Here is a 963,183-nt window from a genome sequence, read left to right as displayed (position 1 = left end):
TCTCTCTCTCTCTCTCTCTCTCTCTCTCTCTCTCTCTGTGTGTGTGTGTGTGTGTGTGTGTGTGTGTGTGTGTGTGTGTGTGTGTGTGTGTGTGTGTGTGTGTGTGTGTGTGTGTGTGTGTGTGAGCGCGCCTATTCTTCATGTGAATATATAAAAACCAGTTTCTAGATATTTCGAAATTCGATCTTGAAAGAGGTGAAGAAAGGTAAAAATATTTTAAACAAGGATTGCAAAGATTTTCTATTTCCAACTTTACTAAACGAGGTATTTAGTAAACTTGGGTTTTCAAATACTCTTCAAATAAATATCTGAAATCCATTTTCGAGTTATTTTTTTAATTTCGATTTTTGTAAAGGGTGCAGCGACTCAACCAACGCAGCCACTACCCCTGTTACTTAACGTGTGACGAAACTGGCTGCACCTGCCTCCGGTCACTTGACTAATAAAAAAACAAAATAAAAAAATAAAAAATGAGTAACAAGTACGGTCATCTCCTAGCGGTATTTATCGAGTAACGCTAAGAACCGGTAAAAGTACATTTTTACCCTTCTAACCACTGTAACTATTATTTTAATACTATTATTTTGGTATTTATGGTTATTAGTAGTTAGTTATTGGATTATTAAGATGGAGGCTGACTATTTTGAAACCTCAAAGTTTCGGGTTCTGAAACTTTGAGTGATGTTTGACTTTTTATAAATTGAACGGGCTTTAATTTTTATTTATAGTTATTTTTCTCACAAGCATGAATTTAAAGAAGCAGGGATCCAGGGAGCCCCAGGCTAGTCGAGAAGGACGAACGAAACGAGCCATGACCGGCTAAACATCCCCTGAGCATGACGGGAAACGTAAATATATAACGCGGGCGAAGCCGCAACGGGGATGCTAGTTTAATATAAATCGGTTAAGTTTTACCGACAACTTACTCAAACTCCTAAAAATCTTATTCGATTAAATTTATGTCCTGTTTATTGGGTACTCTTTTGAAATTTGCTCCCAAAATATTTCTATTCTTTTGACGATATATGACGAATCGTACGTATATCAACATAACCTACGCTCGCTTCGCTCGGTAATCTCGTCTAATTATCGTTAAATATAGAAATTATATACAACAATGATACATTTTTAATTACGGCTAATATAGTTTGTTGGGTTCTTATTTACGTGAATTTCTATGGTGTCATCGATATAAGGTTCAGGAAGATTTGTTCGATTTGATACTACAACATATTAGTGAGTTCAGCCAGCAGTATAATTATCGTTTAGAAAAATAAGTATTGTATTCTGTTTATAAAAGTAATTTTAATTATGATTTATAATGTTATTTTTTAAAATATATTATATGGATTTTTAATTTAATTATACTCTCGTCCTCCAAAATAATTTTATCTATTCATTAAAATATATGCCTTTTTAATGAATTATGAAATTGCACAATATTACAAGTACGTATCGTTAAAAAAAAAAAAGTAATATTTCAGAGGGAAATTCCGAAAGAGTAACGATTATCGAGACGAATTGAGAGAGCATTTAAGTCTTTCTGATAACTCATTGTATATTTATATAAAATTTTAATGTAATTAAATGGAATAATTTGAAGTAAAAAATAGTAACACATTTCCATATATCAGACAGCCTTAGCTCACGTTTAGCGTTAAATGCTTCTTAACATCGTTTATTCTGCGTTCTTTTTAATTTTATTAAGACGATGGTTTTTCATTTTTTTCTTGCGAACAACTTTATTTTCATAAACCCATATTTTTCATTAAAATTAAAATTTAAGAAAATAATTTTTTTTTAGGTAATAAAACCGGGTTTAAAAGGAAAAAACAATAAAAAGTAAAGACAATGCAAACATATTCAAATATTTAAATTTAAATTTATATATATCTAATCGCTTAAATATATCTCATATTTAAGCTAATTGATATCAATAAATAGCATATTTATGCGGGAATAGGGGCGTGATAATATATTTTATTTGTGCGCGATAATATATTTTTACTTTATCTTAGGAATGTAATTTTCTTTTCATAATTTTTAGATTTAAAAAATATATAAAATTGTGTGTATCCAAGGGTAATCCATATAGATTACGGAAAGCTTATTTTCCTTCCATTAATATATAGATAAATTTGATAAAAAATTAACAGTAGTAGGTAAATGAAAAAAAAAATAATTCAACGTAATTTATGGTAGGAAGTATATCGACCTGCAAAGAATATATTTTATTAAATTAAGTAACACATTGGAAAAATAAATCCAAAATTGTTTAAACTTTATTTTTAATCCCTTTCTGAAAAATGTAAATTGGCTTTTCTTAAATGGTACCGTTTGTAGGTTTAAAATATTACATTTTAAACGTAATTTATGTTTTTTTGAACCATAATAATAAAGATATTAAGTTTTAAAAATTTGCTCTTTTATCTAAAGAAGGAAAAACTAACTTACAAAATTATTGTACGATAGTTATGTTGTAAGTAATACGCACATCATCACTACGTACCTCTATGCAAGATATATCGTTAAAAAGCTCTTAATGAGGGCTTATTACTGCAGTTAAGAAAAAGTCCAAAATCCAATTATTTTGGATTTTGGGCTTTTTTGGACACTTTTGGTTCAGTCGATTGGAATCAAAAGGGGAGGTGCACAACTATATGTGACAACAGTCCTAAATCCTTCGACTAATCGTTTTTGAGTTATGCGAGATACATACGTACAGACGTCATGCCGAAACTAGTCAAAATGGATTCAGGGGGGTCAAAATGGACATTTCCATTTTTTTCAGTCACTCTCTCTCCCTCTCTCTCTCTCTCTCTCACTCTCTGTGTGGGGGGGGGGTGTGCGCGCGCGCGTATGTGTTTATTTATTTAAATTACAATATGAAAATCGAACAGTGTAAATTAATATTTATATATATAGAATATATATATTTCTACAAAATATATACGACACACTGCAATTCGCAATGTATTTTAATTCAAAAATAGTTTTATTGTTCTTCTACGGCTCTAGGTTATTGTTGTAGGCTCTTTAGTTACTCTGTGGCGTGTATTTATTAAGTCCCTCATTTCCGTGGACTTCGGTTTCTTCCTTGATCATCTCCAGTGGGATCGAGTGTTGCAGGATCCTAATCACAACCCGAAAAGCTCGTTGATCCTTTTTAGTGAAGGTATAACCTATTAATCCATGTATTCAAACTATATTTATGATTTTCTTGCACGCTTCAATTACTTTAAAAATTATTTTAAGTTTTTTATCTTCTACCAGTCGAATGTTGTAATCTCCCTTACACACGACCGTTTCTATCAGTTCGTATAACCTTAGCACATCATTTATCCCGTAAAGTACAATAGGTGGGGGCTTGACGGGTTCCGTTTGGTTCGTAATATTTGTAGCCTCTAATCGAAGACTATTAAACCTATTTGATACGGGTAATCCTCCATTGCTAGGATTGTGAATTTAGACGACTAATTAGAGATGATATATCGAACAATTTATCTGGAAATTCAAGCGATAACGACAGTGTATTTATGGAATCCCAACCTACTTCTAGTCAGTGAATAAATATACATATGCCGAGAAAACAAACTGCAATTCGTAATCCTTCGAAATATGGATACAAAGAATTATCCTATCTTTAAATTTTCCATAAATGAAGAAACTCATAAACAGCTGTAATTAATAATAATTTTTCTATTCATTTAAGATTATTTATTTATTATATTATTTTAATACGATTATTTTTTTTATTTATGAAAAAATTAACTTACAAAAAAATAAAATAAAAAACAGAAAGATTCGAAAAACAGTTGACGTGTAACTTAGAGAATAAAAGCATTCTCTTTGTGTGTTCGACATGTTACTTGTCACACTACACGTCACCAACCAATCCACTCTTTTATAAAGGTTTTTTTTTGTTGATTACAAAAGCAGACAAAGTAGCACCCGTTACGCCTTGTCTTGACCATACATTTTAACATTTTTTCTAACGTTAGAACAATGAAAGATTTTTTGAAGATATCTCTTTCCAAGAAAAAAAAAACATTAAAAAAGATTTGTGGTAAAATGTATGTTATATGGATATCAGTCCTCTAATTTACACTTTTTCAAGTACATTTGTTGACAAGTTGAAATTTACATACGAAAACTTGTCAATTCTGTCTGGACAACTCTACTTTTTTTATATATCTCATTTTCTTTTTTTTCTTTTTTGTAACAGCACACAATTTAACATATCGTATAAGATCAGTTTCACATACAATAATTGTGTTTGAAATAATTTATTTTTATATTAGAATAGAATCAAACCAATACACAAATATAGTATCTAATTATCTATAGAACGTAATATTCTATACAAGTAAAAATTAAAATACTTCACTAAAATAAAAGAAAATTTACATAACAATTCCAAGGATAAATTTTATGTTCAGAGTTTATCTTAAAAATAAATTCCACCAAGAATTCATCTCAAATTACTATTAAATTTAAAAAATTAAAACCCGCGGGAATGAATTTTGGACCAGGCATGTTTAGTAAGTTATACTTAACGTTATGTTTGTTTGTTAATTCTGTTTGTAAGAATGCCTTATAAACCTGATAAATTTACTTTTTATTTGTCTATGAAAGAAGAATTTTTTTCATATTCGATAAGAATGAACAAATTATATCTGTGTCTTAAATTATGCAAGCACAACTAAACTGGCTAGTGAATTTAAAAATCGTTAATCTACCAGTGAATAAAAAGCTGAATAGAACATTTAAAGAATTCTTTTATGTATCTGCCTACGCCTACAAGTCTAAGTGGGGAAATTATTGATTAAATTAAATCTCTGCCGACCTCTGTGGCGCGAATGATAGCGTCTCCGCCTTTCATCCGGAGGTTCCAGATTCGAATCCCGGTCAGATATGGCATTTTCACACATGATTGTCATTCTTCTCATCCTATGAAGCAATACCTAACGGTGGTCCCGGAGCTTAAAAAAAAATTAAATCTCTGGATATGCAATTGAAAAAACTCCTTAATCGATTCTATAAATTTAAATTTCTATTTAATTTCGGTACAATTAATAATTATAATTTAGGTTCAGTGTATACACTCTTTTAATTTAATCATTGGTTTTTAATTTTTATTTATTTTATTTTTGTAACAGCTAATACTTGATGTAATGACACCGGAAAAAACTGCTGTGGATTTTTCTACCTTTTACTTTCTTAGTTGTTAGATTACTAGATTGTAGTATAAAAAAGAGGCACTTCATACGGGTGCAAATATAGCACAAATTACAAAACAGAAAAGGATACATTAATTTGTTTCTTTACATTATCTGTCTCAGTTTTCCTTATGATATATGTTAAGCATATAAAATACAAGGAGAACTAGCCAATGCAATTTTCTCTGTTAGTAATGATGTTCATTGTACAATGATGTTCATTGTTCTAGTCCTTTTGGTGAACAGAATGAAACTGTAAATTACCTGCATTTTTTATGCTTGTCATTCATTCTAAGTAAATTTGTAGCACAGTAAAGAAAACAGGAAACCACTACAATCCTCAACTTTTTTTTGGTATATTAATTTACTTATATTTCATATAAGACACAGTTATGTGTATTAAGTTGCTAACGATAATAATTGATATAAAAAAATGACCACCTTTGACGGTTTTATTTCTTGATATTTTGACAATCTTCGTCTAGGCAAGTGTTTACAACTATAAAAGCCGTCTCTCACATCCCAACCACCAAACTCTCCTCCTCCAAATTCCTTCTCTCCATCGCCTCCATCAATTTAGACATTCAGTGCTTGGCGGTCGTCCACATTTCCTCCTTTTTCCTGGAATCCATTCCATCATCCTCCTAGGCTATTTATACTCCTCCATTCCCCGAACATGCTCGTACCATTGTAGTCTTCTTCCTTCCAAAACATCAATCACTGTACCGATTGCCCTAATTCTTCTTCTGATCTACTCATTTATCACTCGCCGCATTCTAGAAACTCCACAATTCCTGTGCAACACACCCATCTCCACAGCCAACAAGCTTTCATTTCTTCATTCCTCATTTCTTTTCTAATTTTTTTTATAATACTAAGTTGAAAAATTTTGGTAAAAAAATTTGTTTGTGTAGATAGTAGATATGTCAGTACGTATGTGTATTGGAATTTCTCTTTAATATTATACCTTAAGAAGGATTTGTTCTAATTATGAATGTTTGTGAGGTAGGAAGATATTTATAAAAGATTATATTTTGAAAGGATCTAACATTTTTTAAAAATGTTATTCACAAACATTTTTTAGGTTATCCGTAAACTGACTGATTTAGTATATGATAATCCGGACGTCGATTTGGGCTTCGTAAAAAGGTGCAACCCTTTTATAAGTAATAATTAATAATAATCATGTAATAATTATATCTATAGATTATTTTCTTACAACTACATATTCATTAGAATTAAAATAAAACTTGTTCGACTGGGTCTCGAATTATCAACCTCCTGTAAGAGAAGATTAGCGCGCTCATCACCAGCGCCATTCTGAAACATTTTCCAAATTTTTTTTTTTGATGAATTAATTCACCACATAAGCTCAAAGCTTGTGCGTGGGAATATGAAGGTGGAAATTTCTAGCGTATGAAAAATGCCAAGCCTGACCGGGATTCGAATGCGGGACCTCGGGACAAAAGGTCGAGACGCTACTAGTCCGCCACGGAAATCAGCAAATTGAAAAATAAAAAACCATCTACCCCTAAAAGTTATAGTTTTATATTTGTAAGTTTTACTGTTTTAATACACCAATATAAGTCATTAACTGTCTTATTTTTTTTGTAAAATCACGTCATTTTGCAGGGAACGTTACAGTTTTCTAACCTCATTATAAAGATAAAAGAAAACAAATTAAAAAAAGTAATAATATTTAATTATTGACTAAGTGAATAATACTCTTCTAACTCAACTTTTGACACTGGTTTTTTGTGACCAAAATGAAATTTCGTGGTTAAGGCCAAACGTATTTTTTTATGAACATTTGTGATAAGGTTCCTTACTTTTCGACTGAAAGACAAATATGAGGAATAATTTTTCATTAAAATTTCTCTTTAAAAGTGACAGCTACCATTTTTCTATACCAAAAGTTGAAAGAAGGATGCAGCGGAGGAGAAATTTCTGTTGCAGGTGGTAAGCAACCATTCCTGGAGACTAAACCGCGGGGGGGGGGGCATAGCTGCGCGGCGTCTAGTTAGTTTCCATAGGCACCTCGAACCAGACGCGACCTACTGTTGACGATACACACTATTTATGGTCTGTTTCTCTGTAGCTACGCGTAAAATACCTTTTTATTTCACATTTAACTCGCATCTTTTTGCCTAAATTTTGTCTTTGCGGCTGGTTTCACTTTCGTACAGCATCGTGCCTTTATCAATGCACAATTAAATACTTAATGTTCGTTGTTTTTATATAATTTTATTTACAACAAACTAAAAAAAAGAGCAATAAAAAAAACTGATCTGAGCACTACATGACTTCCTTGTACGCCTATTAAATTACATATACACATTTTTAAAAGTACATAAAATTGAATTTAATTTACAACTTCTGATATTTATTCATTTTTTTTATGTTATTATTGAATTATTATTTATTGCAATTTTTTTTACAATCAGAGTTTAATAATTATTAATAAATCAATATATTTACATTAAAAAAAAGGAGATGAAGTCGGATTCGAACCGATGAGCCTACTCCTTGTAAGATCCTAATATTTCATTAATTAAAATTTTATTTGGCTATAATTCTGGAACCAATGAAAATAAGGACCGGTTATGAATATCGTTGAAAAGCCCTCAATGAGGACTTATTACTGCAGTTAAGAAAAAGTCCAAAATCCAAATTGTTTAGATTTTGGGCTTTTTTTGGACACTTTTGGTCCAGTCGATTGCAAGCAAAAGGAGAGGTACACAACTAAATATTACACCAGACCTAAATCCAAAATTTTAACTTGCGGCTAATCATTTTTGAGTATGCGAGATACATATGTACGTGCTTACATACATAACGCCGAAACTAGTCAAAATGGATTCAGGGATGGTCAAAATGGATATTTCCGTTGAAATTTGAAAACCGAAATTTTTCGCGATCGCAATACTTCCTTTACTTCGGAAGTAAAAAGAAAAGAAAATAAGAATATTTTGGAAATGTCTCAATGCAGTAATCAATGAATTATCTTTACTGTTTTTGAAAACGTGTTTAGATGCTCCAAGTACATTACGATTATTTCTATTACTTTTTAAACTTTCTATAATCAATTAAAGTAGAATCCATAATTCCTTTTAATCTTCACTTTATTAATTCGTGGTAGAACACACCTTGTTAAATTTACAACTAAATGAGCAAGGTTAAATGAGTATTGTTAAATTTTTAACTTGTAACATAGATTAATATGTAACAATCTTACTAATAATTAGTAAGACTTAAAATTAAATTCTAGTAAGTTAATACGTTAAAGGTTAAAGCAACGAATGTGCAAAATAGAGCTAAGTTCATAGTTTTCTGAATAACCTTATTTCAATAAAGAATATATTATACAAGCACTATTTATATGTACATATTTTAATCAACGACTTATTTTTATAACATCGAAATGAAATTAATTCGACTTGTGAACGACACATCGAATCAATGGGTATGAGAATATAAGACAAGAGCTCATTTGATTCAGTAAGAAAGAGTTGTTTCTTCACTGATTTAACTACTGAATTCTGAGCTTATGAGATACTGATGTCAGCTGGCTTGTCAAATCGGTTTTCGATTCACTTAAGCATGATGGATTATAAAGCTGATAGATAAGATAGTAACTTTTTTTTTTAATATTCTACAATTCAATGATTTTTAATAATCTATGTTAAATAATTTAGAATATATTTTTTTATCTTTAAATCCTAGCTTAGTAAATTTATAAAATGTCACTACGCTACAATAAACATCAGTTTTAAAAAGATTTCTAAAATAAAAAAACGAGGAGGATCGTTCTCAAATTTTACCATGTACTGTATTTGTATACATATATATATATATATATGAGAGAGAGAGAGAGAGATTTGCCCGCGCTATATGGTTACTTACGTTTTCCAACGCGGTCGGTCAGGCTAAACAACCGTTTAACCAGGGGACTCTGCCCCCTGGACTCCTCTATGTTCATTAAAGTCATCCTTGTGAGAATAATAATGATAAATAAAAATTAAAGCCTGTTCAATTTAAAAAATTATCAGTGTATTGTAATCTCATCAGAGCAACAGTTGGTGAGTAAGGACTCAATTGGTTTTTAGAATTCCTATCGCAGCTTCGTTCGCGAAATATATAATCAGAATTACAACTTAAATTACTATCAAAATATTACCAAATCTCATAAATATTGATTCAATAGCGGTAGAATAAAACGGTAAAAATTTAAAAACCAATTTATGTTTTTTTTACACCTTAAAATATTAAAATTCAAAAAACCCGATAATGATTGTTAGATATTTATCTGAAGAGTATTTTCAAGCCCAAATCGAGTGGATACATCGTTTAGTACAGCCGGAAATGCGAAAAATTTGCAATCATTTTTCGAAATTTTTTATCTTTCTTCACCCCTTTCAAGGACGAATTTCAAAAAATCTAGAAATTAGTTTTCAGATATTCATATGAAGATTACAAATACAAAAAAAAATCAAGTTGATATCTTCATTTGTTAAGGAAAATTTTTTTAAATAATAAATTTCATTGCTACTGCATTTTAATCCTATAAACTCAGAATTTCAAAAAATCTTTACTTAATGTTCACTTACACCGTAAAAAGAACATATACACAAATTTTCATCAATTTATCTTCATTAGTTTTTGTTGGGCATTGATGAATCAGTCAGTCAGGACAAGTTGCTTTACAGGCACAGAAGATATATATGTATATATACATAAAACTGAAACAAAATAACAAAAAAATTTTTTATTATATGTATATATTTTTAAATCTTAATTTTTACCAAATGCATCGATGTCCATAAATTTTATTCATTTAGAAGACGAAGTTATTTTGAGGTTCTATAGTAGTTTAAAATACTGGGATCTAAAACAGTTTTTCTCAAATGTAATTTTTGCTAAGGATTAGCCTTCTTTTTTTTTAGCTATCTCTTCTCATCTTATCTTTCTTTTAAAGAAAAAGTATATACAATCAAGGTTTTAGATTAAAAAAAATTTAATTGTTTAAAATTTTATTAATCAAAAGTTTTAACCGATGTAAATTCAATCATTTGATTACTTGTAAATAAAAAAAATAATAAAAAAACACATATTTTGGTGGTCTTAGAATATAAATCTGTAATAACATATTCGGCTCAGGGGAAAAAAATGATAGGTAAACCAATTACCTTCTATTTTCCCATGGTCTGCCTGTCGTAAAAACGCTTGTGATTCTTTAATATGTCTTACGATACTCGGATTTTATCTAGTTTTGTGTCAGAATTTCTGCGATCATTTATATGTATCCTTGTTTATTTTATATACAGGACTAATTACTTTTTAATTCTGTCGGACAATATTGTGAGGGAATATTATACACTTTCATAAATTTTCAATAAAATTATTTAATTTAGAAAAAAGCTGAAACACAATTGTAGAACTTTCCCCGTCACGCGGCTTTTTTCTGATATACGGCTTTCACACGCACAAATACACACACAATTTATTAATTTAAAATATTTATCATTTTATTTAATTCAATGATTCTAACTAAAGCGCGCGCGTATAACGTATTTCATTCGCGCGGGTCTGGCGGTACTAGCGGCCACTTTAAATAAATTTTTACACTTTAAACATTATTCATTTATTTAATTCTACCGTTCATCTGTGACTCATAACGTAGCAGAAGACTACAGCAGTAATCCGGCCGCTATGTGGGATGTGTAAGGGAGAGTGGCTGGGTTAAGATCCCACTTTGATGGGAAAAGAATTTTTGGATCCAACGAGATGCTAATAAAAACAAAATGCAACGAAAAAGACCCACTGTATTGCCTTCTACAACGTTTCAAAATTATTACTATTTTTTTGGAGTGAGGATAGAAGTTAGGATAAACGTTTTTACACAAAAGATTTTTTATAATTGCTCACAAAAAAATTTTAAAAAATACGACGAAAATCACCCCTTGTACTGCCTTCTATAACGCTTCAAAATTAAAATAATTTTTAGGGTTGGGGGTGAAATTTTGCAAAAAACCTTTTTTACAAAAGTTGTTTATTAATATTCACAAAAAAAAAGTATATAACCGAAATTTTTCGCGTTACAATCCCTCCTTGTACGAAAGAAGTAAAATCCATAATAGTCTATTTTGGAAAACATTCACATTTACTACTCCTAAATTAAATGTTATTTTATTACTTCCTTGTACAAATCAAAGGAAGTATTGTGATCACGAAAAATTTCGGTTTTCAGATTTCAACGGAAATATCCATTTTGACCATCCTTGAATCTATTTTGACTAGTTTCGGCGTTATGTCTGTACGTACGTATGTGCGTATGTATCTCGCATAACTCAAAAACGATTAGCCGTAGGTTGTTAAAATTTTGGATTTAGGTCTGGTATAACATCTAGTTGTGTACCTCCCCTTTTGACTGCAATCGACTGAACCAAAAGCGTCCAAAAAAGCCCAAAATTCAAAAAAAATTGGATTTTGGACTTTTTCTTAACTGCATTAATAAGCTTTCATTAAGAGCTTTCAATGATATTCATAAACGGTCCTTATTTTCATTGGTTCCAGAATTGTAGCCAAATAAAATTTTTATTAATGAAATATTTGGATCTTACAAGGAGTAGGCTTATCGGTTGAATCCGAAAAATAAAATATGAAAAAATATCAGAAGTTATTAATAAAATAATGTTTTATGTACTTTCATTTTTTTAAAATGTATATATGTAATTTAATAAACGTACAAAGAAGTCATGTGCTGTCCACATCAGATTTTTTTTATAGAATAGCAGCCAAAAACTACTCCACATCCCAAATTAAATATCTTTATCTATTTACGTCTTTCAGATATGCCATAAACCTGATAATAATAAACAATAACTAATATTAATTTATATATTGACTGTTGTTTAGTATGTAAGCAGCAAATTATAGCCTTATTTCATAAATTTTAAGTGTGTTAAAGAATAAACAAAAATGAAAAATTATCTTTTTTAAAAAAATTGATTCTTTAAAACAAGTAGTAGTTTAGTTCTCCAATCTTGACATAATTCCAGCAACTTAAAAGTGGCTGATGACCACTTATTTTAAAGTTTTTTGTTCGTTTGTTTTTTTGTTTTTTTGTATTACAGTTCTACTCTGTTAATTTTCGAGATCTTAACACTACCTTTATTTTAAATTTATATCTAATAAGATTTTTAGTTTAACGTAGTGAGTATGCTGCTAATAAATTCAATAAAATCACAAAATAAATATTTTACAATTCTTCGGTGGCTATAATTTTATTATTTTGTATTAATAAAAATATTTTATAATCTTTTTCACAGTATTTCTGTTACATTATTAAAAGTTCCGTATTACAAAAAAAATTATAAAATCAATAAATATAAATAATCTAACAGCTTCTAAGTAACCAGCAGCGATCGTGCAAATGTGTTAATAAGACAACAGATTCCAGCCAATCAGTAAGGTTTGTTTTTCAAATTACTATTGAGAAGCCATTAAAATCAAATAAATTATTTTAATATTTAATTTAATCGAATTCAGTAAATAAGATTTCGTTTATTAAATATTAATGTTACTTAGATTTGAATTAAATGATTCGATAATAAAAAGATCGTAATTGACCGACCGAAAATTTTTTATCGATAGTCTCTACATAAATAATAAATTAATATGAAATAAACTACAGGTAAATTTTATTTAAAAAATCTAGGAAATTATAAAATAAACTCAACTAATACGATTTACAAAAAAACTGCGTCAATCACTTCATTGCTGAATGGCAGAACATATTACAGCCAATAAAAAATCGAGGCGAAATAGATTATCTCTGAATTGTTTTCGTTTTTTTTTAAATCCAAAACGCCACTAAACAAGAAGCGTTTACATTAAAACCTGCCAGGATACTCAGAGAGAGAGAGAAAGGGAGGAAGAAAGATCCAGTTAATCAATATGATTATAGGTAACTACTATAGAATGGATCTTCATAGAATGACAAATACGATCTCAGTCAATTAGAAACTGAGTTGATCGTTATATTTCTTATTTACATTTTACCACTGCGCTTTAATATTTTTTAAACCTTGAATAATTTCGTTAATCTTGTAATAATATGTTAATAATTGTATTTTGAAAGTTATTTTATAGATTTTTTATAAAAGACAGAATCAAGACCTTCATTACCGATTTAGTGCGCTTTAGTTCCAGTTTTTTGGAAGATAAAAACAACCTTTTTAAGTTTAATTTTAAGATTAAAAATACAACAATATATTCGTTGCTAATAGAATGAAATAAAGTTGAATCAACGGAAAAATAAAAAAGTTAGAGCTCTAAATACAACTAAAGTTTTTTGGTAAAAAAAGAAGAAAAACAGTTACTAACCAATCATACGTCTTTAACGTAATAATCATAACTGATACTACCTTCAAGAAATTACTTTCAGGTAGATTTCATAAGAAAGCTACCTATTGTAATGGGTACCCTGATTCGACTTATCTTAATTTCGACATATCTTCGCGTTTCACAACTCCCAGACCCCAAAACCACCGTCAGTCCAAAAGTTTATATGTATATATATATATATATATATACATATCACTTTCTTGTAGACACGATAACTGCCGTAATTTTACGCTAATTACTTTCAAATTGATGCATAAAATATAAAGACCAAAAATGTCGGTCAAGTTCGTTAATGGGAAAAATCTGACCATGGGGGTGGATATGGAGGGGGAATTTTTCGGGGAAAAAATAATTGCTATAACTTTCTTATTAAGTAAAATATCAAATTAGTTTAAAGTTCCTACAATTTTTTGGATAAGGGCCTAAAACTTATCTAAGTAAAGTTTTTTGATATTGCCAACCATTGGCCCACGAGATTGAAAAAATGGAGTTGCGAAGAGAAAAAACATCATACCACCCTTAATAGGTACAGAATCGAATCGGTTTTAAGTGGTCGTTAGTCCTGTAAACATTAACTAAAAGTTTCGTCTGAAACAATTTTTGATATGACAAAACCGTTACGGCAAGGGATGACCAAAATATTGCTGGAATTATAAGATTTTTGTATGCTAAACATGAGAAATTTTTTCACATTCAACCATTGTCGTATTAAGTAAATTTGAAGTTTTTCTTAACTTTAAGGTGGAAATCTTTTATAACTCCTATTTAGTACCGGTGAAATCTACCTCCGTCTTCCGGCATGCCGAAAGGAATTTTTTATCATATAATTACGTAAAGCAAAAAACAATTACTCGAAATATAAATTTAAATATGAAAATTACAACTAGAATTATTATTATCATTATAACCGCTTATTAATTCCCGTTTAAAATTGATACAACAAATTTTTTACCAGTAGTTGTTAATAAAAGTTTATTACTATAAAAATTTTGGTCAAAAACACAAATTTTCATTCTGATTTATTTTATTAAGTTCGGGGTACTATGAATCATTCATTTCATACATGCTAAGTTCATATTATGGGAAATCCTTTTTATAGATCTACAATACATTCATAAATGTTGAAAACTCAATGACTCTTATTCACATTAACATTGGCTTTTCAATAGTTGTTAGTGGTAAGTATAACATTTTAATTTTATTATATATTTATACAAATTATAAGAAAAGAAAAAGATGTATATATACATAAAATACGTCTATTTATTCATCTCAGCTCAAAAACACAATAGCATATTTTTTTTACTATTTAAGTTAGATGTATGAACAGACCATTGTAATAAAAATTACTAGTTAACGCCCTATCTATTGTAACCAAATTAAATCACAATCTTCATCGAGAGAAGTAAGTAAACACAATCATATTCACACACATGTCCCACACATACAACTTCATCATAATATGCATTTGTAGTATTCCTGTTACTGAGAAAAAATTAAAAGGTTAAAAAATTATTGAACATTTTATAATAGTTAAATCATTAAAGTTTTCCTAAATTTTCATTAATTCCAAATTTTTATTTTTATGTACTAGTTTAAATTCGAAATGCTTTATATTAAAACAGTAAAGAACTCACTCCCATCATTTAAAGTAACAATTTAGCCTATCCTTCATAATATTTTTTTCTAATAAAGTTTTAAAAAAATCATAAAAGAGGTTTTTCTACTGTAACATAATTTTGAGTATATTGGAGTTACACAAAATTATCGTTTATCGTTTGCCTTTCATTATAGAAGGTAAAATATTTGAGATCAATGTAGAAATAGTAAATATTAACCTATCTACTTCTAGTTCCCGACCACCATTCTGTTGTAAAATTCCAGTTAATTACATATACAGGTCTTGCAGATCAGAAATGTTCATAATATACTACCCGTATAATCATTTCATAAACAAAATGAAAGGACTTCAAATCAAGGAAGCTGAATAAAATATCTGAAGGTTCCAGCATCATCATGATAATGAAACAATCAATCTTTGTCGGTATAAACAATTTATATTGAAATTATTAAATTTATTAAAGAGAGATGCCTTTTAATACTATTAAAACATCTTTATTAGCATATCTCCATAACGCTAAAAACTTAGTGGGACCCTTTCTGGATTTACTGAGACCGGGATCAATAAATTAAATACTACTTTCATCGCACCTCGCTTTGATATGAAGAAATTAAAAATAGATAATTATATAAAAATTTTGAATAATACTTATTTGTATTGTCTCATAACAATAACGGTCGAGATACAATCCATTTCTATGAACAAATACAGGCATTCTCAAGAAAAATAAGATAAAATTCTAAAGTAGTTTCTCAGTTCCTTCTTCTCAGAGCCAAATATATTATCAAACATCATCTTATTAAGCCCATTGAAATGAAAATATTTAATCCTAAAAGTGATGTTTTAATTCTATTCAACTAGAGGAACCGGCTTTGTAATAACTTCGGAGAGTCCCCGCCGCCCACCACCAACGGCTGGTCGCCCAAAACCATCGGGCAACTGCTATTCTGTCTCGGATTGACTACCTTCTTCCGGCTTGTCTTCTTCGTTCTTCTGCTACCTTAGATCTAGCTATGGCAGTTACCATTGTCGGTATTCTACTCCAGGAAACCCTGTCTCTTAACATTATGCTGATGATTTTATGTGCATTTACTGTATCTTGCTCCAGTTTATCGGCCCTAATGTTCCTCCATCTTATGCACGAAAATATTAGATGAAGCGGTGTCACGCTCATCACGGTCATAGTAGGTCCCTTTATTGCTTCTGTTCATTCTATGTAAATCGAAATAATTCAAGGATTAGCGGTTTGGATCGTCACCAATCAACATTAAGATACCTTTTCTGATGTACTGAAAAATCTGACAATAAATCCAACTAATTTACGGTTATTACACGATTGCCCAAAAAGGAGTGTAATGTATTTAGGGTGTTTGTGTGTCTGTTTGTTCCACCGTAGCACCTCAACAGCTGAATCAATTTAGATGTATATCCACTGCCGGTCTCCATGGCGCGAGTGGTAGCGTCTCGGCCTTTCACCCGGAGGTCCTGGGTTCGAATCCCGGTCAGGCATGGTATTTTTCACACACGCTACAAAACATTCATCTCATTCTCTACGGAATGAATTGCTTGACTGCGGACCCAGAGGTAAAACAAATCAAAAAAAATATATATATATATATACATATATATAACCCCGCCTTGGTATCCTTACATTACCGGGAATGTTATAGGCAATAAATAACTTTAAATAAATTTAAAAGATTTGAAAAAACATAATACTATTATATACAAAATTGTCACCCGCGCGCTCTTTAAGTATTCTATATTAAACAGCAATGTCAGTCGTGTTTTTAATTTTTAATATTTATCTCTTGTTTTTTTAAGTTGTATGATTTGAATGGCATATGATTTAATTATTAGAGTCCAATTAACGTTACTGTTCAAGAATGGTTGCGTTAATTTTGGCAAGACCAAATGCTACTGATTTGTTATAAAAGAGGCTAAATAAAATATTTGTTTATATGCTTCTGTGTGTGTGTGCGCGCATGCAAAAATGCATATTGATAGTTTTACAAAATGCAATACAATAATTAAACAGTGCGATATAGCTGTATAATTCTTTTTATATGCAAAATTGTTTCCTATAGAAAAATGTTTATATTTATTTATTATTACCTTAGAATCTGTATTAATATGGTGTAACAATAATCAGCAGCCGTAACGCCTAGAGTTCTGACCCGTAAAGGAAATATAATACTCATGAATGAAAAAAAAATAAATAAATAAAAGATCTACACACAGGAATTCTTATGGAAAAAAATTAAAATAATTCCTTGGAACACCTGCATTGTAACAATCCATTTCTACAAACGAATACAGTCAATCTCAAGAATAGTAAGATAAAATTCTAAAGTAGTTTCCTGTTTCCTTCTTCGCAGAGCTAAATATATTATTAATTAAACATCAGTTTATCAATCCCGCTGAAACATTTAATCCTAAAAGTGATGTCTTCAATCTGTTCAACCAAAGAAACCGGCTCTGTAATGAACAGCATTAGTTACAAAGACAGAAACTTTTGACTATTGAAATTTAACGTTTCATATACGCTACAGCCATAAGAAATACTCTGACAGGTATAATTTTAACTATATCTGTCATATAATTAAATTATATCTGTCAGATATAATTTAAATTAATATTAAATATTTGTTACGACACTGAAATTCTTCCAATATATCAGAAAACCTATTTCAGTCTTACACTGAATAAAAAAATAATGCATTAAAAAGTATATTAGTTCCTTATAAACGGCTTTAAAATGAAATACGTTATATTAGTTACGGTAATAAAAAAAATGAATTGATATTAGGATAATCTGATATTTCTAATGCAATAAAATAAAATAGAAATTTGAAGTTTTGCAAATAAATAAACATTTTTTTATAACTTTTTTATGTCTTTTTTTTGTAACCAAATGTAGTTTTATACATAAGCAACGCACAAAAAAAAACTGTATGAATATTATTTAGAAAACTAGGATTAAAAAAATTATTCAGATTAAGCACAAAAAATCATTAAAGTAAAAAAAATTCTGCAATAACCTGCAGACCAAAATTTATTGAAAATTTAACTCATTTTTAAAGCAGGATTAGAGTAAAATTTTTAATGAATGTTGAGATATGCGAGTAATCAAGTAAAGTTGAAGAACAAAATACGATATGAATTAGGGAGAAGAAATTCCTCCTTAAAACTTGTATTTTAGAACCAGAGAAGGAATTTCGTCTAATTTTATGTATATTTGATGATTTTGACTGAAGAAAATTATACGGTTTTGATATAAAAGCGTAAAAGCATCGTATCGTTGAAAAGATATTTCCCAAAGAAAAACATATCTTTTTTATAAATATATGTATAAAAAAATAACATTTAAAAAACTGGCAAATTATTGCATGACTTTCCCGCCTTTTAATAATAAAACTTAAAAGAATTAAAATTAAAAATCTGATGTGGACACCATATGACTTCCTTGTACGCCTATTAAATTACATATACACATTTTTTTTTTAAATGAAAAGTACATAAAATTTTATTTCATTAATAACTTCTGATATTTTTTTATACATATTTTGTTTTTATTGTTATTATTGAATTATCTATTGTAAACGGTTTTTTTTTTACAATCACAAGGTTAATAGTTATTAATAAATCAATATATTTAAATTAAAAAAAAAAAGGTTAAAAAAAGGAGATGAAGTCAGATATGATGTGCCTTCCCCTTGTAAGATCGAAATATTTCATTAATTAAAATTTTATTTGACTATAACTCTGGAACCAATGAAAATAAGTTTTTGGTATATCGTTGAAAAGCTCTCAATAAGGGCTTATTACTGCACTTAAGAAAAAGTTCAAATCCAAATCTTTAGATTCTGGGCTTTTTTTGGACAATTTTGGTCCAATCGATTGCAATCAAAAAGGGAGATACACAACTAGATGTTACATCAGATCTAAATCCAAAATTTCAATTTCATACGGGTAATCGTTTTTGAGTTATGCGAGATTTACTTACATACATACGTACAGACGTCACGCCGAAACTAGTTGGATGGATTCAGGAATGGAAAAAATGAATATTTCCGTTAAAATCTGAAAACCGACATTTTTCGCGATTACAACACTTCTTTACTTTCGTACAAGGAAGTAAAAACGATCAATTCGTTTTTTGAGATATATACCTCCCCTTTTGATTGCAATCGACTTGATCCCAAAAAACCCAATATCCAAAATATTTGGATTTTGGACTTTTTCTTAACTGCAGAAATAAGCCCTTTTTGAGAGCTTTTCAACGATATATAAGTGCTACATTTTTCATTGGTTCCAGAGCTATAGCCAAATAAATTTTTAATTAATGAAATATTTGGATCTTACGAGGGAAAGGCACTACGGTTCAAATCCGACTTCATCTGCTTTCTTTTAACTTTTTTTTTAATTTAAATTTATTGATTTATTAATAATTATTAATCTCTGGTTGTAAAAAAAAATACAATAAATAATAATTCCATAATAACAATAACAATAAAAAAAAAAATAACAAAATATGAAAAAAATCAGAAGTTATTAGTGAAATAAAATTTTATGTACTTTTCATTTTAAAAAAATATCTGTAAGTAATTTAATAGGCGTAAAAGGAAGTATGTGGTGTCCACATCAGATTTTTTAATTAAAATTTATAATAAAAAATTAAAATTTGATATAAATACAGAAATTTAAAAATCTATTATTTTATATAATGGCCTAGAAATAATAAAATAATGACAAAATATTCAGACAACTTTTTTTTTAATTTTTTTACAATGTGCTTAATAGTATGAATAAATTATTGCAGTGTTTGAACAAATTAAAGAATAAAATTTACTTACTGAAATTTTACTTACGATCGCAATATTTTTGGAGAGAGATTGTAAAAATAAATTGCTCACAAAAAAACTTACTGATTTCAATTTTTTACAATTGATTAAAACTAAATTTTTAAAACAGAAATTTTAGCAAATGGTAAAAATAATTTAAAAAAACCTTTAAAAATAAATTTAATATTACGCCACAAAAAATGTAACAGAAAAAATATTTTGTATAAAAGTATATTGTTAACTTTAAATAAATAAAGAATTATTGTAAAACATTATTCTAATAAAATAATGATTTACTTATATAATTAATAGTGAAATAGTTTACAAATAGTACAATTTACTAATTTTCACAGTACTTTAATGTAAAATAATTCATTTGAAGTTTGAATAAGATGTGATAAGAATAATTTTTCCACATTCGGCATGATATTTGTAAGCAGTAATTTTAGATGATTCGGCTCAATTATTTGTAGTCTAATTTTTTTGTCAACTTATTTGTAAAGGTACTAGATTCACGTTGAATCTAGTACCATCGCGTTTAATTATGACGATGAAAACGCAGTCAGAAATTTTAGATCCACTAAAATGCAGTACGAATAGATTCATGAACCATAGCTCTTTTCATAAGATTTAATTTCGAAAGATATATAATATTTAACAATTGGTCATTTTTTTACTACGTCACGTTACCTCAAATGACAAGCATTCATAGATTTTATTGTAAATTTCATTTTAATAAATAAATCACTGAAAGTTTATATCAAAGCAGATTTTTTTTATTATAAATTTTATTACTGCGGAAAAATATATATATATATATATTTTTTTTTAATAAAACAAAAGTTATATTTTAATTTATTCTTTGAAATAACCAAAACTATTTAAATTTAAATTTCTTAACTTTATATAAATTTTCTACAAATGAAGTTACTGCCCTTTCGGTGCCTATGAATTTAAAATTATGTAATCGAACTAAAAATGTACTAAAGACAAGAATGAAATACTTATTGGATTAACACATGACATTATCATATAACAAGATCAAAAAATATATACAACTCTAGATTTGGTACGGATGAAAAACTTTAAATAATTACAACGTTATATACTCCTACTCACTCTCTATTATCTTATAAATATCATACAATACAAAAATACTCTATTTTATTAAATCGAAAGAGACCAAATTGTCTGATCATTCTACCTTGAAAAATCAACATTTAAATTATTTAAAAGGGTTCATGAAAGAGACAGAGTATTCTATTATTGTTGGGAAGGTTTTTTTTAAAGACTGTTTTCCATAAAAAAGAGATTTCGTAACCAATATTTTTTTTATCCATTCAAAACAAGTCTGTAATATTTTTTTTTTTTGAGGGGGATTCACAAAAAAGTTATCTAATTCTGTTTACATAACACCACTAACTCAATCTAAAATTTACAATCAATACATACCGCAAAATTTTAAGAAAAATTTTCATTAGATTCCAGTAATTAATAAACGCCGGTTGACTGATAAAAAATGCTTGCTTGCATTTGCATCATTCCTTTATATTAACGAACAACTAAATAGAATTAATTTTTTCCCATTTAATGTAACTTTAATAATCTTACAATTAATTAGACATTCTGGCACAAACGTCATTAAAAAACCATTATGACTTTTACTTCCTTGTACGAAGTAAAGGAAATATTGTGATAGTGAAAAATCTCGGTTTTCAGATTTCAATGGAAATATTCATTTTGACCATCCCTGAATCCATTTTGACTAGTTTCGGCGTGACGTCTGTACGTATGTATCTCGCATAACTCAAAAACGATTAGCCATAGAATGTTGAAATTTTGGATTTATGACTGTTGTAAGATCTAGTTGCGCACTTCCACTTCTCATTGTAATCGACTTGATCAAAAATGTACAAAGAAAGCCCAATATCCAAATATTTGGATTTTGGACCTTTTTCTTAATTGCAGTAATAAGCCCTTATTGAGAGATTGCAACGATATAACATATAAGTGGTACTTATTTTCATTAGTTCCAGAGTTATAGCCAAATAAAATTTTAATTAATGATATATTTGGATCTTACACGAGGAAGGCACATCGGTTTAAATCCGACTTCATCTCCTTTTTTTTAATTTAAATATATTAATTTATTAATAATTATTAACTTCTGATTGTAAAAAAGTTTTACGATAAATAATAATTCTATAACAATAAAAAAATTTAAAAAATTTGAAATAATATCTAAAGTTATTAATGAAACAAAATTTTATGTACTTTTTATTTAAAAAAATCGTGTATATGTAATTTAATAGGCGTACAAGGAAGTTACGTTGTGTCCTATCAGATTTTATTTTAAACAAAATGGAATTTTAATTCCAACCAATTAAAAAAAAAAATCTTTAATTCGCTTAAATAATTACAACAAACTTACACAAAAATATAAAAATAAAATATATTTCGCTGATAAAAATACCCTTAATCAAATTTTAAAAACTTTTTATTAGCCAAAAATGAACTAAAGAACAGTATTAAAGTTTCAACAATACTATATTAAATATATAAGGGGAAAACGATGCAGTTGGTAAGCGTGATGTAATTTTTGCGCAGGCGCCTACAGGTAGCGTCGATACCACGCGTCACGACGCCCCGTGGGAGACTCTGTGACTCATTGAGAGAATTCCACCTGGCGGAACCCTAACATTCATATCTACGCGTACACATTTTCTTTTATTTTCCCTCTTTTTCTGATACTGTTTATCGGTTTTTTCACTCTCTCCCCTACAAAAGATGCAAGTCAAAAATCTCAAAAAATAATTCCGATGTGGAAAAAAGGTTAACCCATATTAAGATTACCTATTTTAATTAGATTATTAAAACTTATATCTGGATGTACGTTTCACCTATTTGTATTGTGTAAACATATTGTTATTCCTCTGGAAGTCGGTTTACGATTTCATACGCAATAACAATGGTTTAAGCCTTACTATAGTTATCACCAGCTATTATTAGAGACTTCTTATGGTTCTTAATATTTAAACTTATACTACTAGTTTTATATCTTTTCCGATGAGTTTAAATTGTAATAACTTGCTTCAAAATAACTGGAAAATCGATAGTTGTCTTATTTTGTACAGCTTCCTTTTTTCTTCTAATTTATGTAATTTCATTTCATTTCTAATTTTTTTTTCAAATAATTTAAGAAAAAGTAAAGAAAAAATCAATTTTTAACAGCTTTTTAATCTAATTCTACTTTATATCTACGTGTAACGAACAAAATTTACTTAAAATCGATTAAAAAGTCATGTCTATAGGGGGGTTTCTTCACCCCCCATAGAAAGTAATCTGGGGGTTTCAGATCGAGCCGCAGGCTACAAACCACTGGAAATGATTCGTTCACCAAAGACATTTCGTAAAATCGTCATTAACCTGTTAGCTATGTGCGCTGCGGCGTCATCTTGTTGGAACCGACCGTGATTAATTTTCACTTCTGTTTAACTGACTAATAAACTTTGTTAAAACAGCACAATAACGATCACTATTACCTGTATTTTGAAAAAAAAATCGACCCACAATGCGCGTTCTACTCACACCGACCCAGACTCCAATTTTCGCTTCGTGTAAAGATTGTTCAAGTACTTCATGGGGATTAGTTGTTGACCACAGTCTTGTATTTTGTGAATTAATACATTCTCCAAGATGAAACCAGGCCTCATCTGTAAAAATAATTATGTCGAGGGTACCTACGGAATTTTGGTCAATGAAATGCTTAACCCATTGACAATAATTTGGTCTTTTAGCATGATCTGTAGATTTCAGTTCTTGATCACACATTATTTTGTAGGAGAAAAATTTCAGTTCTTTTCTCACAGCTTTATGTGCGGTAGTAAGTAAGATATCTTGCTTCTGTGCTAACTTATGCATTGACTTTGACGGACTTTCGGCCATAGCATCCGAAATATCAAGCAGCTTCTGTTCGTTTAGTTTAGGTGGTCTTCCACCTCGATCAGCGTCTTCAAAAGAGCCTGTTTTCCGAAACTTTTCGATTTGAGTTCGAAATGCATTGCGGTGAGGAACAGAAATATTTTAAACTTTTCACAAAACTTTTCCTTCACTAAATCAGTATACTTGTCACCTTCAAGAAAGACGTACTCAATGAGAAAAATGCGTTTCCCGCGATTCGGAACTACCGATTTCCATAAACGAAACATAGCACGTTCAATCACAACTCAACAACTGACGTCTTCGTTTATTACTAAACAAAGACCAACGAACCCAGAGGGCAACCAACCTAAAGCCGAAAGAACAGAATGCATCACATAATGAAGAATATTGCACAGCGACTTTCAAATACACTGTATTATTTCATATATTTACATATTAAATAATTTATTAAAAATTTTAACCACGTCTTTTTTTTATTATATAATGGTGGTGTATTTTTTTATGCTATTTTTATCACAGTTATACCACGATATCTTTTAATATATCCAGACAAATGGTGGGATAATTCTTTTTTTTTTCATGGAATAACATAACTATACAATTCTGGCATGATATCCAAAAAATAAAATATTTATTTATTGTATATTAAAAGGAAATAGTTGAAAAAAAATTATCAAGTACTTCTAATTAAGTGACAGCTGCATGCAGAAGAGTTATGTACATCACTAACAAAATGATGAAATCTAAGCAAGTAACATAATTTTAAAAAAAAAACATCTGTTAAAATAATATACCAAGTAAAGCATAGAAGAAAAAAACAATTAAATGTATTAATTAATATATATATATATATATATATATACAAGTATATAATAACAGTTGTGTTGATATATACATTAGCATGGTTCCTTCATAGCTTCATTTAAAATATTTTCAATTAAAAGCCCCAGTTAAATAATTACAAAATATGAGTTGCGTGTTCATTATATATCCGTAAGAACGAACAAGGTCCAATAGAAATTGGAGTAGGGTTGATAAAAATCTTAAAGTTGAATTAATATATTAAAAAATTTAATGTGAATGTTACGTTAAACCTCTAATTTATTTTTCATTAATTTACAATATAAAAATTGATAGTCGGTAGTAATACATTCTGATAGTTGCAATTATTGTTTTTGCGGATTATTGCATCGTTAGATTTATTTCATTAAAATGTTTTCTTGTTTTTTCCTTTTTTTTCTTTGTAAATAGTTAAGTTTTTCATAAGATATCTCAACAATATCGTATAATGAAGACAAATCGCTGCCTGCAACGAAAACTGGCAACCGTAACTGGATCCCGTTCTAAACATCTGTGACGTTAAACTCTCTTATTTTAACAGCGGGTGATAACACGATGTTCAGAAGAGTGCATCCACGTGCCACTGCTTAATTTTGGTTTAATGTCATATTAGGTTTATGAGATAAACTGATATAATTAAATGTTTAATAGCAAAATTACAAGCAGAACTATCAAAAATTTGTATATTATACCGGGTAATTCAAAAAGTACTTCAAAATTTTAAAACCATATAAAAAATCTATTTAGATAACTAACAGAGTCGCCTTGAGATCTCATTTCATAGCAACCCACGTAGTTAATTAGTATCGAATTTGGCCACCAGCGCTGTCACCAGTATAGTTAAAAATGGGTACATTTACTGGTGCGGAACGTACTCGTGGTGTTTCGGTTTCACGATTTGCAGTCAACAACTGCAGTTCAACGTAATGTTATCTAGTACGGTAGGGAGCCTCCTAGTACTCTTCGCACCAAACCTCCGTTGAGACAGGTGCCCTAAGCAAACAAAGATTGTACGGCCCGTTCTTCTTCCAATAAGCACCCGTAAATGATATCGTTTATCTGGCTGGACATGCTTAAAAGGTTTCTAATTCCTCAGTTAGAGGATGATGACCAAGATGCCTTACTATCAGCAAAACGGGGCATAATCACACTACCGCCTAGAAGTTCGAGATTTTCTTGATGCTCGATTTCCAGGTCGGTATATTGGTCGGTGAAGTCTAATTATATGGTCACCTCGCTTCCCAGATTTGATTTATCTTTGTCTGCTTTTCTTGTTCAGCTAAGATTTCGAATTAACGTCGCGCTGCAGAGATAACCTCCGACTTGCTGGATACAGTTTGGAATGAAATCGACTTCAGGTGGGATGTATATATCGCATTAAAATGGAAGCCATATTGAATCAAACTGAATCTTGGGTGACAAACGTGATGTGTTTTTTTATGAAATGAGACCTCAACCGATTCTGTAAGATATCTCAATAAATCTTTATATTCTTTTAAATTTGAGAAATCCTTTTTGAATCACCCGTTATATTTCGTCTGATCATAATTTATTACCTTCAAAACATTTTCTTAGGATTTTTCAGTCGCTGTCATAAATTTTGACATAAGTTTTCCATTTTATATCGCTTCTTATCTTCATCATTAAAAAATAATCGATAATTGTACATTCTTCTAAGGTTTTAACTCAAAAAATTTCAAAACCGACTGAATGTTTTCCATATTATTCTTCTTTTTTTTGTAGAATAATATAAATAAAAACGTTTGTATAACTTTCGATAATAAATATCACTAAGAATAACATAAATATGTAAGAACTGAAATTATAGAAAAACAAATGGAAAAAAAATTGACACAATATAAGTTTTCTTTGTTTTTTTAATATATTATTTTTTAAGTAAATTGCAAGTGAAAGATGAGTTTTCGTAAAAAATGAACAAATAATAAAACTATAAAATTCAGATTTTTATAAGTACTGTTTTGTTTAATTTATCATCACTTGTTTAAAGGTTGAGCAGTAAAAATAAAAAGCTGACAAAACAATTGTAGGACTTTCCCGTCACGCGGCCTTTTTCTGGTGCACGGTTTACACACACAACTTAATTTAAAATATATATCATTTTATTTAAATACAGTATTTTTTGTTTATTTAATTCAATGATTCCAACTAAAGCGCGCGCGCATACCGTATATCATTCCCGCAGGTGAGGCGGTACTAGCAGCCACTTTAAGTAAATTTTTACACTTTAAATATTATTCATTTATTTAATTCTACCGCTCACCTGTGACATCATAACGCAACAGATGACTACAGCAATAGTCCGGATGCTAAGTGGAATGTGCGATGTGTAAGGGTGGAGTGGCTGGGTTAAGACCCCCACTTCGATGGAGAAAAAATTTGTGGATCCAACGAGATGCTAATAGAAAAAACTACAGCGAAAAAGACCCATTGTACTGCCTTAACAACGTTATTTTTAAAAAATGCAACGAAAATCACCCTTTGTAGCCTTCTATAAATTTTCAAAATTAAAACCATTTTAGGGGAAGGGGTGAAATGTAGCAAAACGTTTTTTTTAAGAAATTTGTTTATTAATATTCACAAAATTATCAAAAAATATATATAACCTTAATTATGAAAAATTTGGTGAAGATTTCGTTTTCCCCCTCCTGTATTCCCCACCTCCTGATCTTTTGAATTGAAAATTTAATAGATCAATGTCCCTACTATAGAAATATTATAACCAAATTTGGTGAAAAATTTGGTTATAATAACGTAGTTCTGGAGATATAAGCCGATTTTATACGCACATTTTATCGCGGAAATTTCGATGTCATTTATCGCTTTTCTGGAGCCCTTAGGGGCAATTCGTCAAGATTCGGTGAAAACCGGATTTTCCCCAATTTTTCTATAGCTGCTATAAAGACGGGAAAGTAAAATAATTACCATTTTAATGAAAACTTTTGCCTTTCAATACTTAAAATCATATTTAATTTTAGGTTTCAACTCAGAAATATTTTGAAAGAAGTTTTTATTGGTTCATTTTTCACTAATACACTCAAAAGAAACGTCTTAAATGAAAACCTGTAACTATAATGATCTATATATCAATTTATCATTTAATGATATAGGAAATAATATAAATAGTATAAATTTATCGATTTAATAATATTACAAAAGTACTGATTTTTATAAAAATGTGTTTTAAAATCAAAAGGCCACCACATTTCCTGGTTAATTTGGTTTTATAAAATCAGAATATAATTCATTATTTCCTTATTACTACGTAAATGACAGAATGATATATAAAAAGCGATATATTTTTAAAAAATCTTTTAACTTTTAGTCAATTTATAATTACGTAAAATCAAAGGGGTCTAGAACAGAATCATAGGATTTTTCTTGAAAAAAAATAAACATAAAAAAAGTATGATATTCAGGACTGGAAAGCTCAAGTCTCATTCCTCAAACTGGTTCTTTAATCTTTTATTTTGTAATCCAATGAGTAAAAAGTTATACTATATGTAATATTATAAAATACTCGGAAAAAACTTAATTTTTTAGTTTTCCGCTTCGTTTATTCTTTTCTAAAATGTCTTATTTTTTAGAAATATCACAAATAAAACATATTTTTGTTAAAATTTCTCATTTTCAAAAAAAAAATGTTCAAGAAATATAGTAATTTGAGATGTAATTTTAAAAAAAAAGAAAAGACAACAAAATATTTCTTAAAATTAAAAAATAACTTCAAATAAGTGAACTTTTTTAAAGAGAAAAGGAGTAACCTCATTTTCTTAAATATATAGAATAAGTAATAATTAACAAAAATCGTCGGAAATATAGAGAGATTTAATTTATCCTTAAGTTTTTTATGTTTATTTACTTATATCCTTTTATTGACTACAGTTTACATCATCGTTTTAATTTTTGGTTAATTAAAACCTACTTGTTTTAACTATATATGAGAAAAAGGATTTAACAGGACCACAGTGGGATCGCCACTTTAAATTTTTTGGTGAAGTGCTTATTGAAAATGTTATCGGCGATTTTAACGTTTAAAAATATAAATAATACTACATAATATTAGCAATGATTTTTTTTTAAAACCACACTAAAGCAAATTTGTTAAATAGAATTTGGAAGTTTTTTTTTTTTCATTTCAGATGGAGAACAAAGATTATTCTTTTGAAAAACTACTTTTATGATTAACCACCCCACAACTCATTTTAGCGAAAAAACTAGAAGAGAAATAAATTAAAAGAGACGGAATCATAAAAAGAAATATTTTTAAAATTTTAAATAAGGATTCTTTTCCCCATCGTTGGGGGAAAGTTTTTGTGATTTATTTGCTATATTTTAATTAAAACATTTTACGGGGAAAATATTAAAGCAAAAAATAGATTTCATAATTTTTTACTTACATCTTGACTGAGAATTCTCAAGAATTATCAAGTAGATACGTAAAAAGTGATAACTGAGATCAACATTAGACAGTTCAACCTAAAGAAATATAATTTAATCTGTATAGTTAAAATGTCTATCTGATGGAAGAATGTTGTAGAATATTTAATTTTGTATGGAAACGAAGCAGAATGTCATTAATTTGAAAATTGTAGAGAACATATTTTTTTTAAATTTAAATGTTACAAAGCTACTGTTATTTAATGAGTTAACGTTATGTTACTTTAAACGAAATAACTTAATTAAGGAAGAGATTAAATTAAAGTACACGCTAATATTTACGGTTGACGTGATGATTCATTGATTATACGCGTACCACCATCGAGTTAACCTATGCTAACATTAATATCAAACATTCGCCGTACCCAGTCACCTAGTAAAGCAGAAGATTGTTTATGACAGTATATTAATTAACGACGCTCTCTACCTCTTGATATAATTATGTTTTAAGTAAAGAAAATTAAATTCAAAAATGTTATCTAAATATCTAAAATAAGTGTTAAAAATGTGACTAGAAAAAATTCATTTCATTTATCTTATTTTTTCAAGTAATTTTAACGAAAACCTTTATCTGTAAAAGCATTTTTCATTTTATAAAATTCCTACTTTTTTTTCACTGAAATATTTCATACGAAAAACCGTGTTTCTATTTATAAAAATTTGTTATTTTATTTATTTATTTATTATTTTATGTGCCCTCTTCACAATCTCTAATCGGCCAACAAATCGATAGTAATGTTTGTTACGCTATATTTAATTCAGAAAAAAAATAGCTTTTCACAAAAAAAAAATATCTTGGTTATTCTAATTTACTCGCTCAAAACATTTTAAAAAAAAAACGTAAAATGTGCGAAAATTTTAAAGGAAACATATATTAAAATATTAACAGTACTGTCCTGTACTTCTGATGGAAATATTTTGTAATTTAAATATTTTAGAAAAAAATGTTAAAGGCAGTAGGCAAAAAAAAAAATAAATAAATAAAATGTGTTAAACACCCACTCCTTCTAGGCTAAATTGATTTTTTATCATTTATAAGCACACGTTATAATTTAGCCGAAAAAATTAAATTCAGTATAATTTTGAAGAAATTTCTTAGAAAAAGTATTTTTTAAATTTCAAACTATTTCTTTATGGAAAAAAAATATTTTTACGATTTATTCACAGAAAATGTTTTAGCGAAATTTTTAAATAGTTAAAAATTAAAGTTATATTACAGAACATTACTGGATTTAGATTTTTGAGGAGGACATCGCAAGAGGTCTGAGTAAAAAAGATAAGATAGAAAATGTAGAAGAAGAATGGGAGAATGTTAAAAAGGAAATTCTTAAATCAGCAGAAGCAAACTTAGACGGAATAAAGAGAACTGGTAGAAAACCTTGGGTTTCAGACGATATATTGCAGCTGATGGATGAACGTAGAAAATATAAGAATGCTAGTGATGAAGAAAGTAAAAGGAACTATCGGCAATTAAGAAATGCTATAAACAGGAAGTGCAAACTGGCGAAAGAAGAGTGGATTAAAGAAAAGTGTTCAGAAGTGGAAAGAGAAATGAACATTGGTAAAATAGACGGAGCATACAGGAAAGTTAAGGAAAATTTTGGGGTACATAAATTAAAATCTAATAATGTGTTAAACAAAGATGGTACACCTATATATAATACGAAAGGTAAAGTCGATAGATGGGTGGAATATATTGAAGAGTTATACGGAGGAAATGAATTAGAAAATGGTTTTATAGAGGAAGAAGAGGAAGTTAAGGAGGATGAAATGGGAGAAACAATACTGAGATCTGAATTTAAGAGAGCATTAAAAGATTTAAATGGCAGAAAGGCTCCTGGAATAGATGGAATACCTGTAGAATTACTGCGCAGTGCAGGGGAGGAGGCGATTGATAGATTATACAAACTGGTGTGTAATATTTATGAAAAAGGGGAATTTCCGTCAGACTTCAAAAAAAGTGTTATGGTAATGATACCAAAGAAATCAGGGGCAGATAAATGTGAAGAATACAGAACAATTAGTTTAACTAGTCATGCATCAAAAATCTTAACTAGAATTCTATACAGAAGAATTGAGAGGAGAGTGGAGGAAGTGTTAGGAGAAGACCAATTTGGTTTCAGGAAAAGTATAGGGACAAGGGAAGCAATTTTAGGCCTCAGATTAATAGTAGAAGGAAGATTAAAGAAAAACAAGCCAACATACTTGGCGTTTATAGACCTAGAAAAGGCATTCGATAACGTAGACTGGAATAAAATGTTCAGCATTTTAAAAAAATTAGGGTTCAAATACAGAGATAGAAGAACAATTGCTAACATGTACAGGAACCAAACAGCAACAGTAGCAATTGAAGAACATAAGAAAGAAGCCATAATAAGAAAGGGAGTCCGACAAGGATTTTCTCTATCTCCGTTACTTTTTAATCTTTACATGGAACTAGCAGTTAATGATGTTAAACAACAATTTAGATTCGGTGTAACAGTACAAGGTGAAAAGATAAAGATGCTACGATTTGCTGATGATATAGTAATTCTAGCCGAGAATAAAAAGGATTTAGAAGAAACAATGAACGGCATGGATGAAGTCCTACGCAAGAACTATCGCATGAAAATAAACAAGAACAAAACAAAAGTAATGAAATGTAGTAGAAATAACAAAGATGGACCACTGAATGTGAAAATAGGAGGAGAAAAGATTATGGAGGTAGAAGAATTTTGTTATTTGGGAAGTAGAATTACTAAAGATGGACGAAGCAGGAGCGATATAAAATGCCGAATAGCACAAGCTAAACGAGCCTTCAGTAAGAAATATAAGTTGTTTACATCAAAAATTAATTTAAATGTCAGGAAAAGATTTTTGAAAGTGTATGTTTGGAGTGTCGCTTTATATGGAAGTGAAACTTGGACAATTGGAGTATCTGAGAAGAAAAGGTTAGAAGCTTTCGAAATGTGGTGCTATAGGAGAATGTTAAAAATCAGATGGGTGGATAAAGTGACAAATGAGGAGGTATTGCGGCAAATAGATGAAGAGAGAAGCATTTGGAAAAATATAGTTAAAAGAAGAGACAGACTTATAGGCCACATACTAAGGCATCCGGGAATAGTCGCTTTAATTTTGGAAGGACAGGTAGAAGGGAAAAATTGTGTAGGCAGGCCACGTTTGGAATATGTAAAACAAATTGTTAGAGATGTAGGATGTAGAGGGTATACTGAAATGAAACGACTAGCACTAGATAGGGAATCTTGGAGAGCTGCATCAAACCAGTCAAATGACTGAAGACAAAAAAAAAAACTGGATTTAATAATAAACAACGTTTCCATGTTTCTCAAACAATGATTTTCTTTTAAATTTACAGAGTAGGATAAGTATTTCAACAAATCTTTCTCAGGAAAAGAAATAAAAAAATTGAAAGAATTACTGTAAAAATAATTTTCCGAAATTCTGACAAAGAGTTCCCTTCCGGGGTGGAAAAAATTGTTACCCTAACAATTGTTACCCGAAGTTACTTTCTGCGATTCAGATAGCATATTTAAAAACTAGTTTTATAAAAAATTAAATAAATTAAAAAATAATTAATTAAAAAAAAGAACCCTATAATATATGATACAAAAATGCGATATTGTGTTTAAAAAACAGACAATATCGTAATGTTTTTTTGTATTAAAAATATTATAATACATTTTAATTACTTTAAAATTAAGCAAAAGAAATATTTTACATTAAAATTTTTTCAGGAAATTAATTTTTAATCAAATTGTATCTTATGATAAATAAATAAAAATAGTAAATTTATATTACTCTTTATCAATACAAAATCAAATATACACGTCTTACATTCTTTTAAAGGTAGTCTACGCATTTCAACAAAAAAATATCGGTTCGTTTGGTTTGATATGGTAATGATTAAGTGGGAAAAGTAGACAGTGTGAGGGATTGTTGCAAATGAGTGGGACAGAGAAAGAGAAAATGAATGAGAGAGACTGATGGAATCAGACGCTAACGAAGAGAGCCATGCAATGCAATATGGTCTAACAAAAATAGTCGTTGGAACTTTAAAATACTAATTATTCATAAAGAACCTTAACAGCAATTGTGCTGCTATCTAGTGAGCAATTATAAACGGAAAACACTTATTCTTTTATCTAGTAACAAAACATTACTAAACCCAAAATAAATAACTGATCTATTTTATTCATAGATAGATGATGGTTGAAGTTATTTGTAGAAAACATGTTTTAACTGATACAGTTACGGCTAAAAAATATAATTTTGTTACATATAATCAAAGTGTAAAGAGTACATAAGAAAAATAAACAGGTTCAAAAATAAATAAAGCTTTAAGGTTTTTTAAGCTTCATTAGTAAAAAAAATAATAAATAAAAAGATTTAGAAACTTCCTTTTATTTTTCTTTTTGAGTGTAAAAATAAATTTGCATTCAGAATTATAAAATTTGTTTAAAGCTAATTTGAAAATTGAAAATGCTAGATCGTGGATAACGGTGTTCTTTGGTGGTTGGGTTTCAATTAACCACACATCTCAGGATTGGTCGAACTGAGAATGTACAAGACCACACTTCATTTACACTCATACATATCATCCTCACTCATTCTCTGAAGTATTATCTAAAAACGGTAGTTACCGGAGGTTAAACAGGAAAAAGAAAGAAAAGAAGGAATTGTTTAGGAAAGTCTTATAATCAATTCTTTCTCACTAGAAGAAGCAAAGCAAACATTTAAAAATTGTTGACATATATTTTAAATTGATTCACCTATTGATCAAGTGGTAGAATCGAAGTTGAAGGTTCTGAGGTTCAAATCCTAGTAAAGGTAAGTTACTTTTATATGGCTTTAAATATTAGATAATGGATACCAGTGTATTTTAGTGGTTGGAGTTCAATTAACTACACATCTCAGAAATAATCGGTGTGAGTCTGTACAAGATTGTATTCCCATTTACATATAATACATGTCCTCATCTCATTGGGTTTTTTCTTTTTTTCTGTTCAGCCTCTGGGAATTACCGTTCAGGTATATTACTTCAGAGGATGATTAAATGAAGTGTAGTCTTGTACAGTCTCAGTTCGACCAATCCTGAGATGTGTGGTTAATTGAAACCCAACCCCCAAATAACACCGGTATCCACAATCTAGTACTCAAATCCGTATAAAAATTACTGCCTTTTACTAGGACTTGAGAACACTGGAACTCTCGACTTCCAAATCAGCTGATTTGGGAAAACATGTTCACCACTAGACCAACCTGGTGACTTCATCTCATTGGGTCTGGCATTCCTTATTATTCACAATTTTTTTGAACAGATTGCAACATACACATTAAGAATAGAAAAAATATTTTTAAAATATTTGAAATTATAACTGAAAAAAACACACTTCATGAGAAGGATTTTTGTTTAAAGTGAATGAATTTTGATAAATTTATTTTTTATCAACTTCACACCAATATGCTAGGACAGACTTATTCTCATTTCAACATTCAAATCTTGGTTTATTTTTAACAAAGAAGTATAATTATACAACATGTAATAACTTAAAGTTATCTGGCCTCCTTGGCACAAGTGGTAGCATCTCAGCCTTTCACCCAGAGGTCCTGGGTTCAAATCCCGGTCAGGCATGGCATTTTTCATACGCTATAATTTTTCATTTTGGCTAAATGATCATAGCAGTTGATGCCTGCACATATTATTAATAAAAAAATTTAAAAAAAATAAAAACTTGAACTATCACTTCAATAAAGAAACAAAAATCTTGTGTAAAGATTATTTCAATAGACAGTATGAACATAGTGATGTATTACATATAATCTACATAAATTTAAATTATGTAAATTATCAGATAAATTGTTAAGACACATGAGCATGTGATGAGTGATGAATGATATTCATTCTTAAGTTGAAGTATAAAAATTATGAGATTGTTAAAAGATAACATGTATGTATAAGCTACTAATAATGTAATCAAAGTTAAAGTTTCAAGTCATTCATCAAAAATAAAACCTGATTTATAAATATTACATCAAAAGTACTTCATATATCTACTACATAATAATATTAATGTAAGAGCTATTATCAATAATACATGTTAAATTAGTATCTCTTCACCGACACAGTATAGATAATAAAACATTTTCATTCATTAATCTTTATCAATGAATTTATTTTGAAGTTAATATGACAAGAATAAGAAATATTAATGTAACATCTTACTTACATATCAGTTAATTCCTGACTGTGCACAAACTTACATAAACAAAGATCATCTGTATCTTTGTGTATATATTTCTATGAGATAGAATTTTCTTACTGCTGTATCTATTAATAAAAATATGACATTATAGGAAGAGTAATCAAACATTTAACATCAATTCTAAACATTATCTATTACTTTTTAGAACTGGAAATTTTTATTTCATCAAATAATAAAATAAATTATTTCTATTTACAAATTTTACTGTATAGATATTGCTTCTAAATAAGGACAGTTATATATTATGTGTTGTTTCTCAATGAGTATATTGATTTGCTATTTTACACATGTAAAATACCTAAGATAGAGAGACAGTAGTCAGAATTCTCTTTCCCTAAGATTAATGATGTAAACACTACAGCAGTTGTATTAATGGTTTTAGAAGCCCAAATCCTGTCCGCTATGATGTTATATTTTATTATTTAAAAATTTAGTATTTCAATTATCCTGTTCAAAGGGAGAACTTAGAGATCATGCTATCCTGGGACTGCAAAATCAGGGAAAGCTAACTTCTCATCAACAATGACACTTTATAGTGTAAGCTGCATTGTCAGACAATATAGGGGTTCCTTGCTGAGGTCATGTTCAACCATCATTAATATTCAACAGTAGTGTTAGTTGTCACAAAATCAAATTACTAATATTTAACTAAATAAATGATTATTTATTGCTACTGATATAAATAAGTAATTTCTTCAACATTAATTTAAACTTTAAAAAATTTGTCACTTATTTCTGATTTATCATAAAGTACATTTCCTCACGTTTATCTTGATTTAGTAAAGATTTGGTGGAATTTACAAAAACTAGATTCCCCTCTTGAGACCCGCCAATTAAAGGATGGAAGAAGTTTATGACACTCTAGTATGAAAATTAAAAAATAACATTTTATGAAAGCTGTAAACCATTATACTTTATAATTCATAAACTGTTTGATTTTTAAGCTATTTAATTTTTTTTTTTATCATAAACAGAATTTATAATTGTATAATAGTTTCATCAATTCATTATGTATTCCTTCTGTTAGAAGAAATGCTTTTAAAATGTCTGAACACATATCATCAAAGTTCTTAAGTAAATAAATATATTTAACTGATAGAATAAAACTTAATTTCTGATAACATTTATGTATATATGTTTAACAGGATAATAAAATCAGTTATTTCAACATATACAAAATTGTATTATGGTGAAATATGCTAGATGTTATTAGTTTTTAGAAGATTAATAAAAAAGAAAAGTATATTGTTACTATTTTTTTCATTTATGAATATAAAGAGATATTATTTCCTGTTTAGAAATTTTACTGAATTTCATCACATCCTTTTGGCCAAATACGGTAAGTCCTGCAGAAGTTCAAGATGTCCTATTTCTAAAGTAAATAAAGTAAAGTAAAAGATGTCCTATTAAATTCAAGTGCTAATGTAAAGTGATAATAATTAATGCAACTACGAGCAAAGTAGATAATTCTGCACCCACTTAACACGTAACTATAAAAAGTTCTTAAATATTTACAATTATAATAATAAAATTTACAAAACGATTTAATGTGCAAGATTGTCAGGCAGGTTCTGTCAGTTTGTTTGCAACAGCATCATGTGAGAACCAACTGACACTGCTTTCAAATTTTCAGGGTACATTCATGTTATTCCAGGGAAGGTTTTAAGCCATAGATTGAGGTTCAAGCCCCCTTGGAGGTGAAGCTCTTCTTGTCAAAAGTCTGTGTACTTTAGTAACTATAGTTAAATAATAAAATTTATAAAAAATTAACTATAAAAATAAAACATTAAAAGATAAACAAATAATACATAACATAATTATTGATCATTAAATTTGAATTTTTTAAAGCCCGTAAGAAATAAGTTAAAAACCAACAATTTTCTAACCCTCAATTGGGTACAGATATCAAGAATCTGGTATTTGGTCCAGCTACTCTGAACTTTCTGGTGCTAAGCCAGAGATTTCAGAGTCAGTTGAAAAGGTTGATATTTCAGATACTGAAACATCAACTTCTTCTCAAAGAGGAAGTCCTGACAATGAGGTTGCCTGGCTAGTGTCGAAGAGGTGTAAAGAGACGGTGTTCTCTGTAAATAACAGAGATGTTGTTCTGATCCACAATCTGGCAGTTGGGGACACTGGATATGCTAAGAGGGTCAGGGATAGGTCCCAATACCTTAAGAAATTCCTCAAAGGAGGGAAGATACAGTCAGGGCATCTAATTAGGGAGAGCAACAATGGGTTGATCCTGGTGAGTGACAACATCAGTTTAGATAGTTGTGTTACTTCTATTATAGCTGTAAATACAGCAGAGGGCAAAGGACTGGCTATACGTGCTACCCAGAAGGCTGTGAAAAAGATTTTGTAAAGTCACAAAGGTTGATCTTTGGTGTACCAAACAGCAGACTAGCCATGTCTGTTATTCAGTTACTTGAGTATGTGGGGTAGAAGGCAAAGCCAGACATTTGGTGTCTCCTTTCATAGAAAAGTCAAGAAGGCGGCTTAGGAGGGAAATGACCCTAAAAAGAAACAGAAGAGCACTATCCAGTCCAGAATATTTGTTGCGAAAGCTGGTGGATTGTCTTATGCAGACCTTTTTAAAGTTAAAGAAAGATCCTGAAGAAGGAGGAGGTGGGTAAGATTCCCTCCCTTAGGAGAGGGACGAATACTGAAATCTACATCTGTGTGAGAGGCTAAGACGCTGGAATCTCTTAAGGCCATTCTTCATGAACATGAGCAAGCATTGATGTTTCTTTCTGCAGCAGGGCAGATAGAAGAGTCATTGTCCATATCAAAAACACTGACTCCAGAACTGATGACGATGTGATAAGGGAGGGTATTGCTAGGGAAATCAGACCAGATAATTGTTTTAAGCTATCGATTAGGCTGGCCTTTGGCAATACTAAGAACACGTCAATGATTCTTTCTGCCAGGGCAGCCAAAGCCATTACTGACAAGTTTAGAATTTGGATTGGCTGAGTTCTCTGTCGAGTTGTCACGGAAGAGGAGGAGAAGCGTTGTTTCAGATGCTGGGAGCCAGGACAAGTTGCAGCTAAGTATCAGGGCCCTGATTGCTCTAGACTGTGTTTCAATTGTGGCAAAGCAGACCTCAGGAAAGAGCTGTGTCCCAGTCAGCTGATGGTAGTCTTGTGTGGTGTGGAAGGCCAAAGGTTAGGCAGTAAGGCCTGCAAGCACAGGAAATGAAGATCCTACAGATTAATTGCAACTGGAGCTGCGTATCAATGGATGCTTGTTGGGAGGTGGTCACCAAGAAAGATGTAGACCTGGTCTTGATATCCATACCCAATGTCTCTGTAAGGCAGGGGTTGGTTTAATGATGCATGGAAGGACGCTGCCATCGCTATAGTTAATTTCGGAATACACCTTAACTATAATCAACAAATATATTCTACACAATTTACTCTATAACCCACTATATTTTACAGCCCTGTGCTAATTTGATTCATACATTCTAATATAGTTTTCTCTTTCAAAGTTATCTTTTGTAAAATGATTTATTAGTAAATTAACCATTACTGGATGTTTTACATGTGGTTCAAAGTATTTTTTCTGTATGAAAGCGTACATGCTTCATTATTAATAAAGTCATTAGTTACAAAACATTATTAATAAAATATAATATTAAATACTAAATGTGTCTATCTAATAAAAAAATCCCAATGGTAATATCAGCTGACACCAATGTGAGAACAGTAGCACACCAGATGTTGAGGATGGTTATATAGTTGACTGAAAACATTTTAAAGTCAAATTGTTAAAATGTTTTATTATATAATTTGGTTAGATTTATCTGTTATGAACATTTATATTTTAAATTATTACTATGTACTATATTTGAACAGTGAATTGTGTATCCTTTTAATCTAGATTACTTTAGTTAAAATGGAGAGATGCATAATAATATAGATTCTAAGAAATCAGTTTTATGCATGAGTCTGATATTCCCTTCTTTTATTTACTATCAGAGATATTTAATCCATGACAACAAATGAATGTTTTTATATTTATTAACCCTACATGACTGTTCTTGTTACATGGTTCTAATTTTTAATAAATCTCTATATTTCTATAATGTACATTATAATTTAAATTTAATATAAATATATTTTTGTAGAAGTGCAATGATTCTGCAGAGTATATGAATACTTGAAAATTTTTAGTTAACTATTATCAGTCAATAGTGATATTAGCCAAAAAATGCTGAGGGAAAGCAGTAACTTTTAAGGACACAGTACCAGCATTATTTAACAATACATATTAATGATGACAGGTTTTGTAAACCTTGATGTTTATTTTAGATTAACCATACATTGACGTGAATTATTATATTAAAAATAATGTATTTTCAGAAAAAAAAATTCAAGGTAAAATTATTATTTTATATATTATTTTTATAATCTCTTTTTTATAAAATGTTTTAAGACTATTTCCAAATTAGCATTTTTTATACTGCTATATTTTTAATGGCTTATTCCATATAAAAACTTTTATCTGTAATCTTTTTTATTTAGTCCCTATTTATATTAAGGATAAATTTAAATGAACTATTTCAGTATTTGAAATCAACACTTAAGTAAGATGGATTTGTTCTCATACCTGTGTGGAGTACTGTCTAATCTAAGTAAGTAGTATACACATGAAAAAGCAAATAATTTTAATGAAGTTTACTTTAAAAACTTTTGGAATCAATATTTTGGTGAAGGTTACACTCCTTCCTCACTTTATCAATTTTACCAGTCCCTCACTATACAGCTAATTGCTGATTAATAACTTTTTATTGATTTTTTATTTCTTTATTTTTTTTTAACTCCAAAATTTTGAGTTAAATTCTTCTATAATAATAAACATGACCACTAATATTTATAAGTTGAAATAGTATAACTTAAAAGTCAAGTAATTCAAGAGATATGAGCATTACTAAGATGTGAGATGTATTTCTTAATGAAATAAATATCAACTTTGGTAGTTGTTATAGCAAAATTAAAATATAATTTACTGGATTAAAACCAAATAACTTTCATCTGAAATATATAAAAAAAAATTGCTGTTTTCATGAAAAACTTCAAGTACATTTTATTTGTTTCACCCTAACAAAGCATCAGATAAAAAAATTAAAATGTTTTAATGATGTACATCAAGTAATTAAACTATCATAGATATTTTATGTATATATAAATTTATATTTTTTACTTTCCCATCTATATAGCATTATAGCAGAGCTACAGCTCTAGAAGGAAAAGAATTGTAATTAGTACAATTTGGGCATATGTGGTTTTTACCGGATCTTGATAATTTGACACCTAAGGAATCCAAAAAGCCCGGTAGATATTTCCCGGATGTTAATGTTCATATGTATGTGTGTGTTTGGTGTTGGCCTCTAAATCACCATATATCTCCAGAACTACTGGACCAATTTTGACCAAACTTGGTTAGATTACTTCTATATATGGAGCATTGATACCATTAAATTTTCAACTTAAAAGGTACAGGATGTGAGGCTGTAGAGCAAGGTCACCCTCAGTATCTCGAAATTTCACCTAATTAAGGTCAAATTTTTCTTAGACACATTTGTTAAAAATATAAAATAACAATATTTGCAAAAAAAAAATTTCCAAAATCGCACCCCTCCCCCAAAAAAAAACTTCTGTAGTAGTTGTCTGCTATGTTGTGATGTTATAGGTGAGCAATAGAATTAAATAAATGATTAATATTTAAAATGTAAAAAAGTAACTTGGTCTGGTTCAGTCTCGAACTCGATCGTCCGGTTGACTTGGTACCTGGTGCGTTGTGTTAAGCAGTCTGCCAACTATACAAGCAAAATTTGTTCTGTGTTTGTTATAAAATTACATTAGTTTAGCTTGTGCCAACTGTCACCAATAGTACTGCCACACATGCGCAAATTAAATATAGTATGCGCACACGCTTTAGTTAGAATCATTGAATTAAATAAACGAAAAAAAATTATATTTAAATAAAATGATAAATATTTTTAATTAAGTTGTGTATGTAAGCCATGCATCAGAAAGAACTACAGTTGTAAGAGTATCCCAGAATGCTGCTTTAGCGGCATGACAGAAAAATCCTACAACTATGTCTTCAGCTTTTTTTTTTGTATTTTTATTATTTTAATAACTCATTTCAAATTTTGAAAAAATTGTGCTTCTAGAACTTGAAACAATCATTATCATTTTTTGGATATTATAAAATATATAATCATGTTTTATCATGCTGATCAATAATTAGATCTTCTATCAGCAATTATTTGTAAATTCAAAATTTATCACAAAAGTTAAGTTTCTGTTTATTTCTTAAGCTTTACAGTATTGAAATCAGAACAAAGTAAATAAAGCAGTTTAAAAACAAAAGTAATTCTTCATTAAAGACAAGACTTTTCTAAAATACTTATGAGAAGCTTATTTTTTGTTCTTTTAAGAAATCTTTATATAGAAGTAGTTAGTCTCTTTGGTACAATGTTGATGAACAAGCTTCCTTATCTGGATGTGGTTAAACAGCAAAAACCAAAACAAGGACTTGGAAATAAAAATAAAAAAAGGACTTGGAAATGAAATAAAAATCCATTGGAATGATAAATATTGTTACACACAATCATACATCATGAACAATTTATTTATAGTTATATTTAACAGTAAAACTGCTTACAGTTGCATAACTTCTGAAAAAATAACTTGAAATTATCTGATATGCAGAATAATTTAAACAATGTCTACAAAAAGAATGAAAATAATAATATATTAAAATACAATTTCAAACCATTTTATTAGCAGTACAGAATTTCAATAATAAAAATACAAAACATGTGATTCTGAAGGCACAATAATGAAATTCTAACAACAATATTTATTTATTTATTAATTACGCAACAACAGGCTAATCACTGAATTAGAGCATTGAAGAATGATATAATACTGTACATAATAATAATAATATTACTATTAAGTAGAAGCTTATTTAAAAAAAAATTAATGTATCCACAGTGAAAATGTATGTTAACATCCATAAACATAATGATTACAGGTGACCTGATATGAGTTAGTCCTGTAAATAACAGCCATTCTTTTTTCCTGTTTAGCCTCCGGTAACTACTGTTTAGATAATTCTTCAGAGGATAAATGAGGATGACATGTATGAGTGTAAATGAAGTGTAGTCTTGTACATTCTCAGTTCGACTATTCCTGAGATGTGTGGTTAATTGAAACCCAACCACCAAAGAACACCGGTATCCACGATTTATCATTCAAATCCATGTAAAAATAACTGGCTTTACTAGGACTTGAACGCTGGAACTCTCGGCTTCCAAATCAGCTGATTTGGGAAGACACGTTAACCACTAGACCAACCCGGTGGGTTAAATCACAGCCATTCAAGAACAACAAACACCACATGGCAGGGTTATTAGGGAAAATTGAGTGTACAGGGGGTATCCCATTGATTTCTTTACTGAGCCAAATATATGATTGCATATGAGCTTGCTGAAATGGAATCCATCAAAATTCAGGCAATATTCAGCCCTATAAATGACAACACTTTGTTCACCACAAGGACTGTTTGTTTAGTGAACATCGTTATTATCAAAGATAATTCAAGAGTACTGTTCCTCTTGTAATGTCATTAGTACTTTACAAGTACATAGTTCTTTATGATGTGAGAATGTATTATATGCACTGCTTTAGTTCCAATTGAAGAATTACAACTCTGAATGATTGAATCACAAAAAAAGTATTTCATTAAAAAGGCACTTTGAAATTTCAAAACTTTTTCCACTTTACGGTGTAGCAAACTTAAGAAGGCATTTATTTTAGTCATGAATAAGATTAGTTCCCTTGCGGTTTAAATAAGCTCTGCTGATCTTGCCTGTTGAGAAAAAATGGATTGTATTTGATTACAAAAGTAATATAAAACTAATTAAAATTTATAATTTTTTTTTTTGTTAATTGCAGACATGTTCAATCTTGTTAGATGTTGGTGGAGAAAATATTTTGCTAAAAAGATATATTTTTCATCTGTTTTACCAAGATTCTGTGGATTATTTTTACAATTTACTCCCATGACCATGGATCCCACAAAAAAGTCTCTTAATAGAATTAAGGCTTATTATATCAGTTTGAAGAATGAAATCTATCATCATAAATAATTTTATCATCATAAATACATATAAATCTGCATAATTTTCAAAAAATCATATTGCAAATGAGATTTTAAAAAATGTAACAAAAGGAAGAAGAAAAATTCCTAGAGGTTTTTGGTGACTAATTTAGTAGTATATATATATATATATGTATATATTTTATTTTATTAGATCAACCTAAGTACAGAATAAATAAAGTAGGATTTCTTATCTTATTCCACTATATATGCAGGAGCACTTTCACGATTTACTCACATCATCAACTGTATTACATGAATATGTAAATTACAAACTCAAATTATATTACAAACTTCATAAAATATAATAACTTATCATGCATTTATTTATTTTACTTAAAATTTAAAACTATTTTAAGAATTTAAACTTTTATTCAGTTAAATTAAAAATTAAAACAAAATTTAAAGATATGAAAAATTTTTTTTTTTTTTTTAATATAACGTCATATTGTTCACACATGAAAAAAAAGTTACATTTAATTTTAATTGATTAATCTTTATAATTTTTAACAATTACTTATATTTTATGTCCTGTTTTGATTATAATTTTTAATTTAAATAAAAGTTCTAAATTTTTGTATAAGCTTTTAAAGTATAAGTTAAGTTTAATTTTAAAATTTTTAATAAAATTTAATTAATTTAAAAATATTTTTAACATAAAATTATAAGTGAATAAGTGGTATATCATGGACTGCAAGTTTATAATGTTTTTTTTAAATATAAATATAAATATAATGCTGCAGATATTGTGAATCAAGTTCATGAAAGTGCTTCTGCTAATGCAATGAAATAAGGTAAGTCATCTATTTCAATTATTCTGTACTTGGGGTGATCTGTTAAATATAAATTAATTTGTATTGGTACAGAGGAGTACGGTTATTAAAAAAATTACTTTTAAGAAAATTATATAAATGTATATGTAATAGAAAAAAAGATTTAATTCATAAAAAAACTGATTTTTTATGAATTAGATTTTTATATAATTTGTTATCTTTAAAATACAGAAACTTAATATTTATTGTTTGTTCATGAAATGCAATCAATTACATTTTAAATTATTCCAGTACATTTATCCAGTAACCTTATTGCTTATTGCCTATCTGTGTTGCTTTTTAATTAAGATATAGAAAACTTAGTACCAGATTTTTAAGAAAAATTTGAAGAAAGGTATCTATTAAGTAAAGAAACTGAAGGAGTTAATTTTTAATCTTATATTGTAATTTTAACAAAAAAAAATCAGAAGAAAATACTGAATAACTTCAATTAATTGCAAGAAAAATAACTAAATTTTAAAATAAATAATAAAAAGGTATAATGATGCTTGAAAAAAAGTTGGTAATGAAAAATTAAATATTAAGGCAGATGAAAAAATAGCAGGATTTGCAGAATTCCATAACAGTCAAACCTTGCTTAATAAGCACCTCCCAAAATTAGTGATTTGCATAACAAGCAAAACAAAATGTAAAAAAATGACTCAATTAACGAGCGATGTTTCATAGAACAAGTGACAAGTAGACTTTGTGACATCACATCCTGCCTGCATCTCGGTTATCAGTCAGTGTTAAGTACTTGTTCAGCTAGTATCTTACTGTCACCTGTGAAAGTTGTATTCAGACACATTATTGTGTATTTTTTTTTACTGCAGAGTTTAAGCATGCTTACACGTTTTTCCCTAAAGAAAATGACACAAGGCATGGCATAAGAGAAAAAAAATCACTGTTAGTAAAACACCAAATCATTGAGAAGGGAGATGAGGTGTGAGCATGGCTGACCTAGCACGCACACATAATCGGTCTACATCAACGATTTGCACTATCCTCAAAAACAAATATAAGATTAAAAGTGCTTCAAAAGTGTCACAAGAATTTCTATGCACTGGCCAAGTATTCTCATTATGTTGAAAGACTGCTTCACATGTGAATCAATGAGAAGCAAATGACAAAGTGACACTATTAATGAAAACATAATTTGTGAGAAGGCAAAATTAATTTTTGCCGACCTCATTAAGAAGACGCCAGTATCATCAGCGAATGAAGAAGAATCATTCAAGGCAAGCCATGGGTGATTTAAAGTGTTTAAGAGAAGAACCAGCATCCACAGCATTGTGAGGCATGGAGAAGCAGCAAACTCAGATATAAAGGCAGCAGAGAACTTCATCAGTGTATTCAAGAAGCTTGTGAATTCTGAGGGTTATCTTCCGCACCAGATTTTATGATGAGATGGGTCTCTTCTGGAAAAGGATGCTGAAGCGAATTTATATTACAGTAGAGAAGGCATTGGCGGACCACAAGCCAATGAAAGACTGTCTCACGCTGTTGTTTTGTGCAAATGCAAATGGCAATTTGAAAATTAAACCATTGCTTGTTTACCATTCGAACAATCCACGAGCCTTCAAGAAGTATAAAGGCCAGAAGATCAGGCTAAATGTCATGTGGAGGTCCAGAAACAAGGCTTGGGTAATACATTACCTTTTCACAGATTGGATCAATAAAGTGTTTGTCTATAAAAAAAAGTATGCTTGAGATGAATTTGTCACTCTGTGCCTTGCTTGTTATGGACAATGTTCCTGCACATCCTCCAGGCCTAGAAGATGACCGACCTCCTTAAAGAATTTAAATTCATCAAGATGCAGTTCCTGCCTCCCAACAACACTCCTTTACTGCGCCCATGGTCCAGCAGATCATCTAAGATTTTAAAAATCTCTACACTAAAGCGCTCTGCAAGCATTGTTTTGAGGTAACTGAAGCAACCAATCTCACTCTCAAAGAGTTTTGGAAAGACCACTTTCACATCGTCGCCAGGCTCAAGATGATTGACAAAGCATGGGAGAGGATCACCAAGAGAACAACCCTTATTTCTACATGGAAGAAGCTTTGGCCGAATAGCATTGTCAAATGCAACTCTGAGGGGTTTGAGCAAGTGCCTGTGGAGCCTGTAATTGACAAGATTGTGTCTCTGACCAAGATTATGGGGCTAGAGGTGGATAGCAATGACATTGATGAGCTAGTGAAAGAGCATAGTCAGGAGGAGAATTCCAAAGAGCTTATGGAGCTACATTCTGTATCACAGCAAGAAGTTGTGGAGGAGATTTCATCAGGGGAGGAAGATATAACAACAGAGCAAAAATCTTCCAGTGAATTAAGAGAAATGCTGAAAGCATGGGAAACTGTTGCATTGTACATTTAGAAACATCATCCTAATAAGGCAGTAGCTATGCAGGCTACAAATTTATTTAATGATAATGCTGTGTCTCATTTTCATCAAATTTTGAAGCGTAGACAAAAACAAAGTCTTCAGACAACTTTCTTGTAAAAAAGGATGTATTATAAATAATAAATTACGTTATTATAAATTTGTTTGAGTATTTTTTTGGAATGGAATGCATTATCCTATTTTATACTGATTCCTATGGAAATGATTGTTTCTCTTAATGAGTGTTTTGCATTATAAGTAAGATTTGGGAACAAATTATGCTCATTAAGTGAGGTTCCTCTGTCATTAGATAAGAAATACAGAGGAATAACAAAATAAGGAAGAGGAAAAAAATAGCTGGAACAAGTTTTCATGCAGAAAAATAGCCTACAGATATCAAATGTAGATATATGAATTTAAAAAAAAAATCTTAAAAATATATATGTGGATTTAGGACTCTGAGGTAGTGGAACATTGTAGGAACAGTAGGAAGAAAAAGAATAGAAGTATCTAAATATGGTGTTATAAGGGAAAATTAGGTGCATTGATAAAGTTTAGAATGATGAGGTATTAAGAAGAGTAGAAGAAAAAATCAACAGCAGAATCTTGTGAAAAGATGGAACTAGGTTGGCAGGCCAAAATTTATTAGTAGAGATACAAAACCTTAACAAAACAATACAAAACCTTAAACAAAAAATTGTACTATATAAAAATGTTACCGAGTAAATATGTTAAGATTAAAAGATATCCACAGAGTAAAATGAAATACAAAACTGAATCACATCAGTAAAAAAAAAAAATGTGGGAGTACAATACTGCAAGCGAAGGCAAAGTTTAGAATATACATAATTAAATATATATAGTAAAAGAAATTAATGGTGAAATGTAATATCAATCAAGCACATTGATGGCAAAAATGGTAATTTTTTTATGGCAAATTCACATCAATGTCCTTAAAGCATAACTGTTTTGGTAGTTCAGTATCTCTGCATCAAGTTTTCTATGTAAAATATGTTAAAAAAAATGTCTCCTTGTTTTTTTTTTTGATACTTTATCCATCTTCTTCAAACATATAGGATGTTTGTTTATATGAATCATTACAATGAATTAGCAATAATGACTAATATCATTTGTTAATTTTAATAATTCCCCTATGATAACAAAAATGATAAATTTGTTGTGTTATTTACTCTACTCTTCGAATAAAAAAATTTGAAGATCAAAGTGGTAACATATAAATCCAAATGACTCACATTATCAACAGTTTTTAGTTTTCATAAATACAACTTATTTGTTTATTCATACAATAATTACAAAATTCTTGTTTATTTTATTTTACTTTTTTGTTTGCTTTATTACCAACTTCTGTAAAGCCAAATTAATTAATTCATTTAAAAATAAATGTAATGATTCTGTGCAATTGAAAATAGTATAAATTATTTATATTATTTTCTTTTAATAGTTTTGTTATCTTTTCTTCCTATTTTCAATTTGTGAAAATTTATGAACATTAAAACATTTATGAACCTTATATAGAACATAAAGTTCCAGAATACTACATTCTTATGAAGCATCAGCATTATGTTTGCCTTGTAAACATACTTTCAAAAATTAACAACTTTTTGAAAGTTGTGAATTGTTAAACTGAGAGGTGCTGTTTAAAATGGCAGCTATTTATAATATTCAGAACTCTATGGTTACATGTCTATTTTCAATCTGAAAAGATTTTCACTTCCTCATGGAAAAAAGAAGAGTCAGAAATAAATAACTGTGATTTACAGCATGCTCTAGAATGCTGTTTTTGGATACTCTCTTTTCATTGACAGAGAATTTATAGTTCACTTTCATGAGGATTTTAAATTTTCTTATAAATCACAAAAATATAGTATACATTTTTTATTTAATATATTTTCCCTTTCATTAATAGATGAAACCATTATGTGAGAAGCAAAAACATTTTGAACACCATTATATATTATTGCCAAATTGCTCCAACCTTAGAAAAAGTAGTACCTTAGAACCTCATGGTAGCCCTGAAAAGGGCTGTTTGGGATTTTTTAGTGGTGACCCTGAAAAGGGTCGTTTGTGTGTTTGATGAGGTAGCCCTTAGAAGAGCTGTTGAGTCCAGTCACTGATCTCCAGCAACGTCAGCTACACTCAACAAGTTGCAGTCGAGAATTTCACTATAACAGATGCTGTTCTGGTGATTCAATTGAGGAGAAGTTCAGTTTGATTACAATGGATGAGCCACAATTCCCTGATTATAACCTGTCAAACTGAGTCAACATTGTCAAAGACCAGCGCTGGACTCAAGTCCTTTTTAGGGCTACCTCAGCTATGTCATCAAACAGACAAAACGCTCTTTTCAGGACCATTGCTTGAATAATCATAAACAATCCATTTGTATTTGGTTTATGAAAAATAGGCAAATATACAATTCTTAGTCAATTTCCAGAAACGTTGTCACATCTGTTTTACTTTTAATAGTTACACAGAATATGAGCGAAAAAACCAATCTCTACACAACTGGGTTGTGGAGTATAGAAGTATGTTTCATATTTACAGTTCGTACTGTAAATCATTGACTTCTTGGGAATATGACGTAATCTAACATATTATACATTTCATAAATATTTAAAAGTTTTGCTGTTTGTGAACTTCCATAGTATATATTACTTCATCAGACAAAAACATCTTTTTAATTAGATGAGACTATGTTTTTGTCTATAAATTCTTTAAAATATTAATAGTAAAAATTCTAAATAAAACTTCATAAAGATTAATAATATTTATACTTTCAAATTAATGGACTTATTCTTTCTAATGCCTTTGGGAGCTATCTGTCATCAACAACCTCAACGAAGTTTCTAACAGCACTACTGTTAATGGCAGCTATCGTAAAAATATTATAAATTCCTTAAGTTTTTTACCCTTCCTAACCTTTACATCTTTAACAACAGTGCTACCATAAACTCTACTGCAAAAGATTTTAATAGTTACCTTAAAAGTTCTTTGGAAGAATAGTTCCATTAATTTGAATACTCGTCATTAATTTTAATAATTTTCAAAAAAAATAAGATGGCAATAATTTTAATATTATCAATCATTTTGTTAAAATCTTTATTCTAAGAACCAAATGAACAAATGAAATGGTTCTTAATCACTTATCACTCACAGGAATAAATACACACTTAAAATATATTAACATTTACTATTATTATATATTAGCATAATTATAGAAATGGCTAAGTAATGAACAATTTATTCAAGACATAATTCAAATAATTTGCTTACATAATTAAAAATGTTGAGCAGATATACCAAATACTACATATTAATCATAACTGTTTTGTAATCTTTTAGAATGTTCAGTATTACTGACACTACACACATTTATCATGTTAACATATGATATGTATATTATATACATATTATATGTATATTATTATTATTATATTATTATTATATACATATTATATGTATATTATATATTATTACACTGATATGTATATGATATGTATATTTACTTCACACATTTACTGACAGCCAAACTTAATTCATCAGATATATTATAATTGATCAATCACTGTTAAAAAAAGGTATTATGAATCCAAATAAAAAGACTAATGACACACATATTAGTCAAGATACTATCAAACAAAACACAACAAGGATGTTTACAAAGTCAAGATAAGGAATTGCACACTTTAATTACACAAAATGAATTGGTCAAACTATTATAAAATATTAGAGCTACATGTGTAGCAGGTATTCTGATAATTTGAATGTGGTTAAAATCATAAATGAAAAATAATTAAGGAAAGAGGACTTTAGATCTATCCATATAACGGAATAGAGAATAAACTTTCTAGGAAAATTTTTACTGGAATAAAAATTTATTAATTTGAAGAAATTTTTATAATTTCATGAGAATGTCTAAGACATTTTTTTATCAGATTTTGTTAGCTATTAGTCAAAAAAAGACCAAATGTAAAAAAAAAATAGAAGAAACTAATCATACGACAAGGAAATCAGCAACAGAAGACTGTTTACAAACATTAAACTAAAAAAGATGAAATGCAAAAAGCTAACTAATTTAAATAAATTTTAAGGAAAAATATATTGTTAAAAAATAATATGCCAAACATTCAACCAGGTTTAGAAAAATAAAAATAAATTAATAAAAAGTAAATAAAAGAAATAACTTTTTTGTTGATTATAAATGGATTTTCTTTACTAACCAAAAACTAATTGTTTGTCAGTAGTTCCAGTAAAGGGAAGAAGCCATTGTATTAATAGCATTATTTCAAAAAATATCTTAATGTACATTGATAAAATTAAAAACTTTTAATTGTAGCATGTCTTAACTAAGCATGACTGAACAAATAGAATTGAGTTCTATTTAAAGTACAACAAAAAGATATCTTTTATGTATAACTAAAATGTATGTAGCTATAATGAATAACATGTGTTCAACTTATTTTCAAACCTGACTTGTCTTGTCAAGACTGAATATCTGATACATCTGTCACCAACCTAAAAGACTAGTTGCATATCTCTAAAACACACAATGTTTTGCCAGTAACCTACCAGCCAAATGAATTATCCCAATTCATAGAGATTCTGTACTATGAAATCACATACATGGAAATTACTTCTTAATTCATGGAGAGATAATTACGAGGGTCATTTAATAATTAAAGAGATAAATGTCTAGAAAAATGATTATTTATTCAACGAACTAATGCAATTTTTCAACATGCATAACAGTTGGGACAAAATGACTTTTAAAATATTCATTGGCATATGGTGCTAAGACATGTATCTTGAGTAATGTTGACACTTATCTTAACTTATTAACATTACTCTTAAGAGTAATGTTAAAAGATTTAGGACAGTGTTTATTACCTTTACAAATGAATTATTGGAGAAAATTCTATAACACATTATAAAAGAAATGAAAGAAGATGAACAAGAATGAATGTGAGAGAATCTCTCTTAGATTATATTATCTTCATACAACACAGCTTACCTGGTATGGGCATATAAAGCAAATAAACGAGCTGAAGTTACCACTGTAGGCATGAGAATTGCAGTCAGACTATGCTAGCAGGAGAGAAACTCTAAGAAGATGGCCAGGGGAAGTTTTCACAAATATGCACGGCAGGTATCTGGAAAAATAAAAATGTCTGAAATGAGACAGATGAAAAGCACAATGCAAGGAACAGCTGTACAGGCTTACCTAAAAATAGGTGAATATATTATGTCAATGATAATCATACCAATGTAAGCTTTCCTTAATGAGAAACAGTTTATATTATGTAACTAACATACATGTCAAAATCAGACAATAAAAGAGAATAAGAAATAGCTTACTGTTTTATACTAAAATAGTAATAAAATATTTTATAATAAATTTCTTATGTAAAAAATTTCACAGTAATTGTAACCCCCAAAAATGGATATTTGATCTGTCCCTTACAAAAATAGTTAAGAAGTAATGTCTTCACTTACTGTCCCTAAGCGCTACAGGCCAATATGACCCCTGGCCTCCTAAACATAGTCCCACCATCTCTGCCTGTTTTTTCTGATTTTTTTTATCTCCATCTTCTTCGTGTTTTTTTCCAATTGAAAATACCAAGTATCCTCAAGTCACACTCCACATCATCCATCTATCTATTCTGTGGTCTTCCTTTTCTTCTTCTATTGTAAAAATTTCCCTCCAAATTCTTCTTGCCATCCTCTCCTCTCCCATTCTCGCCACATGACCCACCTATCTAACTCTTCCTGATTTAATGAACCTTACAATATCTTCATTTTCCTGTAAATCATTAATTTCAACATTATTTATCGCTATCTACTCTGCATTCTCACAGACTGGTCCAGTGAATCTTCTTTCAAAAATTCTCAGTTCACCATTAACACCAAAATCATCATTCACCATCAACACCCATTTTCAGAACCATAACAGGTCTTACCAGAATTTGATCTTTATTGCTCTTTATAAAAAGCGTGACTTAAAAACTTCATGTGAGAAAAAAAGCTGTTACCTGCCAATATCCTTCTATCTATCTCAACCGACATTTTTCCATTACTACCTATCAACACACCCAGATACACAACACTCTCAATATGCTTGAGAATATAATTTTCTATTTCTCTTCTATTCTTCTACTTGCTGATGGCAATTATAGTTAGTCTAGTGCCCTCACTACAGGCCTGGATCTAATGGATCCAAGTAGTCAATGAACTTTATGTATTTTCAGATTGCAAAAATAAACTAAATTTTTATTTCAACATTTTTAAAAGTAATTTTTGCTTGAAGATTTCTCCACATAAACTTTAAAAAATAAATTCTGAAATTCTTTTTCAACAAAAGTTTTTTAATAGAACAGTATTCTTGTAAAACTATGCTTCTAATCTATTCACAAAATATTTTAGAAAATGTTAGTAGAAATAAAATGAAAGAGAAAATTATAAAAAGAAATATAAAACTATTAAAAAAAACCTAGCATAAACTTAGATTTGCGGAGCCTTGAAAAAATGTATGTGATGATTCCAGATATAATCATGTATTTTAGATTATATTAAATACATCAGTCCAGTTATTATGTAAATAATAAAAAAAATCTACAGATGCAGAAAGGTGATAAGACAGAGAGAGAGATCAAACATTTTTACAGCAATAAACATGTTTTTAAATTCATGTATGTACAACTGACTTCCAATATTTAAAAATAATTTTAACGCGTTTCAGAAGAAATAAAAATATATCAAATTCCATTAACATAACTTTTAAAATAAATAAAACACAAAATCACTTACACCTCTTTATAAAAAGAAATGTAGTGAAATTTTTTAAATGATCTTTCCATAGTAAAAAACTAGCTGCAAAACTAAAAACTGATCATACAGCATTATGATGATATTTTGCAAATCATAAAGATTTGGTATCAATTTAAACTAATAATAAGAATCTAATAAAGTACTGTGACCTTGTTTATTAGGCCTGCCTACCATGTTGATGTGAATGTTTAAAGAAAAATTTACACAAGACAAAACAACTATAATAATTCCTTAAACAAGGGTTAGCTCAAAATAATAACAAAATTATTAATTCAGCACTTTTAAAAGGTGAATGAAATTTGTTTAAACTATTACCAAATTAAATAAAAGGGCTTCTCTGCAAGTGTTACTCGCTTACAAAGAAACTTCTGGGTACGCTTGAAATATTACTTGAAGCTAAGGAGTAAATAAATTAAGAAAAAACTTTAAACACAATCTTTTTTTTAATTTTTTTAATTCAAGTTTTTGGTAACAGCAATTTACAGTATTTAATATTATTTTCACATAAAAATGAAAAAGTATTTATATATTTTTAATAATTATACACAGTAAATAATTTATAATTAATGTTACTATACAATTAAAAATTAAATTTTATTCAAATTATTTAAATTTAAAATAATGAATTAAAGTATATTAATTTGTATAAATTTTAATATATGAATACTATAATATATATATTATTTATATATTTATAAATAGTTAATTGTAACATTGAAAGATAGATTAAAATTATATTTAAAAAAAATTAATACTGAAAATAACCACAGCTTTGGTTATTTATATGTTGTTATATGAAAAACCTACAATTTTATTTACATTATATTTGAACTAACAGTACTAAATTCACTCGGAGATAAAATTTTCAGGTAAATTGTTTCATAAGAATAAATAAAAACAAGTCTCGACTAGAAAATGAGATGTTAATAAAAAAAAGGATTAATATTTACTTTCATACTTCCAAAAAAATTTAGACATTATAAAAAAAAATCTTTTCAACGTTATAGAAAAAGAAATGTGAAACTATATAAAATTAAGATTTTTCTCATAAATAATTGAAATTATATTATACAAAGAGAAAAGTATAAGATCAAATTAATGATCAATATATAGACCACATTACTAAACAGCATGTCAAGCAGCTGTATTTTTGGATCCAATAAATGTAAATAATTTTTTTTTTCATATGAAAAAAGATCAAAAAACCATTAGTACAATGAGATTAAATATATCACATTTACCTTGTTAGATAAAGCCGATATTTAATTGCTAAAAATAATTCAATAACATTTATTTTTCATAAAAAGTATCGTAAACTCACTTTAACACTACTTTTTTTGCCAGTTTTTTCATTTCTGTAATGTTTGGTGGTTAAGTTAAATCCTGAGCAAGACATAGCAAGCAGTTATTATTTTATACTGGAATTTTTTCTTTTATGTAAATTTTAGGATTTTTTTTTTAAATAATACTTCAGTATTTATTAATGACAACTGTTTAACAATCAAAAATACAATCTACTATCTAGTTTCAGATTTAGAATTTATTCTTTTTTGCTAAACTTTAAAGAAAAAGTTAGTATGAGATTAATTCAGAAATTATTTATTTATGCTTTCATTGAACAAGTCCCAGTCATCCTACACATACAATAAAAGAGATAACATGGCAATGACAGTAGTTTTTATAGGGAATGAAAATTTTACTAGCAATTAAGTAATACTATAACCAAATAAAGAATTTGTTTATAAAAGTCAGAACATATTGGGGTATATAACATAGATGCTGATAAATATGAAAATAAAGTGGTGCTAATATTAAATACTGCATTAATAACTCAAACTTCAGATCTATTTAATTCCAGCTGCTGTAACTATTAATACAGCAGATTTCCTATTACTGCTGATCTTTCGACAACAATGATTAGTGTTGTTCAAGAAATATCTGACTAACGGGCAAAAATAATAATAATCATGAAAATACACTTCTGAATCTAGCAGCTCATCATAAAATAAACTGTACCTTAATTTTGGCTGTAGCAGATAAAATAAGCAATGATTAGTATAAAAAAATATACCTGATAAAATTTAAGTGAATAAAATAGAATTTGTATGACGATAAAAAAAAAATTTTTCTCTGTATAACCAAAAACTTTAGACTTCTGTTAATACCCCTTTTAATATTTATGTAAGCAGTTTACCTTTGAATAATGTATAGGTAATGAATTGAAAAGAAAAATTAAAAATTGTTAAATAATTCCAAAGTTGTCTTAGGATCTAAATATTACAATGTAAATAAAAACAGAAAACTTTTCTGTGTTTTTTTTGTGTATTGGTAATTTTAATTGAAAATTTATTCAACACACAAAAACAGAAACTGACTATACTATAAAAAAATTGAAGGATTTTAAGGAAGGATGAAAATATCAATGGCCAAAGACACTTTTGACAAATCAGTCCCCAAAAATTATTAAATTGGCGCAGTTTCACAGCATGGTTGCTTATATTTTACAAATATGAGGGATGTTCAATAATTAACGAGACAACGTGATGTAGAGAAAAAATGATCCATTCAATGACAATGAAACTTTTTGAGAGTCAAGTTGGCAACCTTGGACATACATTTAATCACCAGCTGTTCAATCATAATTAATCTAAACATAACCTATTTTGTTGATTTCAGAATGTCAGCTCTGCTTGAAACATGCACACCAGAAGAGCAATGTTCAGTGAAAAACTTTTTGCTATCAGAAAATGTAAAATCAACATAAATTTACTCAAGAATGTTGAAACAGTACAGTGAAAACTGTTTAAACTGCAGTGTGTGGGTGGAACAGTATAAGTCAGACAGAACAAGTATGACTGATCTCCATCACTCTGGAAGACTAGTTGAAGTTTCAATTACCATGCTGCAAAATCACATAAATAATCTTATTCGCGAAGACAGACGAGTCAAAATTTCCCTAACTGCTAGTATGCGCAATATTAGTGTTGGAACCACGCATTCAATCATTCATGATGTGCTGAATTATTGCAAAACGTGTTGGAGACGGGTTCCAAGACAGCTGACTGAAGCCCATAAAAAGAATGGGAAAAACACTCAAGAAGTTGGGTTGGAAGATATTACTACATCCTCCTTACAGCCCACACCTTCTGATTTTCCTTACACCCATCTTATTTTCATTTGTTTGGCCCGCTCAGACATTTTACTTGGCAAGAAGTTCAACGACAATGAGGTGGTCAGAAAAGGAGTATACAAACAGCAAGGTAAAGATTTCTACACGACAGGAATCAGAAAGCTCATAAAATGGTGGGTTAAATGTCTAAATGTTACTGGAAACTATGTTGAAAAGTAGTGTAAGTTTCATTGTCAATGAATAAATTGTTTTTTCTCTACATCAATTTGTCTTGTTAATTACTGAGCATTCCTCATAGATAATAAGCACAGCTAGTATCAGCTAAAATTGAAGAAGAAACATTTATATCTATGTATCAGAAAAATATAATTAGTACAACAGCATTTTGAAGATTAGAATTTTTAATCTAACCAGAGAACAATCAAATTCTGATTTCTCAATTTCAACTCAATTGTTAGTTCAGTTGAAATTATATATATATATAAAACTGTCTAGCAGTAAACTCATTCATCATAAATCTGCTGATTTCGAAGTCAAAGTTCTCAGGTTCAAATCCTAATAAAGGTAGTTGCTTTTATTTGGATTTGGGTAATACATCATGAATACTGGTGTTCTTTGGTGGTTGGGTTTCAATTACCCACATGTTTCAGGATTGGTCAGCCTGAGTTTGTTCAAGACTATAAATTTACGGTACAGTTACATTATACTGATAAGTCACTCATGACTTTAAATTGTTGATGTGAATATATTTTTTTAAAAATCCATAAATTTCAGAAGTTATTTTTTTAAATAAGTATTTCCTTTACTTAAAAATCGTTTTAAAAATACCATTTAGTAGTGTTTTTTAATTCATCTGAAAATATTATTTTTTGTTTTAAACTACAGTAAATGGATATCATTATGCTTTATTCAATAAATAAGTAATGAGTGCAAAGGCAATTAAATATTTTATTATAACTGAACTCCAGTCTGAGGAAATAAAACAAGGTTTATTTATTTTAACGATCTATAAACTTTAGGTTTGTGCCTATTAAATCTAATAAATAATGCTAAAAAACTAATGAATTCAGGTAGTAGTGGGTTAATATTATTTTACTTTTTAACAAAATATACTTTTGGTCAGACATGTTAAAAGTATAAAAAAGTATTTAAACAATTCAACTTTTCAGATTCACTAACTTTTTAGTTTTCTTTACTTTCTCTTCTAAAAAGGTTAAATTTAGTACTGTTACATAAATCAGTAATTATAAAAACTAATTTCAATAAAATCAATAGCATTGAAAGTAATCTACTTGATAAAGTTATTGATAATTGTTTTGTGACTTTTTTTGTTTTGTTTTTGTGACTTTTCCCTTATCTAATGAAATCTATACACTGTAACTTATATAATGTACTATTACAATATTTATAATTGAATAAAAAAACCCAAATCACAAGTTTTTCTAACACGAAATGTAAAATCCTAGCAATGAATATTACATTTTCAACTCTATTTTATTTAATCCGATTTTTTTCTATGTAATGTTTTCATAATAGAAATTAGTTCTTTAGCTCAAGAACTGCCCAATATTTATATGATTTACACCATAGCTTCTTTTCAATACCTATGTATATTCTTTTGTAATTATATTAAATGAAGCTCTTTAACATTTTTTTTAGCACGGGTTTTGTTTTACTGTTTAACATCCAAACCTCTGCTTTCATTGGTATATTTTAAACGTCTGTATGCATAATCTCATTTACTGTTAATATTGTCTTATCTTTTATTAATTATTTTATTTAAAATTAAAAGAAACATTTTCTTTTTTAAATAAAAATATTATCTTTAGATTAAATTTCAAGGATCAATTCAAAAACAGACCGAGACTGGTATGCCCATTCTTTCTTAGACATTATCAAAAAAACTTTAAGAAACATCCATTTGAAGTAAAATAATAATATATTAAGTAGAAATTATCAGTAAAGTGAAATAACTTTCCTACATCATGTAGGTACAGAAAGGGCAACAGGTAATTCACAATTAATAAAGCAACTTACAACTGAAAATAAACCAGCAAAGTAAAAGAAAATGAAATGCATGCGACAATCCATAAATCTGATTCCAGCAAAAAAATTATTTTCAAGATAATTATGTTCTAGAATCACAAAAAGCAACATGAGACTGATAATTGATACAAAGATTAATATAGTATATATAAGAAAGGCAAGTAAAAATAATTCACAATAAAACAATACAACAATGCCCATTAGTAACTGACACAAAATAAAAGGTATGAAATTAGTGTACATTCTTTTGAAATGAAATAAAACATAAAATAATACTGTTTCAAACATGTAAATACAATTTAAGAAAAAAGTGTTCATTAATTTCTTCAGTGGTAATACAATTTTTAATTTACATTTAACAAACCTGATGACCAACAAAAGAACTTTTAATGTCAAGTAATAATATACAAAATTCTACTCAAAAGTTCCAATTTGAATGTGGTCCATGAATTGGTTATGTGGTGCCAGATAATGCAAGTAGCAATTTTCGTTAGCCAATTGCCGTGGTGTTGTGTTGTTTAGATCAATGTTTTTGACATTTTAACAGTGTTTTTCTGTTATTTTGTGATTCTCTGATGAAATGAAAATGAATGATACTAAGGAACAATACATCAAAATCTACTTCAAATTTAGAAAACTCAGCAAGATGCCTGTGGGAACTCACTTGCTTAGGCGACGATTTGGCTAACTAAAACATATGACTGTTGCAACTGCCAATTAATAATAACAAGCATTCTAGTTGTCCTTCAACTGAAAACACACCACAAAATGTAGCAAAGGTGCGATCCTACCATCCTGTAAGATTAAAAGAAAAATCCTCAATATTTACAAGAATATGAACCTGAAACTCATGAAATTTGTTCCAAGGCTACTCAGTTTTGAATAAACACTGCATTTTGAATAAATCTGTATAGAGTTGAAAAAAACTTCTGAAACTAACCCATTGAAGGCCATGAATTATAGGTTAGCATCTATGACCCTAAATCAAAGAAACAGTTGTCAAATTTGACCAACAATGTCTTCAGCAATAGCTAAAGAGAATAGGCAGTTCTGAATCAACATTAATTTTTTTTACCCTAATGAGGGTCAAAGAGTTTCTGCTACCAAATCATACTGTGAACGTTTATTTCTACTATGATGTTCTGAGATGCTTAGAGAGTACATCTGAGCCTTACAAATGGTGCAGCAACATTATGATCTTCAACAATGAGTTAGTCTCAGAAAATTCTTTCAACTAAATACAACTTAATCAAAGTGCTGTTTTTGTTCAATACTGTAAACTTTTGGCATTTTTCAATGTAACAGTCATTCCTTGCTCTTCCTACTAGCCGGACCTCACTCAGTACATCTTCCTGAGTAGATGAAACTGATTTTGATTTGAAGTAATGCTTCAAGACCATTTAAAAGCCACTGATATGCTGGAGCAGCTACTGACCTATTTCAAGAAGCAGGAAGACACATCAGCTGGCAATCTTTTAACCTTAGTGTTTGCAAAATCGTCCAGTATTGAAGCAACTTTCAAATTTAAATCATTAGAAGATAAGTGAATGTGTGTCATACAGTAATTAATTTTTCTTTTTAAAAAAGAATATTTGTGTACAATCAGTTACTGATATTGTTTTCAAATGTAAATGATTTAATTTTTTAAGCGTGTTAGCTATATTATGAATAAATAAAATTATCATAATTTTACTATTAAATATAAAACTGTTACAGTATTTTACAAAATAATTTTAACATAATATGCTAATACAAATATTATTCTTATTAAATTAGCACTATTATAGTTTTAATCCTTTTTTGATTGTTTTATTTCTGTAAAAAGATCTAATCTAGAACATAAAGACTGGTTAATTCAGATTTTTGCTGGAATGGACCAGGTGCAGCCCAATCTATTCAGGATTAATGTGATTGTATTACACTACAGTCATAAGGTGGGAAAAGACTGTGTAACAAAATAAATTAACATACACCTTTCATTGTGCTGAGAAACAATGCAATTTACAAACACCTCTACTTAGTATGAAAAAGATGAAAACATTTAAATACAAGACAATAATCAAATGGCGATACATCAATACTTCATGTATTTAAAACATTTCATGAACATTGTGTATTAATCAGAACTTTGCCAAATATCAGGATGACATTACACACTCATACAACCAACTACTATTATCAGTTAATTATTTTTAATAATGTTTACTCTTTTATAATACTGTTTAGAATTAATTATCAAATGAAATATAAATATTTCAGCAAAAAATTTTCATATTTATAAACTGTAGATAATATAAAACTAAGTTTTCATTTATTTTTGGGGGATAATAGTAAAATTTAATTCAATGACTATTACAATATAAATTAATTATGCAAACGATGTGATACAAGCATTTTTAATATAATTAAGATAAATTAATCTATAAATAATAGTGAACAATAAAATAAAATCAATGGATAAAATAACATAAAAATATAAAATCATCTGATAAAACTAATAATAATAAAATTAGACAATATGGTTGTTTTTCATTCAATATGTACATGTTTAGAGACATGTTTGTTTTATTTATATATTTATCCACATAAATACACCTGTACGATATAAAAGCATCCCTTCTGAAGCTACTGAATAGTATCATGAATAAAACAAACAAAGCTCCTCTAGTATTTCATTATTTAAAATAAATATACAACATTAAAAATTTAACTAAGCAAATCATTAATTTCAGAAGAAGATAACTGCTTAACTGGCTGTTGGAATGCAATAGTTTGGTTAGAACTAGATATAAGAGGTGGAGGCATAGACGGCAGAGTTTTATTATTTAATCCTGACATATTTGGAAACTGATTCATCTGACTGCTCCAGGAATTATTTGTTGTGCCATTACTTTGCCAAGTCGGTATTGAATTATTAACAGGAGTTGAATTTGCATGCCACTGTAAAGAAGGTGCCTGTTGCCACTGTTGCATCATTGGCGGTTGAGGCAATGATGTCATTTGTGGCCACTGTGCACTCGTTAAATTACTTTGTGTATGTTGTGGGCGCCAATTTTGTTGCTGTTGTGGCATTTGTGACAGTGGTTTTGTTAATGTTATCTGAGATAAATTATTCTCCATTAATGATGCTGTCAGATCTTTAGGTGCTGCTGGTGGTGATTTTACAGGTGCTGGTGATGGATTCAAAACCGGTTCATTTTTCAAACGTCTTACAACATCTTGTTCTTTAACCAATCTATAATAGAAATAAAAACAATAAATTAAAAAAATATATTATACTTTTAAAAATACTATAAAAAATAATTTATACTTTATCTTTCAGGAAAAAACTTTACATTCAATGCTGAGTCCAAATAGCTTCCAAAATGACTGTTTATATATTAAATCTCCAACTCCTATGAGTCAATAGATATAATTTTTATACGCATTTTTACCTTATGGTCAGGATTTTATCCTATTTATGACTAATTTGATAAAATTGTTTTCAACGTAAAAAAACAATTGCAACCAGTGACTGCTTTAGAATGTAAAAAAAATTAATGTCTTATGAAGGCCATTCAAAAAGGTAACCAAGAAACATTAATACAAATACTTTTTTATTTATTTTTCAAAGAAAAAGTTCATTTAACTGAAATAATTTTAAAATTGTAAATTAAGATGGGCAATGATAAAAAGAAAAATCATACTTCATTAATTCTTTGTTTGACTGTAAACATATGATATGTATTAGTATATTGTATAAATGAATCTTAAGCCACGAAATCTGACTTTTGTATAAATTTCAGTAATTTCTCTTTATTATTCTCTTTGCGTTATCTAGATTTTTCTTTATAATTTCAATAACTCATGTTAATTGGATAGAGTACTAAGACAAAACTGCTACCAACACAAAGTTGCAGTTGTATCAAATGATGATTAAACTTATTTTGCAGTATAGATCCGAAACATGGACCTTGACAAGAAAGATGGAACCACGGTTGATGGCTTTTGACAGGAAGGTGTTCAGGAAAATATTTGGTCTGGTTAGGTAAGAAGCTGCTCGGAAAATTAGGAAGAATCAAGAACTGGATTTGTTATTGGTAGGCCAGACGTGACACACTTGGGGTATGGGGAGGAGCTGACGAAGAACAGGAACAGGTGGAAACAGCTGAGAGGCTATAAAATGACTATGGCTCGTGCAGCCGGCTAAGTGAGTAATTCATGTTAATTTTGAACCAAAACTATCACTGGACATAAAAAGTCCAAGACAAACATTTTTATGTTAAAATAAAACAGAAGATTTTTTTCTCTAAAAAAAATCTGTGCTATATTTCTAAATATCTTGGTTTGAAAGCCATATTCTTATGCTCAACCTAAATAAGACGAAATATATGTCATTCTCACCTACTGAAACCGGCAAGCCCTCTCATAAGTTTCAACTAAAACTACATACATGTTCAATAAATAATAACGAATCGATAAACAGTAACTGCCATTGTTAATCAATAGACAAAGTCAAGTCAATTAAATATTTCTAAATAATATTGGACGATCATATAAATGTCCATGTACAGTATTTAACATCAAGACTAAAATACCTTATTCATACTTTTTACAAAATAAACAAAATTAAAGATCTTGAAATATAAACATTTTATATTTTGCATATGCTCATTCACTATTTTAATATGGAATCAAGATACAAGGAGGAACATATGATACCCATCTTAATAAAATATTTATACTTCAGAAATATTTAATTAGAGCAGTTCTTGGTAGACCAAGGTACATCCTGGTACACACATCATAAACGGAATAGTGCGTCAGACGTGTTTCCGGGGTCGCGAGTGAATAGTTTTCGCGAGTTATATAGTTTGAAGACGTCAAACACGGTAAGTCGCGCATAAAACAAAAACGCGGTCTAAATTTAAAAATTTTTTAATTTTTTTTTTTCTTCGTGTGTGTGTTCTGCTTCTTTTGTTGCAGATACCAACAGCCACCACAAAAACAAATGGTTTCTTCACTCCGGCCACGCGGTCCCCCCAACCCCTTCTCAGACACACGTGTGTCTGAAGGTTAATAATTACGTGGAGTGAATAATTACTGTTTACTTCTTTCCACAAAATCGCCACCCCAAAACCGCGATCGCGAATAGGTATCACCATTTGTAAGTTCCCTATTACCTTCCTTTCCTTTCAAGAAAGAAGAAAGAGGGAACGAGCCCAGCAGCCATCAGCCCAGCAGTCACAAGCCCAGCAGCCACCTGCCCAGCAGCCACTGACAGCACAGAAGAACGAAGAAACCTGCACTTTCCCCCGTTCAGCCCTTCGGGGCCTCGGGAATTTCAAGGTTAATGGTATGTAACTTCGGTTACTACCAATTCTTGGAAAGTGCAGGCCAAAGAAGAACGAAGAGGTCTTCGGAAGAAGAAGAGGGAGAAGAAGAAGACCAACCACTCGCCTCAACATCACGGACTGGAGTCCGGAACAGAGCCCAGCAGAGATGCGTCCTGAAGGGCAGCCATACCAGAAGCGGATGAAGAGCTTCTACACAACCTCTCCTATTTCAAAACTTACAGTAAGACAAAATAACCCAGCAATAGCGACTCCTCCGGAAAAGGGGACGCATTGCTCCCTCCTTATAGCTAGTGTCCCGTTGTGGCGTATTCCTGCTAGCCTATTAAAGAGTTAGCACCGAAAGGACTTCAGTGGACGGTCTGAAGGGGAATTACGTCGGGAGGACAGGCTTTATAAGCCTAGCCTTCCGCGGTCGGCCCATGAAATGGGTTCGACAACGCTGGTTTAACAACGGATTGGAATGCAATTAAATCCGTCTTAAATTCACTAAAATAATAATAGACAAAACTTGAAAAATTAGATCCGAGATTAAAAAAAAATAACCTTTTAAAAAACAAGCCCGATTAGAATGATCCAGCAGCAAGGGACTCTGTCCAGGTTCTGCGATAAAGTAGGGAGTAATAGACTCTTGCCAACTTTGCATTCCATTCCGTACACACGTATTTGAAGAATTTAATGTACCTACTTTGAGACAAATATATGTCAAGAAAGTAATTCTACACATAAACCAATATATAAATGAATTTGAATTTAAAAATACACCTACAATACTCATTCAGCAGGAACAAATACTTATAACAAATTCTTTTCAAAATTAACTGTTTGCAAACGTCAATTTTCATATTACGCCAGTATATTTTCTAACAAAGTCCTCAATCATTTTAACATCTAAATAATAAATAGTAATCTAATCAAAGAAATAGATGAATGGGTGAAACACAACATATATTTTAAATTACCAAATTGAAAGGCAAAAATAAGCCACACTAATAACAATAAATTTAACATATTATTATAATAAATACATACAAAATAAATTAATATACTACTTAACATTAAAAAATCTACATATATAAAACTGTGACTGTTTAAGTGAATGCTAAGGCAGTATATAAATTCATAATAGTATTCAGCTGTTTTATGAATATTTATTGTATTATCATACGTTATCTTATACGAAACTATTTCATTCCTTAGCTTTTCCTACATGAGAATTTTTTCCTTATCATTCCTACCCTGTCATGAGATTCTTATTCTAAAGAATAGTTGTTTTTTACTTCCTTGTACAAAGTAAAGGAGGTATTGTGATTGTGAAAAATCTCAGTTTTCAGATTTCAACAGAAATATCCATTTTAACTAGTTTCAACATGACATCAGTACATATTTACATATGCTGTAGGACTCAAAAATGATTAGCTGTAGGATGTTGAAATTTTGGATTTAAGATTGTTGTAACATCTAGTTGTGCACCTCTCCTTTTGATTGCAATCGACTGGACCAATCAACTTTTTCTTAAATGCAGTAATAAGCCCTCAAAGAAAGCTTTTCAAAGATATATCATAAGTGGTAATTATTTTCATTGGTTCCAGAGTGCCAGCCCACCAAGTGTATTTAATTGGACCTGACAAAGCCAGTATCAAACTCTGATGAAAATTACTGTCTTACTAAATGATTGTAAGCACTTTTTATTTAAATTTAATAGTAATCAACAAAAAATATGAAAATTAAAAAAAATGGCTTATTTCTTTAAACTTTATTAAAATGTTGTGTTTACTATGCTTTAATAAACATAAACACTGTTTTAATAATCATAGTCTCAACTGAATTTTATTTAAATTATTTAAAATTATTCAATTACTTATTTTTAGTAATTTTAATAATAAATCTTAAAATTTGCATTATATGTGTGATCAATATCATTAGTTCATGAATGTAATTTTGAATACTTATTCAACACCTAGATTCAATTTTTAATTCAGACCAATAATTTTTAAATGTATAAACATTACAGAACTGATCAAAAGTATGATGAGAAAATATAATAAATATTAAATAACAAATAAAATAAATATTTAAAACAACCAGGCAGAAATGAAGGATGAAATCAAGTCAAGACTATAAACGAACAACATACCAAATAATAACATTACATATTATAATTTGGTGCTGATGCTACATTAATATCAATGCAAAGTGACACTCCAAGAGTAAGTAGAAATGAATTCCAGTATTGCAAGTTTTCTACTGTCCTGAAATCTCAATGTTGGTTTTTATTATTTTGAGAAAGCTTCTCCAATAAGCTTTTTGTTATTAGAAATAAGAAAATTTTCTTTCTTTTATGTTTTGAAAATAGAAGCTGTTATTATTATGCCAATTTACATTACAAAATGGTAGAATCTCTACCCTTCATCAGGAGGTTTTGGATCAGTCTGTATCACGCATGGGATTTTTCACACCCTACAAAATTCATTATCATACATCAGTAACTATGAATAATTACCTCCACTATGATGTTTACAACTAATTGAATATCTTATGACAACATTATTGAATAACCACGATGAACCAAACCACCAAATTTTATAAATAATAAAGGTGTTAATCATAATCAGTAAATAGCACTGTCACTAAATTGGTATTTTTTTTATTTTTCTTTATTTTAATTTATTTATTCATTAAATACTAACTACCAACATTAATGGAAAATAAATAAATGAATAGATATAACAAATTTTAATTATTAAAAACATAAAAATTAGTACAAATGATAGATTTAGAAATAAAAAATAACACAAATGAATATTTCTTGTTCATTAGATATTTTTTTAATTTATTTTTTTAAACAGGAAAATTTAATATCTGGTAACACATGCAAGAAAATAATCAAGTGATCACGCTATATGATGAATATAAAAGTCTTCGAGATCGAGATATCTAGTCCAAATTTATTTTTTAGTTAGAAACCAAATGTAGTTTGTTCCATTTACATGGACTGGTTGTGTTTATGCAGATGTGCTAAATTGTCAGTTCACCATATCAATAAAAGTAGAATACAAGAAGAACAAATGGTGATAATGAAACACAATTACAGTGTATTAACTAATAATAGCTAAACATATCACATCATATTTAATGTATAATAAAAGACTGACATTATTAACCTTACTAGAATAGCAACACTAATCATAAATATCTATATGTTACAAAGTATAAACATAACAATTCATTTCTAGATACCCTATACTGTTAACTAAGTAAAATGATTTCTAATATAAACATTACAAAAATGCTATATACGAATACAAAGTCTTATCATAAAAGAAAAAATATGAATAAAAAAAATCTCTACTTTATTATGAACTAGCCTTAAAAATCAAAACAGCTAAATCAGTTATTTTAGATTTTCATTAATACAACCTCAATGTTAAATTAGTTCAAAAAGTACAGATTATGCATCATGAATGATAAAGAAAGAAAAAAGCGATTATTTTAATTTCAATTGACATAATTAGTAAAAAAATAGTTTACAACCTCAATAATATGTTACAGCCTGACAAAACAAACTGTTTAATTAAATGACAATACATTTACATTTTAAAGAAAACATAGTCTTATGTATGGTACAATCGCTTTAACTGAATGCATATAATTAATTATGTCTTAATCATTATTATACTAACAAAACAAACACTATCAAAAAATTATGGCAATAATAAAATCTTTATAAGTCTCATTCAAGTGATTTATGTGTTATGCTACATATTATTTCTTACTTAATTGAAATGAAGATTAATGAATAATAACTTGCTATTACTACAAAACAATACTAGTAAATCTTGTATATGTATTAAAACAATTTTACAGGAACATGGTAATAAAGGGCCTACATTTAAGAAAAGAATAATCAAATTATACGTAATATAAAATATAACATTTCTGAAAAATCAATACATGTTACATAATAAATTATTAAATTATTAATAATGTAGTAATGAGAGTTAAATTTTTGTAACAGACTATCATAAGCATATGCTGACATAGTATCATTAGAAAATTCATTTAAAAAAGGTTTAGTTAACCAAACTACTGGTTTACTATTTGATTTTTCCACTTAAAATAAAATTCTATTAAAATATAACATACATAAATAAAATAAAATTTTTTTATCACACATGGCTCGTTGGAATGATTATATAATTAAAGAACCAACTTACCAACAATTCTTTTATATATACGTTCAAGCGCTTTCAGAATAAAATTCCATCATCAGCAACTTAAAAATTTTGTGTTATAATCTTACTAAAACTAAAACTTCTTCATCATGTAAATTTGTTTATGTAATGTAATATAATATAACAGTGGTCATCATATGTTTAAAATTATGTCGACTTAACGTCCTGTCATTATGAATGTCTCCACCATAGACCTGTGAGACCATAAGAACGGTGAAGACGTTCATAATGACAGGATGTTAAGTCGACATAATTTTAAACATATGACAACCACTATTATATTATATTACGTAAACAAATTTACATGACAAGAAGTTTTAATTTTATTAAGATTGTAACATAAATTTTTAGGTTCCTGATGATGGAATTTTATTCTGAAAGCAATTGAATATATATAAAAGAATTGTTAGTGGGTTCTTTAATTATTAATTATAAAATTAAATACTAAGAGTATTAGTATTAAATACTTATACTAAAAACAAAACTTGTTTACAGTAATCAGTGCAAAATATTTTATTGCAGAATAAAAAATGTAATTCAGTATATGTGTAATCAATCAGTCACTTAAGTAACAATGCATATTTTCCCTGATAAAATACTGTCTTGTGTTGTATAGTTTTAATAAAACTTATTACTGTTAATAATTATTATTTAATGAGATGTAACACACTATCATGTTGTTAACTAATAACATAAATAATACACAATAGCAGAAAGAATTAATAATGTAATAAGAATTTTTAGCAAACTTTTATATAATTGACAAAGAAGTTGATACATTCTTATTATCTTATATTTTCAATAACTTAAAAAATAAACAAAGCTTTAAAAATATAAAAGAATAAACTATACTGAACAAGCAAAACACAACAAAAAATTAAAAGCAAGTATCAAAAGTAGCTATGAGGAAATAACTCAACAAACTATAATCATAATTTCATTTCAAATTAATAATAATTAATTATTCTATTATAATCTATTTACCTCTGTTTATCCTTAATATTCAATGAATCAGATATGAAATTATTGGTGGTGGGCAGAGTAGAAGGTTTAGGAGCTGATAATGGTTGTGGAGAAGTGTTACTGTTATTATTCATTTTCAAGTCAAGCATTTCATCAAGCTCAGCTGTAGCAGAAGAAGATACTGGTGTGAAGTTTGTACCAGAAACATCCATATTTCTACAATAAAAGAAAAACAATAATTTTTCAGTAACTCAACAGTATGAACTTAAAGCAATTCTTAAGGTCATATCTCATTATGAATACATATCCTACATTCATTTGTGATTAAATAAGTGCATTCAAGCATTACTCAAAATATTTAAGATTGTCCAATAATCCAAAACATGTATACTTTTCAGTTCTTGCAAACAGCACATATTGAAGAAGGTATTCTTATATATTGTTACTCAGCAAGTCCTTTAAACATTATCTTTAGTTTACAATATATAATTTATAATGTTTCTGCAACATACTGAACAAACATAAATACTCAGCAACACAAATGCTCATAAAATAATACATTGGCATAATTATGATAACACCATCTGATTATACCAACAGCTCATAAGATAATGTGAGCATAAACAACATAAAAAAGTACATCACAAAAAGCTCAATAAAACAAAAAGTAATCAATTTTCTTGACTTCACCTTCAGAGAAAGCTGCCAATAAAAAAAACATACTTTGAAAATATACAGAAAGCCAACAATGACATACACTATTTTTCACAACATTTCAAACCATCCAACCTTACAGAAATCTGCTTTTGGAAGTATGATCCACATACCCATATTACCGGATTACACAGAAGAACTTTACACTATAAGATACCTTGTACAGACAACGGATAAAACAGAACATTCACTGATATACTGCTAAGAAAAATAAGCATAGATAAGTAAAACAAAAAATGTATCATACTAACTAAGAATAGTTTAAAAAATACAAACTTAAATAAATAAATTTACAAATTTAGATACCATGTGTTCTTAACAATCGAAATGAATATGCACCGACAAAAATCACTAAACAATTACAATATCATTGACATCTACAAAGAATGAAATGCTCTGACTGCTTAATATTCTACATGGGCCAAACAGTTCACAAAACATTCACAGCTTCAAATAATAACATAATGAACACTTAAAAGTTCTTCATCGCCAAATTTTTTAACCGTCACACATTATGAAATATATAGTAATAAAATCCCAACAGTAAACTAAATTAAAACAATTCAAATCAAATACAGTATTTAACAAAAAGAGTACATTATCAAGAATTTGAGAGGGGTACTACAAATCTTCTTATACAAATTAGTTTTATTAATTTTTTTGTAACTATAAAAAGGATATTCCAATGAATAATTATAAACAACTAAGTTATATATTGATGACAAAAGTGAGAGATAAAGAACCAAAATCTATGAAAAATGTTTAATTAAATATTTGATTTATAATGAATGACATATCCTTCAACAAATATCTATCATTATTCTCTATTATGAGATAATTTTACAATGTAATTGTACACTTAGTGTATACAATGTATAACAGAATGTATAGTGGTATAGTGTTTATTTACATTAGATATGTATACAGGGGTTAGTAAAAATGAAAGAAAGAATGTTTGTTGTAGAGTTGCTTAAACATTTATTCTGTTAAAAATTTTAATTTCAGTATCCATTAAGTATGGTGTTTAAAACAAAACTGCACATTTTTTTTTTGAAGGATGTTTATTGTTAAGGAAGTGTTTAAAGACACTAATCAATTCATGTAGACAATTCACTAATCAATTCAAAGACAATTCATACAGAATAGTGATTTTGTATTTTAACATATTTTGGGTTCAAATTTGTCTAATTTTCATCCTTTATTACTCATGAGTACAATTTTCATGTTGATGTTTGTGAATGTGCAGTTTGAGAAAGTGAATTTAATATAAGTAAAATTATTTTTCTATGTATATTCTTTTCATTATTCTATTCAGATAACAAAAACCTCTATCAATAAAAAATCATATAAAAGCTTTTTATTCCATACTGATCCACTTTTTTTCAAAGCACCTCATTGAAACAAACTATATATAAACATCATCGTAGATGTAAATAAAGTTGCAAATGATTCAACTGAACAACTGAAAATACAAACTCAAAAACACATAAAAATAATGTGCGAAAATGTATAAATAAACAATTTAGATCACTCATTTTTTTGAATGTCTTATGTATAACTAAGGTTGTTCAAAACATAATTCAAACACCAGCACCACATCCACTTGGAGATACAAACACTCAGAATTGTCACTCAAAAAAACTGTTGCCAATGCAAAAATGAAAAAAAACTTCAATATTATTTTATATTTTATCCTTCCTGTTTAAGTGTTTGCACACTAAGCAGAATTATGTTCTCTAAAAAAACGTTAATTACTTATTAATCATATTGTGATCGATGAAGAAGCTTCTGGTAATGGAAAGTGTGAGAATAAGAAATACAAAAAATGAAGAATGTAAACCAACAAATAAATTTAAAAAGAGAAAAATCAAAAACTACAACAAAGAAGAACAGTTAAAGCAATTTATAGAATAGTATAGAAGGCTCATACAATAGATTTTTGAAATCATTATGCTTGAATAAACAAGGGGATGGATATGCTGTTGTTACATCAGGACAACCTCTAGACCTGGGGGTAAAAATACTGCTAAAGGCCGGTAAGAGAATATGAGCAGTAACATTCAAAATGAATGTGCAACATCGAGTATACAAGTGAGAGTACTTCACAACATTATTCTGAATTGCATAAAAGATGCGACAAAGTTTTGTTCTGTGATCAAGTATGAAAAACTATTTGTTGAGTTTCCAGATCCCTTTTTAAATATTATAAGTAAATAATTCTATATTATTGATTTTATAATTGTAATCTCAATATAATATTCACTTTTTAATTCTTCTATAAAGGTTTATAAGGTATTGTAAATTTTGTAGTAGAATCAGAATTATTGCTTGTAACATATACTTTACTTATTGTGAAAATAATAAGATACTTTAGTGTTAACAAATTTGTAAGAATTTTAACATTATTAATCTTTCGATATCCTTGTTCAAACTGATAACACAAGACAATATATATATTTAAAAATAACTAAACAAAAAAAGAAGATAATATCTGTAGTTTTTTTTTGCAAATTACATTACTAAATGCTAACAAACCAATAAAATGCATCTATGATAAAATCACAAATATAAAAATATTATACACTTTTTTTGTGAGATTCTCTATTGATATTTACAGAGATGGACTTAATGAATTTATTTAAATAATAATATATAAACAGTTAATTAAACTAACGAATTGGAAGGCATGCTAAGTAGCTATTAGTTTAATCATAAGCATTTAGTAATCAGTCACTCAAATCATAGTTTTTAACTGAACTTGTAATATTAATGAAATTAATTTTATTAATAATAGGTCAAATATGAAAGTGATTATCATTTTAAACCACGTATTGTACCAGTACAATATAAATCTCACTTTATAACTTTGCAATATAACTTATAAATTAATAATAAAATATAAATGGATACAAACTTTTGTTCTTTTTGAATTGAATTTAATTGTTCCAATTTCACTCTATGTTCAGTTTCAACTCTGTTGACCATCTCTTTAATAACTGCAATCAATGCATTAAACTGGTTTAATGTAAGTGCATTTTCAATACTTAATGGCATTAAGAATGGAAGAATCTTCGTTGCCATCACTTCTTTTGATATATTAAATTTTTTGTGAGTCAAGACTAATTTATATATGCCTGTAAATAAAAACAAAGAAAAAATAAACCTGTACCCTATAAAATGAGACCCACACCCACGAGAGAGAAACAGAGAAATATAAGACTGAAGGATAATCACCAGAAATTGATAGCAGATTAATTGGTAAGCTACATTCAACTGAATGAACAAGTGGTAAACTAGCCTATTTTATCGAATGGATTTTATTATTTATTATGTAATCACACATCTGATAGATACATCACCTTAACTATTAAAAAAAAATTTAGTATCACATTGTATTCCAGGCTGAAATGAACAAAAACAGAAGAAAAAAGTCACTGTCTATAGATCAATTTAAAATGATTATACCACAAGAATTTTTCTATAAGCAACATACTAATAGTTTAACAAAAAAAATACTATGATGAGAGAAAATCAGATTCTACATGCTGGTAAGAAAAAATAAAATAAAATATGGCTACTTTAAAAGTAGTACATATGAGTAAAACACATTAATCAATTTATCAAAAAGTAAGTTACGTAAGGAATAGATAACATTAAAACTACCAGGCAACTACTCCTGTAAAAATATGGAGATAGAAATTAGTGAGTACGCTGTTTAATTAGAAGCTGGGGACAAATAACAAGTCAGTCACCAATTTTTAAACTGACTTAAAACGTATCCTGCTAGTCTGTTTTAACCTAGAATAAAGAAATATTGAATAAATCAAATAATATTAAAAAATTTAAACTAATCATAATGTAGTAAAATAAATATATTCAATTTACTATCAATAATAATCTTTCTCACAAAAAGGATGGTGCATGGGTTTGTAGTATGTACTCACATTTTTATGGGCAGTTGCGCACAGCACAAGAACAATTCATTCATTCAAATGATTTATACTTCTTCATACAAACAATTTATCAAAAATTATATTTGTATTTTGGGGATAGAAAAGAAAACATTGGGGTTAGAGTTATGATAAAAAATTACAACTCAAGAAACAGCTAAAAATATTCAAAACTTTGAAGGTTTTTGTTGTTATTAGTATGCTAAATTCATGAAAGTTATTTGGCTACAATTGGCAAAAAAATTTAATAAAATCATGTGTAATGAAACATAAACCATGTAACACTTTCGTGGCAGGCTGCAGGCCTGCTTTTTTCCTAGTAATGTTTTTAACTACAATGTATTACTAATACTTAAGAGTAAATACCATTCATAAATAAAAAATGACATAAGCAATAAAAAAATTGTTATACAGTAAAATAATGTAAACAAATTGTAAGGCACATACCAAGTATTCCCATTAAAACAGCTGGTTCTCTAGATGGTATCTGGGGTAAGAAAGGTAATACTTCATCCAGTACCAACCATTTATCTAAGTGTTCTAAGAGTTTTCCAAGACAAACTAAGCAGTTTACCCTTACCTAAAATAAAAATAAGTGTAATTAGTTTTAATTTTATACTATCTCAAGCAGTTATTAAAATATGTGCATGTTATTAAAAAATATGCATGTGGAACTTTTCCACATGCTGAATACATGTTTTTTTCATTTTTTTTTGCATTTTCTAGTTAAGATACATATATTTCATAAAAGAAACCCTAACATTGTGCAAAATAAGAGGGTGACTCAAATATAAAGTTTTTTTTATAAATTTATTGATTAATAACATAAACAACTCATACCTTCATCATTTCTCGACGTAGTCTCCTGCTTGACCTACACACTTTTGCCAATATTTTACAGGCTTGAATATTCCTTGTTCATAAAAAGTATGATGGGAGTCATCAACCAACTGTGCATATGTGCTCCTTGATATCTTCGCTGTTTTCGAATTGTTCCTCTTTAAGCGATTCTTTCAAGGGTGCAAACAAAAAATGTGACAGTGGAATAAATCTGGACTATATGGGTGGTCGAGGGTTTACCAGTGCATTTTTCCCAATTTATCCCTTGTCAAAATTGCAGTGTGCAGCCTGGTGTTGTCATGGAGAAGGATGATATCTCTGATGGGCATATCCCATCTTTTGTTTCGGTAGGCAGCTTTTGTTGACTGTAGCAGCTGGCAATAGTAAGCCGCATTCACTGTTCATTGATTATGAAGAAAATCAATGAGTAAAACTCCCCTTGAGTCAAAAAAAAAGTTGCAAGAACTTTTGTGGCTGACAAGACAGATTTTGGCCTTCTTTGGGCAGCCCTTGTCTTTCCTTCACCAGTCGTTACTCTTCATTTTTGACTCTGGAGTGTAATGATGGACCCATGTCTCATCACATGTGACAATGCACCTCAAAAAATCATCAGTACTGTAAGGGGATGATAAAAAATCTCCCATAAAATTTTTGAATTGTTTCTGTTGTGCCATATGTTGATGTGGATTATTGTTAAGAACAATTCCTAATCTCAGCATTACTCGTTGGTTTTGAATTGCATGACACGGTTTAGAAAGTGTTTTACAATAAACTTGTAATATGATTCCATTCCATGTTCCATGGAACATTCCAGGTTCCATGAAATCAATGAAAAGCACACCCTTTTGATCCTAGAATACAGTTGCTATGATTTTCCTTTGAGTTTGTTTAAATTTGTTTGGTTTGGTGACCAGAATGATGACACTGCATGGATTATTGTTTCATCTCAGCACTGACATACAAAATCCACATTTTGTCACTGTGAATATATGGGAAAAGATCTGCATAACTTGTGATCAAAGCAGTCAAGAAAAGCACATGTAAATGTCATTCTGTGATCTTTGTGAGTACTTGTCAATATTTTCGGCACCCATCATGCATACAATTAACCTTTTGTCACTCACGATTCTCAACAATGTTGTCTTTCAAACTTCTGGAAATTTTAGACAAAGATTGCTAATCATAAAGTGACCATTTTCCCTCACTTTTGCATTCACATGTTTTTTGGAGATCAGTCTGGACACTATACCAGCCATTCTCAGTTCATCATGAAGTGACCATTTTCCCTCACTTTTGCATTTACATGTTTTTGGAGATCAGTCTGGACACTATACCAGCCATTCTCAGTTCATCATGAACATTTGAATTCCTTAAACTCACTACACCATTGCCTCACTTTTCCTTTACTCATTGTGATAAGCCCATATGTTTCACATAATTGATGGTAAATTTCAGCTGCATTATGTCCACTTGCATTTAGAAATCTAATCGCTGATCATACTTAACAACTGGTGGGATTTGTTATTATCACTCTCATTCAACACAGTGTCTTGCAAAGGCAAACAACAATAAACTGATGGCAATGTGACAGTTATATGCCCAACAGACCTCTTAAAACTACTGTAAATGCGGGAACCAATCAGTGCAGCCAATTGCTATTTATAACTGATCGGCCCTTACTTTTGAACCACTTAAATTGACAGTATAAAAAATATTTAAAATTTCATGTAAATTTTGGAAGAGGTATACTGTTTCAAGAAGAAGAAATTTTTGTCTAGTAATAGTGTAACAATGGTGTAATCATTTTAAGAGGCTGCTTTTAAATCAGATACAGTTTATTATACACATCTGTTCTTAGCAAATGAAGAGCTGAATATTTAGTTTATTATGGCTGATTCTGAGAAAAATTTGAAGATAACAAAAGGTAATAAAGCTCCAGAAGATAGAATTTCATATGAGTTTCTTAAGATCACACCATCTAATTTCTTAGTAAATATGTTGGATGTATATAACTTTATTTATGAAAGAGGATCAGTAGTAGGAAGTTTTAAGAAGCACATAATTTTTTTCCAATTTTTAAAAATGATAATAAAAATGAGGCAGTAAAACAATGTGATATATTTTTTGATAATACAATAGAAAAAATATCTATTGGAATGTTGGTAGAGTATCATTGTGAACTGCAAGAAAATATTTGCTGTTAGTTTTAGGTAGAGTTTTGAAAGGGCCTACTCAACAACAGACAACATTGGCAATCTGATGAATATAATTAAAATAAAATTAAGCTGAAACAGTAAAAAATAACTGGATTCTTTGATGACTTTTCATTTGCTTTCAACTGTACTGAATGACATTAACCCAATGTGTTTTACTAACCCAATGTGTATGAAACAGTCACTAAAGTAATAAACACTTTAAAACATTGAAATACCGGTTTAACAGCTGTGATCTGGGATGTTGAGGGCTTATCTGAGTGGTTCAAGATAATTACTGAAACCAAGGATATTTTGTTTTGAAAGTCCTTTGCTGTTTTAATTTTTTATCAAAGACATAGATGAATACTTCAATGTTGGAATTAATATAGTTGGACAAATTATTCATCTGTTAGCCTATGCAGATGATATTGTTATATTACAATCAAAAAACCCTGAAATGTCAAAAATTTTAGTGTTTAGAAATGACAGACAAGTTAGTGCTATTATAACAGATTTGCAAAATGCAACAGTTGGTGGCTTGGAAAGAATAAAATTTTAGTAGTTAAGAAATATAAACACTTATTTTTTTGACTGGAAATACAGAAAATGTCACTAGAAGAACATTTTACGAAAAAAGCTGCATATGAATGCTTTATATAAAATAAATATTAGCCACATCTTTTCTTAGAATTTATTATGCACAAAAGATGATGAAAATGATTAAACCTAACAATGGTTCTGAGTGCTTCACATAGCAACAAAATATTTAAAACCTGCTGGATTCAACCAGAGACCAAACAAGCAAAAATACCATTCACCAAAGAATTGTGGGCAAAGCATAGAGCAGAATCCATTATTGCAAATATAAGGGGGATTAACAGTCAACATATTCAACATATAAATAACAAAATTAATTGAGAAATATAAAAAAAAATCACAATCACAAATTTTAGTTCCTGTCCACTTCTCATCTGCATTAACACATTATCATGTATTAATTACATCAGATAAGATATGTATAAAATTATTTGTTATCACATTTTTATAAATAAATTATGCTTACTCTAGATAATTTAAAATAAATATCATAACTACTTACTGAAATATATGAAGTAGAAATACATAGGCGTTTAATACGTGGTAATAAAGCATTTTTCATAGCTGGATATTCTATAAGACCAGCAAATGTTGGTAATACAGTCAAACACAATTCCTGTATTTGTTGTGCATCAGATTCAAGAGCTCTATAAAACATAGGCAATACATCATTTTTCACTTCATCACAAGGTGTAAGTTTTAATAAGAAATCCATTTTCTGCATAAATATCAACAGGACCTGTAAAAAAAATCGAATGAATAAATTAAAAAAGGAAGTAAAACATACTTAGTCTTAAAAAGTCTTATGCCTTTTTGAAAAGATTTCGCACTTTGAAGAGGTGAGAGCGACCTTGATGCTTATTTGACTAAGAACTGGAAATATAATATAATTAGTTATATGTTGATGGATAAAAAACTAAATGTGCTGATTGTGGCGCCAGATTTATGAAGTAAATTCTGCAATAATTATGAAGTCAAGGAATAGTACGAAAATCCAAAATGCACTAACAATTTGAAATTACAAGGGATCTGAATTTTTAACTGCATTCCCTTATAACCCAGACAATTCTGCAACAACTGGTCACCTTCAAAGAACAGAATTTTAAAAACATAGTTTATATCTGTATATATATATAAGGTTTTGCTAGGTTAGATAGTCACTTTTTCTAAAACATGGACCTTACTGTAGCTTCGACCTGGCGTGTCCCATATGACTGATAGGGAAAGTCCTATAGATATATAGAATAAATGAGAATATACTGAATAATCACCTGTGATTCAACTTGAGTAAAATAAAATCCAGAAAATGTCTGTCTTGAATAAAATGATTTTCTGGTCAATGTCTGTTCACTATGTTAAGTGCGGTTGAAACAAAAACCTCACAGATTTCATCTTTGTTGTATCTATGTTAAATCCAATTTAACAAACCACTTTTGAAAATTATCAACAATGGGAGAACACTTTACAATAAAAGTGTTTTTGGGGTAAAAACAATTTACCCCAAGGAGACAATTCACCATTACAAACAATTGAAATGCAAGAAGAAATTCAGATTTTGGGGAGTCTTCATTAAAGTGTTTGAACGAATCAGAGTATTCTGGAAAACAGAATCAAGCATAAAAATAAAAAAAAACTTTTTAGCATCAATTAATATTAATTATTTACTAAAGATGGGAAAATTAAAATGTACAATAAATACTTCTAAAAACAAAAAATAATAATTGCAGCTCTTCAAAAAACTAGATTTACAGATGAAAATGTTTTTGATTGACAGAACTACTATAATTACAAAAGTATTCCTGGGAAAAGAGTTATGAAGAATGTCCCTCACCTTGACTCTGGTTTTGCAATCTAAAAAGATATTCTGGATTCAGTAAGAAATTTTAAAACAACAAACGCACAATTGACAATTTTAACTAACAAAGGTATAAACAAAACACACAATTGTTAATGACCATACACCAATTAATTAGGATAATGTACAAAACAAAACTAAAGTAGAGAAATTATGGAGCGAGTTCTATAATTAACTGTTGATTAACAGTTATCAAAAATCCCTGGGTAACATAATATAATCCTTGTGGGAGACTTTAATGCTAAGGTCGGGAAAGAAAAGGCATGTAGGGAAATAGTTGGCTATTATCCCACATACTTAAAGACAAATAAGAATGGAATGAAATTAATAGAATTGTGCAAAACTCATGGTCTAGTTCTGAAATCAACTTCATTTAAAAGACTACGAAAAACAAAAACTACTTGGGTTTCACCTAATCCAAGGATAGGAGAGAAAACAATTACATCAAGTTTTTATAAAGAGGAGTTTTCATAAAAAAAAGATCATGAGAGTTGTGAAAAATGCAAATACTTATTCTGACCAATATCTGTATAAAATAAAATTTAAAATCATTCCCAACAACAAAAAATTAAGAAAGAAAACCGATATGATTAAAAGATGTGATTTAGGAAAACTAAAAGACTACTCAGAAAATGTTAAAAATTAACTTTCATTAAAAGGAAAAAACCCAAATAGTGGAACACTGAATGTGATAACTTAATCCAAGGATGCAAAGTAGCTTGTTAAAAATGGAACCAAAATAAGAATGAGAATAATTATGAAGAACTCATCAGAATATGTACGAGCCAACAGAGAAATCAGGATTTAAATGGAGTTAAATGGATTTAAATGGACATAATGAGTAATGGTTCAAGAATTTAGGAAAAATAATACTCACAGTTTTTACCAAACCTTTAAACAATATTTGAGAAGATATTCATTTCCAAGTTTACAATTTTAAGATATATTTGGCAATGTAGCACATAGTAATAAAGAAAACTATGAAATCCTGGCTGACTTTTTTGAAAAACCTCATAACTGTGAACTCTGTGAACTGCCAAAAGAGAAATTTAATTTAAAAAATAAATTAGTCTCAAAAAATTATCTGTACAAAAAGGTCCGTCAAACTGAAGAGACACAACATGCAATCTCAAATTTTTTAAATTTAAATTTTTATTGGAACAAAGAGGATTGATGTTCCAGTAAATTTAAATGTTTTTGTAAAAAAAATGTTTTGATGCCCCCCCCCCCCTGAACTATGAAAAGTTAATCAAAATTGTGTTTTGAATCTATTTGATATTACATTATTTTTTTATATGGGAGTATAAATAATGTTAAATACATAATTAATATTATATGTATAATATAAATAGCACATAATATTTAGGATCGGACTTTTAAACTTTACTCCAAAATAACAACTTTAACCAAAGTCAGATCTAGCCTCCCCCACAAGGTACGCCTTGATATATCCATAACAAATAAGAGAAATTTGTCCAGTGAACTGAATCGAAACAAAACTTCACAACTTTATCTACCACCAATTCATATCCTACTATCACATCACTACATCACGTTTAGAGTTGTAAGTCAGGACCTAGTCCCACCACAGGTGACCCCTTGTCAATCAACTATGAAGAAAGGTCTTTTAAGGAATAATCCACCAACAGAACCAAGCAACAGCGCAGTTCACAAAAGGCAGTTCTCAGACACAGTGGGCTGCTACTTAGAAAATAACATGCAACCAGAGACATTGGAATGCCCTAACAACACAACACACAAACAAGAACAATACAAAAGCAAATCAAAGCAAATAACCTACATTTCCACACACAATGAAAACTCAATCAAGCAGACTGGTAAACTAAAAATAATAACGAACCTAATGGAGCAACACAAAATTCCCATCATGGGACTGCAGGAAAAAGGAAACACTGACCAGAATGCCATGGACTCTCAAGGATGTAGGCTCTACAAAGGTATACCTGGAAAGAGAGTGATGAAAAATGCCCATAGTTTGGAATAGGCTTTTTTGGTCAGCCTCAAAATAAACTCCAACAAGAATTAAAACACAATTAAAGTACAAGTCACAATCCCCAAGAATCTCAACACTCACCCTAAAAGCATCTAATAAAATCTATACCATAATAAATGCCCACACCCCCATAAATAACAAAAACAAATCACCAAAAGACAAAACAAAACAGAAAAGTTCTGACACCTACTCAACCAGACCATAAATAACATTATATAAAATCACATTACATAACTAATTGGAAACTTCAATGCTCAACTAGGCAGAGAAAGAAGATACCGCGACATCAATGAAAAATGACCCACCTAAAAGAGAACTCAAGAGAGACGCATCAATCTTTGCAGGAACCACCAACTAATCTCAAATTCAACATATTTCAAGAGGAAACCTCAAACTCAAAACCTGGAAACACTCAGACTACACTAAAGAAGAATGGCAACTAGATCATGTCGTCATGGACAAACACCACTACAAAGAGATCTACAATGTAAAAGTCCTCCAGAGAATATATACAGGCTCAGATCACTTTGTAATCAAAATTAAAATTAAATTCACTCCTCAAAGAACCAAACCCCTAAAACTAAAAGAAAAATAGACCCTACCCAACTAATCAAGAATGAAAATTACCAAAAAGCAACCAAAAAAATAACAATCACAGATAAACTCGAAGACTTAGTCAACAACTTTAAACAAATTGCAGAAGAATTGACCTCAATAAAACCCCATAAAAAGCATCAATGGTGGTACTACAAATGCGACAAAACAGTGGAGAAGACATCAAGCATGGCTATTATTCCAATCCCAAAAATCAGAGACATCCTTCCAAAATCTTGTAAAACAAAGAAAAGAAACCACCCAAACCCTAAGGAAAATAAAAAGACAACACCATAAAGACACAATGAAATCAACAAAAGAAGAGTTCAACAAAACACAGTGGAAAGACTTCTGCAAAACTTGACAACATCAATCCTCTCACAATAAAAGAAGTTTACCAAGCACTAGGTGAGGTGAAGAATTACAAAGTAGCAGGAGAAGATCAGACCTTTGTAGAGATCAGGAAACACGCAGGAAGACTAACAAAAATCGCTCTTTATCAATAACTTGTCAACATCTGGATCAAAGTAGAACTACCAGAACACTGGATAACAGCCCTCATCCACCCGCTATGCAAAAATACGGACCCTAACAACAACAGACGAATCTCACTCCTAGACACAACACATAAAATTCATTCAAAAATCATCATCAAGATCGGTTCACAACTCAAGACCAGATGCGAGTCTCAAGCTAATAATGCATTGCAACAGAAAAAGAAGCACAGACATGGATATAATGTTTATAGACTACAAGAAAGCATAGGATTGCATCACAGAGAATCCATACTAAAAATTCTAAGACAACTCAGACTACATCCCAAATTAATAAACATGATAAAGCTGACCCTCACAAACACTAAATCAAAAGTGAAATTCAGAGGCAAACTCTCAGAACCATTTTAGATCAAAACAGGATTGCACCAAGGCGATGGACTCTCACCTCTATTACTTAACTGTGCTCTGTAAATGGTAATGAGGTAATGGTTAAAAAAAAATGCCCCCAAAAATAAACATAGGCCAAAAAAATCAAAAATCGCCATGTTGTTGTTTAGCACTGCTAAACAACAACATGGTGTTTTGAAATTGGCATTGCTAGCATACAACATCGATGAAGCTAAAACACAAATATCAGAACTTCAAAACATTGCAAATAAAACTGGCCTCAAAATATCATTTGAAAAAACAGAAATTATGTGCCAAAAACCAACACAATCAAAAAAAGTAAACATAAACGTTAATGAAGTCAATAAGCCAATTTAAATATCTCAGAGAAATAATAACTAACAACCTAAATGAAAAAACCTCAATACAAATAAACCAACTACAGCAGAAAAATTATTCTAGTACACCTACAATAAAAAATGTCTATCCATAAACGCAAAAATAAGACACTACAATAGTTACAAAACCAGAAGCAAGATATGCAGCAGAAAAAATCAAAGAGAGACGGGCTCCAGAAAATCGAAAGAAAAATTGGAAGAACCTGCATCAATAAAGTAACAGAAAGATAAGCAGCGGTGGATTGTGCCCAACAAAGTTACATACAAAGAGTTAGAACCCATCACTGATACCATGCGTAAGAGGAGACTAGGATATTCTTTGGACATATTATGAGGATGCAAGATTCAAGATTTCTGAAACAGTTGGTACAGTACAATCTCAACTCAAAAACAGCAAGACAGGATGCAGATATATCAGAGAAATAAGAAAGGATCTGAAGGAAATTGGCCTTACACCAGAAGATTCCTCAGACAAGGTAAAATTAAATAAAGAAATCAAGGACAAAAACACTCGCTTCACACTCACAACATGAACATTTTCAACTCCAGAAAGAGCACAAAGATCAGAATGCATGAAAAAGTACTGAGAACTACAAGCCCAAACAATCCCTTTGAAAAGACTTGAATAATGGACTGACTAAAGTGATCCTATGCGATCATAAAAGTATAATAATAATATAAATAAAATTAATATATATTATACAATAATATTAAATGATTCTACAATTGTAATACCTTAGTCAAGCTGGAATCTCTGAATAATATTTTACAAACAAAAATAATATTTGAATATTATTTTAATAATTCTATAAAACAACCTTCCTCTGCATTATATTTAATATTGAGAATAATGGAACCTCCAAGAAACAAAGCATAAATGATTTATCAACTAAATATTAGGTAAAATGTTTTTCTGAACAATAGATTCTAATGCAATACTAGTTATGAATAGAACTATTTTTATTACAGACAACTGTTACGTAAAACAAAACTTAAAAATAAATTGATGTTTTATATAATTTTCTGATGATCGTATAGTACGTTGAAAATCTTAATACAGCATGCATATTAAGATAATAATTAGTCTGCAAACATTTATACTTTCTGTCTTGACAGTTTCATTATCCTAATATTTTATAATAAAAAAAAAATTAATAATAGAAAGTATGAATACAAACCTGTATAGGATCTTGTAATTTCATAACAGGTTTTAAATGTGGTAATATATGTTGAGTAAATTCTTCTTTGCTACATTTTTCAGCTATGGACAATACATTGGGAAGAACAAAAGGTACCATTGTAGGATTAACAAATTCTTTTACCAAACTTGGTACCACTCTGAAAAAAAAAATATTTAGTAAAATTAATTTTAAAACAATCAATAAATTTAATAAAATAATCTAATTATTTATTAGCAATTTTTTTTTTAATAAGTACAGATATTTGCTAATTAATCTATTATTTATTATTATCTACTTGCTAATTCTTAATAACAGAATTATAATTAAAGTGTTTACTTATTCAGTTTACACTAATGATAACCAAACATTTTCCATATGTAGAAAAACTGATAAAAAAAATTAAAGTAAATATGAACCTATAAAGACACACACGGTGAGGAAGTTTATCGATCACTTGAGGCAATCCCTTGTAAAATTGAGATTTTTGTAAATTATCCCACTGAAATAATGAATCCAAATAGTTCAGGGTTTTCACACCAACATCTTCAAAAAATTCAGTCTGTAAACAGAAAACAATAAATTCAATTATTTTGTAGTTTTCTTGCCTAACAATATACAGATTTAATTAAAATATCTACAAACTGTTTGTTTGTATTAATGCCAAAAAAAAGGATACAAAAGAGAATTAATCAGACTGAATTTAAAAAGAGAACATAAGTCATATGTAACTAAACATACACTAAGATACTACTTTCAACTCCAGAAAGGGCACAGAGATCAGAATGTAATATATTGTAATGTAATATAATATAATACAAGGTAACGTAATATATTCTTTCAACAGACAGGATTGAATCAATTAGCTGCTTAACAGTATATCTGGTTTTTTTTTATGTCTATAGACAGGTCACCTCCAACTGACCTGCTGCAGCAAATTAACAAATAATAGCATAAACAAATATGAACAATAACTTATTAAATCAGCACATTACATTAGAAAATAAGTTTAGAATTGTAAATACTTTATTCAATAAATATTATCTTAATTACTTATTTTTTATTAATAAATCTACATTAATGATATAAAAACCACAATGTCACTCAAACTGAAACAGAAAGCAGTGTGTCTAACCAGTCATGTGTTTATGTGTTAGAAATGTGGGAAAACTTCATGCAGGAGGAAGGACATCACAATGTCACTCAAACTGAAACAGAAAGCAGTGTGTCTAACCAGTCTTGTGTTTATGTGAGACATGTGGGAAAACTTCATGCAGGAGGAAGGACATCAAAAATGTTAATAAATTATGGAAAAAATTAACACTAGATATTCAAATATAAAAAAATTATGAATAAAGAAAATAAATAAATTTATGAACAGAGAAAATTTATAGATATAAGAAGAAAAAAAAGGAGTATATACTGTAACAGTATGTCGATAAAGAACACATATTAGAAGGAGGAAACATATTAAGTAAGAATCATTGCATAATGCCAAGTTAAGGAGATGAACCAACAATTTAAAACATGAAACATGATAATAATAAAAACATTCACAGACTATTTTAACCTAAACTTTTGAAGCTACTTTCCCATAAGCACATTATTTTATAACAGATTTTATTAATTTACTCGCGATTTGTACAAAATATAATTTACTGTCAGATTAAACTTAAATTATCAGGTTAAAAATTTGAGAATATAAGTCAAAAGTCCATAATTGTCCACAGCTCTATGTTCATAACTAATACGTACTTTCAAATTGGATAACTGTTGGAAGAAATACTAATTTTTAACTAAAAGGAGTGATGCAAGTCATAGATAATATAAAAGTGCTACTTACCCAAAAATAGTTTAAGAACTTTACATTTTGGCAAACTTTAGGTAATTTAAATTAAACAATAACATTAATAAATTACAACTAATATTCAGCAATCGTCTTTTAAACATAGACTGATTATTTAATGCAGATTTATTTAATAAGATGGTTTGGTTAAAGGAAATGTATCTTTTTCAATGACTGATGTATCAATTTTTATAGAACAAAATTATATTCTGTGACTTGAAAATAGCTTCTTCATATATAAGTAAAAAAAAACTGAATGCTTCAAATAAATAATTTATTGATATTGATAATAATTAAGGTCATACACATTAAAAAAAGTAAAATATAGCTTACTTTAATAAACTCATGTTCATCTGGGCGAATCTCTGGTGTAAAATTTAGCATCATTCTAACCAACACTCTAAGTCCTTCAGCGATACATTGAAATCTGCTTTCTGAAAGTTGTTTTAACTAGAAAAAAACCATATATGATCAACTTTACAAAGTAACATTTAAACAATACTAAATTCCTTTTAATACATTTTTCAATGTTATAAACAGCATATTACTTTATACCCTTTGTTCATGTTGAATAACATTTAAAGGATTCTTTAAATAAATAAACGAATAATGATGTCATAACATATAGGAATCATTAAAGTCAGCTTATATTTCAAGTCTATGAAAAATTTATACAAATAAAATAACAATTAATGATAGTCTGTAAAATTATGCTAAAATTTAATTTAAAGATCAGTTTAAAGAACTACAACAAAAATTAAAGAATTAAAAATTAGTACATACTTATGTTAGATGAAATCTTAAGTTGAAAATTTAGCAATAAAACAAAATTCAAAAATAATTAAAACTTTACAGGTTGTATTTATTAATTTAGTAAAATTAACATTCATTAAAGGACCTCAAGGATGATTTATTCTCTCATGGTTTTATGATATTTGCAAGAGACTATGTGATTCCAACTAAATCATCACACATAACACACATTTCAGGAGTTAAATTATCACTCCTCATATACTACTAAATGAAGGTTTCAAATGTCCGTTGAAGATTATAGAAACATAAGCATAATCAAATTTAGTCATACCCATTGCTCGCCTTTAACTTCTGGTAAACTTAATGTTTACATATTTTTTTTAGCCGCTACTTGTAAATGTCAACAAAGGTACAACACTACAAACCATTAAATGTAGTTTAATGATATAAAAATAAACATAAATAAAACAGACAAGAAAAAACAGAAAATTAGATAATAACTTGCCTCCAACACATTCTTCTTATAAGTATACCAATCATTATTACAAGTTAATAAAGGCTGGCCATTATTAAAAGCTGCACAAATAAGTACACCAAGTGAAAACATATCACTAGCTGGGCTCTGTGTCTGTGCTAAACCACATTCAGGAGCTAAATAATCCAATGCTGGTTGAGCAGCCCATTGTAAATCTGTTCTATACTCAACGTATGGCCAAGTTGGCTGAAAACATAAGAAATTTAACCATATAACATTATTAATTCAACAAAATTATAACGTAAAGAAATTACAAATACAGTGATACAAAGTAAAGATTGATATATCTAAAATTAGATTTTAAAATAAAATGTCTAACTATTCTTCTCTAGATGACAGAGGAAACACATCTGCAGTAATATAGATGGCCGTAACATTAATTCACATTACAACTACTGATAAATACTGCTAAACGTAGAATGAATTTATTTTTTATTTTATATTAACAATCAACCAAACTCACCTACTATTTCTAAAATAAGAAAAGCAGTAGCTTTTATAGGTGTGGGTCAACAAGAAGGGTGAATGTCACTTACACCAACAATAACACAGATGGACCCAACCCTGACATGATATAAACTGAATCAAGAAAATGTGAATTACAAAATGTAACCGTAATATAATCTGAATTTTTATACAAAAACAGAATGAATAAGCAAAGAAAGTGATAATAATTTATTAATTTCTTTTTTTAAACATATGAAAGAATACTCTACAAAGATGCGATAATCATTTACTCAGCAATGTAGTGTGACATATGTTTTCTGTCTATATAGCTTACACCATAAAAAATCATTTAAAAAAATGCTTGCTTGGAAAGTAATGTCTTGCAAACCACTCCATGGAAAAATTAATTTTATACCATATTAAGCCTTGTTCACCTATGCATTATTTTTGAAAAATTAAATTTGTTTCAAAAAACATACACTATTATGAAAAATTATGTACCTATTAGTTATGGTGGGATCCAGAAAGTAGTTTTCTTACAAGATAAGTGATTTACTCAGATATAGAATAAACCTGCAGGAATTATACACAAAAAGTGTCAAATTTTTCATCTGTTTTTTTTCAAAAATACTAATATCAATATTTCATAGGATTATTATATATTATATATATATGTGTGTGTATTAAAGATTCTACATAAACAAAAGTAGTATGAAAATAGTTTTAAGAAAAATGTTAAACTATTAACTATTTCATTAAACTATTTCTTATAACTTTATGATAGTCACTTTCAATATGGTGGCCATTAAAAAACAACTGCTTCTTCAGTACCTAATCAATATTGGAACTATTTTTACAGTGCAATACTGAACTACATTCAGTAACAGAACTATTACGGTATGTACATAATTTCATTATTTCAATTAATAAAGGACAGAAAGGGTTTTGAAGGAAAGAAGAACTTCTATTTCCTTATCAGTTGTCAAAGTGAGATACAGAAAGAACTCTGAATTTTCCTATAGCTGAAGTAAGTAGAAAGAAGTATGAAATACAGCTGAAGTAAGAAGAGTAAGACTCGAATAAACAAAAGAAAGTACAGATTGATTTGAGAATCTCTTCCTTTTTTTTATATCATTTTAAAAATAAGTGATCACAATATGTAAACAACTAAAAGATGATACAATATCACATAAGAGATTTTTATGAAAAGTGTAAATTCACCTTAAGAACAATATAAACTACTTACACTCCTGATATTGCATAATTTTTTAGTAACAGTTACTTTTATATGTAATTTTTTATTAATACAGGAAGAAATACACTTTTTTTTATGGTAATTCATAAGTATTGTTTTTCACTTAGTACTTATAATTATATTTTTATTGTTAATGGTTTTTATATTAATTTAGTTTTTGTTTAAGATTTTACTCTGTATTTATGCTTATGATTATGTTACCTTATTCCCCCATCTGAATATAATGGTGACATTTTTTAGCAATTGAAATATATCACCTCATTCTAGATTTTTATTTTCTGTTAATGATTTTTGGAATCTTCTCTTTTCAATTTCATTTCAATGGCCATTTAGCAAAACTCATTATTAATATAAAAATAGAATAACAAATTATTGTTAGTTCATATAGACTATAACTAAAAACCAAATAATTTATAAATAGACTGACATTTTAAAGGAAAGGACACTTTTACTTACCAGACTAACAACACTTACCGAACTATCAGGAGGACTAGTATTTAGAACACAAAAATCAAAGCCAAAAATCTTCCAAGCACCTTGTTGATTAATTACAATACTTTCTGGACATATATTGTGATGAAGTATTCTCGCATCGTTATGTAAAAAAGCAAGTCCCTCACCAATCTTCATTGAAACAAGAAAAAAAACGTTTTTTAAATAACAAATAATAAAAAAAATAATGAAATTAAATATAATTTTTAAGTATTTAGAAAAATATGACTTCTTTAATGTTTAGAAATGTACACACTAAAAATTACTTTAAATTTTTCAACTTTTTTAACAAAATTCAACAATGAAAACTACTTAAATTGAACTGTTTCATTTGCACCTGTTCATGCAAATAATGGTAGAATAGTAGGTAATTGTGATCACTTTGCTCATAAGTAAATAATCCCCCAACTGACTGCTGCTTAGCAGTCTCTAGATAATTTTTTTTTAATTTCTTACTTTTTTCAAACTTCATTATTATTTTAAAGTTACTTTAATCGCACAGTTATAATATTAATTATAGTTTTTTCAATGTAATACTGTAAATGATATTAAACAACCTCTAATAAACCCAGCTACATTCATGAACATTAAATATTTGATAATTTTTAACCTAAATGACACAGAACTAGCACAGTAACGTATAATGTTACTATAACCGAATAACCACATAAACTATACACAGTATGACTGCTGGTAAGTGTGAGATTCACAGTAGATTATTAAACTGCTATGAATACATAGATAATGAATGGGTATTGAGTAATAGGTAATGAGTACTCTTGAAAGTAACTCTTGAGTACTGCTATTTTAGATATACCAATCTGGAAGTGCCTTGGCTCAATCAATCAGTAAGTGACTTGGCTACCAGTAGGAGCTATTAAAATTGCTCACAACTGAAAGTATACTGTATTTTTATAACTTTAATTTAGTAAATACCTATGCAGTCTACTCACTAACTTGAGAACACCTATTCTTTTAACACTCAACTTGAATTGCCTATTCTGGTTAGCTGTGCACTCTTCTGCTTCACAAAATAAGGCCAGTGGTAGTCAGTAAACATGCTGATAGAAAAACTAATGTTTTGGATACCATCAAATGTTTCACAAATGCTCTAGCTGATGCCAGTAACAGCTTGAGAAGCTTCAATGAATGAGCCAATGTTTATAGAGCACGCTTAAAATAATATAACAAGCTCACCAGAAACAGCAGAATGCACATCCTTCAACCAAACTGTAGTTGAGGTACTTATGTTCATGCATAATAATACTCTACCATTCTTTACTGTTTTCCTACGCTACTCACCACCTTTGATGTTTTATCCCACATCACTTCTACCAGCTTCATACTAATTCTTCCCTGATGATGTGGTACTTATCCTGAATTCTTCTGACCTTCAATGGGCAAGGTATCACCTTGCCTGATATCACTTTGCATTGCTGGCAAGGTGATACAGCAATTTCATAATCAAATTTTTCAATGAAATACGTAGATTAAAAAAATATTATAAATTATAAATAAACACTAATAATAAATTACAATTTAAATAGATAACATCCGTTGTTTTACTGGACTAAGCTATTTCACAAATGACATGAAATTTACTTAATAATATTAACAGTTAGTTCAATAATTGATATTAGTTTGCCAATTTGATGCATATGGCAAGTGATCTAATAATGCTTTTACAGCATATTAATGAAGACAAGCAACCTAAAATGGACATCAACCCTATACTAATAAATTTATTGTTACAGAAACCCTAGAGAGGCAGATATTTTGCTGAACTAAATTATTAAACATCAACACATCCAGGTCACATGACCTATCATCCTTCCATCTGGATCAGCAAGTCTCTCAATAGTATAACAAGCATGTCGTTTTCAGAGTATATTTATTTGCGTATATAGAGTATATTTACTGTGGATCATTATTTAATTAATTCCTTGATATTATTTCATATGCCACAATATTTTTATGGCTAATTTTCCTGACAGTGCAATACCAAATAAATTTACTATTTTTTTATATTTTTTTTTCAGAATCTAAACTTTGTGAAACATGAAATATAACCAATTATGAATAAATTGGTGATCATCATCATTTTGAACATTTATTGTTATGTAGGTGGAAAGATATTCTACTTCGTTTACTCTATCATATAATTAAATCACTCTTCTCAATAAATAAACATAGTTTATTTTACATGTTGACTGTATGACTATCAACACAATGCACAACAGTGTTGTTCTCCATTTTGCTCATGGAGAATGGTGGGAAATAACTTTTACAGAAAAATAAACATGTATAATAATACTAGTAAATCTCAGTGAATACTGCAATAAGAATTACATACAAAATTAGAAGATAAGTGATATTGCAACAAAAACAGAAGTCATTAGAAATATATATAGGATATTAATATCACATCAATTGTTCAAAAAGTAAAGTCAGCAAAAGGAAGTTATCAGAAACAAAATAACAGGTAAATTTGCAGGAATCTTATATAATTGTCTTGATATGTATGGATACAAAGGTTTGTTATTTATCAATTGGAACCATAGCAATACATATCTACTTGTAAATATTTACATTTTTCAAAACAGCTTTATAAAATAAACAATACAATAGAATATAACACAACTATTTACCAAGCCATAATTAAATTTTAATGGAAATGTAGAAGTAGTAAATGAGAAAAAATTTATGGGTAGTAATATACATAAATCCCAAAAGTGGTATCAACGTACCTGATACCCTGATTTGTATACACGAGGGAGTACACCTGTTTAAGTTTTCATAATATTATTTAAGTTTTCATAATTAAGTATTTAGTTATATTTTTAAATACTGAATGTTCAATTGTAAATGTTTTAAAAACTGCATACTTTTCAACATTTCATTCTTTATTGTCCTAAAAGGATTATAGAATCACATAATAGTTAAAAGCAGATATTCATAATAACAAAAAAAATATTATAAGAATAACCTGCAATGTTATCATATGAAAAATACATACACAAATAAAAATTCTATTAAATTATACTGCCCAACCATATTAATTAAACATATAACTAATGAAAACATTTCAAGTCAGTAGATTACTTGTGTTCATATAATATTTACGACTGTAATCTTTATACTTTGTTAAACTGAAAAAATGTTTACATGCACACAAATACACAATATACATCATATATATATATATATATATATATATATATATATATATATATATATATATAATCACACTATTGAGTATATATTGTTGAAACATTCATTGAATGTAAAATATGTTAGTTTACATTGACATTGTGTCATAGACAATTGTGCAAATTAAGAATTCTATTCTGCTATACTGAGCAGGGTAGTTTCTACAAACACAGGTGCTATTTCTTAATAAATACTTTATTCAGATCACAATATAATTTTATGAAAATAATAAACAAATAAAATATTATAAAAAAATAACATTTTTTTAAGTAATTATGATAAAAAATTTGAAAACTTAATTAAATTTTATGATTTTATTTTATGAAAACAGTGCTTTTTCAACTGAATTTTAAAATAATACAAATTAGATATACCTTAATTTTCCAGTTACACATTAAATATTAGACTTTTTAACATTTCCTTTATTAATTTTTACATAATGACAAATTTAATTAAATAAATTGGTCAGAAAATCTTCCAGTTAATTTCTAAATAATTCATTAAATCATTAGATCTTTCTAATTTATACAAAACTGAAACTGAAGCATAACATTTGTTGTAAGAGGTTGAAGTATAATGCTTTGTATCAGGAAAATTATTTTATTGCCTGGTTTGAAATACAGTTATTATTTTTAGAAATAAATACAGAATGTTTTTCAATATAAACATCTGGATAAGTTGGAACTTTTAATTTAATAAGAACTATTTAACAAATATCATATTTACCAACATGAAACAAATTTACAAATTTCCTGCAAATGAGCTGTCAGATAAATAAAACTCATTTTCATATTCCAAAAATTAATTCTGCTGGATTCTGGTTGCTAATATAGCAATAATTTATAACAATTACAGTTTTGACAACTATTTAGACAAAATATTATAAATTATCAAAGAAAAAACAAAGCAACTGATAATGATATGTTGTACATACACAATACTGAGTTGTACTATGGTGAAAAAGAACAAAAGACTGAGGTGTGTAAAGAATATGAAGGTAAATATTTTTGGCTGATTTTGTCTCTTAAAGTAAAATAGATGATGATCTTTTACAAAGAAATACCCTATGTTTCTACCATTAGTGATGATGGATTTTGTAGATTATCAGAGAATGAAGGCATGAAAAAAGTAAAGTGAACATGATTGATAACAATCAGGCGTTGTGAATTATAAATTTTTAAAGGTTCTCAAATCATGGTTTTCTCTGTTTTATTTATTTTTTTTTTACACAAATGGATGGAGATCTTACACACTAAAGTTTAAAAAAAATGTAATGTAAATGTATTTTTACACAATGTTTTTTTTTTTTAAATTACTTGCAAATAATAAGAACAAGTGTGCAAAATATAACATTCATGCACAAAATAAAACCATGTGCATGTGCCTAAAGTTGTTGATCTGCCAACAACTTCAGGAAAATATTGTAATTATAGTAAAAAAGTGACAAATTTGGAAGGACAAATACAAACACATTTAAGCATTACTAATTATTTATCAGACTATTTATACATTTACTTCATAAAACCAAAATATCATGAAGTTTTTGGTAAATATATAGTCTTAATTAACATGTAGTTAACTGATCATATTAAAAAATGTAAATCTTCAAGATTTGCTCCAAATTTATTTAGTAAGGACTGACAGATATCTGCATCACTTATTGGCACAATGTCAGTATACAATTATATAGGTTTTTAGGGTAAATTATATTAATTAGAATCCAACCCACAACTGGAGACGAAATTAAACAACGAACTGCATCAAAACAGAACTAGTACGTCAAAAAGCCTCAATCTGTTGATTTTTACCTTAATATAAAGATTAAGCTCCTAACCTCCTCTATGAATCATGAGACCTTGCCGTTGGTGAGGGGGCTTGAGTGCTCAGGGATACAGAGTAGCTGGACCGAAGGTGCAACCATATCGGAGAGGTATCTGTTGAGAGCCAGACTAAGGAATGATTCCTGAAAGAGGGCAGCAGCTCTTTCAGTAGTTGTTAGGGGCGTGAGTCACAATGACTTAAACGGCCGTATCAACATCACTCAGTCCTCTGAGTACTGCGCAGCTGAAAGCAATGGAAAACTACAGCTGCTTTTTTTCCAAGAAAATGTGGCTCTCTGCATTTTCACATAGCAATAATGGAGGCGCCTTCCTTGGTAAAATATTCCGGAGGTAAAATAGTCCCCTGTTCGGATCTCCGGGTGGGGACTACTAAGGAAGGGGTCACCAGAAAATTAAAAAATAACATTCTACGAGTCGGAGCGTGGAATGTTAGAAGCTAAAAAAAGGCTGGTAGGCTAGAAAATTTAAAAAGGGAAATGGATAGGGTGAATGTGGATATAGTAGGAATTAGTGAGGTTCGGTGGGAAGAGGAAGGCGACTTTTGGTCAGGTGATTTTAGAGTAATTAACTCAGCGTCAAATAATGGGCAGGCAGAAGTAGGTTTCGTGATGAACAAGAAGATAGGGAGGAGAGTGGAGTATTTCAAAACGCATAGCGATAGAATCATTGTAATAAGGATAAAATTAAAACCTAAACCGACAACGATTGTTAACGTTTATATGCCTACAAGCGCCCATGATGATGATGAGGTAGAGTGTGTATACGAAGAGATTGATGAAGCAATTAAACACGTAAAAGGAGATGAAAATTTAATAATAGTTGGAGATTGGAATGCAACCATTGGAAAAGGCAAGGAAGGAAATATAGTGGGTGAATACGGGCTGGGCAAAAGGAATGAAAGAGGGGACCGACTTATAGAGTTTTGCACGAAGTATAATTTAGTAATTGCCAACACCCAATTTAAAAATCATAATAGAAGAATATACACTTGGAAAAAGCCAGGCGATACTGCAAGGTATCAGATAGATTATATCATGGTTAAGCAAAGATTTAGAAATCAACTCGTTGACTGCAAAAGTTACCCTGGAGCAGACATTGATAGCGACCATAATTTGGTGATAATGAAATGTAGATTGGGGTTTAAAAACCTGAAGAAAAGTTGTCAGATGAATCGGTGGAATTTAGAGAAGCTTGAGGAAGAGGAGGTAAAGAAGATTTTTGAGGAGGACATCGCAAGAGGTCTGAGTAAAAAAGATAAGGTAGAAAATGTAGAAGAAGAATGGGAGAATGTTAAAAAGGAAATTCTTAAATCAGCAGAAGCAAACTTAGGCAGAATAAAGAGAACTGGTAGAAAACCTTGGGTTTCAGACGATATATTGCAGCTGATGGATGAATGTAGAAAATATAAGAATGCTAATGATGAAGAAAGTAAAAGGAACTATCGGCAATTAAGAAATGCTATAAATAGGAAGTGCAAACTGGCGAAAGAAGAGTGGATTAAAGAAAAGTGTTCAGAAGTGGAAAGAGAAATGAACATTGGTAAAATAGACGGAGCATACAGGAAAGTTAAGGAAAATTTTGGGGTACATAAATTAAAATCTAATAATGTGTTAAACAAAGATGGTACACCAATATATAATACGAAAGGTAAAGTCGATAGATGGGTGGAATATATTGAAGAGTTATACGGAGGAAATGAATTAGAAAATGGTGTTATAGAGGAAGAAGAGGAAGTTGAGGAGGATGAAATGGGAGAAAGAATACTGAGATCTGAATTTAAGAGAGCATTAAAAAATTTAAATGGCAGAAAGGCTCCTGGAATAGACGGAATACCTGTAGAATTACTGCGCAGTGCAGGTGAGGAAGCGATTGATAGATTATACAAACTGGTGTGCAATATTTATGAAAAAGGGGAATTTCCGTCAGACTTCAAAAAAAGTGTTATAGTTATGATACCAAAGAAAGCAGGGGCAGATAAATGTGAAGAATATAGAACAATTAGCTTAACTAGTCATGCATCAAAAATCTTAACTAGAATTTTATACAGAAGAATTGAGAGGAGAGTGGAAGAAGTGTTAGGAGAAGACCAATTTGGTTTCAGGAAAAGTATAGGGACAAGGGAAGCAATTTTAGGCCTCAGATTAATAGTAGAAGGAAGATTAAAGAAAAACAAACCAACATACTTGGCGTTTATAGACCTAGAAAAGGCTTTCGATAACGTAGATTGGAATAAAATGTTCAGCATTTTAAAAAAATTAGGGTTCAAATACAGAGATAGAAGAACAATTGCTAACATGTACAGGAACCAAACAGCAACAATAACAATTGAAGAACATAAGAAAGAAGCCCTAATAAGAAAGGGAGTCCGACAAGGATGTTCCCTATCTCCGTTACTTTTTAATCTTTACATGGAACTAGCAGTTAATGATGTTAAACAACAATTTAGATTCGGAGTAACAGTACAAGGTGAAAAGATAAAGATGCTACGATTTGCTGATGATATAGTAATTCTAGCCGAGAGTAAAAAGGATTTAGAAGAAACAATGAACGGCATAGATGAAGTCCTACGCAAGAACTATCGCATGAAAATAAACAAGAACAAAACAAAAGTAATGAAATGTAGTAGAAATAACAAAGATGGACCACTGAATGTGAAAATAGGAGGAGAAAAGATTATGGAGGTAGAAGAATTTTGTTATTTGGGAAGTAAAATTACTAAAGATGGACAAAGCAGGAGCGATATAAAATCCCGAATAGCACAAGCTAAACGAGCCTTCAGTAAGAAATATAATTTGTTTACATCAAAAATTAATTTAAATCTCAGGAAAAGATTTTTGAAAGTGTATGTTTGGAGTGTCGCTTTATATGGAAGTGAAACTTGGACAATCGGAGTATCTGAGAAGAAAAGATTAGAAGCTTTTGAAATGTGGTGCTATAGGAGAATGTTAAAAATCAGATGGGTGGATAAAGTGACAAATGAAGAGGTATTGCGGCAAATAGATGAAGAAAGAAGCATTTGGAAAAATATAGTTAAAAGAAGAGACAGACTTATAGGCCACATACTAAGGCATCCTGGAATAGTCGCTTTAATATTGGAAGGACAGGTAGAAGGGAAAAATTGTGTAGGCAGGCCACGTTTGGAGTATGTAAAACAAATTGTTGGGGATGTAGGATGTAGAGGGTATACTGAAATGAAACGACTAGCACTAGATAGGGAATCTTGGAGAGCTGCATCAAACCAGTCAAATGACTGAAGACAAAAAAAAAAAATAAAGATTAAGTTTTACTGTTAATAATTTTGATAAAACATATGAGAAATAATTGCAACTTAGAAAATTTCCTTTTAGAAAATAATGAATCAATCTAATTAAATGTATTTATGCAACCTTATGAGTTATACTTTTGAACTGAAGAACAGTTGAATAATTCTCTAACTTTACTTGACATAGTAAACAAAAGCCAAAACAATTAACCATCCATGCAAAATATCTCTTAAAGTTAATCCATGCTGGTCAATTAAAATAAAATGAATTAAAGTCATTATAATTACCAAATACAGTAAAAATGTTTTAAAAAATGTAAATAATACAAAAGATGCTTAGTTTGAGATAATAATACTAATTACTCTAAATAATAAAAGGTCATTAAAAAAGAATGCTCAAATTACAGAAATTTGTACTTCCTATAACACTTTACACACTGCGATTAATAAGCTGAAATCATCAAAAGTTTTAAAAGTTAATTTGCATAATTTATAAGTTTTACTGTGTTTAGTATTACCTCTCTGCTACAAGCAGCACCAAATTTTATACTTTTTACTAGGCAGGTGGCTCTTGCTTGTTTAATAGAGCAAGAATTCAGAATTCAATCCACCAGATAGAAAAATGAAAAACCTTGAGCAAATTTGAGAACTTAGCAGAATAATATTAGATCTATCATTATTACGGGACATGAACATCAAAACAATGGTTCCGGGCAGAAAGAAGAATAAGCTGTCAGTAACACATATATTACTGTACAAGAGAACAAAGAAGTAATTATTTGGTTATTCTAAATTATTAAGAAAAAAATTATAGCTTGGCAAAAAGCATATAAATAATGCTTTAAAAGATTTTACTACGTTACTTTTTTCCTGTATGTTCCTTTAAGAATGTACTAATAAAACAAAGTTCAATATTATATTTGAAGTTTTTAAGTTTGTCAAACATAGTATCATTTGTAAGATAATAAAACTTTCTCAATGATTAAACAAGTTCTATTTAAAACACAATATTTTTTTTTTTTGTTACTCATTATACTAACCTGTAAAAGGCCATATTTTATTTCAACTTCAAACAATTTATAATCTTTTAACTGTGGATTAACAGGTGTAGGCATATTCTCTGTTCTTCCAAGAACATTTGCCAGACTAGCAAAAACAGGTTCTGTAGCAAAGGCTAAACTATCCCTATTAACAAAACAAACAAATAATTAGAACAAAATATCTAATAAATATATGCAAAATATGTTTAACATTATCAATATTATCCTTCATATTAGAATTCTGCATAAACAATTCTTTTAAATCTTTTTGCGTCATATCTTTATTCTGAAAACACATTATTTAACAATTTAATATTCAATTATAAAAATAAGAATAAAATAACAAAAATACTATAAAAATCAATTTAATTTTTTATACTTTTAAAATGCACTGAAAAGTAAAAATTAAATTATATAAATATCTAATAAATAACCAATAAATAAGAAATAAATAAAAATAATATTATTAAATTTTAAAATTAAAAGTAATGAAAATATTCAGTTAAATAAAAGCGTGGCACAGTTTTTATAACAATCTTTTCAAATAAGTATTTATAGACATTTGCTGTATTTTAAAATATTTTTTTTGTTTAATGAGGTTGTTTAATATATGTATATACTTTATTTAACTGTAATAAAATAACTCAAGTTTTAATTCTTTGATGGTTCAAATTTGCACCAAGATGACCTTTAAGGGTTAATAAGATTAAAAATAAAAATTAAATTCAGAAATCTTGCACAAAGTTTTATTACATTTTGACGGTAATCTGAAAAATTATTAATTATTATAACTGTAATCGTAATTATAAATTCATTAAATAAAAATTCATAATTAATTCAAATGAAACTTTTAGCAGAAAGAGTGCGTTCAATTTGGCTTAGATTACAAGCAGAATTCGAAGATGAACTTCAACTATGTGAGAACACGTACAAAGAAAGCGAGTGGGTGCATTTTCCCAGATCGTTACTTGTAGCTAGTCAGTCTCAACTGGAGAGGTTCCAGCAGACCTTTCCACCTCCTCATGTCGTTATTGAAAATGAAGATTAATTGTTGTAAAGATAAATGTTGTGTTGTTTTAAATTAATTATAAAAACTGTGCCACGCTTTTATTCTGTAAAACAAAAATTGTATTCCCCTAGTGGAATATAAATGATAAACTGCAAATGTTAACACATTCAGTAATTTTGACAGATGGACTTATTCTGAAAATTTTGATGTGGAAACACAGACAAATAAATGTAATAACAAAGGCTTTCAAACCTACTCATTTATGTAGATTTTGTAGTTTACTTCCAAACGGGTTAAATTCATCAATTATTTCCAAATGGGTTAAATTCATCAACATAAAAGTATACTTTGTAAATTAAACAAGGAAAATTAAATATAATTAGGGATAAAAGATCCTTCATCAGAAGGTATGCATATATATGCTACGTAGAGATTAACACAAATAATGATTTATTATTATGACAACAAAATAAATTGATAAAAAGATATAAAAAAAGGTAGATTACTGAATAGATAATGAAAATTTTGATAATGGTAATTTTAAACAATTATCATTTATTCATAGTGACAAACATTTATTCATAGTGGCAAACATATAGTTTAGCAGACCAATTACTGTAATCCTCCTTTTTTTTACCTTTGATAAGAGATGAGTTTTGTAGTGTACAAAAATTGATAATTTTTGCAATAAGTAACTTTTCATTTGTAACACATTATGTCTTATGTTTAACAGGTTATTTATTTAAATTATCTTATTATTTTAATAATCTTTTTAGATAAAATTTTTTTATTCTTGTTATTTTAATATTTTTATTTTTAAAATAAAAAAATATGCAATAATTTAAACTTTTATTTACTTGAAAAATAATATATGAACCAAAATCATGCCACACAATCATTACAATATAAAATATATATTTTTCAATACCTTGATTCCTCTAAACAATGATGTACAACTAATATCTGAGGATGACGAAGTCTGGTTAACTGTGAAATACCCCTTCTAAGTGTATCTAATAAAATATCCCTGTCAGCTTTAGGCCATCTTTCCACTTGTCTTTTCTCAAAAACAAAAATTGCTGCTTCCTGTCTAGTTGATTTTTTATATCCACTATAAATTTTCCATAGTAGCCCTGAAAAAAGATTTTTTTTTCATTAAGAAGACATTTAAATACATAAATTTTTTTATTTAACCTAATTCCCATAGAGTCTCATAAAAGAAGAGTAAATAAAACAAATAAAATAATTAATTAATATCATATTAAAAAAGTATGCATGTGCATCTTAATCATTTTTTTTTTTTAATTTATTTACAAGTTCATGATTGTATATCAACTATACATCTAAAAAATGTACCTTCTAATTCAATTTATAAAAAAAATACCTTTTTTTTATATAATACCTTTTACTCGAATGGCATAAACAGCCTTGAATATATATCTTGATAAGAAATGGTTATACATGTATAATGGATTTACTACATAAGTAAGTTACTACACGTGTTAGTAAAGTGCAATACATTGGCTGGATGGATTTCTTATTTATGCAAGTGGCATAAGATGTGGTAAAATTTCCTAATAAGCAAATTCCTTGAGAGAAACCAGATGATACAATGCATAAAGGACTTCTCACACGGTAGATCTCATCAAGATGTCAAAGCCCTTTATTCATGCCTGTATAAATTCATTACGTAAGTTGTTAATAAGGGTAGTAACTGCAAATACATTGCCTGGATGAATTTCTTATTAAGGCAAGTCACATACGAGATGGCAAAACTTCCTAACAAGTAAATCGGTTGAGAGAGACCAGAAGATACAATGCAAAATTGACTATATTATGTAATGCTTCTTCTGTTATAGCGCTAAATATCTGCAATGGATAAGTGAACTCAGATAAGAACTACCATGTTAAACAAATACCATGAAAATTACAACAAAAATCATTAATAATTATTTATTCAAATCTTCAAAATCTCTAATAATTAGTTTGTTTATTATTGGCCTATGAATTATTCCACTCGTGGTTTTTACATCTACAACATGTATTAGGTTGTCTGATTCTATAAATGTTTTTGTTGTCAAGTCATATTTCTATTGTAAGGAAGCAATTTTTTTATCTATTATTAAAACTAAATCTTCTTCTTATAAGTTTTTCTTAGCACTGTGCCATTTATAACATTGTTGAAACTGATGTAAGTAATCCTTACACCAAACATTCCACACAGATTGTGTAAATTTTTCAGTGATATCAGGATTAGGAATTGTAGTCAGAGAAGATCTAATAAAGAAATGTCTGGGAGTCAGTGGTTGTGATTCCTGGAATCAGAAGATATAGTAAATAGTAGGCATGAGTTTACGAAAGTTTCAATTTGTTTAAGAACGGTAGATATTTCCTCAAAATTAAGAAAAGTTTGTCCCATAACACGATGACAATGATATTTAACACTTTATCCTGCTTTCCCATAACCTGTCGAAGTGTGGGGATGAAGGAAGGATAAATGACCATCTATTCCTTGCAAAGTAGTGAAGGTCTGAATATCATATTGGAATTCCCTTAAATTAAATTTTGAAAATAATTCATGTAAAATATTATTTAGTGGATTAAAATTTGTTCTGTTATCAGCAGACATTTGTTTTGGAATACCCCTTCATTAAATAAATCATCTCAGAGCAGCAATGAAAGCATCTGCAGTTAAATCTGAAACTGATTATAAATGTATAGCCTTAGTTGAAAGGTATATAAATAGACATCTTATATAAATGTCTTTGATGTGGTTTTTGATTGCTGCTTGCTATGATGAATCATCAATGGGCCACCATAGCACACAACACAAAAAGAGAAAAATTTAGAAGGAGTGATTCCAACAGCTGACAACAACTTAAACCGCAGTTGTTGGTTTAGTAATAAAGCAAAAACATTTTAAACACCTTGGAATAATGGAATGTATAATTTTCCCATTGATTATAATCAAATATTTTTCAAGTAAAGAATTGTGAACTAATTGAATATCTCCATGTAAAAGATGTAAATGCTAACTTTCGATTATTATTTTCATTAGGTGTGCGCTAGGATGTAGGATAACTTGATGCTTATTGTTAAATGATAAGATGGCGTTCTGAAGGCGACCACCTACAATTTTGAGACAGAATATCAGCAGGATTGACAGATGAATTAATGTGATGCCATTTGGCATTAAAATTAAACTGTTGTATTTCTGAAACTTGATTTGTAACAAACATACCTTCCACCTTGAGGATCCTACTGTGAACTCAAGTAAGCGCTATCTGTGTGTACATGAATTTCATTTATGAGAATATTTAAGGATGTAATTACTTGTTTCACTAAACGAATTAGTAACAAACAAGCGCACAATTCCAATCTTGATAGTAAAATCTGTTTGAGTAGTGTCACTCTATATTTTGAACAGAAAGTTGGATGAAATTTCTTCATTGGAATAAATAATTCTGACATATATACAACTAGCATAACCATTTAGTGATGCATCAGCAAAGCCTTGTATTGGAAAAGAAATACAGTAGCATTTCTCTTAATTGCTTTATAAATAGTAATATTGTTAACTGAACTAATGTGAATATATAGATCCCTCCATTGTAATAAAAACTATCAGGTAAGGTATATTTTCAATGAAATTTAATTTGTTAATTTGCCACAATTATTACATGAAGTGTTTACATAAGAATTTATCAATCCAAGCAAATCCAAAGAATCATAAATATCAGCAATAACAGAAGAAACTTTCACTTAGTTAATATATTATCATTCTGTTTAGTAAATTGGAATGACCATTTGTCTGAGCTGTTATTCCATAATATACCTAATGTGCATGTGTTTTCATTATTATTTAATAAAATGTTATAGTTATCATTTGATGGGATTATATTTGAAACATTAGAGTACCATTTTGTAATGGAAATCCATACTGATTAAACAATTAAGTTATTTCTGATTTTAAGCTCTTTAATTATTTAAACTGGCACTTCCTGCTACAAAGTTGTCATCACAGAAGTCATTCAACATAGTTTTACAGGTAAAGGGAAATGGATGTTTGTTATCCTTTGCAATTTAAACAAAATATCTAGTAGTTAAGAAAGATACATTATTTGTATCATAAGTCACAGTTCTCAAAATATAGTGCTTTAATTCTTTGTCAGCAGAATCTCACCATAAGATACTTTTTAGACTACTGTCTTCTAATGTAACTAAAATTTGTCAATACATTTTCTCTGTCAGTTGTAATAACACAACTATGCAACCTCAATCTAAGGATTATCAAAAAGAGACTTTGCTTGAAAATAGGGCCAGCATATAATGTAACATTGAGAGACAAGTTGTCTACATTTTTTTTACTAACTAGAACAATATGTTCTTTTTACAAAAAGTAACAACATACAGGTAAGAGTAATATAGAATTAAGAAGAAGAAGCAATTTAAACATAACAAAACCAATTAGATAAGAAGAAATAACACTTAAGATTCCATGATCAAACATATCCCCTCTGTGTATTTTCTATGTATTCAAGAAACCAGCAAGGCAGCAGGCAGAATCTTTTTTTAGAGACTAAATTTATGTTGACATAAAAATAGAAATTGTAATTGTTGTTCAAAAACCATAAAATTGTTGTGGGCATCTGTTAAGTTGTTTCAGTACCAATCACGCAAAGTACTTAGGAAAACCCAATCTGTTTGTAGAGTGGACTAGAAATTTAAGGAAAATTTGAGAAAAGTTCAGAAATTGTAAAGGAGCATTTATCTCAAATGGCACGTTCAATTTTTTCAACACATTCATCATTCACAATGACATATAATTTGTCATAATAATAATTTGTATAAAGTTTGTTTAGATTATGTACATAATTTTAAAGAAACAAAGCATAGGAGAATTATCATCTAAAACCATATACTGGACAAAATGGGTGTTTAAATTTTTGTATTAGTCCAGGTAACTGATTCGAAGTCGAGAGTTCTAAGGTTCAAATCCTAGTAAAGGCACTTTTATACAGATTTGAATACTATATCGTGGGTACTGGTGTTTTTTGGTGGTTGGGTTTCAATTAACCATACTTCTCACAAATGGTCGACGTGAAACTGGACTGTATAAGACTACACTTTATTTGCATTCATACATATCATCCTCTCATTCACTCTCTGAAGTAATACCTTATGGTGGTTCCAGAAATTAAACAGAGAAAGAAAGAGAAGTTACTGATAACACATCAAAAGCCAACCCCATCCCAAAAAAATCAGTCGTTTTTGAAAAACATATACATCAATAAAACCCTTTAATTTTCAGTTAACTTACCAGTGCCTGCACTAGCTATATGACTAGTAGCTTCATACTCCCTTGTGACAGGATTACCAGGCAAAACATTTGATAACTGTGAAACAGTACTGGAGACTGTAGTGCAGAACTTGTTTAAAACATCCATAAGTAAATAATTTCCTTCAGAAAAAAAAGAAAAACAAATAATTAATTAAAAAGATAATTAAAAATAAAATACCTTTTTTAATGTATTAAACAACTTACATAAAGTATTCAGAATGTATTATACGTTCTTAAATTCAATTTATTTTAACATTTTTATTGAAAATTTAACTAAGTTTTGTCAAATTTTCCTGCTGATCCCTTGAATTTCCTTCTCACAAAACAAGAAGAATCTGTTTTTCACTGATTTTTCTTCAACAATACCAGAATTAAGGAAGTGAAATTTTTGACAGTATTGTTACTGGAGACAAGACATGGATTCAGTTCATTAATATCGAGACAAAAGAACAGTCCAAACCATGGATGCACATACACTTGCCGAACAATCCCAAAAAATTCAAATAAATTTGAACAAAAAAAATTATACCTATTGTTTTTTGGGACCATAAGGGAATTTTATAGACAGAATCTATGAAGCTGGATATAATAATTGCAGATGTTTATTCTGACAAAGCTTAGGAGAGCGATACAGAACAAATGTCAAGAGATGTTAACAAAGAGGATCATTTTCATTTTTTGCCCTTATATTAATTACATACTATTACTGATAGTATATACATCAACTGTTATCAATTGATAAAGTCGGTAAATTTAATAACACTAAATCACTTTTTCAAGCATTTTATATTTACATTACTATGAATATTTTATTTTTATCCACTAAGCTTCGAATTAAATTTGACTATATAACACATAAACTAAATTTATCTTAAATAAAAATACTCTTGTCTCAATCTCAGACATTTAATTCTTTAACAAGTAGTTCTGTTAGCAGCAGACATATCATGACGGCACAAAAAGTTCAAATAGTCATCCTCTAACCACCTGCATTCTCATAGATCTTGAAGTACCAAGCAAGAGCATTATACTCATGTCAAATAAGAATACAGGTAAATTGTTAATACAACATCATTTAACTATTTGTACAAAGACACATAGCAACACATTATAATCCCAAATAAAAACATAAAATATAATTCTAATCAGATTAATAAAACTATAACAATGACACAGAAACAGCTAATGATTTCAAATTAAACAAATAGCAGTGCCAGCACAATAAGGGCTATTCCCTTATACCATCAGAATTTATTGGCAAAAAAGAATTTAAAATTCATATTAATTAAAAAAAAATAATAATAAAAATATTTATTACTAAATTTACAATGTAAAATCACAAATCTTATTAGTAATCATATAATACATACAAATCTGTTGCAAATAATTTAATGACCTCTCTGAAACTGATAGTTCAATAGATTTTGATAGTTTCAAGTAAACTTTGCATTGAAATGCAACCGGAAATTTTCAATATTACTGTGGAAGCAATTTTTGACTGCAATGTGTATCTGCATAGCTGAGGTTTTTATACAATCATTTATTACAATGATTCATTCAAACTAAATGTAGTTTCATCAAACAGAAGAAAACACTGCTAAATTAACATATATTATTTTTTTTAATAACTGACTTGCAAAGTAATTTGATGTTAATTTTCATGAACTTCACATCATAGTTTATACCTTCATTTACCATATTTCAAAAATTTGATCATTCCAAAACTTTTACTTTTTCACTTCACATCATTTTTTACTTTTACACAATAATGTTTAATAAAGAGACTGGTTTAAAATACACAAGTCCAATCACCTACTTCATATGTTTTTATTATTTTAATGTGATATATATTTTTTAATAATCAACAATAACCTTTCTCTATTTAATGATGTTCCTTTGTTTATAATAGCTATAAATAAAGTATAATATTTCATTAGTTTTGTTTGGGCTACACCAATGATGCAATACATTTATTTTTCTTATCAACAATTTAATAATAGTTACAATAACACATAAAATACTTTAGATCACAAGCAATTTGTAGTGGTATTTAAACAGCTAATTTTTCTTTCTACTGTAATTAGCTTTTTTTTATTTAAACTATATTATTTATTAATTAATTAGCCACAATGCATACTAAAAAAGCTGGCAAAGTATTGCATTACTTTCTCGGCTACACCGGTCAAGTCATGGAACACTTCTTTCACTACAAAAAAATTTGGCAATTCAATCGTTAAGAAGCATTACACTTATCTTTTTAATAAAGTATCTTATTATTATGAAACAATTACTAACATAATTAAATAACTTATTTGACAAATAAACTTTTTATCTATAGAAATTTTTAATGTTCAAAATTAGACATCATATATCATTTTATAAAATTGAATAAAAAATAAAATAATTATTAAAAAATCTCTTTCAAATATTAATAGAATGAAAAACTGTTAATATTTTTTGATTTACATTTTTATTTAATAATATTGAAATTTATAAAAAGAAAACAATGTTTTACTAAAATACCGTAATTACAAAAAATTCATTAAAATAAAAAGTGTTAATAATGTTTTGGTCATTTTTCATTGCTTAAATGGTCATCATCCAACTGGAAATCTGGTTTATTTAATTATTTAATATTCATTCGTATTGATATTCATTTAATTTGTATTCATTTATATCTGATATACAGTTTTCACTCACTTAATATTTTGTATATGTTTCTTCTCATTCCATTTATAAAGAAATGAAACCAGAGTTTCACTTCTGGTTTTCTTCCAAAACAATGTGAAGTTAAGAAAGTGATTGCAAAAAAAGAAATTTTCTGATTTTTTAAAACTGGGAGCTCTCAAATCAAGACTATTTTATGACTAATATTGTTTTAAAATTATTATTAAATAGATTAAAATTGAGATCCCAACATTTTTTTTTATTTTTTAAAAACTGACGATCTTGCATTAAAGGGAGTTTTGTGACTTTTATCCCTACAAAATAAGTTGTAGGCAATGTTATTTCAGAATTGCAAAAAAGTTTTGATTTTGGGAGCTTCCTTACTCAAGGGGGAGTAATTGGGTAAAATTAATGTTAAAAACATGACCCCAAAGTGGCAATACTAAATTTAAAAATATAAAAAGATACAGATAATTTTAAATAAGTTCAAATGAAAATTTTTTTGGAAAGCGGTGAAAGTTTTTGTCATTTTTTTTTTGCATATATGCTAAACATTTATGGATAATGAAATATCAATAGTTTTATTTTAAAAGCATTTGATTTTAATATTTTAAAAGCAGTGATTATACATTGAACTTTCAAACTTTAAAAGATCTGATTTTTACACTACATGACTTCCTTGTACGCCTATTAAATTACATATACACATTTTTTTACAACCAGAGGTTAATAATTACTAATAAATCAATATATTTAAATTTTTTTTTAAATTTAAAAAAATTAGTCAAAAAAGAAAAAAAAATTGTTTACAATACATAAAATATATATATTTATATACGTATTTGAATTACATATATATATGGTTATTATTATTTTATATATTTGTATTTAAATATTTTAAAAAGTCATATATGTATGAATTTATATACATATAATAAAAATCAATATATTTCAATTAAAAAAAAAAAAAAAAGAAGTTGGATTAGAACCAATGTGCCTTCCCCTTGTACAATCCAAATATTTCATTAATTAAAATTTTATTTGGCTATAACTCTAGTATATACCGCTATAACTAATAAGTACACTTATGATATATTGTTGAAAAGCTCTCAATGAGGGCTGATTACTGCAGTTAAGAAAATGTAAAAAGTCCAACTTTTATTTTGGTTTTTGGGCTTTTTGGGCACTTTTGGTTCAGTTAATTGCAATCAAAAGGGGAGGTGCACAACTAGATATTACAACAGTCCTAATACAAAATTTCAACATTCTACAGCTTATCGTTTTTTAGTTATGCGAAATACATACGTACAGACATCATGCCGAAACTAATCAAAATGGATATTTCTGTTGAAATTCTGAAAACTGAAATTTTTCGCGATCACAATACTTCCTTTACTTCGTACAAGGAAGTAAAAATATAAAAAACGATTTTTCATTGCCACAACAAACTGTAGAAATAGAATGGGGGAAAATTTTTTTTGTAGTCATTTAAATGCCCATTCACAATGAAAATATTCATGTAAAAATCTCCTCTTTACTCCCTTTTGCTGAAGCAATTGCTAAAGAAAGAAGAAAGGTAAGAAAATTCATTTTTTGAGAGCAGAGATGAATACAAGTAAAATTAGGGCAATTTTTTATACTGATAAAAAGGGCTTGAACTCATGAAAGAAAACATTTTTGATAAAATGCTCCAATAAAATGTTAATTTTTTTTACTTTTATATAATAAATCCCTCTGAGGACAGCATCTTCCTACCAAGTAAGAAGAATATTGGTTTAAAATTGGTTAAGGAGTCCGAAGCTATTATGTTTCAAACACGCCAACATACATATGTACATAAAAAAACCTGGTTATTTTGGGCTTAGGGCAGTGTTTCTCAACCTGTGGGGCGTGACCCTCTAGGGGAGCATGATAACACTAATTGGGGACACAAGCATATCGAAAAGAAAATATTAATAAAAAAATTATTGATTTACTGAAAGAAAGCAAAAATAAATACATTCTGACATAATAAATAATAAAAAACACATTTATCAGTGCAGCACAATCAGTAGTGCTCAATGTATTTAATTAACTTATCAATACTAAATTTAAAAAAAGTTTAATAATTATTAGTGACTTCCCTGGGCCTGTCTTCCAGAGCAAAGTTTTTCGAAGGAAGGTTTAATATTAGAAATAGACACTCTTGAGTTTTTTTCTACTTTTAGCTAAAATCTATATTTTGTCTTCAAAGCAGCCACCACAGAAAATCAGTTTCGCTAAGGTAGGATGTTGAAAATGTTAACAGTATACGAAATGCTCTTGTTTTCAGTGCAGAAAACTCATCATTCACCCCTGCCCAAAATTCAAAGAGTGATTTATTACTAAATTGTCTTTTGATATTGTCACTTGCCATGAAGTCTATGAAGATTTCTTCTTTGGCAGTTGAGAGCCCTTTGAAAACAAATAATTAAAACAAATATTTAAAAACAAATAGGTTTCTATTTATTTATCTACAAAGATGGTGATTTCATCTCTTAATTCATAAACATGTTGCAAAAATTTCCTGCGTGATAACCATCTTGCCTCGCAATGAAACAGTAATGCTGAATGTACTGCATGCGTGTCTTTACAAAGTGCTGAAAAGATTTTTGACTTTAGGAGTCTCATTTTTATGTAATTTACTATAGTTACAACCACCATTAGCATAATACTTACACCAGGGCTCATTTCTTTGAAAGCCAGAGCTTCTCTGTGGATCATGTAATGTGTCCAGACACACTGTGGAGATTTTTGTTTCACAAGTGTTTGTATACTTTGGAATCTTTCAGACATTGAACGAGCACCATTGGTGCATATTCCAACACAATTTTTTCACTCTTATGATTGCCTCATTTATAAAATCATTTAAGATAGTGAATAATGCGAGTGCTGTTGCTTTGAGTTCTACTGGTGTGCAGAAAAGTAATTCTTCTGCTGACATACCATCACCTCCAAATAGAACACAGGCAATGAAATGAACATCTTTATTGCTATCTGTTGCTTCATCAAGCTGAACTGAAAAAAATTTGTCATGCAACTTCCCGAAAAGCTGATACTGTACATTTTCAACTATATCACTAATTCTACAAGCAGTAGTATCATTTGATAGAGGTATGCACTGCAATTGCTCGGCAAAATTATCTCCAAACATAGTTTTTAGAATCTGAATTGCAGCTGGCAAAATAAGCACTTCACTAATGGTGTGACTTTTTACATCTGATTATTTTATATGAAACTTTGTAAGAGGAAAGTAAAGCTTTTTCATTCACAGACAAGGTTTTTTTAAAAACGATATTTGCTTTTCATATGATTTTAATTCGAAGAATTCTCGGGGTTTATTAACATTCTCACTATGAAGTATTTCCAAATGTTTAAGTTTATTAGGTTTCATGCTGTCTGCTGCCAAAAAGTTTGAGCAAATGACACAGAGAACATGGTGTCATGTGTCATGGTGTTATGGTGGGCCTTCTTCATTTACTTCAGTATTAGTAAACCCAAGATTTAGGTATTCCTGAGAATATTTTCTTGATTTTATTTTCGGAACCACTCATCTGTGCACTTGTTGATGCTTCACTATTGTCTAATGTTCAGTTACACCCAATTAAAAATTTATGCATGATTCTGTATAAATCAACTGCCATGAATATCTAATACATGAATTGCAATTAACGTGCAAATTACAACATACACATTCATGATAGATTCGATAGCAATAAAAGAATTGACTTGACTGAGACTGGTTGGAATTGAACAAGGTGCAGCATGTATACACGTTTGAGCAGACGGTCATACAGCTGTTTCAGAATGTTTGAGACAAATCTGAACTTCTCATGAAGCCACAAGAATGTCTGATATGGTGGACGTAAGACAGAGAGGCATCAATTTGGATTTTCAATGCAGCGGATCACTGTTGCCAAATATCAATAAATTTACTTATTCTTGGTAATTTGTAAGATTTGTAATTAAGGTCATGGTGTAGCTTTAATGTTAAAATACATTATTATTGTATACACTGTTTTTGTATGAGAGGGAGGGATGCAATGAAAACTATGATTGAAAATCGAGTTGCAAATACTGAAAGGTTGAGAAATGTTGGGTTATGAATAAAATTCAAAAAATTTGTTTTTCCTATTCTAATATAGAATTAATATATTTTTTTAATGAAAAATTCTTTTTTTCTTAAATGTCCCTCAAGGAAAAATATCAAAAAAAAGGGTGATTTATTTATCACTTTTTGAAATCAATTACTATATTTTCCCTTTACTATTTATTAGCTGAGAAAGCAAAAATAGATATATCAACAAACTTGTCATTAATATTATATCCTTTATTGTTTTTATATTTAATTACTTTAGATATTCTGTACCAATCTATGGAAAATATATTATATATTTTAATTATTACTTTAAAAATTGGAAAAGTATAAATAAAAAAATAATAATTAACGTCAAAATTTTCTCTTTAAAAACTCAAACTAGCTTACTTTTAATAAATTATAGAAAAAAATGTCTTGTGTTACCTGTTAAATATTTTTTTAGAAACATTTCACTTCACAAGAAAAACATCTTTGTTATTAAATTCTGAGTAATATATTTTACCTAGCATATCAGATGATAGTTGACAAAAACATTTTCATTAGTTAAGTTTTAAATATATATAAATATATTAATTCATGGTTTCACGTCAAGCTAAACATGTCTGAAAAGTACTATTAAAAAAACAAAAGATATTTTTTTGTATTAACTATTGAAGGTATTTATAAAAATAAAATAAAATTGGTGCTTATTTTATATGTAAACCTATTTAAAACTTAGATACAAGTAAGGTTAGCCACAACACAGGAAGTGACAACAGTTACACAATCATTATCATTCTGCACAATACATTAGTTTCCAAGCAGATCAAAAGCTTCATATAAAAGAAGTGAACAGACACAGGCTCTTGATTTAATTATTGTAAAAGAAAACAGCCCATTAAAAATAAGTAATTTTTCTTAATGATTTTTTGGATACATCCTACATCTGTGTCAGTAATCAATCAGAAGTAAAAAGCTTCTTTAAAAAATTCTAGATTTAAAGGGAAAATAAACTCTACATGAAATATTTTTTTAAATTTACCAAAGATGGGATATTGGGTTAAACATCTATGGAAACACTTGAATATAACTGAACAAAAAGTCAAATTTTATAAAGACTGTCCAGCTAATGCAAGAACTTCATGACCAATTATTACCTTAATGAAACATGGATAAACGATCATTCAATGAAATGATTCATCAAAGCACGAATACATGAGGTCTTAAGAGTCTCATTTATTTGGTTTTGTTAAACCAAACTAATTTTTCAAACTAAACAAACAGTAAATTATAGTGAAAACATGGACTGTGTGGCATATCTGGCGAATGGTTTTTAAAAACGTAGCTTGAACTGCATTCTTTTAAAATACAATATTTAAAGAGAAGGTACCAACAGAATATAAACAGTAAGGGTAACGTACAGGAAATATCCCACGACTTTATACGTACAACCCTAAATTACTGTAGACTAGCATGCACTAAAAAAGAAGCAGATTATGAAGTAGTTAAACTGCTTCTATACTATTGCCAATATAACCAAATAAATAAAAGTTATGAGACAAGAAAACAGAAAACATAGGGTGGGGGCAAATGTTTACAATATAGGAACTCAAAAAGAAAACTGAAAATCAATGGATTTTATGAGTTCAAAAAAATATAAAAGAAACTGGTAATAAAAATTTTAGGATGGTAATCAAACATTGTTCAAGAATCTCAAGAGATTCCAAAAGAAAAAGAAAATTATCCAAAATAACAATTAATAGATAGAAGAAAGAACAGTGGCGGCTCATGTATAGGCACTGTGGAACTGCAGCATCCCCTATTTCTACTTGATATTACTGATAACATTTAATATAACGACTCCTTTTTTCTTTAATTCTTTTTTTATACTTGTGCAATATATAATCCTTAAGCTTAATATCAGTAGCCATCCCCCAGTTTATGAAAGAGATACAAAACTTTTTGTATGGAACTGTGCGCTTCACAGTTCCAGCGGCGTGGTGTTTGACAGTTGTGCACATAGGTAGTTGTATGGGAGGCTGTGAGGGGGATAGAGCACTGTCGCTCCCGCAGTGCCGACCTCGATATGCTTTTTTTTTTATTCTCCATGTATATGGAACGTTCCTTGTTCATTCCCTTTTCTAGTTTGGTTGGTGGAAGGAATATGAAAGCAGTTTAATTGTTTTTTCAGTAGTGATCAGAAGATGGCAAAAAACAAGGGATCTTTCATTGCCAATTCTGTCTAGAAACAAGCTGGAAGGGTAAAAGAGAAGGTAATTAGTAAAAACTAATTATGTATTTGTTTCTGTGTACATAGAAATTTAAATTACGCACCATTGGAGCATAATGTTTTTAAGCGAACATTTTATTAGGTTATTATCTAATAATATTAAAAAATATTATCTTTATTGACAATTTACTATTTATTCTGTGAAACTGAATACGGTTTTTAAGCACAATGTACTTTAAAACCGTGTACCATGTTCTTGAATGTGATAAAGTGTAGAATTAGATTATTATCCTGCTTCTAGCTATTCTATTTGATTCCTATTTTTTTTGGTTCTTTTATTTTACAGAAAACTTTAATCATGGCCTTGAAAAGGCCCAAAAATGAATTTTCTGGGGCAGCATCCCCACTAATTTTAGCTACAAGCCGCCACTGAGAAAGAAAACGGAAAATGAGTCTAAGAATGAAAAAACATTGGGCAAACAGAAAAGTAAAAATCCAGAGAAACATAAGACTTCTCATAAACTTGCTTAACTCATAACTTGCTCATAGCTTGTTCAGAACTAGCTAGCTCATAAAAATGCTATACGACCGTTACCAGATGACTGGAAAAGATGAGCAGTTCATGAAGAAAATAAGCAGAAAATAGTAAAAAAATAATAATTATAGGAAATCTGTTAAACAATTTGAAATCTGAAGTGTAACACTGTGTATCAATTAAAAAAGGAATCGGTGTTTCATAATCATATGAAAATTTCACTCTGATCAGCAATCATGTACTGTAATTAAAAGGTAATCAATTTTTTTCAGCATACTTACTATAAAAGATAATTGCTTATCATTGGAAAATATTGTTTATTTTTTCTGTTTATCAATAAAAGCATAATTTTTTAAATTTCCAAAAATCAACAATTTTATAATTCAAAAGTAGTTGACATTTTTATAATTAAAAGTAATAATATATATGGCTCGATACATACTGAACCAGTGTTTGATACATTCTAATTTTAATGAGTTAAACTTATTACTTATATAACTACTTTATTTCAATGTTTATTAGTTTTAATTTCATCAGATTTTCCTAATATAATATTAAAAAATACATTCGAACACTTAAGTAAATAAAATTCTAAAATTCTTATAAATATATCTCCCTCTAATCATGAGACCTTGCCATTGGTGAGGGGGCTTGAGTGCTCAGTGATACAGAGTAGCTGGACTGAAGGTGCAACCATATCGGAGAGGTATCTGTTGAGAGCCAACAGATAGTTGTTAAGCCAGTAGTTGTTAAGGGCGTAGGTCAGGATAACTTAAACGAACATATCAACATCACTCAGTCCTCTAAGTACTGCGCAGATGAAAGCAATGGAAAACTACAGCTGCTTTTATTTTCCAAGAAAATGTAGCTCTCTGCATTTTCATGTAGCAATGATGGAGGCACCTTACTTGGTAAAATATTCCGGAGGTAAACTAGTCCCCCGTTTGGATCTCCAGGTGGGGACTACTAAGGAAGCGGTCACCAGAAAATTAAAAAATAACATTCTACGAGGTGGAGCGTGAATATTAGAAGCTAAAAAAGGTTGGTAAGTTAGAAAATTTAAAGAGGGAAATGGATAGGATAAATGTAGATGTAGTAAGAATTAGCAAGGTTCGATGGGAAGAGGAAAACAGCGGCGTTTTGGTCAGGTGATTTTAGAATAATTAACTCAGCTTCAAACAATCGGCAGGCAGTAGGTTTCGTAATGAACAAGAAGATAGGAAAGAGAGTAGAATATTTCAAAATGCTTAGCGATATTATTATTGTAATAAGGATAAAACCAAAACCTAAACCGACAACGATTGTTAACGTCTATACAAACGCCCATGATGATGATGAGGTAGAGTGTGTATACGAAGAAATTGACGTAGCAATTAAACACATAAAAGGAGAAAATTTAATAATAACTGGAGGTAGGAATGCAAGCATTGGAAAAGGCAAGGAAGGAAATACAGTGGGTGAATACGGGATAGGCAAAAGGAATGAGAGAAGGATGAGACATGACAATGAGAATGAGAGACTTATAGAATTTTGCACAAAGTATAATTTAGTAATTGCCAACACCCAGATTAAAAATCATAATAGAAGAATATACACATGGAAAGAGCCAGGTGATACTGCAAAGTATCAGATAGTTTATGTCATGGTTAAGTAAAGATTTAAAAATCAACTCGTCGACTGCAAAACTTACCCTGGAGCAGACATTGATAGTGACCATAATTGAGTCATAATGAAACATAGATTGGGGTTTAAAAACCTGAAGAAAAGGTGTAAGATGAATTGGTGGAATTTAGAGAAGCTTGAGGAAGAGGAGGTAAAGAAAATTTTTGAGGAGGACATCGCAAGAAATCCGAGTAAAAAAGGCAAGGTAGAAAATGTAGAAGAAGAATGGGAGAATGTTAAAAAGGAAATTCTTAAATCAATCAGCAGAATCGAACTTAGGCGGAACAAAGAGAACTGGTAGAAAACCTTGGATTTCTGACGATATATTTTGGATGAATGTAGAACATATAAGAATGCTATCGACATATAAGGAACTATCGACAATTAAGAAATACTAAACAAGAAGTGCAAACTGGCGAAAGAAGAGTGAATTAAAGAAAATTTTTCAGAAGCGGAAAGAGAAATGAACAATGGTAATATAGATGGAGCATACGGGAAAGTTAAGGAAAATTTTGGGGTAAATAAATTAAAATCTAATAATACGTGGTACACCAATTTAAAATACCAAAGGCAAAGTGAATAGGTGGGTGGAATATACTTAAATGTTATATGGAGGGAATGAATTAGAAAATGGTGTTATGGAGGAACAGGAGGAAGTTGAAGAGGATGAAAGGGGAGAAACAATACTGATTTTAGAGAGCATTAAAAGATTTGAATGGCAGAAAGGCTCCTGGAATAGAAGGAATACCTGTAGAATTACTGCGCAGTGCAGGTGAGGAAGCGAGTGATAGATTATACAAACTGGTGTGTAATATTTATGAAAAGGGGGAAGTTCCGTCAGACTTCAAAAAGAGTGTTACAGTCATGATACCAAAGAAAGCAGGAGCAGATAAATGTGAAGAATACAGAACAATTAACTTAACTAGCCACGCATCAAAAATCTTAACTAGAATTCTGTACAGAAGAAAATGGAAGAACTGTTAGGAGAAAACCAATTTGGTTTCAGAAAAAGTATAGAGACAAGGGAAGCAATTTTAGGCCTCATATTAATAATAGAAGGAAGATTAAAGAAAAACAAACCAACTTACTTTACATGTATAGACCTTTCTTTTTTTTTCTTTTTTTCTGTTTAGCCTCCGGTAACTACCGTTCAGATAATACTTCAGAGGATGAAATGAGGATGATGTGTATGAGTGTAAATGAAGTGTAGTCTTGAACATTCTCAGTTCGACCATTTCTGACGTGTGTGGTTAATTGAAACCCAACCACCAAAGAACACCGGTATCCACGATCTAGTATTCCAAGTCCGTGTAAAAATAACTGGCTTTACTAGGACTTGAGGCTTTACTAGGACTTGGGAAGACGCGTTCACCACTAGACCAACCCGGTGGGTTGCATTTATAGACCTAGATAACGTAGACCGTTATAACATGTTCAGCATTTTTAAAAAATTAGGTTTCAAATACAGAGATAGAAGAACAATTGCTAACATTTACAGGAACCAAACAGCAATGGTAATAATTGAAGAACATAAGAAAAAAGCCGTAATAAGAAAGGGAGTCTGACACGGATGTTCCCTATCCCCGTTACTTTTTAATCTTTACATAGAACTAGCAGTTAATGATGTTAAAGAACAATTTAGATCCGGAGTAACAATAAAAGGTGAAAAGATGAAGATGCTCTGATTTGCTGATGATATAGTAATTCTAGTCGAGAATAAAAAGGATTTAAAAGGAACAATGAACGTCCTACGCAATGGATGAAGTCCTACGCAAGAACTACCACATGAAAATAAACAAGAACAAAACGAAAGTAATGAAGATGTAGAAATAATGAAGATGAACCACTGAATGTGAAAATAAGAGGAGAAAAGATAATGGAGGTAGAAGAATTTTGTTATTTGGGAAGTAGAATTACTAAAGATGGATGAAGCAGGAGCGATAAAATATCGAATAGCACAGGCGAAACGAGCCTTCAGTCAGAAATATAATTTTTTTACATCAAAAATTAATTTAAACGTCAGGAAAAGATTTTTGAAAGTATATGTTTGGAGCGTCGCTTTATATGGAAGTGAAACTTGGACGATTGGAGTACCTGAGAAGAAAAGATTAGAAGCTTTTGTTGTGGTGCTATAGGAGAATGTTAAAAATCAGATGGGTGGATAGTGACAAATGAAGAGGTGTTACGGCAAATCGATGAAGAAAAAAGCATTTGGAAAAATATAGTTAAAAGAAGAGTCAGACTTATAGGCCACATATTAAGGCATCCTGGAATAGTCGCTTTAATATTGGAGGGACAGGTAGAAGGAAAAAATTGTGTAGGAAGGCAACATTTGGAATATGTAAAACAAATTGTTAGAGATGTAGTATATTACTAGTACAACATAAGTAGGCCTACAAAAAATCACCCTTTTAATGGGAAAAACTAAAAAAAGGAATACATTGTAACAATTAAATGATAATAATATAAGCTAAGGCTGTTTTTAATGTTGCAATATGTATTATGATTTTACAGAAGATTTTTCTTTCTTGAAGTTACATGTGAAAATAGAGTAATAAGGGAATTATAGCTGAATGGATATGACAACAGAAAAAAATGATCATATAATAAAAAGCTTTTTTCTGTCGGTTAAAAATTATCATAACCTAAAATAAATATACGGTGCAATAAGAATTTCAACAATTCTACAATAAGAAATGTAATCAGGCTCATTAAAAAACAAAATACTTTTAAATTATCCATTGACAGTTTTTTAAATTTAAGAAATGTTCTACTTAAGTAACATGAAAGAAAATTACTAAGGGATCATCATAGGTACTTTCTAGATACAATAAACATTAATCAAAATTGATGGTTTTAGTAAAGAGAAAAGCTTAGTTATATTTAAATACATTTAAAGACTTAAGTAAATAAAATGCTTATAAAAAATATAAAACCAACTTTAACTTTATACACATATAAAATCAAAAACAGCATATGCTGAATCATTTTTATTTTTTAAAGTCAATTAAAAGAGAATTTTTCCTAATCAAAAATATTTTTTTTATTTAAAAATAAATAAATAATACAATCATGGTTTCAACTCAAAAGTAGGTTGTTTAAATAAACAATATTTTACGTATAACAGATTTTTTTTCTTTTAATTACTTAACAAAAACAATTCAAGAAAATTGTACATTTATTACAATGCAGTTAAGAGGAATCTCAGCATGAAAAGAGTGAGTGCATATGACCTTTATTCACTCATCATTTTCTATACAAAAATACATTATAGGTTAAATACCTACAATATGATATATGTTACCTTATAAACACTTTGCAATGTCTACCAGAGTGGACATGTTTAGTGTAATAGCCAGAAGGCAAATGACGTAATCGGAATCAAATTTCGTACATGTGAACACAGCTGTATCAACTCTAAGCATGCAAGCGAGAAGGCAATATGACAACTTGAAGGTGTATTATGATGAAAGTATAGATCATTTTTGACTCACTCTTGTACTTTAGGCTTATAAAATAAGTTTTCATACATTTCTAATTTTATTAACCAATTTATAATGGAGCAGTGTGGTGTATTGAAGGTGTATTATGATGAAAGTATAGATCATTTTTGACTCACTCTTGTACTTTAGGCTTATAAAATAAGTTTTCATACATTTCTAATTTTATTAACCAATTTATAATGGAGCAGTGTGGTGCTTTTCTATTTTATATTTGAATCTTAATATATTTAAATTTACCACATTTAGGTATAGGATAAAAGAATAAGATCTTGCTCAATATCCAGCAGAATATATAAATACAGGGAATTTTATTTACATGATGTCTGTTGTGTCGCAGCACTGACACTGATCTGATTTGATAAGAATGTAAAGGTGTTAGTAAAACTTCAGTGTAGTAATACCAAAAATGTCTATGGTATGATGAATGTGATAACAAAAGGGAATTATTATTAATGCCACTACATCTTCCTACTGAAAACCTTAAAGTCCTGTTGATTCAAAACTGTATTCCAAAGAAGAAATGGAAGAAAATTTAAGGAATTATAAAACAAATTTCCTTGTCAACTCTTCTGTCCAAGGTATTTAAAGTAGTTATGATAAGTTGATGGTTTACTTAAAAAGTAACATTTGTTCACAAGATTCCAACACAGTTTTAGACAAAGCATATCTACCACTATTGTGATTACAACTGTTAATAGCCAAGACTCTTAACTATTTTTTATAATAGCTTACAACTGTAATCCTTTATGATCTGTGTTAAGGTGAAACCCCTGAGAAATTGTGTAAATTGCATCATTACGGTTTTAATAATTTAATTTTCATCATACATAATAGGAAGCACACATTTATAAAGATACTGGATTTTCCCAACACCTACAATTTATATTCCTAAGATACCTGGTTACTGGTCCATATGTTTTTAATCTACACAAATGAACAACTTTCACCATAGATTTTAGGACCTTGCTAAGCATTTATGATATCATTATATGCCTAATTTCTTGAGGATAATTATTTTTCCAAGGCTGAAATTAACCCTACTTTGGCTGAGTTTTGGGCTGGATTTAGTGCTTTGAGCTCCTAAACTTTACAAAAACGGAGGTAAACACACTTGAACCTACTAGAATTCTTTTCATGCGTTAAACATAACTGAAATGTGTATATTAATAGATTTTGCATGAGTTTTCCAGGATGATTAATTTGCTGTGAAAATAAAGGAGTGTAGTACCCCTGGGGTAGCTGAAAAATTCTTGAAAATGTACTTCAGTTTCAAAAGAAGGCTACTATAACAATTAAGGGAAGCTCAGTCAATTGAATGCTTCTGATAGAAGTGAGTGAAGTATAACTGGCAAGATCCTTCATACTGATCGCAGAATATTATAAATAAAACAAGTGATTTGAAATTATTTTTAATGTGTATACCTATAATTCAAGACTCATCAACAATAAGTTTATTACAAAATGTTGATATCAAAAGTTGAAGACCATTAATAAACATTTGATAATGGTTATTAAGGTATTTTAATAATTTACCCCGAGCAAAAATTTATAAAGAAAGGATTTCAGAAAGATTTATCAGCCAAACTTTACACAATTAACGAATCTTTTTTAAAGATTTTTAATTTTAACATATATGATTGCATTTATTAGCTTTATGTTGTTTTCAATGGTTGAATACATTGTTAATTACCAAACCAGTTGGACAGTTAGTAGTAGATCAGTTACACGTAATGTAAATTAGTACAGAAAAGATTACTTCTAAATAATATAACACCTTCAGCTGACTTATAAAATAATTCAAATTTATAAAAGAAATATAGTTTTTTTAATTTTACACATATAATTTCAAACTGATGTTACGATACTCAAATATATACTATGAAATAGAAGAATGTGAAAATATTGAAAATAATAAGGTCTGAATACAACTCAAAAGAAATGTTATATCTGAAAAATTTATATTTGTTAACATTAGAATAAAAGTTTCTATTATCTTGCACAAAAAAAGTTTGCATACACATCTAATGAGACTTAATTTCCAAATAATTTATGTGCACCAACTGATAGATTAAAGACTCTAATTTATAATGATTATCTAAATTAGTTTAATATAATTCATAACAAAAAGGTAAGAATAAATAAATACTTTTTTGTTTTTTTTTTTAATTAAACCAGTATATTGTAATAAATTTAACAAAATGAAGCAGTCAAATCTGTTGTAATATAACCTAACCTAAAAGGAAGCTCGTTTTACAATATTTGCCAGCTCTAATGTACATAGTCAAATACAGTCAAAAATTACTTTCTCCTAAATCCTATTTAATATGTAAGCTAATAAATAAACACTCAATAGAATACACAACATTTTTATCATCAAGATATGAGTAAACATATTAAAGATATTCAAGTGAACTATTAGAACCATATACTACATATATACATAAATCTAATACTTTTTCATCTATTATGTGTGGTTATTATAAAATTACATTTTCAAGTATGTAGACAGTTTTAAGAGATGAATGATAAAAACAAAAAAATAAAATCTTAGTTACCAGAAAATCAGTTTGTAATAAAATAAAAAAACATGAAATAAATTGTATGTTAAATAAAACGATTTTAAAATCAGGGATAATTAACAACATTCAATTCAAAAAGCCAAACATTCAAAAACATATTAATATTTCAAGGACTTAACAGCATAAATTTATGAAACGCTAAAAGTATATTCATTAATCAAAAAAATAAACAAGTAAACATAATTGAAAACTTGGTAAAATACAGCTTTTCTTTTACACTGAAACGGTTTCACCCGTTTCATTATTATACAAACTAAAGAAACTAAGAGGAAAGTACTAATTGTATAAAAACAACTAATCGGTAGAAAGCATATCAAAATCATAGGTACTGTATAATTTTGAGAATAATCGGCGTCAATAATAAACATAATAGTACGTACTCACACGAAAAAAAAATCAATTTAAAAAATAAAAATATTTCATAATCTAAAACAAACTCGTAATGTTTACTAATTATGTTTAATGAAAAGTTAACCTAACATATACGTCAATCAATATCCATGACTAACAGGTAGTCAAAGAACAATATCTAATTACGTAACTTTCAAGACAACGAAGGTAATTAATGAAATCAAGACATACCTTGTCTACAATGTAAATTAATAAACTGATGCTAAACTACCACAACCAATCACAAATATTGCAAAATAATTAATTTTTAGGAACCCATCCCAACAAATTCAACTTTACATCAACGCTTGTAATACAAGCTTGAATTCACAGCTGTTGTCCAGTGCAGCCAACACCGCTTTACTGTCCAATAGCAACTCTACGCTGCTCCTTTTTTTTTTTTTTTTTGTTGAGATCTTAGACAAATTACCCACATACTTTATGTTAAAAGATGGAATGGATGAAACAATAGTACAAAACAATAGAAACAAAAGTACAAATACTAACGGGAAATTGAAACTTAATCCAGCTGATCCAAAAAACTACCACCAAATGGCTAATTTTTTTTGCCTGGTGAAATAATTTTAACCACATGAACTGGAAGCTTTCGTATGGTAACATGAAACTTCTTTCTTTTCCTTTTTCTGTTTAACCTCCGGGACCACCGTTAAGTATTGCTTCAGAAAATGAAATGAATTATTTGTAGCGTGTGTGAAAATGCCATGCCTGACCGGGATTCGAACCCGGGACCTCCGGTTCAGTTTCATGGTAATATGAAACTGAAATTTTGTTTCATATGAGAAATGCCATGCCCGACTGGAATTCGAACGCTGGATCTCAATAAAGGAAGACTTTGATGCCATCACCCCAGCAGAGAGATTGTGAAATTTCTAGAAGGTTTAGAATAATTGCACGTTTATATTAAGATGAATGGTGACAAATTCTATACTTGAGTATGATATTTTCAGCATTTGTTTCATCAGTTATGTCTGGCCTCACATGATGAATTTAGTTAAGTAGGCCCTAGTCGATAGAATTGCATGTTATAAATAATATAAAAAGTTTTGTATTAAAATAGCATTTGTTTTCTGCAACCAGTTTTCCAGCTACTGGTGGGTCGGGTGAGTTTGTATAGCCAAATAGAATTACTGCTACCGGCTTTCCAGGCCTGAGGTAGTTGCAGTGTAAGTGTAAATCTATCAGTAAACTTGCAATCTGGTACGGGCTCAGGTTGACCATTACTGAGACGTGTGGTTAATTGAAACTCAACCACCAAAGAACACAGGTATCCACAGCCCAACATTCAAATCCATATAAAAGCCTTTATAAGGACTCGAGTCTTAGAACTCACGACTTCAAAAATTAGCTGATTTTGCAATGATGAGTTTAACTGCTAAACTAACCTGACGGGGTTAAGATAGTATTTATCAAAGTTTAATATTTCATAGATGTTATGAATTTCTAATTATTGTGCTTATATCCACATTTGACTTAGACTGATTTATTGGACAAAAAATTTATTTCTTTTTAAACTTTTCAAATTGTTAACATTATTTCATTTAAAGTTATAGACAACACAAACAAGATTTTTACACCAATGAAATGTGTTTTCAGATGATGTAATACACTTACATCGCAATGTGTGATTCACCATCTGGTGTACGTAATGCTGCTGGAGAGCACTGTACAAAAAAATCCCATTCACCATTGCTCCAATTCATCTGACAAAACTATATCCATGATACAAAGTATTGCTGGATGATTGACAGCTAAGTTTCTGCAAATCTGTCTGGCACTGCTTCAAGAAAATTATTACCAAGATGTTTGAATTATTTAGTAAATTGTCTTTGCACACCTCACGCATATAACTGTTCCAATAGACTCATGTGATGTGGTTCATTACCAGTTCTTCTTGACAGAATTTGACAATTCTTTATTCCAACACTTAATGAACAAAACGACAGTGTGAAAATCTAACTGTGATTTTTTGTGCCACTTTCCATGTCTCAATTTCACACTCTTTTCTGGGACAAACCCAACCCTCTTTACTATGAGTGTATAATTTCATTTCATGCTCAATTAACACATAAACATGGATTGTGTAGAACACCTTTGTCTTACAAGAATTGAATAGCTATATCATAATTGTGAATGTGACTGGCCAATTGCAGTAAATTCATTTTAGCAAATAAAAGTGATGTTTTTATAAAAATAATGAGAACAATGAATGAAAAGGCTTCAACTCACATAATTATTTCTGAAGACTGGAATATTGTAAATAAATTAATTAGGGTGCAGTGTCAGTGATAATGTCATTCCCTCTCATACTGAGGCACGTTTGCACTATTCCCAACAAAAATGTAAATGCTGTTATTTAATGGAAAAGATACAACATTTTTTGCTAGCCATAACTCAATAATAAAGACATATGTTTGTATGAACGTTTTTCCTTAAATAAAGCTCTAAAATTCCCAATTTATTTCTGTTTCCTTCTGAATCACTCTGCAAGTAAACAAAAGGTTATGTTCCACATTTACCCAAATAGTAATCTTAACAAGAAAAAAAAAGACAACAAAGTTATTTATTCTTATATAGTGGAAAAAGTTTCACTTCATTAAGTTTATTATTTAAACTTTTAATACAATTAAAGGTTTAAATAAACCAAAAAGTTCTGAAAAATTCAAAAATCAATATTCTTAAACTTTGGTTGGCTTCCCCATCACCATATTGTCCCCTCAAAGTATTTTTTTGTATTGCTTTCACTACTTCTATGCCTAGGAAGACATAAAATAAATTCAGTTAAAAAAACATAGGTAATAAAAGGATAACTTTTTTCAATTCTGGGGGAAGAGGAAATTTTGGGGCAATTTTTTTATTAAATGGTAAGGTAAGCAAGCATGTAAGTTAGTGAGCTTAATATAAAGTGGGTTATGTTTGCAAAATTTGATAAAATTAAGCCCCCAAAAGCCCCCTCACTCCCTGGAGATATTAACCACAAAAAAATTTTTTACCCACAAAATACCCACACAAGTTTCTGAACAAAATTTCATCAAAATCAATTTACCCTGTCAAAAGTTATTAAGCTTCAAACTAGTCAACACAGGTACATATGTATGAATATTACCTGTTTTTTTTTTTTTTTTAGGTCCATAGGTCAGGTTTTTTAACTGAAACAGGTTTTTTAAACAGTCATGAAAAAACAAGTTTTTCAGGATTAATATCTTGTAAAAGTTGAAAATTGTTGTTTTATATGACATGACATGATTGGGCTTATTGATTGTAGAAAGCTCAAAATAATGACAACTTAATAATTCGCAACAATTAAATAACAAATATCAGAAAAAGCAGATTGGGAACATACATTTTTCTTTTAACATATTTTCTTTTTAATTTAATTATTATTTTGGATTATAGACTACATCATTTTAAATGCTTACAAAAGAAAATTACAGAGTAATCCAACTTTCTGATGTCTTTAATAAAACTGTTAACATAAGTGGAAGTTGTGTCCTGCTTCAGAGTACAATGTAATTCGCGAATATAAATCTAAAATGAATTAGGGTCTACCAAGAAAACAAAACCCCGCAGGTCAATTAAGGGAAAAGGTGACAATTTCAATAAAAACGCAATTTGTAAAAAAGTCTACACGAATTTTATTTTCGAAACTAACTGTGTACAATAGACAAATAGTTACGAGTAATAAATGACGATAACAATTTATCAAATTTCCGAAAAACAATTTTGTATAAATTAAGTATGAATTTGAAAAATACGAAAAACAGGTCTGCAAAAGTGCTTTAATTTACAGGGATATATAGATGAAACTAAGTCAACAAAGGCCACAAGAAAAGTTTCTGTTTGGAAAGATAATGTTATGAATTCATCAAAAGATCGTTTGTATGGCTTACCAACTGTTGAACTTGTCTTTTGAGAAATGGTTTAATGATGTGTTACCTCATCTGGGAGATAATTCAATTATTGTCAGACAATGCCCCTTATCATTCATATAAAAAGGGAAAAATCCCAGCCGTATCTGGAAAAAGAATATCAAAATGTAGCTTAGTTCAAAAAAAGTGATTTTTGAAGATGATGAACTTAAGGTCCAATTAAGGTAAAAGTACCAGTAATTGACATTTAAGGGGAGTGTTGAACAATAATAATATGGTCACCCCTTATTTCAACTTAAAATATTGTAGTGGGGGCTGAAAGATATTTACTTACACTTCTAAAGGAACAGATGATATTATTTAAAATTATTATTATGTAGAAATTAAATAAATTTATTTGCAAACTGAAGTTTTTGTTTCAGTAGTTGGCCACACAAAAAATTGATAAAATTAGTAGTTGACCATATTTTGCATCAGTAGTTGGCCACATCTGTAATTGTGAATTGAAGGGATGATAACAATGTGTTAATAAAATGTAAAAGTTAGAAATAATTTTAGCAACTGTCTACTTTATTTAAAAATACAAAAACTGAAAAAATTTGTAATAAAATACAGTAAATATGAATTAATAATTGAAATAATTTGTTTTCAAGTAAAAGTAATCAAAAATGAGCAATAAACATGAGTCAAAACAATATTTAATAATTCCACAGAAAATCTAACTCTGGAACAGAGTAAACATTGCGAGTCTTGCTGACTTTTATTGGCTCATTGATGTGGGAAACCAATGATCTCCATTGGTAATCAAGAATATCAGGTCTCTCTAGCCAGTTCCATAAGCGGCCACATTTCGCCATAGATGACACAGTTGCTGAATCATCTGTGATACTAATTATTTTACCAGGGTAATATTGACCCTCATACTTGAATCATTTGACTCATTTATACTCTTGACTAATGGCTGCCAAGTGCGGTTATCTGAATTTTCATTCCCTGAAGAATCATCTAAGACACTTTCTCCGGAGGAAATCTCAACACTAGAGTCAGAGCTTTCCGAAGAAAAGTTTATCACTCTTTTAGGTTTTTGTTGTTGAACCTTGCCTCTCTTCAGACTTTCTTTTTCCTCCTTATTTTGTTGACTTTTTGCAGCCCTTTCCACTTTTAAAAGTTCCATGTCTTCCTTCTTCTTTATTTTCTTTTTAAAATATTCTTGGCAAAGTTTCCCAGAGACAACTGAAGGCATTCTTTCTTTCACGATCCTTTTCTTATTGGTTTTTTCAGTAGCAGGATAGAAAAAGTGTCTCTTAAATGGGCTCGGTATTCCATGGGATGGGCCAGCAGCCGAAAACTCTTGTACATTTCCTTCACTCTGATGATGCATAACAACATGGGATGTATTTTTGTTAATGAGAAGCGACAACGGTGTTTCAGACTCATTACTGAAATTTATTTTAGGCGGTGCTGACACTTCTTTCGTAGAGCTAATAGCTTGATCTGTCATTGGGACAGATCCATTGTACATAGTTAGTTCAGTTGGGAGGCAGTCAAGCAGTTCAAACTATGGAGGAGTGGCTTCATTGACAGTTAGCTCAATTAAAGTGGTTTCACCAAGATGAAATTCTAAAGCGTTGTCACTCACTTCAGCAGAAATGTTTTCACCATCAATAAATTCAGTTTCTGGGGTTGAGGTCCCACTTATATTTTAAAGTGTAGCTAAGTCACTAAATTTAGTTCCTGGTAATGTGTTCCCACGTGTACACTGTTCAGTCGTCGAGTGTGTTCTTGCAGCTCACTCTTTTGACTTTCTTCCAAAGGTTAAACAGAGATGTATCCAGTGGATTTCCAGACCATGTTTCGGATGACAACTGAAAAGCATTAAGTTTATCTGCATCAATAATTTTATTCAAAAAGCTCAAGCCTTCTTTCAAATATTTTACACGGAACTGAACTGACTCATTGTCATTTTTTTCCTTAGATACTTGTCCTGGTACCTCAACTGCTTGGAGATTCCATGGGTATAACCCAAATTTTCTGAATGCGTTAGACAAAACGGATTCAGTATCATTTTCTTTCATCACATCTTGAAGAAGCTTTGCAAAGACTCTTTTTTTCAGAAGAGTGGGTTGTTCTTATATTGTCTACTCTCCACTGATGGATTTTCTTTTAAGAATTTAATTTTCCAACCTTCTTTTAAGCTTTTAAAATCAACATCCATGGGTTGCAAAAGATGGGTGGCATTTGGATACAATGCCACCAAAATTATGCCCTTACTTTCGCAAAATTGAATGGTCTGTAAACTTAAATGAGAGACGTAACCATTGACAAATAGAATTATTGGTAATGTGACTTGCGTTTTCACCAGCCAAGGGTAAAAAAATATCAGCTATAAATTCAAAAAAAGCTTCACATGTCATCCAACCTGAATCAGTTTTGCCGAGTCCCCATTCATGTGGGAAATTGTCAGCAATGTCTTGAGATATACGTTTGTATTTAAACAAAACTTTGGTCGGAGCTATGTTACCACTAGCACTAAGCTGTTTTGTGCAGACGAACATCTTCGACCGCAGCCATCATTGCATCTTCCCGATAATTGAGAAAGGAACCCTTGGTTCCAGGCATCTCACTTTTCTTGTTTGCTCTTCACACCTGAAAAATAAACAACAGCATAAGTTAAGTTATACCAAAGCCCATCTTATGTAATAAAGACATGAGTGTGTGCATCAAACTTCGTTTCAAAAGTTGACCATAGCGTGCATCAGTAGTTGATCATGGAGCCAACTACTGAAATGAAGCAAATTTTGTCAATACAAGTCAGTGCAGAACCCTTTTATACAGTTCGTTGACTTACTAATACATTATCAACAGTAAATTAATTACAGTCAGAATATTCAGAAATTGACCACCCAATTTCTAGGTCAACCATCATAAAGCATTTAGTAGTTGACCACCCCTTAAAACAGGCCAAAGAGAGGTTATATTTTAGAAACTTATGATGCACAATGCATTGTAATCAGGAAGTTTATAACTTAGACATTAGATAGCAGAACGTGACTTTTTTCCTGTTTAGCCTCCGGTAACTACCGTTTAGATAATTCTTTAGATGAATGAGGATGATATGTGTGAGTGTGAATGAAGTGTAGTGTTGTACATTCTCAGTTCGACCATACCTGAGATGTGTGGTTAATTGAAACCTAACCACCAAAGAACACCAGTATCCACAATCTAGTATTCAAGTCCATGTAAATATAGCTGGCTTTACTAGGACTTGAACGCTGGAACTTTTGACTTCCAAATCAGCTGATTTGGGAAGACGCATTCACCACTAGACCAACCTGGTGGGTTAGCAGAACGTGTGTGCCAATTTAATTTGCAACAAGCTGTGACCTACTGAAACCTTATTTTCTTTGTTTTCGTGAGAAATGGTCAACTACTGGTACATGGTCAATTACTGGTACCCTTACCTTATTGCAAAGGGTTTCGCGTATTAAAAGTAATTTCAATGAGTATAAAATTTATGAGTTAGGAAGATCCAGTGGTAAAACCGTGCTTAGACTACCTCGCTATCATTGTGAATTCAACCCAATTGAGTTAATTTGGGGACAAATCAAAAGTTATGTAGCGTAAAAAAAAAAAATACTTTTAAAATATCCAGCAGGAATGGAGAAACTGTATAAAACATGTAACAGATACTGTTGAACTAAATTACTGGGAATTGGATAATATAATAGAAAACAAAATTGAGCCTGTAATTGTATATCTTAATACTAATAGCAGTACGAATTTCTTGCTATCAGATGATGAAAACTGATTTGAATTTTTTTGTTTATTATCATAGAAATTTAATCGATAATATTAGTGAACTTTTTTACTGTTAGTGTACAATTGACAATTTCATAACTCTTGAACTACAATTTTAATGAAACAACTTTAATGAATAAAATACTCATGAATTATCAGATTGCCAAACAAAATAAAAAATATTTATTGATCATTTAACATGTCTTAATTTATTTAAATTTAAATGTATGTAAAATTTTTACACGACTGACCAAAAAGGAGTTAACCGTTTTTTGTATTTATGTTTGTCCCACCGTAGCAGTTCAATGACCGAACTGATATAGATGTATGACTCCGTGTTGGAATCCTTACGTTACGAGGAACGTCATAGACTATATAAATATGTTTTTATTTGGTCTGTTTAGCCTCCGGAACCACCGTACTGTGTATTACTTTAGAGGATGAATTAGGATGATACGTATGAATGTAAATGAAGTATAATCTTTTATATTTACAGTCTCAGGTCGACCATTCCTTTCATCCGGAGGTCCCGGGTTCAAATCCCGGTCAGGAATATTATTTTCACACACGCTACAAATCATTCATCTCATCCTCTGAAGCAATACATAACGGTGGTCCCGGAAGTTAAAAAAAAGAAAAGAAAAGAAGGTCGACCATTCCTGAGGCGTAGTTAATTGAAAACCCAACCATCAAAGAATACCGGTATCCATGAGCTAGTATTCAAATCCGTATAAAAGTAACTCCTTTTACTAGAATTTGAACCTTAGAACCCTCGACTTGGAAATCAGTTGATTTGCGATGATGAGTTCACCACTAGACCAACCCGGTGGGTGATATATGTGTTTAATTTTAACTAAAAGGCCACAAAAAAAATCATATATACGATTCTAAATGGATAATCGATAATATTTTCAGTATCGATTTATAGGTGGCGAAAATAGTTGTGTTTTAAGATCTGCTAAGATAGTAATTGAATGAATTACGGTTGTAAGATTTACTAATTTATTTCATAATTATTATTACTGTTATTTGTTTATAAACGTTTAAGAAAAAATCTTATGATTTTTTGACGGACAGTATGTTTGATCATGTAAGCATGTTCTTTCTTTTTTGGAGGTGTTGCACTTATTTGTAGGTGTTGCTTCATCTTATTACTGTTAAATATTAACTAATGATCCTTTTCTTTTATTAATAAATAATAATAAATAAAAATAATCTATGCTTAGAAATAATCTGTAAATTAATTGACAACGGACTGCTTCTAACGGGCGAGAGTAGTGAAGGGAACCGTGTGCAGCCGTCTGGCTCATCACCATTGGTCCGCTCTGCGCCACAATTTTATTGCTAAATATTAACTAATAATTTCCTTCTTTTAATTTTTATAATTGGTTTTTTTTCTTAGCTACACGACTGCCAAAAAAAGGGTGCAATGATTTTACAGTGTATGTAGGTATGTTTGTTCCACTATAGCAGCTCAACAACCGAACAGATTTAGATAAATGACCCCGCGTTGGAAAATCCTTACGTTTCCAGGAGTATTATAGGTAATACAAATATGTATATATATATATATATATATACTAATGGAGATTTGCCGGTCGAAACACAAACATTAATGAACTGAGAACTGTAAGCCTCTTTCACTGTATGAGCACGAAATCACGAAAAATGAACCGGAACAAAATGTTTGTCAGCAATGTTTTTTTTCGGCAGTCTTGTTTTTAATAGTTATTTTTTGTTGTAAAATATAATACAGCGTTGTTATTGAACGTCACGTACTTTCTTTTATATGCATCAGGATTTACAGGAGATGCTTGTGAATCGGCCGCCTGAACGCACAGTCTGTTTACTTGAACACTATAAGCCAACTGAATTACGTAGATATAGATTAAATCTCCAAGTATGATATTTTAAATGCCTTTTTGTTCATGGCATTTTTATGATTTAATAATTAGTCTGATTTTAGGATTTTTTGTTGTTATAATACGTTAATGAAATAGTCAATTTTTTGAAAACAGTTTGATTTTAAAATAAATGAAGAATTTTGGCGTTAATTTGGAAATATTTATAGTAATTTTTTATTGTTCTATTAAACAAACACACAAAAGACGATGTGAATAAAATTCTGAACCACAATAATGCATAGATTGAGGAATATCTCTTAAAGATTAGGAATCCTTGGACCGTTTCCAAACGATGTTCCTTAGAGAACCTTCTACAATATGGTGTCTTATGTGGTTTTTGTATATGGTGTGTCACACGGTACAAGTTGCAATTACATAGTGATTGTTAAACAGAATTAAACTTTAATTTCTAAACTAACAAAAGTTCCATCCTAAGATGCTTATTAGATTTAAATCTCTCGTGCATCTAGCTTCAATAAGGCTACTTTGTTCTTTGCTTGAAGGGAGAAGGAAAAACGTTTCTTCAGTAGTTTTGGACTTCTAAATAGAAAATTGGGAAGGGACAGGAGGTGAAAATTTTTGGTAAGCGTTTGTTATTTGGTAGTATATCGATTAAGAGAGCACTATCTGATAATGCTGTCATTTCAAATTTTGTGTCCATAACCGTCACTTTCCTGAAGAAAAGAACTCAGACTCTCAATCTGATAAGATGACCAATGCCTGTGGACTACTTCAGGGTAGGTCTTCCCTTACGTATGTTCCCTTAGGTATGAATTCTTACCCACCGGGTTGGTCTAGTGGTGAACACGTCTTCCCAAAACAGCTGATTTGGAAGTCGAAGTTCCAGCATTGAAGTCCTAGTAAAGGCAGTTACTTTTATACGAATTTGAATACTAAATCATGGATACCGGTGTTCTTTGGTAGTTGGGTTTCAATTAACCATACATCTCAGGAATGGTCGATCTGAGACTGTACAAGACTACACTTCACTTACACTCATACATATCATCCTCCGAAGTAATACCTGACGGTGATTCCCAGAAACTAAACAGGAAAACTGACCAGTCTGTAACTGCAAAGCTAAATGATGCAACATGAATTTTCCTGATACTGGAAATGACTTCAAGCGCCAGTTATAACATGAATACTGCAGTTTAATGGTTCAAACAAGTTTATTTCAACTAAAGTAACAAGTATAAAAATATTAAAGTGCCAAGAAGACAAGAAACCCCATGGAGCACTTATTTAGTAAGTCAAAATGGTATCGTTTTTAACAGGCTTTTCATGATTTTGAGAGGTTATAACATTTGTATTTGTACAATACACAAGAAACTTTATTTTCCATAAATATCTATAAAAACACAGTAAGTTATACATAATTGAGATTTTTATCCCCAGCCCCATCAGAGTTATTTGAAGACAAAATTTGAATTAAAAAAAAAATTAGTTTTCAAAAATTCATAAATATTTCGGGGTAAGTATGTCACCATTAATATTATTTATGGTTAAACAATTAACATTTATCTACATATAAAATAATTTAAACTGTGTATGCCATCCCTGTCTCTTAAAAAAAATTACCAAAAGTGAAATTTCACCATTTTTCATATTCAACTTTATTGGTAATTTTCTAATAAAAAGATGAGAGATAGGTAAATAAACCAGTCTTTTACCTCGAGAAGGTATGAATAAATTGCTTTTTGTTTCATCCTTCCAGGACCAATAGTTTTTTAGTTATGACTTTTTCCGTAAACTCTTACAATCACAAATATAGGTATGCGCACAATAAAAAAAATAATCGCCACAGGTAAACTGCTTTAATAAAAAAAATATATATATATATATAACAAGTGGGTAAGTTTTTTTTTGAATTGTTCAAGCAACCACTCTTGGGTCACTTCAAATGGATTGACCCTGTCAGAATTGTACAAAATATTACTGGTGGGGTAGTTAGCGGACTGCCTTCCAGAAAATCGTTCGATTCCCGTTATCAGTCTGAAATTTATCTTGCATCTCATTCATTGTATCTTAAAATGGAACTGTTCCAATATTTTAAGAAGAATTTTGATAAAGGAAACTTTGATCAGAGCAGTTATAAAAAATTATTAAACATAAAATATAGAAAGTGGTTCATTCAATATTATGTACATAAAATAATATGCATTTTCTCATAGATCGAAATAGTACGATGTTCATAGCGAAAAATGTTCAATGAACTGGTCGTATGCGAATGGAAAATCCTAAAGTGTAGCAATGTAACTAACGTGTTACAAAACAGTTTATGGAGGTTAATATTTGTTAGCGTTTTGATGAATATTTCACTTGATAGAAAATGGTGAGAAAACTGAAATACCATGAACAGAAGTTGTTGAAGAAAGTTGACTTTATAAATTGGGAAGCAGATAATAATCTCCATGAAGTTAAAGTTATGAGAAAATATTATATACAAAAGAGGGAAGACTATACGAAGTAAGATAATTAGGATTATTTTTCTTTTGTAATTATGTTGTGTACATATTTAATAGAATTTATTTATTTAAGACGGGTTATGATATTGATGTTAGTTGATTGTTAGGTTTAGTAGTAGTGGATGAATTACAAATCGGAATTAATCTAGCTAACTTTGTGAAACAAGTAAGATCCTTAAATTATCTTTTCATTTTTCATTATATCGCATACGGTTTTAAAACTTAATTATTGTTATGTGTTACTTAAAAAGTAACACAGAATGCATTAATTGTGTATGGAAATTTTTTCGTTTGAAACAAGTTACTATCAGTTAGATAACTAATTTTATAATTTTTCTTTTCATCTTCACTATAAAGTTACATACATGATCTTTTATTTTACTTAATTGTCTAATTGTTCTCTTAAACAATTAATTTGGTCTCTTTTAGTTTGAAGCTACGATTGAGTTTTACTACTTTAAAAACTTCACCAGCCTTATGAATATTTTAAATGTCACATTTCCAGTAATATGTATGTAGCAAGCACCTCTAACTTCACTCATCTGTTTACAGAATTGTTGCAATACTGACTTCATGTCTTGCATTTCTGTGATGAAATATGCCGTACCTTTTTGAACAGGAAACTTTATGTCTAATAGGATGAAACAGTTTTACCAGGCAGTTTAATTTAGGGATTTCAAATGTTACAGATACTATTTTGAGTAAAAGTGGTTGGACTTACATGTTCAGTTTTAACACTCTTAGCACCACGCCTAAATCAGTAAAACTTCACCCCACGCCAGACATTTTTTATTTATTTATTAAGACCATTACGTGTGCATCAAAATTATACACGTGGCCGTTTTGACATTGCTAAAAATGTATCAGATTGATACACATGGCGCTAAGAGTGTTAAAAACAGTAATTGGAACAGCAAACAGAAGTTCAGTAAATTTTCGTAATATGTTTTAATATTATATTGAGTAATACATTCAAACAGTATGAAATTTAGGTAATTCTCAGCAATTACTTGATTAATTTTCACTTTTGTTCTTGCTTAAATATACTGTAATAGATGCTTAAGATCAGAAAACACAACATCCAAATTTCGGAAAGTAGGTGAGGTGATCAGTGCAACATCAAATTCTGCGCTGCATTATCAGTACTTTGGTCAATTAACTATAAATTTTGTGAGTTATAGAGACCTCTTAGATACTAATTGTTCTGTGGAGAGTGTGTTAAGAGTTAGAGTTAAAATTATGTTAGGCTTTTGTGGGGGAGGTTAGGGATAATTTATCAAGGTTTTTTACTTTACACCATTTCATAGGACACTTAGCTGAATTTATTTTAAATGGAAATATAGTGATCTTAACTTTATACGTTACAGAGTGATCTTAACTTTAACTCTTAAGTATAATCTTTACCTCTCTCCTCAGATTGGATTAGCATCTGACCATGTTGCCATTAGTCACAAAAGTGTGTGCTAATTGGTTAGAATACTGATAATGCAGTGCAGACTGTGGCCTTGCAGAAATCATTGAAATTTAGGTGATTTTTTTTTATCACAACCTTAGTAATGTTTCATAAAAATTGTTAAACTGGAGCTATTAATATCTGTGCCATTTACAAACTAAGTTTGATTGATATAATTACATTTAGCAAGTCTGTTCAGAAATGGAGTGCTTAAATTAAAAATTAAATGATTTTTTTGTGTTTTAATAATTTTGTGGTAGTACGTTATCCTACCATTTGTAATACTCTACTGCAGTCGTAATAAAGAACCCTTTTATTTCAAATTAAAACACACCTTTTGTATTTTAATCTTTTTTGTTGACTTATTTTTATGTTAAACATATTTTACATAATATTAGCATTCTTTCATTGCCTTAGTTGTCATTTTTATTTCAGTTCCTGCTGAAAGTCTTTTGTTCCAAGTCAAATGTTTGTCATTAACTTTGTCCTCTTAGAAATATTAATTAAATTCACTAAAAAGCTTGATATTAATGTTTTTATGTTTGTCTTTCTTCTTTTTTTTTTTAAGTTATTTATTCTAATTTTTTATTTTTATTATAAGGTATAACAAATTATCACGTGAAATTAGGGAATTAGCAAGAAAAATAAAGGATTTAGACCAAAATGATCCATTTAGAACAGAGACAAGTGCTCAGCTTCTAGAAAAATTGTAAGTATATCTACTCATTTTTGTTTTAATAGAGATTATTTATATTAATATTGCAAACTTTTGCCTTTTTTCTGGCAATAACTCCTATTAGCTCATTAACTACTTATGCATGTTAATAAACTCCACCTGATATTGTTTAACTTGGGTGATCTAAGGAAACTGGTTTATTAATGATGGATTTAGTATTAAAGTAATATTTTTACTTTACACCATTCCTAAAAGCTATCAAGATGTTTTCATGTTACAGAATCATTTGGTTTGTAGGTTTAGTTTGGAGGATTTGGTTTATAGGTTTACCATTTTTGGAGGATATAATTTGCTGCTTATTCAGGATCCTTCTGTTAAATAAATTGAAATTTTACCACTTGACTGTATTTTCTTAGTTTTGTATTAAATTTACAATGGTGAAAACTCAATTTCTCTCATCTTATGGTATTATAGTGATGTACAAAATAGATTTTATTGATAAATAAAGTGTTTGATAGTGCATTAAAATCCTTAATCTTTCACTTTCTCTCTTTTGAACTTTTTCTTATGAACGGAGTTGCCAATTTTTCTAAATGACATCAGGATTTCAGGAAAAAACAAATTAATTTTTTTTAAAATTAAAATGTTCAGTAATTCAATAATATAAAAAAATAACATAAACAAAAACTTAAATGTAATAAAGAAAAGGTTGAAATTGGATTGAATGATTTGAAATATACATTTTGGTTTTTTAAATTAAGGTAAAACTAGATCTTTTTAAAATATTAACTATTAAAACAAATTTAATTTCTTTTCTTGAAAAAACCTATTTAGTGTGGGATTTTTGGACAATTGTGATTACATATTGGGAATCGGGAATAGAGTTTCAATACTGGGAAAATCCCGCCGAATTTGAGACACCCAACCATGCTTTTGAATTATCATTATTTCTTTACATATTATTATTATATGAATCAGTTTTTTGCATTATACTATATTTTTCCCAATTCTTTAATATGATTTTTTTTTTTTTGTCTTCAGTCATCTGACTGGTTTGATGCAGCTCTCCAAGATTCCCTATCTAGTGCTAGTCGTTTCATTTCAGCATACCCTCTACATTCTACATCCCTAACAATTTGTTTTACATATTCCAAACGTGGCCTGCCTACACAATTTTTCCCTTCTACCTGCCCTTCCAATATTAAAGCGATTATTCCAGGATGCCTTAGTATGTGGCCTATAAGTCTGTCTCTTCTTTTAACTATATTTTTCCAAATGCTTCTTTCTTCACCTATTTGCCGCAATACCTCTTCATTTGTCACTTTATCCACCCATATGATTTTTAACATTTTCCTATATCACCACATTTCAAAAGCTTCTAATCTTTTCTTCTCAGATACTCCGATTGTCCAAGTTTCACTTCCATATAAAGCGACACTCCAAACATACACTTTCAAAAATCTTTTCCTGACATTTAAATTAATTTTTGATGTAAACAAATTATATTTCTTACTGAATGCTCGTTTAGCTTGTGCTATTCGGGATTTTATATCGCTCCTGCTTTGTCCATCTTAGAAGTACTGGGAGGTAGAATTACTAAATTCTACCTCCCAAATAACAAAATTCTTCTACCTCCATAATCTTTTCTCCTCCTATTTTCACATTCAGTGGTCCATCTTTATTTCTACTACATTTCAGTACTTTTGTTTTGTTCTTGTTTATTTTCATGCGATAGTTCTTGCGTAGGACTTCATCTATGCCGTTCATTGTTTCTTCTAAATCCTTTTTACTCTCGGCTAGAATTACTATATCATCAGTAAATCGTAGCATCTTTATCTTTTCACCTTGTACTGTTACTCCGAATCTAAATTGTTCTTTAACATCATTAACTGCTAGTTCCATGTAAAGATTAAAAAGTAACGGAGATAGGGAACATCCTTGTCGGACTCCCTTTCTTAAGACTATATATGTTTAAATTTCAGAAAAAAGTACGTTTTTTTTTTAAGAAACAACAAAACTTAAAATTTATTCCAACGTTTTTCTGTTTGTATACTTATATTGTTCTCTTTAATACAAATACAAATAAATTCTCGGTCTAGAATTGCGCTCTTCCTCTTCTTTTTTTCTTTTGTACATACGCGAGCGCCCACATACACACGCACACAGAAACACGTAAACGTACAAACACATCACTTCTTTTTTTTCATTTCCAACATTCTGTTTTGCTTTTATTTGCATATGTGAGTGTTACATATAGTTTTATAAATAAGGATGAGTTTGAGATTTATTTGTCCGCTATTATTTACCCAAAACGAAATATTTTTTTCTGTAGGTAGTCAGTAGTGGCTATGCGTCTGTGCGTATATATTTACATACATAGATGTGGAAGATTAGTATCTCTTTTCTATTATTAATACAGACAAAAAATGTCTGATTACCAAACCAGATGTTCCAAAAATAAATTTCTCTGATTGGTTATCTCGTCCATTATTCATAATCAATGATAAAATCCTTAAAAAAGAAAATTTTGGAGAATAAATTAATCTGTTTTTTATAGTAAATTTATACTTTACCTTTCGTATTATATATTGGTGTACCATCTTTGTTTAACACATTATTAGATTTTAATTTATGTACCCCAAAATTTTCCTTAACTTTCCTGTATGCTCCGTCTATTTTACCAATGTTCATTTCTCTTTCCACTTCTGAACACTTTTCTTTAATCCACTCTTCTTTCGTCAGTTTGCACTTCCTGTTTATAGCATTTCTTAATTGCCGATAGTTCCTTTTACTTTCTTCATCACTAGCATTCTTATATTTTCTACGTTAATCCATCAGCTGCAATATATCGTCTGAAACCCAAGGTTTTCTACCAGTTCTCTTTATTCTGCCTAAGTTTACTTCTGCTGATTTAAGAATTTCCTTTTTAACATTCTCCCATTCTTCTTCTACATTTTCTACCTTATCTTTTCTACTCAGACCTCTTGCGATGTCCTCCTCAAAAATCTTCTTTACCTACTCTTCCTCAAGCTTCTCTAAATTCCACCGATTCATCTGACACCTTTTCTTCAGGTTTATAAACTCCAATCTACATTTCATTATCACCAAATTATGGTCGCTATCAATGTCTGCTCCAGGATAAGTTTTGCAGTCAACGAGTTGATTTCTAAATCTTTTGCTTAACCATGATGTAATCTATCTGATACCTTGCAGTATCGCCTGGCTTTTTCCAAGTGTATATTCTTCTATTATGATTTTTAAATTGGGTGTTGGCAATTACTAAATTATACTTCGTGCAAAACTCTATAAGTCGGTCCCCTCTTTCATTCCTTTTGCCCAGCCCGTATTCACCCACTATATTTCCTTCCTTGCCTTTTCCAATGCTTGCATTCCAATCTCCAACTATTATTAAATTTTCATCTCCTTTTACGTGTTTAATTGCTTCATCAATCTCTTCGTATACACACACTACCTTATCATCATCATGGGCACTTGTAGGCACATAGACGTTAACAATCGTTGTCGGTTTAGGTTTTGATTTTATCCTTATTACAATGATTCTATCGTTATGCGTCTTGAAATACTCCACTCTCCTCCCTATCTTCTTGTTCATCACGAAGCCTACTCCTGCCTGCCCATTATTTGACGCTGAGTTAATTACTCGACCAAAAGTCGCCTTCCTCTTCCCACCGAACCTCACTAATTCCTACTATATCCACCTTCATCCTCCCCATTTCCCTTTTTAAATTTTCTAGCCTACCAACCTTTTTCAAGCTTCTAACATTCCACGCTCCGACTTGTAGAATGTTATTTTTTAGTTTTCTGGTGACTCCTTCCTTAGTAGTCCCCACCTGGAGATCCGAATGGGGGACTATTTTACCAAGGAAGGCGCCTCCATTATTGTTGTGTGAAAATGCAGAGAGCCACATTTTCTTGGAAAAGAAAACAGCTGTAGTTTTCCATTGCTTTCAGCTGCGCAGTACTCAGAGGACTGAGTGATGTTGATATGGCCGTTTAAGTCATTGTGACTCACGCTCCTAACAACTACTGAAAGAGCTGCTGCCCTCTTTCAGGAATCATTCCTTAGTCTGGCTCTCAACAGATACCTCTTCGATATGGTTGCACCTTCGGTCCAGCTACTCTGTATCCCTGAGCACTCAAGCCCCCTCATCAACGGCAAGGTCTCATGATTCATAGAGAGGGTTAATATGATTATGATGCATATAAAACACATGAGATACAAAAAGCATTAATTATAGTTATGTTTTCTGAGAGCTATAATGTTCACTAGTAATAGCAAGTCACTTTGGTCAGACTGAAGGTGTCTTATAGGAATGAACACCTGCATTTGGGTGGGTTTGATAAGCCAATCCTTATAGTGAAGTTGTCTTACTTCTAAATATCTGTATTTTAGTGAGCTTGGTATATGATGAGCTATATATTATACTACGGCTGGCAAAGAAGGCCATTTAATTCTCATTTTCCTTAGTAATCCTGTATTGGGATGCTTGCTATTTCTGAGAACAGCTATGTAATTTTCTTTGTAGCTTATGTTTATATCATATCTATCAATATATACTATTTATCGAAAACAGTATTACATAAATAATTTACTTACATTTTTTGTTGTCTATCTGAATAAGTTTTCATTGTTCATTTAAACAACAGTTCTCAGATTGAAAATTATCTTTCTTCGAATTGTAACTTTTAAATAATAGCTTTTATTGTTTTGGCTACAGACTTTGTGTAATTTTAACTGCCCAAAATGAATGAATGATAATTTTGCTGAATAGCCATGTACATCAGCTCTAGTTAAAGTCACTTGAAAAAGAAACACTACAGAAAGCAACTGAAGAAGTTATAACTATATCTTTAAGTTTTTCCAAAATTTTGCTGGCAACCCTAATGAGATAAAAATTTTAATTTTCCACAAGTGCAAAAACTGACTGCTGAAACTTATGTAGTAGGAAGAATAATGGTTTTAAGCGTGGTGTGGTGAAAAGTGAAAGAATCTAGTACCGACAGTATGATTTTGAGCATACAAAAGAGAAAATAGGTAATTTTAATGAAAATGTCATGTGACATTCAGTTTAACATTTTTACAACCACAGTGAATACCTCTGCTACAAAAATTAGAGCTGAACTGAATGAAAAAATTTTCATAGATCTGAAACACTTTCTTCAGAATACGGGAAATTCTGAAGAAAGTAGGTTTTATGTAAAGAAAATATAATGTGGAGGTAAATTTCTAGTGGTGCGCCCAGGCATTGCCTGTCACTAGCCACATTTCTTTGAAAAAAGCACCAAATAAAGAACTGTAGTATGTGGAGACCTAGTTACTCTTTGGGAAAGACTGAATGAACCAAAATAATTTAGAATTCTATATTTGAGTAGACAAATAAATGCAGTGATCTTGGAGTGCTAGTAGGTTAAGGTGGAAGAATCATTTTACTGTATGATGGTTTAGCACAAACTTATTTTTTACAAGAATGTAAATGATTTACCATTTAAAAGAAGTTCTCTGGATGCTGATTATCATTCTAAAATGAATTCAAGATTGTTTAAAAAGGAATTTAAGTTTTTATTGAAAGAGCGATCATTATTGTAACATATAATGTCAGTTATCATTCTGTTTGAGTAGAGCATATACCTTGTATAATGCTGTAACTGGATAAAGACTGATATTCAAAACTAGTTAGAAAAAAAGTACAAGGGTAAAAAATGAAACAAGGCAGAATTTTTTTTAATGTCATTGAAATAAAATTCCCCAAAAAATATGTGAATTGGATCAGTTGGTATTTGAAATGGAAAATGATGTTCACTTACCTTCATTTCCTAAAAAAATATATTCCATGGAAGTGATATGGGTACAAGTGAAAAATTAAGGGGTGAATCCCAACAATACATTTAAAATTGCTGATGTGAAAAATTGTTGCATGAAGTAAGACAAAATTATTGTTGAAAGCTGGAATAAAATTTATTGGTTGTATGGAAAAATTTATGGATAACGATTTGGATAAATCAGTATATACAGAATGATGCGTGGAATCAGTTATATTACTGACTATTATTCAACCCTTGGAGAACAGTTTTGTTAAAGAAACATATGATTTTGACATTGTTTAATTTATTTTTTTTTGGTTTATAAACTTACACTTTAAGAGTTATAGTTTAACAATCTTAATTGATTGCATTTTCTTTCTTTATTTTTAATTTTAGCTGTAGTTTATGATTATTCAATATAAGTTAAAAATAGTACTAAATAGTTAAAACATCAGTTATTGTGCTCAGTAATTTTATGGTGATTTTTATTTCATTTCATATGCATTTTGAAAATAAAAGGATTTTAATATATCTTGTTAATTACAAGCAGTTATGTTATGCCTTTTGTAAGATATTATATTCACAGTAAATATTATGTGCTTTGATATCATAGTTAACACCTTTTTATAGAAAAAACAATTGAAAAATATAAATTACTTATTTTCTATTTCATTGCTTTATAGCTGTATATGTATGCAAATATATCCATGATGAGATATATTTTCAGTGAAATAATATCAGAATGTAAACATCATCAAGATTAGTGTTTTAAATGACATGTGAATCAGTCATTACAAACCTGCAACACAGTTAACATTACGTACTGAAATCAGGCTTGCACCTATTTGTCTTTGGTATAGTTAAGTTGTTTAGCAATCCTCATAAAATTCACTTTTATATTTCAGGATGTCTGTAGAAAATTTTTAATATGACAATTAAATTTAGTTATTAAATTTATGTAATATATATTTTTTTAAGCCTTTAGTCATTAGCCAAGTTATTTCAGTTACATATTGTTACTCAGCTGAGGAGAAACTAATGTGTTGACTTTTATGATATTCCACAATAGTACATTATGCAATGAGCCTATAATGATAGCCATTGATGCTTGAGTGCGAAAAAAGTTACAAGACTCGCTAAGGCTCTTGTCATAAACTTTGCAAGAGTGCATTAATAGCCATTACAGAGAGCTGCATACCATATCTTTTGTACAGCTGTGAAAATATTGGAATTATTGGTTTAAATCAGTGATATAATACATTGTTTATGGAATATTTTTTCAACATCTTTCAAAAATTACGTTAAACAATACATTCTGTAACAATAGGTCATAAGTTCTGCCTTTTCTTTAATATCAATCTATGTTAAAGACATTTCTTCCTCAGAATTTGACATAATTAAAAAAAAGATAAATAGTATAATATAGAATTATAAAGTTAGTTACCTATTTGTATACTTTCAATTTAAACTCTGCTTGCCAACTACTAAATCGGATTAAAATCACAGTAAAAAAATAGCTGATACATTAAGCAATACCTGCATGTGATTGGTCAGTGGTTGAAAAGAGTAGGCTTTTGATTGGTTGAACACTGCATCATAATGAAAATCTGTTTCATAAATGACCTTCATTATGATACAGGTTCCAGCCACTTAATTTAAATTGCTTTATTAAATATTGCTTTTACTGATGGAATTTTCTTATTTCATATCGTTTATCTCATAAATCATGTCAAACTTTAATCACTGATATATTCCAGGAGTTTTGAACCCATCAGTTAATTGAAATCTGACCATCACCTGGTTTCTACACATGCACAGTATCCTCTGTATAGTTGTATCCTCTGTGTAACATTCAGCTACACAGATTAACCACTAATCTAGTTATTGAGTTTTTAGATCATTTAGTTATAATATTAAACAGAGTGTTTAACAGGAGTTGACTAAATTAGATTAATGTTTAGAAAACTATGTCTAGAATCATCTGCATTAGTCTCTTCTGATTATTTACCTTGTAAAACAGTATTATAAGAATTTTGGTTTAAATATTCGTAACTGTCTTACATACTTAAGACTATCTTTCCACATTCTTAGCTCTTTCCTACATAACTTCTATATTTCATTACAAGAGTTTTTGTTACTACATCTTCTAAGCTGCAAAAGTAACTAGTCTGTAAGTTTGATTACAGTTACTTATTTTGGTTGATATAAGCATATTAATAAGATTTTTCTGCTATATAAAGCACAAAATGCTGTTCAATGTTTAGAATGGTTGTTAGCTTGCTAGGAGATGTTGATTCAGGGTAAAAGAAAAGAAAATAAGAAATGGTGGCAAGTCCATTAGGAGATTTTAGGTAGATATGACTTAGTTCAGCTAATCTGTTGCTTTCTGATTGATCTGCTTACATTGTAAAATGAATTATTTTTTAGTTCTCTTTTTTTATTTTATTGTATAATTTTATAAATACAGGTAAAAATGTTGTATTGCATTATAAGTATTTTTATTTTTTACATTTTGTTTTTAGCAGTTCTTTTATAACTCCTAGGAGATGATTGTTATCAGTTAAAATGTGCATCTAATTTTAGATTTTTGTAAATAGTGCTTGAGCTTTCTCTTTAATTATTTTATTAATGTGCAGTTATTTTATCCAGTTTGTTACATAATTTTAATTTTTTCATGTTTCTTGAATTTACGATCAATCAATTTTGAATTTCAGTTTTGGTATGCTAATTTTAATTTTGTAGTTCATTCATATATCAGTTAAAAAATTACAAAATAAGTATATAAAAATAAAGGAAATAATTTTTGAAATGTTCCTTATCACCATAAATGGACAAACAATAAAAAATTTAGAAAATAATCCAAAAAATTAGTAATAAATATTAATAACAGTAAACTTAAATATTTAGAAAAATGTTTTACTTATAAAGATTAACACATACTTATCTGTGAATAAATTAATTTTAAATATAATGAATTATTTAAATGGCACATCTCTTTTTAATAACTAGCTTAATTGTAACTAATATTTAATTCAGTGGATGAATAAGATAAACAGTTTTTATATGTAACAGTAGAAATGCATTCATTACCTAGATGTATGTTTTTGAAAAATTCCAAAATTAAAATTTTGAAAATTGTTGATATTATATGATACATGATTATATACACATTTTTTTATGTTACATAATTACTTTATATTTATGTCTCTGTATATATTTTTAACTCTGCTAATCAGTTGTTAACCATGAAACAGGAAATTAGGTCATAACACGAATATCATTTATGATACCTCTCTATTAAAGCATACATAAACAAGATTGATCATGTCTGTACAATTCAACTGCTTTTAATACAAGTAGTATAATCTCTTCAGTCAGTGTTATAACTCTTTTAAATTAATGAATAGTGAAATCTGAATGAACATGAAATCTCATAATGCCATGTAAGTGTGTAAATGATTCAACATTTTTGTTACATTTGTGGTGAGTTCACTATGAAATCATGAAAGAAAGATATTACACATTTAATTAAAAAAAGCTTATAAATTGCACTTAGACTGTAAAATCAGTGTTCAGTATAAGACATGGGTTCCTCATATAATATGTAGTAACTGGCGACCAACTTAAGAGAATGGCTTAAAGGCACTCAAAAGGCCTTGCCATTTGGTGTCCCTATGGTTTGGCGTGAACCAAAAGATCACTTAACCAGTTTTAACACAAATTTTGTTATTTGTTTTAAAACTTATGCGTCTGTAATTTCTAAGAAGTCTAAACACAATGTTTTTGATCCTTCACTCTCATCTGCACTCAGACCTGTCCCTTATAGTGAATCCATTCCAGTTCCCAAGGTTCCTGAAAACTTGTTTCATGAACACAGTGATAAAGAAGCGAACGTTATGGAAGAAGACAATAATGATTCAGACTGAATTACAATATAGTTAGCCACATCTTATATCAGAGGGTGGGCTAAATGACTGGGTAAAAGATTTAAACTTTCAAAAAAATCAAGCTGAACTTTTAGGCTAAAGATCGGAAAGTTGGAATTTATTTTAAATATATACAAAAATTTCGGGCTATCAAAGCTGACAGAAAGGTTTTCCTCAATATTTTGCTGAAGAAAATTAGTTTACTGTAAAAATATTATTGATTTTATGTTATAGTTAGGGCAAGTTCGTGAACCTGAGGAGTGCGCTTTTTCATTTATTTCTCCTAATATAACCTAAAAGCAGTTTTGCGTCACAACAGTAATAGATGTACTGCTATACCAATCTGTTATGGAATTAGTATGAAAGAGATATATGTTATTATGAAAAAGTAAATTATAAAAAGCATAATTGGAACCTGTGTGGAGATAAAATTAATAATTCTTTTGTTAGACACGTGGTTAGGATATATAAAATGCTGTTGTTTTATTTGTGAATGGGACAGCCAAGATAGGAATCAGCATTACATAGTAAAACATTAAAAGAAACATGAGAACTTAATTTCCTGATAAAAAAATAATAAATCATTCATAAACCTCTAGTTAAACCAGAAAAAATATTTTTACTGCCACTTCATATAAAACAGAGATTAATAAAAAGTTTTGTAAAACCTATAGACAATCAAGAATTCTTGTACTTAAGGCAGAAATTCCCAAAAGTAAGTGAAGGAAAAATTAAAGAAGGGTTTTTTGTTGGCCAACAAATAAGGGAACTAGTCAGAGATGAATTGTTTAACTCTGTACTGATCAATGTAGAACTCACTAGTTGCTTGGATAGCATTTAGATAAAAATTTTCTGGTTGTCCATAAATTTCAAAATCACACAGGATATTGTAGATAAACTGTATGATAAATTCATACAGAGCTGTGGGATGTTATATGTCACTGAAAGTCAATTTACTGCATTCACATCTGGATCTCTTTCTGCTAAACTTGAAGGCAGTAACTGATGAACATGGTGAATGTTTCCACCAAGATATTTATGTGTTGGAAAACTGTTATAATGGCAAATGGAGTGTTAATATATTAGCTGATTACTGTTGGATTTTAATTAAAGATTTACCTGAGGCTACATACAAAAGGAGGTCATCTGCTAAGAAGTTTTAATGTAATGTAATGTTTTAGTTGAAATATATGACATTAGTTATATAAATTTTTATGTACCTTTAATTTGACATTTGTATTAAGCTGAGGGTAAAAGAGGGTGATACAATGTTATTAATTGTAATACACTAGACAACATGTTTAATAAAAATGTGTGTGTATGAAAGAGAGTAGTAAAATATAAAAAAATTATGTAGTAATAATTTTAAATGTTTATAAATTAATTTTCCTACTATTATGATGAGCATTTACTTTTCTGTTAAGGTATTTAATTTTGAATTGTTTTGAAAGGTATATGATGGGATTAATACCAACAAAGTGGGATTTGGCTATGTGTAATGGTGTAAATGCTACATCATTTTGCAGAAGAAGATTACCATCAATTATGGTAAAATCAAAAATGGCACAGAAAATAAAAATGGCTGTACAGCTTATTGAACAGGGGCATGTTCGAGTTGGTGCTGAAGTAGTCAAAGATCCGGCGTTTCTAGTAACAAGGTATTTCATTAATCACTGTTTTAAATCTTTAATAGAATGTTTACTGTTATGACTTTTATTCTGTGTTCATAGCATGAAGAATGTTAGTCAGGATTCTCCCAGACCTTGAAAATCAGGGAAGGTTTTGAAAAATCACCATAAGTCAGGGAAATTATTGGAATTTGTAAAATGTCAGGGAAAATTTGGAAATTGTTATTTGAACAGAAAAATTTCTAAAAGATAATTACTACTTACATATAATTCCTTACTGAAGAGGGTTCACTTGGAAAAAAAAGAAAATTTTGTAGAAATGTCTTGTAAATTAACATCTGATGCAAGTTTAAAATGAACAATAGTAAAGTGTATATTTGAGATTGAGCTTTGTGCTCAGATCTGGATAATATTCAGTGATGTTTTAATAACACTTGGCTGGATTCAACAGGTTACCTCAATAGGTAACTAATTAAATCCAACTCTATCTTATTCAAATTAGATAAAGGCGTACTCAGATCCCATTGAAATGAAATCACTGGATTCGGTGGCTAAATTGGATCCAATGGATTTTTTTAAGCAGGGCTGCAAATTTTAAATATTATCTAACAATTTGCACAATCGAATTAGTAAGTATTCATACTGGTAATATATATATTACAAGTGTGTGAGTACTCAAATTAAGTCGAATTGAGTATTTTAGAACTGAGTAGAGATGAGTATTTAAATACATTTTTACTTAGAAGTATATTTAAAACTTTTATTCTCCATCCCCAGTTATTTTTGTGAATAAAATTAAAATACTTTTACTGTGAAATGTATTTTATATTAAATTGGGATTAATTTTGTATTGATGGTATTGTAAAATATCACCAGTCTTTGAATTTCCAAATCGAAAAATCATAATTGAGTCGTTTATTCCAGAAACCCATACGAATATCATTGCACATAATAGGTTTTTGAAATAAATTCAATTATTAGCTATTATGAATGTTGTTTAGAAAAATATCATTAGACTTGGTAATCATCTATGTCATGTTTATTTTAGAGTCTGGGGATTTTATTTTCAAAATTTGGGAAAACCCTTAGACATATCATCTCAGTATATACTTAGAATATGTTACATAGCTTTATATGGAAGTGAAACTTGGATGGTCGGAATACCTGAGAAGAAAAGATTAGAAGCTTTTGAAATGTGGTGGTATAGGAGAATGTTAAAAATCAGGTGGGTGGATAAAGTGACAAGTGAAGAGGTGTTGCGGGAAATTGATGAAGAAAGAAGTATTTGGAAAAATATAGTTAAAAGAAGAGACAGACTTATAGGCCACACATAAGGCATCCTGGAATAGTCGCTTTAATATTGGAGGGACAGGTAGAACAAAAAAACTGTTCAGGCAGACAACGTTTGGAATATGTAAAACAAATTGTTAGGGATGTAGGATGTGGGGGGTATACCGAAATGAAACGACTAGTACTAGGTAGTGAAACTTGGAGAGCTGCATCAAACCAGTCAGATGACTGAAGACAAAAAAAATATACTTCGACAATTTAATATCATTTAAATCAGTTTTTACCTATTAATGTACAACATTATATGAAATTACACTTAAGGATTATTTAATTTTAATAATATTTATTTAATTTTTATGCTATCTAAATTATAAAATCTTAGATTATTGTAACAGCAAAGTTTAAGAAAATGTTTAATTTTCAATGAACATAACTATAATTTTTTCAGAGCTTACTTTACCACTTAAAAACAAATATTATACCATCCTAATATTCTTCATAGTCGCTCGAACTAGTTATTTTTTTTTGTAAAAATATTCAATATCTTAAAAGAAATCTTTTTACAATACAACAAAAAACATTTTCTTACAGATTCATTTTTCTCATATATGCATTTATTGCATCTTCTTACAGGTCAGCAAACACTCCCATAGAATGTAATAGTACAGATATCTTGATGTCAATGTATATTGATGCTAAACAGTGTGACCAGTTTGTAACAACCATTAATATATTGCACCATAAACTTGACTTCACAACATATATAAATACAGTGCAGTAGATTCATTAAGTTCTTTGATTTTACAAACACAAAAAAAGTTACAAGAATACAGTTTCAAAAATGCAAATAAAATTATTAGAATATTAATAGTTACAATTATTCCTTACAGATTGAATTACTCTTCCTTACAGCTTTTAATAATAACATATCTGATCGGCTGATCAGTAAAACCCCCATAACAGCAGACAATCACATGGAATCCCTCTTACAGTAATATCTAATGCATACTAAATATTGTAAATACACTCATCAGTTTTCTCCTATACAAAGAAAAGAAAATGGTAATAAAGGAGATGACAATCAACAAATATCATTTCTTGTATAGAAATAAAAATTCTAAGAATGAGAAAACCTCATTAAAAAAATCATGGATGCAATGTATTTTGAATAAAGTAAAACATGCCACACATCCAAAAGCCTATAAGAGAAACTAAAAGCCGTAGGGAGTATCAAACAAAACAACATAAAGTTCAGCATTGGGCAAAGAGGTTGTAGCTTGATTGCATAAAAATTTCTCAATGACACAGTTGGCATTTGCTAACCTTTAAGAAATAGATTATAAATGTTGTGTTAGCAAAATAATTATTCTACTTAAAATACAAAAAGGGACAACTATGTCCTCCATAAAATCATGTAAGTAATTGGAGCTCTGAAAATTGATGTTTTTTATATTGTTGAAAAATTGAAGTACTAGTTCAGAGCCGTAAACATTGTGCTTTCTGGTGTTTGTTTCTGTGTGGGTACACTTTTTGTAATTTTTTCTTTACTGTCTTATTACAGAAACTTAGAAGATTTCGTTACTTGGGTTGATTCATCAGCTATCAAAAAGCACATTAAAAAATATAATGATGAGGTAAGTTTATTTTACTCATGTGTGTGTGTGTGTTTGTGTAGTCCAAACACTTGTTTGACTTGTCCAACTTTATCTTCACTGCTTAACACAAAGCCATAGCACCATTGCTGGAGTTTTTCTGGGAAAGAGTTAATGGGATAATTTCTAGTTGCTTTGTTTTTCAAAAATGTACATTGCTGACTGATGATTGGTGTAGTATCAGATAAAAATGGCAAAATTAGTATATAATTCCTCCATCTACTAATTAATAATTTTTATTTATCAGATGCATCGTGGTTGGAAGCAGTTAGTTTATTGTAGGTATGTGGCTGAAAGAAGTTTGTTTATTGTAGAATAATCTGTGAATGTATTTTAAGTACAAATTATTTCAAGTAAATATGCTTGATGTAATGATGGCCTTATTCCATATTAGATATCTTAGAAAGTAAATAACTACCTACCCACCCAGCTCTGTACAAAGAGGGTAAGTCTGATGTTATCATAAGTTTATTACTATCTGAATTATGCATATATGTTATTGAGAAAAATGAAATTCTATGGAGAAAACGTTTTTCAATTAAATAATTTTTTAATTGTTGTATTATCACAAGGTGTATAATTTTGACTTAGGTTTTACATAAGTTAATTAAAAATTAGTTACTGTTTTATATTCTTTAACAAACTTATTACATTTCTTGTATTATAGTTATTACTCTCAAAAATTTTGTCTATAATTAATTTTTGCTTCATAAGTAAAATAACATTAATTAATCTTTGCTTGTGAAATTCCATACTTGTTTTTTTCCTTATTTTTATCATAATATATATTATATCTAACTGCTTTCTTCTTCAGCATAAAATCTTTCTTAATTTTGTTTATTCGATGGAACACTACTTGAATAACTGTGCCTAAATGCCCTTTCAGTATTCAGAACTTATGCTGCTGGATCATTAATGTCTTTTAATAAATACCTTGTTAGTGTGATAAATTATATTTTTATTGTATGTAATTAATAATATATTTAGATGTCATTTATTTTAATATTGTATTATTAGTAACTTGTTTCACATTTTTGAGGTTAATTATGATGTACATGTACATTATTTATATTTTAAGTATTATATTAAGGTAGTTAGATTCACATTTAAATTACATCTTTAACAGAACTAAATTTACTATTTATACATATTTTACTGAACTGAATTAATTAACAACAGTATTATTAAGACAAATTATATACTATAAAACAACTGTTGAATTCAACTAATAGATTAATTTATTTATATGCCTTACATAAGTAAGAAGAAAAGAGAACTGAACTGTATTGAATGGTGCTGTTTACCAGACATTTTCAGTCCTTAATACAACAAATAACTGAAAAAACTCTATTCTCCCTAGTTAAATTTAATACAGCGTAACCTGATATACTTCGGTAAAGTGTCAAAAATAAAAATTGCAGTACAGTACTGTGATGCAATTGTAATCCTTAAATTAGTCATTAAATTTCTTAAAATTATAACTCCAGTTTTTTTGTTTTCAATTGCCATTACTGTATTGTGAAATAATGTTTTTAAATAGAGTTTTAATTCTTACTCATTTAGAAAAAAGTCTTATAGTCTTTTGTTTTTCATTTTCCGACCTCTTTTTTGCTGTGGTTTCTCTCCATCTTCATAACCAGATGATGTCTGCTGTAGTCCCCTCACCCTGTTGTGGCACATAATCAAGGAGAGTTTCAATTGCTTTTAAGGCATCAGAATGAGAAACCTTAGTTGAGGTTGAAGTTACAATATCATCTTCGTCTTCTGCAGGTTCATTGGACACCGTATGTGCAATGTCTTCATCCATGATCTCTTATTCTCATAATTTTCCATCCACTCATTTACATAAAAAATGCCCACACTTTCACATCCAAGAATAACTTGAAGAAGAGAAACAGTTCAACATTGTCATCTGTTTGTATTGGTTCATATTTATCACCCTGGTGATAGAGTAAGATCTTCCAGAATTGGATGGGTGCGAACTCTTCACAGGCTTCAGAACTCTAACTAATCATGTCAGTCTGCTTCAGTCTCTCAACAAATCCCTCATTGTTCTCAATGCTTTCAAGCAAAAAGAGAGAAGCTTCTGACAGCACTTCTTTTATAAGGCCTTCAGTACTTCCTGGTACATAGGCTAGCACAGTGATATTACATTTGCGGGAAAAAGCATTTTAATGTTACCAACCTTCAATTTGTATTTATAGGGTGCATTGTCCATAAGAAGCAGGGCTTTAATTGAATCCTTCAAAAACTTCTCCACTGATGGAACAAACTCTTTAAAAAACCATTCATTAAAAATAAAGCAATTCATCCAGACCTTTTTTCTGTGCAGTATACGATAGAGGGGGGAGTGGCTCTGAAGTCTTAAGTTTTTTAAATGCACTGGGCTTCATAGCATTACCAATAAGTATGAGTCTCAATTTTTGGGTGTTACTTGCATTGCTACAAACAAGCAACATGACTTGTTCTTTGCTTCTTTCGTAGCCAACTGCCCCTGCTTCTTGTTTTGCAGCTAGAGTTTTTGTAGGCATTATTTTGTAATTGATCCTTGTCTTGTCACAATTATCTTTCTGGTCACCTGACATGCCAACTATCAATTTATGGAAATTCTTAAAATCATTTACAGTGTCTTTGTTAGCGGATAAAGATTCTCCAGCAATAATCTGGCGTGTGTCATACCTCTTCTTCCAGCGATCTAACCAACTGCTGCAGGCTGTAAATTCACTGCTCTTATCTTCTAACATATTTTTTAATTGCTGTGCCTTTTCTTGCAGTAAAGGTCTTGATATAGGCACACCTTTTCCCCTCATTATTTTGTTCCGTAAAAACAATGCCTCACTAACTTTACAATGTGGGTCTTTTTCCATTGTCTTACGCACTTTTATGCCACTTCCCAAGTCTTGCTGTGAGCACCGTTTCTCTAATTGAACATGATTTTTGTTCCAGTCGCCAACTGTACTCTTACCTACTCCCAATTCTGAAGCTATTTTCTTAGCCGACTCCCCAGCATCAAGTCTGTTAATAATATTAAGTTTCTTTAAAGTATTGTTCAGTTCTTACCATAAGTTTTTTACTCTTACTACCATTCGTCGTCACTTACAAAATTTCAACATAATAAGTGTAACATGCACAATAAACAACACTATCTCACTACAGTCTTAAGTCATTAAATACACAAAAAATAATGTCGGTTAGAACACAGTAACACAATGACAACTGAACTGATGTAAACAGAAGAAAGCACACGAAATGCAGATTGTATGTAAGTGCTCCGTGTAGAACCCAAGAGAATGAGTTACAGTAGGCCTAGTACAATACTGTATGACCTAACACCTGCAATTTTTATGATACTACACATGAACATGAAAGTATTGAGATTATCACTGAAACATTGCAGGTGCCATACAAGTACAACAAGACTTTTTGTTCTGTTGATAAACCGGACTTTACTTACTGTTTGTATGTGATTCAGCGACCTTAGGCTAAGAAAGTAGTGTAGCTTCATTTACGTTTGGTGTAATAAATATTCTAAACTAGTTTTATTTAAGTAGTAATATAGATTAGTGAAGCTGTTTAGTTGTAGTCAAATTTTGTTTTTATTAATTTTAATCGGATTTTAGTATCATTAAAGAATCATAATTTTAACGATATTTAACCATTTCCAGAATATACAACACCCAAGGAACATTTCTAATAAAAGGTCAAATTTTATTATGTGAGAATTACTTGTTATTAGCTCCTTAGTCAATTGTATCTATATTTTTAATTAATAATTTTTGTTGCTGTTCTGTAGTAGTTTATAATTTTCAAATCTTTGTGTTTTACACTACAATATTATGTTCAATTTTTTCATGTTTTTTTCTACATTTACCATTTTATTTCTAAATTTGTTATTTTATAAAATTTGCAAATACCATAAATAGGTAAACAGAGATTTGAAGAAGGGTATATTTGTGAAGCTGAAATACAAAAAATTAAATTAAATCAGCTTTTAGGGTTTACACCTATGTTTAATCTGAAATCTAAAAATACCTTCAAATTCTGGTCCAGTAGCATCCATCCAACTATTCTATATAAATCTTTGTTTGGCAGTGGATTATAGATCATAATTTTTGGACATATGTATCTGTCTGTTTTCTGACAAATAAGGTAATCACCAAAAACGCTTTTTTTAAATTCAGTAAATATGGTCGATTCCCAAAAAGTGATTTTAGTCTGTGTTATTCAACACAAAAGGAAAAACTATTACTTGTATATTTAAAAAATTTACATTATATCACTTTTGGTGTAGTTACGTTATTAAAAAAAAAATACAACTCTTCTTCATATCATATATCATGAACAGATATCTGTGAATCTCATCTTCATATGATCACATGAACCAGAACAACCTAGTCACATTAATATTTCACTGGCCAGTGTAAACAAACTATGTTTGTTCATAGTCTTTGTAATTTTGTTGTTTTACAGCTGCTAAATGCAGAAATACATTTCCAGAATGTCCTGCTAGATGAGGAAAGATAATATTTCAAAAACTGTGCCTGACAGTAAGCCAGATGAGTAAATGCAATGTTGATAGGTGACCAATGGCCAACCAAAATTATGCTATTTCAAAAACTGTACCCGACAATAAACCAGATGAGTAAATTCAATGTTGATAGGTGACCAATGGCCAACCAAAATAATACAGGTTGGCCTAGGACTAAAAACAGCTAACTGTACAATATATGTGGTACGGCAATGAGGTATGGTAGTTTTGAAAAGATTCTCATACGTGCCATGGTGGCCAAATATGAACTAAAATGATTGAATGTACTCACTCATTGCCAGATGCCATTTCAGTAGCAGTGGAGCCTTGGTCTGCAGTGCATCACATGTTTGTTTACAATGGCTTCATTGAAATGAGTCATTCTTGTTGCTCACATAGCGACAATCTAAAATCCATTTTAATGTTGTTTTTCATGGCCACAATCCAAAATGAGATAGCATTATGAAGTGGGTGAATAATTTTCAAATGACAGGATCTGTAAGAACAGGGACTGCACAGGCAGATGATCGAACTTTACGGACCTCAGAAAATGTTGGAAGGGTGCAACAAGCAGTGGAAACCAGCCCTTGTTGTTCAGCATTGTGTCACACTTGCGGGTTGTCAGTTTGGAGAATCTTACACTTGAACCTCCATTTCCAACCTTGTAAGATACTGGTTTTTTAGGAACTACAGCAAAACAATTTCATTATACCTAACATAGGTTTGCAGAAATAATGTTGGAATTGCTGATAGATGACATCAACTTTAAATCATGAGTAACGGGACCCTTTTCCATTTATCAGTGATTGTAAACAAATGGAATTTTCGGCACTGGGCACCTGCAAGAACTGCATAAAAAATCTCTTCACTACCACAAATTAACTGTTTGACATGGCCTATCGTAAACCTGCCTTATTTTTTTTCATGGAAATGAAAAATGGAACTGTGTCTGTTAACACAGATTGCTCCTTCCCATGTTGTGTGATTATTTTCTGCCAGAATTAAGAAGACATTAACCTCAACAGAGTGTGGTTTCAGCAAAATGGGACCACTTGCCATACACCAAGAGCAAAAATATGGCTTTTTGGAAACATTTTCCAGACACTTGATTCATTGCAGGAGGATGTTGAGCAGCCTCCTCAGTCACCAGACCTGTCACCTTGTGACTATTTTTTGTGGTGTTACCTAAAAGCTCAAGTTTACATAGACAAACCATGCACTCTTGAAACTCTTTCTGACACCTATAACATGAGAAATTCAGAGGGTTCCACATGCCATGCTTAGAAGGAGTATGAACAATTTCAGCAGTTGTCTACCAGAATGACTCGACAAAAATGGACACCACCTAACTGATGTGATTTTTCACAGCTGAGTATTTTTTTCTTTTGTTTCGATATGCAATCTCAAATGGCAATGTATAACAATAAATTTTGAAATTTGTTAAAAAATAAGTGGGTGAAAAATAGATCTTACAAACCATTTTAATTTGAACTGTTGAGTTCTTTTACAAAACAAAACTTCATTCTCCTATATGATAATTTTGTAGGTTTTGTTAGATAATGGTACATTTGTGTGTGCAAGAGGTTGTGTACTGTGTTCTTTTCCTTAAATGTCTAAGGTCTAATAAATGACTTTGTTTTGTTACTCACATTTAAGAACAGTTTATAATTGAGAAAGATAGTTGGATATTTAGCTTTTTAGGTGGCACAGACTGCTATTTGAAATTATCTTTTATTATGCCTTATATAATAAATAGTTTAAGTTTAAAATAAATTGTCTGAGTATGTAAAACAGAATATCCTGTGGTTGTATTAAAATATTCTAGATTATATTTCATATAAAGTTCACAAACTTCGGCCATGCTCCTACACTGCTATCATATTTTTACATTTTCTTGCAAATATCTTTTAATTTGTTATCTTTACGACAGTCATGCTTTACAGTAGTTAAAAATAATTTTTCTTGAAGTTTTTGTATGCTTAATTTTATTCCTCTTTTTAATGTACAAGGGTTGTCTGAAAACGTTTTGAGCGTAACATAGAAAGACATATTTTCTGTCAAATATAGTTTTATTTTTCAACAAATTCAACTTTCAAGTTGATACAATTTTTCCAGTGATGCTCAAAACATTTTTTCCATTTTCACAAAAACACTCACAATGACTTACTCAAACGATTATCAAACAACTTAGCATCCAAAATGGCAGAAATTTTAGTGAGTATCCTTCAACATGTGCGCAAATACATTCCCTAACGTTTGTTGAAATGTGCTGCTATCTTCATATTGAGGTTCAAAACTTTTTTAAGACAATCCTTGTATTTTGTCCTTATGAAATACATCTTGACAGCTTTATAGCTATGAATAAACTTTTATTATAAATTTTTTTTGTTTAAAAATACCCAAAACTGTTCACAGTAATGAAAATAAAACTATTTTCTTTTATAAAATTACATATGAAAAGCCATTTAGCTTATATTGATTTATTATTTATCACTTTTTCACATTCTACATATCAAAAATAAATTAAAATCTTCACTACAAGCTTTTACTATAAATTAAACCAATCAGATTTCAACCTGATTGGTTGTAATGCTGTCAAAGCAAACATTCAGTATTGTATTATTTATTAATTTCAAAATAATTATTTTATATTTTTATGTATCTAATAAAGAATTTTAATAAATAATTCATAGGGAAAAAATTACTGTGGATATTCAAAAAGTGATGAGAAAAAAAATTCTTCTTGAAATTTTATTTAACATTTTTCTCCTGAGCATTCAAACTTTCATTTTTATTTATTCATTTTTGTTTTTTCACTTACTATTATCAGACCCCCTTCAAATGCAATGTTAATTTTTTTTAATGAAATTCCTTATTAGAGTTAAGTTAAATTAGCATTTATTAAAAAAAAAATATCATGTACATATATTATTGAGGATGTGAATTAAATTGAGTTTTGGAATAAATTATACATTGGTAAATTCAAAAAAAAAATTGATATTTGATACTTGTTTCAAATTTGAAAAGCATTTTTAGCTTGAAAAACTGATTTTAATAAAACTGTGCGTGATTTTAATATACAGTCTGTTTACATTAACATGTAAAGCTGAAATATTTATATTTCATATCAAATACTGTCCTCCTTTTGAGTTTTTAAAATCCCCAAAAGGACAACATTCATTTTGAAAATTTATGAGATTGTAACTTTTCCTTATATGAAAATTGATATAAAACAGATGTAGCAAATTGACTATATAAAACACCCAACAGAAATGCAGAATATCTTTTTTTTTTAAATTTAGTTACCTTTCTTCATGTATATGTGAGTCATTTTTTATTAAAAAGTAAAGAAAACATCCATAATTGTAAAAAATTGATGAAAGTTAGGAAAATCATTCAACTTCCAAGAGTTTTACATCATGATAAAGCAGTCATGAAGTTTGTGCAAAATTCAAAGTTGCCATACAAAATCCTTTCTTTACTGCATATAGATATATGCAGTAAAGAAAGGATTATCAGCTACTATCAAAAAGTAGCATTGCATGCTTACTTTCTTAGTTTCTTGATAGTATATGATAACATTATTAATTTCTTGTGATTTTTTGTTTGTTTCAGTATGATGATTTTGAAATGTGAAACATTTATTTGTAATCATTACCTAAATTGTGAATATTATTCTGAGTTAATATTGTATATATATATATTTTACTTCTAATATATTATATTTTCTTATTAATTAATCTTATTGGTACTCTCTTAATGCATTTTAGTAAAATATTTATTTATTTATACATTGTAGAAGAGATTAGGACAAGTTCCTACTGTTCCATTTCTGCCGTAAGGCTTATTGTGCACTATATATGATACTTGTCCAAAGAGACTAGCCTGTTAATGGTTTTTGTAGACTTATGTCAGTGGGCAAGAAATTCTTCAAATATTGCTTCTGTAGATTATGTTGGCACAGCATTTCTGATATTAATTGGATTGTTTAACATCAGATAAATTTGGGTGATTGTGCAATCTACTGCCAATCCTTGTACTAATATCGTACATGTCTCAATTTTGATATATTGTCATTTTAAGCTTCCAGTAATGAAATCATGTATCCTATATAAAGCGGTTGTGATGTTATGAGTTCATCATACTAATTTATTTACTGAGCAGTATTTAACTTATAAAGTTTTACAAAAGTTTTCTTGTTTCAGCAAATTGAAACAAACAAAGACAAAATTTATGTCTGATTGCTTTGTATATTGTAAATGGATTGTTACAGAAACTGGACATTTCTGAATATTACAAAAGTTTTTCCAACTTGTGGAATCCCACAGCTAATTTTGCAGAATAGATTTAAACTTTAGTGTAGCTTTTTGTATTTTATTCACCAGAATAACATCATTCCCAATGGAAATAAGAAATTGGAAAAAATAAAACCATTTATGTATCATTCCAGTTTACATTCCAGAAAAAAATGTTGATAGATGACAGTTTGCTTCTATGGAAGGGCAAATTGTCTTTCAAACAATTCATTAGAATAAAAAGAACAAGATTTGGTATAAAATTTTATTTATTGTTAATCAAGTTTTGGATAAAATCATAAAATGATCACTCACACTGGGAAATCCACAGATATAGAAGACGATAAAGAAATTGGACACTTCATGTGTAGTTATGAAACTGATGAAGAGGCATTTGATTTGGGTTGTAATATTTATGTAAAAAAAATTTATTGCAGTCCACAGTGTGCAAATTTTCTTTATAATATAAAAACAGGATTGATCAGACCAGTTAGCAAAAATAGGAAGCATGTACCCACTCAAGAAACTCTTCTCACAAAAATTGAAGAAAGATAAATGATTTGCTTGTATAAAAACAAATCATTCTGTTATGTGTCATTCAGTATCTGTTATGCACCATGGTGTTGCAAGTTTAACCTAGGAGCTAACATGCAAACTATTCTAGGGGATAATGAAATGTTATGTTTTACGGTTTCTTAGGGCCATTGTTTACATTCAAGTATCTGAATTACTGTAGCGAGTTTCAGCTATTCATTCCAATTGTTGTAAAGCAGATGGTGATATATATAATGTGATATATCTTTGTTTATTACAACAAATAAATTTTGTCTGGGCAATGATAACACGGAAGTGTTTTTGCCCAGAAAAAAAATGTACTAAAGCAGTGTTGGTAAGATGATGCTTCTAAAATGGGTGAACAAAAGAACTGTATACTGGTTTAATAACATACATAAACTTGATAGTGTAGAAGTTATAAAGAAAGGGAAAATGTTTTAATTCCAAATATTGTAAATGATTACAATTTAAACATAGGTGGGGTAGACAAGTGTGATCAAATGTTGTCTGCCTATCCTCGAAAGAAAAAGCCAAAAGTATAAAAGTGATTAAAACAGTTAATAAATATATTTAATTTAATGCTCTTTACTTAAAAAAAAGGAGTTAAACTTAGTTCAGTGGAGTTTTTAGAAACTCCAATGAACTAACTTGAGGAAATCACAAGACTGCATTGCAATGAAGATGACCAGCCACAAAAAAAAGGTAGACCTTCAAACTAGAAAATCCTCTATAACTCATCCAAAGAATATTTTCTGGATGTTGTACAATCTACTAGTGCTAGAAAAGAGTGGTTTAAAAAGATGTATACTGTGCTCTGCCCATAATATAGAAAATCCTTTCATCAGTGCACTGAATGTGATATAGGGTTATGTATAGTATCGTGTCTTAAGAATTATCACCTTTAAAAAAATTTAAATAAAAATATAGTTAATTATTTTTGATAGATTAGAATTTCCTGTAAATTTTGTAAAGTATGTTGATATAGGATAAAAATTAATAATGTTATGGTTTATTTTAGAATTATTTGCAGGTTTTAGAGTGATTGTGTAAATTAAATGGATCAGATTGTTATCAACTGAATATTAAAAAAAAAATATTAAGAAGTTAACTTATCCTGCCCATTTCCTTAGATGTACCTCTATTCAGATCCAGACAAGTAGAATGGAAATAGATCCAAAAGATCTATTTCATATTTAAGAATGATGTCTTGGAGCCCTTAAGGGAATGATGATAAACCTTGTCATAAGTTACTACTTCTAGATGAACCATAGGATACAGGTGCCATTGAACGATCAATGATCAGGTGATGATACAGGTGCCAGCAATGAAAAATAAGAATTAATTCTCCCCTACGCCATCACATTAATAAATTAATATCTTTGTCCTCCAGAGAAATTCATGAGACTTATGATAGCTCAGGTTTTACTTGTTTACTAACACATTGCTCACTATCTTCTGCTGTCAACTGTATTTTACTTGAGAGACAAATTCAGATTATTTTCTCAAGAGAATGAGTATAATAAATTTTGGTTTATTACCCAGTTTTTTCTCTGTTTATTTAATGATTATAGTTGTATTATTTTGTTTATAGTAATGCACGTTTGTATAACAAAAATGTGGATTTGTTATGAAAATGTGAAAGTCTTTTTAATTGTTTTATGAAATAGCACTTCTTTTTAACAAAAATAGTTTAGATAAAATATATTAAAAAATACTCGAGAGTTTTTTTACTTAAGTTGCTGCTACTCTATGGCAGAGATGTATCTCAGTCTTTCGTATGACAAGTTTCAGATTGAAATTCTATTCAGATATGGCAGTCCTTTCATGAGATTTGACTTTGTGGCGAATTTAAAAAAAAGAGATAAAAGTTAATAAATGAAATCAAGGTAAGTTAAATAAAATATACAACATTGAACTGAGATAGACTAAAGTGTTTATCAAATTTTTAAACCACCAAAATAAATTCAGAATGGAATGTATATAAACCATTTAATATCTTTACTAGTATTTTTAACTTTTACGACCTTCAGCTAAAGATATTTTTATATAATTAAAATTAAAATTTTAGTTTTCACATTGTCATTTATTAATATAGGTCTAGAATGAATTTAACACATTTATTTCATTATTTAAATTCTGCCAACTTTATGTCTATTACTTAAATCCAGTTATTCCTATTTCTAAATGTGATATTGGAGTTTTTTAATAACATTATTTATACAAATTATTTTAAAATTATATTTGTATATATATATATATACATACATACATAGAATAAAAATTAATGTTTGTTCCATATGCGTTCCTGTACCATTTAACTGATAGCGATAAAACTTTGGCGAGTTGTTATATGCACACCTACAAAGGTTTCTGAATTAGTCTGGACCTGCTAGGTGGTGCTGGGGTTGAGATGTTTCGAAAAATTGTATTTATGGTTCGATTTGGCTCATATTCAGAAAATATATTAGTTATAAGAAAAGAAAAAGTTCTGCAAAAACTATACCGGCTAGGTGGTGCCAGTGTAGAGATATTTACAAAACAAAAAAAAAAATATACAGACTGTCTTCTACATCTATAAAAGGCAATGTTGGTATGTGTGTGTGCTATAACGTATGGACTGATTTACATACAGGAGAGTGGGAACCAAGAAAAAAGAAAAAAAGAAGGGGAAAAGGAAAAAAGAAAACATGAAAAGTTAAATTTTGTGGTTCCCTAATGTTTATTTTTGTAATGTTTTATCAAAATTTCAATTTTGTTCATTTAAATCTAGGAATAGCAAAATATTCGCAGTCTGCTAGTACTTAATATATAGTTAACATTATACATACTACTACTATAACTATTATATTATTATATTTAATCTTATATGTTCTACTATGCCCTCTATTAATTTATGTTCTATGAAATGGGGAAAGTCTTTTTTATTAAATTTATTATTCATACATTATATGAGTTTTACAAATAAGGAAGCTTATTTTATGCTAATTGCAAAGTTCAACTGAAGTGTGCTATGGAAGACAGCACAGCCCAGGGATGATTGAAACAATCAAGTTCTTACTTCCTCAGAAAATAGAAATCTTAAAATGTATATTTCAAAAATGTACTTTTTGTTTGAAGAAACATAATGAGCGTAAAAGTAGCTAGCTGGATAACACAGACTAAAATTTTAATATCAAAGTTTTTATTGCCTGCAAGAAACATCATGCTTTGAAAAAGATGTGATGAATATTCCAAATCATTGATTTTGTTCTTTTCAGAATGTATAACCAATTTTTCAAATTAACAGTTCCACTGTTTTAACTTTTTGTTAATTGAGAGGAATAGGTGACATGAGCTCTGAAGGCCAAGAATGTATTAATACCTTGTTCTCTTAAATGATTTTTAATATTTTACAGCAGAATACATTTTAATAAAAAAACTGAAACTTATTACAATACTGCATTTTTTTAAATTTAGGATTTAGAGAGTAGGTGCTTTTGAGGGAGCAACAAAACCTGAATGTCTTCTATGTAGTTATGTAAAATATTTGAACTGGTCCTCAAAAACCAATATTAATAGATTGACAACTGCATGTAGCATTTGTATTACTGAAATTGTTAAAAAAAAAATTGTCCATCCAGAGACAACGTATGGACTATGCTGGTGATAATGCAGTGGATAACAAAAATTTTTTATAACATTATCAGGTTTCTGATTTTTTAACCAATACTTATGTTTTGGTTATTACAAAAAAAAAATAATGATTCCTATTACAAAAGTATTCATTGCTTCAATTACCATATAGACCAGGACCTTTTTCACCGTAATTATATCTATATCTAGGACCTTCTTTTTCCCTGTTTAGCCTCCGGTAACTACCGTTTAGATAATACTTCAGAGGATGAATGAGGATGAAATGTATGAGTGTAAATGAAGTGTAGTCTTGTACATTCTCAGTTCGACCAATCCTGAGATGTGTGGTTAATTGAAACCCAGCCACCAAAGAACACCGGTATCCACGATCTAGCATTCAAATCCATGTAAAAATAACTGGCTTTACTAGGACTTGAACGCTGGAACTCTCGGCTTCCAAATCAGCTGATTTGGGAAGACGCGTTCACCACTAGACCAACCCGGTGGGTTATATCTAGGACCTATATCATAAGTAATTAACTGATGTAAAAGAAGAGCCTACCTCATAGTAAGTTGACGTTATAACTGAAATTATACATTTATAATCCAAACTTACTTGGATTAAAAAAAAATTGAACTATTTCTTAAAAATTGTTGAATAAAGTTCAATTGCTCCTATTTATCATATACTATTGGAACCTAATAACTATTTTAAGCTGATAACTAATAACGTTTTAAACTAATAACTACTTTTCACATTTTCTAAAATCGTGAAACATTTGTTCAAGCATGCTAATTAACATATTTCACCTTAAAAGTTAATGAGCTTAATAATTGTTTAATAATGATAATTAATCTTAAATATCACTAAAATTATTCACAAAATTAATTAATATAAATTAATAATTCCACAACATAGAAGAAATTGAAGCACAGTAGATCCCAGATTTACATTTGTTAGTACTTAATTTATTAAAAATAGTTAATTTTTTGTATTGCTAATAAAAATGACTGTTAAAAGTTAGATTCATACAAAGAAAAGAGATGTTTGTTTCCATCTTTATCTACTTACCTGTTTTTGCAATAGTAAAACACATCTTTTTTTTTTCTGTAATCCTCCTACCTATTTTACTTTCCTGTCTAGCGCTACAGTTTTAGAAGGGAAAGTATTGTATTTGGTCCAATTTGGCATATGCAGTTTTCACTAGATCTTGATGTTTAGACATATAAAACGTCAGGATGGAAATTTTTCGGATGTTCATATGTACGTTTGTTTGTTCGATGTCGCCTTCTAAATCACCTTATCTCCATTACTACTGTACCAATTTTGGCCAAACATAGTCATATTACTTCTGTATATGGGACATTGATGTTATTAAATTTTCAACTTAAAAGGTCACAGGGGTAAAGCTGTAGAGCAAAGTCAGTATCTCAAGATCTCACCTAATTAAGGCACATTTGTCAATTATATATATATTTTTTATTTTCTTAGGCACATTTGTTAACAATTAAAAAATATTTACAAAATCACACTCCAACTCCAAAAAAAAAATGCTCTAAATAAACTAGTGGCTAAACGGGTATATTGCATCAGTATTACCTCCTCTCACCACAAACAGCGCTAGTGTAGCACTAACGTACAGCTTCTGTAGTCGTCTGTTATGTTGTGACATTACAGATGATTGTAGAATTAAATAAACGAATAATATTTAAAGTGGCCACTAGTACCACCACACCTACATGAATGAAATACGGTATGCATGCACACTTTAGTTAGAATAAATAAAACCAAAAGTATTTTAAATTAGGTTGTGTGTAAATTAATTTATTCTAAATATTTTTATGCAGATACACCTGAATTGTAAAAATAGTTTACCCAGACTAGAAATAGAATTAACCATTGTTAGGCCTAGTTATTGTTGTATATTTTACACGATTTTGTTCTGTCATAACAGAACAAAATCAACTATAACTGAAATCATAATTTCAGTTATACTTTCTAGTAATGTGATTCATATACTATGTTGAAGGTTTCTTGTACAGATACATTTGTGTAGAATTTGATAAGATTAAATTTTGCAACTGTGAAGCATGCCAATAAGCTGTTGTGTGTTCTTTGTGCAAACGTTATCTTCAGATATTGAATATATTTTCATATCCAAAAGTCTTAGCTATGCTTGTATACAAGGTCTGAGTATAATTGATGTTGGTCCTTCCAGGACAAATAGTTTTTTAGTTTTGATTTTTTCTGAAAACCCTTACAATCACAAAAATTGGTGTGCACACCATAACAAAAATGGCAACCACAGGTAAACTGCTTAAGTTAGAAAAAAAATAAATAAAAAAAAAATTAGTTTTAAGGTCCTGAGACACATAGGAAACAAGTGATTAAATTTCAATTTTTTTTTTTAGTTGGTCAAGCAACAACTCTTGGGACACTTCAAATGGATTGACCCGTAGTAATTACATTCATTAACTAAATATCTTATTTAAAATGTATTTAAATCAAATTAATATGACTTTTTTGGAATAATTTTAGAAACAGAAATTAATTAAACAATCCCTTGAGAAGTAATGAAAAAAATTAATAATTAGTGAACACTTCTGTGATGCCTGTAATAGTAAAACTTTACAAATAATCCAAGGTTATGAATATTTCATTTAAAATTATATTGCCAGTATTTAAATTAGCTTTTAAAAAAAATAATAAAAACCAAAACCGTTTTTTAAAACTGTTTATGTCATAAATAGCTTTTTGTTTTATAAATCAGGCTTCAGCCGCTAAATTATTACATAAATATTTGTAGTAAACTTCTGACATTTAACTTTCAGTCATCTTCAATTAAAGGTGTACATAAATATTCTACATATACTATTTGTTTACTAATTGTCTTAATCATAAACTGAAAACATAACAACCCTTCTTCATTTGTTCTAACAGATGACTTAGTTGAAGCAGCTAATATTTTTATAGCTGGTTTTATTTGAGAATATTTGTATTTTGATTTGGCTGGGCCATTGCTAAGAAATGTCTCCACCATTTCACTGTTTTTTGGAATATCTACATAACACTGGCTTGTAATGCTACTTGTAGCAATACGAAAAAAGGGGGCATCCGGAGTTAAAATTATTTCAACTGACTCAGTATTGCTATCTAGATCACTTAAAATATCTTTAAAGTCATTTGCTCTTAAAATAACTTTATTTAATTCATTTCTGACAGGAAAATCAAAGTCCAGAATTTCAAAGGCTTCTTTAGTTTTTATGCTACAATCTGTAATAATGCCACTTTCTTCAAGAAGAAGTTTCAAAGGTGCACCAAAATAATTGTAGTACATTCTAAGAGCTGTAGTTATACCCGGGGCAGTTGAACAATTATCAAATACAGAAAGACATTCCACCATCACTGAAAGATCTACACAAAACACTATTTGATCACTCTTTATAGTAAATTCTTGAAACAATTCTTCACCAATAAATGCACTAGCTTGCACGCATTTTGAGTCTTCAACAACTACCTTTAATCCCTTATCATTTACAAAACATGTAGCATTATCTTTAAAATTAATTGCTTTCAATATAAGTGATAAGTTTTTTACATTATCAAGTTTTGCTTCAAATAAGCATTCGTTACCATCACTAGTAGACGTCATTTCTACCAATTTCACTAAGATAATGCTTTTGTAAATTACTTTTCATAAATTTAACAATGAAAGGTTGAATACAACAAATTAAAACTAAGCACACACCATTAACAGAATCAATTATAGCTTACTTTCATTCTACCACTGCCACGATCGAAACTATACTGGCTATAGAGCAGTACATTTGAAATGTACGTCGGTGTTCTTAAATTAGAACTACAATAATAAATTTCCAAATTGAATTTGTTTACAGTTTCCAGAGTGTTTTAAGTTTACATACTTTATTGTAACAAAATTAAGAACATTATACATTTTTTTATATATTTCATAGGCCCTTTTCCCTTTTAAAATGATAAGTAAAGTATTAATTATTGAAATTATTCCTATTATTAGAAAACTAGTATTTACGTAAGTAACTTTAAATAGTACGCTAGTTAACATTCTTTTTTCGTGACAGAATCTATGTACCGTTGGTATCTATAATAGGTTACATTTGGTCAAGAGAAAAACATGTTTACAGTGTTGTAATCTACTGTTTGTTTGTGTACGTTAATTCACGCGGAGGTTATGTTATTAGGATTAAATCATGTATTCAGTTTTCGTACTCTTTTGAGGTGAATTTTTTATTTATTATGAACACTGAAATTAAGTTAAAATGTTCTGTTATATAGATAATTCCATATTTTGTTTTTCTCGTGTGATGTTTTTATATCATTAATCTTGTTCATTTGTGTTTTATGAATGTTATGGTTTTTACTACTGAAGGTTCTATGTTAGTAATTTTAAAATATGTTGAGTTATTAACAAATACAGAAAGTTATTAAAGTAACTATGTTAAAATATGTTAAGTTATACTGATTAATCTGTCACTCCCTACTTAGTTAGGTACTTGTCTTTTATCTGAACTACGTTACGCGAAATGTTAAAAGATATAATAATTCGGGTTTATGAAACTTAAATTTCACGATGTTGTAAAAAACTACGGCTTTTCATCGTAAAGAATTTTCTTAATTTGTGGATTTAATTCTGTACTTTATTACATAATATTATATTACATAATATTTATATTTATTATATTGTACTTAATTACATAATTACAATATAATAATAAATAATAAATAGTAATACTTTATTACATAATAAGGTAGCCCAAAGAATGGAATCGAAGCCTATTAATGGACCCGCACAATTATTTAAGAACTCAATAAATGGTTCTGGGATAAACATACAACGAAAGAAGTCTCTTGGACTGAAAGAAATTGAAAGCGAACCATTGAAACGGAAAAAGTACATTATAGCTCATGATGAACAAGCAGTTGATAAGTACTTTTTAAAAATTTTTGAGTTCACCGATTACAGTGGACAACTTCCCCAGAAATCGAAATTTTTCACAGAAGAAAAATGGAAGGTACGTTAAATTCTATAAAACTTATTCTGGTTAGTTTCTTTAGATTTAATTTAAAACTTTGGTACTTTTTCATTTTGCGCCCCCACGTTTTTCTTATTTAAAAAAATTACATAATATAGCAGCAGATTTTATTATAATTGATGAATATAAAATTAGAGAAAATACAGTAACATGCTGTTTTATACTGGTTATTTTAAACATATTAATGTATTACTCAAGTGAGTGATGGTTAATGTTAAGTGAAGCAATAATGGATTGGAAAATGTACTTGAGAGAGGTGTTTTGTGTGCCGATCATTTATTAAAAAACCCATAAAAGGTAAGTGGTCCTGGAATGGCGGTAGAAATAGACAAATTCTTCTCTAGAGGCAGAATTCTTCAAAATCAGCCGATATTTAGAGGTATCTGCAGAGAAATTATGAATATAATTAACCAAACGTAACCTGTGCTTGCTAACCTTGACTAATTTTCAGTAAATAATCAAAACATTATTATTAATTAGTCAAGGTTAGTTGAACATAGGTTAAGTTCGGTTAGATTATATTTATAATTGTAAGCAATAATTCTTATATTTTTAATATGTAAAATATATTAATATGGGGAATGCTTAAAATGACTGGTATAAAACAGCGTGTTAGTGTGTTTCAAGACTTTTGATGAACTTTTTAACAAATTTTTGAAAAACATTTATGGTACTTATCAATTATACAGGACCCTTGTTGTAATCCAGTTGTTTTTTTGCGTTTCATTTGTTCTAGTAAATTTGCATAATATATGTGCTAGTTTATTATTTCTGTACCAGTAAAATATATATAATTTGCATATTTAGCGTTAATTAGATGAGGTTATTGAGCGTAGGTTATGTTTGTGTGCGATTTGTCATTACATGGAATCAACATAATCTAATCAAACGTAACCTACGCTCGCTTCGCTCACTAACCTCGTCTGATTAACATTAAAAATAAAAATTATATACAATAAGTTATACATATATGTTTCATCGTGTCGAGTTGCATTACATAGCCTTTGTACAGAGGTCCTTTATAACCGATAAGTACTGCATTTATAAAGTTAGTCTTTAAATTTTGTCCACATGTTCAAAATCTTTTTAATTGAATTCCAAATATCAATTTTTTATCCAACTGAGATAACTGAAATCCTTAACAGTTTTCACCATTCTTTTAATAGAAAAAGACAACTATGAAAAACAATCCCAAATCAACTTCATTTTTTTTGTAAATTGTTATTAGTGTAAGATGTAAAACAAAGTTGTTTTATTATTGTTCAGTGGAGCTAGTCTCCTGTAAAGCACATGATGCACCTGGGACATCTGAACCTCATCTTATGCCCAGTATGCAAGTATTGCAAAATATCTGAAGAATATGATGAATTTTCTGAGGAAAGTAGGCTGTCTCGCTGATATCCTACATACATACATTTTCCCAGAATGGAATGGGATATTCACAATACATCCAAGATATCCCAGAAAAAAAAGTTCCCAGCAGATTTTTTTCTATTTATGTTTAATAACAAAGAAAGATAATCATTTATAAAAAAAAAAGGATAGAGACAGCATGAACTTTAAACCAAACAGAATGATGTATCCCTTCAGAAACAGAATTGAAGGATTTTTTATTTTAAGAAGTTTACAACAATCCAAATCATATTAAAAAATATGTTAAATGCTTACAATTCCATAAAACTCACCTCAGAACATCAACATTGCACTATATTAAAGTTTTTAACATTATTTAGTGTGTTTTGCTTCAGTAAAACTTTAATTTCTAGCAACATACGAGGTTTTGTCTGCCAAGCAACAATATCTGAAAAATAGATATAGAAAGAATATATAAGAAAATACAGAGATTAAATAAACAATCTTGATTCTTATGTGTTTTTTAATGCCGTACTTTAGAATAAATGCACCTATTTCATTGATTTTACTTTTTCTTTTGTAGAAGTTGCTCTTGTGATCCTGTAGTAACTTTTTTGTAGATAACTTATTAAACAATTTTTTTTTATAGACATTTTAAACAATCTGTATGGATGATTTGAAATATTTTTATTTTTTTCATCATTGCTTAGTATTGATTGTTATGGCATAAATACTTATAGATTGATAGATATTCTGATAAGTATCTCAAATTATTTTCACCTTTAATTCAAGGTAATTTAGTAGGTTAATTTTGATTACTTAATAAAGTATTCATATAACCAAATTTCAAAGAGCTTTAGTTGAGAGTTTAATAGTCTGTCTACATCGTTATTTATGCACTTGTTTATATCATTGTGTAGGTCTGATGCCTTTTATTTTTCTTGCAAATGGACTCTTTCTAAAGACTGTTTTTAAAGACCTACTCATATTTTAAGTAAAAATAAAGTTTTTAAATAAAATAAGTTAAAGAATAATATATTGGTAATAATAAACGTGACAAAAAGTGAAAAGTGATACCAGTTTGATTGTTTATTGATTTTCAGTTTTTTAGTCGCCTCTTGAGTTTAGTTTTTAGGTAGTTTTTTTTTTTAACTTCAAAACGTCTAAATGTAATAAATTTAAATATTATTATTTTTTAATTTTTAGGAAGGTTTTATTTATGTATTTTTTTAAAAATCTATTTTATTGCCAAAAAAATTTAAATAATCACTGCCCAACAATGAAAATATTTTGGGCTTAAAAATAAGCTTATTCTTATGTATTTCTATCTGCTGAATTCAAAAATTACCATAAAAATTACCAATTAGCTTTTGGTTTGGAGATACAATAACATCGTTTTTTACCCAATCTACATTTTTAGTTTGGAAGTAATTTTGTTTTTGGAGTTGTCAAACCTGTTAAATGACAAAACAACATTCTCCAGCTGTTTGTAGGTTGTAAACATTATTACAGTTGCTGTGACTTTCGTATTGTTAGTGTAGAATTTACACTACAAGTAAAGTAACATCTTAACGCCATCTGAAACAAGAATATACATCTTGCAATGCTTTCTGACACTAGAATATACTTGTGGCAACTTCTAATACCAACAACTCATTCACAGTAGTCAGAATGTATTTTTAAAGTTTCTAAAATCTTAGCTATCTCATCTGATTTAATAAAAAAATACTTGATGTTTTTCAGCTTGTGATTACAAAATGAATACATTTCATCAACATTTAATATCTGACTGTTTAATGGCCTTTGCCATCTCTCGTTTTGTTGTTCCTCCCACATCATCATAGGTGTTTTTCCCATTGAATGATCCAAAAAAGTGCCATTTGGTTTCAAGGTCAAAGTCTTTTTTGTCACAGCAAAAATTAGCAAAATTCTTTTTATTTTTATACTGACTTTAAGCACCATCAGTAAAATAGATGAGTTCTGATGTACTTCCTTGATATGGTCTGTTAAAAGTTTTTGAAACCAATAGAATTGCTGTACTGTGCTTAAAGTTATCACTTAAAATACAGACACTTTTGCTTGTAATACATAATTTTGCTTGAAATAGAACAGAAAAGGGTGAACTGTAGCTTAGCTGTTGACCCAATGGAAGCTTTGTATCTCATATTGAACAAGAAATGAAAAGTTTTCTGCAAAGTCTGCCAACACCAAACATTTTTCTTCTCCTAATTCTGATTTTTTCTTCTTGAAAAACTGAGCTTGAGATTTTGAGATGAAATGGTGAGTTTTCAGCTTTTCCAATTTTTCCACTAATGATTCAAAAAACTCATCTTTGGTCTGAAGAACAGTAATCATCTCTGCCGTATCAGCTGTTTGTACATTATTGTATCTGGCAACACATCATACACTTTGGAAAAGTTGAGCATGTCAAACACTGCCTCCTTATCTGGACATTTGATGCACACATTCGTCATGCAGCTCTAGTTATCCTTGTCACAAACAAAAATCTCTGCTAAGTACTTATAATCAACATTAAGTTTGGGACCATCAACCATGAGTTTGATGTTCTGGTGGTGGGAGCAGACGCAAACTGTATGAGTCCCGGATGTACCAGCCAACATACACCATTTTGGATGGCGTTCACAGAACTTTGATCCTCCAATTTTTCCTCAAGGTTTCCACTTTTAAAGGAGACATAAAATTCATTTAAGTTTATCAGAACAACGCGCTTTTGCTTATGCACTTTGACTCCATAACACGCATGCTAACACAATCCTTTTTACCAGGACACAGCATGCTGTTATTGTTATCTTCATAAAATAACACAACTTTTTTAATTGTGTTGTTATTAATTCCTGTTTTATGTCTTATCTAACTCTGTAGAAAGCCTTGCTCATTAATTAATTTTCTAGTAAGTTAACCAAACGCTCTGAGGCATTGAACTCTGATATTATTTTAGATGTGGTCCAAGATTGGGGAAGTAAACTGATAATTTTAACCTTATTTTCTTTAGAAGCAAGAACACATTTTTCTTTTAGTTTTAAAATAAGATCATCATATTCATGTGAAGAAGATTGAGCTGGATTTTCATTTTCAGAAACTTTTAAGTCAGAACTGTTATGTTTTCACCCCCTCTTGCTGTCGGATGCTGAAACCTAGCGGGGGTTAAGGTGCCCACGGCAAACTATGGTCGTCAGACCATCACGCCATTCTACATCACAAGCTGCTCTCTCGAGCCCTGTACATAGTGTCTTCTAACCAGTCTGCACGCATACCTGACCCAAGGCAGTTGCCTTCAGATGGACTCTCAATTCTTGTTCTGACGAACATTACTTTAAGTTTTATTTAGTTTATGTTCTCTATCTTTAGCATTAAGTTATAAGTTACAAGTGTTATGTTACAAAATTATTTTAAATCGCCAAGACAGTGTACAATTAAACAATCCTTCAGTAATCAACAAGGTGTTGTTTTCATTCATCACCTATGAACACATACAGTCCACCCACGCTCTAAAATCTACCACAACGTTAACCAAGGCATCCCGTCGACGTCGCAACAAGAACACAATTCAAGATTCTTTTTTTAATTTTTCAGATACCTTATTTATTTAAAATTTGAACGCTGATGGCCTTTAATCCCTGCTTAATTTTTTCAATTTTGATGGAGGTGACGCACCCAAAATGTTACAAGCAACATCCAGTTGTTCATTATTGTGATGTGAGGCAATGTATTGCTCTTGGTCTTCGCATTCATTTAGTTCTTTTTTCTGCTAAGGAAAAGTACTTTTGAAACAGTTAACAAAGAGATTTTCCAGAAACTAAATTTAAATTTGGAAAAATGTGTACTTTAAGAGCTTGCTGTATTGTTATTTGTCTTAAGTTTTTCTTAAATCTTTTTTATGAGTTCTCAAAGGGTCACAACAGAACTGTCCATACAGGTGACTGAATTTTGACAAAAACCTTTTTTTATGATATTTACAAACACTAGTGACATCTAAATTAACATGTAAAAAAATAAGTTGTTGGTTTTCATCACTAAATTGACAAATTTTAATAAGTTCTTTTGGCACTGTACCATACACTGTTTTATGACACTCTTCATTCACATAAATTCCTATGGAACATTGTTCTTCCATTGTTTACTTGAAAGTAATTCATTCCATTCCATTACTTGAAAGTAATGTAAAAATTTAACTGATTTTAAAATGTGCAATTATAATGCTATTAAGTAAAACTTATTTATTTAGTAAACACAGGTTGAAATTTGAGACACTCGGTAAAGATGTGAACAGGTCGCTGACTAATGTCAGACTGACCCGTCTGTAACTTCAAAGAAAAATGATGCAACAAGCATAAAGGAGCATGTTGCAACATGAGTTTTTCCGGATGACTGGAAATGACTTCAAGCGCTTGCTATAATATGAAAACTGCAGTTGAATGATACAAACAAATCTATTTCAGTTGTAAAGTATAAAAATATTAAAGTGCCAAGAAGACAAGAAACCTTCTTGCCCTAGTTATGTAGCAAGTCAAAAATATATCACTTTAAACTGGTTTTTCATGATTTTTGAGAGGTTATAACTTTTTTATGAGTACAATACACAAGAAACTTTTATTTGCCATAAACATCTACAAAACCACTGCAAGTTGTGCAAATTTGAGATTTTTATCACCAGCCCCATCACAGTTATTAGAAGCCAAAATTTGAATTTGTTTTTTAAAATTAGTTTTCCAAAAATTCATAAAAATTTAGGCATATGTGTATCACCTTTAATATTATTTATGGTAAATATACCTACATATGAAAAAATAATTTAAACCGTATATGCCATCCCTGCCTCTTGAAAAAATGACCAAAAGTGAAATTTCACCATTTTTCATGTTCAACTTTATTGGTAATTTTCTCATAGAAAGAAGAGAAAGATGTAAATAAACCACTCCAATAGTTTTTACCTTGAGAAGATATGAACAAATTGCTTTTTGTTTCATCCTTCCAGGACCAATAGTTTTTTAGTTATTATTTTTTCCGTAAACCCTTACAGTCACAAAAATAGGTATGTGTACTGTAAAAAATTGGCCGCCACAGGTAAACTACTTAAATAAAAAAATAGAAGGTCTGAGACATATAGGAAACAAATGGGTAAGTTTCAATTCTTTTTGAATCGGTCAAGCAACCAGCTTATATTTTTTTTTGGGACACTTAAAACGGATTGACCCACAAGGAAGTAACAAATGGCAGAAAATATTTTTTTGGAGTAAACAAATTAAAATTATAAGAATGTGATATTAATATTTGGTAACAGTAATGGTAAAAATAAAATTTATTAAAAAAGTACCCGTCGGCAAGAAATGTTATATGATAGTCAATTAAATAAATAGATAAATTCATTTTATAGCCAATAATAAAATATAATTATAGAATAAGATAATACGAACATGTTACACCACTAGGGAATACGCCTAGTAACAATTAAGCAAGCTATAATAATAACAGAAAAGTGTATAAAGAATTACTTCAATAAATTTTAAAATATTATAACTCGCACTCAAAAGTGAAAACAGCTTTTTTAAAACCATAATATTCTTATCAAAATTCAATTCTTAAAGTGCTAATCTAATCTAGCAATGTAAATAAATTGCTATTAATGTACTTCATACAACGTTCATGTTGTGTATTAAGTAATGAAAATTAAATAAATCACACATATAGTCAGTCAAAAAAACTTTATTAAAACTTTTCTACATTAGCAATTCCTTAATTCAATTTCCAATAAATAATAATTCTATTTCAGGCTGATTAATTCAGCACAAAAAAAAATCATGAACTCTTTAGCAAATATTTAAGTGAAGATTTCATGGCAAATTTGACAATTGCCTGTAATTATAAACATGATAATTTTAATTTTCAAGAATATAAAATGCAATTTTTTTTAAATCAACAGGAGAAATATGAATTGCTTTTATGAAAACAGCTAATCTTTTTCGCAATATTTTTCGATTCTGGCAGTATTCTTGATTTATATACAAAAGTAAATATACACACGCAAAGTAAATATATACACGCAGTATATGTGCGTACACGCGCGCGCTCGGTGTATATATTTCTCCCGGATTTCAGATTTTCTAATAAAAAGAGCCCTACTATAATTTTTGGGACCCAAATTTAGGAGTAAAGTTGGTGGTTTCTTATGTAATTTGAGCTGGGAAATAGGATAAAACAGATCCCAAAACTCTTACTCTAGTAGTTTTTAAGATATCCGACGTGAAATACAAAATTTGGAATCGAAAAGCTAGTTTTTTTTAGGTTTGTACAACAGTAGCTGTGTTAAATGATTAATAAATACGGTAGATTTCGAAAAAAAACTTGCAGAGAATTTAATTCCGAGATAATTAATGTAAATACAACCAATGAAAGTAAATAAAAACTCTTAAAATTCGTTTTTTGATTTGAGCAAATAGACGAAAAGTAGACAGAAAATCGTATGTCTTTCTGTACCTAATAATAACATTTTTTTTTATAAACAAAAACGCTAATTACTGAAAATAATTTTAAAAGTAAAACAAAATTTATAAAACAGTATTTTAGCTGCGTATATTCAAATATTTACTCAGGTGAAACGAAATAACGTTGAAATATTTTATGTCGGATAGTGTTGTGTTCATTGTGAAGGAGGGAGTTTCGAACAGTTACTGTAACTGAGGTTTGTTTTATTGTTATCTTTTATCATTTTATTTATTTTTTTATTTTGCTATATTAAGAATAATGTTTATTAGGTACAGAAAGAATAATATGATTTTCTGTCTATTTTTCGCCTTAAATAAAAATTTAAGCAAAACTTGAGATGCAAGTCAGTTTTGTTTAACTGGCAATTTGCTTTCTAACCAGTAAAGTGCTTCAGTAATATTAATTATCAAAGTTAGCCAAAGAATGGAGAACTGCTGTAATATTATAATTGTAATGATGACTGTAATAACTGTAACGATGAGTTTATTAGCATAATTTTCATATTAACATCATTTTTTGATTACTTATTAGTGTTATTCTGTAATATTTTACACCTTGTTTGTGTAACAATTTTATTGTTATTTAAGTAGATCAGTTTGCCAATTCTAGCGCAAATTTTACCCCCACGAGATCGTCAATTAGTAGACAAGTGGTTCAGGGCCTTGCTTAATAAATACGACTTAAGCACGATTACATTTCCGACTGAAATCGAAGACATTGTAAATTTTGAGAAAGTTAATAAAGTTAAAGTGTCGTTGAATGTATACATTCAAGAAAAATAATGAAATAAAACCTATAAAGGTGTGCGATTTGGATAAAGCCGATCATTTCGATTTGCTGTACATTAAGAATGAAACGACCAGTCACTACCGTTACTGAAACTGAAACTGTGATCCGATCACAGTTAACAACGGATGGTCACGAAATCATTGTATGCAAGCGATGTTTCAGGTACTTCAGAAAAGATCAGGATAGTGATAGAAAAATGGAAGAACATAGGCGAAGATGTTTAAACAACGAGCCGATGCGTATCAAAGTGTCACAACCTGATAAGGATGGATCATCACCCGTGCTGAGGTTTAAGACTATTAAAGTATGTTTCCCGTTCCAGTCGTCGCATATACTGAGTGTATACTAAAGCCGACTCCGTACTATTCATTACCGACCAAGAATTATACGTATGTCACACGGCAACATGAGCCTATGAGCTACTGCCTGTACTTTGTACGTATGTGGTCTGCGGTGTCCTCCCATCGACAGCAATCACACTAGGCAGAGGATCTCAATCTCCCTCCCTCCCGCCATCGTCCATGGCGGGATCTTTCCCTTCGGGGGAGTCCCGCCATGTGACGATTCCGATCGCCACGCCTCCCGCTCCGTACCTAGCCCCAATGGGGGTTTACCGCTTTACCAGAGGTCGTCTTCAGACCCTTAAATAAATTGACATCTCTTAGTCATTAGCGCGACCTCTTTCAGGTTGCAAATGCCAAAATGACATTTCCATCGGTGTCTTAAACTGATAAAATCAACTAACACACGAAACCAACGAACAAAACCCCAAAAACGAACTTGAATGAGATAACAAAACACAGAAACAATGAGCCAAACAGCCCAAAATAGTAAAAAGAAAAAAAAAACGAAATAACAACTCACAACACCACGCAAACCCCACAAGCGAAAACTAAAAGTGCACTTGTTGCAACAAAACAAGAGCAATATAACTAACAACAAAAACATGTAAACCAAAAACCGTAAAAGGAGGAAAAGCCCAAACAGAACTCAATGTTTCCTAAACACCTTCAACAATTCTCTCCAAACCTAAAAACCATAAATTCCTCTACTACACTCCATTCGGCCTGGTTTTCACAGTTTTCCCGTAAATCAAAGTTATGTTGTGTACACACACACACACACACAAGCACCAATCTTTTAAGTTTTGTATTTCATTTAACTTATTGAAAATTGTTTTGATTACCCCAGTTTATAACTTAGTTTTTGAATAACAGCTTTTTATTCACAGCAATTTGTAATTTCACAAAAGTAATTTTTAATGTTTTACTTTAGAGCTCATGAGGAGTTTGATGTTATTTAGCAATTATAATCATATTATTTATCACTTCATATTTTTGTTTTAAAACATTACCCATATTTTTTTGTATTTGGAAAAAGTTACCAAATGTATTTGGAATTTCAATCACAATTGCCTGCATTTCTTAGTTGGATGGCATGTGAGAGATCTTTTGCATTGTACTTGCATGATTTGGACTAATCCTTACATTCAAACTATGTGATATACATATCAGTTTATGTAATGTACAGGAAAACCCCACAAATACCCTGCCTTTACTGTATTGCTAATTTTTCTTATTTGTAAAATTTTATTAAATTGAATTTAAGTAAAAAAAATCATAAAAACTCAAAAATAAAACTATTTTGTAATAGAGCAGCACTGATAGCCCTATTTTTAGTATAATTTTGTTTTAATCCTGAGCAGATAATGAGGAATTTGTATCATCCATTGAATTGTTATGATTGAATAATATTTTATGGTACCATCAGTTGACAGCAGCTGCATTTTTTTGTGTGATAATGATTATGTGTGAGCTTTTTCCTGCATTTCCATCTGCTTCATTTCTTTAAAAAAAAAAAAAAAAAAATTACTTTTGACAAAAGTTTTCAGAAGTGACTAAAAAAGAACTGTCATAAAAAATTAAAGATACAATTAATTAATGATGTTAAATAGTTACTTATAAAATTTCTATTAATGTGTGATTAATGATTGCTGTTGTCACTTACTAACTGACCATGATGCTGCAGATCTCTGTTTTGTGTCTAAGCAAAGATGTAGTTTAATTTTAATTGAATTTTAAATATTTTTTCACTTATTCTGCTAATGTTAGGTGAGAGGTTGAATAGGTTAATTGTGGTATCACAATATGTTATCCAAGTTATAGTGAAGCATTATAATAGAATCTTAAAAACCAAATGAGTCATTTATTGCTTTTCATAACAATCATCTATGTGGTAATTTCTATTTTGCTTCAGAGTTGAGCTGTAAGCTGTTGTATAAATAAAATTAAAAGTATATTTTATTTTTTTGGTTTAGGTGGAAGGCCTACAGGATCTTAAAGTTCATTTAAATGAAACCAAAAGTTTACTAGATGATTATAATCTAAATAGTTGGCATCAGCATACAAAAAAGGTTAATGTAGCTGCTGAAGTCATGAGACATGTTAGGAAAAATATAAAACCAGATATGCTGACTCAGGTAAGATAATAATATACAAACATTAGTTTGATTCATTTTAATAACTAAAAATAAAACAGAATTTTAAACATAATGTTTAAAAGAGTAGCAATAGGTAACGTTACACTATTGAATGTAACATTAATTATGCATTAAAACCTTTGTAGCAGAGCAGTAGCTTATCATCCTGAAGGTTCCAGTTTCAAATCCTAGCCAGGGTTATATTTTTCACATTATAAAATCAATTTTTTATCATAAAAACAAAAAAAATGATCCGGTATTAAACATGTTGTTACCATAATATAATAAAAAACATTTGCACATTTCCACATGTGTTTTTAATTGTATTTAAAGCAGGCCATTTTCCAAAATTGGGGGAAAGTTTTTGTTTCTTTTCTTTGAATTGTAAATAATTACTAATAATAGAAATTATTTTTAATTCAATTTCCTGTAGAAGTGAAAACAGGTTCAAAATTGTCAGATTGCATCATTTTTGTGATCTTTTTTAACAGTTTCAGTAATATTGATATATAAATAATATGATAGATTTTTCGATAACTTGTAATAATATACAAGATCAGTCACAGTCGGTGGTTGCATGTATAAAGGAAAAGCCACCTTTAGCATTGTTATGTTGTTTTTTCATTGTAGGTTGTGTCATGTGTTCAAACAATTTGTATTATAAGTATAATCACCGTAAAATTTGTAAAGTGTCGGCCTAATTATGGAACTAACAAAAAGAAGAAATATGAAGCAAGCTTCAAGTTAAAAGTCATAAAACAGGTTAAAGAATCTAACAACTGTGCTGCAGCAAGAGCTTTCTGTATAACAGAGAAGATAGTAAGAGATTGGAGAAAGAATGAAGATGCTATTAAAAATTTTTTTTTATGATTCAACTATCATCTTATCTGCAGAAATATACGGTTAAATGCAAATTTTAAATAAGCAACTTCAATCTATATTGTCACAGGATTCCAAGAAAGTAAGTTATAATAAGTGGGACTTAGCTGTCCCACTTAGTAAATCTCAGAAGTGATCAGTTAATCGTATTGAGTTAAATTTAATCATCCATTCTTTGCAAAGGTCAGAATAAGTGATTTTGCATTAAACAGTTATTGTTTTACGTTATTTAAATCATTATGATGTTAACATTTTACTTATGCATTTTTTTACAGTTTAAGTATAACTATATCTTTTTTTTTAATAGGCATGGTTGAAATTTTATGAAATTGTTGCATCTAAAATATTTGATTTAATACCAACACAAGCTAAAGAAAATAAATTTCTTAACAGTGTACATTTATGTGAGGCACCTGGAGCTTTTATTACTTCGTTAAATCATTATCTTCAGTTAAATTATCCAGACGTTAAGGTATGCTGTATTAAAATGTCTGCAATTTTTATTTTATCTAAATCAATTTTATTTTATTTTTTTTTATATCAGTAATGAGAGATCACTTATTTAGTGATTTATTATTTTATTCTTATTGCATTGATACAGATGAAGTTATTTATTTTATGAATAGTTAGCGTTCAGTCATAGTTTTGCTTATAATGTTAACTTATTTGCCAATTATTGTTTTAGGACTTGTGTATTATCAGTAATTTTTATTTATTATTTTTTTTGTAAAGGCTGATTTATATATATTTAATAATATTTTATTCAGCAAGGAAAACATAATATTCAGGGATATGAATGAAACAAAAACAACTTTTTACTTTTAAAACTGAAAGCATATTGTAACAATATGATACAAAAACTTATTAAATGCATCATAAAATATAAAATTCATATACTACAAAATAAAATTCAACATTACTCATAATTTGTCAGTAAGGCATGATATGGCTTATTTTTCTTACTATTTTTTTATTAAATCCCTTTCAATATTGTACATATTTTCAACATGTGCAGAATCCTTGTTTTGTATTTCTTGTGACATTTTTATTAGTTATTGTTGTTAATATCTACAGAATAGTTGAACATAAAGATATACAATTAATATTGTAAATAGAATTTAAAAAAAAATTACTAGTGTGCACCCACACAAAATGATCAGATTCTTAGCTGCTTCTTACCAGTTAATGTAGTGAACACTGTCCATTTATGTTGATAATTATTTACCAAGTAATATTTATTATTTTTCTTCATTACCGGAGTAATTAAACAATTTAAGTTTTCTTTTCCTCTGGCTATATTCTGACCAGTAGTTAAGCATTAGTTCACAATGAATTATATTAAATGTTTTTCAGTTTGCCTGACTAATGGTTTCAATTATTATTCATCAGTAAATTCGTATGATGTTGTATACCTTGTTTTATGACTGCTGCCTAATCTTTGTGTAACACTTGATAATACATTTTTCAATCATAATGAATTAATTGTCATCTGAAAATTATTACTTTGTCGTAATTCAAATTCTCTTGGTAGATGAATTGGTGAAGCAACCAACAAATTGACTAAAAGTCCTAGATTCAGTACCTGGCATTTTTATCTTCAGCAATTCATCTTAGTAAACTTGTGTGTAAGTAACTATTTAACCAATTTCAGAAGCTTTTTTAATGATTTCTTTTGTACGAGTCATATATTAAAGACGTATTGTAGCTGTTTTGTTTTATTCTTGGTTTGTTAGGTCTAAATATACCATTTCATATAGTTCTATTGTTTAAACTGTAATAGTTGAACTCTTTTATAAAGTTGTTGAAAAAAAGACTGAAATTGCATAATAAAATCTCTATTAATGTATTTACAACTTTATACAGGCTTGGCCTCTTCAAAATAGTCAAAAATGCCTGCAATGCATAGCTCCCAACATTTCTATTTATCGTAGATTTACTAGAACATCTTTTTGGGGGTGATTTGCAACTGTTGTCACATATTTTGGTCTCAATTTTATCTATGGCCTAAAAACGACATCCTCTCAAGGTTATTTTCAATTTAGGACACAAGAAAAAGTTTGCTGTGATCAGATGTGGAGAATAAAGTGATGAAGCACTGTGGTTGCCTTTTTTTTTTGCCTGGTAATGGTAGATAAGAAATGATGTATCAACTGGTACTTTGTCATCATTCAAAATCCAACTCTGGTTTTCTCACTGCTCAAGTCTCTATGTACAGCATCCCTGAAGCATTAAACTTCCATGTAGATCCTCTTGTTTACTGTCTGATAATGTGCCAAGTCTTTTCCAGTTAAAATAAAAACCTTCAAATCAGCATAACTTTATTCATAATTACTTAAATTGTTTGGTTTATAAAATACAATTAAAAACTTCAATAGTAATATTGTAAGGCATTTGTTTGCCACTGTTGTTCTATTGAATGGGTTGTATATTTTTAATGAAACTTTCAGATTGATTAGGAATTGGGGTTGATTAAAAGTTAACTATTATTTTCAAAACTGTTTCAACACCTCAAACAAGTTTTTTTTTACTTTTTTGTAAGTGTCTAGTAAAAAATTAATATGAATATACTTGGTGTTTCTAAAATTTGGAGAAAGTTTTGTCTAAAACAAGATTTTTCCTAATTATTGTTATCTTGTTTATAGCAGAGGGCCACATGTACAATACTGCTACCATCATCATGATTACACCAACATATATATAATAGGCATGTTGCCTTTGGTATAATCTAAATTTATGAAGCATGAATCATGTAATGCTGCTGATTTTGTTGGGCCTGGCTGAGGATCTGTCTGTAAACAAATGAATCACCATCATTTTTTTTTACAAATCTTTGTTTTTTCTTATCAATATTTATTACTGTAATTATTCTGAAAAAAATAAATGAATAGAAATTGTCATAGAAAATAATTAGTACGTGAAACTTTGTTTTGAAAAAAAAATGCTAAAATATTATTCTTCATTGATAATAATGTTAGTGTAGTAATACCAATTTTTTTTTAAACATGACAAAATAAAGCTTTTATTTTCCTTAAGGATATAAATCCAAAATGACATCATGAAAGCATACCAAATCTGAGTAGCTTTGATTACTCTTTAGTGCAGTTCTAACATATTATATCAGATTATTTTATTAAATTACATCTAACCATCTAAGAAAAATGAGCAGTTATAGATATTTGGATTGGTTGTTAATTAAATTTAAAATAAATGCTAAATAAGAAAAAGTATTCATGAAAACGTGAAGCAATGTATACAGTAAATTGTAATCAGAATTAAGGCCTGTACAACGATTATTTGATATATACTGAATATCAAATAATCAATAAATAGTCTCTATGTACTCATATAACTTACAGAATTTAGTAACTAAAAACAAAACCATTTTCACTAGTTTGTTTTATGTTGGTTTTTTTTGTCAGAGCAGCATGTGAGCCCAGCTGGTCATATGGTGGTAACTGTCAGATTGGCAACAAATACGTTAAGTAATTTTTTACTTCAGATCTAAATACACTCGGTGAACTTTTAAGTTTCGCTTGAAAGAGAGTTTGATACTTATTCATTAAATTAGAAAATTTTCTGTTTTTATGAGATAAATCTCTCAAATCTTGTTAAATTTTCCAATTTCAGATTATTTTTAATTTTTCCAGTGATTAATTTTATTTTAAATTTTTTCCTCATATTTATTATAATAGTTTTTAAAAATACTGGAATAATTTTTATTAATATTTTCATGATTATAAAAAAATAAATTATATGTGTTTTAATTTTGTAATTCTCAATGTATTATAACATATTGGAACATTGAAATAAATTTATTTTCAAAGTTCATTTTTAGGCTTTCTTATTTGATATTATGTTTGATGATTATTAAAAAAAAAATTTACTACTGACATTTTGATCTTATACTCGCTGCATACCAAATGCGACATGTGAAATTTAGACTAATTGTACATTATTGGTCCCATGAAAATTAAAGTATCTGTGTAAATTTATAATGACACACACACAAAACTTTCAAATATTCTACATTCATCATAAGGTAAGAAACAAACATTCTTCACTGATTGATTCATGCCTGTGAGGGTCACTGATATTTCCCGATCGATTAGGTGTTGGTTTTTGTAATGATATTTTTATTTGTCTGTCAATCTGTGCTTCCTCACATTCGCTCACATATGAGGGCTTATCAGATTTTTATAAAACTTAGGAAAAAGAAAATATATGGGCTTTGTATTGAATTTGGCTAAATTTTATCAGAAAAAAATTTAAGCACTTTTTTAAAGATAAATTATGATTAGACAAATAAAGTTAGGTATATGTCCACTATATATGTAAACTGTTGTTTATTTATTTATTATTTTTTTTGAAGTGAAAGTGGTTTTTACAGTGGGATTGGTTAGCATCAACATTAAATCCGCACCATGAGCAGAATACACTTTCTTGTATGATAAATGATGATAGATTGATATACAATACTTTACATAAATGGAATTTTGGTGACGATGCTACTGGTGACTTATTTAATAAAAAAAACATGGAATTTTTGGTAGAAAGTACTAAAGAGACTTTTAATGATGAAGTTTTATTGGTAAGTTTTATGTAATATGTATTTTATTATATTTGAATTTAAACATTCTAAATGATTGTGAGTTTTTCTAGTAGCACTTAATTATTTCTAGTTTATCCAAAATTGTTTATGAAGTAAAAAAATTGGTACTAAGGACTTAATTTAATTTAAACGTCTGTATCCATCTCTCAAAAAGTACTAAGTTATTCCTAATTAAAATAGAAAATAGAAATTACATAATATTTTCTACAGATTGAAAAGAGGATTTTTGATATTAACTTCTTACATTTTATATTTAAAGGTTACAGCTGATGGAAGTATTGATTGCCAATCTTCTCCTGGTGAACAGGAATCAATGGTGTGTCCTCTGTTATATGCTGAAGTTATAACTGCTGTACATATTTTGAAGCCAGGTTGTATAAATTTGTTAATATAAATAATTATAGGATTGTACAGAAAGTTCTCAGCCTGACACAGAGATGGCGCAAGCATGCCTGAATGATTGTTATATTTGACAAGTACGATTCTTTAGATGGCATGCTGCAAAGTTTGAGATATGTGTGTGTGTTTATGGCAATCAAGTAAAATAAACAAGCTTTGACATTTTCTGAAAAATTGATAAAATTGTGGTTTGAGTTATTATATATTACTTAGTTTTTTAAACGGTTTAATGTGTTGTTAGACATGCAGAAAGAGATATAGAGCCCACTTAAAAGGCTTCTTTCCCCTTTGTTTTCAAAAATAAAAGAATGTGCTACTGAATTTAAACATGATCAGCATGCATCAATTCAAGATTATGAATGCTCAGGATACCTGAAAAAACCACTTTGACGACAAAATTGTCACAATGCTGTATTAAATGATCACTGACTGGTATGCAAGCTTGGTGACTCTGCAAAAATCCCGATAGACCATGTCTGCTACACTTTACATGATATGAAGAAGCTTCACTTAATGGTCCTGAATTTGTTAGCAGTCAACCATAAATGCATTTGAACACTTCTCAAGTGTGTTTATAGACTTATGTCAATACAATTTTGCTGAGTTTCTTTAACATTTTATAAGATTAGATAAATATGTATTCCTCATTACATGTCAGAGACAAAGCAGCAGCCCAAAAAGTGGGTGGGAGTAGTTGAAAGTATGCTAAAGAAAATTAAAATGATCTACAGGAAAAGTCATGGCTAAGATTTTTTGGGATTCTTATATAGTGGTGCTCATAGAATACATAGGAAAAGCAAGAGTATCACACTTCATTATTGGACTGACTGAAGGGTGCTGCTATTCAGGTCAAACATCCACATCTGCCCAAAGCGAAAGTATTCTTTCACCATGATAAAGCACCTGCACACAAATCTCAGGTTGCTGTTACAAAACTCCATGACCTAAGCTTCAGAGTGCTTCCACATTTACCTTATTGACTAGATTTAGCATGCAGCAATTACTTTTCATATCTCCAAACCTTAAGAAATGACATGCTAGATGAAGATTTCCTTTAAATGATGAGGTCAAAGCCAAGACAACCGTTTATCTTGGAGTGTTGAACACATCGCATTACACCAAGGGTGCTAAAAAGTTGGGAAGTAATCGGTCTAAATTTATAGAATTACAAGGTGACTTAAGATTAAAAAAATAAGATTTCTAAAAAAATCTTATTTTTTTGTTAGGCCAAGAACTTTGTGTACGACCCTCATAATATGACATATTTTAAGTAAATAATATTTTACAGCATTGTGAATAACATATAAAAATCGTTTTATTTCTTATTTGTTATTTTTTATAGTTTATTTCTTAAATTATAAGATATGATTTTTTTCTAATTAAATTGAGGAGGTCCTCAGTTTGACTGGTATACATATTTTTAATTTTTTTTTGTGTCTTCAAGACTTCCTCACAAAATGGATTGATCTATCAATTTTTTTCTATTATGTGAAAGTTACCCTAACAATGCTTGTAAGTATTTGAGAAAAAAAACTTGTTGAAAAATTTCTTAATAAATAGTTAATATAAGGTAATAAGGTAATATAAAGGTTATACTTTGTGAACTTAAGTTGTTGAAACAACCCACCGGGTTGGTCTAGTGGTGAACACGTCTTCCCAAATCAGCTGATTTGGAAGTCAAGAGTTCCAGCGTTCAATTCCTAGTAAAGCAAGTTATTTTTACACGGATTTGAATACTAGATTGTGGATACCAGTGTTCTTTGGTGGTTGGGTTTCAATTAACCACACATCTCAGGAATGGTCGAACTGAGAATGTACAAGACTACACTTCATTTACACTCATACATATCATCCTCATTCATCCTCTGAAGTATTATCTAAACGGTAGTTACCGGAGGCTAAACAGGAAAAAGAAAGTTGTTGAAACACATTTTAGATATATTTTTTAACTGCCTGCAATTTTTCAAGATACTTTTGTTCAAATCAGATCATTTTTTTTTTAATAGAATTCACCCAGTATACATTAAAATAATTATGAATTGGAAATTTTCTGTTTATTTTAATTTTTTCATTAAAAAAAATCCCATATTGTAATGCACAAGGTCTATTTTAACCAAATTTTGAAATCCTTTTAAACCAGACCATCTGTATCAAATTGAGTGCACAGTTATTTTTTTGTTCAATGTTCTTTTTTCTATTCACAGTTTATAAGAAAAGAACATTAACATTTATCATTAGGCAATTCAATATTAAAATATATAACTCTAGTTTGTAAAATTAAAATTTAATTCAGGTTATATTATATATATATATATATATATATATATATATATATATATATATATATATATATATAAAATAGAAACACAAAAAAAGATTTGTAAAGTAAAAATAAAGAATATCTTTCTTATAGTAAAATTATAAAATAATAATAGTTGTAAAATTAATATGTGTGCTATGTCTATATGTCTGTCCCAGGTACGAAACTGAACGTACCAAACTAGATTGAGAGCTTGCAAAGATCAATTGTAGTTTTGAAATGCAAGTTAATTGGAAAACCAAGGGAGTGAAATATAATTGCTGGCATCCTTAGATTCTTAGCCCTGCGGAGGATGGTTAATGGGATCTGATGCTGTTATAGGTGTATAGATAGAATAGTAATCCAGGTAGCCAGGGGACCACCTAGAGCTAAGGGTACTTCCTTCGCCAAGAGAGTTGTTTTGGCATCGAGCCCCAGTTAGCTGAAATATTTGCTGTTAGGATGAAATTGGATATGTGGAGAACTCTGTGATGGAGCTAAGGTGTGGGAGGGTGTAGGCATTGACCTCACTCCTGAAAGTGGACCAGAGCAGAGAGAGATAGGGTATGTTTTCATTAGAGGTTAATTAAATTTTTGAATTTGTTTCTTGATCTTCAAGTAAATCAAGAGTAAATTTAAATTGAATTGTAGGACAAAATTGTCGTTGTGATCAACACTTGTTTTGTTGGTATGAGGATAGTATTTTTGGTATTTAAAGACTCAGTCAAGTAATGTTCTGATTGCATAGTCTTAATTATAGTTAGATAAAGAAAAAGTTTTTGTATAACTGTCATTGTTAGAGGTTGGCATGGGGATCGCGCTTCCATGAATTGGTTTAATATAGTTGAGGGTTGTAAGTTATGGTAGGTGGTTGTGGATGGAAGAGGCCATAAAATGGCAATAGTAAGTTGTGTAAATACACTGATGGAAATGTCTGCTAAGGCATTTGCATCAGTGGCATCCTTACAGAAGCTAAACTGATGACTGTGTTGTGTTATCAAGTGTAGAGGGTCTAAAAAACATCAAGGCAACAAGGTCTGAATCATCACAAGGTGGATTCTCTCCCTACAGGGTCAGATGTAAAATTAATATGATCAATAAATTAATGCAAAAGGAAAAATATTGACAATAATTAAATGATTCCATATAAAAAATTATCAAACGATGAGAGAATGCAATTTACTTAATGGCATTAATAATATTACAAAAATTAGTATGTTCCTGGGTAGGCCGACCTACTTTACTAGCTAAATAAGAGTCGCTACAGTAAATAACACTGGTTAACATGATTTTTGTCTGACGAGTACCAATAGGTGTTCTTAATGCAGTTTTTTATTCTGTTTTCAAATATGTAGTTGGAATTTCTCCGTCACCCATAGTTTTTTTTTTGTTATTTTAATTTTTTTAATATTTTAAAACTGTTTTTCATCCATTTGTCCATTGTCAAATAAAAGCTCGTAGAGCATTGAAAATATGATGGAACCAGATGAGCTAACTCAAAGGGTAACGTTGCTACTGTTGTGCAGGGTCAGACATGTATAGACATGTACAAACATGATCTAGTGTAGCACACATTCATCAGAATGATGCCAGTTGTGTGATAGTAGTGAACCAGTAAACACATCATTGTAGAGATTCGTGTGTGAGTTAGTGTGTATTAATATTTACAACTTTATTTCTTTTAATTAGTCGTTAGTTAAAAATTGTCTAGAGTTTGTTTAAATCATCCTAACAATTTTTGTTATGTATGTGATGAAGTAACGCTCAAGTCCCAAAGGCTAAACCTTACTCCATTAGTAAAAAAGTGTTATGAACTTTATTTTGGGTCTAAAGTCGGAGAACAAACAGGAGCCTGGCCCCCACACATCTGTTGTTTATCGTGTTCTAGGCTTCTCACCGCATGGAAAAATGGCACATGCCGCATGCCATTTGCTATCCCTATGATTTGGAGGGAACCCAAAGATCACACTCTTCTGACTGTTAACTCTGCTTAACAAACATTAAAGGGATTATGTCAACATTAAAACGTACAGTGTACCCTAACTTGCAATCTGCAATGAGACCAGTTCCACACTGCGAAGAATTGCCCATACCAAAGCCTCCAGAACATGTGACATTAGAAGAAGAGAGCTCAGAGTCTGATGGAAGTAAATAAGAAAAAGAAATAGATTCTGATACAACTTTTGAACAAAGCAGTTCATCTGAGCCGACAGTAGAGAAAAGGGACAGTAGGTGGTCCCCATAGTGTTGGATTGGCATCAGTTGTCTTTTCGCTGTTGCGGCTGAGGTCGTTCTCCCTGAGTAATCCTATGTTGGGCTGGCTTCTCCATTGGACACCTGGAAAACTGTGGCAGGAAGTAGCAACTGCACCCAGCAGTTCCCTTATTGGCCCAGCCAGTTTCTTCCATCTTCTTCTTCATGGTCTGCTCCTGGTGATGGTCCATGAGAGAATGCTCTCGCAGTACTGGGATCCTGCTTATAAAGCCAGCCAGCACATTGTGGGGGCTGTACTGCTGTGATGGGAGTGGGGCAGTTAGCTAGCTTGGTGGGAGGGGTGCTTTTGTAGGCATGTAGGTGTACTGTAACTCACTTTAACGTTAAATGGCTAGCATCATGCTTGTAGATATGAAGCTCAGCATGTCGCAATAGTTTATATAGTAATTTTATTATCTGATAATGTTACATAAGTATCACTCTCATCATTAGACAATTCAGAGCTACTAATGGATCCAATAAAATCATTTTTGAGGATAAGTTATTGAAAAACAGAATCAGCACTATTAACATTAAATGTTGGAAAAACAGGCTTATTTGTTGTTATTATTATTATTATTATTATTATTATTATTATTATTATTATTATTATTATTATTAGGTAGGCCCTACATTGGCTACATTTACCAGATTATTGCCAGGTTACAGTTTTTGCATTAGATGTTGAGGTTAAAGGAATATTATGATTTGATATGTTAGCTAAACATACCAGTTCTCTATAAATTTATTAAATAAACAGTTACATTACGATTAATATTATTATTGGATGTATTTGCTGGGTTTACCAGTCCTTTTTCAAGAAGCAGGAGTGATATAAAATGCTGAATAGCACAGGTGAAACGAGCTTTCAGTCAGAAATATAATTTGTTTACATCAAAAATTAATTTAAACATCAGGAAAAGGTAGCTTTATATGGAAGTGAAACTTGAATGATCGAAGTACCTGAGAAGAAAAGATTAGAAGCTTTTGAAATGTGGTGCTATAGGAGAATGTTAAAAATCAGATGGGTGGATAAAGGGACAAATGAAAAGGTGTTGCTGCAGCAAATCGATGAAGAAAAATATATTGCGGCATTTGGAAAAATATATTTAAAAGAAGAGACAGACTTATAGGCCACATATGAGGGCATCCTGGAATAGTCGCTTTGATATTAGAGGGTCAGGTAGAAGGAAAAAATTGTGCAGGCAGGCAACGTTTAGAATTTATAAAACAAATTGTTAGGGATGTAGGATGTGGGGGTTATACCGAAATAAAACGACTAGCACTAGATAGGGAATCTTGGAGAGCTGCATAAAACCAGTCAAATGACAAGACCAAAAAAAAACATGTCTTTTATATTTTTGCAAAGCCCAGATGTAATTTAGGGCTGGTTAAAAGCATTGTGAAAGATAATAAGAAATTAAATACATGTTTGGATCTTTATAAGTCATTAGTTCTCAGTCATCTCAAGTACAGGGTTTCAAAGAAGTTTCATTCAAAGAAACGGGAAATTTTGAAAGTTGTGTTTGTAGCCGTGGGCGATTGGTACCACTTTCTAACCTAACCTGCCATTTAGTTGTCATGGAACCTTGGAGTGATGCGCAACGTGTATTTGCTATCAAAGCGTTTTACAAAAACAATGACAGTGTGGAGGGAGCGCGTAGAGAATTTCGCCATCATTTTAATCTGGAACGGCACGACCATGTTCCATCAGCACATGCAATTAAAACATGGATATCTAATTTTGAGGAAACTGGTTCGGCAATGAAAAAGAAACCTCCAGGCCGTGAGCGAACCGTCCGTACACCACAGAATGTTCAAGCTTTACAAGATGCTGTCACACGAAGTCCACATCGGTCAATCCGTTGTCTCTCAGCATCTTTACAATTGAATAGTTCAAATGTTCGAAGAATGTTAGTGAAGGACTTGCAATTCCATCTATACAAGTTGCAGATCGTCCAGGAACTGAAACCGAATGATGCAGTTGTATGAGCACAATTCTGTAATGTAATGCTTCAGAAGATAAATGATAACGAAGAGTTTGTTCACGAACTGTAGATGTCAGATGAAGCGCATTTCCACCTCAGTGAATTTGTTAACAAGCAAAATTTCAAATACTGGGCACAAGAATATCCTACGCAGCTACATCAGCGTCCGTTGCACTGCCAGAAAGTGACCATGTGGTGCGCTATGTCATTTTACGGTGTTATAGGCCCTTATTTTTTTGAGGATGACAACAGTCTTGCGATTACAGTGACGTCAGCTCATTACGTAGCCATGCTTGAAACCTTTGTTGTGGAACAACAAAAGAGATTTCCTCCAATTCTTAACACCATCTGGTTTCAAAAAGACGGAGCAACGTCACATACTGCACGAATATCGATGGCTGCTGTACGCCGATTGTTTGGACAATGTGTCATTTCACGAAATGGTGACATTAGATGGCCTCCCAGATCGCCTGATCTCTCAGCTTCAGCTTGCGATTACTTTTTGTGGGGTCACCTTAAAAGCAAAGTGTTCCACAGTAGACCTGCTACAACGGAAGAACTGAAGGCAAAGATCCGAGAAGCAATTGCGGAAATTCCAGTTGAGATGCTATGTCAAACCATGAACAATTTAACGAAGACACTTTACGTAGAAGTGGAGGTCACCTGGAAGATGTCATCTTTAAAAAATAAACTAAAATGTATGTATCCTAAAATGGCAACATTTGTACAATTACATGAAATAAAATTCATTTTCTAAAAAAAAATTTTCATTAACGTTATTTAATTTTTAAAATTTCCCGTTTATTTGAATCACTCTGTATAAATACAGCCAAAAGGAATAAAAATAGACATATATTTCTGAATACAATATTGTAGCCATACAGGTCAATTTCATTTAGTGTTTAAGAAATGAATTTCAAGATCAGCTAGTGCTATTTGATATTAAAGATATTAATCTGTGCTCGAACCTTCCTTTGATGCCATTAAGATGTGTTGAACATATTAAGACATGTCAATTTTAAATTGAATACCAAGCATTCTGCTATAAAATTACAATCATTTTATAGTTGCTAAGAGTTGGTCATCCCTTTTCTTTAAGATGTAGTAATCTATTTAAGCCAGATTAACTACTATAATCCAGTACATATTATATATATATTATCTCTTTATATATATATATATATATATATATAAAAAGATAAATATAAAGAGATATTAAAGATGTGTATTGATTAAATTTGGCTTGTCACAGGGTTGTTATTACTTGTTATTTAGAGTAATATATTATTTTAAAGCTACTTGCTTACTTTTAGGGCAGAAAAGAAAAAAAGTCATTTAATGTATCATTTTTCTTTTCTTTCTTTTAAAATGTTTAATGTGCTGCAAGGACCTAGCCCTCTGACAATGAGCAGTAGAGTAGGGGTTCACTATAGTAGTGTGAGTGCAGGAGGAAAAACAGATGAATATACATTCATCTGTTGGTGTTTTCTGAATTTTACTTTTTTAAAGAGTTTTACTGATTTTAAAAATATATTCTTATTAAAAGGCTCTTAATAAAAATAAATGTGAGGAATCTTATGTTAATTATCTAAATTGATAATTATTTAAAAACTTTTCTTACAAATAACTTACTTTCCACTAATCATTTCTTGGGTTCTAAGTAAGTTGGTAAACTGTATCTCCTTACAACTCTTGTTTTACAGCTCTTGGATTGTTTCTGAAACAATCCAAAAGTAGTGTCCTACTTGTTGAGAAATTGAAAACTGTAAAGTAACAATAAAATGTCAATATCTTTAGCCAAGTTTAACAAACCAGTTCGCATAGAATATTGATGTTAAAATATCAGAAGCAGTCTCACTCAATATATCTACAATTTCTAAATGTTTTTAGATATGCTTCCAGATTTTTTTGGAGCTACTTCTGTAATTCCTTTATCAGTATTGTAGGTGGTGATTCTTGTCTGAACCAGTTAGGAAATTTTTTTAGTATCTGGTCAGATAATGTATTAAAAATGTTTTGTGTTTATTCAGCACTTTGAAATGTGAACACCTAATCAAATATAGTCTAAAAACCTGGGCGTGTTTTTTCTTAAAATATTTTAATGTCACTGATTTAATATCATGTAGGAAATCCTCTTGAAGCTATTAAAATGTACTATATATAAAATTTAAAAACAGCTTAATTAATTTATATAAAAGTAATATATTTTTGAAATTGTCACTAAAATACAATAAAAGAAAACATTCTATGATTTTTTGTATAGTTAATTAAAATATTTTAATTTTGATTTTTTTTTTTTTAAATCATTCAACATAAAAAAATATGATTTCAATTCATTCAGAAAGGTTACATAATTTCAAAGATGTTCTATTTATTATTAAACATTTGAATTGAATGTTGTTAACACTAATTATAGTAATTACAGAAAATAAATATATTAAATATTACAAAAATAAATATAATATATAAATATAATAAATTATAATATTTAATATAATAATAAATAAATATTATAATAAACTATTACTATATTATAATAAATTTATATTATATTATAAATATAATATATAAATATTACAGAAAATAAATAGCAAAAGAAAAACCCCTACTTAGCTACAGATTGTTATTCAGTAATGTAGTTAAAATCACAAAAAAATTATTATTGAAACTTGAGTGTCAAGCATATTAGAATAAAAACTATTATTACATAGTTTGCTTTGATGTGATAAATCTTGATTTAACTCATCATATACAGTTTTCACTATTTTAAAATACTCATTTTAAGCTGAAAAAATCATATATTTATTTAGTAACATAAATGAAGTCAACAAATAGCACATTAAAGAATCATTTATAAGATGGACTCAGCAAAATAAAAATACCATATAATCTCAGACTTCAGCATGTTTAGACTTTAGATTTCAACTTGTTTATTTTTTTGTCAAGTTTAGTGTGTTTTATCAATTATAGTTTGTTGTATAAACATTTGTCATGTTCAATTATGTTGATTTTTTTTGGCTTTTACATGCTACATATAAAGTCAACAGGTTTTGATTAATATATTTTATTTTCAATTCCTTTATATCATTTGCAAAGTTTGTCTCTATTGTTATGTGCTTTGTATCTGTGAGTGAATGCAGATCCAATCTATTTAATGTAGTATTTAGGTCCTGGGGAAAAAAGATATCTTAACCTCATGTTTATCCATCTAGATACATTTATAGGGACAGTCCATTCTCATCACTTATTCCTTTTCCTTGATCCCTTTTTACACATTAGTAGTACCATATTAATAGTAGCTTTTGACCCCATTTGATTCTCTGTATGCTGCGATTGATAGAATAAAAATAAAGATCCAGTGCGTCTTTATTTTCTGATTGTAAGTACTGCTTGTGGACTGGCATGGTGAATTTATTTCCTTTCCAGTAGATACACAATAGGTCTAATGTTGAAAAGTCTATCAGGTAATAAGTCAAAAATCCTAACGTAAGTAAAAAGCTAATATGTAATGTCTAATTTGTCTACGTCTAGGTTGTTATGGGTTTGTTTATTTCATTGGCTTTTATATTTTGTTGTTTTATGTTTTGAATCCAAAGCAGTAGCAGCTTTCTTTCCTGAAGTTTCAGTAAGTATTTGACCACTTTTTAAATGAATTTCCTTATCGCTTTGAAGGAAAATGTCATTTATGAACACTACTGATGAAGATATTGTGTAGTAGTTCCAAAAAGATCTAGAAGTTAATTTCTGCATATTAAACTAGTAATTCAAGTTGAGAAATATGTTTTTAAAGTTTTTAACTGTGACAAAAACTCACTTTTCATCATGCTAATCAAATATGAAAATATATTAATTTTTTTATTTTAATTTTTTTCAGAAGGAAGTTTTTTAATAAAAATGTTTACATTGTTAGAATGTGAGACTGTATGTTTATTATATTTGTTATGCAAATTATTTCATCAAGTTAAAGTATTTAAACCAGTTACAAGTAAAGAAGGAAATTCTGAAGTTTATGTTGTATGCCTTCGCTTTAGACCGCCAAAAGATTTTCAAGACGTACTTAATGTCTTACGTTCTAATTATGGTAATAATTTTATTATATCAGTTTATATTAAGTAAATTAAAGGGATATATATATATATATATATATATATATATATAGAGAGAGAGAGAGAGAGAGAGAGATATGATTATGACAATTATTTGGGCATAAAATGAGTATAACTATAAAAAAAAAAATATTGAACGTAAATAGTATTGATTGCATCCTGTCATATTGAATTAATATGTAAGCATTGGTGGTTTCACGTGATGAAAAGATGAATATAACTGATTTTACTATGTAAAATAACAGAGTCCATCCTTTGTCATTTAAAATACACTAAATTAATAAAAGATATTTACAGCTTTTAATATTAATAACAGTTTAAATACTAGTTGTCCAAAAAATAACTCTGTGGCTTTAAATTAAATTTTCTTTATTACATTTAGAGTTACAGATATATGTGTTTTATTACATGAAAGTACAAAGTTTAAAGTTTTTTTTTTTTTACCTAATTGTAAATCAGTGTATCACTTACAGCCTTGCAGATATCAAAATGATAATCCACCTCATTCCACACTCTGACAAGCATGACTGCAGGAATCACTTCCACAGCTGCTGTTATTCTTTGATACAGGTGGTCAAGTGACTAGATTTTTTTCTTGGTGTACAATATTTTTTATGTAGCCCCAAAAAAAGAAATCCCTCAGTGTCAAATCAGGATTTCACAATGGCTGAGCGATGGGAGCTTTGCCTATCCAGCCTTCTGGAAACCTGTCTTTGAGTGCAGTCCTTAGAATTTCTGCATGTTGTGTTGAAAAATTAAGCCCTCCATATTTTCAGTTTGCGAGTTCTCCAATTTGCCCAACACATGTACAACTCTTTGTCTGTAATAGTTTATAAGCCCAAAGTTTCAATAGCTTACAAACAACATGAATAGTGCTTTTAGGAATGTTCAGCTGATGACTAACACTACGATTAAACGTTTTGGAATTTATTGGAAAAATAATCAAATTCTTTCTGTGTTTTCAGTGCTTGTTTTAAGTCTAACTGTTGTGTCCTTTCAAAAATCTTGCAGTGTCCAAAAACTGTTCTCACCATTACTTATGCTTTTGTTACTCAGAGAATTCCTACAATAGACTCACATATAATTTCTTTGTATGACACTGATTTTGTTTTTGCAAACCAGTACATGCATTGTGCTTTCTCTTGTGGTGATGCCTTGTTACTGAAGCTTGGGCTCATAACAACTTGGCCTGTGCAACAGTCTAATGCAGTTACTGTTTGACAAAGAATGCGTAAACTAAAACCTGTTTGTTGTCACTTCCAGGTTATTTATAAAACGCTATTGAGTGCTAAAAATTAAAAAGTATATTTGTTTTGTTGAACAATTCTTACCCTGGGATTCATTTTCAGACATTCAATTTAGATCGCAGGTGTTACAGATGGATTTTATTTAAGAATAGTATTCAAAAATTTTCACAGATGACATTGTTGGTCATGTAGAAGTGATCTTTGGTATCACCTCCTAACCAAAACAGAATTTATGCTTCAGCAGTGTCAATCAGTTCTCAAAAGAGGCGTAGTGTGTTGAGTGGTTTGTAGAAACCAAATCTGATTCTGTCATTTAGTATAATTTTAGAATGTAGTGTAGCAGATCACCACCATTGTCTAATCTTTGTGCATGATATGAAAGGTTTAAGATGAAGGTAAGTCTCGAACACGGTAAAGCTTATGGAAATCCAAGTATATCTAGTGATGATGTACATCTAATGAAGTATATCTAGTCAAGTTCAAAATATCTAAAATAAACATTCAAAGATGCATCCTTACAAATTAAATTACTACATGCTATAGCAGAAGAAGATAGAATTGTTTGTAAGAATTTTGCTATTACCATGCTTCATATTTGAAAGATGCTGACAGTTACCTTAATAAAATTCATTTTTTTGATGATGCTATTTTTAATTTTACAGAAAAAGCCAGTAAACAAAACTTCAGAAATTGGAATTTGAAAAATCTACATTACAATGCTGATCATGTTAGACTGTTTGAAAATTAAGGTGTAGTACTGTGTAATAAGTGACAGAATGATCAACCCATTTTTCATCTTTCATGAACAAATTTATCGCAATTTGTTGAAAAATTTTCCCCATCCTCAGCTACAACATTTACAACCTAACAACATCTGGCAAGATGACACTCCTTCACATCAGGCTATATCTGTTTGTGAATTTCTGAACAATAAATTTCTTAATCGGTGGATTGTAACAATATTCCAGCACCAAAATCATCAAACATAACACCTTGCAATCTTATATGAGTTTATCAAGGATTATGTCTATAACTCTCAGTTGATGATGTGTAACATTTGAAGGCAAGAATTATCATTACATTTACTAACATTGAAGCTGGTATGCTGCATTATACTTCGCAAGAGGTGGATTACCACCCTGACATTAAATTTGCTACCAGTAGAGCTCATATTGAATGCTTGTGAATTTTGTACCAAGAAAAGATTTTAATGATCTATCTTACTTTGGAAAAATCATAATTAGAGACCGGATTATATGCATTTGCATATTAAGCCCATTTTCACCAGTTATTTCATATTTTCCTTAAAATCTAGTGATGATGCAAATTTTCGCTATATTTACAACTTTTTTTGGTAGGGTACCTTGTTAATAAATGAAATCTTACATTGTAGCTGGCCAAACCTATTAGCTGCACAGCTCTTATAGCACACAGCAGCTGCGTAACAGTACCTCTGATTGTTTATGTTTACAAAAGTAAAAAAAAAAGTTAAATAATTGTTAAATATCGAATTTATCGATATGTTATTCAACTACTTACTAACTGTATTCTGATTTTTAAATAAAAAAACTAAAAATTACAATTTTTTTTATTATTTAAAATTCTAGACACTTTTCATGCTATTTTAAGCATTTTCATGCATATTTCAAGCTTTTTATATTGCATATAATCCAGTCTCTAATCATAATATTAGGTTTTTTGTTTTTGTCTTGAGACATTTGACTGGTTTGATGCAGCTCTCCAAGATTCCCTATCGAGTGCCAGTTGTTTCATTTTGGTATATCCCCTACATCCTACATCCCTAAAAATTTGTTTTACATACTTCAAACATTGCCTGCCTGCACAATTTTTCCATTCTACCTGTCCCTCCCATATTAAAGCGACTATTCCAGGATACCTTAATATGTGGCCTACGAGTCTGTCTCTTCTTTTAACTATTTTTTTTTCCAAATGCTTCTTTCTTCATCAATTTGTTGCAACACCTCTTCATTTGTCACTTTATCCACCCATCTGATTTTTAACATTCTCCTATAGCATTACATTTCAAAAGCTTCTAATCTTTTCTTCTCAGGTACTCCAATCGTCCAAGTTTCACTTCCATATAAAGCTACACTCCAAACATAGGGCTTCTTTCTTATGTTCTTTAATTATTATTGTTGCTGTTTGGTTCCTGTAAATGTTAGCAATTGTTTTTCTGTCTCTGTACTTGAACCATAATTTTTTTAAATGCTGAACGTTTTATTCCAGTCTACGTTATCGAATGCCTTTTCTAGGTCTATAAATGCCAAGTATGTTTGTTTTTTTCTCTTTAATCTTCCTTGTACTATTAATCTGAGCGCTAAAATTCCTTTCATTGTCCCTATAATTTTCCTGAAACCAAATTGTTCTTCTAACACTTCTTCCAATCTCCTCTCAGTTCTTGCGTACAGAATTCCAGTTAAAATTTTTGTTGGATGACTAGTTAAGCTGATTGTTCTGTATTCTTAACATTTATCTGCTCCTGCTTTCTTTGGTATTATGACTATAACATTCTTTGTGAAGTCTGACTGAACTTCCCCTTTTTCGTAAATATTACACACCAGTTGGTATAATCTGTCTACTGCTTACTCACCTGCACTGCGCAGTAATTCTACAGGTATTCCATCCATTCCAGAAGCCTTTCTGCCATTCAAATTTTTTAATATTCTCTTAAATTAAGATCTCAGTATTGCTTCTCCCCTTCATTCCTCTTCCACTACCTCTCTTCCTTTATAATGCCATTTTCTAATTCATTTTCTTTGTTTATCCCTTCAATATATTCCACCCACCTGTCGACCTTTCGTTTCATATTATACGAGGTGCGACAATAAAGTAATGAGACTGATTTTTCTTTGCAAGATGTGGCAACCCTGCAGCTTGCGTAGGCACACTATCTTTGACCTTTGTCTATAAGCTACTTCTAGTCCAAGCGGTACATTGATGCAACTACTCAGTCGTGAGTTGTGCTGTAATAAGTGAACACGTGTTTGTGTCTCTCATCACAGAAATGAAACCGCAAAATATTGCGCAATGGTATGCCATTGCTTTTTGCGTTAAATCGGGTGAAAACGCGACGACAACTTATGGTAAGCTTCAGAAGGCTTTTGGAGAGGAGGTTATGTCAAGAGCTCAAGTTTTTCGGTGGCATAAAATTTTTAGTGAAGGCAGAACGAATGTTGAAGATTAAGACCGCAGTGGACAACCATCAACCTCACGGACAGATGTCAACTTGACCAGGGTGCGTGAAATCGTACGATCTGATCGAAGATTATCCGTGAAAATGATTGCAGAAGAACTCAACATCGATCGAGAAACGGTTCGTCTAATATTAACTGAAGATCTTGGTATGAGAAAGATTTGTGCAAAAATGGTCCCCAAAAATCTCACACAACAACAGCGAGAAACACGGAAAAATGTGGCAGCCGATCTATTAGAACAAACGGAAATCAATCCAGATTTGTTGAGCCGTGTTATTACTGGTGATGAAGGCGGTTTTTTTAATACGATCAAGAGACAAAACGCCAAAGTTGGCGATGGTGCTCAAAGGGATCACCCAGACCAAAAAAGCTCGCATGTCAAAGTAAAAAGTGAAATGCATGCTTGTGTGCTTCTTCGATTCCAAGGGAATTGTTCACAAAGAGTGGGTGCCTCCTGGACAAACAGTTAACCGATATTTCTACAAAGAAATTTTAGAAAGACTTCGTAAACGAGTTCTTCGTGTCCGTGCCAACATTGCTGATAATTGGATTCTGCATCACGCTAATGCGCTATCCCATACTGCTCTGTCAGTACAGCAATTTTTAACCTCAAAACAAATTTCAGTACTACCACAGCTACCTTATTAACCTGATATCACTCCGTGCGACTTTTTTCTACTTCCAAGAGTCAAAATGGCGGTCAAGGGACACCATTTTCAAACAACACAAGATGTCCAAAAAGCTGTGACGAGGGTCACAAACACATGTTCACTTATTACAGCACAACTCACGACTGAGCAGTTGCATCAATGTGCCGCTTGGACTAGAAGTAGCTTAAAGACCAAGGTCAAAGATGGTGTGCCTACGCAAGCTGTAGGGTTGCCACATCATGCAAAGAAAAATCAGTCTCTTTACTTCATTGTCGCACCTCGTAAATCTATGAACCATCTTTTTTTAACACATTATTAGATTTTAATTTACCACAACATTTTCCTTAACTTTCCTGTATGCTGTGTATATTTTACCAATGATCATTTCTTTTTAAACTTCTGAACACTTTTCTTTAATCCACTCAGTCAGCTAGTTTGCATTTCCTGTTTATAGTATTTCTTAATACTATAGTTACTTTATTCATCACTAGAATTCTTATATTTTCTACTTTCATTTATCAGTTGCAATATATCCTCTGATATCCAAGGTTTTCTACCAGTTCTCTTTGATCCACCTAAGTTCGCTTCTGCTGATTTAAGAATTTCCTTTTTAACATTCTCCCATTCTTCTACGTTTCTACCTTATGTTTTTTACTCAGACCTCTTGCAATGTCCTCCTGAAAAATCTTCTTTACGTCCTCTTCCTCAAGCTTCTCTAAATTCCACCGATTCATCTGACATCTTTTCTTCAGGTTTTTAAACCCCAATCTACATTCCATTGTCACTAAATTATGGTTGCTATCAATGGCTGCTCCAGGGTAAGTTTTGCATTCGATGAGTTGATTCCTAAATCTTTGCTTAACCATGATATAATCTATCTGATACCTTGCAGTATCACCTGGCTTTTTCCATGTGTATATTCTTCTATTATGATTTTTGATTGGGTGTTGGCAATTACTAAATTATTCTTTGTACAAAACTCTATAAGTCTGTCCCCTCTTTCATTCCTTTTGCCCAGCCCGTATTCACCTACTATATTTCCTTCCTTGCCTTTTCCAATGCTTGCATTCCAATCTCCAACTATTATTAAATTTTCATCCCCTTTTATGTGTTTAATTTCTTTGTCAATTTCTTCGAATACACAGCCTACCTCATCATCATTATGGGCACTTGTAGGCATATAGAAGTTAACAATTGGCTTAGGTTTTGATTTTATCCTTATTACAATGATTCTGTCGCTATGCATTTTGAAATACTCTACTCTCATCCCTATCTTCTTGTTCATTACGAAACCTACTCCTGCCTGCCCTTTATTTGAAGCTGTGTTAATTATTATAAAATCACCTGACCAAAAGTCGGTATTAGGTATTATAAAAAATAAACATTTTATGATCAAGGTTATAAAGATCTTATTCATCACCAAGAACTTTTAATGTATAAAATATTTTTTTGTTATTATTATTTGATCTGTTCAGAAACTGGTGAAATAGGAACTTTCAAACTCCAAACTCTTCTCTTTGAGCTATATTTTCAGAACACAAACAAGTCAGAATTCCCACTTTTTTCACACAGCTGTCATATTTTAGATACACAAATATAAAGTCTTATCACACTTTTTTAATAAAATTTTCTTTTAAATATGCTGACTGATTATCTTCGTTAAAACAACAAAAATACTTATTAATCTAAGGAGTAGTTAATGAAAATTTTGTTTTGCTTACACGTCACAAAAAATATTCAAAATATTCACCTTGAACATTGAATAAAGTTGACCATCAACTTGTTTCTTGTTCAGTGCAATTTACCTTAGTTGCTGCCATGGTGTTAGAGATGCTGTCCTCAATATTTTCTTTCAAATCATTCAAAGTGTGTGGGTTCTTGAAAACAGTATCGTTTTAGCTAAAAGATTTTATTTATGGGGTCATCTGACCCCATAAATAAAAATTAGTGGTGAGAGATCTGGGGACTGGGAATGCCATAGTCATAAAAAAGGTTTACACAACTTCATTAGTCAAATTTTCAATTTCACAAGTACCTCCATCTTGTAATCAGCAGTTCGCTCATCAGTTTCAAGTGAGTCTACAAAATTTATAATAATGTTCTATAGTTACGTTTCTGTGAAAAAAATGAATCCTACTACTTTTCACTGTGATAAATCATACACAAATGTTTTGAAAATGCAATGGCTTTTCATGATAAATGTGAGGAATCTCAGAACTGTATATCCTATTGGTTTAACTGTTATTATATCCAGAAAGATGAAACCATACTTCACCTGAATAAAAAAAAAATGTTGTCTAAAACATGTACACCACCTCAAATGAAACATCTTAACCACCTATAATATTAAAGTTATCAGTTATTGTTAGTTTGGGTTAAGTCAAGTTCTCCAAATTCTTGCCCTACTCAAAATCAGTATGGCTGTAACATGGAGTAGTTTGTGATAAAGTTTAAAATAAAAGAAATACTTAAAATAATTTGTTTGAGTTTTTTACCATGTGTGTATTTAAATAATTATTATTTTTAGGTTCAGATATAACCAATAAAGCAATGTTTGGATTAGAAACAATTTCAGAAGAGTTTTTGAGGGAGTTAAAGAAGTGTGCATCATTTTTTGTAAAGTATCAGGTAACAGATTTTATTTTATTTTTAATTTACTTACAAAGGCCATTCAGGAAAGGGTGAGGATGAATTTATATTGTAGCATACAGTAAACAACAATAAACAACAATCTAGTAAACAATTTATATTGTAGCATGCAATTTGTAGTGTACTACAGATTAAAAGGTTTTTATTTAATCTATAGTGAGATGAAAGCTCTTGTGGGATGTGCACACATTCGTGTATGCGACCAGCAGCACTGCACCGAGAGTAGATGAGTGCTTAGTAGTCTGTTCATGAAAAGGAAAATGGATTCTGTTAGTAATGCGGCATTTGAAATTTTACTGACATCTGCTTCAGAAGATACAAAATATTGCATTATGCGTATGGAATACAAAATTATCCAGCTCTTTGTGTATTTTTTCTGTTCCCTTGCCTGAAATTGAAACTGTCAATGTTTCAGTTCCTCAAAAAACCTTTCTGAAAAAAGCAGAAGTGGTTTTGAAGACAATGTCAAAAAACAGACATGTTTGATCAAAAGTACGTCTTGATTGAGACACTTCAAAAAGTTCAACCATATTCAGTTGAACTGTGTGTGATATACTTGGTGACTAATAAATTACTAGTAATTTAAATGATTAATTATTGATGGTTGGATTGTCAATCAAGATTAATGATCCAGCTTCTTTACAATTTTAAGAATTTGGCATCATTTTCTTTTCTGTTTATGTAGGAGCAGTGTGGTTATTTTTTTTTTTAAATAATAAAAGATAATTAGATAATGAGATGGATCCAGGTTAATACAGTTAATTGCAATCCTTATAACATAGCTCTAGAGCTATGCTGCAAGAAGGAAAGTATGTAATGGAAGTGTGTAAAGAATAAAAGTAAGTTATGGGGCATGGTTTTTTTATTTTCATTTCTCAATGTTTCTTCACCCTGGGACTCCAGTAAACAAAAAAAGTGGAGAGATAATGTTCATATATTTGTGCGTATGTTGGTGTGTTTTAAGCTTAATTTAAACTTTTGAATGGATTTTAATGAAAATTTGTTCGAACTCATTTATTGTTAAAACTTTGCGGTCAATATATCCATGGTTGTTTTTGAGATCAATCTTCTCAAAATTTTGCAATAACCCCATTTTATCTTAAGCTCAATACATACCCAGCATGCTTATCTTACCATTAAAAAAGAAAATTTTACCCCAAAATTCCCCCTTCACCAAAAATAAAAAAACTATCTTTTTTATTTATTGCATATTTTTTAATTAAATATATTTTACATCTTCCCAAGCATAGTAGTAGTGCAAGTGACCCAAAGAAATACTTTGTGGGGCAATATTGGTGATGGGGGAACCGATCAAAGTTTGAAAATGTTGATTTTTTTGGATTCTTTTAAAGTTATTTTTTTTATTAAACTTTTAATAACATTATTACAATAAAATTTCATCATAATTCACCCCCACCCCCAAAAAAGAAATCATGGGTAACTTTTTATTGGTTTTACATTTTTTTCATGTATCATTATTTTTTCACTATATAAGAATAAATATAACCGATGTTAGGAAAGAGTTATAACTTTGTTGTCAGCTTTTTCATTAGCGTTTTCTACCATGATTATTTGACACAAAAAAATGTCATAGCATGCAATTAACTGTACCCTGAACACAGTATTCTTATATTTGATGATTTACAGAACCTGATCCATTGAACATACAGATTTTGTGCTGTTGGCATTATCCTTATTTCACATCCTTCAGTTTCCAAGATAGTGTTCCTTGAGACAGTATTTTTCAACACTATGAAATTTGTTACATGACAAGATTTTTATGTTAAAGTGTTTTATATACGAGGGCTATTCAGAAAGTAAGGAACGTTTTGGAATTTTAAAAAACCAAGTACAAGAAAAATTTTTTATTATATACATGTGACAGAGGGACTAAAATAAGAGGGACTTTTCAACATAATCACCGTACAAATTCAGGCACTTATCGTAGCAATGGACAAGCTTTGAAATTCCTGTGTCATAGAATTCTGCCGCCTGTGATCTTTCTCAACCACTCAGTGACGCATCCATCTTGCACAAAATTTGTGGTAGCCTAGCTTCTGTCAAACAATTTCAAACAATAAAGTCCGTGGAACTTGTGGGAAACATAGAGAAAGCTCAGTTATTGTGAAACGGCGGTTTTCACGAATCTTTTCGTCAACTTTGGAGACCAGATCGTCAGTCACAATGCTCGGACGTCCACTCTTCTCTTTATCGTGAACGTTTGTTCGGCCATTTTTAAACTGAATGCACCACTTCCTGACAGAACTTTCACTCATTACGTTGTTCCCGTACACTTCACACAGTTTCCGATGAATTTCTATTGGTTTTAAGTTTTTTGCCAACAAAAAACGAATCGCAGACCGCACCTTACAACTGGCAGGATTTTCGATTGCAGCACACATTTCAAATTTGTATATAAAAAAAACGGGCAGTGCGGAGATATTCCTGTTGTCATGGCTGGACGCTGACTGAGGTGCCGAGCACGAGCACACCACTATATATGCGATTGGTGTGCGCCTGGCGGCGTCAGGTGGAAACGTTCCTTACTTTCTGAATAGCCCTCGTACATATATGTATTTATTTTTATAGCTATTTATGTATATAGGGAAGTAGCTGTATAAAGCATGTATATAGATCAGTTAAAAATTTTTGATGTTGGGCTTTTTGTGTTTGTTGGCTTGTAACAATCTCCTGAGCCCAAAAAACAAAAATCATAAAAATTTCTGAAAGATGTATGTACGTACACATGTTGGCCTACATATTTGATTAATATCTTCAGACTGGTTCATCATAAATTCTTTGAATTTAGCTCAAAAAAGTCTATATATAGGACATTGATGGCATTAAATTTTGGTTAAAATTAAAAAGGTGGAGGGCTATTTTCGTCATTATAGGTCAAAAAGTTGACTTTTTGTGTAGTGATCATAGAAAATTGAGCTTCAGTACTATGAAAGTACTTAAGTTATTTAAAATTCTAAAGTTTTAGGTCGATTGGGTATAGGACTGTGGTATCAACATTATTTCTGAACAGTTTTTGCCTCGTATCTTAAAAACCTGTTGACTAAAAATTTGAAATTTGCGATGATTATTTGGCAACATGTTCCCAGCTTTGGCCTATTTTTGACCCTATCAGACAGTAGCTTTTTTTTGTAATTGCTATACAGAGTGTCCCAGGATGTATTGACCATTCTTAATGGCCTGACAAGCACTGATTCAAAATAAAAACATTCATGTGGACAAATGCTCAATCTTGTTTCTTTTTCCATTTGTCTGTCATTTTGTTTTTTTTTTTTTAATTAAATCTTAATTTTTTTTTAATTATTATTTTATCTAATTTTTATTATTTATTTTAAAATTTTGTTTAGTAAGAAGAGAAAAAAATTATAGAAATGATTGAATTCTAAAATAACAGTATTTTATTGAAACAACTTAATAAATTTTCAAATTAAATTATAGATAATGCAGAGATAATTCAATTTTCTGTATTTATAATTCAGAGTTGTAAAAGTCCCATAAGTCACAAAAATTAGTGTAATCAAAATGAGAAACACTTTTCCACTGATAATAATGAACCTGCAAAACAATACATAAAATTGCAGGCAGGAAATTTATTAATTCCATGATCGTTTTGTTGTATATTTACAAACATTTCTTCGGTAAGGGACAGTCGCTTATCTTTTTGAATCAATGTACATTTTAGTCAATTAATGGTTATTTTACTTCCACTATTTAATAATTTTAAAATTGATTTTTATCAAAAATTATAAACTGCTGTTTCTTAAAAAAAAAAAATGTAATCGGTTGTATAAAACATTGTAGTCAAATCTAATATAAATCCATTTAAAATGCTTACCACTAAAGAATTATATAATGTAGATATTGAATCTGATGTTGCCTGTAACACAGTGAAACGTTTTCTTTCAAACTTCTTTAATTTTTGTTTTTAATATTGATATACTTTTTTTTTATAAAGAGTAAAATTATTTATGATTTTCCTATTTTTGTTACCCATAATCCCTTTTTCCATATTTTTAATTCTGTGGGTGTTGACCTTGCTGCAATCCTCATGCTGTTGTTGTCAGGACCTTGATGTTGACAGTATTGGAGCTGCGTATAAACTGACTCAGGACCCTCTTTCTTGGTCTAGGGGCTATACAACATAAGCTGTCTCGTAATTTCTAAAAAAACAAGATTCCTTCCTCTTTTTCTCCTTTAGTGAAATCTGAACTGGGATAAGTTATGTTATTTGTACAGCTTTATTTTTAATGCTTAAAATGAGATCAGCTATATAAATTAAGTTAGAATTACAAGTGGGAATTTTATTATTAGATATACTTAAAGCTTTTTTAAGATTGTAACAGCAAAAGCTAAGCACAACCCATTACTATAAAAACATAGAATATGATGAGTGCATCTGAGTGAATATTTTGTAGCAATCGTGAGTCTGATCCACATTAGATCAACAAATACCAACGTGTTTCCATTATCAAGGACTATTTCACAATTCATTGACCAGAACTTAAGGGAGTGATGAAAAAAGATTATTGTTGGGTAAAATTAACAAAATAATAAAATGAGATAGCTCGTTTTTGCCAAAAGAAATTGGACTTTAATTATCACACAAATAAACTGGATATTGGCTAATATGAAAATCTACAATTAAACAAGGCCTGAAAACAAAAGAACTTAAAACACCTTTTTTTACAATCATACACTTAAAAAATTGAATGAAATTACAAAATAAACTTAACTTAAAATTCTATACAAAATTTGTACAAGGAAAATCAGCTGAATCATATCAATTGTAATATTAAAAGATAAATACATAAATATATATTTCAAATAATCATTTTGAAAATCTTTTGCATTAAATACTAGTCTAAAAACAGTTTAAATAACTAAATACATTATTCAAACTACAAGATGGAATACAAAAGCAATAAATATTACTAGAACAAATAACAATATTAATTAAAAAAAAGTCCAAAATCATAACTTCACTTCAGGAGTTATTTTCTTTAGATTAATTTAAGAAAAGTAATATGAATTCAGTTCATGAATAAATAAGAATTAATCTCTGCACTTAACACGTTAAATTAAATAATAGAGTCAGTATTTAAAAACATTTCAAGTAAAAACGTAATTTACCCTCAGCAACTGACTTTTAAACAAAGACTTTTAATGAATAACCAGAATATTATTAATAATCGTCATCAATTAATAACATATAAAAGATGTCACACATGAAAAAAAAAGAGTTAATTCCAATATAATCAAATTGTAATAAGTAATCATATAAATAGAGCTCATTTAGTAAGCAAGCTTTCTTGAAAATTTAAGTTTCTTAGCCATTCTCATGTTAATGACTTCTTTTTTCTAATTTGTAAAAATAATATAATACTTGATAGAGCAAAACAATATTTAACACTGATTACAAATATTAACAACAGCAATAATCAAACACATTAAAAATTATGTAAAATAGAAGAAGCTCAAATAACAAGTTTTAGTACTTAAATAAAGCAAAGAAACAAAATTATAAATAATTATTGTCAAATGACTATAACTGTCTCATTAAAATTGTTATTTTCCAAATGAAATCAAAAGGCTGTGCAGTTACAAGAGTCAATGAAGTACAATAGAAAACATTCCTGGAATGTTAATGTGTACACATTCATGTTCATTAATGTTTGTGTCATACATATTTTTTATAATTTTGAGGTACTATTTAATTATAATTCGATTTTATAATGACAATAGTTGGCATTAATAGCACATAAAATATGTTATACATGAAAAATAATAACACAACCGTTATCTAAGCCACCTTTTGTGACTACACTTGAATGAAGAAATGGTTTTATAAGCCAATCTTGAAATTCAAATTCATAATGTACAATTAGTTGTGTATTTCACTAATTTTAGTAAAAACATAACTGTTTAATATAATAAATGATGAATAATTTGAATTTGCCTTAATCACTCATAAATATTTGTAAAAAATGAACTCGTGAAATTAAAGTACACATATATACATACAGTTTATCCTTGGCGTAGTCTACAGTGGCTTATCAAAAATAACAGAGGTTACTAGAAATTGAATAATACTCAAAATAAATCTCAAAATTGTAATAACCAGTTTGGAGAGATTCTGCATCGATAAAATTGGCTGGTTTGTATTAACTGAACCACTTTCAATACTAGAGGTTATCTACTGAATTTGAAAATTAGCTTATCAAAGAAATGAGGCAAAACGAACATAGAAAACTGTAAAATCACGAGACACTGATGAGTACAACAAGAGAATATGGCGATCAAGTATTGCCACAAAATACAAGAGAGAAAGAGACGAGAACGAAATCGTAGTCAACCTTACATCGTGAAAGTTTGATCTACACTGCCAAAAGAAAATAGCGTGATGAGAAGAGGGGGAAACAAACTAGGCAATGAAGAGGAGAGAGTGTCTGTTGACAAGAGTAGTGTTTAAGTGTTAGTATGAGAATGATTAGAAAAACGAGTGGGAAAGAAACAGCAATAGATAATGTGTGATAGGAGTAAGATGACACAACAGTCAGTCAAACTGCTGCCGAGAGTCGATAACGAAAACAATAAACCAAAAACAACCTATTCTAAAAGTTCACATATGACAAGCCCATACGAAAGAGCGCAATAAGTTTACCAAGCCTGTAACAATTACAAGACCCAACCCTAACTTTGAATTTATTGGAATAAAGCAATTGGAATATTACGCAATTGGCGTAAACAATTATTACTAAATATTTTCTAGTATTTTTACATTCTTAGAATACGTTTGTGTATTCTTATGATTGTAAACTAATCTAGATTACAACAAATTAATTTCAGCTTGATCATATAAGACAACCTCTGATATTTTAATTATATTCTTTATTCTGAAAATCTTAATTTGTTAACCGGATTTTATGGTAGGACAAAATATCTAATCCTAAAGTACAAGGATTAAAAAATAAATTGTTAATGCTTAAAAAATGTTTCAGGAACATGCAATTCTGTCAAATATTAGATTATATAAAAAAATGTCTGATTTTGAAAGAGAAGAATTGGAGTCCTTACAAAAGACTATAGTTAAAGAATATGTTTCACGTTATAAACTTAAAAAGTTACCTTCCTATATGAATCATGTTGTTGACTCTTCAGACTTGGTAAGTTATTTTTGTAATCCATAAATGCAATAGTTTATGTTTAACAATATGAAATTCTAGCATTAACAATAGTAGCACTTTCATCCTTTATCAGTATTGTATCTTTATCCATGCTTGTCTAGATTTCAGTACCAATAATCCACAATGTTTGAATTAATGCTATTAAAAATGTGGTCTGCTTTATTTCTAAAATTAAAAAAATTATATATTATTCAACAGCTCACGTAAATTAAAAGATATGAATGAAGCTTTTATAAATCCAAAATAAGATTTTACATCTGATTTTAGAAGGTTGGTAAAATATTAGTCTCTTATTTTGAACTTTTTGTCAAATTTGTGTGATACATAAGAAATGATTTTACTGAGAATTGTTAACTAATCAAGATATTGTTAACTACTTTGTTCTTATTAAGCTCTTGATAACTGTGTTTGGTTATAAAATGACTCTTTGATTTTGATTTCCTAAAATTCTGGGCTTTATGAATCATAATCTACAAAAATTTGGTTACCAAATACTCAATGTATATATATGCATGGATTAACTTTATATCTCTGGGGATAATGTAATTTAATCAAGAAAATCTTAGTGGTTATCTGTGATCTGAATACAAAAATATTTTTTTTTAAATTACATCTATCGACTTAGTTGAAAATTTCAAATACTTTGATATGTGTATTTGGACAACGTAATGAATGGACAGCTATATATAAGTAGCTGTTAAATATTGTAAAGCCTATTGCACAAAATAATACAATGTACACTAGAAAATTTTTGTTAGAAATTTCTTTTATTATAATGCTGAATTTGGATGCATTTGCAAGGAAGTTGATTAACCTGCTAAGGAATCCACATTCTAGGCAGGAAAGTGGATCCCTTTGCATATTTTTACTCTTTTTTTATGGCTTCTCAGTTTTTTATGGCTTCTCAGTTGAATTTTGTTAAATTCTTTAATTTAACAAAATTCTTTCTCTCTTCTTTTACTCCCTCTCTCACCACCCACCCCCATCTCCCCTATTCTATCTTTTTGGATGCATCCGTATACATATTGAAATAATTTACTCTGGTCTGGTCAATGGACAATTTGAAGTTTTACATCATCAAAAGTTTACTCTTGACAATGCAACATAATAAAAGGTAAGTAAAAGGTTTTGAAAGGAAAACTTGATTAAAAAATGAAGTTAAAATATTTTAGATGGGATAGTTCAGAAAAAAAAACTGATTTCTTTTGTAGTATCTGTAGTAAAAATATTTCTGTAATGGAAAGAAGATAAACAAATGATTATGCAACTTGAGTTCTGAGCTACTACTGGCTCAGCTGAAATAATAGCTATTAATTGATGTGGAAGGGCGTAGATTCATACATTTTTTTTAATTTCATTCATTTCTTGTCATTTTTTCTAATAATAACACTAGTCAACACAAAATTTATATCTAACATGTTATAAAACTTTTCTCGCTGTAATTTGGGTGCTGATTACAACAAAGTTGCCTACTACAGACCTTAAAATCTTATTTAGTCTATCTTCACATATCTGTCACAGAGTTATTAATATTTTGCTACATTTTCATCAATTCTTTATAATACAAAAGTGATTTTTTCTCATTTTTATTTGCTACAACATGGCTTCTGCAAAAGTTCATGGATATTAAAATCATCCAGACAGTTTTTGTTTTGTCTGTGGTAAATTTACACCTAAATCTCAATGAAAGACTCTGAATTGATAAAAACAGTTTGTAAATTTTATTTTGCTTCTGTACTCGGGGATCAACATAAAATCTGGGCACCTCATGTTATTTTAATATTGTACTCAGTACCTTTAACTGAAATGGTTGAAGGGGAAACAACAAGCCATGCCATTTGCTGTACTGATATTTGATGTGAACCTGAGGATCACTTGACTGACTGACTACTAATTTTGTGTGGTAAGTATATTTGAATCTTCATTCAAAAATAGAAAGTTCATAAGCTATGCAAATGTAAGCCGGTACCACACAGAGAGGAGTTATCTGTACTTGTACAACCATCTAATCTGACATTGCTAGAAGAATAATCTGAAAATGAAGCAGATGATGTAGAGGATGTGAAGAATTTCTTCATTTATCTGATGAGATATCTCTTCATTTAATTCACCTACATGAACTTAATGATACACGATTTAAAGTTATCAAAGCAGTAAGCTGAACTTCTGAGGTCTAGATTCCAACAATGGAATCTTTCAATGGGAAAACAAAAGTTACCATGTTTAGAACATAAAATAAAACTCTTTCAACTTATTTTATTATGAAAAATTCATTATGCGTTTGTACTGATATCAATGGCCTGATGAAAGGGCTTGGAATTCACCATATTCCTGAAGAATGGTGTCTTTTTATTGACTCTTCTAAATTTAGCATGAAAGAAGTTTTATTATTTCATAGTAGTAACAAACAGCCATCCATTCATTATCTCATGCAGCCGACATGAAAGAAACGTATAAATTATGGCATCAGTATTAGAAGTAATAAAATACAATGACCATATTTGGCAAGTTTGTAGTGATGTGAAAGTTGTTGCGTTACTTCTTAGTTTACAAGGTGGGTTTATAAAATGCAGTTGTTTTATTTGTCTTTGGGATAGACATGATAAAAAAAATTATTACCAGGTAAAGAACTGGCCATTGCAGCAGAACTTTGTAGCTGGTGAAAAAAATGTAAAGCATTTATCATTAATTGAGAATGGTAAAATCATTCTGCCGCCACTTCACATAAATTTTAGACTCATGAAAAATTTTGTAAAGGCACTAGATAAAGATGGACCACCATTTAAAAATGAGTTTTCCTAAAGTGAGTGATGGTAAGCTCAAGGAGGGTATATTTATCAGTTTACAAATCATGAAACTGCTTAAGGACTCAACTTTTGAGTTTATAAAATATAATGTATCTCTGTGCTTTTTGTATTATGTGAATAGTAAGTAATTGTAATTGAACTATTTCTGTCATTTACTTTTAAAAAAATATTATTTTTTATTGTTTTTCATTAATAATTATTTTCATATATTTAAAAGTTTTTTCATTCAAAATCTACAGTTTTCGTTTTTTGTATTTTACAAATATGTAAATTTTTAACAGTATAATTGAGTATTTATAAAAAAAATGAAATGAAAATGTGTAAAAACTGTTCATTGTTAATTATTGCTATTCCTTGATTGAAATACAATCATATCACGTTTATTTACGTAACATATGTAATGGAAAAATCAATAATTTTATCTAAAAATAAGTCAAAAAAAAAAAAGAAATATATTGAGCTCTTTCAGGCTGATGGCATTTGCACATTGAATAACTCGTGGGTGAAATCATTATATAATCTACACTTATAAATAAACATCAGTGTATAATCTCCAGTTAGACATAATATTGAAAAGCAGTTGTAAAATTACAGAGTAAAAACATTGTTTATTAGCTGTAGCAGTCACAAAACATTGTGAAAAAATGGGTAAACATGGACTACGATAGTCGTCTATCTGTCATCGGCTAAATCACAAATACCAGTGGTTATTGCAACCATTGTAGTCCATTATAATAAAATACAAAAAAAAAATTAAAAACATTTAAATGGTTTTTTATTTAAATTTAATTATTTCTTTTTTGAAAAAAAAAATTTTGTCAATCAGTAACATTTTTATTTTTTTGGCAGCATTGAAAGTGTTAATTACAGTGTTCGTATAGCACAATAATTTCTTATTATTTTTCTTTTAATAATTAATTGCATGTTAATGCAGCACAAATAATTAATAATTCCAACTTATTAAAAAAAAAATCAGCTAAAAAAGAGCGAGAGTGAGAGGGGGTAATTACAGCAATTAAAATGTGCTCATAGTGAGTCATTTCTATACTTTAATCAATCAGTATTACATAATTTGTAAACAGTATTCATAGTTCTAACTTAATCATTAAAAATGTAGTAATAAATACAATAATAATAGTAGATTTATTCAAATGAAAGGAAAAAAATACTGCAAGTAAAATTTTTTTTTGGTTGTTTGATGACATCACCACAATAAGCTCGAAGAGTATGCGCGGGATATGGAAATGTAGCGTATGAAAAAATGCCATGCCTTACCGGGGTTCGAACCCAGGACCTCCGGGTGAAAGGCCGAGATGCTACCAGTCGCATCACGGAGGCCGATGTGAGTGGCGCCAGCCTCCGTGGTGCGAGTATTTTGTTGTATGCTTTGAAAAATGGTAGCTGGTATTACAGTCACAACCTTATAGAATTAAATGATATATCTACTACTGTATTAGTAAATCACATTTTCATTCAAATCTATGAATAATGAATTTAAATTATCTACTTAAAATACTACTAATTATTATATCTATTAAATTCTATTAAAGTGTGTTTACCATGGTGGTTAAAGCACTTTATCTAGGTGTGTATAAAATGTGAGGGTGGGTTAATGAAATACTCATGTTTGAAGGCAGGTAGCCTTGCTGAGGAAAGTTGGCATTACTACAGTATGCTACCATCTATCAAACGATGCCACACAAAATTTCAGACTGATTCGTAGATTAGTTTTTGTTTGACAGCCATTTGCATTAAACATATTTGGTGTTTTTTGATACATTGGAAAAAAACAATATCGATCCATAATTCGCTTTTTATTTTTGGATGGAAAAACTTGCGAAGAAATAAAAGCGAAGTTGGATTCTTCCATAAGGACTCTTCACCATCTATGACAACTGTGAGATATTGGTTTAATGAATTTAAACGTGGCCATACATCTGTTTTTGATGAGGAGCGCCAAGGTCGCTCAGCAGATGTGGTTACTGAGGAAATCGTTGAAAAGGTCCGTGATTTGATTCTTGCCGATTGCCGAATGAAAGTGCACGAAGTAGCAGAGGCCATAAGTGTGTCATACAGTATGGCAATAAACATTTTACATGATAAGTTAAGAATGAGAAAGCTGTCAGCTTGATGGGTGCTACAGTTGCTCATTTCAGACAAGTAAGTATGGCTATCAACTTCGAAACAATGTTTGAACTTCTTTAAGTGAAAGCCACAGAAGTTTTTACATCATCACCATTGATGAAACCTGGATCCATTATTATATGCCAGAGGTCAAACGATAATCAAAACAATGGGTTTTCCAGGCGAATCTACTCCAAAGAAGGGCAAGACTGTCCGTCGGGTGGAAAGGTCATGGCTACAATTTTTTGGGATGCGAAGGGAATAATCCTCATAAACTTTCTGAAAAAAGGAAGCATAATCATAGGGCAGTACTGTAGTAAATTATTGGACTAATTCAACGAGAAATTGAAATTGACATGGCCTCACTTGGCAAATAAAAAAGTTCTCTTTCATCACGACAACGCACCAGCTCACTAATCCAGAATCGTCATGATTCTGGATTAGTGAGCTGATTCATACAATTGTATGAATTGTGCCACAGATTGCTGCTGCATCCACCACATTCGCCCGACCTGGCTCCCTACGACCTCTTTCTGTTCTCCAACATGAACACATGGCTTGCAGAAAAAAAATTCGGCTCAAACAAAGAGGTCATCCTTGAAACAGAAGTCTGTTTTGAAGAGTTTGAGAAATCATATTTTTTAGCGGGTTTAAAAAAATGGCAGTGACATTGGGAAACATGTATCCTACTAAAAGCAGATTATGCAGAAAAATAAAAAAAATTTTATGAAAAACTTACATTTTCATTGCTAACATGGGTACTTATTGATCCATCTTCTTAAAATGTGGTAAAGAAGATAGTGAGAATTTTATATAGGTGTGTGTAATAAATCAATTACAAATACACAGAGTGTTTGTAAGCTGATAAATATTAAAAACTAGTCAAATTTTACAGAACATATATAAAAAAAAGGAAAACGCGTGATTTATAGAATAAAAATATTGGAAATAAACTACAATAAATGTAAAACAGTAGTGATTGAAAATTGACATGTAATTAAAAATAGTGACAATAAAAATATTATAAACGAGCAATTAGTTTTTGTTAAAGACGAATGGATTAGGAGAATTTTAGATTTTAAAGTACTAGATTACTTATATAATCACCAGGTCGATGTATAATACCCTATAATAAATATTCAATTTTAACTCAATAACTTGAGAGAATAAAAACTCTCTAAAAATTGTTAATATTAAATTATGATTTTATTTAACAAACACCTGAAGAAGCTGTGGGTATGATGAAAACCGTGAGTGGCCATGATGATGTTAATTTAATAGATGTGGTAATAAGCAGTATTTTAAGGTAAATAATTTTAATTTATTTTAAGACTTGAATTTTATACTACTAGATTGATTATAAATATAATATGATATAAATATATATATGTATTTTTTTTTTTTACAGATAGCTAAAGGACTTGGGTTGAATGTTGATGGTAAATTTGATGAAGGTTCTTTCAATGATAAACTGAATAAACCTAATTTAGAAATGAACGTAATGTTAGAGATGATTAAAAAATCACTTGATTTAGTTAAACATGAATGGACGTTTGATTATAAGATTGTCTGGATTGATGTACGTTTACTGTTTAAATAAGTTATAACCAAGTTATATCATTTCAGCCAATAGAAAAATCATTTTTGTGACACCCACCATCTTAGATTTTGATCAATCTTGGAACATTTTATACTTTTTCTTAGATACATAAGTACACCAAAATTTTTCTCTTATATATTTTTCTCTTTGGCATTCATTTTATAGCTATTTCAGAAAAAAGATATCTGTACATACCAGAAGTTCTTAAGAATATTTTGTTAAATTAATTTTCAAAGATTCCAACTGATTGAATTATCTGCCATATATATGCCACAATAAAAGTAACATTTTAGAACTAACTGTTGTATTTTATTATAGAGTTTTACTTTTTATATAAAATTATTTTATCCAGTTACCTATATAAATTGTCTATCAATATTTAATTGTATTTTTTTAACCAACTCGAGCAACCTAAGTACAGAATTACAAAGTAAGTGAAATGACACTTACCTTATTTTTCTTTTCTTTATTACAATAGCACTTTTACAAGATCCTGCACTATCAGTTATATATAAATTATATAATATTACATATCAAACAACAATTTTTTTTTTAGAATAAAAATTAAAAGATTAAAATTGTTAAAATGACTATCATATACAAAACATGAAGTGAATTAAATAAAATAACTACATATATCTAAATGACGTCAATTAAGAATTAAAAATTTAATTTAAAAATAAAAAAAAAATAGAAAATTTATACCATGTAACCTAGCCAGCCCATTTTACATTACTGGGTGGATTTGAAATTATTTATATAGATTCTGATTGTAACTATTTTTATCTAAAAACATGCTGTCATCTGTTGCTGCTTTTATGAGTGTCATCTTCATATTCTGCCTAAAAGTTAATCAAGTTAGAAATTCTTTTGTACTTATATATATATAATCTCTCCAAAATACCCAAATTTTTATTATTATTTAAATTTAATTTCTTGATTTCCACTATTTAAAAATTTGTCCAAATGTCAGATACAGAATGTCTGTTATTAATAAGGTGCTCAGCAACATTATATAAACCCAATCTACCATTTTTATAATTTCTAATGTGTTCTAAAAATCTAATTTTAAAAGACCTATTACTTTTACCTATATATATATATGGATTGTGACCATATATATGGTCACAATCATTGCATTTTATTTTATAAATTCCACATGAATTATATAAGTCGTTATGATTGTTATTTTTTAAATATTTTATTATATGATTGCCTTGTATGCCAGCTTAAATTTACTTTTATCATAAATATTGTTTATATTTTCAACTGCATTACTATTGTATAAACATATGTCGTCAATTTTTTGTGGTAACCATTTATAGGTATAAGAGTTGTGGTATTATTAATTTTTGAAATTTTTTGTATATATTATCATTTAAAGAAATATTATAACATCAAAATTAACAAAAATAATCAATTTATGTCAGTATATAGGAAACTCACAACCAATAAAACCACAATACATAGAAATTCAAACCATTCATGGTCACACAAAATTAATACATATGCACACATGGTTAATAGAGCATTTAATTACACACAATATAATAAAAATAAAAGTAAATTAAACAAAGAGATAGATATAAAACAAATTGCTTAATGGTTATAATATTTCTTTAATATATATAAAATTATGAATGATAAATTATTTATATTTAAAAAGAGAAAGGAAATTAAATTTTAAAACAATGCAGAAATAATTTAATAAACATTGTGTATAATTCACCAAGATATTACATTATTAATTTATACAGTAGAACATGAAGAAATAACAAGCATCTTGCAAAATTCCAGCTATGTAATGAAACAAAGGGAGGAGGTATGCTCACAGACATCGCACCAAGTATCTTCTAAAATAAAACCTTTTGATATTTTTAGAATTAAAACTTGAAGAATAAGATGAAAATGACTTGACTAATCCAAGGCAGTTTTAGTCAGTTGAGTGCTGGTGATAAAATTATGATTAAGCAACCAACAAAAGGAAAAACTCATTCCACATTTCATAACTCTGCTTGGAATCTGATGATTTGAGACATAATGTGTGGTTTGTGATACCCAGAAAAATGTATCAAAGAAATTCAATATTTTACTGATGCTTGGCTTTGTCAGTGTAGGAATACAGAAATTGGAGTTAGTTCCTTAAAGATATTTTATTTCTTCAAATTTTTGATTAAAAATTGGGTATGAGATTCTATGAGAAGTTTGAGAATTAATGCTAGTTACTCACGTAACAGTAAAATAACATAGACTTACTGCTAGTTGTTTGATTGAAACAAATAAGAAAGACTTTGGTTCTTCTTTCTTTAGGTATAATCTATTGCAATAAAATATAAATAAATATAAAATGATAAACTTTGGTTAAAGCTTTTTAAAAAGGGCCAATTTTTAAACAGTTTCAATGCGATTAAAATTAATATAATTTAATAAAAATTTAATATTTTTTTAACAGAACTTGTTTTCTAAATTTTATTAAAGATTATAAAAAAATGTATTGTCTTCAGTTTTCAGATGAACTGCCTTCTACTTCGGGGATTCAAGTAGGTCTACCTGTTTCTGTAGTAAATAATTCAAAATTTTGTTCTGGATATCTGTTAAAAAAATACAATGAAGTTGTTGAGTTATTAGGACCATTGAATGAAAAGAGGTATTTATTACTTTTTTCTTTATTGGTTAACTTTTTGATTTCAGTTTCATTCTAATCTCATACATCAGTATGATTTAACTGATTTTTTATTAGAAGTAATTTTGTTATTTGGTGTTTGTTTTATAAATACTAAAAAAGCTCTTTTTTTCATCAAATTTATAATACATATCCTCGTAGTATGAGCCTCTCTCATAATTGTCATTCTGAACATGGTGGAGATGTATTATGTGTACTACACAGTTTATTTTGTTAATGTATCATTCATTAAATTAATAAAATCATTAGATATAAATAAAATTAGGAAGGACATCTTGTTGTAAAAAAAGTAAATTCTAATATGAAAAATACTCTTTAAGTAGCCACAAAACAAAAAGCAGTTTTTTTTAAGTTTTATCTTGCAGCTTCATAAAAAATTATAGTTTTATTCTTTTTTTCAATAACTAAAAATTTCAATTTATCCGAAGAAAACATGTAGAAACAGTAATTATTATTCATCAAGTTTTATTTTCAGCTACTTTCCTGGTAGTGCTTTTTCAATGTTATATAACTTTTGATGGGAGCATATACATTCAAGAAGAGATTTGTATCTGTTATTAAAGCTTTTCTGTTTTTTACTTATTATAGTATAAATATGGTGACTTAAAAAAAAATGTTACAAGTTAAAAAAATGTTTGTTTTAGCTCTTTGGTAAGATATTTTTTTACACGAAACTATTATATTAATGATAGTTTTACAGTAAATACATAGTTTCATAATTTTGGTTAAAAGCAAGATGTAAAAAGGCTTTTAAAGGAAAGAAATTAAAACTACTGGCAATCTTGGCAAACTTTTAGAGAAGAATATACTTTCTATAAACTGAAACAACTGCACAGACAAGTTCAAAGTTTACATTATATTTTATATACTTACGTGTTCTTACATTTATTTTTAGATCCCTGTTGTCAGAAAAACATCTTTTGTATAGGAAGGAAGGATTGAGAAACTAACTTGTCACTAAATTACTTTGGCACAACACTGAAAGAAATTTGTCCTTTCTATAACCGTTATTCTAGAAAAATCTCCTACTGCTACTACTTTAACTTTTTACTGAGCCTGATGGAGGCATTGGAAAGGTCTGATTGGTCTTCAGTCCGATACCATATTTATACACATTTTCCGAATATATTATTTACATTTTTTAATGAATGATTATAAAATGTGTAATTTTCCTAATCAATTTTATACTTCCTGCTATTTTGGATTTGGTTGCAAATTTGATTAGATAGAAATCAAAATGCCTTTTTGTAAATAATTCTCTTGGAATTCATTTTGAACCAAAACATATAGTTTTTAGATGGGTTATATTTATTTTATATAAACATTTTAATAAATAGTCTACAGATCATTGAAGTAAACATAAAAAAAAAATTATATGAAATTTACTTTCAGGCACAATATCTTGCATTTTCCATTTACAGCAGTCAAAGTAGCAATAGCCAACAATAGATTGCACTAGCATAGATTGCATGTAACAGTAGTTTGCAGATGAAATGTTGTTTAATCTGATGTTTATTGATCAAATTTGTTGTTTAAAATTATTCTGTTCTTTCAGAATACTTCATATTAATTCCACTACAGTTAATATTTTTAATGTTAATTGCATTCTTTCATATTAATTCCAGTACAGTTAATATTTTTAATGTTACATGCATTCTGTTATTTTAACAGAACTAACTTTGCTACATTTCTGGAAGCTAGAATTCGGTGATACTTAACAGTAAATCTTCAAATATGGTGTTCAGCATTTATACTTGTTGAAAATAAATTCTGTGAGGTTATTTTCCAGATGATGTCATGCTATTACTTGATATTTTTGTTCCACTAATACTGAACACCATCCACATCCAGTGTGCTGGATGTTTTCATCCATAGTGGGATTCAGGAAATTGTAGTGATGATTTACAGTTATATGAGTAAAACTTGCCTTATCTAATTCACTTTTATAGTCTTTTGTATAATCCAACATATAATCTAGCTCAGTAGTCTAGAATTTCACCAAAAAACATTTGTTTGATTTTTTGTCTTACAGATACAGCTGAATATTCATTATTGCAGAACTGCTCACCTGCAATTGTTTTTTCATAATAAAAATAAATTTTTGTCATAGCTAAACACTGATCTCCAACTTTTTGTACGGGCTGTTTTGTGTTGCAAATAAAAAAATTTTTCACAATACATATTTCAGTATATGACTGCATTTTTATTATATTCAGCTGATAATTGCTTAACATGGATATTAGCTTCTTGCAGCAGTAGTAATTGCGTCATGTAATGGTAACAAATGGCAGTCAGGATCCTTTAAATGTGTTACGAACTCTTATACCGATTTGATTGATCCAGGGATGCTAAATGGTAAATGATGTTAAATTTACAAAGAATGGGAAAATTGATTGGACCCAAGTATTTTGAAAATAGACATACAGATATAGCTTAGCCTGTAGTTTCAGCATGGTGGCGGCAGACCTCATACAGAAAATTACTTACCCCGCAACTGTCTTGATTATGCATTTGAGGTCACTGAATTGGAAAGAAAAACCTGTAGACTGACCTGCCTGATAACTAGACCTCTCTCCGCTGGACTTCTTTTTTTTTTAAATTCTGAAAAAGCTTTCAAAAAAGTTGTACTTCAAATATCTTCGGTGGAATTGAAGATAATGAGTGTCATGTGGATGGAGAAGAAGAAAATGCTATTTCTCTAGATTACACAACTATTAGTGATGACTGATTAAAATCATGCAAGATATCTATCTGTCTGTTTCAATTGTGTTTTATTGTTTTTACTACTCTTATCATGCACAATATAAAATAAGATTATTTTAGACCTTGTACAAATAAGAATTTTTTATGCGTATTCTCAAACATTGTGTATTATTTTTCTGTTATGAGAGTATGTGATGTTTTTACAAGTATAAAATTTTACTCGATCTTATATATCATCAGAAAAAGTGTTTTTGTACAGTTATAATTAAGAAATTAAAATCAATATTTCAAAGGAATTTTTTCTTAAAATTTGTCCTCTAAAAGTCTAGTGCACATGATAACACAGATAAGCTAATTAACTATTTTTTCTTCTTATAGCCTTTTTTCTCCCTTTTTGACATAACTAATATTGTTTGAGGTTTATAATAAACTTTGTAAAATTAGTGTTATAAAATTTCTTTGTAACTTACTGCTAAATATTCCCAAGATTTCCTTCAAAGTAATCTAGGGAAGCTGTATACTGATGCTAATGCCTAGTTTTCTGTTCAAAACAGCTTTTGAACTAGTTTTGTGGGATTGCCTTATGAGCTTCCATCATATCGGGGTCTTAATGTTAAAAAAAAAATCTCTTTATATTTATATTTCTTTAAGAAAAGGAAACTGTCCCATTTAATTAGATACAATGAATAGGATGATGTTCCAACACTAATTTGTTTTTCTGCTTAAAATTCTCTTTGACAGACATTGCTGGGTGAGCAGGTGTGTTGGTATGATTTAAGATTCCCAAGTTGGTGGTAAGAGGGCGTCACCTGAGTGAGTATGTTAATACACTAGGGCTGACGTGTATAAACGGTGAAGATATGACGTTCCGTAGACGAATGTCGTGTTCGGCAATAGATTTAGCCTTTACAACGAGTACTGATATTAACGACTTCTTTGATTGGAGGATTATTAATAAAGAGAGTTTATCGGACCATCTATTTATAGCATTTGAGTCCCAATCCAGGGAAATTCGTGTAATGTCGGGAAGGCTGATCGTCTCCAAAAAAGGATGCTTACGGTTTAGGGACAGAATAATCCTAAGACTTGCTGGCGATATGTCCCCCGAAGACTTTGTGGAACAAGTTCAAGAGGAATGCGGAAAAGTGGGGGTCTTAGTTTATCCCCGGAGGCAGCAACATGCTTACTGGTGGTCGCCTGATTTGGAACAACTACGGAAGGCAGCATGGAAAGCAAGAAGAGCCTACCAAAGATCGGGTAGGCAGAATGCTAGATTAAGGGATGCTGCGCGTGAGGTATACGTGGAAGCAAGGAATGCGTATAATGCATCAATTAAAAGGGCTAAAGCCAGTTGCTGGAAGCGACTGTGTCAAGATATAGATGCTGATCCATGGGGCAGGGGTTTTAAAATTGTTACCAACAAGTTAGGGAAGAGATTACCTGCCTTAACAGACAATAAGATCCATCGTATTGTTAAGGAATTATTTCCTCAGCAAGCGGATCCTATTCGGGAAGAGATTGTGGATAATAACTTTGAACTTCTTGACGCTAGTGAGCTATTAATGGCGGTGAAAAGACTGAAGCTACATAAGGGACTCGGGCCAGATGGCATTCCAGCCGAGATAATCAGAATATTAGCAGAGAGGATGCCTGCAGAGCTTCTTAATATCATGAATAAGATCCTGAGAGATGGTTGTATTCCAATGCAATGGAATGAGTCCAGGTTGGCCTTTATCAAGAAACCGGGGACCGATGACTTACAAGTAGCATATAGACCTATATGCATGATTAATAACATCTGCAAACTCCTAGAGAGATTGTTGGAATTGCGGCTGAAAAATGCAATTGAAGAACATGGTGGCCTTTCTAACGCACAATTTGGTTTCCGTAAGGGGCGTTCTACGGTGGGTGCTGTTAAGACAGTTATGCGTCTGGTGGACGAAGCGGCATCGGGTACTTGGCGTACCAGGAAGATACTAATTGTGATATTGCTTGATGTGAGCAATGCTTTTAATTCGCTGAAATGGGATGCGATCCTACAAGCGTTGAGAGATAAGGATATTCCTGGATACCTAAGAAGAATTATCTAGAATTACCTGCAGGATAGGTTTGTTGTTTGTCACCAGGGTAGATCCTGCTTCCGCTTCAAAGTGACATGTGGAGTGCCTCAAGGCTCTGGCTTGGGGCCACTCCTTTGGAATCTGGTCTATGACGGAATTCTCGGGCTGAGTTATCCTCTGGGTGTTTTCCCAGTGGCTTTTGCTGACGACCTGGCCTTGGTTGTTACTGGAAAAACTGAAGTAGAGGTATCGGAGAAGGCAAACGTAGCGATACGAATGGCAGAAGTCTGGATGTCCACTAAAGGCTTAAAACTTTCACATGGTAAAACAAAATACGTAGTCATGACAGGTCGTAGGAGAATATCTGACATCCTAATTCGAGTAGGGGGTAATCTTGTCCAGCAACAGACTTCAGCCAAATATTTAGGGATCTGGCTTGACAAGAGGAGGAGTTTTACGGCACACGTGAATGAAATACGTAAACGAGCTGAATGCACGGTCAAAAATCTTAGCAGATTACTCGGTAATATGACAGGATCCAGAACTGCGAAGCGTAAGATTTACGCTCACGTAGTTAATTCAATCTTACTTTACGGTATACAAGTCTGGGAAAGAGCTCTGCGTGCCGACAAGAACAGAAGAGCCCTTGAAGGAATTCTACGGCGCATGGGCTTAAGAGTGATATGCGCATATTCTTCAGTCTCCACCTAGGCAGTACTCGTAATTGCAGGAGTTCCTCCGCTTAAACAACTGGCGGAGATGCGAGTGAGTATAGCATGTGGACAACCTTCTAAAGAAGCATATGAAGAGATGCTGCGTAATTGGCAACATCGTTGGGATGTAGCCAACACGGGACGATGGACACATCGTTTGATACCTTTGATCCGACCATGGATAGAAAGGAAGTTCGGGGACATAAATTACTGGATAACGCAATTTTTTACAGGGCATGGGTCGTTCAGGTCCTATTTATGTGCAAGACTAAGGGTAGATAACAACAACTGTCCTTACTGTGGGGCATATGATTCCCCTGAACATGTAGTATTTGAATGTAACCGTTGGACTGAAAGCAGGCAATCCTGTGTAAGACGTATAGGGCCATTATCTACGGAGAATGTGGTGGATAAAATGCTACTTAACGCGGATAACTTTAATGTGATCTCGTCGTTTATAACCGCAGTTATAAAGAAGAAAGATAAGGAAGCTCGTCAAGAAGAAACCGCTCGCTGATGACGGCTTGTCGTAGGTGGAATTTCCACCTACGAAATAAAAGAGCTAACCGGTGAACTGACCTGCCGTGCCGGACATACAGCCGGCGGGCGGGGAGGCGAGCTAGAGTAAAGGACACTCCTCTGGCGCGAGTCAAACTTGATTGTAGATCCGTTCCAGAGGAGTAGGTGGGAATATAAAAAAAAAAAAAAAAAGTTGGTGGTAAGAAGTTTGTGACTTTTCATTTAATTTTGGTTCTTTTCTGTTATCACCTCCCTCCCCCCATTTTAGCTTACAATTTTGGTTTATTAAATTTTCACAAACATTGTAACATGATATATGATACATTGCGGACAGATTTGGTTAGATTAAATAAAATAAAAATATCTCAGAAATATGGAATGAAAACAAAACTTGTACTTAAACATCAACATGTGATATTCTGCCTGTTGGCAAGTCTGTGCCACCATTGTTTGCACCTCATACTTTACTTTTCAACTCATCATAATCTTCACTACACTTTATGTCATTTATTAACTTCAGTCTCTTCTTTCCTCTTATTTTTTCTCCTTCAATTGAATCTTCAATCACTATATTTATTATTCCTTTTCCCCTATTTACTTGGCCGATACAGTTTCCTTTCCTGCTTCTGATAGTAACCAATATTGCTCTACCATCATTTATTCTTCTTAATACTTCGTCACTTAAACTGTCTACCCATTTTATTTTCTCCATCCTGCTCCACACCCACATCACAAAAGCCTCAATCCTATCTTTTTCCTTTTTCCACAGTCTCCATGTTTCACTACTGTACAAAAGTGTACTCCAAAAATAGCATTTTACCAATTTCTTCCTCAGTTTGGATCCATGTTGCAGCAGAGTAGGGTTTTCTTTCTAAAAAAAAGGCTTCCTTTGCCATAGCAGTTCTCATCTTAATCTCTTATTTACCCTTCCAGTCTAATGTTAGTACTATCCTGAGTTTATTATTCAGTTTTACTTCTTCAACTTTTCTTCTGCTGTTACACATTCATATCTTCCCTCTCATTCACCTTCATAACTTTGTTTTCTTCACATTTACTTTCATCCTGTATTCCTTCATCCGTATTTCCAAAGCTCTTATTATTCCTTGTAATGTCTGTGTCTTTTGCAACAATCAGCAGATTGTCAGCAAATCTGGCAAAATTTATATTTCTTCCATCTATGCTTACTCTTTTTTGGTCATCCAATATTTTTTTCAACATTTCCTCAACATAAAGGGTAAACAATGTTTGCGATAACAACAGCCTTTCCTTTCTCCTCTGGCTAATTCAGACTAATTTGTGAGATTCTCATTTATTTTCACAGCAACTTTTTCCTCATATGCAATTCTTTGATCAGTCTTCTATCCTTCCAGTCAACTCACTTTTCTTTCAGAATCTCAAGTAACTTTTCCCACTCTCTACTTTGTCAAATGTCTTTTCCATATCTACAGAACACAAGCTCAATCCTATTCCTCTTTCAAATCATTCCAATCAGCCCTACAGCTTTCCTTATTTCTTTTCCTTTTCTGAATCCAAACTGTTCTCCTCAGCATTCTCTTTCATTTTTGTAATCAACTTTCTATTTATAACTCTCAGCATTATTTTTTGCAGCATGTAATATTAAGGTGATAGTTCTGCATTTTCAAATTTTTTGGTTCCAACCTTTTTAGGTATCAGTATCATGTTTTAACAAAATCTTCTGGTCAGTATCATAAATTGTATTGCACTTTGAGAATATTTCATCTATTCCTTCATCTTTTAAACATTTAAATAGTTCTGTTGGAAGATCATCTACTCCTGTTCTTCATGTTTTTAATAGCTTGTACAATTTCAGATCTCAAAATTGGTGGGCCTTTTTCCTCTTTCATAATTTCTTATTTCACCTCAACTTTCTGTGTTTCCCATTTTCTTCTCCACACATATACTCTTCCCATATTTTCATGGGAAGAGTACATATGTTTAGTACATAGAGTTCCTCTATGTACTCTTCCCATCGTTTCTTTATCTCATCTTCATAATAAACACTTTTATCATTGTCTTCTCAATTTCTCTCATATTATAAGTCGGATTTCTTCTCTCCTATGTGGTGTTTTTTACCTTCTTAAACAACATTCATACTTCTTTTTCTTTTCTAAATCTTCTGTTTTTACATTCTTCTTTTAGCCACCTTTCCCTAGCTTTATGTGTTTCTTTAATTCATTACTCAATCTATGATAGATTGTTCTTTGTATTCTCCTTTATTTTTATAGTTTCTTCTTCCATTTTTCGTATCATTTCTTGTGTTACCCAATGTTTCTTTGCTCAGGTGCCTTTATAGAAACCAATTCCTTTCTGTGTAGCTTCCCTCGTAGATGATTTTATCTTTGACTACATTTCCTCTGCTGGTTCATTTTCCCTTTTACCTTGAGTAATTAATTGCTTTTGTCAGCATTTTATCCACTTTTACTCTTCCTCCTCTATATTCCATTTCTTCACCTTCATTGCAGTTTGAATTCTTTTCAATTTCATTTCTATTTCCATCATTTAGGAATATTATCATTTTCTATGTCAGCTCCTGAAAGCCCATTTGCCTTCTTAATGACATTCCTGTATTTATTTTCAACTAAAAAATTATCTATTTGAAAGCGAGATCCACCTGTTGGTCTTGTCCAAGTATATCTTCTTTGTTTATAATTCTTAGAAAATGTATTTATAATAAATAAATCCTTCTCTTGGCAAAATTTAACCAGCTTGTCTCCTCTTTCATTTTGTGTTCTCAATCTAAACTTGCCCGCTGTCTTTTCATCTTCGCCATCTTCCACCATGGCATTCTACAATGTATTGATCCCGATAATTATTTTTTTTTATAGCAATCCTGTTTGTTTTCTAATAAATTCTTAATGTAATTATTACATCTTTTCATCATCATTCTTATACTCCAGCATTGGCATGTACACATGAACTGTTCTAGATCCTTTGGCAGCATTCCAATCCTGAAAGATCATCCAAGTAAATTTCTTTTTGTATTCTTCTTGCTATATTATGTTTTACAGCTATTCCAACTCTGTTTTATCCTCTTTCAATTCCTGAATAATATATTATTCAGGAATTCAGAAGTGGGGAAAATTTTTCAAACATTTGTAATTAAATATCAAAAGTTTTAAATATTCCATTCAATGAAACCAAAATAAAAGCAGTTCATTGATTTCCTAAATCTGTCGAACAACACCTCCTACAACAGTTTAGTTAAAAAAGATAATGAAAGAAGAATGGATGAAGAGTTATAAAAAATTCCTTAGAAAATCAAATAGACATAACATATCACATGAGTACTCAGTTGTTCTGAGTACAGAACAACTTACATTAATACTCACTGATATGATGGTCCAGTATTTTTCAATGAATATTTGTCATTTTACTACAAAAAGATTACTTAAGGATGCAAAACAGTTCACCAAGGCAAAGATCAGGGCAAACAACTCAAGTACATACGGGTTAGAAATGCTAAAATGTTTGTTAAGAAGATAGAAAACTCCTTATCAATTCATGTAGCAAGTTCAGCAGATTTGGATAATACCAGAGAATAATCTTAAATAATGTTCATATCTTGTTTTTCCCTTTTTTTTAAAGGTTTAGACCCTTTTAATTGTAGTATAGGTGGATGTAATTTCTTTTTTAAAAAAGTTCTTATTTAAATAAGTGCAATGGTGCTTGTGTTTATGCTAAGAAAGAAATAATAGTGGAAATCATTATTCTTGAGCTACTATTCATCCTTATCATTTTGTTTCTCATTTTAGGTCATTGTATTTACAATATAATAGTATGGAGAGGACAATGGAAATGACATTAAAAAACAAGAATGGGGGAGGAGGGTAATTGAAAAGAACCCTAATTTTTTTATGTAGCTATTTACCACTTCCACAAGTAGGCCTGATACTCTTGTCTCAGTTGGTACAAATTTGTGGTAATCAATTCCTTAAATATTAAAAAAGGCCAACAGCATTCTTTTAAATCTGGACTGACAAAATGTTTTTGAATATAGAAAATAGGCAATCTTTCACTATGCACTTTGTTGCTACACAGGACCTATTTGTTAGACCCTCAGCTCACCTGTGAAGATATGGTTCATAATGTCAGCTTGCCTCTCCAATAGGTCGTGACAAATTTTAGCTCAATAAGCCGTTTTGATATTATTTTTGCTCACACCTTATTCGTGTTAAAAATTTTTTACTTATGTCTTTGTCAATATTTACATGTTTTTTTTTATCTTCAGTGGTTTGATGCAGCTTTCCAAGATTTCCTATCTAGTGCTAGTTGTTTCATTTCAGTATACCCCCTATATCCTACATCCCTCACAATTTGTTTTATATATTCCAAATGTTGCCTGCCTGCACAATTTTTTCTTTCTACCTGTCCCTCCAGTATTAAAGCGACTATTCCAGGATACCTTAATATGTGGCCTATAAGTCTGTCTCTTCTTTTAACTATATTTTTCTAAATGCTTCTTTCTTCATCAATTTGCCGCAATACAATTTGTTGAAACATTTATCACTTTCCATGCTATCCATTGCTTATGACAGTCGATTGATAATTTTGTTTGTTGATGGTTGCTCTGACTTCTTGGTCATCAATAATTTTTTTCTTCCTGCATTTTTTTGAGAAAAGAAAGTGATGAAAATTTGTAATTTTTTATAAGAGGTGAAAAAGAAAACCATTTTGCCAATTTGTAAAGTAATGTTTTCTTTATAGCATTATTCTTATAAACTTATGCCAACCATTTTCATAGTTTCACTTCCACTTCTGTCAACTTTGACAAGAAAATTAATTTTTGTTGTTTTTAATTCATGCAGTGACATTTTGTTGATGATCTACAAAAAATTCACATACAATAATAGAGATCAAACAGACTCTAGGATGTGAAACTACATTGGCCAATAATTATAGCTGTGAAATGGAAGTGTGATAGTGTCAGTTAAAAAATATAGTGTCAATGTGTGATACTGCTACAACAACTCCAGATAAGTGAATTTGTGAAATTTATTATCAGATCTTGTATGCTTTTTATTATTTCTGTGTTTCAGTATGGACAAGTGTTCACAACTACTTTTAAAAATCTGTGATGTGTCTCTCCAACCTTGGCCATCTAACACATGGTTTGCTCAAAAGGAATCAGTAGAACTTATTATAAATGAACTTTCAAATATGGACGATAATTCCAGTCTTCTTTTAGTAGGTTTTCCTTTGTTGACTCAGTTTAATGTTGGATTTGTTTATTTATTAGGATATATGTTTGAAAAGGTATTTATAAATGTTTGTCATTTTTTAACTCATTGGTTTGAAATTTTCTTTCTTATTTTTATCATATAACTTCAAAAGTTACAAGCTGGTGATTCCACAACACTGAAAATATGAAAAAATGAAAAATAAAAATACCATCTGAAATTCTCCAACCCTTATTCCTTCATATTTTGCATTATTATGAGACTGCTATCTGCAGTCCTTTCCTACAAGAAATTAAGATCGTAGAGTTTGGTACTTTAATGAATTTCATTACAAGTTTCTGAAAAAAAGTCTGCGTTGGTAAATACTGGCCTTCTGGAAGGCTGAAACCGTGACCTTTCTCTACCAATACACTCATTCTAGAACCAGGCTTTCAGTTTATGGTGTAAAAATAAAGCTGAAATATGCTGGAGTAATGTAATATAAACTTGTTAATTCTTGTTTCCAAACAATGAAGAGAAATTTATTTTTTCCCGTAATCAAGATCTTGTGTATTGATAGACACTGCATTAGTCTGAAAATTTCTCTGTCATTATATTTTTAATTTCGTAATATTAATTTAACTGATAAAAAGTAGCTTTCCTCTTGTGTAAAGCTTATCCGAAATAAGTTCATCCAAAATAATTACAGTGAGTGGATACAACTAATTTAATTTTTATTCTTTCTGTTACACAGTCATAATAGTATTAGACAGAAGAATGTTAATGACCAAGTTACCAAACAGTTTGATTGTGCATCTCAAGTTCTCCAGTACTCCTATTTTTCATGCTTATATAAAACTTAATGTGAATCCCAGCATATAAATGTAACTTTATAGGTTAAAAAGAGATGTTGAAGTTAATTTCTTGTAATTAATATTTACTTCATGGCTGTAGTGTTAAGCTTGATCCATTATTATACCCATAGATACATTCCTGAGAATGTTTCTAATTGTTAACATCTACCTTCTTAAAATTAACTGTGCTGCTGTTAAATTTTTTGTTCATAAGTATGACATCTTAAATTATCACACAAACAAAAAAATGAATAGTCTCAGGAAGTTTGAGGTTTGAGCAGTAATTTGTTTCTTAATAGCAAAAATTAATTTGCTGCTGAATCCACAATTAGCATCATTGTGTTTGCACAATCAGAACAGTTCAATTTAAATATTCCACAGTGATCATGTTCTTTATATAATGATTTGTTTTGTTTGTTCTGAACACATTATATCAAGACTTAAGATTTATGAGCTGTTTTCTCTTTGTCTTTATTAATGTATGTGAATATGATGGATTTTTTATTTTATTTATTTATTTTTATTTTTTTTTCAATTTTAAGTGGGCCAGTGAGTGTGCTGTAATATCTGTTTTTGTGTGCAAGGTATGTTATAATGTTGAGTTCTTCAGTGTTCTTTTCACATGTAAACAAAATATACCACAAAAAGAACTTTACAACTGTGTAATAAGACAAATTTTCTCCACCTGCCTGTCATAGTAAGCAACTGACAAAAGCAAAAGTACAGAAAATAAAAAAAACAATAGACGCCCATTTGTAATATCCATATCATCTAAATTCACATAATCTATCTGCATTTAGGGAATGGAATGGAATGCAAAGTTGGCAGGAGTCTATTACTCCCTACTTTATCGCAGAACCTGGACAGAGTCCCTTGCTGCTGGATCATTCTAATCGGGCTTGTTTTTAAAAGGGTTATTTTTTAATCTCGGATCTAATTTTTCAAGTTTTGTCTATTATTATTTTAGTGAATTTAAGACGGATTTAATTGCATTCCAATCCGTTGTTAAACCAGCGTTATCGAACCCATTTCATGGGCCGACCGCGGAAGGCTAGGCTTATAAAGCCTGTCCTCCCGACGTAATTCCCCTTCAGACCGTCCACTGAAGTCCTTTCGGTGCTAACTCTTTAATAGGCTAGCAGGAATACGCCACCACGGGGCACTAGCTATAAGGAGGGAGCAATGCGTCCCCTTTTCCGGAGGAGTCGCAATTGCTGGGATATTTTGTCTTACTGTAAGTTTTTTTTAAATTTAGACCGCGTTTTTGTTTTATGCGCGACTTACCGTGTTTGACGTCTTCAAACTGTATAACTCGCGAAAACTTTTCACTCGCGACCCCGGAAACGCGTCTGACGCACTATTCCGTTTATGGCTCATGCGATATGGAGGCCCCTAAGCCTGGTTTGTCGATTTTCGGCTACCGCACCGCACCATCATGGTGGTTCGTCCAGTACGGCGTGAGGCCGCTTGCTTAAACTGTCGGAGTTGGGTCCTCTCGGCAGATGTCCCGAAGATGACTGTGTTCGGACACAGCCGCTCTCCCGAACAGTCTGCGCGCCTGCGCCACCCCCACCTCGGACACGGATTGAAATCTCGCATCAGATCGGAGAGTGGCGTTCCTGACGAACCACGGAGCTCCAAAGATCGTCCGCAACGCGATGTTTTGGACGGCCTCGATCTTCTTTTGAAGCGAGGAGCTCAACACTGCCCCCCATGCCGGGTAAGCATATGTTAGAATCGGCAGTACGTACAGCCGAAAAATGAGGAGCTTAGTTGCCAGTGGGTACGGGCTGGCACTGTTCAGCACTGGGTATAGCGAGGCTCTGGCGGCCTTAGCCCTCCGGGTCGCATAATTTACATGTTCGCCGAAGGTAAGCCGCCTGTCCAACACCACCCCCAGGTACTTAACTGTTTTCTCAAAAGGGATTTTCTCCCCTGAGATTTCCAGCTCTCTGGTCGGTTTTCGTGTCTTGCATGTGAACATCACGGCCACCGATTTTTCACCGTTGACCCTGATTCTCCACATGTCGAGCCACGGTTCCACTAAGTCCAGCTGCCTTTGGAGCCTCCGGACCGCGTAATCCACATTTGCGGATTCGTAGAAATATGCCGTGTCGTCTGCGTAAAGGGCCGTTTTGACCCCTTCCGACAGCGGCATATCGTTCACGTACAAAGTGTACAAGAACGGGGAAAGTACTGCTCCTTGGGGAACCCCAGCGGCTATTTCTCTGGTAGAGGAAATCGTTTCCCCTACGCGCACGACAAAATGTCGGTCTAGCAGATATGACCGCATCAGTCTGACATAGCGGTACGGGATCGCCGATCGCGCTAGCTTATAAAGCAGCCCGCTATGCCAAACTTTGTCAAAGGCCTTGGCCACATCCAGAAAAACGGCTGCAGTCACCCGTTTCCTGTTCAGGCCTCCGACAAGGTCGTCTATTATTTTTACCAGTTGGAGGGTGGTTGAGTGACCCTCCCTGAACCCAAATTGCTCGGGCCGCACTTCTCCCTCCATGTATCGCCTCAGTTTTTCGAGAAAAATCCTCTCGAACAACTTAGGCAATACCGGTAACAGGGAGATTGGCCTATAATTCCGTGGGAAAAGTAAACTTTTCCCCGGTTTGGGTAAACATACGACTTTGGCCGTTTTCCAACAATTCGGGAAATATCCAACGTACAAAATGGACGTGAATATCACCGAAATTGCTGTAATCACGGAGGCCGGTATGTTCCGGAATGCACGGGCGCTGATCCCGTCGACACCCGGGGCCTTGTCGGGGCTTGTGGCCTTAATGGCTGCGGAAACTTCCGCTTCAGTGACTTGGTCAATCTCTAGAGGGGCGTCCTCCACCTGTGAGAAATAATCTACAAGAAAGGATTCCACCTCGGTTGTGTGCTCGTCGTTCGGGGAGGGAGGGGGGTTTGGAGTGAACTGCTCCTCCAAGGTATCGGCGAATACCTCGGCCCTCTCCGCCTCCGAGTATGCAAGAAAACCTCGCTGCCCCACAACCGGATGGCGAGGCTTCTTCCCTTCTCGCAGTCTCCTGTTCAACCTGAACACCGAGGAGATGTCGTCAGAGACCGAGGCGAGGTATTCGTTCCACGAATCCTCTCGATGGCTTGTCAGCAGTTGTTTTACCCTGTCCGTTTGATTATAAAAGGCCCGCTTATCAGCGGGGGACAGGGTGATTCGATATCTCCTCCTCAGTCGTCGTTTCTCCGTTATGGCTTCGGAGATATGAGGAGGGAGGTCGTTTCGAACAACTGCTCGAGTTTTGGTCTGCATTTAGAAGTGAAAATTCCTAATGATGATATGCTTAGTGTTTTATTAAGATGCTATGCAGCAAAACAGTACAGTAAGAGAATTTTTTGTGTAAAGAACATCCAGAAACTTTGTACTTATGGACAACTGAAATATTATTAATAATTATTTAATGGAATTCTCTCCACAGAATTAGCAATCTTACATCTACCTTAGAAGTACAATGAATGTTTTTATCCATATTTATATTTTTACTGTCATCCATCGAGTCAATAGTTTTTCGCTAATGTAAAATTTCCAAGTCCTTTTAAATAAGTAGATGTCCGCCACAGATAAAAAAACTGTCCCAGCATTTGCCTGGATAGATCAAGAGAAACTGTGGTGAAACTTTGATGATCGCAACATCATAAAATGTACAATCTCTTAAAAATTAATAAAACTAATTAATGAGCAAGTAAAATTTGGATACACTTACCTTGATAAAATATGAAATGATAAAATAATTTTATATAAAAAATTTTTATTTAAAAATTATTCAAATTTGGTACTAAAAAGTAGTTTAATTATCTGTTAACAAATAATACCATAAGAGTAATTTATTTGACTTCAATGATTGAGGTAGTTTATATGTATCACTGTAGATTTAATGTTTTTAATTATTTTTTATAAAAATTCATTCAGAAGAAATAGATATCTCTGCAAAAGTAGTTAATGAGCTAACTGGAAAAGCAGTAAACAATAACAATTAATTTTGACAAAATAACTGTTTGTCTAATATCAATAATATTAAATATTAATTGTTAATTTTGTAAAAATTAAATATTTCAGGTTTGTTTTATTAATCCAGAATGTTCAGAAGGCTATAGACTACATTTTACATTATTTAAAAAACGAATTTTTCTGCTGATGCGTCACTTTTTAGAACTTATTAAAAAATACAATTTTAATTCAAAAAAAGCAATACTGGCAATACTCCCCATTCAAACACTTTGTGGTAAGTTTATTACTAATGTAATTCTACTGTTTGCATTAATTTATTGTTTGTTTATGCATTTCTATAGATTAGTTTATTATTATTTGCTGGAAATCAGACTTCGTAATAAAAAATATTAACTTTCTATACATGTAATTTAAAACTGTTAGACTCTGGACTCAATATAGTGATGATCTTTACAGTTGAGAAATATATTCAGGGAATTTTCCTTGGGTCCTTGATGATAGAATGCGTAAGGATGAATTCTTGCTAAGATGTGCAATTCTAGTAGAGAGATTTATTTCCTCTTGATTAAATTTTCCATGTCAAAAAGTGTTTTATATTTTAAAAACTACTCCTTCCAATTAAAAATTATAACAAACTAAAATTCGACAGAATTCATTTTACTTTTTTATATTCAGTTTTGGATTTTTTTTTTGTTGTTAAAATGAGATGTTAAATTAATGTTTATGAAATGAAATTTATAAACATGAGGTATTCAAAGTACAGAGTGCAGCATAAGAATCTGATGGTTTTTGTTTTTTTTATCTAAAATAAAATTTAATTATTAAACATATTTTAAAATTTATTTTTCTGATACAGTATGATTGGTATACATGCCATTTCTCATTTACATAAAAGTTATGAAAAAAAATCAAGTTTTAAGTTTTAAAAATTACATCAACAAAATGATATCCATTTTTCAACAGGGATTCTTCAAGCCTTTCATGAAACTCACAAAAATATGACAATGTCAGTTGCATTATGGTAGCAATTTCCTGGCTTATGGACTTCGTAAATTCATCCAAATTACAAGTTTGTTCATGTACGCTTGGATTTAGGAAACTTATACAGAAAAAATCATTTATGCTGAGATCCAAAAAATGAACAGACCAAGCAATGTTTCATGGTGAGAGATTAGGCAGCCATGAAACAGTTATTTGAAACAGATTCTGTTTCAAATAATCCATTGTAACTGTAACTGTGTGGGCAATTTCTCCATCTTGCTCTCAATTGCAAGCAATGCATCTTCAAAGTTCAGGCATTAGGAAATTTTAACATTACTTGCCTATGTACTTGATGTACTGGATATTGGTCTTCCCATTGGTTTATTTTTTAAAGCTGAACTTGTAGCTTTAAAGTTCTGCATCCGTAACAAATTGTATGAGATGGAACACAACCTCTTTGACCCATATTGAAGTGTTGAGTGTTGGTAAAGCAAGCTCTAAATAGTAACACAAAACTCAAGTAAGGATCAATACACACGATCCTCACCCAACCACAACTCCACTGCTAATAAAATAGTGCTATGAGAAAAGTTGGATCCACGCGATTGCTGCTCCATTCTCCACCAGCGCTGTCAGCTGCATGTTATTGAAATCTGTCAGGATCCCATCCCGAAAAAAAAAAACAGGAAAATATTAAAATTTTTTTTTTTATGAATTAAAATTAAATAGTTTTTTATTTTGCATTTATAGTGTAGGAGAAATTACAAGATCCAGTTTCATTTAATGCACACATAAGCCAGTAGGCTTATTGTGTAGCCACCAGATAGGAGTAGAATCCTGAAACAGCTCTACATGCCAAACTAAAAATGCCCAGCATTCTTAAAATGGACCTGGTACAATCTGATTAACACCCATAATATGGGGAGAAGGAATCAAATAAATACTGCAGTGCAATACATTATATAGATCAGGAATGGTTAAGTGTGCTCTACTCCATTAACAAAAAAACAAACTGTCCTTGTTCTTACATTGATGGAATGAGGAAGACCATGGTTAGACCTTGATCAGAGCAATGTAACAAAATAATACACTTAATAGATAAATAAAATAACTGAAAAAAATAAATTTACAATGCTAAATAAAAGTGGTTAAAATTCATATTAATAATTAAAAGTAATTTTTTTTTTGTGGGCAAAAAACGCCTGGGCGTTTTTACCGGAATTTTATTAATAAAAGGGTAAAATAACTCCAAAATAATAAAGCTTATAAGGTGTAAAAGTAATATTAATCATATAATAAAAATTTATTAAAACAAGTAAAGAAGGCAAAATAAAACTCAAAACTAATACCACATACGAAGTCGTTAAAATATAAAAGTTAAAATAATCGAATAAAGAAACTATATAAAACTTACCTAATTCCGATGGGTTGTGCAAAAGGGTCCCTCCCTGGATAGTAAAATTAAATACATAGAACTAAAAAAAACAAAATTGAAAGTAAAGAGTATTAAAAAAACTCTTCTAGCATAAAAATATATATGATAATATTAAATTTTTTGGAGTAACCTGGTACTATGCAAAAAGAGAAACATCCGGTCCAAAATTTCGTTATTATTGTACAAGATACCATGGATGTTTCTAGGCAGATTAAACTCACAACGCAACGCCGCATAACATACGCAGTCCACGAGAATGTGGTGCACAGTCATGCGACAGTCGCATCGTGAGCATAGAGGTGGGTCTTCTCCTGACATTAGGTATTCGTGTGTGATCCTCGTACGTCCTAACCATAAGCGGCAGAGGACCACTTCCTCACAACGAGATTTTCTGCAAGAGGAGCCCCATGGCAACACTGAATCTTTAATCCGTCGGAGTTTACTATCGAAGGTAGTCGCCCAGTCACTTTGCCACCTTGCTCGCAGTGATTGTTCTATACAATTGATAAAATCAAATGTAGTAACTCGGGTGGTGAAAGGAGGTTGAATACACGCTTCTTTGGCAGCATAATCTGCACTTTCTTTACCTAGAATCCCCACGTGGCTAGGGATCCAGCAAAACCTTACTTCTGTTTTGCAATTATGTAACTCAGCAATTGCATCATAAATGTCAATGATGACAGGATGTTTGGAATAAAAGTTTTCTAACGCCTGGAAAGCACTATACGAGTCACTACAAATAAGAATGTTTCTATATTTAGGGCTAACGATATTTAGAGCCCCATTTATAGCGAGTAGTTCTGCGGTGAACACACTCATAATACCGGGTAGGCCAAACATATAAGTCCTTTCATTGACAACAAAAGCACAACCAATGGTACCGTCTTGTTTCGACCCATCAGTCCCAGATGCAGTGTATATCACTGCATCTGGGTTCGTCTTGGTGAGAATATACTGAAACATTTGCCGGAAAACAGTAGGTGGTGTTGATTGTTTATCGTATGTTGTAAGGTCAAATGTAAAATTTATTAGGTTTATTCTCCACGGAGGATATGAGAATGGACATGATGGAAAGAACGAGGGAGTGTCAACATTTATATGCTGCAGCAGATGCCGGGTACAGACACCCACAGGCGCAGTACAGCCTGGACGCTCCTCATACTTCCTTAAATTAGGATTCCTAAGAACTGGGTCAAAAGCCGGGTGATTTGGCTGTCCTTTGAGATGGGCAAAATAAGATAACAAAAGCTGATCTCGTCTATCCCAAAGTGATGGCTCCCCACAGAGTAAGCTTGCACTAGGGCTTGATCTAAACGCACCTGTGGCAAGCCGAAGAAACGCATGATGTACACCGTCCAGCATTTTAAGCACGGTTCGACAAGCTGAAGAGTAGGTGACACAACCATAATATAAACGGGAACGAACAAGGGAATAGTAAAAACATAACATACATGACCGATCGCCACCCCAATTGGTGTTACTAAGGACCCGCATCATATCTAAAAGTTTGGAACATTTTGTCCTCAATTCCTTCATATGTTTGACCCAAGTAAGACGACTATCAAAAAGCAAACCTAGAAACTTGACGTAAGGAGAGACAGCAATAAGCTTTCTGTTCAGAAAAACCCACGGAATAGAAGGGTTCCGTAGCCGAGAAAAGACTACACGTTTGGTTTTGTCGGGTGAAAATGTGAAACCAGTAGTTCTTGACCAAGCCTCAAGGTGAAATATAGTGTTCTGTATCAGTCGTTCCGCAGTGGGTCTTGAGCAGCTCGCAACGTAAATAACAAAATTGTCTACAAATAGAGAACATGAGCCTGTGCACCATCGGTAATGCTGTTTATGGCCACAGAAAACAAGGTGGCACTTAATACACTACCTTGAGGTACTTCATTTTTCGAGACGACACTGTCTGAAACTGAATCATCTACACCAACACGAAATGTTCGGTGATTTAAGAATCCCCGGATAAAAGGAAGCATATTGCCATTGATTCCCCACCTCCTAAGGGTTTTAAGAATGCCACGCCGCCAGGCTGTGTCGTATGCCTTTTTTTATATCGAAGAAGATAGCAACGAGGTGTTGGTGGTTCAGGAAGGCGTTTTGTATGGCTGTCTCCATTGACACTAAATGGTCAATGGAAGATCTTCCTTGTCAGAAACCACACTGTTCCGAAGAAAGAAAGCCATGTTTCTCCAAGTACCATGCAAGCCTGCAGTTTACCATTCTCTCCATTATTTTGCACAACACGCTTGTTAAAGAAATAGGGCGGTAGCTTGAGGAATCGGTTTTGTCTTTACTAGGCTTTAGTACTGGTATAACAAACGCTTCTGACCAGCCGGGCGGAAAGACTTGTTTGGAGAAAAAACATTGTAAATATTTAAAAGATGTTGTAGTGCTGAGTTAGGAAGATGTGAAAGTATACAAGGCAAACGTTGTCTGGTCCAGGGGAAGTGTCATGTGAGTTCTTAAGTGCGTGCAACAATTCTTTAAATAAGAATGGAGTGTTCAATCCACCAATATTTAACGCCAATATTTCCATCTGTGCTTTGTACCTCTGAAAGTCGTTACTATATGAAGTGAGATATGCATTTGCATATTAAGCCCATTTTCACCAATTATTGCATATTTTCGCTATATTTGCAATACTTTTCGGTAGGGTACCTAGTTAATAAATGAAATTGTATGTTGCAGCCGGTCAAACCTATTAGCCACATGGCTCTTAGAGTGCACTTAGCAGCCAAGTGACTATGGTTTTGGTAGGATAATATATTATGAGGCCAAATAAAGTACAGACCCACACAAGACAAAGACGGACAATACCATTCTGCATCACGCACACCTGCTGCAGCACTCCTACCACTAGGCAATTAAATTACACAAGTTTTTGTTGATGCGTTTAATGCATTGATTTAGTTTTTCATTTATTTGAGCAAAGTTTAATGTTTACCATGCCTCCCCCAAAAAAGTATCTCTTTGAAGATAGCTGACTATCCTGGAACATTTACATACGACGGAAATGTTTTATACTATCGAGTTTGCAAGGAAAATATTTTGTATACAAAAAAGTTTCAAATAGACCAGCATGTCAAGACAAGTCTTCATATCGCAGGATTGCAAAAGACCCACGAGAACAACTTATAAAAGCAGCAAGTAGCAGTGATTTCACTTCCAAAGGTAAACAAAAAAACTACTTTAGCATGGATTTATGTGAAGCATTGTTTACAAGTAATATTTCTCTTCACTAAACTTACAAATCTTACCTTCAAAGATTTTCTGCGAAAGTATTGCTTGAATCAAAATATACCAGATGAATCAACATTGCATAAAGATTACATACCAATAATTTACCTACACGTTCTGGAAGAAATACATGATGTACTCAAGATAGCATTATTTGGATATCAGCTGACGAAACTACCGACAGTTGTGGCCATTACATTACGAATTTAATTGTTGGTGCATTAAAACTAGACCCTTCTTCCTATATAGTGGCCTACAAAGACCTTGAAAAGACAAATCATTCTATGATCACCAGATTTGTGAATGAACGTATTAAAAAAATATTTCCTAAATCTTCTGCAGATGAAAGAATGTTTATATTTCTCTCAGACGCTGTTTCCTATATGATCAATCCAGCCAAAACCCTCCAAGTATTTTATCCCAATTTGATTTATGTTATGTGCTTTGTTCATGGAGTAGATTGATTCCCTAAAGAAGTACGATCCACATTTGGGAATGTAAATAAACTGATTTCATCAACAAAGAAAGTGTTTCTTAAGGCACCTGCTCGCAGTAAGGCCTATAAATAAAAACTGCCAAATGTGCCTTTACCTCCCGAACCAGTGGTAATTCGAAGGTGAATTGGATTGAAGCTGTACTGTTTTACAATGAACATTTCGAGGCCATCAAAGGTGTAGTAAATGACTTTGATAATGCAGAGGCTATGGCAGTTTGTCAGTCCAAGGAAGCATTTAACAATTCTAGTGTAAAAAAAAAAAACATAGCTGTGATTAGCACTCATTTTCCCCACATACTTGTGAGCATTAAAAAACTTGAAATGCAACTGAATCTATTCTGTTAATGAATAAAATCCGCCAAATGAACTCCGCATTACAAGAGGTATTCCCATGTAAATTTAAAGAAAAATTTGAAAACGTTTTGAACAATAACGCAGGCTTTGAATCTTTGTGTCAAATTGACAGTTTTATTAGTGGGACGAGTGAACTTTTGTCAGAAATAATATGTGCTAACGTAGCACTCAAATTCAAATACTGCCCAGTTACCTCAGTGGATGTGAAACAATCCTTTTCCATTTATAAAAATATTTTGAGTGATCGAAGACACAATCTTACTACCGAACATTTGGAACAGCACCTGATGGTTTATGTTTCCAAAGGAACAAAATGTTAAATAATTTTTAATTATCGAATTTATCGATATGTTATTCGACTACTTACTAATTGTATGCCGATTTTGAAATAAAAAAACCAAAAATTACTATTTTTTATTATTTAAAGTTGTATATTTTTACACTTTTCGTTCATATTTTAAGCATTCTTCATGCATATTTCAAGAGTTTTATGTTGCATATAATACGGTCTCTATTTATAACCGTTTATAACCTTTATATTCAAGAGATAGCTTTGATTATAAAAAGAAAAAGATGTTTGATATGTAATATGATTATGCTTAATTAACATTACAATAATTTTGCCAGAAACAACAAACTAAACTTGAGAATAATGTTGTCAGTGTCCATATAATGAAATGAATTGTAACTAGAAATGACATGGGATGTTAATTCACTGGGGAGACACAAGTCCAATCAAACCTGCTTCTTATTGCAGTATATTTACAAATAATTAAAATTTGTTTATACAATACTTTAGAGATACTAAAAAAGGCATTTTGGGAGAAATTTGCTAAACTTCTTGCATATGAAGGTAAAATATATCACAGTGAGAATTGATCAAAATATATTTGGAATTGTACTGTGAAATTGGTACCATAGTGATGATAAAATTAGAATTCTACTCCCAATTCTAGTAAAGCACACAGTGTTGTCTTGCAGCACAATCTATAGTACATATTTTAAAACCTGACAAATAACTACAGTAACTGTAATGTAGAACACAATTAGAATCTTCCAAAAAAAAACTCAAGGATAATCACTATTAAAAAATGACATATCATATAGGCAGTAACCAAACTGTGATAGTGGCATATACTACATTACTTTTTTCATTATACCATAATTAAGGTGACAGAAATCAAAAAGCACTCCTTATCAAAACTTTTTTTTTAACTATAAGGAATACAGTAATCACTACCAGAATCAATCACTCATGGTCATAGTCATGAATTTTGACCATTTTAGTACAATCTTATAGATGTTTACTCTTATTATTTATTTATTTAACAAAAAGTCTTGAATGCATTGCTGTTTGCCCAAACTTGATGGACAAAATACACTTTGAATGACTAGATGAGTATTGTGGATTATTACTCAGTAATACTTTTTACAAGTACTCCATTAAAAATGACTAATAAAATTCTGGAGATACCTTACTAAAATGATTGTAGTAGACTAATTTATTTACTAATTAATCATAATAATTTACTTAACAGCACAAAAATTTATAACTCGCAAACTATTAATAAATATGAAATTAGAATAAAACTGATAACTAATAGAATAGTACAGGATGCATAACAAAACTTCCTTAAAATGTATTATTTTTTTTTTTAATAGGATTTTATTAATTATTAAGGGTTATTATTTAAAAACAAAAATTGTTAATATCAGACAATAAACAAAAATCCTCACTGTTCTTAAAAAATTTAATTAGATTTATACTTTGCATAAAGATCACTTTTTAAAACATTTAAAACCTTGTAAGATTTAATGTGCCAGGAAATAATTTATTAGTCATTAAAGATTATTAAAAAAAGAAATTGTAATCTTAAAAAATGACAAAAAAATTATAATTCCTCAAAAAAAAAAAAATAGAATTGGTATTAAAAATATGAGTTTTTAAGATATCTTGTTTGCTCATTTATACAGGTAGAGATGCCTTTAGCACAAGTTTTAATCTAATGGAATGCAAAGTTGGCAGGAGTCTATTACTCCCTACTTTATCGCAGAACCTGGACAGAGTCCCTTGCTGCTGGATCATTCTAATCGGGCTTGTTTTTAAAAGGGTTATTTTTTAATCTCGGATCTAATTTTTCAAGTTTTGTCTATTATTATTTTAGTGAATTTAAGACGGATTTAATTGCATTCCAATCCGTTGTTAAACCAGCGTTATCGAACCCATTTCATGGGCCGACCGCGGAAGGCTAGGCTTATAAAGCCTGTCCTCCCGACGTAATTCCCCTTCAGACCGTCCACTGAAGTCCTTTCGGTGCTAACTCTTTAATAGGCTAGCAGGAATACGCCACAACGGGGCACTAGCTATAAGGAGGGAGCAATGCGTCCCCTTTTCCGGAGGAGTCGCAATTGCTGGGATATTTTGTCTTACTGTAAGTTTTTTTTTTTTAAATTTAGACCGCGTTTTTGTTTTATGCGCGACTTACCGTGTTTGACGTCTTCAAACTATATAACTCGCGAAAACTTTTCACTCGCGACCCCGGAAACGCGTCTGACGCACTATTCCGTTTATGGCTCATGCGATATGGAGGCCCCTAAGCCTGGTTTGTCGATTTTCGGCTACCGCACCGCACCATCACGGTGGTTCGTCCAGTACGGCGTGAGGCCGCTTCCTTACAACTGTCGGAGTTGGGTCCTCTCGGCAGATGTCCCGAAGATGACTGTGTTCGGACACAGCCGCTCTCCCGAACAGTCTGCGCGCCTGCGCCACCCCCACCTCGGACACGGATTGAAATCTCGCATCAGATCGGAGAGTGGCGTTCCTGACGAACCACGGAGCTCCAAAGATCGTCCGCAACGCGATGTTTTGGACGGCCTCGATCTTCTTTTGAAGCGAGGAGCTCAACACTGCCCTCCATGCCGGGTAAGCATATGTTAGAATCGGCAGTACGTACAGCCGAAAAATGAGGAGCTTAGTTGCCAGTGGGTACGGGCTGGCACTGTTCAGCACTGGGTATAGCGAGGCTCTGGCGGCCTTAGCCCTCCGGGTCGCATAATTTACATGTTCGCCGAAGGTAAGCCGCCTGTCCAACACCACCCCCAGGTACTTAACTGTTTTCTCAAAAGGGATTTTCTCCCCTGAGATTTCCAGCTCTCTGGTCGGTTTTCGTGTCTTGCATGTGAACATCACGGCCACCGATTTTTCACCGTTGACCCTGATTCTCCACATGTCGAGCCACGGTTCCACTAAGTCCAGCTGCCTTTGGAGCCTCCGGACTGCGTAATCCACATTTGCGGATTCGTAGAAATATGCCGTGTCGTCTGCATAAAGGGCCGTTTTGACCCCTTCCGACAGCGGCATATCGTTCACGTACAAAGTGTACAAGAACGGGGAATGTACTGCTCCTTGGGGAACCCCAGCGGCTATTTCTCTGGTGGAGGAAATCGTTTCCCCTACGCGCACGACAAAATGTCGGTCTAGCAGATATGACCGCATCAGTCTGACATAGCGGTAGGGGATCGCCGGTCGCGCTAGCTTATAAAGCAGCCCGCTATGCCAAACTTTGTCAAAGGCCTTGGCCACATCCAGAAAAACGGCTGCAGTCACCCGTTTCCTGTTCAGGCCTCCGACAAGGTCGTCTATTATTTTTACCAGTTGGAGGGTGGTTGAGTGACCCTCCCTGAACCCAAATTGCTCGGGCCGCACTTCTCCCTCCATGTATCGCCTCAGTTTTTCGAGAAAAATCCTCTCGAACAACTTAGGCAATACCGGTAACAGGGAGATTGGCCTATAATTCCGTGGGAAAAGTAAACTTTTCCCCGGTTTGGGTAAACATACGACTTTGGCCGTTTTCCAACAATTCGGGAAATATCCAACGTACAAAATGGACGTGAATATCACCGAAATTGCTGTAATCACGGAGGCCGGTATGTTCCGGAATGCACGGGCGCTGATCCCGTCGACACCCGGGGCCTTGTCGGGGCTTGTGGCCTTAATGGCTGCGGAAACTTCCGCTTCAGTGACTTGGTCAATCTCTAGAGGGGCGTCCTCCACCTGTGAGAAATAATCTACAAGAAAGGATTCCACCTCGGTTGTGTGCTCGTCGTTCGGGGAGGGAGGGGGGTTTGGAGTGAACTGCTCCTCCAAGGTATCGGCGAATACCTCGGCCCTCTCCGCCTCCGAGTATGCAAGAAAACCTCGCTGCCCCACAACCGGATGGCGAGGCTTCTTCCCTTCTCGCAGTCTCCTGTTCAACCTGAACACCGAGGAGATGTCGTCAGAGACCGAGGCGAGGTATTCGTTCCACGAATCCTCTCGATGGCTTGTCAGCAGTTGTTTTACCCTGTCCGTTTGATTATAAAAGGCCCGCTTATCAGCGGGGGACAGGGTGATTCGATATCTCCTCCTCAGTCGTCGTTTCTCCGTTATGGCTTCGGAGATATGAGGAGCGAGGTCGTTTCGAACAACTGCTCGAGTTTTGGCCGATGAGCTGCCTGCCAGGGCCTCGGTCATTGACGACGTGACGCGCCCGACAGTGTCGTCGATTTCCTCCGGGGTGTTCAGGAGCTCAGGATTTACCGGCCTGTACTCCCGCTGGAGGGTCTCGTAGAACCTTTTCCAGTTGACTGACCTTCGGGATATAGGCGGGGGATCTTGGCCACCCCCTGCCTGACCTAGTTCCAACAGGACAGGGGAATGGTCCGAGCTGAGGTCTTCTATCGTTTCAATCATGAATGGGAGAGTACCCCCCTTCATGACTGCGATATCCAGCTCGTCAGGCCTAGATCTGCCTGAGCGATGCACGAACGTGGGCACCTCAGGGCCTACGACGACCAAGCGGCGGGCTCTCGCCCTTTCGTACAGCAATCTGCCATTCGGATTTGTCAGAATGCTGTTCCATGACACGTGTTTGGCATTGAGGTCGCCCATGAGTATCACGGGCCCATCCCAATTTTCCAGCACGGCATCCAGATCTGCGCCGGTTACCGCGTCGTTCGGCTTGCTATAAGCCGAAACCAGCCGATACACCGTGCCCAGATGCTCCACATGCACACACGTTTGCTCCATCACGTTTGTATGAAGAACAACGCGCGTATGCATGTAGCGTCTGTGGATTAAAACCGCAGTTTCACCAGAGGTGCGAGATCCGGGTCGAACTGGCCTATCCGTCCTATATGTAAAATAGTTCCGAAGGGTCAGTTGCTTGTTTGGGTTCAAGCACGTCTCAGACAACAGTATCACGTCTATCAGTAGATCCTCGGCCAGACGGCATAGTTCCTCCGTCCGGCCTACTACTGAGTTGGCGTTCCACTGCAAGAGTCTGAGGGTGGGCCTAACCATACCTGGACAGTACAGCCATGAGGCACTCTATTAAGGACTGAATACAGTCCTTGAGAGATTTTGCCTGGAGCAGGCGTGGCAAAACCATCATGATATCTGGCAGGATATCCTTCACTGTCATCTGCGACAGGAAGTCCATGCCAGTGGTCTCCAGCGGGGTAGCCGGTTTCGGATTGCCGCTGGGGGTGCCTTTTGGCGCGGCCGCCCTTTTGGCGGGGCGCGGGGCCACAGGGGCCGCGGTGTTTTTAACAGCCTGCTTGGCCTTCTCAGCCGGAGCAGGCTTTGCCTTTCCCGTCGAGGAAGGCTTGGCCTTCTTCGCCGGGGCCGGCTTTGTCGCCGCCTTTTGTTTCACCACCTTCTTGGTGGTTGCCGCCGGTTTTGGCTTGGCGGGTGTTGGGGAGGGTACCTCCCCTTTTTTCACGACCGCTTTGGCCACGGGTGCCGGCACCTCCGGTTTGGGGACTGTTTTTCCCCCACCGGCAACACGGGCTCAGTTGCGGCCGTCCAAAGTCGCGGGCTTTTTAAGTCCCTTGACTTTGTTTGTCTGCTCCTTATAATAGGGGCAGCCCCTGTAATTGGCCGGATGTGGCCCCTTACAGTTGACGCATGAGGCTGGTTCCTCACGCGGCTTGACGCAGGCAGAAGTTTCGTGGTTTCCACCACACTTTACGCATTGCTGGGCCCTCTGGCAGTAATTGGACGAGTGTCCAAATTTCTGGCATCTGTGGCACTGGGGTGGCCCCCCTCGTGACACAAATGCAGTCACTGCGACCTTGCAGTAAAAAATACTGCCAAGGTCATAAATGGCCCGGGCCAAAGGGGTCCTCTTAAGGGCCACTAGGCAGGTCGGGGTTTCCCGACCGTCCCTTGTGAGGAGCTTCTTAACCGAAACCACCTCATAGCCAAGGGAGGTCAGTTCCTCCCTTACTTCCTCCGGGGCAGCCCCATAGGGGATCCCCCGTATAACCACCTTCAGCTCCCTGTCCTTCGGGAGCTGAAAGGAGTGAAAGGCGATTCCCTTCGAGTGCAGAAAACTCTGCACCGCCCGGTAATCCGCCTCGCTGCCCAGCTGCAGCCTTATCGAGAGCCCGGTGCTTTTAGCCACCAGGCGCCCCCCAATCCTCGACTTTATGTCCCTCGCCAATGCTGGCCACTCTTTCGGGCAGTCCAGCATTATCGGCGGGATTTTCTCCCGCCTGACGGTAGCAGGCTGTGATGGGGCCCCATCATCAGCCTGCGAGTTGGCGGCTGCTGCAGCCCGCTACGGGTTCCGCCTCCATAGGAGGCGCGGAGTCCCGGCGTTTCTGGCGCTTCCTAGCGCCAGACCCGCTTTCCTCTCCACCGACGGACAGTTCCGTGGTGGGAGAACGGGGTGGAGGAGGCCTTATTTTTCCTTCCATTGAGGAAAATAAGGAAGAAAAATTTTAAAATTAAAATTAAACTTAATTTACACTTGCTGTAAAATAAAATCACTGACAAGAAAATCAATTAAAAAATAAAATTATTTTAAAAGTAGCACAATAGTCCTATAATAATAGGCTATTTACTTAATGTATTCACAATGACTACAAGAGTTCACTTTACATTATTAGAAATATTGAATAGATAAAAGTAAAATTAAGAAAAGGATTATCCTTTTCTTAATGTGACTGGCCTGTAATCCAGGCAGCTGGCCGCCCGGCTGATGTCCTAGCAGACCCCTCTCACATTGTCTGGCGACGCAGGTAGAAGAACTGTTGAACACCTGGCAGGACTGGTTACAACTCACAATCACAGAGCACAATAAGACACAACCTTTCACTACAAGAGCCAAGGATGGAATTTTTAATCTAAATGTCAGTAGGATTGATGAACTAATATTTAGAAATAACAGCAGTCTCAAAAATTGTGTTTTACATATTAACCCCTGAATTATCTTAGCAACAAAATATGTTAAATATTGACATTTTTTATAATTTATGTAATATAATTTATGTTCATATCTAGAATGTATTTTTCATATTACTTTGCAGATAATAGGTATTTCTACGAGTTAGTAGTATCATCGAATCATGCATATATAAAGTATGTTATCAATGAAAAACTTAATCAAGCTCTCAAAAGTGAAAAAGGTTAGTTATATAATCATTTACCAAGATGTTTGTTAGATTGGAATCTCATTTTATTATATTACATAATAGTTTTTCAGTATTATTATTTTTGGTTTTTTTAATTATTAGTACAATTAGGTTAGTTAGCAAAACTGATCTTGGTGAAGTGGTAGCATCTCGGCCTTTCATCCAGAGGTCCTGGGTCAAATCACAGTTAGGCATGCCATTTTTCTAATGCTATAAAATTTACATTTTCATTACCTTGCACAAGCTTTGAGCTTGTGGTAAATTAATTCATCATGCTCTAATAAAAAAATACAGTTTTGAAATAAATCAAGAAATAGAATTTTGTTATTCTACAGATTGATATTGTTTCTCTGAAATACATTTTATGATTTCATCTATTGCACTTTTAATTGCATCTACTAGAACATTATAGCAAAGTTCACTTTTTTCTTTTTTTAAAAAAAAGGGAACAGTTTTACAACAAAACTGTGAAGAAATCTTTGATGTCACTTTATTTGCATTTGTCGACGAATTCTTAGAACTTCATCATCTAAGAAGTCTTTTGGTTTGCATGAAACTCTATCAAAAGTAGGAAGGAATAGGGGCTGGACTTTACAGAGATTATATTACAGGGCCCATCTTCTTTAAAAAGATTAGTAGTGATTATTTTTCAGTAATAAAAGCCATAGCTTAACTCATGGAAGTGATTAGTTATGCTTAATTCCACCAAAATGGTGCCATACTTCCATAACTGATCAGACAGAGACATTCTTATAACATTTATAAGACTCAATTTAAGGATGTCTATTCCTCTATTCCCTTTGATTACTGGGTCTAAACTTACTGCATTATTTTCTGTAGAACTCAGCAAATCAAAGGGCCTAAAAAAATAAGCAAACTTAAAAAAAATTAATTCTTAGATACAAAGCATTCTAAAGTGTTAGAAAATTACAATTAGTGTATTGATTCTAGTTTTGAAAAGGCTATATTGATTATGTAATTGTAAAAGTATGTTATTACGGTAATAATTTGTAATAGTAATAATTTTAAAATGTTCATTTCAATTAATAAATAAGTAAAGCTTCTTGCATGGCTCTGATGAATAAAAATGTGAAATATGTTAATCACTACATGAGACTGAGTCTTCAACCTTATTCAAAAGCCTCTGTCTAAGAAAATGTACTATCATTATTTTATTTTTTTTTTTTTTTTTTTTTTTTTTAGTAAAACTTAATACATAATAACATTATTGTTGTGTTCATTTTTATAATTTCAGATATTTGAGGGAATTTTAAAGAATTAGGACCAGAAATCTATTTTGCTGTTCTAGATGCCAATCTTATATATGTTAGTTCTGTTTTATTTATTTAAGTCAAAGTAGATTTCAATGGATAACTTGTGTGTGTATGATTTTTTTTAATGTTACAGTCCTTTATCCAGTTATTGACCTACTGAGACGTGTACACAAACTGAAACTCTTAAACTCTTCTTCTGAAATTGTATGTTGATATAGACTCTTCCATCTAATTTACTATATTTCTCTCACCTTGACTTGTTTGAATTTTTGTGGTGTTCCTATTATTTTTGAGTTATAGTTTCTACACATATGTACCTCAAAAACTAGACATGACCTGTTTTGTTTTTTCACTAAATGAACACACACAATAGAGTGTGTTCTAAGTTTTTGTGTAAGCTACTTAAGAATATATTTTTTTTTATTATTAGTATATTATGATTAACAGCAAGAAATGGCCCAGCACTAGGGTATTTCTTTGAAAACTCAATGAAATAGTGTAAAAACAATCTTTATGAAATGTTAATTTATAATATTTTACTCGCTAATCCTTTAACTTAGATCATTACAGCAATATTTAGATAACTGAATCTAATTTTGACTTTTTCTGAACCATAACTTGTCAATGTCTTCTTGCATCATGAAGGGTTTTTTTTGTTAGATTTCATTTCTTTTTGTTGTGATTTATGTTACGCTCACCCAATCTGAAAAGAATGTATAAATTATGTAAAATGATTTATGACTTAAATATTTAAAGAGATATGAAAAAAATGGCTATCATTTTTTTTATATAATTTTGTAGCCCAGAGATAAAGGACATTACATCCATTTTTGTCGAAAATGGGTTTATGAGTGAATCATATAGTATTTTTTGTGCTCTTCCAATAGTATATAATGCTATATCCAGTTGTGTGGATAATAACAGAGATAGCTACTTTTACAATTACTACAAGTACAAATTTTATTGAGGTAAATAAGTCCAGATATCATTATATACCTCTTAAAATAATTCTGTATCCTGGAGGTAAAGGACACCATCTCCATTTTTACAATTTTACAGTAGAGAGTGTGAAATTTTGAATTTCACTTTACTAATTTTCTTTGCTCATCACCATCCTTCCATCATAACCCTTTCTACTAAAATACCTTATTAAGAAATTAAGCCTCTGTATATGTAAAATTAATTATTACTAAAAAATTACTGAATTACAATAGAATGAAATTTTTAGGTTTACTGGGATTCAAGAAAGGGTCACAATTTTAAAAGACAATTCATTGTGTCCTACATTGAAGTAAGACCAAAAGGAAGATCTAGAGGTATGGATGGTACGAAACCAAAAGAAAATTTTTAAGCCCCGATTTAAATTTAGAGAAATTGTATTCATTGTATCAAGAATTCTGTGCTGAAAATAAATAGGTAAAGAAAAAGTAGCTTTTCTTTACTATGATATATTCTTGACTATGTAAGATATATTCAGCAAAAATTTCTACTTGTCATTTAAGCAGCACAAACAGATACCTGTGATTCATATCTAGCAAAATTAAAGGTGGATTAACTTCATATGGAAAAAAATCTATTCAAAGTAATTATGAATTGTACCTTAAGGAATAACATAAACAGTTTGAACAAAAAAGTAGTGATACTCAAGATTTGAAGAACAGCCTAACAGTAAAAGTTTTGACAGCTGATTTACAAAAATGTTTACCAACACCAGTGTTAACAAAGTTTCTACTACAGGAAGTTGTGGACATTTAACTTCACAATTTATGATTCTAGACCAAATTCATTCTGTATGATGTAGGATGAAACTAAGATAGGATGTGGTGGGAATGAAATAGCTTCTTAACATTATAAAATGGGCTGAACAAAACACATTCCCCGTTCAGAAATTGAAGAAATAGTATTAGGCTCATACAATTGCTGTGTCCAGAACAAAAATTTGGCTATTGTTTTGTGTTTTTCTACATTTTACACTGAAATCCACAGATAAAGTGTATTAGTCTTAAATTCTTGTGAAAAGACCATTCGTATATGGAAGCGAACAATGTCCATGCACTCATAGAACGAAACAAGAAGAAAATAATGAGTTACAGATATTGGCAATATCTGGTTTGCCATTATTCAAAAAAGGAACATGCTTGCAATATGGAGTTACATGATTGCAAGAATTTTAAATCACTGTATGGTAAGACATCTCCATTTATTTACAGGAAACTTTTTAATAAGCAGCCAATACTCCTGTCACAATTTGTTCACATTAAAGTTCAGCAAGAAAATATTGGTGAATTATTTTATAAATATGAACTGATGTTGACGAAGAATTTCTTTCAGTTACTTTACAAAGAAATTTGAGAAAGAATTGCATCAAGTTTCCAAATGTAGTTGATGTCATTAGAATCTATTCAAAACCGATATCACTATTTAAATACAAAGACCTCTTAACTCTAATTAAGTATTTACCATTAGAGTGTCATCTGTTTTATCAAAACAATGTAACTGCAGTGAAGTAAATGATTTCCCTGAAGGTGAAAGTGATGAAGACTAGAGGAACTAATTATTTTTAATGAAAGATTTAGTTTAGAGTATTAGTTTTATTAAGAAATTGTATGAATATGTTGTAGATTTTCTACTATTTAATAATTTTGAATTTTTTTGTGAATTTTTATCATACAGTAGATAATATTACTATTGAAGAAATTATTATATTTTTTTTAGTTCTTAGTAAATTTTTTTTGAGTGTCTGTAACAATAATATTTTGTTGTTATACTTTTTTGTATGAGCAAAATAATTTTATAATACAAGTCTTTTAATTACCTTTTTCTTTTCGTTGTAAGAGTGTTAACAATATCGCACAATCATTCAATTGCACAATTTATTTGCCTCTTGGATGAAACAATCAGGAGATTGTGTTGCACTGATCTTATCTTTTATGAATGGTATTTTTTAATAAAATATTTTTTGCAAACTAAAACGTAATTTTCATCAAACTTACTGCTTTTCTTTCGTAAATGACTGGACATGTTAGAATTCATTTAAAAAAATGTTAAGTACTTACATGGAAGTATAAGACATCATGTCCAGTTTTTTTTAATGTAAAAGAAAAATTAATAAATATGCAGTACCATCTATTAAAGTAGACCTAAATGAGTTATTTTAATAGAAAATGTTATGATGGAAGGATGATGATGATGAGCAAAAGAAATTAGAAAAAGCCAATTTCTAAACTTCAAACTGCTCTATTGTAAAACTTTAAAATGAAAATGGTGTCCTTTACATCTGGGCTACAGAATTATAAACATTTTATCTTTCAGTATAAAGGAATACCTACCTCTACTTAAAACATACAAAAAAATCATTGTTCAAACTAAATTTTGCCGTTTAGGCTACTAAAAGAAGTTGAATGATCTAAAACAACCAAATAATTTTCAAACTTTATATCTCAAGATGTAATGAACCAGTTTTAAGGACATAGATTTGTATTACTCACCCATTTAAGGTGGCCTTATAGGGAGGATATTTACCGTTTTAGAAGCTTAAGCAAAGACTGGTATCTGAAAATCAACTTTTCTCATATTTACCAAAACATATAAAGTGCGGCGTTCAAGGACGTTATAAAACAGAGTCGTACATGTAAGTGTATGACTTGAAATATCTGTAAAACTGATATTCCAGTATCTGCATTATTAAAATATCCTAGATTATACTTATTTCATCTGAAGCATTCACAAATGTTTTCCAACTTTCAGAGTAAATAGAAATTTAATAAAACTTTCCAACCATCTGATATGCAACCTCTGGTCATACTGACATATTTTTTTCATTGCCTCTTAAATACTGTTTAATATGTTGTATGTATGACAGTCATGCTTTATTGTAATTAAAAGTATTTATATATTTCCCCCTTTTTTTAATGTAGCAGGTGTCCAAGAATTATCTGAGCTTTGATGTTGAGTAAGTAATTTATTTATTAAGATACAAAAATGGGATGTGAATTTAAAAAAAATATAACTAAAGTTTTTTTTACCTGTAAGTAAAGACATTCAATTTGTGCATCTTTAGTGATTCACAAAATATCCAACCAGTAATCAATTTCATGCCATGTTCATTGTAACATATCCACATCAAGTTCAAATGCGTTAACAATCCTTTCCTTAAGGTTATCAATATTCTCTAAATGAGTTTTGTGTGTATTATCCTTGATGAAACCCAACAGGAAAAACTCACATGGAGTTATATTCAGTGATCAGGGTGGCCAAACGAATCATCACCTCCAACACAGTAATTTGGGAATGTGTTGAGGGATTCACACACTAATAAACCCCAATGTGGTGGTGCTCAATCTTGTTGGAATATGATTTTGGGTTGTAACTCTTCAAGCTTAGGATAACAAACCCTTTTAACAAGTCATAGATATTCGGGTTAACTGTCGTTTCTGCAAATAAAAAAGATCCAATCGTGAAGTAGTTTGCACCAAACATTAATTTTTGGGCTATCTATAATACTACAGTCAAGTGTAACATGTAGGTTTCTGATCCCCATATTTGGACATTCAGTGTTCACTTTTCCAGACGCTGGAATTCATCTAAGAACATAACTTTCTTAAGGTAACAATCATCATTTTCAATTCTTTCAATCACTTCCAAAGCAAATTCCTTTCTAGCAGTATGATCTTTGGGGTAATGTGCTGCAATATTAGTCATTTATAAGGATGCAATTTTAATTGTTACTTGAAAACATCATCCATGACAGATTGCAGAAGATTTAACTTGCCCGCTCCACTCAGAGTTGACTTGCCAGGGCTATGAACATAAGACTAACAAACGGTCTACATTTTTTCATCTGATGTTTTAGGCTTGTCTGCATCTTCTTATTCAACACTGTCAGTTTCTTTAAATTTATCATATAATGAACGAATATTTGTTCTAGAGAATGGTTCTAAGGTGGATAGAGTTCTAAAATTGCGTCAAACTTGGGTATTTGATTTTGTTTCAATAAAACACTCTACACATTATCCTTTCGTCTGTGGATTCATGGCAACTGATGTATGTGGTTACATATGCAATCACAGTGCTATCTAGTATTTGCCGAGGGAAACTTTATGAGTTACCTGTTAAAGAGCCCAACCATTCATTAATAGGACTGTTACTTTTTACTTCCTTGTACGAAGTAAAGGAAGTATTGTGGTTATGAAAAATTTCGGTTTCCAGATGTCAACCTAAATATCCATTTTGACCATCCCTTAATCCATTTTGACTAGTTTCTGCATGACATCTGTATGTACGTATTTCATGTAACTCAAAAACAATTAGCCATAGAATGTTGAAATTTTGGATTTAGGAGTGTTGTAACATCTAATTGTGCCCTCCCCTTTTGATTACAATCGACAACCAAAAGTGTCCAAAAAAGCCCAAAATCCAAAAACAAATTGGATTTTGGCACTTTTTCTTAACTGAATAAGTGTTCATTGAGAGCTTTTCAACGAAATTTTATAAGTGATACTTATTTTCATTGCCTACAGAGTTATAGCCAAATAAAATTTTAATTACTGAAATATTTGGATCTTTGGAGAAGGCACATCAGTTCGAATCAGACTTTGTTTCCTTTTTTTTTAATTTAAATATATTGATTTACTACTACAGTAATGAGAACAAAAATTGTGTTACATAAAATTACTTATGAAAAGTCATTTAGTTTCACTGATATTCCTATCTTTCAGTTTCTACATTTCAAAATTAGATTAAAATCTTTAATATAAGCTGGTACCAAAATTTAAAACCAAACAGGCAACACTTTGTATGTTATAATGCTAAAGCATTCAATGTTGTGTTGTTTATTGATTTCAAAATAATTGTTTAGTGTTTTTGTCTATCTTAAACAACATTTTAATAAATGATTCATAGGAAAAAAGATTACTTTGAAAGATATTCAGAAATTAATGTGTAATAAAAAAATTCTCCCCAAAATTTTGTTCAATATTTTTCAGCCAAAAACAGTCAACTTTACTTTTTTTTTCAGTTACCATATTAGACTTCTACAAATACATTGTTAATTTTTTTTTTAATAAAATCTGTATGAGTGCCAGATATTTTACTAATTTCTTCTGAATTTATTACTTTCTACAAACCACCTATCAAAACAGCAATTGCGCCACAGAGGATGGATTTAATCTAACTGACGCCGGGCATCAATAATGGGCCACAAAGCAGAATAACCAAATCCCATGTATTACTCAAAGGCCGCCGGGTTTTGACTTGCCACATAAGACATGGTCAATGCTAAACAGAATATGAACCCAGCATGTTAGGTGGGCCTATTTCCTGTATAAATGGGGTAAAACACTGATGCCCCTTTGTGAGTGTGGTGAAAATCAAACTGTTAGACATTTCACAGATGTTTGCCCGAGGACAGCTTATGAAGGGAATCCTGAAGATTTCCTGATGGCGAATCCAGAAGCAGTAACATATATTAGTTTGTTAAATCTTTGTTTGTAATTTTGACTGAAATTGGCGTTGTGTTTACGCTAAATAAATAAATTACTTTCTACAGTGTAATGGCGGTGGCACTTTCTGTTGCAGTGTCTTGTTAGTTAGTTAAAAAAAAAAATATATATATATATAAAATCTAGCTGGTACATAATTGAAGATGTGAAGTAAATTTAGTTTTGAGGGTAAATTATATGTTTTTTGTTTATATTTTTTACCTGTTTAAAATTACAAGTGGTTGATATTTGATACATATTCGGAATGTGAAAAGCATTTTTAGCTTGAAAAGCTGATTTTATTAAAACTGTGTGTAAATCTGTTATTAAAATTACTAACATGTAAAGCTGAAATATCTGTATATCAAATAATCTCCTTCTCCTTTGAGTTTTTTTAAAAAACCCCAAGAGGATAATATTAATCTTGAAAAGTTATATGTAGCAAATCGGCTACCTAAAGCATCCAAAATAAATGTCAAAGGTCATTTCTTTTTTGAAAATTTAATTATCATTCAGTTGTCTGTAAACCATTTTTTATTAAAAATATGAAGGGAATGTCCATAATTGTAAGAAATTTATGAAAGTTAAGAAAAAAATTTTTCACTTCAGTTTATGATATTTAGTATTAGTTTATTTTAAGAGTTTACATTGTGATCTGAGAAAGCATTCAAGAAATTTATACATACATTCAAAAGTTATTTTTGGAAATTCATGGTTGCCATGAAATCCATTCTTTACTTTATAGATTACTTACAAACTACTATTGAAAAGTAGCATTTCATGCTTGCTTTCTTAGTTTCTTGATTATTTACGAATACAGTTTTATTTGATTATTATTAATTTCTAACATCTTTTTGTTTGTTTCAGTATGATTTTGAAATGTGAAATTTCTATTTGTAATCATTGCCTGGATAGTGAATATGATTGTGTGTGTATATATATATATTTCTTTTTCTAATATATTTATTTTTTTTATTAATTAATTTTTATTTGTACCCTCTTCATACATTTTAATAAAATATTAATTTTATATTTTATAAAAAGCTTACTGTGCACAACCAAGGAAACTAACTTACCTCCTTGGATGTATCTTCCTTGCTAGTTTGGATATACCTCTAATGAGATCCAGACAAGTAGAATAAAAGTAGATCCCAAAGATAAAATTATTTCATAATATAGATCAATATTTCATTTTTAAGAATGACATTTTTAGGGAATGATGATTAACTTTATCATAAGCTACGATCCATAGTACATAGATGCCATTGAAAGGTCCATGCCCAGCAACAAAAAAATAGATCTTTTTTAATTCTCTCCTACCCTGTCACATTTATAAATTAATATTTTTGTTCTCTGAATAATGAATAAAGTCTTGAGACTTGTGATATTTCAGGATTTTATTATAAAACATGTTCACTACCTTTGGCTGTAGAGGTATTTTACTGAGAAACAAGTCAGATTATTTTTTCAAGAGAGGAGTATTATAAATTTTCATTTAACTTGCCAGTTTCTTTCTCTGTATAAACACTTAGTATCTCAGCTTAATTTTAATTCATACGTATGAGGTCTATAAATAAAGTATTGAGACTGGTTCAGGAAAACTTTTTATTTACAATCAAATTATACATGGACTCTATCACATTCAAAATAGTTCCCTTGGAAAGCCATACAATGCTTCAAGTAGTTTTCCCACACTTCATAGCAGTGTTTTTTTAAAGTTGGTTACAGGAACAAGTACAGGGACTCAAAGTCAGGTAAAATAAGGTGATTGAAGAACTACAGGATTGTTTTTCTTTGCCAAAAACTCATTAATTGATAGTACAGTGTGACAAGGTGCATTGTCATGATGCAGCATCCAGTTATTTTTGATGGCTGTTCTGATGTGGGCAACTCTTTTCTGCAGTCTTTTAAAAATTTCTCAGTAAACATATTGATTTACAGTCTTGACCTGTAGGCAAAAACTTATGGACAATGCTATCGAAGAAATAAATTAGCATGGTTTTGATTACTCATTTTTTGGAATGTAGTGAGTTTGAAGTGTGCTACTCCTTGCTCGCTCAACATTGTCGTCACTTTTTGTTGTTAACAGTCTCACATAGCATGGATCATCCGCAACTGATTCCCGGCCATTTGAAAATGCTTTAAACCACTTAAAACCTTGGGCTCTTGACAGAGCATCATCTCCATACATCCTTTTCAATTTTGAAAAAGTTTCAGTAGCATTCTCACAGAGTTTAACACAAAACTTGATTGCACAATGCTGCTCATAATTAGTATCACTCATTTTTATAACGCACAACAAAAACACGTTTCACAAAAAGTTTGTTTACGTCTCGTGGCAACAATAGACTAAAAATATTAATTCCTAATATAAATCAGCTGTTCATATAAGCAAATGTTTACTAGTAACTTTATAATGTTGCCACTTTGGCTGCCAAAAAAAAAAAAAAAACTAGTCTCATTACTTTATTTACAGACCTGGTATTATTTTGGTTACATCTGTTACTGGAAGGACAGGTAGAAGGAAAAAATTGTGTAGGCAGGCCACGTTTGGAATATGTAAAACAAATTGTTAGGGATGTAGGATGTAGAGGGTATACTGAAATGAAACGACTAGCACTAGATAGGGAATCTTGGAGAGCTGCATCAAACCAGTCAAATGACTGAAGACAAAAAAAAAAAAATCTGTTACTATATCAAAAATGTGAATTTGTTATGAAAATGTGCAAGTTTAATAATTGCTTAATTTTCTGAGTTTTATGAAATAGCACTTTTTGCAGAGCTTTTGTGTGTGTATCTTTTTTTTTTAATTGTCATACTCCTTTGTCAAGTGATGTATATAACCGCTGAGATAGTCAGTGCTTATTAATGTCAGGCCATATTTACATAATGAAACAAACTTGAACCTACTTATGTAAAAATATTATATTTATTTGCAACATGCTTATATAAAAATGTTGCTTGTGGATGTAACTCTTAGTTGTGACAGAAGTGTTGATGCACTGAGTAACTTTCTTGACATCAATGTGAAGGAATATGTTTTCAAGAAAAACATCATTCTTACCTCGCTGCTTGTGTCAATCTGAGAATAGTAAGAAAGAGCCAACAAAGATATTGGTTCATTCTCTGAAAATATGAAGGGTCATATTTACCAACTGAGGGGTCAAAAAAATTGTCCAGATATGCTAATTGACTTCTGAAATGATGATTCATACCTTTGCTTAACTGTTGAAATAAGGTAAGATGGGAGTTTTTAAAAATGTTAGCAGAATGGTAGATTCAGATTTTGAGTTCCCAGTTGTGTCAATTTATTACATGACTTGGAAATGAGACACATAATTTTAAACACACAAGATCTGTCTAACAAAGACTTGGTGTGATGTTGACATATCTTCCATATGTAAGCTTAGCTTACATAGAAGGAATAGTGAACATTTTGTTTTAGATGCCAAACTCCATAGAAGAATGATTCTATTCAAATGAATGGAACAATCTTTACTGAAATGAACAAGAAATGGCAATTCCCCCACTAGTAAAAAGATTAACTGGAAACATGTAATATTTTAAACAAACACCCGATGGAAATTGTTTTTTTAATTACTAGGGAATTTTTCAGTATATAAATGTTGGCTGTGGTTGATACTACTTACAAATTCTACTTGGTAAACACTAGACTGAATGGCATTGTTTTCTGTATGACAGAGTTGGCTTATCACACAGACTATAAACTGCTGAATATAAAATAAGGTGCTTCTTTTCGTGGTCGCAGAATTTTTTATTTTCCACTACCTTTCACGATGCTGCCAAATAATGCATTTCCATTGAAACCTTCTCAAAAGAACATAAAGACTCAAGGTAAAAAACACCATGGTCATCAATCCAGGGCTAGAAGGGCAGTTGAGAATGTTTTCAGAATATTGTCTGTAGCATTCCATGTCCTGAGGAAACCTATGCTTCCAGAACCCCAAAAAACAAAAAGGTGCAACTCCTGTTATTCTCCTCTAGGAACTTTTGACTCAAAAGGATGAGGTAACTGGTTTCCAGAATGCGAATTTCAGAACTTCTCAATAACTCTCTTCTCATATAAAAAAAAAACTGTACCAGAAAGAGCAAATAAAATACTAAGTTAGGCCGGCCAGTTGGTGTACTAATTAAGATGCTGGTGTCTAGATCATTTGCTCTCTAATTGATTCCCAGCATAGGTCTGGCATTTTTTCTAGAAGTGTAGCAAAGCTTAAACTGAGAGTGGTATTGTACACTTATTTCTTTATTTTTTATTAAGTTTGTTTATATCACTAGTGTAATACTAAATTAAGACAGACATATGAGGATCTACGTTTTTTTACGTTCTCTGTATACTTTCAGGTTTTATGAATGCTAGTCATAAAATCTTATGATATTTTTCTAAGTGTAGGTAAGTAGAGATGGGCAATAAAATGAAAAAAAAAATAAACAGTAAAACTTAATTAAAACAAAAATGTTGTAAACATGTTTATTTAAAATGTATTCAGCCATTTCAATGTTAATACACATAGTCAAATAGAAAAAATGTAGTTCCAGCAATCGGATTACAGAATAGAATCAAACACTCAACACGTTTAAATTATCTTGGTTTACAAGTGTCAACTAGACTCGTCTAAAATTAAGTTTTTCATTTAACTTTTTTCATTTTTCTCTAACCTACATAACTCTTCTGCATCTATTTCCTAACCATTTACTAGTTACTAATTTCTTAATCTTTCATATGATCTCTTCTCAACTTGTATACTGTGCTTTGGTTATTGGTCCATGCATCAAGTTTTTTATTCTGATATTTAAAAGCAAAGAACATCTGGTCCCAAAGTTCCCATCTCGTGATAAAGCTCCATTAACTTGGCTGCCCTTTCTACCACTACATTATTTCGCCCAATCAATATAAAAACACAACAGATTAAAAAAAATAAATTATGAATTTCATCCTTGTGATGTGAGGTTGGTTAACCTTCTGGCAGGTTAATAATTTTGTTTATCTGTGTAATGTTTGAAAATTATCTTTTTACCTAATATCCAACCTCTCCATTTTTGGTGACCTTAAGGGGTGTCATACCGCCCTATCATTGTAATGTTAAGTTAGAAGATTTTTTATGTTCCTTTTTCTCAGCATCCTGTTATTCAATTGATTTGAGATTTATACAGCTTATAAAGCATAGTTTTTGGAGAAATTTGAGGGAAATAGTTTTTTGAAATTCTGTATTAGAGTGAAGTTATAATTTTTTTAGAAAAGGGTTAAAAAATGCTTAAAAAAACATGATTTTTAATTTTTTTTGTTCATGATTACTTGTAATTCTGCTTCCGTTAAACATTAGTGTAAGTGAGAATACTCTGCAAAAAAATCATTCCTGTATGCCAGAAAAATTAAGTTTTCAGAAAATAAAGTTTAAAGTTTTAAATACATGAGTTTTTTACTTGTCAATACATTCCTGAAGCATACAATGTCCAGCAGCTTGATCCTCTTCTTCTAACACTCTCTTAGCCTTTTTTTTTCTTTTGAAACCTTTTTTGTTAGTTCATTCAGTTCACGATCAGCTGTAGGGATCCTTTCTCTAGATTTTCATCACCAGGGCACAATTGACACCATGAGTGATTCCTCCTAGTCTTTTCAAATCTAACTTAAACTAAAACAATAATACTCCCTTTATTAAAAGTATTTATACGGCTTCATATACACCAAGCTGAAGTGTTTGAAACCCAATGAAAACTGTTTTTGGCAGTCGTGCCCACATTACGCTGTTAAGTGATTCATTAGGGTTCTATGTTTTGCTTTTTACGCACCTTACCGAAAGATCTTTATATGATAGGTCTGTAAAAATCCCTTTTATTTCACTCATGACAACAGCAGGTAAATGGAAGTGCTTTGAGCAATTGTACCTTCTGCCTTGGCTTTTTGAAACTTACACCAGCTATTGGCACCAGGAGGACCATGTTGAGGTTTTTCATCAGTTCAACTCAAATGGAAAAACTCAGCCCACATGCTTTAAACATTGTACCAACTTTCAGTATTTCTCCTAATGGCTAAACCATAATAATTTTGAATATTAATTGTAGCTGTTTCTACAGCATAACAGCTATAATTATCTAAACTCAAAGAACCTATTATAGCCTATTATGTACACTCAGTGAATTGCTATCATTTAATTTCATCCTTCTGTACCGTAATTTCAGATTTTGAAGATGCTTTCCCATTCTTTTTTACATGTGAGCTACACATTCAAACTTCTTTATTTTGCAGTCATTATCATACAGTTTCATTTCCTCTACACATGAAAAAGCTTTTGAATCCCCATCTCCTAGATAGTTCATGTATCACACATTTCAGCTAAGTGACCGCTTATAAATCTCCTTCGCTCCATTGGTTTCCCACCCCCTCCATTTGCACCTACAGTGTTTGGTCATGATGGCCACTCAATCATTTTATCTGTGTCCATGCTTTTTGCTTCGATACCATTGAGCAACATGAAACCACGTTTCTGCCACATATCGTCAAGCGCTATACTTAAATCTGTACTTCCTTCATTCACTTGCTTTACCTACAGCTTCTAACATTGCATCTTCACAAAAGAGATTGAACAGTGCATTTAATAATTTTAGTATATCTATTGATTTGAGCGGGTTTAGAAAGATTTAAAATCCCACTCAATATAAGAGCAGAAGTATATCCTATGCCTGTCATACAAAGCCCATAAACAAACCCTTACATTTATATCATATAAAGTATGTTTTTTATTGTCACAACTAATTTTAATAAAGGATGAGGAGAAAAAGCTTTTATCAGCATCACAGTTATCACAGGAAACACCAATGACGCACACCCAATCCTTTTGGATAAATTTACTTTCAAATTACCACCACAACCCCAACATAACCCTACCTCTGATAACATATTTTGAAGTAATGATAATGAAATAATTGTTTTCATCTACTTAATGAATTCATTATACTTGTGATGAGATTCTGAAATTTTTTTATCTGGAGAGCTTCCACTGAAACTTTTACTTACATCAGATTGAAGAGGAGGTAATGTTTTGATCATTTTTTGTACAGAAATTATGTTGTGTTTTACTCTTTTCAAAATTCTTTTGTGACCTACACAGTAAATAGTAACACAAAGTAAATACATGGTTCGCATACACATGAAAAAACAGCAAATTAACACAGCATACACTAAAACAGCTCTTTTCTCTACAAGATCGGCTGTATGTAGATCATGCTATCAACCCAACATTTCAAAACTATGTCAAATACAAATTATGAAGCACATTTAATTTTAAAACTTTTATATATTGAAATATGCAACATGCCGAATAATTTTCTATATTTTAGTAAACATATTTATAATTATCATACAAGAATAAACATTATACCAAATTAATCAGAAAAATATGAATAACAAGATTGTGCAAAAAAATTGGCCAAAATAATTTTTTTGGTACGACTTGTCTTAAGAGGGAGAGGTTCAAAAATTTTAAATGTTGTAATAGGGAGCCTGATACCTTTTTTAAAAGCATATTTAAAGACAAAAAAAATTTTGAATTACAGCTTGATAGATTGGTCCATAAGAAAATAGTAGATCAGCGTTTCTCAACCTTTCAGTATTTGGAATACATTTTCAACCAAATTTTCATCATGCCTCTCCTCTCATACAATAATGATGTATTTTGACGCTAAAGCTACACTACAACCTTAATTACAAACCTTACAAATTACAAAAAATAAGTAACTTATTGATATTTGGCAACACCAATCTGCTACAAATGGGTGCAAGCGAGCATTAGATATTAGTGAAGCATCACGTGCACAGAAAAGCACGATTCTGAAAATAAAATCAAGAAAATATTCTCAAGAATACTTAAATTTTGGTTTTACCAGTACTGAAGTAAATGAAGAAGAAAGGTCTCTGTGTGTGATTTGCCCAAAAATTTTGGCAGCAGACAGTATGAAACCTAACAATAAATTTAGACATTTAGAAACTCTTCATAATGAGTACATTAACAAATCCCAAGAATTCTTTAAATTAAAATTAAAATCATATGAACATCATTTTTGAAAAAAAAGCCTCACACCACTGGTTAAGAGCTTATATTTTGCCAGCTGCAACTGAGATTATAGAAACTATGTTTAGAGATAATCATGTCAAACAATTGCAGTCCATACCTCTATGAAATGATACTGTTGCCTGCCAAATTGATGATATAGCTGAAGATGTACAGCGTCAGCTTTTTGGAAAGTTGTGTGACAAATTATTTTCAGTTCAGCTTGATGAGGTAATAAATAGCAATAAAGATGCTCATTTCATTGCCTATGTTCGATTTTGTGATTGTATGTCAGCAGTAAAACTACTTTTCTGCAAACCAATAGAACTCAAAGCAACAGCACGTGCATTATTTGCTATCTTAAATAATTTTATAAACGAGGCTATCATAGAGTGAAAAAATTGGCATCAGAATATGCACTGATGGTGCCCATTCAATGTCTAGAAGATTCCAAAGTATACAAGCATTTGTGAAACAAAAATCTCCAAGCTTCCAAAGAAATGAGTCCTGGTCTGAATAATGTGCTAACAGTAAACAACTGTATTAACTGTGCATAAACAACAGTAGTAAATTATATAAAAATAAGACTCTTAAAATCAAGAATCTTTTCTGCACTTTGTAAAGACATGGGTGTTGTACATTCAGTGTTACTATTTTATTGTGAGGCAAGATCACATTGTAAATTTTTGAATTAAGGGATGAAATCACCATTTTTTTAGAAGAGGAAAACCGACTGGAAGTCGAAAAGTTTCAAGACAGTTTATTTATGTTGGAATTGAGCTACCTGATCAACATATTGGAGAAATTAAACACCTTGAATCTTCAAGTTCAAGAAGCAAATACACATGTTGGGTACGAGTGATAAAGTTAATGCTTTTTGTAGAAAACTGGAATTGTGGAGCAAAAATTTATAACAAAAAAACCTAGAAATGTATGAATGTGTTAAAACTTACAAGGCTGAAGAGTAACATGTGAAAGTTGTTTTTGTAACCATTGAAAATCATTTAGCCATGCTGGCAAAGAGTTTTAAAAAGTATCTTCTTGCTGATGACAATGTGATAGCAAGTTACAAATGGGTTAGGGATCCATTTCAATATACTCTCGAAGGGCTCTCAACTGCCGAAGAAGAAATCGTCATAGACTTCACGGCAAGTGGCAAAATCTAAAGACAAGTTAGTAATAAATCACTCTGAATTTTGGGCAGGGGTGAATAATGAGTTTTCTGCACTGAAAACAAGAGCATTTCGTATACCGTTACCATTTTCAACATCCTACCTTTGCGAAACTAGATTTTCTATGGCAGCTGCTTTGAAGACAAAATATAGATCTCAGCTAAATATAGAAAAAGAACTCAAGAGTGTCTAACAATATTTTCTTTTTGGGATGGGGAGCGTGCCACACAGGTTGAGAAACACTGGAGTATGTGTGAAGGAATAATATCTGTTTTTAATAAAGTTATTGGAACTGCCTAACATTTCTAACACTTTTGAGGTGATAATCAAGTGGCAATAAAAATTTGACTAAAAATTCAGGTGTTAACTATTCTGCTGATGAATTAAAAAAAAAAAAACCATTGAATAAATGTATGATGTTGGATTAGTAAACTTTCAAATTGTCACCCATTATTTTTCAGAAAGTAATAGACATTTACATTTAGTTGTAACATCAGTTACTAAGCTAAGTGCTAACATCATGCAGAGTTTGTGGAGATATTGCACATGAAGTTACAATCTTCAGTAGCAGTTCAGGATGAATAGACTTAAGATTTGTAGACTTCACTCCTCTCACTAGAGAAAAACTGTAAAGATGAAAAATGTAATGGTTGAGCCAGCTATTCAATACTTCCTTATTTACTTGACTATCCTCTTTCAAACTGAGTATTCAAATACTCTTAATCAGAGAGATAGTAATGTGGTTGTGTTCCAACTTGCTGGAAAATTGGTTCCTTCAGCCAGGCTTGGTTACTGTCTAAGATCTGATGTCTAATTCCTGCCCATACAGTTGTGAGAGCTGAGTGTAACCTTAATCAAACTCATGAATTTTTACTTGATTACTATCAACTGTTAAGATGATTAATTAAACATGCATAAAAAATTTACATTCATCACTAAAACATGTCGCACATATCCATCACAATTCAGATCAGTCACATTTAGCTTAGTTTACCAATCTCACACACATTTTCCAATCTTTCTTACCAAGCAGAATCTGAATATAATAAACACAAACTTATTATCTGATTTAATAGACATTTCTGCATATAATGTTGCATATTGATTTTCTTAATTGTATTGCATTACCTCCAGACATCAACACAAATTGGTAAATTCATTTCTATATTGATCAGATAATTATAAATTCAGACTCTTATCTACTTTTGTTATGCTTTGTGTATCGCAACAGTCTGTATAGCTGGCCGAGCAAATCTACAAGCTTGTGATGTCATGTGCTGACATCTATAATATTATTGTTTTCCAAAACATTATTTTTATTTCATTTTTCGACTTACAATCAATACAGGCGCCCAAACAATAATACATTTATATTGTGTGTTCAATTCTCTCCACTTGAGCTAATTACATCTATAAATGACTCAATCTAAAAACAGTAACAATTCCTTAACCAGTTACTAATGCTCTCTTTGGTATTATGTACAGGCCTATAAAAATTTATACATGCAGACAGAAATGACATCTGTCATTCGTAGTACACAATTAGTGTATAAAGAAATAAACTCTAGTCCAGTATATATAATGTTCAGTGAAGGTATTCGAATAGCGTTTTTGTGCGGTTATATTATTTTACAATTATGCATTTTTTTTGCAAATTTTTTGTGATATTATTTTTTGTTTTATTTTTGTTCGTGTGTTAGTCCGGTTTGTTATGGTAGAATTTAAATTCATAGTTAAGAAAAAACTTAGGAGTCAAGTACACAATACTAACAATAATGTTTATGATTTTATGAAAAAAGAAGCTCTAAAGGTAGGTAAATTAACTGACGACAAATATAACTGGCATTCAAAAATGTAAAGAAAGAACTGCTGCTGCTTGTGGGATATCAAGAACACCGTTCTAAGACACAATTTTTTAATCAGTCCTAATCATGTTCTTTCAGCACGCTGAAAAAGCTTTTGTTTATTATTAAAAATTTGTAATTTTGTACAAATAAAGGTTATAAAAGAATTAATTATGTATTGTTTATAATTAGTAAATGTAAACATGATAGTTATTATTGCATACAATATGATAAGTAATACTTCGATTTGATATGCGGAGTTGATGTTTTCAGGCTTGAGTAGCAATACACAGTCTGCTCATGACATCACAAGCTCATACATTGGCTGGGCCAAGTATAATGGCATGTTATCTGGGGTTACTAAACTCTCTTCGACAGTAGTTTTCAGTAATTTTGTTGTAGTTTTTATAATAAAAAAAATAAATTCACATATTTTATAAGATGACATGAAATTAGTTATGTTACTGAAACTCGTTGGTTTCATTTGTATATTACTTTAAACCAAAATAAATAATTTAAGAAGAAAATTTGAAAATAGCATTAGGATGAGGATTATAAAACAAGAAAAGAAATATACATAAGTACATGTTTAGAGAATACTTTTATTCCATGATAAATTCTGTAAATTTATAAATAAAAAAAATCCTTACACACATGTATGCATATTACAGTTTTCAAAGTAACTATAAAACAAGATGTCCTGACTGATCACAATCAACGCCTGGCAAGAACTAATGAAGATAATTGATAATAATTTGTATACAGAGATAATAATTATTGTATACAATAATAAGCGTTTCAGAGTTTAAAGGGTTAAAATTGGGTAACATTACATTTTTTTTTTTTTTTTTTTTTTTTTAAGGATTGTGACAATATACAGTGAAGAGGCTCAACCAACATTGTCACTGTTATTGTATGTGTATAAAAAAGAGAATAAAAACAAAGAGAGAAATGAAGCACAGTAACCTCTTATTGATTTGGGTAATACTAAATACCAGGCAGAATACATTTTTATCATATGAAGAACAGCTACAACTATTTTTAAGGTAGAGGCCAACTATTTTGAAATCCACATATTTTTTGGATCACTCAAAGTTTCAAGTCCTGTACTGACCAAAATGTTGCTCTGAAAAAATTGCATAGTTTTTATAAAATGAACAGGCTTTAATTTATATTTATTCATTATATTATTTTCACAAGCATGAGTTTAATAAATGTAGGGGGCACATTCTCCTGGCTATACGTAAAGGGTGAACATGAAGAAAGCTTTCAAAGGATTTTTTTTATGACCAATTGTTGTTTAAAAAAATAAATCACTTAATAATATAACATAAAACTAAGAAATTAGATAACAAATGATTACATAATATATTAAAAATCAAACAAAATTGATAAAATTAATAACAATAAAATGACATGACATAAATAAAATAGAGCCTAAATATAATAAACACTGAACATCAGTAAATAACTTAAGTAAAATATAAACATAGAAAAAATAATAATAATACTTAAATTATAGTTCTTTTATTTGTGGTTACAAACATTTATTATTATTTAGTCTAATGTTAATGTGAGAACTTCACCATTATTAGTATTTTTACTACTTTTAACACCTTTGGTAAACACTTTCGTATGACCCATATTTAGAACTCTTTTAGCACTTGATTTATTGACAAATTCAGCCTTATTTCCATCAAAAATTACTCTTGCTGTTTGTGGACACTTATTATCTTCATCACTATTTGAGTTCAATAGATGTGTCAAAGTTAATTTAAAATGTTTATTATTGGGAGTACTTGTAGATAATGGAATCATTTTCTGGAAAAAGCAAAAGGAAAAAGATTTTTTACTAAAATTACTTTCTTCAGTTCACTATTAAATAAACAGTTATATTATTACAAAGACACTTATAAATCATTTTTTCACTTTTCCATCCAATTTTAACTTACCATTCTGCATATCTTCAGAAGAGATTCTAATAAGCAAGATAAATTTACTTAAATAAATATCATTCTACATGATAATCATGTGAAAAATTTTATAATGCACTTATAACAATCTGACAATGACTAATGTAAAATTATGGAATGAATAATTGACGTTTGGTTGAAACAGGTTAACTGAATTATAAAAAAAAATTGTTCATTATACATTACGATGTTATTAAATATCTTATAATAAAAACATTTTCAAGGAAAATTTGGCAATCTTTGTGGCAGAGTGGTAGCATCTATATTTTATATTTGGAGGTCCTGGATTTGAATCCTAGTCAGACATGGCATTTCTCATAAGCTATAAAATTTCCATATTCTAATGTGCGAGCTTTAATAAAGCTTCTGCAATGAATTAATGAATATAATTTAGAGAAAACTGATATAAACAATCTATTAAAAACAACTGAATTCTATTTAAAACGAAAATGTTACAAGCTAAGGGATTTACAGAAACATCATTATACTGAAATTTTACATTAATTTTTATGAAAATTTGGCTTTTGTTTAGAATTCTATGAAACATTTTGGTCATACACTGGTGTCACATGGTTTGCTTGCCATTGCATCTTGTTTTTTCCTTATTTTCTTGTCTTCAGTCTTCCCTTTTTTTCTTACTGTTTTTTTTTTAATCTGTAATTTTTGTTGAGATTGGTAGATTTTTGGGAAATGGCGTGCTGATAGCTGGTTTATATTTTAAGATGTACCAGGCTGCAGCTCAATTCTGGCTAATGAGCTGAACTGAAAAACTAAAAATAAATGGGGCAAATTGAAAACTTTTATTTAGCCTACTTAAATCAATTTACTATTTTAGAATTTGCATAAATTCCTTCCATAAATTTGCAAGACATTTTACCAATTCATATATTTTTTCTATGGAATGGACAGTAGCTTGAAAAGTTGGATCACCTATTTTAACACCAGTGTCATAATTGTAGTAATCTGGTTAAACATCTATCTGTCAACTAGGATTTTTTTTAATCTTACTACAGAACACGTGTTGTCACTGTATTAGGGTCATTCAATAATTAAACAGACAAACATTTTTAGTGAAGGAAACGCTTAATGCAGGCAACTGAAACTTTTGTAAGTGTTAGTTGGGAACCTTGAAAGAGTTAGCCAGTTGTTCAATTAATAATTATGTAAACATAACCTCTAAAGTTTTAGTTATGATGGCATGTCCACTTGGTGAAAGTACTTTTGAAGAACAGTGTTCTGTGATTCAAAGACGACTTAAAGTTAAACAAATTGTTAAGCAAGTGTTGACACAGCTCATTCCATCATTCAAAACAAACTGAACTACCATAAGACTTGTGCAAGGTGGGTTCCCAGAGAGCTTACCATTCATCTCAAAACCAAGAGGTTCCACATTTGCACTCAACTCAAAAATCGTTTCAATAATGAAGGTGACACATTTTGAACAGGATTTTAACCTGTGATGAGACTTGAATACATCATTGTGGCCCGGAGTCCAAGCGTCAAAGCATGCAGTAGAAACACCCTGAATCGCCGATCTGTAAGAAATTCAAAACGCAACGATTGGCTAGTAAGGTCATGTTAACAATCTTTTGGAGTGCCCATGGTGTGATTTTTTGATTATTTGGGGTAACAACACACTATTAACGGTCTACACTACTCAGCCATGATTGATAAAGTCAAGCCTACGTTGAAGAAGAAATGTCCAGGATGGCAGAAGAAAGGCATACTTCTTCAAGACAACGCTCTACCTCATACGGCACAAATGAAGCTGGAAACTATTGGCAAATAGGGCTGGGAGCTCCTACCTCCTACCTCCAGCAGTGGCCTTTCCCCTTTGATTTTTTTCTGTTTAATCCGATGAAAGAAGCTTTAAATGGCATCAAGTTCAATGACAACAAGAGGTAAAGAAAAAAGTACAAAACTGGCATCGAGATCAATATAAAAAATTTTTTGCTGGGATAAGAAGACTCATAAAAAGATAAGACAAGTGCAAATAAATCAGGGGGATAATGTGGAAAATAGACAAAAAAAAAAATTGCATTTATTTAATAAACCATTTTTGCTATACAACTATTTGTCTGTTTAATTATTGAATGACCTTCATATATTTTGTTGAAATGAGCGTTTGAAAGTAACTAAATCTACTGTCAGAACAGATTTACTTTTATTACAGTTCCAAAACATCTAAAGTTTTAATTCAACATAAACAGCAGTATTGTATTACTGATCAATGTGTACCACCATAATACTGCCAGGTAACTGCAAAACCTTAATAAGAGACTCCTGAAAAAATTATCAATATGACATGAGCCTGAATATATTTCAGCACTGCACATATAATCTCTCTTAACCCTTTACCCTCCAATTACAAAATCAGTAGTGCCATCGGGTTTCCAATTATTTGATCACTTAAGTTTCCTGTCGGCTATTAATTAAATTTATGGTTGGTTACCTTATGTATATGGTAAAATTGCTTATATCTAAAAACTTAATATTGTTTTTACAAGAACCTTCATTCAATCAAAACATAGGGCTTACATGTAAATTACCATAATTTTTTTCAGTGCAATATTTCTTGAAACAATTTTCTGGGTGTAAACCCCGGTGTTTTTGGGACACATTTCACATCAAATACAGTCTCTCTTCTACCACCTTTAACCTGAACAACTGGAGCACACAGCACAATCCTTGCGTTTCTAATCAGGCATTTTATTTATAATATGAAGCTTCCTATTCAACCGTTCATCATCTTTTGATGAAGGTTGATCTTGCTTATGGTTTGTGTTCCTGACATTGCTAACCAGACCAGTAATCAACATTCTTCTGATATTTTTTATGTGTTACTAGTTGTTGCCCTTGACTGGTGGAATGCTCATAATACAAAATAAAACTGTTGACAACCACCACCAAGTTTCTGCCACCATTTTAAACTTTTTGTAGCAAAACAATAACTCAAAATATAGTGGTCGGTCAACTCCACCCATATGCGATACGTTAGTCAAAATTACTTTTGGCTTTTCAATATCTTATAGTTTTTTCATTAGTTTATCATCCTTATTGTACGCAACAGATTCATGACAGCAAGTTTCCCCTTCAGATTCATTTTATTTGCTTTTTTAGGCATTCCTTATCTGTGTGGTTGAACAGTCCCAGTTTAAATTGATTCTATGCTAATAATTCCTGGGCTACATTTACTGAAGTATAAAATCTTCTGTGAATAAATGGTAGCCAGATTTTTGAGTAACATTAGTCACCTTTGTGACAAACTGGACAACAATCCGTTCAGTGAATGAAAGTTCAGGCCTAATTAACAAATTTGTGTTTTACAAAGCCATAGTATGGAATAACTGAACAAGTATAACCATTTTTAGACAAAGTCCCCACTTAATTGGTTTATTTTTACTATAAATTAAAAAAAAAAACATGTCCTTTGAAACTTACAATAAACTCATAGGATAAACATTGACTTGGTGAATAATAATCTATAACATTTTTTTACTTTACTTAACCTTTATCTAACTGGTTTACTTAATCCTAAATTTTCTGCTTATTCAAGGGATTTTATTTTAGAGTTTTTTTTAATATTTAATTATATTTTTTTTTTCATATGAAAAAATGACATATGAAAAGCTCAAAAAATTTGGAAAAATCTTATGAAAAAATTCAGATGAGTCAAGCCATGAGATGAAGAAAATTCTTGCAACTCTTTTTTCCTTTTTAAAAGCATATTCAATAAAACACCATGCATAGCAATAATTTCTTTACTGGTGGTAATATTAGTGAGTTTAGACCAAACTGAATGCTGTCTGAGTATTGAATTTTTTTCACAAGTTATGTGAACAAATAATTCTGATGGAAAAAATAACATAAAAATTCAACTGGTAATGTTGGTGTTTTATTCCCAAAAGGAGGTCTGTAACTCATATTTTCATTATTAAATGTAAATTTGTAAAATTAAAGTTATTTGATAAGATTTCACAACTGAGAAGCAGCACAAACGTTAGGCGTAGTCCTCCTACATTGAAGTTCATTTATTTCATCACTACCTTCCAGTTTCACTATAATTGTCCAAAATAGCTTCTTCTGGATTACTTTCTTCAAAATTATAATCTGGATCTTCATCGCTATTACCATTAAACTCATTTTCAATATCAGAATCGGTTAAAAACGCTATTAGAATGACTGGTAAATGCTATGCTGACTCATAAAATACATTATTTCACATCAAGAATGTTAAGCATAAAATAATCTACTTTCAATTTTTTCTTTCTACTTTCAATTTTCACTAAACGTATATAAAATAATAGTAAAAGGTTATAAAGCTTGAATGATAGCCCTTCATTGAATAGATTTATGAGGCCTAATTTTATTCTGGTAGCATAAAGTGACAATTTTCACTTTCATATTGATATACTTATGATTTTTTTTTAAATATACAAAGATCAAAAAATTGTGAAAAACTGTCAAACTATGTTGATGTTTTATCTAGTTTATCTTATTATCTTTTTCAAATAATGTCAAGTCTGTACATCAGATCATACACATCACACCATAATAATGAAGTAATTTGCAGGTCAAGCCTGGTCATTAGTTTAGTAAGTAATTTAGAATTATCTGTAAATCTTTAATTTTCTGATTCATTATTCATGTCAGAAATTATAGAAAAGATAAGAAAATTAATCAGTAAAGTTTTAATTGAAATTTAAACTTCTGAAAAATTATTTTATTCCAACCTGTCACGTAATTATTCAAAATCTTAAGCAATTCCAAAAACTATAATCCACAATCACTGGCTTTTTTGTTTTAATGAGAAAAAAATTAAAAAATATGAAATTCACTAGCAATAAAACAGATTCATTACATATATATATAATTTAGGATACAAGTTTTAGAAATATTAAACAAAATGAGGAAACATAACTGAACACTACTGCCACCATACACACTGTAAATAACCTGGCAGCTTGCTTGAAACTATACAGGTTCATAACAATATGCAGTCTGAAGTGTTTAAAAAAACAAATTAAAAACTATATACATTTTATTAAAGAAGCATATGTATCACATAAATTCATTCCACTTAAGAGAGTAATGTTACAGCAATGCACTGCTGGTTATATCTGTAAAATACGTTATCATTGGTAATTAATTATGTTCATAGACTTCATCAAATTAAGTAACACAAAAAAATTTCTCTGTGCGCTTGATTTACAAAATTAATATTTATACATTTTAGTAAACCTTACATTCATGTGTTTGAACCAACTTAATAGCTTACATCGTTATTGAGTAAAATTTATTAAAAAAATTTAATTTTGGTAGCCATTTTGAGGTGAACCTGACAGCCAATCATGTATTTTTGTAATCCTCTAACAATACTTAATCTGAATCCAAAATCAAAATCTGAGACAAAAAGTGTAATGTACTTTTTTTTACAGATTCACAATTTCAGTGAAAACCACCAAACAAAAAAAAAACATTATAGGAGATTGATAACTCATATACAATAAGTAATTAATTTAAAAATTGGAAAATTAAAATAATATATGTTTTTAAATTATCACTAGTTTTATTTAAACTTGACAGCTGATTTAATACACAGTACCTTCAGCTGTTATGTTTAAATAAAACTAGTGAAAATAAAAATAAAAAATATTGTTTTTCATATTAGAATATTTGAATATGTATTTTCACCAAATAAAGGCGGCATCACCCATCTATTAGTAATTGATTTGTATTATTAATTAATTAATTGAAATTGTATTAATATTATTAACTGAAAATAAAAAAGTATTTTTTATTTTCAATTGTGCCTGGTAATAGGCAATTTTAGAGTCCAGGATAAAATTGTAAAACTGTTAAGTACAACTATTACAATCTGGATTAGCTGCCCACTAACACAGATATTTGGAATATATTCTTGAAATGTCACTATTTGCTCATGGATTGGAAATTCAACATTCTAAGTACTTTGTTACCCCTAAATGTAATTTAAAATAGACAAGCCAAACATTACACACTTAAACAGAAATATTTGCACTTTCGTTTATGAAAAAAATTTCACATTTTACACATTCTCCAAGTTAGCATGTTAAAAAGTTCCATCCAGTTTAGAATACTAAATGTTTGGTATTAACATTTGATAATTTAAAGATGACAGCCATTTTAAAAATTTACAAATTAAAACTTGAACTGGTTTAATGCTTTTTTCAATGGCTTTCTATTCTGTGTTAATCTTTTAATGTCATCATACAAATTTACTACATTTAATATCCTAAGATATGTTGTATATATATCCTAGTCTTCATCTTCTTTCATGACAAATTTAACTAAATTTATATGTCCTAATACATGGCCTGCCAATCTTGCTCATTTAAAAAATTTTGCCATGAATTTTCTTCCTCCATTCCTATACATTTTAAAACCTCTTCATATTGTAGTTTATTAACCTGCCTATTTTCAACATCCTTTACTATCATATCTATTTTTTCTGTTTTTCCTACCATATGAGTTTCATTAACATAAAGTCTCCCTCTATGAATCATGAGACCTTGCCGATGATGAAGGGGCTTAAGTGCCCAGTGATACAAAGTCCCTGGACCAAAGGTGCAACCATATCGGAGAGTTATCTGTTCAGAGCCAGACTAAGGAATGATTCTTGAAAGAGGGCAACAGCTCTTTTAGTAGTTATTAAGGGCATAGATCAGGAGGACTTAAACAGCCATATCAACATCACTCAACCTTCTGAATACTGCACAGCTGAAAACAATGGAATACTACAATTGTTTTTTTTACCAAGAAAATGTAGCTCTCTGCATTTTCAAGTAACAAACATGACGGCGCATTCCTTGATAAAATATTTCGGAGGTAAAGTAGTCCCCCATTTGGATCTCCAGCTGGGAACTACTACGAAAAGGGTCACTAGACAATTAAAAAATAACATTCTATGAGTCAGATAATATGGAATGTTAGAAGTTTAAACAAAGGTTGGTAGGTTAGAAAATTTAAAGCGGTAAATAGATAGGATAAATTTAGATGTAGTAGGAATTAGCAAGGTTCAGTGGTTAGATGAAAATGACTTTTGGTCAGGTGATTTTAGAATAATTAACTCGGCATCACATAATGGGCAGGCAGGAGTAGGTTTTGTAATAAACAAGAAGATAGCGAAGAGAGCAGTGTTTCAAAAAGCTTAGTGATAGAATCATTGTAATAAGGATAAAATCAAAACATAAATCGACAATGACTGTTAATGTCTATATGCCTACAAGTGCCTATGATGAGGTAGAGTGTGTATACAAGGAAATTGAAGAAGCATTTAAAACAAACATAAAAGGGGATGAAAATTTAATAATAGTTGGAGATTGCAATGCAAGCATCAGAAAAGGCAAGGAAGGAAATATTGTGGGTGAATACGGGCTGGGCAAAAGGAATGAAAGAGGGGAGGGACTGACTTATTGAGTTTTGCGCGAAGTATAATTTAGTAATTCTCAACATCCAGTTTAAAAATAATAATAGAACAAAATACACATGAAAAAAGCCTGATGATACTGCAAGGTATCAGATAGATTATATCATAGTTAAACAAAGATTTAGAAATCACTCATCAATTGCAAAGCATATCCTGGAGCAGATATTGATAGCAACCATAATTTAGCGATAATAAAATGTAGATTGGGGTTTAAAAAACCTGAAGAAAAGGTGTCAGATGAATCGGTGGAATTTAGAGAAGCTTGAGGAAGAGGACGTAAAGAAGAATTTTGAGGACATCACAAGAGGTCTGAGTAAAATTGATAGGTAGAAAATATAGAAGAACGGGAAAATGTAAAATAGGAAATTCTTAAATCAGCAGAAGCGAACTTAGGTGAAACAAAGAGAAATGTAAAAGAAGAAAAGATTAGAAGCTTTTAAATGAGGTGCTACAAAAGAATGTTAAAAATGAGGTGGGTGGATAAAATGACAAATGAAGAGGTGTTGGGGCAAATTGATGAAGAAATAAGCATTTGGAAAAATATTGTTAAAAGAAGAGACAGACGTTTTATAGGCCACATATTAAGGCATCCTGGAATAGTTTGATATTGGAGGGACAGGTAAATGGGAAAAATTGTGCTGGCTGGCAACGTGTGGAATATGTAAAACAAAGTGTTAGAGATACAGGAGGTATACCGAAATGAAACAACAGACGTGATCGAGAAGCTTGAGAGCTGCATCAAACCAGTCATATGACTGAAGACAAAAAAATCATAAAGTATTATACTTCACACAGATATCTAAGAATACATTTCTAGTTCTTAGATGCATATTTGATATCGGTAGTGCCAGACTGTGTTTGATAGCTACCTTACTTTATCCATTCATTGGAATGTTACTACTTAAGACAAAAAAAATTCTGCATCTGGTATATTATGATTTCTTATATTAGCGTTTAATTCTTTTCCTATTTTAGATCACATTTCATTACCACTGTTTGAATTTCCAAACAATAAATCAATGCCATTAGTATTTCTTCTATTTATCTTTTATTTCTGCCAATGAACAATATCGCCAGTGAATCTTAACGTCTTTATTTACTCTCTTTGAATAGATACTCTACTCTCAAAATTATTATTGATTCTTGTATTGCTTTTTTTCAATACAAGTTAAAAAACAATAGTACATTCTTACCAAAGTCCTTTCTGAAATCAGCATAGTTTTTATCTGCCTTGCAATTCTTGTACAACATGTATTTAAACTTCTTTCCCCAAACTTCATTCCAATTTTCTTTCAAATTTATTCCATTCTATGTTATTAATAAATGTCTTCAAAAGATCTAAAATGTAGATGGGTTTATTCCTCCTAAGATCAATAAGTAAGCCTAATACCTTTAGGCTTAATTTCCTTATTTTTTCTAAACACATCTACCTTTCCAGTAATTATATTTTTCTCTAAAACATTATACATTTTTGTTAATTTGCAGATTCTATTAATTTCATTTCTTAAATATCTATTCAATTTCTCTCCATCAACATCTTCTAAATTTTTATATTTTCTGAATCATTCTAACCTTTTGTTACAGATTGTCATTTTTAACCAAATTAGTTTTTTGGTAATTTTCAGACCTTTAAATTTATGATTTGTTCAAATTTTTAAAAAATTAAAAAAAAATGTATATCATCTTTTTTAATCTGTCTGAATCTCCTCCTTGTTCTCATTTTTTCTTTAGGTTCTTTTACATCAACTTAGATTTTATTACAATTAATTGTAACTTTAAGTTTTTTGGTTCAAATCATGGATAAGCTTAGCTTTTTTGGCATACTACAAAAATTCCATACCACATTCCTAAACACATGTGGGTTATCAGAATCAAGGAAAAAATAGTAATAATATAGTATCCGTAATAGCTTCAGTTACAGATATTAGTAAAAGAAAATATTTTATGTACATTTGTTATGGATCATAACTGTAATGGTTGTATGAGATTTACATGAGTCGCAAGTCATTTCTGGAAACAAGTTAACCGTCTCAAGAATAAAAGTCATCCCAAGCCAAACCTACTTTAGGAGTGAGGAGAAAGTGGTTTCTAATTGACATTCTCACAGAATACTGCAGCCTATCATCATGTCAATGTAACCAACATTAGCCCCATAAATGACACCTTTATTCTGTTCACTAATAGATGTACAATGAATATCATTTATCTCCATGCACAGATCTCTCAACTAGTGCCTCTTCCATGTCACATATTTTATATACATCAGGTATGAGAAAAAATAGGGCAGTCTAAGAAACAAAATCCCAAGCAGTGAATATATTATTCAATTATAAATTAAAACCTTTTTTCTCTAAAAAAATATTTAATACTGTTTATTAAATATTAATAACACAGATCTGGGAAAATGAACAATAAAAAGTATATATATATTTTTTTCACAGCTGTAATGTAACTGGTTCATGCAGTGCATTCAAATTTTAGCACAAGGAAAAAGTAATAAGTTTTCTCTGATTACTTTGATTTTCTTTCAGATAATTGTATTCTTAACAGAGAAAGGAAAAAGTCAATGCAAATGAAAAGTTCTGTAATTTAGAGGGGTAATAAAAAAATAATAATTTCAGAGGTTACACAATTTAAATTGAGCATTAAAATATAGAAATACTATCAGTTAAAACTCACAAATTTAATAATATGAATGTAAATCAAACTATTATTACCGATCTGCCAATAGTATGTTGAGTAGTTGGAAAATTGTTATCTAAATTGGATACAGATGACGCCTGGATATCTATCGATTTGATATCTGGTGGAAATTTATATTTACATCTTAAACATTGGTCGAGTGAAGGTGACAAAAATCCAAAATGTTCACAAACAGCTATTTTGCCTTCATGATACACAGGAAATTCCTGAAAAATACCTTCTAATTAAATAATTAACAAATATCTTGATGACAAAAATAAAATGTGTTTTAGTCCACAGAGATGAGCATCTATTGGTTTTATGGAAACTGCTATATAACAGAAATAAATAGGGCACAAATATTATAAATGTATGCACTTAAAAATTTGTGTAATTTCTTCTGCAGCTAGAGGAAAATCACTATTTTATTACTGAGAGTAAGATGAATACAAATAGGACCAAAGGGCAGTGTCATTAAAATCAGTTACACTACAATAGTCATCTAAAATAATCAAGCTATATAATTTTAGAAAAATATTTTTTTCAGATAATCGCTTAGGCTCTATAAGGGTAAATTATAAAAAAAAAAATATAATAATTGTGTAAATTTTTAAATATGTAAAGGGTAAATGCATACAAGTTAATTTTTCACATCAGCAGTGTTTAGATTAAAAGCAAGAGAAAAATTTGTTAACACAAATTGCTCTGTTATTAAACTACACTGTTCATATCAACCAACAAGGGAGGTGAGTAACGGCCATGGTAGTGAACGGATGTATTGTTTGTTGGGTCTCTTATCTACTGTATTTAATTTGTAGTGTTTACTAGCTAAGCTTCGATTTACATGCGCATAAGGAAATTTATTCAAATAATTTTTCTTACTTTTTTGTTTTAATTTATTTATTTATTCATTTTTTTGAATTTTAAATGGATAAATTTGTGATTTCACAAAGTACACGAGGTGATAAAAGAGGATGTTCACAAAGTTCGCCGGAGAATGGTTTGTAGTCCTTAAAACATAATCCTGGAATGGAAGTCAAAGCACAGAAATACTGGAAGCCATGGAGAATGTGAGCATAAAATATTTAATGAGAAATTAGGGACTTTGATCACTAAGGACGACTTTGCAAACCTATCGATTGACACTCATAGCGTAATTGATCAGCACAATGCGCTGAAAATAGAAGTTCGGTGCTTTAGAGAAGAAAGTATGTTTACTAAAGCTAGGTTGGACAATCCTGAAAGTCATGTTCAAAGAAATAATTTAATTTTCAAAGATTTGAAGTATAATAATAAAAGGGACTGCAATGAGTGGTGAAAGAATTTTGTATGGTAGTATTGAAGTGTAATAGACAGATAGCAATGAATCCACTAAGAAAAAGGAAGGAAATACACCAACTATTGTCCATGTTTCTGCGAATAGTGATATTACTTGTATATTGGGGAATATGTGGAAATTGAAGGGAACCGGTTTCACTATGCATAAAGATTTTTGTGCCAAAACAAGAGTAAAAGGGAGAAAGCTGCAGGCACTTTGAAAACAGATCACTGATGCAATGGGAAAAACAAAAAAATGCCACTCATTCTGGATTGTCTGCTGGTAGAAGGAAGTGGTTTTGTTGGTCATCTGTTATGGAAAAGAAGATGGAGCTGTAAAATTGTGCGAAATATTCAGTAATGACTTCACAGAAATTGTTAAGGACGTAAAAGGGAATAAGAATATTATATAGTGTAAGGCTGTCTACCAAGAGAACAATAATGGATGTGTAAGCGTGTTGTCATATAATATAACAAACCTCAGAGTAAGATTTTTGATTTTTTATTAAAAAAAGTATGACTTTTTTGTATGTGTGAGATTCATGTTGAAAGAGAGGAATGTGTGATTTTTGATAAATTTTTTCCTGAGTACCTGCTACCAAAATTTCTAGTTACAGCAGAGCCTGTAGCGGATTAATGATAGTTTTAAAATTGGTTCTAGGGCTGGGTGTTCTTGTGAATTTCAGTATGTAGGGGGAAACCAGTGCTGCAGTGAAAAATATGATAATTATAAAATGTTTTATGTGGTTCAGTGTTTACTTTAATGGCAGTAGTACATGGGAAAGAGGTTTTCTACAACTCTGGGTTACTGTGTTGGAGGTGTGCGAGGTATTTAATTGACAGGTTTTAAATGGTAGAACAACTGAAGGAAGGAAGAAGACATATACTGGGGAGTATGGGAAGTTCTGCGATCTATCTTTGTTGTATATTGATGGAATTGTTAAACTTAATTAGGGGTTTTAGCATTCTTCCAGTGTTGTTTTTGGATCATCAACAGATTTTTGAAGTTAATTTAGTTTTTGAAGGGATGTGTGGTCAGGAAAAGCTTGGCTCCTTTACCAAAATGTTATACGATACCTTATTAAGTTTCAACCATATTAAGTGCTAGAGAGAAGAGTATGCAAAGTGTTACAGATGTGGTTTATGAGGCTCTGAGAAATAATGATCTAAGTACAGGGAGTTTGTACACAAGCCTGGAAGACAAATGTGGTTTGATTGGGAGTGTTTAAGGTCCAGAAAAAGGTGTTTAGTATGTTTGAATTTGTATAGAAAAGTTAACACAGAGCTGACTAGAAAAACAAAAATGCTATTTAGTTCGTGTAACAAAAAGAAATCAATTTCTTATATTGGATTTAGGGAAAATTTTGTGAATGTCAGAGAATCAAAAATGTCTGGGAACTGGTTAAGTTTTTTAAAAATGGGGTTGTTTTATTTGCACTATGGATATAAAGCCAGACAGATGGCTACAACACTTCTGAACCTGCTATCAACTGATTGTTGTACCATGCTAATACAATACACGCCCCCTTTTGTTACAAATGATACTTTTGATTTGACTATTACATTTTCTGAATTGTACATAGTTTTGCATGAAGCAAAAATTGATAAAGCATCAGAACCTAGCGAGTTTCTATCTATGTTATTAAACTTTTATAATTATGTTTTCGAGTCAGTCAGATACCCACTAGTTTCTTGGTGGCCAAATGTTTCCAATACATATAAAAAAGGAAAATTTCTAATGTACAAAATTATCAAGAAATTTCATTTATTAATTGGATTTCTAAAATATTTGCACGTATACTGAGAAGGTTAAGTAGATGGGTGGATAAAAATAATATAATTATGAATGTCAGGCTAGATTCAGATTGATTATTCCACTACTGATACATTTTTAATCAGTATAGTGTGATAAAGTTAAAGCTGCATAGAGGCGGTAAAATAGTTTATTTTTAGTATGTCGATTTTAAGTCTGCTTTAGATGTAATAGATAAAAGAACCACATTGTTTTATAAGTTGCACAAATTGGGACTGTCCTTCACAAGTTAAATAAGGATACACAGGCATGTGTATGTTTGGTTCACTACTGACATTATGACTGCTATGCGTCAGTTTTGTCAAATTGTTCCATAATTTCACTGCTGTTTTCATAGATCGTAGCCACTAGTACTCCCAATGTGGTTTGTTACACAATTTCTTTCAAGGCATGGCACTTTTCAGGACAGACTACAAAAATTTGGCTTAAAATTAAATTCCAGCCAGCTATGGCATTTTTTGCAAACTACAAAATTAATAACTGTTATTGGGGGTCAGCCTGTTGCTGTTTAAATAAATAATTCCCAGTAAAATAAAGTAGAAATACCTTTCCCATTTTATTCAGGTCTTCTTCCAATTTATTCTTAACATTAATGACGGATACATCCGGTTCTGGTTGTGGAATGGTTTTTAATTTTTTTCTTGGTGTTATAATCCTCACTTCATCTGCAGCTATACAACAAATCAAAATATTTTTTCTTAAAAATTAATTTTTTTTGTGAAGATATACTAACTGAAGGTATACTTAGAATTACTAACTCTACTCAAACTTGAATAATTAATTACACTATGTACACATAACAGTCAGCACATTTATTGTGATATGAATTTCTCCTTAGTTCTATTTCCTTTTTAAAACAAGATTTCTATTAAAATAATTTATAAGAATCAATTTTATAAGATTTTTACGAGATGCAACAGCCAAGAAACAAACAGTGTGATGTAATAAATCCGATAACAATGATAACAATTGATGAATTGGGTTCTAGTTAAGACAACCTAAACTGCAGTCTTAAAACTGACTGTTTTACAAAAAGAAGATAGAACATCTGCAACCTGCAAATTGAAGAATATGAATTAAAGATAAAAAGTCAATGATTAAAGTCACATGTAATTAACCAGTTCACATAAGACAGAACTGAATATAATAGATCTAGTTTCACTACATTATGGTGGCATTTACTGATAATAAATGGTTTTACAGTCAAGGCAATTAAAAATACCAACCATAAAAAAATAAAAATAAGTGGTTATGATTTGTTTATGTCCCACACAACATTAATAATAAATTTAGTTTTTGATTTGATTTATGGTAAATCAAATTAAAAAGTAAATAAGTCAAATTTTAAAAGTATATTAAAATTTATTTGAAGAATGGCTGTACAGAAAAACTATTTTTAAATGTTAAAAATTAAAAACACGACTGCCAAAAAAAAAATGTTAAAAATAGGATGTCCGGCCAGTGCAATCATTAGTGTGTAATGAAGAAGTGCAGAGCCCCTAAATTTTGGACCAATGCCATTAGATCCGTGAAGGCTTTGTCAATATCATTTGGTTAAAATATTTAACTTGGTTAGAATGCCCACGTACAATAAACTTCCTGTTGATTATATCTTTGAAATGACATTATTAATTTCATTCAACATATTGATTTTGCTGCATTATTTGTATACAGTATAATTTTTTAAATTTATTTACATACATACACACACACATATATATATCACCATAAAGCCTAAGACAGTCTGGCTAACGTAAGGATTCCTACATAGGGTCATATATCTAAATCAGTTCAACCATTGAGCTGCTACAGTGAAACAAACATATATACATACACCCTAAATATATTACACTCCTTTTTGGGCAGTTATGTATAAAGATTTTAAATAGCAAGCAAGGAAGAAACCCTCTCAACAAAAGGTATAAGTGAACCTTTCCTAAAAAATTTTAGTCACATACACAGTAGTTAATCAGTATGTGTTCATTTCATAATAATTCTGTTCAGCCCCATCTTTTATTATTACTGTTATTATGATTATTGTTATCTTTTATTGTTAGCTCAATAAAATATATAAATTTCTAATTACACTTTTTTGAGTAATGGCTATGCTGCTGATGATGGTGGAATCATCTTTTACTGAGGAATTCTCTAACAACTTAACGAACATTTCAACTGAAAAACCATTAATGAGAGATCAGACCTTATAATACAGTTAAAAATGTCAGAAAATGACATTGGTTATGCATGAATCAAACTACATTAAAAACAGACATACAGAGACAGGTATCCTTGTTTGTTTGTTTGTACAAGTTTCCAGCCTGGATAAGAAAACAACATTTTTCTGGGTACATATTGATCTATTTTTCAATTTGGTCACCATTAAGATCTGTACACTTAGCCCAACGTTCTACAAGAGTGCTTTTGCCAGTTTGGTACATCAATTTATCCAACTCCTTAAAATAACTAACTACAAAAGCAATAACTTCATTACTGTTCAAAAAGCTCTTCCCTCCAAACCATTTTGTTACGTTAGGAAACAAGTGATAAATCACTGGGAGCTAGACATGATGAACATGAATGGTGTTTCAGCAATTTGAACTGTAATTTTTTTGATTTTACTATTACTGATGTGTGAACTGGGGCATTGTCTTCGAAAACCCAAATTTTTTTTGCCAAATGCGGTTGTTTTTCCTTAATTTTATCACTGAGATGCTGCAATAGGGTAGCATATTATTCACCAATTATTGTTTTACCCTTTTTAAGGTAATCAGTTAAAGTTATTTCTCGTGCATCCCAAACAGTTTCCATAACTTTGTTAAGTATAACATTGTTATTCAATTTTTTTTTTAGTAGGTTGACCTTTTCAACCCATTGTTTTGATTGCTGTTTTGTCTTGAGAGTATAATGATGAATCTAAGTATCACCAACCATCACAAACTGACATAAAAATTCCTCTGGATTGCGCTGAAAGAGCTTGAGACGATCACTTGAAATGTTTTTTCAGCACTTTTTTGAACTTTTTTTGCATGCCTAAATGTTCATGCAAAATATTGTGCATGCATTTTGTTGACATGCTTACAGACTCTGCTAACTTGGTCACTGTCACTCGTCAATCTGCGATTTTATGCACTTTTTCTATCATTTCTGACAGAGTTGTTTCACAAGGGCATCCTCTCTATGGTTTATCGCTAGTGTGTTTGACCCATTTTAAACTCTTTGATTCAAGGTTTAACTGTTGTATTTGTTGTTGGAAAGAGTCTTCCAATGTCATATCAAGCTCTTCTTTAATTTCCTTTGCACTTAAGTCTTTCAGAAAAAAGTATTTAAGTACCTACAAAAATTTCCAGTCTACCCATTTTCCAAAAAAATCCCACTTCTCCACCTTGGTAGACTGTAAATACTGTACTAAAAGGTGCAGCGACTTGAAACTCTTATAGTAAACTAATGAAGAATAATCATGCAACACCATCGAGACATGAAACATACTACGCCATCTATGTGGGAGGGCCAGAAATGGTCACGCCACCTTTATTCTCGACTTTTGAGCTATACTCATTAAAGTATCTGTTTAAAAGATAATAATGAGTTGCACTTGTTTCTTACAAAAATCAATCTTTCACAATTAATGTTATGCAATTTAAAGTATTTCCAACAAGTCTAACATCACATGACTTCTTTCTATTTCTGTTTAGCCTCCGGAATCCATCTGGATTACTTCAGAGGATGAATAAGAATGATATGTATGAGTGTAAATGAAGTGTAATGTTGTACAGTCTTAGGTAGACCATTTCTGAGATGTGTGGTTAACTGAAACCCAACCACCAAAGAACACCGGTATCCATGGCCTAGTATTCAAATCCGTATAAAATTAACTGCCTTTACTAGGATTTAAACCTTAGAACTCTCGACTTCAAAATCAGCTGATTTACGATGATTATTTCACCACTAGACCAACCTGGTGGGTTAACATTACATGAATTGAATGACTTATTGCCAAATTTACAAAAATAAAACTAAGATAACTATTTAAATAAGAAATAGTGAAATACATTTAACATAAAAAATTAATGAATCTACACCGATGTAGATATTTCATAATGAGTATAGATAATATAAAAGGTTTAAATTAAAAATATTAAGAGAAACTAACATAGAGTAATGTGTTATAGGTTTACCTACTTTATATCTAAACACTGTCATGATGATCCAAATGAGTAAATTAATTCTTTCAACTGATTATAAGTTTGATAAAATAAAAAATGCAGTCTATTAAAAATTAAAACAAATCAAATGTATATAATTTTATAACCTTAAAAAATTAAAGCTAACTGTATTGTTACTGAAAAAGAAAACGAAGATAATTAAAATAAATATCCAAATTAATAAGTTTTAACTTTTTTTATGATTTTTCATAACTAAAAGTAAATATAATGATCATAAAGTAATGTAATTAATATTTAATAAAATTTGGAGTTTTAACAAAATCAAATTTGTTAGATTTAAAAATAAAATTCATTACACAGAAAGCATCATCTACAGAATAAACTTTTGTAGAAATTATTTAATAGAAAAAGACTTCATGGCTGAAAATTTACGAAATACTTTGAACAAGCCTCAAAACCCTGAACTATCCATTTTTGTTACTTCCATACTACTCTTACCTATTAAATTTGGCAAGATACTCTAATAAATCAGAAATATCATAGAAACATGTTAGGTAAAGATAAACTTGTTAGATCTCAATAAAAATAAAACTTCAAATTAGGCATACATCTCAAACAGAACACCAAATTAATTCCTTCAGCTGATTATAAGTTTGATAAAATAAAAAATGCAGTCTATTAAAAATTAAAACAAAACAAATGTATATAATTTTATAACCTTAAAAAATTAAAGCTAACTGTATTGTTACTGAAAAAGAAAACGAAGATAATTAAAATAAATATCATATCTAATTGCATATTTTCCGCACCTTTTTTTTAAGGAAAAAATTGTCTTAAAATAGGGGTGCATAAACTATACAAGAAATACGAAAAATGACATATTTGAACTTTATTTAAACCCTACTACTATTCTTAAATTATTACACTAAAATTGCTATATTTAACATACGAATTAAATGCAATCAAATGTTTATGTGGAACCAGTAGCGATGTTTGGTAAGCTGAAATTAAAAATAAAAACAGACATTAATGTTATGTTATACTGTAATTGTGCATTATTATGTTTGGTGTGCTATTACTGGAAGAATGTTCATAACAATAATTCAAAAATTGAGTGTGATTTCTTACCTTACAAATCACCTAGAATATCACTAGTATCAGCCCTGTCCTCAAGCTCCATTGTTAGATCATCACCATCATCTGAGAGTCAGTTGACAAAGCAATGTAGGTGTCATCCTCAGTACGATTAAGTACATTCAATATTCCTATTTTCTTGAAACCTTTTTCAATTATGTTAGATGAAATTAACCTCTAGGCACTCACAATCCACTCACACATCACATTTGACATGGCCGTTTAACTTTCCTACCTGGCATATAATTGTCTTAGTTTCCAGACATCAATCTTCCTAATACAGCCAGGCATGTGTCCTTTGAAAAATTTGTTAACTGACACATCCAGAGGCTGAAACAGCCTCTGGATTAACATCGACCATCTCCATTTTTTCTTTTTTAAGGAGGGACTTTACTGTCTGAATGGGATAGCCGCAGAAACAGTCTTCCGAGAAAAGACTTCAGGCGAGGTAGTCCACATGGACATTGTTTCCAAATTTTTTAAACAAAATCAGATATCAGTTAGCTGGTCATTCACTCTTTCTCCTGTGCCACAACATGCATACCAGCAGGATACTACAACCCTTTAGGTATGGTTTTCCTCTGGAAAATGAAGATGGTGATGTTTTTCTTCTGTCATTCTGTCAGCAGCAATTGCTAGCATCACACTGCAATTCTGTTTTTTCTGCACTAGATGTAATTAATGACACACTTGACGCTTCCTTTTCTTTTATTCTGGTTTTACTGACACATTGAAGTACATCAGTGTCTGATCTGCACTGCCAATTCATGACAGCAGACATCCGTTCCTTTGATGTACCCTACTGACAACCATTCATTGTTGATGGAAGGCAACCATTTTGTCAGTATATTCTCAGGGTAATTTTTGGCATAAAATTGTAAGTCTTTTCAGGGAAAGGGTATTTTTTTAGACGACTGGTATCAACTGCTTTGGTCATTTTGCACTGACAATACAAATTTGTTGCTGAAAAATGCCATACCTGACTGGGATTTGAACCCAGGAAAGTGCTAAACCCATCAAAGTCCTACTGGCTTTGAACTCGATAAGCAGAATTCCTTTAGCATATGTAATTTATCTTACACAATATTGCAATATTTTGTGGTTAACCACATTGCCATTGTTATCTAATTCTTGGATATAATAAAGAAGTTCATCCTCTAGTTCTAGATATTTCTCATCATTTGAGCTCCAAAACAAATGGCAAGAACGTTTTGCTTTTGTTAACGACTCCTTCTGCTTCTGCCAAATCACACCTGGAATTCTGAAACACCAAAGTTCCTTGAAGCAGCATAGTTCCCATTTTTCTAGGCAAAATCAATCACACGAGGCTTGAAAGCGGTGATTTAGCTGTTACATTTCACTTTCAACATTGTTACTCATAGTTTTACAAACTCATATTTATCGCATGAAATGCCAACTGTAAGTGGGAAAGGAAGCGATATGATTCATGCAACATGCTTATGAGCAAGCAAGGGTGGGGCTGAGTATACAAACAAATCGACCTAGACACCAAACAACTCCTTTTGTTGATGAGTTCATTGGAATGTGAAGAATCACTCTATTACTGGTTTTACGATAGTTAAGGATTTTTTAGGAATATTGCTATTTCACAAATATTTTACCATACAAAAATTATGGGAGGGTATTAGAAAAAAATAGAAAATGGCCTTAAAAATTGGATAGCGGAAATTATGAACTAAATACGATATAATGTTTAAACAAATTGAAAACTAGAAGAAAATAATAAAATCAAGTTAAAAAAACACACCAACTACAGAAAATATTGAACTTGCTTGTTTTGTAGTGTTTAGTATGTGCCTGTTCCAAGATTAGATTAATTTTTTTACTCATATTTTAGTAATTTAAAATCAGTTGTTCTATCATTACATACTGAATACTTACATGTCCCATCATATATTACATCGATATCTCCATCAGTTTCTTCCATTGATTTTTGATTTGGGCAATCAGTATACGGTGGTTTTTTAGAATTTTTGCTAATATTTTCAATAACATAAATTTCATCTTCAGATATATTAGTGTATAAATGTATTTTACTTTTTAAATCTTTTTTTAGTTCATCAGTAATCAATTCTCTACAGTCTGATGCTATATTTTCATTATTAAAAGATTTTTTCATTACATTTTCTTTACTATCAATTAATTTATTTACTTTCATTAATTTTCCAAAATCCATTTTATTTACATCATTATTGTTTACAAGTTTTTTTGATTTATCTACATCCTTTAAAATAATGCTTTCAAAAATTTCATTTTTATTAATAGATTTTGAATGGTAGTCATCAGTATCTTTTCTATAGTTTACTCCTACTTTTTCTTCACTTTTGTTTACAATCATTTTATTGCTAATTTTATCCTTTAGTTCATTCAAATCCTTTTCATTATTTTTTTTACCAATTTCATTATTTACAGTAATAGAATTGATTCCATTAGATTTTAAGTACGATGATCTTTCTTTATTTAAATTCCTTGCTTCAAATTTTTCGGTATCACTCATCAGCAAATTACGCAATGCACTGCAATTATTTTTTTTATCCAGTTCTTTCTCATCAACATTACTGTAATCTGATATATTGTTCCTTATATCCTGTGTATACACTGAATGGTTATTTTCTTTGGATATTTCCTTACTACTTTGATTAATTTTATTACTATCACTACATTTTTCTAATTTAATTTTTTTTATACATGAAGACTGTTTAAGTGTTTCACTGTCATCATCATCATCAATTATAATACAACTGTCTGATGATGATGGAACACGTACACTGCCTGAATCATGTGGTTTTTCGGAAAACTCACCATTTAGATCCTGCTGTAAATTACAAACATCATTATTTTTTGTTGGTTTTAGGTTTAGTGAACTTAACAATGAATCGCTATCATTTTCTGATTTATTATCGTTATGGCAATCGTCTTTTAATCGATCATCAATATTACTATCACTCATTTTATATTTTTTACATTTATTGTCTTCTTCAGTTTCAAAATCAGTTTCATCCGAGTCAACTTCTAAGACTTTAGCCTGTTTTTCTGAAGTACATTCATCGATAATGTTTTCACTGTATTTTCTTTTTTGTGAAACTGATGATCTAGACGAATCAGATTTATCATCTGATACAATAAATGATTTTTTCTGTTGTTTATCTTTCTTAACCTCAAATGAATCACTGAATTCACTATCATCACTGTTGTCATCCATTCTCATCAATAGTTCCTCATATTGTTTTTCCTTTTCTTCTTCTTCTTCCTCTTCTGAATCATCATCTTCCCCGTCAGTACTAGCATCATCTTTTACTTCTTCTGGTTTTAATCTGATCTTTGCTGCTTTCTCAGCAAAATTTTCAATAATCTGAAAACCAAAAAAATATTATTTACTAAACAAAATAAATTAAATACATAAAAAGACTTTACTAATTCAGACTACCTGACATGTTTTCTTCATTTGCCAGAAATGTAACCAGCAAGATTTAATATATATTATTGAATCAGTATAGATTGAGTACAATATGTATTTACTTACAACAAGATTGTTTTTGAAATCCTTTACTCAGAGCAAAGTGAATCTGTCACCATTTTTAACATCACTTCAATATCCACTATTATGATCTCCTTATACCAGCCAGCGAGAATGTCATTTACAGTCTTATATTACACTGTCTGTACGTTATGCTTATTATTAACAAACTCTACAAGTTAAGCTGTGATTATAAAAATATAGTTAAATACATAAAGAGATTTGTAATTTTCTATTCAATTTTTTTTTTTGTACAGATTCTAAATTAAAATAACTGCTAGAAGTAAATGTAAACATCTCTTTCATAGTAAAAAAATTAAAGTTCTATGTAAGGTACTTGTACGTCTTCTTATGGAATTTTAAATAAGTAAACTGACCTTTTATAATATTAAAAAAACAATTAAAAATTAATTTAGTCAGATATTGTATTAAGACTACGCAACTGGTGCTGCAGAGAAATTAAAAACAAACTATATTTTAAAGGAGAATCATGGTGATATAGTTGTTTATATATAATTTATATAACAGTAGCATTTCATTAATGTTCCTGCAGAGGGGGTTGAAATGTATCAAGAAATTTGGTATAACTTCATTTAAAATTAGCACCAATTGGCCTTTTTCAATTTCATAGGGTTTTTAACTTTTCAATTTCACAGACATTGCTTTTCAAAGCATCTTTGTGATGAAAGCCTAAGTGGAGAAGCTGAAAGTGTAAGAATTTTTAAAAAACTTGAAAAAATAGGGAACAGTTCAACAGTACGGGCCGATCAATAACAAAATGAGAACGTTGGAAAAATGAAAATTATTAAAGATTCAAATATTTACAAATTTACTTTATTTTTCTACATAATCAATATTTCATTCCAAACATTTTTGATATCGTGAAACAAGCTCTTCAAACCCACTGCATAAAATTCCACTGCCTGGGATTGTAGCCACGTTTGTTAAGATTTTCAACTTTCATCAAATTGTTGAGATGAAAGAAAGTTTTTGAGGTGCAGGAAGAGTGGTAGTCAGTCACTGGATGCAAGATCATTACTGTAAGGGAGATGATAGAAAATTTCCCAGCAGAACTTTTGTATTCTTTCTGTCGTACATGCAATCATATATAGACATGCGTTACCATGAAGAATTCCTGATCTCAGCATTCCCAGACGTCAGTTTTGATGACATTATGCAGTTTAGAAAGTTTTTCACAACAGACTTGTGATGTGATGGATGTCACAGGTTCCATGAAATCAATCAAAATCCCCTTTTGGATGCAGAATATAGTTGCTAAGATTTTCCTTCAAGACTTGTTTGAATTTTTTCAGTTTAGATAAACAGAAATGAAGCCACTGCATGGACTGTTATTTCATCTCAGTATTGATGTATGAACTCCATGTTTTGTCACCAGTGATGATATGGGAAAAAATTTGTTTCTTTCATGATTAAAACAGTGGAGAAGAGCATGTGCAGATGTCATTCTCTGATCTTTGTGAGCACTTGTCAATGTTTTTGCTACCAACTGTGCACACAATTTACAATAGCCTAGAGTGTCAGTCACAAATCTCAACAAGATCATTAGTCTGGACCACAGAACTGCCACTTCTCTGCTCGTTATAAACATTTGAACAGCCTTCCTTAAACTCATGACACTATTGTCTCACTTTTCCTGCACTCACTGCCCACATGTTTCACACAATTGACAGTGAATTTCAGCAGCAATGTCTTCTTGCATTTAGAAATCTAATCACTGATAAAATTTCATAACTAGCGGGATTTGTTATTACCACACTCATTTTAACATACTGTCTTGCAAGAGCAAACAAGAATGAACTGACTGTACTGTGGCAATTGCATGCCCAATAGACCACTTAAAGCTACTGCACATGTGTGAACCAATTGCCAAATGCTATTTAAAACTCATCGGCCCTTACTTTGAACCACACCTCATATTTTTGCTCCAAGACTTTACTCACTGCTAAATTTATAACACAAAACAGCCAAATTAAACAGTATGTGTGTGTGCGTGTGTATTCTCTCATGCATGTGCTCAATACACACACCCACACCCTCCCCATACATACAATATGCATTTTATATCATATTTTATAGGCATTTTATTATATAGGTGTCCCATACCATTTATGGCACACCTATATAATAATCAAAAGTTGCATTCATTAATGCAACTTTTGAAATGCTTGACATATTTGTTCAAGTAAGTTGGCAGCATTGAACATTACACAATTTTTATCTGCTGTCTTTGTGGTTAGTAGTCACTGAGTGCCGAATAGCGCATGAACATCTGTTTTCTGTACGGGTAATAATGGAGTGCTTCACGACGGAACAGCGTGTTGTCATAGTGAAAACTTATTACAGATGTGGTGAATGTTGTGCAGACTGTTCGCAAACTTTGTGGAATGTTTGGTCAACATAATGCTCCGAATAAATTGACTGTGATGAGATAGATTGCTAAATTTCAGAAAACCGATTCAGTTGTTAATATTAAACCCTTGGGGCGTCCTCGGGTTAGTTGTTCTGCAGAAAACACTGCCAACATGTGATAATGTTGCTGTAAGTCTGGTGAAATCTATTCACCAACATTCCCAACAATTGAATACTTCCAGAACCAGCATGCAACAAATTCTGAAAGAAGGTCTACAATAAATTTGTATGTTATGCACTCAAAAGTTGCATTCTTTATGGGATACCTTTATGTACATTAGGAGACAGATCTTGTAGCCTCTTAAATCTCTTATTTTAAGAAACTCTGCTACACCTAAAATAAAGATAAACTTTAAATCATACATATATTGAAAAAAAAAAACACATGGGCTGTACAACATGTCCAAGCTCTATTGTAAATAGATATCTGCACTTCTGAGCAAGTACATTTATATAATGTACTGTGACATGAGACCTTTTCATGTCATGTGATTGTGAAATTAAATTTGCATTACTTCCTCCAAACACCAAATCACTGATTTAATCCACATGATATAATAAGAGCTTATACTAAATGCAAATTTTTATAGATGTAAACGGTCAGAATAATTTGTCTTTTTTGAGTAATATGGCAGAGAAAACAATAAGGGTGAAAACAAATGTTTTGCCAATTTAATATGCACAACTATACAGAATAATACTGGAAAAGAGCCATATTTAAATGGGCAAGTAGCTGGAAAATTAAATTACAATAAATATTTTAAATTGCTCAGTTACACCTGAAAATGATTGAAGTTACCAGAGGATAATTTGAGGAAGAGATAGCTGAACAAATACTGAGCGGATCAGATAAAGAATTGGATGATGATGAACAGTGATGAAAATAGAAAAATCAAAATCTGATATTTGAGCTAAACTGTAAATCCTTAACCCTTCTGTTACTTCCAGTTTAAATATTCCAGAAATATTTTAACATTAAGGGGGATATATCTACAGGTAAAAGTAATAAAAGGAAGAAAACAACTATAAGTATTTTTCTTAAACTATAATAAAAAAAAAAAATGAACAAATTCTCAAACAATTAACTTCAATTAACTATGAATAAATAGGTATTTCTAGACTTAAAAATTTTGTTTTATGTATCTCTTAAATTTTTTTTTGGGATTATATGATACAATGTCTTGCTTATTTAGTAGTCTATTTAAGCTATTGATGTTCAGTTATTTATAGAAATTATTATATTATATTAAAACTGTCCAACACTACTACGTTTATTTACTACAAACCATTAATACTGGGCACAGTAGTAGGGTTAAGATGTTTTTACAAAAACCAGTCACTTCAATACATGTAAACAAACAGACATCAATAGATATGAAAAAAGGCATATGGAATGTCAAAAAATAAAAATCAGATGATGTAAAAATGTTACGAAGATAATTTTTGATTTATAGCCATAATAAACCCCATTCACTCTAATTTCTATCCTATATTCTAATTAATATGAATTAGTGAATTTTCACTTACAATTAAGGTACAAAAACACAAACAATAAAATTTAAACTACTTTAATAAAAATAAAGATGGAATTTTAATTATTAAGTCAATGCAAATAAGCCAACTTTTCAGAATCAAAACATAGAAGAATTTTTGGACACAGAAAAAACTAGCACTACCATTTGGTGTTAAACTAACATTTTAGAAGTCATGAAAATAATAAAATTGCAGATTAAAAACATCAATATAACACAGAGATTGATATCCTCGCTGATATAGAATGCAATGCAAATGCAGAACCAAATAATGGTTTCACTAAAATGAAATTTTATCACCAGTTTGCTTTTGAAGTATGTCAATTGCAATTACTTAAAATTATTCTTAAAAATTCTATGAATAGGGACATTTTAAGAAAATGATCACTTTAAAATCTAAAAAAATTGTTCAAAATATCATTGAAAAAGACAGAAATTATGCCCCAAAAACCAACACGATTAAAAGAAGTAAACATAAACAGTAATAAAATCAAAATAATATATCAATTTAAATACATTTAAGAAATAATAACAAACAAACCTAAACAAAAAAACCTCAACCCTAATAAGAAAAAACAAACTAGCGCTAAAGTACAAAAATTAACCTGATACATTTGCAGTAAAAAATGCCTATCAATAAATGCAAAAATAAGACACTACAACACAGTTATAAAACCAGAAGCCACTTATGCAGCAAAAATACTCTTCCACCTGAATGAACAATCAAAGACAGACTGACTCCAGAAAATCGAAAGAAGAATTGGAAGAACCTGCATAAATAAAAAGTACCAGAAAGACAGGCAGTGGTGGATTATGCCCAAGTTGTGTACAAAGAGTTAGAACCCATTACTGATACCACATATAAGAGGAGAGTAGGATTCTTTGAACATATCATGAGGATGCAAGATCCAATACTTCTGACACAGCTAGTACAGTACAATCTCAACTCGAAAAACACCCAACACAGGATGCACATGGATCAGAGAAATAAAAGAGGATCTGAAGGAAATTGGCCTTACACCAGAAGACACCACAGATAAAATAAAATTAAATAAGAAAATCAAGAACAAAAACACTTGTTTCACACTCACAAGAAAAAAACAACACAAACATTTTCAACACTAGAAAGGGCACAAAAATCGGAATGTATGAGAGTACTGGGAGGATCGCAAGGTCCAAACAGTACTATTGAAGAGACTTAGATAATGTGCTGACTAAAGTGATCCTATGCAGTCATAAAAGATAATAATATTAAAAAAATTGATAGGTGAAGTTGATGTTTATATCTACAACTCCAAGAAGTAAAAGGATTCTATAAGCCTTTATAGTTAAAATTTTTTATAGTGAATATACCAGGTGAACTAAAAACCAGTTTCTCCAATTATTAATAATAGAATAGATATGAAAAAGTTCTAACAATAACTTTTTTTATTACTTTACATTTAACATACATCAAAGGAATTGTTTGAAGAATAGCCCTATCCCTACATATTCATGGCTATATTTTACAACTAAATTAAATATTCTTACAATGATGTTTTTCATAATTTATAAAATAACAGTTTTCAATCAGCACCTTGAAGTGGTTCTAGTCATTTAAAATTAAAAAAAAAAAATGACAGCTTTAATGATTCCAGAACAAAAATCACAAGTGTGATGGTCATTCAATTGTTCCTGGACATCATATCCATCCAGATAAAGTTTGAAGTTTTCTCTAAATTAGGATAGCAATGGATGACTTGCATATCTTGATGCAAACTGTCAAACACAGAAGTGTGTATCAGTCTGGGAAAAGTAATGGCTTGTTAACATTTCAAGATATGAATCGCCTGTTACAATTCAAACAAATAAGGCCCAAACAATTATTTTTCTGTTATTACACATTAAGTAAATTAAGTTCTTTCCCCATAATTATATGAGAATTTTAACAGAACAATTAATCACAATTATAAGTTTACCAGAGACTAAAATCTAGTTCAAGCTTAATCAGAATTTATTTCTCTAGCTCAACTCAAGCTAGATAAATGGGCTTATCTACTTCACAACAAATAATAAATTCCTCACAATTCTGTCAAAATCATCCTCATAAAGTACATCAAATAATCTTGGCTGAGAAATGCTGAAACTAAAATTTCTTTAGAATCCTTTCCTTTCGGGTTGTTTCTTTTCTTTATGATATTTAATTGTTCTTTACTAATGCCACTGCAATGAGTTTGTTTTTAGAAGTGCAGTTACTGTTAAGCCTCTCTGACTGTGAAGCATCCTTAAACTTCCGTATTTTCAAATTTTATTATCAGCTTAATGCAAACACTGAACAGTCAGTAGCGGGTGAAAAAATCTTGCATGAAATCTTCGCAAATAATAGCAATGTCCTTATTATTTTTCCAACATGAAAGAATAAACTCTTCTTTTTTTTGGGGCACTTAAATGCCACTATTTTCTAACAAATACAAAAATGAACCAAACAATAAATTAATAGTAATTATATGCGCTAATTATAACTGATTGCAAAACCAAAATTTCCTACCTCCCAGAATTTAAATCTACTTGCAGGGGAAACTGGCCTTTATCATCATCTATTGGGTTGGCAATAAAGTAATTTCAGCTTTAGGAAGTTATCTGATGTGGACAACACATAACTTCCTTGTACACCTATTAAATTACATTTACATATTTTTTTAAAATGAAAAGTACGTAAAATTTTATTTGATTAATAACTTCTGATACTTTTTTTTATTGTTATTATTGAATATTATTTATTGTAAAAGTTTTTTTACAACCAGAGATTAATAATTATTAATAAATCAATATATTTAATTTTAAAAAAAAAAGAAGATGAGTTGGACTTGAACTAACTTGTAAATTTTTCCCCTTGTAAAATTCAAATATTTCATTAATTAAACTTTTATTTGGTTATAACTCTGGAACCAATGAAAATAAGTTCTGCTTATGATATATCGTTGAAAAGCTCTCAATGAGGGCTTATTACTGCAGTTAAGAAGAAGTCCAAAAATCCATTTTTTTTTTATTTTGGGCTTTTTTGGACCCTTTTGGTCCAGTCGATTGCAATCAAAAGGGGAGGTTGCACAATTATGTTACAACAGTTCTAAATCCAAAATTTCAACATCCTACAGCTAATCATTTTTGAGTTATGTGAGATACATATGTACGTACGTCATACCAAAACTAGTCAAAATGGGTATTTCCACTGAATCTAAAAACTGAAATTTTTCGCAATCACAATACTTCCTTTATTCGTACAAGTAAAAAGAATGAACTTTAATCAGTTACATATTTTCTATTTTTTTCAATATCTTTTTGTCATCTTTCTGCCAACTTCATGATTCCACACTCGTACTACATGTGGTCCTTATAAGAAAAAACTGAACCATGCATGATTTCAGATCATCACCATTAATGAAAGTTTACCACTCAAAGTTTTTCAAACTTCAAAGTATAAGGTAATCTGATGGTGTAAAATCATGACTTATGGATAATGAGACATCACTTCCCATCCAAGTTCCAATAATTTTCCACAAGTTACAAAGATGTGCAAGGCCATCTTTGTGCAAGATCTTGATGGAACATGATTCCTTTGCCATCATCTACCAATTCTGGCCATTTTTCTTTCATTGCTTCCTCCAGTTTCATTAGTAAACATCTGAATTGATCATTTGATTCCTTAGAAGCAGCCGAAAATAAACAACACTTTTGTGTTCCTATGAAATTGACAGCATGATCTTTTTTTGATGCAATTCAGCTTTCAATGTGACTTGTACTAGTTCATCACACTTGGACCATGATCATTTTTGATTAATGATATTGTAGACAATCTATTTTTCACCACCAGTGATGATTAGTTTCAAAAAAGGGCTGACTTCATTGCATTTCGAGATGCATAGTACAAATATTGATTTGTTGTTTTAACTGAAACTCTCTTTTAATTCAAGGGTCACCCAAATATTGACATTCTTCACAACATTTGATTTGTGATTATTAATTGTTATATGTGATACTTCTAATTTCTCTGTAATCTCTCACACAATTATATGCTGAATTGATACAATTATGGCTTTCATTTGGTCTTCATCAATTTCAGTAGGTCAAGCAGAACATTTGAGTGAGTATAATGTTTCTTTGAGTGAAAAATCTCAAGAACAGAATTTTTTAAACAGATTCTGACATGTGGATTCTAGGCAATCAACATCATAAACGTCACATATCTCTTTGTAAGCCTCAACAGTTTTCTTGTCTTTGCAGAAATAAAAATGTAAAATATATTGAAAATGTCAATTTTAACACGGAGTGCAAAAATGAAAAGGTGCAAACAAAATTATGCACAATTTGCTGCTACAGTATGCTAAAAGTGACAGCTATCAAATACCAAAAGAAAAAAACATTGACAGAAGTCCTTTGAAACAAAACATAAAACTGTCTATTTGTGAAAACTAAAATTACTTTCTTACCAACCCGAATATTTAGTAGTATTAATATTTCAAACACTGTCTACTATGCAATAGAACAAGCAAACTACCATTTACTTAACATTTTGTGGTACCAGTTTCCCAATACATTACAAATCAAAATCTAAATTTAATATATTCATTTATGTTCAATACATATTGTAATACTAAATTAATTAATTATTTGTACTATTACTGCATTATGTAAAATACAAGGTAGAAAAAAGACAAGCATCTTACTTCTTCTTCCTTTTTCTTAAAATATGCTAAATTTTCAGTCAATTTTCTGTTTAGATCTGGATCACTCAATGCTGGATCAGGCTGACCAGGTAAATATGAACACATAATATCATAATCATCTCTTTGTCTACGAATCTTCAATAGTGTACCAAATTCTTTAAAAACTTCGATAGCTACATGAAAAAAAATTGAACACACTATTAAAAAAATTACATAAAACCCTTAATAATAAGTAAACAAAAATCATATATCTTATACTAAGCACTTTTACATTAGTCTTATAATATACTGGAAGACTACAAAGCCATTGCAAACCAATATTCACACTTGAAAAAATTAGTGAAAAATATTTGTTGAGAGGGAAGTTTTATTATAACAATTTTTATTACAAGGATAAAAAAATTTAAAACAGAGATATCTTTCAAACAGCTTGTAAGAACATCTTCATGTCAAGCTTATTTAAGTCCCACAATCATATACAAAAATGGTTACATTTGCTTATGTCTACCAGATGCTGAACAACCACCAAACCAATCTACATCTTAACTACATCATTATTGAGAAATTGTTGCCAAATATGTTTGTTTCAGATATCATAGTGCTTTTGACTAATGAAAATTAATCAAAGATCCAGGATTCACTGTTGAATTTTCCTAGAAAGAGACTTTGGAGACTAGACAATATGGACCATTTTACAGAAATTAACAAAAAAAAATTAAAGCTCTATTCTTACTGGTTTTATATAATACATGAATTACAAGGACCAGAGAAGGAAGTATGACTGTAGTATCACCAACGGTCTACCAGTTTCATTAGAAATAATGTAACTTTAGGATAGTTAATTTTACCAATAAACTATGATTCCAGTGGATATGTAAGCAGTCAAAATAGTAGAATTTGATAATTAACATACCTTTTCTGAGTAACTATTTCATTCTGTGAAAAATGAGATTTGGGTGCCACCATCTTATAGGAGAATTATTCTATTTTTTCCTCAGAGATAGTAAAAGCTGAGAATTAATGAGAAATTATCATGAATGTCATAGCAATGTATAACCTGATGAAAAATACAGTTGGATGCAACAAGCACGAGCAACAACCCACATAACGAACATAAAAATAGTGATTCTTTTGTAAACTAAAATTTCTCAATGTTTACGGTAACCAGATGTTCCAATTCCTAATTTTTATTTGTGGGATCATTGAAAGAAAATTCTTATTTAATACCTATATACATTTCATCAATTGAAAATAAATATTTAAAATTCTATTCCTTTATTCCAAATGAAATTGCAACCAGTGTACAGAAAACATACTGAAGTAGCTATATGAAGGAATTCAGGAATTACTGTAAAATTATATTTTCTTCAGAATTTATTTATAAAAAAAAAATATAATTTTAAAAACATCAATAACAGATTCCTAGTAAATATTTATAATACTAATATGTGGTTGATCGTTGATCAGAATCTTCTAATTTTTAAATCCACTGTATTCCTAACCTCTCTAAAATTTATATCTCAATAGATAATGCAACAAATTTTTCTTTATATTAACTGAATGTGACTAACAGTAATATTTACTTAGTTTTGCTAATGAAAAATCATACATCTAGAAGAATGCAGATGTGAAAAGATTAAGTTAAAAAACTGAATAAAAATTTACACAGTAAAAAAATTAATTAAAACACAAAAATTATATAATGCAGCATATAAAACAATCATACATTTTTAATGAACTTAAATAAAACAATACAACCGAATGATTAAAACGAACTGAGTATTCAGATTTAAACGTTGGGAGTTGATTTAAATTTAAAACTTTACATGACAATCACACCAGGCACTAATTGGCTTTTAGTACAACCCACAGTTATGCAGAGTAATAATAACTATACCGATGAGTCCCAACTACAAAGGTTTCCTTACCAGGCTATTGGAAGTTGCTGGCATGACACTATAGGTGGAAGTAGTACGACAGCCAATTGTGTTTAAATTAACTCTATTAACTATTTACCAACAGACTGGTTGTAAACAACCTTTTAAACAGTGATAACTGGAGACAAGAATATTTCACACAAATAATACATTAATGTATAAATGTCATTTTCACTTGTAATATGACTCTGTACTGCTGTAATATGGCTATTGCAGAAAGCTACAGTAATTCAAATTGCACAAGGTCTGTTCATAAAGTAACTGACCGTAGGCCATGAAAAAATTAGTTTGTCTACTGATTTCCAATCCTAGTGCTCTGTGACTGCACATGCTTAACCCAGCAGTCCTTCTATTGCTGAAAACCCCATTTTTCTTAGTCATATGTAAAAAAAATCCTCTTCTGGAATAGTTACCGACTTTGCTGTTGCATTTCTTTTTATGTCTATCCAACTATCAATCTGCTGAAAGGGCTGTCACCCTTTCAGCTGCATCTTCCGCTTGGACAATGACCAGAAATCAAAAAAAGTCGTGACTGGTAAATAAGATGTCTAGTAAGCCTGAGGAATTAAGTGCTTGACCAAGAAATTCTAAATTAGATGTACTGAATGGCCAGGTGCATTATGATGAAACTGCTATTTGCCTCATTCCCACAAGACTTGATCTCTTGTGCTGAAATGCATAACAAATACAGTGCCACCATATCTCTGGAGAGTATTGTTTGTTGACAATTTGGTCTTCTAATGCATATTTAAACCTTCAAAACTGTAAAATAGTAAAAAAAAACATTCAACATCACTTTCATATTCTTATTCACTTGTGTTACATTTTTTGCTCATGAGGAAGATTGTATGAATCACTTGATAATTGAGCTTTAATTTCTGAATTGTACTTGAATACTCAAAGATTCATCACTGTCACAATCTTACAGTAAATCTTACTACAAACATCTTACACAATCTTAGAGCAAAGATCCCTGTATGCACACTTGGGCAGCATGTCCTGTTTGATGCCAAAGTGAACCTCTTTCTGCTCAAATAAAAGAGCTCTGGTACAAATCTCATGGCCATTTTGTGTTATATATAAATCACATATTAAAATTATTTATAGGGAACTAACACAAACTTAATCTCAAGTTCATTTGCAATTTTTCATTATCAAATTGTCACATTGTTAATGAGATTTGGATTTTGGGTCATTGACACTACCGCTAGGTTAGTCTGGTCAACTAATTCCTTCATTTTGAAAATTATACACTCTTTAATTTATGTAATTACTACTGCTGCATTCACAAAAGCCTAAGCAGGCTTTTGGGAAATCTTATGAATTATTTCACAGGATATAGTAATGTTCAACATCTTCCATGGTTATGCATTAAATAGAAATGCAACAAGCACTTACCTTAATGCATGCAATGGCTGCTCACATTTCTTTATTAATACTCTTTATAAATAGCCTATATTAACAATACAATATTATAGTTTAACATGATTTTCCCAGCAAAAACACACCAAACAAAGCGATAAAATGCTCTATAAGCATCAGTTCCATGGTCAAGTCTGAAATAAGAGAATTTTATCATCTCTCCTGTCTATAATAGTTATGGATGAGATTTACAAGACAGAAGAAATTAAATCCTAAAAAGAGATGACAAACAAAATATAAAAGCAGTACTAAGAGAAAGTAAAATTGTTTGTAGATGATATTGTGATTGCCAGAATACACAAGGGTTAACCTGGAATGAAAAGACTAAAAAGAAGGGAAAATACAGTCTAATACACCAAAATGAGGTGACTGTAGATAGAAAACTGAATTTTTGAAAAGCTGACCAAAGAATCTGCCAAACTGGTAATTTTCTCAGGTAGTGAGAAGCTGATATGCAAAAGAGAAAAGAGGTAAATCACTCCTTATGAGAAATGTAAAGATTTACTATATGCTATATACCAATTTTGTCTTGCAGAAAAAGTACAAAGACAACAAACAATAAAGATGTAACAATGCAGAATTTCAAATAAAACTTGAAATAAAACAAGAAATGTAGGAAGTGTGAGAAAACTAAGACATGTTATTGAAATAAATATATTGAAAGGTAGAAATATTGGACAAGGAAGGAACCACTTTTGGTTTGAGCAAACAATAGGGATGGAGAATGGCTAATTAACCATGAAACAGCATGGGAACAGAGAATTAAATATGCTCTACAGCAGTGATTCTCAAACCTTTATTTATATTTTTAAAAGTATAATTTCATTGAAAATAATAACTGAGATTTCGGTAATATCCGGTCATAAAAGTGTAACTGTGTTTTTTTTTCAATTAGATTCTTATGCAAACTAGATAAATTTGTGGAAAAAACAAAGTGAGCTATCTATATCCAGTTAATCAATTGGTAAAAAAAAAACAAGTTTGTACAATGACAATTATTTAAATTATGGTTTTACCTAATTGGATGGAAAGCCAGTGTGTTGTTTGCTTTCAAGTCCTCTCCAATGAAAGCATGAAGCCATCAAGAGTAATTTGACACTTGGAAACTAAAATTACATACTTTGAGAACTCAACAACCTTTTATTTGTAAATCAAGCCACACTGATAAAAGTACACTTAAAGCATCTTATCTCATAGCCTTAAGAGTAGCTATGATGTCCAAACCCCAAACAACTGCAGAAAACCTCATACTGCCTGCTGCAATTGACATGGTCAGTGTTTTAATAGGCATGGAAGAAAAACAAAATTGAAAAAATTGTGCAGTATCCAGGTGAATCGATGACATGGCTGCTAATGTTCGCGATCAGATAATTTAGCAAGTGAGTTTTTTTTAGTATTCAAATGATTACCTTTTGATTATTCAATTACTTCTCAGTTCTTATGTTTTGTGAGATATGAATGGTATATGGACAGATCAATCAAAGAAAATATGTTGTTTTGCAAATCAATACCTGGTCATGCAACAGGATAATGTCGTTCATTTTGATGTCTTTTATAAAACTACTACAAACTATAACCAGATTGGAAATGTATTGCAGTATGTAGTGAGGTGCAAAGGTGATAACAGGAAAGAAGTGGATTTCTGAAAAAATTAAAAGATCATCTTATACCAAGGGCGGAATGAATGCACTTGCTTCCTTCACAGACTCTTGGCACAAAAAAATTCTGAAAAATTTCAAAAAAATTCTTTGTAAAGCTGTAAAAATGGTTAATTTTATTAAAAGTCTACCACTACAGAATAGGCTGTTTACTAAAAGTTATGCGATGAAACAAGTAAAAAGAAAAAATCTCTTTTCCATAAAGAAGTCAGATTGTTATTGCAGAAGAAACTGTACATCTGGTTATTGTAATTGCAAGATGAATAATACTTTTCCAGAATAAAAAAAACACCATTCTTAAAATTTTTACAGAATAATGAGTATATGTTGCTGTTGGCTTACTTAGCTGATAAATTTTTGCATTTAAACGACTTGAATGTGAATTTACAAGGACGGAATAAAAACATTTTATTAATGACAGACAAAGATCATATTTTCATTAAGAAGATTTATATCTGGATTATTCACCTTTCAGGTAAAAATTTTGATATGTTTCTACTAACTTCCAATTATATTAGAAAAACTTAGATGAAAAAGACACTTATTATTCACCAGTTTAGCTAGCTTGAAGATGCATTTGCATGAGCTTAAAATTCAGTAGGCAGAGTATTTCCCACAAGATAAAAATGATTTCTCAAAGCAATGGGTAATGAATCCATTTAGTAAAAACATTATTGCAGCTGCTAAGTTACCAGTTGAAATTTATGACCAGCTCATTGAAATGTCTGCCGATAAGCATTACGACTACAATTTACATTTGAAGATTTAGATACGTTTTGGCTTGGTTGTCCAAGTGAATATGGAACTTTAGTCACACAAGCTTTGAAAATATTAATCACTTTCACTACATCTTATCTCTATGAAAAGGGTTTTTCATTTATGGTTGCAGTAAGAACTATAGGAATCTTCTCATCACTTGGAAACTATTCACTTTTGTGCATTTCTAACATAGATTCATATATGAGAAACTTTTAAATGAAAAACAAACACAACCATCTCATTAATTTATTTTCTTTACATGTGTACTTCCAAATGTAAGTAAAATTTTTATAATTTTTTTTCCTCATAACATGATTTCATTATCATTTACATATAAAGCTGTATGCTAATTTCACAACCCCCAGGTTGAGAAATGCTGCTCAAGAGGAAGACCAAGAAGATGGAATGATAAAAGAAAAAAATGCTTACAGTGCATCAGATCATGAGTTAGAAAGAATAGCATGCATAGACAGTACAGAAGAGTATAGGATAAAAGCAGGAAGAGGTTATTTCTTACAACAGTTACTAAAAAGAAAAATATAAATTCAGAAGTACAATACAAACCAATCTTGTGAAGTTCTTCTGAGTTAAAATTTTCTTTTTTTTTAACTTCTTTAACAATTACCAATATATCTTGAAAATCAGGAAACTTTTTTGTACGATTATAAAGTTTTTCTACACATTTACAAATATCCTGATGATAACCTGAAAAACAGATTTTAAAATTTACAATGTATTTTATTTTACTTTTTCTGATTATGTTTAATAAATAAATAAAATTTACAAAAATTAATTCAAATTAAATTTATTGTATTTTAGAGAAATTAAAATAATAGCTTAAAAGAGCTATTCATTATTACGTATACACACACGCGCGCACACACAGACATAAGCCCACATATTTACATTCATATTCATATATGTATGCATTTCTTCACAATCGCACACTAATCCATTAGGTCCTTAAACAATGCCTGATATTTCAAGAAAAATATATGCTCCCTGTTAATTTCACATTATATAATATACTTAACAAACTGGAGACATGTTGCAAGCATAGCTCACTGTTTGAGTTGTGACCTGTTCAACCTGAACTTCAATATCATTGGTTGTCATATGGGCTACATTTTTATCATGCCTGTTACATAGTTCTAATACACCATAGCTACAGTCCTCTATTACACCATTAGTGTGCCAAAGAATACTACTTTTGTATAGTTGTTCTGACAACTGTTATATTTCAGTTGCTTACATATTAATTTTGTGTTGTGCTCTCTATCGGCACATTATCATTTTGTTGTGCTGTTTGAAAATATCTCATTTATCATCTTTCCGCACATTAAGAAATTTTACAAAATTATTCTTACTCTGAATTTGAAGTAAGCGATGATTTTGAAACCAATGAGGAACTGAAGATGATGATGGTGAGTTTTGTATATTTATTGATTATATTTACTTGGTTTTACTTTATTGATTTTATATACTTTATTTACTGGTTTTATTTGAGGAAAATTAGCTTTTTCTGGCCTAGATCTCTTTTTATGTTCTAAAAATGTTTTTTTCAAAAAATAAACATTTTTTAGAGGAAATGTTTATTTTACTACCGGTTATTGAAGCAATTGGTGTATTTCAGAACAAGACCCTGCTGCTCCAGCACCTGTATCTCCAGAAATTCGCCTCCAGTACAGCCAATTATTCACCTTCCAGTACAAGTCAGTAATTCAGCCTCAAGTGCATCCAGCAAATCAACCAAAGTTTCAAATTTAAAATATCCAGCGGTCTGATGCCAATTTAACATTGTTCCAGTAGGCCACTTTTACAAGGAAATTCTCATGTCACTGCTACTCTTGATGAAAATTCAACACCAATTAACTGTTTCTCTGTTTTTTACTTTCTTGAACAAAGTAAAGGAAATATTGCAATTGCAAAAAACTTCAGATTTCAACGGTCCAAAATCCAAATTTCAGAAAAAGTCCAAAAAGTTTTTTAACTGCAGGCCCTCATTGAGAGCTTTTCAACAATATATCATAAGTGGTCTTATTTTCATTGGTTCCAGAGTTATAGCCAAATCAAATTTTAATTAATGATATTTGAATCTTACCAGAGAAAAGCACATCAGTTCAAATCAGACTCCATCTTCTTTTGTTTTTAAGTTTTTTTTTAAATTTAAATATATTGATTTATTAATAATAATTATTAACCTCTTATTGTAAAAAAAAGGGTATATGTAAGTTAGTAGGTGAACAAACAAGGAAGTCGTGGTGTCCACATCAGATTTTTTAAATCTCTCGCTTAAGCACTGAATAAAATGTTTTGTTCAATTTACAACATGATGTTTGCAGGGCGTTGTTTCTAAAAAGATGTGATAAATCTAGTACTTGAACTCTATCTGAATAAAGCATCAACAATACCAAATATTTTACATACCTCAGACATCAAACATACATACCTATGTGTATATATGTAATCATCTCCTGGGAGATTGCCGTACAATTTGGAAATGCATTTTTTTTAAATGAAAAATACATAAATTTTTTTTATTTATTGTTACTATTTATTGTAATTTTTTTACAATCAGCGGTTAATTATCATTAATAAATCAAGATAATTAAATTTTTTTTTAAATTCTTTAAATGAGATGAAGTCGGATTTGGAACGATGTGCTTTCCCCTTTTAAGATAAAATATTTTATTAATTAAAATTTTATTTTGATTAAAATTTTATTTTGCTATAACTTTGGAGCCAATGAAAGTAAATACCACTTATGATATATCATACAAAAGCACTCAATGAGGGTTTATTACTGCAGTTAAGAAAAAGTCCAAAATCCATATTTTTGGATTTTGGGTCACTTTTGGTCCAGTTGATTATAATCAAAAGGGATGGTGCACAACTAGATGTTACAACAGTTCTAAATACAAAATTTCAACATTCTACAGCTAATTGTTTTTAACAGTCCTAAATACAAAATTTCAACATTCTACGGCTAATTGTTTTTAACAGTCTTAAACACAAAATTTCAACATTCTACGGCTAATTGTTTTTGAGTTATGCGAGATACATACAAACAGACATCATGTCGAAACTAGTCAAAATGGATTCAGGGATGGTGAAAATGGATATTCCATTGAAATCTGAAAACCGAAATTTTTCATGATTACAATAATACTTCCTTTACTTTGAAGGAAGTAAAAAAAAAAATTTTAAATGCAGATATAAAACAATACATTCCATATTTATTGTTTCTGCTGAAGTAAACGATTTCATTACTATATACATCAATCAGGTGACATGCTTGTATTCACAGACAGTACATAGTCAAACATTTGGCTGCTTATCACCTACAACACATTTTGTCCAGTTTACTTTTTAGAAAATACTTTATAACCTCACAAACATTTATAACTGTAATGAGAAATATTGCCATCAGTGCAAAATGTTCTACTCATACAATTAGAAGACTGGTTTATAAGTGCAGATTTCAGCAATTAAACTCTAAATAAGCTATCAGATCTGATGTTTCGAATAAATAATTGGGTCATCCATTTGAAGTATCTTTATATAACATAAGCTAGATGGTTGCTTGACCAATTTAAAAAAAAAAATGAAACTTACCCTCTTGCTTCCTACATGTTACAGGACCTTAAAACTATTTCTTTACTTATTTTTTATTTAAGCAGTTTACCTGTGCTGGCCATTTTTATTATGGTATTCACACCTATTTTTGTGATTGTAAGGGTTTACGGATAATATCATAACTAAAAAATTATTGGTCCTGAAAGGATGAAACAAAAAATTTAATCATATTTTCTCAAGGTAAAAGACTGGTCCAGTGGTTTATTTACCTACAAAAAGAGTCTTTTTCTATTAGAAAATTACCAATAAAGTTGAGCATGACAAAACGGTGAAATTTCACTTTTGGTAATTTTTTCTTTTGGTATTTTTTTGAGGCAGGGATGGCAAACTCAGTTTGAATTTTTTTTATGTAAGTATATATTAGTAGTTTTACCATAAATAATATTAATGGTGATACACTTACTAAATTTTTATGAATTTTGAACACTAATTTTTTTTTTTTAAATTCAGATTTTGGCTTCAAATTACTCTGATGGGGTTGGTAATAAAAATCTAAAATTTCTACAACTTGCAGTGTTTTTGTAGATTTTTAAGGCAAATAAAAAAGTTTCTTGTATCTTGTACTAATAAAAAAAGTTATAACTTCTCAAAAATCATGAAAAACCTGTTAAAAGTGACACTATTTTGACTCTCTAAATAAGTGGCCCAAGGGGATTTCTTGTCTTCTTTGCACTTTATATTTTTTTTATATTTAGCACCTATGTTGTTGAAGTTGATGTTTTCAACATTTTTAAAATAGTTTTTTTTTAAATTATTAATGATAGGTCGTAATTTAATGATAACCTAACCAATACCAATAACCTAATACAAATTTGATTAAAAAATGCTTGTAAAATTTACACCTGCGATTTCAATGAGTAAACTGCATCTTTTTTCAAGAATTTATTTTTATATTGGTTTATTTTTGTAAACACTATTAAAGAAAAAATAAATTGTAGTAAAATTTTAGTTATTCTTCAATGAAGTAGCCTATTTTTGTAGCAATGAAAGTTTATTATTTAGTATGGTTAATAATTCTCTTGAAATTGTGTGAGAACAACCAGTCCCTGTAGTTAGTTCAAGTGATGTCAACTTTCTCAGCAATTTGCAGATCAATACCCACACTTTGTCTTGTTTTAAACTTTTGAAATGATGAATGTGTTCCAGCTGGGTGGAAAAAATGAACCTGCACACTGTCATTTTTGAAGCTAATATCTACCACTTCTCCTATATACCACTGATCATCATACACAAGCAATAGAATCTTTTTCCTTAAGTGAACATGGTACAATACTTGACACAGGATGGTCTTCATAGTCCTTGAAGTCTGAAGTAAAATAACATCTTACAATGCCTTCTAACACAGGAACATACTTGTAGTAGCTTCTAGTACCAACAAATTCTACACAGCAGTCAAAAAAGTTTTTTACAGTTTCTGAAATCTTAGCTATCTCATCTGATTTAATCAAAAAATACTTGGCGTTTTACAGCTTGTGATTACAAAATGAATACATTTCACCAACGTTTGGTATCTGACTGTTTAATGGCCTTTGCTGGCTAGGTTTTGTCACATCTCGTTTTGTTCTTTGTCCTACACCATCCAGGCGTTTTTCCCATGGGATGATCCAAAAAAAAGTGCCATTCAGCTTCAAGGCTGAAGTTTTTTGTGTCTGCACAAATTAGCAAATTTGTTTATTTATATACTAACTTGAAGCACCATCAGTAAAAAAAATTAGTTTTTAATGTTCTTATAAACTACTTCCTTAATACGATCTGCAAGAAATTTTTGAAAGCAACCTGATGACTGGAAATGACCACAAGTACCTGTTAACATGAACACTGCAGTTGAATGGTTCAACTAAGTCTATTTCAACTATAAGTGCCAAAAAGACAAGAAACCCTCTTGAAACACTTATTTAGTGAGTCAAAATAGTATCGCTTTTAATAAGTTTTTCATGATTTTTGAGAGGCTATAACTTTTTTATTAGTACAATACACAATACACTTTTTTTATTTCCCGTAAACATCTACAAAAACACTGTACCATGTGCAAATTTGAGATTTTTATCACCAGCCCCATCACAGTAATTTGAAGTTAAATTTGAATCTTTTTAAAAAATCAGTTTTCAAACGTTCATAAAAATTTAGGGGTAAATATATCACCAATAATATGGTAAAACAAATAACATAAAAGATCTGTAAATTAAGTAATGAGACTAGTTTTTTTGGCAGCCAAAGTGGCAACACAGTAAGGTTACTAGTAAACATATGGTTATATGAACAGCTGATTTATATTAGGAATTAATATTTTTAGTCTATTGTTGGCACAAGAGATACAAAGAAACTTTTTGTGAAACGTGTTTTTGCTGTGTTACAAAAATGAGCGACACTAATTATGAGCACTGATGTGCAATCAAGTTTTGTGTTAAACTCTGTGAGAATGCTATTGAAACTTTTTCAAAATTGAAAAGGGCATATGGAGATGACGCTCTTTCACGAGCCCTAGGTTTTAGGTGATTTAAAGCATTTTCAGATGACTGCAAATCAGTACGACCGACAATTAGCTGTCAGAATGATCACAGAACTATTGAATTTGAACCATACCACATCCATCAATTTTTGTTTCATGTCCAAACAAATTGATCATGAAAAAAGTTTGTGCAAAATTGGTCCCAAAAAACCTCACTGTTTTATCCCAAAACAGAAAAACAACAAGGTGGAAGGAAGTAAGCTGTGATCTTTTAGAGCGAACTGAAGCTGATGCTGACTTTCTAAAAAATGTTATTACTGGTGATCAATCTTGGATATTTGAGTATAACCCAGAAACAAAACACCAGAGCAAACTCAACATGTCCCAAAAAAGGAAAAATAAGCAAATCAAAGGCACGCTAATTATTTCTTCAATAGTAATGGCATTGTCCATAAGGAGTTTTTGCCCACAGGACAGACTGTAAATCAGTATGCTTATTGAGAAATTCTTGTAAGACTGTGGAAAAGAGTTGCCCACGTGAGACCAACCATCAAAGACAACTGAATGATGCAACATGACAATGTACCTTGTCACACACTGCACTCTCAAATAAAGATTTTTTGGCAAAGAAAATCATTCCTATAGTTCCTCAACTACCTTATTCACCTGACTTTAGTCCCTATGACTTTTTCCTGTTCCCAACTTTAAAAAACACCTCAAAGAACACCATTTTGGAACAGTAGAAAACATTAAAAAAAGTGGAACTGACTATCTGAAGAATATTCCAATTTCTGATTTCCAACACTGCTATGAAGAGTGGGAAAACTTTGAAGCATTGCATGGCTCCCAAGGGAACTATTTCGAAGATGATAGAATCCATGTACAAATGGATTATGAAAACAAGATTTTCTGAACCAGTCTCATTACTTTATTTACAGACCTCGTATACCTACATATAAAAAAATAATTTTAACTGTGTGTGCCACTTTATTGGTATGTTCAACTTTATTAGTAATTTCCTAATATCAAAAAGAGAGATAGGTAAATAAAACATTGGACCAATCTTTTACCTTGAAAAAATATGAATAAATTGCTTTTTGTTTCATCCTTCCAGGACCAATATTTTTTTAATTATGATTTTTTCTGTAAACCCTTACAATCACAAAAATAAGTGTGCGCACTGTACAAAAATGGCCACACCACAGGTAAACTAATTAATTAAAAATTTAAGGTCCTGAGACATGTAGGAAACAAGTGGGTAAGTTTCAATTTTTTTTTAATTGGTCAAGTAACCATCCCTTGGGTCACTTCTAATGGATTGAACCAATTGCAAACTTCATAATAAACATTAGTAAAGCTTTGAAATCGTGTCAACATACAGCATCCTTTTATATACTTTCCGAGAATTAATGAACATATTTCTTGTGAAATGACTTCTATTACTTAGAAGTTTACTAGATTGAAATCAGATAGTAATCATAAACTTTTACAATTATTATACAATTTTTTCTTCATGAAAAATTTGTATGATGTATACGAGGTGCTATCCAAAAGTTCAGGGAATGTTACCATAAAAATAAAATAGCTTACCATAACTTATAATTTCCACTGTCTCCTTCAAAGTAATCCCCTTGGGCATTGATACAATGATCGCAGCATTTTCCCATGATTCCATGCATCCCTGGAAGTCTGCAGGTGTAAGTGTTCTGCATTTCTTCTTGAATCTCCTCAATTGTGTTAAAACGACGGCCTTTCAATTTAAATTTTATTTTCGGAAAGAGAAAAAAGCCGCACGGGGCACGGTCAGACGAATAGGGTGGGTGGGGAATTTTTGGCTGAATTTTTCAATTCACTACAGACAGCTACGCGATTTTGTTTCTGGTCGCTGTTCAACAGTCTCAGTACAAATTTTGCAGCAATGCGTCTCATGTACAAATTGTTTGTTAAGATGTGTTGCACGGACCCATATGACATTTGTATGATTGCACAAACATCATGGATTGTTTGTCTATGATCTGCAACTTCTCTCCTCTCGCACTTTCGCGATGTTTTCCGGTGTTGCGCTTGTTGATGGTCTTCCTGAACACTCATAGTCATCGACTGTCGTTCATCCATCTTTGAATCGTTTGTACCACAAAAAAATTTTACTTTTACTCGTAGCATTGTCACCAAATGCTTCCACAAGCATGCGATCGATTTCTGCACCAGTTTTTTAAGCATGAAGTAAAATTTGATACAGGTTCTTTGCTCTTTAAAATCTGCCATTTAGAACTTTGCCGAAGCAGTAAAACAACGTTACACAACCACATGAAAATCAACAATGCAGCCTCGAACCGTCACAGCTGTTGGAACACTGATTCACAAAGAGTACTGTTAGCCACATCTAGCAGCAGCAGGTCGTACCAGCAATGGCTCGCACGCGAAATTCAAATTCCCCGGACTTTTGGGTAGCACCTCGTATATTTTAAAAACTTCAGTTTCAGCAAACTCAAGAAATTATTTCAAACTAAATTATCTCAATTGTTAATATAAGTGGAAACTTACCAGTAAACGTAACATTCCTTTTAACTGGTCGGTCTGCATCTGAAGATTTATTTCTTAATGCACACATTTTCTCATAAACATAATTAAATCTGGCACGGTACCTGAAAAATAATTTTGATATCAGGTTAAACATTATTTTAAGGGGTGTGAACTGCTAACAATAGATAAATAATATCAACAAAATGCAGAGAAACTGGAATAGCAATCTTTAATTTGAAAACACTGATATTAAAATCAATGTTGCATCAATTTGTCTGTCATTTAACTATTTGAATCATTGTAAAATTGAATCAGTCAATTAAACATGGCTTCTATAGTGACACAAAAAAAACAAGAACTTTTGAACTCCCTTGAGCACCTTCCAACTATCGTTGGTTTTGTAAAACATTTTCATGGTGAAAGTATGCTGCTGACCGTTCCACTGTTCCATGAAGACTGAGTGGCAAGGTTGCCTTTGCATAAAACAGTTGACAGCACACCAACTGTACACGAATGCCATAAATTTCAAAGGTTCCCATTCTTTGTGTCACCTTCTACTATCACCTTCCTTCATCAGTTTCCAGAATGCTACTTCCAGCGATGTTCCAAGAACGTCAGGTTATACAGGTTACCCACCTTATTTAGAGCTGTAAATGGCAATTCAAAATTTATCTAAATTTTATAATTTTAAAAATAATTCACTCTTCCTAGTATTTAATAATTTAATGCCAAAAACTTACACAATACTCATCTGTCAGAAAATCATATCTAAAATGAAAGGTTGCTTGTTTATTGGATAATAATATCATAATTATTTCATGCTGATTTGATTATGAGATTGGGTAATAATCAGGATCCTTTGCACAAGAAAAAAATCTAATTTTTTTTTCAATAAAAAAAATACTGATGTCATTCTAAATTTACAAAAAAAGTTGTTCTTTGGATTATATTTTTTAAAACCCTACAAGATTAACATTACAAAAAATGTATTTTAATAATGTTACTTAATTTTTAATGAAATAAAATAGTTGAAAAAAATGTAGCCTGGAACTTAAAGATTTACTCCAAGAGAACAGTTCTTTTCAATGAAAAAAGTAATTAGCAAACATTACGCTTCAATAAATAAATAATAAGCTCAGTATTGAACTCTTTTGTACCTACAAGCATAATTCATTCAAAAGTAATCAAAGGTTACACTCCAAATTTGTTAAATTGACAAAAAAAGGAAACAAATTAATAATAAAAAAATTAAATATAAGTTTTTCTTTTATTTAAATTATTCCCTTTAAAACACCTGAGCAAAATGTAAACAGTTGAAATTAAAAACAAACAAAAACAGTTTGAAATTAGATTAAATATAAATAATTTAACTTGAGAAATTAAACTAATGGGCAATTCAAAAAGGACTTCACCACTTCAAAAGCATATAAAACTTGATTGAGATAAGTAACAGATTCAATTGAAGTCTCATTTCATAGAAAATCCCATAAATTTGACACCCAACATTCACTTTGGATTGATACGATTTCCATTTGTTATGGGACAAACATTCCACCTGAAGTTGATTTCATTCCAAACTATAGCCAGCAAATCAGGTGTTGCTTCTGCAGATGCGGTGTTAATTCAAAGTCTTAGCTCAACAAAATTATCAGGCAAAAGTGATACATATACTAGATCTTTAATTAAACCCCACAAGAAAAAAATCTAGTGGAGTCAAATCTAGGGAATGAGGTGGCCATGACCAGTCAATCGACCTGGGAATCTAGTATCAGGAAAATCTCAGACCTAGGCAGTAGTGAGGTGGTGCCCTGTCTTGCCAATTAAATAAATTTATTTATCTAAAATTTTTAATGCTTTTAAAATTTTGAAGTCCTTTTTGAATCACCTGCTATTATTAAGCAAATAGTAAATGAGTTAATTCATCAACTTTTTCCCTTATTATCACTACTTTGGATAAAAAATGAATGTGATGTATTAGTGTACATCATGTATTTGTAAATTCTATTTTCTATAAGCAAAAAATTGTTCCATGTTAATGGAAACTAATGTAGGTAACACATTACATACAATATAAGTAATTTTCTTTTGGATGAATTAATCAATTAAATGTGAAAAAATTTCTGTTTAATTCTCTGAAATAATTATTTAATTAAAATTGTACGTATGATAATTTTAATGTAAAAGCTTCTCTCTTGAAGTTGAACATCATGATGCAGAGTAGTATATGTTGCTTACCCATCTAGATTAAACATAAAAACTTTTTTGTGGAAATAATTTTTTTCACTTCTTTAAATATCAAATTAATGCATCAAAAAACCTTTATTAAAAGTTACTAGCAAATCCTCTTTAGAAAATGAATACTGGTTCCACTAGTATTAAAACTATTTCCATCGCAACCCAATATCCTGTGATAACATTACAATGTAATGCTATTAACTGATAAAATAGATATATTTTAGATAACAGGCATAAACTCACATTACTGACAAGTATTTTATAACACATCTGCAGTTACCAGTTTAAAATGTTGTTACAACATTTTAAATATGATCTAATGATACATCTAAGAACAGGGTAATTTATTTCTTGTGTTGTAAATTTTACAATTATGTAGCTTATTTAAAATAGAATGCTCAGATTAGAAACCAAAAATTTTTATGAGCAGTATTAAAATAAGAATTATCAGTAAGTGTTTTGTAATATTTTAAATTCAATTATATGTAATTTTGCTATCAATAGTATACATTATTATGATCATGGGAATAATCTGGGAAGAATCTGTTTTGGTGAAGGACTCCGTCAAGGAACTTATACTGAATAGGTTCACCACTAAATGCCAGTCATGCCTATCATTGCAGTCAAATTAAAAAGAGCCATCTATCTATTTATTGGTCAGTTTACAGACAAATCATATTTCTACTAGTCCTTAAAAATTCTGTGAACCACTTATCTGTTCTCTGAGTAGTGTGTTTTAACATAAGGGATATTATTATGTAGCATAATGCAACATATGCAACAAGTATTATTGTTGGTTCTCCTACTAAGAGATTGTATATAGAGCCAAAACCAGATATTCTAAAAAATAATTGTTTCAAACCAAAATAATCACTTCAGATGGGCAAGAATTGTGGTACAAAAACTGAAAACGAAAAAAATTAAAACTTTGGATATGTTAACAGTAATATGGAATGTAAGGACTATGTCTGTGATTGGTGTTGACAGAGAAGATTTTAAAGAGGCCTAATACCACCAACGGCTGTAAAGCCGGGATAACTGAGTGGACACATAACAAGAAATCTGTTTTTAGACAAAAATATGAGTAAATTAATTATTAATACTTTTGAATTGATTCAACATCACAATAATTAAATACATTTAAAATTCAACCTACTGCTTATCATAAAAATATGACTAAACAGTGAGGCTAGTCTTTCAGATTTATAAATAAATATTGAAATATTTTATTTCAATAATGTAAATATGTTACACTATTGAAAATAAAACAAAAAATACCTCTCCATCAACATTGATTAAAGAATTAGGTATAAATTAAATTATTAACTGAAAACTAAAGTTAAAAATACAGAGCACATCAAAATACTTACCTATCCAACCTAAGGTATGATGAATTTTCCTCCTTATCCCAGTCAACTTCTCTTTCCTCTAATTTTTTAATTGCTTTATTAAGAGCCTAAAAAACACCAAAATATTTAAGTATAAACTTTCTATTTACCTGAACATAGTTCAGCTATTTGAAAAACTTTGCTATTCATATTACAACCTTATGACTGTTGTATATCAATTGTGGATAGCTAAGTTTAAAAAATTCTAAACATAATATAAATTAAAGTCCAAATTTATAGCAGCAATTAAAATTTATAAAAACTTTATAATCATCAATACAACTGCAAAAACAAATTCAATAATAGCTTTTACATGCAATGCAAAGAATCATTTGTTTATTTTTTTAGCAACTTTTTGAAGAAAAGTACGGTTTTACTTTCACGTTATGAGAATTACCAAAACACTACTCACTTAAAATGTAATTTCTTTGTATATGTATATATATTTTCCCCCTGAAGCTGTGAATGTGAAAATTTGATGAAGATTGATTGATTGAGTCATTCCTGAGTTATGCTCAACAAACATAACCTATTTCTTGCGATCACATGGTGTGTTTAGAGGGTGAAAATGAATTTTCTCTATGTTTTGAGATATGAGGATTACAAAAATATTACTCATGCATAAAATTTTATGGCTCAAAAATTTAAAAAATAACATTTATGTATCAAATTTTGTGGCTTGAAAAACCCCACAACTACTAGATCAATTTCATTGAAATTTAGATATTCTGTAGTTAATGTATCTGAAGTTATGAAGAATTTCAAGATTAGTTAAGTCCTTCTTCAATTCTATACTCAATTTAAACTTGACAATAGAGTTTGTAAAGAACTCTTATGCAGTTCTGTTATACAGACTTTTCGTTATTTTATTTAATATTTTTTGTATAATTTTTTTTTGGGCTAGAAATATATAAAACATAAACTAAATGAGAAAGTTAAGAGATATAGTTTTTTTTTTTTAATTTAATATTAAAATACATATTTTGTTTATAAGAAAATTAAATTATTATTATGCCTTGTCTACTAGTAATGTTCATTCATCATATACTAAAAGTTCACTTAAATTTATTTGTTAAGTTCTTGTCGACTCTGAAAACAATGATATTTCATTAATACATTATCATATTTTGGAACAAATAAAATGTTCCATTTATTAACATAACACCCAACCAGTGTTATTTATATAGTCAACTCCCGATTATCTGCGATAATAACTGGGAAGAGGAAAGTGGATAATCAAAAATCATAGAAAAATCATGGTTGATCCAAAAACAATATTTAATAGAATAATATGTGTTAAAAGGACCTAATACTGTGCTGCAGTACAGTAATGGTGAAAGAAATATCCAGAAGTTTATTCAAAATATATATTAACATATAATAAATTTTCACCTATCACTAATACTGTACATAAATAAACTGTATTGCAGTAGTGTATGTACTACGTAATGCATTAACAAACGCTTATTAACTACGGTAGCTAACAAGAAAAGAATATATATACATTAAAAGCAAAAATTAATAAAGAGTGCATTGTACTCTTTCAAATATTTTTTTCTACATAGAATTGACTGTTGTTTTGTGTCTGAAAACACTTTCTTTTAATTGAACCCATTATTAGGGCAGTAGTTGATAATACTATCAACTACTGCCTATAATATCCACAATGAAATATAGTATAGCATTATCATATTCAAAACAAGCACAAGTAGCAAATGAATGAAGAACTAAAACCTATCACTGAATGAAAATACTATATATCTGAAAATATTATATATTTTTAGCTCCTTTATAAGTTTTTTAAACTTTATTTTTTTCAGAGAAGCAATGTGGTTAAGCTGCAACGCAGTTAAACCACTCTTTAACTATTCTGATAATACAGTTGACAATATTTACCATTTATGTACTTTTCTTTCTTTTTCTGTTTAGCCTGTGGAACCACCGTAAGGTATTTTACTTCAGAGGATGAATGAGGATAGTATGTACAAATATGCATAAAGTGTAGTCTTGTACAGTCTCATATCGATTATTCCTGAAATGTGCAATTAATTGAATCCCAACTATCAAAGAACCACCGGTATCCATGATCTAGTATTAAAATAATAATAATCCTAGTAACTGTCTTATAGGATTTGAATTTTATCGAAATCAGCTGATTTGTGATGATGAGTTAACCACTACCAGTTTTAAAATTTACTTGTTTTTATAGTGATGTAATTGTATTATATAACTATTTACTTTAATGGAATCAACTGTTCTGTACAGATAGAACAGACAGTTGAAAGAAATGACTTAAAATAACATAATTTGTTCAACTACATGCACATTTTGTTTAAATTTTGATTTGATATATATATTACATACATTTCAACTTGTTACCACATATATGCCAATTTAATACTGGCGGGCAAACACAATGGCAACTCAGCTGTGAACTTGCGCACAGTATACGGACGCGCTGATGCAAGCATCACTACCGCCACGCAGTTCTCCCACCATAGCGATGCTGCAGCCCCACCACTCAGACAGAAGTTCCCCGGAAGTTTCCTTAATGTGGACCTCCTGGCAGATGCCAACATCCCCGCCGGAGCAGCAGATCTAGTTGGCCCACCAAGGGAGCCGCTGGATGTGGACGCTACCTTCCCACTCCAGCTCCAGCTCGCCAAAGTTTCTCGTGGAAAACTCAGCAGCAGGAGCCGGCCCAGCGTGGAATCGCTCAGAGAGAACCGCCTTGGCTGCACCAGCAAAGGACGACCGATGCCAACCCAACACTGCAGGGATCTGGGGGTCGCCACTGCCACACATAGTGGGGACCCAACTGCCGCTGAGGGAAAGCCCAGTTGGACTTCAATGGACTAGCCGCAACTCCCTGACTTCACTGGAGACCAGCTTCTGGACTCAACAGCTCTTCTCAGAGCTAAAGCAAAAGACGGCCCTTTTCAGGGCCACCATAAGGTTATGGATTACATGCCGTCGAAGCCATTCAGCGATAAACTATATAATAAGATGATTTTCAGATCTGATTTGGATGAAAGTGACTGTATAAAATCAGATAATCAAGATGATCAATCCACAGTTTTTGCCTAATTTATTCAGGTGTGAGAGAAAACAGTCCTGGGAAAAATTACTAACAATGTCCTTAGACCATAACAACCTTGACCAGAGAGGCCTCTGTGGGTTGACTGCCCTCATTCATTCATTCATTCTACCTCCATACAAATACGATGAGAATTATGTCAGTTGTTGCCTTGGTCTCCTCTTTAGAAGCATGTTGCAACCTTCTAGTAGCTAGCAGGATAGTCACTTTACTGAAATGATAACTCTGCCTATTGAACAGTCAAGGGAGTCTGTTTTCTGTTCATGGGATGCACAAAAAGTTAAACAGGGGACTTTCCTGTTCAAGATATCATCCTGGTCCTAGTAATCCTCTAAGAATGTAAACCTAATCTACCTTTTTTCTAAAAATAAGAATAACCTTCATATTAGAATAAACATCTTGAATTTTGAATAATATTAATTAAATAAAAAATGTTGGTTACGCAAGAACAAATTTATTTTATATTTTGATATTACAAATTTCTGCTGCAAAACACCAGAGTAATTTTTAGAATTTCAAGAAAAGAAAAGACAATTTAATATTTTGGTGAGCCAAAGGTAGTAAAAAATTAATCATAATCAAATCTAACCAAAGGTTTACTATATATATTTCGATCTTTTCTGAAACTGAATGTTTATTTAACCCGTATACTAAGTTAAATGAACAAAAAGTCAGTTAAGCCATTCTAAGTTAAAGACACTTTCTCATAAATGAGCCTGCATTAGAACAAAACAAACAGCTAACTATAATTTGAATAGTTTTTATGATAATATAAAACAAAAATAATACACACAATTTACAAAAGAATATAAAAGGTGGGCAAACTTTATATCTCTCATTGTGATGGTTCCACAACATCTTGGCACTAGCATCCTGAAAAATTGACTAATCACTTTCATTTACACTATTGTAAGGACAAATGCTAAAGCCATATTAACTTTTTCCCATCACAATGATCCGCGGTTGATTAGTGCTCCGCGAAAATATGTTGGTATCTGATTGCCTCCCTTCATATTCTTATGCTACCCTCTTGTGAAAAAAATTTCAAAAAATTACAGTATATTAAAGTGATTTAACAGATTTTAACAAAAAAAATCGTTACGTTTGGATATTTTTTATGGCTGTAACAAAAAAAAATTGAAACAGTACAGAAATTACGATAAATTAATTGCAGGATTTTTTTTTGTGCATTTCTACCGCGTTTTTAATTGCGAACTTTTTTTTTTCTTTATGAAACATAGTTTGCTGATTTTAAAAATAATACTTTCAAGCAAATCGGTTGAAAATTGGGCAAAATATGATGAAAAACCTGTGTCATAAATCACATATGTTAGTATAAGTGAAAGTAGATTCAGAAAACTACGTTTTATAAAAATTCCCACCAGGCTATTCCCAAAAGGCTATTCAGATTGACAAAAAACAATTTTTACTGTATAGTGTTATTCATTACAAATCGTTATGTTACATGTTTACCGATATCATTTGTCTGAAAAGATATTTATAGACCTCAAGTAAAAGTGATACATTTATGACCACAAATACCTTCTTTTTTTTTTTGTTCCGTCTATCATAATTTATTATGTTTCAATACATCGATATGTTGCTAGTAAGATAAGCTATTTTTGTAAATAATAAATAAATCCGTAACCCTCATAGTAATTATAATACACAAGTCACACACACACAACCACATTTCTGATTAAAAAAAATGGTCATATTCTTTCTAGTCTAAATAAAACATTTTACATCGTATAAACATTGTTCAAATTGTGTAATAAAACTGATTCCATTGTGAATATAAAACAAAATAACCGACTTAGATACCATATAAAATGATTTTGTAACAGCGTTTTAAAACTGACGCCATACATAGCCAGTTTAATGGCTACATGATCAGAAAAGGATAATAAACTTCTTTCAGTAGATAATCAATTTTATAACATTAGAATAGTCTCCCTGAACACTAAAATTTAAAAATAAAACAAAGCATACTCACTCTTAAAACTTTTTCAAATTTCTTAATCTTTCTTTTTCGACCTATATCAAATCCTACTAAACTGTCAGCATCAGAATCTTCATTATCTTCTGCATTATCAGCTGGATTAACATCAGTACTAGTACTAGCCTGTTCAAGTACTGTTGGGTTAATGGAACTGGTATAGTTTCCACTAGATTTACTCTCTTCCTTAACAGGTTGTTTCCTCACCTGAAATTAAAAAGTACAATTACAAAAAAATAAATAAATAAATATTTTCCTCAAAATAGAAATCAGAAAAACTTTAAAAAAATTCTAATAAACATCTGTATTAATGATTATTAAATAATATTTTTTTTTGTTTAATTTTACGTCCAGTACAATTTAATCACAAAATTTGAATAAAATAATAAGGGTATAAGTACAAGCCTTTTTTTACTTCTGTCTAAGTTCTTTTGAGGAAAAACAGTTTTACAATCATAATCCCAGACAATGATCATTTATTTCCATGAGAAAATTATTATCCCAACCAAATGTATAAGAACGATACATCACTATATTGTACAATAATCAAAAATTATTTTACAAAAACATTTAACTAATTTTTTTTCTACTTAAATATAGTTATTTATTTATTTTTATCTCTGATCTTCTTCAAAAATGTTTAAAAAGTAAGCATAGTTTAAAAAGTTAAGTAAAACAAAGTAATATAAAAAATTTAAGATTATTATATATGTATAAAATTAATTTTTCAATCAGAACCTCTTACTAAATTCATACTTGATGTTCTTAATACCATCTAGTAATTTATTACACAACTTGAAATCTAATTAATATATCTTGAATTGAACGGTGCTGTGGGAATAACATGAAATTTGTATAAAGTGTTGCACTTGTGATAAAACTTGATCTGGAATTAATTAATTTTGCGTATCTAACTCCATTTCATATAATAATGCCAACATTAATCACCAGCATCATTATAAACATCAATAAAGAGTATCGATTAACAATAATTTTAAAAAATATTCCAAGCATCACTACTAACAATTCTAATAATTTTCTTCTGAAGTAAAAATGTATATTTTGTATTAACTGAATTCTTTCCTTCCAAAAGATATCCAATATTAAAATAAAGATAAACAGATGCATAATTAATGATAGATTACCACTAGAATCGCTATTAGCCACAGTTCAATTTCAGAAGACAAAACAAGCTGAGAATAGTGTACAATTTATCACATCGGCATGTTAAATTTATCTTTAAAATCATCTGAATTACAATATAATTTTTTTAAGTATTACATATGTTTTACACAATATAAATTCTTACGCTTCATTTAGTAATGTATTTGTAAAAGGATAAAACAAATATCGTGTTACCAATTACACTTAGTCATAGCTTTTATATTTCGTAGCAGCCAATTATTTTTTTACTGCGTTTTAATTTCTAAAAAATCTGCTTAACTTTTTGATAAGTAATCACAAAAATTTAAACAAATTAAATACAATCCAAAGTTGTTCTGTAACAATATTTTTTCTCATAAATAACTTCATTCCTTGAAGTTTTCAAGTTTCCTTGAAGTACAAATTTTTCTGACTTAGATTGTTATTATTTACAGTTCTAACCAAATAAATATAATTACAAGTAAATAATGAATTATTTTTTTAATTTCAGGTAAGAAAATACAGAAATGCGGCTAATAAATAAAAATAGAAAGTAAAATGCAACCATTATGAAAATAGTCAAAATTTATAAACCATTTTATTAACCCTCTCAAACCAACAGATGCATAAATGCACCTGCCCCTTGCTGTACCTATATCTGTATGTGTAAGGAACTGTTGCCTTGAACCATTTTTTAATACTGCTTTCTGACGAACATGATTTACAGTGGATTAAGTATATTTTTCTTGAATATACATAATTTTTTTTTTTCATTTATTTATTTCATTTAACAATTTTCTAGGTGTAATTATTTATTATTCAGATTATTAAAAGACAGTTCTTAAAAAATCAAAAGAATGATTTTGAAAGAGTATGGAATATACAATTAAATCAAGCTATGTTGTGTAAACTTATTTCTTATTCTTATTCTTTCTTTCTTATTCTTATTCTAATCTTATTTATATTTATATTTAAATTATTTCTTCTGCGCTAGATGACTTTTTAAACAAAGGCTGGTGAGCAGGGGGTGAATCAGAAACACCCATTCTTTGTTCTACAGAATAAAAAACGAAAGTTAAATTATATCAAAAGTATGACTTACAACTTTTTTATTGTATCTCAATTCATCTCTAACCAGTTTTATAGCGTGAAAAGTTTTCATAGTTTTGTGCTTTGAAGCTTCTAATTGATTAGATAACAATTTTCGAAAATCAGGACTCTCTTTATAGGTTTGAGAAGCTTGATTATATGCCTTACTTAATTTAAACATTATTTTATCCATATCGTGTGAATTATTATTTTTTTTGCATTCAATCAAAAACTGAAAAAAAACCAAAAACATCAATTAGATTAAATGAAATTAATTTCGCCATCAATAAATGTTATGTAGAGCAAGGCAGCAAAAATACACAACAAAATTAATTTATCATTATAGAGATCTTTAACAAGTGTAATGAAAAATTTTACTGCCTTACAATCTACAATATTTTAAAGAGAAAAATTCTTAATTGTAAATAAAAATATTAAGTAGATATAACAAAGTTCTCTTCTCAATGATTCACTACATATTACTGACAAAGTTGTTAGTGACAAATGGCAATTCTCCAAAAAAAGTCATCTTTACTTTCTCAAGTAAATAATAAAAGGAGGAGGAGAGTGAAGAAATTAGAATCTGATTCTTAAGAGTATGTAAAATGAATATCTATGCCAATTTACATTAAGAAATCAAATAAACCATTCACAAAAAGAAAAAAATGTGCATCAAGAAAATTACTACAACTATATACTTTCATTTCATTCTTTCTACAATCTTCAATTTAAAAGAGCCTCATCACTCTGTAGTTTATACTAAATGCATATTTTGTTAAAATGCATATATTAGTGTGAGATGGGTAAAATAATATGGAAGAGTGACTGAAGCTGGAGCAAGGGAGGACTGTACACTGCTTGTAAATTTGAGTACTGCTAATCTGTGTCGAGCATTGGCTTTTAAACAAGGTTGCTTAATCGTGTGTTGTCATTTGGAAAAGTGTGGTTTAACTGTTGAAGAACATGTACTAGTGATGGAAAGTTATTTAGAGATGAAATCTCATGTTGTACGCCACCAAAAGTCCAGCAAGAAATTTGAAAAGGAGGCACCAGTGAAAAGCGTTATTCAGACATAGATTAAAAAATTTCATGAAACATGTTCAGCATTAGGACCAGACACAGGTTATACAGGACATTAAAGCTGCAGTCACATGACCTCATAAATATTTGCAGAGAATAAACAAGAACATTTCACTAGGTTCAACCCCCACTGCAGTGAGGAGAATGCTGAAATGTAATCTGTATCAAATGCAAGTTTTCCATGAGCTTAACTAATGCTGATTATGCTAAAAGGGGTTCGCTATAGTCAACGATTCAAGAACTTCATTAGAGATGCCACTGGCATTTTAGATCAAGTGTTTTTCACAGATAAGCATAATTCATCTTGATTGTCATGTTAATAGTCAGAACCACTAGACCTGGGGGTACTGAAAACCCACACATTTTCTTTGAATTTACCCTACACCCACAAAAACCAGGCACGGTGTTCAGTTTCAAGGAGCTGAATAATAGGACCCTTTTTTTTTTTAAATGAAGACTATGGATGCTGCCGTCCACCAAGAAATTATCCAAAAATTCATTGCCTTACTGCAAGAGGATGAGCATGACTGCTGGTTGCAACAGGACAGCAACAGTTGCCATTCAATACAGCTCACGCTCTTCTATGAAGATGTTACACAATTTTTTAAATGGAAGAATCATTTCTAAAGGATTGTGGCCACCAAGATCCGCTGATCTAACTAGTCCAGACATCTTTCTGAGGGATTACCTAAAAAAATTGTTTATAGGAGCAATCCACACACCTTGCAAGAGCTGAAAACCAACATTAACAATGTAATCCAGGGTACAGCTAAAAAGAATAGCCAGGAGAATGGTCAAATGTATTGACAAATACATAGCAGACCGACATCATTTTCAACACTTTCTGTTGGGTAAAGTTAACAAAAAACACACAACTAGTATTTGCCAAAAGAAATTGGACTTTATTGAAAGTGTAACAAATGAACTTATGTTATAATTATAATCTTAAAACATAACAGGAAATTATGAAATTAACATCACTTAATAATACTTAATATATCAGCTGAATCAACAAATGAATAATGCTGTTAAATACAGAAATACATGAATAAACCTTTATAAATACACAGTGTAACAGAGCCGGAAAATAAGAGAATTTTTTACAAAAATTTCAGGATAGAAGGCGTTAAATCACAATAAAATCACATTAAAATAAATAATAATATAAATAGAATTTATTCTAGTAGTAAGCTTTCTTGAAAATATTAAGTTATAGAGAAGTACACAAACATAACTTCATATCTGGAGTAATTTTCTTTAGATTAATTTAAGAGAATATGAATTCAGTGCATGAATAGATAAGAATTAATCTCGCCGATTAACAAGTTAAATTTTGGTGGTAGAATGATGCGTATAATCTCAGCTGTGTAGTGACGAGTTTTGAGATTCTGCTTGAATGAGAATATTACCACAAAGTTTGCAGGAGAGTATGGCCATAGGCGACTGCACTGGTGAGATGTTGGATCTACTCTGCCGAAAAGATGGCGAAAGAAAAAGGGGGAAACCAGATCCAGGTAGTGGACAGGAGAGAGTGTGTGTAAAAGACAAGAGATGTGTGCATGTATTAGTAAGGGGACGAAAGAATAACGGGTGTATGAAAAGGGTAGTCAAAAATAATTCGATAGAGAATGGACGCGGCCACTAAGGACGACGGAGGGAGGGTCGAACACATGAACAAATAATAAAATAGGTAGTTTTGAAAAACCCAAAAATACGAAACAAAGTGAAATTTAACATTCCTGTAACAAAACAACGGGACCCACCCTAGCTTGGAATTCATAGAAAATAACGGAAACTTTACCCTAAAACGGTGTAAACACCTTCTGTAAATTATTATGTACATGTTTGCCAATAAACTATTATTTATAGACTAAACTAACTGATGGGGACTCTTTTAAGTTGAATATCCTGTAATATAAGACAGATTATTAATCACTTACAATTAAGCTAAACATTAAAAATAAGAGAATTAAAAAATTAATCAGTCTAAGACAAACTCAGTAAACACTCGCACTCACTCAGAAGAGCTAGTGTTTCATAAGACCGCTTAGCATGTATAGTAAAATTCCTACCTACTGTTGTAATGAAATAACAACTAGCAAAAATAATTTTAATTCTTCATAAATTAAAATAAATGAAATTAAACAATAAACTAGAAACTAAAAATAAACTAACCTTTAGAAATAAATCGGAGTTAGGATTTACTGATGGTATAGAAGTAGCTCCTGAAATTTTGGATACGTTATTAGACGTACTACTAGAAGCATTTTCAGATGCCTTTGACAGCAGGGTAGTAGGCTGAAAGTATAAAAGAAAGCATCGTTATGTAAACATGTAATATTTTCCGGTATATTTAATAATTTTTTACATTAATTTTAAATTCCCTAAGAACTGAACAGTGTATATATATATTTATATAATATGAAATATAAACCACCAAAGCACAATATTTAAGTAAGTTAAACTTACTTAACAAACCCAAAAATACGAAACAAAGTGAAATTTAACATTCCTGTAACAAAACAACGGGACCCACCCTAGCTTGGAATTCGTAGAAAATAACGGAAACTTTACGCTAAAACGGCGTAAACATACTGGGGGGCGAGCGAGCAGAATCATGAAGAGAAGACCAGAGGATGAATCTTATTTACAGGACGAGTGATGAAACCAGAAGAGAGATTGATACGGACGACACGGCAGATACCATCCTTACCAGGAAATGTTTCCGAGATGACACCAATGGGCCAATGCAGAGGAAGAGTACTGGAGGATTTCAACATGACGAGGTCACCAACAGCAAGGTTGGGTTGGGATTTGTTCCATTTGGAACGAGAGGTGAGCTCATGAAGGTACTCCTTGGACCATCGATTCCAGAAATTTTGAATTTTTTGCTGTAGAAGAGTCCAGCGAACACGAAGAGAGAGGTTCGAATCAATGGGTTTTTCAGTAAGAAGATGCGGAGTTGAAAGAACGGATTTGAGAAGTAGTTTTCTTGGGCTTAGAAAGAGGTATGCGATTGATAGGAACGTGGAAGGCTGGTGGACCATTCCACCAGGAATCGCAAGAAGGAAGCTGTGAGGCAGATGTTCCTTGAGACGCGATGTCAGAAGGTTTACTTGAAGATTTTACAGAATGAGGTGAAGTAGTTTCCAACGTTTGTTTAACGCGGTTAGCCTCGTAGGTCCGAAATCTGTATGATCTGTTGCGGTTGTTAGCTACGGTCGTAGTATCTGAAGCAAGAGTTGAAGCGACAGCGTATCGTTCTTCAGGACTTCGAGTGGTTTTAGAGTGAAATGGATGCTCATATCGTTGATCATCCGAATTGGGAGGCTGGGCATACATAACTTCCTCGGTTTCCCTACATTTATGAGAAGTGTCGCAAACAGAGTCTTCTTGTGAAATTACAGTGTTAAAGAAGGAAGTAGATTCTTCAGACGGCGAATCGAACAATTCGGAGGTGTTGCCGATGATTATCCATCCAAAGACAGTGTACAGCGCAGAAGGAAATCCGGATTCTTGAATGTTGCCGGAAGGCGCCAAAACATGGCAGAGCAGGTCACTACCAATAAGGTCAATAGGCGAGGAAAAACAAAACGTCGGGTCAGCGAGATGGAGATGATGAAATTTGTGGGCGACTGAAGGGGATAAGGAATGCGAAGGAAGATTACCAGAAATATTAGCAAGAACAAGTGCATTAGATTGAAAGGTCCTTTTGAATTGAGGTAAGGAGTGAATTTTAATGTTGGCGGTACCAAGGACAGAAGCATGGGTAGAGGAAATACCGGAAAGGCGTATTTGAGAATTTTCCAAAGGAAGAGCGAGTCGGGAAAGACAATCTTTGGTAATTAGGGTACGTTGTGAACCGGAGTCCAAAACGGCACGGACCGTATGCAGTTTACCGAATGAGTCTTCTAAAGAGACGATGGCAGTGCCAAGCAGCACAGTCGAAGACTGTTCAGAAGAGGAATGACTGGAAAAACAAGTTGCGTTGGGGTCAGACTGCGGTGAAATTGGAGTAGAACTGATACGAGCGGAATGAGTGACGGGTGAATTATTCGAGAGAAAATTAGGGGCTAGAGTGACGGAAGGTGTCGTGGGAGTAGGTGTGATTACAGAGGGTGAGGGGCAAGCGTTATGAGCAGAATGACAACCAGATAGAGTGGGGGTATGTGGGCGTAGAGACGAGTGATGGGAAGATTGAAAATTACTGGAAGACTGAGAGGGACAATTCTGTATAATATTTTGCCGGGAAAAAGTGGGAGATGGAGGAGTGGTAGAACGACCTGAAGATGAAAAGCGTTTCAAAGTGCTGTCATTTGAAATTGTGAAGAGAGCGATGTTACTCTTTTGACACAGTAAAGTATGATGCGAAGAGTTATTACATTTTCTGCAGTTAAATTTTGACATACAAGTTTTCGGCGAATGAGAGCCCAAACAGCGGAAACAACTATCACTTTTTCGTAACCAGGCGATTTTTTGTTTGACAAAGTTTGAAATTGCTTACAACCATAAATGCGATGACAGTCCGCACATACCGGACAGCTGCCGGACGGAGTGTGATTTTGAACAAAGAAGGATTTTATCGGTTTGGAGAATTTTGATGTTTGAGGATTAGAGTTATTAAAGTACGTAGGATTTTTTGGTGAACTCGAGGGAAATTTTTCAGAAAAGGTGACATCGGCGTCAAGGCATTCGGAAATTTTTTCCTCAGCCGTGAGGAATTCAATCAACTCTTCGTATGTGGGTACGCTTGACGAGGCGATACGATTTTCGAAACGCGTTCGAACATTGGCGGAGAGTTTTTCTAAACCAAGCTGCAGAAGAAGAAAATTTTCTAAGTTTATGTTGAGACTTTTCAACGCATTAATAGAAGAAATGTACGTTGCCTTAAAATTAGAGAGATAATTTTTACGATCATCGGACTGAAAACATTTAATACGACTGTAAAAGCTATTTAGAAGAAAGCGTTTATTGTCATATCTAGAAATCAAGATGTCATAGGCAACTTGATAATTTTCTGCAGAAATGGGAAGAGATTCAATTAATAAGAGCGCATTACCAGATAAATGCGTTCTTAGAATTTGTAGTTTTTGTTCAGAAGATAACTGTGAATTTTCATGGACGGAACCTTTGAACAGATTGTGAAAATTTATCCAGTCGTGGAAATTTCCAGAAAAAATGGGAATTTTAAATCTCGGAGTCTCTAATAAGGAATGAAAAACTGGTTTGATATTCTGTTTTAAATCGGGAGTTTCTGATTCTACAAGTTTAATGGGACAAAACAATGAATCCCATTCGGTGCTGATTAAGTTTACATCACAGATTTCTGACTGGTTTTTTATTTCTGAGTTATTAATAAGAATTTCATCGATGATATCATAAAACTGTTGATCGAGGGCTTTGATATCATCAAATTGTTTACTAGATACAGAAATTCCGTGAGAGTTGACAATTCTCCTTAGTTTGTTAACACGAAGCTGCGCTTTGGCTAACAGCGCAGCGTTAGCTGAAATAATGGTAGCCTGAGTACGAGTCATGTTTTGCATTAAGTTTACAATAAATATTTAAATAGTAAGATTAGATACAATATGAAATGCCACTCTTAAAATAACAACTTAATTATACAACAATAATAATATAAAATCTGAAAGAATTTTTTATCAGAGAATTAATACATAAAATAATTGCTATATTCAATTATCACAAACAATAAGTAATCATATAATTACTGTAACTAGTAGTTGTCGTTTACAACTTTCATGACATCATTACTTTCAGTAACATGCTTAAAAACAATACAATATAAGATATTCTAAATTTGAGAGAACAATTTAAATTATTTATATAATAGAATAAGTTTAGATCAAAAAAATATTTGAAAGAGATTTTATGACAAATATTTACTTTAAGAAATATAGTATGAACTTTAAATCCGGAATTATATCCGGCCCGGAGGACCAAAAACAACTAGCTATGTTGGGTAAAGTTAACAAAAAGCACACAGCTAGTATTTGCCAAAAGAAATTGGACTTTATTCAAAGTGTAACAAATGAACTTATGTTATAATTATAATCTTAAAACATAACAGGAAATTATGAAATTAACATCACTTAATAATACTTAATATATCAGCTGAATCAACAAATGAATAATGCTGTTAAATACAGAAATACATGAATAAACCTTTATAAATACACAGTGTAACAGAGCCGGAAAATAAGAGAATTTTTTACAACAATTTCAGTATAGAAGGCGTTAGTTAAATCACAATAAAATCGCATTAAAATAAATAATAATATAAATAGAATTTATTCTAGTAGTAAGCTTTCTTGAAAATATTAAGTTACAGAGAAGTACACCAACATAACTTCATATCAGGAGTAATTTTCTTTAGATTAATTTAAGAGAATATGAATTCAGTGCATGAATAGATAAGAATTAATCTCGGCGATTAACAAGTTAAATTAGATTAAATGATAGAGTTTAATGCAATAAACATTTCAAGTAAAGGTAATTTGCTCTGAGTAACTGACGGTTGAACACGAACTTTTGATGAACAACACGAAATATAATAATAGTTATCAATAATAATATATGAAATATATCGCACATAAGTTTTATAATTCTGAAGTAGTGTTTAAATTAAAAGTAGATTTGATAAGAACGATAGTTTGCATTTAATAACCCATAAAATGGGCTACACATGAACAAGGATAACATAAACGTTTAATATGAATAATAATGAATAATTTGCACTTGCCTGTATCACACACAAATATTAGCAAGAGATGAACTCGTAAAAGCAAGTATATATGAATACATATGTAATCCTGGGCGTAGTCCGCACTGGTGTATCAGGAATACGAGGTGTGATGGTAGAATGATGCGTATAATCTCAGCTGTGTAGTGACGAGTTTTGAGATTCTGCTTGAATGAGAATAACAAAGTTTGCAGGAGAGTATGGCCATAGGCGACTGCACTGGTGAGATGTTGGATCTACTCTGCCGAAAAGATGGCGAAAGAAAAATGGGGAAACCAGATCCAGGTAGTGGACAGGAGAGAGTGTGTGTAAAAGACAAGAGATGTGTGCATGTATTAGTAAGGGGACGAAAGAATAACGGGTGTATGAAAAGGGTAGTCAAAAATAATTCGATAGAGAATGGACGCGGCCACTAAGGACGACGGAGGGAGGGTCGAACACATGAACAAATAATAAAACAGGTAGTTTTGAAAAACCCAAAAATACGAAACAAAGTGAAATTTAACATTCCTGTAACAAAACAACGGGATCCACCCTAGCTTGGAATTCGTAGAAAATAACGGAAACTTTACCCTAAAACGGCGTAAACACCTTCTGTAAATTATTATGTACATGTTTGCCAATAAACTATTATTTATAGACTATTTATATAACTATTATTTATAAACTAACTGATGGGGACTCTTTTAAGTTGAATATCCTGTAATATAAGACAGATTATTAATCACTTACAATTAAGCTAAACATTAAAAATAAGAGAATTAAAAAATTAATCAGTCTAAGACAAACTCAGTAAACACTCGCACTCAGAAGAGCTAGTGTTTCATAAGACCGCTTAGCATGTATAGTAAAATTCCTACCTACTGTTGTAATGAAATAACAACTAGCAAAAATAATTTTAATTCTTCATAAATTAAAATAAATGAAATTAAACAATAAACTAGAAACTAAAAATAAACTAACCTTTAGAAATAAATCGGAGTTAGGATTTACTGATGGTATAGAAGTAGCTCCTGAAATTTTGGATACGTTATTAGACGTACTACTAGAAGCATTTTCAGATGCCTTTGATAGCAGGGTAGTAGGCTGAAAGTATAAAAGAAAGCATCGTTATGTAAACATGTAATATTTTCCGGTATATTTAATAATTTTTTACATTAATTTTAAATTCCCTAAGAACTGAACAGTGTATATATATATTTATATACTATGAAATATAAACCACCAAAGCACAATATTTAAGTAAGTTTAACTTACTATATTCATTTGCAATAATTAGTTTTTGCAGTTAAGAAAAATAAGTTAAGTGTCATTTCATTTACTTTGTAATTCTGTACTTGGGTTGTTCAAGTTTGTTTTTGATAATAAAGACTACAATTACATCATAATATAAAAAAAGAAATATGAATAATAACCAAATGATAAAAATATACGAGGTTATTAAAATAAGCATAAACTTCATGATGATTTAACATTAGTAAAATAAGATAATTTTTTTTATGAAATTGCCACTGAAGCTTGAAAAGGCTTGTGCGTGGGATATAGAAATGTTGCATATGAAAAATACCAAGCCTGATCAGGATTCAAACTCAGGACCTCCAGATGTAAGGCTGAGACGCTATCACTCACGCCACAGGCATTAATGTTTTTGTAAACAAATTCATGGCTGTCTCATTGCCAGCTACGAACATTTTAAATAGTCTAAACATAATAATCATCAGACTTAGTCTTGCTTCCTTCCAATAAATTGTTGGTTTCATAAAAATGAATGTGTATGTCATCCATTTACTCATCACTTCACCAACAAAAACAAACATTTTAATTAAAAAATAAAAACAAAGAACCATATTCTGTATAGTGTAGAAAACGCTAAGCACAGTCGTTATTGGGTGACTGCTTGACTAATTAAAAAAAAATCGATACTTACCCATTTGTTTCCTACATGTTTCAGGACCTTAAAACTATTTTTATTATTTTTTTTTTTAAGCAGTTTACCTGGTGGCAGTCATTTTTGTTACGGTGCAACACTTATTTTTGTGATTGTAAGGGTTTATGGAGAAAATCATAACTAAAACACTATTTGTCCTGGAAGGACAAAACAAAAAGCAATTTATTCATATTTTCTCAAGGTAAAAGATTCGTCCAGTATTTCATTTACCTATATCTCTTCTTTGTATGAAAAAATTACCAATAAAGTTGAACATGAAAAATGGTGAAATTTCACTTTTGGTAATCGTTTTCAAGCGGCAGGGATGGCATACATAGTTTGAATTATTTTTATGTAGGTATATGTTAATAGTTTTACTATAAATAATATTAATGGTGATATACTTACCCCTAAAGTTTTATGAATTTTTGAAAACTAATTTTTTTTAAATTCAGAATTTGGCTTCAAATAACTCTGATGGGGCTGATGATAAAATTCTCAAATTTGTACAATTTGCAGTGTTTTTGTAGATGTTTAAAGGGTAATAAAAAAGTTTCTTACTTTACTAAGTTTAATTATTTTACTAATAAAAAAAATTATAACTTCTCAAAAATCATGGAAAAACCTGTTAAAAGCGATACCATTTTGACTCATCAAATAAGTGCTCCAAGGAGGTTTCTTGGAGCACTTCTTCAGGTAGAAGGAAAAAATTGTGCAGGCAGGCAACGTTTGGAATATGTAAAACAAATTGTTAAGAGTATACTGAAATGTGCTAGTGTTTACTAGCACTAGATAGAAAGGAGAGCTGCATCAAACCAGTCAAATTTTGACTGAAGACAAAAAAAAGATATCCTCTCCCTAATATGTGTAGCAAAAGAATTACACAACTAAACAATAAACCTAACAACCAGACCCCTGCAGTTTAAATGGAGCTGTACAATCCAGATTACAAACAGATGGGAAAAAATGATCATGGGTTTTAAGATGGCTTGAACTTGGCTGATAAGTGTGGTTTGGAAAAATAGATCCAATTTTTGGTAGCTCTGAACTCCTAAACTTCTACTGATGGATGAGTTTATAGGAATGATACTTCAGTTTTAAGTATACAGTTGCAGTAAATATTTGTGCATATCCATAACCATACTGGTTGTAGATAACATAATAGTGACACAGTTTACTCCTTAAATTGATACTGGCATTTGCAAGATTAGTAAATGTGGTGTGGTAGGCTTACTACGGGTTTTTTAATATGTGGTGTAATAGTTTTCTGTTACTTTCTTCACTATGCTGAATGTATAGTTGTGCATCACCAAACCAAGTCCTTGAAAATGCAGATGATATTCAGCCATATAAATGACACCATCCATCACTTTGGGGACTGGCAATAATGAATGGTGTTGCTCTTGTAACACCAAAAGTAATTTTGACTGATGCCTCTTATATGTTAGGTACAGTGGAGGAGTTATAGTAAGGGGCTTGGGGAGGGGAGTAGTTATATGGCTGTGGGAGATATCAACAAATACGAGGAAGAACTTATTTGTAACAGAAATCAGAATACCAACCTATACAAAAAAAATTAAACATAACATTATTACCTCTTCAATACTACTAATTTCACCATCTGGATCGTCATCATCACTGGATTCATTGTCACTATTACTATCAGTATAGTTTTCACACACAGTCATTTGCTGTATTCACTATAATTTCCGATACGTTGTCAATCATGGGTTCATTTCTAAATATTCTTTTTCTAATTGTTACACATGCTGGCATTTTTTCATCCAATCATCTTTATTAATTGCACTTATTTTATCTTGCATTAATTTTATCTAATCATCCAATTTGAAAGTTTCATTTTTATCAGCAACATAATTATCAGCCCATATCATCTCAACTGGATTGACGTTCAGGTGAATGGTGGAAGCCATAATACAATGTGACCCTTTTCAGCAAGTTAAGCATCTATTTTATACATTTTAATTCTTGATTTACTAACTGAAATTAATTTGTATAGTTCTGGTTTTTTCTTTCCACTTCTGAACACTTTTCTTTAATCAACTCTTCTTTCATTAGTTTGCACTTCCTGTTTATAGAATTTCTTAATTGTCGATAGTTCCTTTTACTTTCTTCATTACTAGCATTCTTATATATTCTACAATCATCCATCAGATGCAATATATCGCCTGAAACCCAAGGTTTTCTACCAGTTCTCTTTATTCCGCCTAAGTTTGCTTCTGCTGATTTAAGAATTTCCTTTTTAACATTCTCCCATTCTTCTTCTACATTTTCTACCTTATCTTTTTTACTCAGACCTCTTGCGATGTCCTCCTCAAAAATCTTCTTTACCTCCTCTTCCTCAAGCTTCTCTAAATTCCACCTATTCATCTGACACCTTTTCTTCAGGTTTTTAAACTCCAATCTACATTTTATTATCACTAAATTATGGTCACTATCAATGTCAGCTCCAGGGTAAGTTTTGCAGTCTATGAGCTGATTTCTAAATCTTTGTTTAACCATGATATAATCTATCTGATACCTTGCAGTATCACCTGGCTTTTTCCATGTGTATATTCTTCTATTATGATTTTTAAACTGGGTGTTGGCAATTATTAAATTGTACTTCGCGCAAAACTCTTTAAGTCGGTCCCCTCTTTCATTCCTTTTGCCCAGCCTGTATTCACCCACTATATTTCCTTCCTTGTCTTTTCCAATACTTGCATTCCAATCTCCAACTATTATTAAGTTTTCATCTCCTTTTATGTATTTAATTGCTTTGTCAATTTCTTCATATACACACTCCACCTCATCATCATGGGTGCTTGTAAGCATATAGTCGTTAACAATTGTTGTCAGTTTAGGTTTCAATTTTATCCTTATTACAATGATTCTATCGCTATGCATTTTGAAATATTCTACTCTCTTCTCTATCCTCTTGTTCATTATGAAACCTACACCTGCCTGCCCATTATTTGAAGCTGAGTTAATTATTTTAAAATCACCTGACCAAAAGTCATTTTCTTCTTCCCATCAAACCTCGCTAATTCTTACTACATCTACATTTATCCTATCCATTTCTTTAAATTTTCTAACCTACCAACCTTTTTTAGTCTTCTAACATTCCATGCTCAGACTCGTAGAATGTTATTTTTTAATTTTCTGGTGCCCCCTTCCTTAGTAGTCTTCACTCAGTGATCTGAACAGGAAACTAGTTTACCCCCAGAATATTTTACTAAGGAAGGCACCTCCATCACTGTTATATGAAAATGCAGAGAGCTACATTTTCTAACAAAAAAAGCAGCTGTAGTTTTCCATTGCATTGAGCTGCACAGTACTCAGAAGATTGAGTGATGTTGACATGGCCATTTAAATCATCCTGACCTAAACCCTTAACAACTACTGAAAGAGCTGCTGCCCTCTTTCAGGAATCACTGCTTAGTCTGGTTCTCAACAGACATCTCTCCGATATGGATGCACGTTCAGTCCAGCTATTCTGTATTACTGAGCACTCGAGCCTGAACACAAACGGCAAGGTCTCCTTGCCGTTGATAGAGGAACTATCATGATTCATATCTGTTAGGAATCTTTTACTTATTCTCAAGTGGCTCTGGAAAAAATCAACTGCTGTTGCAGCATATAGTTTGACTGATCAAGATAGAATCATTGATCCGTAATGTGCTACTCCCATCCTAGGTAAATATATCCATGATTACCTGCAGGACCATAGATAGGGTGACCTTTATTTATGCTCTAGCAAATAATATTTGTATGGTCCAGTTCCTACATGGGTAGTTTAACCCTTGTCATCACAATCATATGATAACAAGGTGCACTGCAAAGCCCCTTCCGATTATCACATGGCACCAGTTTACCTAATCCCTTCTTCTTGTTCTTTGCTATAGATTGTAAAGACGTAGGCCAGACCTTTTAAGTCCTTACCAAAAAGTACTAGGGCCTTTATCATTGATGTTCTTTTAAAATGTAAAATATCATATTGCAAAAATTAAACAAGGGTCACACATTTTGCTGATTAATATTTTAAAAGCTATGTTATTCATTTAATGGTGTAATTCATTCATTTTGTAGGTTGACAATTACTATATAATATATTAGACAACTCTTAGTACATTAACGTGTAATGTTAATTAATGTAAGAAAAAATGAATCCAGAAATTCATTCCTTGTTCAAGAAATAAATTTTATTAAAATATAAATAACAATTAACACTGAAAGCTGGAGTATAAATTACATTCAAGCCACAAACCCAATTATGCACATAACAACTAAATAAACTCACATTAATCCGTTTTTTTACTAACATACTAGCACTTATTTTATTGCTTGATATTTCACTTTGTTCATTTTGCATGTTTTTGTGATCAATTTTCTTCTGGTTATTGTTTGTAACATGAAGAATATTCTCATTACCATTACACTGAAACAAGAATTAAACAGAAACAGCATTACAATATATTTAAACCAACTTTTTTATTGTTATTATTTTTAAATACGATTTTTCCAAACAATCAGGAAAACAATGTTGATTTATGTACCTCTCCCGTGTTAGGCTGAGCTGGCAATTTATGCCATGCATGTGCAGGTGGTTGGTGATTGAACAAGGCTGATATGACTGCTTCATGCGATGAATAAGGACGACCCAGATCGAAGAATGAAGCATTATGAATGGTTTCAACACATGGTTGGTGAGAATGGGGAATTTGCAGAGAAGTTTATGTGGACTGAAGAGGCGCTTTTCAAAATTAACGGTACTGCAAACCGCCACACTTGTCGACTGGGCTCCTGAAAATCCTCACACTCATGTGGACAGGGCAGTGAATCTACTGGAGATTGTTGTGTGGTGTGGTCTACTCTAACAGTACATAGTTTTGATTGGTCCCTTCTTCTTCAAGGGTACTGTAACTCTTGATGTCTTGGTCTTGATATTCTTCAGACAAGGATTTTGCCTGCCATCCAAAACCTGTATGGTGATGAACTTTTTTACATGCAACAAGATAAAGCCCCACCTCAGTAATATCAAGATGTCAGGTTATACCTCAATAAAACTCTACCTGGATGGCGGGTGGATCGAAGATGTGCTGTTAAGTACCCACCTAAGTCTCCTGATTTGACACCTCTGGACTTCTACGTCTGCGGGACCATCAATGACATGTATCAACAAAAAACAGCAACAATCAACAAGCTACATAAATATCATAAGTCATGTGCTGCTATTATGCCAGATACACTAACAGCCGTAGTTTGGTGTGCAGTTCGGCACCATGGGCTGCTGGTGGTCATTCAGAACACATACTATAACCCTCTCTCAGTGCCAAAAACTGTCACATCAAGTCAAATTTGTCACGAGATATAAAAAAGCAAACAGTGAGTACATTTTTTATATCCCTCTGTATTTTGCACTAATAAAATTAGTAATTAATTAAAAAAATATTTTTATTCATGTACCTGAAATCATACATCATACATGATTTTAACTAATTCTGGGATGCTGAATTAAAAACTCTTATTAGAATGTGTGTAATACATCACATTTTTAGATACATATTATTTAAACATACGATTTATTTACCAATAAATATAATCACAGTGAAATCAATATTTAAAAAAAATTATTATTAATGTCTATTCATTTAAAATTTGTTTACATCAACTAAATTTTTATTTATTCACAGATAAATTGGAATACATAAATACAATTTTGAAATAAGTTTCTAAAAGTCTATATCATTGAAAATGTCTTTAAGATAAAACAGTGTTTAAGTTTAAATCATTGGAATTGCCTTACCTTTAATTTTTAAAATATGTTGACAAATGTTTTCACTTTTATAATATTTCTTTTATCAGTTTCTCTAAACAAAAACCAGCAGTAGTCAACCATCATTCCACGATCCCATCTTCCTTGGTACCTATCCCCCATTGTCAGAATATCCTGATGGAAATGCTCTCCTTCTCATTGCTGACAGCCCAAATTTTCAGGAAAAGTACATGAGATTGTAGGAAATGAATTTTTAATGAAATCTTTATCCTAGGCCTTTGTAGTTTTCTAAAAGCTTATTAAACAAAAAAACATAATTTTCATCTTTTCTGTTGCCTAAAATACTATCGTCTTTGAAGGACTACCATGCAGCTAGTTAACATTTGCTAAGTTTATCTTGCGGTTTTAAAATGTACTCAAGTCCTTAAGCAGTTTTTGATTTTTTTTTTACCTCTGGAACCACCGTTAGGAATTGCTTCATAGGATGAGATGAATGATTTGTAGCATGCGTGAAAATGCCATGCCTGACCAGGATTCGAACCTGAGACCTCCGGATGAAAGGCCAAGATGCTACCACTCGCACCACAGAGGCCAGCAGTTTCTTGATTTGCAGACTGATAAATATACCGTCCTTCGGCTTACCATCACTTAATTTTGGAAAACTTATTTTTAAATGATTAAATCCAGGTCCTTTTTTGTCTAGTGCCTTTTTAAAAGTTTTCATTAGTCGTAATTTTATGTGAAGTGGCAGCAGTATGTTTTTACCACTCTCAATTACTGATAAATGCTTTATATTTCTTTCACCAGCTACACAATTCTGCTCCAATAGCCAGTTCTTTACTTGATATTGACTTTTTGTATCAGAACTATCCCAAGGATAAAAAAAAGCAATATTTTATAAACCCAACTTGTAAACTTAGAAGTAACGCAACAACTTTCTGATCACTGCAAACTAGCCACACATGCTTCTTGTATTTTATTGCTTCCAATATTGATGCCATAGTTTCATAAGTTTCTTTCATGTCGACAGCATGAGCAGTTCATTCAATGAACGGATAGCTGCTTTTTTACCATTATGCAATAAAACTGCTTTCATGTTAACTTTAGAAGTCAATAAAAAGACGCCATTCTTCAGGAATATGCTGAATTCCATTTTCATCAGGCCATCGACATCAGTACAAACATGTAGTGGATTTTTCATAGTAAAATAAGTTCTGGACTTATTTATTAAATAAAACTTGGTTCATATTCTAAATGTAATAACTTTTTTTTTCTAATAGATTCCATTGTTGCAGTCTAGACCCCAGAAGTTCAACTTGTTGCTTTGATAACTTTAAATCACAAGCTAAATCATTAAATTCATGATGTTGAATTAAATGAGGAGATTTCTCATCAGATAGAGGAAGAAATTCTAGCAATGTCGGTTTAGATGGTAGTTACAGGGACAGGTAACTCCTCTCCATGTGATACCAAATTTAGAACTGTAAAATACATCTACGTATTTTATCAACTTTCTATTTTTGAAAAAAAATCCAAACATATTTGTCATACAAAAGTGGCAGTCAGTAAAGTGGTCCTTAGGTTCACCCCAAACCATCACTACAGCAATTGGCATGGCTGGTCGTTTCTCCTTCAACCATTCAGTTACTGAGCACGCTATGCAAATGACATAAGGAGCTTACATTTTATCTTGATCCCCAAATACACAACCAAAATTAAAATTAAAAGCTGTTTTTATCAAATCAGAAAGTCTTTCTTTGAGATTTAGGTGTAAATTTACCAGACATAACAAAAATTATCTGGATGATTTGAACATCCACAAACTTTTCCAGAAGACATGTTGTAGCAAACAAAAATGAGAAAAATCATTTTTGTGTTATACAGAATTGATGAAAATATAGCAAAACACTAATAACTCTGTGAAACATAACACACAGTATACACAAGTAACGCTAGGCTGAATAAGATAGCCTACTACGCTCTGTAGTAGGCAACAGATATCTTGTATGACATCATCATACAGACATGTTCATACATGTCTACTTTTCATGATACAGTGTACATATTTACTTTTTCTTTATTAAGCACATTTGTATATTGTTTAAATGTAAAAATTAAGAAACTATTCTTAATTGTTACCAATAGTTGATAAAAATGAGTTTATTATAAAAAATGTTTACAAATTTATGATTTACGTAAATCCTTTACATAGTAACACAATTTCAATAGCACATTTGAAATCAGCACCTAAAAGTGAGAAAAGTTGTATAACATGTTAGTTACAAATTTTGTGTTGAGCTAATGTAATTTAAAAATGTATTTTTTCAAAAACTAAAAGAATTATGAGATTCATTTTTACAATTTTTAATTCAGGAAATTCCATTTAAGAGATTAAAGTTTCGTTCATCAATATTCCAGGACTGATATTTTTTATATTTATGTAAAAAATAAATAATTGCTTACAGAATTACAAGATAAGCTGTTTCACTTCAGGGTAAATGTTTTACAGAGAGATAAGTTTATTTAAAATTTATCCAACAATTATAACAACAAATAAAACCTTTCTTTTTTCTGTTTAGCCTCCAGAACCACCATAAAGTATTACTTTAGAAGTTGAATGAAGATGGCATGTATGAATGTAAATTAAGTGCATACTTGCACATTCTCAGGTCAACCATTCCTGAGATGTGTGGTTAATAGAAACGCAACCACCAAAGAACACCAGTATCCACGATCTAGTTTTCTAATCCGTATAAAAGTTTACCTTTTACACGTATTACCTTTACAGTTTACCTTTACTAGGACTTGAACGCTGGAACTCTCGACTTCCAAATCCGCTGATTTGGGAAGATGCGTTCACCATTAGACCAACCCGGTGGGTTGGTTAAGAAGTTAAACCTAACTGTAAGTTAAGTGTTTTCAATATCGCAAATACACATGTTTTCAACTTTTATCTTGATTATATACAAAGTACACATAGACCAAACAAACTTATTAATGAGGTTATTTTAGCAAAACAAAAAAAAAAACTGAATGAAAGATGGAAATAAATTATTTAATAAACAAAGTATCACACATGTGGAAATCTAGCAGTACATTAACAAAGTAGTACGAAGAATAAAAAGAAAAGAAACAGTGATCCAATGTAATCAGACTTGGTAGTTCAGCGCTAACTCCGATTACAATAGATCTGCCATTCAATGGATTGAAGTTAAATGTACCAAAAAAGCAAAGCAGCAGCAGATCTTTTAAAACAATGGTTGTCAACCTGGTCCCTAGAGCCCACTAGTGGGCGTTCCAGCTTTCATCCGATACTGTGTGGTTTTGTCCGATACTGTAGCAATTTCCTTTTTTTAATTTAATTGACTTTCTAAAAAATGTTTGTATCATTATTTAAAAACATTTTCATCAGGTTTCCATAAAATTCCCCATTACAATTAAAATTTCAGAAAATATACTATTTGTATCACGCATAAGTTTAGTTCACGTTATGTAAGTGAAACTAAATGATGGTATTGTGCAACCAAAAACAAAAGAGCCTCGTCCCAGAATAGCTCGCACAACTAGTCAGTACACAGTTAGATTTGAAGATATTTTGTAATTGAAGGTGGTATGACTGGATGAAAAATCCATTTACCGCAAATATTGAAGAGACTGATACAACTTGCCAAGAACTGTTAGAAATTAGATTTGATGAAGAAAGTAAACATAAATTTGATAATGGTGGATATGAAAACCTATGGCAAAATAAAAAAATGCCTGTCTGACATCCAAATATGCGAAAAATGACATTCAGTTTATTGATACCTTTCCCTACCTCATATCTTGTGGAATCAGGCTTTTGTGCTGTTAATCATATTATGACCAAAGAAGAAACCGCCTGAATATTTCCGAAAGACGAACCCCTTTGTTTGTTCCTTACAAAATTGAGCCAGATATCCAGTATTTACTTTTGCAGCATCAGCTTTAGAGATCTCGTTAATAATTTAATTAATTAAATGTAATTTCATCAGACTTCATGCTTCTATGTATACAAAGTATAAATAAAAAGACAGATTTAACTACAGTAAGTTGTTTTATAAAGATTTATTCTGCCAGACTTAGCGAAGTCTGACATAAGGTCAGGTAAGTAATTATTATAATATGCTTTGACTTGCTGTAAGAAAAGTTCCTTCCCTATTTTATAAATCACTATTACTGTGGAACCAATGGGTGGTTAGAAAATTTTATTATTAACGACACAAAAGTGGGCAGTAAGTATAAAAAGGTTGACTACCACTGTTTTAAAACATTACTGTTGCCAAGGTAATTTAGCAACTTAATAAAATGAAGCTAGTATTAGTAAAGTTGTTGTTTATAATTATCATGCAGACCTTTAATCAAAGGGTTACTGGTTGTTTCAAACTTTTATTATTGTAATTATTTTTGACTAATAGAATTGACAAAAACTACACAAAGCATTTTACTTAAGATTTTTCCTTTTGAAGGTTACACAAAAACAGCTCAAATGAAGAAATTCATCTGACCAGTAGTTCTACTTTTATAAATTAAGAAATATAGTATAATAGTAAAGTCATTAATACAGGTATACAGTTAATACATGTAGTTTTAGTTTTTACATTATTGAAACATCAGTGTATAGTGCACGGCTTCTAGTGATTTAACATGCACTTGTATGAAACGAATAGATTGTGATTATGAATTATTTTAATCACTAGATTTATTGATATTTATAAAATCTTAAGCTTAAAAAAAGAACAAACTAAGTCCAACATATAAGGATAAGAAAATATAGGCATCAAACAACATAGTTTTACAGTTAATTCAAAATACTCCAATTACACATGGGAATTAAATTAACACTTAAGTAAAAGAATGTCAAAAGTAAAAATGACCAAAAATGGGATAATTCTTGAATTAAATGAACTCATAAATTCTTTCTGCAGAAAACTAGATTGTCTGTATTGCAATGGACGTAGACATAGTAACCATACAATATTAGGCAGTATTATACAATGGTTTTAAATTTCAATATGCTTCTTCAAAACCCCTAAAAAAAGCTCAAGGAATAGCAACCATTTCTGTAAAATACATGGGGTTTAACAAACTATTTTGATTTTGTTTTATTTTTTAATCAAATCAACACCTTATTAAACATATCCGCTCTGGCCAAGTGCTACAACATATCAAAGTAATGAATTGCTTTACCAGAGCTGATGACCAAAATTACAACACACTTTGAGTAAACTTTATTAAAACATTTACCTACAAACTCAAAAGTATAAGTAAACTATTAAAAAATGAAGATAACAAGAAGGAGTTAAAGACTTTGTAATGAATAATGTAATACAATTCTAACTGAAAGACGGAAAAAATAATGAGCAGATTGAAAATCAGTGTTACTTCATTAACAGCTTTTACTATTTTATAAAAATCCTAACTTCTAATCTAAACATTAAAAACAATACTTTAGTAAATAAAATTTGCAAATCCTCTATAAGAAAATGACAGATTTTGGGGCTATGTTTCATATCACCACCATTTCTAGCTAGCACGTTTTTCAATCAACAAACTTTGTTTTACTTGATCTTATATTGCTTTAGTAATACTTGGCTAAATTTTATTGTCCAAGACCATAAATGTACAATCTCATGAAATTTTTTTGTGACAAGAAACATACAAGGGACAAATAATAAATATATTTTTCATTAAAAAAGAAATAAATATATGACTAACATTCTTTTTGCTATTAAGCCTACGCAACTACCAGTCTCGGGTCGACCATTCCTGAGATGTGTGGTTAACTGAAACCCAACCCAACCAATACCCTTTTAAAAATCAATCAAATAGCAATATTTACAAAACAAAAGTATGCTTAACAAATCGGGTCTTTAATTTAAAACTTAGTGACCTAAAAGGGTGTAAAAAATCATTTAACCAACCTTAAAAATAAATTCAAATCGTCAGAAACAAATCACGACCAAAACAAATGGCAATATGTTTTCAGTTTTGAATATAAACAATTATTTTAATACACATTAATTTATTAAATTATCTACATTTCAGGAGTTTTTTTTATAAATTAGCGAAGAGTTCAAAGAAGCATTAAGACCATTTAGCCAACGTATCTGTAAACGTGATGACAAACGTACCTCGATAACCGTTCCATCTGACGAAAATATTGCAACGCAATTATCAGTAGACATATTCTAATACAGGAAAAATTTTACAGTTTATTTTGTATTACAGCAACGGCGCACTCATGTCTATTTAAACTCAGCATTTAACACAATATAACCTTAACACTCACGAATTAACTTGTAGCTTATATCACTAAAACCTATAAATAAATTTCTAAACGATCATTGAGTGCTTTCAAACTTCAATGACACCATTATGGGAGTTGAGAAACAACTTATAAAACGCATTACAATAAAAATTTAGACTGGTCATTTAAAAGAACTTTTTCTTTATTCATATTCTTAAATTAATTCCTTTTCAAAGACCAAATACTTCCTTCGTCTTTCAATTTACTGAAAATTAATATTAAATATATAACTAATAAGAAACATATAGGCGATGTATACTGTCAAAACAAATAGCCAAAGAGATTATAATTAGCAGTCATGTTATCAAGTAAGCAGTGTCTTCGGTAGCATAGGTGCCAACAAAATTTAGTCATCTATCAGCTATGTTGAGATACGTATCGTTGTACGTGTTGTGACGTTCGTTGTGTATTTTTTAAAAAGTTTTTTAATTAGTGTTTGTGGTTAAGTGCTTGATTATAAATCTGTTGTTACTGTGGATTAATCAAAAATGAGTTGGGGGACAGAACTCTGGGTATGTAATTTTTCATATATTATTATTAGGTTTTTCTTTCTTTTTTTTACTTCTTCGATTTGTTAAATTGGTTCCTCAAAATTTGTGCAGTTATTTAAAAAAAAACGTAAGTTAATAGTATAGTTTATCGTTACATCAGAATAATATTGTACACTTTGGTGTCGTAATTACGAACTGTTTGTGAAAGAACTTATTGTAACGTATTCACTAAATTCATACTAAAAACATTTAGGTCCTGTTTATGAAATTACCAGAATCTTTTTTATTGTATGTAGGACCCTATTTTATTTTAAGTTACCATCGATAGAATTCAATTTGTTCATATCATTACGGATAGTAGTTTACACATTCCTGATTTTACGAAAGTGCTTTAGTATCGGTAATGTATTAATATGTAAATTTTTGTTGTATTTTCCGTTAAGGATTTTAATCTTGTTACATCATACTACAAACTTCACAGATAGTGCGGAAAGAGGTGTTTTCTGTAGTGTTTTGTTAGCCTACATTTTCTTGATAGTCTGTTGCGAAAAACCGATCCTTTTAGAAGTTTTTTACTGTTACACCCTTGAAGAATTTTAGCCCTCGACATCAGATTAATTATTGGATAAAGCACTGTTAATGTATTTTGAGACTTTTTTGTTTATTACAGTAAGCTGTTGTTGCTTAACTTCGCAATTTAATTACCTATGAATAAAATTATCTCTTATTTTATTCGTCTTGCTTCTTTCTGTATTTTATTGTTTAGTATTGTGGCCAGTTAATTTATGTATGTTATTGTTACTAACACATGTTTTTTGTTAGTAAATAATTTTTTTTTTTTTTTTTTACTTTTTTGATATTCTGTGTTGTTAATGTGCAAAACAATTTTGCATAACGCTTAATGTCTTATTTTAGTTGAAGACGGAGGTCATTTTTTTTATTTTTAGGTTGTTTATTTTACTTTTGTTTGATTAAAAGCTAGTTTTAAAATTGAATGCTATTTTTTTCTATTTATTTGAAATTTCATTAAATTTTCATTGTACAAATAAAATATGTTCTTTTCAAATAAGTTAGTTCTTTTCCAAAAAAAATATTGAAATGTAATGAGGTTATAAATGAAAATAGTGCCTTATATTTATTAAAAATTATTTCTAAGTTACTCCTTGTACTTTTTTTACCGTATTGTGTTTATGTCCATTATTAGGCCTTAGTAATCATACTGTTTTATCTTTATTTTCGTTTTCAATTCACGCTTATACATTTATGTATATAGTTAAAGTGGATTTATAAGTTTCATTTTGAGAGTAAGTCTGTTTTATTTTTATGATAATCTTATACCTCTAGTAGATCTAATTTCATCATTTACTTGGTTTCTTGTGTTCGTATATATATTTTATATTGTAAGTTTTATTTAGTTACCATTTGCTAGTTAAGTTGGATGGTTGGATTATCATTCTCCGTGTGCTGGTTATTAGCCTTCCAGTCTATGGAAATATATAAGATGCATAAAATATTGCATACATATTTCATTTTTATTCGAATATTTTTTTTTTAATTTTATTATTGAGTTATGTGAACAGTATAGTAACTTTTACCCAGTTCTAATTTATAATATTTTTTTATTTTTATAATATGTATTTAACTTTTAAATTGTATTGATAGAGTTGATGTTTATTGGAACTAACCTACTCCGATGTGTGAATGTCATTTTTTTCCTTAGTACTTTGGTAAGCTGTTAATTGGGATGACATGTAGCGTCTACAATAACAATCTTTGAATTCTTCTTCTAAATCAAATCAGATATTGCTGTTTATAATCATTGTAGTTCAAGAATTACTGATCATTTTAACAATACAGGTACTGTGTTGTATTCTTAAAATATATTCTATTTATTTATTGCTTGATAATTACATGCCTTCTTTCAGGTAATACTAGAGAAAAATACCATTAATTTTTTAATGTTATGTGAAAAACTCTTTTGTAAATCACCAGAACTGTAAACATTATTCAATAAAGATCTAACCGTCTTTAATTTGGTTTTTATTTTGTCTTTCGTAATCGGTGGAAGTTTTTCTACTATGTCCCACAACTTTTCTTTCAGTAATTTATTTAATACCTTAAATATTAGTGTGGTTTATCAATATCTGGAATATGTGAATGTAATTCCCATCTGACATTCAGCGTTTTTCTGAATCCTTTAACTTCAATTCATCAATGGAAGTTATGTACTTGCTTTAGAGTAAATGATTTGTTGTTTATATTTGTTATCTGACTGTTTGTTGAATTTTTTACTGATTTTAGTTTTACTTAAGGCTTTATATTGTTTGCTGATTGTTGGATTAATTGTGAGATTTAAATTGCAAGTGTGTTGTTTGTTAACTTCATTCTTATTTAATCTTGTTTATCATGTTAAGTGTTGATTTGTCAGTTTATCTGTTACATATCAATTTTATTTTGTTTATTTAAAAAAAATATGTTTATTATTTATTTTTGAACTAAATAAATTATTGAATTCCATTTCCCTCTAATGTTCAGTTGAAATTAACAGGAGTGTTATTACAATTTTTATTAAGCTCTAAAGTTAGTAGTCTGGAAAAATTAAGAGCTCTTAATAAACTATCTTATCATATAAAATAATTTCTTTTTTGTCTTATAGTTGTTGAAATACATTGGTCTACTACAAGAAATTACTAATTAATTATACAGCTCCATGAAGAAGTGTATCATAATCCATTTCAAAACAAAACAAGAGAAGAGTTAAAATTATATATAAATAGTCATTTTTTTGTATACATTGTTGAGAAAACTGAAGCTTTGATTGCAGACCGCATATTTGTGTTTTGTATTTTTGAAGGAGTAGGAGGCTTCAGTTTATCTAATAGGTCTGCACACAAACTCATCAGATTTTACAAAGGATATATCAACTACTCAACATTCTCAGCACAGGTCTAGTAAACTCAAAGCCTTATCCAAAACACAAAAATGGATAAGAATGGTCAGCCATAAGAACTAATGAAAGTGTAAAAAAATTATGTACCACCAAGAAACCACAGTATGAGATAAATGTAGGTCTATTTAGATCACAGTCCCTCAACAGGTTGTCATTTTTATCCTGTTTTTTTAAAGAGTACATTTACCAACAAATTTTTTAAGTAAACCCTGGCAAAAAAATTGTTATTCTTCCAGAAATTAACTCACCAAGAACAAGTACCTAAATGAATCAACTTCACCTACCCCTGCTATCATCTTATGTGGTATCTATCTTTTATTTTGAAGTCACTTGGTTGACCAATTTGAATCCTATTAAAACTATGTTTTTTGCATATCATTTAATGTCGCTTTATTATCTTCAACCTACATCCTAAATCTGATTCTGATTACTACAATTTTTGTCTTCTACAGATATTATCCTTGCACATTCCGATATTACCTATTTAGTTTGGATATCTTACCAAATTTTTGTTTAGTAGGTTTTGCCAAAATTGTTCTCTTTTTTTTTTCTTAAGACCTCATAATTTTAATTTTATGAAACCTCGTAGTTTTCAACATCCTTCTGTTAAGCACTATGTCTCAAAATTCTTTACCCCTATATTTTTTCTATTGTCCATGTACCACTACCATAAAACATTTTCACATCAGGCAAATATTTTCACGATTTATTTCTGTACTTGTAAAAACTATTAATAAACGTAAAAAATAATAAAATTTTAGTCCATTGACAGCTAAGACATCTTCAAGATAGACTGTTAAAAAAATATAATTTATATCATAAAAATAATTAATTGCTCTTGAAGAAGGAACCACATGGGTTTTTTTTATAGTGCTAGTGAAATTGCAATACCTCAAATCAATAATTATTTAATTAAAATTAAATAATAATTTTACTTTTGCTACGGACACCCATTGTTTATTATGTATGTAGTTGAATAGCATAAAGAACACATAAAATGAACTCAATGATAACAATAATAAAAATTAAATGAAGGTAATCCTAAGTGTTTGGTAACTCAACTTAAGTTGCCTTAATTTTATTTTCTTAGTTAACCTTAAATTACTGTACATTGATTTTATTTACACATTTTTCAAAGAAAAGTACGATATTATTTTCAGTACAATGGGATTGGGGATCGAAATTGAATTTTCTTTATGTTTTGAGGTATGATATAACGAATTTTAAATTTAACACTTAAAATTTAATTTAATTTTATACGTATATGTAGGCAGGCCTATTTATAAAATTTGTGACTCGAAAATCTCCAAAACTGCTTGATCAGTTTCATTAAAATTTAGATATGGTAGTGTATCTGATGTTGGTTGAGTCTTTCCTCATTTACGCCCAATTTAAGGTTATAATAGACAACATAACCTCAATTTGAGGAGGTTATGTTGACTTAGTATTTGTGTATTTTTCATATGCTCTTACGCAGCGAGTCACAGTGGTGAATGAGTTAAAACTTAATACTTGTGCGTGCTATCTACTCGTTATTTTTAGTTATTTCATTATTTTTAATTTTCTTATAAACAGAAAATATATTTTAATATTAACTAAAAAAAAAATTATACCTCGTTTAGTTTTCTCATTTTATTTATCTTTCGTATATTTCTTGCGCAAAAAATTATACAAAATAGAATAACGAATAGTCAGTCTTCTTACGCAGTACTTTTTAATATTATTTATTAATAAAAAAATTTAATTTAAACAAAATAATATGGATGTTTTTTCTTTAATTAGTGAAGAATATATTTTTGGAATGTTGTGAAATAAAATATCTATAAAAGCACTATTATTTTTATTTATTTATCTATTTTTTTTTATAAAAAAATTTAACGTGATTTTTGTGAGTGTTTCCCTTTTTTTTATTCAAGTTTTTTAAAAGGTAATTATTTTTTTGTTCGTTATGTGCATAGCGCAGAAGTTAGTGCGTAGTTTTAACAACACAGCTGGAACACCGACCTAACCGTCAGGTAAAGGTGAACGTTGTCAGGTGTGTATGTTTGTTGGAATGGTGGAGGGGAAACACTGGAATGCTTGTTCGTTCCTTCCTCTCCTTATTATTATAAATATTCTGCTTCTATCTAGCCGGTTGGCTTGTTTGTTGCCCGGTCAGACTTCTTCTTGATTAGCTAAGCTATACAGCTCTTTAGTACAGTCGTTCGCCGTTGCCCGTTCGTCGGGCGGTCGGTCTACAGTAATCAAGTTACTTAATGTAGGTCGTCGAGAATGTATAACTTCATTCGACTGCTGTTACTGATATGCTGCTGTAAAATGCGTTTATTTATGAAACTCCCTGTTCATTAAGTGAGTGTAACTTGCCGCCATGTGCTGTTGATCAGTACTTAGTTACTACCACAAAGAAAATACGTATCCGTAACTTGTGTGTTTTTATGAATTTATCATTTAAGCACAGTTCGTGTAAAATTACCAGGTTATTTTTTTAATTTCCTGATGAATCCCTAATTTTAGGAATTACGTATTTGCTTTTTACCTGAGGAATAAAGTAGGAGAATGCTTCATTTTGTCATTTTTACTTGTGATCGCGAAAAATTTCCGTTTCCAGATGTAACAGAAATATCCATTTTGACTAGTTTCGACGTGACGTCTGTATGTATGTATCTCGCATAACTTAAAAACGATTAGCCGTAGGTTGTTGAAATTTTAGATTTAGGACTGTTGCAACATCTAGTTGTGCACCTCCCTTTTCAATTGCAATGACTGAACCAAAAGTGTCCAACAAAGCCCAGAATCCAAAAGATTTTGGAATTTTTAGTAACTGCAGTAATAAGTCCACATTGAGAACTTTTCAACGATATATCATAAGTTGTACTTATTTCCATTGGTTCCGGAGTTATAACCAAATGAAATTTTAATTAATGAAATATTTGGATCTTACAAGGGGAAGGCACATCGGTTCGAATTCATCTCCTTTTTTTTAATATAAATATAGTGATTTATTAATAATTATTAACCTCCGATTGTAAAAGAAGTTTTACAATAAATAATAACAAGAAGAAAAAAGAAAAGATAGAATTTATTTATTTTTTTGTCTTCAGTCATTTGACTGGTTTGATGCAGCTCTCCAAGATTCCCTGTCTAGTGCTAGTCGTTTCATTTCGGTATACCCTCTATATCCTACATCCCTAACAATTTGTTTTACATATTCATAACGTTGCCTGCCTGCACAATTTTTTCCTTCTGCCTGTCCCTCCAATATTAAAGCGACTATTCCAGGATGCCTTAATATGTGGCCTATAAGTCTGTCTCTTCTTTTAACTATATTTTTCCAAATGCTTCTTTCTTCATCTATTTGCCGCAATACCTCTTCATTTGTCACTTTATCCACCCATCTGATTTTTAACATTCTCCTATAGCACCACATTTCAAAAGCTTCTAATCTTTTCTTCTCAGATACTCCGATTGTCCAAGTTTCACTTCCATATAAAGCGACACTCCAAACATACACTTTCAAAAATCTTTTCCTGACATTTAAATTAATTTTTGATGTAAACAAATTATATTTCTTACTGAAGGCTCGTTTAGGTTGTGCTATTCGGCATTTTATATCGCTCCTGCTTCGTCCATCTTTAGTAATTCTACTTCCCAAATAACAAAATTCTTTCTACCTCCATAATCTTTTCTCCTCCTTTTCACATTCAGTGATCCATCTTTGTTATTTCTACTACATTTCATTACTTTGTTTTGTTCTTGTTTATTTTCATGCGATAGTTCTTGCGTAGGACTTCATCTATGCCGTTCACTGTTTCTTCTAAGTCCTTTTTACTCTCGGCTAGAATTACTATATCATCAGCAAATCGTAGCATCTTTATCTTTTCACCTTGTACTGTTACTCCGAATCTAAATTGTTGTTTAACATCATTAACTGCTAGTTCCATGTTAAGATTAAAAAGTAACGGAGATAGGGAACATCCTTGTCGGACTCCCTTTCTTATGTTCTTCAGTTGTTACTCTTGCTGTTTGGTTCCTGTACATGTTAGCAATTGTTCTTCTATCTCTGTATTTGAACCATAATTTTTTTTAAATGCTGAACATTTTATTCCAGTCTACGTTATCGAATGTCTTTTCTAGGTTTATAAACGCCAAGTATGTTGGTCTGTTTTTCTTTAATCTTCCTTCTACTATTAATGAGGCCTAAAATTGGTTCCCTTGTCCCTATACTTTTCCTGAAACCAAATTGGTCTTCTCCTAACACTTCTTCCACTCTCCTCTCAATTCTTCTGTATAGAATTCTAGTTAAGATTTTTGATGCATTACTAGTTAAACTAATTGTTCTGTATTCTTCACATTTATCTCACCCTGCTTTCTTTGGTATCATTACTATAACACTTTTTTTGAAGTCTGACGGAAATTCCCCTTTTTCATAAATATTACACACCAGTTTGTATAATCTATCAATCGCTTCCTCACCTGCACTGCGCAGTAATTCTACAGGTATTCCATCTATTCCAGGAGCCTTTCTGCCATTTAAATCTTTTAATGCTCTCTTAAATTCAGATCTCAGTATTGTTTCTCCCATTTCATCCTTCTCAACTTCCTCTTCTTCCTCTATAACACCATTTTCTAATTCATTTCCTCCGTATAACTCTTCAATATATTCCACCCATCAATCGACTTCACCTTTCGTATTATATATTGGTGTGCCATCTTTGTTTAACACATTATTAGATTTTAATTTATGTACCCAAAAATTTTCCTTAACTTTCCTGTATGCTCCGTCTATTCTACCAATGTTCATTTCTCTTTCCACTTCTGAACACTTTTTAATCCACTCTTCTTTCGCCAGTTTGCACTTCCTGTTTATAGCATTTCTTAATTGCCGATAGTTCCTTTTACTTTCTTCATCACTAGCATTCTTATATTTTCTACGTTCATCCATCAGCTGCAATATATCGTCTGAAACCCAAGGTTTTCTACCAGTTCTCTTTATTCCGCCTAAGTTTGCTTCTGCTGATTTAAGAATTTCCTTTTTAACATTCTCCCATTCTTCTTCTATATTTTCTACCTTATCTTTTTTACTCAGACCTCTTGCGATGTCCTCCTCAAAAATCTTCTTTACCTCCTCTTCCTCAAGCTTCTCTAAATTCCACATATTCATCTGACACCTTTTCTTCAGGTTTTTAAACCCCAATCTACATTTCATTATCACCAAATTATGGTCGCTATCAATGTCTGCTCCAGGGTAAGTTTTGCAGTCAACGAGTTGATTTCTAAATCTTTGCTTAACCATGATATAATCTATCTGATACCTTGCAGTATCGCCTGGCTTTTTCCAAGTGTATATTCTTCTATTATGATTTTTAAATTGGGTGTTGGCAATTACTAAATTATACTTCGTGCAAAACTCTGTAAGTCGGTCCCCTCTTTCATTCCTTTTGCCCAGCCCGTATTCACCCACTATATTTCCTTCCTTGCCTTTTCCAATGCTTGCATTCCAATCTCCAACTATTATTAAATTTTCATCTCCTTTTACGTGTTTAATTGCTTCATCACTCTCTTCGTATACACACTCTACCTCATCATCATCATGGGCGCTTGTAGGCATATAGACGTTAACAATCGTTGTCGGTTTAGGTTTTGATTTTATCCTTATTACAATGATTCTATCGTTATGCGTCTTGAAATACTCCACTCTCCTCCCTATCTTCTTGTTCATCACGAAACCTACTCCTGCCTGCCCATTATTTGACTGAGTTAATTACTCTAAAATCACCTGACCAAAAGTCGCCTTCCTCTTCCCACCGAACCTCACTAATTCCTACTATATCCACACTTATCCTATCCATTTCCCTTTTTAAATTTTCTAGCCTACCAACCTTTTTTAAGCTTCTAACATTCCACACTCCGACTCGTAGAATTTATTAATGAAATAAAATTTTATGTACTTTTCATTTTTTTAAAAATGTGTATATGTAATTTAATAGGCGTACAAGGAAGTCATGTGGTGTCCACATCAATTTTTTTTTACTTAAATGGTTGTAAGAGAAGAGGATTTAATGAATACTGTTTTTTTTTTTTTACAAATTTTATTGTGATTTTATAGTTAAATTATTAATGTAAATATAGAATGCTGAAGAATTATTTAAATTAAAGTTATTTTCGTTTAATTTAAATGTATACTGTTACTACAGTTTTTATTATGTAGCGTGTGCATTCGCAACAGTCTAAAATGCTGTACTTAGATCTTAAAATTGATTAAATACAAAGTCTGTTTTTTTTTAACATCCTAGGGACAACCAGTAATCGCCGCAAGGCCTACCGTCAGTCGCCCCCCAGATGTCACGGCAGTAGACTGTCCCCCTATCTTTTTCCTCCAATGAACAACACCCGTCGGTTTCCCCCCCTCCCCACCACTTCAACAGACGGTCTCGACCCCTCTGGATGGTCGAGACTGTCCTAGGTGTGGAAGGCTGCTTTTCCCGGCCCTACCCTAACGAGCTCAGGGCATTCGTTTCACATACCCATCGCTACACGCCCCTTCACACATACCACGAGAGGCCCCGCGCCTTCATGGGTACGCCCGAACTCTTGCATGTGGTGGAGCCCAGATTTCCTAGACGCGGAAGCTGCCTCCCTGTCATAAAATATGCTATGTTTCGAGCCTCATATCCAAAGCACCTCTTTTTATTAGGTTGCTAATTTTATTAGCAACCTCCACCCAGCCCTCCTTACTACCTAGCATGTGTCCAATGACAGCCTACGGTGAAATGGTCACCTAAATTCCCCCCCCCCCCCCCCGAGGGAGAAGAACACCCGCCTCGTGACGTGCCTGGTCGCCACACCACCCCCTCTGTTCCTAGCCATGAGTGGATTAATCGGAGAAGATCTTCTTGCCCTCAAACTTATCACATTCCACAGTCATCAGTCGGCCTCGTGAGATGCCGCCGATGCAAATGTCTCGAAAGGCATTCACATCGGTAAATTTCGCCCTAGCCTTGCCTTCTAAGAAGACATCAGACACCTCCTAACTCTACCACGTAGCCCTCAAGGAACTGCTAAATTAACAACAAACAGTCTACCCGTGAAAGATCTAAGACCCCGCGCGCCTAACTCTATACCATTACCACCACCTAGCCCGTATGTATCGACTTTACAATACGATATTCCAGTAATTTCATGCCACATCACAATGACAAATTTTGTGATTGGAATGCTAACCAGTGAAAATAATGTCCCAGAGGACCTCAGGTTTGGTCCGTTCGGGAGCTGAGTATAATTCTTAGTCTCCCACTTCAGCTCCCATCTTTGAGGACCGCTTGGATTCACAGCTAGGTTGATCGCAGTGTGCACACCAATTCAACATTCGCCATGTTAAAGTTAGTGAATCGTACCCGGGAGAGTGAAGATCACCCTCCCGAGCACGACCCCCATTGATACTTGAACTACTCTAACCGGGGCTCAGTGCCAAGTACGCCTTCATGCGGCCAATCAAACTCTTTTACTGTTTTTTTTTTATTTGAATGCCCCATCCGCCGAGTTCCGGCAGATGAGGCCAACTAAAACGGGATCCCGGGAACGGAATAGCCGGACCCGGTTACCTCCGCCTCTGAAGTTAGAGGCAGACAAATTAAAAAATAAGAAGATCCAGAACCGGCGGGCCGACCTGCCATGCCGGACCTACTGCCGGCAAGCGGGGAGGCCCGTTAGATTCGCAAGGGAACGCGCCTGGACCGAGTCACTCTTGACTGCAGATCCAGTCCAGGGGTGTAGCAATTATTTTTATGTGTATGTTTTTTATTTCCCCCCGCTATTTTTTTTTTTTTTTAAATTCTAATCCATCCACAGTATTTTTGAAAAACCGTATTTATAACTTCATTATTAAATAAGCGAAATTGCGGCATGATTGCAGAAATGACAAAAATTAAGCTGTTTTTCTCAAATATTTTTGATAAGTTTTAGAAATTGAACTAGAACAAATAAATTTTTGGTTAGTCAATTTTTTCCCCTACTATACTTGTTTAACTCGATCAGCATTAAGAGATTTTATATTTGCTGATATCTTGTAACGATCTTGTAAGAAATACTATTCTGTTTTATTTATTTTTATTTTTTTATTTTTTTTTTTGTAAAAATGTTTTAAACCTCTTCAACCTCTAACAAGAATAGTTTTTATTCTAAAGCATTAATATAAAGATGGATATAATTGGAATGTATCCCAGCCTTTTCTATTATACATCATTTAAAAGAAGAAGTTTACGAAATCCATATTTTTTAAATATGTATCTTGTCTTATAAATATGTATGTATCTTGTCTTATAAATTAACCAGATTTTAGTTCATTTTAGTTGTGTTTTTTTGCGTAAAAAATATTACAGTAAGAACATTTTTTAAAGCGTTCAAAATGGAATTGCTAAGGACCCATTTATTCGTTCATCATTCCCATCCATCCAGGAGGCTGTGCTCGCTGGACCCCCACTGTGTTCATTATCCTCATGCTTACGAAAATAATATTGATAAATAACATTTAAAGGCTGTTCAATTCATAAAAATGATCAGTGTATTGTAATTTCTTTAGATCAGCACAGGACTCGAAACTTTTAACTGATCCGAAGTATGCTGGTTTCAGAATAGTCGGCCCCCAACTTAAAACTAGTATTGTAGTTGGTTACACCACGAGGAGGTGGTCGTACTTCGTTTCTTATTTTTATGTTGGTTTTTTATTCTCTTTTTGTTAACTTGTTTGCATTTTTTCTGGATCAGTCAGTGAACAACAAAATCTAGATACTAGATCGTGGATACCGGTGTTTTTTGGTGGTTGAGTTTCAGTTTCACTGTACAAGAGACTACACTTCATTTACATTCATACATATCATCCTCTGAACTAATACCTTATTGTGGTTCCGGAGGCTAAAACAAAGAGAAAACTAGATCGGTTGGGTAGTTGTGTGAAAAAATAACAGACTCGCAGAAACCTCTAGATTTTTATTTATATATATATATATATATTTATTAGGTGGTTTAAACTTTCAAAATAAAAATATATTTCATAAAATATAAAGGAGTGATAAAGTTGTGCGAGCTTTGAAAAAATGAAAAACAAAAAAAACATTAACATTCGATTTCAAATGTCACACCCTATGTTTTGTGTTGAAAAATTACCAAATGTATTTGGTGTTCTATTTTCTTTTTTTCTATGGTGTTGATTAACTTAGGTGTATTATTTAAATTGACAAAGGTTGCGCTGACGCGCATGCTATGCATCCGTGGTGCTTCTTCAGTAATATTTTTTTTTTGTTCGTTCAACTTTTGGTTGCTTTATTTTTTTTTTGTCTTTAATTTTATTTGTATTTTTTTTTTCAATTTATTTTTATTGTGATATTTTTATGAGTAAATTAAAATTGCCTTCTTTGTTTCATAATTGTAGAATTAATATAGTAAGTGTAACTTATTATTGCTTGTCCTTGTTGAAATTTATGCATAACGAATTATATTTACAAAAAAAAAAATATATATATATATATTAAAGGGTGTGTCTACATTTGATACAATACAATGGGACGAACTCTTATAAGAAGGGTGGAAAACTAGGCAGACTAATGGTGAGTCACTAACATGTACGTAGCAGGAGGCTCGCTCCCTCCTACGCACCCTTGGTCGTGTATTACCAAGCTATGTAGCCCTCACTTTATATATAAGATTAGCTCACGAGTTGGACACGTGACGTAACGCATAGCAACAGATAGTATTTTAGACTTATCTATTGATCCCCTTCCGTACTAAATTTATTTTTCTACTACTTTTACCAGAAGAGAAATCGGTCTTTTCAGGAATAATCATGACAATAATGATGTTTAATTTTTACTTTCTTATATCAAGATGTGATCTGTAACGTAGTTATTACATTTCAAATTTCACCTGTTCTTAATGTTTTGGAGACTTATCGATCTCAAAAAAAAAATTGATGTACTCGTATCTTATGTATTTTCTATAATTTGATGCTTATCATTAAACTGCTAATTTTGTAAAAAGTTTTTTTTACGCATTACCTACGGAAGTTTTCTTTACGTTGAATCAATTTTACCTCCAAACAAAGATCCTGGATAAAGGTAAAAAGTAATGTTTAAATATTGTACACAAAAGTGAATAATTATCTGTCGATTCAATTTTTTTTGTCGGACTGGCAAAATCTGGACGTGAATTATCGTGCAGCAGGACAACGCTGTCGGTCAGCCACCCATGTCTCCTACTTTGAATGGCGCGCCGTAACTTACGTAGAGTTTCGCAGCACGCTTCTTCTGCATTTATAGTCATTCCACGTAATATGAAATCAATTAGCAGTATGCCTAACCGATCCCAAAAGACTGGCCATCAGTTTGCGTCCAAATGGCTGTGGGTTGAATTTTGTTGGTCTGGTTCGTGTCTGAAGATGACGCCATTCAGATCACTTCTACCGTAGTAACTTTAATTAAAATCATTGGGTAAGTCAGTGATTCCCAAACTGGGCAACCCGGGGACCCGCGGTCTCTTCACAGGGGCGCCGCGAAATATTGTAAAAGCTTCATAATTAATTGAACCAAGACATTTATAATTATTAATTTAATGTTAATAAAGTAAAAAAATAACGAAGATACACGAGTTTTATTTATTTTTATCTGTTACTTACGAGAATTATACTTTTACTTAGGGTAGGACGTCATGGATAAATTTTAATTGAAAAAGGACGCCGCGATTCGGAACAGTTTGGGAACCACTGGCAAGTAATAAATTAGTTGTTCGATTGATATCCAGACGTGTTTTTTTTTCAGAATTCTTGACCTTGATTTTTGTCGATATACCGCATCGCTTGAGTCTGTTAATTTTTTGCGGAGGAGTTACTTCGCTGTAGGAGGAGAACTTAAGCAAGATGCAATTGACGTTCCAGTCTTGCGTTTGAAAAAGCCCTCACTTGCTGAATGTACAAATTGGGACATCGCTTAAAAGCTGACCAGAAAGGCCGCTGACCGATCTCCCGTGCTCTTATGTGGGCGTGTTTTACCTTTTCTGCCTAAACATTTTTCGTACGGTTTATATGTGATGTTATTATTTAAAATTTTATAATTGTGTATAATAATATTAATTTATATTTATATTTTATTTAAAATCATTTATTTGTGTATTAATAAAACGTAGTGAACGTAAATTGTTTTTATAATGTCAACTCAACCGAGTTAATTTATCATTTTACCGTTTTGGATATTAATTCGTACAGTTTTATAATTATTATTTATAAAACTTGCCGGTTTATGTGTCTCGATTCCATTAAGATGAAATAAGTTATAATTTATAAATTTTAGTGTACAGATTACAGTTTACATTTAATTTCAACCATTTTTGAATTAAGAGGTTATTAACCTCTATTTAGAGGTCATAACAGGCTAAAGCCTAATCTTGTGGACTTTAATCGGGAAAATGGGTATTCATTAATACACTTAAATTGTTTGTATTTTTGAAATCTTGCAAACAACTTTACAAATTTACAGATGACGTACGTTATATATATATTAATTATGTAACATTGAACTACAGGATGAGCAACATAAAACCGAACCCATAATGAAACTGCTACCCAACTGTATTTATGAATGACTCTTACACAACTAGCGCAACTAGTGGATGTATATGTTACTACTGATTGTTGCTGACGTCCGTCAAGTGGTTACTTGTCATTGCAGTGCAGTATTGTGAGTGCAGTTGTGTTTGTGTAAAATGGCTTATTCAGTCCAGGAGAGGATAGCTATAGTTGAGGCCTATATTCGTTTTGGATCGTGTTTGAAGAATCGCGTCAAATATTCGTTGAAAAATTTCCAAATGCCTGTATCCCAGCGAAGAATATAGCATACACGATTTAGTTAAAACATGGCGTACAACAGGTTCGGTTTCAAATGCAAAACGAAATAGGCAACCTTTCATTAGGACTTCACAGGCCATTGCCAATATTGAAAAGAGAATTACTGTCAGTCCAGAAAATTCCATTTTCGAAGAATTAACGCCATTTTCTATGCGCAATTAATTGAAAAAGATTACAACTTTTTCCAACAAGACTGATCAACGTGTCACACATCAAACGTTTTACTGAATCGCGTTCACTCGGCTTTCACAAGTGAACGAGCTGTCAGCAGAGGATGGTGACCTCCACGTTCCCCAGAGTTGTCTACTTGCGATTTTTTCCTTTAGGACTACTTAAAAGAGAGAGTTTATGCATCTAATCCCCACAATATCTTGAACATCTTGTTTAATATCTTGAACAATATCTGTTCACAATGAACATCTTTTGTATCAATAAGGTACATAAATGCAACTTGTAAATTTATATCTTTCTTATTTTATTTATCCGTATCATTCATAAGATTTCATTCTAACATAACCTACCGATTCTGCAGCGGTTACGTATGGGTTGGGTTTTATGTTGCTCTTCTTGTATATCTGTACTGAACTTCAAGATTACATTATTATCGAGTAAAGTTTCGCAAATTTATCATTTCAAGATTACTTCCAGTACTCCATTTATTTTGTTTAAATAATGTTTATATGAGTTCGCGCGTGTGTTTATATAATTAGCCAACTACGATACTAGTTAGTCAACGAATAGATTTCTTTTACACACCGTCTTACTCTTTTGATCACGGGCCTGAAATCTTGTCTTTTTTTAATATTAGTCGCTTCATACATTTCTCATTACTGTTTTATTTGTATTTTAATATTATACGTATTTTAACGATAAGAATCAAATGAATGATGATCGTAGTTGAAAATGCCAGATCTTTTCCGGGAATCTGGTACGAGATAATCTAGGAACCAGCATCCCTGTAATGATAAAATATCCTTTACACTATAATTGTTTACACAATTGTTTGTGTAATTGTTTGTTTACACTATATTGTGTAAACAGATTATCATATATATTTCATTTCCATTATCTTCTGCAGACCGATAGGTCATTTCGGGATATTATAAAGGTATAATGAGGTACTAGATGGCCTCAGATTATATGATGTATCACAGGTATATAAAACAATGCTTTTGATGTAGAGTTGATTGTTTTCATTGTTAACACGTTAAATACCCGGAATAGGTCACTGTAAAATAAAGTCTGTGCCTATTTAAGGCTACTTTTATCAAGTATTTTTGAAGCACGTACGCTTTATTAAAGTGCACGTTTCTTGCCCCACTCCGTGAACATATTCCATATTACAATATTGATCGGGCATATGCAAAGTATACAACTCTAGCGATACTGTTATTTTTTAATTTATTAATTTTGTGAAATTAAGTGATTAATTATTTTGCACATATTGTTAATGTGCGCGTCCCGTTTAAGGTGAAGGTCCATCCAGACGCCAAGATATCTTATTTATTTTTTTCTAGTTTGGGACAGTGACATGGAATAATAGTTCATTTGCAATTTATTAAATACACGGTTAAATTATTTAGGTTAGGAGTCTGACTACTGTGATTTGAAGAAAACGTCATAAACATGCTTTTTTAACATATAAGATAAGTAAATGTTCATTTGCATTTTGAAACCCTGATTCTTTTTGGTAAAATGTAAGATTTCTCTTCGGTGGTTCAAGTTATGCATTAATGTAAGTTACGTACAATTATTCAGAATGAACCATAACTTACAAATGTACACGTATTAGTCGCATTTTTTTCTTTAACTACTTTTATTTTAAGAAAGGAATGATAAACAGAAGAAATTTCTTTGTATTCTTATATTCATAAGAAGGTGGCCTACCTGTCTTTATATATCGCCAGTTGGCGACAAAAAAGGATATATTTTGTTGAAACGAGTTATGTGGGCTGGCATTCCATACTGTAGCATAGCATAACCGTGCAATTCCCAACAATAACTGGAACTCTGAACAGGCGTGGCTTGGAATCGAGAGAGAACTTGACTCTGTGCGAGCGAGAGAAATTGTGCAATGGAAGCTTACTTAGTTCGCCTGATTCGAGTGTGTAGTAGTTTTTTTAGCTTACGTTGTGTATAAACAGCTTTTGCTTGTTAGTTATTAGCTTATTTACGTTTTTTCTTTATTTGATTTAATTGTATTTTGTATTCTTAGACGGCCGATTTGTATTCATGTTGCTATATTTGGTTTAATATTTTCTACTTTCTTATTTTAACTGACATCAGGCCAAAATATTAAACGCTTGAACATACGATTAAATTGTGGTCGAAATAATTTATAACGTCGTTTTATGAATGTTAATTTTGCACGTGTTTACGTCTGTGTGTATCGAAAGCCAAGTCTGTTTTAATCTGTGTTAATGCTTGTTTTTTTCGTGTGAAACAGCAATTCCCCTTTATTTCGAAAATTATACAGGTATTCTGATTGAAGTAAGCCTGTAATATATATATATATATATATATATATATATATATATATATATATATATGCATATAAGAATAACCCTATTAAAAAATCAAACATCGATCACACAAGTATTTTTTAACAACCGCTGCCATGAACGCTTGAAAGCTTTAACCCAGGATAATAGTAAATAAACATCGCTCAGTACTTAGTAAAATCAAATTAAAGTAAAAAATTATTGTACGTATTGAAATGTTTACTCAAGATCTGAAAATGCTATAAATATTATTTTATGGAACAAATTAAACTCTTCAGATCAGTATAAACATATGTATACAAACAGATTATTATTAATTTACACCTGTAGACAGTACTGGTGGTAAATTAATCAAACAAGACCACCACTTTCTATTTTGCAAACCAAAAAAAATTCTCAGAATTGGCCGCTCTCACCATATTTTTTTATGACAAAATTGCGTTTGATTAGAACATTTGCAACAGCATAAACCGATCTTATGTAACCATGAATGGATCCATCGTGAAAAAACTGGTTCGCTTTTAGTCTCGACTAACTTTTTTTGTGTTAAATACTTTTTCAATTAGTTCATCCTTTGCTTTTCTGTAGTTTAATTCGGAGATTGGTGTTACATTTTCAAACATTAATTTACGAATTGTTATTTCCTTGGAAAGGTTGCATGTGTTTCTTTACGGTAAAGGTTTAGTTGTATTTTTTTTCTCTCTTCTCGAGTTTTAAATCTTACACAAAAATGCTTTGAAAGTTAACCATTGATTGATTACTCTTTATATAATCTTGTATTACGTATCTTGCTTTACGTATTTAAAGTTACCTTGGAATAAGCTTTTATATCTTTTTTAAAAAGATATTTCAAAACTTAAAAATTTAATAATCGGTTTTTTCCATAATGTAATATTGTCAACGTAATCTGTTACTTGTGAAGGACGTACACATAAATGATATTAGCCTATTTTTGTTAACCCACCGGGTTGGTCTAGTGGTGAACGCGTCTTCCCAAGTCAGCTGATTTGGAAGTCGAGAGTTCCAGCGTTCAAGTCCTAGTAAAGCCAGCTATTTTTACACGGACTTGAATACTAGATCGTGGATACCGGTGTTCTTTGGTGGTTGGGTTTCAATTAACCACACATCTCAGGTATGGTCGAACTGAGAATGTACAAGACTACACTTCATTCACACTCATACATATCATCCTCATTCATCCTCTGAAGTATTATCTAAACGGTAGTTACCGGAGGCTAAACTGGAAAGAAAAAAAAAAAAAAAGCCTATTTTTGTTTACAGGAGTTATTTAAACAGTTTCGGACAAACTTTTTTTGTGAATACCAATATTGTGTTATTCATATGTATTTAACGTAATAATAATAATAATTAATTGTAATTTGATAAAAATAATTTTAAATGTACTTCAGGTATGTAGTTAATTCCTTTGAGAGAAGTCTACGGATTTTTTATTATCTTCATAGACAGCCTTGTAATATATTTATCTTTTATCTGGACGTTCCTTTTTTAAGTTTATCGGATGTTTGGTTTTGATATGGTTATCTTAGTTTTAATTAAGTAGATAATTTTATTGTTAACATTAAATACCGAGTAGAAAGTTAGGCAGATATTTAATTTTAGATTTGGTTAACGTGTATATATTTTTGTTTCATTCTTGCTTTTTATTTTAACTACCTCCTACATTTTTTAAGATAATTTTTAGCTTTTTGTTTCGTTTTTGGATCAAAATAAATAAAAGCATTGATTATTATATGGGATTTTCGTTGGACAGCAATATACAGTTTTCGTTGAAAAAAGAAAAGTTTGTTTTGCTTTTGATTATAGTTTGTAATATACTCGTATGTCCATACAACCGATGTAATTATAAACTGTATTTATGTATTAACAGCATACCAAGAGACATCTTTTTGGTCATTATATCCGATATATCATTTTATTCGATGTCACTATAAACGATACTTAATATTTATATACAACCCAATTTATACATTTTACACCTACACTGTAAGCTTACATTTAAATATGTGAATTCACATATTACTGTAGTTTTACTTCTTTTTCACATGCAAAACGGGAATGTTTTCTGGCAAAATATTAATTTCCCATTAGAAACTGTCACAGTTTTCACATCCAAATTGTTACCATTTCAGTTCAATAAATGTTTATTGTTTATATTTTGTCACAGGAAAAATTTTATATTTTATTACATTTAATAGTTTCCTTATTTACAACTGGATTTCTTTTTTTTTCTAATAAGAGAATATTGATGAAATATAACAATCGTTTTCTTTTAATGTTACTGTATGCTTTTTAAACCACAAATATTAATAATTTAATGACTAAACGCATCGCGAACTGTATAGTATTGAATTTCATTGAAGAATTTTTCAGAAAGCAGAAAATTTAAGCCCCAACCTCTGTATGTACATAAAGACATTCAAATGATTGTTTTCTTTATTTATTAATGCTGAATAGTGTTAATTACTTTATATTTTATAAACATATACAAATTTATAAATAAACACTACCTAAAAAATTCATATAAAAGATCGCAAGTCGTATTTCAGTTTTTATGGTTTTTAAATTCAGAACAAGCATGATAACGAGTTGACGGTACATATAATATTTATAATTGGAAATAAATTTATGTAAAATTCCACAGTAAATAATGAAGCCTTATAAATTATCAGGTTAAGTTATATCAATTTTCATGCAAATGTAACTACATTTTAATGGGTAATCGTAAAACTTCATGCGTTATAGTAAATAATATTAGTGTTAAATTTTGCAATACCGGAAACTAACAAAAGAATATGTAAAAGATTAAGCTACGAATATTTATTAACTTTTATAATAGTTCTATTTCATGAAAATTTATTTAAAGTTTGGCTCTTCATCACATTCACTTAAAGTACACAAAAAACAATGATCTATGACTCTGTCTTTCTTTTCCTGTTTAGCCTCCGGTAACTACCGATCAGATAATACTTCAGAGGATGAATGAGGATGAAATGTATGAGTGTAAATGAAGTGTAGTCTTGTACATTCTCAGTTCGACCATTCTTGAGATGTGTGGTTAATTGAAACCCAACCACCAAAGAACACCGGTATCCACGATCTAGTATTCAAATCCGTGTAAAAATATCTGGCTTTACTAGGACTTGAACGCTGGAACTCTCGACTTCCAAATCAGCTGATTTGGGAAGACGCGTTCACAACTAGACCAACCCGGTGGGTAATGATCTATGACCCAATACGTTTGTAATGCACTCTGAGGCAAGCCGACAAAAAAAAAAAACCGATGGCAATTGACATTCATCCAAGCATATCGCAGATTATACTTATCATTTTCCGCCCTCCAGAGATTACATCAGGAACTAGGCAATCAAAATATCCTGTTTTTTCAACGAATCAGGAGTAGGAATACGATTGACCAATCAAAAAGCACTACATTCCACATATCACAACTCAAACTCATAGAAAAATTATCAGTCAATAAATGCCAACCAATCAAAAGGTGAAGTAATTCTTATCATTATCAGGCACAAAATTCCAACCAATCGTATTCATTGTTTTTTAACCGATCATAAGGTGAGAGTAATTCTTATTGTCAGGCACGAAAATCCAACCAATCGTATTTTTTGTTTTTTAACCGATCATAAGGTGAGAGTAATTCTTATTATTATCAGGCACAAAATTCCAACCAATCGTATTCTTTTCTTTTTAACCCATCATAAAGTGAGAGTAATTAATTTTGTAATACACAACATATTATTAACAAAAATTTCAATGCACATAACATAATTATCTTTACACTTCATACAGTGTATAAATACAGCTGCAGTGGGTATGTATGTGTTTTCAGTTACACATTGTAAAGAAAACTGGAAGAATCTACGGTCAGTTTTGTTAGAAAGAGGAAACGTCCTCCAAGTGTTGAAGGCAGAAAATCAAGTAAACTAAACTATTTACATGATTATAAGCAGTTCATAATTCCATACATAACACCTTCAGCCCCTCTTACCGGTTGATGTGACAAACCAATCCAATGAAAACACCGAATCACAAATAAATGAAGCGGAGTAACTTTAAATGCGTTTACAACAAACATCTTTGGTAAAAAAATTTGAAAGAAAACCAATATTGAATGAAATCGATAAAGTCTTTCTCGGCTACTTTCAACATAGACAATCCGGTAATGACGGTTGTTATCGAAAATACTTCGTATTAAGTATTCTGTCTTAAGTTAATGAACTAACTGCAGCACAATTTAAAATTTTTAAAAGATGAGCATTGACATTGTGAGATGAAATGAACGTGTTATTCTCCCCCATCATAGCTACCTTTCATCTCTTTTCTGTGCATCAAACAATTCATCGGCATTCTTTCCTGAAACTCCTATGCCACCTTCAGATTACGATGTTAACAGTGCTCATTTGCTTAATTTGTAATAACAGTTAAAATTGTATGTTTTATAATTCTTTCATTTTTTACATACATGATGTTACATGTTAGAAGTAATTAAGTAAAAAATTATTGATTTTCAAAATCGTTTAATTTCATTAAGGTATACTACTCACCTCGATGTTTATTAGCAATCTTTCCTCAATAGGAAATACAGGGTCTGTAATGTGCATCTCTTTTGGTAATTATAGGTCCTACTAGCTCAAGCAACAGCTTGAAACTTTCTTTTGACATTCGGTAAAACGTCTTGAATTTGTTTTCATTATAGAACAGTTCCTACACGCACACAAAAGCTCCTCTTACGTTGTTTTCTCTTTTTCTTGTACAAATAATAATAATAAGCTACAATTACATCTTCGTCGCTTGACATTTTGCAAATTAAAAACTGTCAAGTGACAAATTTAGCAAAGCGAAATAACATTCTGGTCGCGTATCCTTGGTATGCGAACATGCCCGACGCAACCGATTTTTCAGTCGCATTCAATATTTCACGTTCCAATTGCTTCAAGGTGTCGAAGCGGTAGCATCGCATTGGTGGGAGATCGGCCTTAGTTTCCTCGAAAATTTCCTGCGCACTATCCTGTCCGTTTGTTATTGTACATTGTTTTCTCATATCTATCATCCAAACATTCCAACTTTATCCGTAGATGTAATAACAACTACAAAGTCCGTTCCATCTTTTCAGTATCTTTTTATGCTTCATCCGTTTTAAATAATCCAGCCGGCCTTTTTTCTGGAATTTTGCGTGACATTTACATTATCTCCGGTTTTATTTCAGATATTCAGAGATAGGTCATCGTTCTGATCTACATGTTTATCCAGGTCTTATATATCATGTTAAAACATTAAAAATATAAAATAAAGAAATATATATATATATATATATATATATTTCCTTTTATAATGCATTTATATCAGCACTGACGCACTGTTATTTATGCACGTTATTTTTAATTTTTGTCAAACGTTTCATAGGTATATAAATAATATTCAGTGACAGGATGAAGCTATTTTCTGTTGTTCTCATTATTGTATAGTAGTATGCTATTTAAAAAAAAATTACACTTTACCCAAGTAAAAGCATCAATCTCAGATTTATAGAATATAATTAACGTTTTCAAATATTTGGAATAACCGTGTTAATTTTAAACGAAACAAAATTGTTTTTATCATTCTAACACGTGCAATTATCAAATAAATATTCTAAAAGCGTAAATTACAATGTCTTTTTTTCGGTTTATATTGATTTCAATGGTTATGAAAAATGTGGTCCAGCAGTTTATAGCCCTCCTCCAAGACGGCTCATTTTAAAATTTTGAAAGTATTCATATTATAGTGATTAATTCGTTCCTTTCTTCCAAACGAAAACAGAATTTATTACGAGGGTTATTTTTTTTCAAGGTCCGATCGGTCGCGAAAAAAAAACCCGCGCAATAATCGGATGAACCTTTGCGCATATGTGTTGCGCATCGTCTCTAGTATGGCCTTCAATCACGCCGCGTCACTTCGTTTAGTTCCGAACACGCAGCTAGCACGTAAACATGTCTACAACAATAACATCTCCCGCCAAGTGTTAAGTGCGTGCGGTAATTCGATTTCTTCAGGCTGAGGGGTGTAATGCAGCTGAAATTCATCGACGAATAAGTAATGAGTACGGTGAAACTTCAGTGAGTGACAGCAGAGTGCGATAATTGAACTTTAAAGCGGGACGTGCAGATGTTCATGATGCAGGCGGTCAGGGAAGGAGGCGAGTATCAACCGATGATCTCTTGAGCGAGTGGATGAGGCAATTCGAGAAAATCATCGTTTCACAATTTCTGTATTGAGTGATTCGTTTCCTGAAATTTCAAGGTCAGCTCTCTACACCATTGTGAGTGAGAGACTTCAGTACCGCAAACTGTGTGCGAGATGGGTTCCCAAGATGCTGTCCGACCATCACAAAACAATGAGAATGGACGCCTCCCTAACGTTTTTCCAGCGCTACCACAATGAAGGAGAAGATTTTTTGAACAAAATCGTCACAGGGGACGAGACATGGGTCCATTTCGAAACTGAAGAAACAAAAGAACAATCCAAACAGTGGATGCATTCTCATTCTCCCAGTAAACCAAAGAAGTTCAAGGGAACTTTCTCCAACAGAAAGTGTATGACTATTGTGTTCTGGGACGGGAATAGAGTTCTCTTGGTGGAATTCATCATCACTGCAGCCTCATACTGCGTGACTCTTCAACGTCTAAGAAGGGCAATTCAGAATAAGCGGAGAGGAATGTTGTCATCAGGCATTGTCTTTCTCCATGACAATGCTCGGCCGCTCACTGCAGCTGTAACAAAGAAGCTCCTGCAGCGTTTTCGTTGGGAAGTGTTTGATCACCCACCATACAGCCCAGACTTGGCAGCATCCAATTTCACCTTTTTGGTCACATGAATCGCTGGCTAGGAGGACAACATTTTGGCACAGACATCGAGCTGCAGACCAGCGTAGAAACATGGCGGAAAACACAGGCTTTATTTTCACTGTGGTTTTAATTTCCTGACCGATCGGACCTTGAAAAAAAAACAACCCTCGTATGTTAAATGAAGGGAGATTCGAACTATTTTTAATATTATTATTTTTCTAATAATAATAATAATATAATATTATTCTGTAATTTTATTATCATATTATACGACTTCATATATGGTGCCATTAATCTTAAACTGGGACGACTCAACCCGCAGAGATGCTTTATTGTTTCGAAGGAATTAGTAGATATTGCTCTAGAATGCATATTCTCCCATTCTTTATTCTTGTACTATTGTAGGTTAAAACATCAGTCTATATATCTATGTGTAACTAGATAATTTATGCGCTTTTCTGTTAGACAAGTATTTTTTCAAAAAAAAAGATTAATGTTATTACTGCTTTTACCAAGGATTAATTCAGGAAGTAAATGTGAAGTTACTCAATAGAGAGAAATATTTTAATTTTTGTAGGTATAAATTGTAGGCGAGCTGATGCAACATTTTTAGAACAGCTCAAATATGGCACATTCATTCTCAAGACTGAATGCGTCCCATTCAAAGCGTATTAAAAAAATTGAGGTGTGAAGTAGTTCCTCTTTGTCTTATTCACAGAACCGTATTTATTGTTGCGTATCAATACGCCAAGCTTTCCGAAATACAGATGACGATAATAAGTCCAAGAGTATCTACCATGATAACTCTAACAATTGATGGTAGAGCATCCAAGATGCTCTTACCATGACAACGCTCCAGTCATACGTCTATCTCCATCAACCAGTTTTTGGCGAAAAACGGGATTCCAGTGGTTCTTCAGCCCCTCTATTCGTCTTATCTTAGTCCGTGTGGACTTTTTTTTGTTTCCCAGAATCAAAACCCACTTGAAAGAACATCATTTTGGTACTGAGAAAACATCCAAAGGAGCGTAACCAAGGAGCTTACGACAATTCTAGTTGAAGCCTTCCAGCATTGGTATAAAGAATGAAAACAACGCTTCCTCCGATGTATAGCTATCCAAGGGAACTACTTTAAGGAAATAATTTAAAGGTATAAAATAAAATAAAATTATTGGACAAAAAATCAATCTCATTACTTTTCTGCCACATTTCATATATTGATGTATTCATTACAAGTTTGAATCGTTTAAACATTGTCTTTTATATGTTTATGAACATTTATTATGAAATATATAAAATACAATTTTCTGCGATGCCAAAAGGGAACATTCCATCGGGACACTAGCTGAACCGTTTGAATAGGCCTACAAGCTCAACTCGATTAGGGAAGAATAAAAATTTCCCTTAAGGAAGCCTAAAAGCCTCACCTCAACTGTTTCGTATTATCCGGAGGTAAAACAATTTCTTATAAGTTGGTCCACATAAAATTGTGTTTTTTTTTAATAATGTGTTGCCTCCATACTTGGTAAACATACTTCGATCTCCTGATGGATTGTCGGCAAATGCGATTGCCCAGAGGGAGCTTGTTTTCTCCTTCGAGTAGGGTCCGTTCCGTTTCGCAATCCCTTTTGTTACTATCATTACCCCTTTCACTTTTTCTAAAAACTCCTCGGGAGAGGGGTTGTATGTTTAGACGATCCCCCCACCATTGGTTTCGTGTTGAGGATGTGACCACCTGTCTCGAGTTATTGCATCCTTGGTTTTGTATGGTGTGATTTTATCTCTGCCCTTATGCATGACAGGGGACACTTTTTCTATCTAATAGCTGTAAAAATAATCCAGTATGGTGCTTAGCTGCATATAAGGTAAAGGCAAACCTTATAACCGTTTTTAATATATAAAAAAAAATCTGATGTGGACACCACATGACTTCTTTGTACGCCTATTAAATTATATATATTTATTACTTTTTTTTATTGAATTATTATTTATGGTAAAAAACATTTACAATCGCAGGTTAATAAATCAATATATTTATATTAAAAAAAGTTAAAAGAAAAAGAAATGAAGTCGCATTTTTGCCGATGTGTTTTCCCCTTTTAAGGTCCAGATCCAAATATTTCATTAATTATAATTTTATTGGGCTATAACTCTGGAACCAATAATAAGTACCAGTTATTTACAAATACCAATAGTGCAAATAAGTACCATATATCGTTGAAAAGCTCTCAATGGGGGCTTATTACCTCGGTTAAGAAAAAGTCCAAACTCCTTTTGGTCCATAATCATTTGGATTTTGGGCTTTTTTTGGACACTTTTGGTCAAGTTGATTACAATCAAAAGGGGAGGTGCACAACTAGATGTTACAGCAGTCCTAAATCCAAAATTTCAACATTCTACGGCTAATCATTTACACGGGTTTTTGAGTTATGCGAGATACATAGTACGTACGTACAGACGTCACGCCGAAACTAGTAAGTGGATTCAGGGATAGTCAAAATGGATATTTCGGTTGAAATTTGAAAACCGAAATTTTTCGCTACTACAATACATCCTTGCACAGTACAAATAAGTAAAAAAAAAGTTGAAGGGGTTTGGAAATTATTGCTCGATGTAATCTCGTATTGTGTAGTTTAATTATTGATCTCTTCCTTTTATTATTTTTTAAAAGTATAACATTTGTTTTTATCTAAACTTTATAGACGCATTTTCTTCCCTTCTTCATTAAGAATAATTTTTTTTAAATTTAAGACAGCTGACTAATTATCTCAGCTTATTATATTATTTGTTTACGGTTCTTAATGGACAGAATTATATTAGCATTATTAAAGTACATTGACCGTTATGACATCATTTTGTGTACTATGTATAGCTTAGTCGATCTTGAAATACTGACTATATTACGCTCTTTTTTGTGTAGATTGTTGGAGGAAAGAATTTAGGGTGGGGATTATATTAAACGATACAGAAGTAATTTACATCTCGTAATACATTTATTATGTTAAATTGTTTATCATCAGTTTAATAATTTAGTAGTTATATATTGTGATCGGTTTATGATGCATTGCAGTGCAATTAGGTTTTTTTTAATAAAATAAATAAATATTCTAATTTATAAAAGCTTTGTGTATTAAGATATATAACTTTTTTAAACCCCACTGTTAGAAACCGCCTTCAAATTTTTATGAGTATTTCAAAAGATTAAAATAAGCTAGTTCCAAATAGGAATAAATAGTGCGGCTGTTTCTCCACATCCATCTTAGAAACATTTTTTATAACTATATTGACGAAAACTATGTATTTTTTTTTACCATGCTGTTAATATAATTCCCAGACGTACATAGCTAGCAGTTACTGTGTTCAGTTATTCGACTTAAACCCCGTAATGTCTGCTTTGATCTCAAGAGTATAATCTGTTTACTTGGTAGAGTTCTCTATCTATATTGTAATACGAAAAAGTTTTCTTTAATTATTTTTCATTCCCTGTTTATCGCGAATATTATTATTGTTTCATTAAATGTTTAATTTTGTATAGAAAGAAGTTATTAAAACGAGAGAAAGATATGAGTATTTAGGAAATAAGGATAACTGTTTATTTTTAAATAGTATTATTTTTCTGTTATGAAAATCATTAATATCAGAATTATCAGTCATTTCAATAATTTTAAATGTAAACAAAAGTCCCAGAGATGTTCATTACGGTTCATTAACAGTGTTGCGTAGTGTGACGTTGCGGTTGTAGAAGAAATAATTATCAGAGATGAATTTTGTATAAAGAAAATTATTTTTTACTCTTTATTTGATTCGGTTTCAGATTTTTATAACATCATTGCGTGTGGTGTCTTGCTTGTTTTTGTGAGTCGGGTTTTTATGAATTGTTCAGAATATTTGGATTTATTTTTTACGCCAAGGCAGTATTTTATTACAGGGTTTATTTTATAAGATCTTCCTGTCTGTGGCCGGTGTAAAAGCCAAGTAATTATTACACTTAAATTGTATTTATTTTTAATATATTCTTCGTTGTAATGCTGTGTTTTTATGTCGCTTTGCGTTTAGTTATTTATGTTAGAATAACTAAAAAACAGTTGAAGAAATGGAAATTTTGTTGGTTTGTAATTTTTATTTATATTGTCCCGTAATTTATGTAATTATTTATTGCCCTATTTATACAGCAAGTGTGCGTGCTGTAATTCGTTGTAAATCGAATAAATGCAAGTCAGTATTATTTTAGATATGTTGGTCAGTATTTGACGGTTGGTCTTAAGCAGTGTTGATTAAGCATATTTTATGCGTAGGCGTTCGTGATCAATAAAAGATGCGTGTATACAGATTATGTAGCACATGACATAGTACACCGAGATATGCGATTATGATTTGGTGTTCTAAACACGTTTATAAATTCCTGTCTGTTATAGTCAGCGTGTGATAATTTCTTAACTACAACAACCTGCATCATATTGTTATATTGTTACTTCCAGGTCACTTGATGCCTTGTTTGCTTGATGAAAATTTTTGATAGATAGGCTTTTAATTGTGATTCTACTATTTGGTTTAAATTCTTTGCTTTTTATTTATATTCTTCCGTATTTAGGTGTATTTTGTTTTAAGTCAATTTCAGTATTTATTTTAAAGGCTGTGAATAAACATTTAGTGATTTTTAGTGGTAAATATAAATAATTGAGGACTCTAACCTTTCTTTTAGTAGTGGAACTCATCGGGGAAATATTTTGAACGCTATAAAGCTTTTAAAACAAGTTGTTAAAGGTTGCTCATTGAAATGAGGGGGAAAATACCTTCGTCCAGGGAAACTTACACCTAATAAAATGGCATCTCGTTTATAGTAATGATTGTTGAATGGGTTTTGGCGGGAAGAGTCGTTTTTAGTCTCGACTAACTTTTTTTGTGTTAAATACTTTTTCAATTAGTTCATCCTTTGTTTTTCTGTAGTTTAATTCGGAGATTGGTGTTACATTTTCAAACATTAATTTACGAATTGTTATTTTCTTGGAAAGGTTGCATGTGTTTCTTTACGGTAAAGGTTTAGTTGTATTTTTTTTCTCTCTTCTCGAGTTTTAAATCTTACACAAAAAAGCTTTGAAAGTTAACCATTGATTGATTACTCTTTATATAATCTTGTATTACGTATCTTGCTTTACGTATTTAAAGTTACCTTGGAATAAGCTTTTATATCTTTGTTAAAAAGATATTTCAAAATTTTAAAATTTAATAATCGGTTTTTTCAATAATGTAATATTGTCAACGTAATCTGTTACTTGTGAAGGACGTACAGATAAATGATATTAGCCTATTTTTGTTTACAGGAGTTATTTAAACAGTTTCGGACAAACTTTTTTTGTGAATACCAATATTGTGTTATTCATATGTATTTAACGTAATAATAATAATAATAATTAATTGTAATTTGATAAAAATAATTTTAAATGTCCTTCAGGTATGTAGTTAATTCCTTTGAGAGAAGTCTACGGATTTTTTATTATCTTCATAGACAGCCTTGTAATATATTTATCTTTTAACTGGACGTTCCTTTTTTAAGTTTATCGGATGTTTGGTTTTGATATGGTTATCTTCGTTTTAATTAAGTAGGTAATTTTATTGTTAACATTAAATACCGAGTAGAAAGTTAGGCAGATATTTAATTTTAGATTTGGTTAACGTGTATATATTTTTGTTTCATTCTTGCTTTTTATTTTAACTACCTCCTACATTTTTTAAGATAATTTTTAGCTTTTTGTTTCGTTTTTGGATCAAAATAAATAAAAGCTTTGATTATTATATGGGATTTTCGTTGGACAGGAATATACAGTTTTCGTTGAAAAAAGAAAAGTTTGTTTTGCTTTTCATTATAGTTTGTAATATACTCGTATGTCCATACAACCGATGTAATTATAAACTGTATTTATATATTAACAGCATACCAAGAGACATCTTTTTGGTCATTATATCCGATATATCATTTTATTCGATGTCACTATAAACGAAACTTAATATTTATATACAACCCAATTTATACATTTTACACCTACACTGTAAGCTTACATTTAAATATGTGAATTCACATATTACTGTAGTTTTACTTCTTTTTCACATGCAAAAAGGGAATGTTTTCTGGCAAAATATTAATTTCCCATTAGAAACTGTCACAGTTTTCACATCCAAATTGTTACCATTTCAGTTCAATAAATGTTTATTGTTTATATTTTGTCACAGGAAAAATTTTATATTTTATTACATTTAATAGTTTCCTTATTTACAACTGGATTTCTTTTTTTTCTAATAAGAGAATATTGATGAAATATAACATTCGTTTTCTTTTAATGTTACTGTATGCTTTTTAAACCACAAATATTAATAATTTAATGACTAAACGCATCGCGAACTGTATAGTATTGAATTTCATTGAAGAATTTTTCAGAAAGCAGAAAATTTAAGCCCCAACCTCTGTATGTACATAAAGACATTCAAATGATTGTTTTCTTTATTTATTAATGCTGAATAGTGTTAATTACTTTATATTTTATAAACATATACAAATTTATAAATAAACACTACCTAAAAAATTCATATAAAAGATCGCAAGTCGTATTTCAGTTTTTATGGTTTTTAAATTCAGAACAAGCATGATAACGAGTTGACGGTACATATAATATTTATAATTGGAAATAAATTTATGTAAAATTCCACAGTAAATAATGAAGCCTTATAAATTATCAGGTTAAGTTATATCAGTTTTCATGCAAATGTAACTACATTTTAATGGGTAATCGTAAAACTTCATGCGTTATAGTAAATAATATTTGTGTTAAATTTTACAATACCGGAGACTAACAAAAGAATATGTAAAAGATTAAGCTACGAATATTTATTAACTTTTATAATAGTTCTATTTCATGAAAATTTATTTAAAGTTTGGCTCTTCATCACATTCACTTAAAGTACACAAAAAACAATGATCTATGACCCTTTCTTTCTTTTCCTGTTTAGCCTCCGGTAACTACCGATCAGATAATACTTCAGAGGATGAATGAGGATTATATGTATGAGTGTAAATGAAGTGTAATCTTGCACAGTCTCAGTTCGACCATTCCTGAGATGTGTGGTTAATTGAAACCCAACCACCAAAGAACACCGATATCCACGATCTAGTATTCAAATCCGTGTCAAAATAACTGGCTTTACTAGGACTTGAACGCAGGAACTCTCGACTTCCAAATCAGCTGATTTGAATCATTCAGTTCAGACTCAGCTCGCACAGTGATTTAAACTCACAGTTTATTAATTCAATTCATTAAAATTTGTGAATCAACCGGCAAATGCCCACTACTTCATATATGTACATACTTTTTTCAAGATGAAATATATCTAAAAACCTCAGTTATTCCAGGAAACAAGGGTAAAAGTTTGGTTGCAGTTGATCGAGGTTTTTGTTTATTCCGAATAAACAATAACCCTCTTCATCTTTGTATAATAGTATAGATATTGAAGTGAAAGGTCAGAAAGTTTATTTTATTTCTAGCTGGATTTTAATTATAAAATATTGCAGCCAAAATCAGAAGATTAGACTAAATTATCGCTCGGAGAATACTATAATGTACTGCCATATCAAATCAGATTTCTTGTCGATCGGCTTAGGGATTAAAAAATATTAACACGATTTTTTTTATATGATCCAAATATCACAAGTATAAGAGGTCACTCACAATCGATTAAATATAAACTATTAAAATGTCTTAATTTTTTTTTTAATAAAAGGTAAAATTTAGTTTTAGTTTATTAAAAATATTCAGATCTGTTTTATCAAGTAAAATAGTAATAAATATTAAGAAATATATAGGATGTATAATTAAGATAGTATAAAATAGATTGAATAGTTGCTCAGTATTTATTTTCTCTTATTACGTAAAATATATATTAACCTCTAAATAATGTTGACTAATCTGAATGGAATTTACTAGTTTTTATTGAAACCTGTTTGATCTTTAATTTAAAAATTATCTGTTTACTCTTCAAACTTTCTGTTCATAGTAAAATACAATAATTTGTAATTAGCGTTTTACTTCCTTGTACGAAGTATTGTGATCGCGAAAAATTTTGGTTTTCAGATTTCAATGGAAATATCCATTTTGACCATCCCTGAATCCATTTTGAATAGTTTCGATGTGACGTCTGAACGTGCGTATGTACCTCGCATAAATCAAAAACGATTAACCGTAGAATGTTGACATTTTGGATTTAGGACTGTTGCAACATCTAGTTGTGCACCTAATTGTACAAAGTGACCAAAGTGCATTGATGTCCTCATTGAGAGCTTTTCAACGATACATTGCTTCCAGATTTATAGCCAAATGAAATATTTGGATCTTACAAGGAGACGGCACATCGGTTCGAATCAGATTTCATCTCCTTTTCTTTTTTTTAACTTTTTTTTTTTAATTTAAATATACTAATTTATTAATAATTATTAACCTCTGATTGTAAAAAAAAATTACGATAAATAATAATTCGATAATAACAATAAAAAAAAAATGTATATGTAATTTAATTGGTGTACAAGGAAATCATGTGGTGTCCAGATCACTTTTTTTTGTTTAGAATATTGTAATGTTAATTTTTATTCTCTATGTTTCTTGCCGATTAGAAATTGTTAATCAGTCCTTATAGAATAGTAAATATTAATTTGTTGTATATGATATTTAGTTCCTTAGCTTGCAAGAAGTCAAATGCGTATTGTTGAGTGGGGTTGTTTGTGTCATTCCTCGTTCTACTTTGAGTAAGTAGTCATTTCTGCTTTATTTTTTGATACCTTCTTTCTTGGTTTATATATGTCGGGATAAATGTATGTGCGTATACACACACGCACCCCATTATGGTTGCTCTTCAGCTCTAGCATCAAAGCATCTAGCTAATTTGCTTCGTAATTTGTCATTATTCTACGCGCAATTGGTAAATATCAGTCGATCAGAATCATTCTTATTTGTTTATATCCGTTCTCAACTTTAGAAATTTGTTAAAACACGGCAAAGAAGTAAAGTTCTGAAAAATAGTGTTCTTTGCTTCAGGGAAATCCATTTATCATCATAATTGTAATCGTTGGAGAGATACCTTTCGTGAGACACCGGTTACTCCCATAAATGGTAGTCATTTCCAAGTATAACGAGGTCCCATGTCACGGTTAACTGCTGGGGAAAGCGAAGAGTTTAAGTATTTTCATGTTGCTTTTTTCGCCGAGCCAGGCGACTACTCTTGCATACATTATTGTATATCTGTTACACAGATAATCAGTTTAATAATTGACAACTTTAATATCACTGGTGTTGGTTTGTATAATAAACATCATCAATGTAAGAGAAAATAGCTGTGGTTGGGTTTTTCTTGTATCTCATTCGTATTATAAGCTTTACATTCACGTTTTATTTGAATTCTTTACAGTCATAAGAAAGATTGGGACGAATTTTGATTATCAACAAAAGAATGTTGTATCGCTTCGGTTATGAAACTATGCAATTTAATATAATTCAACTCAACAAAGGGAATACATACATATAACATTTCGTAGTTCGAGTTTGTATAATTATGCGTGTGTTAAAGTTGGTTACTCTTATAAGTCGGCACATTGCTTATAGATGGATTTTTTTTATGATTTGTATAAAATATTTGTCGGATTGCTAGCCACAGTATAAAAAAAAAAATGGATTTATGGGAAGGAAGCAGATCCAAAAGTAGTTTTCCCTCCCAGTAGATCGCAAGCAAGAATACATAGATGCTATTGTTTTCGATACACTAACGATGTCTACTCTACATACACAGAATTAAAAGTTGGAAAAACAGATTAAGGATACAGAAAAAAGACATAAACGGTGAAAAAGTATAATTACCGAAGTTCATATTCAAGCGTTCATACTAACAAGATTTTGGTAGATCGGGTCATTGTAAATCATAAAGTAAGCGGGGATTTGGCAGTAGTTTACTATTAAAAAAAACTTTGCGTAGACAAGTTTTTGTAATTGCTTCAACAAAAATTGTTTTTCTTCCTGAAATTAACGAGATTCCTAATTCAGGGTCCAGCCTCCTAAAGGGATAACCTTATCCGTTAACGGAATCGTATCCGAGGTTTTATCCGGCCGATCTATTATTTCTCACTGTAGATATACTAACAAAGGTATGGACGAATGTAAATTTTACAGTTAAGAAAACAGTTGTAAATTTGTTATTATTTTCGAAATGATTAATTACTTTTGTTATCGCTTTTTACATTTCAGTTGACAGGTGTTGTTATCAGGTGTTATTATTTTGTAAATACTTTTAGATGTTTGTTTAGTTATTTAAATAATTATTGATATTCATAGTCTTATTATCTCTTTAATTAATAATGATGTCAAAGTGTTTCAATTATAATGAGATGAATGCATATTAATTCAGTTAGATCACTGTTTGATTGAAATGTTAACATTTAATTATTATTTTAACTGCTTTTTGAGAATTTTCTTTAATATTTACCTTTAATCATAAGCATATAAAAATATAATAGAATTTTTGCCAACGTTTTACCTGTATTACATATTATGTAAAAGATTTTTTTTTTTAATTATTTGTTTAAAAATTAGAAAATAAGTAGTATTAAGAATAAAAATAACTAACCACTTTATGATTCACATAAGGGATAAATGATAAGTTTCATATATCTGCCTAGAGAGTTAAACATCGTTTAGTTGACCGTGAAGGAGTTTGTAAAATGTGGAAATGAAAAAAATAATTTGAACACTCAAAATAAGTTGTAAACTTAATTATGGTTTGTCATCTGATGTTCAGCCATATACCAATATTACCGAGCCAGTGCTGATAATTAATCCCTACGATCTAAGTTAAATGTTAAAAAAAATAGTATATCCAGGTAAAATCCCAATAGTCGGAATTCAATTCCAGTAGCAATATAAAAGTTAAATTTTTGTACTAAATGCATTCGTTTAAAATTGCCCTTTTCGAAGTAGAAAAGGTGGAGACGATTTCGTTCCTTGTAATAAAGCTGATTGTAGAATTCGTATGTAAAACGGAAACCCAAAAAATTTAGTATCGGTTACATACCAAGTATCGTATTGTTGAATATCCCATTACATTATGAAATGGATTTATTAAATTTTGAATTTTCGGTCGGTAGATCGATAACTTAATTACGAACAGTCCCAATTTATAAATTATTACCTGGCTTTTAGATTAATATAAAAAAAGGTATTTTACGAGGGCAATAATTCAAAGTTCGGACAGTTGTAGCATCAAGAGGTATGATTTTATTTTTTACCGAATTTTTGATAAAACGTATTTCTATTTTCTGTCTTTATTCATTGACGTTGCAAAGTGTAATTGTCATCCAAACTAATAAAAATTGTTTTAAAAATAAAGAATTATAAATTTTAATGAGAAAATTTTTTTTACGAAGATTTGTTATTAAGAGAAAAAACATATTTGATATTATATTAAAATTAAGAAAATATAACATCATTTTACCAGAATGTAGAATTAACAAAAATTCCGTATTATGTTTTAGTTTATCTTGAAGACAGTCAATAATACACAATTTCAGTAGCCTGCATCATAATGCCTCTGCTATTAACAGATAATCGGCCTTAATGCTAATATACGTCCTATCGATGGATTACTCTTTATACATTTGTTTTGTAGACTGTTGTTGGGAGGATGTGTGGTTTAATTCTCTGTATCATTGCATTTGTGGTTATCCAAAGCCTATATGGTATTACTGGGTGTACAAATACAGGATGTCCCATATAAAACGCAACCCAACCTTATATTGATAGGTATTGAAATAATAAAAAGGCATGTGTAAATGTAAATGTAATTTTTATTATTACCATCCATTACCTTACATTTAGAGTAAATGTTGGAAGTGGCCGCCATCTTCTTGAATACAAGCTTCAATTCATTTTACAGCGTTTCTTGCAACTTTTTTCAAAGTTTGTGGCTGGATATTTAATACAGCTTGTTCAATATTGACTTTCAATTGTTCAAATGTTCGTGGTTTGTTGCTGTAGGCTTTTTCTTTGAGGTAACCTCGTAGAAAAAAATCCCCCCCAGACAAATCTGGAGATCTTGGTGGCCAAGCCTCGACCGATAACACGATTACCAAAGAATTCCTCAACAAAATCAGAAGTTGAACCTGCGTAGTGCGATGTCGCACCGTCATGTTGTAGCCAGCAGTGTCTGTCTTCCTCTTCCAAGACTGCAATGAACTGAAATAAAATATCCTGATATCGTTCTGCATTAATGTGTACTCGAAAAAAATAGTACCGATTATTTTCTTCCGCGATATCGCGCACCACACGCCCGACTTATGCGGGTGTAATTGTTTTTCGTGATAAACGTGGGGTTTTCAGCACTCCAAATTCTACTGTTTTGGCTGTTTACGTAGCCATCCAAATGAAACCAGTGCTTCATCTGTGAAAAATAACGAATCCATAACATTAATTCCCTCACGCAGAAATCGACGGAACCGTTGACAATATTGTAGCCGTTTTTCTTTGTCGGGTTCATGAACCGTTTGAATGCGATAAGGTCGTAATTGTAATTGTTTGGTCGCCCGATGAATAGTTGATTTAGACAAATTAATTTCAGCAGACAAACGTCTGATCGATTTATTTGGCGAGGCGAGTAATCGGTCTTTGATTTCAATGACTGTATCTGTATTCAACACTGACACAGATCTTTTGTGTTCCTTGTTATTACAGAACCAGTTTCTAAATTTAGCAACTAACCTTAATACTGATGTTTTGTTAGGAGCTGGTTTATCTGGGTACTAACGGCGAAACAAATCTTGCACTGCAACCATGATTTCGTACTGAAATACGACTCGACAATGAAAACACGTTCATCTAGCGAAAACACCATCTTGTCTCTAGCAATACACTGAACGTTATGATTGCATTGTTGTTACTATCGGTAGTGTTCTACTGCGTCGCCGCGATGTTCAGATGTTGGGACGAGTCCATTTCAGTAACGAGTAGGGGAGTAAGATTGACTTTTGAAATTTCATGGATGAGTGATTGATGGGTTGCGTTATATATGGGACACTCTGTATTATTAGATAGACGGTTAATTATTTAACCGGTTATAACTAATCACTGATATTTTGATGAAATAAAACAACATAATAAAAACAATTATAAAAATTAAAAAACACGACTGCTAAAAAAATTACAATTAAACTAAGAAAACGAATATAAATCGAAATGAAAAAAGAAAACTAGATGTGGAAATGAAGGACTAAACAGTTCTTTGTTGCAGTCGAGGAGCTCTTTAATATAGAATAATTACATAGGACAATTACTATTCAAAACCCCCGACCGCATTTAAATATTCTCTCTTGAAGGATAAAATTTTCTTATCGATGTAAGACTTGGTGAGAACTTAATCAGACAATCTTAAATGCCTGCTATTTTTTATAACATGAAAAATATATTTAAACAAATTAAAACCAATCAACTGAAAGTTGATTGGTCATCCATTATTTTATTTGATTAAAACGATGTTTAGTTTTTATTTCCATACGTTGTTTTCTTTTTTTCGTTCCATTTATTGACTTTTTTGGTTCGGTTTATTTTAATTTTATTTTTTGGCAGTCATGTTTTATAAGTTTTATAATTGTTTTTATTATTTAATACTTTTTAGTGATTATTAAGAAAGATTCACGATTCGAAAACTCATTAGTCCCCTCGTAAAATACCCTTTTTTATATCAATCTAAAAGCCAGGTAATAATTTATAAATCGGGACTGTTCGTAATTAAGTTACCGATCTACCGACCGAAAATTCAAAATTTCATAATGTAATGGGATATTATTCAACAATAGGATACTTTGTATGTAACCGATACTAAATTTTTTGGGTTTCCGTTTTACATACGAATTCTACCATCAACTTTATTGCAAGGAACGATATAAAGTATTTAACGTACTGAGTAAAATGAAGAAACTCAAACATTTCAATTTATATATTTAATTGACGCATACCAATTTAAACTTACAGATTTCTCAAGCGATTGAGTTCCTCGAGGGACATTTTATCGTGCGGATCGTACAGCAATTTTCTGGGATCCACAGCTAACGGCTAAACTCTCTAATTGTTTCACGCGACTCAGTGCTACGTAGGCCTGGCCCTTGACAAAGATGTGAGTGCTTAGATCTACTACAGTTCTATCTATGGTATTCGCTTGTAGTTTATGCACCTTCACAGCCTAGCACAGTATTAGTGGCAGCATACGCCGTTCCACTCTCCCCTATCCCCCTAAAGCATCAAATTCGACAATAATGGGCTCGATCCTCAATCCTATGCAGACAGCATTACTTCTAATCGTACGGTCATCGAACTCTACAAAGAGCGTTGGTGTGAGCTCGCCGGGCTCAGGCTGGTCTCGGCGTAGCGCAGGCCACTCGATTTTTCTGAGTATATCAGTTAATTTTTTTCCCCGGTTTGTTCCCATCGTGATTTTGTATTATACTAGCAAATACCCCGTCCGAATTTTGAAAATGGGAAGATCAGTTGCGAAGATATAACGTTTCCGAATAACTGTGATATGTTACATCGATAATGTATCTAATTCTAGTTTTCTATCTACTAATAAATACTTCGTTTGAATTTTGAAATTCAAATGAAATCGGACGCTTGTTTGTAGAGATATTATAAGAGCACCCATTGCACCCCCCCCCCCAAACAGCGCCCCACGGGCACCCCGTTCGTTACCAGTTGATGTTGATGGTTGCTCAAGCTTCGCACGATGTATTTGCATCGCCTCACCACTCTAGCGTCGCACGCAGTCCCCGGAAATTTTTTATATTTATTTAATATTATTTTATTTTATTCAACGTAAATCTAATTCGGTTATTTTTGTAATATTATTCATTCGATTGGTTTAAATCGTTAAGTTTAAACCCAGCTAATACAGTGACAGAGACTCGCAGTTCATTGATTCAATTAATTAAATTTTGTGCTTCAACCGGCTGATCTCCGCTATTACATATACGAGTATATAGCTTATGACATTTCCGGTAACGTAAGGATTTCAAAGCGGGGTCATACATCTAAATCGGTTCGGCGGTTGAGCTGCTACGATGGAACAAACATACTTGTATACAACACCCAAAATACACTCCTTTTTGGGCAGTAGTGTAAAAATAAGAATCTTTAACCGTATACTAATTTACTGTTATCGGTAATCGGTTAATGATTTGTTAACAGGTACATTAAAATCGATGCGTTATTAAATGAAATTTTCTAGTAAAGGTATTTGTTACTTACTGATAATTGTTAAAAAAATCAAATGTAATTCTATTCGAGAGCGGAACGGACTATTGGACCAAAACGCTGTTTATACTAAGAATATGATTGAACGTGGGCTTCGATAGATATTTCCAAAATTTCAATAAAATAAGTTATTTTTTGCGCTCTAGCTATTGTCAATAAAAATGTAACGCTCGCACTTAGAAATACATACTCTCTCGTTCACTTATAAAATCGGTTAAAATGACTCGTGAGAGGTGTTTAAAACTAATAAATAATTGGTGAATAATTCAACTTTAAATTGATACTAAAAAAAAAAAAAATTAATAATCTCTGGTTGGTAATATGTAAGAAAAAATAATTTACTGACTTAGTACAGTTGTTTTTATACGTTAATATTTTATTTGCCGTGCTCAATTTGAAAAAGGCTGTGTATATTTATATAAATGTAAGTTATATATAACACGCTGATCAGAATCTATAATGAAAGAATTGAGATGATAAATAATCTACATGCTTATATTAATTTATAATTTATTTTAATTTTATTAAAAATTAACTTACGTGTTTCACTATCGGTTACTCATTATTTTAAAATCAGTAAGTTGAGTTTTATGAGAAAAGGAAGAAGGGGGCGTTTTAATTTCCTTTTCCGGAATTAAAGCGGAGGCAGTAGTTGCGATTGGTAAGAATATTGTATCGTTATTTTTTTTTTTTTATTTTTTTAGATTAATTGAGATAATTCATTTTTATATTTTACATAATATTACATTGCTGTAGTAGATTTTTATGTTGTTTATGCTGTAGTAGATTTTTATGTTGTTTACATAGTAATTCTTATTTCAATGTTTCTCTTTGTATATACTTATGATGCTGATCAAGTGGTCTATTTCTATAAAAATTTATTAAAATAAAGATTCATTCAGAGGTACAGCGTTTTCACGAGAACTCTGCATTTTGTCAAATTTTGCATGCATGCGATCCCTAAAGGCTTATATAGATTGTTTCTACGATTTAGAAAAAGAACTTTGCGGCAGATAAATAAATTGTAACTAGTAATTGTAAATAGTAACTAGTAGAAGATCGCTATGAGAATAAACAGTGCATTTGGCTCGTTATTATAGACGGTTTAACCCGCATCGGTCCCACGAATTCAAAAGATGTAGTGTGTGATTGAAATTAATTTACCATTATCATTGTTAAATTGTGTATGTGTCCTGTCTATCTACAGGCGGGGGGGGGGGGTAAAAACTTTCTATACGCAAGAATTAGTAGTTTGGTCAGTGACTGTGCTCGACTTAAACAAACTGTCATGCGTGCGCTGTGCATGCATCAGATAAAGCAATTTTTTTAACATTCCAATCGATTCGGTTACTTCAAGAACGTTTATATCTACGCACAGATTACTGATGGTGCATGTTGTATATCAGCTAAAAACTACTTAATTTATTATACATATATATATATATATTTTTTTTTTATTGTTCCTTTTTTACTCCACATTACGATAATATTTTGTATGTTTTCAAGTTTGTTTCGGTATTCATATATATTTATAGTTCACTGTAATATACCAAACGTTTGTAATGATGTCCTTATTTCTTATTTATTTGACATATTTAATTTCTGTTGTTACACGTATTTTATTTTACCTATAATTGAGCTTATCATTATGGCCTTCTATAATTTCCTCTAATAATTGGTAATCGTTCATATATTAAAGTGTTTTTTGCTGGAAAGTATACATTAATTTACTGTTTTCTATATCTATTTAGCCAGCCCTTCTTATATATTTAAAGCAGTTACTATAATCGCCAATATGAGTTACCGTATTCACCAATCCAAGATGCAATTTCTGAAAGTAATGATGTTCATTTTATTCAATCAGTAGATATGTGAAAATAAGGCCGAGTTGTTATTCATAAAACTGAATATCAACTACATTTCAGCGGTACACAGAATAAATTATATAATCTATTCATTGGCTCGATGAAGAAAACAAGGGAAAAGTATTTCACTCCCCGCATTTCCTAGGAAACATTGTCGTTGTTTGGTATTTTTATGATTTTACATTTGCTTTTACATTGGCTTTTACATTTGCGGGTGAAATGACGCTTTATGTCAGTTCGTTTACAGCCGTTTGGTTTTTCGTACGAGCTTAAATGAACAAAATTTTGAACATTTCAAGAAAATAAAATTAAACTGTTTTGTTAAATAATAGAAAATTTATCTACCCTATTTTACTATAACAGTTTTTAAAGAAAAAGCAGAGTAGCTGAGGATACGCTATTTATGTATGAGAAGTTGGGATCGCAGGAGTATGCAGGTTGTCCGTGGCTAGCAGCAGCACCAATGTATAATTTATGTTAAAAAATTTGATCTGGACACCACATGACTTCCTTGTACCTCTATTAAATTACATATACACATTTTTGCTACACTTCATTTAAACGTATTTCATTTGAAAGTGAGATACGATCCTCCAATTCTTTAATAAAAGTGGACAGTTAAACAATTGCTAATGTATTAGTTTTTATTAACATCAGATATTTATACAATTATTAATTCAACAATCTTACCTGCTTAGAGTAAAAGGTCCCTTTATTACTCTTTAAATAAATATAAGTCTTACATGTACCTAAACTATGTTTTTTAAAAATTATTATGATATATCCATCACCAAAATGAAAACAAAAACATAACAGAAGATGGTTACTAAATTTTATAGCGATATTATCAAGTAGAGAGAAACGCATAAATAAAAATAATGCGATTCTAAATTATAATTTTCAATTAATATTAGATAATCAGATGTTTTACCAAATCTGATGTGGACACCTTGTACGCCTATTAAATTACATATATACATTTTTAAAAGTACATAAAATTTTGCCTTCCTCTTATAATTTCCCCGATATGCCTTCCACTTGTAAGATCAAAATATTTCATTGATTAAAATTTTATTTGCCTATAACTCTGGAACCAATGAAAATAAGTACCACTTATGATATATCGTCGAAAATCTCTCAATGAGGACATTACTGCAGTTAAGAAAAAGTCCAAAGCCCAATTTGTTTTGTATTTTGGGCTTTTTTTGGACACTTTTGGTCCAGTCGATTGAAATCAAAAGGGGAGGTGCACAACTAGATGTTAAAACAGTCCTAAATTTTCAACGTCTTACGGCTTATCGTTTTTGAGTTATGCGAGATATTCGTACAGACATCGCGCTGAAAATAGTCAAAATGGATTCAGGGATGATGAAAATGGATATTTCCATTGAAATCTGACAACCGAAATTTTTTATGATCACAATGTTTTCTTTACTTCGTACAAGGAAGTAAAAATGGCTCTTTTGAGTGTAATGTAAAGGATTCTTTATGGTGGAATATTTAGTTGTGTGTGATGCTCTATTTTAGAATCGCTTTTTTGTTATTGTAAAAATTGTTATTAATACGTTACTTTGTTGTTCTTGAATTATGTGCATTTATTTGGTAATAATTTTATAGGTAAATTAACTATAGAAATTGAGTGACTGTTAGATTGGAAGTATTGCTAGAAAGATAGAGAGTGATTGAATGATAATATGTACGTGTAAGTTCAATAAAGAAAGGAAAAATAAAATTAGTTAACGAAATAAAATGGTAATGGAAGTATTTTAGAATGTAAAATTAATCTACGATTTCATTAGTTCGTGTTCTATTATAATTGTCACGTAAACGAAGTGAAATTATAAACTTATTTGAAATATGCTGTACTAACTTAATTATTTCAGTCATACGGTTTTATGATATTTATTGAAGTTGGCAAAGGTTCTTGGCATGAAAGTTTATTGTTGTACCTTGTTAACATAGGAATTAATAGTAACTGGTTTTATTATATATTATTATTGTTAGTTAATTACGCGACCCAGCTATGTTTTCTCTAAGCGGCTATTTGTTTTTGGATGACTGTAAATTATATACAAATTTGTTCTTTACTTTCAACCCCTTAACACAGATCCTCGTGGAGATTATAGTGCATATAATGCACTAGATAGATCGGTTCTCAACGGTGTAATGTGTTTCATTACTTATTCTGAATTAGGAACAGTAATAATTAATGGCGTACTTGTCTATTTATGAGAAGGTAATAATTGAGACGGCTAACTGTTCGTTGAAACTTTTAGCTAAAAACTACCATGAATACATTTTAATTTAGTTCTCCGGATCGATAATTATAAAAAGAACTATTATACAGTAAAAAAATTCTGCGTGGATTCTGTAATATTTATTTCATCTTATGATATCATTTTTAAATTGTGCTCTGCTTTTATTTATCATTAATTTGTTATTTATGCATATAAAGGTTAACATTGGGTATGATTTAATACTGTGTATATTATTTATCGCGTGTTAATAGTGCATGCAAATGAATTTTTAAAAAAATTTATCGACTAAATTATAGCTAAATAGGGCGATCCATTCTTAATTTTTCATTCTGCGATTGTTTCCTGTTCGAAATTAAAGCTATTGCATTTTGATCGTAAGGTATGAATTTTATTTTTTTTTTGCGTAGTTTACTAGTAATGTTGAATAGACACTCATTTTTTACTTCTAATTGACAACGTAGAGAAAGGACTTTGGTGAAATACTACTGACCGATCGATAGATGATTTTAGTCTCAGGTGTTTTTGAGTGGTTGTTTCGGCTTTTATATAATTTATATTTGTTATATTACAAAAAAATATATCTACGAACGCGCAAAAAATTATATGTATTGAATAACTGACGTTTACTCTCCTGCTAATTAAAGTACACAAGTTAAGAAACATTAAATCACTTAAATGAATGAAGACTGCCAGTGACTGGTGGTTGATTTTAAATATCCTTTCTTGAAATTAATATGAAAAACATATAAGATAATTTGTAAGTAAATTATTATTTATTATAATAATAATAATAATAATTCGGTAATAATGTAATAATAATCGCTTACGTGAAAAAAAATTATAGAAAACTCAGATTCTTTATTTCATTTAATAATTTTGAATGAAAAGTATTGTTATAATGTTGAAAACTAATTTATAAATAGAAACTGGCTATTATAAATGGATGTACATTTACAGATTGAGAAAAAGAATATAAGTACATACATATTTGTTTATTTTTATAACTAAACCCGTTTGAAATAACGAGTCGTCGATAAACTATGTTAGTTCTTATATAGGTTCTAATAGGCGTATATAATTGCTTGTTACGAATAAAAATAAAAATGCATGTCTGTTATTAGTACTTGCATTGTGCGAGATAGCTCTGTATACTTGGAAAGAATGTTAGTGCAATATAATGATAATATTAGAAAACTTTGGCTCGCAGTTAAGATATTCGAAATATAAATTCTGCGAACAATTGTGTGAAGAAACTGGAAAAGTTCTTGTCATCGGTCTGTGATCATTATTATTATTATTATTCAAGATGCATTCTGCGTATTTTTTAATAACGCATTATTTAAGTAATTATTTATTTATTGATAAATAAATAAAATATTTATTAATAAACAGGTTTTTTTTTGTAAACGTTTCTTTAATAGTTATAAAATAAATAGGTAATTTATTTATCTGTCTTACGTAAGTCACGTAAATTTGTTTTTGGCCACGTACTTGCGGGAGGGTAAATACAGTCTCCCAAGTGTATATACACATACACACTCGCACAAAGCTTTGTTCTACATACCATTATAAATCATATTACTGGCTGTTATGCCCTCCTTAAAAACCAGTTTTATAAATAATTATGAATTTACAGGAGACTAGATATATTTTATCTCTTTTTTTTATTATTCATTTAACTGTATTATATTTTTTAACGATACTACACAAAGTTTCCTATGACTAATAAATGCTGAGTATTTAGAGATTTAAAAAAAATTGATTTACATCCTTATCCCATAAAACATTTCGTCATTTTTAAAATTCGAATTTCATCTTTCCGTTAATCCACTGATCCGATTTTTAATGAAGCCACCTTCATGTTTTTTTAAAACTTGTGATTATTATAATAAAATAGGATGTAAATCATTTCAAAATATGCCTGTTGCGAGGTTTGTCCTCGTTAAAAAATTATTTTCGTGTTGTTTTCGATTTTTAAAAACTTCAAACAATTTTCTTCTTTGTATATTTTACTGGAATTTCATTTCGGGGCTCTGTTCCTTTGATAGCGAAAAGTTTTCCAGTATAACTAAAAATCAATTTGTCACTTTTGTATGAAACAGATTTTAAAATTTCGAGCTGGATATGTGTCCGTCTCAAATTGTAATAAAATATTCTGATGGTTTTCTAACTAGATTCTCTTAAAATGTTTTGAGGAAAAAATTAATAAGCTTGCAAATTTTTACCGGCTTTTCGATTGATTCGTATGATATTTCGAAAGTTTTCAGATGTCTAACGCAGCTTCCTCGACTCAGAGGCCCGTTGACAGCTGTGTCCCTTGATAAGTGTACGTGTTATTTTTTCACCAATGAAGACAAACGCGTACCATCTATGCCACTCCTGATTACAAACTATTGACAGTTTTTATATCGTAGTATAACAGGAATGAATATTATGAAGATCTTATACAGGTGATTCAAAGAAACGGGAAATTAAAAAAATTAAATAACGTTAATGAAAAATGTTTTTTTAGAAAATGAATTTTATTTCATGTAATTGTACAAATGTTGCCATTTTAGGATACATACATTTTAGTTTATTTTTTAAAGATGACATCTTGCAGGTGACCTCCTCTTATACGTAAACACTCACGAAGTCTCTTCGTTAAATTGTTCATCGTTTGACGTAACATCTCAACTGGAATTTCCGCAATTGCTTCTCGGATCTTTGCCTTCAGTTCTTCCGTTGTAGCAGGTCTACTGTGGAACACTTTGCTTTTAAGGTGATCCCACAAAAAGTAATCGCAAGCTGAGAGATCAGGCGATCTGGGAGGCCATCTAATGTCACCATTTCGTGAAACGACACGTTGTCCAAACAATCGGCGTACAGCTGCCATCGATATTCGTGCAGTATGTGACATTGCTCCGTCTTGTTGAAACCAGGCTGTGTTAAAAATTGGTGAAAATCTCTTTTGTTGTTCCACAACAAAGGTTTCAAGCATGGTTACGTAACGAGCCGACGTCACTGTAATCGCAAGACCGTTGTCATCCTCAAAAAAATAAGGGCCTATAACACCGTAAGATGACGTAGCACACCACACGGTCACTTTCTGGCTCTGCAACGGACGTTGGTGTAGCTGCGTAGGATTTTCTTGTGCCCAGTATCTGAAATTTTGCTTGTTAACAAATCCACTGAGGTGGAAATGCGCTTCGTCTGACATCCACAGTTGGTGAACAAACTCTTGGTTATCATTTATCTTCTGAAGCATTACGTTACAGAATTGTGCTCGCACAACTGCATCGTTCGGTTTCAGTTCCTGGACGATCTGCAACTTGTATGGATGAAATTGCAAGTCCTTCACTAACATTCTTCGAACACTTGAACTATGCAATTGTAAAGATGCTGAGAAACGACGGATTGACCGATGTGGACTTCGTGTGACAGCATCTTGTAAAGCTTGAACATTCGGTGGTGTACGGACGGTTCGCTCACGGCCTGGAGGTTTCTTTTTCATTGCCGAACCAGTTTTCTCAAAATTAGATATCCATGTTTTAATTGCATGTGCTGATGGAACACGGTCGTGCCGTCCCAGATTAAAATGACGGCGAAATTCTCTACGCGCTCCCTCCACACTGTCATTGTTTTAGTAAAACGCTTTGACAGCAAATACACGTTGCGCACCACTCCAAGGATCCTTGACAACTAAATAGCAGGTTAGGTTAGAGAGGCTGGCGCCACTTATCAAGTGGTACCAATCGCCCACGGCTACCAACTCAACTTTCAAAATTTCCCGTTTCTTTGAATCACCCTATATATTTGATTTTTTTTTCAATCCGCCCGTAATCGGTTGACTTAGTCATTGCATTCTTGTTTTTATCATTGCCGATTTACTTTGATATCACTTTACGCTTGGATAAGCAATCCTTCTGGATTGTTTGTTTGTTTACTTGATAGATACGTAATAAAAACATTTCTGTTAATATTTGCTATTAATATTCACAAACATATTATTTGATATGGGTATTACATCACAACTGCAATAACCATATCTTTATATGTGTCTGCTGCATCATTTATATGTTCGTAAGTAATATACTTATTTTTTAAAATTAAGTTAAACTTTTCCATCAGTTCTCTTTGAATTTTCTCTATCAACAGTACCTTTTTGAAACAGCATATACCCAGATAAAGACACGAGCACAGATAATCATAATAAAAAAACTGAATTAATATTTTTATTCACATTCCTTACCTTTTATTTGGATGTTTAAAATTCTTTCTTCTCTGTAGGATTAGGTCTTCTTAAAACTTGTTTTACAAACCCACCGGGTTGGTGTAGTGGTGAACGCGTCTTCCTAAATCAGCTGATTTCGAAGTCGAGAGTTCCACTGTTCAAGTCGTAGTAAAGGGTACTTTTATACGGATTTGAATACTAGATCGTTGATACCGGTGGTTAGGTTTCAATTAACCACACATCTCAGGAATGATCGAACTGAGACTGTACAAGACTACACTTCATTTACAATCATATATATCATCCTCTGAAGTAATACCTGAATGGTAATTCCCGGAGGCTAAACAGAAAAAAGAAAAAAGACTTCTTTTATTTCCCGTTATCCCACTTTTTCCCCTAACTGAATATTGGTTTCCCTTCTATCATATAAAAATTTATTGAGATAATTTACAGATTCGGTTGAGGTCATGAGACCTCAACCGAAACCTACGAGTTTTCTACGAGACCTCATAGAAAAACACCACGTTTGTCACCCAACATTCACTTTGGTTTGATATGGCTTCCATTTATAATGCGACATATATCCCACCTGAAGTCAACTTAATTCCAGACTGTAGCCAGCAAGTCGGGCGTTACCTCGGCCGCTGCGGCGTTAATTCGAAGTCTTAGCTCAAGACCAGCAGGCAAAGGCGTTACATAAACCCGATCTTTAATGGAACCCCACAAAAAAAACTAGCAGTGTCAAATATGGGGAGCGAGGTGTCCATATGCAGGTGTCCATATGCAACCATACCTTCATGACCGATCCACCGACCTGGGAATGTATTATCAAAAAAAATATCGGACTTCTAGGCAGGCGGTAGTGAGGTGTTGCCCCGTCTTGTTGATAATAATGACGTCCATCTTGGTCATCATCGTCTGAGGAAAATTTTGAAGCATGTCGTGATAAACGATAGCGATTACGGTTGCCTGCTGGAACGGGGGCCGTACAGTCTCTTTTCGCTTAGAGTAAAAGAAAAAACATTTAAATTAAAAGTTCCTACTGGTTTTGGAAATTTATTAATAGTTATGAGCAAAACTGCAAAATTTACCGTTATTTTGAAAAATGTAGCTATAAAAGTGGCAAGACACGTTACGTTATTTCATTGTTAGCGAGACTGAATAATTAATACATTAACGCTAATAGTTTCTATTTAGAAATGCTATATATATCCTTACGTACTACGTTACATGCATGACTAATAGGTATATTTATGAATAATGAAATATATATATATGTTTGTATGTATGTATGTATTAAATTTATAAACTAATGAATAAAAATAAAATTTACACTAATAATATTCTAAAGATAGTGTATTTATAATGTTTCACACTTTAATAAAAGCATATAGCAGTATTATATTAAAGAGTTTGTAACAAGAGTAGCAAAAATTTGTTTTTTAAACATTTTATTTTTTTGTAATTAGTTAATTTTGCTTTTCTCTTTTTCTTTTTTAGGTAAGTGTTAAATTCAAATTCGTGAGACCTACTCTACTCCTTGTTCGTAAGTATGGTAGCGTAAATATATAACTTACCTCTTATATTGCGTATATACAAGTAATAATTGTATATAATTAAATGTAATATCTGTATGTCCGTTTGCAACAGCATCACGCGAGAACCAACTTATCAGTTGCTTTCAAATTTTTAGGATACGTTCGTGTTACCCCAAGGAAGGTTTTAAACCATAGATCGGGGCTCTAGTCCCCTTGGGGGTGAAGTGTTTTACTCGTCAAAATTCCGTGTATGTTAGTTACTACTGTTCCGTCTTTTGTAATTTAGTTTCTTTTTCAGGAATTTGTTTGTATTCTTTAATTGTTATTTATTAGTATTATTTTCACAACCATAAAGATAATGAACCCAGTGGGGTACGAGGTTGTTCCGCCCCTAGAAGGGAAGGGCAACCAAGCTAGCCCTGAGCGACTAGTATTTTATAAATTAAATATAAAAACTTTCTTAATTCCATTCCGAGTTATTGTATAAAAGAAAAATTGTAAATTCGATTTTGGTTGTAAGTACTCGCGATGCTTCGTCTACGTGATTCTTCGATTTTTTGAAAACTGAAGTAAATCCACGCAGTGTATTAATTAAAGATTGAACTGGCCGTCACGGTTTACTTCTAAGGAATTTTTTTAAAATCCTCTGGAACCACCGATAGATATTGTTTCATAGGTTAAAATGAAATTGCAATTTTGTAGCGCGTGAAAATGCCGTGCCTGTCCGAAATTCGAACCCAGGAACTCCGGATGAAAGGCCGAGACGCTACCACTCGCGTCACGGAGGTCGGCAGACTTCTAAGGGATTAGAACGTGAAATACGTAGTTATGGGTAAAATAAATTGTCGGTTTGATGATTTTTAATATTTTTCGGTGTGCAATAAAATGTATCAGCTTATAAAGAGAACCTTGTCGATCAGTTCATCCAATATCCACAACGTTTTGATGATTATATTTGTAACAGATTTTTTTCGTTTCTGTTAGCATCCGTTTGTATGTAGTTACATTTATTTTAACTGTTAATGATTCTTCGTAAGCATTTTAAAAGCAGTTTTTACAGTTATTATATCTAAGCAATTATTACAACTAGAAAAGAAGTTGTATTTCAACAAATACAACTTGAATTTTTTAATTTATAACGATGTCCTCAATTAAATGGTTGAACAATGTTAAAAGATGAAAAGTTGAATAATCTATTGATTCTTTCCTATCCTGAATTTATAAGCAGTGCATTTTAAAAGTCATCGTGCACTAGTTTTTTTTTTTTATAGATTGAGGCAAATGCTTGCAGTCTAATTGTATTTATTACAGGTTTTGTTCCGAGAATAATAATTAACATGAAAATAAAAGGTACCGATGATAATCAGATGAACTGTGTTATTTTATTATATTCGCATAAGTTTGTTGGAATAATTTAAAAGAATTTTGTGAAAGCTAAATAAAACGGTCGAGTGTCGTCCAACAGTAATAGATGCCACACCTATAAAAAGCAGAATCTGTCGACGTTTTATGCTTTATCAGCTTAATAAATTTATTTTTCAGATTAGAATCTGCTTATGTTTTATCCAAATAACAGTGAATTATGTTTATTAAGAAAATGTTGAGAAGTAAAAAGAATGAAAAGTTTGCTCTTTTTTCGCCTCAATTTTTTTTTTTTTTTTGTATTTACTCAATTTTTCTGGGTTATATATTATTTTTCATCTTAATTGGTTTTGTTTTATGGTAATTTAAAAGAATTTATTTATTTATGAGATATTAAACTATTTAAAACAAGTATTTCTGTAACATCGGTTATAGAGTGGAATTATTGGAAATTGTTTTTTAATTCCACTGCCAGATTAACAGGAGAAAAGGTGTTTTATGAAATGTATATAAATGTATGTGTGTGTGTGTGTGTGTGTGTGTTCGCACGCAAACACACACACACACACACACATAAACATGTCAGAGGTTCCAATTGTTTTTATATGTATGTATATAATCATGCTAAACGAAATGTCAGAAATGGTCACAAATACTTGGTTCTCTTAGTCGCTTATTTTATTACTTAAAAGTATTTTATCGTCAGAAATTTTCAGAACCATGTTTGATCCATAATTTGTGGTAGATAAATATATAAAAAAGTGTATTATATAACTTATAAATACATAGAAATAATATCGGTACTAACATACAAGCAGTAATGTTTGTTGCTAGGGACGGTCAAATTTGAAAGAGGCAAATTCTGGAGGAATACGAAGTAAAAAAATTAAGTAAGTGATAAAAAGCCATTTCTATTCAAATAAACCAGGAATTGAAAAACAATTAATAGGATTCTACCTTAGTTGAATAGGAAAGAGTCAATCGTGCGTAATAGACAAATTAAATTGGTGTAAAAAATTAATTGTAAAGTATCCAATAAATTTTCGAAATGTAATTACATTTAAGTAACTTTATTCATACATTATTGGGAACAGAGTTAATATTTTCATAAAGATTATTGTGTAAAGTAAAAACAAAAGTGGTGCTACGGGAAAATAGTAACAAACATATTCATACGATCGTTATCAATCGGTTCTTTTCTGTCGTAAAACTGCAGTTATTCGCATTAAAGTTTCTCTTAGATTCTTGGTATCAGCATTGATTTACTGCTTACACATCGGGATACAGAATGACTACATACATGTCGTGTACGTTCAATAACATGTAAATGCATAGTTTGTTCCCTTATCGTGTGTCCAAATGAATAAATATTGGTATTTGGATGTTAAATTAGGTTATGTTGAATCATCAACCTTGTTGGTATTTTATAAATATATACGGTACGGCTTTTAAATAACATGTTATTTCTTTCCGGATGCCTGATTATAACCCGTTATTGAAAGAATTTTGTTATTGGGATTATTTATTATTATTATTAAATAACTTCCTGGAAGTAGGTCGTACAATTGTTAGTTTTTGCTACTGTTTTAGGTTTTTTATTATTATTGAATTGTTTGAATGTGTGTTTATAGTTTTAAATGCTTTATATTACTTATTTTATAGTAATTCTTTTATTTCTGGAACTACGTGGTGGTAGAAATTAATTAATAATTTATATATTTAGCTGAAGGATGAGAAAATTTCAAGTGTATTCCCGGAATTGAACTCTGGACCCGATTCATACACCGTATGTGTGTTTCCTGATTGTTAGTGAAACCTAATAATGCTTTTTTTTTTAAACGGTACACATCTTAAGCACAGGAATTTTTTTGTTATATAGAAATTATACTGTGCAATTGTCTGAATTGGACGGCCTATCATTTTTTTTTTATAAAATGAATAAAATCAGAAAATATATTATTTATCTTTTTAAGCAAAATTAAATATATATTAAATTTAAATGAAATGCGTATGGTACACTTCAATAATTTTATTGTATGACATTATCAAACGAGAAGAAACGCTGAAGAGCCTTTATGCTTAGCTCAAAGAAATAAAACAAAAGCTGCATCGAACAAAAATCGTCTGCTCCCATTGCATGAACTCTTTAACATAATGAAAATGAAAATTCTCACTGTTCGGCAACTTTTCATAAAGATACTTTTTTTTATATTTCGTGTCATTAATAAAAATATACTTTTCATTTATTACAGCGTACATATTCCACAATAATATCCGAAGTAACCAGGATATTTTAAAATAAACTATTCAGTGTAACATATATGTCGGTATATTTATATCAAAATCTTCCATTTTATTTATAATTAATTGCATGGCAGTTAATTTATGAGAAAGGTATCAGATGGGATAATTCGGTCTAACAGTAAGACTGACGAACGTTTAGTACCTTTTGATATTGTCATTTTGATGTATTTGAATTTTTTTTTTATTAATATTTTTATTTACAATTTTTTGTTTTTCGTAGTCTTCGTGAAAAATCACCTGAAAAGAAAAATATTTTATTAATTTTCTGTCAAGCTATAACTGGAGCTATTTTTGTTGCATTTTATGTAGAAAAAAAATCATTTTTGTGTATAGTTTGGAAAACGTTGGTTTTAGTAGGTTTATTGTAGATCTAGGTTTAAAATTAAACAGTTGTAAGTGTTTTACACTAGAGGTTTAAGTGAGTTTCAGTAGATAACGTTTCTTGTCTATGCTCAGGTTTATTGTATATAGAGCCTAATTAACTTAGGTAAATCCACGGGGACACATTGTAAATAAATAAATGAAATTTTTTAATTACCGTACGAATGTCAGTTATCATGACGGTTTGTACAACTGTCGGATCGCCTTCTGCATCCAAATACCTTTTACGATTTCATTCCGTTACCTACTGGATCCCTATCTCTTCTTAACCCCCGTAATACCGGTTCATGGCATTGTTAATTTTTCTTCAGTTACTCCTCTTTTCCTTCTTTTTTATGTCTTCCTTGTGTACACTGGTTTTGATCACCAGTTCGTTATCCTTCGTTCTCAACCGATAGCCGTACCGATTTCTTCCTCTGGCGTTTTATGAATTAGAATAAATTTTATTTCGTTCATACTGGAAATGCAGAGCTGGTTTTGAATGTATTGCCATAACTCCGTGGCCGATCTATCGTTTAACCAGGCCACGATGTACGTAATTTTTTAACGAAGAAAACTTTATGTATGATTACATTTAATTAATTGAAAGTTATTCCAGTCGTGTCAAAGACTACACTTCGTATACTTAGATTGAACACTTCATATACTGTATTGTTCATTTATATACAGAGCTTTTGTAAAGTATGAGAACCCTTAAATTACTTTAAAAACCATCAAACGTAGAAAAAAGAAGTTTAAAAAATGCTCCTATTTAAAACGGATATATTTTTTTCGATATATGACCACCATACTGTGTCCCATGCTTCCAATTGAAGGGGTAACTCAACATTTTAAAGGGAAAGAATAGGTTGGTAACAAATCGTTTTGAAAGGCATTGAAACAAAAACAGAAATCTTGACGTAAAAAGCTTCTTACTATAACTGTAATCAAAATGGCGGCCATTTAATATTTTCGTATCTAGTCTCAAAAGTGGCTTACAGTACACCCCAAAGTAGCGGTCTCATACCGAAAAATATGTCGTTTTGAGGTAGGAGCAATGCTAAATTATATTTTTTTAGTGTTTAACTGTTAACACTTCTCTCTCCCTCTGCGTGTGTGAGTGTCATATATATATATATATATATGTAGGTATTTAGAAATTGGTTTATTGAAAAAAAGGAGGTAAAGAAAATACACACGTATTCCAAATGAAATTAATATATTTGAAATTAGTTTTTACACAGATTGTATGTTAATTTGAAAAATAAAAATTAATTTAAATAATCCTGTTTTGTTTTTCTTTTGAATCCCTTTATTCATTTCTAGCCTGGAGAATTCCCCCGTACAAATTATGCGGTTTTCTTTTTATTTTTGGAATTATATAGCAAAGATATATTGTATTGTGGACTTTTCCTCGATGAGTTTTTTTTTACTCAAAAGAGACAAAATGTGAATGTTGTATTTTTATTTTTTGGAAGGACTCAGTAATTTGTTGCTTTAGCCCATCTGTTTCAATCGTTTTTATGGCTATGAAGCATCTAACAGCATATAAGGTATGAGTGACATTACTCCAGGTTGCTTTCTTTGATAGTAGTGATGCTCATTATAGTTAATGTATCGAATAAATAAAGTTTTGCTTGTAGAGTTAAATATTACTATTATTTGTATGTCAACTATATAGTATATTCAGATCATTGATCAAGACAACAAGAAATCACTTCACCCCTAATTTTTTTCTATTTAATTTTCAATCGGATGGTCGTTGTTTCCGGAAGGAGCTATCGGTTCATCCGCAGTTATTAACAATTACAGAATCTACTGTATTAAAACAATGTATTTTTGGTTCGTCGAATCTGCTCGTAGTTTCATTAATGAAAGAAAATAAAATTCTTAACGTAAAGTATATAAGAATTAATTCATCGCTTTGCCCTAGGTATGTTAAAATAGCTCTATTGACTGTAATTATCAAGGTCTTTTATAGTGTGTTTACCAATAAGAATTTAATTCTGTTTTATTATATTAATTTAATAAATACTGTTTAGTTTTTCTTATTCCTTATATTTTAAAGCCGGATTATTCCTTCAATTGTCATTTTGCGGATGATTTTGTGTGAAATAAATGAAATAAACAACATATACATTACAAAGGTATTTAAGTTTATTGATACAGCCTGCTGCTACTTAAGTTAATATTTCCTTTCATATTTTGTGGCGTAGCGTGACCTTGCATTTTTTATACTAAACGTGTAGCATTACGTAACACATATTTTGCGAAAAAATTTACGCTTTTGTATTGAGCGTTAAGGTTTTGTTATGTAGGTATAAAATAATTATGTTATTTAAATTCATCCTCGTATATTTCAGGTTTGTTATGGGTTCTACCGGTTATTCTTTTTTCCTCGTTATTAGCTTTTTTTTTTACTGCACATATTCAACGTCAACAAATAAATTGGTATCTTTGCGACAACATCTGCGCTGCCTTTCGGAATTTCCCGTTTGTTTGTTACAATTTCTTAATAGTATTATTAGATTTCAAAGAAATTATCCTTATAATTAAATAAACGGTTATTACATTCTTTGATATTCAATGAATTTCATTTTATTTTTACCGATTGATGTATCAAATACCTATCTATAATTTTAAAGTTTTAATGTAGTTTTCATTTAAGAAAACCCTTCTGAAGAAGCAGAGATTTCTGCGAAAGTACTAAATGGATATTGTTGAAAAGGAAAAACAACTGATTAGACGTTTTTGAAAATAGTTTTTTACAGTTATATTTTGTTGTTCAAATGCAACTTTTTTGTATACTTAATAAGTTGTACAAAATTACTACTAATTTGTTTTATTTGAATGGTAACATAAGATAAATAAAGAATAATAATAAAATTCTTTAAAATAATAGTAAAGGAATATATAAAAGTAAAATTTCAGTATCGATTATAATGTACAGAGAGTTTGGAAAGTTGTTTTACACTTAAAATATGAAAATAAAATTACGAAACTTACTTAATTATTACCTTGTATATTTTTATTTTATAAAAACGGATACTACCATAACTGGAATAGTTTATAAAAGGTGTTGAAAATGACCTCCAACTTCAATACAACACTGCACAAGTTTCAATTTGTTTTCAAACACTTTAACCAAGTGATGTATTGGAATGTCTCGTACGTAAGCCTTTATTGTGGTTTTTAGTTGATCAATCGTGCGTGTTCTTTTCCGGTACATTGCTTATTTCGGTGCTCCCCGTAGAAAGTAATCTGGTAGAGGAGTCAGATGGGGCGATCGTGCAGCCCACAAACCCCTTCGAAATGATTCATTCACCAAAGATATTTCGTAAAAATTTCATTGACTTGTTAGCTGTGTGCGCTGTAGTGCCATCTTGCTGGAACAGCACAATAACGATCACTATTAACTCCATTTTCAAAAAAGATTGGACCCACACGGGTTCTACTCACACCGACCCAGACTCCAGTTTTCGCTTTGTGTAAAGTTTGTTCGTTCAATTTATGGGGGTTAGTTACCGACCACAGTTGTGTATTTTGTGAATTAATATAACCTCCCAGACGCTTTATCTGCAAAAAACGTAATATCGAGGAATCTCTGTCAATAAAATGGTTAAACCGTTGACAATAATTTAGTCTTTTGGCATAATCTGTAGGTTTCAGTTCTTGAACAGACATTACTTTGTAGGGGAAAAGTTTCACTTCTTTTCTTACATGTGCGGTAGCAAGTCCGATATCTTGCTGCTGTGCAACTTGACTTTGATGGACTTTCAGCCATAGCATCCGAAATATTAAGCAGCTTTTATTTGTTTAGTTGGTCTTTCACGTCGATTAGCGTCTTCAAAAGATCCTGTTGCCCGAAACTTTTCGATAAGAATGCCAACTTCATTGCGGTGAGCAACAGGAGTATTTGGAAACTTTTCCGAAAATTTGTGCTTAACTATATCAGTATACTTGTCACCTTTACGATAGACGTGTTCAACGAGAAAAATGCGTTCCTCTACCGAAAGAAACATTACGTTTTACGCACCTATTGATTTCGATAAACGAAACACGTTCAGCCACAACTCAACAACGTTTTCCTGTGTAACCTCCGGTAATTACCTTTCAGATAATACTTCAGAGGATGAATGAGGATGATATGTATGAGTGTAAATGAAGTGTAGTCTTCTACAGTGTCAGTTCGACCGTTCCTGAGATGTGTGGTTAATTGAAACCCAATCACCAAAGAACATCGGTATCCACGATCTAGTATTCAAATTCGTGTAAAAATAATTGGCTTTACTACGACTTGAAAGCTGGAACTCTCGACTTCCAAATCAGCTGATTTGGGAAGACGCGTTCACCACTAAACTACTGACGTCTTGGTTTATTACTGAGCCACGCCCAACGAACCACAGGGAAACTAACCTAACGCCTAAAGAACAGAATTCGCTACATAATTCTAAAGCATACTGCACACCGACCGAACGCTCTGTGTAACATGGAAAATGTCATATTGATTATTTCTGTTGAAATAAATACTTATTATGTTTTTAATGACTTTTATATAAATCTCTGATAATAATTTTTATGATACTTTATTGACATAATAGAAACGTAGTTTCAAACGGAATAAGATTTGTTAAAAAAAAAAAAATTTCTAGATAAATGTCCGTGATAAATGTACATATTCTTTGTACTGTTTAAAATAACAATTAATAATGAATTAATTTTTAATATTAATAAAAAACAAAAACATATAAATTAACATTTTTCATATAAACGTAAAAATAAGAATGATGTTTAAAAAACAATTTAATAAAATTTTTAATAGAATAACAAAATGTAATAATTTTATTTTATTTTATTTTTAAAAAAAAAAATAAAATTGTGAAAGTTAATTTTAGTTTGGTTGTTTTTGCCCATCTCTCAATTCGTTGCTTACAAATTCCAGAAGTTTAGCAAAATTCTCAGTATAAAATGATTTAAAAATTGTTTGTTTAGCTATAATTAAATCAAATTATACCATATATATATATATATATATATCATTTGAACGGGTGGTATGTTTGGCTGTCATTCGGATAAATTGTTTATTAAGCAAAAAGTCAAAATTGCTATTTATGTACCCAGATTATACTCGTTTTTAAATGTTTAAAATCATTGATATATTAACGATATATATACATATTTACGACATTATATATTTAAAATGTATTACGTTATATAGGTGAGGAAAAATTACGCAACCTTGAATCCATTAATCCACTGATGTGGGAAATTTCCTTCTAGGTGGCAGTACTTACTTGATGGGTTGGGAATGTTTTATCGTGTGTAAATAACGTCTGCACAGCAATCAAGTAATCTTTCCCTACTTCGCTTCGTCTGTCAATGGCGGTGTATTATAAAAAACTGTCGTGCGTTTTGCGTTTTTTGTTGTGTAATCTCAACTGGCATTTATTATTTAGTGCTATTTTAAATCGAAATCGTTTTTAAATTACCAGGAAAACTTTTCTGTTAATGGCTGTTTGATCGAGGAAAAGCTTTTTGTTTCTCTATCAAACATACCCAATATTTCACACAACAATTTCATACTGGTTGCTTGTTTTAGAGAAACAGGTAGTATATATATGAACGAAAATGGTCCAGCCAACAATTTTAAATGACGAATCTTTAGAAGGTGTATCCGTGCAACTTATGAACTATTCTCGAAAGTAAATAACAAGACTGTCTGCGAATGGAAAACATTTCGAATATCTATTGTAACAAAATTACTGTAACTTATCAAATTATTATTTACGTATATAAATTTTTAAAAGAGTTTTTTCATTTATTAGTTTACATTTATGTTTTTCCTCATGGATTACGTAACACATTGTATTAAAAAATAACTTTCTAATTTGTGTCTGTTCAAGATGAAATGCATAGGTAAAAAAATTATAATGTATAATATTTGCCGCAACGACAATTAGACCATATCAGTACCAGATTAATTAATAAACTTACTGTTCCTACTAGTATTATTTTAAGTGGATGGTTAAAGAGAAGTAGTAGTGAATAGTTGGATTGTAGAAAAACCTCTCTACGACCTCCATTCATTCCAAATGTATATTAAATTAAATCTTATTAAAATTCCCTTCCAATTTTCAATAATTTTGTAATTCTTGGTTATTACAGTTTTTGGTTATTGTATAAATGTTTTAATTTTTATATAAATATTCAACAATTTATTGTTAGATAGTAGAAAGAACGTTGTATTTTCTTTTAAAATGAGTTTTTTTTTTTATATTTCAATATTTTGTACAATTATTTTTAACTTTATATTGATTAACTTTTAAAGTTTTCCTTTTACTTCCTTGTATAAAGTAAAGGAAGTATTATGATCGCAAAAAATTCGGTTTTCAGATTTCAACGGAAATATCCATTTTGACCATCCCTGAATCCATTTTGACTAGTTTCGGCGTGACGTGTATGTACGTATGTATCTCGTATAACAAAAAAACGATTAGCCATAGGATATTGAAATTTTAGATTTAGGACTGTTGTAACATTTAGTTCTCCACCTCCCCCTTTGATTGACTTTGATTTGGAGACCAAAAGTCTCCAAAAAAGCCCAAAATCCAAAAATACTTATATTTTTTACTTTTTCTTAACTTCAGTAATGAGTCTTCATTTTCAACGATATATCATTACTTATTTTCATTGGTTTCAGAGTTATATCGAAATGAAATTTTAATTAATGAAAAATTTGGATCTTATAAGGGGACAGCCCATCGGTTCGAATCAGACTTCATCTTTTTTTTTAATTTAAATATATTGATTTATTAATAATTATTAACCTCTGATTGAAAAAAAAAAATTACGATAAATAATAATTCAATAATAATAAATAAATATGAAATAACGTGTGGAAAAATATCAGAAGTTATTAATGAAATAAAATTTTATGTACTTTTCATTTTAAAAAAATGAATGTATGTAATTTAATAGGCGTTCAAGGAAGTCATGTGGTGTCCACATCAGTTTTATATTTTGTACTGAAATTTTATTCTAATGAAATTTAGTTTTTGTACTTCATTTACTTTGAATTATAAACAATGAAAACAACAAAATTCTTCTTAGTAATTTAAAATCAATTAAAATATTTTAACGTCTATAAAGGAAAAGAAAAAAATTGTAAATTTCGCTAAAGTCATCAGTTTCTTAGATTTCTTTTGCTGAAAATGCCATCATAAATTTACGAAATATATATAATGTATGCAGCTATTTATAAAATTTTGCAATACTGTTTTTATAATGTTTGTTTTGGACAAATAAAGTTAAATAAATAAAAAGAAGTATTTATTCGTATTCAGTTTGGATCGCATCTTGTAACTTATGTGAGTATTTCAGTAGCTCTCTGCTCCTTGTTAAAAAAATAAACCGACTCGTGAACTCTCACCTTTCATATATGAACGACTCCTTTTACCTATCTGTAAAATCAATATTTCATATTCTATAAAATCGTACCTTTTTCTAAACGTATTCTCCCGAAATAATGTTGGTGAGTAGTACTTACTTTTGCTTTTTAGCGGTCGAATTGATGTGATGAGAACGGGAAAGATACAAATAAAAATGTCATCCAAAAACATTGTCACCCTTAATGACAATCACGGCATTATGTTTCTCTTTTTTCTTTTTTTTTTTAATAAAAAAAAGCATTTTGTCATTTCACATGGGAAATTAAATTAATTTTTTTTTTTAATTTAAAAAAAAGAAAAACATTTTTAGATATATAATAATTGAAATTTTATAATATATATTTTTAGTTAAAAAAGTTTATCCTAAGAGACTATACAGGTATAAATAAAAACGATAAGTGATTTTTTCTACATTTGATTCGCTTCTATTATATCTATAAATAAATTAACAAGGGATTCAAACGATATGATTATTGAAAACCAATTTACAAAAAAAAAAGATAGAATTGCATTTCGATTGTTAAATAATCTTCATTAGATATAAAGGAATTAAGAAAACCTTTTATCTTTTTCTTTTTTTTTTGTATAATAAAGAAATATATGTGATTAAAAAAATATTTACGATTTGTTTTCTTTGAGATAAACATTAACGTTTCTCATAATTATTTAGTTATTAAAATTTTAGTGTAGTTTCGATTTTTTACTTTTTGTGAGCTTTTGTTTTTTGAGCGTTCAGTTAGCAAATTTTATTTCGTTAATCGTTTTGTATAGCTAATTCTTTATATTTAGCATATTATAAGATATTTATTTGTCATCGAGTAAGCCGTTATCACCGTTTAATAACAAAACAATTTGTCGATAATTTAGTAAATGTCAAAACTTTTTACTCAAGGTGGTTTCTGTACGATTCTTTTAGAAACTATAAAAGTTGTTTTTTTTTATTTCTAAGTGCTGTAGAATAATTATTTCCTGCTTACTTAGAATATATGAGAGATGACAGCGGAATGTGTGATTTGATTTGCTGGTGTTATTTTTGGCAGCAATTCGTCGATCCCAAATTTAGTTCGTAAATCTTTACGATCTCAGTCTGTTATTTGACCAATATATGCCTTGTTATTGTTTCTGTCAGTAGTAAATTATGTATGTCATATTTAGATATTCTTTTTTTTAGGCTTAAGAAAGAAAGCTTCGCCAGGAATTTAAAATTAAATCTATCATAAAATAGAAGGAAACAGAGATTATTAATATATGTGTATATAAACCTAAGATTTCATTCATTGTTTGGTCCATGAATGGCAACAGTGTTTTAATATTTTTTATATTTTTTTAAAATATTTTCATTTGCCCATTTGTACTCCAACGGTTTAGTCGCGTGTAATTACGAGAAGTTATCTCTAAAATAAAGACCGTTTCATTGTAAAACATTTATTCTGAAAACTCGATAAATAAAAAAGAACTAAAAGAAATAAAAAAGTATTTTTTATTTCTCTTAAACTACATACCTTATAGCTAAGTCTGAACTATAGTGGGTGATCGTAAATTTCCCATCCATATATTCTCAGTAAATCGCGTGTCAGACCCGCAACATGTGGACGTGCATTTTCGTACAGCAGGACGACGCTGTTGGTCAGCCACCCACGTTGATTTTGAATGACGCGCCGTAACTTACGTAGAGTTTCGCAGTAGGCTTCTGCATTTATAGTCGTTCCACGTAGCATGAAATCAGTCCGCAGTATGCCATACCGATCCTAAAAGACTGTGGCCATCAGTTTGTGTTCAAATGGCTGTGGCTTGACCTTCGTTGCTCTGGTTTGTGATTGAGGATGACGTTATTCACTTTACTGCCATTTTCTCTACGGCGTGTAACACGAAAACCACGTTAACAATAACAATTGAATTAAGGAACTCATCACCTTTTTTCTGTGTAGCGCATCAAAAATTCAAAAGCAGATCCCATTCAGATTTTTTTGTGACGTTCCGTTAAGACGTGCGGCACCCAACGTTCACATACCCTTCTGAAGCCTAAGCGGTCATGAACAATGCGACCAATAACAGCTTTTGGAACATCAGGAAATGAAGGGCCAGCTCGGAAATCGTTGAGCGACGATCTTTTCTGATTTCATCTTCGACGCGTTTCAACAAGGCCTCGGTGTGATTATCGAGGGCCTCCCCGAACGTTCTTCATCTTGCATATTAATTCTGTTATCTCTAAACCTTTCACACTATTTTCGGACGTTTCATTCATTCATTATAGTATCATCGAACACAGCAAACAACTATGAATTTTAGCCGGCTTAACGTTTTGATGGTTTAAAAAACATATGACTGCACATATTTCACAGTCGGCGGCAACATCGATTTTCTTATTCATTTTATAACGTAGTAACTCGGACGTAAAGATACTACAACGCGACAACTTACAGACAACAATGCAGTTTACATCTAGCGTGACTATGAACGATACAGGTTCGCCAGCCTTAAGGAGGGAAATTTCCCATATTTTCTCGTATTTTCATATTTTAATAGGCTTTCTGATCAACTGTCATTCATACAGGATGTATTTCAGTATAAATTAATACGAACTTCTGAATGTATTCAAGAATGTATGAGGTTAATTATAAAACTACTTTAGTTATTTTGAGTTGAGAGTGGATTTACTTAGTTCTCTTTCAACTATGTACCGTTTGAATTTTTATATACTTCATTATGTTAGCTTGAACTGTAGTGGTTCGTCTTCTCTCGTGTAAACTCTATATAAATAGTGTGAGCACACCTCATATACATTCCTCCAAAATGCGCGAAAGGTTGTCACCATAAATTCAGTGCTGCCAGTAAGTTAAGTTCCGAGTTTAAAGCCGTTATTACCTTTTTAAGCTGTCTCTCATCCCATAAATTATGAACAACACATTGTGCAGTAGTTCGATTTTTTCGTATTTAATCACCGTGACATTGAAATTTGTGTACTTTGGTAAAATATATAATAACCTTTTTTTTTAAGTAATGTACGATAGACAAAAGTAATGTTGATTAATACAAGCGTAATGTTTTTTATTTTATTTTTTGGGCAATAAATATTGTGTCTTTTTAGACCATAATTTCATGTATTTACTAATAAATTAAGTAATTTTTGGTGAAATTAAAAAAAAGTGAGTGATAAAAAACTGGGAAAGATTTGGATGATTTAATTTTTTTAAATTAACTGAAATAATGTCGTACGTAAAACTTCAACTTTAGAAATAAATCGGTTAGAGTAACTGATTTAACTTCAAACCTTTCAGGTTCGATCGTGAAAAGTAGTCCGGTATGTGGGCGTTAATACACAACATTAGACCTAGATAGATTACATTTATAACAGTATAGGGCTTTTTTTTAACAAGACAAACTATTCTATTTGTATGTAGGTGTGTGAAATAACTGTGAAGGACCCCGTGTTCCTCGACAAGTAGCCGCCCCGAATTAGGATTATTTGTACAGCCACCGTATAAATATCAAGCCTGATAAGAACACAGGTTTTTTTTTTGAGTAATTTTTTACTTATAAAAAAAATTCGAAGATGATAATTATTTTTTTCTTTTTCGTTTTTCATTCTCAAAATCCTGCTGCATCAGATATGCATCATTGATATACGGAGGCGTTCTATTTACGTCTCGGGAATATTCAAACATGTCTATTAAAGGAACTTTATGAGTTGAGCTACTGCTATTAGGTTACTTTCTTTCACAAGCGGTACGATTCTTATGGTTTTCCTAACGAAGCGGTAAATTATTCTGAAGTGACTGTACGGTAACTGGATGAAAATCAATTTCTTTCAGCTTATATTTAAGGTAATTAACGCAAAACGTTCATCAGTAGTTAAGTGTTGCTCCCGTCCTGGATTAAAATATCCTGATTTTCGAAATTCCTAAGATTGATGATAGTCACTGTAGGAGGCCGTGAATGTCTTTTCTTAATCAAGAAATATAGTATATATATATATATACACTATGTATTCTTATCAGGCTTAATATTTATATAATGACTGTACAAAAATTCCTAACTTGGGGCAACTGTTAGTCGCCCAGTTCCTTCATACACCTATATACAGGTAGATCAGTTTGTCTTTTAAAAAAAATTCCTATACTGTTACAAATGTAATCTAGGTCTAATGTTATGTTTTAACGTCCAAATGCCGGACTACTCTTCACGATCGAACTTGAAAGAAGGTAACCTTGAAATTGCCCTTGTTAATACGATTAAATTAGTATGATCATACGTTTATTTGTCATGTATGGCCTGGCCTTAACCTAATTTTCGTTAATGAGTTCATTTTTTTTTTTAAACAAATCTACTCTCATATCTTCAAATTAATTTTTTGTTTGTATTCATATATCTTATGACAAATTTAATCGTAATAAAATAATAACGATATCATCCCAAAGCAGTGGTTGTGTCGCCAGAGCGGCGTGACATTAGAATGTACTAGCTGGTAAGTTCAGTGTAGCCTATATATAATAAATTATGAACAGTTAGGTATATATTTTTGTTTTTCATTTTATTTATGCAATTATATGTTTTGTTAAGAGAGTAACTGTAATTTAAATTTTAAACCGAAAAGTTATAAAATTATTTTAATCTCTGTTAATGTATTTGTATCATAATTGTTATTTACTGTATTGCTTTTTGTATAGTGATCGTTGGCTGCGACATTTCTATATTTTAGTGCCCCACCCAACAATTTAGAGAGAAAAAACTCCGCCTTGCTTCTACTCGATTTAATTGATGTTAGTGAAAACCGTCAAAACATAGTCCCTAAAAACATATTTATTGTCAAAAAAATAAAATAAAAAATGTTAAACTGGTATTTATTAACGTTAATTTTGTCTGAATTAGAGAATTATATCTTCTGCTATTGTACCTTACTTAAAAAACTGTTATGGAGTAATATAAGTTGATCTGTTAAATAAAAAAAGGTTATTATGTACTTTATAAAAAGTAAATAAAATTTATTTTTACGGGTGATTAGATAAAAACAAACTGCTACACAATGTGGTTGCACATCTTGCCGGTGGTTTTTATAGCTCGTTTTGCGCTAGGAAATCGGTTGCTGGAGACCAAGTTGACGGCAACCACTAAACTCAAAGGTTAATATGAGTATATGCGAACGTGATTGCGGCAGCCAAGATAACATGAGCGACCAGCCGGTTGCGTCATTTTTGTTCAAGAAAAATTCAAGATCTAAATTTATATCCCTGCGGCTTATTGATTTCAATGTACTTTATAAATTGATAAATGATTTTATAGACATAAAAAAAATTTCTTCATATTGTCTTGCTTGTAAAAAGAATTCTATTAAAATTACTCTTTTATGTTTTTTCCAGTATTTTTTTGTTTTTATTTTTTATTTATTTGTTAATAACATCTTTTTCGACGTTCATTCTACTGATTGTCTAGTGTCCAACGAGCCAAATATGGCACTGATTTTTTTTCTACAAATTATTCTTATTTAAATCGGTAATTAAAATAAACATTCGGTCAACGTGTGCTAGCGTATTGATTATACGAATACAACGCACCGGCCTCCGTGGCGCGAGTAGTAGCGTCTTGGCCTTTCATCCGGAGGTCTCGGGTCGAATCCCGGTCAGACATGGCGTTTTCACACGCTACAAAAATTGTCATTCATATCATTCTTTCTAACAATACCTAACGGTGGTCCCGGGGGTTAAAAAAATTATATATATACATGAAATATCGTTTAAAATATTATGTTACAATATTATTATACTGTAACATCTTTCAGGATTTGATGTGATTGACTTTAGGAAAGGTAGGGTATCAATATTGCTAGCTCTTACGAAATCGTGACGCAGCAATCGAGTATTCCGTTCAGTATCTTAAGTTGCTATGTCCTTTTTTGTTTGTAGTTTTTATTTTGTGGCCGTATGGGCTGTTAAACTTCTCTGTAGTCGACAGGATTTAAAATCTAACGCAAATTATTATCAAATCATCGATTTGATAATAATTTTAATGATATGATAAAAATCATTAAAACGAGAATGTATCGTTTTATATTCAAATAGTTGTGCTACGCTTTCCAGTTCAGAGTGTCAAGTTGAAACCCCGGTATATCAATAGGAAGGGTAAAAAGAATAAGAGGAAAGGATGGATAGTGAGAAGAGGTCTACCATCACAGTAACCACGAAACGAGATATAAAATTTCGCTCGAACGAATGCTTTAAGGGCTTCTGTTGCCAATAGTCTCTCCTGTCCCCTCAATACAATGACAATCCCTAGCAGTTCGGGGCATGTTTAATTTGGATGAAAGTACCAAATTACAAATGAAAAACTTTGTATTGATCGGCACAAACATAAGCTGCAGGAAATTTCTTTCCCTTTATGCAGTTTTATGCCGGTCAAGTTTCCTACATGTACATCTCCAGACGTGCCGTGTGGAAACAACCAATTAAATTACAAACTACTCGGTAAGGTTCATCGGATGGTTTTCGCCTCAAACTATTTATCTAAATTTTATTAGTTAATATCTCATTTTATACGGTATATTTTGATTTTTTTTAATAAAAAAGAACTATTTTTAATATTTACTAAGAAATGTTTTATTTTTTCGGGTGTACGTTAATGTAAATTGGCTGATTGTTTATTTGTTGAATTTTTTCCTTTTAAAAATTGCAAAATTAGTTTTAAACTATCTATTTTACCATTCGAAGTTAGCTATTATTAAAAAAAAAAAGAAGAAATTGCCTTGGTCTTGTAAAAGGTTTGATAATAAAAAAGTCTACATATATATTGTAGTCGCGTAAAACTGCAGTTAAAAATATATTATTCTATCGTTAATCTTAAATTAGAAAAGAAAAATATTAAATATCTGATACAAATGTGAAATTTGTAAAATAAGCAATTTATCAGTGTCTAGATTTTTTTTCTTTAGCGATTTATATGTTCGTAATCTTACCGACAAAAAGAATAAAAAATAAATATAATCAAGGAATGGAACCTAAAAACCGACTAACCCACAAGTAGAGTTGCAAAAATAATAATAACGTATTATAATAGCATTATGTGAATAATTGAAAGAGACGTTTAATAATTTATTGTTGTAAAAGCTAGCACCAATACTGTGGAGAATAAAGTGCTGGAAGTTTTTTTTATATATATAATTATATATATTTATGTACAGTTGTGAGAATGTTTAATGTTGTCATTTATTTCCCATTTCTTTTTTTGTGTTAAATGCTTATTTTATACGATATAAAATTATATTAAAATATTGAGAATTATATTTATTAAATTTATTAAAAATACTTCTCAAAAAAAAAATTGTTTTTTAAATACTGCAAACTTTTTTTTTGATGTGTATATTATAATTATGTTAAAATTAGATTTTACCCATTTATTTGATTTTTTAATATTTAGATTCTCAAAGTACTTTTATTAAACGTACGTATGAGATTACATTTTTTACTGTTACAGTTTGAAAGATAATAAATGAATTTAATTTAATCCTGAATTATAAAGTAGCTTATATCAAATATTTAATTTGTAATATGGTTGATAAAACCGTTAAGTAAAACATTAAATTCGCTTTTTTATTATTATGTTCCCTTCGGAGGGGAAAAACAAAAATAATAAATCATTTGTGAAGAATTTTTTTAAAGATTTTTTTTCTGAATAGTGTTTTTTCTTGTTTTAGGTACATTTCATAAGAAAGCTACCTATTGTAATGGGTGCCATGATTCTACTTCCGGAAAATGTCGACATATCTTCGCGTTCACATCCCCCAGACCCCAAAACCACCGTCAGATCAAAAGTTTATATATATATCACTTTCTTGTGGACTCGACAACTGCCGTAATTTTGCACCAATCACTTTCAAATTGTTCTTTAAAAATAGCTCGTCCCAAAATCTCGGTCGAGTTCGTTAACGGCCAAAATCGAACCATGGGAGTGGAAATAAGGGGCTTTTTCGAAAAACAAAATATCGGTATAACTTTCTTATTAAGTAAAATATCGAATTCGTTTAAAGTTCCTACTATTCTTTGGTTAAGAGCCTAAAACTTATGTAAGTAGAGTTTTTGATATCACTAACCATTGGCCCAGGGGGTGGAAAAAATGGGGCTTTAAGACAAAATTCATGCTTCCCTTAATAGGCACTCTATCTAATCGGTTTAAAGTGGTCGTTAGTCCTCTAAACATTACGTAAAACTTTTGTCTGTAATAATTTTTGATATGACCAACCCTTACGGCAAGGATGACCAAAATGTTGCTGGAATTGTAAGAAGATGGGGCTTCTCGTATGCTAAACAGGTGGAAACTTTTTCACATGTAACCATTATAGTATTGAGTAAATTTGAAGTTTTTCTTAACTTTAAGGTGGAAATCTTTTTTATCCCCTACTTAGCACCGGTGAAATCTACCTCCGCCTTCCGGCATGCCGAAATGGATTTTTTTTAGCGAATGGTAAACAAGCAATAATGTATAATTTTTTTCTGAAATAATTAAAATTACGGTATGTATTATTATTATTAACCTTCCATGGAAACAAAAAATTAGGAAAAATTCAGGTTTTGTTGTTAATCTTATATAAATTTATCATTTAGAAATTCTTTTTTGTATTTGAAATGTGGATTTTACGAAATTAATCCTGAACATATATGATTTATTGTATGTAGATGATTCAACTCACCAAGTCAGTGGTAGTGAAGGCTAATATTTATATTCGTATTAAATTAGATGTGTCAGGTAAACATGTGAGATTAACAAGTTTGGTTAGCTGGATGTGTGTTTAAAATATTACTTTATAAAAAAGGGGTGGTGAGAAGTACGCTACGTAATCTACTTTATTTAACAACTAGACTTGGGAGGAGAGGCGCTGCTAGGCAACCCGTTTCACGCTTGAGAGTGTTCTCGTAATTTTATAGAACGAATAGTTTATAGAATACAGGTATTGGTTTCTTTCTTTTCTAGAAATCCATTTCATCTTTACTTTTAACTCTTCATACAATCAAGAATTATTATTTATTTTTTATTTATTTAAGGCAATAATATATTTAGAACGTAGCTTTTGTAATTACTATCCCGTAACTTATTCATTCTGTTTTTCTTTAAGTGTCGCTTTTCGCACGCATCAAGCGCAGATACAGTAGTAAGTAACTTCGCTAAATAACACAGTTTAGAGCAGAAGTTGAAACAGTCTATATTAGCTGTAAAGAATCTTCAAAAACCTATTCAATTCATCACACATAGAAAGAAAACTACAGCCATTAATTAATTTATTGTATGATTTCAAATAGAGAGATATATATCTCTGTAGCTTTATATATAACTAGTACGTGTCTGATGTTTGCGTGCTGTTTCATTTTGTGATTTAATGATTAATTCTCGTCTTTTTTTATTCTGAAAGTTGATATTGTATCATTTTTTATCACTTTTTAATTTTTGGATAAAGGTTCACCGAACCGAAAATTAATTTTAATTTTTGTTGGACCTTTTTTTCTTCCGGTTTGATAATTTTTGAAAATATGCTTAATTATTTTTTGTTTGTTAAGTAAAAAATTGTGTTTGAAATACTCCCTTCGTCAAATAATTACGGAAACAATATATTAAATATGATCCCAGGTAGGTTAATTTACAGTATTATTAATGAAAAAAAATTTAACAACTTGTAGAAAAAATTTCAATGCAACGGTAATCTTTATTCTTGATGTGTTTTTCTTTCAAATCTTAAAGTTTGATTCGAGATAGATTGTATATAATAATTGTTGTTTGTCAAAGTTGTAGCGCAATTGCCGCGTATAGCTGATTCAACATAGACTCAACAAGGCCTGACATCGAAAATATTCACACAGCAAATAAATTATCGGAATGGTCCGAAAAAGTATGTAGAATAAAAGTGTGCCCTAGCGGATATGAGCGATTAACTATTTAATTTATTAACAATTTAAGGAAAAAATTTTAGTTTTTCGCCAATAGCGGCTTTATTTTTAATCACGTGTAAAATATAAAAAGGACCAATAGATAGGTTAGGAAATTTTACATAAAAAACCATGCGGGTACTTTTTTCTACGAGCAAAGCTAAGGGCGCTACCGAATTTTACAATAAGAACCAAAATCGCGCTTTGGTATGCTTGGAAAATGAGTACCTTATCGTATAAAATTAATAATTTATCCATAATCTCTTAATTTGGCTTGTAGAAAAAAGTGTTTGGGAGCTTTTTTATGCAAAATTGTCTTAGTTTTCTATTTATTTTCATAAATAAACAAATAGTTTAAACGGTTGGTCCTAGAAAAAATTTCAATGCAACATTAATCTTTGTTAAATATTTTCTATTTATTCTTTCATAACATTAAAAATAAATAAAATATAGGCGGAAAACAAGATATTTCTTCAAAAAGTCACGTTTTTTTCCAAAAACAGCAAAAAAAATGCCAAATTATTCAAATCTAGCGTTAAATATTGATAAATGTCGAATTTTTACATAAATCTACAAATTTGCAAAAAAATATCTGTTTTCGTTCATTTTTTATAACAATTTTTTTATCGCGACGTTTTCATTCGTTTATGTAGTATACTAACATTTACATTAAACTCATTGAAAAATTAAAGTTTTTGAAAAACCATTTCTGCCATTTTAAAGTACATGTTTTACCTTACAGATAACGATTTTTATATTTGAAAAAAAAAACAGAATTATAATCATTGGTTTTGGGCGTTAGCCAAAGTACCAAAACACTTTTTTTAAAAAGTGTAATTTTCAAACGTTAATAAACAAATAAGATATAGATATCCCTTACGGAATGAATAAGTAAGCTCAAGAACAGAGTACTATATTGACTTTTTCATATTTTGCAATTTGTTTATTGTTATAGGCGTTTTATCAACTTGCAAATTTTCACAGTAGATCCGGATTAACGGGCTATCGGAAATTAAAAATACATCGAAATTTTGACTGATTTATAGCCTTTGGTCTTATGAATCCGTACCTTTTTTTTAAAATTATCTCTTATAAGAACAAAGTTATGGAAGTTTATTTATTACGAGCCCTCGAGTTATGCTACATATGTATACTAACTCACGATTTTGATGCTTATTGTAAAATTCACTAGTGCCCTTAGTTTTGCTCGTAGATAAAAGTACCAGGGCAGTTTTTTATGCGAAATTTCCACAGCTGTATATTGGTGTTTTTTAGTTTCACATGCGATTAAAAATAAAGCCGTCACTGGCGAAAAATTAAAAACGTTTCCTTAATTTGTTAATTTACAAATTAAATAGTTAATCGCTTATGTCCGCTAGGCCACTCTTATTCTACATATTTTTCCGAACCCATTCCTATAATTTATTTGCTGTGTAAATATTTTCGAGGTTAAAATGTAATGACTCAGCTAGTAGATGGGGGACCCACCGGGTTGGTCTAGTTGTGAACGCGTCTTCCCAAATCAGCTGATTTGGAAGTCGAGAGTTCCAGCGTTCAAGCCCTAGTAAAGCCAGCTATTTTTACACGGATTTGAATACTAGATCGTGGATACCGGTGTTCTTTGGTGGTTGGGTTTCAATTAACCACACATCTCAGGTATGGTCGAGCTGAGAATGTACAAGACTACACTTCATTCACGCTCATACATATCATCCTCATTCATCCTCTGAAGTATTACCTAAACGGTAGTTACCGGATGCTAAACAGGAAGAAGAAAGCTAGTGGATGGTGGCGGGGAAGTTGTTGGTAGATACTTAACCGTTCGTGTAGAGTTGATTAGTGTTGTGGATCTTTTCATATCTTCACTGTTGACATCGCTTCTAGTGCTAACCTGTTACCGCTAGTTATTATCACAGCTCCGCACCCATTCTCAATACTAAGATAAACAAATCGATTGATTGAAAAACATTCGATCAGGTAATTCAGAAGGCTTTTAAAAGTAATTTCAAAAGATTTTATAAGTGAATGAATACTCCGATATATTGTGGAATTATTCTCATATGGTAGTATGAAATTTTCAATGGCAGTGCTTTATTAACACCGTAAAACGTTTTTTAATACATTGTGGAATTATTTTATGCTTTTTATATATGTTGAATTTACCGCTTCAGTTTTACGTAAACTATATCGATATAAATTTTCTAATTTTAAAACTTGATTTCCAAGCTTATTTTATCTTTTATATTTGTATTATTTTATCGGTATAAAAAAAGTTATTTTAAAGTGTTTAATAATCGATTGATCATTTTATTAACTGTTGTTCGTAATCTTATATTTATGACTTAAAGTATAATAAAAGTATATTTTGTCATGTGAAATGTGTGTGAACGTTAACGTTTCATTGGCTTAAACTACTTAAATAGCTTATCTCGAACCACCGTGAAGTCATAAAAGGAGCAATTGCTGTAGGTGCTTTCACATATACAGAGTAGGTCCAAAAAATGTATTCACTGTTTGCTAGTCCATATGTCGTGGCAAATTTGACTTGACGTGACGATGTTTGGCACTGAGAAAGGGTTATGGGAATACGGTATGTGCTCGAAGTGACCACCAGCAGCTTCTAAACGCCCATGGCGCCTAACTGCACACTAAACTACAGCTAGTGTATCTGGCGTATTGGCAGCACATGAATACGTTTTTTTCACGTAGCTTTTCGATTATTGCTGGTTTTTGTCGATACACGTCATTCTTGACGGTTCCTCAGAGGTAGAAATCTGGAGGTGTCAAATCAGGTGACCGAGGTGGGTGCCAACAGCACCTCTTCCCCGACCCTCCCATCATCCGGGTACTTCGCCAGTTACGGTACCCTCGAAGAAGAAGGAACAATCAAAACATGCCCTTATAGAACACACCACACAGCAACCCCCTGTAGATTCACTGCCCTGTCCACATGAGCGTGAGAATTTGGTGAGGTGTCGGTGATCCAAACTCTCTCTGCCACTGCCGTTGTACCTCGTGAATGTTCTCGTGCTTCCGGTACCACTTCAGTACAGCCGTTGCGTACTGAACGATAACCGATACTCAGCCATTTTTTCTATTCGTTTGTCTTCTGCTGGACTGGCTAGTTTCACCACCCATCAATACCAGTGCATGTGCAGCATAAATTGCCAGCTCCGCCTACCACGATAAATTTAATACCTTACATTACACCACACATTAAATTAGTGGTGTAAGCCTTTTTGTTTAGATATTTTTTAATTTCAAACAGTCTCTCTCTCTCTCTCTCTCTCTCTCTCTCTCTCTCTCTCTCTCTCTCTCTCTCTCTCTCTCTCTCTGTGTGTGTGTGTGTGTGTGTGTGTGTGTGTGTGTGTTTTATAGCGATAGGTTTCTTGCTGCTACTGAAACACTCATTTTTGTTAATATTATATAATATGCATGTGCTATCGAATAATTTACTAATCTGCTTAAAAAAAAAAACGGTCTGTTTGAGAATTTTAAAAGGGAGTTTAGGTTGTTTGCTTATCTGATATGTTACTAACATTAATTTTATTTAAAAACAAAGTATCGTTTTAAGGGAGAAGAAGATTACGCTCTGTTAATCACCACTTGTATGTAACTTTTCCTGGTACGGATAAGCAGCTACAGTAATTATAATATCTTAATAATTTACTAAGAGGCGTTTTCTTCTTAACCTGTATTATAAAAAAGTATATTTTAATAATTAAAAATTCTAATAAATAATGTATATTATGCAAAAACATTTTTTATTATCAGTAGTAATTCTATACAGTTAATATATGAAGAGTTCATTTAAATGTTTTTAACGTTCTGAATTTTTTTATTGTGTAAATTCAGCCTTTTATTTTTATACATAAGCGTATATATATAAACGGCTGATATATGTTTTGTATTTCTAAAAAAAACTGTTGTGTATTAAGAATATTTTATTATATTAATTATAAAGCTTTCATTTAAATAAGTTATTTTTCTTTATTTTTACCATCATCATCGAATCTTTTAAGACAGTTGAATAGGTCTGTTGTTCATTTAACTGTTTCTTTATAATTAAGGTCATTAAAATTTTTATTGGGCTATTAAATTTTCAGTAAAATTTAAAGTGTTTTATTAGTTTTATTGGAATTAAGTTATCTATTTAATTTTTTACCATTGTTTTCTGATTGTTAACCGTTTGAACATACGCGTTATTATTCTATTGATATCATTAATTAAATTCGATAATTTTGTTTGCATACTTCATTAGAGTTAAATGCTGGTGTAATCTATTAGTTCATCGGTTGAATTAACCTGTTTGTTCCAGTTCTTGAATAATTGGTATTGAAATAAAATCAGAGTTGTTATTGAGGTTTTTATTTGTTATTTTATAGGCTCGCTTAAAAAAAGGTTTCTTGAATTTTAATTATTTGAATGACATATGTTTGATAAAATTCAGGGTGTCCCATAAGTTTGCATGCATAGAAAAAAAAACATTTTTTTCCAATATCAGGAAAAGATAAACGACAGAAATCATCTCGAGAAACGTATCACCAACGCCATTACAAGCAGCACAACTGTGCTTAGCACAGCTGCAGTATACTTTTAATGGGCTAAGCACACCTGAAGTTGGTGCTGGCGTTGGGGATGAACCAACATCAATTCCTTGAGCTGATGTTTTGTATCTTTTTCTAATACTCCACGGCCTTCATAAAAAAAATTGTATTTTTCTATATATGCAACTTATGAGATTACCAGTTCTTCAGAAGCAAAGGACAAGCATCGAAATGTTTTTTTTTCAAAACAATGGTAGTTATATAGAGCATACATGTAAATAAAAATGGTTTTCACACAGAAATGTTTATTTTTCTGTATATGGAAACTAATGGAACACTCTGTACAAGTTTTAAATAAATTTTTTTATCTTATTTAGGAGGTTTGGTAAAAAAAAAGACCGAACTTTTTCACTTACGCGCCAGCGGAGAGATTTAGTGACGTGCGGTTGGCAGCAGCATTGTGTTCCGCATAACCTCCTCTGTAACCAATGTTCTTGGATTGCTGATATCTCGTTTAGTTTTCTTGTTATTGTTGAGTGCTACATGTGTAAGTGTTAGTAGCGATTTTTGTAAGACCTTAGAAGGCACACCTCTATAAAACCCTGTAGATAACAGTGTACAGAATATCCTTATGAGGTGTCATTCATGAACCAGTGGATAGCCATCATTAAATCTTGTTCAAAAGAGGAGGTCCGATCGTGGAATTTTGTGGTTTTCTATCTCTTGATTCCTTAACTTTAAATCCGAGAAGAGAAGAACGACATAATTCCTGCTTTGAAGCGAATGGGAGTTCATTAGTAGTTGTTTCTAATACGGGGAATTAGAAAAATGGGAAGACGGTTCAAAACCATCGATCTTAGTATAAATTCAATTCTCTAATTTCTTCCATCAGATGTTTTTAAGTGTTTTTTTCTTTTAAGAAAATTTACCAATTACTTTTTAAAAATGTCTAATAATGATTTATATACAGTTTGTAATAAATGTTTATGCTTGAAAAATACAACGAAGTTTGCAATTGATAAAGTAGGGAAATTTATTTAGTCGTTTTTTTTTTTCAAGCGATGAAATAAATGTTGTTATTTAAGAAGGAAAATAGTAATATTATATAAATGAGTACATACAGCGCTTAACACTTACCAAATGAAACTCGAACTACTTACAGTGATTGAAGCGTAGAAAATGCAACTGACGCGGGACCTGCAAATAATACGATAGGGATAGATGTGTAAATCTTCTCCCAACACTTCTCACAAATGAACTTATAGGTACATTGGGTACGCTGTATATACCTAAAAAAAATAATAATAAATAGTAATTTTTGGGAAATCATATTAAAATGCAAATTTTTGGTAATTTGTCATCTTGATTCAAAAAAAAACTTCAACTTTCGTAAAAATGTTTTTTTTTTAAAGTGGTCCAGTTTTAATTCTATTTCGGCCAAAACAACCCCTACTCCTTTTCCACTTTTTGCAAAAAATTTAATACAGTCTTCGCCCCCGAAGATAGTACTTGACTAATGAGTTTGAAAAAAATTGATAAACGGGGTCCGAACCTTTAAAACCAAATACAGACCAACATACAAACGTCTGTGTGACAAAAATAGATTTTTCGGATTTGGGGGTACTGGAGTACAACATGTTTTCGCAAATTATTTCCAGTTTATTTAAATTCGTTTTTATAGATTTTTTTACCGATCTATATATATTCCCGTTATTGCTATAGCACTAAATATCGCTGTAGCCGGGAAAGTAAAAAAAAAAACATGCATGAAGTCATAAATATTCAGGGTAATCAATTTAAAAGTGGCCCATCACTTAGTTTAATCTATAAATAATTGTTTATTGGCAAATACTTTCATAATCATTTACAGATGTTGAAAATGATGTCTATCCACTTCTATGCATTTGTCAACACGTTTGACCGTGTTGGTGGCTATTCTTGTTTACCGTACGCTGTCTATTTCCTAGATGGTATTGGTAATATTTGTCTTCAGTTCCTGCAGGATGTGTGGAATGTTCCTGCAAACAGTCTCTTTTAAGTACCCTCAGAAAGAAGTTTGGATTAGTCAGATCAGTGACGTTGGTGGCCACAATCCTTAGAAATGATTCTTACCGAAAAAATCCTGTAACATCTCCATAGTAGAGCGAGCTGTATGGCAAGTGGCGCTGTCTCGTTGCAACCAGCAGTCACGCCCATCCCCTTGTAATACGATTATGAACTGTTGGATAATTTCTTCGTAGACGTCAGCATCTACAGTTTTTTGAAAAAAAAAACAAGGATCCTATTATTCGCCACCTTGAAACCATAAGCCTACGCCTATTTTTGGTGGGTGTAGGGGAGATTCAAAGAAATGTGCGGGTTTTCAGTACCGCAGGTTTGGTAGTTCTGATTATTAACATATCCACCAAGGTGAAACCACACTTCACCTTTGAAAAAACTTTATCTAAAATACCAATGTTGCCTCTAATGAAGTTCTTGAATCATTGACACTAGTGAACCATTTTTTAGCGTAATCAGCATTAGTTAGCTCATGGAAAACGTACATTCGACACGAATAATATTTCAGCATTTTCCTCCGTGCAGTCTGGGCTGAATCTAGTGACATGTTCTTCTCCCGGCGTACTCCCCGCAAAGATTTTTGAGATCTTGTAACTACCGCTTTTGTCCTGCACGACCTACTTCATTAAAACTGACCTGTGTCGGGTACATTTCTAGTCTAACACCGAACCTGTTTCACCAGATCTTTTAACTAATTTCTGAATAACACTTTTCAGTGGTGCTTCCTTTTCATATTTCTTTCGCCGACACATAACATCAAATTTCGTTTCAAAGTTTTCATCACGAATACTCGTTAACCGCATTTTTCCAAACAACAACACACGTTTAAGCAAGCTTGTTCAAAAGCTAATAGGCAGCACAGAGTGGCAATAAGCAATCCTCCGCATTCCAGCTCCAGTAGTATCAACATGCTTCACATTTATTTATCCATGGTATATGTATGTACCAATGGTATATTTACACACTGTATATATTCCAACATATACATTTTAACCAAATATGCATTGTTGAGGTCTGTTTAAGTTGAACACTGTATTTATACATAATTCTTTTGAACGTTATTATCCGGTTATTGACGAGGTAGAACGTAAGGAACGGTCGCTCTTATAAACAAGTAAAAATATTCTTTCTTTGCGTTAAAAATATTTATCGTTCCTTACCTATTTCTACTCGATTTCAACCTATGTTTAGTTAATCCTTTAGCACTTTTGCCAGTTTTCTTGATCAAAAACATTTCTGTTTCTTCTTGCTCCCAATTGTTCTATCTGACCTTTTGCATCAGTTTCCGATTCGAAATTTTTTGAATACCACGTCCTGGCTTGATCCAAATTTAACTTCTTTGTTTGTTAAACCTGGTGAATTTTTGTCTTAAATACATATCAGGTTTTTTATTACATTCTTAACTTTCTCGTATCTTGTGCAAGAATATATTTTATGTGATGTTTATTTATCTTATGATGTAATTATTTTTTTAAAAAGTAGTTTGCACGTGTATAACATATGTTTGATCAGAATTAACTTAAAATTTATGTATCTTTTTTTTTACGATTATTTGCCTTAAAGGTTATCTTTTGTCTCATTGCCAGATACCATTTTATATCACATTAATTAATCTTAATTTAATATTATGTAGATTCTGATGTATGAATTATATATTATAGTTGAATGCAATTTCCAGAAAGGAATAGTAATTCGTGTAATATTGCAGTAAGGTGTCATATTTAACGGAATTGAAGTACTAGGTGCTTGTAAATAATTCATTAATTTATTACTTATTTATGATTTATAATTATTTACTTGTCTGTTTCCAAAGAGTTTTTAATAATATTAATTTATTTGCGTATTTAATTAATAACAATTTTTTAATATTTAAATTCATTTAAATTGATTTATATTGTTTTATTTGATAATCTCTTTTGAATGTTATCTTGAGGTCATTATTTTAGATTATGTACATATAACGGTACATGCGCATACTTATATAATTATTATATTTATAATGTATTGTATACTATTTGTCTTTTATCTGGAATAAACGCAGGTTTTTTATTGGGTTGCATATGGTATTACATTGGTTAATAATTTATATCGTTAAAAAATACAAAACGATTATAAGCTAATATTCGATGAAATCACCATTAGACCAACCCGGTGGGTTTCATGTAATGGACAAGTAGTATTAATCTACCTCATACTTTTTCGCTTATCTTCCTACAGACATCTGGTTGAATGGTCTTTAATTCAGTTGATGTTTCCATACGCCGCAGTTTTGGTGATCGATAAGGGTTTTCTAATGAATTAGCCTGTTCGTAGATGGTTGATATTTTAATAACTGAAGAAAATGCTGTTTGTTGAAGCATTTATTTAATTTAGTAAAATTATTTATTTGTAATATTCCGCCCGTCTTGGTGAAGCTACCTCAACCGAGACGGAATTGTGGGCGGGATCAATATACACTTCCCGTAGGGCATTGATACTTCCCTTACTGATAACGGTTTAGTTCGTCTCGTTTCGCTATCCCTCTTGTTATTCTTCACTATCCTTCCTTTTCCTATCCTAAATTACCTATTCGCCGGTCAATTCTATATGTTTTGCAAGTTGCTCGTCGTATCCCGGTTAAAGTTATAGGAAGGAACCCTATATCCTTCTTCAATCTTACGCGGTTCGATTTTTGTGGATTTGGCTACGTACCCGTCCGCGGACTCTGTTGGTTGTCCAAAACTCAAATGATTTGATTTGAGTATCGGGTAAAACCAAGTACTCTAAACCTTCTTAACAGTAAAATATATATTTGTTGCATCAGTTTTTTTATAATTTATTTTGTTTGTCTCTTTTTGGAATTTGCTGTAATAGTTTTCTGTACGTGCTAGTATGAAAGATTTGATTATGAATGAATCTTTTTTTTTTTAATAAAATGAAATTATAAATAAATAAACGTGAGGCTGCGGAGATGTATTGTTATTACGTAGTACGTCAGTTCGCAATAATATAACAAAATCACTTGTTATACCGTAGTGGTACGTGTGTCCGTGTAATTGCAAACATTCCAATTTGTTGTTCGGTACCGTAATTTGTTGTCGGGTGGGTCGTTGCTGTTAAGATGGAGGCTCATGGGTTACCTTCACGTATTACGACTACGTAGTTAGCATTTGTTAAATAAAAAAGACCTTTCATTACTCCATGGTATGACGACGGTTTTCAGTTCACAAAATAAGGAAGGAATGAGGATGTTATTACGCCCCTACGCGGAACACAAACACACTCGATGAATTTACGGTCCGTTACTTCTGATAATTTAATATGGCATATTTACGTTAATTTTTTTTTTATTTCTTTACTTTGTTTTCTTTTTTCTTACAAGAATTATTTATGTAACCTTTTTATGCTTCTATTCGTTTGTATTAAAGTGTGACGAATACATCATTGATATTTTTATATTTGCCTCTTGATATGAGTTAAGATTATATGTGTGTCGCTTTTAGTTTCAACTAACCGAAGTTTTAATTGTGATAATTCAAATGTGTGAAAAGATACGTAAATATGTTGCGATAGGAAATCGATTGTTTAATGGAATTCATAAGAAAAGTTTTATTGCGTAACATTTGTTAATAACGTAAAAAAATTTACTATCAAACTAAATAATCTAATGAAAATATTCTTAATAGTTAAATAACACCCACGAGTAAAATTTCAAAATTTCCAACATCTTCGAAATAAGAAACTCTTAATTTTTTCTATTTTTTTGAAAACTTAAATTGTGTATCTCTCTAAATTTCATAACTGTACAAAGTAGTATTGAAATACAATTCAAATAATTATAAAAGTGCGTACGTACCCACACTCATATACGCGTTTACAAAATGTTTAACGTGAATTTTGATATTTTTAAACTGAAGGGCCTGTGGATCCTACGCTGGTGGTTTGAGGCAGACGGAGAGTGAGATCCGACCGGCGGGCCGAGACGTGGAGGCCCGTTGGAGTAAAAGACACTCCCTTTTCTTTTTTTTCCTGTTTAGCCTCCGGTAACTACCGTTCAGATAATACTTCAGAGGATCAATGAGGATGATATGTATGAGTGTAAATGAAGTGTAGTCTTGTACATTCTCAGTTCGACCATTCCTGAGGTGTGTGGTTAATTGAAACCCAACCACCAAAGAACACCGGTATCCACGATCTAGTATTCAAGTCCGTGTAAAAATAGCTGGCTTTACTAGGACTTGAACGCTGGAACTCTCGACTCCAAATCGGCTGATTTGGGAAAACGCGTTCGCCACTAGACCAACCCGGTGGGTTAAAGGACACTCCCCTGGGCTGTGTAATACTTAACTGCAGGATCCGGCCCGGGGGAGAAGAAAAAAAATGTATCCCAAAACGTCGAGAATTACAAAATTTGGAGGGAGGTCTTTTTTTGAACTGTTGTCAGAAAAAAATGTAAAAATTCACTTAACTAGGAACTGTTTAAATTTCTTTAACGTAAAAATTATTAATTACTTAAGCTATTGTATAGGTGCAATATTAAATTAGCAATTGCTTTTTCTTTTTTCATAAATTTGGCACTGTAATAAAAGTAAATATTAACATTTTTGTTTAAGCATCGGTAATGATTTATTTTATTCGTAATTTTTTTATATTAAAAATAAATCCGTTAATTTAACAACAAGTGACGTTAAATATATTTTTTTCCAACCGGATGTATTTCTTTAGTCAAAATAACTAACACTTCCTCATTACTCTTTCATATTTCACTGTCATAACATTTGCGTATTTAGTATCTGAAAGTGTTAATGAATGTATGTGTATAATTATGTATTCAGCCATTACTTATTATTTTATAACAGTTATTTTCTATAATAAAGAATTTTAACTCGTAATTTATATATATATATATATTTTTTTTTTTTTTTTAATTATAAAATAATAATTAATTTAAATAGGAAGTTATTATATAAATGAAGCGTTACTCCTGTGGTATTACTACGAAAATAATTATTAATTTATTGTTCTCTGCGATGGATTTTTACATCATCTTAATCTGTTTTCCTGATTTTGTCGAGGTTCTTTTACTATCCTGTATTGTTATTTTCACCTATCCCTACTAGAAAAACTTTTCGTATACTTTGCGACTATCTCCTATGAGATAATCAATTTTTTTATAGTTTGTATTGTTCCATTCCTTTTTCGTTTTCAGGCAATAATAATCTTTATGATTTTTTGCAAAAAAAATATTTTAAGAACAATCCCAAAAAAATATTTTTAACATACATATGATAATAAACATCTTTATTCATAACTGAAAATCTTGCATATTGTTGTTAATTATTGATTCTCTAGTAGAATTATATCTATTTCTGGTCTTGGTTCTAATTTAGAAATTAAAATTCTCGCCGAAAGTGTGACACCATTAAGACTAACTCTGTTCCGCATTATACTGGTGTTCCGTTAACTGTGAAATATTATCAATATTATTATGAGCCTGAAATGGTTTTAAATGCTCCAATAAATTCAGACGTGTTTGAAAAGCAGACTTCCAAAATTAGAAGCCAAAATTAAATTACCCCGAGGTCTCAAAACTAGTTATTTAATATTTTACGACGAGACAGGAATTCAGGAATTTCATATAATGCTGCAACCAAAGCATAAGTCCAGCAACAGACTAGATTATATCAAAGATATAAAAGTTCAGCTTTGTAATATTGTGCCCGATATCAAAAGCATTTGTAGTTCATAGACCCATTATCATTGAAGTCATTATTAGCGTAATTTTACAGTGTATATATATATATATCCAAAATGCATTTTTTAGATTATTTTACGATTTTTATGTATCTTACTTTAAATAAATTAAGATTTGATATAAATAATTGTTATTTCCTTAAAGTTTAGATTTACTGACTTATTTATTATTTTATATAAATTAAGGTATTTTGTAAAAATTTTAGGATTTGTGAAATGTTTCGCTGTAGTAAAAATTTGGAAAACGCTGCTAAAAACATAGTTGTAGAGCAATGTTAACGAATGCATACATAATAAGAGTTGGTTATTTAGTTCTTTTGTACCCCCTCTGTTTTTCTGTTTAGCCCCCGGAACCACCGTAAGGTATTATTTCAGAGTATGAAGTAATGATATGTATATGAGGATGATATTTATGAATGTAAATGAAGTGTAGTCTTGCACAGTGTCAGATCAACCATTCCTGAGATGTGTGGTTAATTGAAACCCAACCACCAAAGAACACCGGTATCCACGATCTAGTATTCAAATCCGTATAAAAGTAACTGCCTTTACTAGGATTTGAACCTTAGAACTTTCGACTTCGAAATTAGCTTCATTTGTAATGTTGAGTTCACCACTAGACCAATCCGGTAGGTCAGTTCTTAAGTACTCGAGGAAGATGAAGTAGTTATATATAATCATATTCATTACCTCATTATATGCTACGTACACGATTTTGTACGTACTCGTATGCGAATAGATTCCTATTCAGATAGAAAGACTATCCCGCTTCCAAATTGTTTCATAAAACTATTTATTTTTTACAAATATAATACTTTAATTAAATCAAAAATAAAATGCTGCATTTTCTTTATTTGTGTAGATTATTAATTGTTTGTATGCATTTTTATTTTCTTAAAAAAATAAAAATCATTGTTATTTGAATATTTAAGAAAAGGGCTAATATTTATTATAATAGGTTTGTTAAAAATTGATTTTATTTTTAAATAAGCAATGCGAATATTATACCGGTACAAAATCAAAACCATAAAATCTTACTACTCGTTTACTTGCCGTCTTCAATCGAAGATCGGCTGTAATCTTTATTACATCATCATCACAAATTTATCAGCTCTGGCCCTAAATGATTCTATGGTTGAACGATAGGAAAACGGCCTTGAAAATTTCTGAGCCGTGACATACTTCTCTTCCCGATATTTCCTTGATATACTAAATGAAATGAAGGATGTTTTCCCATCTAAAAATGTTTTCTAAGTTCCCTAATTTTCTTTTCTTTATTGCGTTGAAAAACTTATTATACAGACTACTTTAAACTAATTATAATATCAAATTTTCATTACTAAATTACAGGTTAATTCGAACGAAATCTAGTTAGCGTAGAAAGTAAAGCAGTGAAATTGACAATAAAACATTTTTAAACACACCACTTATGTTAAGAAAGAAAATCGATATATTTATTAAAGTAGAATTAAAATTTAGAATAGCTAACAAATGTATCTGAAGTCAGAACAAATAATTTTAAGGGTTATTTTAAAATAAGCTGTATGAAAATAGTCCGTGTTTAAGTGCGTGCTTTCGTTATCAAAATTAACATTTAGTGCAATTATTTATGAAAAATATTGTGAATATAATAGTCATAAATATTTTCGTGTAAAACTGAAATTTGATTTTGATGCGGAACAAAAAGTGTGGAATTTTTGATTTGATATGTCATTTATTGTTAACGTTAAACAAATGATAAAGTTATTACGTTTAAAGTTATTACATTTTTTTATATAGAACAAACATTAAGATTTAAAAAAATTATTCAGTCGTGTAGTAGCTCGGTCGATGGATCGATATATCCCGTGATTCGGTTTCGATCTTCGGCTTGGAAGTTGGAGTCTTGTAATCAGTCATCATTAATTACACAACCAAGATTACAACTAAGGTTAAAATAGATCGACCACAATTTATTTTTTACGAGTGAAATCACCCATAAAAACAATAAATAAATTTTTTGTCATGTATCGAAATTCATCATTGTGATGTTGTATATTAAATTAATGAATTGTATGTTGAAGTCGTTATTTACAGTTGAATTTTTTTTCCTTCTAGACTAATTAATGGCTCTAATTGTTGAATGAAACTTTTATATTATTTCATTACATCCAAGTTCATCAGACTTATTCCGTTCTTTGCATCATAATTAAACAATTTCAAGTTTTATTTTCTTTCTGTAAAATCGTGTTATCATTTTTTATTATTATTAAGTTAACTTTCTTCGCTAAAAAAGCTTTTTATTATTTTTTCTGTTACGATTTCATTTTTTAAAGTGAATTAAAACGAGTCGGGTAAGTGTATTTATCCCTGTTCCATTATACGTGTTCACATAATTTTTGTTTTAAGTTAACCGACTTCCCACGTGAGAGAAAACGACCGGGAGTGTAGCCAACAAGTGTATATATATATATACACACTCGCTCTCGTGAACTTATATTCTCGTACAAATTATATAAATATATATATATATATATATATATATATATATATATATATATATATATATATATACAAACTACTACTTTTGTCATCGTTTTAAAATTTATTTTTGGTTGTTTATATTAAACGATGAGTTACTTTTTGTTTAAAAAATACTATTTTCTTTCTTTTAATATAATTAAATAGTAGGAATCTTAATCTTAAATTATGATAAAGATACTAGTGTTTACTTTAATGTAGGTTTTTGTTTAACTCTAAATTGTTTACTTTTATTAATATTTATTTATTTGCGTTATTAGTTAATTGAAGCTTAATACTTTTATTAAAATAGTGAAAAATTAAAGGTCATCTTTTAATTTTTCTTTATATATATATATATATATATATATATATATATATATATATAATATACACACACTAGCATTCCTGTCGCTTACTTGCGTTTCCCGACGCGATCAGGGGATATTTATTTCCCTCTAGCCGGTGGTTGTGGGGGGGGGGGGGATCTGCCCCCTGGACTCTCCCGGTGTTCATTAAACTCATGGTTGTGAGAATAATAATAATTAAAAATTAAATCCTGTTCAATTTATAAAATTAACAGTGTATTGTTATTTCATCAGAGCAACAGTCTGTAAGTACAGGACCATTAATTGGTCTTTAGACTACCGGGTTGGTCTAGTGGTGAACTCGTCATTGCAAATCAGCTGATTTCGAAGTCGAGAATTCTAAGGTTCAAATACTGGAAAAGCCAGTTAATTTTATGCGGATTTGAATACTGGATGGTGGATACCGATGTTATTCGGTGATTGTATATCAATTAACCACACATTTCAGGAACGGTCGAGACTGTATTTACACTTCATTTACATTCATACATATCATCCTCATGCATCCTGTAAAGTAATACCTTACAGTGGTTCCGGAGGCAAAAAAATTGATTTTTAAATTTCCGATCGCGGCGGCTTCGCTCGCGAAATATATAATCAGAATTACAAACATAAATTACCATCGCAGTGTTACCAAATCTCATAAAGATTGATTCAATAGCGGTAGCATAAAACGGTAAAAATGTAAAATAAAATAAAAAAATTGTTTTTATACCTCTTAAAATACTACAATTCAAAAAATCCAAAAATGATTTTTAGAAATTTATGTGAAGCGTGTTTGCAAACCAAAATGGAGTGAATATCTTGTTTAGTATAATTGGAAATGAGGAAAAATTTGCAGTCATTATTCGAAATTTTTTTTACCTTTCTTCACCACTTTCAATTCGAATTTCAAGAAATCTGGAATTTTTTTTAGACTTTCATATGAAGATTACACACACCCAAAGTCAAGTTGATAACGTCAGTTGTTATCAACTGATAAATTCGAAAAAATATTACATTTCATTTTTACTCAGTTTTAACCATTTAAACTCCGAAATTAAAAAAATCCTTTCTTACTTCCCTTACTCTATAAATCGAAATGTATACAAATTTTCATCAATTTATCTTTACTGGTTTTTGCTCAGAGTTGATTATTATCATTCAGTCAAGACATGTAATATATATGTATATTATATACTTGTTTTTCAATTAATCTACTTAATATCCAACGTAATATTCATTACCGAAATTTATCGTCAAATAATTGAAGGAAAATTAAAAAAAGTTACCATTGTTGATTAGCTCTTAACCTTACTGGGATTACTCCATTGTAAATTGCGCAAAAGTATTTCTGAAAATATGGCCTAATTTAATAATTTCTTGATCAGTTTTAATGTTTCTAAATCAACAATTTTCCATTTATCGGTCTTTTTTTTAAAGAAATAGGTATTTCGGTCAAATTTAACCAATTATACAAGTTAAAAAAAAACTGGTTTGTTCATTTTGTGATCACTTAAATTAGTAGGTGATCGTATGTTTTAATGACAACGATCATTATATCGTCGTAGTTAACTGAGATTGTCAGTAAATTAAAATAACATCATATTATATTATCTTGTTGGTATACGGAAATTGCCCTAACTTTCACATGAATATTATACGTATATAATGTGATAATATATGAGTACGGCGGTGTCTTGTCTTAATCTTCGGTAATCCACAATAGTTAATCTATGTAATTACATGGCCATTCTAATATTTTCCTCTCTATAGTCGAATTCATTTTAAAAAATGTGTCTTCATATATCATTTCTTTTACGTCATGAAATGGTTATTTTTAATTATTAAATACATTTTCTTTTTATTCACCATATAAATAATGAATTTTTTTTTAATTTAACCATTCCGTATACTGAAATAATTTTAAAACTGTTTTATTTTATATTAATTCAGATCGATCTGTAATTTAAAATTTTTTTACATTACCGTTATTTCGTACTTACAGTAAATATAAGCAAGCCAGTGTTAAAGGGATCAATATTGCAGGCCGATTTTCCTTTATCGTTGTAATAATACCGAGCTTACTATATTATAGGAAATGTAAATGAACATCTGTCAGATCCGTTTGATACCAAATTAAATATAAAATCCTTATTAAAATAAGATAAGAAATCTTAGCTTAGCAATTTTTTTTAATTTTTCAATCGTGATTACAATTTGTTTTCTGTCTGAGTGATACCTATAATTAACGCTAACATGGAAAGTAATGCACTTTTTAATTACAAAAAGAAAGTATTTCCTTTCAAGAAAGAGATTCGATCAACGTCTACCAACTTTATTTGATTTCCTTCCTAATCAGTATAATCTTCTCTTTTTCGGAAATGATTTTGTAAATTCCCATCAAACGCAAGAACATCTCGTTAATAAACATTTCCTTTAAAATTAAGTAATATTAAAATTACTTGTTTTAAAAACTATTTAATATTTATAAATATTTTAAATATATTTTGTTTTAATGTATTTCTTTCAGGTTTAATATTATTTAGACTTGGTTAATAATAATTAATAAAATTATTTTATCACAGCTTCATTTATGCCCTCGTTTAAAAGAAGTTGATTTTTTATTCATAGAAAAATTTGATTTTTAATTACGTTGTTAAACCATAGACCTCTGAAGATGCTTTAGACGTTAATTTCAAACTGTTTATTGAATGCGGGAAAGATTAAAAAACTATCAAATCAATTTCGACGTTTACATTCCTTCGTTTAGTACGGAAATAAATTTTTATTATAATTTTTAATTGGGAAACACAATTTTTGGTTGAACGTTTGATACTCTCTCTTTTTTGTAAGAAAATACTCTTTTTGTTTTGTCTTTAAAAATATCTAGATTTATCAAAGATAGATTTTTTTGTTACGAATTACCTTTCATATTATTTGTATGTCGTCGTTTAATTTTGTATTCTTATCTTTCTAAAGTATTTTGCTGTAAAAAATAAACCGACGTCAAGTTTATAAAAATTTAGATAAAAGATCAAATATTAATGTATTCATTTTTTTTAAAGTAAATGATCCGGTCAGGGCCTTCGGTAGCTTTACCTCTTACATAACACCAAGGATGCACTGAGTTTTTAGGTTCTTGCATCCTAAGTATGGATCTAGTTGGTCGACAGAACCGAAATCGGGGACCGGATCATGAATAACAAAAAAGAAAGGTCAGTCTTCATTCAAAAGAGTCAGTACAATACAAACTACTCGGAGGATAACTTAGAGACCCTCCAAAGCATTCATCTCGCTCATAATCTCTTGAGTATCAGACCATCTACTTTTACTTGGATTGATCTATGATTTTAAGTCGGCGTACTGTAACAAGAACCACCCTAGAAGTAGTGTTGATGAATTTCCCTATCTCATCATTCTTGTGCTGGGGGGAAATATCCAACTGTTTTATTAACCGTTCACCCAATACAAATCTTCCACACTGGAGGTGAATTTGTTTTTCTCGGGTATTAGATGTCCACCCACCGGGTTGGTCTAGTGATGAACGCCTCTTCGCAAATCAGCTGTTTCGTAGTCGAGAGTTCTAAGGTTCAAATCCTAGTAAAGGTAGTTACTTTTATACGGATTTGAATACTAGATCGTGGATACCGGTGTTCTTTGGTGGTTGGGTTTCAATTAACCACACATCTCAGAAATGATCGACCTGAGACTGTACAAGACTACACTTCACTTACACTCATACATATCTTCCTGATGGTAATTCCCAGAGGCTAAACAAGAAAAAAGTATTAGATGTCCATAAGGTGTAGAAGGTAAGGAAACGATTTTCAATATATATGTATTGTAGAACCTGGCAACGTTATCTTTGTTTTTAAATTCAATTTTTTTCCCATTATATCGTGCTAGATTTTTAAGTTGATTGCGTAACATAGAAGTCATGCTCACGAGATTCCCGTAAACTGTATAACTTTCCTTTTAGTAAATTAAAACTAATTTTGTCAGTAAATTTTAAATAATATATACTGTCTATTATTAATATTGTTTTTTGTTTTTAAATTTCATTATCGTGGAAAAATGAATAAAATTTCTTATTGAATTTATAGTTTTATAGTACTCTTATTTTTTTTATTTTATTCTAATTTAGTAACTTATTTATATTCAGATTTAAGACACGACTGAATTAAGATAATGTTTGTTTTCTCCATTTCTTTTCTTTTATATAATATATAATTATGGGAAACATTCTAGTTGCAATATTATTTTTACTGTAAAGAAATAAATAATTTCTGTATTCCATTTACTATTTCAATTATTCATGCGTGTTGTAAAGTAACAAGATATTAGGTGGTTTATTAGTACATATTACATAATTTTAAATGTGTAATCTGGTTCAGTAGATTTTTTCCTTATTTTTTTCAATGATAAACCTTTTTTTATCTTTTTATAATTATTATGTTGGCTTTCATTACGTATAAAATTTCTTTTAAATGTAAGAATAAGTAGAACGGTTGTTTATTGCGGTGAAGAATTTATAAACTTGATAAAAATATGTTATTATTAAATTTATACGATTTTCTTTTAAAGATACGTTCTTTTTATTTAAATATTTTTAAAATATTCTCTCTAAGGAAAAAATTTCTCCCAAAAATAATTGATTCGTTTTGATCCCAGCATAAAAATAACTACTCGTTAAATTTGTAAATAATTTCTGTTATCACAATAATTACCACTCGTGGATCGGTTTATCAATAAATTGTTATTGAACTTCATGGAAAATGCTTACAACGACGTCGGCTGAACTTTCCCGGTATTTGTATAAAGCGTAAAATTTAAAATCTAATTTACAGGGCCGAAGTTGAAATTTATTTTTATTCTTAATGCATTTATTTAACCTAATGAAAAATAATCTTTTTAAATGGTCTTGTTTGATTTGAAGAAAAAATTGATAATTTCAGTCCGCGGTACTTAGAAATACGCGGTCCCGTAATATAAAGTTAAGTAATTAAAAACAACTCAAATGGCAATATATTGGGGATAATTGTTGAATTTTCTTTATTTTCATGTGATAATGAATGGGGAGATCATTCCCATCATTACGTCTCATTAAAAAAAATTATAATAATAATATTGTTAAAATTTTTTTAAATATAAAATGTTAATTTTATAAAATAGAGTAGCATTAAGATAGGAGTAGATTTTAACTATAAAATGCCTAAAATATATATATATATATATATATATATATATATTAGCCTATCGGGGAACGCTTCGCTCGCCCGACTGTTTAGCTCAGGATCCTGGCCTAGATCAACTCACATGAGCCCCAGGACCGTCGAGTTTGCTTCGCTTACCATTACCGTCTACCTAGGACATTCGCAGTGTTCGTTACCCTCATTGTCGTGACAATAATACTGATTAATAACAATTAAAATTTAATAACAAATTAATTAATTAATAATAATTAAAAAGAAAGAAGCTAAATTAAAAAAAAAAAAATATTACTAACTACGGTATAACTAAAGTACACGTACCATTGACGAGGAAAACATTGCTATTTATTTTTGTTGCCATGGTGAAGAAATTAATATATAATTATTAACTTTTTTCTTCTAATGAATATCTTTAATTGACAACTTCACCCCCAAGGAGGCTAGGTCCTCGGTCTATAACTTAAAACCTTCCCTGGGATAACAAGAATGTATCCTGCAAATTTGAAAGGAATCGGTCGGTGTATGTATATATAAATTCGTAGAATCTTTTTTTAGTTAAAATCTGCTTTAAATGTGTATTTATATTCTCAAAGAAAGAATAGATTTATGCCCAATACAGTTGCTTTTTGATGTAAGATTTTTGTAGCGTATGAAAATGCCAAACTCGACCGGGATTCGAACCCAGAATATTCCGGATGAAAATTAGAGACGCTACCAGTTCGCCTATGAAATCGACGGACAAATAAAACAAAAATGATGGATATTTGAGGGAAATAAATACTAAAGCGAAATAATAATAAACTGTATTATTCCTAATTAACAAGTCAACTACTTTAGTTATTTATCTATTGATCATGATGAACATTTAAATTATAATAGATTGGACAGATTTATTTAGTCGAGCGATGTATAGAACTATTAAAAGATTACCGTAGAAAACCAGTTAAAATAATAAAACAATGGCAGTTGCTACTCTCCTTTATGGAAGCGAAGTCTGAGTAATGAATCCTGTAATCGTAGTCTAATTCAGACAGGTAAGGCTTTTAAGACTCCTAAAGGGGATTAGCCGATTAAATAGTGTAAGAAATTAAGTTATTAGGACGTATCTTTATGTTTACTTCATTAACGGGATGATTGATTTGTAAAGGACGAAATATTAGGATAGAAATGTTAGGACGAGATGGAACGAGGAAATATGAAATAAAAATTGATGACCTAATTCGTGAAGATGATGGTTTTATTTTAAAAGGAATGGTTTTTTTTGTAATTACTTTTACCTTAGCAAATGCATGTATATTATTTATTTTTATTTATAAATTATATTATTTATTTTATATATTTTTGCAAATATATTTCAAATTATATTTTTATTTTTTTAATGAAATAAAACCACGTATAAGTATTTTTTAAAGTTCGGTTATTTTTTTAAAATATCATATATTATATATATATATATATATATATATATATATATATATATATATATAGAATTAAAAAATTAGATTCACTGATGAGAAATTATTACCTTTTTAAAAAAGTATAATCGTACTTTAATAAGCATAAATGAACGTGGTGAATTTGGTGCAACATGCAAATCCATTTTTTTTTTTTTGTTTTTGCTTAATTATTTATGTGGTTTTAATTATTTTGAATTTCTGAAAATACAAATTCATTTCTTAAACAATGACTGACTGTATTATTAATTTTAGTTGTTTGGTTTCAAATATCCATTTTTATATTGATTATAATCTGATAACGATTTTTTGTTTGTTTGTCCAATAAGTACATGTTTAACAAAAAAGAAAAAAAGAGAAAATTTTATTACAGATTTTGTGAAACTCGTCTGTACATATCCGTGCAAGAAAATCGCGCCTTCTGAAATAGTTTTCTACTTCCTCTACTTATAATAATAAAACCTTAATTTGGCAATTTAAAGAATTTAGAAGGTAGTACTTTTCAAATTTTAAGGCGTTTATTGAAGTCAGTTTTATTTTACAGTATAGGCGAAAATGTGTCATGATAAAAATAATCAAATCAATCCAGAAACAAATTTGAACGTTGGTTAAAAATCTTGAATGCAAGATAATGCATCAGTGTATTTTACCAACCTTATGTATTTTACCATTTTTGTTGAAGTTGAAAAATTAAATTCTTTGAATTTTATAATCATATCAGACTTTGTCACTTTCCTGTAACTACTTAGTACTAAGCTTTGATAGTAAAAAATAAGTGCAGATATCTTCAAATCGTTTGCACAGACCGTGTCCGATAAAAAAAATTCCACTCAAGTTTCCTGGAAGAAATTTATACAGGACCCCACTAATTAAAATCATCGAAATCGGTCCAGTTGTTAAAAAGTAAGAATTGAGCATAAAAAAATGAACCTGTCGAATTATGTTTTTTTGAAGTGTGGTAAAAAATAACGAATCGTTTCTTCCTTGTTAGTTTATGAATTCTGGCTCAATGTTTCATAAACTTTTGAAAATTATCAGAAATATTCATATTTTTTTTAAGTAAAAAGTTTTCATTACATGTCGGTCAAAATATTGCATTCATGCGAATTCTATCTTATCTTTTACCCAATTCCTTTCGTTTTTATTTTGTATTGTTATTTCCTTTCGAATTCGTCAAAAGTAAAGCCAATTCTTACGTATTAATCGATATCTTGATTATTTTCCCGGTCACGTGATCGGAAACGAAACAGCTGCTTCCTGTTGTAGACTGACAATAATATTAAGAGCTACTTGTAATGTTATCGATTTTATTAATTTTTGTTGACTGCTATTGGTGTCAATTGTAATGACGGTATATTGTTTATTTATTTCCAAAAAATAAATTTATGTATAAATCAGTTTCATTGGAATGAAAGTTCTTCTTAATCAGATGGTTTTTCTCCAAGAAAATTCTGTAATCTGGCAAATAAATAATGTAACTGAACTTAGATAGTAATAATTTCTCAATAAATATCATAAAAAATGCAGCATATACCAGACCAAGCTTGTTCCTTTCCAAATTAGTCTCTAAAGAACTTATTCAAACAAAAATAAATGCTACGTTGTATACCACCGGTAGAATTTTGATAAAATGTTTTTTGTAGAATTTGCGATTACTTAATATATTAAAATATGGATCCTTTCTTAAAATCATCAGGTTTCAAGTCTTATTGTCCATTATTTTTGGTAATGGTAGTCTTTCAATAAAATTGCTACCTCATATTCTTCTGCTGTATCGAAATCACTTTTTCACATAATATTTTCTTTTTTCTTTATAAGACAAATTCAGGACATAAGCTTTAAGCTTGCGGGTTTAAATTTGGAACGAAAATTTTGTAGATTATGAAAAATATACAAAAGTTCAAACTTATAGTAACGGTAAAAAAAAAGGACTATTTTATATACAATCTTTTTTTTTCTCTTGCTACTTTTTAACTAAAAACCAATTTTACGCACCTGGGAATCTTGCAATAAATATCCTAATAATTATTTCAGAGAATTATTATAAAAAGTAAAAAAATAATAATTTTTTTTCAAAACCAGAGTAAAAATTGTTTGTAGTAATTATTATAATTAGTCACTTTTAAATTTTGGGGGAAATTTGTAAATAAAAAATATTTCGCGTCAGTACGGGTGTTGTACAATATAGTTATTCAAAAAAACTATTAGTAAACATATTTTCTTCTTTTTTCAGATTGTATTTGTTTCCTTTTTCGTAGCATCAATTTTTCTTTTTCGAATACTACTTTGTCCACATTGTAATAATGCTGAATATATATATATATGTATATATATATATATTCAGCATTATGATTTTTGATTGAAATAGTAATTACTTGTAAAATGGCCTAAAAACAGTAACTCGATAGAGTAGTCTAATTAACTACTAAACACGCCTAAATCTAAGTACGATAATAAGGAATTATTCCCTTTTAGGTAGTTAATACAGAATTTTTTTGCGTGTTTCAAACTGACAGATTTATATTTAAAAAAATCTGATGTGGACACTACATGACTTCCTTTTACGGCTATTAAATTACATATATACTTATAAAATTACATAAAATTTTATTTCACTAATAACGTCGGTTGTTTTTTGTTATTATTATTATTATTATTATTATTATTAATGAATCAATATATTTAAATTTAAAAAAAAGGAAATGAAGTCGGATTCAAACCGATGTGTCTTCCCCTTGTGAGAACGAAATATTTCATTAATTAAAATCTTATTTGCCTAGAACTCGGGAAGCTATGAAAATAAGTACCACGTATGAAAATGTAGTTTATTTTTGTTTAGTTATCCATTAATCTTTTGGAAGACAGATTTCAATTACGTAATGAAATTTCTTAATAGAAAAATTGGTGAGAAATAAAAAATATTCGACAATTTTTATTTTTTATAGTTATTAAGAAGGTAATATATATATATATATGTATTGCAAATATTACATCTAAAATCTTATTTAAATAAAAGATTTTCTTTGGTGAAACAATTTTCTAATTTTACTTCCTTGTACGAAGTAAAGGAAGTATTGTGATCGCGAAAAATTTCGTTTTTCAAATTTTAACGGAAATATCCATTTTGCCCATCTCCAAATCCATTTTGAATACTTTCGGCGAGATGTTTGTATATACGTATGTATCTCTCGCATAGCTTAAAAACGATTAGTAACGTAGGTTGTTGAATTTTTGGATTTAGGACTATTGTAACACATAGTTGTGCACCTCCCCTTTTAATTGCAATGGACTGGACCGAAAGTGTCCAAAAAAGCCCAAAATCCAAAAATTTGGATTTTGGATTTTTTATTAACTGCAGTAATAAGTCCTCATTGAAATCTAGCTTTTCAACGATATATCATAAGTGGTACTTATTTTCATTGGTTCCAGAGCTAGAGCCAAATAAAATCTTAATTAATGAAATATTTAAATCTTACAAAGGGTGGCACGTCGGTTCGAATCCGTCTTCATTTCCGACTTTTTTTAAATTTAAATATATTGATTTATTAATAATTATTAACCTTTGATTGTAAAAAAAAATTTACAATTAATAATAATTCAATAATAACAATATAAAAAAAAAATATGTAAAAAATCAGAAGTTATTAACGAAATAAAATTTTATGTACCTTTCATTGTAAAAAAAAAATAATGAGTATATGTAATTTAATGGGCGTACAAGGGAGTCATGTGGTGTCCACATCAAATTTTTTTATTTTATATAATAAATTATATTACCGTTTAATAATTTAGCCGTTTGTTTACCATTAAAAAAAAAAAAAAAAAACGTTTTTTGTACTAAGAAAAAAATCGATTTGTAACACGTGTTTCTAAAACTTAAATTTTTTGAGCCTCTTACCTTTCCTTCTTAGTTTAAAACTTTCACGTTATGATTAATAAAAAAGTAATTATTGTAGTTAAGAAAATGTGAAAATATTAATTGTTAGTTTGGTTACGTTTGAAGTGATAGAATTAATGCAACTGAATGACGTTCGTAGTGCATTGTATACATACTGAAGGGTGTGTGTATGTGATGCATATTTAAGTTAGCAGTTAAAAACGAATTGAGGGAAACCAGTTGTCTAGAAATGAAGTAGGGGGAACTTTTGTTTGTATGTGTTTTTTTCCAGAAGGGTTCTATGCTGTTTCTGAGGGTTCTAACAGAATTGAACTGGGGTGAAATTTTTATTCTGACTCATGTATATACTATACGATTTCTGGGTGTATACGTGTAAGCCTAGATTAATGTATTTTAGTTTGATTATTAACTCGTAATTCTTTTTTTTTCTTATTTACTGCGTTGTCCATTCATTAATTAATTATTGCTTTCATAATCGTATTACTGAACCTATTGTCCTATAACGGAATAAAGTTAATGGTGTAAACCGAATGAAACCCGAAACCAGACTTTTTTTTTTTACCCTGGAATTTATATAAAACGTTTGACAGTGCAGTCTGTTTTTAATGGTCATTGTTAAATGTTACAGCTGTGTATATTATGCGTGGGTTAATTAGAATTGAATCCTATTTATGAAACAGCTGCCCATGGTCTGGCATATCTGCCGTAAACAATTTTTAAATACGAGCTTATTTATAGCTGCCCCAAAGAAATCTTTGTCTTTATGTCGGAGACAATTTAGCACATTCTCCTTGTCGTCATTGGCATTAAAGTTCTTATCAGTTAGCGCCTTAATGAGTGGACAAAACAAATGGAAAACGGACGGGGCCAAGCCAGGACCGTGGGAGGGGTGAGATAGTACTTTTCGATGCAGTTTGTCGCTGGTTTCTCGAGTTCCTTGTAAGGCCGGGCGTTATCGTGAAGCAGAAAGATGCCTTTGCGCTGATATCCAGGACGTTTTTTTCTACACTGTTGGCTTCACTTTGTTGATAAGTATGTCACACTATAATGCGCTGTTTATTGTTCGCTGATAAAGACAATCGACAAATAATCCAAAATTTGCATTCCAAAAGATTTTCATCATGATTTTTCCTGCTGTTTGTCGGGTTCGGAGTTTCTTGACCGGTGAACTCACGAGCTTCCACTCCGTGATCGGACTTTCTGATTCCGGCTCGTAATGGTAAATGGTGAATCCATATCTCATCACAGGTTAGAATGCTGTAACCGGCCTCCGTGGCGCGTGTGGTAATGTCTCTCCCTTTCATCCGGAAGTCCCGGGTTTGAATCCCGGTCAGGCTTGGCATTTTCACACACGATACAAATCATTCACCTCATCCTCTGAAGCAATACCTAACGGTAGACCCTAGGTTAAACCAAAAAAAAAAAAAGTTAGAATACTGTGCAAAAATATGATCATGATCACCTTCTTGTCGATATCGTTGTTTCAGCTCTGTGCGCATGCAAAGTCGTTGTCTCTTTATGGTGATCTATCAGCTCTCTTTGAACTCATCTTATTCTTGTTTTACGGTAATTAAGCTTGTTGGTGATCATACTATGAACCAACACTAATTTTTTTTCAACTACAATCTCAACTGTAATCCATCGGTCTTCTTGGATGAGAGATTTTGCACGAGTTTCAGGAGCTGGAGATGAAACTTCAATTGGCCGTCCAGAACGGTGCTCGTCAGTCACTGAAATATGATTGTCCTTAAACTTTTCTATCCGCTTAGAAAAAGATTGCGGTTCATGCAACTTTGTTCGTATTGTTTTGTCATATGAGATTAAATGTTACCGGTTTATCTCCTTCGGAAAACAAAAAAAAAGATCACTGCATTCTGTTCAACGAATTCGTAGACTTCAAATTTTCGAATCGTAAATAAGGTTTTAAGGTTATAAACAAAACAATTTTATTCAAACAGTTGATAAAATTCATCACAGGATTACCGATATACTGTTCTGAAAGTATCATAACCCTCTTACCAACTATTTTGATTTCCACAGCTATTTGTGGATTTAATTATTAAAAATATCTCTCGTTTTTTAACAAAAAATTAGTTTGATATTTATTATTTTCTTTTGATAAGAGAATAAGCAAAATAGTAATGATAATAATAATTTTAACTTTATCATTGGGAAGGAAGTAAGAACGGAGGCAACTTTATGTAGGTTAATTGGCGTTCGGTAACATTACTTTCTTGTCATAATATCAAACAAATAGAGGTTAAGTAAGGAGTCGTTTTCTTTTGACGCAGTCGTGCATAATGTTAACTTAATTTTAGTTAAATTGTTTCGATGGATTTTATTTATTATTTTCTGAAAAATCTGCGTTCTTTTTTTGAATTAATATATAATTTTCACTTCGTCAAATGATTAGTAAAATAAAACACTTGGTGGTATCATCGACCACATTAAATCGTTATTAGGTATCCTTTATTCTTAATATTAATAATTTTCAGTAACATCGTTGCTTGAATCTCTGCATTTATTAGGCTCGCAATTTTCGTTTTTGGTTGGAAATGAAAGTAAGCATTTTACTTCTAAAATTAAGTCGAAATAAACGTTACTTTCAAACGGATAAATTATACAATGATCAGGTATTGTTGCATTCGATAAAACGTAATTGTCGTTTTGATTTAACAGGTATTGTCTGGAAAAATGTATACAGTATCGAACAAATTATCCGACCGAAGAGAATTTTTGTTCTGTTGTAGGGAATTTTCATTGTGTGGCAGACTGCTTGCTGTTTAGTGTTCCAGGTTATGTTGTTGTTCATATACAAACAGAATTAGTGGTTTTTGTGCTTTGGTAATTCATTGTCAATTAGTTTTTGGTGACTTTGTGAGTTTCAGTTGTTATTCGTTTCTAGTTAATACAATGGGTATAACCCCACGAGAGCGGTCAAAAATTGTTATTCTTTCCCAGCCCACACAAATGACTCAAAAACAGATTGACAGGGATTGTATTGTTGGGTTAGGTACTGTAAATTAAATCGTGAAAAGGTTGAGGGAAACAGGTTTCGTCTCTCCAAAGAGAAAAGGAAAATGTGGAGGGAAAAAGAAAAACACGCCTACACAGGACCAATTACTAATAAGAAAAGCAAAATTAATTCACGATTCTCAGCTGTTGACCTTAGTAGGTTGACTTGAGAGTCAGTGGAACTAATGTTTGTGATATGATAGTTGGCAGTGGGAAGGATTGCCCGGAAACCTAAAAAGAAGCAGTTACTGACACAGTTTATGAAGACAAAAAAGACGTCAGTGGATAAAGGAACATAAAGAATGGATTTTTTAGAGTGGAAACGGTTATTTTTTCAGACGAGAATCATTTCTTCGTCCAAAGGGAGATAGTAGCTTACATTCGTAAGTCAACAGATGAGAAGATTACTTCGCCAGCACACTTGCAACAAGCTCTCAAACACCCAACCAAAAAATATGTTTTGGAGATGTTTTACATATGAAGGACCAGGAGCACTTATGCCTGCAGATGGGATGATGAAATCGGACCGATACATTAACATATGCCAAAGAAAAAAAGTCCCATTTACGCAGAAGAACCCAGAACTCATTTTCCAACAGGACCTTGCACACCATATCACACGTCAAAGAAAGCAAAAGAGTTTTTAAAAAACTTAGAACGCTCTCGTGGCCAGGGAACCTCCCCGACCTGAATCCATTGAAAATGTATGGGCCACGTTAAAAAGAAGACTTGAGAAAATGAATTGTAGCACACTGACCTTATTAGTTCAGCGATACAGGTTTGGTTTCGAGATGAAAACTCAAAAAATCATTGTTTTACCTTAGTAGAATCAATGCCAAAAAGGATTAATAAGATAATCGAAAACAAAGGACGACACAAACTATTAAATTTGAGTAAGTTTGGCTAGTAAAAATTTTTTTTAAAGATAAAATTTTCTGTGATAAAATACTGTGTTCGGATTAGTTTGTTCGCCACTGTACGTCGTTCATTATTTAAAAACAAATATATATTTTTTCGAGTTTTTAGAAATGTAATAAATTTTTTCTGATGGTCGTCTTTTCAGTTACATATTTCATTACAACAGTTACATGTTTCATGTCAAAAGATTCTTTTCGAATTTAAGCAAGCAATGTATCATTACTATTATTATGGTACCTAATTCAACAAGAAAACATCATCAGTTGTATTTCGCTTATGTAGTTATTTCGTTATACGTAGGAAGGGTTAATAATCAAATTTTAATTAATGTCAAATAATAGTGTTCATTATCATTGAGGTCGGTACAGAATGAAGGTATTTTATCTGAAGAAAGGAAAGACGATTTGAGGGGTTGGTGATTTAGTAATCCCTCTGTTTTCCCCTTATATACCCTAGTTGACTGTATTTTATTATTATTCCACCTAAAATTCGAGGGTAGATTTGCTTGCTTAGTAGAAACCCTGCTTGCCGTAGCACGTGGAAGCATAGTTTCATTACCTTTATCTACGTGATGGTGCAAATAAGAAGAGACTTACATATTGTTTCTGCTCATCTTGTATTTTCCCTCATTTAAGTGAAATTTTCCCGTTTAGAGTTTACACAGACGTGTAATTTATGAGTTGTCAATCTTATTTTATTAAAATGAAACCGTAAAGTAAAATAATAAAATATTAGGTCTTGTATTTCATTTTTATTTGTCAGTTACGGAAAATTGATATTAACACTTAATAATTTTACTTAACCTACCATTTTTCTATTTATAGTAAAAGGTTTTATTGCATGGTTAGTATCTTGATTGTTTGATAGCATGAAACACTTAAAAGTATTTGTTTACATTATATAAAATTTCTTACTTTAAATTGTAATTTATTTGTGTTAAAATGGTTCTCTCTCGGTCTCTCTCTCTCTCTCTCTCTCTCTCACCCCCTCACTCTCTTCCGCTTTCTCACTCACGTTCTTCCTTTTTTCTTTATTTCTCTGCGTAAATAACTTTAAGTTCGAAGCTCGTAAATTGCATGTAAATGATTTTGTACATAAATAAACAAAAATCGAGGTTGCTTCTAATTTATAGGCTTTTTTTTTTAATTTACGTGGTAAGAAAATCTGTAAACTAATTGAAAAAAACGTACATTTTGAAATTCTTTCATTTTTGTTCTGTTATACACGTTTAGAATTGGAAAGGAGTGCTCTAACTGCTGCTATTCAATGAGAAATTAAATGGTTGTTTTAATTTTTAAAAAAGTGTTGGTTTTAAATTAGAATAAGTATCATGAACCCAAATTTTTAGACTTACTGCGTATCTTTTCTAGACTACAGTTCCTTTTAAACCTATTAATCCAGAAAATAGAGTTCATATAACAAGATGATTTGCTGAATTGAGTGTCAGGTTATTTATTATTCGTCAGTATTAATTAGGAAGTTTAATATTTTTCTGGCAATTTATACGTTAGTAATATATTAGGACATAGGTAAAATTTATAATATTTGTTTCTATTTAAAAATGGAAGTTATTATTTTTTCTTAAGCAGAGGTTATCGGAAGGGGAAATTTACATCGCAAAATCACAAACAATTGTCCTCTCTTTAATCTTAGTGCGACCAACTCCTCCAGACGTCATTTATCTTTTTTTTTTCTCTTAGCGTGAAAGTGTTAGATAGCTCACTGATTTTCTATATTTTTATTTGTTAGCTTAATGTTTGTCTCTTGAAACGGTTCTGCTTATGTAGCTGAGTCAACAGAGACTTAAGTAGTCCTCAACCTCGTTAAAATTCACTACAGAAAATAAATTATTGAAATGGATTGGGAAAAATATCTGTAAAATAAAAGTTTATTCTAGCGGACATGAGCGAATAACTATTTAAGTTGTTGATTAACAAATTAAGGAAAAATGTTTAGTTATTTTGCTAATAATGACTTTATTTTTAATCGGATGTAAAACTAAAAAGGACCAGTAGATAGCTGAGGAAATTTTGCGTAAAATACCTCCCGGTTATTTTTTTCTACGAGCAAAACTAAAACCGCTAGCGAATTTTACATCGCGCTATGATGTAGAGTAGCTTGGAAACTTCTCGTATACTTGTACAGTAAAACTATATGGATAAATTAATAATTTATCCGTAATTTCTTAAGTTTGCTCTTAGAAAAAGTGCTCTGGCGCTTTTTTTTTCAAAATCGTCTTAGTTTTCTACTGGTGGTATTTACTTTTTCATAAGATTATAAATAAACAAAATGTTGATGAAAAACTAGATCTTTTTTTCAAAAAACACGTTTTTTTCACAAGCAGCAAAAATTTTGCAAAATGACTTATTTTTTCATAAATCTACGAAGTTGCATACAAATATGTGTTGATCATTATTTTCTTTATAACAATTTTGTTTATAACGTCATTTTTCACGCGTTTACGTAGTCTACTAACATCTATTTACTAAAACTCATTGAAAGATTAAAGTTTTTGAAAAACCATCTTTGCCGTCTTAAAATTTATATTTACCTTCAAATAACGATAAAAATATTTTTGTAGTTGAAAATAAAGAACAGAATTAGTAATAATTGATTTTGGGCGTTAGCCAAAGTAACAAAACACTTTTCAAAAGGTAAAAAGTGCAATTTTCAATTATTAAGAAATAAACAAATAAGATGGCGGTTCACGTATAGGCACTGTGGAATTGCAGCCCTACCTATTTCCATTTGATAGTACCGGTAACATTTAATATAATGCGTCCTTTTTTCTTTAATTCTTTCTTTATACTAGTACAACATATAATCCTTAAGCTTAATGTCAGTAGCCATTTCCCAGTTTATGAATAAGATACAAAAATCTTTGTATGGAACTATGCGCTTCACAGTTCCAGAGGCGTGTTGTGTGGCTGTCGTGCTCATGCGCACATAGGAAGCTGCATGTGGGGCTGCGTGGGAGAGAGAGAACTGTCGCTCCCGCAGTGCCGAGCCTGGCGTGCTGGTGGAAGGTAGTTTTTTTTATTCCGCGTATGTATGGAACGTTCCTTGTTCGCCCTTTTCTAGTTTAGTCGGTGGAAGGAATATGAAAGTGGTTTAGTTGTTTTTTTAGTAGTGATAAGAAGATGCCGGAAAGCAAGTGATTGCCAAATCTGTCCAAAAACACGTTTGAAGGACGAAAGAGAAGGTAATTAATAAAAACTAATTATGTAATTGTTTCTTTGAACATGGAAATTTAATTAAGCACCGTTGGACTATAATGTTTTTAAGCGGACACTTTATTAAGTTATCTAATAATACTAAAAAATATCTGTATATAAATTTTATTATTTATTCGGTTAAACCGAATACGGTTTTTAAGCCCAATATGCTTACAAACCGTGTACCATATTCTTGAATGTGATAAAGTGTAGAATTAGATTATTATCCTGCTTCCAGCTATTATATTTGATTTTTTTTCCGGTTCTTCTATTTTATAGAAAACTTTAATCTTGGCCTTGAAAAGGCTCAGAAAAAAACTTTCTGGAGCAGCACCCCCATTAATTTTAGCTACGAACTGCCACTGAGGTAGAGATATCCCTTATGGAATGAGTAGGTATTAAGGTCAAGAACTGAGTAGTATATTGGCTTTTTCATTTTTTTCAATATGTTTATTGTTATAGGCGTTTTATCAACAACTTGTAAATTTTCACAGTAGATCCGGATTAACGGGCAATCAGAAATTACTACGAAAATTTGACTGATTTATAGCCTTGAATCTTGTGAATCCTTACATTTTTGAACTTTTTAATTATCTTTAAGTTTATTTATTGCGCGCTCTCGAGCTACGCTATGTATGATAGCTATAGCACGATTTTGATGCTTATTGTAAAATTCGCTAGCACCCTCTGTTTTGCTCTTAGAAAAAAGTGCCTGCAGATTTTTTTTATGCGAAATTTCCTCAGCTGCGTTTTATTTTTACATGCGATTAAAAATAAAGCCACTATTGGCAAAAAACTAAAACGTTTCCCTTAATTTATGTCCGCTAAGACATAAGCGATTAACATAAAAATATAAGTTTTTTTTTGTCTCTTTTCCAATAATTTATTCGCTGCAGTAAATTGTTTCGAGATTACAGTGATCCGATGAGTTACGTCTGGAGCCCCTGGAAACAGTAGTCAACAATATTTTTAATATAATGTTAGTTTTAGCACAGATTCAACCTTCATTTTGTTGTAATATTAAATTTATTAATTCAATTTTGTTATAGAACTCTGTTATGTTCAGTAAAATATGAGTCAAGTCTACTTAACTGTTTATAGAACTATTGGTTAATGTAAGTAGCAGCGTTGTTACTTGACTATACATTTCATGCGACATCTCTTCAGTTGTAACTTTTTTTTATGTATAAATAACTTGCGTAGGGTTTTTCTAAAATTATTGTCAAATAGTTTTCAAAGTATTTTTTCACGTGTTTAATGTAATTTACATAAAATTTTAATAAATAATTATAGTACGTGTTGAATTTTCTTTTATTAAATAAAAAAAATTATAGAAAAATGTAGTCGTACTACACATATATATATATATATATATGTAAAATATATATATTTTTTTATTAGGTTTGCAGTGATGGATTTTCGTTGACACAGTTTTCTCAGTTTGTTTTTTAATTTATTGATTACTGCCATTTGTTGTTATAATATTAATTATTTTTACGAGCTTTTAAAATATTTTTATATCCGAAATTTAAGTATTCTGAATTTTTTTTGTATATTTATTATTAAATAGAACCTACCAAAGTATGAAATTTAAATTTCTAATCCCTCGATTATATGTGGTATTTTACGTGATATGATAGTGACATGTTTTGTTTATCGAATTTTTTTAAATTTTTTTTTAATGAAATTGTTTATTAATTGAAATAATTTGAATATCATGTGATTTAAATTATAATATTATTTAATAACAGTATATAACATTTGTAGGTTTATAGTTATATATTATTAAAATATTTCAAACTCTTTCATTATATGTATACTGTATGCGAACGCTTAGATAAACTTTTCCTCAGTTGAATGTAGAAAAATAAAATTCAAGAAGTACTGTCTAACTTATGAAATTAGATATAAAAAATATTTATTGACCGCCATTTTGATTTTTCAAAAATGTTTTCCAAACATTTTGTTTTTTAATCGCTTCAAAACGATATGTTACAATAACCCTGTCATTTCCATTTAAAATTTTTGAGTTGCTTCCCCTTTGATGGAGTTTTGGGGTGAGGTGATATCGTGTTGAAAAATAGATCGTTTCAAGGTAGGAGCATTTTTAAATTTCATTATTCTACTTTGTTTAACGGTTGAAAAGTTATTTAAGTGTTGGCGTATTTTTTTTAACAGTGTATATTTTTTATACAATCAAAATCATCTCGGTGAATCGTCTTAAAAGGTTTAGTAAAGTGATGCAATTAATTTATTCGTAGTAGGCTTTAAAATAATTATTGATACGTAAAATGTATAGGTCAGAGGTATTTTTAACTTTTTAACACGGTTTTTATTTCGTCAAGGACCTCATCGCGAACGCTTGTTACATCATTGGCTAAGAGAGTTTGTAGTATACAAAAAGATTTTTTATTATTGTTATATATATATATATATTTATTGAAAATATTGATTTACGTGCGCACTGAATCCAGTAGAGCATGATATTATTTATTTTATTAATAAATAATATTAAAAACATTTTATTTTATTTTATTAAATTAAAAAATATTTAAGGTAAAAGTGTAATAAATAAATAACTTTATATCGGTTAAAAAAAGTCTTATATTATGTAATTTAACTTACATCGTTATTATATTTTAAAACTTTTTTTTTTACAATATAATTACGCAAATCCTCTCAGTTTTTTATTTTTGCTTACTTTATTCGTTATTGTTTTTAATGATGAATGGTATGTAATATATAATCTGTATTAATGGATTTCTTAGTATTATTATAATTCGTTATAAAAGGTTTTTATTATTTTATACGTTGTATAGTGCTAATGATTTTTTATCTTTTTTTTCAGGTAAGTGTACTTGGCATTTCATATTTAATGAAAAATTAATGCGCCGTAATATTACTTATAAGGTAAGATCTTAACTTTAACGTTTAATGTATGTAGAAAGTAGCTTACAAGTTTGCTTTTTAATTCGACTGTATCTTCTCATTTAAATTAAATTATATATACTTTGTGTAAATGTAATTAAACATTAATTTATGACTGGATACAATTTGACCGCTTTTAGTAAAGTTTTGAAGCTAATAAGAAAAGTATTCCTATTAAAAAAAAAAAATATTTGCTTTGGTACAAACCACATTTACCTTTTTGTACTCGTTTTCATTATCTGTATCTCCTTGATTGAAATTGATTTTATTTTAGTATAAAAATAATTATGTGAGATTACCGTAAAAGTTTTTTGTATTTCATCATGAACATGTATGCTAATATGTACCTAATGTTGCATAGCAGCCTAATGAAGTAACCGATAAAGAATTATTTGTACAGCTTTTTAAATAGTAACCGTAAAAGGAACTAATTTTTAAACTAGTTTTTTTTTTATCTAGATGTAAAACTCAAATAAAGTTCAGATCAGTCTTTTCGCTTGTTTTTATATTTTCTGGTTGTGGTTTTTCACAATCACCAGTGATTGTTCTTTTGACAATTTAATTTCATACATTGTAAAATTTAATAGTAAAAATTAAGACTTAAATATGATGTTATTCTTATCGACTCTGCTAGGTGATGTTGAGTTTAGAGTATTGTAAATTGTGCATTGTTTCACTACACGAAAAGGTGCTTTAATTTGTTGTTTTGTGCTATCCCTACCAATGTTACTTATTGATGTAACACCTAAGGTAAAAGAGGCGCTGTTCAGAGTTGTTTTTCTTTGAAAATAATGATATTCAGTATACTTTAAACCCCATTGGTTAAGGAAATGAAGGTTTATTGTTGGACATTTTCTGTATTTCGGTGGGCTCAGCATGCCGATGTGTAACCGCACATTTGGTTCAGTTGTTGGGAGGTAAGGAAATGCGAAGGGAAACAATTCAGTTCACCTAGCGATCAATTAAGGTATATTTGATCCCTATAAGCCTGGCCTTGTTATTTTTAAGGATAGCTGTCAAATTTGGGACTGTCTTGTGATTCTTGTCAATTCGAATATAACCGTTACGTTATGACACTTAAAATACCTACAATGCTCTGTTAAGGTCTCGTTTTATAGTTTAATATTATGGTTTAGGTTCGTAATTATTTGATTGTAATTCGTAATCGCGTTGCTTGGGAAGTATAAAAATAAGTCTCATATTGCCATCGGTAAAAATAATATCTTACCGTCCATTGCGATTGTTAGAAATAGTATCTTATGCGTCTTTGTAACATTTTTACGTTAACGTTTCTGAATTTGTTGAACAGTAAGGGATTGTATTGTATTTATATTTTAAGAGGGATTACGAATTGAATGGCGTATCCATAAGCTAAACTATAAAGGTAATTTATAGTTTATTGTGGAATTTCTTCAGTTGAGAATCTGTGTCCTTGAAATGACGATTTGTCGAGAAAAAATTAGTTCGATAGTTTTAAATCTTTTAGTAACGGTAACATAATTATAAGGTGAAATTTATTACAAAGAAATTATTTCGTTTAATAGAAATATTTTTGTTACTTATTTAGAAGCGAATTCCGGTAAATTGGGACAAATTTTTAAGATTATTCTTATGCTTACGTAACTCCATATATTATAGGTTGGTTAGTTTGATATAGGTTTATGCCGTACTAATTTATTTTACTGAGAAGTTCTTGAATCGTTTGAAAAATCAAACGATTAAAATTAAAAATATGTGATCATCAATCTTATGAGAAGTTCTAAGCAATTGTAATTTTAATAATATTGTTTTTTTATAACTGTATAATGAATTATTTCTATAGCTATAATAATTATTAATTGTATTTAAATGATTCACGTATATTAAACAATGGTTAGTTTTTAATTCATTATATTCATGAAATAAATTAAACAGAAATTTTTTCCTCTACATACCTTTATTTATTTATTTTAATACCACATCTTTAATCTAACAATGTACGAAGCTGACTTCCACCTTAAAATTCATAGAATACTTGTATGAATAATTTAAGAATAAATGGCAGGTGCGCCCGTCAGCATAATGTGTAGACATCAGTCTTCATGTTTACACGAACTTTATGCTTACAGTTTTAGTTACTGTTTTGCTATTAAAAGATTTTGATTTTTGTAAATGTACGTTGGAGTCAATTGTAAACAACCGTACAACTTGGAAGTATGAGTTATTTTTAAATTACTGTTTTCAATATTTTTATAGAAGTGATTGATAATATTTTTTATGTTGGAATTTAACTCGGTATTTTAATTTTTATATAAAATTACTTAAAAATTGTTAATGCACTTGTACTAACAAGTGCATTAACGTTATCATTATCGTTAAATCACTTTTTTTACTGTCAGCAGCAGTCATAATAAACATAAACTGTTTACTGTTACAACAGTCCTAAGTCCAAAATTTCAACATCCTTCGATTAATCGTTTTTGAGTTATGCGAGATGCATACGTACGTACATACATCCCCCCGAAACTAGTCAAAATGGATATTTCCGTTGAAATCTGAAAACTGAAATTTTTCGCGATCGCAATATTTTCTTTACTTCGTACAAGGAATTAAAGAAAACATGTTTTTCTACATCAGATTTTGTGTTTTACGTCTGATGTCATAAAAAATACTGGAGTTACAGTTCTGGGATCTGTTTCATCCTATTTCTCAGCTCAAATTACATAAGAAACCACCAACTTCTTACTCCTTAATTTGAGCCCCAAAAGTTATAGTAAGGCCTCTTTTTGTTAGAAGAGCTGAAATCCGATCGAAATCTTTCGCTCGCCGTAACTCGAAATTCTAGATTAATATATATATATATATATATATATATATATATATATATATATAATTTTTTTCCCCACAAATTAACGTTATAATTACCTTAGTTACTTGCTAAAATTTAAGAAATTTAGTATGTTGTCATATTCGAAGGTGTTTAGATATTCTGTTTACTAACTAATCGGCATTAGTTATTTTGTATGTATCGAATTGGCGCAGTTGAAAGTGGAAGCTATTTCGTGTGGGAAATTGATAGTTCAGAGCCCGGGAATAACATATGTTTTAACTGTTCGATCCTAGCCCCTAAGGGCTAGGTACGGAGGGGGTGGCGTGACCGTCGGACCCGTCACATGGTGGTTGTCTTCCCCTCGGGGTAAAGATGTTCCCGGCCACCATTTCTTTCTGGTTCTAATTTACATTACCTTTTGGACTGAAGTAACACAAGCATACAAGTACATTCATTAACGAGCAAGGGAGCAGGTTCCTACAAGTTCCGTATCAACAGAACTGCTGGGAGGTTTTTGTGACTTTTCAGAATAAATTAAAAATCGATTACGAGTTATTCACTGATGAACTGGTCGAAACATACCCAAAATAAAGATCGTCAGCGCTTCTCCAGTTAATCCCTAGAGCTCTTTATGATATACTGCTGTTCTTAATTATTTTTTCCATTATTATTTTCTTTTGGAAGATGGATATAAAGAGAGCTCTTAACAGAAAAATAAAGGTCTATTTGAATTTGATGATAAACGGTTCTTGATGAACTGGAGAAATTAGTCGGTAATAAACCGAGACATTAAAAAAAAAGTGGTAAATTGTTTCTCTACATTTATCCATTGTTATTTATGGAAGTTTTATTTATTATAAAAAAAAAATGTTTATGCCATGAGTGTTTGTTTTTAAACTTATAAATTGCTGACATTTTGTCAGTAAATGATTTAAAATCCTTTAAATGTCCAATCAAAAGAATCTAATTGTATTACGTCAACAAATATGAAAGTTGATCGATCAAATTAACATTATGACCGTTTCTATTATTATTTTTTTTAACTATCAACAAGTATACGTGAAAAAATATTAAACTGTTGATGAGGAGTTCTTTCCCCCAGGCCTCAAGTTTTACGCTTCAAGTTATTGAACCATGACCTTGAGTTAATTTTAATTCTTTACTAATACACTTTGTAGTTGTGGTTACGTCAGATATATTGGTATTAAAATTTATTTTTAACGAAATATTATGAATGCTTTTTTACTTTTCCTCATACATATCCAAAATATTTCTATTTACGTTGTAAATTTAGAAAGTAGTGGTCAATGACGTGTTTGATGATCGAATACCAAAGTGGTGTGTTTAAACTATTGATGTATACTAATATTTTAGAAAAAGCATTGAATGTAGTATATATATATATATATATATATATATATATATATATATATATATATATATATATATATATATAGAGAGAGAGAGAGAGAGAGAAAAGTAAAAATAGACGTAGATATACAGTAGTCTATCATACTGGAAATAATAGTATCGGAACTTGATATCTATTATTATTATTTTTACTATTAACAATAAAAAATTAACAGTTATTTGATTTATTACTAATTAGTAAGTCTGTACTATTATCTTTTCACTGACTGTTCTATGAATTAAAAAAAAAATTAATTAATTTACCATTTATTTACGAATTCTCATATTCGACCAAGGAAATATTCCCGAATAAAATCGTGATTTTGAAAAACTCTTAGGTCACCTTTAGTAACTATCTGGTTTTTTCTGTTTAATCATCTATTGATTTTTATTATGAGAACATACGTCTGCCAACAACCGCATAACGATCACCGAAATTAAACAACGTATGCAGTTTGTAATGTGGATATGTGACCGCTTGGGTACACCCATTTCCTCCGTAGTAAGCCAGTTTGCTAATTATATTTGAAAACGGTTTTCATGTTCGAGAGTGACTTGAAAACTTGGCAAACCTAAAGTTTGCCAAACTTTTATTTTAATGTCTTGTCGATAATTACTAGTTGTATTGTAAATTAGGACGGTAGGAAGTGGTACATAAATAGATGTATAAAAATATAATGAAGAATTTTTAATTGTGTTTCAGGAACGAGTTCCTATCATTAGGTCTTATTAAAACTGTTTAATTCTAAACGAATCTGTGGATAAAAATTAAAACTGCTTATAAAAATAAATAAAACATACAACACAATTTGTACATGTCAATTGCCAGACAGATTCATTTCAGACTAATCAGCGTTGTTAGATGTTATTATATCGAATATACATAACTTATATCTGTTGTTTTGGTGCTAGTTTGATGTATTCATTACACACTATTTGAGTTTTTTATTTATTAATCAATGATTAAAGTTAATTACTTTTGAAGCTTTTACGTATTTCAAATTCTACGATGTCATACATAACGACGTTTTTGCAAAAGTGCATTAGTTTAAAAAAACACAGAATCATATTGTTGTTCATTAGATGTCTAGACATATAACTATTAATGTTATAGTTTGACCTATGTAGAATTTAAACACATCTTCTATGTAATTTTGGGTATTTATGAAGAAGTGTTTGCGGGTACCTATGTTGTTTTCTAGTATATTCTGTGATTGGGAACCGTAAAAAAATGTATAGTGCCTTTAATAAATTTAATTGTTATAATTATCGATCTCCGTGATGAAATGGTAGCGTTTACGTCTTTCGTTCGGAAGTTCTGGGTTCGAATCTCGGTCAGGCTTGGCATACATACGCTACATAATTCATTTATGGTGATAAAAAAGAGCGAGTTGGTAACTGGAATTAAGCCTTTAGATGCCTGAATGAAGTAGATAATTAAAAATTGCCTTAATGAAACTCGTTATAAAATACATATTCCAATTTTTTTCTCGTTTGGTTAGGGGATTTTTAATTGTTATTTTTATTAAGATTTATTTTAAAATTGCCTTTACTTGAAACAATTACACTGATCACTTGACTAATTACATTGAATATTTTCGAAAGTGCTTATGTATTTTAACATATTTATGTTTTTGTATTAATATATTATCGAAATTTCAAAAGGGAATAAACGAAGTACTTCCCTTGTAATGTTTAAATTCCAGTTATAATTGTTTGATTTGTTTTAACGGGTACAAAGATTCACAGAAATAGATTATAGTTTTTAGATATTAATATATGTTCCCGTGCGTTTTAAAACTGAATTCTCGAGATATGTGTATACAAATACATTTTTCTTATCAGTAGGCAGCTGTGATTTTTTATTTCGTTTTTTTATTATATTATAATTTATACAATAAGCGTTTTATTTTATCAGTAAATTATAGTACATTTTATGTCGACGTTAAGTAAATGTGTATTTTATCTCAACCTTGATGTACGTCTTAAAAAATTTATTTACTGTGTTGAATTATATTCCTACTAGCTAAAACTAGTTTTTTTCTTGGTATCGTACAAGCATATGTGCGGTTAAAACCGGTTCTGTCCGGTTATTGTACCTCGGTTAACTCGCATAGTTTTACAGTAGATATATTTTATTCAGTTTGTTAATAGATCTATTAGTGTTCTGTTGTGTTTTATTTAAAATTATATTTTAAGTTTTAATTTCTTTTTCATGGATATATATTTATTTTGTGTAAAAAAGTTCGGTTATTTACGGTTTTATAAATTTTGTGCGTTTCGTGTTTTATATAATGGAATCTGATATTACTTATGATAAAGCTTTGACAAAAGAAATATTCGTACAAGAATTATTAAAAACCGTTGAAAAGCAAGAACATTATACGATTTTAACAAAAGAAAGGTACGGTGAACTTTTAAAAGAAATTAAAGATTCTAATAGCGCTATTAAAAAAACTACTTTACAGTACAGACGAATTAAAAGGTTTGATGTTATCGAAGTAGACGGTGTTGAAAAAATTATCGCAAAAAAAGTTAGCGATAACGTATTATATTACGTGCCCATCGATGAAGTGTACGATATAATCGATCGTGTACATTTAAATATCGGACATTGTGGCCGTGACAAGTTACGCAAGGAAACCAGTAAATATTACGCTAATATCACTATATCTATGATTAGTTTATATTTGACGATGTGTAAATATTGTAACGATAAAAAAGGTAAAAAAAGGGACGGTTCATCGAAAATCAACGTTAATAACGAACTTTATAGCCGGTGTGAAATTTATATTATCGATATGCAGTATTTACCCGATCGGGATTATAAATTTATTTTAATATTCGAAGATATCCGTACTAAATTCGTGCAGTTTCGTCCTTTAAAAAGTAAACTGGTTACGGAAATCACTTGGGAGTTAAGAAATATATTTTTAACGTTCGGTGCTCCGTACATTTTAAATAGTAATTACGGAGATAATTCAGTCGAATTCGTCAACGATATTATTAATGAACTTAAAAATTTGTGGTGTCATTTTAATATAATAAACGGTGTAAATTTATTAAAGGATAATAAAACGAACAATAATTCGCCTGCATTAAACGACTACGATTACGTTAAAATAATGTTGGATGTTTGGTTAAAAGAAAAAAATTCAACGCAGTGGGCCGAAGGTTTATATTTTATACAATATATGAAAAACACATCGTTTCATTACGATTTAAATCACAGCCCTTACAAAGCTACTTTCGGTATTGAACCTAGAATCACATTTTCATCAAATCTACCTTCTTCATCATCGACGACATCATCTTCTAATGTTAATAATATTAAAGTAAAAAATAATGAAAATTTAATTGATTTTGTTAAAGTTGAACATATAAGTGAAATTAAAAACGAAGAACATGAAGATAAAGTTTTTTAGTTTAATATTTACAAAAAATTATTCCTTTGAATTGAAAAAAAGGTTTTGTGTAAATTATATCAGTGATTGAAATCGGGTGGAAATAAAATGTATTAAAATAATTGTACGGTTTCGTTCAGTTGAAGTAATTTTCGCTTATTAAGTAAATACTATTTTCGTGTGTACCTGTGTAATATTTTCTGTAAGTCTTGTATAGTATTTGATTGTGGTATTAAAAGAAATACCTGTTATTTGTTATAATTACGAAAATTTTTTTTTTTTTTCAATTATCATAATACGATAATTGAAAAAGAAAGATCTTATAAGATCCGTGAGCTCTTGCATAGTGATCCCCACTTTATCAGATAATTTTATTTAAAAACAAAATAAATTTTGTTTTATTAAGAAACAGATATCTGTATTAAAAAAATCACTATAGTGATTTTTTATCAAATGATTGAAGAAAAATTTCGGTGTTAAAATTAAGAAAAAATTAATTTAAAGGTTTTTTTTTTAAATAGTCATCCGATGAAGCAGTGATGTTAGCACTTATAAATTAATACATATGACAATTCAAAAGAAGTAATTAAATATACAATTAATTCCCGATTATCGCACGATACTAACTGGGAAAGGAAAACGGATTATCCAAAATCATAGCAAAATCGCGGTTGATCCAAAAATAACGACTAATATGACCTAATACTCTACTGTAGTACAGTATTTACATGCACTATTATATTATGGTATATCAGTAAATAATAAAATACAGTACACTACACTATTACATACCTGACAAAAGTAATACCCGTAAATTTATTCAAAATACGTATTATCATATAACAAGTTTTCACTATTATTAATACCGTGCATAAATAGATTGTGTATACAGTATAGGTAATACGTAATGCATTAACAAACGCTTATTAAAACTACAATAGCTGCAATTTGAAAAAACATAATTAATAAATTACGCATTTTACTCTTTCAGATTTTTTTACGCTTTTATTGTTGCATTTGTGACCAAAAACACTTTCTTTTAAATGAACTTTTATCTTATCATATCCACAATGAACGATAGTACAAATATTCAAAACAAGCAATATTCAAGCGGGTTATTAATGACGAAGTAAAACCTATCACAGGACGATGAAAAATCGGATAATCAGGAGTTGACTGTTTTACACACACGCGCACACACACGCACACACACACACACACACACACACACAATGAACTGTTGTTTTTTAAAGATAAAACAATAAATCTATTTATTCGCATTGTTGATGTTTTAAAGTTTTCTAAATAAAATCGATATTTCCTTCTCATTTAGAAATCTAACAGTTAAATTTTTTGTTCTACGACTTCAATTAGGTTATCATTAGTACAAACAGTTAATCATTAGTACTCTTTGGTTAACAAAGAGTAGTACTTAGGAAACATTTTTTTTTATTATTTGGTAACATGATTTTTAAAATTATTATTATATAAACTTAAAATATTTTTAGTTCGATTAAATTAAAAGATAAAAATGCAGATAATGAATAAATTTTTGATAATAAACCAATAATAGTGTTGAAGAATAATTTGTTTTTCGTATTATTGGACTGGTCGTTGCCGAGATAGTGCCGTTATTTGAAGTTTATCGGCTAAAAATTTAACTAGATAACTTAGCTCATTTTAATACATCGTATATTTCCTGATGGAGAATAATTCTAACTATTCATATTTGATTAATTATTATTAGAATGATATCTTTTAGTGGATCTGTAATAATTTGAAAGAATTATTGTATGACAGATTACATTATGTATGTATATCTATAATTATGCATTGTTTATTTAACAAACTATTTCGTTGAAGTTTTAATTTTTGTTATTGTTTACTTTTGACCGATAGTATCTTAAGTATTAAAATTTGTGTTATTAAAAGAAATGTTAAATTGAAAATAGTGAATATTACGTATTCATTGTTTTAAAAATGGATATCCATTTCATGTTAATGTTGTACATCATCGGTAATAATGTAAAGGAATTTTATTGTGTATCTTTTCCTAAAATGGGTTATTTGGATTGAGACACTATTGGAAAACGTTCAGTTTTCTAAACAGAAGTAATCTTATTTAAATATTCAGTATAAAATAATATTTTTCGAAATTTATGTGTTCAGAATTGAATAAGTTAGTCTGCAATTTGTTTTAGAACAATTAATGTTATGCAACATTTAATAAAAGGTCATCAACTTTTTTTTTCGTACAAACGTCAATTTACACCTGAAGTGTTGTTCTTTTTTCTTAAATTTATTGAATTTTATTTTTAAATATCAGTAAAAGGTGTGTTCAAAAAACTTGCAATTATAAAATAATCCTTTCTGATTAGAATACAAACTAGGGTTGAAAAAAAATCACCCTTTGTATTAATATATATATATAAATTATGTAGTAATTATTTGTTTAATAATATTAAATCACCAAGCGCTTTTGACGATACCTGTCTTATAATCTTCTTTCTACCTATGCGTAAAGCTGGAACTATTTTAAATTTGATTACAGTTCATTGTTTTTGTATGTTTATTTATTTACATATATATATTATATTGTTTATTTGTTTGTTAGTTTTTTTTGTTACCTGTTTTCGTTTCCTTTTCCGATTATCCGTTTCTGTATTTAACAATTTTTGCATATAATTTTGTTAACCTTTTCCAACAACGACATTTCATCTAAATTTTCTTGGTGATCCCTCCAAAGCAGATAAAACTGAAGGGAAAGAAAAATATACAAAAAATATATATTTGTAATATTTAAATGATTGGTAAAGAATAGAAAGTAATTGAGAGTAGTAACAAACCAATCAATCAACTAACGGCTCCAAAAAGAAAAAGAAGAAAATAAATGAAATGTTCTTATATAAAACTTGTATGATAATTATATTTTTTTTTTTAACCGTAAATCAATGGGTAAATAAAATTTTAATTAAGTTCAGTATTCAAATGTATCTTAAGATATCAAGAAAATCTTGATATCTTAGATTGTATCTAAGACTATTCATTTTATTTTTTTCAAAAATATAATACTTTTTTTAAAAATGTATTAAATTTTTAAGTATGTGCATTTATATATATATATATATATATACATACATATTTACGCTTGTTCTTTTTGTTGCATGTGATGTTGAACCTTTCTATTGATTTAAAAATTTTCAAAAGCATTAGTTGAGTAATTTTAAATATTCAGCTGTACTTAATTACAAAGTATTGCAATTGCATTAGGTTTAATACATGTAGTGTATGTAATTTATTAAAGGGCTACCTCACACGTAAAATGTTCATTTTTTTCATTACGTTGTCTTTTATTTAAGGTATCTTCGTGGGTATATTTTTTATAAGGTATATTGTTTACAGTAATACGTATGTTCGTATAGCAGGATGTGGTCTTCTTTATCATATTTTTTAATGTATGTTTGTGTTTTGTATATATGTAAAATCCTTTTGAAGAATAATAGGAGCAATAAGGACAAATCCTTTTGTATGAACATCTCACCTACTTTCTGCACGGCTGATTCTTGTGTTTGTTTCTTTCCGATTATGTTTATCTTTTCTTTAATTTCGTTTTGTTTGTCGTGGTATAATATATATATATATATATATATATATATATATATATATATATATATAATTCTTATCACCGTATCATTGTAATAGAACAAAAAAACACAGTATGTTTATAATTTTATTTTATCTACTTATTAATCACAAATACACGTTTGTTAAAAATTTTTGTTGTTTACAAATCCTATTGTTTATCTGTTTTAATGGTTTGAATTTCTTTCGTCGTTAATAATAATAAATGTTGGTAAAATTAGTTAATAATTGAATTTTACATAAATGGAAATAACTAAAATATTTATCATTACAATTAAACTTACTTTTTAACAAATATTTCTTACCCTGTTAGTTCCATTTATTTGCGGTATATATTATATATGATAAATTATTAAATAGTATTGCGTAGGTAATATTGTAATAATGGTGTATTATTAATGAAATCGCACTAATTATTTATGTAATATTAAAATATAAAATTATGGAAAAAAAATATTAATGGTCTTTTTAATTACGCAAATTTTTTCAGAACCAATAAAATAGATTAAAAAAAATACACTATATGCCTCGCTTTGAAAGATTAAAAAAAATAGTAATCAACCTGAACGTAATATTAATTGTATGTAAGACAATATAAAATTGACATCAAGGTTGTCAGTTATTTTTTATAAGCGAAACTAAATTCTCACTAGATAAAAATGTATTTTTCAAACAACGTATACATTTCTAGTAAGACTAAAGATTAATAAAAATCCTTGCGCAGTTCTCTTAAATAAGACCGACTTTTCGTTATTTTATTTTGTACAATTTTTTGCGCAAAAAACTTACAAAACGTAAATTAAATGAAAAAAAAAAACTAAGAGGTGTAATTGTTTGTTTTTATTAATATTAAAACATGTTTTCTGTTATAAGGTAAATTAAATTATTACAACTGTTATTTGATGAAATGATTAAAAATAACGAATACACCCTATACAGGCATCAGGTTTAAACTCGCTCACCATTGTGACTCACTGCATAATCTTGTATGCAAAATACGCTAATACAAAGTTAAAACAAACTCAGATTGAACTTAAGTTGTCTGTTGTCGATCTTAAATTGATCGTAATTGAAGAACGAGTCAACCAATCCTCATCAAGTTTTCACTTGCACAACTTCAGATACACTACTACAGCATATCTAAATTTCAATGAAATTGATCTAGTAGTTTGGAGAATTTTGAGTCGCAAAGTTTATACATAAGTATATTAATATTTATATATATATTAAGTGAATGCTATTTTCATGCTCTTCATACCTCTCAACGTAAAAAAAATTAATTTTACCCACCAATCCCACCGTGCGACCGAAAGTAATAGCGTACTTTTCGTTGAAAAGTCTGTAAAATGGTAATAAAAGCTTGGAAAAGAAAAAAAATGGTAAGGTAAGCATGTACGCGTGTACTGAGCTTAATATAAAGTGGTGTTTTATTTTCAAAATTTTGAGAAAATTTACCTCAAAGAAATATCTACCCCCTGGAGATAATGGACTCCAAATATTTATCAACAAATTAACTCATATTCACGAGTCCGTGTATCAAATTTCATCAAAATCTGTTTCTCCAGTCAAAAGTTATTAACATTAAAACACACGAACGTACGAATATTACCCCTCCCCCATTTTGTTTTTGTTTTTTGGGATCTAGGTCATGAAACGTCGAGAAATGCAAAAAAAAACCCATTTCCCATTTTCGACTTATATTTTCCTTCTTTCAACATAGGAATTGATATAAGGACAAAAAATTAATTAGTATGAAAACTTAATTATCAACAACAAAGATAACACTCATAATTAAATAGAAAGGAAAAATTTTACTATTATCGTTTTATGGACATATTTGTTTATTTATTTTTTTTTAATTATGTAAAATAATAATTATTATATATTTCTCTTAAATTTTTATGTAAAACAAAATTGACTTCTACTAAATTGTTGGTTGTGCAACCATTGAAATCACCTTTAAGTAATCAACTTTTATAAGTTGATTTATGATGGGTTTTTTTTTCAGAAAAAAAAAATGGAATTAATTTGTAAAGATTGTATATATGTATGTATGTATGTGTATCAAGCACGCCTAATCTAGTACCATTTTTAGAAAATTAAATAAGAAATTATTTTAGGAAATATTAGCCTATCATTCCGATGACTCTTGAATATCTGGAAGAAAATAATTTTTTTTTTTTTGGAGCATATTTAAACCAATCAATGTAATCAGTTTTGTGTAATTGGTGCGTTTCTTTCCTTTGTAAGTATAACCCAGATTTTCAAGGAATTTGGGCACCTAATACCGGAACGGAGCATTGAATTTTTCCTATGCAATGATTATCTCCTTTTTGAATGAAATAAGAGTTATTAGCATATATCTTTTTTCCGTATTTGTAACCTTTAATTTGTTTTCATATAATCAAACATTTATAGAACACTTTTTTTCCCGACGATTAGTTTTAATGTTAAAATTAATCGAAAACCTTTTACATCTGTTTACTTTTTGTTCTCTTACTCTTCTACGTTCCGAATAATTTAAATGCCCGGATCAAAATTATTTAAAATATGATATGTTCTGCTATATGTATCTGTTTCAGATTTATTAAACTTCGGTGTTCTTTTATGAACTAAAAGTCTTTCAATTATTTTTATTTTATACCATTATATTACTGGAGAAACTCAATAAAACTTAATTCTTTAGTAATGCGTCGTTTCATATTAATAATTTTGTCATGTCATTCAGTTAAAGTATACTATTCTTGTTATAATCGGTCTGTCTTAATTCAGTGAATTCTTACAGACGCGGCATGTACCTTACTTATGACGTAACGTTTTTTTCTTTTCATTAATCTATGAACGTACTTACATACTTATTGCTTTTTAATAACTTATAAACACATAGAAGTATAAAGATTTTTTAACGGTGCTGAACAGATGTTACATTACGTACTATCTGCCATATTACACCGTCACACTTGTGATTCATTAACCGTTTGCCCTACATTTTTATTAAAGGTCATGATCATGGTTAGATATGCTGTTTGTTTTATATTTATATTGCGAGTAAAGATGACTGCGTTTGAATTCGTTTATTGATTTGTTTGTCTGTCAGTAATTCTTAATCGATTCGTCATGTTTTAATTTTTTATTGCGTAATTTGTTTTACTATATCCGTTGGTTGTTATTTACGATTTAAATAATAAATAAACATTTTATTATGTTACGGAAAACCAGTAGAGAAGTTATAGTTAATCTCAAAATTCTTGAATCCAGTAACGTTTAAAGGTTCTTATTCAGTAAAAATCGATGCTTTTCTCGAATATCTAATCCCTTTTCTTTTTCCTGTTTAGCCTCCGGTAACTACCGTTTAGATAATACTTCAGAGGATGATATGTATGAGTGTAAATGAAATGTAGTCTTGTACATTCTCAGTTCGACCATACCTGAGATGTGTGGTTAATTAAAACCCAACCACCAAAGAACACCGGTATCCACGATCTAGTATTCAAATCCGTGTAAAAATATCTGGCTTTAAAGGATATCTAATCCCTATCTCTAGTTAAAACAGTTCTCTCCATACATTTGAACTAATCATTAGAAAATTCTTCATCCGTAGTATGCTGCTTCCATCCTGATTAAGAAATCTGGAGTTGTGGGTGGAGTGGTCATCCGTTTTCCTAAGGGTTTTGAAACCTAGTTACTCTTTAAATAATTACGGTTCCCGTTCCGTTAGATTCACTTGTCAACTCCTTTTCCTTATTCTTCATCCTGTATCCAAAGGTATTTTCTGCGAATTTCGGGATTGAATTTCCACCGGGTCTAAGTTGAGGATATGATTAACTGCGACCATGATATTTGTGTTTGTCGAAAGCGATTCTACTCGCCAACCGCTTTCTGTTCAGTGTCTGTTCACAAATCCAAACGTAGGGCTAAGAAATAATATTTGATAAAGTCCCTTTTATATATGCATTAGAAATAATTAATGATTGTCCGTAGATGACAGTGCTTGAAAATGAAACGCCGTATATGTCGTTAAACAAAGTAGTGTAAATTTCAATCTGGACTCTATTAATTACAAAAATATCTACTCTAAAAATTTGTGAATTCGACCTGTGGTTTTACTAATACTAATGTTATCGATACATTTGCTCGTGTAGTCGAGGCAAGAGTTGTATCTCATAGCTACATTAGATTATTGGTTATATGCATTTGAGTGACAGCTACGATGTTATACAGAGTGTTCCACGAAGAAACGGAGAAACTTTCAGGATATGTTCTGCTGGTGAAAATAATGAAAAAATTTCATATAAAAATGGGTCTGGAGACGCCTTTTTTCGAGTTAGGCTAGTAAAAGATTCGCCCGAATTTCAGCTCTTCTAAGAAAAAGAAGTCCTTTAATTTTTGGAATCAAAATTAAGGACTAAAGTTGGTGGTTTCTTATGTTATTAAAACAGTATCAAAAGTGGAGAACAAAGTAGGCATTGATAACAATACGTAGTGAAATTTAGAGGAAGAAATGTTTTATTGAATTTACAAACTTAAAAAAAAAACTTGTTTTTCGACACCAGATTTTGTGTTTTACGTTTGATATCATCAAAACCGCTGGAGTTATAGTTCTGGGATCTATTTTATCCTATCTCTAAGCACAAATTACAAAAGAAACTACCAACTTTACTCCTTTATTTGGATACCAAAGATTACAGTAGGGCTTTTTTTTATTAGAAGAGCTGAAATCTGGGCAAAATCTTTTGCTAGCCGTAACTCAAAAACAAAGCTTTTCAGATCTGTGTTTATATGAAATTTTTCATTACTTTCACCAGTAGAGCATGTGCATGTCCTGAATGATATATATATATTTGGATTGTATTATTACAAAGCTTGGACCCAAATAGAAGTTTCAAATTTTTGTGATCTTTTGTATTTTAGTTTTTATCAACACTTTTCGAAATTATCATGTAATATGACGAAAATAAAAGGTCACCTTTTCAAAATGTCTATGTATTTGTTTATTTCAAGGATTTTAGTTTAAATATATGTTAGTAAATAGATCTCTAATAATTACTCGAAATGAAATATTATTTGACATATTATGTATTTTGTAATGTTTTATTAATTAATCTGTCATTTAGTGTAATTCCATTTTACTTTATTCATTATTTTTAAGTAACAGTAAACATCTTCAAATTAAAATTATTAGAAACTTTTGTTAATGTTAACGTATTAGTATTACTTATTAACTCTTTTTTTTATAATGTTCACGTTTGAATTTACTTTTCATTTGTTGTTAGTTTGCAAATGCGTTTTCATGTAATAGAAAAGGGCTTTAAAACGTAATCTGTACGCCCTCTATTGGATTATGCTATTTCATCCTTCGTAATTGTGACTAAAAAAGTCTACAAAATATTTGGTTAAATATTGGGAAAATATGAACTTTTATCATATTTGTCGGAATTAAATTTTCGATCGTTTATTCGTTATTCGATCATTAAAAAATTCAAAACGTTTTCCTCGGTTATCCTATTGAAATGATTTTTTCTGCCCCGTTTTTTCACGAAAAAAACCGGGGCAGAAAAAATCATCGAAACCATAACTAAGGTACTAACTAATCCTTTGATGAACACAGAGGATTATATAAAAGTTTATGGACGAGAATTTTCCCCAAATTATGGAAACATAAATTTTAATGGCAAAAATTTTGTGTGAAATTATTTTCACCTACAAAATAATACATATTAATATTTTAGAAAAAATATATGTATAGGTATTTTTTTTCTAATTGATGGCTTTATAAATACAGCTTGCTACGATTAATTTGTTTTAGTCATTGAGTTGTTAGAAATTGATTTTTTTTTCTCTTATTAGAAAGTAGTTTAGGAACACTGTTGTAATAGCAATATTTTTTTAGAAAGTAATCGATCATAATGTTATTTCATTCGCAATCCATTATATTATGTGCACTCGTAATGTTAAAAAAGATTGTCATACAAATTTAAGCAATACATAAATGGAGAAATCGTTTAAGTTCTGTTGATGTAAAACCAATGTTTTTTTTTTTTTTTAGATCTCAGCGTAAAAATGTAGATTTCATAACTTTATTATCTATATCTTAACGGTTTTGATTTGTGTATTATAAATTTTTATTTTAATAATAGATTACTATGTTGCGTTTTTTTTTACGTTATACAACTGAATGTTTGTTTATTGTATCCTGATAAACCTGATTCCACCGGGTTGGTCTAGTGGTGAACGCGTCTTCGCAAATCAGCTGATTTCGAAGTCGAGAGTTCCAACGTTCAAATCCTAGTAAAGGCGTTTACGTTTATACGGATTTGAATACTAGACCGTGGATACCGGTGTTCTTTGGTGGTTGGGTTTCAATTAACCACCCATCTCAGAAATGGTTTGCCTGAGACTGTACAAGACTACACTTCACTTACACTCATACGTATCCTCCTCCGAAGTAATACCTGATGGTAATTCCCGGAAGCTAAACAGGAAAAATCCCTGATTCACATCAAAGAACTAAATTTTTAATTTGCTTTTTGGTGATGCAATTTAATTAATGTTATCATTCAGTTTACTGTCTACTTGTAGGTCCGTACATCATGAATAACTCCTTGTAATATTATTAGTATTTGTCACGAAAGAAAAGTTATCCTTGGAAAGTTAATTTATCTTTCGAAATACTTGATTGTAAAAAATTAAGTTTATACTAGTATAACATACCTTGTTCTTTTTTGCGTTAACATTTAGATCAATTTTTAAATATTTAAATAAAATCTGCAGGAATTATTGGATTAACCATAAATGTATCACCATGTTTTTGGTGGTAATGGAATTCCAAAGTTCCAAAGAACTGTGGAGTCTGTAAAAGAAGCTTCGGCTTCTTTTCAGATTGCATAAATAAGTTAGTAGTTTTTATGAATGTATAAAGTTTTATCTGTTGTTAAAGTATTTTATAAATCTTTCTGACGGTTGGTTTTAATATTGTATCCATTAAAAAAAAGTCGTTTTCTACTAGGTAAAGAAAGTAAGGCGTTTTTTAATACTATTCCTTTAATGGTATTACGTATGTGCATAGTTATTTAAATATCAGTTAATATTAAATTGGAAAAAGGGTTGTGAAGAAAAGATTCACATTAGCGACTGTACGTGTTTGCTCTGGCTAATGTATAAACTGTACTCTTCTGTTACAAGTATTCCTGTAACAAGAGATTGTCACAGAATTTTATTGGAAATGCTTTCTCTCAATCCTTTTTGTTAGTAAAACTATGTACAGATATGTCGTAAAAAGGATTCACTGAAAAAAAAAATTGTTTTGTATTTTCATATTCACGTTTTATTACAGTATGCACTGTTATTCGTTATATTTGAGCGTTTTAAAAAATTATCGAGTATTATAATAACGTAAAGTTAAGCACTGTTTATAATTTTATTATACTAGAAATAAATAAATGATTTCAAAGAAATCGATAGCGATTTTAAATAAAATTCTACCAGTTGTAGATTAAACGCCTTTTTTATGTTTGTTTTCTTTATTAAATAGAAATGCAATTTTTTTGTTTACGTGTTTTATTAAAATTACTGTTTTTTTTTATGGTTTTGCTTTCATTAAATATACGCTACGCAGAATAAAACGTAAAGAAATATATTTTTTATAGTTATTTTTAATGGGGTATTAAACTGAAAGTGTATATAAATAAGAAATTTCTTGTCTTACACGAGGTCCGCCTTTTATGTTTTTACAAAAACAATGAAAGTAAAAACTCTTTTGGTACAAATCGTTTTACTGTTTCTCAAAATATTCGCCTTTAAAATTTATTATACACTTTTGCATCGTGCATTCACACCAATTTTCAAATTATTTTTTCCACTTTGAAGTTTGTATGTCAAATACCTTGTTTTGGAAGGATTCAACAGCATCTTCAAGAGATGAAAATCGCTGTCCACGCATTTTTGTTTGACAATCGGGAACAAAAAAAAAGTCGTTAGGCGATAAATCAGGTTAATAAAAGGCTAGTGGGACAATTAATTCGATGTTTTTCTCCGTCAAATAATTATTTGACGTGCTGTGTGAGACCTGGCGTTGTCATGATGAAGAATGATGCAACCTTTTCGGTTGTTTTTCCGTGATTTCATTGATGACTTTCTGGCTAATTGTTGTATACCTTTCAGCATTAACTGTTCTTTGATCCTCAAAAGCAATTGTTTCTATATGTCTAATATAACCGAAGAAACGAGCGATCATTTTCTTGGAAATGCTTCGCGAGCGAACCTTTTTCTTTGATTCGGTTCATCTTGGAACACCAGAACATTTGATTGTTGCTTAGTTTCCGGGTCGTACGAATATATCCAAGATTCATCTCCTGTTACGATGTTGTATTCGGATTTTACATTTCCTCGGTCGAAGTTTTTGAGCACTTCGTTGCAAAAATTGACGCGAGCCTCTTCTTAAGCTTTGGTCAAATTACGCGGAATCCATCGGGAAAGACTTCTTCACAGGTAAGCAAAATCAATTTACTGTAGTCTTCAATGTGTTCTAAGGATGCCTGTATCTCACGGTAAGTCGCATGTCGATCCTCTGCAATCATGTTGCGTACGGCGTCGATGTTTTTTGGAACAACAACCGATTTTGGTCGATCTTCACGAAATTCATTGCTGACGGAAGCACGACCACGATGAAATTCTGCTAACGAATTGTAAATAGCCTTTTCTGATGATGATTGATTACCAAAAGTTGAACAAAGCGATTAGAGGCATTGTTGAGTTAGGCCCTTATTAAAATCGTAAAAAATCATCCAAAGAAAATTTTCACGTGAAATTTCCGTTTTTTCACAAAACATTTTTTTAACGCTCCCTGTAAACAAACTACTCGGCCGATTTGAGCTGCCAATGTTGTAACAATAAAAAATCAGTTTTACAAAAACAGTAATGTCACATATCAATAGCACCAGCTAGTGGTCGTTTATAAAAACATAAGAGGCGACCTACGTATCTTAAGTTACTTCCTTGGCAGGAACTAAAAGTGAAAGTATAGTAATGTATTTTTTTTTTTTTTTGAGGTTTTTGGGGGCATCGACTACTTTGGTCATTAGCCCCATCACACTTCAAAAAAAAAATAAAAACAATAATAATAATAATAATAATAAAGGTTCAATAAATCACATTCTCATGAATCAAAAAATGTTCAAAATTTTACATTCTTCTTTAATTTCAAATCCAGAAAATTATCGTCTAGGCTTTCCTTTCGGCCATCCTTTTTTGTGTTTTTCCATTCTGCGAACGGCCTCAACTTCCGATGACAGTGTGTCTGAGGCCTCGGACATGGCATCGTCTTCTCTTTCTGATACCAATGACGTTCGCCGGCTTACATCAGGTGATGAAAGCTTCATTGGTGCTGTTAGCATCGTTGCTATCGAATCTAAACTAGCAAGCGATGCATTTTCGGCGGCTGATGAGCTGGATTCTATGCAGTGCTGGGTCCAGCTGAAGTAGATGCTCTCGCTGAAGCTGTTCTTTGAGCTTTTGGAGGCCCCATTGTTGTAGTTTGTACATCGTCTGTGTCTGGTGCTTTATCAATAGTGACTTGCACCTCTATTTCGGTACACACAAATTTTCTTGTCACAATTTCCTTAGGCTTGTGACTAGACGGAGTAATCTTTTCCTCTTTTCCAGGCAAGTCAAGATTTTTATTTATTACTTCAAATGATGGTGTTATGATCGCAGGTTTTACTAGTTTTGTATGCTGCGCTGGTACGTTTCGTTTTATCAACGATGTCAGTTTGGGATTGAGTCTTCTCATGTTTAGATGGTTCTGTGCGATGAGTGGACTCTATCTTTGCATCAATGATTTTTTCTATCATTGTTGCAAGACTTGGTGCCATTGTATTAAGCAACTGCTCCACATTAATTTTTGATGAAGAAGGGGCAGCAGCTGCTTCAGCATAAATGGTCGATTGTCGAGGTGTTCGTTGACTAACAATTTTCTTCGCTTCAGGATAACTAACCTTCTGAAGCGTTTTAACTTCCTGAATGGCCGTTTAAGATTTATAAACTGGGCAATTCCTGGATCGGCAGTTATGGTGCCCTTTACAATTAATACAGATTGGAGGGTCTTTACATGGTTCACCCTCATGTATCTTGATTGCACATATGCAGATTTCCTGCGCTTCACATCTAGCTGCAGTGTGCCCAAAACTTTGACACTTGAAACATCGCATAGGCTGCGGAATCACGTACATCAAGCCGATGTATGCCAGCACGCACCTTTTCAGGAAGGGTAGGCCTATTAAATGTCAATACATGGGAAGCCGAAGGAAGAACTTCACCATTTCTTCACATTGTTAGTCTGCGACACTGAATCACTCCTTGACTAGTAATGTATTAAAGTGTAGTATTGGTAAAGATTTTGGAGTATACGTACGTATGCATGTTGTCCTGTATTTTGATAAATATCTCCTTACTGCCTGAACATTAAAAGTTAAAATTTAGTAAAAATATTTGTACACATAAGGCAATGATTTCATTAAATTTGGAACTTTATCAGATAAGGGCTGGAGTATCTCCCATCATGGTAAAAACTCAACTTTTTGTGGGGCATTGTAAAAACTTGAAATTTGTTCAGTGGTGTTACTATATGATTTGTTTACAGTATTGAAATTTTAAGTCGATCGGACTTAACGGGTGGGGATATTATTAGCTTAATTGTTTAAGAGGTTTTTGTTATAAATTTCCAATACGGATTATAAACATCATCATAATTACTAATATTTTTCTTTAATTTTAACGTAAAACAAAACTGATTTGTACTAACTTGATAATAAAATCATTGAAATCTGCTTTAAGCAATCAACTTTCATAAGTTGATTTATGATTGGTTTTTTTTCAGAAAATAGAATAAAAATCAAGAAATTAACTTGTAAAAATTGTACATATGTTTATATCAAGCAAGCTTAATCTAATTTGGATTTACAGCAAAAATTTACATACCCTATCATTTCCAATTTTTTTTTTTTTTTTTTTTTACTTAATATTTATAAACAAACAACCATTAATCACCAAATTAGGCCTAAATATTTTTTTGCATGTGATAATAATTGTATTATGTTTTTTGCCCCCCTATCGATGAATTGGTACCCAGATCCTTATATATATATTTTTTTTCTAATACCACTGAACAAATTTTTTATTAAAGTGCGAAATTTAATTAAAATGTTTCCTTTTAAAATAATCATACAAGGGAATATTAATTTTAAGAATTCTAAAGCCAAACACATGCAAACGGGGCCCAGTTTTATAAAAAGGTTTACGTCTTCAAAAATGTGTATTACACTAAAATTAATATTTTATATTTGTATTTTATGATATGAATTAAAGGCGTCGTCTGTTTGCGAAGGGACCTATCTCGTTTTTTAACATCGTTTTCCAAAATCGTATTTTATAATTAATTAGGTCGATTTAAAAAAAATATAATAATGAAGTCATTAGTATTTAAAAACTTTATTAAGGCGTATTTGAAGTCTGCCATTGAGAAACATGGGTTAACTTATCAACCGTTTGCCGATCCGATATTTTATTCTGAAAAAATTTTATTTGTATTCTTTATATTGGTGGGTATTTAAAACAATGTAGACATTTTTTTGTGTTAATATATTATTACACGTCAAAATTAAAAGCTTAGTTTATAGGCAGGAGGTGGGATTGCCGAACCGGTGACTGGCTTCTTGCTACTTAATCTCCTATTGCGGTACATTCCATTGTATTATTAGCAATGCACCAACCGTAATTCAAACAGTCCAAGTAAAACTACTAAGCCTCTATGTGTTTACGATTTCTAAACTTTGGCGAGGCGAGTACTATTTACTTACCTTAAAATAGAAAAATTATAATTTTTTTATTACTTTTATAGATTATTATATTTAAAAACTTAAAAAAAGTTTTGCTTAAAAGAAGAGAAAGTATTTGTATAATGATTAAAGTATTTTTATCTCGTTTCTTTACGTTCCTTTTAATATATATATATATATATATTTTTTTTTTTTTTTTTATTTATTTTTTTATTTTTTTTACGTATATTGTGAACCGTCTTTTATTTTCATTTGTTTTTTCTTTTTTTTTTGCATGTCTCATTTTTAATGTGGGTGGGTGAATTAGTTATTTTTGTAGAGTCCTGTTTCTTTGAAGTGATACATACTTTCATTTAATAAAATGTAATTTTTATTATTATTTTTCGCATATTAAGAGATTTCGTAATAAAATTAATTACCGAATATAATTGATTTAGAGCGTACCAATTTTGTTCACTTTTTTCGAAAATCTATTTATTAAAATTATTATTAGTTCATACTTGCTTCTCGCTTGGGTCGGGGGTTGCGATATAATAAAGCAGTTTTAGGTCATTGCCAGTGATTTAAAGCTAATCTAGATAACTGCTATGGAGAAGAAATATAGTTATTATTCTTTCCCCCTTTTCATTAACGCTAAAGTAGATCTTTTTCGTCCCTCTTTTCTTTCTTATTAATAAATCTTTTAGAAATATTATATTGGTATTTGTTTTATATATAATATATGTACACACACACACACACACTAGTATAATTTAGTTTACTATAATCAGATGCGATTTTCATATAACCTGTGAATCTTGATGGAAAATAAGAAAGTCGTAGATTTTTTTGGGTTATTACGACAGATAAATTGGATTTACGTTCTAAAATTAATTAATTTTACTGTTAATATTTTTTTCTCGTATATAAATTTTATTTAAATTATTTACGTTATCCCTTCTAATATTGACTTAAGCACGAGTAGAGCTAACGTAGATCTAACGTAAGTTAAATTTCATAATTGTATTGTTTATTACATTGTATTCGTATTTTGGCACGTCTTATTTTCTTGTTTAGCTGTATAATAAATTCTCTGTATGCGCAACTTCCTCTTAACAGAATTTTTTACTTAATATCATATTTAAACAATAGAAAAGAATAGGAAATACAAATCTTAAAATGAGAATGTCATTAAAATGCGATGTGATTGTTGCGAAAATGGATTTTATTTTATTTTATTTTTATTCTCTGCGTTGTTCTAATTCGGAACTCAGTACTGTATGTTAATCCTTAAATTATAAAAAAAGCTCATTTATACTTCAGGATATATATTTTGGCTTTATTAAAAGTTTTATTAATTTATTTATTATTAATAGTTTCTTTATGTTTTTATACTTATTCTGTATTATTCGTACATTCGTATTTTATATATATATATATATATATATGTATTAGACACCTATATCAATCATTAATGGCTGAAACTTTGATGAAAAAAATATTACAATGTGAAAACATTTGAAATACATCTATCTTTTAATCTATTTTGAAGTAAGTGATTTTTAACACAAGTCCGTACAAAAACAATAATAATTAAATAAAAAAGAAACCGTAATTGGTAAAAAATTATTTATTTTTCTCTCTTTTAGAAGAAGTTATTTGAAGAATTTTTTTAAGTCATCAGTCAGCTGATTGGTATGATACAATTCTCTATGCCGTTCGGTTTTGTTCTCTAATCCTTTATACCGTATATCATTATATTTTCTTTATATAATATTATCATCTATTTTATGTATTTTAATGTTTATCGTCTTTTGTTTGTTTTTCTTGTAGACATATCAATCAAACCTAAACGTATCTTAAAAAATGTGAAACCAACGCCTAGTTCGTCTCGTTGCAAAGCTTTTCCACAAATATTTCTCCTCTTTTCTTTTTCTCCCGGGCCGAATCCTGCAGTTAAGTATTACACAGCCCAAGGAGTGTCCTTTACTCTAACGGGCCTCCACGTCTCGGCCCGCCGGTGGGTGTTACATTGCACCCACCTCAAACCCCCAGAGTAGGATCTACCAGGCCCGGCTACGCCGTCCCTTTTTCCAACTCTGGGAGCCGGGACTCGGTCTTTATGCCAATTCATCTAACTGTCCCGAGGGGACATTAACCTCCATCAGAAGTTAATAATCATTAATAAATTAATATATTTAAATTAAAAAAAAAATATATACATATATATATATGAATTTGAACCAATGTGTGCATGGATACGGATCCGACACGTTCTCACTTACACCGCATAACTACTTGAGAGACGTGAAATAAAATTAATATATAAACTAATATAAAATGCTAAGGAAATCGTTAGGGCCATTTTTCTTGAGTATAATTGAATATTTCGTGTTAGTGTTTTGTGATGAAGACTCATAAACAATGTACTATTCACGCACGCAGTATTTTTTCAAATCGGTGTCCTGAAGCCCGTGAGTTCCCCTTGTTAGCTACATTAATATGGCTCTTAGGTGCCTGATTTAACTTTTTATAGAAAAAGGTCATTATAGTTATTTCTTTCAGAATTAGAAATAATTTGGTTAAGAAAAACAGTTTTTTTTTATAAGTTAAGCATGTGTTTTGAGATCTTACTATATTAGAATACTTTTATTTCCAAAACCTCTACTTTTTTTTACCTTTTACATATTCTCAAAAGCGATTAGCCGTAGAATATTGAAATTTTGTATTTAGGACTGTTGTAACATCTAGTTCTGCACTTCCCTTTTTGATTGCAATTGACATTTAGAATAATTGAATGTTATGTTGGTAATAATCAGGTATATTACATCAATTTTTTTCTATTGTCCATGATTTACTACCATGAAATGTTAATTTAATTCTTAGACATGTATTTTTGATACTAATAGACTTTTTTATTTTTGATTTGATAGCCGTTCTTGCTTGTGTCAGTTTGCTTTTTTATCTACGTCCATCCTTTATAATTTTGCTGTCCAAGAAATAAAGTTGTCCCACTTGTGAAATATTATTGTGTGTGTGTGTGTGTGTGTGTGTGTGTGTGTGTGTGTGTGTGCGTGTGCGTGTGCGCGTGCGTGTGTGTAAGTCCCACATTATATCGATTAATATTTCGATCATTATTGTGGTTGGAGAAAGCAAATGTTTACCCACAAGTTAATTCATTTTAACTGTATAAACCTGAAGGATTGTTTCTTTCTTCCGAAAGAGGTTAGTGTATTAATCTGCATTAAACTCGCTGAACTAATCTTTATAATGATTAAGATTGTTATAAAGTTCCTAAAGTCTAAGAAGCTGATTGAATAGATTTTTAAACTTTTTTTTCAGTAATCTCTTGACTTACTAGTATGTCCTTATATATCCATATAAATTATGCTGTATCAGTTCATATAGTCAACTTATAACCGTTGCTAATATGATATTAAATAGATAATATGACGATTTTTTTACCTTTAGTTGTTAATCTTAATCGTTGTTAATAGTAATTCTACCGATTTAGGTCGTCGTTGATTTTAAACAGACATATACAAAGATAAAAAAGAATTTCGATCATCTTGTACTCATTTTATAATGTACATAAGTAGTATTGTAACACATGATTCTTTAAGCCTTTTTTTATTTTTAAACTTGTTTCTATTTTAGTACAGCGTAGGTGTAACTGCTAAATAGTTAAAATGTATCTGACGTAAGTTCTGTTTATTATATAGAATCAAAATAGACATTTTTGTTACGTTAATTACGTCTTTAAAGAAATCCAGTATATCGTTTTATATTGGTTTTACATTTTTTTTAAATTATTGTTAAAATTATTTTTGGTCTGGTTATAACATTTCGTTATATATTTTTAGAGTCGTGTAAGATATTTATTTTCAGAAAGAATTCTTTCTTAATTTATAAAGAATTTTCGTAGAGTTTGTTTTTAGAAAGAATCGTTTTAAACGTATTAAGAAAGAACTAGTCATCGCCATCCTTTTTCTGCTTTATTTGTATTTTTTAAAATTAATTTTCTATTCCTTTTAGAATTTAATATTTTAACATTAATTATAATTTTGAGTTTATTATTATTTTTTTTTAATACTACGATCTGCTTATTCTGGATTTCCTAACAGTTAATAGTTTTCGGTGTTTGTAATTTTAAAAATATACTGATCGTATATTTTTTGAAAGTAAAATAACATGAAGAGGATTTAATATTTTATTATTTCCTTATTCCCAGAAAGAAAAAAAATGTGTACATAAGCATCGGTTTCACAGTTAATTAATGATTATTGTTATTCATATTTCTCTCAATTAGTTTGATATAAATCGACGTATTTGAAAGAAATAAACTACTTATTAGTAAATACGTAAAAATAAAGGCGATAATTTTCTCTGTGTCCCTCATTGTCGCCTTGACAATGAGGGACACAGAAAGTCAATATTGTCCCGTAATATCCTCGTACGTTAAATCATCCTTAGACCGCATGCGATTTATGAACTTTTTTTAAGTTAGGTAATCATAACAAAGGTTTACCCTTTTGGTGCAAATTATTATCTAACAAAATACATACAAACCGTTTTTAATTTTTTACTTTCCTGGTATCGTAGCTATGTTGCAAGAAGGAAAGTATGGTAATCAGTCAAAAAATGGGGTATGGTTTTTTGCACTTCTCAACGTTCATAACTCAGGGACTCAAAAAAAAAAAAAAAAATTGAGGGGTACTGTTCATAAGTATGTCCGTGTGTCAGGGTGTTTGAAGATTAATAACTTTTGACTGAATAAATAGATTTTGATGAAATTTGGGTATATGGGGCAATTTGTTGATAAACGTTTGGAGTCAATACCTCCACTCCGCGAGGGTAGGAATGAGGTAGGCGCTGTCCAAGGGTTGTCCTCAGGGTAGCGTGTTGGGTCCATTGTTGTGGGTGGTGGAGGTTGATTTTCTTCTGCGACTGAGATTGCCCGGCGGGTGTCTCATCGTGGCTTATACCGACAATGGACTCCTGCTAGACGAAGGAAGCTCGCTAAGTTAGATTAAGTTCCGAGTCACCAAGCATGCAGGATATGGATGAGTTATGGGATCATCAACATAAGATGACGTATTCAACCCGGAGAAGACTGGCACGATCACCGGGATCTTGACTTGACCGGAATAACTTGAGAAGACCGGGATCAGCACCATGATGCTTCTTAAAGGCCGTTTGGCAGTGAGGCGTCAGGTTCGTGTTTCGATGTTAGGCCATCGTATTAAGTATGTTGAAGTTCAAGAGTACCTCGAGGTGTTTCTTGACGAGAAATTGAAGTTCAAGAAGCACCTTAATTACGTCGCAGAGAAGGCCTGTCCTGTCGTGCTTTCTTTGGTATTCGACAAGTAGTCAATACTGATTGGGATCTTAATTTTAAGTATCCTATATAAGGGCGTGTGCGAGGCAATTATGCTATATGCGGTGCCTGTTTGGGTGGATAGGCTAGAATTTAAAAGCTATCGGAATGTATTATTAAAGACTTAACGCCTTATATTATTATCGGTAACGGGAGGTAACCTTAGTGATTGCTGACGTAAAACCGATAGATTTAATTGCGTCAAAGCAGCAGCCTTATGTTACTAATAAGTCAGATGAATTGATTTAGAAAACATTTGCCAGATAGAACGGCATGCAATTCTTTTATGGCAGGCCAGATGGGATGAGGCGAGGATGTGTGTTATACGCATATCTTTTCCCAGACGTTGTTGGTTTGCCCCTTGAATTCACCCTAACAAGTATGTGACGCAGTTTCTTTCTGATTAGGCCCCTTCTGAGACAGACTCCACCGATTTGGCCTGGTGGATTCAGGTGTGTGTCCAGATTGTAGACAACTACATGACGCATACCATGTAATTTACGAACGCGCAAGATACGAACTTATGCGCATGGAGACTATTTGTCGGCTTGACATTATCGGATCGACATTAGATGTCCGTGAGAATTGGAAAAACCGGGCCGAATGGGTAATCGTTGAAATTTTCATCGGGTACCTGGTAAGAGAACGGATTGCCGTGGGAATTTAGGGTTCTACCTGGTCTTTCCTATTGTTTGGTTTTGTTGTTCTTGTGTTGTAAGGTTTGATGATTTTGTAGTGTTTTTTATTTTTTGTTACGTGTAATGTTATGGCTGCGAGTTGAACTCAAACTCTAACCTATCGGGTAGTTAGTAGTTTTTTTAATTTCAGTTCCTTCATGTCACTCATTCTTGTTAAAGGCTCGAGATAGATGTGTTTTGTTTTAGAGTCCATTTCCTATTAGTACACCGTTGGGAATATCACATATGGTATTCGCAACGGCGGCATCCAGACTGAGGCTGGGAGATGCCTTTTGTCGAGGTTTTGAAGATGACCTCCGGTAAAGCCCGTAAGGGCTAGGTATGGAGGGGTGGCGTGGTGACTGAAACTGCCACATGGAGGGTGTCTTCCCCTACGGGGTCAGGGTCAATATCTACAGAGGTGGTAGATGGTTTTTTGGATCAATTTTCTAAACATTTTGCAAACATAACTCCATAAGGAGTTTTTATTATGCTTATTATGTACATGCGTGCATGTTTATCTTATCATTTCTAAAAAGATTACCCCCAATTTTTTCCCTTTCCCCAAAAGCCTTTATATATAGCATATTTTTTAAACATTTTTTTGTTATGTCTTCCTTGGCATAGTAGTAGTGCTAGTGACCCGAAAAAATTACTTTGAGGACAATATTGGGGTTGAACAGCCGATAAAAGTTTAAAAACAGAATTTTTTTGGATTTTTTAAAACTTTTTTTGGTTTATTTATTTTGTTAATATTATTAAAAGTTTAGATAATCTTTTAATAATAATATTACAATAAAATTTTATCATAAGTCACTTCACCACCAAGAAAAAATAAATCTTGGGTAACTCTTTATTGGTAGTACATTTTTCAGTAGATAGTTTTTAGTTTCTTCCGTTTAACGTAATAAACGTAGAAAAAAAATTCTTGGAAACTTAATTTTGAAGGTGGGGTCAAATAAATTTTTAATAGCTTTTTGTTTTTTAATTTTGTAAACCCTTTTTGGTTTATTTATTCATATAATGATAATTTTACAGTAAATTAACCCCATCCGAATAAAGAAAGAAAGAAATGTTAGGTCGTTTTTTTTTCATGTAACATTATTCATTATATAAGAATAAATAACCAATCCCAGGATAGTATTATAAGTTTCTTATCGGATTTTATTTATTGTATACATTGAAATTATTATATAATTAAAGATCCAAGCAAGAAAATTCTAATTAAGTATTTTTTAAGGGTGAAATTTTTGTGCGATACCAAGATGATTCATTGCTTTATTCTTCATATGGCTGAGATAAATCCATGTTCATTTAATATTATTACTACAGTTTTTCAGTACATTTCACGTCGTTTATCGCTTCCCAAATTTCCATATATTACTGTTATATACATCATCAGAAAGATTCTTCCATCTCTATAGACAATTGTTACAGTATTCATTTCTTTCTGGTTTTTCCCGTTTTCTACTTAGAGCTGGAATTGATATCGAAGATCTTTGAGGAATTCTATCTTCAGAAATGTTATGTATTTGCATACCATTATAACTGTTGTTTTTCAATCCGATCCAGTACTGTACTTTTTACTCCGATTTTGTGGCCAAGAATAATATTGCGAATGCTATTCAAAATAATCAGCCGACATGCTTTTCTCCAAAAACTTATCTTTATACACTATGCGATACTTTACCTCTATTGTCTACATATTGGAGCCGTATGGGCTATTACTCTAAATAAACGTATCTTTATCCCTGGAGATATACTTCTATTACAAAGGAGTTCACACCTTAATCCTGCCGAACCTTATTCAATATATCCCATTCATACAAACTACCGAAAAAGTCATATTAAGGTGCATGAATTCCTGCACGATTTAATTTTACACCTATTTGTCTCAATGTTATGTCCAACACCACCAAAAAATTGTTTTTACTGCATTTTCTGGACATTAGTTTCGAATTATTGAGAAATAAAAATGATAATTGAAGTAGAACTGCTTCTTTTAATCCTTTCAATTGAACTATATTTTAGTACCGATTTTACAAAACAATTTTTTTCGATTTTTTTTTTGTGAAAAATTTAATTGCAAAAAAATTAAATTTTACTTAAATTACGGCCGTAATTTTTTTCAGTATCAAAATTCAATAAACGAAGTATTTATTAAATTGTAGTATTCTTGAAAAATTTCTGCAGATTTCATTCATATCTCATCAAATTGAAAATTATACTGGATTAATTGGTTGAAAACACAGCTAATTGTTTTAAACCACAAATTTCCACAGAGAACTGTTTCATTTAATCAATTGTTTGGTAATACAAACTTAATCTCCTTTAAGAATTACAACTAATTTTATTTTTTATTTTATTATTATTATTATTATTATTATTATTATTATTATTATTATTTTGTCCTTTATGTAAGGCATCGAATAATGGACTACTTTTATTAATTGTCAAGAACTGAATGGTATTAATGCTGTTAAATATTAAATTGATTTTTAATAGCGTATATTGTAAAGGATAATAACTTTTGTCACTTGATGATTTAACTGTTTACATAGGATTAACAACCCGTTTAGGAAGTATGTAGTTAATAAAGAATGAAAAACGAGCTCAGATTATTAGAGGGTTTTTTTTTTTACGATTTAGGTATAAGTGAAACAAATCCAGTAAATGCGTTATCGTTTGTTAAAATGTTATTATAGTTTGTATTGTGTAACGGGTGTATTTGAGTCGGTATTTATGATAAAAAGGAATATTTCTTTAGTATGATGTATTTTTCTTGTTCACTGGATACAAACAAACTGTTGTTAATTTTTTTCTTTTTTTAATATAACAGAAAATTGAGTCACGCTTAATGTTATGAAAAACTTTAGTAGCAGCTTTATATACCGTACAGGAAGTATTCTATTTCATTGCTGAAATTACGTTGTAGTATATAGTATATTGTTGTGATTTCCCTTTCATATTCCACTGTTGTATCCCGACATGAGTTGTCGTCGTCTTCGTCATTCTTATTACCTTTCTCCGTTTTTAAAGTCAATTTTATCTTTCGTACTGACACGGTTGTCAGGTTCAACGTACCATATCATGCTCCGTACTACAGCTGCTATTACAACAGAATGCCGCTGCATAGATTGTGTGCGGGTTCACTCTCTCTCTGTGTGTGTGTGTGTGTGTGTGTGTGTTAGTTAATATAGCTACGTATTATATTATTATTTGTTGGTGCAGCTTCTGACGTTTACCTAGGTACCGTGGAAAAATTGGTGGTAGTATCGTTTGCGTTATACATTAAAGATCATTGAACTGTTATCTGTTATCCGAAATAAACATATAAGAGAAACTGCTCTGATGTAAATTATTCTACAGTGCAATTATTACTATTGCGTTAACATACTGTTGGGTGATGAAAAAGAAGTTACTATAATTATAGTGTACTATTTTGCTACTCCTGTTAGTGATTCTACTACGGTATGATAATTTTAAAATAGTGAATAAATAATTCTCTTTCTATCTGCGCTTTTTTCTGGTTTTACATAATCCGTTTATTACGTTTTTAGTATTCATTGGCTAAATAAAAAGTAGTTTGTTGTCCTTCAATTAAATAATTTCATTAGCGATTGGATTTTTTCTTTTTTTTCAGATTGTTCTTTAAAGAATTTATGATAGCAAACTAATACTATCCGGCGCTGTATGCTGACGAGTTTGAAGCGTAATAATTCGCTCTATGATAACTTTAAAAAAATTGCGGATTGTCTAGATTTATTTCCCGATCGGGTTTTTTTATCAACTCATGAAATTGATTCTTTGAGCATTCTTGTTTAATAGCGGGTGTACAATAAAGAATATTCAGGTTTTAATTTGTTATATTGTTTGTAGAATAAGGTGTACAAGATGATTTAAGGCTAAAATCAAAGAGTAACTAACAAAAAGACATTTTAGTTGCACCGTAGGTAAACCCACCGGGTTGGTCTAGTGGTGAACGCGTCTTCCCAAATCAGCTGATTTGGAAGTCGAGAGTTCCAGCGTTCAAGTCCTTGTAAAGTCAGTTATTTTTACACGGATTTGAATACTAGATCGTGGATACCAGTTTTCTTTGGTGGTTGGGTTTCAATTAACCACACATCTCAGGGATGGTCGAACTGAGAATGTACAAGACTACACTTCATTTACACTCATACATATCATCCTCATTCATCCTCTTAAGAATTATCTAAACGGTAGTTACCGGAGGCTAAACAGGAAAATGAAAAGTTGCGCCGTAGGTGCAACCTTTCCGTTTGTCCGCGCCGCTAGATGGAAAATTCTGAAAAGAAAACGTTCCATTTTTTAGAGTTTGTCAAATGTTAATCATTAGTTACAATTCAACGAGCGTTCCGTAGAAAGTTTAATTTTCGAAGTGACAATAACAATTCGTCGATGAAATTATGTGTTTGAAACGATTGTGTAAAGGGAAAAATAACGGGAAGATCGAGGCTGCTTGAAGAAAATGTTGAACGTTTCAGCAGAAACTCTTTCTTGCGTAGTTAAAAAAAAAATTATTCGGAAGGCCAGTCGCGAGCTAGTAATAATACTGGTTATGACACTAGAATATTTAAGGAAACGCTTACGTATGCGTCCATACCGTTTACAGCTGTTACAGGCTTTGAAACCTACCGACTACGCTGTTCGCGTAGACTTTGGGATCGAGATGTTGCAGCATGAAGATGCTGCAACTACTTTCTTGATCGTATTATGTTTAGTGATGAGTCATTTCATCTTAGTGGAAAAGTTAACACGCATTATAAAATCCTTATCTGCGGTTAGAAAATCCCCATGAACTCTTACGATACAAATGAGAGACTCCTCAAAATCAAATGTTTTCTGTGCAGTTTCCTGACATGTTTACGGGCAGTTCTTTTTCGCTGATACAAGGGTAATATGGGTTGCTTAATCGGATATTCTGCGTATATAGCGCTTTCCTCGACTATGAAATAGACTAGAGAATTTTATTCGGGCACAAGATGTGCACCTCCTCACTAGCAAAACTCTTTACGGGATCAGTTGAATACTTTTTTCAGACCGCTGGATCGATCGGCTTGAACCCGATGACAAAGCATTTAGGTCTCCCGAGATCACCCGATATGATCCCATGTGATATTTTCATTTGGGGTTGTATAAAAGATCTTGTGTATGTGCCTTCGCTACGTACTCGAATTTAGGCGCAGGATTTAGGCAGCTGTCGCTTTCATTACTCCAGATGTGTGGGATGTGAAACGCGTGTAGGGAAAAACGGTAGAAGTAAGTCTTTTATCATTTTATTTGTGATTCATTGTTGTAAATACAAGTTAAACAGGTATAAAATGGCTTTAAAAACTTACTAATCCTTTTTGTGCATCTTATATGTCTTGCACTTGTAAAAGAGGCCAATAAGTGGTAAATTATTGGTTAATAAAATTCAAATTAATAAATAAAACGGTTTTAACTTATTCGCCGAATTACAGATTGATTTTTTCTTTATTCATTTTTATGATGTAATCAATGTTTACTATAGTATATGTTGTACGTTACATAACAGTAATACATATAATATTAAATGTGCATTTACATATTGTGTATGTCTGCAAATTATATGTTTTTTAATCTTGTTTATCGCTGTAACACTGGACCTTTGACCTCAATTCCAGCTGCACATACGATATGAGGTAGAGAAGCGCAACGCGTTTGTGCAGTACAACATACCAGGTCGATAATACTAACTCTAGTATTATCTGTCAACTCGTACAATTTTCAGTACGGAATAAATAAAAATTAAGTACTTTCGTAAATAAAACTAATTATTAAAATTTTCTCAGAATATGTTTGAAATATTAAAAATATGTTTTATTACTTTTAAGTTGGAAATAAAAAAATAATACGTCTCCGTTTATCTTTTTACGGTTTGATAAGATACATATGATACCATATCATATGTTGTTATAGTGCAGTCGGCGACTCGGTCAAGAGAGCAACAGGAAATCATTTTATATTCCTCAGTTTTTCTAGTAAGTTGACACGGGACAGTTGTAATTCTTTAAATAATATTATATATATATATATATATATATATACACGACAACCTTAGTCAAGAAACAAGAAGACAAAAGTGACAAACTTTCTCTAAAATTCACGTTGTAATCGTTTCAAAACAATCCATAGGTGAATATTAGTATTCTAGTTTTTGAGTGCTTCGAAATATCTTTAAAAGATGTTTGCCTTCCCTCAAATTTTATTTTCATGGAGTTGACATACTATTATTCCGTTGTAAGCGGGCAAATTTCTACTAACCGTGTTCAATATTAAGGATATATGCATATCGCGATAATTTCGAATATATACTATGTGCAGGTTTGAAGCGGGAAAATTTATCGTAATTCTTCAATAAAAATGTGTAGTTTCTTAGAAATGTAAAGCTCGTATTTAAAAAGTTTTTGTTTCTTATGTAACGGACAGGATATATAATTTCGATAATTTTTTGTAAAATAAGCCGAACCACTTTTTTTTCTGGGAAATAAGTATTTGTAAATTTTTTCGTTATAAGTTACATCTTATCCAATTCGATGTTTTCTTGTAAGTAGTACACATTAAGATTTAAAAAAAAAATAGTAGTTCAAGGATCTGATTATTTCTTTTCTTATCTCATTTTGGTTTAATTATTAATATTCTGAGTGTAATTACTATTCTAGTGTAATAATCTTAAATGTTCTTTTTACGATTGTGAAACAAAACTTAATCTATACAGAGTTCATAATTTTCTTTTTCCTTAAGATCATTTCCCTTAAAATTTTGTAAAAAAATGAATAATGAAGTACTTTTAGTAGGAAATGACCTACCCAACAATGCCGGTTTTATTGTAATAGAATAATGTCTGTTAAAAAAAAACCTTTTGTTTGATGTTTGTATTAATATATGTACTGTATCGACTTGACGTTCAGGAAGAAAACGAGTGCCTTCCGTATAGTTGCTTACTTTTAACCACCCGTGAGAACTCGCTCTTTGTGTTCGATTATGTATATATTTTTTTTATTATTGTACCTTACTGTATTAATCAAATTGACAGATCAACAATTTCATTTTTTTGTACACTGTAATGTTTTGCTTTCGAAATCTTTTTGGTTGATCGTTACCAATGAGAACTGGTTTTAATAGATTAATACTTAAGATTATGTTTGTTACATAATACTTATAGGAAGATTAATTAAATATACATTAAAGCTTTAAGTGTTTATTTAGTACATTTACTGATGTAACGTATCATTTAAAAAAGAAAAAAAACTTCCGTTTATATTTAATGATGTTGATATGATTATCTGTTAGATATGTTTAATATGATAGATGTTTAAGACAACTGTGCGCTAAATCTATAAAAATTATTTAATTTTTATTAGACGTAATTGTTATAATAAAGGCCACAAGTAGGAAGAAGGTTAACGCGCGGTAAACCGTTTATCTGTTTGGCTAAGGAAAGTATGATCTTAGTTATATGCTGTTTAATATATTTAATAATTTGTATGCTATTTAATAATTCTATAGGTAAAAAAACGTTTATGTAGTATAGTATAAAAATTAACATTTTTTTTTTAATTCGAGTTAATTTTTACGATGTAAAGCATTGATTGTAAAAAAAAAAATAATTTATTGCATTCATTTTAATTCTATGTAGCACTAGTTTTAAGTAGCAGATTTACTTCTGTATATTCCTTATCTATAGCAAGTAGAAATAACCTTATTTTGAGAGTTGACTTAAAATTTATGAAATTTATAAATATTGAATTATTTTGTGGTGATTGTTTACGTGTAAAATTTCCTAAGAAAATAAAATCAAAAAAATTAATAATGGTTTCCTCGATAATGCATGTATTATATGACGTAATACACGAATATTGGATTTCGTATTTTTGGAAGAGTTAAGTTCGTAAAGTTTCATACCGAAAATATTGGATAAAAAAAAAATAAAAATGAAAAATAAAACATGACTAAACTAGTGACAGAAAGAGGTATCCGTACAACTGATGCTTTTAGTTTTGTTTAAAACTAGTACCGGAATTGTAGCAGTTGTAACTGTCACAACCGACCAATCTAAATCATATTTCACCTGTACAATACTCGTTATATTCACAAATTATTAGTATCAAGAATTAATAATTGTACCGATTTTGTGTAAGTTATATGTATGTACTCGTACGTATAATTACATACATATGTGATTATTTACATGCTCACCGATGATAAAGATTGGATGAATCCGTTACCAATAAAATTGTGCTGATAATCTGGAAAGATAGAATTTTTTTCGGTACAAATTATACTCGTTTAGTACAGTTAACTGTACTCGTACAGAAGTTTTATGATTAAATGCAAAAATTACTTTGTGCTCATTTAAACATTTTCTTATTGTTTTATCAACAAAAATAAATTATTGAAATGATTGACAATAAAATAATCTTTTTTTAAATTCTTAAAATAACTGATTTTTTACCAGACTACGTTCACACGAGGAATTTAACGGAACGGAACACAAGTTAGTGGGGGGGGGGGGATACATATCCCCCTATTAATCGCAGAATCTGGAAAACAGTTCCTTGCTGCTGGGTCTTTTTTATTTTCGGGTATTTGTTTATTTAATGTCGGTTATATATTTGTTTTGTTTATTGGCGGAATTATGGATTGAGTTCCGATCCTTACAGATCAATTTGAAAATTATATTTGAGTTGACCTTGGGAGAGTAGCAATGTACTGAAGGCCTGCCGGTGCTGTCTAGCACGAATGCCCCTGATGGGACCCTAGTTATTCTAGTTAACACACTTTTCAGTGTGCACTCTCTTCGCCGGAGGGAGTCGCATTTGCTAATAATATATTTAATTGTTATAAATGTTTGTTTGTTACCTTTTGTAGCTTCATAGATTCAACCAATTAAAAATAACTTTTGGGTAGTAACAGGTCTTCGGTCTGGAAGTAACATGAAGGGTGTGCTACATTGGGAAACAAAAGTATACCATAAAACAATAAAAAACAGACACTTTTTACTTCTTTGATTTTTAAAAAAATTCATCGGTAAACGAAAAATGTGTTCAGCAAAAGAAAGAAGGAATGCATCGCGGCTCCCCGACTTCTAATTGTACACATCTACGATAAATATGAAAAACGATGCTTTTGAGAAAAGAAAGAAAACTTGTTAACTATTTTTTGTTCGTTTTTTATTATTTATATACTAGGTACATAAGTACAATTTGTAGTCAGGTTTTTTTGGTTTTTAATAATTATTTTATTTTATATTGAATTTTTTATACAGTAATTTTTTACTTCCTTGTACGAAGTAAAGGAATTATTGTGATCGCGAAAAATTTCGGTTTCAGATTTCAACGGAAATATCCATTTTGACCATCCCTGAATCCATTTTGACTAGTTTCGGCGTGACGTCTAACGCCGTTATGTATGTACGTATGTATCTCGCATAACTCAAAAACGATTAGCCGTAGGATGTTGAAATTTTAGATTTAGGATTGTTGTAACATCTAGTTGCGCACCTCCCCTTTTGATTGCAATCGACTGAACCAAAAGTGTCCGATAAAGACCAAAATCCAAAAATATTTGGATTTTGGGCTTTTTCTTAACGACGATATATCGTAAATGGTACATTTTCATTGATTCAGAGTTATAGCCAAATGAAATTTTAATTAATGAAATATTTGGATCTTACAAGGACACATCAGTTCGAACAGACTTCATCTCCATTTTTTTAACTTTTTTTTTTTAATAAAAATATGTTGATTTATTAATAATTATTGACCTCTGATTGTAAAAAAAAATACGATAAATAATAATTCAATAATAAAAATGAAAAAAATATCAGAAGTTATTAATGAAATAAAATTTCATGTAATTTTTATTTTAAAAAAAAATGTGTATATGTGTAGGCGTGCAAGGAAGTCATGTGATGTCCACATCAGATTTTTTATTTATGTAATTAATTTTATTTTGTTATGTTTTTTATGGAATTGTTAATTAAATTAATAAGCAGTGTTCATAAAATCAACAAAATTTCATTTTTCAAAAAAATTATATTGTATCAATCAACTTGATTAACCGTGTGTTACCTTCAATTGATGTCATCCGTGTAGGTATCAAACTTGCTTTGTCAACTTAAACTGGTTAATTTATAAATATTAAATTATTTTTCGTTAGTTTTTCCTTCTTATTTTTCTTTTTTTTTCATGTTTAGCCTCCGGTAACTACCGTTTAGATAATTCTTCAGAGGATGAATGAGGATGATATCTATGAGTGTAAATGAAGTGTAGTCTTGTACATTCTCAGTTCGACCATACCTGAGATGTGTGGTTAATTGAAACCCAACCACCAAAAAGAACACCGGTAACCACGATCTAGTATTCAAATCCGTGTAAAAATAACTGGCTTTACTAGGACTTGAACGCTGGAACTCTCGACTTCCAAATCAGCTGATTTGGGAAGACGCGTTCACCACTAGACCAACCCAGTGGGTTTTCGTTATTTTTTCCTATAAAAAGTAAAAGTTACGGATGTAAGTTTATTAAAATACGAATATATATTTATGTATCCATCTACTCTTATAAGTGCATTCAAAAGTATAATGTAATTTGTACTTTTCAATGCGTTCAGACGGTTTAGGAAGGCGATGGCTGATTAAAATAAAAATGTAAAGATTATGTTTTCCTGATTTTCAAACTAAAATTAAAGTAGTACAAAAAATTAAAGGGACACTTGATTTCAGAGAACGATTCTAGGACATTTTAAATATAAACATACCAGTTAGAAGAACAACTTATAGAACTGACAACAAACGAAGAAATAAATATAAAATTCAAGAATGGCTACCAAGCCTTTTGGCTGCAAAAGCTAATCCCGCAACAATACCCTGGATTATGGTCGATTGTTCTACGATTTTCGATAGCATTCCCGCCGTCGTATTGTCTGACCGTGGATTTATTGCTGTAGCAACATTGCTAACCAGAAAAAGAAATCGGCTGCATGTTAGCGAACGCGGTGACTTACGGCTGTTTTTAAGTATATTCGAGCTTGATATAAACTCGTTAAAGCACATCAGATTCATCCTTCACATTAATATAAATGTAATCTTTCAATTGAAGACTTTTTTTTAATTATTGTATTGTTATACTGAATATGGTATCGCTTTTCTTATATAACTATATAGATACAATTGTAATTTTTTGACAGCAATTTTAATAAAAATACTTCCAAATGCGATTAAATATGCGTTTAATTGTTTTAATTAAAAATTAAGTTTCAAGTCAAAAAGACGATATACCGTGTTTAAAAACAATAATTGCAGTTGCTGTTTTTAAGAACGCATTTTAAAAACAGCAATTGCAGTTATTTTTAACAGATAAGTTTAAACATTTTCGAGCGGTAGAAAATTTTTGATTCTCAATGTGAACGGTGGGCGAAAAAATTTGAGAATCAACCGATTTAGGATTTGTTAAAGTAGTTCGAATAATTACTTAATTAAATGTTCCTTTAGTAAAACTATTATGAAATTTGTGTCATTAAATTTTTGGATTTACTGTATCTTAATCTTTGATTGGCGGGGTTGAATTTCCTGGTTTAAAAAAAATAAATATTTTTGTAGTAATCCAATGTAGTATATAACAACCGGATCTAATTTCATATGTCTAGAGAAGGATTAAAAGGAAATTTGTTGTTCACTTTTTACATGGAATGTCGTGACTTACTATTGAAATATAATATGATCTCTTATTAATTCACTTATTTTCTTAACTTACATAATTTTATAAATATTTTTTAATTTTTTTTCTTAAATTAACATTTGTTTACATTCTTTCACTTAATTTATAAATCATTGTTATTTCTATTATTTATTACAATACGTTGTTGTTTTAATAATAATTATTATGTATGTAATAGCGTGTTACGTAACTAGAAAGAATATTCCTTTTTTTAAATTCTGTAATACATATGTTATAGTATAGTATGCTGGCGGATTATTTTTGAGAATGTATATAATATGTTGCTTTCGTTATTTTATTTTATTAATATTACTACGAGTGTATCTTATTAAGAATGTTATTAACACTGCAATCGCTTAATATGAGTACGTTCTTTAAATTTTTATACCTTCAAGTTAATTATATATTGTTTTTTTTGATATCGTAATAATGACTAAAACATGTAGCTTGTCTTACCGCTCCATTATGTTATAACCGAAGGTTTAAACGAAATTTCATAAATTATTTAACTACTCAGATGAAAGGTAATGACGAGAATATAATTCCTGACAACCCTCGAAAGGAATTTGTGTAAGTCTTCAGGATGACTACTGCCCTGCAAAACATCTCATCAGGATGAAAATCCTCGCATCTCCTGTGTATGTTATCTGTGTACGTGAAGGTTCTGTTACGAATCGGGGACATTTAAGAATATGTGAAGTACTGATTGATTATAGAAACATGCCTGATGGAAAGCCGGAAATCTAATGGAAACAGTACTGGAAAGCCGGAAATCTAATGACATTGTATAAATACAATGATATCGTTATGTAAATTTATTTTTCATAAGCAGAGATATATCTGTAATTAAATTAGATAAGAAATTATTGACTCCATTTTTGTTTTAGATGTACAAAAGGTGAAAGCTATATGTTTTAGCAAAACCGTTCAGATATGGTATCATTTCTTATTTATTTGTGTTACTATTTGTCCAAATTTGTATAAATTTAAAAATGATATTTCCTAATCAAATAAATAATTTTTTAATTAATTTATTATATTTATATTATTACTCACTAGAATGTAATAGAAAATTGTACGAACTGACATTTTATATTATCTTATTGAAAAATTGCTTGAATTGTACTTAGTTCAATATTCTCGGTATTATGGAGTTCTATTAAAAGATTTCTACGAGGTGATGGTAAGCTTAAAATCATAGATTGGTAAAATTTACCAAAGAGATACGAATGAGTGAGTCGTATGGAACCCATGGGTACGTCGTTCTATTGTTCGTAAAATAGTATTGTAGGCTTCCAAAAATAAGTAGTATAATAGAATCCAGGAGTTAAATTTGATTGATTTGTTGAAGCCTCTACATGGAAACGGAACAGTTTAATTTGTGCGTTACCCCAATACCTGTTAAGGAATACAATTCTTTTGTATTATATTCTCTTGTTAAAAACATATAGTTTTGCTGGAAAATGATTTGAATAGATATAATTTTGTTAAGTATATATGCTATGCTCTTACGATACGTTCAGACGTGTAAATTTTTTAAGTCGTACTAACCCTAAAATTCTCCTTATATTTTAAGCACGGTTTTAAAATAAATTTTTATCGAAGACATGAGTGTATTATTAGGAAACTTTTTTCATAAAATCTGAAAACGCTGTGTAAAACATCCACGTACTCAGCTACCGGTAACATCTCTGTTACGTTTTTAAATGTATGCAATCGTCGAGATTTTACGGATCGTTGCAGATTTTTCATGGAAGATAAAAAAAATAGTGTTGAAGATATAAGACTTGTACTTCAAAATCGTTTGTTGAAAAATGAGTTTCTCCTTCTCCTTCTAATAACAGAGACTGATAAAAAAATGTCGTGCATCGATATTTATGTCGATATATGAGGAATACTAATTTGAACTACGAATTAAGTCTTGCTGCACCAGTTTTATAGAAGCGAATATTAAATATTTGTAGAAACATGACATTACTTTCCAAGAAAAAGAATTTCCTTAATAGGGAAGCTCATATCTCTCATTTTAAGTCTTTTTTTTCTTTTTCTTATGTCGTTACAGTCGTCTAAGGACTACGTAAAGATTTAATTTCCTTCTTTGTTGTTTCCGTATCTTCCAGTATTCTTTCATATCTTCGTTATCCGTTTTTTCCTTTCCTCGTATCACTTTGTTCCAGTGCTCTTATCCTTCCTTCTATTTTGTTATCCTTTTATTATCCTTCTATTTTTCGTACTTTCCTACTTACACATCCTTTTCTGTAATTTCATCCTCTTTTATGTTCTTTGTTTCTAGATCTTTTTTAATTTCTTGGATCCAGCTTGTTAACTTCTTTTCCCAAAGACACTTGAAAATCTGTTTCGTTAACCTGTTGTCATTCATTCTCCCCATTTAAGTGCCCAAAGAAAATCTGTAGTCGTTTGACATTTTTTCTGCGGTTTTTTTTGTATTTCATTAGTACTTATTCCTTATTTTCCAACCTTCATTGGTTTATAGTGGACCCAATATTCTCCTAATAATTCTACTCTCTAAAAATTGTAATTTTTAATTAAATGAGATAGACCTTCACAAGCACATAAACATTCTATTTTAATTACAGTGTTATAATGCGTTATGTTTTCATTTTTTGTTTTAGATATTCTTAGACCAAACTCTCTTTGCATTTTATGAATCCTATCGTCTACGGCGGATTTCTCTAATCCATTTTCATGGATTGTCTCCTAGATATTTAATTTTTTTAACCTTTTCTTTATGACCGATATTTGTTAACAAAAATCTTAGTGCAATCTTAATATTGGATTGGAATGTAGTTTTTTCTGCAGAAATACTTAAATCTGTTTTACTAGCTAGTTCTAAAAATTAATTTGAACTGTTGCGTCTGTTAGATTTTCGGAAAGTATGTCAAAATCGTCTTCAAATGCTAGGCAGTTTACTTCAATAGATTTATTCTTCCTTCCAAATTTTGTTGGTAAAAGTTTACATTTTTTTTTTAGCTTTTTATTCCAAATCAACATACAATTAAAGAGAAGTAGTGATACACCAAACCATTTCCCTCACTAACGCCGTTTTTATTTCAAAGGACTTAGAAATTTCTCCCATGAATTTAACTTTTGATTTTGTTTTTGTGACAGTTTCCCGTTTTATATTGACTACTTTTCCTTTCATACCAAATTCTCAAATTATTTGTCTAAATTTCTCTATCAACAGAGTCAAATGCTTTTTTAAAATCTATAAATACTACACATAGTGTAGTTAGAACATTGTGTTCAACCGGTTTCCAATTTTTGAAAGCATATCCTTTGCCGTGCGTCCGAAATTTTCCTTGAGAATAAAATAGCAGCGTCGTCGGAAAAACGTATAACAAACATATTATCGGTCTTAAATTAAAATAGATTATTTACATAAATTAGATATCGTAAGGGCCAGAATACCTTGTTCTGGGGTAAATATTTACTTTCCTGGAATCCATACTGGTTTCCTTAAATTACATTAAATATTTGTTAAGAAGACTAATAACCTGATCATTATTATTTTTTCCTTAATTTTGCTGAAGTTACTTAAAAAATCATTAGCTCTGTAATTTCCTTGGTTAGTTTTTCGCCTCATTTGAATATTGGTAAACTTTATAATAATTTAATAATATAAAGGTGCTGTATAGAAGAAGTTCCGTACCTCTGTTGTATTTTCTCTTAACACGAATTATTCAAACGGGTTTTTAATATTTTATTTTAAATAAAAAACTAAATGTGAATTGTATCACGGTTTACACAAGTATAAAATAGGCCATGCCGTAAACATTCAACGAAATACTGAACTGTTTGGTTATGCAGACAGTATTTCAAAAGATTTTTCCGTTATTATTTTTTGTTATTTAATTTGACGATATTACGCTTACTTTACTTTCTAGTATTAGAAGTGACTTGTCTGTATAAAATTACTAATTAATTATTAAGAAATATTATAATATTTTTATTTCTTTTCGTTTCGATCATTACGGATCATGTTTGCTTATTTTTGACTTCTTTTTCTTTGTCCAAACAGTTTTCATTGTTTTGCTCTGTTGTTGTCGCCTTTCTTCCGTCCATCTATTCAGGTTTTTTCTCTTTGGATTTAGGTTTCTCGAATCATCAAAAAAATATATATAAACAAATTAAAACTGTCTGAAAGTTGATTGGTCACCATTATTTTATTTGATTAAAACGATGTTTTCTTTTTTAAGTTCCACTTAATTGACTTTTTATTTCGACTTTTTTAGTTCGGTTTATTTTTATTTTATTTTTTGGCAGTCGTGTTTTATAATTTTTATAATTGTTTTTATTATTTGATACTTTTTAGTGATTATTAAGAGATTCACGATTCGAAAACTTATGGATATAAAGTATTTAACGTACTAAGTAAATGAGGAAACTTCAGACATTTGAATTTATTTATTTATTGACGTATACCAATTTAAACTTACAGATTTCTCAAGCGATTGAGTTCCTCGAGGAACATTTTATCGTGAGGATCACGATATTATCACTATTTCTTTAAACCAGTTGGTCTTTGTGGTTCTATTTATGTAGAAATTAAATATTTTTTTGTCAATCTTTGATTGTTCATTCTGAATAAATATTCATAAAACTGTAATCTTCTTTTCCGGATTAAGTCCCCTATTTTTTCTGTTTGTTTTTAAATTTCTTTTTTGATTTTTAATTTCATCTTCATATTTGGTGCATAAATTTTTGTTAAAATTCTTTTTTCTACTTTTACTATTTCTTGTTTTGAAAAAACTGCAGACATTCATCCCGTAGGACTACATGCAAACTGCTTCTAGTATGACTACAGTTTCATAGTGCCTCAATTTGGAGTAAAATGTACAATAAAATCTTTTTATTGTAAATGTTCATCGTGAGGTAAAAGGCAGTTTCCATTTTTCGTACTGTATTCTTGATCCCATTTTTTTAAATTATATTCGGCGTTATGATTTCTCCAAAATATCTAAATTTTTGAACTCTACTTATTTCTTTGTTGTCGAAAATTTTAAGAGTTTGAGTTCTGTTTCTCATTGGAAAACCAGTTAGTTTTTTCATAAGAAATTTGAAGACCAATTTTGTTTTCACATTCGCTTAGATTTTGATTTTAGCCTCGGGTATCTCTTGCGAAAATTGCAATATCGTCTGCGAAGAGTGTTCGTATTAACGAATTTAGTTCTAGTGCCCATTTTTATGTTTTCGTGTACGTTAAAATTTTTAAGTTCTTTCTCCCGTTCTCTTATAAATTTTTCAAGGACACAATTAAAGAGAATTGGAGACAGTCCATCTCCTTACCTTATTGCAGTTTTAATTTCGAATGGTTCTGAAAGTTCCCCCTCTGAATTTCACTTTTGATTTTGTGTTTGTTAATGTTTCTTTTATAATTATTAGTTTCTATTTAAAAACTCTTTTATTAATAAAATTATTTAATAAATTCATTAACTAAATTTTTAATTATTACTCAGATTATTGTGTCTCATGCTAGTTTTCATCGATACATGATACTGATACTGTACATGATACGGAATTACCTGTTGCAGTTTTTCCCTTTTTTTGTCAATTATTACTGTAAGTATTTAAATTGTATTAAAAACTAAAAGAAGAATGTGAAATATCAACGTGAATTAAAAATTTCGTACAGTATTATTATAATTATTATTTCGGTTGACATTAATACAAATATCGTGTTAGACAGACATTAGAGATTAGAAAGTATAAGGGTCAGAGGTCGTTATTAATGTTCATCTAAAATAAAAGATTTGTGTACAGGAGGGTTACGACATTGTGTACGTAGGCATTACAAACTCGCGCGCGCTCATATATATTTATATATATTCAATAGTTTTCTCTTAACGACGTCGGGAATAAATTACTTAACGATGTTATCTAACTAATAGGTTTTATATATGTATGGACAAGATAAAGATTTGCTGCTTACACTTTCTTAAAATCATATGCATACTTATGCACGAATAAGAATAAAAGAAATAATTACTGCTGTTTAAAAATGAGTCATAAAGTATGTATTGTTTTTTTTTAGGTATACGTATGGATGATTTATTTGCTCAATTTCTGTAGTAAGGCGTAAAAAATAGCTATCGATTTGTAAATATAACTTTAACAGAGGCTAAGCGTGGTTATATAGTAATCAATTTTATTGTTATGAATTTACCTTAACGTAATTCGAGATTTTCGCAGTTACGTTAAGGTGGCGGAAGATATACCAAGGAAACCAAATTACCTTACCGTAACTGCAAAAATCTCGAATTACACCAGAATACTTCAAAATAATTATTTCAACCGAAAATTTAATATTAAAATTAACTATATTTGAACATTAATTAATAGTTGACAGATTTAACAGGAAATAAATTATTTAACCATCAATCTCCTTAATTTCAAGTACGGCATTTAACCCAATCGTCACTGAGGCTTGTATTATTTTCTTTTACGTGTACGTAGTAATAAAAATAACGTAAAATTATTTTTTTTATTTTTCAGATCGTGCTTTTTTTCTAATGTGTACGTTGGAATCTGTTCAACCAGTAAGCAATAAGCAACCACTCAGTGTCCAATTAAATGAGGATGACATGTAAATGACGTGCAATCATATACAGACCAACTATTCCTGAGACGTGTGGTTAATTGAACCCCAACCACACCGGTATCCACTGTCTAGTATTCACTATAAAAACAACTAACTTTTACTAGGATTTGAACCTCAGAACCTTGATGAAGATCAAGGTTCTTTTCGAAGATTTTCGAAGGAAATCAGTTGTTAAACTGATTTACGATTATGAGTTAACTACTAGACCAGCCCGGAAGGCAGATGGTGTTTGAATTTAAAAAATCTAATAGAGTATTTTTTTCTGGGATGACAAGTTTTAGGTAATTATTTTTGTATTTTGTCACCGCGTTCAAGAAGTCGAGTGTAAAAATCAAAATATTATATTTATTCTTTAATGCGACTTTTTAAAGTCTGTTTTATTTTTATTTTTTTATTAAATACGTATTAAGTGAAACAAAATTAGAAATTTATAAATATATAATTTTAGTGTTATCTGCTAGGAATACCGGGAGATTGACACAACGTAACTTATGTCAAAAAATAAGTGTGAATTTAGAAGAATCCAGTTTTCATTTTTCGTTTGTTTTTTTTTTTTAATTTCGATCGTTTGGCCATTTTTACAATTTTTTTTTTAAATTCACTAATATCTTCATTTAAAATCTTTGTTTGTTCTCTCTCCGGTTGTTATTGCGTTAGGACTGAGTTGCCTCGGTCCATTATATTGTCTAAAGCCAACTGTTTTATGTGAATAATTTATTATTCTTAGTGGGGGAACGAACTCAACAACAGAGATGTAAGGAACTATGTCCTTTGGGATTCCTAAATTACTGATACTAGAAGGGTAACTTCCAAACTTGTGTTTTTGTAAAGAATGGAGCATTTGTTGTTTTAATATTCATATAATTTATTTGATTTTTATTATTGTTAATGCTAAAGAGATGGAGAAGTTCAGTTATCCGAACTAATCGGTAACGATGGTAGTCTAGATGTTTGAATATTTGGACTCTGAAGAAATATTGCAGTTTATTTTTTAAGGTTGCATTATTTCAAATTGAACAGCGTACACTGCTAGTTTTGTCCATTAAATTTTTTAAATTCAATTTAAAAAATATATATATCATGCAACAGGCAAAGTAGTCAAAATATTTAATATTTATTTGTATTTTTGGGTTTATTTTGTAAAAGTAATTGTGAATATTTTGCTACTAAGAAAAAAATTATTAATTTATATTTTGCCGTTTTTATTCATCTGTCTTTCCACCTATATCTTTATCCTTAAGGATCTTTAATTGATAGTTATTCCTTTTAATTGTGTAAATTCTGTATTATTACATGTTGATTTGTTTTTCAAACAACGATAATATTTCTCATCGCGTATAATTCCTCGATCGGTATGTGCGGTATGCATGCATACATGGATTGGTAGGAATTAGGATCCCCGGGTTTACTTGCTAAGCCCTTCACCTCCAGTTGGAAGTTGTACTGCCACTGGAGAAGAAAAGAATATATTGATAGCTCCATAGACCGTGCCCCCATTACTAAAGAAAGTAACAGGGGGAGTTCATTCGTCAATGTAAGTTTAAATCGAAAGGAGGAAAGAGATTGTTACGTTTATTAGATGCCATAAATATAAAGGTTGAAGGAGATTTGACGCGTGTCACAAGCCACTACTGAAAATTACAAGGTTAATCTCAAGAATAACAAGCTCCTCGTGAGGAATGAAGTGGTCTGTTATTTCTTGTGTGAACCAAATAATCTTCGCTTATCAATATACAAAACTTAACAGAACGTAGGTAATATTCAGCCCTGGAAGTTACCTTCACTATCAGACTTTGTGTACGGTGGATATTACTCTCGGAGAAAGCAAGTTTAAATAAATTTAAACCGAGTGATAGGCAATTTAAACTAGATTAATGTGCACCCCTTTCTGTTGTGAACTGGAAAAAGGCAAAAATTTCTCAACAATTTTATATTTTCGAATATGGATATTTGATTTTTTTTTAATATCGGATATCAGGTTTTCTACTTTAATTTTACATATTAACTAGCAGACCCGTCGCGGCTTCGCCCGTGCTTTATGGTTACTTGGGTTTCCCGTCGCGTTCAGGAGATATTTAACCGGTCAGTGCTCGCTTCACTAGCTCTTCCCGTCTAGCCAGGGGGCTCTGCTTCCTGGACCCCCTGTGTTCATTAAATTCATGCTTGTGAAAATATTAATGATAGGTACAAATTAAGCCTGTTCAATTTATAAAAAATATCAATGTATTGTAATTACATCATATCAACAGTTTGGTCAGTACAGGCCTTAAACTAAGTGTGATTTAAGAACATGGGTTTCCTAACAGCCAGCCTCTAACTTAAAAATATTAGTTATAACTGGTATACAAATGTATTTTGTCCGATTCTAATCATTACCTGATAAACACCACTAGGAACTGACCGTACTTTTTTCTCTTTTTTTTCTTTCTTGTTCGAAGTAAAGGAAATATTGATATCGCGAAACATTTCGGTTTTCATATTTAAACGGAAATATCCATTTTGACCATCCCTGAATCCATTTTGACTAGTTTCGGCGTGATGTATGTATGTACGTACGACTAAAAAACGATTAGCCGTAGGATGTTGCAATTTTGGATTTAATACTGTTGTAACATCTACAAACGGAGATGCACCTGCTCCCTTTTTGATTGCAATCAAAATTAATATTAAAATTTTAATGAATGAAATATTTTGATTTTAAAGGGAAGGCACATCGGTTCGAATCAGACTTCATCTCCTTTTGTTTTGTTGTTTTTTAACTTTTCTTTTTTTAATTTAAATTACTGATTTAATAATTATTAACCCGTGATTGTAAAAAAGAAATGACAATAAATAATAATTCAATGATAATAAAAAAAAATGACAAAAATGATTAGTGAAATAAAATTTTATATATTTTTATAAATGTGTAAAAGTAATTTAATAGGCATTACATACGTGTATGTGTAATAAATTTGGTGAAACATTTGATTATTTAATATTAATTGAAAATTATAATTTAGAATCCTATTATTTTTGGATTCTCTAGTTTAATTTCTGTTTAATTTTATTTAATTATTGTGGAATTTCTGTTTAATTTTATCTACATTGAAGTTAACTACAGAGTGACTGAAAAATATACCCTCACAAGAACAACATATACACTGAAACATATTTGCCCAACCTTTAATAAATTGCAAAAAAAAAAAATTTCTTTTAGTTCATTACTCCTTTGATATTGTCGGACAATATTCTCCTAAGTCGGAGTTGATCATCGTTTCGTTTATTTGTTTTTTGTTGCCAGTCATTTAATGGTTTGATATAATTCTTCTGATCTTAATTTGTGTACACGTTCTCTAGTTTTCAAATTTCTCTCTCTTTATATTTATCATCTTCTCTTAATCTTTTTATTCTTCCCTTTTTCTTAATATTTTCTTCCCTTTCATTTTCATCTTCGTTTAGTTTTTTGACATATATTTCTTAATGTTATCTTTCTTTTTTCTGTATGATTGTTTCTTTTTAATTTTTGATTATTCACCAAATAATCCAATAATAAAAATTGAATATTTTACACCCGTTAGGTCGAAATTAACATTTTTAACTAGTATACAGGAGTTCACTGAACGGAATAGTTTTTTAATTATTATTAACTTTTGTTTATACGACACACCAGAATTTAAAACTTTTGTTAATCAGAACTCACGAAAATACGAATAATACTGATCTAGTAATAGGAGTAATAAAGGGGCCTTTACTCTATCCTGATATTTCATATAAGGTTGTTGGATTAATAATTGCATAAATATTTGATGTTAATAATTAATATTTTAGCAATTTTGTCACTGTTCACTTTATTAAAGAATTGGAGGATCGTATCTCACTTTCAAATGAAATAAGTGTAAATGAAGTGCATTAAAAAATATGTATATGTAATTTAATAGGCATACAAGAAGTCGTATGGGGTGCCCACATCAGATTTTTTTTAACTTTTATGTTTTTCAGTCAATTAACTGGAGGCAGATGTAACCAGTTACGTACATACAGTAACAGTGGCTGTGTTGTGGTTAAGCCGCTGCGCCGTACACTGTCGCACGCGTTGAAAAGTCGTAATCCAAAAAAGCCCAGACATGGTTTTTAGATATATATATATCTGAGGAATATTTGCAAACCCCAATTTAGTGAATATCTCGTTTAGTGTAGTCGGAAATGGGGAAAATTTGCAAACATTATTCAACATTTTTTTTTACTCTTCTTCATTCTTTTCAAAGTTGAATTACGAAAAATCTAGAAATCGGTTTTTATATATTTACATCAAAATTATGCACAGCAAAAATCAAGTTGATATCTTCATTTGTTACCGAGAAATTAAAAACAAATAGCCACGTTTAAAAAAAATTCAAAATCCATTTTAACCCTTTAATCTCGGAATTTCAAAAAGTCCTTTCTTAGTTCTACTTAGAAGAATGTGTATGCAAATTTTTTTCATCCATTTATCTCAGTATTTTTTGCCGGACGTTGATGAATCAGTCAGTTAGGACAAGTTCTTTTATATATGTGGATAGTTAGGCGTTATAGTATTTTTCTATTTGTATATTTATTTATGGTTATGGTATACAGCCTGTACGTTATAAAAATCAGGATAAAATCTGCTCTTGTCCCCGAACTCCCATACTCTCAAAACTGGATTCCTGATAGGTTATTTAAAATATTAACGGAACTAGAATTAAAGAGAAATCGTTATGGAAAACCAGCTTCTTAATGTAATATGTTAAACCAAATTGAAAATCTATAATAATTTTAAATTCAGATTTTAGAATTTTATCTATTTAATTTTTTTCTAGTCATAATAACATTTTTATGTATTTTTTTTTTACAGGTAAGTTATGGCTTGACATTATTATCATATTGTGTGGTACCATTAGATTCTGAATTCGAGACTACCTGCTGATCGGTGTATGATGTATATACGTAAGATTTTAATTTTATTTTCGTTTTGTTCGTAATTGTTAGATAAATACTCGTTGATATTCTTTTTAATGGAATTCCTTTGTTCTAATAAGTTCACTTTTATTGTGTTTTTATTTGTCTGAACGATAAGATAAAAAAATATTTGTTTACGTAAATATACTATTAAGGCTTGTCGATAATATGAAATTCATTCCTTGAAGTGGTTACGAAATTATGCGTTTCAGATTTACTGTATTTAATTTTTTGTAGGTATACGATATTGTTTTTATTTAAATTAGGTTCTTTTAGATTACCTAGAGGTTGTAGGATTAATTCGACTAGATTTAAATTTAGTTTTCCTATGTAAAAAAAAAATATATATTATTTCTAGTTTTACAAATTTTGTAGTATTTTTTTTTTCTTTTTAATCGGATGAGTTGTAATTAATTAGTTATGGTTATGTTTCCATGAATTAAACGTAATACTATCATTATTTATTGTGTTCCATACGAAAGTCAATACCCCTTTTATTCAAATAATTAATGCTTTATTAAGTAATAATTTGATTAATTAATTAATCAGTGCGTCTTCATGGTTTCTTGGTATTTAAAAAGATCGTTATCTTTACGAATTTCAAGGAAATTATTATTTTTTTGTGTTTTAATTAATTAATTAATAGCTTAAGACAATCAAACCGTTGTTAATATTCTGTTTTTGTTCATTTCTTTTAAAAAAAAATATTTATTCTATAATTATATCTGTTTTTTTTTTTTATGTCATGTTTTGAAGGTATATGACGTATTTTTTAGAATTTTTTGTTCGTTTCACATAGCCCTAAAGTCGAATTAGGTTAATAAAGGAGACAATTTTTTTAAGATAAAAAACGTAAATCATCTCATGGAGATAGCACAGCTGTGCATGTAATGGTATTATAATACCTTCCTCGAGATAATTTATGTTTTTTATCTTTTCCTGATACACCAAAAAAAATGTTTATTTTTCTTATGTATGGAAACTTATGGGGTTACATTTTCTTCAGCAGTAGAGGATATGCATCGAAATGTGTTTTCAAAACAGTGGTAGTTACCTTGACTAAATTATATAAATTATAAATGGTTTTCAAAAAAAACATTATTTTTTTATTATAAAAACTCACGGGAAATTCTTTATATTAATTTCATATCAGTCGAATAGTTGTCTGACCGTACACCTTTTTACTTGGCGTATTTAAATGTTAATGTTACTGTAGACATTGTTATTGATTCTATGATATCTTACTGACATAATAAGTTTGTGTAACAACAATAGCATTATTTTTAAGCGTTAAACGGACTTTGTTTTCAATTCTGTTTACACTTGTCATCGGATGAAAAAGTATGTTGTGATGAAATACAGACTTGTTTTTGTAATGCATGAAATAAAAGGTTATTTTTTATTGTAAGAAAGGGAAAGAGAACGGTTTGAGAAAGAGCGAGGGAAATATTTAAAAAATGCGGTTGACTTCTTAACCTACATCAGATTGACTAGAGACACCTGATGATGATGGTGATGATTGTTATATTACCAGCAGCAATTCATAACGGTCTACATGGCAAATTATACCGCTTGCTGTTAGTTGTAAGTAAGCGGCGAGACAACAAAACCCAGTCTAGTTTTGTCACATAATTCTTCTTTCTTTTCTCCTATTTATTTTTCTTGTCTTCTTATTACGTTTCTTAACAGTTTATTACATTCAACTATCTGTTCAGAATCTTTTTGATGATCGAATCAAATTTCTCCAGACGTATGAATCTTACATGTATACCGTAATGTTATTTTAAAATATTTATTGCCTTTATTTTTTTTAAACGCTCTGTTTCCTTCTTATAATAATTTTATTGTATATTAGCAATATTTAAATGTAATGCTAATAAAAACGTTTTTTTCTTGGTAACCGATTTAAACATTGTGGAAACTTCACTTAGTTCGATGCGGTTAGCAATTAAATTTTTTATTTCATCGCTTCTCTTCCTTTTCGACCACAATTAAAATTTATTAAGCGGTTACAATTTTTTAAATGTTTACTTAAAACTTTAATCTAATAAATCGTTTTACGGGGTTTCGATTCGATATCTAACGTCGCCAAAAATAATGTAAGCAACGACATAAAATTTGATGTGGATAAAAAATTCCATATCTTTAACTGATTTCAAGAAAAGGTTTTGTTTTCAATTCGTTCATGTGATATTTTTTGTACACAATAGTGAAAAATTAATGAAAAACAAACCCAACATACTTGCCATTTGTAGACCTTTCTTTCTTTTCCTGTTTAGCCTCCAGTAACTACCGTTTAGATAATACTTCAGAGGATGAATGAGGATGATATGTATGAGTGTAAATGAAGTAGTCTTGTAGTCTTGTACATTCTCAGTTCGACCATTCCTGAGATGTGTGGTATATTGAGACCCAACCACCAAAGAACACCGGTATCTACGATCTAGTATTCAAATCCGTGTAAAAATAACTGACTTTACTAGGACTTGAACGCTGGAACTCTCGACTTCCAAATCAGCTGATTTGGGAAGACGCGTTCACCACTAGACCAACCCGGTGGGTTGGCATTTGTAGACCTGGAAAAGGCGTTCGATAACGTAGTCTGGAAAAAAATTAGGGTTCAAATACAGAGATAGAAGAACAATTGCTAACATTTACAGGAACCAAACAGCAACAGTAATAATTGAAGAATATAAGAAAGAAGCCGTAATAAAAAAGGGAGTCCGAAAAGGATGTTCCCGATCTTTTAATCCCGACTTTTTAATCTCTACATAGAACTAGCAGTTAGTCACGTTAAACAACAATTTAGATCTGGAGTAGCAGTACAAGATGAAAAGATAAAGATGCTACGATTTTCTGATGATGTAGTAATTCTAGCTGGGTGTAAAAAGGATTTAGAAGAAACAATGAACGGCATGGATGAAGTACTTTACGCAAGAACTAACGCATGAAAATAAACAAGAACAAAACGAAAGTAATAAAATGTAGTAGAAAAACGAATATGGACTACTGAATGGAAAAATAGGAAGAGAAAAGATTATGGAGGTATAAGAATTTTGTTATTCGGGAAGTAAAATTACTAAAGATGGACGAAGCAGGAGCAATATAAAATGCCAAATAGCACAGGCGAAACGAGCCTTCAGTCAGAAATATAATTGGTTTACATAAAAAATTATTTAAACGTCAGGAAAAGATTTTTGAATATATATGTATGGAGCGTAGCTTTATATGGAAGTGAAACTTGGACGATCGGAGTATCTGAGAAGAAAAGATTAGAAGCTTTTGAAATGTGGTACTACAAGAGAATGTTAAAATCAGATGGGTGGATAAAGTGATAAATGAAGAAGAGGTGTTGCGGCATATTGATGAAGAAAGAAGTATTTGGAAAAATATAGTTAAAAGAAGAGATATACTTATAAGCTACATATTAAGGCATCCTGGAATAGTCGCTTTAATATTGGAGGAACAGGCAGAAGGAAAAAATTGTGCAGGCAGGCAACGTTTGGAATATTGTAAAACAAATTATTAGGGATGTAGAATGTAGAGGGTATACTGAAATGAAACGACTAGCACTAGATAGGGAATCTTGGAGAGTTGCATCAAACCAGTGACGCAGCAAATGACTGAAAACAAAAAAAAAAAATGGTGAAAGTTCTTCTGCTGGTCCCGTAATAAAATTCTTCCGAATAATTGTAATATTCAAAGTGTTTACGGGCGAAAATATAAGAAAATTGTTCGGGAAACCTTTTTTCCCGAACAATAATTAATAACTATTGTTTTTTGTAATAATTAATGAACAAAATTAAAAAAAGATTATTTTTTTAAATTCATTTTATCTCTAATTTTTTTTACTTTTCCAAATCAAGTGTTGGTTGGCAAGTTATTGGTTTATTGGCGCCAAATTCAAAAAATCGAAATTTAAGGCTAAGTAAAATAATTTTTTTTTTAGATTATTTTTTACTTTAAAAAAGTACTAAAAGAAGTAAAAGATGAGTTATTAGTACTTTAAATTACGACTTATTGAAGCCGGGTCTAAGTTTATTTGTAAAACTGCAAATAACTTACTTAATTTTCACTAAATTCAAAAAATGAATATATTTTATTAGCGTTTGTTTATTTATTAATTCAATTAGTTTTTTTTTGTCTGATCCACTAAGGATCATCACGTTTGCATAATAGTTTGGACTTCATTTGTTTTCCCAATATTTTTTCATCCTCGTTACACTTTCTCATGCTTCTCTTATCCTTCTCTGGAAACTTAGATTGTTTGATTAATTTTCTAAATTGGTCTCTATTTAAACAGGTTTTTTTGGAGATTTTTAAAGTTTTTAAGATCGTTTTCTACTTATTTAAACCGGCTAGTTTTAATATTTCTACTGTTATAAAAGTTAAATGTTTATTTTGTTAATCTTTTTTCGCTCATTCTGTATAAATGCCTATAAAATTGTAATCTTCTTTTCGGAATGGTGTCTTTTATTTTTTCTATATTTTTATAAATTTCAGTTTCACTTTTCTAGTTTATAAATCCGTCCTGGCAATCGGGTCCATATATGATTCTTAAAATTCTTTTTTCTACTTCACAAAGATTTTTATCAGAAAAAGTTTGTAAATATCAGCGCCATATAACGCCGGAAGAATAACTGTTTTGTAATGTCGGAGTTTAGCATAATGCGAAAGCGATTTTTTATTATATAAATTTCGCGTTAATTTGACCACTAATGCCGTTTTCTGCGTTCGCTCTTTTAGCGGTTCCTTTTCTAGAGCGTTTGGCGTTATTTCTTCTTTCTAGATATCTAAATTTTGACACTGTTTTAATTTACTGATTTTCGAAAATTTTTAGTGTTTAGAATTTTATTAGCACATTCGCTTAATTTCTGGACTTTAATTCGAGCCTCGTCTATGTCGTTTGGAAATATCGTGATATCATTGGAAAGGTTTAATAAGTTTGTGTTTATAAATTTATTTTTATATCCCATTTTAACATTTTCTGCGATATTTTTTCGAATTCTTTCTTAATAAAAATAAGAAAAGTGTGTGTAGAGAGAACATAGACTGTTACTGATCGTGTGCTACGGGTTTTCTGAAATATGGTATTATGTAATTACTTGTAAATTAATTTGCGTTTACCTAACTTTTACTATTTTTTCTAATTTTCACTTGAATATATCTGTAAGTAGAATATCAGGCTTTGCTTCAAAATATAATGGCGATCCAAAAGTCTTATCTATATATTTTCTGGAATATGATTTTATTTATGTGTCTTGGTTTTTTACGTAACATAAAAATGTTGTTTTAATAGATTTAAAACAAACCTTTTAGTTTAATAGATATGATTAATTTATCTTATTGAAGAAAAAAACACGTATTGTGTATTACTCGTACATTATTTACAAAAGAGAAAAATTAATAATTATTTAAAAACCTTTATTTTTATTATTATTGTAGAATTGCAAAATTTGTAGTTGGCAGTATCACTATTTCTGTTAAACATGTATTGTATCGTGGTGCTTTGAAAAGAAAACTAATACTTTGTAGAATATTCTATTTTATTGGTATTTTCGTTAACTTTCGGGGTTGCTTAGCGCGGTATAGAACTGTATTGCCTGCTCTACTGGAAATTAATAATTTAATAAGTTATTTTTCTACCTTAAAAATTTGATCTAATATTAAATATGAGAGTGGATTATACGTCCGTTTGGCGATGCTCGTCCTGTCGATTATGTCGATGTAAAATACTTCGAAGATGTGAACAAAACATAAAATTGAAAGAAATATCCTTTTATTTTTTTTAATTACATTTTTTTTTTTTAAATTTGTAATGTAAAATGAACAGGGAAGTAATCTAGGTAATTCTAAAATTGTGACGCAATTGTTACAATTTTCATCACGGCCATTTATTGTCGAAAGCTTATTATTTAGGTTCAGTGAATATCTTATGAAGTTTGATTGAAATCTCTTAAAACCTTTGTAAGAATTAGCGTAGACAAAAACCAAAAAAGAAATACCGAATGGTTAAGTATTTAGAAAAAAAAAATTGATTCAGTAATCTTAAAAAATTAAAATTAAGAACATATGATAATTTATATTTTTTTAGCCTTTTTTCTTAAAAGGCATTAAAGGTTATCATTTTTAGGTTATGATTGATTTCTAATTTTGTTCCTTAAAACTAGGATGCGTTCCAAATTTTTTAAATCACACTGTTAAAGGGTTTTCTAGATTCAGTTGAATAAATCGAGCCATGACCATAAAAGATAAGCGTTTTCGACTAGTGAATTCTTTTTTACCAAAAACAAAAATTGAATATAAATGCTTTATTTTTATTCTTTTAATCATAGATGTAAAAAAGCGATTCAATAGCTTGTTGAACGCCAACTGGAATTTTTTTTTTAAGACTCGATTGAGGTTTTTTAATTTAGCTTTTCGAATGAGTTTCGTGGTATCTAGTTTAAAAAAAAATTATTTACACTGGGTATTTTTAACTCCCCTTGATTCTTTATCAATTTATCCGTTTCTACTAAGAAACCCCTTTTACCAGGATAAATTCTATAATTTTTTTCTTTCAATTTTTTTTTTGTTGTTTTTTACAAAATTGCAAATGGCCTCCGATTAGACTTAACATGTGAGGGCGACCTAACATGAAGACAGTCCGTGTCAAACTACGTAATCAGTGGAATAAGTTCTGGCTGCTGAGTCCTTCCACGGCCTTACGTGGCATCCGGGAGAACGCCTTCGAAAAACCTTTTAGCCCAAAGAGAAGAGACCACGTCATTGTAACTCGGCTGAGGATCGGGCACACAAAGCTAATCCAAGCCCATCTATTTGGCTCTCCTCAGCAGAACTGTGAGACGTTCAGTGTGAAATGGCCCGTATTGCCCAATGTTCGGGTCTATTCGACGACAATTAAATCTGGGTTCAGATGTGAAGGCTTTACTCATTGAAAGAAGTACATCAATATAATGTGTGGCGGTTTTTCTGTGAAGTACTTAATTTAGGGGTTTTACTTACGTGACTTCCCTTACGGAATACTGTGCACAGTGAAAATAATCTAGTGGTAATGTTCTAATATTTAATACCTATTTATTCATGTCCCAGGTTGTTATCCTGGTTTGGTGTTTATTTCTAATTATGTATGGTCACTTAGTTTTTTTAAAGTGGCTAATGACTTATTATTGTTGATGCGACAATAAATAAGTAAAAAAAATTGAAGGAGTTAAAAAAATCATTTCCCATTTTTGGGTTTTCTTATGAGTTACCCATAAAATTATAGTTTTTAAAGCCCCTCCCTGCACCTAAGACCCGAGACATTTTACATCTACCCTTTTCCACTTCTGACTTAATATTTCGTTTAAGAATATAATTGTAAAGTTTGGAAGAAAAATATTTATATTTTTAATTTAATTTTGTGTAATATCTTCAAAGATAAAGTAAGGGAATAGAATTTCTCTTCTTTAGCTTAATTACTCCATAAGTATTTTTACCTTTTAGGTGGTTAAACGTGTAAGAATTTTCTATAAATTAATTTTATTTTTAAACAGCGCAGTAGAACATTTTTTTCTCATTTAAATAAAAAATAACAATCTATGTAATACAGATTTTATTTTGTTTGTTTATTGTGGATAAGAATCGAATCTAGGGAAAGAATTTGTGACCCAGTATCAACATCATTATGTGTAATGATGTTTTTTTTTACCGTACCTTTCAATTTACATATTGGCGTCCAAAATTTTGATGTTTATTTTCCTATAATGAATTATAGTTTTACAGTCGGTTAGGTGGATAACGGTAAAAAATTTATATATTTTTTTTTGTTTTTGTTATCTGTTGGTAAGTTTACTTTTAAATACTTATAAAAGTTTCAGCTCATTTAAATTAAAAATAAAAATGATTCGTAAACCATGAAGCTCCTCCTTATTGCGTATAAACTCTTGAAAATGATCAATTTCATAAATTTTATGTAATGTCATTTTGATACAGAATAAATGTTTTTATTTCGACGTTTTATAAAATATTAATTTATCTAATAATTTATTTTTTTCCCATTATAACAGATTATGTCATTTATTTATTTATTTATTTTTTCTTATGTTTGATAAATGTATGTCCAAGGTCATTTTTGACATGTTAAGGTCATGCGTATATAGTTAATTAATTATTAAAATTTTATTTATTAAATATTTAAGTAATGAATAATGAATGTATTTATTTGTAATTAGTCATTTATCTTCTTTTTTTTTGTAGTTAGTAGTATTTTTTTATAAGTGTAATTAAAAATATGATTACTTATAACAGTATTCGTTACTTGAAAATATTTGTATGTTTTTATTATAATAATATGATATCGTTAATTAATAATCAATTAATTTTGCAATTGTATTTGTTTAATAATGTCCTTTTTTGTAATTATTATTTTTGTATTGTTTGTTGAAATTTAGTCAAACTGTTTTTGGAACAGTGTGTATTAATGGTTCATAGTTCACTACGTTTAATTTATATAAAGTCTTCAGTTATTAGAAACCACACGTTGAGTAATGTTACTTCTTGTCATTAAAAATTATCGGTTAAGAATCGTAATCGCACAACAGCAAGGAACATTTGTCCAGGTTTTACGATTAAATTTTTTTATTATTTAATCGAATTATTCGTTACTGCCAATATCCCCTCTTATGTACCTAATATATTTGAATTTCATTTCACTGTATTTTATTAGGCGTAAGGGAAAATATAATGCAAGTCAAAGAATGGGTAACTCAAAGATATTTGTTTCGTTGGTTTAGTTATAACAAGTCTTTAATGAAAGAGGAATTACTGAGAAACGGCCCCTAGATCTAAATTTACACAAATAAAGAAAGGCAAAAATATAAAAATCAAAATAAATTACTCAATTGATACGAATATTTTTATTGTACAGAGTATTTATAAGATTCTAGATGGAATTATGATCGGTAGAGATGTAAAAGATATTCGTATCAATTTAGTAATTAATCTTGATTTTTATATTTTTGCCCTTCTTTATTTGTGTAAATTAATAATAAATCTAGGAGTCGTTTCTCAGTAATTCCTCTTTTACTAACACTATTAGCTAAGGGTAATCTAGAAGGAGTATTTTAAGAATTTCGTGTCGGTGGAGGATTCAGGGGGCACTGCTTCCTAGCCAGTACGTTCGGTCGATATATATAAAACCCGTTTGTTGAAAAAAATTGCCGCAGATGTCCACGTACGTATACTGGGTATGAGAATGTGGAAATTTTGATTTGAAACATGATTATTTGACGACTTTAGTTGTCACTGTAGGACGAATTACATTTGATTAATCGTTTAGATTTGAATAACAAGCAGATTTATTATGTGTATGAGAGCATATATACTTGTAGACAGCCTGAATTCGCCTTATAAATGTGATTTATTTATAAATGATTAAAAGCTTCCGATCTAAAATATTCATTTGATACATATGCTATTAGTTTAAGTGGTGTTATCAGTAATAATTAGCATCCTGCGTTAGAAATTCAATTTCCACGTTTTGATTTATTTATTAATTTTATAAAAGTTTTTTAATTTATACAGCATTCAAATAGATTATCTTGTGAGTACACGTACAATAAATAACTTTTTCGCTATAATTTCATAAAATATTTAGATGAAGTAAATTGCACATTATAGAGATTCTTTCATAAAATTTCGACCCTGCTTGATATTAAATTATTTCTCAGATGAAGAATTAGATTCATTTTATGAGAGAACGACCGACATCAGACTCGCGCCATCCTCTTTTTGTTCCTGAAGAGCAGCACACCCACTTGAAGTCGAGAAAGTGCTCTGTCTTCGTTCGTCAAACCACTTCTTGTTTCTCTCGATTCACCACGAAGACAAAAAATATGTCAAATTCTAGTTCCATAACTTTTCGTGATATACGAAAATCTCAGCTCGGACTTTCAATTACGATAGCGCCACCTGGCGAACTGATCCAGAAAACTTAAAAACACGCCTAGCATGCCCTTTAAAATGAATCACTCCTGCACCCACGATTGCTTGATATCAAGCAACGACAAGGATATTACCTATGTAGTCGGGTATTTGAAGAGTCAATCTAATCCGCTCTGGACACGGAAACTTCAGCTTCATAAGAAATGCAGTTAATAAAATTAAATAATTGGAAGTCTTTTCTCATTGTCTTCGCCAAGTTTGGAAAGTTTTATACTTAATTATTTTCCAGTTATTGATCGGAAAACAATAACTTATCTAGTAGTAATTATCTTTCAGGATTTTTTTTTTAATAAAAGACATTTGTAGATTAGCTGAAGAATAAAATTAGTAGATAATAAATTCATTTTTGTTGCAATAGTGAAGAAATAGTGATTGATAGAAAATCTTTTAAAATAACTACTATATTTAACTACTGTGGAGAGAAAAATACTGAAAGGCCGCTTAATAACGGTTGAACTATTTATTGTAAATTAAGATTGTAAATATTATTTATTGTAATTTTATAAAAATGATGTATTGTAATGATAAGATGTTTTGCTGCGGGAAATAGTGAACGGACGTAGATCATACTGGTTTCAAATATTCAATTAAGTTTTTATTTTTAAATATTTCACTACATAATTAGTTATTTAAAATTGCAAAAAATGACAAAACTATAAAAAACAAAATTAAAAATATTTTCGTCTACAACTACAATGAACATTTTCTTTAAATAATTAGAATTTTTTTCTCATAAACTTTAGTTTATGATAACGAACGTACCATTTTCTAAAAAAAAAAAAAAACATTTCAAATAACTATTTGTGATCGAAATAGGTTTTACTTTAAAAAAATAGCTGATAACTGGAATACAAAACCGTATTAAATTCGAAATATGTTAAAAATTAATAAAGAAAAAGGAACTTTCTTTAGTTTTTTTTTGGAGACAAATGTCTCTAATGAAAAGGAAATGCTTAGTTTAACAGAGAAAAAAATGGGAAAACATTTATCACAAAGCGAATTATGCTTCAAAATCATAAGCAAAGATATAACACGGTAGTATATATAATGCGGCGATACATATATTTATGAAAAGAAAAAAGACTATTGCATTTATGTCGTACCATAGAGATCTATTCTATCTTTATCCGTATTCTAGATAAATCTTAATCATTTTATACGCTATCTATTCGAAAAGGATGATTGGACATATATCGGAGATGAAAAAACGCCTACCGCTTTTGGTAGGTCGTTACCATGGTGATTTTCCAAGGTTGATACTGTTCACATAAGTGTGCGAGAACAAACATATACAGAGAGGACTTTTATGGTTTACATAAATATATAAAGCCAGCCTCCTGTGGGTTCGTCGACTCTTCATTACAGTAGTGCGAGCCGGCAACTCTGTACCCGTGCCTTCTCAAACGTCATTCCTTTTTTTTTTTTTTTTAATTTATGAAGTATAGTAATAAATTTTTATTTCTGGATTTTCTGGTTGAATAAATTAAAAATAATTACAGTAAATAAATGTTCTCCCCTCCATTACGTAATTCTTGTTTAAATTAGCATACGTTTATCTTAAATATACAGAACGAAAAAATGTTAATGAAATTATGAATTTTTTTGTTGTTAATGTTTTGTGTAATGTTAAACGCGTATTTTTCCAGTTTTATCCCATTTGACAAACAGCATCGTGATTTATTATTTTATGTATAAAATGTTCATCGTATAACGATTTTTTAATTAAAAAAATCTGTTATGGACACCACATGACTTCCTTTTACGCCTATTAAATTACATATACACATTTTTAAAGTACATAAAATTTTATTTCACTAATAACTTCTGATATTTTGTATTTATTTTTTGATTGTTATTAATGAATTATTATTTATTGTAATTTTTTTTACAATGACGGGTTAATTAATAAATCAGAATATTTAAATTTAAAAAAAGTTAAAAAAAGGAAATTAAGTCGAATTCGAACCGATGTGCCTTCCCCTTGTAAGTGAAAATATTTAATTAATTAAAATTTTATTTGGCTATAACTCTGGAACCAGTGAAAATAAGTACCACTTATGATATATCGTTGAAAAGCTCTCAATGAAGGTTTATTACTGCAGTTAAGAAAAAGTCCAAAATCCACACTTTTTGGTTTTTGGTCCTTTTTTTGGAAATTTGTGGTCAAGTCGATTGCCATAAATAGGGGAGGTACACAACTAGATATTATGATAGTTCTAAATCCAAATTTTTTTGCATACTACGACTAATCGTTTTTGAGTTACACGAGATACATACGTCACGCCGGGAAATGGATTCAGGGATGGTCAAAATGAATATTTCCGTTGAAATCTGCAAACCGAAATCTTTCGCGACCATAATATGTCCTTTACTTCGTAGAAGGAATTAAAAATTTCTTCTAAAAGAACAAATTTTGTTCCATGTTACTGTGGGATAAATCAGCCTTTTATTATTATTATTATGCTTTTACGGCCAACATGGGACCACTTAAGTCAATTTTAGTTGGATCTTTTCAGAGAAAAGCGTGTTATTTTACTCTTCCGAGCTGCCCAGTATTCGTTGGATTCACCAAGATCCGTTCAGATCTTGCTTTCTTTTCTTCATCCGTAAACACCCTCTTCGTTGTATTTTGTCGTTCGTCTGTCTTTTGTTTAAATCTAATGCTTTTGTCTTTTAGCTTTGTAATTTTTCCAGTTTTATTCTGTAGGTAAGTCAGGGAAATTCCCAATTCTTTCATATCTTCTCTAATTTCTTTGATCTATCCTACTTCTAGCTTTTGGAACCGGAGCTTTTCAATGGTATTTCTTGACAGTCTTGTTTCTGGTGTCCGTATGAGAAGACCAAAGAAAGAGATTCTTTTTTCCGCATAGTATCAGTAACAGGCTCTATTTCTCGATACACCACCTCATTTGGCACAATCCATCATTGGCCTTCTTTTTGGTGTTTTTTATTGATACACGTTCTGACAATTCTCCTCTCTATTTTCAGAATTTTATCAATTCGGTTTTTCTGAGTGATTTTGAAAAGGGTGTCGCTTCCGTAGGTGACTTCTGGCTGAACTACAGTTTTATAATGTTAAGTTTTGTTTTAGCAGAAAGGCATTTTTTGTTATATGTTAACCAAGTTAATTTTTGAGATTTAATCGTTTTATTTGTCCTGTTTTGCCATGTCACTTTTTCATTTAAATTATAAGTTATTATTTCCCCTAGATATTTAAATTGTTTTAAATCAGCCGTTTATTATATTTCTTCCTGGTGTACTTGTTTTTTTCGAGCTGTTGATGTAAATAAAATCTGTTGTCATTTTTTTCTGTTATCTTTGCACCGGATATAATGGTCGGTCTTCAGGTTTAACGATGATAGTGAGATATGTGAATCGTGCGTAAACATTTTTTTTTGGTTAGATAACACGCATACGCTTTAAATAATTATTGTAATGTTCAAGTTTTGAAATAAAAATAATGTATTTTTATTTATTTAACTTTAATTTTTACATCTCAATTATTAAAGAATGTAGTTTGTTTTATATTCAAAGTGAATCGATCCGGAAGACCGATCATTATTTACATGTGCATATAAAAATAATTATTAAAACACCGTGTACTATTATAACATAGTATGAATAGGATGTAATTGCATAACATTGCTAGTTTTTTTAATTTTATTAAGACTCATAATTAAATAGGTGCAGTGAGGTGACTAATAACATTTCTAGAATGTTATTAATTTTATTTTCTTAAAAAATTCCATTATTCATCTGTGTATTTTTTATTAGTTAATTTATTACGGTTATGAATTAAATCTAATTTTTCTTAAAAGTTGAAAAAAAGGATGAAATTAGTTGTAAAAGAAAAGTATTTTTGTTAGATTTAAATGATTTTTTTTAATGTATTTTTCTAATATAAATAAATTGGGAAATGCCTGAATCGAATTTGAGATAAATCTGTTTTTAAAAATTCTTTTCTTATTTCTTTTATTGCGTTACTGTAACGTCATAACTTATGTTTATTTTTCATTAGACGCCACTTTCAAGTTTTATCAAGTTCATGACTCGTTAACTTTCACTGCCAATTTTTTATTGCTATGTCCGACATCACTGGTTTTTTTTCTGCGCCCACATAAATCATCATTATTCAATAACTTGAGCTATTCATATGTATTTGAATCGTTTTTTAGGATTAGTCATTCATTCATTATTTTATTACTTTTTATTCTTAAGTTTTAAAATTAATTTATTCTGATACGTTCTTGATAGATCGTTCCGAAAAATTCTTTAGATTTGTTTGTAGTTAATGTTTTATTTGAACTCTAATTCTACTCACACTTGTGGGATGGAATTGCAGGAGAGCTGAAAGCCAGGTGGTTAAGTATTAAATTGTTTGGTTTTAAAGTTGTTAGCGGGAAAGGTTGCAGCCATTCCTTTTTATGTTTTGTTGCTCTTAATAGTGCAATGTATCTCTGTGTTTATGAAATAAATGAAATTATATGATGATATTAATTTTTATCCATTCAAATTTAAAATATATATATATATATATATATATAAGTGAATATAAAAAAAAAATTATCATATTTATCTCCCTTAAGACGACGTGATCAGATAACTTCCATGAATAAATATTTCACACTTTCGTTTCTTTAAAGATTACTAGAAATAAGATAATACTGCTCGGTGCACCGCAAGTTCTTTAGCATTTGAATTGCTACTACAGTTGAGTCAACAGAGACTAAAAAAGGCCTTAACCAGGAAAAATTCACTACAGCAAATAAATTATTGGTATAGGTTCGGAAAAGTATGTAGAATAAAAGTGTACCCTAGCGGACATGAGCGAATAACTATTTAATTTCTTTATTAAAAATAAGGAAAAAGTTTATTTTTCGATAATAGGGGCTTTATTTATAATCGCATGTAAAAGTAAAAAGCACCAATAGAGGAAATTTTGCATAAAAAACCTTCCCCGTACTTTTATTCTACGAGTAAAATTAAGGGCGCTAGCGAATTTTACAAGAAAAATAAAAATCTCCCTATGGTGGAGTAGCTTCTCGAATACAGTAAGACTAATTTATAATTTATCATAATTTCTTAATTTTGCTCGTCGAAAAAAGAGCTTGTCTTAGATTTCTACTGGTGGTATTTATTCTTTCTTAAGATTAAAAATATACAAAATACTGACGAAAACCACGAGTAGATATTTTTCAAAAAACCACTTTGTTTTCACAAACGGCAAAAAATTTGCAAAATCAATTAAATCTATGGTTAAATATTGATAAATGACGTAGTTTTACATAAATCTATGAAGTTGCATAAAAATATCTGTTTTCGTTAATTTTTTATAACAATATGTTTATAGCGTCTCAATACATAAAGTATTACAGTACATACCTTACCATCTTTATCTAAAAAAACAAAATTAATAATGGTTGGTTTTGAGCGTTAGCCAAGATACCAAAATACGCTTTTTCTAAAAACTGCAATTTTCAAATGTTTATAAATAAACAGTTAAATAAATAAGATTTAAAGATATCCCTTATAGAATGAATAGGAAGTAAGCCAAAACAATATAGAGCTATATTGACTAGTTTTATAAGGGTTTTATCAACAACTTGAAAATTTTCACAGTAGATCTAGATCACCGGATAATCAGAAATTAAAATACTTCGAAAATGTGACTTATTATAGCCTTGGAACTTAAGAATCCGTATCTTTTTTGAATTTTTGAATTATCTCTAACAGGAACAGAGAGTTATGGAAGTTTATTTATTCCACGCCCTCGAGTTACGCTACCTATGTATGATAACTATAGCGCGATTTTGTTGCTTATTGTAAAATTCGCTAGCGTCCTTAGTTTTGCTCGTAGAAAAAAAGTACTCGGGTGATTTTTTATACGAAATTTCCTTAGTTATCTATTGGTGCTATTTTATTTTTACGTTCGATTAAAAATAAAGCCGGTATTGGCAAAAAACAACCGTTTTCCTTAATTTGTTAATTAATAAATTAAATAGTTAACCGCTCATGTCCGCTAGGGCACAGTTTTATTCTGTACATCTTTCCGAACACATTCCAATAATTCATTCGCTGTAGTAAGTTTTTTTGAGGTTAAAATCTCTATCGACTCTGCTACTAATCTGTCCTGTTAACCAAGAAACTAGCCATTTTTACTAATCTATCTTGTTAACGAAGAAACTAGCCATTTTTGTAGCATGCTAGCAAATGTGAACGTATGTTTAATGCGAGTAGGTAATAATTTTGTTTGTATTCCATGAAATGATGGTAAAGGTTTCAATTTTCTTAATGTTTGGAAGATTGTGTTAGTCAGCGTAAATAATTAATAGTTAATCTCGGTCGATTAATTTATAACATTATTCGCGCGTATTGGTAAATATATTTTTAGTTCACTCGTTGTTCGGACGGACACACATCAGATCAGCATAATTAGGATAGGTATCTACAATAATATGCAGTTTATTTTTCTTTTTTTGTTTAGCCTCTGGAACCACCGTAAGGTATTACTTCAGAGAATGATATATATGAATGTAAATAAGATGTAGTGAAAGTTTAAGGCGATTGTAAAGTGATTCAAAAATTATAATTCAGATTATCAGCCGTTATTTTGTTTTCGTATAAATGTACTGATGATGTAAACAGCCGTTTATATTTTGTAGTTTCAACAAGTTTACCTTCATATCCTATTATTTTAACTTTTAGTACGATTTATTGTTTAGCGATTGTAATTATACCTATCTGTCTTAGTATGTATTTAAAATGAATTTTTAACAGTGGCAGGCGACACTAGTCACCACCAAAATATCCGGTGCCAGGTTTATTAGGGAAAGTGAGGAGTGAAGCGGTTTTCGGTTACAGTCTTCGTTTAGGCAAGTCCACGGATGCAGGTTTAGTCACGGAAAAGCAGGTTTATTCAGCCCTTAAGGTGACACCTTAATTCTATTCATCACAGAATACAGTGAACATCATTACTGCCAAGAAAAGCAACTCTGACTGATGCCTGTTGTACGTCAGGTACTTTTACATCCGTCACAGCCGTAAAAAAATTAGGTCAGATCGGATAAAGAAATCTTTTTTCTTTATTAAAAGATGCGTTTTGTACATAAAATCTGATTTTACTTGTTTAAATAAATGAATTATTATGATATCCGTCGGTTAATATTACGTACGTACATTGATCTAATTTTGTTTTTTTTAAAGATATTACTGTAATCAGCACTTGTACTCGGTTAAGGATATGTGAACTATGACTATATAATAATAATAATAATAATAAAAATTAGCGTTGATATTAGGTGTTGTCTGTACCGGTAGCTAGTTCATATTTTATTCACTCGAATGGTATTTTGAATACAATGGATCCATCGGTCCTTTTAATTTTCATCAGTGTGCGTGTATGTGGTAGAGCGTTTACGCGCGCGATCTCGTGCACGCACGACTTCATCTTTTTCATCCGCATCCACTTGACTGCAATGACCAGGTATAATCCGTCTGAAGGTATTAACTGCCTCGCTACTAAACAAGCTGCTTTACTTTATACTATACTGGTCAGATTGTGGTGCCGGCATACTGTTTGTTATATGCAGCTTCTACCTTTCTTGGATTTAAACCGCATATAAATAAGGCTCAAGATGACACTGGTTTATTATAGAAATATGTTTTGTATAAATATGGGTTATACAATATCATTTTTTTCTTCTTTATAACATGTATTTTTTGATTTCTTACTATACTTTAATTTAAATACGTGATGGAAAGATTTATGATTTTAAAAACTTCACATTCAAGCTGTTCTTGATTTGGATTTTGGTTCTAGTTTTCTAATCCAAATTTAGTTTGTTTTTTTAGGGTAATGTCGTTTTTATTCTATCTCAGGTACATAAATTTGAATTCTAAAATTATTAAAGTTCCATTGTAATAATGATTTAATAGATTGGCACTTTCTATGCGGTGTAAACCAAAGTTCGATCGCAATTCTAAACTTTATAGAGGAACAGTTCAACATTAATAATCGTATCTTGTAACACTTGGTAATAATTGTCGCTTGTAGGAACCATTTTTTAATACAAATAACAATCACTTTAAGGCAGCGTTTCTCAACCTTTCAGTATTTGCGACCTAATTTTCAATCATAATCTTCATCACGCCTCCCTCCCATACAATAATAATGTATTTGAGTATTTTGTCGCTAAAGCTACACTACGACCTTAAATACAAACCATACAATTTACCAAGTATAAGTAAATTTATTGATATTTGGCAACACCGAACCCTGCATTGACAAAATCATAATCGATGCCTCTCTATTGCTCTTTTCTTACATCCACCATATCGGACATTCTCGTGGCTTCGCGAGAAGTTCCGATTTGTCTCGAACACTCTGGAACGTCTGCGCAAACGTGTATAAATTTTGTACCTCGTTCAATACCAGCCAGTCTCAATCGAATCGGTCCATCTATCGTGAATGAATGTTGTAATTTATTCACGATAGAATGAATTACACACACCAGTTACAATTCGCGGTATTAAATATCCACGGCAGTAGATTTATACAAAATCATGGATAAATTTTTAAGTGGGCGAACATTAGACGATAGTTAAGCATAAACAAGTACACAGACGAGCGTGGTTCCGAAAATAAAATCAGAAAATATCCTCAAGAATACTTAAATTTTGGGTTTCCAGTACTAAAGTAAATGAAGTAAGGCTCGTATTTGTCATTTATTCGAAAGTTTTGGCAGCAGACAGCATGAAATATAATAAAGTTAAACGACATTTGGAAACGCTTCATAATGAGTACGTTAACAAACCCCGATAATTCTTCGAATTATCGGGGGTTTTTTTTCATATGAGTTAAAATCATACGAAAAGCAAACATAATTTTTAATAAAAACTTTATGATTGAAAAACTATACTAGCCTTTTACAAATTTTCATGTAAAATACCCTCACATCATTGGTGAAGAGCTTATTTTTCCAGCTGCAATTGAGATTGTGGAGACTATGTTTGGAGATAATTTTACCAAACAATTGCAGTTCATACTTTTTATCAAATGATACTGTTGCCCGTTGAATTGGTGATATAACTGAAGATGTACAGCATCAGCTTTGGGAAGTTGCGTGAAAAAATGTTTTCTATTCAGCTTGATGAGGCAACAGATAGCAATAAAGATGCTCATTTCATTGTCTGTGTTCGATTTTGTGATGGTATGTAAGTAGCAGAACAACTACTTTTCTGTAAACCTATAGAACTCGCATTTTTTGCTATGTTAAATGATTTTATAAACGAGGCAAACAGAGCGGAAAAATTGCGTTGAAATATGCACCGATGATGCTCGTTCAATGTCTGGAAGATTTCAAAGTTTACAAGCACTTGCGAAACAAAAATCTCCACAGCGTGTCTGGACACATTGCTTGATCCACAGAGAAGCTCTGGCTTACAAAGAGATGAGTCCTTGTCTGAATATTGTGCTAACGACGGTTGTAACCGTAGTAAAAACATGGGTGCAGTACATTTAGCGTTATTATTTTTTTGCGAGGCAAGATGGTTATCACGTGGGAAATCTTCACCACGTGTTTATGAATTAAGAGATAAAATCGTAATTTTTCTAGAAGAAGAAAACCCTTCGGAAGCCGAGAATTTTCGAGATGGTTTTAATTGTGATGGAATTGAGCTACTTGGTCGACATATTCAAGAAATTAGATACTTTGAATCTTCAACTGCAAGAAACAAATACACATATGTTGTTGGATACGAGGGATAAAGTTAATGCGTTTTGTAGAAAATTGGAATTGCGGAGCAGAAATTTAAAGCAAAAAAACTTAGAAATGTTTGCAATTGTGGATGAATGTGTTAAAATTTACAAGGCTGAAGAAACCTTTGGTTAGGGATCCATTTCAAAATATTCTCGAAGAATTCTTCGAGAATATTCTCAACTATCGAAGAAGAAATCTTCAAAGACTTCACGGCAAGTGGCGAAATCAAAAGACAATTTAGTAATAAATCACTCGTTGAATTTTCGGCAGGGGTGGATGGAGTTTTCTGCAATGAAAACAAGAGCATTTCGTATACTATTACCATTTTAAACATCCTACCTTTCAGAAACCGGATTTTCTGCAGTGGCTGCTTTGAAGACAAGATGCAGATCTCAACTAAACACAGAAAAAGAACTTAGTGTCTATTTCTAGTATTTAACCTTCCTTCGAAAAAATTTACTGTGCAAGTCAGGCCCAAGGCAGTCGCTAATAATTATTAAATTTGTTTTTAATTTAGTATTGATAAATTAATTAATACATTGGTAAATTAATACGTTGGGCAGTACTGATACAATCCTATTTATTAGTGTATTATATCAGTGTAAATGTGTATTTTATTTATTATATCAGAATGTATTTTGTTTTGCTTTCCTTTCAGTAAATTAATACATTTTTTTAATAATATTTTCTTTTCGGTATGCTCACATCCCCTATTTAGTATTATCACGTCCCCTACATGTTAAGAAACACTGTTTTAAGGTGTAAATTGATCACACATTTCAGGAATGGTCGAACTGAGACTGTTTAAGACTACACTTCATTTACACTCATACGTATCATCCTCTGAAGTAATACCTGAACGGTAATTCCCGGAGACTAACAGGTAAAAGATAAAAAGGTGTAAATTGATGATTTATAACAAAATTAGTAGCGAATAGAGTGAATTTTAAGTAGGTAATTTGTTTAATAATCGCTTATAGAAAAATATGTAGAATAAAGTTGAGAAGTTTAATGAAATATGTAGTATTATTTAGAGGATTCTAGGAAATAAAGGAGGAGGGATATGATAATGAAATTAAATTAAAATCAAGGCGTTATCTATTAGTATATATTGTAATGAGGGTTAGGTTTTGAAGTCTGTTAATAAACGTCGCTGCACATACCATAAATTCATTTTTTTATTCTGTTATCGGAATTATACGAAGTGACATAATACGCAGTGAGGAGATGCGCTGACGACTGAATACATTTACTTTAAATGTATTGTACAAAAATAAAAGGATTTCGATCGGCAGGAAACCAACGGAACATGTGCTTTATGGATGATACTCTCCCTTTCGATCGAAAGTTAATTCCTAGAAGCAGTTTATTAAACGGAAGATAGTAAAATTGTGTTCGAGCTTGCACACGTTTAAGCAACAGCGTGGCCTCAATTTTAAATTTTATATTTTTTATTTTATCATTTTATAATAATTGATGGATTTTTGTGAGTAGCTATAATTATCTGTAACATGATATAAACTTAGCTTGTTTGGTATCTTATTTCGAGACAAATTTTGGATCGTAAGACCTCTTTTCATACTTAACCTGTGACCTAAACTCCTTCCGCTTCCACTTGACCCGTAACCTTTAAACATGAAACTAGGGGGATAAAATTGTTATTCAAATTACAGGGGCTTCTAAACATTGAATAAATTGCTTCTTAACGCCTCGTGGACGAAATCAAATGGTTTTATCTGTTAAATTTTCACCTTGGTTTTCGATATAGATGTGATATGAACTAACATTTTTTTATGAGATATCTTTTTTTTATAGATTTATATTACATGTTCTACATTTGTATATCGTTATACATATATTTTATATTTTAACAGCCTCTAATAATTTGTTATATTCCGAATAATAAAGGGTGACTTTTTTCACTTATTTTACATGGGTAACGAATAAAGAATGCCAGGAAATCCTCGAAACATATTTGTTAAAATATGTTACGATGTTTTAAAAACGTAAATTCTTAAGATTTGAGAATTTTTTTTTAATAATTTTCAACTCAATTACCGTTTTAGGGTGAACGCGCATTCTTCGTAATTTCTGCGGATCCATTATCTGTGCATTTAATTGGGTCCAAAGAAACAAAGATTTGGAAGAGGAAAAGATTTTTTTTAGTGGAGTCATTCCAGAATTTAAATATTTTGCAAACCTAGATCATATCATTTAAAAGATGATTTTAATTTTATTCAAGTTAGTCTTCTTACAAAATGAAAACTTTTATACGCCATTTTTTATTAAAAAAAAATGGGTTTTAAATTCAGAAATTAAATAATTGGGAATTAATGTTAAATTTTATAAAATAAACGTTTGTTTTTCTTTTTTATAAAACAATGTTTTTTTCTAATTAGTTTTTTTATTTCATTTTTTTTTAATTTACCAGTTTGGAAAAGTTATTTTGCAATGTGAAAGAATGAATTTTTTTTACAGTTTTTCAAAGAAAGTTCTGTATTACGTTCGGTCGCACGATGGGATTGGGGTAGCGTAATTGAATTTTTCTAACGTTTTGAGGTATGAGTAGTACGAAAATACCATTCATTTAAATTGTGGTTTCCATTATTTATAGGCCTAAATTTAATTCTGTGACTCGAAAATCTTCAAAACTACTCGATCAATTTCATTGAAATTTAGACGTGCTGTAGTAGTGTATCTGAAGTTGTGCATATGAAAATTTGATGGGAATTGGTTTAATCTTTACTGAATTACGCTCAATTTAAAGTCGACAACAGACAACATAACCTCAGTTTGAGATTAGGTTGAATGTCTATCGGTGTATTCTTCTTAAGCGTTTATGTAGTGAGTCACAGTGGTTTGTGAGTTGAAACTTGATGCGTGTGTGTAGGGCAGTGGCGATTCGCGTATAGGCACTGTGGAACTGCAGAATATAATGAATACGTTTTTCTTTATTTCTTTCTTTATACTTACTTATACTATATATAATATTTAAGCTTAATGTTAGTAGCCATCCTTCCAGTTTATGAAAAAGATACAAGAACCTTTGTATGGAACTGTGCGCTTCACAGTTCCAGCGGCGTGGTGTTTGGAAATTGTGAAGTTGGGTGCACGCGAAGCTGCGAGGGAAAGATAGAGCACTGTCACTCCTGCAGTGCCGACACGGGGTGCTGGTATAAGGTAGTTTTTTTTTTTTACTCCGCAAAAATATTCCGTGTATGGAATGTTCCTTGTTTGTTCCCTTTTCTAGTTAAGTCGGTGAAAGGAATATGAAAGCGGTTTAGTTGTTTTTTTCAGTAGTGATCAGAAGATTGCAGAAACCAACAAGGGCTCTATAATTCTTTGGAAGAAGTAAGATGTTAAAAATTGATAAAACAAGTCGAAAAGTTTTATTGTGAAAAAATAAAAAGGAAAAAAATCATGTGATTTTCTTATGGTGGGATTACCTAATGGTATGATTGTTGGAATTTTCCTAAGTACGAAATCATGATAGGTCGCAGTGTCACATTGTTAACAGTTACTAATAATTTAACAAATTGATCAAATTTTGATACATTTCAGTCAAATTTTTATTATTCTTAATTTATTAGCTTAGGAATTATGCTTAATTTATTATTCTTATTATCAATTTTTGACTTCCTTGTATATATGTAGATCAAGCATTCACTTTTAAGATACTTCTTCAAGTCTTAACTCCATCTTATTAAATAATAGTTATTTATTTCTTGTAAATACTTCCTTAGCCATTGTTTTTTTTTGGTTTTATTTTGTTTTCACAATTGCAGTTTTCTGTTAACACGGCACCTAAATAAATATTTGCACTGTTTTACTTGTTCAGTTCTTTCTTTTCTGCAATAAAAAACTCATCAAAAATTTGTCTCCTAATTTTATTATTTTAGTTTCCCTGACATGAATTTTTATTCAGTGTTCTGAGTTCTGTTATAATGTCTTATAATTTTTAAATAAGATTTAAAAATTATAAAATCTTTTCGGTCGGATTCCTTGATAAAAAAATAAATCTACAGTTTTCTAATATTATCTTTACTCAATGGCGGATCGCGTATAGGGACTGTGGAACTGCAGCACCCCCTATTTCCACTTGATGTTTTCGATAACATCTAATATAATGAGTCCTTTTTTCTTTAATTCTTCCTTTTATACTTGTACAATCTATAATCCTTAACCTTAATGTCAGTAGTCATAACCCAATTTATGAAAAAGATACAAAACTTTTTGTGTGGAACTGTGCTCTTCACAGTTTGAGTGGCGTGGTGTTTGGCTGTTGTGCGCTTGCGCACATAGGAAGCTGCATGCGAAGCTGCGAGGGAGAGAGAGTACTCTTGCTCCCGCAGTGCCGATCCTGGCGTCCTGGTGGAAGGTAGTTTTTTTTTACACCGCGTGTGATCAAAGAGAAAATTATTGATTTTTCATGTAAATTAAAACAATTAGAATGGATTTCATTTTTAAATGAATAGATCAAGCTTGAACTGCAACAAGTTAGGTTGAAGTAAATAACAAAATGTTTGATTTTGTTCTTTTCGGATTTTATCAAGTTTCTGAATAAATTTTCTTTTTATACATGTTTGTTTCCTTTTACGCAATTTTAAAACAAAGTTTAAAAATTTCCTGGAACAGCACTTCCACTAATTTTAACTAAGAGCCGCCACTGTCTACTTATTTTTTAAAGATAAAATCTTTGCTAAATGATTTCTCAATAGGTTTTCTCATAATTAAAATTTTAAGAAAGCATTGATTGTTTCGCAGTAGAAATAAGTGGATTGATTAATTTATTGTTTTGCGATATTTGTCCCAACCTCTCTTAAATACCTATGCCTAGGTACTTATCACAGTTGTTTTGTCTGAGAGTTTTGATCTTTATTTTTCTATCAACCGTTTGGTGTGCTCAGTGAAAGTGTTAATTTTTGGCTTGAATTTCACCGGATGCTGATAGCAGCAGTATATTTTGGGCCTTAAAAAAAAGGGGGGAAAAGGAAACCATTTCTATCCTAAATGTCTTACCATGACTTGTAATAATTTCGGGATTGCAGTGCGTGTCGGCTGTTTTATTTCAATAATCAAAACGTGTCGATCCTAAAATATATTGTTTATAATTATTCGATTCGTTCATTTTTTTAAATTTTGCTTTCCCCTTTACAGTACTGTAGACTAGCAAAAAATGTGATCCTAGGTAATAAATATTTTAGTCAGACGCCCACATTTCAAATAGTAAAAGTACAATCATATTACGCAAGTTAGTAGAGTTTACTCTTTGCCTGGTGTTTTTGGATCTGCAAATAATATCAATGAAAAAAACACATACATCGAATTAAATGCGGATTGTAAGCGTAGAAATAATACGCTAATAAATTTCCTTCATTAAATATTCGTAGTTTTACTTAGACATCATTTTCTGCGTGTTCAGGATTTGTTGCTATTATTGATGATTTGTCCTGGTTTTACTCTAGAAATTTTTGGCAAGTCTGTACGGAATACTTTTTTCTTGGCTATGCATTATTTCGGATCGATCAATGTCGTATGTTTGATCACCTATACCAATCTATATGATATCTTAACGAGCGTATAAATTTTTTTTTTTTTTTACTATTGTATCCCCTTCTTTCCCATAGGATTCTAATTTTTTTCTTTCTTTTTTTATTGCAGTATGGTCGATAGGTTTTTATTCGAGTCAGGTAAAAAAGTTTCCATTGAAATTTTAATGAACGGGTTTTAGGTTTTACTTTATAGGAGGAAGTGAGTTTTGAAGTAGTATATTATTATTGTTAAAGTAATGTGTTAGTAAGATGTATAACACCTGTCTAAATTCATTTTCTCATGAGAACTAAAAATAACTAGATACGGAATATTCTCATTTGTACGCTTTATAAAATAAACAGTCAAAATGAAAATTATGATGTTTATTTTATACACTTGTGATTAATAAACGAGTTAATTTAAAACTGTTCCATTTTTTAATTAAATTTTTAATTTTATAACTTCGGTAACTAATACTATGTTTACAGTTGTAATGTATGATTAATTTCTTTATTGTACTTGTAAATGAATATAAAGCAGGATCTTCTTGTTTGACTGACACGCTTTCACAAAGAAAGTATGTATATTTTATATATATAATTACTTGTGTATTATATTACTCACTGACTAGTTATAAATTCCAGTAACATAATACTATATATGTACCTTTCCCGTATATTTTCCTAATTTTTTATAACAGTAAGCGTTTGTTAATGGGCTTAATTTTTGGTGTCTAAATTTGTGAATTTTTTTGTATTGTTTTATTTTATTTGTTTACTTTTACATTTTTTTCCATAATAACGCTCACTAAAGTTTTTTCTTCATTACAGAATTTGCCTGTTATTCGCTTTGGTTAATGGGAAAGTAATTTTAGAATGTAATTCATCCCGTCTCATTTCTTTTGTTTTTAAATTATTTTTGTCTTGTTTATGGTGTTTGTTTCATTGGGATTCTTAACTATCCTGATTAAGGAATGATTCCTGTTTTAATCTATTTATTATTAAAAAACTGTAAATTTATAAATTAGTTTTATGTTAGTTTGGTAATTTTTAGTATTTATAAAAGGTTTTTTATGCAACCAGCTGGGATCCGTTGTTGCTAATTTCAATAATAGTAAGAGAGATTCTGAAGGGGAAAAAATTATCAAATACATTTTTTCTGGTATAAAATTAAATTGTATAGTAGTTTTTTTTTGTGATTTCACTTTACTTCTGTTATTCAAATTAGAAACCATAAAAAATTCTGTTGGTTTCACTTTTCCGTCTTCATTAAAATTTAACGTATTTATTTAGTTAATAAAAATATGTATTTTTCATTTTCTTTTTGAAAAAATAAATTACTGCAGGATTTCATTATTATCAGAAAAATATCTAAAAGAAAATTGTAGAAACTTAATAAAAATTGGGGTGGAACGGTTTCTATATCACCGACTATTCTGTGTTGGAATAAAAACTACTTGTTAAGTTTCATTTTTATATTTTTAATATTCAATATTTTTATTTTAACGGTACAGTAAAATTGTCATTCTATACAATGACTCGCAAAGAAATTTAATGAATTTCAGAATTTTTATCTACTAATTAAAATAAATAAAATTTTCATGTAAGAAACACAGATCCGGAAATGTTTCCTTTGGTTTCGAGTTATAGTTTACGAAAAATTCGCACCGATTTCTACTACAAGGGTAAAATTAAGACATCCCGAAATTGTTGGAACTTTAAAATACAGATTATATTTAATAGTTTTACACGTTGTTTTTTACTGCCTTCTACGAAGTAAAAGAAGTATTGTGATGGCGAAAAATTTCGGTTTTCAGATTTCAACGAAAATATCCATTTTGACCATCCCTGAACCCATTTTGACTAGTTTCGGCGTGACGTATGTACCTCGCGTAACTCAAAAACGATTAGCCGTCGGATGTTGAAATTTTGGATTTCTGCACCTCCCCTCTTGATTGCAATCGACTGGACAAAAAGTGTCCAAAAAAGCCCCCAAAAAAAAAATTGATTTTGGACTTATTCTTAATTGCAGTAATAAGCCCTTTGAGAGCTTTTCAGTGATATATCATAAGTGGTACTTATTTTCATTAGTTCCAGAGTTACAGCCAAATAAAATTGTAATTAATAAAACATTTAGATCTTACAAGAGGAAGGCCAGATCAGTTCGAATCCGATTTCGTCTCTATTTTTTAGTTTAAATATTGGTCTATTAATAATTATTAACCTGTGATTGTGAAAAGATTTTAAAAATCAATAATAACAATTAAAAAAAAATAAAAAATAAATTAAAATATTTTTGTTGAAATGCGCAGCGGAAACTGTTGTTACTACTTACTTTTTTTTCATTATAGTTGAAGTATTTTTAGTTTTAGGATAAATCTATTTTTAGAATTTTTATGATTGTTTTATGTTGTGTTTATATACGTTGAATATTTACGGATTTTATAATTCATTTAGCCTTTTACAAGCATGCGCGCGCCTGAATATACACAAAAACGCTAATAACATCTACACACAAAACATTCTTTAACTGTACTTATCAATTAATAAATTTTTAAAACAAATTTATTTATTTATTTTATTAATGAGTTAGTATTTCTATGCTAATGTTGCTAATAAAGAATCTTGATTTTTTTTTGCTTTTAAATACATATTTTTTTTAAAATTATTTATTGCTGTTTTAATGTAATATGGTCAAAAGTACTTATACATTTTTACGTCAAACGTGTACCAATTAAGGAAAAGGTCGAACTGATGCTGTTTACTTTTGTTTCAGAAAGGCATTCCACAACTGATCCGCGAACGGGTTTTTTTTATAACCTAAACTTTGTGTTATAATTTACATCCTGGTGTAAATGAAGTTTCTTTTTTTATTTAAAAGATTATTTAGAGTTAAAAAAAATCACCGGTAAGTTATTTGAAGAATTTGCAGCTACATCTGGTATACCGCAAGTTTTATTTTGGTTCATTAATATTTAATATATCCATTAATGATGTACCGTATCAAGAATGTTTTTGTGTACCGACGATATCAAACTCTGTGCCAATTTTATATATGATTGTAATAAATAATATTTTATAAGATATAGGTCAAATTCATATTTTATCTAATTATATTACCTTAATTCATTAAAATCTGAAAATATTATGTTTAATAGAAAAAATATTACCGTTAGGAACATTTTAGAAAATTGATTATAGTTTATTACATACGTAGAAAAGCAGAGGTTGTAGATTTAAAAATGAAATTGGATTATAAAGTTTTCTTGGCTAAGGAAAGAATTCTATCCGAAGCGAGTAGAAAATTAGGGCATAATTTATCGGTTTGGTAGGAATTTTCAGAATGGTGAGTATGGATTACTACTAAATTTTTTGTATACTTATAAGTATTTAGAGAGGTATTATTTTCCTTAAATTGATTCTTTAGTTTCATATCTGGCAGTCTTACGTATCATAGATTGAATGTGTCGCTTGGAATTCTAAGTAAGGGTTTCAATTCTTTATGTCAATATCGCTTAATCCACTGTCAGTTCTATTGAAGGTTCATTCATTATTGATTTTTCAAGATCTTTTTGCTATTTTGTTACTAAATTTGTGTTTTAGAGGATTTGTGTCATCTTCAGGATGACAAGAATGATAATTTTTAATGAGATATATTAAGGTTAAGACTTAATTATTGTGTATAGCTTCTCTACATTGGTCACCGGTTGTATAAATTATGAAAACAAGTGCTATTACTATTATAAATAAAAGTTGTAAACTTCATCTTGAGGGTTTTGAATTCAATCCTTGATTGGGTTAGACATTTTTCAGTCGCTACAAAATTTATCCTAATCTCTATAAAAAATAGATATTATAAGTGTAATAAGTTGTAATGTTGGTTATTTATTTAAAAGAGGTTGTTTGGTTTTGAAACTTAAATTTAATTCTCGCGTATAGTCATACTAATCATTTGTAAAATTCACACTTCTTTGTCACTGTGAAATGATAAATCCACACCGAATGGAATCGTGTAATCTATGAAATAATCTTTGGATCCCCATCCGATACATCTGATATTTGTATTTTAAAATAGATGATATTTTAACGATTAATTCTGAAATAATTAATAAAAGCTGGTGAAATTCACTTAGAAGGCACAGAAAAGAGTCTTGCGTGCTGTTTTTCAAATGTTATGAGGATAGCCGTTGGTTACATCTAGCAATAGTTTTCTTCAAGGTTAAACGACCAACCTTCATCTCTCTCATCTTACTTCTCTTACGGCTATAGTTTTTATGATTGTAATCTTATTATGAATTGTATTTATTAATTTTTTCATTTATCGCAGAAAACTGAAATGTTATTTTTTTAAAATAATTATATATCGATTTAATGCGAACACAGTATAATTTTGACTTTGACTAAGTATATATATTAAATTTAGTTTAATATTGTTATAACATTTAATATGAGTCTTTTCTATATTATTTAGTTTTCTTTGAAAAAAAATCCGTGAAAATGAAATTTTTCTTTTACTTTTTGGTCTTGTGTTTTTATATTCTTTTTTATAATTCGTTGTTTTTTTTTAATGCCATTGTCCTTGAATATGAACTGAAAAAGTCAAGCAAGGACTGGAGATTAAAAAAAAAAAAAACGAGAGGAGAAGCAAAAGATAAAGAGAGGGGTTGATGATATAACAACTTCTGGATTTTAGTTACGCGATAAAATTTTCTCTGGCGTGTTGCCAAGGGTTGAACGTATAAATTGAGGCTTTTCTGCTTTCAACTCATCCCCTAATAGATACTGAACTGAACTAGGAGCTGTTAAAATATTGTGAGGAGGTTGGATTTCTACGTCGTCGACGGCGCCGTCCTTCTCCAGCCTTTTGTGACCTATTGACCTCATCATCTGTCGGTTGTATATCGTAATCTATTATTCCCTCAACCCCTAACGTCCCATTTAAATTTATATCATTTATATAACCGCTTACTTAATATCCGTTATCCGTGACGTTTAAATGATTACTTTTCTTTACAGGAAATTTGAATCAACAGCTTAGTCTAATAATAAAGAAAGATCGTATTATTGTTTATCTTTTATTTATAATTTATCTCTTTTTCTTTTCTTAGTGAGACTAAATAGTTTTCTATTTATTATTTAATTGTTTCTCTTTTTCTGATGTACCCTGTTTCCTGTGTTGTTCTTTCATGTACACGTTTGTATTGCCTTAAAGTACGAGTATTTCTTTTTTTCCGGCATTTAATTGAAACATCTGTATATCATATTTATTTACTAGTGTTTTAACGAGGGAAAAGGGCGTACATTATTAATTATTAATTTATATTACCTATTTCAGTACGTTTTGAAAACAGAACCAATTGATCTCTTTTTCCAGGAGTAATGATGTTCAACTATACTGCCTGGATAGAATTCAGGTTTAAAATTCATGTCTGTGTAGTACTGAATATCAATTGCTTTTCGGCGGATATATACTATTAATGGGTAGTTGTATATCCGGCTATGATGAAAGACAACACAAACCAGTTCTTTCCTTACCGATCTTAGTATTTCTGTCGTGAGATGGTTGTTAAGTCTTAAAAATGGCTATGATATTTTCGATAGACATATTTACGTCATAGCTGGTTACGTACAGTGCTTCTCCGTTATGGCATTTATTATTTATTTCTTCTCTACAATCATCAGTATTTGAATACCGTTTATTTAGCAAGATTATTATCTCATGATGTACTGTTTTTTCTTGTGTTTCTTTTCACCTTTTTCTTTTTTATATCTTACATCTTTGGGGGGGGGGGGGGGGATTTCCTTATCATTATCCAATTTAAGAGGTATCTACATCGTTTTTATTATATTTTCTATTTTGTTCTTCAATTTATTGAGTCCGTTTTTTAATTGAATTCTTTTTTATTCTGTTATTTTATCTATTCTTATAAAATATTGCTTTAAAATGGTTTACTTCTATCCACTTCATTTTCCTTTAAACATCTTAATTTCAGTTAAAAGCTGGATTCATGCTTTGTCGATACCGTGTTTTGATACTGTATTAATATCAATAAGTAATAGGTTGACCCGTTCATCTATATCTTACTGCTATGAGAATATCGTGAACCTTTTCAGTTACTAATTATTTTATTTCATAGAATAATGTTTTGTTTTTTTATATTGAAAATGGACTGGTCTGTGTTCGATGACAGTATAAAATCCTCAGTATATAATATTTTAGTTGGACGAACAATAACAAAAATATTCTGCAAAAGTATTTGTTGTATGTTAGCCGTAATCTTTGAAAATGATAGTTATTTTCAAGAATAACAAGCATGCCAGGCGTACTGAAAAGAAAGAGTAATGAAATTATCTCCCGTTGTCTTCTTTATTAAGCCGAATATACGATTGCATATTATTATGCCAACACACCAAATTACTGGCGGTATTCATTCGTTTGTGACACCTTCATTCTGTTCACTACACGAATTGACCGTTTTTGAACATCGTTACTCTTAGAAAAAGTAAATTTTGATTGGATCTTTGTATTTGGGGTGCTTTACGTGCGTTTCAGCCATAAGAACGACGGGCCAATTTGTTTAAAATAAATTAATGATACATTTTCTGTTAATGAACTCCTCATATCTTCTTCAACTCAGCACGGAGAGATGACGAATTGAAAGCTGATGATTAATTGTTTAATTTTTATATATTCGTACGTAGATTGAATATAAGAACTGTACATTTAAAAGAAAACTGTTGGTTATCAGTACTAGTCAAAAAAGATTTGTTAAAAATAATTAATCGATGGTCGATAGAGATTAATGTTGTGCCCTTCGCTAGCAACATTTGAAGGATTATATCGAGTCTGTGGATCGCTGGATTCTTTTCACGTGAAGTTAATGCCTCAAGTCTGAATTGTGATGTTTAATCTAAATCAAACGGATAGTCTGTTAGAGAATCTATAAATTCATCGGTATATCTCGAATTTTAGATAGCTCCAAGATCTTTGTCTCATCTTATATCGAAGTTAATATTAAACGTAGATAACGCATTAGACAGCAGTGTGCGTGTCCGTTTACTGACTGTACCAATAATGTTTAACTATACATTAGCTTAGATATTTGTTGATTTCAATAAAATCAACGCTACTTAAGCACAATGTATCTAAATTTCGTACAGTTGCCCATCTCCCGCCTGCGGAGAAGACTTTACAGCCTCGCGATGGAAGAATGGCACGCCACAAGTAAGGATAGGTCCTTGTATAGATTTATACAAGACTTGGGGAAATGGTACGCCTCTAGTCCGTTTTTAAGAGCAACGGGAGCCGAAGTGCTCTCCAACCACGTGAATTTGAACCAATATTTGTTTCGGTTCCACCTGGCACATGATGAGCTGTGCGTCTGCGGGGAGGTCCGCAGGCGGACCTGCGGACCTCTTGAGGGGGCCAGAACTCAGGCCACTCTGAAACTTAAAGGTCAAGGGGAAAATTGGTCACTCATAAGCGGCGAGTCAATGTGGCGTGAGTCGCATTGTCGGACCGTGTGGGAGTTACTTGATGCCGTTGCTTTGTTTAACCGGCATCAGTAGTTTAAGGGCTATAAGTCTCGTACCGCTTACCGTAGGAAGCTACCCTCGAGAAATGGCTGGCCATCGGTCAAATATAGCTCCAACCGCTATAATATGGTGGACAGGTACTTGCTGGCATTCAGCGACCTAGACGTGGCAGCAAATTGCTGTCCTTGACAGAATAAATTTTAATTTATTGACAAGTCATATATTTTAGTATATAGTCGGGGTGCGCCTACCCATTTTAGTAATATATGACTAGTGAGCGGTGGGACACGCAAGCGACTGGTGTAGGGCACCACACTTATTTCGCTCACGCAGTTAGGTAAGTTCTAGAAGCTAATTAGTATATTGGTCGCGCTAAACCGTTTTGAGGAACAGTAGCCGTTTGTGGTACGGACATTCGGTGTTATGCTTCAGTGCAACCGAACGGGATGGTGGTGGGAGAAATGCCAGACAAACCAACCAAAGAAATTATACTCGTACAATTAATTTAATAATTTTATTTATGAATAATAACTTATGCTTATTGTCATGGTCAAAACGGTATCGTTTACTTTTTAATATATTAAGGTTTAATGAAACGCCTTATTTAAATAACCTAACGTAGTTGTGATAAATGTTTTAAAATACGTGTTAAATACAGTATTTATTCTCTACAGTGGCGAGAAGGAACGTCCATATTTTAATATCGATCGAAGTAAGCGTTTAAGTTTTTTCATTGATTTATCGCAAGCCTGTTCATTTTCTTATAACCATTATCAACTAAACTGAGATGGACAGTACTGTAAATCAACTTGTATAAGATTGTATACATTGAATGGTTTGCCATTTACTCGTACTATGGCACGTATTTATCCCGTACTAAATTCCTTATACTGTTATATCGAATACTAATCTATAATTACGTGAACTGGAAAATTTCTTTGTTGATGTATCGTTAAAAAAAAAAACTTTTGCACAAAATTGTTTGTAGCATTTATTTTGTGATTACTGTGAAGTTTAGTACGATTTTAAAAATAGATCTCTAAATCTTCCTCCAATACTCATCTGCTCAGCATTTTTTATTCCGCTGATGCGTGAAGTTAGCTAGCTAGCCGTTGATATAAATTGACGCGTGGATAATTGCGATATCCCTAATGTCAAGTCAGAGTTATTTTATTTTCATTAATTGAAATTGTTGTAAGTGTAGCTATTTTTTTTTTCAATTTTAGATATCTATGACAACGTTTTTTAATCAAGGAATCAATGCTTACAGGTAGCTGCGACTATTATACGTTTATTGATTTGTAGTATTATAGCTATTAAAGCCAGACGATAAAGATTGTGTGTTTTTTTGATATTATCGAAGAGCTATTAGCATCAAAAACTGTTGCGGCTTGAATTCGAACTGGCAAACTCCAGAATGCGAATGCTAGCGTTATCTGCCTCACTTCGTCTTATATTCGTATTTTTTGATGAGTATATCCCATAGGAAATATTTATGAGAGTTATTGGCTTAGTTGAATATATACTATTTACTACATTTGTAATACATTTTACTATATCTATGTTCCAAATTTTACTGGTTTTTTTTTTATGTAGAAAGGATTAACTTCATTTACATTTCTAAGAATATCTTTTTTCTTTTTAACTAAAAATCTTTTTAAAAGTGATGGCTCATGGTTGTAATAATAGTTTTACACAAAAAAATTCATACATTAATGGTAACATAAATCCTTTTACGTTTTTGTTGAGGTTTGTTAATGGTACTTTTTTTAAATTTAGTCTTTTCCATTCATTTATTGTTAGCTAATTCAAGATAAACATTTTTTAATTGTATTTATTTATTTTTTTTTATCAGCCCGTTTACTTTATAATTTATTCTAGTATTTCTTTCATTATTATTTTTTATTTTTCTTATTTGTGGGTTATGGGTTCCGTTACCAATGTAAAAGGAATAATTGATTGTTGTTTCATTAAAATTAAATCAAAAGTAAGTTCTTTTCAGTCATTTCTTTGTTTACGTATCTTTTTTCTATTCATCATTCTGTTATGGTATATTTCCCTGTATTTGCGTGATTTACTGTTGTGCATGACATTTTTGCGTGAGAATCTCTTGTTCATTTATCTCTTTTAACTGTAACGTCGTCAAACTTTTTTTTTCTATACTGTAATTTTATTTAACTCGACATTGAAATATTACGTGATTAATTATTTATTTATTCGTACCATTTTACGTTTACTTTATTTTTTAATTGTTCTTTTATTGTTCATTGTTTTAAATATACTTAAGATTATCTTTGATAAACGCAGCATATACGTTTATCTCGTTTGTTTTTTATCTTCGTGTGACGTAAGATATAATTCTCTTGTTAACTGTTAACAGTAAAAATAGTGGTTTATCAATAATATGTCGTATTAGGGAACCGTGAACAAACTAGTAAATTAATTTTTTTGTTTAGATAAGGACAAATCTGTGTATTTAAAAAAGTATGAACTGGTATGTCTCCGTTTTCATTTAACCTGTACTGCTTTTTTCTTCTTTTGAAATAACTTTTCGGAAAATTTTGAGTGTAATTCATTAGCCTACATTACCTGAAGGCGGTGTTTTAAGTTTCTTAAATGACAATTGGACATTATTTAGAGATGAATATTTGCTATTGTATTTGTAACCATGATTTACTGATAGTTGGTAAGAATATATTTTGCAGAAAACATTGATACAATTGTTTCTCGGGGAATTGCAGTAGAAGTAAAGGAACTTTGACGTTGACCCCAGAGTATATTGTTATAAACAGCTTTTAGTATTGTGTTAAAAAAAAAATTAATTGTAAATTAAATACACGTTAATTATATCAGAAATACTTTGCGTTTGTAAAATATAAACTGATATAATAACCGTTGAATATTGTGATACGCTTTAATTGTTTTATAAGCCTTTTTAATATTTTTCGTATTTTTATATCATTCAATTTCTTAAGCTGGCGGAGAATATATACTAAAAGTAGGTTTACTATAGAATATCCTGCGAGAAGGGCATAGACCCATAACCGGAACTTCCGGGACTCGACTTGCTAAGTGTCATCGGATACCTCTTCATCATATTTTTTATAACGAGTTCTTCCCGCATCTTTACCCTTCTATGCCCTTGTTTATTCGTATTACCTTTCTTTTTATAAATACTGGTCCATGTGTATCTTATAAAAAGTACTTTTATAGTTACTAAAATGGAACGTGTATTTTTATTATTAAAAAAAAGTCTTGTATTCATTCGCATATATTTATATTTTTTTACGGAGAACTCTATATATGAGAGAGCCACATTTTATATATAGAAAATTTCAAAGTGCGGTGTCTGGTGTATTAATAAAAATAAAGAAAACAAAAGCGATGTACTGATCCTTATATTAACGAAATTTTAATAACAAACAGAAAAAATCCATTTAATTTTACGATAAAATTTCCAACCAAAAGGTTTTTGTCGCATGTCATTTACTTTTTCTATTAAACTATTTTGCGTGCCGATACATCTCCTATTTCAAAGTAGCTTATTTGCAAATATGAGCTCTCTCACGAAGAGAGAGAGATGGAAAAATTGTTTATATACACGGTCATTAACCGTGCACAATAGGATTGCAGGTAGTGACAATACACACTGAAAAAACAAACACTGTGCTGTGATTCGGTTGCTCAAACTAATTCATGTTTTAGATTTAACCTGTTTTAAATCTTTTTTTATTTACCTTATAAATTCAATTTTTACCTATTTATTACTAGTTTTTTAAATTTAAGTTTTCTGAGCATTTTTTTAAATTTTCATTGACAACTGAATGTACTGAAATTTGAATTATATATTGACGTGAGTATGAGCAGGAGGAATTCATAAAATAAATGGTTAATTTAATGTATTTTGTGTATTATCAAAACGTATTTTAAATGTCAATAAATAGTGGAAATGGATATTTTTCATAGATATATTTATGAGTATTTGTTAAGTGACGTGTTGAACACAAAAAAATTATTTTATAGGTGGTATATGTATAGTACTTCAGAATTTTTATCAGAAATAATAATTAATTGAGTTGTGTAAAAATGATAAAGATGTACCGTAAAGAAATAAGTCAATGGAAAAAAATCATATATTTTAGTACACATTTGTACACATACAAAAAAAAAATCCTTTTGGATGAGCTAATTTATTGAACTCGTAAGTCGAACAAAGGAATAAAGTTTCTTTATTTAGGAGGTCGATAATATTCATAAGAACTCTAAACTTGCTGCCGAGCGTTCCGAAGTACTATTTTTTTTTTACGGTTTAGAAAGGGAACTTTATTTGCAACTGAATGTCTTATAATCATACTGTAGTTTGCCGCTAAGCATCGGTTATTATCTTTGCATTCTACCGGTGTAATGTTTAACGGTAACCAATATGCTTAACTCGTATTGGAGAAGGTTGTGCAAGTCTGAGAACAAATACAGATTTTCTCTTTCGTAATGATTTAATATAATTAAATATTTGCAACGATGCGACAGTATACTATACGTTTGTCAAGCCTTTTAGATTTTCATTAAAAAATTCTTTGGCTTTCTATAGTAAAATAATATAAATTATTATATATTTATTAAAAGAAAAAAAAAATAATGAGACGATACTGATTGAAATTAATGAATGACACTAATATATATTCCGTCTCCTTTAATGAATGACACTAATATATATTCCGTCTCCTTAAACTAAAGAAAATTGAAATTGTTATTATTTAAATGTTGTTTTGAACATTTTTTGAGAAGTAATAGATTATAGTTTTAAGTAAGTAAGTTAAAATTTAGTGATGGAAAGGTACCTTTCCTTATAAAATTATAAGTCTGTAATAATTACTTCCGAACGGTATTGATCGGATGATTGATGGTAAGGACTTATCAAGGCCGATACGTTTACAATTATTATTTATATCTAATTAATTAGTGGTTAAGATAATAATTACTTAACGTTTAATTGACACTGTTACGAAATAAGTCTGTAAATATTGTAATTTGTCTATTTGTTAATTAGTTTAGATTTATCGTATTATTAATGGATCATTTTACAGATTTTAACCGCATGATTGATAGAAAATTTCCTTTTAATTAAAAATATTGCCTAATGAAATGAACCTGACCAAAAACAGTCTGATGTTGAAGCCGTGAAACTTGATATTGAACTAAACCTTTTAGGAGCTATAGGTGAACCAGTCAGAATTACGATTGGATCTACGTTAATAAAATTTGAAATACAAATCAGATCAGTATCTGAGTCTTAAACATTATTAAACAGTAGTTTTAATTTATAAGGAACTCAAAAAATTGTAAAATTGTAAAGAAAGTGCGATTAATATATTTTATTACTTACTTTGTTTTATGTTTATTTTTCTGGTTCACTGTAATATGCAATTTTTTTTTATTATTCAGTTACTGGGGAAATTCCGTTGGTCATGTTATTAAAATCGGTGTGACAAAATGCAAGTTTATTGTTTCATCTTGACACGTGGACCCGAGTCGTGATTTTTCATTATACAGTATTTAAATCTTGATGATGTGTTATATTTCTGCTTACTGGCGTTATTCCCATTTCATTCACTTAATATAAAACCGTCTACTAATTTCTTTTTCTTTAAATTTTAAAGTAAAAAAATACTATAAGACTAGACCGACTTCAGACATCCATACACTTATTGTTTTTATGTAGAGTTGGAGTCGACAACTTTTTTTTTGGCAGTCGACGCAACGTAATTTCATTAATAGATTATTCATCTCGGTTCGGTTTCTATTAATAGAAAGTTTAAAAATTAAATATAATTTTATTATTTGTGAGAATTTTTATTTTACACACTACTCTATGGACTAGGTGCGCTTATACGAACAGGTTAAACGGCTTCACGCTTGCGCTACTTTTTACTTTAAGATGCTTCCGTAGTTTTAGCTCTACCACCTTTTTTATTATGTTGTTGCAAGCGCTGATACGGTTGATTAAATTGTAACTTGAAACAGAAAGATACAGGCGTGATACAGATATAGTTATGGACACGCGTTTAAACACCTTTTTTGTTCCGTTAATTAGTCTTGGACAGGACAGTTTTTTATGCACCTACAAAAATTAAAAGAGAAGCGGAATGTCAAAAAACCAGTTGTTATTTTTAAAAAACTAGCATATTCTGGTTTTTATAGAAGTAGACTTATTCATTTGGGTTTTTTTTTGGGATCCATCAAATTCTAATTTTACTTTCCAGGCCATAGTTATACTGCATAAGGGAAAGCATGCCGATTGGGTCAAATTTTGGAAATAGGATCTTTTTCCATTTTGTAGACTTTGACGTTTCACGACATTTATCCAAAATTTTAGCATTAAAACATTCCGAAAAGTATATAAAAATATATATATATATATGTTGGCCTATTTTTTTTGCTGGATATCCATCCAAACTGAATAACCGATTTGGATGAAATTTTGGCACGATTTATGTATATAGGTCAATGATTTCATTTAATTTTGGTCATAGTTAGTCAAGATGGCAGGAAGATAACGGAACTTATGGGTCTTGTATTTCAAAATTTTCTTCGAAGGGTAGGTAAATTTTATCTGGGTTTTATGTCCCTTGGATAACTAACTCTGGCGGTGTTTGGTCTTATTTAAATCCATGGAACGAGATGGGGGCAAAAAAACCTTTTTTATTTTTTAGATTTGAAGTCGTATTCTTGTATAAATTAGATAACGCCATTACAATAGTATGTCACTTGGATGGATGATTACATTCATTGGAGGATAATAAGACCTAAGTTATATCTATTTTTTCCATCAGTCTGGATTAATCCAATTTTTTATGAACTTTTTGACGTCTGAATATGGGTCATTGATGCTGTTTAATTTTGGTTACAATCGGTGAAGCGGGTGGAGTGGTAAAGTCACCATGGTCTCTTAAATAAAAATTTTATCCAAAGACTAGTACAATTTTTTTTTACCTGATACTTTACTTTTATACTTTAGTGTTTGTTTCCCTTAATGTTCTCCCTAAGTAGTAGACTTTCTTTCCATTCTTCCATCCGGGAAATTTTTTTTTTATTTCATATCCTTATTTTCTACAATTCTGCTTTATTGTTTACTTAAGGTAAGCAATAAGAAAACAGATTTTCTAAAAATCATATTTATTTTGTATTTTTTGTTGGTCCAAGTTCTCAACCCTCTTCAGTTGAAGTTCGTCTCATACGTTCGTTGAACGGCAGTTCTTTACTTTGACCCAGTTAATTATTTTGTTTTTTTCCCCTAATTATAATATCATCCAGTTCTTTTTCGATAATTTTATTTCATCCAAATATATTCTCTCGGTAGGTATCCATTTCGATCTTTCAATCCACCTTATCTTGGAACATTTTTCTTCACTATCTCAAGCTTTCAACCTCTCTGACAGTTCTGCTTTAGTAGATACGATTTTTTAAGTTTATACAAAAATACTCCACTTAAAAATAACAGTTGGTAACGGTGGCACATATTCTTGATCCTTTATTAACCCCTAATGAATAAAATCGTCGAACGTGGAGGCCACATCAAACAAGCCCTGTCATCGCTTGTTGATCAAGCGGTCGGGAAAAATTTCATTCAACCATCACGTACCGCGTTATGCCAGTGAGAAGGTGCACCATCTTGTTGCTAAGTGAAGTTCTATGGTTCGTATTGCAGTTGAGGAAAGAGCCATAGTTGTAACACATCAAGATAGTTCATTCCAGGCACACTTCCTTGTACGGTAATTACCGGAGGCTAAACAGGAAAAAAGAAGAAGGCACACTTGCTTCCGCGAAAAAGAACGGCCCGTAAACTTAACGTCGGTATACGGCACAAAAAAAAGATTCAATTTGGGGAGTTTTGTTCACACTGCAATATTTCTTGAGGATTTTCTAATCCTCAGATACGCAAAATATGAGCATTTACTTTTCCTTTAACATGAAATGTGGATTCGTCACCGAATACGATATGACAAACAAAGCCTTCATCGTCGTGGTGCATCATTTCATTTGAGAAGTTCACGCAAACCGTAATCAGTAGACTTTAGAGTTTGCGCACAGATAAAACTGTTAGATTTGCTCTTTCATTTCATGTATAAATTAAACAGTGTATGTGAAACTTGAAAAATATTACTTAACTTTAAAACCCCGATGTTCATTTTGAAATACACCGCGGTATATGTAATTTTCTTAATATCATTTATTTACGTAATTACGTTTAAGGATTCTTTCGTAGTTAAAAGATCGCAGGTTCAAGGCTAAATATTTTCTTCAACGAGTAAAATATATTTTTTTTACCGGCATCAATGACGTATTTTTGTCTTATTCATCCGTTCAGTTCTACTCTCCGCTCCTCATTGCAGTATATTTGTAATATCCCAAATATTCATGTTGTTTTTTATTTATATATTTTAACCTTTTGTCTTCTTCTTTGTAATTTTTACCTCCTACATTTTCTTCTGTTATTATTTTTGCTAATCCTGTTTTTCTTTGGTGTGTGCAATATATATATATTAATGACGTCACTATTTAATACTAGTAAAAGTGTTCGATTGTAATTCTGTTATCTCTTGAATCCTATATTTCCTCTTTCTACTCTTATATGAAACGTGAAAAAACAATTACGGTAGATTACATACTCTTTTCTGCATTGTTCTTTCTTTTCTTGGTCGCGTCTAATCTTACTAACGCTATCTACAATTTTACTTTTAATTTAAATTTAAATTAATATTAATGTTAATATTTACGGTTCAGTATCAAACTCAATTTTAACTCGCTCACTACGATTCGCAAAGATTGCTACAGTTCAATTTGTTATTTGGTTGCCTATACATATATAGTTGATTTTTTAAAATAATTTATATTAACAAGCAAAGCGTAAAAAAGGCGTAACAGTTATAATTTGTGACTTTTGCATTAAGTAAAAGGTATGTATGAAAGTTTGAGGGAAAAACGAGAGACGGGATCTGAAGTGAAATGTGGCCCTGTGAGAGGTAGAAAAGATCTGTCGTTGGCGGACATGCTGGGAAGAGACCTAAGAGACTCTTTACTAAAAGTCCCTTCCTAATATATGTTCATCCGATCAGAATCGACGAATCTAGGAAACCAGATTGGTTAATGGAGCTTTAAATAATATAGAGTTAAGGACGGGTAGATTATTTGTTTTTGTTTCCGACTGTTATAATTTTCTAATAAAAATGTTAGCCAAATGGATTTGAACCCTCTAAACTGATGGTCGTTCTAATCAAATTTACACTTAATTACTCTGATACTATTTATTTGCTTGTATTGAGAAACGTTTTTGCAGGACTTTGATCATGTTGCTTTTAATTCGCTAATTTTATTTTTATATAACTAGTTACTAAATAGTTTAATAGCGATAGAATTAGTTCATGCATATTAAAAATATATTAATTTCTCGATTATTATTATTAGATGAAGTGTTACATTGGAATTTTTTATCTATTATCATTTCAATCCAGTACGAACTGCATTTAAGTTTTTCTCCCCTATTATTAGACATTATTACGGTCCAGTAGTTCCGCGGTTTTTGTGATAATTTTAAGTTTCGCGGTCACGTGTCACAATCAGCATAAAACAGATAACACGGTTCAGTGAACAACGACAGCAGTTTAAACTATTTAACATCATCAACAGCGTTACGTGGGTATTAAGTATTTACGTGGGAGAAAAATCTCTGGTTTATTATCTTTGTAAAGAAGTTGACATTTATTTTTAGTCTTCGATGCGGTTCTCAGTGCGTAACAATATTTATTTAAACTGAATTTAATTAGCTGTATTAATATTGACAGTTGTAAATTTATTTATTTATATGTTTCTTCTAATCAGATTCATAATGCTGTCTTTAATAAGGAAATAAATTTAATAATATATTATTATTCTCCGTGGCGGAGTGGTAGCGTTTCGGCCTTTCACCCGGAGGTCCCGGGTTCCAATCCCGGTCAGGCATTACACTTTTCATACGCTACAAATTTATTTTCATATTCCCACAAACAAGATTATTTGTAAATTAGCTTTATAATAGTGAAATTTTATTTCATTACTACGATTTTTATTAAGTTAAATTTATGAAAAACTAAAATACTCTTCTTTTTCGACTTCTTCATTATCTATCATGTCTTTTTATCTGTGTAAAACGCACAGATGTTACAGCCGGAATTTTTTTTTAAGTACTCTATATAAAGTTTTCATTCGTTTTCTGTATTTGGATCATAAAATGTGTTCTATGCATTGTACGTCGTGTGGAAAATGTTCGTTGTTGTGTTCTGATTTGTGGAAAATGTATTCTCCTGAAATAATTAACATTTAATTTTCATATCATACTAATTTTATCTGTTTTATTTTTCAGGTAAGTTTTACGGCTTTACATAACGAGATAATGGACGTTGTTTAAATTCTGAGTGAGGTATCTGATGTACGGTATATGTACACGTGTAAGATTTTTTTCTTGTCTTCTGTTTACGTGAGTTTGTGTTTCTTTATGTTCCTATAGATTATTTTTATTATACTATATAAAGCTTTATTTGCTTACGTTTTATGTTGGATAATTTTTCGTTGACTCTTTTAATTGATATTTAAATGTATGAGGTTATAACGAATATAAGATATACTAGTCTCGGCAACCAAGTAAAATAATCGTTAGTTGTACTAATTTTAACACACTGATCACGCCCAGTCAGTGCATGCTATTGTTAATCAACGGATTTTTATCTTAATTTAGTTTTTCTCTCTTTTCACCTGTTTTATTATTATCTGTGTCAAGCGTGTGTATACCGTGTTCACCCATGTATGGAAAATTGAAAAAAAAAAATTGTTACTATTTTATATTTTATTAAAAAAATTACCGTAGAAGATTGAACGTACATCATTTGATATCTGCATTTTCGTTATCCCATATTCAGCAGTTACGGGTGTTGACCTTACCGCTGATATGAAACATTGACTCATCACTAAAAATTATATTGTCTAAAAATGTATCGTTGTCTGCAATTCTATCCATTATTTCCACACAAAACTGCAGTCGAGCTACTTTGTCGTCATCTATAATGAGTTGAAACACGGTTAGTCTATATGACTTCGAGTGCAATAGTTCACGCAATACGCGCCAAACAGTCGTTTGTGGAATGCCAATCTCACGTGACGCACGTCGAGTTGATTTCTTCGGACTACGTGCAAAGCTTTTTCCGAGTTGTTCCACAGCAGCTTCAAGGACGCGTGGGCGACCTGGTGATTTTTTACGTTTAACAGAAGAACCTCAAACTAAGGTCTCAACTAGGTTTGATGCCAAAGTAAATTGTATGCCTACTAGGAGACTCCCTACTATACTCTACAAAAATTTAGTTGAAACGGCAGCTCCCGACTGAAAAAAATATGAAACCAAAACACAGCGGGCACGTCCAGTGGGCATATCCATTTTTAACAACACTGGTGACTGCGCTGGTGGCCGAATTCACTACTAATGAACTACGCAAGTCAAAACTTGATGTGTTTTTTACCTCGACCAAATTTGTAAGTTATCTCAAAAAATTTTTATATGCTTTTAAAGTTGTGAAGACCTTTTTTGAATCACCTAATGATTACATCATCATCAATGTGAAACCTTAATTCCGTGTGCGACGCGGAGACTATTTTTGGAAACGTCAATCCGGACAAAATGGTGCGGATGGTACATGTTGTAAACGGTAATTTACAAACAGAAATGCATTTTAGCCAATCGTAAAAACATATAAAAGAGCCAATGAACACATGAATTCATTATATTACCTCTGTTGCTTTCAAACTTCATTAAATATTTTTAAAATCGTCTAAAATTAAAACACGCTTTATTAAAAAAAAATGTATATATTTGTTTAAAGTGTAAAACGAAATTTAGACTGTAATTGTCTAAAATGATAATTTAAATTTCTTTATCAACATTTACTGTTATTTGATTTTATTAACAAGTAAATATAGATACTGTTTATTTAGTTTTATCAATTATTAATATTGTTATTTTTCACTACTATTTCTTTTATTTGTTTTATATTATTTATTTTATGTACACATAATTAATTCGCCAGTTGCTAGTTCCTACAGATTATTGTTTGGCATTAAAATAGCCATCTAAAAAAAAAAAAAACAGGATTGATCGAGATAGCTTTCTGGAACGGGAAAATGGCTACCTTATCTATATTTTTACTTCCTTGTACTAAGTAAATGAAGTTTTGTGATCGCGAAAAATTTTGGTTTTTAGATTTCAACGGAAATATCTATTTTGATTAGTTTCGGCGTGACGTACGTACGTACGTACGTACGTATTATCTCGCATAACTCTAAAAAATGATTAGCCATAGGATGTTGAAATTTTGGATTTAGGACTGTTGTAACATCTAGTTGTGCACCTCCTCTTTTGATTGCAATCGAATGGACCAAAAGTGCCCAAAATTCAAACAATTTGAATTTTGCAAATAACTGCAATAGTAAGCCCTCAATAATAAGCAATAACTCCATAATAATAACTGCAATAATAAGCCCTCATTGAGAGCTTTTCAGCGATATATCATAAGTGGTACTTATTTACATTGTTCCAGAGATAGCCAAATTAAATTTTAATTAATGAAATATTTGGATCTTACAACGGGAAGGCATATCGGTTGGAATCCGAATTCATGTCCTTTTTTAATTTAAATATATTGATTTATTAATAATTATTAATCTCAGATTGAAAAAAAAATTACAAATAATAATAATTTAATAATAACAATAAAAAAAAATTGAAAAATTATCAGAAGTTATTAATGTAATAAAATTTTATGTACTTACATTTAAAAAAATGTGTATACGTAATTTAATAAGTGTACAAGGAAGTCATGTGGTGTCCACATCAGATTTTCATAATTCTTTTATATAATTCTTCTATAAGAAGATTAAACTCATTTTTCTTTTTACCTCAGGGAGCACCGTTAGGTATTGCTTCAGAGGATGAGATGAATGACAACAAGTAGCGTGTGAAAATGCCGTACCTGACCTGGGGGTCGAACCCGGGACCTCCGGATGAAGGCCAAGACGCTATCATTCGCGCCACTGTGGCCGGTATAAAGATTGAACCTAAGTTGAATGAACCCTACAACAGCGTATAATATTTTATCCCCACAAAATTGTTATCAATAATAGTCTAGTTTCATTTTATACGAATAAAATTGAAGATAAATTGATATAAGTTCATAGCAAGAAAATATTAATTCATTGGATAGTGAGTATTTTAAAAATAGTTTCTATATTTCACACAGGCGTTAATCGAACTATATTAAACATCGATATTTTGTAAATCAATTTTATTTTTGAAATGATATTTTATAGAAACTTATCGGTAATGATTATATTAATACTGTAATGTACGGTTTAACACGTACTTGTTGCAAGCATAATAGTTTAGCATAACATATAAGGTAATGTAATTCACCATTGAATAGAACAATTTCTTTTTGATTCAGAGAAATAATAAAGTATCACAATTTTACCCAGATTAAATCTGAAAAAAAAATGCTATTATTTTTGTTTGTCATGGCCGGTTGGTGCGTATAATATATAGAATTATAAGTTATAATTCCGCTTACCAACAATTATCGGTAGTAATACACGTTCTATCGCTTTCAGAAAATTATTTCCATCTTCAGGAACGCACGGTATTTAGTTATGTATGTAATAATATTTACTTTACATATTATTTAAGTTATATACATAAAATAATACTTATATAAATATAACAATTGATAGACAAAGTTATTAAAATCAAGTCATACGTAACTCGTCAGTATAGTAGTCTCATACTACTAGTTTATAACAATTGAGACTACCGTACTGACGATGAATTACGTATGACTTGAAACTTAATTAATATGTGAAGTAAATATTATTACATACATAACTAACTACCGTACGTTCCTGAAGATGGAAATAATTTTCTGAAAGCGCTAGAACGTGTATTACTACTGATAATTGTTGGTAAGCGGTTTTATAACTTATAATTTTACATATATGCTATGGAGTGTGTTTCAATTCATACTTATTTTTATGAAAGTTATGTAAAATGTTAATTTCTTATTTTTTTGTTGAAGATTTTGAAGGTTAATAATTAGAATGGATTATAAATTATTTGCAACGTGCTTTATTCTTATTACCCTAGAGTAATAGAGCTGCTCTGTTACATCTATACGATATGGTGGATGTTATTTTCGTTACTTTATTGTGGGAATCTCCTAATAACCGGATTTTACAAAAAAAAAAAACAGGTGACAGCGCAAATAGAGCGATCAACGGTGTTTCGTGTTTTTTTTCTTTACTACTGTTACTTACATGTTCAAGTCAAGTTTGTTGTTCAAATTATTTGATATAAAAACAGTTGTGAACAACAAAAAACTTGTGCGTTTCCTTTTTATAAAAATAATTATATATAAAGAATTTTATTTAAATAATCCAAATTTTGTTTCGACTTTGGTTTGAACCCCGTTGTTTAATAGTTACGGTTGGAAGAATTCACACACACACACACACACACACACACACACACACAGAAGTTGTTATTATTCCGTTTGCCGCTTAAATGAAGTTTTTTTTTAGTATGAAAATCAGCCATGGTTTAACAGCCTAGTCGAACTGTTTTATATAGTTAGTTATAATCTGTGTGATTCTTTTATTATTGTTTGCACCTTTTAAAACGGTTTTATTTTTTAACTACAGAAAAACAGTTGCGGAAAAAATAAAACATAAAGTAAATTTATTTTTACTAACAGTGTTTTTTTCCCCATATATTTAAATTTTCTTGGTCTAATTACGAACGTTACACGCTAGTTTGGAAGGGAGGTATAAATCATATGGTTAGATGAATATACAACAAAGAATTATACCTAATAATTCAAAACTTTATGTAATGTAAGCTTACTTAAAAAAAAAGAATCAATCTTCAGTTGATTGTTAAAATTTTAAGTGACGTATTGAAATGTAAAGTTTTTTAAATTCTAAAAAAAAACTATTTGTTTATTCTACGTTTAAATACTTCTTCGTATTAAATACTAGATGTAATTTTCCTTGAGTTAAAATAATGGATTTTTTCTTTGTCTGTTTATTGTTACGCGCAGCGAAACGTGTCTTTGTCATTGGAATATGCAGTTAAATATTGCATTACGTTACCACCTTATCGTTTCATAATAATTTAACACGTTTCGACTCGTTTTCCTGTATTTTATATCCATTATGTTTATGTATACTATACAACAATAATAATTTATTTTGCAGCTGCATCGGTTTATATATATATTTATTTTATATCTTACTACTTAAGTTGTTATTTTATTGCCGTTTAACTAAAAAAAAAACTGTATCTTTTCTATATTTCATGAATTTCTTTCTTCTTCATCGATTTTTCCCGATTATAAATCGTCTTCAAATGAACGCTAAAGTCTGCTGTTTAAGAGTCCTCTACGTTTTGGTATAGAAATTTCGTAGAAAACGAAAGTTGTAGGTAAGAGCTGAAGAGTGTTTTCTGTACAATTGATTTTAAATATTCATATTCTATCGTTTCTTCTGATTTTACTGTAACCTCCTTGCGGAATTCATATGGTTACATAATCTGAGAAACATATTTTGTAAAAAGAGCTACGCAAAATAAAATCAGTGGATATGATATCGCAATAATTATCTACGCTATCGTGGATATTTCTTTAAAAGTAATTCACTTCTCTAATAACCTTCAGTGCGGTATGCAGTTGCTTGCTCTGAAATAATCGGTCCATATTTCTTTGAGGGTATTGGGACTGCCATTACCATCACGTAAGAACGGTTTTCTTTTGTTACTAATTTGGTAGTGGCGTAATTATTGGTATTTTTAATTTTTTTTTTTTAACTTCAACAATATTTAATCGGGTTAGTTTTTATTTTAATGATGTTATACAACCTGTAGAATAAAATAATTATGGAATATGCAGATAAGTTTATTCAAATGACCGAAAATTATCTGTTTCCTAATGTAGCAGAAAAACAAATCCGAACACTTAGTTTCAATAGAATGGAGGCGACCAGTTTATTCAATTAAACGATTGTTTTCAGAAAATTACCCCGACCAATTATATTTCTTTTCCTTCAAGATCTCGCAGGGATTTATTTGGAGAGAGACGTGGGTCACTGAAGATCTCTTCTGCGAAACGTTCAAAAACTAAAAGAAAAAATTCGTCAAGACTTTTTGAAGATGCAATTAAATGCTTATAAATAAACTGCCGATATGAAATAAAAATTCTTTCCTTCTTAAATGAATAAATAAAGAATTTATTAAATATTTGAACTCGCGTGTTTTATTAGATCACTTTTTTTAATTTACATGTATGAAAAACCTCAGGAAATATATAATAAACAATCATTTTTATAACCACGGTACTAAAGTGCATGTTGTATTATATCCAACTGGTCGGTTGTTTCTTTGTAAGTTCGATTGTCGATTTAAAAACCTTATCGATATAAAATAATAAATTTTATTAAAACACTCTTGCGCAGTTCTGCGCAAGATGACCGACTTTTCGTTATTTAATTTGGTTTAGTTTTGCTAATAATAGATTCCGTATATAAAGAAACGTCAACGTTCCAACTTGCAGCTTCATAACGTATCACGCTTCTAACCTGCCCCACTCAATTTTTTTGTATCTTAAACTGAGCCTAACTCAGTTTAAGATACCATAGTTTAAGATAACGATTCGACCAAATTTTATCAAATTTTCACATGTATAACTTCAGATACGCTACTATAGCATTTCTAAATTTCAATGAACTCAATGTAGTGATTTTTGAGATTTATGGTATTTTTATACCCCTCATACCTAAAAACGTAAAGAAAATGTATTTTTACTTCCCCGCTACCATCATGCGACCGAAAGTAATGCCTTACTTTTCTTCGAAAAGTCGGTAAAAATGTAATTTCTATTTAAAACTACAGTTGCACTGTTACAACATTGCGTCTTTTAATTCGTCTTGCAGAGCAACATTCTCCAATCGATTACCAAACTGTATATAACATTGTAAGAGCCTTAAACTACTTTCTCGATTAAGATAAAATAACTTAATTTGATTAAATGTTTGCAGTAAAAAAATAATTTTTTGCATAAATTATATATATAAATCAAATTGAAATTGTATAATGAAATAATTAATTTCATTGAAAGACTCGAGTAAAAAATCATATAGCCTACCTGTAATTTACAACAAAAACACTAGTAACAATAAAAAAAGACATAAAATATAATATCTAACTAGTTAAATAAAGTGTATAATAAAAAATATACAATTTAATCAAGCAAAATAAATCCAAGTCAATTATTAATAAAAGAGGTATTAATAAAATTAAATTTTAGAGGAAAATATTTTAAAACATGCAGTACAATTACAAAAATACAATTAAATAATGTTTACAAAAACCGAATTTGATAAATATCAAGAATTTTCTAACTTTAAAAAAAAATAAATTAATAAATAGAAAATTAAAACAAGTTTAAGTACCTCGGTGAAAGGGCTGTAGAATGAAAAAACATCCTTAAGAAATAGGGCGAACAAAAATTGAATAAATGCCCTGTCCTCTAACACGAAAGATGTACAACAAAAATTTATCTTTCCAAATGAAAAATTACTCGGTTTGAATACGGCGATTCGTACAGAAACGTTGTACGCGGCAGATTGTTTGACAGCAGCCTTTTAATAGAAATCTAGTAGAAAGAAAAGAGATTTGTAAGGAAAGTATTTATTTCTATAATGGACGTTACATTTAATATACTTTTATATAAAATCTACCCCCTTACAAAATGTTTTACTAGAGGTTTAAAGAAATAATACTTCCATGAAGATCGGCTTCCGTAGGCCGTATTTTAAAGATGCGAAGATAATAGAATTGCTAAGAAGAAAAATCCGATTTTTTTATCTAAAAAGAAAAACTAAAAATATATATCGTGATAATGTTAAAAAGGGCTTAAACAAACCAATAATAGAAAATGCTTACTTGTAATTAATCAATTAATCGGGAATTAATGAAGAAGAAATTAAAAGATAACTCAGAAAGAAGACTTTTCTACCAATATATATATATCTAATAACTGAAGAATTCAGAAAAAAGAACAGAGAGAAACTTTAAAATCCACTGCTGGAAAGAATGGAGAGGAACGCTAAGAAAGATGATAAATGAAGTCTGTAGTTAGCTGAAACAAAAAAAAAAAATAACCATAAATAATAATTTCTACTGAACAGTTTGCAATGGATAGATAATCAGTTTATGAAATGTCTAAGTTTATTTATTTTTTATTTTTTAACTCGTGCTGAAGTAGCGATCGTTTGTTTCGAAAGCGCTTATGAACTCGTTTAAGCATTAATACGAGTAAGCAGTGCGTTATTAAAAATAATTTTAATGCTTTATAAATATGTATGAGTTTTAAAATAAAGAAATTCCTGTTAAATTATTCTCCTATTATGGCAAAGGTCTATAATATTTAAGGGTTTAAAAATAATAATATTATTATTGTTTACTTACTAACAAATGTGTATTTATATTTCACGACTGTATTTTATCTTCGTTATTTACTAATACTCTAATAACCATTGACAGAAAACCTTACTAAATTATCTTAGCTTTCATTAGATCTCCAAGGACATATAATAAAGGCAGTTTCTTCCTGTTATCTATCGCGCGCGCGCACGCGCGCGCGCGCGCACACACACACACACACACATACATACATACATACATACATACACACACACACACACACACACACACACACAATGTACTTTATGTTATTGTCTTTATAATGATGATGTTTAATCATCAATCAAGTCCATATGACTTGAATTCACGATTCGTTATCATGATAATAATAAACACGTAAGAGTTCTCTTTTATCATATACCTTTATGCATTTTAATTAAGTATTCTCTTCTATTCGCATTTTACTTCATGTATTTAAGTCACTCGACATATTATTATTTTTTAACTAAATAGTTGTTCTTCTGTTGCATTGAATTGAATTATTCATTAGTTCCTAGTGTTATATATATTTTTTTCATACAGTTTGAATATTTGTTCTTACATATTATTCATTTTATTTATGTTGTATATACTCGCAATATTTATATCATTTGTTGTTTTTTTTTATGAGTATAAATATCACCGGTTGATTGTTTTCTTTTTTGTTTATAAATCCAATTTTGACATTTAAAAATTATCGTATTATCATAAAACATTGAGGAATGAATATTTTTAGATAAAAATAAAAGTAATAATAAGATCAAAAGGTGACCATAATAGATATCCTAATAGCCAGTAATAGATAATGGATATACGCCTAAGTATATATATACTCTGTTCATTGTGACTTGAAACATTTTTCAAGGACAAAATTGTTATTATTATAATCATCTGTACTAGAGCTCAGTTAAAATGAAAGGAAACGTAAAGAAAAGAAAAGCTTGCTAGTATTTGAAATATTATTGAAATTATTTTCTGACAGTTTAGCGTGGTCCGACGAAACAAAAACAAATTTATTTATTTATTAATCCTTTATTATGAATACTACAGCCATATTAATATTAGAACGGTATTGACAGTCGGGCTACCATTAAGTGCAATTATTCATGAAACAATTATGCTAAACAAGTAATTATGTTGAAACATAATTTGATACATAATAACAAACCGTACTGCGTAAATGCAGATTGTGCCATATAAAACGCAACCCAACTATGTCAGTAGGTAAATTTAAATAAAAAAATAGCTATTTATAAGTACTAAATTAAATATTAGTATTAAATTAAATATTTTCTTTCAAAACTTTCCAGTACCTTAAATTCTAAAGTAAATGCTTGAAGTGAACGGCATCTTCATGAATACACGCTTCCACCCTTTTCACTGTTTCTTACAGCTGTTTTCAGAGTTTGTGGGTTGATATTTAAAACAGCTGGCTCGATATTGACTTTCAGTTGTTCAAGTGTTCGTGGTTTGTTGCTGTAGGCTTTTTATTTGAGGTAACCCTAAAGAAAAAATGTGGAGAGCTTGGTGACCATAAGCCTCGACCAGTAACGCGATCACCAAAGAATTCGTCAACGAAATCAGAAGTTGAATGTGCGCAGTGTGATGCACCGTTATGATGGTACCACAACATCGATTTTCCTTTTATTGCGATTCATTGCACTTTTGAAGTGCAATGAATCGCAATAAAATATTCTGATATCTTTCTGCAGTAATGGTGTACTTGACGAAAGAAGACCGAAAGAAGAAGAATGGTGTTTTCGTCATATTGCACACCATACGCCCATCTTTTGCGGGTGCAATTGTTTTTCACGATACGCGTGGGGATTTTCAGCACTCCAAATCCAACTGGTGTTAGTTAACGTAGTCGTCCAGATGATACCACGCTTCGTCTGTGAAAACAATCGAGTCCATAGCATGAATACGTATCGACGAAACCAGTGATAATACTCTAGCCGTTTTCTTTGTCTGGATCGAGAAGTTGATGGACTGTTTGAAATCGATATGATAGTAAGTCTATTATTTTTTTTGTCTAATTGATTGTTTTGGCGGGGCAGTTAATCAATCTTTGATTTCAGCGACTTTGTCTGCATTCAACACTGTCATCGATCTTTTGTGTTCCATGTTAACAGAACCTGTTTCTTTAAATTTAGCCGCCAACTTCAAAATTGATGTCTTGTTAGGTGCTAGTTTATCACGGTAATTACGGCAAAAAAATCCCTGCACTGCAACCACTGATCGCGTGCTAAACTACAACTCAAGAATAAAAACACGTTCGTCATGTGAAAACACCATCTTCTCTCTAACAATGAACGTTATGATCATTTTGTTTTGGCTATCAGTAGCAGTCTAGTGCGTCGGCGCGTTGTTTTAACGTTTTGGACAAGTACATTCCAGTATAAAGTAGGATAGTTGGGCTGTCAATTCAAATATTATAGAAGGCTGATTGGTAGTTTGCCTTTTTAATGGGACACTGTTTTAAATCGATGTTTATTTACTTCTTGGGTCGATTAGTCAGAATATGTGTATGACCTCGGGAAATATAGCAAATTAATTTCTGGCATATATATATATATATAGTGAATTCTTAAGCGGGCATACCTACGTAGAGATGGAGTAAATTTACAACGCATAATAACCTCATTAAGGAGAGTCAACGTTTTTAAGGCCATTGATTAAAACCGGTTTAGTTCTTCACCGCTTTGTGATTGTCCTAAAGCACTTTCAAACCTGTCCCTGTAGAGTTAACGGTAGGTGTATGGATACTCAGTGAGATTTCGGGGTAATCTGAGGGCTGTCTGGCCAAGAAAACATTTCATTGTCGGTATGTGGGGTTAACACATATCTAACCAGGGTAGTAGTCATTTCATTGGAAATAATGTGTTCAGAATGAAATAAGTAACCTTTTGAAACCGGGTGGTAGGGAATTCCACTAGTAGTGGTAAACTTCACTGAAAAAGTTAAGGAATATTTAAATCATCTTGTAAATTGCACGTATTGACTGGCCATTCCGCTATCATTAATATACTTTCTTTGAACTGTACAAAAAATAACATAATTTTTTTTTTTGTAGTAGGTAATCAAAACTAAAATTAAACAGCCAACTTAATTTGCTTTTTATAAGTGGAAATTTGTCTTTAAATGTATCTTTTTTTTTAATTGTGTAAAAACTTTTTTTAATTAATGGTTTATAACTATTCATTTTTCATATAAATTTCATTACAAATTTTTTTACTTTGTGAAAGACTTCATTTCGTATACGTGAAATCATACATAAAAATGAAAAAGGTTAAAGACCACATTACAGCGCGGAAATGCAACCATTTGTAGTACTAAAGCGACTACAATCAGGATATCTTACTTGCTCAAAGAAAAAATTTACTTTCGTCTGTATAGTTTTCATTTAAGGATGGTAAGAGTTTTTCCCACTTTCTTGAGGTCGCAAGGGCGTGAGGTTGAAAAAATGAATATCGTCTTTCATCCTACTCTAAATAAATTAATCCCAATACACACCGAATTTGTAGTATGTTTGTTATTAAACATAATAATGATAGCGAGTGGATTAATTTCGGTTGCTTATGTAACTTTTTTATGACTAGATAAAAAAATTTTGTCAGTCACGATAAGCAATCTTAATACAGTTAAAACATATTTCATTACTGTCCAATGTAGTTTACATAATCCTAAATCAGTGCAGTCTATATATATAGCATACTATCTTATGAATAAAATCGAGTGTTTAAAAATTTGTTTGTTATCGTATCGCACGAGAACCAATCAACCGATCCCTTTTAAATTTACGGGATACATTTGTATTATCCCAAGGAAGGTTTTAAGACATATATCGAGCACTTTGACCCTTTAAGAGTGAAGTTATCAATTGAAGATATTAATTAAAGAAGAAAAAATTAACTTAATCTCTGTCACCATGGCAACAGAAATAAATTGTTAAGTTTTCTTCGTGAAAGGTCTGTGTGGTTTAGTTACCATACTTACTGCTATTTTTTCTTTTGTAATTTAGTTTCTTTTTCAGGTTTCTATAAAACCTGAATACCTTAATTGTTGTTTATTACTATTACTCTCATAACCATTAGGTTAACGATTACTAGGGGGGGAGGGGCCTCCTGGCCAGCCAGACATCTATTGAGCGAAGCCCTGACCGGCTAGAATGTGTGTGTGTATTTATTTATTTAAATAGAAATAGATAAAAAGCCAGGTGTTTTATACAGGGTTTACTCGCGTATAGGCACTGTGGAATTGCAGCACCCCCTATCTCCACTTGATATTATCGATAACATTTAATATGAATCCTTTTTTCGTTAATTTGTTCTTTATACTTGTACAATACATAATCCTTAAGCTTAATGTCAGTAGCAATCCCCCCAGTTTATAGAAAAATATAAAAATCTTTGTGAGGAACTGTGCGCTTCACAGTTCCAGCGGCGTGGTGTTTGGCTGTAGTGCGCATGCGTACATAGAAAGCTGCACGCGAGGCTGCGAGGGAGAAAGCAGTGTCATCCTGCAGTGCTGACCCTGGCGAGCTGGTGGAAGGTAGTTTTCTTTTTACTCCGCGTATGTACGGAACGTTCCTTGTTCGTTCCCTTTTCTAGTTTAGTCTGTGGAAGGAATATGAAAGTGGATAGTTGTTTTTTCAGTAGGAATCAGAAGATGGCGGAAAGCAAGGGCTCTTTGATTGCCAGATCTGTCCAAAAACACGCTGGAAGGGTGAAAGGGAAGGTAATTTGTAAAAACTAATTATGTACTTGTTTCTGTTTACGTCGAAATCTAAATTAAGCACCATATTGGACTAGAGTGTTTTTAAGCGGACATTTTATAAAGTTATTATGTAATAGTACTAAAAAATATTATCTGTATTGACATTTTATTTATTCGGTTAACCGAATACTATTTTTAAGCACATTGTGCTTAATTGTGCTCCATATTTTTGAATGTAATAAAGTATAGAATTAGATGTTTATCCTGCTTCCAGCTATTCTATTTGATTCATTTTTTTCGGTTCTTTTATTTTACAGAAAACTTTAACCATGGCCTTTTAAAGTCCCAGAAAAAGTTTTTCTGGAGCAGCACCCCCACTAATTTTAGGTACGAGCCGCAAGTGGTTTTATATATATATATATATATATATATATATATATATTTATGTATAAATAACGGCCGGATGGGTTGTCTATATGCGCGCGCGTTTGACTTTTTAAAATAATTTCGTGAGTTTATTTTTTATCTATGATGAGATGTCTGTTATAATTTATAATTATTGAATCTCATAGTTTTTTAAATTAGTGAATTTACCTTTATAATATACTATTTGATATACTAAATATAACCGATATGATTTCATGAAAAGATAATTTAAATTAGTTTATTATTCTTAAGATTTATGAGCTGTGTAAAGAATTGTGTTTATTTGTAAATTTATGGTTTATATAATTTTTTGAAGTAAAAGAATACATTATATTACTGACCGTCAGTGAAATTTATAAACGCCCGAAAAAACCAATATATAACGAAAATTTGCAAATCTCTTATTCTGAAACCTTTAAGAGACCTCTGATTCGTTGTCATGACTGAACAGAGGACGAAGTATTAGCGAAATTATAGCTTTTCTTACTGGACATGGTATATTTAGGTTTCATCTATGATTTATGGTAATATACAGATTTTGTCAACAGTTCATTGAGATTGCTCAGCATTTTTTCCTTGATATAAGAAGGTTTCAATTAAAAAAAAGTTTATTTATGGAGTTTCTTTCCCTCCTTTCGAATATATAGCTGAAATTCAATTAAAAAATTTCGTGGGTATTTAGTTCCTGTTAAAAATACTATTGTAATTTTTTATTTTTGATGTAATATAACTTTGTATAAACTGTTAAATTATTTAACAAACGATTTTTGTAATTATTATGCACACTAAATAGCTTTTATCGGCTGAATACCACAAGAAATGTAATTCCGAATTGATTTATACTATCAGAAATTTTAGCAATAATTTGAAGAAAAGCTAAAAGCGAAAAAACATTGAAAATTAGCATAAAAACAGTATTAAATAAACAAAAACTGATCGTAAATACATTCAAGGGCCTTCGTACAGAGGTAATATATGGACTGGACTGAAAATGAATAACGTAGGTTGTGGTAAAGAGACGCACATTAATCAGAAAATTAAAACAAAGTAAAAACGTGAAAATCTATTTCGTAAAGAATAAATTGTGAAGAAAAAATAAATGAATACATAATATAAATAATTGCCTATATGCGTAGCCATTAGTAGAAGAGAGCTCCTTCTTCCTAGTACAGGACTCCCCGCAAAAATTAAAAATAATAGAATGTCAATTAAAATTCAGATAAAAGTTTAACTCTTTAAAATTTAAACAAAAATAAGTTTTTCTACATTATCATCAATTATGCGTTCCAGTGTCCGCATAATTTCACAGACGATGGAATTACGCGTAACGTGCACGTATCGTGTATTCATATACTCCGTTATAACGCAAGACGAATTAAAATTATACTGATAAGCCATGACTAGTATTACTATGAGTCGTCTTTGTTTTCGTTATTTACTCTCAATAACTGTTCTTTATTATATGTAGTCTATTCCGTATGTTTAGCCTGTTATCCCCGATTATTTTTTTTAACAAAATTTTTTTTTCGTTAACAATCTCAACGTTAACTTTTCTAAACATTGTTGTTACAGCATTCTTAGAGTGAAATATGTTATAGTTTGTAGGCATTGTTTATGTATTATCAAATACAAAATTGGTTGAAAAATATTGAACATTATTGGATTTTTGTTCGTTTGGCTATTAAAATTTATTAAAACAAATTCGCCAACTAAAAAGGAAAAAATATTTATTCGATTATCTTTTAATTCTCAATGAAGTACAATATTGTTAATATATGTTGTGACGTTTACTCTGATATGTTTTACCATTTATTTTGTCGTAAATGATTATTAATGTAGCCTATAAGGTATAAGTAAAGTAGTATTTATAATTTGAACAGTCGCTTTTGAAATCTTTATTTGAAACTAGCGGGTTCGCTCGCGTAGTTGTAACAATGTATAAAAAAAAATAAAGAAAGAAAATTTTTAAAAAAATAATCGAAATCGAACAAAGAAATGAACACGTTTCAGAAATTAATTTTTTTTTTTAAATTACATTATTTTGTAATTTTTTGTAAAAATAACTATGAAATTCGGTTTTTTCCTAGCCATCATATTTCTCTATTAAAAAAAAGAAAGAAAATTAAAAAAAATCATCGAAATCGATGCAGTAGTACTCGCAAAATAAAACAAAATTACATATTTCACAAACTGATAAATTTATTTCAAAATTACATAATTTCTTTATTTTTAGAAAAATAACGTATGATACAGCGGTTTTTGTAGCCTACATGTTTCTCTATAAAAACGATTCATCAAAATCGTGATTGACTGACTAAAAAAACTGTCAGATTTTATGGGTATTATAATTCACAAATGCTTTTTGAATAAGTAAAAGTACTTTTAAATAACTTCCTTCTACTGTTCTTGAGATTTTCTTCAGACTAATTTATATTGATCAATAAATTTTCTGTTAATTTTATTAAACGATGTTCATTCGGAGCATTCTTGCAATGTCCGAACTGGAAGCGGGCGTAAATGTGGCAATCCAGATGGAAGCACAGTCATCTCGGGTGGACTTGAGATTAACAGTATGATTATTAGAAAACCCAATAAATTGAAAAAAAAGATAAAAAAATAAATAAATAAATAACCGTTGCGTAATAGAAAGTATAGTTAAAATAAACACATCAAAACCTTCATGATTGAAATTCGTTGGGCAAAATTGGGACCCAGTTTATATTTGATTTACTCTAAATTTATTTAACTGTACGTAAGTGGTTGTTTCCATCAATAAACTGAACTGATTTTTTTAATGTTTTAAAAAAATACGTTCATTACTAATAAAGAAAAATATAAAATTGCAACGCTTTTATAAAATAAAGTTATTATTGCTATTACATTTATTTTTAATTATATATAACTCAAAAATCTATGCCGCTTAATTAAATTCATGTGACATTCAGGATATATTATGTAACTTTAGGTACGTGTTGGAAGTTTACCTGCATCTTGTTTTGTTTGAAATAATATAGGTTGGTAGAGACCATAATTAACTCACGCTAAAACCCTGGTGCCAATTTTAACCAAAGCGTTTAAACATCTGGTCAGTTTAAATGAGATTACGTCCTTTCATTCACTGCTTCATTTAAATATTATTTTTTTGTATCGTTCGTTAGCCAATGTTTTTGTTATTGAAATGCAACCTCTCCTTTTACGCGAGAGACTTAATTTCGCACAGCGCGCTGTGCGAAATTAAAAATCTTCCAAATCTACCGTAGTCAACTTAACTTATTTCTACTTTGCATCTGGGATTTCCAAGCCAGGATGTGTTGTTAATTAAAACTCTGCAACAGAATTGTGACCGGGTGCTAGAAGATACTTCTGGAGCCCTGAATTTTAAAGATACTTAAATGTATGTGGAGTTTAAAGTTTCTTATGTCGTTTAATTTATTTAATTTTGTAAAGGACGATTTAGGCCAATCAAATTGCCGAAAATACCCCCTTTTTTTTGCCAAAATTAGCTTACGTTAGGTAAGAGTTGTAAAAATTCCGTAGAATTGATTAAACTACTTTTTCACCCTCTCATTTTCCGCATCATTTTCAAAATGGCGTCCAAAGTTGGCGAAAAATAGCTTTTTCGTTTTAAAGAAAAATTAGACGTTAAAAAAAAAACCGTTTTAAGTAAAGTTGTAGAACTTTTTGAAACATAAATCTTAAGCCCTGCCCGATGTCAATTGATCAACAAATACGTTAATTATTTTTAAAAAAACGCTAAAAATAACGTTTTCTTCAATTATTAATTTCTAAAATGCAAAAAGATTTTTTGACGAAACTTCCAGAATATGTAGTCCTTGACAAGTAAAATAAGTATCTTTTTTTGGCTTTTGCAAAATATTCAATAGTTTTTGCAAAAATCGAGTTTTTTAAGGAAAAAAAGACTTTCTTAAAATTCGAATGACTCGTACTGTAATGCACCTACGTGGCCCATCTGGGGATTAAAATTTTCTTTAACAGTTGTACTCTCCTTTGCAAATAGTGCGCGTATTGCAAAACAATTGCAAATATGCGAAAAATCGACTAAAACATAAACTTTTTTTCGGCTTGAAATATTTAAATTATTTTATCAAGTTGGAATTCCATTATTGCCATTTGATAGCTACCATTTTTCTACGAAATTAAAAAAAAAAAAAAACATTTTTGCTGTACGACCTACGGAGCCAAGAATTTTTTTTTTTTTTTTTAATTTCTACTATTTCATTTGTCAATAGGTCTGAAATTTGCACACGTTGTGCTCGAATACTTGTACTTTAATATAAAAACTATTTCGCAGCGATCGATTTCGTTTTCTTCACTGTAAGCTAAATCATGCTGGACCCCGTAAAATACTTATTCCATTCGGTACATTGATGCGCGTGGTGGGGGAGATAGACTTCGACTTGGCGTCCTCAGCTAGTCTGTCAACCGGCGAGTCGAAGTACCTTTTCGGTTAATTGCGAATTTTTTTCTCCAGTGTTGGTTGTAATAAATAAAATGTTTTTGTGAGAAAAGATTCAAAACGCATTGAAATAATTTTAATACTATAATAATAATAATAATAATATAAATTTTTTATATAAAATATGTATTTTTTAGTATGTTTTTTATGTTATATTACTTTATTTATTAAATAATAAACTGTTTTAAAATTGTTTAAAATCTTAAAAAAAGAAGAGTACAAAACGAAAGTTATGTGTCATATTATCAGTTTTTTTTCTTTTTACTTCCTTGTACGAGTACAAGGAAGTATTTTAATCGCGAAAAATTTCACATATCAACGGAAATATCCATTTTGACTAGTTTCGGCATGATGTCTGTATCTCGCATAACTCAAAAACTATTATTCTTAGGATGTTGAAATTATGGATCTAGGACTGTTGTAACATCTAGTTGTGCACCTCCCCTTTTGATTGCAATCGACAGGACCAAAAGTGTCCAAAAAATCCCAAAATCCAAAAAAAAAATTGGATTTTGAACTTTTTTTACCTGCAGTAATAAGCCCTCATTGAGAGATTTTCAACGATATATCATAAGTGGTACTCATTTTCATTAGTTTTAGAGTTATAGATAAATAAAAAAGTTTAACTAATAAAATATTTGGATCCTACTAGGGGAATGCAAATCGGTTCAAATTACACTTCATCTCCTTTTTTTCTTTTTTAACTTTATTTTTTTTAAATTTAAATATTTTAATTTATTAATAATTATTAACCTCTCATTGTAAAAAAACATTTTACGATGTGTAATAATTCAATAACAAAAAAGAAAAAAATATTTTAAGTTATTAATGAAATAAGATTTAATGTACTTTTCATTTTAAAAAAATGCGTAAATGTAATTTAATAAGGGTACAAGGAAGTTATGTGGTGTCAGATATTTTACTAACGTATTTGAAGCGATTGGAATTAATTTTTTCCTACCCGTCCACAAATTTTTAAGAGATTTACAACGATGAAAAAAATCTGATGTGGACATCACATGACTTCCTTGTACGTCTATTCAATTACACACATACATACATTTCTTTAAAATAAAAATTACATAAAATTTTTATTTATTGTAAATTTTTTTTTACAATCAGAGGTTAATAGTTATTAATAAATCAATATATTTAAAATAAAAAAGAGTTTTGAAAAATGAGATGAAATCTGATTCGATCCGATCTGTCTTCTCCTTGTATGATCCAAATATGTTATAGTTAACAGATATAGGATACGATATAGTTTTAACACTTTTGAATATAAAAATCTACGACAAGAATATAATTAAAAATATTCGAGAAGATTAGAGTAAAACTTGTTTTGATTTTGGAACAGTCGCTATAAGAAGAAATTCCATGTTTTGGTAACCACGTTACCGTATCCATTCATGAAAAAGGAGTGTTCAAACAAACAAGATGTAATAAAATTTAAATACTGGGTAAACAGGAAAATATTACCGACATTAATATTCTCGATTTAGTTTGTGTCTAAAGTATAAAAATTCATTTTAATTACATATCAAAATAACAAATGGAGGAGAAAACTGTGGCAAACACATTAAATGAACTCCTTCGCATAATCAGTGCTAAAGCTCCTTTTTTGTCTGTTCGAGGTTTTACAATTCATCGATTTTCTTTTGTTTTTTCTTAAAATGAAAGTACGAGTATAGGATGATACAGATTGCCTGCCTTTACAATTGCTATGATACAATAATACAAAAATCAGAAACAATAGACTGGACCGCTTTTTCCCTTCGACCCTTATATTATTTATTTTATATATATATAGACAAAAAATCAAATGTAGGTTGCTATTGTTATAGCCAAAATAACTGTTGCGGTTTCTGTAATCATTTTAAGTATTATTTATTCTGTGTTTTTTTTACGATGTATAGAGCTCTCTTTTTCTGTTTAGCCTCCGGAACCACCGTAAGGTATTACTTCAGAGGGTGAATGTAAATGTAGTCTTGTGCAGTCTCGGGTCGACCATTCCTAACATGTGTGGTTAACTGAAACCCTACCACCAAAGAACATCGGTACCCACAATCTAATATTCAAATCCGTGTAAAAGTAACTGCCTTTACTAGGATTTGAACCTTATAACTCTCGACTTCGAAATCAGCTGATTTGCGATGACGAGTTCACCACCAGATCAACCCGGTGGGTGATGTAAAGAGCTAGTTAAATTAAACAGTAGTTTATGCACTTCTTTTATTTAACTTAATTGCTACGTTTATTCTGCTCTGAACGTTAGTAGCATTTATCAGGTGCAATTTTATCGTGCATTTTGGGCGTGTCTTAATTGCATCGTGTTAGATGAATTCATTGGAACTAGGTCAGAAATCCTTTCTTATTTACCGGTTTTTTTTTCCATTGATAAATCTTCATTAAATTTCGCGCGCGCGCGTGTGTGTTTGTGTGTGTGTGTATTAGAAGATTTAAGGCCGGTAAATTGTTATATAAATTGACTTATATTTATACTGCGATGTATGTAATCTACCGTAAATATTATTTTTATACGCGCAATTTATTTTAAATGATAGTTTTTTTTGCTTATAGAAATTCGTTAGTTACTTTGGTTTGGTACGTCATCTTTTGTTTATAATTATTACTGTTAAACCTGTTAATTAGTATATTTTATACGGTCGACAATGAAATTAACATTTAAATTAGTGTTATAATATAACGCTAGGTTAGTAGAATAGGCCTAATATTTCTTTCGTAAATAAATTATTTAATTTCCAGACAGTTCATTCTGTATTCCCTTACGGGTTAATAGGTAAACCGCTTTCATAAAACTAATTTGTTATTTTTGTTATGTATGGTACTGTTTTAAATTATTATTTTTTTTAACAGTTGGGTTATTTTTACTTTTATATATGTACACTGTTAATAATATGTAAGGTAATGTTAAATTTAATATTATTTCAGCGGATATACCGAAAGAGTTACAATTCATTACCGTAGGAAATAAAATGTTAAAATAAATAAGAGTAAAAGAAAAAATAAAAATAAAATTTGGTAGAATTGAGAATTATGATAAGAACATTTATAGGATTGTTCTCGTAATTCTTTTACATCAGTAGCTGAAAAATTTCAGTTATTCAATCAAAATAAACTAAAAAAGATTGAGACAAACTATAACGATTTTGGTGTATATTAAGCAGAGATTTTGAGGGAAAATAATTATTTTGAAATCAAATCTATATAATAGTATAATAGATAATCCATATATATATAGATAGATAGATTGATATAGAGAGAAAGAGAGAGAGAGAGTGTGTGTTTTATTGAAGCTAAACACGGGTTAAAATATCACGGCTTTATTTTAACGTTGAGTTAGTTCTATTTCGAAGATACTAAACCTTACATCTATTTTTAATCAATTGTGTCAAATAATCTATAAAAAGAGTAAATAATTTTTCTAATGAAAGAAAAAAAAACCTTTGATGATTTCTTGGTTTCCGGTATTCTCTAGTTCAAAAATGACTGTAGAGGTTCTATAAATAATAATAATAATATTTTTTAAGTTGCATACGTATTTATCTATTTACTTAAATTTCTGTATCAGAATGATATAGGTTTTTAGTATACGAAGCATAGAATATTTAACAGATTTAAAAGTTAGAATCCATTATGATAGAAAATGGTATGAAAATAAATGTTAAGTAACATAAATAATGAGGAAAATATGAGACAATAAACTGATGCAAAAAGAAGGAAGAGTTAAACAATTAAAATAATTGTCTTCATAAAATAATGGTGGGCTTTCTAACATGGATTAAATGAAAATAAAAATACTTACACTTTATGTTTATTTATCGAATTTGCCATCTCAGACAGTTTTTTTACGTAACTAATGAAATACAATATGTTGACTATAAATGTCCAGTCAGTACTCAGTTTCTGCCCATACCCGAATTAACGTATCTGTTATGATTACAGTTGCTTCATTAATCCTTTCCTTTAAGTGACGTAGGTCGCGAATTTTTTGCGAATAAACAGTGTTTTTTATATACCCCCACAAGAAAAAATAGCAAGATGTCAGGTCTGGACTTTTGGAGGCCAGGGTAAAGATCTTTGCCGGCCTATCCATCAATGACCAAATTTTCCGTTCAAAGCCTGGCTGATGAATGCATTAAAGTGCGGGGTGCGCCATCTTGTTGGAAAGAATTCGTTGAATGTTTTCGAGTTCATCCAGTCGAGCAAAGTATTAATTGTTAAACACATCGAGGTAAATATTTTCATTAAAAAAAAAAAAAAAATGCCGGATTACACGATTTTTCCATCGTACCACACCAAACATTCACTTTATGCGTGTCGCATCGTTTCTCAAAAATTACATTTGAGTTTTAAGATCCCCATATTCGTGAACGGTGCTGTTAACACACCCATTAATGTGGAATGTAATTTCATCTGTTAAAAGTATACAGTCTAAAAATGATTCGTTTTTATTAATTTTGTGGAAAATTTTAACAGCGAAATTGAAACTTTTTTCTCCATTATCAGGTTTCAATTCTTGCAGCTGGATTTTATATGCGTGTAATTTCAGTCTTTTGTGTAAAACTTTGTGAATTATTGTTTTCGGAATATCTAACTCGAGGCTTCAACGAGTCCTTCAAGATGGATTTGTTAGGACTTTTGCAGGTTGTCTAATTCGTTCAACAGCTTCGTGTGGTACTAGTGGTCTGCCAGTTGATTTTTCCTCGAAAGCAGATCTTCGAACTGTTTGAAGCAACGTTTTGTATTATTTTCATGCGGTGGTTCTTTTCCATATTCACGTCAAAATGCACGTTGAACTAAAATTACGGACTTTAATTCAAGCTTCCGCAAAACACACTTTGCTTTTTCGTGAACAGTGAACATAATAACGAACTAAACACACCTCAGCAATACAAAAACTGGTGTGTTGGTTTGAATTGCTGTTACACAAAGTTGGAGGCTATATCAGAGCTACCAACATAACTTCTCAAAATTTCCCTACTGCCTTGATCTTTCTTTTCTTTTTCCTGCTAGGTCTCCGGGAATTACCGTTTAGGTACTACTTCAGAGGATGAATGAGAATGATATGTAAATGAAGTGTAGTCTTGTACAGTCTCGGTTCGACCAATCCTGAGATATGTGGTTAATTGAAACCCAACCAACAAAGAACACCGGTATCCACCATCTAGCATTCAAACACGTATAAAAGTAACTGCCTTTATTAGGACTTGAAACGGCTTCCAAATCAGCTGATTTGGGAAGATGCGTTTACGACTAGACCAACCCGGTTGGTTTACTGCCTTGATCTGAATTACAGAAACTCCACCATTCTTTTTTGAAGATCTTGTATAAAAACAAAAAAAAAGAAATAAAAAGTTTTAACAGAAAAAGTTATTAACGGAAATAACAAGACAAGGCTTTAACAGAAATAAAAGTTAAGAAGTAAATGAAGTAAAAAATTAAGAGCGTCTTGTTAAGTGTTACGTGTTTTTGGAGTATAGATTAGTGGTTGTGAAACATTGTAGACATTAAAAAAAAAATACAGGCGGCATTAGAAACTTGTCTTTTTTCCGGTATTAATTCCAAAGTATTTCTGTGTAAAAAAAATATTCTTGTAGTAATTCAGTATAAATTTATACAAATTGACTTGTAAACGTGGATAAAACAAACAGAGAACAGTATTAAAAACAATATTGAAATAAAAAATTACCACGTTAGAGCTTAAGTAATAAATTTACGTATTTACAAATTAATTACGTTCAATATTAAATTTAATTAATCGTGTTCTTTCTTACAATTAAATACATTTAAAAAAAAAAACAAAAAAAACAACAACTTCATTAATTTATATATGACAGTTACAAGAAGATAATTACGAAAATTCAGAAAATGTTTATTTTTTAAAAATATGTGTAATAAATTTTAGTACATCATTCATCATTTATTTTACTTTCAGTTGTATTTGTGCCTAACCTGTTACAATATTTTATCAATTTTTTTCATTCTACGAAATAGAATTTCAAACATTAATTACTTTTCCAGTAAATAATAAAGGTGTATTTTTATTTAGTATTGGTTTGTTATGAAAAAAAAAAAAAACATTGTTTAGTTTTATTTATTAAAGATTGTAACAGTTGGGTTGGGCGTCGAAACAGGAAACGAGGTGCACGAACTGTCAAGACAGCTCCAGATATATTGAACAGGTCTTGTCTGTTAGGCTTGTGCCTGTCTGTTGTCTTGTCTGCATGTGCTTCTTTTCTATTTTATTTTTTTTAACGAAACGGTAGCTAAAATCAATTATTTTAAACTTTTGCTCTCTGCCATTTATTTATTCGTTTTTTTTTCTTCGTAGATGTATCGTTTAGATTTTTCATGATATTTTTAGCTTAGTTCGTTATTTCTGTGACTTTTTTTTTCAAATAGATTTTTAGAGGAGTTAAAAAGATTATTTATTTTTGTAGGAAATAAGGAAAATGGCATAAAGATTGTTTAATATACTTTTCTTTTTATTAAAGACGTCGTTTAAATCATTCAATTAAATCAATTGTGTAATGAAAAGACGTAATTGTTTTTTCTACTTAAGAAGCAATAAACTTTCTGATTACTTTAGTTATAAACAGTGTTATACACTTGTACTTTTTTTTTATAACGTAATAAATTAACTGAAATCAAAAGCGACTATACTAATGTTTTGTTTCATATATGTAGAATGTTAATCTTATTTAAGGTGGAGCGGTTGTATTACTCAACACTTCAGTTTAAATGTTTTTTCGTACGCTGTTTAACTTCTTGACCCAGTCCTGACCCGTTTTATCTTTAACAAAATATTGAACTTGGCCCTGCAAATTAGAACCTATACCCAGGAATAATTACATTTTGTAAGTTTCGGAACTTCTCGAATTTCAGGATTAAACGTCTTCCGAAGCTATTGGATTTTTGAGGTGTCTAGATCTAGGGTATTCTCGAAAATGACTAAGGTTTTTTAATTACTTAACATCAAATGTATTTTTAGCCCCCTGTAGGCTAAAAAGAAATTTATGAATATCTTTACTGAATTCTTTAAAGTGAAGTTGTAGTAGTTGGGTTCTCCTACATATTACATACATACGTAGGAGAACCCAACTCCAGTTTTAGGTAGTACCAAGCAGGCGGGTTCGGAACTAGTATATTTTGTCCGAGAATTTTTTTCCCAGTAAATCAGCCCTTTCATCCTCCATACCTCAGGGTATTTAATATATAATACTGCCATATTACGTCCTTGTGTTATGATTGGTTGTAAAAGCAAGTTTTATTTCAATCAAAAATTAGTTTTTGATTGAACGGATCCTTACTTTAAGTTAATTATAGAGTTAAAAGAAAATTTTAAAAGCTTCTTTGATTTTTTTTAGACTTGCAACGTCAAATTGGTTTTACGTGACCCGAAATGGATGTGAATTAGAAACTGAGGAGAAACAACTTAAATTTTGAAGATTCAACGCGCTACGTTACATGCTATACTTAAGTTTTAAGTTTTAATTAATTTATTCGTACCACTAATGTGCGTACAGATGAATTTTCCTGCTCCTTTTCTATTTAGATTTCTTGAACAATTATTTTCATTTGGAGTTACTCGGTAATTAATTCCAGATTGTTATTTTTATGTTGAATGAAGTACGGATGAAATCCACGTTTTGTTTCGTAACCGACTGTCTGCATTATGTAGCCAGAATGGCCATGGTTTTGGAATTCTGTACAATTCTTATGTAGAAATTTAGCTTGAATCAACCCTTAATGTATACATTTTTTTTAACTACAAAAAAGTAATATCGGTAAGTTTACAAAACGAGAATTTCCGAGGTTATTGAGTATTTTATACTAACGGTGAAACCAGTCTTCTAGTTTTATTCTTAGAGAAAAGATAAGATTTAAGAATTCTTTCGTTCTATTGATCGTTAATGGTAAAAAAAGGAAAAAACAAAATCAGAGTTTTCTATTTCAATTTAAATTTGCTTTCAAGGTTCTCAGAATAATTCGGAAACTTTTCCGGAGTCTCTTATTAGGAATAAATAAGACGAATTGATCGTTGGAAAGAGAGGACGATTAACTTTATAAAAGTATTTGATAAACTTACAAATCCTATCAAAAAAATTATACACTTAAGGCGGCAGGCGGTCATTCAACTGAAGTCCATTCTTCTGTTTGGTTGAGGTATTTCTAACCCAAAAGTTTGAATCTGCAAATTATTAGGAAACAATTTGTTTGAGCTGTATAATAAATATAACGCAATATGAGAATGTTTTTCTTTTGGGAAATTAGTGTAATGTTTCCTCTGTATCCCTACTGTAAAATTATAATTGTATATATATATATATAGTATTTTAAATCTTTCAAAGGAGATTTAAACAAAGTTTATACGATTTAATAGAATCAATTTAATTTTGTTTAGTTGTTAGTACGTGGTTGTAATATACCGTTGCTTAATTTAGAACATTATACTCAAAAGTACATGTACTGGTACGTAAGATAACATTGAAGTCTTAGCACTGTTTACACAACATCTGTTAGTAGGCTATGTATTTTGGTCGACACTTCCTCTTCCCTGTTTCTTCCATGTAATACATTGCACTTAACCTTTTCTGTTAGTTAAACTCCTCTACAATTTGATATACTTATATATATATTTGTTACTTAAGGAGTTAATATTTCTATAACGTCGTATTTATTTTGTATGAAAGTTATCTTGCTTGAAATAAATACTGAACTCATATTTTACACATAATTGATGTCATTTATTATTTTTATTACTGCTACTAGTATTTAAATTTATTCTATATTTATTTATTTACTTAAGATTACGAAAACACACATTTCGAATTTTTTTTAATTTTTTTTTTTACTGAAAACAATTTTTATTATCACCGTACCATACATTTGTATGATTTAATTGGAAGATTCGTTGATTTGATTAAAAGTTGTTAGAATAATCAGTGATGAATCTTTGGCTGAATCGAAAATCGGGCAGATTTTTCCTGAAAATCGACTTTTTCTTTTTCCTGAGCTTTCCCTCTTCATATTCCCATCAATTCATATATGTGATGTGAATATGAATGATGCGTGATATGTGGTATGAATATATCTTATTTGAATATATAACTGTCTTTTCTTATAATATTATTTTCTTGTTAACAGTCTCCTCTTTTGTGTATATGTCATATCCGATTGGCTTTTCTTTCTTTTATATTTATATTTTTTCCTTCTTTGACTTTTATTATATTAGCAATCCTTTTACTTTAGTTACTTTGTCTCTCCATTTTATTAATTTCATTTACATTTCCACATCTTAATACGTTAATTTTTTTATCTTTCTCTTACTTTTTACTTCCTTGTTTTTTATTAAATGTTTCAGAACCATATAAAATTTTACTCCATATAAATCATAAAACTAATCTTTAAAAATAATTGGGCTTAATTATGGTAATTCAGGGTTTATGAATTTTTATATAAGGGAGTGTTAAAGGTAACAGTGAAGGAAAAAAATTTTAGAAGGTTTTTCTGTGTTGTTTTGTAATAATTGAAAATTTATATTTGTTAAAACATTGTTTTTAACTTTGTTATTGTTTCTCTGTTAATCGTATTTTGAATAGACTAATTGTAATACAATATGTTTACTTCATTTTTATTTACGGTGTATATTTCTGGAAATTCGGCCTTATATTTTATTTTAATTTATATAGGTGTGTTTTGGTTTTAATTTCAGTCGATAAATAAATTACGTAATCGCATACAATAATACTTATCTGGTTATTCAAGTCGATAAATTTATTTTTATTTGATTTATTCAGAAGCATAATGTGGTATAATTTTATTTTATGTACGTTGTGTCACAATAAATATGAAACGACTGCTTTGATATTCGTGAAATAAGTATTAAAAAAGGTTTCTGTTATCTGAAAGATAGTGGTTTGACACCGGGCATTTTAATATATGGTGATATGAAAAAAGTAAAATGGGAATATGTATTCCTTCTTTCTTTTTCATTTTAATTAAATAGTTATTTCTGAAGTAGTTTTATGAAATAAGTTTTTTTTTTGAAAAAGGAATTTTATATATTAAAGTTCCATAACAATACATAAAGAATAATTCTAAAACATAAAAAAATATCCATTCAAAATAATCGTAAAAATTTAACTAAAATAACTGATATGATTCAACAATCATTAAATGAATCACTAATTGTAAAAAGTAATCATATTAAGTAATATAAAATCAAATGATAAAAATTAAATAAAAAGGAGTTAGGTACTGTAAAAATCAGAATAAAAAATCTAAAAATATATACTTTTTTCAATAATTATATATTTTCATGAACACTTTCAGGTTCTTTAAAAAAATTATGATTTGAAGATAAAAACGAAAAATGTAAAAGAAAAGCTATTTGTTAAATCTTATTAGCTATTTCCTAACAATAAAATTCCAGTTTTCAAAAATTATATTTTTTCTTTTTTCTTCAGCTTGAATTATAAATTCAGCGGTGGTGATATAATTTTTAAAGATTTATTAAAGTATATAATGTATCGACTATTTTTTATTCGTTGTAATAATTGTTCATTTAATTTTTAATGTAAATATTTTCCTTTTACGGATAATTTTAAGTGTTGTTATTATGGTTTTCTAAAAACAATTACAGTTATAAGTAAAGGAGCTGATGTAAACAAACGTTTCTTTATTCCATAGTCAGGTAGATGTTTTATTAGTTTAAGAACATAAATAAAATAATTAATAATAACTATGAAAATAAGAATAATAAACATCTCACAATAATAGCAACAACAATAATGACAACAGCAAACAATAATAATAAATTTTAATAGTAGTAGTAATAACAATTTTATTTTTTATTTTTATTTTTATTTGCTTTGTTTGTGCAACGGAACAGTTACAAAACCCTTGTATACTGCACAATATCACATAAAGTCACAAAAGAACAGCCACAAGTCAACAACCCACATATAAATTAAAAATACAATATTCAAAACACAATAATAGTAATAACAATTATACAGTCAAATACAAAAAAATAATAATTTGAACTTTAAAACGGTAGCTATGGAGTGATAATAAAAACACATAGATGAAAACATACAAAAACAAAAACACAATATTACTAATACATCCCAAATAAATCAAGTTATAAGCAATAACCCTTAAAAAAACAACAATAATTCTAAAATCATGAAAGTGAGCATTACACCAAGTAATTTGGTGTAATTTGAGGATGATCTACCAGAATGTTCGTGGTTTGAGGACTAAGCAGGATGGAATTTTATTATTATTTTAATATAATAATAATAATAATAATTATAATAAATGTCAGTAGTAATAATAAACAGTGATTACATACAAAAAAGAATTTTAAATAATCGTCAGGATTTATTTACAGGTAGTTAAATTATAAAAACTAGAATTCAGTCCCATTGACGAAAAACATTAGCATAACCGCTAATCTTAACACTTTTAACAACTAGTCTTGTATTAAGAGCAATAGTGTTACAGATAAGCCAAGTATGAAGTTGTTCCTCTGCAAATACCTTTGCTGTTCACAAATAAAACAACCCTTACAATTTATGAATGAAATTTAGTACATTATCTCTTTTACTTACCGTCCAAACGGTAACTCACCGAACCATTTCTTGTTTTCATGTACTGACCACACTGGAATTACTTGTGACGTCACCTTAATCGCGTCGAACTTGTACTCACTAGAAATTCGCGTCTTCACTGAACTCCTTGCAGAATACTGACGCTTCAAACTCGCGTAATAACTTCTCGTTTAGAACTCATCTCGCAAAATTCATTTCAACTCGTTTTCCCTGGAGTATTTATACTCCTATCCTTTTGACCTGCAGAACCAGACCCCAGTTGAGCGTGAGAACGATGTATCGAGCCCTTTATTTTTCCCATACATTCGTACTCTGGGTCCGGCAACTCTTCTCACGGAACAACATCTGTTTAGGTGTGTCAGCGGGCAATATTACAAAGGAAGATTGTTAAACGGACCTGTTAGCTTTACTAAAAGGGTTCCTTTTAGCCCCTTTCTGGATTCCTCCCATTATTATATTTTGTACTACTTTCTTCTTAATTGGCAGGAATCTGTTACTGAGGAATCTGAAGACGAGGTTACGACCTCAGTAACAGATATACCGGTATTGTTACAGTATTTTGTATATAGTTATATGTATTTTTGGTAATTCCAAACAGTAATTTTTAAACTAAAAATACGATTTTTCTTATCACAACTTATAACGAATCGTGTCGCTTAAATATTTTTACCGCGAATTTTACATCTTATTATAATCATTACGGTTAAAGTTTAGTGGACTAATATTTTATGAATATACGACTAACTATTAAGAAACGTGTAATTTATGAACAAACTGCAGTCTACTGCGTCACAAAATTAATATTAAACACGAATAAACTAACGGATTTAAATAGAAATGGGACATCATTACGCGGAACGGAGAATTAGTCAACTGAAGATAGAAAAACAAGTAGCTTGCATGCACGCGAAATAGAATTGTATGAGTATACGTTATAAATAAATTAATACGTAGGTAATTAATTTAGAATTTATCAGATCTGCTGAAATGAATAATATTTATATATATTTTTTTTATCGCTGCTATTGCTTTCTGTTATTGGGAGACAATCATTAAGATTTTCGTTTATGGATGTAATGGTTTTCCTGATCCAAAGTAATTCTGGAGCTCTTTGTTTACATCAGTAACAATTATAACTGACATTGACTATAATACTGTAGCTTGAAGTTGTTGACTTCAAGCTACAGTATTATACAGTATTTTATTTGGTATCGTATGAAGATTAAATATTTGGAAGACGAGCCAAAAAATCTGGTTCTTTTTTATTTCCTTTATAATAAACTGTAATGTTTCAAAGTTAAATCTACAAAACGGCATCCTAGTCGAATTAATTTGGAAAGAATGAGTTTTAAAACAAGCTACTTAGTAGATTATTTTAAATTTTCACTGAAGTTAGTATGATTAAAAATAGACCTGATCTTTTGTTTTCTTTTACAGGATATATTTTAGAATTATACATAATTATCATTGAAAAATTCTACTATCCTACCCTATTAAAGAGCATTTGTATGTATGTGTATCTGTGTGTGCGCCCTCCTTAGCTTAGCTCCGGAATGTACCAATCACTAGCGGAAAATCCCGATTCGTTAGCATATGTCTCGTGTGGTCAGGTTTATACTTGATATATCGATATATACTAATAGTATATTTTTTTATTTATGTGGTTTTTTTTTCTTAATAAAATAATGAACTATAACCAAAACTTAGGCACCGAAATGTACCGATCACTAGCGGAAAATTCCGATTCTTTAGTATTAATTTCTACAGTTAAATTTCTAATTTAACTTTCGTTATATCAATTTTCATCATTCAAAAAAAAAAAAAAAAAAAAAATTTACACAATAGATAATCAATTTTGGATCCAATAATCCCATTTCGAGACGCCGCCCGCCAGGACTACCCGCCCGCAGGGCCTGTCTGTGAAGCCGGCCTGAGAAGCTATAGAATAATAAAGTAGTTTTTATTTGTGTTTGTGTATACATAGAATATTGTTTGAAACAAATATCTGTATTAATTTTTTTGCAATTTTGTATTGGAATGATAATTATTACATACGATGTTAAGTTGTTAACTAAAAAAAATTGCAGGATATCATAATTATAACGTGGTTTGGTATTTAATGTAATTAAATAAATAAAAATAAATTACTATGTTCTAGAACTTTAATAATAAATAGATATGTTGTTTTGTTTTTGCTTGTGTGTGTGTATGTGTGTGCGCGTGCGCGTTTTTGATCGGCTTGTATCAAATGGTAGAAGCGACGGGACCTTCTCAAGGACTACCACTAATGGCACATACTTTTATAAATGTGTTACCCCTTCTCATGATTTACATACCACACACGTATATATTGTCTGTTTGTGATTTCAGTTACAGAATATTGATTGTTTGTTTTAGCGGGAATTCGAAGGACTTATAACATTAGATATTTTGTTACGATAGTTTTCTTTTATTTCTTTTATTTAATTAACATTGCCGCCAATTAAATTTTAATTTTATTAATGAAAACTATTTCTTTTGTAAACGCAATTAAAAATTTAATTGTTCCAACCCAGTTATTTTTCAAGTTTTCGGGTCAGATTAGTTATTTCACACAAATTCTGTTGAATTTAGCTTACAGTATTAAATTTAAAAATTATGATATATCTGATTTTTATTTCATCATTAACTGGAGTTATTTATTTAATTGACCACAAAATTTATTAAAAAAAATAATTATTCTTGTTTGACATTCATTTTTATTTGTATCTGTATCCAAATATTGTGATACATATATCCGTATAGCGTTATTTCTTCATTTCAATAAACGTCACGATTCGTTTTTTCAATCCGTATTATTTCTATTCATTTATTAGTAAATAATGCAGGCCGTATAGTCAATTCGTATTTGAGTGAAAAAGGATCATATATAAAGTAATACGAGTGTGGTTGAATCTTTCAATGATAGTTTACGAGGATTAATGTTTGAAGAAGAGATTTGCGACTCGATTATGTATTAATGCAGATGTTATAATTGATATTTGCGATTATTATTAATCCTTAAAAAAGGTGATAAATCATTATTTATTTATTTATATTTTTTCTAAAATTGTTTAAGTTGTTAGTTTTGCATTTTAAGCAAGGAATTTATTTTTTCGATTACAGGACAACGTTATCGATAATATCTTGATTTATACGCTTTTGTTTCTGTTGAAATTGTTTATTCCTAAGAATTTATTGCTTACTTATATAAAGTAAGTACTAAAAGCAAATTTTAATTAGGAAAGTCAAAGATTAGGGGATGTAAATAATTTTGAGTTCAGGATAAATCATTTTACTTTTCTGGCATCATAGCTCTAGAGCTCTGCTGCAAGAAGAAAAGTATGGTAATCGGTAAAAAAATGGGCATGAGATTTTTTGACATTTCGTCGTGACCCAGGAACCCCCAAAAAAACTATTAAAAAAAAAAGAATAAATGTACACGTACATTCTTTTTTTTTCTTTTCTATATGGCGTAATTTGTTGGTAAAAGTTTTGGTTCAATGTCTTTTTCAGGCTGTATGGGATTTTTGGGGGTTAATTTTCTAAGTTTTTCAAACATAAACCTCACTATATATTAAGCTCACTCAGTAAATGCGTGAATGCTAATCTTACAATTAAAAAATTCCCCAAAATTCTCCCTTCTAAAATTAAAAAAAAAAAACTATAGTTTTGTTTATTGTATATTTTTTAACCGAATTTTTTTTTAATGTCCTCCTAGCATTGTAGAACTGCAAGCCACCCAAAAAAATAAAAATAAAATACTTTGGGGGTGATAGTGGGTGGGAAAGCCGATCAAAATTTAAACATTTTTTGAAAAAAAATAAAGATTTTTTTTTTTAAATATACTGTACGTTGACTTAGTAATTTTTTTTGTTTTTATTAAATGAGGTATTGCAAGGGTGAGAATGTTGTATAAAATTTATTACTTATAGAGGGTTTTGTTAACTAATATTCAAAAACAAATTTGAGGTATTTGAATTATTTTTTTATCGGGTTGAATTTCGCCCCTTTTTTGTTTGGTTGTTCAACGGATAATTTTATAACGTTTGTATAATTATTTTATTTTTCTTTTCATAAAAATATTATTAAAAAAAAAAAAATTATTTAATTATGATAGTTAAATTTATAACAATTTTCAACTTCATTATTAGAGAAGGGTTTACATTTTAAGCGTAAAGTTCTTATTAGTAATTGAAACTTAGAACAATGATGATTTCATATATAATATTCAATTGTTTGAGTCTTTCATTCGTTCTTATGCTGCGTCAAAAATTGTAAGTAAACAAAATTCAGAATATATTTTTAAACATTTTTTGTTGGTTTTTTATTTACGTCATAAGATTTGTAGTGTAGAGAAACTATAGTTGTTTATTAGACATATTCCTTGCTGTAGATTGTAAATAAATTTATTTTTAACCTCTGTTAGTAAATTTGTATGAGTGTGTGTGTGTATATATATATATATATATATACTATTAAATAATATTTCACCCTATATTAAATGCGGTGGTCATTATTTAACATAATAGAATAAATATCAAATTATACAATGGACGTTGTAAAAGCAAGTAGTGTTATGATTCTATAATCGTGGTCGGTTAATGATGAATATTTTTCGGATGGAATTATTATAAATCCTTTTTTTACTAAGCTCATTTTCTAATCGCTTATCCACCGCATTATAATCCGAGAATAATCTATCATATTTTTTTAAATTGAATTCGAACTTTTTTCCTTAAATTATTCCATAACTAAAATTGTTCTTCGTCATATTTAAATTTTTCATCGTTTAATTTTTTTCTTCTTTACAATTTAGATTTTAAGTGAAATAACTTAAATTTTTTTTTTTTATTATTTTTGAAATTATCTTTTTTTTCTGTTAAAAGGTTTTATTTTTACTTCAAATCTGTTTTCTTTGCGTAGGTGTTAGATTATTTTCTTTCCCCGTGCGTAAAAGAAGGCGGTTCATCTTCGCCTACTTTTAGAATTGGGGGTTGGTTATCTTATATCACGTTAGCCTTGTTTGTATTGACCTAAGGAAGGATCTACGAGTCTGTTACTAGGACGGAGTATAATCATTAAATAAATTCTCTCGAGAGATGATTCAACAAACGATTTTTCTCCCCCTAAAGCATCCATCTTTTCGTCTTAATTTCTTATAAATCCATTTTTTGCTAATATTTTACGAAATTCAAGACGTATCATTAGTTATTTATTAATCGTAAAATTTATCTTTTTCAGAACGTTTTGTATTTATTACTGTTGATTTTTATCATGAAGATTAAGAAATTATTTGAGTAATATTAAAAAAAAACAAAAAAAAAAAAACAAAACGATTGTTTTGATATGATTAACGTATGATTTTGATTTTAATTATTCTTTTTGAAAAATATATTTTTATTCAAATCAAAGGAAACTGGGAATGTTTGCATATACCGGCAAGATTTAATAAGTAATGAAACTACAAATTGAACCGTTGTAAGCCATTGTTTTATGATTTCAATTCTCGTTACTTTGTTCTTTTTTTTATCAATAATAAATAAACAGCGCAGAATTCGATTTGATTTCCGGTTTAGTTTAAATGTTTTTTTTCTTTTTTTTCTACTATGACATAACTTCCGTTAAATGATGTAATTGTCTATCAATCGTTTTTATATAAGGCAAATTATTTTTACTCTATTTCCGTTTAATTTCATTTTATTTGTTAATTCATAGCTAGTAATATAATTGTTTTGACATTTTTATAGAATTCTAGTAAAGAGCATTTTTTATTCTTAAAACTGAACTCTACAGTTAAACTTATTTATTAAAACAATAATAATAATATTTATTTGTAATCTATGTTTTATTCTAATCTTTTTCATACTTTATACTTAAAATAATAAAAATATATGTTACTGTCGTGATGTTACAAAGGATTTCTCTTTCTGTTAAGTAAACCGATAATTCTTGCTGGATCCGCTATGTTTTATTAATGTTCTTAGGTGCTAGATACTATTTTCCCGGACGCCATTTTGATATTTAGGATCTGATTAATGACTTGTTAATGGTTGTGATCTTGGTCTTGGGACCCGAGTTCATGAAAACTAGATAAGGTATTTTAAAACTTCAGTTATCATAAACGATGAATCGTTTTTAGAGTATTAATGTAATGAATTTAATTAACGCCTTTTTTCATTGAATTTAATTAAATGTATGTATAATTTTAATTTAATTAAATTATTGTAATTAGATGGAAATCTAAATTAGTGCATTTCCGTTACGTTACGTTAGTATTATTGCTTTTTTAAATGACACATAAGTAATTTTGTATCAATAGGTAAATTTCTCCTGTCATTTTTATAATTGAGAATAATTATTATTGTAGGTAAAAAATGATTCCCGAACTAAAATAAAGGTTTTTAAAATTATATCAAAAGTACGATTTGTTACATCTGTAATCATAATATTCGTATTTTTAAAGTGGTTTTACATCATGAAACTTTTTACGTTTGTGTTTTTAGCTTTTTAGTCAGATAATTTGAAATCAAAATCAACTTATTGGAATTAAGATAAATAATTGAAAAAATTGAATTCATAAGAAATCTGTAAGGATTAATTTTTTTATGAATTTTTTGTAAATTTTTAAAAAAAATTTGTCTAAATTGGGTGTTACTAGGATTGGATCAATTTTTTATCATTATCAAATAGTTTAGTGGTATTATTCCCTTTTACTTAAAGATAAAAATTGTATTAGTTTTTTTACCATTCCAACCTGTTAACAAGAAAGTAAAAAAAGTTCTAAAACGGCCACTGTCGTTAAAAGAGGTAATAAAACTCATTACAAAAAAATATGAAATTAATTTTGTAAATGAAGCTTTATCATAGTGATAAGTTAGTTGGCAACCTACGAGTATACTGGCGAGATGTAAGATGTGTAGTACTCTTAAAATGTTTGTAAGAAATTATTAGAGTACTGTAATCTGAGGTATTTCTAATTAAGTTTGATGATACCTTAAGACAAAGTACCGAGGCGCGGAATTAAATTTATGAAATCCTTTACAACAAATGATTTTATGTTAATAAATTTTCTTTTGATATGAAAATAAGTAAGCTTATATTAATTTTCAACTGTATTGTTAGAAGAGATGTTAATTGTAAACTTTATGAAAATGCTTATGAAAGTTTAGCTCCTGGGTTGTCAGCTTTTCAATCAATATAATCTCTTTGATAAAGTTTTTCTTTGTTGTCTGTTTTAAATCACCTATTCTTTCTGTTGCCTTTTTCTGCAATATCAAAATCATCTCTTCACACCATATATTTTTTATCTTTTCAAAGAGATGCGTTATAAATAATAAATAAACTATCCATCTGTCACCATCATTCCAATATGTTTATAGACTCTCTCTCTTATTCTTCTCAAATCTCTCATCCGAGTATTATTTAGCGTTGACGTTTTTTGTTATGTTTATTGAATTTATTATTCGGATTTACATTATTTATATCAATTTTATAGCGAATTAAAATATGATTTCACCTTTGCAATTTTTCTTTTCTATAATAAAAAAGTTCGGTTATAAAATGTATAAGTTAAAAGATAGCGTTTTTCAATTTTTTTGGGAAGGGGAGAATGTGAGGGCAAAATTATTATTTAAATGATAAGATGCACGCGTGTACAATTTTGAGAAAATTGACCCTAAAGAAATCCCATATATATCTATACTATCTACCCCATCCTTGCAGATATTGACCTCCAAACTTTTATCAACTTGCCCAACACAAACGACACTGTGTGGTTTATCTAGTCAAAGCTTATTAAACTTCAAACACTCCAACGTACGTACGAACGAACATACCCCTCACTTTTTTTGAGGGGTCCCTGGGTCATGAAACGTCGAAAAATACCAAAAAAAAATCATACCCCATTTTTTGACTGATTGGCATACTTTAGTTCTTGCATTATAGCTGTAGAGCTATCAATAAAATTAAATACGGATTGGTTAGTCAGTTTCATTGTTACGTAAAGGACTTTGAAACAAATTTAGAATTTACAAAAGGAAATCTACTCGTAAATAGACATTTTAATATTGTTATTCCTGATGACAAATTAAATATATATTTAAAATTTCAGTATCTCCGACCTGTTTTTGGTTTTTTAATCGCCAAAATTTGGTACTATACAAGAAGAGAAACATTTCATTAACATTTTTTTTTTTTAAACAAAAATTAATATAAATTAACGATTTTCCGTAAAATCCAGTATATTTTTAATTTATTGGTTTGATTGCGAATTAAATATTACGGCACTTGTTGGTTGACGTTTAAATTAAATTATTACCATTTGCGTGCTATTTTTAATTATTTATTTGTTTCTCTCATATTCAGCGTTTTATATTTATTAATTTTTGTTTTCAATTATATAAAAGTAATATAGTTTGTTATATTATCGTTGATGTTAGATAATTGAATGTGTAAAACATTGCGATGCAGTAAATGATTTTTTTTTATACCAGTACTCTGTATTTTAACAGGCTGAATGAGATTTATTAAACAATAAGGGAAAAAATCTTTTTACCTCATTAAAAGTCGAATTTTAATCTTAACTGTTCATCTTAATTATTTTTAAAACAGATTCTTGGAATTTTCTGCGTAAGAAAACTGATTTTTCTGTCATACGAGAAATATATAAAATATAAATTAAATTATAAAACAAAAAGAGGTATAATTAAGTGATTAAAAATAACGAGTAGACCCTATACAAAAGCATCAAATTTAAACTCGCTCACAACTGTGACTCACTGCATAAGCGCGTATGAAAAATACAATACAAAGTTAAGATAACCTCAAATTGAGGTTATGTTATCGGTTGTCGACTTTAAATTGAGCGTATCTGAAGAACGATTCAACCAATCTTCATTAAATTCTCACATGCACCAGTTTTGAGATACACACTACAACATATCTAAATTTTAACGAAATCGATCTAGTAGTTTAATTTAATATAATTTAACGATACAGACGAATAATATGAATCTTAAAAAAAGGTAATTTTAATAAAATAAGTTATTTATATCTTTCTTTCTTTGTTACTTTTTCTCCTTTCTACTCTTTGTGTTGAGAAACCCAACTAGAAGGCTATAATGCTTATTATAGATTTGTACACTGGTATGCAAATTGGCTGAACGACTCGGAAATGTAGTAATTTAATTGAACATCCGATGTCGAAATTTAAATCTAATTAGCAATAATAATATAAGTTGTTAATATTATTATTATTATTTGTTTATAATAAGTAAGCTTTTTAACAGTAATTCTGTTTGATTTCCAGAATTTTAAAATCTGTCATTAATTAATACTAGGGATATCGCTAAAGTAAAGACCGCTGGGAAATTTCTCTCTTTAAAGTTGGCGAACCTGTGTCGTTCATGGCCACGCTAGTAATAAAGTACACACTGCATTGTTGTCTGTATGTTGTCGCGTTATAGTTTTGTAATGTAAAATTAATAGGAAAATCGATTTTGCCGCCGACTGTGAAGTCATACGTTTTTTAATCATCAAAACGTTAAGCCGGAAGAAATTCATAGGCAGTTGGTTGCTGTGTACGGTGATTATGTAACGAATGAAAGAAACTTCCGAAAACGGTGTGAAAGGTTTAGAAATAACATAATTCATGTGCATGATAAAGAACGATCGGGAGGCCCTCGATAATTTCCGAGGGCTTGTTAAAACGCGTCGATGATGAAATCAGAAAAGATCGTCGCTCAACGTTTTCCGGCCTGGCACTTCTTTTTCCTGATGTTTCAAGAGCTGTTATCGGTCGCATTGTTCATGACCATTTAGGCTGCAGAAAAGTTTGTGCACGTCGGATGCCGCACATCTTAATGGAACGTACAATAAAATCCGAATGGGATCTGCTTTAGAATTTTTATGCGCTGCACAGAAAAAGGTGATAAGTTTCTTAATTCGATTGTTACCTGCAATGAAACATGGATTTCGTATTACACGCCAAAGAGAAAACTGCAATCAAGTGAATTTCGTCATCCTTAATCACCAACCAGACCGACAAAGGTCAAGCCACAGCCATTTAGACGCAAACTGATGGCCACAATCTTCTGGAATCAGTTTGACATCTTCCGATCGATTTCATGCGTGTGGAACGACCATAATTGCAGAAGCCTACTGCGAAACTCTACTTAAGTTACAGCGCGCCATTCAAAATCGGTGACGTGGGCGGCTGACCGACGGCGTCGTCCTGCTGCACGATAATGCACGTCCACATGTTGCGGGTTCGATACATGATTTACTGAGAACATTTGGATGGGAAATTTACGATTACCCACCATATAATCCGGACTAAACTCCTGATTACCATTTGTTTGGGAAATTGAAAGAAGTTTTGAGTGGTAAGCAATTCGCGGGTGACTGTGGACTTAAAAATGCTGTTAATCAGTGGCTTAGTGGACTGGCGGCAGAAGAATACAACGAGGACATATGAAGCAGGTGTATCCCTACAATAAATGTCTTAATTCATGTGGCGATTATACATAGTAGTATAAGGTATGTAGTTTAAGAGAAATAAAAAAAAATATTTGTAAAGTTTTCAGAATAATTTTTTTACAATGAAACGGTCTTACTTTAGAGATAACTTCTCGTATAATATAAATCAATAATTATCAAACTACGGTTTACTTATTTAACTTCATGTGATTTATTTTATATAATATTTTGTTTATTGGGTAAAACTTTCGTTGGAATTAAGTGAAATAAGTGACGATTGTTCTGCTATCTAGTGTAGTACCGTACCTAGTGTAATAAAATATTATTTAACGATTTAACCAATTTAATGGGATCGGGTCTCACGAAATTGTACAGTACCTCGGTGATTGAATTGTTTTAATTTTTTTTAATTAATTGCTGTACATATATTCGTAAATTAATTTAATTGAACGTTTGTTTTATTGTTTAAATAATTTGTTTCAGTTGTATTATGCTCTTACTTATCTTTATTAAAGAAAATAAAGATTAACTCGTAAAGATAAACTTACTTGTTAATTAATCTATTTACTGCATGTTCAACAAAGATATTTAAAAAAGTAGGTCATAATAAATTTTCGAGAATTTATTTGTTAGAAGATGGAAAAATAAAATTAAAATAAATTTACGTATTATTTTAAAAGAATTATAGGACCTTACACAAAGATTGATTACCTTCTCGTTAGTAATAAGCACATACAGTAGATACCTTTTACCTTATATTGTACCAATAGTATGCTAACTGGTAATATTTGTCTTCATCAAAGTTATTTGTTGCCAGATAAGGAAATTTGTTCGATAATCAAAAACAGGAATTTCTTCTGTAAATTAAATCACAGAGTTCATCGATCACTTTTTTTATTCTGTACATAAGGTTCCTTTGTTTTTCGTAGAAATTTTTTTCTATATAACATAGTAGATGAATAATGGATTGTGATTCATAAAATAGGATGATATTTATAGGTTATTTAAAGGAATTCTTTGACATAAATATTGATTAGTATTGATTCCAATAGTTGTACGTGTTATAGCGTTACATTGTAATATTACCTAATGTAATGTTTATATTTAAAGAACTTTCTCGCGAAATTTCAAGAAAATTTATATGAAACTTTGCGTTAACATGTTTTAAATGTAAATAATCGATTTGAAACGAATTTTAAAGAACTGTTTTGACTTTATGTAAATGTTTATGTATAAAGTTAAAGTAAATGATAAACTTGATATTACCGCATTCCTTAGAGCTAAAGTCGCTTAGCTCATCCTCAGTAATATGTTCTTTACATTCCATACATTTTTTTATCAAGATATAAACTTCTCAACTTTTACTTTTCTTACGAAGTTTTTTCTTAATACCACCATTTTTTTTTTTTTAATGTGCGGGTATATTTTGTCGGTAAACAGACAGAATGAAAAAAGGTCAATCAAACTGTAAAAAATTTGATATGGTCACCACTTGACTTCCTTGTACGCCTATTAAATTACATATACACATTTTTTGCTGTACTTCATTTAAACTTGAAGGTTAGATCCGATCCTCCAGTTCTCTTCTTTAATAAAGTGGACAGTTACACAAATGCATTTTGGTGGACACCGCATTGAACCACATTTTTTGTGGAGTCCGTATCAGCATTTTATATTAGTTCCTATATTAATTTTTCTTCACGTCGCTCATGTGATGTAAGTGAGAACGTGTCGGATCCGTAACCATGGACGCATCGGTTCCAATCCGACTTCATGTACATAAATTTTTTTTAACTTTTTTTAAATTAAATATATTGATTTATTAATAATTATTAACCTGTGTAAATTTTTTTGAATTAAAATGGAAAAGTACGTAAATTGTTATTTCACTAATAACTGGTTTTTTTTTAATACTTTTTTTATTGTTATTGAATTATTTATCTATCCTAAATTTTCTTTTAGCCTTAATATATTTAAATATAAGTCAATATATTTAAATTTAAAAAAAAAGGTAAAAAATATTTGTAAAGTCGGATTCGAACCGATGTGTCTTACCCCTTGTAAGATCCAAATATTTCACTAATTAAAATTTCATTTTGCTATAACTCTGGAACCAATAAAAATAAGTACCGCTTATGATCGTTGAAAAGCTCTCGACGAGGGCTTGTTAGTGTAGTTAAGAAAAGTAAAAAATTCAATTTTTTTTTAATTTTGGGCTTTTTTGGACACTTTTGGTTCAGTCGAATGCAATCAAAAGGGGAGGTTCACAACTAAATGGTACAACAGTTCTAAATCCAAAATTTCACCATCGTACGGTTAATTGTTTTTGAGTTATGCGAGATAATTCACCGGGTTGGTCTAGTGGTTAACGCATCTTCCCAAATCAGCTGATTTGGAAGTCGAGAGTTACAGCGTTCAATTCCTAGTAAAGCCAGTTATTTTTACACGGATTTGAACACTAGATCGTGGATACCGGTGTTCTTTGGTGGTTGGGTTTCAATTAACCACACATTTCAGGAGTAGTCGAACTGAGAATGTACAAGACTACACTTCATATACACTCATACATATCATCCTCATTCATCCTCTGAAGAATTATCTAAACGGTAGTTACCGGAGGCTAAACAGGTAAAAGAAAAGAGTTATGCGAGATAATTACGTACGTACAGACGTCATGCCGAAACTAGTCAAAATGGATTCAGGGATGGTCAAAATCGATATTTCCATTGAAATCTGTAAACCGAAATTTTTCGCGATTACAATACTTCCTTTACTTCGTACAAGGAAGTAAAAACTATTCGCCTTTAAAAAAACATGTTGAAGAATAAGAACTAAAAATATTATTTTAATTCTTCTTTTACGTCAGATTGTTTTACTTTTATATTATGTTATTTTTAATTTGCATGCAGACAATTAGTCGAAATTTAAGAGAAATAACAGTATTATTTATTTGATTTTTCTTGCAAGGTTTTTCAAAATCCAAGTATTTTCTTAATTTTTAATACTTGAAATATTACTGTTTTATCGTTTCTTAATTTAAAAATTTTAGTCTTCATTAGTAAATAAATGAAATTTTGTTTTTTTACTCATTTATATTAATCTATATATATGTTACAATATAAATAATATTTATCTGTCGGAAATTTTAAATGTTGACTGATCAATGAAAAAGTGCTTATAATATTAAAAAAAAAAACCTATCGATAAGCGTTCTTTCTTTCATTTATTACTATATATTTATTTAATACTTGTGTAACGATTATGTACTCTATTCGTCACCCATTTCGCGATATTAAAATGAGTTTTATCGTTACTTAAAAATATATGAATCATTCTTGATTTATAAAAGATTCTCTCAGTTATTTCTTTGCGATTAAATTATTTCGAAAGAGGTTTTTTCCTCTTATCGGTTGTAAAAATCTAATTATACATTATGCGATTAAAAAATAAATAAATTTGTTTCCTTTTGTCGTAACATTGTGTATTGTTTATTTCTTCTAATAAAGTTTACACATATAATGTCCTTAAATTATATTGTCTTGTTTGTTGACAGAGTAGTATTTTATTTTTTGGCAAATTTAATTTGTTTGCTTATATATTAAAATCATATATCACATTAATTAATTTTTTTTTTGTCTTTAGTCATGTGGACTGGTTTGATGCAGCTCTCCAAGATTTCCTATCTAGTGCTAGTCATTTCATTTCGGTATATCCCCTACATCCTACATAACTAACAATTTATTTCACGTATTCCAAATGTCGCCTACCTGCATAATTTTTCCATCTTTATGTCCCTCCAATATCAAAGCGACTATTCCAGGATACCTTAATATTTGGCTTCTAAGTCTATCTCTTCATTTAACTATATTTTTTTCCAAATGCTTCTTTCTTGATCGATTTGCGGCAACACCTCTTCATTTGCCACTTTATCCACTCATCTGATTGTTAACATTCTATAGTACCACATTTCAAAAACTTCTAATCTTTTTTTTCTCAGGTACTCCGATTGTCCAAGTTTTACTTCCTTTCCGTATAAAGCTACGCTCCAAACATATACTTTCAAAAATGTTTTTCTGACAAATTAATTTTTGGTGTAAGCAAGTTATTTTTTTGATTGAAACCTCGTTTCGCCTGTGCTATTCAGCATTTTATATCGCTCCTGCTTCGTCCATCTTCAGTAATTCTACTTCCCAAATAACAGAATTCTTCTACCTCCATAAGCTTTTCTCTTCCTATTTTTATACTCAGTGGTCTATCTACATTATTTTTACTACATTTCATTACTTTCGTTCTGTTATTGTTTATTTTCATGCGGTAGTCCTTGCGTATTACTTCATCCATGCTATTCATTGTTTCTTCTAAATCTTTCTTACTGCCGGCTAGAATTACTATATCAGCAAATCGAAGCATCTTTCTTTATCTTTTCACCTTCACTGTTATTCCGGATCTAAATTGTTCTTTAACATCATTAACTGCTAGTTTTTTATGTAAAGATTAAAAAGTAAGGGGATAGGGAACATCCTTGTCGAACTCCTTTCTTAATTGTGACTTCTTTCTTATGTTCTTCGATTATTACTTTGCAGTTTGGTTCCTGTAAATGTTAGCAATTGTTCCTTCTCTATACTTGACCCTAATTGTGTTAAAATGCTCAACATTTTATTCCACTCTACATTATCAAATGCCTTTTCTAAGTCTATAAATGCTACGTATGCTGGTCTGTTTTCTTTTAATCTTCCTTCTACGCTTAATATGAGCGCTAAAATTGCTTTCCTTGTCCTTATACTTTTCCTGAAACCAAATTGGTCTTCTCCTAGCACTTCTTCCACTCTTCTCTCAATTCTTCCGTTATTAACAGAATTCTAGTTAAGTTTTTTTTTACCTTATGATATTTATAGTCAATTTAAAGGAATACTTTGACATAAATATTATTAATATTCTTTCCAGTAGTTGTGCTCGTTCTACAACATGCACAACTATTATATTTTCTTTATAGTAACTTTATATTATCAATGTAATTCTTAATTCAAAGTAATGATTAATGTACGAGTATATAATTATTTCATTTCTAGAATGTTACGTACTCAAACTTTATCACCATTCTTAGTGAAATAGAGCTGGGAAAAAATTGCGCCCAGTTTGGATAAAATTCATTAAACATTGAGTTTTTGCTTAATTTTTAAAATAAATTTACAAATGAATTCTTTGGTACATTAGACGTAGTTAGTAAACAGTATTAAAATTTATTTTCCCATTTTTGATATTATAATGCAATTTTTCAAAAATGTAATTAGTCCATGTCCGCTAACTGGGTAGGATAGATGGCGTTCGGTTTGAAAACAATCGTAAATTACTTATTCTCAAGAAAATCTTTTTTTAATAATTTTATTATCGCAAAAATTAAAATTTAATATAATTACTAAAAAATAAAATATAAATAGTAAAAAGTAATTTTTAATAAAATTACTTTTCTAAATAAAACATACTTGCAGAAATAAGAAAGTTAAATATTTATTCATTCCAAATACAATTTTAATTCAAATTTTTATTACAACCTACTTCTTTTCTTCTTCGATTTCTTCTCGATGACAATCAATACAGTTTTGTTTGTATAGACAAAAGAATGTATCAAGCTACCTTCTCCATGAGATGCATTTTATCCAGTCGGATTTTAAGCGGATTTTAACGATGTACAATTTAAACACTTAGCGCATACATTGCCATTGGTTTCACTAACAGAAGTTCCATTCCTTCACTGCTTTCTTCACCGGACGGTGTCGACGATGTAGGAGAATCAAATTTCAACTTTTACCGTCTCTACTTATTTCTGCTGTTAATTTAGATTTCTGGGACTTCACTCCTTGTTTTTTATTATTTTCCGCGGCTTCATTTTTTTGAACAGGTTTTGGTCTTCTTCCATTTTATTAATAATGTATTTACCTTGTTTGTTATTATTACGTATGCAGAAGTTTACGGCTCTACAGATAGGAAAACTGTTTGAAGAGAAATGCAATTTTACAGTAGAGGGTGTTGTTGATGTGGTTGGTTTTCTAGGAGATGTAAGAGTTTGAGGAACTACATTTGTTGGAACGGATGAAGAAGACGTAATTATAATTAAAGATGCGGTAGGAATATTAAATTAATCAATATTACCTTGTTATGGCTCTTTATCAACGGATAACAAATAGGCATGTTCGGGAATTGTATCCATATAAAGGATTAGAATGCAGAAGTTGCAAGCAAGCTGGACATCAGCGGAGCGACATCATGCTAAATTAAAAAGTTCGCTAAAGTCCTCTCCTTTAATTCTACCTGTTCCGTGTCGAGCTGTACCATCTTTCCGTAATCATCTTTAAAATGTTTTAAAAGACTTAAATACGCACCGATCCGAAGCGTACTTCGAACACATCTCGTCTGAACAAGGCGATTTCAAACACGTCTTAACTGTTCATGTTAGAACTACGACCATCGAATATCAGCAAATTTTTACCTGCTGGTTTCCGTTCGTATGAAAAGTTCAGTCATTCAGTCCATAAATAATCGATCCACTTCTGAGGTCAGCTTTCTTTTTTCTTATCTTCACCACTGACCCTGGCGTATGTTTAATTCAGTTATTGTAACACCAAAAATACAATTTAAAAAAACATCTCGACTTGCTGAGTAAAAAGAAAAAGTATATCGGCCCATGTGTAAGCACGGTATCTCTCGTTAAGGCATTTTAGTAATCTCTTCTTTTACTGAAGCAAATGGAAAACTTGCGCAGTCTCTCCTAACCAGCGCTAGCGCAAACTATCCTAGCTGGGTAGGATAGTTTGACAGCAGTCAAAACAAAAGAATTAATTGAGAAACGACTTTATATGTAGTTATTTGAAAGATAAATATTTCTTATGAAAATACACAAAACATTCCTTCACAAAACTAATCTAATTACCTTCTTCAAAAAAAAGTAGAAAATTGACAATTAACACGCGTAACTGTACTAATAGACAGATGAATTCCACTGAAGCCTCATGTTAAACAAGGTCACTACACTTTACGCGGCTGCACATAACACTTATCCTCTCTTCTGCCCTAATTGAAACATATGTAATCTCTTCTAGCTTTACCTTGTTAATTTTTAATTGGGTGTTTTAGTAGTGAGAGGAAAAACATTTTTTTATCAAAACAATTTTTTTTTACCTCCGAGTCGATCAGAAAAAGTGGCGTCACTGGTCATTGATCGTTTTAAGTTTGTAATGTGTAATCTAGTAAAGCAGGCGATTTAAAAAAAATTAATATTTTTATTTTGTAAATTTAAAAAAATAAATGTTAACAAGTGATCACTTTATTTAATAGCATCATTTATTTGTAGTATAAGTCATTCTATGTTATGAATAAATAATACATCCTGAAGGCTGTAACCATTCAATTCATTCATTCGTCTTTTTATATTTTTCATCACACGATGTAAAATATCTGCAAGATATTACGCTCGTTAGGGTGGATATCTGAATATGCCAACCGCACAAGAAAAAATCGAAGATGTGAAATTCGGCGATCTCAAGAGACCAAGAAGAATACCGCCGTTTCTGCAGCTAATATTTTATGGAAACAATTTTTTACCTAGCGATGTAACGTCTGGTCACTCCATCTTGTTTTGAAACCATCTGTCTGGATTGATTTTAAGACTATGATGTTCGAAAAGTCAAAAATTCTTTTACCATTAAGACGTGACGGTAATAGGCATTTTCATCATTGTCCTTTTAGAAAAATGGGCCTTTATTACACAGGATACTGTTGTTTATTGATTGATCAGTTTAATATAGTGCACTGATTCCTGGACGATTTCATTAGGGTTATTTGTTGCTCACTACCGGAAAATTTCTTTATTCATGTACTCTTATAAATGGAAAGTATCATTCATATTCAAATGAATGCATATGTAAATCCTATGGAGAACTTTAAAGACTGGTGTTCGATATGCAAAGTGAACCTGTTTGTGGATGGGCTGACGGTTTGGGGATTCGTAGCATTTCATATTTTAGGCGTTTATATTTTCATGTGTAACTTTGTTTGTAATATAATATGTTTACCCGGAGGGTTCTTATTCAACACTAAACAGTTTCTTGAAAATTCTGCCGCAAGATTTTAATGGCACGGGGTGGCGGCCCCGCATCATTCTGGTCGATATTGATGTTGAAAATATCATGGCGGTCGAAGTAACCGCTGTACAGATATAAAAATATCATCAATTTTTTTTTATATTACTTCAATATAGCAAACGCGTGTAATTCAGCCGTCCAACGCTCTATCATTACTAAATCCTGTAGAAATAAGAATTATTGCTACTGAATGTTAGCGTTTCGGTAACATTTGTAATCGTCACCGGTAACGATTGCAATCGTTTTTTTCAGTGGCGCTCACCCATTCTTTTCTTTTTCTTGTTTAATCTCCAGTAATTACCTGTCCAGATAATACTTCAGAGGATTAATGAGGATGATGTATATGAATGTAAATGAAGTGTCGTCTTGTACAGTCTCAGTTCGACCATTCCTGAGATATGTGGTTAATTGAAACCCAAAGAACACAACCACCAACCGCTAAAGAACACCGGTATCCACGATCTAGTATTCAAATCCATGTAAAAATAGCTGACTTTACTAGGACTTGAACACTGGAACTCTCGACTTCCAAATCAGCTGATTTGAAGTGGCGCTCACCCAGTTTTTTTTTTAGGAATTATACTCATTTAGCATTTCAGCTGGTTCAGGTGAAAAGGTTTCCCTATTTGTCCATTCGCAGCTCCCTCTTTCTTAATAACCTCAAGGATATAGGGTTTTATAGTTTCTGGCATCCTCAGTATGGACGTAGCAGTATCAGAATTAACTGTCAAACGAAATTGGAAGAAAGGATCAACCATCAGCAGTAGGATTTTTTTTTTGTTTTTAATACTCATTGAAAAGTTATTGGTCGTTATATTTTTGTTATTTCTTCTTTGTTTTCGATAGGATATTGATTTTCGTTGTTCATCTTCCGAAATATATTATGTTTTAGTATAATTTGTTTCTTTAATCTCTTAATCTCGGTAGATGTTATTTTTGCGATCATAAATAACAAGTTAAATCAATGTGTATAAAAGATTTATATTCTTGTTCGGCTAATACTGTTTAATATTATCAAATTTAGCACGATTATCTAAACGTGTTAAAAAGATTGCACATTAAGGATATTTTGTTACATTAATGTGAATTATTATAAGAAAAAAAACGATAAATTCTTTAGGGTGTACTGTACTTCAAATTCCAATAGGGTTCACGCAATCTGTGTTCGATAATCGCGTGATTTAACCGTGTTACACTTTCTTTTTTTAGTATAAAATTACTATCGCTTACTATAATAGGTAGCGCCAGAATGATTGTAATAATAAGTTTAAAAGCATATAGAACGAAAACGAAATAAAATAATCTTACATTGTGTAACTGTTTTGATACTAATACTTCTTTTTTTCTTAAGGTTATTTTTATTATTTATTTGGAATTGGTACTTCTGGAAGTGATATTATGTTTTATTTTTATTGGTACATGAAGATTGATCATTAAACCTTTTATGATCATAAAACAATACATATTATGTTATTCTATATTTAAAGGTGAATTGACTTTTTCATTCATATTTTATCGTATTTTTACATAAAATACTACGAAAGTAACACTTTTTCGTTGAATTAGAACTCATTGTGTAAAATTTTAATCCATTTTACTCTAGTTTTAAACGATAATATTTTATTTATTTGTTTTTTTTTTATACTGCTGATACAGTTTTTCACATCTGTCAGCCTTTGTTTACCATGTATCTTTTCTACCCAAATAATAATAATGGAATAACATTGAGGAAATTTTAATAATCAATATAAGTTGCATCGACTGTGTGTTGTTTTTGAGGTATAGAAAATCAATGTTATTCATGATTGGTTTAAAGTGTGTAAGAGGGACGGCCTGCTTAACAAACAAGTTGAACGTAGTATGTCTATTACCCGATTGTTTGGTGATTAACGGAGAGGGGAAACCATAACAACGCTCAGTAGGCGGGGATCATATCACATTGCATTATGTCGTTATCTTTCGATTGGCTACTTTTTTTTTCAATATATTCTTTAGAAAATTTTCTCTTTCAAGTAAATAAATCCAATAGGAAATGAATAGGATACAGATTTTTTTTATTTTGGAATTATTTTATTAATTTACGTTCGTATATATGTATGGATAAATCAATAGCCAAATTGTATCAACATTTACAGTTAACAAATAACATTTTTTTTCTAGATCTTAGAAACTTTTATGGTACTTTTTTGTATTTGTGTGTGCAATTTTAGATCCTAATAATGTTCGTTATTATTAAAAATAAATGTTATTTAAATAATTTTCTTATTTAGTGCGCGGAAATGCTCTCTCGGTCTAATTCATGACCTCTTATGAAAATTCTGGATCCCAATCTTTGGACCTAATCTTTGTTTATTTTCTAGCTGATTTCTAAGAAATTTACATGTTGTGGAATCATAATCATATTAAATGATGTAATTTAAGGTTTTTTCTCCATTAGAGCTTGAAAATTTCTTGTATTCAGCTTAATTGTTATGCGATTATACTGGTTTTGCTGCATAAAGTCGGTTTATTTATATTCGAAAGAAACATAGTCATTTGTTAAGAAAAATAACATCATAATTCATATATTTTTTTTTTTTTTATGAAATGAGGTGGTTTTCTTGTTTACAAGTAAAAAAATAACAAAACTTAAATTACATAGATTTAATCAGACTCGTTTAAATAATTAGTTGAATGTCCTTTTTGTATTTAATGACTAATACTGGTGTCCCATAAGTTTCCATACTTATAAACATAAAAAATAAACATTTTTTTTTTATGAAGGCCAAGTGTATCATGAAAAGATACAAAACATAAATCATCTCAAGAAACGTATCATCAATGCCATTACAGGCATATTCGAGCTGTGCTAAGCACAGCTTGTAATGGCGTTGGTGATGTATTCCTCGAGATAATTCATGTTTTGTGTTTTCCTAATAAACCATGGCCTTCATAAAAAAAAAGGTTTTTTTTTCTATGTATGGAAACAATTGGGGTTACGTATGCTTGTTGAAGCGGAGGACACCCATCGGAAATGTGTTTTTTTTTTCAAATTAATGGTGGTTATATAGATCATATTATATAAATAAAAATAGTTTTCATAAAAAAAATGTTTATTTTTCTATATATGGAAACTGATGTGGGACATCTGTGGTAGATAAGTTTTCTGAATGAATTTTTAATTTCAAAATTTATTTATAAAAAAAATCACCTTCTGATCTCATTAATGGAATAGTTTTGTTTGTTTATTTTAATTACGAATACCGATTCGGGTCAGTGATTTCCTAAACCTTCGTAAACCTTTTGTTACTATTTGAAAGTCTTTGACCATAAATATTATCAAATATATTATTATTCTATTTATGCCGTATTTAACGGTAAATGACTAATTTAATAAGTGTCCTTTAAAAAAATACTTATTCGTGATGATTTACTCTACCGTTTTATTTTTATTATTACTTACAATAGGTGACGAGAATAACGGTTTTTTTTTACGGTTAAGTTCTTTAAAATTTTTATTCTAATATTGAACGGAAATCGTTACACTGTTATGATTTAGGAATACAGTATTATATCTACTGCCCGTAACGTATACTATTCCTACTTTATAACTATATAATTATGTAACTTGTTATAAATTGCACTTTCGTGTTATATATTTATTGTTACGCACTTAACACGCTCACACAAATCGTGTGTAATATAATATTCAATATTTTTATCTTGGTTTTGTTTTTAATCTCCTTTTGTTGTACTCAAAATATCAATCATTATTGTTATTATTTTAGTTTTATCTCTTATTATTTAAAAGGTTATTTTTGATAAGTTGTAATCCTGACATATTGCTGCCAGTCTGATTTCTAAACTTTTTGTCTCAATTTTCAATCCGTTACCTAATGTCTGGTATTTTTTTTTTATCAGTTTATTCTTCTTTTCATTTTTTCAGTGTAAAAAATTATACATTTGAATTGTTGATTGTCGAATATGTTGTACACTACGCCAGTTTTCCTTATATGCGCAGAGTAAAATTACTTTAATGATCTGCGCATATTCATTTATTGATTGAATCTGTGTATTTTTTTCAACCTTCATTTCATTTTTGTGATATTTTTATTGAAAAAAAAGAAAAGTATTTTGTTTATCACTGCAGGTGGATTTGATATTTGTAATTTTTGGCTTTTTTATTTCATTTTGATTTTGTGTTACCGTAATAAAATGTAAAAGAATTACTTTTTACAGTGATTTAACTTTCCACCAACTAAGAAAAAATTTATAAGTTTAAAAAATGATGATCCATTTTCAAATTCTTTGGTATTTAAGATAAAACTATTGCTGTGAAATTAAATTTAAGTAGACTTAAATCTGATATTTATCAGATTATCCTGAACGCTTATATTTATTTCTAGGAAATTTATTTTATTAAAATATATATAAATTCTGATGTGATGTAATTTATTTATAACTCCATTTATGAATCCTTTATATTTTTACTTCCTTGTACGAAGTAAAGCAAGTATTGTGATCGCAAAAAATTTCGGTTTTCAGATTTCAACGGAAATATCCATTTTGACCATTCCTGAATCCATTTTGACTAATTTTAGCATGACGTCTGAACGTAAGTTCATATATGCGTTTGTATCTCGCATAACTCAAAAACGATTAGCCGTAGGATGTTGAAATTATAGATTTAGGACTGTTGTAACATCTAGTTGTGCATCTCCTCCCCTTTTGACTGTAATCGCCTGGACCAAAATGGTTGAAAAAGCCTTTTTGGATTTTGAATTTATTACTGCAGTAATAAGCCCTCATTGAGAGCTTTTCAACGATGTATCATAAGTGGTACTTATTTTCATTGGTTCCAGAGTTTATAACCAAATAAAATTGTAATCAATGAAATATTTGGATTTTACGAGGGGAGGACACTTCGTTTCAAATCCGATTCATTTCCTTTTTTTGAACTTTTATTTTTAATTTAAATTTATTCATTTATTAACTTCCGATTGTAAGATAAAAAATTACAATAAATAATAATTCAATAACAAAATAAAAAGATATGAAAAATATCAGAAGTTATTAATGAAATAAAATGTTATGCACTTTTCATTTTAAAAAAATTTATAGTGTAATTTAATAGGCGTACAAGGAAGTTGTGTGTTGTCCACATCAAATTTTGTTATTATTGTATAATAATCCTCTCAGCGATTGATAATTTTTACCGAAGTGATTGACCGTGACGGGAATAAATGCAGAAAGCATTACTCAGTGGTATTTTTCCTTGTTATGTTGGTGCTTGTTTATAATCTGTAATACTCGTTTTGTTTGATTCATAATTATCATTATTATTTCAACAATTTAAAAAATAACTGGAATCAAAAGATATAACTTAAGATCTCTTTGTTAGTTTATAAATCTTAATGTTTAAATGTAAAAAATATTTTATTGTTTTATGTAATAAATTGTTTATGTATTATTGCTTAATAAATGCTTAATTGTAATTAATTGCTTATTTTATTTTTTATGTAATAAAACGTCTTTATACTAATATATATCACGTTAATGCAAATCATGTAGGATGATCTAGGCATGCCTAATTGTTAACTTTATGGTTTGCAATACCTTTAGCTTCTCGTCATTGTTTAGTTTTACTATATAAGGAAAAAGTCGTAAAAAAACTAATTTTTTTTTTTTCATAACGATTATTCTTGCTGTAAGATTTAATGGAGTGGATGATATTGACAAAAACTTTAGTTAACGGCCTTTTTTCACAAACTTTTACCCTGCAATAATAGTTTTGGTTTAAATCACTTATTGAAGCTTATGTTATTACTGCGTTGTTATACTCTGCCGACGATTAAATATTATATTTTGTAGAACTATAATTTACATTATTATTAGAATTAAGAAATTTTAATCTTAAATCAGTTTTTTTTTTTCAAATATAAAAAGTATCCAGATTTTATTTACATGGCTTAATTTTTTTTTTCAGGACCAGTATGATAATCTGTCTCTTCATACTCAAAAAGGAATTGACTTTTTAGAAAAATATGGCCAATTTATCAGGGAAAGGTGTAATATTGAATTGGATTATGCCGGAAAGTTAAGGTATGTTTTTTGCTTTTTCCCTTATTTGTTTATGTATCAGAATTTTTAAAATTTTGTTTTTACGAATGATTTTTTATTTAAATGTAAGATTGATATCTAATCATTCTTTGATCTGTTATGTTTTTCCTAAATACCAGTCCTTTCATCTTTTGTGAGTTTTGTGTAGCGGTCAGTTTCTTTCCTACGTAAGAACCATCAATCCCCCCCCCCCTTTGGGGAAGACACACCCGCCTTGTGACGAACCCTCCGTTCCTAGCCCTGATGCTTTACCCCTGAGGCTTTACCGGAGGTCGTCTTTTAGACCCTCTAAACTTGATAATAAACAGTCATCAGTTTGGCCTCTGTCAGGATGCCATTGATGCAAATGTATTTCATTAGTGTATTTACACAACTTAGTATTCCCTTCGTATGACCTCTTCCAACCACGACTACCTACCATAACTTATAACCGGATACTATCAAATTACCATATTTTCGGAATGGCGATCCTTCCTCTTATCACCGAAGGTTTCACACGAAATGTTCCTACATCTATCTAACTTCTGTTAGAGTATGCACTCAGATCATTATTTGATTGAATCTTTTAAACACAAAAATACTATCCTCATACCAACAAAACATGTGTTGATTTCAACAAGGGCAATTTTGTCCTACAATTCAGTTTACTCAACGACCTCTTGATTTACTTAAAAATTAAAAAGAGATTCATAAATTTAATAAGCCTCTAACGAAAACATACCCTATCTCTCTGCTCTGATCCGCTTTCGGGAGCGAGGTCAATGCTAACACTCCCACTCCTCAGCTCTATCACAGAGTTCTCCACACACCCATTCTCAAGTTAACCGTACAACACCGACTGATGATCGAGATGGTGATCAGATAAAGATGGATGTTAGTGGATATCCATTTTTATTACTGTCAATTAACACGCCTTCTCTACATTGTAACGAGTGTTTGTAAATCAGAATGATCGACCGTACTGATTAAATGATCGGTTTGTATCAATGTTTGTCCTTTGTAATAACAACTGTTCTTTGGTTTGAAGGATTATGTTCAATCTTAAAATTATTGTTAACGTTTAATTTTATTATAATGATCATCATTAATGAACAGAACATTAACAGTTTATGTTCAGTTATCGGCACTTCTTCCCGGTGAATATCTGGATGAACTGTTTAATATGGTAGTTTCAAACGCCAACAAATTTTAGGATAGTTAAAGCTTTTCTTTAAGGAACCTGATTCTGTTCTCTGGTGGCATTGTAGTTCCCTGGATGAAATCAGATTTTAAAGACTTTTTTTTGTGTTATTTAATACAAAAATCTGATGTTACATATTTGTAGAAATTTTAAGAGGACACTAATGGCCTTTATTTTGAGTTAGCTTTAGAAACAGTCTTTTAAGTGTAGTGTTTGGTCTGTATACGGGTAGATCGTCCCCCCTTATCTCTGTTTGCTTCATTAAATTTTGTATCAGTAACTATAAACTAATGTACAGTTTTTAAATTCATATTTTTTACCTTGTCTGTAACCCATATTCTTTATTACAAACTTATCAGGATTTAAATGATATCTTTTGATGTTACAAGTTTTGTTGTTTGTTTGAGAAACCGGTAGAAAATGTTGTTTACATTTTTCTTAATTTTACATCTGTCCTTTCTAATAAATTTATATTTTTAATCGATTATAATTTATTTTATTATGTTTAATTTACTGAAATACAGATATTTCTAGGAATTTAATGATTTGGTACTGTGACTCGGTGTGGTGACATAAATTTACGTATCTTTTTTTTATTTGGTGATAAATTATTTATTTATAATTCACACATCTGTTTATCAGTTAGATAAACCTGTTATGAATAATTATGTTAGTTTCTAAAAATAAATCATGTATATTGAAAAAAACATTGTCCAAAGTTTCTTTTGTATTCCACACAAGTAAATCCAGGTCATGTGATTTAACTTCACAATATTCTCTAATTATAGCTACCCCGCCTTACGAGAAATTATTTTTATCCCTTTTCGTATGGGAGGGAAAAGTTCTACCAGCCGTCCTCAGGGGGACGTCATTTTATACCCTTTTGGAAAATATAAAGCTAACTAGATTCAAACTCGGAAACTTCTAAATAAAATACAGATATACTACTATTCCGATATGGATATCGGTTATAAAAATAAATAAAGATATTCGTCAGCTAAGAATAATTTATTTCCATCCGCTCTCAAATATTCATCAAGAACAAACAGACAATTTTGCAACAATTAGTAAGAATATTTGTTCAGGAGTACACAGAACGTCTTGAAAGTCCTTAAATGGCGAATTATGTTTTGGAAATCGAATGTTAACCTCAGATCTCTGTATTAACCCCAGTAGTAGTAGGGTATTTTAGGAATAAGTATATTCTACACTTTTGTTTCGAATTTCGCCGCACCGAGAAGACATGACGCCATATTCTAATTTCGAGATTTTACTATACCAGTATTCGTGGATCACTAAATTTTATTATATTTTTCTCTCTGATAATCGTCCACGTTTAAGCAATTTGTATATATTTAACATTGGATGGTAGTAATGAATTAAACTCTTCAGTTTCTCTTAAATCACAGCGGTATATATATATATATATATATATATATATATATATATATATATGTCAAAATAGTTACTGTTTTTGAATGAGAGCTGAAAGTTGAATAAAATGCAGAGCCATCGTAAAAGTTTGCAGCAGTTTAAAAAATCGTATCCCAGAAACTATTAGAGATAATCAAACGAGTATTTTTTTTTAAATTCACCAACTCAAAACATTTTACTTTTTTTTACACCTTGCGCATCAAAGAAAACTAAGTAAGAAACAGAAAAAAGAAATTAGGAAAGAAGAGGAAGATTAAAGGTGGTCAGACGGACAGGGCGATGCGGACACAATTAGGGGAAGAAGTCATAACCAGAATAACTAACCAATCACCGCCGTAGGATGGGAGTTACCTGCTGCTACATTTCGGGCTGACTGAAGTCGGCGCTCAAAGGCCATCTGTTGTCAGCAGTTAAAATTTGTGGAAGACCCCAGGAGCACTTGACTTGTGACTAGAAAATACGCCCCGCGGACAGTCCAAGGGCCTTGAGGTCAGTAGCCGATGACACAAGGACCGAAGCGACACCGCACAGCGTCTTTATCTATCGCCCCGTATTAGAGACGCGTTATCCTGGAAGTAACTAACCTTTTCGTGGTGGCTTCGGTGGGTCGGTCTGGAGCCGGATACCACCTACACAAAAACAACAGCCTACTCATCATTGGCTGCAACGATGTCAGGTTTCCGGAGTGCTTCGAGAGTATCGATTCACGACGGAGATCGTCGTACCCCTTGCCATGAAGAGCCGCCGCCAAAACCCTGGCAACAGCATCAGGATGCAGGACGTACACCGTGTCTCTGGAAGCAGCCTTGAATAATATGAGCAGTGATCTCATCAACATGACAACCAGCTCTCCACCTGACAGTCTGAAGATGCTTACAACCGCGAAATGTTCTGACTGCAGACAGGAGGCAATTGATTGCCGTAACGAAATACTGCGCATATGAATGTAATGTTTCAATATGAGCTCCGTTAGTCGCTCTTCAAACATCCAGCCGATAATCGACTTCTGCCTAGATACTCTGGATCGTAGCAGGCGTAACACTGTGGTAATAACAGCGGTGATCCGTTGTGAACATTTCTGATTTTCAACATCAGAGATTAAATGTTGAACATCTCTGATTATTTTTCACTGTAGACAATGTTTTTAACGTATCATAAAAAAACTTCTAGGTGTGTTAAATCTGGCCTTCTCGGAGACCAAAGCACAGGACCGGCCTACTGATCCGATGGTTACTGAATCTTTCATTGAGAGTGCGTCGAACGCCTAGGCTAAAGTTTGGAGCGCATCATCTTGTTGAAACGTTACAGCAACTCTATTTTTTTTTCAGTTTGGTCAACTTGCGGGGAAGTGTACAGTTGTAACACGTCTATATAAACATTCCCTGTGACAGTAGGCTATGAGAAAAGAATCGGACAATCACACGATCGGTCATCAGACGGTACAACATGTTTATTTTTGGTGAATCTCTGACGTACTCGGTAATTTCATTGGGTTGCTGAGATCCTCGTATCCTATAATTATGTCGATTGATACAATCACTGACATGGAAAGTCGGTTCATCCGTAAAATAATATGTTTGAAAAAAAATGTTTCGTCGTCGTTAATGTTATTAAGAAGTTTACTTGTAAATTCAACACGTTTAAGATGATCCGTAGGTTTAAGGTATGTAAAAAAAAGTTGGTGAATTAAAAAAAAAATACTACTTTGACTATCTCTAGTAGTTCCTGAGTTATGATTTTTTAAATTGCTGCAACCTTTTCGATGTTCCTGTATCATTTTCCTTATATGTGTAAACTAATGTTACTAAAATTTTGGAAAGTTACTCTAAATCGTAAAGTTTAACGAATCGTTGCACTGAGGTTATATCTTTCGTTATCCCTTAAGAATTTCTTAGAACATACACTGTTGTAGGTATAACACAGCCATAGTAATAACAGTTGTACTACAGCAGAACTGTTCACTCTTGCCACGAGTGTGTTTGCTTAGAGGCCGCTTATAGTCCAGAGTGCGTTATAAATAACTAACCGATGTTTATTTCTTGCTGTGTTCTCTTATATGTGTACGAATGGGAAACTTTTTATTAGTTTTTCGATGCGAATATTCAGTTCCTTCTTTTTCTTGTTTTTATATCTCTACTAAATTTCTTTTCTATTTGCTATGTAAAACTGGAATCTTTCCTGCTGAGAAATCCGATTTAGGCTTTATTCATCCTTCAATAAATTAAATTTTAATGTTTAAAAATCTTTTGTATCGTCGGTGACGCTTTATTCTTATATTATGTTTCCACCTCTGTTATATATAAATGCTTGTTTCAATAGGTTAACACCTTTTTTAAATTGATATTATTTTTAAAAAAAAATTGTACATGATGATTCAGAATTATTAACCGGATTAAAAAGATTTTTCTTGAAGAGTAATGATTCTAAAAATTCCTTTTCTTTTCAAAGTTTTTTTTTATTTTCTTAATACTAACAACTTTTTATGCGTTAACTTGATATGCCGTTTTTTTTTGTTTTTTTTGTTTTTTGTTTATAGAAATGAAGACAGTAGCAGTAGTATTGTTTTACTTAAACACAACGATTTTTCGTTGACATAGTTTTTAATTTTGAACCGCCACTTTTGTACGGATGAACTGTGGCTTTTAAAAAATATATTTTTTTTATAATTTTTTTTCTGAGTACATTTTCCAGATTTTTCTTTATTTTAGTATAGTTACCTTTTTGGTTGATTAAAAAAGTTTAATGTATTTTGAAATATTGCATTGTTTTATACCTCAGTTTAATTCCGATATCTTCAATCTTCGGATTTAAATTTTTTTTTACAAGTATATTTTAAAATTCGTTAATGGTTTTTTTTAGATTTACAAATGTGTAAAAGTATTGACTTGGATTAGTTCATTGTAGAAGGAGAAATTCGGTGTAGAATTAATGAAATGTGACCGCATAATGGATAATTATGGTTAATTATTACTGTTGAACTAATTTTATGTACCGTAAGTTATAGAATTTTATTATTTATGAAGTAAAATTACTAAGGAGTGATACAAAAATTGAAAACATAAAAAACAGAATGGTAAAAATCGTAGAAAATTTACAAAAATTTTTATGTTGATAAGAAATTGGTTGATTTAAAATACAGATTTAGCCAGAGTAAAGCAAGTAGTATGAAAATTTATAATTTAATGTATAAATTTATACAAAATATAAAAACACAATATGAGAAAAAATGATGAGTAGAAGTTTTTGGTTTAAAAATATATATTTTTACGAATACAGAACATTTATTAAACCTAATAGTATGAAATGAAAAGGTTTTAAGACGAATTATTGAAGAGTGATATTTGTGATGAACTGTAAAAAGATCTGAGTTAGTGGGCCACATATTATGACATCAAAAGTTAGGTAATTTGGCTGTAAAAGGAAGTGAAGAGGTTAAAAAGTGTAAACGAAAACAATGGATGAGAATATATATAGCAGATAATTGAGGCTGCAGGATGTTGCAAGGATTGTTAAGATTCGAATATTAGAGCAGAATAGAAAGTGATGGAAAATTATATACTTATCTGCTCAAATTACTCATCACAGAGAAATTCTTTCTTTTGTAAGTGCTCGATTCCATGAAATCAACTCTTGGAAAACTACGGACGCTTTATATATATATATATGTATAAAAAATTATTTTAAACTATTTATATAAACTTAATAGCCACATCATAAAGCTTTTTCCCATCGTTTTAGTTATTGCAAAACTCATTAGATTTTATTTTGTATTATTTAAGGGCAGTTTTGTAAAACAGATATGATTTATTAACACCGCGCCGCGTGTTTTCTTTTAATAATTAACAAAAAATAAATGTTTGATTAACGATTTTATTTTAAGAGGGAGGGAAGAGAATGATGTGTGTGCGCGCGCTTGCGTGCGTGAATTGGCTATGTTAATTTTCAGTTTGATGAATGTTTTGAATGTTATTTCTGGTTCATCTTTGTGGTTTTATTTTTGAATCGACTGTCATATAATTATTTTATGTACTCTTAGTGAGATTCTGTAGTTAATTATAATTAATTTTCCTCTGTGTAACCATTAAAAAATTTAACGTTCCGATTGCGTTCCGATTTCCTGATTTAAGGATTTTTTCCTCGTTATAGATAACTAGCATTTCCCTTCGCTCGCGAAATGCGTTATCAGAATTACAAACATAAATAACCATCACAAATATTACCAAATATCATAAGGATTGATTCAATAGTGGTAATATAAAACGGAAAAATGTAAAAAAAAAACAATGTTTTTTTGACTTCTTAAAATACTAATATTTAAGATAACCTAAAATGGTTTTTACATATTTATCTGAAGAGTATTTGCAAGCCCAAATGCAGTGATTATCACCTTCAGTATAGTCGGAAATTGGGAAAATTTGCAATTATGATTCGAAGTTTTTTTACCGTTCTTTACCGGTTTTTAAGGTATATTAAGAAAAATCTAGAAATTGGTTTTTAGATATTCACACGAAGAAAGCTGAATATATCTGTAGTTTAGTGGGCATCTAATATTGATGTGCTAAAATATATATTTTGCTCTGTTAAACCACTTCATTCTTCATTTTTTCCCAATAAACCTACCTTGTGATGATTGCTGTTATTTGTGAGAATCGCTGTAATGGTTTTGTTACCTACAATTCTTCATGAGCTATATATATATATACAGGGTGCCCCATATAAAACTCAACCCAACCTTATATTGGTAGGTATTGAAATAATAAAAAGGCCTGTGTAAATGTAAATGTAATTTTTATTATTACTATCCATTATCTTACATTTAGAGTAAATGTTGGAAGTGGCCGCCATCTTCTTGAATACAAGCTTCAATTCTTTTTGCAGCGTTTCTTGCAACTTTTTTCAAAGTTTGTGGCTGGATATTTAATACAGCTTGTTCAATATTGACTTCCAATTGTTCAAGTGTTCGTGGTTTGTTGCTGTAGGCTTTTTCTTTGAGGTAACCCCGTAGAAAAAAATCCGCCGCAGTCAAATCTGGAGATCTTGGTGGCCACAAGCCTCGACTGATAACACGATTACCAAAGAATTTCTCAACGAAATCAGAAGTTGAATCTGCGTAGTGCGATGTCGCACCGTCATGTTGTAGCCAGCAGTGTCTGTCTTTCTCTTCCAAGACTGCAATGAACTGAAATAAAATATCTTGATATCGTTCTGCATTAATGGTGTACTCGAAAAAAATAGGACCGATTATTTTCTTCCGCGATATCGCACACCACACGCCCGACTTCTGCGGGTGTAATTGTTTTTCGTGATAAACGTGAGAATTTTCAGCACTCCAAATTCTACTGTTTTGGCTGTTTACGTAGCCATCCAAATGAAACCGTGCTTCATCTGTGAAAAATAACGAATCCATAACAATAATTCCCTCACGCAGAAATCGTTGACAATATTGTAGCCGTTTTTCTTTGTCGGGCTCAAGAAGTCGATGAACCGTTTGAATGCGATAAGGTCGTAATTGTAATCGTTTGGTCGCGCGATGAACAGTTGATTTAGACAAATTAATTTCAGCAGACAAATGTCTGATCGATTTATTTGGCGAGGCGAATAATCGGTCTTTGATTTCAGTGACTGTATCTGTATTCAACACTGACGCAGATCTTTTGTGTTCCTTGTTATTAACAGAACCGGTCTCTTTAAATTTTGCCACTAACCTTAATACTGATGTTTTGTTAGGAGCTGGTTTATCTGGGTACTTATGACGAAACAAATCTTGCACTGCAACCACTGATTTCGTACTGAAGTTCGATTCGACAATGAAAACACGTTCATCTAGCGAAAACACCATCTTGTCTCTAGCAATACACTGAACGTTATGATTGCATTGTTGTTACTATCGGTAGTGTTCTACTGCGTCGCCGCGATGTTCATATGTTGGACGAGTCCATTTCAGTAACGAGTAGGGGAGTAAGCTTGACTTTTGAAATTTCATGGATGAGTGATTGATGGGTTGCGTTTTATATGGGACATGCTGTATGTATATAATTTATCTCTTTTCATAAATAATCAGATTTTGGTGGCTTTTTGTTAAAACAAATTTATAAGTATTTCTGATGTGAATTGTTTTACTGTTTTCGCTTAGATATTAGTATTAGTAAAATTTACGTTTTTTTTTTGTTTTTTTTAAGAAAGATGTTATAATTTTAAATTGATATCAAATAAAACAAACATTTAAAAAAAAATTGTTGATATTAATTTTTTTATATCGTGCAGTGTATGTTTGCATATTTGAAATAATGTTGTGAGGTTTCCTAGAGTATCTTTAAAATTTGAGTGTGAAATAAAAAGTAATTTTCAGACAAAACGTAGATATAAGTTTTAAATATTTCTTAGAATAAGAAATACTGTTTAAAAAAGAAAAAAAAATTGTCTTGAAATGATCTTGTCATCGATACCGAAATATGTAAAACTGTTTCATTTTTTTTGGGGAAAAACTTAAGTCTGAATAATGTTCGCGTTGTAGTTACACTCTGTTTATCTTTTTGAGTTGTGTCTTTATAATGAATTTTCCTAGAATAACGTTACGTGAGAACATTATGTTTGTTATACATTATAGATTTGCCCATAATCAAGGTTTGACCTTGAGAATGAAAAAGAGATTAAAGTAAAAGCGACCTGGGAATAGATGAAGATTGTTTTAACAATGAAATGGTTAATTGTTAATTAACAGCTTTTACATTCATTAAAAATTTAATCTCTATGTATTACAATGATAAATAGAATTTTCATGTAAGGCATTAGATTTTTTTTTTTACCTCATTAATTAATATGCTCGTTTGTATTCACAATTCCAAATTGGTTTGTTGGAAAGTAAGGATGTAGTGTAGTAGAGAATTATGTTAACCAGTCTTCTGTTAACAAATCTAGTTGGTCTACATCAACTCCATTTAACCTAGTGATGAATTTGCGCATGCGTAAAACAGATATTTTACCATTTATCCACGTGTTGGGTCGAAATAAATTATTAGATGGGGAAAAAAATACCGGTTTGATATAGCAGTTTAATGTCACGTTATTGCCTGTGGCATTTTTTTTTTTCAATATAGTTTCCTTTATTGTTTTTGTTTATTTATGTACTCCATTTATGATAGCCTAATATTTTACGTTTTCTTATTTTACAATTAATTTCTTTTTACAATAAGATATGTCAGGATATTTTATTACACACATACGCGCACGCGTATATGTATATAAAATATGTAACAAAATTTTTAAAACACCACTCTTAAATTAAACGCACCAAAAGATAAAAAATTATTTTAGGATGATATTTCAGAATGGATTTGACAATAAGCTTTGATGGTGATGTGCACGATTATGTGAAAATCATATCTTCAAATGAAAAATTCGATTCTTTTGCCAATTTTTCTATATACGTGATGAATGGCCTAAAGAATGGGGTGCAAAGATTTGTACTTTGAGATGAGCACCCCACTCTTTTGGCCATTCATCATGCATATGAAATATTGGCAAAAACATCAAATTTTTAATTTGAAGCTATGACTTTCATATAGTCTTGTAGATCACCATCAAAGCTTATTGTCAAATCTACTCTGAGATGTCGTCCTAAAAGTATTTTTTACTTTTTAGTGCGTTTAATTTAAGGGTGGTTTTAAATTTTTTTTTATATATATATATATATATATATTTTTTTTTTCTACTTTTTAGTCTTAATAAGTTTATACTTTACAGTATAAACGGACGAAAAAATACTTTCGTTCAATTCAATCAATTGAAACGACAATATCACAAACATGGATAATTCTTTCACTAAGATAATATATATGTAAACGAGATTGCATTAGTTCAAGGGGAAGTTTTTTCATTTATTAATTTGGGGCAGTTTAGCGTCTTGAAAATGTTGCTAAAATGTATTGTCATCAGGAGCAAACCTTTATGCAAAATTTCAGTGCGAATTGATAAGTAGAAGTGCTTCAAAATTCGACTGAAAGGTTCCGTACCATGAATCTCACAATAGTACAAGAACGATTTAATATATGAGTGGTAACAAAAGTTATCTACAGTTAAAAAAATTACTTAAAATCGAACATGTTAAAATAAATCCTTCCAGATGCATAGATGTACCTATTTTTGTGCATGTAAGTATATTATTTTTGTTCTATTTCAAGAATTTTTGTTAAATGAATTACAAAAAAATTCTGTAAAAAAATTAATCGGTGTAATTGAACTATACGAAAAAAATTACTATGTATAAATAAGACACAAATTTATTTTAGCTAATTTTTATTTTTTGTAACTTAACAAATAAACAGTGAACCACACTTCTTTGTTCTTTGAATAGTTTCAAGGCCATTTATTTAAATAGTTTTACTAAAAAAGGTTGTCTTGTGACAAGTTAACCAGTTTTCTCCTTGTTCTTTAGTTCGCTTCATCATATCTTGGTATGAATTTATATTAAAAAGTGTCTTAAGAGAAAACCGGACCCAATGAAAAATAGACACTGTTCTATCTACCGAATAATCTCTTACATATGATTAAAAAATGATCAGCTATTATCCTGAACCAAAATCATTTGTGATTTCATGAATAAATTTCAGTTCGACTTCACATTTTTTACAGTCTACTTCAAAGGCTTTTCTCAAGTTGACACAAATCACGTTATAACATAATTAAATTTCATTAGTAAAATTACTCATTTACGGGTGGGTTGTAGAATTTATAAACCATGAAAAAGTGTTTTTTTTTTTCTGAAAGTAGATGAAAAAAATAAAATACTATTTTACGCTCTAATTTTTATAAATTTTACCGTAACATCACATGCCGTATTAATTATCTTCACACTATCTTTGCTGGTGTCGTCCGATGAATTCTTTGTATTAAATTTAACGGTTAATGTTCAGTTCGTATCGATGGCCTTCGGCAAATTTATATGGTGATCGGCAACGTCGACATTTTGCTTTCCTAAAATTATCAGTTAAATAATAGGAAGAAAGACTGAAAATCGGCTATGGTATTTATTCTGTTGCCTCATAAAATTTATTTTATATTAAGCGTTTATTTTGATTTGTAATTTACGTTAGCGTTAAAACTAGCTATTATTATTTTTAATAATAATAGCTGTTATTATTTTGTAATAAATTTGTTCAGCTTGAGAAAAATTTTCGTGTAACGGTTTTAAATAACTAATATTTCCTGATGATATCAATCCGATATTTTTATTATTTCTTTAAATTAAAATTTTAATCGGGAATAAACACCTTCCTTTCGAATGGTACACTGACGCTAGTAATATTTCGAACATTAATATTTTCGAAGGCTGTTAATGATTCGAAACTAAAAGAAAAATCTAAGAGTCCAGGGTTATATTAAAATAAATGTATTAGTATTCAATTGTGGTATTGCTTTTTTAATGAATTAGAAGCAGTTAAGTGGTATGAATTCATCACAGGCGAAAAAGATATTGAAAATTTTGTTTCAATACAATTTTGTTTCTGCCACAATTTCTTTTTTTTTTCTTTTTTTTTTAATAAACTTTGAAATTAATACGTGCGTATTTAGTTTTTGGGGAGTTCATTCATACAATTTTACTCAGAATCTCTACAAGTTTTGTTTAAAACTTTTATTTGTTAATTATCCATCTAACAAAGGTATTTTACGAGAAATAAAAAGTAGTAGCGTTTTTTCGATCCCAATGTTTTGTCTTTTACCCCTATTTTTTCGAAAAGTATTAAAGATAAAGTTCTGGGACATTTTCATACAAAACCACTAAATTTACCTCTTAATTTAGATTCTAAGAATTACAGTCTGGGTTAATTTTTCCGAAGGGGCAGAAATCGGAGAAATCTTTCGCCAGCGGTACTCGCTAACGAAGCGTTTCCGAACTATGTTTATATGAACTTTCTACTTTATTTTCATGTCCTGAAAGGTTAGTTACATTCTTCGTGAATTACCCTAACATATATATACGTATGTTGTGTGTAAAAAATATAAGCCGAAAGTTTGTTTGTCTGCCTTTCTGTATGTTTGTTTGTTGTGCTATCAAGCGAGAACCAAACGACCGATTGCTATCAAATTTGCAGGATTCAGTCGTGCTATCTCAGGGAACGTATTAAATCCATAGACCGAGGCCCTCGGATTTGAATACTAGATCGTTGGGTTTCAATTAACCATACATCTCAGGAATGATCGAACTGAGACTGTACAAGACTACACTTCATTTACACTCATATATATCATCTTCATTCATCCTCTGAAGTATTATCTGAAAGGTAATTACCGGAGGCTAAACAGGAAAAAGAAAGAAAGACCGAGGCTCTAGCTTCCTTGGAGTAAAGTTATGATTTAAAGAAATTAATTAGAGAAAAAAAGATTAATCAATCATTTACTTATATTTCTGTTACCATGGCAACAGAAATAAGTAATGAATTTTTGTCGCCAAGGTGTGTGTGTGTGTGTGTGTGTGTGTGCGCGCGCGCGCGCGCGCGCGCTTTAATAACCGTCATTTCTACTATTCGATTTTTTGTAATTTACTTTCTTTTTCATGGATAATTGACCTGTACTCCTGACTTTAATTGATATCTGTATTATTCTCACAACCATGATGGTAACGAACACTTTGGGGGACCAGGAAGCAAAACCCTCTGGCTAGATGGGAACTAAAATCGGTTTATCTAGTCAAACGTTATTTAACTCAAACACGACAACACACGTACATATGGACGTAAGAATATCATCACCCCTTACTTTTTTTGTTTTTGGGATCCCTGGCTTGTGAAACGTCGATAAATGCAAAAAAACCATACCCAGGTTTTTGACTGATTACCATACTTTCCTTTTTGCAGCATAGCTGTAACGTTATGATGTCAGGAAAGTAAAAATTACATAAATTGAAAATTGGTTATTAGTAATTGTAAAAAAATGTACTTTTTTCCTTTAAATTATGTAATGAGATACCCGTTATTAAATAACCACTATGCATATTTAATGCCGTCTATTCTTTTGTATAACAACTATATAAACAATATTCTCAAATTAAATATTCGGATTTTTTTTACAACATATTTAAATTGTATAATAATAAGTAATTTAATTATGAATAATAAGTAATTTAATTATGAATAATAAAAAGTATTTATTTGTTATAATATCTTTATTTTTCTTCGTATTATTACTGAAAGAAAGAAAAAAATATTATTACGAAATTTAAAATTTTAGACTTCAAGGTAACCGGGGATCGGCGGCTAACCATTCCGGTTTTTAATTTCGTAGGCGGACAACCTGACAGTCATTCCAACAACATTGCTCGGAAACGTTCTATGAAAACAAAACATAGGTTTTTACGCCACCAGATTATATTTTTGTACCCACTACACAAATAAAGAGTTTATTTAATTTATTAACATCGGTTTGGAATAGATAGTTTTTGACCTTTTACGAAGTCATATGTATATAATTTCATCCAATAAAATCCTTTAAAATCAAGTTATTTTTCAGAAGTTGAATCTGTCTCCTAAAAAAAATTATATTTTTCAAAAATAACTATGTACATATATCTTGATTGTTTACATTCCCTCGGATTTCTCGATAGATAAATCGGTATATGTTGTTATTTATTTTTATAGTAATAAATGATCCAGTTATATTTAGTTTCGTTTGTATCATCGCTGCAATCTTTTCATTACCTATAATCATAATATTTAAGTGGTATAGGATGTTCTATAAAGTTTTTGTTGACTTATAGTATATAAACAAGTAAATCTGTTTAGTTTTTTGTCCTATGTAATTAGGTCAGTTCGTATGAATGAAGGAGGTCATTTATTTTGACCTTGTATGGTTTTATAATGCTATTTGTATGATATAATACTATATATTATACTTTCCCTTGAATATGAACAAAACATTTATTTATTTTTTATTATTGTAATACATAATTAATTTTTATTCTATTTAGCGATTTATTTTTTCATTTAAAAAAATAAATAAATAAAATTGTTTAAAAATTCGATGAATATACGTCTAAATTTTGAAACAAAATTACGTATTATTTTATTTATTTTTTTTGTTCTGAATATTATTTTTGCTGATGATTAGATTGAAATATTTAAACGATGAAGTTATTTAATAGCCTTCACTTTTAATGTTCACTGTTTAAAATTTTCTGTTTCTGGTAATTTATTCATTGATGAAATACTCATTCATTTTTTTTATTTGAATTGTGTACAAGAAAAAAAAAATTCTAGCTTTAATATTATTACATTTTTTGGCATAGTATCGTATAATATATACAAAGAATTCTTATTGTTGATAAGGAAGGCAGAGAGAGAGAGAGAGAGAGTGAAAGTGTGAGTGGGAGAGAGGACGCTAGTTCAGGGTTATCGAATTTAAATGTGCAGTCCGTATAATACCCACGACGTAAATGTACTATGTAATGTTTACTTAGTCATATCGGGGCGTTTGCCATTTTTGTAACAATTTCTACATCATTAAACTAGCTGTGTCATATCATTTTACCATTAGCATTATCGTTACGCACTACATATATATATTTTTTTTTAAATATTTCTTTAGAATAATTTTATTTAAAAAAAAAAATAATATGGTGATTTAAGTAGTATTTTAATCTAGCAGTATGCTTTTTCATTGAAAACTTGCTTTAGGATTCGTTTATATGCTTTTGTTAATCAGGTCAGGGCAGACTGTGAGGGTCGAGATTGAATCCATGACCTTCTAAATCATTCGGTTAGCAGTTGGTTAGCATCGGTTACTAAACGTGTTAACAACCTTGTTATATTATGTTTTATAATTAAAAACTTAATTTGTTTGTTACACCATATTTTAATTCAGTTGTTCAATTGGTAAAATTAACACACACACACATATATATAGATAAATAGATGTCCCGTTTAGAGAATAATTTCTGAAAAACTGACTGATAAAAAGACTAATCGATTAAAAAATTTTATATTTAGCTACGTCACAACCATTTATGAAACTGTATAAATTGTGCTGATATCGTACATTGAGAATTATACTCTCTAAAACATATTTTATAAATATATATTTATATATAGCAAATAGAACTGCCAAAACTGTATAACAAAAACTAAAGAGCAATTCAGTTTGTGCGTACTTTAATTGCTACACAATCCTTTTCTGTGAATATAGAGCATTTAATTAAAAAAAAAAAAATGCTTAAGTAAAACAAAAACATTCAGAAATAAATAAAATACCAACATTTACAGAGATTTAAATATTGTATTTTATAAATTCTTATAGAAATTTTTTTACTGCTTCGTTTTTGTTTATTAATTTTTCTTTTATTTCATATTTATAAGTATTTTTAATCAATTCCGTAGATCAGTTGAAGATTATTTAATAATCGAAGTAAACATCTAATTATTATGATAACTGTGTAACATTATTTATTGACCAGAAAAAAACCTTGTTTACAAATTATTGTATAATTTTATGTAATTAGGTAGTTTTGCGTTATCTATATTTCATTTTTTTGTGATTTATGCTTTATGATATCAGATTTAACGCATGCTAGTTACTGATAAAGAATTAATGATAAACAAGTAGAGTTTATTATTAGTAATGCCGCGCTATAAAAAAGGGTGGATATATTTTTATTTCCTGCAGTTGCATTTCACAATATTATTTACTTTTATACTCGAATTTTTGCGTAGTCAAAAAGCCAGTACACTACAGAATCTGTTATTATATGTCTCTTTAGCTGCTTATTTGGTGATTCTTGAAAACTTCGTTCCTGTATATTTTCATTTTAAAATATTATTAAATGAAAATATTAAAATAAAATATATATATATATATATGTTAATATTAAAATAAATAATATTATATTAAAATATCTGATCGAATTCAAAGGTTGACCAAACTCGATCAGAATTTGCTGTCTTTTAGCCAACAAAATAAAATAGCCAGCGTAATATTTCATCGGATTCACTTGAATATTCATCAATGAGAATTTTTGGAAACTTTTTTCATAGAATGACCACAGCTTGGTCCTACTGTAATTTTTAATTTATTTATGAAGTAAAGCAAAATTTGAGGGCTTCAGTATTGTCCGGTTACAAAAAAAAAAAAAATAATAAATCAAAATTTTTCTGATGATTTGTTATTTTGGTTGAAACTAGGGATCAATTAAAAATAAAAAGAATGGTATGGATTTATTGTTTAGATAAAGCTTCAGTTTAAAAGTAAATAAAAGTCAAATAAAGGTAGTAAAACAATAGAAAAGAGGATGTTGAGCAATTATTCCTAAAGATAGGAAAACACAATGTATCAGAATTCACAGAATTTTGTTATTTAGTGTAAAAAAAAGGACGATGTAAAAAATAAAAGGTAATGAAGACTTACACAAAGTTGAAAAAATTCTTCAGAATACATCGATGTAGGTAGTGCTTTATGACAACGAAGCACAGACGGTAAGAAAGCTAGAGATACAAAAAATTGAGGTTTTTTAGACGTGTTACAGGACAAGTTGCATATTTAGAGGTGAACTGATGGAGTGCAAAACGAAGCAGTTTTTTAAGCGAATTAAACAAGAAAAAAATGTATGGTAGAGTTTTACAAAAAGAAAGTTGGTGGTAATGGGCTCTGTATTTAGAGATTGAGGTTTAATGAATTTAATTCTAAAAGGTTCCTTGTAGAATTTCTTTAATTTAGAAAAAATTCAAATCTAGAATCCCTTTAACGTGAAAAAGTTAAAGCTATTCAAAGATTTGAATTCATGAAAGTGTAAAAATATCGTAAAGTATTGACAGAGAATAGAAATTAATCGGGAAATGTATGAAACCATTCAAACTATTGAAGATTTCATTTTTTGAAATCTCAAAACAGATGTTTCTGTTTTATGAAGGGTACGGTATCGTGACTTAAAAAATTGTAGTAAATATCTGTTGATCATATTTCCTGTGCATCACACTTTTAAGAAATTATATAAACACTTATTTCATTTGCCGATATTTTACCCTTTTTTTTTAATATAATCTGTATAATTATTTTTTTCTAATCGACACAATTTGTTTATTAAATAATTCATTCCAAAGGATACGCACGAGTAATATGACGATTTTAAAATTTCCAGTGTTATTTTCAGAAAAACTAGAACGAATGTTTATATTTGTGAAGAGCTTGTGGAATATTATTATTTATTAATTAATCCGCGCGAAGCTAGGTCTTATTTTAATTCGACATTTTTGGCATCTCATCTATTTGTTTATATATTTATGAGGCAGTTAAGACCAAATATTTTTTCAGATTTTTATGAAATTTTAAAAATCTCTTTGGTGTAGGGCGTAACCACGTATCTGTCACGATTTTGTATAAACGTTTCTCTTTTACTCGTAAAAATGCGACTGCTATTTTTCTTGGACAGTTGTGATTGAGAGGTATGATGGTAGAAAACAGTTTTCACCAGCACGTGGTTTCCAATCTGTTCTTGACGTCACCCTGATTAAATTTTCTGTAGAGTTCAGTTCGTTAAATTCAGTACAAAATTAACGAAGGTATTTTTAGAACTGTTGAACTGTAGAACTGTTGATGTATTTTTATTTTAATAATTTTTAACTTCGCAGTAACAGATTGAAATCTTACCTTTAGTCCATATAAAATCTGAAAATCTTAATAATTAATGTTTGAATACAATCATTACTTCTTAATTTTAATTAGTTTTTATGTTACATGAAGTTTCTTAATTACGGTCTGTGAATTACTAAATGAAACTAATTATATTATATTTTAATCGCTTTTATTATGTATACCGGATTTTATCTATATTTTTGGTTTAATTTGTATCTGCTTTAGTAACGTACCAGTTATATCGCATCTGTTGCCATCAGTAATTTAACAGCAGACGAGTTGGGTGATGTTATTAAGCAGCTGCTGGAAACTGGTTGTGATTCTATAGGTTGGCATCGTACAACGAAAGGACAACATACAAGCTCCGGTCAGTGCCCAATAGACGGTCAAGAATGCAGTTGCATCGCTGAACTTTTAACATCGTTATGTTATTATTACTACTATTATATGATTATAGTTATAAACGGTAGCCGTGTGCGTTTTAATATTATGACAAAATTTAATCTCCATATAACAAAAATCAATTTTGTTTTTTTGCCCTAGCCAACTATCAATTTGTTTAAAAAAATGCCCTGTAATTTTAAAGTAAAATTGGTATCAGTTTTGCTATTAAAAAAAATATATATAATTAAATTAGTTGTTACATAATTTAATTATCAATGATTATACTAGAAATATTCTTTTATCTTAAATAAAAAGCTATTTAAAATACTTATTTTCAATATGACCGCGGTTTAAAAAGTAATAATTAGAACATTTTATATATTTTCATTTCTCTAGAAGGGAAAGTATTGTAATCGATCCAATTTGAATATGTGCAGTTTTCACTGGATCGTGACGTTTTGACACCTAATGGACCCAAAATACCGGATTGAAATTTTCCGGGTGTTAATGTTCCTATGTGCGTTTATGTTCGGTGTCGGCCTCAAAATCATCTCAAAATTTGTCAGATTACTTCTTTTTATATGGGGCATTGATGCCGTTAAATTTTCAACTTAAAAGGTTAAGGGGATGAGGCTGTAGAGCGAGGTCACCTTCCTTATCTCGAGATTTCGCCTGATTAAGGTCACATTTTTCTTAGGCACATTTGTTAACAATCAAGAAATAACAATATTTGCAAAAAATTGCAAAATCGTACACCCACCCCAAAAAAAATTCTGTTGTAGTCGTCTGATATTTTGTAACGTCACAGGTAATATTCATTCATATATTAATATTTAGATGAATGAATATTATTGATTTATTTAAATAAATCAATAATATATTTTATCCTGTTTTAGCCTCCTGGAATTGCCATTCAGGTATTACTTTAGAGGATAAGTGAGAATGATATGTTTTGAGTGTAAATTAAGTGTAGTTTTGTAGAGTCTCAGTTCGACCATTCCTTAGATGTATGGTTAATTGAAACCCAACCACCAAAGAACACCGGCATCCACGATCTAGTATTCAAATCTGTATAGACGTCTTGAACGCTGGAACTCTCGAACCAGCTGATTTGGGAAGAAGTGTTCACCACTAGACCAACTCAGTGGGTTAAATAAAGAATATTTAAAGTGTAAAAAAAGTAACTCGATCTGGCCGGGTTTTTTGAACTTGATCGCCCGGTTGACTCGGTACCTATTGCGTTAGTCCTCGTGGCTACATCAGTCTGCCGATCGTACAAGCGAAATTTGTTGTATGTAATATGTGAAATTATATCACTTTAATTAGTAGAACCGTCGCCGCTAGTACCGCCGCACCCGCGCTTTTGTTAGAACTGAATAAACAAAAAAAATATTATTCTTAAATAAAATGATAAATATTTTAAATTAAGTTGTGTGTGTAAGCCGTGCATCAGAAACAACCCACAGTTGTAGGAATTCTCGGAACGCGGCTTTAGCTGCGTGACGTGAAAGTCCTGTAACTGTTATCAGATTTTTATTATTCTTTGAATTTCTGCTTTAATTGGCGCCTTTGACTATTATGTTGTTTATGACGAAGTTAGGGTCCCGAACTTCTCCAATTTTTATGAAATTTGCCAAGCAAGGTTACTTAATATTGAATTCAACGAATATGAGAGACTTTTTTAAATAAAATTTTCTGTTAAAAATGACGGTCAGTACATTTTTTTAAGCCTTTTAATTTGAAAAATAACAGTTTACTATGCAATCTGATTAAACTTTGAAACCACCAACCTACACAGTTGACTGTTCTACACAAAACTGTCAAAACCGGAATTAAATTTTTCAACTATTGTTACTAAAAATAAAAATAGTAATCTAAGTAGTTTTTACTTTAAACTACTGGTATAGAGGTTGTAGAAAAAAATATTTCTGTCATTTTGAAATGTGTAGGATTTGCTTTGATTGTAATTTAGGTACTGGTAGGCTGAATTCCTGATAGGATTGGTTTGCTGACTTGTTATTAGATGCTTGCATTGATCCTTCAGAACAGTAATATTCAGTACTTTTCATGTAATATTAAAAACAGAATTGAAAACACAAGGTAGTAACATTATTTATTTTTTATTTCATCATACATACCAGTAACTTGTATGTGTGTAAGTAGTATATTCGTTATTTTTGTGCACGTATTATTTTTCTTACAAATATTTCTATTGTGTGGTTATTATAATAACAATAGAATTAATTTGAGTGAATTCCTAAGCAGAAATAAAATAACACCGTGCTTTAAAAATAGATATTTTATTATATTAAATTTGGAAATTACTTCTCGAGGATTTATTTTTTATTAAGCAACACCATTTTTTATTATTCAGTCCATTTTTGGCGTTGCATTACATAAACAAAACCGTGAAAGTTATTCGATGTTTAAAAAATTAATTCAAAAATGTTTACAACAAATCAATGTTTATTAAAAAAGTAATCATATTTATTAATTACACGATATACATTTAGAATAATAACATTACTCTAAAATGCAGCCATTTTTACATCCAACGTAGTAAAATTAATGGATTTTTATCTTGATGTGATTGTAAATGGTCCGTTGTGCAGTAAAAAAAAACCCTTATCAGTAAAATAGCTCTGATAAAATACGAAAAAAGTAATGTTTCGTTTTAAAAGTGGTGTTTTAATTACATCTATACAAGAATATCTGTTTAAAGAAGACTTATCATTTGTAGAAAATATCAGCAATACTCCTAATTACAACAGTATACTGCTTTACGCTATAAATAAGGTTTTGAATATCATTAACACTAAAGTACCTTCATATCTTTATTTGTAGCGACTTGTGTAGTGCTCTCCAAGCTTCAGAAAATTTTTATTCCACACATCCTTTTTTTGTTCTTTTTCCTGTTTAGCCTCTGGGAATTACCGTTCAGATATTACTTCAGAGGATGATATTTATGAGTGTAAATGAAGTGTAGTCTTGCACAGTCTCAGTTCGACCATTCCTGAGATGTATGGTTAATTGAAACCCAACCGTCGAAGTTCACCGGTATCCACGATCTATTATTCAAATCCATATAAAAGTAACTTCCTTACCTAGGACTTGAACGTTGGAAGTCTCGACTTCCAAATCAGCTGATTTGGGAAGACGCGTTCACCTTTAGACCTACCCAGTGCGTATTCCAGATATCCTATAGTCACCGAAATCTACAATGCAATTGCCGAGTTGAACCATCGCAACACACAAGTGAGTTTCTGCTGGATCCCTAGTCGCGTGGGGATTCCGGGTAATGAATTTGCAGATTCCGCTGCTAAAGACGCATGTAGTCAACCTTCCTTCACTACTCGTGATACTACATCCGACTTTATTAATTATGTCAAACTCACACTTCGCGCGAGGTGGCATGATGACTGGATTGCCACAGTACATAACAAACTTTCACATATCAAAGATACCTTGTTGCCATGGAATTCCTCCCAAAGGAAAATTCGCCGAAAGGAAGTGGTCCTCTGCCGATTGCAGATAGGACATACAAGAGCTACTCACGGTACCTAATGTCAGCAGAAAATGCACCGATATGCATACAATGCAACTGCCGCTTGATTGTGCGCCACATCCTTGTGGATTGCATAGTTATGCGGCCTTGCGTCGTAAATTTAACTTGCCCAGGATTTTTCAAATCCTGGGCAAGTTAAATAATAAAGACGTTTTCGACCGAGTGTTTATATTCTCCGAAATGATTTTATTTTACATACTTTTTAATAGTTTTCTTTTTTATTCGATATTCTTTTATTATAGTGTTAAATTTTTTTATGGTGGTTGTATGCTTTTGTGTTTAACACATTTTAGTTTAAGTTTTAATTTTGTTTTAAAATTTTTACTTTAAGGTTTTGTTTTGTTTTAATTTTTGTTATTTTAATAGGTTTTACATATATATATTAATATATTTCATATATTTGTTTTCCGGGCGAAGATAACATAAAAATGTTTCTCGCCTTCCGGCAGAAAAAAACTAAAAAAAAAAAAAAAAACTTAATTTTCTCAGCCAGTCTGTTGCCGACCACGTTGGATCCAGATGTATTGTATTTGGCCGAAGGAAATTCATTCCGTAAACCCGTAGGATAATTGCGTTCAGAATGGATACTCTCAAAATACAGGTCTTCATAAAAGAACGGCGGGATTTTGAGCACAGATTAAATAAAAACAAAAATTCTTACAGTTGATGTTTATTATCGAATTTGTCATCTCAAACAGTTTTTTTACATTATTAATAAATTTCACTATGTACACGATTAGTCGCTCGGCAAATTATAAACGAATAGTGGTGTTCCTGTAATTAAGATCAAGGCATTAGGAAAATTTTGAGAAGTTATGTTGGTAGCCTTGATAGCCTCCAACCCAAACTTTTGTGTAACAACAGTTCAAAACACCACACCAGTTTTTATATTGCTTTTGAGGTGTGTTCAGTCCGTTACTATGTTCACTGTTCAAGAAAAAGCAAAAGTGTATTTTTTGGCATGCTGAATTAAAGTCCGTAGTTTTAGTCCATTTCGATGTGAATATGGAAAAGAGCTTCCGCATGAAAATAATATACGACGTTGGTTCAAACAGTTCGAAGAAACTGGTTCTGTTTTGAGGGAAAAATCAACTGGCAGACCACAGTTACAGACAAACAATTAGACGTTCTGCTATCAGAAGTCCTAACAAATTCATCTCTCTTCGAAGCCTCGAGTTAGATATTCCGAAAACAACAATTCATAAAGTTTTACACAGAAAATTGAAAAATAAGGCGACCTACGTCACTTAAAGGAAAAGGGGTTTTTTTAATCGATTTTTTATATTTTGTAAATATGACAGAAGATATGTAATTCGGGTATGGGCAGAAACCGAGTATCGATTGGACATTTGCAGAGCGACGTATGGTGCCCTTATTGCAATTTATTAGTTACATAAAAAAACTGTTTTGAGATGACAAATTCGATAAATAAACAACATCAACTGTAAATATTTTTGTTTTCATTTAATCCATGTTCAAAATCCCACTTTTCTTTTATTAAGACCCTTCTTTTCCTGTTTAGCCTCCGGGAATTACCGTTCAGGTATTACTTCAGATCATGAATGAGGATGATATGTATGAGTGTAAATGAAGTTTAGTCTTGTACAGTCCCTGGTCGACCATTCCTAAGATGTGTGTAAATTGAAACCCAACCATCGAAAAACACCGGTTTCTACGATCTAGTATTCAGATCCATAAAAAAAGTAGCTACCTTTACTAGTAGTTGAACTTCAGAACTCTCGACTTCAAAATCAGCCGATTTGCGATGACGAGTTTAACCGCTAGACCGACTTGGTGGATTAGTGTATTAGAGACTTTCTTTTATTCAAACTTGTTTAACACCTCCAAGGCGACCGGTCTTAGCCATCAAGCATAACACGGTCACTTTGGAGTGTCGTGGCAGCAGTCTCTGCCCTTCCTTTCTGGCCCCTCTTCAATGGGGCTCACCCATCGGGGTCCCCTGGCCTCATTGGAGCACGCCGACTTCCCTACTGGACCAGTGCATTAGAGACTCGATAAACTACAGCATTGTACGAATTCCATGTGCGACGTAGCTAACGGTACTTTAGATCGGTTTAAAAATTAACATTTTTTATACTATTTTTGCTGTTCAATGTCAGCATTAAAATTATATTCTGGTACACACTGTTTTTATTTTTTCATGATCTTGTAATTTATTTATGGAGTATAAGACAAAGATGAATTCAGCCGCAATCAGATTTTTTAAGGTAATAACGTTCTGAATTTTCAGAACTAACTAATAAATCGTCATTTTATAGCTTTTTATGATAGTTAATATTTTTAATTGCGTTTTATTGTAGGTAGATTGACATACCATTCACTTCGGCCTTGTTTATCTGTATCTTACTTTCTGTTGCCTTAAGGTAAATTAAAGAGTTATAATAGGCCTGATAAAACAATTCAATAGGAAATAAAAATAATTGCGAATAGTTTTTGAAAGTTTTTTATTTTTATTTGTATTCAATGTGAATGTAAATTCTTAATGTGTTAACATTGTTACATAAAAAAGAATTTAGAAAATTTTCTTTACATGTATATTTTTTAGTTTCTATTATTACTACTTTTTTAAAAATAATACTGAGAAATTAGTTTCGCCAATTTAATGGGTTTTATTTTTATTAGTATGTTGTTGCATAACTGATTTAGTTATAAGAATTGAACAGTATTTTCGTTTAAATCTTATTAAATGGTGTTGAATCTGTACAGTACTGTTAAATTATAATAATAAAAATCAAGTTAAACACATTTAATTGGTGATCAATCAATGCATTGATTGAATTGATTTGATTGGCTCTATTTGTTTTGTTTTTTTTATTACAACAGTTTTATTTTAATTGATTATTAATTCAACGGGAATAAGTATATTATTGTAGTCGGGTTTATTTCATTTTAGAACCGCTGTGTTTGTTTGTTATGGGTACTAGATTATACAGACACGGTTGTTCTTCGTTATTGGACGGTACAAGATTGTTGGTTGAGGTCATCCGGTGGCCTCTATTTGGTCAGTACTACTTCCCACGGGATATTTTTGCGTTTGATTTTCTTTATATTTCTCGTTTAATTTGTGTTTTAGCATCAGCCTGTCTTTAATATTCGATGTCTAGTTTGAAACTGAAAAATAATAATTAATTTCTGGAACATGGTACCGCTGATATGTTAAATAAGTAATATTAACAGTTATTGAAATCCACCGTACCAGCACATTGATATGAACTTCAAGATCTTTCGACTTCTTGAAACCATCATCAGGAGATAAAATTATTGCATTAAAGTTAAAATTTTAAGAGATCAAAATGTAAAACAGTCATGACTGTCCGGTCCTACCAGTATGCTGAAGGAATATACATGTACTCTGGTGGATTAAAATGAAATCAAACGGAAACATGTTATCAAAGAGATAATTATTAGATTAATTTATTACTTCTTTATATTTACATTTAATATGTTTTTAAATAATATATCGTTTTTAAAAAAAAAATAATAATAATTTTTAAAATTTAATTAATGAAGAAAAAATTTTCAAAAACTGTAAATGATTTAAAAACATAATAAATATAAATATAAAAAAGTAATATTTTAATCTATTAATTATCTCTTTGATAACATGGTTCTGTTTGATTTCATTTTAATCTACCAGAGTACATGTATGTATTCCTTCAGAATACTGGTAGGACCGGACAGTCATTCTGTTTAACACTTTAACTGTGATTTTTTAAATATTTGACTTTAATGCAATAATTTTATCTCCTGATGATAAATTGAAGTTCATATCAATGTGATGGTAAGGTGGATTTCATTAATTGTTAATATTATTTACGAAAAAATAACAATTTTATAGTTGAGGGTTCTCTTTTTGTTTTGTTTGATTATATATATTTTTATACTATCTATACGATTGTTTTGGTGCATTTACCTTCAAAGTTAAGTCCCCAATTCTCGGAAGCATTATTTTTATTTCTTAATTCATTCATTTATAAACAATTTTACTTTATAAACAATCCATAAAAAAAATACATATGCAGTTTTCATTCGTTAAACTTTATTAAATCCCCAGTTATCTGTCCAAAAGTAATTACTCACAAAAACTATTTTGCAATTTTATGATAATTCTGGTTTTACAGATTAATAAGCCAGAAGAAGCTACTGTTATAAAAGTAAAATCCCCTCCGTTACTTCTATGACATACCACAAAAGTATACCATCAACGTTTTTATGCGTTTGGATTCCAGTATTAAGGATTTGATTTCACTTTATAGCTACAGATTCAGGTGAAAATATAGTTATAAATTTCTTAAACATGGTTTCAGCTGATAATTTTTTTAATGGAATAAAAAATAATTCAAAATTTTATATCCACATTAGCAGAAAAGATGTGTTTTCTCAAGATCTTTCGGTTTATTTCAAACCATCATCAGGAGGTAAAAATAATATAATAAGTCAAACATTAAAGTAACTGCACAGTCGTGACTGCTTGTATGTCAAAAATATACTCGAATCAAAATTAATAAATAGTGTAGTATACTTTTGACATTCAAACAGTCATGACTGTGTAATTATTTTAATTTTTTACTTATTTTAATTTTTATCTCCTGATGATGTATATATATAAACAATTGTGCCTCGAAAATTTTCAAAACTACCAGACCAATATAATGAAAATTAAGATATTCTGAAATAGTGTATCCGAAGTTGTTGCATGTGAAAATTTGATAAGATTGGTTGAGAGTCGTTCTTGACTTATGCTCAATTTAAGGTCGAAAAAAATTTGAGTAGGGCAAATTAGAAGCGTGGTTCGTTATGTTGCTGTAAGTTGGTACGTTTGACGTTTCTTTATTATCTCCGATGTTTTTTGTAAGCAATATTGTTTGGCAAATAATAGCGTTACCTACTTTGAGGATCATGATGACTGCGTTTGTGTTTGAGCGGGGCAAAAAGAGCAAAATAAAATAACATAAAGTCGGTCTTCTTGCTTAGATCTGCCAACATGTTTTTTTTGTATTATACATTATAAAGAATTGTTATGCATATTTGTGATTCAAAGTGTGTAGGTATTGCCGACTGTGCCAAAAGATTTTGTTTTTTTGTTTCTTAAAATAATTTGTGGTTTTAAACAATATTTTAAGTCACATTGGATTGGGCTCTATCCGAATTGTTTATCGTCTAGTGTCCTAATAGTTTTTTCTTTCACAAATAGTGTAGCAGAAAAGAGTTTTAAGTGATTTTTTCTATTTTCTCCACAGCTGAGAGATAAATGAACTGCTAGGAAAAGAAATAATAATAAGTTAAAAAAAAGGAATCGTTTCCCCCCGTTTTATATATATATATATATATATATATATATATATTTACTCTTATATTTCCGAACAAATTTTTTGTGTAAAATAAAATGTTTAGAATTTTACACGCAAGTGAACACGAAAATACAGTATTATTCCTAATTCTTTTTATCTGCTATTTTATTTAAATCTCTCCAGATTGACTTAGTATGCCAAGAAATTGTTATGCGACGTCTTAAAAAAAAAAATTCAACTTTCTTTGAATAATTTAAAAATATTCTGTTGTTCCTTTTTTGCTGATTAATTCACAAAAAATCCACGTCGTTTTGTTCAAATTAAATGTAAGCTCGTGTTTCTGGAAACTTATGTTAACTAAAATCGTAAATTTTGATCATAGATGAGATTTTATTGCATAATAGTGTAGAGTTTTAAGATTCCTTCAAACTTAAAAATTGGGCTTTTTTGTTGGTGTACTTCTATAAATATTTGGGTTTAACTGTATTATACATTATCGATTGAAAAATAAAAAAAATAAACTCTTTCTTTGAATTAAATTTTGATTTTAGTATAGTTGAAGAAAAATAGATGTAAAATACAGTGCAGCGCGCGAAATGTTCCAACATTTGTTTTGGAGATAATTGTTTAGGTTAATGATTAATTATTAATGCGTTTTATGTTGACAGAAATGACAGCAGTTCGTAAATATTAGTTTTTTCTCTTTCCAAGTGGGCTGTTTATGTATAGTTCCAAGATGGCTGACAAAGGAAGACTGACTGTTGAACACCGCGTAAAGATTGTATTGTTTTTTAATGAAACTAAAAGCGTGATGCTTAACACAAAGACGGTTTCGTGCACATTTTCAAACGGTGGTTGCCCTCATTTAAAAATAATACGTAGACTTTACGAAAAATTTAATAGTGGAGGTTCAAGTATTTGAGAGTAAGCGAACGGCCTGCCGTTGTTCGTTCGCCACATAATGTGGAAGCTGTCAGAACAGCGTTGCCTAGGAGCCCGGGCAAATCAACAAGAAAAGCAGCAGCACAACTTGGGTAGGTGGTCTGTGCGGCGAATTTTAAATACCGATTATCATTTGTATCCGTACAAAATAACAGTGTTGCCTAAATTAAGGTTGACAACAACCTTAATGCCAAAGAATAGCATTTACTGAACGGGCTGTGAGAAACAAGACGTACTGCTTAAAGATGTTTGGTTTTCAGATGAGGCACATTTTCACATAGACGGAGGTGTTAATAAATAAAATGTGCGTTTTTGGGCTTCCGAAAATCCATACGCGCTTCTTGAAAAAGTGCATCACGTTCCAAGAATTCGGTACAGGCCGCTATCTCAAATCATGGGGTAATAGGGCCATTCTTTTTTGAACAGACAGCGAACAGTGAACTTATCTAAACATGATGCGTAATAACTTTGTTCCTCAGTTTCTTGCAAAAGAGTTTCGATTAGAAAACGAGTGGTTCATGTAAGATGGAGTCAGACCGCACACATCTAATGTTGTTATAGACTTTCTGGATGAAACTTTTAAAACGCAATGTCATTTCATACCGATTTTTTCTGCGTTTGCGTGTGGACAGAACTGGCCGTTGAACAGTCCTGATTTGAATCCGTGTGATTATTTTCTTTGGGGAAATCTAAAGGAGAAATTTTTTTCCAAACTTCCTCGAACAGTGATGGAACTGGGAGTGCTGATCATTGAGGCGTGCAACGAGAATATGTGTCGTCGAGTTATTAATAACACAGGAGTTCGTGTTGAAGTTGCTAGACGTGATGGTGGTCGTATTGAACATGCGATAAGCAGAACATAATCTCCAGGTATATAGTAAATACATTGTATTTTACTTTTCTGGATTGAGATTCATTTAAATAATTTTTTAACAAACCCAAATGTTGGATCACTTCGTGCACCATCATGTAAGTATAAATTATTTTGTGTTTTTGTGATTTCTAAAATACCTCTTTTCAGAAGTTTCGTATTACCGGGAAAAAAAATTCTACTTTTAATACTTATTATTGTGATGTAAATAATCATTAGTACTCTGAATTTTATATGTAAATTTGTTAAGAATTTTTATTTTATTGAGTAGGTTTTTATATTTAAAATCGTATTTAGGGCAATTATTTTTCTCACCGCCTTTTCGTTTGTTGAATCGGAATACAAATAATTTGTATTATATTAAAAATACTAGCGAAAATATTATATTTATATAAAAGGTGTGATCAACTTTTCTGTGGGATGTTTTAGATAGATAGATAAACAGCATCGCGTTGTGTTGGTAGATTTAATACGCCTTATGTTGCCGTGGTTGCTGTAAGTATTCTTTGTTCTTTTTCAAGCAGTAAAGGTTTTTTATTATTGCATGCTGTTGCAATGCCATTCATTAAATTACTGTTATTTTAGACATGTTGCCAAGATAAACTCCCAGTCTGTTGAAAATTACGTTTTAACAGCTCTGTTTTATTAAACTGAAATTAAAAAATAATAAAATGTAACAATATTAATATTACTGTTGTAGAAACGTTCTTTCTATAGGCTACATGAAATTTTATTAAATCTCCTTTTTTTTATATAGCATATATTTACCTTTACGATTGGGAGAGGTATTAATATTAATAATAGTGAAAATTAAAAAAAAGAAAAGAATCCATGAATATTAATGTTTTTCGTAAAAGAAAGTTTTGTTGAGGTCTGTGGAACTAAAAAGTTAAAAACCTTTGTTTATTTGTTTATTGGTTTCTGTTAAAAGTAATTTAAAAATTTTTTAAATCAAGTTTTTTCCTTTTTACCTTCTTCTACGAAGTAAAGGAAGTATTGTAATCGTGAAAAATTTCAGATCTCAACGAAAATATCCATTTTGACCATTCCTGAATCCATTTTGACTAGTTTCGGCGTGACGTCTATACGTATCTCAAATAACTCAAAAACGATTAGCGGTAGAGTTGAAATTTTGGATTTAGTACTGTAGTAACATCTACTTATCGTTTTTATTTTAATCGACTTGACCAAAAATGTCCAAAAAGCCCAAAATCAAAAAAATGTGAATTTTGGGACTGTTTCTTAACTGCAGTAATAAGCCTCATTGAGAGCTTTTCATTGATATGTCGTAAGTGGTACTTATTTTAATTGGTTCCAGAGTTATAGCCAAATACAATTTTAATTATGAAATATTTGTTTCTTACAAGGGGAAGACACTTTGGTTCGAATCCGACTTAATTTCCTTTTTTTTAACTTTTTTGTTTTATTTAAATATATTGATTAATTAATAATTATTAACTTCTGATTGTAAAAAAAATTACAATAAATAATTCGATAATAACAATAAAAAATTAGAAAAAATCGAAAGTTATTATTGAAATAAAATTTGATGTATTTTTAAAAATGTGTATATGTAATTGTAATAGGCGTACAAGGAAGTGATGTGGTGCCCACATCAGATTTTTATTATTTATGAATAGTATTTTTACTATTTTTTGAGTGGTATTATCACCATCATCAGTGAGTGATTAGTCAGTCCGAAGATAGAATTCGAGGGAAATCTTTTCGCCATCTTTGTTTTAACTTTTATTTTTATAGCCTGATAATCTATTATTTTTCTTCAATTAAATTAAACTTCATATCTTTTTCTACTTATTTTATTTTCTTTTATTGCTTTTTTTCTAGCTATATATTTATACTGTTTATCTACACAGTATACTATTTATGGTAAAGTACGAGTATGTTAATCTAATCAAATTTTCCATTTCTGATTATTTTTGTAGATCTTGACGTTTCATAATTCTCTGTAATTAAAGAAAAAAAAAATTTTTACATTGAAAAAGTTCGCAGGATTTACTATACGATATTAGCCTTTTTTTCTTAATATCTCCAGAATAGTTGAACCGATTCAGATGATTTCCATTTAAATTTATCAATATAACATGTTTTGAATTCTGTAAAGAAATATCGTATTTTTTCTTAAAGTACGTAAATTATTGTATTCTGTTTTCGCAATACGGTTCTGAAGATGACGAAATGGACGGGATTCAACCACTTTCTGATGAATAACGCCACATTATTTATTTATAATAATTATTTTTATTGTACTGCAGTTGTTTTCTCAATTTAAATAATATATTGTAGTGATTATTATAATATTAATAACTATTGTAAATTGTTACAGTAAAAATATAGTAAATACAGTGGCCTACTGTAAATAATTTTAAAAAGTGCGATGTGGACACCACATGGCTCCTTCTACTCCTATTAAATTACTTTCACACATTTTTTAAAATGAAAAGTACAAAAATTCTATTTCATTAATAATTTTGATATTTTTATTTTTTTATTGTTATTATTGTTTTTTTGTTTTTTTTTTTAGCAATCGGAGGTTAATTATTATTAATAAATCAATATATTTAAATTAAAAAAAAGGAAATGAAGTCGGATTCGAACCGATGTGCCTCTCCCTTGTAAAATCCAAATATTTCTTTAAAATCTTATTTGGATCTTTTATAACTCTGGAACCAATAAAAATAAGTACTACTTATGATATTTCGTTAAAAAGTTCTCAATGGGGGATGATTACTGCAGTTAAGAAAGAAAAAATCCAAAAAAATAGTTAAGAAAAAGTCCAAAATCCAAATTATTTTATTTTGGGCTGTTTTGGACATTTTTGGTCAAGTCGATTACAATAAAAAGGGGAGGTGCACAACTAGATGTTACAACAGTCTTAAATCCAAAATTTCAGCATTCTACGGCTAATCGTTTTTGAGTTATGCGAAATACATACGTACGTACGTACAGATGACACGCCGAAACTAAACAAAATTGATATTTCCGTTGAAATTTGAAACCCGAAATTTTTCGCTAATAAAATTACAAAAAAAAGTAAATTACAAATTTACAAAATTATCGAATTACAATTACAAAAGTAACAATTATTTTAAAAAATTTAACATGCCTACCAAAAAAATAAAATTTTATTTTGGGAAACGGGTAACACTTAAACTTTCAAGAATTGCTAGGTCGAAGTTAATTTGCGAGTGAGAGAAATAAGGGTAATGAAAAAGAGATCAGATACGTTTGGCAACATTCGACATCTCCTTTCCTTCCGAGAGCCGCATCTGGCTACGATACATTAATCGCTAAGCAAACTATCAACATGAGTATAGTAATAACACTAACACTAGTGGACGATTGATAAAAAGAGGATTGGTACCAATTTGTTTACTTTACACGAACACGGTAAGGGTGTTTAAAGCTTCTTTTTTTTTTAATTTATAGGTTATAAAAGACTTATTTGTAACAGAATGAAAATAAACTGAAAGTTTTATTTAAACTGTACACCGTAGTTTATATTCAATTACCGTTCTACATGTCAGCTTTTAAGTTTTTTTTGTCAGTTTCAAGCAGTGAACACACTTCATATAATGAGAGTTTGCCTCTCTGCTTTCTTGGAATGAAAGATTGTTAAAAAAATAATGTTTTCTTTCTTTGTTATCTTTGTGGTCTGCATATAAATTTGTTTATGTTTTATATTACAGTGGTGTTTACTGAATTATTCTAATATTTTATTCAAAGAATCAATTCTTAGTAAAAAAAAAAAATCTATAAATAAATGTTAACATTTTAAAAAAAGATGATTTTATTAGGATTTAAAAAGCCTTATTTTCTTTTCAATAGTCCCCGATCTTTTTCATATGTTATTGAATTAAAAAAAAACTATTAATTTTCATTACAGTATTATTTTAATATTTCAAAATAAAGGAGATGGTCACTTCGACCCATACGTATGTTTTTTTTTTTTTTTTTTTTGTATTTTCTAGTCTTCTCCTTTTACACCTCATATAATTGACCAGTTTTTTTTCATATAACTGGAGTGGAAAATCTTTTAACGAAAGTTATCTTCTATAAAACATTTTATGAAAATGTTTTATTCAAAACATTTTCATAAAAAAAGTTCGTGGGAAAACAAAAAATAAAAAAATAAATATTCCCGCATTACAGAAATTTGTAGTACATGCCTATTTTTAGCATAACCTACGACCAATTTCTTTCTCAGCATTCTTTTTATTTTTGTTAAGACACGGGTCGACGTTCTTTTTAACTAAGAGAATATTACTTTTATATTATTTTAAATTTATACTTTTATAGAATTTGTGCCATTTTAAAATTTATTGTTTAGCTACTTCAAAAATAATTTTTAAGTCTTAATTTGGCACAAAATTAAAAAGCTGAAATTTTAAGATTGAATTTTTTTTTACTTTGGGCGGTTTTATTTTTTGAAAAGTTTTTTTTATTTCTTAATTTTATTATTATAAAAATATTTCTTTGTGACACTGACCTGGTTTTTGTAAATAATATTATATAATCTATAAAGTAATTAAGATCTATATTTAATGGTAAAAATATTTAACGAATTTTTTGTAAGATTATTATCAAATTTAAAAAAAAATAATAATATATTAATATTATTTCACTGATAATAATTTTTTTTTATGGGAATTATAATATTGTGTAGGTTATTAATTGGGGAAAAATTCTTGCGTTAATCATCTTCTCTGTCATGGCATTGTTCGTTCTGCATTCTTATTAAAAATACAGATGTTGACCCAATTTTTTTTTTTATATTTATATTTATGAAACGTTTTTATTTTGTGCGGCAGTGTATTTGTTTCATGAATAGCCTTGTAATTTTATTATTATGTATTGTGTTTATATTGCTTTTTGTTCGTAAAAATGTATGAATCTTGAATAACGTAACACAGTTTGTTACTTATACTGTTTAACATAATAGTTTTCATAATCGTGGGCATATTTTACGATAACTGTAAAATACATGTTTCGATAAAATACATTTATTTTACGATAACTGTATGTTTTGTATTGAAGTAATTAGCAGAGTTTTTTAATTTAGTAAAATAATTGTAAACAAAGAATAGTTTTTATTTAATATTATTATGATTTAAATAATTTATTGTTTGTGTATCTTGTGAGTATTTATTGTTAATTTACCGAATAGTTCTTGTTTTACAGACCATATGATTTTTCATTTTTAGAAAAAATATCCGGGTAACAAAATTGCCGTACAAATTAGCCGGTACTGTTTATTTTAGTTTTCCTTAGTTCCTCCCTCCCCGTCCATTAATTTAAAAAAAATATTTTTGTGTGAAAGTGGTTGTAAGTAGCATCATAACTTCGTCAATTTTTGTATCCTGACTGGTCGATATGGGTGTTTTACTTATTTTCAATACCTTCTAACTTATTTTTTAATAAACGTTTTTATATAAATATTTTAATTCTATATTTCCTTTTGCTCTTCTAAATTTTTATAATTACTTCTTACCGCATTGTAATCATCATTTGGTAAGTTTTAACCTTGTCAAACTAAGATGCAATATAGTTAATTATGTATTATTTCAAATAAAATCCGACATTCTTTCCAAAACATTTCGAAATTTCAATTCTTTCTTCGTATTTCTTCATTTAACTTGCTTAAATTTGTATTAGATTAATAGTATGTACTCGGGAGAGTTGTAGTTTGTTATTTCTCTACCTGAATCTTTTGTTCCGTTTTTAAAGATTAGTAATCTATATCTACTATTATATAAAGACGAAGAGGGTTTTTGTTCAGAATAAAAATTGTTGGAAAAATCTAATAAAAACATCATCATACATGCGAAGGAGAAACTTTAATCGTTAGATGAATTATGTTTGTACTTATTCATTTCAGTGACAGAATTTCTAATTGCTTTTATTATATAAATTATGTTTTTATTTTTTTTATGTAAAAAACGTTTTTATCACGAAAGGTCAGAGATATACAGTGTCCATAAAATCTTTCCATCATTACACGAATTTATTACAAAAAAAAAACTATTACAGTTGTGCGGTTTGTGGCAAAAGAAAGAAAAAATATCAGGTTTTTACCATGTCGATAAAATTGAATATGTGCACCTTTTGTCGCTAGTAGAATGTCCAACCGATAATCAGTTTCACGCCACGTGTTTGTCAACATTTCTCCGGTAACACTAGCAACAGCTTCAGTTATTCTCCGTCTCAATGTGTCCAGATCAGGTACAGGTGTTGCGTAGACTCTGTCCTTAAACATAACCCCAGAGGAAAAAGTCTAAGGGAGTTACGTCTGGTCATCGGAGTGGCCAGGAAGTGAGACCGTCACGTCCAGACCATCTGCCATGAAATGATTCATTCAGAAAATCTCGAACTAGTAATCTCCGATGTGGTGGTGCGCCACCCTGCTGGAAAATCACCCTAGGTTGCAAGTCATTTAGTTGAGGTATAGCAAAATGTTGCAGTATATCCAGGTAAACGTTAGCTGTTATTGATTGATTGCTCCATGAAAAAGAATGAATCAATGATTCTGCTGTGCATCAAACTGCACCACACACTCACTTTAGGGGAATCTTTAATTTTTTCCCTGGTAAAATACGGATTTTCTGACTCCCATATTCTCACTTAATGCCTGTTTACTTTCCCTGAGGTGCGGAAAGAGGCCTCGTCTAAAAAACAAACATGCTGCAGGTACTCAATGTCGTTATCAATCCGTTGCAAAATGTCGGTCGCAAAGACAACACGAGGAGGACTGTCATCTGCCTGTAGATGTTACAATATATGAACCTTATACCCGTGCAACCTTAGTTTCTTGTGTAAAATTTTGTGCATTGCTGACCGAGGAATCCCTAGTTCACGAGATGCACGACGGGTAGATTTCGAAGGGCTATGTAGAAATTCTCTCACTAACGGATGGCCGCCCTGTTCGCGAAAGGTCGACTACACTTCCATTCTCCTCAAACTTTGCATACCGTACAACTCTCGCTATCAGGCGTATACTCAGGCGTATACCGTATACTCTCGCTATCAGGCGCTGGTCGTTCGGATTCCCTTCTAAAATTTCGCTGCGCAGTAATCTGTGATTTCGACTCGTGATACCAAAACACATGTTGCGCTTTCTGCTGGCTTAACGCCATTTTATAAAAAAAATGATCACGGTGCCCTCTACCTGCAACAAATCAGTATAAAAAAAAACTTGATAATTTTTTTTCTTTTCACAAACCGGAGAGTTGTTACTGTAATACTTTTTTTTAATAAATTTTTGTAATCATGGTAAGACTTTATTGGTACTCTATATAATTGAAAAAAACTTCAAATTTCAGTATTTGACAATGCGAGGAACAGATATTACAACTATTTTTATAATAAACGTCTATTATTCAGCTTATATTAATAATTGTATTATTAATTTAATTTACGTATGTCACTTTCCAAATAATTCCTCTTGTGATATTGGCGTTGTATATCAACGATAAAGCTAAGTTACTATATAATCATTGTCACCTTGTGGAGTAACGTCTTATATACATAAGTTGGGTTTTGTCGATTATAACTTATAAATATTCTTCTTGCATAGTCATATCTCCAATAACCAACATCATTATTATAATAGCAGATATCAATAATCGAATAATTGTATTCGATAAATATGGTATTGAATTTTAATGAAGCTAAATTAGATGTTTATTAAAAAAAAAAATTCTTTGGAATGTAATGTTTTATGTATTATTCATTTTTATTCTTCGATTAATTATTATTTTATTTAGTATTTTTTTTTTACTTTTGTTTTCTATTTGGGCCGGTGCCATGATTTTTCTTTGCATAATTCTTCTTAACATTACTTTTAAGGAAAAAAGATCGTCCGGTATAATGGATTTAATAAATTACTATTAGTAACCGGGTTATTAGCCACCAGATGCTGGATTTGTTAGATGTTAAATTTAATTATTATTTATCGTAACCGATCCTGGCTTATTCTGTCTACGTGTTACTGACCTGAAGGCTATTTCTTGATTAATGAGGATAAAATAGTGAAATAGAAAGTACTGTTTGCATATGATGTAATGTTTTATTATTGTTAATATTAACCTAAATTTTCATTTACCGCTGATGTATATTTTTTGTACCGCAGGAAAAATGTTATATAACATATAAAACGTAAAATTTATCTTTACTATATAAAATTAATATTTTTTAATGTTTTTTATTACAAATAATAACACAAATTTGTTTGTAATTGTAGGTTCCTTAGATTAATTTCTTTCGTTTATATTAAGAATTGTAATTTTCATGTTAAAATAAATGTTTGTAATTAGATGGTTTGTTGGAAAGTATTAAAAGTTCACTTCCGTGGCCGAGTAGATAATCTGAGCATTTCGTGTGGAGGTTCTGGGTTCAAATCCCGATCAGGTATGGTATCATTTTATATGCAACGAATTTCCACCGGGCTAGTGACCTTAGCCGTGGATGCCCGCTCTTTCATAATAAAAAAAAATGTTTCATAAACCTTATTATTTGCCAGTGAGCTAAATATTTATATATTATTTGTTGGAAAAAAAAAGATGTATGAAAGGGTGGAAAATCAGGCCGATATTTAAATTTTAACTTTTTAACGTGTATCGCTCATATAGAAAAGTATTTGTCCTATAAAATTAACTTTTTTCTTCATTCAAAAGTTTGTATTTATTTATATTTAAATGGATTTTAGAATAGATTCAAAACTAACGGAATTAACAGTATTTTTATATTTCAAAATGCCCGTATATAAATTTGTTTGGTTGTCAAAAAAAAAAAAAAAAATGAACCGATGGGCGGATCTGAATGATTATTTTACCGATGTTTTCATCTAGAATAGATATAATTACTCCAGATAAAACCTTACTGGGTGAGCAGTAAAGCATAAACAGAGAAGTATCTTATCTTAACAAGATCATTTTTATTCTTGTAGTTGCAGTTATTTAAGTTGCTGATTAAATCACGTTCAGTAAGACGTAACATTTAGTTCCCGGAAGTGAAATTTAGAACAAAATGTTCAATTTTATTTTGTTATTTCATTTATGAAAATTAGGTAAACTGTTCTCAAGGTAAATATATTACAAATAAATAAATATAATAATTTGTAATTTAATATACTTTCGCTCAAAATTTCCTCGCTGAACTGGTACGAATTTTCCTTACAGTTTATGAACGGATCGTTAGATTTAAAAAATTCTTTAACAGAAAATAGTCGAAATATTTTTTTTGTTCATACATTTCGTGTGCAACATATTTTGTAAAAATTACTTAATATGGAAAATGTCTCGTGCGATTTTTTAATATAAGTCGAATACTGTAAAACAATTGTTTCTTTCATTTTTGTTTTCAACGTCTTAAATCTTCTTCTTTGGTCGATTTGCGGCAGTTCTTCAGAGTGCTAGTCCTTTAAGTTGTTTATACGACTGACAGCCAGAATCTTGAATTATTTCACCAGGATATTCCCAGTCGAGGTAATCCTATATAATTCTTACCCTTCACAGAACTTTCCACAAAAGTAAATAAATTTTTAACGCGTTTGAAAATTTAATCGATTGATATTTTTCGTAAAAATGAAAAAAGCATTGATTAAATATTCATTTTAAAACTAATTTTTAATTTTAAGTAATGAAGTTGGTTAAAATGGTCTTACTATTGTTTACTAACAACCAGTCGTGCCTAAGTACATGTCCAATCCAGTTATTTCCTTTCTTCTTCATGTGATCCATCAAACGTTATGGTTATCTGATTTTACGCAAAACCTCTTCTTTACCTGTTTTCTGTGTCCACTATATCTTGAACGATCTTCGATATAGCACCGTAACTCAAAGGCTTCAAGCCTCCTTCTTTCCGTTTTCCCGAGTGCCCAAGACTCTTTTCCGTATAATAGTACGGAAACTCCACACGCAAGTATTTAGTAACTGTTTCCTTAATTTCAGGTTAATATTATTTAATGTGAATAATTTTCTTTCCGTATTGAAAACCACTTTTGCTTGGTTTACCATAATTATTACATCCTTCCTGCTACGGCCGTCAGTTGTAATTTTTCTACCCGAGTACGTAAAATCCATAACACTTCCTAGTTGATTTTAATTTAACGTTACATTCTGTGTCACATCTTGTTTGCTCGCAACAAGTATTTTTGTTTTATCATAATTAATCTTCATGTTATAAGCGGCAAGGGTTATCCATTCCTCTTAGAACTTCTGTTAACATTTCCTCACTTTCTGCTAAAACCGCAATATCGTCCGCAAATCTAAGCATATCTATTTTCTCACTTTGAATCTTAATACAACCTCTTGAGTCGTACCTCTCTCGCATCTTATATAGGACTCTTTGGATTAACTATTGAGAAAAGTACAGGTGGCAGCGAGAAACCTTATCAAACGCCCTATTTAATGTTTGTCTCGAGCATATGCCCTGCGCATTGAACAACAGCAGCCCTTTTACTTTATAGAAACTCAGAAAATCCTCCTGTCCCTGTACTTCACTCCTATTTCCCGAAACGCAAGGATAGCGGAAGAATTTGTATCTCCCTACTAATCGCAGAATCTGGACAAGATTCTCTTGCTGCTGTAGCTTTCTTTTATCGGACGGATAATCATTTATTTAATGGCGGTTATATTTATTTTGTTTTATTTATGGACGAAATTATTTGCTGCGTTCCGATTCTTTAGACCGGGAAGAAATTGTTTGACCGGGGCTGACCTTGGGAGAATAACCGCGTATGAGCTTCTTTCTCCCGGCGTGATTCCCCTTCAATCCGTCCCCTGAAGTCCTTTCGGTGCTAGAGCCTTCCGGCCTAGCAGGAATGCGCCTTCCGGGGGCCCTAGTATTTGGAGGGTGCAATGCGCTCCCTTTTCGGGAGGGAGTCGAATGTGCTGGCGGTGACTCCTATTTCCTCCTTAGCATCCTAGAAAAAAGACTCCTATCAAAAGCTTTTTGTAGGACGTAAATACAAATTCAATAAGATAATTATGTTATCTTTTTTTCACGTATAAGAATGTACATATCTTATTTCAATGCTGCCTCAACATCAATTTATTAGTACTCACCATTAAGTTAACAATTATCGGCCTTTTTTCGTAAATTTGCAATAATTGTTAAACCGTTACCTTTTTTTACATTAAACTTTTACCGGATAAAAGTTGCGTAATTCTATTTTCTATAATATTACTACAGTTAAAGGCATTTTATGATAATTTAAAAGTAAAGCATATTTTTTTAAATGCCTTAATATTATCTGCTTGATTTTGCACCTTTCTCAAGTATTTTTTTAGGTAGATTTCAGTAGAAAGCTACCTATTGCAATGGGTACCGTGATTCGACTTCCGGAATATTTCACCATATCTTCGCGTTTCACATCGCTCAGACCCCAGAATCACCGTTAGTTCAAAAGTCTATATTTTTCATTCTCTTGTGGCACGATAACTGCCGTAATTTTTCGCCAATCACTTTCAAATTGACACATAAAATATAACGACCTAAAATCTCGGTGGAGTTCGTTAATTGGAAAAATCGGAACATGGGGGTGGAAATGGGGGGCTTTTTCAAAAAAACAAAATATAGCTGTAACTTTCTTACTAAGTAAAATATCGAACTCGTTTAAAGTTCCTACTATTCTTTGGATAAGAGCCTAAAACGTAAGTAAAGTCTTTTGATATCACTAATCTAGGGGGTTAGTTGCCCAGGGGGTGGAAAATGGGGTTTCGAAGAAGAAAATCATACCTCCCTTAATAGTCACAGTATAAAATCGTTTTAAAGTGGTCGTTAGTCCTCTAAACATTACCTAAAACATTTGTCTGAAACAAGTTTTGATATGACCAACCCTTACGGCAAGTGATGACCAAAACTTTACTGGAATTGTAAGAAAATGGGGCTTGTCGTATGCTAAACATGAAAAACGTTTCTTCACATGTAACCATTGTATTGAGTAAATTTGAAGTTTTTCTTATCTTTAAGGTTGAAATCTTTTTTATCCCCTTCTAAGCAGCGGTGAAATCTACCTCCGCCTTCCGGCGTGCCGAGAGATTTTTTTTTCTTTTATAAGTAGTCATTGGTGAATAATTGGGATTTCAAATTTTTAACGCATTTGAATATTTAATTAATTGATATTTTTCGTAAAAATGAAAAAAAAGTATTAATTTAATATTTGTTTTAAAACTAATTTTTAATCTAAAGTAATGAAGTTGATTAAAATCGTGTACTGTTAAAAGAAATATGTATACTGCATTTTAGTTGTAATAACACCAAAAAGTATTATTCATATTCATATCGTTTATTATCGATATCATATCTATACATATCGATTATTATTATTATTCATATCGATAAAATTTAGCACATTATTGATTTGTTTATAAACGGTAGTGGTTTATTTAATCATATTTCGCTCATATTATTATTATTGTTTTGTCCTTGTTCGGTAATATTAACATGTTATTTGGGCTATTACATACAAACAACCTTGGTAGAAAATGTATACACTGTTGTTTTATATATGTTGATATATAGTGACTACAAAGACTATAAAGAGTATATTATGGAGTATATTATAAAGAGTATTATTATTTGAAATAAGCTGCGCAGGAAGATTTTCTTATCTCGCCTATCGCATCACCACACCGGTACTTTAGAAATGCATATTCTGTTCCGCTTTACATATATTTTATCTTTTACATCCAAAAATAACAACTTACCTCTTCAGAGTTACATAATTATTATTTGTTTAACTTATTCAACAGGCTGAAGCCCTATAAAAGTTGTCGATGATAATGGATTTTGTAGCGTGTGAAAATTCCGTGCCCGTTCGAGGAACATTATTGGTACATAGCTTATATTAAAGCATGTTTTTTATTTTTTTATTTATTTTTTTAAATAAAATAATTTTAAATTATTTTCCCTCTATGTAAAATAATTTGAAATTTTAATGTTTTTAGAGTAGCTAAAATTTTCTCTTTTTCCAAGTAGATCTATGTTAAAACCGCTTAATTTTCAACATAAATATTACTCATCGTAAAAGGATATTTTTTATCATTTCAGCGTAGTTTCATTCTTCTAGTAGTACAATGAGTTTAAAAGATTAAAAAGAAAAAAGTTTATTTCCATTTTCAGACATTTACGAAATTGCGCAGCAAATCATGTCATCCTTATGTTCACGAGGAACGTAATAAATGAATTAAATTGTAGTACATTGAAAGATGAAATAAAAGTAAATAAATGGTTAGATAAATTTTAGCGAGTTAGTTCGACAATACATTTCCCGAATAGAGTAGTATTAATAGATTATTGAATAATGGTATTTTATATTTATTATTATTATTATATTAAATATTATACATACCTTTAAAGTATTTTAATATCATTTAGCTTTTAAGGGAGATAGAAAATAGACGTAGGCAAATTTACTAGACTTTAATTACAAACTGCTAAATTTAATAAGAACACTTCTACTGCAGTGCAACATTTTATCGCTTATAATGATGGACAGAAGTGACTGGTCAGTAATGTAGAATACCTACATTGTAGCTACAGAAATGTTTTGACGGTTAAAATGAATCACCTATTCCTTTTTACCTGCATTTGTATTATAGTTCTTGTTTTTCTTATCTTCTTCCTTTCTGTTCCAGTTTATTGTAAACTGAAGCAGTCACATTCAGTTGTTATTAGTCTTTTGCTGTGAGCGTATCATATCGAGCGCTCACAGCAATTCGAAATAGCGAAATAGTCGGGGACGTAGGTAATGACAACAATGAAGATATCAACCCAATCAAACAACCCGCCAAATCTTCCAGAAGATTTAGCGGCAATGATAAACGTTTACCGGTTTCTCAGTGTTTTCATTAGCAAAAATTGCTAATGAAGAAACAAAGTGTTTGTTTAGATTTAGAAAAGAACCTTCAAAAACTGTATTACAAGACGAAATGTTCGAAACAAAGTGAAATAACAGACTTTTTGCAAAAAAAGTAATTTTTACAAAATTTTCTCTATCTTCTTTTACTCTACCGTATTTGTATTTATTATTTCATATTTTCCTTTTTTTAATATTATTTTATTATGGAAATAAATTATTATTATTATTTTCAATGATTATTTTACTGTACTACAATACCCGTGTAGATGGCATATTAAAGTAGTACCACTAAGCTACTTAAACATCGGTTATTGTTTCTATCTATTATAATGAAATAAAATCGTCGGTTCCTTGGAGGTCACTATAAACGATATTTACTGTATTTCTAACGATCGGGTTAAAATAAATTTTGTTATTATGACAATTGAAATAGAAACGAATTTATGTACAGTTAATATAAGGTGAAGTAGTTGATCGGCTTCATCTTAACGCAATGTAGTGTTTTTTTTATCAGCTTCTTTGCTCGATTTGTGTTTTTATTATAATTTTAATTAAAATGGTTTATAATCGTAATTCTATATAACCTAGCTTCAGTCAGTTTTTGAACAAATTATTCTCGTTGTAGTTTTAATGAAAATAAATGTTTGAAATAATAATGTTTTTTATATACAATGTTGATATATTTCGTAGTAGAGTGGTAAATTGATGAGAAAATTAACTATAAAAGAGAACGGTTAATTGAATAATTATGTTTTATTTCGCTGTTCTTATACAAAATTCATAGAATCATTCTACTGTCCCAGTTGCTCCAAAGGAAAATTTTGAGTATATATATTTATATTTTTTTTTTAATATTTATATTTTTTTTATGAATCTTTTTTAAGTTTTTTGCATTTTAATGTCGAATTTGTTTATAGATTTTTCCCCACGGATGTAGATAAATAACAGAAGCATTATGAATTATATTTTTATTAATATCATGAGGTTATTTTGGAATTATTTACGATTTCATAATTTAATTTATCCGCGTAGTTGTGTATATATAAATATATCCTTGCGTATTATGGAAGAAGAAAGAAATTAGAGCGTAAAGTAGCATATATCCGTATATGTTATTTTAATGAAAAGCAGTTTACAGTGCCACGTGGTTTAAATAAATAAATAAATATCCCATTATGATCTCATAATTATACTTAATTATATTTAAGTACGGTTATTTATATTGTAGTAATTGTTTAATTTTGTTATTATTTATTTTTTCGTTTAAAAAAGATTTCTACCATTAATTTCTGTAATCTGACTTTCTTTGTAATTTATAAAATGTTACAGTAATGCTACAGTAACATTATTAATATGATGTGCTACTTATGATTTCTTTTTACATTCCGTTTGCTAATATATAATTATTGTTAAAAATATAAAAATTTTGGTTAAACTAAAATTGTTTAGGTCGTCTGTATAACTCGTAATACGTTGGAATTTTTTAATTTATATTTTTTTATTTATTTTACTTTTTTATTTTATATTTCGTTTTAATTATTATTAATTATATAGGATTTGGACTACTCATTTTTTATTTTATCGTTTCATATGTATTCTTGATGTATTTTAATAATTAAAATGAAACGGTTGAAATTATTGGTAAAAAAGATAACATAAAAATATGGTTCTGAAGATTACCAGTTTTAAAAGTTAAATGCCTTGAATTGGACTCTTTTGTAGTTTTGCCCCAGTTCCTATAAAAATTTCAATTTAAATACCGTAAAGTATAATTATATTTTTCTATTAAGAGTATAATATTATTACGTTTATATGTTTAGTCGATGTCTAATTTTTTAAAATAGCAAATACTGCTCTATAAAGGTTACTCTGTAAAGTCTAGATAAATCTACATCATAGGCATTGAGTCTGATAACAGTAACAGAATCTACTCATGTGGATTAGAGCAGCAGCATCTTTCCTCTGTAGAAAACCGAACAATTTTTTCCCCTTTTTGTGTGCGTAACAATTTCATCTTTTTATATATCCTATCTGTTATTAACTTCTTAACGTCATCTCCCAATAGTAGTTTTCTTTCTCTAAATAAATACCCATCTTCAAAATTGTTCTTGTTTTATCAATGACAGTCTTTGGACTGTTTTTATACCTTATTGTCAAGAATTTATCTCACATCAATTTATAATTAAAATTTAGTAATGTTGCTGAAGGGTATAAGAACTATATTTAAAAAACAAATAAATCATGATAAAGCGCACGAATGATTTTTTGACTTTTTTATTTACTTGTTCTTTCTGAGTTTTTTTTTAATCTTATAATACATCGTTATTGTATCTTATGCTGTTGATTTAAGAGAAGATCTAGATTGTAGATCGGCACAGGAAGAAAGTTGAACAGGGTAAACTAACATGGCCTGGGTGTTTACAGAAAATAAATCAAAAGAGTTTTTTTGGAAGTGTCAGTGAAATAATTTTTAATTTAAACGTAATAAGACGAAGAAGTAGAGGTAGACCAAGAATAAGATGTTCGCTTGCTTTCTGAAAAGAAAACTACGAATAAGAAGGGTAAAGTGGAAAAAGTGGTTTTGAGAAACAGTGTAAAAGTGCATAGTTAAATATAGACGATCTGCAACCTTTCCCCAGTAATAATTGGAAGAAGGGATGATGATATTGGTGATGATAATGATAATAAAACCACAGTAATTCCACCCATTCTTTTAGCCTCCGGAACCACAGTAATTTATTACTTCAGAGGATGAATGAGGTTGATATGTATATGAACGTAAATGAAGTGTAGTCTTGTACATTCTCAGATCGACCATTCCTGTGATGTGTGGTTAATAGAAACCCAACCACCAAAGAACACCGATATCCACGATCTAGTATGCAAATTCGTATAACAGTAACTGCCTTTACTAGGATTTGAACCTTAGAAGTCTCGACTTCGAAATCAGGTGATATGCGATGACGAGTTCTACCGTAATTGCATCCTGGTTTTAGACAAAGTGTGTCTGTTCTTTTCGAGCGGGGAGTCCTATCCAAAATTGTAATGTTCAAGAAAAAAAATTTGAAACTATAAAATAATGTTTGTTTTTTGTTGTTTTTTTATACATGTCGTATAATACTTTGGATTGAATAATTTTTTTTTTTTAAATAGGTTATTTTCTTGATTGTGCATTTCAGTTATGAAACATTTAACGTGTGCCAGAACCACTATCCATTTGGCCCACGTGCCGCCTTCAACTACGCAACCATTAAACACTCGTCTATTAACTTATGTACAAGTAGTTCCCACTTTGTTTTTATTCCCACTTTAGTTTAGTTAAATTGTAATTCGTAGGTCACTGTCTCTTATCCAGCATGATAATACAAAATATTTTCTCTAATTATGTGTTATTTTAATTAACTGAATTAAATTAAATACAATTGGTTCCTAGAAAGGTGCAATATATATTTTTTTTCCGTTAAATTTTATCAGTGCACTATACAAATAGTAAAGTAGTCTTCCGTATTCAGTTGCTCTTTTTAATTAAAGAATTGAAATAAAAATAGTTTCTTCCATTTCAAAAGGCTTTTTTTCTTTTTTGTTTAAATTCCGATGACTACAAGACGTGAGGTCTAATTCTCCATCCTCAATCCGGTCGTGCAGTCGAATAAAATGTCAACCTATTATGCAAGTGAAGCCAAGTTGATGTCTCCTACCTGGGTTATAAACGGCCCGCATCCTCGTTTGGCAAGCTAAAATAATTACAACTTGCCGCTTGCTCCAGTTAAATTATTTATATGAAAACTTTGTAGTTGCTTATAGTCTTTTGAATTACTTTTGTTATATTATCGTAATATATTATTTAATCCTTCAATAATTATTTGTATGTGGTTAGAAATTTGTTAGCAAAGTAAACTAATTAAAAGATTTTCTGGTTGATAGGGGGTATATACACTGGTTTGTCTGTCTAATTTTTTTTAAATGTAAATAATTATAATTCATCATATTTTAACTGAAACAATCGATAAGTCGGCCATGCTATAATACAAATCCTTTTAATATTTTAATTTTTATAAATTTTTCTTGTTTATGTTAATAATTTAATAAAACATCCCAAATAGTTTTTGTTAAATTATTTTTTATTAATATGCTAAACAGTTAATGATTTTTTTAACCACCCGAGGAAATAACTGCCGATTTTATTGGCAATTCAGGAAGTTGTTAATGGTATATCCTTTTATTGTTACATGTACGATTATATTAGTTGTATTTATAATTTATATTTATGGTGGCAGCGCTTATGCGTGTTATGAATGTATTTTTGTTCTATTGTTTCTTTTTAAATTTATTTATTTTTAACGAGTGATGTCATTGTGAGCGTCATAACTACTGATCTACCAAATAGAATCAGTTACCTTTATCTTAGAGCTAACAGACAAATTAAGACTCAGCTTACGGCGAGAAAAATACAACGTAATGTGCTTCTGATATTTATAAAAAGGCACTGAAGGAAGTCTACGGGAATCTAAGCTGTGTGAGCAATCTGGTAAATCAAAAAACCTAAAAGCTAGATTACTACATTAAAGTGATTGTGATTTGCTTTTTGTTAGGTACATTATTATTTGGCATTATTTTATTAGCAACCAATAATTATCTTATTCTTCATAACGTAAACCTTTAATATCAGAAATTCTCCTGTTTTTCACCCTCCCCCACCACAAAAAAATGAAAGAAAATTTAAATAAATAGCTATTTTTTAGGGATTGTATTTAGGGCAGCTATTTCTTTTAATGACATTTCAAAAATAAATCTTTTGTAATTTCATTAAAGTTTTCCTTTCAAAACCTTTTGTGGATATGGGCAAAATTTTATGTTCTTTGTGTAATAAAAAATTTATCTAATTTGTTTAGTTTTAGGTAATGAAAAATTTTGTACGTATATCTCTTCTTAATTAACTTTTTTTTTACGACTTCGTCTACTTTTATTACTGGAAATACCGTCATTAGAGTGAAGGTGTCATTTTTAGAGCTGTTCATTACGTGCATTTCGGTGAGGTCGATGTGTGCTGTAAGTGAGAATATTTAAGAATTACTGTGACATTTGGAAGCGTTGTTGCCAATTGATATACCTCGTGATTAACGGAAAGAGGAATGTCTTGCTTATGTTATTAAACCAAATTCATATTTATAATTACAAATTATCGTTGTAGGCTTATTTAGCTACAAATTAGAGAATATCTGCCTGCGATTTAATTAATTGCTCTATGTTATTTATTGTATTTTTAATTAATACATTTTAGTAATTTATAGCTGGTTTTTATTCGTAATTGTCTCGTAATATGCTATTTTTATAAATGACGAGTAAATATATTTGTGTGTAATTTTTACTTATGATTAAAAGAAGGCCTACAGAATAAAAGATCATAGTGTATGAACTGCGTATGTTAGTAAATTAACATACATAATTTAGTAAATCAAACTTGTATACAAGCAAAAATCTGTTTACCGTGGAAATATTTACAAAATAATCACTGTTGATTGGAATTTTAAACTTATTATAAACCTACGTCTTATTATCTATTAGGAATTTAAAAATATTCTCAGCTGTATGCTACCACAGTTTATTCAGCTCACCGAAAGCAGCAAGAAACTACTCCACTATTCATTTTCTTTAGTATGCCTGGTACGGTATGCTTATTTTTAGGTAGATTTCATAAGAAAGCTACTTATTTTAATCGGTACCATGATTCAACTTCCGAAAAATTTCGACATATCTTCGCATCACATCCCCAAAACCCTAAAACCACCATCAGCTCAAAAGTTTATATATGTATATATATTTCACTTTCTTGTGGACCCGATAACTACCGTAATTTTGCGTCAATCACTTTCAAATTGTTCCTTAAAAATAACTCGTTCCAAAATCTCGGTCAAGTTCGTTAACGGCTAAAATCGGATCATGGGGGTGGAAATGGGGGAGGGGCTTTTTTGAATAAACAAAATATTGCTATAACTTTCTTATTAAGTAAAATATTGAATTCATTTGAAGTTCCTACTATTCTTTGTATAAGGGTTTAAAACTTATGTAAATAAAGGTTTTTGGTATCACCTACCATTGGCCCAGGGGGTCGGAAAAAATGGGGTTTCGAAGACAAAAAAATCATACCTCCCTTTCCAGGCAAAGTATTGAGTCGGTTTAAAGCGATCATTAGTCCTCTATACATTACTTTTGTCTGAAACAATTTTTGATATAACCAACCCTTACGGCAAGGGATGACTAGAATGTTGCTAGGATTGTAAGAAGATGGGGTTTGTCGTATGCTAAACATGTGAAACTTTTGTTCATACGCAACCATTGTCGAATTAGAGTGAATTTGAAGTTTTTCTTAACTTTAAGGTGGAAATCTTTTTTTTAATTTTTAATAATAGTTTTTCCATGTCGGGAATGACTTATTTCATTTACGATCGCTTACTACTCGTTCAGTTGTGATAAATCAAAATGATACTTGACTTCTTAAAAACGTAAGAATTATTTTTTCGAATTTTCGGTCCAGTAATGAATTTAATAGTTTTAAATTTAATCATTATTTCATTACTGCAATTTAAATATCTATCTCAATGTTTTGTTTAATTTTTTTTTAGGTTAATTTTTGTTGTTTTTAAAGAGCTTTCTTCCAAGTTAAAATGAACGGTTTTTTGAATCAGGCGTTAACTTAACTTAAACTTATTTAAAAAACATAAAAGATTAACTAAAAAAATTAGTAATAAAAAAAAAGTTACTTATGGAATTTTACTGCTTTTGTGTTTGATTTGATTTATTTAATATATATAAAAAGTGCGGTGCTCGCGCTGTTTAATGATTTATTGTGTAGTAACTTGCTTCATCATTGCATTGTTATTATTGTGAACTTTGTTAAAATTCCACATGTTGTTGCTGCTTCCAAGCGTGTAATGACCCTTTTAAATAGGAAGACCTTCCCACGGTTTTATTGATAATGCATTTACTCTAGCTTTTTCCTTCCTTAGTTAGTTCTTCATTTGAACACATTTGTCTTCCGTTTCTTTACATAGCCTACATACGTAGTATACACACGCGGAAAATTGTTTCAATTTTCCTTTTAATTTAATTTTGTTCATTGTTGCTAGAATAGATTACCATGAATTTTTTTTTTTAATTAATTTATTATTTTTTTATTCAATTTTTGAAATTTGAGGGTAAATTTTAGGAAGATCAGAACTCAGTTTTTTATGTTCCTGTCTGGAAGTCACAATCCCGGCCAATCAAGTGAGAGGGGGCGGTATCGGCAAGATTTTTTTATATTCAACATGGCCGAATACATTGCAAGTCTTCGCCGTTATGCGTTTACTATAAGAAGCTTTGCCAAATTAATTTTAAAAAGCTATATTTTCTTTGGGTTGTGTACGTGGTTGTAAGAAGTTGATCAAAATATGAAATTATTTATTTCTGCGGTATAAGGCCAGGGTGAACTGAAGTTGTCTAATCAAATGGCCATCCAATGTTGCTATATATGGATGAAAAGCACGGTTAATTGTGAAACATAAAAAAAGAAAACTGTTTTGAAGTACTCGAAATTTGGGAATGAATTTTGGTCATAGAATAGTATAGTACAAAGAAATATGGAAGGATCACTAAAGTATTCTGGATTTTAGAGTAATTTCATACTATGTACCAAGTATGAATGTGGGAAGACCAATTAAACGATGGTTAGATATACCCGAACCTGGTAGAAGAGCTAAAAAGAGAAAAAAAAACATCATGTCGGATTAATTGTACAACTTTTTTTTTCATTCTGATTAACTGTGTAGAAAGATTTAAGACACTTCTACACAGAATTTTTGTGGTAACGTAGATAACACAACAGTAGTGCTTTTCATAATGTTTTCATCTGATGGGATTGTGTTATTGTGTAACGATTGTGTTTTATATTCATACAGAGAATATTGTTATTACCATTTTGTCACAGTGAATATTACTGTATAGTGATGGTAGACGACGTTATATTTTGTCGTAGGTGCATAGTAATGGGTAGTTGTGGGTGGTTCTGTATTAATGAGATCGGGTTGGTTTATTGTAGCCACGTTGTACATATTATATTGTGTGTCTATTACAGTAATAGCAGTATCATTATATATATATATATATATACGCACACAACGGAATGTATATGAATGTGTTTTACACACGCATACATACATAGCTGTCTCCCACCCTCTTTACATCGAACGACCCTAGTTCATATCGTATAATGTTTGACTGTAGACAGTAATGGGTGGGGGAAAGAGATTTTATTGGCGACGACGCCCTTTCAAGGTCATTCTTCCACTTCCCCCTTATCTTGTCTTGTCCGTTCTCTTTTTCTTTTTTCATTATTCTTTGAATTTGCATATGCCCACCTGCAAGTGTTGCATCCTTTTTTTCTTTCCTCCCTGTTTTATTCTTTAAATTTGTACGACCAAGATACTTAGAACAATGAAAAAAATATATAGTAATTTTTCGCGTTTATTTGATAAAATTACGTTATAATTTTTATTGTTTTTTTAACATTAAACTAAGCATTATGTTTTGGTTGCATTTTAAAGAATTGTACCTGTATTTATAATTTATTAATTAACTGTCGTAAAAAAATAGGATTATAGTTCGACTTGCATCCTTACTTCACGTACGTTGTTCAAACGGAGCTTGACCAAATTCTAAACCGGTTTGGTGTTTCTTTTTTAATAAAGTGTCATACCTTTGGTAGTCCTTAGTCAATTTTTTCCAGAAAATTGGGAAATTTTTGACTAAATTTAATTGTCACGTTTAAAAATATATTGAAGAGCGATTGAAAATTTGTATATTTCTGCTTTAATAATTTCGTAATATTGGATTTTTGTACGGGAAAGGTGTATATGAAATGAAATCATTATGATATTTAAAATATTTTCGCGCGAAAATGCAAGATCAGTTGGAAAACTTGAAAAAAAAAATAGTACATATTCCCTTCATTCTATACAGTCTTAGCTTATTTGCTTGGTAGTTGTTACTTTTCGCCATATTTCTGCATTTCTTTTCTTATTTTTAATCTTTTTTAAGATTTAAAAATCTTTTTAAGATTTAGGTTTCTTTTAGTCTTTTGTGTTTCGTTCGAATAGTCTTTTTGTTTTTTTTTTAATACAGACATCCTTTTTCTCGTAGTCATATTTTGGAATATTATACCCTTGAATTTTGTTCTTTATTCATAAAAACTAAATAAAGTTAGATTTACTATTTATTTACCTAAAAAATATGCATATAATATGAATGCAAATAAAAAGATCTATTTATATTTTTTACGTTTCAATGCACCGTTTGAACTGTGGAATTTTTTTCTTTCATTCATTTACTAACCGTAGAACTTTATTGGAACTTTTAATGCGGGCACTGTATTGGGAGAATTATCTTGAAAGTTGTAAAGTATGTGTGTGTCTGTATACATATAAATACTGTAAAGAAGATTATATCTCTAAAGTTATTTCATTATTTTTGTGACTTTTTTTTATCAATTGTTATGCTTCCAAAACTATTAAGTGGTAAGCTAATAACAATTTTTTCCCATCGATTGTAATTTATCTTAACTGTAAACACGTGTGTTTGTAGACAATCTTTTATATCGTGTTTTCATTACATTAACTTCGTTGTTTATTGCAGATTCGTGTACGTATCCGCATAGTTTGACATTCTATGGCATTCTTGTAGCCAGTGCTTTGTACTATAAAGCTCTTTACTTCATATGTTTTCAGTAATTTAAACCTAAATCCTAAATCATCGACTAATATATCTCCTGTTCTTACACCGTCCTGTCGCGTTAAAAACTCTCATGTACTGCGTTCAGCTTCGTATACTCTTTGTAATTTTTTCTATCCAAGTTGAAAATAATTAAAATTTTAATAGACTGATTTTATTTTATTTTTTAATTGTGTAAAGGTTGGAAAAAGTAAGACTAGCAAAAACGATGGAGCTTTCTTGCAAAAAAGAAATTAAAAAACAGAAAGGAAACATTTCAAAGAAAAACCTTTGAAATTAGTTGGATTTTTAAAATTGTGTGGTTTAATAAAGATCGTAAAACGAAAATATTTATTTCCATTAAATTAAATTGAAAATGATGTGAGAGGAGAGATTAAAAATGATGTGAGAGGAGAGAAGTTTGTATGCACCATGTTAAACCTGATCTTAGTCCTTCTTTACTTTGTATATCCTTCGTAATTCTTCAACATTGATATATTGTATTATATTTTCCTTTTTGTTGTACAAATAATACTCTTGTTTATCATTATTATTTATTTTCTTTTAATACAACTACAGCTATAAATATTTTTTACCACTCTTATATTAACTCCCTCTTGAACTATGTATGTGAGATTCACGGTACGGAATATTTCAATGGAATTTTGAAGAACTTCCGCTTATCCATTCTCTCTGAAATTTTACATACAGGTTTGCTCCCGATGACAACAGATTTAGCAAATTTTTTTTGTCGCTAAGTGAAAAAAATGCCCTTTGAACTTATGCACCCTTGTTTACATGCATGTTTTCTTAGTGAAAGATTACTAAGCCTGTTTCGGTAAGTTTGGGTCTAAAATTCGCACGCGTTAGAAATAAATAATTTTACCAAAACGTAGGGCTCTACCTACTATAACAATCGACTTGACCTTAGTGTAGTTTTATAAGCAAGTGAGATATATATTTGGGTATACAATTGCTATTAGAAATTCTGTACAGAAGTTTTGCGAAAACTTAGTACTTTTTAACCGGAACAGAATTTTCTGACGAAAATCGCAAATATCTCGGAAACGATCGGTTCTACCGCTCTGAAAAGTTTTTTCGACCCCTCTTGACGATACGCCATCCGCTCTCTGTGGTACACCTCGGATGATAATATTTACAAGTGTCCCCGGGGCGCCGTTTGGAAATTGGTGAGGGGGTATCACCGTAGTATCTCGGCAACCGCTCGTCCGATTTTCACGATTAAAATGGCGTATGTATCAGCAGGTCGAGCGCTAACTGTTTAACCCATCGGGAACACTCTTGATAGACCGGATACGAAAATTAAATCGTTTAGCCCTATTCATTTCGTTTAGTTTCCACTTGCCCACCGTAAAACGTACCGATTTGATCTTTCGCTAAATACGCTCGACCCTGTGCGCTAGCGCAGCTGTAAAGTATAAACTTGTGAAGAAGAAAAAGTAAAAAATAAAAAATATATAAAAAAAACTTTTTAATACCATTCTTATAATAAAATCACTTTAAAATTAAATGTTTTTGTCAATTTTTTCTTATGCTTGATGAATGGCCTAAAGAGTGGGGTGGTCATGTCAAAGTACAAATATTTTCACTCCACTCTTTAGGCCATTCATCAGGATAAGAAAAAATTGTTAACATCAAATTTTTAATTTGAAGCTATGACTTTCACATAATCTTGCATATCATCAAAGCTTGTTATCAAATCCATTCTAAGATACCGTCCTAAAATTATTTTTTACCTTTTAGTGCGTTTAATTTAAGGGTGGTGTTTTAAAAATCTTTTTTCCATTTTTTTTTTTGAACGTCGTATTAATTGTAAATTTTTAATTTAAGTAATGAGTTAAGGTTGAAAATTGTAATTTGAAATTTGACTGTATTCGAACTCTGTGTACAAATTTACATATTTGCTGTTCATTAACTTTGTTCGTGTGCGCGCGCGTGTTTGTCTCTTAACGGGCGCGCGCGTTATTTATTTATGTATTAGGGTGTGCAGAAAATGCATGCATGACCATGGATTATCTCCGACTTCGTAGTGAGTGGGTACGAATCTAATGAATTGTGTATAGGCTTGGCACGTTTATTTTTACCGCACATAATATTAATCTGCTGTTGTTTAGTTAACTCGGCTGCCTGACGCCTTACAGCATAAAGCAGTTAGTTGTTTTCATTTTACTTTTCTTTTTAAAATCCTACATAGTATTTATATTACGTTATCATTAATATTTATCGTATGACTTTTATTTATTGTATCGGATACTTTTCATATCTCCTTATTTGTTTATTAATAATCTTTACTTTCTATTCGTACTTTAATCATTCGTAATTTTATTACATAAGTTATCGCTTATACTTTCACAACTTAAAATTTAATTTTTTTTTTGTATTAGTTCTATAAGGATACAAATCGTTTAAGAGAAACTTGATTTTGTTTTGTTCGTTTTTTTAATTATTAAAATATTTTTACGCACATAATTTTTGTAATTTCCGAAGAAAATGGACGTTATTAGATTAGGAAAACTTCTTTGTTAGACGGTTACTACGTATCTTATGAATATAATATATCTAATCTTTTTTTTGGATAAGTTAGACAAAAAGTGGACAATCGCATCAGAATTTTTATATACGTTTTTTTCAAAAGACAAAAGACGAAAATATATCAAAGTTTAAACGAAAGGATTATTATTGTAGTAAATTTTGCTGTTATTGTATTGTTATAGCATTTTTAGTGGGAAAATATTGAAAGATTTAATCGATTTGGTCGTTTATAGGGATAACATTAATTTATCATCTGTAATGCAGAATGATGCAATTTTTACTTGTTCATCCTCTACTAATGCCTAAATTATAAAACTTTTTATGTTATACCACTCACGATATATATATATATTTGCCGATGAGTTTGAATCACTGTATCTTGTTTGATAATAACAATAAAAATCGTGGGTAATTTTTTCCCTTTCGTAATAACTTTCCTGTTATCTTAAAGAATTTCATTTCGTTATTGAAAATTTTCTTGATAGTACTAAAGAAAAGTTGAAAGTATAATTTTAACTACTTTACATAACTCGATTTATGTCCGTGTGAAACGCACAAAGATAATTATAAAAATATATCCAATTAACTAATTTTTTTTCATTGCCCTCGCCCGATTTAGAAGAAAGGATTTTTTTTTTTCATTTATCCGCTGATTTATAGCCGTTTCAAATACAGAAAACTGTTATTTTAAAAATTAAAATTTTTGTATGTTGTTATTTATCAGTTGAGTATTAAAATGTTGAAATAAACGAAAAACTATTACTTATAGGTTAAGAGATATTTATAAATAAAAATAGGATTAAATATTTTGCTGTAATTTAATCAACTGTAATTTCTTCAAGAAATGATTAGCCTTCGTCTTAGTCTATAAATATAGTCTAAAATAGTATTTTTTGCTTATTATTTGACTGTTTCAGTACTTTTTCTCCGTAGCAGTTAATGTGGCAATTTTTATTGTTCGTTTTACGTGCTCACGTTTTTATTTTAGCTGCTACTGGGCAGAGCGGACGAATGGAGGTTCGCAGCGCACTAATAATTCATTCGTTCGAACGAGTTAAACTTTTTGATACGATCGATTTATCTAAAATTATTTTTTTGGGGGGGTAAAAAAGGAAAACATGGGGTTAGAGCTGTGTTAAAAAATCACAGCTCGAGAAAGAGCTAAAAAGTATTTTTGTTGTTAGTACGCTAAATTGATGAACATTATTTAGTTATAATTGGCAAAAAAACATTTAACGAAATCATGTGTAATGAAACATAAACTGTGTAACAATTTGGTGGCGCAAAATATAACATTTTTCCTAGTATATATATATTCGTTGTATAATATTTCTGGTTGAAGTAATTTAAGTTAAGTAAGTTATAACTGAAAAATATCGATAACCAAAAACCGTATCAGATTATTTAAGGGTAGTAAGAAAATATTCGTTATTAGCCCAATTTTGTTTTTGTAGTTTTATTAGGGAATAGTCAAGTTTTGTTTAAAAAATACTCTTAAATGGACTTTTGATATTTTTGGAAGAAAATATTTGAAATAAAATGAAATTGTCTAGGATAAACAGAAAAAAGAATTTGAAATAAAATAAATAATTTTTCCTTTTTTTTATTTATTATTTTTTTATCTATTTATAGCAAGTTGTAATTGTAGCAAAAAAAAAAAAGCAATATAATTTGTACTGAAATATGTATCTACAAGAAATTTTACTTTATCACAGGTTTTTTTCAATTTACGATTTATCATGTTATTAAAAAAATGAAATTATTTACCATAAATTGCTATAATAATAATCTATAAAAATTATTTATGTATGTTACTGCGCATTTATATTATGCTACGTCATTTATTTATTTATTCTGTACTATTTGAAGTAATAAAATAATAAAAAGGATTCTACTTTTTAAGACTTTCTTCTTTTATTTATGATGATAAAATAAATAAAACTAATAGTGGTTTTATAGTAATAAAATATTGAAGGTTTATAATATTCGTTCCATATTATATATATATATATTTTTGTTTTATGGTATTTTTGTTAGTTTATTTGGCTTGTTATTTAATGTGTTTATTAGAACTAAACTGAATGTCTGTAATACTAATGCGTTAAGGCCAAAAGTTCAAGTGGTTAATGATGGATTTTTTTTTTTTTAATTGAAAAATACCGCTTTCGTTTTTTTGTTTTATGCCTTAATTACCTACTGTGTTTTGTCTTAATTATATCTACATCTGTAAAGATGAGTTTCTAATTTTATAATAAATTATCGGAAATCTGTGGTTTAGATAATCTTTTTAAGTGCTTATGGATTCATCGAACTCTGATATCCTACATACACGAAGTAGTTTTTAGAATCAATTAAATTAAGTGAATAATTTTAAAGAAATAATATCGGGGATCTGTTGTTCTTTTATATTAATGTTGCCCACGTATCTTATTGTAATACTACCGACGGTGTACTGACCTTGGTTAGATTTTTATAATGCTGTATGTATGTACATAAACACACCAAAGAACCTTAACAATTCTATTATTACGCCTTCAGATAAATGTAACGCTTAACTGTATTGTTTGTCTGTCAAATGATTGATAAATAATAAATAGAACACGTTTAAATTTAATTATGTTTTATTACTTGCACAATACTATGTTTCAAAATTTAATACCTTACAACTGCGGTAAAATGATTTAGGTGTATAAAAATTATATTAATCAACAGATTTATGTATTGACATACTTTGTTTTGCGAAGAAGGTGTAAATTATGATTATATTCATTAAAATAATTACTACAATTTATTATGTTTGTAATAAATTATATATTAACATTTATATTTTATAAATATACATTAACGTTAAAACGTGGTGGATTATAAGACTACAAGATTCGAGACGTGTTTTTAAAAATAAAGGTACGTTTTGAATTTCCCGCACATATACGCGATGCAAACATGGCGCTAGGGAGCTCAGTTATTTCAATCGAAGTCAGCTGTTACGAACAGTAGTATAATCATTTTATTGTAGTCGACAAGGCCAGGTGCATATTCGGAGAGTTTACGAACTACTGTTGTGTACAGTCACGTTGCGGTGGTACTAGTAAAGTAATTGGGACTTCTGCCGTGAGATTAGATTGCTGTTTTAAACATTATTGTCTGTGAGTATGGACGCAGTAGGACTAAGCCCAGACTGTACTGTTGTGTTATATCGCCATCATTCTCTATAATGAAAAAAAACGAACAGTGTTGCGATCCTCCACGAATGTGAACTTCGCTTTGTCGACGTACAATAGTGGTGTTACAATTCGTGATCCCGACAAATGTGAAGTATGAGGAATAATCTGATTTTTAATGGTAAAAGGTAATTTTTGCGGGTGAAATTTATTGGCAGTTTTTGTCACGTTTACGTACCGATATTATGAGTGAAAAGTAAAAATGTAGAGTGTCTTTGATTTCAAAGAATGGCGAACGAACGTTAATGATGAAGATTGTAGCGTCCAGTCGCTGCGGTCTAACGGGTAATTTGATTTAAAAAATTTGACGAAAAAATTCAATAAACCGGCGGTTTACCGACTCACAATTGTCTTTGATGTTTCACAGTCTTTGATTTATGAAATTTTGACCGTTTTTTTTTTTTTTTAATAAAAACCTTTTTCAATGTCACGGTACCACCGCGAAAAGCAGCTGTCGATTACATCAAGACTTACCTAGTCGGATTAATAGGAAAAATGTTATCCGTGAACAAACATAAAAAGCCAACAGTGAAAAGTTTTGTTTTTATTAATTTTCAGACCAATTTTTTGTTTAAAAATTTTCTTCAACGTCATGATACCACCGCAAAAAGCAGATGCGTCGATTGCTGCAAGAAGGTCTATTTCAATCGGTTTAACAGGAAAAAAGTTATGCGCGAATAAACATAGAAAAGTATATAATATAATTAGATGCAGATATAATATAATTGAATACATAACCTCCTTTTTTGGAGTCTGTTAAAAATTGGTGTTTTTACTTGATTTTCATATTTGTCCTCAAATCTTACATTCTTAATTTAACATACTTCCTGACATTGCCGAAATTGATGAAATTTTGCACGGTTACTAAGGTCGGGTGATAATCCAATATTCCACCATTACTTTTGCAAATATCTCCCCGTACGGGGATAATTTAAGGGTGCGGGTGTAAAAAATTAGAACATCTGCAAAAACGGTTATGCGGAGTTTCTGGGGGTCGCAGATGACAAATCTGATAGCCGTTTGATATAAAAAGAAATGATAAAAACTTGATACGGGAGTTTTTATGGTTTCGAATTTGACAACATTTCGTCAGCACTCATACAGATTATTTTTGGCGGGTAGTATGTTGAGACATAGCTCCTTAATCAGTAATTTAATTAAGTGAAATAAAAATTTCACTATGCAAAAACTTCATTTTTCGCTACTTTGTATATTAAATGCTTGATTGAAAATTTGTTTGATATTTTATAAATGTATTAGAAATTTTCTTTTCATACGTGCACGTAAGAGGGATGCAGAAATTCAAGAGGGGCTCTTTTTATTTATTTAATTTAAAATTTTAATACCTTTATTAAAAATTTAGCGACTAAATAATGTTATTTATGTAAAATAACATCTTTTAATTTTATTTTAAATAAATTTGTGGGAAGATCATTTAAATAATTCAGTAATTACACGGAAGAGTTGTGTCGTCTGGTTTAATATAAGTGGATGTTATTATTTTTGATGGTATTTTTAACAAAAGTTGGACGCTTATAAATATAAGCGCATGGATAAGTTATCATTTTTAAGTCACTAAATATCAATTTACACGATTTATATTTATAGGTGCCGAACAATAATCTAACAACCCATTTTTGGAGCTTGAAATGTATGTTTCTATTTGTTTGACGTAAGCCACACGGTAGAAAATTATATAAAATATAAAGCGCATGAATTTAGTTATAAAATATTGATGTTTAAGTACAAGCAACACCGTTATCAACATTAAAATGTTACTAGAAATATTGTTAAATATTTTAAAAGTGAAATATTACCACCGATCATAAAGGTATATTAGAAACGCTTGACGTGAAAGCGCAGTAGGTCAACTATGACGATTAAGTCGTGTCTATACTGGTATAAAAAAAAATTATACAAACACACGCACGCACATACACATAATATACCCGCCTCTTATAAGAATGTATGAATTGACACGTACACGCAGTAAATACAGTCGTGATAGCATGCCGGAAAAACGCATGAGACAGAACTCATTAATGGAAATATCAGTAAATTTTAAACGAAAAGATACGCGTAGATATGTGAGTTATGTGCATGTCCAATTTAAAGCTTTCATTTGCCCGTATAACTCTTAGAGTAATCATTGTTTAACAACATATTATTATTAATTATCAAATAATTACCCAGGTGTTTGTTAAATATTAACAAAATAAAAATAGGGCACTTTCAATTCCAATTTCTGTAATAGTATACCACGAAAGTTCATGAATAAAATATTATTTTTTTCATACAACTATTTTTTTAAGAAGCTATTATATTTTTTGATAAAGTGACAAAAAGTTGAAATCTTCGGTAGCTTATTCAGCGTTTATTATTTGAATGCCATTTAAAAGAGCAAACTACGTTCAGTCATATATCTTAATCGGAGAACATAAATTCTTTATATTAATGAAAACTAAGTAAAATATTATTACGATCACGTGTGAGAAAGTTACGTACGAGTGTATATGTATTGCTGTGAATAATATCTCTCTCTCTCTCTTTCTCTCTCTCTTACAAACTGTACCAGTTTTTAAAATCATTAACAGTATGATATGTATGTAAGCAAAATCGGTTAAAACTTTCAGTAAAAGTTAAAAGTTAAAAGTTAAAAGTTAGACTTAGATTTTGTGTATCGATAATTTTTATTAATTATTAAAGGTAATAAAAAAGTTGATCAAAATAGGAACAATTAAATTTAAAGATTTGTTTTAAGTAAGGAATTTTTATTTTCATTCAATTTTTTATTTAGGCAACTTATAAATATTGAATAAGCTACATCAATCAGCTGTACAGAAAGTATGTCAAACATTATTATTAATGTTTTGCATAATTGTACTCTGCAGCTTCATCTAGGATTAATAAACGAATTTGCATAATTTCTATAAATTTATTATATCAGTAGGCATCTAGTCCAAATCGGCTAGGGAAAAGGAAACATAATCTAAAATATAATTTCTATATAGGACAGCATAATTGGTGAGCATTATAATTCAATATTGCTGATAAGGAAGTAGTATTGAAATATTTAAATAAACTCATATTTTTTTGTATATTTCGTATAAAATTTTGAAGATAATTTTTTCAACAAAGAAATTAATGAATAGTAATAATAATTTTTTATAGGGACGTTTATATATTCGTATATACTTTTGAGAAAAATTCAGAAATATATAAAAAATTTAATTTAATAAAAAAAATATATAAACAATAAAATGTAAAAAAATAAAATAAAAATTTAATGCGAGAAAATCTTGACAGTTGCTAATTACTAAAAATTTAATTCTGAAATTAAGTTCTAGTCTACTCTATTATAAACTGTAAAATGTAATTTTTAAAAAATACTATAAGAATACGTTCTAAAACACATAACTATAATATTAACTTCTTTTTGTCGTAAATAAGTGAGAAAATTTTATGGAAATCACAATTAATTTTTATATTCTTTGATAATATTAACTTAAAACTAATGTTATTGCATCCTACATCGTTAATTATTTATTCTAATCTTTATGAATCTGCCACTTTTACCAAAAACGATAGTAATTATCTATCTATCTAAAACGATAGTAATTATCTATCTATATATATGTATCCACCTCTCTTCAAATGAGACAACAGAATTATTTTCATACAATTCAATGCAATATTTTGTCTTACGAGATAGCCCTTATTATGCTTCTGCTGCTACTTTTAACAAATTATTGAATCTAACCAAAAATTTATTTATAATAAAATTAAACGATTTCATTTTTACAAAAACAATACATTTTGGCCATTAGTTTTTAAATAGTAAATTAGTTGTAATAGTAAATTTAAAAAAAATAATCAATAAAAAATGAATTCTCTGCATTTTGTTTAACGTGTACATAAAGAGAATTTTGAATTTTTTGTTGCTGTTTTGATTAAAATTTTAGAAGAGTTTCCCTTGAACCTACCAGGCAGTTCGTGATATATATATATATATATATATATATATATATTTTGATAGTACATCTACCCATTCCTGACGTGATATATCTAATGTATTATTATGGACTGAAAGAATAAGCTTTCTCTTTTATTATTCCAGATTAGTAACGATAGGAGTTAGATGTAATAATCGTATTAAATATGTTTTAAAATTATTTTGGAAAATTCCATTATTATTCAGTTTTTTATTCAGTAATATTTGAACGGATTTTTCATTCATTGTTCCTGTTTCATTTTGAAAAGGCGGTTTATTTAAGAATATTGTAAACGACTTGATGACCATAGTAGCTTTACCCGGTAGTTTGGTATTTCATCCATTTGGCGTATTATATAGTTATCCCATAAATAGCTCCGCTAACAGATAACGCCAAAATATTGCATTGTCACTATAGGACAATATTAGAATCATATGAAGATCAGTTTAACTTCTTCAGAACCAATAACAAAACCCACCGGGTTGGTCTAGTGGTTAACGCGTCTTCCCAAATCAGCTGATTTGGAAGTCGAGAGTTACAGCGTTCCAGTCCTAGTAAAGACAGTTAGTTTTACACGGATTTGAATACTAGATCGTGGATACCGGTGTTCTTTGGTGGTTGGGTTTTAATTAACCACACGTCTCAGGAATGGTCGAACTGAGAACTTCATTTACACTCATACATATCATCCTCATTCATCCTCTAAAGAATTATCTAAACGGTAGTTACCGAAGGCTAAACAGGAAAAAGAAAGAATGAACCAATAACAAGGATAAGAGTTTAAGAATAACGGATGGATAGTGAAAAGGGAAGATCTTCTTTCAAAGGATACCAAGAAAAACCAATGATGTCCTCAAGGTAATCCCAGGCTCCCATTCCTCCGGAGATCTGGTTATCTTTATCCAGATGGGAACACATTAGTTCTGATTAAGTTGTAACATTACTATTACATCAAATTTTATTTGAACTTATTTAATAAATAGTTGCGCCAACAAAGATCCATTTTTTTAAAGCCACTCCAATAAGATATAGTATAATTAAATTGCTAGATATTATCTAGGATATAAATAAGATCTGCCGTTTTCATTTAATCTGTTTAATTTGATTATGCTAAACCTTTATTAAAATTCGTTGAAATTAAAAAAAAGTACTTCGCAAAGTATTATTATTGTTATCAAAAAGGAAACCAGTATAACTCATTGGGAAAAACAGGAACTATCTTTATCATGCTTTTTTACGATTCCACGTTTAATAATTTATGCATTTAATAAATATGACGTCATGTATGTAATAGATCCTTGCTGGTGATGTAATGTTAGTCCGAACCTCAAGTAACTATCGTTGGATATGAAATGAATTATTGCGTGCTGTGACTACACTTTTGGTGACATAAAATACTTTTAATTTGAAATTAATCTATTAGTTATTTATATTTGCGCACACGCGAAAAAAAGGATAAATTATTTTGTATTTACTCTTTATTATTACGCTTTAAGAAGCCTTGAGGTATTGGTCTAATTGTCCACTAAGGAGGGGATTTGTGTTCGTGTTTTTTTTTTTGACGAACCAGCAGAAAGAAAATATTGTCTATTAACCAGAAAGATTGCTTTATACCATTGACGTTAAATAAAGAAATTATTCAGGCGAATAGAAAACTTAGAAAGCACAAAGTAAAATATTTTACGAAAATATTTTGTGAACAAGCTCCGTAAAACGGCAGAAAAAAAGACAAGTTGTACTTACTGTTAACAGAATGATTATTATACCGAGTGATTCAAAAAGACTTCATAAATTTGAAAGCGTATAAAAATTTATTGAGGTAACTTACAGCGACTCATTTCATTGAAAAACAAACTTGAAAAATCAAGTTTGTCACTCAACATTCATTTTGGTTCGATATGGCTTCCATTTGTAACGACATACATCCTCCTGAAGTCGATCTCGTTCCAAACTGTAGCCAACAAGTTGGGCGTTACCTCTGCAGCTGCAAAGTTAATTCGACGTCTTAGCTCAACAAGATCAGCAGGCAAAGGTATATAAACCCCATTTTAATGAAACCCCACAAGAAAAATCTAGCGGGTTAAAATCAGGGGGGCGAGGTGGCCATGCAATTGGGTCTTCACGACCGATCCACCGATCTGGGAATTTAGTATCAAGAAAATCTCGGATTTCTAGGCGGTAGTGGAATGGTGAGCCGTCTTGCTGATAGTAAAGGCATCCATCTTGGTCATCATCTTCTAACTGAGGAATTAGAAAAATTTAAAGCCTGTCCAGATAAACGATACCATTTACGGTTGCCTCCTGGAAGATGAACGACCCATGCAGTCTTCGTTTACTTAGAATACAAAAAAACATTGACCTTAGGGCTGTTACGAATATGCTGCGAAGTTTCATGAGAGTTTTCGCTACCCGCATATTCGCCAGTTATGGGTGTTCAGGACTGTTCACCTTGCTGCTGATATGAAACGTTGACTTATCACTAAAAATTACTTGCCTGAAAACGTAAAGTTTTCAATTTTATAATTTCCACACAAAGTGCAGCTGAGCAGTTTTGTCGTCATCTGTAATATGTTGAACCACAGTTAGTTTGTATGGCTTCAAGTGCAAATATTTACGTGATACGCGCCAAACAATCGTTTGTGGAGTGTCAGTCTCACGTGAGACGTGTCAAATTGATTTCTTTGGACTAGTGCAAAGCTTTCTCTGAGTTGTTCCACAGCAACGTCAGGGACCCGTGGGCATCCTGGTGATTTATGTTTAACAAAACAACCTGTCTCGACGAAGGTTTGATGCCAAGAGTTAATTGTACGCCTACTAGGAGGCTCTTTATCGTACTCATTACGAAAATTACGTTGAACTGCAGTTCCTGACTGCAAATTGTGAATCCAAAACACACAGCGAGCACGTTCCGTACCAGTAAATGTATTCATTTTTAACAACACTTGTGACAGCGCTGGTGGTAGAATTCGGTACTAATGAACGTTGTGAGTCAAAACTTGATGTTTTGCTACGAAATGAGACCTCAACCGAACCCTGTACGTTTTCTAAATAATTTTTGATATGCTTTTAAATATGTGAAGTCCTTTTTGAATCACCCGGTACCTATAAGTATGTTGTTAACATGAAAATTAAACCAGCTACGGTTAAACCTTATTAGAGAATTTCTTTAATTATTAAATGATCAGATTTAGCACAAATCTTTTTTATCAATACTAACGTGAAAAAACAATCCGTACCAGAATTACTGTAGAAAGTGAGGAATGAAATGACTTCCCGTTGCCGCCTTCACTTAGCTGAACCTTTTGTTATTTATCGGCCAACAAGTGACAAGTTCATACTTTTCACCGTACGGATTGATTGCTATCATTACTCCTAAGATAAAGCAATTCTGACTAATGCCTCGTGTAACTCAACTGCTTTATCTATATCACAATTATAAAAAAGAGAAGGGTTAATAATGTATACCTACAGATTTATCTACCTCTATCTGTTCTAAAACAGTATATTGTTATCATGGTCTCAACTTTTGCAAAACATGACCAATTATCAGATGAATAAAGTTTATGTTAACTTTTGAAGTTGTAGGAGCACAACCCACCGAGTTGGTCTAGTGGTGAAAGCGTCTTCGCAAATCAGCTAATTTCGAAGTCAGGAGTTCCAATATTCAAATCTTAGTAAAGACAGTTTCATTTATACGGATTTGAATACTTTCTTTTTCCTGTTTAGCCTCCGGTAACTACCGTTTAGATAATTCTTCAGAGGATGAATGAGGATGATATGTATGAGTGTAAATGAAGTGTAGTCTTGTATATTCTCAGTTCGACCGTACCTGAGATGTGTGGTTAATTGAAACCCAACCACCAAAGAACACCGGTATCCACGATCTAGTATTCAAATCCATGTAAATCATGTATTCAAATCTTTGGTGGTTGGGTTTCAATTAACCACACATCTCAGGATTGGTCGAACTGAGAATGTACAAGACTACACTTCATTTACACTCATACATATCATGCTCATTCATCCTCTGAACTATTATCTAAACGGATTTGAATACTAGATCGCGAATATCGTTGTTCTTTGGTGGTTGGTTTTCAATTAACCACACATCTCAGAAACGGTCGGCCAGAGACTGTACAAGACTATATTTAGCTTATACTCATACATATCATCCTCATTGATCCTCTGAAGTAATACATGACGATGATTCCCGGAGGCTAAACAGGAAAAAAACAACAGGTGCACAAACACATATTTCTCTCGTGATATGACTTCTATTTAAATTTATTTAGATTGCAAATATTTGATTAAATTCTATGTATTCAATTTATATACAGGACAGCAGTATTGATTAACGTAATACATTCGTGATATCAAGAGTAATTATATTCATGAGCACAATTGGGACGGAAATAAATTGCATACCAGAGTAGTGAATCTGTTAAACAAACATATTTTTACTATTTATTCATTCATTAATCTTTGCTTGCTCTTTCATTCACTGAGTACTCATATTCTTTCTCTCATTATTTGAGTTACAGTTTTTATTCGCTTGATTGTTCATTCATTTCTTTGTTCAGATGTTTTTTTTTTTTTTTTTACTACTAACTAGTGTTTTATTTTATTTTGTTATTTACTTTGAAGATAAATAAAAAAAACTTTTTTTCTTTTTTTGTGAAAAAAGAACGATATCATATTTGTTTGACTTAAATTATGAAAATTAATAGTTCCTTGTGTTCCTTTGATTAATTTATTAAACTTTTTTTTATAGTAAAATAAGAAATGTTTAAGTTTAATTTAACAAGGACTGTTTGAAGATTTTAGTTTAACATCTGTTGACTGTTAAGGATTTTTATTCGTTATGAAATCTGTTGATTCAGATGTAGGAATTGCAACGAACTCATCCTTCCACCATCCAAACTCAATGTACGAAGGGCTTACATTAAAATAGTGTTTATATACTCAGTACAAATGGGCAGAGATATCTCCATCATAGTAATGGCGAGATATAACCAGTCAATTAAATTCAATAAAATACTGTTTCAAGTTTTATTACGTCATTTTTATTTCAGCTGGTATTAAAAGGCCAGACTTCCCGGCCTAGGTTTACAGGATAGGCAATTCAGCCTATCCTCATTGTGCACCCACCTGAAAAAAACGAATTCCCGGTTTGTTCTGCAGGTACCCCCTCTCACTCACTAGATCCCATTAACGATGCACTGGCTTAACAGATTACTGATATCCTCAGCGTTCCGTATCTAACAAGGTCAGATCTATACAAAATCGATTACATGAAAGGTGTTAATAATAAAAAGTGGATAATTAGAAATAGGCACTTTTTTATTCTTTTCTTTTCTATTCTCTGAAATACCTCAGTACGAGAAAAATAGCCCCATCCAATGGGCAGTCAGCGTCTATCCCGTCCACCACTCTCCGGAGATGTAACATTTTTACCCCGGATGGAAGCTTCTCAATAATATCTATGTTTTGATCGGTTTAAATAATTATTGTAACAATAATTTATTTTTCTTCAGTATTAAACAGCCATCGGAGTTTGTAGGTACAGCGTTCCTAAAGGAGGAATAACCAACCTCTCGCTCATCTTGGATTCTGTTGACATGGGAGAACCATCCTGTGGACTGTTCTCCCGGATCTTCTTTTGAAGACCCGAGGGACCTCCATTGTTAAATATTATTTAATATTATTTTACTTTATTTCTAATCGTTGGAATATCATATATATACGTAGTTGTGTTTAATTCTTCGCCTGTTCTGTGGCATTTTGAGGTATGTAGTGATCAGATCGATCACTTTTAACCGCACCACTATTACCGAAAGCTGTTTTACGTGTCGTAGATACCTCTTAACAATCTGTATTAGGTCTAAAGTTATTAAATTCCTGTGCCGCTCAGAAGTGTACACTTCCTTCCAGATTAGACTGATACAATCTGAGAACAAACATATATTACACCGTTTAATACATTTGTCATCTGTTGATTAATAGTTAAGTAATCGATTAGGAACATATTCAATATATATTACTAGAAGCGGTGAACGTCGATGAATCTATAACAATACATGTCATAAAAATTTTCTAAACCTAAACTGCGATATCCTAGTTTAATCTGTTACTCCCTGTTTAAACGTTCTCCTTATTTTTCTTTAATTTACGCTATCACTTTTTTATTTATATTGGAACGTATTTAATCTCAAAACATAGTAAGAATATCTGCAAGAATTGGAAGAAAAGAGATTGGTAAAATTAATACGGAAATATAGTTTAAAAGAAATACGGAAGATAAATGAAAACAACATGGAAGGTGGAGTTGTTTTGTTATCGGACGAATTAATTGAACCCAATCTATAAAAATGATTTATTTCTAGAAATTATTATGCTATACTATTGCATATTTATTTTCTTTGAATAGATTGTACTTGTTTTATATAGTAAACTGTTTTAATCGTTTAAAAAACAAAACGAAGTATTATTTAGTAGATAACGCGATATTAGATGTGGTATTAGCCAAGGAAGACAAGTCATGTGATAATTTCTTTCATGTGACCTGATTATTATTTGATGGCCGTCGGTCTGCAATTAAATAAACCGCTGTCTTTGTTGCTAGCTTGTTAAAAACCGGTCAGCTCAAGCGGTTTGCCTGAAGGCTTTTCATTTTCCCCTGTTATTTTTTTTTGCATGTATTTTATTTTTTATTATTGATCGTTGGCTCTTGTTATTGCATTGAAATTCCTCAAGCTATAATGAAATTCATTGTTATGGGTTAGTTGACGAATAAATGTTTAATGATTTCGGTTATGAGTTTATCGTCTCTGTAGGTCATTTGGTAAAATTGCTGGCAAATTATAAAATTATGCGAATCAGAGATCTTAGATTGAATTTATAGTTATTTTATTCATATCCCATTTAATTGAAGTTCATTTTATAAAATCTAAAACTTCCAGGATAACTGTCTGTCTTAGAATAAGTAGATTTCAATAACTGGAAGTTTTCAGTTGATTAATTCAGAAGTTTAAATTTTGAAATAGGGATTTTAAAAAAAATTGTTCGTTTTGTGTGTGCTAAGGTAATAGAATATTGGTTTGTTTTACTGTGATTTTTTTTCTATTCCAGATTTAATCTGGAATTTATTTCTGCTGTTCTTACACTAATTTCGTTCGTTAAATTTTTGTTGGTATTTTAAAGAATGTTTTTATTGTAATCGTAATCGTGAAAAGCCAGTTTTTTCAATTAGATCTATACGATTTTTATTTGATGATCATATGATAGTTTTGCCTAGCTTTGCGGTTATTTATTTTAGAATAACAGAAAAATTTGTGTTTGAGCAAACTTTCCACCAGATCACGATAGAAAGGTTACAGGTTTTCATCTATTCTTTGTTCTTTCTTTCACATGGGGCGTTTAGGGGTACTAAGTCCTTAATTTCTGTGGATTTATGGTTGGAATTTTCCTTTAAAACTATTTCCGATCGGTGAATAAAATCTATTTTAGGAGTGGGTGTTTAAAGTAGTAAGAATTTTATTTAATTATAAGATTTTACGAAGTCTTACAAATAAATTACGACGAAATTTCGATTTTACTGTCGTAATTTTTTTACCGAATTACATGTTTCACAAGAAACAGCCGTTCAATGGTGGGAAAATAATCACTTGAACTCATCTTATTTTAATCTATCTCGACGTAAATTGATTCATAAAATATAATTCAGAATTCTGTAGCATCTATTCAATCACTTAATTACAAATTTTGCTCCCTCTGCGGAGACTGGCAGCTGAATTGAAGGTTCCGAATTCGAATTTCGACAAGACTCGAAAAAGAACTGCTTTTTCGAGTCTTATAAATAAAAAACATATGGAAAAAATCCTGGTGTACGAATTACATGAATAACAACTTTTTTACTTAAAGTGTAAATATATCTGCAGAAACTTCATGCGTTTCTCTCTATTCGTCTATCCAGCCGTTTACTAAATGATTCCCTTCTTTTTTCGTAGGGGGAGGAAAAAGCCAGCCAGCCGCCGCTAGGCCCACTCTTGACGGCAAGTGCGGAGCTCTCACCCGCTATAAAACCTCCTCCTCTAGTCACGCAGGTGCCAGACCTAACCTACATGGTATATATGCAGCCCCTGCGCAATCACGCGGGTACCCTTGTTACCGAATTAGAATAGCCTGAGCGACGTCCCCAGGGGATCATCGGCGAACGACGACTCCGAGGAGCCCTTGCCGCCCACCCCCTTTGGCTGGTCGTTCACAGCCATCTGGCATCGGTCGCTCCGCCTCAGGTCAAATACTGTCTTCCAGCCTGCCTGCTCCTCTCCTCCGCTGCCTTGTTTCGAATTATGGCTGACATCCCAGTCGTTACTCACGTCCAAGCATCTCCGTTTCCCAATATCACGCTTATGACATTATCCTCATTTACTGCGCCATGGCCCATCATGGCGGCCCTCAAGTCTCTCCATTCGTGTAAAAAAACACTGCGTGCTCCGCCTTTTCCTCTCCCCACAATCATAACAGCATCTTGTGGTACTCCTATTCATACGGTACAGGTAATCTTGAAAGCATCCGTACTCTGATAGAAACTGGGTGAGTTCGTAATTGGTATAACCGTGTTTCCGTCTCTACCTAGCTCCAAACGTCATTGATGAGCCGGTGTGTCCACCTTCCCGTCTCCGTCACATTCCACTTGTCGTTCCAAGCTCTGAACTTCTCGTCGACAGCCACTTTCCTCTCACCCCCCGAAGCAATAAAATGACTCATCTTGGCCTGCAGGTCAATCGGTGGCACACCAGCTATGACTGACGCCGCCACTGTATCTATCGTCCAATACCCTGCTCGCAGATTGAATCGTCGTTGTTGGCCCAGCAACTTCCTTCTGTTGCGCGTGTTCTATCCAGAGCACCTACCCAAGCAGATGCCCCGTAGAGCACTACTGAAGGGTAATTAATTGATTCCTTAATTTTATTCAATCATTACGGAAGTTAGCGACCTTAAAATTTTGTACATAGAAGAAACATTCTCATAAAATGTTTGTCCAGCTCAAAGATGACCAAATTTCCGGTAATTTATTGTTTTATTAACGTTAAATTTTTTTCTACAGTTAATATAGAATAATCTTTTTCCGCTTTACTGATGATAGATTATTGGGTGAATGATAGCTTACTTGGCTATAACAGTTGTTATCAGCTATTCGTACTACGACATTACTGAATTTTTATGATCAAATTTTACTTATTTATTTTCAATAAAAATGAACTAAATTATTAATGAGTGATCAATTATTTTTTACCGAAAAAAAAATTATCACAAAAACGATTTGAATATATATATATATATTTCTATCATCATTACATAGTATTGGATTACGATAATATAATAATGCATAAACAGCATGATGTTATTTTATTGTTTAAAGTATTTTGAGTGAAATTCAAGAAAATTAATGGAAAAATTAAGTTGCGCAATAAAAATCTAATATATACTTTCCGCATTCCAAAGAATCTTAGCTCACGCTCGGTAGCAGTCTTGTTAACGACGTTTCTCTATATAATGATTTTTTACCTCCTTGTACGAAATAAAGTAAGTATTGTAATCGCGAAAAAATTCGGTTTTCAGATTTCAAGGGAAATATCCATTTTGACCATTCCTGAATCCATTTTGACTAGTTTCGGCATGACATCTGTACGTACGTATGAATTTCGCATAACTCAAAAACGATTAGCCATAGGATGTTGAAATTTTAGATTTAGGACTGTTGTAACATCTAGTTGTGCATACCCCTTTTGATTGTAAATGACTTGACCATAAATGTCCAAAATCAAAAATTTTGGATTTTAGACTTTTTCTGAACTGCAATAATAAGCTTTCATTAAGAGATTTTCAACGATATACCATAAGTGTTACTTATTTTCATTGGTTGCTGAGTTATAACCAAATAAAACTTTAATTAATGAAATATTTGGATCTTACAAGGGGTAAGGCACATCGGTTCGAATCCGATTTCATTTCCTTTTTTTTTAAAAGTTTTTTTTAAATTTAAATATATTGATTTATTAATAATTATTAACCTCTGATTGTAAAAAAAAAGTTTTACAATAAATAATAATTCAATAATAAGAATAAAAGAAGAAATATCAGAAGTTATTAATGAAATAAAATTTTATTTACTTTTCATTTTAAAGAAAAATGTGTTATGTAATTTAATAGGTGTACAAGGAAGTCTTGTCCACATCAGATTAATAAGAAATCCAGGTGTCTTGCTTTTGCGTTTCTCGTTTTGTATACCTATCCGTTTTTTAAGTAAAAATTACCTTAGGATCTAAAATAACTTTTAAACTAAAAAAGCTGCTCTAAAAGTATTCAGTCTTTCAGTAATACTATAAATTTATAAATTTGAATTATTTTTATGGCTGTTTCATTGAAGTCGGTTTTAGTAATTTTTTATTTAAATAATTTTATAATGTTTATTTATCGGTTCAAAAATTGATTTTCAATTTCTCTTTTTAAATAACATTACATATAACAGTAAATTTTTAAATTTTATCGTCAAAATTTAAAAGCGCTAGGATCATATTTATTTTAAATATTTATAGCTTATTTTTCCCTAATAAATATTTTTTTAATTTTAACATTTCATATGTGCAATCATTTTGCGTAATTTAATGCGAAATGTATGACACATAATATTATCAAGATTCTAATCACACGGCCGTCTTTTATTCTGATTGTTTGCCCCGATAGTGATGAAGAAGGAAGGCAGTAATCTGGATGAGTCGTTTTTATTAAAATAAACAGCTGTTGTTACTTTCTTCTTCAGTGATACGCCCGCCCGCAGACTAGTTGTTAAGTTTATTTAAGATCGGCATTGTATCTCTATTATCATCATTACAACATCCTTTATGCATACACCACATACACACATATATATATATACGTGTATGGAGCTACGAACATCCTTTAAAATATAACTGCATTGCTTTTGGCTTTTAGCCAAATAGTGTGTAAAATCTTTAAACGAAAACATACTTTTACTTAAAAATGTATCTTAAATGAGGTCATTTCCCTTTAATAAATGTGTATAAACACAGATCTATTTGGAAGGGAATTTAGTAATATTTTGCCTTCACGGCATACATATTTTGATGAATTCTTTAACTTTTAAGTACGTAATATTAATTTACTATTTTTTTTTTGTCTAGAGCAATTTGAAAAAAAGAGTAAGTTGTCATGATACCGCGAAAAATTTGAAATTTATATAAGGCCAAGTTCATTGCTAATGATTCTTATAATGAAGTGCTATAGTGACTTAATTCTGTGTTATGAATCATATAAACAGTTTGAAAGAACCTTCGTTAAAAAGCTTCCTGCAAAAAAATACAGTTTTTGCAAATATTATGTTCCTCTCTTTGAAAAAAAAAACGGTAATTATAAATAGTATTGTAATTTAATCGCCATATTAAAATAGTAATAATTAAGTATAAAGTACCGAATAGGCTTGATAAAATACTTGTTGGTATAAACGTTTTTATTGGTTGGTAGTAACGATATGATTACAATGTTTGTCGCTATTGATTGATAATCCAGTATATTACTAATGCGAACTTTAATACAGTGTTTGATTGTTCAATGATAATATTATTAATAATTATTTAAACTTTTAATATTTATTTTATGTAAATGAACTTATTATTACGTCGGGTCCTATTTACGGTAAAAATCTGTAGGTGTTGACAGGCATATTAGGATCCGGGAATATCAGCGTTGGTTTCAGAGAGCTAGTACTGAAGTATATACAGAACCAACGCATTTATATTCAAACTTGTTTAGTGCGTACTTATTGACTTATTAATGTAGTTAATATTATTTATTTAACGTCAGAATGGTGGTGTTATTTTCCTCTCATTTTTATTCATCCCTTTAGCGTATTTTATTAAATTTTACTGTTAAAACTTAATTTTTCATTATTTGTATCAACGTTGAGAAACGTGTCAGCTGTGAATTTATTGCTTGCTGGCTTTTCATTTAGCTAGATTATTTTTAAAATTTATTTTTGTTATTCTATTTAGTAGATAGTGCTACAGACTGGCATCATCTATCGATTTGTAACAAAATATTATGTTTTTATGATATGAAATATTAATTCTATATTGAAAGTCTTTTTTAATGTTAACGATAAATAAATATTTTAGTTTTACAAATCAATATTATAAAACGTTTTGCAATTTTTTGAAACTCACAATTAAAAGAATATTCCTTTTATTTATTTTAACTTGAATAATATATTTTTTAATTGTATTACTTATTATCTCTAATATTACTATTTTTTAATCGGTATTTTTATTAATTTTTTTATTTTTCTTTTAGGAGGCTTGTAAAGAATTTTCAGCCAAAGAAAAAAGATGAAGAAGATTATCAGTGAGTATATTAATCTGATTTTTTATTATTATTACAAGTTATTGATTTAGCTTATCTGTCTCTAGGATTACTGGGTACAAAGGTATGGTTCAGTTCAGTCACATAGTGAAAGTGATGCATGTTTTGTTGGTTTTTTAGTGTTTGTAGAAAATATATTTAACGGAATAGACTATTAGGCGTGCGATTGGTTGATGTAAATGAAAATGGCCGTCAGATTCCGTTACCGATTTTTGTTATTGGTTAATATCTTATATCTCGAAAGCCTCATATTTAAAAAAAAAAAAATGTAGTTCAGATGAATTTGAAATTGGATTAAATGATAAAATAGAATTTTGTGATAAAATATCGGATGGGGCTGTGTCGGAGCGCACGGCTGTTGGTTTAACGTGAAAAGTTACAGACCTTGGATGAAGTTCCTTCGAGCTGCAGACCGACCAATGTAAAGTTAAATGCGAGAGCCACCATCGTATTTTTTTTAACAAAACTGAGTCTCCAATGGAAAATTTTAGTTCCTTCACTTTGCCAACTTTACAGATAAATTGGTCGGTCTGTATTTCAGCGAGTCACTTGTAGTGTATTGGATTGAATTAAAAACCAGACATTGACTGCATACCAAATTTAATTTTAACATAAAACAAACACTAAATGATACATGATATTTATTTCGACTACAAGTTTGTTTCGATCACAAACACTTGCGAAACGGATTGTTTTCAAATACCGTTTTGAAGTGCTTGTCCGCTGCACGCCAATGGTTCTGCATCGCATCCGTTCGACTGATGTTAATAACAATCGTTCCGGGGACGTCTTTGACAGATGTATGGATGTTATTTTCACTCGTTATGTCCATTAGTTAGGGTGCAGCAGTGGTATAGGTGCTCGCGCCGTCGGCGTACCAGATTTGCGTGCAGATTTGACTGAACGCGCCGTGCCAGATTTGCGACGCTCCCGAAACAGTCTCGTTCGCTCAGAACCGGGCATTGGGGTACCTGTGCGTAGCCCATAACTTCTTTCCAACGATATGGGTAATTTATCTTTCCAGCTGGCGTTTGCGCGGGATGGGGCTGGCATATTGAATTTTTATACTTTTTTTACATGTTTACTTTAATTTTTTACCCATAAATATCGTCCAAAATACACTTATTAATAATACTTAAATCTATCTATCTTGACAAACTTTAAACACAAACACACGAATAACCGCACTATCACGTCTACGTCGTGACCTACACTGAATGGAAATGAGCGAGAGCGCCAGTTTTGGCCGATCTACGCTGTGCCCCCTTCCCGCCAACCCGCTCGCCAGTGACGCAAACTCAAAGTCGTATCGGTGAGCTGACCTTGTAAGTTATAAAATGACAGTGAATTTACGTCTCTGAGACTAACAGTTGGGAAGTTATTAAGGCAGGTAGATATAGATGTACCTTTTCGTTACGCTACAAATTTCTGTTCTGGTACCCGTATGTTCCGGTGTGATTTTAAAGAAGTTTCACGTCAAAAGTTGTTAAATTTTTTCAAGTAATGCGTAATTGATTATTTAAAATAATAACGACGAAAGCGTTAACTTATATTCATTTTTTATTGTGACAATAAACTGGATATTTTATTGTATAGAGGTGAGTGTATTGGTTAGAAACCTTTCTTCTGATATTACAATACCTTCTCCCACCCAATAATGGTTAAGGAATGTACTCTTTTTGTAGAAACATTTATTTTGTTTTTTCTTCAAATTTTTATTTTTATTATTAATCTCAATGCCAGCAGTTAATTGTCATGAAAAATCACATTTTCGTATTAAGCATATGTAGCACAATATTAAATTTTAAGAAGTTATAACATTAAAATAGCTTTAATCATTTAATACATTTTTGAGTTTTAGCTATCATTTTGAAACTATTGAAAATATATTCTTTGGTTAAAACGTTTTCTAAACTTAATTGTTACTCGGTTCCTCCTTACTTTGTTTAAAATATATAAAAAGTAATAACTTTCTCCACAACTAATCTACAAAATAACTATTCGTTATTTCGAAATAGATTTAAATAATTTCGCTGCTATTTATGTTATTTATTGGCATGTTGTTTTATACTGAAACTTGAGGTTTATCGTTTTTTTTTTTGCTGCACATATTAGTTTAAAAAAACTTTATGTTGTACTAGCCGATTTAGGGCTCGCTTCGCTCACCCGACCGTATCCTCATGTTTGTGAGAATATTAAGTATTTTACTGAAATATTGTAAGAAAATAAATATTAGCATCCACAACTTATGGAACAAGAAGTGCATCGCAATCGACATTTCCAAGAACATTCTTCAATATTTTGCAAAAACTCTATACTCAATGGCGATTGAGCAGTAAATTTTCGCGGTTTATGGCCTTAATATTGGGTGTGTGTAGAAAGCTTGTAAAAACATAAAAGTTCCTAAAAATCGAGATTTATAATTTTCCTGAATTTCATTTTATGATGTTTCATTTAAAAGTTACGATCGACAACATATGTTATTTATTTAGGGTTTCGATAAATAATTGAAAAATTAATATTTTGGCTCTTTAAGAAACAAAAGTTGCGTAGCGGGATTTGTACAATAGAAATGGTGGGGTTTACTGCCTCATGAGCAGTCGGAACGAACAAAGAAAAACATAAGAACCACCCTTGCAATAAATCGAAACTTTTTGCCGATTTAGATTTTTTTGTACGCGTATGGGTATATAAGTATAATATTTTATACTTAATCTTGCTTTTCAAAGAAATTAAGTCTCTCTCTCTCTCTCTCTCTCTCTCTCTCTCTATATATATATATATATATTAATGTTATCGATTTTCCTTCAGAATTGCTTGCTATTCTAAGTTATCTTAATTTTTTTTTTTTTTAATTAATTCCCTAACCGAACCATTTTTACTTTCTTGTACGAAGTATATATTGTAATCGTGAAAAATTCCGGTTTTCAGATTTCAACGGAAATATCCATTTTGACTACTTTTAGCGTGACGTCTGTACGTACGTACGTACGTATGTATCTCGCATAACTCAAAAACGATTAGCCGTAGAATGTTGAAATTTTGGATTTAGGACTGCTGTAACATCTAGTTATGCACCTTCCCGTTTGATTGCAGTCGATTGAACCAAAATTGTCCAAATAAACCCAAAATCCAAAAGATTGAATTTTGGACTTTTTCTGAACTGCAGTAATAAGCTTTCATTGAGTGAGAGCTTTTCAGCGATATATCGTAAGTGGTACGTATTTTCATTGGTTCCAGAGTTAAATGAAATTTTAATTAATGAAATATTTGGATCTTACGAGGGGAAGGCACATCGGTTCAAATCCGACTTCATATACATATAGTTTTTTTAAATTTTTTTTTTAAATTTTAATATATTAATTTAATAAAATTATTAACCTCTGATTGTTAGAAAACACCAAAATGCAATTGCGTAACTGTCCACTTTATTAAAGAATTGGAGGATCGTATCTCTTATTTCAAATGAAATAAATTTAAATGAAGCGGTGGAAAAAATGGGTATATATAATTTAATAGGTGAAGGAAGTCATGTTATCCACATCAGATGTTTTGAATATTTGTAATTTTTATTGGTTTCAAACGTTTTTAGTTAAGCTCTCGTTAGCGATGAAACGCTGTTGTTATTACTACAATAATTCAACTGATGTTAATGCTGCTGGCTTTTTTATGATCAGAAGTGTAGAATCTCTATGATATTAGACAGGTTTTTCGTATATACTTATAGATCAAAAAAAATATATATATATTTACATATAAATAAATAAAATATGTAAACGTATCTCAATGGTTTAAAAAAGGAAAGACAGAACGAACTTTTATAAACGAGTGTCAGTTTCTTAGACAGACAGATAGTATGAGTTTTACCGGTGCTGAACCTCTAACATTTAATCAAATACGTAATTCCGTTATGCAGTGAATAGGTAATTCTAAATCCGTACCAGATTGCTGTATTTAAATATAGCTCAATACTTTCTATCGGTGATTATTTAATAGTTGTGTGCTAACGGTATACAATCATCACCTTGTGATAAAGGGCTCACTTACTTCACGAACAAAATATGCAACTGGCTATGTTGTCCGATAGAACAGTATTGTGTGATCCAAAAACATGTTAAATATTATGAATCAAAATAATTTGTAATTTATTAATGATTGGAGTAGTTTTGGAAAACATCTATTTAAAGGATAAAATACTGCTTGACAATTTTCTACTGTAAGGGTGTAGAAGTTAATTGAATGCTATAAACTTGGAATATTTGATCTGATAGTTAATGTTGTATGCTATGAATGTAATTGAGTTTGATTATATTAATAAAATTATTATTAAGTGTATAAAATATTAAATATGTAATATTCAGTAGGCCATGTGAATGTCTTGAGAGTAAGAACCGAGCCCCTCGTTTTATTACATCGTAACATCTCCGTACCTCTTTCTTCGCTCTTAATATTCATTACTTGAATTTTATTCTATCGATTTCATAGTTTATAGCTATATATTTAATACTCTAATGTTTGTTTTTGGAATTAACTAATAATGATTAAGTTGTAATCGATTTACATTAAGATTAATAATTAAAGCTTTACCTTTAGCGGTAATTTATTTGATATATTTTAATGTTTGTGAAATTTATTACGATCTTACGTAAATATTTATTTTATACTCATATAGTTGTCATGAAATTAAATAAAATATTTTTTTGTGCCTTATTTTAAAAAAAATTATTTTATTTATTTTTATGTACTCTAAAATAAATCAATTGCGAAATAGGAAAATATTTTAATTAATAAAAATTAAACCTTTTTTTATATTCTTATTATTATTATTGTTATTGATAAAAATCTGCTATTTTATTCAGCATTGGAAATGATTCCTTTTGATTGTACTATTTTCAAACATTTTTAATCTTTTCAGTGTTTTAAATCCCAAAATGGCGGTATTTATTTTTTTAATTCTTTTTTACATACGACCGTAATAAAGTGTATAAATATGAATAGATTTTATTAAAATATTGTTTATGTTTGTGTTATTTTTTATCACTGTGATGATTGTAATGCATATCCATCAAAGTGCGCACGAAGATGGTTAACTTTTTTTTCATAGCCGATTGATATAATCGTACTGGAAATATTAGTATATATGCTGGTTTTTTTTTTTTTTTTTTTTTTTTTGTTAAGATAGCCGGCTTAAAAAAATTCGCTTGTACTTAATTTTTTTTACTCGTGCAACTATAGAAATATAGATTTTTTTATGTACGTTGTAGGTGACCGTGTTTTTTATTGGTTGGTTCTGCTTGAGTGGTAGCGTCTCGGGCTTTCATCCGGAGGTCCCGGGTTCGAATCCCGGTCAGACATGGAATTTTCACACGTTACTTGACATTCATCTCATACTTTAAAGCAATACCTAACGGTGGACCCGGAGGTAAAAAAAAAAGGTTCTGCTTGTATATCTCGCTTCGGCAATTACAGCTACCGAATTTCATATAATATATAATACGAAAGTATAATGCTATAACTTTTAACAGTTTTTCGTAGTCACAGTGTTATAGAACGAGACGCATCTATTTGCTGGCTTGTAAAAAGCTAGACTTACGAATTGTAAGATTTAGATTACTTCTTCTACATTTTAAGGTCGTTTTTATTTGGTTTTTTTTTCAAATTATAATAATCTGTACTGTTGATAATTAATTGATGGTTGTTCCAAAAGTTTTTTAAACTTATCTAGAAAGTATAAGTAATTATTGTATCTAAAATGATGTCACTGATCTAGTTTTATACATTATTTTATTCTAAACTCTAACAATTACTTTATAGCTCTGATTTAAAAAAAAAAAATTGTGTTCCTTGTTTTATTGTTTGTTCGTGTATTTTTTTCTTATTGCCAAGTGTTCTCATGTTGTCTCCATATTGCATCATCATCATACTTCCCTAATTATTATTTTTATTTTTTCTTATGATTACTCAAATCAATCCGAGTTTTGTTAATATAATCTTTTGAGTCTTGTTTTTTTTTTTTTTGTAAAACATTTTGAAGAAGACTTAGCAGTTATTTTGTACAGTCGCTGACTTATTCTAATCCTCATTATGCTTATAGGTTATATCACTTTTTATAGCTTCATATTCCCCATTATAGTATTAAATGAATGAATAATATTCGTATATATATTAAGCAGTTAAAGAAAGTTTCCATTTCCTCTCTACATCATGTCACAAGTCTAGTATAATCTGTCTATTGAATGTCAAAAGAATTTAAATTAGTAGTAGTTATTGTCAGTTTGTTAACAACATAATTTGTTCGAAGTTATATTATTGTTTAATAATATGTATGTTTCTTTATCTTTAACATTTTATACTTTTTATTACGCTTTCTTTGTAAAATTTTAAGAAGATTAGGTTGCATGTAATTAAATCTTGTTTACTAAAAACACTATTACTTAAAGAGTGAAATTCTTTTTAGTCCTTACATAAAGAGACCACTCTGTTTATGATATAAGTGAAACAGTTAAATAATTTATTGTAATTAATTATTGGGATCTGGCTGGCTTAATTATTTAAGCCGTATCTTAATTCAGTACTATCTTTGATTCCTACTTCTTTCTTGAATTCTGTTTATTTTTGACATATACTGGTCAGCCATGAAATTTTAATTAATTGAAGACGGGGATCCACTACTCAGTGACACAGTCTTAAAGACGTATTTCCCAACTTCAGCCGGAAGGTACTAATTCTGATTTAACTTAGACCTGAGGTTAAATATCCGGAGTCCGTTAACCAAATGACTCCGCTGATGGTAGAGGGTTAGAAAATCCAAATGTCTGAGTCCTTCTGCAGGCAAGTATTTCATGTTCGAATACTTATTAGAAGAGATTAAAACGCTTGCTTTACCCGATGAGTAACTTAACTCTGAATTGGGCTTCCTATATTTACCGGATCGGTATTTTGTATTGTTTTGTAATCTCTCAGAAAAACTCCGCGTAAGAGTTAAAAACTCCATCCAGATGTCTTAAGGTACTTTTTTAAGGTAGGTCTTTTAAGACTCTTTATCTTAAAAGTTTCAAGACCTCCATCCAGAAAATGGGTCTTCGTTTAGCTTAAATCATCTGCAGGTCGTGTGTCTTTATTAAAGATGAAGCAGCATATTGTAGATTAACGATTTTGCGTCGACACTCAAATTTAAGTTACAATGAAAAGCTTTTCCTTGATTTAAGAGCCGCACGAGAACAAGCTGAGGACTCCGTAGGGAAAACCTTTATCTGCTCCGTAACTATGTGGCGATTGAAAGTATCCACCTGAAATATGAACTCCGTTTTAATTATAGGATTCATTGCAATTTCAAGTGAGGATTCGTAAACCCTATTAAAAGGATCTTGGAATACAGATATACAATACAGTGTGTCCATAAAATAATAGCGGGGTGTTAAATGAATGTGGCTTCTGAACAAAGCATTGTAGAAGGGTAAACTATAAGTTAAATGAAAGCGAAACAGTTCAAGTTTTTTACCCGTTCAGTATTTTTCGATGTCTGCTCCCTTAGTTGTCCTGCTGAGATTAAGGCGATATTCAGAGGCGATGGCAGAGAATATCCGGCGTAATAGAAGAAAAGCTTCACTAATTCTTTCTTTTAAATGGTCCAGATTTTGAACTTGAACGGAATACATTTGTGTTTTTATATAATCCCAAAAAATAGATATCCATGGGGGGAAAACGTAGAGGCCAGGCAATCCGACCCTCGCTGACGAAATATTTCGTTAAAAAAATACTGCAGATTGCGGCAAAATGTGGGGAGCTCCGCCTAACTGTAAAATGGAATTCTCCAGTATTTAGATGATGATTTAAAAAATCATCATCCTGCTCTAACCTATCCACAACGTTTACAGGAAAATCAAATCGTTTCACTTTGTGCTGTGGATAAAATTGTAACACCTGAATTTTGTATGAAACGTAACGTCTTTTTAACACATTGTGAACAGTTTTGTTAGGAATGCCTTACTGTCTAGAACACTTCCGCACGGATTTCTTCGGGCTACATAAGAAACTTGTTCGCAATGCTTCAATTATGGCCGTCCTGAACGCGTTTGCTTCAGTATTCTGCCTATTTCTTTAAGTTGTTTGTCCCATCGCCGAATATTATTTTCATACGGGAGGGTCTTTATCATACACACGACGGTATTCTCGCGTAACATATGTAACCGAATCAAACATAGCAAGCCGCAACCCGTATTGAACCATCCTCTGCACCGCAAACATGACTAACGCGTATGTATTGCTTGCGTGTACTGTAAATACAACGCACATGCCCTAGTTTTTGCACACATGAAGTTGGAAGTGTTTCTTCCTCTAGTTTATCTCTCTACAATGCTTTGTTCCCAAGCTATAACCGTTTAAAACTCACCTATAATTTTACGGACATATTGTTTATGCTGCTCAGATATATCTGGAGTTTCTAAACCTTAGAATAACGTCTGGAACTTATAATATCGCTAACAATCTTATGAATTAGAGATTCATTTATGAGATTAGAGATTAGATTAACAATGTATGATAATAGAGAGCAATTTCAACAGAACTTTCAAGATTTGACATTAACCAGACCCAACCTTCTGTGCACCCTCATTACCCGCCACATCACTGAGCGCCTACGCTCAGTAATGCATTACATCATTCGTGCACTCCGGAATTTGAATAACCATGAATGTAGATCTTCTTTAAAGAATGCTCATGAGTTACCTCCTAGCAGTTAGTGAAAATAAATACATGAATACGACTATTTTCATAGTTCCTTTAAAGGTTTTATTTTACAAAATTATTTATTTAGAGTAACTCCGTCTATACTCCTGTACAAAGGGATAAAAGTATGTTTCCGTGGACTATCTCAAACCCTCTAGTACAAGTCTGTGCTGCTTCTTGTATCCATTCATTTATTAGGTTGACCATCCAGAAAAGATGGCATTTCTTATTTCTTTATTTATCCTCCTGTCGGATGCTAATTATTTTGGCATACCGATTGAAAAGAATAGATCGATCTAAAAGGAATATTGCCAATAAGTATTATCAATATACATGTAATAACTATAGCCGTTGGTGCCCGATGTTTTACAACATAACTCAATACATACAGTTAAGCGATTCAAATGTCAATTGGCTAAAACTGAATTAATCTGTCCGATATTTTAAAGATATTTTGAATATCATATGAATCAATTAAAATTCCATTACGTATTACGTTGTAATTACTTTTAATTAAAAATTAAATTCTTCAAGCTGTGTTATTAACTGTTTTTATGTCTTATAAGAGTTTCTGATACTGATTAGAATTTCTGTTTGTTATTTATTAATTTTTTTTTTTATTGTTAAGGACCTGTGAAGGTATACATGTTTATCTTAATTTTTTTAGTTTTATAATTTATAATTTTATTATTGAAATCATTAAATGACTGTTTTTTGTGTAAGCAAGAAACCTTTTATTTTGTGTATGTGAAAAATACACTAGTTAATAAATACTACTTGTTTGACCTATTTTCTATATATCTTATTATAGTAATGGGATTACCGGAGATGTAATTTGATCGGATTGGGGTAGTTAATTGTACTCTTATTAATCCTATTAGGGCTCTATTTCTCTTGTAATTCACTGGACCATTGTTATTTTGTTAGAAGTTTGAATTCAGTCTATTCAGCGTTGTAAAAGATTATGACTACTTTATAAAAATTAATACCGTTTAAAAAATTGAAAAGCTTATAGGCTGCTACGAAAAAAAGAAAAAATTAATAATTTTTTGTAAAGTATTTTTAATTCTTTATTTTATTTTTTAATGTCTTTAAAACGTTGTCTACAGGTTTCTAATTAATGATTTTTTCCCCTGTTTTTTTTTTTATTGTTTATTCTGACAGAAGATGGATTATAATGGAAAAGTAAAAATACAAAGAAACGAAATAGTGATGAAAGAAGACGGATGATAATGAAATAATGGAAGATGTGCTGAATAATAAATGTGTTGAAAGTTGGGGGAGGAGTTTGAATATTATGAGAACAAAATGACTGTTCATTGAAGATGCAAGAGTGAGAACCAAGCGGGTGGTATGGTGAAGCTGTATTTATTAAAAAGACGAAAAAGTATTCTGTCAGAAAATAAGCGTAAATCAAAATGGAAAGATCTTCACATTTAATGATTGGAACGTTTTTTTATTGATGAGTTAGGGTGTTGAACTATAAGAAAAAACGGACGATGAAGTCAGTGGATTCTGATTTTTTTCTGCAAAAGTAGATAATGGAAATATTCGCAGGTTAATTGTAGATTGAGGGGTGCAATAGAAAGAGATAGGGTAAATGAAAAATGATTTTTCATAATATATTCATTAAAACTCTATGTATTGAAAAATAACTGGTTTGTTGTAATGGAGAAACTTGATTATTCCAAGATGATATTTAAAAAAAGAAAAAAATTGCTTATCAACTTTTCCTCGTACTTGTAAAGGTAAAAACATTATTGTATATATAAAACAGTAAGGTAGTTCTTTTTAATTCTTCTATTTTGTTATTTTATGTGCTTATAGAAAAATTTGTATTAGAATTTGAGGTAACTGTAGAAAATGGTATAAAATATTATTTCTGATTTTGACACAACAGAGTTGAAAGAAGTCGAAAATTATTCCTCTGAAATAAGTTTAGATTAGAATTGAACTTGGCAAACGATAAAACGCCGGTAGAATTTAAGAACACATTGATTTATAATAAAATAAAACAGAATTGTAACTTTTTCAATTAAAGGATTACATATTTCAAAGTAAAATTTATTCTTAATTAGTTTTTTGTACGTAGTATCCGACTGAGTACTCGGCGGACGTCAGGGTCCTGAATAAATTTAAAATATTTACTCCAATTTTCCTTTTTTTATCCTTAAAAGATAGGACGCAATATTAAAAATATTCGTAACTTAGGAGTAATTAAGGGGAAAAATACAGTTCATTAATGAATAACAATAGAGGATCAATATTACGGTTCAACGAGCATGCTGTTTGTCTTTCTTGAAATAAACATTTATTTTATTCTTCGTTATATGAGGGGACGTGGAAAAGGGCTCGGCAGTGAGTCAAAAGTTTAAAAGGTTTAGTCTATATTTAAACTAGCCTTTCACTTTCAACTTGGATTTAACAAAGCGGTATTATACTTTATCATTTTTTAATCGTATATGTTTATTAATTGTTATTATTTGGTTATTTTTTTTATAAACCTCTGGTTAACATTTTATTTTTAATCTATTTATAATAATTTCACTACTTAGTAAATACGTTAAAATCTAGTATTAGGTTTTTATTCTTTTGTTTATCCTTTTTAATGTTCTCTTTACGATGATAAAATAACCTTTGTAAGTATTTATTATAATTTAAATAAAAATTCACTTTACAATTATTTTGCACACGTTCATGACCGGTTTCTTAACATTTGCTGTTTCATCAGATGACCATATTCAAAATTAAAAACTTAAAAAGGATCAGGAATGGTCGAACTGAGTATGTACAAGACTACACTTCATTTACACTCATACATATCATCCTCATTCATCCTCTGAAGTATTATCTGAACGGTAGTTACCGGAGGCTAAACAGGAAAAAGAAAGAAAGAAAAGAAAGAAGAAAAACTTAAAAAGGAATCATACTTGTCTCCTTTATTTTTTTATTTGGAACGGAATGTTTTGAAGTACAATTAAACGTTTAAATAAAATCTTGAAAAAATCAATATTTGCCATATTTAAACATATCTTACGTTTATTGTTTTTTGTCGGTCAAAATGTTAGAATTTTGTAATGGACCAAACAAAACAAGCTAGTGATTTAAAGAAAATAAGTTATTTTGACTTTAATTCGATTAATAATAGGCGTCTAAATTAGTGAGACTTTTGCGCACGAGGTAGCGTTTGCGTATTCTGGTAAAAGTCATGGAAGACTGGCGTGTAAGCAGTCATGACATCGCCAATGACCTAAATATCCGTCACCAAACAGTGTTAAACCGTTTGTAAAAAGCTGCTGTAAAATGAAGTTCGACATTTGGGTGTCACATGATACTACTCGAAACATTTACTCGATCGAATTTCTATCTGCAAATCTGTGCTGAAACGTAACGAAATCGAGCATTTCTGAATCGGTTGATCACGAGTGATGAAAAGTGAATAACCTTCGACAATACTGTTAGAAAAATATTGTGGTCGAAGCGAGAAGCTCCGCAGACTTTGGTAATGCGCAAACCGACGCCCAGGAGGGTTATGCTGTGCGTTTGGTGGGATTGAAAGGGCATCGGACATCACGAGCTGCTGCCGATAAGCAGAACGATAGACACAGACCTCTACTGTCGACAATTAGCGCGATTGCACCTAGTAATTCAAAAGAAACGGCCTGAACTGGTCAACAGAAGGTGTTGTGTACCACGCTGACAACGCCAGACCTCATATCTCTAACGATCCGTCAGAAATTGAGAGAACTTTACTGGGAGATTTTAATGCATTCATTAACAGCCCTGACCTGACACCGTCAGACTATCATTTGTTTCGGTCTCTGCAGAACTCCCTGAATGGTGTTAATTTGGTTTAAAAGAGGTCTGTGTAAACCATGTGTTACAATTTTTTGGCGAGAAACCAAAGAAGTTCTATAGGGATGGAATTTTGGTGTTGCCGGATAAATGGCAGAAGGTTATCGAAAAAAATGGTGCATATGTGGACTCATAATGTTATATTCCAATAACAATAAATGTATTTTTAATTTTGGCCTCCAAAGGCTCAATACTTTTAGACAACCTTATAATTTACGTGTTTAAATAATATCAAAATCTTTATTTTGGATTTTTAACGTGTAGGCTTACTATTATTTCTGTCTTAGGCCCAGGTGTTAGACGGGTACTTATCGTGATTGTATCTTGAACTGTCTTTATGCATGGCGTATATTAATATCTTTTGTTACTTTATTATTGCAGTATTTTGTTTATCATGTAACATTCGATATTGCTCAACAGATTTTCTTTTACTTATAATTAGCTTTGTAAAACCTAATGTATATAATATAAAAAAAAACTCGCTATATTGGGACTGATGCAAACATTTTTAAACTACTACACAATAATAGCGTACCATAAAGAAATCTTTAAAAAATAATAAAATAAAATTTAAAAAAAATGATCGGCATAAAAATGTTTAGAAGTTGTCCTGTAAAAGGAAAAAAATAAAGTAAACTTATAAATAGTCTTTCTGCTTCTGTTTGTAAAAAGAATAGTTTATTAAAATAGGAAAAAATAATTGTAATTTTGATTATTATTTGAGTTTTATACAAAACTTTTTGTTTCTGATTGCGGCAATTTAAAATCAGCCTACTCATTTATTTCGTACGTTATATAAAATAATTCCGTACATATGTATGTAGTTTGTACAATGGGATGAATGCTGATGACCATTTCATGTGTTTACGCAACCGCCCCTGTGCGTATGTGCGTTTGAAAGAAAGAGAGAGAGGCAATATGTGAGAGAAAGAGAAATATACTCGTCGAGATCAATAATGCAGGAGTGTAGACCGGCTTGGCTATATACGGTGTAATGAACTCGACTCAAAACTTGCCTTCTTAAGTGGATTGTCTGGTCTTAAAAGAGCGTAACAAGGGAGAATTTTTATTACAGTTGTCTACCCTTAGTCGATCTTTTCATTCGCCACTCGTTAAGAAAAAGTGTTGATAAGGAATCTATGAATACGGGTAAAAAAGAATTTTAGAAAGTATTTTACTTTCAAATAATTCTGCCGTATTTCTATTGCAATAATTTTATTATATTCTGTCTGTCGATAATGGTGTGAGTTTCGTCGATTAAAATAATATGAGTTTAAGAAAGTTCAAAGTTAAAGAATGTCGGAGACTGATTAATTTTTATCTCTGATTATTATTGGTTACATATAAAAAATAAAATCTCTCAGTTTTATTCTTACAGATATTAACCTTTGCATGTAAATTTTTAGCCGGTTTGTTGTATCACACATTTCAGTAATTTTGTTTTTTGTTCAAAGAACAAAATTGTTCGTGAAACTATTACTATCGATTATTAAATTTTACAAAAGAATCGGAAATCAGGAAGATACATCAAGAATGAAAGTTGCTTAAAAATTAACATAATTAAAGACATTCTTGTCAAACGTTCGCAAGAATTTTACCGTTCATACTTTCAACCGATATTCATAAATCAGTGTGGTTTTTGACCGTCCCAATTATTTCTCGCCGTCACCCGGTTTTTGGTTACTTCTTCCCGTTCACCATTCACTTCCATTTAATTGATATCTCACATCATCCATTCACCTCTTCTTAGGCTTATCTCCCCTTCTCTTTTCAATCACTCAGGTGTGCAGGGGCCTCTCATGTTTAATCTTCTGCTCTAGATGGATGATATACCTATTGTAACTTCCTACTGTTTGCCATCACAATAATGTCTACTCAGTTCTGTCGATTCTCGTTCCTTTTCTGTCTCTATTCCAAGATATTTGCGTTCTTATGAATCCGCAGTTCTTTCTTAATACTCAGTTTTCAGATACTTTCGGTTTCACGTTATGTGCGTTTGATAATTCCTTTGTATCATAATTGTATACATTTACCGGGATTATGAAAGTAGATGCATTCTTATTTTGGTTTTCCTCACATTTCGAACTTAGTAATCTCTGGAGCGCATAAACATGGTTATCACCCCGTTCTTCTTTCATTATGGCCGCATAAGGACCATTAAACATTTTACCTTGTTTCCTTATCTTCCAATAATCTTTCATATTTTCGCTATGTGTTTTTTTCCTTTCCTCGGACCACTTTGTTCCAGTTTTCTTATCCTTCCTTCCTTGGAATCCTTATTTTTTGTACTTTTTTACGAAACATCTTTTTTGTTGTTTCATTCTTTTTTACGTTTTTTTCTTTCTAGATTTTTTTATTTCTTGGATCCGGCTTGTTGTTAACTTCTTTTCTCAAAGATTCTTGAAGATCTGTTAATATAACCTGCAAGATCTTCTTGAAGATCTGCAGGTTATATTCATTCTATAAAAGTACCCAAAGAAAATCAGTCATCTTTTTCTCATTGTTTTTTTTTGTTGAGATTTTTGTACTTTTTCACATACTTCATTTTTACTTCTTGTTTTCCAGCCTACATTGGTTTTTAGTGGACGCAATATATTCATAATAATTCTTCTATCTAACAATTATAATTAATTGAAAAATATTCACAAGCATTTAAACATTCTGTTTTAATTACAGTATCGAAATGCATTATTTTTGTATATAGATATTCTTAATCAGAACATATGTTCCTTGCATTCTATGAATCCTGTCATTTATGGTGAATTTCTCTAATCCCTTTTCTTGGATTATCTCTCCTAGATATCTAAATTTTTTAACATTTTCTATGTGACCTATATTTGTTAACAATTTTGGTGAACTCTTAATTTTGGACAGAATTTAGGGTTTTCTGCAGAAATTCATAAACCTGTTTTACTAGCCACTTTTTTTTTAAAACATTAATTTGTGTTGCCGCGTCTGTTAGGTTTTCGGAAAGTATGGCAAAATCGTCTGCAAATGCTAGGCAGTTTACTTTTCAATAGATTTATTCTTCCTCCCCATTAATGTTTGTAAAATTTTGCATTCTTTTAGTTTGTCATTCCTAATTCTTACTATCTTTTCCAACTCACAATTAAGAGAAGTGCTGATAAACCATCGCCCTGTCTAACGCTTGTTTTTATTTCAAAGGATTTGGAACTTTCTCCCGTGAATTTAATTTTTGACGTTGTGTTTGTGAATTTCATTAGGCCGGTTAATTTTGCTTTAACACCAAATTCTCGATTTATTTCGTCTAAAGTTTCTCTATCAGCAGAGTCAGATGCTTTTTTAAAATCGACAAATGCTACAACTAGGTCTTTAGAGTTCAGCATTCTGTGCCACATTTTTTTATTTGAAGAAATATTTGTTGTGAGCAGGATTTTCCCTTTCTGAATCCAACCTGAAATTCACTTATTTTCTTGTCTAAAGTTTCTTCGACTGTTCAGTAAAGGTTTAGAAAATATTTCGTAGGCAACTGGTAAAAGAGATAAATCTCCATAGTTTATTAACATCTTGCTTATCACCATTCTTGTAGAGCAGATGTATTAGAGCCACTTTTTTCAATCTTTAGGGTCTTTTTTGTTTTCAACATTTCTTCAAAAATTATTTTTAGATCTCCTATGATTTTTGGTTCTGACCATTTCAAAAGTTCAGCTGTTACGTAGTCCTCCTTTGTTATTTTTCAACGTTTTAATTAAATTCTTAATTTCTTCAGAGTTAATTATCCGTATATTATTGAATCCATTATTTCCTATCCCAGATACATTTTATTTCCTTACCTCTTTTGTAGCATTAACGTAAAGCCTTCCTACTATTCGTATTTATTCTTATCATTTTCTCTACTCATGTACTGTACGACCTGCTCGGCTGCTTTTTTTGATACTTGTTCAACTCTTTTGCTCTTTCCTTATATTCCCAGTACTGATATAAGAAAACAAGTTTTGTAAATCGTTTAATTATTCTGTAGCTTATCCTCGTAATACTGATCTCACTTCATTTTGATTTCATCTTTTCAGGAACGTAAAGGAACGACATTTCATTTCTTTAGATTAAAATTTTGGATTTCCTTTAAAAAAAGAGACCTCTCTTTAGACTTTGAAATGGCTGGCTTATTAGATAATTTTTTTGTAGAGCGTTTTAAAACTCTTGCCTTACGAAGCAATTGTTTTTTTACGTTATACTACTTTGTACGATTAATCGGCCGATCATAGTCATTTTTATTTAATATTAAGACTAAATTTTCTTTCCATGAATGTATTTTATTGATTGTATTGTGTATGCAAATACAGGACACGTAGTGAAGCGGGAAGTTTGAAAAGCTTATTTATTCATTTGATGTTTGGTTGAGGGCGCTAAACTAGATGATTTTTCAGTCATTAAGTGCCATTTAGTTAACATGGTCAAATGAACATCTACCGCATGTTAAATTGTTTTATAAAATGGTGACTCCGCGATCAATTTACGATGGTTATTTCGCAATCTGTTTAATAATTCTCATCATGGGTGGATCCGGTGTATTCGTACAATTAACTTATGGGTTAAAAATTATAAACAAACTGTGTCCTTATTAGATTTAAAGCATAAAGGAGCAGAAAAAGTGTTAAAATGCCAGAAATCATTGATGAGTTCGAACTGCCAAAACACGCAGTGTAAAAATTTCTGCGTTTAAACTTGGTTCAGTAATGAATATCATTGAATCATTAATCAGTCGAATTTTAAATAAGGAATTAAGTTTTTACCCCTATAAAATTCAAATTGTTTAGGAATTAAGAAACGCTGATTCGTTTCGCATGAATTTTGGTCAAGAAATGTTACATCATTTGGGTGGTGATGAAAACTTAATCCACCATATGTTTATTTCAGATGAAGCTCGTTTTAACCTGAACGTCTACGTAAATAAACAGAATAGTTGATATTGGAGCTCTGAAAACCCTATTCAGATATATGAGATACCGTAGTTCAAAGGTTCCAGTATTGTGTGTATTTTCGTCATCTGGCACATTATTAAACCACCATCCGTTTTTTCAAGGCGATCGAGGAAACACTACAGTAGTTAGTGAAACGCGTTATACAAGCATGTTCACAGTATTTTTGGAGCAAGAATTAGTTCGATTTCACCAATTGCGTGGTTCCAGCAAAACCTGAAAGTCATACTGCTCGCTTGTCTGTTGTTAATTCTGAGAAAACTTTCCGAATCATATTATTTCCAAAAATGGCGTGTTGTGTGGCCGGCTAGATCCCCTGATTTTTCTGCATGTGATTTTTTTTTCTTTTAGGTTTACTCATGAGCAAACTGTACGTCGACCGACCGGAAACATTAGCGGAACTAAAATGAAAAATTCGAGAAGTTGTACGTAAAATTTTCGATTAACACTGTCAGAGTGCGTAGATTATAATGGTACCTATTTGCCATGAGTTAATTTAAAAAAAAAAATAATAAAATGTTATGGCAATATGTCAAACATTAACTGTAGAAAACTGTAGAAACATTCATGTTAAAAAATTTTTAATTTTCCCCGCTTCACTGAAGTACCTTGCAATATACTCCGATTAAGTGACTTTTTAAAGGAAAGAAAAAGTAAACTGTAGCTTTTTATTGTTATTCCATTTACCGAGGTCGCTTAGTTTTATCTGAACCTGTAATTTAACTACTTCACTAAACGAAGTACATTTCTTGAACGTAACTTATAGCTTCATTGACACGTAACAGATGGCGTGTAATAATCGAATATACCGGTTTGTTTTTGCGTATTGGTTGTTTTTTTTTGTAATTAGATTAATTGCTTTATGGTTCTATTCACGGAATATTCGATTAATGTATTGTCTGAGCCTTAATTTGTATCTTTTTAAAATATTTAATTTTTTTTAATAAGTCAATGCATATAATGTTAAAATATTTTTACAAGAATTATCTTCTGCACCAAACTGAAAATTCCCCGTTGTTTTCTTTAACTTCTTATAATTGCCGTCTGCCAGTACAAGGGTTTTAAAAAAGCATGACGTTAACTGCGGGTCATCTGCCTATAAAATAATTTATACAATAATGACCACCTAGAAGCAATTCTTCTCCGCTTCTCTTGACCTTATTCTATTCCTCCGGCTTTACTGCTAATAGCTTATTTCCTCCGACGGACATCTATGGATTTTTTTCTTTATACGCAATGAACGACTCCCATTTGTTTATTGCTCTTAAAACTTTCAGTATCTTTTGTATTTCTTTTGTATTCTTACAAAGGCAGATTGCTTTGTTTTAGTTTTCTTTTAATGTGTTTCTTTGTGCATAAATGTTGTCAACTTTATATAACCTTGTAAGTTATATATATTTATATATATATATTCAGAGTTAAATTGCGTTCTTTTTATAGCTTGTTTTAGTTTTATGTTTTCTATTTCTATTTTTGTGCGCGTAATCGTGTGGAATATTATAATTGTTTACGAAAGAAGGTGTAACGTAGGATAAATAGTGCGTCAGAAGGGCAGATTTCCGGTTTTAGTTAACATTAAAAACGCACCATAAAATCAGGTTTTTGCCTCTTTACTCCGGTTCTTCTTAATCGATTCTTTTGAAAATCAGTAGGGTTATATTTCTACTAAGTTTACATCATCCTACTTAGTTTCATCGAAAATGCTCTGAGGACGAGGTGGAGGACCTGGCGACCTCGGCTGTATGCCGGGTGAGTGGTTGGCTTCGGGAACGGGGGTTGGAGTTGACGCCTAGTAAGACTCAAACGGTGGCTGTAGTGGGCTGTCGCCACAGCCGGGAGATCAGTATTATGGTGGATGGGTTCCGGGCGACTATGTCGTCATACGTGAAATACTTGCGGGTTGTGGTTCGCGCAATCTGGTCTTTATAATAAGCATCTTGCAGAGGTTACAGCCAAGGCTGAGCGGGTCAACTCTGGGCCGGCTTATGGGGACTCCGGGCGGCTAAAAGGAAGCTGTTGATGTCGGCCGCGACTTCGGTGCTAATATACGTGGTTCTTGCTTGGTTTGAAGCCCTGAATAAAAAGAAGAATGAGGGTCGGTTGGCCTCCCTTCAGCGACGGGCGGCGCTGCGGATCGTTGCTGCCTACAGGACCGTGTCGGGGGAGGTGGTGGGCGTCCTGGCGAGTGTCCCGCTCATTCTTCTCCGGGCTATGGAGTCTAAGCGGGTGTATGAGGGGATGCAGAAGTCAGACTTGCATCCCTTCTCATAAGACGTGGCAGGAGTGATGGGACGGCGCAAACACGTGTGCTTGGATCCGGAGATTGATTTCAAGACTGGAACCCTGGCTGGGGAGGAGGCATGGGGATGTGAATTACTCCAGCTCACGGAGGATTTGGGCCCTATCTTCACAAGTTTCGGAGAAGAGAATTTCGAAACTATATTTATTGTGGACTATTGGATACCCCGCAACATACTTTTTCTGACTGTCCCAAGTGGGAAGAATTGAAGGAACGATCCGGCCTGGGGTTGATCACACCCGAGGGTACGGTTGTCTTCGTGTTGCAAGGCCTGGATGAATGGAGGGCAGTTGCGGGGTTAGCCGCTGAGATCTTGAAAAAGAAGATGGCTAACTGACTGGACATCTGTGGGGACGTGGGGGTAAGGGACAGCCCTCTGCGGAACTGTCCATCTTGCATGGATGGACGGTGGCGATGAGGCACGGGGATTCTTGAACCCCTACGTAGAAAATGACAGTCCCGGCAGGGATGTCCTCTTCGGAGGTATCCCTGTTAGAGGCATTGGCATCACGATCGAGTCCCGGCTTGTGGGGCGGGGTCTCGGAACGACATATTCGGGCGTGGTCTCCACGTCCTGCAGGTTAGAGGCAGGCAGTTGAGTTAAGATCAACCGGCGGGCAGACCTGCCGTGAGGCCCGTTTGAGTTTTATGGTCACTCCCCCGGGCTGTTATACTTGATTGTAGTTCCGGCCTGGGGTATAGGGAGAAAAAAGTATCGAAATTGGTTAAATATTGTGTCCAGTAGAACGAAAAAACTGAAAATGTACAAAAAATCCCCGTTCTGCGTATCGATTCGCTTGAAAATCAATAGGGCTCTATTCCCAGTAGGTTTATATCATCACACCAAGTTTTATCAAAATCGGTTAAGATCTTTGTCTGGTAGAGCAGATTAAAAAGGTTTCTTTAAAATAATTGGGATAAATCTGGCAGTAGATGCCGTATGATTGTCCTTTTACAAAAGCAGTTTTTCTTATTATTTGTTATTAAATAAGGAAAGATAAATTGAATCTTTTACAGTTATAAACTTTCGGATTTTATTACAACACGGACCTCTCTCGATGATTTTTTAAATTTGTGGAAATAAGCGGAAGATTTTTTCTTGTATATAACAAATATGGGATGCTTCTGTATTTTTAGCTTTTTCAGCTCGTAACGATTTAGAAATCATCTACCAGTATATTAACAAAACCTTTTATTGATAACTTAAATATATCTTTTTTTAGATACCCCGTTTTTGCCATAAATTAATCGGTAAAAATGACATTGTCAAAAAAATAGAAGCGTAGGTGATGGATGATCATTTTCAAAAATAGTGGTTGTACACGTACATGTTAGCCGGTCTTTTGAAAAAACTACTATTGTTTTCAAGTTTCAGGAAACTATTTTTGGATTAAGCTGGAATTCAATTTTCGATGATAAATTATTAAAGTGCAATTTGCAAAGTTTTTTTAAAATTAAAAATATAAAACTTTCCTTTTTAAAGTTGCTAAAAATAGACGCTCAAGTATCTTGTGTGTTTTTAATGGATCTACTGTCATCGGAGGGTATTTTCAGAATATACATTAAAAATTAAAAACATAAAATAGAATTTAAATTTGTTCATATTTTTTAATATTTATGTATATTATGAAATTACTGTTTGATAGTAAAATATTACCTCTGTATTCGCAACTCATGATTGCATAAATTTGTTTTTCGCTGGGTTACAAAAGATAAATTAACTTTAATTCATAGCGGCAAAACTACTGAGGACTTACGATTTGAAAGAGAGTTCTTGTAATGCGGTGATCCAATCGTAAAGCTTAGGAAATACCGCTGTTGAAGAAGTTCATTAGAAAATGTTCGATGAGAAAATCAGTGATCAAAATTATTTGATGAAATTACTGCAGATGATGTAAAAGAGTTGTCGCATTCTCATGAGAAGTGTTAACGAATTAATATCTTAAAAATCTTAAAGAATTGAGATTAAGACAACGGTTAAAAAAGATTAAAAAAATAAATCTTTGACCATAAAATAATAAAGCAAGCCTTGAAATAGATTTTAATACTCTTCGTTGAAAATATTTAAAGAATCACGATGATTATGATCACGCAACATTATAAAAATTCATATAATATGCGCAGAGGTTTGTAACTGAAGTAATTTTTTTTTACGTAAAATATTTCCCTATAGAAAAAAAAGGCAAAATAATACACAGTAGATTTATCTAATGATAATCATTCGAATTCTTGTATATTCTTTTACTATAACAGTTGTCAGGTTATTTGACAATTTGATATTTATTTATTTGGTATTTGATATCTTATAAAAGAAAGTAGGTTACATTATGAATTCTTATTGCTTAAACGTATAAAAAATAATAATAAATTTTATTAATTATGATTAAAATAAAAATGTTTTTATAAATGTTGTAATTTATTTATTTAAAACAAAAAAGAAAAACGGGTATGTACTTATGACATGCGTATCCGTCTTAGGAAAATTTTTCAACTTTTAGCTACTTCATAAAGTGTATGTCATTTATCTTTAATTTTATTTTAATTAATAAGTTGTTGTATCATGTTGTAACGTTGCAAAGATTTCGTTAAAAAAATAAAATTTGCATAAAAGTGATGAATTTGAATCGAAATTTATCTTAGATGTTTTATTTTTTGTCAGTTCTATCAGCGGTGTTTAATAAGAGGTCTATAAATAAAGTGATAAGACTAAGACTAGTTTTTTTTTTTGGTAGCCAAAATGACAACACTGTAAAGTTGTACTAGTAAACATATGTTTATATGAACAGCTGATTTATATTATTTATTAATATTTTTAGTATATTGTTGCCACGTGTGAGAAGTAAACAAATATTTTGTAAAACGAGTTTTTGTTGAGCGTTACAAAAATAAGTGATACTAATTATGAGCGACGTTGTGCAATCAAGTTTTGTGTTAAACTGTGAGAATGCTATTGAAACTTTCTCAAAATTGAAAAGGGGGTATGGAGATGATGCTCTGTCACGAGCCCAAGTATTTAGTAAATGCTGAAGCATTTTCAGATTGCCGGGAATCAATTGTGGACGATCCACGCTCTGGAAGACCAATCAAAAATCAAAATCATGTTAATTTGTTTCTTTGATAGTAAAGGTATTGACCATAAGGATTTTTTGCGTACAGGACAGGTTGTAAATCAGTATGTTTACCGAGAAATTCTTGAAAGGCTGCGGAAAAGAGTTGCCCGCATGAGACCAGCCATCAAAGACAACTATGTTGCATAATGACAATGCACCTTGTCATATTGCACTCTCAATTAATGAGTTTTTGGCAAAGAAAAACATTCCTGTAGTTCCTCAACCACCTTATTCACCTGGCTTGAGTCCCAGTCCCTGCGACTTTTCCTGTTCCCGACTTAAAAAAACACCTGAAGGACACCATTTTGGAACAGTAGGAAACAAAAGAATTGTAGCCGACCATCTGAAGGATATTCCAATTTCTAACTTTATACACTGCTATGAAGAGTGGGAAAACCGTTTGAAGCGTTGCGCGGCTTCCTAAGAGAACTATTTCGAAGGTGATAGAGTCCATGTACAATTGGATTGTAAATAAAAGGTTTTTCTGAACCAGTCTCATTACTTTATTTACAGACCTTGTAAATGCGATAATTAGGTTATCAGCTTTTATCAGTTCCAAAGTTATTCTTTTTTTTGCGTGTGATTTTCCTTATACAACGTTTCGAAATTTTATTTGTTACCCAGACGATCAGTATTGCCGGGTAAATGTATTTGATTTCTTTCTTTAAGTATAAATAGTGAAACTGCGGGTATATTTTCTAATATAATCTTTAAATGATTCAGTCTCTGAAAATCTTTTACTCACTTGTCTCTTAATGAATATAACAGTTGTTCATTGCCATGTGTAAATAATCTTGTGAACCGTTATTTGTCCATTATTATGTTTCTTCATATTTATTTTTTTCAGTCAGATTATTTACTGATAGGTATACAGACTAATTCTCAATAATTGAGAATATTCACCTTGTATTTTCTGTACCGGCATCTTTTGGAAACTCTACTTCTGTAATTAATATTTTACCTCTAAGGACAAACTCATATACATAAGATATTAACGTTGGATACTGATAGGGTAAGGATCAGTTTATAATTGTTCACTTTAAATTATCGTACTGTATATAAGCGAAACCCCGCCTTAAGGTGAATAATAATGATGTAGAAATTTTATTTTATAAATCACAAGTTTAAAGAATTCATTAAAAAAAAAACTTGAGAATTTCGTTTAATAATTTGAAAGTATTGCGGAAATCGATTGTGTATATTAACGAAGTGTGTATTTTTGTAGGGATGTTATCAAAGAATGGGGAAGCGGTCGGTCGGTTTTATGGCGTTCTGTGTGAAGCAGTCGGGAGTGGTGTGGGTTAAGTCTAACATAAAATGGGAGAACAGAAAATTTAGGAGGGTGGAACGGATAAGGTAGCGAGCGGGTGATGTACTACAAAACGGAGTGGCTCCATTCCACGTGTCTGGTAGCACGTGCCCGGGAGCTGTGCTGTGCAGTCGTATAAGACAGTCCTTCCCCTCTTCTACTAACGTATCGTCACAGCCAAACACACTTGTACCCGCGCAAGGGCCAAGGACGTTGTCGTAATTTTTTTTTGCAAACCCTTCGTAGACTAAAATCATATACATTGACTTGAACTTCACCATGTTGCCGTCGTTTGCTGTTAAAATAATAAATTACACAGTTCATTGACCTTTAGTAAGAACAAATTAATATATAGACGTATGAATCGTTCGTAGTTTGATGTTTTTCAAATTAATTACTAAGCTGTAAGCGCTTTAGTGTATATTATGTTTATATTAATGAGCTAACTTTGTGTATAAGGTTTTTTTTATATATGTTTTCTTTGTTCTTGTTATAAAAGGCAATTTTTGTAATAATGTATAACTGTAACTTACGCATATGTAAATACAAATAAAAAATAAAATGTTTTATGCGATGTATAAATAGAAGTAACTGTTCTTATAAATCGGAGGCTGAGTTATTAATTATTACATCTACAGGCTATAACTGCAGAAACAATATTTTAAATTTATTTTATATATTTTATTTTTTCATTGGGTAATATTTAAGGTAAACTTATTAATAAATATTGTTTAATAAAATATCGTTACAGAAGAAAATCAGTTCTCTTTAATTAAGGTTTTTTTTGTAGGGTGGGGGTTGGAAGTTAAATGCGCTGTAAGAGAAATGATACTTTGTCCTTTGAAGGAAGTGAAAATTTTATGTACGAGGTGTGACCATTTAATTTGGGAAACAGCCGCGTAGTAGCTGTGTATCTGTGTCGGATGATTTGGTTCGAATCGTGTACGGTAAGTAATCGTGTTTGTGCACGTTTTACCTCTTGCGTGGGTTATTTTCAAGCCGACGATATAGCCACTTTTCAATTGTCGATTGCGAAAATAATAAAAGTTGATTGTAAATTTTTTATGAAAATTGGTTTAACTGCTACTGAATCTTTGGAACTGTTGAAAATTGCATACTCGGAAATGAGCCGAGTGACTTTGGATGTCCTTACAAATTCAAAAATTGGTTTGAAGATGTAAACTACGACCGCAAAATTGGGCAGTCAAAAAAAAACGATCGCGAGAATTGTGTAATGATCTGTTAGACCATTTAAGTGTGTGATTGACGGCTGATGAAAAAATGATGAATTTTGTTTATAGAAAAAGGTAAAATGAATCATCCATCACGACAGAGCCCCAAGCAAGGCTCATTTACTCATCGTGAGAGAGAGTTTTGGCCAAAAATGTATTACTGGATTATAGGCCATCATAAGTAATCATACGATTTAGCACCCTTACATTTCTAACCGTTACCAAATTTGAGTACGCCTTAAAGGGACTAAGATTTTCTAATATCGCTGATATCCAGGATAAATCCGTTTATAAAGTTCTTTTTGTTTAAAAATGTCGTAGTTAAAATTAACATGTTACGAGCTACATCCTAAAATTCTCGGTTGCCACATCACCTCCTCCAGTCTTAGCCTTGACGGGCTTTACCGGAGGTCGTCTTTTAGACCCTCTAAACTTGATAACACAGCACAGTCATCAGTTTGGTCTCTGTCAGGATGCCACACCGATGCAATTGCCTCGGCAGACATTCCCATCACTGTATTTACACAATCTACTATCGCCCTAGTGTGACCTCTTCCAACTACGATCACCTACCATAACTTACAACCCTCAAATATCAAATTATCCAATTCGCGGAAGCGCGATCCCCACCCCTTCCTCGGACAATAAAGGTTACTCAAAAACTCTTCTATATCTAACTTCAATTAACGACTGTGCACTCAGATAATTACTCAATTGAGTCTTTAAACACCAAAAATACTATCCTTATACCAACAAAACAAGCGTTGATCTCAACTTCGACAATTTTCTGATTCAGTTTACTTAAAGTCCTCTTGATTTAGTTAAAAATAAAAAAAGATTCACAAATGTAATAAGCCTCTAATGAAAACATACCCTATCTCTTTTTACTCTTTTCCGCTTTCAGGAGCTGAGTTGAGTTGAGTTGAGCTGAGTTGTCCAAACATCCATCTCATCCTAACAGCGAATATCTCAGCTAACCGGGGTTCGATGCCAAAACGCTTGTGTTGGTGTAGTAAACACCCTGGCGGGCCCCTCGCCTGCCGGATTGCTATTCTAGTTATTGATTATATACTAATACATTTCTCCCTTCATTTCAGGACAATAATTTTTTTTAACTTAGATATATATATTTGGTTTATCTGTTAGCTTTTTTGATACAGACTATTCTAATTAAATTATTTTACTTTTACTACCAAATTAACTAACCGTAGATGCTTTAGCATACCTCCACCAACCCTGTTTATTTTTTCTTATGTCTAAGCCGAGGATATTAGGGGGTCTATACCTCGTTGAAATTTAGAGAGGGTGGGTTTCTGTGATCTGTTAAGACACTATTTCATTTGTGTTGGGCAAACAAGAATCTTAATGGTTGAAGTTTGTTCGACGGGTAAATTCTGGCCTCCCTAAACTTTCCTGAAAATATATACTATAACTAGTATATATTTTTGTAACTTCGTACGAATGTTTTATTCTTTTAATATTTATGTTTTCTTATTTGGTAATTTTTAAATTATAGTTACGATTGAGGTTATTCCCAATCAGTTATTTCCAATATAAATCTTTCATTTAGTAATTAAAATAGTTTTTTTTAATATTTTATAGTTGTAATAAAATATTTGTTACGAGCGCGTGTATAATTAAATATATTCTTTACTGTGCACAAACAAATTAAAATTAATTATTAGCTGAAAATAGTTATTATTAACTTTTTTCTATTAACGAGTTTATTCCGATTTAGAGGTAATAATATTTTCAAATACGTCACAAAAAGTCGTCTTATCTTTATTTATTAGTAGTTTACTTCGTTTTAAGATAACAAATTAATTTTAATGGGAATAATTATTTGTTATTAGGTAATGTTAAAGAACACTTTTTAATTACCGTACATCCTTATTTAAATGTACCTTAACACTACATTTTAATTTTCTTGAAGTTATTTTTATTTTGAACGTCTTAACATCTTAAAACCTTTCCAAGTATTGGGAGTTAACTGAATAAAGTTGACGGGCCTGTACTAGAGCAGAATGCTCGTATTTCGCACTCGAGTTATTATTTCGATCTTTTAGTTAGTTACAGTTTTATTTTAAAGAATATAATATTTCAACCAAATTAAAGAAAATTTGTGGATAATTGTGAAAATTTATGGACGACAAATATACCGAATTTGTATTAAGAGGTATGTTATTATTCTTATTTCAAGATAAATTGTAAGCAGCATGGACTGTGCTAGTAATTAATTATCTTTCAATGAATAGCTACATGCAGGAAAACTGATCGCACAGTTGTTAAACTTCGGTAATTTACGAGAATAAATTTATTAAACGTAAATTTGAACGTTTACATTTTATTTCTACTTCATAACCATTCATTCGCTTTCCTTGTCGACATTCTTCTCGATGTTTCTAGTATTGAGAAATCATCAGTTAGTAAGGGATGCAATTAAGCTTAGTATATTTCATCTTTGAAATAAGTTATTATTTATCTAGTATCAATATCTTTTGTTGCGAATGTTTTGTTCGATTACGTTATTTCTGGATAGTAGTTAACATTAGGTAATATTTTACCAGCAGTTTACGTTTTGGAAATTGTTTTTGAACCCATTATTTATTTTTCATAAATTATTTTATTGTTGTTTATAAATAGGTAAAGTAACGTAAATTGTTGCAAAAAATTAAATATTTTAGTAAATAAACTATTTTAAACGCTATATTATTTGTTAAATATTAATATTTAAATTAAAATTGCCGAAGTTGTTTTTTCAGCCAGAGGTGGTCTTTACAGACACTTTTAAATTGCTATTCTGTTATGTAAGCTTATATATATGTATATATATATATATATATATATATGTTTGTATATAATTATAAGCAAAGTATGTTTGTTTAATATCATTCTTATTAACATAATATTATGTTTTTTTAGCGCATTTGAATATATGATTTAAATTCATAAAATGTTATTTATTTAATATATGCATGAAATTATATTATTTAAGTATCATTATAATACGGGGAAATAAAATTAAAAAAATACTTACCTTATATTTTTTGAACTTTCTTTTTTCAAATTTATTATTTGTATTTACTTAGTTGACATGTCATTGTAGTAATGGATATTTAAATTTTAACGGTAATTAAATGAAACAGTTGTAATTAGTGAAAGTTTTTTTTCAATAAGTTAATTCTACGGCCAATAATAAATAGTTGGTATCTTATTAACTTTATATATATATATATATATATATATATATATATATATATATATATATATATTATTATTATTATGCTTTTACGGCCAACATGGGACCACTTAAGTCAATTTTAGTTGGATCTTTTCTGAGAAAAGCGTGTTATTTTACTCTTTCGAGCTGCCCAGTATTTCTTCATCCGTTCAGATCTTGCTTTCTTTTCTTCATCCGTAAACACCCTCTTCGTTGTATTTTGTCGTTTGTTTGTCTTTTGTTTAAATCTAATGCTTTTATCTTTTAGCTTTGTAATTTTTCCAGTTTTATTCTGTAGGTCAGTCAGGGAAATTCCCAATTCTTTCATATCTTCTCTAATTTCTTTGATCCATCCTACTTCTAGCTTTTGGAACCAGAGCTTTTCAATGATATTTCTTGACAGTCTTGTTTCTGGTGTCCTTATGAGATGACCGAAGAAAGAGATTCTTTTTTTCCGCATAGTATCAGTAACAGGCTCTATTTCTCGATACACCACCTCATTTGGCACAATCCACCATTGGCCTTCTTTTTGGTGTTTTTTATTGATACACGTTCTGACAATTCTCCTCTCTATTTTCAGAATTTTTTCAATTCGGTTTTTCTGAGTGATTTTGAAAAGGGTCTCGCTTCCGTAGGTGACTTCTGGCTGTACTACAGTTTTATAATGTATGTATATATATATATATATATATATATAATTTTATTTCTTAAATAATACACGAAATTATTAAAACGGCTTTTAAAATAAATGTTCTAGACTGTAAGTTACTTAAGAATAATTTTCCAGATTTTTTTTATACTGCACTAAGCCCATGACAGAAATTCATTTCTGTCATAATGGAATATTTCCTTAAAAACGATTGATATTAAAATCCAGAAATGTAGGAATTTTGTAGTAAAGTTGACACAAATAATATTTTCTTCACAAGGTTATCTTTTATCAGTTTTTTTAACAATTTATTTTTCATCAGTTCTTTCCAGATTTGTTCGTTGCGCACACACAAATTTTATATTGTCCTCTAACCAAAATGATGTTTGTCGGTCATTTTTTAAATTTCTAGACTAAGACTTTAAGTTTGTTTTTTCTTTGCTAATTTCTTATTTATCTCTTTTAAGCTGAGAGCTGTGAAAATTTTTGCCTGAATCAAGAAATTCTCGTTCGTTTTTTTTGTAATATGTTTATTTATGTACATTATATTTTTTTATGTTCTTTACAATAACCGATGGATCGAAAAATTAGCAGTTGAGAAGTTTTTGATAAGAGTAAGAGAATAGGTACGTATGGTGAAATATTGTAAAGCGTAGAAACGAACGTTTATTGGCCACATTATACGGCATAAGAAAATCGTAAGTTATATTTAAGCGAAACGATTCAGAGGAAGACCAAATTTTCAGTATTTAATTCAAATAATGAAGGATGATGTCAGTCGTATATCTTATGAAGAAATGAAGCACAAGTCTCAATATCGATTCATTTTGGTGTAAAGCTCACCAACCAGTCTGCGAATTAAGAACCAAAGAATATGACGTGTTATTTTGTGTAATTGATGTTTGATTATAATAAATAAATTTGACGGGTTAGTTAAACTTTTATTTTTGTTACTTTGGAGTTAAAGATACATCTATGGAAAGAGAGAAAAAAGCTTAATCTTTGCAAAACTTGTAAAATATTCATCGAAACTGTATTGACGACTAATGGAGTAAATCTAAATATCTGATCCGAATCAAATTTTACTGTTTCATCGCATTTTATTATTACTTTTTAAATGTATGAGACACATTAGCTACACATTAGACACATTAACTGAATGCTTGTGCGTAGGATAATTTGTAGGAATTTTATATGATGGGAAATGTTTCGACGGTATCCGGGATTCGATTTCGGATGAAAGGCGAATATGCCATGCTAGATGCTAAAGACGATTTTGCTACTGGTTGAAAGAATTAATTGTTATTAGGCCATGATATTTTTACTTCCTTGTACGAAACTGTTGTAACATCTAGTTATGCACTTCCCCTTTTGATTGTAATCGATTGGACCAAAAGTGTCCAAAAAAGCCCAAAATCCAAAACAAACTTGGATTTTGGACTTTTAACTGCAGTAATAAGTCCTCATTGAGAGATTTTCAGTAATATATCATTACTTATTTTCATTGGTTCCAGAGTTATAGCCAAATAAAATTTTAATTAATGAAATATTTGGATCTTACAAGGGGAAAGCACATCAGTTCAAATCCGACTTCATTCCTTTTTTTAAATTTAAATATGTTGATTTATTAATAATTATTAACTTCTGATTGTAAGAAAATTTTTACAATAAATAATAATTCAATAATAACAAAAAAATTAAAAGTCAGAAGTTATTAATGAAATAAAATTTTATGTTTTTTAAAAATGTGTATATGTAGTTTAATAGGCGTACAAGGTAATCATGTAGTGTCCACATCAGATTTAAAAAAATCATTTTACTGTATTGCGTATGTACTGTTGGCAAAGAATTAATCTTTATGAATGGGGTAGTATTTTATGGAGTTTTTTTTCAGTACACGCATTAAGTATTTAAGAGTTTATTTGAACATGTGTGTAATTTACTTTGTTATTTGATATTAAATCAACTTTTTTATGTGTGTGATATTATCGAAAAAATAGAGTGATTTCACCACCACCTGATGTGTAACCCCATGAAATAACGCATTGTAAATTGAAGCACGCGCTACCCTCGCTCGCATTACGGAACAGATCGATCAGATCACAAAGCGATGACTCACTGTGTTGTGTCTGCGGATTGTGACGTCATCTACGTTGATTCGTGCGGGTGAGTTTGGTGAGACATCAGTTTTGTCGTTTCATTGATTAAATAATTGACACAGTTTTTTTATAAGCATAATTAATTGCGTTAATACCTGACTTTTTTTATTATTTTATATTTGTTTTTGTCAAGGATTTTTCATGAAATATTGCCTTTTTTTTGTAATTAATGTTTTTTTTTTATATACGAACCATTAAAACTGAAGTGTCTCCTGGGTTAAAATTGAACTGCCAAGTTTTTTGTTTTACTAACAACGACTTGTTCACACCCTATATATTTTATATATACTATACCATACCCTATGATGCGTTTGTAGTAGGCTGCATGTGAAAGTTGGTTGACCATAGATTTCAATAATATGGCCGAATTTTTTTCTTTCAGTTATTTCTGCCTTCTTTAAGCTAAGTCTTTTTTGCCGAATAAAAACCCCCTCAGAGACACGATTCACAAACATTAGCATCAACCCAAAAATTCTTCTTGCACGTAAAAAGGACCACATATTAACTAATTTGAGCTGTTGTATAAAGTATACGCATAAAACTCAGGGCGTACAAACGGAAAACGTTTTGACTTTTTTTTTTCATTTGCAAGTATATCTCCGCAATTTTTTCATAATTATTTTTATTTCATCGTCAGTTAAATCTACGAAAGTTGAAACAGTAATGTTGCGTTGTAGCTCAGCCTGAATGTTTCCAAACTACATAAAATTTTGGGGATGGTCGAGGTTTTGCATTTTTCTTAGGGACATTTGGCTGTTTAGTAACCGAAAGAGTAACCGAGAAAATCAATCTGTTGGTACATATTTTTGAACCCTTCTACATAAAATCGTTGGTCAGTAAAATTTGTTCTCGTTTTGGTTAAAGATGCCATATTTCCCGAAGAATTATGAACTGGATTGATATCGGCTGTCTCGTGGAAAGGGGAGCCTTAATTGATGCATTCTTTTAAATCGGGTTGCGTATCTACGATTTGATCGTCCCCTTCTTTTTCTTTTATTCTCGATTTCTTTCTGCTTAGTCGTATATTGTGGATTATTGCTTTCATCCCTGCTTAGGTTATAAAAGAACCTTTAAAATTCTGAATACCGCAACTAGAGGGTGAGTGCTGGATCTACCTAGGGAGCTATTCTGACTTTTTGTTTCCTATTCAGCGGTTAAGAAAAGCGGAACGTGGGGCTGTGGTTCTTATTATGTAAAACCGGAATTTAAAAATGCCTTTTAATAAAAGCCGAATGTGGGACTGTGGTACTTATTGAGTAAAACCGGACTTTGTAAATAATTTTTAATACAACGCAAAATACAATATAATTACTATTCCTTTGAGAGTTCAGGTTAAACGTTAGGATATTTTAAATAGAAAATCCAACATAATCAGTTAATAATATTACTGTAATACAATGCTTAGTTCTTAAATCGGTTCAGTTACATGTTCGCGATTTTTTATTTATTTTAATATAAATGAATTCAGTGTCTGGTCAAATTCGATCACAAATATTAAATTTTATACGTATAAGTGTATTCATTTGACGCTTGTATTACAGCAAAAGACAATACACGATCATACTACATACTAATAAACCGTCCCTGACAAACGCAGTAACCTAGTAGTGGTATACAAATTAAACTACAATAACTGAATTAAATAACTAAGTCGGACAAACCGGATGTACAATCATCCGCAGATAAAAGAACATATACAATCGCTATAAACATCAGGATCAACATTTCGAAATCACGTCATAGAAATGAAATAATATATATAAAATGATATCAGTACATTAACCGAACTGTGTGTTTCGACAGTTTTCTTTTTGAAGTTCTTAAAAAAACCTACAGACTTTCATAGAACTAAAGTTCTATGTAGACTGTAAATTAATATATTTCAATTTTTTACTTCCTTGTACGAAGTAAAGGAAGTATTGTGATATTGTGAATTGAGATGAAATTGTAGGATTTCTATGCGAAAAGACAAATAGTACAAGGTTATTTTTTAAGCCGGGCTGAAGCTTCCTTCAGAAAAATCGTAGTCCATCCCCAGAATTGTGTGGCGGGTGAAACTAATTAATTGAACTAAATACATCGTTCGGCCATATTATTACTTCCTTGTAATGGAAGTATTGTAATCGCAAAAAATCTCGGTTTTAAAATTTCAATGGAAATATTCATTTTGACTATCCCTGAATCCATTTTGATTAGTTTCGGTGTGACGTCTGTACGTAAGTACGTATGTATGTATCTCGCGTAACTCAAAAACGATTAACTATAGTATATTGAAATTTTGGATTTAGGACTGTTGTAACATCTAGTTGTGTACCTCCCCTTTGATTGGTATCGACTGAACCAAAAGTTTACAAAAAAGCCCAAAATCCAAAACAAATTTGGATTTTTAACTGTAGTATTAAGCCCTCATTGAGAGCTTTTCAATTATATATAATAAGTGGTACTTATTTTCATTGGTTCCAGAGTTATAGCCAAATAAAATTTTAATTAATGAAATATTTGGTTCTTACAAGGGGAAAGCACATCGGTTCAAATTAGATTTCATCTCCTTTTTTTTATTATTTTTTTTTTTTTATTTAAATACATTGATGTATTAATAATTATTAACCTCTGATTATAAAAAAAATTCACGTTAAATAATAATTTAATAACAATAAAAAGAAAAAAAACGAAAAAATATCAGAAGTTATTAATGAAGTAAAATTTTATTTACTTTTCATTTTAAAAATAATGTGTATGTGTAACTTAATAGGCGCACAAGGAAGTCATGTGGTGTCCACATCAGATTTTTTTTAAATGTGATTTATTCTATTAGGATGTCAGTTTTAAGTAAATTTTGTCGGAGCATGAAAGTTTTAGCATATCAAAGGGGAATATTCAGTAGACTGTTATTTACACCTTTCTGTTACAGTACTGTTATTTACATTTGTATGATTTGTTATCAAGGCAACGGAAAATGAGTCACTCTTAGTATTAGTAAGCAGATGATTATATGTATGTGATCACTGCATCTCGAATACTTCCTTTCTCTCTGTAGGTTGTCTTTTGTAATCCTAGTTTACTCTGTTATTATACTCTTAAACGAGAGATATAATTGTTGAAATCTATTTATTGCGAAATAATAGATATTGTGACTTAATTCGATTCTTTGCTTGTTGTTTTTCATCTTTAAATTTTTATTTCAAATCATGTTAAAAATTTTATTAAAATCATTTCTTATTTTGTATGTGATCATGGAAAAAATGTTTATTGCCAAGAAATTAATCCGGAAGGTTGCTTAAAAAAAATTATTTTCTCATTAAATTTTTTGAGGATTTAATAAAAATATAAGGCACTTAAAAAAAAGTAAAAAATGTTCTATTATTTTTTAATTTCTTCATCTACTGTGTGATTTTTACTCTTCAAATGTGTTGATCATCTGGGAGTAAATCAACGAAAAATAATAAATAATCATTCAGGTTTTATTCTTGATATTGAACATTTTTTCAAGTTTTTACATTTTCATCTGTAAAATAACCAACGATTTTGTTATTAAATTCTTTATCGTTAATTATAATTAGAAATACAATTTCTTTGAGTAGAAAAATTTCGCTACCGCTCATCTTAGTTCATAATAAACTTAACTTGGAAAATTGATATTTTTATCTTCATCTGTATTCAAATTGTGGCAAAATTAGGGCATGTGAATTGGGGATATCTTGAAAAATAATATTTTTTCAAGATGTGTTAAAACATTGAATCGAAATCGGGAGTTTTAATTTTAACCTACATTTGTGTAAAACGTTATTAATGGTGGTCTAATACAATCGACTTAGTTTTGTGTTGGCCGTTTACAAGATTAATGTATGCATGTACAAGATTTCATGTATTATTACTATTAAAATATGGCGTTGTACGAACATAATTATTTTTTAAGTATAGAGTTAAATGGCGATTTACTATACGCTTTTGATAGTTCATTTCGGCGCGATGAAGTGCAATATTACAAATTTGTGTGAAGAAAAGAAGCTATCCGGGATTGCTTCTTTGAACACCTCCCATCCAAAAAAAATAAATAAATAAAAAAAGTAGTTTTTTATTTTACATAATATATATATATATATATATATATATGTAGAAGTATCCAGGAGGTTAGGCCAAACATAAGGGACTGATTCAGGACATCAAAATAAACAAAAAAAGTTCATATTGCCTTATTTTAATTCATTTTCCCACTTTCCGCCATTTTTGTTTTGTTTTTTTTTCAATGAAAAAATGAACCGAGATATATTAATGAAATGTATTTTTTGCTTTCTACATAATAAACAAGTTTGAAAGTTTGACTTTTGAATATTCCAAAATAGCAACAATTTTTTTTTTAAATTTAATAAAGCTCCATAAATATTTTATTAATTTACGTTTTAGTAAATAGAATTTTAAGCTTTTTTTGTGATCAAAATGACGCCTCATTTTTTCAAATGACCTTTTTCATTTGAAAAAAGCTGAAAGTTGGTTGTAATTGTTAAACTGGATCGCAAAAATTATCCTAATTTATTACCTGTTTTTACTTCCTTCACTAATTATTGTAATAAAAATAATTTTATTTTGGGAAAACTTTTGTCATCTTATTAATCGTTGTATATTTTTTTTTATTGATTAAAATTATTTTGTTGTTAGATCTCACAATTGTGTCATAGCTATTACTTAAATATATATATATTCAGAAGGCCATTAATTGTCGTATGTTGTATCCATATGAAATATTTGTGTTTTATATTCAAATTTCTACCTTAATTTTAACCTTCTAGAAACAAAAAGAAAATTGTTTGAAGTTACTTCTTTAAATTATTTTTATTTGTATGAGACTCGCACTTGGTTTGTTAAAACATGTCAGTGTTGCAATTTCTCTTTTACCAGAAAGAATGTTGACACACACACACAGACTATATATATATATATATATATACATGTGACTAGTGAAAGTGCGTGTCATTTCTTTTATTTTTTCCTAATACATTTGATTTTGTTGTCATTGTTGTTTAGATAAGGAATAGAAATTCAGCAATTTATCTGTAAGCTTCTCTGTGGCTATGCAGCTGACTTCAATGACAAAACTTGAAATTACGTGATGTATTTATTATTTGTTCGACTTTAAGAATGATACCTGTTGGATTTGTCGATAATTTTCTTTTTTGTGTTATTCTCATTTTCTCTTTTTAATAATGGATACATTCTTTTATTGAATATTTATAAAACTTTTTAATATTCTTCTTTATTTATAATTTTATTTTTATTGTATAAAATTTATATATTTGTGAAAGTTTTTTTTTCTGTAATTTTATTAATGTATTAATAAGAGAAAATCAAGTTTTCTCTGTAAAATTGTAATGTAATTAATTGTTTGATAGTCTGATAAAATTAATATGAAAGTTTATATAAGTACTTGTCTGAAACGATAAAATTTGTTTGAGCGTTTCATTTGTATCATTTATAGTCAATATAAATAAAAGTGTCTCCTTCTCACTAACAAGATTAATATGAACTTCTCCCCTTTTGTAAATAAGGAAGTCTGGGTTTGGCTCTTCTGTGTAATAATCTTTGTACTTGTACTATCATTTTAATGGAATGAAAACGAAATAGTATGGTAGATTATTACTTCGATTGATAGATGGGTGTATGTGTGTGAGTGTGTGTAGTTTATATATATATATATATATATATATATACATATATATATATATATATATATATATAGAGAGAGAGAGAGAGATATTCCTCGTGTTTTTTATCTTACGTGATTGTTCGATGTAATATTTGAAGATGATTTAGTTTTTTATTTACGTGCGGTTACCTGAAGCATTGTTTTCTTGTTTTTTTTTTTGTAATCTGAACCTGTAGCTTGACTTGAAACGATAATTTTAGTTCTCAAAATATTTTAGGGTAATTGATTACAGAAGGGAATTGTTTTAACTAATTTTTTTGTTAGAATTTTATTCTTTAAAATGGCAAATTATTTTATTTATTTATAAATTTAAAATCGATATTATTTGGTTAAGTGAGACAAGGGACCGTTTAAAAATCAATACATCTTGCGTAAGGAGCATAACGTATTAAGTACCCTCTTTTTGCGTCACAAAAAGGTTTTTAGAAAAAAAAAAAATTATTTGTAGAGATCAATTTTTATCTTATATTTTATGTAGCTAATTACATCTTAAGTCTTAAATATAAATAATATGAACGAAATAATTAACTAAATAGTTATTTAGATAGCGTAATTCTTACGGAAAATCAGTTAGTGACGTAAATAATTTTAAGAAGCAGGACAAAAAATGATTAATGGGTAGGGTTTGCAAAATGAACTAAATTGCTATGATGTAATTTCTAAACAGTTTCTTTATCAATACCTTAAATAACGTATTCGTTATATTTAAATTTAAAGTTGTATTTCGTTTGAAATCATTCCGAATTTGCATTTTTTTTTTAAAAATTAATTGGCATTAGAGATTAATTAATCTCTAATGACAATTGCTATCATAATTCTCTTTCTTTATCTATTTTATTTTATTACTGTTCCCTTTTGTTGTTTTTTCTTACGATTATTAGATAACATTGTATAATATTTCTTTTTTATGTTTAAAAAACCTTTGCTTTTCTGTTTAGTTAATCGAAGGTCACTACCGTTATTTTTTACTACTATATCTATGTTCAACTAAAAGTTCATTGTGTGTAAAAATTACATTGATAATTTTACAGTTCACCATTACAAAAGTCAGAGGACAATGAAACGGATGGCCAAGGTCAATAGTTAATTGGAATCGAGAATTGTTAACTGATGACACATATAACAACTTGTAAACGAATGTATTATATTCCTTTAAGTTGATGAAATCGAGATGCAAATTGATTTTAGAAAATTTCACTTTTATGTGTAAAATACGAAGGATTATTTTTTTTATGTTGTGTTTTTTCTTCATTTCACTGCCAGATGTAATGCGACATTTGTTTTACTAGTAAAATGAGATAAGGTAGGATTTATTTGAAAATTGAATTCATTGTTTATAAAAGGAAATTTAATAAATGTTTTGGATCTTATCCAAATTGAATTGAGAGAGAGAGAGAGAGAGTGAGAGAGGAGTTATACCAAAAAGGGGAATATTATTTGGTTGTATTACATGCTGACATCATTGTTGCTTTGAATTAGATAAATATTTTTTGAAAAGAGAAGAATAATTAAAAAATTGTTTTAGATTAAAAAGTGTTATTTTTAAATTTTGAACATAATTAATATATCCTTCTTTATATAGTTAAATATTAGATTTAGGTAAATAGAGAGCGCATCCATTAAAGAAACACTCACATTTCTGCCGTGAGGACAAAATTTCACTTATTAAACTTCGCGAAGATTACTTCTAGATTAATTTATTTTGAACTTAGTGGACGGGAACAGGACCGAGATTTTATTTGGAGGCTTTTTTTCCAACTAAATCCATTAGTGTTTTAAATTTATGTAAACATGTTTAAATTAAATCTATGCCGTACAATTCATTCCAAGGGTCTTTAATTTTAAAATTGCTGGTAAAAACAAAAAATTAAAATAATCAAAATATCTTCAATAACGAGACACATTTCGTTGTTTTGAATGAATAAAAAAAGCAATTTGCTTTTTCCGAGACATTTTAGTGTTAGATCATTTAATTTCATTATACTCTCTAAAAGAGCTTTAAACAATCTGATGTGGACACCACATTACTTCCTTGTACGCTTATTAAATTAAATATACTTATTTACATTTACATTTTACATATACATTTTATTTTCACTAATAACTTCTGATTTTTTTCATATATATATTTGTTTTGTTATTATTAAATTGTTTATTGTAAAACATTTTTTACAGAGGTTAATAATTATTAATAAATCATTATGTTTAAATTAGAAAAAAAGGAATGAAGTCGGATTCGAACCGATATGCCTTCCCCTTGTAAGATCCAAATATTTCATTAATTAAAATGTTATTTGGCTATAACTCTGGAACCAATCAGAATAAGTACCACTTATTATATATCGTTGAAAATCTCTCAATGAGGGCTTATAACAACAGTTAAGAAAACAGTTGTAAAATCCATTTTTTTTTTAGATTTTGGGTTTCTTTGGACATTTTTGGTTCAGTCGATTGTAATCAAAAGGGGAGGTGCACAACTAGATGTTACAACAGTCTTAAATCCAAAATTTCAACGTCCTACGGCTAATTGTTTTTGAGTTATGCGAGATACATACGTACATACAGACGTCACGTGGAAACTAGTCAAAATGGATTCAGGGATGGTCAAATGGATATTTCCGTAGAAATCTGAAAACCGAAATTTTTCGCGATTACAATACTTCCATTACAAGGAAGTAATAATCTGGCCGAACAATATATTTAGTTCAATTAATTAGTTTTACCCGCCACACAATTCTGGGGATGGGCTACGATTTTTCTGAAGGAAGCTTCAGCCCGGCCTAAAAAATAACCTTGTACTATTTGTCTTTTGGCATAGAAATCCTACAATATCATCTTAATTCGATTTCCATTATCATTAAAGAAATCTTGTTTTATTATTTTTATTTAATTACATTTCAACCATTTCTAAAGAAATCCATGGATGAAGGCCGTTAGATGATTTTAATAAAACAATAGGTGGGTGTGTCGATAAAATTGGTTTGGCGGATATTTTAAGTTGATATTAATGATATTTAAGTTTTAAATGATATTTTAATGGGTTTTTTTTTTTTTTTTTTTTTTTTTTTTGTTCGGAAGCTGCAAAATTTGTTGGTTTTTTTATTTAAAAGTTTTTGGCTATATTATTGAAAATTCGATTTATGTATTAAAAAAAATTAGATGTTGACTTATTCACAGCAGCATTGGAAACTTTTACTGTAAACCATTCATTGTATAGGAAACTAATTTCAATTTTGTTGATAATTGGGTATTAGAAGTAACGAGTATTTATACAATAAATATTCAATCTGATAACCTCCATTTGGATGATCTAATACAAAAAGTGAATAGCATCCAACAGCACTTAACCTACCTTTCAAATAATGAAAAGGGGGGACGTAATGCTTGAAAGAGTACTTTCTACCTTTTTTTATTTAGATTCTGATCGATGGCAGTTGATATCAGTTTATTATTGATGACCTCCTCACGTAAAAGTATTCTAGGTAAGTTAATGTTTACCAAATACTTGGACTCAACAACGGAAAACCGTCTAGTCACTATATTAACAAGTTAAGGAAACAAACAGTCTATACACAACCTATGTTAGTCGTGGCCGTCTTTGTTTTATCTAATCAGATTAACGTTACTAAATGGAGGATAAAATAATGATAGAGATATCTTATCAGTATAGAAAGATTTTCGCGGTTAGATGTTTATAATATATTTCGTAGTAGTTATGTTAGCGGTTTTAGAGGTTGTTCGATTTGTCGGAATCACAAATTGAACAACCATGGCTCGATAATATTCTAGGATGTACTAATTATTTTCGTTTTAGCAAACTTTCCCGTTGTACTTTCAGTAACAAAAGTAAGGAAAACCTTAATATCAATAGGTCTACTTGAACCGAAACGATGAGATGATGATGATGATGTTATTAGATGAGATTTACGTTACTCTGCGTTCATACGGTACGTTTCATCCAATCATCTTTAATTAATTTCGAAATTTGTTGACGCTCGTTTTTTTATTTTTAAATAATTGGTAAAAAAATTAACCTTATTTTCAATACTCTGAATCGAGAACGGTTTAGGCGTTAATAGTTTTCCGTTTAAATTGTGGGAATTGAAGTTTGTTTAATAAATACTAAGTGGGATCTCAAAACTTTTTTTCTTTCTGTGTAATGTTAGAATAAAACTGTGATAATATTTTTACAAATATTTTATTAGAATTAGCTAATTTAAAAAAAATGTTCTTATGGTTTTTATAAATACAACTTTAAGATCTGTTTGAATGAAGAACGGTTTTGAACTAAAACGAGGTAGCTTTCAGTGGTGTTTGAAAACCAGTTTTGCTGTTTTTATTCGGTCAAATTCAGTCTGGAATCGCAGTAGGCATTGTAAGGTTATTTTCATAATTTTTCAGATCCAAGAATGATAAAAAAAATCTCGGGTCAGAAAGATGTGATTAAAAAAACTTATTTCTGCCTTTCCTCAGCACACCATAAAATATTTTTTATTTTAGGGGGAGTTAGGTGGTTCAGGTTTTACAATATAAGCACCGTAGTCGTTAACTTTATTTTATTAAGATCGGAAAGAAAATACACCCGAATGCAGCCCCTCTCCAGATCATATCAGGAATGTTCTACAGGTTTCCGCATTCTCAGTAATAGATCTACCACAATCTAAAATGGATCACAAAACCTAAGTGGGGAACAAGATACGAAGGATAAGGAAAGAGATAGGGTGAGGACGATCCCTTCAAAAGAAGACAGACAACCCACTCGAAGGACTGATTATCATTTTCAAAGAATTGGCATGTATCCATTTTACAGATCTTGGAAGTTTGGGGTATTTTCATCCGCAACAGTTTATTACTAATTAATGATTTTGCGTTGAGCAGTTTAAATAAATCTTATACAAATCAATTTTATTTTTGAAATTATAGAGTTACTCGTAACAAATTCAGGTTTTAAACAGAAACACCAATACCAGTCCTCGGTAGTATGACTTGTGGTATTATCGAAAGGAAATATAAATCTATAAGACGGCTGTGTAAGAATAGTTCTTTTTTTTCTATCATCTTCTGAACGGAGTTTGGAAATCATCACCTGGAAACTTTCTCTGTTCTTACTCGCCCTCGCAAGATACCCGACGTTACGAATGTTAAACAATTTTAGTGGAGTTCCACCATGAAATCCTCTTTTAAATTCACATCTCTACCTTCCCTTAATTTTTTCTTTGGCATTTTATAGGAGGCCCTGCTTACTATTCGTACAAATACAGCTTAATATGGTCGTGTACGAGTTGTTTAAAAATTATTAAAATTTCTTCGTTTTGGAGAGGCTAGTGTTTGAAATTTTTTTTTCAGTTTACGACACATGTTGAATTTTAATAAGTTTTTTTAGCAGCTGATCAGTTTTCTTCATTCAGAACGGGATTATCTTCATAATTTAATTCTATTCAGTTAAAAAAAAGAAAATCGAATAAAAAACAAATATTACCTAAAATAATTTTATCTTTTGTAGAAGAAGAAGAATAATAACGATATTTGTCAATTACAGGCTCGGGTTTGTTAAAACAATGATAGGCTTATAACAATAGATTTTTTTTTAAACTATTAAAATATTGCTCATATGTATTTGTCGATTTCTTATAAAATGCTAAAGATCTGAATTGTTTAAATAATATTTAGAAAAATCATGTCGTGTAAAGTTTTATAATTAATTTTTGTTTTACTAGTTTTTTTTTTTTATATTTCCACATATTATGATGATATATATTTTATGCGGAATGAGAAACGTTTGATGTGGGTGTAATACATCACATAAGAGATCCGTGTTCCTGGAAGCAGTGTAGTATTGTCATAGCCACTAGGAGTTCTGAGATACAGCTTGCACATTACATTTGACAGTCATGGGTGTGGGTTGAGAAACCAATAAATATTTTATCCAAATTAAATGAAAAGGTTAGGTTAGATTTATTTTACGTAAACTCCTACAGCCTAAACGGATTGGCCTGTTGTCTTTAAAATGGTATGGAAGGTTTTCATTATTAATGGAAGTGTTTGTAGATTAATGGCGTATTGAACGTTTGAATGAAAGAATTAATTCTTTTTTCTGATCTTATTCTTTTTCAATTTGTGTTGAAAGTGTCCTGTACGTTTCCATGCGTAGGAAAGATAAACATTTTTTTATGAAGACCATTTTCACTTCCTTATACGAAGTGAAGGAAAGGAAGTATTGTGATCGTGAAAATTTTGGTTTTCAGATTTCAACGGAAATATTCATTATGACTAGTTTCGGCGTGACGTCTGTATCCCTACGTATGTATCTCTTATAACTCAAAAACTATTAGCCGTAGGATGTTGAAATTTTGGATTTAGAAGTGTTGTAACATCTAGTTGTGCACCTCCCTTTTTGATTGCAAGCGACTGAACCAAAAGTGTCAAAAAAGCCCAAAATCCAAAACAAATTTAGATTTTGGACTTTTAACTGCAGTAATAAGCCCTCATTGAGAACTTTTCAACGATATATCATAAGCGGTACTTATTTTCATTAGTTCCAGAGTTATAGCCAAATGAAGTTTTAATTATGAAATATTTGGGTCTTACAAGGGCACATCGGTTCGAATTAGACTTCATCTCCTTTTTTTTAATTTAAATAAATCGATTTATTAATAATAACAATAAAAAAAAATTATGAAAAAATATCAGAAGTTATTAATGAAATAAAATTTTATGTACTTTTTCATTTAAAAAAAATGTGTATATGTAATTTAATAGGCGTACAAGGAGGTCATGTGGTGTTCACATCAGATTTTTACTTTTATAATCTGCTCTAATAAATTCTATTATTTTGAAAACACATTCGATGCGTGTCCTCCACAGCTGTGCTAAGCACAGCTGAATTATGCTTATAATGGCGTTGGTGGTGAAACATTCCTTGAAATGATTATTGTTTGAATTTTTCCTGATACATGACTTTCATAAAAAAACCTTTATTTTTTACTATGTATGGACACTTATGGGATATTCTGTAATGTGAATGCAGTTATAACCATTAAGCTGTTAGTTTTAATGCTTTGTATATGATTTTATTTTATCCACATTATTTGGTGTCCGAAAATAAAATAAATACCATCTTTAAAAAAGATCTAAAATTCGACTTTATTTTTTACTCCTCTGATGAAAAATCCTTGGTTATTTACCTAAAAAAAATTAAAATACGTAATTTTGATATCGAGAGTTTTAATGCATTTCTATTAGTTCCAGGTATAAGTTAAATAGTTAAAACAATAGTGTTTTTATATAAAAAATGAATATATAAAATTTAGAATAAATATTATTCAGATTGTTTAGATATTAATCTATTGTTAAAATTACGGTTTAGTTTTTATATATTTCGTCTTAGATTGACCCATTTAAAAATTATCCTTAATGTTATCAAAAAACTAAATAATTATTAGGAGTTTTAGTTTAACGTTAAAATAAGTTGCGGTTTGTACGATACGTCATACATCCTCATTTCGTAGTATTTTTTTGTTTTGTAAACCGCACAGCTGTTGAAGGTCCCCCACCTATAATGTTATAGAAAAAAAAGAAATAATCTTATTTTGATCTGTAAATACGTACGTTTATTATTACATACTGTGTATAAAAAAAACCGGATGCAATAATGCATGCATCTGTCTTTTTAATTCTACGTTCTTCGTTGCATTGATTTCTGATGTGATTAAAATGTTTTTTTTTGTATTGAGTGTTTCTCCATAGATTTTTCGTGTTATTTAATAAATTATTTGTTTTATGAAAGTTGTAATTATGGAATTTATTTATATATCATATTAATGTTAATTTTTCGTTGAAATTAATATTCTATTCGTATTAAACTATTGAGTTATATACGTTCATTTAGGATCGGCTAAATCGAGACCATTGTTGCCTTTTACAAAATTCACGTGTAGACCTCTTAATAAATTTCAAGCACCTTTTCTTCCCTTATTGTGATGTGAAGTATGAGTATTTGAATATTGCCTTGAGGATGTCGTCGTACTCGATTTTCTTTTATATCTCTTCTTCCGTTTTGTTAAAATAAAATGAATCCTTCGTCACTTTATATCAAAATATATATTAAAAAAAAAAACGGAAATTTTGTCAAATAAATTATTATTATTATTATTATTTTGTGCATTTGTTTGTTATCGCACATTTGTTATCAAGGGTCATTATTAATTAACATTAAATCTGTATGTGTTTATATGTTACGGTAAAACCCCGAATACCGGTAAATCTTAAGTTTTACCAGTAAATTCTAAAATTTACCAAGTCCCTTGGTAATAGTCCGAAAAAATCTTGAAAACACATTTATTTCGGACTTTTACCAAATAGCTTTGCTCATTATTGACATTTACCATAGACTGTTGGTAAAAGTTGACAATTCTATAATGAAATCACTCAAAAGTATGAATTTAAAAATGATTTTTATGAACTTGGTACAAAGGTGGGTAAACTACAAGCGAAATATACGAGAAACCAGATTACGTTGTGCAAAGAAAATTTTTTGATTGTTAAGGAAGTTGGATCTAAGACAGTGAGCCGTATGCTCACAACTTCTCGTATAGAAGTAGTGAAAAAACTTTCTTAGGTTGGTGGGCAGGGATTCAGAAAATGCAACTGCGTGAAAAAGTGTACGAGGAACAGATGTTTGTGCAAATCTGGAAAATTACTTTCTAATTCTAAATGCCATAATAGTCTACCTTGCTGCAATAAATAATAACGTGTGAATTTCAAAATTTCGTACAATTGGAACACTAAGTTTAACAAAATTTTTCATTCAAAAAGTAATTAATATGAAGAGCAAATGTTTCTTGCATACGAGTTATTATCTAATACGTGATATGGGCATTATTCTTAGGAGTTATTTTGTAATTTGTAGTCTCGAAAGGATTCATTTAATTATAACAACGAACATATTGTTATTTACCATTGCAGAAGTTTGCTGAAAATGATTCATTCCTGAATATTAGTGTATATGAATTAATTACTTGTAAAGTTTTTGAAATGTCTTAGTATTATATATCAAAAATTAAAGTTTTTTGTAATCTTTTGAAAAAACCCTGTTTCATTTTTCATCCGCAGTGCACTGAAATTCCGAAATTGGGAAGAGCATTTTTAAATTCATATTTTTGAGTGATTTCATTACAGAATTGTCAACCTTTACCAACAGTATATGGTAAATGTCAATAATGACTAAAACTATTTGGTAAAAGTCCGAAATAAAAGTGTTTTCAAGATTTTCTCGGACCTTTACCAAGTGACTTGGTAAATGTTAGAATTTACAGGTAAAACTTAAGATTTATCGGTATTCGGGGTTTTACCGTAACATATATATATATATCTTAAATCGATATAGACAATAGGATCATTCCATGTCAAGTGGGCCAGGTGTTCCCAGCCGACTATCTCCAAACTTCATCTAATTTTGCATGGACATAATTTGCAATTGGACACAAATTGTAGCTCCATATCTGCTATTGCTGATTTTTTTGTGATCTGTTGAAAAAAGAGCACTTACTGGTAGTTCGCGCATACACGAAAAAAATTCTAACTTTGACTTATAATTTTTAAGGTAATAATAAAGCTAAAGGTTTGAGTTTTAATACTTTCGGTTAATATTTTATGCTGAAATCAAATATTTTATTCAAAAGTTTCTTTTAGCACCTGGTTTTGAAATATAGCAGCTAAAATTCAGGTAAAACGTTGTGACATTTTGTAAGTCATAGTTTGAGCTTATATAATTTCTTATCTAGTACCTTAATCGGAACGACTTTTTCAGGTAACACTGAAAAAGGGCATAATTGTGTGTAACATCCTAAAGTTTCAAAGCAACTGGAGGCTTATGTCAGGAGATATTCATCATCAAATTTGGTCCAAATGTTTTTAGCTCGATTTTTTCACTACATTTGAAAGCTTATATCTCAGGTATACCTTCTTAGACTTTGTTAGTTTTATAATAATTAAAAAGAGAAACTTTTAAACCACAAAATTCATCCAGTTTGCTTTTTGACTCGTAGTTTACAAGTGGCAGAAAAAACAGTTGAAAGATAATGCATATTTCACACAGAGAGCAAGTTTTCCGTAATGTTGTTTTTTTTTTATGGATTAAATGAATACTGTAGTAGAAAGTAATTTTTTATTAAGTAATATGATCCGTTTTGTTGCCTGTTAATACAAAGTTGTTAACTGTATTAGCTGTACCTTGACTCCTATTGAATGCAGAGGAGACAGTTTCAACTAATTATATCTGTTACGGCAAGCGCAATTTTTTAAAATATTTATTACACATGCACAAAAATACTAAAATCATAAACAAAATGAAATATAGTTGTAGTAATGACAGACTGCAATAAAGTATTACAATATTACAGAACGCAGAAACTTTAAAATAAAATAAAAATATCCAAAGTAGTCAGAAACGTTTTAGCACAATGCTTTAATTTTAGTTCAGTTTAAATTGTTTCTCAGTCATAGACTGGATTTATTCTGAATAGTTTGTCGTCCTCATTTGTCGTTGATGGTGCTACAAGAGTAGAAAAATTGTGCTGTTCTGAAATCCAGCAAGTGTCCTTTCTAGGGGGCCAATGATAAGAACGAGCTGCACCAAGAGGTTGCGAACACTAATGAGGGCATCATGTTCTTTAAAAGATATACCACATATATTTCCAGTCCACCAAGTATTGTCATACATGCAAGCCACATATTGGCCTGGTTGCAAGCTGTTAAGTGATATGCCTTGAGTAGTTTATCAGTTTCATAAACTGAGCTTCAAATATTGAAGTATCATTTGAGACTCTGCTGACTTGGATTTTAGCTTCGAAGGAAAGATTCCAAGTGGTGACAGTGAGGCATCCTTTCTTCCAGAAGCCTCTAGTATTTCCACATCACTAAATTCTGATTCTGGTTGATTATCCTTTGGCTGAATCTCTCTTTGAGCCAATTCTTGCCTACATCGTGGACAAAACTTTTGACCTGGGTTGAAGTCATAGTTTGTTAAAGCTTTTAATCGTCCAGCAAAATCAATATCAATAGATCAAAATCCTTTTCTGGCTTTGTAAGACTCTTTTCCAAATTAATTACAGCAGTCCTGTAGGAATTCAAACTTCTTCAGCAAAACAACTTTATTAGAGGAACATATGTCAGTATCTTCATTAAAGCTAATTCCGGACCCGCTGTAAAAGTTCTTTGTCAATTGATAATTCTTTCATAGGCAACCAAAAAGCTTTTCCATAATTAAATGTTAAAGACTTGTGGCATTCAGAGCCACATCAGGCTTGCCAAAATGGCATGGGCCAAGAATTTCACTCATTTTAAAACAATTCAAAATACAGTTGGAGATAACAATAAATGTAACAACTTAAATAGAACTTATTTAATAACAACTATGCTAATTCACAAAACGTTTATGATTATATACCCTTTCTTACAAATAAAGATCATTCTAGAATTTTCTAGAAGAAATGGAGTTTTTGAATATTCCAGAAATTTCTAGAATGTATTTTCTAGAATATTCCAGAACTTTCTGCAATATTCTTTATAATGGATTTTCCAGAATATTCAATAAATTTCTAAAACATTTTAGAAAATGGATTTTTCAGATCAGCCTAGACTAAAATTTTGGACTATAGTTCTACAATAGTCCAACATTTTCTGGAACACTGCAACATTTTTTCAAGATATTGTAAATTTTAGAACATTCTTTAAAGAAATCTAATAATATTGTAAAGCATTGAATGTTTTTCCACCTTCAGCAGTTTTAATTAACTAGAAATGTCCACAGATTAAAAATCTATCACATGCAAAAGAGTAATTATCATTGAAAAACATTTTTTTACCTACTATAATGTACGGATCAAAAAAACAAAATGCATTGATTATGTTTTTTAAAAGCTGCCCTTTCCACGTATTATAAAACTAACAAAATCTGAGAAGGTATACGTGAGATATAAGCCTTCGAAGATGAGCCAAAAATTATGATAAAACGTTTTTGACCAAATTTGGTGATGGATTTCTCCTGACATAAGATTCCAATTGCTATGAAACTGCAGGATCCTACACATAGTTATTCCCTTTTTCAAATTACTAAAGTCTCATTACGACTAAAGAATTAGATAAGAAAATATGTAAGCTCAAACTTCCACTTCCAAAATATTGCGACAAATTTTGGCTGAATTTCAGCTGCTATACCTCAAAACCAGGTTCCAAAAGAAACTTGTGACTAACCTATTCGGATATAGCATAAAAAGCTAACCAACAGTACCAAAATTCGATTCTGTATCTTTATTATTGCCGTCAAAATTGTTAATTAAAGACAACAATTTTTACATGTGTACAATTTTTTCAAGAAGCCACAAAAAATGAGCCAGAGCAGACAAAGTGCTGCAATTTGGTAAAATGGCATTTCAAACCATGGGGAACCTCTACCAAAACTTTGATGATATTTGGAGACAGTCAACTGGGGACTATTTTCAAAACTGGGCCACTTTACGTGGAATGACCCGATAAGTTAATTAATTTAAAACGTGTGACTTGTTGAAATGCTGGAATTTAAGATAAGTATTAAAAAATAGTTGTAAGAATTAAGGTTGTACCACAATCAGATGTTTTACTAAGCTTAACCAATTTTGAAGTGATGATTTCGGATAGGCGTTATTGGTTCTTTCATGCCTTTTAAAGGTTTTACGACTTATATGATTCGGATCATCGTAGTATTTTGAACGCGAGAAAAGTCTTACATCGTTTGTGTGTTTTTTATTTAACGATGATTAATTAGTAGCCTAACCCGGGAACCGGCCGAATGAAAGCCAGTACCAAATCTTTCCCGTCTAAGCGTAGGAAGTTAAGAAAAATGAGTATAAAAGATATATCGGTTTATATTTACTGTGGTATAATCAGAAAAGGTAGATGGAGTATGAAAAGCGGATTAAAATAAATATTGTGTGTAATGTAACGCGCAAGCGTGGATTAGAATAATAATAATCTACTTAATAAATTATATGATATTTTGAAAATATTGAGCGAGAGTCTGTTACCGTATATCATTTGTCGCTGTGAAATGCAGTTGTCGTTTATAAAAATATACCTTTATTATTTTTATTAGTCTTTACCGTCAGCTACCGTTTTGAAAAAAACAGACAGATATTGGTTTTTTCTTTGGAAATGTAATTTTATTTGTATTTTGACGAGTTTGTTTAATTTATTTAGCATGAATGCAATAAATAAATATATACATGTAAAATATATTTATTTGATTATGTTTAAATTTGTGTTGTGTGATATGAATTTTTTCCGTACAGAATTATTGAATTATAGTGGGACATAATAATAAGTGGGATGTATTTTTATTTGTTTAATTATTTGTATTATTTGTTATAAATATAGTTTATAGTATGTTTGAAATTACTTAGCACCTTCAACAAATGTAATGTTAACAATGAAATCATACGATTGTTACTTACCTGTTTTTTTATTGAGTAATACCACAGTGCAAACAAATTTAAAAAATAATGCTACGGCGACTTAATTAAAATTTTCTTGGCTCGACCACTTTCTCCTTCAATCTTCGAGTCAGTATTTTTACGGTCTCCTATCGAATATTGCAGAAGGTATGAGTGCGAGTTAAAAGCGTTTACGCTTAAGAAGAGTTCTCTTGCGTAATTTGCGTTACAGCTGTTTTAATTTGCTTATTGTTGTTTTGATATCGTTATCGCAGCTGTAAATTGTTTGATACTTACCTTATCGTTACTATTTACCTTTAAGTCATGTATTTCATTTTATAACGGAATACATATAATCTTTAGGATAACTTTTATTTTTTTATTCATTCCTGAAAAATTAAACTTTTGGATTAATTTCATTAAAGACCCTTTAGACACGGGTCATTATAGTAATTTAAAATTAGGACTTCGATAGAACCAACTATTAACAATTGCTAAACTTTTCATTGTCTTTACTCATGGGTGTTTTTAAATGAATATTGTGAATTACACCGATGTAAAATAAATGTAAATCGATTGAAAAAATAAAATGTTAATAAGAGAAAAAAAAACTTTTAAATATTTTTTCTATAGAAAATCTTAAGGAAATAAAACTAAAACGCTTGATGGCAATCGAAACGTTAACTTTAAAAAATAAAACAACAAACATCACATTTAGGAAAATAAATACTGGATGCAGTACGATCAAGAGAAAATAAAATAAATCATTACATACGAAATACAGTCGCCAAACATTATATCCTGTAATATAGAAACTGAACCGCTCCCATAACTCAATGTTCTACATCGATCAAACAGAATAAAACTTCAAAGTTACGAGGAATACATAAAAGCCCTCCGTAGCAGAATAAAATCAACATTTCTCAGCCTTATCATAGATAGAAATAAAAAATCTACTGTATTAACGACCTTTATAGTCTGCACGTATGAAAAAAAGATAAATATTTCTTTCATAATAACGATATTATACATGAACAGACATAATTCTAATCCAGCACACTTTTCGATCACATTCTTATTACGTGTCCAACTAACTTAAATAAATAAATTGTCGACATTAACATCAACTTACTCTTGACAATTACCAAATAATTGAAGATGGCCTCTAACGTGTTGAAGGTTATTAAAAATTATATTTATTAAATCCAATTCAAATTATCGTTTCAAAAGTTTATAATTTTAAAATAAAGAATATTATTTAACACTCTCTTATCATTAAAAAAAGGAAAAATGTAATTGATCTGAAATAAGTTTACGAAGTACTCGTGATTAAAAGGCAAGAATATTGAATACATTTGCTCATTCATTCACGGACTAACGAAAACTATAAGTAGAAATTTACGGAGTCTGTAGAGATATTTTTGTTGCTTAATATCTTATTTTCTAGCTTCATCAAAAAAAAAAAAAAATTAATAAAAAAGTGGTCGGATTAATCTAAGTGTGAATTAGGTACTATTTTATATATACATTTTGTGTATAGTTAAAGATTTGATGGAATTTATTTGTAACGTAGTCATAACATGGAAATCGTATACTGATTATCCTGTTCCAAATTTATTATTAATTTTTAATAAACGTAATACACAAGTAAATAAATATGACCTTTTAAGAGATGCAAACTAATTTATTTATTCGCGTGTGAAGGGACGCGTCGGCGAGTTTGCAATATGTTGGACTGTCCGTGGGTGCGTCTGTGCGGGGGGTTTTCTTACGTATTATAAACTGTTTTAAGGTGGTTGACCCGAACCAAAACTATTGTCTCTTTCAATGCATTGAAGAATTTAAAGCTATAGTGTATGTCTTTCTTATATTGTATTCGTATTATATCATAACATATTGTGTATATAATCAGATCACGCCGTGATTCGTCGAACAATATAATTATTAAATGATTGTGTTAAATTGCATAACGACCTCCTCTAATTTGCATGACAGAAAAAGACATAATGGATGTGTAGTGAAGTCTAATTTTTATGTCGGGTATTCTTTTGGGCGGAATATTTGAACGTAAATGTCCTTTGATACTTCAAAAAAAGAAGCTATTAATTAGGTATTCTTTTAATTAAGCTTTTCATTAATGAGATTCTATCAAACTTAGATCAAAGGCTAATTGTAACATTTTTTGACATATAAACACTTTTTTGTTAACACGAGTGATATCTCTAAAGTAAAGACCGCTGGAAAATTTCTCTCCTTAAGGTTGGCGAATCATGACCACGCTAGTAATGTACACACTGCACTGTTGTCTGAAAGTTGTCGCGTTTTAGTATGATTACGTTATAAAATGAATAGGAAAATCGATGATGCCGCCAACCGTGAAGTACGTGGTCATACGTTTTTTAAATCATCAAAACGTTAAGCCGGGTGAAATTCATAAGCAGTTGGTTGCTGTGTACGGTGATAATGTAATGAATGAAAGAAACGTCCGAAAGTGGTGTGAAAATTTAGGAATAATAGAATTAATGTGTATGATGAAGAACGTTAGGGGAGGATCTCGATAATCACCGAGGTCTTGTTGAAACGCGTCGATGATGAAATCAGAAAAGATCGTCGCTCAACGATTTCCACCTGGCCCTTCTTTTTCTGATATTTCAAGAGCTATTAATGGTCGCATTGTTCATGACCATTTAGGCTTCAGAAAGGTTCGTGCATGTCGGGTGCCGCACGTCTTAACGGAGTCACAAAAAAAAATCTGTGTGGGATCTGCTTTAGAATTTTTGATGCGCTACACAGAAAAAGGTGATGAATTCCTTAATTCAGTTGTTACCGGCGATAAAACATGGATTTCGTATTACACGCCAAAGAGAAAACGGCAGTCAAGTAAATGTCGTCATCCTCAATCACAAACCAAACCGACAAAGCTCAAGCCACAACCATTTAGACGCAAACTGATGGGCACAGTCTTTTGGGGTCGTTTTAGCATACTGCTAATCGATTTCATGTCACGTGGAACGACTATAAATGTAGAAGCCTATTGCGAAACTCTACAGCGCGCCATTCAAAATCGGCGACGTGGACGGCTTACCGACGGCGTCGTCCTGCTGCACGATAATGGACGTCCACATGTTGCGGGTCCGACACGCGATTTACTGAGAACATTTGGATGGGAAATTTACGATCACCCACTATATAGTCCGGACTTAGTTCCTTCTGATTACCATTTGTTTGAGAAATTGAAAGAATTTTTGAGTGGTAAGCAATTTGCGGGTGACGATGAACTTGAAAATGCTGTTCATCAGTGGCTAAATGGATTGGAGAAGAATACGACGAGGGTATATTGAAGCTGGTTTACCGCTACGATAAATATCTTATTTCATGTGGCGATTATATAGAGAAGTAGTATAAAATATGTAGTTTAAGAGAAATAACAAATATTTATAAAGTTTTCAGAATAAATTTTTTTACAATGAGACAGTCTTTACTTCAGAGATAACCTCTTGTATTTGTAATAAAAATGTCAACTTTCAGTTTTCAGTTCGTTTTATTTTTTCTAATTACGAATGTGCAATAAAAATTTTGGTAGAACAATCCAGTTTACATATGTCTGGACTGGATGTAAACGAATCTTTTTCGTCCAAGTATGGTTTAGTAAAACCATTCAAATTATGGCAAACTGAGTTTTCTATTTAATGTCTTATCACTTTAATTACTTTACAATAAACAATTAAATTTTATAATGTAATATATTGTGTTGTACCACGCTAATCGTCTCCAGTGAGTTCAAGGACATAGCCGACCAGTAACCGAATAATTTTTTTTATCAGTTATATACATTAGTAGATGAACTTTATCTACTAGCACCAATTGGATCAGAAATCTATTTTTCTGGTCCAGGTGGTGCTACATGGTAACTTAAAACCGAAAACTATAACATATTTGTGAATGTAACATTTTATGAATGAAATGAAAAAAATGGAAACATAAATTTAATTTAATTCTATATTTATATTAGCAAAAGTTTACATATTTACCATATTTTTACAAAAGATGTTTACTAATGAAGCGAGTTGCCTGCTCAACCATCAACCATGCACTTTTTTGCTCTAGTGATACTATATAGGGACACCTGATGCAAAATGTTACTGTCAATGACGTCAATTTCTTGTTGAATCTTCACCTTCAGTTCATCAGTAGTGTGCGGATTTGATTCAAAAACTCTAACCTTTAGTAGCCCTGAGGGAAACTAAATCTCAATAAGATAAATCTGGAGAAACATGGAGAGCACTGCCTTCTGCTGACAATTAGTTCTTCTGTGAAAGCTGCATCAGCGCATGCATATGAATCATTTGATGTGTGAAATATTTCTCTGTCTTGTTAGAAGAAGCCGTACTCTTTTGCAAGGTCTGTTAATGGAGCATAGAATTAAAAAATTGTACAGTTCACTTCTGTATTGATAATCTGGTCAAAAAATATTGATCATACTGTACGATTAATAGAAACTACACACCATAAATCAATTTGACTTTCTCATCATGAAGTGGATGCTCAAACATCTGGTAGGGATTTTCAGATCCGATATCTGGTGTTGTGCGAATCAACATGCCCAGTTAAATGAAGCCATACTTAATCTGACATGAAGTACAGAATCTCTATCTGTCCATCGACTATGTTTTTGGGAAGCCAATCACAATAATTAAGGTGTTTTGATTTGTCTGTTCTCTTTAAGTTGTTATACGATATGGTTTCAAATTTAAATCGTGAAGAATCTTATGGAAAGTAAGATTTTACACCATTTTGTTATGATAATTTACATATAGATTTTTTTTGACCAGCAGAAATTGTTTTTTTTTCTATTAATTTTTCATCTGCCCATTTAATTTTCTCTGATTTGCTGCATGCCCACATTTCAAGTGCCTCTGACCTTTCTTTTTTCTGTTTTCTTAGTCTCCATGTTTCACAACCATTCTGAAGTATGCTCTAGACATTACACTGCACATGATGCGCTTCCTCAAGTGAAACAATATTTTACTACATAATTACAGTTTCATTTTAATAAATGCTTCTCAGCTGTTGCTGTTCTAATTTTTATTTAATTTTTTATTAACATATATCTAAATAACTGTACTATTTAATTGTTTAATTCTCCCCTCTCTTGTGTAAACATTCATTGATTATCTTATTGTCACCTTTACTCATTACTTTTTTGCTTAACATTTATTCTAATTTGATGTTTTTCCATAAAAGTCTTATAATTTTGTTATTACTTGGAATATCCTGTTTAACCATTTGCACTCAACTATTTGAAATGGTTGAGTGCTTTTTCATGTGTATAAAAATTTACCATTACTCCTTTTTCTACATACTCCTATACCTCTCACCAGTAAAAGTTGTTTCTCTTCCTTTCTTTAATCCATATCTCCTTCTTTCCTTCTTAAATCTTCATATTTGTAACCATTTGTTCCAATTAGTTTTTCTTAGTCAGAATTCTTAGTAGAATCTATGTTGAATGTGAGCTTAAACTAATTGTTGTGTAATATTGGTATATGACTGCATAATGCTGTTTGGGTAATCAAACCATGATTGTTTAAAAAAAATCTAGTCGCATCCCATTACTAAAGATCATATTTTAGTTTCACTACATCGTTTAATCTTTCTTTATTAAGATATTTAATCACTTCTATTTCCAATTCATCTATCTCTGGCTTTTCCATTTCTTTATATCATCTTTCGCTTGTAAAAATAGTTCAATTTTATCATAATCCATTTCAACCAATATTCCTATTTTATATTGGGTGATCTTTTAGTATGGTTCATCCAGGATATCCCTTTCCCGTTTTAGATATCTTCTCCTTCTCATGAATAACACTTTGCCATCTCTACTGGAAGTTCTTTTGCTACCTGTACTCTTTCTCCATTTTATCCCATACTGTTGTTTTTACTTTTTTGTAGATTAGTTAAAATTATCCTTTTCTTGCTGAATTTGCTATGCTAAGCATTCTGTGCCAGCAATTCTTTTCTTTTTTGTATTACTCATCTTAATTCTTTATCCAATTTTCTATAGATCATTTTGTCTTCTTCATCCTTCTTGTATTTTCTTTTGTCTTCCTTTTTTTCATCTTTGGTAACCCACTGTTTCTTTCCTCGTCTTCCCAGCTACAATTCAATATGTCCAAGCTGTTTCAAGCATTCTTTAGTATGTGCAGATTGCGAAAACAATCATATTCCTTGGATTTATTGTGGTTCTAGATTTGTGATATTACTAAATTGGTTTTTTTTAAACTATATTTATTATGTTTCATTTGATTACTTTTAGTGTCGGATTAATTATGTATAATACAGATCAGAATAAAAAAAAAAAAATGCTAGTGTTGATTATTCAAACATGGTTTTTATAGTCTGTAAAATAATTGTAGTGACACTCAAGTGTTTGGCAGGGGTTCAAATGAGTGAAATTAGATGTGCTAAGAATAATGAAATAGTCTGACATAAAGAGTCGTATTTGTGGTAATGTTTATTGTACGTGTAATATGGTTTTTATAATCCCACAACTGCCCACATGAAAATGTATAGAATGATTTTTTAAAAGTTCATGTTATTATATATTAATTTCTGCTGTAAAATTTTACTGTCTGTATCATAGTTATTATTGTATTAGAGTAAAAAAACAAATTATATTTTGTTTTATAGAAAATTTTATTGATAATTGTTTTTCCAATTTTTTTTATTACAGATTCAGATTTTAATCTGTTTTATTGTTTTCATTATTGTTGAAAATTTTTTTAATAAAGGATTCAGTGAAATGTTTTTATCATTGTTTGTAGTGAAAATTATACAGAGCTATTAATTTTTTTTTTAACAAATGAGTCAAATTTTCTTTAAGGTGATGCATTTAAAATTTTTTATGGCCATCTTCATTGATGAGTCTTTCCAATTTCAGATTCTCATAAAAAATGAATAGTTTTATATAAATAATTTTTTTATATAAAATTAATTTTTCATTTATTAATTATTATAGTATGAATAAATACTTACAATATCCAGCCTTGACATTAGTAAATACAGGTTCCAACATTTTCTGTAGTATTAATCGCCTTAATAATTGTTTCTAGTCATCTTATTAATTGTTATTTACATTTTATTGATAGTAAGAAAAAAAAGAAAAAGAACGTTAAGGAGAAGTATTTATTTGTAATTTTAATTTCTGTTAACAGATTATCATCACTGATTAATTGTTCACAAAATTGGGAATCTTAAGTGTGAGTGAGTGAGTGAGTGAGTGTGTGAGTGTGTGTGTGTGTGTGTGAGCGCACATGATTTTTTTAAGAAGCTTTTTTTAAAAAAATTTGATGTGACAGATTAATTATGATTTTAAATTTTATTAATGTAATATTTAAAGTTCTTTAAATGTCTATGATTGTAACTTCAGTTTACTACTTTAATACCAGTTTAGCTTCTGATAGATATTTATAAATATCACTCATATGTATGATTCATGAAATTACTAATTTGTTGATTAGATGTTTCACACTTTTCATCAGAAGATAATAAAGAAATAATTTTGAAACTTAGTTTCTGCTGAAATAAAATTCAAGCCGGTTACTAATTTACATTTTTATTTTAGGTTTACTAAATTAGATCAGCTATTTCTAAACAACACATGAAATTTTCACAGTTTTAAACCATCAGGTGTTAGGGCACAAACCCATCAGATTTCAAAGTCGAGAATTCTATGGTTCAAATCCTAGTAAAGGCTAGTAAAGTTGCTTTTATACAGATTTGAATACTAGATGGTGGGTACCAGTGTTCTTTGGTGGTTGAGTTTCAATTAACCACACAGCTCAGGAACCTGAGACTGTACAAGACTACATTCATACATATCATCCTCATTCATTTTCTGAAGTATACCTTGCGATGGTTCCAGAGGTCAAACAGAAAAAAAGAAGTGTTAGGGCACAATAATACTATTCACTGGTATCCTTAATATTAAGTTTATAGAAATAAAAATATGAATTTTGGCGTCACTATTAGTTTATTGGCTCTTTATGTTACCTGTAGATAGGAAGTAGAAATTGCCCCTAGGCAATTGTAGGCTTGCCTACAAGCCTGTAGACAGAGCCACTGAGTTATATCTTAGGAAGCAGTTGTTCATTAGTTACTTCTGGGCTCATCGTATGCGGTACCAATGTTATAGGGACATTCTATTAAGAGCACAGCGTCTTCTTTTATTAGCGGTTGTCGGCGGTTACAGGACTGTCTCGCGAGAGGCAGTAACTGTGATCGCAGGCATCAAACCTTTGGACATTTCGGCTACGGAACGTAGCCAGCGGTATGTTGCAAAGAAGGGAGGCCTTCTTACTTCAGGGCGTATGCGTGAGATCGAAGACCAAGGTTTTGACTCTTGCCAAGATAAGTGGAACGATTCTTCAACAGGTCGTTATACGCATGGTATATTTCCCAATGTTAGAGTTGGGAGCAGTTAGCTGGGTATCCCCCAATCGGCACACGATGCAGTTCCTCTCTGGACATGGTGCCTTTAGGGATAAATTGGCTAGGTTTAGATTGGTTGATTCCAGCTTCTGTCCGGACTGTAGGGTCGATGACACCGTGGACCATGTCCTACACATATGTCCCAGGTACGAAGCTGAGCGTATCAGAGTTACTAGGGAACTCGAGAGAGTAAACTCTGTTTTGGATCTACGAGTCAACTGGAGGACTCGTAGAGAGTGGACAATAGTTGCTGGCTTCCTTCGCTTCCTCGCCCTGAGCAGGATTGCCGAAGGGATTTAGTAAGTGATAGGAACCTGCGTGGCTAGGGACCGCCTGGGCAGTTGACTGGCCGAAGGTAGGCGCTTAAGGCAGCGTGTCTCGAGATCTAATTGGTGTTATTTTGTCGGAATAAAGCTGTCGGCGGAGTTGCGGCCGCTGCCAACGGGCATGGGGGGGGGGGAATCGAGATGTTCATTAGTTACTGCTTCCATTCTTAGACTTGTAGATGGAGCTGCTGTTGTGTTCCAATTTCCACGTTAAGGAGAATGTTATGGAAAAGGGAAGAGGTGGGATTACAAGATGATGTGATCAATTCGCAAGGGAAGTATAAGCCTCTCAGGAGATTGTGTAGTGTATAGTTTTGAGGTGGATATGAATTTTTTGTGGGAGTCATCAATCATTTGATGATCGATTTGATATTATTTTTCACTTTTTTCTATTCTGTGCTAATTTTATCTTAATATATTTACTACATTTTTCATTAACAATTATTTGATTCTATAAAATATTTGATGATGGATTGATTATAGGATCAACTGTAGATTCTACTTGGAAGCACTGCTTGCTTGTGCATTTACTTTTGATTACTGCGTTACTTGTCCATTTTTCTATAATTTTACAATCTAAGTAACTAACTTCTGCTAATTGTGGTATGAATGCCTCACTTCCTTTTTTTTGTTGCAACATTTATTTTCAGACTGAAATTTTCTCCTAAAATAAATGCTTACATTTGTGTATTTCTTTTAACTCATTTTTGATTTCTGTCAAAAAAGCAGTTGTCAGCAAATCTTTATTTTATTTAAGTTCAAATCTTTAGTTTATTTTCTCTCCTTGGCTATTAGTATGAGATACATGAATATCATTTGGGATGTGAATGTTAGGGTGAAACTTGTGTGTTCAATTTTACTGGTGAAACTCATGAGGTACAGTTTGTACATTATACCACTTTCCACTGTTCGATAATGTGTCAGGTCAACCTGTTTTCTGGTTATGCCCAATCTAGTATCTCGGTACCTTTAAATGCAATTAGAGGTACCGAGTGACAATTTAAATATTTATTTAATTATTGAAAAAAAAACATCTACAATTGGTTGTTGCTCATCTTTATCAATGTTAGTCAATATATGTCATGTCATATGAAATAGGCATTAAACTAACTACTTTCTGCTTCCAATTTTTTTGGATTTAACATGTAAATCAAGTAACTCTCCCTCTTCAGTATCCATCTATCTATCTTATCAGTATCTAACAGGTTTCAAATTATGTTCAAGTTCACATTGTTTACTTATATTACTTTTGTATTTCTTACAAAAGTAATATTAGTGTAATGTATAATAGGTAATAGGTATAATATAAGTATAAGTTTTTCAAGTGTTAAGAATATCACCTTACATGTTACAACCACTTTTATGCCCTTTATGAATTAAAACATTTATTTAATACCTTGTTATTTTATTTTATTCAAGACGTCAAGACAGAAATAATAATAATTATTATTTTATTAGACTTTGTTTTTATTATCGCTTATTTCATTAATGCCATCTATGTTGTAATAGTAACTTGGTGTTACTGAAGGGAGAATTAAGAAGCTAAACGGGTAACTGTTGCAGCTGTTGTTTTTAAAGGGAGAATGTGTTTCATGTAGATTATAAATAAGTTGTGCTGTGTTTGAAAAATTGACTTTCTGACCCACTGAATATGAGTCGATGTGGGTATTAGATAAATAATTGACATATCTGTCAGTTCTTGTACATTACAGTAAAATTTCATGTAGCAATAACATTTCTTTTTTATTATATTACTCTTTTATGTCTGACATTTTCTTTACTATAACCAGTTAATAAATTCTAAAGTTTATTTTTCTTTGACATCAGTTCACCGTTTTTTATAAATATTATTTATTTATTCAAATCGATAAATTTTTCTGTTTTCTTTAAAATGATAAAATATTTGTTTTATTAAAGATTTTTCCAATTTATTTTATTGTTTTTTGTACACTTTGAATTATTATTTGTTTTTGATATAAAAATTGAGTGAGAGAGGGAAGAGAAATCAGTTTCTGTTATTTATTTGCCAAGCAATCATTAGAAAGAGTATGCAGAAGTGGACTGGACCGTATGCTACTCTGCAGTAGTTAATTCTATTTAAAAAAGATGTAGTTTGTTACGGATATTGAGTTTGAAATTTAACCCTCCTCCAGTGATTACGTTGAAAAATGATGTGATACATTTAAGAAATGTTATTAAAAAAAGTAAAGTTGATCCAATGACACATTCAAGAGTTAAAGAATTTTTTTTAAAACTCCAATTTTTAGATGTTATTTATTTCTATAAAGATTTTTTGATTGCTTAATCTCCTATTATATTTCCAATGATATTACATTTTATTTGTTAAATTACTGTACATTAGCTAATAAAATTTCTGAAAGTACAATTGTCTTTTAGAAATGATTGATTCGCCTTGATATGTTTTTTTAATCATAATATAATATCGTAATATAATAAAATAAAAGCTTCCATATCAAATTTCATAATTAAGGTTTTTTCTTTTTTTTAGAAAATTTTAATTCTTTTAAACTTAGGTATGTTAAGATTTTTGAGTAATAAAAAAATCTTTATGCTTCTCCACCAAGGACTAGTTTCCTTTTATGAACTGTAAGAGTCAGTTAAGAGAATAAAAGTAAAAATAACATTATTTCCTGGAAATTTTGTTTTTACATTGTTAAAAAGTCAGGTTAGATTTATGCTATAGTAAATCCCCATTCAACTAAAAAAAAAAAAAAAAATTATTAAGAAAGATAAATAATAATCTTTTTTGTTTGTGATGTGTAGTAACTATTAATAATTGTTGTGGCTACCTGTCATAAGTCATAAATTACTTCTGAACTTCTGAAAACTGCGTATTCTTACAGATAACAAAGCGTCCTTTACCATCATCTATATTATGGTGAGAAGTAGGAAGTAGTTTGCTTACCACCTTCATTTAGCTGAATGTACTTTTGGACACCAGAATACCAGTTCCATTATGATATTCAGTTTTACAGATCTCTTTATTTAGGGACTGTTTGCTGTAATGAATATCCTCATTGAAAATATTAAATAAATCTTTTGTCTCTTTTACCTCATGTTTTATACCTTACAAATCATAATGCTGAGAAAGAATGGTATACATGATTTAAAATTGTATAAATTTCTGATCAGAAAATTTTTTTATTTATTTTAATAACTGATTGTATGATTATAACTTGAAATTTTTTTAAACTTTTGTGTTATATTATTTTTAAATAGTGAAGATTTCTTATATTTTAAGAATTTTTATCTGTTTTTGTTGTTTACAATTTAAAAAAAATACTGAATGAATTTGATTGATCCAATTGTGACTGTCAGAAATGTTGATAATTAGAAGGAACAATAGAGTTTAGACTGGAATATGGATGAAGGTGCAAAGTTGCATCCTGTCTAGTTCAGGAGTTACATTTCTTTGTAATGCATCCGATATTTAGAATACAGTATTATAAATTCATTTTTTATGTTCATGAGTGGAATAATCAAACTATTGAAATTAATAAAACTTTGTCGGTAAGTGTAGACGATTATACTTTTAACAATTTAATATTTATGAATTGTTTAAATTTTGTAATGCATAAAAATTGTTTTCTTCATTTAAAAAGTATTATATATGTAGCTTTTAATTGTTCTTTGTTTTTAATTAATGCTTCACTGTGAGAAATATTTTGAGTTTTTTCTTTTATATATGTATATATATATATATATATATATATATAGGGTATATAGTTCATTGGTATTATTCTTAAGATTTCAAATACGATAGTCTAGTGTATACTAGATTAACATAAGAACAATGATTTTTTCTTGTTGATTTTTTTTTTTTTAATATGAATCCAATTATTATTCTAATATAATCTAATGCTTCACATTTTTTCTACTACGTATTTTTGTTTTTGTTATTTTTTATTTATATATTCTTGTGTGTTGATTTTAATCAGCCAATAATGAAACATATATAGTTTCTCATTAAATTTGTTGTAATATTATATGGAAAATTTGCTTTTGTTTTTTTACTCAAAATAATAGAGTCCAATGCTTAAAAAAAAGAATATGTATGTAAAAATAATGTATATGATAGTAATTCTGTTATGAAGAATATTCTTTTACTGCATGAAATACTGTTGGGATATTGAGTAATTGTAGCTTATTTCATCATGACCTTGTTAATGACATTGAAATATGTATTTGTTCATAACAGTGTGGATTATTGTATCATTAATTTTAATTTTATTTTTTATGTTTGAGATAATAACCAGAATAAATTTATAAAGCAGAGAGGTTTAATAAGAAGGATTTCAGAACTTCATAAGAAATTTCAGAAAGATACAGTAAAATAGTTAGTGTTTGTAGTTGAATATCTAAAGAGTGGAATTAGATGTTACAGATTGAATTGGATATATTTGATTGTCTCTGTGTTATATAAAAAAAGATTACAGTTGTTTTAACTAGGTTGATGAACTGATAATTGATCATTTTGGTAAAATCAGACTTGATAAATAAAAATATTTATTGAATATTTTTTTAAAATATTGATCTTTTGGTAAAATCACTTGATAAATAAAAATAGTTATTGAATATTTTTTAAATATTTATTTAGTTGAAAATGTATGCTAATCTGTATTTTTTTTAGATTGACTGACTGTCTATTTTAAAAGTATTTAGTTTTTTATAAACTTTTTTTTATATAAATTTTCTTTTTTATGTATTAGAGTGTTTTTTGTTTTGTAAAATTTTTTGATGTATACGTCATTATTGAGATATTAAAATGGATAGAACTTGTAGTTTATCATACGGTTTTATAAAAATTAATTAAATAACATTTCTCAGGATAGACAATTGAACTGGAAAATTTTTCAAATTAGAATAAACATTTATTTGATTTCTGGTTTGGGTGAACATGATTCTGGTTCTGGTCCAAAAGAGAGAAATAAAAAACTGCCCTTACATATAAAATTTGTTTTAGCTTAATGTTTGGCCTTCATTTTATTTTATTATGAAAACTATAATCTAAATTATAAAAATCAGAAATTGCAAGAAAATGGTCCTTGCTTTTAGATATCGATAGGCAAACAACAACAAAATAAGTCACTCGAAATCTAATTCATGATTAAAAGTTTAAAACATTTGGCAAGAAAAAGATAAATTTGTAAAAATAAATAAAATATAGCCAGCCAAAAAATTATATTTATTAAAATAATTTATTATTCTAATAATGATTGAATTAATAAATTAAAATAATTTTAATATGAAAGGATGAGTTATAAACTGAGTCTGCAATAGTGATTGGTGATTGTGAATATTCTTATTTTTGTGTTTTAAAATTCCAGTACTGGAAAATTTATCAGTGCAATCCTGATGAGTCATGAACTTTGCAGAGGAAGCTGGATTGGTACTTTACATTTTTATTACTTAGTTTTTTAATGTTGTACTTATTTGGTTATTAAAAAATGGAGATTCTTTAAGTATTCATTATTTTAATGCAATCATCATTTCCTGGCTTACTATGGCTGTGTTGCCAGCTTAGACATAGTGTAATATTGATAACCAGGTTTAAGAGTGGTAATCTAATCTGTATTATATTATTCAGATATTGTGACAAATTTTACTTCAATATTAGCTTGTTATGGAAGTAAAATTTTCTATATTAGTTAGTATATCCATCTGCTATAGTTATTTGCATTATTTCATGCTTAAATGAATGTGACTGCTAATTTAATAACAATATTTGTGTGTGTGTGTGTGTGTGTGTGTGTGTGTGTGTGTGTGTGTGTGTGTGTGTGTGTGTGTGTGTGTGTGTGTGTGTGTGTGTGTGTGTGTGTGTGTGTGTGTGTGTGTGTGTGTGTGTGTGTGTGTGTGTGTGTGTGTGTGTGTGTGTGTGTGTGTGTGTGTGTGTGTGTGTTACAGCAAATGTTTTGTTACATTACATAGTGGTGAGAAAGGAAATAACAGAAAGATGATTATCTACCTACTCGCCCCTGTTTGAGTAGTTAGTTTATAACATATTAATAATGGAGCTGGTTGTTAAAACTGTAGAAAAGTTACTGAAATTAATGATGCATGCTATAAAAAAAGAAGAATAAAGAATATAGAATTTTGCTTTAGTCAATGTTTTATGACCATGATCAGTTTTTTGTCTTTTAAAAAAAGTATTTTTAATGTAATTTTTTCTATCTAGGAATTATTGATTTTAGTTTATGTATATCATTGTATAGGTATTGAAAGTATTGCTTATCCTATCTTTTTTATTTAATATTTTTATTAAATATTTCTATAATTGTAACAAATGTCATAAAAGTTTTTAGCTTGTTCCCTTACTTACACACTTTATTTATATGAACAGATGTTTTATGATTTTTTTTTTATAATTTAAGTGGAGTAAACTCAATCACTTAAGCAATACATTTATAACAAACAAAAATTATATATTTTTATTTTCTAATTTTGATTCATGCTGTTGGTACTGTGTAACAGATAGGTGAATAATAAGAAATTAGATATTATGATAGAATATTATATTACACCAGAATTTGAAGAGTTTTGTTATTTATGGTCTATAATTAAAAATGGTGGATAAAGTAAGGAAGATGTCAAAAGAAGAATGGTGCAAACAATGAGAGCTTTCTTGCAGAAAAGAAGTCCTCTACTAGTGTCCGATCCAGACCTCAGAATTAGAAAGATAATTCCTTGTGTTGATCCTTTAAAATGTTTATATGAAAAAATCCCATATGTTAGCGAAACATGTACAATAGGAAAGGTAGAAAAGAAGAAAGAAGGTCTTTGAAATGTGATGTACATCACATTTACATACATTACAGTTACACGAGGATGTTGAAAATTACACAAGTTAATCAATATGAAAAATTTGTGACAGAATTTTTAAAAAAGAAGAACTAGGTTGGTGGACTCTATATTAAGACATCATAATTTAGTTAATTTTTGCAATGGAAGGATAAGTAAAGTGATATAAATGGTAAAAATTGTAGAGGAAGAAAAATATTGGTATAAATAAAGCAGATAGTTATGTTGCGGTTAAAACATTAAAATAGAAGTGTAAAAGAGAATGCAGAGTCAAATTGTCAAATAAATAATTACTCAAACAAAATTGTTGCCAAATTTTAAGGTATATTTCAGAATGTGGAACCAATTATATAGTACCATCTTTCATATAGCATTTTCCTTTTAATGTATTGGTTGTTATTATTTATCAACAAATCTTTGAATTAGTTAAGAAATCAAAGTCATTTGTTGTATTTGTTGCATCTTTCAGTGAAATATATATATTTATATATTCTGCATGTTTTTTATTTATTTTCTATTTTGGTTGTCCAAAATATATGTTTTGTCTGGAGGGTTCTTTTTTTTGTATGACATTTCTAAAGTTGTTATAATTTATTGTTGAAAGCTTGGGTTGTTCATTTTCATGCTAGGATAAAGAATTTTTTTTCTATAAATTTAATTCAGTGTTATGCATGAGGGAATTCTCCCTCTATTAATTTGCACTCTGGTTGGCAACGATCCAGTGTTTTCTTACAGATTGAGTTATACTATCAGTGAAATAAAATCATTATGTAATCTATTTTTTTTATATAGCAATAATAAAAATAATTAATTCTAATTTCATGAAGATTTGGTTAACATAGTTAAAACATTAATAGTTTTTTTTATTATAAAAAAATCTACTTAGTGTTCATTATGATGATATAGTGGTTTTATTTTTTTTTAAAGAGTTTAGAATTCTCTTTTTTCATTCAGTGGGAAAGATGTATAATTAATTTTTTTTAAATAATCTTCAGCATATAATAATTCCACAGACTGATTTAAAATAAGGACATATAATATATTTTATTTTTTAATTTTCTTAGTAATTCAAAACTGATCCCCAGTTACAGTGGAGTAAGAGATGAATTTTTTAGGGAGTGAAACTGTCAAGTATGATTGATATTTGAAGCCAGAAAATTCAGGTTGGAACAAGAAAATCACCATTTCCTCACATAAATGAGCTGAATTAGTGACCTCAGTGGAGAATTACATTACATATGCATCAGACAAGCGGTAAAGTTTTGGCTGTAATGGTAATGCCATATTTTTCAAAAATCTAGTCAGGCTTGGTATTTTTGAAATATAACAAAATTAATTTCTTAGCAAATTAAAAAAAAACCATTGTAGGTTAGTTACAATTGGGTGTAGGTCTATTACCAGAATGAATATTATTGGGTGGGACAAAATATTTGATTATTTCTTTATTTATTGTTTTTTTTTGGATATTTTTGTAGAAAAAAATATTAAAGGATAGACTACATTTTTCTAAAGCAAAATAACTTGAAAAGAGGGTAAATATTTAACTTTGAGATTGCTCAATTTTACTGGTTTTTTTTTCACCCAAGGAATTCATTAAGCATATTTGTTTTTTATCTTAAACAAAATAATTCTTGCCTGCTAAAGATTTGACAGCATTGGTATTTTAAAATTCCTTTGAATTTCCAGGTTCCTGACATTTTTTCTAGTATGGTTTGTTAGTTTAATATTTGAAGAAAAATATCCCCATTTTAGAAATTTGAAGCATTTGATATGTAATTAAACTGAATTTAAAAATTTGAATTTTGTCTATCACTGTTTTCAATCTTTTACATAAATTTTTTTGATATTATTTATTTATAAAAATTAGTTTTAATAATCTTAATTTTTAAAAAATTTTACACCTATAATTAATGATTATTTATTATTAACTTCATACTTATTTTTCATGTTTCTTCATATTTATGTATAAAGCAGTGTTGAATTAACAGCCATTTTAAGAGGAATTTAAAGTATCATAATGTTTATGATTAGATTCTATTTTAAACAATAAAAAAATATTATTTATAATAAAAGATATTTTTTGTTGTAAATGTGAAAATGTTTCTATTATCACAGACATTGTTAGAGCCAGCCATGTAGAACATCTGAAATAAGGGTTTCTGAAAGAGGCTTAGTATTCTAATTACACTAATCTCTTGCTATTCATGAGGGTTACGATGTAGTAGTCTACCACAAATAGTGCCTAAATTCATATTTAAAACGTGAGAATGATGTGTTCCTCAAAAATATCTAAAATTAAGCACATATATAGGTGCAAAGTAATATAAAATAACTATATCTAATGATTTTTTTTATGGTATGTAAAATTTTTTTTGTAATGGTCCACAAAACTAACTACTCTACAATAGTCACAGATCTTTCTTTATTTTACATGATTTACTAATAAAAGAAATTTTGGTCACCTATCACAACTAAAATACTAGCATACTAATTATTTTTCTATTTTTTTTTTGTTATAAGGTGTTATCTACATTATGCTATTCATTTACTTATAAATCTAATATTTCATTTCTAATAAAAGAAAAAATTACAATGAGCTTAACAAAATAAGATGGAAAAGTTTATCTGTTGTCTGCTAAAAACGTTTAAAATTCATAATTTTTGTTTCTTAGTTTTAAAAAATATTTCTGTTGCTGTTGAAATACCATTTTGTATTGTAAATTCTATTCCTTTTTTTACTTAACTCAGAATTTTGTATTTAACGCAATCAGAGTCATGTTTATATATTTGAAGTTCATACTAAATAAAAAATTAACTAATGAGACTGTTATAAAAATACAATAATTCTCAAATAACTGTAGGAATTCTGGTTAAATGGTTTATAGTTCAGTCAAGTTGGAAATGTACATATTTCACATAATTATAGTAGATTAGAAACTTGTACTTATTTTTTGGTGGGTCATTAATTTTAACTCACCTGATTGGTCTAGTGGTAAACTCGTCATTGTAAATCAGCTGTCTTCAAAGTCGAGTGTTCTTAAGTTCAAATCCTAATAAAGGCAGTTACTTTTATACAGATGTGAATACTAGATCATGGATACCGGTGTTCTTTGGTGGTTGGGTTTCAATTAATCACACATCTCAGGAATGGACAAACTTGAGACTGTACAAGACTACACTTCATTTATATTCATACATATCATCCTCATTCATTCTCTGAAGTAATACCTTATGGTGGTTCCGGAAGGTAAACAGAAAAAGAAAGAAAAGATCATTAATTTCTGGAGGGAAAGCATTTTCTCTGAGCATATTGCTGCTGATCAACATACCAGAAGAATCATCAATCTATAATTCTCTGTTAGTATTTTGGTATAAATCCCTGATTTTATGAGGAATTACAGCCAGGAGGTTATTTTTTTCATTCTGCAGTTTCCCTGATCATTCATTTCACAGATAATCTGTTTTCCTTATATTTGAACCTTTTCCCCATTTTGGGTTCTGTGAGTGTAGCTCTAATTCCTTCTTTGTCAATATTGAAGATGATAGGATCTGTAGAACCTCATATCCTCAGTGTCATCCGGTAGGTGTGCTGCCTGTCGACTTATAATAGGACTTGTGTTTTACTTGGTAGCTGCACAAAAAGCCTTGCGATTGAAGTGAGTGTAGACACACTTAATATAAATAAATATTATTTAGTTTTATAACTGCTGTCTGGTAAACTAGAAGATTGGAAAAAAATCACTTGAAAACCTTGCACAGAGAGTTGTATGGTAAAAATAAAATTGGGCTGGTAAAACTGTTTTAGTTTAGAAGAAACTATTTATTCGATTAAAATTTCTGTACAATTTAGTTTTTTCTCCTGAATTATTATTTACAAAGGAGAAAAATATTTTAATTCTATTTCACTAATTCATTGATCATTACCTTATTCTATTCTTCTTAGGATAGAAAGATCAAGGTAATATCCTGTAACTGTTGATCCAATGTATCTTCTTGGCATTAACTAAGGCCAATATTTAATTGCTGATTGCAAAATTGAGAATATGATAACCAGCATTTAGGAAAAACTCTATATCTAAAATTTATAGAGAAGCATAATATTGACAAGATGTAATAACCATTTGAAAAGCTTATATTTAATTAGTTGTAACTCCCATGTTTAATCATTGTTACTGGTGATTTGTTTTAATAATAAATAGTTACAGGTTCGACGATTTTTTCTACAAGTTGAAAAATGTATAAATTTATATAAATGTGAACGTTTTATTTTGCTCATCATTTATAATCAAATTAATAGATTAATTGCATTCATAAATTGAACTTTTATTGAACAAAATAATTATAATATTATTATAATTATTCTGTTTTTTTTTATTTCACTGGCGTACTTTTTTAATATATTGAATATTGTATGGTACCATATAAGGGTTTCACCCTCTTGCCTCAGCTTTAGTCTTTTACCCTAGCTTAAACATTTATTCACTTCACTGCACCACTTGTTTAAAAACCCCTTTATAAAAATGTGTATTCTACTATGTGGTTGATGCACAATGGTGAGATTACACTCTAGAACTTAATACTAGTATTACCTCGTATTTTTTTGTCATTTTGTAATTTGTTTTTTTTTTTTTTTAAATTATTTTACATTTTTAAAAGTAATCTGTATATAAGAAAATTTATATTTTTAAGTTTTGCTGATCTGAATTTTTTCTGGTGTACAATTATTAGAAATATACAGATTTTATGAATATCAATTTTTTTTAAAACTAATTACTGTTAATAATACGTTAAGAGTTGTGTTTTTCCTTTATAAATGTGTTTTCAAATAGAATAAGTTTTCGAGTTAAAAAAGATGTTCATATGTATTTATGTAGTTATTTAAAGTACTGCATAATAAAAGTAAATTACAGTTTTTTCTTTCCTTTCTTGTAGCTTAGTATTATTTTAAGGTGAAAATTTATGTAGTCCTTTAAGTAAAAAAAAGGTTAAGTAAAAGATTAAGAGAATCAAAACCTCATTTTTATTGATGTATTTGAGATAGTATTTAAATTTAAATAAAAATTTAGTGAATTAAAACAATTGTCAATATGCCTTATACATCAACAAAATTTGGTCCTTGACAGCATGTATTTTTCCTTTAGTCAGAAACGCAGATTGTATTGTTTCAAATGAGGGTACTGTGGGTCAAATATAGATTGAAATTTACGTAGATAATTCTCCTAAGAGTTACTTGTTTTGGTAACATTGACTGTGTAGAAATATTAAAAATAAGAAAGAATTAAAAATAATATAATAAATGGTTAAATATTGGCTCAGTTAATGGATTAATTTTAATTCAGTTATTGTGTTATCATTTTAATTGTAACATATCTATATCTACTTTCAAAATAATCTCTCGTAATAGTAGTGAAAAATGTTCATGTTTTTATTTTATTATTAATTTATATCAATGTTCTTTTCTTTTTTTTTCAGGTACAGTCCATGTAGAGCATTTAAACAGGTAATGATAGAAGTCAATGATTTAGCTGGTCAGCATGAAGTGATAGCTGAAAATCTTCAGTCGGATGTAATAAGGGCTGTCGCAGTATTAGTAAAAGATCTTAAGGATGAACGGAAAAAGGTATTTTATTATTATTTTTATAATATAAGTTTTAAAAGATGTAATTATTTTTGTAGTGGGGGCGATATAATTAGTTTTGTAGTGGGGGCAAAGTTAGTTAAGTTCATTAGATCTGTTTCTGCTTGTTCTATTAAATTGATTTTGCACATTTATGAAGTTCCTGATTTGATCTGTTATTTTTTTATTATTTTATTCATTAAAATATTAGAGTTGCATAAAAATATATTATTCTTGCTTTAAAACAATATAATATTATAAAAACATATCACATTTACATTTGCTTACTCAGCAGTTGTCTTTATGCTGCATTAATTATAATTCATAGCATATGCATAATTGCTGTGAGGGATGTCAGAAGAAAATATTATGGCAGGGCAGGAAACTATTTTTGTTTTTTTTTTTACGGATATATGGGCATTTTATACTAAGAATCTCGCTTTTCGCTTTGATGTTGATTCTTAGCTGTGTCAGGCGAAATGTTTACTTGTTTATTTTTTTTAGTGACTTTTTGAAGGAAATTATTACTGAATGCTATTACTTTTGGTCGCACAATGGGATTGGTGGTGAAAATGAATTTTTTTACATTTTGAAATATGAGAAGTATAAAAATACTGTTTACTTAAAATGTATTTCTTATTTTTATGTGTATAAAATTTATAGCTCAAAAATTTGCAGAACTACTAGATCAGTTTCACTGAAATTTAGATATGCTTTATTACTGTATCTAAAGTTGCGTATGTGAGATTTTGAAGATTGGTTGAGTTTTTCTTTAGTTATGCTCAATTTAAGGTTAACCCCAGTTTAAGGTTTAACCTCAATTTGGGATTATGTTGACTGTGCAGTGGTGTATTTTTCACACACACTTATGCAGCAAGTCACACTGGTGAGCGAGTTGAAAACTTGATGCTTGTGTATAGGGTCAGATTTATCGAACAATTGTAATGTGTTATACTCTGAAAATCAGTGGGTTACTGACTGCGAAATAGTGAGTGGTCAAAAACTAAAAGTCAGTCTTCTTGTGCAGTTCTGTGCAAGAGTTTTTTTTTTATATAAAGAGAAGATGCAACTGAAATTCATTGCTAACTGTTCGCATTCATGGATAATATTTGATGATTAGTTAAAATGTGACAAAATTTAATCATGCAGCGAGAAGTTTGCTCATTGATGAAGAGAGGAATAGGAAAAAACTGTATTGTCATTGTAGTTTTAAAAAAAAAGTTAAAATTCTCTTAACCGGTGTTTAATGATCAGTCAGTTTGGTAACACTACTTGGTAAATGATTTTTTCAGGAAAATGATAGAAAGATTAGTCTATCAAAAGTTACTGTTACATGCCAAAATGTTTATAATGGCAAGAAAATTTTACTGATTATAATACAATCATGTCTTTATGAACTAATTTAGTGATTTTATGCACAGCATCATTTATATGAAGTAAGGATTTTCTAATGTTGCTTATGTAAGATTAGAAAAAAAAAATCAGAATTTTGTTGCTAAACGAGGGAAAATAATAGTAACTGTCATTTATGGTAAGATTGGTCCTCTGATTGTTGACTTCCTCCCTCAAGGGGGCACATTAAATACTGCTACTTCTGTGAGATTAAAAAAATAAAATTTTGTTAGTAATAAAAACAGTGATGATAGGAGCCTGTTGGTTGTGCTGTAACCTGTTTACAGCTTTGTTGCATGCAGATTTATACTGCAAAATGTTTATTGTTCTTTTCTAAGCACTGATCTCACATTGGTGCCAATTTTTATCTTTGAGAAATTGAATACGCAAAGTGCATGGAAGAAAACTGATAATGATAAGACTAGGTGAAGCACTGAGCTGGCTAAGTGGATAAGGTGGAGTTGTTTGTGACGCAAATGTCAGAAAGGTTTTTGCAGCTTCTGCAAATGTATTGAGAGTCATGGAATTATATTTAAAAGTAACTAACTTATGTATGTAAAAGATTTCATAAGATGTTCTTAGAATAAATTGTTTAAAATATTTTTTGTCCTATGTGTCTTCACTTACTGAATATCCCATTTTGTTATTGGTAATAGATTTTTTATTTGATTTTCAGGACAAAGTTTTTTATTGTATTTTTTTAAATCTATATGCATTTGGATAACAAATACTAATATTAAATAATATATTAATCTAGTTTATTTAGTTTTGGTATTCTTTGAAGAGTTTTCATAAGAATCATAAATTATTTATTAAAAGTACAGTATTTACTTGAGGAAGACTGTAAATCATTTTTTAGTTATTTATCTTTCACAAGATTAGTATCAAATACTGCCATAATTGCCTGGTAATAGTGTTCTTCATATTATCAGTTCTTATTTGTTGTTAATAAAAACATAATCCTTATCATAATGTTCACCTGCTATTTGGGATTCAATTGATATGGACATAAATTTTTGTTTATTTTTTTGCTCATAGTAGTGCATCTGGTGCAAAAGAGTTAAATAAATCATGAATATATTGTTAAACAAACTGTATTTTTCATCTTATGTAAATTAACTTTTTATTTCTTTTTTTTAGTTAACTTCATATTTTATATTTTTTTCAGCATTTACAAGAAGGGTCACGGATGATGACATCATTAAATAATCAAATTAGTACATTAGATCGTGCTCGTAAGAATTATGAAAAGGCATCAAGAGAAGCAGAGCGTGCATTAGAAAACTTCCAGAAAGTTGATGCGGATATGAACCTTTCAAGGGCTGAAGTCGAAAAACAAAGAATGAATATGACACTCAAATCACAACTGTGTGAAGAAACAAAAAATGAATATGCAAACCAATTACAAAGAACAAATGAACTCCAGGTTTGTATTTGTCATTTTCACTCAAGGGTGATTGGGAAAAAATAATTATTTATTTATTTTATGTGATAAGAGTAGATTATATTACTCAAGATTATATTTCTACTTCTTTATAACTCTTTTATATAAATTACTTGGTGTATAGTTGTTTTTTTTATTTAGTTCTATGATTAATCTGTATGTAATTAGTGTCTTTCTATTATTGCCTTGTCTCAAGTTTTACTAATTGAGCATTGAGAAAAATACTACCTTTTGAAGTGTATTGTAGCCCTTCATTAATTAATTAAATTCAGTATTATAAATACATTCATTATTAAACTTACTTTTACTTTTTTGATAACTTACCACATTAATTTATACATTAAACAATTTTATTTAATTCAATTATTAGCAACCAAAATACTACCACTGATTTTTATTCAAGTGGCTAAGTACCACTGCATCACTAAATTTTTCAAAGTAAGTTGGTACTGCCAGGATTTTTCAGCACTATACTGACTTGCACAGTATGAATCCAACTTTGCCCTGCATTCTGCATTCATGCTTGTTCCTGTACTCAGATGACACACACTTTTTTCTCATGTTGGAGGAGGGGAAATCGCCAACAGATACTACTAACCTGAATTAGTGGGTAATACTAGACTCACACTGACTCAAACCCCTCCCCCTACTCAGAATACATGGGGACCAGACCAACCTTAAATATATTACACAATTCCCATAGTTGTCTTTTGATACTAGTGTAATATGTAATGTATATCTAAGTGACTTCGGTTATTTATATTTTAAGATAAAAAATAGCGTGTTTTCTGCATTGTATACCTCGACACAGTACTTTGCATGTGTCCACTAATCTCTTCTCCTTATTGAGTGGAAACATCCTCAAAAAACATCCATGTACGGTAAGGAACTGTGTTTGCTCAAAATTGAGCTTACCATGTTTTTTATTTAGCCAAGGCTTTATCGATGGGATCAACCTCTTCGTTCATCTCAGCCTTCTACCACATATTCTGCCACCTTTCTAACACATTAGGTCTGATGAAGGAATTCTACCAATTACAAATACCACTTCTCCAGATACAGTTCTATATGCCTAGCTACCTTGATAGGAAGGCATCTTTGCAGCCTGTTAAGCCTTTTTCTGACATCTTGGATGTTAGAGCTTTCATCCAAACTGGAGTTACACCCAGAACTACCAAGTTTGTAACTGAGGTAACCACCCTTCTCCTGGAGAGCCTGAGACCCACCCCCTTTGAACATTAATCATATTAATGCTGAAACTGTCTCTTTAAGCTTTCTTTACATTCTCTACTGTGTGCATCTGAAATGTACAATTTTTGACTCTCGGATAGTTGGTACATGTAGATTGGTTGGTGTAACTGCATGTTTTCAACACTGAAAATAACAGCATCCAGTTTTCTTCTTCCAGTCATAACCACAGCTTTTGTTATCTCCACAGCAATAGTTGTCCTCTAAAATTTGGTAACATTAAATAATTATATGACATATTTAAATAAAACATGATGCTTTTTTGGAATGACTTTTTAGAAGTGACAGGGCTGCAATGGAAAAGACTTAAATTATATTATTATTTCAATATGTTGGCTTACAGGGTTGTGGTAGTTTTAAAACCATTAAATTTGATCAGTGGTTCAGAAAGTCATAAAAAGTCACAAATTAATTTATTTATGGTTCCATTATTATTTTTATTATTATTATTATTATTTTTTAGTACTTAATTGTATTGTTTATTTATACTTAATTGTATTTTTTCATCATAGTGTTCTACACTGTTTGTATGCAATACTGTATTTTCAGAGTTGCAAACTGGGTAGTTTGCATGTTCTGTTAAGTAAATCGTGAAGTATTCGTAGATCAGACAAAATTTTATAAAGACAATAGCCAATAGGCATTTGTAAGGTTTTATGTAATAGGCATCACAGCTGTTAATAATATGGCTTTTTGTGTCACCATTAGGTAGAAAAAAGAATCCTTGAGTTATTGAACTGTTGAACAGACACAGATGTTTAATGCCCCCTCTCTTCCCGAGATTCCCAATTAATAAACAACTAACTATGCTTCTGGCTGCTAGAAGGTACCAGTGAAGGTACATTTTCTAAATAAAAATAAAAAGTTTATAACTATTGGGGACAATATTGTAACAGTACAGAGTTATCTGATCAAATGGGAACTATATTCATTATTATTTAACTTCGGTGGTCTACAAGGATCATTTTGTTGAACTTTGCTTTTCAGTCAGTGATGTCTCCTTACTTCATATCCTTTTGTTTTTAAGGTACTAGTTTTTATGCATGCTGAGGGTTGAGTAATATCAGGTTTTAAAGAGATACAGTTTTCCACCTATCCAAAATCACTAAATACTATTTATTTACATGTTTATATTGCTCATTAAAATCATAATATTGTTTTTTTTCTGACAAATCAGAAATTTGTTAAAAAATTAATTTTCTACTCGTATTTGCATCAGTAATTTTCAGATCTCCAAAGTACTGAATTTCTCTTTAAATCTTACAGTCAATAAAATCTTTAGGAAAGTCATTAAATATAACTTCAAAAATATCTATAAATTCCCTGTGTATTCTTTATTTGTTGTAAATTGCGATGACAAGATTATTTTTCATATTCTACTAATGTTTGAAGATGATCTGCCCAAACACTGATTATTTTTATTTAACATTTTGTTTGTATACTACTCATGTATCTTTATGTAATTTTTTTCTTTGTTTGTTACAAATTCATTTTTTAAAAACTAAGTTTTAATTTTTACAGAATCAGCATTACCACATATTACTTCCAGAAGTTTTCAGACATCTTCAAGAGTTAGATGAGAAAAGAATAAAAGATATTAAAAATTTCATGATACATTCTGTTGAAGTAGAGAAAAAAGTATTTCCAATTATTAATAAGTGCCTAGATGGAATTGTAAATGCAGCTCAGAAAATTAATGAGAAAGAGGTAAGTATGTGGGTATTGCCTTTTTTATGGGTGTAGTACTATTGCTTTTATGTTGGTTTACCGAAATAAAGTGTTTTCCTTTTTAAATGCTTTTAACTTGTTTATGTTAGTATCATTGTATATCATTCTATTCTGACAATTCATAAGTTACATTGCTAAAAAGTAATTTACAATTTTTAAGTTTATTTTTGGCAATAATTGTGCATTTGGTTACTGCATTTAAAACTGTTTAGTATTAACTATTTCATGATGGAAAATTACTATTTATACATTAAATACTATTGCCTTCCTGACAAGATTTAAATTTTTTATGTATTAATGCTTATTAAACTTGCCTGAGAAAAAGTTTTTTTTTACAGTCAAGTCGTATAAATGAATCATATTTATCTTGTAAACTACCTGAAAAATAGTATGGTTTAGATCTTCATTCTGTATCTTATAAAAATAAAGTTTAGATTTATTTGACTACCTCACTTTAGGTTACATTATTTTTTCCATCACAAGATTAGTTTATGTATTTTTTTTGATTATATAATTTGTAAATAACATTTATGATGTAATTTGTTAAAAATCACTTGTAATAGTGGAGTCTATAATTGGGATTTTATTGGTCAATAAAAGTATTGCACTTTATATTTTAAAAATGTTTTAATTTATTAATGTCTATGTTTTTTACGCTGCTATGTTGGTATAATGTTAAAATTGTTTTCAGGATACATTATTAGTGATAGAGCGATATAAATCAGGCTTTCAGCCACCTGGAGATATTCCATTTGAGGATTTAAATGGAAGAGGTGGTGATTCAGGCACAATGCCATTGCCTATTAGTAGTGTAAGTTTTAGGCCAGAACCAATGACTGTTAAAGGTACAATGTCAGCTAATAAATTAAAAAAACGTGTTGGACTCTTTGGAATTTTTAGCTCCAATAAGGTATGTCTCTCATTTTTTTTTTACCTGTTGATATATTGAGTATATTTATATTTCTGTGAAATAAAGTTATATATATATTTTATCAAATGTTTTTTCCATTATATTGAATTATTATAATTTAAACAATATATATTTATTTATGTTGTATAAATATATATTACATACATATGCTTAAATTATATATATAAATGATGTTTGAGTTATTATTTTATTTTGTTTCTTGTTTTACAGATTGGCTTTTTTTTGTTTATTTTTATATGTACTTTAATTTTGAACATAACCATTGTAGGTACAATGAACTATTTATTCACACTTACATTTTAACATCATAATTTTAAAGTTGTTAGTTTTATTATTTATATAACTTTTGAAAGACCGAACATTAATGTTTTTTTTTATTTTTTGGTAATATAAATTTCTTGTTTGGGTACATATTTATATGTAATTGCTTATCATAAAAGCTTTTGCAGAGGTTCTTTCTTTTGCAGTGGGAAAAAGTTGGGAGTGTATTTTTGGGTTGTAGTTTATTTGAAATTATTAAAGATGCTTTTATGGTAATGTCTGATATTTGTACTATTTTAATATTATGTTTAAAAATTTTTTTCCAGTTTGGCACTGGGATATCCCTATATTTATACTGGACTGAACTACACAGTATTTTTTGTAGTTGGTTTACATTTGATGCCTCTCATTACTTGAACTTATAAATGTTATAGATTAATTATCCGAGTTAAAAAAAGATTATTTTATGTTTTATTTTACTCTGTTCACATATGATACAAAAATTTAAATCTGTTCCTATTATTTTTGTTATTATGATCAGATTAGAATCAAACAATTATCGTAATCTTTTCTTTATCAGTTATATTAATAGGAAATTGCTATCTTTATTTTTTATTTTTATTTATACATCATTTTCTTCTTAATAGGTTCATCTATTCTAAATATGGATCCTTATTTATAGTTATACAAGTTTCTCCTTATATTACTCTATCATTAGAATTAAGCATTGCCCATTTTGGGATTGCTAAATCATTTCTTCTTTTTTTTTTTTTAGTGCATATGTTTTTTTCTATTTACTGATTTTAGAATATAAGGAACATAACTGTTTTATGTTTTCTTGTAAGGGCTGTTCCAGTCTTGCTATCATTTCTGAAATGGTTCTTGGACTGCTATACCAATCTTTTATAAATGACATAATAATTTTTCCTTATCTCAAGATTTCATTAACATTTCACTTTTCTATAATCTTTACCTCAGATACTTTATTTTTAAATATATTCTTATTTCTCAATAAAAAATTTTAAACCATAAGTTAGCACAGAAACAGCTGTAACATTACAAAATTTTGGAAAAGTGAACTAGATCAGTCAACATTAATTTCAAGATCTTGTGATGTCATAGAAAAGTTGAAATTAATGTGACATTTTCAATCTGTGGTTGTCTTAAACTGTTTTTCATTTACTGGTTATTTATAAAGAAAGCTATTTGATAATATTTACTAAGTTCCTTCTTAATTCAGTTAACCTTTCTTTACTGAAATCTGCCCTGAAATTTGTATTTCCTGTTTTTTTCACTACAGCAGAACCAATATAAATGCTGATTACACTATTAATAAAAAGTAAAAAGCTGAAAATTTCCCTTTTCATAATATTCCATAATTTTTTTTATTAAGTTAATTCATTTTATTCTAAGAATTAAAATCAAGGTTATGAGTTGGTTGCTGATCAAATTTTTTTTTCTTGACAATAACATTTATGGACCGGTGCCAGTTTTATTAGCTGTTTTTAATAAGTTGATATTTTATTAATGCAGATTTTATCATAGATTTGTTAATATGGTTGCTTTTGGTCAATTTGATCTTTTCTTTGCATTCTTTCTTTTATTGTTGTTCTTTATTTTGCTTTATTTCCTTATTCCTTTTCTTTTTTCTTCTTACTTTTAATGTATTTACTAAAATATTAGTAAAGTAACAAATTGACTGCATTATAACAAAGATTAAAAAAAAAAAATTAAGATTTAACTTCTGTTTTTTTTTTTTTTAATTTAATTGCTTTGTATTTTTATTTAATATGTAAGTATTGATTTTCAGGTCAGTGTGGATGTTTATTTTACTGTTATTCATTTTCATTATTAAATTTTTTATAATTGCTTCTAAAAGTGCAGTTTTTACCCATAAAAATCTAAATCGGTATTTTTAGGTTCAGTTCACAGTTTAAAATTATGCAAATTAAAATTTAGAGTTAAATTTCACTTCTCCATACTGAACCCCTTGTTTATCTATCCAACATCACTTTTTTATCAACGTTATAATGAACATTATATAATTTAATGAATTGTTTATATTTATTTGAACAAATGAAATTATCTTTAGAATTTCTTAAGTTAACAAAGAAATAGATAAAAAAAGTGATTTATATAGAACGTAGTAGATTATAGTTACTTCTCAGGCTACAATTACTTATTTTATAAAATTTCTTAATTCTTGTATTAGAAATTAATTTGTTGTTGAATTAGAGTACGCTAGTATTTTGCCTTTTTGTGTGTGTTTAATTTTGCTTTTCAACAGAAAAGTATGTTCTTGTTAATTGTAAGATAAATTTAGAGATTTATTTTATAGATATGCTGTTTTTTTAAGATAATGCAAACCAGCTTTTCATTTCATTTTATATAAATATGTTTTTTATAGTTGTTTTTTTAAATGACAGAAAATCATTAATCATTGGCCTAGTCTTAGGTATATACCAAATTCTATAGATAATATTTTATAAATATATATGAAACATATGATTTAACGTGGTGAAATTGGTATCAAAAATTTTGTAACATTTCAACACAATCTTGTATTAATTGTCTAATTTATGTAAACAATAAAACCTTTAAACTATGACAATATTTTAATTTGTTGATGTGAATTATAAAAAAAATATTTTAAAAACTAAAGGGAAGAGGAAATGAAATCACAAAGTTTACAGTTAAATAGAAATTTCTTATAAAATTAATAATTTAAACTAAAAACAAGAATGAGCCACTCAAAACAAATCTCATTGCACAAAATTATTCTTTATAAAAAACAAAGGAATACTTAAACTAGTTAAATATTATGTAGTTATATTTAGATTGCATTAAAATGCTAAATAAAAGAAAATTTTCATGTTTTTATTAGAACCAATACATCTGCAGATACAATTGCAGTGTAAAAACAACAGTTACATAATTTCAGAAATAAAGGTGATTCAAATTGCATCAGATTTAATGTATAGATAACCCCCTTAATAATTCACAAGTTGAAAATTAGTGCAGTTTTTCCAGGATTATTTAATTTAATGAACATGTAAACATCATAAATAATGATAAAACTTGCATTGTTATTTAAGAAGGGTTTCAAATTTCAATGTCAAATATATTAAGAATTTACTTAGGACGTAAATTCCTTAATTTACCAACTTTAAATGTAAAATTTTTTACGTAAAACAGTGTGATGATACAGCATCTAATAACCATATTTCTAGAAATATGAACAAGTTTTCTCTTATGAAGAATAACCTGACTCACTACTCCTGTCATCAGTCAGGGAATTAAAAGATAACATCAAGATGTGCTAATTAGCAATTGAAAATTATGTTATCATTTATAGTCAACATTTTGGCACAATTTGATAGGAACAGGAAATGATCTCATTGTTTATATATATATGTTATAGTATAGTTATATCCTAGTATATTTATAATTAAATCCTAGTAAAGGAAGTTACTTTTATTCGGATTTGAATACTAGATCGTGCATACCGGTGTTCTTTGGTGTTTGGGTTTCAATTAACCACACATCTCAGGAATGGTCGAATTGAGATTGTATAAGACTACACTTCATTTACATTCATACATATTATCCTCATTCATCCTCTGAAGTAATACCTTGGTGGTTCCGGAGGCTAAATAAAAGAAGTACAGTTATATAGGGTTCATTATTATCTGTCTTTTAAATTTTTAATCACTTATTAAGTTTACATTGTTTACTTATAAATATAGATAGGTTTATAACATCAGATATTATTTGTTTCAAAGTGATGAAACTTTGACACATATTCTGTAAGTGGTACTTATTTTAAAATATTTGTAATGTATGATATTAACAAATACAGGATGGGCCACGAAAAAGAAGCCCCACCATTGTCTACAGTAACCTAAGATTGATATTAAGAAATAATATGACCTGTACTAATCTTCACAATAAGTAAATGTTGAAAATTATCACCAATAACAGCTAAACACATGTGCACGGTTTTACAAAGGCAGGTGTACATGTGTCAATTCTGCTGGGGTAATACTGCTAATGCATGTCCCGATATTCTCCTTCAGTTCTTCGATTGTGTGTGGATTGTTTTGATACAATCATCCTTTCATCATTCTTCTCAAATAAAGGTTACATGTCAACAAGTCTGGTGGCCACGGCGGCCATAAACCTCTACTCACTGTTCGCTTATAGGAAACAGTTCATCAAAATGAGCAAGTGACTCAGATGTGTGACAGGTCATCCCATCCTGCTGGAAAAAGCAGTACTCACATTCTTCTGTCAGCTATTACACAGTCACCTAAAATGGTCAGGTATACATCTGTGTTAACTGTGGTGTTGAAAAATATTGGACCAACAACAAGCATGGCGAGCACAGAACACCACACACCTATGTTATGGTCATATAAGGGTCCCTTGTGTATTGGGTGCAGATTTTCTGACGCCCAATACCTGCTATTTAGGGCATGTACATATCCTAATAAATGAAACCATGCCTTGTCTGGCATGATAAACTTAAACTGGTCCAATAGACCACCTGTAACCATATTCAATAAGCATCAACAAAAAATTACACATTTTCCATATTCTGAGGGTATACTTTTTTGTGGCCTACCCAGATCTTTAATATGCTGGTTTAAAAGACCAGTCGCCCTTAGCCAAACACCCATAATTGTACAAATAATGTAGAACGATCCAAGTTATTTAAACAATAAAATAGTCATTTTTTCTTTGTTGTTAGGTAGCCAGCATGTAGTTTCTTGTAAGTGTCATTGAACCTGCATGATAGTGATTTAAAAGAGTCCCCTTTGTGTTCATCAGTGTGTCCAACCATTTCGTTAGCCTATACTTGCAATTTGCTTGTTTTTTCATTCTGATTATTTTCCCTTTCTGATCTTTTTATCTATTGAGCTAATGCTGGGAATATCATTAACTGAAATCAAGAATTATAATTGAAGAATTTTTCCATAAAATTGTTTTATGATAGAAACTTACTGTAATTTGATCATTAAATATAAAGAGCAACCACTATTTTTTTTGTTTTAAGAAATAAAAATTTATTCATGTCAAAAGTTAGAAGATATAAATAAGATTGTATCTTTACTTAGAGAATAAAAAAAAAAATACATTAGCTATCTTGTCTTTAAAAGTCTAAAGAAGTTTAGTCATGGTTGGTATATCTTTCAATGGGTTGAGTGTTAATCCTTAAAAAATAACTAGTGGTGGTAAGAGTTTTTGTGGGTAAAAGATTACATTTAAAGCCTAGTACACACTTGAAAATTGTATAAATATTACTAAAAATCGTGTATAGGTTGTACAAATTGTAACTAAAGATCGTTTTTCTTTTAAAAGTATAAAAAAAAAAAATAAAAATATTTGTTACTTTGTTATCTTATTTTGAAGGGGAGCATACTAAGTAAAAAAAAACCTGAAGTGCGTATGTTTCTAAATACTGTATGTTTAATCTGGTTTCTAAAGTGATTAGTCTATTACCATTTTTATTACTATGTTGTTTGCCCCTATTACTTCAGAACAAATTCAGAAATTTCTTGTTTGGGTATTTTGAATGTTTATATCAAATTTATTTAGGAATCTCCAGTGGTAGAAAACAGTGTCACAGCTGACCTGATCAGTGGGGAAATAATTTTGATAAATTTGATGTTCAGTGTTGTATTTTATCTCCAATCATTTTTAATGTATAAAATAATTTGTTTATGATTTGAAACTTAAGAGTCATAATTTCAAGTTTCTGAATCTCTGTCCAACTTTTAATTTCAGATCATTTGAAAGACTACTGACGTGACCGCTATGTATAAGGAATATTTGGCTTCATACCCAAATTTTTTATTTTGTTCACTTTTTTCTTTTCAATAATTAACATACAAAATACACAAAACAGTTGCTACAATGTAAGAATGAGAATTAAAATGCAGATTGATCATGTTTTAAAACTTCCAATATGTCTAGATGCTATGCAGTATTTGGATTTTATTTATAACATTTTGATCAGTTATTCAAATGTGTACTAGTCTTAATAACATTGTGAAGTTCTTTCAATACGCTCTGTACTCAATTCAATTCAGCTTCTGATATAAGAATATTTAATTGTATAATAGATTTATTAATTTAATTATGTTACATAAATTAAGATTATTTTCATATTACATTAACTTATTATTTATTGATTTAATTAGTACTTAGTATTCAGTACATTCATTTTTTTTTTATAGCTCAAAAGATTTATTAGTGGTTTTTTTAAAATATATTTTTATGCAGAGTGGCCATTTTACTTTACTGATTTTTCTAATCCAATTTATGATTGATAAAGTAAAAAAATATTTTATTTTTAATTTTCTTGTTATTTATTTTGCGCTATTTGTTACTCTTTTATCTTATAGAAGTAAATATTATATTGCAGAGTATTGTTATGTAGAAGTAATAAAATTCAGTTTTTATGTTTCTCATTAATTTTATTGCCTTCTTTTATTAGACTGAAAATTATGCAGTAAAGTATTTGTTGCATTTTGTTTAGTAGTTAGTAATGCATTTTTACCTGTAATTTATTTATGTAGGATTGTGTTTCCTTTGCAGGTAGGATTAATAGTAATTTTAATTTTTGTTTTATTTATGTGTGTTGGGAAGTAGAGTTAGAAAAGCGGTTTTCAAATATTTAGGGTGTTGGTATTTTTTTAGTGTTGAAGTACTTAACTGGTGGTATTTAAAAAAAAATTGATATGTATTTCTTTTAGTTTTTTTGGTTATATTTTTGATTTTTTTGTGTTTTTCTCTTTTGTTTCAATTCAATTGTCGATGTGTAATACTTTACTACTACTTCCCCTTCTTCTAATATTGGTGACTGGTGGCGAAAAAACGAATCCATTTCGTATTTTTTTCCTGTAAGTATAGTTCACAGGATCACAAGAAAAACAAAATGCTTATTGTTTGTTTTGTTTTGCAGTATTATTTATATATTTATTTATTTTCACCTCTTTATCTGTTTATTTGATCATCTTCTAATAACTTTGTATTGATTTCTGGTATTTTTGGGTACATTCATTTCTTAATATTTTTATTTCTTTCATCTTATTTCTTTTGCTTTTGGTTGCATTACATCACTAATACACTAACTAATCATTCGTAAAATAATGTATGTTTTATTATTATTATTGTTATTATTATTTGTCATGTGTTTTCTTGTTTCAGTACTACAATCTTATACTGCAACTACTGGTGATTTATGAAAAATATATTTATATTATATTAACCCCTTCATAAGTTAATGGTATTATGTAATATTTACATCTTTTTCATTATGTGACTACAAATTTTTCTATTAAAATTTGATGTAAATAATATTTTCGTTGCCAGAAATCGATAGATTTTTTTTTTATGAAAATGAAAATTTCTTACACCTTAGAAATCTGAGAAAATATGAATCAAGTGATGGTTTAGCTGTTCTACTTTTCTTGTCAGTTTTTGTTTATTCTAACCATGTTTAGGAATAATTGATGTATATTATTATCAAGTTATGTTCTTAGTATCTGCTCTTATTTGGTAAAGTAAAACAGGGTTTCATTAGTGATTTTAAAAATGTTAATCCAGCCCTTGGTTTCCTAATCTGATTTGAATTTTGATGCCAAGTGATTTTAAAGTCATTATTTAGGAATATTTGTGTTCAATAAGTTTCTGTTAAAAGATATTAATCATTATTTTCAATTTCACAATATTTTATTTACATTATTATTAAAAAATGTTATATTTTAGAATTATTATTTTTGGTTTTATATTGAAACAGATCCAGATATTTAATAATTTTTTCTTTTTTTTATTACAAAAATAAAATTTTTTTATTAGAGTGAAATTGAAATAATGCAGCATTAGTATTATTATTACCTGCATTTTCTATTTTTAACTTTGTCAACTGTTGATCAGTAGAATGGTGGGGAACTTTTGCAATTACTATGTGGATATAGTCATGGTAATTTATTAATTCCTGGTTAATAAGACGTTAAGTTTTAGTTTACATATTTCAGGTTATTACAATTTTTCATCTAGAAAAACATATGTATGGTGAATACTATTGAATTAAATAGTTTTAAACTATTCTAACCGTGTAGGTAATCCCAAGAAGAAAACTATTCGTGATGGTCCAAAAGTAAAAAAAAATTTGAATCAAGTTTAAAAGATATTACTCCATTACATATATATATACTTTATATACAACTACCAAAAAAAAAAAAAAACTTTGTGTGTGTGTGTGTGTGTGTGTGTGTGTGTGTGTGTGTGTGTGTGTGTGTGTGTGTATATTTAAATTCTATTAAATAAACCATATAATACAGAATATAAAGATAAGACATATCTTATCTTAATTTTTTATGAAAGTACTTTTGTGAGATCCTGCTCCCTCAGTCTTGATTGAAATAATTCCATTATTGCATAATAAAAATACTAAAATAATTGAAAATTGCGTATTATACGTAATTATATGCAATTTTCATTATTTTATTATGCAATAATGGAATTATTTCAGTCATGACCGATGATGCAGGATCTCATAAAAGTACTTTCATGAAAACTTAACATAATATATGTCTTATCTCATTATTCTGTACTAGGCAGTTTATCTAATAGAAATTAAATATAATTTAACAGTACAGAGAAATAGTATAAAACTTAAAAAGATTAGTTGCAGTAAAAAAAAAATTATATATATATATATATACATACAGGATATATAACAAAGTTCTTCCAGGACTTTCATATCTTATTCTTCTTGTGAAGATAATGGAAAAAGTTCATAATAAACATATATTCTAAAATGCTTTGTTTGCAAGTTATGGCTAGTGAAAGATTTTACTTGATTTCAGCTACCCTGATGAAACGAGGTCGTACTGAGATCTCTAGAATGTTAAATAAGGGGCAGAATTAGTGATTTCTTTATGGTTTTGACTGGAAGAATAAAACTGCATCGATAATAATTTTATCAGTAACAGTGTCGTGTTGGGGTAGATGATTCATAGCTGGTACAAATAGTAGGTAGTGAACTTGTTTCCTGAAGATTGTGCAAGGTCGTGTTAATTATACTGGGATCTGGAATCCTGTGATTCGTAAAACGTATTTCATATTCTACTGCAGCAGCTGTAGCATTACCATTACACACATCCAAAAATACCATATCAGTGTATTCCTCTGTTGTAAATAAGTATAGCATTACTTCAATGACAAACCAATCATGCTCAAACTAAAATTCACAGAAAACTTCTTCCCTAACAACAGGACAGTTCACAGTACCTGATATGCATTATATCTTACAGAATGATCTAAACACTAATTCAGTATTGTGCATTGTTGATCAGTTTTCATTTATGTATTTTCACTTATTTATTTATACTTTCTGGAACATAAATTCTAAATTTTTTAAATTAATGACTTGAATAATTTGATTCACAAATTTTTTAAGTTTTATACAGTTTTTATAAACTGAATTTAAATTCAGGGGTTAATATAATATATGTATGTTAATTAAGTTAAATATAATTTATTACAGAATATTTCAGCAATCATTTATGTGTTGTAAAATTTGTTTTGTATGCACTTACAAGCTGTGTCTGGTGGTTCTTTCACTTATAAGCTAATTTTAAGATATTGACAGGAGAGCTTTGTATTCAATAATTATGTTTCTGAATCTTTTGTATTTTAAGTATAGATTTGTAGGGATTTTTTCAATTTCAACATGTATGTAATTCAACGAAGTATTTTTATTTATTATTAAAATTTGTTGCTGTGTGACAATTGGACTTTGTATGTGTACATTGTTCATATGTTTTATTCAGCATACTGATAATGGTATGCAGAATTTAACGTTTTTGAATATAATGTAATGTAAATTACTTATTATATTAAAGTAGCAACTTTATAGTTGTTGTTTTTGAGTTGTGATGCTAACTTTTACTTTGAACTGAGATTTGGATTTGAAAATATGATTTTTCACTAATTATATGAGTTTGAATCTAATAATAACAAGCAGGTCATGATAATTCACAATTGGAACGTATCAGGGAATAAAAATCAAGGTGATATATATTGGAAAATAAAGGATGTTATAAAGATATATATTTATTTTTTACTTATATATAAGTACACAAGAAAGTACTGAAGAGCCAGTCGTGAAAACCATTTGGTGATGTGGTTTTTTTATAGTTGCATTTGGCAGTTGGTGTCTAATTATCATAAATTAATTAAAAAAGTCCATTGTATAAATCTGTACCAAACTTTTTAATAAAGGTTCTCTCAACATGGATGTTTTTTTACTTTGTCTATATTTAAAATTTTCAGATTAATTTTTTTTATTACAGAGAATACCTATCTATGACAATACATTCCTTAACTCATGATTACAAGGTATTAATTGAATTTGGTTGTTGCTAGCTGAGAAATTTTCCTTACTTGAGGATAATTTATCTTAATCTGCTCTTGGAATGATATTTTCAACTGTTTTATTCATTTTATTTCTTTAAAATTTCATTGTATAAAGATTAAAATAATACAGTTCTCCTGTTAATATGAACAATATATTTTTTACATTAGTTTAATGTTGTGTGCTTGGTAAATTTATCTCATTCAGTTTTAATGTTATTTTTATTATATGCTATATTAATTAAGTATGAATTGTGTGTTTTGTATGTGAGATTGGGTGTGTAATTATTGTATGGCTTTATTGTTTGTTCATGCATTCAATCGTACAGAAGCTATACGATGTGTGCAATTCTCTCAAGGTATGTTTGCAGTGTTGCTTTTGAATGTGCTTTTTGTAGTTATTATTTTTTTTCATTGTACTTTGTTATTTTTATGCTTATTATTTTTTAGTTTATTTAAACAAATTTTTGTTATATAAACTAAAGAAATATTTTGTGATTTTTAGCAATATTTCTTTATTGAGATTTATGGTTTTTATTATTACTGTTATTTATTTTTTAGTAGGTTATTTAGTTATTGCTCACCATAAATTATATTTTTAATAAAAATTTAAATTCCGTTGAACATTTATAGATTGTTTTTTAAAACAATGTTTGTGATCTATTTTTGGATGTTGGGTAATAACTTAGTGTTTTTTATTACAGTTTACTCACTTATAATATTCATAACTACAAGGCATATTTATAAAGTTAGGGCCGTTTGGACATTAAAAAAATTAACTGGGAAAAGATTTTTACCCATAGTTTTAGTTCACTACATATCTACTTCCCTTTTCTACATAATCACCATTCAGTTCTAAGCACGTTTTGTAACGCTGCACCAGTTTCTTTAACTCCTCTGCATAGACTTTCACCACCTGGGAATTGAATCAGTTGACAATAGCAGTCTTTAATTCCTCAACGTTTTCAAACTGTTATCCATCAAATCACTTTTTCAAATGCAAGAAGAGAAAGTAGTTGCTAAGTGCAAGGTTGGGACTATATGGAGGGTGGTCACAAAGTTCCCAATAAAAATCTTGAATTTTCTTCTTGGTTAAGGCAGCACTGTGAGGACATGCATTGCCATGGAGGAGGACTATGCCGGATGACAGTGTCCTGTATCGTTAATTGTGGATCGCAGGTCTCAGTTTGTTGAGCATTTTGCAGTACACGTCAGCTGTAATTGTTGATCCACGTTCCATGAAATCAACCAAAATTATGCCCTTTTCGTCCCAGAAAACAGTAGCCAACACTTTTCGACTCAAGTACGGAAATTGCTTAAACTTTTTCGGTTTTGGGGAACTTGAATGGCGCTGCTGCATTGACTGTCGTTTCAATTCTGTGTTGGTGTAGGATATCCATGTCTCATTGCCTGTAAAATGTGGGAAAATAAATCATTTCCATTTTGTCAATAGCGGTCCAAAAAAACTCTTTCACTGCGCATTCTTTGCTCTTTGTGTTTATCGAAGAGCACTTTCAGTACCCACCTTGCATACAATTTGTGATATCCGAGCTTTTCTGCGATAATCGTGTAGGTAGAGGTGCATTTAACATATGGAAATTCATCAGCCAGAGCACTAATCATCAGTCACCAACCACATCATAGTTTTCGGTTCACTTGTTCAATGATTTCATCAGTCTGAATACTGGGCTTGCCACTCTGCTCTTTGTCATACACATTTGTGTGACCATTTTTAAAGTCTCGACATCATTATCTAATCTTTCCTTCATTCATTAGTGTAGGTACATATACTATACACAAGATCTGATGAATTTCAGCAGCTAAAGATCCTTTTGAACACAAAAATAAAATCACAGCACGCACTTCAGAACTGGCGGGAGAAACGATTGCGATGATGACATTGTGATCTGCATTCACTGGCAGGCAAACGACTACTGATTCAAAACAACAACTGCCCTGGCTTCGTAAATAGTTGATAGATGGCCCTGCTTGCATGAAATTGTATTCAGACCTGCTTATATTTAAATATAAGCCTTACTTTATGAATATGCCTTGTACTTTTTTTTTATTTGAGTAACTATGATGCCATTATTTTCTTGTAAGGTGCATTTACATTTACAAATGTAAATTATGTGAGTAACTATGTCATTATTTTCTTGTAAGGTATATTTACATTTACAAATGTAAATTATATATATGGAATGTCTCAGGCTTGAAACTTCAGATACATTAATATATATACACCTCTCCTATTCCAGAGGGGTATCTGAAATCATAGTATTTCGTAATAATGTTTTTTGTCTTGCATTGTATATGAATAATAGGAGGTGTTAGGATGGTGGGTTCTTCAGCTACTTGTCTCTTATCTTGCAGCCACTTAGCAGGAAACAGTGCCCAAATAGGCCTACAGACAGCTGGCCCCTACCAGGTCTCAATAAGGAACCCACCGGGTTCCTTATCTACCACTGGGTCTAGTGGTGAATGCATCTTTCCAAATCAGCTGATTTGAAAGTTGAGAGTTCCAGCGTTACTTTTATACAGATTTGAATACTAGATCATGGATACCGGTGTTCTTTGGTGGTTGAATTTCAATTAACCACACATCTCAGGAATGGTTGAACTGAGAGTATACTTTATTACAAGACTCTACTTTATTTACATTCATTCATATCATCCTCATTCATCCTGAATGGTAATTCCCAGAGGCTAAACAGGAAAAAGAAAAGGTCTCAATAAGGATTACTGTACAAGTCACACAGCCCATAAGTTATCATCCACAACATAGTGGGTTCTTACTAACATCCCCATAGCTTAATATAAGGAGAAGAGATCATTGATGTTAAAAGTGGGGGCTTATGAGAAAAGAAAATTTACCATAGAAGGATCATGACCTCCCCCACCCAGAATATAACTTCAAGATTCCTCCTGGGATTAGTTTTACATCCTACTCTCAGCTCCTTAGAAGATTAGGCTATATTTCTCTAGGGTAGGAAGGAACATTATTGATAAGGATTTTATATTTAACTGTCAATACTTAAATATCTAATCCAGTCAAGTTTGCTGTTCCTCCTACCGGACCATCTAAGAAACTATTTTAGACTTCTACATCTGAATTATGAACTGTTCAAACAGAATGCTGTAGCAGTTGCTAACTTTAATAAGAGTGTTTCTTGATAAAAAGTAGTTGACTGGATTTAATTTTAAACTTTTGGTAATGTATTTGGCATGGTTATTCAAATAAAAAAAATTATGAATGTTATAACCTGGTAAAGTGTAACAGTAAACACTAAATTATTACCTTACATCCAAAAAGAATCACAAAAAAAAAATTTAATTAGACTAAAAATGCCAAACAATAAAATAAAGGAAAAATTGTTTTTATAAAAACCTTGTTCTTTCTATTGATTTCCTTAGATTGCTGAAGTTAAAGAATATAGGATAGTTTCCACGTAATGTGTGTATGGACTATGTTCCTTTGGTAATATGCTCTTTGTTTCTATATAAAAAAGCACTTTTGGATTAGTATTTACCAATCATTAGAAAGAACACTGTCATCATTTAACTTCATTATCGATTTCATTATAAACCTCCTGCGCTGAAATTATTGAGATTATTCTTTCATAAATTAGTCTTGATTTTTTTCTCTTTAGTTTATGATATGTTCGTTTAACTGAAACATATTAAACATTTTATGAAAAAGTTAAAAATGATATCTGAAAAAAATAATGTTTTATATTTTAAGTTACAAAACATTAAACTGTTTATGATAAACTATAGTTTTATGTTATCCTCATTACAGTATCTAATCTTGTACAGTACTAATATTTTAACAAAAGTTAAAAAGTGATATGTTTATGCATCAATAATAAAAATGTATATTTCTAAAATTTCCTCTGGCCATTTTAGATTTTAGGAATATTTTATTTATATTTTGATCTCGCACATGGTTTTGAATGCACTTTAAAGGAAGATGAGTTGGATGAAGTAATGAAAAATTCCAGAGTTTGGAAATTGAACCCAAAACTAAGCCAATCTAGAATCCGTCATCCTAATCATCTGTTTGTTAACTTTGCTTTACCTGATTGGTTCTTTAGCCACTGGTTGGCTTTTTATGCAACTCCTGGATAAAAAAAAAACAAGATCCTTGTGTAATTCTATGGGCTAATAAAGTACTTTTTCTTCAACTATGGTCAAAGCAAAAAATTAATTCATAGTTAGTTCATGGATGTTTTGTAAGAATAAATTGAACTGTAATATTTTTCTCATCTATGCAGTACAGTGTTCTAATAATTGTCCTCTTTCTTGAATGGATGGTATTTGATAGATGGCCCAATTTTTCTGAGGTGTGTCTGGATGGATATGTCTTGTAAGAAAGTTATTGGAAAAACAATGATATAAACTTCTTAAAGCCATTATTATTCTGTCCTTACCGACACCCTTTCATTAAACACATATCTTTGACTGAAGAGGTCAGACTGTCTAGTGATAATTCTCAAAGTTCAGACAATAGTAGTACCATGTGTTATGATTAAGTTAAGTTACAAGATTTTTATTTATTAATCGTGCAAATGGTTTTTTTTTTTTTTGTTTATTGACCTTGTTTAATGAATTTATGGAATGTTGGTCATTCCGATGGAAATGCAAATTGATTTAAAAATAAAATTGTAAATTTTATTGAGAAAAAAAAGGATTTTTAAATGTTTTGTCAAAATAAATTTTTTTACTGCAAATTAGAAACATTGTGCATGATTGGATCAGAAATTAATGAGAAAAAATTATTCTACAAATAATAAATTGGTGATATATATATATATATATATTCCTTTTCTCCTGTACCAACTGGTTGTTTCTTAAGTCAGGAATTAGTCTTTCATGTCATCTTGTAGAATTTGGAAATATTAAGCTGTTGTAAATAACTGATAAAAGTATATCACTCAAATATTTTTAAATGTATCTGTTTCTGTACTCTTAACCATAATAAATGAAAGTTATCACAACTGTAGACCTGGCTTTTTTAAAATAAGTAAATAAAATTTTAATAAGTATGTTTTTCCATTTTTTTTTTTTGTTGTAATTGCTTTAATGGTATAATTTTGAAATACAATAACTTCTGTTGATTTAATTTGTTGACAGCTGTTTCATAGTATTGTCTTTGCACATTCTTAGTACATTGAGAATTGTATGTAATTTAGTCATACATCGTAGGGTAATATTACATTAATTATATCAATATTGCATTGTCTGATATTATATTTCTTAAGATTTATCAAGATTATGTTCAGAGAAGCTGTACATTTGTTAACATTAAGTCTTACTGCGACTAATGTTCTTAAGTGTTATATTTACTAAATTTATGAAATATTTGATTTATTAAGAGGACAAAATCCCCTTGACGTATAATAAATATTATCAAGTATATTAAGTAATAAAATAATTTTGATTTGTTTAGAAAAATTGTTTCCTTAAACTCTTTTTTGTAATGTAGTAAGTAATACCTTATAAAAGGATACAGTCTTTATTGAAACATTATTATTACTATTATTTTTTTTTTTAAATTCAATTTTGTAAATAATTCTTTTCTTCTAATCTCAATCTTTTACTTTTGTCATGCTGTTTCATTTTATGTTTATTTCTTCTGCTAACTTTGCTTGCTAATGTTTATAAAAGTTATTTTTTATAGTTTGCATTCCTTTATTGCATTAGTTTATTTTATTAAATTGTAAATGTGCAGTTTATTATTTTAAAAAATAAATATCTATAAATTATAATTTTTACTTATGTTATTGATCAATCGTAAATTAGTTATTAGATAATTAAATAGCAAAATTTTAATTTTATGTGTTTTATATATATACATATATGACAGTTATTATTATGGGCTGTTATTATTCAATTTTGACTTAATTTAAATGGCCTGTTTGTAAAATAAATACATGTTAATAAATTATTCACAAATAATGTTATACATTTACAACTTCAACTCCAAATAATCTAAGCCCTTTTTCAGTACACCTTAAATATATCAACATCAGCATGTAGAAATGGATGCTAATTTATCTCTGTATGGTAAGAGTGGTTTTACTGGATTCAGAAATATATAGGAATGATACTAAGATTAGGGAAATAAAGGAAAGTAAGCAGTTCATACAAAACAAAAATACTCACACACTGTTCCCAGTAAAATATTGAAATTCACAAAAATAAACTCTGCATTTTATTTTTTAACTTAATCTTTACGAACTCAGTTAGCTTACAATTACTGTGGTTCTTTACAGTTATAACGGTGGAGTTAGAATTTTTTTCAGATATCAGGTGGTTTCCAAACAGGTTTAGGTCGATGCTTCCAGTCCCTGTTGTTTAAACTCTCCTAACACCCATGATGTGAATTTAATTACTCCTCCAATTAATTATAATTAACATTTAGAAGGAATATAAAGTTGTCCAATTTTTACAATTTTATGTCCAGTCAGTAGTACTAATTAACGAATCAATTTTCTCAAGCATTTTGTCTTCAAGCAAAATTTTTAATTGTTGCATTATATTTCTTTAGATTTTGCTATAAGCTCATAAATTTTATACAATTCGTATTGGAATTTTAACAGAATTATTACTTTTTTACATTAAGAAATCAAATTGTAGACCTAACTTCACAAATGACATACTGTTTATTGTTGCATCCAGCATTATTCACTGTTGTTGTAAATAAAAATATGCTACTGAAAAAAAGACTGATAGCTATTTAGTGAACTAATTAGAGATATATACCACACATATGGTCTGATTAATTGGTGCTGATTTTTTTTTTTTTGTAATTAGTTCTTAATTTTGCCACTCACCTTGATAAATATATGGATTTTGCCATGCAACTTCCTGATTCTTGGTCAAATATTAAAAACCAACATATGCGTTCTGCCAAGTGTGTTGTGTATTATTTCTGAACTATAAAACCTATCTGAAGGAAATATGCTAATTACATTTTTGAAAAATTAAGAAAAAAGAGCAAGGTTGTATTAGTTTTAGAAAAAATTAATTAGCCTCTGTTTACTCTTTTCTAGATTAATTAAAGTAACTATTACTGTTTACTTATACAGGTTATTGATTGATATTTTTCAGAAACTTACTGTAGTTAAAATAATTATCTGTTTTATTTCCATTGTATTGTATTGTCTTAATAAAAACAAAAGTCCTTTTTTCATAAAATGTATATCCTTTTCTCTGTATTTTTTATTATCTTTGGTTTTGCTTAAATCTTTGGTTCTGAGTAAATTGTTCTGAAAGAGATTTTCAGTGCTAAATAAAGAATATTTTCTGATAAGAAAGTGTTTTTCTCACTGATAATGAGTTAATGGAAAGTGACTTCAAATATGTGAATCAGTGGAACTAATCTAAAAGAACCTGATAGTGTCAGTTTGTGGATAAAAGATAGTATTTTGTATATGTGTTCACATGCTCTTACATTTATGTATAAATATATGTATGCACGTTTTCAGTTTATTAAAAGTAAAACTGCACATAATGAAATTATAAATCTTCTTTTTTTTTAATAATTTAGTATTCTTGAGAATGCTTATTTTTAATTTACATACGTTTATTCATTTTTCTTTTTTCATACATTTTCATATAACAATGTTATTTTAATTTCAGAACAATCTTTCTTCGTATGGTGATAACAAGGAGGACTTCAGTGATTTACCACCAAACCAGAGAAAGAAGAAATTACAAATGAAAGTAGAAGAAATAACTGCAAAAATTCAACAAGAGACTGCTGCAAGGTTTGTAAAATATTAATTATTTTCTTCCTTATAAATTATTTACAATAAAAAAGTTAGTAATCAAAACTTCTCATTAATCATAGTTTAATTTTTTTATCCATTACAAAATAAATTATTTATGTATTTTGTTTTAAATTATATACAAGAAATTTAATTTAAAAGGGTATTGATAGAATTATAATTTATTATCAGTTACATGAATTTTGGAAAAATACAGTAGACTATTATTGTAACAACTTAATTGGTTCTTGGGAAGTTTTCATAAACTGGGAGGTTGTAAACCAAGCCTTTCAGCATGTACAGTTATATTGTTACAGACAATACTGCAGGAAGATCTTCCCTTGGTATTTTTTACATGAAATTAAAATTCAATATAATAAAACAGCTAGGTTCTGTATTACTCAATATTGGGTAAAATTAGTCGTATGGTACATCGTGGCCTGAAGACCAGGCACTTGTTTTTCTTGTTTGACTATATGTATCTTCAATGACGTTTACGTAGAGGACTATTTCATTGCCAGTAAATATCAGTTAAATGTGTTCATCTTCTTCTATTACTTTGGCTTATGTTAGGATAGTTTTTTAGTGGCTTAAAAATCTGCACTTATACCTTCATGTAGTATTTTAATTTTTTATTATCTAACTCACCTTCCAAATGTAATAAATAGCCATTTTTGATTTCACGTCTTCAATTTCACTTTATAATTAATTGCTTTCATGTAGAATTACTGACAAAGCCTTTGCAAAATTAGTTACCTAATGTTAAGAGATTGAGTTGATTGCAATTAAAAACTAATAGATCTTTTAAAATTAATGTAAATTTCTGTTAATGTAAATTGCCTTCCTCGCATTTTTTGAAGAGCTAATTGGTTTCTTTTTTTTGCCATTTTAAGTTGTACAAATTTCTTAATTTCATCAGTAATTTATTTGAATAGAATTAATGATTACAGTGAATTTTATGTAATGTGTAATAAATGTTGCATACAAAACAACATAGAAGCATTGTAATAGAAGTCTTTGACTTGTAATGTTGAAATAAATATTATAAATTAGGTTCACTAAGTAGATCAGAAAACTGATATTTTTAAAATATATAATGTTTTCAGTCATGTTAAAAAAGTACTTGGGAGTACAACATACAATGAAATCGAAACTGTTAAAACAACATCAGTTTGTAAAAGATTCAGTCTGAAGAAGAGGGTTTGGTCAAGGGAACAAAGATAATAGAAAAATGTTGTACCAATTTTTCAAGGATACCTAAGTAAATAGTTATAATGCTTTTCTTTTACAGTCTGTTAAATTAGTTATTTATTTATTTTTTTTAATAAATTAATGGGAGTATTTTATGCTGGTTGTTATAAGTAAGTGATCATAGATTTAGAGAGGGTTGGTCTACTGTAATATTGAATAATTATTACAATCTTTACATTTTTAGTGAAGTTTTAATTTCTAAAATTAGACGTTAAATCGTAAAAATAAAGCCTGTGTTGAGAAATAGAAATATGATTATTTTTTCAGGGATGGATTAATGAAAATGAAAGTTGTTTATGAATCGAATCCAACGATGGGTGATCCAATGACGATAGAAGGTCAACTTAATGAGAGCGGGCACAAATTGGACAAATTAAGAACAGAGCTACAAAAATACCAAGGATTTTTGGATGATGTTGAAGGTGGAAGTCCTGCTGGAAGAAGGCATTTGCAAGCACAAGTTACTCATAGCACACATAATAATGTTAATGGGCTACAAAGAAAACATAGGTACGTGTGGAACTTGTACTTTATTTTTTGTTTCTTTTTCTCTAGGATGTGAAAAAATACATTTTTTTTCTTGGTTAATCTCTTCATCCATTAAAAAAAATGGATGTGTATTAAGACTATCAGATTTTTTAGTTTGTTACTTGTGATGATGCATTTTTAATCTTGATTGCCTTGTTTACAAAGATTTATTCTCTGTGTGAGGGAATACATTTTAGTGAAAACTGTTTGCAGAATTAATGTTAATTTTTCTTTATTGTGTTATAAAAATCAACTTGTTTCTATTTTTATTTATTTGTGAGGGTGAATCAAATTTAAATGGTAATTTCGCTGTTCTACACAGCAAGCAGTTCAGAGCTGGATGGTGGTGTGAGGGGTTAATGTTCAGTGTGTTAGAAAGGAGGAACCAACTTTTATATGGATTTGAATACTAGATAGTGGATACCAGTGTTCTTTGGTGATTGGGTTTCAATTAACCACACATCTCAGGAATGGTCAAACTGAGACTATACAAGACTGCACTTCACTCATATCAAGATACACTCATACATATCATCCTCTTAAGTAATACATGAACAGTAATTCCTGGAGGCTAAACAGGAAAAAAGAGAAAGAGGAGGAACCAGCTTGGTTAGCTCCTCCGCCCTGATTCTGTCATCAGAATAACCATGACTAGATGATTCCATCATCTGTTGTACAAAATGTAATCATAAAGTTTTTAAGTATTGAAGTTGTTAAACCTGCAGAAATTTTACTCATTTAAAGGTACAGTTTGGGAATGCTACACTTTCCCAGAACAGATTGTATACATGTATCAGACAGTTTAAGGGCAGGTGAGAAAGTGTAGAAAACAAAAGTCATGATCGACGTCCAAGGTCAAATCTCTTAGCTGACAACATCTGTGCCGTTCAACAGCTTATCGAAGGTGATCGCTGGTTCACTGTTGAATAAACGCATCAGAATTGTGTATGGGAGTGCTCAATCCATTATCACTGATCATCTTGGCTTTAGAAAAATTAGTGCTCGTTGGTTTCCAAGGTTGTTGACTGAAATCAAAACCAGGTCAGGTTGGAGATATGAAAGAGACTTATGAATCGATTTCGGCAAGAAGAGGACAATTTTTTGAAATGCATTGTTACATGTGATGAGACGTGGGTCCATCATTACACTTTGGAGTCAAAAATGGTGAGCAAGGAGTGGCGAAGGAAGGATGAAGGCTGCCCAGTGAAGGCCAAAACCTGTCTTGTCAGCCGGAAAAGTTCTTGCAACAATTTTTTTGACTCAAGGAGAGTTGCACTCATTGATTTTCTCCATAATCAACAAACATTGAATGTTGCTTACTATCTAAATGATGAAGGTATGAATTGTGTATATTATTAATTAATAAATTTATAAAAAATAGATTACCGTTTGTTTAATTCACTTTCATATTTTTATATCATTTATTGTCATTAGTTGCTGTAAAGTTTATTTTTGTTGCTCAACTTTGACTGCCATCAGTTCTACTTACACTGAAATTATTATTTAAGTTATTTACATAGCAATGACTTGTCTAGTTGATTGAACTCTTTATATTTTTAATGATAGAAATTATTTGTTTTCTTTACAAACCTTAAGATTAGATTTTCTACTAGATTGAATTATGCTTTTTCAGTTGAAAAATTATTTGTGTTAAAGATACTGTAAAAAAATTATTTGTTTACTGATCGCTGAAGCATCTTCAGAATCAACATGGATGAAACTTAAAAAGTCGGAATTGATTCAGAATTGGCAGTGCTAGAAACAAAGACGGTGTTTATATAGAATAATAATATTCAGTTTTTCAGTTATAACATGTCATAGTAATAAATTATTGTCACTAATCAACCAGCATCATTTAATCTCAAAAAACTGTTCTGATGGCACCATAGACATTTAGAATCATGTTCTTTTCTAAGGGTTTTCTTTTGAAAATTCAGATTAGTGCACCAAATAAAGGCTCAAGTAATCGTAATTTTATGTATATTTTGTTAAAAATTAAAATTTTGTTTGTTGTTTTGTAAGACTAGGAATTAAAATATTTGGCTAACAGCAAATTTATCAGAACTATTTTATTATATATGGTAACAATTCTGATAATGTCTTTCATATTTTAATTTAGAAATAGTGGTGGTTCAGGAGGAGAAGAAGAATCATTAAGTCGATCCGCATCAGATTCCAGTGTATCAAACAACCATAATCAGAACAATCATAATAATCACAATAACCATAATCACAACCATAAGCAGTCTGCACCAGGAACACCACTACCAGCGCATGGGTCAGAATCTATTTATCTTAAAATTGTATATGATTAAGTTGTCAGTTGAGAAAAAAAATTTAAATATTTAATTTGCATAATACATAACAAAAATATTGTTACTTATTGAAAATGGTCAGCTAGTTGCTGGTGTGCAAGTGTTGAAGGTTCTAAAATTAGTTTTTATGTGCTTCTTTTTGACGTATATGTATTATTTTTTTTAGAAGTGTGTATTAAGCAGTTTGTTTATTGATGATTATATAGAACAACTTATTAATTTCATCATTAGATTTAGGTTACAAAGAGGTTAATTAGATTTTAGTTAATTTTAACTTATTAGTAATATTGGAATATTATAAATAAATGCAGTTGTTGCTATATATGCACTCTGTGTCAGGTGCTCCAACAGTCCGGAATCAGGTATTGGAACATCACACACTTCTCTACCTGACTCAGATGATGCTCCTGCTCCTGACTATTATGATGCTGAACTCCTTCCACCTCTCGGTACATGTAGAGCATTGTATCCATTTGAAGGTAAGTATTTTGCATACAAAATTTGATATTTCAACTCGTAAATTATTTTTATTTATTTTTAATTTATTTAATGGTGTTTGTTTTATTAATTGTTGATTTTAATTTCCAATGTTATTATTTCACAAGGTTAAATTTTTATTAATCTATATAAAATTTTAGTCATTAGCAGTGGTTTTAACAGATTTCTTTCAGTCATCTATTATTCAGTCATTTCTGTTATTTAAACCTTAAATAGAAATATGAATGTTTTATTTAAAAATAAATAAATAACAATATATATTTGTATTCTGATATTAATTACACACAGATTACTGTAGGTATATTATCGGCCTAATATACTTCTGTTGACTGAAAAAGAACTCTGTCATTTTACATTAAATTTACTTTATTAAATTTAGAATTACAAATGTGTGCTTTATTACATGAAAGTACAAAGTCTAAAGTTTTTTATTTCTTAATGTCTCAATATGCTCACCATTACAGCCTTGCAGATGTCAAACCGATAATCCACCTTTCCACACTCTGGTGATCATGTCTGTAGGAATCGCTTCCACAGCTGCTGTTATTCTTTGGTGCAGGTGGTCAAGTGATTAGATTTTTTCTTGGTAAATGATGTCTTTTTATGTAGCCCCAAAAGAAGAAATCCATCATCAAAGTATGAGTTTGTGGTACCCAATTGATAGGAACTTTTATACTTACTCAGACTTCTGAGAACCTGTTGCTGAGCACAGTCCACACAACCTCTGAGTGATGTGGAGGGACTCCATCCTGTTAGAAAATTAGATTTTGTACAGGAAAATTTCATTCTGTAGAAACACAAAGCTCTCTAACATGTCCAAGTACACTATTCCTGTAATAGTCTGCTCCTAAAAAAATAGTCTAAAAGTTTGATTATGTATCCATTATAACCAAAAGTGAGATCTTACCTAACCAGGTACTGTCTAAATCAGTTCCTAAAATATAAAACAATTTTAATTATGTATTCCAGTAAATTATTTATGAGTTTCAGAAAAATGTTTAACCGTTAATTTATTTTTATTTTTTTGTAATTCAGTTTCCCTAAATATAGTAATGTAATAGGCAGAGTAGCATTACTAATGACTGTAATTTTTTGCTTGAGTGTCTGTTATTAAAATTTACTTTGTACTGTCATGAACAAATTTAATCCTTACTGCTTTTCCATCATACTTTATTTCTATACTTGTATTTAATTTCTTATACAACTAAAAAGATAAAAATTGGTGTTGTTTGTATATTAACATCATTATAATCTTTCTTTTATATTGTTTCTTCTTTCTGTTACAGTTTTTTATACTTTTATTTTTTATAAAATATTTGTGTTTTCTTTCCTTATTTATAGTATTTTTAAAGTATGATATTTTTCAAAGAATTCCTGAATAAAAATTCAGTTTTTGGTTGCAAGTATTTTTCAGTATTGGGTATATCAACCCTAATATTCAGTTATTGCAAAATATATTAGTATTTGGCAAATCAGAGATTTCACTGTCGCTTAACTTTATGAAAAATGGAAGGCAAATGTGTCCAAACAAATGAATACATGCTTGACCTACAACATAAGATTTTTATAAAATAAAGATTCATAGAGGTCCTAGCAGTTCTAAATATTGTTATAAAAGTTTGCCTCACAATTCAGTGTGTTAGGTCTCTCTAGAGTAAAACTTTAGATATAGTAAAGGGTAACTCCTAACATTAGAATGGCAGAGAAAACAGTTCATTGAGGGTTCTTTTATCAGTCAAGCTTAACTGTTAAACTGCGTTAAATTAAATTTAAATTGTACATTTACTGTTTAAAAGAGATCAAAAGCTTTTATTAAAAGTTACTGGTTTTCAGTATGGTGTACAGGGATTGACATTTTATTTAATGGTGTTTAAAACCAAAATTAATTTTCTTACCTGTCGGTTTTTCTCCAGTTGGAGCAATTCAACAAATATAAAGGATTATTCTGATGAAAAATGGACTATTCTAATAAAAAAATAAGTTAAAAAGTATTATCTTACAAAGGAAAGAGACTGAATAGCCGTGTAAGAGGTTAAAACTAGAGTTTCAGTTACCAAAATAAATTTTTTCTCATGGGAGAAGTGTTGATCTTATGATTAAACATGTATATAGATATATATTCTAACATAAAAAGATTCTATTTGAAATTTCTGACGAAATATCTAAATTGCTTTCACTATGAAAGTGATCATATTTATTAAAAATATTAAAAGAAGTAAATGTTACAATTTTTATTATTGATTATAATTTGTTATTATACTGCTATGATACTTAATTGTAAAATAAGCATAAAAATATATATATATATATATTTGTGAGTGTATAGATGTACAAAATATAATATAGTAGTTTTAAAGCTATTAAAGCCATTTAATATCTTTTACCTTTGACTTACAGTAATTAATCACAAATAAAATGAAAGAGTCATTCCAACAGTTTTTCCCTACAAGTGTTCAATATGTATACCTTTTACCACGCATTACTTATCTAATTGATAGGAGTCTTTGTCCCATACTTTAACTAGCATTCAATTCTGTGCTTCTAATCAGGTAGATCAGTAAGTAGCAGAAGCACACAAACAAGATATTTTATAAAACAACAAAGAAAAAAATCACATGGGTCAGATCAGGTGATTTTGGAGGCCACCAAGCCCTGATGACCTGATGACAAGCCCTGTCATCAGGTCCATGCCAACCAATCTAGTTGTTGGGAGAACCACTAGAAAGCAACTTCTGTATTGCCTACTTAAGCTAAAAAAAAATAATGCGTAAACTTTTTCGTCAGGATATTGGACAGAAAAAATTTAATTCTGGGGATTCCCTTCTGCATTGTAAGAATTTATGAGGATTTTCTGATGCCAGATATAGATATTATGTGTGTTAAATTCTCCAAGGTGAAATGTTAATACATAACAAAACACAATATGATCAAGAAAGTCAGTCATTATCTTCATGCTGTAACATCTTGATTTCAAACTCAGTATGCACAGTGTACTCTGTAGGCTTCAAAGCCTGTAACAGCTGTAAATGGTATGGATGCACATATAAGCATTTCCTTAAAACATTCTACATTGTCATCAATGGCATTGTTAATACGCACTTGGCTTTTTAGGATTGTACAAAAAAGACTCCCAGGCACGTTCAATATTTTCTTCAGATGTCCTAGGTCATCCCATACTCTTCACTTTACCCAGACGTCTATCCGTTTCAAACTATTTATGCCATCCCATCAACGAATGTTATTTTCACTTGGAGGATTACAATTGAACTTTCTACAGAACATATGTTGAACTCTAACTAAAGATTCAGATTAAGCAAACTCCAAAACCTAGAAGGCTTTCTGTTCAGGAGTTGCCATCTTTGCTAGTGACACTGTTAGGTGGAAAGATAAGGAATCAATTTCTGGTCTATGTGCACAACTAAAACTGTCCTCTTTGCACTTTGATTCTAGCCATAAATCAACCGTGTACACCTCATTCAAGAAGTGTTATAACAAATTAAATCCATAATATTCTTTTTTGTACACCCTATGTATTATATTTACTCTGAAATACAAGGGTAAGTCAAAAAATAAAGGAAAATTTTGATTTCCCTCCCAGACACATGGCCGCAGTAATTGTTCTGCTGTAACTCATAACCTCTATCAGCTGTTCATTGAAAGTATTGTTTCATTGTTAGCTATTTGTGATTGTGTTTAAAAGTCTGTTTAAAATGAGTGCTCCTTTGTCTGATTGCACCAAGGAAGGAATGTAAGCAGTGATACATTTCCTCAGTTCAGAAGAGAGTGAAACCAGCAAAGATTATTTGTCAAATGCAGCAGCAATATGGAGAGAGTTTTTTGACTGGGAGCATGATCTAAAAATGGTTTGATTGCTTTAAAAATGGTAGGATTTCTCTCTGTGATGAACAGCAGCAAGGTAGGTCTTCCACTTCAAAGACTAACAACAATATTGAAGCAGTTAAACAAATGATTCTTGGTAATCGACAAATTACAGTTTATGACATTGGAGGCTAGTTGAATATAAGCCATGGCTCAGTATTTTCAATCATCCATGATTCTTTAAACTTTCAAAAAGTCTGTGCTCGTTGGGTTCCATGTCAATTGACTAGCATCCACAAAGAGAATCGTTTGAAAATTTCCCAGAAGCTTTTGAAACATTATGAAGATGAAGGGGTGACTCATTTCTGAAGTGAGTAATAACCATTGATGAGATATGGGTCTATAACTTCAAACCCGAGAGTAAGCGACAAAATTTAGCGTGGAAACATCCTTCATCTCCAACAGCAAAAAAGTTTAAAACTCAGGTGTCTGCAGGAAAGATGATGATAATGGTATTCTGGGATGTGGAAGGTTCACTTTTGATTTACTTCATACCTAAAGGTCAGACAGTAAACAGTGACAACTATTATGTGAGCTATTGCATTTACCGAAGCAAAAAATCAAATCCAAAAGACGTGGTAAACTTTCTAAAGGCATAATTTTGCTTCAGGATAATGCTCAACCTTATCTGGCCAAAAAACAGTCCTTTGCCTTCAAGATCTCGGTTTTGAGCTGCTGGACCAAACTCCATACAGTCCAGATCTGGCTCCAAGTGATTTTAATTTTTTTGGGCCATTAAAAGAAGAGCTGCGAGGGAATCATTATCGATCTGATGAAGAGACCATAGAAACTGTGAAACATTTTCTGCACACCAGATCGAAAACTTTCTTCCAGGAAGGAATTCAAAAAAAAAGATGGACTAAATGCATAGAAGAAGGAGGAAATTGTGTTGAAAAATAATACTTGGTATCAATTTTTGAATTTCACTTTACTTATTGACTTACCCTTGTATATGTCATGGCATAATTTTGTATGTCTACATTTTATAGTTTTCTATAATCATACTTATTTTGTTAATCTTCACATTCTTCATATTTTGTTTATTTCTTTTCAGCAACAAGTGAAGGTTCAATTCCGATGATGGATGGGGAGGAATTGTTGATTATTGAATTGGATCAAGGTGATGGATGGACAAGAGTGAGAAGACCGACTGATTTGGAAGAAGGCTTTGTTCCTACGTCTTACATCGAGTGCCAGATACATTCGACATGTTAACATATGCAGTTGTAGGTATTCGTTTTATTCTTAATTTACTTTATTTGTAAACAATTTCCTCCCGAAAACTTAATCTTGATTTTTTTTTCTTAAATATGTTGCTGAATTTTGAAGACACAAGCTTTAAATTACTATTTTAGTTGACTTTAGCATTCAATTCAAATAGTACACTTCTAGGCAGCTTCTCTTTCATTCATTGTCTCTCTCAAAGTGACCTTTGACCGAGCAACATCTAAGAAATTGCTGACTGTCATTCAGTGATCCTTTTGGCTTCACCAACAGAATCATCATTCACTATAGCAATTGTTGATGAAAGATTGTTGTCTGAAGCACTTTTCTACAAATTGATATTTCTTTCACTGATCTAAACCCTTTCACCCCATTTTCGTTCATTACATCTTATACAGCAATCAGTTTTCTGAATTTTTAACAATTCCATATTTTCTTCTTTCTCCTTGTTAATACTTCCAACAATATATAAACATAATAAACATTTCTAAACTCGTTTATTATTTTAACACTTTGCCTTTCTATTCTTCCTTGCCTAACTACCCAAGATAACCCTGTAATGTCCTTATTGATCATCTCCCTCTTTTTTCTCTTCCTGATTTTGCCTTTATCGTCTGTTATGATATACTAGTGTCATCAGTTCATAGTAGATGTGAGTATCATTATTTTGTTTAATTGCTTTAGTATCATTAATTGTAACTGCTGTATGGGTCTGTTCGCTTACTTATGATTATGTATTCTGACTGAATATTGTTTATCTCAGTACCATTAGGTAGTGTATAATTTATTGTTTTGTAATAATTATTTGTTGTTTGTCCTGCATTGGCTATCAAATTAACAAAAATTCATTTGTATTCTGTGTTTTCTTCTACACATTTTCAAACATGTCACTGTTAAATTAATTTTTTTTGGTTTATATTTATGATTTTTTTGTTGTTATTTTTCAATAAATTTATGTAAAAATGTAAGTTAATAATTCTCTATTTACAAAAATGATTGATACATTTTCAGATCTAATAAACATGAGCTCTGCTTTGGGTGTCAGAATGTAGATGAGAATATTATCCCTGATAAAATAGTGACAAAATTGATAAAAGAGAATACTTATGTCTGTAGTAACAGCAATGGAAATAGTAATATTTTTTTAGAATTTCTTAGTAAATAGAAATAAATTCATTAGGATTCTGGTGAGACTAAACATCATTCTTTATGAATTGAGAGTTACATAACACCTAAATTATCTCAGGAAACTGGAATGTATGAAGTAAAATAACATAACTAAAACGTTACCACTTCGATCTCCGTGGCGGAGTGGTAACGTCTCAGTTTTTCACCCAGAGGTCCCGGGTTCAAATCCTGGTCAGGCATGGAATTTTTTGGCCATAATCTGGTGAAGATGTTAAAAAATTCATAGAATAAAATATTCTAGTACCTTGGATATACCTTGTCATTGATCAAATGCATTGATAGATCTATTCTATAGATAATATGCTTTTAAAAATTTTTTTGCCCAAAACATCCCAATAAATATAGGAAAACGTTAATTTATGGTGGTAAATCAGTAGTAATAAAAAATTAAATTATTAATAATTGGAGAATTACAGAAATAAAATTTAAAAAAATGTGATATCGAGGTACAGCATTAAAACATACACTTTTAGTGTGGTTTGACTTAAATGAATATGAAAGAGTTATTGATTGTACTATGCTCAAATTATTAGATGTATAAATAAAAAATAAAGGTTTAAGGTTAGGTTCATAATGTTTAGCTAATAGTAAAATTCTGGTTATGATAAAAAAAATACCTCTATTTCTCTGCTTAATACCTGATTTTCTTTACCTATGAAGCAGTATCACATTTAGATGGGTATGGGAGGGGGTAACTTGATTTTAGATTGTACTACATCTTTTCAAGCTCTAGATTCAGTAATGATTTAGCAATTTATTCTTCTCATTTTTAGATTTATGACACCTGAGAGAGGCTATTAATTTAAGTCCAGTGACTGAAGTACATCATTAACATGGGTGTTGATGTAAATCATATTAACTGTAGCAGGTACTAAAAATCTGATACTGCTTCTGGCAGGTTATATGTTGTATTTTATCTTGTTTATATATTCTGTGTTTTAGCCACCTGAAATAAATCACTGCTAAAGAAACAGATTTTGTAGAAAAAAGTTTCAATTTTCAGTTGCCTTTTTTCATATTAAATATTAATATTTGTAATGGAAGATAGTATTACTTAATATGGAAAAAACTTCTGCTTCATGATCTAATATTTATTAATTCTGCAATATTAGTTTTAATAAGTTTTTTTCTTTTTGAAATATATTAATTTATTGTATATTTTTTCAGGTAACTAGTTGTAAACAATTGAAGACATAATTAAAAACTAGTTCAGAAATATGAATAAAAATGAACAGTTACTGGTCATTATAATATGTATTTTGAAGAAGTTATTCGCTACTGCATGAGTGTAATGCATATTATTATTATTTTAATATAGACTATTGATTTTATAAATAACTTAATTACATAAATATATAAATTGAGAAGTGTATGTATGAATTATTAATTATGTATACAGTAACGCCTGTTGTAGTTCTTTAATATAATACAATATGTAAACTGTATCATCTATACATTAATATCATGTTATTTTATGTATATATTGGACTATAATGATAATATTAATGTAAACTGTTAATGTTAATATTAATAATTATTCATTATTATTATTATATAATAAGGTAATTATTATTTAATCAGCAGAATCTTATGATCTACAATTATAATGGTTTGATGTTTTTAAAATGGCATATTTCATTCTTTAGATAAATTATTTGATTCAAAATCAGTGTAATGTTTATTAAATGATTGCAGTATGACAGATAAATCTTTGCTATCTTTTTTTAATATTGTTAAAGTGTTGCTATTTTTAAAAATATATTTTTGCTGATTTCTCTAGTTTGTTGTAATGTGAGCTAATTGCAGTACTCATTTGTGAATTACATGTTTTTTTTTTAATGATTTAGCTTAATAATATAGTCTAGTTTAATCCTTGGGGTGTGTCAGAGAAGGTTTATTAATGATAGTCACTAAAGTGAATGATATGAAAGTTATCAGTAATTTATATTATGGAGAATCTTTGATTATAAAAAATTGTTGCTTTCAGTATAGTTATACAGCAGGATCAAATCTTTTAAATGGACTCTGGATTTTTTTTAAATTGATTTTGTTATATGTATATTAAATGTTAGTATTAATTAATTAGTTTAGTTAATTAATTAATTTTATTTTTTTGTTTTTATTGATTAATTTTTGTTAACAGTTTCTTGTCAAGATTTAACATTACATAATTACACATAATTACCCACCAATTGTGTGTGTATTTGGGCATGCACGCATATGTGTGCATATAATTATATTAATGATTTTATGGTATAATTATAGTAATTATCAGAAAACTTTAAACACAAGTTTTACAAATTTTTATATTCTTTTATAAGTCTTTATGTTTATAGAGCTGTGACTCTGTAAAATATAATTTGGCATTTGTAGAAGTTTATAATAAAGCTTTACTTCTATAAATATGCACACATTTCTAAAATCGTATGTATTTTAATTTGTGTATTGTTTATAGAATTTTATACATAAAACTTGATAAATTCCTGTGTTTAAAACTTCTCTGTTAACCCCATTTGTTCATTATTTATTTATTTATTTTTAATGTCATCAAAATAATCATAAACCCAAGACTTTCCAATGTTATTTACTATATATATATATATATATATATATTAGTTGACTATATCCCCTTTTTTAATTTTAAATATTGTTTGTGTATGTATATCTTGTGTAATGTGTAAGAAATATTTTTTATTTAAAAATTTTATTGTTCATAAATTAACTAAAATGTTTTATATTAAAGAGATTCTAGTTAGATTTAGAATCCAGATATGTTTGTTTTAAGCAGCTAATTGCATCTTTTAATTAGCTTTCACACAAACTTAATTTTGTTTTGTGTTATCCTAAGGTACATTTTTTTTTAAAGTCTAATGGCAAGATTTAAAATTAAAAGATAAGCCACATTAAAAATTTTAATAATTTATATGGAAATTCAAAAATAGTTTTGTATGGACCTGCAAAGAATTTCATTTTATCTGTTTATTTTTCATTGAATATTGTTGTAAAAATTAATAAAACTTTTTTTTTCGCAATATTTAATTCTCTATTACATATATATGCCTATAAGCTAGTATATGTGTCAGAAATATTTATATCAAGCTAATTCTTATTTAAAAACAGAATTTATTCTTGTTACATCTTAAGATTCTGTGGATAGATTAACATTAAATAAAATTTTATACTTGCCGAAATTAATAAATTGTGAATGTATATATTAAATGTTGTATAGTCATTTATTTGAATAATTTAAAAAAATTAATTAATTACTTAGGTGGAGAGTGATGTGTAAATATTTTTCTATTAATATATTTACTATAAAATTAGCTGTTTCTGCATATAGATAATAATAACAATGATAATAATAATAATAGTTTTACATTTAATTGTAATTAGTATTTTTGAAAAATACAATTAATAATGTTTGTATGCATATGAATATAGCATGAAAATGGTTTTAAACGTTCAGGCAATGTGCCAATATATACCTGTATAAAGTGCATAGGTTGTATTTTTGGCATTAGCAATTTTATAGGTATAAAATAAAAATAAAATGAAAGAAGATTATTATTTTTTATTAATGTATTTATACAGGTTTAAACACATAAATGTACTTGTATTGAATATATGTAATGTAATTATTATAAATTAGCTTAATATTTACAAAAGTCTAGTTTGTGATTTATGGAATTTGATTATTATAAGTCTAAATTAATATATATTTGTATAATACAATAATATGTGATTGCTGATAAGTGTTAGGTATTGTAGTGAACTGCCATGACATCACAGTAACCTAATATTATGTAACAGTTAACTATTATAATTATTTAAATTACATTACTAAAGTATAAGGCAGAAATACTAGTATATTGGGTATTTGGATTAAAATATATTGTAACTTCTTGTTGAATCTCTAAATGACTTGTGATAAACCTTTCCCTCCTTTTTTAATTCATATCTTTGAAAAGAAATAATTTGCGTAATGTAAACAAACATTCAGGAAATTTTTAATGCCATTTACATTTTTTATGGCTGTAGTTGGAATTTTAATTTGTTCAATTTTCATATTTATGTTGTTTACGTAAAAAGGTGCTTAAGATTTTTGCAACCCTTTTGATGGAAAGTAATCAATATTTTATTAATCTTTGTTATAGTTTTTTTTATAAATCTTTAATATTTTTTAAAAATAAAATACGAGAAAACATTTAGTAGTTAATTACACATTGATTGCTATATCAATCTTTATTATTCAGTCATTTATTTTATTCATTAATTGGTGTGGATTATTATTGTGTTGTCTGAGAAAAAGTCTTGTTTTTGTAGGTCTTATGTATATGTTGGTTTCTGATTTTATTTTAGAGTAATCTTTCATTTTTTAATGTGATGTTAAAAATAGAAAACAGTAAATATTATATTGCAGTATGAAAACATTGTACAAGTAAATGTTATATGAATTATAATAACTTCTATTTGTAGGTTATATTAATGTCCTGTATTGGGTTTATGGATTATATTAAAAAAAATCTGTCAGAATTTATATATATATAATACAGTATATGTATACATAAAAAAAAATATGTATCTGTATTTTAAAATAGTTGTGTTATATTTTTCACTGAGTTAGTATTAGGGATAATCCTTTTGGAATAATGCTTGTAGTCCAAAAAAAAAAGAAATATAAAGTTTGAAGAATAATTACTATTGGACTAGTTTATTGAATGCTTTTCAAATAGTTATATAGTAAAATTTGAAAAAAATCAATATTATTTCATAATATTAATCATTTTTAAATTAATTGTTAATTAGTTATATAAAAAAACACAGTATTGTGGTAATTATCTGCAATATCATAACAGATCGAAGCACTGGAATTAGTACTTAAAAAATTTTTAAGGCATTATTAAAATAATTTCTTATTTAATTTATTGATATGATCAGTACTGATGCGTAGATCACCGCAATTGCATTTAAGTATTTCTGGACTTTGATGATTTATTTGTCTATAATTCATTTTTGTTATGTTTGATTCTTTCATAATTTTTCTTAAAATAAAAATCTTGCTTTTTCTAGGAGCGAATCTATTTTCTTATAAATTTTTTGCTCCCTGGCTCAAACATTGTACGTAATTATTACCCTTAAAAGTTTTATATTCAATTTTTAAATGATTTTAAATTCTATCATTTCTAGATGTTGATTGATCGATTGATTGAAAGAAACAAAATAATAATTAATATTATTTGTTCCACAGTAGCGATTAATCAATTTTTATTTATATAATGGTTAATTATGTAAATATAAAGGATGCATGAAAGTTTAATTAGATTTATGTTTTTTGAATCACGTTGTAGAAATTTCTTCTTCATTACAAAGGTTGGTATTTTAAAGTTTAAGTATCATCTTCCATATTAACTTCTTTTTTTTAGTTGTTAACTATTGCTTGATCCTTAAAAAGTTTTGATTTCGTTTTTAATCTGTGTTGAGTTATAATTCACAGCTTTTATTTTAAGTAGGGAGAAGTATATTTTCTTATTAATTACTAGATCCAATATATTTTTTTAAAAATAATAATGAAATATAAAACACTACTTATAAAATATTTAATTACATACAAAAAATAGTACTAGAAATAGTTTTCTAAGAAAAAAAAATACGTATATTGTTCTAGTCAGGTTTGATTCATATAGAGCCTACTTCGGGTAAAGATTTCACTAAAATATTATCAAATAGTATGTTCGTACATGTCAATTTCTTTGCTGATTTTCTTCTTTTATTCAGTTCCAGTATTGACTAGATATAGACCTTATTAACAAGATATACAAGGACGTTTTTTTAAAAGTCTTGAATGCTAATTTTAGCTACTAAAATCTAAATATATTTACTTAAATTTGTATGTGTTTCAAAAAGAAATTATTAATAATTTGTGCATTGATATTTATATATATATATATATATATATATATATATATATATATATAAAATTTATCCTTCATAGATAATTTAAAAAGATATACATTTTTCATAACATTTAATATATACTAGAATTTTTGTCTTTTATTGTACACTATTATTATTATTATTATTGTTTTTATTATTACAAATTATTGCAAAAGTAATTATTTTAATGGTTCTAATTATTGTATGTATGCATCCAAGCATGCATTTTCTGTGTGAATGCCAGTATATGTGTATGTGTTAATTTTTATATGTATGTTTGAAATTGTTGATTGTTAGTTTTATTGTGTAAATATGTGCCAACGAGAGACTACCATTGCGAGACTGATAATGCTCACCCTTCATTTTCAATTTTTTATTTCTTTCTTTATAACATACTATTGATATTTTAAATCTATTTTTTAATACCTTTTTTTGTTTTGTTATGCAGATGTATAATATTGCATTGTATCAATATTGCAAATGTTATATTTTTGTTCCTTATTATAAATTTGTATATTTTCTCAATTTATTTTTTTTAAATATAATTTTATTTTATTTATTTGCGTATTTTAATTGAACAAAACTTAAGTATAATTTTATTTTATACATTTTTTTTAGTATTAAAAGAAGCTCATATCTGGTTATTTTATAACAATTATATTGACAATAATTTTTTCTTTAGTCATTGATAGAAGTTTTAATATGGTGGTTTTTAAAGAAAATCATTTAAAAAACCTTTTTCTTGCATATTTTGCTGGAATTTCATATTTTAAATAATACTTTATGAATAGTTACCACAGGTAGCATTTCAATCTTTTTAATGAAGCAAAATTTTTAAGCAGACTTAGGATGAAATTTGAATTAATTTGAAATACTCCCATTAATTTCAGGTTAAGTGTTGTAAAATATGCATTTTTTTTTTTTTTTTTTTTTTAATAAGCCGTATTATAAAAATAATGTATAAAATTGTGTATTTTATATTTATTGTATACGGTTTATAATTATTTTTGCAGAAGTTCATTATTCCAATTCAACACATTTTTGAATTCAGTGCCGGTGATGGTTACTGGTGCAGAAAAAGAGGAAGCATTTTTCCTGCCATGACCAGTGGATGTTTTGGATCATTTGATATTCTTTGGTAGTATTTTTTTAAAAATTATTTCTGGCATTTTCCATGTACTTAATAAATCTGCCTAGAAATTTTTTGGTAATGAATGTTGTGTTCAAAAATAAAACTGACCTTGAAGTTTAGTTTTAATCTCACTCTTCTTTGAAAATATTGTTTCCATAATTGCATGAGAAAGCTGTTCCATTTTACTACTATGATTCCTAGTTGCTGGAAGTTAGGCTGAATCTTTACATGGTGTAATTTTTTATACCTTATAATAATTATTAAAAAAAAAATTATCTTTTAAGAGTTATTTATCTTAGAAACTAATCGATGGAAAATTGAGTTTGTCATTAAAACTTGTTTTTATTTGCATTATTTTTATGTTTTGCAATTTATTTTGAAAATCTGTTAGAATTACAGAAAACTATAACTAAAATTGCCTTATCATTCTGCTTTGCAGTTTTTTTTAGAGATTATGTTAAAAAAATAATGTTTAAGAATATTTAAGGGTAGTTTAATTATTATTTAAATATTTAGTTTTTTTTATGCTTAGTAGTATATGTATATATATATATATTACTTTTTTGTTTTTAGTTATTTTGGATTTTTGGTAAAAATAGAAAATTTTTGCCCTACATCATGTGTTTTAGTAACGGTATTACATTTTGCTAGTGGTTTCATGATTTTGCTTAATAATAATAATCATTTGAACAAAGGGTTCTGAAGGAAAGTTTTTTAAAATTGTTAGGAATCATAGAAGAAATAGTCACTTCATACAGAACAATCATCTTAATGACGTTTCTTGTGATTATATTATGCAACTGTATTATTTTTAAAAATAGCTGTGATTCCTAACCATTTTAATTAGAAAATGTTGTCTTCTTTTTAAATGTTTTTTTATGTTCTATTTTTGTTCAATAATATTGTTATTAAAACACACCTTTTGTACTAAAAGCTGAGATAATAATATCTCTACATTTTCACCATATTGAAATTTACCTTTGAAAGCATTTTTTAACATTTAAACAAAGTCCGTAAACACTGTTCTTAGTATATATAAATAGAATATTTTTACATAATCTTTTAAAAAAAGTTATGGAATATATTACGGTTTCCATATAAATGTTATGGAACAGCAGTTTCCCATTATTACAGATAAAAAACGTAATTTTTGTAGTTTCCCATTATTACAGATAAAAAACGTAATTTTTATGTGTAATTTCTGTAATTGTTACAGTTTTTCATCAAATAAATTGTAACTCTCAAAAATTAACTTAGAAAAGGACAAATTTTAATGAGAAATTCAATTTTTCCTATTGATGTGGTTTGTAAGATACAACTCTTCAAAGAAAGCTTCTTTTTTTAATGCATACCTTAGTAATTTATTACTTTGTTATATATAATTTATTGTTATATTGTAACACGGATTCAAAAAAATAACTGTACAGATATGCACATAAGACTTCCTATTCTCCTGATTTTACATTTACTAGACATTCACTTTTCACCAGTGCAGTTTTGGACATAATATTTATTTTAAAAGAATGAAAGAAATTGTTTAATTGTAATTTACATTTCAATTAAATTAGACATTTTTTGTTTTTGTATTTATTAATTCCATTATTAGCTATTTTAACTTCCTATTTACAAATAGAAAGTTTTTTTACAAATATCTTTTATGGTTGAAAAATAAATCAGTTTTTGGAATTATACTACAAAGAAATCTAATTTACTTCAGATTTCACTTTTAAGAAAATAAAACATTCTGTGATGTTTATGTTCAATCGTTAATTTGAATTAAACCAATCTTATACAGGGATCTATATAATTGCAATTGTGAGCTTAAGTAAGAAAATGTCATTTTTTTATATTTATGTGGCAGATTTAGGTAGTAAGTTCTTCAGAATATTTTTGTGGATGAAAAAGGAAGACGAAGGTATTTAGACTGGTTGAACACCAATACTTCCAGAAGCAAGTATTCAACATGCTTCTGGCTCAGCCAACATGAGGTATACTTGGCTTAGCCTTATGATATTGTAAGTAATCAGCTCTTTTTCCGACATTTTTCAGATAAAAATGATTCTGCCATTACCATTTACTGACTTCTAATTTTGATCTAAATAAAAAATGATTATATTTGATAAAAAAATAAATGCTTGCATAATAAAATAATAATAAAAGTTATACAAATTATGATGTCAGATAGAACAACTAAACTAATTCTTTACCAACTTCTTTTATTTCCAGTTAAATATGCTCTGTCATATACAAAATTTTATGTTATGATTGTGTGAACTGTGCTATAATTTTGTATTAGTTTTTTAGTTCTGAGTTGCCAGTACATTTTTTTCTGAATTTTTCTATAAAAATATGTTCTTTTTGTTAAAAAAACTCTATATTTAAAGATTGTTTTTTGTAATTACAAAAAAATAGTTTTATTATATTTGTATTTACTATAGAAAATTTTTAGCTGTGTTATATGAACAAAAAATATTAATTAATTTTTATTAATAATAATTAGTAATATTTATATTCTTTTGTAAAATTGGTTGCAAATACATAGGTAGTTTATCAATAAGTTAATTTAATTTTTTTCTGGAAATCTATGTTTATAATTTGTAACAAATAATATTATGATTTATTGTGAATACAGTTATTGTTAACTTATATTTTTGATTTAAAAAAAAATGTTTGTAGTAACAGTAATAATAATATTTATACAAACATCTATATATATATATATATATATATTTTAGAAAGGTGTCATCATTTTTGTTTTGTTGTTATTGGTCCGTCCTAGGATAATGTCAGTAGTACATTTATTTTTTCATTAATTCCTTGTATCTTTATGACCATTGTTTTTAAAGATAATTCATAATTTTCTGTAAAATTATTTTATAATTTTGTGACATTGTGTCATGGTATAATTATTACATGTTTAAAAAAGTATATATATATATATATTACAAGGAATGGTCTTATACTGTTTTAATAAGTGTATGTTATTATTTGATGTATGAATGGTATGAAATTTGTATTAATATTCTGTACAATTTGATTTGTCGTAATACCGTATTTTCTAGTTAATATATATATATATATATATACATACCGTAAGCTTATTATTATTATTATTATTATTGTATGCGATGTAAATAAATGTTATTGAGTTATGTTCCTTATTATTTTTAGGGACTTGTAAAACTGTTCTAGCGCTATTATTATTATTATTATTATTATTATGAACGCTCATTATGAAATATAACATTTTTATGGAACTAATTAGATTTCCATATTTTGTTTATTCTGTATATTATTTCCTTTTATTTGAAATGTTTATTGGTCATATCATTTGAAGCTATTGGTCATGATGTAAATGTCTACCATTTACATTACGACCACTAGTTAGTGGTCATTCTCAGCATGTTTCTGAGTTGTAAACCGTTCAGATGATATTTTGTTGTTTTATCAGAGGTATTTATAGAGTTTAATCAAAAACACTTTCAAGCCAAAGCTGCTGAACAGTATCTGAGTTCTAAAGGTAGTGTTATCATGAAGAAGCTCAGTTTTGCCAGACATCTGCCCTGATTGATTATTTCAGATCTTGTTTTGCATCCAGCTTTGTATAAAATTTAAATAGTTGGCATTTAATTTCTTTTAAATCTTACGGATATTAAGAAATCATGCAAATGGTCACTTTTGATTTTTTTAGGAGAGTGAATGTTGGAGAATTTCAGAAAAATATAATAAAGTACAAAAAGTTAATAAATTATTAATAGAAAACCAGTATTCATAAAATTGAAAGCATTTATAAAGAAGTAAAGGCCAAAAAGATTTTTAAAAATTTGTAGTTATGAAATACAGCAGTATTTGAACATTTCAAATAGAAGTTATAAAGATATTCTGGTCTTAATATAATTAATAAATGAACCATCTAACATATTGTGAATATAACTCGGGAAGTGAGAGCCATCTTTTGTTCTTTAGATATCTTTTGTCTTGATTATTTTATAAAATTACATAATTATTTTAATATTTTTTTATAAAATAAAAAAATGATGTTCATTAATGATTTGGACAGTCCATGATCATATGTAGCATATCTTAGGTTGTAATGCTACATAAAAGAAAAAAAAAGCCACCTTCGGCCAATCAACTGCCTAGTTGGTCCCTAGCCACCCAAGGTTCTACTCTATACCCCTTTGACCATCCTGCTCAGGGTGAGGAAGCGAAGGAAGCCAGCCACAATTGTCCATTCTCTGTCTTCCAGTCTTCTGCAAGTCTTCCAGTTGACTTGCAGATCAAAGAAGGAGTCCACTCTCTCGAGTTCCGTAAAAACTCTGGTACATTCAGCTTCATACCGGGGACAAACATAGCAAACATGGTCCATAGTATCATCAACCCTACCCTCTAGACACAAGCTGGAGTCAACCAAACCAAACTATCTCTAAAGGCACCGTGTCCTGAAAGGAATTGAGTTGTGTTCCGATTGGGGTAGACCCGACTAATTGCTTGCACCTCCCTAACATTTGGAAAGATACCATGCGTGCACCGACCAGTAGAAGAATCGTACTACCTAGCTTGCCAAGAGTCAAAACCTTAGTCTTGAATTTCTCACCTACGCCCAGAAGTAAGAAGGCCTACATTCTTAGAGATGTACTGCTTGTTGTGCTCTGTAGCTAGAATATCAAGGGTTCTAATGCCGGCCATCACAGAAACTGCTCTCTCGAGATAGTTCTGTAGCCACCGACAACAGCTAACAACAAAAGACACTGGGCTCACAAAAGAATATCATTATAACACTGGAATTGTAAATGACGAGCCCAGATGGGCGCAGCCTACAACATTATGACCTCACAGACACCTTTGTAAAGATTACGCATGGCACAATAATTCAACCCCCAATTGGGATGGATGACTCTTAGGACATCAAAGAAGGCGTCGATGGCCTTCTTCACAACAAACTGAAGGTGCTTCTTGAATTGAAGCTTCTTGTCAAAGGTGACACCCAGATGCTTCTGAATGGTAACATACCTAATCGGAAGGTCGTCCATGACAATCCACAGATGATGGATTGCTGCGAGATGACCTTTAAGAAGTATCATAGTGGTTTTCTCCACACTGAAAACCATTTTATGCTGAAGACTCAACAGCCTTAGAACCTTAAATGCCTGAGTAGTGCCTGTCAACATCCCAACCCCTTAGGGGAAGGCACCCACCAAGTTCCAGGCCCCCCCTTCCTGTTGGGCTTTAATGGAAGTCGTCTATCACCTTCTGACGTTTTACATCTCATAGTAATAAGCCTGGTCTCATTGGATGCCACCGATGTAAATGCCTCGATAGATATTTGCATCAGTGATTTATTAACTCTGCTTTTGCCTTCATTGTAGGTCTCATCCGGACATCTTGAATGTTGTACATCGTATCCCTCTGAATTAGCTAACAAACCCCATATTTAGTTCTACTTATTATGAGCCAATTTCGTGAATGTCTCATAATTTGAGGCAAAATAAACACAACATACCACCAAACATGTTGATCGCAACAACAAAATTTAGTCCTAGTTCCCTTAGTGAACTCAACTTAGTTCAAACCCCAGAATTAGATTAAATTTATGTTAAAGTTAAGGACTCTGGTCTGGTTCACTAGGGAGAGGCGGACAGACCTCCTATTCCCACCGGCTCCATTGCAGAATCCCGCGTGACATTCACTTCATAAACCATCATCAAGATGCTGTTATACCTCATGGCTGCATGGTATCCCATGCCCTCGACAGTGCAGTTGCCATCTTGCCGATAGTGTTGCTTGCTCATTCTGGTATGTCCTCATCAAAACGCCACTACACCTCATGGCTGCATGGTATCCCATGCCCATCGGCAGTGCAGTCGCTGTTCTGCCGTCACCTTTTACAACCATAGTCACCTCTATCTCACTAACTGTGGCTCACTGCCAAAGCGCCTACCTTCAGTCAGTCAAACTGTCCAGGCAGAACCTAGCCGTCCGGGTTCCTACTCTACTAAAACCCTTCGGTCGCTTTGCGTTGGGTGAGGAATTGAATGAAGGAAGCCAGAAGCCAGTCACAATTGTCCAGTCTCTATGAGTCCTCTAGTTGACTCACAGATCAAAGAAGGAGTTTACTCTCTCAAGTTTCCTAACAACTCTGGTACACTCAGCTTCGTACTGTGGACAGACATACAGGACATGGTCCACCGTGTCATCGACACTACAGTCCAGACACAAGCCGGAGTCAACCAACCTAAACCTAGCCAAACTATCCCTAAAAGCACCATGTCCCGAAAGAAACTGAGTAATATACCGATAATTAATTGCTCACAACTCCCTAACATTTGGAAAAATACTACGTGTGTATCGACCAGTAGAAGAATTGTTCCACCTAGCTTGCCAAGAGTCAAAACATTGGTCTTCAATTTCTCGCATACGCCCTGATGTTAGAAGGCCACCCTTCTTGGAAATATACCACTGGCTACACTCCATAGCCAAAATATCTAAGTTAATGCCGGCAATTACAGTGACTGCCTCTCATGAGACAGTTCTGTAGCCACTGACAACAGCTAGCAATAGAAGACACAAGAAGAATTGGGCTCGCAAAAGAATGTCCCTATAAGATTGGAATTGTAAATGATGAGCCCAGATGGGTGCAGAGTATAACATTATGAACTCTTTTAAAGAATACGCATGGTATAGTAATTCAACCCCCCAATCAGGATGGATGCTGAAGAAAGCATCGATGGCCTTCTTCGCCACAAACTGAAGGTACTCTATGAAGAGAAGCCTCTCATCAAGGGTAACAACCAGATACTTCTGAATGGTAACATACCTGATTGGAAGGCCATCCATCAAAACCCGCGGGTGATGGGTTGCAGCTAGGCGACCCTTCAAGAATATCATAGTAGTTTTCTCTGCACTGAAAACCATCTTATGCTGAATACCCCACAACCTTAATACCTTACATGCCTGTGTCGCTCTGAGCTGTATCTCAGTATGCGAATTTCCCCTGACCAGCAGCAACCTATTGTTGGGATAAGCCACGATGCAACAGCCACTGGACATCTGCAATCACATTAGAGAGTCGAACTCAACGACCCAGACGAGTGGACCTAGAACACTGCCCTGTGGACAACCTTTAGACAGGTTCTTTCCTACATCTGAACTGCTGTCGCTAAGTCCAACAGTTCTGTTGCTGAAGTAACTCAAAGAGTTCTAATCTCATTTAGCGTGCAACCACACTGCTGCAGTTGAAACAAGGCAGACGGCCCCCACAATTTGTTGAATGCCCTGGATATGTCCAAAAAGACACCAAGTACATACTTGCACTCGCTGGCTGAAGCCAAATCCTTGACCCTAAGAAGCGCGTCCTCTATGCCCTTATCGGGGTGGAAACCATACTGGTCGTCCATCAGCATATGATAGAAGTTAAGCATCAGTAGTTAGAAGTTAACCTACTGTTGATGCTGAGGTACAAGACCTTGAAAACCTTAACTACTACAGGCAAGAGCATCAGAGGATGGTAAGAGGAACTTACAGTGGAATTCTTGTCGCCACCTTTGAAGAGCAATTTCGACACACCATGTTTCCAGCATGCTGGGAAGTGCCCAGCAAAAAGCAACCTATTGAAAACCTTAGTCAGAGGACCAACAATCACAGGCAATGTACAAATAAGGAGCTCCACCGTGATACTGTCATGTCTGGGGGCTTTATTCCTAGCCAGGCTACAAATTACTTGATGGACTTCCGCTCATTAATTTCTGAAGACATAATCTCAGAGCGAAAACCTACAATTTCCCTTCGGACACGTCGATGATACGAGGTCTCATTAACCTCAGTATCATCTGGAACTAGATTGTCCATCAGATGAGTGAGGACACAATCTTTATCTATAACAACAGCATCTGAAGTCAAGAGAGCAGACAGAAGAATGTCTTTTTTCTGCTTATGATAAACAACACCCCATGGGTCTTTATTCCCTTGCTCTTGCACAAAAGATCGCCAGGAATTATGTAGTGGCTGTTTGTAGCTGCAATCACGTATTAAAACAGAAAACATTGACCAGTGAGGAAGGCTTTGAGTTTTAGGAAGAGTTGGAAGTCTGAGTGAGCCAAATCTGGGGAATGGAAATAGGGTGGATGTGCTAGCAGTTCCTATCGCCAAAACACTTTTGTGGGCAGGTGCATTGTCCTGATGGAAGGATGATTTTTTCTTCTGCAAGTTAGGTCTGTTTTCACAAATTTTTGTGTCCAGTTTTGTTAGACTAGTATTACCCAGTTATTACATTACAAGCTAGCCGATTAACAATTCCTTTCACATCCTAAAAAAAAACAACAGGGAAGGGTGGCAACCGTCTTCCCTTTCTTTGGAGCTGAAGAAGCGGCTTCTGTCCACTACATGGGTTGTTTCGATTCTGGTGTATAATGGTAAAATCATGTTTCATCCATTGTCACACCAACACAGAAAATCATTCATGTTTTTCATAAAATGTGCCAAGCATTGTTCAGAAAGTGTCATGCAAATGCGTTTTTGATCTGCTGTGGGCGGCACCCATTTTGGGCAAAGCTTTTTCATGTGCAATTCTTCTTGCAAAATGTAACTGACGTGTCATTTTGAAATTCCTGCAGTCTTAGCAATTTCATACATCTTCATAAGCTGATCTAAAATCATATTGTGAACTTTTTCAATGATCTCTGGCGTGGTTGTACTTTTTGGACATCCTTCAAGTGGATCATCTTGGATGCTTTCTTAACCACATTTAAACTTGACCACCGTTTCTTCATGATTGAGGTTGAAGGTGAAGAGTCATCATACACATTTATGATCCTTGAATGAATTTCAATCGACGTCAAACCTTCTTTTACAAAGAATTTTATTACTGCATGATACTCTATTTTCTCCATTTCCAATAACACATGCACTGCAACTGATTAAGATGGCTGCCTACTGCCAACTGCTGGATGGAATGACTTGCAATCTCAGGTGACGCCTTCTTAAAGTTATACCAACATGTGCTATGCAGTTATGAGGGGCCCAGTTCTAATCTTCATCCTCAAAATATAGATCATAATCTTTTAAATAATATAGTATTTTCTTTTAACAAGCAGAATCAAACTTTGTAATTGTTCTTTAAACATCAAATCCCCACACATGTAAGAGTTATTTGAATCATTTGCGCACTTCTGTGGCATATTTATTCACTTATTTTTTCCATTTATTCACAACAAAACGCAGTTGACAATAACTGTAAATCACAAAACAAAATGAAAGCACACTATGTGCAATTTTACTGAAAGTTTAAACAATACTGGTGTGTTAATTGTATGATGCAGTAGGCCACTCTATGCTGACATAACGGAACCTACAGTTCCATAAAAAAAGACCTACACACCACAAGGGCGCGAAGAAAACCAGCCACTATAGACCAATCTTCTTGGATTATCCAGTTAATATGGAGATCTAGAAAAGAATGTATTCTCTCAGATTCCCTAACGGCTCGCGAACATTCGACCTCGTATCGGGGACAGACGTAGAGGACGTGGTCCACTGTTTCATCAGTCTCACAATCCAGGCAGTGACTCAAATCCACCAAACGAAATCTAGCCAAACTCGCCCGAAAGACACTAGCCTCCAGAGAAACTGTGTGATATACCGATTGGGAGAGACCCATCCAATCGCACCTAAATCAGACACTATAGAAAATATACCATGCGCGTAGCGACCTGTGGGGGATTCATCCCACCTGACCTGTCAAGATGCAAGGCCCCGGTCTTCAATCTCCTGCTTTCGTTCTGACATCAATAGCTTATTTACCTTGGAAATGTAGCGTGCCTTACGCTCATTAGCCAAGATATCTATTGGTTTGACTCAGACTATAACACAGAATACCTCCAGCGGAACTGTTCTATAATCGCCTACACAGCTAGCAAGAGGAGTCGCTGGGCCCGCAGCAAATTGTCCGCCCAATACCTAAAAGCCATGCGGTGAGCCCAGACAGGCGCAGCATACAGCATAATAGCTTCGCTGACACCTTTTCAAAGGATACGCATGGTACGGTAATTCAACCCCCAATCGGGATGAATGACTACGGATTCCATAAAAAGCATTAGCTGCCTTTTTTGCTACATATTGTAGATGTTCCTTGAACTGAAAATTCTCATAAAGAATAACAGCCAGGTATTTTTGAGTCGTAACGTACCGAATGGGGAGATCAACCATCCGGACCCGGATTCGTTGGGTAGCGGCCAATCGGCTCTTAAGCAATATCATTGTGGTTTTCTCTGGGCTAAAAATCATCTTATGTTGGAGATTCCACAGTTGGAGTGTCTCACAAGCACGAGCAGCTCGGAACTCTACCTCGTTACGCGAATCCTCTTCAATCAGTAGCAGCACGTCGTCAGCATAACCGACGACACAACAACCACATGGCAACCTTAAACGCATCATCGAATCGAATTCTGTGATCCAAATAAGGGGACTCAGAACACTGCCCTGAGGGCATCCTTTAGTTAAGGTCTTACGAACCTCCGAGCCGCCGTCACGCAGGGAAACTGTCCAATGGCTGAAATAACTTGAGAGCACTTCTAGTTCATTTCGTGTACACTTACGCTTGTGCATCTGAAACATGGCAGAGGGCCATCATAAGTTGTTAAATGCCCCGGATATGTCCAGAAAAATCCCTAATACATATTTACATGGACTAGAGGAAGCTATATCCATCACCTTTAGTATGGCATCCTCGGTGCTCTTGCCCAGTCGGAAACCATACTGGTTGTCCATTAGCAAATGATCAGTGGCCAATATAACATTAATACGCAAATATAGGACCTTCTCAAAAACCTTGCCAATCACGGGCAAGAGCGTTAGTGGACGGTAAGAAGAACTAACAGTAGTAGTCTTTGTCGCCACCTTTGAACAACTATACCGAGTCTCCATGCTTCCAACATGCCGAAAAGTGGCCGGCGAAGAGCAACCTATTATATATTCTAGTTAGAGGACCAAGAACTACTGGAGGCGCTCAAACGAGGAGCTCCACTGTGATACAATCATATCCGTGGGTCTTTTGCCGTGCCATATTACAGATCACTTGGTGCACTTTCGCCTCAGTGATTTCGGAAGATTGTGAGTCGGTCTGGAAAATCGCGACTTCCCGTCTGACATGCCGGTGGTATGAAACCTCACCCATTATAGTGTTATCCAAATAACACTAGCAAATCATTCAGCAAAATGTTAAGGACACGGTCCTTATCAATTATCAGACCCTCGCGGGTTGACGAGGCTGTTAAGGACATCTTTTCTGCGCTTATGTCCAAGGGCTGTATACCCCAAGGGTCTCTATTCCCTTGCCCCTGAAAGAAGGAGCGCCAGGAATTATGCTTGGAGGACCTAATGCTGTGAAAGTACCTAACCCTTGCTCTGCGGTAATCTGCAGTTAGGGCCGCACGCGATCGGGATCACCCTCTCGTTGCGCAGGCCTTCTGAGTTGGTTCACAGACTGCTTCATTGGTGTCAGATTCCAAGATCACCAACCAAATGTACGTTCGCAGCCAGTGCCCCTAGGAATGGCGGCTTCAGCCGCCGCCACCACCGCAGAAGTGAAATTTTCTGCCAGGACATCTAATGGCAGGCCGTCAAGGTCTCAAGAAAAAAATCTCTAGTCTGGACTCCAACAAAGAGGAGAATTTCGGCTAGTCCGCCTTCTTATGCAGGAAGCGCTTCCCCCTGGTAAAGAGGAAAGTGTCCCTCATGGCCATCGCGCAGCTCATGCGCTATTTCAAGTAGTATCAACCGATGATCGCTAGAATAGTCGTCTACCACAGACCAGTCAAGGACCCTGCCAAGGATGTCTCTACCAATGGGTGATGTCAATGTTTGTACCTGGAAAGGTCCTTCGTTCGTTAACCATACCGATGTAAGTGGCCAAGTGGTCTGCAACATTAAAGACCTCAAAATTTTTCTGTGTGATGAAACTCCAATTAGACCACCGCCATGATCAGTGATCCCGCAGTGCCAGAAAAGTGACTTCGCATTAACATCGGCATCAATAAGGATTGGACCATTACCCACAATATGAAGGATCCTACCCCACCTTGCTAGGTGTTCCTCAGTGGGATCCCTGTATTGGAAATATGAAGTAACAACAAGGTTCTGTCCACAAGTCTGACCACAACATGATGCATCAGGAACCTGCTGTATAAAGATACTATGAAGTGACTTCCTACATAGAATAGCAGACATTCAGGTTTGGCCTACACAAAAGTTTTTTCCAGCTGGGAAAGCCTGGCAGATCACCCCTAATTACATATGGGTGCTGCAGAAGGAAAACATCGAGGCTCTGTCTCTACAATCTTTCCTAACCCAACCTGGACTACATAAGCACTTTGAGCATTTAGTTGACTGAACCTAACCGTCTAAGGAATTAAAGTACAGCGCAATGGCCCTTACATAACAGCTACATTCCTTTCTAACAACTGGGTGCTCATGATTCTTGTGCAACGTCTTACAGTTAGCACAGGCCAGAGCCTCGGACCTATGCGAACAATTGTCATGTTTGTGGCTCTCCTCACCACAATGGGCACACACAAAGGCAAAGTTACAAAATTTAGCCCTGTGACCATATCTGCAGCACTTCAAAGATCTTTGGACATCCACGTACTCTTTTAGTTGGCAGGACTGTAAATCAATAAATAGTCTGCCTGCAGACGTAAATCTTTGAAATAGACCAGAACTTACCTCAAAGACTGTGATATTTCTGAGTATCACGCCTACCCGTTTTAAAGTCCAACCTGCAGTTCCGCCGGAAGGCGGCTTCATCCAAATCAGTGTTCTGCTTCCTAACGAGGGACAAGACATCTTTGTCGGTTAGGTTACAGTCAATATCATAGACTATAATACGGGGCCTACATGTTCTCTCTGGGTCTATTTTCACATTCAGTCGCTTAACCGCTGTGGAATCTCTAATTGCCTGAATGGTCTCTGTATCATCGGCTACCACAACTAATCCCTTGCTGGTCTCTTTAATGTTCCTGATTTTAAGACCTTTCTGGTCACCCTGAAGGGCAACCTGGAGGTCTTTCTTCAGCTGACTGCTGGACACAGTTGAGCCCTCCACTCTATTAACAAACACACAACCTCAGGTTTCTTAGAGGACTGGCTGGTTTCATGACTGACCACCTCAACATAACCATGTGTTGCATTGGGACCGGGGCCAGTTTCTGAGCTACAGTTATTTCTTTAGGCCTTGAGACAAGATCTTCAAAACCCTTGACGAGAGCTTGGAAAGCCGAGCTCTGGATCGGCTTTCGGCTCGTGAAAGCCGTTCAGAGGAATTCGAGCCGAGGCAATAATCTCTTCTTGGTAACTGCACTACTACATTTGGGGTTTCCTAAATAGGAAGACAAGCCACCCAGTTCTGCCAAAACATTACGGGCCAACAGAGCAGAGCTGCCAGGCCTGCTCCCGGCTTGCAAAAACTCCTCAATAAGTGGGTTCATACCCTCCTGGGTGGTCATCCCTATATCTATTTCTGAACTATCATTGTCAGAAACAGTGTTCGAGGAGGTCAAGGAAAAAGCTGCAGCCTCCTCCTCCGGCTAGGCATCTTACCTACCTCACTAACCTCTGTCACAGTCAGAGATGCCATGACCTAACAATATACAAATAAACTGCTTGCTGTATTCCTTCTATTTAGAGATATTTGGCCAAGCATGACAACTACCCACAGTGGGCCACGGGCAGCTGGAGTCCTTCTGTATTCTCCTGTCATTCTTTGCACCTTTTCACTGCTACTGGATCCAATCTGAAATCAAGATCAATACACAGTTACAGATTACGGCCCCTCCTCTGAAAGAGCGTGAGCAGGATTAACAACGGTAAAGGCCCTTTTCGTGTAACAGGGACTTTCAACCAGGACTCGTTGCCACTCTTTTTGCTCCGATGAGGCGGGTGCTCGATCAAATCGTGCACCAAATTATCTGAATCCCCGTGAAACGGGTCGTCTTAAGAATAAGGGCGCAAAACTAACAATTCTCAGACAGTAAAATTGTTAAATTGGGAAAGGTACATACTCGATCACCAGCTCAAAAATAGCACTAAAAAAAACTGTATACAATGCAAACCTCTGCTCAAGAAAAGAGACCAGAGATAATCTGCCCCTCTTTGAGGCGCAGGTACGTGTGGTATACGTGCTTTCAAAAAGAGTGAGGGTGTTAAGAAAAATAAGACAGAGATTATTCTTGAAAGGGAACAGTAGCCCCTTGAATACTTTTTGAGGATACCTACTAATTGATGGTTAACGTGGTGTGAATACCAAAAGGTGAAATTTTGCTAGGCTTGTTGTACTGCACTATTGAAAGCATGGGCATATCCAGAGAGTGGCAAGGGGAGGGGGCAAAAAACTACTGTTACACGCCAGCACCACCAAGAGTTTTCTATAATACTCTCATTACTCGTCTCATTTTACAATACGATGGGAATATTCCAGAAGCTATTAATCAAGTACATAAGAACACACACATTTTTGGTTAGTCAGTGCAGCTGTTACTTTCATAATATATGAAAATAGTGTATGCAATTTTATACAAATGTAAAGTTTGTTTTTTTGTGCTGGCCAACCTGACTGCAAAAAAGCCACTTTATTATAATGAATGGATATTAGGCTTTTTTTGGTAAGTAGCCTACTATAACATTTATTACTTGTTTTTATTTAACTTGCAATATATTTACCGTAAATTTACATAAGCACAGCTCTTGCTTTAAAAGCATGTAACTTAAATGTTTTTCTTCATTTTTTCGTTACAAATTTTCTATGCTTACAATTATGACACTAGGGATTCTTTTGGATCTTTCAACATAAAATGAGTTTTGTATTTAAGTTTATAAGTTCTAAATAATCAATACTTTTGATTAACAATTAAAAATAATTCAAAACATGGCCTAATTATCAGTATTACTTTTGGCAATTGCTCGATTTTTATATTAGTGAAACTGGCTAGTTTCTAGTTTATATTGAATTCATCAGTAAAGAAAAGAAAATATTTAACTATCTTGTGACAAATTTATGATTATGATAACGAAATATCTATTTTGGGTTCCCTGACTTCAAAAAAGTGGTTTTAAAAAATGTCTTTGTTTGATAAACTTTCTACTGAAGATTCTTCCATAATTTTTTACTGTTATAATTATAAGAATCATATTTTTAAATTAAGCCCCACTAGTATAATTACATACCATATGTTGGGTAAAGTTAACAAAAAATAAAAAAAAAACAGCTCGTATTTGCCAAAAGAAATTGGACTTTAATTAGAAAGAAAACAAATGAACTTATGTTAAAGCATAACCTTAAATTAAATGAAATTATGAAATAAACATAACTTAACTCTATATAAGAAATATCAGCTGAAATCACCATATCAGTAATAATAATATTAAATGAGAAAACACATGAATACACATTTTGAAAACCTACAATTTAACAAAGCCTGAAAACAAGAGAACATAGAACACGTTATTTACAATTATATACTTAGAAAAACAAAACATCAGTAAACATAGTATGACTGGAAAACTATTGCATTACTGACATGCTGTAATATTGAAAAATTAGCAATGAAAAAATGTCATTAACTTAGAAAAATAAATTACAGTAAATATTATTATTGGCACTGGCCTTTACTGATTTATAAGCATTAAATAATTAAAACAGGTAATTCTAGTTTCGTGTAGAAAAAAGGTCACAATAATATTCTAGTATAAAAAAAAGAGTTAATTACAATAATCAAATTGAAATAAGTAAATATATAAATAGAGTTCATTTTGGTAAATAAGCTTTCTTGAAAATATGAAATTACAAAGTCCAAAAACATAAATTCACATCAGGAGTAATTTGCTTTAGGTTAATTTAAGAGCAGTATTATGAATACAGTTCACGAGTAGAAAAGGATTAATCTCGGCGATTAACAAGTTACAAGATTAAATGATAGAGTTAATCTATCATTTAATAGATTGATTAATTGGTTAATCTATCATATAATAACAACAAATTGTAATAATTAAGCACGTAAAATAGGTTGCACCTGAACAATGACATAACCTTATATAAGCCACCTGTCGTGACTGCACCTAAGTGAATAAGTGGTTTTTTAAACCAAACTTGAAATTGAAATGCATAATGTTCGATTAACTGAATGTTCCACAAATTTTACTGATAAAATAACAACTGATTAACGTACTAAATAATGAAAATTGAACTTGCCTGTAGCACACAAATATTAGCAAGAGATGAAGGTAAATGAATACATACAGTAATCCTGGGCATAGTCTGCAGTGGTGTATCAGGAATACAGTGGCGAGACGTGGTTTAGAGGTTGAGCAGGAGTGGCGTCTCAAAAATATGTAGCAACGAGTTTGGAGAGATTCTGCATCGATGAAAATGTAATCAGCAGCTCGAGAAGATTCGGCGTTGATAGAATCGGCAGTTTGTAGTGATTGAAACACTTTCCACAAAGACGTAATATAGTGAATTTGAAGAATAACTTAAGAAAGAAACGAGGCAAAACAAAACATAGAGATCGGTGAAGTTACGAGACACTGACGAGTAGAACTAGAAAATATTTCGACAGAGAAATACCACAACGTTTATGAGAGTATGAATGCGATGAAAATATTATCACAAAGTTTGAGAGAGAAAAGTATCAGTCGACTGTACATGGTAAATGTCTGATGTACTCTGCCGAAAAAATGGCGTGAATGAAAAGAGGGGGAAACCAAACCTCGGCAGTGGACAGAAGAGAGTGTGTGTAAAAAACAAGAGATGTGTGCATGTATTAGTATGGGAACGAAACAAAAAGGGAGTATATGAGGGCAGCAATAAATAATACGAGATATGAATACACTGACACTACAAGATGACAGAAATCGCCCGTCTGACTGACGCCAAGTCTCAAACAAATATAATCAAACAGATACAAATATGACAAGCCCAATACGAAACATAGTAATAAATTTACCAAGCCTGGAACAAACAATAAGACCCAACCCTAGCTTTGAATTCATAGGAAATAACGCAAATTTACGCAATGGCGTAAACATACTGGGGGGGGGGGGCCTAGCGAGCAAAATCAAGAAGAGAAGACCAGAGGATGAATCTTATTCACAGGACGAGTGACAAAACCAGAAGAAAGTTTGATACGAACAACACGGCAAATACCATCCTTACCAGGAAATGTTTCAGCGATGACACCAATGGGCCAACGAAGAGGAAGAGTATTAGAAGATTTCAGCATGACGAGATCACCAACAGCAATGTTGGGTTGGGATTTGTTCCATTTTGAAATATTAGTTACCAGAAATATTAGGAAGAACAAGGGCTTTTGATTGAAAGGTCTTTTTGAGGTATGGAGTGAATTTATATATTGGCAGTACCAAGGACAGAAGCATGGGTAGAGGAAATACCGGAAAGGCGTATTTGAGAATTTTCCAAAGGAAGAGCGAGATGGGAAAGACAATGTTTGGTAATTAAGGTACTTTGCGAACCAGAGTCCAAGAAAGGAGTCTTCTAAGGAGATGATGGCAGTACCAATGAGCACAGTGGAAGACTGTTCACAAGAAGAATGACTGGAAAAACATGTTGTGTTTGACTATTAGAAAAGTTTTGCTGATATTGCATTCACACCCCTGCACAAGTACTATGAGCATTTGTTTACCTCCCTTTGTCCAATTAAAACATGGTTAAGAAGCACCATTGGTGAAAACAGGGTAAATGGTTAGCTGTGTTAAGCATTAACTGACAATGGGTTTTTGCTAAAAAGGAGCAATTAGTTGATGCTGTATGTAGACAATTTGCATCTAATCCTTTCAAACTACTGTTAGAAAATTAGCTTTCTTTTAAAAATATGTTTTATTCTTTCTTTTGTTATTGTGCATAATTGCACAGCACCTCCCTCATCGACTACCCTTCCACCATGACAGTAGTTAAATTCAGAAAGCTGTTCCCTCTTGCATTTTGAGCTGGATATGCCCCTGGCTGAAAGGTGTAGAAAATTGGCAGCACTTCTGAAGAAATCTGTTTTTAATTTCTTTTTTATTTTTAGAATATGATGGCATTCTTTTGGGTAAAATCAGAATGAAATGTCCCTCAATCAGTCTGCTCAAGAGAAGGTCATCAAACATCAAATTTTTAATAATCCTTTTTTTTAATTCCACTGGTAGCATGAATTTTAAGTTTTTGGAGTAAATTAGTGGTTTTTGAATAAGGAATACAATTGTTCACTTAATCAAAGTTTATCCAGAATATAATAAATTTTTTTACATTTTTGTGAAGACTTTCTTGTTTTTACTTATCCTGTTTCTTACTAAAATAATCTTTAATGGTAGAGATATTGAGATAAGTGAAAAAATGTTAAGCAATATGAGATGTGTAGTTCCTTGAATCTGAACAGCAGTTTGGTGTCTGTAGAATATGAAGAATTAGTGGAAAAGCTGAAATATTATTAATTTCCAAATAATATGGTAGAGTTATTGGAGTCTTATGTAAAGAAGAAAAACTTTTTTTTCTGAAATTAAGAGAAATCTACCAGAACCAAGAATAAAATGACATTGGAAGTGCCTAAATTGCTATTAGAATCTTCTTTATTGTCAATGTATAAAATAAGTTAGACAATTATTATTCTGGTAGAAAGTTGTCTGGATGACATGATTTTTAAATAAAGGGAAATTACTCAAGAAAATTATAACTCCATAGTGCCAGAGAAGGAATAGATGTGAAATTATGGTGTTTGGATTTTTTGGGCCTTGCCTTCATTTATTTCAAGACTAAAATTTTTTTTCGAGTACACCATTAATGCAGAACGATATCAGGATATTTTATTTCAGTTCATCGCACTCTTAGAAGAGGAAGACAGACACTGCTGGCTACAAGATGACGGTGGGACATCGCACTACATATGGAATAATCATGTACAGATTTTGAATCTAATGACTGATACGGGTCTGTTGGTGGTAAGAAGACAAACCAGCAGTTGAAGAAAAGGTTTATATGTTCACATACTTATATTCCCCTTCACTTACCTACCATGTTAAACAGTATTGAGGTACAAAAATAGTTGAAAAAACTTTAAAAGCAAAGTGAGGCTATCCAAATTTTAAATCCACTTAGAGCTACTAACAAATCTTTGCATTTTTAGGAATGATGACAATAGTTAACATCTGTATGTTTCAAAGGATGGAACATATAGTAACATCCAGTTTTAATCTTTCTAAATACTTTGAGAGACATAACTATTTTAAAGGTTTAAAGATATGTTTATATTATTATTAAGTGTAGAACTATTGTTAATAAAAAAAAAACAGTTTTTATTAAATTTTGAAAAGTGATTGTAATTTACTTGCAGGTAGTCCGTCCATTATTTTCACATTTTATTCTAATTAAAAAACCCATTATTTGCTGTTATATTATTAATTTTAATAAATAGTAGAAAAACTAATATAAAGAATTTTTTTTAGATTTACATGATTATATATGAAATATTTTTCTAATAATACTCAATAAAAAATTAGAAATAATTTTTTTTGCAAAAAATAATTCTTTGTTTTTAATTTTATTGTAATCTATACATTGTATAAGATCTAAAGGAGAAAATTTTCTAAAATCTTGACTTTTTGGGTAGATGATGTAAGAGAGAGTGTGTGGACCAAAAACTATAATTTATCGGTGATTCCTATGAATGTTGTTGACAAATTCAGAACCCGAATGCCATGTATGAACTGTACTGTAGGTGATAAAGAAACTAAAGTGTGAAGTTTGTGCACGTGTTAAAGAAATTGAACATCCCATACAGATATGAGCTTTTAAAAAGTTTATTGTGCAGTAAACTGATGAGCTCAGTTTTCCATGAAACTACATATGCTCCATAGTTTGCATGTAGCAGAGCTAATCCTTGTGTCATGAAACAGTGCAACAGATAGAAATATGAATTCAACATGTATGAGTTATATCTCAGTAATGTAGGCTGAATCATTCTGTCATTCTCTTGTGCAAGCATGAGTACAATTATTGTTTTGTGCGTTTAATAATGTACTGTAAGCTGTCACTTGTCTGGTGCCATGGCTTGCCATTGATGAACAAAAATTTTGTTGTGTTTGTTATAGATGTTTAACAACGATAACATCATTTGTAATGTTTCACATTATTATTCAGTTCACTGAAAGAATATATTTCAGTTGATGTTTAATAATGATAAAATTATTTGTGATGTTTCCTATCATCATTCAGTTCAGTGAAAGAAAGTATTTCAGTCGGTGTTATTGTGTTTCTACATACGGTATCACAGAGTTTTATAGTTCATTTTTATAACAGCTTTATTCAGTGTTATTTTCATTAATTTTAATTTACTCTGGGTTTTTATGCAAATTGTTTTTTAACAATGATTGTTTCTCTTGTGAAACATTAACCGGGAAAACAATGTAGCAGTTCCAAAAAAAATATAATCGGTAACGTTTATATAACCTTAAAACAACATAACCCCGAAATTGCAATCGGAGACATTGCTCGAAATGCAAATAGTGCGACAGACGTTAGCGAAAGAACAATTTTTAATATAATAAGTACAAAATTGATGGTAAACATGTTGGCCCTAAAAACACTCGAAAGCGTGTGAAAACCATTGAAAAGTTACAAGATTTCACTAAAACTGCTATCAGAAAAAAATGTTCATTGGTTTAATTTCAATAATGTGCTTCCTAACTTAAACAAATTATTAAATGCAGTGAATACCGATTCTGAATCGCCGAATTTTTCTAGAAATACATCATCATGTTTAAAAATATGAGTTTTTGTTTCATGTGTAGAAAAATGTAATTGTTTTTTTTAATTGAACACGAGGATATTATTTCATGGCGTGGGTGATATTTAAGAGAAATTAAGCGATTTCGTGGAGTAAAGACAATTTATTATCTAGATGAAACTTAGGTTAATATGAAACATACAGGGTATCAGATATGGCTGGTTGAAGAAATAAACGCAAAAGACACTTTTATGAAAGGTTGTCAAGTGGGGTGAAAACCCCGGCTGAAAAAGATAAACTTTTAATAGATGGTGGTTTATGGGTATTTGAATACAGATATTCCCAAAAGAGTATCATGATGAAATGAATGGTGACAATTTTATACAGTGGTTAAAAAAAATTATCGAAATTGTTGCTGAAGGATCCGTCAAAGTAACGAAATGCGTCGTAAATACCTGAAAATACAGGGTGTCCCATATAAAACGCAACCCATCAATCACTCATCCATGAAATTTCAAAAGTCAAGCTTACTCCCCTACTCGTTACTGAAATGGACTCGTCCAACATCTGAACATCGCGGCGACGCAGTGGAACACTACCGATAGTAACAACAATGCAATCATAATGTTCAGTGAATTGCTAGAGACAAGATGGTGTTTTCGCTAGATGAACGTGTTTTCATTGTCGAGTCGTACTGCAGTACGAAATCAGGGGTTGCATTGCAAGATTTGTTTCGCCATAAGTACCCAGATAAACCAGCTCCTAACAAAACATCAGTATTAAGGTTAGTGGCAAAATTTAAAGAGACCGGTTCTGTTAATAACAAGGAACACAAAAGATCTGCGTCAGTGTTGAATACAGATACAGTCATTGAAATCAAAGACCGATTATTCGCCTCGCCAAATAAATCGATCAGACGTTTGTCTGCTGAAATTAATTTGTCTAAATCAACTGTTCATCGCGCGACCAAACGATTACAATTACGACCTTATCGCATTCAAACGGTTCATCGACTTCTTGAGCCCGACAAAGAAAAACGGCTACAATATTGTCAACGATTTCTGCGTGAGGGAATTATTGTTATGGATTCGTTATTTTTCACAGATGAAGCACGGTTTCATTTGGATGGCTACGTAAACAGCCAAAACAGTAGAATTTGGAGTGCTGAAAATTCTCACGTTTATCACGAAAAACAATTACACCCGCAGAAGTCGGGCGTGTGGTGTGCGATATCGCGGAAGAAAATAATCTGTCCTATTTTTTTCGAGTACACCATTAATGCAGAACGATATCAGGATATTTTATTTCAGTTCATCGCACTCTTGGAAGAGGAAGACAGACACTACTGGCTACAACATGACGGTGCGACATCGCACTACGCAGGTTCAACTTCTGATTTCGTTGAGGAATTCTTTGGTAATCGTGTTATCGGTCGAGGCTTGTGGCCACCAAGATCTCCAGATTTGACTGCGGCGGATTTTTTTCTACGGGGTTACCTCAAAGAAAAAGCCTACAGCAACAAACCACGAACACTTGAAAGTCAATATTGAACAAGCTGTATTAAATATCCAGCCACAAACTTTGAAAAAAGTTGCAAGAAACGCTGTAAAAAGAATTGAAGCTTGTATTCAAGAAGATGGCGGCCACTTCCAACATTTACTCTAAATGTAAGGTAATGTGGATTGTAATAATAAAAATTACATTTACATTTATATATGCCTTTTTATTATTTCAATACCTACCAATTTAAGGTTGGGTTGCGTTTTATATGGGACACCTGTATTTCCAACGCTTCTACCCGAAAATTGCCGATTGGTTAAAATCGCGTACACCGAAAACATGTTATAAGTAGAACTATAAGATTTGTAATATCAGTTAAAATTATATACATTATAAAACAGATAAAATAGCAAAATAAAAATATTGTATCATGTTACGTCTTCCTCCAAACCACTGCAATTTAACCCGATAGAATTGATATGGGTACAAGTCTAAGGTTACATTGGGAGTAATAACATTTTTAAGTTTAAGTGATGTAGAAAATATATTGATAGATGTTAACAGAGTACATAGAAATGCTTGAAAAAATTGTATTCAGCATGTAATTAAAAAAAAGCATGTGAAACGGACAGTTTGTGGGGAAAATATTATTGAAGATATTGTGATAAATTTGAGATACGATTACAGTAGTTCCACGGACAGCAGCTTATCGGATATTGAAAAAATACATTGAGGAAACAAATATTTTTTTTTTGTTTTATTTTATGACATGTAATATAGCGGTAGCGCACTTTCTTAAAAATTTATTTTTTAGATAAATATATTATTTTATCACAATATTCTAATTTTTGTATTACAAGTTATTTTTAGTTAATTTTTTATGTTAAAAATAAAGAAAAATGTTTTTTCTCGGATGAATTCCGCAAAATTAAATTAGAATCATATACTGTTATGTTTGATTTTACTATACACTTTCGTGAACCAAATTATAAGTTAGTAAGACTAACTGACCACGGCTTTGCTCGCGCTATATGAGTAATACCTAAGTGAACATACTGCGTCAATAGCCAATCTCTTTGCAGGATTTAGGTCACATGACACAGCGCCATCTTGGCAATTACCTATTTCCATAGGGTATGTCCAAGCTAGATATTTTTGTAGGTCGAGTGGTAGCGTCTCGGCCTTTCATCTGGAGGTCCCGGGTTCGAATCCCAGTCAGGCATGGCATTTTCACACGCTACTCGTCATTCACCTCATCCTCTGATGCAATACCTAACGGTGGTCCCGGAGGTTAAAAAGAAAAAAAATAGTATAAAAAAAGTAGTATAGATATTTTTACACTTTAAATATTAATTATTTATTATTTTATTTAATTCGAATATTTCAGATGTTGGTTGCACAAAAGCTGTTGTAATCGACTGCTAGGTTGTGACATCACAGGGAGCGCGGGAAGTAAATAAATTATATTTGAAGTCTAAAAAATTAATTTATTTACACTTTTTTTTTTTACCTCCGGATCCACTTTTAGGCATTCTTCAGAGGATGAAGATGAATGATTTGTAGCGTGTGTGAAAATGCCATGCCCGATCGGGATTTTCACACACGCTACAAATCATTCATCTTCATCCTCTGAGGAATGCCTAAAGGTGGATCCGGAGTAAAAAAAAAAAAATTGTAAAAAAATTAATTTTTTAAATTTTGTTTAACCTCCCCTTTTGTTAACCGGAGGTTAAACAAAAAAAGGATCGATCACGCGAAATTTGGTCTACATGAGTTATGAAATTATATTAGTTTAGTTAATACCAACCACAACCGCTAGAGAACGCCAAGCATATACAGTTTAAATAAAGTATTATATTAAAAAATATTAATTTAAATGAACGGTTATATTTATGTGTGTGAAAATAATTACATTAAAGTATAGAAAGACTACAATCACCGATGGTGTAATCTTATGCGTGAATAAAATATATTATTATTATTAATAAAACTATAGAAAACATTGAAACACGGAAGTTGTGCATAGCTATTTTGTGTGTGTGTGTAAATAAAATATTGTAGTACCTCGAGGATGTTCCTTGTCGTCGTCGCTTGTGAAGTCGAGTTTTTCGTCTTGACCTGTGCACCAGGAAGCGATACTTGCGTGCACGTTTGCGTGGGGGTGTCAACGGAGCAACATGATGTTAACGGTACGAGTTTTGGCGTATGACTGAAGAAAAATGTAAGAATATGACCTAACCTTGCATTTTATTATAACCGACAATTTTACGCGCGCAAAGTGCTACACCTATTCCCATCGCGACATTTTTATGCTCGCCAAGACTACAGTTAATAGGATTAAACCAAAAATCCGTATATCTCTTTACGCGCTTCTTATTCGACAAACACCATTAGGAAGTGACTGCACGTAGTTTCTCTTTTTTTGCTTTTATTACTTTTATTTTAAGGTTTTTAGTCAAGTAACCGCAGGCAGACACAACCAGTCGAGTTGTACGTAGATTAACGGTGGCTGCGTTGATTGAGCCGCCGCGCCATTAAAAAATCAAAATTTAAAAAAATCCAAAATAGTTATTATATATTTGCAGTCTAGTGAATATCTCGTTTAGAAAAATCGGAAATGGGGAAAATTTTCAACCATGTTCAAATTTTTTTACTTTTCTTCACCCCTTTCAAGGTAGAATTTCGAAATATCTAGAAATTAGTTTTAGATATTCACATACATGAAGATTACACACACCAAAAATCAAGTTGATATCTTCATTTCTTACCGAGAAAAAAAAATTATATTTTTACTTCATTTTAACCCTTTAAACTCAAAATGAAAAAAAAATCCCTTTTCAGTGTGTACTTACACCGTAAGAAGAACATGTATACAATTTATCTTCAGTAGTTTTTGCTGGGCGTTGAATCTATGAGTCAGTCAGTTAGGGCAAGTGGCTTTATTGATACTGATTGGTTAACGCTCTCTGATATTCTTAGAATAGCTCTTAGATATACTTAGAAGATCGGCTGCTACTGAATATAAAAAAGGGATAGATACTTAGCTACGTGGAGTATTAAAATGTACGTAAGCATATTAAAGTTTTTTTTGAGGTAAATTTCAAGGCATTCTACTTTTCACATTAAACGTGTGAACTTTAGTTTCCAATCATTCACGGATGTAATACCGTTGGAGTGCGCGTTTCATTGCACTAAACAAAGACTGATTCATCATAGAATGATAGATCATGAATGATGAAAACTCATTGCTCGTTTTTCTCTAAGATAAATTGTGTTTGGTTATGTTATGATATTCGTATGGTTGTAACTAGAGAATTTTAGAGAACAATTTTTCGTCACGTTATAGTATAAGTGTTCTTCAGCAATATGTTTACTATTTACGATGTAACCTTGTTGATGCGTGTAATGCCTAAGGTAAAATTTATTTTATTAACATTAAGCTAGAGTAAGGTTATAATGCATCAGAATTTTACTAAACATTATTTCTATGTTAAGTTGATTTTATTATATTAAGTTAAATTTATTACATTGTTGTATATTAAGTTCGATTCATTTGCTATGATTGTAATTAATTTTTGCTTTTTTGTTGGGAACTTAATAAGATTGACCTAGCCTACAAGTTATGGATTTAAACTTAAGTAATAGGTTTAATTTTATTAGGGCGTGAATTTTATTACAGTTTTATTATATTATTATTTTTTAGACTTACGATTATTCAAAATTGATGAATATAATCAAGAATTGTTTACATTAAGTGAAATATAGTTTTATTGATTTAATTTTTTGTAGGAAAGATTCATAAACTTAATTATAGTAGGCATTGATCTATTAATATCAGAATTTTGATTGTTACTCCAAATTCTCAAAATTACGTATTAATAATATGATCAAATTCTGGTACTCATTATATACTGTTTGTTAAAACCTACAAATCAGTTAATAAGTAGACAATATAATATAATTAAAGGTAACTTTTATTATTAAATTGTACTTCAAATTAAGTGAAGTACAATTCACTTCAATTACCATTTTGTGAAATATGTATTTTCTGTAAAAAATAGTTCCAGTGAGAATTACCTTGATTTCAATTCTCTTGCAGTTAATTTAAACTTTTTTCATTAATTCTAATTTAATATTTATATTTATTTTTTTTTAGATTGAACTTGCATCTGCATTAAAAAGAGTAGCTGGGAATATATTTGACAAAGGTGGCATCATTAGGAGAATTGATAATATTGGACAGAAACCTATGCCATATAAAATTAGTAAGAGTTCAGTACCATATCGGGAAGCATGGTGAGTACAGTTCAAAATTATAAGGAAATGTTTTGATTAATTTGTATTACATCTGTAAGAAGAAAGAGATTTCAAGTTGACATCTGTGTAACAAATTACATTTTTTATTTGTACATAGTCATTCTATGCATCAAATGGAAGCACTTAACTCTTATTTTCATTGGTGAATTACAGTAGACCAACACTTTTTTGTATATTTATATTGAGCGCAGTGAAAACAACAATATATGCCAAGATTACACTTTGCATAGTAATACATACTGTAGCGGTAGACCCTATGATGATAGAACTTCTAATTAAAGTAGCACCATATGAATATTAAAAAAATTCAATTTAATAAACAGAGAATTTTACTTAGGATTATTTATTTATGAGAAACTACAGAGTTTGAATCATAGTCATATATTTACATCAGTCCTGTCTGTCCACTTTTTTAATCGCCCACACTTTTGCGTAAATGAAATATTGTATTTAGGTTCAGTAAATGATTGATTTTTCAGGGGGAAACATTCACTTTTACATAAAAGTACTTGTTCATTTACACTTTTCAGCAAGTTCATTATGATTTTTCAGTTTCGTGTTCCCTTATTGGATTGTTCATTCCACTTTTAGTAGATTTAGAAATTTCAACAATGAAGTCTGAACACTTCCTAAGAGAATTGTATTCTTTTTTTGTTCTACCCAATTGCAGTTGGTCTGTCTTCTGTTTTTAATATTTTATTTTCTTTCATTAGCTTCTGTAGCTTGCTTCTTTTTCAATATTCTGTGTTGTTTCTTTTTATTTTATTTAGGAAGAACTCTGGAAAATTTTCCTGGCCCAATAGAAGTCTTTCCTTTCTTACCATTTTGCTTTTTCACCTTTTCTCACACTTTCATAATGACATTTTTTTGAAAGTGTTTCCATTTGTACTGACACAGGTTCACCTGAATTGATCTTTTATGATGGTACAGCTTGGGGTGGTTCCTTTGTCTGGAATCAGTGTAGATCAAGGAGTGGCATTGTTTAAAAGTTGGTCAGCTTGATTGTTACTTCATGTATGAAGTAACGTTGTGGATTTATGTCACTGGAATTTTGAGTTGGATTATTTTTATCCTCTAGAAATTACTGCTGGAATGGTATATCACTGTGGATTTATTCAGTAGAGTAGTTTATTTTACAAACTTCATTTGGGTTTTTTACACAGTATGAATAAAATTATTTTTTGAAGATTCCCTGTTTCTTTTTCTTAGGTGCTTCAAAAGGTCTTTCATTTCTAAGCTACTTTCAATTTGTTCTTGTCCTGACATTTTAACTGCTAGCAATTTCCATAGCTGTTAGCAATTTCCATAGCTGTAGTCCACATGTATTTATGACATGTACTCTAGATACCCAGTTGTCTGTGAAATTCATTCTGTTATTTCTGGGATGACTCAATATAACACAAGTGTGAGCTTCTACTGCATCCCCATCATGTGATCGTCCTTTAAAATGTAATGCACTTCACAATTTAAAACTATATTTAGTACCTCTTATAAAGTTATATTCAGAACAGAGTCTGTAATTGATCACTCTAATCAACATCTGAACATTAGAATAACAGATAAATTCAGAAATTATCCCCCACTGCAAACCATAAAAAAATTCAATAAAAACATTGAGTGTATCAAATATTAAAATCAGTGATCTTTTAAAATTTTCAAAATTGAAAAGTGCTGAATTCTCTAACTAATCAGGGATTTTTTTTGACCTAAACTATGATGAACAAGTTCTTAGCATCTAATAAAGTGTTCATTAACATAATGTTTAACAAAACATTAATGTTTGTAATAAATGTTTGTCATGTTTCATTGCACATGTGAGAGTTCTAAACTCAAGTCAGGTGGGATGTCAGTTGAATTTTTTTATAAGGTCGTCAGCAGTATAAAACTTATTCTTAATATCTTTCTGAAAATTAATCAACTGCTGATACTGTTGTCATAAAGATAATTGAAAGCAGTTGCAAATTTAAAGAAACTGAACTTCTATTTAAAACAAAATTTGCTAAAATATGGAAGAAAATGCTACATTTTTTAGTTTCTAATCTAAGCAAAAGTCAGGATTACTAACATTTAACTGATAAGAATCTTAATTGATTCATTAAGTTATGTTTTCCATCTTAATTATAACATTTTGGTACAATCACTTTTAATTATCTTTAATATTTATATTAATTATTGTTATTTTTTTGTTTGTTTTAGAATAATATTTTTTCCATGTTTAATGTTTCCTTTTAAATAAAAAGTTAAATCTCTTAAATTTGTATTTGATTGTGGTTGATTTATTTACATATTTTTCTCTGAGTTTAATTCTCTACAAAATTTTTTGTAAGGATTTATTTGGTTGATGGCATTTGAATGAACTTAATTTATGCCTCATCTAAAAAAAGTGTTTTTCAACTAATATTTTGGGTTTTACATTAATTTTCTTGGAAACTACTGAAAAGAGAATTCTGGGACTGATTTAAAAAATTTTTTCAGATAAGGTATTGTGTAAATTCTTAAGGTTTTTATATTCATTAATATCTTGAATAATTAATTACCTTTATTAATAGAAGATGCTTTAAGTGGTAAGTTCATTTGTCTGAATATCATATATAACAATGCAATTGATATAATCATAAAAATAATTGCTATCATACTTACACACTTATTGGTATCAACAGTTGTTGAACCATTCAGTTCAATATTTTGATGTATCATAAACCCTATAACTTTTGTCTTAAGAATTTTCACACAGCAGAATTTTACCTTTGGAGCAGAAATCAGGAAACATTTTTCACCAGCTGTCACTTGATAATGAAATATTTACGGATATATTTTTACATCATTACTTCAACTTGTAGTATCTATTTTTTAAGTCCATTTTTGCGAGAGATTCCTTTACAGCTCCTAAAAAATATGTGTCAAGAAAACTTTACATTGATTTCTTCTTTTCTTTTGTAGTTACAGTTGAACCTAAATATATTTTTTTATTGTGTTAATGCGTTTTTAGAATGTTAAAGAATAGTCTATAATGATTAATGCAGTCAGCTACCTTACATGCTGCTGGGGGAAAAATTGTGGTAAGTAAAATTTTTAGTTTTCAAAAATATGAAAAATATTTAAAAAATGAAGATTGCTTGCATTTTACTTTTCAGTTATTTCATAATGGAGTTTCACTATCCACCTAATCATATTGCTGCTCTTCATCAAGCTTTTATTAGAGATGTTGATGTTATTAGATCCCAAATATTTGAAAAACCCAACTACCCAAAACAAGAATGTACATTTGAAGAAGAAATGAAACCTGCACCATACAGGTATATTAATTATTGTAAAGGCTACTAAGTTATTTCTTATTGTAATTTATATATGTAGTGTAGTTCATTTTAGGTTTAATAGCATGCAAAGTGATTTCTAAGGAGTAAATTATGGGAAAAAGTGATCTTTTTGTAAAGAATGCTTTATTTGCCTGTAAATTATAGCTGGTTGCCATTGGGATCAATACTTGCTTCTTGTTTCTATCCTTTCCATTTCATTAGGCGCATTCAATGTTTCAGATAGTCTGCCTTCCTCAGTTTGTGTTCATTAAAGAACTTTCTTTTAGTTTTTTCTTTTTGTTGTGAGATTCAGCATACAAAATATTTTGAGACATGTATATTAGTAAAAGATATATATACTTAGAATACGAGATTGAATACAATTTACTGATGATTCTGCGAACAGTAAATCTTGCCCGTCTTGTACAAGATTTAACAAATTGAGCTGTGCATAAAAATTGAACTAATGAAATGAAAATTAAAATAATTTATAAAAAATAGGTTTGTTAAACTTAAATAATTTAGTGCCAAAGATAGTCAGTCTTACTATTATTACCAATATTAAAGCCACTCTATTTTTTCTGAGATAAATGTAAGGAATAAAGATGGAGCAAAGTGTGAAAGAGTGAAGCATGTAATGAAAATTTAATTCTGAGAAAATTGATTTAAATAATGCCCATTAAAATTAAACAAAAAATTTGAGAAGTTCAACTTTAATTAGAAAAAAACACAAACTGGATTGGAAAAGTGATATGATTTTAGAGAACGATTTTAATGAAAATTCTAAAAATTTGTAAATATAAATTAGAAAGACATCTAACATGCATTAAACATTTTTATTTTTTCATAGGTTGGCAGTAACAGCTAATCAACAATTAAGTTTAGTGTCTAGCATTTGAATAATCATTTGAGTGGTCTTTGTGCTGCTATTGTTCGGTCAGTCATTCACAATGGGTGATACCACAAATTTGTTTTCATTTGGAGAGTTGATGGACTTGTTAATTTATGATAAAGTAAATATCAAAGTAAACATTAACTACAAAAATTTGATGCTGGTCGTGAACGTTTTGTGAGAAATACCAATGCTGAAGAAACAATATTGAATGCAGTATAAGTATCTCCCGTGTCAAGCATCAGAAGGTTGTCATATCGCTTTCATGTTTCGCAATCAAATGTGTGGTGAATGTTATGGGATCTACAATTATACCCATTGTATACAACATGTGTACTAGAGTTATCACCTGATTTTGGTAAACAGATGAAATTCTGTGTATGGTTAATTAGAAAATGTGAACATCATCCCGATTTCCTAAGTAATCTAATTACTGATGAATACTGTTTTATTGAAACACTCACACTTGGGCAGAAGAAAATCCCCATGAGGCTGCTGCAAATCATTTCTAATGCACTTTTTCATTTAATGTTTGGTTTTCTTAGTGATAATCTCATGCCCTTTTTTTACTGTCAAGGCACAATGGGGAGCAATACTTGGATTTCTTTAAAACAAGTCTGATTCAACTCTTGGAAGATTATTGTCCACTTGCAGTTAGTATAATGGTGTACCTGCTCACTACTGTTGTGATGTGATGAATCATCTAAATGCAACGCGTTTAGTAAGCAATGGATTGGTCAAAACAGACCTGTAAAACATGATCTTCTGTTCTCAAGCCAACGGACTTTTTCCTTTGGAGTTGGATGAAGTCACTCTATTATGCTCATATTGGCACACAAGAAGAATTAAGACATCATATAATGGAAGTTGTAGCTACTAGGAATAATAATGATATTAGACGTGTTCAGCCTGCTTGGATTTGCCAAGCTAACCTATGCAATGAACACATTAAGCAACTGCTTTGAAGAAATATTTGCAGCTTTATCAAGTAACCATTTTGATATTTAACACAAAATATTTTTTTATTCAACTTACGAGAATGTGCTACATAATTAATTAGTGTTGGATGCATAACATGAAAGTATCACTTCGTAGATTAGATACACATCTAAAAAAATGTCCTCCTGCTGATGTAATAGTTGCTAAAAATATATCTAGTCTTTCTATTAAAATTTACATACTTTTAACTTTACCCTACCTAATACTGAACCAGTAATTTGTTGATTACATTGAATATCAATGAATTTTTCGATTAAATTAAATAGCATGACTCAGTTGTTTTTGAGAAAAAAAAATTGCAGCTTATGTGAATACTGGTTGTAAACACTCATGGTCAAACATATGACAGGTAACCCCAGCCCAATCAACCAGAAAGTTATTTCCTTTCATATAACACAATTTTTTTGAAGTAGAGCCATAGCGGCTAGCTGGCTTCTTGTGTTTGGGCTTTAAATTTCTCATAAGAGTTTTTCGACAAAAACTTTGGCAGAAGGGTCTGTGTGTTCCAGCACTTTACTGTCCATAAGAATATTATCTTTGATGTTGCCTTATCATTTGCTGTCCTTATGGATTCAGTCATATTTAATTTATACTGCAGCAAAGAAGCTAAATTTCACAGTAAGCAAATCTTTCTTACTTTTATAATTTTTAAATAACTTGTAAACATGAATCCCAATTACTGTTTTCCTTATAAGCAAAAACTCTTGGTTAGTTAGAAGTTACTTATTTTTTTTTATTCATATAATTTATTGAGTTCTGATAACTTGTGCTCTTTCTAAGCATTTTGTTCTTTGTTTATGTTGGTTGCATTTGTCAGGATCAACATTGCATTTTTAATTTTTAATTATATTCTTTTAATAATATTTGCTCTTACAGTAGGTAGCATTTTCTTATCAATACTGGTTTTTTCTAACAGTCTAAATTAATATTTTCTTAGGAACAAACCCCAAAAAATTAAATCATTGAGAGAGCTAAATATTATTCTTTGGCAGGAACATAATGGGTGTGGCATATAATGGTGTGTCAGGCAATTTGGCAGCACCAGATACAGTTTACTATTGATGATTGGGAACAATGAAAATATCACTAATTTTGTATCCCTTGTTTTACCATTCAGTCATGATGGAATCATGGAGTGGTGTACACTGTACCTTTGTTGTATTAAAGCGTATTACAAAAACAATGATTATGTCAGTGTTTCAGTATCATTATTACTTGTAATGTTTGCCTTCTACCCGTGCGATAAAAACTGGGTTGAAAAATTTAAGCCAACCTCATGTCAAGGTGACAGACAGTCTGGTGTGCTCTTTTAACATTAGGAATTAATTTATTATTAATCACAATAATCAATTTATTATTAATTATTTATTATTTTTCTGCCTTAAATAATTTAATGAACTCGTCATCCTATTAATCAAAAGACGCTATTTCAATAAGACAGGAGCCACACTTCAAGGGCTTTCATCATACTTATAAAGATATTGTTTCCTAATCAAATCATCTTGTAGAATGGAGACATTCTGTGTCTACAAGAACACCAGATTTGTCTGCGTGTGATTTTTTCATTTGATATAATTGAAATCAAATATTTTCCAACTACACCAACACACAACCTTCAGGACTTAAAGAATGGATTTGAGAAGAATTAGCAAAATGAATTGAATTCATTTTGCCACGCTGCAAAATATGATGGGTAATTTATGCACAAAATTGTTGGAATGTGCAAATTAAATGATGGTCGTCATTAAGATGTTATTTTAAATGATGTATTTTCATTTCATGTATAATAAAGTTATGAGGTAATTTTTTTTAATCACCAAATTCATTGCCATAGCCTTCATTATTTATTAACTGCTATTAAAAAACATTTTTTGATTGCACTTTTTTTTTATTGCAAATATACTGTAATGGAGTCCTCATTTAATTGGCCTTATACATTACAATTTTGCAGCTGCTGAAACTGTATTTCACCACAAATGGCAAGGTAAGAGAAAGATAAATATAGATTAAAAGTTACATACTGATACATGAAACTACATCAAAAAAGATTTTAATTATTTTTGACAGTTTTTAAAATGTAAATAATATTTTTTTTTTTGATATTCTATTTTTAGGTCAGAAGTACAAGAGATGATAGCGAATAGGAAGATTAGAGGGACAAGGTTTACAAAGAATTTTGCTTACAATAACGGTCTTGATTATAATCCTCTAAATTAAGAATACAAATATTGTTAATCGGATGTGTTTGTGTAAGTTGTAATGTAGAATGTGTAATTTTTTAAACATTTATTGTTATTGTTAAAATAAAAGAAAATTCATGTCTAGAGTAAGTTCTTTTATGTTTTTGTTCATACAATAGAAATTGAGATGACTACAATTATTTGAGTTGACTTGATATGGAAATGCAATGGAAAATAAGTAGTTAAGTTCAGGACCAGGTTTAGAGATGTTGCTACTACTTGCCCCTATTTTTTTAAGTTCTCTTCCAGCCATCTATCCGTACCATTGAATGCTATACTAAAATGTTATATATCTCTTTCCATTGCACATTCCTCACGCAGTTAAAAACATAGCTGCTCAACATTAACAGATGTACACTACATGTGTGTATTGATTGATACTGGCAGACATTCACTAGATAAATAATGAAAGTCAACTTGTGTCTGCTTATCTAGATTATCATTTGGGTCAAATTTTTTACTGTCAAATGTGTACAGTAAGTCTGTCCTGTAAGCATAGTTTTTGTTCAGATGAAAGGGGTATTTTAGATATGGATGAGGGAACTATTTTGTTGCTGCAACAGTGCTAGGCGAAACACACATATGCAGTTGCTGAGTGTATCTTTCTGGAGGCAGCAGAAACCTGTCTCATTCACCTCTTTGTCCTGTATACTTGTAATATATCAGCTCACCAAACACCAACACATACCTTGATGCAAGCAAAATCAACTACTGTGAATCAGCCAACTATACCTACAAAACTCTTGAACTTACTTTGTATCAGCTGTAAATGGTGGATCTTCACAAAAGATGACACAAGATATATAGAACAAACAATCCTGGCATTTTTAATTATTTTTTTTTTTTATTTAACAATTCTACCTAATATTTAGTGTTGTTAAAAATGTTGATGATGCATCATGTCATCATGGTATGTATGTGGTAAAGGTTTTTTTACATGAATCTTTGTATAATACACTAAAGCTTGGCAGCTAAGTTTGAATTTTTGTTCCATAAAAAACAACATTCCTTTAAATGATCAATCTATTTGGCTTAAATTGCATAAAATAACATCCATGTGTCAATCTTTGTATTTTTCACCTGCATAAACAGGAAGAAATTTTTAGTTTTTTGGAAAAGCGAAATTTAAATGACTATCAAAATTATCAATTAACAATTTTTGTAAGGAAACACATTTCAGGATATAACAGTTTTTTTTTTACCTAAGCTTCATTTATATTGTTGAATTGAATAGACCTAATTCTGTCAATTTTTTGAACAAAAATAGGTTTTCTGAAAAAACTCAAAAGTTAGTTTGAGTTTTTTCAGGATAAATTGCTGTTTGTCAGATCTAGCATACTGTGATGTTCGGAAGCATTAACTTTTAGTTGATTTATTTTTTTTATTAGGAATTATTCTAAAAAATGTTAATTCATTAAAAGTGAAGTATTATTTCTTTTTTAAAGAGGTGGATAAAGTTAATAACCCCAGTCAAATTTTACATTCATTTACAAATGGAGAAAACTCATTTTCTTTTTTAAGAAAGTGGGTACGGGAAACTGCCAACACCATTTCTCCACTTCTAAATGAGAGGAATTTGGTTGATAATACCACCTGCTTACAAACCAGATTGTATGTGGTGTTCCACCTTCCCCACTCCTCTAATTCTACTTCTTTGCTGCATTCCTGTTTGATGACCAATAATTAAAAATAAACATATTCATTTATGATTAGAATAGCTGATTATGTTTATTAAACAGTTGATATCTTGAGAGAGCAGTTTATTCAATTTTAATAAATTAAATATTAAAATAAATTCAATTTTCCTAAATTTCATTCACGAGAACTATTTCTTACAGTATGTTAATAACACAGAATATTAATATACACAATAATTGTATATTATTTGCAAATTGCATATTTCTTTGTGCACGGCTTAAAGAAACATAATGCTTTTAGGTCTGATATTGGTTAAAATAGACTGTTTATTTGTTAATTAGGCCTATAAAGCTTTGATTTTGAATTATAACTGGTGAATAAACATTGCCCTGTAATTTCTGCCCAGTGGTAAAATGAGAGACTATGGTGAAATTCATTGGATACAAGTTATGGATTAAAAATATTAGTTTTATAAATAAGAAAATTGGTCCCAGAATGTTTTCTCCAGTAGTTTAAAAATTAATAGAGAATCTCTAGAGGATATATAATTAAAATGATCAAAATCTATAGAGAATATAATCTTGAGAAATGGTGTAAGTAAAGTCATCTGGAAAACAAATAAAAAACATTACTTATTTAAAACAAAGTGGGACAGAAAAAAAATTTCATTTATTTTCTTGATAATATATAAAATTAGTTTATCTTTGTTTTCTAACCCCATCTGTAACTGTTTAAATACAAGCAGGTTTATAATTGAGGCCTGTCTTGTTTTTAGCTTATATGTTCATGAAAAAGAATGAATTTGTTAAATTTATAAAGAAATTAGAGGAACATCTTTATATAATTTAAATTTAACCAGCTCTACTCCAAGCATCTTGTTTACTGGTCGCAGAACCGTAGACATAATTTATTATGTGAAATAATTTAAATTTACTAGAATTATCATTAAATTTCCATTGTACTGGAAATACAAGGGTTTTTTATACATTAACCTGGTTGAGTAATAAAAATTCACTATATACAAAAATAACATATATACTTATATTACTTCTTGACATAGTACCCTTGCAAATTCAAGCGTTTGTATCATGAAAATAGCTTGTCTATTACCTCATCAAAGAACAGAGCTGCCAAAGTGTCCATCCATGAGCCCATCAAACCATAATTAATGTTGTGTGTATTTTTCACTGGCAAACGTTTCGATGCTCTAACAGAAATAAGGGATGTAGTTTAAGTAACACATTATTTCTGCATAATTGTCATCACTATAGACTCCTTAGTTGCAAAGTGGTTAGTGTTTTCATTCAGCAGGTAGTTGTTCTATGATACTGCAGGGGTCAGGTTCAAATCCAATAAAGACTTTTTTTAAATTGTTATTAAAATCTATTTTCAAATCAAATTAATATCCATGTTGGGATACAAAAATGGTCTTTACAGGACTCTGTTTCAAGACAACTTCTAAAATTAACTGTGCTAACTGTCTCTCTTGAGCCTTAATATTTCTGTTGCAGAGTATGTTATATGTTGCATGTTCTACAAAAATGTTTCAATTGTTTTTCCTTTTTGCCATAATATAATACTGTTTGATAGTCTACTCTGTGATATAATTTGTGACAGATTATTGCGACTTGATTGTAAAAAAAAATTAGTCATTTGACATTTTAACAGTGAAAATACACTTAGAAAATGTTCTTACATAAATAAAGAATTTGACAAATAATGTGGTTATATCATCAGATTAACTTTTATTAGGGTTATTAATAAAAAAAAAATTCAAAATAAAATTTATATTTTTATTATCTGAAAACGTTATTACAAATATCAAATATTCTTTCTTTTAATTCAAAGACAATTGATTAATACGGAATGTCTATATATTTATCATAAATTTTAACAATACTGTAATAAAATATAACATTTATATTCTTTTAACATACAGTTTGAGATAACATTAATTTTATAAATATTATTAAAGAAAGAATCTTAACTCTTTATATATTTTTTTATAAACAAAATAACAAGTATCAATGAAATAACAGCTTTTTAAATTCTACAAAGTCAAAGATTTTTTTAAAGTTTTTACAATTTTTTTTTTGGAAGAAGAATTTGATGGTCTTGAATTTATTAGCACCATATTGTTAATAATTAAAAAAAGGTAGAATAAAAAAAGGAAATATACATAAATAAAAGCTTAACCTAAAAATATAGAAAACAGAATTTAAATAACTTAATGATTGGATTGTGTGATTTTTTAATAGTGGAATGAATGCATAAGATAATAAAAAGTAATAATAATGATAATAGTAAAATATGATATAATCCATATTAAAAAAATGAATTAAATTTTTATTATAAATAATATTGAAGAATTTAATACAATAAATATTTGAATAAGAATTAATATTTACATGACTAAAATATAATCTTAGTCCATTTTTTTAAATTGTAAATTTTTAGTAATGGTTGTTCTTTAGCGGCATTATCAATTTTAACATTTAACATATTTTTTTATCAGTTGTAACTGATTAAAAATTTTTTACATTTTATTATTGGCACAAACAGAAGTAGTAGATTTAATTTACATATGTCGTGTGTTGCCAAAATTGATACCGCTCTGGTTTGCACCCTTGTTGCTTCCATATTGCAAACTAATTACACCTTGGCCGGCTCTGAGTTGTTCTTCTGTAAAGTTACGAACATTCTTGTCAGCTTCTTTTGGTCCAATACTCGGTTTACCATATTGAGCACCCTGAAAATAAATTAAAATTATATTATTTTGTGCGAGTCTGTGAAGGGTAAATTTTTGGAATTTCACAGCCAAAAAAAATTTTCACCTTTTTATCTACAAATCATATCTTACCATATTGTTTGTTTATCAAGTAAAATTTAGTTGGAAAAATGCATTTTTACCCCCTTCCACGTGAAAAAATCAGTGGTTAGGGACAGTAGGAATATACATTTTTTTCCAGGAATTAGTATATTTTTACATGTAATTTGGTTAGCAGTAACAGTGTACTTTACAAATTAATTAATTGTCTATTTTCCCAGTTTTATGCCGTTGGATAAATTGGATCATCAATTTTGATAAATTTTTTTGTGGATTTTATAGTTGTAATAATTATTGAGTTGCACACTTATGCTTTGCTTGTTTACAATATTAATAGTAATGAAAAGACTGTTGAGTTTTTACAAAATGTTATGTGAAGAAAATCCTTCACACAAGTTGTAAAAAAAAAAAAAAAAAAAACATGAAATGACATTAAATTTGCATTTAAAGCAAATTTGTTGGATGTGTCATAAGCAAAGTTGTAATGAGGCAATCTCTTTTAAAAGAATAATATGGTTAGTAAATAGTAATATGACTCTTGAAAAAGTAATATTGTTTGTTTATTGCTGGGTTAATGAATTTACGACAAATTCTGTTTAAAAGAACTTGAAAGTATAACCAACTAGAAAAACTATTTAAATGAAATTTTTTGTTTGAAAATCTATGAATACTGTTTTTCCAAACAAAATATAAAAGAGGAAGAGTTTTACTAAATTAGTGGATTTTCAGTGTTACATGCAGAGAGACAAGAGACTGTTTTATGTATGCTGTTCCAGATAAAAAAAAGACACATTGCTTGATACCATTATGAAAAAAGTTTGCTGTAATATATGGTAAATTGAAATCTATGATAGATAATATTCCCAAATTAGAAGGCTTTCAAAATCTGACAATGAGTCATTTGGAGGATTTTGTGAATACCAAGGCTGGAGTATACACAAAAGATTGAAAATTTCTGTATGTGTGCCAAACAATGCAATAAAAAAGAAAAGGGGACTTCAAGAGATCTAATGGACTACTATATATGTGAATTTTTTTGGTTTTAGACATTAAAAATGTGGAAGAACTGTTTGAATTTATTTATTTATTTTGTTGTCATGATCACTGCAAAAATAATTGATATAAGCTGTATTGAAATGACAAATAGAAACAATGGCCAATTAGAATGATTTTTTTTTGTTTACAGTTTTTTTTATCCTGCGAGCACCTTAGTGGTACTGCCAACCATAATTAAAGTGTTCTCTGATTTTTTTAATTTACAATATGTATTCATTTTAGTATTAATCTTATTTTTAGTTTTGATGGTTATTAATTTAAAAATTGACACTGGGTTGAACATGTATTAATTTTAAATTATGAAAAATATTATTACGATAATAGTCAATATATGTTGCAGTCCTTTGTAATTTCAATAAATCTAGACCTGTACGTTATGTTGTTTTATAAATTTAATTTTTTTATTATAACATAATCTTTTATACTATTCATGACTTATTACTTCCTTGTACGAAGTAAAGGAAGTATTGTAATCGTGTAAAATTTTGGTTTTCAGATTTCAATGGAAATGCAAATTTTAACATCCTTGAATCCATTTTGATTAGTTTCAGTGTGACGTCTGTACGTATATACGTATGCATCTCGCATAACTCAAAAATGATTAGCCGTAGAATGTTGACATTTTTGATTTAGGACTTTTGTAATATCTAGTTGTGGACCTCCTCTTTTGATTGCAATCGACTGGACGAAAAGTGTCCAAAAAAGCTCAAAATCCAAAAAGATTTGGATTTTGGACTTTTTCTTAACTGCAATAATAAGCCCTCATTGAGAGATTTTCAACGGTATATCATAAATGATACTTATTTTCATTGGTTCCAGAGTTATAACCAAATAAAATTTTAAATAATGAAATATTTGGTCTTACAAGGGGAAGGCACATCAGTTCAAATCTGACTTCATTTCCTTTTTTATTTTTATTTTTTTTAATTATATTGACTTATAAACAATTATTAACCTCTGATTGAAAAAAAATTCGATGTTAGTGAAATAAAATTTTATATACTTTTAATTGTAATTCAAACATTTTTACAGATGTTAATAATTATTAATTAATAAAACAATATATTTAAATTAAAAAAAGAAGTTAAAAAATATATATGTACAGTAGATTCCGGATAATCAGACCACTTCAGGACCGGGTCTAAATGGCCCTATCAAACGGCTGGCCCTATTAAGCGATATTAATGAAAAATGAGGAGCTATGCACAGGTATGGTATACGGGTGCATTCTAATTATTAAACTCGAATTAGCGATTTATTATTCTGAATTTTATTTCTAATATTAAGATTACATGAACAGTATTAAAAATTACAACATAATAAAAATTTAAATACTCTACCGTACAATACATGTTTAATAAAATATAATACATTATTTACTATCGTTTACATTACATAGCTACATTAAAAAAGAACTACTGTTCTGGTACAATGCATTACTAGATAGTTTTTGTAATCTTACAAAGCTGAGGTATAAAATACAGTAAAGATTGGTATTTATGATCAGTAAAATAAAAAAATTCTTTAATGTCTCTTACTTGTTTAAACTTTTTGAAAAAATCCATTTATTTTGCCTTGTCCTCTCCCTTTTAACACTTGTTGTTCTAATTTTTTGCAAACTCTTATTTCTTCTAGCAAGCCTCCTTCACTGCCTTCTTGTATAAAATACTGCTGAAGTTCATCAATGAATTTTTTTGCATCTTGTGTAGATAGTGTTGACATCAGGTTCGTTTTCATATTCTTCACTCTCATCTAGTTGTTGAGTACCAGTAATGTTTTTAATTATTTCTTCATCACTGGTTTCATTCTCATCATAGTATTGTATTTTTTTGTCTATATTTGAAAACTCTTCAAAATGTAATCACTGTCATCAGCATCGATTGTTTCAGTATCATCATTGGCATTGACTTTTAAACCACTTTTGGCAAAGGACGTTTCTGATAGTGCTACTTTTCACTTCATCCCAACTATTGGCTGTGAACTGAATTGTCTGTAACAATTTCTCGTGCACTAACATCTTTAGCCATAACTGAGAAAGTCAATGTATTTCCTTCAATTTCTTGTAAAATGTAATTTCATTAGTTTACTTAAGTAAAAAATTAAAAATCTTTTATTATTCACATTTCAAGCGGTTGAATTAAACTCGTATTCGGTAGGAGAAACTCAGTTTGAATATTTTGAAAATCTACATTAGAATGGGCAGCACAGTTATCAATAAACAGAGAAATCTTTCTTGATTTTTTCTGTAACTCATTGTCCCAAGCCAATCATGAAAAATTAGACTTGTCATCCAGGCCTTTTTATTAAAATAGTAGTGAACAGGTAAATTCTAACCCACTTAAAACATCGTGGTTTACCTGCTTTACCGATAAAAAGAAGTTGAAATTTGTCATTGCCAAATGTATTTGTGCTACACAGCACAGTAATTTGATCCACTGGTTTTTTGAGTAAGAAACATGATGTTTGTAATAGAGAGACCTATCTGATGTAGCACAATAAAACGGGCCTGTTTCATCTGTTTTATAGATGTCATCGGGTGAATATTTCATTATTATTTCAGGAAGTTTAGAACTCTTCCATGATTTGCCACTGTCAGTATTGGCACTTGCCTTTTCACTGCGAGCTTTTTAAATTTTATTTCATGTCTCCATTTCCAACGCGACACCAACCATTTGTTGCTTTGAAATCACAGTGTCACAATTTTTTGCAAGCTCTTCTGCTTTTTGCTTAAGCTTAGGACCACTGAGACTTTTACTTCTTGACTAGAAACGGTAGAAAACCATTCATTTAAACTTTCTCAATGAACGGGTCCTTTCCTTCACGTTTTCTTTTTTTGAAGAGTTTCTTCTTGCTGTAAAATCCAAGCTATTGTAGTTTTTGATGCTTCCAGTAGTTATGCAAGTTTACGCTGACCAGTGTTTGGTGGATAACTTTTTATTTTGTCCAGCAAAGCAATTCTTTCTGCCAATGTCATGCGGAATGGCGACGAATTGGATAAATTATGAACACTAACTTTTAACTAAACTAACACTTCAAAGTAGAAAGATAAAAGTGATTACAAAATAAATTATTAATTAAAGTAAAAAAAATAAGCAAAAGTGATTAAAAATAATTACGGAAAACTATTTAACTATAACGACACCACCATACACAATGAAGAAAATAAAAACAGTTGCTTCATCATAACTGCATGATGTCATCTGTGTCATCACGCAATGTGAACTGTGCAGACCAGTGATAGAAGTTACCTCCCTCAATAAAATATTCAACTACAGTCAAAAGATTTAAATCGCTAATAAAATTGTGATATTTTAGAAAGAAAGAAACGGAGGATCTAGTGGGCCTTTTAAGCGGCATTTTGGACTGTTAAACCAGCATAATTTTACATGAATTATACCAATATGTTTCTGTTTTAACAAAAATGCCCCAATAAAACAGCTGCCCTGAATAACCGGTGGTCCTAATAACCGGAATTTACTGAATATGAAGTTGGATTTGAACCGGTGTGTGCATGCTTTCGGATCTCACACGTTCTCTCTTATACTACATAACCACTTGTTTGATATGAAACAAAATTAATATATAAACTAATATAAAATGCTGATGTGCGACACCACAAAAAATGTGATGCAATGTGGTGTCCACCACAATGCAATTGTGTAACTGTCCACTTTATTAAAGTATTGGAGGATCGTATCTCACTTTCAAATGAAATAAGTTTAAATTAAGTGCAGCAAAAAATGTGTATATGTAATTTAATAGGATACAAGGAAGTCATGTGATGTCCACGTCAGATTTTTTTTGTATGTAAAATTAAAGAAATAAGGAGAATCCTAAAATCAATTATGTTAAATTTATAAAGATTCAATTCATATTAGTGTATTATGTGTTTGAATGTAGTATTTGAAGTATAAATGATCCCCTCATTGTTACTGTGCGTCCCTTTGATGGTTTGGATTGATTTTAACATTCTAAGATTATAACTATTATTGTGCTTTGCTTTTACTTTTAGTTATAATAAGTAAATGATGCTAGTTGTCTAATTGATCATAGGAAGTAGTGGTAGTTGTGCTGTATTAAGCAAGAAGTGTAAAAAAAACTATAGAACTTGGAATGAAATTCCTTACAAAATTAGGTGTGTGGGAAGATAAAACAACTTTTAAAAAATCACTGAAGCAGAACTGAACTGATGGATTGTGTGGGAAACTATTAGACAATACCTTGGCAGCTAACTATAAAGAGATTAAAATCTTACTGGATATTTACCCACTGTGGTTTAAAGTGGTTAGCATTGCGGCTTTTAGAACTGCTGGTCTTAGGTTCAATTCTTGTTGTGTGTTTTACATATTTTCTTTTACCTATTATTTTATCCATTTACCGTCGTTATTAAGTATATGTAAAAACATTAAAGATTGTAGTAAGATAATTTCTTAGATTTTAAATAATTCATTCAGTTTGTTTGTAACTTCTTGGTTCAAGTAACAATTAAGAAAATTAATTCACTGAAAAATTTAAATAAGTTTGCTAGCTTTCACACATAAAGATCAACAGAATTTGTAGTACATGAATTAATTAATATACAATTTGAAATGTTTTTTATTATTCAGCGAGATCTTATCTCCTTCATATGTGGGCCCATGTAAACCAATGAGATCTTGACTTCAGTCGCTCTACAATTTGTATATTATTTCTTCTAAAATACAATATGGAAGCAAGAACAGAAACACCAAAAACTCCTTCCAGAAAACCAAAACATATAATAATATTATCTTTTATATAAAGTAATGAAACAAAGGTAATTAATAACAATAATAAAATAAGTATCATACAATAAGACATTTTAAAAAATTGAAAGCTCAACAAAAACAGAGATTTGACTTAAATGAACTAATTCATTAGTTGATACTTGCTGATAATTTGATACTTTTATTATATACATATAAAAAAAAATTATTAAAAACAAATAGGTTAAACTTGGATATAATAATATTAATTAAAAAAAAGTTGTAACGTTTTAAATCTGAAAGATAGAAATAAAGTTTAAACTTTAAATGTTAATATTAAACCATTCTTTTTACAAACTGCTCAGTTCCTAAGTAGTTTCACACATTTATTGGTTTAATGTATTGTGGAATACATTTAGGCCATTAGAATGTTTGTTATAAGTGAAAAATACAATTCAAAATTGTAACTGAAAATGAGGCAAGGTATCAAAATGGGTTGTAAAATGCTGAAAACCATTATCACAATTATTGAAATAGAGACATCAAAGGTTAACTGTGATAATAGAAAAAGCGAGTAGTAGTTTATTATTACATATATATACATATTGTAACAAGACCGGTGCAACGGACCTGAGTAATGGATTCCTACAATTTGAGAAGAATGTACTAGAAAATATAACAATGGGAGGATTCCAGAAAGGAGCTAAAAGAAACCCTTTTAGTGAAGATAACAGGTCAGTTTAACAATTGTCCTTTGTAATACTGCCCACTGACACACCTAAACAGTTGTTGTACCACGAAAAGAGTTACTGGACCTGGTAGGAATTTCATGGCAATATGTAAGGGTGGATGATAATTCTCACGCTTCGAATTGGGTCTGGTCCAGCAAGTAAAGAGGATAGAGTATAAATACTCTGGGAAGACCAGTTGAGATAAGTCTACGAGAGAGTGCACAGAGACAGTATTGCAAGTTGCAATACTCTCACTTCAAACTTGCATGTAACTCCTCACTTAGAACTCTATCTTATCTTATCTTAGAGTTCTAAGTGAGGAGTTACATGCAAGAGTATTCTGCAAGGAGATCAGTGAAGGAGCGAATTTCTAGTGCAGGTTAAACATGATTAAGATGACATCATGAATAATTATAGAATATGAAAACAATAAGTGATTCGGTGTGTTACTGTTAGACTACAAGTGAAAGAGATAATGTAGTAAATTTCATAAACTGTTAGGGTAGTTTTGTTTGTGAAGAGCAAAGGTATCTGCAGTGAAAGAACTTTATATGTGCTTATCTATTGTACTATTGTTATTAATACAAGACTAGTGGTTAAAAGTGTTAAGACTAGTGGTCATGCTAATGTCATTTGACAATGGGTGTGAACTATATTTAACTACCTGTAAATAAATCCTGATGATTACTTTAATTCTGTTTTGTATGTTATCACTGTTTATTGTTATTGACATTTATTATTATTATTATTGTGATTGCTATGATTGTTTGCCATTGTTATTATTATTCTGATTATAACTGTGAGTTGTTTATTATTTTTATTATTAATTTGTCTTATTTTATTTATGTTTTATAAACCAATAAATTGTAATTATATGAACATTTTTCAATTGTCAATCTCTCAATATCTTGATTGAGCTGCGAACTTGCAACAATACATATACGAGGTGCGACAATAAAGTAATGAGACTGATATGAGAAAAAATGTTGCTTATCGTTTTAGTCATGTTTAGTGTTGTCTCTTTAAAGTAGTTCCCCTCTGATTGCACGCACTTATGGCAGTGCTTCTGTTGATGGTAACATTTCTGGAACTCATCATCTATAATATCCTCCAAGACCCTCGTCACAGCTTTTTGGACATCTTGTGTTGTTTGAAAATGGTGTCCCTTGACCGCCATTTTGAAAAAAGTCGCATGGAGCGATATCTGGTGAATAAGGTGGCTGTGGTAGTACTGAAATTTGTTTTGAGGTTAAAAATTGCTGTATTGACAGAGCAGTATGGGATGGCGCATTATTGTGATGTAGAATTCAATTATCAGCAATGTTGGCACGAACACGAAGAACATGTTTACAAAGTCTTTCTAAAATTTCTTTGTATAAATATTGGTTAACTGTTTATCCAGGAGGCACCCACTCTTTATGAACAATTCCCTTGGAATCGAAGAAGCACACAAGCATGCATTTCACTTTTGACTTTGACATGCAAGCTTTTTTTGGTTTGGGTGATCCCTTTGAGCACCATTGCGAACTTTGGCGTTTTGTCTCTGGATCGTATTGAAAAAACCAACCTTCATCACCAGTGATAACACAGCTCAACAAATCTGGATTGATTTCCGTTTGCTCTAACAGATCGGCTGCCACATTTTTCCATGTTTCTCGCTGTTGTGTGAGATTTTTGGGGACCATTTTTGCACAAATCTTTCTCATACCAAGATCTTCAGTTAATATTAGACGAACCGTTTCTCTATTGATGTTGAGTTCTTCTGCAATCATTTTCACGGATAATCTTCGATCAGATCGTACAATTTCACACACCCTGGTCAAGTTGACATCTGTCCGTGAGGTTAATGGTCGTCCACTGTGGTCTTCATCTTCAGGATTCGTTCTGCCTTCACTAAAAATTTTATGCCACCGAAAAACTTGAGCTCTTGCTTGACATAACCTCCTCTTCAAAAGGTTTTTGAAGCTTACCATAAGTTGTCGTCGTGTTTTCACCAAATTTAACACAAAAAGAAATACCGTTATGCAGTATTTTGCGGTTTCATTTCTGTGACGAGAGACACAAACACATGTTTACCTTATTACAACACAACTCACGACTGAGCAGTTGCATCAATGTGCCACTTGGACTAGAAGTAGCTTATAGACCAAGGTCAAAGATGGTGTGTCTACGCAAGCTGCAGGGTTGCCACATCTTGCAAAGAAAAATCATTCTCGTTACTTTATTGTCGCACCTCGTATATCAAAGACAAAAGTATAACACAGTTTCCCACCAACAGTACAAAATTTAATAATGCTTCTTACTTTATGCTTATTGTTTTTCCATTGTAAGAGGGCTTTCGAGGATTTCCCTCATCGTCAATTAATAAAAATTTTTAAAAATCATTGTTAATGTATGATTTTAAAAAAGTCTTTATTAACCGATGATGAGGGAAATCCTCGAAAGCCCTATTACAATGGAAAAACAATAAGCATAAACTAAGAAGCATTATTAAATTCTGTACTGTTGGTTGAAAATTGTTATACTTTTGTCTTTGACATAATTGATACAGCGGGGAATATAGACAAATACAATAACAGAAAAAAATTAATTTTGATAATATATATATAGCAATAACATTTCTCCGTAGGTAAAAATTCCACCAAAGTTTTCAGAAATTAGTTATAAACAAATCCTTATTAGAGATTCTTTGAATTTTACAAAATATAAATATCTTACAAATACATTTTGCACAATTTCAATTCCGTGTACAGTTTTATTATGCTATGGATTCAGAAGAAGAATAACACATTTCATTATAAAATATTCAAAAATCACACTATTTACTATGAACATTGGCATGAAGCTAATTTTTAACAATGTTCCTTTTCTACTACACCTCATATCTCAGCTCATTTCTGAGAATATTAGTTTTGCATAATTTTTATTAGTTAAAATAAATCTTAAAATCTGTCTTATTATATTCAAAGATGAAAAATATTTTTTTCATCCATATGTTTTTGCATTTCTCAAGATATTTTGAAGTAATCTGACAAATAGCATATTAATTTATTTGGTAAATGTGTTTATGAATGATTTATTACCAGAACTCATCCCATTTACTTTTATTGAATGCTATTTATTTTTTGATTGATTAATATGATATTCTTAATATCTCCAGATATCTGACATAGCTTCTTGATTCAGGGGCAGTCATTGAAAACTGTTGTATCCCTTGTTCATGAAATGATGATAATACACTGACCTGGGCATAGATTGCCAGGTCACTGTATGTTGTTCTTTAGAACATAACTGTATCAAACTGTTACATAATATAACTGGTTTGGGCTAGTCCCAAACTATTATCTATTCCCCTGGAAAGGCTAGCACTAACCATCTGATCCACTCTGGCACACAATTTGTGTTATAATTATAATATTGTTATGTAAAAAAATTACTTTATTTACAGTTTATCATGAATAAATTTTCAATGATATTTTAAATAAATCCTTGCATTTTTAAGGGACTACAATCATTCTTTTTTCTAATTACAATTTTGAACTGTTAAATTAAAGGTATATGTATCTATCAATGTATATAAATTGTTGTAAGTGAAATTGTGCCTATTGTTCACATGTTTAGAAAAGGTTGGTTACCGTAATATTTTATAGGTCAGAATTGGAATTATGTTTTTTTAAAGTTTGCAAAATGAATGTCTCTGATGAAATAATTGTAAACAGAAAATTAATGTAAAGTTAGATAATTTTTTAATTATTTTATTTGATAATACAGGGTAGGATGAAATTTAAAAATTTACTTGTTAATAAAATAACTATCATCACTTATTGGTAATTTAAATCTTTATGGAAATTAATTCAACTGTTATTGAAAAAGATGCCTTCTATACAGCTGCGTATTTCATGCATTAGTAGGGGCAGTTTATTAAATTGTGCATCCAATACAGCAGATCCCACTGTTATGATATATCAGTAGAGAACTGCTAGTTAGATAGTCCCCCTCAGTTAAGTATATAAGCTATCAGATTCTCTAATTAATAATAATAAAAAAAAACTATGAACTGACCTTTCTGCCGAGCGACTGAAGACAAATAACAACAGAGTTAAGGTTCACTCTTTCCCATAAATCAACTGTTTGGAATGTTTCCTGTGTTGGTACACCCATGGCTCGTGCTACTTCAAGGAAATTATTAATATTTTCCATACATTTAAATGCCATTTTACTCTCATTGATTTTCTTTACTGAACCTGGCTTCATTTCATTTACCAACCTGTAATAAAAAAATAATTTATAAAAAATATTCTTTTATGTATGTGTAATCATAAAAATAATAGTACACTAAAAAAATTAAAAATGAAGTTAACCACCTGAAATTAGCTAGCTCATTTATAAAACTGTAACTCAATATATACATACTCAATATATATATATATATATATATATATATATATATATATATATATATGTGTGTGTGTGTGTGTGTGTGTGTGTGTAATATGCACAAGCATGCATACATATTACACACACACACACACATGTAGATAAGACTGTAGGGCGTGAATAATTCATAAACACCATTAGTTGACGTGTAAAGTTTTCTTGAACTAATTTACTGTCATGTCGGTAAATTTCCACAGAGTTATGCTATTCAGCAACCCAGTTAAGGTTCCATTTTGTAATTACTACTTTTTATAATATTTTCCTTGAAATTTTTTTATTAATGCTTTATCATCTAACAAATCCAATCGAGTTAGTCATAATTAAAATATTTTTAAAAATCTTCATTACAGTTTGCTTTATATTAACAAGACATTGTTTTCTGTAATAATCACATTTGATGCACAATACTTATGGTTAAATAATATACCTGACTTTTTTATATATCTTACAAAAGAGAATACAATAAACATATGCAATCTTTTTCTTTCTCTAAATTTTTTATATTATTTTTCCAGCTACAAAAATAAAAATCTTTTAATTTATAATAATAATTTAACAACAAATATTAGAAATATTAATTTTATACACAAAGAAAAGAGATAAAGGAACTTAAACCAATAACAAAACCATTTTGCAACAATATTACTGTGGCAAAATAATAGAGTTTATATCTCCAAATGACAATCACATTTGTCAATAGCATAATCAGTTTTAAACGACCTGATGGTTGTATAAAAGAAAGAGTGAGAAAGGAAGAAAATGTTGAACATTCAGCGAGATTTTCCTGCATAGTCCTAAAAAATCTGCAGTGAATTAGCAATCCTGGTGATGACAGTGTGGAAGGTTTAAAGGAAGTGCTTAGGTATTCGTCCATACTGTTTATAGCTATTGCAGGCTTTGAAGCCTACTACTGATTATACTGTGCAAAATGCTGACTATACTTCACAACAAAATGCTATAACCTGAAGTTATATTATAACTTTCTTATTCTTACTGTGTTTAGTGACGAGTCAACATTTCATCTTAGTGGAAAAGTTAACACACATAATGTCTGTTTCTAGGGGGTAAGAACATCCCCACTAACTCTTACAATGTATGATTACGTTATAAGACAATCTATTTACTTACACTTAACATCTTATCTACTTACAAACACATACATGCATACAGTAAAATAAGAACTAAAAACCAGCTACAGAATTTATTACTTTTTATTTTAGTGTTTAGTGTGCATGTATAAATATAATAAACTTATGAAATAAATATAACAGGTCTTGGCAAGCAACATACAGAAGAATGTAGTTTGCTTTGAATTAAACTATACGTGTATTGCTATAAAAATGTAATATTAAAATTCTAAAATGTTAAAAGTGTTTGCATTTGAAATTCCTGAAATATTTTAAATAGTAAAAACTTTTGCAACAACTTCTAATATTAATGTTAATAATCTATTTTAAAATTTTAGGTCTTGCTGTAAAAAAAAATTGTAATTAAAAAATTTTTTTATTTATGTAAAATAATAGTCATTTAATAGAGATGTGTAACTTATTAACTTTGCACAATTTGCAATTATTATTCTGTACCATTGATTTCAGTTCCATGACTAAAACTGCATAAAAATTATAATTTTAATTCCTCTACTGAATAGAGGTAACATAAATAATCTGCTGTTTCTCAATAAAATAGATGTATATTAAATTTGTTGCTTTAGACAAGTGTAACAATCTTGACTAATACATATAAAGCATCTATTCTATAATTGAATCTAGAACTGATCACTGAACATGTCCGCATTTGATAGTGCCATATCTGCATTTTGATGGACCTGGAACTGAACTGCGTGGAAAAGTATATTTGGCTAAGTGAAAAAGGCAATGGGAAATAAATTTACTTTTCCAATTTTTTTGTTAACATGGGACTTGGGATGCTTGTTACCTTAAAAATGGCTGTTAATTTCAGGAATAATTTATATTTTACATCAGGTTGCTTATAACCATATCAGTTGTGCTGTGTATTATGATGTGGTTTTTAAAATTTGACCATTTCAATACTTTTTCCATTCTTTTCTATTTTGTGTTAATCTTTTAATTTTAATGCTTACTACATCCTCCAACTTTAATTATTTTCTCTATGAATCTTAATTCTTGTTTCCTCTTGTAATTTGTACTTACTGTGCCTCAATCTGTGGCCAAATTAATAGTAATACAAATTTTATACACACTTTATGTTTTATATTTTATTTTGTATTTTTAAAGTATGTTGACTTTAATTTTGCTATTTGAACTACATTAATATTCTAAGCCATGTCAGTTACATACTTGGTAACATAAAACAGTACATGCTTGTGAATGTGTGTGTGTGTGTGTGTGTGTGCATGTTCAATCTTATTTGCTTATTACATTATGATTCATGCATAACATCTGTTGCATAAATATATTGACATCAGTGATATTAAACAGTGATCAATAATTTAAAAAGTTATATAATATCATTACTTCATTATAAAACAACACAACTTTAATAACATCACTTTATAAAATGTTAAATGTGTGCTTAATTAGATTAAATAGTTGATATGATGTGACTATAAATTAATTAAAATAAAAGTACTAAATTTTGTGTACAGTTTATCAAATATAGAGTAAAATGAAATGAAGAAAGAGATAAGTTTTTACCTTTTATGTCAGACAATTTATTAACATTTGTTTAACAGTTCCATTTATAAAGTTACAAAATTATAAAAATAGAATTACATTATTTTATAATTTTATAGAAGAAAAATGATTGTACGTGTTTTCCCACAACATACAGATGCCAATTCTAATAAGTAAAGGAGAAAAGATATTTTTTTTAATAAAATTTGAAATGTTAAAAAAAAGTTTAAATTAGTTTACTTTTTTTGTAGACGTTGCTCCAAATTAAAAACAAACAACTCACCAACACTCTTATTAACCCCTAATTTAGGGTTGACTTCAAAGTTGAAATTTAAAAAAAGAATTGAAAATTACTTACTTACTTTTTTGTACATATTTTGAAGCTGTTTTTCCTTTTTTTAAGTTTATTGTATAATTTTTTATTTTATTTTATTTTTATCTGAAATATCGAAGTCCAAACATAACAAACCATTGCTTATATGAAAAAAGGGTGTTCACAAGAAAATATAAAAGTCAAGAAATCTAGCCTTAATAGGAAAACTAAGCAGAGGAATGGCATTAACTAACCATTATTATTTTACCTAACCTAACATTTTACAGTAATTTTTAAAAAATTTAATGTTTAATTTTTAAAACATTAGAATGGCTTTGGACCATTTATTGTTATTCTACTACAATATAGTGGTAAGTAATAAATATGATAAAAAAAAACACAAAACACTTTCGTGGTTGTTTATGTAGCTGTATAATTTTTTTTTCAAATAATTTTCATTGATATTATCAAAAAGAAATCTAGAGTTGGATGATCAAAATAAAGATAGAATCTTTACCTCCACAAAATTAAGATAGAATCATCAAAATCAGTGCACTTGGTCTTGAATAGGACTTGATCACATATAAAAAAATTCAAAATAGTTCAAATTGAGAATCTTCAAAAATTCAAAAATTTTTTGAATCAGTTAAAAAGAAAATCATTAAAAAATGTTTTTATTAATTTCATGATTTTCCCTATTCATTTATTCTATCTGGTAACTATAGGCCTATGCCCAATTAAATTTATTTTACTTCTATTTTTATGATTCAAAATGAATTTTTGTATGTGTGAAAAAATACTAAAAACCTAATTGGGATTCAAGACCAAAGTATTGTGGCTGAAAGGTGGAGATTCGACCACAACACCATGAGGATTGTCGTAATAGTGCCATACTTATAAAAAAATAATTACAAGCTCTTTTATATTATATATATACTCCTTTTGAGCTAATTTGAATCTAACTTTTTTAAATGAAAAAATAGTAATATATAGTATGTGTTATTAATTTATATTAAATTATAATTAATGAGGTTTAGAATTATTTAACTCTTTGATATCGCCATGTAAGCTTGTATGTGGGATATGGAAATGGAATTTTGTAGTGTATGAAAAATGCCATGCCTGACCGGGATTTGAACCCAGGACTTCCAGATGAAAGGCCAAGATGTTACCACTCATGCCACAAAGGCCGTGCGATTATATACACTCATATAATAGGATATGGAAGTAAAGTTTGCTTTAATTTTTTCATGTCAGAGCTACTACTATACAAGCTGATGGCGATGCAGCTAGTAAATGTCCAATGTTTTATGCCTAAAAGTTCAAAGTAAAATTATTATTTGGTATAGATTTTGTGGGGCTACCAGCATTTTAATGCTTATTAGATTAGTCAAGGGTTTGTGAAAAAAAAAGTTAAGGTAAATTTTCCCAGTTTGTTAACGGACTGGCTTTAGGATTATTTATTCAGTAATTAATACTTGCTAACTCACCTGGTGAAAATCTGAAACTAAATTTTTGGTTTAGAAAACCAGCTTTAAAATTATCGTTATGTAAAAATACATTAAAATCTTTTAATACAATTGTTTCATTCATAATTGAATAAATTTTTAAAGTAGAATAAATTAAACAGACAACTAGTATGTGTATGTACATCTGGACTAGACGCAGTTTTGCCTTGAACGTACTATCGTTTTGTTGGATAGTAATATCCAACAATTGAAAAGAATAAGAAAAGGATGAAATCTAACCATCAAAGAATTAATTATAGTTCACAGAAGTTTGACAACATTGGGTGTAGTTAATATAAAGCATTGACATTTTTATCAATCAGTATCACTTAAAAAAATATATATATATTTTCTATCAATCGGGGAACAGAACTAATGTATTTCTGATTTAGTATGAAATTTTTCATCCATATATTGTGGTATACTAATTATCTTGTAATTATTTTTTTTAAATTCACTTATAATTTTTTTTACATATAAATTATCACTTTATATTCAATAAGCATTTTAAGTAATAATGACCTTGAACCAAGGTTAGATTCTTTAGTAAAGGGTATTCTCTATCAGTGCAGACTACTCAAAGACAATAAACAGAATATTACTTATTATATAGCCTATTCACAATATAGTAACAAAGACCGAGTATCAAGTAACTAAGCTAAAAAATAATAATCCATTATATATCATCAATATCTACAACAAATTCAAAAACAAAGAACAACATATTTTCTATAATACTAATTTGAGAGAAAAAGTGGTAAAAATGTTTAATTTGTTTTGTTTTTATAAGTGAAGTCACACTACTGCAAATTATTACTTGTGTAAAAATAGAATTTTTGCCATGGAGATATAAATCTATTTTATTTACAGTTCTCTGGTTTTTAAATCTTATTTTAAGTAAGAGTATACAATAATATAAAGGTAATATTAATACATACAACTTATAGGTAAATTAATAAACATAATTCTATTTATTTTTTTCTACAACCAGTTTTCCAACTGCCGGCTCTGGGTGTGTGCGTGTGTATAGGAAAATGCAATTACTGCTACCGGCTTGCCAGGTAAGTGCATATGAAGTGCAATTTAAATGTAAATTTACCGGTAAAAATGTAGTAATATTTTATAGTTATATTCTATATTTATTTTTGATAAAAGGGCATAAATGATATTAAAAGTTATAAAGGCACGAATTACCGGTTACGAAAAACAACGTCGCTCGGTGATGCTGACAATAGTTGCGTAAAAAAATATGGTTAAAAGCAAACTACCGAAAGGTAAAATATTTCGACCTGATATCGTCGTTCGAGCACAAGAAAGTGGATGTATAAATAATGAATTAGTACTGGACTGGATTACATTTGTCTGGGAGCATCGACCAGACATGTACTACACCATGTATTTATGATATGATGTCATACATTTTTGAACCTCTATATATTTGCGTAAACCGACCACTTAAAACCAAACTCTATAAACATTTCACAAACCGGATGGTCAACACTACACGAGAGACTACATCATCTCGTAAAATTAAGAAACTGTTTATGATATAGATTTGTGAGTGGATTAATACGGTTTGGTCAGAAATACCGAATTATTTGAATACAAAATCGTTCAAGCAATGCATTTTGAACGCTATCGATGGAAGTGAGGATAATTATTTGTGGTTAAGTAATTACGAAAATAATTGCAATTCTACGGATGACGGAAACTCGAGCACTGATGGTAGTAATTAAGGTAAAGAGCAACTATAATTTCTATGCTTTTAATTTAATATTTGATTAAAGACTGATTTACTGATATTATGCAAATGACAAATGTTATTATGCGTTCAATTTTCTATGGTGATATTGTTAATAAAATGCAAAAATCTGATATCGACACCACATAACTTGTTTGTACGCCAATTAAATTACATATAATTTTTTTTTTTAAATGGAAAGTACATAAAATTTTATTTCATTAATAACTTCTGATATTTTTCATATCTTTTTTTTTATTGTTATTATTAAATTATTATTTATCGTAATTTTTTTGCAATCGGAGGTTAATAATTGTTAATAAATCTATCTATTTAAATTTTAAAAAAAAACCTAATGTTTTTGGATTTTGGACACTTTTGGCCCAGTCGATTGAAATCAAAAGGGGAGATGCACGAATAGATGTTACAACAGTCTTAAATCCAAACCTACGACTTATCGTTTTTGAGTTATGCGAGATACATACGTACGTACAGACGTCACGCTGAAACTAGTCAAATAAATTCAGGAATGGTCAAAATGGATATTCCCGTTGAAATTTGAAAACGGAAATTTTTCGCGATCACAATACTTCCTTTACTTCGTACAAGGAAGTAATAAAATAACAATATTTAAAAAAATTGTTAAACCTGGATGCACGTCTTGCATGGAGCATGTAGTACATTGTTGTTTTGGATACGGTAGTATCAATTACTACTACTAGAGAACGTCATAGGTCAAACTGAAAAAGAATTGGTTAGTGGTAGACAGATGTTAATAATTTGTAGTCGGTGATGTGTGGTGTGCTGATTGTGCGTGATTTACGTTATCAATATTACTTTTAAAATTGATAATGAGTAATAGTGTAATAGTAAAGTTTAACAATTTAATCAACTCCTGATATTAGTTGTAATTAAGTGCTGCTAAGATTAAACTTTTTGTCAGATCAATCAAATCTAAATCAAAAAAGAAAGTATTAATTGAAGTTGTTTCATTCACATAATTAACGGTGAGCAAAAGTAATATTTTATTTCTTTTATAATTTGAAGCTTTTTAACCACATTTGTTGTTAAAAGTTATTTAGTAGAGGAAAATTTTTATTATGTCTTGCAAGCGAGATAAAGATGTATCGGATTACATTCGTATAAAGCATACGCTCTACATGATATTTTACGTTTTTGAGTCTATTTATTTATACTTAAAATCATGATCTATCCACATAAAAAAACTCGTTAAAGTTGATTTCACAATAAGACTCGAAGTTTACCATTAGCAATATAAATCTAATTAAAATATGTTTAATAAATTATTTGGTTTGTTAGCTATTTTAATATAAAATAATACTATTATAACCATAATGTAAAGGTTATGAGAAAATGATCGAACTGACGTGTTTGTGTATAGAAGAACTAATCGATTGTCGTAATTTTTTAAACCATTAAATTTTTAATTTAAGTCGCGTTTTAATTTACAATCTTCATTAACCATTCATATTTCACCCGATAATTAACACGATCTAAAAATTTCTTTCTAGAGTATAACGAAATAAGTAATAATTATTGAACCACTAAATAATTAGTCCATTAATTACGTCGTAATAAAAAAATATATACATTTATTACATTCAATAATGAAATTTTGCACACGGTAAGGACAAGTTATTTATTTATTATTTTCTTTATTAATACTTTTTAAGTAATATGGTATAATGTAGACACGCACAGCAGACAAAGCAAGGTCTGGTCTGCTTATAGTAAAGGAATGTTCGCTCGTTTGACAACTAAGAAAAGCCGACTGCTTCGCCTACTGGTATTCTTTCTCCTTGACCAGATTATTATTGCTGATGCAGAAGGCTGTAAAGCGAAGATCATTGTTCTAGCTTTGTACTGGTTACTGACGTACAGTAATATCTTTTATTTAAACAGTTTTATTCGTTTACCCATCATAATATATTATTTTATTTACTTATGCAATATCTTACTTTCAGTTCTAATAATAATATTTTATTTTATGTAACTCGTTAAAAACTATTATAACTAACAATTAATGTTAAAAACATTAATTGTCATTGTTATGTTTTACATTTTATAATCATTGATTCATTTTTATATAATAGAAGTATTGGAAAAAACTCATTTATATAAATTGTTTAATTTTTTTTTCTTCTAAATGTAAATCATAAAAAATTAACAGAGGAGCACTAAAATTCCAAAAAGTCAAGTAAAGCTATAGATTCTACCCATGTGCCCGTAATATAATCAAACAACTTTAAAAAAATGATAAATTTTTTTCACAAATACCACAAAATTTTTACATTGTGTAATAAAGAATTAAAATGTGATGAAGAGCTTTTGGGATTTTATCTTTCCTCGACGATTTTGTCCATACATTTTTGTTTGGGCGTAGGCGGGAGGAATATTGCAGTATTCACTTCCTGATAAAGTAATTCTTTTTCTTTACCACTTCTGTTGTGTTTGAAATTAATCTAAACAAAATGTTACAGCGCGAAATTGGGTTATTAAATCTTACCGTTACTGACAGGCTTCTGCATGTATCTTTAAGTCTTTTGATACGACCAGGCCTCATAAGGGATAAGAAAAATTAGGATAATCAACTTATAAAACACAATTTGTTTATTCTTATTACTATTATCAATCAATTGACTGGTTTGATGCTGTTCTCCATCCTGTTCTGTTCTACACTAATCTTTTACCCTCAACATATTTTGTACAGCCTATATTTCTAATTAGCTGTATTTAAATACTTAAATTATTGTTTTTTTCTACAGTTAGGAAGATTTCATAAAAAAAGGTTCTTATTGTAATGGGTACCATAATCGATTTCCGGAAAATTTTCACATCCTTCAGACACCAAAACCACCGTCAGTTCAAAGGTTTATATATATTTATTTTCTTGTGGACACGATAACTGCCGTAATTTTGTGCCAATCACTTTCAAATTGTTCGTTAAAAGTAACGCGTCCCAAAATCTCGGTCAGGTTCGTTAACGACTAAAATCGGTTCATGGGGATGGAAATGGGGGGCTTTTTCGAAAAAACAAAATATCGCTGTAACTTTCTTATTAAGTAAAATATCGAATTCGTTTAAAGTCCCTACTGTTCTTTGGATAAGGGCCTAAAACGTATCTAAGTAAAGTTTTTTGATATCACCAACCATTGGCCCAGGGGGTGGAAAAAATGCGGTTTCAAAGACAGAAAAAAAATCATACCTCCCTTAAGCACTCCCTAGGCACAGTATAGAATCGATTTAAAGTGGTCGTTAATCCTATAAACATTACCTAAAATTTTTGTCTGAAACAATTTTTGATATGACTAACTTTTACAGCAAGGGATGACCAAAATATTGCTGGAATTGTAAGAAGATGGAGCTTGTCGTATGCTAAACATGTGAAACTTTTTTCACATGAAACCACTGTCGTATTGAGTAAATTTGAAATTTTCTTAACTGGAAATCATTTTTATCCCCTACTTAGCACCAGTGAAATCTACTTCCGCATTTCGGCGTGCCGAAAGGGATTTTTTTTTTACCTTCTACTCGTCACTCTTCTATCATCAAATTAACCAAAGATGGTTATTTCAATACATGGCTTACCAGCTTAGAATATCTCTAGGTACTGCACAACCTCTATTCGTTTTAATATCTCCTGATTTTCTATTTTATCAACCCATCTAATTTTCAACATTCTCCTGTATATTCTTTTACTTTCTATTTTTCTTATTGGCCATTTTTTGTTTCTATAAATCGCTTTACTCATATAGATATTTTTAAGAATTTCTTTCTAATTCTTAGATCTACATTTGATAATAGAATCCCTTTATGCACGATGATTCTCCTTACTTGTTCCAGTTTTCATTTTATACTGCATTAAGTCATCCATCCTTTATAATTTTACTATCTAAATAATAAAATTCTGCCACTCGTGATATATTGTGTTCCCTACATATTAATATTTAATTCTTCATTATCCTCCTTTCCGTAACATTTCATTAATTTTTTTTACTCTAATTTATTCTCAGACTGCAATTTTCACCTAACCATAAATCCATGCTTTCGATATTTAAATGCTATCTTTAATCTCTTCAGTAGAATAATGTTATCAGCTAATTTTAATATCGTAACATTATTTTTTCTTCTTGGATAGTTTTTCTATCAAATTTTTCTTTTTACTTCTTTTTCTGTGCTCAAACCTTTTATTTTTTAACAATTCTAAACATAAATGTATTTGAGTTCGGATATAATTTAGTCTTGCGGTGTAGCCTATGTAACACTATGACTAGGAAAGGTATGTCCTATTAAATATTTAAATTTTTTTTAATACTTACTTGCAAAGAAGTGTACCGTCCTTTAATGTTTCATAAAAGTTATCCATATCTCCGGAGGTGTTGATCGGTTCATCTGTAATTACTTTGATCCATTCTAACGATTCTTGAGCTAATTCTTCGCTGTATTTACTATTGATCTATAACAAAAAAGAAAGCGTATATGAAATTGCGATAATGAAAAAAATGCTTATTATTACTTTTATGAACAAAAATAATTAAAAATTAGGCGGGAATTAATTTTAATAAATAGTTTTAGATAATACATAGTCTCCATTAGGTATTTGTACATTTTTCAGAGATTAATATAAATACCGACAAATTTTTTGCAGTTACGCGATTGTTGATCCACGGGTAAGGTATACAAATTATTGCCTACTTAAGATTAATAATTAATGAACAGATTTATATATGTTTTAGAAATAAAAATAACTATTTTATGTTATATTTATTTGGGACCAGTATGAAATAAGCCCGATGAAATTAAGTAAATAGCATGAGCGCAGACCACCAATGTACATAAAAGTGAAATCGATAAATTCCCTTCGGCTTACTTAATGCATGCTCTAATAAAAGTTTTCTGAAGAATATTAGAAAAAGGTTATTTCTATAAATGATTTTATCATTTTATAAAATGATGAAATTATAAATTTAAAAGTCCTTTATCTACGTATATCCCAAAATATATGTCATATAGAAGTTTTTTTTTCTGGCGGTTATATTGTTACACAATGCAGTAGGTCTTGTTTAGTTTCAGGTCGACCAGTACTGATATAATGAAGTTATTTAAATCATTAAAAAAATGAGCGTACTTTTAACTGGATATGAATATCTTGTAATATCAGAGAACAATTGTATTAACAACTAATCGGCGAAAAAAGTTTTTTTCAGCTCTCTATTATATTAGATCTTTTTTAAAATCTAGATTTTTCAAGAGTAAAAATATTTTATATCTGACACTTGCAATCGCTTATAATTTACCATGCGTATTTTCTTAAAAGAAAATTACTTAAGAATAACTCGGCTTTATTTTGTAATGTTCGCATCATTGTTCGAATTTCCGAGTATGATATCTAATCAAACGTTAAATTATTTATATACAAAAGTTATCCTCCCAATTTTATTCGAGTCATTTTATTGGCTACTGAACAATTAATCAATATGTGCACGCAGATACCCACACAAATAAATTCAAAGCTCTCACTCGCTACCTCTATCATCATAAATACTGAAAACTTGAACTCAAACCCTGAAAATTGAGCGGTATGTTCCTTTTAGGTTTTACAGACGTAAAATTTATGAATTTCTATAAGGAGTGTCTAAAATTGAAGATTTTCTTATAATAGTGATAATAATTTATCTTTAATAAATATTATTAAATATATAAATCCAATTTAAACGAAGCCGGTCGAAAGAATATGGCATTCTGTCGACCGGTGGAAAATTTCACAATACAAAGGTACATATAGAAGATTTTCTTATACTGTGACAATCATATGTTTCAAACAGCATTAATAATAAAAGGAAATCTCAACAAGTGATTTATATTATATATGGGTACTTACGTATTAACGCCACCGCAGCTACAGCTTTATTAAAAACAAAATAGTCAATCGGATTTCGGTGGAAAATGGGCTGATATAGAGTTTAACATAGATTCAAAACAGTCTCTTTATTAATTTTAATAAATGGTTATTTATATTTATTTATTTTATAAATATAATTTAACCAAACTTAACCTACGCTCGCTAACCTTGACTAATTAACAGGAGTGTTTTGATTATTTAAATAAATAATTGCAATAATTACTGAATATTAAATAAAAACTCAAAAAATTACGGTGTTAATTAGTTAAGGTTAGCGAGCGAAGCGAGCGTAGGTTAAGTTTGGTTAAATTATATTTATAAAATAAATAACCATTTATTAAAATTAATAAAGAAACTGTTCATTTTCCACCGAAATCCGATTGACTACTTTGTTTTTAAATAAAGCTGTAGCTGCGGTGGCGTTAATACGTAAGTACATATATATGTTGTACCTCTGCCGATGAGTTGAAAGCTTACTAATTAATTCGCTTCATAATTACAATAAAAACCAGGAAGGGTCTTATTTTATTTCTTACTTTTTTCTTTTACATTATTCAGTTTTATTTAATTATTACTGTAAATTTTCTTTAGTAAAATGAAAAGTCTTTATTTAATATATATATATTTTTATCTTATTAGACCTTAAGCTTGTATGAAACACGCAAAAATTAATTTAAAAATATACATAATTAATTCTCTACACCAATCTTTAGTCCTTAATGATATGGGAATTTAAAACATTGTTTTTCTGGTTGTTGATAATTTGTTAAATAGTAGCCGATTCAGTTAGAAATGATTATTTTTAAAAATTAAAAAAAAAAAATTGTACATTTAAGCAAGAGAATTTATATTATTTTATATATGCGATTTCGCGCCAATGCGGGTTATGTACAATAAGACTTTCAATAAAAACATTGGCCGGCGCATCGTCTTAAGAGAAGAGCAGTGATCTATGAGGTAGACCAGTAAACAGAGTTTTTTATCATGACAAAATTGTTACCCGGAAACCGGTTGCAGGATATTTTGAATTACTTTTCGTGTTTTAAACTCGCAACTAGGTTTAACAATTGTTTAAACGATGTTTTTGTGCAAAAATTTCTTTTTTTTCGTTTTTTGCTTATACAATTAAAATCGTTGGAGCAATGACAATACATTTAATAAAAAAATTGTAGAATATTGCAAAACCTGTAAAATGTGACGTTATGCATTTTGATTGATGCATTTCTCGTCCAGAAAATTGGGAAAAACTGCTAAAACTGATTATATTTTTGTGAAAATTTGCAACTCGATTGTTTTTGCGTTTAAAGCATTGGCCTTTGAGGAAAATGTAAGTAATGTCTTATAGAATATGTGTGCAGAAGCTGGATTCTATCGGATGCATACTTTATGCACAATAGACATTCTAAATGATTCATGCCTTTTCTTGCAGCATTCATTCTATCTCTTTATCTTTTTTTTTAAACTAGAAAAACTAAACATCAATTCATTAATTTACTTCCATTCGTTTAAATAACGTTAAATTAGTTTAAAATGCAGCCAAACCTCGAGTGTTAATATGCGAGCGCACCGCGCGAGGCGGTAATAGTGGGAGTATGTTTGATGAAAGCCGTGTTACTCTTCTTCGTCGCTGCTTCCACTTTCCCCAAAGGCCGATACTTCAAACGCAAAAACAACAGAGTTGGAAATTTTCGTAAAAATAACCATTTTAAGCAGTTTTTCTGGATTTTCTCGGCGGGAAATGCATCAATCAAAACGCATAACGTCTCATTTTATAGGTTTTGCATTTTTTTTACAATTTTTGTATTGAATTGGTTTCTGGGTAACAATTTTGTCACAAACTCAGACCTTTTTGAGCTCTGTTGACTGATCGAAGTATATCGCAGCTTTAAATAAGTATTGCGTGATATATAAGAGTAGTTCTCCCCACAGCAGCTATTTGAAACTATTTTTTTTTATCCGTTTCCTTCAATAATATTTTCTTTTAATTATGAAATTAATTTTCTTATTCAGAGTACTAAAAAGGACATACTAATCAATATATTTAATCTTTAAGTATGACTATTCCAGTCTCTAAGTAGACAAATACGGCATGCATATTTTTAAGTCGAGTGTTGTTAAAGGTATTTATAAAATGTATAATTCTTTAGATTTCTTCAATTTGAAATAATAAAATAAATTTTATATGTTAAGATAAGAATACTTTTAAAAAATGTAATAAAAAGCCTCTTATTATTACTTTTTTTAAAATAATTATTATGAAGCATATTATTAACCTTCAAACTCATAGCCAATGAGATAACGCGAGGGTAGATGAAAGATATATATATACATACATATATATATAAAATTCGAAATGAATGAAATGATTTCAGGAATTTTTTCATGAATTGCTTTACTACTAAAAAAGGTAACACGTAGGTATCTTCATGAATGGGATTTAAATTGACGAAAAAAGAACGGAACAAATTCGTATTAAAAAAAAACAACAAAAAACAGTAGTTTCTTAACTGCATTAATAAAACAGCTAGTTTTGTATTAAAAAGCAATTTATATATATGGCATTGACCAATATAACCACTTACAAGCGTATGGAAACAGGCCTACAATTTTACGCGTTTACATCATCATTCTGCCACTGATAAACAAAATCTAAAAAAAAAAAAATACACGCAAATACTGTTTAACTTTTATTAAATAATATTTTAAGAAACTCATTTCTTAGTTTTAATTAATGTAGTGAGTGACATAGATTTTATGCTGTAATATTAACAGAAATGTTGTACGCCTATTAACTTTTAACATAACTTTTTTCTACATTTCAAAATAAAAATATTATTAACTACGCGTTCTCATATAACAATAAATCTTTATTAAAAAAAATTAAAATGCTTGCTATTTTATTTTCTACCATTAGAAAAAAAGAAATGTATTCATATTAGGCAGTAAAAGGAGGTTGACCTAAAATTAAATTATTTCGTTCTTGACCGAGATTTATTACCGATACATAATGTTAACTAACTCTAATTTAATATTAAATTAGTTGTTTGTACTTATCATCACTATGATCATTAAATGATCGAGTCATCAACTTTAAAAATAAAAATTAATTCATAACTCTACTATGAGCAGCAATCTTAACAGAATAATTTAAATCTCTTATTTTATCATTTAATATAAAAATCATATTTTATATATCACCTGTTAATGCTAATAAAAAAAAAACGTATAAATAATATTAAGTATTGTAAATTTATTTTTAGATTGTAAAGAAAAATGAAATACTGAATTGTAGTGATTAATAATTTCAAAACTTTGTATTATGATCAGATTTTTTATCTAACTCCCGTAAATACGAGGGCTGTTCTCGGCCTGACAATAAAACACACGATTTTTCAGAGATTTTATTTTTTTATCTTTCAGCGTATTAACTTGCAATTCGATGCATTTAAACCGAAGATTTTCCAACTTTTTAATACTATCAGTATAAAGCGATTTATGTAACTCTTTAAAATAAGCGTTGTCTAAGCTTTAAGCTGATAATTTGAAGAGAATCTCTGTTTAGGGTGTCAATTCTTCAGGTTTGGGAAGAGGAAGTAATCGCTGAGAGCCAAATACGGCGCATGCAGAAGTACTTCGAAGAGTAAGTAATGGAGTTTTGCGGCAACAGCCCGTGTATACAGGCGCATTGTAGTGGTAAAAGACATCTGGCCAAAAGGAAAGCGGCCAGATGTGGATGTTTAGCCTAAATAGCACCCTTCATTCGGTCTAACAGTGAACAGTAATACTCCCCGGTGATAGTCCTACCTTTTTCCAGGTATCAACACCACATCACTGTTTTTTAATCTAATGTTTTAAACCGTCGTAGGAACTCAGCGAAGTCGTTTAAATAAATTAAACACCATTAAGATGTATTCAATCGAATGAGTTGTTTTGGTCGAATTTTAACAAACGCAGCACCCATCGAGCAGAAAGCTTTTTCATATCCAAAATATCGTATGAAATATAGTGGGCACGATCTATCAAAATATTTGCTAAGCTCGCGTACCTTCAGTCGGCGATTATTTAATACGACACTGAGCATTTTTGTGACGATTTCGTTAGTAGTACACGTTTTTGGGCGTCTCGAGCGTTCATCATCTGGAATGGATGTTTAAATTCTGTAGCCCACTTTTTTTGAAGGGAAAGAATCCTTTAAAGTGAATTTGAACTCTTTTTGTAGGTCCGCCGAGCTTAAATGTTTAAAACAAAGTACTTATAACAGTTCAAACTTCAGTTTTATCCATTTTTAAGAAAATGTCGAAACTTGTTTTTTTTACTCGATTGCAACAAACAGTTAACTAAACCTCATACATTTGAAACTTCGCAGCACGCTATATAAATAATCATACTTTACAAACATCGTAGTGAATTGGACGTACTTGCGCCATCTCTATCATGTTGAGAACTTTCTGAACGACCATGGTACAAAGAAATATTACTCCACCTTAATTTTTGGAACAGTGGTTTGTAATAAATTTTACGAAAGCTCACCTGGGAGGAAGCAAAAATCTATGCTGTTTCATTTTTATCTCGTTATCCAAAGAATCTCGTCATTTAAATGTTATTCAAAGAAAAATAATTTATAATTAAAAGTAGAAAAAACAGTAATTATACTAATATTCAGAGTCAGTGACAATACTAAAACAAGGAATTGGTGAGTTGAGTCATGAAAATCGGTGTAGAAGCTTTCAAGTTAACAAAGGTTCAAATATAAATACTGTGATGCGACAGTAAAAATTACGTGAATCATTTGATATTAGCATATTTAAAACATTGTGCCAAACTAACATAAATATGTCGAAAGACTATCTAATCTGTCTAATAACATCCTCTTGAAAATTCTGCTTGCTTGCGCACGTGACTTATTATCACGAGTCAACGTTTTTATAAAAGTAAACACGAGAAGTTTGTCAAGACAGATTGTTTGCTATCTTATTTCTACTCGTGTAGCTTTTTTTGTCGCAATCACGATATATAAGCCCTTAACACTTACACACATTCACATAAACACTGCGTCATACTTTCGCAGGTGGATGAAAATAAGTAGCTCTGAAAAGTGACGCTAATATTTCTTATTGGTTTTTTAAGGATTGCGCATTGAAAATCCTAGGATGCACGTAGATTTGCTAGCCGAATCTGTAATAAATCGTTTGTGAACCAAATTTGCGTAAATAGGACGGTATCCAGAGCGCCGAACAAACCGTTTTTGAACAGCTCTTACCAACTCGTCAAACACAAAAGGATTCTCAGTTCTAGTTAGGACAGCGTCGTTGCAGGTCTGTAGTGTATACGTGTTCACGTATCAGTTCTATTTCAGTTTAATCGCACTTATTTGTCTATAAACGTTTATTCACATTTTTGCGGTTAATTTATATTAATTATGGCGTAGGGGGCAGAAGAGGAATTAATCCATCTTGTAGAAACTTATTAAAGGAATACCCTGTTACGGGATCCGAATGAAAAAAATAGTTATAAAAAAAAAATGTAAAAGAGGAAGCGTAGAGGGAAAGCTGAAAGTACTTTTTCCTTAGTACTCGAAATCAGAAGTTGATACCCTCGTAAAATCATTGTAACTATCACTTGTGCATTGTGACTTAACATCTAATATCAATTTCTTACAAGCCACATTTTGAATAGTTCACTCCGCTACCACATCGAGGTTACCTTTTTTCATTCATATTACCCATTACTAAGACCACACCATTTATAAGAAGCATAGCCATGCTTTCCTCACGAGTCGATATCACGATTGAACTCCAAAATAACAATTGCCGTTTGTTTGTGATCGGCTTTGCTCTATGACGATTCATTGTGAAAACGTAAGTCATGACCGCTCTGCCAACTTTTCACGAAGGGTTCAGTCAAGTTCGGCTCGCACATCTGTACGCACCTTTACTGAATTTTTCACAGAACTGTATTCTTTAATTTTTTTTTCAAAAAATCATTTTATATTTTAATTCAATGTTTCTCGATTTTACATGGCATTAGCACGTTATGAAAAGTTGAAGTCATTTGGCTGAACTGCTTATATTAGAACAAACATATGATCTTTTCTTCCATATTTGCATTAGTAGCAACAAAGGATAGAAGTATATGTGCCGTAATAGATTAGAAACTTGGTTAGCATGCTATTTTAGATTACATGGTCAACAAGAATCTGGCACATTTTCTTAATATTTCATCCAGCTCATCTTCCTTGTTGAAATATGTACAAAAATACATCTTGAGATCGTAATATATTAAAAAAATTAGGTTACGTTTTTAAAAATACAGGTTGTCGAGAGTTCCAGCGTTCAAGTCCTAGTAAAGGCAGTTACTTTTATACGGATTTGAATACTAGATCGTAGATACCTGTTTTCATAAATGGTTGGATTTCAATTAACCACACATCTCAGGAATAGTCGAACTGAGACTGTACAAGACTACACTTCAATTACACTCATACATATCATCCTCTGAAGTAATACCTGAACAGTAATTCCGGAGGCTAAACAAGAAAGACAGGTTTTCGAACTTTCCGGAGGTCCCGGGTTCGAATCCCGGTTAGGCACGGCATTTTCACAAGCTACAAATTATTCGCCTCATCCTCTGAAGCAATACTTATCGGTGGTACTGGAGGTTAAAAAAAGAAGATTTTCGAACTAACTCGTCATCGCAAATAAGCTAATTTCAAAGTCCAGAGTTCTAAGGTTCAAACCCTAGTAAATTCAGAAGTTATTTTTATACGGATTTGAATACTAGATCATGGATACGGGTGTTCTTTGATGGTTGGGTTTCAATTAACACACATCTCAGGAATGGTCGACCTGAAACTGTACAAGACTACACTTCATTTACATTCATACATATCATCCTTTGAAGTAATACCTTACGATGGTACCGGAGGCTAAACAGAAAAAGAAAGGTTTTTGAACTAACTTGGACCTTGATTTTGATATTTTAATATCTACACATTCGTTCAGTTTTACTAATTTATTTTTCAGTAATTTGGATTGTAACATGAATTGTGAAATTTAGCGCAAATTATTGTTTTATTCTAGTAACCTATTTCGATTTTAATATTTAGATTTTAATTTTTAAAAAAAAAAGGTGTAACGTAAACGATACATATACTCGTAGAATTCATCTCCTGTTCGCCTTTATTGGTATAGCTCTTTCAGTTTTTATAACTCGTCATGGAGTCTAGAGGAAGTTATAAACCAAACCTTTCTTGTAGTATTTGTGTTTTCACTCAAGGGGAAAGAAGGAAAAACAGTAAATTCTCCTTTTTTTCCTTTTTCCCCCATACCTAAAATAAAAGTTTATGTACTCGTTTAAAATTCTCATGAGACAGGAAGCAGCTTTTTTTATGGCAAGCAAAATGACAAGTTCTTTGTGTTGCAAATAAAATTACACATAATTAAATATGTAACATTATTATTTTTTATAGGAAATTAAAATTTATAGTAACTTACAAAATTTATATATATATATAATTTTATTTGTTAAACTGCTGAATGAGCATCTTTTAGATATTTATTCTATTTTACAACCTCCTTTCCCAAAAGTAATAATAGGTTGATAGGTTGAATCACAGTTGTTTAGTGATGGATGAAATTTTGTAGAGTATAAAAATGCATGCCTGACCGGGATTTGAACCCAGTCACAGTTCGTATTACTGTAATAAAAAAAAAAAAATCTGTTATTAAACTGATGGTGATAATGCATTAACGTATTATGAAATAACAGAAATTTGTAATGCGTTTAGGTCAGTATTTTTTTTCTTTTACTGTTTTTATAATAATATAAAGTATTTTTATTTTGTTTCTAAAAATTGTTCAGTGCATAATAATAAAAACCCTTTGGGATAAATATAATCTAACTGAGATAAAAAAAAATCATTCTTATAGCTTGAATACTTATTTGTATATAATGAGTACTAAGGTTGATCATTAAAATGATCTTGTTTTTTTTAGATAGCATTTTTTGTGAGAGTTTTTCCCCTAAAAAGTACCGTTACTTAAATCTCTTGAAGGTAAGAATTTAGGAACTCGACCAGGGATACAGTATTTAACTAACAAGAGTAAGATAATATCGTGAAAAAAATGTAGCTTAATTAAAATATCATCTTTGTATATGAAAAATGAATACTCAAGCAGAAAGCATTTTTTTTTAAACGAAAATAACTAAATATTATATTTTTGATGGTATTATATTTTGAAATGACACAGGATCACCTTATGATATGACCTCTATCCAAAGATATTTACATTTATATTTAAAATTTTTCAGAATTCGAATTATTTGACTCTATTTTTAAAGGTTTCACGATACGTTTTCTATATATACTCTCCTTTAAACTGATCCAATTTTATGGTTTGAAAACGGCAGGTTGTTCGTACTGTCTAGCATGAAGGTCATCCAATTGAAGTTTTCTCTTAATATTAGAAGATATTCCTGTCATTTCCATAATTCACCAACCATCCATATTTCTTTCACCTTGCAATTTTTGGCCTACTACAAGCAGATGCGACTCCCTCAGGCGAAGTGAGTGCATTGCACCCACCGACAATATCTCATCAGGCGCATTCATGCTAGACCGAAAGATACTAACCCCGAACGGCCTCCAGTGGACGGACTGAAGGGGAATCGCGCCGGGAGAAAGACACAAATATCTTGCTACTCTGTCAAAGATAACCCAAGTAATCTTCAAATTGATCTACAAGGATCGAAACGCAATCCACAATTCCGTTCACAAATAAAACAAATATATAATCGCCATTAAATAGACAAATATCCCCGATATTAAGGAAGACCCATCCAGCAGTAAGGGACTGATGTCAAGACTCTGCGATGGAAAGGGGGAATTTTATTCCCCGATATCCTTGCGTTCCGTTCCGTTGTAATTTCCATTTACATACGTGTAATATAATAAAAAGTCACTATAATAAGCCAATTCCTAAAATTAATTATTAGGTTACTAATGGTAAAAAAAATCTGTAAACGTAAACCATTTGAGGGTTCATAAAGGTTAAAAATATATAATATCTAAGAGACAATAGAAGAAAATGGATTAGAAAAATCCACCATAGATGATAGGATTCATAGGATGCAAAGAGCATATGGTCGACTAGGAATATCTATAATAAAAAATGCTTATAAAAAATGAAAAAATAACACATTATAGCGCTGTAATTAAAATATAATGTTTGTGAATGCCTATCACTTAATTATAAATTACATAAATTAAAATTGTTAGAGAGAAGAATTATTATGAAAATATTAAGTCCACTAAAAACCAATGAAGGCTGGAAAGTATGAAATAATGGCCAAGTGTATAAAAACGTAGAATAAATTCGGAATCGATGAGAAAAAAAAGACCGATTTTCTTTTGTCACATATACAGAGTGTTCTTTAAAAGTGAGGCCAAACTCTAGGAAATGATTCTACTTAACATACAGAAGAAAAAATGTCCAGTGAACATATAGGTCCGAAAACGCATATTCTTCTGTCTATCCCCATTTTGTGTTTTAAAAAAATATATATACTTTTCAAGAACGGTTGGAGACAACGGAATAAAATTTTGTACGTTATGTTAAACTAACATTTTTTAACAGGGAAAAAATAACGATACTCTTCGTTGACAAATTTCAAAACGGCGGTCGTTTCAGTTTTTCAATCTTAAATATCTTAGGAACTTTTAGATTTATCAAATTGTGTTGTATTATAAAAATTATGAATAATTTTTTTCTGGACAAAACGACACCTTAGTCGTAAAGATCCGACGAAAAACAAGAGTTATTGCAAAAAGTAGGCCTAAACCGATATAGCGGCCTTCTTGCTTGTCTTTTTTTTTATTATCGTGACTCACTTGATAACTAAATCAAATTTTCAGAAGCCAAGATAATAAAAAAAAGATAGCCGCCGTATCGGATTGGCAATAACTCTGTTGTTTGTCGTCGGATTTTTACGACCAAGGTGTCATTTTGTTCCCAAAAAAAAATACTTCTAAATTTTTATAATACAACACAATTTGATAAATCTAATAATTCCCAAGATATTTAAGATTTGAAAATTGAAAAGGCCGCCATTTTGAATTTTGTCAAAATTTTTATTTTTTTTCTATTGAAAGATGTTAGTTTAAAATCAATTACAAAATTCTATTGCGTTATCTCCAATCGTTCTTGAAACATAATTTTTTTCTTAAAAAACACAAAACGGGGAACAGACAGAAAAATTTGCGTTTTCGGACCTATGTTCTACTGGTCATTCAGTTTATTAAGTAGAATCATTTCCTAGTGTTTGGCCTTATCTTTAAAGGACACCATTATAGAATTAATGTCAACAGGTTAACGAAACAGATCTTTAAGAACCTGGGAAAAGAAGCTAACAAGATGGATCAAAGAAATAAAAATAAAAATCTAGAAAGAAACAATATAAAATTATGTGTTTCGTAGGGAAGTGCGGAAAAAGAAAGATTCCACGGTAGGAAGGGTAAGAGAACTGGAACATTGGTCATAGGAAAGGAAAGAAACGCGTAGCGAAAAAATGGAAGAGTACTAGAAGATAAGGAAATAAAAAAGGAGAAGGAAATGAAATTGTTACGTGGTCCTTGGGCGGCAATAACGAAAGAAGAAGAAAAGAATACCTTTTGAGGGTTCCTGTCATTGTTTTTACGTAAAAATCTATTTTGGTCGTAACTGATTTGATAGTTGATTGCATAATAATGTAAAATATTAAATTATAACAAACCAAAATTAGAACATGAAATATTGAAACTATTTGAAAAGTTGAAAATAAATTAAACTGGTCTTTTTTTTCTTTTGTTAAATGATACTTGTTGACAGTGATTTGTTAATATATATTAACATTTTAAACTAATACTGAATTAAATTTTTTTTTCTTGAACGTATTATATTTTTTCAGGGTTATTGTCCTTCAGTTTAACATTGTAGTTAAATGGGTTTTCTAATTGACTTGTTACTCGTGCAATACGATAGTGTTACGTAATTGAATAATACCTTTTTAACACCTGCTAAACATAACACTTTTACTGATCCGAATAATATTGTAATAAAGAAGTGGACAAATAGCATCTAAAACCAATTAAAATAGATTATCAAATTACAATAAGAAAAATATTTTTATAATAACTTTTGATAAAAGAACACGAATACGGAATAATTTTTAAAGTAGAACAAACCACATTGTAGTAAACAATAGTATATCTAATCGGAGCTTATCTACTCAATACTTGAAGGTCTTAGTTACAATTAAGAAATCCTTCATTTCTGATATGCTACTTTTGTTTTAATATAGAATGTTTTTTTTTTTAGTTTTAACGATTAGTTCGAAACACTGAACTGTTTTAATAAAGTTTTTTAGGACAATTTCTTTTATTCTGAGAAGCAGTTGGCTCATATTAAAAAAATAAAATATCGTTTAAAATCCTAAAAATACGATTTGAAGCAATTTTGGTCCGATAATAAATTTTAGAAGCTGTACCACTGAAAATGAAAACTTTTTACCATTATTTATTTATTTTCTAGTCGATGAACTCTAGCTAGAATACACAGAAGCTCTGAAGCTTGAACATGGAATATGACATTTTTTATCGTATGTAAAATGCCATTCCTGACCGGGATTCGAACTCTGGACATCCAGATGAAAGGCCGAGTCGCTACCACTGCGCCACGTAGATCGGCGTATGTATAAATTAAAATTTTGTGTGGAGTATTAAGAGGCTAATTAAAACATGCACATATTATTGAAGTTTAACAAATTAATGGCACTTGAAAATTACGGGATGGATTTTTAAAAAGGCAGAAAAATTAATGTAATTATTATACGATTTTTTTAATTGTTATAAAAATAAAACCGAAACATTTAAATAAAGATTTTCAGCGCTATTGCTCTTAATGAGGTCGGGCCTCCTTCACAACAGCACTCCAACTAAAGTTTTTCGATTCTCAGAAATCGTTTTCGTTCTTTCACCTCACCATTGCCAAATAATTATTCGGTTACGTATGGTAAAAATGAAACATTTAAAAAAGCATTTGACGGATAACCGAGTTTTGAAGGGAAGATACCCGGGATTTGGTAATCACGGGTAACTTCATCCGATCTCCTCTCCTAAGATGTCCCTTTTTTCTGTTAAATAGCTTTCCCTTTAATATATATATTTTTTTTGGACATTCGCGCCCCATACATTCTCGTAACGTGTTCCAGCCCTTTGTGCTTTTATAAATCATAAGTATCTTCTTGTACTGTTTCATCCAATTCCCAATTTTTTTTACACGCTTTTCAAAAACTGATCCAGATATTTTCGTAAGCACTCATCTTTCAAGTATTCAGAAATGATTTTTGGTTCATATTGGACCATTTTCTAAGTCTCTGATCCGTATGTTGCTACCGGACGAATCAAGGCTTTTATATATTTTTAGCTTTATATCTTTTGTTTAACAACTGATTTTAATATTTGCAAAGTATGCTCTATTATCGGCTTGAACACTTTCATTAATGCAGACATTATTGTCATATATTATCATCAATGCGGACAGTATTATAATTTGCAGCGTTATTAACAATTGTAATTATGTTACCTAGATATTTAAAAGATTATTTAACCACTTAAAATTCTTTCGCCATCTATTTTAAAAGTTGGGAACTCGTCTATCTTAGGTTGAAAAGACAAATACTCGTATTTTGTTTTGTTGCATTTATGTTTAGTGCTACGTTATCCGTTTCTCTTTATATAGACTGAATCATTTCTTTATTGTTGTAGCTACATCTCGTTCTGTTATGGCCTCATCATCTACGAATGCCTGAGTCTTATTTTATTAGAATATGTTAAACAATACTACAGACAAAGCATCGCCCGGCACAACTCCTTCATTGAACTCAGGTATTCTACTGGTTCTACAATCTACTTTGATCCTTGCTCTGGTATACCTTATGGTCATTTCCACAGGCATAATAAATATTTTTTTTTGGAATTTATTCTCTCAGAATGCGGTCCAGTTTCTTCCTATCAACCTGGCGTATTTTCACTGTCTTTTCACATATTTTAACTTAATGTCCCCCTTCCATTTTTCTCAGTAATGAAAATAATTTTCTTTCACTTCCTTTCCTTCCTTCTACTTTTCCCTCAACAATCCTTTACTGAACACGATTTCTGTATTAAATATCACCGAACAAAATGCTTTCTTTTTTCCTATAATCTCATTAAATTTTGCTGTTCTCACTTTTCCCTCTTTTCTCGTTTTATCCATTTCAATCTCTTCATTCTTTTTTAAAAACTCATTGGAATGATTTATGGGAAATTATACGTCACGCTTTTTCATATTTAAATAATCACTAAATATGTTTGTCTTAAATCAAGTGATTATTTTTTTTCTGTGGATATTGATCAAAATGATCAGTAACATTAAACATAGAAGTTATTCATAATTCCTTTAGAAATGTTTACGTCTGATCACAGGGACTAAATAAATGATGTATAGTTATTTTAAAATATTGCAATAAACTAAGTTTTATGAGTTTTTGAGTCTTCGTAAATGGTATTTACGATAATTGTGTGCTAAAACTACTATTAATTATATTTTCCTACTCGTTAAACAAATTTAATTACATCAGGAAAATCTGTTTTTATTCGTTTTGAAGCTCTGTTTTATGTTTTCCTATCGCCATGTTTACGAGACATAATTTTTTTTGCGGTAATACTAAGGGAATGTAGTTTTATTCTGTTTATTGAATATTTGTAATAATCGTGTGGAGTCTATGTTCAATATTGTGCCCCAGACAACGAAATGACGTTATTCGTTTTATATCCTCATCAAATACAGTTAACGACCACATACACACAGATGAAGACTCATTCTATCCCTTTACACGCTCAGTCTCTCTCTGTTAGTTCAGGTCATACATACCTCTCTCTTATTTGTCCTTTCTATGTACGCATGCGTTCATCATTCGTTCTACGTAAACACTGTTAGGTTATCATTACTTTATTTTATTTTGTATTCATCTATTCAGTGATCTTTTGTCTGGATATTAAAAATATTAGCATTTTACAATCGTAAAAAATATTTTTAACAGTGGAAATTAAAATATAAGTACAAAGATACTGAATTAAATCTGACTAGTCTGCTTTCTTTAAAATATGTCAGTAATGTTAAATATGTTTCGAATTATTTACACCAGACTGTTTTCCAATAAAGATAATTGAAATGTAATATCTTTAGATTTCTGTACGTAACGAGGATTTTTTAAATTAAAGTAAAAGGCTCTTGCGCAATTTTGGGTAAAAAGACCGACTTCTCATTTCCGACACCTTAATTAATTCACAGTCAGAAACGTATTGATTTTCAGAATGCAACGCAATACATACGTTTGATTAAATAAATATATATACGTAAATGTAGGCGGGACATCCCTTTACACTGTAATAAATCCAGCTTAATCGGGCTCTACTGCAACCAATTCTTACCGCTGACGTCGTTCACTGTTGCTGGAGGAGGATAAGACATGATGGGGATAGTCCGGTGTATTGATTCGTGGTGGATAATCTTAGTCGTAGTCGACTGTGAACGATGGCGGATACGAGAGTTCATTCACTGTCGTAGAGCGTTCATTAGCTTGTGTGTGAGTCCACGTACTGGTAAAACGTTGGAAAACAACATGAATGACTTCTTTGTGCGTTTTGGGAAATCGTCACCATCACGGCAAACGTTACTGACATGGGAGAAGGCTTTTTCAAGGGAAGTGTTTTTGATGTGCCACGCAGTGGGAGGCTGATCACTCGAGCTGAGACGATGAAATCAGCGCGCAAACGTTCTGCAGAGTTAGATATTCCAAGATTTGCCTTGAAACTTAAATATTTTCTTCCAGCCATAGTTAAAGAGTTGAGTAAGAATGACCTTGATCGACATGTTTATCCATGTCAGTCATTGCTTGAACGCTTTCCGAGAGCAGACGATAAAAAGAACGTCATGTTCCCAGACGAGTGTGTGATTTATCAAAGCTCTCGAAACCGAAATGGTATTTTCTGGACGAAAGACAATCCTCACTTTTTTTGAGAAAGTTGAACACCATCAGCCTTATGTTATAATTTGGGTTGGGATGACAGCTTTCCATCTTCTTGGTTCTTATTTCTTCGATGGCGCAGCTAATCAACATAGTTAGACCATGACGAGTGGCTGCTTCTAGAATTAACGGCAAAAGGGATCACTGAAATTATGTTTCAGCTAGACGGTGCTCCAGCGCATTTTTTTTTTTTGGAATCACTGGATAGGACAGAAGAGTCACTGGCTCCATTGCCTTGGCCAGCAAAAAGCCATGATCTCATCATGCCTGACAATGTACTCGGGTTTTGTAAAAGAAGAGATCCAAGAGTGCATATACATCAACAACGAGCAGCTCCAAGACGCTGTTCAGTTTACAATTGAAATGATCACCTCTGATAAGTTGTTGCGGATGAACAACCGGACATGGGAGGCGCATACAACTGTTCTTTTAACACTGTGGAACCCACAAAGATGTTTTAGATCAATAGAAGGTAAGCTGCACCTATCCTAATAATTTCATAACTAGCGTGAAGATACTTCCGTCTACTCCGCATATATAATTTTTTGCGCCTTTTACGCAAGAAATAAACAAAACATAAATGATAGAACTGAAGAGGTATAATTTTTTAATTTAATATTAAAATATATTTTCTATTTACAAGAAAATTAAATTATTACAACCAAAATTTGATGCAATAATTAAAAATAACGAGTAAACTCTAGCATCAATTTTAAACTCCCTCACCATGTGATTCACTGCATAAGCTCAAATTCAGGTTATGTTATCTGTTGTCGACTTTAGATTGAGCGTCTCTGAAGAACTCAACCAATCTTCATCAAATTCTCACATGTACAACTTCAGATACTTTAATACAGTATGTTTAAATTTCAATGAAATTGATCAAGTAGTTTTGGAGATCTTAGATTTACAAAAAAATTTTATACATGAATGGTATTTTGTAATCATCATACCTAAAAACACAAAGAAAATTTATTTTCACCCTCTAATTCCACCACGCGTCTGAAAAACCTAAAATTGAGGTTATGTTACCTATCGTCGACCTTAAATTGAGCGTAACACAGGAACGACTCAACCAATCTTCATCAAATTTTCACACAATTTCAGGTACACTAATTAAGCATATCTAAATTTCAATGGCATTGATCTAGGTTTTTGGCGATTTTCGAGCCACAAGTTTTTTAAATAGGCAAATATATATATTAAATTAATGGTACTTTCGTACTTCTCATACTTTAAAACGTAAAGAAAAATCAATTTCAACCCACAATCTCACCGTACGACCGAAGTAATACCGTACTTTTCTTCGAACACTAGGTAAAAAAAATTGAATGTACTATAATGAGTAAAAGAAAATAAAACAATTCCGAAATCATATAAGATTACTCAAACGCTTTACTAAGAAGTTATTCAACGATATTGGAAAAATTCGATTATAAAAAATAAAATTAGGAAGTTCCTTTAATATTTCTTAAAACATTTAAAACTAATTCAGATTTTAATGTGAATCAGTTTCCTCATTTCTTGAATTTCAAACAAAATTCAAGATATTTTCGTAAAATCTTAAATAAACAATTCTTGAAAAGAATTTACCAGAAAAAAATCGGAAAATTTGATAGGAAAAGAGGTAGAAGATTTGCATCGACGTTTTTAAAATTTCTTTTAAGTTTGTTGGAGAGACTTTTAGCATTTTTATTTCGTTTAAAATTGTTATTGGGCTTTATTTTTTATATTTTATTACTTCAAAACCACTTCAACACTAACAACTTCTAGCTCAATCACCTTAATAAATTTTATATATCCAAAATTGATAAGAATATTTTATTCTACAATAGATCAATAACAACAGTAATAAAACTTATAATGCAACACAGAAATAGTTGTGATTAAAATTATACAGTAAAAAAATATACATTTTTGTTTAAAATAACTATTTAACAAGCTATGTCACAAAGTTTAAAAAGATAGAATTGTTTAGATTTATCTCAAGTATAAAATAACATTACATATTAACATATCACTGAATTACGTGATACATGTTCAAGGTACAAGGTTATAAGATAACATTTTTTAAAAATGAATATTTAAAATCAAATCTTTAAACAATTTTTTTATACGGAAGAGGTTTCTGGAGTATTTACTAACTCTACTGGACGGTGTATCAAAATTCTGGATTGAATTCTCATTGCAGGTGGAAATTTTATACAAAACTATCATCCCCAATAAATTAATGGGATAGTAAAATCGACATATTAATGTAAATTATACAATTGCCGTTTAAAATAAGTTTGCTAAATATGAAGTATGAAAATTAAATAAATAAAACATTGGAAGATCGTAGAAAAAAATTCGATGTCTTACCAGATGAGTATTCAGAAAGTGAGGGTTTTTATTATTATAGATACAGCTGGTAATTATTTTCGGTCGCACGGTGGGATTGGATGGAGAGAAATTGCATTTTCTTTACGTTTTAAGGTATGAGGATTACGAAAATACCATTCATGTATAAGGTTTTGTGGCATTTTTTTCCCACAATTTTTTTCCCACATTTTTTTCCGGCCCGGGTGGTACCACCCGGGCCGGATCCACAACAAAGCAAAGCACAGCTCAGGGGTTGTCTAATCAAACGGGCCTTCCCGTCCGCCGGTCGGACGGAAGTCTAATCCTACAGGTCAGCCCGCCGTTTAGATCATTTCATTGCCTGCCTCTAACCCTTAGGCGGGGTATCCAAGCCCGACTATGTTGTTCCTGGACCCCACCCCAGAAGGCGGGACACCGTCTTGATGCCAATCCCTCTAGTGTGAGTGCCCTACACAGGGCACTCACACCGGGTCTCTGTCTTTTTCGCGAAGGGATGGGAGAGTCCCAGCGCCTCATCATTGCCGCCCGCAAAGTTTTGTGGCCTAAAAATTTCCAAAACTATTAGATCAATTTCATTAAAATTTAGTAGATAAACTACTACTGCATATCTAATTTTGATGAAGATTGATCGGGGTCGTTCTTGAGTTACGCTGAATTTAAGATTACAACAGACAACATAACCTCAAGTTGAGATAAAGTTGACAGTGTAATGGTGTATTTTTTATATGCGCTTATGGAGTGAGTCGAATCTTTGTGCGTAGGGTCTACTCGATAATCGTACATAAGAAGGGGTTTGCACTCTGAAAACCAGTGTTTTTCTGATTGCGAAATACTAAGGGCGTCGTAAACTATAAGTCGGTCTTCTTGTGCAGAACTGCGTTAATAGTTTTTTTTTTTTTTTTAGATTAAGAATTTATTTTTAGTATACAGTAAAATAAAATGTTATTTACAACATAATATCTGTTTTATCAGTTATATTTTGCGTCAACAAAAAAAACAACTGACCAGTTATATTTATTCATGACATGCATTTAGTTTTTTATGATTATTTTAACTGATAAAAAACTGTTATCTAAACAAGGAAACGTTTCGTTTCCCCCCCTTCCAACATTATACGATTATGCAGTTCATTTAATCATAGCTATTTCTTGATAATTTATATTGCAACTAGATTAGAAAATAATACTTTGACATATTCATTACTGTTCATTTTTTACCCGCTTATTTATTTCTTATTTCATTAATAATATCGTATACACCCATGTACTACGCGCATATTCCCCCCCCCTCCACCGAAATGACGGGTTAAAAAATAGCCTGTGCGTGGTACATGGATTTTTTAAAGTTCACATTGATGATGATGAAATCATTAAACTTATATTTATCAATCCATAGAGAATTTTAATACAAATCGATTTTTTTTTTACTACATCCAGTGAAATAAAATGATTTAGATAAAACAAAAATTTGGCTGTGAGTTATTAACGGTATTATAAAATTAAATTCTTATCTACACACATCGGCAGATTTATCAGAATCTCTCTTTTGCATTTTTCTCAAACAGGATATTTGTAATATTTTATAATATTTGAGGTAAATTTATTCATAACATTGCTACGAAATTCGTATTTTCATTTTTTTTTTCTTTACACAAAGTTTGCGTAGGCTTATTGCAGAGTTGTGCTGTTATACGTTTTTTCTTCTCTCAATATAATCTTTTACAGTAACTCAATAAACATTTACTTATCACATTCATTTTATCACAATTTAGTAATGGATTTACCGGTATAAGTCTTTTTTTCTCTAAGATTTACGGTAGCAAGGTTAACGGTGACACTATAGAAAATTGATTTGTTTTGTTCACAGAAGTTGTGGGTGGTACGCTATCTATCTTTAACCTCCTAACTTGAGCCTCTTGCATTCCAATAAATAAATCCTTCCAAGTCGTTGCTTTCTCCGGATTCGCTGAAGGACAATGTGTTTTCCATTAACGAATCATCAGAGCGGGTACATTGTTTATTTTATATTATTTACAAATTTAGTATTATTAATTTTATTTTATGAAAATTATAAGATGGATACAATTTTTTTTTTAAATAATAAAATTAAAAAATTATCTTAAATGAAATAATTCTAACAGTTGAATTTCTAACCGAAACGTTTTTTAACTAATACATTAACCTAAATTTTTAGCTATTACATCTTTAATAGTTATCAGTTTTCGGTTTCAATTGTTGGAACATATTTCATGTAATTAAAATAACATTGGTATCATATTCTGTAATTTTCCATGCAGATGTAACAACTCTTATTAATAGGTAAAAATCAGGTTTTTGATAATATATGTACATCCGAAAATTATAATTAACCTCATTAATTTACATTTAATCACCACAAAGAAAGTTTTTTACTTCCTTTCATACCAACCACAACTGATTTTAAGTGCCAACGAATAACAGTTTTTATTCTTCCTTGAACAGAATTTTCGTGGTTTTTGTATTTCTATGAAATTTCGAAGATTTCTTTGGTGTTACATTATTTACAGTAGAAATATTAATTCATCTGTTAAATTTATTTATTCACATACCGTAATTTAGATGTCTAATTTTTTGAATATCGATTAAAATGGTAGTATAGGCAAGAAACTTTATAAAAATTATACTGCCGGAATTTTTTTTCTTAAATAATATTAATGATCTTTTTGTACAATTCTGTAATTAATTTCAACGATCAAATTACAGAAGAGAAAATAAATTATCTTTGGTCCAACCAAAATGGTGCCACATCGTCGGAACTGACAAAACATTTTTGCGTAAATTTTAAAAACCGGATCATCTCTGTAAACGTTTACCACCTTCGATAAACGGAATCGAAATTATCAAATTATTTTTTAAAAGCAAATCAAAATTGGTTGAAATTGATCAAGCAGGCTAAAAAAATCAATCAGTCGTCAGATGTGAAGCATCAAAAAATTGTTACGAAATAAATCGTATCGGGTGTAGGATTGAAAATACATACAAGGAAGTCAACTGAACAATCACTTTATGAATGTACTGTAAGATACGTTGTGGACTGTTCTTTCTTTAATACATCTGAAGTTTAGAAGGTGGGTATAGTTAGTTTTAACCGCTTCAAATGTTCGTGTTATCAGTGTCTATTGTTTAATTAATAAAAATAATCGATTTTAGGAATGACCAACTTAACATCGATAAGATGAACTAGAATTCAAGGTTAGTTAGATTAATGTAATCGAGGTTTCTATAATTAAGTTTACAGCCACTTGTTATAAATCCATAAAATCTTGAAATAAATATTAATAACCCTAATTCAACAACATTTTCTGTAACGGTAGAAATTTATTACTTATTATAACTCCTTTAGTTCCTCAACAATGTAATTTTTGCTTTAAAACACTACTATCTGAGAATAAAAAATTAAAATTACTTTTTATTACAAGAGCAAGTACTGTTAGTAAATGAAGACGATCGAGGCCAAACAATAAAAAAAAAAAAAAAAAAAACAGATAGCGGAAGAGTTTGGGATTTAATATCCACAAAACTGTGTTAGAGCTACATGTCAGGATAAGTAAGACGTTCAGTTAATATTAATAAGGCTACATCCTACTCTTACCTAATCATAAAAGTAAAAAAGTATTTTTTAACTTGGCCTATCTCATCCGGACAACGGAGATTTCCTGACTTGATTTTTTTAGGCAGAACTATTGTCAGTCAAATATTTTTCAAAAGACGATTAAAGATCCCAAATTATCTTGGTCGCAAATAATATCAGTAGCACTAATTAAATTTTTTTAACTCTCTTTTTGTGATGTTTTTATATTTAATAAAGAGAAAGCATGTCACCCGGCATTGAAAATTGTCGATCAAAATATAATTCAGGGATTCTTATAATTTTAAAATTAAAAAACTGGGAACCTCAACTTCAAAAAAAAATTATGATTAAGCAAGGTTTAAATATAAACAGTATACCCAATGTTTTATAGTATGGACATGAATGTTAATTTTCTATTAATATTTTTAATAATTTATAATTTAATAGGCAGTCGATTAAGAGTACTTTAAAATAGTAAGGGGGGAAAAATAATAAACGTTAGTATGCATTATTTATGATGAATTATCTCAATATTTTCATCAGTCGGAAAATCCTGGGCTCATATATTTAAACTCTTTACAGCAGTATTAATATAAATTTTTCAAACAATTTTATTTTTTATTTCTTTATTGAGATAATTTTGATTATCAGAACTATAATAAGCTGTATACTACGTAATGAATAATGCAATATTACGCAATTTAATGATAATCATTAAAAAATATATCAATTCGTTTAAGTAGACTTTTTTTATTAAAAAAAAATTATAGTTTCAACTCAAATTATCAGGAGCCCCCATAGTACATTATCATCAGAAGAAATGATTCTAAAAAATAAAAATACTCGTAAATAAATTAAAAATGTGATGTAATAATCAACGATCACAAAGAAATTTTAATTAATTACTATTATATATCTTTGATAAGATTAGCATAAAAAAGATGTGAAAATAAATTACGTGGTTAAAAAAATGAATAAAATACGATTTTTTTAACATAATTTTTACTTTATTTTTTACATTTCTATTTATATTAAAAATGTAAATATTTATACGGCAATTTTCGTTACAATTTTTTATTAATGAAAAAATTTAATCTATTTAAGGGAAAATAAAAAAAAGAAGAAAATAAATTAAAGATAATATAATACGCTTCTGAATGAAACCAGTTTAATGATGGATTTATTATAATTTTCTTTATTATTATTATTTTTGGTTTTGTCCGCGTAATTGCAGGTTTACGTAATTGCTGCTAGGCTGACCATCGCCCTCGTAATAGTAATAATAATAGTCATTTATTCATCGTGTTCTTCCTCTTTAACATAAGTCTTCTTTTTCACCTTGTTGCATAGAAATTTGCATAATATGTCATTTTATCCGTCGGGTAAACTTAAGTGTAGCGTTTTAAAAACAACAGCTGTAATATATAATTTAATATTATTTATATTGTTTGCTATTACCTGTATAATTTATGCATAAGACACCGCCCAAAACATTAGAATGAAATTTAACGTTGTACTCAGGTTATGTGTAAAAGTTTTTTTAACATTATCTTCAGTATTATTATTGCTACTATGATGATCATCGTTACTATAAGCAATATCGAAGCAAGCATTTTTATTTACAGTTTGATTTCATTTAGTTCAATTAATTTATTGTGGTTTTCTCTCTAAATTTTTATTTTACATTTTTTTTTACTTTTCTGTGTATTTTTTTTTTATCTAAGTCTGTTAATAATTACATCATTTTTACTATTGTATTTCATCTATTGTTGTGTCACGGCGGACGAAGTTTTTTAAAAACAAACTTGAAGTAAATATTAAAATAGAAATAATATAATTTTACTAACGTCGTTTATTATTATTTTATTCAATTAAAGGTAATTCATTTTTATGTCTATGAGATCACGTAAAATTAAAATTAAAAAAAAATAAATAAAAATAAGTAACTATAATTTAGAATAAAGCTATAAAAATTACTTGTTTAAAACTATATTACATAATGTGTAAATTTGTACAACCGATTGTAATTAAAATAAAATCAATTCATTTTAATAGTTTTTCTTTTTTAAATCAATAAAATTCGTTGCTATGTAAACAGAATATATCAACTGATATCATGTGGCTATACTATTTAAAAATAATGCAATATTAGAATTATATTAACGTTTTACATTAAAAAAAATTGACTACCGAAAAAACAATTTTTTTGTTAAAGAAGGTGCACTAAATATTAGAAAAATCATATTTTTTCAGTTGCATATTCAACTTTTTTTAAGTCGATAATAACTTATTAAAAACAACCAAACAGATTTTTAACGCTTTCGACCTTTTGACGCCAACTTCAAAAGGTCGAAATTTAAAGAATTGAATAAAAATTATATTTTTGATGCAGTTTTTAAATCAGTTTTATTTTTTAAAATTTAATTTTATATAATTTTTTTTACCAAGATGAAAACAAGTCATTAAAATTAAATAGAAAATCTATAAAGGGAAATCTTAATAAAAATTAGGGTTTTTTTTGTGCAAAGTTATATTTACTATTAGTTTCTTGAATAGATCAGAAAAACTATAAGTAAATTAGATAGATGATAACAAATTCGCTTTGATTAATATAGTTTCCAGTGAAACTTTTCAAAAATAAATATAAGTATCTGCCGGCCTCCGTGGCGCGAGTGGTAGCGTCTCGGGCTTTCACTCGGAGGTCCTGGGTTCGAATACCGGTCAGGCATATCATCTTTCACATACACTACAAAACATTCATCTCATCCTCTGCGGAAAAAAATGCTTGACTGCGGAACCGGAGGTTAAACAAAATATCTAAAGATACAGAGCATTTCAAAAGTCGCTGTGCAGTATGCTTTAAAATTATGTGGTGCATTCTGTTCTTTCGGCTTAGATTGGTTGCCCAGTGGATTCTTTGGGCGTTTCTCAGTAATAAACCAAGACGTCAGTTATTAGGTTATGGTTGAACGTGTTTCGTTTCTTGTTGTTTCGGTTAACGGAATCAATAGTTGCGAGAAACGTAATGGTTCTTTCGGTAGAGGAACGCGTTTTTCTCGTTGAACACATATTTTGTGAAGATGACAAGTATACTGATTTAGTGAAGCACAATTTTTTTGAAAAGCTTTCAAATACTCCTGTTCCTCACCACAATGCAGTTCGAACTCTTATCGAAAAATTTCGGGCATAAGGTCGAAAAACGCTGATCGAAGTGGAAGGCCACATGAACTAAACGAACAGAAGCTGCTTGATATTTCGGATGCTGTGGCCGAAAGTCCATCAAAGTCAATGCGTAAATTAGCACAGCAGCAAGATATCGGATTTGCTACCGCACGTGAAGCTTTAAAAAAAAAGCTGAAACTTTTCCCCTGCAAAGTAATGTGTGTTCAAGAACTAAAACCTACATCATGCCAAAAGAATAAGTTATTCTTTAGTCAATTGTTTTAACGTTTTATTGGCAAAACTTCCGTACGTATCATCGACATTACGTTTTGTATAGACAAAGCGTGGTTTCATTTGGGAGGGAATACTAATTCACAAAAATCACGACTGGTCAATAATTAACCCCCGTAAATTACACGAACAATCTTCACATGAAGAGAAAATTGGAGTCTGGGTCGGTGCGAATATAACGCGCATTATGGGTCCAATACGTTTTGAAAATTCAGTTATAGTGATAGTTGTGTTGTTTTGTGAACACACTTCATTAGTCAGTTAACAGAAGTAAAAATCAATCATAGTTGTTCCAACAAGATGGCGCCACAGCGCATACAGCTAACAGATTAATAACTTTTTCATCATTTGGAGGAATCATTTGGAGGGGTTTGCGGTCTGCACGATCGCCCGATCTGACTCCCCCAGATTATTTTTATGGGGGCACGCGAAACAAGCAGTGTATCGCAACAGACCACGCACGACTGACGACCTAAAAACCGCAATAACGGCATACTTACGAGACATACCATTGCATCAGCTGATTAAAATGTTTGAAAACAAATTGTAATGTGTGCAGTGTTGTATTGATGTTGTAGGCGTCATTTTTAACACCTTTTAAGAACTATTCCAGTAATTGTAATATCCGTTTCTGTAAAATAATGAAATAAAAATACAAAGTAATAATTAAGAAAGTTTTGATTTTTAATTAGTTTTTTCTTAATGTCTTTATGAAAATTTTTGTGAATATTATAAAATTAGACTGTATAGCCCGGAAATGATCTTAACAGCATTTCTTTTGTGAATTATATTTTAAAAATTATTTATTATTTTTTGACACATATTCCGCTTTCATCTATAAATTTATCAAATTATATTGAAATTTATTCGAGTTCCTTTTTAATATTTCATTAAAAATATTGCAGCTGTTTCCAGATAACAAAAGCACGGACAATATTTTTAAAAAAATAAACACTATCCTCCTTTTAGTATAGAAGGGCAAAATATCCAACCATGGTAAAATCTCACATTGTAATGTTATATGAATATGTCGTCAAAGCATTTATTGACAGAATAAGAATTAAATTAACATATACAATGAAATATATTTTTATTTAGAAAAAAGGACGAAGAAACCCAAATAATAGTGGATTTCTCTTAACTGTAAATGACTGTGTATGCTTTAGGTTTTTCTTCTCCCAGACCACATTTATTTATTAAATTTATTTCCTGAATATTTTTATTTATAGTCGCATCAAAAATTAAAGCCATTAGCGGACTCACCGATATCTGTGTGAATGTACCGGTAAAGGTGTAGTCTTGAACAGACTCAGGCCGACCATTCCGGAGACGTGCAGTTAATTGGAACCCAGCTACCAATGAACAGACATGCTTGGACGGGAGTAATGACTTCGGTGTCAGCCATAATTAGAAACAAGGCAGTGGTCAAGAGGGGCAGGCAGACTGTAAGACGGCAGTTGACCTGAGGCGGAGAGACCGATGCCGGACGGCTATGGGCGGCCAGCCTTAGTGGTGGGCGGCGGGGGCTCCTCAAAGTCGTCGTTCGCCAATGATACCCTGAGGACGTCGCTCTGGCTATTCTAATTCGGCGACAAGAGCGCGCCCGGGTGATTGCGCAGGAGCTGTGTACATACCATGTGGATTAGGTCTGTCTCCTGCGTGACTAGAGGGGGAGGTTTTTTTAGAGGGTGAGAGTTTCGCACTTGCCGTCAGAGCGGGCCTGGCAGAGCTTTTTCCTTTTCCTACGGGGAAAAAAGCCACTAATGAACACCGGTATTCAAATCCTAATAAAAGCCTTCATTAGGATTTCGAACTTAGAACTCTCGACTTCAAAATCAGCTGATTTACGACCAGTTTTACTATTAGACCAACCCGGTGGATTTATTAAATTTTATTTTAATTTATAACAAGCTGTTTTTAAAACCATATACACTGTGTCCTTTAAAGGTGAGTCCAAACTATAGGAAGTGATTCTACTTAACATACTGAAGAAAAAATGTCCAGTAAACATAGGTCCGTAAACGCATATTTTTCTGTCTATCCACCATTTTGTTTTTTAAGAAAAAAATTATTTTTCAAGAACGGTTGGAAATAACCCAATAAAATTTTGTACTTTATCTTAAACTAACGTGTTTTAATATGAAAAAAATAACGACACTCTTCGTTGACAAATTTCAAAATGGCAGTCGTTTCAATTTTTCAATCTTAAATATCTTAGGAATTATTAGATTTATAAAATTATGTTGTATTATAAAAATTATGAAGCATTTGTTTTTGTGAAAAAAACGACACCTTAGTTGTAAAAATCTGACGACAAACAACATAGTTATTATATAATATAGAGTTATTGTAGAATTGTTCAGCGATGGGTCGGATGAGAAGGTGGATTGCCTGACCCCCATGGTCTCCAAATCTTACCCCCACGGTTTTCTACTTTTGGGATTTTGTAAAAACTCATAACCCCAAGTTCCGTTCAAGTTCGAAATCTTTTACTCAAGTTAAATCTCACTTAAATCTTTTCTGTTTAAGTTCGAAATATGAACCATTTAAAAGAAAGGATCAGTGAAGCTGTTTTTTCTATCGCGCCGAATGTTCTCTGCTATATATGGCAAGAGACTGAATATCGACTTGTTTGCAGGGTAACTACGAAACACACATCGAAATCTACTGAAAAATTAACTTGGGAGTGTTTCTCTTTCATTTAACGTATAGTGCATCTCTCTACAATGTTTTGTTTCGAAATTATAACCATCTTAACCCCCACTATTATTTTACGGACACACTATATATGCTCTATATAACAACCATTGTTTTGAAACACACATTTTCAATTCGTGTCCTCCCTGCTGAAGAACACGTAATCCTGTAAGTTTCCATAAAAAGAAAAAATAAACATTATTTTTTAAGAAAGCCATAGTGTATCAGGAAAAGATACGAACCATTAATAATCTCAGGGAACGGGTTAAACTTGTAATGGAGTTGATGATACGTTCCTTGAAATGATTTAGGTTTTCTATCTTTTCATGATATACCTTATTAAAAAAAACGTTTATTTTTTCCATGTATGGAAACTTACGGGACATTATATTCTGTAATAAGTTCTTAATAAAAATAAAAAACTGTTGCTTTTAAATCTGTAATATTAATTTTCAATTAAAAAACAAACATGAATTTGTTGTTTTTAAACAGGCTCAATTTACAAATAATAATATATTTATATTATAAATATAATAAATACATAAATTTCATTTTCATTTAAATGAAAATGTTTATAACATTTATATTTTTATTGAAATGTATATTTATTATACATCATTAACAATAAATGATTTTGATGAAAAGTTAATAAGTATTCAGGGCCTGTATAAGTAAAGGAGCACTATATTTAATACATGTACAGCATTTCTCATTTTACGTTAGATGAAATCTTTTATTAGCAAAACGGACGATAATGATTACATCATCGTCATATTTATGTTATGACTACATATTATATTCCAGGAAGATGCCATTTCCTCTTGACTGAATAAATATAAAAAAAATACATATGTAGAATTTATTTGCGATAATAAAATATGAATAAATGAGTATATTAAATTTTATTTAGAATTCAGTGAATTATATTTAATATTAGTTTTTAAAGAATGAAGAAGTTCTGAGAAAATAATATATTATTTATATCATTATTCCTTAGATCAACTCCTTTTTGAAAAAGTTTGATGATTATAAAACAGTAATTGTCCAGTGTTGCTAAGATTTCTGAGACAAAATTAAAGTCAGAAACATTTAGTTTAAGAACCGAATCAATTCGAAAAATATAAATTGTATTAACAGTTTTTACTATACAAAAATTATTGTAATTTTACAGTCTTGTTTACTAAAAAAATTCGGCGATTCGGAATTTTCTAGGCAACTAAATAAGCTTAGAATTTTAACTACCTTCTTTGAAATACAGTTGAAAATTATTTATTATTAATGTGACAACTTGCTTATATATTTACATAAAAACAATATTTTACACAGTTCTATTACAAAAAGATAAAGCTAACAGAAAACAAATTTTCTAAAAAATCACCCTAAAAAAAAAAAATAGTTTTTCAACTATTTTTTAAATTTCGATTTGAAATTATTTTATTTTACATTTTAAAACGGGTTTTTAAGCTAATTTCATTATTATTTTTTTTCAATAAAAATACGGTTACAAAAACATTGCCCCCAAATGAAAACTAATCCGTTCGAAAGAAAAAACTGAATTATGATTAATAGAAAACAAAATTCCAAGAAACGAATGTTACCGAACGTTTGTTAAAGTTGTTCTGAAATGCATAAATATGTATTTCTTTAATTAATATTTCCCTTTTAATTTTCACTTAAATAATTTGAATCTCAGTATGAAATCAGGCTACACTTTACTTTTCAGACCACATACCACCATGTTACATTAATCAATTACTAATAAGTGATGATGATAAAAAAGAAACTAACTTAATATCATTAAGTAAGATCGAAAATCTTACAAGCAGAACATCTTTTTATCGGAATAGATTAAAGGTTATCAAAAAGAATTATATATCTATATAACTTTACATCTTATATAAGTAAATACGACAATTTGTGGGTCTGTTTGTTTGCAACAGTATCGTGCCAGAACTAACCGACAGATTGCTTTCAAATTTACAGGATACATTTGTGTTATCCCAGGGTAGGTTTTAAGCCATAGATCCAGGTCCTAGCCCCCTTGAGGGTGAAGTTAATTAAGATATTCATTAAAGAAACAAAGATTAATCCTTTTCTCCTTTATACTTCTGACACCATAGAAACAGAAAAATGACTAATTCATTTTTCTTTAATGAATATCTGAAAAATATTTAATATTCACACCATTATAGTTACTTTTTACTTCCTTGTACGAAGTAAAGGAAGATTATGATCGCAAAAAATTTCGGTTTTCAGATTTCAACGGAAATATCTATCCATTTTGACCATCCCTGAATCCATTTTGACTAGTTTCGGCGTGACGTCTGTACCAAGCAAAATCGATTAGTCGTAGGATGTTGAAATTGTGGATTTAGAACTGTTCTAACATCTAGTTGTGTACCTTCCTTTTGATTGCAATCGACTGGACCAAAAGTGTCAAAAAAAGCCCAAAATAAAAAGGATTTTGGACTTTTTCTTAACTGCAGTAATAAGCCCTTATTGAGAGCTTTTCGTTTTTTTTTCTTCTTTCTATGTAGTTTTCAATATTTTGCATGATGCTTTCTAAGAAGAAATTAAATCTAGGACGATCATCAAGTACTACTAAGCGTAGCCGGATTTCATGATAGCAAGAAAGATAAGCGCTTGAAGGTTGAATGAGCATATAAATGCGAAGAATGTTTCTCACAACCATGAGGATAACGATCGCATCAAGGGTCCTGGCTAGACGGTCGGGGGAGCGAAGCGAGCCCTGTCCGGCTAGTAAGTATATGTATATGTATATATATATATATATATATATATATATATTAATTTGTTGAGGTTTGTTATTATATAATTCTATTCTAAAAATGATGGTAGTAATTTTTCCTATCCTGACATTGCTTTATTTTGAAAATAATTTTTTTTTAAAATCTACTCAAATTTAAAGGTTTTAGGTTTTTTTTTGGTAATAGAAATAATTTTTTTTTGGTAATTTATGGTCTTGATAAAAAGCTTCAACTATTGTTAGAAAATATTTTTTTTGTTAAAGTACCTCAGTAAAGATCTGAAATTTTATTTCGGCAAAAAGATCTTTCTCCAATTTTTGCAAAGATTTAATTTATTCTCCCCTTTCAATGACAGTACAGATTGGAATAAAAAATTTATTTCGCAGCTTATTTACAATTTATTTAAATCTTTCTTTTTTTGAAATATCTCCTTAAGGCATAAAACTTAAAAAGACCATTAGATTTCTTTTTGACAAAATCTATATACCTTTCCGCTAGTTATAGCTGTTATAGCAGCATATATTGCTATAGTTGGAAAAATAATAAAATATCTAGGGGAAAATATATATATATATATATTGAGAGAGAGAGAGAGAGAGAGAGAGAGAGAGAGAGAGAGAGAATTATTTATTTTTAAATGTGTTTATACATGTATTATATAGAGAAAAAAACCAGCAAATATTAATACTTATTTATTTAACGACTGTAAATATTTTGGCCTTATTTAAAGTAAAGTATCAACCCTAGTTGAATTTAGCAGATGGCAAAGGATGTGAAGAGAGTAGAGGTTATTTCTCTCTCGGTAAAGTATTGATTTGACACTGAAACCTACATTCATATCTGGGCAACTGAGCTTAAATGCAACAAAATTCCATTTAAAAGAACAATTTATTCTATCAACTGATAACATAAAAATATGTTTAATTAATTATTTTTCAATATTTTAAAATATTTTATCTTCATAGTAATAATATAAAACATAATGTAAAAATATTTTTTTTTTATTAAAAAAAGTTTCCGTTCTTTTAAAAATTGCGTAATGTTGTGTTTAACAATTTATTTGTTGTTAATTAAATTTTTATCGGTTTACTTAACACTAAATCACGTATAAATTTGAATGAAAAATATATTCCTATTTCAGATTAGAATCATACAGTTTAAAAAAAGCATATTTAAGAGCTACAAATCTTTTAAATATGCTATTTATTCTTTGTAATTATATATTTTATTATCCTTTCAATTAAGTAGCTAAACAATAAATTCAAACATGGATAAAACCTTGGTCTAGCATAACTACAGTTACTACGTATATGATATTAAGCAATATATTATATAATTAAATTCGTGAGTTACCACCTCTCGACTCCCTCATCATATATTTGGAACTATTAAATCAGTTTAGTTAAATGATTTAAAATTTGTTAAAAAGAGGTTTGTATTAATTTTTCATACGGATCCGAAAATAAGATATCTTAGAAATAATTAAAATAAGATATAATTAAAAATAAATTTTTAACAGCGGTCATTATTTTACCCTGTTAGAGATGTTTCAAGTTTTCAATAAATAGTTTAGCTTATTTACAACAAGAAAAAAAAGTGAGCTCGAAGTCATGGTTTGTTGGAGTTTAGATCTAAAATATTTTACATAAAATATAAATTGCTAATATGTTACTTTTGTATTGGTATTTTTTAATGAATAAAATGCACATATAGACTAACTAATTTTCTGAAAATCTTTTGAAATTTATATATATACGGAGGAAATGTAATTTAAGTTAGCTGATAATTTATGGTTACCATTTAAAACTAAGATAATAATTATCATCGTTGTTAATATTCATATTCTATTAATATAACTTATTCCTTATTTAATGAATAATTATTTTCTTTACAATTTGGTGTATAAACTATTTTTTTTTTTAATATACTTAATAGCGTGGTGGTGATATTTCGGAAATATCACTTTTATTTATCAGAAATATCGTATTCCCTTTATTGTGTTGTACCTGTAGGTAGGATGTGTTGTTAATTAGAATCTAACAATAGAATGATGACCGCAGAAAATATCAAGGAACCACAGATAAAGTTAAAATGTAACTACTATGGTCGGCCTCGAACTACGTACCTCACACACGGGAAAGGTACCGCTTTACCATCTGCAATATTCAGGAACATATTTAAATATGTAATTTAATATGCGATTTCTAAGTGAACATCGCCTTATCCAATTTACGTTAAACGCCGGCCTCCGTGGCGCGAGTGGTAACCTTCCATCCGGAGGTCCCGGGTTCGAATCCCGGTCAGGCATGGAATTTTCACACATGCTACAAATCATTCATCTCATCCTTTGAAGCATGCCTAACGGTGGACCCAGAGGTTAAAAAAGAAATAAAAAAATTACGTTAAACATTATAACTAATACTATTGATTAATGAATTAGACCAGCCCAGTGCAGTGATATCGTCGCAAATCACTTGTTTAACAAGTAATTTTCCAGTTATGTCTAGCTCTTGTTGGATATAGTCGGGTTTCCTAGCTCTGCGTAACTGCGGTTATTTCTGCGTTTTTCTTTTAAAGTTTTTTTTTGTTCGTTTTTCGTTGTTTTGTGTTACTTTTAGTAATTTTGTTCGTTATTTATTCCGTTCTTGTTTTTTTTTGTAGTTTGCTTTATTCGCGTCACACTATTTTTGGCTGTGCGTTATTCTTCGTTTTGCGTTAATTTTAATTACGTTAGGTTTTATTTCGTTTTGTTAGATAATGTTTCTTTTGTGTTCGGTTTCCGTTTCGCTGATTTATTTAATTTAAATAACGTGTTTAATATTTATATTTTGTGTTTGACTCACGGTAACAAAAAACGTTTGCTTGGTTACACAGCTGGTAATATTAGTTTACTTTGTTTGTTTACATTCGACTTGAAGGAGTTGTTAAGTTGAATTTTAATAAAAACTTTAACTTAGTTGTGGACTATGACCGAACCAGATCGGTCCGGGACCACGTCCCCCTCTGTTGGGGAGGTTTTCACTCCTGCTGCGGGCAGTCGGTCCGGAGGGAGGAAGGCTTTACGAGATGTGGTTCGTGAGGTCCCCTCCTATGGCAGTAGTGATAGTTTAGCGGATATGGAGATGACGAACTTCAGCGCGAGGAGCGATTGTTAAAAAGGCGTCAAGAGATGATGAAGAAAGACACGTCGTCTAGGAGGCAGCAACGGACTGCTGACTTACCGGCTTTAGCCGCAGTGGATATTGGATCTCAAGAGGCAGGACAAATGTTTGACAACTAACACGGCGATTTTTTTACGTTACGTTAAAGTATTGAGTTCTCTCGTTGACCTAACGTGACCACAAAATTGGAAATTAAAGTGTTCTCGTAACATGGATGGCATTAGTCGAATGGAAGATACGTTTCGGGATGTTCTTGATGACACTGATGTGGAGTCCGACGAGAGGCACTCTATGCAGCCGGAAATGGTGGACGAGAGTACCCAAACATACTTTATCATTACGGATGTAGCTTCGCAGACCTCAGATGTGGGATTGGACCAGTGTGTGTCCTGGTCTGGTGTGGAGATTCATCGTATGATTGACGACGATATCGCTGATTGAGATCTTGAGAGGCTGGTCCTTTGAGGCTGGCCTGAGGGTGTTTTCCAATCCTCAATTCTGATGCAGGACACCGCTGTTTCGAAGAAGACACGGACATCTCAGGAATGTCATTTGCTTAGATGATTGACTTGGCGGGAAGGGCTGACCCGAATCACGTCCCGGTTTTCCGAAAAGCGCTGTGGATCAGGAACTTGGCTCGTTCGGGTAAATTGTCGGCAGGCCAAGTCCTTGGGGTTCAATCCTCTGATCGGGACGTCCGGAGACGGTGTTGCTTCACGGTTTGACATCTGTTACACTGATTACGCCCTCATAATTGATCCGACAGCCTGGGACCGGGAGGTGGCCTCCATTGTCTGTCGGTCAGTTCCTGGAGTTATGAAGGATGGTCACAGTAGAGCGGTGTGCTGCTCAGGGCCTTCGGGACGAGTCGGCCAACTTTTGCGTCGTGCAGTCAAGTACTTCGGTCGACGGGTGGGACGAGTTATCTTGTGCACTTACTGGTGTCAATGCCGAAGGATGTCAGCAGGAAATGACCGGTAGGCCCGCCGACGACAACAGTGGTAGTTTGAAGCGGAGGGAAGAACATACGCCGATCTCCTTCACTTAGTGAAAGGAGCTGTGTTGCCAGGTGAAGTCGGGTTCCTCTCCGCACGTGAGGGGCAGGGAGAAGACCTTTATGTCTGGGTTCAGTAGTTACAGTGGGTTCTCCACTGTAACTATTGAAGTTTTTTATATAATTTAATTGACTTTTTTTTTTTAAAAAGAATTATATTTTTTACACAGTCGATTTAAGGATTTTATTTAATATTAGATCATTATAGCAAAGTAATATATAATCTGATATAAATATTTGCGCACGAATATTCAAGAATATTGTTGGAAACACACACACAAATTGTGTGTTAATCAAATACAGAATATTTATATCAGATTAAATATCGTTTTGCTATAATGATCAGATACTAATTATGTATATTCCTTCCATTCCAGAGAGCCGTAACTCATTCCCTGTAGCAGTATTTTTATGTCATGATTCTATATTAATTTTCTATTTTTTAGTTTCCTGGCATCATAGCTCTAGAGTTATCTTGCAAGAAAGAAAGTATGGTGATAAATCGAAAAAGGGGTACGGGTTTCTTTGCATTTCTGGACGTTTCATGACCCAGGGAACCCAAAAAACAAAAAACGTGGTGGGGGGCAAAAAACGTGGTACGTGTGTTGGGCAGGTTTGCACTTAATAACTTGATTGGATGAGTCGATTTTGATGAAATTTTGTACAGAGACTCATATATGGGGAAATTTTTAGGTAAAAGTTTGGGTTCAATATCTCCTGGGATAGACAGTTTTTGGAGTTAATTTACTCAAAATTTTGTAAACATAACCCCACTTTATATTTAGCTCAATACATGTGTGCACGCTTATCTTACTATTTAAAAATAAATTTGCCCCAAAAATTCCCTTCCCCAAAAATTGGAAAAGCTATTTTTTTATTTATTGCATATTTTTTAACCGAATTCTTTTTGTCTTGCTAGGCCCATTAGTAATATAAGTGATCCAAAAAAGTACTTTGTAGGCAATATTGGTGATGAAGAAGCCGATCAAAGTTTAAAAATATTGATTTTTTAACTTTTTAAAAACTTTTTTTGTTTATTTAAACTTTTAATAATAATATTGCTGTAAACTTTCTTCATAATTACACCCCCCCCCCAAAAAAAAAGAAGAAATTTTTACTTTTTATTGATTGTACATTTTTCAGTGGAATTTGTTTTTTAGTTTCTTCCAATTAACATAGTAAACTTAGAAAAACATCAAAAACATTTCTCGGAAGGTAATTTTGAAGGGGGGAGCAGAAAAAATAAAAAATATGGTTAATTGAATTTTTAAATGTTTTTTGTCTTATTTAAACACAGAATGACAACTTTACAATAAAATTTCATCATAAATTTCATTAATTTAATTTTGGCTGTAACTCTGGAACCAATGAAAATAAGTACCACTTATGATAAGCTTTAATGAGGGCATATTACTGCAGTTAACAAAAACTCCAAAATCCAACTTTTTTTGGATTTTGGGCTTTTATGGGCATTTTTTGTTCAGTCGATTGCATTTAAAAGGGGAGGTGCACAACTAGATGTTACTACAGTCCTAAATCCAACATTTCAACATCCTACGGCTAGTCGTTTTTGAGTTATGAGAGGTACATACGTATGTACTGAAACTAGTAAAATTTATATTTCCGTTGAAATCTGAAAACCGAAATTTTTCGCGATTACAATAGTTCCTTTACTTACTACAAGGAAGTAAAAATCAATAAAAGAAAAAACCGCATAAAAACATAATTTTTCGAATTTTTAAAAAGTTTTTATAATTTTTTCGGCGCCATTTTTGTTTTATTTTTTAAATCGGCGGCATGAATTTGGCGCCGATTTAAAAAAAAATTGGATTGTATATTGTTGGTAGTTTGTTTTAATTTGACAGAGATATAAAACTTTAAATTTAAAAAAAATTGTAAATGTAATATAATTTTTGTTTTTTGTTTTTACTCTAGTTTTTCGTCTGTTTTATTATTATATTTAGTTTTTAATAAATTTACTCTTTTATTTCAAATTTAATCGATAATTATTGTATTATATTTTCTTAGTCAACATAATTATTTACGTTGTCAGATATCATCCAAAACATTTTTTTTTTTTTAATAGCAATAATAATTATAATTCGATGTTCAGATAAAATGTACATACATCGTATAACTGATACAAAGCTTTAGACTTACAAGAAAAAAGTAATAATAGCTGGTTACAGACTAACTAGTATAATTCCTCACATTTGATTTTTATTTATTATTTATTAGATGGGATATTTGCCTAAAGGTTATACGAGAATAATAATTACTACAGTGTGAAATTTACACTATACATCTATTTCGTTCCACATCAGTTACGAACCGTTATAGAAAGGTGGGAAAATAATAAAGATACGATGTTTATAATAGAATAAAGTTGTATAAGGGTACCGCTTTGTATTAAATTTATAAATTTTTTTATCAAATATGACAGATACTATATTTCATACCAGCAAGTCTTCTCTTCTGAAAATAATAGGCTATATGGCTCAGATATATTATGCAGGTAGGATTTATAAATTATAAATAGATACGAATAGAAAAATAAATATAAATTATTAACATATAGTAGATTAAAAATAAATATGTACAGACGTAAAAATATTTTAGTCTGATGTTTTCATTTTTATAACATACACGACGTCTAAAATGGAAACAGATTTATTTCATTTCCTACCATATATTTCCTATTATACACCACGCCCGTTTTAGACAAACATCAGTCGACCGCTAATGGAGTTAAAACATAACAAATGAAGAATTTTGAGAACAGAATGAGAGGCAGTGTGCGAGGGAAGGAAGAAAGAATGATACGGTATCGCATCACTCATCATAGTTACTAACAAGAGGGTTCTCGCTGTTAATTTACATATGAACATACTAAATTTCATTATGTGTGTATATTTACACATACTTCAGTGATATATAAAAAATGAAGCTATGAGTATAAACCTTTCAACGGAGTAAATTAACTACATATCTCAATCTCTTCTCTTTTTATTTATTTATTACAAATTCTTTCCGTTTTGTTCATTTTTCTGTTTCTTACTACTCATCTATTTTTGTATACCGCATATATTTTGCTTTCTTTACGCATTTCTCTCTCTCTCTCTCTCTCTCTCTCTCTCTCTCTGTGTGTGTGTGTGTGTGTGTGTATATATATATATAGTTCGAATATAGAATACAAGTTAAAGTACTTTGTATGTGTTAACTAGATCGTATTTATTGTCTGGAAGAGGATCATCCTCAGTCCACATTCCAAATAATGATTCAGACAAAAATTATTTTAAACTTATTTTTTTTTACTTCTTAACATCAGAAAATGTTTTATTAAAATTCATCTGCTACAAATAAATAACTAAGTATTGTCCTCAGAAGTTGGAGGGTTTAAAAATCTAACTAAATGTTTTAATATTTTTCTTAGATGGGGGAAGGAATATTTCCTTGATATTTTAAAAAGAGCTTTATGAATTTTGTTCGAAATTCTACTTTTTTAAATTTTTATTACTTGAAAATTTTCGCTAAAATATATCAATATATAAAGTAAGAGTATAAACAAACAAACGGTTGGGATCTCCTTTCCTCGTTCTAAAACTATAAGTAAAATAATCATCTAGTTTTCATATTGATTTATATATTAAAAAAATACAATCTATCATAAATAGTATTATTTAAATCGAAATAAAAAAATAATCAGAATAGATCAAAACCGAAAACGTAAGAACAATTATAGAACAATATTGACTACAATTTATTACTAATTTAAAAAAAAACCATCGGATCGAGTCATTTTCTTTTCAGCAGAAAAATTGAAGCCATATTTATATACAAGTTTGAATCTCTTTTGAAGCCTTTTCGATGTAGCATTATTTCTATATTTTCTTTTTAGGTCGATTTCATAAGTAAGGTACCTATTATACTGGATACCGTGATTCGACTTCCGGAAAATGTCTACATATCTTCGCGTTCCAAATCCCCCAGACCCCAAAACAAGCGTCACTTTAAAAGTTTATATATTTATATATTTCACTTTCTTGTGGACATGATAACAGCTGTAATTTTGCGCCACTTCAATCACTTTCAAATTAATACATAAAATATAACAACTCCAAATCTCGATCGAGTTCGTTAATGGGCAAAATCGGACTATGGGGGAGGAAATGGGGGCTTTTTCGAAAAAAAAATATCGCTATAACTTTCTTATTAAGTAAAATATAGAATTTGTTTAAAGTTCCTACAATTCTTTGGATAAGGGCCTAAACCTTATCTAAGTAAACTTTTTTGATATCATCAACCATTGGACCAGGGGGTGGAAAAAATGTGGTTTTAAAGACAAAAAGTTCATATCTCCCTTAATAGGCATAACATTGAATCTGCTTAAAGTGACCGTTAGTCCTCTAGATATTACCTAAAACGTTTGTCAGAAACTATTTTTGATATGACCAACCCTTACGACAAGGATGACCGAAATATTGTTGGAATTGTAAGAAGATGGGGCTTGTCGTATGCTAAACATGTGAAACTTTTTTTCACATACAACCATTGTCGTATTGAGTAAATTAGAAGTTTTTCGTAACTTTCAGGTGGAAATATTTTTTACCCCCTACTTAGCAACGGTGAAATCTACCTCAGCCTTCCGGCGTACCAAAAGGATTTTTTTTTTTAGTTTCATCTAATTTTAAACATAACCGATTTTTTAATGTACAATTTCATGACCTTCATAAAAAACAGGATAATAAAACATGGTAATAAAAATTTAAATCGTGACAATAAAATAAGTTAATAAATTATATACGCGGTAGGGAATGATTAGACGTGACGAGAAAGGAAACAATTCTGTTACGCGAGAGATATTTTTCCACCAACATACTGTAGTTGTCAACCACTGTTTTACGTATCTACGTTATAAAGTTAGTATCAAGCGTAACTATTTATTTACGTTTCCTTCGCTCATTACCCTGCATACTCTTCACATAGCGATCCAAGAAGAAGTAAGACAGGATTCAGAATAATTTATTAGCTTCTGATATAATTTATAAAAGAGAGGGTAGTTCTGATAATAATTGGTCAGTGAGAAGGTATCTTAATAATGGAGAGCTCAGAGAATGCTTTAATTGATTCAAGTTTACAGAAGGGATGCCTACAAAGTTCACTTCGATACTTCTATACGTAAAAGATTCAGGTAATAAGCAAGGTTGTTTCTTTAGGAATCCTGTACCTGTTCTTAGATGGCTCTTTAATGATTATTCAAGGAAATGCAGTTTTTATAGTAGTAACTGGTAACGCAATATCGTTAATCAGTAATGTGTTACTTCTAAACGTGTTGGAGGGATTATGACCGGAATGAGGACCACTGCCTACAAGGACCTTAAGTAATTTTTTTTTTGCTTCGTTCTTCAGTTCCTCCGAAGACCCGAATTCCCTTCCACCACTTCCTTTTTCCTTATTCTTGATTCTTTCAACTTCATACTTTTTTCGATTTTTCATTGTATGAGTATGCCTGACAACCTGCATGGATTATAATGAAGATGCCGCATTCTATAAAGCCATTATGATTTACTTAGTGTGATCTGGTTGGGGAGGGGCTACCTGTGGCAAAATTGTGGGATTCTGTTTTCTGACGGGTGGCTGCAGTAGTCTACTCTCTCTTTTTACGTTTAGCCTCCGGAACCACCGTAAAATATTACTTCAGAGGATAAGTGAGGATGATATATATATGAATGTAAATGAAATGTAGTGTTGTACAGTCTCAGGTTGACCATTTCTGAGATCTGTGGTTAACTGAAACCCAACTACCAAAGAACACCGGTATCCACGATCTAGTATTCAAAAGCGTATAATAATAATTGCCTTTACTAGGATGTGAACATTAGAACTCTTGACTTCGAAATCAACTGATCTGCGATGGCGAGTTAACCGCTAGACCAGCCCGGTAGACGGCTGTAGTAGTCTAATGATTGTAGGTAAAGCTAAGTCTATCTCCTAATCCATTCTAAAATATGAAAATCTTCACTGATTTTATTTCACTCATTTTTTCAAAATTTTGTCTTTTATTCGGAGTGCAACATTTCGATTTGTTAAATTTTAATTAAAAGTAATCTTATCAAATGTTTACCTAACGGCAATTTATGTGATAGTGTTATTTTTGAAAACAACATTAAAACAACTTATAAGATGTGTTTTAATTAGATTTTTTCTGACCACTTAATTTTCCTCAATAACTTGAAATATAGTTGGAAAATCGTTGATTGAAAAAAAAACATCAACGAAAATTTTTAGATAACTCTATTATACTTTTTTTTATGTATAACTTTTCCTATGTAATCTCTTAACCATAAACGATTTTTCGTTAAGAATTTCATCACAAGGTTTGTTAAAAAAGGAGGACCAGCTTTTTCGATGTTGATGAATTTGAAAGAAATTTTGCAAGAACTCGAAATTTTAATTTTTTTACTCCTGATGAAAGCAGTAGTGAACTTCTGTTCAGAATTATAAATCCTATGTATAAATTGTGAATTTATCTTAATTCTGTTTATTTTTTCATATCGGATATTCACTTCTAAAGAGCTGTCAAAAAAGGGTTTCTTGATTTTTTTTTTACTGTGTGGTTTAAATTATTTTCGAAAAATTTGTTTTTCGCTCATCTCAATCATCATTAATCTAGTATTTCCGGTGCAAAGTTCAGTTCCCTATTGTTTTTTTTTTTTTTGACCATACTAATATAAAGTTCAGAAAACAGTAACGCCTAGCTATATTGATATATATCAATATAATGTCATAATATAATATATTTTCATTCTATGAATGAAAATTTGTTTTTCTGATAAAGTATCACCTCTGCACTGCCTAACCGAATTTTATTAAAAATTAATCTATCTTGACCTCGACTTAGTTTTAGCTATTTAAAATTTCGAAAATATGCTCAGGAACCCCAAAAGGCGAGAAATTCAGTATTCAAAGACTACTGAAGCTACGATCTACATTAGTTCCTATATCTGAAGCAATACCTAACGGTGGTCCCGGAGGTTAAAGAAAAAACAAATGTTTCTTCAATTACAAACTATAATTTTTTGGACAGCAAACTTACACAATTTAATTTTTTTGGGGGAAAGAAATTAATTTTTTTTTAATGTCAGTTGTTGCTTGACTTTCTAGCCGTGAAAATATATTCATATTTGCTATTGTTTTGTGACTAAATATCCTATGTGAGGGTATTATGACAGACATCAATTTCAGCTCAATTTAACAAGAAAATTGTTATGAACTCGTAAAAGGTTTTGCGATAGATGGAAGGGACAACCCTAATGAAGCCGGTTTACAAACTTAGTTTTCAATAGAAATTATAAACTTTACTGTTTAACTGACGTTATTAAATATACTCCTGTATTGTCAAGCTTGTCGATGAAAATTAAATTCGAATTAAATATAAAATATAAATTGTTACGAAGAAAAAGAAAGATACATCTTTTAATAAATTTTTTTACAAATTTTAACATTAAGAAAATAACAAATATAATTCATGAAAAATTTCATTTTTTATTATAATTAAAAAAACCATTACAAATGATTAGGTAAAATATATAGCAATAAAAGTAAAAAGGATTCTTAACTTTTTTTTAAATATTTAATATTATCGAGCATCCATAATTTATACTGGCTTCGATGCTAAGAAATTCTTTAATTAATACTAAATTGGAATCAACTAAATATGATGAATTTTAGATTTATATTTAGTAATTGAAATTTCCACTGTACCTTATGTTGTAATGTGATTTAAGGTATTCATAAATCGTAATGCATACGTAAGCGGATCTTACCTGAAAAAAAAACACAAACACTTAGTCAGCAATATATATTTATACATAGGCTTTGGAATATAACAATTGCTATAACTAAACGGAAATATAAATTACTGTATACTGTATACAAGGCTGCATAATAATTCTTATAATGCAAACTATGGACACAATATATACTGCAGCATACAGTATAATGTGATGAATGAACAATACTCATCAATAAAAGGTAAGTATTGTAGAGATTGTGCACGTGGCGCGGACAGCGAGTGATTCAGTCACGCCCTTCTACAACTGAAACGTGGATTAAATTCTTAATTATTTAGCTATAACGTATTAAAACATATGCACTTTTTTTTGTTCCACAACCAACTAGTACATTTAGAATTGGCTTCTTAAGTGGAACCATAAGTAAATCGTATGATAAAAAACACATGTATATCTGCCTTTACTTCATAATTAAAAAAAAAAAACAAAAAAAAAAAAACAAAGAAGGGACGACAGATTATAACAACGTAAAATTAAACTGGCAAGAACAATACAATTTGTAACTATAAACAAAAAAGTAAAGAAATAAACAAAAATAACTTCCCTAGTTTTGACGATAGTAATGCAAACTGTCTTTTAGCAGCCTCTAAGTCAAGCCCATGGAGATATTTCAACTTTCGGATGTACCCACTGTTATCAAAAAGATTGATCGCTAGGTGGGTGACTTGATTTTTTAGACTTTGTTAGTGTTTAACAATGTACTGTCTCATAACTCATATGCACCAATTAAGTACTGTTAATTGAAAATTCTGTTTTATTTTGAGGATTAAATTTTTATCGACAGCTTTTTAACATAATGAAGAAGTTTTGTTATGTTTTAAAATTGTAACTTTTTTGCCACATTTTCATTAATTCAAATTTTATTTGACTGTAACTAATAAAAATAAGTACCAATTATGATAATCGTTGAAAAGCTCTCAATGAGGGCTTATTACTGCAGTTAAGAGAAAGTCCAAAATCAATTATTTTTTTGATTTTGGGCTTTTTTGGACCCTTTTGGTTCGGTCGATTACAATTAAAAGAGTAGATGCACAACTAGATATTACAATAGTCCTAAATCCAAAATTTCAACATCCTACGGCTAATCGTTTTTGAGTTATGAGAAATACATACATACGTATACGTACAGAAGTCACGTCGAAACTAGTCAAAATGGATATTTCCGTTGACTAGTTTTTCATGATCTGAAATATCAACTGAAATTTTTCATGATCAAAATATTTCCTTTACTTTGTACAAAGAAATAAAAAAGGAAAGTTCTCTCCCCCACAGATCCGTTTTTTATTTTGGATTTTGCAACAATTTTGTTTTCCAAAAAAAAAATTCTAAAGATAACGTCCTTAATTCAAAATAGGTCTTGAGACCTATTTTAATGAGTTTTTCATATAATATTCACCAAATTTTTGTGTCTTTATTTAACCCCAATTAATCTCAGTACGGCTTCATTTTATATCTTTGAAGCAGATCAGAACGGAATATTTTGCTAGTCATAACTTAAAAACAAAACGTTTCGAATTATGTCTGCAGGACTTTTTTCTTACTTATATTAATATATTAAATCAGATCCGAAGTATTGCTATACAATTTTGAATCACTCAGTGTATTTTGAAAGTAAAATTTAATTAGGAAATATAGAATTCTGTAAAACGCATTCTGTAATGTTTTCTAGATTTAATCGAAATGGAAAGACTCTACACCTCTCTACGTTTAACCAGGATATATGTGGAACAGAAGTAGTGAATTTAAAATTAAAGTTAACATTAGTTTTCTAATTTACCGCTAAAATGAATAATTTTATAATTCTATTAAAATTATTCTTTTGGGAGAGTTTAAAGTAATAGGTGTAGAGTTGACATGATATTTGGATACTTTTTCTTTTTTTTTCCTCCTCAGGAAATACCATAAGATATTACTTCAGAGGATATGTATGAATGTAAATGAAGTATAGTTTTGTACAGTTTCAGGTGGACCGTTCTTGAGATGTGTGGTTAATTGAAACCAAACCACCAAAGAACATCGGTATCCACGATCTGGTATTCAAATCCGTGTAAAAGTAATTGCCTTTACTAGAATTTGATCTTAGAAATTTCGACTTCGAAGTCAGCTGATTTGCGATGACGATTTCACCAGTAGACCAACCCGGTGGGTTATGATATTTGAATACTAGTGAAGTTAAAATTGGTGAACCGGTCTATGCAATTATGAATAAAATATCTTTCGTTTTTTTGTTGTTGATTAATTTACTAGGTTTATTTTAAAAATTATAGGAGCAAACTGATCAAAGAAATTTAAAACCATTAAACAGAACAAAAAATTACTCGAATTTTGTTCCCATTTTAGAAAATGTTTTCTTACGTACAGGTTCTTTCTTTCCTCCTTAACACTCTTTCACTTTAATATTTTTTCTTCAAGTTATACCATCATTCTCTTTTTGCTTTATTTACCCATTTTAAAAAAAGTTGTATTTAACAAAAATCATTTTTTACATTCACATGCTTGATCCAGCCATCCTCTACCTACCTTTTCTCAAATTTTCCTCAAAATATGGCCTTAAAAATGTTTTTTTTTCAAATTCATGCCATAAATTGCTTTTTGCTTGTTCATTGCGTAAATCTAACTTATATTCCCTCTTCCATCCTACTATAAATTTCCTCGCTCCTTAACCACATTTAACCACTTAATCTTAATATTTTATTCTAAATGATTTTTAGTAAATTATTCTGTCGTAGGATCAGAATATAAAAATCAAGTAACAGAACATTTCAAAAGTTTTAAGGGTCTATCTTGTTTTTTAATAATTCCTCCACCTATTCTATCTGTTTGCCATCGGTGATACCTTGAGCTTTCACTTAAATTTTGTTTAGCTGCTTAATAACAGAGCAAAATGCTCTTTTACTAAGGAAAGTAACCGAATACAAACAATTTATTTATAATTATATCTTATCAACATCTGAATTGATTTATCCAGACACTATATCAAAGCTTTTAGGTTTCAAAATATTATTTTTCGTTCATTTTGTACTAAATTCTTTTTCCTTCAATTCCAGATGTTAAAACATTTCAAGCCTGTTTTTTTATTTTTTATTTTTATATCATAACCATCTGCTAATCCCACATATGTATTTTTTTTTCCTGATGATCAGTTATTTTTCTTACTATAACCCATACGGTTTGGAATTAATCTAAATAAATTGTTCTGGCGCAAGGTTGGATTAATAAAACCATTCTTACCGAAGCCAAAAAAATTTTATAATATCCTCCGTTTTCCAATACAATTAGGTAGTAGCAATTATTAAAAAATAAACGTAACAAACTTAAAAATAAACAATTAAACATTATGTCGTAATAATGTTATAAACAATGTATATACATAATTTAATTTAACTGGGATGTACCGCGCTAATCATTTTCAGTGAACTGGGGTCTCAATTCACCGATAGAACAGTTCTCTTTATATTAGTAACAAACGTTAGCGTGATGTACTACAGACACATTTTTTTTTCAACTCAGTGTTCTCACAATTCTTACCATAAAAAAGGATGGTGCGTGGGTTTGTTTGATGTAAGAGCTCACATTTTTATTTTAGCTGCTATTGGTGCAGAGCAGGCCACGTGGTGCGCCGGGCAACTGCGCGTAGCGCACGAACGATTTATACTTCTTTATACGAACGATTTATCTAAAATTATATTTGTGTTTTGGAGATAAAAAAGGAAAACACTGGAGTTAGAGCTCTGGAATTGGTCTTTAACACTGGAGTTAGGGTTAAAAATGTTCAGGATTTGAAGTTTTTCGTTGTTAGTACGCTAAATTCATGAACAGTTTTTACTTACAGTTGGCAAATACATTCAACAAAATCATGTGTAATGAAACATAAACCGTGTTACATTTTCGCGGCGGGACTTAAGGTCCGCCTTTTTTTCTAGTATATATATAGTTATGTCTTTTATTTTGTAAGTGCTTTATTAATTTTTTTTTGTCAGTTTCAAGATATTGAAGATTATGGTGTGTAATTATCTATCAAGGGCTAAATTATTACGAAATGTTACCTGCTTTCAGAATTAAACTACATATATAAACTACATATAAAAAAAAAAAGGCTTCTTTATATGAGTATCCGTATATTGTCTGAAAATAGAAGAATGAGGAAGTAATATATGAAATAAAAATAATAGTATAACCATATCAAAAAAGTGAAATATAACTAGTTTTACACTATTAGTATAGTGTTGTTTGCATTGAAAAGAATATTATTGTATTGAAGGGAAAAAAGAAGAAAAACAGCGTATTGTAGTAGTACTTCGTAAAACTCATTGCAATCAATGTTCAATGAACAACAAGATAATAAAACGTCAATCTTTTCAACACACCTTCCATGTAATGTACATTAAATTATTTTACTATAAACTATGTACTGTATTGTATAAATTGCGAACGTTACATATCGTCAGTGTATGGAAACAAAATGGCGCATTTTTCTAAGTAAGTTTTTTCTGTATAAATTTAATAATTTTCCTAATTAGATTTATGACTCGATTTTTAAAAAAATTAAATATATACAGTTGCAAAGATCGTTATTTTCAGTTATCCAAAGACCATCAACTTTATTCAATATTAAACAATTAATTTGCTGATTTATCTGTAGCACGCAAAAAAAAAAAAATTTCTAAAATATGATGCTGTGGTTTCTTTAAAAGCGGTTAATAATGGAAAATAGATAAATAGAAAAGAAAAACAAACTGATTTATTACTATCTGTCAACAGAGGTTAAATTAAGTGTAACTTATAAAGTACTGAAATTATATACTTACGAGAATAATTTATGATATTTTATGCAGTAACCAAATTCATAGTTGTGGAACGTGCACTGGAGTAATACTGTAAAGTATTCCCTTAAAATCAATTTTAGCCCTCTAATATCATCAAATTATTAATATTGGTAAGTACTAAAAAAAAAATTCGCGTTAGAAGGAATAGAAAAAATAATAATTACAAAATTAAATAAAGTTGCGGACAACTTGAACTAATTTCGTGCATGTTTTAGGTATTTTATAAATGTTTCCTTCATTAAAAGCTCTTTGTGATTTAGCTCACTTCATAACTATTTCGTAATCCTCCGGGGTTTGTATTATTCGATCCCAGTTCTTCTACGATGTGATTAGTTTTTTAATTTAAAGTCTAATTCAATTTTCTTTTAAATGATAATCAACATGATCTGTTTATTTTAGCTACCTTCATTTCTTCTTGATCATTCATATTTCAATATCTTAAAATCTAGATAACCCAAATCAGTTTACATATTTTTTAAATATTTACATTTGAATACTTTTGAATTAATTTTTTTTTTGTTGTGATAAAAATAATGTTTTGGATGTCATAATATCACGGCATGATCAGGATGGTTTAAAAGGTTTTATACCAATTAATGAAAAATTATGTTTTCGCTGAATGTAAAAAAAGATTTCTAGATTATTTCATCATCATATTCTTTAATTCCCTTTTAATCCAAATTTCCTTAGGTTGGGCTTTCTACAAAATTTCTCCACCTGCCTTGATCTATGAACCATCTATCTCTCTTCCATTACTTTCACCGTATCCCATCTCTTGCGCATTTCCTCCATCATTCTTGGTCTATCCTTTGGTCTTCTACCTTTCTTTTTCCTGTTTAGCCTCCGGTAATTACCGTTCAGATAATACTTCAGAGGATGATATGTATGAGTGTAAATGAAGTGTAGTTTTGTACAGTCTCAGTTCGACCATTCCTGAGATGTGTGGTTACTTGAAACCCAACCACCAAAGAATACCGGTATTCACGACCTAGTATTCAAATCCGTGTAAAAATAACTGACTTTACTAGGATTTGAACGCTGGAACTCTCGACTTCCAAATCCGCTGATTTGGGAAGACGCGTTCACCACTAGACCAACTCCGTGGGTCTTGGTCTTCTACCAGTTTCATTTGCATGCAGAATCTGTTTTGGTAATCTTTCCTCATCCATCCTTTCAAAACCACCTGAGCTATGATCTTCCAGTTGACTCGACAAGGCTTCCTAATTTCAGTTTCTCTCTAATCATACGGCTATAGATTATTTTATGCTCTTTATATACCATGAACATTTTTTTTGTTTTTCTGGGTATGTAACCTATTTTCACTTCGTTGTGAAATGATGTGTTTTGATATCATGATGTCCTTCTATTTTAAATAACTGAGGTCTACTTTTTAGAGACATTTTTTTTTAACCTCAGAGACCACCGTTAGGTATTACTTCAGACGATGAGATGAATGACAAGTAGAGCGTGAAAATGCCATACCTGATCAGGATTTGAACCCGGGACCTCCGGATGAAAGACCAAGACGCTACCAATTCGACCACGGAGGTCGGCACATTTAGATATACTAGTTTAAACAAATTATACGTTGTTGCTTTACACTAACTATTACAATATTTCTTGTGGATTTGAAACATATAAACCAATTGAGGTACAAGATTAAATATTCAGATTGCTTTCTCTAGTAATGTTTATTTTTCCTCCGCAGTCCCTGTGCTGAATAGAATAAAAGTGTCACATGTAGAATTGAATATCTGAAGCATTTCGGTAGTTTTTTAAAAAAACGTGCAGCAGTATATATGGCCCAGTAAAGAAGGCAAAGGAGAACCATCATATCAGTAAGCTTGGGGTGGAAACTTATTGTTTTTGTGAAATTTAATGCTATTTTCATTCAGAAATGGCTTTTGAATGCGATTGTTTTTTTATTACGTTGCCTACAACTTTTATAGTCATGGAATACAAGGAGAACCATCATATCAGTAAGCTTGGGGTGGAAACTTATTGTTTTTGTGAAATTTAATGCTATTTTCATTCAGAAATGGCTTTTGAATGCGATTGTTTTTTTATTACGTTGCCTACAACTTTTATAGTCATGGAATACAATAAAAACATACGCTGTTGCGAGGAAATAATCTTATACCGATAATATTACAAATCTAAATAATTCAGACTTTAAATATCTTGTTTTTATTCACAGGATTTTATCTTTGATCAGATTGTAAGCTGTGAAATATGATAATTTTTAGATCCACTGATCGACTTTATCTAAACATTTTCTCCTAATTCTAATCTAGGATCTAAGTTCATTCATGTCTTGATATTTAATCCGTTATAAAACTCCTAGTATATAAATAAAAGTATATAAATTTATTGATATTTTTACAGTTATTCTGTTTATAGGAAATCATTTACGGGATAGGTGCTGTTTCTTTTAATAAATGATATATGATGCGGGTTATTTATATCATTATAACAGTGAACGTCATTTACACCAAATATGGCCAATGAATAGTGAAATAAATGTACGGTGATAATCCAGAATGACAAGTTGATTATCTCCCTGTTTTCTAGCGCTGTGTAAATAAATAAATATCTGTATGTAAAACGATCGAGATCAAAAGACATAAAACAGTTAAGGAATGCATCAACAGCAACCAAAGAGAGAGAGAGAAGGAGAGAGATTGTCGATAAGAAGCGATCAACTCGCCGCCAGGCACACTGGTTCACCAGCTGTGGCAAGCCTTGGTTCAAGATTCTACTGACCAGTGAAAGGAGAAGCCGAAGCAAGCGTTGCTATGTTGTGTTGTGCTAACTCGTTGCACCACTGTTAAAGGATTAAAACTAAACTAACCATTTATATAGAATAAGTAGCTCTATTTAACGGTTTTAAAAATGATACAATAAATTGTCTTATTTAAACTGATAAATTATTTTTATATTTTATTTATAAAAGCGTTTTAAAACATTTTAATAACAATAATACTATATATATAATAATTTAAAAAATATCAAGGTACAAAAGTACCGTAAGTAACGTTTAGCTTTATTATTTCTATATATATATATATTTTATTTTTATTTTTATTTTTTTTTTGTAGAATTTCCTTGCTAATATTTATTTATGATATACTGTATATGTATTAACATTCAAAGAATTTTATAAATACATTGATTATGCAAGAAAAATACCTAAATTAACAAAATAAAAAAGATTCCATTTTAGATTGATGATTTCTTTTTGAGTCATTACGAAAGATCTTTTTAAACTGTATAACTTTCTTCTAGTAACATTCCACAAGAGAAACATAATATAACAAATGTTTGATTATCGGAAAATTGATTAATGTTATCATATTTATATAGGAATCATATTTATTTCATATTTATAATTAATCATATTTATTATATTTATTTAACATGACGTTAAAATGCATTCCTAAGTTAATAATAACCACTATCATCCTGACTGAGGAATTTTCTCGTTCTTGTCAACATAATTTATAGAACAAATCCACGAGACAAATTTAATATTGAGAATGGGTGTAAATCCATTAGATAAAAAGAGAAACTATTATCAAAAGTAGTTTCGTAAAAAACTTTTCAGAATTTTATTTCAAGTAATATTTGATTGAATGTGTAATTTCTCGAACATAAAACGAAGTTTTTTTTTGTAGAATCAATTTTACGATTCAATGTAATCTTCCAAACAAGGCCTGTTTTGGGAGCAAAACAACAGTATCCAACGTAGACACCTTTTTGCGTTCCTGTTTTAGTAAACGTCTACTAAATCAATATTTAGTACAGCTCCATTGTATGATTTTATACTAATTTGTATATATTGTTTTGTGATATAAACTCTAATAATAGTTTTTATATAGACCAAAATAAGATCATAGATCATTTTAAAACTATAAAAAAGCAACGTTTCACGAAAAATCATTGTAATAAATTTAGGCTCTTATGTTTCATTAACATACTGATTCCTGTTACCTAATTGAAAACATCGACTAATTTTATTATTATAATGATTATATTATTATTATTGCACTCAATCAAATGTAACAGTCATTTTATCCATTTCCATCATTTAAAATTTGACTACGAGAAGTATACTCTAAATTGAAAAATATTTTGTAGACTAATGACCAAATCATTAAAAAAAGCAGTCATTCCAATAACGTCTGTGCCAGGTTTACTAGAGAACCTGAAGAGTAAAAAAAAAATTTCCATTGCGTTCTCTACTGAGTCGAATGCACTGTTACTAATCAGCTCGTTGAAATGTAATTGATATTCACACTTATCAGTGAAACCTTCATTCTGTACATCAAAGGTTCTGTGTAAATCTATAGTGAACACCATTAAAAAGAACTTCCTTTTTTTCTTTCTTTATTTAATACGAGTCACAGCAATAAAAAATAATAGGACAGAAAAATAAATTAATGTATACCTTTTTGAATAAAAATATGAATTAAATTTTATATATATAAATGGATGTATTTGTATACGTATGTTCCAGAGCATAACTCTGGAACTCCTGGAGCAATTTCAACCAAATTTGGTACATACATGACTTACTATTTGGAAAAAAAATACTATAGGGTAAGACACCTCAAGCCTTCCTAGAGGTGTCGGTGGGAAGGGGGTGACATGTAAAAATAATCGATAGTTTTATTTATTTATTTATCCATATTATTATATATTCTTGCCTATGGAGGGAAAACTAAAAATGTTGTTTATAATCAAGTTTTGTGTAAAATTAATACTATATTGAATTTATAATTTCTTGATAAAGCCGGGTAGTCAGCTAGTATATATACATATACGTACACTTCCACAATTCAATAGGGTAGTTGTCTTATTCTTCGAAAAAGAATCCTGTTTTGGGTGTAAGAGAAAACGCCATATGATATTCACTCTATTCAGTTTTCAAGAACGACCAACATCGAAAATCTTAAAGCAATAATGATAGTTAAAAAAAAATTGAAACTCCAACCTTTCTAACCAATTTATTCTTTAAAAAAAAAAAAAAACAAGAATAGTACTTTTCATAGAATTGTATAATTTCCTTTATACAGTAATAAAGTATATTCTTAAAAATAAATAATTAAAATAAAGATTGATTTTATAGCATCAGCATTTCTTAATAGTTCTGATCTCTATTGTATATTTCTATTATCCCTTTCCCCCTCCATAACACCCTTTAGACCAAGCCAATGGCCGGTTCCGCATTGCTTCATGTACCTTCCATTCCAACGTTGCTCACAATGTTGCTTGGTTTGCACCACCGGCAAATAATCCTAATACGGCTACTATACCAGTTCACAACTAACAACCTGCAAGCCTCCGAGCAAACCTTGTAAAACTTCCATTATAACATCTCCTTACAAGGAAATGAGAGAATAAAAAATACACTTTTTTTTCTTTTATATATATATATATATATATAAAATCTATTGGAATTATTATTATAATGCAAGCTTTTTAAAAATGTTAAAAAGTACTTGTAACATACGTATATGCCAAGAATAGGTGAGTCACGGATATTTTTTAATCATTAAAACTTATGTATATTTATTTATTCCAATCATAAATTTCACTAACTTTTTTTTCTTGCTTAGCCTCCGGGGATCACCTTTAGATATTACTTATAGAGGATGATATGTATAAGTGTAAGTGAAGTGTAGTCTTGTACAGTCTCAAGTCGACAATTTCTGAAATGTGTAGTTAATTGAAACCCAACCACCAAAGAACACCGGTATCGACGGATCTAGTATTCAAATCCGTGTAAAAATAACTGACTTTACTAGTACTTGAACGCTGGAACTATCGACTTCGAAATCAGCTGATTTGCGAAGACGTGTTCACCACTTGACCAACCCGGTGGATAAATTTCACTAACTTAAACGTAAAAATGTAACGTTTTTTAATAATTTATCAACGGATATGATTGAAAGAATAAAACAATTTTGCAGTTAAGAATATAGAATAAAAATTAGTTTGCTTCAAACAAACGTTAACTATTTAAAAAAAATATTTTGAATTAATTATACCTGTTAAAATAATCGTTTAACCAAGTATTCATTTTTGCCTTACAATTCTTTTCTCTTTGAGTATTCAGTTCTTAGTTGATTTTGGTATTAAATAATCAAGCGTTTCGCTGGTTCATTCATGTATATCTCTATAATTAATTACCAATTCGTATATTTTATTTTTATTATGTAAAAACTAGGTCTAAATAACTTTAAAAATTCGTAAAAATGGTAAAAGAGTCGTAAAATGGATAAATCACGTATTTTAACCCCTCCACCAAACACTAAATGCGGGCGTCTATTAGACGACATATACCTGTTCTGAAAAGGAGAGAGAGAGCGTTAAGTGGCATGGATTATTAAATGAGTGGATTAAAGTCATTGGTGTCAACAAGTAAAACAGAAAAGTACCGGGGAAAACTAAAAAGTGGGTTGAAAGTGTTAAATTAATATTGTGGATGGAAATAATTTGACCGTTACACTTTAAAAATTTGTTCTGTAATTGATATAATTAATACAGCCTATAATAAATGCACTCTACAAATTAATGTAGATAAATTAATAATTAAACTATGTTAAGTCTTTTGTTTTTAAAATACAAGGCACTTTCTAAATTTACGATTTTTAATTGGAACGGTGATCTTTATGATTGAACCCAAACACTGGTCTTCTTATCGCATCAAAATTTTAAATAAAAATGTGCAACAGAGATGAATAAAATTAATGAAACTCTTTTTAAATTACTTGCAAGGATTCGAACGAAACACTGTAGCATTACGAAAACATGTTTGCTGCTGTAAGTAAATTTGGGGTATTTTCATGGCAGTCGATCGCCTACATCGTAAAATTTGCGGATAAAAAAAATTAACTAGATAGGATGTGATGGCTATATACAGTTTTACATCGTATAGAGAGCACACTAGGATAATACTACATTACTTTGGTTCTATCAACAAATTGCTGTTTTGGTACCTTTAGGTAAAAACATACCGATCTTTGTTTTACTTTCGATTAAAAAATCGTTCAGGCTAAGTTGTTTTTCTTTGTGTACTGTATCTGTACAATTTAAGTTTTGTTTTGATCATGCCGTTATAAAAACATAAATTAACTCGGCATATTTCCTGTTGAGCAGAAGTGTACATGGTTAAATTACAATACCAAACAGAAATTTTGGTAATGAATGACCGGGTGGCAAGTGTTATTGGAATATTTTTTAAATCTGAAAACATATTTTTTTTATTTTACTGCAATAAATTGGAAAAATCGTTAAATTTAAAGAAAGGAATCGTTTAAAATAACCGATAATCTTTTATTTTATTAACTAATTATATATTTAAAAATAAAATAAAAAATTGTTAAATTTAAAGAACACAATCATTTAAAATAACCAATAAACTTTTATTTTATTACTTAATAGATATAATTAACACTAAACAAAAATCTGAATGATTTAATAATAAATTAACTTTGAATTAATGAATAAACATTATTCATCATGATTCTTACGTATTTATGATTTTAATTTATTCTGATCTTTCATTTGTAATCACATATTTTTTATATCTCGTTTTTTCGCTCTAAAACTAGGAAAATTCTTAAATGCATTAAATAAATAGAAAAATACGACCATTGTCGATTGTATGGTAGTATAAAAATTCGTTTTCATCTTTCAGAATTCTAATTTTAGTTGTTTATCAGAATGTTTTTTTTTTACAGTAAATAATACATTTTTTAACATTATTTATGTTTGGCGAGTACCGCTGTGAAATATATTGTTATCATCGACTACTGGTTACTGTAGATTTCATACGTGAAACTATTCACGTAATGTTATTAACTTGAATGCCGCTGGTGTGGAGACTGATGAGAGTACTTGTCACACTGAATTCTTGTTAATAAAATAATATACAGTGTTTCTAAAATGGTGGGCTGGCTATACTTTTTCAGATTCTACTTGTAAAACTAAACAAAAAATATCGTTAGGAAAAATGTCAATTTCTCCTTCGTTCTCCCACTGTCCGCCCATTAACTTATTTTTATATAATAATTTATATCTCAATTTCGGATAGACGAATCACATTAATATTTGGTAAGCGTCTTGGTAAGAAAGTTTTAAAATTAGCTAAAAATCAGGACTTAGATACCTTCGCAAATTACAAAATAGTGGCCATGTTTATTTTTCAATCCGTTATGTCTCCATAAATATTAGTTTTATCAAAATTATTTTATTTGCTAAAATATTAAGCCTTTTATTTTGAACAAAATCATAAGTTATTTTTTTAAATAGTTTACAAATAGTCAAATTATGGGAGATTCTCTCTAATTTAGAAAAATGGTTTTTAGTTATTTGTATTCAGTAAAAAATTTAACACGGTCGAAAATTAATGATCGCATATCTCATCTCATCACTATATAAAGAGACGTCTTTTTTTTGTTACTGATAACCGCGAGGACTACTGAACCTTTTCATAACGAAATTTTAACTGTGCCTTTCTTATGACCCTTGGAACGTTTATCGTAGTTCAAACCTCACCGCTATATTAAAAAATTTAAAAAAGTATAAAAAATAGCCTAGAACTTATTTTATTAAATTTAACGCCGTTGTAATATCGATACATATTGTATATATCGATCGTTGTCTGTGTTATTATCCGCTTTTTCAGAAAGGAATTACGTGATTTACTAAATTTAATGACATTGTCATAAAAGATTAATTTGTACTATTATCCTAATATACTTAAAAATAAATTATTTGGATAATAAAATTAAAGGGGTTCACCGCTATTTACAGATTTAATAGTTTTTGTTAGTTTGAGAAATATCGAATTTCGATATCAGTATCGACTTCTTCAGAAAGTTATTATGCGTTTTAGTAAATCTAATATTATCTAATCTGGCGACGACCCTTATCCGCACCCAAGAAAAGTAGCACTTTGTAGATTTTTATGTACTTATGTACTTTACTAAGAAGTTCCATCACGGTAAGCCATAAACATAATTGGATAGATTCAACTCTCAATTTGGTATTTATATTTTTATAACGCCTAGGTCGATGAGATCACAGGAAGAGGAAATTCTAGAGTTTATGATCGTAGATAACGTGAATCTACGTCAGAGCGTTCTCAAAGACTTGAAGAGCAACGTATATTCTCGGCTTAAAATAGAGTTCAACCTACGAGAAATATGTTAGATCTCAAATCAGCTTTAGATTATCACCCTGAAAATTGATTATCAGAATTTGAAAGCTATTCAAACAGGTAACATTATTAAAATGCGGAACCACTGTAATACCAAAAATGGAATAATGAAACTCCTGGAGTTTTCTGGCTAACAGCAAAGTAGTTCTTGATCAACTTTAAAATTCTTCTGATTCCATTAAAAATAATGTGATTTTGGGAACACATCCTTTATCTAAAAATTTTATTACATCTGTACGTTGTGAATAGTATAATAACTCTGTGAACAACAGCCCACAAATATTTACTAAATAGTATTTCAAGTTTTTGAAGTTCTATCCGCGGGTGAATCCGTGACGGGGGCTAGTCTTTTATAGATTTTGTCTTATACGTTATTTTTTTTCTTTATTTATATTTTGATATTCTTCCTGGCTTATGTCGCGTACAATAAAAATCTTGGAAAAAATTAACTTTCATTCTGTTCTAAAAAGAATGAAAAAGTTTCAAATAAAATTTTGGAAAGGAGTTTTTGATAGTTATAATCAAAAATAAAATTTAAATTTTGTCATATTTTTAAATATAGGATTAAATTATGTTCAGTCAAGAGTAATGTAGACCTGTATTTATTGGAGAAAACATTGACGTCAAAAACACTCCTCTTTAATAACGCTTACTACTCTTTTATATTCCTGATAGTAATAAATAAAATTAAATGAAATTTTCAAACCCATAACTAAAGAGAAAATCAGGTTAGCTAATTATTTCTTTTCTTTTAACAGAACGGATAGCATTATATCCCTCCTTTGTCCTATGTTATAAACTATGTACGTTAAAGACAAATTATGTTTAATTTGAAACATATGGTATGTAATTTACTATGTCTATTGTCACATCTAATTAATAAGATGCTAGGTACCAAACCTGGGCTTGGCATCTTTTTTGTCAGTCATAATTTCACCAGACAAACATTACTACAAGCAAAGGCGTGTAAAAAAAAGAAAAAAAAATAATTCAAATAAAACAGTTCTCTCTTTTTTCCTTTATAAAATCATTAATTTATTTTTTGTAAATTTCTTAATTGATGTAATCAGATATTTTCGTTTAATTACATTATCAACAGTTTATAAATAAATCATCGGTTTTATTTCATAAGAAGTAAATGACATAAAGATTTTTTTTTTTAAAGGTCACCGAGATGAGTTCATTTGTTTATTTATTTGTTTTTAAATGTTTTACGTAAAAACTATTAAAGCTTGATGATATAAAATATTATAATGATCTAATATAATTAATTATATTAGATGTCTAATTCTATGAAAAAAATATTTTGTTTTTAATATATGTAATTATGTACATTCAACGTTTTTTAATACTAAATAAAAGGCACACAAAAGTTAATATGGGTTTGTTCATTATTCATTATAATATCTCTATTTCTTTAAAATAATTGGTATTTTGAGAAATCGTATTGTTCTAAGTAAGAATTTATGACATCACACCGTAATGCGAAGTCTATTAATAAATTAGTTTAGTTTAATATTTATTAATTCTATTAAATTTTTAATTTTTTTCCATTTCACAAGTTGTTTCCAAACATCTAAAAGAATACGTTATTAAAAGTAACTTTAATAGGTTAATTATTGTATATATTAAAAGTTATTTTACTTGCAATAAAGACAGATATATAAATCTTAAATACCATTCAAGGAGTGCATTTGAAGCAAAAATTTTCTAATACAGAGTTACAAATGATAATTTTTATCCTTCTAAGGAACATATATATCATATACAGATCTAGTTTTCGAATATTTCTAACAAAACCAATCTTGCTATTTATTAATATGATCAATTAGTCATTGAAAAAGGACGACCAACTTATATCACATCTAGTCTCAACTCTCGATGTTGTGATCGATACTAATGAAAACTCTTCGTCAATTAAATATTTTTTTATTTCTTCCACCGTTAGGCATTCTTCAGAGGATGAGATGAATGATTTGTAGCGTGTGTGAAAATGCCATGCTTGACCGGGATTCGAACCCGGAAACTCCGGATGAAAGGCTGAGACGCTACCACTCGCGCCACGAAGGCCGGCAGTCAATTAAATATTGAGTACAGTAATCAGCACACTAGCTTACTATTAAGCATACTAATTTATAGTTTTTAAAATTACGAAAGGTTATCTCTAAAATAAAGACCGATTCGTCGTAAAAAAATTTATTCTGAAAACTTTATAAATATTTTTTTATTTCTCTTAATCTACATACCTTATACTACTTCTCTATATAATTGCCACATGATTTAAGACATTTATCGTAGCGATACACCAGCTTCATTGTACCCTCGTCATATTCTTCTGCCGTTAGTCCATTTAGCCATTGATTAACAGCATTTTTAAGTTCATCGACACCCGCGAATTGCTTATTATTCAAAAATTCCTTCAATTTCCCCCTACAAATGGTAATCAGAAGCTGCTAAGTCCAAACTATATAATTCTCAGCAAATTACGTGTAGGACCCGCAACATGTGGACGTGCAATATCGTGCAGCTGGACAACACCGTGGTCAGCCGCCCACATCGCCGATTTTGAGTGGCGCGCCGTAACTTACGTAGAGTTTCGCAGTTAGCTTCTGCGATTAAAGTCGTTCCGCGTGGCATGAAATCAATCAGCAGTATGCCAAACCGATCCCAAAAGATTGTGGCCATCAGTTTGCGTCCAAATGGCTGTGGCTTGACCTTTGTCGGTCTGGTTAGTGATTGAGGATGCCGCCATTCACTTCACTGCCGTTTTCTCTCTGGCGTATAATACGAAATACATGTTTCATTGTCGGTAACAATCGAATTAAGGAAATCATCACCGTTTCCTGTGTAACGCATCAAAAATTCCAAAGCAGATCCCATTCGGATTTTTTTTTGACGTTTCGTTGAGACGTCCGGCACCCGACATGCATGAACTTTTCTGAATCCTAAATGGCCATGAACAATGCGATCGATAACAGCTCCTGAAACATCAGGAAAAAGAAGGGCCAAATCGGAAATCGTTGAGCGACGATCTTTTCTGACTTCATCATCGACGCATTTCAACAAGTCCTCGATGATTATCGACGGCCTCCCCGAACTTTCTTATCATGCACATTAATTCTGTTATTTCTAAACCTTCCACACCATTTTTGGACGTTTTTTTTCACTCATTACATTATCACCGTACACAATAAGGGCCTATGAATTTCAGCCGGCTTAACGTTTTGACAGTTTAAAAAAAGGATAACTCCACATATTTCACAGTCGGCGGCAACATCGAGTTTCCTACTCATTTTATAACGTAATAACCCAACTTAATCAAAGATACTACCACGTGACAACTTACAGACAACAATGCAGTGTGTACATTACTAGCGTGGCCATGAACGACACATGTTCGCCAAACTTAAGGGAAGAAATTTCCCAACGGTCTTTACTTTAGAGTATCCCTGGTACAATTTATGTATTTTAAAAAAAATTAAAGGTCTGTATATCACCAGCATTTCAGTGGGCTTTAATAAGTTGATATGCAATCGTAATCTGGCTCAGTGAAAAAGGCATTTTTTTATTTTTAAGAATGGCTGTGTTATTTTCTAGCTTGTGATTTTACGGATATGCCATTTAATATATAACACATGTGGTATAAAAAGGAAAGTACTTCTTTTTTAAAAATAATTTTACAATTATTTATAAAAATATTTGTTAAAATATCTCGAAATTAAATTTATTATTTTTTAATTTCTTGTACGAAATAAAGGAAGTATTGTGACCGCGAAAAATTTTGGTTTTTAGATTTCAACGGAAACATCCATTTTGACCATCCCTGAATCCATTTTGACTAGTTTCGGCGTGACGTCTGTACCTTGTATAACTCAAAATCGATTAGCCATAGGATGCTGAAATTGTGAATGTAGGACTGTTGTAACATCTAGTTGCGTACCTCCCTTTTTGATTGCAATCGACTGGACCAAAATTATCGAAAAATCCAAAATATTTGGATTTTGAACTTTTTCTTAACTGCATTATTATGTTCTCATTGAGAGCTTTTCAACGATATATAAGTGAAACTTATCTTCATTCCAGAGTTATAGCGAAATAAGTTTTTAATTAATGAAATATTTGGATCTTACAAAGGGAAGGAACATCAATTCAAATTCGACTTCAACTCCTTTTTTAATTTAAATTTATTGATTTATTAATAATTAATCTTTTTTGAAAAAAGGTTTTACAAAAAAAAAAATATATGAAAAAATATCAAAAGTTATTAATGAAATACAATTTTATGTACCTTTCATTTTAAAAAATGCATCTATGTAATTTAATAGGCGTGCAAGGAAGTCGTGTAGTGTCCACTTCAAATTGTTTGTAAAACATTTTTATAAGAACTTATTGAAAAAATTTAAACAGTAAAATATTGAAAAATATGTTATACATAAATTTGACAACGTAGACTATACAAAGCTGAAGTGTGAATGTTTATAAATATTAGATGTCGAATAAATAAATGGAAAACACATTTTTATTGCTTACGCGATTCAAAAACAATAAAAAATAAAATGAATAATGTTAACATTTTTATGCGTTTAATTTAAAATTACATGGGTGTTTCTGTTTGGTAGATGGAGTATAAAATTATATAAATCTTCCATAAGACATATTTATACAGCAAAAGTCACTTCACTCCTATTGAATAAATTCAGAGAATGCTATTCAACGTTTAAAATTATGGATTTAAAACATTTATTCAATTTAAAATTTTTCTACTAATAGTTTCGACTTCTATTTATACGCATATTTTTATTATTTTTCTAGAAAAAAAAAATGTTAAAATTTTTTCAATGAATACATTAAAATTGTTTGTTAACTGTAATATTGAAAATAATTTTCTGGACGTATTTTATACTTATATGGCTTTGTGTAGTACTCTTATGTCCGTGACTTTAACATAATGACAAAATGTCACGTGCAACTGATTTGTTGTCATGTCTTTATGCGTATACATGTAACATTAATTTAGTACGTTTCAAATGAACAGTATATCATTATAAATTCTATTAAAGCTATATATATTATGCATTATTTATTGGAAGGTGAGAGTAAAGGATTACATTCCAAGGGCATTAATGATGTATTCCTATGCTTCGTCCTAACGTCACAACTCTCACTTATTACTCAAGTAACATAGCAAATAGTGACCGAAAAAAAATTCTAGTTTTTTTAAACGTATTTTTTCTATTTTTAGTTGCCAACTTTCCGAAATAGAATTAGAAATAAATTTCTTTTTTTTTTGCTTTTAGTTGCCAACTTTCCGAAATATAATTAGGAAAAATTTCTTATATAATTAAATAAACTTTAAAAAAACAAGACTTCAAAATATCTACACTGCAACCTAAATAAATACAATTATTTCTTTAAATTTCAAATTTTAAAACTCGACGCGAAATGTAGATGGAACAACTATCAATAATTTACCTTATGTAAACAGTCAACATGAAAACTTTTAAGGCTGTGACTACCAAGGGCTGTCTGGTGTGCGGGAATATATATTATTTTTTCACTCAATTACTATACTATATACTATACAATCACTAAGTTTTCCTACAATTTTTTTTTTTTTTTTAATTTTCGAACTGAAATATTATAAATAAAAATAATATTAGGCTGCACATCATTATGCTTTTTATCAATTCATTATCTTGACTGGTTTGATACTGCTATCCATTTCAATCTGTTCTAATCTTTTATCTCAACATATTGATCCTTAATTATCTCTTTCAAATACTCCGGTCTTTGTTTTAATGTACGATTTTTATTTTACATAGATTCCTTTGTTACCAAATTAACTGATAAGACTTTTTTTCTCTCAGATCAGACTTCGTTTTGATTTTTATCGATCCACCTAATTTCCAACATCTGTAATATCTCTTTTCAAAGGGGCCTATTTCCTGTTTTTTTCTACCCCTCAATTTCCAATACCAACGCTACACTCCATAGAAATGTTCTCAAAATTGTTTTTTTTTTTAATTCTTACATCCATAATCGACTTTTTACTGTCCTGGCATTATAATTATAGAGCTATCTGCAAGAAGGAAAGTATGTTAATCAGTCAAAAAATGGAATACGAGTTTTTCTTTCGGTATTGACGTTTCATGACTTAGTGCCCTCCTCCCCCAAGAAACAAAAAATAGTGGGGGTAAAGTTTTTTTTAACCTCCGGGACCACCGTTAGATATTGCTTCAGAGGATGAGATGAATGACAGCTTTGTAGCGTGTGAAAATGCCATGCCTGACCGGGATTCAAACCCGGGAACTCCGAGACGCTACCACTCGCGCCACGAGGCCGGTGAGGAGGGCAAGGTTTGTACGTATATATTACGTACGTATAGTGACGTGTTTGAATCTTAATAACTTTTGACTGGATAAACCAATTTTGATGAAATCTTTTACTGAGATTCGTGAATATGGGGCAATTTTTAGGTAAAATTTTAACCAATTTTCTCAAACTTTTTCAAACATAATCCAGGTTTATTATAAACTCAGTACACGTGTGCATGCTTATCCTATTTTTAGAAAACGTTTACCCCAAAATTCCTCCCTTCCCCGTAAATTGAAAAAAGCTATCTTTTTATTTCTTGTATATTTTACCCCGACAGTTGTAAGGAAGCGGCCTCACGCCGTACTGGACGAACCACCGTGATGGTGCGGTGCGGGAGCCGAGAATCGACAAACCAGGCTTAGGGGCCTCCATATCGCAAGAGCCATTAACGGAATAGCGCGTCAGAGGCGTTTCCGGGGTCGCGAGTGCTTAATTTCCGCGAGTTATATAGTCTGAAGACGTCAAATACGGTAAGTCGCGCATAAAAACAAAAACGCCGTCAAAAGTTTTAAATTTATTTTAATTTTTTTTTCCCGCGTGTGTTTTGTTCTGTTTCTCTTGTTTCAGAAACGGGAGAAACGTGGATGTGGAACGACTCGTCGTGCCGTCTTGGGAAACGGCCTTTCCGTCCTCTCATCCTGCCAGTCCAAAGAAAAGTAAAAATTAAATTTTTTTTTTTCTCGTGTGTGTGTGTGTTCTGCTTCTTTTGTTGCAGATACCAACAGCCACCACAAAACAAATGGTTTCTTCACTGCGGCCACGCGGTCCCCCCAACCCCTTCTCGGACACACGTGTGTCTGAAGGTTAATAATTACGTGGAGTAAATAATTTCTGTTTACTTCTTCTAAGAAAATCGAGCCCCAAAACCGCGATCGCGAATAGGTATCACCATTCTGTAAGTTCCCTATTACCTTCCTTTCCTTTCAAGAAAGAAGAAAGAGGGAACGAGCCCAGCAGTCACAAGCCCAGCAGCCGCCTGCCCAGCGGCCGCCTGCCCGGCAGTCACCTGCCCAGCAGCCACTGACGGCACGGAAGAGCGAAGAAACCTGCACTTTCCCCCGTTCAGCCCTTCGGGGCTTCGGGAATTCCAAGGTTAATGGTATGTAACTTCGGTTACTACCAATTCTTGGAAAGTGCAGGCCAAAGAAGCACGAAGAGGTCTTCGGAAGAAGAAGAGGGAGAAGAAGAAGATGAGGAGGAGAGAAGATCCTCTACTCGTCCCAACATCACGGACTGGAGTCCGGAACAGAGCCCAGCAGAGATGCGTCCTGAAAGGCAGCCATAACAGAAGTGGATGAAGAACTTCTACACAACCTTTCCTTTAACACTTACAAGTAAATGAAATTAAACCAGCAATTGCGATTCCTCCAGAGTAGGGGTCGCATTGCTCCCTCCTGATAGTTGGTGCCCCGTTGTGGCGTATTCCTGCTAGCCTGTGAAGCGTTAGCACCGAAAGGACTTCAGTGGACGGTCTGAAGGGGAATTACGTCGGGAGGACAGGTTTCATAAGCCTAGCCTTCCACGGTCGGCCCATAAAATGGGTTCGATAACGCCGGTTTAACAACGGATTGGAATGCAATTAAATCCGTCCTTAAAATACTAAATAATAAATAATAAACAAAACTTGAAAAAATTAGACCGGCTATTAAAAATTAACCCTTTTAAAAAAAAACAAGCCCGATTAGAATGATCCAGCCGCAAGGGACTCTGTCCAGGTTCTGCGATAAAGTAGGGAGTAATAAACTCCTGCCAACTTTGCATTCCATTCCATTCCATTGTATATTTTTTAACAGAATGTTTTTTTATGTCTCGCTAGGCATAGTAGTAGTGCAAATGTATGTATGTATTTTAATAATATTATTAAAACTTTAAATAATAAAATTTTATAATAATTTATCCCAAAAAAAGTAATTTTACGTAACTTTTTATTGATTGTAGAGTTTTGTAAAAATTAAATTATTTTCTTGGAAGGTAATTTTAGAGGGAGGAAGCATAAACAAATAAAAAAGTACCAACTTTTTTAATTTTTTAAACTTTTTTTGGCATATTTAAACATATAATGATAATTTTACAATAAAACTTCATCATAAATTACCCCTACCCCAAAAAATAAATCTTAATTAACTTTTTTCATATATCATTACTTTTCCACTATATAAGAATAACTAACTAATGCCAGGAAAGTGTTACAAATTTGTAGTCAGTTTTTTTCTGTATGAAATATCTCTCCGTACTTGTGCCATCTTCTTTTTATGTCTAAGTTACTTCATTATAAATAACAAAATTCTCCCACTTCTAGTAAATTGTGTCTAGTGTATTAACAATACAATATTAAAATATTGATGACAAAAAATGAAAAATATCTTTGTATTTCAATTTTTCGTTTAAAAAAAATCGAAATTGGTCCATTTGATGAAATTGTAAGGTTTGACAAAGTACAACAGAAAAAATTAGTGTCTTTTATTCAGATGTCAAGATATTGAGATCAGAAGGTGTATGCATCAATTGAGATCAAGAAGGTGTATGCATGTAATCAGCAGGTATATATACCTGCTGATTCTAAAAACATAATGTAATATGAATAATGGATTTTATTTAAAGGGGTAAATCTTAAAAAAGAAAGAGTAAACCTAAAAAAATAAATGTGATTTATTTTTTAAATATCCAGAACAATCGGAAAACTTGCCATTTAAAAGTTAACAAATTATTGTAAATTAAGGAGAGAAAAATTAAGTACTGTGTTGCAGTAAAATAAATGTATTGAAAGTTGGATATTTGGAATCATTTTTATTTGTTTATATCAGCACTCAACTATTAATAAATAGTGTAAAATACTGTTAATTTATTTCTGTATTTATAAAATATGTAGGCGTATATACACAAAAAGATTCAGAGACATGAAAGTTTTGAATGTCTTTTATCGTCTATTTCTCCACTCTTATTAACTAAATGTTTCATTTTAAAAGGAAGAATTTTACATTAAACAAAGCTCTTGTAGATGGATGAAAGCAATATGTATATTCACAAAAGACTAGGGTGTTGTGTAAAATCCTAAGATTGTTCGGAAATCTATTTACATACATATATTTTATTAACACACGAATTTCAATTTATTCCATATCATTTTAAGGACAAACAAAATTATCTTTTTTTTTTCAAGTTTTTAAAAATATATTTTTTTTTCTTTCTTTTTTAAAAATAGTTTACATGGTAGTGAAATTAATATTCTTTGTTGGGCTACTTCCGGAGAAAAAAAATTATTCTATTTTTACGACCCCCCTTTCACTGGTTTCTTCCCTTGTTCGCTTGGTTGAAAATAACTTCATAGCCTTTTTTTAACGTTAAAAAAGACTATTAATGGCGGTTTTGATCGTTTGCCACATACCGCAGAGCAGTCACAAAAATAATCCGAGCGCAGACGTATTATTTAATTTATTTTTGTATATTTTTTAATTGTTATGAGGAAAAAAATTAATTAAAGTGAACACTAATTGTTTTACCTATGCCTACGGGATAACATGACCAGAATTATAATTTAAAAAAAACTTTTAATAGGATTTACTGTTAGAAATAACTCTTTAGGAGTACTTAATTTTTACTTAAGGCTGTTTGTAGTTTGCGAGAATTTCATGATCTTAAAATAAGAATTATTGGTTGTGCTTATTTCATGGCAACTAAATATATATCAAACCCTTTATTGTAGATTTGGCTGAAGGTTCAAGTTCAGTTGGATACTTATACAATTGAACACCATTCAAGGCGTTTCTAGGAATGGGGGTGTAATTTTTCTTAAGGAATACTTCAGCTTCTACTGGCTATTTAATACCGGGAAGAAAAAAAATTAGTTTTAACATATTGTAACAAGACCGGTATAACGGTACTTAGTGATGGATTCCTACCATTTAAGAAGAAAGTAGTAGAATATAATAATGGGAGGCATCCAGAAAGCGCCTAAAAGAAACCATTTTGGTAAAAGTAACAGGTCTGTTTAATAATCGTCCTTTGTAATACTGTCCACTGACACACCTAAACAGATGTTCCGTGAAAAGAGTTACCGGACCAGGGCATGGTAAATAAATCCTAACTATTACTTTAAATTCTCTTTTGTATGTAATCATGTTGTCAATGTTGTCATTATTATTATTATTATTATTGTGAGTTATTTATTATTCTTATTGACATTGTTATTATTTATTTTTCTTATTTTATTTATGTTCTTAACTAATAAATTGTAATTGTATTATATAAATATTTTCAATTGTCAATCTCTCAATATCCTGATCGACCCGCGAATACGCGACAATATAATTGAGATAGTCAATGAAATCTCGTTGATCAGGTATTTGCTGCTTCCTTCTTGTGTATATTCCGAGGTATATTTTGCTATGCCAAGAAATTATAGGCATGATATCAATTTATAGGAGGAGAAGCTTTTAGGTTTGTTTGTCTCGTAGTAGATCCCTCTATGGGTATCAATGTCTCTTTTTGTCCTCCTCTTTCTCGTGTCCATAATCTCTTATATGTTAAGTAGGTTTTGATTAAATACCAATAGATCATTCTTGAGGTCTGTAATTAAACGTGTTCTATAATACTGGTATTTTTGTGGTTTGTTGAGATGGTTCGGCTTGTGGACTTATCCGTGACCCTATTTTCTATCCGGAAATTACACAGACATTCTAACCTGATAAGATGATTGTTGAATAAACCCTTTAGATAAAGAGACCTTTTATACCGAATAAAGTCCCTAAAACACACACACACCACACACAAATGCACGCAGATATCTGCCCGGTCGTCCTGCAGTTAGAATGAAACGACTATTCGTATCTCCACTCTAGATAAAAAAAAACCTATTTTCCCCGCAGTTCCAGATCTATTAAGTTCGTTATTATGTTTCAGAAAATGTCCTGATCCGTTAAAAATAATAACAAATCGTAGTATCAAAAATAATATTTGTTAATTCCTTTTTCTTCTACTACTAATTTTATGGGTTCTTAGCTTTTTCACTTTACCCCTAACGACCTCTTAAGTTTTTATTATTTTACTATGCTTTCTTTATTAGCCGCGTTATCTTTTGTGTTAGCTTCTCAGCTAACTTCTCATGTGTTTTTCTTTTAATTCTTGTAATCTTTTAATAATAGTTGGATTTCGCTTTCCATAAACACGAATTACCTTGATAAATCTCAATAAAATATTTCAAAACGTTTTCATCTTTTTAATTGCTCCATGTTCATTATAACTATGACAAGTTTGAAATGAATTGGCAGACTGGATAACTATACACATGTTCAACTATAACCAATTTTTGTCATCTACAGAAAAATAATCCGTGCAATCCAACGTGACTACAAAAGTCTGTACAATCCGACTGAATCACGTAGAGACATTATGATCGACCTACATAGGCTTGGCATGCACAAGATTTCCGGACAGACAGCGTACAGACAGTATACGTACAGTTTTAATAAGCAATTACAGCGACCAACGTCGGTAAGTTCAACGTTTGGTAAATATCGTGTACGCCTTAAAATTCTGACATTGAGACTAAAGGAAAAATAAGAATTTAATTTTTTTTTATATACAATTTTAAAATATAAATTGATGTGGTACAATATACAATCATGTCCACGACTTAATTTTTTCATTTAGAAATGTTATAGAAACTTTGATAACAAAGTTATCAAAGTTCACATTTTTCCTCCCGAGGGAAAAGCATCAAAAGGGAGGGAAGCATCAAAAGCAATACTATCCAAAAATCACATCAACTTTTACCCTCTAATGTGGAACTGACTGAACGGTTCAGATAGATGATTCTCTCTCTCTTTTTGTGTTTAGCCTCCGAAACCACCGTAAGTTATTACTTCAGAGGATGAATGAGGATGATATGTATGAATGTAAATGTACTCTTGTACAGTCTCAGGTCGACCATTCCTGAGATGTGTGATTAATTGAAACCCAACCACCAAAGAACACCGGTCTAGTATTCAAATGCGTACAAGAGTAACTAACTGCCTTTACTAGGATTTGAACCTTAGAACTCTCGACTTCAAAATCAGCTGATTTGCGATGACGAGTTCACCACTAGACCAACCCGGCAGATTAGATAAATAATTCTGCTTCCATACTACTATATGGCGGAATAGCGAGGGTATTCCGGTAGAAAACTTGAGCCCGTCTAGTTTCCGAAGAAAAAAACACGAAATCGTCGACAGTAATGTGTGCTGTTTCCATCCAAGATAATAATGCCTCCTCGATATCTAAAGGGTTGAGAATGGCATGTGCGTACACTGTTAGAGAAATTTTATTTATAATTTATGTACGGTTATTTGTCTCGTCTTAATACTTTTCCGCAACTAGGATATATTTTTCAGCATATTTTCACCCATACATAATTTCTTCTTTAATAGTTTAATTTCTTTAGTTTAGAGACTGCTTCAGAATTCCACTAGTTCCATAGGGATCTGTGAATCTTATACTTCCTTGGCTAACATGATTGCGAATAGTCTGCCTATATACTTCTCCGGCGATTAAGAATAAGCCTAATACTAATATCGGTTAAAGCTGGACTCTAATGCTTCCTAAAATAAAAATGTACCTCATTTTTTGTAGAGGTGTATTAATTAAAATATTTTAATGCAATTAATATTTAGCAAAGTACATTCTAATGCCTTTTTTCATTTTTTTTGTTGACAAAACTACATTTTTTCAGTCGTAATATTTTACAGCCGGTTAAAACTTTGATAAAAATACATACATAATGTTCAATGGTTCTGTACATAAATACTTTTCTTTTTTCTTAACAATAACTGTTCATTGTTATCTACCTATGATTTTTATAATATATATATACATTTTTTATTTCAGCGCAAGGCATTGTTTCAGATTAATAAATTAAAAAGAGGTTATCTTAAAAAACATTTCTTAGGTTCATATGATAAATAAAAAATATTAACCATGATGATTAGTAGTAACGACTAATTTAATTACTATTATTATTTTTTTATTACTATATTTCCGTTTTTTTCTTAATTTTAATAAAAAAAACATAAAATAAATATTTGTATAGAAAAAAAGTGTGATTTATGTAAAAATATTTACAACGTTAATGATAATATATTTATCTAATTATTTAACACATTCCACGTTAAAGCAATTAAAAGTTTCTGAAAATACGTATTGCTACTCACCTTCATAATCCATAAAATATTTTTATCATAGTATGGTTAATCTAATGTCGACCTTGGTTCTCGTATTTGGACTTAAATATTTTTACTTTAATATAAAAATATTATTTCCGCCAGTTAGTTCTATCAAATTCATTAATTTACATAATATAATATCAATAAAATGTATGTAATTAGATGAATACTAAGAGATTTACCTGGTTTTAATACGACTTGTTACATAATTTTTATCTGGGTCATTATGTTTATACTTTCATTAAGTTTGTCTATTTATTTCAAGGTGACTTACTTCAACAATTATAAACTCATAATATAAAGAAAATACATTATATTTCTTTTAGGTTTTAAGAAAAAAAAAAGCCGGCAGAATTTCATAATTAACTCTGATTATAGAGAACTTCGCATTAGGTAAGTTATTACTCAGGTTAACCCACCAGGTCGGTCTACTGGTAAACGCATCTTCCCAAATCAGCTGATTTGGAAGTCGAGAGTTCCAGCGTTTAAGTCCTAGTAAAGTCAGTTATTTTTACTATCGGATTTGAATACTAGATCCGTGGATACCGGTGTTCTTTGGTGGTTGGGTTTCAATTAATCACACATCTCAGGAATGGTAGAACTGAGTTGTACAAGACTACACTTCATTTACACTGATACATATTATCCTCTGAAGTATTATCTGAACGGTAATTACCGGAGGCTAAACAGGAAAACGAAAGGAAAGGTTATTTCTCAGGAGAAAAATTACGTGGATTATTAAAGTACGTAAAGAATGTAAAGAATTGTGTAAAAGAATTATTCTACTCTTGAGTAACATTTTAAAATACGGGACCGGTAGTCACCGTCCGTATGCTCCTATCTCCTTGACCGATTGTAACAAAATTGATTAGTATCATAACTCATACTTAGAAGTCATCGTTCAAAATTTCATAAAAAATCGGTTAAACCAGACTGAAAATATTTCGCCAAACTATAATTGACCCGAAAAAACAAAATAATTAGGCTTATCTTCCCATCTCTGAATGAAATCACCCAAATAAGTAACCAAAATGACATACGAATATAACGGATCACCTAATTAGTACAAAAATGACACTTTAATTCCAAACGACAAAAAAGGAAAACAACATGTTTTTTCTACACCCTCTTCACTCCTTTTATAAAGAGATGTGAACCAAAGACCATCAGGGGCCATCTAAGTGGCATACTTTACCTATCCTTTAAATAACATTTTGAGATAGTGGGGGGATCCGTAAGGTCTATTTGACCCCTTGACCAATTGTGAGCAAAATTAAATGGAAAAAATAGTCCGTGTATAGAAATAATTGTGTCAAATTTCATCCAAATCTGTCTATCAGTCTAGAAATATTAAACAAAAACGAGGCCAACATGTATTCATACATACAATCTTTAGAAATTTTTCTGAGATGCTAAAATTATGCTATTTTTGTTAAAGGGGTCATGAATTATCAGGATTTGTAAAAAAACTCAGTCATGAAAAATTTATCTTTCCTTTGTTTGGTATACGGTAAAACTATACAGCCGAAATATTAAAAATAATTAATAAAAGTCTTTAGAAATATAAAAAAAAGAAGTACGTCAGTATGTTGGTTGATGATTAATCATACCTGGATAAGGAAAATTGTTTTTAAAAGTTTTCAAACTGTTTTGCAATTCGAGTAGATAAAAAAATGATTTAAATATTTATGTTACTTCGAAACGTTTATGTTACTTCGGTCATAAATATTTAAAAGAAATAGATATAACGTTGTCTACTAGTAATTTACAATTTCTAATAAATTATTTAAATAAATTTAATGGGAAATTATTATTTACTGGAGTCATCATTGCGGAATTTTAATTATTTTCGAAAAGCTAATTTGTTTTGTTTACTATCATCATACATTAATTAAATAAAATAACCATATTTTTTTCATGAAATACAATTCTACATAATCAAGAAGAAATATCATATTGTACACCATATGGTCCAAGCAGTATAATATATAGTTTGCAACCATAAAATACATACCACAAACAAGGTAGGTGTGTTATATTAGTAATGTCGGTTGTGTGTACTGCATAGGTTAAGATAAATCAGAGTCTGATTGATAGGACAAGTTCTTTTTAAACAACACTAACATTTCCTTCATAAAATTAGACTACATGATATGGATTATAATATACGAATATTCAAGCATTTTGCAGACGTACATTTATTTTTTAGTCGCATATGTCAAATAGCGAATATAAATACAAAAGTTAAAATGCATTTATTCAAATAGAAACTACGTTATGTAAACTAATAATAGTTTAAGTAAGGTAGTCTGATAAATTTATTATTAGTTGGGAGTAAATTGGAATGTGGTTACGCTGTATAAAGTTTATTATTATTATTTTATTTCTTTTTTTTTTAAATTTACTGATGTAACACGCTAAGGTACTCTCTCTTCATAAAATTAACATAATAAAGCAATACCAAATTAAATCAACCAGTGATCATTACACATTATTTCTTTAGTTTTGTATATATAAATATGTATTATTATCAGACTGGCACTTGACAAGTAAAGTTATATGTTTAACAGTCGATGTATGTAAGAAAGTCTATTTATTTCCACCTACAGCTTTCACGGACATAAAACTTAATAATGAAACAAAACTAAAATGTTACTTGGAAATGTTTTAGAAATCGTATTTTTCTGTTTTTTATTTATTTATTTTTTTAAATAAAACAGTCTAACTTAAATAAATATCATGTAGTTTAAATAAATGAACTTTTTTTTAGATATGTAATTTTTTTGTTCCACAAGTAATATATTTACAAACGTCTATTAATTTACATAAGTGGAACGATAAGTAAATCATTTGATAATAAGCACCTAGGGTTCTTAAGGAACTCCCATAATAAGTCAGTCCGTAACAAAGGTTATCACTAAGCAATGTTCTTAAAGTTGATTAGTAAAAGAATATTTCACTTAATAATTAAAAGCTTTTCAAATAATTTAGATATGACGATTAGATAAGAAGTTAATTGGTCTGTACGAAGAAACTTCGTGAGCAGACTTTCCTGGTTTCAAGATTATTACCATCTGAGATACCTTCCATTCCGCTGTGAAGTAAAGGCATATGCAGGACAGCGTTAAAGAGATCCTTAATGTACATGATGCCTTTAAGGGGTAGCATAATAAGCATTTTAGGCGTCACTAAATCAAACGGTTGATTAACTTCAATAACGTCCTTGTCGAGATCGATCTAATCGGAAAGCTGGCTGACATTGGGCTCTATAAGAAGTCTTTAATATCCTCACCACTACGGCACTCTTCATAAGTGGTTGAAAAGTTTCGCCTAAGTGTGAAACAAATAATCGGCTTTCTCTTTGTCATTCCTCTCCCATGATCCAGTACCTCCCTGAAGTGCAGATAGTGTCTTTGTGGATCGTCGTAGTCCTTTCGTGGCCATCCATAAGGTCCAACCATCCCTATTAAGGTTAGAAAAATTTCCAATATAATCCTTGAACGTCTCGTCTCTGATAGTCTTCAATAACCTTCTCAGCTTCCACACAGCCCTATTGAGTACTGTTTTATTTTCGGCCTCCTGAATCGCTCAGATCAATCTCAGCCAATCAGATCTATCACCTCTCTCGGATAGGTATTGTTTCTAATCGAATGCACTTCGTCTGGTGCAGACCACCATGAACCTTCCTGCATGACCGACGTTAGAAAGTATGTTGCGTAGTCATTATTTTCAGGGGAGCGGAAATGGATCAATCAGTGTTATTATTTATTTTACACTAAACTCTGGCAAAAAAAGTCCTTCCGATAACCTTTCATGAGCACTTTCTTCCACATGCTTATTCCAGTAATCTATACGTTTAATTTCCCGATAAGATTTTTCTTTAATACATATTCTGTTAAACTCTAATGTCATCGTTTCATTATATTTACTCATTTTAAACAATCGACTACAACCGTAAAACGTTCAGCAAATGAAAAGCAATGATAAACAAGTAATCGACATGCAAGTAACAACTAACTATTCTGATATGCTGGGCGTGGTTGGTAACCATTATCAATAATTCAGAAGTGGGGATATATACTAGCACAGATATATACCAGCAATAGCCGAGTCGACTTGCAAGGCATTTTTACTAGAATCAAACTGGCGTGGCCCTCTTTATTTGATTGCCTAAACCTAACCGCATGTTAATAATTTTCTCGGCTGTACTAGCATATGTAAACCTCTACATATAGTTTACACTGAAACATTACAAATATATTAGCGTTGAACAAAGAGGAAACTAAGAAGTATATTAGTTCCACATATGGAAACAAAATTATCGTTTTACAATGAGTTTCAGCTGGTCATGATGTCATTCTATAACCCTCATCTTCTTTTAAGTTTTAGAATCAACTATCAACTAATGTGCTGAACACAGTATTAGAATCTAGAATGAAACTAGATTTCAGATTCGAACTACGAAACATTCTGGATACGATGTTCATCGGTCTGAAACAGGCGCAGCTTAAAATAAAATGTTTTCCGTCACAAATACTTACATTTTACTGATGTAAAATCTTACGTGTCAATTAATATTAGGTTGTAGCATACATTCTTTAACGTCATATAATACATTATTACGACCGTCTAATGCATTATTACGGTTCATTCATGTTTAAAAATACAATAGGTTATCAGTGCTGTTTGCTCTAAAGTAGGTACAATACAATAAATTTAGATGTAGAAAACATTCAAGTAAACAGAGCTTTTAACAAACATGTATAAATATTTTATGTACAGCAAATGAATATTTATCACAATTTCAATAAATTACAATTAAAATACAGAACAAACAAACGAAATGGATTTAACAATGATACTCTTTAAAAATAACAAGGCAATTAGCTGGCATTTTAAGTGCAGTTTTGTGTTAAAGAAAATATAGCCCACTTAGAAACAGCTTCAGGATATTCTGCAGTAGTAGAATAAGTAGATTGATTGACCTTAGTATTCGATTAGGATACTCTGGAATAATATTTTATTTACAAGTATAAGCGTGAGTATAAGCGTCAATAAGCGTGAATTTGGATTTTATTGAAAATTAAATAAACCTAACACATACAAAAGTCATTATGCATTCAGAAGCTTTACCAGAGAACATTAATATATATATATATATATATATTTATTTATTACACTATGAAAGAGATAATTTATTATAGAAATGGGTGTGGTTAAATCTACTCATTAAACATTAATAAGGTAAAAATAAAATCCTTAATTAAATTCACGTTTATAAAATCAATTAGCGGCAGTTTATCTGTAATTTAAAGATACTCATAAAAAATCCATAAATAATAGAATTATAAATATAAATAAATAATTTAAAATTGATTTATTTAAAAACATTATTAAATTTAAAGTATTAATTATGTATTTTTGACTTATAAATTCTAAAACTATAAAAATATAATTCGGTGATTACATTAAATAACGCTAATGTTATAAAGCAATTTCTTAAAAGTGATAATTAGATATAAATTAATTTCATTAAAAATCAAGAATTAAAAAGAAATTCTACATAAGAATTAAAAATGATGGGAAAACTGAATATCCGAAAAGAAAAGAACTATATAAAAAAAAAATATAATGTATACTCAATTAATGTCGTGATATGAAACATTTAAAGATAGAATTTTTTAATATTGGTTATTAAGAGAGTTTTACCAATCAGTTTCTGATCATTTGACCTTTTCTTTTCCTGTTTAACCTCCGAGAATTACCATTCAGGTATTACTTCAGAGGATGAATGAGGATTATATGTATGAGTGTAAATGAAGTCTAGTCTTGTACAATCTCAGTTCGACCATTCCTGAGATGTGTGATTATTAATTGAAACTCAACCATCAAAGAACACCGGTATCAACTATCTAGTTTTCAAATTCGTATAAAAGTAACTGCCTTTACTAGGACTTGAACGCTGGAACTCTCGACTTCCAAATCAGCTGATTTGGGAAGACGCGTTCACCACTAGACCAACCCAGTGGGTATGCCCCGTGGTCTACTCTACCACAACGCGACGCAAATTATCGTAGAGCAAGGACACATAAATTTTCAAAACTTTCACTACCTCAAACAGAACTAGAGGAAAATGAACGAGCATAGTGATCCTGAAAAATTTGGAACTGTTGTTCCTCAACGAGAACTTATAAATGAATATCACTTATAGATGAGCGTCCATATCAAGCTTTATTTTGCATGTCTGTTCTCCCTTTGTTGACACTATTTTCGTATGTTTTGTCTTGTTTATCACATCGTCTCCATACACTTCGCCTAACCGTCGATGAATTTCATCTGAGAAAATGTTTTCTTTTTTTATAGATTTAAAAAAATTAATCGTTGATCGCACCTAGAAATCAGCGGGTTTGATAATATATATGGTTAATGAAGTGCTATTGAAAAATAAAATCTGATGAATTCAGAAGCTTAGAATTAAATGACAGCGTCACATCGATATTGACCTGTTCTCGACTATTTCAAAGTGATTGTATTTCAAAGCTTTGACTTCTGTTGTAAATAAGAAAAATTAAAAATTATATTGTAATTCTGATAATATATATATGATTTGCTTAAACGGCTCAAAGTATTGTCAATAGAGATACGACACTTTTTATAAAAAGTTTCTATACAAAAATCAATTCTACATTTTTTATTTGCACTTTTTCCTTATTAAGTATAATGATAAAATTAATAATAATAATAATTATTATTTTTATTATTTTCAAATTCATAACTGGTAGGGTTACTTTTTGACTCGTATTCAAATAATTATTTTTTTAACATCAAAGCTAGATTATTAACATTTTTTTTTAATGAACTGACCGTTACAGCAGCAGTTTCAAAACCCTACCATTTTCAAAAACATAATGGATCTCTAAATACCTAACAACATATATATTTTTATTATCCTATTAAACCAGTTATCAAATTTATTTTTTTGTGTTGATTGTCTTTTCAACATGCCACTTCTAAGAATATATTATAAAATGAAATGTGTAATTATTTATAATTGATTTATTTTTAATAAACAGTTTTATATTAATCTGGTACACATTAAAATAAATAAAGAAGATTAAAATAATTCGTGTAATAATGAGTTACATCAACTTTTAACTAGTTGATACAAACTGTATTTTTTTAAGTTGAACGACCTATTTTATTTATTTATTTTTTTAAAAAACATCTACTAACAGTGATAATATTATTACTGTTTATTATCTAAAATATTCAGGTTAAATATTTATTTTGATAATTTTTTTAAGTAAATTGTTTAACTAAAAGGTCATATAGATAACATATGGTTAATGATATAAGTATATTCCAAGAAATTAATAAAAAGAATAATACTAATAACAAAAAACGAGAGCAACCATGTTTATATAAATGTGTTTTTAAAACATAAATGGACCAATATGTACGTATATATTTGCTTTTTTTAAAAAAATAATTAAACAAAAATAATAGAATAGTATATTATTAATATTTATTTTATAAATATACCGTCATCTGACTAGTTTGGTATACTTGTCTATTCCTTTCAATTCTGGGCCAACATAATTATTTCAATATAAATAATATATAATAAATATTATTTGTTTTAATTAAGTATTTAAATGTTAAATTATTAAATTAAATTTTTTTTTTAAATGTAAAATTTACCGATTTTAAATAAAAATTTCAATTGTTAATAATTTTATTAATTACGAAGTATATATGTTTTATTCAAATAAATTCTAATGTAATATTATACTAAATTTTTAAAAATTAATCAATATAAAGCAAGTTTTATTTCAATATAAAATATAATAAAAAAAAATGCTCCAGCGTTTTCGATTACTTATATCGACATCATGGGATAAGGTATTTAAAAAATAAAGTAAATTAGAGATAGATTCGTGTAAAGGTTTTTGTCTAATAATTTTACTCGTATAAAATTTTATTAAAGGAATATTCAGAGTACATTATCATAGCTGATCAATAATAATCATGTTATACCAGGCGATTCAAAAAGAATTTCACAACTTCAAAAGCACGTGAAAATTTATTGAGATAACTTACAGATTCGGCTGAGGTCTCATTTCATAAAAAAACACATCATTCATTTAGGTTACGTTTGTAATGCGACATCCATCTCACCTAAAGTCAATTTCATTCCAAACTTTAGCCAGCAAATCGGACGTTACTTCTGCAGCTACGGCGTTAATTTGAAATCTTAGCACAATAAGATCAGCAAGCAAAGGCAATATATAAACTCGATCTTTAGTAAAAACACACAAAAGAGAAATCTAGCGGTGTCAAATCTGGGAAGCAAGGTGATCATGCACCTTGCTTCCTGATTGGATCTTTACGACCGATGCACCGACCTGGGAATTGAGTATCAAAAAAATCTCGGACTTCTAGGCGGTAGTGATGTGGTATCTCGTCTTGCTGATAGTAATGGCGTCCATCTTGGTCATTATTCTCTAACTGAGGAATTAGAAAATTTTAAATGTAGATCTAATGAAAATCCTAGTAAAGGCAGTTACGTTTATGCGGATTTGAATACTAAATCGTGAATACCGGTGTTCTTTGGTGGTTGGGTTTCAATTTACCACACATCTCAGGAATGGTTGACCTGTGCGACTATACAAGACTACACTTAATTTTTACATATTCATACATATCATCCTCTGAAGTAATACCTGACGTGGTTCCGGAAGCTAAACAGAAAAAGAAAGTAATAGGATACGCCGATAATTTCATCATTACCTACATTTTTATTTATAAATAAAATTTTATTTATGACGTAGTAGTGATTGTTTTATATCATTAATATACTTATACTTTATTTTCTTAATTAGCTTATCAGAACTATTATTCTGAATTAAAAAAAAAATTCTTTGAAATAGCAAGCCTTTTTTTCATATTACATTAAGATTAGAAGATAACAGAAAAATCTTCAAATTTAACGAGTAAAATAAGAATAACCAATTATTTCACAATTAACACAATATATTTTTATTATATTTTAGCGTTTTTCTAATTGCATAAATTTGAAACAAATTACATTACTTTTCTTTAATTTTTGTGTAGTATCATCAAGAAAAATATTAAAATTAAAAGAATATATGGAATTTACAGATACGAATCGGATTAAAACAGGACCACCCTTGATTTTTTACACGTTACTATGAAGAGAATTAATTATTAACTTTTAAATTCATCAAGAAAGGTATAATACGACTATTGTAAACTGTTTTTTCATAATTTCTTTTAATTTAGAGTTCAATAATATTTACCAAATTTATATATTAAATTTTATTTAAAGACTTCTTATAAAATTAAATTAATTCTACATCCATTTACTTGTTATTTGTGTTCATTTTTGTTAGAATAGCATTTAATTTATTAGGTTGAAAGTTTACTGTAGCATTATTTTTATGTTACACTATTTCAGTAAAAACACGAATTACAGTGCAGGCAAAGTTATGATAGTTTTACAACTCTTTTATGATAGGTTATAAAATTCCAGTGAATGTTAAAAAAAATATATGTAGTGTAACGTTTTGTTTTTAAAGATCTCTATTTAAAAATTATTTAACTTAAAATTGCATTACAGTATCATGAAAACTGGTTTCATGAAATACTATATTAAAGTTTTATATTTCATTTCATGTTTTTTAAACAAGTTTTAACTCTCTCTTTAATAATAGTTAAAAACACGTAACGGTGATAGAATAAATAAAATAGAACATATTTAAAAGAAGATAATGTCTCTGGTCTGATAAAACTTTTTGTTTTCTTATATCCCATCTTTTTTTTATTCTTATTGTGACAAGAGTTCAACGATCTGTTACAATAATGAAGGGAAAACAATAAAGCTAGAAAAAAATTAAAAAGTATAAACCGTGAAATTTTACATCCATTGTATTTTAAAAGGGGTTGAAATATTCCCAACCCTATAATAAATATTAATGCTGACCTTAAAAATGATTGTAACATTTCATTTATAAATCCTTTGTGTATGTCAATGTTATATAAGTAAATGGTTCGTAGATTTTGTTCTTTTAAAGTTCATCGTACAACCAAATTTCTTTAAAAATATTTTGTCCTTGATGTACCTGTAAAACGTGTACCACATACATATTACACATAAGTAAATGTTTTATTGTAATTAATGTGTAAAACAACGGTTGAAGAGAGAAAATAAAATAGAAACAATCATTCTACCAAGTAAAAGAAAAAATACATGTGTGTAAAAAAAATAATAAAAATGTGTGTGAAAAAATACATGTGTGTATAATATATATACACAAAGTGTTTCGTGATGTATTCGCCATATACAGTATATACACATACAGAGTGTTCTGTGATGTATTCGCCGAACTTTCAGGAACTGATTCAGAACACCAAATTGAGCAAATAATTTCATATCGACATTAGTCCTGTTTTGCTTTATTTTTCTTTCGTACGCCATTTTGTGATTTTCAACAAAAAAAAATATTTTTCAGGAACGGGTAAAAACCTACTTTATTTAAATTTGGGAGATCTAAGACTGTTGTATTATTCTACAAAAAAATTTCTGAAAATGTCACCTTCAAAATTGTTAAAATGGCGGCCATCTTAATTGTATAATCTTCAATATCGTTGTAATTATTTCTTTGATAAAATTTTTACTTTTACAAAATTTATTAAGTATTTTATTTTGATCAAAATGACACCTCAATTGTAAAAATCCGTTGACAAACAATCGAGTTATTGCAGACAATTAACTCGGCAGTACGCTTGCGCACAGTAATGCACGCTGATAATTTTTTACCTGTTTTTATTTCCTCCAGTAAATGTAATAAAAATTATTAATAATAAATAGTAATAGTAAATTAATAAAAAATGATTAATAACTCTTCTGTTGTGTTATTATTCATTCCAAACATTATAATAATTCCAACGTCCTTCCTTGGTCTTCTTACAATTCACCATTCGTTACAAGATCAATAAAAAACACTATTCAATACACTTCTGTAATTTCTCACCGGAAACCTAAAAACTTTCTAATTTTTATACAATAATCTAATCAATATCCAATCTAATCTAATACATTCCTCCACGAGATATAAGTACACTCCATCTATTCAGATATGTCATGAGCTTTAGTTTATTCCTAAAGTTGAAATAAAAGTTCCTTCAGATGTAATCTAATCCTAGTAAAGATTTTAGATCCCTTTTTATCTGACATTAATTTTAAAAGAATGATCTACAGAAGTTCCCATCCCAGATGTATGAATCTCTTTATATACTTCGTACAAGGACTAAAAACACGAATACTTCATACAAGGAAATAAAAATACTGCATAATAAAATTACATTAATATTTAAATAAATCAGGACGTATTGGATAATTTTTAACGAATCCGGTGATTTAATTGACCCTTAACTTTTAAGGACTTTTTTGTTTAAAGGACGATCCAAGGGTGATCTAGTGAGCAACACGCTGATAATAATTCCACATTTTCATTTATATTGCTAGCTCGTCTCTGAAATAAATAATTTTTTATTTAGCTATTCCTGAGAAATAATCATGTTTGTAGGTCTTGATATAAAAGAAACGTCTATTAAATATGTATGTCGGCTATCGGCTCTAAATGAATAAAGTTTAGTTATACATTTCTTTTCTTTCTTTTTTTTTTATTTATAAAATATTTAGACCTATTTACAATAATCACTGATATGTTAATCGTACAACAGATTTTTTTTTCATTTTAATAATAAATGCTATGCGATGAGAATAGGCAATTATTTCGTTCTCACGAAACTAGAGCGAGCCACTGGAACGAGTTACATCAGATAATAAATGTAATATAATGGCAGGCATATATGTATGTATGTATATATTTAAAAAGTCAGGTGAATATAAATAGTGTTAAAAAACATTGGATTTAACATTTTATGTTTGTAATAGAACTACATTATAATACAGTGATAAAGATAATAAAGAAAGTAATAAAATATATATATATATAATAAAATATTTGCGTTTTATGCACTAACAACAATAATAATACTGACTACACCAGACAATTGTACAGTTGTTATTTGCTTATTTTAACAATTGTAATAAGATCATGTTATGAGAGTGTGTACGACTTTATTTATACTTGGTTTATATTAAATTTTCTAATCCAGAAGCGATTGAAGTGCTACTTGTTATTTAATTTACAATTATCATATACATAAAGAAGTGTAATGTTAACGTTATAATTGAATTTTTTTTATCTCGAGGCATAAAATAATTAATTGTATTCCAATCTGTTGTATTTCAATTGATGAGGTAGAATTTAAAAGAAAAAAAATTATCTAAAACTTTTCAACACAATTATTTTTGATGTTGAAAATCTCCAGTTTGAATCCAGATAAAATTATGATGTATTGCCGGTGTAAATTTGATCGTTGGGTTTAATTAACGCACGGTCTTAAAAATTATTGTAGGGTGAAGGAACTCAACAATGATAATAATATTGATAATAATAATAATAATAATAATTTATTAAAACAACGTGAAACCCACAACAAAAAAAAAAGGTTTTATATATATATATATTTTTTTTTTCCCCTACTTTTAAATAATGTATATAATAAATGGTGTTGCGGCAACGCAATTATACTGGATTGCAATAAAAGAGTATCATAAAAACTAATATTTAATATAAGTAAAAATACTTAAAGTGAAAATTTAAAGAACTATTCCAGGAGTTAACCACACACAATTTCATTTTAGTCTCTGGGACCACCGTTAGGTACTGCTTCAGAGAATGAGATGAATTGACAATTTTGTAGCGCGTGAAAATGCCATGCGTGACCAGGATTCGAACCCGGGACCTTCGAATGAAAGACCAAGACACTACCACTCGCGCCACGCTGACCGGCCAGGAATTAACCAAGAATTGTTATAAGATTACGGGGCAGTATCAATTAATCATCATTTTAAAACCTTCAATTGTTTTATTTAGCTCACAAATATATATTAAAAGTTATTAAAAAACTACCAACCTATATAATTGGATAGTATGCACTTTTATTAAATATAAGAAAGGTATCTGAAGTCCGTGCAAAGTCAAAAGGTCACTCGTACTTTTTTTTCCGGTTATCATAGTTTCCCGCATCTTAGCTCGGAGCATATACAAAGCATCAGTCAGATTCATTCATAATTCTGTTGTGACTATCACCTGAATCACAATATTTTTTCTGTATTGTGAATTTTGTCCATTTAAAAAAAAAGGAAAGAGATTTTCATGTAGAGATCAAATACTACTTTTTGAAAGGGGAAAACCCCAGAAGAAACTAAAGCCAAGCCCGATAAATATTGTGAGTCAACTCTATCGATCAGCAGTTTATACGTGATTTGGTTATTTTCGGATCGATCATATGAGCACAAACGACTCTGAACGTTCCGAACGGCCTATTGAGATTACAACTGCAGAGAATATGGGGAAAAATCCATTCTTTGGTGACAGAAGTAGAAGATTGAAAGTGTGTAAACTTGACAAGTGTGGTAATCTGGATACACTTTTAAAGTATGAAACTAAGAAATAGCCAAAACAGTATGTTAACTCATCCAAAGAAGGCGAAAAAACTGTTCGGAAGGAACAGTTTTTATGATTTCCGAAAGGAAATCATGACCTTTCTTGAATCAACAGGAAAGGTCATGATTATCTTTCCTGTTTTCTTAAGGACGAGCATTTTGAGATGCTTGTTACATAATTTTCTTTGACGTTCTAGAGTAGGGTAAAACTATAACCTAACATATTTCTTTACTGGATCGTATAAGTATGTAAAGAAATAACGGTCATATTTGAAAAAAAAAACTTTTCTTCATCGTGACAATTCATCAGCTCACTCTTCTGCAATCGCAACGGCAATATTGTTAAAATTACGCTACAAAATTCTTCCGCATTCTTCTTATTCGATATACGTAGCACATTCGGACTATTATCTATTTTCAAATACGAAGATGTGGCTTGCTGGAAAGAGATTTACTAGAAATGGTGAGGTTATGGTCAAAACATTTGTTTATTTTGAAGAATTATTTAAATCATACTTCATCGACAAACTCGAGCCTCGTTAGACCAAATGTATAGCCATTAAAGAAAAATATGTTGAAAAATAAAAAAAAATTTCTTGGAAAAATACGAACATATCAAATAAATTTACGTGAAATTGCGGTGAAATATTGTTATTTTTCGCACAGGGGAGACAGTTATTAGAGAGGAACGTATACTTTTGGGAGCGACAATGAACCTCATAGCACTAATTCAAAAACATATATATATATATTACGAATATTTTGTTATTATGTTAATTCATATTTATACAAAGTAATTATTAAAATTTGTTATTGGTAAACATAAGCAAAAACTTCAACTAATTTCTTTTATCAGCATTAAAATGAAAAAAAATTGTTGAGATAAAAATGTACCAAATATTACGTCGCAGTATTTTGACGGACGTTATATATACTGTTTGGGGAGAGAACTTTTTATTTCAACAGGAAACAGGAACCAACTGGATTGAGTAATAGGAAACTTCTATTGCTCGCCTCCTAACACCACGATACCACAATTGATTGAACTCTCTTTCTCTCTTCTTCCCCTCTTCCTCCTAATGCATACTCTTTTCTCTATAATAAAATAAATCTTCCCTTTTTAGTAATCCTTTATAACTTGTATGACTTATGACTTTTATTTTTAAGGTTTATCATTGAATGTGTTGGCTTAAGATATATATATATATATATATATATATATATTACATATTTTAGGTTGGTGGTAGTATCACATATAACCATATTTAAAAGTGGTTTTAAGAAGATAAAGTAGCTTATGTAATTTTACATTTATATTTATTAGCTGTATTTAAGTGAATTCATGTAGATCAACAAATTCCTGCCAATTACTTTAATAAGAAATAGACTACATTAATTTGCATCACCATTAGAATTAATAACAACATATTACGGATTAATTTTATTTAAATTTAATCTACTAATCAAACACCTACTTACTATACGTATAATAATTGATTGTTAAATCGTATATCTTTATAAATAAATGGTGAATTTAAAAAAAAATTATTTCCTTCCCTATTTGTTGGTCTACAGTCATTATTTGGTAATATATTGGTAAAACACTACCAAATAAAGTTATTAGTCTATAAATTGCTTATTCTAAAGATTAATTAGTCTAATCCAGCGATTCCCAAACTGTGCGCCGCGGTCTCTTCACAGGGGCGCCGCGAAATATTATAAAAGTTTCATAATTAACTGAACCACGACATTTATAATTATTAATTTAATGTTAATAAAGTTAAAAAAATAATGAAGATGCACAAGTTTTATTTGTTTTTATCTCTTAATTACGAGTAGTCATACTTTTACTTAAGGTAGGGCGCCATGGAAAAAGTTTTATTGAAAAAGACCGCCGCGACTCGGAAAGGGGGCCGCCACTTGAAAAAGTTTGGGAACCACTGCTGTAATCTATGTTAATTAGTCTTATCTACATAGATTAGTCTATACATTAATAAGTCTATAGATTACCTTTAAAACAGTGCAAAAGCTGGAATAATAATTTTGGTAGATATGGTCGAATAGTTTTGTAAATTAATAAATAACAGAAAATATAAGATTAAAAAACATTATGTAAAAGAAATCCATTTTTTCTAAATATGAATAGTCAAATATATCATGAAATATTAATTAAAAGAAGAAGAATAAAGTAAAAAACAAGTAGGTTGTTAAAATTAACAAAAATAAAAATTGACTATTCAACATTACTCTAGACTTTTTTTAATATTCTATAACCTATTGAATCTATAAATAAATTATATTTCTTACAAAGGATAAAAAAAATTTAAAACTACCTTAAAACAGCTTTAAAATGTATTAAAAAATTAAGAATTGAAAAAAATTACAATTTTTTTTTTAAATTTCCTTCTATGGTAAATTTTTATAAGCTTTAACTAATTCACCATAGAAGCTTTGAAAAGCTTGTACATGGGAATACTGAAATAGAATTTTGAAGGTATAAAAAATGCCATGCCTAACCGGAATTCGAACCCCGGGACATTCGGATGAAAAACCGAGACGCTACACTCCGCCATGGAGATCGTTTTATAAAAAAAACAAAACACATTTTGATAATTTTTTAAAATTCTTGTTTAAATTTCAAACTTTTAATCTTATTTGTAAAAATAAATTTAACAATAACTTCTGAAACTTAAATTACTGCCGAAAATACTTGAATAATAAAAATATATAATGATGTACATCGTTAAGCAATAAAAATTCACTACTAAAAAATAATTACAAAAAAAATTCGAGTATTACAGTCGAAATTGGGGAGAATTTGCAATCATTGTTCAAAATTTTTCAACTTTCAAGATAGAAATTAAAAAATCTAGAAAGTGAGCTTTAGATATTCACATGAAAAGTATACACACCAAAAATCAATTTGATGTTTGGTTGCGATTTGCAACCAGACCTGAACCTCATAGTGAAATTATTCCAGTTCCTGAGCTACCGGTGAATGTGTTTCGAAAGCAGCGGTGAAGAATCAGGCAGTACCGAAGAAGAAAACAATGATTTTGAATTTGAATTATCTTTCAATAAACAACAACTTATATAACAAGATGAATTAAATGACTTGATTAGGGATTTAAATTTATCAAAAAATCAAGCAGAACTGTCAGCAGAACTGAAAAAATTTCGGGCTTTCGAAGCCAACAAAAAGAACTTTCTCAGTTCTTTATTGATGAAAATAATTTGGTATATTACACAAATATTGATGAGCTTATGTTGCACTTACGACAAGTTTATAAACCTGAGGACTGGTGCCTTTTCATAGATGCGTCCAAGTAGGGTTTAAAAGTGGTTCTACCATACATCGGTAATAAATATCCTTCGATACCAATCGCTTATGAATTAATTTGAAAGAGACATGCGATGAGAAGAAAGAAGTTCTTGAAAAAATAAATTATAAAAAACATAGTTGCAACATATGTGGTGAATAGAAAGTTATAGCTATTTTACTTAGCTATGCACTTAGTCTATACTAAGTACATGTGTTTTCTTTGCGAATGAAACAACCGAGCTTGGGATAAACTTATGTTACCAAAGAGTGGAAGAAACGAGACAACTTAACTCCAAATGGGAAAAATATTATTCATGAGTCCTTAGTTGATCCCAAAAGAATGTTTTTACCCTTTCTCCATATCAAGCTAGGACTAATGAAAAATTTTGTAAAAACAATGAAGAAGGATAGTCCCGGATTTTTGTACATCAGGCAGAAATTTCCGAATGTAAGTGAAGGAAAAATTAAAGAAGAAATATTTATTGGTCCTCAAATAAGAGAGTTGGTCAAAGATAATGTATTTAACTCAATGTTAAATAATGTAGAAAGTGCAGCTTGGGCTTCATTTAAAAACGTTTGCAAAGTTTTCTCGGCAAACAAAAATCCGACAATTACCACGACATTGTTAATCAACTTCTTACTTCAAACAGAGCTATGGGATGTAATATATCTTTGAAAATACATTTCCTCCACTCACATCTAGATTTTTTACCGGACAACCTCGAAGACGTAAGTGACGAACACGGTGAACGTTTCCACCAAGATATTTCAGTGATGGAAAGCCGTTGTAAAGGGAAATGGAATACTAAAATGATAGTCGATTACTGTTGGACATTAATTCGGGATGTGCCTGAAGCTATTTATAAAAGAAAAGCATCAGCGAAATCATTCTAACACAGGTATGACCGTGCAAAATTATAAATTTTACAGATTTTAACTATATTTTCCCTTAATTTTTTTTTAAGCGTAATTTATTTAAAACTAAGGATGATAGAAAAATTGTATTTACCGATCTATAATGTACGCAAAAAAGCAATTCAAGAAATGGTATCACGTTTAGAGAAACATTAAAAATTTTTTTTAGTCTATCAGTGTTATTAGTAGATTTTTAATTTATATTTATGAGATGATAAAAATGTTATGATAAAAATATTTATGATGAGATGATAAAAATTAAGTAGTATATGACTATACTACTTAATTTTGTATTGTAAAATATAATCTGATTAATTAATCAATCATTATCTGAGATGAAGGACTCTGAAGAGAAAGGAACCGGCCGATCATCCTAAAACTTGTCTCGGTACGCTTCACTAATACTGCCTAGGCGTTATATTGAAATTAGCATCACACCAGACATTGGTCAGTTAAATAAAAGTAGAATTTTGTGTGTTGTTTTTTTAATGCCGTACTTTTGCTTACGTACAATTAGTATCTTATCTAACCCGAAAAAATCTAACGTTTACATTAATTATGAAGAGATTATTTTATTTAAATAAAAGAAAAATATTTATTCATTATAATAAAATGAAGATGAATTTAGAGATAATGCTATTGTTATAAATATATAATAATAAAATAATACAAAAGAAAATGACAATACAATACATGAATTGTACTTAGAAAAATGATTATGAGTTAGCCTATAATTAAATTGCTGACAAATGTACGTAATCAGATTATTACTATTATTATCGTTATTGTGCCATTTTACAATCTAATAGAGAATGTAAATAATAAAAATACCTTATTCATAACTCAGCGTTACTTAAGTTTATTTTTATAAAAAAATTCTTGTTAAATAATTTATACAGAGAATTCGCTGAACTGATCTAAGTACTTAAGAATTTAAAATTCTAATATTAAAAATATGTACAACGCTAAGTATTTAAGGGAGTGTTTTAAAGTACTCAGCTTAAACGTTTTAAAATAAATTTAAAAAAATTGAAATTAAATCTTAATTATATAACAACTCTCTTTTGTCAGAGATTTAAATATTGAAAATACAACTACTGGCTCTAATGGTCTATTTTTTTTATATTTAATTATAAAACCAGTTTAAATACTTTTTTTTAATGGAACGAATACGATCATTTTTTTTATTAATTTTATTTTCTTTTTATTATAAAAAAAAATAATTATAAAGCAATGAAGTTTTTTCCACAAGGTAGTCAACAAATAAGACATGCGTGTATATATATATATATATATATATATATATATAAAACTTTTAAAGGTTATTTATTTCAGTAATATTAAATTTATTTTATTAATCAATTTATGTGTTTTTTAAACAAAATTAACAAAATAAATTAATTTAATAAATATAAAATTATACCCCAAGTAATTATATTAAAACTTAACATATTATGTCATTTTATTGTTAACTAAGAATTATTTTACATATCAATTTCTCGGAATACCTAATTGCATTAAAAACTGTCAAGGTTGAACTCGCTACAAATTCTACAGACAATTTTATTAAGACGTACGGAATTGTTTTGTAACTAGCATTACCAAATACGTCTTATTTTAATAATATAATACGGTTAATTAAGTTAAATTAGCCGGCTAATCGCAGTAAATAACCACTAATGGTGTTATATATATATATATATATATATATATTCAATCGTTTCTATTTATAAACGTGATTAAAATGATTATATTCTAAGAACTAGTGAATCAATATTTTCATTGAATGTATTCTAAAGACCAACTTTACTAAATAATCTTTGGAAACGGTACGTTAAACTGTATTACTAGGGGTTGATAACAATAATAATATGCAATTCACGAATTTCCGACATCAAATCAACTGATCTGCCGTAACAAAAAAATTGTAACTTATGTGTATGAACCGTCTAACAGAACAAAGGTATACAAATAATAGGATCAGAATGTTGTGGCATCTCTGTTCGTATATATTCGTCATCACAATGTATGTCCATATACAGTAAAATCTTTGAATACCGTATAGAAGTGTATACGCGGCATCGGACTGTTGGTTGTTGTTACTTGGCTATGTTTTTGTGAGTTACTGTACTCAACTTAGACTTGTTTACTAAGTACCGTAACGACGTTCTAGTCATATTCTAAGATTTAATATCGCATCCACGTCATGGTTATAATTATTAACATATAAATAAAGAAATCTTTTCAAAAACGCTTTCAAAAAGTTTTAATTAAAAACAAAGTTTGCCATAAAAATTAAAAAATTAGTGCATGGTTAACTATTTAAAAATGACATCATCTAAATGAAGAAATAATTTGGATAAAACTTTATAAATATATAGATATTTATAAATATAAATATAGTAGTGGTATCGATTCTTAATTTAAAATCGATGTTTTCTTTTTTTGAGTAATTTAAAAAATAATAATTATTTATATTCTTCGATTAATATCAGGGTAAAATGGATACATAAAAAAGTAAGTAAGGCCTTTATAAACAAAATTAAAAATCAGTCAAAATAAAAATTCAATATGGTTATTTAAAAGAGCAAGTGTAGAAAAAATTTGGCTACAAGATATATCATTATAATATTATTATTCATTAATGTATTGGACTTATTTATGTTACATGACACATAGACTGGCGTTCAAACACCCAATTATGTATATTTTCCAGCAGATTTCTACAGCATTTCCAAGGCCGACCCGAATTTCTTCTACCATTAGTGTTACAATCATAACATCGCTCATTGCTCATTCTGCTATGCTAACATGTCTTGTTTATTGTTCAAGGAGGGTTTTGATACTTTCATTTATTCAGTGCTTCGGAAAGTCGATGTGCAGTATTGTTTAGAATTATGTGGTGCATTCTGTTCTTTCGGAGTTAGGTTGGTTGCCCTGTGGGTTTGTTAGGGGTTGCTCAGTAATAAAACCAAAACGTCAGATGTTAAGTTGTAATTGAACGTGTTTCATATTGTTTCGTTCGAGAAACGCGTTTTTCTTTGAACACATATTTTGTGAAGATAACAAGTATATTGATTTAGTGAAGCAAAAGTTTCCAAATACTCCTGTTCCTCACCGCAATGCAGTTCGAATTCTTATCGAAAGATTTAGGGCAACAGGCTCCGTTGAAGACGCTGATCGAAGTGGAAGACCATCTAAATTTAACGAACAGAAACTGCTGGATGTTTTGGATGCTATGGCCGGAAATCCATCAAAGTCAATGGGTGAGTTAGCACAGCATTAAGATATCGGATTTGCTACCGCACGTAAGAAAAGAAGTAAAACTTTTCCCCTACAAAGTAATGCGTGTTCAAGAACTTAAATCTATAGATCATGTCAAAAAACTAAATTATTTTTAATGGTTTAAACGTTCTATTAACCAAAATTTCTTTGGAATCCTCGACATCTAGGTTTCATCTAGGAGGGTGTATATTAATTCACAAAATACACGACTGCGGTCGACAAAACCCCCGTGAATTACTGGAACAATTTTTACACGAAGTGAAAATTGTATTAGTAGAACGCGCATTGTGGGTCCAATCGTTTTTGAAAATGCAGTTAATAGTGATCGTTAATGCGCAGTTTTACCAGACTTCATTAGTCAGTTAGTAGAAGTGGAAATCAATCGCGGTTGATTCCAATAAGATGGCGCCACAGTTAACAGGTCAATTACCTCTTTACAAAATGTCTTTGGTGAATCATTTTGAGAATTTTACACGATCGCCTCATCTGCTACCCCAGATTACTTTCTAGGGGGGGGGGGGGTTGCGAAACAAGCAGTGTATCGTAACAGACCACGCGAGATTGACGAACTAAAATCGCAATAACGGTATACGTACCAGTAATTACGTACTAGTAATTCCAGTACATCAGCCGGTTAAATTATTTGAAAACAGATTGAAACGTGTGCAGTGTTCTATTGATGTTGGGGAGGTCATTTTCAACACCTTTTATAAACTATTTCATTCAATGTAATATCCGTTTCTATAAAATAAGGAAATAAAAATATAAAGTAATAATTAAGAAAGTTTCGTCATTACACATCCGTAATTCCAGTGCACCACAACTTTCCGAACTCACTGTACTAAAAATATTAGGCTCATCCTTTACAAGTTTTCCCGGTTTCTATCATTTCAGTATTTTTTATATCATTAAAAAAATAATATATGATTATTTTTTAAATTGGTTGCTAGACAAATTGTATTTATTTTAACGAAAAAACTTTGATTTTTTAAAAATAAATTCCCCATATGTTTATTTATTTTTTCGAAACTGTTTTATAATTTAATTTTGGTTTTAAAAAACTGTCCGCCAAATTTTTATGCATTAGAGTAACGGAAAAATTCTGATTTGAAATAATATCGTATTTGACAAATCATACTTTTTTGTTCTGTTACTATTCTTATGCCAAATGGAGACATTACATATATAATGTATTTTTTTCCATGAAAAAGAATAATCGTTCCTTATAGATATAAGACTTAATGCATCCTAAATATTCTTATGGATGTGGCACATGTAAAAATGAAAGGTACAAATAAATTCAGTTTGCATTCTGCGAAAGTAATGATTGAATTGTTTCTAAGTTTGAATACCTGCATTCCGGAGAAATTTGGAGAGCTAATATACAACAGTATATTCGTTTCAGTGAAGGTGGTAACGAGGCAAAATTCACTCGTTTAATAAGTCTGGCGCGGGTCTTCCAAAGTTAATCCACCGGGTTGGTCTAGTGGTGAACGCGTCTTCCCAAATCAGCTGATTTGGAAGTTGAGAGTTCCAGCGTTCAAGTCCTAGTAAAGCCCGCTATTTTTACACAGACTTGAATACTAGATCGTGGATACCGGTGTTCTTTGGTGGTTGGGTTTCAATTAACCACACATCTCAGGTATGGTCGAACTGAGAATGTACAAGACTACTTCATTCACACTCATACATATCATACTCATTCATCCTCTGAAGTATTATCTAAACGGTAGTTACCGGAGGCTAAACAGGAAAAAGAAAGAAAAGGGTCTTCCAAAGTTAATTTGAAACTTTACGAGGTGTACTTTTTTCGTTGACAGGAAGGTGAAAAAAACTGTTAATTATAAATGTAATAGAACGATCTTCTCCTAAGTAATAATAGAAATGATTGATTAAATAAAAATTATTTTATATTTAACAAATTATAAAATCAGTTCTCAACATGCTATATGTATGAGTAAATTAAAAAATAATTATTAAAAAAAATGGATGAATGTTCAGATTATTATAAATATTTAAAATGATACAGTCGATTATGAGTTAAGTGATTTTTTTCCTTTTTGTTCCAAATTAATACCATTTATTTTTATAACTGTTTGTTTAAAAATTTCAATCAGCATTATAAAAGGTGGAGTTTTAAATATGGAACATGTATTACAGTTTCACGAATTAACTTTGCGGACATTATAACATTAATGATTATGTTATAAGATACCGTTACGATTTAAAAAATGTTAATATGCTTGATTTTCCTGAAGTAAGTTTCATTTATAAAAGTCTATGGTAATTTGTTGTTAATACGCGTAGTATAATTTCTATATACGTAGATGTCAAATTCACGCAAAACTCTTACTGATAATTTACCAGTTCATTTTTTATTTAATTAGTTATACACGAATGAAATTCCTCACTCGAATATATTACAGAATAAAATTACGCAAACCAATATTTACGTTTAAAAGTAATTTTGCTTAATTTTTTGTACGAACAATCTAAAATCTATGTTATCGGTATGTAATAACCTTTATTGCGAAGTACCGGTAACCAAAAGTAAACCATATTATATAGCTATATCCATACAAGTAATAACAAAAAGTATAATAATGTTACACAGAAATCATGTTATTCTCTTTGCTCAATTAATCCAATCTTGTCACGTGTAAGATTGACACGTACAGACCGTCTCGTTACGCACGTACAGTATCAAAATATCTATGGTGAACTAACTGAACACCTGCCTTTCTTTGAGACTCAACATTCAACACAATTCAACATCAACAACCGGTATAATACTTAATGGGAAGCAGCTGTAAGAGACTTACATTTCCGTTCATTTCTTTCCTTTCTGAACGGATATTTTCTTATTAATTCTATAAACAATCGTTAACTTCCTCTTTTCGAAACTTCTTTTTAATAAAACTGTTTTTCTTTAAAAAAAATAAATACATTTTTTATAAATAATGACCATCTTACGAATAATTTAATGATTTTTTTTATTGATAATGAAAAAATAATTTTTATTGATACACATACAACTTATCTCTTGATGTTTATTTACACTCGTTCCATTCTAATCTGATAAATACATTTTATTGTTTTTAATGTCTACAATCTATTGGGATCGAGCTCAGAATTCTTTTACTATACCGGATGATATTTAAGTATGGAAATAGCTTTATACTACATATCTGAGAGGTATTTGGAGGCAGAAAGAAATAGGGTTCTACTTTTAAAAAATCTGCAATATGATGGGTTCTTAATTTTTGTTTGCAATCTTGGATCCGCCATATTGAATCAAATTTAATTTGTTTAAATAGGAAGATGGACACGTATAACACATGATTCCAATTTAAAATCTTACACGAAAAACAATGTGAAACCTGTTTTTTCTATTAATGCCTTCATTATTGCGTTATAAACATTCAAATTTACAACGAAGGAAAATAAAACCAAGGTAATATGCGCTGCATGAACAATTTTATTGCACTTTACATTCATTATGCATACAATAACGAACTTTATACAGCGTTATATTGATGATAATTAACATAAACACAATAGTTAACACGATTTTTCCGTCATTCAATTTTAAATGCTTATAACTCGATAACTAAGGCATTAACTGAAAAAAAAACGGGTTTCACCTTTGTTTTTCTTGTAAAAATTTAAATTGAAATCATGTGTCATACATGTCCACCTTCCTATTTAAACAAATTAAGTTTGATTCAATATGGCGGACAAAAATTAAAAACCCACCATAACGCAGATTTTTGCTATCTAGAACTCCATTCTTATTACCTCCAAATACCTCTCAGATATTCAGAGTAAAGTTGTTTTCTTACTTAAATATCACTTTGTGTAATCAGAGTTGCGTTCAAAAAGATACCACTTGTTTCATTTATAATTTTTAATGTTTTATCGAAAAATTATTTTATTATACAATATAATATAATACTCTATCCTATTTTACTTATGCTTCATTAAACACTAATTTTCATGTAGATTAACTATAATCAAATAATTAAAGAAGTTCACTCGTAACTTTAATAACCCTTTTTAGTCACGTATTACTTTGTATAAAGTATGCAGAAACAAGAATGCAATTTAAGAGTGCATTCTTAAAGTGTGCAGCATCTAGTCGTAGGTATACTGTCCTTAATTACTGAGAAATTATTTTTTTAGGTAGGCTAATGTGTGTATGAACAACCCAACCGTTTTAATTTTATTATAATACTAGTTGTAGAAAAATAATGGTTTAAGAAAAAGGTAACAATAAAAACGTTTAAAATAACTTAGTTTTTTCTCAGAAAAACCTAACTACGTAAAGTAACCACATATCTAATGAAATGGCATTTACAGGAATTATAACATGTTTCCAGCACGTGAATGTTAAGTAGTAGACGTAAATTTATAATATATAATTTGTATTTATAATACAAAAATCTTATCAATATAAAACCTTTTATGAAATTTAAAAGTCGCATTGAACAGTAGCATTGTAGTTGCATCGCTACAATTCTGCATCTGTTAATTCTGCTTAGCGATCAGTGTTCTCCATCGGGTAACCGAAGTGTAAATAGTGTGTTGATTGTCAGTGAAGTTATATATACTACAGGTCAATGATCTGGCAACGCTGGTGGTACGAGACACATCGTTGTTGCCATTAAATGTATATAACAACCCGCAATAAATAAAGTATAATGCATATAGTATTTTACAAGGCCAAGAAGATGAAAAAAAATACGACGTGTAACAAATAACAGTCGGTTACGAATATTAAAATTTTAATATTTATTAACAAACAATTAACCTGCAAAAATAAACCGTAACTTCTCATTTTAATTACAATTTATTATAAAATATAGCTATATTCGCTGAACTATAATTAAATGTTACCAAGATACCAGTGAAAATATTTAAACAATATTAGTAATTATAGGAATAAATAAACGAACGGTGAAATTTAATTCATTTTAGTTATTAAGCATATATTTTCTTTACCATTATTATTAAAGCGTTACAATATAAATTAAATTTTGATTATCATTTAAATTACAATAAATATTATGATGTTTAATGAAAATTACCTGATATGACATCTATGGAGGATGTCATATTTTCCTTTTTTTCATTAAAAATATGTTTGAAATAAGATTTCTCTTGCAATTTTTAAAATGATTTTCAACGATAGTTTTTCACTAAAAACATAAGGTTATTTTTTCAAGTTCAGATTTATTATTTTTTTCACAATATATATTTTTTCTTTTACACGTTAGTTTTTTGTTCGCTTGGGTGTGAAGGGCTGCAAGATGCTCTTCCTGATACCAACCTACTAGAGGAATAGGAAATGTCAGCAGCATGTTAAACAATTATTTCTAAAATTCCAACAACAAAAATTATAACATTTTTGTGATAAATGTATAAAATAAAAGTAAAGTTATTTATATTTGTATCTGATTACTTGTGTTTTCTATATAACTAGTTTATTAGGTTTCAATTAATGACAGTGATTTATATCGCTTTCTACACACAACATTTATACTATAATTAATTTTTAAAAATATACAATTTTATTCAAATTAAACACAAAGAATTAGTAAAATTATTTTGTTGTGGTGGAGGGGGTTATATATCAGGAATATAGTGGATACCATTTTTAGGTAGATTTCAAAAGCTACCTATTGTAATAGGTACCATGATTCGACTTACGGAAAATTTCGACATATATTCGCGTTTCACATCCCCCAGACCCCAAAACCACCGTCAGTTCAAAAGTTTATATATTTCACTTTTTTGTGGACACGATAACTGCTGTAATTTTGTGCCAATCAATTTCAAATTGCTACATAAAATATAACGACCAAAAGTCTCGGTCGGGTTTGTTAATGGCCAAATCGAACCATGTTGGTGAAATGGTGGGGGGGGGGGCATTTTCGAAAAACAAAATATCGCTATAACTTTCTTATTAAATAAAATATCGAATTCGTTTAAAGTTCCTACTATTCTTTGAATAAGGGCCTAAAACTTAAGTAGGTAAAGGTTTTTAAATCACCAACCATTAGCCCAAGTAGTGGAAAAAACGGGGTTTTGAAGACAAAAAATCATACCTCCCTTAATAGGCACCGTATCGTATCGATTTAAAGTGATCGTTAATCCTGTAAACATTACCTAAAACTTTTTTCTGAAACAATTTTTAATATGACCAATCCTTACGGCAAGGGATGACCAAAATATTGCTGGATTTGTAAGAAGATGGGACTTGTAAGCTAAACTTATGAAACTTTTTTCACATGCAACCATTGTCGTATTGAGTAAATTTGAAGTTTTTTTAACTTTAAGGGGGAAATCTTTTTTGTTCCCTACTCAGCACCGGTGAAACTATCTCCGCCTTCAGGCGTGCCGAAAAGGGATTTTTTCTTTTTTTTTCAAAATATAACCAAATAACCCTTATTTTCTTTTGTTTTTTAATAACCAAATTAACCTCCGAAACATATTTTTTCTTAAAATAACCCAATATAACCCTATAACCAAAAGCTTTATACATAAATTATTGTATATAATTTTTATCATTAAATAGACGAGGTTAGCTTGCGAAGCGAGCGTAAGTTATGTTTGATTAGATTGCTGATTTCGAGTAATGACGAATCGTACGTACATCAACATAACCTTTTTTCTTTTTCTGTTAGTCACCGGAACCACCGTAAACTATTACTTCAGAGGATGAATAAGGATGATATGTAAGAATGCAAATGAAGTGTAGTATTGTACAGACTTTGGTTGACCATTTCTGAGATGTGCAGTTAATTGAAACCCAACCACCAAAGAACACCGGTATCCACGATCTAGTATGTAAGTCCGTATAAAAGTAATTGCCTTTACTTGGATGCCAACGTACCTAACCAAACGTAACGTAACCAAACAAAACCAATGCTCGTTAACGTATTATAATTTAATACAATAATGTTAATTATTTTTATTTTACATAGATTAAAAATAAATATTTTTTTTGTTATTTCTGAAAATAACGGAAAAAAAGTTATTATCCGTTTACTGAAAAAGGTAAAAAAAGCTGTTTGATTATCCATTTGGATAAATGAACACCAATAAGCATATTTATAATATTAATTCAACATTTTCTTGAAACAAAAATGTAAAATTCAGCATAATGTTAATTTTTTAATGAATGTCAAATTCTTTCAACTCCACTCAAAATCAATAAATTGGTCAACAATTTTTATATTTTTTATTTCTTATTTACAAAAGTATTTAGGTCACAATACGCATAAACGATAGAACATCGAAATGAAATATATACGACTATGCAAATATAGGATGCATTATTAATTACCCAGATACCTTAGAGAAATCTTTTATTAATGAAATTAAAGAAAGATAATTTAAATAAAGAAGAAAACAAACATAAAGATGATAAAAATACCCCGCAAAATGATCGGTTTTCGATTTATGACAATTTTGAGTTCAGTTTTAGTGTAACAACACAACCAGAATTCGAATTTTTACAAATGCATGCTAATTTATGTAAATATTATACAAACTTAGTGGGAATTTGAAATATGATGATTGAAAAGTTATAATTTAAGAACGGTTTTAAAAAAAAATATTACATATTTGTATAAAAATTTATCTTTAAAGTTCCCATTTTAATATTTAAAATTGAATAACTAAAATTTCCAAAAATAAATTTATCTCAACAAAGTGAAGTATAAAAATTTAATTTTTATTTTAAATAAACACAGATTTTAAATACTTTAACATATTTTTTTTTCTCGATGCCATCGTCACATAAGCTTGAAGCTTGTACCCTGGGATATGGAAAAATTTTGTAGCGTATGGAAAAATGCCATGCCTGATCGGGATTCGAATCCGGGACCTCCAGATGAAAAATGTTTTAAACGTAATTAAAAGTAAAGTATGTTTTAAAAGTAACACGATAATTTTTAATACAATAAAAAAAGTAAACCAAAAAACAAATTAATATCATTATTTATAATAAAAAAAATTAGTCTTCTTAAATAAAGTACCAAAACAAAATACGATATGGTTAGTTAATTTAGTAATGAAATGAAGAGTAAAAGGCAAAAAAAAACTGTAGGAGGAACAAAGGTTAATAGAATACATAAAACAATTAATGAGGTAGGATGTAACAAATACGTTAGAAGTTTAACACATAATAAGAAGTAACGGGGAATATATCAAACCAATTGAGTAACTGATGGAAAAAAAAGTGTATATATATATATGAGTGTATGTATGACACAATTGCTAAGTTTGAAACATATCGTGGTCACTAAATTTATTCATAAATTAGGTTAACAAAACTGGAATTTACAAATTAATTAAGTCTACTATGAAGTCAAGTACACAGCGACAGGGACGTAGTAAACAAAAAAAAGAGAAGTTAAATGAGAAATAATCTTGTGAGACTTTAAAAAAACACTGGACATTGTATTAAAGCAGACCGCCGTCAGACCGAGCCGTTCTCACATATAATATAAAATAATACATAACAGAATAAACAAATTAATAAATTAAACAACGCACCTGATTGTTTTTCATTTATTAGCATATATATAAAGAAATATTATGTACGTATAAGTATTATTTTGGGCGAATGTGTTATGTGTGTGTTGGCGCGAGTAAGCTACCTAAGGCTAGGTGAACGCCCATTTAAATTCAACCTCAAATTATACTTCCTTATTTGTACAACAAATATTATTAGTGTACAACAACAGGTGTATTACTCTTAAAAAAAAAAGGAAAAAGAATGAACAGATTTTTAATATATTTAAAATTCCTGTAAAAGATTCGATTATTTTTTAACTATTTAAATTTTTTTGAGGGAAAGATATAAGAGAAAGTTTTTTGATTGACATGCCAGATATTCCTACAACCTTTTTTTGGGAAGAGGGCTCTTTCATTTATTGTTCAGCTGAAAAACGTGTCGATTATCATGAAGTGAAAAATGCAGTACAAATCTGGAAAAATAAAAAATGGATAACAAGGGCAAGAACCCCTTAAAGATCATCACACTGGATTTTTATTAGGGCAAATGAATTGTAAAAAAAATTATTCAAAATTCATTTGTGGATCCCGGAAGATGTGGTGGGGTTGAAAACATTATAATGTAGTTGTAATCTGCTTTTGTTGGTAGTAAAATATTTTAGTATATCGATTCAATAATATTGAACCAAATGTTTGATAAAATAATTACAGTTGTCAACGGTTCAAATCCCTTCTTATTCACAAAGTTGGCGACTTTTGTAAATTAAATTATATATTTGATTTTTACAATACACTTGTTCCATTTACGTGTACGGATATCTAACACTTATTGGGTTTCCGCACACTTCTTGATAAATGACACTGGGGGAAATTTGGAGTCAGAGTTCAGAATATTTTGTCTGTCTCTTCTTCTCCCCCCCCCCTCCAAAAAACAGGTAATTGACTTTGTTTTTTTGAATCTGTTTAAATAATTTTTGCAGAAGGTTTAACTAAATTTAAAATTTATAACTCTAGGACCTAATATTCTGAGTACAGTATATATACTAAGTACATAAAAAATATATCTGAATGAAATGACTGTAGAATTCTTTTCTCAGAAAGAAATCTTTGTTAAAAAAAAAACTGATTCTTTTTTAAATTAGTTCAACAGATTCATTAATTGTAAAGATTTTGATGTAGATAATAACAGCAAGAAAATTAAAAATTCAGATTTTGCTAAATAATAATATTCCATTATCTTCAAAAACAGAAAAAAGAGTATTTATTAGAAAAAAAAGACCTAACCTACCTAAAAAAACACCTAGTTTTTATACCTAACAATAAGAATTACGTTATTTTGAAAACAAGAAAACACGACAAAGATTATCCAAAATGAAACCAGATTATTACCCAAATTCTTTTCATTATCAAATTAATATTTGATAAGACAAATCACAGATACTTTTTTCATTATCATACATTTATCCAATAAAAAATAATGGTTTTTACTTTATTAAACACGAATTAATTAAAAATTAAAATTGAGTTTTTCACGAGTATAAATTTGGAAGATTTTTAAAACTACATTATTAAAGGAAAAAAACAATAAAAAAGAATCGTGTTTACTTTATTAAACACGAATTGAAAAAAAATTTAAATCGAGTTTTTCACGAGTATAATTTTGGAAGATTTTTAAAACTACATTATTGAAGGAAAAAAATCGGGGATGTACTTTTTTTTATAAAATACCGCATCTTTTCAGAAAAGAATAGTAATATTGCACAACATGACAACACACTGAAAGTAAAGGATGAAGCTATAGTTAACTCTAATGCTAGAAGGAGAAGATAAATCGACATTTAAAAAAAATTCCACACTACAAAAAATGTTATATGTAATGAACGTTAAAAACGCGTACAAGAACTTAGTTACCTCGATGTCAGTGTTTTGACATGCTAAGTTTTGGTCAAAATTATCAGTAAATATTTATTGTTGATGTAGTCTTTAGCTTTAGCATTTATTATAAATTTAATTTATTCAAGGCTGTCAAGTCTTTTACCAATAGTGTACATGATTTCTATAGAAGTTCAAGAAATTCGATGTGTCAAATTTATACAGTTTTGATAAAAATATATGGATTTTGAAAATTAATAAAAATTAAAATATTAATGGTAATAAACATACTTTTTTATAGTCTCTATTTTTACTCGCGAAAAATTATTATATACTTAAATCAAACTGTTAAAAAATACATTGATATATCAGATATATTAAACATTTAATCTCAATGTATTAACATCGATATGTTAATAATAATTCATCTCTTATTAATTAATATATTATTGGTATGTAAAACAGATTAAATGAAATATTAAGAAACGCAAAACATGTTCATGATAATATATTAATATCTTGACTGACCAATAAAAAAATGGTTAACTAAAATTACTACCTAATTAAAAATATAAATCCAATTAACTTCATATAACATACTTTGATACTAAATATAATTTATCATATGAGATAATAATTTTGTTAAATAGATGTGGGAAATCAAATAAAATAATCACTGGCATCAACAACTGAAGACATTAGCCCGGTGGAAGTCGGTGGTTTGAAAGAATGCCATGCCTGACCGGGATTCGAACCTGGAACCTCCGCACGAAATGCCGAGACTCTACTACTCGGCTTCGGATATCGGTATAATGATATTTGGTTAGCTTCAGTTATTAAAATATATACGTACATAAACTAATTTATTTTTAATTATTTAGCTATTTATATATATATGTTAACTAGGATAATTGAGTCGTTATAAACTAATTTATTTTGAGAATGATTAATATATCTATATGTTTCTGGTATTTTTTTAAATTTAGTAATATAATTGTAAGGAAACCACATATATCTTAGGAATATGTATAAGTTAGTTCACTTTTATACAAATTTTAAAGAAATAAAGAAAAGCAAGGTAAATGAGGAATTATATATTAAGAAAGAATACATTATATATGAGACGATTATATTGTTACATAGAAATGTGAAAATAATACAGAAGAGCCAGGAGAATTCTCTTGAGCAGCGACAAAATTTTGTGGATCAAAAATTGGATTAAGATTTAGAAAAATATCTGCACGGAGTTCAATGATATTTTTCAGAGAAATAAGTGCATAAGAAAACTAAATTATTTATGTTTAAATAATTAATTAAAATTTTATCAATTTTTTGCAGACACATTATTTTTAATAGTAATAGTAAAGAAGTTTGAATATTACGTAGGATAATATAAAAATGAAAGAGATTCGACAAGAGATCTTTTTCAGAGAAGCTCTAAAAAACAACTGTTGTTCACATATTAATGTAATTAAAGTTAAGAAATTAGCGCAGGATAGAAAAGAAAGGAAAAGTGCATCAAACCAGTCAAGTGATTAATAATAAAAAATTACATTAAATATCTCGACTTAAACTGAATCTGTTCAAGAAAATTAAAAGTTTTAAGTAATCATATTTAATATATACAGTTAAATAAAAATATGAATATTTTTAATTATTATCCTTCTCAGTTTATAAATTATAAATGAATCATGCTAAAAATAAAATAGATTGTTGCTAAGCAACATATATATTAAGCACTTTTTCAATTAAAAAAAAAAAGTAACTAAAGAAAAAAAATTGTACAATTTTCAAAAAATTAAAGAATTGAAGGTATGTAATGGAATTTCGACCGTTTTTTAATGTTTTTGACATTTCTTGAATCCTTTTATATAAGAAATCATTTAACAAAAATAAATATTGTTTGTTTTTATTTATAAAAATTTAAAGTAGAAAAGTGCATTCCACAGTGGCTGCTAGAGAAAAAAAACAAGTGGTAACAGTGAAGATTGGACAAGTTTTAAAGTAACTTTGTTTTCCCGCGTTTTGTTTTCTGTTTTCTGCATATTAAAAAACAAAACTATTATAAAAAAAATATATATGTTTTTCATTTACCTTTCTTTGTGCTTCGGCGGCAAATCCGGATTTTGTTGCTCTGTTGTTAGCCATGACGAATGATATTTAATAGAAGAGTCCGAAACACTTCACTGAACGAACAATGTTGCACGTCTGAAAGTCGAATCTACACTAACCAAACCTAACTGCTATCGAGCTCCCTACATCACGTGACCCCCTCCCTGTAACCCTATTGGCCAATCGTGTCACGGCCTCACAAAGAACTTCTTAATTCATTTGCATATCTGTATTACCTTCATAGTTTCATATCTTTTAAAAGTAAAAAGAAAAAAAAGCCGTAATGTTTTATTCCATATGCAGCTTTCTAACATAAGAAATATATTATAGTAGGTAAAAAATATTTTAGTTATTAAAATAAGTTTGAAAAAAATAATATATAATTTTTTTTGCAATATTTTAATGTTTATTGTAGACCACTTGTTGCATACGTTTCTGAAATTCCTTAAATGCATATGCGCTTTTCATACTATAAACAATCGGATGTGAAGTATGCATTATACATTACAAATATAAAAATCATATAAGATATATATATATATATATAAAAAAACAGTA

General features: G+C 30.3%; 8 protein-coding genes, 1 long non-coding RNA gene and 1 pseudogene across 23 annotated transcripts; 4 read left to right on the top strand and 6 right to left on the bottom strand.

The window, feature by feature from the left end:
* Nucleotides 1–54,384: 54,384 nt before the first annotated feature.
* On the bottom strand, nucleotides 54,385–123,761 carry LOC142327276 (SCY1-like protein 2). Its single transcript, XM_075370174.1, has 14 exons — nucleotides 123,624–123,761; nucleotides 105,749–105,889; nucleotides 101,357–101,561; nucleotides 99,420–99,564; nucleotides 90,049–90,198; nucleotides 87,843–88,058; nucleotides 86,918–87,034; nucleotides 85,158–85,300; nucleotides 84,739–84,898; nucleotides 78,318–78,554; nucleotides 74,631–74,763; nucleotides 73,148–73,367; nucleotides 69,541–69,735; nucleotides 54,385–62,223 (listed from the first exon to the last, which is right to left on the bottom strand). Exons 2-14 carry the CDS (start codon nucleotides 105,873–105,875, stop codon nucleotides 61,695–61,697), a joined length of 2,577 nt encoding a protein of 858 aa, XP_075226289.1. The 5' UTR covers nucleotides 105,876–105,889; nucleotides 123,624–123,761; the 3' UTR covers nucleotides 54,385–61,694.
* A 5,320-nt stretch (nucleotides 123,762–129,081) lies between these two features.
* Nucleotides 129,082–129,732, bottom strand: LOC142328349 (uncharacterized; annotated as a pseudogene).
* Nucleotides 129,733–135,250: 5,518 nt separating this feature from the next.
* LOC142327834 (U3 small nucleolar ribonucleoprotein IMP3) lies at nucleotides 135,251–160,204 on the top strand. The gene is made up of 5 exons (XM_075371173.1): nucleotides 135,251–135,489; nucleotides 137,543–137,650; nucleotides 148,818–149,024; nucleotides 151,846–151,918; nucleotides 160,080–160,204. Exons 1-5 carry the CDS (start codon nucleotides 135,353–135,355, stop codon nucleotides 160,098–160,100), a joined length of 546 nt encoding a protein of 181 aa, XP_075227288.1. The 5' UTR covers nucleotides 135,251–135,352; the 3' UTR covers nucleotides 160,101–160,204.
* A 7,379-nt stretch (nucleotides 160,205–167,583) lies between these two features.
* Nucleotides 167,584–169,051, bottom strand: Rad1 (Radiation insensitive 1). The gene has a single exon (XM_075370451.1). The coding sequence runs from the start codon at nucleotides 168,577–168,579 to the stop codon at nucleotides 167,755–167,757; it is 825 nt and encodes a 274-aa protein (XP_075226566.1). The 5' UTR covers nucleotides 168,580–169,051; the 3' UTR covers nucleotides 167,584–167,754.
* Nucleotides 169,052–169,077: 26 nt separating this feature from the next.
* On the top strand, nucleotides 169,078–260,541 carry LOC142327411 (cap-specific mRNA (nucleoside-2'-O-)-methyltransferase 2-like). Of its 6 annotated transcripts, none has more exons than XM_075370447.1 (15): nucleotides 169,078–169,978; nucleotides 180,963–181,124; nucleotides 182,311–182,475; nucleotides 186,391–186,591; nucleotides 186,872–186,983; nucleotides 197,426–197,632; nucleotides 205,297–205,397; nucleotides 212,435–212,599; nucleotides 218,960–219,130; nucleotides 221,656–221,798; nucleotides 232,887–233,034; nucleotides 237,951–238,116; nucleotides 251,705–251,803; nucleotides 253,217–253,287; nucleotides 260,430–260,541. In XM_075370447.1, the coding sequence occupies exons 1-15, from the start codon at nucleotides 169,727–169,729 to the stop codon at nucleotides 260,445–260,447; spliced, it is 2,181 nt and encodes a 726-aa protein (XP_075226562.1). In that variant the 5' UTR covers nucleotides 169,078–169,726; the 3' UTR covers nucleotides 260,448–260,541. The 6 variants fall into 6 exon arrangements, 4 of the variants coding, with proteins under 4 accessions (XP_075226562.1, XP_075226561.1, XP_075226564.1 ...); XR_012756981.1 differs by lacking the exon at nucleotides 253,217–253,287 and adding an exon at nucleotides 254,312–254,399 and having other exon boundaries at nucleotides 169,079–169,978; nucleotides 232,887–233,103; XR_012756982.1 differs by lacking the exon at nucleotides 253,217–253,287 and adding an exon at nucleotides 253,065–253,135 and having other exon boundaries at nucleotides 169,079–169,978; nucleotides 232,887–233,103.
* A 10,688-nt stretch (nucleotides 260,542–271,229) lies between these two features.
* Nucleotides 271,230–350,693, bottom strand: LOC142327257 (uncharacterized). 7 transcript variants are annotated; one of them, XM_075370099.1, is made up of 14 exons: nucleotides 350,428–350,692; nucleotides 342,800–342,937; nucleotides 337,539–337,661; nucleotides 331,991–332,113; nucleotides 328,749–328,967; nucleotides 326,501–326,710; nucleotides 321,390–321,475; nucleotides 317,806–317,906; nucleotides 309,741–309,881; nucleotides 303,401–303,573; nucleotides 293,100–294,570; nucleotides 286,447–286,571; nucleotides 282,806–282,997; nucleotides 271,230–272,468 (listed from the first exon to the last, which is right to left on the bottom strand). In XM_075370099.1, exons 1-14 carry the CDS (start codon nucleotides 350,479–350,481, stop codon nucleotides 272,205–272,207), a joined length of 3,420 nt encoding a protein of 1,139 aa, XP_075226214.1. In that variant the 5' UTR covers nucleotides 350,482–350,692; the 3' UTR covers nucleotides 271,230–272,204. The 7 variants fall into 7 exon arrangements, with proteins under 7 accessions (XP_075226214.1, XP_075226215.1, XP_075226218.1 ...); XM_075370100.1 differs by lacking the exon at nucleotides 350,428–350,692 and adding an exon at nucleotides 344,306–344,445; XM_075370103.1 differs by lacking the exon at nucleotides 282,806–282,997.
* Nucleotides 350,694–350,967: 274 nt separating this feature from the next.
* Cip4 (formin-binding protein 1-like Cip4) lies at nucleotides 350,968–801,032 on the top strand. Of its 4 annotated transcripts, XR_012756958.1 has the most exons (14): nucleotides 350,968–351,115; nucleotides 607,419–607,534; nucleotides 682,617–682,667; nucleotides 754,457–754,604; nucleotides 757,162–757,419; nucleotides 760,207–760,392; nucleotides 761,105–761,323; nucleotides 779,675–779,802; nucleotides 781,321–781,563; nucleotides 783,701–783,859; nucleotides 784,236–784,375; nucleotides 789,328–789,499; nucleotides 791,853–791,973; nucleotides 797,633–801,032. XR_012756958.1 is itself a non-coding variant. In XM_075370229.1 (13 exons), the coding sequence occupies exons 1-12, from the start codon at nucleotides 351,092–351,094 to the stop codon at nucleotides 789,486–789,488; spliced, it is 1,833 nt and encodes a 610-aa protein (XP_075226344.1). In that variant the 5' UTR covers nucleotides 350,968–351,091; the 3' UTR covers nucleotides 789,489–789,499; nucleotides 791,853–793,270. The 4 variants fall into 4 exon arrangements, 3 of the variants coding, with proteins under 3 accessions (XP_075226344.1, XP_075226346.1, XP_075226345.1); XM_075370229.1 differs by lacking the exon at nucleotides 797,633–801,032 and having other exon boundaries at nucleotides 791,853–793,270; XM_075370231.1 differs by lacking the exon at nucleotides 797,633–801,032 and having other exon boundaries at nucleotides 779,705–779,802; nucleotides 791,853–793,269.
* A 22,204-nt stretch (nucleotides 801,033–823,236) lies between these two features.
* On the top strand, nucleotides 823,237–831,850 carry mRpS6 (mitochondrial ribosomal protein S6). The gene is made up of 4 exons (XM_075370437.1): nucleotides 823,237–823,430; nucleotides 824,173–824,312; nucleotides 827,468–827,629; nucleotides 831,635–831,850. Exons 1-4 carry the CDS (start codon nucleotides 823,383–823,385, stop codon nucleotides 831,735–831,737), a joined length of 453 nt encoding a protein of 150 aa, XP_075226552.1. The 5' UTR covers nucleotides 823,237–823,382; the 3' UTR covers nucleotides 831,738–831,850.
* Nucleotides 831,851–835,177: 3,327 nt separating this feature from the next.
* Nucleotides 835,178–962,767, bottom strand: Chd64 (transgelin calponin-3). The gene is made up of 4 exons (XM_075370431.1): nucleotides 962,608–962,767; nucleotides 857,730–857,866; nucleotides 846,799–847,003; nucleotides 835,178–836,147 (listed from the first exon to the last, which is right to left on the bottom strand). Exons 1-4 carry the CDS (start codon nucleotides 962,659–962,661, stop codon nucleotides 835,977–835,979), a joined length of 567 nt encoding a protein of 188 aa, XP_075226546.1. The 5' UTR covers nucleotides 962,662–962,767; the 3' UTR covers nucleotides 835,178–835,976.
* Nucleotides 901,043–939,129, bottom strand: LOC142327399 (uncharacterized). The gene is made up of 2 exons (XR_012756979.1): nucleotides 939,000–939,129; nucleotides 901,043–901,343 (listed from the first exon to the last, which is right to left on the bottom strand). It is a non-coding gene; the product is annotated as an uncharacterized LOC142327399 (long non-coding RNA).
* Nucleotides 962,768–963,183: the final 416 nt, after the last annotated feature.

The sequence above is a fragment of the Lycorma delicatula genome, chromosome 7 (assembly GCF_047948215.1).
Source record: "Lycorma delicatula isolate Av1 chromosome 7, ASM4794821v1, whole genome shotgun sequence".
Lineage (NCBI taxonomy): Eukaryota > Metazoa > Arthropoda > Insecta > Hemiptera > Fulgoridae > Lycorma > Lycorma delicatula.
This window is presented reverse-complemented; position numbering and strand designations above follow the sequence as displayed.

Bases quoted from the DNA above. Each gene is read 5' to 3' on its own strand.
- LOC142327276 (XM_075370174.1), bottom strand. From the start codon at position 105,875: ATGGATGTTTTAAACAAGTTCTGCACTACAGTCTCCAGTACTGTTTCA. The intron at 99,565-101,356 runs GTATTGAAAAAT...TTTTGTTAATAG, and splicing joins CATTGTTTAGAGGAATCAAG to GGATAGTTTAGCCTTTGCTA. The intron at 84,899-85,157 runs GTTCATATTTAC...TTTTTTTTTCAG, and splicing joins CACCGTGTGTGTCTTTATAG to AGTGGTACCAAGTTTGGTAA.
- LOC142327834 (XM_075371173.1), top strand. From the start codon at position 135,353: ATGGTGAGAAAACTGAAATACCATGAACAGAAGTTGTTGAAGAAAGTT. The intron at 137,651-148,817 runs GTAAGTATATCT...TTGTTTTGAAAG, and splicing joins GCTCAGCTTCTAGAAAAATT to GTATATGATGGGATTAATAC. The intron at 149,025-151,845 runs GTATTTCATTAA...GTCTTATTACAG, and splicing joins CCGGCGTTTCTAGTAACAAG to AAACTTAGAAGATTTCGTTA.
- Rad1 (XM_075370451.1), bottom strand. From the start codon at position 168,579: ATGACGTCTACTAGTGATGGTAACGAATGCTTATTTGAAGCAAAACTT.
- LOC142327411 (XM_075370446.1), top strand. From the start codon at position 169,727: ATGGAATCGAAGCCTATTAATGGACCCGCACAATTATTTAAGAACTCA. The intron at 169,979-180,962 runs GTACGTTAAATT...TTTTTGGTTTAG, and splicing joins TCACAGAAGAAAAATGGAAG to GTGGAAGGCCTACAGGATCT. The intron at 205,398-212,434 runs GTAACAGATTTT...AAAATGTTTCAG, and splicing joins CATTTTTTGTAAAGTATCAG to GAACATGCAATTCTGTCAAA.
- LOC142327257 (XM_075370099.1), bottom strand. From the start codon at position 350,481: ATGTCTACTGATAATTGCGTTGCAATATTTTCGTCAGATGGAACGGTT. The intron at 317,907-321,389 runs GTAAGTATTTTG...ATTATTTTTCAG, and splicing joins TCATACCTTAGGTTGGATAG to GTACCGTGCCAGATTTAATT. The intron at 294,571-303,400 runs GTAAGATGCTTG...TTTGGTTTTCAG, and splicing joins TTAAGAAAAAGGAAGAAGAA to ATTATTGAAAATTTTGCTGA.
- Cip4 (XM_075370229.1), top strand. From the start codon at position 351,092: ATGAGTTGGGGGACAGAACTCTGG. The intron at 607,535-682,616 runs GTATGTTTTTTG...TTTTTCTTTTAG, and splicing joins GATTATGCCGGAAAGTTAAG to GAGGCTTGTAAAGAATTTTC. The intron at 781,564-783,700 runs GTACGTGTGGAA...ATTTTAATTTAG, and splicing joins GGGCTACAAAGAAAACATAG to AAATAGTGGTGGTTCAGGAG.
- mRpS6 (XM_075370437.1), top strand. From the start codon at position 823,383: ATGTTTACTATTTACGATGTAACCTTGTTGATGCGTGTAATGCCTAAG. The intron at 823,431-824,172 runs GTAAAATTTATT...ATTTTTTTTTAG, and splicing joins TGATGCGTGTAATGCCTAAG to ATTGAACTTGCATCTGCATT. The intron at 827,630-831,634 runs GTATATTAATTA...TTCTATTTTTAG, and splicing joins ATGAAACCTGCACCATACAG to GTCAGAAGTACAAGAGATGA.
- Chd64 (XM_075370431.1), bottom strand. From the start codon at position 962,661: ATGGCTAACAACAGAGCAACAAAATCCGGATTTGCCGCCGAAGCACAA. The intron at 847,004-857,729 runs GTAAGTATTAAA...TTTTTATTACAG, and splicing joins GACGGTACACTTCTTTGCAA to GTTGGTAAATGAAATGAAGC. The intron at 836,148-846,798 runs GTCAGTTCATAG...ATTTATTTTCAG, and splicing joins TTCAGTCGCTCGGCAGAAAG to GGTGCTCAATATGGTAAACC.